This window comes from Anabrus simplex, chromosome 1 (assembly GCF_040414725.1).
Source record: "Anabrus simplex isolate iqAnaSimp1 chromosome 1, ASM4041472v1, whole genome shotgun sequence".
Taxonomy (NCBI): Eukaryota; Metazoa; Arthropoda; class Insecta; order Orthoptera; family Tettigoniidae; genus Anabrus; species Anabrus simplex.
In genome coordinates, this window is record NC_090265.1 from 785,762,218 (window position 1) to 786,847,049 (window position 1,084,832).

Below are 1,084,832 nucleotides of genomic sequence, written 5' to 3' on the forward strand. Positions count from 1 at the left end.
CCTTAATTATTATCTATGAGCTTTATTACTTCATGCAGTATGATACACGGTGTGTATATCATTTCGACACTATTTAAGAACACTGGAACACTCCTTAAACTTATTTCCACCACAACACTCTATACAGTACTTCACAATACTAAGTTCAAATCAAACAAAGAAACTTGTTTCCACTTCTTCCTTATCATGTCTTTCTGTATGCAGTCCTGAGCTGACTCCGTTAGTTCTAGAAGCGTGGAAGAGTTATCTGAAATGGTAAATTGCTTTATGTCATAAGTGCACTGTAGGGCCTGTTCGTGGATTCGAATCTTGTTTTTACATTCATCTTCTTGTTCGTATGGTTCATGTTTGTGGGTTACTGTAGTCACGTCCTAGTTCGTGAACCATGGGCAACGGCTGAGTGGCCTAGTAAGTGGTCCTGAGAGTCGGAATACCAGTTGCTATGGAATGGGAGTCCGTGCGCGTAGAGGCGCGCGGCTGTGAGCTTGCATCCGGGAGATAGTAGGTTCGAATCCCACTATCGGCAGCCCTGAAAATGGTTTTCCGTGGTTTCCCATTTTCACACCAGGCAAATTCTGGGGCTGTACCTTAATTAAGGCCACGGCCGCTTCCTTCCAAGTCCTAGGCCTTTCTTATCCCATCGTCGCCATAAGACCTATCTGTGTCGGTGCGACGTAAAGCCCCTAGCAAAAAAAATGGAATGGGAGTGGGCATCTCGGACATATTCTGAGTCGTGGCCCTCCTTGTGCTCACGCGGCTAGGACTATACTATTCACCGGTGGTCCATAACCCGTTAGAGGAGAGATCCTCACTTGGACTATGTGCAAATAGGGCAGCATCCTGCTTCATGAATTTACCGAGCTCGGAACACTTTAAGCAAGCCTCGGACCTATGAGAGTAATGGAGTCCCACTCCCATTTGACAGGCGAGGGACTCCTTGAAAGCAACTTGGCGAACGAAATGGAATTCGATGGGGAGCTATCAATATTAATGGGGCTTATGGAAGAAGGTAGAACTGGCTGAGTCAGCAAAGAGGATGCATCTGGATGTGCTAGGAGTAAGTGATATTCGGGTAAGGGGAGATAATGAGGAAAAGATAGGAGATTATAAGGTGTACTTGACGGGTGTTAGAAAGGGAAGGGCAGAGTCTGGGGTAGGGCTCTTTATCAGGAATACCATTGCACGCAACATAGTTAGGCACGTAAATGAGCGAATGATGTGGGTAGATTTGTCTGTGGGAGGAATTAGGACAAGAATTGTGTCCGTATATTCACCATGTGAGGGTGCAGATGAGGATGAAGTTGACAAGTTTTATGAAGCATTGAGTGACATCGTGGTCAGGGTCAACAGCAAGGATAGAATAGTGCTAATGGGCGATTTCAATGCGAGAGTTGTTAATAGAACTGAAGGATACGAAAGGGTGATTGGTAAATGAGGGGAAGATATGGAGCTAATGGGAATGGGAAGCGTTTGCTGGACTTCTGTGCTAGTATGGGTTTAGCTGTTACGAATACATTCTTCAAGCATAAGGCTATTCACCGCTACACATGGGAGGCTAGGGGTACCAGATCCATAATAGACTATATCTTAACAGACTTTGAATTCAGGAAATCTGTTAGGAATGTAAGAGTTTTTCGGGTATTTTTCGATGATACAGACCACTATCTGATCTGTAGTGAACTAAGTATCTCTAGGCCTAGGGTAGAGAAAGTGAAATCTGTCTGCAAACGAATAAGGGTAGAAAATCTCCAGGACGAGGAAATTAGACAGAAGTACATGGATATGATTAGTGAGAAGTTTCGAACAGTAGACAGTAAGCAGGTTCAGGATATAGAAAGTGAATGGGTGGCATACAGGGATGCTGTAGTAGAAATAGCAAGGGAATGCCTAGGAACAACTGTGTGTAAAGATGGGAAAAGGCGAACATCTTGGTGGAATGATGAAGTGAGAGCAGCCTGTAAACGTAAGAAGAAGGCTTATCAGAAATGGCTCCAAACAAGGGCCGAGGCAGACAGGGATTTGTATGTAGATGAAAGAAACAGAGCGAAACAAATAGTTGTTGAATCCAAAAAGAAGTCATGGGAAGATTTTGGTAATAACCTGGAAAGGCTAGGTCAAGCAGCAGGGAAACCTTTCTGGACAGTAATAAAAAATCTTAGGAAGGGAGGGAAAAAGGAAATGAACAGTGTTTTGAGTAATTCAGGTGAAATCATAATAGACCCCAGGGAATCACTGGAGAGGTGGAGGGAATATTTTGAACATCTTCTCAATGTAAAAGGAAATCATCCTGGTGGTGTTGCAAACAGCCAAGCTCATGGGGAGGAGGAAAATGATGATTGTGAAATTATGCTTGAGGAAGTGTAAAGGATAGTAAATAAAGTCCATTGTCATAAGGCAGCAGGAATAGATGAAATTAGACCTGAAATGGTGAAGTATAGTGGGAAGGCAGGGATGAAATGGCTTCATAGAGTAGTAAAATTAGCGTGGAGTGTTGGTAAAGTACCTTCAGATTGGACAAAAGCAGTAATTGCACCTATCTATAAGCAAGGAAACAGGAAGGATTGCAACAACTATCGAGGTATCTCATTGATTAGTATACCAGGCAAAGTATTCACTGGCATCTTGGAAGGGAGGGTGCGATCAGTCGTTGAGAGGAAGTTGGATGAAAACCAGTGTGGTTTCAGACCACAGAGAGGCTGTCAGGATCAGATTTTCATTATTCGCCAGGTAATTGAAAAATGCTACGAGAGGAATAGGCAGTTGTGTTTATGTTTCGTAGATCTAGAGAAAGCATATGACAGGGTACCGAGGGAAAAGATGTTCGCATACTGGGGGACTATGGAATTAAAGTTAGATTATGAAAATCAATCAAAGGCATTTATGTTGACAATTGGGCTTCAGTGAGAATTGATGGTAGAATGAGTTCTTGGTTCAGGGTACTTACAGGAGTTAGACACGGCTGTAATCTTTCACTTTTGCTGTTCATAGTTTACATGGATCATCTGCTGAAATGTATAAAATGGCAGGGAGGGATTCAGTGAGGTGGAAATGTAGTAAGCAGTTTGGCCTATGCTGACGACTTGGTCTTAATGGCAGACTGTGCCGAAAGCCTGCAGTCTAATATCTTGGAACTTGAAAATAGGTGCAATGAGTATGGTATGAAAATTAGCCTCTCGAAGACTAAATTGATGTCAGTAGGTAAGAAATTCAACATAACTGAATGTCAGATTGGTGATACAAAGCTAGAACAGGTCGATAATTTCCAGTATTTAGGTTGTGTGTTTTCCCAGGATGGTAATATAGTAAGTGAGATTGAATCAAGGTGTAGTAAAGCTAATGCAGTGAGCTCGCAGTTGCGATCAGCATTATTCTGTAAGAAGGAAGTCAGCTCCCAGACGAAACTATCTTTACATTGGTCTGTTTTCAGACCAACTTTGCTTTACGGGAGCGAAAGCTGGGTGGACTCAGGATATCTTATTCATAAGTCAGAAGTAACCGACATGAAAGTAGCAAGAATGATTGCTGGTACAAACAGGGGGAACAATGGCAGGAGGGTACTCGGAGTGAGGAGATAAAGGCTAATTTAGGAATGAACTCGATGGAAGAAGCTGTACGCATAAACCGGCTTCGGTGGTGGGGTCATGTGAGGCGAATGGAGGAGGATAGGTTACCTAAGAGAATAATGGACTCTGTTATGAAGGGTAAGAGAAATAGAGGGAGACCAAGACGACGATGGTTAGACTCGGTTTCTAACGATTTATAGATAAGAGGTATAGAACTAAATGAGGCCACAACACTAGTCGCAAATCGAGGATTGTGGCGACGTTTAGTAAATTCTCAGAGGCTTGCAGACTGAACGCTGAAAGGCATAACAGTCTATAATGATAATGTATGTATGTATGTATGTATGTATGTATGTATGTATGTATGTATGTATGTATGTATGTATGTATGTATGTATGTATGTATGTATGTTCTTGTTCGTCTCCTTTCATCTGTTCCTCTTTCTCGGCCTTTCTCACTGCCAGTTCGAATTTGTGATGTGTTGTAAGTTGTTCATCGTTTCGAATAAAGTTCCTTGTTTCGCAGGGAACGTTTTTCTGCTTGACAGAGGTCGGATATTGCCGATACGTTCTCAAGCGCTTCATTAAACTAGAAAAGCCCTGTGATATAAGCAGGACAGATCCTACACGTAAAGTAGAAGTTGGATCGCAGAAAACTAACAATGGTAAATTGGTAAATTATCGTTTCTAAATCGAGGAATTGATAATTGGCATGCATTTCGTGTAGCTGTCTTAGAGCCTTCTCCAAAAATATAAGATGCTTCAAGAATAGATTCCAGAATTCTGTATATTGTGTGTAAATTTTTATGTGATGGTGCAACGCTCAATCCACTTTAAATTGTAGTATTAAGGACTCTGCATTATTTAAGGCATGTGTGAATTTCGATATGAACGTGCTGCATTATACAATGCTAAGATGATAGTTGGACTGTTCAATCTACTGCAAGTCATAGTGTAAAATTTTGAAATACTTAAGGTGCGGTACGTTTAAATTTGTATATGACGGTGTTATAATGTTAAGCTAAGAAAGCTCAATATATAGTATTGTAAGCCGTAATGTTAATAACTGGAAATACTTAAGTCGTATGTGATGATGCTGGATGTAGAATGTTAAACTAGTAGTATATCTTGTAATATTTTCTTTCCATATAATTGATTGCTGTACTCTTGTTTTTGTTGCTATTATTATTGTTGTTGTTGTAACTCATAGTGCAAAGAAGTACTTAAGGTTCGTGTGAATTTGTATATGACGTTGTAATGTTAAGCTAGTAGTAAGCTAAACGTAAACTCATGTCCTCATCTCGAGGTGGTGCAGCTCTTTTCAGGCACACCCCCATTGGAGGTGAGCTGCATGTACCATTTCAACCATATAGTGGCCCTCCTGCCAGTATTAAATTTCTGGCAGTATCGGGAATCGAACCCAGGCCACCGAGGACGGCAGCTAATAACGCTAACCGTTACGCTAAGGAGGCGGACAGTAGTAAGCTGAACCTATAGTATTGAAAGCCATAATGTTAAATACTGGAAATACTTAAGTTGTCTGTGCATTTGTATATGATGTTAAACTAGTAGTATTAATTGTAAAATTTTCTTTCCATGTAATTGCTTGTTGTACTCTTGTAGTGGTATTTGTTGTTGTAGTTGTCGTTGTGTTTGGGTAATTATGTTTTAACTTTATTTTCACACTATTGTAGGGGCTCATTGCCACTGGGATATTTCCCGATTGCGATGTATTTGTTAACAACAACAACAACAACAACAACAACAACAACAACAATAATAATAATAATAATAATACTAATAATACTAATAATAATAATAATAATAATAATAATAATAATAATAATAATAATAATAATAATAATAATAATAATAATAATAATAATAATAATAATTCGTTCCCTCATCTGTGTCACTGAACGTGTTTATCTTAGAAGACGGATTGTTGGTCTTTCCCTCACAGAAGTTCAGAAGTGTTTCAGTGAATAAATAGAAAGGCAGGTGCTCTGGTGATAGGGTTTCCAAACAAATCCTTCAGTTTGTCAATACAATGGCATTGATCATATCAGCAGCAGCAATGCATAAATATTGTACGTGGGACTACATCAGTTCTTAATTGTTACCGCATTGTATAAGCAGATTTAAAAAAATATTCGTTTCGTTTACGTGTTGAGGAGATTCCGCATTACCATCATCATCATCATCTTCATCATCGCTGACAAGCTCCAGTTGCCCGGGTGTGATGTACGAGCCTCCTCCATCTTTGTCTATGAACTACTGTTCTCTCATAATCTTCTTCTAATCTTGTCATCTATCCTCGATATCGTTCTTCACCAAACCTGTCCATTTTCCACTGGGTCTGCCCACTGTATTCTCTTCTTGCAGTCCTGCTTGCAATCATCCTTCTTAATGGCCAAACCACTTCACTCTTGCTTTCTGGTTGCTCTGTAGTAGGGAGTATCCTATTCTCACCTCCTCTCGGACTTTTTCATTCCTCAGCTTGTCCTTCCTGTTCTTCTGTATCATGGTGCGTAGGAACTTAATTTATGCAGTTTGGAGCTTTGAGTTGTCTCGTTAACGTGGTAGTTTCCAAGCTATACGTGAGTATCTCTGTATAGTACGATTTTTATAATGTCATCTTTGCCTTTAATGGTACTTGTTTATCCCACAACACTTGTCTTACTCTGGTGGTAAAATTGAGTTGCCTTGCTAATTCGACTGCTCACCTGATACCGCGCAAGGTTGTCTTTTGATACTATACTTCCCAAGCACTTAAACGTTGGAACACTGTCCAGTTTGGTGTCATTTATTCTGATTTGTGGTTTGTCATCTCCCCTCCCTTCATTACCACCATCTTAGCCTTATTGATATTTAATTCATACCTCTTAAACTCGTGACTCCATTTCTGCAGCTTTTCCTCCACATCATTTTAGGTTTCATCCCAGAACACCACGTCGTCTCTAAAGATGAAAACTTGCAAGTCTTGCTGTTCCTTCCTTTATAGAGGCTCTATTAGGGCATTCCGCATTATACAGAAGTAAAAATCATTTTAACGCCGTAAGCTTTGTCGGGACCAAGAAAAAATTCCGTAGTGGACAAGTTTCCGCTTTATTCAAGTTCCGCTTTGAGCAAGTCTTACTGTAATAATATGGGATGGTGTCTGTTTGTTTGTTCCGGATTGGCTCAAAACCTACAGAACAGATTGAACTGAAATTTAGGAAGGATAAAATAGCTTGAAATCCAGAGTCACGCAAGGTATATCTTTGATTTTGATATATTTAATTAACTGTTTCGGAACAGTGCGCGTTTTTAAGGGTGGTATGCCTCAGATTTGGGCGATTTCCCCCCTACATCGAATAAAACTGGTAAATAAAAATGAAGGAATACTGGGCCAACAGGAAGGTTCAAGAGGTCGCTAAGAACACAATCCAGTACGCCAAAATAGGCAGACGACGACAAAAATACAGCTAGAACACAAGCACCGTTGTCTAAAGATGGCCTAAACGAAAGAAAACCTGGTAAACGGATGGCCCTATATAAAAATGAAGTGTACCACGTGGCCTCGAAATTAAATTTCCTACAAGGAATGTTGTATATAACTTACTTTGTTCGTAAGTCTAAGGGTTGTCTCTGGTCGCTTTATCTTATGAATACGCTGCTCATTTCGCGGGTATGTAAGAAGGGTCACGTGAAGCCATGTTCGCCATCACTCGTGTAAAGTTGTGGTTCGTTTGTTGACAGGCCAGCTGGAGAATGAGGGCGCGATTCTGCGGAGGCCACATAGTGCTAAGCGTGAGAACTGCTGTGGGCTCTGGTTTGTTTATTTATCCATTTTCATCATCATCGTCAACGTATTGCACGTATTTGTATTCCGTACTTCGACCTTTTTAAACCTCTTGGGTGCCAAAGTCACTGTGCGATCCTCAGAGAATGAACGAAACGTGCCGGCGCCGCTCTAAGAGACGCTGTATTTCTTTATTGCTTTAGAGGCTTCTAGACTGAAAATGGCACATAAAATTGGCACGGCCATTAAGGAGAATTCAAGCATCATGTGCTGATGACATTCTATTGTTTTTCGTCTATCGATAATCGCGAGCGATGTTTAAAATTCCTTGACTTGTTTAAGCGCAACTCGTAAAAGCATGGAGTCGAAGTGTAAGGAGAGTTGTGTAAGAGAGGAAGAAATTAATGAACTAAAGATTCCAAGAAATGTTGTGGAGCCTGTGCAGGATTGTCCTGGTCAAGAATTCTTTCTTTTCGGTCAATAATAGTATCAACGTCCACATTGTCACTTGATTGGTTATGCACAGTCAAATTCCGCGCCGGTAATTCATTATCTGAGGCGAAATAGGCACTTGATTCGTCACCAAGATCGCAATCACTGTTCACGAAGTTCGCAAGGTCACCACTTCACTCGCCAGTCATCAGCTATAGGGATGTTTATTTTCACTGTCATCATTTAATTATGGTTACTTCTGTGATTTCAATTGTTGGTGTATTTTTAAATATGCCAGATTTTAGAATTTCGTATTTTCGACACCCCTGCAGATATTTTTCTAACATAAAAAATGTCTTTCATGGTTCATGTATTATGTACGTGTGCACTCCAATGTTCGTTTTTCCTCCATTTTAAGCATGTGGTAATAGGATTTACCAAATTTTCCAACTTCTATTTTCCTTAATACATTATTTTGATTAATTAATTAATAACATGAGAAATAACTTTTATCATGATCTGAACATTATCTCTGATCTAAAAGACTATGTTTTGAAGTCCCTGATTTTCTTTCATATCTTTAAATTAAGAGGAGTTACTTTTTTATCCGAAAGCCTATATTTTCCATTAAAACAGCCTTCACCTTTGTATTTTCGCCTAGCAATAAAAGGGTTAATATTTTGTAGGTTTGTGGTGCCCATTTTCTCTACGGAATCGGGTATGAAGTGAGATCAATCTTCTTAGAGAGGATTTACGACTGGATGCCCTTCCTGACGTCACACTCATCACAGGAGTTAATAAGAGGAACGAATGAAGTGGTATATGATAGTACGAGGTAAGGAAGGTGAAACCAGGTGGCGACCTACGCCTGTCGAATACCGCAAAGGGGTCTGACGTTCCATCCGACGGACGAATCGCCGTCAGCAATGTCATAATGCGTTCAATCCAAATAAACACTGCAGGGAGATTTAGGATTGAACTCAGGCTTTTGGCTTGCAATCGAATGATTAGAAATCGTATATCACCAACTCGCCTACCCTACCGGAAAACATTATGATGGTGAAATGCTATTTTATACTAACGGGACTCGAACCGGCTAACCACGGTGTCAGTCCACCTTAACGATAGTGGCCACCAGGCGAGCTTGTACTGTCAACTAATGTTAATTTTTTTCACTTTGCTATGTTGTAGAAGGGAGTAAACGTTGTTACTTGCGTAGAGTGTCACATATGTCTGGTTTGTTTGTGGACTCTCCGGCCAAAAACCCCGTTGCAGAATAACAAAAAAGCAAGCGCCATATACGGCGGATTGGGCAACATTACGGCCAAAATCGCAAATGTTGTAGGCGTAGTCAACGTTTATTGGTTGATGCTACCGCAAAACGCCTGCGTGGAGACATCAAAATGGTTCGTTAGCCAGATCATGGCATGATGCGATCCTGCATGCACAATGTCCAAAATATAATTTATCAAATAATTTTAGTCAGAATAATATACAGGAACCCATTCATTGCCGTTAAAGGGACAGTCTGGAGATAAACAGATACTTTTACCTAATGCATGGATTTTCACGAAATTTTGTGCGAATGTCACCTAAATAAACGTACGGATATCATGTAAATGTATATAATATACAATTAAGAGCTTTTCCAAAAAATAACGTTTCTGAAAATATTTTTTGAAACTTTGAATTCCATTTTCGTAAAATTTAATTGAAATGTTAATTAAAAATTGGAATTAGGTACATAATACTTCTTTTAACATCACTGTATATTGATTTTTCTGTACATAATTTATATCTTCTTCTTCTTTATCTGTTTAGCCTCCAGGGTCGGTTTTTCCCTCGGGCTCAGTGAGGGATCCCACCTCTACCGCCTCAAGGGCGGTGTCCTGGAGCTTCAGACTCTTGGTCGGGGATACAACTGGGGAGGATGACCAGTACCTCGTCCAGGTAGCCTTGCCTGGTGGGAGGTGGGGGATGGGAGGATTAAAAGGCATAGACAAGGAAAAGGGAAGGAAGCGGCCGTGGCCCTATGTTAGGTACCAACCCGACATTTGCCTGGAGGAGAAGTGGGAAACCACGGAAAACCACTTCCAGGATGGCTGAGGTGGGAATCGAACCCACCTCTACTCAGTTGACCTCATGAGGCTGACTGTAGCCCGTTCCAGCCCTCGTACCACTTTTTCAAATTTCGTGGCAGAGTCGGGAATCGAACCCGGGCCTCCATGGGTGGCAGCTAATCACACTAACCACTACACCACAGAGGCGTACACATAATTGATATAAAGATATATATATATATTGTACTATAGTTTGTGTATCTTTATGTTCTAAAATTCTGGATTCAAAGATCTCTACTACTTGAAAAATTCTGCAATGAAAAATTCCACACACTGGTTTCCTAACATAGTTGTGATACGTATACCATACATGTTTTGTTACATCTGCAGAATGTTATGGGAGAAAAATGGGAATTTTGTCAAATTTTAATTGGCGGGGAAATGAAAACAAAGCAGACGCCACGCCCATTTACGTTGTGTGCAGACTGGAAAAGAGAGCATTATTAAATTGATAAATTGTTTGAATTCATCGAAATAACTTCGTAACAAGAAAGAAGAAACACAATCCTTTCAATTTCAGTCAAACATTTTAGTCAAAATATCGATTTTTATCTCCAGACTGTCCTCTTAATATAAGCAAGAATTCCGGGGACCCATGCCCTAATATTTGACCTGCCATGCTGAATCTCTTGCCTCTAAGACATCGTCCGTTCGCGAAGGCTCGACGGAAACTTCATTCCCCCTCCATAGAGTTGGCGTGGATCGTAGTAGACCTAAGCGGATATGTTGCATGAAATAATAAAACTCGTAGAAGTCAGGACATTTGACGAGGCTCTAGTGAGTGTAACAGCCGAAAGGTGTCGTGCCTTTTACAACGTTATGGCGGAATAGCTGAGATTCTGAGAAGGACGATCTGTGCGGGATGACTGATGACTGTCTTGTCATTAATCCGAATGATAAGAGCAGCAGTGAGAAAGAGGAGAGAGAAGAATCCGACTTGTAAAGATTTCGTCCTTTATCAGATTATAATTAGGTAAAGAACTTTTTTTGAATTTTATTTTTATATTGCCTTTACAAAACTATGTTTCCCTTCTAGAATTTAATTTTATTGAAATATTCAAAGTGCGATTTTTTTCGTATATGATTTATTACGTATTAACATGTTGGGCATAACCTCAAATCCATCATGCTAACGTGTCCGGCTCCATGCCTAAATGGTTAGCGTGCTGGCCTTTGGTCACAAGGGTCCCGGGTTTGATTCCCGACAGGGTCGGGAATTTTATCCATAATTGGTTAATTTCGCTGGCACGGGGACTGGGTGTATGTGTTGTATTCATCAACATTTCATCCTCATCACGACACGCAGGTCGACTACGGGCGTCAAATCGAAAGACCTGCATCTGGCGAGCCGTACTTGTCTTCGGCACTCCCGGTACAAAAAGCCATTCGCCATTTCATTTCATCAACCTTACGTAATTTCTTTCTTTTGTGAGATGTTCATATCCACGTATATGTCATTCGCTTGTTGTTCATTCTTCGCGGAGAGTGAATATAATTTCTTTTGTAATTAATATCATCACTGCATTTCATATGCATGTTGACATCAGTGGTATTCGGCAACCGTCTAATTGCGGTAATCAGGCGAGGTAATGATGGTTCCTAGAGAAAATAATTGGAAAAGCGGCAACAGGCTACTCGATGGAGAATATTACTGAAGTATGGAACTAACAGAGACAAGAATTAGGTGATTTAGGAGCAGGTTACCGTGAATGCGAACAGCCACATAATATTAGGTGAAGGTAACCTTGTGATTTCGGAACAATGAGGTCGACAAGCCACCTGCCGCTGGCCATGTACTCTAATTAAGTTGCACCAATCAGTGTGTTACCACAGTGAAATCTCTGACATGAGCTGATATCAGTAATTGAATTATTGTTTGAGGTGTGCCTGAAATGGTCAGTATTCAGAATTTGTTCCAAATGTTGCAACAAGGATGCGCTCTTCCTACGTACATTAATCATCTCATAAAGCAAAAGAGGAGGACGGGTATCTACATCTGTCAGTGTACTTTTAGAAGGGGAATACGGGAGCACGTTTAGGCTGGGAAAACTTGGGAGTAAGGAGACCAGCTGCTCAGTGGAGGGATGGCGTGGATTGACACTTGTAGACGAATTAAATTGAGTGCAGCTTTTAAAGTAATGAGAACTTTATTAGGAATTCCCACCTAATCAGCACTGTACAAATATGAATAAATTTTTATTCTACCTCATTAAAAATAGGGCTAGTTTCGGTCCACCATTGAACCATCCACAGCTATAATAATCTATATAAACTAATAAGCTATAATAAACCATACGCACAATACATAAAATATGATATAAAATTCCTGTTGAAATTATATTCCTTCTTTGGTAATGTCCTCATGAGTTATGAATTTCAACTAAAAATGTCAGCACTGTGCTATTGTATAAGCGTTTTAAAGATTTATCCAGAAAATTTCGGCGAAACACTTTAAAATACTATATTTGTGTATTCTTCAAACCAGTACTTTCATAACCAATGGGATTGAAAGTGGGTGGATTTTCCAATTTCATGCCAGTTAAACACTAGGCCAAATGGCACTATTGAAATTCATTACAACAGTATTTCAAAAATTATTATATGGGATTCACTTGGTTCTTCTTTTCGTCTAGGTGTGAGTACAATGTTTTCCATGGTAATAAATTTTTTGTCCAAGAAACGAACAAGTTAACATCATCAACGGATAGGTTCTGAAGAGTTTGATATATGACTAAATAATGCACATTAGAATTGACTTCAAAATTTTAATTAAGTTAATAAAACTGGTTTGTGCAATGAAACAGGATTGAATCTACGGTAGAAGACAAAAATATTGTTCATGCAATTCTGACGGACTCAGTTTAAGGAATAAAGTGCTTTTCTCCAATAATATATTTAGCACCTGTGTATAACGTTCGTTCTTAAATAGAGGCAAATTCTCTGTCACAATGAATGGATCACCAAGATAAACTTTAAAGTTTGGATAAATCTCCCCACTTCAGTGTTTTGGACCGTTGGATGTAGCTTTCTCAAGAGTATGCAGATCCACAGATGTCAAAGAACAACTCAGAGGTACAACTGCACTTTATGTGGTTTGTAAGGAAACACTGCAATGCCTGTTCTGATTACATTAGAATGCGACATAAAACCTCCAAAATGTAACTTTTCATCATAAGGTATATTAACAGTCCATTTAGAATTTGCAATGACTTTATATATACCAATTTTGACTGAGGAAGTTTGGCTTATATATACTAGTTAGAAATAAGAAAGGAACGTAATTTCTCGTTGTCTGCACTTTTTGTTTACTTCAAATATTGACATAAATTGAATATCTTGTGCTCTCCGCGAAATATTGACATGTAGTTCGAACACTGATGGCACTGTGTTACGAAAGAGATGTTCACGTGCCCGATCTTCAAAGCCTATCGATTATATGTCGAGCAGGAGCTTGGTCAGTCCTTGGGGAGCGGCGTCCAGGAAGCAGGCAGCGAGTCCAGTGACCTTACAAGTGAATACTGAATACTTCGTGCGGTGAGAAGCGCGTCAACGCCGATGTTTCAAAGCAGCAAATAGAATATTGACCACGTGTTCCGGGTGAACACCACCAAGCCCACTAGTTAATGGGAGTTGGAAAGGTTAGACGATTTTAGTATTTCTCCTACAACATTTCGCGGTATATTCTTCTTCTTCTTCTTTTTCTTTTTTATCCCTTTACCCTCCAGGGTCGGTTTTTCCCTCGGACTCAGAGAGATATCCCACCTCTACCGCCTCAAGGGCAGTGTCCTGGAGCTTCAATTGGGGAGGATGACCAGTACCTCGCCCACGCGGCCTCACCTGCTATGCTGAACAGGGGCCTTGTAGGGTGGATGGGAAGATTGGAAGGGATATACAAGGAAGAGGGAAGGAAGCGACCGTTGCCTTATGTTAGGTACCATCCCGGCATTTGCCTGGAGGAGAGGTGGCGAACCACGGAAAACCACTTCCAGGATGGCTGAGGTGGGAATCGTACCCACCTCTACTCAGTTGACCTCCCGAGGCTGAGTGGACCCTGTTCCAGCCCTCGTAGCACTTTTTTTATAATTTCGTGGCAGAGCCGGGAATCGAACTCGGGCCTCCGGGGGTGGCAGCTAATCACACTAACCACTATACCACAGAGGCGGACCTCGTGGTATTTTATTCTAAAATATTCCTGCAGAAGTTGCCGGTTGTCTAAGGATAAAGAGTGTCTGAATAACGATAGATACAGCTGAATGTGATTCAGCAGTCCCTTCCAATATCGTTTGCTGCAGCCCAACTAACGTGCTCATGGTTATAGGAGTGCTACTCGCCTGCAAGCGTACTCTATGGTACTAATGTTCAGTGAGCACGTATTGCACACGATTCTGAAACGTAGCGAATGTTATATCATCCGTTCAAAAACATGACGCCTTGAAATGATGTAGCAACGTCTTTTTACAATGTAACTGTGTTAATGTGTTGTGCCTCGTGACCGGGTATAACGAAGAGGGGAATCAATGCATAAAACTAGGTAACAGTGCGGTAATTAATATATTAAACACCGAACCAAATGGCGTATGTACTCTGCTCTCGTCGTACTACTGGCATACTGTGTAGCGTAGCGGATGTGGTTAGGCGTTCGCCTCGCAAACGATGGAATGTGCCAGCGGCGGTTCGAATCCTTCATCGGTCAAATGTATTTGCATAGGCATGATGTTTGTATACGCAAACACAGGCCGACGTTTGCCACATTCAAACATTAGAATGACGCTGTTATTCATCTCGAGTCCTGTTCATACTCCGCTGGCTAAGGCCTGAATGTACTATAATCTCTGCTGTCATTCGGCATGTTTCCCAAAGAGGAATATGTTGACATGCTCCTCATTTATGGGGAAGCAGCAGAAAAAGCGTGCGAGGCACTACATCTGTACCAGCAACGGTATCCCGACAGACGACATCCTGATGCTACGACATGCCGCTGTTTTAAAAGACGCCTAAGGACAACAGGTGTGATTTCCAACCAGCCACCAATCCGTGATAGGCCCGTTATATCGGGTGAAAGAGAACAGGCCGTTCTGGAGGCAGCTCGTAATAATCCACACATCAGTACAAGGGAGACTGCACGACAGGTGAACGCCAGGCAGCCGTCCGTCTGGCGAATACTGCATGGGCGGGATTTCGAAGATCGAATGGAGTTCTGTCGGTGGCTATTAGGCAGGCTGGACAATGATGCACCATTCGTATCGCATACCTTGTTCTCGAACGAATCGCTCTTCCACAATAATTGGAACGTAAATCGCCACAACATGCACTATCGGAGTCCGAACAATCCTCTCTGGGTGCGTCAGGCGGCCCATCAAGTACGTTGGGGAGTGAATGTTTGGTGTGGAATATTTGGGGATCACCTGCTTGGATCTTATTTATCTGAGGGCCATTGGACGTGCCCATGCTACCTGCACTTTCTGCGTCAGGAATTCCCACTGCTGTTGGAGGATCTGCCCTTGCACGATTGTTTGACGATGTGGTTGCAACAGGATGGATCTCCTCCACATACGACTTTGCCCGTTCGTAACCATCTGAACGAGGAACTGCCAGGGTAATGGATATGACGAGGAGGCCCCGTTTCTTGGTCCGCCAGATCACTGGATTTAACGTCGTTAGACTTCGTCTTGTGGGGACATTTGAATAAAAAGTCTTTTACACTCAAGCGCCGGAAAACCTCGACCAGGTCCAGCAACTCATCACAGACGCCTTCCGACCAATTAAACCTGGAATGCTTCAGCGCGTAAGACGATCTATTGGACACCGGACCCGAATATGCATAAACCAAAACGGTCATCACATCGAGCATTTGCTGCGGCAAAATATTGTCAGGGCAGCTGTGCTCCTATTATATGTGGTTTGCATGTGTCTGGCCTGCTAACTAATCGGCCCGCCTTAGGGCCATAAACACATTCATTCAGACACAATTTGCATGAAAGCGGTTATTAAACTTACAATGCATACGGTTCGTATTAAACATATATTTAAAAAGATTTGTAGTTTTCGCCCCGGACTCGTACCTCCCATCTGATATTCAAGCCCGCTCCGCCACGCCTTTACCAACTATACCACGAAGCATGAAGCAGCTTATAGCAATTATTAGGTTTACTGCGGTCACAATATCAATTTAGTGTTTTGTCGGCGTGTCAGGTTCATATGATCTAGAAGGAAGACGCATGTCTTCCAGTGTATAATACGAGTGTAACATTACGGCGTCCTGTCATTGTGAGGTAGTAAATACCAAGATATCCGGTTGTATTTCCTGAGCATACCGGCAGGGCAGACGTTTTCAGGACGGAATTAATATTGTGGGTTGCATAAAACTACATTGGGAGGGGCGGTTGAATCACGCTGTATGTACCTTTTGTTAGATGGAGGGCCAGTTCTTCTTCTTTATCTGTTTACCCTCCGGGGTCGGTTTTTCCCTCTGACGCAACGAGGGATCCAACTTCTACCGCATCAAGGCAGTGTCCTGGAGCTTCATACTCTGGGTCGGGGATACAACTGGGAGGATGACCAGTACCTCGCCCAGGCGGCCTCACCTGCTATGCTGAACAGGGGTCTTGCGGGGGATGGGAAGACTGGAAAGGATAGAAGAGGAAGAGGGAAGAAATCAGCCGTGGTCTTAAGTTAGGTACCAGCCGGGAATTTTCCTAGAGGAAAAGTGGGAAACCACAAAAAAATATTTGCAGGATGGCTGAGGTTGGAATGGAATCCACTTCTACTCAGTTGACCTCTTGAGGCTGATTGGCCGCCGTTCGAGACCTGCTACCACTTTTCAAATTTCGTGGCAGATCCGAGAATCGAACGCGGGTCTCCGGGGATGGCAGCTAATCTCACTAACCACTATACCACAGACGCGGGCGAAGGCCAGCTCAAGTTTACTTTTACTGGATTGCATTGCTTTGCATTCCAGAGCATTCCAACTAATCCATTCTTTGAGCTATTTGAATTCTTTTACTATTTCAATCTTTTGTTCTCGAGCTTTGACGTATTTTTGTAGGTGTTTGTTATTATTATTATTATTATTATTATTATTATTATTCTGTTCTGTTTACACTCTAGGGTCGGTTTTTCCCTCGGAGTCAGCGAGGAATCTCATCCCTATCGCCATTATTATTATTATTATTATTATTATTATTATTATTATTATTATTATTATTATTATTATTATGTTTATATTCTTGAATAAATAATTGAATTATGATTGTAAACTATCACCAAGCTGTCTGCTATGCTAAGTGATTGGAAGGTGAATTTGCAAGTCTAGCGTTGACATGGAACTTGGTAGCCCCTTGCTCTGTTATGACCTCTAACATTTTTTAGTTCAGTGCTGAACTAAGAGTGGTGCTTCATAGTAGAAGGGACCTTAAGGTGCTGACAAGTCAGCTACTGTGCTGTGAGTTATGTCAACTCTGCTAATACTACAGTTAAGTGAAGGGGAGGGGGCAAGAAGGAGTAGGAGAAACTCAGCACTCTGGTGTCGATAAATATGGATATAACAAACGAGTATCGACAGTAGCGATTGCATTAAAGAAAGAAGAGAAACAAGTCGATGAAAAGCCTGCGCGTCAGCCGTTTGTCGCATGTGATAACTTACACCCGGTAAAATAAACGAGTAGTGCACATTGTGTAGTGGCCGGTGAGAAATGGCTTGTACCATTACGAAGGGAGATTACAGTAAATGATGTTTCTACTCATTTATATTCACTCGGGATTATGTTATTACATATTCCACTCCGTTACTTGATGACAACTGAAAATGAAAAGCTCGCTCGCCGAATTGTTGTTCTGATATGGTTGTAAGCTCACCGGACAAAATATTAGTCACCTCTAGAGAAATCATTACAAGCATCACTTAATACCGTCTCTGGACTTTATAACAACCTGTATTTGGTTAGAAAGTGAGTCCATAAGGTTGTGCAGGTACTTCGTATCCAGGTTAAGCCTCTCGCTGAGGATTTGATCGCGCAATTCCAACAAAGTGCGGGAAAACTGATGTCAGCGTTTTACTCGCTGTTCCGAAATGTCTCATCGATTTAAATGGGGTTAAATTGAGGTGATTTTGCACGTAAATCGATATTGAACCCTTGAACTTACCGTTCCATCGTTGATCGTCTGCCTCGGCTGCTTCAGTAGAGCAATATTGTACTCTTGGATCTTGGAGTCGTTGCTATTTTTTTCCTGTCTCTTCATAGACCAAACGATAGGGTTCAGAGGAGAGCACAACTACTTAAAATGAGGAGCAAAATGTGCTTACTAAAATATTTATTAAATGTAAATCACGATAATTTATTTATTAAAAAGGCAAGGAATGTCACTTAAAATTCACACAACATGTTTTAACGCAGTCAAAATGCATAACGTGAGTGGTAAAGTTTAATTGAAATTGTTTATTTTTCTTTCGAAGAATGAAAACGTAGTGTAAAATTCGTAGACAGCAAAAACCAGAAAATGACAATAAAACATGAAAATCGGGCACCATTGATCCAAACGATAACTGATAGTTAATTCCACGACCCGTGGAAAATCTGACTTTCAACAGGTAGAATTCCAAATTTACATTTAATGAAAGTTATCCACCAGTCTACTATCCTACCGGATATCGAGAACACCCTCCGAATGGAACCTTAATCAGACCAAATCGACTATCAGTTTCTTTGGATAGGTTGCGAAATATTGTTGAAATCATGGTGTTCATTACAAGTTAACAGCAATTGTCACAATGAAATATAAAATTCCAAGATTTTTTTTTGCTAAGGGCTTTACGTCGCGCCGACACAGATGGGTCTTATGGCGACGATGGGATAGGAAAGGCCTAGGAGTTGGAAGGAAGCGGCCGTGGCCTTAATTAAGGTACAGCCCCAGCATTTGCCTGGTGTGAAAATGGGAAACCACGGAAAACCATTTTCAGGGCTGCTGATAGGGGGATTCGAACCTACTATCTCCCGGATGCAAGCTCACAGCCGCGCGCCTCTACGGCCAACTCGCCCGGTAAATTTCAAGATGTATTGTCATCTCATGACAGCCTTAATTTACAGAGGAATCCCGATGCTGAATATGCATCACCCCAAACAGATGTTCAGAAGGAACCAACAACACTTGATCCGATGGGATCTTACATTACATCGTTCTGAAGGAACAAAATTGCGAAATGCATGAAAACATAAATCAATTATGCATTTAGAAGAAATGGCGAACACTGAAATTTAAGAAAAGTGATAAATCACTTGAAAATATTCTTACTAAACCAACTATCATGTTATGAAACAATTACGTCGTTAAATTCGTTAAAATACAAGTCCACAGTATAAAACAAACAAAAGGAAATCTTTCCAATTTTCTATAACTACGACTACAATTACAGATCTGTCTTATTACACTTGTACCTTTGAACTAAACTACAAGTGATGGGTAGATCAACGTCTCATATAAATAATGTGAATAACAAAAATGAAAATAAAATGTATTAACAGCTGACGAATAAAAACTGCATTCCTAGTCTAAATTCTACATAAATCAACTGTGTTAGCACACGGCACTGTCATAATATACCAGACACGCGAACAATAAATATTAAAGTAATTTAAGAAATAGAAAACGGAAGTTGATCGAACTTGAACACGCGCGGCCAGGTTTCCAAGTGGGACAACCCTTACATTCATGCCACTACGGATGCAACGCTATTATGGAAGCGCCTTCTGGCTAGTAAGAATTACGCCGAAACATGGCCTGAATAGTACCTGCTATATCATTCGTATCCTCTACTACAAACACTAACATCGTTCAAGGTGATTCGCAAACATGACTAACCTATGAGTTGACTATGTACATACAACGCCCTAACCCTGTCGTTGAGCCAACGTTACAGTGTCTACTCATCCTTAAGTTATATAATACACGCAGCATCCTAAATCTATCGTTGAGCCAACGTTATGGTATCTACTCAATATTCATACTGCCAGATGAAATTGAAACTTTTAACACAGTGTTCGGATAAATCTGATCCTCGAAACTCTAACACATGAAGTGTATTTCGCAACAAAAATGAACTCGAATCTGGAAATATTACTGTATATTTCATACAATAAAGCGTGAAATCGAAATTAAACAACATGTCCGAATAGTTTAATCTGGTCCTCAATACAATCTCAACACATGCAGTGAAGTTCGCGAAATAAAAATAAACTCAACTATCTTTTTATATTACGTAATATCACTGAAATCAATGATCACCACCATCACGATATTCATGGTACAATTGGAGTGTGAAGCTCCAAACTGACCTTCCATATTACCACTCCGAACAGGTATCACCGTGAACTGTCCAGTGAAGTAACTTTTCATCAATCCACTCAAGCTAAACTATCATTCTAATTAAATTCATTTTTCACACCCGCAATATTTCCACTCTGCGATATTTTCGTCTCGTAAAGATACAGAATAGAATTCAGTTTACAATAATCAAGTATTATCTTGACCGTGTGTCAAAATATATTTTGTTCGTGAGGTCAGCTATCACAAATATGCACTTCGCTGGTATCAAATAGAACAGTCATTTAGATATAATTGCCGTTACCTACGGTCTTAGATAAAATAGTAATCATGGGAGAACATCAACGTGTACTTAAAATAGGCCCTCACTTGGATTTGACAACCTTTATATTCATCGATTGTTCTGGATTGCTACAGGACATCGTTCCGCTTATACATACAGCCACCATGTTAGAAAAATTCCTCTCCGTCGAAATACAGAGCCTCTTATCCTCGGAATCCTGCTTATGCTACATCACTCATAGAATACAGGCCCACTTTGCCTTTAACATCTTCCTAACTATTCTCACAATATTTAATTTCCATTACAATTCCTTTCCTTCTTGCTTGAAACTTTTTAAATACAAGCGATCCCATGATCAAATAACTTTATAATGATCTCAAAATTAACTTCTCGAAATTTTTCCTGACCTCAGGAGCAAAATAGCATACCACAAATACACGGTGTCACAAAATTTAAGTTTCCCATAAATTCTGACTTAAGATTTTCTTCACTGGATTTTGATATAAACTGCAAATCTCCCTTGACATTACTGCTGAACACATACTTTATCATCTCAATTTTGCCCTGACGTGATTATTAATATTATTACCATTGCATAATTTGATGTTTGACTTTATCACACCCACAATGGTTATTTTATCGTCATCATTATTGTAACTTTTACCTGCCCGACATTATTTCATTGATTTTCTTTGCAATATTTAACTTCACTTAAAATTTCTTAAGACATTTAAACCCATTTTGAAGTATTGCGTGCTGACATAAACAATAGAAAATTCGTCTCCACACTAAAATAATGACAGGACGTATCCTCGTTGTGCAACACTTAAATTTTACACGCGCCACACATTCAACGCGATGTTATGATTTATTAATTAATTTAAAGTGACAAACATTTACATTTATAACTAAAAACGCGATATTTAAATTATACCTGTAATTTCGTCGTCGGCATGGCGTTATCTTGGCTTCATTTTATGCCAGCCACCTTGGACTTAGCCCATCATAATTGCAAGAAATATTATTCCGTAAAACAAAACGTTATAAATACACAGAATCTGCTCTTGGCTTGAAGCAACAAATATTACGATTATATATATAAAACAATGTATAATAAAGTGTATTCTGAATAAATATAACAATTAAACCGCCTCGCTTCTTGTCGAGAACTCAGCTAATACAGATTACGGAATCTTCCAACTCCTTCCTATCCAGATGCTTCACAGGTGTGATCGGCCGTGAGACACAAGCTTATCTCCGCCAGATTACAGTCCTCCCTTACCGTACTAAAATATCATCCGCAGTAATTCACAAGTGCTATCTATGAATCTGCGGTTTCGCTATGAGAAGTTGAGGAATCCTACAATTATGTAACTTATGGTTTTCTTCCCCGACCGGGATGGATATCGTGGATAGTGTTATCAATATCTAATTTGCTCCGTTCACTATTTACTCCTTGGTGAAATATTCCTCCCTCAAGCCAACTGCCTTTAGAGATTCTATAAGTCTATTTCGCCCACTTTAAGTCTTCTTCTTAATGTCGATGTCATCTCAAGTTTATGGAAGCTTGAGTGCGTATGTGTCTGGTTAAACAGAGCTTGTTTCACTAGGTGAAAATATTCAATATACTATGACATAGTGAACCCATAATTCTACCTTGCTGAAATTTCAGCTAAAAGATGAAGTGCATCCATATTTCTTTTGCAATCTCACCTCGCGTTAAGTGGCGTGACAACTTACAGCGCGAAGCGGCCCACCAATGCCATTTCCACCCTGTGGACTTTAGCTTCATCAGATATTTCCCAAATTCCTAATCACTTTGTTAATGACAGTGCCGAAATCTCACGCGATTAAGGTTATTATCCAGAATTTCATTATTAATTATACGAGGTCTTCCGAAATGTTCCGACCTGTTCAAATTGGTGGGCCGCTTCGCGGTGGTGTAAGTTGTCACGCCACATAACACGAGGTGAGGTTGCAATAAAAATATGGATGCACTTCATCTTTTAGTTGAAATTTCAGCAAGGTAGAATTATGGGAACAATATGTCATAGTATATTGAATATTTTCACCTAGTGAAACAAGCCCTGTTTAACCAGAAACATACGTACTCAAGCTTCCATAAACTTGAGATGACATCAACCTAATTCAAGGTTTATTTCCGCTTTAATTGATTTTTATTTTAAACTCAACGGAACATTGATCATTTAGTAATTTGTTCCTATGACAATTTTAACAACATAAACTGTTTTTATAACTGTGCTTATATGTGATAGGCTGAATCATCTTCACTCTTAAACATTTTAAGTATAAGTCATTGTGTTTACTGTTATCAAGAATATCATGTCTTTATTATAATAATATTTTTAGGCTGAACATATCTCACAAGGACGAGACGAAGCATGTGGAGTTATTCAAGTAATAAGACCTTGTATCTTGTTGAGGCTGACGATACGGATTAATTATGAAATTTATTTCTTGTGGTAGGGCGGGGGGGGGGTGTGTTCATAAAACTACGCGGTACAGCCATCTGGTGACGAATGAACGTACTATTTCCACTTCTATTGGGTAACGTCTAAATTCAAAGCTCATTGTTTTAGAAGTCTTTCTCGAGGACAGTCTGATGACGCAGAGCATAGTTCTCTACGAAACGTAAAGAATTTCACCTTATTTTCTTGACACGGCAGAAGCCCAAAAGCTTATATCAAGTCTATAAATCAAAGAATATTCGTAATTTAGTCCTTCATTTCATTTGTTATTTATGAAGCTTGTTATTATTTTCCGATGGAAAAAACCCAAGCATTGGGATAAGAAGGCTATGAAAAGGCTATTAAGGCAGTGAGGGACAAGATAATTGTTTACAAACGTGCAAGTAAGGTGGTTTCAAACCTGGGACTCCTGTGACCAATGGCAAACACGCTGACAATTAAACCATGGAGCCGTACACTAACTCAGTTATCATCCTAAACTGCCATCACACTACCGGATGAGCCACTCAAGCTGGTACACAAAAGTCAAGGTGTAAAATTTTACAACTGTCTAACCATTGTCAGACGAATGTGGAATAATGGAATCGTTTCGAAGGAGAATAATTCAGACCGTCAGAAATAATTTTGTTTGAAGTAAGTGATGCTTGATTAAAACTGATCTCAGCAGTTTAACTTCATGAGAGTATGCTGTTTCCCTCCGGAATTATCATATAAATTAGCTGGGAATTCCAATTAATTAGGGAGAAGTTCGAATTAATATTGCGTCCCCACCCCGCTGAACCTGTGCAGCTGACTATTAATCAATAGCTAGGGTTTAATGTGGCCAAGGCGAGCTCATTAAGGAAATACTCCAGTAATGGTTCATGATCCATCTTCTTGATTATTGAACCTTGTACACATATGTGTGATGACATGAGTTTCAACAGTTGCGGCAATTTATTCATTTGAGTAGGTGAAACATTATCTGATTATGTTGATGCTTGTGATGATGCTTGTTGTTTTAAAGGGCCTAACATCGAAGGTCATCGGCCCTCTGATTATGTTATCATTATGAGAGGAATTCTTCAGGACAGTATTATTGGACCTTCATGTTTTCTTTTATAAATAAATGACACGAGTAAAGGACTCCAGTCAGAAATGAGGCTCTTTGAGGACGATGATGTACTGTATAGGGTAATAAATAAATTACAAGACTGTGAGCAACTGCAAAAACTCCTCGACAGTGTTGTGTGATGGATAACATGGTTAACATTCAGGTTGTGAGCTTCACCAAGAGATTAAGTCCTTTCAGTTTTAATTACTGCGTTGATGGGGTGAAAGTTCCTTATGATTATCATTGTAAGTTCCTGGGAGTTAATAAAAGGAAATACCTTCATTGGGGTAATCACATGTATGGGATAGTAAATAAAGTGTACAGATTGTGAGCAACTGCAAAAACTCCTCGACAGTGTTGTGCGATGGATAGCAGGGTTAACATTCAGGTTGTGAGCTTCACCAAGAGATTAAGTCCTTTCAGTTTTAATTACTGCGCTGATGGGGTGAAAGTTCCTTATGATTATCATTGTAAGTTCCTGGGAGTTAATAAAAGGAAATACCTTCATTGGGGTAATCACATGTATGGAATAGTAAATAAAGTGTACAGATCTCTGGACATGGTTATGAGGGTATTTAGAGGTTTTGAAAAGGACGTAAAGGAGAGAGAATATAAGTCTATGGTAAGACCCCAACTAGATTATGGTTCCAGGGTATGGGACCCTCTACAGCATTACTTGATTACAGACCTGAAAGAGTCCAAGTAAAAGCAGCTCGATTTGTTGTGGGTGATTTTCGACAAAAGAGTAGTGTTACGAAAATATTGCAAAGATTGTGGTGGGAAGATTTGGGAGAAAATAGAATAATTATATTAACTAACTACTTTTGAAGGTTTTTAGAAACGCTGAGGTGTCGAAATTTTGTCTTTTACGTGCCAATAAATCTACCGATACGAGGCCGACCTGTATTTGAGCACCTTCAAATACCACCGGACTGAGCCAGTATTGAACCTGCGAAGTTGGGGTCAGAAGGCTAGCGCCTCAACCGTCTGAGCCATTCTGCCCGGCGTAGCAAGGAAAAGAGCTGCTCGACTAAGTGGTGTGTTCCGAGGTGACTGTGGAGACATGACGTTGAATGACATCAGTAGACGAATACGTTTGAGTGGTGTTTATAAAAGTATAAATTCAAGCGAAAAAAATCGGGCAAATATTCGCTTATAGGAAGAGGACTTAGGGACTGGAAAAATTACCAGGGGAGATGTTCAATACATTTCCAGATTACTTGCAGTTATTTATGAAAAGTCTTGGTAATCAACAGGTATGGAATCTGCCACATTGGTGACTGCCCTAAATCCACATTAGTGGTGATTGATTGATTGATTGATTGATTGATTGATTGATTGATTGATTGATTGATTGATGTCCATTTATGAGTTATTCTTCAGGCAGAGAGCGCTGTTAGCGTGCTACGGCTCTGGAGCCAAGATCCTCATTTGGGAGACGAACGGGTTCGAACCCCAAGGTCGGCTGTCCTGAGAAGGGTTTTCCGTGGTTTGCCATTTCCATTTCCAGGTAAATGCTGGGACATTTCCTATTCATAGGACGCAGCCATTTCCTAATATCTCCTTACCCAGTTTCATTCACCATCGTGCATTTCTTCTTCATTAGCTTCTCAACTGAAGAAGTGCATCCGGCCGTAAAAAAACATCCCATATAATTTCATCTCACCTCATTTTCGACCGCGCGTAAGGACTAAAATGGGGATATGTTGTTGATATACCTCATCAGATATCTACTGCCTCTTTCCAGTCATTCTATCGGGTCAGGGATGGAATGAATGAAGCCCCATCTAGCGGCGTGAATATAAAGTGTGCCGGCTGACGAAGCCTGTCGCACTCCTGTGGAGCAATGATTAATGACTGACAGATGAAATGAAATGATATTGGAGTGTGTTGCTGGAATGAAAAATTTGTGGGAAAACCGGAGTACCCGGAGAAAAACTTGTCCCGTCTCCATTTTGTCCAGCATAAATGTCACATGGAGTGACCGCGATTTGAACCACGGAACCCAGCGGTGATGCCTAGTTACACGATGCCAGTTGCTGAGACAATATTGCCCTCTAATTATTGCGGGACAATCGCTGGCCAGTCCAGTTGAACGAGAACTCGTGCCACACCATTAGATGATGGGAGATGTCTTAGTGCGCAGCGTCTGCAGTGTCCCGTGAAGAATTACATTTATTTTGTAATGATATGTGGCGGTAATTCATTGCTGATTCCTGCAAAGTTTTGACCTCAGTCACGCCGAATCATCTAATGTTGATTTAATCTCAGAAGGTGCCCTTTGACGAGAATTTTTGTGTTTGTACAGGTCTTCGTGCTGGTTCCACATAACATCATTGTTTCCTATAAAGATCAACGAATTTTACGTTAGTATCATCACTCCACTTTGAAGCCATATTCACGCGAACATCTTGCAAATAATTTAAATGTTAAAGTTTTTAAATTACCAAGGTCATGCAGGCGGCTGCACCTCTTGTTTGACACAAGCGAACTGGCAAAAGAGTAACATACAGCTACTGTCCTGTCATGCTCACTCGGCGCCAACTGTCCCGACAATACTGAGCTCGTGTGGTGCGGGGTTGCAGCTGGGCCCAATTGGTTGCCCTCAGTCTGCTCCTGGAGACAATCGATTAGGCAACTGTGAGGGAAATTGCCTAGACAATTGTATCGATGAGTTCACACGTAGCCGATAATTGTAGCCAGCCACCGGACGAGTTGGTCGTGAGGTTAGAGGCGCTCGGCTGTGAGATTACGTCCGGGGGATAGTGGGTTCGAATCCCACTGTCGGCAGCTCTGAAGATGGTTTTCCGTGGTTTCCCATTTTCACACCTGGCAAATGGTGGGGCTGTAGCTTAATTAAGGCCACGGCCGCTCCTTTCCAACTCCTAGGCCTTTCCTATCCCATCGTCTCCATAATACCTATCTGTGTCGGTGTTACGTAAAGCCGCTATCAAAAGAAATTGTAGCCATACAACTCTCTTCTGACAATTCTCTCACTTGACATCGTGTAAAGTAGGTATGAGAGGCCGGCGTGCTGCCGCCTGAGCCACGCAAGCTCTAGGTATACTTAATATCACTTCGATACGTAATTTATGTCTTCAAGAGAACCGAATAGGTTTAAAGTTTATGCTGAGAAGCAGATCCATCCAAAATATTTCCATATTTATTTGAAATATCGACATATTTTTTCGTAATCTTAAATGACATTGAGGGATTAGCGAAACAGTATGTTCCACTTCTCCGTAGAATAAATAGTAACGGAAAAGTTGATACCAAGTTTGAGTTTTCAAATTGAATTACACTGGTTTTATCAACCAACAGAGCTGCGTTAAATCAGGCGAATTCAGCGATGTGGCGAGTAATGTTGGATGTTGCTCATGCATGATCCCTCCTTCAACCTCACTACGTCCCCACTTTGTTTACTCAGAACCTGTCACGTTTTACGTGCTTCTGTGCTGTCATCGCCGCACAGCAGAACAAATAATGTTCGCATTCCGCGTGAAACAATTTTCCACCTATTTCTTTTTATAATTGCAATAATTGCAATGAACGTGTCATAATCGTGGAACACATCGCACTGCATTTATATCAAAAAGTGGGACACAACCAACTACAGTCGCCCCCATGTGTGGAACACACGACCTGTTTAAAATCAATCAATCAATCAATCAATCAATCAATCAATCAATCAATCAATCAATCAATCAATCAATCAATCAATCAATCAATCAATCAATCAATCAATCAATCAATCAATCAATCAATCAATCAATCAATCAATCAATCAATCAATCAATCAATCAATCAATCAATCAATCAATCAATCAATCAACCAACCAATCAATCAATCAATCAATCAATCAATCAATCAATCAATCAATCAATCAATCAATCAATCAATCAATCAATCAATCAATCAATCAATCAATCAATCAATCAATCAATCAATCAGTCGGCTTGTGCATTCTATGCTTTTGCGTGTTGAGGTGAAAATGTATACGTGTGATTTTTATTCCTCGAGTCTTTCTTTCTATCTTTCTTAATCCGTTTACCCTTCAGGATTGTTTTCTTTCGCTTGGGCTCAGCAAAGGATCCCAACTCTACTGCCTCAAAGGCAGTGTCATAGAGCGTGAGACGTTCGGTCAGGGTAACAACTGAGAAGGAGAACCAGTATCTCGCCCAGGCGGCCTCACCTGCTATGCTGAGCAGGGGCCTTATGGGGGATGGGAAGATTGGAAAATATAGGCGAGGAATAGGGAAGGAAGCGGCCGTGGCCTTAAGTTTGGTACCATTCCGAAATTTCCCTGGAGAAGAAGTGGAAAACTACGTAAAACCACGTCGAGGATGTCTGGGGTGGCAATTTAACCCCCCCCCCCTACTCAGTTCGCCCTGTCCCAGTCCTCGTACCACCTTTAGCATTTCGTGCCAGAGCCGAGAATCGAACCCGGGCCTCCAGGGACGGCAGCTAATCACACTAACCACCCCATGTGTGTGGGGGTGGTACAATACCACCCATAGAAACCCTGCCTGTCGTAAGAGGCGACTAAAAGTGGTCGCAGGGGATCTGAATTTTGGAGCGTGTGTTGCGACCACGGGGACCTGAGCTGAGTCTTTCCACTGCTTCCACTTACTTGTGCCAGGCTCCTCACTTTCATCTATCCTATCCGACCTCACTTGGTCAACTCTTGTTCTTTTCCCACCCCGACTGTATTAGGTTTCGAGGGCAAGGGAATATTTCATATTCACGCCCATTGTGGCCCATGTCTTTCTTAAGCCGATATCTTCATTTTTTGAAGTGTCGTATCCCTTCCATTTGTTCTCTCTGATTAATGTTATATAGAGGATGGTTGCCTAGTTGTACTTCCTATTAAAACAATAATCACCACCACCACCATCATCACACGAACCACTACACCATAGAGGCGCGCATTTCTCGATTGACAAATGATGATTTGCCATAGTTTTCTGCACACATCCCGTTACTTCGCGTGAGAGTGTAGTGTCCGTCGTGGTCACAAAATCTATCTGGTGAATTGTTTTATTATTGTGACTGAGCTCTAGACTGTTCGACACCTTGGCTGAATAGTCAGTGTTAAGGTCTTCAATTCAGAGGGCCGCGAGTTCGATTCACGAGTGGCTCGGGGATTTTAATCCCTTCTGATTAATTCTTTTGGTTCGGGGACTGACTGTTTGTGTTTGCTCCAACATTCTCTTTTTCATACTCAGACAACAGACCACAGTACCAAGCACCACAGAAATACGCAATAGTGATAACAAAGGAAAGGATTTGTAGGCACTGATAGCTTAAATTACAAACGCATTTAACAAAGGCGCAAGTGTCCTCTACCAGCACAACGGTTCTGCAGTGAGATTTGCATAAATATTAGCGATATGAAGTATCAGAACCCCTAACATTTATGCAAATCTCCGACATAACTGTAAGCTGGGTAGATGATACTTGTGCCTTGTTCAAATACGTTTGTACTCTATCCTGTTCGTACCCAAAAATGCTTTCGCTGGTGATTGCATTATTCCGTATAAAGTTGTGTCAGGAAGGGCATCCGACCGTAAAATAGATCCAAATCCACATGTGCATCACAGGTGTGGGAAAAGTGGTAGATGAGGAAGAAGAAGACAACACTTTGTAACACGTCGCACCGACGCAGATATATCTCATGCCGACAATTGGATAAAAAAGGGCTGGGAGTATGAAGGGAGCGGTCTTGGCATTATTTGCGGCACAGCCCCAACATTTGCCTGGTGTGAAAGTTGGAAACCATGGAAAATCATCCTCAGGGCTGTCGACAGGGTGTTGGAACATACTATCTCCCGAATGCAAGCTCACAGCTGCGCGGCCGTAACCGCACGGCCAACTCGCTCGTTAGCAGAAGAAGAGTAACAATAAGACTATGAGAGACTTAATGTTCCGCTTTCCTAGAGAATTTCTTTTGTAGAGCAGGAAACTTAGGAACTCTTTACCTGCTGATTGCCTGACAGAATAGTCAAAAGCGGAGTGAACTTTAACCTCCATTGTACCATTTTGGCCGCTGTGAATTATTCATTATAATCTGCTAATAGTATGCAGATGTATGTTGATTACAACTACTGTGTTGAATGAGAACGAACATGGTTCATTTGTAGGCTTCAGAGCGATGATGTTCTTGGGTATTGTTCTCTTCTGTTGTATCTCGCATAGTTCTAGTTGCCCCGCTGTAGGTGAATGTGGTACCCCTGCCTGTCGTAAAATGAGGCTAAAAGGGGGACCAGAATTTTTCAACGTCGGAGCATGGGTTGGTGACCATGGTTCCACCACCTGAGTCAGGCATTGCTTCGTCTCACTTTTTCTGTCCAACCTCCCTTGATCAACACTTGTTCTTTTCCGACCCTGACAGTGCTAGGTTTGCGAGATGAACTGGCGTCAGTCCAAACACAGTTGCTGAAAGTAGCGGACCACAGCAGCTAAGTACAGGAAACGAAAAATCATAATTTACTAAAGTGAGAGTAGGGGACTAATACAGTCCTTATCTGTACATAATGTTGCGTCGCTGTAATAAATCTATCTATCTATCTATCTATCTATCTATCTATCTATCTATCTATCTATCTATCTATCTATCTATCGATCTATCTATCTATCTATCTATCTATCTATCTATCTATCTATCTATCTATCTATCTATCTATCTATCCATCTATATATGTATATATGTAAATGACACGCCTCCTCCTAAACCACTGGAGCACAATCAAAGAAATTTGGTACACTCGTAACTTACTATCTGGAGATGAGCACTGTGGGGGTAAGCCATACCTAACACCCTTAGGTGTGGGGGGTCAGGGGAGGTTATATATAAAATTAATAGAAAATAGTGTCGAATACGTACTTTTCGGGTTCGTTGACATGAATAGTGACACGCCGGAATTTTTAAAAGTCCAAGTCAGCCCCCTTCGTGAAGGGGGGTGAGGGGGGAGTGATATATAAAGATAATCGATAATAGCGTCGAATCCATTGATTGTGGGGTCGATGAGATGAATAGTAACACTTCGGAAATTTTTAAAGTCCAACCTCAGCCCCCTTTTGAGTAGGGGGTCCGAGCGGGAGTGATATAAAAATAATCCAAAATAGTGACGAATCTATAGATTTCGCGGTCATTGAGGTGAATAGTGACATTTCGGAATTTTTGAAGTCCAACTTCAGCCCCCTTTGGGGTGGGGGGTGAGGTGTAAGTGATATATGAAAATAATCGAAAATAGTGTCGAATCCATATTTTTCAGGGTTGCTGAGATGAATAGTGTCACTCAGGATATTTTTAAAGCACAAGTTCGGCTCGCTTTGGGGTGGGAGGCATACAAATATTACCTAATATCTGGAAAATATAATGTGGGGGCAAGACGCCCCTAGAACCCCTAGGGAAGGGGGATAATATAACCTATATTAATAAATGGAAGTTGGTTTGGAACGATCTACAAACGTAGTATACTGTACTGTATATATCTTAAGGTATAAAAATTAAAATAGACGTGACTTAATAAGGAACTTCCAGGCATCCCAGAAACTTAAAACTTGGACTTCAGGATCCCTAGAAAAATATAAAATTTTCAAAATACCCTGATAGGCCTCGCTGGGAGTCTCAAATTTGGGGCTCAGCATAAGAACACAGTCGGACATATTTATACTGGACGATAACCTATAGGTTTCATGAGCCTAAACGTTTCCTGAAAGTCATAATTTTCAATCCCCTACTCCATATCAAGATGGCGGCATAATCTGCCAGAAGAGCTAGAAAATTGAAATTTAGAAAAATTATAGCTTTTAGCCTGTAACCTGCGGAAAAATTACGAGATGTTTAAAATGTTTATTTTTTAGCCCCCTAGAACATCGAATTATGTAGGGAATTTTAAAGACGGTGCAGACATTCTTTTTGAGGTATTTGGTGGCTAAACGGTAAGTCGTATCACAAAACGGATGGCACATTCTCCGTTTAATGTGGAGTGATCTACAGCTTTGGTCCTATCTTTTTGTCGTATCTCAATCCCTTATACGTTAAATTCGGCTCTATTTCTGGATTGTACGTATTTTTTGCACTTTTTACACGTAAGGTTGTAGTTTGATTCACTTGTCCGAAAGATGGGGTCATGAACTTCTACGTGAACCTTGGCCCACTCAGTAGCTATATGTGTACCAAATTCTATGTTTGTAGCTGTCACGTATGTATCCGAAAAGTTATTCACTGTGAGAAAACCTTACCAAACTTTCACCGTATTCAACCCTTCTAACTCATTCTTACCCATAAATAGATGAGATACGAGAACATATCATAGGACCAGCCGTTTAGACCGTTATATATGGCGTCTTATCCTAGGCCCACAATCCTTTTGTCGATATGATGTATCTTTTAGAGCAGTTTTATTCAAATGAAGGTAAAAATGCACATACTTTGTATGTCTGTCTATATTTATTCAATGAAGTCGATTTGTAGCGATACAGAAAGGGTGTGCGTGCCTTTGTAATTAATACTTTACAAACCGATAATGTCTCTCAGCAGGATGGCGTCTGCTATTGTAATCATTACACCCCACATCGACTTTAACTGGCAGTATGAATGGGGTCTTTCTCCAGCTCCTGTGTACCATTATAATGAATATTTTCCTTCTCGATATACTGGCAGAAGGCTAGGGAACATGCAATTTTTTTCAAAACTTTTTAACCCGATTGTTTGGTAGTAGGCTAGGGTGCTTGCCATTATAAACAAATTTACCCATCTAAAATATGCTTGACGTTAGGCATAATGGTCTGATATTATAATGGAAACTCACCATATCGGTGTGAGTGGCAGTAAGCTGACTGGCATTAGGAAAGGGGCCTGTCATTATATTGGTAACAGCACAACTCAATTTTGACTGGTTGTAAGGAAGGTGCCTGCCATTATAATAAAAATCCTCGATTGTTATCTGCCTCGAAGTAGGAAATGGGGCCTGTCATTGCAAAGAAAACTCCCCAAATATATTGTGACCGCGCAGCAGACAATGGGGCCCACCATCATAATGAAAATTCCCAAATCGATTGCGAATGGCAGTAGGTAAGTGGACCTGCCGTTACCGACACAACTCCGCAACTTGCTCTTTACATTAGAAGCAACTGATGTGGACCTCCCTATGCTGTTTCTCGGACAACGCTCAGAGACATGTAATTTAAAAAAATATTCACTGCACGTACAGTAATTTACTTCGATATCCGTATACAATATAGAATACCGTAGCGAAGGACGGGTACATTTGCTAGTAAAATCATAAAGGACACTAGTCTTACCAAATATGGCGAGGGAAGCGTGCGAAAGAAAGTCAGAGGACCGTATTAGGTACAACACAAGAGATAATATTTGTCAAGTTTTTAAATAAGTGAATATATTGTAGTATTCCCAAGTGTCTTTTACAAAGAATTAACAACAAAGAAGGATTGAAAACACAAACAAAAAAGAATAAAGTCAGTACACAAATAATTACGTTTGATTTTTTTTTCAGCCACCGAATTTGTTTTGAACATTGATTTTCAGAGGATGAATACAAAATCGAATAGACTTACAAGGAACTAAGAACAAACAAATTGAATAATTGAAAACACTAAGAAAAGAGTAAAGTCGATATAGAACTAATTAGTTTTCTTTGTTTTTGAGCCACCAAATTTTGTTTTGAACATTGTATTTTCAGAGGATAAATACAAAATCGAATACACACGACACCAAAGTAGAAAATTAATACCAAGAAAAACCGAACCCGAATGAAAACATGATAGGGATGAGGAAAAGCGAAGAGGGGACGCGCAACTCTACCGGAAAGGGATAGGAAAAGAGAACAAAACTAATGGAGAAAACACTAAGGAAGGATAGAACATTCCACAGAGTCAGTCACTCCGATTTCAACCACTCGAAATCTTCATATTTGAACACTATTTGTCATGGCACAAGCGAAAGAATAGTCAGTTTAAAAATATTAAATATTAAAATTTGGCTAATATTTTTAGCTCACCATCTGCTTTTTTAAAGAGAAATCCAGTTAAAACCAGCGTGACCAACACTCTGCGAAGAAAGGTAGGGTCAGCCTCCATACACCAGCACAGTCGAATCCTGGACTGAGGATTCGGGGAAAATGCGAGCTTATACAGGAGAGAAAGTTGGCGTGTGGAAGGTACTGCAAATATCACGAAGTGTAGATTGGCAGGAGCGACGTGGCGGTGTGACGTAACCGGCGGCTCAGAGCAAGTTGAAGCTCACCAGTACAGCAGCTGATGTCGGGAAGAGAAGGCCGGGAGAACGGGTGAACCAGGTATGTCCAAAATGAGTGTGTCGTAGACAGTAGTAGCATGGGAGGGGATGTTACAATTATATCACCACTTAATAATCATTGACTAGTTTACACAACGTACATACATGCACGTGATTTAAAATGGTTTGATAGAATCTGAGGATGTTCTTGTAGAACGAAACTTTTAATTCTTTGTTTAATAGTGTTTCTTTTACAGTTATGTTACACAGTTATATCATCTAACATTTTACTGATTTTACAAGAGGGTGACGAAAAACTGCGCCAGGGCGACTTAACATACAGGGATCTAACATTTAGTATGGTTTGATTCCTTGCCGTCGCAAATAACTACTAAATCACTGCCCAATTAATTAAAGCTGTAAAATAGGTTTAATCTGCGAATGAAACATGTACAGTAGATGATTCGTTTTGTAATAGCATGGGTCAGTTGATCACTTTCGAAACAGAAATATGAAAGTCATGACCTATTGAACCATACTGTTCATGGTCCAATAGAAGCAATATTTAATGCATCGGTAATGATTATATGAGCCAACGGAAAAAGGGTGCGAACTCTAACCATAGCGCGTTTGAGAGAATCAACGCGTCAGTTTTGGGCATGGCGCTGAGTGCGAGAAGGACAGAGATAGTTGAAGCTACCCACATTGATGTAAGGGGATTTACTTATGCCAATCCACGGGAGAGAAAAGCGGGAGAATGCAGGGTTGATGAGACAATAAACTTGATATATATCTTCTCCCACAGACTGAATCTAAAGATTATGAAACGATGAGAAAATCAGGAATAATTTCCTGAGTATTATGATATGCTTTGTATGCTAATGATCATCCCCTGCAGTTATAATGTGTTCTCGGTAAATATCGTGAGAACCAAGCCTACTCTTCACAAGTGAGTCAAGTGGACTTCAAGTGTGTTTGCCGGGGAAGCACACTGCTTGGCGTGGCTTGTCGACCTAATAAATACTGAGCTCTGGGAGCAGAGAGCCCATTCTATTCTCAACTCTGATCTTGGAAGTGCGTGATGTGCGTCGGTCGCGCTGAAGTTTAATTTGTGTAACAAAGTTAAATTATTCCAACACTGTTCGATATTTAGAGAACTATGCTATTGTTTGGATGCCTAGAATACCGGTCAGCTTCTTCTAGGCTGAATAGTAAAGCGGACAGCAATCATATAATCATGTTTCGAGACATTCTCTGTCTAACTAGAATCGCCCGATGTGTAGGCTTAACTACAGTAAAGCTAGATTGTTAACTGGTGCCTTTCTAAAGAACTGTGCTAACTTATGTCGAAGCACCCAAATTAGGGCCTTGAATTAAGATCAGATAAAGATGTGCTGAGAAGTTTATGGATTTATTAAGAACTAATGCCTCAGTTGTGGTTTTCAGAGCTATCCGCGGTGTGTTTATATCTGATGTCCATGTGGTGGTGTTATCTTCTGAATACATTCTGTTACAAGCGATATTAAGTTCATATTTTTACTATATTTATGTGCCCTAAGTGTCAGACATCTTGTTTTCCTACAATCCATCCATAGTAAACACTAGTCAGAGGGGCAATTTATTGTTCTTTCCTTATTCCTTTTTTTCTATCACTCTTACTGCCCTAAATGTCGGCCATTTTACACAGCCATGGAAACCACGATGCAGATGGGAACTCTACCCTACATTTTATGCGTTGCCTAGGCCACAGAGCTTAAATTGTTTATTTACATCTTCTGCCCTTACTTAGTCAGCCATCTTTAGAGCGGGGTTTTCGTTGCTACACGTCCGTAGCTTTAACCTCATATTACCCTACACGTGACCCCTGGGTGGTGTTAAGAGAGCAACAACTTTGGCTGCTGGACCCTAAGCTCTTCTTTGTGGATATCCCAGCAATTCAGAGGATTCATTAACTCAATATGAGAAAAATGATTAAAATCGTAAATGGCCCTTTTCAGAGCCCAACTGAAAATCATAATTCTACTTTAAACATTCTGCAGCTCAATATCGAAGGAGCAAGTCGACCAAAAAGTGACTATCTAACAAAAATACTGACTGATCACAAGGTGGATATTGTTCTATTGCAGGAGACCCATTGTGAAAACCAGGACCAGCTTTATGCCAGATGTAGGATTCCCGGATACAATCTGCTCAATGCAACGTTTCATAAACAGTACGGAACAGCAACATATGTAAAAAATGATATAGAGGAAGCTGAAATAATAAGCACAAATACTGATAACAACATGTTTTGCTCTAAAACAAAGATTGCAAATACAGAAATTGTAAACATCTACAAACCACCTTGTCAACCTTGGAGCCTAAACGAGACAATCCTGAATATACAGTACCCAGCCGTAATCCTTGGCGATTTTAACAGTCAGAACACTAAATGGGGTTATAACTATACCAACAAAGAGGGACAAGATGTGTCTGAATGGGCTGATGCCGAAGATCTTTTTCTATTGTTTGATGCCAAAGAAAAGGGCTCCTTCCACTCTACCAGATGGAATAAGGACTATAACCCTGATCTGTGTTTTGTATCAAAAGACTCTCTTGGAAGACCTCTACACTGTACTAGGAAAATTCTGAACAACTTTCCCCGAAGCCAACACAGACCAGTGCTTGTCAAAGTCGGCCTGGAAATACCTGCCATCAGATCAGTCCCACTTCCCCGCTGGAATTTTTCCAAAGCCAACTGGTCTAAATTCACCAGCGAACTGGAACATAATGTACAGTGGATTCCTCCTACAACAGGAAATTATGAGCGCTTTGTCAAACTAACATCCGCCATCGCGAAAAAGCATATCCCAAGAGGATACAGGAAGGATTATATTCCTGGATGGAACCCAAAATGCAAAGAGCTATACGAGGAATATATGCTCAGCAGTGACCCTGAAATTGCAGATGAACTGATCCAGTCTCTAGATTCATCTAGAAAAGAAAAATGGTTCAATCTCATGGAAAATATGAGTTTTCAACATTCCAGTCGAAAAGCATGGTCACTTCTAAGGAAACTTGGCAACAGCACTCCCAAATTCGGTCCCAAGAGCTCTAAGATAAAACCAAACGAGGTGGCAAACAGATTAGTTAACCTGACAAGAAAACCAGTCGGCACAAATAAGAAAGAGTCAAAAAGAATTCAACAAGAGCTAAAATCGAGGATAACCCAGGCCAAAGCAGTCTCTCAGTTTTCCTCTGATTTCACAGCTGCTGAGATCTCAACTGCGCTAAAAGAAATAAAGTCAGGAAAAGCAGCCGGATTGGATGGAATATACCCAGAATTCCTTATACATTGTGGCCCCCGAACAACCGAATGGCTTGCCAAATTTTACAGCAATATCTTACATGTTGGACAACTACCATTAATACTCAAAAGAACAAAAATAGTAGCAATCCTTAAACCAGGGAAAAGTGGAGACAATGCAGAAGATTACAGACCCATAGCCCTTTTAAGTGTCTGCTACAAACTACTGGAGAGAGTAATATACAATAGAATCTCAGCCAAAATCCTAGAGCACATACCACTTGAACAAGCTGGCTTCAGACCAAGCCGCAGCTGTACCGACCAGGTGTTAGCCCTAACCACCCATATTGAGAGGGGATTTCAAGATCGAAAGAAGACCGTAGCAGTGTTCGTAGATCTGTCATCAGCATATGACACAGTCTGGCGAAAAGGAATGATCCCCAAATTCCTGAAGTTAATCCCTTGTAAGACGCTTGCCACCCTGCTGAATAATATGTTGGCTAATAGAATGATTGAAGTACACCTACATGGCAACATAAGTAAAACTTACAAACTGAGTGATGGATTACCACAGGGATCGGTACTGGCCCCATTACTCTTCAACGTATATACAGCAGATCTACCTTCAACTAATGCTAGGAAGTTTATATACGCTGACGACATCTGTTTGGCAGCCCAGTCTAGCGATTTTGCTGGAGCAGAAACCAGACTCACTAAAGATCTCTGCAGAATTGATAATTATTTTAAAACCTGGCGACTGCAACCAAACATAACAAAAACAGAGGTCAGCTGCTTTCATTTGAGCAACAGACAAGCTAATTATGTCCCTCAGGTTCAATTCAGAGGTCATATACTGAAGTTCAATCCTCATCCAAAATATCTAGGCGTTACCTTGGATCGATCTTTGACTTACAGCGAACATGTACGCAAAACATCTGCCAAGATCAAAACCCGCAATAACATCCTGCACAAACACACAGGAACAAGCTGGGGCCCATCTGCATCCACCCTCCGAACTACAGCACTTGCGTTAGTATACCCAGTAGCCGAATACTGCTGCCCAGTATGGCTCAACAGTGCCCATACAAAGAAGATAGACACTCAGTTAAACGATACAATGAGGGCTATATCAGGAACCATCCAATCCACACCTTTGGAGTGGTTACCACTTCTTTCAAATATTCCACCTCCTCATCTCCGAAGACAAATGGCACTCAAGAAAGAATGGGTTAAATGCTGTGACAATCCTCTTCTACCAATACATCAAGACTGCCTACGTGAAGATCTCAGGCTGAAATCTAGGAAACCTTCTTGGTTACTAGGAAAGAGGCTAGTCCAAGATGAATTTCATACTAACACTGCCTGGCACTATGGGTGGGCAGCTTCAAACCCTGACAGATTAGGTCTAATTTCGGATCCAGTTATGCAACCTCCTGGTTTCAACTTACCCAGAAAAATCTGGTCATCACTTAATCGGATCAGAACTCAACATGGCAGATGCAACTTCTGGAAACACAAGTGGAAGATTACCAGCGATCCTTATTGCGACTGCTCTGACGTGCCTCAGACCGTTCAACATATCGTCACACAGTGCCCACTCCGAAGATTCAGTGGGACAATAAAGGATATCCACGAGGCCAGTGATGAAGCTGTGAGTTGGCTAACAAAACTGGACATTCAGCTTTAGCAGCAATGCAGATATTGATGAGCTCAAATGTATAAATATAGTTTGTTTATTACGTACTTGTTCTGTGTGTATAGATGAAACTGTTTTTCGTGTAATTGTACATATTTGTTAATAACCAAATTGTAACAATGTATCCTCATGCCATACGAAATATATATATATATATATATATATATATATATATATATATAGTAGTCTCAGTAATTGGGCTACTCAATGTGGACAGGAAATAAACTGCTGATGGTTAGGGAGATAAACTAAATGAAGCTGAAACTGTGTTTATGAATAGCACCAGCATTAGTAAGCATAGCTGTAGGAGGAACGAACTAGCATCAAACTTTCTTTAGTAGCTTGCTAGAATAAAGGAGCGTGTGCGGTTAAACACAAGACTATGCCAGAGAACTTCCCGGAAGGTGAGTGGTAGGAACAACTATGCTATGCTACAGTAAGGGGAGATAGACATAGGCGAACATAAACGTTAACTCTGTGTCTCCTTACAGTCAATGTTAGCTCCGCTCAAGTGTAACCGTCAGTAAGCGCTGATGTCTCACTGAACATCCTAGTCGTACGAGAGGGCATAAAGAAGACAACAGGTGCCGCTGGGAGAAGAAGATCGACGGATCAAGCAGAAGCCAGCAGCTGGGGATCAACACGGTCAAGCAGAAGCCAGCAGCTGGGGATCAACACGGTCAAGAAGAAGCCAGCAGCTGGGGATCAACACGGTCAAGCAGAAGCCAGCAGCTGGGGATCAACACGGTCAAGAAGAAGCCAGCAGCTGGGGATCAACACGGTCAAGAAGAAGCCAGCAGCTGGGGATCAACACGGTCAAGAAGAAGCCAGCAGCTGGGGATCAACACGGTCAAGAAGAAGCCAGCAGCTGGGGATCAACACGGTCAAGCAGAAGCCAGCAGCTGGGGATCAACACGGTCAAGAAGAAGCCAGCAGCTGGGGATCAACACGGTCAAGAAGAAGCCAGCAGCTGGGGATCAACACGGTCAAGAAGAAGCCAGCAGCTGGGGATCAACACGGTCAAGAAGAAGCCAGCAGCTGGGGATCAACACGGTCAAGCAGAAGCCAGCAGCTGGGGATCAACACGGTCAAGAAGAAGCCAGCAGCTGGGGATCAACACGGTCAAGAAGAAGCCAGCAGCTGGGGATCAACACGGTCAAGAAGAAGCCAGCAGCTGGGGATCAACACGGTCAAGAAGAAGCCAGCAGCTGGGGATCAACACGGTCAAGAAGAAGCCAGCAGCTGGGGATCAACACGGTCAAGAAGAAGCCAGCAGCTGGGGATCAACACGGTCAAGAAGAAGCCAGCAGCTGGGGATCAACGCGGTCAAGCAGAAGCCAGCAGCTGGGGATCAACACGGTCAAGAACAAGCCAGCAGCTGGGGATCAACACGGTCAAGCAGAAGCCAGCAGCTGGGGATCAACACGGTCAAGAAGAAGCCAGCAGCTGGGGATCAACACGGTCAAGAAGAAGCCAGCAGCTGGGGATCAACACGGTCAAGCAGAAGCCAGCAGCTGGGGATCAACACGGTCAAGAAGAAGCCAGCAGCTGGGGATCAACACGGTCAAGCAGAAGCCAGCAGCTGGGGATCAACACGGTCAAGCAGAAGCCAGCAGCTGGGGATCAACACGGTCAAGAAGAAGCCAGCAGCTGGGGATCAACACGGTCAAGCAGAAGCCAGCAGCTGGGGATCAACACGGTCAAGAAGAAGCCAGCAGCTGGGGATCAACACGGTCAAGAAGAAGCCAGCAGCTGGGGATCAACACGGTCAAGAAGAAGCCAGCAGCTGGGGATCAACACGGTCAAGAAGAAGCCAGCAGCTGGGGATCAACACGGTCAAGAAGAAGCCAGCAGCTGGGGATCAACACGGTCAAGCAGAACCCAGCAGCTGGGGATCAACACGGTCAAGCAGAACCCAGCAGCTGGGGATCAACACGGTCAAGCAGAAGCCAGCAGCTGGGGATCAACACGGTCAAGAAGAAGCCAGCAGCTGGGGATCAACACGGTCAAGAAGAAGCCAGCAGCTGGGGATCAACACGGTCAAGAAGAAGCCAGCAGCTGGGGATCAACACGGTCAAGAAGAAGCCAGCAGCTGGGGATCAACACGGTCAAGCAGAAGCCAGCAGCTGGGGATCAACACGGTCAAGAAGAAGCCAGCAGCTGGGGATCAACACGGTCAAGCAGAAGCCAGCAGCTGGGGATCAACACGGTCAAGCAGAAGCCAGCAGCTGGGGATCAACACGGTCAAGAAGAAGCCAGCAGCTGGGGATCAACACGGTCAAGCAGAACCCAGCAGCTGGGGATCAACACGGTCAAGAAGAAGCCAGCAGCTGGGGATCAACACGGTCAAGAAGAAGCCAGCAGCTGGGGATCAACACGGTCAAGAAGAAGCCAGCAGCTGGGGATCAACACGGTCAAGAAGAAGCCAGCAGCTGGGGATCAACACGGTCAAGAAGAAGCCAGCAGCTGGGGATCAACACGGTCAAGAAGAAGCCAGCAGCTGGGGATCAACACGGTCAAGCAGAAGCCAGCAGCTGGGGATCAACACGGTCAAGAAGAAGCCAGCAGCTGGGGATCAACACGGTCAAGAAGAAGCCAGCAGCTGGGGATCAACACGGTCAAGCAGAAGCCAGCAGCTGGGGATCAACACGGTCAAGAAGAAGCCAGCAGCTGGGGATCAACACGGTCAAGCAGAAGCCAGCAGCTGGGGATCAACACGGTCAAGCAGAAGCCAGCAGCTGGGGATCAACACGGTCAAGAAGAAGCCAGCAGCTGGGGATCAACACGGTCAAGCAGAAGCCAGCAGCTGGGGATCAACACGGTCAAGAAGAAGCCAGCAGCTGGGGATCAACACGGTCAAGCAGAAGCCAGCAGCTGGGGATCAACACGGTCAAGAAGAAGCCAGCAGCTGGGGATCAACACGGTCAAGAAGAAGCCAGCAGCTGGGGATCAACACGGTCAAGCAGAAGCCAGCAGCTGGGGATCAACACGGTCAAGAAGAAGCCAGCAGCTGGGGATCAACACGGTCAAGAAGAAGCCAGCAGCTGGGGATCAACACGGTCAAGAAGAAGCCAGCAGCTGGGGATCAACACGGTCAAGCAGAAGCCAGCAGCTGGGGATCAACACGGTCAAGAAGAAGCCAGCAGCTGGGGATCAACACGGTCAAGCAGAAGCCAGCAGCTGGGGATCAACACGGTCAAGAAGAAGCCAGCAGCTGGGGATCAACACGGTCAAGTAGAAGGCAGCAGCTGGGGATCAACACGGTCAAGAAGAAGCCAGCAGCTGGGGATCAACACGGTCAAGAAGAAGCCAGCAGCTGGGGATCAACACGGTCAGGAAGAAGCCAGCAGCTGGGGATCAACACGGTCAAGAAGAAGCCAGCAGCTGGGGATCAACACGGTCAAGCAGAAGCCAGCAGCTGGGGATCAACACGGTCAAGCAGAAGCAAGCAGCTGGGGATCAACACGGTCAAGCAGAAGCCAGCAGCTGGGGATCAACACGGTCAAGAAGAAGCCAGCAGCTGGGGATCAACACGGTCAAGAAGAAGCCAGCAGCTGGGGATCAACACGGTCAAGAAGAAGCCAGCAGCTGGGGATCAACACGGTCAAGCAGAAGCCAGCAGCTGGGGATCAACACGGTCAAGAAGAAGCCAGCAGCTGGGGATCAACACGGTCAAGAAGAAGCCAGCAGCTGGGGATCAACACGGTCAAGAAGAATCCAGCAGCTGGGGATCAACACGGTCAAGCAGAAGCCAGCAACTGGGGATCAACACGGTCAAGAAGAAGCCAGCAGCTGGGGATCAACACGGTCAAGCAGAAGCCAGCAGCTGGGGATCAACACGGTCAAGAAGAAGCCAGCAGCTGGGGATCAACACGGTCAAGAAGAAGGCAGCAGCTGGGGATCAACACGGTCAAGAAGAAGCCAGCAGCTGGGGATCAACACGGTCAAGAAGAAGCCAGCAGCTGGGGATCAACACGGTCAAGAAGAAGCCAGCAGCTGGGGATCAACACGGTCAAGAAGAAGCCAGCAGCTGGGGATCAACACGGTCAAGCAGAAGCCAGCAGCTGGGGATCAACACGGTCAAGCAGAAGCAAGCAGGTGGGGATCAACACGGTCAAGAAGAAGCCAGCAGCTGGGGATCAACACGGTCAAGAAGAAGCCAGCAGCTGGGGATCAACACGGTCAAGCAGAAGCCAGCAGCTGGGGATCAACACGGTCAAGAAGAAGCCAGCAGCTGGGGATCAACACGGTCAAGCAGAAGCCAGCAGCTGGGGATCAACACGGTCAAGCAGAAGCCAGCAGCTGGGGATCAACACGGTCAAGAAGAAGCCAGCAGCTGGGGATCAACACGGTCAAGAAGAAGCCAGCAGCTGGGGATCAACACGGTCAAGAAGAAGCCAGCAGCTGGGGATCAACACGGTCAAGAAGAAGCCAGCAGCTGGGGATCAACACGGTCAAGCAGAAGCCAGCAGCTGGGGATCAACACGGTCAAGCAGAAGCCAGCAGCTGGGGATCAACACGGTCAAGAAGAAGCCAGCAGCTGGGGATCAACACGGTCAAGAAGAAGCCAGCAGCTGGGGATCAACACGGTCAAGAAGAAGCCAGCAGCTGGGGATCAACACGGTCAAGCAGAAGCCAGCAGCTGGGGATCAACACGGTCAAGAAGAAGCCAGCAGCTGGGGATCAACACGGTCAAGAAGAAGCCAGCAGCTGGGGATCAACACGGTCAAGAAGAAGCCAGCAGCTGGGGATCAACACGGTCAAGAAGAAGTAAGACCATGGTGCAACCGCAGGTATTGAACCGTGAACTGTGGACCTGTGACGACTGCAGAACCATGGAGGGCTAGGCACCTGTGGTTCGAGATGGAAGATCGCTGAAGGTCATGTTAACATATAAGGTTGGACAGTTTCTATTTTTATTGCATGGGTTAGGGACAGGATAGCTTCGCATATGTTTGTAAAGATTTAGTTGTGCCCTTCAGGCAAGAATGATGTATTTTTCACGCTCAGGATTTGCATGCGTAGGAAATGTAGGTGTATATCAGGGATTTTTAGTTTGTCTTATGATGAAAGATTATAGGTTAGAGATAGTGTTGTTTGTGTAAATAGATTTATGGATTATGTTTGGAGATATGTCTTGCATTACAGGGTCATTAAAAGGAAAGGGACCTGTACGGTCCAGTAAAATCGTTAAATAGACGTCGTGAACTAAGTGGGCTACTTAGATATACAATTTGCATGAGCATGAATTTCAGGTCCGATCTCCTCAACGTTGTAGTTAGGAGAGTCATCACTATAGTTCCCTCCAATTTCTCTTAGGCATGAGCATAGCACGAACTGCGGATCACAGAGTCCAGAGATATGGTATACAGACCAGATGTAGTGATATTTGATTGTCCTGTAGATGGCTTGGCTGATAGGCCCATTGTTTGCGTAAGAACGCAAGAGATAAAGGAGATACTGTATACGTTGCGATATTGATTGGTCTGTAGATGGCTCGGCAGATGAACGCATTGTTTGCGTAAATACGTAAGAGATAAGAGTGATAATGTTAACTTGTGATATGTGAAGGAGTATACATGGCCAGGCAGAGAAGCCTCCATGTTTACGTGTGTACGCAATATAAGAAATTTACTACGATTTGTAACGGGCCAAGTAGATAGACGGGCTTGTGAAGGATGTGTATTTTATGTCAGTCTGCTCAGCTGTTGTAATGGCTGCCGTGGTGACGTGTAGTCGTGTAGAGAAACTCGGGTGGAATGCGGAGCTGCTGATGACGTATCAATTGTTTTGGTTTGGTGACAGAGGGAGATGAGCTTCTCATCCCACTGTAAGGTTGGTCATTACCCCAAGCCAGGGGATGGTCGAGATAAGACGGTCCCCGTTATTTCCTCACGCTGCAAGACCTCCACATTTTATTATTGTACATTTCTTACAGGTTTTGTTGAAGCTGTATTCAGTTGTGTGTGTTGTTCTTGTATTGTTTCACTTTGTCTGCGTTGACGTTACGTGTAGAGGTATCGCATGGATACGAGACGGGGTCTCGTGTTCGTATCTCGGCTGTGAGTGTTGTAACATCTGTGTGTGTAGTTTATAGGTATTTTGGGGGAGTATCCAGTCCTATGTAAATATTTTACAATATATGGGAACTGATAGTGTAAGTTGTGCGAAGTAATTTCCTCCCTGATCTCATGTTTATTTTGTTCAAGTGTTTACCCGTAACGAATTAGAATCGAGGCTGTCCAAGCGTGAAACCATCTCCAGCACTAATGAAACTTCTCTGGCGGACGCAGAAGGAAGATTGGTTTTAGCCACTTCATGGCTGTACAAATTGTACTGTATAAATTGTATAAAGATTTATGTCTGTTCAGGGGTTAACTATGAACCCTTATGTTTGGAATAAATTGTTATTTGATACGAGACCCTTCTTTAACTCACACGAGTGTAGGCAATAGCCCTAGGTTATAATCTTGTCCCTCTTAACTTCATTTTATAAGTCAAGAGGACGTTTCCACTGATATCTCCGACTGTGCAGCCCGGTGCAGAAGAGGACAGGAAATTCATGGTAAGATACAGGGTGGCGCACGAAATGTCATGCATCGGAAATGTTTTATAATATGTGTAAACCTCGGCTCACAACCATGCCTTTTAGTGAAAAGAAACGGTATTTCATGCGTAACCCGACAGGCAGCACCACATGTCTCGAATGCGTGCCGGCTGCCAGTTATACAGCATGGCGGACAAAGGGAGATTGACGCGTGAACAGAAGGTGAAGATAGTGCTGTTTTATGCGGAAACAAAGAGTGTAGATCGGACCCAGGGAAGGTTTCGTGTTCATTTCCGTACTCGGTGGATTCCATGCCGGCAGACGGTATACAGACTGGCCAGACAATTTTAAACAGAAGGCAACATACTGGAGAGGAAGCGGCTCCACCTCAAGCCGGTCCGCTCACCGGAGAATGTTGCTGCTGTGAGAGTGGCTGTGGCTCGGAGCCCCTCAAAATCCATCAGAACTGCATGTGTTCAGCTGGGCACCTCTCGTCGGTCAATTCAGAGAATACTGCAGTCTAACCTTGACGTGTTTCCGTACAAAATGACAACAGGTCGTAAACTAACGGCGCTTGACAAGCAATGGGGAGTACATTTTGCTGCGTGGGTTATTGCAGAAGGTGATCCCGTATTGCACACCACATGGTTCAGTGATGAGGCACACGTCTATCTCAATGGTGCAGTGAACAAACAGAATGTCCGGTTTTAGGTGAAAGGACGGCCTGTTATTGACACGAGGTTGAAAGTCATGGTGTGAAAGTGTGTGTGTGGGCTGTAATTTCCAGTCATGGAATTATTGGGCCAATCTTTTTGAATGACACAGTCAATAGTGCGCGTTACTCGGACATGTTGACAAACCGTTTCCTTCCAGAACTCTTTGCATCACGACTACCAATAGTGACACAATGGTTTATGCAAGATAGAGCTCGTTCGCAGACAGCAAATGTTATTCTGGACTTCCTGAATGAACATTTCCGGCCCCGTGTGATGTCCCATCGATATCTCGAGCGTTTTCAGAGCGTCTGACTTCTTCCTGTGGGGATATTTGAAGGAGACAATCCACCGCCATAAACCAGAAAAGTGTACAGCAATTGCAAGCGGCCATTGTGACTTTCTTCCGAGGGTTGAGTGTAGACTTGTGTCGTACAGTGATCACGAACATGCGGGTTCGTCTCGAAGCTGTTGTACACCGACATGGTGGACATATTGAACATGCCCTGCACACGGTCTAACCATGCACATATCAGTGAATGTTTAACGCCATTTTGTATTCAATATGTTGTATATTACACTTTCTATAAACAATTTCCAGTCTTTGACATTTCGTGCGTCAGCCTGTGTGTGCCACTATATTAGCGACCCACAAAGGTAGGTATTTCTACGATACTGCAGTATTTCCGATATGTTCTCAACATTTGCTTGACTGGTATTGGAGTCTGTAGGGCACACTATGCATACTGAAATAATATGTATTATACACACGTTTTGTATTATAAAGCACACTCTTGATAATTGTTAGCATTGTTAAGTGTTATTAGGAAAAATAACAAAATTTACTTGAAGAATCTGAAAGCACAGCTGCAATACCATTGAACAATTAAAAAATTATAACTAACATAAATATTTGGAAGATATTTCTCGTGACAATTTTCACTGTCTGCTAAAAGGTGATCTTGTACTTACTCCAAAAAGCTTCCTTGTGGAATGAGAGATTCTTCAGGTCCCTTCAGTTGTTACCATAATACCATAATTTTACCAGCAGCTTTCCCACGTCCTTCATTTCGTTTACGTTCGGTTGACATATAAAAGAAACTGGATTAGGTCTGAGGTCAGCAATGCTCTAGGTGGTTTACAGGCGCTCTTTTCCTTGAATACCTGTTCGCCTCTAATGAGCACTTGTATTTTGCCCTTGGATTTTGTTAAGCAGAAACGCTTTGCTTCTGCAAATTTAAAGCTCCAAAGGAATATTCGTTGACTTCATTACATCCCTTGCATAGGTTTTTCCAGTGTTATATCACAGCATCGTGTGCTTTGACAACTTACTCATAATATTCAAATATGCTGATATATTTTATGAGTTCAGCAATAATATTTTTGTCTTATAAGTGTCAAAATATCTGGTCTGGTGGCATGTAAGAATGTCCTGAGTTAGGAAAAATAAACTCGACATTTTTTAATTGTATCTCATGTAAAGAAATTTACGACACACGTATTACGATTATGATAACTTCGATTTCGCATATCGACCTTTTAATGTTACAACATTGGAGATGACAACTTTTGAAGGCAAACTCCAGTAATGTAAATGATGAGTTTTGAAACCGAATCGATATTTCAACACGCCACTAAGGGTGGCAAATGAAATGTTATGTTTCCATTTTTTGGCCGAATGAGGATATAGATCCAATATGTTAGATTCTACAGCTAACTAATATAAAAATGCAGATAATGAGTTTTGAAACTGAATTACTCTATGTTCCGAACTCACTCGGTGTAAGGCAGATCTCTGGACAACAACCTTTGTCGGCAATACTACGTAGAGGAAGAAGCACTTGGTGATGTCCTGGGATTCTGCACACGCGGGAGCTCCTAAGAAACATGCGGTACGACCAGATCCGATCCTGCATTGCCAAAGAATTGATAAAGAAGGGATTCAAAGTACATGAGGAAGTACATCGACTGGCCACAAAGAAATGTTAGCAGAGAATTGACATCATAGCGTTTATACACAACAGTTCTCAAGGATTTATCTTAGATCCGACTGTCAGGTTCGAGCACCATAGCGGTCAGCCAGAGGAGGTCAACCTAGAAAAGATTAAAAAAAATACAAACCCACTATTTGTTACTGAAAATTTAAATACTACCTTGAGGAAATTGAAATAATAGGGATAATGGTTGGAGCTCGTGGTAACGTACCTTGTCATTTTGGTGCCACGTGGAAGCGCTTCCAACTTCCAATGAAGCTCATACACGAAATCGTGACTCTCGTCCACCGAGACTCCATCAAGTACCCCCTACAGCACGGAAATGCCGCACTATTCTTTTTTATTCGTTAATAAAACTGTATGTTTCTCATCGCCAGATGTTTCATTCCAGGCTTGTGTCAATGTCGTACTTTCATATGTGTGTACAACTGTTATGGGAATCCCTCTCAGACTGATTTTGATGGTTCCGTCAGCTTCCGCTTCGAACGCTAGCGCTGTACCGCGTCCGGCGAGCCACCTGATGACGATTGAACATACCACTTCCACTTCTATTATAAAGTCTAAATTCTAACCTCATTGTTTGAGAAGCCTTTCTTGTGAACAGTTGAGATATCCTTTTGAAGACACAGAGCAAAGTTCTCTGAGAAACGTAAAACATTTTACCTTATTTTCTTGACACGGCACAAGTCCAAATTTTTATATCATGTCTAAAACTGAACAGATAACATTTTACATGTTTTACTTTTTTAAGGCAGCCTGTAAATAAACGAGCTTGTTTCTAAATAACTCGAAATGTATATACAGAGTGAAAAGCATTTAAGTTACAGTTATAAGGGTTAGGGAGTCTTCATCTTCTCGCCCTTTGTAACCCTTCTCTTTCTTTTTCCCTGTGATTACAGTTAATAGAGGGTGGTTACCCAGTTTTACTTTCTCTTAAGACAATTTATTTATTTTGCGTTTGACTTTCAGTGCCGGAGTGTCCGAAGAAATTTTCGGCTCGCCTTGTCCATCGGTTTCTATTTTACGCCCATTAGTAAGCTGCGCGACTGCGTAGTGATAATAATGAGTTAGGGAGATGGTCATACCTGATATCGACACATAGCCTATTCCTGTCGAATAGCAACAAGGGGTGTGCTCAAGGCTTAACGTCTCCATGTGACGGACGGATCACCTTTAACAGCGGCATATGCGCTCACTCCATATGAATTGGAATTCAATGCAGGCTTGTGGCACAAAATATAGTGATTAGCAGTGCTAGGATTTTGTGACATGTCATCAATCTCAAATCGTCTATTGAAATTAATCTTTTAATTGGTTCACAAGATACTTTGCTAACTTGTAGAGAAATCCTCATCATAGCTTCCGCATTGTAGATATACTAATTTATTAAGTTATTTTTTGTCATTCTGTATTTTTAGCTAATTCTATACAATTATATATCATTACTTCTTCATTTTATGGATTTTTTGGGTTCTCTTTTACTTATTGAAGAACGTACCACCGGGCGAGTTGGCCGTGCGCGTAGAGGCGCGCGGCTGTGAGCTTGCATCCGAGAGATAGTAGGTTCGAATCCCACTATCGGCAGCCCTGAAAATGGTTTTCCGTGGTTTCCCATTTTCACACCAGGTAAATGCTCGGGCTGTACCTTAATTAAGGCCACGGCCGCTTCCTTCCAACTCCTAGGCCTTTCCTATCCCATCGTCGCCATAAGACCTATCTGTGTCGGCGCGACGTAAAGGCCCTAGCAAAAAGAACGTACCATGGATACGAGATGTTAAAGAAAGATGTGGAAAAGGCGCAGGTAGAAACACCCTGACGGTAAATGTTTCTGTTGAGTATTTCTTCATATAGGTAGTGTTTATTTATTTTATTTATCGTATGGCAAATACATGAACAGTGCAATAAATTACAGGTTTATATCCACATTATTTACATAGGTAATCGCCTGTGACGTCGCCAGGAAAAATTCACTCGTTTCTCCATTGAAACGTCTCAGTGGGCATTCTTGTGTGATGTGATTCACAGTTTACCTCTCAGCACCACAGTCGCAGCAGGATGATGACTTTTTTCCAGTTATACAGCAGATCTGCACACACACCATGGTTAGTCCGGATCCGGTTTAACTTGGACCATACTTTCCGAGGTTATTCACTTTCTGTGTAATGCACGGCATATCTAAGGATTCTGCTGAAGCAAATTGTCTCCATACATTAGACCATCTCTCAGTCAGATTGAAATGACTGGCTATAAGGTTCTCCGCCGTACAGATGGGCGGACGTTTTGACTTACGTCTGCCTATATGTAGGTGGGTGATATCCTCATGAATGGGCAATATTTGGTTGTTCTGGATCTTATTGTATTCTTTCATCAGAGCAGTGCATCTACGGAGGTGGGATGGAGGAATATGGCTTAGTACGGGCAGCCATTGAATTGGAGTTGATCTGATCGTGCCAGTGATCATTCTCATTGTGTCATTTAACTTAACATATATTCTCTTCACATGAGGACTGTTCATCCAGACACAATACACCGCAGAGCTGAGCAGCGTAGAGTAGTTGCACTTGCACCCCAAGAAGAACTACACAGTTTTCCAATTATGTTGTTACGTGTCTGAATCTTGGCAGCGCTCTTTCTCAGATGTTCTTGGAATGACAGTGTTCTGTTGAGTGTAACACCTAGATATATGGGGTGTCTATTGTGGTGGAGGAGAGTGTTATCGAAGTATACCTTGAGGTCACTTGAAGCCATTCGGTTGTTCAGATGAAAACAAGAAACTTCTGTTTTATTCATACTTGGTTGGAGTCTCCATTTTCGAAAGTATTTTCCTAAAACAGAAAGATATTTTGTCAACGTTTCTTCTGTCTGCTCGAAGCATAGGTCTTTAGTGGCAAGAGCCCAGTCATCTGCATACCCAAATTTCCTGGATCTTGTGGATGGTATATCTGAGATATATAAACTTAACAAGAGTGGGGCAAGCACTGAACCTTGCGGAAGTCCATTATATAGTTTGCTGGGTTTACTGATTTCATCCCCCCATGACTACACGAAATGTTCTGTCACTCAGCACGTTATTTATAAGATGAGCCAGACTCCTACATGGAATCACTTTAAGGAGTTTGCTGATTACACCTTCTCTCCAAACTGTGTCGTAAGCTGTCTTTAAGTCAATAAATGCTACTGAAGTCTTTAGTCCTTGCTGGAATCCTGCTTCAATGAAGGTAGTTAGTGACAAGACTTAGTCAGCACAGCTTCTTTGTGGCCTGAATCTGCTTGTTCAATAGGGATCGTTTCCAACACTTTTGTAGCAATCCTATTCAAGATTAGCCTTTCAAGTAATTTATAGCATACACTAAGCAGTGATATTGGTCTATAGCTCTCTGGTGCATCATTAGGCTTTCCTGGCTTGAGGATTGCATTTATCTTACTCATTTTAAATAAGCGAGGTAGATTACCTGTTCTAAGAATGTAGGTTAGAAACTTAGATAACCATAAATTCGTATATGCTCCACAATTAATTAGAAACTCAGGATGAATCCCATCGAATCCCGGTGCTTTACCAGTTTTTATGTCTTTTAAAGCTGCCTCAATATCTTGCACACTAAATTGTCTAGTGCATTCCGAATCAGGGGGGCTTGTGGACTTAAGACTGGTTAATTGTTTTTTGATGTTCCTTGTATGATTTCTGTCTCTCGGTGATATAGACATATCAACTATATGAGCTGCAATTTTGTTTGGAGTGACTGCAGAACTTATACGAAAGATGGGAGTGGCCCCACCAAGCTTTCGTAACAATTTTTTTGCTGTGGCAATTACAGCACCCACAAAGCTCTCATAATTGTTACTTGTTGGTGGTATCCGTCTGACATATTTATCAAGGTCACATGAGAAAAATAAAAAGTAAAGCCAGAGAATGAAGTCCATAAAAGTTCGGGGACTAAGTGGTCAGAGGAAAGAAAACAGGCACATAGTGAAAGAAAGAAAGAAAGAAAGAAAGAAAGAAAGAAAGAAAGAAGGAAAGAACGAAAGAAAGCAATATGGTCTGTTAGAAAGGCGGATCATAAATGTAATGCGTGATCGAACAGAGTCTATACTCAAATAAATAATAATAATAATAATAATAATAATAATAATAATAATAATAATAATAATAATAATAATAATAATACATTTTCTTACATGTTTGAGGATTTTGAAGCATTTACGCTTGTGGTAATGGATAGCATCTTCAAGTGAGGCTGAATACGGAGTCCTGGGAATCTTCACAACGCTTTGTCAATCTGGGAACTAAATCAATTTTGTTCACCACTTACTTGTTGGAAATGCCCACGTTCCAGGGAGACACCTCAATTGGAGAAGTGAACAGTCGATATTTTCTTTTGAATACGTGGAAAAACGTTTTCTTCCAAACGTAAAGAATTTCACCTTGTTTTCTTGATATGGAAAAGGACCAAAAGTTTATTGTAATATATATGACATATTCGCCTGCAGTACCTACTGGGTGGATGGAGTAGCTCACTAGTTGCTGTTGCCGGTCCCAAGCCCGGGGAAAGGAGGAGGGTTGGCTCAATGCCGTAAAATGACAGCCAGAGAACATCTTGAGGAAACCTCTATGGTTCACAACCATAGTTGTAACTCGGAGCTTGCTCCATCCAAGGCTATATGCCTTTGACAGTCATGAATGGACGGAAATATGTTCGGTAAGTTTCCACCGCTTGGTACTAGCCAGGGAAGACTGCATTCCGATATGGTGGGCAGTCGCTTGAAGGATGAGTCAGATGAGTGGGAGCATCTGCAAATACCAAAGACAAACCAACGACTAACCCAAAGACTAAAATTGAAACAGATAAACTATTTAGCAACATGTAACTTCAACTCTCTGGCACAGGTGGGAAAATTAAAAATCCTAACTAATGAACTAGACAAACATAGGATCCTTATAGCAGGACTACAAGAAATGAGGAATTCAGACCAGGAACCCATGGAATCCCGAGGGTATAGAGTGTACAAAGGCATCCCTGGAGAAAGAGTGATGAGGAATTGTTCACAATTTGTTACAGGATTCATAGTCAGCTTGAAAATAATTGATTCAATAATAAATTTTCAGGCATAATCCCAAAGACTCGCAACGCTAACAATAAAGGCATTGAATAAAATGTACAAAATAATTAATGCCCACGCTCCTACAAATGATAAAAACAATAGGAGAAAAAACCAGAAAAGAGGTGGATGAATTCTGGGACCTCCTGGATCAAACAGTAACAAATATAAATAAAAATCATACCAAAATTTTAATAGGCGATTTCAATGCACAATTCGGTAAAGAAAAGAGGTACAGAGACATAATAGGAAAATGGCAAGCTCAAAAAGAGACCAATAAAAATGGCATAAGATTGATAGACTTTTGTAGAAACCATAATATGATATCAAAATCTACGTATTTTATGAGAAAACCTAATAAACTTAAGACATAGATATACCCAGATTGGAGAAAAGGAGAATGGCAATTAGATCATGTTTGTATGGAAAAGAATTATCATAAGGAAATCCAAAATGTTAAAGTATTTAGAGGAATAGACAAAGGGTCTGATCATTACATGATGAAAATCAAAATTAAATTTACACCAGTAAAAAAACCAAAATCAAAATGTAAATTGAGAAAATTTTATGATTCCCATAAACTAATAAACAATAAATAATCGTATGGCCTCAGCTACCGTGTGCAGACATTTCGATTTGACGCCATCTGGCTGTCTGCTCGTCAATTTCGACGTTCCGTTTTACTCTAGGCCCACTAGATGGCAGACACAGTAAACCGGATCTCTCTTGGGCGTCTATTAATAAACAATGAACAGTATAAAGAACTCGAGACATTGATAAAACAGATAAATTAGAAGAGATCATCCCGAAACTAAAAGCCATAGCTGAGAAAATAGCCTTGCCAAGTCCAAGGAAAAAGCATCAATGGTAGAATGAGGTATGCAATAAAGCATTTGAAAGTAGACATCAGGCATGGTTAAATCATCAAAGTCAGAAAATAGGGACATCGTATGAAGAATTAACCGAGCAAAATTAACCCAAAAAACCATCAGAGATATTAAAAGACAACATAAAAAAAGCATTATTCAACAAATAGAAATAGATCACAAAAAGACCAATTTTAGGGATTACTATAAAATATTTAGTAAACAACTAAAAGATAAGAACGGAGAGATGGCACATAATAATAAAGATAATACACAAATTCTAGCAGACACATTCAATATATTATTGAATTGTGAAGAACCAGAAGAACTACTTGATATAAACACAGACATGCCAATTAAAACTCCACCAGAAAATATCGATCCACCCAGCTTTGATGAAGTTAATCAAGTCATTAAAGAACTGAAAAATTCTAAAGCTTGTGGGGAAGACCAAACATTTGCCGAGTTGTGGAAAAATGCAGCGGAATCAATTAGGGAATCACTTCACCAATGCTTGATTAAAATTTGGAATGATGAAAAATTACCGGACCATTGGACAACTGCAGTAATCCACCCTTTACACAAAAAAGGAGATAGAACAAATCCTGATAACTATAGAGGAATATCACTCCTGGATTGTACTTATAAAATATTCTCGAGAATAATTTACAATCGGTGCAAATATCAACTGGAAAAAGAATCAGGGGAGTACCAGGGAGGATTCTGACCATGGCGTAGTTGTCCAGATCAAATCATAACACTAAAATTATTAATGGACATCTACAAAAGAAGACAGAAACAAATGATTAACACTTTCGTAGAATTTCGGAAAGCTTATGATTGCATTCACCGAACTTCAGTATTAAAAATTTTACGAAATTTGGAATTACGTCCTAAATTAGTTAAAATGATAAGCTTAACGTTATTAAACACTAAATCAAAGGTGGAGTTTAGAGGAGAATTATCCGAAGCATTCAAAATCAGAGCAGGACTAAGACAAGGTGATGTACTATCACCACTCTTGTTTAATTGTACTCTGGAATACTTGATGAGAGAATGGTATAAAGATAATAACAAAAATATAAAAATTGGATACACTAAAGATGAAATTAACCTAAAGGATTTTCAGATGATCTGGCACTACTAGCTAATAATCTTAATGATGCTCGGAAACAAATCACAAGTCTCCAAACTATTGCTGGAACAATAGGCTTAACAATTTCATTTGAAAAAAGTAAAGTAATGCCAATAGATCCCCTTTTAATAAGCAGTGTTCTGATATGTGGTAAAGAAATAGAAATTGTAAAATAGTTTAAATACCTTGGGGAAACTATAACATACAATTTCAATGAAAACATTTCTTGGACAGAGGGAAAGAATAAATTATTCAGAGCCCAAAAAGTAACCAGAAATACATACAACAAGAAATGTTTGTCAATAAATACAAAATTGAAACATTATAAGACTGTAGTCCAACCTGAAATAACTTATGGAAGTGAGGCATTTAAACTAAAGCAAAAGAATAACATAGACAAATTTTTAAAAATTGAAAGAAGAATAGTAAGAACATGCATTAATAAGAAGTGCCAAAAAGAAGCAGAATGGCAGATCATCCGAAATTCAGCAGTATATCAGGAAATAGAACCTATAACGGATTTCATGAGAAAGAAGAGAATATCATTCTTTGGTCATCTGTTGAGAACACATCAAGACAGGTTAATACGCAGAATTTTGGAAAAGCTTTGGAAACAAAAGCAACAACCTTCCTGCATAAAATAAATAGAAGAAGACATGAAAGAATTAGACATAACACTGGAGGATTTAAAGAATAAATCATGCAAAGTAAATAAATTGAAGAATAGTAAAGTTACATTCCTAACAAAATGTGATAAAATAGAAACAAGTAAAAGGGTATTTTCAGAAAAAGAACGACAACGAAGATCAGTTAGAATGAAGAAATACTGGAAGATCAGAAAAGAAAAAACATAAAACATCATAGAAGACCGGACAGAAATTGGCTACAGTGGTTTAATGCGGCCGTACAACAACAATAATAATAATAATAATAATAATAATAATAATAATAATAATAATAATAATAATAATAAGCTATGACATAAATATAAGCTATACCAACTAGAATAGTAAATTGTTTGTATAATTCCATTTAAAATTTATATCAATTTTAAAGGTTTTGGATCAATTTACTATATTTTACAGATTTTTTTTACAATTTGTCTCATCAAAATTCTGGCCTTGGTGATTGGAAGTTGTGTATCGCTACATCTCCTACGCTTGCGGCTAACATTCTCAACATTCTGATGGCGAAATTTGTTTCCATCAACGGAACTCGAACCGACTAATCACGGCTGTGTGATAGCGGCAAATGATAGTTTGCCTAGGAAAATAATGGTCTCTGTTATAGAGGGTACGAGAAGTAGAGGGAGACCAAGACCATGACGGTTAGACTAAGTACCTAATGATTTAAAGATAAGAAGTATAGAACTAAACGAGGCCACATAACTAGTTGCTGAGGGTCTGAGTAGATCAGAGGGGTCGATGTTAGGTCGCTTTAAACAACAAGCTTAACCGTGATCATCAGTAGCTCGGACGGTTGATGCGCTGCCCAACTTGGCATATTCGATCCTGGCTCAATCCGGTGTTAGGTGCTCAACTACGTCAGCCTCGTGCCGGTAGATTTACTGGCACTTAAAATAATACATGTGGGACAAAATGCCGGCACCTGGGCATCTCCAAAAACCGTCAAACGTAGTCAGTGGGACGTCAGACAGTAACATCACTATTAGAGGATTTGGTAGGCGGTTTAGTTACTGGACAGAGGTTGGCCGACTGAAAGCAGAAAGGCATAACAGTTTATAATGAAGATGTATCTATATATGGTTTGGCTCCGTGGCTAAATTGTTAGCGTACTGGCCTTTCGTTGCTGGGCTCCTGGGTTCAATTCCGGGCAAAGTCGGGAATTTCAACCATTATTGCTTAATTTCGCTGGCACGGGGGCTGGGTGTATGTGTCGTTTTCATCATCATTTCATCCTCATCACGATGCGGAGGTCGCCCACGGACGTCAAATCAAAAACCTGCATCTGGCGAACCGAACTTGTCCTCGAACAGTTCCGGCACTAGAAGGCATACGCCATTTCCTTTAATCATCATTTCATCCTCATCACGATGCGCCGGTCGCCTAAGGGCGTCAAATCTGAACAACTGCACCTGGTGAGCCGAACATGTCCGCGGAAATTCCCAGCACTGAAAGCCATAGGGTAGAGTGGTACAATGTCGATATAAGTACGGAACTAAGAAAAACCACTATATTTCATTCTTCAACTTTCTTAATGATGAAAATATTTTCTAGCAGCCATGCTATATAAAACGTAAAATTAAGCCATTTACTCAATTGTGTCGTACGTTGAAGAGGCAAAAGACCAAGAATGTTTAAAAATTGTGATTCTCGAATACATCTATCAAACTGAAAAAAATCGAAAATCACTTGCGGCCTAAGTGCATTTCGAAAAACAGTCAAAAATCGCTTTTTTCTTTACTCTTTTTCTCTTTGATTCGCACACTAGCCAAAGTAACTTATTTGTATAATTCTTTCTGTAATGTGCTTCTTGGTTCAGTACCCTCAAGCGTTGCTTGATTTTTTGAAAAATGGCCACACCGAATATAATTATAAGGTATTCAGTGAAACAATGCATTGACTAACAATAGCGCTCTTAGTGGTAGAAGAAGGCAAACTGCTAATCCAATCGACCGGAGAACGATGAAGAAAAGGATTAAATTTTTAGGAATAAATAAAGAATATATTCTCATACTTTATCGTATATTATTTACCTAAAATTCGTAGCTCATATCCCTAGGATGTTTTCAACACTGAGTTGCTTGCCTGAAGATAACTTTTTTGACACACAACTTGGACAGTATATCGGCTTATCATTTAGCAACGGTGGAATGTATCTTTATGAGGAATTCCAACTAACATCACGGTATTTGCTTGGGGTTAAAATGGAGAACTACGAAAAGCTGTGTTAAGTGTGTTTGGAGAACTACAGAGTTGAAGGTTATCCGACAATTCTTCAAATTCACCACCAACGTATGTCTCAACTCTCTTACATGACAGAAAAACAAACTATTTTTATTAATATTATTATTTATGAAATGTGCACACGACCTACAACACAGACAATGAAGATCTATGAAGTGCTGTACATCATTGTTATCGAGCAGAGGGGTGATTACGTACACAACAAGTGCCATTATTATTGTAAGCCACTGCTTTGTTTTCTGCGAGCACTGGGTCACGTGTCTGCTATTAACGACATGTTGTGAGCATTACGTGACCAAACACCGCATAACGATCAACACAATGCAGGCAAGGCATGTAAATAGCCTCCTCTATAAAATATCTACTTATGCTGCCATAACAGAGACTAGCTCCAATTAGAATAGACAAGCTACTTGAATTTTAAATGAAAGTTTCCTAAACTCAGTACAATTCAAACACAAACAACAGAAAGCAAAGAAAACTTATAAACGGTAAATTATAGAACATAAGATCACCGGGCGAAAAAATAGTGACCCCTGGAGAAATTATTACAAGCGTCATTTAATACCGTGTGACTCCGCCTCTGGGCTTAATAATAGCCTGGATTCAGTCAGGAAGTCAGTCCACAAGGTTGTGCAGGTACGTCACATTCATGTCAAACCACCAGATTACAGGGATGCTGATGTCGGCGTTCCAAAATGTTCCACAGATTTTCAAAGGGGTTGAAGTCAAGTGTTTTTACAGACCAACTGAGAAGTAATACATTGGGAGAGTGTTCATAAAACCATTCACATACCTGTCCAAACCGATGAACTTTGCTGTTCTCATCTTGAAAAGTCGGGATATCATAGGCGTACTCGTCGTGCAGATGTGGACTGAAAGGCAACACCTGATCATCCAGAATGTTTAAATTGACATGTTGGTTCATGTTAGTCGTCACCGAAAAATCGTAGACCCTCCTGCAGCTTGAACCTGACCTTGCACAAATCCAGGATGAAATGCTTCATTTGGCCTTCGGTGCACTCGATGTCGTGCGTCGTTGGAATACTGGCAAAATGTTATACGTCAGATCACATTACGTTCCGCCAGTCAGCTACTGTCCACGTTCGATGATTTCTAGCCCATTGAAGACACGCAGTGTGTAATCAATAGCCTCTTGTGAGGTGACTGACTTAAAATGTTAATTGCATGTAGTTCCCGTTGCAATGTTCTCTCGCTAACACGCAGGGATGGACCTTCATTCGCTGACTGCAGCAATTCCGGCCAGGATTGGAAGCGATTTTAATTCACAAGCCGTGTAACGCGTCTCCGGTCCCTCTCAGTCATTAAAATTTTCCGACCATAATTCTGACGTCATATTTCGTGGTCACGTGTAGCACACCACTGACTGTAGACACTTTAAACGATTCACTGTGAAACAAGAACGAATCCAGCATTTTCACACACCGTACGGACATAGGCACGGCCAAACACGATAGCAATTTTTTGCCGCTCTGTCACATCCTTACAATTACGCATGTTGACGTTCACTGTCTGCTTGAAATGTCTCACTGATCGCTACTGCGTTATGTTCACGTACAGGCATTAAGTGTGCGGCTGAGTACTGGACTCGTTAGCTGCGCCATCTATAGAGGCTTAACAATTCATCTGTGCGTGTGCACTAGGGTAACTATTTTTTTGTCCGGTGACCTTGTAAAGTAATGAGGAAAATCCTAGGACCGAGAATCAAAGACGGAGTACATTTTCCAAAACTAAATGCGGAAATATATAAACGAATCTCCAAAATTACGGACGCAATGCGCATGGGAAAAATACATTGCATGGGACAGTTAGAAAGAATGGACTCAAACTGATTAATAGAATTTACACATTCTTAAAGAATAAAACCACTAGATCAAATTGATATGAAGGCAATAGGATCACCAAATCTACTGGACGAGATGATGAAATCAGAAAATCACACTCACAGGTTTTTTAGGATGATGTCTAACCGGTCACCACCCTCTAGGACCCCGGAAATATCCCAGCGGTGATGAGGTTAATAACCTTACCCACCAGTTGAGGGAAAAGAAGGAGATAGGAAAAGAGAGAGAGAGAGAGAGAAAAAGAGAGAGAGAGAGAGAGAGAGAGACAGAGACACTGGTGTGAAGGTTGCTATTGTGTCCGCCCCAAGAGGGTAGTTTAAGCGAACACAAGAGGAAACAAGGGCGAAAAAGAAGCAACAAGTCACAGTACATCAAAAAATTCCAAGGATAAAACCGGCACCAGCCAACAACATGATACTAAAATTATGCAAAGGAAGAAAAAGAGACACTTACCCAAACCGTGGAGGAAAAGCGACTTAAGGTCCGTGGACAACCAAACAAAGAAAATAGTTGCAGCGCTGCACCAAATGTGGTAAATGAAAACCAACTTTTAAGTGATATGAAAGGAAACTTTAATAGACATTTAAATGAGAGGTAACATTTCAAGATAATATTAGGAGTGGACCTAGGTTCATTATTAATTCAGAAAATACTTTGAACCATATTGTTTAAAAGAATGTAAATACTTGACTAACAATAATTGGATTAACCTGCAAGAAATTAATATGATTAATAAATAAATACCCAATGAGGCAGCTTTAAATAAGAAAATGCAGACTTCATTTAACAAAATAAAGGAACTAAATCGTAAAAATCAACAGGGAAAAGAAAAAAAAAACAACAGTGACCTCCATACCGTCAAACAAGATACTTAAATATTGATTTAAATGTGATCGATCACGCGTTTAAGAAAAAAAAACAAATACCATGTTTAGTAAACAAACCCTAGTCCCATGACCTTTAGGCCGGTTGCCTTTTAACTTTACCACAATTCGTTCCAATTTCTACCAAGGGCAATTTCCAAGGGCACACGAAATTAAAGGAAGAAGTTACACATTTCGCCCAGCCAAAGAACGAGACGAAACGACCAAAGGTAGGCCGAAATAAATCACTTTATATGAAATAAATGCCAACGATACCAGGCAACAAAAATATATTCATCCCACAAGAACACATCAACCAACAACAATCGCGGAAAACAAAACCCACAACAATTACCCAAACACACGTTGCCATAGTAACGGACAAAACAAAGCACGGACTACAAAAGAGAAGTAAAACCAACGGTTTAAAATCAAAAATAAAACAGAGATCCCAGAAACAATGCAAAAAGAACAAAAGGAGGAAAAAACCCAAAAGGCAAGGAACCCGAAGGAAAGCTAACCCCGCTACCTTGGAAACTGCGCCTTGGTTCACACCTTATTGTACAATCAAGTGCAAAAAAAACTTTTACAGAATTTTACGATAAACATACAATTTTTTTTCACCGTGCGAACTGCATTCTAAAATGATTAATTGCCGAAACCGTTTCCTAAGGCTCACAGACGCACACGATATCCAGCACAATTTTCGAAGAGGAAGTCTTAATCCAAATATTATTATTATTATTATTATTACAGTTATCTTGAAGTACGCCGAAACACATAAATCTTCTTGCTTCCCCAGAAATACTTTAATACAAAACAGTTACATACCTTTGAGTCCAGAAAAATTGAGAAGTTCAAACCTTGGCCATTGTTATTGAAGGCCGGCAACCACGAGGCCGTGAACTAAAGTTGTTCACCAAGGATCCTGGGGATTATCGTAGCAAAAACATAATCCAGTGAAACAGTAGGAGGCCAGCAACTAATAGAATAAGGGATAATCCCTCTTAAGTTGGTTTCATGGGGGTTTCAGCACCACCATCCGCCGCATAGCGGAACACTCACATACACGTCTATCCATGGCGGCTACAGGACGCCGACTCCCTCGGAAGTAGTTGCTAGGGGCCAACACTAGACTCGCCTCACCACTCGCGCACGCGCAGTAGGCACAGACCAAAACTCCGTTCAACAGCGCGCGGCATATCATAACAAAAGAGATATTGGCGAAAGCCGATTGACATAGAATTTCCAAATGGCAACACACATGCCAGTTCGAAAAGGTTATGGGGGGGGGGGTCTCAAACTACTTAATACTGTCTCAGTCCTCCCGCCCCGAAAGACGACAAATCTGAAGCATAACACGATGATGATGTGGTGGTCACATATATACTAAATTTGGGCGAAGTAGTCCAACAGGAAACGACCACCAAGATTAACTAATTTTAGTTAGGAGTTCACATGACCAGGTTAATAGTCCAAGACATAGTTCCATATCACATAGTTTTTAGAAATAATTGGCGGGCTGCGATCAACATCAGTGTCCAGAAACGTTAACCGAGCACACGGAAAGCCACCAGAGTAAAGTTTGTCATCAAATAGAGAGCACAATGACCAGAGTTCGCCAAATATTCCGTTTCACCCAATACACATTGTTTCAATGCATCAGACAATGATATAGTTTATGACACATGACGCAGTTCACCTTGAGGTTCGGCAACTCTCACACTAATCACAGATGTACTGACCAAAATTAAACAAAAACCACATGATTATAAGTCCACGCATCCAGGTTATTTTCTCAAGCACGGTGGTAAATTAATTTTTAATGCATGAATACCTTTACAAGTCTCCTTTGATATTAAGGAAATGCATGATCTCGTGTTGCAAAAGGTTACAACAGGGGAAATGAAACGCACCGGAAAACCCGAATGGGGGCAAAACCACAAGAAGAGGGAGAAAAAAAAAGACAAACCAGGAAACTTAAGTAGGTGAGTTTTCAGTTACAGGATCCATAGATCCGCCCATTAACTTTACATAGGCTAGTTACCAACAAACTAGCTGAAGCCCAGAGCTTTCCACTTGGTCCAATATAGTACCGAAGGAAAAGAAGGGTCCATACAACGACAATTAAGAAATCAAAGGGAAACTACATAAAATATACCATGTTACTCTTCCACGAAGGACACTTAGCCATGATACGTGGAGAAACAATTAACAAGAACACATAGGAACATAGGGTACAATCCAACACATAATACCAACCAGGACTAAAACAGATATCCCGAAGGATCATGAACATAACGGAAGGGAAAGCAGAAATATTACTCGAGCACAAATCATCCACAAGAAAAATATATAAGTAAAGGTACAGGACCACTCCAAAGAATAGACATCCTTGGAACATATGGTTTAGAATAGCAGGAGTTAAACTAAGAGGACACATGAAAGACCTATTCAAATTACACTTTTAGATATTGGAGTGGCACACACACAACCACAGAGTGGCGAACTCGTCAATCGGTCCAAGGGTCAAGAACGAGGGGCTGAGCAAAATACAAACCACACTGGGATCGGCAACTTATCCTAGATCACCAACAAAACACAGGTAAGGACTCAAGCAGAGAAAACTAATTTTTGAACAGACCAACGGGAAACCATCAGAGAGAAGGGACGCAAAAACCCTAGAGTTACAGAGAGGAAAGACAGGCAACAGTAGCATCGATGGGCAATCAGGAGACTCCTATAGGTTACCAGATGGAAAAATCGCGATCAGTCAGTCATCCATAACAGCCACATCAAGGTACAACTACCAAAAATAAATGCACGGGGCAACGTGGTACAGAATAGTAACCACAAACCTAATTCTGCGTGAGGAAGAACAAGTCGAAAATCCCAGAGCCAACAGATAACTAAGAATTGCCCACCCGAAGGTGTACTTCCACCGAGTAAGGGATACCAAACCAACAGCCAAATCTACCGTGACACAGAGGTAAATTAAAGGACAAATCACATCCCAACCAAGGTGTCTTGACAACCAAACAACGTAATCCGAACACGATTACCTAAATAATGACAAGCTAGCAGCACGGGTTATTCATAGAGAGATAAAGGATAGCTATCCTCAACGCGTGCTCACAGACCACACAAAACAGCACAATACAAAGCAGAAATTACAACAGCAAACCAGGTACAGATTAAGGACTAGGTCCATCCCACAGAAGCACAAAAGGAGAAATATCCTCAGGAAGGAAGTCCGACAGTACCACCGAAAACTCCACACGCCAACCGGTAGATAAGGAAAATTACACAACGTTACTAACGGTCCACATTTCAAAAGGATCCGAACAACTCACAACAACATTACCAAGTTACAACACAGGAGATACAACCATAATGCTGGCAGGAGTGCACCAACCGAACGCCCACAGGAAAAAATCGGAGACAGATATTCTACATAACCCCAAAACCAAAAGGTTAGGAAGATAAATTCAGCCCAAAAATCCATTACAGGAAAAATAATATAGAGGGTTCACGCATAGAAAACCACCTTTAGAACAGCCGCGAAGAGTGCCCAAAAGTAGAAGAGTCAGATCTCTCAATCATGAATGAATACAAACATCAGTATCCGGAACAGAAACACCTTTAAGACACGGAGTCCATGCAGAAGGCAAACAGGGAACTTATCCGACACCAAATGATCGAAACACACCACAATCAGAAATCGTACAATGCTAAAATGGCACAAATAGCAACCCAATCATGACTAAGCACCACACATCTTCAGACACACGCACACCATGAAAGGATGACAAAATGGTAAACACTCAGGCACCAGACACACTCCCTTACATTCCATCTCAGGCACACCATAGCTCAGCAATGATTAAGTCACAAGATGATCAAAGGGTTCAGCGGAAGGAATCCGATGCGGAGTCACAGAAGAAACAAAACTTTGAAATTACATACTAAAAGCCTAGAGAAAACAGAGGGACAACAAAGCACAATTTAAGTTAGATGTCATCAGATTTCCCCAATGGAACTTCGCTAGCGCACTACATAAGCATAAGGTTAGATAACGAGGATATCAATTCCAAGGTATTAATACCACCATCACAAGACAATAAAGGAAAGACAATTTCTAACTACAAGGATCCACACCTAGAAACAGTAACATACAAGAAGTACTAAATTAGAGTCACCAACACGAGGCATAGAAGGACCAGATTGACTCGCTCGCCATCCCACAGTATGTGTGCTAAATTCACTAACAATACAGGTCAGTTACCAAAGGTGCATCCATCCAGCGGAAGATGCGGTACAATTTGCCAGATTAACCGGGTTTAATTTGAGAAACATGAACGCGCCTAATACGCCTTGCTACAGGGTCGCTTACCAAAATTGAAACGGGAGACAAGAACTCCAACACAGTGCACGGGCCTTGGTACCTAGGGGCAAGTTTTGCCGAAAAATTATTCACGGCCTTACTCATTGGGTAGCACTTAACATACACGAGATCACCAACATTGAATTTTGACGGTTTCCTACCTTTATCGTACTGCCTTTTGACCTTTTCGTATGACACAGCTAGATTCCTTTTTGCTTCGTTCCAGATCTTTTGAACATCATTAGGCCTAGATAGGTCTGGGAGAAGATCCTCAATACATAGCAGGTTAGACATAGGGGAGTACGGAGTATAGCCAAACATTAAAGACATAGGCGTCTTACCATGGGACTCATGAGTAGCGGAATTGAAAGCATGTGCCAACCAATGCAGACAGGAGTCCCATTTGGACTGGTTGTCATGATGATACGCTATCAACGCAGATTTTAAGTTCCGATTCAACCTCTCTGCATAAGAAGGATTTGGATAGTATGGAATAGTGGTGACATGCGAAATGCCCAACTCAAACAGATACCTCTTGAAGGAGTTACTGGTGAAAGAACTAGCGTTGTCAGATACTAAGAACTTAGGTGGGCCAAATGATGCAAAGATGGAATTTAGACAGGAGATAGAGGTACGTGAATTAGTGGACCTGGTGGGAAAGATCCAACAGAACCGGGAGAAGGCATCTATACAGACAAAAATGTGGGTGTTTCCCAAGGAAGATCGGGGGAGGGGTCCTACGAAATCTATGAACAGTCGTTCCATGGGGCGCGACGCTTGTGATGAAGACAATAATCCCACTCGGTTATTCAAATTAGGTTTGCTGATGGCGCAAGATTTACAAGATTTGACCATGTTCCTGATATCACTATCCATTTTCTTCCAAACAAAGAATTGCCTGATTTTCAAACGAGTTTTGAAATTTCCTAGATGACCGCCAAGGGGTGAACAGTGGTAATACTTGAAAATGACAGGTACCAGAACTTTAGGAACGACAATTTTGGAATTATGGTCCTTGCGACCCTTACAACAGAGAACACCCTTAGATAAGGAGTAAGGTTTCACTTCGATCCCGCTACTGATTGTATCAATGATCCTTTTCAGATCCGGATCAGTTTTTTGATGATCTCCAATTTCTTGATACAGCAATGGGGAGTCGGTGAGGATGGCACTAACTCCAACGGTATTGACAGCAAGCTTATCGACACATGGGTTGGCTTCCACACAAGGGTTACCTTCAAACATCCTGCTCAAGCCATCGGCAATGACGTTCTCAGACCCACGAATGTGGCGAACATTGAAATTAAAGGATGAGATCCGTAATGCCCATCTAGTTATTCTACCGGTCCTTTTGGGTCGGTTCAACACCCAAGAAAGAGCCTGATTATCGGTTTCCAGATCAAAGTTGACGTGTTCAATGAAAGATCGAAATTTCTCCAGAGCAAATAGCACAGCTAGACACTCTAGTTCATAAATGGAGTACTTAGACTCCAGATCATTGAGGACCCTGGATACGTAGGCCACGGGCCTACGCCCATCTTCATGTTCTTGTAACAGAACGCCAGCAATAGCACGCCCAGAGGCATCAGTTTGGACAATGAAACGTTTCTCGAAATCAGGAATAGCTAACAAAGGTGCATTAATCAGAGCGACCTTCAATGAATTGAAAGCTTCCTCCTGGGCTTTACCCCAAGTAAATTTTACATTCTTTTTCCTAAGGTCGTTCAACGGGGCAGCCACTTCAGCAAAGTTAGGGATGAATTTTCTAAAGAAATTGACCATACCAATGAATCGAGCAACGCCCTTGACATCTTTGGGAGGTGGAAAATCCCTAATGGCTTGAGTTCTGGAATGATCTATGGAAACGCCTTCAGAAGAAACTACATGTCCCAAGAAAGACATGCTGGGTCTGGCGAAAGCTACCTTTGATAACTTCACTGTAAGGCCTGCTTTCCTTAACCGTAGCAATACTTCCCTAACGTGCACCATATGTTCCTCGAAGGTATTCGAATAAATTAATAAATCGTCCAGGTAATTAAAGACATAGCTGAACTTAATGTCAGAGAGAATGGAATTTAACAACCTCGACAACACAGCTGCTCCACAGCTTAGCCCGAACGGGAGTCTGAGGAACTCATACAAGTTCCAGTCGGTGATGAAGGCAGTGAGGGGAATTGATCTCTTCGATAATGGCACTTGGTAATAAGCCTGGTTCAAATCCAGGACAGTGAAAAATTTCGCACCTGAGAACCATCCAAAACAAGTATGAAGGTCGGGTAGGGGAATAGATTGGAGTACAATCTTATTATTTAGAGCCCTATAATCAATCACAGCACGATAACCACCAGAAGGTTTGGGTACCAAGAACACAGGGGACGCATACGGGGAAGTTGAAGGTCTGATCACTCCGTCTCTTTCCATTTGATCAATGATTTTCTTTAATTCCAACATACGGGGTGGGGAAAGGCGATAAGGAGGGGATCGAACAGGCTGCAGGTCAGACAACTCAATGTCATACTCGAGTACGTTGGTCAAGCCTAACTTGCTAGTGAACACATCGGGAAATTCCCTGCAAAGATCACGAACTTGCCGTGCTTCGGCATCTCCTAAATGATTCAGATCAAGCCGATCGATGTCACTAGACTCATCTGACACAGGGTAACCCACACACAAAACTTTAGGCATTTTCAAGGGAACGTTAATCAATTCAAATTTCAGGTCAGGAGAAAATTTAAAAGAGAAATTTCGACACTGAGGATCCAAAACGACACCAGCCCAAGATAGAAAATTGGTACCCAGAATAATGTTACATGATAAATTGGATGTCACCAAGCACTTGATCTTCCAAGTGAAATTCCCAATCCTTAACTTGACCTTCACAGTCCCCAAAATATTTAAAAACTGACAATTAGCCGAAACGCATCTTAGATTAGTGGGTTTTATTTCCGGAAGTTTACACGAGGATTTCTTTTGACAATACCAGGCATAATTCATCAAGCATACTGCGCTTCCAGTATCAAGAAGAGCATCTACTGGTTCATTGTTGACCTCGACAAATGTGCACGTGCCAGAGGAGGGGGCATGAACAGAAATACTATTGCACCTAGGGGGACACACCGGTTTCTTACGAGATTCAGGGTTTACAAACTTAGAATTGGCAGACTTTGCCCTTTCCCTTTCTAGTCATTGAGTACCATTTCTGTCTACCAAGGGGCAGTTTCTTTTAACATGCTGTCTAGAGCCACAGGAATAGCAAGCGCCTGGACCACGCCTAACGTCAGGGCAGGAATTTCTTAGATGACTTCGGGACCCACAGTTGTAACATTTACGGGCATTCACTACTTTAGGTGTTGACGGAAGGACAGGACAATTGGTAGTAGTAGGGGGAGGGAAATTCACAGGTCTGGAGGCATCCCCATGTTTGACATCTTCAGCAAAGGAACAGGCCTCTTCCAATTCTTGAAAGGTAGTAGGGCAACGGGTTAAGGAAAGATAGGAGCGGTACGCAGGAGATATTCCTTTTAAAATTCTAGAGACCATTTCACTTTCTGGCACAGAAATTCTAAAAACCTTACAAAAGAATCGCAGATCCAGCACATAAGTTAGCAAGTTCTCATGCAGGAACTGGGTACGGAAACAGTGTTGGGGCACAAGACTTTGGAGAGCAAGAGAGGGAATAAATTTGGAAAGGACAAGTTCATGAAAGGTACCAATCGATAAATTTTTAGAGATAGCTTCAGAAATTTCTCTCTTTAGAATCCCTTCACAATGAGGGAAGAGGGCGCGGAAAATCCCCAAATCGTCAACTGAGTACACATTACCAGTCTCGGTTAACTCCACCAGAAACCGTAGGAATCGAATACACTCATCGATAGAATTTACAGAAAAGGACTTCACTCCCCGAAAAACTTCCTTTAAACAGTTAGGCGATGACGCCGAATTTAGCTTAGAGACTAAGTTTTCCAGTAAAGGAGCCGTCACACAACACGGACCTTGGGCATGGGTCGAGGACACAATTTGGTGGGAAGGGACACTCGGGGTAGGTACAGTAGGATTAAGTGCAGTAGAAATAGAACAATTCTCCATATCTCTGTTAATCAACAGCAAGTCTAAATCAGAGGTGATGCCAGAAACCACCGTTAACAATCTAGCACATTCTGACACAAAAACAGAATCAGGCTTAATGGATAATATATCCTGAATTCGGCCCGAGTAGTGGTCAGCTCTGGCCCTCAGCCGGTTTACTTGGGCTTTGGACGGAGGCAATTCAATAAATTCTTCGCGAATAATATTAATTTCGTTAAGATTGTCACAGATCAGGTTAAGGTACTCACCCACTCGACTCCTGTCAATAGAAAATACATTAATGGGGACCTGGGAGTTGGCTGATAGCAAGGCAGCGCACTCAGCCACAGTACGGGCAGGTTCAAGGCCACGAATGGATAACTCGTACTCCAATTCGGCACGACGCAGGAAGGAGGGGTTCGTAACGGCACGCGCCATGGTAGCAAACATGGAACAAAATAATCAAAAAATTACACAAGATCCTTGCACTCCCTTTTACAATAGTTATTGACAATAACACTTTTAGTTTTTTAATTTTCGGTTTCCATCCACCAACATTCGCCACAGCACTGCACCAAGCAAGGGTAGGAGGGGAGGAAAGTTAGGCTGCAGAAGGCAGAAACAACAGAGATTAGGCAGCAGAGCAACAACAGTGGAACAACAAACAACCACCGCTCTGATACCACTCTAACCGGTCACCACCCTCTAGGACCCCGGAAATATCCCAGCGGTGATGAGGTTAATAACCTTACCCACCAGTTGAGGGAAAAGAAGGAGATAGGAAAAGAGAGAGAGAGAGAGAGAAAAAGAGAGAGAGAGAGAGAGAGAGAGACAGAGACACTGGTGTGAAGGTTGCTATTGTGTCCGCCCCAAGAGGGTAGTTTAAGCGAACACAAGAGGAAACAAGGGCGAAAAAGAAGCAACAAGTCACAGTACATCAAAAAATTCCAAGGATAAAACCGGCACCTGCCAACAACATGATACTAAAATTATGCAAAGGAAGAAAAAGAGACACTTACCCAAACCGTGGAGGAAAAGCGACTTAAGGTCCGTGGACAACCAAACAAAGAAAATAGTTGCAGCGCTGCACCAAATGTGGTAAATGAAAACCAACTTTTAAGTGATATGAAAGGAAACTTTAATAGACATTTAAATGAGAGGTAACATTTCAAGATAATATTAGGAGTGGACCTAGGTTCATTATTAATTCAGAAAATACTTTGAACCATATTGTTTAAAAGAATGTAAATACTTGACTAACAATAATTGGATTAACCTGCAAGAAATTAATATGATTAATAAATAAATACCCAATGAGGCAGCTTTAAATAAGAAAATGCAGACTTCATTTAACAAAATAAAGGAACTAAATCGTAAAAATCAACAGGGAAAAGAAAAAAAAACAACAGTGACCTCCATACCGTCAAACAAGATACTTAAATATTGATTTAAATGTGATCGATCACGCGTTTAAGAAAAAAAAACAAATACCATGTTTAGTAAACAAACCCTAGTCCCATGACCTTTAGGCCGGTTGCCTTTTAACTTTACCACAATTCGTTCCAATTTCTACCAAGGGCAATTTCCAAGGGCACACGAAATTAAAGGAAGAAGTTACACATTTCGCCCAGCCAAAGAACGAGACGAAACGACCAAAGGTAGGCCGAAATAAATCACTTTATATGAAATAAATGCCAACGATACCAGGCAACAAAAATATATTCATCCCACAAGAACACATCAACCAACAACAATCGCGGAAAACAAAACCCACAACAATTACCCAAACACACGTTGCCATAGTAACGGACAAAACAAAGCACGGACTACAAAAGAGAAGTAAAACCAACGGTTTAAAATCAAAAATAAAACAGAGATCCCAGAAACAATGCAAAAAGAACAAAAGGAGGAAAAAACCCAAAAGGCAAGGAACCCGAAGGAAAGCTAACCCCGCTACCTTGGAAACTGCGCCTTGGTTCACACCTTATTGTACAATCAAGTGCAAAAAAAACTTTTACAGAATTTTACGATAAACATACAATTTTTTTTCACCGTGCGAACTGCATTCTAAAATGATTAATTGCCGAAACCGTTTCCTAAGGCTCACAGACGCACACGATATCCAGCACAATTTTCGAAGAGGAAGTCTTAATCCAAATATTATTATTATTATTATTATTATTATTACAGTTATCTTGAAGTACGCCGAAACACATAAATCTTCTTGCTTCCCCAGAAATACTTTAATCCAAAACAGTTACATACCTTTGAGTCCAGAAAAATTGAGAAGTTCAAACCTTGGCCATTGTTATTGAAGGCCGGCAACCACGAGGCCGTGAACTAAAGTTGTTCACCAAGGATCCTGGGGATTATCGTAGCAAAAACATAATCCAGTGAAACAGTAGGAGGCCAGCAACTAATAGAATAAGGGATAATCCCTCTTAAGTTGGTTTCATGGGGGTTTCAGCACCACCATCCGCCGCATAGCGGAACACTCACATACACGTCTAACCATGGCGGCTACAGGACGCCGACTCCCTCGGAAGTAGTTGCTAGGGGCCAACACTAGACTCGCCTCACCACTCGCGCACGCGCAGTAGGCACAGACCAAAACTCCGTTCAACAGCGCGCGGCATATCATAACAAAAGAGATATTGGCGAAAGCCGATTGACATAGAATTTCCAAATGGCAACACACATGCCAGTTCGAAAAGGTTATGGGGGGGGGGGGGGTCTCAAACTACTTAATACTGTCTCAGATGAGAGAAAGACTAACAGACTTGTATGGTCCCTGCAACGAAAACACACCCATTCACTACGTATGAAGGGATAATGGGCTAAAAGGAAAAGCCAACAAGTCTTGATTACGCGTTGTCCTAATTGACCCATTCGCGATGACGAAGAACATAACTTCAAATATGCAGGTGCAAAGTGGTGGTGGTGGTGGTGATTATTGTTTTATTAGGAAGTACAACTGGTCAACCATCCTCTATTAACATAGTTGAGAGGGAAGATGAAGAGGTCCGATTCTTAGAAAAGTGAAGGTATCGGCAAAAGTCCTCGCGTGAGGAGTTTGACGCAAGTAAGTGGAAAAAATGCCACGACTCTGCTAAGGGTCCTGTAGTAGCCAATCCACCTTACAAAGTTAAGAGCCACTGGTGTCTCTTTTAGTCGCCTCTTACGAGAGGCAGGGGATACCGAGGCTGTTATTCTACCCCCACCCCCCGCAGAGGGACCACTTACAAAGGAACAATTTGTACCAGGAACGTTTTAATGAATCTTGAATCAGTGATCACTTAAAGGGAGGTGGACGACATTATGGGGGAAAGTGACATAAAAATAGATAAGATTTGAACCAGACTATATTTTTCCATTTTTGCTATATAACTTCAAAACTCTCAGAACAAGTAAAACTTGTACTTCTTCCCAACTGTCAGCATACCAAAAGTTTTCAATGTTACTAGAAATTTGTGTTGTTCTATATTTTTAAAGTATTCGGGAGATAGTAGGTTCGAACACCACTGCCGGCAGCCCTGAAGATGGTTTTCCGTGGTTTCCCAACTTCACACCAGGATAATGCTAGGACTGTACCTTAATCAAGGCTACGGTCGCTTCCTTCCCACTCCTAGACCTTCCCTATCCCATCGTCGCCATAAGACCTATCTGTGTCGGTGCGAAGAAAAACAAATTGTAAAAATAAATATATTGTATTACTTTGTTTTCTAGTAATATTAAAAACTTTTAGGATGCTAACGTATTCTAGTTAAAATCTTACCTATTTTTGTGTCACTTTTCTCTGTAATGTCGTCCACATCCCCTTAAACATATCTTCGTTTTGCCTAGAAAAAACCGCTATGTGGTAATATTTCAGCTTAAAACTCTAACCAAAACGATTCTGTCATCTAAGGTTTAGTATTCCACGAAATGCAGATGGTCTTTCGGGATCTCCCTTGACGAGTTTGAAGGCCACTCGCAGCGCTTTTATCAACCTGAGCACCTCAGAACGGGGAGTAATGATTCACGTCAGTACTGAGAACGTGCGTAGAATCTCGTGACCAAAATCAACAAGGATATGCAATTACAAAAGAGGCATAAGCACCGAGTTCACATTTCGGAACGGTGCACTAACGCAAGAAAGCTGTATGTGGACTCTCTTTCAGAGGACACAAGGAAAAATATGGTGACATTACATAATAATAATAATAATCGTATGGCCTCAGCTACCGTTTGCAGACATTTCGATTTGACGCCATCTGGGTGTCTGCTCGTCAATTTCGACGTTCCGGTTTACTCTGTCTGCCATCTAGCGGACCTAGAGTAAACCGGATCTCTCTTGGGCGTCTATGGCTGAGATTTAATTAATTTTGTCGGGTAAATACCAAATGTATCACCAGAGATCTTTTACATGCCGACATCGTACGACATGGAGTGTCGAATGGACTTTTTTCCGCCCTTCAAAAATCCGACTACCTCTGCCGGGTTTGAACCCGCTATCTTGGGATCCGGAGGCCGACACTCTACCACGGACCCACAGAGGCAGCTGTGACATTACATGAAGCATATGTACGGTACTGATTGTAACAAATTCCGCTGGATTTATATCTCCCTAGAGACAAAAAACAACGTTATCAAACATTGTAGAAGGAATGCCAGGAAAGTTTTCCAAGGATTTCCTGATCATTGCTGGATACTGCTACAATGGCAAGTTGACCATTCGCCTTGTCACTACTAATATGAAGGTGAACTCTAAATACCATCACTAAGAGGGTTTAACACCCATTTAGAACACAGATATCCCAGCATTGTATGGAAGGGCGAAATATCAGGTATGGGCACATCAAGATAAAGCATCCAGCCACACCTCTCGTTCGAATCGTCTGTTCTTAGAGAGAATGGACATGGAAACTGGAATCTGTGCAATTCGTTTTACTGATATTCCGTTGTAGGCACCCGTGGACCTTAATAAATTGAAGTCCACGCACTATCAATGGCCTCCGGAAAGCTTGTCAGGAGAGGTGGGATAAGGTAGATATGCTAGCTCTGCGAAAAGTGTGCTGCGATGGAAATTGCGTTGTCGGGCTATAGCCAGAAATGCTGGCTTTCCAATCGAGCATGATCGTTGATGGAGACATGGCTTTTCATAAGCTAACTACCCTTCAAACGTAGTCCCTACCTTCTGTATATCAACAAATTTTAAGTCAAAGTGATACTTGTGCTCCGGGTCAGTATTTCTCCTCTTAACATTGTCACATAGCCGATATCCAACATTTAATGGTAATAGTCACTTGGCGGTAAAATAAAACAGCAGCTGAAACATATCTGGGCACCTCGGAGCAGTCACCTGATGACATAAAATTAGAAATGTCTGTTCAAAACCGCCATCTCCACCCTAAGAAAGTTGTGGATAAACGCAAGGGAACTTACGAAAGTGAAACATGAACGACAACTGGTTCGGAAAGAAAGGAAATAGAATGTTTTGAAATGTGGTGTTAGAGAAGAATGCTTAAGGTGATTTGGGCAGATCGATTCACGATTGACGAGATACTGAATGGAAATTGCAAAATTCGACGAGAAGAAGCGATAGAATGATATGACATACATTAAGACACCCAGAATTTCCTCATTTGGTTTTAAGGAAAGTGTAGGCGGTAAGAATGGTAGAGGTACACCAAAACATGAATATGACAACAAGATTAGGGTAGATGTAGGGCAGGGGTGTCCAAAAATTTCATGTAGTCCGTCACACCTGAATCTCGGCTAAGGAGACGAGAGGACCGTCTGATGATGATGATGATGATTATGATGGTGGTGATGAAAATCATGATGTAATAATAATGATGATACAATCCAAATTCGACTGAGCATTTTGTAAGACGAAGCATCTCTAATGTGCTAATTATTTTATACAACACTATCCCAACATCTGTCATGAAACATCTCGTGTAAGCAGAGAAATCTAAAGACAATGGCTTTAACCAAATTCTGTACATAATTGATGGCCTAGCAAGCCATTTTCCCTTCCGTATCTAGCAGCGAACAAGCGAAGGTTATTGCAATCCCCCTCTCTTACATGATGTGATAAATATAGCCGTAATTTTCTGTCGATATTACAGTTTACAGTGTGGCTTCCTCGCCTCGCTTGGGTGCAAGATCGTCGTGTTGTGTTAAAAATATTAAAGCGCTGTCGAATTAATCAATCCGCCTCTTACTCCAGTCACAAATCACGGTGAGAAAAACTAAACCTTGACGGAATTTAAAGCAGAGATGGGATAGAGAAGACATAGGTGTGGGAAGGAAGTAGCCGTGATTCTAATTAGGTACAACCCCAGCGTTTTCGTGCTGTGAAAATGGGAAACACCTGAACACCATATTCAGGGCTGCCGGTAGTAGGGTTTGAACCCACTATTTCGCGAATTCAAGCTGATAGCTACGTGGCCCATATTTACTCGGCTCTGGCGGACCTGACTCACGATCTAGTGCTACTGCAGTGTGACCTGAAGGAGCATCTTATGCAACACGCTCTGCTCTAGTCCGTTCTGGTCATGGCGTGCATACTCTTCGTGATTTTATTTCAGGACAGTTCCCCTAAGTACCGAGGGAATTGCAGCCCCAAAGCCATTTCTTTTATTGTATTAGGAAATTGGATTCAATGAATGCCAGGGCTATCCAAACATTAAAACTTAAACAAGATAGACACTTCAACTTCAAATCGCCTTAATTTGAGGCCATTTCTTCGTATAGCTTCAGGATATTTCAACGTAGGAAATTCATAATTCCTTGCCCTTAGACTTCTCCAACAAAAAAACTGCCCTCTATTATAATGATGTAAGTGATACATCGGAGTGAGTTAAAATATTAACTTGAATTCTGTTAGAGAGAAGGATGATGTACTGTGGAACCATCAACTGGTGGAACTTCAGAATTTCCAATGAACTACAGATTACATTAAGCACAGTGTCTTGTATTCTAGTTTTTGGCAAGGCAAATTTCTTACAGAAATTAAATAGAGAATATGGGTGCTATACCACCTGCTCCAAGCATCAGCACAATCACCTCAATTTCTTGTAGATGGTGTAATATTAAATATGCCCTTCTTTTGGGAGATATTTTTAAGGTGAGTATGTATACATGAAAAACTAAAATAAATGCGGTAATAAAATCCTCGCCTCACACTTGGGCGTTAACTGAATTCTTAATATACTTAAATAAACATGGAATGAATAAAATCATTAACTCAAATGTCCGAAATGCACAACAGGTGAAAACCAGCCAATCAGCCGTCCATCTGGCGAATACTGCATGAACGTAAATTTCACCCATACCATCTTGAGCTACACCAAGTGCTCCATGAGCAGAATTTCACGTAATGGAATCCCTAAAATATTAATAGAGCATGATAATATTCTCTCTCTTAGGGCATGTACATAAAGCTGCGTACTGGTACATCTGCTTCGGGCCTTACTTAACACTATGAAAACGATTAAACGGGTAGGAACTCTACCTAGATCCTCCAATAAATTCTCGACTGATTCTAAGATCAAATATTCTGAAAATATCAGTGCATGAGCACTTCAACAATACACAAAAGTATACATGCTACTTTCAAAACACTTAAAACTGCTGGATGACTCTCTATGTACATTCAATACCCCTACAACAAAAAGCAGTGGAAAACGACAGCGAGGACTGCACTTCCATTTGTGGGGAGTCTGATGACCAATAGTTTACAATATACGGTATATATCGTGTGATTCAGCCGGCCCTTCCTCTGTAGTTTTAGGCAACCCAACTAACGTGCGACATGGTTATAAGGTGGCTATTCCCGTACAGGCGTACTGTATGGTACCAATGTCCAGTGTCCACATTTTGCACACGATTCTGAACCCTACAGACAGGGTATATCGTCCACTCGCAAAACACGACGCCTTGAAATAATGTAGCGATGTCTTTTGACCATGCAACTATGTAAATGTCTCGTGCCTCGTGACCGGGTGTAACGAACAGGGGAATCAATGCACAAAACTAGGTAACACTGCAATAATTAATTCTTAAACACTGAACCGGATGGCGTATGTACTCTACTCTCGTTGTACTACCATCACCTTCCCAGCAATGTACGTAGCGGATGAGGTTAGGCATTAGCCTAGCAATAGAGGGAATGTTCCATCGGCGGTTCAAATCCTGCATCGTTCAAATGTTTTTGCATCGGTATGGTGTATGAATACGTAAACACAGGCCCACGTTTGCCACATTCAAACAGTAGAAGGACGCTGTTATACATCTTGTGCCTAGCCCATACTCCGCTGGTTAGGGCCTGAATGTAATCTCTGCTGTCATTCGGCATGTTTTCCACAAAGGAGTACGTTGACATGCTCTTCATGTATGGGGAAGCAAGACAAACCGCGTGCGAGGAACTATTTCTGTATTAGGAACGGTATCCCGACAGGCGACACCCGGCTGGTACGAAATTCCACCGTGCTGAATGATGCCTAAGGACAACACGCTTGATTGGGTTTCTTTGAGTGTCATTGGACGGGCCCACGCTACCTTCACTTTTAGCGTCAGAATCTCCCACTGCTGTTGGAGGATGTGCCCTTGCACGATCGTTTGACGATGTGATTGCAATATGATGGAGCTCCACCACATTCGTTTTTATCCGTTCGTAACCATCTGAACGAGGAACTGCCAGGGAAAATGGTAGGACAAGGAGGCCCTCTTTCTTGGCCCGCCAGATCACCGGATTTAACGCCGTTAGACCTCTCCTTGAGGGGGCATTTGAGGAACATCGTTTACACTCAAATTCCGGAAACCCCCGAACAGCTCCGGCAACTCATTACGGACGCCTGCCGAGCAATTACACCTGGAAAGCTTCAGCTTGCAAGACGGTCTATTCGACACCTTGCCCGAGTGTGCATAAACATTGCAAGGGCAGTTCCTATTATTTCTTGTCCGTATATGTCCGCCCTGCTAACTAATCAGCCCTTATTATGGCCACAAACACATTCGTTCACACACAATCTGCATGAAAAGCGGCCATTGAACTTTAATTACGCGCGGTACGTATTAAACAAATATTTCAAAGATGTGGAATCTTCGCACCGGGCTCGAGCCACCCACGTCATACGTAACCCTCTCCGCCCCGCCTTTGCCAACTACGCTATGGTTCCGTACGAGACACTGCGGAAGGTTACTGCTGTTACAATATCATTTTAGTGTTTCGCCGGCGTGTCAGGTTCAGTGGTGTAGTGGTTAGTGTGATTAGGTGCCACCCCAGGAGACCCGGGTTCGATTCCCGGCTCTGCCACGAAATTTGAAAGTGGTACGAGGGATGGAACGGGGTCCACTCAGCCTCGGGAGTTCAAATGAGTAGAGGTGGGTTCGATTCTCACCTCAGCCATCCTGGAAGTAGTTTTCCGTGGTTTCCCATTTCTCCTCCAGGCAAATGCCGGCCACGGCTGCTTCATTCCTTCTTCTTTGTCTATCCCTTCCAATCATCTCATCCTCCCGCAAGGCCCCTGTTCAGCATAGCAGGTGAGACTGCCTGGGCGAAGTACTGGTCATTCTCCCCAGTTATATCCCCCCGACCGAATGTCTCACGATCCAGGATACTGCCCTTGAGGCGGTAGAGGTGGGATCCCTAACTGGCTCCGAGGGAAAAACTAACCCTGGAGGGTAAACAGATTAAGAATAAGAAGAAGAAGAAGAAGGCACACGCATGCCTTCCAGTGTTAATACCGGTATGATATTACGGTCTCCTATCATTGTGAGGGCGTAAATACTAAGATATCCGGTTGTGTTGTCTGGGCGTACTGGTAGGGTAAATGGTTTCACGACGTAATTAATATGCGAGATATATAAAACTACATTGAAAGGGGCCGAATCACACGGTATATACAGATTGCCCTTGTATCAACACAACTTGCTGGCTCTCAACATCAACAAATAGTACGCCACTTCGATACTGTACCTCTTTAAAGACTGGCACTTCGTTTTGGAGACATTTTCACTGGCACAAACACAAACTGTTTGTCTATGCCTTGAAGCCAGGCTATAGATTACCGATAGTTGCCTTGAGATATAGGAAACTAAGTACCTGTACTCGATCAGTATCTTAGCACAAGAGTTGGTGAGAGTACGCATAAAATTATCATTCTTACTTACAGATACCTATCCTGTGTGATAATTCGAAGTTTTAGATTTTCAGAGTTTTAAGTCTTTAGATTTCAAGTTAATACAGTGAGCTTGCAGTTGCGATCACTAGTATTTTGTAAGAAGGAATTCAGTTCCCGGGAGACACTATCTTTACATCGGTCTGTTTTCAGACCAACTTTGATTTACGGGAGAGAAAGCGGGGTGGACTCAGGATATCTTATTCATAAGCTAGAATTAACAGATACGAAAGTAGAGAGAATGGTTGCTGGTAAAAACAAATGGCAACAATGGCAGGAGGGTACAGGGAATAAGGATATAAATGATAAGTTAGGAATGAATTCGATTGATGAAGCTGTACGCATGAACCGGCTTCGGTCGTGGGGTTGTTTCAGGTGAATGGAGGAGGATGTTACCTAGGAGAGTAACGTACTCTGTTATGGAGGGTAAGAGAAGTAGAGGGAGACCAAGATGACAATGGTTAGACTCAGTTTGTCTATCTTTAAATAAATAAATAAGAGATATATATAGAACTAAATGAGGCCAAAGATCTAGTTATAAATAGAGGATTGTGGCGGCGATTAGTAAATTCACAGAGGCTTGCAGACTGAACGCTGAAAGGCACAACAGTCTATAATGAAGATGTATGTATGTATACATGTATGTATGTATGTATTTAATTAATGTATTTATTTATTTATTTATTTATTTATTTATTTATTTATTTATTATTTATTTATTTATTTATTTATTTATTTATTTATTTATTTATTTATTTATTTATTTATTTATTTATTTATTTATTTATTTATTTATTGAACCCTTGAGCTTACCATTCCATCGTTGGTCGGCCACTGCTGCTGCAGTAGAGCATTATCGAACTCTTAAATCTTGGGTTCGTAGCGGGAATAATTCGGTCACGATCTTCACCAAACGATGGGGTTCAGAAGAGAGCCTAAGTACTTGAAATGAGCAGCAAATATGTGCTTACTAACTTTTATTGAATCAATTAACTGCACAAAAATATTTAATATAAAATCATTGATCAAACAATTTATTATTTAATGTTTCAAACGCAGTCACATTGCATGGCGTTAGTTTTATTAGTTACAGTTTCGAAGAACTTTCTTCGGACAAAATTAGAAATATCACAGATTAGTGGACAGCGAAAACTAGAAAAGTGAATGAAAACCTGAAAATCGGGCACCTATTGATCCAAACGATAACTGAGAATTAATCCACATGATCCGTGGAAAATCTGACCTTCAACAAATAGAGTTCCAGTTTTGCTCTTAATTAAGGTTATCCACCAGTCAAATACCCTGTCGGATATGGAAACACCTGCCGAATGGACCCTTAATTGAACCAAATTGACTATCAGTTGCTTTGGATAGGTTGCGAAATATTATTGGAAAGCCTCGTGTTCACTACAAGTTAACAGCAGCATTCACAATTGAAAATAAAATTCCACCATGTATTGACATCTCGTGACACCCTTAAGTTATAGACTAATCCCGATGCTGAAACGTGCATCACCCAAACAGCTGTTCAGAAGGAACCAACAACAACACGATCCGAGAGGACCTTACGTTACGTTGTTCTAAAGGAACAAAACTGCGAAATGCAGGAAACACTCACTTATCACGCATTTAGAAGAAATGTCAAACACTGAAGTTAAATAAAAAAGTGGTAAATCACTTGAAAAATATTATTACAAAACCAACTTTCAGGTTATAAACGGTTACGTTAAGTTTAGTAACATTACAAGTCCACATGGTAAAATAAAATAAAAATTTTAGGAGTTCTTTCCTTTACAACAACGACTACAATTACAGATCCATCTACTTATTGTTTGTCCCAACAAAATAACTACAAATTTATTGATCGACCACAATCAACTATTATATAAAAATGAAGAAAAGACAAAAATTGAAAATAAAATATGTTCCCGGCTGACGAATCGAACCCGCATTCGTAACTCAAGTCTCGCACAAATAAGCTTAGTATCAACACGCACACTAGCAAAGCAAACGGACGTCAGAACGACAAAATAATTAAGTCCGCAACTAAAATAAAATACTGAAGTTCATTGAACTTAAACACGCGTGGCAAACTGCAGTAATATCAAATCACCGTTAGTTCAGTACCCAATATTGGACAACCCTCACGTTCATGCCACTAGTGGTTATATAATCTTAGGTAAACACCTTCCAGTGAGTAAGGGCTGTGCCCAAATCATGGCCACAATGTTACTTAGCTAACACTCTTCGCATTGCATACACTACTGCAGACACTACCATCGCTCAAGTCATTTCGCAAAAACACCTGACCTAAGACTTGAGTATATACAGCCGACACCCTAAACCTATCGTAGGGCCTACCTAGTGTATACACACCCTAACACTAACCTCTATGTACATACATACAGCTTCCTAAACCTATCGTTGAGCGTAAACTGGGACGTCTCATCATCTGTATACTCCTAGGATAACATGTAACGTCCTAAATCTATTGTCGAGCGGAATATACTATAGCCTGCCTCAGAAATATCACATTTAATATACAGCCTGTCTCAAACATTCTTTGCCATCAGCAAATATAGCCTGTCTCAAAAATTCATCCTCATTGCCTCTCACGGCGGTATTACACATGAAATACAGCCTTTCTCTGCCTTTAACATCTATACAACTCTTATCTCAACATATCATTCTGGCACAATCCATTTCTTCTGTTTCAGGACTTTTCAAACCTCAACCCTCTCGTGACAAACTACTTTTATAAAAATCCTTTATGTTTCATTTATTTTTACTACAACTTTCGGATCTCAGGAATACAACACACCGTGATTTCCCATATCACCGACATACACGATATCACAAAATTTAACTTCCCACGAATAAAAACATGACTTTATCAGCTTTCACTGGATTTCGAGACAAACGCACACCTTATTGAACATATCTGTTAAATACATTTTTAACATAGAACAACTTTATCCCGCGGTAAAAATATTTTTATTATTATTGTTATTACGATTATTATTATTCCGACAAAATTTTCTGACCTCATACGATATTCGAATTGAAGGCATTCACTACGACTACTCAGTTTGAACAATATCTCAGAGAATATTAACACATTATTTAAACTTCGCATTTTATAGTTTCTCGACGTGAATTTTAAAGCCCTGAAGAGTTTCAAACGACGACCAGAAATATAACATATTCGCCTGATCATTATTAAATATCGATTCGACACACGCACTGAAAATTTATTTGACAAACAAATTCTAACTACAACCTTGATAAAAATATAATTAAAGACCTGTAATCATAGCCACCTAGGAGATTGTGGCTGCATTTAGCCAGCTGGCCTCGTGCTTAGCCTTCCATGGCTACATTTGGCATCATATTCTTATATATATTACTCAAGCTAAACAGATTTTACACTCGGTGTCAATTAACACCGCAAATACCGCACTTTCTTCGCGTTTAACATGCGACGAGCGCGCTTCCCAAATGGCGACTGCCACAGTTTTCCCAGGACCCTGCTGTCGTTTACACTACTGCTAGCCAGGTGTTGCAAACAGATAAGAAAATCAAACCTCGCGGCCAGCCTCCAGACTTCCCCTTTTGACAAATATTAAACGCACATAATTGTGATACAGAGAGAATCTCAGATACGTATTTTAACCAAATACCTAAACCTTCAAAGTTTTCATCGGCGGCAGTTCAGGAAAATTTATATTACCTTCTACTTTAATATCCTACTTGAACCATTGACACGAATATGTAACAAGTTACTTTGAGAACAAAACCCCGCACTCTCTTGCAGACGAATGACGTGGGCTTCGCCGTTCAGACAATCAGACGGAGTGTATAAAATAGGCGGAGGGAGGTTTCTTTTATACCCTCTGGGAGGGACGCCACCCTCTCCACGAGGCTCGGTTATGCAATCTGCTATTTCCACATCCACTGGACCAATTTTCTTGAAATTTATTCTATAACTTAGGACAGACTTACAATTCATTATGGTGTTAATTTCATATTTTTCCCATACTTGCAACGGGCGTAATGAATTATTTCTGCCCTGGAGTTTCGCGGCATTTTCTTCAGGAAATTGACCTTACCACGTGTCGCAGGAATTCGCGAGCAGGACGTACTCTCCTTCAGGCTTAACTGCATTTATATTTACCCAGGGGATTCTATCTTCACATACGGTTTATAAATTATTTAGGTCCTTTATTTCTGGATTTACCATGTCGCCAAAAATCTCTCGTTATGAAGGATTTCTAGAAACTGACAAATTATTCATTACTCGAGGTCCACCGAAGTATCCCGGCATTTCACGAGCTCGCGCCTCGCTTGTCAAGGAGAGTTCGTTCCCACGAGACAGAGAGGCTCTTGAAATAAAAACATGGCTACCCTCAAAAAAGTTGTTTGTAGCTGAAATAAATATTTGGAATTATTAATTTTTTCTCATGGTAGAATTATGGGCTCAGTATGTATGTATGTATGTATGTATGTATGTATGTATGTATGTATGTATGTATGTATGTATGTATGTATGTATGTATGTATGTATGTATGTATGTATGTACGTATGTATGTATGTATGTATGTATGTATGTATGTATGTATGTATGTATGTATGTATGTATGTATGTATGTATGTATGTATGTATGTATGTATGTAGATTTTAACCAGTCGAGGATTGATTCTTTTAAGAAATATGTTTACAAGACTGTCTAATTGAACGTAGTTCAATCAATAGGTTGGTCTATTTATTGGACTATATCTAGGCAGAACCGGATATGTCAAAGAGCTTGATTTTTCAGGAGGCGCTTTTAAAAGTTGGCCAGCTCGCTGTAATTCATATTCATTTCAATGACCTCTAAAGTGAAGTGACATATATTTGTGAATGTAAAAATAAGGAACACGTTTAATTCTTATTTATGTAACAAGTTGAGGAAACAAATTACTCGGTTACCTCAATATCTATGAAATGAACTTATCGGAATCATTATTTTTTGAACAGCGTATTCTGCGGGCTTCAGAATCATACCGCAGCAAACTCTACCATACTGGCATTAAAACTGAAAATTCTTTCTTGACATAGTGGGTTCTGCCTTAGTACGACAGATATGTCTCTATATTGAGCCCATATTTTTATAGATGTGAAACACTGGAAGGCCAAAAAGGGGAGAGAGAATTCAAAATTTCCATTATGACATGAAATTAACCACTGTACTGCTTTTACCAAATCTGACATCAATCTAATTGTGTTTGTCAGGTGAAAACATACTTTCATTCATGAAACATGTTGTTATATTTTAAAATTTTCCGATTGCTTCCATAAAGTAGTAATGTCATTCCTTATGCGACCAGTTCCTATTACGAATGGTGAGAAAATGCCGCTTGTGGGCTCAGTTGGTGTCGGTATTTCATTGGGTTTGGTGGACTTATATGAAATAACAACTTCCGACTCAGTGAGGAAAGAAGTGGCAAACCACATCACCCATTTCCCAAGTATGCATCTTTAGTTCCTTATGGGGATCATTGTATGTACCTAGCTTTTAATACAAGGAAAAATCTTCATTGGGATAATGACATACATAGGATTGTAAATAAAGGGAACAGGTCTCTGCAAATGGTTATGAGGGTATTTAAAAGTTGTAGTGAGGATGTAAAGGAGAGGCGTATAAGTCTCTGGTAAGACGCCAAGTAGAGTATAGTTCCAGTATATGGGACCCTCAGCAGGATTACTTGATTCGAGGACATCCAATAAAAAAAAGCGGCTTGATTTTTCCTGGGTGATTTCCGACATAAGAGCAGCGTTACGAAACTGTTGTGAAGTTTGGGCTTGCAATACCCGGGAGAAAGACAATGAGATGCTTGGCTAAGTTCCGAGCTGTCAGTGAAGAGATGGCGTGGAATGGCGTTCTTCTCTATGTTTGTATGAGCCACGTACTGCTGGGGGTTACCTGCCTGTCGGAAGAAGTGACGAATTATTTTGTGTGGTTTTTAAAGTAGGAATGATCACAGTATGAAGATAAAGTTGGAATTCAAGAGGACACATTGGGGCAGATATTAGTTTACAGAAAGGGCATTAAGGTACTGGAATAATTTACCAAGGGAGATGTTCAATAAATATCCAGATTCTTTGCAATTATTTAATGGAAGGCTAGGTAAACAACAGGTAGGGAATCTACCACCTGGGCGACAGCTCTAAATTCAGATCAGTGGTCACTGATTGATTACGGACTTTACTTATATTTAGTATTGAACGAATGTGGCACTGCCCGACAGAATCTTTGATCTAATCTCACCACCGATTTACGGTATATAGCAAAGTGTTTGTGTAGGGTAAATTATTGTGCTTGCTATAGGGCAGGTGGTCTTCAGACTTATACAACGAATCAATATCCAACTCGTTTACGTCTCTATTTCGCAATGTGTAAGGAGCAAGTGAGTACATCTGAGTTGTATTGACTTTACCTGTTTACAAGACGAGAATGCTCTGCTTTGTTTACGCAAGTCAAAGCCATTTTAATTATATTCCGTTTTGTTTTCAAAGGTGAGGGTTCAAGTTGAGAGTGTAGCCTACTGGTTGGAGAAACAGCAGACGCTATGTAAAGGAGTAATATTTGTTTCTGTCAACACTGAGATTGGATTCAATTTGTATTACAATCACAAAGGCAGGAAAATAGGAGCTGACGTATGTGAAAACCTCTGATTTTGAGTTGTCTATTTTTCAGTAGTTCCGTTCTTCTGTATGTTTGTATGAGCCACGTACTGCTGAGGGTCACCTGCCTGTCGGAAGAAGTGACTAAAAGAGGATTAAATTGACTCTCCAGTTGGGACTTGGGTTGTCGACCATGGGTCTCCTAACTGAGTTTGTATAGCTTTCACTTGTTTGTTTCCAGATACCCACTGTCATCTATACTAAGCGACCTCTTTAATAATAATAATAATAATAATAATAATAATAATAATAATAATAATAATAATAATAATAATAATAATAATAATAATTAGTTTTTTGCTTTTCGTTCCACTAACTACTTTTACGGTTTTCGTAGACGCCGAGGTGCCGGATTTTTTCCCCGCAGGAGTTCTATTACTTGTCGATAAATCTAGCGACACGAGACTGACGTATTTGAGCACCATCAAATACCACTGAACTGAGCCAGGATCGAACCTGACAAGTTTGACCTCTTTTGGTAAGATCTTGTTGTCTTTCAACCCTGGCTGCATTAAGCTTGCGAGGCCTAGATCGTCTTTCATTTTGACGCCCTTCGTGGTCTTTCTTCCCCTTTCGCTAATACAGTGTGTCCCGCTCCGAGCGGGGCCGGCAGTCGACATGCGATCGAGCGGTGTATCCATAAGCACATGCTGAGTCATTGCATAGCCACGAGGTGGTCACTTACTCGGGTTTGTGTGTCGTGGGAAACAGTGAAGCCGTAAAGTGATACGTTTTTTGCAAGAGCACGTGTGGTTGAATTACAGTACAATTGAGGTGCTTAATATCAAACACGGACAAGTGCAACCTATATCGAAATTTAGTAAAGGATCAATCCTCATAGTACTAATGCCCTCTCTGAATTAGTAGCCCGTGCCTTTCACAAAATAACATATGTAGTTAATTTTTAACATAGAAATGTGCAGTTTATTTCATAATTGGACACCTCCAAACGTAGTTTCTATCCAAAACGGACATGACCGTTTCAGCCAATCAGATTGCTACAAGCGATATCAAACTCCCATGGTGATCATTTGTTTACATTCTCTTGTCAGTGCATGCTTGGAAGTTTAGTGTTCATGTTTTTCAATGTTTTGCTTATAAGTATTTGGGAAATATTTTCGTTTAATATGGAAGACAATGTTTCGAAGTGTCCACCTGAATGTGCTAGGAAACGAAAATCAAATCCTGAACAGTGGAGATGAGCAAAGAGAAACGATTGCTGTAAGTACATTATGTTAAGTTGCCATTGCGTGTTACCCCTCATTAGAATCAATTATTTAGTAACTGAATTATAATTATCTCGAAAACTTAAGCCCATTTACTACGAATATATTCTTTTGTAATCAGTTGATACCGATGCTGGAATTATTACGATACCCCTAACTCCTACAACATGTTAGGTTGGGCCTATTGTTACAGATATGAAGTTGATCTTAAGACCACATTATTTTCCTATTTTTATGACAGGTATTCTGCAAAAGGTCTTCCTACTTATCCGAAATGAAACCACCATTCTAAACTAAATTTCAGACTGTTAAACATGACTGACATACAGGAATTTCATGCCGCTTGTTATACAATTCCAGAAAAGGCCAAACAAGATGTCCTCATCCTGAAATAATCCAAGACAAGTCACCCAAAACGGCACAGACGCCAAGAGGGAGGAATTAAGCCTAAAGTTACAATATTTCAGTATACTGTTATAAATCAAGCAGGTGTTAATTCGCTAGTGTGCCGAGAAACATTTTAATCAATTTTAAATATTACTAAGCATAGGGTCATAGGAGTATTCAAGAACTTTAAGCAGTATGGTGTTTTCGTACCAGTAGAGACAAGGGCAGGACCAAGAAAAGAAAAGATAATGGAAAATAAACTAGAGATTGTGCTAAACTTCATTAAAAGCCTTCAGGCTGCAGAATCTCAATATAGTCGCAACAAAAAGTGCACGTAAATAACGTACCCTCTCTGATAAGTATCAGCAAACTATGGCGTATGTATAATGAAGGTAGAGAAGTGGCATTGCATGTGAAGGAAGCTTATTTTTGGCACATTTTTAATACCAGCTTCAGTTTAGGGTTTTCTTTTTCAGCAAAGATGAGTGCAGTGCATGCTTGGAACTAGCAACAAATTAAGTTTGGAAAAAATGACGAGGGATGTTCAACCATTTTGAAGAGAACCATCCACAAGAAAACAAGTAGAGAATTTGTATCTACATCTGAAGGGAAAAGATGAGGAATGCTTTTTAATGTCCAATGCTTGTCAACATAACCTCGTTTTGCCAAAATTATGTGATAAATGGGCTTATTATTCCAGTCAACTCTACTGTTACAATCTGTCTGTTGTAACAGGCACATCTCAAAGCAGACTGCACCCTGACAATGTGTATGTTTATACGTCACTGGAGAATGAGGCAAAGAAATCATCGAACGAAATAGCATCAGCGGTTTTCAATAAGTTAAGATCCAAAGATTTACAAGGATTCACTTCAGTCGATTGCTGATGGCTGCGCCGACCAAAATAAGTACATTTATATGTTTGCAAAGTGTGCAAAGTGGCTTAAAACGTATGCACCATCCTCTGTTGATAAATTAGAACTGGTATTTACAGTTACTGGTCACTCATATTTGCCATCAGATAGGATTTTTGGACTCATTGAGAAATACCTCAAGAAGATGAGGACCATAGTAAGTCCTGATGAGTATCGTGAGGTGTTCAAAATGTACGGCACAGTGAAAGTGATTGGACAAAGCTGACAACCACTGAATTGCAAAGAATAAGAGAGATTTATTTGAAATATACTAGTCTACTTCATTTCAAAATTTCAGTGTTAAAGAATTGTACTCAGGCGCACGAAAAGAAGCAATGTTGTAGTTAAAGTTCAGGTAGCCTACTATTTGGACAAAGGTATTGGGCGTAGGATCACAAAGGCAGGACAGGATAGTCTAATGTTAAGGAATTCTTTACCTATTGACATTGGCGTGAATGTAAACCCAGAGAAACTGGAAGATATTGGCAAATTACTAGGTAAACACTTCGGAAAAGAGTGGAAATTAAATGCCTCTCTTAAGTTGTATGTCGAAAACATGTGTTCAACTAGGATGAAATCCAAATAAAATCATTATAGATTGTATAGTTTTCGCAGATGACATGGCGTTAATTCGATAATACTCAAGAACAAATACGAGAATTATAGAAACAAGTGGCCAAAATAGGATTGCAAGTATCATTTGAAAAAACAAAGATCATGACAAACATAATTAATGCCTCTCAAAATATCACTATTAACAATAACATAATATCTGGGACAGGTTGCTCTAAATACCTGGGAGAATGGGTAACAAACAACGCAAAAGAAAAGGTAGCTATAGATGTAAAAGTAAACAAAATGGAAAGAATGTTTCATTTGACAAAAATATATATACAATAAGAAATCTATATCCAGAAATTTCAAATTAAGATATTATCAAACAGTGGCCCGACCAGAAATTTTGTATGCAGCAGAAACTCTTAAACTTACAAGAATTGGGGATCTTGAAAAAGTTGAAGAAAGAATTTTGAAAAATTACTGGGGACTATAAGAAATAACAGAGCCGAATTTAGACTACGATCAAACAGAGAGATATAGTTAAAAGTTAAAAAACTGAAAACTGCAATGAGGAAAGAAGGATATGAAAAACGCAGGAACTAAAAATGATACGATAGAAAACAGAACACGTTTCAGAGAAGTAACACGAAAGGCAGGATTTCCGGAGGAAAATAAATTAATAACTGGAAGAAAATGGAATCAAGAGGAAAAGGAACAATATTCTCAGAAAATGAAGGAAGTTTGGAAACGAAGAAAGTTGAAAAGCAAAAAAAAGTAACCAAAGTTGATTTATCGTACCCCAAAAGGGTTATTCGAATAAATAATAATAATAATAATAATAATAATAATAATAATAATAATAATAATAATAATAATAATAATAATAATAATAATATGCCGAGCGAGTTGGTCGTGCGGTTAGGGTCACGTAGCTGTGAGATTGCATTCGGGAGATAGTTGGTTCGAACCGCACTGTTGGCAGTCCTGAAGTTGGTTTTCCGTGGTTTCCCATTTTCATACCAGGCGCCTTAAATAAGGCCACGGCCATTTCCTTTCCACTACTAGTCCTTTCCTATCCCATAGTCGCCATCAGACCTATCTGCGTCAGTGCGATGTAAAGTAAATCGTAGAAAAAAAGAAAAAAAGGATATTTATTATAATAGGGGAAATTTCGTGTGGCTCTTTCTAGCCTTATGCAGTCCTTGTAATGCAGACACTCCGAAGTGTGCGGGTGGTACCTGCCGTGTATGTAATGGAGGATAGTGTTGTGTGTGATGTGTGGATTGCAGAGATGTTGGAGACAATACGAACACCCAGTCCCCTAGCCAGGAATTAACCATTTCAAATTTGAATTCTCTACCCGGGACGACTCGAATCCACGGCCTTCTGAAATGAAATCCACTACGCTGAACATTCGGCCAAGGAGAAACTCGTGTAAATCAATCAATCAATCAATCAATCAATCAATCAATCAATCAATCAATCAATCAATCAATCAATCAATCAATCAATCAATCAATCAATCAATCAATCAATCAATCAATCAATCAATCAATCAATCAATCAATCAATCAATCAATCAATCAATCTGCATTTAGGCCCGTCGCCCAAGTACTTCCTTTTAAAACAATTATCACGAACACCAGTATAGGGTTGCTTCTCTACTTGTTACCAAGAGGTCCGTGGTTCTAATCCTGACCAGTACAAACATATTCATTATGGACTGTGACCTGGAATGAGGTCAAATCATTTCAACTGAGGAATTGTCTAATAATATGGGTAATGGATTCTATCAAGGAAGCCAAACCTTAGGGCTAAGAATGCCGTCACAATTACTACGTAATATCCAAATACCTAATGCCATTCGGCTTCGTAGCAATCTTCCCTGCGGTCCAAACATTTTAATGGGACCTGAATATCTTTCTTGTCATATGTGTATTTTATACTGGACTGCATGCAAAGAACAAGGTTTCTATTATCTGGATTGTGAAACTCCAGTATGCAGATGGCAATATTTTTCTGCCAGCTCAGACCATCACAAAAGTATACAAGAGCATCGGTCTAAGTCTCAACATCTAAAACACACAGATATTGCATCAGTTTGCACCCAAGGCGAATACTACTGCTTCCACAATCATAGTCCACCACAAGATCTTGCAGAACATCCAAAACTTTGCTTACTTTGGTAGCCACCTCTCAGCAAATGCTAATATAGATGATGAAATTCAATGTCGCCTGAATTTTGCTAGTGCAGCATTCGGTCGTCTACGACAAAGGGTCTTTGATAACCATAACATCAGTACTCAGACAAATCTTCATGTGTACCAACACTTCTTCATGTGTTTTGAATTTGGACCACATACAGGAGGCACATGCACTGCCTCGAGAAATATCATCAACGCTGTCTGAGGAGGATCCATAGGATTAAATGGAAACATCACTGAAATAACAGCATTCCCTTGGAAGAAGCCTGTACCATCAGCACTGAGGCTATGATCATGAAACATGACCTCGTTGGACAGGTCATGTCGTTGGTATGCTTGAGTTTCGCCTCCCAAAGCAAATTATGCATGCTCAACTGAATGGTGACCGTCGAAAACAAGGATGGACAACAAAACAATGTTCAGGGACGTACTAAAATCAGACATAAAGAATTGCCAGATCAACACCACTAACTGGGGAACAAAAGGAGCTAAAAGCCTGGTATAGCGTCGTCTTATCCACGAAGGTACTAAGGACTTCGAACAACAAAGCCGCAGTTTTAAAACTGAGAAGCGCATTGCTCGGAATGAGCGGGTGTTCCAATCAACAACTGGATCTTAACGCTGACAATATTCGCCACCACTGTGGAAGAATTTGTGGTTATAGCACTGGTCTCTACAGTCATGTAAGAATTCATAGACTCACCAGTATCATCTGAGGAAGACAATCATACTCGTCAGCGAGTGATAGCCTATCACTAGACTACTACTTTGCAAACGTCTGGCCGGGAAGACTTGGGAGTAAGCAGACGAGCTGTTCGACTAGGGGGTATAGTTCGAGCGGGCAGTGAACAGATGGCGAATGTCAATTAGCAGACGAAAAAACTTGTGTAGAGCTTTTAAAACTAGGCAAGATCATAATGTGAAGATTAAGTTGTAATTCAAATGGATACATTCGTTTATATGAAGAGGAATTAGGAATTGGAATAATTTATTAAAGGAAGCGTTTCATAAATTTCTAAATTCTTTCAAACAACTGGCGGGAATTTTTCACCGAGCCCTAAATGACCGACTCGTTGGCTGAATGGTCAGCGTACTGGCCTTCGGTTCAGAGGGTCCCGGGTTCGATTCCCGGCCGGGTCGGGGATTTTAACCTTCATTGGTTAATTCCAGTGGCTCGGGGGCTGGGTATTTGTGCTGTCCCCAACATCCCTGCAACTTACACACGACACATAACACTATCCTCCACCACAATAACACGCAGTTACCTACACATGGCAGATGCCGCCCACCCTCATCGGAGGGTCTGCCTTAAAAGGGCTGCACCCGGCTAGAAATAGCCACACGAAAGAAATAAACAGCCCTAAATGCACTACAACGACAATGTTCCAGAATTTCCTGGAGACTGTATGATGACTCCAATTGCTCGCTTTGTTTGTACGGCATTACTGTTCGTTCTGGAATTCTATCACCTGTGAAATGTTTCCTGAGATCTTTCTTCGTCTTCGTATATCTGCCTTTTCAGTAACATTGTTTTTAAGAACGCCGTTATATTGAATGATGTTTCCAAATAGGGTTGTCATTATTATCGAAATTATCGTTACGTCGTTTCAGGCCGACGATGCTCTACAGGAGTGAATACTGGGTGGATTTGTAATATCTTATTCATAAGTTAGAAGTAAGAGGCATGGAAGTTTCTAGAATGTTCGCTGGTGCAAACAGGTGGGAGGATATTCACAATGCTAAGTTAGGAATGTACTCGATGGATGAAGCTTTACGTATTTGCAGGCTTCGGTTATGTGAGGCGAATGGAGTAGGAAAATAATGGAACTCCCTGTGGGTGGGGAATGCAGACTAAGAATACACCCACCGTATCCCCTGAAAGAGGCGACTAAAACGGGGCGACCAACGAATCATGGACTTACAGTAGAACCATTACGTGAAGAACAGCATGAGTCGACGTTACTTGCGATTAGTACCACCATATATGGAACACCATGGGTCTATGTTACCCAGGAGCAGTACCATAATATGAGGAACAGCACGGGTGTAGGCATTGCCTGTGATTAATACCATCGTGTCTATTCCACCAAGGCAGGGGTGCGGGCCCTCGGCTGCACAGAATAGTGTCTATACTCCGCACGGCTCTACTTCTAAATTGACGTTTAGGCCGATTTTGGCTCTGTCTGGTGGTTGTGTACTGAAGCATAGACATCCAACCAATCCCAACCTACCGTTTATATCGATTTATATCGGCAGAGCACGATCTCGAAACCTAGTTGCCAAATCTAATATTTACATTCTCCTCGTGGTTAACCTGACTCGCTCAGCGTGTATGGTATTCGGTATGGTTCGCGATTATTTGCATTTGCTTCCAGTAATTAGTGTTTTTTTCATATTAGTCTTTATCCCTCTAGTATAGTACAGTATAGCATAGTTTACAGTTTAGCATAGCATAATTACAGTATAGGTTTAATTATTAAATACGGTAGCTGTAGTTTTATTTACGTCCATGTATCAGTGTACTTAGTTCGTCGTGTTTACCATGTCTCAGTGTAGTTCGGGAAAGACAAGTGGCAGAAATCGAGACGTGTGGGACAAGGCACGCCCTTGAGAAGCCAGGCCCGTGAAATTGCGTCCAACGTGCGCGAGTACTTTGAGAAAGAAAAGGAGAACTGTGCCACATTGCTTCCTTTAGCACAAGCCGTACAGAGAACTGCCGACGCTACCAAAGTAAGTAAATACACAGTAGTGGCAACTGGAAAGGAGAAATACCACGCGGAGGAACAATCTCCTGGATCCCCTAAGTTTGAAGCGCCGAATAAGAAAAGAAATCGGACCAAACCAGTGACGAACTTGGACAGTTTCCAGAAAGCTGCCATTCGTCGTCATATTTATGACTACTACCGCAGAAAAGACCACCCTGCTCTTGCGAAGCTACGTGAGTCTCTGAAGAAAAGCGAACTATTTAATGGAAGCAAGACTTCACTGAATGTCGTTGTAAAGGACCTGGGATTCCGTTACAAGAAATTAAACGGTTGGCGAATGTTAATGGAGAGAAGTGACATTGTGATGTGGCGCTGCCGGTTTTTAAGGGACGTTATAAAGGAAAATTTAGATTAAATTGTGTGGTTAGATGAAACATGGATTAATGCAAACCATACCGTAGGAAAAGGCTGGACAGATGATTCTGCGGAAGGTACAATGGCAGTGCCCATTGGAAAGGGGGGAAGAATTATTGTGCTACATGCCGGTACCGCAAACGGATTTGTACCTAATTCTTTATATGTTCTGAGGTCTAAGAAGACTGGCGATTACCACGAGGAGATGAATAATGTCAATTTTCAGAACTTGTTTGAAAACACACTAATGAATAACCTGTCTGAAAATTGTACAATAACAATGGACAATGCCCCCTACCATTCCGTAATTCAAGACAAAGCTCCGACAATGGCAGCAAAGAAGTCGATTCCTGCTGAGTGGTTAAGGAGGCACAACATTCCTGTGCGGGACGACATGAAAAAAGGTGAAATGTTGCGGCTTGTGAAAGAAAACAAACCACAATTTCCTGTGTATGTCGTGGACGAAATTGCAAGACGTCATGGACATAATGTTATTCGACTTCCACCTTATCATTGCCATTTCAATGCAATAGAGAAGATTTGGGCTCAGATTAAGGGTTATGTTGCCACCAGAAATAAGCGTTTAAGAGTACCCGAGGTGGAAAACCTTTTTAGCCGAAGCTGTGGCGAATGTCAGTGCCGATGACTGGAGGAAAGTTGTGCGCAGTACACAAAGATTAATACGTGAGGTGTGGGAAAATGAAGATGTACTGGAGAACTCCGTCGAAAGTTTAATAATATCTTTGGGAGCTGGTGATAGTGACAATGAGTCATTGTTGGAGGGTTCTAGTGACTCTGAGATCAGTGGAGTGTTCCCTTTGTAGGCCATAACCTCTTTCCTGTGCCAGCAATTGGCGGTGAGTGATGTGTTATTTCCTATTTTCTTTTATTCTTAATACTATATTCTCTTATTAGTGTCAGATGTTGTTAGTAAGTGTAGTTTATGTGAATTTGTTTTCAATCCATATTAATAAGTTTTTCTGAGTAAGGTATTACATTTTACAAGGGCTGTTTACCGCGGTCGTATTTCATCAGCTCTTCTCGCGGGCTTAGCGCGCTGGCAACAGAGGAAAGGCGAGGCTCATTTGTTTTGCGGAACTTCAATTTAGAAGTAAGGCCGTGCGAAGTATAGTGGGAGTAGGTGCCGAGAGCTGCGCTCGAATGTGTTGGTTACACTGCGATCCGAATAGGCATGCGTAATCTATGAGTAATACCACTCTATAAGCAACACCATGGGTCTACGTTGCCTGTGATTAGTAGCATTATTTGAGAAAAACCATGGGTTTGAGTGTTGTTCGTGATTACTACCACTATGTGACGAACACCATGGGTCTGCGATGCCTGATAGTATACCAATATATGCGGAACACCATGGATCTGAGTTGCTTGTGAGTAGTACCCTTATGTGAGGAACATCATAGGTCTGTGTTCCCTGGGAGTGGTGCCATTGTGTTTGACATACCATGAGTCTGCATTACCTGTGACTAATGCCACCATGCGAAGAACACCATGGGTATACGTTACCTGTGATTAGTACCACTATAGGAGGAACACCATGGCACCTGCACTGATTGTTTTGGATTCAAAGTAATTTTTTCATCACCATCATTTGTTTTAGATTCTAGTCAGTGGATACATTTTGAAGTTTTAATTATCGTTCCATTTCGTTGTACCTTGTACCATCAGGGGCCGATGACCCAGATTTTAGACCACTTTAAGCATCATCATCATCAGAATAATGGACTCGTCTATGAAGGTTGGTGACTCACCAAGAGACCAAGATGAAGATGGTTAGACTCAGATTTTAAGATCTGAAAGTAAAAGGTGCGGAATCAAAGTAAGTTACAAGGCTGTAAAACAAGGATAGTGGACATAAAACTCTATAATAAAATGATCCTTCTGGTAAATGACGTGTTTTGCACAGCACAGAGCTGTCCCTGACAGCGTCCTACAGCTGTCAACTCCACATGATACGAAACAAACACAGGGTAACCGTTCAATAAACGAGCTTTTTGTGTTAGTGACGAGTTTTAATGTCCGTAGGCTACAACGATCAACGCTGATTACTTGTAAAGTACATTTTGTTATACAGCAGTAAATATTAATGAAGTTCCCCGGAGGAAGGTACAATTACATTTCATCGATACTGAAGTACTACGTCTCTTTAGGCGTTTCCAATCGCGAAATTACATTTGTTTCACGACTGACGTATGACAGGTTGTGTGCGTGTAGCATTGTCGTTTTTACTGTACCACCTTTTAAATACCGTGTGGCCTCCGAAGGGGTCTTGTGCATGTCTGTGCGTCTGAGAAGATGGGGTCCTACATATGATAAAGTCTTATTTATTTATTTATTTATTCGTGTCAGAAGTACAAACTATGAAACATAAAAGCATAAAAAGAGAAGCATGAAATGGACACAAGTACACACATATGTGTTCATCAAGTGACTTCAAACAATTCCCGTCCAAAACTTAGCCACTTCGAGAGCACTTGAATTAGCTTGAGTCAAATCACTCATTGTACATCTGGATGGGGACAACAGACAACATAAGGGATGTTTTGTTGTTGGAAATTCGCCACAATCACATAGAGCTGTCTTGGTCGGAAAATACCACTTATATAAGTTGTCCCTTATTCTTGCAACTTCAGCTCGCAGTCTGTTCAGGGACTTCCAAATTGTCCAGTTCTCTGTGTGGCCACAAGGAAGAGATTCCTTCGGTTCCGTTCATTCAGACAAATTACTAGTTCTCTCTACACACGTGAAAACTAGTGCTTTTGCAACTGTTCATTACAACGGTCGAGTAGTTGTTAGCAAGTTCTTTCTCGGCTTTAATCTCCTTTCAGTAGGTTCCGTAGAGTGGGTGTGAGGTGATAGTAGATGATTTTCTACTTCCATTATTGGCAGCCACCTTTCTTCTGATATCAGGTGGAGCAATCCTAGCCAGATAGTTGACTCTATTGATGGGAGATGGCCTCAAACAACCTGAAATAATTCTGAAACTCTCATTTAAGGCAACTTCAACCTGTTTTGTATGGGCTGACATACCACACAGGACAGGCATTTTCTCCTGCTGAATAGAATAAGGGCAGTACTGTTGTTCTTAACGTTTGGGGATGGATGCCCAAGCTAGTCCCTGCCAGTTTACGGAGGAGGCAGTTCCTCGAAGAGATCTTCTGCTTCAGCTTAAGGCACTGCTCCTTGTACGTAATTGTACGGTCTAAGGTGACGCCTAGATATGTAGGATGGAAGCAGTGAACCAATAACCTACCATTCCAGAATAATTCTAATGATAACTATGGGACACACACACACCCAGCCCGCGAGCCATCAAAATTCACCAATGGAGGTTAAAATTCCAGAACCAGCCGGTAATCGAACCCGGGAACCCCTCTAGCAAAGACCAACACGCTGTCCTTTTCGCAATGGAACCGGACACTGAAGCATACCGTTTATTCTTATAAATAATTACAGTAATATTAGGCTATGTTATAGTGCAAATGCGCATAATTCATTACCTCATGCTCATTGAGTAATATCACAGTTTATTGTCATACTTGTTGTCTCTTTACGTTATTATTAATTCTGTTCTCTTTATGCTTTAGCTTAATCATTCAGTTTGTATTATTTCGTTTTTCATAACGATGTGTTGTTTTCTATTTTATGTACCAAATTTTTCTTTTGTTTGCTGAGCATTACTGTCTTTATTCATTACAAGCAGTGTTGCCAATATCGATGTTTTCCGGCGAAATATAGGTTTATTTACTCTTCGCCAGTGGGCATATTTTAACACACGGTGGTCAGTGGAAAACTTGCTTTCCCTTTATGTCTTATGTCATTGGATATTTTGGTCGTTTTTCAAATGAAATTTTATGCAATATGATAGAGAGTATAATAAGATAATACTTAAAACTAGCAAATGTACCCGTACTTCGCTACGGTATTCTACATTGTATACGGATATCCCTCCCCTGAGCACCATGTGACCTTGCCGCGGTGGGGAGGCTTGCGCGTCCCAATGAAGTAGATAGCCGAGCCGCAGGTGCAACCATATCGGATGGGTATCTGTTGAAAGACCTGACTGATGAATGGTTCATCGAAAGGGGGGGTAGCACCCTTTCGGAAGTTGCAAGGGCGGCAGTCTAGATGATTGACTGACTACAGCCGTAAGTAACTCCCGAGGACATGCAGCTCTCTCTGTATGAATGATGTACTGATGATGGCTTCCTCCAGGGTAAAATATTCCGGAGGTAAACTAGTCCCCCATTCGGATCTCCGGATGGGGACTACACGAGAGGGGGCGATCATCAGGAAGATGGATACTGACATTCTGCGAGTTGGAGCGTGGAATGTTAGAAGATTGAATCGTTGTGGTAGATTAGAGAAACTGAACAGGGAGGTGGATAGACTGAATTTAGATGTAGTTGGTATAAGTGAAGTACGTTAGCAGGAAGAACAAGATTTTTGGTCAGGCGACTACCGAATTATCAACACAAACTCAAACAGGGGAAATGCAGGACTTGGTTTAATAATGAATAAGAAAATAGGGCAGCGGGTAAGCTACTACGACCAGCATAGTGAAAGAATTATTGTCGTCAAGATCATCAAACCAATGCCCACCACATTAGTGCAGGTCTATATGGTTACTAGCTCAGCGGATGGTGATGAAGTCGAAAGAATGTATGAAGAGAAAGAAGATTTAATACAATCAATCAATCAATCAATCAATCAATCAATCAATCAATCAATCAATCAATCAATCAATCAATCAATCAATCAATCAATCAATCAATCAATCAATCAATCAATCAATCAATCAATCAATCAATCAATCAATCAATCAATCAATCAATCAATCAATCAATCAATCAATCAATCAATCAATCAATCAATACTGATCTGCATTTAGGGCAGTCGCCCAGGTGACAGATTCCCTATCTGTTGCTTTCCTAGCCTTTTCCGAAATGATTTCAAGGAAATTGGAAATTTATTGAACATCTCCCTTGGTAAGTTATTCCAATCCCTAACTCCCCTTCCTATAAATGAATATTTGCCCCAGTTTGTCCTCTTGAATTCCAACTTTATCTTCATAATGTGATCTTTCCTACTTTTAGAAACGCCATTCAAACTTATTCGTCTACTAATGTCATTCCACGCCATCTCTCCGCTGACAGCTCGGAACATACCACTTAGTCGAGCAGTCGTCTTCTTTCTCCCAATTCTTTCCAGCCCGAACTTTGCAACATTTTTGTGAAGCTACTCTTTTGTCGGAAATCACCCAGAACAAATCGAGCGGCTTTTCTTCGGATTTTTTCCAGTTCTTGAATCAGGTAATCCTGGTGAGGGTCCCATACACTGCAACCATACTCTAGTTGGGCTCTTACCAGAGACTTATATGCACTCTCCTTTACATCCTTACTACAACCCCTAAACACCCTCATAACCATGTGCAGAGATCGGTACCCTTTATTTACAATCCCATTTATGTGATTACCCCAGTGAAGATCTTTCCTTATATTAACACCTAGATACTTACAATGATCCCCAAAAGGAACTTTCACCCCATCAACGCAGTAATTAAAACTGAGAGGACATTTCCTATTTGTGAAACTCACAACCTGACTTTTAGCCCCGTTTATCAACATACCATTGCCTGCTGTCCATCTCACAACATTTTCGAGGTCACGTTGCAGTTGCTCACAATCTTGTAACTTATTTATCACTCTACAGAGAATAACATCATCCGCAAAAAGCCTTATCTCCGATTCCACTCCTTTACTCATATAATTTATATATATAAGAAAACATAAAGGTCCGATAACACTGCCCTGAGGAACTCCCCTCTCAACTATTACAGGGTCAGACAAAGCTTCACCTACTCTAATTCTCTGAGATCTATTTTCTAGAAATATAGCAACCCATTCAGTCACTCTTTTGTCTAGTCCAATTGCACTCATTTTTGCCAGTAGTCTCCCATGATCCACCCTATCAAATGCTTTAGACAGGTCAATCGCGATACAGTCCATTTGACCTCCAGAATCCAAGATATCTGCTATATCTTGCTGGAATCCTACAAGTTGAGCTTCAGTGGAATAACCTTTCCTAAAACCGAATTGCCTTCTACCGAACCAGTTATTAATTTCACAAACATGTCTAATATAATCAGAAAGAATCCCTTCCCAAAGCTTACATACAATGCATGTCAAACTTACTGGCCTGTAATTTTCAGCTTTATGTCTATCACCCTTTCCTTTATACACAGGGGCTACTATAGCAACTCTCCATTCATCTGGTATAGCTCCTTCGACCAAACAATAATCAAATAAGTACTTCAGATATGGTACTATATCCCAACCCATTGTCTTTAGTATATCCCCAGAAATCTGATCAGTTCCAGCCGCTTTTCTAGTTTTCAACTTTTGTATCTTATTGTAAATGTCATTGTTATCATATGTAAATTTTATTACTTCTTTGGCCTTAGTCTCCTCCTCTATCTCGACATTATCCTTGTAACCAACAATCTTTATATACTGCTGACTGAATACTTCTGCCTTTTGAAGATCCTCACATACACACTCCCCTTGTTCATTAATTATTCCTGGAATGTCCTTCTTGGAACCTGTTTCTGCCTTAAAATACCTATACATACCATTCCATTTTTCACTAAAATTTGTATGACTGCCAATTATGCTTGCCATCATGTTATCCTTAGCTGCCTTCTTTGCTAGATTCAATTTTCTAGTAAGTTCCTTCAATTTCTCCTTACTTCCACAGCCATTTCTAACTCTATTTCTTTCCAGTCTGCACCTCCTTCTTAGTCTCTTCATTTCTCTATTATAATAAGGTGGGTCTTTACCATTCCTTACCACCCTTAAAGGAACAAACCTGTTTTCGCATTCCTCAACAATTTCTTTAAACCCATCCCAGAGTCTGTTTACATTTTTATTTACCGTTTTCCACCGATCATAGTTACTTTTTAGAAACTGCCTCATGCCTGCTTTATCAGCCATATGGTACTGCTTAATAGTCCTACTTTTAAGACCTTCCCTTCTATCACATTTATTTTTAACTACCACAAAAACAGCTTCATGATCACTAATACAATCTATTACTTCAGTTTCCCTATAGAGCTCATCTGGTTTTATCAGCACGACATCCAGGATATTTTCCCCTCTGGTTGGTTCCATCACTTTCTGAATCAGCTGTCCTTCCCATATTAACTTATTTGCCATTTGTTGGTCATGCTTCTTGTTGTTCGCATTTCCTTCCCAATTTATATCTGGCGAATTCAGATCTCCCGCTACAATCACATTTCTTTCCATGTCGTTTCCCACATAGCTGACTATCCTATCAAATAATTCCGAATCCGCATCAGTGTTACAATATCTAAAAGGTGACGAGAATCTAATTGTGATGGGAGACTGGAATGCAATGGTAGGCCAAGGAAGAGAAGGTAATACAGTAGGAGAATTCGGATTGGGACAAAGGAACGAAAGAGGAAGTCGGCTGGCTGAATTCTGCACTGATCATAATTTAGTACTTGCCAATACTTGGTTCAAACACCACAAATGACGGCTGTATACGTGGACGAGACCTGGAGACACTGGAAGTATCAAATAGACTTCATTATGATTAGGCAGAGATTCAGAAACCAGGTGTTGGATTAAAACCTTTCCCAAGAGCAGACGTGGACTCTGACCACAACTTGTTGGTCATGAAATGCTATCTAAGAATGAAGAAATCGAAGAAAGAAAAGAATGCAAAAAGATGGGATCTAGACAAGTTGAAAGAAAAGAGTGTGAGGGATTGTTTCAAGGAACACGTTGCACAAGGACTAATTGAAAAGGCTGAAGGAAACACAATAGAGAAAGAGTGGATAGAAATGAAAAATGAAGTCAGTAGGGCTGCTGAAGAAATGCTAGGAAGGAAGAAAAGATCGACTTAGAATCAGTGGATAACTCAGGAGATACCAGACCTGATTGAGGAACGACGAAAATATAAGAATTCTAGAAATGAAGAGGGCAGAAAAGAATACAGGCGATTAAAGAATGAAATGGACAGAAAGTGCAAGGTAGCTAAGGAAGAATGGCTGAGGGAGAAGTGCAAGGATGTCGAAGGTTGTATGGTCCAAGGAAAGGTAGATGCTGCATACAAGAAAATCAAGGAAACCTTTGGAGAAAGGAAATTTAGGTGTATGAATATTAAGAGTTCAGATGGAGAGCCACTTTTAGGGAAAGAAGACAAAGCAGAAAGATGGCAGGAACATATCCAACAGTTGTATCAAGGTAAAGATGTAGATAATTTGGTTCTGGAACATTAAGAGGCTGTTGATGCTGATGAAATCGGAGACTCAATTTTGAGGTCAGAATTTGACAGAGCTGTGAGCGACCTAAATACGAACAAGGCACCTGGAATTGATGACATTCCCTCTGAATTACTGACTGCATTAGGAGAAACCAGCATGGTAAGGTTATTCCATTTAGTGTGTAAGATGTATGAGACAGGAGAAGTCCCATCCGATTTTGGGCAGAATGTGGTCATACCTATTCCCATGAAAGCCGGTGCTGACAGGTGTGTAAACTACCGCACCATTAGTCTAGTATCTCATTCCTGCAAAATTCTAACACGTATTATTTACAGAAGAATGGAAAAACAAGTTGAAGCTGAGTTAGGAGAAGATCAATATGGCTTCAGAAGAATTGTAGGAACACGTGAAGCAATCGTGACTTTACGTCTGATATTAGAGGATCGAATCAAGGAGGACAAGTCCACGTACATGGCATCCGCAGATCTAGAAAATGCATTCGATAATGTTGATTGGACCAAGCTATTTATGATTCTGAAGGTGATTGGGATCATATACCGAGAACGAAGAATTATCTATAATCTGTACAAAGCCAGTCTGCAGTAATAAGAATCGAGGGCTTTGAGAAAGAAGCAGCAATCGAGAAAGGAGTGAGGCAAGGCTGCAGTCTGCCTCCTTCCTTTTCAATGTTTACATAGAACAGGCAGTAAAGGAAAGCAAAGAGGAATTTGGAAAGGGGATCCCAATCCAAGGAGAGGAAATCAAAACCTTGAGATTTGCCGATGATATTGTTATTCTATCTGAGACTGCAGAAGATCTTGAGAAGCTGCTGAATGGTATGGACGAAGTCTTAGGTAAGGAGTACAAGATGAAAATAAATAAGTCCAAAACAAATGTAATGGAGTGCAGTCGAACGAAGGCAGGTGATGCAGGAAATATTAGATTAGGAAATGAAGTCTTAAAGGAAGTAGATGAATATTGTTACTTGGGTAGTAAAATAACTAACGATGGCAGAAGTAAGGAGGACATGCAATGCAGATTAGCACAAGCAAGAAAGAGCTTTCTTAAGAAAAGAAATTAGCTCACTTCAAACATTGATATAGGAATTAGAAAGATGTTTTTGAAGACTTTCGTGTGGAGCGTGGCATTGTAAGGAAGTGAAACATGGACGATAACTAGCTCAGAAAGAAAGAGAATAGAAGCTTTTGAAATGTGGTGTTACAGAAGAATGCTGAAGGTGAGATGGATAGATCGGATCACGAATGAAGAGATACTGAATCGAATTGGCCAGAGGAGATCGATTTGGCTAAATTTGACGAGAAGAAGAGATAGAATGATAGGACACATCTTAAGACACCCAGGACTTGTTCAGTTGGTTTTCGAAGGAAGTGTAAGTGGTAAGAACGGTAGGGGTAGACCAAGGTATGAATATGACAAGCAGATTAGAGCAGATGTAGGATGCAATAGTTACGTAGAAATGAAAAGATTATCACAGGATTGGGTGGCATGGAGAGCTGCATCAAACCAGTCTATGGACTGATGACTTAAACAACAACATACGGATATCGAAGTAAATTACTGTACATGCAGTGAATATTTTTAAAAAAATTATGTCTCTTAGCGTTATCCAGAATTAGCAGGGTGAGGTTCTCATACATAGTTTCCAATGTAAAGTGTGAGTTGCGGAGTTGTGATGATAACGGTAGGCTCACTTGCCTGCTGCCATTCGCAATCGAGTAGGTAAATTTTTCATTACAAGTTTTCGTTAAAATGGCAGGCGCCCTTTCCTACTTTCAGAGAGATTACAGTTGAGGAGGTTTTATTTTAATAGCAGGCACCTGCCCTACTGTCAGTCAAAATTGATTTGTGCTGTTATCATTGTAATGACAGGCCCCTTTTCTTAATGACAGTCATACCGATTTGGTGAGTTTCCATTATAATAGCAAGGCCACTATGCCTAGTGCCAGTCACATTCTAGATGTTAAATTTGTTTATAATGGTGGGCATACTTGCCTACGGTTAGGGGAGTTTTGAACAAAATTGCATGCTTCCTTGACTTCTGACAGTCAAATCGAGAAGGGAATTATTAATTGTAATGGTAGTCCCTCCTTACTAATGCTAGTTACATAGGAGTTGGGGAAGGAGCCCATTCCTACTGCCAGTCAAAGTCGATGTGGAGAGTAATGATTACAATAGCAGACGCCCACCTGCTGAGAGTCACTATCGATGTATAATATTAATTATAATGGCAAATACACCTTTTCTACATCCCTACAAATCGACTTCAAAGAATATACAGTATATAGATGGACATACGAAGTATATGCATGTTTACAATCTTGCAAACCTTCATTTACTGATTAACTGCTGCTAAATCGACATACGGATTGCACCATATGACGCCTCATTTAGCGGTGTAAATGGTTGGTCTTAATCTATTTTCTCCAGTCTCATCTATTTATGGGTAAAATTGAGTTAGAAACATTGAATAGGGTGAAATTTAGGTAAGATTTTCTCACAGTGCATTACATTAGGGTAATTATACGACAGCTACAAATATAGAAATTGATCACGTATAGGTACTGGTGAGACGATGTTCGTGTAGAGTTCGACGATTCTACCTTTCGCATAACTGATTCGAACTACGAATTATAAGTACAAAGAGCAAAATGTAGGACTAATCGAGAAATGGAGACAAATCTAACATAAAAGGAATAGAGATACGTCGAAACGACATAGGACCAAAGTTGTAGATCACTCCAAAATGAACTGAGATTTTGCCTTCCGTTTTGTGATACGGCTTACCGTTTAGCCGCGAAATACCTAAAAACGAAGGTCTGCACCGACATTAAAAATGCCTCAAAATACCGATATTATTCGGGGGTAAAGATGAAATATTAAAGATCTTGGAAGTTTTCCGTCGATTACAGGTTAAGGCATATAATTTTGCCAAATTTCAGTTTTCTAGCTCGTCTGGCGGATTGTGCCGCAATCTTGCTTGGGGGAGGAGTGGAGGGGCCTATAAATGAGTACTTCCAAGAAATGGAAGCTAACAAATATGCAGATGGTCATTATTACACTTGAAACGGATGACTCAACGAAAATTTTGCCAAAATAGACAATATACAGGCACACGGTCTGTTACGATTTTATTTATATAGATAAGAAATCTGCTCTACATACAACACCTTTTGAGCTATGTCCACTGGACTGATCGTTCATGATATATCCCTTATTAATCCCCCTATCGAAAAAACCGCACATGCGAGAAAAGTTTTAGAAATGGATTTCCATCAAGGTTGGTCGATTTTCAGTTAGGCTGGTCTTGTATGTATTGTGGGAGAGTAAAATCACTCTTTCGGTTGCCTATAAATCCCCAGTCCGTTCCGAGAATTGGAGATGGTATGGACCTAAAAGACCTATGGACAGGTGGATGCTAAATATGAAGTTGGAATGAAATATCTTCAGTAGTTCTCAAGTTATAAGAAATACGCTTTACAGGCATCCGCTCTTGAGGCACTTGAAGTGCCCCTGCGCTATGATTTGAGTGTATCTTATTGGCCTGTTACTTTCTGTTTCGATATTGGTTGTTCACTCTCCTATTCCACTCCCTTCTCTTCTCATGCGTAGTTTAGATGGCTGGTTGTGTCCAGCGGTTGAGAATCATTATTATTTTCCGCTTGATCAGAGCATCAACTTAGTGTTTCCTTTCGAATCCGAGGCTGCTGGGCTGCGAGCATCGGAGTGTAAGTCGTGAGTGTATGTTGAGTGAAAGGTTATTGCTTGCGGCAGCGAATGGGCGTGTGATTGGGTAAGTGTTGTACTTCTGTTTGTGCTGTACTGTGTGCAAGTGCCGGGATCGTAGCTCAGGGACCTGGGGGCCAGACGAAGGCCGTTCCTTTTTAGTTTTTTCATTTGGTACTTACTTTTGGAAATATACATTCTGTTCTGTTGTAATGAATCAATAGAGGTTTAATGGTGTGTTTAATTATTTTTGTAAGGTGCTTCAGTTACGTTTGTGTAAATATTTTGCTACCTTGTACAGTACTTGGCTATCTTACAATAAATGACAGATGAATTTACGGATGGGAAACTCCCTAACCTCGGTTCACCTGGCTTCCCCCTTGGGTATGTTGCTCTTTCCTAGGCCATAATGCTAGTACCTTCTAGGATTGATACAAAATTTGAAGGGTTTCCAGGAGAAGAAGTAGAAAGGTTACAACATCTAGTCATAAGAGAGGAGGAAATAGCAAAGTGACAGGATGAAGAACTATTGGAAGTCAAGAAAAGAAGTATCAAAATGAATGGATGGGGTTAATTTCCGTGGTCCTTAGATGGCCAAAATCGAGGAGAAGACGAAGTACATTTCTCTAATTATCCCGTAATTTACGTGATTAATAAGGTCCACAAGCATTATCTTCGCCACAGATAACGAATAAATAAATAAATAAATAAATAAATAAATAAATAAATAAATAAATAAAATAAAAATATAAATAAATAATGTTGTGAGGTTGAAACCGGACAATGGTATAATGGTGAACAGGAGAAAATGCAGTTTTCAAGTTTCATCAAGATGAGAAGTTCTCTTAGTTTTAATTACTTTGTTGATAGGGTAATAGTATCTCATGGGGAACACTAAGTACCCTAGGCGTATAGAAGGATCTTCATTGCGGTTATCACATTATCGATGTTCTAAAGAAAAGTTACTGATCTATTTATACAGTTATGAGAGCATTTAGAGGTTGTAGTAAGGATGTAAAGGAGAGGGCGTGTAAGTTACTTGTAAGACCACAATTAGAGTATGGTTCCAGTGTATGGGAGACACAACAGGACGACTTGATATCAGAACTGGAAAAGATTCAAAGGAAAGCATCACGATTTGTTCTGAGTGATTTCCGACAAAGTAGTAGTGTTGAGAATAGGTTGCAGACTTTGGGCTGGGAAGATTTAGTAGACGAATAAGCGTGAGCTAAACTTTTAAAAATAGGAATGTTTATGAAGATGAAGTTGTAATTCAAGATAAAAGCTTAATTTATAGGACGAGGCGTAAAGGATTGGAATAATTTAGCAAAGGGAATATTCGATAAATGTCCAAGTTCTTTGAAAATATTTAAGGTAAATAACTGCTAGGGAATCTGCCATCTTGTTAAGAGCCCTCAATGTAGATCATTGAGTGAATCATCAAATTTAAAATTGATCTTAAATTGTCAGTAATCATAAGTCTAGAAGATATAAGTCTAGGGAAGGTGGATGAAATTTATCGTAAGCCGTAATCTGAAAATCACCTGCCATTGCGATTCCTTTCACTACGTAATTACGATATTCACCGACCTAAGCTATTCAAAGAAGCAGTGGTTTTCCGTCTCCAATTTTAACGGCTGATGTAAGCAGGTGTCTTGTTGATGCTGTCCAATACGCCTTATTTACATTATTGGCTAGTCACCGGAAAGTTGAGTTACGAGCTCCGAGTTATTTGTTACGACGTCACCCACGAAGGGAGATGCTTTATCTTAATAGAGGCAGCCTTCGTTATCTCGGCTCAAACCACAGCGCACGCGCCCCTAGGAGGCCGCACATTGACAAACCTGCTAGTTTCACATCTCTTGACTGTTCAGCGAACTGTTCTTATCAGGAGGTATTTAGAACACTGCTCACCATCAATTTCTGAGTTCTCCGTGAGAAAAGAAATTCTTAATGTTCAAAAATATTAATAATAATCAGTGGCGTATGCTGGGATTAACCACTAGACATATGTTACCCCTTTTGAATAGCTGGTTTAGTGAATGTCAATCCCTAAGCGTTCTGATTTGCAGCCAATAGCCAACGGAGTAGCCTGCTGTGCTGTCAGTGCTCTTTGACAAGCTACTGGCCTGGCCTCTGCTACTGTCAATAACCAACACCTGATCAGTGCAGATGGTAGCCCAAGGTTTAGCAAATAAATGTCCAGCTTTGTTTCGAAATGGATAGAATGCTTGCCTTTGGACAGATGGCCCCGGTTCAATTCTCATCCTCGTACTCTTAATTCCTCTGGCTTAATGTGCAAAAGACGGAAACTGCATGTCGACTAATCCAAAATATCTATAACAAAAAATGTATCTCCAAGCACACCAAACTAAGAAATTACAACACAGTCATTAAAACAGAAAAGATAATTTTAAACAGCAAAGCAGACACTGAAAATGGGGAAAAGGGAAGGGTAAATCATAAGAAATATTCTAGGCCCAGAACTCGCTGATGGACAGTACCGACATAGAGGCAAACAGGAAGCAAAAATTACACAAATATTTACAACGACATTAGAAAACATATTGAAAGTATGGATCCAGATGGACCCAGACAGACTTACCAAACAAATAGTCGAATTCATGTTTAAAGCCAAAACACCCACAACGAAATGGATTTGCGAAATCAAAACCGATTTGAAACAGGCAGGAATTACACCAGCAGATGTCCAAACCTTCAGATAAAAAATTCACAAATGGGAAGTTGTCCACGAGTAAATACCAAAGAAGAAGACTGGAACAATCTGGTCTGAAGACAGAAAGGAAGCTCAGAGTAAAACAATGAAAGATAAATTGGCACAAGGGAAGGCAAACGCACACCTCTAAGTACTTTGCGTAGCCCTAGTTGCTTTATTGACATTAATAATACTAATAATCTTATAAATAAAGTTGTAGGGGGTTCGCTGTCTGTAATTTCGTTTGTTTTGCCAATTTTTCAGATATTTATCCGTTTTAGGTCAACTCAAGACCGAATCGGTGGTTTTTACTTTTCGTGTCTGTCTGTTTGTTTGTCTGTTCCACCATCACGGCAAAACGGCTAAATAGATTTCAACCAAACTTCATATTTGGAGTATACTCACCCAGATGAAGGTTTCTATATGCATTTCATTTTAAAATCTTTGATTAAACGGGGGGTTTATAGGAAAACCAGAATGGTTTTCCTCCATTTTCTCTTATACTATTGATTTCCTGTAAACTCTGTGGACCGTATGTGAAACGTCTCTTCATTATAAACAACTTTAGTTATGTTCATAATTTACCTTACTATTCAAATGACGCAGAAATTTACTATTTTCTGCGGGTATCATGGTCTGCGTGTGTGACCGACAGACCGACAACGAACCTACAGGTTACCATGGCAACGTCTCTGACTGCTTGCCAGAAGGAAAGTAACGTATTGCCATTTTTCCTCATCATACCTTTAAATTCATGGTTGTTCCTTGGGTAGAAGGCAAGAGAGGGCGTCAATCGGCCATTCTGCGGGATATTGGCGAAATATCGTTGGAGTTTATAACCGTCCTCGAATAGCTTAAGTAATAACACCATTAGTCATCTTATCTGTTGACCTAAGAATGCCTGCGCCTAAATTTCTCCTCTGTTACCTCTTTCGTATATCCATAACTCACACCAGCATAATTTATTGAGGGGCATTTGATTTTCCAATACATTCACATGGTATTTACATATTTGTCTTCATCCGGCTGTCCTCAGTTTTAATCCATTGTCTATTAAATTCAACTTTCTTTACGGAATTATTTTCTTCCTTAATTACACCGTATGTATGCGAGTGCTAATCCCGAAAGCTTGACACTCTTTCCTTTCAGGAAATATTCTAAGCTATGCAAATGTATAACTTTCGGTCCAGGAAAATTTCGTAATATGGATGCAATTTTAACGACGGTGCACACCTTCGTTTCGGGATAATTGGTGGCTAATCTGTAAGTCTTATCACAAATAAGAAAGCACAATCGCCTTTCATTTTGGAGAGATCTACAACTTTGGTCCTATGACTTTTTATCGTATTTCTATTCCTTATACGTTAAATAGAGCTGTATTTCTCGATTTCAAGTTAATTTTGTACTTTCACACGTATACGTTAACATTAATTTGGCACACTTATAGGAAAGATAGAATCATGACATTCGGCACGCACATTGGCATGACCAGTGGCAATCTGACAGCCAAATTTTATGATTCTATCTGTCACATGAGTATCACAAATATAAAGTAGTATGCGAAAACTGTACAAAATTTCACACCCAATTATTCTAACTCAATCTAACCCATAAATATAGGAGATACGAGAAGATGTCATGGGACCAACCATGTAGAACACCGAAAGAGGCGTCTGATGTTGAGGTCCGTTTGCAGATATGTCGCAGAGTTTCAAAGCAGTAACTCTCGAAATAAAGGTCTGCGCTTCTAGAGTGTGTCTGTACATTGATTATTTTGGCGACATTTCTGTACAGTTATCCGTTTCAGGTGTAATAATGACCATCTGCATATTTTTAGCTTTGGTGTCTGTTTTTCTGTTTGTCTGTTTGTCTGTTTGTCTATAACTTTGAATCTACTGGATATATTTCCACCAAAATTCATATTTAGAATCCACCTGTCCTTGGGTAGGTTTCAGGACAAATATTGTTTCTAAATCCATGAAATGACTGGGAGGTTTATACGAAACCGAAACCGTGATTTTGCATTCCCACAAAATATACACAACCAAACTTAATAGAAATCTACCTGCGTTAATGGAAATTAGTTTTTAAACCTTTTTTCCTCATTTTCATCATTTCGGTAAGAGGATTTATAAGGGCGATATCATTAACCGGACTTAAGAACGGGCGCGTGTTGAGCGTATTTCTTACAACTTGAAAACTATTGAAGATATTTGAACAAAACTTTATATTTAGCATCCACCTTTCCAAAGGTAGATTTTAAAGGTCAATAACATTTCCTGTTCCTGGAATGGACTGGCGGTTTATAGGGAACCGAAATGGTGAATTTACTCTTCCACAATATATACAGTACATGACCAACCTGACTGGAAATCGACCAAATTTGTTGGAAATCCATTTCTAAAACTATTTTCATGTGTATTTTTTCGACAGAAAGATTAATAAAGGAGATATCCTGAATGGTCGGTTTTGCAGGGTAAGTCCAGCAGACATAGACCAAAAGGTGTTGTACGTGGAGCAGATTCCTTATCTATCTATATAAGTAAAATCCTAACGACTGTGTGCCTGTACATTGACTATTTTGGCGAAATGTTCGCACAGCTACACGTTTAAGGGGTAATAATAACAACCATTTGCATAATTTTTTGGTTTAGTTTCCTGAAAGTCCTAATTTTAACCCTCCTCGCCCAAAATCCACATTGCGGCATAATCTGCCAAACGAACAACAAAACAGAAATTTGGCAAAATTATACGTTTTAGCCTGTAGCGTACAGAACATTTCCAAGAGCTTTAAATTTTTACTTTTTTCCCCGAAGAATATCGAAATGTGGAGGCAATTTTAATGATGGTGCAGATATTCGTGAAGTCCTATCACATAAGGGAAGGCACAATCTCCTTTCAATTAGGAGTGATCTACAACGTTGGTCTTATGGCTTTTTGTTGTATCTGTATCCCTTTTACGTTTGAGTTTTGTCTGTTTCTCGATGTTAAGTAAATTTGGACTTTTCACATGCATAATTCATACTTTTAATCACTTATAAGAAAGATAGAATCATCAAACCCTACACGAAAATTGGCCCACCCAGTAGCCATATGTGAGCCAAATGCTATGTATGTAGCTGTCACATAATTATCTGAAAAGTAATGCAATGTGAGATAATCTTACAAACATTTTACCCAATTCAACGTTTATAACTCAATCTGACCCATGAATAGATCAGATATCATACGACCAGCCGTTTAGGCCGCTAAATCTGACGTCTTACGGTACAATCCTTTGTCGATATGACGTACCGTTTTGCAGCAGTCAATCTGTAAATGAAAGTCTGCAATATTTTAAGCATGCATATACTTTCGTATGTCGATCTATATATATTCACTGGTGTCATCTTTTAGCGATTGAGAAAGGGTGTGTCTGCTATTGTAATCAATACTCCCCACACCGACTTTGACTGGCAGTAGGAATGGGTTCCTTCTCCAACACCTGTGTAACTGGCATTTGTAAGGAAGGCCTACCATTGTAGTGAATAATTCGCTTCTCGATTTGACTTGCAGAAGGCAAGGGAGCATGCATTGTCGTTTAAAAGTCCCCTATCCGATTGTGTTTGGCTGTAGGCAAGGATACCCGCCCTTACAAACAAATGTATTCATCTAAAATGTGACTGGAATTTTGCATAGTGGCCTCCTATTTTGATGGAAACTCACCAACTTGGTGTGACTGGTAGTAAGCTGGCTGGCTGTAGTAAAAGGGGCCTGTCATTATAATTATAACTGCACAACTCAATTTTGACTGGTAATAGGGAAGTTGCCAAACATTCTAATGAAAACTGTAATCTGCCTGGAAGGAGGAAAGGGGGCCTGCCATTGTAACGAAAACTCCCAAATCGATTGTGATCGCGCGGTAGGTGATGGGGCCTGCAATTATAATGAAAACTTCCCAACTCGATTGTGAATGGCAGTAGGCAAGTGAGCCTGCCGTTATCATCACAAATCCGTAACAAGCACTTCGCATTGGAAACACCGTATTGGAAACCTCCCTATGCTGTTTCTCGGATAACGCTAAGAGACATGCCATTTTAAAACAATCTTATTTACTGTATGTACAGTATTTACTTCGACATTCGAATACAATGTAGAATACCGTAGCGAAGCACAGGTACATTTGCTAGTAATAAATAAAAGAAAGGAAGTTCCTGAGAAGGATAGTAGGACCAGGGATCCTATCAGATGGAAGGTAACTCTACCAACACCAAGAAACCTTCACAGATGCCATCAGAGGAAAACGGGTCGCTTTCTGCGGACACCAGTATAGAACGGATTCTCACAGGCTGTCCTAAACGATTTTCAATGTAGAAAGCAAGGGTAACGCCACAGGATCACTGTCGATCTAGCAGGCAGAGAAGGATATATTAGAACTCAGTATTAATAATGCCATCATAATTAGCGGAAGCAACTACTCTTCATCTACCAAAACCAGACCCTTCCTAAAATCCCTTACATAAACTAACCATAATGAGACCAGGAAATGGTCCGAACAACGTAAAATAAAGTTCACCCAGAGAATGAAGTATTACTGGGCCAACAGAAAAGGTGAAGGTACCAAGAAAAAATCAGCAGCCAAACCTGCCATTATGAACACGAGAAGTAGCAACAACAACAACAACAACAACAACAACAGCCACAACACACCTATAATAGTTTACCTATTGAATTGAATGGTGCTTTACGAGTTAGTACCATTTCGTTGCTAAGGCTATTACAGTAATTTCGTACATAGAGAATTAAATCCGTGAGATATTTACACGGCGTGAATAAAGCAATTACGTTACTAATTCAGGAAATGGTCTCGATCACGAGATAGTGAATTACAGCCACGTTCAATAACACATTACAAACCAACATCAGATTGAATAGCCGTGCGAAGCAATCTTGACTTCACGTATGATCCTACAGGATCGAATTAAGAAGGACAAGCCATGTACATGGTATTCACAGACCTTGACAAGGCACTCGATAATGTTGATTGGATCAAGCTCTTTAGATTTTGAAGGTGATCGGGATCAGATACACAGAGAGAAGAATTATCGATTATCTGTACAAAAGTTAGTCTGCAGAGATAAAAATTGAGGGCTAAGAAAAAGAAACAGCAATCCAGAAAGGAGCGAGGCAAGGCTGTTGTTTATCTCCTCTCTTCTTCAGTATTTATACAGAGCAGTCATTAAAGGAAACCGAAAAGGAATTTGTAAAGGGAATCACAATCAAAGGAGAGAAAATCAAAACCCTGAGATTTGCCGATGATATCTTCGTTTTATCTGAGTGTGCAGAAGAGCTGGAGAAATTGCTAAATGGTATGGACAGAGTCTTGGATAGAGAGTAAAGATCAATATTCATATAAAACAGAACACCTTGAAAGACTAGAGACAGGAAGTTCATATTCACAGGGCATATTCATTAATATGTTCTGCAGAAACAATTAGCATTTCAGTCACCTAGGTTCAGCAGGTGTCCTGTTGCCTAGTAGGCACTGGGTCCTCCGTGGGCATTGCTAATGATAACTTATTCCATGCGTTATGGCATGGACGCCAATAAGGCGCGAATGGCGTCCTGGGATATATCCATGCATGCTGCAATCACCTGGTTTCACATTTCTTTTTTGGTGGTTGGCATTGGTTCTTTCACCATATCCCACACATTTTCGATTTGCCACACGTCCGGTGATCGGGCGGGCCATGGCAACAGTCTGACAACCTGTGACAACAAGAAGGCACGTGTTCGTGTAGCAACATGTGGTCGCGCATTGTCCTACTGAAATACGGCGTCTAGAGTGTCGTGCAGAAAGGGTATGGCTACGGGTCACAGGATGTCATTCACGTAGGTTAAACTGGTCACAGTGCCCTGGACACGCACCAACTGTGATTTGCCGGGATGGCTATACCACAGGACGCCATTCGTGCCTTATATGCATACCCAATAGCACGCGACACCATAAGGCCTTGAGTTGGCGCTGTATGTATTGTGCGAATGCAGTCAATTTGATGCCTCTACCGCCGTCTGCGGCGAACCACAAACGGAACCTGGATTCGTCCGAAAACAGTATCTCCTTTCATTCTTGTCCCCAGTGACGTCGTTCTATACAGCATTTCAGTCTAGCATGTTTAGGCACGTTAGTCGAAGGTGGGCGGAGAAGTGCTAGACGCGCCGGTAACCCAGACCATAATAAATAGCGACGAACTGGCACTCCTGATAGTGTACGATGTGTTAAACTGTTCCACTGTTGCGCCAGAGCCGAAGAGAACGCAGATCAGTCCTGCAATGTCATGAGGTGTCAATCTTCTCTGGGGGTGGTGCGACCAGATCCATCTCGTCGTGTTCTATGGCCTTCTGTGAACCATTCTGTACACACCCGTGCACTGCCGACAAACTTCGTCCCACACGACCAGCAATATCCCGGATGGCTGCATCACGTTCTCTCATGCCAATAATGTGCCCCCTTTCAAACTTACTTGTTTGACGGTACGGTTCTGACAGACGTCTGCGAGGCATTCTGCATGTCTGTTCAAGTCACACTGATCCATTACCTTCGGTTTATAGTGATAACATACATTTTACCAGTCGGTGATAGTGCGCCGAGGTATCGATGTGGACAAGGAACCTGATGGCCCAAATAGTTCAAATACTAATCATTTCTTCAGAACATCCTAATGCGCATGTTTTGTGAATATGAACATCCTATCTCTAGTCTTTCAATGTGTTCTGGTTTTTATGAACATGAGTTTACGTCCAAAACAAATAATGGAGTGCAGTCGAATGAAGTGAGGTGATGCAGCAAATATTAGAATAGGAAATTAAGTTTTATAGGAAGTAGGTGAATATTGTTACTTGGGTAGTAAAGTAACTAACGATGGCAGAAGTAAGGACGACAAAAATGTGGAGGCTAGCACAAGCAAAGAAGGCTTTTCTTAAGGACAGCTATTTGCTTACTTCGAACATTGATATAGGAATTAGAAAGATTTTTTGAAGACTTTCGTCTGCAGCGTGGCATTGTATGGAAGCGTAACATGGACGATAAGTAGCTTAGAAAGAAACTGAATAAAAACTTTTGAAACATTGTGCAGCAGAAGGATGCTGAAGGTAATAATAATTTCGTATGGCAATTCATAGCAGAGTGCAGCCCTTGTAAGGCAGACCCTCCGATGAGGGTGGGTGGCATCTGCCATGTGTAGGTAACCGCGTGTTATTGTAGTGTAGGATAGCGTTATGAGTCGTGTGTGAGTTGCAGGGATGTTGGGGACAGCACAAACACCCAGCCCCCGGCCTAGTGGAACTAACCAATGAAGGTTAAAGTGCCCGACCCGGCCGGAATCGAACCTGGGACCCTCTTAACCGAAGGGCAGTACGCTGACCATTCAGCCAACGAGTCGAATATGTTGAAGGTGAGATGGGAAGATCGTATCACGAATGAAGAGATACTGAATCTAATTGATGAGAGGAGATCGATTTGGCTAAATTTGACCAGAAAAAGAGACAGAATTATACGACACATCTTAAGACACCGAGGTCTTGTTCAGTTGGTTGTTGAGGGAAGTGTATGTGGTAAGAACTGGAGGGTTAGAGCAATCTATGAATATTACGATTTAGAGAAGATATAGAATTCAGTAACGTAGAAATTAAATGTTACCACCGAGCAGGGTAGTATGGAGGCCTGCATCAAACCATTCTATGGACTGAAGGCGCAAACAACAGCACCCAGGTCTGCTAATGATAGGGCTCGAAGTCATCGTCTCCTGAATGCACGTTCACAGCGTATTCGAAAGTGTTTAGCACACTGTATCTTATTTTCTTCCTAGTATGTCTACTAAATTTCGTTTTTTGAGTTGTGTGCATCCTATATTTTCTTGTTTAGGACTTCCGGCAAATTTTTATTTATTTATTTATTATACTCCGCACGGCCTTACTTCTAAATTGAAGTTTCGCAAAACAAATGAGCATCGCCTTCCCTCTGTTGCCAGCACGCTACGCCTGCGAGAACAGCTGATGCAATATGACCGCAGTAAACAGCCCTTTTAAATTGTAATACATACTCAGAAAAACGAATGAATATGGATTGACAACAAATTCACAAGAACTACACTTTCTAACAATATCTGGCACTAAAAGAGAATATATTATTAACAATAAAAGAGAATGAGGAAATAATACATCACTAACGGCTAATGGCTGGCACAGAAAGGAGGTTATGGCCTACAAAGGGAACACTCTACTGATCTCAGAGTCACTGGAACCCTCCAACAATATGAAAAACACATTAAATATTGAAGGAAAATGCAAAAGATCGCGAACCGTACCGAATACCACACACGCTGAGCGAGATAGGTTAACCACGTGGCAAATGTAAATATTAGAGTTGGCAACTGGGTTTCGAGATCGTGCTCTGCCGATATAAATCGATATGAATGGCAGCTTGGGATTGGTTGGATGTCTATGCTTCAGCGCATAACCACCAGACAGAGCCAAAATCTGCTAAAACGTCAATTTAGAAGTAGAGCCGTACGGAGTATAGAGTTCCGTATTTTATTCCATCTTGAATGGTTTCTTGGTTAATACAAATTTATTGTAGTTCTTTGTTTCTATTTGTCAGCTGATGTGTTTTTTAGGAAAAGTGCTTGGTTTAGAATTCTCTTTGTTAGCATATTGTTATCCATTCTCCATCGGGTACCGTAATATTCCAATTGATTATTTTTTCTGTTTGTAGTTGATCGATTTGATTGATTTCCTGGGGTTTCTTTTTACTCTAAATTCCACTTAAGCATTTTGGTCCCGGAATGTATCTGAACATTTTTCATTTGTTTCACAATGTATTTCATTTCTGATCTGCAACTATTTATCGGATGATTCTCGTGCTGCTGACATTATTATTATTATTATTATTATTATTATTATTATTATTATTATTATTATTATTATTATTATTATTATTATTATTATTATTATTTCTCCTTTATGACCTTCTAGGGACAACGTGACGATTACAATGCTTCATTCTTTGTTGTTTCTTCTTCCCCCAATACTTCATCTTTTCACTTTTTCTTCTTTTCCTCTCGTCGGACCATTTTGAGCCTGTTTTCATTCCCTCCTGATCTTGGAATCCTTCCGTGTTTACCATTTTCTTTTAAAAATCTCTCTCTATGTTGCTTCTTCTTCTCTTATATTGTTTCTTTCCAAAGTCCTTGACTTCTTGAATCTTGGTTGTTGACTTCTTTGTAAACCTGTTCTGTTATCTATCTCTTCCAAGAGACTGACTTGTATTGCTGCATTTGTCAGGTTTTCTGAAAGTATGGTGCAATCATCTGCAAATGCTAGACAGTTTATTCCAACACCTCTGTTCTTTCTTCCCAGTGTTATTGGTGATAGCTTATGTTATTTCTGTTTATCATTCCAAATTCTTACTATTTTCTCCAGGACGCAGTTGCATAAGAGCGGAGATAAATTATCACCTTGCTTTGCATCTGTATTTATTCTGAATGGTTGAGATCTTTGACCCATTATTTTTTCTTTTGATATAATGTCTGTGAGGTTACATGGATGAAGTTTGCCAATTAATTTCTTAACTCCGAGTTCTCGGGTTATTTTATCTAGAGTTTCCCTATCAACAAAGCCAAAAGCCTTTTTAAAATCTATAACTGTTGCTACCTACTATGTTTTCAGAGTTCATTAATATGTGACGGATTATGGACTTCATGTTGAATATCTATTGTGAGCAAAATCTGCCCTTAATAAATCAACTCTGATATTCATCCAAATGACTGTATTATTATTATTATTATTATTATTATTATTATTATTATTATTATTATTATTATTATTATTATTATTATTATTATTATTATTATTATTATTATTATTACCTATGTATAAAACGCTAACGTGTACGACATAAAAATTCCCAGATGGAGTTAAAAGGAGTTGTTTGCTTCCAAATCGTCTCAATAGTAAGGGAAGAATCTTTCATTTCTTGAATAGTCAACGGAAATATATTTATTTTCAAGTTCTGTCATAAATTCAAATCACTCCAATAATTGCCCGCAGTACATTCTGTACTTAGCAGGTTGCTAAGCGACTAACACTTCCACTAATATTCTAATATATGCGGTATTCATCCTTAGTAATGTCATTGAAGGCAGCCATTTTTGATTACTACCGGTCAAGCCTCTGATCACGGAGGAATACTATACTGTTCCCTGCTTGATACTCTTTGATTCTCTAACCTTTCCCAGCTTGCAAATATATTCAACAGATGGCAGAGCGTTTCTAATAACTTACTCGCTATTAGGAGAAAAACGTCTACGTACAAACAGACCCCATCATGACATACTCCTTAGACATTATCCAGGAACACCTGTCGAAGGATAACCTAACTACAGTGGAAAGAGTGAATTCCATGTATCTTAAAAAGTTCTCTGCCTGGAAAGAAACGCTCCTTCGTGACTACCCTGTGAGCTCACAAGACAACCGGTCTGTATAAAAGAAATACCATTGACTTCTACGCCACAATAACAACCTTTAAATCAAGAACTGTGGGGTAATGAAGCTAATATATGCATACAAACGGCATGATGACATCGGAATGGATGAATTTTGATCACGAACTGGGGCATACCATAAAGCACTTCTTATTAAGGGTTCATAAAACTATTGACATGGGCAGGCAAAACAATATGACTACGACAGGCATATCAAGACTTTCCTGACCTATTTATAACGAATGCTGCGGAGCAACATGGGCCCACTAGTTCTTCTTATTATTATTACTTTTATTGAAGAATTCACTGTACCTTAAAGAGAATATCTCACCGTGGTCGAGCAGGGAGTGTTTGGCTTCCCCTGGCTGCTAGAGGCTGTGTCCGCTCTTGACACATGCGATGCGTGCCCCAGTGACTCACGGCGAGTTTATTGGCCCAGTCAGCCAACTGAGAGGTCATTTCCCTGACCTCTGTCAGAGATAGACATCCTTAAGTGAATCGTGTGGTCAACCACGACGCTCTAAAATATTATCTTCTCACTGCTTCCTCAGCTCTTATTAAGTTTCTCATTTACCCCTCCATACTTTAATATATCGTCTCCACTGAGAAGGTCGGCAATCATCCTAGCAATCCGGTCCTTAGATCTAGCATAGCTGAAGAGAACACTGCAACTAGAATTAAACCAATTATTTTTGCTATTTGTTTTACGTAGCACCGACACAGATGTCTTATGGCGACGAGGGGATAGGAAAGGCCTAGGAGTGGAAAGGAAACAGCCGTGGCCTTAATTAAGGTACAGCCCCAGCATTTGCCTTGTGTGAGAATGGGAAACCGCGAAAAACCAAATTCAGTGCTGCCGACAGTGGGGTTTGAACCCTTATCTCCCGGATGCAAGTTCACAGCTGGGCGCTCCTAGCCGTACGGCCAACTCGCCCGGTAAACCAATTTTCAAGGGGAAGATGTAAGCCATTTCGGGTTGAAAATACCATGTTTAGATTTTTTATCATTTTGTTAGCTACAAGTCCATTTTACAGTATAATGCTCGTGTTGTTGTTTTCGAAAGTAGTACTCCGAACGCCATTTAACGACCGCTTGACCTATAAGAGAGCCACGCCTCCTTTTAGATCTGTGCCGAGAACTGGCATATTTACTGTTTTCTGGGCTAGTTCCTTTCTATTTCAGAGGTTTGTGGGGTATAGGGGAGTTTTGTGAGTTGGATAGCCTGGCAGACGCTGTGTGGCATTCATTTGTTCGCTTTGCAAAGGAGAGTTGGGTCAGAGTCGTTCAAAGGAAGGAAAATTGCTTTCACCATTTCTATCTACTTTAGGCCTTCCTTTTCCAGGGAGTTCCATATGATTTCAATGCCGTAGGTCACAACTGGTGTAATCTTTATACGGAGAAGTTTCAAGGCTGTTTTCATCGATAACTGACTAAGATGTTCTGCGGCGTTCTATGGTAAAATCTCTTGAACAGTGTAATTAAGGTAGGAGAGGTCCGTGTAATTTGGACCACTTACATTTATACGTCCATAATTCTATTGACCTTAATGAAAAGTTCTGAAACTGTACTCACGATAATTAGTACAATGTACCAAATGTTTTGGTGAAAATAAATTTTCGTATTATCTTCAGGATTTGTTTAAAAGTAATACTTATTCTATATTTTGTTATCGTGAAATTTGGACCGGTGGCGTGTAGTTTTGTTGTTCATATGTGCTGGTTCCTTAGTTGATAATATAACGGACTATCAGGATATACGATTTGATAGAACGCATCCAGAAATACATGAATACAAAAGCTACAAAGTACATCTAAGGTGTAACCACCCATCAATAATCAATAATGAAATCAATAACCAGGTGGTAGTGTAATTTGGACCTATAGCGTGTGAAGGTGGTTTCACACCACGGAAATCTTTACAAGTCAATCCAGTCACGTCTGGGTACGTCTAGGTCCGTCAAGGCCAAGCCCGTCTAGTTAAGTCCTGTGGTTTCAAACCAAGCACGTCCAGTCCAGTCACATCCCCAGAAGAAAGGACAAGGTGTGGATAGAATTCAGTTTTCCTTCTGCCTTGAAAATGGAAGGTGAGCTAGTTAAATTCATGGTTTTGCGCCGGATAGTCCGCCGAAAAGAAAAGGAAGACCGTGATTGTACGTTCATCCGATTAATTTCAGGAGGGATATCTATGCTGCTTTCTCTCATTTGTTTCTCGACATGGTGAACGATCCGTTTAAATTTTATATTTTTTTCCGAATATGATATGAAATTTTTATGAAGCTTAATGACCTGGTTCGGAAGGAAGTTGAAAAGCAAAACACTAATTACCGAAAGGCCATACAACCAGAGCTTCGGCTAGCAATAGTTTTAAGGTATGTTAAAACAAATACTACCTTTAATGCAAATTAGTATTTATTACACCACACAAATTAATTTCAATACAAATGATTTTATTTTAACATAAATATTATAATTACAATGATATTAACATAATTACAACGCGCAGACATTAAAAAATATAATAAAAGAAAAAGAAAATAACTAGTAACTGCTGAGTTCAAAAAGAAGAGTTTTATTACTCAGGAGGTTGTTGTTGTTGTTGTTGTTCATAATAGCGTTGGGGAAAGAAGGACAATTGCTCTATGTGTTGATCTTGCAAATTGCCGGTTGTTATATAAGTACTAGAGGTGGAAGCTTGGAATGATTCGCAGGAAGGTGAATGTTGGACAATTGGCTGGAGTTTGCGCAGAAGAAGTTGAGTGACCTCGACTTTAAAACTCAAGTTCTCAGTTAAGTTCAATTGTTTGATTTGTGGCAGCAAACGTTTGAAAAATAATAGATCTTGGTCGTTATTGTCCCCAGCAGCCGACGATAATTTTTCTAATTGTTCTAAATATCGCTTGTCTATTTCATCTTCAGAAGTAGTTTGCTTACGTTTCTTCCCCCTTGACGCAGTTTCAACAGTGGACCTTGAATTTCCTGGTCCGACTTGTAACTGTGAGTCACGTAAGTATCACAACTGGCATGGGTTTCTGTAGGAGTCACACAGTTATTGCTTGCTACTTGCGAATTTCCAATTTTATGGGCAGTTCAATCGTCAGAAATCCTCTGCATCACTGATGCTTTCTTGTTTGTCGTTTTAAGGGGCCTAACATCGAAGGTCATCGGCCCCCTCTGCATAACTGAAGGGATGCCAGGGTTCATTCAACCTAAAAATAGAATTCGGACCAATCACGGTGTATGTGGGGATCTCCTGTAAAAGTGAAGGAAAAGGTCTTCACCATGTTGCGAGTGTGGTGCAGTAAGATAGAATGTTAGGCACTTAGTTCAAGAGTACTCACAAACATCTTAGAGTGGTGAATTAAGAGACTTCTTCCTAGGTAAACCACAGGCATTTCAACACATTTGTAATCTTGATGTAGAATTATAAGAAATTTTCATGTATGCCATACGATAAATAAGTAAACCATCAGAAGAGGTTTTAACATCCATTTACAACACAGATATCCCAGCCCTGTATGGGAACGCTAAAAAAATCAGGTATGGGTACATCAAGATAAAGCATCCAGATACACGTCTCGTTCGACTCGTCTGTTTTTAGAGAGAATGGAGATGGAAACTAGAATCGGTGCAATTCCTTTTACTGACATTCTGGTGAAGGCACCCGATGGGCCATCCATGGACTCCTGTGCATTTGGACTCATAAAAATGGCCTTAGGAAACAGACATCCACGCACTATGAATGGCCTCTGGAAAGCCTGTGAGGTGGCGACATATAATATAGACATGCTAGCTCTGCGAAAAATCTACTGCAATGGAAGTTACATTGTCGGGTCATAGCTAGAAATGCTGGCTTTCAAACTGAGCATGATCGTTAGTGGAGGAATGGCTTTTCGTAACCTAATTAACCTTCAAACATCGTCCCCAGAGATCCCGAAAGATCTTCTGTACTGCAGTGTTACCACATATCTCCTAACACCACATGAAAAATCACCACGACGTCACTTAGCTTCATCGTGAATTATAAATATCATGACGCCTTGTAGCCTCATGGAGATAGAAACGGTGTTAGTGATACTGAACATGCGATATGCTACAGTGTAACACGGAATTGCAGAAGTACGAACAGGTCTCTTTTTCGCGGCCGGCTGCATTACCTAATGTGGTTAAAATTTTATGACTCGCAAATACATTTATGAAGAACGAAAATTACTTTTCGCTCAGGCAGTTACCTGCGACGCGACCTTGCAGCGCAGGGATGAAGAATGTGACGAGTTTGCGTAACTCCTTATTAGAGGAACGCCGTGGAGAAATTACGGAGAAGGAGAAATTTTCTGCGTCTTGTATTATTTATGGAGAGTTGCCAGCCAAGAAATTATGGCAGAAAGAATGAGTCTATTTCCAGCTACGAGTGACTTGGTGGCAGAGAGTCTAGGTTTATACAGTATGAAGGTATGTAGATTCCAGTCGGATTGTAGGTCTGGCTTGAAATAATTGCCTATGTAACCACAGATGGCGAATTACAGAAATAATAACAAAAAAAGAAGAAATTAAGAAATATGTAAATTAATCTTAGACTCAAAGGAAATGCATCGCAACACAAAATATTATCAAACAGTTTATGAAACATGACAACTACGGAACGGATATGGAAAGCGGCATGGAACCCTGAGAGGTAATGAACGTAGCCTTTTGCGATGAAAGAAAACGGAGAGGTAATTGCCCTTGGATTACAACATTTATTTAGAAGTAAACAAATCAGAAGCTCTAAAATTGAAAACCTCTAGGTACATAGTAAAAAATGGAAAACCTGGCGAGTTGACCGTGCGGTTAGGGGCGCACAGCTATGAGTTGTATTCGGGAGAACTCTACTGTCGGAAGTCCTGAAGATGGTTTTCCGTGGTTTCACATTTTTACACCAGGCAAATGCCGGGGCTATACTTTAATTAAGGCCACGTCCGCTTCCTTCCCACTCCTAGCCGTTTTCTATCCCATCGTTGCTGTAAGACCTATGTGTGTTGGTGTGACGTAAAGCAGGTTTTAAAAACCTGTGCCTTTACATCACGCACATACGACTTTAACTTATTCTTGTGCCTTGGCACCGAAATTGAAACTGTAAAAACCTAATCCGACGATACATGTCGATTAAAGTATTGTAATCAAATAAATATTGAAATTAAACCAACACAGACGAACACAAAATTGTGTCATTAACTAAAACATTTCGGATAACAGGCATAGATTTTCCGTACGTAAGAAAGGGAACGCAGTATTACCGGGAGGAAAACCCGAGGGATAATTACAACGAAATGCAAAAGTAAAGAAAGGGTATTGCCTCAAACAAAATGAGAATGAAACATGCCAGTGTTTTCCGGGCTTTTAGGCTGTTGCCCAGGAGCATGTGATGGTCCTGATATTTCACCGAAGATTGCGTTCGGCATTGTCAAGGGTTCCGACTGACTCTCAGTGGAGGTGGTGTTGTAATTCCACCTAATTGTATAGTGCAGGTTTACGGTGCGCTGCTCACCTGTTGGTCCACCATGCTGGAGGAGCAGTCGCTGATTGGCTGTTGTTCGGGCAATGGTTGAAGCATTAAGGAATCCGATGTACATCTACCTGCCTTGGCGGAGACGGATAACTGATTACCCGTTGCTTTTTCTGTTCTGCCTCGTGTGCCTTGTCCTTCAGTATTGAAGGGTTTCAGGACTGTAAACCACTTTGTTTACCCGTTCAGATTGCAGGCAAATTTCAGGCAGGTTTACACCAGGCAAATACACCTAAATGAAGGCCACGGACGCTTCCTTCCCACATTACGGTTGAAGCTCTTGGTGTGCTTCAAGATTTCAATGGCTTCCCAAACTGAGAAGCTAAGCCCTTTGGGGTACAATTAGCGGCGAAGCTGAAATTCAAAGGGGAACTCCAGCGTAAGGAAAGAAGTTAAATTTTCACATTTAAATTAAATTATAAAACCTGAATAAAGGAAGAAACACTGCTTACCCACGTGGGGACCACAGCATGAACATGGCCGCTTGCTAAGATGATGAAAGACATAAACGGTACATCATTCCCATCGAAGAAGGGAGGGGGGGGGGAGGTCGAGAAAAGGGAAATGGTGCAACCACCAACGTAAACCAATTAGAATGCAGAAGTCACCTTTTGGATTTTACATTCACCAATTAAAATCTTCGTTATACTGACCACTAGGGGCTCTCATTCTTCTTGCTGACACATGGACAAAGAAAAGTTCTCGAGAGGACTAGCTTACGAAATCGGAAGCAACTCTTGCCGAACTACCGTACGTTTCAAAATTTTAAATCAGTATATAATTTTTGTCCAGGATTGAAACTTTCGCAATACAAGAAAAGGAGGGAGAATTCTTTTAAGTGATCAAATAAAATGTTCTTGAGTACAAATATTCGATTCAGTCCAAATAAACAGAGTAACATTTTACACAATATGAAAATACATTTTATTAATGAAATAAAATGAGGTAGTCCCAAATAAAGTCCCACCGCTGTCTTCCCGAGGTGACAGTCTATGTTCCTTTTGTGTACTAAATATTTGTGAACTCCACGGAAAAATGAAATAACACGAATATTCTCTTTGTGGCAACTTTTGGCTTGTGGTCCACGCGGAACTACAATGGTATTGACGTTAAAGTGCCTATCTCGGTAATGTCAAATTTAGCAGATCTACATCCTGTTTTCTCTGAAACTGCCCAAGGTAATAAAACAAACTTTTGGTAGTGTACATGTGATACATTTACTGATCTAATTTCTTGGTTCTACCATTAATACAAATCACGATATGGATTTTTCAATCAAGTTCTTAATTTTTAATTAATTTATATGTTTCATTATTCATTATTTATTTACCAGTATCTATGGAAGGCCAGGGGAAAAGGACAAGCCCCCTATTTATGATCAAACTATGTACCATTGAAGATCTATATAAAACTCTTAGTGAGAGGTACAATTTTAAATCCTGTATCTTTAGCGTTTTCTGAGAAAATGGGATACATTCACAAAAAATGTAGTTTTTCATAAATCACAGTTGAAAGTGTAATGCCACTTACAAGAATTGGATGCTATTATGTTTCTTATCACATATACACCATATAGAAAGTGATATCATAGTAACCAATGTAGCCACGTTGTGCAGCAGAATATTTACTATAAATGTACATAAATTACTGCGTACCACTTCACGTCCAACGGTAAAGTATTCTTAAATTCAAAATCTCATTCTTCTTCTTCTTCTTCTTCTTCTTCTGTTCGATTTTGACCACTATGGACCACGGAATAACAATTACGGTGTCCTTGATCACCTTTTCACTGCCCTAACTTTGAGCTTCTGCCAATATAGCTTCATTCGTTGGCTTATCTGCTTCCGTCTTTCTTCTGAAAAAAATCACTTTGGAAGATTTCTTTTCTTGTTCTTCTCGGAAGTCCCTGAAGTCTGAAACTAATTGCCGAAAGTAATTCTTGTTTTGGATGTCTTCATGACTAATGACCATCCTCTCCATATCAGCATTATCAGCATAAACAATCTGGGAACAATTTCTAGCCCTTCGAAATATGTAACAAGTTTTCGAGTCACCCTTTCTTGATTCATACGTAGGAGATGTCCATAAAATTGTATTCGTCCCTTCTTCATTGACTCTATAATTCCCTCAGTGTCTTTGTATAACGAAAACTTCTACAATAACTTCCTCGTGAATTCTCAATGTGAAGTTTGGTAGAAATAAATCGAATAGTTTTCTACTTATAAGAACCCAGACAAACAGACAGACAGCAAAGCTTAAAAATATGCAGATGGTCATTAACGGAGAAATATTTTCTTCTGAAGACGCGGAGCGAAGTTCTCTGCGAAACGTAAAGAGTTTCACCCCGTTTTCTTGACGCGACGTAGGCCCATATCATGTCGACAAGAACGGGCCATGAAGGCATCAAGTTAACAGTATTTTAAAACTAGGAGTTGTAGCCGTTCTTCGCACGGGAATTTGCAATGAATTATATGTTTCCTTCATGAATTTATGCGGTTACTTGCTTGTATTCAAACTTTTAATACGGCAGGTTAAACTGGTATTTTTCTCGGTAAGCATGTGGCAGTATCGTGAATTACGATAAAGATGAACAAAGTAGAGGCAGAATGCAGACGCTTAGAGAGTTTACTTTACGGTACAGTTTCTGGTTAGAAGTTAGGCGAAAATCTCTGTTACATATTGTTTCAATGACCACTGGAGTGGCGATGTGGTTGAAGTCTCATGAAACTCATCGTTGCCTTATTATCTGGTCTATCGTAAAAGTAAATTGGCTCTTTAGTTATTCAAATTAAGGGGGGAGACCTAGCTTAACACAGGGAAAATAGGCCAATATTCATTCGATTGTTGTATATGCTACAAACGTAGTGGACAAATGCTGCACATATCCCAGTATTAACATGCTTCAGAGCAATCAGAAGCAACTTCAATAATGTCAAAATTCTAATTATAACATTTTAAAATAAAATGTTCAAAATGTCCCGCCTTTTTCACGGTTTCCTTCATAACTCCCTTACTGATTCACAGATAATTATAATTTTTTCAGAGTTTCTTCCCATGGTGTTGTACTACAATTTGTACCTCATTCAGATCAATGGGACTTAAATTAGATTTTATATAACCTATTTATTTACAAAAATATTAGTATTTTCTGGTGCTAGGAATAAAAACCCAACAAAAATCCAAATTACAGTCTATGTTAATGATTGAGGTTCATTTTGTAGCTGGAGGTCTGATACACATTTAAAAAAAAGGAAAAGTACGAAAATTCTTATAAACTTAGAATTTATAAGGGAAACAGTGATATATTGTTAAAAAGGTTGGAAATTTTCAAATTTTTATTTTAAAATATAAAAATTATTAAAATTCTCTCATTATTGAAGTTGCTTCTGGTTGCCAGGAAGCATGCCAATACTGGGGTATGTGCAGAAATTTTCAACAACAATTGTAGCATTCTTAACAATCGAATGAATATTAACCATTTTTTCCCTTTGTTAAGCTGGGTCTCCTTGAAGTGACGTGCACCAAGTATTCCACGGGACTTGCACTAAAAATCCTATATTTCTTAAGCATCTCCGTTATTTACAGCCGTGCGATAAATACGTACACGATGTAGAATAGCGGAAATAACGTATACTTAAAGGTTGGCTATAATTATAAGTAATTTGATAGACCGAATTCAACAAATATATATTAATGTTGGTTATGTATATTTTGTGGGAGTTTAAAATCACTGTTTCGATCCCTCTATAAACCCCCCGTCTATTCAGGGATTTAGAAATACTTTTGGCCATAAAACCTACCCAGAGACAGTTACAATCTCAGTGCAAAGTTTGGTATAGGTAAGAAATCTGCTCCATGTGCCACACCTTCCGTGTTATGTTCCCTCTGACTTAGCCTGTAAAACCGTCCGTTAATGATATCTCCCTTATTAATCATCCCATCGAAAAGGTGGACATGGGAATGACGATTAAAAATATATATTTCCATTAAGGCTGGCACATTTCCTTTGAGATCGGACAAGCTTACTTTGTAGGAGAATAAAATCGTTGTTTCGATACTCCTAAAAGCTCCATCTATTCAGGGATATAGAAACAATATTGGCCCTAAAATCTTCCCAAGGACAGGTGGGTTCTCAATATGAATATATCCTGTTGTTTTCTAGTTATAAGAACTTAGACAATTAGACAAACCGACAAACAGACACCAAAGCTGAAATATATGCAGATGGTCTTTATTAGACCTGAGACAGATAACTGTACGGAAATTTCGCCAAAACATTCAATGTAGAGACATACGGTCGTTACTATACAACTACAGAGCTATCCATATAAACCTGAACTATTTTAACAGGTCATAATTTCCCTCTGAAAGCCCGTAGAAATTGGAAATTTGTTTTAATGATCTCAGTGGCTCTGAGTGATTCGGTACTGCTTCCCATTGTTGACAATTTTGTTGATTTCGTGACAATATAGTGGCAAGTTAATAATTCACTCGCAGTCTTTAGCTGGCAGTCGTAACGGAAACATGCACTACACACTTCGAGAGCGTGTTTTTATTGAGAAAACATACTGGAAGACAGAATCGTTTGTTACTACACAAAGGGCATTCTGGAGACAATTCAATGCGCGCGATGTTCCAACAAAAGCAACAGTTTTATCGATTTTAAGGAAGCTGGAGGCAGCTGGTGTACTAAACAGCGACAATGAGTGCAGAGACTGTTGATAGTGCTGGAAGATGCTTCGAGAACTCTCCCAGGAAATCGTTGCGTCGATTGAACCAGGAGACAGGCATTTCATATATCACACGTCGGAGAGCTGCGAAAAAAATCGGGGTTCGATCATACAAAGTGCATATGATGCAAGCATAGAAAGAAGCAGTTCATGAGAAATGAATGCGTTATTGTCGATGGTTTCAGGGGCTTATTATTCAACGTCCAGACACGCGGACACACAATTACAAACACTAAGTAACCTTCACTGTTAAGAAAGTAACAGCACAGTTAACACTGCTGGGGAAAGCTGTCTCTCACCGTACGTGTTACGAAAACGGAACATTGTTTTAAACTTTATCTCCTAGAGTTTTTTTTTTTTTTGTGGTTAGTCATATGCGATTGATGAAATTCTGGATTGTCATAACAACCTGCTAACGCTTGTTCCCACTCCATCCCCATCACAGCTGGAGAACATGTCTTGAAGCAGCTGTCAGACCCATACTATAACCGTAATATGAAAAGAAGCGCTTTGACAGATAAGGAGGCTGGAGGGAGGAGCGTTGCACGTGCCATTGTACTGTGTTGCCACATTCCTGCATTCCGTTCCCCTTCCCCTAGCTTGCGGCTCACTTGTTCGTTTGTTCAGACCACTGTGTTCTCTTGTATGTAACTCAGAACTCCAAGCAACACGAGCCGGCCAGCGGGCTTATCTCCATGGCAACTGCAGAGAGCCCACCTTCGCTGCCATGGCAACCATATCCCCTACTCTCTTCTACTCACCCAAGCAGGCAGTGAACGGAACTCCCTCTAAGAACTGCCAGAGCGCACCTATTTAAATGAAATCGTAAAGACCGTGTGCCTGTACATTGACTATTTTGGCGAAATTTTCGTACAGCTATCCGTTTAAGGGGTAATACCGACCAGGCACATGAAAATTTTTTTGCTATAGTTTCCTGAAAGTCGTAATTTTAACCCCCTCCCCCAAAATAAAGATTGCAGCACAATCTGCCACACGAGCTAGAAGATTGAAATTTGACAAAATTATACGTTTTAGCATGTAACCGACGGAAAATTCCAAGTAGGTCTACTTTGAATTTTCACTTTTTATCCCCGAATAATATCGAAATATGGACACAATTTGCAGGACGATGCAGACCTTCGTTTTGAGGTATTTCATCGCTAAACGGTATGTCCTATCACAAAATGGATGGCACAATTTCCGTTCAAATTGGAGTAATCTACAAATTTCACCCTACAAAACGTTTCTAACTCAATCTGACCCATGAATAAATGAGATACTGGAAAATATCATAAGACCAGCCATTTAGAACGCTGAATACGGTGTCTTATGGTACAATACGTTTGTCGATATGACGTACCTTTTAGCAGCAGTTAATCTGTAAATGAAGGTCTGCAATATTGTAAACATGCATATACTTTCGTATGTCGATCTACATATATACTCTCTGACATCGATTTGTAGTACCGGTACTGTACAAGTTGCTTCAATGCGGCAGGCTTCGGCACGATCCCTATCCTCGCCGCTAGAAATATTTCTAAAATATCTAAACTTACTGATAAATGAGACTGTGAAGAATTTCATTCTAAGCCATTTGGAAGAGTGAATAACACCAGACTTTCTTACTGAATACACACATTTTTGCAAATCAAACGTACGATAGGTATAAGCAATTAGAGAAAGACCTCACTGAATCAGGATCAGCAAATCTGCAGGATAGAAATGTAACCAGGAGAATTGTTCACACAGGGGTATTTAAGGAAGACGAGAAGAGAGCAACACGACGTACCTGGTCGGAGGAACAGAAATCACAACAATCGATGAAAATGAAAAACTAGTGGGCAAGGAGGAAAGCTCAACAAATGTCAACTCCGTGTGGTTCAAAGTGACACATTCGCGCAGAAGGGGAGGAATAATAAGAAGAAAAAGAAGCAGAAATAAGTAACCAAATAAATAAATATCTTCAAAAATCGTATGACTTCATCGTTCAGCAGGCACTCTTCAATGTTTTGGAAGAATTTGGAACTTGTGGTAAAACGAGGGCAATTATAATTCCAACACTGACAGAAACCATCTTAAAAGTTAAATTTCATGAGGAAATCTTGGACCCGTTTGAGATTAAGGCTGGAGTCAGGCAAGGAGACGGACTGTAACCAATTTTGTTTGATATCATCTTGCTAAGATTCTTGAGAAGGTGGAGGAAAACCATAAAAGAAAGAAAAGATCTGTTCAGGTACAAAGAAGCAGGGTGTGAAGGTGGATTACTTAGCGTTAACTAAATACTAAAGCGTACTAAATACAGAGTACATGGATTACAAACATGATATTGTGCCATATCTTGTCCATCTCTACCTTTATCCGGTTTGCTTTTCTGACGAACTGCTTACCCTCTGTTACTTATGTGTACTCACTGGGGACCAGCATGAGTCGCAGTGACTTACGTGTAATTTACTGTCTCTGTATGAAAGTGTAATTTCTGTTCGTCTCATCGCATATCGCGTATCGTACCATACTGTAGCAGTTCTTCCTATGTAGGTTTAATTTTATCGAGCTATGCTACTTGGCAGAGACACAACATGCGAAACTTACTTTCGTCCTTAAGTTTTGCACAGCAGTGTATTATCGTTAGTTGCTAAAGGCGATGCCTTGTCGATGCAACAATAATTGCCTGTCTTCAGCTTCATATTTCATCTTTTGGTAGGTGTTATCAATCTAAGATTTACCATCAGATCGTGAATATACTTGGTCCTTGGTCTTCCTCGCCATTTCTTTCCCAGAACTTTTACCTCAGTAATGTTGGACCCGATGCTGTTATGTCTCAGGGTGTGCCCAAGGAATTTGGTCGTCGTTTTCCTCATCATGGTTTGTAGTTCCCTCCTAACTTTGATTTTATTCACGACGCTTTCATTTGGTCACTTTTCCGTCCAACTAATCTCCACATTCGTGCACATTTCAAAAGCTTCTAGCTGCTTCCTGTCTAGTTTATTCAATTCTAGAATTTACAAGAACACGCTCCAGACAAGAGATTTTGCAAAATTTTTACTGACTTGGATATCCGGGTGTTTAATTGCCAACAAATTTCTTTTGTTGTTGAACGCTTGTTTGGCCAACGCAGTCCTCCTGTTGATGTCCATGGCCAAAATTTAAGAAAGAATAAATAAATAAATAAATAAATAAATAGTTAAATAAATAAATAAATAAATAAATAAATAAATAAATAAATAAATAAATAAATAAATAAATAAATAAATAAATAAATAAATAAATAAATAATTCATGGACCGACCCTGTGGTGTAGTGATTAGCTACCATTCCCTGAGTTCGGGTTCGAATCCCTGCTCTGCCACGAAATTTGACAAGTGGTACGAGGATTTGAACAGGGTCCACTCGGGGTCAACTGAGTAGAGGGGGTTCAATTCCTTCGAAGTGCTTTTCCGTGGTTTCCCACTTCTTTCTCAGGAAAATGTGAGATGGTTCCTAACTAACCCTTCCTTTTTTCTTCAATATTATCCACGTCCCCCCCCCCCCCCCACCACAAAGCCCTGTTCAGTATTACAGGGGAGGCTGCCTTGGCGAGGTACTGGTATTCCTTCTCATTTATATCTCAGACCAAATGTCTCACGCTCCAGGACACTGCTCATGAGGCGGTAGACGTGGGATCTCTTGCTGAGTTCGGAGGTAAATCAACATCAACCCTGGAGGGTAAGCAGATTAAATAAATAATACATACAATAAATCATTTTCCAGAATACTCTTAGATTTCCCTGTGTCTTTAAACGTAGTATTCGGTAACTTCATGAACACGTAAAATACATTTGCAGTTCAGCGTAAATCTTTGCTGTAGGTTGCTTCATTTAAAAACTTTCTATATGGTAAGAATTGAATACTGATTTAGAGGAGGATATTCTGGAAAGGCGATAGATATCGAACTGTCTGCTCTCACGTTAGTGGGCGCAGTAATGATGACGGCTCATCTGCAAGTTACTTCACGATTATGCAAATGTGATGGACGTTGAAGCGTGCAGCTGGGAAATGGAGGACGGGAAAATGGTTATCTCGTCATAAAGTCTATTGATGTTTCCGCGTTATGCGTTTAGCTTCCTCGACAGAAACTATTTTGTGAGCTAGAGATGCAGCGTGAAAAAGAATAATGGGAATACAATGTATGATTACACTGGAGAACACATTTTTTTGTGTCTAAGATATTAGCCCCTTTCTGGAATATTCTTGGGTCGTAGTTCTGAAAATGGCATAAGTTTTTCAATGTTCGCTCTTCCTCTCATGTTATGGTGTAGTAAGTTTTTAAATTAAACTTACAGCGTAGACAAAGATTAACTGCCACCCGCTGAGGTACGGGTTCGATTCCCGGCTTTTCCACGTAATTTGAAAAGTGGTGCGAGGACTTGAATGCGGTTCACTCAGATTCGGGATGTGAAATGAGTAGCTGGGTGGGGTTGCAGGGGTTGTTTTCCGTATTTTTGGGACATATTAGGTTAATAAATCAAGCCTGCAACATAGACAAAGATCTGTACTTCACTAAGACAATAAGTGTTTTTGGGATATATTAGATTAATAATTCAAGCCTTCAACGTAGACAAAGATCAGTACTTCTTTATGACAACAAGTATTTTTTGGACATATTGGGTTAATAAATCAAGCCTACGATATAGACAAAGAAACCCCACTATTTCATTAAGATAACCAGTATTTTTTGAACAGATTAGGTTAAGAATTTAAGTCTACACTATAGACGAAGGAACAACAGTACGTCATTAACATAACAAATATTTTTGGGAACAACGTTTCTAAATTTTAAGTTGGCTGTTATCCATTTCTTGTTCACTAATGACATCATTCAATTCAGTTTAACTGAAACCTTTTGAAGTAGAAGGTTCCTCGAAATCACTGTTATGTTGCCCATCACAAATTTCTGTCGCACTAGTCAATTCACTTGTCGCTTCACAAGCTCAGGAAGGCTAGATTAAGTTGGACAATGTTCATTAGGGAGTCTCACGGAGGCTAAATCAGGATACTTTTACTGACTCTGATTAATCCTTTGTATTACTAAACAAAAATAACAGTCATCAGTGTTAACGCCAAACCATAAGAATTCCAAATTTCATGCTCTTCCTTTGCCCCGTTGTCCACTCTCCCAGGTGTTCTGTACATATTTTATACGTGAAATGTGATGCCCATGAGTTACCCAGTGCTTGTGTTAGGCTGTATTTTATGTCCTCCTTACTTCTGCCATCATTAGTTATTCTACAACCCAATTAACAATATTGTTTTGGTTTTATTTATGTTCATCTTGTACTCCTTACCCAAGACTCCGTCCATACCATTCAGTAATTTCTCCCGATCTTCTGCATTCTCAGATAAAATAAAAAAAACTCCCGGGAAAAACTCAGGGTTTTGATTTACTCTCGTAGGATTGTGATTTCCTTTTTAAATACTTCCTTGATTTTCTTTCTTGCCTGTTCTAGATAAACATTGAAAAGGAGGGGTGATAAAGTGCAGCCTTGCCTAACTCCTGTCTGTATTGTTGCTTATGTTTCAAAGCCCTCTATTCTCATTACTCCAGACAGACCTTTTTTACAGATTGTAAATAATTCCTAGTTCTCGGTGTCTGATCCTGATTACCTCCAGAATCTCAAATACCCTTTCTAAGATCTAGGAACGCGAATTACGTGGGATTGTCCTTTTAAATTCCATCCTCTAAGATCAGATGTAAAGTCAGGATTGCTTCACGTGTTCCTAAATTTCTTGTGAAGCCTAATTGATATTCTCCCAACCCAGTTTCAACTTTTCTTTCCATTCTTCTGTAAATAAAACATGTTAAATGATTGCAGGCGTGAGACCTTCTGAATCGAACGGTAGTGCGCTGCCCATTAAGTCAAGGAGCCAGACAATAATAATAATAATAATAATAATAATAATAATAATAATAATAATAATAATAATAATAATAATAATAATAATAATAATACCGTAGTACGATTGGCACATAGAATGTATAAACTAGAAGTACATTGTGGAATGTCACCAAGCCCGGGAGTGAGCGCAGCCTACCTAACTCCTGTCCCGTGTCAAGGATGCTTTCCGAGCTCATTATGACGAAATTGTAGTCGGGACGGAAATATGCTTCCGGCGCTGGTGACTCAATCACAGTGAACTGAAATATTAGGTGAATCGGAAGTTGGTTTGATGACCCTCACCGGAGGTTATGAAGCACAGTTCGTGCTCCCGGTTGGACTTTAAACCTTCAGTGAGTTTCAATAAAACAGGGATTATAGAAAATTATACATGTTTTACTTTGGAATTTTAAAATGACTTTTGAATACTACAAGGGTGATTGAAAAACAAATAGGTAATATTATATCTTATTGTGCAAATACTCGAGGTTTATAGTACGAAGTGGACTTCGTTCCTTTGTCTTGCACTGTGTACTGATTAAGATTCTTTTAACTCTTACGAAGTTGTACAGGTCATTTTTAATACCACATATTTACTTATTTTTATTTACGTAGTAGAGTAAATAAATTCGTGGACTGGCCATCTAGTGTCGCTGTGATGCACTACGGCGGAGAGTTGTCACCGCAGAATGTTGCCGTGACAGTTCTTCACTAGTCCCAGCAAGAGGCAGGCGTGCGCCTCCAGTATAAGCAGAACTACGGTCTCTGTTGTGAAGGATAGTTGAATATCAGCGGCGGAAGTTCAGAATGTCGTAGTTTGAGCAATGGGAAAATTGTAAGTTCTGTCAAAAATTAGGCAAACCCAATAGCGAAATGTTTGTGCTGATCAAGCCGAAACCGCCGGGATCAGCACGACAGGAAAAAGACGCGAAAAAGCTATATGATCCCTGAACTGTTAACGCTAGTCCATGAACACAATGACTGTAATACGTACATAGATGTACGCTGTGTTGCCTACACTGTAGACGCCAGTCCAAGAAGTTATTGACCGTAGCAGTATTTATTCAGGATAAACACCGATTTAGAAAAATCCACAGGTCTAAGCCTTCAGGCAAGCAACTCAATGTTGAAAAAATTCCTATTGATATGAGCTACGAATTTTAGGTAAATAAAATTTTATAATGTATGAGAATATATTCTTTATTTATACCTAAAATTCCAATTCGTTTCATGATCATCGTTATCTGGTCGACTAGGTTAGCAGTTTGCCGTTTTCTTCTACTGTGAGCGCTAATGTGAGTCAATGCAGAGTTTCACTTAAGTTCTTATAAACTAACATTCAGTGTGGACATTTTCCAAAAAATCAAGAAACGCTTCACGGTATTGAACCAGGGAGCACGTTACAGGAAGAATTATGTAAGTTAATTTGGATAGGATTTGAATAAAAAAGAGGGATTTTAGGCTGTTTTCCGGTACTGCATTCAGGCCGGAGATGATTTTCGATTTTTTTTTCAGTTTGATAGAGCTATACAAGACTCAAAATTTGAAGCCTTTCCGTGCCCTTTAGCTCTTCAAATTTAGGCACAATTGAGGAAATTGCTTTATTTTGCGTTTTTCGTAGTATGGGGCAGCCTTCTTTGTCTGTTAAGGAATGTTTTGAACATTGAAATCCGTTATAGTTATTAATCTAAAATTAAAAATATTCAAACATTTACAAAGGACACAAATATACACAATATAAACTGTAGAATTTTGTACAGCATTTACATAATAAACGACATAAACAAAGGAAATTCACCTAATACAAGAGAAGAGACAGGAATGAACCAGAAGGAAAACTGAGTTATGTTAGAAAATCGTGACAGAATGAAGGATTCGGCAGGAAGATATCTAGGATCCTGTTGATAGATATGGTATTAAACAAGAGAAAGTGGGAGTAGGAAATGTGGAAAAGTATCTTCATTTTGGCACTACGGGAAGGGACGTGAGGGGAATAAGGAAACTAATTGAGTACTAGAATGCGAGAGGGAGCTAACCCACACAGACATGGAACTGAGATATTTTGAGTTTAGCGTTTGTCTTTATTGCATGACATTGAGCATATTAACAGTCACATTTTGTTTCATAAACAATGATTTATTGTTCGAAAAATATAGAAAAATTAAAATCGTCTTCTAATATCCATTATTTATCTGAAAAATGTCAGTTACAAATCACCAAATCTGAAAAATGAAATTATAAAAATTGGTTACTTTTACAACAGTCTATTTTTCTTCAATTACTTGTTTTATAATGCAGTTTGGTTCATTCTTACTTCAACATGAATTTTTTGTTACATTTAAAGTTTACTAATAGTGTCTGGGGTTTAAGTCACACCGACTCTAAACAGCCTCTGTCACCGTCAGTCATGATGTCAACACTAAAACCTGTGACTGGAAGCGCGCGCTGTTCGCTATCACTAGCTGGCGTAATGTTGCCGCGTCGCTCTCGCGTTAAAAAATTGCTATTCAGATTCCAATATCTGTCTTCTGAACAGTGGGAGAAAAAACGGATACTAATCATTCATATATTGTGGGATATTCTACATATTTAAACGAATGTTTGTATGTAGCCTATGCGTCCAATGGGCTCAGAAACTACTGGACCGATTTCGCTGAAAATTTCACAATTTGTTCTTATTACAACTGGGAGGGTTTAGGAAGTGGTTTGAACATAATCGAATGGGTGAATTTTTATTATGAGTAATTTTATATAATTTAATTGCAAAGCCGCATCAAGATTGGATCGGCCTGATGGACAGACTGTCGATTGGAGACAGTAGCTTACGCTATATCATAACAGTCCAGTAAGCAATGCCGTATATAGGTTGATGGGAACACGCCACCATGTTTTATAAAGTACTTTTACTGCTAGGAGGTTCATGATCGTGCCTGTTATTTGGAAATAGCAATCCTCCATGCCTTGATCGAGTCGTATTGCACTTTCATGTCATAGGACCAACTTTGATAGGTCTGATCAGTTTAAAGAATGTAGCTGTGTATTAGACGTGAAAAAATATTTATGAAACTGTAAAATAGTAGAATATAGGTAGTGGATAATACGAGTTGTCACCCACACCTAAAGAAGAGCAAGTGGGGGTTCCCAACGAACAAAGATGAGTCTATGTAATCTATATGTATAAAATAACATGTCCTGACTGAATGACATAATCATCATCGCCGAGCTGGACATTAAGAAATGAAATTTCGGGGGATACATTTATATTAGAGTGTAAGTGCTCATTGAGGGAGGATTTTTGAATATTCCGTCGCTAATGGGCTGAAAATGGGTGTGAATTATTTAAATGTGTATATCTGTATCCCAAAAACTTAACAGTTTACATATATAAAAATTGATATTTGGGATCTCCTTTAAAGTAAAGAAATACGTACTTTCGTTTTTAAAAAAACTTAAGGGGCTGAAAAAAGGAGAAAAACGGGTTGAATACCTTTAATCAGGATACTAATATCTCAAAAACTGAAGAACTTACAGGCATGATAATTGGCGTTTCGAATCTCCTTTAAAAATAAAGCAATACGCAATTGTTTGTTGTTGGAGAAAAACACTTTAAGGAGGGGGAAAGCAGGGGTGACAAAAATGGTGATTTATTAAAATGAGTGTATCTCAAAAACATAACATTTTACAGACGTGAAAACTGGCATTTGGAATCTTCTGTAAAAGTAAAAAACACGGATAATTTGTTTTCGGAAAATCCACTTAATGGGGTAGTGAAAGAGAGGGCGAATTTTAAAAATGAGTTCATCTACAGTATATCTAAAAAAGTTAACATGTTTCAGACGTGAAAATTTGGATTTTTAATTCATTTTAAAAAGGAGCACTAATTTTAGTTTCCAGAAAATACACTTAAGTGGGAGGGCGTAAAAAGGACTAAAATGTGTTGAATTCTTCTTAATAGGATACTGATATGTCAAAAACGGAAGATGTTTCAGACGTAAAAATTGGTATTTGGAATTTCCTTTAAAAATGAACACGTATTATTTTATTTGGAAGATCTACTTAAGGGCGGGGTAAAATGAAGTGAAGAAGGATTTGAATTATTTTTATGAAGATACTTATAGCCTATCTGAAAAACCGAAGATGTTTCAGACGTGAAAATTGGTATTTCGAATCTTCTTTAAAAATAAAGAAACAAGTACACTTGTGTCCAAAAGTTAAGTATAATCACCAAACGAGGCCATACCGCCTGATAGGAATGTTAGGCGGATTGCTGAACAAACGGAAGCTTAATCACATACCATACGTCACACAACTTGCCCAAAAAGAAAACAGTGTCAGAAAGGTTCTGATAGCTAAGGTTCACCTTTGACAACAACTAACAAGAATTTGCAATGTCCCCCGCAACAAAATATGCTGTTAATAGGGTGTATGGTTACCCCTAACGGCCACACATTCTTCGCAGTAACATGGCATGCTCTCTATCAGGTGGTCCAAAAGTTCTTGTGGCAGTCGATCCCATTCCTCCGAAAGGGCAATGCGATGGTCATGGAGGGTCCTTGGTGGAGGCTAACGGGATGCAATTCGCCTCCTCAATGCATCCCTGGTATGTTCTATAGGATTCAGATCCGCAGATCTCGCTGGCCAGTCCACGCGATGAAAGTCTTCCTCAGCCAGAAATTCATCCACCAGAGCAGCGCGGTGCGGTTGGGCATTATCGTACATTAAGTGGAAGTCTGGACCAAGCACACCTCTGTAGAGGTGAACATGTGGTCTCAGTACCACATCCCTGTATCTCGGAGCGTTATCAGTGTTCCTAGGACCACTGAAGATGTGCAGGTCCGTACGGCCATTCAACATGATGCCGCCCCACACCAAGACGCCACCACCACCGTACTGGTCCCGTACCACGATGTTGCTGTGGTTGTATCGGCTACCCGGTTCTCCAAACTTCTGCAAACTGAAGCGGGATTCATCTGTAAAGAGCACATGCCTCCATTCATTCTCGGTACAGTTTCGATGTTGATGGCTCCACAGTAAATGGGCCCGTCTCTGTGCTGGAGTGAGCAGGACGCACACCGCTGGACGTCGGGGAAACAGTCCTGCTGTTCTGAGCCTTCGGTTGCTGGGAAACGGCAACCCCTGAGATGGCTGCAAGCTCCGCCGACAATTATCTTGCAGGTGAACTCCGATTTCGTCGGGCGGGTAAGGCCAGATATCGGTCCTGCTGTGGGGTGGTTACCCTTGGTCGACCTGGTACTGGCCTACGCCTAACATCTCCTGTGTCTCGAAATCGTCTCCAAATCCTGGAAATGACACTTTGTGGCACATTCAAGGATAGGCGGCTTCGGTCTGTGTCTGGCCTGCTTCCAGGCGGCCGAGTATTCTACCCTGCAAAATGGGGTCCAAATGGCGTCGGTGTGCCATTATGTTGTCACCTTCACCAAGAGGCTACATTCCGCACACTATAACAGGGCAAACATGACTGAGGAAATATGGGGCGCAGGGTCTGGCTGTGTTTACCTTGCGGTTGAGCCGCTAGTCAAAGCAGTGAACGCTCCTTTCCTATACATAGTGAACACGTAAGGTTGGTAGGTGCATATGCCGTGTGACTTGTCGTCTATTTCCTATTGCCCTGCTTACTCGCAACTTATGCTTAACGTTTGGACACTAGTGTACTTTTTGTCTTCGGAAAACCCACTTAAATCGAGGGGGTGGAAGGGCTGAAAGGGGAGTTAAATAATTATTAACTGTATACTTATATTGCTAAATTATAGTGAAGATATCCTTGCTAAATATAATAAAAACATTTTTGATAAAAGGCAATAATTAAATGAGCTACACAGCGAGAGGATCTGAGGGTCACCCCGCGGGACTATCAAAGTTGCTAAAATAGGCGCGAATTCTAGAGGGTTAATGGCGCTCTTACACGTCTATCTTGCCATTGAATAAGATAGATTAGAGCACCTGATGTCATGAGATAATTATTTACTGAACTTCATTGTCATTCTAGTACTATTCACTAGAAAATTCTTCAAGGATCCAAAATGTATTTACTCTATTTGATCAAGTCTGAATAAGATGAACAAGTACTACTCAGTGGTGTGGGTTTTGTAGTTTTCGTCCTCAGTCCTTAGACTGATTTGCCATACAGCTCTATCCGGTGCTAATTTCTTTCATTTCTACAACTACTATGATGTCTTCTCGATATTCATGCCTTGGGTTACCACTACCTTTCTAACATCTTACGCATTCCTTGTGAAACTAACAGCCCAAGTTCTGGGGTCTCAAGATGCGTTCTACCACTCCTCTTCTTCTGGTCGAATTACACCAAATCCTCCATTTAGTATCCCTTCATCAATTTTCTGTAAGATCGCATTTCAGAAACTTCAGTTCTGTTTAAGCACCAAGTATTATCGATGTTTCACTTCCAGACAATGCCGCGTCCACAGAAAAATCTTCAGATATACCAGGCGGCCCGCGAGTGCCGTGTTTTGTACTTACCAATGTCCCGCATGCACTATTGATGAATGACATGCCTCAGGCATCGTCAATCGAGAGCAAAATGCCTTCGGAGCCAGTTTGTTCCCCACTCTTGAGGAATGAGAACTGCTTAGCGAGCAAGTAGGGGAAGATGTAGGGGAAGTGCATGACGTAGTATTTATTTATTTATTTATTTATTTATTTATTTATTTATTTATTTATTTATTTATTTATTTATTGAGGATGAACATTACAGTATTTTCGCCCAAATACATGTTCGCATTACAAAACAAAGATAAAAATAAACTAAGTATAATATGTGGTCACTCACATGGGCAGAAAACCTGACCGGTATTTAAGCGCCACCCCTTTAACTACCTTAACTCTACAATCCTAACATCAATTTGTGACCCCTTACACAGGCGGAAACCGGACCACATGTGAGACGCCATCCCTATAAATACTGACCGGCCGTGCCATCCCCGCCTAGTGAGGAAAAAGGGAACCAACCCCACTGGAACGACACGTCTGGCCCCTCCTTACAGTTGACAAAGCAAGATCCAGGCAAACCATATTCCAGTATCTCTAAAATGAATGATTCAAGATATAAGAGTGCAGGACAGAGTTTACGATAGCGTAAAGGAAAGGAAAATACCCAGGTATCGTTGGAGAGAAGAATTAGGGAATGATTTAGAGAGTACTTCAATGGAGAGAATTTTGAGATCTGGAAAATAGGTATTGTAAAACTGATAGAAGAGAATAGAGTTGAAGAAGCCCTAACCAGGATAGAAAATGTAATTGGAATGGCAGGAAAATATTTGAGGCAAAACCCAGGTAGAACGCAGATAAAATGTGGATGGTATAATACAGAATGTGCTAAGAAAAAGTCACTGGTTATGAAGGTACTTAGGAGATACAGGTGGTCAAGTAGCTAGAAACGAATTTTGTAGAATAAGGAAAGAATACAGAGAATTGTTAAGAATGACGAAGTCAAATGGCAACAAAAGATGTCTGCAGACATAAATAAAAAGTGTAAGGAAAATGACAGTAGGAAAGTATAGGATAAAATAAATCAGATGACCAAGAAGAAATCAGGTTCATGGGGGACCAATATAAGTCATAGTACATGGGTCCAGTATTTTGAGAAATTATTGAATAATGAATACCAATGGAGAGCGCATCATGATGGGATTATTGTCTCGGAGGGCTTGAGTGTCACTCTGTCTGAATTGGATGAGGCTATTTCGACTCAGGAAATAATGAACCAGTTGCAAGGAGCTAAGAAGGGGAAATCAGGAGCTATTTCGGGTATCACATATGAATTTTGGAAAGAGATGGGAGAGCGAAAAGGCATGTGGGAAATTTTGACAAGGATATTCAATAAAATCTTCGAGAAACGGGTATTCCCGAAAGCTTGGAAAGTGGGGATAATATGCCCTATATACAAAAATAAAGGGGATAGATCAAATCCTGGAATTACATTATTGGATACATTGGGAAAGTATATACTGGTATACTAGCAAATAGACTAAGGAACTGGGCGGAGAGACATTCAGTCCTGCCGAGATTTCAAAGTGGATTCCGAAAAGGGAAAAGAACACTAGATAATGTTTTTATAGTGAGAACGCTTATTGACAAAAAAAAGGAGGTAAGCTCTATATTACATCAATAGATTTAGAAAAAGCATTTGATACTGTGAACAGGGGGGCAGTCGTTACTAGATTGAGACAGGCTGGAGTGTCATGTAAAATGTTAAGAGCTATAGAAAGATGTATTCTGAAGTAAAGTGTACTGTGAGAGTGGAAGAAGGTGTAGTAGTAGGAGAGATTATCTCCAAAATGGGTCTGAAACAGGGGTGTAAATTGTCACCGATTTATTCTTATTGTTCATTAACGATATACTAGAATTTGAAGCTGAGGAAAGATTTGCACTGCCATGCTTAGAAAATCAGGATATTCCTGGCCTTGTCTCTGCTGACGACATACTCCTGTTCACACTAACGCCAGTTGCAATGCAAAAAAGTATTGATGGTATCGAGAAGTATTGTGAAGAATGGAATATGAAAATTAACGCACGGAAAACTAGAGTAATGGTGTGCAAAAAAGGGAACAAATTAGCAAAAAAGGAAAAATGGTATTTGGAAGGAGTAAAAGTAGTAGGTTAACAAGTTAGAATATTTAGGAATTATAATATCAGGAAATAGAAATTGGTGTGAACACATCAAGGGAGCAAAAATGATTGGTGCAGCAGCCCTAGCTAGTATCCGAATATTAGATCCTCTCCATTCCTTTTGGCGACAAGCTACCTGTGTGCTGAAGTCCAGCTCCACACGCACCCTGTCTCCCTCTTTTCTTTCTCGACCTCTTTCTACTAACATTTGCCAACAACATTTGGGATAGGACCGCCCTATCTCTCCCTCTTATGTCGTTCTCTCCACCCTTCCCTTTCACCCTATAACCTCTTGCCCATTTATCTCTCTCTCATACGTCTACCCTAACTCTTACACACACCTTTCCACTCAAGTAGTTCACTAAAATAGTTCACCCACTGCTCATCCTCAATACATGGTTATTAAAAACACTAAGCGATCCTCTGTTCCTGTACTCTTCAATCCGTCTCTGTCTTTCAACATCTCTAATCCTCCTTAAAAGCACCCCCTGACCCCTAACTTCCTTCTTCTAGACCCCTTCCCACATGTACACTATTCCCACCCTCTCCACGTACAGTTTAATTTTTTCTAGCCAACACCCCTTATACATGCTTTTCTTTTGTTGTTCGTACGCAGCCCGAAGCTTACTCCCTCCCTCTTCTCTTTTCAAACCCATCCAATATTTGATTACTCTTTTCACACATTCAACCTGTATTTCTTCCCCGCACATTAATTCCACCCCAGCATTCGCTGTGCACTGAGGGAACCCCACCACCGCATTACCAAATTTACTCATAATTTGTCTTTAGTTAACCCTCTTTTCCTCCAGCCCCCATATTTCTACCTCATACATTGCTATGCTTGCTAATACTAATCTTAAGACTAATCTGAAGGTTTTGTAGCTTATTCCCGAAAATTTAGCCACTAAAATTTTGACTACGGCAAGGCTGCCATCCCCTTTCCCCTTGCTCTCCTAATTTGGTACTCCCACGTCCCTCTTCTGTAAAATTCACTCCTAAATATTCAAACTTATTTACTTGTTCTCTCCTCTCTCCCTCGACCATATATTTCATTTCTTTTTCCTCCCTTTATGTTTCTGCATTACTATCACTTTAGATTTTTTCCCGTTAAATTTCAGGGCCAATTCCTTTACATATTCTGACACTGCATTAAACTTCGCTGCATCCCACCTCCTGTTAAATTCAGCAAAACCACGTCGTCCGAAAAAAATCAGTCCCGGAACTCCATCCCATTAATAACCGGTGCCACCCAGTTATTCCCGCCGTGTCCATCCAAAATGTCGTTAATGAATAAAACAAACAATATCGGGGATAATTTACAACCCTGTTTTAAATCCATCTTACATTCCAACGGCGTGCTTAGCCTGTTTCTCTCGAGCTTAACACAGCACCTGATCTTATATATCGCCTCCACTACACGTATCATCTTTCCAGAAATCCACAACCTACCCAATTTTTCGACTAGCGCACTTCTGTTTACTGCATCAAAAGCTTTTTCAAAATCAATTGCAGCACATACACATTGCATCTTCCCATACTTATGTATTTGTCTAAAATCACCTTTATCTCCTCATTATATTATCTGCCGTTCTTTTTCCCTTCCTAAATCGCCTTTGGAAAGCTGACGAAACCGAATTCTATTCAGCCCAGTCTCTTAATCTGTATGCTAAAACTCCTGTGTAAATTTTACTTAGAGAATCTAACAGAGTTATACCCTTATAATTACTCGTGATGTTTTCATTACATTTCTTCTTGTATGTTGGACATATAACTCCTGTTTCCCTTTCGTTTGGGTACTTATCCCCATCAAAAATCTTGTTAAATAACTTCACTATATCCTCTATAATCAGCCCAAGTTTGCTTAATTCTTTCCAAAACCTATTGTTAATACCATTGAATCCTCCCGCAGATCTACCCCTAATTTTACCTATCATTTCCATGACTTTTTTAAAAATATCTTTGTCCAGTTCAAATATCGATACCCCCCTATCTCTCCTAATAACTTTTCCCCCTTCTCTCTATACTATTTCTCCTCCCCACCCAAAGTACTTCACTAAAATAGTTCACGCACTGCTCATTCTCAATGCTTGGTTTCTCAAATCTCCTTCCACCCTTGTTAATTCTATTTATTCTCTCCCAATTATTTCCATTTTATTCATCCGACACTCTTTATTTATCGCTTCCGTTTGTCCTGTCATCCATAACTTCTTTCCCTCACTGATTTCCCTTTTGTAAACTTTCCTTAAATAACAGACTTCTTTCTGCACTCTCATCTTCTTTTCTATCCTCTCTTAACGCACCCATAACCCTTTTTCGTAATTCCTCACATTCCTTACTGTACCAACCTTCCCCTCTCTCTTCATCCTCCTCCTGCCTCTGTCTATCTGTGCTACCATTTTGATCGTGTAAAACATCAGTTCCAAAGCTCTGTCTATGTTGTTTTCCTCCAATACAACCTCCTACCCATACCTTACTAATTGTAACTCCTCTTTGATTACCATATCCAATTCCCGTTTTGCTTTCTCTGACAGTTTGTATTTAACATACCCTCTCCCCAATTATTCACTCTTCTTTAACTCTCTCTTCTTATTCCACCTAACCTCCTGGAAAGTGGTGTGATTCAACCCAGCCTCCTACCTCCATCCTTATGATTTCCTCTAATATATCTTCTGAGCTTATTACTATGCATGACGTTGTACGTACTGCAGGCCAGTGGCGCAAAGGTATAGCACATCTTCCTGGACAGGTTAGATTGCGACACAATACGCGTGAACTCATGTGAGGTGACAGTAGTGTGTTTCCGTCTTTATCTCCTCACCACTGACGTTCAAATCTAGTCGGTTAATGTTGCATTTACTATGGAAGAGCGTAGGCCATTGACGCCAACAAGTTTCCAACCTTCCTGGGAAGAAGAGTACACAGTTCCAGTTAATAACACAGCAACATGTTTAATACGTAATAAAATATTGAATGACATTAAAACATTAGAAAAATATAAAGAGGTCTTAATGTCTCTATATGACAATTTTGATAGTAGGTTTCACGGCACTAAGGCATTAGAACAGCATCTGCAGGTGTTCACTATACCCGTCTCAGTGGATGTGCAAACTATTAGACCATAACTGCAGCTAGAACTGATTGACTTAGAGTGCGATCAAAAAGTTAATATAAAGACCACCTAATCGATACTTTATTTTTTGCCTCTGGCAAAATTGAATATATATTAACACTTACAGAACATGTTTCGACCACTTAGTGGTCATCTTCAGAAGAAGAGAAAGGCATACTTAATTTTCTAGGTATCCAAACAATTCGGAAATACAACCATATCCAGTTTAAAATATACAGGAAACCCACCTTTACACCGACCACAATCAAGTGCGATTCTTTACATCCCATCTTATAAAAGAAATCTGCTTACCATAGTTTCGTCAACAGAGCCTTTGAAATACCACTAACAGAAACAGACAGAAAGAAGGAACTATTTTTCATTAGTCAACAAGCCCTACATAACGGTTTTAGTTTGAATTTCATCAATAAAGTCATTACTAAGTGCAAATATCAACAAGAAATTAAACTTAAACAGCAATCAGAAAAGGCAAAGGGATATGTCAAATTCACCTTTAATAACCCGAGGATTTGTGAGATCACCAACTTATTCAAGAAACACAACACCAAAGTAGCTTTCTCTACCAACAACAACACGAAACATAGGTTCTTTAATTACAATAAAGCTAATAAATTTAAGGATGACGAATTCCAGGAATCTGGCATTTATAAGCTAACATGTACTCAGTGTAAAAAAACTTACGTGGGACAATCGGGAAGGAACTTTTTAATTAGATATCAAGAACACGTCAATGCAGAAAAATACAGAAGATTATCTGCCATGGGAACTCAAAATGAAACACAAATTCACTAATGTCAGACAGGACCTTCAAATCATCTGTATGATCAATAAAGGAAGTCTTATGAACAACCTGGAAAAAATCCACATCGTTCTTGATAAATTAGAAAATGGTGAACATAATCTTAACGAAAACAACGAACAAAAAATATCTTATACGAGCATATCAGTAAATACTTGGAATGCTTAGACAGGAAACAGACAATACGGACAAGAGATATAATCAAACACGACATCGCAGAAGCACAGCCTAATCTTCCTCCTCCCTCACTTGATATATTAGATGACGACGGAACTCTACTTCCCTTCTCTCCAGAGTATTGCACGAACTGTCAGACTATGTCACATCGCTACTACACTAGATCGCGCTCAAAGACAGACCTTCTGGACAGCGCAGAATAAACATCTTTTCCAAATAAGTACGAGAGGCAAGATGTCCTGATCAGGTGTCCGCCATTTTATAACAAAGGAGTCTCCAAAGAACTTTTACCAAACAGTCAACATAGCAATTTTTCATTATATCCTAAGAATATCACTTGTGCATATTATCCTAATGTTTTTTCATCATAGTTTTTTCTTTATATAGCTGAAGATGACCACTAAGTGGTCGAAACATGTTCTGTAAGTGTTAATATATATTCTGTTTTGCCAGAGGCAAAAAATAAAGTATCGATTAGGTGGTTCTTTATATTAACTTCTTGATTATACTAATCGATACGGTCATGAAATGGACGACTTGTAATCAGAGTGCGATACTCAAATGAAAGAGAGGTTTGCAAACACAAACAGTTTAACTGAATTTTATGTTCGTTTTCCACGGGAGAGATTTCCTAGGTTGTAGATATTTAATGTTCATATTGTAAGTATATTCTGATTAACTTGTTTATGTGAACATATGTTTTCATTAATGAAGATTTGTAAATCTAGACACAGAAGTAGGCTCACGGATGAAAAATTGAAATATGTCTTGCGACTTGCCAGTATGTAAACAATAATAATAAACATAATATAATAGAGCCCAAAGATCCCGTGAAGGATATGTTTCAGTTCGCGTGTTTAATACAAAGATTGAAATTTATGTTAATGAGAGTACAAAGAATATGTACAAATCACATAAATTGTATTTTCTTTAGGTAAATGTACGTGTCCCGAAGCTTCAGTTAATCGTGAAAAGTTATTTATTAAGGAAACATTGCACACTGCTGTATATTTTCTATGTGAATGAATAATTTTCTTGGCCTGTTATACTCTGTAAACTGTGTCCTGTTCGCCTCACATGATCTATGATCAAAATTATTATTATTATTATTATTATTATTATTATTATTATTATTATTATTATTATTATTATTATTATTATTATAAAAGCTGTTGTTCACGTCGTAACATTTCCTTGCGGCAAGTACAGTACGGGGACGGTATGCAACCCGCCTGTCCGCTGCTCTCTTGTCACGTGACAAACAGCCGTGCCGAGCGGAGCACGTAACACCGGCTCCGTAATGCAACTACGTGATGACGTCTGGTTTACATAATCACTTGTTTTCGAAGGAGCGTTACAACGTGCTGTATTTCGAATGTTGTGAAACAAATAGCAGTCATTATACTGCATACGTTCCATAATAGGGTGCATTTGTAAATACGCCAAAGATACAGAAAAGAAACTTTAATGTTGTCATTTGAATCATAAGTCCATAGACTGATTTGATGAGCTCTCCATGTTACCTTATCCTGTTCTACATAACTGGTGCATCTTACATCTGCACTAATCTGCTTGTCGTATTCATACTTTTGTCTACCCCTACCGTTCTTAGCGCCTACATTTCCCTCAAAACAAATTGCACAAGTCCTGGGTGTCTTAAAATGTGTCCTATCGTTCTATCTCTTCTTCTCGTAAAATTTATTCAAGTCAATCTCCTATCCCAATTCGATTCACTATATCTTCATTCTTGATTCGATCTATCCATCTGATCTTCAGGATTCATCTGTAAAGCCACATTTCAAAAGCTTCTATTCTCTTTCTTTCTGAGATAGTTCTTATCCAAGTTTCACATCCATACAATACCACGCTCTTGACGAAAGTCCTCAAAACATTTTTTAAATTCCTATATCAATGTACAATGTGAGCAAATTTATTTTCTTAAGAAAGGCCCTCCATGCTTGTGCTAGTCTGCATTTTATGTCCTCCTTACTTCTGCGATCGTTAATTATTTTACTAACCATCCGCTTCCTTTAAGAATTCATTTCCTGCTTACTTTTGTTTTGGACTTACTTATTTTCATCTTGTATTCCATATCCAAGATTTTCTCCATACCATTCGGCAATTCCTCTAGATCTTCTGCAGTCTAAGATAAAATCAAAATATCGCTAGCAAATCTCAGGGTTTTGATTTCCTCTCCTTGGATTGCAATTCCCTTTCCAAATTCCTCTTTGATTTCCTTTACCACATGTTCTATATAAACGTTGAAACGCAGGGGGACAAGCTGTGCAGCCTTGCCTCACTTCTTTCTGGATTTCTGCTTCTTTTTCAAAGCCCTCTTTCATATCACTGCAGACTGATTTTTATACAGAGTATAGATAGTTCTTCATTCTCGGCATCTGATCTTGATCACCTTCAGAATCTCAAAAAGCTTGGTTCAATCAACATTATGGAATGCTTTTTATATATCTACAAACGCCATATACGTAGGCTTGTCCTTATAAACCCTTTTGGATGCCGACCGATAGGAGGTCATCATATGCATAGAATGCCAAGCATGTTTCAATGGATTTTGCATCACTGTATAAATTTTTTAAATTTATGTCTCACTTTAAAAGATACGGAGGTAAATTTGGTATGTGAGCTTGATATACTCCAAGCAATATAAACATATGACTTTAATTTCAAAAAAAAAAAAGAAAATTTCGTAGAATATTGTGGACGAAAATATTTTTATTTTTTATTTTAAAAAGGGAAAAACATAATTTGAATTTAATTAGCACATTTTACACTAAATCCAAAGTGACTAAGTGAAGATATTTAATCTAAACTCTTATCTGGAATCATATATACCAATTTATATAGTTAATGTAGGTCTACTCTCCAATTTATAAACTAATTTCCAAAAAAACGTTAACGTGTGGAGAGAAAGACACCAACAGTGTAACCTGTCAACTATTGGATATTTTATGAATTTTGGGAGAGTAATAGTAATCATTTGAGAGAGCTGTGTCTTTTAGCAGTATTTATTACTATAAAACATTTCAGAAGATCAGAACAACATACAAAATCAACTAATAGTGTCAGCAATGAAAGTATAAAGAACAGATTGAAATATTCTATGGTTGGAGCATCAGGTTGAGGTAGGCCTATATGTTTTGGCCTTGGGATTTGGTAAAAACGGTGCAGATGGACAACATTACTTTCAGGGAATATGAATTCAGTCCAAGAATCATCTAATTCACTGTCACTTATTTTCTTTAGTACTGTAACTCTCATTTTCATTAGCATTGTCACTAAAACTTTTAGACATTGCACGAAATGTTGTACGCCTATTAGCCAATGGCACGGCTCCATCATTCTCTGGTGCGCTATCCGAAGACAGGAAAATATCATAATCATCACTTTTGATAAAATTAGAGTCGCTTACACCTTCAAAGCAACCCAAAAGTTCCTCAATTTATTCTCCCGAAATAGGCCTACGTGACGACATGCTTTGTTGTGATAAATGTATTATTTACAACTTTACTGTGACCTAAATAAATTGCTAAGTAACTATAACTACAGTAGAAATAATAATGAACTTAATATATTATGATAAATAACTCAAATGCGTCAATCAGAATGTAAAATTATTGAAAACCAATCACAACATACGGACGTAAACAAACAAGAAGGCTGCCATATTGGATCATAGACGTCATGAACTCACAGATCATACGCTCACAATTGACGAGTGAACTAGCAAACATGAAGCTATGTCAGTGCCATATAATGACATAAGAAGGAATTACAAACATTATACTTTCTTTCTACTTGATTTGTGGCGCATTCTAGCATCTTACTGCATAACTACACCAATTTTAAGAGGGTGCCGATCGAATCGGCATACTGGCATTGTTCATACAGGATGTAAGTGCCGATCCATCGGCATCTTGGCACTGTAAGAGTTTATTCGATCCTTTAAGATCAGACGTAAAATCAATATTGTTTCACGCGTTCCTACATTTCTTCTGAAGTCAAATTGATCTTCTCCCACCTCAGTTTCAAGTTGTCTTTGCATTCTTCTGTAAATAATACGTGTTAAAATTTTGCAGGCGAGCGATACTAAACTATTTGTGGGTAGTTTTCACACTCGTCATGGCACTTTACCTGTCTCATACATCTTACACACTAAATGGAATAACATCGCCATGATGGTTTCTCCTAAGACAGTCAGTAATTCAGAGGGAATAAGCACAGGTGTCCTGTTCCTATTTATTTCTCTTAAAGCTCTGTTAAATTCCGACCTCAAGATTGGGTCGCCCATTTCATCAGCGTCAAGAGCCTCTTCTTGTTCCAGAACCATGCCATTTACGTCTTTACCTTGATACATCTGATGGATATGTCCCTGTCATCTTTCTGCCTTGGGACACTTGGTTTCTCTTTCTCCAAAGGTTCCTTTGATCGTCCTGTATGCAGCATCTACCTTTCCTAGGACCATACATCCTTCAACATCCTTGCACTTCTCCTTCAGACATTCTTCCTTAGCTTCCTGCACATTTCGTCCACTTCATTCTTTAATCGTCTGTACTCTTTATTGCCCTCTTCATTTTTTACATTATTGTATTTTCGTCGTTTATCAATCTGATCTAGTATCTCTTGAGTTATCCATTGTATCTTAAGTATTTTTTCCTTTCTTCCTAACATTTCTTCAACAGCCCTACTGACCTCATTCTTCCAGACTGTTCATTCTTCCTCTACTGTCTTTCCTTCAGCCTTCTCAATTAGTTCTTGTGCAATATGTTCGTTGAAACAGTCTCTTACACTCTTTTCTTTCAACTTGCCTAGATCCCATCTCCTTGCTTTCCATACTTTCTTCAATTTCTTCAACTTCAGATGGCAATTCATGACCAACAAGTTGTGGTCAGAGTCCACGTCTGCTCTTGGGAAAGTTTTGCAATCCAACACCTGGTTTCTGAATCTTTGCCTAATCATAATGAAGTCTATTTGATACCTTGCAGTGTCTCCAAGTCTCGTCTACGTATACAGCCGTCATTTGTGTTGTTTGAACCACGTATTAGCAAGGACTAAATTATGATCGGTGCAGAATTCAACCAGCCGACTTCCTCTATCATTGCTTTGTCCCAATCCGAATTCTTCTACTGTAGTACCTTCTCTTCGTTAGCCTACTTCTGCATTCCAGTCTCCCATCACAATTAGATTCTCGTCATCTTTTACATATTGTATTGAATCTTCTATCTATTCATACATTCTTTCGATTTCTTCATCATCCGGTGAAGTAGTAGGCATCGGCAGCCCTGAAGATGGTTTTCCGTTGTTTCCCGTTTTCACACCAGGCAAATGCTGGGGCTGTACCTTAATTAAGGCCACGGCCGCTTCCTTCCAACTCCTAGGCCTTTCCTATCCCATCGTCGCCACAAGACCTATCTGTGTCGGTGCGACATAAAGCCACAAGCAAAAAAAAAAAGAAGTAGTAGGCATGGAGTCTTGCACTACTGTGATGACCATTGGTTTGGTGTCTATCTTGACAACGATAATCCTTTCACTATGCTGTTCATAGTAACTTACTCTCTGCCATATTTTCGTATTCATTATTAAATCTACTCCCGCATTTCCCCTGTTTGATTTTGTATTGGTAATTGTGTAGTCTTCTGACTGAAACTTTTCGTCATCCTGTTAACGTACTTCACTTGTAACATCTATATCTAACTTTAGTCTATGTATCTCCCTTTTCAGATTCTCTAACCTACCACAACGATTCTGACTTCTAACATTCCACGCTCCGACTCGCAGAATGTCAGTACCCATCTCCCGTATAAACCCTCCCCCTCGTGTAGTCCAGACTCGGAGATCTACATGGGCTACTATTTTACCTCCGGAATATTTTACCCAGGAGTAAGCAATCATCAGTACATCATTCATACAGAGAGAGCTGCATGTCCTCAGGTGTTAGTTATGGCTGTAGTTTCCCGTTGCTTTCATCCGTGTAGTAGTATCACCACAGGTAAGCCATGTTGAGTATCAGTCAATCACCTAGACTGCCGCTCTTGCAACTTCCGAAAGGCTGCTACCCCCTTTCGATGAACCATTCGTTAGTCTGGTCACTCGACAGATACCCATCCGATATTTTTGTTCCTGCTGCTCGGCACCTAATTTCGTCACTCCGGCATCCTTTAGTACGTTGCCGTTTGTTCTTCTGGAAATAACACTCTGTTTATTTATATGTGCGATATGTATTTATTCCAGATTTCTCTCCACTTCAGCGAACGAATTCTTTCTCCATTACTTTATACCTGTCTGATCTATTGGCCTTCTTTTGCAGACATTGATCAATTTTATGGAAAATTCTGGTAGATTCCATACTTTCCAAATACCCTGCAAATTTGATTCGTTGCAGTCGCCTAGTATGTGTGATTTTGTAAATGCGTTAATAGATTGTACTTTCAGGTTTAGAGTAATGAATTCCATTTTTAACTCTTCGTCATAAGATAGTTATTATTATTATTATTGTTATTATTATTATTATTATTATTATTATTATTATTATTATTATTAATCAGTGTCCATCTCGTAGTAGAACAGTTAGCACTATCAGCTACCATCCTCGATTCCCGGTACTGTCAGAAGTTAGGAATGACAGGAGAGCTGGTATTTGGTTAGCATGGCACATGAAGTGCTCCTTAGTTATTATTGTCTGTGTTGCTTTCTGCTTTGTGACCAGGAAGACGTCATTCTGGTCGGAAGGCACAAGTGCACTCCATCGCTGTAGGTTCAGTGACCACATGTTACACGACATGGCGTGAGCTGTGTCAGAACTCAGTAATATGATTACGGTCTGGGTACGAGGGACACTTCCCTGCGATCAGATGACGGCCCACGAGATGCGGGCTGAGCGGCCTACAGGAAGTGAGTGAGTTAGTCGCGTGCGCTCCCCCCCCACCCCCACTACACACACAGCCGGATACAACTGCTATCCTTCCATTCTCCCCTTATTTCCGCAAATAAGTTCCCATCTAGCAGCTGGTAATTCGCAGGAAATTGATTTACGAGCAACAAAATCAACTGTTTGAATATGGGACCCTATAAGTAGCAGTAGTACTAGTAGTTTTATTTCTGGCTTTTTTTTAATAAATCGCATTACGTTTCACCGTCACAGCTACTGCAGGTCTCATGGCGATAAAGGGAGAGGAAAGGGCTAGGAGTGGGAAGGAATTGGCTGTGGCCTTAATTAAAGTACAGCCCCAGCATTTGCCCGTTGTGAAAATAGGAAACCACGGAAAACCATCTTCAGGGCTACCGACAGTGCGGTTCGAACCCATTATCTCCCGAATACTGGATACTGGCCGCACTTAAGCGACTGTAGCTGTCGAGCTCGGTTTTCTGCCTTTCGGCATTGAAAATATTCCTATTGAAATGTTAACAGAGCACACGTTGAATGGAAATTAGCACTTAAAATCTTCAACTAATATGCAATGCTCATGTATATAAATAAATGCACAATCGAATAATGCATTTAATAACGTAAGAGGTGAGAAATGAGGAACGCAACGTTTTAATAGAATGCAATTAGGATGTATAAGAGGCAAGAAAAATCTGAAAGAACTCGCCTGAAAAGTAAAGCGACGTCACCTCCTCTATAAAGATCAGTTCAGTTCAAATGGAAGAACATTTCGTTATCAACCTAACCTTACCTTGCCTTGACTTTGGTAAGGTTTACATTTTTATTTAAGTTTTCATTCCCCACCCTGAAGGGGTGGGGCGGGCCACCTAAAGGGTAACGCCCTCTCTGTGGCCAGGAGATTAGACGGGGTTGGGAAGAATTGAGAGAAGAGGGAGATAGGTAAAAGGCTGTATGAATAAGGAGTTGAGATTAAGGATGTGTAGGTTATCTAGTGCTTTATGGTCAGATTTACAAATGGTATATACAATGATGTGATTACAAATACATGTGTTATCAAGTTACAGGATATGCGTGAGGGAAGAAGTGAATTTCAAGGGAGGAATTGGAGTTTAGAAGGAAGTGCCGGGGTAGAGGTGCAAAGTGAGAAGATGAAGGGAAGCGGTTAGATGGTTAAGAGAAGCGGTGAGAAGATGGTGGAGGTCAAGTGTTGTTAGGGGGGGAAGGGAGGAAGCCGTTGGGAGGAGGGGGTGGGCATACTGGTGGAGGTGGAAAAATGGGAGGAGCGATTGGCCGGGGGCGACGAGATGGACGATCTGAGGGCTGGCGACCAGGTGAAGGCGGGGAATGAGAGGGCTCTACGTGACAAAAATGGTCGTGGACACGGGCATCGGTGGCGATGAGCTGTTGAACAGCTACGGATATAGTCAGCTGGAGGCGTACGATAAAAGTTGGGCCGGAGGCGTTCGGGATCCGAATGGCTCGTCGGACGGGAACGCCCGCTGCACGGAGTTCTTGGAGGACGTCCCTGTCGGAAAGTCTGGAGTGATTCCACTGAGCACACAGCTGTACACGGCAGAAGGGGACGGTGAAGGAGGCTGGGCCGATGATGACTGCTGTGCGGTGTTAGCTGGCGGAGATGGCGGTGGCGAAACTTCGACAGGCGAGGCCGACGGGCTAGCAGGTACTTGCTGAATGGCAGGGGGCACAGAAATGGGGAGAGAGGGCGACATAACAGGGGAAGGATGACAAATGGCAACAGTGGTGATGGGAAGTGAAGAAGGGAGAAGTACGGACGGTGTTGTGGTGGTAATTGTGGTGGTTGTCGGGAGAATGAGGGTTGAGAGCAGAAGCATCGTCTGAAATGGAGGCTCATGGACAGTTTGGAAAAGGGTTGGTTTGGCAGAAATCTGGTCTTCAATGTATGGAGGGATTGGCACCACTGCATAGATCTGACAGTGAATCGTTGCGCCCGAAGTGTAAAGACGTTGAAGGGCGGCCCCGTCGCTGAGATGAACCAAAATCTGTGAAGAAGGTGTAGAGGTGAGGCCACCAATCAGTCGATAGGCATTGTGGACCGGAAGGTCAGCGGCACAAAGGTCGTCGAAGATGTCATCTTCGGGGATGGCAGGATCCAGGCCTGGAATTAGGCAAAAGGCCATGGTCGTGGAGAAGTCGACAGCCAACTAGGCGTCAACTGATTTGCTAATTGAGGTCGGCTGAGTAGCAGATATAGGTGAAGGCCACTCGGACGAGCAAAATAATACTGAGGAGAAAACGTGACCAAAACCCACGTGAAAGTGTGTGGTGATCTGTCTAAGCAGAGCTCTCCCCGTACGGTTTACAGAATTAACCTTTGTCTATTATTGACTTACGGCATATGCACATGTAATATTTTTGCTTGTGTGTATTATTAGCCTGGTTTCTCTTCAGTCCGGCAGGTAACAGCAAACTTCAAGAAGGGAGCAGAATTATTTACACCAGGCAAACACGGAAGAATACTATTACAGTAATGCGTATGTCAACACAACGGCAGAAATATATAACAATAAATTGAGTGAGTGTCAGAGAGAGAGAGAGTGTGTGTGTTTATTTCCTTAATTCCCCATTAATCTTGAAAACCGACTGAATTATGAATATCCCAATTGATAGCTTACTTGGATAAGGGAACCTCCATTGTTGATACTTACGTTGAGGTTAGTTTGTTAGTATGTCTCATGATTTCAATATGTAACTAGTCAAGTTGGCAGCAGTGATGAGCCATAAAGAAAGAATAGGGATGCGATATTAGTTTTTGTTTTGCAGTCTTACGTGACTTTACACATATACATATCCCTCATAAAGACACTGTCGCTAGGTAATATATTTTGTGACATCACTTCCGCTACACATTTTGTCGCATCCCGTCACGTCACATCAGGCACATTTTAGGATGACCCCTTCCTAGGGATGGCAACGATATCTCGGTTTTTACGAAATACCGATATTTTCCTTTCGATTTATCGGTATATCGATACCGAAATTTTGATTCAATTTACCGAATAATATATCGGTTTTTCCGTAAATGTATCGTTTTTCTTTGAATTATTATTTTCATAAATACATCCGCACTAGAGAATGCCGATAATTCTTCAAGAGATGATGCTAATGAAAGTGGAATTGCAACGTGAAAATATCCAATTTAATCAATACCTTGCTCTGAGCCTCTGATAGGCTGCATTATAATTCGAATACAAACGGTGGAATATGTAACACCGTTGCCTACGTGATTAGTAATAAGGCCTCCGCATGGCAGTTTACACAGCGCGAAATACGTTCTAGTTCCAGAGTCGCCGTTAGACTTCGTGTTAGCCCTCCATTGTTTAACAACACAGACGTATAAGGAAACTGTGAAGCAAAAAGGTAAGTCAGTGAGTTTTTATGTGAGATAAGCCTTAAAATGAATTATAAGAGGCGTTGATTTGTGTATTCAGCTTGGGGTGAGTATATGGTTTATATTTAAACGTAACATTTAGAAAATAGAAGCCTCCGTGACTCAGGTGGCAGCGCGCCGGCCTCTCACCGCTGGGTTTCGTGGTTCAAATCCCGGTCACTCCATGTGAGATTTGTGCTGGACAAAGCGGAGGCAGGACAGGTTATTCTCCAGGTACTCCGGTTTTCCCTGTCATCTTTCATTCCAGCAACACACTCCAATATCATTTCATTTCATCTGTCAGCCATTAATCATTGCCCCAAGAAGTGCGACAGGCTTCGGCAGCCGGCACAGTTCCCATCCTCGCCGCTAGATGAGGCCTTATTCGTTCCATTCCTGACCCGGTCAAATGACTAAACAAGCTGAGGATTTACATTAAGAAAATGTTTGGTGCAAATTGAGAGCCGAGAGAGGGTTATTATTTTTTTTTTGTAAACATTATATTCACAGGATGTTTATTGCTGTGTACCATTCTTCCAAATAAAGTTCAGAAAGGTAGTGGAATTTCTTTCCACGAGTAAATGTAGAACTACGAGAAAAATGGGTCAAAATTATATCATGTCGGGGTGACGAGAAGAATAGCATGTGGCAATCTTCCTCGAAGTCTGTAGTATGTAGTAAACATTTTGAAAGCACATGCTTTAGCATTTCTACTAAAACTAGCCACAATCAATGCCAACACTTCAGGGTATCCATCATATTTGCATGGCAAGACTAGGCTACGTACTACTACTAAAATGTTCTGATTCCTCACCTGATGAAGGAGGCGGGCCTCTTAGACGGTGGCGCCGTCTCTCAGGCCGGGAGATTTGTCACGTTGAAGGAGATGCTCGGAGAAGGTGAGGGGTTAGTGGTCGTGGCCTATACTAGGAATTGTTCCGGCATTCGCCTTAGTGCAGGAGAATGGAAAACCACGGAAAACCATTCTCAGGGCAGTCGACAGTGGGGACCAGCCGTGAGGTCCAGCCCTGTCCCGTCTTCCGAATACAGAGGTGAAGAGCCACAGTAGAGCCGTGGCCACTCCTCCTCTGTTCGGTTGGCCGGTCTGAGTGCAGAACTGTGGGACCACGGGCCAGCCGTGGCCACTTGCGGACCGAGACCCACTATGCATTCATCGACTTATGCTATGTGAATACTGCAGTATTTTAAAATATGCTATGGAGTATTTTCATTTTTATTAGGACGTGAACTTTCCGGTTGCAATCATACTACCTCATCTTGAATTACTGGGTGGTACATTTATTTTTCTTCATTAAACGTCATAGAAATATCACTTTCCTACTCAAAACACAATGTTTTATGTTTGTAATGTGCTTTTATCTGCAAGTTATTTTCGTAATGCCAATTGGAATAGTGCTGAGTAATAGAGGGAAAACCTGACATCCAGCGGCGCCATTTGAACTGCTGCTACGCTGTCAATTTAGTACTTGAAGAGACCGTGCATGCAGAGGCCTTTACTTATCTCGTAGGTAACGATAACATCTAGGGACGTTCCGATATATCGTACTGAAATATCGATATTTCCTTCGATATCGACATGCCGATATTATCTTACTATCAAAACAAAATATCTATATATCTCGATATCAATTTTTTTTTCATAATACAAGGATTTGAAATTATATTGAAGTTCTATAAAACGGGGACCACGACAGTTCCAAGAAAAACAAGATAATTAAGGGAATCAAATATAATGACCAAAATATTTTGTGTAAAATGGTATCAGCAGTAAAGTACAAAACATCAAAACCTAATTCAACCATGAATTCTAACACTTTAAGTGTCTGAGTTATTGTTATTCGCCAGAAAAAAAAGACCAATGATATCTTTATTCCCAGAATGCAATGATAAAGCCATAAATACTTGCACGGTAGATTCTGCATCATATTCTTAACTATTTTCGGCCATTCCTACTAATTTACGAGGTTTATACGGACTTCATCAAGCATTACTGACACTATTTTTTCACTCTCTTTCACAGGTGTACTTAGTTCTTTCAAAATGCTAATTATTCAGGGTCTATGCCTTGACTGCTGGCGCCTATTGATATAAGTATATCTTGTGGCTGAGGGTCGATGAAAATTTGCGTTTCGGAAGTATATATATTGGTGTTCTGTGGTATAACCCTAGCACCGTGCAGGCTGGTGCTCATCTGAAATTAGCAGCCGTTGATGGATAATTTCCATGGATAATTAAACCGCGAATTCCAGTAGCAAGATAAACTCAATCAACCAGTCGCGTGCACAGGCAGAATACCAATATTGATATATATGCATTGATGTCTGATGATATTGTTGTTGGTCTTGGACTCTTAGGTTATCATTAACGATATATCGATATCGTTTGAATGTACCGATATATTATGTGCTATATCGATTATCGAAAATAAGTTTTCAATATATCGCAATATCAATATATCGGTATTTAATTATTTTTTTTTTTGCCATCCCTAAGCGTAGAGCCATAGCAGAGCTGTGGCCACTCCTCTGCTCGGTCGGTCGGAGTGCAGAGCTGTCGGACCAGGGACCAGGCATAGTATAACCCTAGCAACCGTGCAGGCTAGTGGTCATCTGAAATTAGCAGCCGTTGATGGATAATTTCCATGGATAATTAAACCGCGAATTCCAGTAGCAAGATAAACTCAATCAACCAGTCGCGTGCACAGGCAGAATACCAATATTGATATATATGCATTGAGGTCTGGTGATGATATTGTAGTTATTCTTGTACTCTTGGGTTACGATATATCGATATCGCTTGAATATACCGATATATTATGTGCAATAAATATCGATTAGCGAAAATAAGTTTTCAATATATCGAAATATCGATATATCGGTACTTTTTTAATAACTGCCATCCCTACGCCCTGCCCCAACACTTACTGATGTCAAAATTTAAATAATTTATATTTTTCCCCGTTGGAAGATGTCTATCATCCAAATTTATCCATCCATTTTTTCGTTAAATTCGTCTTTTTGACGAATTCTTACTTGTTATCTTCTTGTATAACACGTATCCTATTGCTTCTTCACTTTCTCGAAGATTCTGCAATTTCTTTCACCAGATGAGTGGTGTTGCTAACATTCTGTAGTGATAATTCTGGCACAGCTTCTTAGCAGCTATGTTCTGTGTTGCTGATGTTTGCAGTGAACTCTGTCGTTAAAGCGAGCAAGTTTTTAAATGTCATTCATTCACCGAACTTTGTCTCATCCTTAGCTTTCACAATGCGGACGTGATTGAGGTATGAGCGAAGCTAATAGTGCCATTCCTTATACAGCCACTCCTTCTTATGAATGTAGTAAAAACGTCACTCGCAGAGTCAGTTGGCGGGTAAATTTGACCAGCAATAGCAACTTCTGGCTTTATGAGGAAAGAGGGGGAAACTACCTCCCTCCTCATTTCCCCACCTAAACCATCCATGACAGCTGATGGGAGAGCTGTTAAGGATCGAACCAACCTCTGGGTTGAATATTTAAGATACGAAGGCCAGTCCAGGACTACTATAGGCAGACAACTCAATGTTGAAAACATCCTAGGGATTTGAGCTACGAATTTTGGGTAAATAAAATATAATAAAGTATAGAATATGTTCTTTATTTATTCCTAAACATTACAATCATTTTCTTAATCATCCTTATCTGGTCGATTAGATTATCAGTCTGACTTTTTCTACCACTATGAGCGCTAATGTGAGTCATTGCATTGTTTCACTTAAACACCACTACGAGCGCTAATGTGAGTCAATGGAGAGATTCATTTAAGCTCTTATAACTACATTCAGTGTGGACATTTATCTAAAAATCAAAAAAAAGTCTGAGAGTATTGAACCAAGGAACACGTCACAGAAAGAATTGTGCAAATAAGTTAATTTGATATGATTTGAATAAAAAAGTACCTATACGAGTAAAGAAACAAGCGATTTTAGGCTGCTTTTCCGGAACTGCATTTAGGCCGGAAGTGATTTTCGAAACTTTTTTAGTTTGGTAGAGCTGCCCAAGACTCACAATTCGAAAGGTTTCTCGGCTCTTTAGCCCTTCAACTTTCGGCAAAATTGCGGAAATTTGTTAATTTTACGTTTTTTGTGGTATGGGGACCCCTACTTTGTTTGTTAAAAAATGTTTTCAACATTAAAACTCTCCAGTCGGTTGAACAGAGTTTGTAATTGTAAAAGGTGAAGTAGAAGATGTTGAACGCAGAGCGACGTGTTTTACCTAATACACATAATGAGTCAGCTTAACTCAACCTGTATGTATGTCCAACCTTTGTCCCGTTTCTCTACGGAGTCGGGCATGAAGTGAGATGAATCTTCGTAGTGAGTTTTTACGACCGGATGCCCTTCTTGACAGGAGTTAGTGATACGAAATGAACGTCGTGATAAATGATGGTAGGAAGGGAGAGGATGAAAACCGGTGCCGGCCTTAGGCTACTCCTGTTGAATGGCTGCAAGGTGTCTGCTCAAGGCTTACTCTCCCCGTCTGATGGACGAATCACCATCAACAGCGTCATATGCCCTCCCTCCATGTGAACAGTGCGGAGAGGTTTGGAGTTGAATCGAGGCCTTAGGCACGAAATATAGCGATTAGAATTTGCATGGGATCACCTCTCCTTCCGCGCCGGCCAACATACTGTTGGCGACAATTTTTCTCAACTAACCTTGGCCATAGAGACTTGACGCCTTGACGCAATCTGGTAACAAACAAGAGCATCATTTACAACACACCATCGGGCAAGTGACTCTCAAATCCCAACCGTCCTTGTTAGAGGAGTCTCAGTTGTTGACAGGCGTGTTTATCTTCTGGAGATGTGAAACGAAGTCTCTCCGAAACATAAGAAATATATAGCCTACTTTTTATTTCTTTGACACCGAGCGAGTTTGCCGTGAAGTTAGGGGCGCGGCTGTCAACTTGCATCCGCAAGAAGTGGCACTGTCGGCAGCCCTCAAGATGGATTTACGCTGGTTACCATTTCAACGCCAGGCTGTACCTTAATTAAGACCACAGCCGCTTGCTGCCCACTCCTAGGTCTTTCCTATTCCATCGTCGCCATAAAACCTATCTGTGTCGGTGCGACATAAAGAAAATTCTGAACATAATTCTATTTATTTGACAGGACAAGATTGCAAAAGATTATAATATCTATTTATACGGACCCTAAGAGCGTCAATATAAATAACATTATTTCCAAACCGTTTCGCAAATACGTGTATCAATGGATAATGCCGAGGTAGAGATAGAAATTGAATCCTGGATGATTTTAGCGATGTCAGTGATGCTAACCGTTTGTCCTGCGAGCATTTGTTATTGGGCCAGCTTTTTATATCCAAAGCTCCACCAACTTGTAAAGAGGACATGCAACAACACTTGGTGGTAAATAATGGACATGCGACGACCTAGTAAGTATCTTCTCTGACTTCAGGGGATGTACAAAGTGTCACCCCTATCACTTAATGCAGGGAAGCAAATGAGCTAGACTCCCCGCTTGCTAATACTGTACGCTCCCAGGTTCACAGCCTTGTTGGGGCATAACATTGCTTCCCATCTACTGATACAGCCGGGCTGACTAGAGCTCGGTCTGGTGGTGTTTGAAGGTGCTCAAGTGCGTTAACCTCGTGTCGTAATATTCTGCCATCTGAATGTCTTCTAAATTCGTAACAATTCTTAGCGGGACTCTAGATTATTATCTATATATTAAAAGAGTTTATTAAAAGCAGCTTTGGCAAATCAGTCCGTCCGTTCTACTGGATCGATTTGCTTTATTTTTGTTTTATTGTCTCCGAAATTACCTGCCAGTGAATCACGAGACATTGAAAGGTCTCCAAGTTCAGTCAACTTTGAGTAATCATAAAATAAAATCATTAAATGATCACTCCAATAATTGCAGGCGAAGGGTTACGCTAACCTGCAATACATTCTGTACTTAGCGGGTTGCTAATCGACTAATACTTTCATTAATGGTCGGATACATGTGATTTTAATCCTTAGTAATGCCATTGCATGCAGCCATGTTTGATTACTACCTGTGAATCCATAGAGTACACTTCATCTGATCACGGAAGAATACTATTCCCTGCTAGATACTCTGATTCCCTAACCTTTCCCAGCTTCCACATAATAACTTACATGCTGCTAAGAGAAAATATTTTCGTAAAACAGTCCCCATCATGACATACGCCTTAGATGTTATCTAGGAACACCTATTGAAGGATAACATAGCTATACGAGAAATAATGAAAGTCCTCTGCCTGTCAAAAAACGCCCCGTTGAGACTAACCTTTGAGCTCATAAGACAACCATTCTAATCCCTTCTATGACACAATACCAAGCTTTACAGCAAAAACTGCAGGATATAAAAAGGGAATATATGGACAGATTTTTACCAAACAGACGGCATGATAATGTCAGAATGGATGAATTCTGACTACAAGCTGCGGCATACCATGGCACGGTTCTTATGAAATATTCATAAAACTGTTAACTTACCTATTTATAACGAATGCCGTGGAGCAGCACGGGTCTTCTAGTTATTATTACAATTATTATTATTATTATTATTATTATTATTATTATTATTATTATTATTATTATTATTATTTGGGTCATTAATTCAAAATATCAATATATTTATACAGTTACATCAACTTGCATACGCTATTTGGTGAAGCATAACATAATTACTTAAAATGTTAAACAAGTCAATATTTTACGAAAATACGTTCTGAAGGTAAGGACTGTAGGTGTAATATGTTTCTGTCTAGCCTCTTTGAAGTCTTCTATCGTCTTAATTTGGCACTCAAGTACGTGTTGGTCTTTACGGAGAAGGAGAAGGATAGTCTACTCAAATAGTTTCGGAAGCCCTGAAGGTGGTTGCCCGTGGTTTCCCCATTTCACACCAGGCAAATGCTGGGGTTGTACCTTAATTAAGGCCACGGCCGCTTACTTCCCACTCCTAGCCCTTTCCTGTCCCATCGTCGCCATAAGACCTATCTGTGTCGGTGCGATGTAAAGCAACTTGCTTGCACGACGAGTAAGGGCTTGGAATAAATTATCAATTCGATAAATTTTTAAATTCGTTGAAAGCATTTAATAAAAAACTAGGTAAAGGGTTATAAATAAATGCGAATCTGAGATAAACATTTGATTGATCATGTTTTGAATTCTGGTCAGCCGATGAATTTTGGAATTTTAAATGATTATTACATTTCGTCTGACTGTGCACCATTAGGGGCCGATGACCTAGATGCTAGGATCCTTTAAACAGCAAGCATCATCATCACCTTAATCATCATAATCATCTTCATCCTTCCGTCCCCGAAAATCTTCGATGTGTTAGTGGCACTTTAAACCGCAAGCAAAATAAAAATATGTATGTAGGCATGTTAGCAGCTAAGCTGTACTACAGTGTGTATTCCTTCATAACAGTGCAGGTCAGCTGAATGGAAGTGTACTGCGAGCGAGTACAGCTATAGCGAGCTTTTTGTTCGTTCCTGCCATAGATCATAATTGAGTGTGTCACAGGTCATCTGCTCGTGATACCAGCATGCGCGGTAATTTGTCGTTGTTTGGCTATCGATGTGGAGCACTGCCTCACCGGGATGTTGGTATGCCTACACTCACCTATTCCGCAGAACAGAAACTGTTTATCAGACCTCCAGATTGATGATAGGCCTGGAAATAATAAGTGTACCTTTTTCATCGAGAGACGTAGATTGACTCGGTAGTGAGAACAACAATTTCTGTTCAGCTGTTGAACTCAGTGTCAATGTTAACACGCCCTCACTAACGCTATGAGAACTAATCTAATATTCTAATATTCTATTCTTCTTTTCGTTCAGTTCGTTGTTTTTCCAAAATGTTTTATTAGGTTCTTTGGGTGATTTACGCTAACTCTGTACATTCAAGCATTGGCGGCTGGTTGTATCTGAAGCTGGGTGTTGCACCGACATTTTCCATGTCACATTTTTACATGGGAAACTTACAGAAATAACAAGAAACTCTATTGTCATCTCCCCCTCTGGGTGGGGAAGGTAGAATACATCAACAATATCCCCTGCCTATCGCAAGAGGCGACTAAAAGGTGCCCCAGGGATTCTTAACTTGGGAACTTGTGTTGATGACCACGGGGCCCTTAGTTAATTCCTGACATTACTTCCACTTACTTGTGCCAGGCTCCTCACTTTCCTCTACCGTATCCGACCTCCCGTTGTCAACTCTAGTTCTTTTCGGACCGCGACAGGGTTAGAGCATTCGAGACCTAGGTGTCTTCCATTTTAACGCCCTTCTTGGACCTAGTCTTTCTTTGGCAGATAAAACAGTAATCACTACCACCACGACCATCACCATCACCACCACCACCACCACGCTAAGTAGTAAACTGCATTCCTATTATAACTGAAATACTATGTCCCGCAATTAAAACACAGAAAATACGATGTTAGTTATACAGTATAACTACAGTTATTCTTGCATCACTTGAATTGAAAATTCGCCCTCTTGTTTTTCATTGATGTAAAATTTTGATAATATTGTGGTTGGACCACCGTGGCGTACCGTAGTGGCGAGAAGAACAAATTACCTTTGCGAGAGGAGAGAAAACAGGCATGAAGTTATCTCCACAGAGTGGTACAATCTAACGTGAGCATTTGTAATTGTTTCTCGACAGGGGCTTGAAGTTCTTGTGCAAACCCCTAGGACTGATACTGGTGAGCGTACTACCTGATGCTACGTGCAGGCTTAGTCTCGTCCCTGCTGAAACTACACAGCGCCGCGCTGTCTGGTTGGGGGTTGCCATATGAAAGCAAACCCCTGAGTTTGATTCTAAGCCGGCAGCGTTTATTGGACCATTACGAAGCATTACGACCAGAAATGGTTGATTTTAACAAATTTTAAAGTATATTTTAGGTTTATTATACGGAAAAATTCGAAGAAAAGGAGACAAATGATAATAATAATGTTATTTGTTATACGTCCCACTAACTACTCTTTTACGGGTTTTGGAGACGCCGAGGTGCCGGAATTTAGTCCCGCAGGAGTTCTTTTACGTGCCAGTAAATCTACCGACACGAGGCTGACGTATTTGAGCACCTTCCAATACCACCGGACTGAGCCAGGATCGAACCAGCCAAGTTGGGGTCAGAAGGCCAGCGCCTTAACCGTCTGAACCACTCAGCCCGGCTAGACTAATGAAGTATAAAAAAAGTTTTGGGAGATGTGCAACATTGCAACAATACCACGCACCACCCTTACTTTGAAGTACCTAAGGGCTATATTACACTAGGGCACTGGTGGAACGACCTAGTTGTGACTCACTCTTTCCTCCATGCCCGCTTTTCCTCAATCAGTTCCACTCAATCCGTTCTCCTTTCAATATTGTGTTGGTGAAGGCTGAGAGAAACGTTATGAAGAAGAGTAGTGCGGCGGATAACACGAAAGAGTTCACTAATTTAACAGATAAGCGCAAGTGAATGCACAAGACTTATCAGCCTAAGTTGAAATATACTCATTAACCTGGAACAATGTAACCGGCGATTACAGTGTTAGAAATGCCAAAATAAATGCGGAGATTGAAATTATGGTGTATTTCTTACCCAAGTTTGAGGAATAGGATGTTGCTGACAAGAACATTTTAAGAATATTTAATTTCGGAAATAGCATCCTGACATGAGGGCAGCGGATTTCAATTTTGAATAAATTTCTATATTTTTAAAAATGTTTCATTTAGAAATCAACAAAATCATGTTATAAGCAGAAATAACAAAAGTACGATGATGCTCACTTGTTGACATCTTTCAAAATGGATCAGTGTCTTAGTATAACAGAGGCCTAATGCTTCTTTGGAGGGGGGAAAAGAAGTCGAATGAGCAATGCGTCATGAGGTGTAAAACAGGGGCATCCCCAAACAAAGTTTACAATGTTTACTTCTCAATATTATAGTTTGTAACCCTGTGGATTGGACGCGGGTGTTAAAGCACTAGGGCTATGGAGCCAAGATCTGCGTTCGGAGGACAAGTTGGTTAGAACATTGGTATTCAAACTGTTTGGTTGGCGTTTTACCTTCGTACCAACAAAGTACGGGTATACTCCATTATACCAAAAATAACAAATTATTGTTGCTGGATACCAAATAATATTAACTATCATAATCATCATCCACATCTTATCCTGTTGTTCAGTGTCCCTGCACGCACTGAGGCAAGAAAGACTTGTGGCCGAGGATTTAAGGTCATATGCCCTTTCTGACACCTCGGGATTTTCAACTCCAGCAACACCAGGAATCAAATCACGGCCTCCAGGAATGACAGACAAGCAGCTAAGCCACTACATCACCCTGTTGCGCAATAATAACAATAATGTATAGCATACAACTGCCGCTGGGCGAAGGAAACCTCCCCCGGAGCTAAATTTACAGAAGAAGTCCAAAACTGAGTGGTCAGCAATGGCCGTAGAACTGTTCCTGGCATTTTCATTGCTTATTGGGAGCCCATCACAAGACTGATGGAGAAATGTGGTTTTTTCGTGAGTGGAATTACGAGGTTTTCATTGCCTAGCAACGATATAAGTACAACTATTATTATCAATGCAACAGTTACTCGTGTACTATAATAGACACAGCTACTGAAAAAATTGAATTGGATTTCGTAACAACTTTTTAAAAAGAACAATGCAGCCTAAGTAAGCATTTCTACACACTTAGTCAATGGGAGGTACAAACGGGCACATATTTTAGATTGAACAGTTGAGAAAGGGGACTCTGTGTAGTGGTAGACAAAAACACTAAATCAAAACAAGATTTTATTGAAAATGAGCAGGATCGTCTCTTTTCTGAACTGTTTCCCGAAAAGAGAAGCTACGATAAATTTGCGTACCCCTTGAGACGATTCCGCATCCCCCTGGTGGTACGAGTATCGCACTTTGAATACCACTCGCTTAGAACATCACCACCGGCTGTTCAGAGAAATTGTTTCTTTGTTCTCCCATTTTATCTTCCAGACAAATGCTGGGACAGTTCTCATACATAGGCTATAGGTAATTCCTTCCACGTCTTTACCTAATTTCATTCACCAGCATTCGTTTCATCTTCGCAAGTTCCTCAAGTGAGATTGACCACAGGGTGGGAATCTATCGCAAAACATGTCATATAGATTCATCTCACCTCGCTCCCGGCCTCGTGTCAGGAAAGGGCACTAAGAGTAGGCATACATAAGATACTTTTTATTTCTCGTATTGCCTCCTTTCCGCACTCAGAAGAGTACGGAAAATGACACTTTACCGGACTGTGATTACTTTCCGCATTGAGAAGAGTACGGAAAATGACACTTTACCGGACTGTGATTACTTTCCGCACTGAGAAGAGTACGGAAAAGGGTACTTTACCGGACTGTGATTACTTTCCGCACTGAGAAGAGTACGGAAAATGACACTTTACCGGACTGTGATTACTTTCCGCACTGAGAAGAGTACGGAAAATGACACTTTACCGGACTGTGATTACTTTCCGCATTGAGAAGAGTACGGAAAATGACACTTTACCGGACTGTGATTACTTTCCGCACTGAGAAGAGTACGGAAAATAACACTTTACCGGACTGTGATTACTTTCCACACTCAGAAGAGTACGGAAAATGACACTTTACCGGACTGTGATTACTTTCCACACTCAGAAGAGTACGGAAAAGGACACTTTACTGGACTGTGATTACTTTCCGCATTGAGAAGAGTACGGAAAATGACACTTTACCGGACTGTGATTACTTTCCACACTCAGAAGAGTACGGAAAATGACACTTTACCGGACTGTGATTACTTTCCTCACTGAGAAGAGTACGGAAAAGGACACTTTACCGGACTGTGATTACTTTCCGCACTGAGAAGAGTACGGAAAATAACACTTTACCGGACTGTGATTACTTTCCACACTCAGAAGAGTACGGAAAATGACACTTTACCGGACTGTGATTACTTTCCACACTCAGAAGAGTACGGAAAAGGACACTTTACTGGACTGTGATTACTTTCCGCATTGAGAAGAGTACGGAAAATGACACTTTACCGGACTGTGATTACTTTCCACACTCAGAAGAGTACGGAAAATGACACTTTACCGGACTGTGATTACTTTCCACACTCAGAAGAGTACGGAAAAGGACACTTTACTGGACTGTGATTACTTTCCTCACTGAGAAGAGTACGGAAAATGACACTTTACCGGACTGTGATTACTTTCCGCACTGAGAAGAGTACGGAAAATGACACTTTACCGGACTGTGATTACTTTCCGCATTGAGAAGAGTACGGAAAATGACACTTTAACGGAATGTGATTACTTTCCGCACTGAGAAGAGTACGGAAAATAACACTTTACCGGACTGTGATTACTTTCCACACTCAGAAGAGTACGGAAAATGACACTTTACCGGACTGTGATTACTTTCCACACTCAGAAGAGTACGGAAAAGGACACTTTACTGGACTGTGATTACTTTCCGCATTGAGAAGAGTACGGAAAATGACACTTTACCGGACTGTGATTACTTTCCACACTCAGAAGAGTACGGAAAATGACACTTTACCGGACTGTGATTACTTTCCACACTCAGAAGAGTACGGAAAATGACACTTTACCGGACTGCGATTACTTTCCACACTCAGAAGAGTACGGAAAATGACACTTTACCGGACTGTGATTACTTTCCTCACTGAGAAGAGTACGGAAAAGGACACTTTACCGGACTGTGATTACTTTCCGCACTGAGAAGAGTACGGAAAATAACACTTTACCGGACTGTGATTACTTTCCACACTCAGAAGAGTACGGAAAATGACACTTTACCGGACTGTGATTACTTTCCACACTCAGAAGAGTACGGAAAAGGACACTTTACTGGACTGTGATTACTTTCCGCACTGAGAAGAGTACGGAAAATAACACTTTACCGGACTGTGATTACTTTCCACACTCAGAAGAGTACGGAAAATGACACTTTACCGGACTGTGATTACTTTCCACACTCAGAAGAGTACGGAAAATGACACTTTACCGGACTGTGATTACTTTCCACACTCAGAAGAGTACGGAAAATGACACTTTACCGGACTATGATTAATTTCCACACTCAGAAGAGTACGGAAAATAACACTTTACCGGACTGTGATTACTTTCCACACTCAGAAGAGTACGGAAAATGACACTTTACCGAACTGTGATTACTTTCCACACTCAGAAGAGTACGGAAAATGACACTTTACCGGACTATGATTACTTTCCACACTCAGAAGAGTACGGAAAATAACACTTTACCGGACTGTGATTACTTTCCGCACTGAGAAGAGTACGGAAAATGACACTTTACCGGACTGCGATTACTTTCCTCACTGAGAAGAGTACGGAAAATAACACTTTACCGGACTGTGATTACTTTCCGCACTGAGAAGAGTACGGAAAATGACACTTTACCGGACTGTGATTACTTTCCGCATTGAGAAGAGTACGGAAAATGACACTTTACCGGACTGTGATTACTTTCCACACTCAGAAGAGTACGGAAAATGACACTTTACCGGACTGTGATTACTTTCCACACTCAGAAGAGTACGGAAAAGGACACTTTACTGGACTGTGATTACTTTCCTCACTGAGAAGAGTACGGAAAATGACACTTTACCGGACTGTGATTACTTTCCGCACTGAGAAGAGTACGGAAAATGACACTTTACCGGACTGTGATTACTTTCCGCATTGAGAAGAGTACGGAAAATGACACTTTACCGGACTGTGATTACTTTCCGCACTGAGAAGAGTACGGAAAATAACACTTTACCGGACTGTGATTACTTTCCACACTCAGAAGAGTACGGAAAATGACACTTTACCGGACTGTGATTACTTTCCACACTCAGAAGAGTACGGAAAAGGACACTTTACTGGACTGTGATTACTTTCCGCATTGAGAAGAGTACGGAAAATGACACTTTACCGGACTGTGATTACTTTCCACACTCAGAAGAGTACGGAAAATGACACTTTACCGGACTGTGATTACTTTCCACACTCAGAAGAGTACGGAAAATGACACTTTACCGGACTGCGATTACTTTCCACACTCAGAAGAGTACGGAAAATGACACTTTACCGGACTGTGATTACTTTCCTCACTGAGAAGAGTACGGAAAAGGACACTTTACCGGACTGTGATTACTTTCCGCACTGAGAAGAGTACGGAAAATAACACTTTACCGGACTGTGATTACTTTCCACACTCAGAAGAGTACGGAAAATGACACTTTACCGGACTGTGATTACTTTCCACACTCAGAAGAGTACGGAAAAGGACACTTTACTGGACTGTGATTACTTTCCGCACTGAGAAGAGTACGGAAAATAACACTTTACCGGACTGTGATTACTTTCCACACTCAGAAGAGTACGGAAAATGACACTTTACCGGACTGTGATTACTTTCCACACTCAGAAGAGTACGGAAAATGACACTTTACCGGACTGTGATTACTTTCCACACTCAGAAGAGTACGGAAAATGACACTTTACCGGACTATGATTAATTTCCACACTCAGAAGAGTACGGAAAATAACACTTTACCGGACTGTGATTACTTTCCACACTCAGAAGAGTACGGAAAATGACACTTTACCGAACTGTGATTACTTTCCACACTCAGAAGAGTACGGAAAATGACACTTTACCGGACTATGATTACTTTCCACACTCAGAAGAGTACGGAAAATAACACTTTACCGGACTGTGATTACTTTCCACACTCAGAAGAGTACGGAAAATGACACTTTACCGGACTGTGATTACTTTCCACACTCAGAACAGTACGGAAAATGACACTTTACCGGACTATGATTACTTTCCACACTCAGAAGAGTACGGAAAAGGACACTTTACCGGACTGTGATTACTTTCCACACTCAGAAGAGTACGGAAAATGACACTTTACCGGACTGTGATTACTTTCCACACTCAGAAGAGTACGGAAAATGACACTTTACCGGACTATGATTACTTTCCACACTCAGAAGAGTACGGAAAATAACACTTTACCGGACTGTGATTACTTTCCACACTCAGAAGAGTACGGAAAATGACACTTTACCTGACTGTGATTACTTTCCACACTGTTTATCTCTGACCGGTTGACTTCCTATTCAGCAATGCAAACACGGATAGTCAGAGGATTATGAATCAGCGAACACAAAACTTAAGGTGCTCATATACACTAGAAATAATTTATTTAAAGAATAATCTCTAGCAATGTTAAATATGTCTGTTGTTTTATCATGATCAAACTAAGAGATTTTGATGTTCATTTTACACTAATTTTATGTTAATTGTTTATAAAAAAATTTGTTGCTATTTAAACTGGGGTATTTAAAGTCGTATATCACACACATTTTAAAAACAAAATCCCTGAATCTTGAACAAAAAATCTACATTACATGGGGAATGTTTCATACAACTTTTCTTTGAATTAGTCACAAGTAATTGTTTTAAAGTTATATTAATATTTATGTTTCTTCAAATTTTGTTCAAAACATTTGTTTTAAAAGTGGTTAAAGTTACAGTTTTACGCATATCATTTTCTCAGTGCTAGGAAACATGTATTAACTTTGATTTGAAATGAAAGTCATACAGATAACATTTCTGTGACAAAAATTAAAGCACTTTGAATGACTTCAAATGTCAGAAAATGAATTAATGAGTAAATCACATTTGAAGTTTACTTAGTATGTTTTCACTCACATGCTGTTTTGATAACATCACAAACCTCCTGGGACATACACAGGTACTTCCTTGGAAGCTTTATTGTCTTCCTTCATCTTTTTCCGGCCTCTGAGGTACCTTCTTCTTGTCTTCCCTTCTGGAGTAGACTTTCTGGAACACGCTGAAGTACGAAGTTGGTCTGAACGTTTCATTGAGTCTACCATATACTTTTGCAGGAATTATGTTCATTATTTTCATTACCTGAAGCTCTATCCGTCTTCCACAATTAAGGAGACATACAGCATCCATTACAGCTAGTTTTAGCGTGATGAGACCAACATAGGAGGATTTCGGACACAGCAGCCAAATGGTGCCATTGAACGACTCTTTATTATTTTGTGTCTTGCCATGAAGAAATGATGACACTTAGCAAGCGTATCAGAAGCAGTGAGCCGTTCATAAATAGGTTTCACTTCCTACACAATATAAAAAGGAATACCTCCTTTGACTTTGTAAGCATGTAGTGGTGGGTGAGAAAATCTTTCCTTGCTGCAAGATGATATATAGTCACCCATATACAATTATTCATTTTGGCTACACTTTCTCTATTTTCTATAAGAGCTATACCAAAATACCTTCACATTTTTTCAATTTTAATTTTAGTAAGTTTGCCTTTGCCACCAAGTTTTTTATATGTAGCAAGTTTTCCCAAAGCTGTGCCTAAATATTTCTGGTAATGCCAAATGAATTCCATTTTAGTAACAGTTTTACAATTATATGGGTCAGCCTCTATAACAGATTTATAGCTTTTTGAGTCACCATCACCATGGTAGTTAGTATATCGGAGTTGCCTTGAATCCTTGAAATTCAGGAAGATTCTAACTGCGCCAAGAGGTTCCATGTTAGGAGAAGTGCCTGCTTTCCAGGAGGGATGTGCTGGGTCATTTTTATCGCCTTTGGCACATTTCCTACAACCCAAGTAATCCTTGGATAAAACTTCTGTATCCAATACTTTGCCTGTATCCACTGAGATAGCAGTGACGACACCCAAAAGAGAAGAAAAACTACGCTTCATCCAGGTACCATCCCACACTTACACCACATTCATTCTTCCCAATAAATTCTCTAACCTCATCTGCTGCTTCTATCATTGTCTCATTGCCAAGTTCAGTAACTACTCTGCATAGTTCCTTAGTGTGAGATTTGGAGGTGGTGGCGTATTCATCACTGATGAAAACTATTTTGCTTGAGCATAACCACAGCCAATTTGTCTCATACCATATACCATTCTTCTGTTCAATTCAAAAGTTTGGCCTTGTTTAGGATATGTGTACATGTAATCCGTCATATGACCGCAAAATTTACAACACAGGCCAGTTTAAAAGCCCAACCCTTCCGCAATGACTCGTCATGCACTATATGAATAACATTAGAATTGCAACACTCAGAACAGGGCACCATAGCCAGTAACATTTGTAGAGAGTGTAGATGAAATAGTATAAAATGACTGTTTTCATCACTGCTAAATTTCTCGCTAAACTAGTCAGTTCATAATTTTCTATACGAAGCACCTAGGTTATGTTGTTCTTGTTCATTTGTATTGCACCTATAGTACTCACATTATCAATGCTATTATTTACATTGGAGGAATACTGATTACCACGGAATTTCATTTTCTTTTTACCTCTACTTCTTGAACTGGAACCCATTATGTCAATGAATACACACTCACACACAAAACGTTTGGAATGTTTTATATCACAAAACACAGAGAGGTATCACTTTTACATTCTGGTAGGGTGCACATGCATTAATATGAAACAAGTGAAGAACGATATGCTACTTGACGGAAACCAGTGGGAATTTAAAGAGAAAGTTAATTTAAGCTCGAAAGGAATTTTATAGATCTGCCGATACGCCAGACATGACAGCTGTCAATCAGAACGGTCACTCCCATTCACAGTAAGTAATAGGTAATTTATTTCAACGTGAAATATTAGTGGTATATTTACGTACCAGATATTTTCTAAAACTAGAAAACATTTCCTACAAAATGGAATAAAAATTTGTAAAATGTGATATTTCAGAAAATTTGTGTATATGACCATCTTTTGCTTGTTGAGTTGTTTCCCCGCCTGATTGTAGCACCTCACCCACCTGGCGTCTCTGCATTCCCAGCTCAAGTAATCTTCGACCTTCAACAGGTTAATTTTTATCCCACAGAAAAATATCGCATATACCACAGTAGGTCATTTCGTTCTTTTTCTTTCTTTTCTTAATCCGTTTACCCTCCAGACTGGTTTTTCCCTGGGACTCAGTGAGGAATCCCACTTCTAGCGCCTCAAGGGCAGTGTCCTGTCGTGTGAGGCATTGGGTCGGGGGATACAAGTGGGCCCAGGTAGCCTCAGCTGGTATGCTGATCAGGCCTTCTGGGGGAGGGGAAGATTGGAAGGGGTAGACAAAGGAGATCGAAGGAATCGGCCGTGGGCTTAAGTTAGGTACCTTCTATTTGTCTGAAGGAGAAGTGGAAAATCACGGAAAACCACTTCGAAGATGGCTGAAGTGTGAATCGAACCCCTCTCTACTCAATTGACTTCCCGAGGCTGAAAGGACCCCGTTCCAGCCCTCGTATCACTTTTAAAATTCCGTGGCTGAGCCGGAAATTCTACTTCTGCCTCCGGGAGTGGCAGCTAATCACAGTAACCACTACATCCCAGAGACGGTACAGTATGTCATTACAGGGCTAGGATTTTGGTGGCCTAAAATGTTTAAAAACGATGTATAAAATGACGACAAAAATCCAGTAAAATTTCCCAAAAATGACAAAGTTTAAATGAAATTTTACAAACAATTTACTAATAGAATCGGTATAGCCTATATTTGTGTTATAGGCATTATAATAAGCATTTTATCTTGTGCCTCGTCAAGAAAACAAAGTGAAATTCTTTTCGTTTCGCAGAGAACTTTGCTCCGCGTCTTCAGAAGATAATCTCGACTGTTCACGGGGAAGTCTTCTCCAATTGGAGGTGTCTCCCTTGGAATGTGGGCATTTCCAAGAAGTAAGAAGTGAACAATGTTGACAAAGGTTCTTTAGTACCCAGATTGACAAAACATTGTACAGATTCTCAAGTCTCCGCATTTATCCTCACATGAAGTTGCGATAATGTCCAATACCACACGCGTAAATGCTTCACAATCCTTAAATATGCAAGAAAATGACTCGAAAAGGATAACAATGACAAACGAATTTCATCAAATGACCAAATAATGACGTATAATTTTAGAAAATGACATAATAGTAGAAAATGGCGAAAACATGACAAATAAACCTAATAAATTACCGTTTGTAAAAAGTAAGAACCTTAATTCAGCAAAAGTATAGACCGTTGTCTTCTGTTGAACACAACTCAGAAGTGAGAGGTTTCGCAACCCCAAGCAACACGAGCCGGCCAGCAGGCTTATCTCCATGGTAATCGCAGTGAAGCCACCATCGTTTCCATGGCAACTGTACCGTGTACTCCTTTCTTCCCACCCAGGCAGGCAGTAAACGAACCTCACTCTAAGAACTGTCAGAATGCTTCTTTCAATATTACCGCATTAGAGTGTGTATTCATAGGCCGACCATAATTTAGACGATAGACAGTGCTGATATTTTCACACGAACAGCTGCCTCTGTGGATCAGTGGTAGAGTGTCGGCCTCCGGATCCCAAGATAGCGGGTTCAAACCCGAACATCAGCACACGTGCTGTGTGTGACAACAAGGATACTGAAACGCTAGTAGAAGTAATGTTATAACTTGGAGAAAAATATTCGCATGCACAAATAAAAAAAATTTGGGACTCATATACAACACATTCGTAGGAGATTATCACAAAAAGTGACCTAGATTAACAATTATGAAGTACAATGAAATTGCATATGGCTTTTACTGCCGGGATATCCCAGGACGGGTTCGGCTTGCCAGGTGCAGGTCTTTTGATTTGACGCTCGTAGGCGATCTGCGTGTCGTGATGAGGATGAAATGATGATGAAGACAACACATGCACCCAGCCCCCATGCCAGGAGAATTAACCAATGATGGTAAAATTCCCGACCCTGCCGGGAATCGAGCCCGGGACCCCTGCGACCAAATGCCAGCATGCTAACCATTTAGCCATGGAGCTGGATATGAAATACAATGATCAGCCAGAATATTATGACCACTTACCTACTGTCGATATAAACCCATCCAGGCGACAGCAGCCTTACCTGACGAGGAATGACTGCCAGTCAGACACACGCAGGGTGCATGTATTATCAGTTGTGAAGGTGTGCGATCTATCTAATTTAGACCGAGGGCAGATTGTGATCGCCGGGAGGCTCGGCACGAGCATTTCGGAAACTGCACGACTTGTCGGGTATTCGAGAAGTGCTGTGGTGAGTGTCTTCAACAACTGGCGAAACCGAGGTGAAACCTCGTCCAAACGTCGAGAGGTTGGGCGGCAACCCCTCACTACTGATATCGGACACCGAAGGCTGGGCAGACTGGTAAAACAGGACAAGCGGAGAACTGTAGTGGAACTAACATCAGACTTTAATGCTGGCTAGAGTACAAGTGTGTCCGAAGACACAGTGCAACTAACTCTCCAGATGATGAACCTCCGCAGCCGACGACCCATATATGTACCAATGTTAACACCACGACATCAGCAACTACTACTGAAATGGGCACGTGACCATCGTTACTGGACGTTGGCGCAGTGGCAGAGTGTTGCATCGTCTGATGAATCCCGATACCTTCTTCATTATGCCGACTGGAGGGTGCGAATCCGTCATCTTCCAGGGGTCAGCTTCTTGACACCTGTACTAAGGGATGGAGACAAGCTGGCTGTGACTCACTCATGCTCTGGGGAACATTCTCGTAGGCATCCATAGGTCCAGAGGAGCTCGTGCAAGGCACCGTGACGGCCAAGAAGTATCGTACTCTGGCTTAAGACCACGTACACCCCTTTATGAAGATCATGTCTCTCAACAGCAGTGGCATTTTTCAACAAGATAACGCGCCATCTCATAAGACCAGGAGTGTGATGGAGTGGTTCGACAAACACAGTAGTGAGTTGCAATTGGTGTGCTGGCCTCCCAAGTCGCCAGATCTTAACCTGATCGAACACACCTGGGATGTGATTGAACGTGGCGACAGAGCTCATCGCCCCCTCCCCGGAATTTAGGGAATTAGGTGACTTGTGCGTGCAGAGGTGGTACCAACTCTCTCCAGTGACCTACCAAGCCGTTACTGCTTCCATGCCAAGACGCGTCGCCGCTGTTATCAGTGCCAAAGGTGGACATACCGGCTATTAGGTAGGTGGTAATAATGTTCTAGCTGAACAGTGTATAAAGGTGCGGGTACAAAAACTGAGTGATAGGATGGAGAAGAATAAATTGAGAGCTGCTTTACGTCGCCCCGACACAGATAGGTCTTATGGCAATAAACTGACATGGTATTGAACCCTAGAATTATGGGTTCAGTATGGACATGTTATGGGTATGGAGGAGGATAGGATACCAAAACATGTGCTGGAGGCTAAGGTAGAAGGAAAGAGTGCAAGAGGGATACCCCCCGAACCAGGTGGATAGACTCCCTCACGGACACAATGACAAAAGGAAGACTGGAGTGGAATGACCTTACTGAAGAGGAGTGGTGAAAGAAGAGGCAACGGTGGAGAAGCGCCTGGCAGGAGCCTGACATGGTGAAATGAAAATGATGATGCTGATGTTGTTGTTGTCGATGATGATGATAATGATGAAGGGTGGTGCAGAATGCTTAACGAGTACTTAATAATGACTATTATGATGTTATTGGCTTATTTCTGGGGATACTTAGCCTTTTAAAAATGTTCCAGGTGTGTTGTGTAGTAGGTACCTCCCCTGCTACCAAATAACAATCCTTTAAGTGAGACGGATGTTGTAATATTCGCTTAAATATGGAAGGCATGGTTCATAAATATATCGCTTTTCTGTGTCAAACTCAATCGCCTGTTCAATCTCTCTTTAAAAAAGAATGGTGGATCTAATACTACTAGTGTCGTTGTTTGGGTGAATGGCAATGATGACGGCTCTTCTATTTGACGCTGTAGAAGACACGGAGCAGGCCCGCCGACTTCGGATAATTATTTCTTGGAGGGGGGGGGGGGGGCGGGGGTTAACATGAACACTGGCATGTTAATTTTTTTTTTTTTTTTGCTAGGGGCTTTACGTCGCACCGACACAGATAGGTCTTATGGCGACGATGGGATAGGAAAGGCTTAGGAGTTGGAAGGAAGCGGCCGTGGCCTTAATTAAGGTACAGCCCCAGCATTTGCCTGGTGTGAAAATGGGAAACCACGGAAAACCATTTTCAGGGCTGCCGATAGTGGGATTCGAACCTACTATCTCCCGGATGCAAGCTCACAGCCGCGCGCCTCTACGCGCACGGCCAACTCGCCCGGTCAGGCATGTTAAATGAGAGCAACAACTATTATGCAAACATTCCTATACAGGGTTATTGTTGTAACCAAGGTTGAGATTTACAAAACACAACTTTATTATTCGCTTCAAATGCAAAATACACTATTTACACAAAATAAAATGAAATTTAACTTGAAGCAAATGAATTAGGAATCTTGAGAATGAGTCTATCTTTTGATACGCTATATACAAGTTTACAGTATTTACATCCACTTCTATCTCGAAAAGATAGTCCTTGTGATAAGAAAAGTCGACAGTTGAAAACTATCCGATGTATTGACATAAATGTTTTGGACAGTCCTTCCTTATTGAGTTCATAAAGACAAGTTCAATGTTGGAAGAATTCTTACTTGGCGAAACCAAGGGAACTTGCATTAATTAGGGAAATATAACGGTATGTAATAGTATGACTGGATATGGGCAGCGGAAGAGGAGCGGTGACCAGAGGTGAGACCTCGTACTGCCAGAAATTCAGTCCACCTGGTCGAAGCACATTTTCAAGAGGAGTAGCCTCCGTGCTCGACGTAGGGTGTATTCTGGAGCTGGACACCGGGGCAAGTGGGCATCTGGACAGGCTGGGGTTCCTCTTTATAGTACACACACGACTGTTCAGGCACGCGCACTGAGGGCTGCGCGTCGAGGCTAGAAGAATGACACTTGGTGCGCGTGTAGCTGGCTGGCGGAGCGGGAAGGGAGCGCCGGACATACAACAGTTATCACTTGAGATGTTACACAGAAATTACGTCTAAACAATTAACGATATTGGTATTCTGTTTTCATATTTGTAAATTATACCCGAGGGCTTGTAAAATAATGTGCTACTTATACTCATTGGGTGATTAATAACCGAGATATTGTTACTAACTCTATATTTTTAAATGGAACGGCACGCATACATACAGATGGCCTGAAAGTTCAACTGCGTACAAGTTACAAGCCCCTGGGTATCATTTACGAATATAAAACACAATACCGATATCTTCAATGGTTTAGACGTTATTTCCTTGTAACATCGTAGGCGAATAACCCTGTGTAATAAAAAAATCACAGACAGACAGAAAATATGAACACTATTAGAGCTTGTTTCTCAAATACAATTTAAAGGGGTCTTATGTACGGAGTTTCCGATAATATTCGCCAATAAAGGGAAAAATTGAATTTTATTCATAAATAAATAAATATTTTGAATTAATGTTTTATGTACGAAGCTATCGAAAATAATCACAAGTAACAAATTGAATCATGGAATAAAAAACACCTAATCCAATTTTTTTGTCATTTTAGAGTTTAAGATGGAAAAATATTGCAGTCGTAACCTGCTAGCCCTGTATAGTATAAAAAATCCCAAATCCGAAGGTAACTAGTCTGCTACTTTGTGGAATTTACAAACCAACTTATTCCACGGTGTTAGTGAGTTCCTGCTTTCCATAAATATTCTACCACTAATTGACAGCACTGCTGCAAGCCAACACAAGAGGAGAATGGCACAGAAATCAACGATATTTCCCTGCTCCATTCACGAACATTTGTGATGAATTCTACCTCAGTCAGATATGGGTGTATAATTTCAGTGTACATCAAATGTCAGACGATAAACAAATAATACATATGTACAATTAAGTAGACAGCCAAAAAAGTGTCTTCCGATGTTTGCAGTTTGTTAAGACACTGGAAATTCAAAACCACCTAATTTCAGGCACATACATCCGTAGATTCATCGTTTGTATATATTAAGGTAATCAAGGTGATTTAAAGGGAAACATTGCCATAAATAGCTCTATTGTAAATTTTGGTTTACTGGAGTTAGTGTTTTTTGATTTCATGATTGAATTAGATCTTGCTTCATAAATACATTTTATTAACAAATGACATAAAAAAGACAAAGTCGACTCCGTGCAGGCCATGAAGGCTCTTGGAGGAGTGAAAGGTAAAGGCTACCACCATTATTAACCGCGGCACGTGATGGGGTAGAGTGGTTAGCTCTACGCTCGGCCGCCTTTGGCCCCAGGAATTGACCTGGTACTCATTTTTGGTGTAGGCTGAGTGAACCTCAGGGCCATATGGAAATCTCGTTTCTTAAATTTTACGACTTCCTAACGGGAATTCGAACCCACGTCCTTCCGGGCGAACCGAGCACGCCTTTACCACCTCGGCCAGGCAGCCCTTTAATAAATGACATATTACTGTATATTGTGCATTTTGTGATACGAAGTGTGAAAAGCTCCACCGCCTGAACTGTCTCCATTGGGAAAAGCAGTTCTCTGAAGGAATGCCCGCTTTCTAATCTCATTTCTTGATATCAATCCATCTACAACCTTCCCCAGTTTTAACGCCTTAGCAGCCTCCAAAGACTACCAAACTCCACTTTTTAAGGTGACTTAACATCTAGGAGGAGAATTTTTGAGGGGGAGAAATGGCTCTCTTCCCTACTAAGATCATTTCTGAAGGTGCGCGGGGGGGGGGGGCTTTTCCCCACAATGTCGGCGCCACTGACGCACATTGGATTTCTTCGTACACGTGCAACTTCATTTCTCTTAATGCTGAAGCTAGAACAGATCTAACCCTATGATGGTGGTTATTCCTTTACATTGCTCCCTTAGGACAGATACGGAGCACGTGCCCAATAAATCCACTTGTAAAGTATTATGAGCTTCCGCTCGTATTTGTGTGTCTAATAATAGAACTCCCATGTGTTCCAGCTTTAGCATTTCCCTTTATCCCGAATGGAAAGCTCGCAAATTCTGGAGACGTGGCTGGTATCATAATCTGATTATCGGAGAGTCGCCTGCTGCGTCCCGTTTGTTTGCTAGCTGATTTACAAGTAATATATCGCAGAGCTCGCTAGAGGTACAAGAAGCGGCTACACGGTTCGAAACAGAGTGAAACAAACACAAATACTTCATTAGAATGTGATGCTGTAACGCATATGATAAGGATTACATTTAAACATAAACTGTAAAATACACACTTATCACTAGATTAAAACCAGTTACCTCTTTACACATAGATGATAACAATAATTTCCCTCATCTTAAAATTATTATTTTTATCCCTCACATTAATGCCATCCTCCATCAGATGCCTTTTGGAAAAGCGGAAGATTCAATTGTATTGATGCTGAAGGTTCGATTCTTCCTTTGCGAAACGTTATTTGGTGATTATTATAAGAATACTGACGATAGATGATTAAGTAATTATTAAAATGTATGTATCTGGGATATACAGGTTCTCTCATATAAATTAAGACCTAACGCACAGTGTTAGTACTCTGCGCTACGGCATCTGCCTCAGCCGAACTTACGTCGCGCGCGGCTGCCCTGCTTTAAACGGGTATACAATCTTATATAAAATCTTACCTTATAAAAGACGCTGGAAGAGTCGTCCTTCCTGGGTTAAACGACCATTGTGTCTGGTAACCACATTCTGGCTCACGCAAGTAAGTTCTGCCACTGTAATGTTTCTTATTTAATTCGTAATGTTTTCTTTCAGTTCCTCCAACGTGTGAGGAATTGTTAGATACACTTTTACCGAGCTTGATAGCTGCAGTCGCTTAAGTGCGGCCAGTATCCAGTAATCGGGAGATAGTTGATTCGAACCCCACTGTCGGTAGCCCTGAAGATGGTTTTCCGTGGTTTCCGATTTTCACACCAGGCAAATGCTGGGGCTGTAGCTTAATTAATGCCACGGCCGATTCCTTCCCATTTCTCGGCCTTTCCAATCCCATCGCCGCCAAAGACCTATCTGTGTCGGTGCGACGTAAAGCAAATAGCAAAAAATAGATACATTTTTTAGTTTACCTCGCAAGTAGAAATCACACACTGTTAGAACTGGAGAAAGAGGGGAAAATACGCCAGCACTGATCACTCTGTCTGAAAATACTTTCGAGATTGTAAGAAGGGAATCTTCTGCTGTATGAGCAGGGGCTGAATCTTGCTGAAATCACCTACGCAATTTTTCTGCTTCTGTTAACTGATGGGAGAACGGCTTCAAAATGTCATCTTGGAACGTCTCTGAATTTACTATCGTCTCGAAAAAATAGACCCGATTATTCGTTTTGTACTAGCAGATCACCAAACACCAATCCTTCTATCATAATGAGTCACTTCATAAGCCCCATTAGGATGTTGTTCACAGGAATAGCGAGAGTTATGACTGTTCACAAGACCATTAAGATGAAACCAGAACTTTTGCATACCAAAATACGGTGGTGCAATGAATACTGTCTCATCATGTTAACAGCTGAGATTCAGACTGGCGACTGATGCTTGCCAGGTCGAACACGTGCAGGCTGCTTGCAAGGAGAGTAAAACGCCGTTTCGACGGTCTTGGTTTATATGAGAGACCCTGCTCGTAATATCTATGCGGCGACGTGTAATTACATACAATTATCACTTATGTTTATTATTTATTTGAAGAAATCAGCTACTTCCCAGAAAATATAAGCTGCGAGGAGGACAAAGCTCCAAGCGAAACAAAATAATTTAAAACTTTTAATTAACTGTATAAAACTACAAAATAGTTCGAAAAATATCCATCAATATTACAACAAAGGAATATACAAAACTGTACATAACTCAAAACAAAGGTGTAATGCAAATCCTAAAAGTAGACATTCAGAAAGCACCCGGGCAATGCGGAGCAAAATAATATAAAGGTGTGTTATCTGACCTATTTAAAACGAATGCTCCGGAGCAGGAATGGTTCGCTAGTTATATTTAATTTAATGTACATTTGTAAACGCAAACATTCTAGAAGTTTTTGTATAAAGTTGACCAACAATTCTAATGAATTAGCTGTCAATATTTTACCTGAAACAAATGTTAAATAACAGAAGAACATTTTACTTATAAAATGGTTGTTATATTTCATTGTGCCTCCATGGCTCAGAAGACAGTGCGCCGGACTGTCACCTCCAGGTTCCATGGTTCAAATCCCGGTCACACAACGTGAGATTTGTGCTGGACAAAGCGGAGGCGGGACAGGTTTTTCTCCGGGGGATCCGGTTTACGCTGTCATCTTTCATTCCATCAACACTCTCCAGTATCATTTAATTTCATCCGTCAGTCATTAATTATGGCCCCAGAGGAGTGCGACAGGCTTCAGCAGATGGCAACATTCCTATCCTCGCCGCTGGATAGCGCTTCATTCATTCAATTCTTGACTCCGTCAAACTACTGGAAACAGGCCGAGGATTTTCATTGCTATACTTCATTTTCAGACTTCATCATACCACAATGAGCGACTCTCTCATCTAATTATACTTAAGCACACACTTATTTCATCTTAAGGTACTGTGCCATGACAGAGCCAAGAATTAGTGATCCAAGCACATATATTTAAAATTTAATTCAAGATATTCTGTATTTGGTGCGCGCGGATGTGAGGAGAGGACGCGTGAGGATTGCTACCATGGAGACCTGGGAGACCAGATGCGATGTAGGTTATCTTCTGTCCCTCCTCTTCTAATCCAACGTCCTGGAATGGTGTCATTCAGGTAACGTCGAGCGTGCTGAGAGAAATGAAGCGGGGCACCAACTTGCATGAAGATGAATTCATCGGAATCATCTTCGATTTGAGAAAATAACCACTTTCGAAGAGTGTCTAGATAGGTTAGTCCTGTCACAGTTTTCTCCATGAAGAAAAAGGTCCATAAACTTTCTTTACAGATATGGCACAGAAGACATTCATCTCTTTCATATTCAATAACTGTCGTAGGATTTTCACTTGCCCAAATTCTAACGTTATGCCGATTAACTTTACTGGAAAGATGAAAAGTGCATTCATCTAAAAAAAATTAATCGTTCAGAGAAATTGTCTTCTTCCATTTCATCTAGCATGCTTGTTCAAAAGTCGTACCTTTTGTTGCAGTCGTCTGGATGCAATTCCTGGTATAACCGCAGTTTGTACGCTTTCAGGTCCAAACGGTGTGTCAGAACTCGCCATACCGTTGGTTGAGGAATGTTAAGTTCCTTGCTTCTTCGGTTGTGGATTTCTTTCGGCTCCTTTCGTAAACTGCACGAATAGGCTCGACATTTTCATTCGATGTGCGTGGACATCCCGTGCTTTTCGCTTTACGGATGCAACCATCTACAAACTTCCAATGCCACTGGTAAATCTGCTTACGCTGAGGCAGTTGTTTATTAAACTGGCGACGAAAAGCACGTTGAACTCCAATAACTCTAGTTTTGCTAATTGCAGCATACAGAATGCTTTTACCTGTTGTATCGCCATTTGCTTACACTCCAAATGACAAGCACCAGCGCGCCGCGGCCGGGCACGACAAGCACCAGCGCCAATGCGATCGGGATTGGAACTTGCAACAGTGGCACTCCATTGTTCACATTTGAAACCTTTGTCTGTCCAGGAACGTTGGAACTGTGGTTCAACTTTTGTAGTTTGGAAGAAATAAATGTTTGAAATTTGTTCCTTCTTTTTGAATAACCCTGTACACAAAGTATTATTCAGAAACAGTATGTGTATGACAGCGCACGAATTTAAAATAATTCCTTGGACATTTAGGGACGGGTCTGCGATTATTATTCTCAGTGAATATCTGAATGCCACCATTGGTAGAAAGAAAGGAGTTTGGTGTGGGCTAGCTAATTATTGAAATATAAATAGCTTTTAAACAGCAAACCACGCTGAAACACAGATAACCAGGCATAACTTCAGTGCGAGACGATAGTCTTGATATCACTGTGTGGTGGTGATTAAAAGCTACGTGAACGTGTGGCTAAAATTCTGTGTTAATGCAACAGCTTTCATCATTGGAGAACGAGGATCGAACCAAGGAACAGCAAGTCAGCTTTGCATCCCAGATATTCCCAGGACAATAGCAGTCGTGATGGAATCCTAAGCTCTCTCAGCATGAGACTTCCCGAGGATCGAACTGAAAGCACAATGCAGTAATCAGATAAGTACATAATCCCATTACAAGTCATTATGAATGGGTAGCTTGTAAATAATTAATTCTTAGATTAGGATGTCTATTTATCCTGGGCTTTAGCGATTTAGTATATGAAGGTCATGAGGGAGTTAATATAGTTAAATTTAGCAGAAATCATGAAGGGATCTTTGTTATTACTCAACTTTAATTATTAGTTCACAGTTGTCGTGTAGTTCAAATTTTGGGAACGTATTAGATGCACATTTCCAGAATAGGAATGTTTGGTTTATTATGTGAGTGCAGTAGTTTAAAGATTAAGGTGTTGGGAAATGGTGGTATAGTAAGTGCATGTAAATACAGTCTCATTGATGCGTGTCTTTGAAGCCTGTTGTTTGGATTCGAAATGCACTCGATTTGTTCAATGTAAATTAATATGAATTTTGCAGCATAAGGTCCATGGCTGGAAATTTGGTAAATTGTGTACTAGGAACGACGCTGGGATTCGTATCCAAGAACCCCATTTAGATAGCGCTTTCCGTAAGGAAGCAAGTTTCGTATTCATTTCTTCTTGTCCCCTGAAGTTTAGAAAAGTAATTCTTTAAAAAAAATATGACAGGTCTCTTTTCGGTTTGTCTTGAGGTTATGAGAGTGTTTTTCCCTTGGTGTGTTCAGATTATGAAACCCCATATATATTCCTTGAGATGTGGTCAGCAGGAATTGGATAGTGAGAAAGTCTCTTTTTAATGATATGATTATTGCAAGTTGTGATTTGTTTACCCTGATATTTGTGCGAGATGATATTTAAGAGATTACGTTCTCAATATAATGAGACGTTTAAAGTATTGTATGAGGCTTTTATGTAGAGTTGATGTTTTAAAAAGGCTTTGTGAGGTGAAGGAACTTGGCCAGCAATGTGAGGGTAGAAGCACGTCTGTTAAGTGTCATCCCTCGACTGTCAGCGTTAATGAATGGCCTTCTTTAGGGGAATGACGACCGGAGGAGAGAAAGGAAACACATTTGATCAAGTCTGTATTTATATTGCCACACGGAAGATTTTAATCTTTCAAGGTATGTATTAAATACCAGAAAATAGTTCGGCTGTAAAGCCAGGTAATTAATTGATGACTGTAGGTGGTAGGAAGCACTTTTCTTAAATAATGTATTTAGGGTTTTCTTTTTCAGCGACCCGCCATAACGACAGAAAATCAATGATCCGAATCCCGGCAAAACAATGTGAATTCGCTCGGCTTTTTCCTTGACCAAGACAGAAATGTACACGCAGCCAGTTATTGATTTTGTATTGTTTCATTATTTTATTTTTTATTGTTCTGGTGATATGCGGAGTTTTGTTTGTTTGTTGTGATTAAGTTCCGGCCTAGTTCACGTAATGATTCTGGTGCTGTATTTTCTCGGGCCCAAGTATTGGCTCATTCTATTTAAGTGTATTATTTTATTTTTTCTTTGGTGTGAATGATAGGTAGACATTAACAACTCAAATAGCTTCAATTATTATTTTGGTTTATGTTTAACGGGTGGGTTGTCCGTAGGGTTAGGGGCGCGCAGGCGTGAGCTTGCATGCAGGAGGCAGTGTGTGCGAACCCCACTGTCGGCAGCCCTGGGTATGGTTTTCCTTGGTTTCCCCATTTTCAAACCAGGGAAATGCTGGGACTGTACCTTAATTAAGGCCATGGTCGCTTCTTTCCCACTTCCAGGCCTTTCCTATCCCATCGTCGCCATAAGAACTATCTGTGTCGGTGCGGCGTAAATCCAATTGTAAAAAGAAAATTTTGTGTTTAACTTTGTTCCCAGTGTCGAAGGGAAAATAATATAGAGTTCGATGACGCATTTGTAATTACGATACTTTTTTTTGTTGCTATTTGCTTTACGTCGCATCGGCACATATAGGTCCTATGGCGACGATGGGAGAGGAGAGGCCTAGGAATGGGAAGGAAGCGGCCGTGGCCTTAATTAAGGTACAGCCCCAGCATTTGCCTGGTGTGAAAACGGGAAACCACGGAAAACCATCTTTAGGGCTAACGACAGTGGGGGTCGAACCCACTATCTCCCGGATGCGAGCTCACAGCTGCGCGCTCCTAACCGCACTACCAACTCGCTCGGTCTTTACTAGATTATTAATGGGGATGTACTTGTCTGAGACATTCAAAGTCATCACATCATGTGAGTGCTTTTATTTAGGAGGGTCACGTACTCCGAAATATGGTCCTGATGACCTATATAAACCTTTGTATGAGTTTTAGTTGTAGTTCTTTCTAGGTCATTTATTTGTCACCAAGCCATTAAATAGTAGTTTATTCATTTTAGGAGAATTTATTTTGCCGCAACATAGAGCGACCAGAATTTTCCTCCACACCCTTAAGCTTGTATGCTAGATATCAGTTTCTAGACTCGAATAAACCACCCCGGCAGTCAAGATCAGAAGTGCGGAGAAGTGTGCGTTCGAATCCTGCATAGGCGTTGGGCGTTGCAACATCTGCTGTCAAGGATACTTGGCTTTAGCTTACTTGGTGGCATAGTATACCAGGTGAAAAATGGTTCAGTACAGGTCTCTCGGTATCTCCGATGACGAGTTTTAAGGTCACTGGCGGCGCTGTTATCAACTCGAGCACGTCAAAACTGGGAGTAATGATTCACATCGGTACTAAGAACGTGTGTGTAGAGATTCGTGACATTAGCTGCAAGGATGCCGTAGCCGATTGACGCTTACTGCGATGACTATATAACAGCCCTTTCCGATGCTCAATACAGCTATTATGCAATCCAAGGAATGTGCAAGACTCGTAATTTCTTGATATCAATGAACGAGATCAGTGTTGTATTGAATAAAATTGGCAAAGGCCGACTGGGATTAATTCCAGAGGGGAAAGCAGGCAAATCCTCGACCAGCCACCAAACGTACACCAGAAGTGGTGAGGAAAGTGAAGGCCCTTGTCTCAGGCGGTAACCCTGCCCCCCGCCCTCCAAAAGGACTATCGCACGTAAGTTGGGGATGTCTGTTTCAACAGTCAACACTATAATCAGCAAGGACCTGCAATTAGAAAAGCGGCATAAGCGCCAAGTTCACAAGCTGTCAAGCTGTTGCCTCATCACATTTCGGAACGTCGCTGTAACGCAAGGAAGCTGTATGAAGGCCATCTGGTAGGGAACAGATGGAAAAATGTGGTGACATTAGACGAAGCATGTACCTTAGTGATTGTAACAAACCCCGCTCGGTTTACTACCTCCCCAGAGACTGGACACTGCTACAATGGCAAGTTAACCATTTGGCGTGTCGCTAGTAGTGTGAAGGTGAACACTACAAACACAGACGTCCCAGCACTGTATGGGACGGGGGAGAAACATCACGTATGGTTACATTAACATAAAGCATCTAGCCACACCTTTCGTTCGACTTGTCTGTTCTTAGAGAGAATGGGGATGGAAACTGGAATATGTGCAATTCCTTTCACTGACATTCCGGTGAAGGCACCCGATGGGTCACCCGTGGACTTCGGTGCATTTGGAATCCTAAAAAAGGGCCTAAGGGAATAGACGTCCACGCACTATCAATGGCTTCTAGAAATCCTGTTAGGAGGAGTGGCATGAGATAGGCATGCGAAAAAGTTTGTTGCATTGGAAATTACGTTGTCGGGATATAACTAGAAATGTTGGCTTTCCAATTGATAATGATCGTTGGTGGAGGCATGGCTTTCCGTAAGCTAATTACCCTTCAAACATCGTACTCAGGGATCACGAACGACTTTCTGTATATGATATGAATGTAAATTTTACTCATATTTCGCAATTTTCAATACATTAATTTAAGTCAATGTTCTTCTAGACAGCTGAAGATGGCATAATGAGACCGAAACGTGTGCTGTTGTTTACATCTGATGTTTTTACAATTTTAAATTGTGACTAAATTTTGAATGTAATGACTAGGTGGAACAATTATACTAGGTTTTCCAACTTATATAACATGATCGGAAACACGGGTCCAAAATGAAATGTATTATATTTATATTTAGTGAAAATGTGAACTGCTAAGGAAAAGAATTCGCATTCGTACTTTCCTACCGGGCGAGTTGGTCGTCCGCGTAGAGGCGTGCGGCTGTGTGCTTGCATCTGGGAGATAGTAGGTTCGAATCCCACTATCGGCAGCCCTGAATGTGGTTTTCCGTGGTTTCCCATTTTCACACCAGGCTGTACCTTAATTAAGGCCACGGCCGATTCCTTCCAACTCCTAGGCCTTTCCTATCCCATCGTCGCCATAAGACCTATCTGTGTCGGTGCGACGTAAAGCCCGTAGCAAACAAAAAAAAAACGTACTTTCCTTCGCAACTCTGAAAAACGTAGAGTCATGGGCTTAGAGTGAGTTGGTTGTTCCCCTCTTAGTAGACTCTTAGAAAAGACAAGGTACAGTGGTTGAGTGAGTAACTAGGCCGGCCTCGCTATCTCACCGTCAGATAGCTCTTCCATTGTTCACACTTAGGCTGAGTGGACCACAGACCATCTCTCACATTCAGCCAATCAAACCCGCGGCCTCCCGGTAGTAGGCAGGCTCACTATTACTGCATATTATTCTAAGAAATTACTCTCTTTGACTTCGCTCTCGAAGAGTGAACGATGCTATAATGCATTACACAAACATGCAGTGTTGCCAACTCACGAACACAAAAAGAAGCTAAACTGTATTTAAAATATAGCTAAAATGGCTAAAATGACAGCCTGAAATAGCTTAAAATTCCACAGTTTCTGCCCTTCAGGCAAGCACCTACATGTTGAAAACATCGTAGGATATGAGCTACGAATTTTAGGTTAATAAAATATAAGAAAATATGAGAATATGTTATTTATTTATTCATCAAAAATACAATCCTGTTCTTAATCATCGTTATTCGGTCGATTAGATTAGCAGTTTGCCTTTTTATACCACTACGAGCGCTAATGTGAGTCATGCAGAGTTTCACTGGGCATTTTTAAAACTCAAAAAACTCCTGAGGGCGAATAATTTACGGAAATAATTATGTAAACAACTTAATTTGGCTAGGATTTGAATCAAAAATAAAACGAATAAAGAAATAAGCAATTTTAGGCTGTTTTCCAAAACTGCATTTAGGACGGTAGTGATCTTCGAAATGTATTTGTGTAGTATGAGAAAGCGATCACGGCTCATAATTTGAAACCTTTCTGGGCCATTTATCCCTTCAGCTTTCGGCACAATTGAGGAAATTGCTTAATTTTACGTTTTTCGTAGTATTGGGCAACTACCTCGTCTGCTAAGAAACATTTTCAACATTAAAAAGGCTGGATGAACTCACCCAATTATTGACAAATGTTTTCCCGTCCTGCTCTTCATCTCCAACAGCACTAATAAAGGCAGCAGAAGGCACAGTGACACTATTAGAGTACGATGCTGTGGTGGCAATTATTTCAAGCACACTTGTAGGGTGTTTGTATAAATGGCAGTAGCTCTTGGTTCATATGGTACAAAAACGTATAATCAGAATGGCTTCTAATATTCATGTCATCATTCTCTTTCTGGGTTTTGATTCTACAAAATTAACGTAACCAAAGAGACGTTTTACGTCAGTATTTCGATATGCTAGTCTTAATAAAGGAAATGCCAATAATACAAGTTCTTGATAAGGATTTTCTTCACTATCATCTACCTCAACCCAAAAGCCTATTGTATTCAAATATTTTGCTATTTGGTGTAAGTAATATTTTTTCACTGTAAGTCTATATTATAGACACCAAGGTTACGTGCAATACCAACAATTCAATGTTTCAGGGTTTCTCCAACAACAACAGAATGCTTGTCATTTGGATAGTATTTATATCGTATGGAAGGTTTGACTGCAGTTCATTGGTCAATTTTACAGTAAAATTTATTCATCCTTGGCGTATGTTAAACTCAGTGTAGTTATGATACTATGCCTTGTCACTTGTGAGCAGAGAACAATATTCTGACACAAAAGTTTCTATTTTATCTTCTGCCTGACGTACGACCAATGACTTTGTAATGCGGAAGTCTGTTGTTCGCTGAGGCGGTCTGGTGAAAGGATTGACCGTTCTTAAAAAGATTAGCACGTTATACATTTTTTCTTTGATTTCATTTCACACTTGCAATGTAAAGAATATTCATGAATCGCAAAAACGTATGAAAATCGAAGCGTGGTATGGATCTAGAAAAGGAACAAGAGACGCTATTGGGTTATTGAGAACCATTGAAGAAATATATTGAATAAATAAGGTTTGTGTTTGTGGTTTCACTGAACTTGAAAGAAGTTTTGACAGAGTATAATGGGCGAAATTAATGGATATATACTAAAAAGGAATAGACTGTAAAGAAAGAAGACTGATAGATAATTTTTGCATGAATCAAACAGTTAAGCTAAGAGGACAGAATTATCGTCGCCATAAGACCTATCTGTGTCGGTGCAACGTAAAAAAAAAAAAAAAAAAGACAAAATTTGTCGGAAGAAAGCAGAATTGGTAAAGGGGTTAGACAAGGTTGTTGTCTTTCACCAACCTTGTTTAATATATACCTTGAGGAAATAATTCAAATTTTTAGCAAGGCAAGCAAGATGTTAATGTGGGAGGAAAGAAAATTGAACGCATCAGATTTGCTAACGACATGGTATTCCCAGCAGAAACTGAAACAATGATGAATATCCTGCTGGAAAATTGAGCAGATCGTGTTAAAATTTTGGTACAAAAATAAAAGAGAAAGAAGACTAAGGAAATTATCATGAGTGAGAAGAAGGAGTAACAGCGAAGATGGTTGTCTCAGGTGAAGAAATAGAACAAGTATCTGTATTCAGATATCTACGAAGCACAATCAGAAGTTATCTACATTGTTTGGATGAGTTGAAGAGCAGGAAGCATGCCTGAAACAAAGGTTAGTCATGAGTAGGCCACTGAATATGGTGCTTAAGAAGATGTTAGTAAAGTGCTTTGTACGGAGCGTTTCTCTTTATGGGTCCGAGACTTCGACTCTGAGAAGGAAGGAAGAGAGAAGATTGATATCTTTTGAAAAGTGGGTATGCAGAAGAATGGAGAAGATCAACTGTCAAGACAAATTAAGGAATTAAGTAGTATTGGAAATAGTAGGTGCAGGAAGGACGGCAGTACTGGAAACCATTCAAAAGAGAAAGAAGAATTGGTTAGACCACTGTTTACAAAGGAAGTGTTGATTGACACAGGCAATGGAAGGAAAAGTTGCCGGGAGAATTTTAAGAGGAAGAAGGAGGTATCAAATGATGGACAGTACGGAAATTAGTGGGAGATACTGGAAGAATATAAGGATAGAATAAGACGGATCGGATTGGAAAATTCATGTGAAAAACTGCTGATAAGCAGAGAACGGATCGTGATGAGAATGGAAGAAAGCCAAACAATTTCGTAACGGAAATTTATTCCCAAGAATGAACCTAAGAATCAAACTCAAGACGATGTAGCAAATGGTTTTCGAAAATAGCTAGAACTAGCTGTAAAATGGCAACACTGCAAACTCACGATCAATGCGTTCGTTAGGAACAATAACTCCCCCATCCCACAGTTCTACAGAGAGACTTGTTTAATGCTGGGCAGATAACAGAGACTATCTTCTCATTATTCTTCCTGAACCGCTCGTTTTTCTCTCCTCCTAAAATTTGCAGAGCTGTATCAGAGTGGACACCGCTCGTGATTTGTGACAGTATTTCTTTTTTTACACGACACATAAACCGTAAATTACGACTGTGGATAGTAGGCCAGACTGTCGTGTTCGAGATGAAATATAGTTGAGAAATTTACAGCTTGCCACGGTTTATTACTAAATACGTGGGCGATTCGTTATAATCTACATTCACAGATAGGGTAGTTAATGAATCTGCTACACATTGTGATCGCAAAGTAATCGTTCGGACGGAACACAGCAGTAAGCTCTCATTACTCTCAATAAAGGGCTGCAAACTTCTGAATGGTTAGAAACCACGCCTCCCAGGGCCGGCTAGTTAACTTTTAGTTGATAACGCAGGGCGACAATTTTTTAACGTTATACTGGTCCTTTTTGTCTTAAAATGAAGGAAAATTGATGGTATAATGGCCCTGATTTGCTTTTAAGGTCAGGATATTGACTTTTATGTTTTTCCGATTTTTAACGTTGAACACATTTCTTAGCAGAATTTCGTCAATTGTGCAGAAAATTGAAGGCATAAAGAGCCCGGAAAGGTTTCAAATTATGAGTCTTGGATAGCTTTCTGAAAATAAAAAATTCGAAAATCACTTTCGGCCTAATTGCAGTTCCGGATAGACAGCCTAATATCGCTTGTTTATTTCCTTGTCTACCTTTTATTTCAAATCCTAGCCAAATTAACTTATTTACACAATTCTTTGTTCCCTTGGTTATATACCCTCAGGCTTTTTTTGATTTTTGAAAAATGTCCACACCGAATGTAGATATAAGGGCTTAAGTAAAGCTCACATTAGCGCTCGTAGTGGAAGAAAAATGCAAAACTGTTAATCCAATCGACCGAATAACGATGATTACAGAAATGATTGTAATTTTCAGCAATAAATACGGAATATATTCTCATACTTCATTATATTTTATTTACATAAAATTCGTAGCTCATATCCCTAAGATGTTTTTTGCACAAAGTTCGGTCGAGACTACCAATAAACCATCTCTCCAGCCTGGGAGGTCCGAGGGAGTCCCCTTATACTAGAAATGGCATGGTAATAGATTGAACAGTGTTCGAGCGAAATATAGTTATAAATTTTTAAATGTCTTTTTATATATTATGTTAGTTTTCCGTAAAAAAGACGTTTACGCTATCATAGAATGTCAAGGGATTGTAAAATATATGTCTTATTTGACAACTATTAATGCATTCTAACGAGGGAATATTGGCAGTTTCAAAAAATTGGACCAGGCTAGTCTTTTCATTAGAGTACACAGTTCTTTTTTATTTTTAGAACTCATATTGCAAACTGATAAAAGTAACAGATTTTACAACTATTAATAAAATTCGACAAGCATGTAGTTATACTTACATATACATTACAGTAAGGTAGAAAAATCAACGCCGGAGTGAGTGGCTCAGATGGTTGAGGCGCTGGCCTTCTGACCTCAACTTGGCAGGTTCAACTTTCGCTCAGTCCGATGGTATTTGAAGGTGCTCAAATACACCAGTCTTGTGCCGGTAGACTTACTTGCATGTAAAAGAACTCCCGTTAGACCAAATTTCGGCACCTGGGACTCTCCGAAAACCATGAAAGTAGATAGTGGGACGTAAAGCAAGTAACATTATGATTGTGATTATCCTTTACTTCTCATTTATATATCCTGGATGCTCTGACAGACGAGGAGTTTCTGTTCAAAAGGCGCTATATCCATTCGAAGAAGGTTGTTGAAAAAAGCAAGTAAACCTGTAATAAAGGGCACACAGAACTTACCTATCATTGTGTATGTTACTAATTTTAAGGAATTAAGTCGTGAGTCAGAAATTCATCGCTGATGTTTGATTATAACTCTTGCAGCTGAAAGAATGGCATCGTCGGAGATTCAAGGCTCCTTACTATCGAGACACAACAAAATCGGTTACATTGTTAAACAAAATGCGCTGAATATACAGCAGCAAGTTACCGTAGCTATATGGGCGATAGTTTTTAAGAATGATAGTGAAGCTGTTAGACTCGCAAGATGTGATTTTAAGATAATAATGCTACCGTCGACTGTGGGAAAGTGGGGATAACGACTGCTGACTACGGGAGATATTCAGAAGGTAAAAACTCCTGGATTACCTCGCAGCAGGACTGATGCAGCAACAACAGAAAGGATTGTGGAAGCATTCAGGAATAGCGCCCAAAAATCAACACATAAGTATGTTTAGTGTTTTGAGACGTGAGAAGTACAGAAGTTTCAAGCCGATTCGTCTTCGTGAACTGAGTGAAGGTGACCCTGACAGGCAGTTGCAACTGTGTGAATTTGTGTTAAGGGAATGTGAAACTGACGAATATTGGTACAAAAAATGGTATTTTTTGACGAAGCTGTGTCCCAGGTGAAGGGGAATGTTAATCGGAATTCGTGTTATACCGTTGTTCATGTATCAGAAAGCAATGAGTGATTTTGCAGAGCACTGTCGACTATGTTGTGATGTTAACAGGAAACAGTTTGATGCAATTATGTGACTCGGTATTGTCGATATTTTATTGCATTGTTGTGTGTTGATAGTGTTAGGCCTTGACTGTTTAACGGGGTCATTATTTTATCTGTAAGAGTTATAATTAAACATATATGATGTTGATGGTGATGTTTGTTGTTCAAAGGGCCCCTAATGGTACGAGGTGAACGAAACGAAAATTAAAACTTTAAAATGTATTCACTGACTAGGATCTAAAACGAATGATGATGAAAAAAGCGATCAGGGGATCCAATTCACCGTGTCTTCATTGCTGGGGAGGGTCCAAATTCCAGGTTACCGTCCCTTCATAATGGTACTAACCACTGGTAAAGCAGAACCATGGTGTTCCTCCGATAGTGGTACTAATCACAGGTAACGTAGACTCAAGGTGTTTCTCGCATGGTGGCACTAATCACATTTAATGTAGACCCATGGTATGTCACACAGAATGGCACCACTCACAGGTAACACAAACCCATGGTGTTCTTCACATAATGGTAAAACCACTCTCAGGCAACGTAGACCCATGGTTATACTCACATACTGATACTAACCACAGGCAACGTAGACCCATGCTGTTTCTCATAAAGTGCTAAAACTCATAGGCAATGCAGACAGTGGAACCGATCGGTGGAATAAACACGATGACCATTATCGCAAACAACGCCCAGATCCGTAGTGTTTCGAACATAATGGTAATACTCCTATGTAACGTAGACCTATGGTTTTCCTCGCAAGCTGGTACTAGTCGCAATTAACGTCGACCCATGGTGTTTTGCACGTAATGGTACTAATTACAAGTATTCTCATGGTTCTTAAGTCATCATCCCTTGATCGCCCCTCTCAGTCGCCTCGTACGACAAGCAGGGGATGCGTGGGGTGTTCTTCGTCTGCGTCCCACATGCACAGAGAGTTAATTAAGCATAAACAATCAATCAAACCATGTACCTCTTTCTGGTCTAGATTGATCACGGCATTCGATAATATTCAACTACTGCAATGCATGTGGACGAAATACTAAAAAGAAAAAATCAAGTGGAAATAGAACATTTTGAACAGATACTTCCCATATAACTATAGCACGGTTACTGTTCCAACTAAATTTGTTTCCAGAATATCACTTAGATCAATGCCACTTAAGAAGTGCTTCATGCCGTTAGTAATTTCTCGGGTCAACACAATGTGGCTCTACGGCATTTCTCGTGCTCCAGCTGCAAACAGCCACTCTCTGCTCCATAAATAACAAGTTAAAAAAATTAACTTGTGGAGCCTCTGGTAGATCGAGGAGTCAAGGTCACTCCTAGGAGGGAATTACTTGGACTGGGACTGTAATTATCTGGTAACAGCATCTCGTGAGGGAGGCTGACAATTAAGACAGCTCATCACGGCGCCGCCAGCATTATGATGTACATTTCAAAACCTGATAGTTTTCAACGTAGATTTAGACTCGTCTACACGCAGATATAAATAGTCTCTCCTCATCTGACAATCAACAGTGAGAAGTTTCAAGGGAAATTAAGAGTGAATTTATTAACTTATTTCTAACAATATTACAATACAATTGGACTTTTCACACTTTAAATGATAATTTATAGCGTTATTTCTTCCGATCTTCTGATTGTACAGACCTCTTTTGGACTAACGATTATGGTATATACCAGTTATAGAAACGACAATAATAATAATTGCAACACTGTAATCAAGCCCGAAACATTATATGCATCTGAAACATTGTGGACAGGTCATCTATTAAAGATAAAGAAAACCAAGAAAGAAAAATCATAATGAAATTTGTTGGACCAATCTGTACAGGGAGAACTTGAATTATAAGGAAATCTCATGACCTGTACCAACACTCAGCGAAAATCTCAGTCACATTTAGGAAAAGACGTGTGAAATTTTACGGACACATACTCAGAATGAGTAATCAGAGATTGACCAAAAGAATTCAGAATCTTATCGCATCAATGAAAGTGAAAAAGAAAAAAGAAACAATTGTCTGCTCGAAGATGGAAAAGATCTTCAGAAAACAGGCATCCCAGATGGCATTGTGTTAGACAGATCTAAGTTCAGAAAATTAGTCAATTATCACCGATTTGCACACTAACCAAGCACTACCACTAAGAAAGCCTGGTCAGAAGATCACAAGAAAAGTCACAGCGAGAAGATGAAGATAATTCAGGAGAAGAAAGGCAACAACATCAGCTAACTATGTTCAATCTCGCTCCTTAGTTGGGCATAACGATGAAAGAAAGAAAGAAAGAAAGAAAGAAAGAAAGAAAGAAAGAAAGAAAGAAAGAACAATAATAATAATACTGTATAAGCTTTTGGGCTTATGCCGTGTCAAGAATATAAGGTGGCATTTTCAACGTTTCGCAGAGAACTGTGCTCTGCGTCATCAGAAGAAAATCTCGACTGTCTACGAGAAAGGCTTCTTAAAACATGACTTTCAAGTTTAGATGTTATAACAGAAGTAGAAATGGTACGTTCATTCGTCACCAGATGGTTCCTTGGACGTGGCACACCGTTAGCGTTCGAAGCGGAAGCTGACCGAACCATCAGAATCAGTCTAAGAGGGTCATATAACATGTGTACGTAACATATGACATTGACAGGTGTATGACATTGACTTAAGCCTGGAATGAATTTCACCTTATTTTCTTGACACGACATAAGCCCAAAAGCCTATATACAGTATCATGTCTTTAAGTACGGGCCATGAAAGCATCAATAATAATAATAATAATAATAATAATAATAATAATAATAATAATAATAATAATAATAATAATAATAATAATAATAATAATAATAATAATAATAATGTTATTTGTTTTACTTCCCACTACGGTTACGGTTTCTGGAGACACCGAGGTGCCGGAATTTAGTCCCACAGCAGTTACTTTACGAGCCAGTAAATCTATCGACACGAGGCTGACGTATTTGAGCATCTGCAAATATCATCAGGCTGAGCCAGGATCGAACGTGCCAAGTTGGGGTCAGCAGGCCAGCGTCCCAAACGTCTGAGCCACTCAGCCCGGCGTGGATTATTTTAACTGTTAGCGGTTGGCACAAGCTAGCGCATGTCTTTTGTTGCTAATTTGCCACAACTGTGATATCAAAATTAAATCAACCAATCATCCCCCAGCTCGTCCCTATAAAGAGGACCAAACTTGGATATTATGTATCTATCTTGATCAGTACGACGACCAGTGAGGTTCTCCTCACACAAGGCTACAAGAGAGCTGGGGCAACTCCTAAGGTAGGTGGCTAAATCTTACTCGTTGATGTGAACTGTCTTGCCTGTATCTACAGGAAGATACCAGCTTTACCCTTTGGCATAGAGCGGTTAGTGTGGAGCATGCTTACCTTATTTTAATGTAGCTTTTCCTTCATTTAACTTTAATTTGTATAATGTAGGTTTCTGGGCTTTCTTTCTACGAGTGTATCTACCCAAGTGAGTGATATCTTAAGGATGCACGAGTTTAGACCCTCGTTTCCCTTAAACACTATTTATTATTGCGGCTAAGAAATTTCAGAATGTAATTTCTTTCTTCTTGCTTCCGGTCATTCACGTTCTCCTCTTAGTCGCAATGTAGTGTAGCTTATCCTCTGTGTCATCTGGCCTTCTGTCCCATTAGGTTTTATTGCCGTCATGAGACGGGATGGTTAGAATGGATTCAACGTCCTATTCCAGTTTAAGTAAGTAAGTAAGTAAGTAAAGCCTTTATTTTTCTTCCAGATCTACAGCGATGAGGCCTTATTGATCCATTAAGGGAGAAAAATAATAATGCCCAACCTAGACAGCTTAAGATGCTATACACATAAAATAATACTCGTATAGTAAACATGGCTAACACCAAATGTGGAAAAACAAAGTTGCTGGAAATAATAATAATAATCAAATGTCCATGAGTCAATGTTATCTTTTCAGATATAAACAAAACCTCAAAAAATCTCAATATTGCTATTAAGACCAGGGATAAACGAAAGCTAGTAGTACTGAAAATAATAATGATAAAATGTAAAAACTCAATATTGCTATTAAGAAAAGGGATAAAACGAAGACTAAAAAAACTATTGCAACAGGGTAATTCCATCTATAGACTCTATGGCATTAATGGTAATGTGTAACTAAAACTGGCAACATATAACTGAGCAGAGTACAGTGCTGTGTCGGGCTGAGTCTGCACTAGACCACAGACTGTTCCACTTCCGGCCGGGTTCGCACTCAGCGCATTCTCTCTTAGACACTGACCCTTCTTATATTCTACTTATATTGCTAACCTGACTACGTGTTATCTCCACTGTAGTGCCGATGTGCAGTTTATTACACTTTACATTTATTTCTTGTTGATCACTCTTCAACCTCTATTAATTCACTATATTTGTTAACTTTAGAACCCATGCAACTCACCACCTTAAATGAAGCCATGTTCACTCACTTATAACTAGGATAACTAGGACCCCAGCTCATAAACCAACCGTCACCAGATATTATCTTTCTCCTTATCATCTGACCAATTTGTCTCACCCTCTTCCTCATTCACTACACACTTGACCAGCTGGAAACTTGTCTCTTCTATCACACCTGTCGTTTACTCGCTCTTAACATAGTTATGAATAACACGCACACACTCCACTATTATCGTGTATATAGCCATTTACTTCTCACTACACATTCACTTTTTGCTTCTTGTCACTATGCCTTCGTCTACTCTGTTCTTTTTGCCCCATAACTCTCTTAGGCTCAGACTTCTCCCTCTCACTAGGGCACCTCTTGCTTCTTCTTCTTGCTTCCCAGTCGTGTTTTCACTTCGTTTGCTTACTCTTGTTACGTCCTGTGTTTCTACTCCCGAAATCTCTCCCTGTATCCTTCTATCTTCTCTCCCACTGGCCTCCGTCCTGGACTCCTTCGTTAATGCCCAGGTCTCCCTGGTTTCCTTCCTTATCACACTCCTCATCTCTGCCATTACCTCCCTGTTCGCTATGGCTAACAAATCTATCAAGTTACTTCCTTCATGCTGCGAGCTTGGTTCCTTTACCTTATTATCATTGTTTCTTCCTTTGCCTCCATGTCCTTCATCCCCCACTTTACAGTCTCTGGCTTGTCTTTCCTCCACTCTCTTTCCCACTACCACTTCGTCATTCCTGTCATCTTCCATTTCTCGTAATTTCTTCGCAGTCCACATTCTAGTCCAAGCACCGTTGGTCACTACTAATTTTTGACCCTTAATATGAGCTCTTAACCCCTGTAATTTAGCCCTGGCCAAATGTTTCTTCAGAATGTTTATGTTCTTTACCCCTTCTCTACCAATGTCTTCTTTCATCCAAATTTTTGTGTTCCGTATGTCATCTGCACTTCTTGTCACTTCTTTCGCCATCAAGGTGGAGAATAGCTTCAGTTTTATCTGTCTACCACCCCGTTTTTTACCTATCCTTTCTACATCATCAATATCGACTTCGCTAAAATTAATTCTCATCATTTTCTGGATGACTTCCAAAACTTTGTATGTTGTCAGTACTTTATCTTCTGCTTTGTCTTCCGGTACTCCATATATGAATAGGTATTTCTTCCTCCGTTCTCGGTTACAGTCTTCAATTTCCGCTCGCAACTTCAACACCTCTCCTTCCATCTCCCTTATTTTTGACTTGAGTGATATGATCATTCTCTCGTTGGTTTCTACACTACTCATTATCTCGTCTGTTTTTCCCTGTATCCACCGCCTTATATGCTCAAGTTCTTTCATTTGCTCTTTCATCATATTCTTAATCTGCTCAAATGGGCATACTTCTTCCACCACCTTTCTAATGACCTCCACGTCTTCCCAGTTCATGTTGCCACTAGAAGTCGGGCCTGGGTTTCTCTCTACTCCTCCTATAACTAGTAGTATCACAATCACCACTGCTGCCAATATCATCTCGTCCATCATTCTTGTTTCCATTATACTTCCTTTATTTCTAGCTATCTTCTTTTTCCCTTTCATCTGCCATCTTCCAATAGCCACACGATATTGATCCACGCCAATCTTCCTCTTCCCTCTCGAATTACTTTACTGGCCACCGTTCACATTCCACGCCGGCTCTCCTGACACCTCCACACAATACGTCTGCCACCGAACGCTGACTAGGTTAGACTGCTATTCTAGTTAAGTTTTGGCCTCGTCTATTTAACATTCTAGTTTAGTGATCCTTGGCCCTGCAGTATGAACGACTGCTCCAGTTTCCTCTACATATTTTTGATCCATATGTTGTGTTGTTGCTACCGTCTGAATTAAGGGTGGCGAGTGAGATATTGTGTAACAGCAGATAAGCTTTTGACCTTTAATTACTCGCGCGGGGTCTTTGAGGCCCCACTCCCTTTTTAAATTGTTATATTTTCCCGAAGTGACTACCTGTGACCTTGACACTTGCAATAGCTTCATGTAGTGGGGAGGGGAGCTCAGTTCAGTATATGGCTCACTGTTGCCAAGTAAGGTATTCAGTGGAGAGTAGTGACCAGGCCTGGAAGACCCCACGCGAGTAATTACGTATGAAAATAAAATATGTTCATATTCTTGCACATATTGCTTATAACTAACTATTTGTTTAGTTTTGATGATGTGAACGTGTAATACACATATTTTGGCCAGCATCTGAACCTCTTGTAAAGTCTGGGAATTGCTAATATACAAAAGTAAGCCTATAACCTACAGTATAAAACGCTTCTACTTTGACATGAGATACAGTGCAGCAAATAGAGTGGGTTACTTCGATGTGTATTTCGCTTTCAGATGAGTACGGTTGGAAGGCACAGTCGTCAAGTACAGGATATTGAACAGTGGCTTTTAGGAGAAGAAGAGGAAGAAGTCTATGATGATGATGATGATGATGATGATGATGATGATGATGATGATGATGATGATGATGATGATGATGTCCCAGTTGCTTGTGATTCTGATCCAGACTGTGAAATATTGAGCAATCATAAAGCGCTAATACTGATCTCCAGAATGCATCATAATAGCTATTGAAGAGGTTGAGAAGGAGAAATCGGAAATAGTTCTGTTTTATAAAAGCACGAAAGGTTGTGTAGACACAAATGACAAGTTATGCCAAACTTACCACGTAGCACGACGAACCAACAAATGGACACTCGTTGTTTTGTATCATCTCTTCAATGTGGTTGGTATCAACGCTTTCGTTGTATGTGAATTCAATTCAAGCCACGAGAAAAACATCCCAAGGAGAGTATTTTTGAAAGAGCTGGCGAAAGAACTTATGAAACCATGGCTGTTGGTACGTGCTGCTATATCTAGCCTGCCTAGAAATCTCAAGAAAAGACTACGTACAGGTGATGGTGACAGGGAAAATGTAGAGGAGCCAGACAATTCAAGAAAGAGTTGCGCGATTTGCCTTAAGTCAAAGGACAGGAAAATAAAAACTAGATGTGTAAAATGCAAGGAACATGTCTGTGGGGAGCACATGAAGAAAATATGTGAGAATTGTGTGTAATGTGAGAAAAAGAATATTTTCATGAGCTTAATGTCACTTAATGTGTATTGATTTCTTGTAAACATCCTTTTTAATGTTATGCAGTGTTTGCAGTAAAATAAGATGCAATTGTATTGTAATTAGGGTATTTTTTCAATGCATACTGTCCCGGAGGCCTTAAAGACCCCACGCGAGTAATAAAGGGGGGAAAATGAGCGCGAGTACCTAAGGGTTAAGGGTACTAAGAGGTACCATGAGGTGGATAATAGACCCTTACGTCATTAAGTTTGGGAGTTCGATCTCCCTTTGGAGTGTAAACAATTAAGAATTGTAACCGCATCTTCTTAAGCTACAAACGAAAGGTTTTTATCTTACAATGGTTCAAACTAATAAATCTTGTGAAATGGGTGTTTGTTCTCTTTGGTCGTTACGAAGCTCTAAAGTTCGAATTGTTTCATCCTTCTTAGTACCTTTTAAAAAGATTATTCAAACTGTTAATCACTGCTCGTGTTGTTGTTTCTGGGCGAAAAGAACTAGAAAGGAAACTATTCCCTTCAAAAAATGCTGATGGCCATGAATATGTCTTTCGCTGCAGCATCTTTGGCGACCAAGGCCTACCGGTAACGACTAATGTGATGTCGATTACGACCGGGTGAGTTGGCCGTGTGGTTAGGGGCGCGTAGCTGTGAGCTCGCCTTCTTGAGATAGTGGGTTCGAACCCCACTATCGGCAGCACTGAAGATGGTTTTTCCGTGGTTTCCCACTTTCATACCAGGCAAATGCTGGGGCTGTACCTTAATTAAGGTCACGGCTGCTTCCCTCCCATTCCTAGGCCATTACTGCCCCATCGTCGCCATAAAATCTATCTGTGTTGGTGCGACGTAAAGCAAGTAGCAAAAAATACGTCACGTACGGCACACTTTCTATTTTAACACACTATATTTATACAAATCCACCGCCACAGCATCTTTAGCGACCAAGGCCTACGGTAACGACTAATATGACGGCACTTCAATCATATATATTGTCGCGTTACAAAAATATTCGTATGACCCCCCCCCCCGCCATAAGACTTATTCCTGTCAAAAAATTACTTAGGAAATTCATTCACAATGCCAAGATTTTTTGTCCAGTATCCTACGCTCTGCCGCTTCTTCCCATCCACTGCCCTTTACCATTAATAATAATAATGAAAATAATAATCATCATAGTTATAAACGTTCACCTTCTTTGGCTGACTTGTTAGTAGCACTTATTACTCGAAGTAGTTACCACCCTTGTTATCATAATGTTCTACGTGTTCACCCATATTTCATTACCATGATAATTATGAATGATAAATAAAACCTTCAATTACACCACCAAACTAAAGGCTACCACAAAATTCATTGAGGATAGAAGTTCTTGTGGTTGGTTCTTTGCGTGGATTTTGAGTCAGATGTACAGCCGGATACCGACACTATCGCGTGGTGTTGTGGAGTCGTGTGCAGGCCAACGGCGAGCACAATTCAGCTCAATGAACAGCACTCCAGCTCAGGCAGGTAAAGGAGCAGAATTCAGCCTAGCAGCTGTTTGAACGGCTCTTGGTAACAACTAGTGAAGAGGCGCGTAACTAAACATTTAAACCACTTCTTTTTACAACTTGCTTTACGTCGCACCGTCTCAGACAGGTCTTACGGTGACGGTGGGACAGGGAGGGGCTAGGAGGGGGAAGGAATCGGATGTGGCCATAATTAAGGCACAACCACAGCATTTGCCTGGCATGAAAATGGGAAACCACGGAAAACCATCCTCAGGGCTGCCAAGAGTGAGGTTCGATCCCTCTATCTCCCGAATACTGGATACTGGCTGCACTTAAGTGACTGCAGGTATCGAGCTCTGTGATTCAAACTTTTAAAAGTTTTGTTGTGCATAATGTATCGTTCTATTCAGTGCATTAGATTGTGTTGTGTTGTGTTTGAGTCATCAGTCCAAAAGACTGGTTTGATACAGCACTCCATGCCACACTATCCTGTGCTAACCTTTACATTTCACAAAACTACTACATTTTACGTCTTCTCTAATCTGATTTTCGTATTCACACCTTGGTCCACCCCGCCTACACTTCTCTCAAAAGCCAACTCTACAAGTTCAGGGTGTCTTAAGATGTGTCCTATCATTCTATTACTTCATCTGTCCGGCTCCATGGCTAAATTGTTAGCGCGCTGGCCTTTGGTCACAGGGGTCCCGGGTTCGATTCCCGGCAGGGTCGGGAATTTTAACCATCTTTGGTTAATTTCTCTGGCATGGGGGCTGGGTATATGTGTCGTCTTCATCATCATTTCATCTTCATCATGACGCGCAGGTCGCCTAAGGGAGTCAAATAGAAAGACCTGCACCTGGCGAGCCGAACATGTCCTCGGACACTCCCGGCACTAAAAGCCATACGCCATTTCATTTCATTACTTCATCTGGTCAAATTTCGACAAATTCTTGTCTTCTCACCAATACGATTCAGTATCCCTTCGTGATTCGATCTATCCATCTCACCTGCAGCATTCTTCTGTAACACCACATTTCAAAAGATTCTATTATATTTCTTTCCGAGCAAGTTAACATTCATGTTTCACTTTCATACAATGCCACACTCCACACGAAAGTCTACAAAAACATCTTTATAATTCATATATCAATGTTCGAGGTGAGCAAATTTCTTATCTTAAGAATTAATCATACACAATTAAATTACATACCCCGGTCGAGGATTGAACTCAGGGTCCCCTGAATCTAAGGCCACTGCACTGATTATTGAGCGGACACAAGCCTTTTTTTTATTACATTCGAATGGAATAGTGTACTGCATATGGCCACCTTAAGTTTTATTGTGGACACTAGATGAAACTTCATATCGCACAGAGCGCATATAACAATGGCGAGTGTTGAACTAATCTCTAGTAACTATCTCCAGATGGTCGGCGTGGGAATCGAACTCGATCACCTGATCATTACATGGCTATTGGCGGTGATTGCGTAGCAGGGCATAACGGTTAACGAGCTTAATACTGCTCGTATTATGCTCAGGTCAACCCTATAAGTAACAAATGTAATTTAGATGTTTTATTAAACGGAGAATTGTCTAAATTAGGGCAGGTAAACAGGGTACCGAACATCGCCTTAACATGATAATTCTGTCCAAGATAACAATTGGTTCAGGTGAGTTCTGAATATTAATATTGTTCGTCGACCAACAATTTGCATTAGCCTGAGAACACTGCAAAGAAATTGGCTGGATCGTTCCCTCCAAAATTTGTAACGGACTGCCTTCATGAACAAAAATAAAAAAAATAAATTTCTCCCGTTTTTATTCGTGTCGTATTTCGTGGTGTGGGTTACTGTAGTCACATCCTAGTTTGTGAACCTGGGTCGCCTGGTACGTAGCTTTTGTAGAGTTGCGACAACAGTTGCTATGGAATAGAAGTGGGCATCTCGGACACATTCCGAGTCACGGTCCTGCTTGTGTTCGAGCGGTTAGAACTATACAAACCACTGGGGGTCCTTAACCCGTCGGAGGATAGATTCTCACTTGGACTATGTGTGAATAGGGTATCATTTTTACCACGCAATTCCCGGACCTATGAGAGTAATGTAGTCCCGCTTCCTTTTGACTGGCGAGGGACTTCATGGAAAAATCTTGGTGAACGAAGTGGAATTCGAAGGGGAGCTATTAATATTAATGAGGCTTATGGAAGAAAGAAAGTAGAACTGGCTGAGTCAGCAAAGTGGATGCGTCTGGATGTATTAGAAGTTAATGATATTCGGGTAACCGGAGATAACGAGGAAGAGACAGGTTATTATGATGTGTTCTTAACAGGTGTTAATAAGGGAAGGGCAGAGTGCGGGGTAGGGCTGTTCATGAGGAACGCTATTGCAAGCAACATAGTTTCTGTTAGACACGTGAAAGAGCGAATGATGAGGGTAGATTTAACTTTGGAGATTTTAGGACGAGAATTGCCTTAGGGAATTCACAATATGAGGATATAGATAAGGATAAAGCTGAAAAGATTTATGAAACATTGTGTGGCAAAGTATTCAGAATCAACAGCAATGATAAGATATTGTTTAATGGGCGATTTCAGTGCCAGTGTTGGAAACAGAACTGAATGGTACGAAAAGGTGATGGGGATGATATAGATGCTAATGGGAATGGGAAGCGTTTGCGGGATGTCGGTGCTAGTATGGGAATAAATTATTCATGCACGGATTTGCTGCTACACGTGGGAGGGTAGGGGCACCGGATCTATAATACACTACATTATAACTGACTTTGAATTCAAGAAATCTGCTAGGAATGTGCGGGTATTCTGGGGATTTTTCGCTAATGCAGACCAGTATATAATCATCAGTGAATCAAGTATCTTTAGGCCTAGGATAGAGAAAGTGAAATTTATCTGCAGACGAATATAGGTAGAGACTATCCAGGATGAGAAAATTAGACAGAAGTACAGTTCATGGATATTATCAGTAAAAAGATCCATACAATAGATATTATGGAGGTTCAAAAGTATGGAAAGCGAATGGGTGGAATACAGGGATGCTGTGGTAGAAACAGCTAGGGAATGGCGTGTACAAAGATGGGGAAAGCGACCATTTTGGTGGAATTACAAAGTGAGCCCGTAAACGTAAAAGGGGGCGTAGCAGAAATGGTTAGAAGAAAGGACGAAAGAAACAGAGCGAAACAAATAATTGTTGAATCCAAGAAGAAGTCGTGGGAAGATCTTGATAAGGTCAAGCAGCAGGGAAATCTTTCTGGAAAGTAATAAATAATCTTAGATAGGGAAGGTAAAAGGAAATGAATAGTGTTTTGGGTAAATCAGGTCAACTCATAACAGATCCCAGGGGATCACTGGACATGTGGAAGGAATATACTGAAAATTTTCTGAACGTAAAAGGAAATCTTCCTGGTGAAGTCGCGAACAACCGATTTCATGGGGAAGAGGAAAATGATGATGGTGAAATTGAGCTTGAGGAAGTGGAACGGATGGTAAATAAACTCCATTTTCAAAAAACAGCGGGAAGAGATAAAATTTGACTGGAATGGTGAAATATATTGGGAAGGCTGGGATGAAATTGCTTCGTAGAGTAATAAGATTAGCATGGAATATTAGTATGGTACCTTCTTATTGGACGAAAACAGTAGTTGAAGCTATCTATAAACAAGGAAACAGGACGGATTGCAACAAATACCGAGTTATTTCATTGTTCACTATGTCAGGTAAGGTGTTCACTGGCATTTTGGAAGGGAGGGTTCTATCAGTGGTTGAGAGGAAGTGGAATGAAAACCAGTGTGGTTTCAGACCACAGAAGGACCATCAGGAGTAGATTTTCGGTATGCGCCAGTGAACTGAGAAACGCTATAAGAGGAATATGCAGTTATGTGTATGCTTCGTAGATCTAGAGAAAGCATATCGCAGAGTACCGAGGGAATAGATGTTCGCCGTACAGGGTGACTATGGGGTTAAGGGTAGATTATTAGGAGTAAGGTAAGACATTTATTTCGACAATTGGGCTGCAGTGAAAATTGACGGTAGAATAAGTTCTTGATTCAAGGTAATTACAGGGGTTACACAAGGCTGTAATCTTTCACCTTTGTTGCTCATAGTTTAAATGGATCACCTACTGAATGATGTAAAGTTTCAGGAAAGGCTTCAGTTAGATGGAAATGTAGTTAGCAGTCTGACCTATGCTGACGACTTGGTCTTAATGACAGATTGTGCTGAAACCTGCAGTATAATATCATGGAACTTGAAAATACTGTAGGTGCTATGAATATGCTATGAAATTAGCCTTTCCAAGTCTAAATTGATGTCAGTAGGTTAGAAATCCATAGGAACTGAATGTCACATTAGGAATAAAAATCTGGAACGAGTAGGTAATTTCAAGTATTCAGTTTGTGTGTTCTCCCAGGATGATAGTATAGTTTGTGAGATTGAATCAAAGTGCAGTAAAGCTAAAGCAGTGAGCTCGCAGTTGCGATCAACGGTATTCTGTAAGGTGGAAGTCAGTTCCTTTACGAAACTGTCTTTTCCCCGGTCTGTTTTCAGACGAACTTTACTTTACAAGAGTAAAATCTGGGTGGACTCAGGATATCCTATACATAAGTTAGATGTAACAGACAGGAAAATGGCGAGAATGATTCTGGCACAAGCAGGTGGGAACAGTTGTAGGAGGGTACTCGGAATGAAGATGTAAAGGCTGAGTTGGGAATGAAGTCGATTGATGAAGCTTTGCGCATATACCCGCTTCGGTGGTGGGGCCATCGCCGGCCTCGTTGTGTAGAGGTAGCGTGCCTGCCTCCCGCCCGGACGCCTCGGGTTCGATTCCCGGCTAGGTCAGGGATTTTTCTCTCGACCTGAGGGCTGGTTCGAGAATTGAGAAGGTATCTGACGGTGAGATGGCGGCCCCGGTCTCGAAAGCCCAGAATGACGGTCGAGAGGATGCGTCGTTCTGAGCACACGGCCCCTCGTAATCTGCAGGCCTTCGGGCTGAGCAGCGGTCGCTGGGCGGGCCAAAGCCCTTTCAAGGGCGCAAGTGCCTTGGAGTTTGGTGGTGGGGCCATGTGATGCGAATGGAGGAGGATATGTCACCTAGGAGGATAATGAACTCAGTTATTTAGGGTAAGAGAAGAAGAGGGAGACAAAGACGACGATGGTTAGAGTCAGTGTCTAAGTATCTAATGAGGGAATAGAGCTATTTGCAAATGGAGGATTGTGGCGACGTTTAGGAAATTCGCAGAGGGTTGCAGACTGAACGGTGGGAGGCATAACAGTTTACAGTATAATGAAGATACTAGCAGTTTCCCGCTGGCTCCACCCGCAATGTACAAAGTATGGTGTTGTTCGTTACTATCTTCACGGATGTATTTGCTAAGTTTCGAGTTAATGAAACAAAGCACATGATCTGCTGCGGGAATAGAATGTAATATTATGTCAACAAAACACTTGAAAATAAATAACACAAAGAAATTGAATTAAACGTTCCTCGGAACAACACTACGCGCCGAAATATTAAAAAAGTCCTTCAAAGATCTTCGTCATGGAGACAAGTGTACTCATAACTTTTCTCAGAATCTACCAATATAAGTAGTTATTAGTACTAAAGAAAGCACTTGATCCACTGAGTGTTTTTAGACCAAAACGAACTGCGTACCATAATTAGAATGAAGGATATGATTGCTTCAATGAGAAAAAATGTTGAAGAAATGAGACGTCAAATTGAAGGTGCACTCATAACTTTCCTCAGAATCAACCAATTTGAATAGTTAAGAGCTGAAATGAAAGAGCTCGATCCTTGAGTGTTCTTGGGCCAAAACGAATGCCGTACCTTAATTAGAACCAAAGATATGATTGCTTCAAAGAGACAAAAAATATTGAAAAATTCAAATAATTTGAGGAAGGCGGAAATTAATTGATTTATAGTACCTGATAGCAAATCTGTGCATGAATACCTTTCAGTTAAAAAAGAATGAAGGAAATCGACCGGATAGAATGGCGGGACTGACTGACTTTAGTTTTCATATTTTTTTTAAATATATAGATATGTCATTTGTGTCAGTTTTCTTCACCAATTGAACATTTAAAAATGAAAACCGTGTGATTTCAGTATTTTCCATTTCCGTCAGCATAACTTTTTTCTGATTAACAGTTCCTTTCTATTTCTATATTTAATCTGTTATCCTGCACAAAGTGGGGACGTCTCACTCAGAAACTTTCAACACTTAATTGAAATTGAAAATCGATGAGTGAGCGTCAATGGGATGAGAATGGAAAGATTCACATGGAGAATACTTATAGAAATTTTCCACGTGGAGAAATAGGCAATGTGGATCTATGGACTTAAATCGACAACACAGTAGTTTGGTATAGGTACTGCTTTACCTGAACGTAATTTACTGAGATCGAGGGCCCAGTTTAGCTAGCAGACGACGGTCAATACTCTACCTGGACCCGTTTTTCTGCCTTCAGTGGTCTGAGCGGCTCGTATAGTGAAGCGCAGGTTTTCTGAGCCCAGTCGCCGGGTTCGATCCTGCTCAGGTACCTCAGCCTAATGTTGGAAGACTTAACCTGCGCGTGAACTAACTCCTACAGGACGGAATTTCCTGTCTCAGAAAATGTAACAGATAAAAGATATTTAACGAAAGAAAATTTAAAAGAAACCGAGTTTACAAAAAACATCTGACATCGAAGAAAAACAAAAAGGCATATGAATTATTATTTCATTTCGGTATCCTTTTACCCTCCAGGGTTGGTTTTTCCTCGGACTCAGCGAGGGATCCTACGTTTACCGCATCAAAGGCAGTGTCCTGGAGCGTGAGATACTGTGTCTGGGATATAATTGGGAAGGAGGAACAGTACCTCGTCAGGCGACCTCACATGCTATTTTGAAGAGGGTCTTTCGGAAGGGATAGAAGAGGGAAGGAAGGGGCCGTGGCCTTAAGTTAGGCACCATCCCGGCATTTGCATGAAGGAGAAATGGAAAACCAGGGAAAACCACTTCGAGAATGGCTGAGGTGGGAATCGAACCCCCTTCTACTCAGTTGACCTCCCAAGCCTGAGTGGACCGGGTTCAGGTCCTCGTACCACTTTTCAAATTGCGTAGCAGAGCCGGGAATCGAACCCTGGCCTCCAAGGGTGGCAGCTAATCACACTTACCACTACACCACAGAGGTGGGCATGGATTAATAATAACCGGAAACAAATACGTCGCTCCTTTAACCTCACTTCCACTGTGTTGTAAAACCATTCTGAAAAACGTTATGAGATCTAAAGCCATTCTGAAAAAAAATATCAAACATTTTCAGAACGTATATAGACTAAAACTATGTTCAAACGAGCGAATTATTGATCAAGAAAAATACTTTAATTAACTCTTCAATGATTAAATTATTTAACATTCAGGTTACGTTGAAGTTATTTAACACCAAAATAATTATTTAACTAAGCACAGAGTACAATTGAATAGGCCTTTGCAACGACCAATAGCTAATAATGAGCCATTTTCTCCATTGCTACTACAGTTTTAAATTACTTGGTCTGGAAGGAAATATGTGTATAACTTAGTCTATGCCACCTTAACGTTTCGCTAACAAAAGCCAGTAAAACTAACTTAATATAACTCTCGCGTATAGCTCTAATACAATATTGAACAACTGCTGTCAGATCTAGGCTGCATTCGAATAATATACAAAATATTTATAATATTCCATCTTACAACATATCTTAAACAACCATAATAATATATGACATGCAATTACACTAAAAGAAACAAGACAACTATTTAAACACATCTATAGATTTGTGGTTCAGCCTAGTCTGGTTTTCATGTGGTACGACACCTACTTCATGCTTGATTGTAAAGCGCTAATCTGGAATACATCTCACAGCTGATTCAATCAATCAATCAATCAATCAATCAATCAATCAATCAATCAATCAATCAATCAATCAATCAATCAATCAATCAATCAATCAATCAATCAATCAATCAATCAATCAATCAATCAATCAATCAATCAATCAATCAATCAATCAATCAATCAATCAATCAATCAATCAATCAATCAATCAATCAATCAATCAATCAATCAATCAATCAATCAATCAATCAATCAATCAATCAATCAATCAATCAATCAATCAATCGAACTGCATTTAGGGCAGTCGCCCAGGTGGCAGATTCCCCATCTGTTGTTTATCTAGTCTTTTCTTAATTGCAAAGGATTTGGAAATTTCTTGAATACATCTCTTGGTAAATTATTCCAATCTGTAACTCCTCTCCCTATAAATGAATATTTGCCCCAATTTTTACTCTTGAATTAAAACTTTATCTTCATATTCACGCCACTCAAACTTATTCGTCTACTAATGTCATTCCACGCCATATCTCCATTGACAGTTCGGAACATACCACTTAGTCGAGCAGCTCGTCTACTTTCTCCCAAGTCTTCCCAGTCTAAAGTTTGGAACATTTTCGTAACGCTACTCTTTTGTCGAAAATCACCCAGAACAAATCGAGCTACTATATGTTTGTTTTTTTGGGGGGGAATATTTCCAGTTCTCGGAAACAAGTACTCCTAGTGAGGGGCCCGTATACTAGAACTATACTCTATTTGGGGTCTTACCAGAGATTTGTATGCCCTCTCCTTTACATCCTTACTACAGCCCCTAAACACCCCCATAACCATATGAAGAGATCTGTTACCTTTATTAACAATCTCGTTAATAAGATTTCCCCAATTAAGATAATTCCTTATAGACTATTAACACATAGGTACTTAGGTACTTGTACCCATGAGGTACAATCACCCTATCAACACAGTAATTAAAGGTCTTTTCCTCTTGGTGAATGTCAAGCTGAATGGTATGTAATTATCCGCTTTATGTTTCCCACCATTTCCCTTGCACACTGTGGCTACTATTGAAACTTTCCATTCATTTGGTATCGCTCCTTCATGCAAACAGTAATCAACTAATTACTTCAGATATGGCACTATATCCCATCCCATAGCCTTTATTTTGTACTCCGGAAATATGTTATAGATGGAGTCTTACCAGAGACTTACATGCTCTGTCCTTTACATCCTTACTACAATCCGTAATACCCTCATAACAATGTGCAGAGATCTGTACCCTTTATTTACAGTCCCATTTATGTGATTACCCGAATGAACATCTTTCGTTATATTAACGCCTAAGTACTTACAGTATTCCCCATGAGGTGTTTTCATCTCGTCACCGCAGTAATTAGAACTGAGAGGACTTTTCGTATTTGGGAAACACAGAAACTAACTTTTAACGCACTTTATCACCATACCATTGCCTGCTGTCCATCTCACAACATTGACTTGGTTTTTTTTGCAATTGCTCACAATCTTGTAACTTATTTATTACCCTATAAAGTTTAATACCATCCACAAAAAGCTTTATCTCTGATTCCAGTTTTTTATTCACATCATTTATATAATAATACTGTCTTGCTAATTCCGTAAGCCACTCCTGTTACTGTCCGCAGTTTGCATTACGATCTTCAATATTTTAATTTATATGAGTTTTTTGAACAGGTATTCTGATTTATAAGATGCATTCACATCGCAAATAGCGATATAATTCGAAAGATAATGAGACAAAAGAGCAGATGTGTACTAAACGCAGGATGATATCGAAGGGAGCCCATATAGATGTGCGGAGGACACTAATTACAGGCGCGTTCTCATTCCCCAGAGAGACTTGGTCTGCCAGCACCAAGTAGCTTATCGTGCTAAGCAAGCAATGAAATATTCATCGCGCAGGAGGAGGACAAAGTGCAGACTAGTGTAGCGAGGATGTCCCACTGCACTGCTACAGTGGGGCCACAAAATACAATCAACACAATATCTCCACACGACTTCTTCAATTTCCTCTTTTTCTGGTGGGTACTTATCGTCGACCTAATTCAGATCGTTTTCTGACTTCAATGGGACAAGCGGCCGTGGCATTTAATTTCCCTAGCCTGTAAACGTAGGTTTTTTGGAAATAAACTGAAGCATTGGGCACTGAGTATACCAAATTTTAAGTGAAAATTTGAGTAATACTTTCTGCTGTGTTGCAACCTCAACACACTATAAAACTTAGGGAAGTACAACTTAATGAACATACACGAAATATTATTATTCTCACAGTCAGAATGGAGCGTTATACCGATCATCCTGAGGAGGTTAGCGTGAAAAGAGGAACATTTAGTACCGTTTATACGATGTTCAATTACTGGGTAGGGGCTGCCCGACCGAGGCGGTAAAGGCGTGCTCGGTTCGCCCGGAAGGACGTGGGTTCGAATCCCCGTCAGGAAGTCGTAACATTTAAGAAACGAGATTTCCACTTCCAGAGGTGCATATGACCCTGAGGTTCACTCAGCCTACACCAAAAATGAGTACCAGGTTAAATCCTGGGGGCAAAGACGGCCAGGCGTAGAGCTAACCACTCTACCCCATCACGTGCCCAGGTCAACAATAGTGGAAGCCTTTACCTTCCACTCCTCCAAGGGCCTTCATGGCCTGTACGGAGGTGACTTTGCTTTGCTTTTTCAATTATTGGGTTTAATGGTAGGAGCACGTGGCACTATAAGTAGGTTTTTTATGAATTTCTGGAACAGATTCAGCTTACAGAAGTCAAAAGTCAATCTTTTGGTAATCGGTATTTAACTAGTATCTTTATCTATTTTGAAATAACATCTGTATTCACCATTATTTTAATGTCTTAATAACCAAATTTCCAAATGTTTAATGCCGTAGATTGTATATTGTGTTATTAATTGTTAACATTTAATTTAATCTTTTGATGTACGGTAGTTAAACTTTCTCCTTGTGACAATCCAGAATGTCTGGTAAGTCGTTGAGTTTCCCGAGAAATATATATAACAAAATCTGTGTACGTATCTCCATTATCTCGTTTGCCAGTTTTAACCCTCTGTCCGCAGGTTTCTTTTCTTCGTGAAATTAACTACATTGCCCAATATATTAGCATCAATAAATAATCCAAAAACATCTGATGCTGTTTTCATGGGTATGGACTTTAGGACGAAGTATGATGAATACAATGTTACACCTCGGTTTTCTCCCAGGTTTCACATGACGCTTGAAAGACCATCGACGACCTTTCTTTCCTTTCATTTAACTTGCCCCTGGAACATATGCAGTCCTCTCGCTCGTATTCCTCAAACACAGTTTCCGTCATCTGAAGTAAGTAATATTCCATCTGTTCCATCTCTTCCCTCCCGTTGGTCTAACTTCATCAGTTCGTTTCAAATACAGTCAGCACATTTCCCAGCAATGAAAGTCTTCCCCTGTCGTATTGTTATAACTAAGTCTTGGAAGTTGAGGAAGCGAGGCTCAACATAATATATGTTCAGTCTGGTTCATTGTAGATCAAACAATGCTGTTTCATTGTTCTTTGCCTTTCTCGGGCTTATTTGGATATTCGTCATTTTTTTAAGCCAATTTTAGGTCTGAACGACTTTTCTTCTGCAACTTCACCTTTCGACTCCATTTGTAATACCCATTCTCAATTAGAATCATCATTAGTTCATCCATCAGCTCTTAAATAGATTTTCTCTTACTTCGAATATTGATATAGGAATTAGAAAAACGTTTTTGAAGACTTTCGTTTGGAGCGTGGCATTATATGGAAGTGAAACATGGACGATAACTCGCTCAGAAAGAAAGAGAATAGAAGCTTTTGAAATGTGTTACAGAAAAATTCTGAAGGTAAGATGGATAGATCGATTCACTAAAGAAGAGGTACTGAATCCATTTCTTGAGAGGAGATCGATTTGGCTAAATTTGACGAGAAGAAGTGATAGAATGGTAGGGCATATAAGGCACGCAGGACTTGTGCATTTGGTTTTGGGGAAAATGTAGAGGGTAAAAACAGTAGGGGTACACCAAGGTATGAATATGACAAGCAGATTAGAGCACATGTAGGATGCAGCAGTTATGTAGAAATGTAAAGGTTAGCATAGGATAGGGTGGCAAGGTAAGCTGCATCAAACCAGTCTATGGACTGACAACTCAAACAACAATTATTAAATACATATATTTGAGCCATATCTTAAAAGAGAGAAGCTGAAATAAAACGAAGTGATATGAAATGAAAAATGAAACTAGTGCTAAAAATCAGGGGTATCAAATTATGTGCAACATAAGTGAAATACTGAAACGAGAACATTTGTTTTTCAAGAGAGAGAACTCTCCTGATTCAAGTATGAACCTGAACATTCGTTGATGTGGAGTGAAGTTTCTCCGTGTTTCGCAAGGTGCTGTCTGAAAACCGACGATCTTTTACTCCTAAGAACCTGGAGATTACTATTGTGATATACTGCAAGGCCAGCTGAGGTAAGGTTTCCGTATTCCAGTTTCTGTAATCGTAGTGTGGTTAAGCCAAATATGATTTCAGTTATACTAATTTCAGTTTATTTCTGAGGATATACATTGTGGGTTTATCGAATTCATTCTAGGTGGAAAAAGTATTTGAGAGTAAATTCTGCAAGTACGAGGGCAAGTCAATAAGTATCTGCTATCAATTTTTATAATTCATTACAAAAATTGTACACACTTGACATCATTTTTCGACATAGTCACCTGCTTTTCAATTCAGATGGTCCACCGTTTCAGAAGATTTCTGATACCCTCTGCAGAAAAGGTTTTTGGTTGTGAACAAACCACGTATGCACCGTTTTTTCACCTGTTAATCGGAGCTGAATCGACGGTCTCTTAGACCATTTCTACTCGTAAGTGGGCCAAACAGATGTTTAACACGTCATCAGAAGTCACTCGTTCATTATTTAGGATCATATCACGCACATGTTCAATGTTGGCATCAGTTACGACTTACGATGGATGCCCGGATATTTTTACATCCTTTACACTCGTCCGGCCCCTTTTGAACTATTAAATCAACTAGTAAACACTTTGCTGTGGCAAAACATTGCCCCCTTATTTTTCTGAAAGTCTTCTATGAATTTCCGCTCCTGATACACCGTCAGAGCAGAAAAACCGGATTACGGAACGCTGTTCTTCCTTGGTGCAAACAGAGAGTGGTGCGGTGATCTTTACGTCGCAACAGCGCGAGCTGTACTGACCTGATAACACTGAGACCTGCCACTGACGTAGACAACGGTACCATCTAGCGGCTGGTGAGCACACAGTGCCATAGAGTAAACCTAAAGACAATTATTGCAGATACTTATTGATTTGCCTACGTAATTTCTAACAAACACATAATTCATATTTAAAATTATGTTAATATTAAAATATATACACTACTGTCTGAAAAATCGTATTTGGCTGATATATTTTTGCATACCACCAGATTTTTTAATTTTTTAACGTAACATTCTTTCAATAAATAATTAAAACTAAAATCATCAATGAATTTGAATTGGATTTTACATCCCTTTTGCCAGTTTTTGGTACTTTTTGGGTGCTTTCAGGTCTATCTTTTTAGGCAGTTTATAGGTCTTCAACATCATAGCCCTGGTGCTAAGTATTAGAAGAGTGATAAAAAACAAATTCATTATGATCCTTGCCGGATAAACAATGACACTTCTACAAACAACAAATTAACACCAACTGAAACTTGGAATTCTGCATGCCCCAAAGCTACTACAGAACATGGAAGCAGAGATCTGAAGACTGTTATATCTTGGTGACGTTTGCTGAAAGAGTTTATATATTTTTCCTTCTTCGGGTAAATTTTGGATCATTTAAAATTGTATTAAATTTTATCGTCGAAAATTGTGTCGATTTTAATGGGACTTGCACAAGATTCTACATTCGAGATGTTTCCAAGGACAAGACAACAAGCGCTGAATTCAATATTTCAATTTGATTGGTTGAACTTCGAAAGTTAACTCCTGTGTGGGCTACATTCGGAAAGCACGTCGCAGGGGAGCTTCATTCTCTGTCTTCGGCATCGTGTGGAGTGTTCCTGGAGCTCTGCCTTCTCCTGGGGTAAGCAAATCTTTAATTTTCTAATGTAATTTAAGGTTATTTTATTTCAAGTGTGAATTTGTCGTAGAAGTTTACCTGTGGATCCATCTATCAGAAATCAATTGTTATTTATGTTGGCGAAAAGACTTCTTCCATCCATGTTCACGTTGGCACGAGGTAAAATTTGTTTTCTAACAGTTTTATAATTTAAATTAAATTTCTCACTAAGTTTCACCTGAGTAAATCTGCTTCATTTGGTCACTTCACATTACAAGTATTTTCCATGAAGACTAACATCGGTAAGATTGTAAGACTGCAACTTCAATTCACCTGAGTTTTTAGTGTTTTGTGTTTATATTACCGGTATTGTTCCTTAAGTTCTTTCCTTTGATGTATTTTATAATATATAAGTATTAACTAAAATAGGCTTTGTTGAAGTTTCAGCCGTAAAAGCCCTTTGATACATAACCTCAAAGGGTTCCTCCTGCTGTCCACATATGCCTGTATTTGTCACATATTTTACCTTGTTTAATTTTCTTTTCAAGATACGGTTTTAACGATTCTAAATTGCATTTTCATGTTTTAAATTTCTTTCTTTTATAATTGTTCCAGTAAGCCCCCAATCGCCACTACAATTTGAATTCTGACTCCCTCCGAAGGAAAGTCACATCATATGGCGTTCACAGATAGCATCAACATAAAATGGTAGCGAAAATACAATTGTCTGGGACACTGTATGTCTCTGGTTTCTATTCCAGAGTTAAGGTACAACCTCAGGATTTTCCAGGTGTGAAAATCGTAAACCATGCAAAACCGTCTTGAAGGAGCTATCGATGTTGGAATTCGAACCCATCATCTTCCCAATCCAAGATAACAAGTACACAGCCAACTCACTCGATCCTTTCTATTTTACTAACCATCCTTAGCGTAGTCGTGTTCAAAGTCAGTGAGCGGGGATATTGCCGATGGTACTCGATGTTACTATTTCGGCACGAGCGCGTCAGTTGGCCATTGGTACGTGTCTTGTAAATGGTTGAATTCGGGAGAGGGTGGGTTCGAATCTCAAAGTCGAGAGCCCTGATGATAGTTTTCCGTGCTTCCCCATATTACATAAGGCAACGATTAATTTACTTGCATCTAACGAGTCGTTTTCACTTGTATGGAATTTTAGTCGAGTGTAGGATACCGTGCATAGGAGGGGGGAAACTTTTCTATCCTAGTGGTTTCACGTGGCACTAACACATCGATGCTTTTCGGCGGTAGAGGGAATTGAACCCGCTATCTACCGAATGCAAGCTCACAGTTGAGATCACGACGATAATCCGTATTCTAAATCTGTATGTGTCTCCGTCATGGCCATCCATAAATACTCTACATTACAGCCTGCAAGGTCACATCGAACATCTGTACTCTAACGCCTCTCTTTGATAATATACAGCTCTTATATATAGCTCTTATACATAAGTGTACCCCTTAACTAATAAGGGATCACTTATGATAAGTATTCACTTATATGAGTTTACATTTCATAGACAGCACTTAAAGAGCACACTCATTGATACAGTAAGTATTCACTGGAGATGTGGCAATGCTGTATATTATGCCCATGCTTCTTGGACCGTGTAGTTCTGGTTACCGAATAGTGGGATGATCTATTGTGTTTTGTTTATCGAAGGACATCGCGTGACCGCGCGCGACATTTTTGAGGTTAAAAGAACGTCTATATTGTATTTGGTTAGTGGGGAATGGGTAACAAAACAGCGAGCTGAGACGGCACCTTCAATAACATGCGCATAATATGGAACAAGCAGACCGACACCGTTTCTCATCAGAATACAGTATGATGTGGACAATGCAAACTACGAAAATGCCCAGAGTCGAATTTTCTTCTTATAATATGTTTATAGTTATCCAGCTACATTAAACTATACAAATATTCATCCAAATGTAGAATATCTAGCTTAGAACGTTTTAAATTATTTGACAAATATATCCGTAGCCGTTACGTTGTAATATGCCTAATTACTTCCCCAATAAAATATGTTTTGGTGTGCGATGCCATAATGTCAGAAACTTCTGATATAATTCGGCAAACGATTGGTTGACTAACCTGATATAATTATCACAAATCAGCCTTAAAATAAAGGGTGGTAGTACAACATGTTCATTTTTCTTATAACTCATTATAGATCTTACTATCCCATAGGCCTACAGTCTTGATAACTTATCAACTTCTAACAATTTTCCAATGAATTAAGTGAAATACCGTTAATGACGATAATAATAATAATAATAATAATAATAATAATAATAATAATAATAATAATAATAATAATAATAATAATAATAATAATAATCACCTGAAATTAAGAGGTGGCATAAAATCTCAAACCAATATCTTCATTAATGGTGAGATAGTGAGTCCTCTAGAGGTTATGCTCACTCTCTCACACAAAGGAACAAGAATACTCATGACTCTCACTTTATTAAAACGAAACCTTCTTTAAATTGTTAGTCACATTACATTTCGACAGAATGTCCCATCTCTACTGTGTGCAAGGAAAGCATTCTCTGAACGAAATGCAACATATTCAGCAAAATCATTATCCTCCATCTTGCTGCAACATAAGTGAGTCAGTTAAGTGTGTGTGGGAGGTCCACTTATAGCAATAAGTGGGACACTTAAGTAGGTAATATTAAATGAAACCTGGCTTATAAGGGGCACTTATTACGTATGTATAAGTGCTGTCTATGAATACGGCCCCACAGCCTGCAAGATCATATCGATCATCTGTACTCCAACGTCCCTCTTTGATAACATATCTCTTAGTCATAGCCATTCATCAATACTTCTCATCACAGCCTGAAAGATCGCATCGACCATCTGTACTCTAACGTCCCTCTTTGATAATATGTATCTCAGTCATGACCATCCATCAATACTTCACATCACAGCCTGCAAGATCACATCGATCATCTGTACTCCAACGTCCCTCTTTGATAACATTTCTCTCAGGCATAGCCATCCATCAATACTTCACATCACAGTCTGCAAGACCTCAAGGATTATCTGTACTCTAACGCCCCTCTTTGATAATATGTGTCTCAGTTATGGCTATTCATCAATATTTCACATTACAGCCTGCAAGATCACACCGACCATCTGTACTCTAACGCCCCTCTTTGATAATATATGTCTCAGTCATAGCCATCCGTCAATACTTAACATCACAGCCTGCAAGATCACATCGAGCACCTGTTCTTTAACTACCCTCTTTGATAATATGTGTCTCAGTTATGGCCATTCATCAATACTTCACATCACAGCCTGCACGGTAACATCGCATCACACATATTGTACGCTAATTTCTTGACCTAAATTCTCAGTTGACCCGCAGCCATGAGACATATTTATATCACAAATAATTTTTCGAATGACCTTTCACGACATAGAATTACGTGCGACCACTGCAGGATTAAAACTGTATAATATTAATTTTGGTGGTGATATTTGATGATCCAACGAATCTCCATGACCTTTCAAGGCAGACACTCTAATGTGAGTGGGCGGTGTCTTGTGTCCGTGGAAACTGCGTGTAGTGTGTGGTGTATAAGTAGCAGGGGACAGCACAAGCATCCTGTCCTCGAAGAAAAGGATTAAACCGACGTAACACTTCTTCTCCTTCCCTCGCTTCTTACCTCACCAGCAGGGTCGCGGGCGCGAACTGTGTCTTACATCTAGATTTCGTCCTGTTTTACGGCCGGATGCCCTTCCTATCGCCAATCCTATGTGGAGGGATATAATCACTATTGCGTGTTTCTGTGGTGGTTGTTAATGTCGTGTGTTATGTGGATATGAAGAGGAGAGTTTTGGGATGAGCAAGAAGAATTAATCAGACGTGATTATAATCCCCGACCGGATCGAACCTGGGACCCTCTGAACCGAAGGACTCAACGCTGACCATTCAGCCGAGAACTTGAACTGGAGAGGTACACCCTACGGCCTAAATAATAACATTGTAATATCATTAGGTTTCCTTCAACTAGTATGGGATTCTTGAGATGCAGGCGTGTCATCAAGTCTCTTCATACAAAATACTACCCGACCGTACAAGAATTCGTTCTCGTACTTGTGAGTAGGAAGCGAGCGTCCAATGAAATATGTGTCGCAGCCAATGTAAAGAAAAGCTCAAAGGGATTTCTCTTTCGAGTCATGCCATATCCCTTACATGGATATCACTAAAATTTTAGACTGTATCAGACTGGAAAGTGGAGAACGCAGTAGAGAACGTTTTAAATTTAACAATACTCAGTCGCAACGTAGGCAACCCACTTAACTTTACTGTAAAGCGGGTTGCTGAAACAACACTTGACGGAGCTAATACAGCTTGTCGCTTTGCTCCAGTTTTAGCTCGTACCTCCACTACCATGGCAACTTATAACAATTTTATGGAGGCAATTTCAGTATAAATGCCATTTTTGATTATGTTACAGTAATTACACTAGCCTGCAAAAAAATCTTTTTTGTGCGGTAAAAACGAAAATAGGTGTGTTTTATGAATTTCTTAACGCAGAATTCGAGATAAAAAAATCAGTTTTGGCGTATCAAGTATGGTTTAGTGGCAATTTTACAAAAAAGTTATTTTGTTCTTACGTAAAATTTTTTGATACTTAGTATTGATTAAATTTGATGTATTAATATAAATTTCAGCTTGCAAAACGTAATCATATTTTGCATGCTTTGAATACACATAAATGCTGCTTTGTGAGCAAGTAGATCGTTTGTATTACATTTTTAATGTATATTGAAATTCGTGAAACTGAAGCATAAAACGCCTATTTAGTTTCGGCTGTACAGTTGCTTTTAAATTAATATAACCGTACCTTGAATAAAAATTACATGGTTAATCATACATAGTTTTGTTACTTACATTATATGCAGGTTAGATTCACACCTCCATCTTTTCCCGTTTTCCGTGGAATTTCCGGGTTTTTGAAGTTCTTGAATGATCTCTAGATCGACCAGCAGTAATCGGCCATTATATTCACATCCCAACGTCCACGATAGTGTCGTTCTGCATCATTGAGATCCTGGTGAAACTTTTCACCTTGTTCTTCACTGACAGTTCCTAAATTTGGAGGGAAATAATCCAGATGCGAAGCTAAGAAATGAAGCTTAAGGTTCACATTACAACCGAGTTCCTTAAACTTTACCAACATTTTCCTTACAATTTCTTTGTATTGAGGGTCCTTAATGTTGCCAAGGAATTTAGTCACTACATCTTTGAATGCGTTCCATGCCTCTTTCTCAATTTTGGTCATCGTGTCTGTGAAATTTTTATCCTTCATCAGTTTACGAATCTGTGGTCCATCAAATACGCCTTCTTTGATTTTTTCATCTGATAATGGGGGAAATTTAGTGGATAAATATTGGAAGCATAGGCTACTTTTATCTAATGTCTTGACATACAGTTTCATCAATCCTAATTTGATGTGCAAGGGTTGAAGTAGAATTTTTTGGATCCTGGTTGTAGTTGTTTCCTTTCTGGCCAATTCACTGTATCCCAATGTTTATCCCTTGCCCTGCTCTCCCAGTCGCGTAGAAAACAGGGAAATTTTGTATAGCCTTTTTGTTATCCCAGCAACAATCCAATGATCTTCAAATCACCGCAAATTTGCCTCCCATGCTCATGATATGTAAATTTTTCAAGCACCAGCTTTAAGGTCTCGTATGTTTCAGACATTTTTGTGGAGTGTGCAAGTGGAAGGTTGCCAGAACATTTGTATTATGAAGCAAAACAGCCTCTAAACTTATTTTGGAAGAGTCAATAAAATCACGCCAGTTACTAGGATCATACTCTTTCTCTCCCAATTGACGTAGAATATTTGAAACATCCGTACAAAATACAAGTTCATCTTGTTGAGTATAATACTTTCGGGCTTTGAAAGGAAACTGGTTTATCAGTCCATCATAAAGATTGCATAAGGGCTGGGGCTTTTAACACGTCTGTTTATTCAAGTGGTCTAAGATGAAAGACAAACTCTCAACTATCTTATTTTCAATCCTACATACCTCGCGGTCTATTGCGTATCTGGGGTAGTTTGTTATAAATTTACCAGGAAACCCCCAACTACAAAATGAAAATTTAGACAGCAATAAACCTATAATAAATTGCAAACAATAACAAATCAAATCACATAATTGTTTTCTAAAAATAGTTGCGCGAGAACATCTCTCAACATTACATCTTACGAATTCATGCAGATACTAAAAAACCGAATTTTCTATTTTACTGCAAAATCATGTTGGCTAGTGTTATTTTCTATAACTCCCGAACATATCTTAACATTTTCAGTGGAATGATTGGCTTGCTCCACGTGAATTTTGAGTGATACTCCTACCGTGCTTCTGTTCCTGACTCTCAACGATCACAGCGAAGGAGTAATATAGTCTCCATTTAAAAGAACAATAATGGATAAGTGTTAATCCCTTGGCAATTAGCTCTATTTCAAGATCGTTAACGATTTAATTCATAATGTAAAATTTATGAATATAATCTTAGAATAGAAACATCATAGGTTATTGCTATATCACCTGGTATAGGTTACAGGAATTTTGTTACTTTCATTGACCTGTCTCAGTCTCATCCTTGGCTTTGACAATGTGGAAGTGACTGAGGTATGAGTGATGCTAGTAATGCAGCCAGTCCCTGCTATGAATGGTGTGAAAATGTTGTTCATAAGGTGGGTTGGTGCATGCATTTCAGTAGGCTTGGCAGACTGATATGTAATAGCAACGTCTGGTGCAGGGAGGAAATCAACTGGAAACTACCTCAGTCCTCATTTTCTTAGTATGGATCTTCAGTGATGATGAGGAAATCTATGACAGCTGATGGTGGAGTTATTGAGGATTCAACCAGCCTCCGACTGAAGACTGAACATACATACACACATATAGATGCATAGAAAGATTAAAGAAGTTAATACAAACTTCTATGATATAGGACTACTGTGATATTTGTCTGATGGAAACGTGTTGACCCACACGTTAGTCAATATTGTTTTGGCGGCAAATTACTTGAGCTGGGAATGCAAAGACGCCATATTTTGTGTAGTTGGGTATGGAACGACGGTACTGTAATGTGGCAGATAAACAATTCAATAAGGTTAAGTGTGGTGTCCCTTGATTCATGATCTCCCTCAATATGGATGGAGAGGAGTTCAAAATTGAGGGACGATTTATGTACAAACAGTTCGGTAATGTGTCATTTTCCATACTATTTTTGAGTGTCGGAAGAAGATAATTACGTCATAGTACGAGATAAAAGCCTTTTTACACATCTTTGTATGTGTACTTTTGCCTGTCATTTATAGTACAATACAGGATGAGACAACGATGTTTACAGCTCTGTTCGCTTAGTGGACTGTCGGCTGCTTGAAATTTTAATTTTTTTTAAAATCTCTTATTTCATAACCCAATGGGCACACAGCTGAAATATGTAAGACACGAACTATAAAACCAAAAAACGTCAATGCATGGATGAAAGGGGACGACTTGTGTCACGACGAATCATAATTCCATTCATAATAGAATTCATTTAATTTAAAATAACTAAATTCACCATAATACCGCCCGCAGGCCCGGGTTCGATTACCGGCTGTGCGAAAAAAATTGAAAGTGGCGCAAGGACCGGGACGGGGTCCACTCACTCTCAGGAGGTCGACTAAGTAGAAGGAGTAGAGTCCCATTTCAGCCATCCTCGAAGCTGTTTTCTTTAGTTTCTCACTTCTTCTCCAGGCAAATGGAACGTAACTGAAGCCCACAGCCGCTTCCTTCCCTTGCCTATCCCTTCCAATATTCCCATCTCCCGCAACGCCCCTTTTCAGCAATACAGGTGATGCAGCCTGGGAGAGGTACTGGTCCTCCTCGCCAGTTGTATCCCTGGATCCAAAACCTCACGCTCCAGGAGGCAGTAGAGGTGTGATCCTTCGCTGTGTCCGAGGGAAAAAACCAACCCTGGAGGGTAAACGGATTAAGAAAGAAAGAAAGGAAAATTCACCATAGTGTGTGTACTGTTCGCTACAGAGTGGGAATTAGGAATTGGGAATACCGTTGGCCTGTCAAAAACATCACAAATTAAAAGCATTACAGAGGTGGTTTTCGATACGATACTTTTGAAGTGGAGAGCTAACTCGTTGTGCCATGCGTTCGTCGTGAGAGGGTGCCATATGCTGGTTTATTTAGGTTTCTTGCATAAGGGTAGAATTTTCACCTTGTAATTTGACCTTGTGAATGTTCTCGCCATATCATGCAAATGTATTGAAAAGATCGAATCGGTGCGGACATGTTGAGGAGGTCTCTTTGTTAGTGTTTGCTTAACACATATGAAATACTCTTATCACAGTGTCCATTTTGTGATGTCTTAGTGCTAAAATAGGGCAGAAATATATTTAAAAGTACTTATTTAATTACTGTATTTATTTAATTTTTTATGTATTTTATTTAATCCGTTTTTCCTCCAAGATTGGTTCCTTCCCCCGGACTCAGTGAGGAACCCCGCTCCCTACCCCACCAAGGGCAGTGTCCTGGAGCGTTACACTTTGGGCACAGGAATACAACTGGGGAGGGGAGGCCAGTACTTCGCCCAGGCGGCCTCACCTGCTATGATAGACAGCGGCCATGTGGGGTGAGATGGGCGAAGGGATAGAAAAGGAAGAGGGAAGGAAGTGGCCATGGCCTTAAGTTAGGTACCATCCCAGCATTTACCTGGAGAAGAAGTGGGAAAACATGGAAAACCACTCCGAGGATGACACAGGTGTAAATCGAACCCCCTCTACTCAGTGGACCTTCCGAGGCTAACTGAACCCCCGTTCCAGTCCTCGTAGCACTTTTCAAATTTCGTGTCAGAGCCGGGAATCCAACCCGGGAGTGGGGAGGAAGTTTCTTTTTCCTTTTTTTTTTTTTTTTTTTTTTTGCTATTGGCTTTACGTCGCACCGACACAGATAGGTCTTATGGCGACGATGGAGCAGGAAAGGGCTAGGACTGGGAAGGAAGCGGCCGTGGCCTTAATTAAGGTACAGCTCCAGCATTTGCCTGGTGTGAAAATGGGAAATCACGGAAAAACCAACTTCAGGGCTGCCGACAAAAGGGTTCGAACCCACTATCTCCCGAATGGAAGCATTTAGGATGGAAACCTAGTTTACACATAAGACTGGCTTAAACCTTCATATTTTCCTCCAAATTGTACATATTCATGGAAATGGAATCAAAACTTAACTTAAAAGTATATTTCCAAGATAAGCGATGCATACTGTTCAAAAATCGTTTTCCATGAATAGCCGAGAATGTAGAGTATGTGTTGCTTCGGTCCTCCTCCTAACTCTTTCATGGTCTTTGTTAGACTACCCTGCTTCCTCCACAGTGCTATAAAACTCATGCACATAAACAAGAATTACGTACGTAATAAGTTAATACTGATTTTTTCAACAACCTTACTTTGTACAATTTTTCACATTCCTATCTTTTTTTCTTTTTACAATGAATAGCGGATAATGAACCGACCAGCGTGATCGCGTCATTTTGTTGGCCGGATGTGATGAGGTCAACGGATGACAAGTAACATCTGTCAGCTCTTTGCGCGTGCAGTTTATCTGCACAGGTAAACCTTTCCGGTGGTGGTGGTGATTATTGTTTTAAGAGGAAGTACAAATAGGCAACTAGCCTCTATATAACACTAATCAGAGAGGAAAATTGAAGGGATCCGACATTTTGAAAAATGAAGGTAAGAGCCACTAAGGGCGTGAAAAAGAAAGATTCCGTGGGATTGACAGCCTAATACCGACAGGATCGAAAAGAACTAGAGTTGACCAAGGATAAACGAAGGTGAGGAGCCTGGCACAACAAGTACAGTGGAAACAACGCCAGGACTCAGCTGAGGACCCCGTGGTCGACAACCCACGCACCCAAGTTAAGAGCCTCTAGGACCCCTTTTAGTCGCCTCTTACGACAGGCAGGAGACACAGCGGGATAAACCTTTCCGGTATGCCGTAACTTGTAATGCCGTCCTAACCGACTGATAACTCCCCAATATCAGCTTCTTTGCTATGACCTTTCTGTTCGTTTTCTTCTCATCTTTTCTCTTGCCAACACGCCTGTATCTCTTATCCTTACCAGGCGAGTTGGCCGTGCGGTTAGGGACGCGCATCTGTGAGCTTGCATTCGGGAGACAGTGGGTGCGAACCCCAATGTCGGCAGCCCTCAAATGGTTTCCCATTTTCACACCAGGGAAATGCTGGGACTGTATCTTAATTAAGGCCATGGCCACTTCCTCCCCACTCCTAACCCTTTCGTTTCCCATCGCCGCCATAAGACCTATCTGTGTCGGTGCGGCGTAAAGAAACGTATGAGAGATAAAAATAAAATCTTATCTCCACAATGATTTTCATTCGCCATAAATTACTTTTCTTTTAATAAAAATAGTCCGCCTCTGAGGTGTAGTAGTGACTGTGATAAGCTGCCACCACCGGAGGCCCGGGTTGGATTCCCGGCTCTGACACGAAATTTGAAAAGTGGTACGAGGACTGGAACGGGGGTTCACTTAGGCTCGGAAGGTCCACTGAGTAGAGGGGGTTCGATTTACTCCTCGGAGTGGTTTTCCATGGTTTCCCCCACTTCTTCTCCAGGCAAATGCTGGGATAGTACCTAACTTAAGGCCCGGGTCACTTCCTTCCCTCTTCCTTTTCTAACCGTTTCAATCCGCTCATTTCACTCCACATGGCCGCTGTCTATCATAGCAGGTGAGGCCGCCTGGGCGAGGTAGTGGTCCCTCTCCTCAGTTGTATTCCCGGTCCCAAAGTGTCACCCTCCAGGACACTGCCATTGGTGTATTAGGGGGTGGGATTCCTCACTGAGTCCGGGGGAAGGAACCAATCTTGGAGGAAAAACGGATTAAATAAAATAAATAATAATAAATTAAACATATAATTAAATAAGTACATTTAAATATATTTCTGCCCTATTTTAGCACTAAGACATCACAACATGGACACTTTGTGATAGGTGTATTTCATATGTGTCAAGCAAACACCAACAAAGAGACCTCTTCAACGTGTCCGCACCGATTCGATCTTTTCAATACAGTTGCAGGATGTGGTGAGGACATTCACAAGTTCAAATTATAAAGTGAAAATTCCACCCATATGCAAGAATTCAGTGAACACACGGATTACCGTAATTACTTGTGGATGAATGAAATGGCGTACCAAAAATTTGATTTCACTGGTGTCTCCTTCATTGCAAAAGAAGGATTCAGTTATGAATACTGCTATTTCCCCCACGAAATGCTAACAGATACCTTGAGGCTCGTTATAACAGGGCGAATTTCTCAAATTATCTACTATGATATCACCTAAAGCTCTTGGTCACTTCACTCGCGAAATATGTGATGCTTTATACAATTTTCTGAGAAAATATTATCTGCTGGTATGTACTATTAAACATGACATTCAAATGACCCTTTAATTATCATAAAAATCACATTATTGTACAGAATAAACAGCCACGGTAGATAGGGATGATGCAGACGTTAGGAGTAAAGATGCTGAAGCAGACTGACCCTTACTGAGAGGACTACACAACAGCCCTTTCCGATGTTAAATGCAGAAATGTGAAAAAAGCGTGATTTCTGGATATGAAAGAACGTGATCCGTGCTGTATTGAACAAAAACGCAAAGGCCGACTGGGCTCAGTTCCAGAGAGAAAAATGCAGGCAAATCCACGACCAGCCACCAGCCTTACACTAGAAGTGGTGAGAAAAGTGAAGGCCCTTGTCTCAGGTGGTAACTCTGCCCCCCCCCCCCCCCCAATCATCCAAACGACTATCGCATGAGTTTGGGATGTCTGTTTCAACAGTTAACGCCATAATAAAAAAGAACCTGCCGAGTTCAGAAGCAGTTGCCTCGTCTCATTTCGGAACGTCGCAGTAACGCAAGAAAGCATTATGAGGCCTATCGACTATCTTGCAGCGGACAGATGAAGAAATGTGGTGACGTTATACGAAGCATATGTGTACCCTAGTGACTGTAACAAACCCCGCTCGATTTACTATCGCCCTAGAGATTAGAAAATGAAACATTGTATAAAAATGCCAGGAAAATGTTCCAAGTGGTTTCATGATCATCACTGGATACTGCTACAATGGCCAGGTAACCATTAGCCGCGTCGCTAATAATGTGAAGGTGAACTATGCATACTATCAGCACGAGGTTTCAATACCCATTTACAACACAGATATCCCAGCATTGTATGGAAGGGAAAAAAATGAGGTATGGGTACATCAAGAAAAAGCATCCAGCCACACCTCTCGTTCGACTCGTCTGTTCTTAGAGAGAATGGGAAAAGACAGTGGAATCCGTGCAATTCCTTTTACTGACATTCCGGTGAAGGCATCCGATGGGTCACCCATAGACTTGCGTGCATTTGAACTCCTAAAAAGGGCCTTAGGAAATAGATATACACGCAGTATCAGTGGCGTCTGGAAAGCCTGTCATGAGAAGTGGGATAAGATAGTCATGCTAGCTCTGCGAAAAACGTCAGTTGCAATGGAAATTACATTGTCGGGCTATAGCTAGAAGTGCTGGCTTTTCAACTGACCATGATCGTTGGAGGAGACATCGCTTTTCATATGCTAATTACCCTTCAAATATCGTCCCCTGAGTTCCCGAACGACCTTCTGTATACGAATACCGCTTAGTAGTGAAGGAATATATCAACCAGCACCTGTGGTCACACTATTCTTATTTATAATCTTCCTGATAATATCAAATAGTTAATATTTATTATGACAACGTAGAGGAAGAAATACCAGCAATTTTCTATTGTAATTCATAACATTACTAATTTTTAAATATGTTTCTTTCCTTACAATTGGTATATTTGTCATGGTAATAGATACAATTATTTATACTACTTGTGTGACGTGGACCTTTGTGCATTCGTTCAACTTACGCACGTGTTTCAATCTTTCCACTCATGCAAAATGCTCACGTTAATCACAAGTTGTATAAATACCTATTATTACATTCTTAGCTACTTGTTTCCATAACAAATTGTGATAGACTGACAGGAGAGCTCTCTTTTACATTCTGTAAAACAGGGGAGATAAATGTTGATCACAGGTGAGCCGTGCTACTCAAATAATCTGTCCACTGTTTCGTTTTACATGGAGCTGGACAGCTCTGGTTAACCTGCGACGTGTTTATCCAACCACAAGCTCGAACGGAATGCATATTTAAACAGAGCGGAACGAGCCGGAAGCTGGAAACTGATTGGACTGAGTTGCGCCCGGGGAGGCAAGGAATATATGCGATAACAATCACATTCAAGTGTCACTGTACAGCTCTACACGTAACACCTCGGGTGTTTAGTAGTTGTATAATCAATATATTCTATTTTTCCCTCCCTTTGTCCAGATGGTTGAGGCGCTGGCTTTCTGAACCCAACTTGGCAGATTCGATCCTGCCTCAGTCTGGTGGTATTTGAAGGTGCTTAAGTACGTCAGCCTCGTGTCGGTAGATTAACTTGCATGTAAGAGAACTCCTGCAGGACTAAAGTGCGGCACCTTAGCGTTTGCGAAACACGTAAAACGTAGTTAGTGGGACGTAAAGCAAATATTCTTCAACGTTTATTTCCCTTCCTGTTCATTTTTAGATCTTGAGATTAGGGGTAGATTAGTAAAAGTGAAGGGAGGGACGGTGGATGATTAAGTTCTTTGTTCTAGGAGTTTCAACCTCGTCGCTCATATTTTACAAGCAACATTTTCTGAAGGCTGTAAAGTGCCTCGGTCGTTAAAATTCAATTTTTAGGTCTGTTCACTATCACTATCAGCCATATTCAATCGTTTTTACGATGTGGCCTCTTTAAGTCCGAAGCAAGGTAGGTTTTCATGAGGTCTCTCCATCTGGGACGGTCTTGAGCGATGTTCTGCCAATTGATACCAGTAATCTTACGGATGTCTTTATCCCATCTGTCCGGTGGTCTTGCCCTAGGTCTCAGATGATCTTTCGGACTCCACTCAAACACAAGCTTTGTCCACCTACCATCAGTTCTCCGAGCAACATGGCCTGCCCACTGCCATTTTAGGGTAAACACCCTTTCTAAAATATCACTGACCTTTGTGACTGACCTGATGTAATCTGCTCTATTCCTGTCTTTCTTGGTGAAGCCTAGCATGAACCGTTCCATAGCTCTTTGGGTTGTTCTGAGTTTTTGCTTAACAAACTCGCTCAATGTCCAGGTTTCACAACCGCAAATCAGTACAGGGAGGACACTCTGGTCAAAGACTATCTTCTTCAGGTGGGTTGGCATGTTACATTTTAACATTGAAGAATTTCTTCCGCAAGCTTGCCATCCTAGTTTGATACGTTGGAAGATTTCCGGTCTTAAGTCCCCTTTCATGTTTAAAAGCTGCCCAAGATAGACAAACTCATTGACCTGTTGTAATGTGGAGTTTCCCACATGCAGCTTTCCTGCTGGGGTCCATTTGTTGAGCATTACTTTGGTTTTAGAAAGGTTCATGGATAGTCCCACTTTTTGACAGGCTGAGACAAGATCTTATACTAGACTTTGTAGTTCATCGATGTCGTTGGCCAAAAGTGTAATGTCGTCTGTAAACCTTAAATTATTCAGCCTTTTCCCATTGATTTTGATTCCTGTACTTTGCCAGTTGATTTTTGACATGGCCATTTCTAATACTGCTGAGAACAGCTTGGGAGATATGGGGTCGCCTTGCTTTACACCTTTTTGAATGGGAAAATCTGTGGTTGGCACCTTGACGTTCACGAAGGCTGAAGAGGTTTCGTAGATATGCTGGAGCACTCTTATGTAGGCAGCATCGACGCCGTGTTCGGCTAACGCTTGCATAAGATCAGCGTGGCTCACCGAGTCAAAAGCCTTTTCAAAGTCCACAAAGGCTAGACAGAGCGGCATTTGATATTCATTACTTCTGCTGATAACTTCACGAAGGGTAAGTATGTGGTCGGTTGTTCCAAAATCTCGGCGGAAACCTGCTTGTTCAATGGGCTGGGCAAAATCAAGCGTTGAACTGATTCTATTTGTCAGTACCTTGGTGAAAACCTTGTAAAGGACAGAAAGCAAGCTAATAGGACGATAGTTTCTGATGTCATGTATGTTCCCCTTTTTGTGCAGGAGAATTATCATTGCTCTGTTCCAAGATGGAGGGATGAATGCATTGCGTAGACAAGACGTGAATATTTTTGCCAAGTGGCTTAAAGTTTTATTACCAGCAAGTTTGAGAACGCTAACTGAAAAGTTATCGCTACCTGCGACTGATTCGTTTTTCATACTGTTTATAGCATGTCTGATCTCAGATGGGAGAACTTCCGGGACTTGGGAAATGTTGGATAAGTCAGGCAAAGACAGGTTATCATCAGCCTTCTGTTTTGAAATTACCCCCATGCACTAACAATCTCCATAGAGACTGTATCTCCAGAAATCCAAAACGCCAGTGAAGAAATGCTGGCAGAAAATAAAACAAATGTGGAACACAAAGAGGTTAAAAGGAGTTGCCATAGTTACAGAAACAAATAAACATGAGTCAAATGAAACAAATAAAATGAGAGTAAAATACCGAAATAAGCATGTAACTCGGCTGAGCAAGCCGGAAACAATATCTAGATAAAATAAGAATAATGATAAAAGCAAACGTCCATAAGAAACTGCAAAATAACACAGGGCCGATAACCATACTAAACCCACACACTCAGAGATCAAATATGCTTAGTAGAATGATAAATAATATACTATCAAGACACTTTACGACGAGAATCGTAACAGAATTACAAGAATCAGTCAATGGTTCATGAGCTTGATCTGAGAACACTGATCGGATATCTGGTTCGCCGCAAATAGGCCTGGCTCACCCAGACGACACCATAACCAAAATAACTTACACGCCGCATGCCACGCATTCATACGCACATCAAGACAGACATGAATCGTACAGTATCAGCGTTAAACCACATTACAGAACTTAAGTTGAAGCCAGACGTCGAAGACGAAGAGAAATAAAAGGTCTCCATTCAAAGCCCACAATCCAACTCATCGCGCACACGAAACAATCGGATCAGTGTTACAGTTCGCTCAACGTAGGAACGATAACATAATAAGCAGACACGAAGAAAAAGAAGGACACTGAAATAAGTCTGCCGCAAATAAATAAAAGAATAATACACAAAACAGGGGTCTCTCAGTAAACAAAACCAGCAAAACTATGGCAAGCCAAGGAAGTATAAATAGGATAAATACCTGGAGGTTGAAGATTGCATTGATTCTAAGTAATCATATTCATTGAGTCTGAACTGAGAGAGCCATAAAGGGTAAAGTCTGAATCTTTTTGAAATACCATTTATATGAGATGAAAATCATCCCGTAGACTAACGTCTCCATCTATTTTATCCAAGCCATTATTGTCTCCACATCAGAGATCACATAAATCAACGATAAGCTAGAAAGAATCCTTCGTTCCATGAGGTGGCATTTGTATAATTGGGATGAACTACACGTCAAGTTAGGCATAGTGAATACTAACCAGTAACAACTGACCGATGTATGACATCGCAAGTAATACGATATCGATGAAGTAATCAGGTAATGAGATTCGACAAAAATCTGAAAAATGACGTTGGTTCAAATTTCCCACATATCGCATTAACGTGGTGCTAGTAGCGGCCCCATGACGTTGCATATCAGGTTTGCTTGGAATACAGGCTGTACTGTGCGAGGGCGTTAGTTACCTGTGAGATTGGACGGAGTGACTGCGAGTGGGTCAAGAATGTCTTTACGACGACGAAGAGGGCGGTATCAGTAGCGCACTGTGGTTGAACGAGACCATATAATAGGGCTACTTGTAGGTGGATTTTACCTTCGCGCTATTCAAGAACGACTTGGCAGGAATAACTCCAGTGTGCATGCGTGCTGGCAGCAGTAGTCACGAGAAGGTACGTTGGCAATAAGACCGGGCTCTGAAGGTCCCCGTGGCACCACCGAGAGGGTGGACGGCCGAATTCGGCGTATGGTTGTCGCGCAGCGGAATGCTTCTGCAGTAGCAATTCGAGCGGCAGTTGGCACCACAATGGTGCAACGAACTGTTCGAAATCGGTTACTTGAAGGACAGCTCCGAGCCAGACACCCTGCGGCGTGCATTCCGCTTACCCCAAACCACCACCGTGTGCGATTTCAGTGGTGTCAGGCGAGAGCTCATTGGAGAATGGAGTGGAGGTACGTTGTGTTTTCCGATGAAAGCCGGTTCTGCTTTGGTATCAGTTATGGCCGTGTGTTGGTTAGAAGGAGTCCAGGTGAGCGCCTGCAATCCACCTGTTTGATTTGTCGACACACAGGACCCACAGCGGGAGTTCTGGTCTGGGCTGCAATTTCCTATTACAGTAGGAACACTCTCGTAGTTATCCCACTCACTCTGACTGCAGATGTGTACGTCCGTCTGGTGATTTGACCTGTTGTGCTGCCATTCATGAACATCATTCCCGTGGGTGTTTTCCAACACGCCCACAATCGATTTTGTAACGCAACGTACTCTAAAGAGTGTCGACATGTTGCTTTGGCCTGCTCGATACCCCGATCTGTCCCCAATCGAGCACATATGGGGCATCATTGGATGACAACTCCAAGGTCATCCGCAACTGGCATTAACCGTTCCTGTATTGACCGACCAACTGCAACAGGCGTGGCAATACATCCCACAAGCTGACATACGACACCTGCAAGACACAATGGATCCACGTTTACATGCCTGCATTCAACAGCCAGGCGATTACACCGGTTTTTATTGGATCAGCATGGCACAGCATTTGACACAGTCTTGAGGGAAGGATTAATTTAAAAGCTTCTTCGAATTGTACCCTACAGGACCATCGTGCAGGTTGTAAATAATATTGTCAACGACAGAAGATTTCGAGTGTGTATGGGAAACAGTATGAGTAGAGAAAGGAAGCTCAAAAATGGATTAATCAAGGATCGGTACTGTCTCCCCTACTTTTCAATTTGTATATCTCCGATCTTCCAGGAACATCGTCACGAAAATTCTGTTATGCTGATGATATAACACTAGCCACTCAACATCGATACCTTAGTGTGACAGAAGAAGTGCTACAAAGAGACCTGATTTCACTTGAAACGTACTTCAAGAAACGACGACTTAAACCTAATCCTAACAAAACAGAAATGTCAGGTTTGCACCTGAATAATCGCAAAGCTGGCATTAAACTTCACATACGTTTTTGTCATCGTGAACTTCGGCACAGCTGGTATCCAAAATATTTGGGCATTACACTTGATCGCACACTATCTTACAAACAACATCTTATGAATCTGTCCAAAAAGCTCAAAACACGCAATTATATCCATCAGAAATCGTGTGGCTCAAGTTGGAGTTCATCAGCATAGACTTTAAGATCTTCTGCTTTGGGACTGGTTTTCTCGTGTGCTGAGTACTGTGCACCAGTTTGTCTGAATAGCCCATATACAAGACTCATTGATACTCGAATGCTAGCATGCGGTTAATATCTGGTACTATCCAGTCCACACCACTTTATTGGCTCCCAATTCTGTCAGGTATAATGCCGCCTGATATAAGAAGATCAAATGCTCTCATTCGAGAGTTCATGAAGATAGAAATGAACCCTCAACTGCCTGTTTTGGATGATATCTCTGTTCTCAAAATAACGAGGTTGAAGTCACGTCATACATCTTTGCGTGATGCTCTCATATTGGCTGATGGGAATATTCACCCTTTAGAAGAACGGAGAAGTGGTTGGAAAGTTGCCACAGACTTTTCTGGCGAACATCCTCCTGGTGGACATCATCTACCACGTAAGATTTGGACCACTCTGAATCGGGTGAGAACAAATCATGGACGATGTAGGGAAGCCCTTTATAGGTGGAAATATACTTCATCACCAGAGTGCGACTGTGGTGTTTCTCGGCAGACGATCCCCCACATTGTAAGTGAATGTACACGACGTTCCTACACAGGTAGCCCGAGTGACATTTTGGAACCAACAGAGTGGATCACCCAACTGGACATTCTGTTATAATCATGTTTCTTGTCTGTGTATATTTGTAAATATTATATACTTGTATATATGTATCTAACTTGTTGTCATATGCCAATAATAATAATAATAATAATAATAATAATAATAATAATAATAATAATAATAATAATAATAATAATAATAATAATAATAATAATAATAATAATAATAATAATAATAATAATAATAGCGTTGTACCTTTAAATCAATTAAATGTGTTACCTCGACATATATATTGCCAACATTTCTGTGGTCTACAATTCTTATTTCATGGTGTTTGGATATTTTTCCGCCAGTGTAATAATGACTGAAGTGCGTAATACATACCTAATAGAAGACCAATCCACACAATATACACACGATGACTTACACAATTGAGTAACATGTTCCCAGGAAATATTTCTGCAGGCAGATTTGAATTTAAGATAGGAAGTATAGTGCCGAATGTCTGTTGGGAGAGTATTCCAGAGTCTCGATGAAGTAACTAGAAAAATATGATTGTAGTAATTTGTTCGATTTAGTGGAATTGCAAGTAGGGAAACAGAACAGGAACTAATTCCATGGAATGAGGAAAGGAAACGCAAATTAGATGATAGGTAGATAGGAGTGTTTGTCTAGAGCAGTTGGTAAACAAGTGTAATTAGGTGAAACTTCCTTCGATCATTTGTGCGTGATCCCTCGCTGAGTCCGAGGGATCCCACTTCTATCGCCTCACGGGCAGTGTTCTAGAGCGTGAGACTTTGGATGGGGGGATACAACTGGGTCGAGGACCTTTGCCTCGCCCATGCTATGCTGAACAGGGGCCTTGTGTGGGGATGGGAAGTTGAAAGGGATATACAAGGAAGAGGCAAAGAAGAGGGCGTGGCGTGGCCTCAAGTTAGGTACCATACCGGCATTTGCCTGGAGGAGAAGTGGGAAAGCACGCAAATCCACTTTGAGGGTGTCTGAGGTGGGGATCGAACAGCTGAGGCTGAGTGGACCCCGTTCCAATCCTCGTACCACTTTTCAAATTTCGTGGCAGAACCGGGAATCCAACCCGGTCCTTGGGGTGGAGGCAGCTAATCACACTAACCACTACACCACAGAAGCGAACAATGTCATGCAATTACAATTTTTTTACAAACTTTTTACGTCGCACAGACACAGAAATGCCTTATGGGGCCGATGACCGAGATGTTAGGCCCCTGTGAACAACAAGCATCATCATCATCATCAGAAATGCCTTATGGCAATGATGGGATAGGAAAGGGCTAGGATGGGGAAGGGAGCGGCCGTCGCATTAAATAAAGTACAGAACAAAGATTTGCTTAGTGTGAAAACGGGGAACCACAGAAAACCATCTTTCGATGGGTTTAGAACTCACTGTCTCCCGAATGCAATATCACTGCTGCGCGACCCTAACCGCATCGCCAACTCGCTCGGTCATTTATCACTCAGCTAAGATGCTTTACTGAGACCAGAATTAGCCGGGCTGATTATCCCAGGTGCTAGAGTGCTGAGCTCATGTTCCGGGGTTCGATCGTGGTTCAGTCCGTGGTATAAGAAGGTGCTCATATACGTCAGCCTCCTGCCGGTAGATTTACCGGCACTTAAAAATATCCTGCAGGACAAATGACGTCCGGTTAACATAATTTCCAACTTTTAATTTTTCAAGAATTTAAACAGGAATAAATATAAATGTTTGCACATTTATAAATATTTTAGTGCAATTTGATAGAATCTGATAGTGTTTTTTCAAGAACGAAGTATGTCATTTTATGTTAACCCGGGAGTGGTCGCGCGCGGTCTTTAGTGACCTGGCGCAAATTTATTTTGTTCGATTGAGCTTAATTTTAAATGTACAGAACTTGGCTACTACATACCTCTCCCTAACATGCCTTGCCTTTTGTCTCAGATCAGTGGCATTGTCGTGAAGTGTGTTCATTCTTAAAACCAGAGATTATTGTCCAACGGTGCAATAAAGTGTCTCGTTAAACCCCACGCCACCAGTTCCGTTCGTCGGAAGTACAACAGCAACAATGTTCAGTGTACCCAGTGAGTTACTTGTGTTATCATGTTAGGAATTCATTCGGCCAACTCCTAATCGCCTAAATGATTTACGAAGAGTACTAGCACCCGTGCTTCACTACAGTATTCCACATTGTACACGGATATCAAAGTAAATTATTGTACATGCAGTGAATAAGATTTTTTAATTCCACGTCACTTAGCGTTATCCAAGAAACAGCACAGGGAGGTCCATATACGTTATTTCCAATGTTAAGTGCGAGTTGTAGACTTGTGATGATAACGGCAGTTCCACTTGCCTACTGCCATTCACAACCGATTTGGGGAGGTTTATTATAATGGCAGGCACCTTCCCTACAGCCAGTCAAAATTGAGGTTGTGCTATTATCACTTTAATGACAGGCCCCTTTTCTTAATGAGAGTCAGCTTACTGCCAGTCACACCGAGTTGTGAGTTTCCATTATAATAGCAGGCCGCTATGCCTAACGTCACTCACATTTTAGATCGGTAAATTTGTTTATACTGGCGGTCACCCTTGCCTACTGCCAAACACAATCGGGTAAAGGAGTTTTGAAAAAATGGTATGCTCCATTGCCTTCTGCCAGTGAAATCGAGAAGGGAATTATTCATTACAATGCTACGCAGGAGTTCGAGAAGGACCACATTCCTACTGCCAATCAGAGTCGATGTGGGGAGTACTGATTACAATAGCAGACGCATTCCTGCTGACAGTCCTTATCGATTTGCAAAGTATAAATTGCAGTGGAACCGGGCGAGTTGGCGGTGCGTTTATGGGCGCGCAGCTGTGATCTCGCATCCGGGAGATAGTGGGTTCGAATACCTCTGTCGGCAGCCCTGAATATGGTTTTCTGTGTTTCCCGTTTTCACACTGGGAAAATGCTGGAACTGTACCTTAATTAAGGCCACGGCCGCTTCCTTCCCATTCCTAGGCCTTTCCTGTCCCATAGTCGCCATAAGACCTATCTGTGTCGGTGCGACGTAAAGCAAATAGCAAAAAAATATTATAATGGAAGACACACCCTTTCTAGATCGCTACAATTCTCCTTCAGTTAAGAAATACAGATCGACATACGAAAGTATATGCATGTTTACAATATTGCAGACCTTCATTCAGAGATTAACTGCTGCTCTGCTGAACGGTGCGCCATATTGACAAACGGATTATACGATAAGACGCCTCATTCAGTGGTCTAAATGGCTGGTCTTATGCTATTGTCTCGTATCTCATCTATTTATCGGTAAGATTGAGTTAGAAATGTTGAATGGGGTGAAATATGTGTAACTTACGTGACAGCTACAAATATGGAATTTGGCTCACATATGGCTACCGGGTGGGCGAATGTTCGCGTAGAATTTGACGATTTTATCTTTCCAATAAATAATTCAAACTATCAGTATACATATAAAAAGTGCAAAATATACATAAATCGAGAAATAGGGACAAATCTAACGTATAAATGATGGAGATACGACAAAAAGTCGTAGGACTAAGGTTGTAGATCACTACAAAATAAACGGTTGTCGTGACATCCGTTTTGTGATACGAATTACCGTTTAGCCACCAAATACATCGAAATGAAGGTCAGCAACGTCATTAAAAATGCCTCCATATTTCAAAATTTCTCTGTCTGTCGGTTACAGACTAAAAGCTACAATTTTTCCAAAATTTCAATTTTCTAGATCGTCTATCAGATTGTGCCACCATCTTGATTTGGGGGAGGGGATTAAAAATTAGGACATTCAGGAAACTTTTAAGCCCGTGAAACGTATAGGTTATTTGGATAAATATACCCGACCGCGTTCTTATGCTGAGCCCCAAATTGTAAACACCCAGCGTGGCCCCCTAAGGGAATATTGAGAGTTTTCGATTTTTCTAGGGATCCCGAAGTCATCAGCTTCCCTGGTATCAAGTTCGAAGTTTATGAAATGCCTGGAAGTGACTCATTAATTCATGTCTATTTTCATTTTTATACCTTAATTTATAGCTTATATATCGGTCCAAATCGGCTTCCATTTATTAATATCGATTATATTTCACCCCTTCCCGAGGGGTTCTAGGGGAATCTTGCCCCCACAGTATTTTTTCAAGGTAGTAGGTAATAATTGTACTCCCCCACCCGAAAAGGGGATCGAACTTACTTTAAAATATTAAATATTAAAAATATCTCATCGACACCAAAAAGCATGGATTAGACCCTTTCTTCGATTATCTTTATCTTCCTCTGACCCTCCCCACCCCCAAGGGTGCTAGGGATGGCTTGCTCCCACACTTCCCGTCTCCAGTTAGTAAGTCATAAGTGTACCAAGTTTGGTTGAAATTACTCCAGTGGTTTAGGAATATATGTGTCTTTTACACACACAGATACACACACACACACACGCCGACACACATACATCCATTTTTACACACATATATATATATAGATAGATAGATAAATATATAGATATACCGGGCGAGTTGGCCGTGCGCGTAGAGGCGCGCGGCTGTGAGCTTGCATCCGGGAGATAATAGGTTCGAATCCCACTATCGGCAGCCCTGAAGATGGTTTTCCGTGGTTTCCCATTTTCACACCAGGCAAATGCTGGGGCTGTACCTTAATTAAGGCCACGGCCGTTTCCTTCCAACTCCTAGGCCTTTCCTATCCCATCGTCGTCATAAGACCTATCTGTGTCGGTGCGACGTAAAGCCCCTAGCAAAAAAATAGATAGATGACAGATAGGCATGGGCACGTTTATAAATGAAGACCTTCATTTCGAGATCTACTGCTCCTAAACGGTACATCATATCGACAAGCGGATTGGGCCATCAGACCCCGCATTTACCGTTCTACATTACTCTGGTCTTATAATATTTTCCCTTATCTCTCATATTTATGGGCTAGATTGAGTTAGAAACTTTGAATAGGGTGAAATTTGTGTACATTTTTAACACTTTACAATACTTTTCGCATACTTATGTGGAAGCTAGAATCATGAAATATGGCTGGCATATGGCCATAGGTCGTGTCAACGTGGGTGCAAAATTTGATGATTATATCTTTCCTATAAGTGTGTCATTCTATGAAATATACGTGTGAAAAGCACAAAACTTGCGTACAATCGAGAAATACAGCCAAATCTAAAGTATAAGGAAGAGAGAGCTACGTCAAAAATCATAGAACATAAGTTGCGGATCACTCCAAATTGAACAGAGATTCTGCCATCCGTTTTGTGATACGACTTACCTTTTAGCCACCAAAAAACTCGAAAGGAAGGTCGGCAACCCCATTACGATTGCCTCCATGTTTCGGTATTTTTCGGGGTTAAAAACGAAAAATTTTAACATCTCGTCACTTTCCCGTCGATTACAAACTAAAACTATAATTTTGCCAAATTTCAATTTTCTAGTTAGTCTGGCAGATTGTTCCGCCATCTTGATTTGGGCAGGGGGTAAAAATTAGGACATTAAAGAAACGTTTAAGCCCATGAAGCCTGTAGGTTATCGTTTTGGATACATATATCCGACTGTGTTCTTATGCTGAGCCGTAAATTAGAAACTCATAGCTAGGCCCCTTCAGGGAAGTTTTGGAATTTCCGATTTTCTATGGATCCTGAAGTCATCAGCTTCGCTGGTATCAAGTTCAATGTTTTTAAGATGGCTGTAAGTGCCTCATTAAGTCACGTCTATTTTCATTATTATAGCTTAATATATGCACAGTACGGTATGTATAGATCGCTTCAAACCGACTTCCGTTGACTAATATAGATTATATTTCACCACTTCCCTAGATGTTCTAGGGGCGTATTGCCCCCGCAGAATTTTTTCCAGATAGTAGGTAATATTCATACACCCCCACCCCTAAGGTAGCCGAACTTTAAAAATAACCGGAGTGTCACTATTCATCTCAGCGACCCCGAAAAGTATAGATTCGACACTATTTTCGATTATTTTTATATCTCACTCCCCCACGCTCCCCATCCAAAAGGGGGGCTGAATTTGAAATTCCAAAATTTTATCTTAGCGACACCAAAAACTATGGATTCGACACTATTTTCGATTATGTTTATATCTCATTTCCCTTACGCTCCCCACTCAAAAGGGGGCTGAACTTGGACTTTATAAAACATCCGGAGTGTCACTATTTATCACATCGATCCCAGAAAATATGAATTCGACACTATTTTCGATTATTTTTATAACTACCCGTTTACCTCCCACCCCCAAGGGTGCTAGGGATTGTGTAGCTCCACAGTGCTAGTTTCTAGATAGTAAGTCGTAAGTGTACCAAGTTTGGTTGAAACTGCTTCTACCACTCCCTACCCTGCTACCATAACATATCAACACAATACACGATATTACGCGCAGGTACTTACCATGGACTGGAACGAACTAAAACAGTTCGGAGCTGGACAAGTGCGTAGACAAAAGGGGAGCGAAAGGACAGAAAGGCAAGAACCCGTGACCGCCATGAATAAAAGATGGATCAAAGAAAATGGGGTTTATTATAAACACACCTAGTATTAAAATGAAAACAAAAATGGGAAGCTGCATTAAAAGTTACTTACATAACTGCAAAAAAAATACAACATCAGGTAGTATCTCATTCAGTGACATAGTAAGTTTTGTGTTACACGGCGACAGTACACAGGATAGCACAATTCACTTGCGTATGACCGCAAAATTGCAAATTCGTTTCAGAAAAATAATGTGACGTGGAACACGTTATCGAAGGAATCAGAAAATGGAACCACGAAAGGGATAATGCTATAGTACTAATGCGGACCGCGCACAAATCAACAGTTAGCATCCGTGTCCCAAACGAGCGTCCACACGATGCTAGCGCGTCACAACAACAGTGCCAAAGCACAGCCTCGCAAAGGAACAGAAGCAAAAGCAAAAGAACAAGAAGATGTTGCCACAGTTACAAAAATAAAAACTAATCGCCGACAATGGAGCAGATAACGGCCTAGAAATATAAAATAGCACACCACACATGGCCCGAACCGGCCAACGAAAACGAAAAACAAAAGAAAGAAAAATTAAAACTGCGAGATACGGAGAGTACTGTAAACCGTACACAGGCAGACAGCACAGAAGAGAGACCCAATACAAAATCGACCCAGACCAGACCGGCGAGTCAAGGTGCGACGTATACTATCGCACAGGATAGCGACGGATATCATGGACTCACGAGCATGGTTCGAACACCACAGATACAATGCTGGACCGCCGAAAAAGTAGGCAAGGCTGATCCAAATATAATCGTAGCAATCACAACATTCGTCGACCCGCTACCCGGGACATCCAAATTACCTCACGTGGACAAACATGGATTAAACCCCGTAGTGTCAAATCACACAATATAGGCTACCAATGGTCAGCCATGATTCTAAACGATGAGGAAATAGAAGTGCATGGTCTCAAAACCCACACACACACAGGCCCAAACAAATAAATAGGTAAATACCACTCTCCGTTCTCGCGCGTGTGCACACAAACAAAGAAAGAAAAATTTAAAACACACAAAAAATTAATTAACTAAGAGCCTGCAAGGACAGGTGATATACGACTACCGAAATACAACCACATAGAACCGTTCTTGTAACTATGGCACGTAAAATTAAATAAAATGAATGAATACCTCGGAGCAGCAATCAGGAATCTAGAAATATTTACGTCAATCAAAATAATGACTTCCAGCAGAGAGCCGAGCCTTGAAACAGGTAAATCCACGATAATAGCAATTCGTAGATCAAGAAGCACATTTGAAATCCCAGTTTGTTCATCATTTTCGATCCCTCCGTTGTTGGTACCACGAGCAGACCAACTTAACACTCGGAGAGCGAGAGACAGACTGTGTAAACACAGATGGCTAGAGCACCATCTTCAATGAGAAACTATAAGTTTCACGTCACATTCGGGTAATGTTATCGCTAATGGCGCAGCGACAGTCAAGGAGAAGTAGGAATAAAGGTAGTGCAGGCTTGGTTCGGCACATGCTCCAGTGGTTTAGGAGAATATGTATCATTTACACACACACACACACACATACCCATACCGATACATCCATTTTTATATACAGATAGATGAGGCAAGGGTGTTATTTCTTTTACAGTCCGTGGAAAAGGAAGAAGTTATAGTGAGAGTGAGGATGAATTAGAAGTAGTACACTCTAACAGTGATACGCGACAGAGCGATAATGAAGGACTAGTAAATACTTGTGATGACGATTTACCCCTTTCTCAAATGTTTTCGTTCATAACAGAAAAGGATGGTGTTACAAAATGGACAAAAATTCCTCCTCCTAAAAATTCAAATACCCGAAGCCAAAATATTGTCACTTCTTAGTAACAAGTGCACCATCGCCTGAATAAGCTTGGAGCATATTTTCAGGAATGATAATATGTTACAACTCATTGTAAACTGCACAAACTAGAAATTAAAAGTGTCAGAGGAAATTACACTCGCAAACGAATAACTTATTACGAAACGGATTTTCATGAAGAGGTTAGTGGCGTAATTATTTTGGAGAAACCCTTCCCCACCACCCGCTGATATTCTGCAGTAATACCATTGCGTAGTTAGCAGGGAAATACACTGCAATCGGATTCTCAGGTAAGAGACCTAGGTGTTATAATAGACTGTAAAATGATCTTCTCTACTCATATTGAGGTATTCTTTACAGGTCCACTGAAATTAATGATATTAACGCCTTAAAACTATACTTTGTCTCCTATGTTCTCCCAATTATTGACTTTTGTTCCTATATTTGGTCCTCAACTTCTTTCACAAAGTTACCTCAATGAAATAGTATTTTTAACTTTTCCACCTTCACTGTTAAGACTCACAAACCTATTTTTAAGAGCAAAATTAAATTTATTTTTATTTTTGTATTTATTCACGAAGCACATGGTACAGCTTCTTCTTCTTATTAATCTGTTTACCCTCCAGGGTCGGCTTTTCCCTCGGACTCAGCGAGGGATCCCACCTCTACCGCCTCAAGGGCAGTGTCCTGGAGTTTCAGACTTTGCGTCGGGGATACAGCTGGGGAGAATGACTAGTACCTCGCCCAGGTGGCCTCGCCTGCCATGCTGAACAGGGGCCTTGTGGAGGAATGGGAAGATTGGATGGGAAAGGCAAGGAAGAGGGAAGGAAGCGGCCGTGGCCTTAAGTTAGGTACCATCCCGGCATTTGCCTGGAGGAGAAGTGGGAAACCACGGAGAACCACTTCCAGGATGACTGAGGAGGGAATCGAACCCACCTCTACTCAGTTGACCTCCCGAGGCTGAGTGGACCCCGTTCCAGCCCTCGTACCACTTTTCAAATTTCGTGGCAGAGCCGGGAATCTAACCCGGACCTCCGGGGGTGGCAGCTAATCACGCTAACCACCACACCACAGAGGCGGACATGGTACAGCTACACTGAGAAAATTTCACTTACACTGTCAACAGACTAATTAACAATTTTAAACTTTCATGATCAAATGTAACAAACATAACAAAAGATAACTTGATCTGAGAAGCCGTTTACAGTTCTCCGATCTAAGTTACCTTCATAAAATAAACAATGGCTATACCAAATGCAATGTTCTTCCATCATAGTTCCACATACACGTTTGCCCCACGTCCAACACGCATCCGGCATACTCATCATGTTTCCGTCCGCGCCTAACCTTACAACAACGCTCTATCTTCCTCCGTCTCTCAACTCTTGGTAACTCACTACCCAATATTGACATATTCACAACTTTCGCATCCTTCAAACACAAAATTAAAAGATTCCCTCGAAGTCCACTCCAGGTTTCCATTTTCTTCCGTCCATCCAACTCACAACCTTTATTCTTGTTAACTCTGTAACCGACCTTTGCCAGTTCGTTGCCATTGTTGTTACATTGTTATTGTTAATACTTTACTGCTGATACTTAATATTGTTGTTTATACCGATTGTTATCTTTTATATTTATTAAAATGGTCCTCCGTCGAATGTATCCTATAAATAAATAAATAAATAAATAAATAAATAAATAAATAAATAAATAAATAAATAAGTAAATAAATAAATAAATAAATAAATCTATATATAAATAGACTTGTGTGTCTGTATATTTCACCTTGCAGGCAAAACTACCCACCGCAGACCACTGATGTTTATGTGTGGCACACCGCCGTCTCAATCCTATATATACTGCCTGCTTTATGCTATGCGGTTAACATGCTTCTCAGCGTGAGCTCTTAGGATCACTAAACTCCGCTAGGGGCGCCAGCTACCGCACCCAACTAATCTCCGCACCCACGTTGTTGTGTTCTAGTGCGTTTGCATCGAGCCTTTATGTGTGTATCTCTGGTTGTAAAATGATTAATGGTTGTGTTCCTCTCTGTATATCAAAGCAGGAAATCCAAATTCTTCAGGTGTGAGGATTCCTATTATCCCCCCAACTAAAGATATTTGGGAAAATTGGCTTAACGCTATATCAAGGCAAGGATCAACCAAGATTAATCAATGGATTTCATCCGATTATTCTCGTGTTTGTAGCCTGAATTTTAGAGATGGAGATAAAAGATAAAACTAAAAGAAAACTATATTGAAGCAAGAGAGCGTGCCTAGTCGGTTTTCGAATTATCCCCATTAACCACAAACCAGAAAAATAGCGCCACGAAAGACCAGACTGCGACAAGATATTTCTTCGGAAGAAATCTGTGATAAAACAAGCTCTTCAATTGCAGGAAATATGTAGGATGAGTGCGAAACTCATTTGAACAACGATGTATCAAGCCAAGTCAATATTCCAACGAGTAAGAATGACAGCAGTGATCAGAAAATCAGACATTAAAGGCTCCGATCGAGAATTCTGTGACTGCGATAACAGCTGATGAGTAACCATAATGAAGTTAAAAGACTACAGAGACAATTCGAAGACAACCCAGAAATTGATTGTCTGAATAAAGTAAACGAAGCAGCCAAATATAAAGGAAAAACGACCGTTTTTTAAAATCAAATTTATAATTTTCGCAAGACAAAATCCGGGCAGTCATAACAAATCACGCGGTACTATGTGGCGTGGAGAATAGTATCCCAAACGGTTATGAATATGGCAGGACTCCTGGTCTATTGTCAGCTCCGTCACAAAGTACTCTGGAAAGGCAGTGTAAAGGAAAAATGTTGAGAGTGTTTGTCGGGATTTCCCAATCAGTGAAAGAAAGACTTAGAGCTGAATGTAAAACTCTCAGACCAACTGAGAGGAGTGTAACAGTGATCACCGAACCAGTGACAAGTTCGTTTGCGTGGTCAATGTTGAAGGTGTTTGCGGCACAGATATTGTAAAATCTCTTGCTCTCGCGAATAAACTGTTGTGTTTTCTTGTAATCCGACTTTCAGAGAAGATCTCTAGTCCTGCTGCCTACTTCCTCGTTAAGGCTTAGAAGTCTCCGATCTATCCCTTTTAGAAATAATTACTGTAATGTCTTTCGGCAAAACAATCAAGATTGTGTGCATTTCTATTCACCAGCAGATAAAATACGTACAATGGTTGAATGATGATTTGATCGAGTACGGTACGTTAAAATATTTCGGTAGGAATCAAAACGTGAGAAACTGTAGTGTCTGACTAATGAGACGGCAGATTCTGTCTCGCTAACTGTAGTGGAATGTGTGTCTTATCTGTTACAAAAATGGTTATTTTATGTTCTCACTAGATGATTATCTGGAGAAGCATTAGAAGCTCTATTTAGTTCAGTGAGATTGGGTGGTGGATTTAATGACATGACGAACGCACGCATTATGTGCTGTAAAACGTATCCTAAAATCTGGTCATGAACAAAGGGTCAGCGAAATAGTGATAAAATCATTTAGCGTCCACTGCTGGTAAATGACAGTAAGAAAAGGACTGAAAAGGCGCTCCGTTACTCGTGTCGAGAAAATTCTGAAATTTGTGTGTACCATGCAGCATTGTGATGATCCTAATATATGTACTACAACTGGTAAGATTGTATATATTTTACGTTTCTATACTTTAAGCCAAGCGCAAATGTGAAATCTCAGTTTCTGTATGTGCATTTCTTTTAAATTAATAACATGTTAAGGATTATTTTTTATTTTATATTGGCATTACGGACCAACTCTCATTTAACCAACGTGTGCTCTGGGTGCGGTAAGTGCTGCCATCTGCAATGTCGCTGTAAACGCAATTCTCGCGGCACAGAGCAGGCAGTATGTAGAGATTGAGACGGCGGTGGTGTGGCAGTAGTCTCGAGTTTCCCATCGTGCACTATGGTGGTTGCATGTCGGTAGCTGTGGTGACGTAGTGGATATAGGAGTTGAAAATGGCCAACTACACATAAAAATAGACGTGTGTGTTCGAACATTTCACCTTGCGGCCACAATTAGCCACTGCAGACCACTGGTGTTTCTGTGCGGTAGTAGCCTCGAGTCTCCAATCGTGCACTATAGTTGTTGCGTGGCGATAGCTGTAGCGGTATGGGAGACGTGGGGGCTAAAATGGCCCACTATATACAAATAGACGTGCGTGTTCGTATATGTCACCTTGCAGCCACAAATACCCACCGTAGATCGCTAGTGATTTTGTGCGGTAGTAGCCTGGAGTCTCCCATCGTGCACTGTAGTGGATTTGTATCAGTAGCTGTGGTGTCCGACTCGTTGACTGAATGGTCAGCGTACTGGCCTTCGGTTCAGAGGGTCTCGGGTTCAATTCCCGGCCGGGTCGGGGATTTTAACCTTCATTGGTTAATTCAGTTGGCTCGGGGCTGGGTGTTTGTGCTGTCCCCACATCCCTGCAACTCACACACCACATATAACACTATCCTCCACCACAATAACACGCAGTTACCTACACATAGCAGATGCCACCCACCCTCACTGGAAGGTCTGCCTTACAAGGGCTGCATTCGACTAGAAATAGCCACACGAAATTGAAAAGTAGCTGTGGTCGTGTGAGAAATATGGGAGTTGAAATTGGCCGACTGTATATAAAAATAGACGTGTGTGTTCGTATATGTCACCATCCAGCCACAAATATATTCGTCGCAGATTGCTGGTTTTTGGTGTGCGGTACTAGTCTTAAGTTTCCCATCGTGCACTATAGTGGTTGCGTGTCAGTAGCTGTGGTGGCATGGGAGATGTGGGGGTTGAAAGTGGCCGACTTCTGCATTGAATGTATTAAAATGAGAGAAAGTGTATTGGAAGGATCGGAGTGAGAATGTACTCTAGAAGGCTGTGATGTGTACTCCTTGGTTTTATATACCATCTATGATTCATCTGGCAGGAAAACGGAGATGGCGTATGGCGTTTTTGGTGCCGGGAGTGTCCGAGGACATGTTCGGCTCACCAGGTGCAGGTCTTTCGATTTGATGTCCGTAGGCGAACTGCGAGTCGTGATCTGGCAGGAGTATGGTGATCTCAGATCCATAAAAGTTTGCTGCTTCAGTACACCTTTGAGTATTTTCTGTAATTCTTGAATATAAAGCAGATACTTACTGAACCAGCTCCTTAACAATATCATCGAGGGAGTAATCCTAACCGGCAAAGAAAAAGGAAAATCTGTTTTCATACCTTCCATTGATCTCAAACGATTTGCCATTTCTGTTTCAATAATAATAATGTTATTTGCTTTACGTCCCGCTAACTACTTTTACGGTTTTCGGAGACGCCGAGGTGTCGGAATTTCGTCCCGCAGGGGTTCTTTTACGTGCCAGTAAATCTACCGACATGAGGATGACGTATTTGAGCACCTTCAAATACCACCGGACTGAGCCAGGATCGAACCTGCCAGGTTGGGGTCAGAAGGCCAGCGCCTCAACCGTCTGAGCCACTCAGCCCGACCATTTTGGTTTCAAACGCTTACAATATCCAGTGAGGTTAGCTTGTAATATGACTAGCAGTAAGGTTCAGGGTAAAACGTTCCGGTATTACGGTAACAATTTGAAAGAATCCTGTTTCTCACATGGCTTACTCACGTGTTGGATAAACAGAAAATCTGTTTGTGCAAGCGTCAGACAACATCAAATGTAGTATATAAGAATGTATTTTTGTGAAATTACTTAGTATGTAAGATATTTATGTACCACGCAAAAATAATAAAAATAAAAGAACAGAAAAGGCGTGGATTTTATGCACGTTTTCTGTCGTATAAAGGATGGTCGGAAATTACACCGCCTCAAAAAACCCATTTGAACCCACCCATGTTCGGCTGATAAAATGACAACGACGCGAGATATCAAATTATCTTATCAGTGTGACCAACCTTCTAATGCTCAACTATCCTGTTCACGTTGTTTCCGACCGCCGTGTATAGAAAAAAACTGCCGGATGTACAAATAACCATGCGAAGCGGGTTGTCTTCAGCTAGTAAATTAATAAAATGAATCTCCGTAGAAAAAGAATATCACAAATATAAAGAACGTTCCAAAAGTTTTGGAAACAGATATTGGTCCATTGGAAAGAGTAATGAAATTCAAATATCTGGGAGAAATAATTCTACAAAATAGCTTAGAAAAATGCGCAGTAGAAGAAAGGGTACACAAGATGAAAAGAGCATATGGTATCACAAGAAGTGTCTATCTAAAAAGCTTAAAATAAGGCACTACACTACAGTGGTGAAACAGGAATGCCTATACGCAAGTGAATGCCTGGTACTAAACTATAGATTAGATAAACTTGAGGTACTACAAAGGAGAAGCATTAGAAAAATCTTATGCCTGTGAAAACAACAGAAGTATGGAAAGTAAGATCTAATGATGAAATATACAGGAACTTAGAAAACATAACAGAAACCATAAGAAAAAGGAGATTGCTATTTTTTGGACATATTTGCAGAATTGATGATTCCAGATTAACAAAAAGGATTTTAAAGTAACCTCGAGATAAAAAGGCAACAACTAGGTGGATTCAAGAAGAAAAGAAAGATTAGAAAGAAATAATAAAAGAGAAGAAGAAACTATGGACAGAGAGATTATTAGAAATAGGTTAGGAAGTATGGAAGGATTCCAAGGAAGATTGAACAAGAAACCTGGTGCGAAGTGGTCCGAGGACAGAAAGAAACTGCATAGTGGAAGGATGAAAGAATATTGTAAGGAATGGAAGAGAAAACAACAATGTATGAAGAATTGAATTGAAATTGGCACGTGGTCCTTAGCAAGCCTCATGAAAGAAGAGGATGAAGTAGAAGAAGAAGAAATATCTAAGCCCGTGAGGTGAATTCAGTAAGATAAGGTGTTTAATAAAGATTATTCCTATGAATGTCAAGTTTTTAATTTTATATGCTGTGAAGTATTGGATATATACATTTAATTTCCTAATACTGTACATCAATATATGATGCATGAAAAATATCAATTTTGTTATTAGAGCAACTTCAATCAGAGTTGTAAGAAAATGCCCCCTGCCACCTCTCACGCTACACCGATGAGCGCCACCTGTTCTGGTTTAATTAAATATTTTTTCTCGGGTATAATTCTGTTACCATATGCTTTCTTTTACAAGTAGTTTATGAATTTGATTAATCAAAATTAGTTTCTGTAGACAGAGGAGGCTAAGTGTTATAAATGAACTGAATAGAAAGAGTATCCTTAAAAATCGTCTGCTCGTTTCTCATGTTTTGCAAGACATTGATTGAAGCAGATTTGCATGTACAACTACTGCAGGTATTCTCTGTGAGCTGCAGGCAGGAACACGGGACTTAATTAGCTCCGATAGTCGCATCCCTTGCTATTGTTCGGAAACTCGTAACTTGAGAGTTAGGGCCTCGGAGGGGTCATTACATGGCCCGCTGTACGTGTTCCTGTTACAGCAGTCGCATAGACACGAGTATTACGTAAATAAACGAAAAGTAAAGTAGTTACAATTCAAGGCTTTCCATCTCCCATTACAGCAGGAGGTTCAGAACGAGTGTTTGGGATCTGAAAACTGAATTGTGCATTTAACGGTAATGTAGTCCTTTTAAAAGAAAGGAATGTTTTATATACAGGGTGAAGCCATACTCCATCGACAGTATTTGGGTGTATAGAGGATGTATAAGAAATATACCGAAAAAAATCACGGATGCTCTTCGTGTAAAGAGCGATGATGGAATTGGATTTGCGGAGAAAATTGTTCTTTTCCAGAAAATGAGGTTAGTTCGTTACTTCCGGGAGCGCGATTCAAATTGACCAACTTGCGTATTTTCTATGATAAAGACATATGCCAGGGATTCATTGAACATCTCCCTTGGTAAATTATTCCAATCTGTAACTCCTGTGCCTACAAACGAATATCTTCCCCCAATTTGTCCTCTTGAATTCTAACTTTATCTTCATATTATGATCTTTCCTACTTTTAAAAACACTATTCACACTTATTTGTCTACTAAGTCATTCCACATCATTTCTCCACTGACAGCTGGGAACATCCCAATTAGTCCTTTCTCCCAACTCTTCCCAGCACAATGTTCGCAAAATTTTAGTTACACTACTCTTTTGTGTGAAATCACCCAGAACAAATCGAGCTGCATTTCTTTGGATTTTTTTCCAGTGTTCCAGTCAAGTAATACTGGTGAGGGTCCAATAGAAATTGAACTCAATGTTATTGGCCTTAAGTCCCACTAACTACTTTACCGTTTTCGGAGTAGCCGAGGTGCCGGAATTTAGTCTCGCAGGAGTTCTTTTACGTGGCAGTAAATCTATCTACACGGGGTTGACATAGCCTATATGGATACCTTCAAATAACATTGGACTGAGCCAGGATCGAAGCTGCCAAGCTGTGGTCATAAAGTCAACCATCTGAGCCACTCAGCCCGGCAAAAAGGAAAAGAAAGAAAAGAAACACCATCAGTCAGTATGAGTAAGTTCGAAGAGCAAATTGTAGGTAACACTAGAAATACCATGAAAACTTTTGTTACACGCATTACCAGCGAATAGGGGAGGAATTCTTTAAAAATTTGGTTTACGTCGCACCGACAGAGATGGGTCTTACGGCCACGATGAGATAGGTACAGGCAAAGAGTGGGAAGGATGCAGCCATGGCCTTAATTAAGGTACAGCCCCAGCGTTTGCCTCGTGTGAAAATGAAAACCATTCTCGGGGCTGCCAACACTGAAGTTCGAACACACTATCTCGCGAATATAAAATAACAGCTGCATGACTCTCACCGCACGGTCAGAGAAAACTTTACTTGATATTTGTTTATATGAGGCAGCTGAAAATACAAATTTACCTTTTTTCTATTTTCAATTTAAATCAGATTCTTTAAAAACTGCTGTCTCAAGGGAGCTATCAAGTATATCGTTCCAAAACATGTTTACCTTTCAAGGGCGGGGGAAAGACTAACAATGAAAACCAAAATCTTCCGGAAATGATATGAATCCATAGGATAAAGTGTCAGAAGTTATAAAATACTATTTGTTACCGGGTTTGCGTGGAGCAGAAAGAGGTGAAAAAAGGTGCTGGTTGGAATGGGTCTATCTACTATATCAAAGATTAACTTAAAACTTTAAAATAAAGTTGTATTTCTTTTCATATTTCAAACTTGACAAGCGTCTTCACTAGGTGAAGAAAAGAAAGGTCAGGTACAATAACAATTTTGATATAAGAATTCGAAAACCCAAGAATAGGGAATTTAACAGTTTCAGGCTTTAAGCCCCAATTTCACAAGTTTATAATGACGCCTATGTAGTATTTAATTAAACACCAATTTCCAGAGCACTTTGCTCCAACCGTCACAATCTTACGGCCTTCCAGCAGTCACTAATAGTATCCCAGTCACTAATAGTATCCCACAAAACCCGTAAGATTTTACGAACTCTCTGAATCCAACAAAGGAGACTGGCTCCCGATTTCTTACAGCCTACTCAAGGCAGCATTACACAAAATCGTACAATTTTCGGCCTCTCTAGGCCCAACCTACAATTTACAATTTGTACCCAAACTACTGGGACTTCGTGGAAAGAAGAACAGGTTAAATTACTGGCCCAAAAACAAAATGAATGGAGGCGTACACTTGCGCTCCTAGAAAACCAAATATTAAACACTAATTGGGCTCGCGGCCCGATGGTACAGAGGCTAATCCCAAGCTACTGAGGTGATTAGAATGAAGGTTAATTTAACGCTTTAGAGAAAAGAGAAACAATTACAAAATCGTCGTCACCTCGAAATAAATTGAAGAGGAACTCAAGAGGGTAATGCACTCTCTTCCCCGATTTACAGTTAAAGTCTCTATGACATTTTAAATTAGCCGAAAGAAGGTTTACGTTTTAGAAAACAACTGGTCACATAGTTAAAAATTCGAACCTTCCCCTCGTGTAAGTCTGTGGAGGTAGCTACAGAGAGATATGACCGGTGGCCATTACCTGGGCTGGTGAACAGCCTGGCGAAGAATGAGGCGCCCCGCCTTCTGTCTTAACGCACACACTCTCAGAAATTCGGCGATCAAAAGATAAGGTAGCCTGAAATAGCCTCAGGTTATATACCCGAGGGGATGGTTCGAGAGGGTTCTGGACTCAATCTGGACACACCCTCTCATTTTAATTGGCAGATTCAAATGGTACAAGGAACCTATTATTGGCTAACAATAATTAAAGAAAATTTGTGATTGTCCAGATTCAGAAACTGGCGGAATGAGATAGAAGTGTTGCAAACCTTGAAATAACAAAATAAATGAACATTAATTTAGTTGAGAAAACATAAGAACGTAAAACTTCCTTAAATCACTAATTCTTATAGCTTGCATCAGAGTGCATTACCTCAGTTTTTTGTAATGACCTCTATGGATAAACGTTTAAACTTCTGGAAGTAAACAAACACAAAACAAATAAATCTAGTCAGTTTAGGCAACTTCAAAATAACATATTACTCAGTAATTCAATGGTGACATCTTCTGGTCAATGTCCCAACTTCATGCATTAGTTGTTTCACGTTTTGTATCAGAGATAGCGTTCCTTAAGGCGCTTCTTTAAATGTGCGGACCTCCCTACCCCTCCCCACAAAGGTCCTACTTTGGGGTGACACAGAAGAAATACGAAAGAAGAATTTTTACATTGACATTTTATAGATGCTGAAAGTAATCTTGCTGTAAGTCCTTTTTTGGAGAATTAGTTTGGAAAACAAGATTTGAAGTCTTCTTGTTATGGTAGAAGTAAATTATATGCCGATTAAGTTTGACGGCAAGACCGTCCTCCGCTGCCGATACCCAGGTCAGTTCACCCGGAACCCCCAAGTACCCTCACATACACCTCTCCCGCTATTATGAGAGGGGTAGTCGTGGGGATGGACGTCGCAGATCAGATATAGATGTGCAGTCCCCAGATGGGATGGCGGTGGAGTTAACGCCCTTCAGCCCTTGCCGGAAAGATGGACTCGGGCGCGCCGTTCAGAAGGAGGCTTAACTAGAGTGGAGTGAGCCCTTACCCCACTCCGGTATCGCTCGCCAGATGTTGAGAGACGACCACCGACCGCTGAGAGGCACTGCAACATTAATTATTTTGGTGACAGAGACGGTTTTGCTGGAGTTTTGAGAGTACAATCTTTATTTGTAGGAGGCAGAGGGGCTGGTGGCGTTGATTGTAAGTGTGTGTCAGCAATTCGTGGATGAAGGAGACGGGGGCTTGTTAATGGCCACCAGGGAATTGACACCAGGAGTAATCAGAGGGGAAGATGTACAATACAAATTTACAGATAGAGGCGGGGCAGAAGGCCTCGCTATTAACATTACAAAATTTTAAGCAGTACGACGCTTCTGAAAGAAACTTAACCTTCGACTCCTGCCAATGGGGCGAATGTAAAACAACCATGAATTTACACTGGTTTCACCTGACAGTGGTGAACCCTAAATATCTTCTCCGTGGCTGGGTTTCTGACCAATAATGTAGCCGGTGTTAGAAAATCTAGAATGAAGCACGGCCCATGGAATCTGGGGGCCAGCTTGCCCGCAGGAACAAAATTTTTAACTATGACTTGATCTCCGACATTTAAATTGGTGGGCCTCCGTCCACGATCATATCTTTCTCTAACTTTTTGCGGGACACTTTTAGGTTGCTTTTAGCCTTCTTCCATAGATCTCTAATATTATCGGGATCTATTGTCTCTGGTAATAAATCGTTAAGTGAACAAAGATTAGAGAGCGGCGTGTTACGAACAAACTTCAACATGAGTGATGCTGGAGTGAACTTCTGTGAGTCATGAACTGCCGAATTTAGAGCAAAAGCTAACCAATGCAGAGAAGTATCCCACCTGGAATGATCTTCATGATGAAATGCAATTAAAGCAGATCTAAGATTACGGTTGACCAGCTCAGCCAGAGATGGTTGAGGGTGATAAGCAGAAGTTGTTACGTATGGGATAGACAGGTCAAAACAGAATTTACGGAATAAGTTAGACGTAAATGCCTAAAAATTATCAGAAACTGTGTATTGACAAGGACCAAAAGAAGCAAAAATAGTATTCAAACAAGATATTGTAGACTGCGCTGTTGCCAGCTTAGTCGGAAATAACCAAGAAAATCTAGTGAAGCCGTCTACACACACCAGAATAAATTTATTTCCGTCCCCTTGGATTGTGGGAAAGGTCCGACGTACTCTATATATAGACGTTCCATGGGGAGACGCTTGATGAGATGACAACAGACCTAGCTTAGTAGACAAGGTGGGCTTACTAAGTAAGAAAGATTTACAAGCTTTTACCAATATTGAACCACAAGCATAACATTTGCACCGGGCGAGTTGGCCGTGCGCTTATGGGCGCGCAGCTGTGACCTTGCATCCGGGAGATAGTGGGTTCGAATCCCACTGTCGGTAGCCCTGAAGATGGTTTTCCGTAGTTTCCCATCCTCCCCAGTTGTATCCACCGACCCAAAATCTGAAGCTCCAGGACACTGCCCTTGAGGCGGTAGAGGTGGGATCCCTCGCTGAGTCCTAGGGAAAAACCGACCCTGGAGGGTAACCAGATGAAGAACAAGAAGAAAGATATGGGGAAAACGATAACGTTTTACAGACTTAAACTGGTACAAGATATGGGTTAGAAGAACAATGCAGTGATGACCATTATACACTCTTCCAGTGAAATGAATATTTTTTCCATTCTGGAGTATGAAAACGCAGTATCTCCATCTATAAGCACAAACTAAACCAGGCGGTCTGGTGGCCGTGGGCGTTGCAGCTTGAAGTTATTTCGTCAGACCCTGCTTCGACGATTCAAGTCCCATTTGTCGAATATATTTTTACCATTAGCATGTTGCCTGGAAGGGTAGTGGAAGTGGCAGTATACAATTTCAAATCTCTGGAATGCGTGTCAAAAGCCTGGATTAAATTCTAAACCTGTACGCAGTGCTGATATGGAGTGAGAGCGTATGACGATGCTGCTGTTGTTACGTCCGTCGGATGGAGATATAAATCCTTCAGCAGACCCCTTGCAGCCATTCGACAGGAGTAGGCTCGGTGCCAGCATCGGGCTTCACCCTCTCCCTTCCTACTTCATCACGTCGTTCATTTCAATTTTCGATCGCCAAACGCTGTATGAATTTCTTGTGTTGAAACAATTCCTTAGAAATGCGATCTTGTTTGGTGCAAGGTTCAGACGGTGCTTGGCAGTAATTCCTCACTGTTACAGAACTAGTGTTATCCAGTAAAGTTTTAAATATTCTACTTTATTGCCCAAAAATTAAGAATTAACTTCACTGAATGGCTTCTGAAACTCTAAAACGGAGAACTCGGCCAAATGTAACTCTTTCAAAAATTATTATTATCATTATTATTTTTGCTAGTGCCTTTACGTCGCACAGACACAGATAGGTCTTATGGCGACAATGGAATAGGAGAGGGGTAGGATTTGGAAGGAAGCGGCCGTGGCCTTAATTAAGGTACAACCCCAGCATACGCCTGGTGTGAATATGGGAAACCACGGAAAACCATCTTCAGGGCTGCCGACAGTGGGTTTCGAACCCACTATCTCTCGGATGCAAGCTCACAGCTGCGTGCTCCCTACCTCACTGCCAACTTGCCCGGTTAAAATATTGTACGAGATCCACTTGGTTCTTCTTTTCGTCCAAGGCCCGGTTCTACCACTTACTGGTAAAGTAGCGTGTAACTTACCCTCCATGTAAAATAATGTTTCCCAGGTAGCGCTATCGGCGGCATAAATCGTAGTTACCCGGCGCGTAATTTATCGGCCACTTCGAGGGCCCGATAAGACTTTACCTGCCGGGCAAGTTTTGAGAGCTGAACGTTATTAGTTGTATTTCTGGTGACATACAACTTAAATTAACTTAGTATACTGATAAAGGCATGATACCGTAACAGTGATCGATATTGTTCTGCAGGATTTTGAACATGTGCGCCTCTGTGGTGTAGTGGTTAGGGTGATTAGCTGCCATCCCCAAGGGTTCGATTCCAGGCTCTGCCATGACATTTGAAAAGTGGAACGACGGCTATAACGGAGTCTCGGGTGGTCAACTGAGTAGAGGTGGGTTCGATTCCCTTCTCAGCCATCCTCGAAGTGGTTTTCCGTGGTTTCCCACTTCTCCTCCAGGTGAATGCCGGGATGGTATCTAACTTAAGGCCACGGCCGCTTCCTTCCCTCTTCATTGCCTATCCATTCCAATCTCCCCATACCCTCGCAAGGCCCCTGTTCAGCATAGCAGGTGAGGCCGCCTGGGCGAGGTACTGGTAATCCTCCCCAGTTGTATCCCCAGACACAAAGTTTAAAGCTCCATGACACTGCCCTTGAGGCGGTAGAGGTGCGATCCCTCGCTCAGTCCGAGGGAAAAACCGACCATCGAGGGTAAACAGAAGTAGAAGGAGAAGAAGAAGGATTTTGAAAATTTTGCAACGGTTACACCAGCCTCTCGCATCGACAGCGTAGGGTACACATTTTATGGCAAAGAAACTGTACAAGGACATACAATCAAAACCCATCTGGAAATCATCTCAAAAAGGCTTTAATTTTCTAATTTTCCAATTCCAGACACCAGGTATAGCTCACTGTATATATGTACCCTAATTACACCAAGCGTTCGCTTAGCGTAATGGCTAACGCGCTCGCTTCGTAATACGAGGTATGCAGGTTTGAGTCTTCATTATGTCGCCTTTTTTATTTTCATTATTAACGTTATATTAATCAGTATGCCTTTCTTCATACGTTCTTTTGTTAATAATATCATCATCATCATCATCATCATCATCTGTTTGCCCTCCAGGTTCGGTTTTTCCCTCGGACTTAGCGAGGGATCCCACCTCTACCGCCTCAAGGGCAGTGTCCTGGAGCTTCAGACTCTTGGTCGGGGGATACAACTGGGGAGTATGACCAGTACCTCGCCCAGGCGGCCTCACCTGCTATGCTGAACAGGGGCCTTGTGGAGGGATGGGAAGATTGGAAGGGATAGGCAAGGAAGAGGGAAGGAAGCGGCCGTGGCCTTAAGTTAGGTACCATCCCGGCATTCGCCTGGAGGAGAAGTGGGAAACCACGGAAAACCACTTCCAGGATGGCTGAGGTGGGAATTGAACCCACCTCTACTCAGTTGACCTCCCGAGGCTGAGTGGACCCCGTTCCAGCCCTCGTACCACTTTTCAAATTTCGTGGCAGAGCCGGGAATCGAACCCGGACCTCCGGGGGTGGCAGCTAATCACGCTAACCACTACACCACAGAGGCGGCTTTGTTAATAATATACTTCATTGAAATGTTTAATCACAATATTATGTCTACTAGGAAAATGCTTTATATGTGTGCTACTTAAAGAAAGTGTCCGCCCCCATAGCGTAACGGTTTGTGTTATAGCTGCCATCCTCGGTTGCGCAGGTTCGATTCCCGGTACTATTGGAAGTTTGAGAACGTCAGGAGGACTGGTATGTGCAGCTCACCTACATTGGGGGTGTGCCTAAAAAGAGCTGCACCACCCCGGGGTGAGGACACGAGTTCGCTTCGCACTTATAGAAAGTGAAGTTATGATTAATATAGCATATAGGACTGTCGCTCAGCTAGCAGATTCTATCAGTTGTTTACCTAGTCTTCTCGTGAATGATTTCAAGGAAACTGGAAATAATTCCATTTCCGAATTACTCTTCCTATGAATGGATATTTACCCCGATTAGTTCTTTACATTTACAGTATATTCCAACTTTATCTTCATAAAGTTAAACATTAGAATGAAATGCATTATCAATAAATGGAAGCATGCGGAACTAAACGAGGTCACAGAGCTAGTTGCAAACAGAGGATCGTGGATATAGTTTATCAATTCACCGAAGCCTGCAGATAAAATGCTCAAAGCCAATTAGTCCGTGAGGAAAATGTGTGTGTATATACGTATATGGAAGCGCGTAAAAGAGAGTTAAAAACAACGGTAGGGAACGGAAATAAATTTTTAAATGTAAATTAGAAAGACGAAGAAAAACTTCGTACCTTCTATTACGGAGCGAGCGACTTAAGCAATCTATTACGAGAATACTTTCCAAAAACGCTCCCTTACATGACAGCTTATAATTGGCGTAAGAAAATGTACTCTCGAGATTTTGATCCCAATTAGGTATTGATTTTGAAGCTCATAGATTAAAATCACGAAAGCTTGACATAAATCGTTGTCCATAACTCTTAAGATTCCCCTTATTAGGATTTTTGGTGATATCAGCAGATGCAAGCACAAGAAAATAAGACAATCGAAATGAGCTTCATACATCTGACGATAGATAGCACCACATTGGAAAGCGAGAAGTCGCTGAAAATCAGTCTAGTCTACCCCGTATATCGGTGTCTAGCTCTGAGTACCTACCTAGCACTTGCGCGGAGATAGTTGCACGTCAGGCTAAAGTAGCAGTTGATTTACACCCCCAGGTAGTTTACCTCGCGGGCAGCTGCCAGCCACTTTACCAGCGGATGATCGAACCACCCCCAAGTCAGAGTTCATTTTTTTTTCAAAGTAGCACTACTTTTGCCCAAGAAACGAACAAGTTAACATCATCAACCAATATGTTCTGAATAAATTGATAGGTGACCAAATAATCTACATTATCAATGGCTCTATAATGTTAGCTTAATAAAGCTGGTTAATGCAATGGAGAGAGACTGTGTTTACGGAAGCTAGACAAAAGTATCGTTCTTGCAGAATTTCAGACGGACTCAGTTTCAGGAACAAAGTGATTTAATCCAAGGATAGATTTAGTACCTGTGTACACCATTCGTTCTTAAATGGAGGCAATTTTCCCTAAATTTAGTCTTCTCTGTCACAATGAATAAGTCGCCAGCATAAAGATTAAAGTTGGGATAAATTTCCTCACTCCAGTGTTTTGGACAGTTGTATGTAGCTTTCCCAAGAGTACGCAGATCCATAGCTGCCAAAGTACAACTCCGAGCTACAACTGCGCTCAATGGGGTTTGTAAGGAAATAATACAATACCTGTTTTGATTCCATTCGAATGTAGCATAAAACCAGGAAAGTACAACTTCTATTCATAACATACATTATTAGTCCATTTAGAATTTCCAATTATTTTACAGATAGTAATTTCGACTGTCGAAGGGAGGCTTATGTACTAGTCGTCTATAAACACTAATCAGAGAGAAAAATTGGAAGGGATCCGACGCTTCGAAAAATAAAGATATCGACCAAAGAAAGACAAGGGCCACGAAGGTTGGGGAAGTTAAAAACTCCGCAGGCCTTGCAACCTAATACCGTCGGGGTCGGAAAAGAAGAAGAGTTGACCTAGAGAGGTCAGATAGAATAGATGAAAGTGAGGACCCTGGCACAAGTAGGTGGAAGCAATGCCATTACTCAGCTGAGGTCCCATTGGTCGTCGACCCACATTCACAACTTAAGAGCCCCTGGGGCCCATTTGGTCACTTCTGCGACAGGTAGGGGATACCGTGGGTGTTATTCTACCGCCCCCACCCACAGGGGGTCATAAAGAAAGGCTCAAATCAGTTATAGTCCAGTCTCATTAAAAAAAAAGCAGCACTCGCTATAAACAATATGACAGTAATAAGTTAGGGCTGTTTGTTCTGATCAGATGAATTACTTGTAAATGTGGCTAGTGGTATCAAAAGGAGCAATCTAGACGTTCCTGCATTTTACAGTAAGAGCCAATTCTTAGCTAATGCATTTCTGTTTACTCTACAGGAATGATTTTAGAGTTATACACATAGAAAACAGGTTGTATGTGAATAATCAAAGATAACCAAGCGTATTATTAATAGTTAATTATCGTAGATATTTTAAATTTTATTTTTGTGATTGTCCCTATTGATGCAAACGAAATGATTTTCGGGAATATTGCTTTCTGATATCAACATGTGTCCGCCTCTGTGGTGTAGTGGTTAGTGTGAATACCTGCCGCCCCCAGAGGCCCGGGTTCGATTCCCGGCTCTGCCACGAAATTTGAAAAGTGGTACGAGGGCTGGAACGGGGTTCACTCAGCCTCGGACGTCAACTGAGTACAGGGGGCGGGGTTCGATACACTCTTCAGCCATCCTGGAAGTGGATTCCCCCTGGTTTCCCACTTCTCCTCCGGGCAAATACCGGGATGGTACCTAACTTAAGGCCACGGCCGCTTCCTTCTCTCTTACTTGTCTATTCCTTCCAATCTTCGTATCCCCCACCAAGGCCCCTGTTCAGCATAGCAGATGAGGCCACCTGGGCGAGGTACTGGTCATCCTCCCCAGTTGTAGCCCCGACCCAGAGTCTGAATGTCCAGGACACTGCCCTTGAGTCGGTAGAGGTGGGATCCCTCGAAGAGTCCGAGGGAAAACCGACCCTGGAGGGTAAGCAGATTACGAACGAACGATATCAGCATGTATGGAGATTGATCCTTCTGTTAATAACATACAGAATTGTGATATCTACACCCTGTTTTTGAGTATTAATGCCATTAAAATATTACTTATATAATTTACACTAAACTGAAAGGTCAAGAACGGCACTATAATGTACATTCATTTAATACTGTTACAAAAGTGACGGATAATATTATCTACACGGAAAAACACTTAATTCATAATGCCAGTATATTCTCAGCTTTGACTTATTACGGCATTAGTGTGATTCAACACAACCTTAGGAAGATATGAATTTCACAAATCTTTTCTTGTTTGGTCGGAATAAAGTGTGTCTTCTTATCACCCCTGCGGTTTTTAACAGGAGTGTTACCTGTTCGTGCATATGTTTTAGCTACAGTAACAACAGACTGTTCAGAAAAGCTTGCTTACATACAGGAACCTTTGTACTTTTACTGTTCCGAACATAACATTTATTTTGAAATCTTATTCCAATATGTTTTTCATCTTTTGGCCTCCTCCTGTGCAGAGGTCATTATTACATCAGTTTTTAGCAGCAACTGACTTCCATTTCCTTTGATCCCGGATCCATTTGATCGCTTTTGTAGTTGACACAAGTGTCAAGTTTTGTAGCATCGTATCCATCATAGAACACTACGAAGAAATTTGCAACGAATATACCTCCAATATAAGTACAAATCAGACAAATTAGCAGGGAAGTCTCGGTTTCTAACTCCTTTGAAACAATATGGCGGCATTCACATGACCGGAACGGACAGAGCTGATTGGTAGTTTTGGCGATTGTCCCACTTGATTCCAACAGATGGCGGAGATTATTCTGTTTGAAAGCATCGTTGTACTTTCATGCCCTGAAACGATAGGATTTTGTTATTCTTTGCTAAAACAAAAACATATATTAGTAGAGGGCTAGTAGTACAGTACAATATAATGGCGTCAGTAACTCAATTTTGACGAGAATTGGATATTACTCCTTTTGATACCAATAGCCTCATATCTCATGATAGTCAAGAGCATTGTGGAGGTGATAAATTGCAGAGAGTATTGGCTTGTGCCTGAAATGTGCGTCCAGAACATCGGTTTCCGATATCTGCTCTAATGACTTTGACGATGTGAAGCAGCATAAGCCGTGCAGCGACTGTACACGGCCTCTCGCAACGAACCGCAGTAATTGTATGGGACAGTGACAGAAATACAGTACTACTAAGGCTTTCCTTTCAACCCCAGACCTAGTGCACAGGGAGCGTTTGGGTTGGGAACTACTATAATGATGAGCGTCTTGTCAGCTGTTGGTTTCAAGGCAGGAAATGAAGTCAATTAAAGTAATGTGGGCTCTGGTTAATCCGGCATTTGATAATTAGAAAATTGACAGTTCGAATAAAAGTGTATTTTCTTTGAAATTTCTATTCTAATCAATGCAAATAAATAGTATTTAATTTTTGAAGGTTAAATCTTGGTAACTCGAAGTCAAGATTTTTTCGCAAATTTCACGAAGCCTTGAAATAATTCCCAAGAAATCATCATCACCGTCATCATCATCATTCCCAGCTGTTGGCCAGGTCTGCTTGCAATTTAAGCCCCTCCATCTCCTCTTGTTTTCCTACCACTTCTCCCTCGTCTCTCTTGCCCAGTCCTCTCCTCTTCTCGGAACACACTCTCCTACTACTTTTATCCACCTGTCTCTTGGTCTTTCTCTTGGTCGTTTTCCTGTTATTTCCATCTCGTGCATCCTCCTGGTATCCTTTCCTCTGCCATTATCTTCATATGGCTATACCATGTAAGTCCAGATTCTTCTATCCATTTCTGTATTGGCTCTTCTCATTTCTCATCTTATTCATTGTTGTCGCTCCTATCCTTCTTCTCAGGAATTTCATTACACTTGCCTGTATCCCAGTCATGGCTCTCTGCCTCATTACCCAAGTTTCTGCTGCATGCTTCAGAATAGGTATATAGTACGTCCTGTATATCTCTGATGGACATCCTTACTCCAAACCAGGCTTCTGACACTTGGAACACCTCTTATTGTCTTCCACGCTAGATTATTTGCTAATCATTTCTTCCACTTTCCTCTATGATACTTCCCAGATACTTGAAACTCTCTACCTTCCTAAGCTGTAACCCTCCAAGCAATATCCCTCTCGTAGGTCTACCCTTCTTTCCAGTTGTGATCACTATCTCGCTCTCTTTGGCATTAAATTTAATTCCATATTTACCTCATCTTCCCTTACATCTAACTGTTCCTGGATATCCTCTGTCTTTCTTACCCAGATTAAGAAGTCTTCTGCAAACATCATCACTTTCATTTTCCCTTCTCGATATTCCTTGCCACTTTTGTCATTACCTCGTCCATTACCACAATGAAGAGCAAAGGTGACAGAGCACTTCCTTGTCTTAATCCATTTTTTGCTCAAACCAGACTGTTCTCTCTCCTCCTACTTTCACTCAAGTGACAATCCCATGGCAAATTTCCCTCACTCCTAAAACTCCAACCCGTCGTCCACGCCGTAGGAGGAGGGCAACGCCTTCAGGGAGTCGATAGCCTGTGGGGGTGAAGAACAGTGGGGACTGCCTGTGCCTCTAGACCGCTACGGTATCTGTGAAGGCCCTACACTACAGGAATCCTGAAAAAGATGCTGGGTAACGGTGTTTTGGTGAAGTTACGACAGGCCTAGCAATTCGGTGATAGGCATCAACTCGCTTTCAGAGACATAAGAAGCAATCATCCCAAGAATTATCTATGTTTACTGTAGCTTCCTAGTTATGGTCAGAAATCCCCTTTCGCCATCCCGAAGTCGTCAATCTCGGAATGTGAATATTGTGTTCAAAATGTCAAAGCGTGGTGAATACAGTACTTTAACACTTGATAAAGATGTTCAATTACTAAGAGAAGTGGAAAGAGAAATTAACACCAACACGTTGTCAATATGCATAGAAAATAAATAGAAAATCATGGAAAGCTGGGTTTAACGAAACGGAGGAAATAATTAGAGGGGCTGAATTTCTCGATATTGAACATTGTGTTTTAAAGTGGTGCAAACAGCCCGTGCTTATAACGTTCTATTTAATTAATTTTTAATTTCATGGGGCTGTTACTAGCCGAGTGCAGCCCTTGTAAGGCAGACCCTCCGATGAGGGCGGGCGGCATCTGCCATGTGTAGGTAAATGCGTGTTATTGTGGTGGAGGATAGTGTTATGTGTGGTGTGTGAGTTGCAGGGATGTTGGGGACAGCACAAACACCCAGCCCCCGGGCCACTGGAATTAACCAATTAAGGTTAACATCCCCGACCCGGCCGGGAATCGAACCCGGGACCCTCTGAACCGAAGGCCAGTACGCTGACCATTCAGCCAACGAGTCGGACATAACGTTCTATTAAGCGACACATTATTGTGTGCTAGGGAAAATTACCAAAAGTTTAGACATTGTGTATTTTAAAGCAATCTCAGGATAGTTTATTGGGTTTAAGGAAAGAAATAGTATTTGTTTGAAGAATGTGTGTGGTGAAATAGCTTCAGTTAATGAAGGAATGGTCAACGAGTTGTTAAATGGATTTTCTGAATTCATTCCAGATTATGAACCGTCTTCAATGTGAAAGTAACATCCTGTTTCTAGGTACATACCTGATAAATAGTGTGAGAATTTATAGGTACTAAAATACCCATAATAGGCACTAAAATGGCAAAAATAACCATTAAAACCCAACTCGAAAACGCCATCTCTTTAGCATTTAAAATTACTCGGCATATGTGAATCATGTCACTTTGTTCTCAGCTAAAGGTTTTACGGGATGGAACAAGTGGTCACCAAAATCAGGAAATGGTAAGTGTAATAATGATGATTATTTTTATTATACAACCGAAGACACTGCTATCTCTCCGAGACAATAACTACTGTATGTCGACAGAACACTTGAAATGAATCTTAGTTCGCACATGTTACAATGGACAACCTGATATTGTTCGAAATTTTGAACAGTAAAATATTGCCTGTTGTCGGCTAATATATTTTTGAAAATGACCTTTCCACTTCACATGAGTTCAGGGCAGAGCAGATATAGTAGCTGTGCTGGGGTGAAACCTAGTGGTGGTGCTACGTCTTTCCCTTCGAGAACAGCAGCAATGGACAAGCATCCTTCCAGCCGGGATTTCTATACATTATACTGCGGAATTTGGCATTGATTTCATCTCCTATCACTCCATTAAGGTTAGCAGTGGTCACCTCCAACTGACGAACAATTGATTCTCTCTATTCCAGCTGAGTTGTTCAAACTTGAAACTTGGAACTGGTAAAGAAAACTAGCAAAGTAGAGATGGGTGGAAAAACATGATTTAAGAACTTAATATTTGTCGTTTTAGGTAATTAACATGCAAATATCTTCTAAATAGGCATTAATGCATGAAATAGTCATTTATTGGCATTGCAATGTATTTCCTTCACGAATCCACTGCAACAGATTTTAGACAAATGAGCCCAAATTTCTCTCTTGAGTATAAAAATAGTCATTTATGACTAAATCCTTGCCTTACTGATAAAGCATTTACATTACATACACACATCATCATTAAAGACCGTTATGCCTTTCAGCATTTAGTCTGCAAGGCTCTGTGCATTTATTAAACGTCTCCACAAATCTTCTATTTGCAACTAGTGCTGTGGCCTCATTTAGTTGTATACATCTTATTTTTAAATCGTTAGAAACTGAATCTAACCATCGTTGTCTTTGTCTCCCTCTACTTTTCTTACCCCATCACCGAAGCAGGTTTAAGCATACAGCTTCATCCGCTTCATCCATCGAGTTCACTGATAACTTAGCCTTTATCTCCTCATTCCGAGCACCCTCTTGGCATCGTTCCCACCTGTTTGTATCCGCATTGATTTTCGCTACTTTCATGTCTGTTACTTCTAATATGTGAATAAGATACTGTATTCTGAGTCCACCCAGATTTCACTCCAGTAAAGCAAAGTTGGTCTGGAAACAGACCGATGTAAAGATAGTTTCGTCTTCTTAGTGAATACTGTTGATCGCAACTGCCAGCTCACTGCATTAATTTTACTGCACCCTGATTCAATCTCACTTACTATATTACCATCCTGAAAGAAAACACATCCTAAATAATTGAAATTATCTACCTGTTCCAGCCTTGTATCCCCAATCTGATATTCAGTTCTCTCAGATTTCTTACCTACTGGCATCAATTTAGTCTTCGAAAGGTTAATTTTTATATCATACTTTAAAGGGGAAAAATGCAGTGGCAGTTAAAACAGCAAGGAAAGAGTAACGGTTCTAGTTGGGAGGAATATGGATGATTCTGAAAATTTACCGTTGGTAATTAAAGGGTAATTCATAAAACCAAGATATTTTAAAGCTCTTAAAAGTCTTTCAGTACAGTACTTCCTGTTGTCAGTGCGACTAGGTACAGTGGACGATCAATGGGTGCACGTGCTCGCTCTGTCATTACATGGTGAGAACCCATGTGCCTCCATCAGCGAGTTCAGGACCTCAGCGCTCTTAAAGGGACCGTACCTTCTTCCACAGGCAATTGCATTACGATTCTTTTAGAGGTTTTAATTTTATAGCCTCCAGCTCGTTTCTTTTTGGATGGCCCTCATAGATAGCAGCAAAGTAGGACTATCCAAATGGGAGACCAGATGACGAAAATATTAGAACCGAAACGAAGCATCACTGGAAGATATCAGAAGGAGGTGGTGTTATGATGGTTTAGATGGCTAAAATTTATACAAGCCGCTCTGCAGAACCGTGGTGCGGGTGTATGACACTTGCGCCTTGGTTAAATACATTTGCATTCTAACATATTCGTCGTGTAATTTCCATCTCTAGTAATATGATTAAAACAACGAAGTGATGTTTTATTGTTAATTTGGTTCTGTTATGAGTGCCACATGGCCTAAGAAGGAAGGGATTTTTCCAAGTATCGAGTGTCGATCGATAGCATGTAAATGTGACAAATCTGCTGAGTGTTAATTTTATTAATGAATATCATTATAATGATATTGTACTACTGTTACAACTCACGAATTTCATAAATTTCAATTCTGATTTTAGCTGACGATCGTGTAACCTTAAGGCTAAAATATGTCCTAGTATTTTAAATGAACTGTTAATATAATTATACGACAAGTATTGAACAGGTGGATCTATTTAATAAATTCTTTTTTTAAGAATTTAATCTCCTTACGTTGTACTAGTGTTACATTACATTTACAATTTATTTTCCTTTCTTGATTTTTAAGTGCTGCGCATGGTAAAATATTTGATTTTCTCATTGGATGGTCCCAAACTCGTCTTATCCAAAACGCAAATTAATTTATTTATTGACATTCTACTAACTATATTCACAATTTTTCAATGGTTCGACCCTCTGAGCTTAGATATGAATGCATGGTAATACAATTAAATAAGTGAGTCTTTTATTACAAAAACCTAGACGTATTTTGCTTTTCCTAACAAATAGCTTATGGTGAATAAGACGAGTTTTGGAACGGGTCATCTCAAGTAAAATTTGCTGATCTAGTTGGAAATTTAAGCCGGCGCTCGCTGGTGAGATAAGGTTCACTACCCCCCAGGCGGTGGGACCTACAGCACTTGGGTATGCATACGGACATTGTGCGGTGGCGTGGAATAAGAATTCTCCACTGATTCTCTATCTGCTATTGATTTCTCTTATACGAAGTATCTCTCTCCATTTCTTCTCTTTTCTCCGCGGTAAGTAAAACGAATCGCGGTGCACTCGTAAATCCAGCGGCTCGAATTACTCTGCTCAGTGATTCTTGGCGCCGGAGAGAGGAGAGCGCAGCGGCCGCACAACGCAGGTGTGTGGAGGGAGGCTGGCCTGTAGGGGCGGAACATGCGGGTAGCCACATAGGGGCAAAATCCCGCTTCTCTCAACATGTGTGCTGCTGAATTTGTCGGTACGTAGTGACCGCAGCGATCTATAAACACAATAACAGGCCTGGGCCCAGTACCAGCCCAGCACGCTTACTCCCTTTCTAAGTCATCCTCTTGCCTCGGAGGTGAGCGAATCATATTTCAAACTCCCCGAGTAGCCAGCAATCAAAGGCACTTCACGATCCAGACGTTTGGGAAGACCCACCTATCCACCAATTTAAAATCTTAAGATTTCCTTAGATTACAATAACGTTATTTTTTTAAATTTGTTGTTTGTACATGTTTCGTTTTCCATGGAAAATATATTCAGCCATGATCTTGAATGATAGTTAAAATATACACAAAAACACAACTCCTCACTTTCATCTAACCTATCCAACCTCGCTTGGTCAACTCTTGTTCCTTTCCGACCCCGACGCTGCTAAGTTTCCGAGACTGAGGGAGTCTTTTATTTTCACGTCCTCCGTGGCCCTTGTCTTTCTTTGTCCGATACCCCCATATTTTGAAGTGTCGGATCCCTTCCATTTTTCTCTCCGATTAGTGTTATACAGAGGATGGTTACCTAGTTGTAGTTCCTCTTAAAACAATAGTCACCACCACCACGTATTAAAAACAACTTGTCCTTTATTAAATAAAAGGTTCAGATGTCTAAAGGGTCTATATTTTTATCTTCGTTGTCACTGTTTGGCACTTCTCGATGTAAAGGATGTGTTTACTAAAAGCCACTTGAAACTATCCTAAAATAAAGCTATATTAAAATTTCTTAATAAATAATTAAAACTAGTGTGTAGCTATGCAAGTTCTTGTAGCATTCAACCTTGATGTGATGGAAAGGAAAATGTTCTTGCGAGATGAATTGGCCTAGGTCTAATTGTGTTCAAGCCACTCGTTGTGTTGTGATTGCGTTCAAATCATCTGACACCCCTCATGGCTGACTTGTTAGATATCTAAACATTTTATTTCACGGATAAAATAATAAAAACAATGGCGCAACAGCCCTGAAGGGCCTTGGCCTACCAAGCGACCTCTGCTCAGCCCGAAGGCTTGCAGATTAGGAGGTGTCGTTTGGTCAGCACGACGGTTCCCCACGGCCGGTTCTTGGCTCTCTAGACAAAGGCCGCGATTTCACTGTCATGTAGCTCCTCAATTGTAATCATGTAGGCTGAGTGGAAGTCGAACCAGCCGTCAGGTCCAGGTAAAAATCCCTAACCTGGACGGGAATCGAACCCGGGGCCTCCGGGTAAGAGGCAGGCATAATACCCCTACACCGTTAGGCCGGCTAATCAAGGATAAGTTGTTTTCACTGTGTTACTTCCGTTTTCGCGTATATTTTAACTATCATTCAAGATCACGGCCGAAGATGTTTTCCATGAAAAATGAAACACGTGACAATAAAATGTTTAAGAAATGATTTGAAATGATTTTAGTCTAAGAAAATCGTAAGATTTTAAAGTGGCGGAAATGTGGAAGTTCCCAAATTTACAAGTTGGAAATGTTATATATAATAACTTCACCACGGTTCAGGATGAAATTTATTACGTGTGAGAATGAGACCTTGTTTCGAAACACTCACAGTTTTAGCCCTTCAGGAAAGGAAATAAATACTGAAACCATCCAAGGGTTATGGACTACGAATTTTAGGTAAATAAAATATAATATGAGAACATATTCTTTATTTACTCCTAAAATTACAATCGTATTCTTAATCGTCGTTTCCAGTCGATAGATTAGCAGTTTTCGTTTTTCTACAATTACGAGCGCCAATGTGAGTCAATGCATTGTTTCGCTTAAGGCGATAATCCGGAGATAAAAATCAATATTTTGGTCATTTTGATGAATTTTTTTATGACTGAAATTGAAAGGATTGAGTTACTTTTTTCTTTTCACGAATTTATTCCGCTGAATTCAAACAATTTATCACTGTAATGATGATTTGTTTGCCAATTGTAATTTTACATTTAAATTCCATTTTTCTCCCATAATATTCTGCCAAATCTAGCAAAATTTGTATGATATATTTATCACGGCTATATTGAGAAACCTGCGCATGGAATGTTTGATTGGAGAATTTTTTCAAGTAGTAGGCATTTTAGAACGTAAAAATTACACAAATTTTAGCACGATATATCTCCTTATAAAAATTATGTACAGAAAAATCGATATGTAGTTCTTTTAAAATAAGTATTATGTACCTAATTAAGAATTTACATTCACATGTTAATTAAATTTCATGAAAAATGGAATTAAAAATTTTGAAAAATTATTACTATTACTATTACTATTACTATTACTATTACTATTACTATTACTATTACTATTACTATTACTATTACTATTACTATTACTATTACTATTAATTGTATATGAAAGAAATATTCGTGAAATCTCTACTTTTATGTAGGTGACATTCCCATGAAGTTTCGTGAAAATCCAAGCATTAAGTAAAAATATCATTTTATCTCCGGAGTGTCGTCTTAAGCACCCTACAAGCGTTAACATGAGTCAATGCAGAGTTTCACTTATGCCCTTATAACTACATTCGGTGTGAACATTTTTTCAAAAAACAAATAAATTCCTGAGGGTATTGAACCAAGGAATACATTACGGATATAATTATGTAATGTAAGTTAATTTGGTTAGGACTTGAATAAAAAATAAAACGAGTAAAGAAAAAATCGTTTTGGGCAGTTTTTTCGAAACTGCATTTAGGCTGGATGTGATTTTCGAAATTTGTTTTTAGTTTGATAGATTCATCCAAGGCTAAGAATTTGGAACCTTTCCGGCCCATTTAGCCCTTCAACTATCAGCACAATTGAGGAAACTGCTTCATTTTTCGTAGCATGCGGACCCCTACTTTATCTGCTAAGAAATGTTTTCAACATTAAGACTGAAGACCCAGAAAGACATTTCGTCAGCATGTGACACACAGTTTGATAACTAAGGCCAAACAACTACAGATAATTCCAACAGAGTCTACGGAAACGAGACCATTCACGATGTCAATCTGATCTTGAGAAATGGACGACCGACCTGTGAAGTGAAAATACGCAGTCTCATTCCGACCCGCACAAAACAAATTGACCAATCGTGCGACCGTTCTGTACGATAATGGACTCTCGCAAAAAGCTTCACGTAATGCTCGATAACATTCTGATGCATTTTTGTCACGAGCAACCTCGATTTTATTCCACGAACGCTGATCATCTTTCGAAAACATTCTTTAGAGCTGTGATATTGACACTCTTCACTTCAACGCCACACAGCAACAACACTCCCAACTGGATGCCCGTCAAATGCATACTACACATCGACAACAGCGCCACCTCGCCGCTCCCATAACCTATTTGTGCATGCCTGATCCTGCGGGTGTCTAGACAACGTAACCACTAATTTACTTACAGCCCTCGTAGGTAAGGGCGCCCGGGCTTATGACCTCACATTTCCATTCCCAGACCTTATGATTTATTTAAAGAGAATCTCGTCCTTATTCTTCTACGGAGGAACCATATTGCAGTTTTTTATGGCTTTAGATTCACCCTCGTTTTATATGGCAGCAGATTCTCGAATATCGATAACTACAATTTATTGAGCGCTCGCTCTGCCGTAAGCTTTTGGAACTAACTACTGCAATACATTCCCGGTAAAATATTATTTTCAGTCTGCTTGTTCTCGGAATTCCCAGGGCACACGGGGCGAGAAAATGTAAAATTATTCAGCCCTCAGAATATAAAGGCAAGGTGGTTTGAAAGTTAAAAATAGAACTTCCAGTTTATAGCAACGTATTTTGCTGCTAATGATTTATAAGTAACAGTCCTGGGGTCGAATTTCGTGGACAGCACTTATACATACAGGGTGACCCAATAGTTGTCCGACTCGTTGGGTGAACGGTCAGCATACTGGCCTTCGGTTGAGACGGTCCCGGGTTCAATTCCGGGCCGGGTCGGTGATTTTAACCTTGATTGGTTAAATCTATGGCACGGGGGCTGGGTGTATGTATTGTCTTCATCATCATCATCATCATCATCATCATCACGACGCGCAGGTCGCCTACGGGAGTCAAATAGAAACCCGTCCTGGGATATCCCGGCACTAAAAGCTATACGACATGTTTATACCCAATAGTTTGACGAGGCAATATTTCACGGAATATTGGAGATAATAATTGACACGCATGATTAGCAAATCATGGGGTTTTATAGTCACCGAAGTACACAAAATGACCAACCGCTGGCGCTGGACAGCAATACGTCAGGTACAAATGGCTGCACATGCTTGACATGACATGGGGTTTTATTAACGCCAACAAGGAGTGCAGAAACAGGCCGACAGGTGGCGCTGGACAGCAACACGTCAGTGATGACGCATGAGACCTTTGCACGGTATAAAAGGATCTGTCGTGAGAGCGGGCGTCAGATGCGCCTGCAATTGCGGCATTTTGACGTTACCAGAAAAGGCGCTGTTAGTGAAGCTTTATTTACTTTATTTTGGTGTCAATAAAACCCCATGTCATGCCAATCATGTAAGTCGATTATTACCTCCCTACCTGCAATATTCCGTGAAGTATTGCCTCGTCAAATGTTAACGGACTATTTGGTCAGCCTGTAAGTGCCCCTTTAAGTGGACTTTCTTCATACACTTAAAGCTACTCGCTTATGTTTTATCGGCAGCAAGATGAAGGATATAGATTTTGATGAATATGTTCCATTTCATGCACGGAATGCTTTCCGTGCTCCCACAAGTTATTTGAGAGACAAGGAAATTCCCATAGAAGTGTATTGGGTCCATCAATTTAAAAGAAGGGTTTGTTACAATAAAGTGGCACCTATGAATATTCTAATTTCCTTGGTTAAGAAAGTGAGCATAACCTCTAGAGGACTCCCTATCTCACCGACAATAAAGATATTAATTGCTTTGATCTTTCGTACCATCTCCTCGTTTCAGCATTTTAGTAGTAGTAGTAGTAGTAGTAGTAGCAGGAGGATGAGGAGGAGTATTTGGCTTAATTGGAAACGTGTTAAAATTTCGTAAGTTAATAGGACTGTAGTCTTATAGAATAGGACAGCATTGACCTATATGAAGAAAGAACTTAAAAATAACGTCGTACAGTATTACCAATTTTATTTTCAATTGACCTGTACTGATTTATATCAGGTTAGTCGACCAACTGCCTGTAGGATTATATCAGAATTTTCTGAAATCGTGGCATCACACATTAAAAAATATATCAAATTTCGTTCAGACGAGATTGTATAAGGGGCGATCAAAAAGTTTCCGTTCGACGGCCATATTGTCCTGAATAGGAAAAATCTCCGAGAGCATTGAGGCACTCATTCTACCGACGCACTAGGTTTAATATCCCAGTGTGGTAAAGCACCGTGTGCTGCTGCGTGAAGAAGTGCGAAACCGCCTGGTGCACGTCCTTGATCGCCTTTTGGAGGGGACCGAAGGAGTGATAATCACATGGGGAGCGATCAGGATAATAGGGCCTCATCCACCGCCCGCTCCTTGTTGTCCGTAATGGATGAGGATGGTCTCCTAGGTCGACCGGCGTCTTGTGTTTAAACGTAACCCGCACGGAGCTTGGTGCAGCATTCCACAACGGTGATTTTCGACAGATATGCTGCCGCATACACAGTATTCATTCTCCGATGGATGTCCACCAGTGTTTGTCCTTCGACATCCAAGAACAGAGTAACAGCACGTTGGTCCTGTTTGGACGCATTTGGTAATAACGTCGCTATAGTTCACGTGACCGCATTTAACGCGCGCAACTCGGCACGACAAGACTGCCACACTAATCCCTTTGTTTAAATGTCTGTGCTTATATATCCGCATCGGAGTCGCGCTACGTTGCGTGTCCATTGCAGCAACGCCCTCAAATGGAAAGTTTTTGATCACGCCTTATGTAAGTGCTGTCAGTGCTGTAAGTGCTCTTAGTCAGTCACATTGATAATCACGACGATATTTCAGGTTTTCTCACGGAAAGGAAAAGTAACACGCAATGACTAGATCACTAACGCCCGGGTTTGAACAAGACTCTTGGTTGAAGGAACTACAGAGCGGAGTGGAGGCAAGCTCTCCATTCGGGAGACGAATGTGTTCCAACCCATGTTCTGAGAATTATTCTCTGTGGTTTCCGAATTTCTCTTCCATGCAAATGGCAGAACAGTTCCTATTCATGAACCAAAGGCGATTTCTTCTACCTCCTTACTCAAATTTCGTTTATAATCATTCAGTTCGGCCTAATTAGCTCCTCAACAGAGGTTGGCGTCAGGAAGGGCATGCGGCCGAAATAGGATGCCATATAATTTCATCTCACCCCGTGACCTGTAAGGGCACTACATTATTCACGCAGCGAGACTGTCAAGGATATTATCAAAGGAAGGCTACAGTATTACAGGTATGTTGTAGCAATGCTTCTATAAAGAAGGATTTTATCATCTATCAATCTAATATTTATACATATACAGGATGAAGCGTAATCCGCGCACTCGGGCGTCGCAGCGCGACTCCTCACATGCCAGCAATATAAAAAAATGTCTCTTACAAAATTTCGTCTTGCGAGTATATCCGACAGAAAAACGAAGTTGAAGAGTAGCAATCTGGCAACACTGTACTACATGTAGGGTAATTACCTCTGTCAGCAGAAATTAGACGTACAGTACAGTTGGTGCAGTGGATAGAGTTTTGGGTTAGCATGCAGGAGGTCGAGTGGTCGATCCTGGGTTGAGGCGTATGTTTTTTATTTCGTAAATGTAGTCCAGGTGGTATGGTATCTGGCATCTTAATCGTCAACAGCGATTGCAGTGGGTCCTCTAGAAACCATTTGCACTTACATACTATGATCCTAGAAATGGACGAACAATCGTTTTCATTGGTAAGCTTTGAAAGGCGCCCTTTCCACGTCGTGGGCGTGAATTAATTCGCACCACTTCATCTACTAGATGTGAAACCTGTTTGTTTCAGATGTCTATTTCTTATTAGTCTAACCAGGTATTTGTTGTTTCAGCGTTACAAAATGTTGTAAATGTAGGATACATGTGACCTCAGAAACGGTGTCTTACTGTATTACAGTAGGTAATGTCAGATGGAAATTAGCAAATAAAAAATGCGCCTCAACCCAGGATCGAACCTTCGAGCTCCTGCATGCCAACCAAAAACTCTACCCACTACACCAACTGCACAGCACGACCTCATTGTGCTGACAGCGGTAGTTACCCTACATATGGTTACAGTGTTGCCAGATTGCTATTCTTCAACCTCCGTTTTCTACCGGATATACTCGCAAGACGAAAATTTGTAAGATACATTTTTTTATTGCTGGCATGTGAGGAGTCGCGCAGCGACGCCCGAGTGCGCGAATTACGCTTCACCCTGTATAAGTCAAACAATAGGGTCCTAAATGAAATAGACGAAACAAGGGAATTGATCAACACTATAGAAAAGAGGAAAACTAAATTCCTTGGCCACACACTTCGACATAACACATTCCTCGCGACTCTGCTGAAAGGAAGAGTTCTGGGTAAGGAGGGAAGAGGAAGGCCGAGGAAGAAGTATCTGGATTTCGTGATGGACACGCTGAATTTGGACAGGTATGTTGACCTGAAATGCTCAGCAGAGGAGAGAAAAATGTGCTTGCAGCGACAAGGCCTTGCCTTGAATGAATGAATGAATGAATGAATGAATATAAACAAACGTGCGTGTCCGTATATTTCATCTCACAGCCCAAACTACCCACCGCAGATCACTGGTGTTTGCGTATGATATTACCCTCGAGTCTCCCATTGCGCACTGTAGTGGTTGCGTGTTGTCAGCAGTTGTGGTGTGGGAGATGTGGGCCTTGAAAATGGCTGACTTCGTCATTTAAAGTATTAAAATGAGTGAGAATTACTCTAGAAGGTTGTAAAATGTACTTCTTGGTTTTATGTACAATCTTTGCTTCATCTGGCAGGAGCATGGCTTTCTAGACCGAGGCCTCCATCTCACCGTCAGATGGCACCTCAAATGCAATTACGTAAGCTGAGTGGACCTCGAACTAGGATTCAGATCTAAGTGAAATTCACTGACCTACGCGGAAATTGAACCTGCTGCCTCCAGGTAAGAGCCAGCCACGTTATCCCTATACCTCGGGGCTGGCATTTAAGCATATCTCTCCAGTCGTTCTACTCATGACTAAGTATCGTGACCCAAGGGCTTTGTTGTTTCTTTTATAAGCTGATGCCATTCTGTACGTACTTGCGTTAACTGGACAGTAATTCTCCATGGTAAGTCCTTGATCTCTCTTGCTTGATCAACCCATCTTCTTGCGACCCGTCCTCGTGAACTTTCGCCAGAAACTTTTCCTTGGACTATTAATTTTTCCAGGTTGTCATCCTCTCTTCTCATAATGTGACCAAAAGACTGCAGGATTCTCTGGTACACAACTTGGCATAGATTTTATTGTATTCCAATTTCTCGGATGACAGAATAATTTGTTCACCTGGATGTCCACGGTATTCGCAACTTCCTTATCCAACAACACATTTGAAAGGCGTTGATTTGTTTCCTGTCTTTAGCTCTTATAGTCCCAGTTTCGCATCCATACAGGAAGATCTAGAACACAAGCGTATTCATAGATATTGTTCTACCTTTCCAGATCTAATTTAATTTTGCCATAGCTGCACGTCATAGAATGATGCGAGGTTTGATTTCTTTTTGGCAGCTACTTGTATCCTCGATTATTGAACCAAGACAAGGAAACTGACAGACTCTTTGGAGATTGTTCAGGTGCTGTTGCAGCTGAATCTCTGCACCTCCATTATCTCGACAAGCTCCTGTACACTGCTGGCTATAAGTGTGGTGTCATCCGCAAAACGGAGGTTATTCTCTTCTCACCAATCGAAATTCCTCCTTCCCAACTGTCGAGGGCATGTCTCATGATATATTCACCACTGATGTTACACAATTGAGGTGATAAGATGCATCCTTTGAGGCTTTGAAACTTTATGATAGATCACCATCAACTCTGACTTTGACCAAGTTGTTAACATATAAGCCTTTTATAACTGAAATGAGGTGAGGTGGAATTCCCATTTCATCTAGAACACCACAACTTCGGACACTAAGCACAATCAAAGGCTTTTAGTAGTCAATGAAGCACGGAGACAAAGGTATGTTGAATTCCAGTGCCTTTTCAACCAGCTGACGAATACTTAGAATCTGTTCTCTGGTTCTCTTCCCCTGACAAAGCCAGCCTGTTCTGATGGGAGCTGATATCTAATGTAAGGCTTCAAACGTTCATTTATGATACGCAATAATATAATGTATTTAATAAGCATATAAGGAGTTTATAATACTGGTAGCAATGTGAAAAGAACTTTACCGGGCGAGTTGGCCGTGTGCATAGAGGCGCGTGGCTGTGAGCTTGCATCCGGGAGATCGTGGGTTCGAATCCCACTGTCGGCAGCCCTGAAGATGGTTTTCCGTGGTTTCCCATTTTCACACCAGGCAAATGCTGGGGCTGTACCTTAATTAAGGCTACGGCCGCTTCCTTTCAACTCCTAGGCCTTTCCTATCCCATCGTCACCATAAGACCTATCTGTGTCGGTGCGACGTACAGCCCGTAGCAAAAAAAGAAAAAAGGAAATGCCTAAGATATTGTGAGAGATTAAATATTGACATTATGAAAATGCTGTTTTACGTTAAGGAGACTCGTGACTGATATCTTGAACTTATACAATTTACCGAAACCAAATTAAAACACGATATAGCACCACGCAAGATTTTGAGTTGATTAGTTAATTGGTTGCAAAGTTATTATCAAATTAGTTTTATGCTCGACGATGCCTAAATATAAATATTATATGCTAGGAAACTGAATCTTAACCATTATGATACAGGTTCTCCACCAATCAGAGATCAAATTTTCATTATGATACAACTGTTTAACCAATTAGGTAAGGATAACATCGCACCTGCGCTCAACGCACTTGCTTCGCACTTGTTTCCAAAATCAAACATGTCGGACACACACATTAACATCAATGCTCCTTCTACTTCAAATATTCCACAACCACATAGCACATTCCCCCAAATTCACTTCACCGACTGTGCAATAAACAAGTTGTATTTTAAATAAAGCTAGCTTATGATAACCTTCTATCAAAGCTTTGAAAACATATGACATTGTCAAGGTCTCTGATCCACTCACGGACAATTAATAACCCAGCACATTCGTACTGCGCCTGTTCAGTCAACTCAACTGTAAAGTGACATCTCGACAGAAATGTATGAATATTTAAAAAATAGAGTTATAAATATCGTCGAGCATAAATAGTCCTATGCAACTCGCCTATAACGGTAATTAAGACTTGTTTTATAAACACACTCGTGTCTTAATGTTTGTCATTATAGGCTTCTTACATAATGTTACATGAAAAAAGCTCGTCGTGGCATAATTTCCATTTTTGGGCAATAATTTTGTAGATTTTTCAAAAATACTCATATATTTAAGAACAACTCGGGGTTCAAGTTAGGTATAAACTATTTCTCATTTTTTCATTATTCATTCAATTGGTAAAAAATCAAGTTTCGTGCTGTTTTAAGAGAAAATGATTGAAGGTAATGTAGAACTACTTTTAATTCCTGTGTATACACAAACATTCTCTGAGTATTTCAGGTGAATCTGATAAGAATTCTGTCGCAAGGAGCATTTTATAGGCGACATGACAAATACCTGAATTTTTTTAGGTAGATAAAAGAAATTAAAAGTTTTAAGGAACATAATTTCTTCAAAACTGTCCTGGATTGTAAATTACTCTCTCAGATATCTTTATCCTCTTATGCACAGTGTAGGCCTACTACAAGGTAAGCTTATTCGAGCGGTATTGTTGAAATGGTAGTCCGAAAGAACTTTGAAGCTAATTTTTTATGACAGTTGAGAGATAGGGGTGGGGGCTTGCTCTATATACTATGGCAAACCGCAGCCTTTTAAATCCGGCATGCAAAGGATTAAAAATGGAGTCTGGGAAAACTGATAGTGGGGTTGGAAAGAGGAAGAATTGGGTGATATTCTAAGGTTAAAATTGAAAATTCGATTTTTGGTCAAAATCACAGCATTTCAGTCACGACTCCCCTTAAGGGCAGAAAGAAACAACGGTTAAATATTTCGGTAGGTAATCAACCATCTTCAGGACATGAGAAATTAATTCAAGTATTATTTATTAAGTAATTTGTGTAATAATTATTTTGGAATATTTACAGTATCTAAATTCAAGGATGAGATTTCCATCTGTTCAGTACTGCACATTATAATTAAAATTAAAAATTAAAATCACGGGGTATATATACGATTTCTCACGATTTCACGCTCAGCTTTTAACATTCAAAGACCGAACATTACTGCCTACTGGCCATGGGTACGTATTGCAGGGCGCAAATATATTTGCACGACCGTAGGTCGGTAATGTCTTTGAGGTTGAGCCAGAGGTACTTCTGAAGCCTGTGGTAATGTGATGGGAAGGGCCCACGGAAAATAAACGGTGGTTGGTACGCGTGGATGCTGACGGGGTGGAAGGAGTACCTTTGGTTGTAGGGCTGTTTTGTCTTATGTTATGTAAAAAAAGACAAGGCATCACTGGTATATGTCTTTAAATGACTGTACAGTTGAAGGTGTGCCGTAAAACTACCTCTGTCCACAATCTATTTCCATTTATACAGGTGAAAAGTTATATGTTGCCTGAGGGCAACAAACAGTATGCAGTAAAGGGCTAATCCCCTAACAAGACTTTTTCTTCCCCCATCTTCCTCCCCTCCAGACCTACCACATTTTATATCTCCTTCCCACAAGACGAATGTCTTTTACCACTGACTAATTTCATATTCATCAGTATTAAATTTTTATCAGGTATAAATTACAAGTGACTCAAATATGTTCTCGACACTCTGGTTGACACATATCACATGTGTGTGTTTTAAATAACTCTTTACTTTGGAAGCCTATCGGAGCCTTCTATTGAACGGATGCACAAAGACTACATATCGAAGAACCTTCTTTTATTCCTTGAATAATGAGAGACTTTATGTTTACTTCAATGCGTCACTGCGCCAGATTTAATTATTAAGCCGTTACTCTTCTGTTATGACACATGGTGTGAATAGTCAGTTACAGATTGTGTCCTTGCTTATATATTGTGATCTTTTTATGGCTGATTATGACATTATATATGTTGAAACCGGCCCCAAAGTTGAATAAAAGGTATGTGTAACAAAACACGTACCTAATTAGTATTGAAAAGGTTGAACCTAATAGATATCTTATCATTAATCTCAATTCAATACGGAAACATTAATGAAGTTCATATCTTTAAAGGTGGGCTTACAAAGCAAGCAACGATTACTGGTTAACCATTTCCCTGATTTCCCCGTCCATACTCTTCGAGATGAACATTTTTGTAATCTTTTCTTTGGTTTTGAAGATGCGTAAATATCCCCCTAATGTGGTCTCATGATAGTACTTGAAAATCATGGGCAGAAGAACAGCTGGAACTACTACTTTCATATTCTGATCATGCCTCGAAGGGCAACATTGAACCCCATTCCTCAGCACATAAGAGACAACATGTTCCCCAGAACAAAGGGTTTCCATGAGAGGAGCCAGCCCTGGATATTCTCGTCGATATTTTTCGATGTCACGAAATAACATAATGGCATCAGTCAAAATAGAACAACACAAGCAGGTACGGAAATGGGAAGAGAAGAACTTTCCTCCTGTTCAATGGACTGAACGTCACCGGAAATCATGCGGCTTAATCCATCTGCGACCACATTCTCAGATCCCCTAATGTGTCGCATTTCGAACTGAATGGCCGAAATACGGATAGCCCAACGGGAGATATGCCCTGTACGACGGGGCCTAGCTAAAACCCAACTTAAATCCTGATTGTCAATTTTTAACTCAAATTTAGCATGCTCCAGACACAGGCGTAAATTCTCCAAGGCAAACAGGACTGCGAGTACTTCTAATTCATAGATGGAGTACTTGGATTCTTGAGTTGATAAGGTCCTAGACGCATAGGCAATGGGCCTCCTCCCAAATTCAGTTTCTTGAAGAAGTACAGCAGCAACAGCAGATGAATAGGCATCGGTTTGAACTAGGAAGGATAATTCAGGCATAACTAAGACTAGGGCGTTACAGAGAGCTAACGTAAGATCTTCGAACGCAGCTTACTGCGATGGCCCCCATTCAAACTTGACACCTTTCCTACGAAGTAGGTTTAGGGGCGCCGCCCTATTAGCAAAGTTGGGAATAAACTTCTTGAAGTAAATCACCATGCCTATGAACCTAGCGATTCCTTTAACGTCCTTAGGAGGCTTGAAGTCACGAATAGCCTGCGTTCTAGAATGGTCGATAGAAACTCCATCGGGCGACACAATATGCCCTAAGAAGGACATAGAAGGCTTAGCAAAAGCTACCTTGTATAACTTAACGGTCAACCCAGCCTTTCAAAGGCGATTTAGGACTTCCTTCAGATGATCTAAGTGTTCCTCAAATGTTTCAGAAAACATATCGTCAAGATGTTTATAAAGGTATTCAAATTTGATGTCGGAGAAGACACTAGCCAGCAGTCTAGTAAGAACGGACGCGCCCGCGGGGAGCGAAAGCCATCAGATATTTGGATTCTTCCGCCGGAGAGATCCCTTGGTTGAGATTTAAGATGGTGAAGACTAAGGCCTTACGAAACCATGAGAAACACGAACGAAGGTCAGGAAGGGGCGATGACTGCAATAGGACTTTACGGTTTAAAGCCCTGTAATCAATGACAGGCGTACACTTTGTGGGTAGGGGCGGTAGAGTAACAGTCACGGTATCTCCTGAGTGCCGTGAAAGGCCACTAATAGGGTCTCCAGGGGCTCTGAACTTTGGATTGTATGTTGGCGACCACGTGTTGGCCCACTTTTGCATTCAAGTCTCCTCCAACTATAATAATATCCTTCCTCTCCTCTTTCTTAATCGTGCTAATAAGATGCCTTTTTGTCTTCTTCCTTTGCTGTCTCAGTGGGTGCATAGCACACTATCATCACAACTTTTCTGATATTGGTCTTGAAACATGCCACAATTATCCTTGTTGACACTGGATACCACTCCATAAGGTTCCTCTTAGCCTCCTCGCCCATCAATACACCCACAGCTTAACAACTCACTCCATTTCCCTCAGGTATTCCAGAATATAGACCTTCCAGAATATATAAATGTAGCTCCGTCATGGGTGGTCAATTCCCCAAACTCGCTCCATCTCACCTCACTGAATACTAAGATGTCCAGGCAATAACTCTTCATACATGCCACAGCCTATCGTAGTCTTCCACTTTCCCGCAGAGTTCTCTCATTCCAAAATCTAATTTTTCTTACCTTTTTCAAGCCAAAAGTCGTCATCTTTGGATCAGTCCGGCTTCTCTTGTTGATGTTTCTGTAATGGTTTTATTTAAGGTTGTGCGAGTTATTGGCCCACAACACCCGAGCCTGGTGGTGGGGCTGCCACCTGAAGCCTCCAGGCATGCTGTTTTCTGTTGGTATTTTCTCCCTTAACCTTTGAAGAGCCCTCTTCACCACAAGGCAGTGGTTTCCCCCTTCATTTAACCCCAAGAGGGAGGATTGCCTCCTCCTCCAACTTTGCCGTATCAAAGGTCTTTTTCTCCGCCTCAACTGCCGTTAATGACTTCACCAGAGCCCCTTTAGCCGTTACTTTTTAGGGTTCCTGTAAGACCTTCACAGCTACCGTAGTGGTCCTGGGGCACACGAGGTCCCCACTGTACTTCGCCCTTCCAGGCTATCCCCTACTTCATACCGTTTTTGGTACACAATTATTAAAATTTTTCTCACACCTCTAACGTTTAAAAACCAATAAAACAATTAATTCAAATTAATTAAATACATATAAATAATTAAAACTTATTTAATGAATAACATTATATAATGACCTACAGAAGAGTGCAATTAAGCGAAGCGGTATCAGTACGTCACATAGGTGGCGCATACGGATAACCAGGGAATTGATCATTCTAGTGATATAAGGTCATATTTGGTTATATTTTGAGCATGTTCTTTTAGTTGAAGTCTCTTTTTTACGAGGTACTCGTTATCGCGTCGATTTTCAAACACAGGATTTCAATGTACTGTAGTAGATGTATTTTTCTTTCTTTTCCCGAAAGAGAAAGGTAGCAGGTTTAGAAGACATGATTCCGAAAAACTGATACTGTACGAATGACTCCGACAGCTACCAAAAAAGGGTGCTACTACTTAACTTTTGGTTCTGTTTAAGGAAAACAGAATGAGAACTGCGCCTCAGGGCTACGCTACAGAATGAATGTACCGAAGTTTTAACGTACCTACTGCATGATTAAATGTGTCTGCTGTATTATCGCTAGTAAATTTTTGACACGTTAAATGTTAGTAAGACTCTACTACTTGCTACCTATGCTATAATGTTTCAATCATATTTTACCATTTTAGGTTTATTTGTACCCAGTTTAGAGGTCATATTTAGCAAATTTAGGTCATATTTAAAAGTTTGAGGTCATACTTAGCAAGTTTTAAGGACATATTTAGCAAGTTTCTGGTCGTATTTCGTAAGTTTTTTGGTCATATTTAGCATTTTTAAGGTCATATTACCGAGCTCAATAGCTGCAGTCGCTTAAGTGCGGCCAGTATCCAGTAATCGGGAGATAGTGGGTTCGAGCCCCACTGTCGGCAGCCCTGAAGATGGTTTTCCGTGGTTTCCCATTTTCACACCAGGCAAATGTCGGGGCTGTACCTTAATTAAGGCCACGAACGCTTCCTTCCAATTCCTAGGCCTTTCCTATCCCATCGTCGCCGTAAGACCTATCTGCGTCGGTGCGACGTAAAGCAAATAGCAAAAACAAGTCTTACTGAGCAAGTTCTAGGTCATATTTAGCTAGTTTTAAGGTCATATTTAGCTATTTTAGGTCATATTGAGCTAGTTTTAGACCATATTTAGCTAGATTTTAAGGTCATAAATATCAAGTTTTTAGGTCATATTTAATAAGAGTTAAGGTCAAATTTTAAATGTTTTAGGCCACTTTAGCTACTATTCTGTCATATTTAGCTATTTTTAGGTCATATTTACCTTGTTTTAGGCCATATTTAGCTGCTTTTTAGGTCATATTGAGTAAGTTTCCTGGTCATATTTAGCTAGTTTTGGGGGGGAATATTTGCTTGCATATTTTGTACTTTTTTAGTTCATAAACTTCCGAACACTATTTATGACCTATCACTACTCGCGATGTTTGGTATAAAGTGTTATGCAGCTATGGCCCGTGCCCTTGTGCCTCGCCTTCCCCAGCGGAAATGCTCGAAGCTTGTCAAGTTCCGCTCCACACTGACATCCGCTTCAGTTGTCCCTCAATTGGAGGCTGTAAACAAATATCAGTTACAAATTTCGAGGGTCTCTAAGGCAGTTTAGATTGTGAGAAGCTCCAAGATAACAGCACAAGTAAGTTATATTCGCAAAGAGCAGCTGGGAGCGTCAGCGCAACAGTGATACCACCCTTTGTGTCCTGGTGGTACTTTGAAGTACCATTTCAAATCTGTCATCAATGATCTCCAGTTAGAGCTATTGCGCAGGTGGCAGATTCCGTATATTTTTTCTTTTACCTAGACTTGTTTGAAAAGTTTTCAAAGGAATTGGAAATTTAGAGAACACTTCCGTTAACAATGTATTCCAAACCCTTACTCCTCGTCTTATAAATTAATGTTTCCCCAATTTTGTCCTCGTGAAATCCAACTTTATCTTACCTTCTACTTTTAAAAATCCCACTCACATTTGTTCGTATACTGATGTCATTCCACTATATCTCCCCGCTCAGGTCATAGATTTTCATCTTGATATGATGGCTGGTTTGAGGTCCAAACAGGCTGTGTTAAATTATTAGTATAGTATAGTAATAGTAATAGTATCCGACAGTGTCATAGATTGGTTCTAGAATGCCAGTAAAATCAATCAATCAATCAATCAATCAATCAATCAATCAATCAATCAATCAATCAATCAATCAATCAATCAATCAATCAATCAACATTGAACTGCATATAGAGCAGTTGCCCAGGTGGCAGATTCCCTATCTGTTGTTTCCCTAGCCTTGTTCTTAAATGATTGCAAATAATTTGGAAATTTATTGAAGATCTCTGTTGGTAAATTGTTCATATCCCTAACTCTTCTTTCTATAAACGAATATTTCCCCTAATTTGTCCTCTTGAATTCTAATTTTATCTTTTATTGAGATGCTTCGTACTTTTAAAAACACCACTCAAACTTATTCGTCTACGAATGTCGTTCCACGCCATCTCTCCACTGACGGCCCGAAACATACCACTTAGTCGCCTCCTTTCTCCCAAGTCTTCCTAGCCCAAAGTTTGCAACATTTTCGTAACGCTATTCTTTTGTCGGAAATCACACAGAATAAATCGAGGTGCTTTTCTTTGGATTTTTCCAGTTCTCGAATCAAGTAATCCTAGTGAGGGTCCCACACACTGGAACCATACTCTTTCCAACAGCATTCATTACGATCTGCAGGCCATCGTGCTTAGAAGCATTTATTTGGTAGGCCAAGAACCGTACAAAAATGAGAGTTCCAAAAAAAGAGAGATGTGAACGATATGGTTTTCTCAGGAATTATCAACACCATAAGGCAGGAGCAGCCGAATAACGGCAGTGTAAAGCTCAGGGTTGGCCTATACTCAGTACGCACTCATTATCTTGCGACATTGGGTGACTTTACCGTACCTTGTTTGACCAAAATGTAGCAGGTAATTACCTCCTGAGTTTCTATACTCGACAGCTTTTCTGTCAAGTGCTTCTTATAAGTTTGTCTTCCAAGCTGAAGTTCTAATTCAAGATAACAAATTCTGTACTTCTGCTACATCTCCAGTACTTACAGTACTTTCTGAATACATCTTCACGTTATCATCGTGACTTAATTATATAGTTATAGTGTATTGCCTGTGCTGTGTCAGTTGCTTACTTGACAGCTCTCCACCAAGGCACTTTTAGGAGCAGCCAACTTCCAAATACAGTATGCAGTAAAACAAAAATAATACTGAAGTTAAACCATGGTCTAAACATCAATATACAGAGAGTATGAGAATTATACAGACAAAAAAATCAGGGATGTTCTTCGTCAGTAGCGGCGATTGAATTAGAAGTGACCGGTGGGTGAGGGGTAGGAGAATGTACAACAACAACAAGTACCGAGGTTTATGGGGTATAGCGGGCGGAGGGTTTATATACTTCAATCCTGAAGATAAACCCTACAAAATAGTAACTTTTTATGCTCCCTGAGCGAATTTCGACAGAGAGGTAAAGGTTGGTAGTTTACCAACTTAAGTGCGGTAATAATATTCTGAGATTTTGATTCAATGCTGTATAAGAAAAATTTCACGAAACGAATATTTTTCTTTTTTTACAAGTTGTACATCGGACCGGCACAGATATGTCTCATGGCTACGATGGGACAGGAAAGGGGTAGGATTGCAGCTATCGAGCTTGGTCAGGAACAATATTACACATGTATTACAATTAAATAGAAGTACTGGGATCAATTGGCAGAACATCGCTCAAGACCGTCCCAGATGGAGAGACCTCACGAAAACCTACCTTGCTTCGGACTTAAAGAGGCCACATCGTAAAAACGATTGAATATGACTGATAGTGATAGTGACGGGGTGATTATAAAATTAAAAATTGTTTAGAATTTGACTACACACTAAGAAACTAAGAGACACTAAAGAGACTGCCAGACTGACGAGTGCGCGCGACAAGCGGGTGAATCATACCTCTAGTGTCCATGACCTAGGAAAAAAAATCATGTATCCCTGTTACCCTTCGTCACAGCGCTTTCAAAATCTCTACTACATGCTGTGGAGCTATACAAATGGATTACCCGCGAAGAACGAAATTTTTTGAATATTTCCGCTAACATTTTTGTTAGTGAAATAAAATAAAGGAAATAATTAGCTGATAAGATAACAAGGCTTGTACAAATTTGGTTTAATCACTTATAAAGTTCCTAGACTCAGCCGGATAAAATGGAATAAAAATGTAATGTTTGTTCTACAAACTGGGAGGGGAGGCACTCGTCCCCACTCGACCCACACCCCTCGAACCTCCCCCTCCTTCTAGTGGCCGCTACTACTCTTCGTGTTATGTCAAGAACGATGGTGCAAATCGGTTTGGCGGAGAAATGTTCACTTTTTTAATTCTAAGCGCGATTTGCCATGGTAGAGCACAATCTTTCTTGACATCTTGTATCCAGCTCATTGTTGACTTTTTCTCCCACAGGTACTGGAATATCTGTTTCGTGAATCTATTTTCATCCATTATATAGATATGTCCAAAAATAACAATCTCCTTTTTCTTATTGTTTCTGTTATATTTTCTAAGTTCTAGTAGGCTATATTTCATTATTAATTCTTTCTTTTAATTATTCTGCTGTTTTCATTGGACCTAAGATTATTCTCATGATTATTCTTTCTAGTACTTAGAATTTATCGAAACTATCGCTAAATGGTTAGAGTGCTGACGTTTGGTCCAGGAGTCCCTGGTTTGATTCCCGGCGGGGTCGGAAATTTTAATCCTTGATTGATAAGTTCCGATTGCTCGCGGTCTGGGGTGTGTACCATCTTCATCATTAGAATTCGTCATAAATACGGCGCAGTTCACCTATATTGCGTCCGGCTCCATGGCTAAATGGTTAGCGTGCTGGCCTTTGGTCACAGGGGTCCCGGGTTCGATTCCCGGCAGGGTCGGGAATTTTAACCATCATTGGTTAATTTCGCTGGGGGCTGGGTGTATGTGTTGCCTTCATCATCATTTCATCCTCATCACGTCGCGCAGGTCGCCTATGGGAGTCAAATCAAAAGACCTGCACTTGGCGAGCCGAACATGTCCTCAGACACTCCCGGCACTAAAAGCCATTCGACATTTCATTTCACCTATACTGCGTCAAATTGAAATACCTGCATCAGGCCCTTTCGGAGGATACACGTCATTAAAAAACCTAAACTATAGTAAAACTAGATGTTTACTTATATTCCGGTTTTACCTCGGTATGGTAGAATCTTATTTTAAGATGTTTAGCTTAACGTTTCTTTTTGTAAATATTTTTAGTGATGTTATACGCATTTTCTCTCTTGCGTAAATTTTCTTCTACAGCAAATTTTTCTAAGCCAATTTCTTGACTAATTTATCCCAGGTATTTAAGTTTCTTTACTTTCTCTTTCCTTCCAATTGCCATCCATTTTCGGCAGAGTGTTGCTGTACCTATTCCTGAGAAAACTGGTGCTGACAAGTGTGGAAACTACCGCACCATTAGTTTACTACCTCACGCCTGAAAAATGTTAACACGTATTATTTACAGAAGAATGGAATGACAAGTTGAAACTGAGTTGGGAGAAGATCAATTATTAGGCTTCAGAAGAAATGTAGGAACACGTGCAGCAATCCTGACTTTACGTCTGATCTTATAGGATCGAATCAAGGAGGACAAGCATGGCATTCATAGATCTAGATAAGGTATTTGATAATGTCAATAGGACCAAGGTATTTGAGATTCTGAAAGTGATCGGGATCAGATACCCAGAATGAAGAATTGTCTACAATCTGTATAAAAATCAGTCTGCAGTGATAAAAACAGCAGTCCAGAAAGAAGTGAGGCAAGGCTACATTTACCCCTCCTTTTCAATGTTTATGTAGAACAGGCAGTAAAGGAAATTAAAGAGGAATTCGGGAAGGGAATCCCAATCCAAGGAGAGGAAATCAAAACCCTGAGTTTTTCTGAAAATATTGTTATTTTATCTGAGACTGCAGAAGATCTGGAGAAATTGTTCAATGATATGAACGGAGTCGTGGGTAAGGAGTATGAGATGAAAATAAATAAGTCGAAAACAAAAGTAAAGGAGTGCTGTCGAACGAAGTCAGGTGATGTAGGAAATATTAGATTAGGAAATGAAGTCTTAAAGGAAGTAGATTAATATCGTTACTTGGGTAGTAAAATAACTAACGACTGCAGAATTAAGGAGGACGTGAAATGCAGACTAGCACAAGCAAGGAAGGCCTTTTCTTAAGAAAGGAAATTTGTTCACTTCGAACATTGATATAGGAATTACAAAGATGATTTTGAAGACTTTTGTCTGGAGCGTGGCATTGAATGCCGGTGAAACATGGAAACTATCTGAGAAAGAATGAGAATTGCAACTTTTGAAATGTGGTGTTACAGATGAATGCTGAAGGTGAGATGGATAGATCGAACCCGAATGAAGAGGTACTTAATCGAATTGTTGAGAGAAGATGAATTTGGCTAAATTTGACGAGAAGAAGAGATAGAATGATACAAAACATCTTTGGACACCCAGGACTTGTTCAGTTAATTATTGAGGGAAGTGTAGGCGGTAGAATGGTACGGGTAGACCAACTATGGATGTGACAAGCAATTTAGAGCAGATGTAGGATGCAACAGTTACGTAGAAATGAAAAGGTTAGCACAGGATAGGATGGCATGGCGATCTGCATCAAACCAGTCTATGGACTGATGACTCAAACAACAACAATTCGACCAATCATTTCAGGGATTTAAGCCAAATTATATTTATTCACTAAAGCACTCATGCAGAGTAATTTTAATTTCTGGCATAAAATTCCTAAGATGCTATTTCGAACCCATTGTTCAAATATTCCGGAGTACAGACGACGTAAGAATGCACCCAAATACTCAAACGCTGTAGGGAGGTGTGCTTACCTTAAGTAAACAAACTTGTCCTTCCTGAAAGTTTCTGAGAAACCCATCCTGATGTTGAAGAATACACCGGCTGATCCAGTCAGCTTTCACTTCGATAGGTAAACTGCAATCGATACTCCATTCCATCTGATTCACACAGCAGAGCAGGGCACTCTTCACTGGGTGAAAGAAGGGCGAACGGGACGTACTCGGTCATCGGCTCTGCGGGAGATGCTAAACAGATCATTATTCTTAAGTGTACGTAAGTTGTATACAATTACACTAATTGTACCAGAATCCTGAAGAAAACCACTATCAGCATTGTTATTACTCCAGTTGGAATTCGCTAATGCCAATAGGCTTTGTTCCATTAGGAAAATAATTTTAAAAATTTCACTCCTCTACAAAAGTTCTATTTCTGGGATGAAAATATGTAATTCTAAAGGAATTTACATTGCTAAATTCAAATCTGAAATCATAACTGCGCTATCAGTGACAGTTTTCCATTTATCTGAATACATATAGCATATGTGTTATATACTCTAATATGGTACTTTTATAGTCCGCCTCTGTGGTGTAGTGGTTAGCGTGATTAGCTACCACCCCCGGAGGCCCGGGTTCGATTTCCGGCTCTGCCACGAAATTTGAAAAGTGGTACGAGGGCTGGAACAGGGTCCACTCAGCCTCGGGAGGTCAACTGAGTAGAGGTGGGTTCGATTCCCACGTCAGCCATCCTGGAAGTGGTTTTCCGTGGTTTCCCACTTCTCCTCCAGGCAAATGCCGGGATGGTACCTAACTTAAGGCCACGGCCGCTTCCTTCCCTCTTCCTTGCCTATCCCTTCCAATCTTTCCATCCCTGCACAAGGCCCCTGTTCAGCATAGCAGGTGAGGCCGCCCGGGCGAGGTACTGGTCATACTCCCCAGTTGTATCCCCCGACCAAGAGTCTGAAGCTCCAGGACACTGTCCTTGAGGCGGTAGAGGTGGGATCGCTCGCTAAGTCTGAGAGAAAAACCGAACCTGGAGGGTAAACAGATGATGATGATGATGATGGTACTTTTATAAACAAAATGAAATAGTTGGCAACATTAACTTTACTATTTCTGATTGTTTTCTCAGATATTGATGTTATTATTCAGACAGTGTGACATGTTAATCTCACAATTACACTGAGAATGCAACGATTATTCACAGAAATACTCACTTGGTATATCTGAACAAGCCAAATAAATACATTTTAAATTGGTAGAAATCGTTGCATTCTCAGTGTAATTGTGAGATTAACATGTAACACTGTCTGAATAATAACATTTTGTCCCCGTAGGGATTTCCAGTTTGCACTGTTCGTACCTAATGTTTAGCCGCGCACACACGCGTAGCCTCATCCGGTTGTCTTATTGTGAGAGTTTGTTGTGTGCACCACGTTTAGTTTCCGTGTACAAGGAGGATTCATTTCTCATGCTGAGCCGAGTTAGTGCAGCATTCAAATAAAAAGCCTGTTATTCCTAGAGTGAGCACTGATATGTGTATGAAATACTGGACTGTATTTGAGTCGAGTGGCGTACTGTGGTGTAGTTTCTGGCACGGAATGGCTACAGTGAGGTGTTGGCGTGAGTTACTGTTGCGGCCATTATAATACATGGGAGAAATTTCGTAATTTCGTCTCCTTTCATTTTATTTGTTATTTATCAAGTTTATTATTATTTTCAGGTGGGAAAATTCAAACAGTGGGATAAGGAGGGCATGAAAAAGTGGTACGAGAACTGGAAAGGGGGCACTCCACCTTGGGATGTCAACTGAGTAGAAGGGGGTTCGATTCCCACCTCATCCATCCTAACTGGTTTTCTGTGGTTTCTCACCCCTCCAGACAAATGCCGGGATGGCCACGGTTACTTCCTTCTTCCTCGTCTATCCGTTCCAATCTTCTCATCCCCGACAAGGCATGGCAGGTGAGGCTACCTGGGGGAGGCACTGGTCTTCCACCTACTTGTATCCCCGACCTAATTCTCACGCACCAGGACAGTGCCCTTGAGACGATAGAGGTGGTATCCCTCTCTGAGTCCGAGGGAAGAACCAACCCTGGATGGTAAACGGATTAAGAAAGGAAAATAAATTAGCCTTGTTGGCTCTAGGAACCTCAGAAATAACTGAGGGAAGCTAAAGAAAGAATTTTATGGTGTTTGAGGAGAAAAGTATCAATTGTGATCTAGTTTAGTAATTATTCTATTTTTGATCGTCCCCAAGCCTCATTTATAAACAACAACTTAGCAAATACAGTAGTGCAGTGTTTTATGAACTCTCCAGCATGTTTCATTGAATATCGTCCCCTGTTTTCCTTGCACTGTTGCCTCCTCCCATGGACTGGACAGTAAAGCCACATTAGCCGTCACCTCTACAGCTCGTCCATCTTTAAGGAGAGCCTCGGAGCCTGGTAAACTCACTTTATGGTCTATTCAATCGCCGGGCGAGCGTGCTCCATATTCATTACGGCAGCGCCGTCGCAGCGAGCAGGTGCAAGTCGCGGGCATCGAGATCATTGGAGACATCGATATTCCTCGGAAAGGAGAGTGCTTGCCAGTACATTGATAGAGAACAACACTTCACATCAGTAAAGGGAAGAAATTGAAATATTATGTCAGCTGTTATTTTCGCCAAAGAACTCGACGAATGTAAGCTCTGGACACTCCCATTATTGCTTTCGGTTCGTAGGGCCATTGGTTAGACTTTCAGATACCCATAGAAACGCACAACTATGAATTTGTTCCATCACATGGGGCTGGCATCTCTCCGTAAAATAGGGAAAAATCTACATGAAGTGCCAACCCCTCTAATTTCGGAAATATCCAGTTGATTTTTGTTATTCTGCCATGAGTATGGCCTACCGGTGAATTTTAAACTGTGTATTGACCTTCAGATTGTATTGTCTCCTTTTTTCGGCCGAGTAGTGTGAGCCATATGCCTCTGTATTAGTTATGCAAGGGTAATTGTATAGCATTCTTCTACTGACTTCTACTGTGATGATGACCGAAGCGGTCATGGTTGAAAATTCACAGCCCATAAGAGGAAAACTATACTCTGCTGTAAATCGAACTTTAGGTGGTTAGAAACCCTGTGCGTTGTAGATGTTAGGGAAACTAAGGCTTCTGTTTGCCTGTGTACATTGCAGAAGGGTTACATCCCCCATGCTACTTCTTCAGACCTGCGTTCGAAGGTTTTGACTGTGCTGTATTATAGCGTAGTAAATATTTTGAGCCACCGAGTCCCTCATGATGTAAAATTCCTGAATTAATCTATGCAAATTCTAGAGCGACTCAGCTCTTTTGTGAATAACTGAAGGTACCTTACCAACTGGAATTGTTGTTTATTTTGCTCAAAATAGTGAAGGAAGAGAAATAAACTTCAAAAGTGGTTTTGTCAACTGTATTATATTCTAGTTAGTCCTTGTCCAGAAGTTCACCCCCCTCACGATTCGTTCCCCTCCCTGCTTCGCTGATATACAGTGGCTCAAAAAAGTATTGGTCTATCGAGATATGCTATATGTGAGGAGGAGGAATCGAAGGGAATGATGGTAAAAATTGACATATACTAGAATCCTTTATTACTTTTCATCTTGTGGAACATGTACATTGTAAGAACATAATTCTTCCATGTCCTGATAACTAAAAAACATAACTTAAAACAATCATCTTCATTTGTCACCAAAAAAAAAAATTGGTCTGAATTAACACAATGCAGTTTCTTGATCCTTTGTGAACGTTTCACTACCCGGTAGGTCCTCCTTTCCTGTATATAATCTCATCTAACCTATTCGGCATCGATCGTACCAAGGTTTCCGTAGTTTCCTTTGCTATGCTATTCCAATAGGTAAGTAAGGCTCCTTAAAGGTCAGCTTTGTTTGATATTGCATATTTTCTCACGTTTTCTCCAAATTGTGCCACAAATTCTCGATGGGGTTGATGTCAGGAGATTGTTGTGGAGTTTCCATCCAACGCGGTGTATTATATAATAGCCATAACTTCATGTTCAGGGCTTTGAGTTTGAGGTCGTTATCTTGCGTAAACGTATACATTGCTGACAGTCCTACTTTTTGTACAATTGATGGAAGATGTGTCTTGAGGATGTTAATCTATGATTTGTGATCCATAGTACCTTCAATAAAGACTAATTAACCTACACCATTCGCACTCATGCAACCCCAGACCATCAAGGAACCGCCTTCATGTTTCACAGTAGCTGCAGGTTCTTCTCTTCAAGTTCAGAATTCGTCTTTCTCCACAGAGTCACTCGTCTGTCTGACCTGAAGAGGGGTAAATTTACTCTCACCGATAAAAGCGACTCTCTTCCCATCCTGATAGTTGCCATTTCTGTGCTCTTTAGCGTACGCAAGTCTATTCTTCCTGTTAGCCTTACTGATGTACGGCTTTCTACGGGCTGTTTCGCCCGCATACCCTTCTTTGCGTAGCACATTTCGGATGAATTCAGATGACACTTGCACTCCTACATTTTGTTGTAACGCAGCTGCTATCTTCGGCGCACTTAGCTGAATATTTTGGGCCACTTAACGCACAATTTGCCATTTGTCTTGTACTGATAACTTTGAGGGGCGGCCACTTCTTGGTCTATTTTCTATTATCTTTGTTCTTTTGTACCTGTACACAATATTTTTAACAGTTGTAACAGCTCTTCCAATAATTTCACTTACGTCCTTGAAAGTTTACCGCTTTGAAATACTAGCACTGCAATCCTTCTTTCTTCCACGATTGTTTCTTTCATTTTCCATTCGATTGCTGGTTGAGCACGGAAACAGTGTTGAATATAACCTTATAAAGTGTCAGCACAGACACAATGAGCCCGAGATGCGGCAGACAGCACGATGTCACGATGATATTGTTTAATAGACCAATACTTGTTTGGCGTGTAATGACGCACGCCGTTGTATTGCTGGTCCGTTTGCAAACATCATGGATCCCCTTGGCTCCATATTCAATATGCCTATGTACTTGACTGCCCTGCATATCTACATACGTGTAAATCCATTATATGCACCGTTATTTGTACTATACTGTTCCGTTCATACCATGGCTATGGGCAGACCAATAGTTCTTTGAGCCACTGTAAGTGTGTAACAAGTGGTAGCAGGGCGTTGATTTGAATGTGTCTAGACGAAGCCCCTTTTGACTATTTATGGAAAAATTTCAATATGTACTCTAAAAATGTCTACTTTTTCAAAAAAATTCTTAACTTGGGTAACTTCGTCATGTCTAGCTCCTTGGTATCTCCGAAAGGAGGAACTCTTGTATGAGCTGTTAATTAGGAGAGTTAAATCTGGTGGCACAATTTTCACAGATCCTGTATTTCTTTCCCCTTCCCCCGTTTTTTATTAACCATGTGTCAGTTGGACCTCCAATTCCTCGCAGTGCTACCCCGGTATTTTTGTCATGTTTTGGTAATCTGCTGCATTTACTGGCTACGCCTTTGAAAGGTATTTCTATATTCTCTGTTCATTCTACAAACCATGTTATTGTATATTACAATTCCCTTCTTCGGGGAGAAGGAAATTGGAGAGTCGTTATCCACTATCACTACCTGTGTAACTGAGCTAGTTCGTGTGATTAGTTTCTTTGAAGGCGAACAGCCCTGTATCAATGAACTTAAATGTGTTCAGGCTAGACTGTTTCACTTTTTTTAATAGAACTCTATCGTCTATAGAACTTAGTGATGAACACCCGCAAGCTGCCGAGGCTTTAGCACTAAAGTTTTCATTATTGTCTCAAAAAATTAATAAATGATTATCTAATAGAAGTGAATGCGTACTAAATATTGTATCAAATAGGGATGATGATCACAACAAGTCCTCTGACAGTGTTTAATCTACTGAACAAGAACAACAAACCTCTGCCCCTTTCGAATAGAAAGCTACTGTTGCGGACGGACATCAGTGACTTCCCCGTGTTTTATTAACCCTGTGTCACTTGGACCTCCAAATCCTCACAGTGGTATCCCTGCATTTTCATCATGTTTTGATAGTCCGCCGCATCAACTAACGTCTTTGAAAGGTATTTCTAGGTTCTTTGTTAATTCTTCTACAAATGATGTTATTGTCTTTTCACGCTTTTTAGTTGAATTTCAAGATCATGCTCTTGTTTTCTCTCTCTCTCACACACATTCGCAGATATTACCAGTAATATATACATATTCTGCTGGGGTTTTGTAAGATCAAATCGTAAACGCCATCTCGGATAGGAATTTTATCGAAACACTTCACCTTCTAGCAAATTTTACTCCTTTCCGAGCTTTAATTTCACTGGTTCAGAAGAATTATTTCAGGGTCTAAAGACAGGACGAAAGCTTAACTGACTTTATTCAGGATACAAGGGTCTATGCTCGAGTCTTTGCACTTAACTATCCTGAAGGTCAGGTGGTTCAGACCATGACAGAAGGCATTTCATCACATCTTTGTTTTGCTTCCTGGCCACAAACTATCAGGGAACTTGAGGCGATGTCTGTTTCTGTGGAGGGAGTAAAATACGCCAATACCCTTCGAAATGCGCGCGAATCACCACATTCCTCTGGTATTTCCCGGGTTTCCGAGCGCAGAACACTCACCTCTCGTAAGTGTTATGCTTGTGGGTCTGTGGACCACTGAAGAAATAAGTGCCCTTTTGGAAACGGCTAGAACCTGGAACTTCTGCTTCGCCATGTTGCTTAAAGCGTGGCTCATTCCAACATTTGGCTAAGTATAGTAATTCTCTTAGATCCACCCAGTAGTGTGGTTTTGCTTCAAGTTCTGAGAAAAATAATAGTAACATATACATAGACCACCAAGCATAGTTTCCTTCTTCTGCCGACCCAGCACAAAGTAAAATTAGCAATATTGTTTCATGTGTTGATCAAGTTGGGATTCTGATGTTGAGGCTGATTGCCCTTAGAAATGTCTAAAAATATCATCCGATCCCTAGGGATTCTCACTATTTCTGAAAATTGAATTCAATAATGAGCCCATTTAATCCTTATTAGGTTCTGGTAGCGTTGTTTCACTTATTCGCGAGGACTCGTATTCTAAATCAAATCAAATCAAAATCTCTTTATTTGCAAATGAGGTGTCTACCTCGGTGGCAAATGGTACACTAAAATACATTATTGTCAAGCACTAAATATTAAATTAACAAGAAAAGAAGACATTTTTTCCTAGAATACAATGTTATACAATTTAAGCTAACAATTTTTCTATTAAACACACAGCTCATCATTAAAAAATTTATATTGTTTACAAAATTCTACTTATAATATCTCCTGTGCTTACAAACATAATCAACTCATATACGGTATGTGGAATTACTTCAAATAATACTATGAAACTGGTGTAAGATTAAAATTTACCTTTACTTATCTATTTTTTACCCATTTTGGAACCTAAGTAGCATAACGACCTGCTGCGTCTTAACCAGAGCCCCTTTTGCCACCATTTTTCAGAATTCCTGAAGGGCCTTCACAGCTACCGTAGCGGTCCCAGGGCCCTCGAAGTCCCCACTGTACTTCACCCCTACAGGCAGTCCCGTACTTCGCCTGTCCAAACTCCATAGACCAGGGGATGGAATTATTCACAAACATTTTTTATTTACGATAACCTGCACTGGTCGTATGCCCTCTAACATTTCATTTATTTTCTCCGTTGCTGTTCATTCTCTTCCTGAATATATGTACAAATTTTGGAAAAGGATCAAACACTACCGCTGGTAAACTGTTCCACTCCTTCACGCCCTTCCCAATGAATGAACATTTACCCCCAATCGCTTCTGCTAAAATTCCTTCTAATTTTATACCTGTGGTTAGTCCTGCCGATAAAATTATTTTCCAACTGAAGCCTCTCACGGATTTCTCCCCAGGCTTCTTCTCCTCTATAGGCTCTATATAATCCTATAAGTCTAGTTTTCTTCCTTCACTTACTTAAAGTTTCCCACCCAAGTTCTGATACACTACTGTCTCTCCTGAAATCCCCTGTTACTAATCTTGCTGCATTCCTCTGCACACTATTTCTTTTATTAGGTATTCTTGGTGAGGATCCCAAACACTTTTTGCATATTCCAATAATGGACGAAGCATACTTATGTAACTTTTCTCTTTTGATTCTTTGTTACATCCTTTAAGTAGCCTCATTATGACATGTAACGATCTGTATGCTTTCCCAACAATGTCATCAACATGACCCTTCCAGTGCAAAGTACTTCCAAATCTCACACCTAAGTATTTGCACTTGCCATCTTTTGGGATAACTACCTCATCCAAAGTATATTCAAATTCAGTTTTAAAGCTCCCGTTTGTAAATGTTGTAACAGTTGATTTGCCTCCATTAACCTTCATTTTATTTTCTGCAACCCTTTGTTGGATACTCTCAAGGTCCCTTTACAATTCTGAACAATCCTCAATGTAATTTATTTCCCTATAAACAATTATGTCATCTGCATACAATCTGATTTATGATGTTATATTGTTCCCTAAATCATTTGCGTATATTAAGGAAAGTAACGGACCGATTATAATACCCTCTGCAATGCCCTTCTAATTTTTCTCTTCCTGTGATACATGTACCACTCCATTGCCTTTAATACCTCCCCAATAATTTGATCACTTCCTGCTGTTTTTCCTTGCTGAAGCAGTTGGATTTCTCTGAAAGTATCTTCATTTGTGAATGAGAAGCTTCTTGTTTCCCTATGTATTATCCCTCTCTATCTTCTGTTTCGGTTTCCAACTCCTGACAATCATCTACTGAATCTCTAAATTCCCTACTAAATAGATTTGCTTTCTCAGTATCTGTTAAATAGTGTTCACCCCCTTCTCCCACCATTGTAGGAATTTGGATTCCTTTTCCTTTTTAATTCCTAATATATGAATACAGCTTTTTCCATTTCCCTTTGTGGTCATTACCCTCTTGAAGAATGCCATTCATAAAATTCTCCTTTGCTTCCTTTTTCACTCTATTCAGTTCCCTCATTAGCTGTTTTCTAGTTTCCCTACTCTCCCTACCCTCTTCGATTTCCGTGTTTACTATTCTATATTTTCTTTCTAATTTTCTCATTTCCCTTGTATAATAAACAGGGTCTGGGGGTCATTTTTCCCTTCTTAACAGGTACAAAACTCTCCTCTCCTTCCCAAATGATTCCTTTAAATTTAGCCCAAAGTGTATCCACATTACTCCCTTCACTTACCCAACAACGGGATTGTGATTGAAGGTAAGTCCCAAATTCATCAACTTTAGTTTTTCTGTACAATTTTTTGTCTTGTGTGACCCTTTTATTAAGCATTTTTGGTACCAGTCCTACATCCATTATGACAGCCTTATGGTCACCTATTCTTTCAATTACCTCAGTTTTATCAACAATTTCCCATAGTTTAACCAAGAATACATCTAGCAAGTTATTGAGACAAGTCGGTTCTTGTACTACTTGTGTAAATCCTCCCTCGCAAATTAACTTATTTGCCAGTTTCTGTTCATGGGCTTCACTTTCAGCTCCATTCCATTCAACTTCAGGCAAGTTTAGATCTCCCCTAATTATTACCATATCATTATTATTGTTTTTATGAGTATAATCTATTTTCTCAAATATTTCCATGTCTCTTTGCTCTCTCCTAAGTCCTATATGTTCCTATAATTCCCACCTCCTTCATATTATCATTAATTAATTTTATCCCTAATATTTCATCCCTTTCATCGGTAAACGATTCATGTGAACAATAAGTTTCCTTCACCAGAATAAAAACTCCCCACCTAGTTTATCTCCTTGGTTTATAAGATAGATTGTATACCCTTCTGGAAATACTTCTCTATTACTCACCCCTTCTCTCAACCACGATTCCACTCCTATCACCACATCAGTCTCGTAAGATTCCATCAGTGTACCGATTTTTAATTGTTTATTTACTACACCCTGACAGTTTACCAAGAGCAATCTCAGATCCCTTCCTCCCTAAAACTTGACTGTCGCAATTGGGTAACATGAAATTCCTTACTTTCCTGAGTTCCATTCTCTAGTTGAGCCAGCTTGAAGTACTAGTTTTCCCGGTCAGTATTATAACTCAAGGGAGTTGCCTTTTTCACAGTACATATCTTATGATTAATAAAATCTGGAACAATATTCGCAATCTTTCGTTTACCTGAATTGTTTAGATGAAGGCCATGCTTTGTGTAACAGTGTCTCTCGAAACTGCTGCATTCAGTTACGTGAGTATTACGAAAATGTTTACAAATTTTAACCATATCTGTATTAACTTTGTCCACTTCTACATTAAGATCACCCTGTAAATTCTTTAAGTATATTTCTTCCCCTACTAAATGTGTTTCGGCAAACTCGCCCTCTTTGAAAACTTTGGGGTTCACTCTCGGAAAAATTCGAATTGCCAAAGTTACTTGGAAGTTGAAATTGTATGTAACCAAAATATAATGCCACATTAATCTGTGTGCCCATTTCATGTCATATCCTGGTCTTATGCTGGATATGTAGAGGCTATCCTGCTCGTTCAAGTTTGCAAATAAGGTGTCTATTCCCCTTTCTCCATGTACTTCTCTATCACCTGTTGTTTCACCCCCTCAGAGTGATAAGCTATTAGATCTTAGACTTTTACTTCAGGATCAGGCCCAAGCTATTCGAGAAGTTGTCAGTCGTTTTCTGATGTATTGCCGGAAAAACTTGGGGGGACTGACGTTATTGAACATAGGATTGAGGTCGTTGATTTGATCCCTGTAAGGTTACTCCCGTATCGCTTACCACCTGCTAAAATTAAGGCTCTTAAGGAAATCATCGATAAAATGTTGAAGGACGGAATTATCCGACCGTCTACCTCTGCCTATTCTTCAACAATTTCCTTAGTACCGAAAACATAGGGTAGTTTCAGGCCGGTTGTAGATTGTAATGTGTTAAACGAAACGGTTGTACTACATTCATTTCCAATTCCTGACTTGCTTTCATGTTTTTACTGGTTCCGTAAGGTGAAATATTGCACTGTACTTGATCTTAATCAAGCTTATAATCACATAAGTCCTACTGAAGACTCTAAGCATCTCACTGCTTTCGCTACGGATTGGAATCTCTACGAATTCAATCGAATTCCCTTCGCGCTAAGCACAGGAGCAGCTTTCTCACAAGGCTCCTAAATAGAGTCCTATCTGACGTCAACTACGTCTACCATTATTTAGACGACGTCGTTGTGTACTCTGAAACATTTGAAGAACATCTCATTCATCTAGAGGAAGTACTTATGCGCCTTAGGAAGGCGGGCCTCACCGTGAAATTATCTAATGTTTCTTTTGCCAAGCCCTCTATATCCTTCTGGGGGCACATTGTTTCTCCAGACGGAGTTTCAGTAGACCATTCTAGAACGCAGAGAATCCGGGAGTTCATGCCGCTTAAGGGCGTTAAAGTTGTTGCTACATTCATTTATTTAGAAAATTCATCCCTAACATTGCCAACTGGGTTGGCCCGTTGAATACACTCCGTCGGAAAGACGTCAAATTCGAGTGGGTTCCTTCTAAGCAGGCTGCCTTTGAAGATCTTAAGATAGCTCTATACAGTATAATATCCCAATCCTGGCAATGCCAAAATGTTCTAAGATATTTATTTTACAGACCGATGCCTCTTCTATAGCTGTTGATGCAGTCCTGAAAGACTAGGAAGTTTTTAGGCGTCTCATTACCAATGCGTCTCGCGCATTATCGACTCAAGATGCCAAGAATTTCGTGTATGAATTAGAAGGTCTTGAAATCCTGTTTGCTCTAGAAAAATGTCAAATATACTTAGAACATGTCAAATTAGACACTGATAATCAAGCTATGAGCTGAGTTCTCGGTAGGCCTCGACGTACAGCGGCCTAGCTCGCTGGAAAATTCGCATTTTGGAATTACAATTCGATCTGCGACTTATTCGTGGATCAGAGAATGTTGTAGCCGACGGTTTAAATAGAATGTTTCCTGCTGATACTACAAATAATTCTGATCCGGTCGAGTCTCCTCAACCTTCCGTTTGAAGAAATTCTGTTGTTAATGCCATTATTTCGGATTCCCACTTGTTATATCATGATATCCCCATGTATCAACTTGAGGATTCTGCACTCCGGCCTATTATCGAAACCCTACCTTCTGGGAAACATGTCGTCCCTTACGTTCTCAGGGACGGGGTTCCACGTTGTCCGTCTCGCCATGATAAGAAAATGAAAATTGTCATCCCTCCCATTCTAGTGCTCTAATTACTACCATGAAAGCCCTCGTGGATGACATATGGGTGTTTTAATACCAGAGAAGAAATTAGAGAATTCTTTATCTGGAAATTCATGGACGGCGAAATTAAGGAACTGGTGAATTCTTGCAAAACTTGTTTGGTAAGCAAGCCTCCACTCAATACTAAGGTTAGCCTGTTATCTTCAAATCAAGCGTCGCACCCTGTGCGGCAGTTGCATATTGATTACGTGGGATCATCTCCCACTTCAAAAGGAAATGGGAATAAATTCATACTTGTGTGTATGGACGGGTTCACCCATTTTTTTCGGTTATTCCCAACGAAGCTGGCTACAGCTCCAAGTACTATTTCTTGCCTACATTGAATCTTTGTCTCATTTGGACCTTGCCTCTAACTGGTTTCTGATAACGCTAAGGCAATCACTTCTAATGTCTTTCGTAAGTTTTGAATTGATCTTTCCATCCCTCATGTAACATCTGTCTATTATGCTCAACCTCTCTCCGGCAGAGCGAGTTAATCGTAACCTCCGTTTGACTCTCATTGACTTTCATCAAGAAGACCACTCACGTTGGGATACTTCTTTAAACTGACTAGCATTCACCTTCAAATCAGCCATCCATGAAGCTCACAAATATTCGCCCATGTCTTCATTCCTAACTCCCTTCTGTCTATCTTATGGTCCATCAGTAAACTTTTGTCTAGGACAATAGATTCCGATTACGTCTGACTCCCTGGCTTAATGGTCACCGTTGAGGTCTTCGGTGCAGCGGGTCCCGGGTTTTGTTTCCCAGCCGGGTCGGGGATTTTATCGCGTAAGGTTAATTCTTCTGGCTCGGGGACTGGCTGTTTTTGCTTGTCCCAACACTCTCCTCTTCATATTCATACAACATTCCACACTACCAACCACCACATAAACACGCAATAGGGATTACTTTCCTCCTCAAATGGTTGGGTCAGGAAGGGCATCCAGCAGTAAAACATGGCCAACCCCCTATATATATATATATATATAAGCAGTAAAACATGGCCAACCCCACATATATATATATATATGTGACGACCTCACAGTGTGGGGAAACCTGTAGAAGAAGAAGAACAAGAAGAGACCCCGATAACATCCGTGATCTTTGGAAACAGGCTAGAGGTAACCTTAAGGCCTCTCACAGAAAAGTCAAAATGAGGTACGATCTTGGACGCCGACCCACCAATTTGAGAGTTGGGGATCGGGTTATGGTGCGAAATTTTGTACCATCTGGTATGCTTGCCTCAAGATTCTATGGGCCATGCACTATTGTGGAATTTCTCACGCCGGTAATGTTACTTGAAAATAACCCTGAGACCGAAAGGATTTTTAGGGTACACTTGTCCCAAGTCAAGCCTGTGTAAGGGCGTTGTTTTCCCTTTTATGATTTGCTTGCGATCTAGAAAACATATGTAGGATTTTCTTTCTTTTCTTCTGTTAGTTAATGAGTCTAGATTTAAGTAATCGTATGTTAAATGTGGCTGAGCGCATCCGCCCTTACATGTAAACTTTCGAAGACAAAGTGAGTCCTTGTTAACTTATTGTGTTCAATTTTCTCATTTACTACTTGTAAATTGTTAGTAGTTCTTGATTTTATGTTCAAAAACTCTTCCCCTAGCTGTCATTTCTCCGAAATAGCCTGACCTCGATTGATATATGTTTCAGTTCCCGCATATATGTCCTAAGTGAAGATAAAACCTGCCTTGGGGCAGGACAGGGCTCACCAGATACGTCAACTCCTATCAGATGCTCACACGGACGCAGAGCTTGGAGAAGCGACTCGGATTCTGCTTCAACTCCTCCACTCACTCGCTACTTGGGGCCATAGACTTGGGGAGTGACTTCTCATCACCACTGCTTCAGTCTCATTGTACCACGGGGCTTGTATCTCAGGGTACTTTGGGGGTCCGAGGATCGACCTAGGATCTCGGCTGCCACACCCATCCTTGACGTTAACCCAGGGTGCTACTGCCCGTACATATGAACCTCTGGTGCAGTTCCCGCACATATCTTCTACGTCAACCTAACAACCACTTTTCTGCTAAAGGACAAGATATTTATAAGACTGCAAAATTTTCTTAATTTTCAAAAATGTACAAGTTTTGACGTAACTTAAAAAATTCAAAACTGTCCACGTGAACGTGAACTTTTGGTGGGGGTGGTCTGTGCCATGAGTAAGGCCTCCCGGTGAATTTCAAATTAGTATTTTCGGCCTTCAAACTGTGTTTTCTCTTTCCTTGACCGAGTAGTGTGGGCCATATACTTTTGTAAATCTTGTATAATTTTAGAGAGTGGCATTCATATTAGTTATGTAGGATAATTGTACAGCTGTGTTCTACTGCTTTCTACTGTGATTACGAACGGCGTAGTCATTGTTAAAAATTCATAGCCCACAAGGGGCAAGCTATACTCTGCTGTAAATCTTGGGGGTTAGAAACCCTGTGTATTGTATATCTTACGGAAGCTACGGCTTCTGCTAGTCTGTTTAAATTCCTGAAGGGGTTACATCCCCCTTGGTAGCTTCTGTAGACCTGCGAGTCGAATACTTTGATTTACTGTATTGTAGTGTTGTAAATATTTAGAGCCATCGAGTCCTCATGTTGTAAAATTCCTGAATTAATCTATGTAAATTCTAGAGCGATTCATCTCTTTTTCTAAATAACTGAAGGTACCTTACCAACAGCAATTATTGTTAACTTTGCTCAAAATCGTGAAAGAAATAAATTTCGAATGTGATTTTGTCAACTACACTGACTGACAGTGACAATGCAACACCAAGGAGGAGTGGTTCGAAAGGGATGAAAGCTGGGGAAAAAACAGAGACGGCACGGATGAATAATTGATGTTTATTTCAAACCGATATGCAGGTTACACAATGCGCACGGCATCGACTCAGTAGGATGTAGGACCACCGCGAGCGGCGATGCACGCAGAAACACGTCGAGGTACAGAGTCAATAAGAGTGCGGATGGTGTCCTGAGGGATGGTTCTCCATTCTCTGTCAACCATTTGCCACAGTTGGTCGTCCGTACGAGGCTGGGGCAGAGATTGCAAACGGCGTCCAATGAGATCCCACACGTGTTCGATTGGTGAGAGATCCGGAGGGTACGCTGGCCACGGAAGCATCTGTACACCTCGTAGAGCCTGTTGGGAGATGCGAGCAATGTGTGGGCGGGCATTATCCTGCTGAAACAGAGCATTGGGCAGCCCTTGAAGGTACGGGAGTGCCACCGGCCGCAGCGCATGCTGCACGTAGCGGTGGGCATTTAACGTGCCTTGAATACGCACTAGAGGTGACGTGGAATCGTACGCAATAGCGCCCCAAACCATGATGCCGCGTTGTCTAGCGGTAGGGCGCTCCACAGTTACTGCCGGATTTGACCTTTCTCCACGCCGACGCCACACTCGTCTGCGGTGACTATCACTGACAGAACAGAAGCGTGACTCATCGGAGAACACGATGTTCCGCCATTCCCTCATCCAAGTCGCTCTAGCCCGGCACCATCCCAGGCGTGCACGTCTATGCTGTGGAGTCAATGGTAGTTTTGTGAGCGGACGCCGGGAGTGCAGGCCTCCTTCAACCAATCGACGGGAAATTGTTCTGGTCGATATTGGAACAGCCAGGGTGTCTTGCACATGCTGAAGAATGGCGGTTGACGTGGCGTGCGGGGCTGCCACCGCTTGGCGGCGGAAGCGCCGATCCTCGCGTGCTGACGTCACTCGGGCTGCGCCTGGACCCCTCGCACGTGCCACATGTCCCTGCGCCAACCTTCTTCGCCACAGGCGCTGCACCGTGGAAACATCCCTATGGGTATCGGCTGCGATTTGACGAAGCGACCAACCTGCCCTTCTCAGCCCGATCACCATACCCCTCATAAAGTCGTCTGTCTGCTGGAAATGCCTCCGTTGACGGCGGCCTGGCATTCTTAACTATACACGTGTCCTGTGGCACACGACAACACGTTCTACAATGACTGTCGGCTGAGAAATCACGGTACGAAGTGGGCCATTCGCCAACGCCGTGTCCCATTTATCGTTCGCTACGTGCGCAGCACAGCGGCGCATTTCACATCATGAGCACACCTCAGTGACATCAGTCTACCCTGCAATTGGCATAAAGTTCTGACCACTCCTTCTTGGTGTTGCATTTGCTCTGTCAGTCAGTGTATATTACATTCTGGTTAGTCCTTGTTCAGAAATTCACCCCTCACGGTTATGTTACCTCTCTGCTCTGCTTATATAAGTACGAAACAATTATTATTCATATTATTATTCATGTGGGGTAAGACTGTTCATTAGGAATGTTATTGCATGCAGCACGGTTTCTGTTAGGCACTGAAATGAGCGAATGCTGTAAGTAAATTTGGCAGTTGGAGGAATTAGAGCGAGAACTTTCTCAGTGTATTCACCATGTGAGGGTTCAGATGAAGATAAAGTTGACAAGTTTCAAGAAGCACTGGGTGACATCGTAGTCAGAGTCAACAGCAAGGACAGGATAGTGCTAATTGGCGATTACAATGAGAGAGTTGGAAATCAAAGTGAGGGATACGAAAGGGTGATTGGTAAAGGTGGGAAAGATATGGAAGCTAATATGAATGGGAAGCGTTTGATGGACTTCTGTGCTAGTATGGGATTAGCAGTTACAAATACATTCTTCAAGCGTAAGATATGCATTGCTACACATGCGAGGGTAGGGGCACCAGATCCGTAATTGACTGTATCATAGCCGACTTTGAATTCAGGAAATCTGTCAGGAATATGAGGGTATTCAAGGGATTTTTGCATGATACAAACCACTATCTGATATGCAGTGAACTAAGTATCTCTAGGCTTAGGATAGAGAAAGTGAAATCTTTCTGTAGAAGGATAAATCTTCAGGACGAGGAAATTAGACATAGGTACATGGATATGGTTAGTAAACATTTCCATACAGTGGAACGTAAGCAGCTTCATGTTATAGAAAGAGAATGAGTGGCATACAGGAATGTTGTTCTAGAAACGGCAAGGGAATGCCTAGAAACAACTGCGTGTAAGGATGGGAAAAAGCGAACATCTTGGTGGAACAATAAAGTGAGAGCAACTTGTAAACATAAAAAATAGGCGTATCAGCAATGGCTCCAAACAAGGACTAATGAAGACAGGGAATTTTATGTAGAGGAATGAAGCAGAGCAAAATAAATAGTAGTTGAATCCAAGAAGACATCGTGGGAAGTTTTTGTTAATAACTTGGAAACGCTAGTAATAAAGAATCTAAGGAAGGTGGGTGGGGTGTGGGAGGTGAAGGACATGAGAATTGTTTTGGGTAAATCAGGTGAACTCACAATAGATCTCAAGGAATCACTGGAGAAGTGGAAGGAATTATTCTCAGCGTCAAAGGGGATCTTCTTTGTGATGTCGCAAACAACCAGTCTCATGGGGATGAGGAAAATGGTGTTGGTAAAATTACATTTGATGAAGTAGAAGCGATGGTAAATCAACTCCCTTGTAATAAAGTAACAGGAATATATGAAATTAGGCCTGAAATGGTGAAGTACAGTGGGAAGGGAGGGATGGAATGGCTTCATAGAGCAATGAGATTAACATGGAGTGTTAGTAAGGTTCTTCAGATTGGACAAACCAAACTAGGCAAAGTGTTCACTGGCATCTTGGAATGGAGGGTGCGATTAGTGGTTGAGAGGGAGGAGGAAGAAAGTCAGTGTGGTTTCAGACCACAGTGGGGATTTCAGGATTACATTTTCAGTATGCGTCAGGTAATAGAAAACTGCTACGAAGGGAATAGACAGTTTTGTTAATGTTTTCGTTGATCTAGAGAAGGCAAATGACAGAATACCGAGAGAAAGGATACTCGCCGTATTGGGGGACTATGGGATTAATTGTAGATTATCAAAATCAATCAAAGGGGTTTTTGTTGACAACTGGGCTGCAGTGAGAATTGAAAGTAGGATGAGTTCTCGGTTTAAGGTAATTACAGGTGTTAGACAAGGCTGAACTCTTTCACCTTTATTGTTCATAATTTATATGGACCATCTACAGAAAGATATAGAGTGGCAGGGAGGGATTCAGTTAGGTGAGAATGCAGTAAACAGTCTGGTCTATGCTACGTCTTGGTCTTAATGACAGATTGTGCCGAAAGCCTACAGTCTACTGTCCTGAAACTTGAAAATAGGTACAATGAGTACGGTATGAAAATTAGCCTATTTTAAGACTAAATTTATGTCAGTAGGCAAGAAATCAAGGAGAATTGAATGTCGGATTGGTAATAAAAGGCTGGAACAGGTAGATAATTTCAAGTATTTAGGATGTGTGTTCTCCCAGTATGGTAGTATAGTAAGCGAAATTGAATCAAGGTGTAGTAAAGCTAATGCAATGAGCTCACAGTTGTGATCAACAGTATTCTGTAAGAAGGAGTCAGCTACCTTACGAAACTATCTTTAAATCGGTCTGTTTTCAGACCAACCTTGCTTTATGGGAGTGACAGCTGGGTGAACTCAGGATATGTTATTCATAAGTTAGAAGAGACATGAAAATAGGGAGAATGATTGCTGGTACAAACAGTTGGGAACAATGGCAGGAGTGTAGTCTGAATGAGGAAATAAGGGCTAAGTTGGGAATGAACTCAATGGATGAAGCTGTACGCATAAACCGGCTTCGGTGGTGGGGTCATGTGAGGCGAATGGAGGAGGATAGGTCACCTAGGAAAGTAATGGACTCTGTTGTGGATGATAAGAAGGGTACAGGGGGACTAAGACGACGATGGCTAGACTCAATTTCTAACGGTTTAAAAGGTAGAGAATTAAGCGCACTAGTAACAAATATAGGATTGTGGCGGCGATTACGAAATTCACTGCGGCTTGCAGACTGAACGCTGAAAGGCATAACTGTCTATATTGAAGATGTATGTACGTTTGTATGTGTATGTTAGTATTATCTGCCTTCTTTGTTGAATGTCCGACTAAGTGGCCTTCGATTCAGAGCACACCGGATTCGATTTCCGGTCTGGCTGGAGATTTTAAGTGTGTTTGGTTATTTCCTTTAGCTCGGGGAGTGGGTGTTTTATGTTCTCCTTAATACCTCTCTGACAACCACAACAGAAGCGGGCAATAGCGTATACATCGCTTCATGTAGCATTCTGCCCTAAAACTGGCCTTGATCAACATTAGTGCTCACCCCGTATATGTAGGTAAAAGTCCAGAAAACCAAACTGAACTCCATGGCGTAACTGCCCCAAAGGGCCATGGCCTAACAAGCGACCGCTGCTCAACCCGAAGACCTGCAGATTATGAGGTGTCATGTGGTCAGCATGACGGATACTCCCGGCCATTAATCTTGGCTTCCTAGACCGAGAAATGTCCAGAAAGAATTCTTCTACTTATTATTATTAGTATTGTTATTACCCTGTTATAAACTTGTGATTAAAAAGTAATTTTTTGTAATATTTGAAGTTTCAACACAGTTAATGTATTACTACGCCCAAACTAACTTATGAATAAATGAAATTGTAAACTATCTGAAGAAGGAAAACTATATAACAGAATAATACATGAAATGTAATTAATTTTAATTAATTTAATAAGTAAATTTCTTTTTTTGAAATATTATAAATTTATTTAATTAAAATTAATTTATGCACACTGAAGAACCTAACAGTTATGGACAAAGAAGGTTAATATCCAAATTTTGTAATTAATGCTGTATCACTTTTTTAACAAGTTGCTTTACGTCGCGCCAATACTGATATGTTTTATAAGGACGATAGCATAGGTGTGGGCGACCATGGCCTTAATTAAGGTGAAGTCCCAGTATTTGCCTGGTATGAAGATGGGATATCACAAAAACCATCTTCAGGGCTGCCGACAGTGGGGCTGGACCCCACTATCTCCCAAATGCAAGCTCGGAGCTTTTTCATTGAGATAAGAACAGTGTAGCTATCACAGACCTGCTAAGTGTCATAGACAATTAACAGTTTCTATTACGACTTGACGGTATAACTCCACTGTGTGTAGAGCAGACTACATATAATCCTATCCTCTTTAGGCGCGGTTCAACTTTTGACACTGTGCGGGCTCCATTCTCAGCACGTACTCCGTCTTGTATGTGTCACATCCTGTTTCTCTTTGTTTCGTTTAATTTTGCCAGCCTGATGAGCCTCGTTTGGAACGCTTGGACACGACACCGAAAGCTGCCCTAACATTCCTGTCACGGCCCGCCCTGACGAGCGAACGCGTAACAAGTTAGCATCGGCTAACACGAGCCGCGACAGAGATAAACTTTTACAAATTTAAAGCTTAGTTCAAAGGGTTCTCGTTTACAAAGTAGAGTTCACACTTCTCCCCCTGTTTGTAGGTAGCAGTCATTACAGTACAAATACGACTGAACGACGCGCTGGCTGTTTGTTCTCAAGCTTGTGGGATTGTCCCGTGTAGTCGGCTGACTTTTAAGCCCCAATTTCATCAACCTTAACCTCGTGTTACACAATTTCAACTCTGAATTTTACTATAATCTTTGCTTAAGCAGTCTCCTCTGTGGATCAGTGGCAGTGTGTCGGCCTTCGGATCCCAAGGTAGCGGGCAGAGGTAGTCGGAATTTGAAGGCCGGAAAAAAGTCCATTCGACCCTCCATGTCGTACGATGTGGGTATGCAAAAGATCTCTGATGACACATTTGGTGTTTACCCGACAAAATTCATAAAACAGGCCACAGCCACCACAGGCACCTCCCAAGAGAGATCCAGTTTACTCTGCCATCTAGTAGGCCTAGAGTAAAACAGAACGTCGAAATTCACGAGCAAGAAGCCAGATAGCGTCTTACTTGCACACGTTAGCTAAGGCCATGTTATAATTACTATTACCATTATTATTATTATTATTATTATTATTATTATTATTATTATTATTATTATTATTATTATTTCTTGGTTCGTTATGCCCAAATAATGAGTGCGTTTGAACTTATTAGCACTTCTTTAGGTTTTCCTTATTTTGAGATTTTGAAGGAGATCGGGATCAGATACTGTGAAAGAAGAATTATCTACAGTCTGTATAACAATCAGTCTGCAATGATGAGAACTGAGGGCTTTGAAAAAGAAGCAGCAATCCAGAAAGGAGTGAGCAAGGCTATAGTTTGTCCCTCCTCCTTTTCAATGATTATACAGAAGAGGCAGTAAAGGAAATCAAACATAAATTTGGAAAGGGAATCACAATCCAAAAAGAGTGATTCTTTTTAAGTTGATCAGTCCGTCCTGTATTTAGGCGGGTGGGCTTCACAGAAAATTTGTGTTTGTGAATGATTCTGAATTTTATTCTATGTTGAGAGGTTTCTTCATTAATATCAATTTTATTTATGTCTTCACTGCCTTTTTTAGCTAATTATGGTCATTTTCCATTGATACAGCTAAGTTTAAAATTTTATTTGTGAGCCTGTTATTATCCGGATAAGTGACCATAAAATTTTATCTGTAATTTTTTTCTGTAACTTGATAGGTTTCATTTGATTTCTTTTTCATCGAAATTCCATTTTCACATTTTGGTCCTAAGATTTTCCTGAGAAACTTATTCTTGTTTTTCGATCATCTTTTCTCGATATTTACAACCAATTATAATAGTTTCAGATCTATAAAGTGCTTCTGTTTTAACTACTATGTTATAATGTCGTAATTTCGCATCTTTTGATATAGGTCCTTTTTTGTATTTGTATGCTCTTTGAAGTTTTGCAATTCTTTCTTTGTTAGCTGATTATTATTATTATTATTATTATTATTATTATTATTATTATTATTATTATTATTATTATTATTATTATTATTATTATTATTATTATTATTATTAATGACGATTAATTTTAACTTTAGGTTAAGGTTATAGGTAAGTTAACATCTTCTTTCACCTGGGTTAAACCATCAAACCGAGGATAAAATCAAAGATAAATTTGGCTTTAGGAGAAATGAAGGAACACGTGAAGCAATCCTAACTTTACATCTGATCCTAGACGACCGAATTAAGAATGGCGTTCGTAGATTGGACCAAGGCATTTGAGATTTTGAAGGTGATCGGGATCAGATAGCGGGAAAGAAGAATTATCTACAGTCTGTATAGCAATCAGTCTACAATGATGAGAACTGAGGGCTTTGAAAAATAAGCAGCAATCCAGTGAGCAAGGCTATAGTTTGTTCCTCCTTCTTTTCAATGATCATGTAGAAGAGACAGTAAAGGACATCAAACATAAATTTGGAAAGGGAATCACAATCCAAAAAAAGAGGAAATCAAAACTGACATTTGCTGATTATGTTAGTTAATCTGAGTCTGCAGAAAATGTGAAGAAATTGCTGAGTGGCATGCTCTCAGTCTTGGGTAAGGTGTACAAGATGAAAATTTAAAAAATCCAAAACGAAGTAATGAACATAGTCAGGTAATATTAGATTAAGGAGTGAAGTCCGAAAGCTAGTAGACGAATACTGTTGCTTGGATAGTAGAATAATTACCGATGGCAGAAGTAAAGAGAACATAATATGCAGACTAGCACAAACGAGGAATTCCTTCCTTAAGGAAAGGAATTTGCTCCCTTCAAACATTGATATAGGAATAAGAAAAGTGTTTTTTAAGACTTTTGTCTGGATCGTGGCATTGTATGAAAGTGAAACGTAAACGATAACTAGTTCATAAAGAAGGAGAATAGTAGCTTTTGAAATGTTGTGTTAAAGAATGCTAAAGGTGAGATGGATAGATCAAATCACGAATGAAGAAATATTGAATCGAATAGATCGACTTGGTTAAATTTGTCTAGAAGATGAGAGAATTATAGGGCACATCCTAAATCACCCAGGACTTGTTTAGTTATTATTATTTTATTTTATTTTTTTGCTAGTTGCTTTACGTCGCACCGACTCAGATAGGTCTTATGGCGACGATGGGAGAGGGAAGGGCTAGGAGTGGGAAGGAAGCGGCCGTGGCCTTAATTAAGGTACAGCCCCAGCATTTGCCTGGTGTGAAAATGGGAAACCACGGAAAACCATTTTCAGGGCTGCCGACAGTGGGGTTCGAACCTACTATCTCCCGAATACTGGATACTGGCCGCACTTAAGCGACTGCAGCTATCGAGCTCGGTACTTGTTTAGTTAGTTCTATGAGCTAAGTGTAGGCGGTAGGAACGGTAGGGGAGACCAAGGTATGAATGTGACAAGCAAAGTATTCCAGATGTAGGATGCCATAGTTACGTAGAAATGAAAACGTCAGCACAGGATAGGGTGGTGTAGAGGGCTGCATCAAACCAAGTTATGGACTGACGACTCAAACAATAACGAAAGAGAAATGGCCTCTTTAAATCATGCGTTGAATGCAGGGCTGCTTCATGGTGTTCTTAACAGAAATATGCCTATGAGGAAGAACTATTTTCAAAATCTTTCCGAGGAAGTGTTTCTGAAGAGAATATGAAAAACTGTCGTCAGTAAGATCAACAAAAGAATTCGAGAGAGATTGGAATACACAACAGACAGAAACGTGTCTCTGTTTTCTTATCCGCAGTTATTGATTGCATTAATATTTTACATCACAGGATCGTTTCGTATATTGGTCGGGGACAACGTTGGGGTATCAAAGGATGGGGAAAGCAAAATGTTCTGTAAATTATCTGCAGCTATAACATTAATATTTTTAGAACTGTTTAAATTTAATTCCTCTGGCTCAGCTTTGCGTGTTTGTACAGTCTTCAGCCTCAGGTAGAGCACAGTGACGTACACCGAGGGCTGGTAAGGCTATCTGTGAAACCAGAACCTCAAATGAGAACCATGGAAATAAAAATCATATTATAATATAAGAATTTGACATATTGTAGCATTTACGAAACTCGAAAGCAAGTAGAAAAAAAAAAAAAAACAGCGCACGTATTTCTTAGAGCAAGGCATCGGAGACATATTTCAGCCCCAGCGCTGCGTCTCTCACCCCTCGACTCACCTCGCGCGACTTGCTGCTGAATGTCTACAAGGTGCGGGGACCGAAGGGTGATAGGTGTGCTAGGCTTCGCTCTGTCAGATCGCAACTTCTAACAGACAACCATACGTTACTCTTCGTATATACTTCCTCGCCTCATACTTACGACTTATTTATATAGACAAAACAGAGTGCTGTTATTGCACTTGCCTTTACTTCTACAAGCCAACGGCCGTAGCCGTGTTGAAACACCGGATCCCGTGAGATCTCCGAAGTTAAGCAACATTGGGCGTGGCCAGGAGTTGGATGGGTTGCCACGCGCTGTTGGTGGGGGTAAGGGTATGGAGGAGCGGAAAGGAACTGGCCACCCTACCGCACGTAAACTCCGGCTCAGGAACACCTCTGCGGAGGTTCGGACCTGCCTTCGGGCAGAATAACCCTTACCCTTTACTTCTACAACCATGTAGGACGACACTGCAAGGCTGCTGTTATAGGAGTAATATACTTTTATTTTTATAAGTAAATCTGTTAATACAATCTCACGAGGAACCTAATAAACCGGTGAACGATGAGTACGACCACTGGTAATGCTGTGACATTCGACATTTTATAATATTAATATACCGGCCCCGTGGTGAAGGGGTAGCGTGCCTGCCTCTTACCCGGAGGAATCGGTTTCGATTCCCGGCCAGGTCAGGGATTTTTACCTGGACCCGAGGGCTGGTTCGAGGTCCACTCAGCCTACGTGATTAGAATTGGGGAGCTATCTGACGGTGAGATGGTGGCCCCGGTCTAGAAAGCCAAGAATAACGGTCGAGAGGGCTCGTCGTGCTGACCACACGACACCTCGTAATGTGCAGGTCTTGGGGCTGAGCAGCGGTCGTTTGGTAGGCTAAGGCTCTATTGACATGGGGTTTGGGGGGTAATATTAATATTAATAATAATAATAATAGTCCGCCTCGGTGGTGTAGTGGTTATTGTGATTAGCTGCCATCCCCGGAGGCTCTGCCACGGAATTTCAAGAGTGTTACGAGGGATGGAATCGAGTGCACTCAGCCTCAGGAGGTCAACTGAGTAGAGGGGGGTTCGATTTCCACCTCAGCCATCCTCGAAGTAGTTTTCCATGGTTTCTCACTTCTACTCCAAGCAAATGCAGGGATGGTACTTAACTAAGGCCACGGCCACTTCCCTCCCTCTTCCTTGTCTATCCATTACAAACTTCCCACCGCCAGAAAATGGCCCCTGTTCATCATAGCAGGTGATGCAGCCTGGGCGAAGCACTGGTCCTCCCCTTCAGTTGTATCCCCTACCAAAAGTCTCAAGCTCCGAGGGAAAAACCAACCCTGGAAGCTAAACGGATTAAGACGAGGTGCATGGCATCTGTATAGGCTTGACGGTGACCTAATGAGGAGAGAAATGAATTTCGAAGACGTCGTAATCACCCAGTCCCCAAGCCAGGGGAATTAAGAGTACGAGGGGGTTGATTCTGAGAATTGAACCGCGACCATCGGACCAAAGGCAAGCATTCTATCCGTTTAGCCACAAAGCAGGACTTTAATTGGGTAAACCTTGTGTACCATCTCCACTGCTCAGGTGTTTATTATTGACAATAGCAGAGACCAGGGCAGTAGCTTTCGAAACAGCACAAATCTGTTAAGGCTTAACGTTCACTAAACCAACTATCGAAAAGGGATAACTTAAGTCCAGTAGTAGCCACGTCTTGATCCCATCATACGCCACTTTTAGGATACCATTCTCATGGAGACGCAGGTGACGTATACAGCAGGTCCACGTGCCAAAAAGTGAAAGACCTATGAACCGAAACATAGACAAGATAAGGAGAGGTCAGAAGCAACTGAGTTGTACTTTAGGGTAGGACTGAATTAAACAAGTTGGACTGGATGTAAATGTAACATCGTGGTTGTGTGAGGATTACTAGTGTCTCCCATATAAACTAAAACCGTCCAAGCGGCGTTTTTGCTCTTCGATACGTAAGCTGATGTATCAGAGGCGCGCGCATTGCTATTAACCTTGCAAGTAGCGTGCACGTTTTCGACCTCGCAAGCATCAGTCGCCAGTCTGAATCTCAGCTGTTAACATGGTGAGGCAGTTATAATTTCAATACCGTATTTTCGTACGTCAGAGTTATTTTAAACACGATTCGGCTTGACGAGTACGCGATGCTTATTTTCAGCAACTCCCTGGTGAAGTGCCACCTTCACGAACACGGATTCACGTAAATGTAAGGAAATTTGAAACTACTGGCTCAGTGCTGGATAAAAACCATGCACGCACACGAATAGTTTTGGCAAGGAGAAGCTAGCTGACATTGGTGCGAATCTTGAACGGTTACCACATAAATCAATCACAAAATTAGCACAATTAAGGGTTTCAGATTCTTTTGCACACAGAGCTAGAAAGCTGTTACACATCTAACCGTACAGATTTACACGGGCCCATTGTTTAAAACCTGCTGATCCAGCCACAAGGGTGAGATATTGTGTGTGGTATCTTGCATCATTGAGTGGTCGTTTATTCTACCCACAGCTTGTGTTCTTTTCGAATGAGGAGTGGTTTCAACTTACTGGTCGTGTGAACAGTCATATGTCACGCTATTGGTGCCCAGAAAATCTTAATGGTGCTTATGAAGTGATTCATTATGATAGGTGTTTGGTGTGCTGTTAATTGTTAGACGACAGTAAATGCAGAGAGATACCAAGATGGCATTTTAACGCCGTACTTCCATCAGTTAACGGAAGAAGAAAAATCGCGTGGGTGGTTTCAACAAGATTCAGCCCCTGCTCATACAGCACAAGATTCCCTTCTTACAATCTATGAAGTGTTTACAGACAGAGTGATCAGTGCTAGTCTATTTCCCACTCGTCCTCCAGATCTAACAGCGTGTGATTTTTACTTGTGGGGAAAACTAAAAAAAAAAACTGTATCGAACATATCCTCACACATTGGAATTGAAAGAAAATATTACGAATGAAATCGGAAACATTACAGTGGGAGAGGTCACTCGCGTCAACCAAAATGTGATTACCAGATACAATATCTGTATAACACAGGAAGGAAATCATTTCCAGCATCTGTTATCAGGTAAGATTTCACATAAGATTGCAAGCACGTTTAAAGCAGGGCGGCCGCGCGCGACATAAGCTCGGCTAGGGCAGCTGCCGTGGCGCAGAATACAAACACCGTGCATTCGGTCTTAGTTTATATGAGAGACCCTGTATATGGAGAGTTGAGTAGATAAAATGGAGATGAAATTGACTGCCCATCTCAGAAGGCACAATAGTTACATTTGCAACATAATTGAAGATATTGTTTTTGGTAGAAAGGGAAGAATGCCTTTGCTGGCAGGACCTAGTGTTTACAATGCACTATGTCTCCTGGTAAAGGATAGAGCAATTTTGTTACTTTCATTGATCTGTCTCTGTCTTAACCTTGGCTTTGGCAACATGAAAGTGACTGAGGTATGAGCGATGCTAGTAATGCCATTCCTTCTGCAGCCAGTCCCTGCTATGAATGGTGTGAAATTATTGCTCATAGGGCCGGTTGGTGCATGCATTTCAGTGGGCTTGTTAGACTGATATGTAATAGCAACTTCTGGTTTGGTGAGGAAAGCAACGGGAAACTACCTCACTCCTCATTTCCATAGTACATCTCTTCAGTGATGCCTAGGCCATCTATGACAGCTGATGGCAGAGCTGTTGAGGACCCAACCAGCCTTAGGGCTGAAGACTGAACATACAGAAAGGGTAGAGGCCGACCAAGAGTTTCATACATCATGCTACAAAAGAACTGTGCCTCTTATGAAGATGCTGGCAACTGACAGATGGCCAGTCGATAGGAGAAGAAGAAATCATTATCTGAAGGGGACAAAAGCGAAAGAATTGGCAATAAATATGGGTGTAAAGAGAGGAAACGAAAGGCCCTACACTGCCGGAAAAGAAACATGCAATATCCTCAAGGATTGTGTTCAGTGGCACCAGGGTATTGCACCCGTCCACCTCCCGAGTCCCAGACTAGCATTTATCTCAGGGGTGTCGGTTCATTATTTAAATCATCAAATATAAATATAACGGCATAATAGAACACGGGGATGAACGGAGCAACTTAAAATTAAAAGGGGGAAGGCTCGATTGTAACTTGAATTTAAGGACTCCATGATAGGACTAGGAAGTGACTGTTACTTTAAAAAGGGCATCATCTAACTACAATAAAAAGATTATGAGAGTGGTTTCCTTTGAAATAATTTGCCAGAAGGAGCGGTTTATTACGCCATTTGACGTATAAAACTTTGATACACGTGGCAACAATATTTGAATTTACACACATGTTACATATATAAATCACTTGCCATACCGCAAGTGGTATCAATATCTTGCTGCGTTGCTTCTGAAATAAAATGACATTTTGGAGGTATAATTTACGGATCGATTCCATTTGAATCGAACCGTCACTCAAAGATATAGCTTCCTTCTATCGGGAGCCCGAGCATAACCCATGTTACGGTCGGCTTCCCGATTTAACTAAGATGACGTACTCCGGCTATATACATTTTTCCGAGACCGGTACTCGGACTGGGTAATGTTTCTCGTGAAGTGCGAAAACTGGATTCCACGGACAGTCCCTATCTTACGATATCCAGCTGATGCCATACCAATGAATTAGCATATACATATTATTTACATGTGATCTGAATTGTCACCAGTTAGCCTCAGTAGACTACTGACACAGATGAGATAACGAGAAGCGGTGGGAAATACCGTGGCCAGTGACCCCCCTCGCATCGCGAGCGAAGTAAACAAACACGCAAGTATGACTGTCACATCGTCCCATACGGAAACCGTACAATAAAAAGATACCAAAAGACTCTAATATTATCACTCTCATTATTCAACATACGAATAGAGGGACGTTGTCACCAAATAATTTAATCCACGAAATTATCATCCTCGAAATTATTATTATTATTATTATTATTATTATTATTATTATTATTATTATTATTATTATTCAACGGTTCCTGGCACTGTCACGTTTGATTAATATCATCATTATTATGCGGGATGCAAACACAAATGGTTATTACTGTTATTATTATTATATCCCTCTCGTGATTATTATTATTATTAATGAATAGGTGACTCAAGATATTATTATTATTATTCACGTCACTTAAGAGGTTATTATTATTAATGGACCGGTCACTTCCGCCAAATTATATATTAAGATATCGGTCGCAATTACAAATATTTCACTGATCAACCAACGACATCATTACAGTTATTATTATGACAATTATTATTAATCTGACCGCGATGATTTAACATCGTCCTTACATTGTTATTATTATTATCGGTTGCACATTATCATTTAGATTCCCGTTTAACATCCTTATCAACGCTCATTTAATTAAGGCGGTCCAATCCTTTATCTGCAATATTTATTATTATTATTATCACGACATCATGATTGTCCCTCGCTCGTCATTACAATGAATACAATATACGACCATTTCTGTGGAATCTGAACTCTCATTATCCTTAGATCCGTTGTATCTCAACGAATAACTGTGCAGTCTATTTATTTCGTACATGCTGTCACGGGTTCGAATTCTACCCGCTGCGTAACTCAGTATTTCTCTGTGACACTGCCCGTACATTTTACACTCGTATCAATATCCTAAGTGTCTCTCGTACGGAATTTATTTTCCTCTCTATCTCAATATTCCTCGATTCATTTATTTATTCCTCACAGAATTATCAACTGACTTATTTATTCATTTCGGACATCGTACGACCTTTTATTATCTGACTGCAGATTCTTTCACATCTTCTATCTCATTTGGATCTATGCCTTAGTTCATTCTCCACAAATAATCGTAACATCTTGAAATTATATTTACCAAAATTTGACAATCATGGTCTCGTAATATTAGCACTACATGTTCCGGCTAATGAATCGCAACTTCAAAACGCGACATTTATACGTAAAAAAAAATTGGACCGTAATTTAAACCACACGTTCATTAACATGTACGGATTATTAACACCGATCTACATTTCAATATTATTAATCGATCAAATTAAGTTATCACGCACTTTAATTCCAAATTAAAACGACCTCCCGTCATTAAATGATTCCCAATAAACTCAACACTTGATCACATAAATTATTATTATCTCCAAATCATATTTAAAAAAGAAATATCTTCTTTAAAAAAAATAGTTATATTATTTATTTATTATTATTATTAATATTTAAAAAAAAAATAATTTCGCCTGTAACACGGTAGTCCACTCTTATTATGTTTAACGCATAACCCCTTTTACAAATTCAATTTATTCTGGCACTAAACACTCCAGATATGATTTACTTGGAAATATTATATTAATCGCATCTCACAAATTTACCAACTTCACTTTGAAAATATGACCATATTAATTTCAACAAAACACTCTTGGTATGGCGAAGCTGGATTTTCCTTCCATGTCATTAAATGGCTCGTTAAAATGACAAAACATAAAAGCACATATCGGGTCTTATTTAACTAGCATAATCAAAATCAAATGTAAAGAAAATTATCGACTACAAAGAAATATGAATGCATGCATGACTTAACGTACTACACTATATATACAAATTTACATCTCCAACAAACTGAATACATAAAAGACCCGATTATTTACATTATTATGATTTACTACTGTCCGTGCTACAAATTTAGGATGGGGTCGTTAAGCGACCCATCTTGTTACAGAAGGTAACCAAGTATAATCAAGTTATTCCCATTTTTCCCATCACGATAACATTTCCCAAATATTATTTACAGTTTTAGTACTCATCTTAGTTATCGGTATTCCATTGCAGCTTTGCAGACGAGAGGCTTCATTCGGCCCCTCTCTGCGTTTTACCCCTCCATCCTTGATGGCGTAGTTTCACAAAAGATTTCCTGGCACATTATTATTTTACACTCATATCTTGATTACCACAAACCTTCACCATTTACTACGTTAACACTGTATACTTTAATTTGGATACAACAAATTTCTATCCTAGACCCAAGAATTTAATATATTTACACTATTTAATCTTCGTCCACCTACCGCACAATGGACCTGGACACGTACGACGAGGTGTCAACTATTTCGCCCGTCGCGATACGCCCGATTTATACGGCATTCTTGACGTGTTCCTTACATCGGTTCGGTATAGCTAAGTACAGGCTACTACTTCCTTAAAGTACTGTTCGTCACACAGTCTATTATGTACGTACTTATGGTGATATATTTTATACTACTCTCTTGCAGGGTAATTACTTTACGTCACTGATTATTCATAAAATAAAAAAAACACTATCCTACGTTAACTATTTCCAGATTTAACATGTTGCTTGAGCGCGATCACACTTTACAAACACTGGCGGATGCTCGCGCCATTAAATGACTGTACGTCCGTAGAATTCTAAGTTACCGGCGACCAACAGTTCAACTCCCGATATTCAATTCACGTGTGCTGGCGACCGTCAATTCAGCTCCAACGATTCAAGACAAGTGGCTGGCGACCGTCAATTCAGCTCCGTATATATGGATGAAGCCTTTTTCCCGCGGATTTGTTGACGTCATACCCCTGAGGGAGGGGGTGGATTTTTAATATCGGTACTTGCACTCCGAATTGGAAGTTAAAATTTACATCAAATTAATCCACTCCGCTAGCATATCTGCTGGATAAAATATGAACTCCTGGTGATCACAGATTTAGGAGATATGGGTGGATTTAGCTCCTCACATTTCGCGCCTTCGTAAGCGTCTCTGACAACGTGGTCTTCTTTCAGCCAATGAGATTCAAGCTGTCCGGTTTCCAAGAAATCCAGCCTTCAATTTATTTAATTTGCCATTAAGTATTGATTATTTTTCCATGCATGACCTCTAATAAATTCATTACATCCATCCGCGTACTCATATTAATTTATTACTGAATACTTTTGTAGTTACGAAAATATCTCATCCATCATTCCTTAAGATGGTATCACTGAGTCTCCCATCAAATTTTTACTATTGGCCGGCAAGCGGTCACGTGATTTAAATCTCCACCTGCTCGAACTTAGGCTAGCGAACGTACACTCAGCCGCTGTACTTTTCCATGAGGTCATGGAATTTCCGTCCTACCAAAAATATCCCAAGGTCTTACTCATGTGGTGGGTTTTCTTTGTATGACTCTCCCCCTTCCTCTTTCTGACCAAGACTTATTTGTGGACTCTGTATTTCCTTGTACGCCAACTAATGATATTCCCTGCTGTGAAGTAGCTAAAAGTTGTCGTGTTGAGCTAATCCGTCAGGCTCCAGTCTGTCGTCCTTCCTTCGCTCTGATTTCGACATTACCTAAACGAAATATTTTCAAATACACTCCTCTGTATTTCAATAAATGTCTCATATTATTTTACCGATCAAATCATGATTGATTATGGGCCTAAGTCACTCGGGTTCATCTTCCTCTTGCCCAGGTAAAAAAATCTAGTGAGCATCATGAGATTTTTTTTTATGATGTGTCCATATCATCACTATCATGATTTGACATTGGATCCTCTGTTCTGCGACGGCTGTTGATTTCGTCTCTCAACATCTGGTTCCTGACCCTTAACTCCTCGTTCTGTCTTTCGATATCATGGATCGCATTGACAAATTCCTGCACGTCTCTGTCTATCTCTCCACACTCTGGACATGGCCTTGCTTCAATTGGTGTATGGATTACTTGGACTTCTTCTTCCCTTCCGTCATCTTCTTCATCCTCTTCTTCGACATCATCTTCTTCCGGCTCGTCATCTGCTTCCTCTCGTTCATCCTCTGCTTCTAGTCACATCTCTTTGTTTCCTTGTCCCGAATCGAACGTCGGTGCATTCGGGTTCAAGTTGCTGCCACCCTTTCCTTGCTCTTTGGAACTGCAAGCTCTCCGCTCCTGTCGCTTCCTCATCACGGCCCCGATCATGGATCGCCTCCTTCCATTTTCTCTTGTTCAGCTCTTCTATATACCGCCTAGACTCTTGGTATCTGTCATCCTTCTCCTGACGAGATCCTCCCTGGTAATATCTCGGGTTCCCTTGATTCCTAGCTGGATACGGCCTATAATTACTTCTCTGGAATCCACGGTATCCCCTGTCAGCTCGAAAGTTCCCTTGGTTGGTTTGCCGGTTGCCTTCCGCAAAATTCCTTGGTCTCGTCCATTGTCGCGGCTTCCACTCCGTATTATATGCTCGACGAGGTTCCGGATCAGTACTAGTTCCCTGGTTCTTCGTACTAGTGGTCTTCGGTTCGATTGTCCGTTCGATATTATTCACCTGTTGGTCCCTGCTCCTAATTTGTCTTGGGTTCGAATGATGCGTTGTGAGGTCTAATTGACGTAATAAAGCCTCCGCATCGACAGCTGTCTGGACATTTGACGCTATCATCATTCGTTGGACCTCGAATGGCAATTGCTTTCCAATGGCGCTAATCAATTCTGTTTCGCTCATTGGATTATCAAGCTCCCGTAGCTTGTGAAATTGTGCCACAAAGTAATCAGAGAATTTCGTTGGTGAAGATGTCGAATATCGTCTGGAGTATACTTCCAGCCTTAACTCCTGCTGTTCCTGAATACTCCAGAACTTTTGGAGAAAAGCCCGCCGAAATCCTTCAAAATCTTCAAAAGTATACAAGAAAGCCCTGAACCATACAGCTGGTGCTCCGTCTAGGAATTTCTCGACCGTTCGCAGTTGTCGCTCTACTGGTATTTTATTCTCATTTATATAACCGGCGATTTCCCGGATGAAACCTTTCGGGGTGATATGCCCACGGGCATCGAACTTTGGTGGCTTGTCATCAGACATCTTAATGACGTGTACCACCGATGTCGGGATAGCATTTGATGACGTAGACGACCCATCTCTGTTTTCAAACTTGAAACCGTGTGTATCAGCATGGGATAGGCCTCCTTTCTTATGAATCCCCTGGTTATCATGGGGTTCGTATTCGCGATATTGGAGGTTAAAATCTTGGCTAGACGCTGATGGTTCCAACCTAGCCTTCAACATCTCCAAGTCTTTTCGGATGTCATCCATTCCGTCGGGATTACAACTGGCTATTTCTTTTGTGCCGGAATTTTGCCCATTATGCGCCTTGCATTGTTCTAATAGGCGAACTTCCGTGTCGGCAAATGATTGGCCCTGTTCGATTAGATCTTCCGTCCGCTGGAATAACGCTAAGTTTGCGTCTTCGCACTTAGTTATTCTCTGGCTACGGTCTTCTAAATTTATAGTTAGTTCTTCGACTTTGTTTTTCAGTCCTGCTACGATGACAAGTGTACGTGCGGCTTCCCCACGTAACTCGTTCATGCCCTTGTCATGCTTGTCCAAGGTGCCAGCTATCTGCGCGCATTTTTCTTCTACTTGTCCCCGGACGATGTCATTCTCCTTCCTACACTCATCCCGAATTTCCTCTATGTGTGATTCTATGTCTTTTCTGTCAGTTAATCGTAGAGCGGCGAGTTCCTTGACACTAGCGTTCAATTTTTCCTTAATTTCTGCGCGTTCCATTTGAGCCTCATCTCTAACGCGGTCAACCTTTTCATTAACGATGGTAATGTACGCATCCATGTGCACTTTTAATTCGTCTTTCGCGAAGTGACATGCTTCCTGGACTTGAGTTAATTGGTCCCTAAGTTCCTGTCCCATCGCTACGCTCGCGGCCTGAACTGCATCTATTTGTGCCTTGAGTTCTGTTTTATTAACTTCGCACGCAGCCTGTACTTGGTCTATTTTGTTTTCTAGTGAAACACTATTAACCTTCATTTGTTCTGCAAGTTCATGTTTAGTTGAAACATTATCAGCCTGCATTTGATCAACTTTATTTTCTAATGAAATACTATTAGCCTGTACTTGATCTATTTTGTTTTCTAATGAAACACTATTAGCCTGTACTTGATCTATTTTGTTTTCTAATGAAACACTATTAGCCTGTACTTGATCGAACCTACGTTCCATGTTCAGAGTTAAGTTCCGCATTAAATCCTCTAACGTGAGAGCTTTCATCTCTCCCTGTCCTTCTACCACTATGTCCTGGGATCGCTCCCCACCGTCGTCAGACATTATAACTTTTCTTGAGAAAGCAAAAGGGCCGATCGGCCTCTCGCCTTGCTGCACACGAAGGAATACGCTATTGGGTCTAGGCCCTATCCTATGACATTATACCCCTACACTAACTTTCATTTAACAAAAAAAAATTTTGACTATAAAACTTGTTTACATTTGCAGGTCATTCAACTTGAATGCTGGCTTGCGCCTAAGATTTCACAATAAACCGCTCCAATATAACAACAACAACAACATTTAAAAAAAAAAACAACGATGAAGTTGGAAATCTCCTGCCCTGAAATACGTTAATTTTAATTTATACCATCTCAACCTCTTTTTAAATAACAACTTGAACTGGTGCTCAGTAATATTTTTACCATTTCAAGCCTTCCTAAACAGCTGTTTATAATATTCATCTCATGTCCAATGACATTTAAATGGAGTCCTGAATTACCAAAATAATATTAAATTTCATATGGGAAAAGAGAAACATCAAATCTTCGAGCTTATTGAATTTTGAATCATTGCCAAACTTGAAGAGATTAGCAATGGATTATAATAATACACTAGTCAAATCTAGCTCCGTTCGAAACTAACCTTACTCTAGCATGATACTACGTTACAAGTGAACACACACTTGACCGTGATGCGGTCATCAATTAATAAAAATCAAAAATTAAAAATATAAAATTTTGAAAAAAAGTATAAAAATATAAAAATTGATTAGCAATAAAATTTGCCTCTCTGCCGTTCTTAACGCAACACTTTGCCGTTCTTAAAGCCCCACTTTGGGCCAGCCATTTTGCACCCGTCCACCTCCCGAGTCCCAGACTAGCATTTATCTCAGGGGTGTCGGTTCATTATTTAAATCATCAAATATAAATATAACGGCATAATAGAACACGGGGATGAACGGAGCAACTTAAAATTAAAAGGGGGAAGGCTCGATTGTAACTTGAATTTAAGGACTCCATGATAGGACTAGGAAGTGACTGTTACTTTAAAAAGGGCATCATCTAACTACAATAAAAAGATTATGAGAGTGGTTTCCTTTGAAATAATTTGCCAGAAGGAGCGGTTTATTACGCCATTTGACGTATAAAACTTTGATACACGTGGCAACAATATTTGAATTTACACACATGTTACATATATAAATCACTTGCCATACCGCAAGTGGTATCAATATCTTGCTGCGTTGCTTCTGAAATAAAATGACATTTTGGAGGTATAATTTACGGATCGATTCCATTTGAATCGAACCGTCACTCAAAGATATAGCTTCCTTCTATCGGGAGCCCGAGCATAACCCATGTTACGGTCGGCTTCCCGATTTAACTAAGATGACGTACTCCGGCTATATACATTTTTCCGAGACCGGTACTCGGACTGGGTAATGTTTCTCGTGAAGTGCGAAAACTGGATTCCACGGACAGTCCCTATCTTACGATATCCAGCTGATGCCATACCAATGAATTAGCATATACATATTATTTACATGTGATCTGAATTGTCACCAGTTAGCCTCAGTAGACTACTGACACAGATGAGATAACGAGAAGCGGTGGGAAATACCGTGGCCAGTGACCCCCCTCGCATCGCGAGCGAAGTAAACAAACACGCAAGTATGACTGTCACATCGTCCCATACGGAAACCGTACAATAAAAAGATACCAAAAGACTCTAATATTATCACTCTCATTATTCAACATACGAATAGAGGGACGTTGTCACCAAATAATTTAATCCACGAAATTATCATCCTCGAAATTATTATTATTATTATTATTATTATTATTATTATTATTATTATTATTATTATTATTCAACGGTTCCTGGCACTGTCACGTTTGATTAATATCATCATTATTATGCGGGATGCAAACACAAATGGTTATTACTGTTATTATTATTATATCCCTCTCGTGATTATTATTATTATTAATGAATAGGTGACTCAAGATATTATTATTATTATTCACGTCACTTAAGAGGTTATTATTATTAATGGACCGGTCACTTCCGCCAAATTATATATTAAGATATCGGTCGCAATTACAAATATTTCACTGATCAACCAACGACATCATTACAGTTATTATTATGACAATTATTATTAATCTGACCGCGATGATTTAACATCGTCCTTACATTGTTATTATTATTATCGGTTGCACATTATCATTTAGATTCCCGTTTAACATCCTTATCAACGCTCATTTAATTAAGGCGGTCCAATCCTTTATCTGCAATATTTATTATTATTATTATCACGACATCATGATTGTCCCTCGCTCGTCATTACAATGAATACAATATACGACCATTTCTGTGGAATCTGAACTCTCATTATCCTTAGATCCGTTGTATCTCAACGAATAACTGTGCAGTCTATTTATTTCGTACATGCTGTCACGGGTTCGAATTCTACCCGCTGCGTAACTCAGTATTTCTCTGTGACACTGCCCGTACATTTTACACTCGTATCAATATCCTAAGTGTCTCTCGTACGGAATTTATTTTCCTCTCTATCTCAATATTCCTCGATTCATTTATTTATTCCTCACAGAATTATCAACTGACTTATTTATTCATTTCGGACATCGTACGACCTTTTATTATCTGACTGCAGATTCTTTCACATCTTCTATCTCATTTGGATCTATGCCTTAGTTCATTCTCCACAAATAATCGTAACATCTTGAAATTATATTTACCAAAATTTGACAATCATGGTCTCGTAATATTAGCACTACATGTTCCGGCTAATGAATCGCAACTTCAAAACGCGACATTTATACGTAAAAAAAAATTGGACCGTAATTTAAACCACACGTTCATTAACATGTACGGATTATTAACACCGATCTACATTTCAATATTATTAATCGATCAAATTAAGTTATCACGCACTTTAATTCCAAATTAAAACGACCTCCCGTCATTAAATGATTCCCAATAAACTCAACACTTGATCACATAAATTATTATTATCTCCAAATCATATTTAAAAAAGAAATATCTTCTTTAAAAAAAATAGTTATATTATTTATTTATTATTATTATTAATATTTAAAAAAAATAATAATTTCGCCTGTAACACGGTAGTCCACTCTTATTATGTTTAACGCATAACCCCTTTTACAAATTCAATTTATTCTGGCACTAAACACTCCAGATATGATTTACTTGGAAATATTATATTAATCGCATCTCACAAATTTACCAACTTCACTTTGAAAATATGACCATATTAATTTCAACAAAACACTCTTGGTATGGCGAAGCTGGATTTTCCTTCCATGTCATTAAATGGCTCGTTAAAATGACAAAACATAAAAGCACATATCGGGTCTTATTTAACTAGCATAATCAAAATCAAATGTAAAGAAAATTATCGACTACAAAGAAATATGAATGCATGCATGACTTAACGTACTACACTATATATACAAATTTACATCTCCAACAAACTGAATACATAAAAGACCCGATTATTTACATTATTATGATTTACTACTGTCCGTGCTACAAATTTAGGATGGGGTCGTTAAGCGACCCATCTTGTTACAGAAGGTAACCAAGTATAATCAAGTTATTCCCATTTTTCCCATCACGATAACATTTCCCAAATATTATTTACAGTTTTAGTACTCATCTTAGTTATCGGTATTCCATTGCAGCTTTGCAGACGAGAGGCTTCATTCGGCCCCTCTCTGCGTTTTACCCCTCCATCCTTGATGGCGTAGTTTCACAAAAGATTTCCTGGCACATTATTATTTTACACTCATATCTTGATTACCACAAACCTTCACCATTTACTACGTTAACACTGTATACTTTAATTTGGATACAACAAATTTCTATCCTAGACCCAAGAATTTAATATATTTACACTATTTAATCTTCGTCCACCTACCGCACAATGGACCTGGACACGTACGACGAGGTGTCAACTATTTCGCCCGTCGCGATACGCCCGATTTATACGGCATTCTTGACGTGTTCCTTACATCGGTTCGGTATAGCTAAGTACAGGCTACTACTTCCTTAAAGTACTGTTCGTCACACAGTCTATTATGTACGTACTTATGGTGATATATTTTATACTACTCTCTTGCAGGGTAATTACTTTACGTCACTGATTATTCATAAAATAAAAAAAACACTATCCTACGTTAACTATTTCCAGATTTAACATGTTGCTTGAGCGCGATCACACTTTACAAACACTGGCGGATGCTCGCGCCATTAAATGACTGTACGTCCGTAGAATTCTAAGTTACCGGCGACCAACAGTTCAACTCCCGATATTCAATTCACGTGTGCTGGCGACCGTCAATTCAGCTCCAACGATTCAAGACAAGTGGCTGGCGACCGTCAATTCAGCTCCGTATATATGGATGAAGCCTTTTTCCCGCGGATTTGTTGACGTCATACCCCTGAGGGAGGGGGTGGATTTTTAATATCGGTACTTGCACTCCGAATTGGAAGTTAAAATTTACATCAAATTAATCCACTCCGCTAGCATATCTGCTGGATAAAATATGAACTCCTGGTGATCACAGATTTAGGAGATATGGGTGGATTTAGCTCCTCACATTTCGCGCCTTCGTAAGCGTCTCTGACAACGTGGTCTTCTTTCAGCCAATGAGATTCAAGCTGTCCGGTTTCCAAGAAATCCAGCCTTCAATTTATTTAATTTGCCATTAAGTATTGATTATTTTTCCATGCATGACCTCTAATAAATTCATTACATCCATCCGCGTACTCATATTAATTTATTACTGAATACTTTTGTAGTTACGAAAATATCTCATCCATCATTCCTTAAGATGGTATCACTGAGTCTCCCATCAAATTTTTACTATTGGCCGGCAAGCGGTCACGTGATTTAAATCTCCACCTGCTCGAACTTAGGCTAGCGAACGTACACTCAGCCGCTGTACTTTTCCATGAGGTCATGGAATTTCCGTCCTACCAAAAATATCCCAAGGTCTTACTCATGTGGTGGGTTTTCTTTGTATGACTCTCCCCCTTCCTCTTTCTGACCAAGACTTATTTGTGGACTCTGTATTTCCTTGTACGCCAACTAATGATATTCCCTGCTGTGAAGTAGCTAAAAGTTGTCGTGTTGAGCTAATCCGTCAGGCTCCAGTCTGTCGTCCTTCCTTCGCTCTGATTTCGACATTACCTAAACGAAATATTTTCAAATACACTCCTCTGTATTTCAATAAATGTCTCATATTATTTTACCGATCAAATCATGATTGATTATGGGCCTAAGTCACTCGGGTTCAGTATAATACGTGCATACTGAACGGTTGATGTTAGTTTAATTTAATTTAATTTATTGATTGTTACAGGATTTTATCCCAATTACAGCAGCCTTCTTTGTGATACAAAGTGAAATTAAAAATAATAATTATTTATCATTACATTGCCTAACTTAAATGAATCTTCTGTAAGCAGTATCTCTTTCAGAAAATCACGAAAATAACTACTTGTAGTGCCACGTGCCCCTGTCATTGAAACCAATACTTCCAGCTTACCGAGCTCGATAGCTGCAGTCGCTTAAGTGAGGCCAGTATCCAGTATTCGGAAGATAGTGGGTTCGAACCCCATTGTCGGCAGCCCTGAAGATGGTTTTCCGTGGTTTCCATTTTCACACCAGGCAAATGCTGCGGTTGTACCTTAATTAAGGACACGGCCGCTTCCTTCCCACTACTAGCCCTTTCCTGTCCCTTCGTCGCCATAAGACTTATCTGTGTCGATGCGACGTAAAGCAACTTGCGTAAAAAAAAACTTCCAGGTCTTCTAAATGGTGCTTTCCCCTGTAAAAGTCGATGGTAGATGTGCAGATGTTTCTGTTTTCGACGTTAACCTCTTCAGGTTGACCAGTGTGGTGCTTAATTCTGACTGCGGGATCAATTACAGTATATACATTTTCTTGCTGTCGTGAATTCTTTTAAAAATATTGTAATGTGTGTACTGAAATCAAAGCGTTATTTTCCGAGTGTACTGTTATGTGCACTACACACTTTTTAAAGTGTTTAATTTAGTTGGGCAAATGTTCTAGCTATTTTATTTGAAAATTTTAAATGAAATCTTGAATTTGGGCATGGGATATGGAAATTCAGGAGGGAAAGGAACCCAGGATTATCAATTTGCAAATTTATTATTTTATATGTGAATTTTGTCGCATCTTTCTGCCTTCGATCCTCCAAACTCTTCATTTCTAAATTTAACAAAAGCTCGTTGTACGAAACTATTTGTGGATAGTGTTGTGTCCTTTTAAAATGTAAATATTTCAAGTATTTCTTTGCACCCTTTTAAGTGATACACATGCATTTTGCACCACGCTCGCATATTCGAATTTTGGCCTGACCAATGTGTTGTACATTTTAATACACGTTTTTATATTTTGAAATGGCGTCAAATTTATCACGAATCCTCAAGTTGTACATGCCTCAGCAACCACCTTTTGTACCTGATGAGTGAAATTTAGCTCCCGGCCGAATAATAGTCCGAGGTCTTTCCATTCTGTTACGGCTTTCAGGTCATCACACCCTAACTTGTAAGTGTTGAGGTTAGATACTGTAATTCGAATGAATTTGATTCGTTTGTCACTGACATCGGCGATCAGATGGCGCTCAGGAGGCCTGTCCGTGCGCACTCTGCGGGCAGTAACTGTGCTGAGGTTGGAGGTGAACAGTGCTCGCAACATTCATTCTAGGGTACAACCATGCTCCGCCGACGAGTGCGTGCTCCGATTGAACAACTGCAGCCATTTGAACGGTGTCACGTTTTGGGCCAGCAGGAAGCTGGATGGACGTATGGACATGTTGGTCAAAAAGTATCGGTGATTTGTCGTTGCTTTCAACAGTGGTCTGTGGAACATTCCCACAACCGTAGACCAGGCTACGGAAGTCCGTGTAGTATAGAAGCACGTCAAGATCGACGCATTGTGTGAGCAACGGTAGCCGACCGGACATCATCCAGGAACAAAGTCCGCTCACACGTTTGAACCTGCTGTGTCATCAAGGACCATTGGCAACCATCTGCTTGCAGCAGGATTACGATCACGTGAGCCTCTGGCCAGGTTACAACTGACACCATGACACCGCCAAGCACGGCTACTCTGGTGTCGTGAAAGAGTCGAGTGGAGAGGGGAATGGCGCTCTGTTGTCTTCAGTGACTAGAGTAAGTTCTGTCTGTATGCAAGTGATGGACGTACACGTGTACGGCGTAGACCTCGTGAGTGGCCTATTCCAGAGTGCAATCGTGCACGACACCGAGGTCCCACCCCAGGCTGTATGGTGTAGTGGAGAGGGGAATGGCGCTCTGTTGTCTTCAGTGACTAGAGTAAGTTCTGTCTGTATGCAAGTGATGGACGTACACGTGTACGGCGTAGACCTCGTGAGTGGCCTATTCCAGAGTGCAAACGTGCACGACACCGAGGTCCCACCCCAGGCTGTATGGTGTAGTGGAGAGGGGAATGGCGCTCTGTTGTCTTCAGTGACGAGAGTAAGTTCTGTCTGTATGCAAGTGATGGACGTACACGTGTACGGCGTAGACCTCGTGAGTGGCCTATTCCAGAGTGCAATCGTGCACGACACCGAGGTCCCACCCCAGGCTGTATGGTGTAGTGGAGAGGGGAATGGCGCTCTGTTGTCTTCAGTGACGAGAGTAAGTTCTGTCTGTATGCAAGTGATGGACGTACACGTGTACGGCGTAGACCTCGTGAGTGGCCTCTTGCAGAGTGCAATCGTGCACGACACCGAGGTCCCACCCCAGGCTGTATGGTGTAGTGGAGAGGGGAATGGCGCTCTGTTGTCTTCAGTGACGAGAGTAAGTTCTGTCTGTATGCAAGTGATGGACGTACACGTGTACGGCGTAGACCTCGTGAGTGGCCTCTTGCAGAATGCAATCGCCCACGACACCCAGGTCCCACTCCAGGCTTCATGGCGTAGTGGAGAGGGGAATGGCGCTCTGTTGTCTTCAGTGACGAGAGTAAGTTCTGTCTGTATGCAAGTGATGGACGTACACGTGTACGGCGTAGACCTCGTGAGTGGCCTATTCCAGAGTGCAATCGCCCACGACACCCAGGTCCCACCCCAGGCTGTATGGTGTAGTGGGAGGGGGGAATAGCGCTCTGTTGTCTTCAGTGACGAGAGTAAGTTCTGTCTGTATGCAAGTGATGGACGTACACGTGTACGGCGTAGACCTCGTGAGTGGCCTCTTGCAGAGTGCAATCGCCCACGACACCCAGGTCCCACTCCAGGCTTCATGGCGTAGTGGAGAGGGGAATGGCGCTCTGTTGTCTTCAGTGACGAGAGTAAGTTCTGTCTGTATGCAAGTGATGGACGTACACGTGTACGGCGTAGACCTCGTGAGTGGCCTATTCCAGAGTGTAATCGCCCACGACACCCAGGTCCCACCCCAGGCTGTATGGTGTAGTGGGAGGGGGGAATGGCGCTCTGTTGTCTTCAGTGACGAGAGTAAGTTCTGTCTGTATGCAAGTGATGGACGTACACGTGTACGGCGTAGACCTCGTGAGTGGCCTCTTGCAGAGTGCAATCGTGCACGACACCGAGGTCCCACTCCAGGCTGTATGGTGTAGTGGGGGGGGAGAGAGGCTACATTTCACAGGTTGTTGTCCCCGTGGTACTGCCATTTCTTCGACAGGATGGTGATATGCTTTTCCAGCAGGACAATGCACTCCACAAACAGGTGCTGAGAGGCTACGCTCTCTATGTGGTGTAAAAAACTACCGTGGCCAGCAGGATGGCCGGATCTCTTTCTAATTGAACACGTCTGGGACATTTTGAAGGGGGAACTTACGCGTTCTCCAGAGCCTGCAAGAACCTTGCGGAATTGCATCAGATGGTGCAAGATCTTTGGGACAATCTATCACAGGATGCCATTCGGCGCCTTTATGATAGTTTGCATGGGCGAATACACACCTGCATTGCCCCCAGAGGGGTATACACTGTGTGTTGATGCGACTGTTTAGGTACCCTTTACTGTACATGTGTGTTTCATTTGGTTTGAATTTGTAGTAGTATGCTCCTGCAATGTTGAACTACCTGTCACCTGTGACCTTGTCATTGAGGATGTTGCATTTTCTCCGGCAGTGTGTAATACTGATAATGAGTAGTAATATACAACTGTGATTGAGCATAAGTACTTTGTAAGGCCATGACCATTTATAGTGGGAATAATTTCGAGGGTGACCAAGACTGTTAATTCTATCTACAATTATTGTGAATTGAGTTAGATACCTCCTAGTAGCGTGTAGTGTCTCACTTTGCCCTCGTGATGTCACGGTGGGCTTGATAATGGGCACTACTAGACACCAGAAGCCTAGGTGGTGCCATACGGATCCCTAACCCCAGCACAGTGTCATATAATGCATGGAGATCGGTCTGACCACCGTCCAAGGTCCGCAAATCCCTCTCAACAGCATCACAGATCTACTCAATAGGATTGAGGTCCAGTCATATTGGCGGCCAGGCAAGTAACCTCTTGTCCGCGTAGTTATCATCGAAGCAACCGGCCGCAATTCATGTGCGATTATGTGGTGCATTATCATGCTGCAGCTATAGGTTTTATTTATTTATTTGTTTATTTATTTATTTATTTATTTATTTATTTATTTATTTATTTATTTATTTATTTATTTATTTAGTTGAATTTAACAGTGGTGAAATTAGGGCTCGTGGCCCTCTCTTACACTTAACTACATAAATTACAAGTTAATACATGTATAAAAGAGATATACTTTTCTATTATAATATCAAGAATAACTAACCTAAATAACACATATGGGGAACACATAAAAAAGAATGAAAGCAAACCTCAACAAAAAATCAAGATAACAAGAAATCCGGTGCATAAAAGTAAAAATAAATGAGAAAAGTCATCGTGAAAAGTTACGCACAAACTGAGAAACATAAACAGTGCATAAACAGAACACAATACATTATCAAGTAACGGAAATACAAGTGCGGCAATAAACAGTGACCTATATACATGAGTTAAAAGCTAAATATTTTGTACATTTACTCTATAACTATAAAAATGTAATAATAACCTAATATGAATTATAAGAACAAAAATCTTCTTTAGCTGTACAGTAAAATGCCAAAATTACTATCCTACGTACCACAATCACACAACCTCTCAGACATCACCAATCACACGAAACAATCAGCGGTATTCAACAGGTAATCTCTGCTTGCAATTTTAAATTTTGATATTGAGTTTGAGTTCCTGACATCAGCTGGAAGTGAATTCCAAAGTAGTGACCCAGCCACAACGATGGATCTACAACCTGTGGCAATAAAGTTCGGTGAATCAAGTCAGAACGGACGATCCGGCAACACTGGCTACACACAACGCTGCACTTGCGTAGCAGCAGGTTTTGACCACCTGCTCTCACCGTTGTTCAGTTGAGCATCGTGTGTGTGTCGTGTAAGACCTGTTTGACACAGTGCGTGGTTAGTGTGTTGGCTCTGAACTGTGAATAGAAGCATTAACGACCAAAAGATCAATGTACAGTTTTGTTTTAAGCTTGGCAAGACACCGCAAGAAACGCATGCGATGCTGGTACGTGTTTATGAAGCACTGTCCTTGAAGTGTGTGTACGAGTCGTTCGCCCGTTTTCGAGCAGGACGGGAAAGTTTTTCTGACAACCCCCGTAGCGGAAGTCCGGCGACCGCCGTCAGTGATGAACTGCAGATGCATCGTGAATCCGGGCGACAAATCGTTACCCAGAAGTTAGGGAGGAGGAAAACGTGTTCTCGTCTCGTGCAACAACATTTGACTGACGGTCAGAAGGAGGCACGTTTAGAGGCTTCACAGGATTTTGTCGAAACAGCGGATGCGGCACCAAATTTCTTGAACTGTATTGTCACGAACGAAGGCAGGTGATGTAGGAAATATTAGATTAGGAAACGAAGTCTTAAAGGAAGTAGATGAATATTGTTACTTGGGTAGTAAAGTAACTAACGATGGCAGAAGTAAGGAGGACATAAAATGCAGACTAGCACAAGCAAGGAAGAGCTTTCTTAAGAAAAGAAATTTGCTCACTTCAAACATTGATATCAGAATTAGAAAGATGTTTTTGAAGACTTTTGTGTGGAGCGTGGCATTGTATGGAAGTGAAACAACATGGACGATAACTAGCTCAGAAAGAAAGAGAATAGAAGCTTTTGAAATGTGGTGTTACAGATGAATGCTGAAGGTGAGATGGATAGATCGAATCACGAATGAAGAGATACTGAATCGAATTGGTGAGAGGAGATCGATTTGGCTACATTTGACGAGAAGAAGAGACAGAATGATAGGACACATCTTAAGACACCCAGGACTTGTTCAGTCGGTTTTTGAAGGAAGTGTAGGTGGCAAGAATGGTAGGGGTAGACCAAGGTATGAATATGACAAACAGATTAGAGCAGATGTAGGATGCAATAGTTACGTAGAAATGAAAAGGTTAGCACAGGATAGGGTGGCATGGATAGCTGCATCAAACCAGTCTATGGACTGATGACTCAACAACAACATTGTCACTGAGGATTAATCCTGGTGTCTCAGGTACGGCCTTGAAACAAAACGGTAAAGCCTGGAATGGCGTTTTCCGGGATCCTCTCGTCGGAGAAAGGTCAGAGCCGAAAAGTCACACATCAAAATGATGCTCGTCACCTTTTTCGATTGTCAAGGCATTATTCACAAGGAATTTATACCTGAGGGAACGACGTTGAATGCTGTAAGGTACATTGAAATTTTGACCCGTTTCGTGAAACGTGTACGCAGGGTACGACCCCAGTACGCACAACAAAGTTCATGTTTTTTGTCCATAATAACGCTCGCCAACACACAGCCAATACCGTAAAACAGTTCATGGCAAAAAGTGGGTGGTGCAACTTGAACATCACCCATACTCGCCAGATCTTAATCCTCCAGACTTCTTCCTATTCCTGACTCAAATTCGCTTTATCACAGATATTTTCATGTATTTAAGAAATTGTGTTACGAGAAATTTCTATTACGCTCTCAGACTCAAAAGTCTCTTACATACACTTGAAGTGCGCCTGCGCTATGAGTTGAGTGTATTGTTTTTACAATGATTGTTCCCCCACCTGTCCCTTCCCCTTCCCTTCTCAGTCGTAGTCTTGGTGGCTGGTTGTATCCTGTGTTTGGGTCTCATTATAATTTTGTCGCTCGCTAGAGCATCTACTTGGAGGTTCCTTTCGAAGCCAAGGCTTCTGGGCTGCGAACATCGGAGCGTAAGTCGTGAGGGAATGTTACATGTGTAACGTTAATGGTTATGGCCACGAATGGGTGTGTAATTGGGTTTGAGTTGTACTTCTGTGTGTGCTGTGCTGTGTGGATGTGCGGGGTTCGTAGCCCAGGGGCCTATGGCCAGTTGAAGGCCGTTTCTTTTTTTTTAATGTTAACGTTTAATATTACATTCTAGTACTACTTGTTTTTCTTTATATTTGCTGGGGTAATAGATTTTTTGTTATCTCTTGTATGTACGAGCCCAATAGTAGTTTATTGGTTTACTTTTGAAAGAGTGCTTCAGTTATAATGTTGTAAATATGTTACCGGCGAATAAAAGACGGATGAATTTACAGATGGAACGCTCCCTAACCTCGGTCCACCTAGCTTCCTCTCTGGGCATGTTCAATATTTTCCTAGGCCCTAATGCTAGCACCTTCTCAGCTTTGAATGGCAAGAGATTTGATGTGACGAGGCTTTTGAACCCCATCCCAAAGGCAGCCTTCTTGTAAAGTTTCCAGGACATGTATCGCCGATCTCAGCAGTGCATAGTTGTGGGAGGGGACTATTTCGAAGGACAGTAAAGTCACTGTCGTGCATTGTTCATCTATGTTGATAGTACAGGACTATTCACCAAACTTTATTGTCACAGGCTGTATTATGCATAGAAAAGTGGTTGATGGAAATAGCAAGGGAAGTGCCAGATCTAGTATTAAAATTTTGGAATGAGGATAATAAATGGAATGTATTTTTAAGAAATGCATTTGGGTAGATTTTCCTTCAGAGTTCGATTAATCAAACGTAAGTATGTGGAATTTTCGTCGCTTTTGTGGTTTCGGCCAGGGAAAAGATTTGCAGCTAGGGGTTATGTGGGCATCATAACTCAAGTTAAAAGCAAATAGAAGACCAGAGTTCAATTCTCGTTGAAGTTTCGTAGTTTGTTCACGTGTCGCATCAACGAGGACAATGTCGCAATAGTCAAATATTAGTAGTATCAATGTATGGAGAAGTTTTATCTTTGCGTCTTGTGGCAAAATACCCTTATGTCATTTCAGAGGTTGTAGTGTCGCGTAAATATTTCTACAAGAATTTTTTACGTGTGCCGACCAGTCAAGAGTTTCAGTCAGGGTCATACCTAGGTTCTTCACTTCCTTACTGAACGGGATTACGGTTGCAATTAATGTCACTGGAGGAACGGTATAATTTTTATACCTGGCGTTTAATAATGTCTGAGAACCGACTATGATTGAGTTCTTTTCGGGTTAAAGAAGAGAGAGTTTTCACTAGCGTACACACTGAGTTGTTTAAGGTCGGGGTTAATATATCTTATTGAGTGCGATATACCTTGTATTTTAACGTGGCAGTAAATTTATAGAGGTCATCGGAAAAAAGGTGATATCTATTATAGTTTGTTTTAGAGGATATATATATATATATATATATATAAAATAAGAATTTTGTCTGTACATTGCTCAGAATTTGAAAAGAATGGTATTTCTGTATTGGTCATGTCCATAGTAACAAAGGAAATGCACTTTTTACATTTCCGTAATGTCTGTCTGTCTGTCTGTCTGTCTGTCTGTCTGTCTGTCTGTCTGTCTGTCTGTCTGTCTGTCTGTCTGTCTGTCTGTCTGTCTGTCTGTCTGTCTGTACACGCATCACGAGAAAGCGGCTGCAGAGAATTTAATGAAAATCGGTATGTGAAGTCGGGAGATGAGCCACTATAATCCAGGCTATAAATCATTTTACTCACACTGAGTGAAATGGTAGTTTAGGGGAAGGCCTAAAATTTAATTCTCAAATATTTATATTCTGAGTGGCCCTATCGATAAATACTACAGAACTAAAGTTATATAGAATTGAATTTCTGATCATTTATGTCTTATACATTTTTATCATACCGGCTTTGATAACACAGATATTCATGAATTTGTATTTTTGTTGCTAAGTCTATGTCAACGCCGATCCACGAGAAAATGGGTTAACAGAATTTAAGAAAGTCAGTATATAGAGTCGGAAAATAAGAAACGACAGTCTAAGCTATAAAAAAATTTATTCGCCCTGTGTGAAATTGTAGTTTAGGGGAAGGCGCCTAAAATTTAATATTTAAATATCTATGTGATTGTCCGACTCGTTGGCTGAATGGTCAGGGTACTGGCCTTCGGTTCAGAGGGTCCCGGGTTCGATTCCCGGTCGGGTCGGGGATTTTAACCTTCATTGGTTAATTCCAATGGCCCAGGGGCTGGGTGTTTGTGCTGTCCCCAACATCTCTGCAACTCACACACCACACATAACACTATCCTCCACCGCAATAACACGCATTTACCTACACATGGCAGATGCCGCACACCCTCATCGGAGGGTCTGCGTTACAAGGGCTGCACTCGGGTAGTAATAGCCACACGAAATTATTATATCTATGTTATTGGTCCTATCGAAAAGTGCTACATAACAAAAGTTATAGAGAATACAATTTCCGACCATTTATGTTTTATTCAGTTTTACCGTACCGACTATGAGAAGAGTGGTATTTCAGAGTCGGAAGAAAACTAAATGTGAAGACCTACATACTGAAAGCGCATAACATTGATCAACAATAACATTATATTGACCATTGTTTTTGGGGTGATGTTCTTTGTCTCTAATGCTGTTGCTCAACTCCGATAGATGGGATTTCTGCTGCGTACCAAGTATAACAGCCTGACTGAATATTGGCGGGAAATAGCTGAGGAGTTAGAAAACTTTCTTCTTTAGCATGTCATTCCTCTGGTTCATACATTTTCCGATACCGTACTGCTGGTACCTAACTCACTGGTTCATCATAGTATTCCAGCTATTCGATCCCTACTCTGACGCGCTGTTTTGAATGATCAGTGTGCACTCTTAAGGTAGAGGTTCACTTAGTAGTAGTAGTAGTAGTAGTAGTAGTAGTAGTAGTAGTAGTAGTAGTATGACCTGGTCTAGAATTACAATTTAGGCATATTCCAAATTATAGCACCACAATTCACTAAATAACTCGAAATTCAACCCTGAGAAGAGTCGTTTCTTGAAAAGAGCTTCTTCCTCTTCACTTTCATTAAATTCTACATTCATTTCATTCAAAATAAGCAGTGAAGAGGGGGTTTCTCCTCTAGTTTGGAGGAAGAAATTGCCTCCAAGTCAGATAGATTTTTCCGCCACCAGTATAGTGAACTGAGATTTTCCGACTCATCGGGTAAAAGGGCATAGTTTTTGCCCTGGGACTCTCCACTATTCGAACACCCCCAGAAAAAAGACTAAGAGAGTTCACGGATCACAGCTGTGTGCGGCCTGGTCATTCCAGCTCCGGAGCTTTGGACCGTTAGATCGGCAGCGTAGTGCTATTCGTCAAAAGTGAGAAAATGTGTTTTTTTCATTTGATCGAGTATTTCATGTGAAATCATTGCTTTTACTCGCGCCATTCCTACTGACGTCATTGTAATGACCTATGTTCATTTCAGTTGGGAAAACCACTACGACAGTCTTTCTGAGGATGTAAAACGGCAGGTGGAGAGTGAGTTTCTACCATTATAATGCAATTGCTCAACCTGATTGTGACTGATGGTAGGCAAGTGGGCCTACCTTTACAATGAAAATTCCCTAACGCATTCTTCATATGAGAAAATACGTTTGGTGATTTCTCCGTCGCATTTCTAGGGTAACGCTAAGAGCTATGGAATTTAATAAAGTCTTGCTCACAACGTGTAATCTACCTAACCTACAATTCTGAATACAATGTAGAATTCCGTAGCGAAGCACGGGTACATCATTTAGTCATTAATAAAGAGGGAAAACAGGAGCGGACCAAAGACCTCCAGCCTTCATGACTTGCCGCTGTGTAGTAATATCGTGAGGTATAACACGTTGCTTACGATTTGTAAGGTAAGCGCGGTAAAATATTGAAGCTTCAGTACAAGAAAATTATTCAAGTTTTCTTTACAATATCTGAATATTGATCGTGTCAAAAGCACTGCTGAACTCGAGGAGTGTGAGTGTGAGTATGGTCACTTGTCTTTCGTCCATCGCTTGTCTGATGTCATCAGTTAATTTCAGTAAGGCAATTTCGGTATTGTGGCCCTTCTTGAAGCCGGGCTGCAGCGGATACAGAAGAAAGTGAGAGTGCAGGTGTTCCTGTATTTGAACATGTACCGACCGTTCTAGTGCTTTAGAGAGGGCTGGAAGAATAGAAATTTGACGGTAATCGGATACAAGTTTCGAACGTGGGTTCTTTGGAAGTGGATGAAATTAGCTAATTTCCAAATTGTTGCTAACGTATCGTATGGGTGAGAATGGGGAGAACAGCACCAATAATATTGTGTATAAAAGTGATAGGAATATCATCGACCCCACTTGCCTTAGATTTAATAGTGTACAGAACTTTCTTAACCTCATTAGTGCTGACTGTACGGAAGGCAAAACAAGGGCGATTTTGAGGGACAAGTGAAGGACCGTTATCTGTTTGTCGTCTGTTAAGAGGATTAGACTGAATCCTGCCTTCCGTGAAATACGCGTTCAGATTATCGAGTGGAATGCCGGGTGCCTGGTTCTTTTCCCTCATTCTACCAATGCCCATAACTCATAGGGCGCGAGAAGGGCACAAATGGGTTGATATTATCTGACAACAGGTTCCTGTGTCATTGGCAAATGTACCAAGGGTCCTATGTGAACTATCTCGATACTATTGCTGTCACCTGGCTATCACAGTGCAATTTCACCATAACGCAGGTATCTCTAATTAAATTAATTGGTCATAAATGCAATTCACATTCATAGCTAAACTCACCGGACAAAAAAAGAATTAGGCACCATAGTGCGCACGCACAGATGGATCGTTAAGCCTGTACAGTTGGCACCGCGAACGAGTCCCGTGTTCAACCTCACGCCTAAGGCAGTAGCGATAAGTGAGACATTAATGTTTCACAGTGGACTGCTCAATGTGTCTAAAAGCAGTGGTGTATTACATGTGGCCACGAAACAAGATGTCAGAATTTTGGTCGGGAAAAGGTCCTGACTGAGAGGGACCGGAGACGCATTTCACGGCTTGTGAATCAAAATCGCTTCCAAATCTGACAGGAATTGCTGCAGTCAGTGAATGAAGGTCCCTCCCATCTTGCTGTCGAGAGAACTTGGCGACGGGAACTGCATGCAATGAACATTGGAGTCGGTCACCTCGCAAGATGCCATTGCTCACACAGGCACATAGCTGACTGGCGCAACATAATGTGTTCTGTCGAATCACGTTTTTTCTGTATTCCAATGACGCTCATTGTCGAGTGTACCGAAGAACAACTGAAGCATTTCATTCTGGAAGTGTGCAAGGTGACATGTTCAAGCCGGAGGTGGATATATGACGTTTTCTGGGTGTTTTTTGGGCCCGCTCACTGAGTTGACCACTAACATGAACCATCAAGTTTATTTTAAAATTCTGGATGATCAGGTGTTGCCTTTAAGTCAACATCTGCATGATGAGTATGCTATTGGTACTCCTGTTTTTCAAGATGACAACAGCGAAGTTTATCGGGCTGGAAGCATATGTGACTGGTTTTATGAACACTCCCCCACCCTATTACATCTCGATTGGCTTGACTTTGAATCCACTGAAGATCTGTGGGACATCTTGAAACAGCGGGTACATCGCCGTCATCCTCATTCTCGCAATTTAGTGGAATTGCGCTATCAAATCCTCAGCGAGTTGCTTATCTTGGGTGCGACGTTCCTGGGAAAACTTGTGGACTCCCTTCCAAACCGAATTCAGGCGTTTATCAAGTCCAGTTGCTTCCTGCCATTTCTTGATGGATACAGTACTTTTGTATCCATCTCTTGGCACAGGCCAGAGGAAAGTGTAGCTTCCACCGAAGTCCGAGTCTCATCCATGGCTGTGACAATATGGAAACTGCTGAGGTATGGGTGTAGCTGAGTAATGGCATTCAGAGCACGACTAGTGCATCTGAGTGTTATGAAAGGTGTTGCTCATAGTGACAGTCGTGCTGCAATAGCACTTTCTGACCCAGTGAGGAAAGCAGTGGCCAACTACCTTACTCCTCGTCTTGCCTAGTATGCCTCATTTTGGTGCTGCCATTGGTTTTAGCGGTTTCCTTATAACCGCATAACCTTTGGTGGTGCTATTTGAGGATCCAACCAGCCTCTGGGCTGATGACCTAACAGACAGACAGATCAAGTTCAGAGGCGGAGTTACACGTTATTGAATGATGCTTGTAATGATTTCTCCAAGGGTGACTAAATTTTTGTCAGGTGAGCTTATATTTCTCCTCACTTTTCTCTGTTGTTATTTCTCCTCCTTTTTCTTCTCTTCTCTTACTGTTTTACATATTTTTCATTAAACGTGAGTCACTGCCACCTAAAGTAGAATGTTGACTGTGAGTCTCACTTTAATGAATGGATTATGAAGATACATGTGGATGATGGACACTTTCGAGCTCGTATCCAGGTCAGTAACAAGCAGTCCAACTCGGGACTGTAATTTACTGAGCTAGTACATTTCCATCCGGACGTTGTAGCATTGTGTAGCTGCGGAAACAGCTAGCGCTTTACGGCAGAGTGCGCGCGGCCGACTGAATTATCTTCAACTGCAGGCAGGCAGCTGTACCTCCTCTTATCTCCGACACCAGACACTGGAGACGTCACCCTGGACACTGGTCACCTTGTTAACTTCCCGCTCGTTCCGTCTATATTAGATATTCGACTCTGCAATGTAAGATATGAATTCCGAGAAGAGTACACTAAGAGTGAGAGAACAAGTGGTCAGGAAAATGGGTACGAACATGTGGTCTCGTCTAAAGAGATAACGCCGCTTTTACACTTTTCGTTGTAAGGTCGCAGTAACTCCAAATTCCATTCAAATACAGACCTGTAAGAATGAATACCTCTTGAAACGTTGTTTTGATGATTAAGGTATATCTCCTTCGAAAGTGTTTAAAATAAGAACAATAATGTCCACGTCTGTGGTGTAGTAGTTGGTGCGATTGGCTGGCAGCCCCGGAGGCTCGGGTTCGATTCCCGGCTCCACCACGAAATTTGAAAAATTGTACCAGTACTGGAACGGGATCCACTCAGCCTCAGGAAGTGAACTGAGGAGGTTAACCTCAGCCAACTTTGAAGTGGTTTTCCGTGGTTTCGCACTTCCGCAAATGCCGCTATGGTACCTAACTTAAGACCACGGACACTTCCTTCCCTCTTCCTTGCCTATACCTTACAATATTCCCATCACCCCCCCCCCCCCCCCACAAGGCCCATATTGAGTATAGCAGGTGAGGCCGCCTGGGCGAGGTACTCGTCCTCGACCCTAGTTTCATCCCCCGACCCAAAGCCTTACGCTCCAGTACAAGGCGGGATCCTTCCCTGAGTCCGAGGGAAAACCAACCTACTGTGCCTGACAAAGACTAGTTTTGATTTCTATTATGTTAAATTACACCTTAACCTTGTGATAATTCACATTATTCTAGTTATTTATTCACCTTGTGCATTTAAATGAATTTATCCAATCCCACCGAAATATAATCAACAGTTCTAGCCCTTCAGGCAAGCAACTCAATGTTGGAAACATTCAAAATAATATTTTTGCCAAGTCGAATTGTTCAATCAATATGTCACAGGTAGAGGTGTTTATTTTACGAAATAACGATTGTAACCGAACAATAGGTTCAGAATTAGAAGGGACACTGTTATGGAAGAGGTCGTGTGAATATCGTTCTTTTTTATTGTTGAAAACATTTCATAGCAGACAAAGTAAGGGCTCCCCATACTACGAAAAACGTGCAGTTAAGCAATTTCCTCAATTGTGCCGAAAGTGGAAGGGATAAAGGGCCCGGGAAGATTTCAAATTGTGAGTCTTGAATAGGTATACAAAACAAAACAAAATTTTGAAAATCATTTCCGACTTAAATGCAGTTCCGGTAAAACAGCCTAAAATCACTTCTTTTTTTACTCATTTTTCCCCTTCAAATCCTAGCCAAATGAAATTATTGTGTAATGTGTTCCTTGGTTCAATACCCACAGATGTATTTTGAGTTTTGAAATATATTCACAGTGAATGTCGTTATAAGGGGTTAAGTGAAACAATGCACTGACTCACATTAGCACTCGTAGTGTTAGAAAAGTCAAACTTCCAATCTAATCGTCCGGATAACGATGATTAGAAAAATGATTGTAGGTTTTAGGAATAAATAAAGAATATATTCCCGTACTTAATTATATTTTAATTTGAAAATTTCTTAGCTTCTTGTTACGCAGCGTGAAAGCCAATTTAATTTACGTCTACAAACATTTTATCATGTCCTTCGCTGCATCTTTATCTTGAACAGAATATAAAAAGTTAATGGGTAAATACTTGTGATGATAGAGCGCCCAGAGTTGTGGACAGACTCGCGAGATGAGCGCCCGCAACTGAGATAGTTTTATAAGTTAGGGTCGGCCCATAAATACATGTTCCAGCTCAGCTGTTCTGTGGTCACTTGGTGCGATAACAGTGACAAATGCTCCAGTAACTGTTGCCGCCCTACGAGCTCGCCATAAATTCTCCCCTCCCCCTCCAACTGCTGTGAATTACTGCTCCGAGCACAGTTTGCTCCTCATTGTAACAGCACACACGGCCTGTCCCTTCTTACGGCTCTCATACATCACACATTAAGTAAGGAGTTCACTTACTGTCGCTAAAGCAAACATTGAATACCGTGATCGTGTTGTATCTCAAGTAGGGGTAGCGAACCTGTCTTCTACCCTCATACCTCGTGTTCAGTTCCCCGCTAGGTCAAGAAATGTTACCCGGCTTTGCGGGCTGGTTCAAGACGCATTCAGTCGAGAATAGCAAAGAATTACTTTGACAGAGAAGTAACAGGCAAGACAACAATAGGCCGCGTGCGAATGAAGCTGTTTGGTACTCGTGGCGCCCCTAGCGGCAAGGAAGGGCGAACCTAGACGGGAGAGTAGCGAACGCACATAGTAGTCAATCACTAGACTGGGCAGCATTTCGATGAGATTGTGAAATGGAATCCGACTTATTTCGAGGACTCTACAGTAAGGAAAGGAGAGCAGTTGAATGACAATCCCGATATTTTTCACGCAGAAGGATCGGGAGAAATATCCAGCCGGTGTTGAGGGGAAACAAATATTAATAAATCACCATGTGTTGTGAAGATAAAGAATTCAGGTTTGTTTCATATTTTCATTTATTAACTCACTGCAGCTACGTTGTAAGTTTAAAATCAGAAATACGAACACTATCTAATTTCAAAGCACAGTACTCTTCATAGATATTAACACATTTTCTGTGTAAAAATATTTTTCAGGATGACTCGAATATCTCTGGTATCTGGGAACTGCCTATGTAAGGCAGGCTTGTCAGAAAGGTGCAAGCTCGTTGCTGCGTTATGTTTATTTGTAAATAGTGAGAGAGACCCTTCCAAATCTACGTGCTGGCAACAGTGGTAAAAACCAATGCGTGTTCGAGAACAGAGATATGTGAAAGGTGAAGAGATACAGAAGTTACTGAAACCTTTCATGACATTTCGCCAATCTATTGTCCGTAATTGATTGTTAACTGATACTGCATTGGAAGGTTAATCGGGATGCCTGGATCATTATTTTGTAATGAGCAAAACATGGTATTAAAATTGTTTATCTTACTAGTCCGTGGACTCGCGTGAATAATCAAACAGACACTAATACCAGTGACATTTTCGGTTGTTGTCAATGTCATGCCTTAATTTTCCTCTTCTGTAACACTCAGCAATGATTTTTTTCAAGTAATTCCCATTTACTGTTTTAATTTGATGTCAGAAGTAATCTAAGTATGCCTACATACACAGGGCTATCAGGATCTCTTCAAAGCATTCATTTTACAAAATGACGGAGGTAAATACTGGAACTGTTTTTAGGTGTCCTCGGTTTTTCATCCTTCGTTATTCGTTTCAAAGCTTTAGTCCACGCTTTCCTTCTGATCACATTTTGTTTGTCGTTCGAAAACTTGAAAACGATTAGTTCCAGGAGGAGAGTTGCTGTGCGTAAAATTACACCCAACTCCCGGAACAATAATAAATTGTTGTTACTGTTAGAAACAGTGGAAGCACAATCAGTTTTGGACTTCATATTACAGAAGATAGAAGCTAATGTGAATGCAAACCGCATACAACAATACAGCAAACAAGCACTACTCTCCCGATCAAGAACTCCACGTTTGTCGCCAGAGCACATTACTATCCATTCGCATAACCCCTATAGGGAGACCAAGGTATCGATTTATATACACAGTGAAATTGGAAGTGAGCAAGAATGCCAAGTTGGAGGACATAGAGGAAAAGGAACTACAGTCGAAACAGTTTATTGCGACATCGCTTTAAACGACGTATTGTATATAACTGCAAAATCTAACGGTCCGTCCGAATCCCATATAGGCCTAAACATCGTGTTTATAACTCGCTTTTATTACAACATACCATGTAAAAGGGCGTATTTTGATCACATTTTCGGAGAGTAGAGCGGCTATAACGTCCAATGTTGATTTTTATTTGTTACGTATTTGCGGATTGCTGACAACAATGTAACGCTTATTATTGTAGATTTCAAATTAGTCTGTCTGTTAAATAGGCAAGGCAAGCATCACTGTAAAGACGTCGCAAAGTAAAAGAAAAGTGTTTAATGTAGAAAAGTCACACATAATATGGCGATTAAGAAATTGGGAAACAAACGTCAGCATCGCGAAGTATTTGTGTGTGTCACACTGAATTATCCATAAATTTGTCCGACTCGTTGGCTGAACGGTCAGCGTACTGGCCTTCGGTTCAGAGGGTCCCGGGTTCGATTCCCGGCCGGGTCGGGGATTTTAACCTTAATTGGTTAATGCAATGGCCCGGGGGCTGGGTGTATGTGTTGTCTTCATCATCATTTCATCCTCATCACGACGCGCAGGTCACCTACGGGTGTCAAATAGAAAGACCTGCACCTGGCGAGCCGAACCCGTCCTGGGATATCCCGGCACTAAAAGCCATACGCCATTTCATCCATAAATTTGATAGGACAGAGAGAAAATACAGACTCTTTTCGAAGAAAATTATTTAAAAATCAAGCGTGTCACAATATCTGAGCACAAAGATATTGAATAAGCTTAAGTTGGACGGTTTAAGCGGCGAAGAACAAATAATGTGCCTATCAATGGACCTGTTCTTCAAGCTAAAGGAAATGAAATTCCTCCACAAATACTGAACTGTAAATACAGCACTTCTTTCAGTTACTTTTTTAGAATTTTTAATTCTGTTAATTAAGCATGTAAATGTGGAGCCTAAACTTACAGATATGACTTTTTAGCAACAAAACAAAGAAATCGGTTTGTGCGACTATCGGCTACAATGAGCGTTGATTGACTCTTCCTTCGATAATAATAATAATGATGATGATGATGATAATGTTGATGACGACTCACACACAAGACATAGCACTACTAATCACTACAGAAACACGAAATAGTGAATACATTCCTACATATAGAGATGGTGTGAGAAGGGCATTCACCGTAATGCTAGGATAAATCCCCATTAGAGCCAGGTCCAGAAAACTGGGAGAAACACCAGGAAGAAATGTCGCGAGAATCTGTCACGTTCCCACGAAATGAAAAACCTTTCCAATAGTAAACCTTACTTGTGAGTAATTCGTCTCTATTCTTGACGAAGTTAGGGTTCAAGGCCGTTTCTTACACTTAACCGCAACCAACCCTGGAGTTGGCCGTGCTGTTACAGGTGCCCAGCTGTGACGTTGCAATCTGGAGATAGTGGGTTCGAACACCACTATCAGCAGCCCTGAAGACGGTTTTTCCTTGCTTCCCACGCAAATGCTGACGCTGTATCCTAATTAAGGCCACAGCCACTTACTCCCACTGCTAGGCCTTTCCTATTCCATCGTCGCCATAGAACCTATCTGTAAAGCGAATTATTAAAAAAATCTAAACTCGAAAATATAACTAGCATGATTTCGGAAGTTATCCAAAATTGTTACTGGAAAGCCCTCTGTAGTGTACTGGTTAGTGTGATTAGTTGCTACCTCCGGAGGCTGGGGTTCGATTCCCGGCTCTGTACGAAATACAAAAGTGGTACGAGGGCTGGAACGGGGTCCACTTAGCCTCGGGAGGTCAACTGAGTAGAGGAGGGCTCGTTTCCCACCTCATCCATCCTCGAAATAGTTTTTCGAGGTTTCCCACTTCTCTTCCAGTTAAATTCGCCGGGATCCTACCCCACTTAAGGCTATGGCCGCTTCATTCCCTTTTCCTTGTCTATCCCTTCTGATCTTCCCATGCCCCCATATGGCCTCTCTTCAGCATAGAAGGAGAGGCAACCTGGGCGAGATACTTGTCCTACTTCCCAGTTGTATCCCCGACCCAAAGTCTCACGCTCCAGGACACTGCCCTTGAGTTGCTATAGGTGGGATCTCTCGCTGAGTCCGAGGGAAAACCCAACTCCGGACGGTAAACGGATAAAGAAGGAAATAAAGAAGTTCCTGAAAGAAATATTCATATCTAACTCAATAATGGTGACAATAACAAGAGAAACGGCTAAACTCCCGAACACGGCCGGTAATTTCAACTGAAAGCAGTGAAGCTTAACGTTCATCCACGTAACCGAGCTGAATAGTGTATGTCGATACGTGAGACTTTTTATCAGTTCATCCGAGAGCATCTCCTTTAATCCAGAGCGCGTTGTCTCCAGGGAACGGCGACTAGGGAGAACATTTTCCAGGAAAAGGGAATTTGCATAATTGTTCCCTGTCGTGAGTCCTGTCCAAATACCCTCTTTATATTTGCATCTTGATCAGTCACATTCGGCCAGCTACACAGCGCATTTGTTAGCAGATAAGGGAAGCCATGTCATTTGACGTACCGAAGACTCCCGGTGGACTTTCCATTTTCACTGCAGGAGAAACGAATTAATACATCTTTATGAGAATCGCAACTCGATTGGAGAAATGTGAGTCAGAATTATAAAGCATTCTGGGTATGTATTTATCTCTCTAGTTTCAATCTGAAGTCCTTAGATAACTTCACAGTCTTTATACCTGACAGGGTGATGGATCGATACGTTATGAGTGCAATTCTAATAATTTGGAATGGACATTTGGACTTCAGAACTTGCTCCCGCTCACATCATTTATCTTGAGGAAGCGAACATTACTCATATTAAGCATAGGCGCCGATTCAACTGGGATTCGAATGTCGCATGTGAAAATGTGGTTCCCAAGTTACAGTAATAAACGTAAGTTGTTCTTGTTGTTGTTGTTGGAGTCATCAGCCTTCCATGACGCCATACCCTGTGCTAACCTTTTCATTTCTACGTAACTACTACATCCTACATCTGCTCTAATCTGACTGTCTTATTCTTACCTCCCTTCCGTTCTTACCGCCTACTTTTCCCTCAAACCCAACTGCACAAGTCCTAGATGTCTTAAGATGTGTCCTATCATTCTGCCCCTTCTTCTTGTCAAATTAAACCTAATTGATCTCCTCTCACCAATTCAATTTAGTATCTCATCATACGTGATTCGACCTATCCATCACCCCTTCGGTATTCTTCTATAACACTTCAAAAGCTTCTATTCTCTTTCTTCCTGAACCAGCTATCGTCCATGTTTCAATATCGTACAGTATCATGCTCCAAATGAAAGTCTTCAAAAACATCTTTCTAATTCCTATATCAACGTTCCAAATGAGCAAATTTATTTTCTTAAGAAAGCTCTTCCTTGCGTGTGCTAGTCTGCATTTTATGTCGTCCTTACTTCTGCCATCGTTAGTTATTTTACTACCCAAGTAACAAATGTCCATCTACTTCCTTTAAGACTTCATTTCCTAATCTAACATTCCCTGCATCACCCGACTTCGTTAGACTGAACTCATTTACTTTTATTTTGGACGCACTTATTTTCATCTTGTACTCCTTACTCAAGACTCCGTCCATACCACTGAGCAATTTCTGTACATCTTCTGCCGAATCAGATAAAAGAACAATATCATCAGCAAATATCAGTGTTTTTATTTCCACTTTTTGGATTGTGATTCCCTTTCCAATTTTGTCTTTGATTTTCTTTACTGCCTGTTCCACGTAAACATTGAAAAAGAAAGGGGCACACTGCAACTTTTCCTCACTCCTTTCTGGATTGCTGCTTCGTTTTACACAGGCCTCGATTCTTATAATTGCAGACTGATTAATTAAGGGCATTATTTACAGATTGTAAATAATTGTTCTTTCTCGGTATCTGATATCGATCACATTCAGAATATCAAATAATAATAATAATAATAATAATAATAATAATAATAATAGCCCACCTGGTGGCCATGATCGCAAGGGCGTGAAGTCTATATGGCCTGACACCGTTGTTAGCCGGTTCGATTCCCGTTGGACGAAAAATGTCTCACCATCAGATTGTTGGCCGGCAGGTTAGAGGAGGTGGTGGTATACAATTTCTAATCACTTGAATGCGTTCCAAAAGCCTATATTAAATTCCAAACCTCTCCGCAGAGCTCGTATGGAGTGAGTGCATATGACGGTGTTGACAGTGTTTCGGTTAGGACAGTTGTATGTAACTTTCTCTAGGGTACGCTGTCCGGCTCCATGGCTAAATGGTTAGCGTGCTGGCTTTTGGTCACAGGGATCGCGGGTTCGATTCCGGCTACATGGATAAATAGTTAGCGTGCTGGCCTTTGGTCACAGGGGTCCCTGGTTCGATTCCCGGCAGGGCCAGAAATTTTAACCATTATTGGTTAATTTCGCTGGTCTTGGGGCTGGGTGTATGTGTCGTCTTCATCATGATTTCATCCTCATGGCGCGCAGGTCACCTACGAGCGTCAAATCAAAAGACCTGCACTTGGCGAGCCGAACTTGTCCTCGGACACTCCCGGCACTAAAAGCCATACGCCATTTCATGTCTAGGGTACGCTGATCCATAGATGTCAAAGTACAACTGCACTCAATATGTTGTGTAAGGAAATACTACAATACCTGTTTTAATTCCATTTGAATGTGGTATAAAACATGGAACATGTAACTTTTATTTACAAGACTATATTTACAGGCCATTTAGAATTTCCAATTACTTTATAGATGGAAATTTCGTCTGTCGCAGGCAGGCTTATATAGTAGTAATAGCCTAATATAATTTTCTATTGAGCTTTCATATTAACAATGCCAGGTATTATACGTATTAAATTCTCATTTGCCTCTGTGGCCTAGTGGTTAGCGTGATTAACTGCCACCCCCGGAGGACCGGGTTCGATTCCCGGCTCTGCCACGAAATTTGAAAAATGGTACGAGGGGTGGAACGGGGTCCACTCAGCCTTGGGAGGTCAACTGAGTAGAGGTGGGTTCGATTCCCTCCTCAGCCATCCTGGAAGTGGTTTTCCATGGTTTCCCACTTCTCCTCCAGGCAAATGCCGAGATGGTCCCTAACTTAAGGCCACGGCCGCTTCCTTCCCTCTTCCTTGCCTATCCCATCCAATCTTCCCATCCCTGCACAAGGCCCCTGTTCAGCATAGCAGGTGAGGCCGCCTGGGCGAGGTACTGGTCATTCTCCCCAGTTGTATCTCCCGACCCAAAGTCTGAAGCTCCAGAACAGTGCCCTTGAGGCGGTAGAGTTGGGATCCCTCGCTGCGTCCGAGGAAGAAACCGAACCTGGAGGATAAACATATTAAGAAGAAGAAGAAGAAATTCTCATTTGTTATAATTTACTGCTGATGAACGCCGATGCACTTCTCAGCACATGATAATAATCTCATTGATCACAAATTGATACGCATTATAATGCTGAAATGGATTAATAACATTTTATGGTTCAATTATTAATGTTAATATATATGATATTAGAGTTTCTCAAATTAAATCACTGAAAATGTCTATGTATCTTACATATTTCCATAGAAAATTATTTCAACATTTCTCCAGTCTTATCCTTGAATTTATAAGATTATTCGACAGTTTGCATAGAAAATTTGGTAGGCCTAACATTTGTAATGTTCCCTCTCCATATGTGTTCAGTGATAACATCGGCACCATTGTCCTATAACCATGTTGATTAACTTGCCTGTAGGTACTCACAATAATATATTTCTTGTTTGTGATATAGGTAAGGGTTATTCTGCCCGAAGGCAGGTCCGAAACTCCGCAGAGGTGTTCCTGAGCCGGAGTTTACGTGCGGTAGGGTGGCCATTTCCTTTCGGCTCCTCCATTCCCTTACCCCCCTATCAACAGCGCGTGGCAACCCATCCAACTCCTGACCACGCCCAATGTTGCTTAACTTCGGAGATCTCACGGGATCCGTTGTTTCAACACGGCTACGGCCGTTGGTGCGTGAGGTGAAGTTATATAGGTCAATTTAGTGTTATTTTTATATAATTAGCAGTTACCCGGCCCGAAACTTATATTGATCATTAATATCCTCATGGATGTACTTGCAACGCTTCGAGATGAAGAAATAGCACACATGAACTGGTGTGGTAACAGAATGAAATATTATATCCCGTAGTTCAGAGGTGCTCACCTGGGCGCCGTTGAGGCTAGCCCAGTGCGGCCGGGCTGGCCTGACGAAAATGCGGTCAGCTTACGTAGCAAGCATACGTCACAGTGAAGCGAGGGAGCGAACACACTTTGCAGGGAAGAGAATACTAACGTTCCACTGTGGTTACGAAGCTCTCCTCCACTACTCAAAGAAATGCTGATTGGGGTGAAATGCGAGGGTTGGAACTTAAATAGTGGCAACACTTCTCTGGAGACGCGGTGCAACGGAATCTAATATTGTCGCTGATAGCACACGTTGGATACATACCTACCTTACCTCAGAGCAAATGGACTCGTTCTTTCCACATAGCCTGCGTGCGCACAAGCGAGAGAAGCGGTCTAACAACGAAGTTGGATCAAGATTGAATGTGCCAGAGGTCGTAGAGCACGACAGTGTCATCAAGGTCTTCAAGAGGCTTGCGGGGAATCTGCATTGCCTTACAGAACAGTGGCACGCTGGGTAAAAGCCTCAACGATGGTCGGCAAACTGTGGCGGACATTCATCGGGCAGGTCGTCCTACGAGCGTCAGTGAATAAGTGCATGCTCTTGCCGCATTACTGGACACTGATCGAAACCAGACGATTCGTGAGATCGCATTCGCTTCAGAACTGTTGCAGAGATTCGACAGGCAGTAGACCGCTCCATTCGCACCATCCACAGAACAGGCTCTGCTGAAGGTATACTACGGCTTCCACATCGCTGGCAACGTGTTATACACAACGCTGGTGACTACATTGAAGAACAGTAAGGGTTGCTAACATGTAACTCTTTTGTATCTGTTGTAAATACATAGTTGCCACTATTATTTAATTTCCAACCTTCGTAATTAAAACAAAGCGATATAATTGCAAAACAAAACCCCCCGACCTTTTTAAGATATTTCGGATTGATTTATACTGCGCTCGATATAAACAGCCAGTTTTCTTTTCTTTTATTTATTCAATCAAATAAAACTGACAAGTTATAACTTTGTTGTTACGATCTACAAAGGTACAGGCTTTAAGGGTACAAGCTACGATTTACAATTCTTTGGATTGATATGACAGCATTTTCAGTTTTTAAAGAAAAATTCCTGTTATTCATTGAACAAAATGTAATATAATTACATAATTCAACAATTTTACTGGTTGATTTTGCACAGTGTTGTAGTGTTGTTTGACTTTTCTGTTCACCGAATTTCTGAAAATAGTATTGAAAATTTCACAGGCGTCCAATGATAATAGGTAGCCTCTAAATGGGAGTTTCATCACGACGGAGGACATAGATATTTACTATCCAAAATTAAACTACAACAACAATGAAAATACATCTACCAGAGCCTTCAGATAAATAACCTAACTGATATTATTCGCGGTAAGCATGATTGAATTGTTGGTGTGTTCATCAGATAATAATGTAAACCCAAACAAGCACAAGCAACAGCTTATCCACCTTAATTCCGTATTATATTAGAAATGTTTCTAAGGAACCTCTTAAAATTGTGGTTCATTACGTACATTGTAAAAATATTTGAGGTTGTAGGCCTAACTCTTTTTTTTAATTTGCTTTACGTCGTACCGACACAGATAGGTCTTACGGCGGCGATGGGTTAAGGCGCGTCCAGACTTGTAACAGAACATCGTAACGTAACCGCGTCGCGCTCCTGTCTGGACGGTACTGCGTAACCTCGTCGCGCAACCTTAGCCCGCAACATGAACGATACGGAACGAGGTTCGCTGCGTTCCACCGCTTGTCGGTTTTCCCGCGTCACATCAAAGAGCTGCGCGCGCGGAAGTTACAACAAGCTTGAGGCGGGTACAGACATGCGCGCCTAACTCCGTAACGTAACCACGTCGCGCGCCAAGGTTAAACGGGGCAATGTTACGCACCGCGGTTGCGAGGTAAACTTTTCTACCCCGCGCCGCAGGTCGTAACGCGTAACCTACCAGCGTTCCGCCAGTTGAGACAGTGCAGCTTTGAAAGATGGATTTAGCTGCAGCAGCCTATATTTATTTGCATTATGCAACTAAACGGAAACATAGGCGATGTTGGCAAACTCGGCTATATTCATGTAGAACTACACATGGTGGTTCAAATTTGCTGGCTGACATGAAGTTTCAGACAGTTAGTGGGCATTATAAACATTTTACTTGCTAAACCTGACCAAGGCGTCGTTTCCGTTTCCAACGCTTTGTGTTGATTTTTGTTTTCGAGTTCCGCGCAAGAGTATTATTGCTTAGGCAATCAAGTCGGAGGTTTAAATGTTTCAATATGGGTAGGTTTTTTTTACAGATAGGTCTTATGGCGACGATGGTATAGGAAAAGCCTAGGAGTGGGAAGGAAGCGGTCGTGGCCTTAATTAAGGTACAGCCCCAGCATTTGTCTGGTGTGAAAATGGGAAACCACAGAAAACTATCTTCAGGGCTGTCGAGAGTGGGGTTCGAACTCACTATCTTCCGGATGCAAGCTCACAGCTGCACGCCCTTACCGCACGGCTAACTCGCTCGGTAATATGGGTAGTGAAAGCATAGTAAAACAATTATTAAACAAGTTTTTCATCAAGTGAAAATAAACAAGTGATTGACTGTAGCCGACCCTGCTCAGCGATTTTCAGGCCTGACGACGGTTTTCTGTACTTTAGTTTTACAATATTATATTATTACAGTATATAAACCAACGGCCGTAGCCGTGTTGAAACACCGGATTCCGTAAGATCTCAGAAGTTAAGCAACATTGGGCGTGGTCAGGAGGTGGATGGGTCGCCACGCGCTGTTGGTGGGGGGGGGGGGTAAGGAAATGGAGGAGCGGAAAGGAACTGGCCACCCTACCGCACGTAAACTCCGGCTCAGGAACACCTCTGCGGAGGTTCGGACCTGCCTTCGGGCAGAATAACCCTTACCTACAGTATATAAGATTTTAGAACGGTGAAGGGACTGAACTGACCGAAATACACATTTCGTCTTTGAAAGAAAGTCGTAATTCTCTGCAGACTTTTCTTTTACTTTTCCTCTTCATGCCTTTCTATTACATTCGGGAATGTGCAAACTTATAAGTAATTCATAAATTTAATCTATAACAACGCCTGAACTTCTGGGGCAGGAAATACCACTGTCTTATGCGTGTTGTACACCATTACATTTTCCTGTCAGTTCAACATTTCACAAGAAATTTGTCAAATCTTGTCAAAGACTGTTCAACATTGCTGAAGGTTTGATAAGATTTGAATTGATTTGGCAAGGTTTGATAGCATTTCGTTTTAACATAAAGGAAAGGCAAACAGCTGTTGTAGTTGTTGGACTAGCAGCGGGGTACAGTCTTAAAACGAAGAGAAACGCGCAATAAATCACAATTTACATGGGCAAAATATTAATGTAGTTATCTTCTACATCATTTTTGCAATGTATTTACTGCCATAACATCATTTGTAGAGGTTAAGTTATACTTCATAGCTATACTCACATTAATTGAATAAAAATGACAGCAATGAAACGGAAATACGTATCTTATTACATGCAAACATATTAGAAATTCAATAATAATAATAATAATAATAATAATAATAATAATAATAATAATAATAATACATGTCTTTCCTTCTTTCTTAATCCGTTTACCCTCCAGAGTTGGCTTTTTCCTCAGACTCAGCGAGAGATCCCACCTCATCAATTTGATAGGGCCTAAAGTTGCTAAGAAGGATACCACATTCAGAGAGGCTATCTCGGTGCAAGAGAGACTGGCAGTGACATTACGATTTCTAGCAACCGGTGATTCAAACACTAGTCTGCAGTATCTTTTCAAAATATCCAAACAGTCGATTAGTGTTATCGTACCGGAATGTGTCAAGCTCTGATTGAAGCACTAAACGGAAATATAAACGTAAGTAAGGAATTTATTGCTGGGATATTCTATGTTTCATACATCAAACATTATCTATTTTAATTGCTTATTCAACACAGAAACACTACTTTGTAAGTCTAATCAAGTCCTGAAAATCCATATCCACATCGTGGGAATTGCTTACTGTATTTCACTCAGTGGACAGACTGGAGTTGGAGTGAGGAGAATTGGGTGTAGTAGTAGTAGTATTCGGCGAGGATAAGGAAGCTGAAGGAGTGGGTGCTGAAACGGTGTAACCTTGAAAATGTGATGGGTTCGGCAGCTGATGAACATTATGTTGTGCAGCATGATGGGGATATTGGGAATATGTAGAGTGAACCGGAGAATGGAGTGGATGGGGAAAGTGGTCATTCCTTAAAATTTTGTTGAAATGCCTGGGATGGCCAGTTAGCCACAACATTTCCTTAGCTCTGTATATTTCAATAAAATGCAGTGTGTTTTGCTCGGTCCACAACATTTTTACTGATCAAGCAGACAGAGGCGAATGTGTGTTACGCGCCGAGGTCCTGTGTACGTCCAAGCTTGCTGTAACTTCCGCGCGCGCAGCTCTTTGATGTGACGCGGGAAAACCGACAAGCAGTGGAACGCAGCGAACCTCATTCCGTATCGTTCATGTTGCGGGCTAAGGTTGCGCGACGAGGTTACGCAGTACCGTCCAGACAGGAGCGCGACGCGGTTACGTTACGATGTTCTGTTACAAGTCTGGACGCGCCTTTGGACGTACACAGGACCTCGGCGCGTAACACACATTCGCCTCTGTTTGCTTGATAAGTAAAAATGTTGTGGACCGAGCAAAACACACTGCATTTTATTGAAATGTACAGAGCTAAGGAAATGATGTGGCTAGCTAGCCATCCCAGGCATTTCAACAAAATTTTAAGGAATGACCACTTTTCCCATCCACTCCATTCTCCGGTTCACTCTACATATTCCCAATATCCCCATCATGCTGCACAACATAATGTTCATCAGCTGCCGAACCCATCACATTTTCAAGGTTACACCGTTTCAACACCCACTCCTTCAGCTTCCTTATCCTCACCGAATACTACTTCTTCTTTCTTCTTTTTCTACCGCTTATCCCACACCTGTGGGGTCGCGGGTGCGAACTGTGCCGCACATGTGGATTTGGCCCTGTTTTACGGCCGGATGCCCTTCCTGACGCCAACCCTATATGAAGGGATGTAATCACTATTGCGTGTTTCTGTGGTGGTTGGTAGTGTAGTGTGTTGTGTGAATATGAAGAGGAAAGTGTTGGGACAAACACAAACACCCAGTCCCCGGGCTAGAAGAATTAATCAGAGACGATTAAAATCCCCGACCCGACCGGGAATCGAACCCGGGACCCTCTGAACCGAAGGCCAGTACGCTGACCGTTCAGCCAACGAGTCGGACCCTCACCGAATACTACTACTACACCCAATTCTCCTCACTCCAACTCCAATCTGTCTACTGAGTCAAATACAGTAAGCAATTCCCACGATGTGGATATGGATTTTCAGGACTTGATTAGACTTACAAAGTAGTGTTCCTGTGTTGAATAAGCAATTAAAATAGATAATGTTTGATGTATGAAACATAGAATATCCCAGCAAATAAATTCCTTACTTACGTTTATATTTTCTTTTAGTGCTTCAATCAGAGCTTGACACATTCCGGTACGATAACACTATTCGACTGTTTGGATATTTTGAAAAGGTACTGCAGACTAGTGTATGAATCACCGGTTGCTAGAAATCGTACTGTCACTGCCAGTCTCTCTTGCACCGAGATAGCCTCTCTGAATGTGGTATCCTTCTTAGCAACTTTAGGCCCTATCAAATTGATGAGGTTGGATCTCTCGCTGAGTCTAAGGGAAAAGCCAACTCTGGAGGGTAAACGGATTAAGAAAGAAGGAAAGACATATATTATTATTATTATTATTATTATTATTATTATTATTATTATTATTATTATTATTATTATGGAATTTCTAATATGTTTTCATGTAATAAGATACGTATTTCCGTTTCATTGCTGTCATTTTTATTCAATTACTGTGAGTATAGCTATGCAGCATAACTTAACCTCTATAAATGATGTTATGGCAGTAAATACATTGCAAAAATGATGTTGAAGATAACTAAATTAATATTTTGCCCATGTAAATTGTGGTTTATTGCGCGTTTCTCTTCTTTTTAAGACTGTACCCCGCTGCTAGTCCAACAACTAGAACAACTGTTTGCCTTTCCTCTATGTTAAAACGAAATGCTATCAAACCTTGCCAAATCTTTTCAAATCTTATCAAACTTTCAGCAATGTTGAACAGTCTTTGACAAGATTTGACAAATTTCTTGTGAAATGTTGAACTGACAGGAAAGTGTAATGGTGTACAACGCGCATAAGACAGTGGTATTTCCTGCCCCAGAAGTTCAGGCGTTGTTATAGATGAAATTTATGAATTAAATATAAGTCCGCATATTCCTCCACACCCTCCCCGAATTATTCAGATCACGAAATGAATGAATGTAATAGAAAGACATGGAGGAAAAAAAAAGGAATAGTCTGCAGAGAATTACGACTTTCTTTCAAAGATGAAATGTGTATTTCGGCCAGTTCAGTCACTTCACCGTTCTAAAATATTATATACTGTAATAATATAATATTGTAAAACTAAAGTACAGAAAACCGTCGTCAGGCCTGAAAATCGCTGAGCAGGGTCGGCTAGTTTATTTTCACTTGATGAAAAACGTGTTTAATAATTGTTTTACTATGCTTTCACTACCCATATTACCGGGCGAGTTGGCCGTGCGGTTAGGGGCGTGCAACTGTGAACTTGCATCCGGAAGATAGTGAGTTCGAACCCCACTCTCGGCAGCCCTGAAGATAGTTTTCCGTGGTTTCCCATTTTCACACCAGACAAATGCTGGGGATGTACCTTAATTAAGGCCACGGCCGCTTCCTTCCCACTCCTAGGCTTTTCCTATACCATCGTCGCCATAAGACATATCTGTAAAAAAAAACTACCCATATTGAAACATTTAAACCTCCGACTTAATTGCCTAAGCAATAATACTCTTGCGCGGAACTCGAAAACAAAAATCAACACAAAGCGTTGGAAACGGAAACGACGCCTTGGTCAGGTTTAGCAAGTAAAATGTTTATAATGCCCACTAACTGTCTGAAACTTCATGTCAGCAGCAAATTTGAACCACCATGTGTAGTTCTACGTGAATATAGCTGAGTTTGGCACAATCGCCTATGTTTCCGTTTAGTTGCATAATGCAAAAAATATAGGCTGCTGCAGCTAAGTCCATCTTTCAAAGCTGCACTGTCTCAACTGGCGGAACGCTGGTAGGTTACGTGTTACGACCTGCGGCGCGGGGTAGAAAAGTTTACCTCGCAACCGCGGTGCGTAACATTGCCCCGTTTAACCTTGGCGCGCGACGTGGTTACGTTACAGAGTTAGGCGCGCATGTCTGTACCCGCCTTTAGGAAAGTCCTAGAAGTGGGAAGGAAACGGGCGTGGCTGTAATTAAGGTACAGTTCCAGCATTTGCCTGGTGTGAAAATGGGAAACCATGGAAAACCATTTTCAGGATTGCCGACAGTGGGGATCGAACCCACCATCTCCCGGATGCAAGCGTACAGTTGCGCGCTCCTAACCGCACGACCAACTCGGCCGGTGCCTAACTCTTTGTTTTATCCGGTCAAAATACACTGACTGACAGTGACAATGCACCACCAAGGAGGAGTGGTTCGAAAGGGATGAAAGTTGGGAAAAAAAACAGAGACGGCACGGATGAATAATTGATGTTTATTTCAAACCGATATGCAGGTTACACAATGCGCACGGCATCGACTCAGTAGGATGTAGGACCACCGCGAGCGGCGATGCACGCAGAAACACGTCGAGGTACAGAGTCAATAAGAGTGCGGATGGTGTCCTGAGGGATGGTTCTCCATTCTCTGTCAACCATTTGCCACAGTTGGTCGTCCGTACGAGGCTGGGGCAGAGTTTGCAAACGGCGTCCAATGAGATCCCACACGTGTTCGATTGGTGAGAGATCCGGAGAGTACGCTGGCCACGGAAGCATCTGTACTCCTCGTAGAGCCTGTTGGGAGATGCGAGCAGTGTGTGGGCGGGCATTATCCTGCTGAAACAGAGCATTGGGCAGCCCCTGAAGGTACGGGAGTACCACCGGCCGCAGCACATGCTGCACGTAGCGGTGGGCATTTAACGTGCCTTGAATACGCACTAGAGGTGACGTGGAATCATACGCAATAGCGCCCGAAACCATGATGCCGCGTTGTCTAGCGGTAGGGCGCTCCACAGTTACTGGCGGATTTGACCTTTCTCCACGCCGACGCCACACTCGTCTGCCGGGACTTATCACTGACAGAACAGAAGCGTGACTCATCGGAGAACACGACGTTCCGCCATTCCCTCTTCGAAGTCGCTCTAGCCCGGCACCATGCCAGGCGTGCACGTCTATGCTGTGGAGTCAATGGTAGTCTTCTGAGCGGACGCCGGGAGTGCAGGCCTCCTTCAACCAATCGACGGGAAATTGTTCTGGTCGATATTGGAACAGCCAGGGTGTCTTGCACATGCTGAAGAATGGCGGTTGACGTGGCGTGCGGGGCTGCCACCGCTTGGCGGCGGATGCGCCGATCCTCGCGTGCTGACGTCACTCGGGCTGCGCCTGGACCCCTCGCACGTGCCACATGTCCCTGCGCCAACCATCTTCGCCACAGGCGCTGCACCGTGGACACATCCCTATGGGTATCGGCTGCGATTTGACGAAGCGACCAACCTGCCCTTCTCAGCCCGATCACCATACCCCTCGTAAAGTCGTCTGTCTGCTGGAAATGCCTCCGTTGACGGCGGCCTGGCATTCTTAGCTATACACGTGTCCTGTGGCACACGACAACACGTTCTACAATGACTGTCGGCTGAGAAATCACGGTACGAAGTGGGCCATTCGCCAACGCCGTGTCCCATTTATCGTTCGCTACGTGCGCAGCACAGCGGCGCATTTCACATCATGAGCATACCTCAGTGACGTCAGTCTACCCTGCAATTGGCATAAAGTTCTGACCACACCTTCTTGGTGTTGCATTTGCTCTGTCAGTCAGTGTACATAAACTGCAATGAACGTAAATAACTTATTTCTTACTACGTCAATTGAAAATGATGTGGATTTCTGCACTCTTTCTTTCATTATTTTCTGCCTCAATTTCAAACTGGGTATCGCCGCAGTGATCGAGAGTGACTGAGAGAACTTCGCCTAACCTTCACAGCCTGTGACGAAGCCGTCATACCGGCACTGCAGTTAATATCATACGTTCATCGCCTGTCTGCCCGCTCACTTACAGTGCTGGGCGCCCGCAGGACGGAATGCCCAGCGTGAGCACCTCTGATGTAGAGGAATGGAAAACTATACATACGATTTAAGTAAGCACAGTAATTCAATCTACGACTAATACGAAGTCTTTATAGGTTGGAATAAACAGACTTAAGGAAATACGTCTTAAAGCGATCACTCAATATTTCATTCCAGACAATAAATTGCTATATTGTATCAAAGAGCAAAATCCGCCACCGAAAAGCAATTTATAGAACTGAGGTTCAGAAATAAATCGCTAGATTGTATCATAGATACTCCTTGCTATCTTAAGTTCCATGTTATTCATTTGTCTAGGCAATACGTAGAATTTACGTATCGAAAATGGTGTCAATACAGAAAACCTTCTACCTATATATCACATAGGCTATGATGACCAGTTTTATGAAACCTTTGGCGATATAAATATCTCTACCCTCAGCCACTGGGGGTCACCTGAGTAGAGGAGGGCGTTGATTCCCTCCTCAACTATCCTAGAAGAGGCGGATGTATCCTCCAGACAAATGCCGGGATGGTATCTGAGTTAAGGACACGGCCGTTTCCTTCCCTCTTCCTTGTCTATCTTTTCCCATCCCTCACAAGGAGTCTGTTCAGCATAGCAGGTGAGGCCGCCTGGGCGAAGTACTGGTCATCCTCCCAGTTGTGTCCGCCGACCAAGTGTCTCACGCTCCAGGACACTGCCCTTCAGGTGACAGAGGTGGGATCCCTCGCTGATTTCGGGAGAAAACCCAACCCTGGCGGGTAAACGGATTATATTAATAAAATAGTAAATATATACAGGAACAAATACGTTGATAAATAAATATTTATAACCAACAATAATGCTTTGGTCAAAATGGCATGTTTGTGTTGGGTATTCAGCCCGAAGGCTGGTTTCAACCTCTACAGCTCCACCAACAGCTGTCATAGATAGCCTAGGTGTCACTGAAGAGGCATACTGGGGAAACGAGGAGTGAGGTAGTTTCCCATTGCTTTCGTCACTGAGCCAGGATTTGCTATTATATATCAGTCTGCTAAGCCCAATGAAATGCATGCACCAACCGACCCTATGAACGATATTTTCACACCATTCATACCAGCTACTGGCTGTGTAAGGAACGGTATTACTAGAATCGCTCATACCTCGGTCACTTTCGTATTGTCAAAGCCAAGGATGAGACTGACAGAGGTCAATGAAAGTAACAAATTTGTTCTAGCACATACCAGAGGACATAGTGTACTGTAAACACTACATCTGGCCAGCAAACGCATCTAAAATTGCATAATTTCTTAATCTATAAGGTAATCCGTTACTGTAGTAAGTTACTTTGTATGGTAACTCATAAATTTTAAAGTATGAATAAATTACTTAAGGAGTCTGCCTCTGTGGTGTAGTGGTTAGTGTGATTAGCTGCCACCGCCGGAGTCCCGGGTTCGATTCCCGACTCTGCCACGAAATTTGAAAAGTGGTTCGAGGGCCGGAACGGGGTCCACTCAGACTCGGGAGGTCAAATGAGCACAGGTGGGTTCGATTCCCACCTCAGCCATCGTCGAAGTAGTTTTCCGTGGTTTTCCACTTCTCCTCCAGGCAAATGCAGGGATGTTACCTATCTTACGGCCACGGCCGCTTCCTTCCTCTTCCTTGTCTATCCCTTGGAATCTTCCCATCTCCCACAAGGCCCTGTTCAGCGTAGCAGGTGAGGTCACCTTGTCAAGGTACTGGTCCTCATCCCTAGTTGTATCCCCGATCCACAGTCTCAAGCTCAGGACACTGCTCTTGAGGTGGTAGAGGTGGTATCCCTCGCTGAGTCCGAGGGAAAACCGACCCTGGAAGGTAAACGGATTAAGAAGGAAAGAAAGAAAGAATTTTTAATTAAGGAAGTAAATATCTGAACTGATACCACATAAGTGTCCGGTTGAAGCGCGAATCCTCAATTAGAGCCATATCATAGGATTGTTCCTTATTAGTGAACAGGATATTACGGTAAAGTAGAAATTTTGCACGTGCTGTCACAGAGATATGAATTCAAGCTGCTGTGAAAGGTTAAAGATTGTCATGCAGTGGTAAGAGCATGGCAATTAGCATTTCAGTTATACTGTACGGTGCATCGAGCTCCCAACCAGGAAGGACACAAAATGTCAGTGATCATGAGTGACAGCGATCAGAGGTGGGATACCTGCTGGTTCATCGAGCAGCTGGCTACTCGGTACAGTCATGTATTGGAGAGATTATTGGTTCGTACCCCACTGTCAGTAGAACAGCACGGAATATTCAGTCCTGTATCATATCTAAAATCACGGAGACTGCCTTCCTAGTCGTACTATTTTCCCACCCCTCCAGCGGGAATACCTATGTGAGTTGGTGTACATTAACTACACTAGTAACTAACTTGAATTCGGGATATATTGGGTTCGAACCTCAACATTGGCAGCCCTGAAGGGATTCTTACGTGGTTTGCCACTTTCACACCAGGATAATGCTGGGGACGTACCTAAATAAAGGCCACTCCTAGCCTTTTCCCATCCCATCGTCGCAATAAGACGTATCTGTGACGGTACGACGTGAAGCAAACTGAAAAAAAGAATCCTCTGTGAATTCGTTCGCCGTTTAAACTACTGAAAGACCAAAAGCACACCTCGTGGTCGTACAGCCCTGACGAACGTTGGCCTATCAAGCACAACTGCTCAGCCATAAGGCCTGCACATTACGAGATAATGTGCGGTCAGCACGACAAATCCCCTCGGCTGTTATTCTTGGCTTTCTAGACCGGGGTTGCCATCTCACCGTCAGATGGCTCTTCAATTGCAATCACATAGGCTGAATGAACCTCGAAACAGCCCTCAGATCGGCGTAAAAATCGCTAACCTTGCCGGGAAAACGAACCCGGATCCTCCGGGTGAGAGGCAGGCACGATGCCCCTACACCGTGGGGCCGGCACCATAAAGTGAATTGTAATTCTGATATTACTCCAACAACAATCTTTTTATTCATCTCCAGAGCGAAAATCAATCAATCAATCAATCAATCAATCAATCAATCAATCAATCAATCAATCAATCAATCAGTCAATCAATCAATCTTATGCATTTAGGGCTCACGCCCAGATGGCAACTTTCCTATCGGTTGTTTACATGGAGTTTTCTTAAACATTTTCAAAGAACATGGATATTCATCGACATTTCCCTTCATATGTATACCAATCCCTTTCTTCTCGTCCTATAAACGAATATTTACCCCAATTTGTCCTCTTGAATTTCAACTTTATCTTCATGTTTCCCACTTTTAAAACCTCTTCTCAAGCTTATTCGCCTACTTATGTCATTCCTTGCAAATTGTCCACCGACAGCTCGAAACATACCACTTACTCGAACATCTCGTCTCCTTACTTCCAAGTCTTCTCACCCTAAACTATGTAACACTACTCCTTTGTGGTAAATCACCCAGAAAAATCCGCTCTCCTTTCCTTTGACATTTTTTCCAGTTCTCGTATCAAGTAGTCCTGGTGAAGATCCCATACACTACTCCTTACTCTAACTGCGGTCTTACCAGGGATTTATACGCTCTACCCTTTACATCCTACTACAACCCCTGAATACTCTCATAATCATGTGAAGCGATCTGTAGCCTTTCCTAACAACCGCGATAATATGATTACCCCAATCGAGAACATTCCATTCCTTATATGAACACCTACAATATGTACTTACAGTGTTCCCCATGACGTACTTTCACTCCATCAACACAATAATTAAAACTGAGAGGACGTTTCCACTTGGTGAAACTTACAACATAACTTTTCATCTCATTTGCATTTATACCATTGTCTGCTGTCCATCTCACAAGATTATTTAGGTCTCCCTGTAGTCGCTCACAATCCTGCAACTCATCTACTACTCTATACAGTATAACAACATTCGCACATAGCCTTATCTGTGATTCTAGTTATTAACTCATATCATTTATACATAACATATATAAGAAAAAATATAAGTCCAATAATAGTGCCTCGGGAGATAGTAGGTTCCAACCTCACTGTCGGCAGCCCTGAAAATGGTTTTCCGTGGTTTCCCATGTTCATACCAGGCAAATGCTGGGGCTATACCTTAATTAAGGCCACGGCCGCTTCCTTCCCACTCCTAGCCCTTTCCTGTCCCATCGTCGCCACAAGACCTATCTGTGTCGGTGCGACGTAAAGCAACTAGCAAAAAAAAAAAAAAAAAAGTGCCCTGCGGGATCCTTATCTTTCTCTGTTACCTGTACCTTTTACTCCAGATATCACATTTTCCTAGAACTTTGTGAGCTTTCCCTCACCCATGGGACTTCTTGATTCTTTCCTTTCTCCCCGAAAGTTAGATGTCATCATGCCATTCTTAGGATAGAACGCAATAATACGCTAATAAAATCAAGCAGCAAAGAGGACGTCACTTGTAGATACTCTCACTTCAACTTGTCTGTGTTTGAGCGCTTCTCTGTGTGAATGTGTCAAAGGGTGGTATTTGCTATCCTAGACGGCGGAATGTGGCAGCCGATTCTCATCTCACACTGCCGGAAGCTCTCTCACACACGAACACTCACTTCCGTAAGAGCGAGGATATCAGGTAACGTGTCGCCTGCCGGGCTGGGTTACACTCCGGCAATCTGCTGTCTCTGCACTACAGGTCTCTTCAAGAGGATGTGTACAGACTGTTTATGATCACACACAAGTGAAAGTGTGTTTAAAGGGAACTAAAGATTTTAACAAGCCACGTTGTTTGGAGACAAATGCGTCAATGCTCACAAGAAGACAGGACTGGTTTCGAAATTTCACGTTAATATGAAGAAATAAAGGTCCAATAACAGCGCCCTGTGGGACTCCCCGTCTATCTCTATTACCTGTACCTTGAATGTAGATATCACATTTCTTTTCACTTTAATTTTCACATTGTGTATGTATGTTGGGTATTCAGCCCGAAGGTTGGTTTGGTCATCCACAGTTCAACCAACGCCTGTCATAAATAGCCTAGATGTCACTGAAGAGGCACACTAGGAAAGTGAGCAGCGGCGTAGTTTGCTGTTGCTTTCCTCACCGGGCCAGAAGTTGACATTACATATCAGTCTGTCAAGCCGACTAAATTGCATGCACTAACCGACCCTATGAGCGATACTTTCACACCATTCCTAACAGGGACTGACTGCGTAGGAAATGGTGTTACGAGCATCGTTCATACCTCAAAGCCTAGGATACGACTGAGGCAGATCAGTGAAAGTAACAAATGTATTCTAGCCCATTACAGAAAACATCGTGAACTGCAAGCATTGCATCTCGTCGGCAAAGGCGTCAATTTTCATATTATCACAGCAAAGTTCTCAGAAAGTAGATTAGAACAGACTACTTCTATCCGCCAGTTCTGGATCACCTGAAACTGGAGAGTAAGTAACATTTATTGTAACCCAACATGTGTTTTGATACATGCGTTTTTTTTTCCCTATTACTATATTAAACATTACCATTAAACGTATTAACTATTTCAATCTAATGTCTAAATATATAAAAATAACAAAATCTTATTTATGTTTTTAAAATGAGTACAAATGCAATCAGAGGTAAAAAGGAATAACAGTCTAAGGTACAAACCCATTAAAAGCTAGAAGGGAACATAAGTGTAGGAACTTCATGCTGAAAGAGATACATTAGGAGCTAAAAGGAACACTGATCTAGGAAACACATACCGTACATTAAGAGCTGAAAAAGATCAATACTCTGCAGAAAAACCAGAAGAATAGATATATTATGAGCTAGAAAAAACCTGACTATAGGGAGCCAATATGAAATATACATGAATAGCTTAAATTAATAATTACTCTGAAGATTTTAGATAAAAAATGTATTAAGAGCTTAATTGGATCATTTTTCTAAGAAATTAACATTATACCTCATGGCACTAGAGCAATATGGGGCTTTGCCTACCAAGTGACAAGAATAAATAAATTAATGAGCTAGAAAGGTACCAATTAGTCATGGGAGTTACTGTAACATTATAGACACGAGATGAAAAGCATCATTAATCTAGGGAAACAGCACGAGAATAAGTACATAACAAGGTTGAATATAATGTTAGCGTAGAAAGTTATTGTCAAATATATATTAGGAGCTTAAATGGATCATTATTCAAGGAAATGAATACAAGAACAGATATACAATAAAGGAACCTAAAGCTAGGGACTAAAAATATACATGAAGACCTGAAGTGAATCAATATTCTAGGGAATTAACAGAATAGGAACATTACGAGCTGGAATAAAATATAAATCTAGAGAGTTAGTTTGTAGTTTTCCTTCAAAGTTTGTTTATTTATTTTGCTCTAGATGTTAACAGTGTTATATAGTCTAGGACATACATGTACCCTCCATAAGTTGTGCTTAATTGTCTCATCAGTCTTTATAGAGTTGTCGTACAACTACAACATACATTTCGAATGAACTGAATGACTCAAAGAAAAACATAAAAATAAAAAAGTCCCCTCTCCCAGTCACGGATAACCACCAACTTGAGAGAGATTTTCATGAATTTTCTCATTCAATTCGCATGCATTTTAATAGTTAACTTAAAAAATATAACGACACTACAGTACAACAATTTGTCTACTGCTGCGTTTAATATTATATTTGAACCCACTAGTAATTAAGTCTATTATCCTTCCTTTTCGTTTATGCTTGTTTTACTTTTTATTATTTCCTTTTACCACATACCTTTTAGAATAGAAAAGATTTTTGCAGTTCTTCCCTGAGCAATCCATTCCTTATTCAATAATTTAACGATTGTGTAGAATTCTTTCTCTCTTTCTAATTTTTCTTTATATTCTCTTACTGGATATTTTGCTTTAATTGCCTCCGTATCCTTACAAACTCTCAATAGATTCATCTCTTCCACTATTTTCCCATAAAGTAAAAAACAGTTCTCGTCATGTTTCGCTCTTTGGCCCTTATGCTTATATAGGCCCATTAGCCACCACACCATACCTATTACTCCTCTGTTTGGAAGACTTACTTTCTTAATTGACATTTCTTGTGTAATTTCACAGAATTCGAACGACGTCCTTTTAGTCTTACATTCTGTCATAATAATTTCCTTCGCAGTACCTTTCATTCTAATCGTTACTTTCTTGCACCTTTCTTCTCTTTGTTTTGCATCTCTCTAACCCAATATTTTCCCATTCCTCTTCTATAAACCATACTCTTAACTTTCTTCAACCAGCAGTCATCAGTTAAATGTTTCATCTGGTGTTGGTTTGCTAAATTCAATACTCCCCACTCCACCCCGTTTCTCCTTCTCAATCTTCTGAGGAAGTAGCCTACCTTATTTCTTCGGGCAGTCTACCACAAATTCAGCTCTCATTATTTTCATCCACTCCGCACTTGGCCTTCATAGCCACAGTACATTTGTACAACTTCCAATGTAGGAAAAGTGACAAGTAGTGTTTATGGCAACTTATAGTGAATAGAATAATGTGACCTCGTTCCGAAAGTATTGCAGTTAAAGGGTGCTAAACGTTTTAACATGTCACCAAGCTTGGAAACAAATGTGTCAATGCTCGTAACAAGACAGGACGCTTTCGATATTTCATGTTAATATCAGGCCTTTTAACTTTAATTTTCACATTGTGTATGTTGGGTATTCATCCCAAAGTCTGTAAGTGAATGGAATTATATATACTCTTGAGGCATTGTGTCCTTTTAATTATTATCTGCATTCAGGACCACCAACTACTTGCGGAAAGCACGAAAGAGTGGCATGTTTAGAAGACGATGCTTCTAGATTTGTAGAAGTTCGTTCAACTCCTGCCACCTTTTCCCAATATTAAAAATCACATAAAGAAGAATCATTTGAATTACTAGGTCGTGTGTGTGTGTGTGTGTGTGCGTAAACAGTTTTTCGTCCACAGCATGCCATTGGACACGTCAGTTGGCTGGTACCTCTTTCGAAGACATCGCCTAGCAGAAGCAGACAGTCTACACAATCTCGCCCAGTTAGCAAGTGCAGTAAGGTTTGTTACCTGCTAGACGATAAATTATTCTCCATTATCAAAAATGTACTCCCCCACCTAGTTCTCGGTGCGTAGTTTATGGACAAATGCCAAATATAGCTTTCACAGTCACAGAACAATAAATCACAGTGCAAGAGCTCTGTACGAAACATAGCACACATACACACACAACCCAGACGTTTCTTATTGCTGTGATGTTGTGATCCCTGTCCATAGAAGATTTACAGTAATTGGCATTATTCCTATATTATAACTTCCCAGTTAATGTTGGATTAGAGTTAAAGTAAACATTGGAAGTTTATGTTAATATAAAGTTAATGAAATCATACGTCCAGTTATTATACATCCAAGTACGTCAGTAATTCAAATAATTCGCTTAATCGAACAAATAACAGATAACGGATTGAAGGTACCGTTAAAGGAATAAGCTCAAAACCCCGTGGTATCTTATTAAATTACGATCGATAATGGGGTGTCGTAGCACGAAGTACAGTATTGAATAAACATTACAGTTTCTTCAGGCGGAAGATTAATAAATGTAAATAAATGGCGAGAAACAACAGCAGAAATGTGTATCGCAGGCCATGGAATGAGTTGAATCAAACGGGCCAAGTTGAATTTACATATGGTGGCCATACCTCATCTATCTAGTTCGATATCATTCGAGAATCGAATTTCGTGATGAAATAGTCGACTGGCACGTCAAACTGTAAGGTGATGGATTATTAAATGAATTCCTTTGCCGATGCCAATTATTTTTAGGAGCACTCTATATCAAAGAGGTTACGTGTTTAACGTCAAAAACATATGGGAGGCTACGGAACTTGGAAGAGTCTTAAAATACAAACCGACTTTTATTATTGCAGTCTAGCATTGGATTTTGTTTTAACAGAACAATATAGTTGTTGAAAAATGGATTCTGTAAGCTCTAGAAATGCCGCACACGATTAAGAAAGAGTCATATAAAGAAAGCTGAATGTAGTCGCGAAATTGTTATTAGTAATACAAATAATATATTGTAAAGAAAAAAGATATATACCTGATTCTCTCCCCAAAATACTAAGACCAATAGTATTGTAAATGGTACTTATGTAATGTTACAAGTTTCAGGTATCATGATGTCGCGTAAAAGCAAAGCAAAGTCCTCTCCGTACAGGCCATGAAGACCCTTGGAGTGGTGGAAGATAAAGGCTTCCACTATTCGTAACCTCGACACTTGATGGGGTAGAGGGGTTAACTCTACGCTCGGCCACCTTTGCCCCCAGGAATTAACCTGTTACTCATTTTTATGTAGGCTGAGTGAACCACAGGGCCATGTGCACCTCCGGAAGTGGAAATGTTGTTTCTTAAATTTTACGACTTCCTGACGGGGATTCGAACCCACGTTCTTCCGGGCGAACCGAGCACGTCTTTACCGCCTCGACCAGGCAGCCCCTCATAATATTGAGTATCACTAGAAATTTATAAGATGTTCATAAATCCCAGCAAGATGAACTAACTTAAGATGTGGTCTTGACGGATTTGAAGAGTGTCGAGATAGATACCAATGGATAAAAGCAAGACCGGAAAATGAGAGGTGTCTTCTTGAAGTCAACAGCCCAATAAGTCGTTCATTCGTTCGTAATCTGTTTACCCTCCAGGGTCGGTTTTTCCCTCGGACTCAGCAAGGGATCCCACCTCTACCGCCTCAAGGGCAGTGTCCTGGAGCTTCAGACTCTGGGTCGGGGGATCCAACTGGGGAGGATGACCAGTACCTCGCCCAGGCGGCCTCACCTGCTATGCTGAACAGGGGCCTTGTGGAGGGATGGGAAGTTTGGAAGGGATAGACAAGGGAGAGGGAGGAAGCGGCCGTGGCCTTAAGTTAGGTACCATCCCGGCATTTGCCTGGAGGAGAAGTGGGAAACCACGGAAAACCACTTCCAGGATGGCTGAGGAGGGAATCGAACCCCCTCCACTCAGTTGACCTCCCGAGGCTGAGTGGACCCCGTTCCAGCCCTCGTACCACTTTACAAATTTCGTGGCAGAGCCGGGAATCGAACCCGGGCCTCTGGGGGTGGCAGCTAATCACACTAACCACTACACCACAGAGGCAGACGGCCCAATAAGTACTCAAAAATGTCTTAACTATCCTGCTATGTAGTTGCTTAAGGTAGAGTAGTATAATTGCATAGTGTCAGAAATGTGACATGCCTAAACGTACAACTTGAATGCAACTGTATAGTCGTCGATCATTACCTCATAATGAGTAGGAATGTTGTGAGTTTATTGTGAATAATCCTGGAAATTATGATCTGCCGTACGCTGTATTATGGGAATCTAAGCGGCCAATAGTAGATATTATGCATGTGAAATTCAGGCATGGACGACGCGTGTGTTAAGATAGTGTCATTGTAAATGAACATTTTAATTTTATGGTTCAGATATATGTTATTTGAAAGGATTTGTGAAGTAATTATACGTGCGTGAGTTAGAGTCATCTGCGATTATACTTTTATATTAGGCGTAGTCTTCGCGAGTGTGTTGGTAATATTATCGCGTTGATATTGAGTTAACAGTTGTATCAGGATGAATAGTCTTCGTAAAATAATGTGCCTGAGTATGTTTAAAATAAAATGAGAATTCGTTGAGCATGACATGTGTGTAAGATGATAGAGGTTTCGTAATAAGATCGTCGAGTAATATGAATGCTTAATGTTGCGTTTCGTTGAAGAATGATTCATTGGGGTTACGCATTTCATGGAATAATGCAACTTCAGAAGTTCCGGTGATATTTGTTGAAATAAGGTTGGTTTCGTCATGCATATGAATTTGATAGCAGTAATGAGTAATGCCTACTTAGGCATGAGTGCGATGTTTGCGGTAATGTTTTCGATATGTAGTAAAGATGCCTGTATATTAATCGTCAAAAATACCTCAATTTGAGATAAAATATAGTTAATTGCGCACAATTATCAGAGGGTGAGGTGAGATCTTCGCTATTTAATGACATCGTGCAGATGTGAGCCATGTCACAGATGAAATGTGTAACATTTACTTATGTGTAGTGTGTAGATTGACTTCCCTGCTAGCCAATATTCTTCCATAGATTATAAATTTGGCGCTTAGACTTGAAAGTACATTTTTCAGGTTTCTTTCACGGAGGATACCAGGGGCTGTAGAGTCATCGTAGACCTTGAATCTTTGTTGTTGGTGATGATTGTATTTCCAGGGGTTTGTTTCATAGGTGCAGCTGCTGACGAAGTTCAGAAGAGATTGATTTCGTTTTATTGCACAATCTTAATGTTTGGAAGGATCATAACGTTCTCCTATGTTTCTGTGATCATTTATTGACATGAATGATAGCGATACGAACAGGTTATTGGTGCGTTTAAGTTGTAGCTAGATTTACGATGAATTACAGTAAATGATGATTTTAAAGTAATAACAGGATAATTTAGAAATATATTTTGAGGTCAATGAATATGAATGCCAAGAGAACAAGATTTATAATTTTATCTATTAACCAGAAGAAAGATGAATGAACAATGAGAATGTTGGTTTCTTTTGATTTTGTTGGATTTTAGAGATTATTATTATTATTACTTTTTGCGACCAACATATTTTAATTGTGATAAGAATTTGATGATGTAAAGAGCATAACCAACAAAAGTTAGGGATCAGGATTGTTTCTTTTAATTAATTTAATTTTTCAATCACTATTAACGTCCATTTGTGTTGCTTCTTGAATTAGTATTGTAATTGTTATTTCGGAATATAATGGCTATTAAACGGAACATCCTTCCAAGAAAGAAATATTTTCGATTCTTCATTGATAGAATAAGTTAATATCATAATGGATTAGGTTAAGTCATTAATTCACATACATCTCCATACAGAAATAAACAGTGCGACACTGTGACCAGGCTCGACGAACTTTTACGTCCCTTGAGTGGAATCTTTTGCATCTCCGCGTGACACCAGTCGAGGTATAACATTTTCAACTAGAACCCAGAAATTATAGATGCGTGAAAGGTCACAGTATCAACGTTTACAGCAGAAAGTTCATGTTCAAGTCGGAGAAAACTGAAATGCTACCCGACGTCAACGAAGAATTCTAAACCCCTAAACCATCCTGAAATCCTGAAAATTCATCGTTACGTTTCCAAAATCTTGGACATGTATTACATACCTAATGACTTTATTTTTAAGGCAGAAAATCATACGTCGACATTAATTATAAAAATGTAAACTGAATTTTATTTACTATCAAGAAAGTGTCTTCATTATTCATAAGATGAGGCCTCCTGAAGTCTGTGTGCAAGATAATTATGTAATAGTCCTTTCCAGGCTGTACGGTCTTGGGCAGTTCTCTGACAAGAAACTCCTGTAGTTCGCACTAAGTCCAGTGGGCTTCCTCTGGGCCTCTCGGGCTCGGATAAAGAAAAAGTTTTGTCCATCGACAGTCCTTTCCATGAGCCACATTTCTATCTCACTGTAATTCAATTTCTACCAACCCGTTCTCTTTCTATCTCTTCTCGAGAACCCAGAAACCCATACTTATTTCAGGTATGATAATTTTGGTTGGATAAATTCATTTAGTGTCCAAGTCTCATACCCATAAGTTAGTAGAGGGAGGATACACTGGCCAGAAACTGCTCTCTTCAATTCTACGAGCATTTTAATGTTAAAAACATTTCAAAGTAGACAGAGTAGGGGTCCTCATATTACGAAATATGCAAAATTAGCAATTTCCTCAATTGTACCAAAAGTTAAAGGGATAAAGTGCCGGGAAATATTTCAAAATGTGATTCTTGGATATCTCTATCAAACCAAAAACGAACTTCGAAAATGACTTCTGGCCTAAATGCAGTTTCGGATAAATATCCTAAAATCATTCCTTTCTTTACTCCTTTTCTTTTTTATTCAAATCCTAGCCAAATAATCTTATTTAAATTATTCTTTCAGTAATACCTTCCTTGGTTTAATACCCTAAGGAGTTGTTTAATTTCTTGAAAAAAGTTCACATCGAATGTAGTTATAAGGGTTTAGGTGAAACTCTGCATTGACTCACATTAGCGCTCGTAGTGGTAGGAAAATGCAAACTGCTAATCTAATCGACCGGATAACGATGATTAAGAAAAGCATAGCAATTTTCAGAAATAAATAAATAATATATTCTCATACTTTATTATATTTCGTTTACCTAAAATTCGTATCTCATTTTCAACATAGAGTTGCTTGCCTGTGGAATTTTTTACCTAAGACGTCTGAGTACAGCCCAGCTCGATCTGGTGACGTATTTATGGTCTCAGTTCCTCTTCATGCTCACAAGTTGACCAAGATCGTTTTATTCGTTGACATGTTCTAGTAGGAAGGCCCCGTGGTGTAGGGGTAGCGTCCATGCCTCTTACCCGGAGGCCCCGGGTTCGATTCCCGGCCAGGTCAGGGATTTTTACCTGGACCTGAGGGCTGGTTCGAGGTCCACTCAGCCTACGTGATTAGAATTGAGGAGCTATCTGATGGTGAGATAGCGGCCCCGGTCTCTAAAGCCAAGAATAACGGCCGAGAGGATTCGTCGTGCTGACCAGACGACACGTCGCAATCTGCAGGCCTTCGGGATGAGCAGCGGTCGCTTGGTAGGCCAAGGCCCTTCAAGGGCTGTAGGGCCATGGTTTTTTTTGTTATAGTAGGAATTTTAAACACGTACAGTTATTCCTGGGACCCATCTGTTACCCATAATTTTCAGCTTTGAAAGCCCCACTTCTCCGCATGCCGATGCGAGGTCACTGACTAAGGACTGGAGTTCCTCAGTGTCATTAGCCAGTAGTACGATGTCATCCGCAAATCTCAGGTTGCCCAACTTTTCTCCATCGATTCGGATTCCCTTTGTGCCAATTTACTTTTGATATAACCATTTCTAACACAGATGTGCTGATATAGGATCGCCATTCTTCACACATTTTTCAACGGGGAACTCCTCCGGTGATCCTTTCTTTTTCTTTTTCTTCTTCTTCTTCTTCTTCTTCTTCTTCTTGGTTTGAATGGACCTACTCTGGAACACGCTTGTTCAACTGTTGGGCTTTGATCTTTGTCCAGTATAGGCGAATTTTCTGTCGGTGTAACTCTTTTCTTCCATCTGTCCAGTGGGTACATTTCTTCCCGGTTTTTTTCTGAAATCCATGGACTTCCTTCATGGTACGTTGAATAAACCGTCTGTATTGAAGATCTGATATTCCCAGTTCTTTGACGTCCTTCTCAGTTCTCCTTCTCCTTGTTCTGCCAGAAGACGAACAGACGATTGGTCAGTCTTTTGGAAGGCAATCTTACTGTATGGTCATAGAAGTATACTCTCTTCTTCCTAGCACAATCACAGAGCCTCTCCGTATGTTCGTAGAGCTCGGAATTGTGCCGTCTGCGGAATTCTTCATCTTCCTTTACCGGACCTAAGTTCTTCCTGAGAATTCTCCTCTCTCTGAACTCCAGTTTCTCCACAAGACCTCCTCGGTTCGATGAAAGATACTCCATGGCACATAGAGCGTCAGGTCGTATGACTGACGTGTAGTGCTTCAGCTTCAGGTTGCGTGATAGGCATTTTTGTTGTAAGTGTTCTCAGTCAGTCGATAGGCCAGTTCCATCTTGTTGACTCACATGGATAATGATGCTCTTTCTGATAAGTTGTATTCAATCCATTCGCCGAGATAATTAAATTTATCAGTCCTCTTGATTTTTCCCCGTTCTAGTAGTATATCTCTGCTAGCTTCTTTGATGTTGGTAAAGAACTCTGTTTTCTCCAAAGACACCTGAATACCGACTTTGGCTGCCTATCTCCTGAGGCAACTGATCTGCATTGTTGCTGTATCCAGCAAATCGACAATCAGCTCCATGTCGTTAGTAAAGTCCAGGCAATCTACAACCAGCCCTTCCTTCCGATGACCCAGGTATATCCCACTCTGGATACCCAACTTGGTCAGTTCTCTGCCCCACTCTCTCACAACCTTTTCAAGGACATAGTTAAAGAGAAGTGGGGAAAGGGAAGTACTATAATTTATTATAGCAACATAATTCCTCAGAGGTGACATGTGTAAGAATTATGAAGTAATATTATAATACATAGAAAATTGTATTCATTGTCTGTTTATTACTTCAGATGTTTCCAGTTAACAACAACATATATACTGGAAAGACCCCTCGGACAGACTGGAAACCAAGTCTACGAAGGTGGATAGGATCTGAGATTGCCTGCCCCCCTCTCCACTTCCTCAGCTGGCGCATCTGTCTATGTTTGTGTATTTTATATCTAACAGTCCCTCCGATGTATACTTTCGTAAATCATACTATGTACAGCCATGGGGAGGTAATGATTCTTAGGCACGAACAGGTTAGAATACAAACGTATTTATCAAGGCGCAAGTGTATGCTAGCCCCCACAACGGTTATGCAGTGAGGGTTGCATACATTTTAGCGATCTGAACTGAAACCGAGGAAAGACGGCGGGGGGATTTTATTTGGAACTATCTCATTTTATTTCCTCTTCTTTCGTTTCTCCCTCTTTGGGGTACGTTAAATCAATCATTTCCGAATAATGAATTTTACGTAATTTTTAATTCTACCACGTCTTTTTCAGTTTCTTTAAACCAGTTAGGTTTTGTTTTCCGGTTACGGAAGAAGTCAAAGATTTATTTGGTTAATATACTAGTTCATTTTGAGTAGATGACAGTAAAAATGTATCCTTCTTCGCATAGTACTTGAGATTTTTGCAATGCTTTGCAGTGTTTCATTCTTGTTGCATATTATCTTATTTTCCTCAAACTTTGGTCCTATGATCTTTCTTAAAATTTCCCTTTCTCTTATCTCGAGATTCTCCATTTTATTATTGTACAAAGAAAACTAATTTTGATATTGAGTAAACTTTTACTCAGTATATTTGTAGAGAATATGACATTTTGACTCAGGAACATTTTATTTTACTATTTTTTTTTTGCTAGGGGCTTTACGTCGCACCGAAACAGATAGGTCTTATGGCGACGATATTTTACTATTTAAAAGAATACTCTCGCTTTTGTTTGTATTAGGAAAATGCATTCAATCCTGTACAAAAATTTTCTGTTGTCTTAAAATTTTGAAACATACGATAGTTCGGCAAGAGTTCCTTCCGATTTCGTAAACCTGTTCTTTCCAAAACTTTTCTTTATCTGTTTGTCAGCAAGAAAGAAGAGACTCCTTTTGGTCAGAATAACGATGATTGTAATTGGCGAAGGTGAGATCCGAAGGTAAATCTTGCGTTTGACCGGTATAAACTGGTGGTTGAACCATTTCCTATTCCTAAACTTCGGTGGGAGCGATGTAGCCTTTGTGTGTTCGATCCTCTGACCATCTTAGCGAGTGGTCATGCTCGTGCTGTGGTCCCCACGCGGATGTTCACTGTTTCTTCCTTTCTTTCGATTTTTAAATGAATGTAAATGTAAGTATTTACCTTCTTTCCTTACTCAGAAGTTCACCTTTGAATTTCACCTTTGTCGCTAATTCTACCCCAAATGGGCTAGCTCTCAGTCAGGATCCTTCTCATTTTGTTCGGAGGCAATACCCTTGTCTTTACCTTGGTATTAAGTAGTAATTGTCCCTTGAGTTTGCCTGCCGGTATTACTGTGTTTCCTTTCATATGTACGGGAAATCTATGCCCATTATCCGAAGTATTTTAGATAATGAAGCAATATTCTGTTCCTTTGTGTTTGGCTTAATGTCGCTATTTGTTTGAGTAGAATGGGACTAGCCCTAACTTTAATCGGCATGTATCGCCATTATGGGACTGGCTCTTACTTTACTCGACATGTATCGATATACTGGGACTAGTCCTTACTTTAATCGACATGTAATGTCATAATGGGACTAGCCCTTACTTTAATCCACATGTATCGTCATAATGGGACTAGCCCTTACTTTAGTCGACATGTACCGTCATAATGGTAATAGCCCTTACTTTAGTCGAAATGTTAAGTCATAATGGGACTATCTCTTACTTTAGTCGAAATATAATGTTATAATGGGACTAGCTCTTACTTTTTTCGACATGTAATATCATAATGGGACTAGCCCTTACTTTAATCGATATATATCGTCATAATTGGACTACCCTCTACTTTAGTCGACATGTAATGTCATAATGGCACTAGATCTTACTTTAGTCGATATGTATCGTTATAATGGGACTAGTCCTTACTTTAGTCGATATGTAATGTTATAATGGGACTAGAGCTTACTTTTGTCGACGTGTATCGTCATAATGAAATTACCCCTTACTTTAGTCGACATGTATCGTAATACTGGGACTAGCCCCTACTTTAGTCGACATGTATCGTTATAATGGGACTAGCCCATACTTTAGTCGACATGTAATGTCATAATGGCACTAGATCTTACTTTAGTCGACATGTATCCTCATAATGGGACTAGCCCCTACTTTAGTCGACATGTAATGTCATAATGGCACTAGATCTTACTTTAGTCGACATGTATCCTCATAATGGGACTAGCCCCTACTTTAGTCGACATGTAATGTCATAATGGCACTAGATCTTACTTTAGTCGACATGTATCGTAATACTGGGACTAGCCCCTACTTTAGTCGACATGTATCGTTATAATGGGACTAGCCCATACTTTAGTCGACATGTAATGTCATAATGGCACTAGATCTTACTTTAGTCGACATGTATCCTCATAATGGGACTAGCCCCTACTTTAGTCGACATGTAATGTCATAATGGCACTAGATCTTACTTTAGTCGACATGTATCCTCATAATGGGACTAGCCCATACTTTAGTCGACATGTAATGTCATAATGGCACTAGATCTTACTTTAGTCGACATGTATCCTCATAATGGGACTAGCCCATACTTTAGTCGACATGTAATGTCATAATGGCACTAGATCTTACTTTAGTCGACATGTATCCTCATAATGGGACTAGCCCATACTTTAGTCGACATGTAATGTCATAATGGCACTAGATCTTACTTTAGTCGACATGTATCCTCATAATGGGACTAGCCCATACTTTAGTCGACATGTAATGTCATAATGGCACTAGATCTTACTTTAGTAGACATGTATCCTCATAATGGGACTAGCCCATACTTTAGTCGACATGTAATGTCATAATGGCACTAGATCTTACTTTAGTCGACATGTATCCTCATAATGGGACTAGCCCATACTTTAGTCGACATATAATGTCATAATGGCACTAGATCTTACTTTAGTCGACATGTATCCTCATAATGGGACTAGCCCATACTTTAGTCGACATGTAATGTCATAATGGCACTAGATCTTACTTTAGTCGACATGTATCCTCATAATGGGACTAGCCCATACTTTAGTCGACATGTAATGTCATAATGGCACTAGATGTTACTTTAGTCGACATGTATCCTCATAATGGGACTAGCCCATACTTTAGTCGACATGTAATGTCATAATGGCACTAGATCTTACTTTAGTCGACATGTATCCTCATAATGGGACTAGCCCATACTTTAGTCGACATGTAATGTCATAATGGCACTAGATCTTACTTTAGTCGACATGTATCCTCATAATGGGACTAGCCCCTACTTTAGTCGACATGTAATGTCATAATGGCACTAGATCTTACTTTAGTCGACATGTATCCTCATAATGGGACTAGCCCCTACTTTAGTCGACATGTAATGTCATAATGGCACTAGATCTTACTTTAGTCGACATGTATCCTCATAATGGGACTAGCCCATACTTTAGTCGACATGTAATGTCATAATGGCACTAGATCTTACTTTAGTCGACATGTATCCTCATAATGGGACTAGCCCATACTTTAGTCGACATGTAATGTCATAATGGTACTAGATCTTACTTTAGTCGACATGTATCCTCATAATGGGACTAGCCCATACTTTAGTCGACATGTAATGTCATAATGGCACTAGGTCTTACTTTAGTCGACATGTATCCTCATAATGGGACTAGCCCATACTTTAGTCGACATGTAATGTCATAATGGCACTAGATCTTACTTTAGTCGACATGTATCCTCATAATGGGACTAGCCCATACTTTAGTCGACATGTAATGTCATAATGGCACTAGATCTTACTTTAGTCGACATGTATCCTCATAATGGGACTAGCCCATACTTTAGTCGACATGTAATGTCATAATGGCACTAGATCTTACTTTAGTCGACATGTATCCTCATAATGGGACTAGCCCCTACTTTAGTCGACATGTAATGTCATAATGGTACTAGATCTTACTTTAGTCGACATGTATCCTCATAATGGGACTAGCCATTACTTGAGTCGACATGTAATGTCATAATGGCACTAGATCTTACTTTAGTCGACATGTATCCTCATAATGGGACTAGCCCATACTTTAGTCGACATGTAATGTCATAATGGTACTAGATCTTACTTTAGTCGACATGTATCCTCATAATGGGACTAGCCCATACTTTAGTCGACATGTAATGTCATAATGGCACTAGATCTTACTTTAGTCGACATGTATCCTCATAATGGGACTAGCCCATACTTTAGTCGACATGTAATGTCATAATGGCACTAGATCTTACTTTAGTCGACATGTATCCTCATAATGGGACTAGCCCCTACTTCAGTCGACATGTAATGTCATAATGGTACTAGATCTTACTTTAGTCGACATGTATCCTCATAATGGGACTAGCCCATACTTTAGTCGACATGTAATGTCATAATGGCACTAGGTCTTACTTTAGTCGACATGTATCCTCATAATGGGACTAGCCCATACTTTAGTCGACATGTAATGTCATAATGGCACTAGATCTTACTTTAGTCGACATGTATCCTCATAATGGGACTAGCCCATACTTTAGTCGACATGTAATGTCATAATGGCACTAGATCTTACTTTAGTCGACATGTATCCTCATAATGGGACTAGCCCATACTTTAGTCGACATGTAATGTCATAATGGCACTAGATCTTACTTTAGTCGACATGTATCCTCATAATGGGACTAGCCCCTACTTTAGTCGACATGTAATGTCATAATGGTACTAGATCTTACTTTAGTCGACATGTATCCTCATAATGGGACTAGCCATTACTTGAGTCGACATGTAATGTCATAATGGCACTAGATCTTACTTTAGTCGACATGTATCCTCATAATGGGACTAGCCCATACTTTAGTCGACATGTAATGTCATAATGGTACTAGATCTTACTTTAGTCGACATGTATCCTCATAATGGGACTAGCCCATACTTTAGTCGACATGTAATGTCATAATGGCACTAGATCTTACTTTAGTCGACATGTATCCTCATAATGGGACTAGCCCATACTTTAGTCGACATGTAATGTCATAATGGCACTAGATCTTACTTTAGTCGACATGTATCCTCATAATGGGACTAGCCCATACTTTAGTCGACATGTAATGTCATAATGGCACTAGATCTTACTTTAGTCGACATGTATCCTCATAATGGGACTAGCCCCTACTTTAGTCGACATGTAATGTCATAATGGTACTAGATCTTACTTTAGTCGACATGTATCTTCATAATGGGACTAGCCATTACTTGAGTCGACATGTATCGTCGGATTATTTTTTCACAATTTTGGTGCCAAGGCACATGAATAAGTTAAATTTGCTGTTTGTGAGTCACTTATTTCTCTTTGGTAACATGTGTCTAAAGGTTTCCAATTATGGAGTTTTTGATTTGCTTCCTTCTAAATAAGTGCTATAATCCAAAAGCAATTACCTCTCCGTTTTCTTTCATCGCAAACGGAAACTTTACTTTATCTCTCAGGATTCCATGCTACATCCCACATCCGTTCCGTAGTTTTCATGTTTCTTAACTTATGAAAATAAATGTGCTCACTTCGAGCATTGTCATAGGAATTAGAAAGATGTTTTTGAAGACTTTCGTCTGGAGCGCGGCATTGTTTGGAAGTGAAAAATGGACGATAACTAGGACAGAAAGAAAGATAATAAATGCTTTGGAAACGTGATGTTACAGAAGAATGTTTAAGGTTAAATGGGTCGATCGAATAACGAATGAAGAGAGGAGAACGATTCGGCAAATTTTGACGAGGATAAGAGACAGAATGATAGCGCACATCTTATGATAACCAAGACTTGTTCAGTTCATTTCTGAGCGAAGTGATGTGTGTTCTTCTTCTCGCAGAGGTATTCTCACGTGGGAAGAAATGTGAAGCCGTGGTGATATAAAATAGTATGGTATATTACTCGAGATCCTGTGAGAATTGAAAACAATTTTAATGGGAGATTGCGATCTTTAATCCATTCTGTGGAAGGTTAACTGCACATGTGATCTCCACGCTTAATGAAGTTCTACGTAGGTGGAGCAATCGTCACACGAGGTAAATGAAAAGATTAATGAGTCTGATAATCCGGAACCGCATATATCTCCTGCAGGACGCCTCACAACACATTAACTATCTGTTAACTAACAGAGTGCTGTTTAATTTCCTGAAAACAAGGAAACAACATTCTCCAGCATCAGATCTTAGGTCACAACTGTAAAAAGAACGTGGGTCTGTCATCAGTCTGCTCGTCAATCAATCAATCAATCAATCAATCAATCAATCAATCAATCAATCAATCAATCAATCAATCAATCAATCAATCAATCAATCAATCAATCAATCAATCAATCAATCAATCAATCAATCAATCAATCAATCAATCAATCAATCAATCAATCAATCAATCAATCAATCAATCAATCAATCAATCAATCAATCGATCAATCGATCAATCAATCAATCAATCAATCAAGCAATCAATGATCTGAATTTAGTACTGTCGCACATGTGCAAGATTCCCTAACAATTGTTTACTAGCATTTTCTTAAATATTTTCAAAGAACTTGGAAATTTATCGAACATTTTCCTTGATAATTTATTCCAGTCCCTTACTCCACGTCCTATAAATGAATATTTACCTGACTTCATCCTCTTGAATTCCAACTTTATCTTCATATTTATGACTACTCAATGTTGCTTTACGTCGCACCGACACAGATAGGTCTTATGGCGACGATGGGACAAGAAAAGAATAGCAATGGGAAGGAAGCGTCCGTGGCATTAAGCAAGGTGCAGCTACAGCCTTGTGTGAAAAGGGGAAACAGCGTTAAACCATTTTCAGGGCTACCGATATTGTGATTCGAACCCAATACCTCCCGAATACTGGATACTGGCCGCACTTAAGCGACTGCAGCTATCGAGCTCGGTTTTTCCTGCTTTTCAAAAGTTCCACTCAAGCTCATTCGTCCACTAATGTCATTCCACGCAGTCTCTCAACTGACCGCTTGAAACACACCACATAGTCGAGTGCCTCTTGTCGTTACTCGCAGCTCTCCTCAGCCCAAAGTTTGCAATATTTTTGTAACACTGCTCCTTTGTCAGAAATCACCCAGAACAAATCCCGCTGCTTTCCTTTGAATGTCTTCCAGTTCTCGCATCAAGTAACCCTGATGAGTGCCCCATACAAATAATCAGACCGCGGTCATACCAGAGACTTATGCGTCCTCTCCTTTACATCCTTACTATAACCCCTATATACTCTCGTATTCATACGAAGAGATCTATAACCTCTTTAATATGATTATCCCAATGAAGGAAGACCCAGGTACTTACAGTGTTTCCCATGAGGTTGAAGCAAGTGTAATGGACTAGTTAAATTAGAAACAATTCTCTCACCCTTGGGTAAATAATGAAAATATCGAGCTCGATAATAATAAGAATAATAATACAATTATAATTGTATTATTATTACTTTTGAAGGGTGGCTATCAAGTTGTTTACATGTATTAGTGTTATTATTATATAGTTATGTACGAACTTTATTTGGAATAAGTCGCGTTCGAATTATTTGTGAGTTTATGTAACGAAGTATCTGTTGTATATATATTAATACGATTTTATTTAAGGTAAACATGTAATTAACAGTATATAACTTATGGTCACCTGTGTGTATGATGTATAAATCCAATACAATAATGTGCAGCACACAGTAATAGTCCATAACACGCATCTCGTCACTAGAATTGCATAGAAAATACTTTCCACTGTAAAAAGGTTATTGGAGACTCTCGAAATTACAAGAAAACATGTTGTGCCACATTCTTCTAGAAGCCTGGCCAAGCAACTTATATAAAGAGACGTCTAGTTTGAGCAAGTGGCGAGAGAGGACGTATTGCGTAGTGCGTGCCGTGAAGTATGGTGGGTGTTGAACAATACCGGACCGCTATCGGTAAGTGGCTGTGGAAGCAGAAGAAGAAAAGAATGGTTTGGAGAGAAAAGAAGAGCTGGGAAAGATGGGCGAAGCGGTTCTGGTGGCAGCAGTGATAGCTGTGCTCTTGGTCATTCGGGGGGTGGATATAAACCCCGGCCCGAATGCCAGAAGCAATCTCAGCTGGGCAGACTTGGCAGCAATTAAGGAGATAGTGAGGGAAGTTATACACGAATCCTGCCCACGGAACCAGATGAAGGAAATGATGAAAGAGCAATCAAAGGAGATAGGAGATATGAATAAATGGCTGGAAGCAAAGGCAGAAGAAACGATGAACAATACGTGTAGCAACGAGAATGAAGTAGAGTTGTTAAGAGGGAATGTAAAAAAAAATCTAGAAGAGGAGGTGCTGAAGCTGAAGAAAGAAACAGAAGTATGCAACCAGGAGAGGATGAAGAAATCCATATTTGTTTATGGTGTCCAGGAAGATGAAAAGGAAGGCAAGGGGTGCGTAATTTGTAAAGTGGTGGAGGTTATCCAGAACAAGATTAAAATAAATTTTAGTGAAGTGGATATAGACGATGTGCAAAGAGTGGGTAAAGCTAAAGGTCGCAGACCAATTAGAGTAAAGTTACTATCTTTAATGACAGACAGAGTGTTAAGGAATGCCAGTAATTTACAAGGACTTCAAATCTGAGTTAATAGAGATATGGGTAAAGAAGGAAGTGAAAATATTAAAACCTTGAAGTGGCATCTATGGTGAGCGAGACACCAAGGGCTGAAAGCACACATAAGGTGGCAGCGACTGGTGGTGTCAAATGAAAAATGGTATCGAGAGTGGCTGCTGTCAAAACTGAAAGCGATGGACAATTACGACAGAACGGAGGAGGAAGTGATGGCAAGGCAAGATGGAAGGAAGGACGCAGAGCGAGTTATGGAACATGTGGAGGTAAATGAAGAGAGCTACCTAAGTGGAAGTGGGCAGCGCAGTGAGGATGTGGAAAAGGGGTGTCGGGAAGCGGTGAACAATGAGAGACTCAAGAATCGTTAAGAGCAGAGTGCAGTGGACAAAGGGAACAATAAAGGTAGTGATATGCATGAGGAAGATTAAAATAAATTTTAGTGAAGTGGATATAGACGATGTGCAAAGAGTGGGTAAAGCTAAAGGTCGCAGACCAATTAGAGTAAAGTTACTATCTTTAATGACAGACAGAGTGTTAAGGAATGCCAGTAATTTACAAGGACTTCAAATCTGAGTTAATAGAGATATGGGTAAAGAAGGAAGTGAAAATATTAAAACCTTGAAGCGGCATCTATGGTGAGCGAGACACCAAGGGCTGAAAGCACACATAAGGTGGCAGCGACTGGTGGTGTCAAATGGAAAATGGTATCGAGAGTGGCTGCTGTCAAAACTGAAAGCGATGGACAATTACGACAGAACGGAGGAGGAAGTGATGGCAAGGCAAGATGGAAGGAAGGACGCAGAGCGAGTTATGGAACATGTGGAGGTAAATGAAGAGAGCTACCTAAGTGGAAGTGGGCAGCGCAGTGAGGATGTGGAAAAGGGGTGTCGGGAAGCGGTGAACAATGAGAGACTCAAGAATCGTTAAGAGCAGAGTGCAGTGGACAAAGGGAACAATAAAGGTAGTGATATGCATGAGGAACAGAAAGTAAAAGGAGCTATGAACAAAGGAAGAAGTATGAGTCAAAACACTTGTGGGGGTTTGGAGGATCAAGAGGGAAGGGAGTGGCAAAAATTGTTAAGGAAGGGAGAAACGGAGGCAGAAAGTGAGAGGGCTATGGTAACAAGAAGCAAGAAAAGGGGAGGAAACCTGGAAGAGGGGGAGGGTAAGTTATAGCATAATTGGAAAATAGGGTTTGTGAATATTGAGGGGATGTTAGGCAAATTCGGTAATAAAAAGGTTAAATAAGCAGTGGAAAGTTACGATATTGTGGCACTCTTGGAGACATGGCTTGAAAGAGGGAAAGTTTTTTGCAAGTTGCTTTAGGGGAGACCGGGGCATGTTGTTACGATTTTTGATTTAATTTTTTTAAATTTTAAGGTGAATAGTAAATGGAATTTCAATTTTGCTGATAGAAGGAACAAACTTTTATCATAAGAATAGCAGTTGAAAAATTCTAGAACATGCACACATTTTTCAATAAGATACATTATTATCAGCTTAGGTATTCTGTAACATCATGCCCCACAGCAGGGCAGGTTGTTACATGCGAGGGGCACTTTGTTACATAGAGTAAATGTCACTGAAAATGTGATAAATATTTACAATTTTCATTTTAAATTCAAAATATGTTTAGCCCATTCATTAAATATAACATAATTATCTGTTCAGTCTTATCCTTGGCTTTGACAATATGAAAGTGACTGAAGTATGAGTGATGCTAGTAATGTCATTGCTTATGCAGCCAGTCCCTGCTATGAACGGTGTAAAAATGTTGCTCATCAGGTCAGTTGGTGCATGCATTTCAGTGGGCTTGGCAGACTGATATGTAATTGTGACTCCTGGCTCGGTGAGGAAAGCAACGGGAAACTACCTCACTCCTCATTTCCCTTGAACTCCTCTTCAGTGATGCCTAGGCCATTCATGACAGCTGACGGCGGAGTTGTTGAGGATCCAACCAGGTTTATGGTTTAGGACTGACCGTACATACACAATTAATATAATAGGTTAACACCTGCCCCTAAATTAACATCATTTTAAACCAGTTTAAACTAAGTTTATAACGGTCTGAGCTGAAATTTATTCACGTAGCCTACAGTGAAGACAAAAAAAATCCTCTCTAAAATTGTTTATGTCTCAAACATGCTGTAATGCTGAATTTCCATCTTCTAATGTTTCTGGTAATTTGAGACTATCTGTGCTAATGGTAACTGTGGATCTACTTGAGCCAGGCTTGTTCCACGAAGAATCGTCTGCGTTAGATCTTTGGAACTGCGATGAAACAACTATCACAATAGTGCAGCGTCCCAGCAAAATTTTGGCAGTAAAAGGCGTAAAGCAAGTTGGTGCAGTAACATCAGGGGAAAGGGGAAATTTAGTGCGCAGTTAGGGCAGCAGGTAATTCTGTTCCTCACATGTTCATTTTCCGGAGGAAATTCTTTCTAGGTACTGTGAAATGGTGCAACCTATTAATTGAATTCCGAACGCTATAGCAGCTTTCCTAATGGAAGATTTATTTGATCTTACTTCTAAAGCGGCTGCTTCGAATGTCTCCATGTCTGTGTTACCCCTTTCAGTTGTCTTCTTAGGGGAACGAACCATGTTCACTCTAAGAAACGAGCGAATCGAAATAAGAACTGCGCCCCGCGTGGTAAGTAACAACTAGCCCCAGTAGCCGCCATCTTATATTTTGTGTTACAGTTAATCACAGAGGAAAGATAGAATTATCTTACATTAGAAAATTAAGGCTTATGTCTGAGGGTTTAAATCACAAACAGAAAACATCTGTTTACCTGTATATTTGATCACGTGGTTAAAGATCGGGAAGGTGCAAGACGCTGCCTAAACACACAGCGAAAATAAACTTTTCCATTTTAAAAATTTCACAGATCCACACGCAGTCTGAGACTCCCTTGGATTGTGAGGGACGGCAAGGTCAACACATTATATGGAGGGGGGTGCGCTGCTCCTATTGGTTTTTTCAAAAATATGTTTGTAACAACCTGCCCCTGTAACAACTAGCCCCGGTCTCCCCTACGTCGCACCGACACAGATATGCCTTATGGCGACGATGGGACAGGAAAAGGCTAGGAGTGGGAAGGAAGCGTCCGTGGCCTTAATTAAGGTACAGCCCGAGCATTTGCTTGGTGTGAAAATGGAAAACTACGGAAAACCGTCTTCAGGGCTGCCGAAAGTGGGGTACTAACCGGGAGGGTTTGTGGTTAGGTTTAAATACAAAAGAAAGGAGCGGAATAAGGAGAGAACACCAGGAGTAATAGTGGTTTTAATAAAGGAAGAAAATATAGGTTTAGTTGAGGATATTGAGACAGAGATGCAAGAAGTGATCTGGATTAGATTTAATATGGGAAGGGAAGAAGGGAGGATTAAGAAAGCAAAAAAAAAATTGAGGGGTTATTGTCGGAAATTGGTATGATAAGAGGTAAGTTTGAAGAAGAAGATGGTATGTTGTTATTTGGGGGCTGTAATGCGACAATAGGGCAGCAGGGCCCAGTGTACAGTAAACAAGACGGAAAGGAAATGAGGGAAAGTAGAAGAAGTGAAGATACAGTCATAAACAGTTATGGACATAAACTATTAGAAATGTGTGCAGCGGGAAATTTATGTAATCTAAATGGTTGGAAAGAGGGTGGTAAGAAGGGGAAGCTGACTTATGTTACAGAACATGAATGAACTGTGATTGACATAGTAATAAGCTCAGAGGATACGTTAGAAGAAATCATGAGGATGGAGTTAGGAAATTGTATTGAATCACATCATTTTCCAGTGTAGGTGTCGATACAAAGGAGGGTAGGGAGGAAAAATAAGAGAGAGATAAAGAAAAGTGATGTACTGGGGAAAGGGTATATTAAATATAAATTGTCAGAGAAAGCAAAACCTGAATTTGATAAGATAATAAGAAAGGAGTTACAATTAGTAAGGTATGGGTGGGAGGTTCCGTTGGAGGAAAACAGCTTAGATACAGCCTTGGAACTGATTTTATACCCAATAAAAAGGGTAGCTCATATAGACAGAGGAAGGAGGAGTAAGAGGAGAGACGGGGAAGGCTGATAAAGTAAGGAGTGTGAGGAATTGCGAAACAGGGTTGTGGGTGCGTTAAAAGAGTACAGAAAAAAGTTGAGAATAGAAAAAGCGAAGTTTTCTGTAAATTAAGGAAAGACTACAAAAGGAAAATCATTGAGATAAAAAGTTATGGATGAAAGAACAAACGGAAGCGATAAATAAAGAGTGTAGGACGAATAACATGAAAAAAATTGGGGGAGAATAAACATAATTAACAAGGGTGGAAGCAGATTTGAGAAACCAAGTATCGAAGATGCGCAGTGGGTGGACTGTTTGAGTGAAATACTTGGGGGTGGGTGGTATAGAGAGAATGGGGAAGAAGTTATTTGGAGAGATAGGGGGGTAACGATATATGAACTGGACAAAGAAATTTCAAAAGAAGAAGACATGGAAATGAGAGGTAAAATTAGGTGTAGGTCTACGGAAGGATGCAATGGTATTAATAACAAATTCTAGAAAGATTTAAGCAAAATTGAGCTGATGATAGAGGACATAGTGAAGTTATTTGACAAGATTTTTGAGGGGGGGAAATATCCAAATGAATGGGAAACATGAATTGTACGTCTAATATACAAGAAGAAATTATAGGGGTATAACACTGTTAGGTTCTCTAAGTAAAATGTATACAGGAGTTTTAGGAAACAGATTAAAAAGACTGGGCTGAAGAGAATTTCATTTTGTCAGATTTCCAAGGGGACTTTAGAAAAGGAAAAAGAACGGTAGACAATATTATGATAGTGAAAATGATTTTAGATAAATACATGAGTATGGGAAGAGGCAAAGTTCTAAATGGGATGGAGATACCGGGTCTGATTTTTGCGGATGATGTGTATGGTGTATTTCGTGTGAGTGTGACGTGTGACGGTTGGTAGGGGTAGGATAGGTCTGTATCGTATTTATGGTAAAGCAAGTACGCTCAGAATATGATCTCGCCATGCACGAGAATGGAAATGGTAAGACAATGCACCAAGAAAAACACAAGGCATAAACTAAGGTACTAACCCAACTGACGCAGTACCAATCAACGCACGTGATGGCGTAGCACAGGGGATGTAACAACACTCCAAAAAAAAAGTATAAGTGCGTCCGTGCACAAGTTCACAAGTAGTTTTCTATTTTCAAGGTAAAAGGTTTTCAGCAGAGCGCATAAATGGAAGCTTTTTCACTGAGTCCATATATTCAGAGGAACCGAGGTAGGTACAAATTTCGTCAGGGCAAGGAAAGGCGTACGACAATAATAAAAAGGGAAAGAAGAAATCGTTTTTTCATAATAACAATATATTAGTAAAAAACACCCAGAATAAACATTTACAAGCCAAGGAAAACAACAATCATCCAAAGGTCAGTTAGTTCTGACTTCCAAAAGAGAAAAAGCAGATGGGACAACCATGATAATTTTCAGATCTGTTTTTCAAAGAGAACAGCTAGACTCGAAACCTTCAATAATAATACAACCTCTTTTACATGAGGAGTGTCCTACACAAGGAAAACAGAAATTTACGTATGAACACGAAAAAAACATTAAAATTTGAAAGACATATGGGCCACTGTACAATAATACATGTAGAAGAGAAAAACAAAAGGGGCGGAAGGGATGCGGAATAGGAAGGTGGGGAAAGGGGAGGGACGTGAAAGAAAACGGTACCAATGGATGCCAACAGGGATTTGGAAAATAGGACCAGCCAGTATCGATGAAATTCCAAAAGAGCAACCAGAAGCTAGGTGATAGTTCAATTGATTCTATTCATGCGTTTGCTCGGGAAAACAGTTGAATTTCAATGGTTCATATCGCAGCAATCACTTAACGTATCACAAAGTCCAACTTCGGAGTGAGATGGTAATGTAATTCCAAAGTAAGGTACCGCTATCAATAGCTGCAGTTAGCTTATTATCAACATGAACTGTCATTGGTAGCCAGTAACGGCAATTTGAAAATTAAGGAAGTGCAGCATTAAAAGAAAGTTCAAAGAACAACATGGAAATGAAAAAAAATTAAAGTTTTCGCTCACCCGTCCAGCAGTCGTAGCTTTTCAATGGTACACAAAAGCACATTTTAAAAGAAACATTGCACACAGTCCAGCTGGCAGCAAAATAAAACCAAGTCCTCCCTCCACACAAATCGTCGTGTTCACCCCAACTCGCTGCTCAAGCCCAGAGCAGGCCAATTTATATTCAAGTAGAAGCATCCAGAAAGGACGAGAGCATACAGTACCCAATGCGCAGCGAAGCGGTAGGGGAAGGAAAGAGGGAGGGTAAGCCGCACGAGCAGTTGAAGCTGGACGGGCGAAGAGAGCACAGGCAGGTTAGTAGCGGCATATGCAGCGTAGTAAACGTAGAATCCATAAAACAGTAGAAAAATTCGGAGCACGTTATATACTCCCAGCAGCCGGAGAAATCCGAAGGATTGGGTGTAGAAGCGACGAAAGTCCATTGATGCTCCAGAGGGGCGCCGAACTCTGGAACACGAAGAGAGTATCGTCGGCGAGGAGGCAAAAACAAAAAGCAAGAACAGGCATGAGTTACAAGTAAGAAGAGAAGAGAAAAAAAAGGGAGGGGCAGAGGGGAGGGGAAAAAAGAGAAAGAACGATCCGGATCGAAAAAAAGGGAGGGAGGAGACAAGAAAAGGAAAGGGGTTACAAAGAAAAGTTTTACAATAAAAGTTACAATATGTAAATATAAGTGGCCGTACAAAAATTTTACAAAAAAAGTTAAGTAAATGAAAGTACAACGACAGAGGAGTATTTAGTAAGATGGTGTCCCATAAAAAAAGAAACCCATCAGGGGAAATAATCGATGGGGGAGCCGGAGGAAGTGACGAAGTGTGTGGAGGGAGCATGACCGGGTGAGCGAGAAAAAAAGCAAAGATATGAACCACAGAAAAAAAGGGAAAGAAAAAGGGGGGGGGGACATGGGTGAACAAACGCAAGTAAAGAAAAAACAATAGTACACTAGGAAAAAAAAGATGAAATGAAGTATAAATTGTCCATCCCTGCGGCAAGCCAAGGGGTTAAGCGGAGAACTTTTTTAAGAGGGAAAAATGAGCCTTACGAATATCATCAGGATTGTCCAAAAATTGCAACAAAGCTGTAACAGGGGACGGAAAGGAAAGAATGCGAAAGGGCCCAAGCCAACGGGGAGAAAGCTTAGCAGATAAGTGTTGAGAGGAGGAACTGATGGGATGGTTTTTGAAGAGAACTAAATCCAAAGGTTTGAAGGTGGGAGAGCGAACGCGAGAATTGTAAGTTTTTTTATGGAGGTCTCTGGCTTGAAACAACTTTTTGAGAGCATCTTGCAAATGATCAAGGGTGAGAAGATGAGATGGAGTGTTCAACAAAGAGGACAAATCCCATGTCAAAGAGAGAGGGGTGTGTAATTCACGGCCTAAAAATAATTTAGCCGGAGTATAAGAGGTTGAATTATGAACAGTAGCGTTTGATGCCAAGGCAAAGTAAGGCAATTCGGCATCCCAAGTCCGGTGATCATGTGAATGAAAAATAGATAGAAGGGATTTTAGATTACGATGATAACGCTCAACGATGTTAGCTTGAGGGTGGTAGGGGGAAATATGTATTTTCTTAATCCCATGAGAAAAACAAAAATTATAGAAGAGTTTAGAGGTGAAAACAGTAGCATTATCAGACACCAACATTTTAGGAATTCCAGTGATGGGGAAAATTTGGGTAGATAGTAAGTTAATAATTATCTGGGAAGAAATAGTTCGTAAAGGACGAAGAACAATAAATTTAGAAAAACCATCGAGTAAGGTAAAAATATAAGAGTTAGATTTCGACGATTTTACAAGAGGTCCCACAATATCAACATAGAATTTCTCAGCAGGGTAAGTAGGGGGGGGAGGCAGCATAATTACCATAGGGCTGATGATTGGGGGGCTTATGTTTCTGACACAAGTCACATAAGCGGACCCACGAATATACCTCTTTCCGCATCTGAGGCCAAAAGAACTGAGAAGCAAGACGAGCATAAGTTTTAGACATGCCAAAATGACCGCCAACAGGGGATCCATGGAAATACTGAAAAACCATTTGTCGGAGACTGGAAGGGAGAACGAGACGAGGAGTGGCGCGCGGAGTAGGTTTGAAAATTAAAAGCTGATTGTGGAGACGAAAGGGGCCAGAATAATCGGGAGAAGAAAGATCTTGACAAAGTTGTTGACAATAAGGATCAAGTTTTTGATGATCAAGACATGATTGAAAGGAAAGGGGAAAATTGATAAGGGAAGAAATAGAAGTAACAGAGTTAATAGGAAGTTGATTAAGCTCAGAAAGATGAGATGAAGTATCATCAAAAAAGCCGAGATAGAGCGTCAGCAACAGAATTATGATACCCGGAAACGAACTTAAGAGAACATTTGAAACGGGATAGGCGAAGCAACCATCTACCGGTACGTCCAATTTTGGGGGCATTATGTAATAACCAAGAAAGGGCCTGGTTATCAGTACTAACTAAGAATTCGCGATGGTCTAAGTACTCCGCAAAATGCTCAATGGAAAGAATGAGAGCTAAAGCCTCCCTTTCATACACAGAATATTTACGTTCAACGGGGGTAAGAAGACGACTGAAATAAGCAACAGGTAAAGTTTGATCGTTCTTCGTCTGTTGGAGAACAGCACCTATGGCAACATCGGAGGCGTCAGTGGAAAGTTCAAATTTAAAATCAAAATCAGGGATTTGCAAAAGAGGGGCCTGAGAGAGCTTAGATTTTAACGTATCAAAGGCGGTTTGTTGAAGAGAAGACCAATGAAATTTGATACCTTTACGTTTAAGCAGATTGAGGGGTTCGGAAAGTAAAGAAAAATTGGGAATATATTTGGCATAAAAACCAATCATCCCAAGAAAAGAACGTAATTGCTTAAGATTAGAGGGAGGAGGTATTTTGTGAATGGCAGAAACTCTTTCAGGGTCGACAGCCACCCCCTGTGAACTTAAGATGTGACCCAAAATTTAATAGATGTCTGGGCGATAAGGACCTTAGAAGGGTTGACAGTTAAGCCGACTGAGCGGAGGCGAGTCAATACTTCACGAACATGGAGTAAATGGGTTTCAAAATCTGAAGAATAAATAAGAATATCATCAATAAAAGGAAATAAGTATTTATATTTGATATCAGCAAACAAGGAATCCACAAACCGCTGGATAATTTGTGAGCCAAGATTCAAACCGAAAGGGACTTTTTTGAATTGATATAGTCCATTCGGGGTAATAAAAGCCGTATAGCGAGAACTAACATCATCTAAAGGAATTTGATTGTAAGCCGAATTTAAATCAAAGATGGTAAAAAACTGAGCATTTGAAAAATGTTGAAAAGCAGATTGCAATTTTGGCATGGGATAGGCATCATAGAGGATGCGAGAATTTAATTTTCTATAGTCCACTATAAAACGAGAGGATCCATCGGGTTTATCGACGATGAAAGCGGGAGAGGCATAATTAGAAGATGATGGAATAATAGTCTCAGTTTGAAGCATTTGGTCAACTAAAGCATTCAAAATTTTCATGCGAGGGGGACTCAAAAAATAAGGAGAAGAACGAACCGGGGTAGGATCAGTAAGATCAATGTGAGCAGAAAATTTTTTAACGGTGCCCAAAGTGGGGTTAATGACATCGGAAAACTCTTCAAGTAAGGACTGAACGCGGTCAGAATGAACAGAATTTATAGGTAAACATGTAGAGGGATGAGAAAGAGGGAAGTCAAAACTATGAACCAATGGAATAGACTTAGAGGAAAAATGAAAGGAGACCGTAGAGTTGACCGAATCCAATATAAGTCCAGTATGGGAAAAAAAATCAAAACCTAAAATAATAGGTGATGATAAGGTCTGAACAACCAAAAAGGTAAAAGGCCAAGAAAAATCTTGCATCTTAATATTCAAAGAAATAGCACCAACGATTTCTAAAGGTTGATTGCAGGCAGAAAGACAACGTACAGTAGAGGGAGAATAGGAGAGCTGGGGACATAAAGATTGCAAAGATTGAAAAAATGGCAAACTAACAAGAGAAACAGCAGCCCCAGAATCTAACAAAGCAAGAGAGGGTAGGTTATTAACGGTGACGAGAACATGAGAGGTCGGAGGTAGGAAAGAGGTAGAACAAGGCGAAAAGGAAGAAGAGTTGAAGGGAATGGGTGAAATCATAGAGGTAGGACGAGGTGTCTGAAGAGTGTGGGAAGGCAGATTTTCCCCATGAATACGCCGACTGCCTAGCGGCGAGGGGGAAAGGCGTTTCCCACAGGCAGAGTGGTGCAAAACTTAGAAATATGACCCGGTCCTTTACAGCGAAAACAGACAATGGGGGAACGAACATTAGAAGGACGCAGAGCAGAAGATGATGTGGAGGAAAAGGAAGACGGAATAGGCGGTGGTGGAACGGAAGAATAGTAAGAAGTATCGCTTAAGGCAGACAAAGCATGAGATTGAGCCAGATTATATAATTGAAGCATAGAAGTTGGAGGGTTCAGTGCATTAAAAAGTTGTCGAAAGGAGGGAGTAGCATAAAACTGAACAATCGAAATTAATTCAGCAACATTATGGGCAATATTTAGTACATCACTATAAGTAGTGATAGAATCTAAATAATCATGTGCGGATTCAGTCGGAAGTTGGTGACGACGGATGAACTCGGTACTGAGTTTAAAACGTATCTCATAAGGCAAAAAATAATTATGAATAGCATTACGCAACTCATACCAGGTGGAAAAATGAGACATGTTATCCAACCAAAATTTAGAAAAAAAACCCGTGGTCTTAGCGGATAACAAACCAAGCATTTGAGGAAAAGAGACTAAATTGAGGTTGAGAAATTTACGAACAGAGAAAAGCCACATAGTAAGGTTACGAGGATCAGTCGCTATTAACTGCGGAACCTGAAGTAAAGATTGTTTGATAATATGAACATTCAAGGAACTGTCAACAGCACTAAGTTGGGGAGAGGATGGAGAAGAATTGGGGCCTAGATCCGGAGCCATGTTGTGATTGTGAGAAAACGGGAAAGATTTGTGATCAGAAAACGGGTTAGTGGATGAAGGAGTCGAAGGATAAGAGAAGGAACTCGGAGGAGTAGAAATAGAAAAAGAAATCAAGTCATTGACGGGAGGGTTAGGCAAAGAAAGATTATGATAAGTAGGAGGGGGAGAAGAATTGTCGTCACCCAAAGGGAAATTATCAGAGAAGCATGCCATAATGGAAAATTTGCTAAAAAAAATGGAGTAATGAGAGAAAAAGGTCTGCTACCATTTATGGTGTATTTCGTGTGAGTGTGACGTGTGACGGTTGGTAGGGGTAGGATAGGTCTGTATCGTATTTAAGGTAAAGCAAGTACGCTCAGAATATGATCTCGCCATGCACGAGAATGGGAATGGTAAGACAATGCACCAAGAAAAACACAAGGCATAAACTAAGGTACTAACCCAACTGACGCAGTACCAATCAACGCACGTGATGGCGTAGCAAAGGGGATGTAACAACACTCCAAAAAAAAAGTATAAGTGCGTCCGTGCACAAGTTCACAAGTAGTTTTCAATTTTCAAGGTAAAAGGTTTTCAGCAGAGCGCATAAATGGAAGCTTTTTCACTGAGTCCATATATTCAGAGGAACCGAGGTAGATACAAATTTCGTGAGGGCAAGGAAAGGCGTACGACAATAATAAAAAGGGAAAGAAGAAATCGTTTTTTCATAATAACAATATATTAGTAAAAACACCCAGAATAAACATTTACAAGCCAAGGAAAACAACAATCATCCAAAGGTCAGTTAGTTCTGACTTCCAAAAGAGAAAAAGCAGATGGGACAACCATGTTAATTTTCAGATCTGTTTTTCAAAGAGAACAGCTAGACTCGAAACCTTCAATAATAATAATACAACCTCTTTTACATGAGGAGTGTCCTACACAAGGAAAACAGAAATTTACGTATGAACACGAAAAAACATTAAAATTTGAAAGACATATGGGCCACTGTACAATAATACATGTAGAAGAGAAAAACAAAAGGGGCGGAAGGGATGCGGAATAGGAAGGTGGGGAAAGGGGAGGGACGTGAAAGAAAACGGTACCAATGGGTGCCAACAGGGATTTGGAAAATAGGACCAGCCAGTATCGATGAAATTCCAAAAGAGCAAACAGAAGCTAGGTGATAGTTCAATTGATTCTATTCATGCGTTTGCTCGGGAAAACAGTTGAATTTCAATGGTTCATATCGCAGCAATCACTTAACGTATCACAAAGTCCAACTTCGGAGTGAGATGGTAATGTAATTCCAAAGTAAGGTACCGCTATCAATAGCTGCAGTTAGCTTATTATCAACATGAACTGTCATTGGTAGCCAGTAACGGCAATTTGAAAATTAAGGAAGTGCAGCATTAAAAGAAAGTTCAAAGAACAACATGGAAATGAAAAAAAATTAAAGTTTTCGCTCACCCGTCCAGCAGTCGTAGCTTTTCAATGGTACACAAAAGCACATTTTAAAAGAAACATTGCACACAGTCCAGCTGGCAGCAAAATAAAACCAAGTCCTCCCTCCACACAAATCGTCGTGTTCACCCCAACTCGCTGCTCAAGCCCAGAGCAGGCCAATTTATATTCAAGTAGAAGCGTCCAGAAAGGACGAGAGCATACAGTACCCAATGCGCAGCGAAGCGGTAGGGGAAGGAAAGAGGGAGGGTAAGCCGCACGAGCAGTTGAAGCTGGACGGGCGAAGAGAGCACAGGCAGGTTAGTAGCGGCATATGCAGCGTAGTAAACGTAGAATCCATAAAACAGTAGAAAAATTCGGAGCACGTTATATGTGGTATTGCTGATTTTAACTTCGGGTGGGATGCAGCAAAGTTTAATTGCAGTGTCAGAATATGCACAAGAATGGGCCATGAAAATTAACGGGAATATATCTGAAGTGATAGTAATGCAGAATCATAAATGGAGATATAAATAAATAACTTGGATGGTCCAGGGAGAGAGGATAGAACAAGTACATACGTTAGAATACTTAGGAGTAATTTTAAACAGAAGAGGGACATAGGAGGGGCAAATTAAGAGAGGAAGGGGAAAGAGGATGGCAGCCTTAGCCGTAGTCAAAATGTTAGTGGCTGAATTTCCGGGAATAAGCTATAAATATGTGAGGTTAGTCTTAAGATCAGTAGTATTTGGCAGGGTAATGTATGGGGCAGAAGTATGGGGGATGGAGGAAAAGAGGTTCAACTTAAGGCAAATTATGAGTAATTTTGGTAAGGCAGTGATTAGGCTTCCCCAGTGCACAGCAAATGCTAGAGTGGAATTAACGTGCTGAGAAGAAACAGAGGTTGAGTGTGTGAAAATAGTCAAACATTGGATGAGTTTGAAAAGAGGGCAAGTAGGGAGTGTGCTTCAGGCTGCGTTCGAACAACAAAAGAAGGAAGGGGTGCTGGCTAGAAAAAATTGAACTATGCGTTGAGAGAACGGGAATGGGGTACATGTGGGAAGAGGTTTCAAAGAGAAAGGAAGTTAAGGGACAGAGGGTGCTTTTAAGGAGGCGCAGAGATATTCAAAGACAGAAATTGATAGAAGAGTGTACGAACAGAGGATCCCTTAGTGTTTTAACAAAGTAATGGAAGTGTCAGTGTTAAATATTAGGAATGTAGGTAGTTTGAAGAGAGGAAGATCACTATGGTAGCTGATGAGGTTATACAAGAATAAGAGATGGACAAAGGGTAAAGAAAAGTCACTATGCGTGTTATGTGGGGCGTAAGGAAATGATCTATACTTAATAGGTAATTGTAAAGATACGGAAAAGGTAAGAAATAAACTTTTTAGTGCCGATAAAGGGGAATCATCAGAAAAAGGGGATGAGCGAAAAATTGTAGGGTGGATTATCCAAGAATGGGCGAACGGGAAGAGAGTTTATGAAATAAAGTTAAAAGAGAAAAATTCATAATCTAATTTGGATTTGAAATAAGTTAAACGACGGCGGTGAGGTTTATTGGCGAGTCATGAATGTATAAGACTTGAAAGTGGATGTGAAGAAAGTGTAAATAGCTTAGAGTGTAAAATGAGAATGAATTAGAGGAGTGTGTAAGAGTGATGAGTAAACGTTAGATGTAAAGATTTGTATGAGATAGGTTTGTTAAGGGCGGTTAATAAGATAAATACGGTTATAAATGTGTGTGAAGTGTCAGTGAAGGATTGTTAAGATAAGGGCAAAAAGTTAGAAGGTTCGATTGTATCTGATTGTTAAACCTGGGGATACAGTAGAAATGCTGAAGGTTTGTGAAGTGTAACTAAGACGGGGGAAGTGGTAAGATATTGTAATGTTGGAAGTTTTAGGTGATAATGGTAGGATATGTTTATATTGATATGGCAAGATATGGACGTATAACTGAAATAGTAGTGGTAAGTAAGTTAAATAATGAAAGACATGACGCAAATGTTGACGCACAAGTGAACTGGAATTTATCTGGAAGTAGGTCAGTGCATACATAATAGTAGGAACTGCTAAGTCAGTAGGTGATCAAGACGAAAGGTAATAAGAATTAGGGCGCATGTGCTGCGAATGACGAAATATTAAGTCAGCGGATCTGGAAAGCAGTGTTCTGCTGAGGACGGCAGGTCTTGAGTAAATATATGCGTGTAAGAACTAAGGTAGATGTATAAGAGAGAGACGAATGGGTCGCTCACAATACTTTCTTCTTTCGTGTTGAGACCTTACTTAGCAGTTTTAATTACAGTGTTGATGGGGTGTGATAATGAGGGGCCGGACGTGTTGTGCCTCAGCAAGAGGTGGCGACACGGACGGCCAGTAGTTTTAGGAGTGGCACCTCACATGTGGTCTGGTCTCCGCCGGTGTGAGGGGTCACTAAATAACGTTAGGAGTTTAGAGAAAGTTAGTTATAGGGGTGGCGCTTACACGAGGCTTGGTTTTTCCGCCCATGTGAGTGACCACATAGTAGACATAGTAGTTTTTAGGGTGGTACCTCACATGTGGTCTGGTTTCCACTGGTGTGAGCGGTCACAAAATTACGTTAGTACTGTAGTTTATAGGGTGGCGCTTACATGAGGCAAGGTTTTCAGCCCATGTGAGTGAATACACAGTAGACTTAGTATATGTTTATTTTTGTTGTTGTTTTGTAGGAAAGGGGAGGAACGTCATAAGAGGGAGGGATAGGGTGGTCCTATCCCAAATATAGTTCACAAATGTTAATAGAGAGAGGATGACGAAGGAGAGAGTGAGGCAGGGTACATGTGGAGCTGGGCTTCAGCACACAGGTAGAATGTCGCAAAATGGAATGGTGAGGATCCTAACTTTGTTAACTGTATAGAAGGCCGGACGTGTCGTTCCAGGCAGGGTGGTTCATTTTTTCCTCACCATGGTGGGACGGCACGCCCGGTCAGTAATTATAGGGTTGGTATCTCACGTGTGGATTGGTTTCCGCATGTGTGAGGGGTCACAAGAATTAAGTTAGGATAATTAGAGTTATAGGGATGGCGCTTACATGTGGCCCGGTTTCTCGGCCATGTGAGTGTTCACATATTACATTTATTTTTTGTTTATTAATTATTTATTTATTTTTTTGCTTTGTAACGGGAACAGATATTTGGTTGGAAAGCCTGTAATTCTCAGCATCAATAAACTGTTAGTACATAAAGAGGCAGTCTTGAGGGTTGAGTTGACTTGTTTAATGAGACTTGTGTGGAAGTCGTGAACACGTGTTGTGATTCTGTTGACATGCTACTGTAACAGTCAAATGTTTTTCAAGATGGCGGTTCATTAGTGCGTGTGTGTGTAAGATGTATATATAATTTGTAAACAAAATAGTGTGTGCGTCTTTGTGGATACACCAAGGTACTGTCACCCCATCAACACAATAATTAACACTGAGAAGACTTTTCTACTTGGTGAAACCTACAACTTGAATTCATCACATTTATTCATGCCATTGTCTATTGTCCATCTCACAACATTATGTCCCCTTCAGTCGCTCACAATACTTTCGTATTGAGATTTTACTTAGCAGTTTTAATTACTGTGTTGATGGGGTGTGATAATACCTCATGAGGACCTCTGTAAGTACCAAGGTAGGTCACATATATCTACACAATGCTGTAAGTAAAAGTAATAAGAAATCAAGACGTTTGGGGATATAATAGATCTATACGGGTATGGAAATACAGAAATGGGTCCCATCAGTTGGCGGGCGTAAATATTCAATCAGTGAATGGAACTTACAAACGTATCACTGGGATGCACCACGAAAGGCCTTTTTTCTTCTATTTTATGCAACTCTTCTGTGTTTTGGGGGTTCCATACATGTCTTTCTTTTCGTTACTTTACTCCATTACGAATACAAACAGTGAATCGAAAATACGAATAACGCTGTCGGGCGATTATTGTGTATGGCAGCTGTCCTTTCTGTGGAAGTTATTAGCAACAGTGTAACGCAGCACTTCCGGGTCAAGACTGTCACGTCCACACTATATGTCGTCGCTGTGAAGTCCGGCTAGTGAGCGAACAAACCATTGCGTTTCACCGTATCAATATTTTGCGTAGAGACCGAAAATTGTAATCGGTCCACAAAGCTTTGAATATTGAATTACATATTTGTCAATCTGTTCTTTCATGAAGTAACGATTTCCGTCCTGAATAATGTATTTCAATACATAAAACCTGCAGTTCGGACTCGATGATCGATGTATTGTTATTTTTGTCACTCTGTCAGTTTTAGCGAGTCAGTTTCATGTAGGGTGACCGAATCAGTATACATGCACACTTATACTTGAAAGTTTATCATTATCCTCGTGTCAGAAACATATTCATGTAAGGCACAGTTGAAATATTATATTATGTGTGTCCAGGACTCGGCCACTTCCAGTGCATTTACTGTGGAGTATTGAAGGTCTGCTTGAGTACAGGAGGCTGGCCACAGTTGGCTTTACAGCAAGTGTTGTAAGCCTAAATAAACCTTTGACCTGCCCTATTCAGATATCAATCCATTCAGGGACTTCCAAGTCAGCCATTTCCCGTCATGGCCAGGAGGCAAAGTTTCCAAAAATCTTTTCTAACCAGTGGAAAGGTAGGCCATATTCAGCTTTTTTGGCGGTGGTTCTAAGTTCATTTGACGGTCTAAGGAAGCTTTTCCCTGTTTTCAGTCGTTGTGGACGCGGTTCGTACCCATGTAAAAGATGGGTTTTTTCCTGCTCCACTTTATTTCTTTTGTTTTTGAAGCTATTTCTCTTTATTTTTCTTTATTTTAAGGTGTAGGAATCATCTCTAAAGGTAACAAATAACTGGATATTTTTGGGGTGTGCAGACTTGGAAAGGGTGACGTAGATGTAGAATCACATGATAAGATATTCAGCTATGAGGGAAACAACACGGAAAGGAACGTGATGCTGTTCCTGCGAGGAGGCAAAGCCATTTAAGAGGAGTGGCTTTCAAGCAGCCTGTTTTAATTCTACAGGTTTCATTAAGAGCCACATCTACCTGTTTGGCATGCATGGAACTATACCAAACAGGACAGGCATACTCTGCTGCGGAATAACACTGCGCCATTTGCAGAGGTACGGATGGTATCAGGATGACTTCCCCACCGTGACCCGACCAATTTCTTGAGGAGATTGATCCTAGTAGACAACTTTGACTTGCAGTTCATGCAGTGCTCGTAGAAAGTACGAGATGTACTTAAAAATGAATGACAATAGTTCACTAACTACTGTAGTGGAATTTACAAGTTCTCTAGTCCACACAGCAGGTCTTTACCTCATCTGGAACAGGCGACCATTCCGTAATCTTGATTGACAGCTACTGTTTTCACTTCACTATGCACGCACCAGTCTCTTCACTCGGCAGTTCCCTTTCGCGAGTTCGAACACAGAACTCTTGAATACTACAACACACATTCGCAGTACTCGGCTCGACTCAAGACAAGTCAGATAACTCACACTGTCAACTCAAACACATTTAACTCACAATTCTCCACACAGTGAACTACTTGACACGTATCACTCTACACTCCAATACCCTCAACGACGACAGCTCTCTAACATCACTCCACTACCACGTCAACGTTCTCTCAACATTTCGACACTGACAATGACTGGAGATTTAGTGTAGAGACAGGATAGGAACTGCAGAAGGGGGAGTATTGATACTGGTGAAAGAAGAATTTGTAAAGTATGAAAATGTTAAGGATAAGATATATATTGAGGCGTATGGCTCATCTCTAAAGATAACAGGTAACATGATAATTTTGGGGTGTGCAGATTTGGAAAGGGTGACGTAGGTGTAGAATTATATGTTAAGATATTCAGCTGTGAGGGTAAAAACACTGAAAGGAACATGGTTGTAGAGTGTAATCCAATATTCCTCCATTCTTATACTATTCAACACCAATAAAAATGAACGAAGCTGTGAAGAACGTTGGACTCATTTTCGATAAGTACTTAAACTGATCAGAGCACACCACGAAAATTTGCCTACAAGTATTCTTTTCTATGCACTCCTTTAAAAGTTTATGGGGTCTCCTTCCACTAAGTAGGTGAAAGGTACTTGTTCAGAGAATAATTCCACACATCTTCGATTATAGCGACGTAATATATAACAATCTAAACACCACACTTAAAGCTAAACTTCAGCAAGCTTATGATACTTACGTCCGTTTTATATTAAATATGCCCAGGTTTTGCCATATATCAACCTGTCTCCAACAGCTGTCGTGGTTGCATTTGGAAGAGAAAGGATCCTTTACTCAGTCTCGCTTGTCCAAAATATCCTCCGATACACCAAGTTACCCCAGAACGGATGTTAAATACTTCTCATCCCCAAACAGTATGCCTACAAGGTCAGAAACCTCTTCCCTGTTAAACTTCACAATTTACCACACGACAGGTTACGTAAACTCATTCATATCTGCAAGCATACGCTCCTGGCATTTCCTGCCGTCTGTAATTAGAGACATACACAGTGGAAATGTATTTAAAAGAAATATTGTAAATGGTACATAGACTTACGAAATGAGTATATCATGTAGTATTTCTTTATGGTAACTCCCAGAAACTTACCTTTCGTTTATAACTATTATTTAAGTTTAACTTCATCATTAATTAATAATTAATAATAATAAATAAATTATTATACGCAGTTAGGAACCTTACGACTTCGTAGTGTTATACAATGTAGCATATATAAGATGGTTTGGCATAACAGCAGGCTCCATAGCCTGAGCCGCGCCATATAAGTCAATAAATAAATCAATAAATCTGCCAAATGTTAACTGGGAAGGTCATGCGAATGACAGAATGTATGAGTAATAAATGGTGTGTAAGTTAATATGGGAGGGACAGCTGATCAGAAAGTGATGGAACCAAGTAGCAGAATATTCTAGACGAGGTGCTGATAAAACCAGATGACCTCTATAGGAAAACTGAAGTGATAGATGGTATAAGTGATCACGAAGCTTTTTTTGTTGTAGTTAAAAATAGATATGATAGAAAATGTTATACCAGTAGGAATATTGGGAAGTACCGTGTGATTGATAAAGAAGGCATGAGAGAGTTTTTGGAAAGTAATTACAGTATCATCGGTGGTGAATGGTAAATAAAAATATACCAGCCTATGGGATGGGTTGAAAGGGATTTTTGAGGAGTGTGAAAACATGTATATACCTCTAAAGGCGATAAGGATTCGCAAAGATCCACTGTATTATATCAGGGAAATAAACTGACAAAAGAGGAAATGCAGATTGGAAAGAACTTCAGTTAGGATTGGTTGTGGAATTGAGGAGAAACTGACGGAACATACCTGGAAATTCAATTTTGTGAAGACGTCAGCTAAAAACAACATGATGGCAAGCATAATTGGCAGCAATATGAGTTTCAATGAAGACCTGAAGGGTATATACGGGTAATTTAAGCCATAAACGGATTCCAAGAACTATGTTATAAAAATTGTAAATGGCCAAGGAGAATGTATAGGTGAGGATTTGCAGAAGACAGGAGTATGTTGGATACAATGATGATGCCCAAGTATAGGAGGTGTATAATACTAACGAAGTACTAACACTTGCACAGATATTTACAATAAGATACAAGATTTGAAAACTATAAATGTAGCAGGAATAGATGAGATTTCTGGGAATTACTAAAGTCTTTGGGCAGGGTATCGTGCCATATCTGCAATACATATTTAATTACTGTTTGCCTGAAGGAGGCATACCGAAATAATGGTCAGTTGCTATAGTTGTCCCTGTGTATAAAGGAAAGTATGATGAATATAAAGCCGATAAGTACAGGTTAGTCATATTGACATGTGTTACCTGTAAGCTCTGGGGAAGTATTATTTATAGCCATATTAGACATGTTTGAGAAATTACTGTTTTATAGAAGACTTTTGATAATGCATTTCTTGGGAGACTATTGACAAATTGAGTGCAATTCACTATTCAAAAGAGTGTAATCATTAAAAGGGTAATACCTCAAGGCAGTATTATTGGACCTTTATGTTTTCTTATGATAAATTTCTTTGAAACAATACAAGAAAAACTAGGTAAACAACTGATAGAGAATCTGCCACCCGGCACAATTCCACACTATAAAGCAAATTATATGTTGATATATATTAGAAGTCGTGTGGCTTATGTCTGGAGCCAGGGGGGCTACAATTGTAGCCAACAAATTTATTTTATTTTTTCGTTCATTTAATTTTTGTATGTTGTATTTTATACTTAGGAATTAATTAACACTAAACTGTAATACATCCTACACCCAGTTCAAGCCACTCTTCAGATTTATATTTTTATTCCATAATTAGTAAAACTATGTAATTTCCTATTTCATGTATTTGAAAAATAACGAAATTTTGAAGTAATGTAGGAGATTGTTGGTTTTACAGAATCTTATAAATCTTCTCATATTTTTAATAATCGTTCATTGGAATAGATCAGTACAAAAATATTGAATAAAACAACTAAATGAGGGCTAAACTATAATTAAAACCAAATAAAGAGATTTTCAGCCTCAAAATCTTTTAGCCAGTGTCTTGATATTATTCTTTATTGAGTCTATTATGATATATATGTATGTTTGTGTGGAAACGCAGAAAGAACAGCATAGGTCAATAATTTACCTCTCAAGCTGAACACCGTATTAGAAAAATACTTTTAAAAGGCATGAATTTCTACTTCATCTGTAGGCCTTGCATCTCTTTCATCCCCAATCCTATGATGTATCAATTCACTTTATATATTACGGCAGGACGTGACAATTTTCTCAATATTATCATATTGAAACTTCTCAGTCTGCAACTCCCAGCTTCGTCTTTACGCCCTGGAAAGTGAAGAATGGTGCTCTGAGCTCGAATACGAAAGTTCTATAGTGCATCGTTCTTCCTCCACATAAATGTTTCCTTCCCACAACAATATATACCATCACTATCAGCCTGCTGGTAATCTGAGGAAGTCTGATCAACAACGTGATCGGCATCGTCATTTACTTGCTCAATATCAAAAGAGTTTACCTCTTCCGTATCAACATCTCCCTCCCCATCATCGCTGACACCTTGCGCAGCACTGTTTTCTTCCACCCACTGTTAGATAACGTCCTCTTTGCTAGCGCCAACCGGCGACATAGCAGTACAACTACTCCCACGGGTTACATCAAATTTTGCACAGATCCAACTCCTTAGAAGTGCAAACGCTCACTAAGTCATCATAAGATTAGCTGAAAGGAAGGTACTAGAAACAACGTCCTTCCATGACTGTGTTGCTGCGTCACACATGCAGCCCGAGTGAGTGCCAGAGGTTTAAGCGTTCTGTTGCTGTTTTGAGGAATAATTTGTATAACTGTTATGACTCACCTTTATAAATCTCATTCGACGTCTTATTACGAGATATGCAGTAAATCATGTTTGGAATGTTTTGTCTACACAGGGAAACTGAATAGCAAATATACTATTAAAAATAAAATAAATAATATTAGTAAAGAACTGGAATCAGGGAAAAGGATTTCCTGAATTATGTTGTATTATATAGAGTAATACATAAGTTATTGAATTGTGAGTGAATGTAAAAATACCTTGACAAAGTTGTGAGATGGATATCAGGAAATAGTATGATGGTAAACGGCCTGAAAAGCAGTGGCGTATGCTGAGGGCTACCAAGGCTATCGGTGAAGCCCAAACCTCAATTGAGAAGGATGGAAATCGAAAGCACATTATAATGAAAGCATCTGACGCATTGTTCCATTTACAAAACTTGAAAGCAATGAGAAGAAATGTCGCATGTGTTTTTGAGGGCAAGGCATCGGAGACTGATCTTTCAGTCCAAGTCCCTCGTGCAGCTTGATGCTGAATGTCCGCTAGGTGCGGGGACCGGAGATATAGGTGGGCAAGGCATCGTTCCGTCAGATCGCTAATGCTAACGAACAACCATGCGCTACTCATCGTATCCTCACCTGATACTCATACATAACAGAGTGCTGGTATTTCACTCCCGTTTACTTCTACATCCTTGTAGGAAGACAGTGCAGGGCTGATGTTATATGCGTGATATAGTTTAATTTTTATGGGTAGATCTGCTAAAATGAAATGCAATCTTTCAGGTTTAGTGTCCTCTTTTGTTGGGTGGAATAGAGCCCGTGATCATGGGTTGGAAACCACCAGTAATATATCGAGGAAGCTAATAAACTAGTGAGCGATGGATACGATCGCTGGTAATGCCGTAAAATTCAAATGTTTAAAATAATAGTAATAATAATAATAATAATAATAATAATAAAGCATGGCGGCTGTATAAGCTTGGTAGTGAGCTAATGAGGATGATATGATTGGTGAAGACGTCATAAGCACCCAATCCCCAAGCCAGGGAAATTTAGAGAATGAGGGGGTTGGTTCTGAGAATTGAACCGGGGCCATCGCACCAAAGGCAAGCATTCTATCGATTTAGCTACAAAGCCGGGCTTTAATTTGCTAAACCACAGGCTACCATCTCCACTTATCGGGTGTTGATTATTGACTATAGCAGAGGCCAGGACTGTAGATTGTGAAGCAGCCTTGACAACACAGCAGGCTTCTACGTTGGATATTGGCTGCAGCTAAAAAATGGTGAAAGCTTGAAGTTTACTAAGCCAACTATCGAAAAGGGGTGACCTAAGTCTAGTGGTAGCCCACGTCTTGATCCTAACATACGCCACTGGCCGAAAGGGTACATTTTCGCCCTTCGAAAGTCGGACAACCTGCGCCAGATTCGATCCCACAACCCAAAGGCTTAGACTTTACCACCAGTCAAAAGATGAAGCTGGTACGTAGGATGTTTCATTGTCACGTGTCATGAGAATATGTTCAGTATATTAGATGGAATGGCGAAAAAATATAATAATCTAATATTACACTGTGACGTCTGCAAGAAGGAACATCGATAACCTCTCAATATTCCAAAGGCAGATCCGTGGAGAGAGAATCTTTAGATCCGAATGTTACGCGCTCTTCCCTCCTTAGGAATTCACATCACGCCTTGAGGTATTCTGCAGCAGAGAAGTTCTACAAGTTTAGACGGGGAACAACTCGTCAGAGCGGACATTGAGTTGCGAGAAGTTTGACGGCAGGTGGATGGAAGTGGGAATTCCGCATGTGCCATGCTCTCAAGGGGGTTACAGATGGAGAAATTCATACCAGGTGAAATAAGTTACACATATAAAGATGTATAAATATTTCAATGTTGAAAGTTAGGAATATAATATTGAATATTTGGCCTAATTTATATTATTTGAAGCCACCTATTTTCGCCCTCGGCTCGGTTAATTTTTAACTCTTCTTTAACTCTTCAATCTGCCGAAATTAATTTTGAGTATTAAATTTGTAAAATACCTAATTCAAAGTATTTATTCCTCTTTGAATAATTCAGCCTAATGACTGGTTTGCCCTGCGACGAGTCTTCTCCAACAGGGTCGAACATGTGCAGTACGATTTGCGTCTGCATCCTGAGTTCACAAGAAACGTTATCATGAATGTCTTTCTTGGTCTTCCACGAGGGCGTTTTCCTGGTATTTTACTTTCCAAAATGTCTGTCAACACATTCCTATGACGAAGCCTATGTCTCATCCAAGAAAGCTGTGTCTTCCTAATCTGACTCAACAGCTGTCTCTTTTCTTGGACAATGTTCAATACCTCAGTACTGGTCATCATCTTCAACCCACTTATCCGTTACAGCCGACGCCAACACCACATCTCAAAGGCTTCTAGCCTCTTAATATCACCCTTGGTTAACGTCCGCACAACACAGCACAACGGACGAAACATAAGATTTCATTATTCTTTGACGTACGATGAGGGACATGTTTACTGACAGAAGGAACTGTTTATCTGTGAAAGCTTGCTTTTCTAATGTTATTCGTGTTTTTATTTCAGTGTGGCACTCAAGGTTTTCTGTTATGATCTGGCCAAGCTATTTGAACTGTGCTACCTGTTGTATAGGCTCACCACTGATCATCACGTGCAATGGACGTGGGTTCCTGCTAAAACATCATGACTTTTGTTTTATTAATATTCATTTTCATACCAATTTCCTTAGCTTTTTCATTCAGCTTTAGTAAAATTTTGGATAAAGTTGTTGGACTAACGGTAACTATAGCTTGATCGTCGGCAAATTTGATGGTCTGCATTAGTCTCCCTCCTAGTTTCACCACATGCTTGGTTTTTGTTATAGATTCATTGATTATTTTTCTCAGCAAAGACATTAAGCAGGAATAGTGAGAGCAGACAACCTTGTCTCACTCCTCTCATGGGCTGTTAGTACGTTGCCACCGAGCTCGATAGCTGCAGTCGCTTAAGTGCGGCCAGTATCCAGTATTCGGGAGATAGTAGGTTCGAACCCCACTATCGGCAGCCCTGAAAATGGTTTTCCGTGGTTTCCCATTTTCACACCAGGCAAATGCTGGGGCTGTACCTTAATTAAGGCCACGGTCGCTTCCTTCCCACTCCTAGCCCTTCCTTGTCCCAACGTCGCCATAAGACCTATCTGTGTCGGTGCGATGTGAAGCAACTAGCAAAAAAAAAAAAAAAAAAAGTACGTTGCCAAACGTGAAACTGCCGTTATGATGTTTATATAAATTGCATAACCGCTGTTAAGGTATTTAAAGGATTAAAATACACGTATCTAATACAAGAATTCAAACCTAGTATCACCTCCTGGAATAAAGTTTTATATCACTGGGGCACACACTTCATTGTATGTAAAAGAAACTAGTCACTTCTTAGATAAAAATGAAATGTCTTCACTCATTTACAGACATTTTTGGGCTAATGAAGTGATAAGGGGAAGGGTACCTTAAAACATCGGTGTATATCACTTTTCATATTTCATGAAATGAAAAAGAATGCACTTTACTCCTTTCCTTAATTAGACGGTCTAAAACTTTATAATCTAGATACACTTTCATATGTATTACCTTGTTTTAAATGCAGGCTATAATAAGAAGTTACTTTCTTTAATTTGAATTATACCCTACATGGACCCAACACAATTTTTCAGCACGTTTCGCACCAACTGACATGATTTTACATTTCCAGGTACCGAGCTCGATAACTACAGTCGCTTAAGTGCGGCCAGTATCCAGTATTCGGGAGATAGTAGGTTCGAACCCCACTATCGGCAGCCCTGAAAATGGTTTTCCGTGGTTTCCCATTTTCACACCAGGCAAATGCTGGGGCTGTACCTTAATTAAGGCCACGGTCGCTTCCTTCCCACTCCTAGCCCTTCCTTGTCCCATCGTCGTCATAAGACCTATCTGTGTCGGTGCGACGTAAAGCAACTAGCAAAAAAAAAAAAAAAAAAACCCAGGTTTTAAGTATCTAATGCAAGAAGTCAAACCGAGTATCCCCTCCTGGAGTAAAGTTTCATATAACTATTGACAGATGCGTTCTGGCAGTTCTTAGAGCGAGGTCCGTTTAGCCTCGATGGGGAGAAGGGAGTAGGCGGTACGGTAGCCACGGAAACGAGGGCGGACCTACTGCGGTTGCCACGGAGATAAGGCTGCTGGCCCGCTAGTGTTGCTTGGAGTTGCCAGACCTCTCACTTCTGAGTTGCGTACAACAGAACACAGCGATCTGAACGAACGAACAAATGAGCAGGAAGCGAAGGGAAGGACATAGGAATTCAGGAATTTGGCAACACCGTGCAATGATGCTTCCTCCAGCTCTATCTGTCAAAAGCATTTTAATATTAAGAGTATAAGGTACACAAATCATTGCATGTAAAATAAACCACTCACTTCTTAGATAAAAGTACAACATTTTTTCAGTCATTTACACCAACTTTGATTGTCTATTTTAGTCAAAACAGTAGAAATCAATCAAGGGCATTTTTTGTTCAGTGGAAAGCAAAGGCCGAAATAGCCTCTCCTGAAATATCCTTCAGGATTTCATGCACGTCTCTACAGAATGGGGCAAATAGAGCTGCACCTAATTAAGTTCCAGATGACTATCTAACCAGTGATATAATGTTATGAACGAAAACTCATGATAAATCAACATTATAGTGTCATTGTCCTGTTGTATTGGAAACCTACCTAAACAATCAACTCATATCGATAATAAAACCATACAAACTTACTGTCACAGCTACTACGATTTTCTATTGTAGTCAAAACTGTAGAAGTTATCAATCGACGACATCGTTTTGTTGACATAAATCAGCTGTTACTGGTCTTTTTTCTTCTTTTTGCTATTTGTTTTACGTCGCACCTATACAGATAGGTTTTATGGCGACAGTGGGACAGGAAAGGCCTAGGAGTTGGAAGGAAGCGGCCGTGGTCTTAATTAAGGTACAGCCCCAGCATTTGTCTGGCGTGAAAATGGGAAATCACGGGAAACCGTCTTCAGGGCTGCCGACAGTGGGGTTCGAACCCACTATCTCCAGGATAGAAGCCGTTACTGATCTACATTTCCCCGCTTAATGCAGATTGATGCGATTTTTCTTCCATCTGGGCTCTTTCGACAATGTATATTGTGTTTCCACTTCCGTAACTTAGGCGACAGTTGAGAAAGTATACTTAGTTCCATGGCCTGGCAAGGAAATAATCCCCACTTCTTCTTCATGGTCCTCACGATAAAGCCTACTAGGGACCACTTGTGAATTTCTTTTTTCTTTTTATCCTTCCTTGTTGTTTCCTCTTCAGTTTTTTCCAGTATTCCTTCATCATTTTCTTTTTTTTTTTTTTGCTAGTTGCTTTACGTCGCACCGACACAGATAGGTCTTATGGCGACGATGGGACGGGAAAGGGCTAGGAGTTGGAAGGAAGAGGCCGTGGCCTTAATTAAAGTACAGCCCCAGCATTTGCCTGGTGTGAAAATGGGAAACCACGGAAAACCATTTTCAGGGCTGCCGACAGTGGGGTTCGAACCTACTATCTCCCGAATACTGGATACTGCCCGCACTTAAGTGACTGCAGCTATCGAGTTCGGTTCCTTCATCATTGCACAATGCTTTATTCCTCTCTTCTCAGAATATTTTGGATCGGATTTCAAATTCAATTTTTCTTCCAATCTTTCCATTCTTAAAGTATTTATCAAAATATATCTTCCCAGAGTTTCCTCTTCTCTTACTGTATTTCTTTCTATATATTTATTGACCTCAATTTCCTCTCCTTTTTCTTATTCTTATTATTCTTGATTCGTTTTGCCCAACTAAGGAGCGCGTTTGAACTTATTAGGTTTTTCTTATTCTCTTCCCAATATCTCTTCAAACTCTCGCTGTGTACCTTTTTATGTTGTTCAGTCCATCCTGTATTTAATCGGGTAGAATTTACAGGAAATTGGTGTTTGCGAATTCAGGTTCTGCATTTCATTCTATCTAGAATGATTTCTTCACTAATGCTAATTTCATTTAAGTCTTATTCTAATTATAAGAAGAAGAATCGCCGGCTTTTGCTGAAGTGTGCACACGTTTGATTTGATGCTATTTAGACTGCCTGCACGTCAGTATCGACATTCAATGTAATCTACCACGTGATAGATTCAATCCTATCTTCTATGACTAAGATTCAGTTATACTTGTCGGCTAAACTCCAAACATATCACCAAAGATCTTTTATGTCACAGCATCGTATGAACTGTCAAAATACATTTTTCTTTTTACAATTTGCTTTACGTCGCACTGACACAGAGATGTCTAATGGTGGGATATAAAAAGGCTAGGAGTGGGAAGGAAGTGTCCATGGCCTTATACTTAACTAAGGCACAGCTCTGAGTAGTATGAGTAGCATGAGCAATGAATATTCTGGAACAATAGGTGCTGAATAAGCATTGTTCCACTGAGTCAGTACTTTTTTCCTAGTAGTAGGACAATATCCGCCATGTGTCTAGTAGTAAAATAAAGACGAATCTGAATGGGTACAATGACCCCAAGGTGAGGTTAAGTCGTACAGTGACCCCAAAGGTGAGTTTAAGTCGTAAAACAATGTCTTAACATTACGTACGAGAGCAACCCTAATCTCACATGGAGGAGCTCCATCGATCAGGACCGTGGATGCAATTACCTGAGGGTTTTGACCGCTAAGTGAGGTTAAGACGTCATACCCTTCTGTACGACGTAAATCCTTACTACACGGGCTCCATTTGGAGAAGCCGAATAGGTCAGATGACCTGTAGGTGAGGTTAGGATGTCATTATGACATGTTAAGCTAACAATGCAGCCGCGAACACTAACCTGACAGTAGTGGAGCAACAGTGGTTCTAAAACAATGGGTGCTCAATCAGTGCTGCGTCAGCATTTTCCCACGAGGTCATTGTCTCCTGGCAAGGTCATTGATCCCCAACATACATAGTCCCCACCGGAGTTTGCATAAGGGGGGAAGGCTAACCTTACAGTTGCCATCTTGCCTTGGCCTAACCTCACTTTTACGGCCAGATGCTCTTCCCGACGCATAATTTGGGTAAGAGTGCAAACCTAGTCTCACAATCGCCATCTTGCAGGGGCCTAATCTCACTTTTACTGTGAAATTCCCTTCCCATCGCCATCTTGCCAGATGCCCTTCCCGACGTCATCTTGGAGTGGCCTAACTACACAGGGCCTAGTTTTACGGCCAGATCCCTTCCTGACGCCATTTTGGAGGGGCCTAACTACGCAGTCGCCATCTTCAGCCCAGTTTTACGGTCAGATGTCCCTCCAGCCGCCATTTTGGAGGGGCCGAACTACACAGTCACCATCTTGCACGCAGTTTTGCGGTCAGATAGTCTTCCCTCCTCACAAGTACCATTTTGAAGGGCCAAACTACACAGTCGCCATCTTGGGCCCCAGTTGCTGATAGGTCAGCCCCAGGCTTTACGTTCCCCTCCGACAGTGACGATAAAGTTTAAACATGCATAATGGCGAAGTGATCGTATTGCGGACTGTCGCAGGCCATTAGAGCTGTGACGTCACAATATGACAAATGTCAAGTCTTTACGTCTCCATCCGACGGACTACTTTGTTGTGCACCGATGCTATCGAGTGGTCAGCGTAAGGCTTTACGTTTCCATTTGGCGGATAAATAACTGTGAACACGCCTCCTTCTCCTAAAATGCATCTTTACTTAGTTGTGCATCTGTGTTATCTGCTCAAGATTTTACGTCTCCATCTGACAGATAGATACCCTCCTCCTCATTCTCATCGTCTGGCCCCAAGTTTTACGGATAGATGCCCTCCTTCTCCTAATCGTCTGGCCCAGTTTTACATATAGATGGCTTCCCTCCTCCTACTCATCGTCTGGCCCAGTTTTACGGATAGATACGCTTCGTTCTGGACAGGGCAGAGCATATGTAATGCTAAGGTCATTCTGTATTTAACATGTAACGATCACATCAACGTGGTTATGCATGTTTGTACATGTTCGTTATCGTGGTTACTCTCTAGTAAACTCACGCCTTTTCCGATAGGTTAAGGAGGCAAAGGGATGCAATAATTAGAACATTTTTTAAATTAATAAAATATTTATTGTGTAATTTTTTTACGAAATTAAACAAACTACTATCGGTTTTATCCCATTTCTACATTTTTTGTCGCCATCTAAAACGGTAGGTGTAATGAGTTCGTTGTTGTAACTCATATGCGTCTTCACTTTAAAGAGCAATTACACAATAATACCCTTACGGCGTAATTCTTCCTCTATTTCTTGAATCTCTCGATCATACACGGTGTAACCAGCATCTTGATAAGCCCTTGGGAGTTTGTAATCGTTCAACGTATAAGTCAAGGACTTAATAGTATCTACATCTGCATTTTGCTGTTAACATGAAGAGTACATGTAGTCAGTTGATGCATAGGAAACGAAAGAACTTGTTTTGATGTAGTATGTGCTTTTGCAATATCATCTGTAGATAAAAAAACACGGTTTGATTGTGAAGAAGCGGTAAAATCTTCTTAGTTTCTTCTCTTACTACCACATCTTGCTTCTCTTCTTGAGATGTTTGCACAGCGACAGAACGTGTAGTGGGCTTAGAAAATAAAGAAACGTTGGGTTTTCCTTCTTCCTCCTTATGCACCTCCTCTTCTTGCTTCTCTCTATCTGGTGGTGAGAGGTTAGTAAGGGAACTTGTAGTAGGCTGAGACGATGTCGAATCGTTTGGATCACGCTTCTTTATATTGCGCGTTCGACATTCAGTCAAAGTTTCTAAGCGTTCTGCTGGTAGATTACTTAAACAAATGCGTTTAGTCTTCACATGTCGTGTGAGATTATCACGCCTGTTGTACGTACCATTACATTGTTTGCATGCAAATATTCCTAAGTTATGATTTACAGCTTTATGCAGTTGAAAATTGTCTCGTCTTGAAAAATTCACACTACAAAGATCACACATAAACATAATAGATGTTTGAATATTAACGTGCATACTTAGGTAGATATGATGTATAGTTTTACGCTGCAACCGACAATAACAACTGTCCATCTGTTATAAGTAGAACTCATTGTCATGTGAATATAAGTAATCTAATAACACATTTCCTTTTCTTCTAGAACAAAAAGTCCATAAGGAGAAGAGTGAACAGCGTTATGGTTAAAATGGTGACGGGAGGGGCATCTGTCTGTAAAACTAAGCTCTGTGTAGTTAGGCCCCTTCAAAATGGCGACGGGAGGCGCTTCTGTCCGTAAAACTAGGCCCTGTGTAGTTAGGCCCTTCCTAAATAGCGATAGGAGAGGCATCTGCCTTAAAACTAGGTCCAAGATGGTGACTGTGTAGTTAGGCCCCTCTAAAATGGCGGCGGGAGGGGAATCAGGCTGTGTAGTTAGACCTCTCCAAAATTGCGACAGGAGGGACATCTGGCCGTAAAACTGGGCCCAAGATTTCGATGGTGTAGTTGGTTCATGACCGGGCGAGTTGGCCATGAGGAAAGGGGTGCGCAGCAGTGAGCTTGCATCTGGGAGATATTGGGTTCGAACCCCACTGTCGGTAGCCCTGAAGGTGGTTTTCCGTGGTTTCACATTTTCACACAGGGCATATGTTGGGGCTGTAACTTAATTATGTCCACGGCTGCTTCCTTCCTACTCCCAGACCTTTCCTATCCCTTCGTCGCTATAAAACCTTACTGTGTCGGTGAGACGTAAAGCTGCAGTCGCGTAAGTGCGGCCAGTGTCCAGTATTCGGGAGATAGTAGGTTCGAACCCCACTGTCGGCAGCCCTGAAGATGGTTTTCCGTGGTTTCCCATTTTCACACCAGGCAAATGCTGGGGCTGTACCGTAATTAAGGCCACGGCCGCTTCCTTCCCACTCCTAGCCCTTCCCTATCCCATCGTCGCCATAAGACCTATCTGTGTCGGTGCGACGTAAAGCAAGTAGCAATAATAATAATAATAATAATAATAATAATAATAATAATAATAATAATAATAATAATAATAATAATAATAATAATCATGGCATGTAACCTCCGGAGAGTCCTGGAGGGTCTGCTATACTAGAGACTGCACATGGCGTCGACTACTCAGCTATGGATAGTCAAATAAGTAGAGGTAGTACGTGGTTTTCCGTTTCCCATCCTCCTACATACCCTCTGTTCTGCATAGCAGGTGCGAACCACCTGGGGTGCGAGGTACTGAATATTCTCTGTAGTTGTATTCCGTGCGGTTAGGGGCGTGCGGCCTGCATCCGAGAGAGATACTGGGTTCGAGGAAAAACGAATTCTCTGTAGGGCGATCTATAGCAGAGTTTATTAATGTTGTCTGGAAAACAGTAAATGTGTTGCCCAAGATCTTTTACATGTCATCATCATCATCAACATCACCATGCGATACGGAGTGTTCCATGATCTTTCCCCCTCTCCCCGTCGTTTAAGAATCCGACGATCTCTGTCTGCATGGTAGCCATGTTCGTTAAGGCGTTAAGTCTATATGGTCTATCACTGTTGCCCAGGCCTCTAGAGGTAGCAGGCCGTAGCGTTAAGTTAGGTACTATCCCGGCATTTGAATAGAGGAGAAGCGGGAAACCACGGAAAACTACTTCGCGGTTAGCTGATGTGCGAATCTAACCCAGCTCTACTCAGAAAAATCCTTGTCCTGACCGGAAATCGAACCCGGCCACGAATTATCCAATGTACGCTGTGTAGACTACGAACTAACCTTAGATGCTGGTAAAAACAAAATCTCTAACCTGACCGGGAATTGAACGCGGCCATAAACTACCCTCTCAGATGCGGGTAAAAATCCCTAACCTGGTTGGGAATCGAACCCGACGTAGCATTTTGCCTGGTGTAAAAATATTAAACCACGGAAAATTAACATCATGGGGGCTAACGACAGTGTGTGAGGGAGGGGTCGAAACCACCATCTCCCCGGTTGCAACTGTACATAGTAGATGAGACAATACGAATAATATTTTTATTATTTCGTCTTTGTTGTGTGAAGTGGATAATGTAATTGGCTACTACTGTATGTGTAAGATTGAAACACAGCGATGTCCAGCGCATGCAGTATACTGACATACAATGAAACTGAATACATCCGTTTTCCTGTTGGCAAGCAGCAGATACATTCGAGCACTGGGTTTGACGACCACAGTGCACTTAGCTGTGTCCCAGCTAATTACATTATCCGCTACACAATAGAGGTCTTATCTTCAAAGATTATATTACGTTATCTAAGGATAGTGTATATAATTTATTAAATGTAATCGACGATTAAACGCTATTAAACGTGCTCCGTGTGCGTGTTATTCATGGATAATCAATAATAATGCCCGGCTCCATGGCTAAATGGTTAGCGTGCTGGCCTTTGGTCATAGGGGTCCCGGGTTCGATTCCCGGCAGGGTCGGAAATATTAACCATCATTGGTTCATTTCCCTGGAACCGAGGGCTGGGTGTATGTGTTGTGTTCATCATCATTTCATCCTCATCACGACGCGCAGGTCGCGTACGGGAATAAAATAAAAAGACCTGCACCTGGCGAGCCGAACCCATCCCGGGATATCCCGGCACTAAAAGCCATACGACATTTCATTTCATCAATAATAATAATAATAATAATAATAATAATAATAATAATAATAATAATAATAATAATAATAATAATAATAATAATAATAATAATATATTTCTACTTTTCTGAAGCAAGAATAATAATATTAATAGCCATAGCTTACAAAGCAACCGTCTCGGCCGTTATTCATAACTGATCAATGAAGATGGCATTCCGTGGTATCTCATTTCTACTCCAGGCAAATGCTGTGAGCTGATTCTACATGCTTACAATTTCTTAAATATAATCAACGATAATACGCCATTAAGCATGTTCCGTATTCGTATTATTCATGGATAATTAATAATAATAATAATAATAATAATAATAATAATAATAATAATAATAATAATAATAATAATAATAATATATTTCTACTTTTCTGAAGCAAGAATAATAATATTAATAGCCATAGCTTACAAAGCAACCGTCTCGGCCGTTATTCATAACTGATCAATGAAGATGGCATTCCGTGGTATCTCATTTCTACTCCAGGCAAATGCTGTGAGCTGATTCTACATGCTTACAATTTCTTAAATATAATCAACGATAATACGCCATTAAGCATGTTCCGTATTCGTATTATTCATGGATAATTAATAATAATAATAATAATAATAATAATAATAATAATAATAATAATAATAATAATATAACTACTTTTTCGAAACAAGAACAATAATATTAATAGCCATAGCCCACTGTTTCTCCGGAGAAGAAGTGCGGAAAACCACTTACAGGACAGCTGCTGTAGAGGTTTGTACCCACATTGAAGTTTATATTTAAAAAAAAAACTGTTGTTGATTTATGTATAAGTTTGATATATCGTGGTCATCAGCCTCGTGTACTTGTAAAAATTTTGATAACCTGTGTTATTGGAGTATCTGTAGTAGTGTGCGTATTTGTAATGTGAGCTTTGATCGATTGATGATGGAAACCCCATAGCGGGGCGTAGAAAAAATTGCTATACTTCCGTTAGACGGGGCTACAAACCTCGCAGTGGTGTTAATGGCAGTTGTTCTACCTTGTATCATCCTGATTAACTTACATATACCTTCCAGATGTCATTGTTACGATATAAAAAAAAATTAACTCATCTCAAATTGTATTTTACAAAAAACTGGCGGAGCTTTCCTTCCCCACTACCACCTCAGAAATGAAGAGTCCTACAAGAGTTGGGCCAAGGGAGACAGATAGTCAACAGCTTAGCATAAATAATGCGTCAGATCAGGAGGAGAGAAGGATAACTGACCGTAAAACTGGGCCTGGCGATGATGATGATGATGATGATGATAAGGAGGAGGCCATCAATCCGTAAAACTGGGCAAGACGATGAGGACGAGGAGGAGGGTATCCGTAATACTGGGCAAGACGATGAGAACTAGGAGGAGGGTATCTATCCGTAAAGCTGGGCAAGACGATGAGAACTAGGAGGAGGGTATCTATCCGTAAAATTGGGCAAGACGATGAGAACTAGGAGGGAATGCATCTATCCGTGAAACTAGGCCAGACGATGAAGACGAGGAGGAGGGCATCTATCCGTAAAACTGGCGGCCGGACGATGAGGAGGACGAGAGCATCTATCTGTCGGATGGGGACTAAAGCCTTGAGCGGACCACTCGATAGCATAGGTGCAAAACAAACAAGTCCGTAGGATGGTGACTTAAAAACTTGACATTTGTCATAATGTGACGTCACAGCTCTAAAAACCTGCGCCACTCCGCATTAAGATCACGTCGCCATTATGCATGCTTGGACTTGTTCGTCCCTGTCGGATGGAAATATAAAGCCTTGATCTGACCTACCAGCATTTGGGGCCCAAGATGACGACTGTGTACTTAGGCCCTTCCAAAATGGCGCCTGTGAGGACAGAAGGGGATCTGACCGTAAAACTGCGTCCAGGATGATGACTATGTAATTAGGCCATCCAAAATGGCAGCTGGAGGGACATCTGACCTTAAAACTAGACTCAAGATGGCGACTGTGTAGTTATGCCCCTCCAAAATGGCGCCTTTGAGGAGGGAATTGTATCTTACGGTAAAACTGGGTCTAAGATGGCGACTGTGTAGTTAGGAGCCTACAAAATGCTACCTGTGAGGAGGGAGGGACATCTATCTGTAAAACTTGGACTAAAATGGCGACTATGTAGTTAGGCTCCTCCAAAATGGCGTCGGGAAGGGTATCTGACCGTAAAACTGGGCCCAAGACGGCTACTGTGTACTTAGTCTCCTCCAGAATTGCGCCTGTGAGGCGGGGGACATCTAACCGTAAAGCTGTGTTGAAGATGGCGACTGCGTAGGTAGGCCTCTCCAATATGGCGTCAAGAAGGGCATCCGCCGTAAAACTAGGCATCTGGCCGTAAAACTAGCCCCCTATGAGGTTAGGTCCCTCCAAAATGGCACGGGAAGGGCATATAACAAGATGGCGTCGGGAAGAGCATCTGGCCGTAAAACTAGGCCATGTGATGTTAGGTCCCTCCAGGATTACGTTGGGAATAGCATCTGGCAAGGTGGTGACGGGAAGGGCATCTTACCGTAAAAGTGAGGTTAGGCCCTCCAAGTTGGCGACTGTGATTATAGGCTTGCTCTCTTACGCACAATCCGCGTCGGGAAGGGCATCTGTCCGTGAAAGTGTGTTATGCCCGTCCAATATGGCGAGTGTGAGGTTAGGCTTGCTCTTTTATGTAAAATCCTCCGGGGATAATATGTATGTATGCTAGGGGCCAATGACCATGCAGGGGTCAATGACATCGTGGGTAAATGCTGACGCAGCGCTGATTCAGCACCCATTGTTTTAGAACCGCTATTGCTCCACTACTCCTGAATTATAAGGCTCGTAAGGAGCCTGTGTGAGGATTCGAGCGGGGAGGCTCGTATACCCCTCCCAGGATCATCTCCCAAATCCGTATAAAAATAAAGAAGGGATAAAATGACGACTCTACATTGTTTTTATGGGACTAGCGAGGTGGTTCAAGGCCTAATACGAGCGCATTGGTTATATAGAAATAACATTGCAGAGCGACCTCAGTGACTCGAAGCTGCGCTTGGAATTCTGAACAAGATGATGGCTATAAGTTTTTCATATGAGAATACGGAGGTGGTGAAAGGCTTTATATGTATATATTGTTTGTATGGGAATAAAATTTGTGGAATACCTCAGGGTCTCGGATCGGAGCGACCGCGGAGTCAAATACGCAAGTGCCTGAGCTGATGCCTAATGCTCTGTTTTCAGTGACTGGAACACGTATTTTTCATTTTAACTTAAGAGCTTATTGATTTGAACTACAAGGAACTACAATGTTTACATCACTTAGAGACCAAACCTTTGCCTTCAGAACACACATGGACATTCAATTTACTAGGACAGGTATGTCTAACGCGTGGGACAGCATAGCGGGAATGAGCATGTGGCATACTAAGGCCACGCTGTTTTGACATGGAGTGATTACGTGAACATGGTTATGCATATTTAGGCTTGTTCGCAGACAGGCTCTCCCCTGCTTTTGGCTATACAAATTATCCTCTGCAATGTTTTTGTATTGTTCTGAAGAGGTAAAATATTCGCTTCCTTGGTTCGGGATTTGTCCGTTATGCACCGTGGGAGGTGGGTGTTACTGAATGAACATCCGGGATGTTATTAATTAATTATTTATTACTGTTATTATATAAAGGAATAAGCCCATTAGAACTACGCAATGTACTTACAGGCATTCCTTTGCCTTCCTTTGTGCCCATAATCGTTTCATCCTTTTACTGTCGGCTTCCTTTCTGTCTTAAGACCAGGTTGATCCAGACTTCTTCTTTGCTATTTCCTCTTGGTCAACTTGCTATTCGTGCAGTTTGGATCTGATGATTACCCTGCTTTTGTTTTTTTGTTTTTTTTTTTTGCTAGTTGCTTTACGTCTCACCGACACAGATAGGTCTTATAGCGATGATGGGACAGGAAAGGACTAGGAGTGGGAAGAAAGCGGCCGTGGTCTTAATTAAGGTACAGCCCCAGCATTTGCCTGGTGTGAAAATGGGAAACCACGGAAAACCATTTTCAGGGCTGCCGACAGTGGGATTCGAACATACTATCTCCCAAATACTGGATACTGGCCGCACTTAAGCGACTGCACCTATCGAGCTCGGTGATTACCCTGCTTTGGATACCTGCTGCTTTAATTCCTGCCTGTTTCAAATTGGTTTTGATTTCTCCAATCCATGTAATTGTGTCAGTTTTGGCTTTATACCTGTTCTCATAGCAAGTCTGTTTGTTTACATTCTTTTAGTATGTCGACAGAATCTTAAACTGCGTTTTCTAATGTCACTGTGAATGTTTGAGTATTGATCGATTACCTGTCGGCCTCAAAGTCGGTATTGTCCGTCGTTAAATTTTGGGCTCAGAATTTTTCTTTTCCTCAATGTTTTTATGTCAGCATTCCTGTTCAGAATTAGCATCCCTGAACCATAAAAACATTCTGGATTATTGACTGTATTGTAACGTCGTAGTTTTGTGTGCTTGGAGATATATATTTGTTATAGATGTCTGGTTAGTCGATACGCCGTACCATCTAATTTCATTGCCTTTTGTTTCGGGTCCATATCAAGATACTTGAATTGTGACACTCGCTTTATTTTTTCATAATTTGTCTCCATGAATTTTGGTGTATGTTTGTTGCAGGTCATGTATCTGTCTTTTCAAAAGATGTCTGAATGGCGACTTTTTTCACAATTACTTTCAGAAGTTCAAACTGATTTTGGGCTGTTGAAATGTTTCGGTAAAGATTACTAGGTCGTCGACAAGTGCTAGGCAATCTATCGCTAGTTTTCCGCTGCCTAAAATGAGTGGTTGTTGAATTTGGAGGACAAATTTCTGTTTTCGCCATTCATGTATCACTTTCTAAAGGGCGCAGTGGAAGAGTAAAGGTGAGAGTCCATCTCCTTGTCTTACTCTCGCTTTGATTTCAAAGGGATCTAAGGTTTCCCTCATGAGTTTAGCCTTGGAATTTGTGTCTGCCCGTGTCTGTTTTATGATTTCAAGTGTTTTCATGTCTAACCCTTGTTCTTTCAATATTTTAAAGAGTGATTTGCGATCAACAAAATCGTAGTGTAAGAGGTTCCTAACTCTCTTACTATCTTTTGAAAAATATAAAACATCTTTTATATTGAAAACTATGAATATCTGCATTTAACATGAAAATTATGAAAATTGACATTCATTAAATAAAATACACAATCGTCGAACCCTGGACTCACACTTACTTCTTACCTGCTTACTTACACATACGTTATTTGAAGGGCGCCAGCTACCACTCAGTGCAGCAATAATAGAATGAGAATCTTGACTATCTCTAGGGTGTGGGGTAATAAGCTTACTTTTGACAACATACCATATAAGTTCTGGGAAAAGGAGATTGGCGTTCGGTTTCCCCATTAATTTTGAGGTTAAGATATTTTACTGTCATTGAAATATAACTATGAATTCGTTTGATAGAACAAAATATATTCTTTAAATAATATATAAAAAAATAGTGAGTCTTGTTGCGATAAAACAGATGAGAATATGAAATTATGACATTGCAACTGAAAGAAACTAGGCATGAATTTGAATTCTTCTTGACCGGACATTTAAAAATTTATACGAAATATTTCCCTCACTGATTCACTTGACTGTACCTTCAACACTTTGAGTGTAATTACGACGTAATCCTTTGATCTGGTGTTTACTGTAGATGTGTCACGCCTAACTTGGTAATACATCCTTTTGTCTGCTTCTTCTCCATATCATCTGACTTCTTTGTAAGTCAATATGGTATTACCTCATAGCAGGTGGTATCCCTCTCTGACTCCATGGTAAGCCCTTACGTCCGTGTCTTCAACTAAATGAGCGACCAACTTTGTCCTCACTCTCTCAATGACCAATAATTAATGGCTCACTGAGTCTTCTCCATCTCTCGTCCACACTCGTTGACTGACCGACTGAGGCCTCTTCATCTAGTAGACTTCTTCACTGTTCGGCTTCCGTTTAACTAATGACTGTTCACTTATCCATTTTGGCTTCTTCACTGTACTGCTTCCGTTTAAATACTGACTGACGCTACAATATGCACCCACCTTTTATAGACGTTGGTTTTACACAGCTACGTAACCTCCAGAAATAACAATGACATACTCCCACAACGCCTCAAACTGTTGCATGTAATGGTGAAATCCCCCGGGGCGGCTGAGTCTCTGAGCGAATTGCTAAAAGCTCACGATGACGTAGCCATGACGTAGCCATGACGTAGCAATGACTTGGCAGAATCGCCAGTAGTGCCAAATATAACAACGTCACATCCACATCTGATATATCGAAACTCTCACTGTACAGGTATTTAATCTACATATACGTATATATGCATACACTCAATTACAAATACGCAAGCGACAAGCAATGCATAATGGAATTGAATAATAATTATAACAAAATAATAGTAATCTCACAGATAAAATAATAATAATAATAATAATAATAATAATAATAATAATAATAATAATAATACAGATAACAAAATAAAAATACAGATATCATCCTGTAACGGGATTTGAACCGTTACAGTAGACTGTTTTCATATCAACAAATGTGTAGACTAAATATTTGCTGCAAATTTTCTCATGTCTTAGGATTAGCTTTAGGTTCAAAATTTGCCCTGGATGCGATCGGCCTGGTGTGAATCCTGCCTGATGTTCTCAGATTTGTGGTTTTGGTTTATGCTGTGTTCTATCAAGAAGACATTGGGATAGATATTTTTATGCAACTGATACTAGTGAGATTTGTCTGTACTTGTATACATCTGCTCTGTCTCCCTTCTTCTGTAGATGGTGAATTAATGCATTTTGCACTCTTCTGGGATTTGTTGTTTTCCAAATGCACACACACAAACACGCACACACACAGACGCGCGCACGCACAAATACACACAAACGCGCACACACACGCACACACAAACACGCACGCGAACACACACAAACACACACAAACGCACACAGACACACATACACATACACACAAGCACACACACACATATATACGCACACAAGCACACCGACGTAGTTTCACTTTCATATATATAGATCACTAGGGTGCAGATTTGTAAGCAGTAATATGTTAGATTTCAACAAGTAGAAACTTTCTTCAAGGCCGCACAACGCTCCTGTTTAGAGAGTTGCATAAATATCAGGGGCATGGCGCGTTTAAAACTCTTAATATTTATGCAACTTTTTTCTATTGAAGGTACGTGCAGGGTTGAAGACGCCTTCGACTCGTTGAAATCTAACTTGTTATTGCATGGAAACCCGCTTTTTGCTTATAAGATTTCCAGTCTGTCGAACTCGAATATAACCCGCAGAACACTATAAATACTCTGAGGATATTTTACTAGAACGAAACTTGTCATTCACTTATTTACAGTTTGTGATATTTGCAGGCATTTTTGATACTGTCAACTTATAACTGTCAGTTTTTCAGCCTGTCAAAAAAATATGAACTCATTTATTGTGTTCCAAGTGTTCCACTCGTATTCAAGTCCTTCAAGCTGATGAGTTATATTTACGACTCTGTAGTAAATAAATGTTTACTCGCTTTAAGAAAGAGTGTATTTCCTTCGTTATCTGTCATTTCTGTTCGTGAGTGAACAATAAGTACCCACAGTCGTAAAACTCTCAACACAGAGAGGAGTAAATGATAAAAAGTACACAAAATATAAGGAAGCGTGACAAACCATCAGGAATTACATTCGTTACTGGAGACTCTCCAGTTGCTTCGTTCTTCATATTACCACAGTTGTCATCGCACAGTCCTAGTGAGACTTTAGAAGAGTTTGGTTGGTACGTTTAAACATACGAGCAGTTACCCGCGCCTTCGCTCGCGTTGATTTAGTATTTGACAAAAGTAATCCTTCCTCGGCACTGTACTAAGACATTATCTGAATATCTCTAAAGTATAAACACTCATCGAAAAATTTAGTTTCATGTACCCCAGAAACTCTTCGTAAACCACATTAATGGGGGCTATGATGACTATGTGACATAGAATGGTACATGTGAGAAACTGTCTTCACTCAAGTCGAAGAAAAACATGCTTCTTTATATTTAAAGGAGATTCGAAGTACGTTTTTCTACGCCTGTAACATTTTCTGTTTTTGAGATAAAAGTATTAACGTATTCACACAGACGCACACAAGATGCTGTCAATTGGTATAATGAATTTTATTAACATATATACACAAATTACACACTCACATAACCTTAACCACAGTATCACAATAAAACACTTCTCTTCAAGCATATCAACAAGCCGCCATGATTAAAACAAATGACAACTGACACCGAATACCACACAGGTTACACTTTGAAGTACGCTTGAAAACAGATGACTACCGATCAATTCAACATGGAGACTGCCTTAACTCGCATGTCAGCCACGTGCTACTAAACAATAACTTCCAAACCACAACTTAAGTAACTCAACAGTAACTGACTTCACAGTCAAGATCGTCTCCTTACATATATATAGCCAGATTTCCAGAAAGATACGTTACAAAAAACTACCTTCTTGAATTTTCCAGAGCGTCCAATACATAGAAATACTGGATGGAATTTTCTCAGTCTTTCTCGTAGCCTATTAACTTTCTCGAAGTTACAGTGTGTTTCACGATTTTTGATTACGATTTATATATATAGGTAATATTAATTTACAGGTATTTACATTGATATAAATGCCTATGAACAACACATAACCTCACACACAATACGACAATTCGTAAACAACAACAATTCTAATACTAAATGGATGTACACTTCATAGCTATACATACATGTGATAATAATAACAACAATCGTAAAATAATAATAATAAATAATAATAATAATAATAATAATAATAATAATAATAATAATAATAATAATAATAATAATAATAATAATAATAATTAGATCGTAAATCATAATAATAATAATAATAATAATAATAATAATAATAATAATAATATACACACATTATCATTATAGACTGTTATGCCTTTCAGCGTTCAGTCTGCAAACCTCTGTAAATTTACTAAACGTCGCCACAATCCTCGATTTGCAACTAGTGTTGTGGCCTCATTTAGTTCTATACATCTTATCTTTAAATCGTTAGAAACTGAGTCTAACCATAATCGTCTTGGTCTCCCTCTACTTCTCTTACCCTCCATAGCAGAGGCCGTTATTCTCCTAGGTAACCTATCCTCCTCCATTCGCCTCACATGACCCCACCACCGAAGCCGGTTTATGGGTACAGCTTCATCCATCGAGTTCATTCCTAAATTAGCCTTTATCTCCTTATTCCGAGTACCCCCTGCCCTTGTTCCCACCTGTTTGTACCAACAATCATTCTTGCTACTTTCATGTCTGTTACTTCTAACTTATGAATAAGATATCCTGACTCCACCCAGCTTTCGCTCCCGTAAAGCAAAGTTGGTCTGAAAACAGACCGATGTAAAGATAGTTTCGTCTGGGAGCTGACTTCCTTCTTACAGAATACTGCTGATCGCAACTGCGAGTTCACTGCATTAGCTTTACTACACTTTGATTCAATCTCACTTACTATTTAACCATCCTGGGAGAACACACAACCTAAATACTTGAAATTATCGACCTGTTCTAGCTTTGTATCACCAATCTGACATTCAATTCTGTTGAATTTCTTACCTACTGACATCAATTTAGTCTTCGAGAGGCTAATTTTCATACCATACTCACTGCACCTATTTTCAAGTTCCAAGATATTAGACTGCAGGCTTTCGGCACAGTCTGCCATTAAGACCAAGTCGTCAGCATAGGCCAAACTGCTTACTACATTTCCACCTAACTGAATCCCTCCCTGCCATTTTATACCTTTCACCAAATGATCCATGTAAACTACGAACAGGCAAAGGTGAAAGATTACAGCCTTGTCTAACCCCTGTAAGTACCCTGAACCAAGAACTCATTCTACCATCAATTCTCACTGAAGCCCAATTGTCAACATAAATGCCTTTGATTGATTTTAATAATCTACCTTTAATTCCATAGTCGCCCAATATAGTGAAAATCTTTTCCCTCGGTACCCTGTCATATGCTTTCTATAGATCTACGAAACATAAGCACAACTGCCTATTCCTCTCGTAGCATTTTACAATTATCTGGCGAATACTAAAAATCTGATTCTGACAGCCTCTCTGTGGTCTGGAACCACACTGGGTTTCATCCAACTTCCTCTCAACGACTGATCGCATCCTCCTTTCCAAGATGCCAGTGAATACTTTGCCTGGTATACTAATAAATGGGTTACCTCGATAGTTGTTGCAATCCTTCCTGTTCCCTTGCTTATAGGTAGGTGCAATTACTGCTTTTGTCCAATTGGACGGTACCTTATCAACACTCCACGTTAATTTTACTACTCCATGAAGCCATTTCATCCCTGCCTTCCCACTATACTTCAAATTTCAGGTCTAATTTCATCTATTCCTGCTGCCATATGACAATGGAGTTTATTTACCATCCTTTCCACTTCCTCAAGCATAATTTCACCAACAAAATTTTCCACCTCCCCATGAGCTTGGCGGTTTGCAACACCACCAGGATGATTTCCTTTTACATTGAGAAGATGTTCAAAATATTTCCTCCACCTCTCCAGTGATTCCCTGGGATCTATTTTGAGTTCACCTGAATTACTCAAAACACTGTTCATTTCCTTTTTCCCTCCCTTCCTAAGATTCTTTTTTACTGTCCAGAAAGGTTTCCCTGCTGCTTGACCTAGCCTTTCCCGGTCATTACAAAAATCTTCCCATGACTTCTTTTTGGATTCAACAACTATTTGTTTCGCTCTGTTTCATTCATCTACGTACAAATCCCTGTCTGCCTCGGCCATTGTTTGGAGCCATTTCTGATAAGCCTTCTTTTTACGTTTACAAGCTGCTCTCTCTTCATCATTCCACCAAGATGTTCGCCTTTTCCCATCTTTACACACAGTTGTTCCTAGGCATTCCCTTGCTGTTTCTACTACAGCATCCTTGTATGCCACCCATTCACTTTCTACGTATATCCTGAACCTGCCTACTGTCTACTGTTCGAAACTTCTCACTAATCCTATCCATGTACTTCTGTCTAATTTCCTCGTCCTGGAGATTTTCTACCCTTATTCGTTTGCAGACCGATTTCACTTTCTCTACACCAGGCCTAGAGATACTTAGTTCACTACAGATCAGGTAGTGGTCTGTATCATCGAAAAATCCGCGAAAAACTCGTACATTCCTAACAGATTTTCTGAATTCAAAGTCTGTTAAGATATAGTCTATTATGGATCTAGTACGCCTAGCCTCCCATGTGTAGCGATGAATAGCCTTATGCTTGAAGAATGTATTCGTAACAGCTAAACCCATACTAGCACAGAAGTCCAGCAAACGCTTTCCATTCCCATTAGCTTCCATATCTTCCCCACATTTACCAATCACCCTTTCGTATCCTTCAGTTCTATTCCCAACTCTCGCATTGAAATCGCCCATTAACACTATTCTATCCTTGCTGTTGACCCTGACCACGATGTCACTCAATGCTTCATAAAACTTGTCAACTTCGTCCTCATCTGCACCCTCCCATGGAGAATATACAGACACAATTCTTGTCCTAATTCCTCCACCTGACAAATCTACCCACATCATTCGCTCATTTACGTGCCTAACTGAAACTATGTTGCGTGCAATAGTATTCCTGATAAAGAGCCCTACCCCAGACTCTGCCCTTCCCTCTCTAACACCCGTCAAGTACACTTTATAATCTCCTATCTCTTCCTCGTTATCTCCCCTTACCCGAATATCACTTACTCCTAGCACATCCAGATTCATCCTCTTTGCTGACTCAGCCAGTTCTACTTTCTTTCTTCCATAAGCCCCATTAATATTGATAGCTCCCCATCGAATTCCATTTCGTTCGCCAAGTTGTTTCTAAGGAGTCCCTCGCCTGTCAAATGGGAGTGGGGCTCCGTTACTCCAATAGGTCCGAGACTTGCTTAAAATGTTCTGAGCTCGTTCATGAAGCAGGATGCTACCCTACTTGCACATAGTCCAAGTGAGGATCTCTCCTCTAACGGGTTATGGACTACCGGTGAATTGTATAGTCCTAGCGTCCTGAGCACAAGGAGGGCCATGACTCAGAATATGTCCGAGATGCCCACTCCCATTCCATAGTAACTGGTATTCCGACTCTCCGGACCTGGAGATTTTTTACCCTTATTCGTTTGCAGACAGATTTCACTTTCTCTACACTAGGCCTAGAGATAGTTAGTTCACTACAGATCAGATAGTGGTCTGTATCATCGAAAAATCCGTGAAAACTCGTACATTCCTAACAGATTTCCTGAATTCAAAGTCAGTTAAGATATAGCCTATTATGGATCTGGTAATCCTAGCCTCAGCCGTTGCCCATGGTTCACGAACTAGGACGTAACTACAGTAACCCACAAACGTGAACCATAAAGTAATAATAATAATTCGAGTTCGATATCTGCATTAGTTACCCATGGGTGAGAGAACACTGTTTTCATGTTATACCTGTTATCGCACTTGCGTCAATATCCATATAAATTCACACTCTTTATCACCCCTACCTTCAAATAAGTGGATTTTTCGAAAACAACAGGATACATGTTTCTTGATTTTTAAAGGAGATTCCGAATGCTAGTTTTCGCGTCTGTAACATCTTCAGTTTTTTTTAGATATAAGCATCCTCATAGAAATTATTCAACTCTTTTTCCACTTCTCATCACCCTCGTTAAGTGCCTTTTCCGAAAACAAAAAACTACGTGTTCCCGTATGTTAAAGGATTTTCCAAATACCAAGTTGCATGTATGTAATATGTTAAGTTTTGACAAATACTGAAGATATTCCAGTACTCATTTTAAAAATGCACACGCTTTTTCAATTCTTTTCAGCCCCTTAAGTGGATTTTCCGGAAAGAAATGCGTGTTTCACACCAATGTTCACGTCTGTAACATATTTAGCTTTTATTTTTTTCGTGTGGCTATTTCTAGCCGAGTGCAGCCCTTATAACGCAGACCCTCCGATGAGGGTGGGCGGCATCTGCCATGTGTAGGTAACTGCGTCTTATTGTGGTGGAGGATAGTGTTATGTGTAGTGTGTGTTGCAGCGTTGTTGGGGACAGCCAAACACCCATCCCCCTCACCACTGGAATTAACCAATTAAGTTTAAAATCCCCGACACGGCCGGGAATCGAACTCGGGACCCTCTGAACCGAAGGCCAGTACGCTGACCATTCAGCCAACGAGTCGAACTTTAGCTTCTATTATATATAAGTATCCTCATGTAAATAATTCAATTAACTTTTCAAATGTGTCACTCCCGTCTTTAAGTGGATTTTCCGAAAAAAAAAATCCTTTTTTAATTTTTAAAGGAGACTCCAAATACCAATTTTCACGTCTGTAACATCTCAGTTTTTGAGATATAAGTATCTTCATAAAAGATATCCAATCCCTTTTTCACCCCCCCACCCCCCTTAATGGGACTTCCGAAAAAAAATTATAAGTGTTTATTTTTAAAGGAGATTCCAAGTACCAACTTTTATATCTGTAATCTTTTAAGTTTTTGAGATATATATACTGTACTCATTTAAACAATTCACTCCCCTTTTCATCCCTTTAGTGACGTAATATCGAAAACCACTCCCTTAGTGAGCACCTACACTCGTATAAAGGTATCCCCAAAATTTAATTTATTTATGTCTAGTAGTTTCAGCTCGGCGATGATGAATCAGTCAGTCAGTCAGTCAGTTAGGACATGTTATTTTATATATATATTATGTCAACACTCGGCTCTCTGGAGACGTTGCTCATAAAAGCAAACCCCCAAAATCCAAAATTGGTTCAATCAATCAATCAATCAATCAATCAATCAATCAATCAATCAATCAATCAATCAATCAATCAATCAATCAATCAATCAATCAATCAATCAATCAATCAAATGCTTATAGGGCTGTCACCCAGGAGGCACATTCCCTATTAAACTTCATCCGCTCATCGTGTTTGATCATTTTCCTACAATTTTCTCCACTTAACCCGCACCGCTTCAAAATATCCAAGACTGCAATTCTGATTCACTTCAAAAGCACAGTTTTGGCAAAAATATTTGTTAAATAATTCACAGAAATATTTATTACGTACACTACAGAAATCTTCAAAATTAATTCAGTTCCTATTATCTTTCGGTTAATAAAATAACAACACTTTTTTAACTTCGAGTTCGTTTTTTCATTACTATTCATCCAAAAATTAGGTATTTATAGAAAAATATACATAAAATTAAAGAGGATAAATTCTGTTTATTTACATATTTCATTCTTCTTTCCAAATAATAACACTGTTACTTCCTTTTCTTTTTTCCTCAGTTCCTCTAGAAATCGAAGAATATCTTCAGAATCGCTGTATCGTTGATCTCTGAACAACAGAGTATTTTGCGATGTTGATAACTCATCACATTTTCTTGCAAAAAATCTATATTTCAACGGAAAACTTCATGCTACACTATTTTACTGAAAGATACAGTGTGGCGCACGAAATGTCATACATCAGAAATGTTTTATAATATGTGTAAACCTGGGCTCACAACCATGTCCTTTCGTGAACAGAAACCTTATTTCATGCGTGATCCGACAGGCAGCACCACATCTCGCGCATGCGTACCGACTGCCAGTTATACAGCATGGCGGACAAAGGGAGATTGACGCGTGAACAGAAAGTGAAGGTAGTGTTGTTTTATACTGAAACAAGGGCGTAGCTCGGACCCAGGAAAGGTTTCCTGTTCATTTCCGTACTCGGTGGGCCCTTGCCGGCAGACGTTATACAGACTGGCCAAGCAATTTGAAACAGAACGCAACATACTCGAGAGAAAACGGCCCCGTCTCAAGCCGGTTTGCTCACCGGAGAATGTTGTTCCTGTGAGAGCGGCTGTGGCTCGGAGTCCCTCCAAATCCACCAGAACTGCATGTGTTCAGCTGGGCATCTCTCGTCGGTCAATTCAGAGAATACTGCAGTCTGACCTTGACGTGTTTCCATACAAAATGACAAAAGTTCTGGACTTCCTGAATGAACATTTCGGTCCCCGTGTGATGTCCCATCGATATCCAGAGCGTTTTCAGAGCGGCTCAATCTGTCCACCGCATAGCCCCGATCTCAATCCCTGCGACTTCTCCCTGTGGGGATATTTGAAGGAGACAATCTACCGGCTTAAACCAGAAAATGTACAGCAATTGCAAGCGGCCATTGTGACTTTCTTCCGAGGGTTGAGTGAGGACTTTTGTGGTAGAGTGATCGCGAACATGCAGGTTCGTCTCGAAGCTCTTGTAACACCGAGAAGGTGGACATATTGAACATGTCCTGCATACGGACTAACCATGCACATGTCAGTGAATGTCGTAACGCCATTTTGTATTCAATACGTTGTATATTACATTTTCTATAAACAATTTCCAGTGTACGACATTTCGTGCGCCACCCTGTAAATATAATTCCGTAATGCTTTCAAAATTAAGTAAATATTTATTTACCATACATCTTTTGTTGAGGGATGGAAAATAATAGTTACTTCCGTTCGCAAGGCGGGAGCTTGGCCGTCACCGTCATCTTTCGGGCTGTACTGAGATGGTAGGAACGGGTGGACGTGCTGAAACGGAACTCCGGCTAGTGATGAGATGACTTAGGAATACCTGTCCCTCCCAGGCATTTCTCAACTCTCTGGCTAGAAATGTGTGACATAATACAAAAATGCGGCCAATCTGCGAGCGGATGAAGGTTAATTGTATACTACGCTTTTCCTAAATGCTTTCAAAGAACTTCGAAATTTATCGAACATTTTCCTTGATATATTATTACAATCCATACATTCTAGTCATAAAAATGAATATTTACCCCAATATCGTCAGGTCTCTCCTTATCAGCAGGATTTCGCATGCATTTACCAAGCAGATCTGTCTTCTACCATTATTTTAGTTTTCCAGTATTTTTCCTAATTCTTCTTTCTCTTTTAAATGATTCCCAGTATCATCGACCTTTATTAGTTTACTCTTTACAATACTACTTCATTCTTTAAGTTGTCTTGCCAGTTGAAGCAAAGTTGTCAATCGTGAAGGAGACCTCAAATCAGGGAAGCAGGTACAACTCTTGACCAAAATCGCCGCTAATGATGTGCGTAGCACGAGAAGGTCTTACAGTTTGACTGTTTTACACATCTTCTTCATTTTCCTCCATATTCATATTTCAAAAGATTTTAATCTTCTTTCTTCTCCCTTCTCAACGTCCAAGGCTCAGACCCACAAAGAACAACGCACCAGACAAAGCATTTCACTAACCTCTTCTTAAGGTCAATTTTCAGCGACCCACTTATCAGTATCCTTTGCTTCATGCATGTTTCCTTGACCACTGCGATCCTCCTCTTCACCTCATCCAAATTTTAATTTCGTGTGGCTATTTCTAGCCGAGTGCAGCCCTTGTAAGGCAGACCCTCCGCTGAGGGTTGGCGGCATCTGCCATGTGTAGGTAACTGCGTGTAATTGTGGTGAAGGATAGTGTTATGTGTGGTGTGTGAGTTGCAGTGATGTTGGGGACAGCACAAACACACAGCCCTCGGGCCACTGGAATTAACCAATGACGGTTAAATTCTACGACCCGGCCGGGAATCGAACCCGGGTCCCTCTGAACCGAAGGCCAGTACGCTGACCTTTCAGCCAACGAGTCAGACACCTCATCCAAATAATATAGATCAATTCTGATTGTGCTTCGTAAATATCTGAATGCAGTTACTTCTATTTCTTCGCGTGAAGAACGCAGCGTGATTTCCCCACCACGCGACACGAGACAAGGCGCGCCTTCAAGGTCGCCCGCTTGAGAATGGGCCGAGGTCCATTTTGTTTGCGTGTTTTCCCGTTCGCCGCTTGGCCACACTTGCGGAAAGAAGACGCTGCGTTATTGTGCTCTTGTTTGAATATTGTGCGTGATCCTTCTGCGTTCGTTTTGTACGTTCACATTTCAAAATGTAATTAGACAGTGAACTAATAATTTTGGAGGAACAAAAAGTACACGTGCATTTACGATACAAAGGACGAAGAATTCAAAACCAGGGACATGAAGAGAGATGCGTGCTATCAGCACGGTCGCTGTGTTGGTGGAGACGTTGTGTTTATTTTCCTGATGGCATTTTTCAACAAACAGAAAAGGCATTTCAAATGATGTCACGGACATCTGTAATTGCTCTTGGTTGTCCTTTACTTCATTGTGTAGGAGTACAGATGATTTGTCACTTATTACAGGATGGATCCAATATTTTCTCTGACGATGACGACGACGACGAACAACCAACACTATACATGATGCAACAATGGAGTTATTATTTAATAAAAATTCCTTCAAAATGAAGAACAGTGGCGATGCTTTGCTACTTCACAATGTACATCACACTAAAAAAATATCGTCGTGCAAACACGCAAGTGTGGCTACGTAAACTGTCGCTCAGCTGCATGGAAAGCACACAGTAACGCAGCGCTAAATCACGCAAGTGTGGCTACGTAAACTGTCGCTCAGCTGCATGGAAAGCACACAGTAACGCAGCGCTAAATCACGCAAGTGTGGCTACGTAAACTGTCGCTCAGCTGCATGGAAAGCACACAGTAACGCAGCGCTAAATCACGCAAGTGTGGCTACGTAAACTGACGCTCAGCTGCATGGAAAGCACACAGTAACGCAGTGCTAAATCACGCAAGTGTGGCTACGTAAATTGTCGCCCAGCTGCATGGAAAGCACACAGTAACGCAGTGCTAAATAACGCAAGTGTGGCTACGTAAACTGTCGCTCAGCTGCATGGAAAGCACACAGTAACGCAGTGCTAAATCACGCAAGTGTGGCTACGTAAATTGTCGCCCAGCTGCATGGAAAGCACACAGTAACGCAGTGCTAAATAACGCAAGTGTGGCTACGTAAATTGTCGCTCAGGTGCATGGAAAGCACACAGTAACGCAGTGCTAAATCACGCAAGTGTGGCTACGTAAATTGTCGCCCAGTTGCATGGAAAGCACACAGTAACGCAGTGCTAAATCACGCAAGTGTGGCTACGTAAATTGTCGCCCAGCTGCATGGAAAGCACACAGTAACGCAGCGCTAAATCACGCAAGTGTGGCTACCTAAATTGTCGCCCAGCTTCATGGAAAGCACACAGTAACGCAGCGCTAAATCACGCAAGTGTGGCTACGTAAACTGTCGCCCAGCTGCATGAAAATCACACAGTAACGCAGCGCTAAATCACGCAGGTGTGGCTACGTAAACTGTCGCTCAGCTGCATGGAAAGCACACAGTAACGCAGCGCTAAATCACGCAAGTGTGGCTACCTAAATTGTCGCCCAGCTGCATGAAAATCACACAGTAACGCAGCGCTAAATCACGCAGGTGTGGCTACGTAAACTGTCGCTCAGCTGCATGGAAAGCACACAGTAACGCAGCGCTAAATCACGCAAGTGTGGCTACCTAAATTGTCGCCCAGCTGCATGGAAAGCACACAGTAACGCAGCGCTAAATCACGCAAGTGTGGCTACGTGCACTGTCGCCCAGCTGCATGAAAAGCACACAGTAACGCAGCACTAAATCACGCAGGTGTGGCTACGTGCACTGTCGCCCAGCTGCATGAAAAGCACACAGTAACGCAGCGCTAAATCACGCAAGTGTGGCTACGTGCACTGTCGCCCAGCTGCATGAAAAGCACACAATAACGCAGCGCTAAATCGCGCAAGTGTGGTCCTAGCCTGAGGAGGGGGCCCTACCTACGAAATGAAATCTATAATATTAAAGATGGCACACACGTCCATTTTCCGAGCTTGAGGAATTAATAATAATGTTATTGTTTCTACGTACCACTAACTAATTTTGATGGTTTTCAGAGACGCTGAAGTGCCGGAATATTGTCTTGCTCGAGATCTTTTACGTACCAATAGATCTACCTACACGAGTCTGACGTATTTGAGCACGTTTAAATACCATCGGACTGAGCCAGGATCGAACCTGTCAAGTTGGGATCAGCAGGCCAGCACCTCAACCGTCTGAGGAATAAATGTTGACCATGTGAGGTCGAAGAGGTAAGAAGTTAGCAGCCTGACATAAGTAGAAGCTAAGTTCCTCGTGGCCACCAATACACGTCCCCAATTAGAAATCCCCTCCGATACTCTTTAATTCAATTCGTATGAGAATCAGTGGATGCCGTTTATATATTCTACCTCCTCCACCCATATGAAGATGAAGTCTCCATACGTCAGTAACGGTATGGATTTTTTTTAAATTGTTTTATAGTACTCGCACGTACACAGATAGGCTAGGCGCGCACTTGCGATTTCTGGTCCCTGCAACAGAAAAATCGCTGTGGCAGTATGTTATTCTTATGTGTGCACTGTCGTTGCTTGTCGTTTGAGTCATCAGTCCATAGACAGGTTTGATGCAGCTCTTCACGGCACCCTATACTGTGCTAAATTTCTCATTTCTACATAACTGCTGCATCCTATATCTGCTCTAATCTGCTTGAGATATGCATACCTTTGCCTACCCCTACTTTTCTTCTTTTGCTAGGGGTTTTACGTCGCACCGACACAGATAGGTCTTATGGCGACGATGGGATAGGATAGGCCTAGGAGTTGGAAAGAAGCGACTGTGGCCTTAATTAAGGTACAGGCCCAGCATTTGCCTGGTGTGAAAATGGGAAACCACGGAAAACCATCTTCAGGGCTGCCGACAGTAGGATTCGAACCCACTATCTCCCGGATGCAAGCTCACAACCGCGCGCCTCTACGCGCACTGCCAACTCGCTCGGTCCTACTTTTTTACCACCTACACTTCCCTCAAAACAAACTGCACAAGTCCTGGGTGTCTTAAGATGAGTCCTAACATTCTCTCTTCTTCTCGTCAAATTCAGCCACAACGATCTCCTCTCACCAATTCGGTTCACTATCTCTTCATTTGTGTCTTTGCTGGCGGGACCTAGTGTTTACAGTGCACTATGTCTTCTGGTATAGGCTAGAGCAATTTTGTTACTTTCATTGATCTGTCTCTGTCTTATCCTTGGCTTTGACAATATGAAAGTGACTGAGGTATGAGCGATGCTAGTAATGCCATTTCTTATGCAGCCAGTCCCTGTTATGAATGGTCTGAAAGTATTGCTCATAGGGTCGGTTGGTCATTTCAGTGGGCTTGGCAGACTGATATGTAATAGCAACTTCTGGCTCAGTGAGTAAAGCAACGGGAAACTACCTCACTCCTCATTTCCCTTGTACGCTTCTTCGGTGATGCCTAGGCCATCTATGACAGCTGATGGCGGAGCTGTTGAGGTTCCAACCAGCCTTCGGGCTGATGAATAACCATACATACATACATCTCTTCATTCGTGATTCGATCAATCCACCTCACCTTCAGCATTATTCTGTAACACCACATTTCAGAAGCTTCTATTCACTTATTCTGTTTCTTTCAGAGCCAGTTATCGTCCATGTTTCATTTCGATGCATTGCCACGCTCCAAACGAAAGTCTTCAAAAACGTTTTTCTAATTCCTATATCAATATTCGAAGTGAGCAAATTTCTGTTCTTAAGAGGGGCTTACCTTGCTTGTGCTAGTCTGCACTTTATGTCCTCCTTACTTGTGCCATCGTTAGTTATTTTACTACCCAAGTAACAATATCCATATACTTCCTTTAAGACTTCATATCCTAATCTAATATTTTCTGCGTCACCTGACTACGTTCGACTGCTCTCTATTACTTTAGTTTTGGACATATTTATTTTCATCTTGTACTCCTCACCCAAGACTCTGCCTATACCATTCAGTCACTTCTCCAAGATCTTCAGTAGTCTCAGACAAAACAATAACATCATAGGCAAATCTCAGAGTTTTGATTTCCTCTCCTTGGATTTTGATTCCCTTTCCAAATTCCTCTCTGATTTCCTTTACTGCCTGTTCTATATAAACATTGAAAATGAGAGGGGACAAACTGCAGCCTTGCCTCACCCCTTTCTAAATTGCTGCTTCTTTTTCATAGCCCTCGATTCTTGTCACTGCAGACTCATTTTTATATAGATTGTAGATAATTCTTCGTTCTCGGTACTTGATCCCGATTACCTTCAGATTCTCAAATAGCTTGAACAAATCAACATTATCAAATGCCTTTTCTAAACCTACGAACGCCATGTATGTGGGCTTGCCCTTCCTAATTCTATCCTCTAAGATCAGACGGAAAGTCAGGATTGCTTCACGTGTTCCTACATTTTTTCTGAAGCCAAATTGATCTTCTCCCAACTCAGTTTATAATTGTCTTTCCATTCTCTTGTAAATAATACGGGTTAGAATTTTGTAGGCGTGAGATACTAATGGTGTGCTAGTTTTCACGCTTATCAACACCGGCTTTCTTGGGAATAGGTATAACAACATTCTGCCGAAAATCGGATGGCACTTCTCCTGTCTCATACATCTTCCACACTAAATGAAATAACCTCGCCATACTGGTTTCTCCTAAAACAGTCAGTAATTCAGAGAGATTGCCATCAATTCCAGATGCTTTGCTCTTATTTAGGTCTCTCAAAGCTCTGTCGAATTCTGACCGCAACATTGGGTCACCCATTTCATTAGCAGCAACAGCCTCTTCTTATTACACTAACATGTCATCCACGTCCTTAGCTTGATACTACTGTCTGATATGTTCCTGCCATCTTTCTGCCTTCTATTCTTTCCCTAGAAGTGGTTTTCCATCTGAGCTCCTAATATTCATACACCTGGTTTTCCTTTCTCCAAAGGTTGTCTTCATTTTCCTGTATGCAGCATCTTCCTTTCCTAGGACCATACAACTTTCAAAATCCTTGCACTTCTCCTTCAGTCATTCTAACTTAGGTACCCTGCACTTCCTATCCACTTCATTATTTAATAACCTGTATTCATTTCTGCCCTCTTAATATTTTGTATTCTTGTATATTCGTCGTTCATCGATCAAGGCTAGTATCTCTTGAGGTACCCATTGACACTTAGTTGATATTTCCTTTCTTCCTAATATCTCTTCAGCAGCCCTAGTGACCTCATTCTTCATTACTGTTCTACTGTGTTTCCTTCAGCCTTTCCATTTAGTCCTTGTGCAACATGCTCCATGAAACAATCCTTCACACTCTTTTCTTTCAACGTTTCTAGATTCCATCTCACTTGATTCCTTCCCTTCTTCAATTTTTTTCAACTTCAGATGACATTTCATGACCAACAAGTTGTGATCAGAGTCTGCTCCTGGGAAAGTTTTGCAATTCAGCACTTGGTTTCTGAATCTCTGCCTAATAATAATGAAGTCTATTTAATATCTTCCAGTGTCTCTAGGTCTCGTACATGTGTACAGCCGTAGTTTGTGGTGTTTGAACCAAGTATTAGCAAGGACAAAATTATTGTGATTGGTACAGAATTCAGCAAGCCGACTTCCTTTTCCGTTCCTTTGTCCCAATCCGAATTCTCCAACTGCATTATCTTATCTTTCTTGGCCTACCACTGCATTCCACCCTCCCATCACAACTATAGTCTTGCCACCTTTTAAATATTGTATTAAATTTCTTTCTCTTCATATATTCTTTCGATTTCCTAATCATCCGCTGAACTAGTAGGCATATAGACCTGCACTATTGTAGTGGGCATTGGTTTAGTGTCTCGATAACAATAATCCTTTCACTATGCTGCCCTATTTTCGTAATCAGTATTCAACCAACTCCTGCATTTCCCCTGTTCGATTTTGTGTTGATTATTCTGTAGTCGCTTGACCAAAAATCGTGCTCTTCCTGCCATCGTATTCACTTATACCAACTACATCTAACTTTAGTCTATCCATCTCCCTTTTCAGATCCTCTAACCTACCACAACGATTCAAAATGATAACATTCCACGCTCCGACTCGAAAAATATTAATATCTATCTTCCTGATGATCGCCCCCTATCGTGTAGTCCCCACCCCGAGATCCGAATGGGGGAATATCTTCCCTCCGGATTATTTTATCCTGGAGGAAGCCATTATCAGTGCATCATTTATACACAGAGAGCCGCATGTCCTCGGGAGTTAGTTACGGCTGCAGTTTCCCGTTGCTTTCAGCCGTGCAGCAGTGTCAACAGAGCTACGCCATGTTGAGTATTATTACAAGGCTATATCTGTCAATCATCTAGACTGCCGCCCTTGGAACTTCGGAAAGGCTGCCACCCCCCTTTTGATGAACCATTCGTTAGTCTGGTCTCTCGATAGATATCCATCCGGTATGGTTGCACCTGCGGCTCGGCTATCTGCTTCATTGGGACGCGCAAGCCTCTCCACTGCTGCGGCAAGGTCACATGGTTCACAAGGTTGCGTGCACTACGACTGATAAATCATTCATTCTTTTCAGTTGTAGGATGGATAATTTGTCGAATTTGGCTTACCTAAAATTTTCCTAAAACAAAATTAATTGACTGTTGGCTTTTTCATCTTTGAAATTTACTCAAGTGGGGGCTATGACCCTCTTCAGAACATTTGGAAACATTTTTCTGGAGAATATGTTTTTAAATAATACTTAAGTATGAGTGTTGATCACTTACTTCAATTATTTGAGTATGATATAATGCACGTAATCAATTTAATTTGTCGGTGTTGGAGTCGTACTAATTACTCGGAGTGCCCCAAGATCACAATTATTATTGTTGAATCCATTTATTGCATTTAATATATAATAAGCTAATAATTAACCAATTGGTTGTCCTGATCATTGTTTTCACTTCGTTGTATCCAAAATGTATATATGCGAACGGGTATTTATAAAAATAAAAGAACTTAATCCTAATAAAATTTGCCCGGAGTGGGCATTAACGCCCATCGTCTTTGAAACACTACAAAAATCTGGCATTACATATTTATACACACTCGTAAAATTCATACAATTAAACTGAACTCAAATAGGGTATCGAACGCACCTTCATTTTCCTTCTCTGGCCCGGAAGATTCATTCCAATTGTGACAGATATGGAAACATATTTCTCCCCAACATTTTTCTTTTATATCTTTACGTTCTTTATTTTAAAAATCTTGTGTTTTCTAATCTTTAGTATCAATCTGTCGGTATCGACTACACCAGCTATAAGGTTGTTATCACCCTTTGATTCGTTGTCAGATATTTCTGGCAATGCTTGAACTGCGACTAAATGGTCGTGTGTGCGCGCAGATTCATTTCTTTCTAGCCCAAAGTGAGTCATTCCAAGAGCGCGATAGTCACGGCGTGAATGAAATAGGTCTGATTTCATATTTTTAATCGCTGCGATTTTAGAGTCGCATGAGGTGCATTCCTTTTTTGTAGCAATGCGTTCCATTTTTGCGGCTAAACAATCGCGCGATTATAAATCGCCAAGTGCGCGCCTAGCCATAGATCTTATGGCGACGATGGAATAAGCAAAGTTCTAGGAGTGGGAAGGAAGCGGCCGTGGCCTTAATTAAGGTACAACTCCAACAGTTGGCTGGTGTGAAAATTTGAAACAACGGAAAGTCATCTTGAGGGCTACCAACTCCCTCGGTCAGAATTGAGTCGCTGAGACCAAAGGGGTATAAGTCACGAAATGGTTGTTTTTGAGTTACATCACTCAATGCGCTCAGAATACATAAAATGTGTTGTAGAAAATTGAGAAAACGATAACTCCCAAAGGAGCCACCTCAGAGCGCTAGATGCAATCTTCCTCTAATGCCAGAGTGAAATGCGTTCACGGGAATAGTTGCATAAGTTAAAGCAAGGCAACTGTGGAATTTGGAAATTCTACAGATTTCATCTTAGGAAGCGGAAATTTTGATCACATGCGTATTTTACTCACAAAACACCAGCATACATTTTTTCAGAATTGCAACTTTATCCCTTTCAGAGATATTAGCAATTTAATTTTTATATTTGCAATTAATTAAAATTGCTTCACATGATGTAAATTATATTTTTATAGTATGTTCCACTATGAAAATCCACAGCCTGTTTCCAGTCATTTAACCAGGTCAGGAATGGAATGAATGAAGTCCCCATCTAGCGGCGAGGGTAGGAATTGTACCGGCTGCCGAAGCCTGTTGCACTCCTCTGAGGCAATGATGAATGACAGAGGAAATGAAGTGATAGTGGAGAGTGTTTCCGGAATGTAAGATGACAGGGAAAACCGGAGTACCCGGAGAGAGACCTGTCCCACCTCCGCTTTGTCCAGCACAAATCTCACATGGAGTGACCGGGATTAGAACCACGGAACCCAGCGGTGAGATGCCGGCGCGCTGCCGCCTGAGCCACAGAGGCTTAAAATGGATTAAACGATTCACATATGCTATTTGAAATTCAACAAATAAGTGACTCAGGTTAAGTTTTGAAAAGTAATTCATTTTTTTCTTAAAATATGATGGGGAAACAAAATGCAATTCAAAATAAAAAGCGTATTTTTATTTTCTTTATATCTTTTCACATACATGAAAAATATGTAAGTAACTGACTAAGTGGAATTATCTGAAAATTTCTAAGCATCTAAAATAACATTGCTGAGCAAATGCAGTCTAAGATATTGTACATTCTAAAATATCATTTTTCAGTCTGGCATCAGAAGCTCCTGCATATTTTGGACCCTCTTATACCAGATTCTTTTCTTCCTGGTTGATTTTGGTCAGTCTTTGCTTCTTTCTTGATATTAAAAAATATTACTTGATTCTACACTACAATGCACACGACGCCTGTCCTAACAGCACAGTCTCCAGTTTTTTTTCTTAGAAATGAAAGTTTATTTGGGACATTTACTCCATATAACACTGTGTAAACTTTAATTGGCATTCTGAGTCTTTCCCCTGGTACACCTTCCCAGAATCTCATTAGATGCAAGCCTTTGGTACAGTGACATCATCTTCAAAACTACAGGTGGAGACAACACTGTTTTCATGGTAGTTTTATCACATTTGGGTGGATTCTTACCCCTCGACAAAGCACGATTTTAAAAGCAGCATGATGACTCCCCATTAGGTCATTTAAATTATGATGACGTCACATCTTTAAAAGGCATGAAATATAAAAATCAAAGTGAATTATGGTAATATAAAGTGTAAGCATGATAAAAACAAGAAAATCATAAAACTGATAATTTTCACAGATGCCTTTCCTAAAGTGGCAAGGCCATGTGGTCGTGTTCTGTGTTGCTTTACGCTCAAAAATCAAAAATCCCATGCACCTTTGTTGGTAAGTATTAACATTGTTTCCTTTCTTCAGAATTTGTATATCCGTACGTTATTAAAGCAGAAATTCTCTTCCTAAGGGAAATTTGCACTCCGAGTTCATGTCCCGGTTATACCTGTAAGTATCATGCTGTGATGTTTCATATTAAGTACGAAGAAAGAAGAGGCATTGTACTTTGTTATTTATCATGATTCTATTCACAAAAGTGTAGAATAGAATATGTGCATGTCAATTAAGCATTAAGGTTAAATTTCCGAGGTCGGACGTTTCTTTTTTTTTCTTTCATGTATTCTGTGCCTACTGATGCTTTCCAAACTTTCTGCGTGCCCGCTTTATTTAAGTCCAGGTTGAGTTTCATTGTAAATAAAAGTAAATAATTGTGACGCCAGAGAACGCAGCCCAGAGCGAAACCACAGAAGCTGTGGCCAAAACATGTATGAATCTAGAAGTAAACACCTAGCCTTTATTTCCAGGACTGGCCATAAATGATCCAGACAATGAGTTTTACAGTAGTTGTGAAGTTCCGAAAATGATGATTGCGATAACGAACTATCTAGAAATGTGTTTCTTGTCAGATCAGACTCTTAGTCCAGCCTGAGTAGGTAGCATTCTAGCATTTAACAACAAATTGCAATTATTTTAACTCAATCCGTGGGAGAAAAAGACGTAATAGGGACCGTAAGTGCTTGATGATGATGACGATGATGATGCTTGTTGTTTAAAGGGGCCTAACATCTAGGTCACCGGCCCGGATCACAAGTGCAGTTTCACACTTACTGCAGCACATTATGTTTCGTTAAGAACTATTTCACAAATCTGTCTTTCTCTTTTGATCTGTTTACCCTTCAGGATTGGTTCTTCCCTCGGGCTCAGCGAGGGATCCCACCTCTACCACCTCAAGGACAGTGTCCTGGAGCGTGAGACTTTGGGTCGGGGTATACAACTGGGGATGAGGACCAGTACCTCGCCAGGTGACCTCACCTGCTATGCTCAATAGGGGCCTTGTGGGGGACGGGAAGATTGGAAGGAATAGACAAGGAAGAGGGAAGGAAGCGGCCGTGTCATTAAGTTAGGTACCATGCCGGTTTTTGCCTGGAGGAGAAGTAGGAAACCACGGAAAAGCACAACGAGGATGGCTGAGGTCGGAATCGAACCCACCTCCGCTCAGGTGACCTCCCGGGGCTGAGTGGACCCCGCTGCAGCCCTCGTACCAGTTTTCAAATTTCGTGGTAGAGCCCGTAATCGAGCCCGGACCACGAGAGGGGTGGGGGTAGCAGCTAATCACGCCAATCACTACACCACAGAGGAGGTATTTTACAAATAAATTGTACTATCGGAGGTTAAAACACAGTTTATTCTTCCCTTGTATTGAACCTCACCAAACCATTTATGAGAAGAGCGGTACAACTCTTGATCAGTGGTAGAATGTCGGCCTCCGAGTCCCAAGATAGCGGGTTCAAACCCGGCAGAGGTAGTCGGATTTTTAGTTAGTTACAACTTGCTTTACGTCGCACCGACACAGATAGGTCTTATGGCGACGATGGGACAGGAAAAAGCTAGGAGTAGGAAGGACGCGACCGTGGCCTTAATTAAGGTACAACCCCAGCATTTGCCTGGAGTGAAATTGGGAAACCACGGAAAACCATTTTCAGGGCTGCCGACAGTGGGTTTCGAACCCACTATCTCCCGAGTACTGGATACTGGCCGCACTTAAGCGACTGCAGCTATCGAGCTCGGTAGTGGGATTTTTGAAGGGCGGAAAGAAAGTCCATTCGACACTCCATGTCATAGATGTCGATAAAGACCTCTAGTGACACATTTGGTGTTTAGCCGACAAAATTCATTAAAGCTCAGCCACAGATGTCCGAGAGAGTTTTGGTTTACTCTTCTGCCTTCTAGTAGGTCTAGAAAAAAACGGAACGTTAAAATTGACGAGCAAACAGCCAGATGGCGTCAAATTAAAATGTCTGCACACGGTAGCTAAAGCCTTGCGATTATTATTATTATTGTTATTATTATTATTATTATTATTATTATTATTATTATTATTATTATTATTATTCCGTCTCCACCCACAAGGAGTATGTACTCATTGGTTCACAGAAACCAGGAGCAGCCTTATTTGAATCACCCTGGAAATAATGATTGCTTTTCAGATGTGCCTAGTTTGAATTCACTGGAGATTCCCAAACCTAGCATCTACAGTATAACACGAGTCGAAATGTAATTTAACGATCAAAAGCGACTCTCATCTGCATTTTAGAAGGCGAGCCTTCCAAATTTTACTGCCCTGTGTTGAAGTAACAGGTTGTGAACTCCGCTCTCGTCCACAATTATGCAAATGAGCGCAGGCACGTTTGTTTTGACTGGTTGCGTCCCCTCCACAGGGCACAGCGCGGCAGGCCACCGGCGCTCGCTTGCTCTCCTCTGTCAGTAGTGTCCGCGCAGTGTTGTACGGTGCATCACGTCCGCTCGTTGCAACATCCAGGTAGGAGCATGTGTCAACGTTACCCTTTCCTTGCTAGCCTGTAGAACATCCTCAAAAGTGTTCAATTAACAATTACTCTCATCCAGTCATCAATTAGAGTATATCTCCAGTGTAATGTCAATGTGGATTAGAGGCTCTACAACGTATTCTTGAAAGCGTAAAAGGCGAACTTACTGGAGAATCATTACAGTTTAAAAATAAAATACATTTGACCTAATTTGTAGAAAACTGAATTTTAAGTACGCCCGCTGGACTTATTTTGAGAAAGGACGAACCATTTGTTTATTATTTTGATACATACAACATGTGCAATTTCCAGTTAATACCTACATATTAATGGCTGCCACTTAAAAAGGGTTAATTATAGAAAACTTCGGATTGATCTTAATATCTGAGGTATATCCGTAACAAATTGGTCCAGTATTTTAGGCGTGACTGAGCTAGAAATAAATTAATTTCATTTTACTGTGCAATTTTAAAATTCTTTCCTTCTTAATCTGTTTACCGTCGAATGTTGGTTTTCCGTCGTTCTAAGCGAGGGATACCACCTCTACCGCCCCAAGGGCAGTGTCTTGGAGCGTGAGACTTTGGGTTGGGGTGGAGGACCAGTATCTCACCCATGGTGCCTCACCTGCTATTCTCAATAGGGACCATATGACGGGTTGGGAAGATCGGAATGGATAGACAAGGAAGAGGGAAGGAAGCGGCCGTGGCCTCAAGTTAGGTACCGAGCTTGCATCGGGGAGATAGTGGGTTCGAATTCCACTGTCGGCAGCCCCGAAGATGGTTTTCCGTGGTTTCTCATTTTCACACCAGGCAAATGCTGGGGCTGTACCTTAATTAAGGCCACGGCCGCTTCCTTCCAACTCCGAGGTCTTTCCTATCCCTTCGTCGCCATAAGACCTATCCGTGTCGGTGCGACGTAAAGTCACTAGCAAAAAAATAGTTAGGTACCATTCTGGCATTTGCCTGTTGGAGGAGAAGTGGGAAACCACGGAAAACCAATTCTAGGATGGCTGAGGTTCCAGCTATCGTATCACGTTTCAAATTTCGTGGCAAAGCCGGGGATCGAACTCGGGCCTCCGGGGGTGCGAACTTATCATACTAATCACTACACCACAGAGGCGGACGATTTTTAAATTACTATCGCAAATGGTAGATTTTCAGTTCAGTATTTTGAAATAAACCATATTGGTTTCCCATTTTCACAGAAGGCAAGTGCTGATACTGTACGTCAATTAAGGCCACAGCCGCTACCTTCCAAATCCTAACCCTCTCCAATCTTTGCGTCGCCGAAAACATTCCATGTGTTAGTGAGACGTTAAACCACGAGAAAAATTAGTTATGTGACGCGTCCCTTTCTTAATGTTTCACAATATTTCAAGAGACAGACGTCTCTTCACATTTTGAGAGATAATACACCAAATTTTTTCCCACTGTGGGTGGGGGGACGCAGACGAAGAATACACCCACGGTTTCCCCTGCCAGTCGTAAGAGGCGACTAAAAGGGGCGACCAAGGGATGAACGAATTAGAACCATGAGACTACTTGTAATTAGTACCACCACGCGGGGAACACCATGGGTCGCTTTTACTTGCACGTAGGACCACTATGTTAGGTACACAATAGGCATTTTATTATTAGCGACAGTGTGCTTTCGACTTTTACAGTACCTGTGATTAGTACCAGTATATGAGCGACACCAAGGTTCTGCCTTGCCTATGATTAGTACCCACTATGTGAGGAACACCACGGGGTAGTAAGAGTCCCTTTGATTAGTACACCAATGTGAGGAACATCACGGGTTAGTAAAAGTCCCTTTGATTAGTACACCAATGTGAGGAACACCATAGGTTTGCGTTGCCTGTAAATGGCGCCGCAAAGTGAGAAACACCATAGGTCTGTGTTACATGTGCGCAATACATTAACTGTGGGTAGTACCATAATGTGTGGAGTCTACGCTACTTTTGGTCAGTATCACAACATGTCAAATACCATGGATCTACTTTCCTAGCGATACGTACCATTATGAGGGGCCGATGACTTGAATTTTGGACTCCTTTAGACTACAAGCATAATCGATTCAGTACTGTGTTTTTGAAGCAGTCCCTTGCTCAGAAATATTGTTTAACGTTAGTTTCTGGGAATATGGGGCATTGCGGGTCGGATCCACTGATTGTTTTAAATTCATATCCATCCATTCATTCTTCGTCCACACGTTTTGAATTGTGGTCAGTGGAGGATTTTGGACTTTTAAATTGTCATTATATTTAGACTCATTTCTTACTATTAGGGGCCGATGACCTATATGTTTGGTCCCTTTAAACAACAAGCATCATCATCAATACACACAAATTTCGCAGTGAGCAAAATAGAATTATGCTTCCCAGTGATGGCAGGTCCACATGGGTCAGGGTCTAAAGGCAGGTGTTTACAAATATACGCAGCGTTGTCTAAATAATGTAGTACCTTTCTTTAGCAAACACTAGTCGATGTATTTAGTTTCAACAATATCCTCTGTTACCCATACTCGAGCCCTCTTCTGTTTGATGGTGAGCAACTGCCCCTGACAGTTCCCTCAATGAAAATTTTCGATAATTTTCATATCAGTTGACCATCATAGCTTTGAAAACATTAAAATTGACAAATTGAGACAACTATACAGAATATTATTAACGTACAATACGTTTTTTTCTTCCCGGGGAATATACATGCTCAAAAGTGACACACCGACAGAGTTGTCACAGCCTAGTAGCGCATGCATGTACACTACTGTAGTCACAATTATGATAATCTAGACCATTGTTAAATATACGGTAGCCTCACAGTGTGAAGAGCTTATTTGTTTGTAACATATTTTATGTAACTATTTTTGCATTTCCAGCACTACTAGGGTAAATAATAATTGTTTATTAGTGTTAAATAATGGTAGCGGTGAAATGAAAGATAAAAATAAATAAATAAATAAATAAATAAATAAATAAATAAATAAATAAATAAATAAATAAATAAATAAATAAATAAATAAATAAATAAATCCAAGACAAATATAATGGAATGCAGTCAAACGAAGTCAGGTGATGCAGGAAATATTAGATTAGGAAAGGAAGTCGAGGAATATTGTTACTTGGGTAGTGGAATAACTGACGATGACAAGAGTAAGGACATAAAACACTGACTGACACAAGCAAGGGAGCACTTTCTTAAGAAGATAAATTTGCTCACTTCGAACATTCATATAGGTATTTGAGAGATGTATGTATTGTATGGAAGTGAAGCATGGACAATAACTAGCTCAGAAATGAAGAGAGAAGAAGATGCTGAAATGTGGTGTTACAGGGTAATGCCGAAGGTGTGATGGGTAGATCGAATCACGAATGAAGAGATACTGAATCGAATTGTTGATTTGGCTAAATTTGACCAGAAAAAGAAATATTGGAAATATCTTAAAACACCCAGGATTTGTTAAGTTAGTTTTTGAGGGAAGTGTAGGTTGTAAGAACTGTAGGGATAGTCCAAGATATGAACATGACTGACAGATAAGTTTAGAAATAAGATGAAGTATTTACGTAGAAATGAAAATGTTAGCGCAGGATAGGGTGGTATGGAGGCTGCATCGAACGAGTCTATACAGTACCGGTCAAAAGTTTAGGACCACATAAAGAAATCACGAAATGTCATCTAGAACCTAAAATTGTGCCACTAGACTTCTGTAATTTTCTTTCTGAGCTCGCATATCTAATAGGATATATGTCGCCTGATTTCATTGAGTTAGTCCAAATACTGTGGAAGTTATGAATTTTTAACTCTTGGAAGGCCACACCAAAAATCAAAAATTTTGGTAATATAATGTACTGAATACTCTAATTGGTTGCAAGTGTCACCAACAAGATTTTTCTGTAGACTTAGAAATAGGTGGAGTCCATTTTAGTATAAATATAAAAATTCCGAAAATATGTGGCACCGGTTATTTTGCGTGTTTTAAATTTTTTTTGAACCGGGGCCAAAATTGTTGATTTTTCTTTGCCTTTGTCATGTATGGCCCAAGGTGTCAGGAAGAGCTATCGCGTCAAATTTATCTGCCTTGATAGTTTCATTTGCAGATTGCAGATGGCATCCAGGAACACATTTTTGATGATCATAGCTCACACAGAGACCTATGACAAGAACAAGGAAAAATTGACTATTTTAGAGCTGGTTTGAAAAAAGAAAAATAAACGCACAAAAATGGGTGCCGCATTTTATTCGAAATTTTTATATTTATACTAAAATGATCCCTAACTATTACTAAGTCTCTACAAGAATCTTGGTGGTGATACTTGAAACCAATTAGAGGATACAGTACATAATATTTCCAAAAACGTTGACTTTCTGATGTGACCTTCCAACAGTTAAAATTGTATGACTTTTACAAAACTTGGCGTAAATCACTTAAATCAGGCGATGTATATCATGTTAGATGCAAGAGCTCAGGAAAAAAAAAATACAGAGGTCTAGTAGCAAAATTGTAGGTTCTAGACGGAACTTCATGATTTTTTTAATGCGGTCCTAAACTTTTGACCGGTACTGTAGACTGATGACGCAAACAGCGGTAACAATTATAAACATAGTGTAAATACTTATGAAATTAGAACCGTAACTGGGCGAGCGCATCACGACGAATTAATACATTAAAAAAAGAAGCAGAAGTGACTCAGTGTACTGCTCGATTAACCGTATTTGTTTGTAACGGGAACCTTGCAAATACTTGAAGTAAACCTTTAATATTTTAAATATAATTCAAATTTTGGAAGCAACATCTGTTGGATTTTTCTTTTAGCTTAGTATTCCTTCATACAGGGTGCGAAATCGCGGGGTGTGGGGGGTGAGGGTGGGACGATTTACCCCCCACCGACGATTTTATTTCAAAGGTTCCCCCCCCCCGACTAAAATTACCCGGGGGTGTTCTCTCATTATAAAATAATGAAGAAAATGTGGAACACATAATTTGTTACTGAAATTAATGATTTCAGCAATAATTCAAATGACTGCCAGACCTTGAGCAATAAAATAACGCAGCAGTGTCAACTCTGCACCTGCAGCTCATTGTCAATGTTTCACTCTGGCAAGTCCATCTGAAACCCGGGAACAAATCCAAATTCCTTGAAGCTCCCCTCCCATGTCATCGCTCTAAGTAGCTCGATCTTACACCACTCCCGTACTTCTTGGAGAGGGTGTGTTTCCTATAGGTATCAATAGGACAGTATTCACTTAAGGAGTGTACAAACCGACAAATTTGTTCAGTCATCACATAGGCCTTGTAGAGGAAGGTTCCACTAATAAAGCAATAAACCAGGACAAATCGCGTCTCGTCTGGCCTTTCTTAACGAAAGAAGAGTTTCTCATATACTTCTCAACATTGGAATAACTTTCTAATGTTTATCATTCTTGTTATAACAACAACATTAAAAAAATGATCTAAAATGTGCATTTTTCCGAGGTAGGGGGTAATTTACTTACAGGGAAATTTTATACTCCCTCCCCCGCCGGATACTGTCTTTAAGCACTATGTTCCTTCTCCCCCCCCCCCCAAACATTTCTTTCTGATTTCGCACCCTGCATGTAGTGAATGGGTGTGTTTTCCTCGCCGGGACCAAATATGTCGATTACAGGGGCGTAACGTTAGGGCCTACAGGACCTGCATTCGAGGCGGACTCTGGCCTTTAAGAGTCCCCACACACTCGTCGAAAAAAAAAAAAAAAAAAAAAAAAAAGATCTCTTGTCATTCTGCATGGAACTGGTCAAGGCAGTTTTGTAGAATCAGTCGAAAATATTTGTTTTACACTTTGTACGAAGAGGAATAATTGCCACGTGGTTGCAGTTGAGTTAACGCAGTACAGCTCTAAACAATATTTGCTCTCGCAATACCCGTCTGTTTGACGCCATTCTTTCTAATTTTGGAGATTCTTTTATATATTTCCACATTTAGTTGTGGAAAATGTACTCCATCATTTGATACTTGGTCCTAGGACTTTCCTCATTATTTCACGTTCTTTCACTTCTAATATTTTTAGTTTTTGTACTGGAGACTGAGAGTTTCTGATGCGTAGAGGACTTCGGGTTTGATTATTGTAGTATGGGTTATTATTTAAGGCTAGTCAAATTTTCTCTATCATCCACCTGTGGGTGGGGGACGCAGATGAATACACCCACGGTATCCCCTGCCTGTCGTAAGAGGCGACTAAAAGGGGCGACCAAGGGATGATAAAATTAGAATCATGAGACTATTTGTTATTAGTACAATTACATGCGGAACACCATAGATCGACGTTACTTGCGACTAGTACAACCATGGATCTACGTTACATAGGAACAGTACCATTATGCGAGGAACACCACGGGTCTCGGAGTTATTTGTGATGGTCATCGTGTGTATTGAACCGGTCGGTTTCACTGTGTTAGGAATGGGTCTGCGTTACCTATGAGTAGTACCACTATAAGAGAAACAACTTGGGTCTACGTTGCCACTCCACGGGTTTGGCGGGCGCCCGTGATCATGACCACTTTGTGCGTAAAAGTATGGGTCTGCGTTGTCTTAGAGTAATACCATTATGTGAGAAACACCATGGGTATGTGTTCCTTGTGAGTAGTACACTTATGAGAGAAACACCATGGATTTGTGTTACCTGTGATTGGTACCATTGTGTGTGACATACCATGGGTGTACGTTACCTGTGATTAGTACAACTATAGGAGGAACACCAAGGTGCTGCTTTACCAGTGATTAGTATGAGGGGCCGCTTATCTTGATTTTGGACCTCATTAGATAGTATCATTCCAGTAATTAAGGCACTGTGAACTGGATCCACTGATCGCTTTTTTTTTTTTTTTTTTTTTTTTGACGATCATTTTATCATCACCATTCGTTTTAGATTCTAAGTCAGTGGAAACATTTCGAAGTTCTTTAATTTCGTTCACCTCGTACCAATAGGGGCCGATGACCTAGCTGTTAGAACCCTTTAAACAACAATCATTAAATTTCGCAATCAATTTGGTGTTACTAGGCTCTACCAGTTGGGGTTTTCACTTAGTATCACCTCGTCACCCTAATAATAATGTTACTGATTTTACGTCTCACTAACTACTTTTTCGGTTTTAGGAGACGCCGAGGTACTGGAATTTTGTCCCGTAGGAGTTCTTTTATGTGCCAGTAAGTCTACTTACACGAGGCTGACGTATTTGAGCACATTGAAATACCACCGTACTGAGCCAGGATCGAACCTACCAAGTTGGGGTCAGAAAGCCAGCGCCTCAACAGTCTGAGCCACTGGGCCCGGCTCGTAGTCCTGGGGCAGCATGAAATTCTAATGCTCAATGAAACTAAAGAAATCGTGATTTTATCTCACCGTACTCTTAGCTCATATGCATTAATCAAGACGGTGATTTACAAACGCCTTAGACCCCAGTATATTATAAACTTCACCACATGAACCGTATTAGAAAATGTAATCAGGCTGAACTTGAGCCATTATCAGGCATTCTGATTAGATAGTTATGCCTTTACAAGGACCACCTTCTAGTCACCTGCTTAACTATAGCTCAGGGTATTGCTTGTAGCCAAATACAGCGCACTCGTAGGTGACCACATTAATGCCTCATTATGTCCGTAAAATGTGATTCTTTTAAGGCAAACACAATAAATGCCTTATATCATCCTCATTTGATGAAAATAGTTCTGATTTCGTGATGGGAATATATTGCACTGGGAAGTTGAATTGTAATTTAAATTGTAAACTGTCAGTTCATACAATATTGTCGCAGCGCGTATCTCCCAATGCTTTTCCTATCCATTACTTGCCTTAAGACAGCCACAAATTTATATGCAGTCCATCGGAACAATGTTCATAGTGTTTATTTCCCTACCGTGGTATGCAAAGGAAAATTAATCGTATTGTACTGCAAGAATCCATATTTTCATTGAGTATTTGCGCACACGCACCAGCCTCGCGGTGTATTGGTAGAGTACCTGCCTCCTACCCGCAAGCCCCGGCTTCGATTCCCGGGCAGGTCAGCGATTTTTACCTGGATCTGAAGGCTGGTTCGAGGTTCAGACAGCCTACGTGATTACAGTTGAGGGTGGTTGACCTAAAAAGGACACATAGGAAAAAACTCAATTAGGAGAAAAAAGGAAATGAATTATTTGTCTTTGTTTTTCTTTGGTGTTTAATTATTTTCCATGTTGTAGTGTTTGTTATTATTTAGAATAATTAACTCAGATTTGAATAATTCGTGTAAAGTAGTACTTAAATGGCTCATGAATTAAATAAATAAGAACTTTTAAATAAATATTGAGCCCTTTCTAAGCAGACAGCATTTGTGGAGGTAAAATTAAAGGAAAATGACTTAAATACAGTATACTGTGGCTTCACTGGCTTCACTATGGGTTTAAAGTAGCTGTATTGTCAGGGAATAGAATTTTCTGTTCAATCTTGTGTTTATTAACATTGTCGGAGAATAATACCAAAAGGCCCTACTTCATTTACTGTTCTGTCTTGGTTTATCATCCTCTCAACAAATGCAATATCGTCTTCAGACAAAAATAGGCTTCTTTCACTTTTATTTTGCGAGCGGTCTCTTTAATGGTGAAGTTTTCTAATCTGTAAGGACATTTTCAAATGCGAAAAAGTTTGAAATTTGTACTGAATGTGTGAGAACACAAAACTGGAACACCTCTCATTGTGTTAATGATCACATACTGTATTATGTTGAATGGGGCATTATTTCTGGCTTGTCCAAAAAGAATGGAGATAAAAGCTTGTCCCAGTCTGTCAGTAGGTCACATCCATGGTAACTTCAAAAATGAAGAAGGGTTTCTGTGGCACAATTCTGCTGCAGTAAGATAAGGCTTGACATTCGCAATCACTTCTTTATGGATAATGTACTGTCAATTCCAAAGATCCTATCACACTGTGAGTAGCTGTGACCTCGAACTGGGAAAAGTTGCACGGCTAAATTTAAGCGGGTGTAACATCAGTTTTCAATATATCCCGCTGAACATTTCTCCATAATTAACTAGAGAAAGTCACGGACAAACCTATGTATTCCGCATAAAACGAGCCCATAGATCGATGTGCCCTTTTTACGTCGACCGCCTCAATTGAGGAGCTATCTACCTCCTGTGGGTGGGGGACGCACACGAAGAATACAGTACACCCACAGTATCCCCTGCCTGTCGTAAGAGGCGACTAAAAGGGGTGACCAAGGGATGATTGTATTAGAACAATGAAACTACTTGTGATTAGTGCCACCACGCGAGTATCACCATGGGTCTCCTCCACTTACGAGTGTTAGGTACACAACAGGTTTGTGATTAGTAGCAGCAGAGAGTCGCTTCACTGTGGGTTTACAGTAGCTGTGATTAGTACCACTATATGAGCGACACCGTGGGTCTGTGTTGCCTGTGATTAGTACACCTATGTGAGGAACACCATTGGTTTGTGTCGTCTACGCTACTTTTGATTAGTACAGCAATATGAGAAATATCGTAGTTCTAGTTTACTAGCGATAAGTACCATTACAAGGGCCGTTGACCTGGATTTTGGACCCCTTTGGACAACAAGCATCATCGATTAAGGATTATGCTTTGGAAGCAGTCCCATGGTCAGCAACAGTATTGTCTTAAGATAGTTTCTGGGAAGGTGCGGGTCGGATCCAGTGATTGTCTTAAAATCATATTCACCCATGCATTCTTCATCATCACGTTTTGAATCCTAGTCAGTGGATGATTTTGGACTTTTAAATTGTTATATTTCGTCTCATTTCGTTCTATTAGGAGCCGATGACCTAGATGTTAGGCCCCTTTAAACAACAAGCATCATCATCATCATCATCATTGAGGAGCTATCTGACGGTGAAATGGCTACCCTGGTCCAGGAGGCCAAGAATAACGGCCATGGGGATTCGTCGTGCTGACCACATGACACCTCATACTCTGCAGGCCTTCAGGCTGAGCAGCGGTCGCTTGATAAGCCATGGCCCTCCGGTGTTGTTGAGCCATAGGGTTTGAGTGTACGCACTTCTACAGTATAATGCACGTGTGTCAAATCTTGCCCGTCGTAAGCGCAGTGCCCGTCCTAGAAATACATGGGCACGACAGGGCTTCTCACTCGGCTTGTACTTCCCCACATTGCTGTCTCAGGGCTGTGCACGACTAACGATAACAGACTCCAGTTACCTGTTTTGGTCTACAAGAAATGACTGAAACGATTACATAACACTTCCCCACACTGCCAAAAATACTGACTTCCCCACAGCTCTTGGACGCAGCTACATGAGTAATGACTCAGAAATAATCACGACTGATAATGCCACACAAATACCCCCTCCAAGGCTACATCGCGACCTCCCCCACCCCCCAACTACCTCCCGCCGCTCCAAATAGAAAAGATTAATCTTCTTTTGCTGCCGCTTTTTCCCATACCTGTGGGGTCGCACATGTGGATTGGCTCTGTTTTTCAACCGGATGCCCTTCCTGATGCCAACCCTATATGGAGGGATGTTATCACTATTGCGTGTTTCTGTGGTGGTTGGTGTTGGGACGGACACATACACCCAGTACCCGAGTTATAAGGATTAATCAGAAGCGATTAATATCCCCGACCCGGCCGGGAATCGAAACCGGGACCCTCTTCACCGAAGGCCAGTACGCTGACCATTCAGCCAACGAGTCGGACAAATAAGTAAAAAAGATCAATAAATCATTATTATTAGTCTATAGCAGGGATAGCGAACCTTTTCCAACTAGTGTGCCATTTTAAGTCTGGTTTATTACTATCATTTGTTGACTGTGCCACTTGTTATTTTCCATTAGGGTATGTCTACAACCCCCCACCCCCACCCCGGGACTTCCTTTATAAATTCCCGATTATGTTTCATAATATGTCATTTATTTATTCATTTACAGATTAATTTATTTATTTATTATACATATATCTGGTAAATACATTTGATTGCATGTTCCGTGGGGCTGTGCCTCAATTATGGCCACGGCGGTTTCCTTCCCACTTGTACGCCAATCCCATTGTCGCCACAAGACCTATCTATGTCGGTGCGACGTAAAACAAATTGTAAAAAAATAGTTATTAGATACAAAATTCAAAAGTACTAATATTTCGAATGGACTTAACTTCCTCCATTAGGTTAATTATCATTCCATGTTGTTTGTATGCTCAACAATTAAACTAATTTCTCCCTCATCACATTTCCATAAAGAAATGGAAAATTAAGAAAAAAACAGGTATCCTTTTTTGTAAGGTCACATTCTGCTTTCATCAAAACATACTGCATACATGTGGGAGTTATCCAAATTAGCTTTCAATTGCCCCGAAACTTCTTCACTCATTTTTAATATTCTATCCTTGACAGCAGTGCAGCTGGCTGGCATTCCTTTAATTCTGTTAATTATTAGTTGTTTGTGAGGGAAGCTTTCAAATAATGTGTCGAACGTCAATAAGAAACTTTGTTTCAACAACTCACCGTCAGAAATCGGTTTCTCATGCATGCTGTACTATGCAGTGAGAGAGATGGAAACAGCCGCACTGATATTATTCCTTGGCCGAAAAGATGATATATAAGAGTTTGTTTTGTGCAATGTTCGATATTTTGTTAAACGAACTCTCTTCTTTCTTCATTTGAAATGGAACAAATATTCGAATGATCAGTCTCGAAGTTACATTAAATGTGGGGGATACAATTCTTTCCGAACACAGGCAACACATCTTTTTATCGGTCCGAATTCCCTTGGCCAGAGTTCTTGAAAAATACGGTCACTACCTTTGTTAAGTTTCTGTTCTTTTCGACACCGAAAACATGTTTGCGATGTCCGTATACAAAACCACCAGAAAACGACACTATCTCACTTGACTTTCGGACCTATCAGTGTAGCAGTGTTGCCATATTGCACGTCCGAATGGAACTAGTATTTAGATTTTCGATATTTATTTCTTACACGTGAAATTTTATATGTATGGTCTGTAGTGCAACACGTATATATGAAATATTATTATGTTCATGTGGTGTGCCACCGAAATCGTGTTCGCGTGTCACCTAGTGACACGCGTGGCATAGGTCGTCATCCCTGGTCTATAGTGTACTGGTAATAATATATCTATACTAATGAAGCAGTTGAGCGCGCGTGTGTGTGTGTCCGGCTTATCTCGAAAACGGTTACTTGTAACTGCGCCCAAACTATACTTTAAAATATACCATGTATATATACTGTGTATAATGTTTAAACAGAGTGTATATTTTATTTAACTGATGTGAACGAGCGCAGCGAGTTCGCCCTAGCGAATTGGCGAAGCGATTCGCTCGTCTGTAACACCAAGGCTCATCCCACTGACCTTTAATGTTAACACGTTATTCTTTCGGAGTGAGCAGTCTAGGTACTTCATTACTAATACGGTCCCGAAAATGTCATTGATGTAGTGTAATTTCCATCAAAATATAATAAATGCAAAGATTTGATTTCCATCACACTTTATCCAGGCTGGAGACTGGCAAAATAATAACAGAATTGATCATGTTGGTGTTGTTATCATTTCACCCGTTTAAAGTCGGCTTTTGCGGCTTCGTCATTTTTGTGTATTTTTTAACTTTTGGTATTTCTGACTTTGGTCTAATTCTCTCAACAATAATAATTATTAGGCCTAACCTACACCATTTTCTCTGAATAGGCAACTGCTTTCAGAAAACATTTTTAATGTACCTACTACTATACATAATAATATATAGCTGAAGAGTATTAAATAGACGCATCAAATTATATATAATAAATGTACGGGAATTGGATGGTAGCATTTTTATTTTTTGGTGGCCTTTGGGGGGGAATGTGTTTGGAATTGTCAGTAGAGATTATTTCTGATTCATTAATCAGGTAGCCGCGACCAAAGGCTGTGGGGATTTGTCTAGGCACCGATTGAAACATAGTTACACAGACTGTGAGATAAGGATTGGCACAGTGATTTCTTAGTGTGTGTTTGAGTTGTCTGTCAGTACGGTTACTTGTGGAGATGCTACTTTTATCGAAACCTATATTTCTTCGTTTAACTTGGAAAAAAAAAATACGTAAGCGGCACAGTATTCTACATTATTCTCTTTCCTGATAAAATTGTTAATAGGAGAGTTAACGATGTTAAGCCGAAACAAACAAAAGAAGTCTTATTTTACACTTAATACTTTATGGCAACCTTTGAAGTAATTATTTTCCTGGTACACGGTGATTACAAATCACGGTACTTCTCCCGTTTTATGCAAACGCCGTGTTGAACACACTTAATTATGAATGTCCCTATATAAAAGAATATAAAACCACTTATGGGTAGGGTACGCAGACAAAGAAGACACCCACGGTATCCCATTGACTGTCGTAATAGGCGACTAAAAGGGGCGACCAAGGGATGATTGAATTAGAACCGTGAGACTACTTGTAAATAGTACAAACACGCGAGGAACACCATGTTAGGTACACACTAGGTTCGTGATTAGTAGCAACAGAGAGTGAATTAGTATGGGTTTTACAGTACCCGTGATTAGTACCGACGATTAGTACCGACTGTGTGGTAGACCACCGTTAAGTCTACGTCACTCACGATTAGTACCGCTACATGGTCAATACCATGGTTCTTACTTTCCTGGCGATAAGTACCATTATGAGTGGTCGTTATCCTGGATCTGGGACCCCTTTAGAATACGCATCTATGGCCCTGAGGTTCACTCAGCCTACACCAAAAATGAGTACCAGGTTAATTCCTGGGGGCAAAGGCGGTCGGGCGTAAAGCTAACCACTCTACCCCATCACGTGCCGAGGTTAACAACAGTGGAAGCCTTTACCTTCCACTCCTCCAAGGGCCTTCATGGCCTGTACGGAGGTGACTTTGCTTTGCTTTTAGAATAGAATACGCATCATCGATTCAGGATTGTGCTTTGGAACCAGCCCCTTGTTCAGTATAGACTATTGTTTTAATATAATCCACTGATAAAACAATTCATAATCATCGTTCATCGTCTCTTTGTTTGAATTCTAGTCGGTGGATTAATGTTGGAATTATTTGTAACTTTCAATATTGCGAGCTGGATCCGCTGATTATTTTAAATTCATATTCATCCTTTCATTCTTCATCATGTTTTGTATTATAGTCAGTGGATGAGTTTTGGACTTTTAAATTGCCGTTACATTTCCTGGAGCTTCCGTAGCTCGGGCGGCAGCGCGCCGGCCTCTCACCGCTGCGTTCTGTGGTTCAAATCCCGTTCACTCCATGTCAGATTTGTGCTGGACAAAGCGGAGGCGGGTCAGGTTTCTCTCTGGTTTTCTCTGTCATATATCATTCCAGCAACACTCTCCAATATCATTTCATTTCATTTCATCTGTAAGTCATTAATCATTTGCCCCCGAGGAGTACGACAGCCTTCGGCAGCCGGCACAATTCCTATCCACTCCATTATTTGTATAGATTCAATGCTGTATGAGCATGGTTTGTGACAACAGTTTAAATATTCTTCATTCCTTTCAGTGCACGTCTGTGTCGGATCGTTCTTACAGGTTCAATCAATCACAACTGATCTGCAGATTACATATTATTATTATTATTTTTTGTTCAATAATTTCAAAAAATTAGAAAGTTATCTAACAACTTCCTTCGTAAATTATCCCAGTAAGTAAATTATCTTCCTGTAAACAAACAAGTCTGTGATAAGACTCCTGCTAGAGGATAGTTCCAGTGTATGGCACTCTCAAAAGGATTACACGGCACGGCAGCCGTGTCTTGCCACTGGAATGGACGGCTGCCGTTGACTCAGTGGCGCACACAGCTAAATGCGTGCTTTCACACTGTACGGATTTTTAATCGTACGGCAGCTCACGAGCAGCTGTAGAAGGGATAACGCGAGGGTATCTAGACACAAGTTATACGCTTTAGTATTGTAGTTTTTTATTGTTTTACTTTGTTGTTAAAATGTTCAGTGCATTGCTTTATAGGATATATCGTTGGTTTTGTGAAATGGCTGACGTAAATTCTGAAATTCTTATTTCTCTGGTCCAAGCCAGATCTGTGCTATGGGAGATAACTCTTAGACATTTATACAGTAGTGGCGATTGGGTATTGGACGTGTGTGTTGGGGGACGGGGCAAAAATGTACAAATAACAAAACGTACCCGGGATTGTGGGGTATAGCGGGGAAGAGGGGGAGGTATATACATCAAAACTTTAAAAAATCTCAACGTGGTAGGCTCTTTTTATGTTCAGCGGGCGAATTTTGACAGAGAGGTAAAGGTTGACAGACTACCAACTTAAGTGCGGTAATAATAGTTTTTTTAAAAATATTGATTCAATACTAGACAATAAGACTTTCATCAAAGGAAGAATTTATTTTACACATGCACTAAAACTAAACAGAAGTACGGTGTGATAATACAATTAAAATTCATTTAGTATTTGAATACACACTAAGAAACTAACAGACACTAAAGAGACTACCAGACTGATGAATGACCGAGCTCGATAGCTGCAGTCGCTTAAGTGCGGTCAGTATCCAGTATTCGGGAGATAGTAGGTTCGAACCCCACTGTCGGCAGCCCTGAAAATGGTTTTCCGTGGTTTCCCATTTTCACACCAGGCAAATGCTGGGGCTGTACCTATATAAGGCCACGGCCGCTTCCTTCCCACTCCTAACCCTTTCCTGTCCCATCGTCGCCATAAGACGTATCTGTGTCGGTGCGACGTAAAACAACTAGCAAAAAAAAAAAAGACTGAACGCGCGCGGCAAGCGGGTGCATCATACCTCAGTGTCCATGACCTTGGCAAAAAATGTACCCCTGCTACCCTTCCTCACAGGACATGCAAAATCTCCGCTACTTGCTGTGGCGCTATACAAATCGATTAGCCGGGACAAACGAAGTTTTGTGCGTATTCCCGCTAATAATTTTGTTGATAATTAAAGAACATAAAAAAGAAAGAATTGTCTGATAAGACAACAGGGCTTGGACAAATTGCTTGTTTTAATAATTAAAATAATTCCTTGTTTCAGCCGGCTAAAATGGAATAAAAATGTAATGTTTGCTCCACAAAGTGGGGAGGGGGGGGGGCGACCGCACCCCCTCGCCCCGCTAATCACCGCTACTGCATTTATAAAGATCGGAATGCGACAAGAAATGCCCGGCGTGAAGTTTACTTAGAAATGAAACCAGATTTTGATGTAATTGAAGAAGTAAAAAATGCGTTTGGTAACTTAATTGTATTTTCAGTTATTCGATATTACATAATACAGATTCACAAATGTATACTTATGAAATGATACAGTTTCACAGTTTATTGTTCAGCCACAAACTGCTAATATTCGGAAATCATCCTATTATTAAAATGACTCCCTTGTATGACTAGCATCAAAATATGCACTGAGCTTTCCACGGCAAAAAATCCGTTGCTGTGTGAAAGGAACATCATGGCAAAGAGCCGTACGGATTTTTTGCCGTACGGTCGAAACCGTGTAGTGTGGGAGGAGCCGTACATGGAGGACTGGAAAAAATCAAAACAAAAACACCTGGACCGTATCCCCTGTCTGTCGGTAAAGGCGACTAAAAGGGGCAACCAAGGGATGATCAAATTAGAACCATGAAACTACCTGTGATTAGTATCACCAGACGGGGAACTCCATGGGTCGCTTTTATTTGAGCGTAGTACCACTATGTTGGGTACTAAATAGGTTTGTGATTAGTAGCGAGAGCACGACGGCTTTTACAGTACCGACACGATGGGATGAGGGAACCCATGGTTCTGGCTTACCTATGATTAGTACCCACTATATGAGGAACCCCACGGCATAGTAGGGGTCCCTGTGGTTAGTACCCTTATGTGATGAACACCATAGGTTTGCGTTGCCTGTAAATGGCGCCGCAATGTGCGAAACAGCGTAGGTCTGTAATACATGTGCGAACTTCATTACCTGTGAGTACTACCATAATGTGTGGAATACCGCGAGTCTACGCTGCTGTTGATTAATACCGCAGCATGGCAAATACCATGGTTCTACTTTCCTAGCGATAAGTACCATTGTGAGGGGCCGCTGACTTGGATTTTGGACCCCTCTCGACTACAAGTATCAACGATTCAGTATTGTGCTATCGAATCAGTCCCTTGGTCAGTAATACTATTGTTCTACGCCAGCTTCTGTACATGTGAGGCATTGCGGGTCGGTTCTACTGATCGTTTTAAATTCCTGTCCGTCCGTCCATCGTCCTCAGGTTTTGAATTGTGGTCAGTGGATATTTTTGGGCTTTTAATTTGTCATTTCAATTCGTCTTATTTCGTACCATTAGGGGCCGATGACCTGGATGTTAGGCCCCTTTAAATAAGCTTCATCATCATCATCATGTCCGACTCGTTGGCTGAATGGTCAGCGTACTGGCCTTCGGTTCAGAGGGTCCCGGGTTCGATTCCAGGCCGGGTCGGGGATTTTAACCTTCATTGGTTGATTCCAGTGGCCCGGGGGCTGGGTATTTGTTCCGTCCCCAACATCCCTGCAACTCACACACCACACATAACACTATCCTCCATCACAATAACACGCAGTTACCTACACATGGCAGATGCCGCCCACCCTCATCGGAGGGTCTACCTTACAAGGGCTGCACTCGGCTAGAAATAGCCACACGAAGTTTATTAGGGATTGTAATAATTTACCAAGGGTGATGTTCAATAAATTTCCAAATTATGGCAATTACTTAAGAAAAGACTAGATAAACAACAGATAGGGAATCTGCCACTTGGGTGACCGTGCTAAATGCAGATCAGTGGTTATTGATTAGATATTTGCCCCAATTCGTCCTCTTGAATTCCACCGTATCTTCATACTGGCAAGAAGGTTGCCGTCTTTTCATACACATTATGCTATTTTTAATAATATTGTTATTGATTTTTACGTCTCACTAATTACTTACGGTTTTCGGAGACGCCGAAGTTCCAGAATGTTGATCCATAGGAGTTATTTTGTGCCAGTAAATCTACTGACCTGAGGCTGGTGTATTTGAGCACCTTCAAATACAGCCGGACCGAGCCAGGATGGAACCTGCCAAGTTCGGGCTCAGCCCGACACTTTTTGAAGGCGATTCATCAACCCTTGCTCGAACCGACGTAATCAGCCTCCTTTGAGAGCTAGACTCAAGTACCCAGCATTTTTCAAAGAGGAATTGTGAGAAATGTTTTTCTGCGATCGCGCTAGGAAATGATAGGCAAATAGGGGTCACGCTTCCCAGACAGTTGTACATATGCAGTCCATCAAAAGAATTTTCGTTGTGTTCCTTTTCCTGTGGTTACATGTAAAGGTAAATGAGCCTTACCATACAGTATGTTACAGAAGAATGCTGAAGGTGAGATGGATAGCCCCTATGGGTGAGGAACACAGGCGAAGAATACACCCACGGTATCCCTTGCCTGTCGTAAGAGGCGACTAAAAGGGTTGACCAAGGGATGATCGAATTAGCCCCATCGAATTACCACCACGCGGGGAACACCATGGGTCGCTTTTACTTGCGCGTGGTAGCACTATGTTAGGTACACAATAGGTTTGTGATTAATAGCGACAGTGTGTGACTCAGGGTGAGTTTTACAGTACCTGTGATTAGTACCACTGTGTGAGTGACACCATTGGTCTGCCTTACTTATAATTAGCACCCACTATGTGAGGAACACCACGGGATAGTACGAGTCTCTGTGATTAGTACACCTATATGGGGGACACCATACGTTTGCGTTGCCTGTAAATGGCGCCACGATGTGAGAAACACTAAAGGTCTTTGTTACATGTGCGCATTACATTACCTGTGAGTAGTACCATAATGTTGCCATCTAGTAAAAAAAAAAAATCACAATCTTACTAAAGATCTTGAGTTAACACGACTGGTGGCTACACTTCTTCATAACTGCCGATTCTTTGTTGAATTTCAGGGTTGGTGAAGTCGTTGGCGATCTCAAAAGAACGGCTTGCCTCAAAGAAGTGTACTGGCGCATTTGTTATTTAATATATACACAAATGATTAGCCACAGCCTCAAGACACCAAGAGTTTCATCTATGCTGATGACCTTGCTCTCGCTGTCCAGTCAGATAGTTTTGAAACGATAGAAAGCTGCCCTAGAAGAACTCGGCAACTACTATGGTCAAAATCAACTTGTGCCACACCCGAGCAAAACGCAAGTTTGTGCATTTCATTTACGACATCGACAAGCCAACAGAAAACTCGTTGTGACATGGAATGGAGCTACGCTAGACCACTGCTTCCATCCCAAATACTTGGGCGTCACTCTCGATCGCAGTCTAACCTTCAAGATGCACTGTATGAATGTAAAACAGAAGGTCTCTTCCAGGAACACATTACTTATAAAACTTGTTGGATATACTTGGGCACACATCCACAAACTGTTAGAACTACTGCACTAGCCTTATGTTACTCGGCCGGTGAATATGCCTTCCCAGCGTGGTACAAATCTGCCCACGCAAAACAGATTGATGTGGCACTCAGTGAAAGTTGTAGAATAATTACTGGTGTCCTGAAGCCAACTCATCTCGAGAAAATCAATTACCTTGTCGGTATTGCTCCTTGTGACGTCAGGGGAGAGGTTGCTGCTGAAATAAATCTAATGCCTTCACATCCACTCTTTGGATACCAACCTGCCCAACGAAAACTGAAGTCGAGGAAAGCCTTTTTAACAACTTCAGAACACCTGGAAGAATCATCGGACAAAGTCAGGATTACCAAATGGAAACAAAAGACCCCTGGCCTCTTGAAATGGATGGAACACGGGAAGTGTTGCCACCCGGTCACATCAAGGACTGGTTGACTTGGAGGTCCTTAAAAAATTAATCTGGAGTGGGTAGAACCAGAGCAATGGAACTTCCCCATCGATACGGCCTTTTGTGTCTGTGGTGAACTTCAGACAACCAAACACCTGCTATGCTGCCCCCTGTGTCCATCAAACTGCACAATGGAAGACTTGGTGCTGGCCAATCCAAATGCCCTTGAAGTGGCCAAATTTTGGGCCGAATCGGTGTGACATCTGTATGACGTATATTGTTGAAGACCTTTTACTTGTATATATCTGTGTACATAGTTTGTTTCTTTTAAATGTAGTATTATTCTATTGTACTTCTGATTCGAATAAATAAAGACCATAATGCTTGGAATACTGCGAGTCTACGCTACTTTTGATTAGTACCACAACATCACAAATAACATGATTCTACTTTCCTAGCGGTAAGTACCATTATGAGTGGCCGATGACCTGAATTTTGGACTCCTTTAGACTACAAGCATCATCGATTCAGTATTATGCTTTAGAAGCAGTCCCTTAATCAGTAATACTATTGTTTAACGCTAGTTTCTAGGAATGTGTGGCATTGCGGGTCGGAACCACAGATTGTTTTAAATTCATATCAATCCATTCATTCTTCATCACCACGTTTTGAAATCTGGTCAGTGGATGATTTGGACTGTTAAATTGTCATTACATTTCGTGTCATTTCGTACCATTAGGTGCCGAAGACCTAGATGTTAGGCCCCTTTAAACAACAAGCATGATAATCATCATCGATATGCAGTCCATTAAGATAATTTTCCTTGTTCCTTTTCCTGTGGTTACGTATTGAGGTAAATGAACCTTTACCGTACAGTATGTTACAGAAGAATGCTGAAGGTGACATGGATAGATCGAATCTCGAATGAAGAGATACTGAATCAAATTTGTGAGAGGAGATCGATTTGGCTATACATGACCAGGAGAAGACATAGAATGATAGGATACATCTTAAGACACCCAGGACTTGTTCAGTTGGTTTTTGAGGGATCGGTAGGGGTAGATCAAGGTGTGAATATGACAAGCAAATTAGAGCAGATGTGGGATGATGCAGTTACATAGAAATGAAACAGCACAGGATAGGGAGGGCTGCATCAAACAAGTCTATGGATTGAGGACTCAAACAACACCATACAGTACTGTAGGGATGTATGCTTGCATGACGTATTTACCCAATGCAGTTCTAGAGTATATTGTATATATAACACGACGGAGATTGTTCTGATAGACTGCATATCAACAAGTGGCTGGGAGGCGTGAACAGTCTTAAGGAAAATAATGGACATGAAGAGCATTGTGAGATACGAGGTATTGCTTCTTAGACGTCGTTATCGAATATTCGCTGCTCGACGGAGAGAATACACTGTTCCTAGCAACCCTGCCCCTTGCGCCAGGCAGATTTGTTTACATTGATCTACCATCGCTGATGAGGCCTGTAGACTAGCTCGCCCCGTTTCTCCATGATTTTATTTGAAATGCTAAAAGAAACAGGAGTCAAATATAAAGACAGGAGAGTTATCTGGAGTGTGTACAAAGAAGAAGTGGTGGTGATAAACTGCGGTGGGAAACATCAAGGAGCATACATAAGACAGATTGTAAGACAAGGGTGTGCCCCCTCTCAAGTACTATTCAACGGATAGATACAGAAAGCTCTAAATGAAACAATGGAGTAGCTACGACAAAGTGGTGTTAAGATTCAAGGAGAGAGAACAGATAAAAGTATTGTAACCCCATGGCATTACAGCCCTGAAGGCCCACGGCCTACCAAGCGACCGCTGCTCAGCCCGAAGGCCTGCAGATTACGAGGTGCCGTGTGGTGAGCATAACGAATTTTCTCGGCCGTTATTGTTGGCTTTCTAGACCGGGGCCGCTATCTCACCGTCAGATAGCTCCACAATTCTAATCACGTAGGCTGAGTGGACCTCGAACCAGTCCTCATATCCAAGTAAAAAACCCTGACCTGGCCGGGAATCGAACCCGGGCCCTCCGGGTAAGAGGCAGGCACGCTACCCCTAGACCACGGGGCCGGCTAGAGAGAATAGATACTATTCGTTCTGATGACTACATAGCAATAATATCGGAGAGCGAAGAGCAATTAACGACAATGTTGGAAGTAATGGACATTGCTTTTACATATGGATATAAGATGAAAATAAATTCCGACAAAACAAAAGTAATGGTGATAAGTAAACAACAAAGAAAAATAAAGATATCTCTGTGTGGGAACCATCTCAGTAACGTTGAAGAGTTTTCTTACTTATGAAGCAAAATAAGATGATAAGCTAAGTAAAAGAGACTGAGTCACTAGATTTCTTTTCTTCTTTCTTTTTTTTTTTTTGCTTTAGGTCACACCGACACAGATAGGTCTTATGGCGAGGGCCTAGAGTGGAAAGAAAGCGGCCGTGGCCTTCGCTAAGGTACAGTCCCAGCATTTTCCTGGTGTGAAAATGGGAAACAAGGGAAGACCAACTTCAGGTATGACGGCAGTGGTATTCGAACCCACTGCATTCCGGATGCAAGCTCACAGCTGCGTGCTCCTAACCGCACGGCCAACTCGCCCGGTAGTCAGCAGAATTAACCAGGCAAAGATAATCTTCAATAAAAAGAGAAAGCTCTTCACATCTAAAAATATCAGCTTAAAACTGAGGAAACAATTAGTGAAGACATACGTATGGAGCGTATTTCTGTACGGAAGTGAGAACTGGACACTAGAGGTGGTGGGGAGGAGGAGGAGGAGGAGGAGGAAGAGGTTAGAAGCCTTCGAACAATGTTGCTATTGACGAATACTGAAAATTCCTTGGACTGATAGTTACTAATGAGGAAGTAATGGAAAGTGTTGCAGAAAACCCGAGCTTGTCAATGAATAGCAAGAAAAGAAGAAAAGAAGAATTACATGGATTGGACATATAATCAGACATGAGTATTTACTAGCCTTCATCCTGGAGGGCTCTGTGGGAGGAGGACATTGTAGGGAAAGGCCTAGACTGGAATATATGGGTCTACTGGTTGAGCAGCTGGGATGCCAATCTTATGTAGAAGTGGAGGGAATGGCACAAACCGGAACGTTTGGAGAGCTGCTGCGAACCAACCTTAAGGGTTGTAAACGTTAGTAGTAGTAGTAGTAGTAGTAGTAGTAGTAGTAGTAGTAAAAGAGATTCTGTCATCAGATTTTTTTTCTTTTACGTCACACCGACACAGATAGGTCTTACGGCGACGTTAGGTTAGGAAAGGCCTAGAGTGTAAAGAAAGCGTCCGTTGCCTTCGCTAAGGTACAGTACATCATCGGCAACTAACCTTTAAGGTTTTTTCCGTGGATTTCCTTTCTCACACCAGACTTTAATAATAATAATAATAATAATAATAATAATAATAATAATAATAATATGCACATGTACGAAAACCCACAACCTGTTTTCCAGTCAATGACCGGGTCAGGGATGGGATGAATGAAGCCCGCAACTTGCGGCGAGGATAGGAATTGTGCCGGCTGACGAGGCCTGTCGCACTCCTCTGGGGCTCTAATTTAAAACAAAAATAAGTCATATCTTCACTCTGTCAAATGTTCTTGAATTTTGGAGAAATGAAAATGTTAGAAAATTTACTTCACAGTAAGCCACTTGTAAAGATATCAGGGCTTAGAATCATGTTTCTGGAAGGTTTATGGAGGACTCTGCAACATGATGTTCCCTGATTTTCTTGGGGGAAGACAGTTTACGCTGACGTAAGACCTGCCGGTGCAAAGCAAAGAAAAGAAAATATATATATTTCTCCACGGTAGGAAGAAAATTGGACTTTAGTTCAAGTGAAGCGGGATGAAGATCGCACTAAACCAGGCGAGAGCTCATTTATACAAGGACTCGCCGGATGGTGACTCTTCAGATTTAGTACCCTACGCGATTCTTTACCCACACGAACAGCGAAAGAAAACGACCATATTTGTTGTTGCTCTCGACACGTAGCCTTGTAAACCTTTTCTTTTTCGAGAAATAGCAAACGTTCACATATGGCTGCAATTTTCATCACGTTTGTTACGTAAACATAAAACGCAGGTGTCAAGAACAACCTCGGTGACCTAGCTGGGTGACCAAGGCCACATGATGTACCTGGTCCTCGCTGAGTCAACATATCATCCACATTATATTATGTAGTCAGCCTTACTCTGTAGTCATCGTACTTTATCTCCAAGATATCGAGGTTTCTGGCAATGTAGTTATAGCCTTGCACTGAGAAGATGGTGAGTTCAATCAATTAGTCATCAATTATCTGTATTTAGGGCGGTCGCCCAGGCGGCAGATTCCCTATCAATTGTTCACTTCATATTTACATTTATTTATAATTGTTTACTTGACATCTTCTTAAATCTTTTCAATGATCTTGGAAATTTATCGAACATTGCCCTTGATAATTTATTCCAATATCTTGCTTCTCGTCCTATAAATGAATATTTGCTCCAATCTACCTCTTGAATTCCAAATTTGTCTTCATCTTTCCTACTTTTTAAAGCTACACGCAAGCTTATTTTTCTGCTTATATCATACCACGCCAACTCACAACTTAGTCGAGCATATCGCCTCCTGACTCCCAACTCGTCCCACTCCAAAGTTTGCAACATTTTCGTAACACTACTCCTCTGTCGGAAATCACCCCGAACAAATCATGCTGCTATCCTTTGAATGTTTTCCAGTTCTAGTATCAAGTAGTTCTAGTGATGGTGCCATACACTGGAACCATACTCTAACTGCGGTCTTTACCGAGCTCGATAGCTGCAGTCACTTAAGTGCGGCCAGTATCCAGTATTCGGGAGATAGTAGGATCGAACCCCACTGCCGACAGCCCTGAAAATGGTTTTCCGTGGTTTCCCATTTTCACACGAGGCAAATGCTGGGGCTGTACCTTAATCAAGGCCACGGCCGCTTCCTTCCCACTCCTAGCACTTTCCTGTCCCATCGTCGCCATAAGACCTATCTGTGTCGGTGCGACGTAAAGCAACTAGCAAAAATAATAATAACTGCGGTCTTACCAGAGACTTATACGCCCTCTTCTTTAGAACACATCATCGGCAACTAATATTTTTTCTGTGGATTTCCTTTTTCACACAAGACGTTAATAAGAATAACCTTTGTCCAGCACAAATCTCACATGGAGTGATCGGGGTTTGAACCACGGAACCCAGTGGTGAGCGGCCGGCGCACTGATACCTGAACCACGCAGGCTTTCATGAAGTTCAATTGAGCTCACTACTAGCTTAACATTACAACACCGTCGTATACAAATACACACGTACCGTAAGTATTTCAAAAGTTTACACACTATCGGTCCCGCCTATATCACGGTATTTAAACATCGCTTGCGACATTCCACAAATTATTTTTCACATATCGTATGAAACAATGTACTCTTATCATTTTCGGAGAGAAAAGTATTGACAATAACGTCCAATGTTGATTTTTGTTTGTTACGCGTTTGGGGATTGCGGACAACAATGTAAAGCTTTAAACTCATGTTTTCAGTAGACTGTAGACTTCAAAGCATCGCTGTGAAGATGTCTCAAAAGAAAAGGAAATTGTTTAATATTGAAGAAAAGTCACAAATAATATAGCCATTAGAAGATCAGGAAACAAACGCCAGCGTCGCGAAGGAATTGTGTGTATCACACGCAACGATTTTTACATTTTAGAAGGAAAGATAAGGAAGGATCTTCATTGGGGTAATCACATAAATGGGATTGTAAATAAGGGTACAGATCTCTGCACATGGTTATGAGGTCATCTAGGGGTTGTAGTAAGAATGTAAAGTAGAGGGCATGTGCTTCTTTGGTAAGACCCCCAAGTAGAGTATGGTTCTCGTCAGGATTACTTGATTCAAGAACTGGAAAAATATCCAAAGGAAAGCACTCGATTTGCTCTGGGTGATTTCCGACAAAAGAGTAGTGTTTCAAAAATGTTGCTAAGTTTGGGCTGGGAAGACATGGGAGAAGGAGACGAGCTGCTCGAGTAGGTGGTATGTTCCGAGCTGTCAGCGGAGAGACGGCGTGGAATGACATTACTAAAAGAATAAGTTTGATTGGCGTCTTTCAAAATAGGAAAGATGAAGATAAAGTAGGAATTCAGGAGGACAAATTGGGGCAAATATTCGTTTATAGGAAGGGGAGTTTGGGATTGGAACAACTTACCAAGGGAAATGCTCAATAAATTTCCAATTTCTTTGCAATCATTTAATAAAAGGCTAGGAAAACAACAGATAGGGAATCTGCCACCTGGGCGACTGCCCTAAATACAAGTCAGTAGTGATTGATTGATTGATTGATTGATTGATTGATTGATTGATTGATTGATTGATTGATTGATTGATTGATTGATTGATTGATTGAACCGAGCAAGTGGCTGGGCGGTTTGGATCACTCAGCTATCGATGTGCATTCGGGAGATAGTGGGTTCGTACTTCACTGTCGGCAGCCCTGCAGATGTTCCTCCGTGGTTTCCCATTTCCACCCTACGCAAATGCTGCGGGCCACCTAGGTTTTAACTGCAATGGTTTTTCTATGTCTCTTAAAAGATAAAGTTATGCGGGGCCCAAAACGTCAGCATTTCATAATTTGTCAGTTGGTTCTACATGAACTGGCAAAATCGTGGCAATCGACGGGCACACAAGACCCCACGCCGCCTCAACGGATGTACAGTATTATCCAGTCGAGGAATGTACCTGATTCAAACACTAAATAGAAAAGGTTAGTTATATTGTCTACGTAGGAAGCACAATGGTTCAGAGGAAGATGTCAAGGCTCGAATCCGGAAAACAAACAGCTTATTCATTTTACTACATTCTATTCGGAAGAACAGTAACCTCTCACGAAAAACCAACATCCGACTTTTCAGTACCAACGTGAAATCCGTTCTCCTATATGGCTGTGAATCACTAAACAAATCACAGATCAACTCCAAAAGTTCGTAAATTGCTGTCTGCGGCGTATCGTCGTTACAAGGTGGCCTCAAACAAAACTTTGTGGAAGAAAACAAACAAAAAATACCACTGATGTGGAAATAAGGAAAACAAAGTGGGGATGAGTAGGGCACACATTACGAAAACAGGACGGAGCTAATGAAAAGTTTGTTTTGGAATAAAACCGAAGAGGAAGCGTGGAAGACCTAAGAACACTTGGAGGCGAACAGTTGTAAAGACACTGATTGGAATCGGAAAATATGGACGATGTTATAGAGCCGGCTGCAGAACGTAACCAATGGAGAACTTTCCTGGATGCACTTTGCCCCGCAAGAAGAAATGGGAAAAATATTAGATGAAATCAAATATTCCTTGGCTGAATAGTCAGCGTTCAGACGTTCGCTTCAAAAGGTTTCGAGTTCGATTCCCGGCCTGGTTGGGAATTAAAGTCGCTAGTGATTAATTCTTCTGGCTCGGGGACTGGGTATTTGTGTTTGCTTCCGCACACTATTCTTCATATTTAGACGACACACCACACTACAAATCATCACAGAAAGAATTATTGGATACATCCCTCCATGCAGGGTTCGCGTCAGGAAGGGCATCCAGCCATAAAACAGGGCCAAATCCACTTGGTTGACACAGTTTGCACCCACCACTCCTACAGACGCAACCCCCTGTGAGTGGGGGACGCAGATGAAGAATACACCTACGGTATCCCCTGCATGTCGTTGGCGACTAAAAGGGGCGACCAAGGGATAATTGTCTTAGAACCATGAAACTACTTGTGATTAGTACCACCACGCGGGGAACACCCTGGGTCGCTTTTACTTCCGCGTATTACCACTATGTTAGGTAAAAAATAGGTTTGTGATTAGTAGCAACATAGTGCGTTGCCGGCTTTTACAGTACCTGTAATTAGTACCACTTGAGGAGCGACAACATGGTTCTGGTTTGCCTATGATTAGTACCTACTATATAAGGAACACCCTCCCGCAAGTATCACCACCTCGACGAAGGCAAAATATATTTTGCCGGATGTTTATTGGAGGCTTGCGTGGTCAAATGATCCTTAGAGCTATGCCGGTGGGAGCATCTGCTCCTGGTAGGGCCACCCAAGCCGGACAGGTCTAAGGTGATGATCCAGACTAAGAGTGAAACCATGGTCCTCCAGGTTGGGGTTGAGCGTAGGGTTAACTCCCCTACCTCGTAAAAAAACAACTGTTACGGATACCTTAAGAATGAATAAAGCAGGACTGGAAAACTTGGTGATGAACCGGCGAGAAAAACGGCTAAAGAGAAGGAAAAAGGATATTGTACTAGCAACGTGGAATGTTAAGACATTGAAGAGACCTGGCAAGTTGAAAGAATTAAGGAATGAAATGGATAAGTATGGAGTGAAAATGGCAACTCTACAGGAACTAAGATGGAAAGGGCAAGGGATGATGATGTCTTGACAACATATCTTGAGTACAGTGGAAAAGAAGCAGGCAGTAATGGCACATGATTCCTCATACATAAGTCGGTAAAGCACAGCGTGATAAAATTTACTCCTATCAATGATAGGATGTGGTCTGTAAGAATGAGGGCAAAATTCTTCAACTTAACTGTGTTTTGTGTGTACGCCCCAACTGAGGAGGCAGAAGATGAGAAGAAAGATGCATTTTATACTAAATTGGAGGAAGAAATTAATGAAGTTCAAAGACACGATGTGAAAATTATCCTTGGAGATTTAAATGCAAAAATTGGAAGAGAAGAGGTGTACAAACACTTAGTAGGGAAATAAAGCCTGCATGAAGTAAGTAATGATAACGGATTGAGATTGATTGACTTTGTGAGTGGAAAGCAGATGATAGTTAAAAGTACTTGGCATCCTAGGAAAAACATTCGCAAGGAGACCTGGATTTCACCAGATGGTGTGACAAGAAATCAAATAGACCATGTTATCATAGACAGGCGACATGCATCAGATATTATAGATGTTAGAAGCTGCAGAGGTGCTGATTCAGATACAGACCACTATCTTGTTAGTCAAGTACAGACAAAAAATAGATTTGGCAAGAACGGAAAAAGTAAGAAGAAAGGCAAAACACAATATTGAAGGTATAAAAAATGAGGAATTGCAAGAGAAATACAAAAAGAAAATGGCTGAATCTTTGGCAATAAAAAGGGAATTATGGGAGAAAGGAGAATTGGCAGATAAATGGGAGATACTGAAAACAACTATCAGTGAAGTTGCAGATAGTACCCTGGGAAATAAGAAATAGGTAAAAAGAGCAGAATGGTTTGATGAGGAATGTTCAACATTAATCCAAGAGAGGAATGATGCTAGGAACAGAATGCTTCAAAAGAGAACAAGACAAACAGTAGAAGAGTATAGGGAGAAACGAAGAAGAGCAGATATGTAGATATAAAAGAGCTCTTGAAAGAAATAGAATCGAAGAACTGGATGAAATGAAGGATATAAAACGAGGTACGAAAATTCTATGAAAGAACAAAGGACCTTAAGATTTCAACCAAGAGCTGTTTTCTTCAAGGATAAAGATTGAAACCTTCTGGGTGATAAAAGCAAAGTGCTTGGAAGATGACAGGAGTATTTTTACGAGTTACTCAATTGAAATAATGAAGATGATAGAGAGGAGGAAAATATAAATGTTGATGGGGAAGAAAGAGAATTGGAAGAGGAATCAGTAAAACAGCCAAACTTAGAAGAGGTCAAAGCTGCAATTAATGAATTAAAGAATAATAGAGCCCCAGGTGAAGATGGAATGGAGTCAGAGCTGTTAAGATATGGGGGAGAGGGAATAGAAAAGGCTTTTTATGAATTGATTAAAGAGGTTTGGACAAAGGAGGAAATACCCAAGGATTGGACATTAGGTATAATTTACCCAACACATAAACGGGAGATAAGGCAGTATGTGGAAATTATCGAGGGATCACCTTGCGAGATGGAACGTACAAGATTTTTGGTGAGGTAGGCCTACTAGTCTTAGGATTGGAATTGTGGATGGAAAGAATATTAGGGGATTACCAAGCAGGCTTTAGAAAACATCGCTCTACTCTGGATTAGATATTTATATTACGACAAGTGCTAGAGAAGTTTTATGAATATGACAAACAGCTACATCAGCTGTATGTTGATTTTAAACAGGCATATGGCAGTCTAGATAGGGGTAAAATTTAGAAGATTATGAAAGAATTTGGAATTCCGAGGAAATTCATTAGATTAATAAAAATGACCTTGAAAACAACAGTATGCAAGGTGTGAGTGGAGCAAGATCTGTCAGAGGAGTTTTTAGTGGAGAGAGGACTAAGACAGGGAGATGTACTTTCCACACTGCTTTTAAACCTAGCATTGGAAAAAGTAATCCGTCAATTGCCCATCAACTCAGGGGGAACCATTTTGAACAGATTAGTACAAGTGATAGCATATGCTGATAATGTAGCAGTAATTGCAAGAAAAGAGAGCTCTTGAAGAGAGCTACTCAGTATTAGAAGATAAAGCACGAGACCTAGGACTAGAAGTGAATATAAACAAAACAAAATACATGAAATGGGAGATACAGACGGAGTAAGAGGAAGGACCACAGTAAGATTAAATGGGAAGGAATATCAAAGTGTCACATCTTTCAAATATCTACGCTCTATAATAACAGAGGGCGATAAAACCTCCGTGGAAATACAGGAGAGGATAACAAGTGGAAACAGATGCTTTTACGCCTTGCAAAATATGTTTAAATCCAGGAATGTCAGCAGGAATACAAAAATTAAAATATACACAACAGTACTAAGACCAATAGTTACGTATGGATCAGTATGCTGGGTGATGACCTCCAGAGAAGAACAGTGGCTATTACGGTGGGAAAGGAATATATTGAGAAAGATATTCGGTGCAGTAAGTGTTGTATGTCCGGCGCTCCCCTTCTCGCTCCGACAGCCAGCTGCACGCGCGCCTGTGTATCATTCTGCTAGCTTCGACGCGCAGCCCTCAGTGCGCGTGCCTGACCATCGAGTGTACTATAAATAGGAGCTCCCTGCCTGCTCACTCGCCCACTTGCCCCGGTGTCCAGCTCCAGAATACACCCTACGTCGAGCACGGAGGCTACTCCTCTTGAAAATGTGCTTCGACCAGGTGGACTGAATTTCTGGCAGTACGAGGTTTCACCTCTGGTCACCGCTCCCTTAACTGTTTCCGCTGCCTATGTTCCGTAATTCTTTTACAAGCCATTCTCATTCCCTAATTTACGCAAGCTCCCTTAGTTTCGCTAGGTGGAATCTCTTCAATCAATTGAACTTGCTATCTAGGAATTCAGGCACTTCAACAAATAAGGACTCTCAAAGACATTTATGTTAGTGTGCCAGATAGTTCTCGACTATCAACGTGTCAATTCACAAAGACTATCTTTTCAAGATAGAAGTGTATATAAAGACTGTAAACTGTACATATTGTATAAAGACAAACTTTTCTCAAGATTCAATATTCCTTTTTGCTTCAAAATAATTTTCAGTTATATGTGTAAATATCATAAAGTGAAGCAATAAAAGTTGTGTTCTGTAAATTTCAACCTTGGTTACAACAGTAAGAGAGCAGGATGGTTGGAGAATGAGGACAAATGTAGAGCTGCAAGGACTGTTTGGCCAGCCATATATTGTTACTAAAATTAAGCAAGGAAGAATTAGGTGGGCCGCTCATGTTCAGAGAATGGCAGAAACCTGCACCGTTAAAAAGGTGTTTATAGGAAAATTTGATGGAAGATGGAGGAGAGGAAGACCCAGGAAAAGATGGTTTGATGATGTTGAGGATGACCTTAGAAAGTAAGGAGTTAAACGTTGGAGAAGAAAAGCTGAGGACCCAGATGAATGGAGGCAGGTGATAAAGGAGGCCAAGGACCTACAAGGACTGTAGCGCCGACCAGTAAGTAGGTATACAAGGAACACCACGGGATAGTACGAGACGTTGTGGTTAGTGCACTTCTGTGATGAAGGTCATAGGTTTACGTTGCCTGTAAATGGCGCCGCAATGTGTGAAACACCATAGGTCTGTCTTATATGTGCGAATGTCATTACCTGTGAGTAGTACCATAATGTGTGGAATACCGCGAGTCTACGCCACTTCTGATTAGTACCGCACCACGACAAATACCGTGGTTCTACTTTCCTAGCGATAAGTACCATTATGAGGGGCCGATGACTTGTATTTTGGACCCCTTTAGACTGCAAGCATCATCGATTCAGTACTGTGCTTTAGAAGCAGTCCCTTGGTCAGTAATACTCTTGTTTTACGTCAGTTTCTGTGAATGTGAGGCATTGGGGGTCGGATCCACTGATTGTTTTAAATTCATATCCATCCATTCATTCTACGTCCTCACGTTTTGAATGCTGGTCAGTGGAGGATTTTGGACTTTTAAGTTTTTATTACATTCCGTCTCATATCGTAGCATTAGGGGCCGATGACCTAGATGTTAGGTCCCTTTAAACAACAAGCAACATCATAATCACCCTACAGACGCGCAGAAAGCGGTACCAGAGGAGAACAGCAAATAAACAGGAACAGAGAAATAGTGTCCATCTTATCTATTCGTGGTGTGGTGTGGTGAAGGACGACACGGTTGCGACCACCGAACTAGTTGGCCGTACGGATAGAGGAGCGCAACCGTGAGCTTTCATTCGCGACATAGTGGGTTCAAACCCCAATGTCTGCAACCTTAAATAAAGTTTTCCGTGGTTTCCCATTTTCACACCGGGCAAATGCTGGGGCTGTACCCTATTTAAGGCCACGGCCGCTTCCTTCGCACTCTTGGCCCTTTCCTCTCCAGTCGTCGCCATAAGATCTATCTGTGTCGGTGCGACGTAAAGCCAATTGAAAAAAAATCGGTTGTGACTTTGTATTGAAGAAACTGATAAAAATATGTATAATTCATGACAGCACAAGGAAGAGAATAGCATTGCATTTAAAGACAGCTACAGGCGAGTTGGGAAACATAAAACTGTTACGATCGGAATCCTGGAGAACTCTTGTTTTATTCTCGCTTTTATATAATTCTAGAAGTTTATTTCCTGGTACATCAGTAGGTCGTAAAGGATAGTCCAACAAGAATGTTACCAACTACTCGCGATACGACGAGCGAGATGCAGTCAACGACACGAACTCACATCTCTTACAATTCTGTGCTGTTGACTCGCCATTCAGAAATATAATAGTTTTCATCCCTGTTCATACTCCTGAAATCCTGTGAAATGTTCCTTATGATGATTTGTTTCCTACTTCCCAACCTCCTTTAATTCTTTTAATAGCCGAATTTTACTTTAAAAATGTAGGGAAGATAATTATATGAAGATTAAGTTGGAATTCAAGAGACCAGATTTGAATAGGAATTAAGGTGTTTGACAAATTTCCGACTTCTTTGAAATCATTTAATAACAAAAGACTAGATCAACAGGGAGGGACTCTGACACCTGGCCGACTGCCCTAAATGTAGATCAGTGATGACTAGTGATTGAGTGAAAGGCATTCGACACAGTAGACAGAAGATTATATACATTAACTAAGACATGGAAATTATTTCCTATCAATAATATAATATATATCATTTCCTGAGAAGATAGTAGGACCAAGGATCCTCTCAGGTGGAAGACGATGGTACAAACCAAACCATAAACTCTACCAACACCGAGAAACCCGCACAGATGCCAGCAGAAGACGGCAGGCTTTCTACTGTACTTACACCTGTATGGAATAGACTTCCTCTGGTTCTGTGAGATCTTCAAAGTATCCAGCAAGGGTAAAGCCACTGGATGTCTCTGGATCCATCAAATAGAGGCGGATCTCGAAGTAGTATTAATCAAGCCACAATCATTAACAGAAAATCCCTAACATCCATTACAGAAGCAATTCAAAAGTAGACCAGGAAATGGACGGAGGAATGCAAGATAGTGTCCAGCTAGAAAATGAATCATTATTGGGCCAACGGAAAAGTTCAAGATACCAAGATGAAAGCAGCAGCCAAACTCATCATCATTATCATCATCATCATTATCATCATCATCATCATCATCAAGAACACCAGAAGCGACAAACACCGACAGCACGCTAAAACAGGGCCTCTCAAACGCCCAAAATCTCACGCGTACAAACTGAGGCGCAGAGTTCCTGTGCACAGTGCATCGGTCCCACTCGGCTCGGCTCGGACCAACGCTTGGTCTCTGGGCTACTCAGCTAAGCTCGGCTCAACTCGGCTCGGATTTAGAGCGCTACGGAGCAAGTGAAGAAGAGAGAGACAGGCGGAGCGAGCGAGACAGGCGTGGGGAAAGAGAGAGACAGCGCTGTTGCTCCAAATGGAGGAGTCGAGGGTCTGCACTGTGGTCAACCAAGCGAAGTCGTCTTTTGCACAGTGCATGCATCTGAGAGGCCCTGCGCTAAAGCGTGGTATTCAAGCGGCTCAAACGAACTAAAAGTAAATCGATATCCTAAAATACAACCTCCGAATCGTCGATGATGGAGTACATTGCTCAGAGCTTATCATGTAAACTAAAGGAGTTTTACAAGAAAATCCTCTTAGCCTTGTAACATTTTAAACAATGAGGTGGGGCCGATGACCTTCGATGTTAGGCCCCTTAAAACAACAAGCATCATCATCATCATCATCAAACAATGAGGTAGTAGAACAGGTAACTTAATCTCAGATGATATGATACTTCTGTCAACACACAGGATCGCATTACAACAGGCAATAGACAGATTACACGTATAGTCTCAGCATAATAATTTAGAAATCAATAAATAAATTCAGTGGGGGTTGAAATATCGGCAAGTTAGACCTGTTCACATTTGGAAACGCCCAGCTGAAATTTGTTCATTCTTACAAATACTTACGACTAACTCGCCAGAGAACCGGTAATACATTAACCAAACTCAAAGTAAGAACTACCACAGCAGAGAAGCAAGTTTTGTAATCAAGAATCTGTATAACCTTTCACTCAACACAGTGCTGCGATTATTTTTCTTAGAAATAATACCAATATCAACTAACGCACTAAGTAATATTTGGTAACATTTAACTATTGCAAACCTGAGAAAGTTGTAGGGCAAACAAGTTACTTTCCTAAAAAGAACTCTGTGACTGTCAAAATTCACACCATTCGCCTTGTGTACCTGTAAGTCACTGGCCAGAATAGTACAGTTAGAGTATGGTTCCAGTGTATGGGACCTTTACCAGGATTACTTGATACGAGAAGAGGAAAAGATCCAAAGGAAAACAGCACGATTTGTTCTGGTTGATTTCCGAAAAAAGAGAACTGTTACAAAAATGCTGCAAACTTTAGGCTGGGAAGATTTGAGATTAGCTGCTCGATTAAGCGGGTGTTCGGAGATGTCAGTGCAGGGAAGGTGTGGAATGATATTAGTAGACAAATAAGCTTGTATGGAGCTTTCCAAAGTGGAAAAAAGTCATAATATGAAGATAAAGTTGGAATTGACAAATTGGAGCAAATAATCGTTTATAGGAAGAGGAAGTAGAGAATTTAGTAATTTACGAAAGGGAAATGTTCGATAAATTTCAAACTTATTTGAAATCTTTGAAAGATTAGGTATTCAATTGATAAGGAATTTGCGACATTGGCGACAGCCCTAATAGGAGCTCAGTGGTGATTAATTTAGAAACAACCCGCATTTTAGAATGGTTCATTTTGAAAAAACCGGGCGAGTTGGCCGTGCGCGTAGAGGCGCGCGGCTGTGAGCTTGCATCCGGGAGATAGTAGGTTCGAATCCCACTATCGGCAGCCCTGAAAATGGTTTTCCTTGGTTTCCCATTTTCACACCAGGCAAATGCTGGGGCTGTACCTTAATTAAGGCCACGGCCGCTTCCTTCCAACTCCTAGGCGTTCCCTATCCCATCGTCGCCATAAGACCTATCTGTGTCGGCGCGACGTAAAGCCCCTAGCAAAAAAATTGAAAAAATGAAATGAACTAAAATTCCTTTCATCGGAAGAATAACTTAGACATAAACAAATATTTCGTATCACTCCGCGAAGTCCACGTCGTCTTTATGCAAATATCACTGCTATGAAATATATTTTCCATGAAAATGAGCAAGTAGGTCTACTTACGTGACAGGTATTTCATAAATCTGAACTTGCAATAGGCTCTATTCGAAGATTCATTGTCTCTTGCATCACTCTCCTATATTACTTACAAGTTCGTCACACTCCACGTCTAACGCCCGTAGGCGGCTGGAATATCTAATTGAAAGATAAAATCACAGCGACAAGTAATACGATCAAGATCATGCAATTAATATACGTCCGACACATTTTAGGTTATCTAAAGCTTCAGAACAAAACCTGGAATTCCCAACACATAGGTAGGCCTAAAATGAATTCTCAATTACAGCTAATATCTTGTACGGTACGCGACTGGGTGACTTTTAATGAAGAATGAAGGAAAACTGACTTATTTTTTGAGTGATGTACAATGTGTAGGCTATACGGTAATAGGTTTTTCTTATTCCCTTTGTTAATGCTTTCTGCCACCAAGTTCAATAACAATTCACTCTCTTGGAAAGTCATATTAGGCTTCTTTCTCCGTTTCTGCTCAATAGTGGACATAATTTATGCAAATTATTTGCAAACCCCGGATGGAATCAAAAACTTGTTTACAATTCGATAGTGGCGGTAGCACGTAGTCATTTGTTTCCTCACGGCCGACTTGATGCGTCGCTCTAGCTGGCTCAGCGAGGGATCCAGTCGGCAGTGGTTTCCTGTACGTCAGTATGAAAAAATACGGTTCAAACTGAGATTGAAACGAAAACTTAGTTTTGGTAAACCGAAATATTTTCTGTGGTGAATACGGAAGTGAGCGTTATCCGAAATAATGACATATCCGAGTTTGAAAATCTAAGATAACAGCAAAAGTTACCGACGTTGGTGAACACGGGTCTAAAACACTTCTCACACGTGGTCTCTTTTTACTGGACAGTAACACGACCGACGGTGGATAATTTTTCGTGCAATGTAAACACTTGAAATAGACACACTGGCAAAATCTGATGTTAGTTTTGCGATACAGTAAAACCTCGTTAATTCGAAGTCTTTGTAATATAGAAATTGGACTTCCAATTATGTGATTTCGAATTAACAGCCATCTTGTAATTCAGAAATGCCAACCCTCACCAGTTTTTGCGGATTCTGCTTTTCCGCGTACTGCCTGCTACGTGATATTGTGGCGTTCCTTAAAACGCTAAATACAAAGGAATTACGATTTCACTCTATTTTCAACTGTGAAACACACTATAGACACACCGTAGTGAGTGAAAGAGCGGAAAGCTACCCCTACACGTTCCGGAAGACGCGTTCTATCGGGACGTGGAGAAATTTTGAATTTAAATTACTCGTAAAATACGGTACTATTTAAAAAAATGTAAAGTCAGTTTAGAATTAAAAGTCTGAATTGTTTTCTGTTTAAATATGACATTTGGGGACGGTTTTCTTCCATCTACGGTTGCACAAAGCATAACTGTAGAATCAGCATCGAAAACTAGGGGAGCCAGGAGCGTGTTGGCAACCTTGACGCAAATAAAACCCGCGCCCCAATTTCGTGCCTCGAATTTTTTTGTAAAAAATATACAGAGATTATTCGCGTAAATACGGTAAATAATAAGAGTTACGAACTGGAATCACACACACTGGACAATGTTGTGAGATGGACAGCTGTCATAGATGGCCTAGGCAACACTGAAGAGGCGTACTAGGGAAATGAGGAGTGAGGTAGTTTCCCGCTGCTTTTCTCATAGAGTCAGAGTTGCTATTACACATCAGTCTGCCAAGCCCACTGAAATGCATACACCAACCGACCCTATGAGTAACATTTTCACACCATTCATAGCAGGGACTGGCTGCATAAGGATTGGCATTACTAGCATCTCTCATACCTCAGTCACTTCCACATTGTCAAAGCCAAGGATAAGACTGTGACAGATCTATGAAAGTAACAAAAGACAGAAGTGCACTATAAACACTAGGTCCTGCCAGCAAAGGCAGAATTACTGTGTTGATGGAGCCGATAGTACCTCGTGGGGAACACTGTAAATACCAAGGTGTTAATACAAGGAATCTTCATTGGGGTAAGGCTAGAAATATAATTGGTTATGTGAGTATTTAGAGGTTTTAGTAAGGATGTAAAGGAGATGGCGTATAGGTCTCTGGTAAGACCACGATTATTGTATGATTCCAGTGTATAGGACCCTCCTCAGGACTACTTGACAAAGGAATAATATTACGAAAGTGTTAAACAGTTTGGGCTAGGGAGACTTGGGAGTAAGGAGACAGAAGGTGTCTATGATCCATTTCTGGCCAGCTTATCTGCCTTCTCATTCCCTTCAGTTCCTGCATGGTCCGGTACCCATATTATTTTTATAACATTGTACACGTGAGAGCTTCGGGAGAAGAGTGACAATACCAATCATTTTTGGGTGAGATTCGAACAGCCTCAAGCGCTTTAATAGTTGCTTCACTATTCGTAAAGATGATTGATTTAATAAACATGTTTGCAATTGTGATTTCTTTTTTTCTTCAGAAAAATCATATTCTTCCAGGAAGGTAGTTTAGTAAGGGAGAGCGATCCAAAGTGTGGGAAAGCCAAAGTAGTGATCTGAAGTTTGCTGTTAACAATTTTTATAACACCCCATCCGGGATGATTCATTAGAGCTTCGATGCCATCCTTTCATACTGCTGACATTGTTATTATGATTAGTGTGTTTTGGAGTGAGTTAAAACCTATTTGGTAAATAATCCTCTGATACCATCCACCGCGACAAGAGTACGTAATCGTTACATCGTAGGCACATAACAATATGATATGACTAGTCACCAAGACATTTTGTCTTTCTTCGTCCACTTTTCGTTCCTCCTCCTGCTTACATTCTTATATTTTCGTCGGTCTTCTATTTTTTTTAATACGTAAACCGCAGTGATTTTAACTCGATCACGGAACTTGGAAGGCAATTATTTTGTTGAAGAAATACAGCAGTATGTTTGCTTGTTTCTGTTTTACAATATTTCACGACAACCATGTTCATAAACGAAAATAATTTTCGTAATTCGATCATTTAATCTGCATTTAACCCGCTGTGGGTGGGGGACACAGATGAAGACTACAACCACGGTATCCCCTGCCTGTCGTAAGAGACGTCTGAAAGGGGTGACCAAAAGGATGATGAAATTAGAACCATGACAACAATTGTGATTAGTACCATTACGTGAGGAACACTACGAGTCGACGTTACTTGCGACTAGTACCATCTTGCGAAGAAAACCATGGCTCTACTTTATATAGGAGCAGTACCATTATGTGAGGAACCTATGGGTCTGTAAGTTTTAATCTGCATTTCGTTACACCTCGTACCATTAGGAGACGATGACCTAGCTGTTAACCCTTTAAACATCAAACATCATCATCAACAAAGGTACGGTAATTAAGAAAAGAGATAGGATATATAAATGTCTCCGCTACACGGAAAGCATAGAATATAGGTATGTTTTTGAGCTTACAAGACGAGAGAGAGGGTGCAGATTCTTTGATTACCTGCCTCTTACGACATGCATGGAGTACAGGTAATGCATCCTTTCACTCTGCCCACAGGGGTGATAATCCAGCACACAACATTCCCATGTCACGTCACAAGATAGCACCACCATCAAGATTTACATCCAACAAAAGGGTCGTTGATTTAGTCACAGTTTCACGGTAGCAAGATACGTATTATGAGAAAAAAATAATTGCTGCCTTCGGTGACGTTACAGTGTGTAAGGTGCTTTGCTGTGACCTAGACGAAACGCCAGTCAAGGACAGTGGAAACTCGTTTAAAACACGGCGCCATTTGTAGCTACTGTGTATAGAAGGCAGTGTTACGGCTCACGGCAATAACGTGAGGGAGACTTCGAAGGCTCGTTGCCTGGTTACCACGAGGTCAGTTTTCTGTCCACTCAAAATATAGAAATGAATGAAAATCCACAGCCTGTTTCGAGTCATTCGACCGGGTCAGGAATGGAATGAACGAAGCCCCCATCTAGCGCGAGGATGGAAATTGTGCCGGCTGCCGAAGCCTGTCGCACTCATCTGGGGAAATGATTAATGAATGACAGGTGAAATGAAATGATATTTGAGAGGGTTGGTGGAATAAAAGATGATAGGGAAAACCGGAGTACCCGGAGGAAAACTTGTCCCGCCTCCGCTTTGTCCAACGCAAATCTCTCATGGAGTAACCGGGATTTGAACCACGGAATCCAGCGGTGAGAGGCCGGCGTGCTGCCGCCTGAACCACAGAGGTTCTACTCAAATTATTGTCTACGCTAAATTGATGACTCTAATTCCAGATTGACCTCCAGAACGAAAAACTATTTATTCTTGTTCTTCTTCTTCTTCTTCTTCTTCTTCTTCTTGTGATCCCACTCAAGTGGGGTCTACATCCCAGCAGAAAACAAAACAAGAAAAGACATATCCATGTTAAAACAATGTAAGTGTGTTGACATAAGTCTTCTGGGTGACGCGACGTTACCTAGCAACAATACAGGCTTTGATGTGAAGTATTGATGGATGGCCATGACTGAAAGACATACAAGGTGGTCGAAAGAAACGTGGAACGAGTATATGAGCATTAAAGCGTTGGCCATACTGAAGAGTAATTTTAAAAAATTGTTACGTCGATATCTGGCGCCGTTGTCATTTTATCAGGTGCTAAAGTTAGCCAATCAGATCCCTTCGCGGGCGTTTTGAAATGGGCTGTACGAGGCGGTGTTGCTAAATCTGCACGCGGCTTGGTCGGGCTTGAGAGCCATGTCGAGAAATGAACATCAAACACGAACACACTGTGGGCGTGCCACTGTAGCGTGGTTGCTATGGGGCGAGCCTATCCTTGTTCAAGTCCCTCCCCTGGAGAAGTGTATGTCGTCTATTGGCGCTCTCAAGCCGGTCTTAAGCCACATGCAGATTTAGCAACACCGACTTGTAAACCCCATATGAATTCAGACCACTCTATATAGAAGGTTCTCTACCTAGTTTTGCGAAATGATGCAAATAAATTATCAATTTGAGTCTCATTTATTGAAAGACGTGTTTATGATCCTTTGATTTTCTCAAAGGGACATTTTTATTCCTTGGTTAATCTCGCTGAAGTCAGAGCGGTTTATTAACACTATAAAATGTGAAGGCTCTTGACCAGCACTGCTCGACTTCTGGAGATATTGTCTCCGTTCGCTCTCCATTCATGCGCAGAGCGCATTTTAAAATATTCTCGGTAGAGCAACATGTTTATACCCAGAACTGGTGGCCTGTTCATCAAACGTCGTGCAGAAGCTAGGCACAAAGGTTACGAGTACAGTTTTCTTAATTCGTTGAACACCGTCCAGCAACTTTCTACAATTACACAATCAAGTTTTCTGTTTCAGATCTTATTAACAACGCTTAATTCGCATCGAATATCAATTCTAGTGACGACAAAGCTTGACTTCTATTACGGATGTATGCATTACAATTATTAACTGTTATGCCTCTGACCTTTCTCACGTCAGTCAGTAGGTCTTTGGCTCTCTGTTCCTCAAGCTCGGCTGACCAAGGTGGAATTTGAAGATATTGAAGTGAAATATCTCACTGTGTTAGGCAGAATTCCAGACGTGTAATATCTGGTATCTCAGCTTCTGTTCAGATAAAGCGGGTATCAAATAAGTTACACCAATGCTTCAAATCCTTGGTTGAATGGTCGGCGCCTTAGCCTTCAGTTCAGGGGACCAGGGTTCGAATCATATCTGGATAAGGGATTTTACCGTTGTCTGCTTAATTTTACTGACTCGGGGACTCTATATATTTGTCACAATACATACCTTTCCGTTTACGTACACCAAACCACAGAAACACGAACTAGTGAATACATCACTCTGCGTAGAGTTGGGCTCAGCATAGGCATCCGTTCGTAAAACAGGACTAAGTTCACATACGTACACATTTGGCTATTTCGCTCTCGCGACGCCACTAGGGTATGGAATTATTATTATTATTATTATTATTATTATTATTATTATTATTATTATTATTATTATTATTATTCCACCTAATACTTCTGCACTTAACCCCCTGTGGGGTGGGGGATGAAAATGAAGAATACACCCACTGTATCCCCTGCCTGTCGCAAGGGGCGATCAAGAAATGATGGAATTAGAACCAAGAGACAATTTGTGATCAGTACCACTATAATTATGAGGAACACCATGGGTTTGCGTTATCTCCGAGTTCTACCATGATATGGGAAATACCATGGGTCTACATTACCTGTGATTAGTACCATTATGTGAGGAACACCATGGGTCTACGTTACCTGTGGTTAGTACCGCTATGTGAGGAACACCACGTGTCTAGGCGTTGGCTGTGATTGGTACCACTGTGTGAGGAACACCATGGGTCTACTTTACCGGTGATTAGTACTATTATGTGAGGAACACCATGGGTCTACGTTACCTGTGGTTAGTACCGCTATGTGAGGAACACCACGTGTCTAGGCGTTGGCTGTGATTGGTACCACTGTGTGAGGGACACCATGGGTCTACTTTACCTGTGATTAGTACTATTATGTGAGGAACACCATGGGTCTACGTTACCTGTGGTTAGTACCGCTATGTGAGGAACACCACGTGTGTAGGCGTTGGCTGTGATTGGTACCACTGTGTGAGGAACACCATGCGTCTACTTTACCTGTGATTAGTACTATCATGTGAGGAACACCATGGGTCTACGTTACCTGTGGTTAGTACCGCTATGTGAGGAACACCACGTGTCTAGGCGTTGGCTGTGATTGGTACCACTGTGTGAGGAACACCATGGGTCTACTTTACCGGTGATTAGTACTATTATGTGAGGAACACCATGGGTCTACGTTACCTGTGGTTAGTACCGCTATGTGAGGAACACCACGTGTGTAGGCGTTGGCTGTGATTGGTACCACTGTGTGAGGAACACCATGCGTCTACTTTACCTGTGATTAGTACTATTATGTGAGGAACACCATGGGTCTACGTTACCTGTGGTTAGTACCGCTATGTGAGGAACACCACGTGTCTAGGCGTTGGCTGTGATTGGTACCACTGTGTGAGGAACACCATGGGTCTACTTTACCGGTGATTAGTACTATTACGAGGGGCCAGTGACTAGGATTTTGCACCCCTTTGGACAACAAACAACATCGATATGATTTTGCTTTGGGATCAGTCCCAAGTTTCGTTTCTTTCATTGTTTAAGTTATTTTATGGGAAGGTGGGGCATTGCAGGTCGGAACCACTGATTGACTGAAGTTCATAAACGTTTCTCATCGTAGACTTTTTGAATTCTGGCCAGTTGATGGATATTTAAGTTTTGATAATCATATTATTGCGTTTCATCACGTACCATTAGGAGCCGATGACCTAGATGTTAGGCCCCATTAAACAACAATCATCATCGAACCCCACCGTCGGCAGACCTGAAGATAGTTCTCAATGATTTCCCGTTTTCACACCACCATATGTCCGCCTCCGTAGCGTAGTGGTTAGTGTTATTAGCTGCCGTCCTCGGGGCCCTGAGTTAGATTTCCGATACTACCAGAAATTTAAGAATGGCAGGAGGGCTACTAGACGGTTGATGAACGGTTGAAATGGTACATGCAGCTCACCTCCTTTGGGGGTGTGCCAGAGAAAGAGCTGCACCACCTCGGTATGAGGACACGAGTTTGCATTTTGTATACCACAGTGTATGTCATTTCCTTCCCACGTCTAGCTCCGTCCTACACCATCGTCGCCATGACACCTGTCTGCGACGTACGACAGATTAAGAGTGATGACACAATGGTTTTTGCCGAATCGGCAGGAGATATCAGCGGTAACACTTTTTCCAAAACACACGTGGCTGTGAACGAACTGCAGTGAGATTGCTGACGCGACGGACTCTTGAGTGATATTATTTATTAGAGGAAGAGTTTATAATTATTTAGTCACTAATTCATTTATCTTGGAGGAGAATAAATACTAAATGAATCTACGGATGTGGGTCCATCCTATTGTGAGTGATCGAGTAACAAAAGGTCGATTTGATACATTATAAGAAATTTTACACTGTGTATACTTCTACTGGTATGGTGGGGTCTACGTTACCCGGTGCAATCTCTCCTTCTCGAGACGACACAGTTGATTGAAAGGGGTGGCATTTCCTGTTCTCTCCCTTATATGTGGCCTAGGCCCATGCTGAATGAGCACGTACATTCTGTGGTCCCTACCGGCGTGAATCCAGCCTGACCCCACCCTACAGTTAACATCACACTGGTAAGAAATTATTAGGACTTGTTTAAATTTTCTTTGAATATTTGCTAGAAGGTGGCAAGTTGTTATCTTCTATACTGTATTGAACATTGATTCCATTAATTCTTACGTGCTTTTCATCAGTACAAAGAGCGCACCAGAAATCAGCAGACGTGACTTCATTCTTCAGCTGGGGAAGGCGCTCATTCAGCCCGAGTTAGTACGGAGAAGTCAGGTCAGACAATTACCCCGAGAGCTTATTACTTTCATTTTCAAGGCTTTAAATATCCCCCAAGTTGCTTATGACGTTCAAGAGTCACAGGGTACATCATAAAGGAAGCGGTGTGCTTTCTGTCTTCGTGGCGGCGACAGAAAGGCAGCCACACAATGTGAATATTGCACAATGGCATTTTGTGGCACTGGTGAAAAAAAATTATGTGAGGAGTGTATTCACTAATACTGTAATTCATAGATTTCTGAAAAAAGAAGTGGTGAAACACTTGGTTTCCAAATTTCAACTATAATTCCTCCACCTGGAAAAAATATGTTAACAATACAGTGTTTTTAGTGTGAAATGAATGAGATATGATAGAAAGTTACCAATTATTGCTTTTGTAAAGTGAAAGTATGACATAACAGATGTATACCCATGCCATATAATTAAAGTAAAAAAACAATGGAGTTATTAGTGCACACTTTGACCCGACCCCACCCTACCAGAAATGTGAAGAAAATTGCACCCTACTAGTGGAGGGACATACGTTTCATTGATTGAGAAAATGCGTTTGACAGATTGAAGTGGTGATGAATATTCTGAAATATATTTGTATAGATAAGAAAGGGATAACAGTTGTTTATGAATCGGAAAGTGATAGAGTAGAAGAATAAGAAACCGAAGTGGACATCGGAAAAAGACTGAGGCAGCGATGTTTCATGTCACCGGCTTTGATCAGTATACAGTCGATGCCGAAGAACTGTTACAGAAGGCCTAGGAAAAAGCAAGGGGTGTTGTAATGGCTGGAGAACCAATAAAGACCATAAAATACGCCGATGATGTGGCAGTATTAGCGGAATCAGGAAAGGATCTGCAAGTCATATTGGAAAATATTGAGAGAGTGGGCAAAAACTTCAGAATGAAGATAACACTAGCCTGCAAAATAAAACTTTTTTGTGGGGTAAAAACGAAACTAGGTGGGTTTTATGAATTTCCTAACGCAGAATTCCAGAAAAAGTTAGTTTTGGCGAATCACGTCTGGTTTGGTGGCAATTTTACAAAATATTATTTTTTTCTTACGTAAAATTGTTGATACTTAGTATTGATTAAATTTGATGTAATAATGTAAATTTCAGCTTGCAAAACGTAATCATATTTTTCATGAATTGAATACACATAAATGCTGCTTTGTAAGCACGTAGATAGTATGTATTATATTTTTAACGTATATTGAAATTCGTGAAACTGAAGCATAAAGCGCCTATTTAGTTTCGACTGCACAGTTGCTTTTAAATTAATATAACCGTACCTTGAATAAAAATTACATGGTTAAACATACATAGTTCTGTTACTTACATTTATGTGCACGTTAGATTCACACCTCCGTCTTTTCCCGTTTTCCGTGGAATTTCCGGGTTTTTGAAGTTCTTGAATGATCTCTAGAAGGGTCGTCTCGTGCAATCGACCAACAGTAATCGGCCATCATATTCAAATCCCAACGTCCCTGATAGCGTCGTTCTGCATCTTTGAGATCCTGGTGAAACCTTTCACCTTTTTCTTCACTGACAGCTCCTAAATTTAGAGGGAAATAATCCAGATGCGAAACTAAGAAATGAAGCTTAAGGCTCATATTACAACCGAGTTCCTTAAACTTTACCAACATTTTCCTTACAATTTCTTTGTATTGAGGGCCCTTAATGTTGCCAAGGAATTTAGTCACTACATCTTTGAATGCGTTCCATGCCTCTTTCTCAGTTTTGGTCATCGTGTCTGTAAAAATGTTATCCTTCATCTGTTTACGAATCTGTGGTCCATCAAATATGCCTTCTTTGATTTTTTCATCTAATAATGAGGGAAATTTAGTGGATAAATATTGGAAGCATCGACTACTTTTATCTAATGCCTTGACATACAGTTTCATCAATCCAAATTTGATGTGCAAGGGTGGAAGTAGAATTTTTTTCACGGTTAATTGGATTGTGGTTGTAGTTGTTTCCTTTCTGTCCAATTCACTGTATCCAAATGTTTATCCCGTGCCCTGCTATCCCATTCGCATAGGAAACAGGGAAATTTTATATAGCTTTTTTGTTGTCCCAGCAACAATCCAATGATCTTCAAATCACCGCAAATTTGCCACCCATGCACATGATATTTAATTTTTTCAAGCACCAACTTTAAGGTCTCGTATGTTTCAGACATTTTTGTGGAGTGTGCAAGTGGACGGATGCCAGAACATTTGTATTATGAAGCAAAACAGCCTTTATACTTATTTTGAAAGAGTCAATAAAAACACGCCAGTTACTCGGATCATACTCTTTCTCTCCCAATCGACGTAGAAGATTTGAAACATCCGTACAAAATACAAGTTCATCTTCTTGAGTATAATACTGGGGCTTTTAACACGTCTGTTTGTTCAAGTGGTCTAAGATGAAAGACAAACTCTCAACTGTCTTATCTTCAATCCTACATACCTCGCGGTCTATTGCGTATCTGGGGGAGTTTGCTATGAATTTACCAGGAAATCAAATCCCCAACTCCAAAATAAAAATTCAGACAGCAATAAACCTATAATAAAATGCAAACAATAACAAATCAAATCACATAATTGTATTCTTAAAGTTGCGCGAGAACATCTCTCAACATTACATCTTACGAATTCATGCAGATACTAAAACACCGAATTGCGTCAAAAATAGACGTGATAGGGAAAAAATAGCATCATTTTTGGAATCAGGGCAGCGATTTCCATAAGAATTACATATTTTTTTATGTTACCGCAAAATCATGTTGGCTAGTGTAATCATTGGGAAGAGTAAGGTGATGAAGATAGGAAAGGAGAAGATTGCGGTTGATAAAACTAGAAAGAAAGAAAGAAACGTGAATAAGTAAAGATATTCAGATATTTGGGGATAGTGTTAATGTGGAATGGAAGCAGTACAAAAGAAGTAGAAGCAAAGTATCTGTGGGAAAAGCATATTTCAGAAAGGTGAGAGGGCTTTTGACATTAAGGCAAGCCCTATTGACTTCAGAAAGACGTCCGCAAAATGCTTTATCTGGAGGTGGTGTCATTTGGAACTGAAACATGGACATTAAGAAAGAAAGAAACAAATTATTTCGAAACTTTTGAGATATGGTTGTGGAGTAGAATGGGAAGTGAAATGGACAGATAAAGTGCTAAGAAGAGTAGGAGAAAAGGGACGCCTGATGAAAACGATAAGGAAGAGGAAAATATCCTGGTTGTGCCACATACTGCGTAGAAGTGATCTTCAACAGTGTGATGGAGGGAATAACAGATGGAAGAAAAAGAAGAGGAAGAAGATTTGGAATGATAACATGGGTCAAACAAGGGAGAAGCTATGAAGAGAAACAAGATGCTCAGGTCAGAGAATCATGGAGGATGTCCAGTTGATACTGTCTCAAGACAGTTGAAGAAGAAGAAGAAGAAGAAGAAGAAGAAGAAGAAGAAGAATGAACTAGAGAAGGGATGTTCTTTAATTTCAGCCGGATGTTAATGGCTTGTCTCGACGAGTTATTTAATTTGATAAAACAAAGGAAACAAAGTAAAATACTCTCGTGAGAATCAGTAGTATATAGGCCTACCCAAGAAGAAAAATTGGTTATAACTCTGAGGTAAATACCAAACATACACCGGTATTTTGAACTGAATTTTGTTTTATTTATTTATAATAAATTAAATTAAAAGTCCGTCCCGTTGGCTGAATCGTCAACGTAATGCCCTTCGGTTCACGGAGTCCCGGGTTCGATTTCCGGTCGGGTTGGAGATTTTAATCGCTTCTGATTAATTTTTCTGGCTCGGGGACTGTGTATTTGTGTACGTCCCAACACTCTCTTCTTCTTATTCAGACAACATACTACCAACCACCACAGATACACGCAATAGTGATTACATCCTTCGATACAGGGTCAGCGTCAGGAAGGGCATCTGACCATAAAACAGGGCCAAATTGGCATATGCGATGCAGTTCGCACACACGACCCCACAGGTGTGGGAAAAGAGGTACAAAAAGAAGAATCAAATACTTATATGAAAATAATATAGGCTACACACCGACTCAGAAGACGCTGTGAATGATCAGTGGTATTGAACTCACCGTGCGGTTAGGGGCGCGCAGCTGTGAGCTTGCATCTGGGAGATAGTGGGTTCGAACCCCATTATCGGCAGTCCTGAGGGTGATTTTCGTGGTTTCCCATTTTACACTAGGCAAATGCTGAGGTAAATACCACCTACGGCCACTTCCTTCCAGCTCCTAGGCCTTTCCTCTCCCATCGTCGCCATAAGACGTATCTAAGTCGGTGCGACGTAAAGTAAATTTAAAAAAAAAAGGTATTGAACTCAGTGGACGGGGAACCGCTTGGAGTAATAAAACAGCTCGCTGCTCATCGGTAGTAAGATGTGCAGGGTCTGCACCATCACGGGGAGATGCGTATCGCCGCTGTGTGTGGTTTCACTGACTTAAAGGGCTCCGGTAGCATTTATCTTCCCCGTGCAATTTTTACGAATTTCACTGCACCTTTTATCATGAAGTAAGCAAAGTAAATTTAAGAAAAAAATAGTGTTCGTATGATTGTTCTTTAATATTTTAATACGGGGATTTCCAAAAATATGAATTCGTTTTGCATTCTGGAGATAGTAGGTTCGAATCCCACTATCGGCAGCCCTGAATATGGTTTTCCGTGGTTTCCTATTTTCACACCAGGCAAATGCTGGGGCTGTACCTTAACGCCACGGCAGCTTCCTTCCAACTCCTAGGCCTTTCTTCTCCCATCGTCGCCATAAGACCTATCTGTGTCGGTGCGACGTAAAGCCCCTAGCAAAAAAAAAAAAATCAATTCGTTTGCCAGAATTATTTAAATTACTTAATAGTTTTAATTTTAAAATATGCTCTCCAGTCCATAATTCACCAAGTTCGAGGTATAATACTACAGCCCTGAGTTGAACTACTCCATCCACTTACGAAGCTGAAGGTTTCAGTAAATTACTGCAAGTAATTTTCATGAAAAGGTACAGAAGTCTTCCAAAAAATGAACTTACAGGAAACCGCTGTCAAACCCATAACTGGGTTCATCTGAACGTACTCATAGATTTCTTCCAGCCTTCTCTTCAGTTATCTTCTCTTTCCACTTGCCTTTTATTCCACTTCCTTTAATAATTTCTCTGAAGACCTAACTCTTCCTTTGTCAATCTTGTACATGGCTCCCTTATACACAACTTCTTTTTAAATAATTTGTTATGGACATTTATAGGTAACAAAGCTGTATGTGTTATATAGGTGACCAAATTAAAGAGGACAACTCAAAGGTCAAGATTCATCAAGAAAGTCATCTTTACCGTACTGGAGCCCCAAATGGAAGTAGCGAGAGCCGAATCTGCTACCGACTCGGTGAAAACCACTGTGTATGCCATCGCCCTTTAATACTGTTAACTTCAGCTAGTGTCGGTACACCAGGCAATGATGTATCCCCCTGGAGATCTCAAACCCAGGACTGTATGTGTCATGTCACTGTTACCACATGATCCCCACTGAGAGCTCTGATACACAACAAGACTGCTGCTGGGAATTTCCAATACTCTTTTATTGATAAAACCAACTTGAATATTTTATTGTTTTGCCAGTAATAAATCAAACGAACTCACACAATTGTATGATTGAAGTTATTACTCGATATGTGGTGCGCGCATTAGATGAAAAAACCTCTGCAGCGCTTTTTTGTTTTTATTATGTGTATAGAAATTCCATAGCAAAATAAAAATACAGCGACAAGTCCACCTCCTGAATAGAAAGCCATAGTTCAGCAGTTTAAACGCAACCTTCGTGAATTTTGCGACTATTGTCTATTTTTCATGGATTGGATTGGATTGGATTGGATTGGATTGGATGGACGGATCTTATGTGGCAGATTCTTTATCTAGCCTAGTAAAAGTGAATGGTAGGCTGTTCAACACTCTGAGGTACGCAGACGACACTGTCATCGTCGCCGACAGTATTGAATGTCTTCAGCGTCTGGTAGACAAAATCGTAGCAGAAGAGGATGAACTTGGTCTCAAAAATAACTGACAAGACCAAGGTGACCCATTGTGGGTGGAGGACGCAGACGAAGAGTACACCCAGTTTCCCCTGCCTGTAGTAAGAGGCGACAGTTCGTAATAATCCACATATCAATACAAGCGCGACTGCACAACAGATGAACACCAGCCAGCCGTCCGTCTGGTGAATACTGCATGAACATATATTTCACCCATGCCATTTTGAGCTACGCCAAGAGATGATCGAATCAGAACCATGAAACTACTTGTAATCAGTACCATCATACAGGGAACACAATGGGTCGCCTTTACTTGTGAGTAGAACCACTATGGTAGGTACAGAATAGGTTGTGATTAGTAGCAACAGAGCGTAAATCAGGGTGGGATTTACAGTACCCGTGATTAGTACTACTACATGTGTAACATCACGGGCTTATGTTGCCTATTATTAGTACCATTATATGAGAAACACCACGGATCTGGGCGTTGCCTGTGATCAGTACCACTATATGAGGAATACCACGGGGTAGTACGAGTGCCTGTGATTAGTACCACTATATGAGTGACACCGTGAATCTGCGTTGCCTATGATTAGTACCCACTATGTGAGGAGTACCACGGGGTAGTACGAGTGCCTGTGATTAGTACAAATACCATAGGTTTGCGTTACATGCGCGTATTACATTATCCGTGAGTAGTAACATAATGTGAGGAATACCGCGAGTCTATGCTACTTTTGATTAGTACCGCAACATGAAAAATGCCTTCTCATTTGTGGGGAAGCAAGACAAAACGCGTGCGAGGCACTACGTCTGTACCAGGAACGGTATCCCGACAGGCGGGACCTGGCTGTTACGACATTCCGCCTTGTTGAAAGATACCTAAGGACAACAGGCGTGATTTCCATGCAGTCACCATTCCGCGGTAGGCCAGTTACATCGGGTGAAACAGTCCGTTCTGGAGGCTGTTCGTAATAATCCACACATCAATACAGCGCCACTGTACAACAGATGAACACCAGCCAGCCGTCCGTCTGGTGAATACTGCATGAACATATATTTCACTCCATGCCATCTTGAGCTACGCCAAGAGCTCCTTTGGCGGGATTTCGAAGCTAGAATGGAGCTCTGTCGGCGGCTATTAGGCAGGCTGGACAATGATGCAGCATTCGTTCCAAATATCTTGTTCTTGGACGAATCGCAGTTCCACAACAATGGGAACGTCAGTCGCTACAACATGCACTGTTGGAGTCCGGACATTCCTCACTGGGTGCAACAGGCGGTCCATCAAGTACGATGGGGAGTGAATGTTTGGTGTGGAATCTTGGGATTGGACCTTATTTCTTTGAGGGGCATTTGACGGGCCTACGCTACCTGCACTTTCTGCGTCAGGAACTCCCATTCCTGGTGGAGGATGTTCCCTTGCACGATCGTTGGACGATGTGGCTGCAATAGGATGGAGCTCCGCCACATTCGACTTTACCCGTTCGTAACCATCTGAGCGAGGAACTGCCAAGGAAATTGATATAACAAGGATGTCCTGTTTCTTGGCCCGCCAGATCACCGTATTTAACGCCGTTAGACTTCTTCCTGCGGGGGCATTTGAAGAGCGTCGTTTACACTCAAGCGCTGGAAAACCCCGACCACCTTCGGCAACTCATCATGCACGCCTGCCAGCAATTACACCGGGAATGCTTCAGTTCGCAAGTCGATCTATTGGACACCGGTCCCGAATGTGCAATAACCAAAGCGGTCATTATATCGAGCATTTGCTGCGGTAAAACATTGTCAGGGTAGTTGTGTTCCTATCATTTCCCGTCCGCTCGGCCCTTCTTAGGGCCACAAACACATTCATTCACACACAATTTGCATGAAACCGGGTATTGATCTTGCATTACGTGCGGTACGTATTAAACAAATGTTTCAAAAATATGGAATGTTCGCCCCGGACTCGAACCTCCCACCCTCAGACACGAGAGCTCTACGCCGGCGTTTACAAGCTACGCTACGGATCCTTACAGCACACTGGGCAGCTACAGCAAGTGTTCGGTTTATTGCGGTCACAATTTAGTGTCTCGCCGGAGTGTCGGGTTCATATGATCCATAAGGCACACGCATGTCTTCCAGTGTACAATACGAGTGTAACATTACGGCGTCCTATCACGGTGAGGCGGTAAATACCAAGATATCCGGTTGTGTTGTCAGAGCCTACTGGCAGGGTAGATGTTTTCAGGACGGAATGAATATTGCGGGTTGTATAAAGCTGCATGGAAGGGGCGGCTGAAGACACGGTATAAGAGAATAATACGTACAGTACAAACCAACGTGATTATTTGCCGTGATTTGAAATATTAGATCAACGCTCATGGTTCAACAGCTGCATTTTTTACTTCACAGCGCAGTCATTTATTCTTTTTTTTTTTTTGCTAGGGGCTTTACGTCGCACCGACACAGATAGGTCTCATGGCGACGATGGGATAGGAAAGGCCTAGGAGTTGGAAGGAAGCGGCCGTGGCCTTAATTAAGGTACAGCCCCAGCATTTGCCTGGTGTGAAAATGGGAAACCACGGAAAACCATTTTCAGGGCTGCCGATAGTGGGATTCGAACCTACTATCTCCCGGATGCAAGCTCACAGCCGCGCGCCTCTACACGCACGGCCAACTCGCCCGGTCATTTATTCTTTCTTTCTTGCTTTCTTTCTTTCTTTCTTAATCTGCTTACCCTCCAGGGTTGGTTTTTCCCTCGGACTCAGCGAGGGATCCCACCTCTACCGCCTCAAGGGCAGTGTCCTGGAGCTTCAGACTCTGGGTCGGGGGATACAACTGGGGAGGATGACCAGTACCTCGCCCAGGCGACCGCACCTGCTATGCCGAATAGGGGCCTTGCCGGGGGATGGGAAGACCGGAAGGGATAAACAAGGAAGAGGGAAGGAAGCGGCGGTGGCCTCAAGTTAGGTACCAACCCGGCATTTGCCTGGGATACTAGGACTTACAGGATGGCTGAGGTGGGAATCGAACCCACCTCTACTCAGTTGACCTCTCGAGGCTGAGTGAACCCCGCTCCAGTCCTCGTACCACATTTCAAATTTTCGTGGCAGAGCCGAGAATCGAACCCGGGCCTCCGAGGGTGGCAGCTAATCATACTAACCACTACACCACAGTAAAGTAAACTTCGGAAAAAAGTGTAGTTTCTAGCATTAAGTTAATAAACACTCAAACACCAATAAAATGAACTTGGCCCATGAAACTGAAATAACTTAAAGTAACGTGTAATGGTATTTTTTTGTGTGTCCAATTATTTTCCGAAGGCGAAGTAACGGCATTTTCTCGTAAAGATAACGTGAATAGCAGATAATTATCTTCCACGCTCCCGATCATGGGAAACAAGAACTAAGATTATACACCAGCTTAGCTGGTTAAGAGACTGCCCACTGTATATCCGTACGTTTTCAGTTCTGTATTCAGTTTTCGTCTCTGTCCATGGTCCGGTTTCAGATTCTTACGTTACAATCATTATGTATTTTCGTAGCCTTGACTGATATATCTCCGATCCATAGTTCATAGCATACACAAAACACGAAGTTTTTTTCCTCCTTTAAAACAGCTGTTACTTATTTCAAAGCGGTGTTTGGCTATCACAGAGTATAGAATGATCAAAAAGAAGGATCACGTTATCTCGGGAATATCTTGGCTATTTCATGTACAGCTGGGGTTTATCTTCCTTGACAAAATCTATCGGAATAGTAGTGATACATAGTCATCCTTGACAAAGTCTGCTGGAGGAATAGTGATACGTCAAGTCATCCGTGACGAAGCCTTCTGGAAGAGTAGTGATGCGTCAAGTTGGCCTTGAGAAAGTCTACTGGAAGAATAGGGATAATATCAAGTAAGGCTTAATAATAATAATAATAATAATAATAATAATAATAATAATAATAATAATAATGGTTTACATCCCACTAACTAAATGTTTATGGATTTCGAAGACGCCGAGGTACCAGAATATTGTCCCGCAGGAATTCTTTTACCTGTCAGTAAATCTGCCGACACGAGATTGACGTATACCACCGGACTGAGTCAAATCGAGCCTGCCAAGTGGTGCTCAGAAGGCCAGCGTTCTACCACCTGAGCTCTTCATCCCGGCAGTAAAATTTAACAAAGTCTACTTGAAGAATATTGAAATGCCAGTCCTAGACGCGGTATAAAAGCCCGAATAACAGAGGACAACTGCAAAATAGAATACAAATTATGTTAGTCAGCGGTCCAATACACACTTTTCAAATAATAAAATAATTCCCTGTAGCGGCACATTAATTCCACATAACTCTTCATATAGTAACGTCAAATGTCCGACTATGCAGCTATTATTTATCGCTCATTATATGCGACATAGAACGCTATTTCATCTCTTTGTTACTCTCGTATTGAGCGACCTACAATTATTTTCACTCAAACTGGACCAATTACCTCTCCACAGAGAAGAATTCTGACGCTGTGAAAAAGTAAATCGTGTTACAAAAAATGGCATGTAGATGAGTCCTTTGTGTACCGTTGTTCAAAGGGAGTATATTTAAAAATCATATATTCAGCTGAATATGTCACTATGGTTGACACACACACAGTAGATTTTAGGCCTTTTATTTTACATCGTTCTGCCCAACTGAACAACATGCTTGAACTTAAGCGTTTGCCTTTTCTTTTCCCAATGTCTTCATCTCCTCGCTGAAATTTTCCTTGTTATCTTCCGTCCAGGTTTTCTTGGTTCTAACTTTTTTGTTCTCGACTAATATTCTGAATATCTGTCCTACACAGTTTCGTCTTCAATCCGTACATCCAGGAGGACTCTTTCAATTTCAGTTTGCCACGTTTCTCGACTTTTTAGCTAGAAGGTAAAGTTGCACATTCTGTCATTGTTCGTTCTGACATTGTTACAGTAGAATTTCAATCGATGTATCTGAGATTTTCCCGAATGCCGATATATTTAACGGAAATTCCTTTTAATCCAGACTGAACTGAATATATTCACCATGATTTTCCTTTCTAGCTTTTCAGATTCGTAAAATGCTTCAGGTTTCATTGAGTTGTACTATCTTAGTTTTTCACTCCTTCGCATTTATATTTAGGCTTTCTATACGTTTTCTGTAATTTATAGATTAAAATGTTGTAGTAGCAGAACATAATCAGCTTTGGATCCCTAATTAAATAATCTTTATCATAAGTATCTAACGTTAAAGGATGAATCATAGTACGGTTATCAAGACTGTTATTAGGAATATAATTTCTACTCATTTATATGTAGGTATTATTTCATTATTGTATTTAGGAAGCAACATGTCCATCTATTTTATATATAATCCATATACTTATATACATAATCCAACCCATCTGTCTGTCTTCGTTTGCTTCACTATTTAATTCTGAAGGTAGACATATTTGTCATAGATAGGCCTACTTCAATTTAGTTGAGAACTTTTGCCTAATTCAGTTACCATATGTTGTTAGTCTAGGCACCGAGAATATTATTTAATTATTTAATTATTATTATTATTATTGTTATCATTTCGTTATGTCTATTCGTAGAGCGCGTTGGAATTTGTTCATTAAGTTGATGACTTTCGCCTTCGTACTTTTCCAAAACCAGGCAATTGGCCGTGCGGTTAGGGGCGCGCAGCTGTGAGCTCGCATCCGGGAGATAGTGGCATTCCATTGTCGGCAGCCCTGAAGATGGTTTTGAATACTATTCACCAGTCGAATAGTGCGTCCCAATATCGTTACATTAAGAAGCCTCCGTCCTATGAAAGAGACAGTTCCACTCCGAGTTCACTGGCCTGTCTCTCATTGGAGCTAACTCCAGGAATTCAAGGGAGTTCTATCAATAGCGATGGGTCTTAGGATGAAAGAAAATACAAACGACTGGGCCAGTAGAGTTGACGTGGCAGTGCGTGTTTCTTACACAGACGTTTAATTTCTACAAATTCACTGAAGTCACGAACAGAAATGTTCCGTTACAAGAAATACTCCAATGTTACAAACGGAGACATATTCCGTAGCTAGAACTCCTTGATGTTACAATTGGGGAAATTATCGTAGTTTTACACTCACGGACGTTTCAAACGGAAAGAAGTTTCATAACTAAGAACTCCTTGATGATAAAAAAGAGAAATTACCGTAGCTAGAAACTCCCTGAAGTTACACGCAAAGGAAAGTTCCACAACAAGGAGCTCTGTGATAATACAAACGGAGGGAAATAGTACAGGTAGAAACTTCTTGACACTAGAAATGGAGGGAATCATACAATTAGAAACTTCCTGACAATAGAAATGGGGGGAAGTTCCATATTCAGGAACTGTGTGATGCTACAAATGGAGGGAAGTTCCATAGCCAGGAACTGCGTGATGCTACAAATGGAGGGAAGTTCCATAGCAAGGAACTGTGTGATGCTACTAATGGAGGGAAGTTCCATAGCAAGGAACTGTGTGATGTTACTAATGGAGGGAAGTTCCATAGCTAGGAACTGCGTGATGCTACTAATGGAGGGAAGTTCCATAGCTAGGAACTGCGTGATGCTACTAATGGAGGGAAGTTCCATAGCTAGGAACTGCGTGATGCTACTAATGGAGGGAAGTTCCATAGCTAGGAACTGCGTGATGCTACTAATGGAGGGAAGTTCCATAGCTAGGAACTGCGTGATGCTACTAATGGAGGGAAGTTCCATAGCTAGGAACTGCGTGATGCTACTAATGGAGGGAAGTTCCATAGCTAGGAACTGCGTGATGCTACTAATGGAGGGAAGTTCCATAGCTAGGAACTGCGTGATGCTACTAATGGAGGGAAGTTCCATAGTTAGGAACTGCGTGATGCTACAAGTGGAGGGAAGTTCCATAGCTAGGAACTGCGTGATGCTACAAGTGGAGGGAAGTTCCATAGCTAGGAACTGCGTGATGCTACAAGTGGAGGGAAGTTCCATAGCTAGGAACTGCGTGATGCTACAAGTGGAGGGAAGTTCCATAGCTAGGAACTGCGTGATGCTACAAGTGGAGGGAAGTTCCATAGCTAGGAACTGCGTGATGCTACAAGTGGAGGGAAGTACCATAGCCAGGAACTGCGTGATGCTACAAATGGAGGGGAGTTCCATAGCCGGGAATTCTCTGAAGTTGTTCATACGGGAGCTCCATTCTCGCGGTGAGGACAGTTCCACCCGCATGTAGAGCAGACTAAATAGCGTTAGACTAGTATTACAAAGTCTCACAGTTCTCAGCCCATGCACGCTCTCGTACAGTAACCTATCCATCTTAGTTACACTGGACATGTCATCGGCAGCTGTATTTACCATCTGGGCTTCGATTTCTAGAAGGATCGTACCATGCATAGAGTAATGTTACGCTTTCTCCAACTAGAGAACGTTTTTCGTTAATGAGGCAAATGTGGACTCGAGAGATACTAATGAGGGGATTAGCTCAGAAGTATTCGGTCAGTGATTACGTGCCAGTGAAAAGCGGAACGAACTGAAAGACACACTCTGTGAAGGTGTCTACTCGGTTATTTGAAGTGTCTATACAGGCTGTATCAGAACTATACCGACTAAAAAAATCAGGGAAGCTCTTCGTGTTATGTTAAGAACGATGGTGCAATCGGATTGCAGGAGAAAATGTTTGTTTTCAAGAGAAGTTACTTTGTTACTTCCGAACGCGCGTTTGAAATTTGTTTCACTTCCATACAATGCCACGCCCCAGATGAGTCTTCATAAACATCTTTCTAATTCCTATATCAATGACCTAAGTGAACACATTTCTTTCCTTAAGGAAGGCCGACCTTACTTGTGATAGTCTGCATTGTATGTCCTCAAATTTAGACAAATCGATCTCCTCTCAGCAATTCGATCCAGTATCTCTTCATTCGTGATTCGATCTATCCATTCCACCTTCAGCATTCTTCTATAACACCACATTTCAAAAGCTTCTATTCTCTTTCTTTCTGAGCTAGTTATCGTCCATGTTTCACTACCATACAATGCCACGCTCCACACGAAAGTCTTCAAAACATATTTCTAATTCCTATATTAATGTTCCAAGTGAGCAAATTTCTTTTCTTAAGAAAGATCTTCCTTGCTTGTGCTAGTCTGCATTTTATGTCCTCCTTAATTCTGCCATAGCTAGTAATTTTACTACCCAAGTAATAATATTCGTCTACTTCATTTAAGACTTAATTTCCTAATCTAATATTTCCTGCATCATCTGATGTCATTCGACTACACTCCATTACTTTTGTTTTAAATTGACTTCATTTCATCTCGCAGTCCTTCTCCAAGACTCTATCCATACCACTGAGCAATTTCTCGAGATCTTCTGCAGTCTCAGATTTAAAAAAAAACTATCGTTTTTTGATTTCCTACCATTGGATTGTGAATCCCTTTCCAAATTCCCCTTCAATTTCCTTTATTGCTTACCCTATATCAGTATTGCAATGGAAAGGGAAGAAACTATAGCCTTGCCGTACTCCTTTCTGGATTGCTCTTGGTTTATTATAGCCCTCGATCTTCTAAGATCAGACGTAAAGATTGCTTCACGTGTTCGTACATTTCTTCTGAAACCAAACTGATTTTTTTCAGTTGTATCAAGGGAAACAAGAAGAGTCTGTTGATGCTGATGAAATGGGAGATCCAATTACTTGGTCAGAATTAGAGATAATTTTGAGAGGCCTAAATAGGAACAAGGCACCTGAACTGATAATATACCCTCAGAAATACTGACTGCCTTAGGAGAAACCAGCATGGTGAGGTTGAGCCATTCAATGTGAAAGATATGCGGTGCAGGAGAATTTCCACCCGAGTTTAGACAGAATGCTGTCTGTTTCCAAGGAAGAAGGTGCTGATAAGTATGAAAAATACCGCAGCATTAGTTCATTATCTCAAGCTTGCAAAACTGTAACAGTTATTTACAGAAGAATGGAAAGACAGTTTGGAGCTTATTTGGGAGAAGATAAGTTTGGCTTCAGAATAAATGTAGGAACACGTGAAAGAATTCTGACTTTACGACGAGCTTAGAAGATCGAATCAAGAAGGAGAAGCCCACATACATTGTCCTCGTATATCTGTTCTTTCAGAGCTTTGTGCAAGATGTTCCTTCGAACAATCCCTCACTACCAACACACCAAACACCTATCTTCCTGTGATAATGAGCGACTTCATAAACACTATTAGGCTTTTTTGCACACCAACAGCGTGAGTTACGACTGTTCACACGGCCATTAAGATGAAACCAGAACTTTTACACACGAAAATACGGTGTTGCAATGATAACTGCCTCACCATTTTTTCTAGCTGAGATTCAGAGTGGGGATTAATGATTGCCAGGTCGAACACGTGCAGGCTGCAGGAACAATGCACTCGCCTTCCATAATGCAGCTGCCGTAGCGCGGAGTACAAACACCGTGCGTCGATCCTGCAGTTCTTTTATGTATGAAGCAACTCTCCATACTGTCATGATGAACAGTAGATAAGTCTTAAACATGCTCTGTTGAGCCCTCTGAGGAACTTCCTTTTCCCATACTATATTCCTTACTTGATGGAAGAAGCTGGGTCCTGTTTGCACCTGTTCAACACTTCGCTCTTGGCACGTACATAATTTGATACTGTACTCCCCAAGGTATTCAAACATTCATGTTGAACATTATTGCAAGGTCATATCAGTCAATCATCCAGAGCTGCTATCCCCCCTGCCGATGAACTATTCCTTAATCTGGTCTCTCGACAATTACCCATCGGATAGCGTTGCACCTACGGCTCGGCTATCTGCTTCACTGGGACTCCAAGCCTCACCAACACGACAAGGTCACATGGTTCATAACGGAGGACACAACAGGTTAAATTTCTAAAAATAACGATGCATATGAAGTAAGTGTTTTATAATGCCAATACACAGCGCTTCCCACCATGCAAAGCGCACGCCATTCTACCAGCTGTTCCCGACAGTATTTTGTGACGTTATAAAATGATGGTGAGAGAAGACAGGCATTTATTTTCTATAATTACGACTGTACTCCACAGGCTGTGCAGTACTGGTATTATGGGAATCCCCTGCGGTAGTCTCGTGTCCCATATGACGGGACATCTCATTGCGCCATGTTCGCTCCTGTAATTATTTCCAGAGCAGTTTAATGTAATTAAAAGTCAGTCTTTTTGTTGCAAAATGACGCAGCGTCAAAGCGGAATTTACTCCTGCTCTCATTTTGTTTATTTCTACTTATTTACGTGGTTTATTAAAGGGCTGTTACCATGTCTCACTGCAGGCATCCTATGTTACACATCCGTGTTTCATTTAGATATATTTTATATACGGATTCACCCCCTGTGGGTAGGAGACACCGAGAAAGAATACACCCAAGGCTGTCGTAGGAGACGACTAAAGGGGACGACCAAAGGATGATGGAATTCGAACCATGAGATTACTTATGATTAGTACCATTATGTGAGGACGTTGTTTACGATTAGTACCGTTATATTAGGAACACCATGGGTCTGGGCGTTGCCTGTGATTAGTACCATTATACCTCTACTGAATACTGTTGCCATACTGGATGTTGACGGGGTGAAAGGAGTACCTTTGGCTGTAGGGCCGTGTCTTATGTTATGTAAAAAAAAAAAAGAAATACAACGCATCACTGGGATGTGTGTTTAATTGACTGTACAGTTGAAGGTGTGCCGTAAAACTACCTCTGTCTATAATATTTATCCATTTACACAGGTGAAAAGTTATTTGTTGCCTAATCGTACCTCTACTGCATACTGTTGCCATTAGGCAACAAATAACTTTTCACCTGTGTAAGGTACTCCTTCCACCCCGTCAACATCCACGCGAACCAACCACCGTATATTTTACGTGGGCCCTCCCCATCACATTACCACAGGCTTCAGGAGTACCTCTGGCTTAACCTAAAAGACATTACCGACCAACGGTCGTGCAAGTATACTTGCGCCTTGCAATACGTACCCATCGCCAGTAGGCGGTAGTATAATGTTCGGTCTTTGAATGTTAAAAGCTTAGCGTAAAATCGTGAAAAATCGTATATTCCAATATGGCAATCCACATCACATACGAGTGTTAAGCTATTAGGCCCAGTTAAGAATTGCTGGTACATCTAAAACACTGAACGTATGTTGAACGTTAAAGCTTGAAATTTTCTTCACCAAACGGAAACGAAAAATAATTCATGCAGTACAGGGTTAACAAAATAAAGTGATTTGTTACTGTTCTTATACCTGTTGATGAACTAAGAGAGGTAGATACAATCGTATGAAACGGCGTATTTTGATCACATTTTCAGAGAAATGTATCGGCTTTAACGTACAATTTTGACTTTTGTTTGTTACACGTTTGTGTATTCCTGCGCTCGTTAAGTTAGAGCAGAAAGAGAAAGATTGTCTACAACATTTTTGGCCCACACTACAAAAAGAGGATCTACATGAGAAAATCCAGACAAGAAATCTACTTGAGGATACTCATCCCAGGGCTCCCTTCTACGGTCACTTACAATTGATAGACGATTCTCGACGGATAAAATGCATTTTTAACCATTTTGATTCAGAACCAAGAACAAGAATTAACTGGTACAATAACTTCAAGAAAGACCTCAAAGAAATGGGTTTACGGCCAGAAGACGCGCTCAAACGGGACCTTTTCAAAATAAGCATCGTGACTTTTGGGACTTTCCGGGATATGGAAAGGAAGATGTACGCCGTGCTCGACGCAGACAGCTAATGAAAACCTACCGGAGCAATCGAAAACTAAGTAAACGCTAGAATGTGTAATGAATCTTATTGTGGTCCCTAGTTGGCCGATTAGCGAACAAGAAATATAATAAATAATAATACAACTTAACGTAACATTTTAACGTACTTCATCTAATATCCGTTTTTCTATTTCACGTGATTACTTTTTTGTTGACTATGGAGCTTCTACATAGCTTTACGCCCATCAGATTCATATCGGTATTCTAAATGATTCTTTATCATTAATTTTGTTTCATTTCTATCTAACGGGTGGTTTTACATTTTAAAATCCTGTATCCCAATAATTTCGTTTCAAAATGTATGTCATTCTTACTGATTGAAGGACCTCATATTCTTATAATAAGTGTTTAAATTCCACCGAATCTGTTTAACCATTATTTGAACTGTATAAATTATTAGCAGGTAGAATGTTTACATGTATTATAAATAAATACCTAACAACTTGTCTTTTCTCTTCTAGGTAAGCATCGCTACTTCATTCACAACGTGCGAATGAAGAACGTCTGAATTGTGAGTTACGAAGCATTTCATTAGAATTCTCATACTTTAATGTCCAAGGTTACCAGGTACCACTTGTACCTTTACCACTTACCATTAAATCGTGCAAGATTTGAAACTTGGAAAAATGGTCCCTACTATTAGCTCATGAAATAATTGCCCGTTATATCTGTCACCAGTCCGTAGTACCAACCTCTGTGGGTGGGGGACGCAGACGAAGAACACACCCACGGTATCCCCTGCCTGTTGTAAGAGGCGACTAAAAGGGGCGAGGAAGGGATGATGCCGTTAGAACTTGTGATTAGTATCATTACGTGAGGAACACCACGGGTCGACATTACTTGCGATTAGTACCACCATGTGACTAACACGCTGGATCTTAGTTACCTAGCAGCAGTACTCTTGTGTGGGAAACATCACAGGACTGGGCGTTGTCTGTGGTTAGTACCATCATGTGTATCCCACCATGGCGAGGGGCGAGCACTCGGCAGCGCGGACTAATCTCCATGTGATAAAAAGTGCTGTGTTGGAATGTGTATGTTACCCGGCGTTCAGAATGGGGTCTGCACTACGTATGAAGAACTCCACGGGTCTACGTTTCCTCCTTTCATTTCGTTGCACCTCGTAGCATTAGGGAGCGATGACCTAGCTGTTAGGTCTCCTAAAACACAATCATCATCATCATTATCATCATTAATCTCTACTACCTATATTAATATAAGATAAAAAGAGACTGTGATTTTGTATGTAAGGTTCAATCTCAGAAACTGCTGGTCAAATTTTGAAATTTCTTTCACTTTGAAATATAATTCCGGTGAACATAGGCTGTGTGATAGTTCCCAGGAGCGTGATTGATGAAAAAGTGGCAGCAATAATAAATATGAATATTTGTATGTGTGCCGGTCTATATTTTTTCACGTAATAACTACTTGTCTGATGAAGTTCAGTTTGGCTGGGTTATACCTCGTAACTTCGGTTAACGCACAGGCTACTTACTCACACACTGCCTTTCAAGTGGGCCACGTAGCGATGTACTGGTCCTCCTCTCTAGTTGTATCTCCCCGAGCCAAAGTCTCACGCTCCAGGACATTGCCCTTGAGGTGGTGGAGGTTGGATCTCTCGCTGTGTCTGAAGGAAAAACCAACCCTGGAGGGTAAACGGAAGAAAAGAAAGAAGACAAATTTAATTACATATTTCACTGATATTTACTACATTTTAATGTAAATATTCACAAATTGATATTGCATCAAAATCTGGGCTCTAGTCATATTCAACAATGGAGCGCACCTGCTCTACTTAAAATTCGAATTCCCAGAAAAAATATTTTTATGAATTTTCTTCTCATCTCCAATGGTTTTTTGATAAAAACGTTTCTCTGTGTTTTGGCGCACGCTTTATCCTTGGTCCCAGTGTTTTGGTTAATTTCACCTAAAATCTACTTCAAATTTAGCAAGCATACAGCTAGAACGTTCAGCCGACGTCTAGACTACTTGTGTCTCAAGGGTGCCGTGCAGGGAAATGAAATGTGGATCAAGTCGTAGGAAAATGTACGCCTGAGACCCTTACAAGTGAACACCCTACCTGAACGGATAGTGCTACTGAATAATGGAGTCAGGTAGTGTACTTCTGTGACTACCAGTAGGCAAGAGCATCTGGCTTTATAATGAAAACGCGACCACTCCTTCGTGTTTCTCGGATAACGCCAAGAGCCACGCTTGGTACTTTATTCCAATCCCTAATTCCTCTTCTTATGAACATTTGCCCCAGTTTGTCCTCTTGAATTCGAACTTTTCCTTCATATTTGGATGTTTCTTACTTTCAAAAACGCCACACGAGCTTATTCGTTTACTAACGTCATTCCACGTCATCAATCCATTGACAGCTCGGAATATACGGCTTAGTCGAGCAACTCTTTTCCTTATTCCCAAATCTTCGCAGCCGAAAGTCTGCAACAATTTTTAACACTATTATTTTATGGGATATCACCCAGAACAAATCGAGCTGTTTTACTTTGGATTTTATCAGTTCTCGAATCTAGTAAAAAATGAAATGGCGTATGACTTTAGTGTCGGGAGTGTCCGAGAAAATGTTCGGCTCACCAGATGCAGGTTTTTTGATTTGACAACCGTAGGCGTCCTGCACGTCGTGATGAGTATGAAATGATGATGAAGACAACACATACACCCGACCTCGTGCCAGCGAAATCAACCAATGATGGTTAAAATTCCCGCCGTGAATCGACCCGTGACCCCTGTTACCAAAGGCCACCACGCTAACCATTCAACCATGAAACCGGACCTCGAATAAAGTAATCCTGGTGAGGGTCCCATACACGAGAACCATACGCTGGTTGGGGTCTTATTAGGGATGTATATGCCCTCTCCTTTACATCGTTACTACAACCCGTAAGTACCATGATAACCATGTGCAGAGATCTGTAAACTAACACCGTTTATCTGATTACGCCAATGACGATCTATTCTTGTACTACAGTGAGCTCGTGTCCTCGTCCCACGAGGCTGCACCTCTTTTCAGTCAAACTAGCGACTCTGGTGAGCTGCATGTACCATCCCTCCTGCCATTCTTAAATCTCTGACAGTACCGGGAATTGAACCTGCGTAACCGAAGACGACAACTACGCTACGCTGTTACGCTACGAAGTCTTTCATTATATTAACACCTAGATACTCTCAGGTTTGGTATCTGCTTTGAAAACTCTTGGATGACGGGAATCGAACCCAGGTACTTTCCAGTATGAGGCATCCATACCTTGCATGTACTCCATGATGTTGGCTTGTTTTTATAGAGCAACTTTACAACGCAGTGTGGGATCGAAGCTGGAAGACCAACGTGTGGCCGCTGGTAAAAGAGATGTGCAGTAACTCAGACAAGTAGGAATGTTCTTCCTCTATTATCTGCAGCACCATTCTCGCATGCGAAAAAAATTAAATTTTGTTTTGAACGTTTTTAATCGGCCCTAATCCAATTAAGACTCCCTCTGTGCTCAGCCGTTGTTATTGGCATTTAGCTTGAATAATAAAAGTGAGAGGTCCATGTTTACTGCCAGTGTCCGGGCATAAATGTCCGCGATATTGTTACTGGACGAGATATATTCTAACTGGCTTCCCACAGCGAACGCCATTATCGGGATTTTCTAAAAAAAATAGAAGGAACAACTCTGAAGAAGAAACTATCACACGCCCTGCTGTACATTTACTTCTGTTAACCGACGTATGTCTGTTGCTAACTTTCTGCTGTTATACATGGCACCGTGGCTGACTCTATATCTGTCCCATTTTAAGCATGAGCAGAGCCAGAATAATAAAGATTTTTATGGGGAAAATCAAATGATCTAAACGTGTCATATGTCCCTCGGTCCTGGCCATCCATCAACGGCTGCTAATTTCATATGACAGCCGTTCAAAAGACATACCCTGCACGGTTGCTAGGTAACATCCTTACATCACAGCCTGCACAGTTGCTAGGTTACACCTTCGTCATATTTTTGTCTAGCCTAGTTTACATGACGACACTAGGTTTCGCAACTAATTTTAATGAAACAGATTTTACGGAAGAAATTGCGTTGATGGATGTTAACATGAAAACACTAGTGCATACTGTAGTTTAAGATATCTTCTGCATATTACTTCAGCATCATCTAATTAATATAGGTGCTCGCATCCTTGCAGAAACAACGGTAGAAGCAGAGATGTTGTGACTCTAAAGGTTAAGAAAAGAAACAATATGCAATAGGGAATGTTTGAATAGAAGATTACATTCAGGATGTCCTGTAGATAATCGTAAAAGATGGAATCAAAAATGAAAATATTTAACTCTGTATCTTAATGTGATATTTTGTAAACGTTAATCATGCGCAACAAATTTAAATAACTTCCTTTGGAAACTATTTTCGCCGCGAGGGAATCAGCAGTGTTGAACTAGGGAATTCTCTATTCTATATCTTTCTTATTGTGCGTTCATTCATATGCTGTATTCGTAAATATAATGGATTTCGTTTTCGAGTTCATCAACTATCAATGAATCTCTATTACTACCTCTCAGAATAGATTCAATAACAGTAGTGCATTCGACTTTAATTGGAAAATGACATCGTTAAAATCTCATAAACACGTCTGTGTACAAACAGACATTTCACGTTCTCTTCACATGTCCTTTTTATTCTGCAGACTAAGTAACGGATCAAAAAGTTTATACCCTCAATATTACCAGCTTAGCTTCACGAAAATTTGGAAGTAGCCGAAAGTTGCTAGTGTTGTAATGTAGTGTCACGACTGCAACTCACACATCCGCATTGAAATAAAAGCCGGTTGCGAAACATAATTGCGAAACCTTGTATAATCGTGTAATCTAGCCTTTACATTCATTATTTCGTTTTACAAAGTTTCGGATGGCATCCCAGCTCTGAGAAGGGAAGGGCGCGTACCGGAGAATCGCTGATCTTACGTAAATTTAGTGCACACGTTAACTGAGCTACGAATAACACAATGGCCAAAATACTTCTTTCAGAAATGAACTCGTGCAACCTACAGAAAGCGTTAAATTTCGTATATTGGAATTAGCGCGCGCAGCTACGCAACTCGCACTGTCCAACAGGTGATCTGAGGCCACGCTGTCATACGCTTATAATTATTGTCTGGAACAATAGTTGTTTGTATAATGGTAAACAACATAGGTAAATTTATTTTTGCGTTGGAAGGAAAATATGGAACATGTGATATTAAACCCTAATCCTCGCTTTGTTAGGTGTGGTTGGTGTAGAAATGCTTTGTGTTTTCAACATTTCTACCATGAGCGTCAATGTTGCAGAAACTGTGGTGAGTAACTTGCTTTGGTGTGTGACATCCTTTGTTATACTGATTAATCTTTATTTTCACCATAACAATCTCATTCAATTGCCTTTATTGACCCACAATCAATGTATTACATTCTCTTAATATCGCTACTTCATTTTCATGACGTGCTACGCAATTACTAACGGAATGGAAAAGATCAGTGGCGCGATCTTTCGACAAGTGAACCCATCACGCGCTGCAAGTTCAAACGTGCGAACTTTAACGCTTTCTGTAGGTGGCATGAGTTAATTATTGGCTCATTATTTTAACTTGTGTGCAAAATATACGTAAGATCCGTGATTCCCCGTTTCGCGTCCTTCCCTTGTGTCCAAATTAACCTGGTGTAAGATTTGAAAACTCTAGGGATGGTCAGTTCAGCGGTATTTCAGGACTCAAGTCGTGTGCCACTGAAATAGGAATTTTGGTTTAATAACGCTGAACGAACTTTCCAGAGTACTGTACTGTCATTTATAACTTTGCGCTATTATAAACGAAAAGCAATTTGTCATCAGATAGAGATATTTTGTGTTTTGTTTGTCCATCTTTGGCTTTGATTAGAATTGCCATACCTTCAGCAGCAAAACACTTGATATCCCCATCCTTGTATTTCTGTAATACAAAAATCAAAATTTACACATTTTGTTTTTCATTTGAAATACAATTTGAATTACAATTTGTTGTTGAATTTGCTGAATAAAACGCAAGTTGGAAACGATTAAGAATCAAATTGTGGTGAGATAGTTATTGCGATAAAGCGGCTTGTTTTAAACGTCTTTGGAAGTAGTGATGAATAATAAATAATTCCTAATGAGTGGCAGGTCGCTGTATCATAAGTCAAGCCCATGACCTAACACAAAACAGAGGGCTGGAAATACATGTTGTCGTCCAAAATCCCAGACATCTGCATCATTGTATCCACAGGACAAGAGAGGGAATTTTCTTAAACCATTGACCAATTTATAAATGTTGAACTGTGTTACCTAAGTAGTAGGTTAGTGGGCTGCGTCACTAAATTATTAGATACTCGTAATTGTCATGACTCATAACACTGTTCCCCTTGTGGACACGCGATGGTAAGTTCTGACTCACTCTCTGACTTGCAATTCCTTCCGGTCAGCCGGAACTCGGATCTGTATTGATTCACACATTGTTACCACCCTTATCACTCATAAAAAGAAGCAGATTTCAATATACGTCGAAACCGGGTATAAGGGCTACGAAGGGACCATCAATAATGGTCGTTATAGGCGGTACTCGCACAAACCGGTCAATTTTTTGCTGAAGTTTTAGGCTGCACATTTACATGAGCAATTAACAGAATAAATTAAAACATAAACATAAGTGAAATAAGTAGCCTTCTGCATTTGCAATACGGTATTTGTGGAGTGCGACTGAGATTAATTTCCTCCTAAGGTTTACACAGTACGTAATGCAATAAAATATTTTACTTAAATAAAATAAGAGTTTTGTCTGTACATTGCTCAGAATTTAAAAATAATTGTATTTCTGTATCGGTCGTGTCCACAGTAACAAAAAATAGCACTTTTTAATTTTCCGTAATTTCTGTCTGTAAGTATGCACGCGAATCAAGAGAAAACGAATGAAGCGAATTCAATAAAAATCGGTTTGTAAAGTCGGGGAATAAGCCGCCACAATCTAGGCTATAAATGATTTTGTTCACGCCGAGTGGAATATTTGTTATTAGTGGTCCTACCGATAAATACTACATTTCCGATCATTTGTCTTACACATTTTGATGATGATGATGATGCTTGTTGTTTAAAGGGGCCTAACATCTAGGTCATCGGTCCCTAATGGTACGATATGAGGCGAAATGTAATAAAAACTTAAAAGTCCAAATCCTCCACTGACCAGAATGCAAAACTTGAGGACAAAGAATGAATGGATGCATATGAATTTAAAACAATTAGTGGATCCGACCCGCAATGCCCCACATTCCTAGAAACTAGCGTTAAAAAGCACAGTACTGAATCTAGTCTAGGGGGGTCCAAAATCCTAGTTATGGGCCCCTCACAATGGTACTTATCGCTAGGAAAGTAGAACTATGGTGTTTGTCATGTTGCGGTACTATAATCATAAGTAACGTAGACTCACAGTGTTCCAAACATTATGGTACTACTCACAGGTAATGTAATACGCACATGTAACACGGACCTGCGGTGTTTCCCACAATGCGGCGCCATTTACAGGTAATGCAATCCTATGGCGTTCCTCACATAGGTGCACTAATCACACGGACACGTACTATGCCGTGGTGTTCCTCACATAGCGGGTACTAATCATAGGCAACGCAGACCCACGGTGTCGCTCACCCATGGTGGTACTAATCACACACTGTCGCTACTAATCGCAAACCTGTTGTGTATCTAACATAGTGATACTACGCGCAATAAAAAGCTACCCGTGGTGTTACCTGCGTGATGGTACTAATTACAAGTAGTCTCATTGTTCTAGTTCGACCATCCCTTCGTCGCCTCTTACGACAGGCAGAGGATACCATGGGTGTATTCTTCGTCAGCGTCTCCCACCCACAGGGAGTTGTGTGTTTGGTCCACGAGAGCTATTTGATTTCGGCCAAGTCCGCCAGCAAGTCGGTTAGGACCCCTCTATCCGCCACCTGCGACGCCCCACGTGGGAGTATCACCTATCCCCCTTCTACGCCAGCCTAGTAGGTTCGTGGTCTTATACATTTTACCGTACCGCCTATGATGACAGATACTTGTGAATTTGGATTTTAGTTGTTAAGTCCATATCAGTGCCGAGTCACGAGAAAATAGGTAAATATATTTTAATGAAAATTGGTATGCAAAGTGGGAGAATAAGGAACTACTATATATTGAAAACATGAGTTTGAAGATAAGCTTTACATTGTGTTCAGCAATCTCCAAAAGCTTACGGAACAACAATCAACATTGGACGTTATAGTCGATAAATTTCTCCAAGAATGTGGCAAATTACGCCGTGTTTTACGAAATGTCGTAATAAGCGATGTCGTACTAAACTATTTTTAAGTACCATAATAATATAGGAATAAGATGGGACTGTTGGAAATGTGCCGCTCTTTGTAGCTATTGTGATGGTACGCTGTAAAGCACAATACTTTCATGTAAGGTAATACAGTAGGTAAGAACACGCGCCGAGGTACAGTGGTGACTCGCTTCTGTATGCTGAGAGTCCCTGCAGTCTCAAGGGCAAGCGATCTGTTGTGACAAACACAGCTCAGCTGGAAGAAGAGTAGTAGAGTAAATCGCAACAAGCACACGAACTGCGTATGAAACTTGCTGTTTACGAACACCGGCCATGTGTCAGTGCCGTGGTTGTCTGACGGTCACCCGTGCTCTGTGCTTACAAACATTCGCTACGCATGCGAAGTAAAGCAAAACTGAAAATATAGACTTTTGTCCTTCTGGAAAATAACAGGACGTTGAGATTTCTACCATATTGTAGCAACTACAGTTCTTGTACAGCCTTCGTGTTTTCGGTATAAACATCCTTTTCTCCTCGTGTACGAAACGCTGCACTGCCTCCGTAAATTTAAATTCATTTCAGACTAGAGGAAATTGTGCTTGAATGACCTGTTTTACCTCCTTTTGATTAGTGCAGTCTAGTTTATAATAACATCCTATGAGTAGAATGGAGAAGTAAATTACAATGTGATTGAAATGTTTGTATGAGATTTATACCATGTAGGCTTCGGTACGCTGACCATTCATGCCTTCGTTCACGCGCCTCGAGTGGCTTCGCTTGCACGATCGCCACACACTGGACACTCTCCGCTGTTGTATTCTAAAACTTCTCAACCAGCCTAACTCCGGGTCCAAAACAAATTCCTCTCCAGACCATAACAAAAATACCCGATCCTACAGAAGTTTGAGTTTATCCTTTCCCGTACTCGGAATGACAACCTACGCCAAATTATTCACAATTACCGCAGTCCGACAATGGTAATTCCTACCAGTGGACGTCAGATGCATGTATAGCAACTCAGTGTTTATACATGTCTGTGTCGAAATATCAGGAAAGCAAAAATAAATCGTGCAGCTGTAACCTTAAAACAGGACCTCCTACTTCCTCTTGGTCGTAATTTCCACCTGCCTTTCACGGATTAATTTACTTATCTTCATTCTCCTCATCCTTATATTGAATGGAATATTTTGGTATGAACTCTAAATTTGTTTGTTTCATGCGTTCTTTTTAATCTATACATCGCCGGGCTCAGTAGCTCAAATGGTAGAGCCCTGGCCAACTGAGCTCAACTTGGCAGGTAGTATTTAAAGATACTCAAATACGTCAGCCTTGTGTCGGCAGATTTACACGCACGTAAAATAACTCCTGCGGGCATAATTGTGTTACCTCGGAATCCCCAAAACCAGAAAAGTGGTCACTGGGACGTAAACTCGTCGTTATTATTATTATTATTATTATTATTATTATTATTATTATTATTATTATTATTATTATTATTATTATTATTTTGCTTGCTAGTTGCTTTACGTCGCACCGACACAGATAAGTCTTATGGCGATGATGGGATAGGAAAGGGTTACGAGTGGGAAGGAAGCGGCCGAGGCTTTAATAAAGGTACATACCCAGCATTTGCTTTGTGCGAAAATGGGAAACCACAGAAAACCATCTTCAGGGCGGCCGAGAGTGGGGTTCGAACCCACTATCTCCCGGATGCAACCTCACAGCTGCGTGTCCCTAACAGGATGTCAAACTCGCCCGGTATTTATTATTATTAATCATTGAGCTGTGTTTAGGGCAGTCACCCAAGTGGCAGAATCCTTATCAGTTGTTTACCTAGTCTTAACTACAATAAGTTCAAAGAACTTGGAAATTTATCAAATATTTATCTTCCATAATTCCACCATCGTCTTCATATTGTTATGATATTCGCCACTTTAAAAGTTAAAACCAAGTTTATACTAATGTCATTCTACGCTGCCTCTCTCTTCTCCGTAGACCCACGCCTTTCCAGCCCAAAGTGTGATACAGTTTCGTAACACTGTTTGTCATAAATCACCCAGAATTAATCGTGCTGTTTTCTTTGAATCCTTTAGAGTTCTTGTATCAAGTAATCTTGGCGAGGGTCCATACTCTACGTGCTTACTACAAATGCTGCATCAATTGTTTAATCATCCAAGTGTCCTACCACTGATCGCTTTTTCTGAACCCAAGGAGTCTCTATTCTATATATATCAGAGATTCTCGCTCCTCTTGTGTAGCAACTTGTATCCGGACTCATCAGCACTTCCTTGGCCACTCAGCCGTTGAAACAGGATGTGGCTAGACCACAATTCACGTATGTGTGTATGTAATGAAAAACTATAGATTCAGGGAATTGTTTGTCCAATGAACCTTTATCTACTAATGTTTCCTGTTTTTCAGAGCTTGTGGAAAACCTTTCTAAACAGTACTGTCAAGGACTTATATTATATTTTCTCCATGACCTTCTGCAACTTGTTAGCTGATGCAGGAACAAAGCTGTCTGAATACACGAACGATAAACAATTTTTTCTACAACTGAGGGAAATAGACGCAGCTATAATATATCGGGCCATGTAAGGACAGAATTAAACAACGTAACCATCAAGTTAAGGGAACCGGGAAGTGTGAAATGATAGAAAAAAATGTAACTTCCGATATTTAGTTACATATCTTAGAAAGTAACAGGTATTTCCTTGAATGGTCTTCTGATATATTCAGAATATTATTTGAGTAGAATACAAAGCTTATGGCGTCAGAAAGAAAATTATAAAAATAGATATATTTTAAATTTATTGTTAAAACTTCCCTTAACTAAGATATCTTTTTCTGATAAAATACTCAACCCAGACTCAAAAGACGTTGCATGCATAATATTTAAAACTTTCTTTGAGTTGCTGAAGTAAAGTAATTGTTCTATTGTTTACAGGAGTAGATAAATTCCTTGTTTTGTAACCTAGTTCAAAACTAAAATTTTCTATAAAGTTTTCAGTGCTACTCAAGGTAACCTCCATGAACTAATCAAGATATCTGATTAAATTTGCTTCTAGAAGCAGATATATATAGTGTCTAAGAGACTGCAAAGTTTCAAATACATTGACGTGATCGTTTCTGAGAAAAAGGTACATACATTTTTAAAAAGTATGACTTAAGGAAATCGAAAATGAATATTTGACTGGTAGCTGGCATCTAATGATACGCGGCGTGCAGAGTTATGTTTAAACCTAATCTTATTGCTTCAAATACAACTTCAGCACAATGATACACCAAATTCTTCAGGATGTATGGAGATTTCTTAAGCTTAAAAACGAAAATTGACGTTTTTGAGCCTATCACACTTCCCGGTTCCCTTAGTTGTTGTTTAGGAAATAATAGTAATAATAATAATAATAATAATACACACTCTTCAACAAAGCATGTAAATTGGTGGTTGATTAGTACCCTAAGTGTGTATGCGCCATTACAAAGAGCATTGAATAATAACAGGTGACATGACGGGCAAATGAATTTAGGACTGTAAACGTCAGGAACTTAAATTTGCATTATTATACACTCTATCATATTGCATGAAACTTGAACTGAAAAAGCACCAAAATATCCACTGGAAAAAAGTAATTTCTTGCTGCGCACGGTGAATTAAAATTTATCCTCTGATGAAGAGTAAAAATAAACACTAGTTTTAGTGGGAAAAATACCATGTAGGCTACACACTGAAGTGAAGATAATGAAATCACTAATTCAAAAGGCAGGCTCCCCCTGGTGTGAGTCATGGTGCACGTGGACGTGCCAGGAAGGCCCTGATCGGCCGCTTGTAATCTCATGTTAATAGCGGTGAGCAATTACTTCCCCTCACCCTTCCAATAGATAAACACATGCGATGCTCTTGAAATTCATTAATTTTTTTAAGGACTCGACTGAAGTAAGTGAACACTCTTTCCACATATTATTACGTAGAAATAGTCTGTCGTTCTAACGTAGACTTACGCTCCTCGACAACGGGCAGATAGAAAGAAAAATGTTAGGCACTTTTAGTGTTTGGGTATTCAACTTACGATTATGTATAATGTCTTAAATGACAGATAAAAAGAGGAGGCTGCCTGTTGCAAAAGAAAGTGAAAACCTGAAACGTAGTTTCCATGAAATAGCGCTTCAAAGTGGGCAAAATTTATGCTAAATATGTGACGTCACACTCATACTCTGTTACAAGATGGCGCTATGTTGACTCAGTTGGAGGTTAGCTGTCGTGAATACATCGTGGTCAGTTGTATAAAATAACAAATGTATTTGTATGGTAGACGTAACATTCACGATTTATATTAGCCTCCATATATATTCATTCTTCCATCAATTCTGGCGATTTGAAAACTTTTCCCTTTAGTGTACTCATGCGTTACTCTGAATCAAGTTTAATGATATTAATGTTGATGTGCAAATCATCACGATGGTCGATATTAACATAGACATCCAAAGAAATGAAAAGGCATTTGATTTTCTCAAACATGACTTTAATTCGAATTTTGTGCCGAGCAGCTCTGCCAGCACATTGGGCAATTCATTTATTGATCTTACTTTTACTCGTATTATGCTCCTGAACTCTTAAATTACGTATCTTATTTCTCCCATTACAGAGCGATACTACATTACCCGTATTCCAAGTGTACCACGTTCTATTGAATAAAATGTATTAACCACATAATATTTGTCTTTTATTCCTAACAAGCAAGTCTACGAAACCCTCAAACTTTCGGCCGTTACAATATTGAGAGCCTACCACCAAATTGTGTGTGCTTTTTAATTTTTTTTTACAATTTGTTTTACGTCACACCGACACAGACAGGTCTTATGCCGACGAAGGCATAGGAAAGGCCTAGGAGTGGGAAGGAAGCGGCCGTGGCCTTAATTAAGGTACAGCCTGGTGTGAAAATGGGAAAACACGGAAAACCATCTTCAGGGCTGTTGACAGTGGGGTTCGAACCCATCATCTCCCACACGGCCAGCTCGCCAGGTTTTTTGTGTTTAAAGACTTCTTGACTGAACTATGTGAACAATATTCCCACTTACTGTGAAGTAGAATACGGCTGTTGTTTCATTTCTGTGACAGTCCGTCGGTAAAAATCAGTCTCTCTCAGGAAAGTGAACATCACACTTCAATAAACAAAAATTATTACTAGTAGACCCGTCCTGCTTCGCAGCATTCGTTGTGTAGGTAGGTCAGACAACCCGTCTTGATGTGCTTGCCGTAGTCATGTTGTTTTGCCTGCCGTTCCAATAGTTTTATGAAAATGTAATACCGGAACATAATATTGATTCATTCGTAATGTAGTTTATAACGCTTATTTCAATGCAATATTGAGTATACTTCGACCATTCGGGCGCATCTGGATCTTAACATTTTCAAACGATCTTGCCCGAGCTAGTATATCTACAATCGGCTGTGACTGAATACTGGTTCGGGTAACCCATTTGAGTAGACACCCACTTTTTCATGAGTTTGTCCCTGCGCTTTATTAATGTCCATACAGATACCTTCCCGTCTGTGCGAGCGTCGACTGTTCTCCCCTAGCAGCATGTAAGTTATTAGGAACGTTATGCCATCTGTTGAGTATATCTGGAAGCTGAGGAAGGTCAGAGAAGCAAAGAGTATCTAGCAGAGAACAGTATTCTTCCGTAAGTAGAGGAAGTCTGTACTCTTTGGCTTGGCAGGAAATAATCAAACATGGCTTCATGCAACCACATAACTACGGATGAAAATTACATACCGTAGACTATATCAGAATATTACTGTAATGAAACTGTTAATCGCTTAGTACTAAGTACAAAATGTACTGCGGGCTAGTTCACCTGTAATTATTAGTCGTCATTTAGTGATTTGATTTTAACATTACTCAAAGTTGACTGAATTTAAGAGTCCTAGCAATACCTGATAATTCACCGATAGGTAATTCTGGAGAGAATAAAAAAACAAGAACGAAGCAATTCGGATCAGTAGAACGGCCTGATGGACTGAACAAAGCTGTTTTACTAAACTCTTTCAATATATAGTTTATTATTATTTATTATTCCGAAATTTCCGAATTTATAACAGTCTGCACATGCTCTGGTTTTATTTATTACATTTTATTACATAGGAAACCAAGTCAGTGAGATGCCGACTTAGAGTTCCCAGTGAGAAATAATTTGCATTAAAGTAGCACATTGCAAACCTAAACATTAAACGAAAGAACAACGAAGAAATATATACTAATGACAAGGGTAGGAGAGAACTAAAAACTTACAAGATAACACTAGGAAGCAACAATTTAGCATTAAAAATAATGGCAAATGAAAAGAACGAGGAAAATTAAAGACTGAAAGTAAAACTAAGAGAAGAATTTATAGCTAGGCAGAGTAAGATGAATACAGATATGACGCATAAGTAACGGTATAGTACAGTAAGAAAATAAATATTAAGTTGTGTACTATGGAGAGGACAGCAATGAGAAGAGAAAAATGATAATGAAGGAAATGAGCTAGGCTAAGTTAAGGAAGATTCGACTGAAAGAGGTATACAAAGGAAAAACTTCCTAGTTCCTGTCAGAAGATAGCGAGTTAACGAGGATTGTAATGCGGATAAAGACAGTTCTTTGAAGAACAGTGAGCAGAGAATACGGAATATGAGGGGATTTGTCCTAATTCTACGGAATGTATTCACCATAGCGTTCGTAGTGTAGTGTTGTATGAAGAGCAGTGTTTTTCTCTAAGTGTATTCCCTATTGGGCTTCAAATATTGGAGTACTCCCATAGAAAACATCATAATTATAATAACAAGTTAATTTGCGTCCGCCTGGTAGCCATGATCGTTCAGGCGTCACGTGTATATGGTCTGACACCGAATAAGCTGGTACGAGTCCTGTTGATCGGAAAGATTTTCTCTATCAGAATGTTGGCCGCCAAGAGGGAGGGTATAAGGTATCTAATCACTAGATTGCCTGCCAAAAGCCTGTATTCAATTCAAACTTCTCCGCAGTGCTCATACGGATTGAGAGCTGATGGTGATTCTTCCGTCGATTGGAGACGTTAAGCCTTGAGCAGGCGCCGTGGTGATATTCGACAGGAGTAGGCCCTGGCACCGGGTTCCACCCTGTCATCTTCCAACGCACTAAACAATCATAAATAAATCCGTTGAATTTTCGTCAGGTATTGTGCTAGTTGGATAGTTTTACGTTCGCCAATACGTCACATTCCCCATTCGTCACCACTTACACTAATCCCTGTTGTTATGGGCACACTCTCACACACCAAGAATCATACACACAAAGTAACCTGCCGTGTTCATAATAATAATAATAATAATAATAATAATAATAATAATAATAATAATAATAATCTACGACGCTATCAGTCAGTAATCCAACCAGAGTGCCTGTATGCTTCAGAATGCCTAATATTAACAAGCAGAAAAGATATTGAAGAAATCCAGAAGAAGGGAAGGAAGATTTTAAGAAAAATTCTCGGACCAATAAGATGTGCTGACTTATATCGATTACACAATAACAAAGAAGGATATAAAACATGCAGCAGGATTTCAGATACAATACGCAAACGAAGGGTTAAATTATTTGGGCATATTTCAAGCATGCCCGACGACAGACTCACTATGATTTCTTTAACCATTTCAACAAGCCCAATAGGAATAGAAACTTTTATTACAAAGGGTTTGTTAACACCAAGAAGGATCTGAAAAAGTGAACAACATGGATCAAGACATCCACAACAGAACCACCTTCAAGGAGAAGACATACACATTTGAGGGGTTCCTAGAGCCAGAAACAGCGACCAAGAAGAAACAAACTGGACGGCTGAAAAGGAAGAAGCTGTAAGCAAGACAATGAAGAAATACTACTGCCAAAGAAAATTGAAATCATAAATAGTTATTTCCATGCTCCATAGTTGGCGAAAATCGATTATGAATGAATGACTAATAAATGTTCCCTAAACCCGTACGCTGTTCTCCGCCGCCTTTTCCACACCACCCCTACCACTATTACCGAGTTCATAGATTTCAAATCAACACAGAGAATGAAAGAAAACTGTGACGTTAGTGACGTTGGTCACGCTTTCGTAATCTTAGAAGTTAAGTAATCGCGAGTACATCAAGTGGATTCGAGGGCACCCCACACAGGTGTCAAGATACGCCCAATTGGTCTTAGAAACCAACATTTTCTCTTGATATTGCCAAAGTTCGAACCCAAGCTTCGGCGCTCGCGCTGGGTGTGCAGCTACTGACTTTCTCTTGTGGACATTGATCCCGGCCTTTCACCACGACGCCCATATCAATCAGCGGCACCAAGATTACCGGAGCGAAAGCGTTAGGCTGCATGAAGTAACGCTTAAACAACACTTCATTAAAGTAACTTCAACCACATTCCAATCTGCACTTGACAGAGCAATTGGTACATTTTTTATTAAGTCATTCATAATGTTTGTGACACTTTTTAGTCTACAGGATGACTCGACTAAAATGTTCATCTCAAAAATTCGTAAACCATTAAGTAATAGAACGGAGCAAGCTGGCCGCGCGGTTAGGGTCGCGCAGCTGTGAGATTGGATTTGGAAGAGGGTGGGTTCGAATCTCATTGTCGGCAGCCCTGAGGATGGTTTTCCGTGGCTTCCCATTTTCACACCAGGTAAATGCTGGGGCTGTACCTTAAGGCCACGGCCGCTAGCTTCCCAATCCTAACCCTTTCCCATCCTTCAGTCATTGGAAACATTCGACGTTTTAGTGCAACGTTAAACAAGTAGATGATAATGATGATAATAATAATAATAATAATAATAATAATAATAAAATGTATTGTTACTTTCAGTAATGTACCAAATGGTTCATAATTTAATTCGCACAACTTTCGATAGTGTTATACCTTGCGAAGTAACTATTCCTTTAATGAAAGTACACAGCTTTCTAAATCTACGAAAGTATGGATTTCTTCCCTTCGGATTTCTCTGAGAGAAGCAGTGGTATTATCTCGTCTTCGGATCGGCCACAGCATAGCAATGCATTTTTAATTACTGAAGGGACGAGCCCCCCACATCAACCCCCCTCCAACTCCACCGCCTGTGTGCACTTGTGGCGGTCATCTTATCTATCCTATTTCAATATATTCTAGATCATTTTGTAAGGAAATAAGGCATTACGAATTAAATCCACTAATTATTTTAAATTCGTATCCATTCTTCATCATTTTGAAAATTCTAGTTAGTGGACAAATTTTAAAATTTAATTACTTTTCATAACATACAATTAGCAGCCGATGACCTAGATGTTAGGTCCCTTATCTCTGATTCCACTTCTTTACACATATCATTGATATATATAAGAAAACATAAAGGTCCAATAATACTGCCTCGAGGAATTCCCCTCTTAATTTTTACAGGGACAGATCATCATATGCGTATTCCAGTCATGTATAATTCCCACAACGGGAACCTAGAAATTCGATCATATTCTTTCTTCTGCCATGATAATTCTTACATAAATTAATTCCTTACTCCAATTTTTCTGTGAATTTCTTTTCTCCATACCTTCTGTTATATTTACGTGAATTTTCCATTATGTTGTTTATATAAATATGAAAAATGAATGGTTTTGGTATCATTGCCTTGTAGAGCTGAATGTGTGTGCATTTGTATTCAATCAATCAATCAATCAATCAATCAATCAATCAATCAATCAATCAATCAATCAATCAATCAATCAATCAATCAATCAATCAATCAATCAATCGATACATCTGCATTTAGGGCAGTCGCCCAGGTGGCAGATTCCCTATCTATTGTTTTCCTAGCCTTTTGTTAAATGATTGCAAAGAAATTGGAAATTTATTGAACATCTCCCCTGGTAAGTTATTCCAATCCCTAACTCCCCTTCCTATATACGAATATTTGCCCCAATTTGTCCTCTTGAATTCCAACTTTATCTTCATATTGTGATCTTTCCTACTTTTAAAGACACCATTCAAACTTATTCGTCTACTAATGTCCTCCCACGCGATCACTCCACTGACAGCTCGGAACATACCACATAGTCGAGCAGCTCATCTCCTTTTTTTCAAGTCTTCCCAGCACAAACTTTGCAACATTTTTGTAACGCTACTCTTTTGTCGGAAATCGCCCAGAACAAATCGAGCTGTATTTCTTTGGATTTTTTTCCAGTTCCTGAATCAAGTAATCCTAGTAAGGGCCCCAAACACCGGAACCATACTCAAGTTAAGGTCTCATCAGAGACAAATATGCTCTTCTCTTTACATCCTTACTACAAAACCTAAATACTCTCATAACCATGTGCAGAGATTTGTACCCTTTATTTACAATCATATTTATGTGATTGCCGCAATGAAGGTCTTTCCTTATATTTATACCTAGGTATTTACAATGATCCCCTAAGGGAACTTTCACCCCATCAACGCAGTAATTAAAACTGAGAGGACTTTTCCTATTAGTGAAACTCACAACCTGACTTTTATCCCCGTTTATCATCCATACCATTGCCTACTGTCCACCTCACAACATTATCGAGGTCATTTTGCAGTTGCTCACAATCTTGTAACTTATTTATTACTCTGTACAGAATAACATCATCTGCGAAAAGCGTTATCTCTGATTCCACTTCCTTACACATATCATTGATATATATATATAAGAAAACATAAAGGTCCAATAATACTGCCTTGAGGAATTTTCCTCTTAATTTTTACAGGGACAGATAAAGCTTCACCTACTCTAATTCTCTGGGTTCTGTTTTCTAGAAACAGAGCCGCCCATTCAGTCACTCTTTTGTCAAGTCCAATTGCACTCATTTTTGCCAGTAGCCTCCCATGATCTACCCTATCAAATGCCGTAGATAAGTCAATCGCAATACAGTCCAATTGACCTCCTGAATCCAGGATAATTGCTATATCTTGCTGGAATCCTACAAGTTGGGCTTCAGTGGAATAACCTTTCCTAAACCCAAACTGCCTTCTTTCAAACCATTTATTAATTTTGCAAACATGTCTTATATAATCAGAAAGAATGCTTTCCCAAAGCTTACATACAATGCATGTCAAACTGACTGGCCTGTAGTTTTCAGCTTTATGTCGATCACCCTTTCCTTTATATTCAGGGTCTACTATAGCAACTCTCCATTCATTTGGTAAAGTTCCTTCATGCAAACAAAAATCAAACAAGTACTTCAGATATGGTAATATATCTCAACCCATTGTCTTTAGTATATCCCCCGAAACCTTATCAATTCCAGCTGCTTTTCTAGTTTTAACTTTTGTATCTTACTGTAAATGTCATTGCTGTCACGGGTAAATTTTAATACTTCTTTAGTATTAGTCACCTCCTCTATCTGGACATTATCCTTGTAACCAACAATCTTTACATACTGCTGACTGAATACTTCTGCCTTTTGAAGATCCTCGCATACACACTCCCCTTCTTCATTAATTATTCCTGCTTCCTGTCGTTCGCATTACCTTCCCAATTTACATTTGGTAAATTGAGATCACCCGCTACGGTCAAGTTCCTTTCCTTATCGTTTCCCACATAGCTGATTAGCTTATCAAATAATTCTGAATCAGCATCTGCGCTACCCTTTCCTGGTCTGTACACTCCAAAGACATCTAGTTGCCTATTAACTTTAGAAATGAGCCTTACCCCTAGAATTTCGTGCTTGTTATCTTTAACTTTTTCGTAACTTACAAATTCTTCTTTCACGAGAATGAATGCTCCCCCTCCTACCTTTCCTATTCTATCTCTACGATACACTCTCCAGTTCCGTGAGAAAATTTCTGCATCCATTATATCATTTCTCAGCCATGATTCAACTCCTATTACAATATCTAGTAAGTATATATCTATTAAATTACTTAATTCTATTCCTTTCTTTACAATACTTCTACAGTTGAGCACTAACAGTTTTATGTCATCCCTACTTGATTTCCAGTTCCCTGTTCCCCTAACACCGCTGCCTCGCGCACCCTGTTTCTCTGAATGTACCTCCCTATAACCCTTCTAAACAAAATTCCTAACTTATATTTACCACTGCGGTTTAAGTGAAATCCATCTGAGCGCAGATCCCTATCTCCTACCCACCCATTAGGATCTAGAAATTTCACTCCCAGTTTCCCACATACCCACTCCATAGTCTCATTTAAATCCCCAATCACCTTCCAGTCAGTATCCCTCCTACACAGTATTCCACTGATAACCATCTTCGCTTCCTTAAACTTCATCAGTGCTGCATTTACCAGATCCCACACATCCCCATCTATGTTGGTACTTATACCTGCTTGTCTTACGTTGTTAGTACCAACGTGAAACACTACCACCTTCTCCTTTCCTTCCTCCTTCTCTGCTACTTTCTTCAACATCTGCCTTAACCTAATTCCTGGACAACACTCTGCCCTGGTACCCTTTCCTCCACACACTTTCCCGGCATGTCTAACGATAGAATCCCCCATGACCTGAGCCTCAACCCTACCTACCTCATTTGATCCCCTCCCCTCCTGGTCAGTCCTATCTTTCCTGACAGCTGCAGAAGCTACTTTCTTCTCCATTTTCTCCATCCCATGACCCTGTTCCACCAGTCTTTTCATATCCACTACTCCACATTTCCCTTTCCTACCTCTTCCCTTTCTCCTACTTCCAAACTTTTCGGCAACTGTTCCCTGTTCCTCATCTTCCCTCGGTTGTTCTACCTGCAGTGACTCGTACCGATTTCTCACCGACACCTGTCCTGAATTTTGATCCTGAATGGAGCCCTTAGCCTGAAATCTCCTGCCCCTTGAAATATTAGGCTACCAGTCTTCCAAAATTCCCCCATTTCCTTCCAATCCCTGTATTTCACCTACAGTATCCTGTACATTGTTTGGAGGCCTACTTTCCTTCCTGTCCTCTGAGAGTCTCCTAATTATCTCCCTCAAGCTCTCCAACTCCTCCCTCATACTCCTTAATGCCTGGCCACACCCACAGTTCCTACACTCGCACTGCTTAGGCATTTTTTACTAAATAATGAAAAGAAAATCTTTCATTTTAGAATAATATTGTTGTAACTATTCTACAGAGGTGATTTATTACCGATCTCTGCAATTTCGTGCTATTCTGTTTCTAAATCCAAATAAATAAAAAAATGAAATAAATAAATAAATAAATAAATAAATAAATAAATAAATAAATAAATAAATAAAGGAGGGAGGACTCTTGAAATATCCGAAGAATGAAATTGAACAGTTTACTACTACTACTACTACTACTACTACTACTACTACTAATACTAATACTGAAAATGAAAACCCACAACCTGTTTTCCAGTCATTGACCGGGTCAGGGATTTAAAGAATGAAGCAGATATAGGCTGTTAGTACGATGGGGTTGCCACTCCCAAAGTGATTTATTAATGAATGGTAGATGCTATGAAATGAGAATAGAGAGTGTTGCTGGAATGAAAGATGACAGGAAAAACCGGAGTACCCGGAGAAAAACCTGTCCCGCCTCCGCTTTGTCCAGCACTATTCTCACATGGTGTGACCGGGATTTTGCAGCACGGTATCTAGCGGTGAGAGGCCAACGCGCTGCCGTCTGAGCCACGGAGGCTCTACTTATACTAATATTACTACTACGAAATATTTTCATTCCTCCCCTGAAGGGAGAGGCGGGCCTCCTAGACGGTAACTCCGTCTCTCAGGCCAGGCGATTTGTTACGGCGAAAGAAATGTGCGGAGAAGGTGAGAGCTTTGGTGGCCGTGGTCTATACTAGGAACTGTCCCGACATTCGTCTTAGTGCAGGAGAATGGGAAACCGCGGAAAACTATTCTCAGGATAGCCGATGGTGGGCACCAGCCCCTCTACGTATCCCGAATGCAGAGGTGTAGAGCCACGGTAGAGCCATGGCTACCTCCCCTCTGCTCAGTTGTTCGCTCGGAGTGCAGATCCGTCGAACCACGGACCTGTAGGTCGAAGCCCAATCTGCAACTGCCCCAACAAAAGAGCCTCGAATTCTTGATTTAAAGCATATTTGTCTGTAAGAAACAAAGTGGAGCGCAATTGCTTTATATTTTTTCTAACTTAATTTAGTTGATGATGCCAGTAATTGTGTTCGTTTTATTAATATTTTTAAGCACATCATGGTTAACATAATACATTAAGCTCAGTGATTAAACTTTTGCACAAAAGGGTAGAGGTACGGCCCCTCACCCCTCAGCGCGCTCGAGTGGGCAGACAGGGGACGTTTGGAAATTACATGCTAAACGAAGAGACATCTCAGCAGTCAGTAGCGGCGCAAAGAAGCTCGCCCCCCTCCACCGGCACCAACTGAAAATACGCCCCTCGTTTCCTGATAAGGAAATTTACATGTTAATGTTGTACAAATAATAATAATAATAATAATAATAATAATAATAATAATAATAATAATAATAATAATAATAATAATAATAATAATAATAATAATAATAATAATAATAATAATAATAATGGCCTGTTCTTAGGGGGGCGAAGCTGTGAGCTTGCATCCGGGAGATAGTGGGTTCAAACCCCAATGTCGCGAGCCCTGAAGATAGTGGGGGAGATGGAAAGATTGGAAGGGATAGAGAGGGAAGACTGAAGGAAGCTGCCGTGGCTTTAAGTTGGGTGCCATCCCGGAAATTTGCCTGGAGGAGAAGTGGGAAGCCACAGAAAACTACTTCGAGGGTCGTTGAGGAGGGAATCGGAACCCCCCCCCCCCCCACCAAAGCCGCTTCTACTCAGTTAACTTCCAAAGGCTGAGTGGACTCCGTTCCACCCCGCGTACCACTTTTCAAATTTCGTGGCAGAGCCGGAAATCGAACCTGGGCCTCCAAGGGTAGCAGCTAATCACACTAACCACTGTACCATAAAGGCGGAATAATTAATAGTAATAATAGATTTTTTGTAAGTTGCTTTACGTTGCATCGACACAGATAGGTCATATGACGACGATGGGACAGGAAAGGACTAGGAGTGGGAAGGAAGCAGCCGTGGCCTTAATTAAGGTACAGCCCCAGCATTTGCCTAGTGGGAAATTGGAAAGTCACGGAATACCATTTTCAGGGCTCGTTTTCGGTAATAGACTTGTATAACGCTTTTTAAGGCACCGGTTCTCTTATTTTTAGTTTTTCTTTTTGCTCAGATTTTGTTAAAAATTCGGAAAGAAAATGTCTGTGGCTCTCGTAAAGAGCACCGTTCCCGGTTCCAATACTTCCTGGTAATGAAAATGAGAAAAGCATTTGCAGGACAGCCAACGAGGGATTTGAACTCGCTGCCTCCCGAGTGCATTGATAGACCCAGACAACACACAAACGCTTCGACATAAGTGAGTTGAAGCTGATATTGTTATCTTTACCACTTAGTCCGGTTTCGTATATGAAGTGTGGAGTTGAGTGTTGAAATGAGATTTACATAGGCTACTGAGAGTCAACTTAAGACCTTAGCGGTCCCTTTGATGTTAGTCAGACTTCTGGTCGGTGAAAAGGCTTCCGCAGCGCCAAATAGTTCCCTAGGTTTGTTACTTGTTCCTGAAGTCAGCTTTCTTCAGTTTGGTTAGATATTCTGGTGAACTGACTTGATGAATTAAAATTTTTGCCTGTATAAATATGGAAAATATATCACAGGTTGTATGTTATTCGGGTTCGTTACCAACTCTTATATTTCATACGTAGATGGCTGTGAATAGTTATTGTTCTCAGTGGTGTATGTAGCAAAATAATAATAATTTAATATGATATTGATATCTTATTGCACTGTGTACTTAGTAAGTTTGTTCGAGTTCATTCCACTGTTGATAAGTTCGCATAATGTGTGGGACGTTGAAGATGGATCCAAGAAAACTGTTGGCAATACTGGCTGCAACAGCGTGTTCACTGTTCAGTATTCATAATGGCTGCCAGCTGTGAGCAAGACGTGTGTGATGCTGTGACGCTTGAGTTCCATGTGAAATACTTTAAAGCTAACAAAAGTAGAGGAAAATAAAGTAGAAAATCTAAACCAAATTGTTTTAAACGTTTACAGTAGCCTACGAGATTAGAATCCACTGTGGACTGTGGAAGACGTGAAAAAGTCAGCGCAGCTGATCGGCATTTCTGTGTACAGTGTTTACGCCGTTCGCTTGGAATGAAGTACTGTACTTGTCAGATGGACGCACGGCGTTAATGATAAGCTGGTTGTGGCGGAGATGGAGAACCACGACGAGACGGGAAGGGGGAACAGGGGACGTGCTCACATGCGGAAGGATACTTTTCCTAAGCTCTTAACGTGAATTTCAGTATAGTAGGCTACAAGTTTTAGGTCAGTATGCGTTTCCTTAGAGAGCAGCGGTGAACTGGGTGAAAATAGCTGGTAGTGTAGTGCATGAGCAGAATGAAACATGCATCGCCTACGCTTTAAGAAATGTTGGTATAGCACGATCATGCGGCCCTCACAAGCTATGTGACCCCCCACCCAGCATGGTCAGCGGGGCCCTTATCGCCGCCACTACCACCAATGCAGAGATATAACAATTCTTTGTCACCCCCTGTGGGTGGGGGACGCAGACGAAGAGTATACTCACGGTATTCCCTGCCTGTCGTAAGAGGCGACCAAAAGGGGCGACCAAGGGATGATATTAGAACCATGAGACAACTTGTGATTAGTACCATTACGTGTGGAACACCATGGGTCGACGTTACATGCGACTAGTACCACAATGGATCTACGTTACATAGGAACAGTACCATTATGTGAGGAACACTACGGGTCTGGGCATTGCTTGTGATAAGTGTCAGCGTGTGCATTACACTAGTCGGTTCCATTGTGTTCAAAATGGGTGTGTGTTACCTATGAGTAGTACCTCTTTGAGCAACACCATGGGTATACGTGGGCTGTGATTAGTTGCACTATGTGAGGAGCACCATGGGTCTGCGTTGCTTGTGAGTAGTGCCCGTATTTGCGAAACACCATGGGTTTGTGTTACCTGTGAGTGGTACCACTTCGTGTGTGTGTGTGTGTGTGTGTGTGTGTGTGTGTGTGTGTGTGTGTGTGTGTGTGTGTGTGTGTGTGTGTGTGTGTGTGCGAAGGGTCTACATTACCTGTGGTTAGTACCACTATAGGAGGAACGCAATGGTTCTGCTTTGCCAGTGATTACTATTATGAGGGGCCGGTGACCTGGATTTCGGACCTCTTTGGACAACAATCATCATCTCGGCAATACGGAATTGTGAATTGGATCCACCGAATGTTTTGGATTCATGGTCATTTTACGACATAAATCGTTTTAGATTCTAGTCAGTGGATACATTTCAAAGTTTTAATTATCGTGTCATTTCTTTGCATCTCGTACCATTAGGTGTCGATGACCTAGCTGTTAGGCACCTTCAAGCGATCATCATCATCATCATTAATTCATTGTCCGCGATAGTATGGTTCAATACTGGACACTAATGGGAACTGCTAGATTGCGCGTGTGGATGTATCTGTGTCACACCCCTGTACGGTAACTTGTAAAGTAAACTAATTACCAGACCTTGACAGTTCTCGTTAAGGAGTAGGTAATTACCAATTAGCACAGTCTTTGTGATACAGCACCACCTTCGCCATCACCGGACGGCAAGTTTAATATTAGATGGCCTGTCAATTACGCTGTAAGGTCAAAGACCCTTGTTTACAGTCAAATGCACGTAGGTGTCTCAGGCCTCGTCCATACGGCGCTATGTGCCGCCTTTAGTCCCGCAATGGACGGCAAAACGAGAAGTGGCTGTCATAACAGAGGACCGCACTTCGTGCTGACCTTGCTTCCAAGCTACGCACCAGGTGTTTAAATTGTTCTTTCATTTATTTATCAATCAATCAATCAATCAATCAATCAATCAATCAATCAATCAATCAATCAATCAATCAATCAATCAGATAACTTATCTGTTGTCTACCTAGTCTTTTCTTGAATAATTGCAACGAATTTAGCAATTTATTGTACAGCACTCTCGATAAATTGTTACAATCCCTAACTCCTCTTCCTGTAAACGAATATTTACCCCAATCTGTCCACTTGAATTCCAACTTTATCTTCACATTATCCTTCCTATTTTTATTTTTAAAAACACTCATACTTATTCGTCTACTAATGTCATGCCACTTATTTGAGCAGATCGTCTCCTTTCGTCCCAAATCTTCCCAGTCCAAACCAAACATTTTCGTCAAGCTTCACTTTTGTCGAAAATCGCCCAGAATAAATCGAACTGCCTTCCTTTGGATTTTTTCCAGTTCTCGAATCAAGTAATCCTGGTGAGCGTCCCATACGTTGGAACCATCCTCCAGTTGGGGTCTTACCAGAGACTCATATGCCCTCTCCTTTACATCTCTAAATACTCTTATAACCATGTGCTTAGATGCGTACCCTTCATTTACAATCTCGTTTAAGTAATTACCCCTATGAACATATTTCCTTATATCAACACCTAGGTACTTCCAGTGATCCCCATAAGGAAATTTCACGCAATCAACGCAGTAATTAAAACAGAGAGGAATCTTCCTCCTATTACTGAAACTCACAACCTGCATGAACCCCGTTTGTCGTCATACCATTGCCTGCTGTCCATCTCACAACCTTGTCGAGGTCTTTTGCAGTTGCTCACAAACTTGAAACTAATTTATTACTCTATACAGAATAGCATCATCTGCAAAAAGCCTTATCTCTGATTCCACTTCTTTACTCATATCACCTACTCTAATTCTCTGAGTTCTGTTTTCTGGAAATATAACCACACATTGTCACTCTTACGTGCAGTCCAGTTTCACTCATTTTTGCCAGTAGTCTCCCGTCATATGCCCTATCGAATGCGTTAGATAGGTCAATCGCGGTACAGTCCATTTGGCCTCCCGAATCTAAGATATCTGCCATGTTACTGAAATCCTACAAGTTGAACTTCAGTGGAATAACCTTTCCTAAGTCCGAACTGACTTCTATCAAACCAGAAATAATGCTTTCCCACAGCTTACATGTAACAGACGTTAAACTGACTGGCCTGTAATTTTCGGTTTTTATTTATTTATTCACGAAGCACAAGATACAGCTACACTGAGCACATTTCACTTGCACTGTCAACAGACTATTTTTTTTTTGCTAGGGGCTTTACGTCGCACCGACACAGATAGGTCTTGTGGCGACGATGGGATAGGAAAGGCCTAGGAGTTGGAAGGAAGCGGCCGTGGCCTTAATTAAGGTACAGTCCCAGCATTTGCCTGGTGTGAAAATGGGAAACCACGGAAAACCATTTTCAGGGCTGCCGATAGTGGGATTCGAACCTACTATCTCCCGGATGCAAGCTCACAGCCGCGCGCCTCTACACGCACGGCCAACTCGCCCGGTAACAGACTATTTAACAAACGTAAACTTTCATAATAAAATATAACAAACATAACATAACAAGATCAGGTATACAGCCTACTAATAACAACTGTCCAAATCGAAAACCATGAGAATGTCCATGTTCATAGCCAAGTCGTCGTGGGTCAGGATGGCGGTATAATCCCTTTACATCAACTTATCTTTAAAAGACTATTTACACACCTCTCGAATACACCTTTATTTTATGCTATATCAAGCTCTTGTCTCCTATTAATATTGTTAATGAATGTTGGGACGCGGATTAGGAAAGATTGTTGAAGTATTGACTGCTGAGTGTGGGGAATGTGGAGAAGGTCTTTGGTTCTGGTGGACCGGAAAGGAACACGGAGAGAGATGAGTGAGACAAGATGTTCCGTGCGGTAATGCCCATTTAATATCCCGTGAAGGAAACTCAGGTCAGCTACCTGTCGCCTGATGTGCAGCGGTGACATATTAATTGCCATTAATATTTTATACCTGCTGCGTAGACAGATTTCTGAGCTTGGGATTTCTGTTCCTTACAATTGCAGCAAAGAAGGACACTGCTCTGTCTAACCGCTTAGTATTGAGGGGGAGGCTGTTGTCCAAATAGGAGAGCAGTAGTTTAAGAGAGGTTGAATGATCGTGAGGAAGAAGTGACGAAGAGCAAAGGGGTCAGAAATTTCTGTGAAGCGATAGAGAATGCCTAGTAATTTCATAGCCTTGGTTCTATGTGGGTCTTAAATTGTAATTTTGTATCGAATATTACACCTAGGTCACGCTGTTGCGTAACTACGGTGATGGGCTTGTCGACTTGGTAATATGATGTCGGTAGAGGAGATTTACGTAGTGTTATGGTCATGTGGCTGCATTTTTGTGGATTGGGGATAAGTTTCCAAGTACGGCACCAGTTCGAGAGGGCATTAAGTGAGAATTGTAGCAGAGTTGCATCTGCTGGATTCCTGATCTCCCTAAATATTTTGCAGTCGTCAGCAAAAAGTAGGGTGTTCGCTGTTTCGTTGAGTTCGGACGGCAGATCGTCCATAAACAAAGAAAACAGCAAGGGGCCAAGAGTACCGCCTTGTGGGACACCGGAGGTGACTGGTAACCATGAGGATGAAGTGCCTGATATTACCACTCTCTGCCAACGGTTATGTAGGAAGCCAGCAAGAAGTGTCAGAAGACTGCCATGTATATTAAATCGTTCGGAGAGCTTATGGAGCAGCAGAGTATGGTCTACAGAATCGAAAGCTTTCGAAATGTCTACGTAGCAGATATCCAGCTGTGATTTAGCTGCAATGACGTGTGATGCAAAGCTATGCAGAGTGGCCAGGTTTATTAAACAAGAGCCACCTGGTAGAAAACCATGCTGCTTGGTTGAGATATACGGCAAAGTGAACGCGAGGAGACGCTGGTGTATAATTTTTTCAAAGATAAAGGATAGTGTGGAGAGAATAGAAATTGGTTGGTAAGGTGAAACATTAAATTTGTTGCCTGATTTGAGAAGTGGAACAATATTTGCCCGTTTCCAAGTAATAGGAAAATAGCCCGCGGAAAAACATCTGTTAAATAATTTAGAGAGGTACGCAAAGAGTGCTGGCAGTATTTTTTAGGAAAAGAGGACCTATAGTGTCGGCACCGGTAGCTTTGTTGGTACGAAGAGTTTGAAGAAGGTTATGAACTTCACTTGGTGTGGTAGTTATGCTTGATATTGATAGGGTTCTGTTTGAAGCTGTACGAACGGGAGGGAGCGGTTGGTTTTGTAAGGGAGGGGAGAAGTTGGAGATGAAATACCTGTTGAACGGTTCATTGCGATCGGCGCCGTCTGCTGTTGCATCGTTGTGGTTAACGCTGACAGGAATCCGCTCCGTCCTTCTCCGTGTGTCGATGAGACTCAAGTAGCGCTTGGGATTGCTGCGGACGTTTTCAGTGACAGTGTCTACGTGTGTTTTGTAGTCTCTTCTGACCATAAACCTCACGTGGCGGCGGATTTTAACGAAGGCATTGTGAGTGTGTGGGTTAGGTAAGTCTTTCCACAGGCGCCAAGCTCTCTTCTTAAATAAATAGTATCAGTCTGGTCTCTTGTGATATCCAGTGTTGATATTTGCTGGTAGTAGCCCGTTGTGCAGGTACGAAGTCTTTAATTGCAGCTTGCAGCCAGTCGTACAGCAGATCAAGAGCCGATTCGATATCAGCTATTTCGAGCAGACTCCAGGGAAGGCACTCCAGGGCACGACACATTGCAGGCCAGTCGGCACGGCGCCAGATGTAGGTAGGGCGGTAGGATGTACTGCTGTGAGGCTTTGAGGCGGGGTGGGGAAGGAGGAATGTAGCATCGAGAGACTGGTGGTCGCACAGGAAAAGGTTTCTGCCTGGGGTTATTGTTTTAAGTTCTAATGAGGAGAGTATGAAGTCCAGGGTGTTGGGTCCACGGATTGGGTACATATTAAACTGTTTCAGTTCGAGGCCATTAATAAAACTGTATATAAAGTATGTGTCACAGTTGTTAGCTGACAGTCCGGTAGTTGGAGAAGACCACTTTATAGACAGGTTAAAGTCGCCCATTAAAATTACTTCACCATGAGGTAGAGCTGCAATAGTCCAGGCACTGTTTGAGGTCACAGAATGGGCTGTAGTAACATCCGACAAGTACAGGGAGTCGAGGAAAGAGTAGCTCCACCCACACTAACTCACAGTTCCGTTCGAGATCTGTCCTTCGTTTACACGGTAACGCACTGTTCACTGCTAGCATCACTCCACCACCTAGAGTAGCGCGATCACGACGGAATATGCTGTAATTAGCATTGAGTGGCTGTTACTAGCCCACAAGAGGCATGTTTCAGAAAGTCCGATCACGTCAGCTTCTCTTAAGTCTGGCAGGGATAGTTCACAATCAGACAGCTTATTGTTTAGGCTTTGCACATTCTGACAATAGATGTTTGTCTGTTTTCATTTCACAAATGGTGGGACCGGGGTTTAAATGGACATCTCCAGCCAGTAGTAGGAGGCAAAGCAAGCCCCTAATCGCTGAGCGACCAGGCCTAGGCTTGTTCGGCTCAGAGCTAGTAGGGAGGCGCCTATAAGTCTGGAAAATGGCGCATCCAGTCAGAGAGAACGCCGGAATGTAGTAGTTTTCTCTGCTATACTGAAATTCAAGTCAAGAGCTTAGGAAAAGTATCTTTCCGCATGTGAGAACGTCCCCTGTTCCCCCTTCCCGTCTCGTCCCCGTTCCCCATCTCCGCCACAACCAGCCGTGCGTCCATCTGACAAGTACAGTACTTCATTCTGAAATAGTGAAGCATCAAACGAAATCACTTCCTTTCACATAGCTGTATTTTGATTACGTACCATACCTATTTATTCCTATATTGACCATGTAAAACCTACAGATTACTGACGAATTCCGAGGCAAGAGAAGCAAGATTTATTTTTATTTCATAATGCGATTTGTGTGAGGCACATGGAGACTTACAACATACGTATACGATTCCGCTCTCGTGCAACGACTGTCAGTGGCAGTTTCTCACAGTTATAAAAGTTGAAAAACCCACCCGTGAGTGGGATTGCAAAATACAATGCTTCCAGGAATGTTGTAAATATTGTAGTCTCGTCATTCGGAAGGTAAAAACGAACTCATGATCCTCTCATGACAACATTTCTGCAGGTAGAGGGCGGTTACGAATATAAAGTAAAGTACACATTATAATTATTATTATTATTATTATTATTATTATTATTATTATTATCACCGAATACGCCAAGTATCCTATTCCCATAACGTGTTAAGGCCCTTCCTGTTTTATTTACGGCGAGTGCTGAGCTGACACATCGATCTTTCGCTGGAGACTTGGATTTTCCATTCCAAGCGAGCAGCGGAAACACTGTACACAGAAACGCCGATCAGCTGCGCGGTCTTTTTCACGTCTTCCACAGTCCACAGTGGATTCTAATCTCGTAGGCTACTGTAAACGTTTAAAATAATTTGGTTTAGATTTTCTATTATTTTTTCCCTCCACTTTTGTTAGCTTTAAAGTACTTCACAGGAGACTCAAGCGTCACAGCATCACACACGTCTTGCTCACAGCTGGCAGCCATTATGAATACTGAAGCTGCACCAACACCTCCTAGATAATAAGGCCTCACAACAGCGCTGTGACGTCACGCTACGGAGGCGATCGCAATCCAAAGAAACGCAAAGCATGGTCACACACAAACATGATTTTAATGCTTTTAGCTTGTGGAATAACTTATTTACCAACAAATAAAGTTTAAATTTTAGAGGACATTGAATTATATTGCCGTTATTACCGTATCTTAGAGAGACTGTCATTAAAGATAAACAACACACTGTTTTAAATCACGGCAGCATTTACAATGTTAACTTACTCCAGGCTGACACAGAACTGAAATTCACAAACATATTTCAATTGGCATAGGCACTGAATAGACAGTAAATGATTTTAAAATAAAAAGAGAACGCATAAAATTAGTTTAGGCCTAACATTTAGACTGTACTACAAAAATATGATACACTAACTTCACATTTATTTACAAACTTCCATTTTGGGAAAATTTAGAAAGACACTGAGTTCATAATATTAAGGAAGAGGAGCATAACATTTACCTGGTCTGTAGGTAGGCCTAGGTCCAAATTATAACATATTGGCATTAAAGTTAATAAGCTATATATCATCATATATCAAGCATGCTAGTAATGCAAAATGACTTCGATACTTTTGCCTATTACATGAGTACTGTACACACCTATTTTGAGAAAATTACAGACTTTCTTGAATTTGTACAATATTTTGTGGATTCATTAGTTTTGTTCCTGCAGTAGTTATTTATTAGAATAGTTGTACACTTCCAAATAATGTTGTAATACAAATACTCTGAAGTGTGCTCCGTACATTCATTCCTGTCGTCTATACATTCATCAGCTAAGAGAACAATTTGCAGGGTCACATCACTTACATACTTCTTATGGTTATTTAAGCTAAGGAATTTTCTCTCACTTTCTGGCCTCAACATCTTTTTTATGATGACATATGTGTATGTAACTAAGTGTACAGCTGTTTCTGCAGGATATTTCAAATTGCCCCTATTGAGGCTGTCAATAACATTATGATGACTGTTTCTAACAGTAACATCTTTCAAAACTAAGAAATCTGCACAGTAATTACAATTTAATTTCTTGAGAAGAGAATGACAACAATAACCTGCTATGTATGTTAAAACACTTGCAACACCAGATGTGCTGTCAAGATCTGAGTCTGTTACATTGAGCTCGCCTGTAAATGTTTGAAATGAGGAAACTGCACAATAATCATGATCTAACAGTATATCTTCATCAACAATATCATTTACAACAATTTTCCTACCATTAGAAATGGGAAGTTCAATTGAATTCAAGATTCTTATTTTTTTCTCAATTTCAAACACCTGTCGAACAGAAACATGGTATTGGCCACCTGCAAGTTGCCTGTATTCACCAAATCGTGCCTCTAATGCATCTGTCTGAAACTTTCCAGGAAGAAAATATGACCATTTCAGTACTTCAGAACAAAACTCTGTTAGCTGTATAAGGCAGTGAGTTGTTTGAGTAAGAGCCCTATGCGTTTGACTAGACAATCTGCCACATTTCAGACCTAGATTATCCCAGTGATCTAACCACTGAACAAACTTCATTAAAAAACCCTTCCGTTCATCACCAGGTTTGTTGGTGAGAGGCTGTTGAAATTTATCATTAAGTCTTACACCTTTGAAAGGGGTCTTTACATTAACAATCTGCCACCAGGTAGTGATTACTTTTACAAATTCAGCTGTGCCCTCATATGATGTTAATTTGTGCTTTTCTCCTACAACTAGTAAAGCATTTACTATATGGTCATTAAACAACTGACACACATATTTCACATTTTGTCTTTCAAAACTTGAAGGCCATAGAGCTTTGACAGTCAAACCATACCCATGCTTTACAAGGTCATTCCCTTCAGCCTCAAACAAGTCCCTTATAGCTTTGAAAGATGCAACTTTAACTTTAGAAAAATCATCAAAGTCAGGATACACAAATTCCAAACCATTAGTTTTCTGGTTGAGCCAATTATTTCTTATGCATTTAAATAAATGCACAGTGTCAATGAGATAAAAAAGCGACTTGTTAGGATTTCCAGGATTACAATACTCAGTTTTAAGTTGAGGTGGATTTGAAAATTTTGACATTGCTTTGGTGTTGAGAGCATTATTATCGGTCACAACAGCCAGAACATTAAATCCCATAGATTCCAAACCAACAATAACCTTTGACATGATACTGTGTAAATCATCACCTGTTAACTTGGACACAGGGAGAATATGAACTACTTCCTTCTTTGATGATAAAATGCTCTGAATCATAAATACATGTGCTGATGTAGCAACATTGGTAGTGTTAGCACATGAGCCTACAATGTTCCCTCCCTTGAAGTCCATGTATGGTTTAATGTGAATTTCATCTACCATCAATGTTACAAATTTGTCGTTCTGTTGAAAACCTTGAACTTTCTGTTTTATATATTCTAGAAAATATGTAGGGTTCTGTTCTAATATTGGGCTACCATTCAGACTGGAACATACTCTTTTCAAAGTATTAACATGTGGCAAAATTAAATTACTTCTATGTCTCATAAATTTGTAAGCATGAGGAGAAATCAGTTGGAAGATTGAACAAATAACAAGAAAATCATTATCATACTCCCTTTTGTGTTTAGGAACTAAGGCAAGTTTTAACTGTGATTTTATTAAATTAAACGTGGGGTCATCTTCCTCAGTGATCAATTCACCCACTAGGCCTAGAATTAACTTATTTGTTGTATCTTTCTGCACACTGTTACACTCATTCCCTGTAATGTACCTATGAAATTTTGTAACTAAAGAATGTACTTCATTTGTGTTGGTAATTTTGTCTACATTAGAAAATTTACACTGTAATAAAACCCCTTTAGAATACACTTTTGAGGTCATGTCCTCTTCAATTATTATATATGCTATGCAATGTGGTTGCTTTAATGTATCCATGTACAGAAAAATTACTTGCATTTCCTTCACAACAGTACACCAACCATCAGGTAACATCAACATGTTTATTTTACTTTTCAGTTGTGTTAGATTGTGGACTGAAATTCTGTCTGTGTATGAGGCATGACTGTTGATACTATCTTCAATTGCTCTGTTTATTGATTCCCTCTCTATTCTACTTCTCTTTTTGTCCGGTTCTTCTCTTGAACTGGTAGAATGTGAAGATAAATATGATGGACAGTTGGGAAAGATACAGGGGACTGCATTCTCTGACAGTCGTGGACTTGGAAGAGGAGCAGTTAAAGTTTTTCCTGTCTTTGAATCAGTAGCAGTTACTTCCCACAAGACATCACTGGCTTTGAAATGTCTGTGGCATACCTATAAAATAAGATACCACTGTGAGCCAACTTCATGCATTTACAGAGTGAATAGGCCTACATATGTAGGCATGTAGTTTAATATGTATAATAAATCTAATTTGGGTAATAATAATAATAATGTATCCCTTGATTGTAAGCTAACATAACCTCATATCTTACGAGAGTAAACATACCTACATATCACCAGTTGCTGCGTGTAATTTAATACCTAATACGCCTATGTGCATTATGATTATGTGAGAATGTAAAAGTAACAGTTACTCACCACCGAGTATTTAGTAACTCTGTAATCTTGTCTTGGAATTGTACGTAACCATCTCTGCTGCATAACCTCATCTTTCGGGAACTTAAACACATGGACTTTGTTATCATTATCGTAATTTCCCTTGCAGTTGGGCACACAACACTTTAGCACCATTGTACACAACGATTCGCAACTGGTACAATTAAAATAATTAAAACACTTCTACATAATTGCACCAACACGTTGCCACACTCATTGCTTTCTTAACACTGAGAAGGTTCAAGTTTGCCTCCCGGTAGTGACGTCACGGTAGACATGCCGAACAGTTGTGAGGCCTTATTATCTAGGAGGTGTTGGCTGAACACGCTATTGCAGCCAGTACTGCCAACAGTTTTCTTGGATCCATCTTCAACGTCCCACACATTATGCGAACTTATCAACAGTGTAATGAACTCGAACAATAAGATATATCAATATCATATTAAATTATTATTATTTTGCTACATACACCACTGAGAACAATAACTATTCATAGCCATCTACGTATGAAATATAAGAATTGGTAACGAACCCCAATAACATACAACCTGTGATATATTTTCCATATTTATACAGGGCAAAAATTTTAATTCATCAAGTCAGTTCACCAGAATATCTAACCAAACTGAAGAAAGCTCCTGACTTCAGGAACAAGTAACAAACCTAGGGAACTATTTGGCGCTGCGGAAGCCTTTTCACCGACCAGAAGTCTGACTAACATCAAAGGGACCGCTAAGGTCTTGAGTTGACTCTCAGCTGGTATTTTAAGGTCCTCAAATAAGTCAGCTTCGTGTCGGTACATTTAGTTGTACGTAAAAGAACTCCTGTGGGACTGAACTCCGGTCACTCGGCGTCTCAGAAAACCGTGAAAGTAGTTAGTTGGACGTGAAGCAAGTATTATTATTATTATTATTATTATTATTATTATTATTATTATTATTATTATTATTATTATTATTATTATTAATATTATTATTAATATTATTATTATTATTATTATTAATATTATTATTATTAATATTATTATTATTAATATTATTATTATTATTATTATTATTATTATTATTATTATTATTATTATTATTATTATTATTCATTTAGTAGAGCTCTTTCATGCAAACAGGAATCAAATAAGTAGTTCAGATAACGTACTTTATCCCAACCCATTGTCTTAAGTGCATCCTCATAAATCTCTTTAATTTTCAGTTTTTATCTTTCTTTTCGTAGGTAAATTTCAAAACTACGTTAGTATTACTCATCTCCTTTATCTGGACATTCTCCTTGTAGCAAACAATCTTTACGTACTGGTGAATAAATACTTCTGCCTTTTGAAGATCTTCACATACACACTCCCCTTGTTCATTAATGATTGCTGGAATACCCTTCTTGGAACTTGTTTCTGCTCTAAAGTACCTTTACATACCCTTCCATGTTTAACTAAAATTTGTATGACTGCTAATTATGCTTGCCATTATGTTATCCTTAGCTGACTTCTTAGCCTTGCACCTCGTTCTGTTGAGAGCTTCACGACAGTATGACTCAAGTCTTGAGTAACAATGAACGAGGAAATGTAAGTGGAATTCATTTTGTCAACGATATAATCGATAATCTCTTGTCACTAAAGGAATCGGCTAAATGGTTAGCGTGCTGGCCTTTGGTCACAGAGGTCCCGGGTTCGAATCCCGGCAGGGCCGGGAATTTTAACCATAATTGGTTAATTTCGCTGGCACGGGGGCTGGGTGCGTGTGTCGTCATCATCATTTTTTCATCATCACGACGCGCAGGTCGCCTACGGGTATCAAATCTAAAAGATTTGCATCTGGCGAGCCGAACTTGTCCTCGGACACTCGCGGCACTAAAAGCCATACGCAATTTCAATGTCGCTAAAGGAATGTGTCTGGATGTTGTCTAAAATTCTCCAGTAGTTTTTTCCACACACTACTAAAATATGATTAATTCAGAATTTCGTGTTACCCGTACTTAACTATTGTGATGTATTTGTTGACGCTACTGAGAAACAAAGAAACTACAGAAAGCATCTTGCATCCATTTTACTTTTATACGAGGGTCAAGTCATCAGTCATGAAGAAAAAAAAAAAAAAAAAACTCCCGAACAGGGGACAACACGGAAAATCTAAGATGCGCATTTGTAAATATAGGGCATGTACTTACGCATAATGCCTAAAGACAAATTTTGACCTTCAGGAGATTCTCGTAGGAAAGTGACAGAACACAGGCTATTGGTAAACATTGTTTTATGGTATAGACAGCAAATACTCAAGACTACGTACAAAGGACAGGTCTCCTCTGGTTACAGACCTTCGAAATAATCACCCAAGGCTTCCACTGTGCGTTGCCAGAGATGGGGCAGGCGCTGAATACCATTCGCTGCATGTGTATCGTTAACGTGTGACACCTCTCTCCGAAATGCTGTTACGATGTCGTCTTTGTTGGCAAACCGTTGTCCACGTAATGGCTTCTTGTCTTTGGTGATTAGATCATAGTCACATGGGCTCAGATCAGGTGAATAAGGCGGATGTGGAAGAACCTCCCATCCTCTCCGATGTAAACAACACTGAACGATGACAGTTGATATTCTACCCCGTTTGAACGTCTCCACCCACCTCGCCACTGTTCTATAGGGTATGGCATGCACACCTAATGCTTCCTGCAGCTCTGCATGGCATTGGCGTGCATTTCTGCCGCAGAGAACTGCTATTTTAATATACGATCGTTGCTCCTGCTTGTTGACTGCCATTTTGTGACGCTCTCACTCACACACTGAACTTGGGGGCATGCTTAGACCCACACTGTTGTTTACACACACTATCTAGTGTCATCATACGCAAGTACATACCTACGTTTCCAAATGCATATCTTAGATTTTCCGTGTTCTCTCCTCTTCGCGAGAAAAAAAAATAGTTGCCATGACTTATAACTCGACCTACGTATTAAAGTATACCACATGTCAGCCCTATTACGGGACACTCGACTGGGTAAAGATTAAGCAAATGAGAGATTTACACATTGCTACACTGTTTTTCCAGCTTATCAATGAAGCACCCATCCATACCTTACAACACAGCCTGCACTGTTTGCTAGCGTTACACTTCCCTCACACGAACTTCTGTAACACAAATTTTCAGAAGATCCACAACCACAAGACATATTTTTCAACCATTTGCTGACTTCGAACATTAGTATAGCAGTTAGAATGATGTTTCTGAACGACTATCATCTGGAGCGTGGAATTGTATAGAAGTAAAACATGGCCGATGACTAGTTGAGAAAGAGAAAAGAAGCTCTTGAAATGTGGTGTTACAGAAGAATGGGTAGTTAGTCAGGAATGAAGAGATACTAAATCGAATTGGTGAGAAGCGAACGACTTGGCGAAATTGAATTACATTATTATTCCTCTTCCCCAATACTCTTTCATCTGCTCTCTGTCCCTTTTCCTCTCCTCCGACCAATTTAACCCTGGTTTCTTCCCTACCCCTTCGATCTTGCAATCCTTCCTTTTTTAACACTTTCTTTCTAAAAATATCCCTCTCTCTGTTGCTGCTGCTTCTCTTATATTGTTTCTTTCCAAATCTTTCTTGACCTTCTTGTATCCATTATGTTGTTGTTGACTTCTTGTTCCGAAGATATTTGAAGATCTGTTTGGTTAACCTGTTGTCATCCATTCTGTACAAATGTCCAAAAATATCAATCGCCTCTTCCGCGTTGTATCTGTTATGTTTTCTATGTTCTGGTATATTTTGTCATTACTTCTTGATTTCCAGAGTTCTGTAGTTCTTAGCAGACCAAGTATTTTCCGTATAATCTTTCTTTCCAGCACTTCTAATTTATTCAGTCTGTAATTCAATACTAGACATTAAATCGCGCACAGGCATTCCATTTTTACTACCATGTTTGTGTTCTATTTTGAGGTTTTTGGATAAACACTTTTTGTTGCAGATATTCCTAGTTACAACTACTACTATTTCAGTCTTGTGTATCCTTTCTTCTACAGCGGATTTTTCCAAACAGTTTTCTTGCATTGTTTCTCCCAACTATTTGAATTTCTTTACCTTCCTTATTCGACCAGTTTCTGTTATTAGAAATTCTGAAGTATTTATTAAATATTTGTGATTTTTTCTACATAAATTATTGAATCTGTTCTGTTGGCTACTTATTTTAAGAGATAACTTGTATTGCTGCATTTTTCAGGTTTTCTGAATTTATGGATAGAGGAAAACAAGTGTTTTGCAGAGTATGTAATAGTGCAATATAACTTATTGCTGTGTTTTAATGCATAGATGCATGGATATTTTGCCATTTTAGGTTCATATGAACCCGTTCTTTGGTTATAACCGTAGATCTAGACCAGGGCATGAATATGAAGAACCGATTGAGTAGACCCTGTGGGTGGGGGAACGCAGACGAAGAATATATCCACAGTATCCCCTGCCTGTTGTAAGAGGCGACGAAAAGGGGCGACCAAGAGATGATGAAATTAGAACCTTAAGACTACTTGTGGTTAGTACCACTGTGTGAGGAACACCATGGTCTACGTTGCCTCTGATTAGTACCACTATGTGAGAAAGACCATGGGTCTACATTGCCTCTGATTAGTACCGCTATGTGAGGATAATGATGGGTCTGCGTTGCCTGCCAGATGTACCATTACGTGACGAACACCATGAGTCTGCGTTGCTTGCGAGAAGTACCATTACGTGAGGAGCCCCAGGGTCTGTGTTGCTTACGAGTGGTGCCATTATGTGTAACATACCATGGGTCTGCATTATCTGTGATTAGTAGCACTATAGGAGTAACATCATGGTTCTGCTTTATCGGTGATTAGTACTATTATGAGAGGCCGGTGACCCGGATGTTGGGCCCCTTTTTATAACAAGCATCATCTCAGAAAATAAGGCATTGTGAATAGGATCCATAGATTGTTTTGAATTCATGCTCATTTTTCATCATTATTAGTTTTAGATTTTAGTCAGTGGATGCTTTGAAGTTTTAATTATCGTTTCATTTCGATACTACCCCGTGTGGGTGGGGATGCAGACGAAAAATACATCCACGGTATCCCCCCCTGTCATAAGAGGTAACTGTAAGGGGGCGATTAAAGGGATGATGAACCATGAGACTACTTGTAATTAGTACCACCACGCGAGGAACACCACGGGTCGCCTTTACTTACGAGTAGTACCACTCGTACACAACCGGTTTGTGATTAGTAGCAACAGAGGGTGAATCAGTATGGGTTTTACAGTACCCATCATTAGTAACACTATATGCGAAACACTACGGGCTTACGTTCCATTGTGAGAAACAGGGTTCTGGGCGTTGCCTGTGATTAGTACCCACCATGTGAGGTACAGCACAGAATACCGGCGCCCGTGATTATTACACCTAGATGAGTAACACCATGTGTTTTCGTTTGGCTACGAGTGGCGCCATTATGTGAGAAACGTCATAGTTCTGCGTTACCTGTGCGACGTATATTACTTGTGAATAGTACCATATTGTGTGGAACCCCGTGAGTCTACGGTAATTGGATTAGTGCCGCAACAGGACAAATATCATGGTTCTTCTTAACTAGCGATAAGTAACATCACGAGGGGCCTTTGACCTGGATTTCGGATCACTTTAGACAACGAGCATAATCAACTTAGTACTATGCTTTAGAAGCAGTTCTTTCGTCAGTAGTACTATTGTCTTAAGATAGTTTCAGGGAAGGTGGGGCATTACGGGTCGGATCCAGTGATTGTTTTAAATTCACATTCATCCATTCGTTCTTCATCACATGTTGAATTCTAGTCAGTGGATGATTTTAGACTTTTAAATTGTTATTATATTTCGTCTCATTTCGTACCGCTAGGGGCCGATGACCTAGATGTTAGGCCCCTTTTAACAGCAAGCATCGTCGCCATCATCGATTAGGGTTGATGAATATAGAAGATGTGTGAAAATAGACATGTTAGCACAGGAAAGGGTGGTATGGAGAGCTGCATCAAACCATGACCCAAACAACAATCTAAATATACCATTACCCTAAAAGTAGTGTTACAAGAAGTTACTCTCTCTAGACATAAGACTAGGACGATCATGTAATGGTCGGAAGTGAATGGCGTCATGTTCCTGGATGTGCTTGGCTTGAAAGGAGCCTATGTTTCACTTATCAGGTCTTCGACCACTGGCGTGGTGAGCAAACCAACATCAGTGCCTGCACCTGCTTCAGAACAAGATGATTTGCATATTACACAAGCACAATGCGGGAGAGTGTCCGAGTGGGAGGAACATTCGTGCCGGAATGGGAACTGGACGTTTTACTATAACGTAGAAATACTAGATTCTTGCTGAATACTCGGAGTCACATTTCATTTAGCTTCCTGTGTGGACCAGTGGTGATGTGTCAGCTCTGAATCCCAAGATCGCCGGTTCAAACCCGGCACAAATTGTCTGATTCTTGATCGACAAGAAAGAAAGTATACTCCATACTCCAAGTAGAATGATGTCTGCGTGTAAAATAAATGTTTGCTTTACGTCCCACTAACTACTTCTACGGTTTTCGCAGACACCGAGGGGTCACAGTGTTGTCACCATCAAATACCAACGCACTGAGCCAGGATGGAACCTGACAAGTTGAGGCCTCAGCCGTCTCACTTAGCCTGGCATGTAAAATAAAATGTTTATATTTATTTTTTACAATTGGCTTTACGTCGCACCGACACACATAGGTTTTATGGCGACGATGGAATAGGAAAGGCCTAGGAGTGGGAAGGAAGCGGCCGTGGCCTTAATTAAAGGTACAGCCCCAGCATTTTCCTGGTGTGAAAATGGGAAACCATTGTATTGACAATTCATTCCTCCGCAAGTGCCTGAATGAGGTCCCCTTAAAGGAATAAGTGGGGCAGTTATGTAGGTAATATGAAGTAAAACCTAGTTTATAAGGGGAACTTAAGTATACGTATAGTCTATTAATTATGCCCTAGGTAAATAACTGATTGTGAATATGCCACCTGGGTGAGAGCCCTAGATGCAGATCAGTTTTAAATTAAATTTGTGTTCGCCTTACCATGTTATGTCGTTTAACACAGTATCGTCTGAGCGGAACACAACTTCCGACATGCCAATCATACTGGGTTCTGTTTTTAATGTAGGGACAAAGCAGCCAGTCCGCCTCTCTTACACTGCAGTACGGTCGTTCCTGCTCTAATTGTAGGACGTTCATTCAAATAGAGTACATAATAAAATTTTACGACCATTCCAGTGCCATGTGGGCCAAGGTCCCAATAAAATATCCACGCTGACGCTGAACTCACTGGAGAGGAATCAGAGCTCTGGCGATAAAACAGCAGAGCACGTTTGAGTTCTGAGTGGACTCCATAAGGAGGAATTGGTTGGGTGGCTCAAGTATTCCCCTAAAACAATAGCCATCAAATTGCTTATAGATTGGCCTACGAGGGTTTCAAATAAAGTAATTGCAACAGAGTCCAGACACTCGTAGGTGATCGGACATGCGAAAATAAGATATGGGCGCGGTCAAGTGGCTCTGTTGCTGTGTGGCGTTCAAGTGAAGAGTGTTGTTTTCACTGATCTAAAGCATGTTTTCAAAATACGATCAGTGTTTGTGGGTTAGAATAGAGGTTACCAGAGGCAAAAATGTGTCGTAATATAATCGAGGATTACGTGAAGCCTGTGGCGAGAATGCATTACCCGGTTGCAGCATGGGTCAAGGTGTTTCGTACGGGTCGGAGTGAGACTGCGGATTTGCACCGCGCAGGTCTTGGTACACCCTCCGTACTCACAGACATGAGTCCTTGTGACTTCGACCCGTTTCCTAAGTTCAAGGAACCCCAGCGAGGCCGCAGATTTCCTGACGTGGCAACTGTACTCCATGCAGTAGGGCGCTGCGTCGCTATAATCAACAGAGAACGCCTTGCCAACGGTCCCCGACAGCTTCCCGACATTTGACAAGACTTTGTGGGTGACCACACTAAAGAAATGTAATGCAATTGCACTTGTAGTTAGTTAAATATCGCGTTCTATCAATATTGCTAATACTTTATTCACAGCCCTCGTAGTAAAAATTATGTTTTATCTCTTCATTTCGCACTAGCTGGTGTGCCCGGGACGCTAATCATTTAGCGACGAATCCGGACACAAAAATGATATTGACACAAAACAGGTCACTGCACATTGACTAGTGTAGCAAGCATAAATAAATAAATAAATAAATAAATAAATAAATAAATAAATAAATAAATAAATAAATAAATAATCTGTATTTACTGCTGTTGCACAGGTGGAATATTCGCTATCAATTGTTTACCTAGTATTTTCCTGAATGTTTTCGAAGAACTTGGAAATTTATTGACCATTTCCCTTGGCAAATTAATCCAGTCCCTCATTCCTCGTCCTACAAATTTGTTCTCTTGAATTCCATCTTTATCTTTATATTGTGATCTTCCTCACATAAGGCTCCACTCTAGATTATTTGTCTACTAACGTCATTCCATGCCATTTTTCCATTGACAGCACGGAACATACCACTTACTCGAGTGTCCCGTCTCCTTACTCTCAAGTCTTCCAAGCCCCAAGTTCGCAACAGTTTTATAACGCTACTGTTTTGTCTGAAATCACCCACAACAAATCGTGCTACTTTCCTTTGGATCTTCTTCCATTTTCCGTATCAAGTAATGCTGGTGGGGGTCCCATACACTGGAATCTTACTCGAATTTGGGGTATTACCAGAGACTTCTATGCCCTCTCCTTTACATCCTTACTACAACCCACAAATACTTCATAACCATGTGAAGAGATCTATAATCTTTATTTACAACCTTGTTAGTGTGATTGCCCCGATGAGATCATTACGGATATCTACACGTGGGTACTTAGTGATCTTCATAAGGTATTATCACCCATTAACACTGTAATTAAAACTGCGAGGACGTTTTCCTCTTGTTAAAACTTAACAGCCTGATTTTCCATCTCGTTTACCATTATACCATTGTCTGCTGTCCATCTCACAAGACTGTCGAAGTCTTCCTCAGTCGCTCACAATCCTGTAATTTATTTAATACCCTGTACAGTATAGCATCATCCTCAAAACGTCTTATATGTGATACCTGTTCATTACTCATATCGTTTATCTACATAATTTAATATTTATTAAGCACAATATGCATATATAATACACAGTTTTAAAAAAATTAGGGGAACATGTTTTGTAACGTCTGGTATGTGAACGTTAATTTGGTAGATGGGGTTCCATGAGACCTTAGCTACTCAGGGTATGTCAAATCGAAGTTATACGCCATCTGTAGACGTAGCCATGCATTAAACTGTCAGGTGACCCCTCAAAACAAAATGAATAGTGGTGCGTCCGTGTGTCGTTCTGAGGTACACAGACTATTGCGGTCATTTGAGCACGTTGTACGTAAACCAGCACATCCCATGAGACATCTTAACGAGGTTCAAGTCGCAAGGGCCGTCACTTTTATCCGGGAAGGGTGGACTATTCGACGTATTGCTGTGGATCTCAATGTCTCCCCGTCAGTTATTCAATGCTTGTGGAATCGCTACAGTGAGACAGGCCAGTTCACAAGGAGGATTGTACAAGGTCGCAGACGCATGACAACCCCAGAGGATGACAGATATTTGACCATCTGTGCGTTGCGGAGTCGTTCATCAACTACCAGAGAACTGCAACAAGACCTCACGAGGGTCACTGGAGTCACGGTGTCTGATCAGACAGTAAGGAACAGGTTAAGAGTAATGTCCTTACGACCCCGACGTCCTGTTCCAGTGCCACGTTTAACGCAGCAACATCGCGCAGCTCGCCTTCTGTTTGCCCGTACCCACGTCAACTGGCAACTTCGCCAATGGAGACCTGTGTTGTTCACAGACGAGTCCAGATTTCCCCTGATACAGCGTGATGGACGTCAACGTGTATGGAGACGCCGTGGTGAACATTACATGCCAATTGTTATCCAGGAAGGCGACCGATTCGGACAACCTTCTGTGATGGTGTAAGGTGGTATCAGTATTGATGGCCGTACGGAACTTGTCGTCCGTGGTAATCTTACCGCTTCGGGGTACATCGAGCAGATACTGCTACGGCATGTGTTGGTACGCATGCACGACAATGGCAAGACTCATGTAGCGCGCATCACCAGAGCTGTCTTGCGAGAACTGGCCATTCAAGAGATGGAATGGCCAGCAGTGAGTCCCGACCTTAATCCCATCGAGCATGTATTGGACAGGCTTGACATAAGTGTTCGTGGGCGTCTTGTTCCACCACAGACTCTCGAAGACCTCCAACAGGCTCTCATTGAAGAATGGGACCTGATACCGCATCGTGACCTCCGTCGACTTATACGGAGCATGCCACGTAGGTGTCAAGCTGTGATAAATGCTCGTGGAGGACATACACCATACCGATGCTCTCCAACTGTGATAAAATTCCACCCTGGAGGACTGTTATCACTTTGTTTTCGCCCCTATTTGGACATTTCCATTGGCGATCTGAAAATGAATGCGATTCCGTCGATGTTGTTCTGTATACTTCAACGGTAAAGAATAAATATTTAGTTGGTAATATACCAGGGGGTGAGGTATTGTTTTGTGTAGCATGGCGTACGTTCAAAAACATGTTCCCCGATTTTTTGAACTGTGTATAATGTGAAATCTCCAGAAGCATTACATATTTAATGTGAAATGAAATAGCGTATGGCTTTTAGTGCCGGGAGTGTTCGAGGACATGTTCGGCTCGCCAGGTGCAGGTCTTTTGATTTGACGCTCGTGGGCGATGTGTGCGTCGTGGCGAGGATAAACTGATGAAGACTACACATACACCCAGTCCCCGTGCCAGGGAAATTAACCAATGTTGGTTAAAATTCCCGACCCTTCCTGGAATCGAACCAGGAACCCCTGTGACCAAAGGCCAGCACGTTAACCATTTAGCCATGAAGCCGGACGATACTTAATGTAATATCCATGGGTATATAGTGGATCGTATATATCATTCACAATTCTTTCACCAGTCTTTAGCAAATGCACTGAGTGACTGTGTTCTGTTGGAACAGGTCAGTAAGTGATAACGAGAATAGGGCATGTCACAAAGTGCGGGTGCGAAATCCATTCGTCAGACATCTTCCATATAATCCATTGATGCCAGAGCGCGTGTATATGTGGCGTAATTTGCAGTTAGGCCCTCTCGAGATACTAGTCTTTGCTACTTCCGTGTTGAAGAACTCTGGTGATATAGTTGTGCTTTTTGTTATCTTTCTTCTGGTACATCGATCGATGCAACAGTATCCGGGAGTCTAAATGTACATAAGAAATAAATAGGTCCAGTAATACTGCCGTCTTGTACGATCAGATAATGCTTCACCTACTCTAATTTTCTAAGTTCTATTTTCTACAAATTCAGCCCACCATTCTACTACGATTTTGTCTAGTCCAATAGCCCTCATTTTCGTGCATAGTCTTGCATCATCTACTCCAGGGTTTACCAAAAATGTTGTGTCTGAGGCCCCTTTTAGCATATCGTAATCATGTCCAAGGACCCTGTAGCCAAAGAACATAATACTGAATCCAGTGGGGAAAAAATACAGACTTCTGTAATGTTACCGTGTTTGAAAACTCAATTGTAGAATTTAGGACTAATGTTTACTTGCCTTTCTTTACATGAAGGTAATTTGTATATGCATAGAAATTATAAAACACTAGCTGAAGATAAGCCGCTTCACTGGCTTTTTTGTATATCCGTGCGGTTTTCTCTTTATATTACAGAAGTGCATTAAATGACCAGACTTTTTCTGTTTCTCCTTTTATTTGTATTCTCTTTTCGGGGTGCATTAATATCCTACATTCTGGGTCATTTCATAAAAATACATTCTTATACACTACATTTGATGTCTTGTCTTGCGCATGCACAAATATACTTTGCTTGTCCGACACGAGGGGAAAGCAACGTAGAGCTGATCATGTCTGAAACAGGAATCCTCCAAATTGACTCAGAAATAGTGGAACGTTTGACCCTGAGCCTTGTTGATAGTCGTACTATAAGCTAATCTCGCTGCCAATCGTAATCGTTTGAAACAAAAATGACAAATCGTTTGAGATCAATATAATTCTCGGCATGAAAACTGATTTTCCTTTTTTTCTTTGTCGGTTAGGATTATTGCTTCAATAATATCTGTTTCAGTAAGTATCTGCTTTGTTCAAGACTTACAGAAAATGATCAGACACTCAAGCACCATACTGCTGAGATGATTCAAAGATGGTATATGAACCCAAGGAGTACACATCACAGCGTTCTGGAGTACATTCTCACTCATTTTAATACACTAATAATGACGAATTCAGCCAATTTCAAGCCCTACATCTTCCACACCACCACAGCTACAGACATGCATCCACAATAGTGTACGATGGGAGACTCCATGCTACTAACACACACAAACACCAGTGGTGTTCGGTGGATAGTTGTGGCTGCAAGGTGAAATATATGGACACACACGTCTATTGTATATATTTCGTGACAATGACCAATAATTAACAGTCTGGATCTGAAAATTTACTTGAGAAAATTAACTTGGCACAGTTGTTGGACCACTGGGACGGATGGTGCTGTTTCCCATGTTCTTCATGGAATTCTCACTCTCTAGACCAGCCTCTACATTAGTTCGCTTTCTGTACTTCGTTTTCATTTGTGTGAGAGCAGAAAAGATACTCAGACAGGTACGTTGTCGCGAAAAACATTAAATGGAGTATTTCCTTTCTAGAAATTGTAAGGTACGGAGTGTGTCACAGATCAAAAATCCGATGCGCGACGTGGAGTTGTGATACAAGGTCTTCACAAGATATTGCCAACTTGTACCATTTATTGGCCAAGAATTACATATGCTTCCATACAGTGAAGACGTATGTTCCTAAAACTAGAAGAACTATCTATGAATTGCGTTTGTACAATAAAATTTCGCTCTTTAAATAAACTTACAATATTATTGCGTACCCCTTGGATTACCGTCGCAGCCCGCCAGGGGTCCGCGGACCATATTTTGGGAATGCCGGATCTATCCAATCAAAATCTTTGGATTGCTTAGGATTGGATCGAAATCGGCAGACATTTCTTGGAGAAACTTCTACCACAGTTGGAAAATTATACGGGGCTCATCGGACACTTGTGCCAAGTAGCACTCACTCGCGGCCGTACCTTAAAGAACAAGACAACCTGTTGTTGACTCTTTGAAAGCTCCTGCCTACTGGACCCCATCCCGTCACAACTAGAGCATATAGGCGTGACTGCGCAATTGGAACGAACAAACCGAAGCTGCGGTTTATCCCCTACCTGCTGGATTAAATCATAATCCATTTACATAACCACAGTTACCGAGAACTTTGTATCCATTTTCCTGTAGTAATAAGATATGTACATTCGATTTACAAAGTAATGACCAAAATATTGTAAACAGTTTTCTTCATGAAATTCTCACTCTCTAGATTTTGGTAATTCTCAAGATGGTGGTTGTGGTTACTCAAAACCCTTCGATGAGATTCAACATAAGCCATGGTGCTATTTGAAAGAAATGGAAAAATCAGCATACCTGATGAGATTCATCAGATCGCTTTACAGCAATCAAGACTCAACCGCTAAAACATCGTATGGGGATACGAATTGGTTCAACATTCGAAAAGGAACACGTCGAGGTTGAATCTTATCTCCTTCAGTCATGGCTAGGGGTCGGCAAAAAATTGTGTAACCATCGTGACAAAATCTGTGACGGAAGTGACGTCACATGAGTCGTTACCTTAGGCCTTGGTCGCCAAAGGGTTTGACGTAGAGCTGCAGTTCTCCTTGATATAACATTGAGTTTCATTTATTAAAAGATACATTCATGATCATTAGCTTTTCGGAAAGGGAAAAGTTCTTTTTTTAAATATTGAAAACATTTCTTAGCAGAGTACTACGAAAGATGTAAAATTGAACGATTTCCTCAATTATACCGAAGGGCTAAAGGGCCCAGAAAGGTTTCAAATTATGAGTCTTATACAGCACTATCAAACTAAAACACAAATTTCGAAAATTCAGTTCTGATAAAACAACCTAAAATCACGTGTTTCTTTACTAGTTTTCCTTTTTTATTCAAGTCCTAGCCAAATTAAATTACATTTACATAATCATTTCTGTAATGTGTTCCTTGGTTCAATACCCTGAGGCGTTTTGGATTTTTGAAAAATGTCTCCATTGAATGCAGTTCTACGGGTTTGTGAAACGCTGCATTGACTCACATTAGCGCTCTTAGTGGTAGAAAAAGACAAACTGCTAATCTAATCGACCGGATGACTATGATGAATAAAATAATTGTATTTTTTAGGAATAAATAAAGTATATATTCTAGGACTTTATTTTATTTACCTAAAATTCGTAGCTCATATTCCTAGGATGTTTTCAACATTGAATTCCTTGCTTGAGCCTCCGTGGCTCAGAAGGCAGCGCGCCGGCCTCTCACCGCTGGATACCCTTGTCCAAATCCCGATTATTCCATGTGAGATTTGTGGTGGACTAAGCGGAGGCAGGACAGGTTTTTCTCCGGGTACTCCAGTTTTCCCTATCATCTTTCATTTCAGCAACACTCTCCAATAATATTTCATATCATTTGTTAGTCATTAATCATTGCCCCAGAGGAGTGCGACCGGCTTCGGCAGCCGGCACATTTCCTATCCTCGCCGCTAGATGAGGCTTCATTCATTCCACTCCTGACCCAGTCAAATGACTGGAAACAGGCTGTGTATTTTCAATTCCTTGCTTGAAGGGTTAGAACTGTGGATTTTTTATCTGTTCGCAGAAACTGTCATGAGTTAGGATGGTCTGGATGAGTGTGGGATTGGTGTGAAAATTGGCGCAGAAATATTATCAGCCTTAGACAATCTGATGATACCACCCTTTTTGAAGAAAGTAAGGAAGACCGCCATTATCTTCTAGACTACAGAATGTGAGGGACGAAAGCGAGAAAGCTGGGTTGTTTTTAAACATCAAGAAGGCAAAGATCTTGTTGACAGCAGAAAACTCGGATATTGCGATTCAAATTAACAAAGAGGAAATTGACTTAGTCAATGATTTTATCTTCCTTGGTTCTAAATTTTATCGAGAAGGCGGTTGACACTTGGAAGGAATGCAATGATCAATGCGAATAAAATCTGGGAAAGCAGTGGCATGAGTGAAACAACTAAATGCAGACTGGTCGGTGTAAGAGTTCTCCCCATTGCCACCTAAGAATGTGAAACATAGGCATTAAAGGAAGCGGACAGCAGAAGGGTAAATGCTTTTCAGTTTTGGTGTTGGCAACCATGAACAGCCAGAATAAGTAATAAGAGCATCTTAAACCACCTTGAGCCAAAAGTCTTCCTTGAAGGTATGATAAAGAGGCGAAGGCTATCCTACTTTGGCCGCATAATGAGAAGCACATCCCTGGAAAAGAACGTTATTCTAGGAATGGGAGGTGGTAAATGAAGACCTGGAAGACCAAGATTGCGTTGGTTAAATTACATCAAACGCGCCACCGGTATGTCTCTTGCCGAACTGAAGGAAGCTGCAAGAAGGAGATCTGAATGGCAACACATGATCGTGGGATAACCGAGAGTAGGTCTACATTTCCTATGATTAGTACCAATTAGCAACACTCAGAGGCCATACACGGCACATTTTTCTAATGGTACACCCCTTCCTGTGACTTCTGGCCACTCAGACCACATTACATCAAAGAATTAGAACTTTCTAGTTTCTCGCAGTTGTTGTTGGTGTTTGGTGTGCTGTTAGTGCAAGACGAATAATTGGGCCTATTTTTTCCGAGACGACTGTAAATGCAGAAAGGTACAAAGACTACATTTTAACTCCGTTCTTCCATCAGTTACCGGAAGAAAAAATCGGGTGGTTGGTTTCAACGAGATTCAGTCCCTACTCATCCAGCACAAGATTCCCTTCTTAAAATCTTGGAAGTGTTTGCAGATAGAGTAATGTGTGCTGCTCTACTTCCCTCTCGTTCTCCTGGTCCAACAGTGTGCCAATTTTACTTCTGGGGTAAACTGAAAGAAAACGTATGTCGAACAAATCCTGACACATTGGAGGATCTAAAAGGAAACATTACGAAAGAAATCAGAAACATTACAGCTCGCGTCAGCCAGAATCTGGTTATCAGATACAATCCCTGTATAACCCAGGGAGGACGACACATGCAGCGTCTTTTATAAGGTAAGATTTCATGTAAGATTGTATACACGGTTAAAGCAGGGCGGTCGCGCGCGACTTAAGTTCGGCTGAGGCAGCTGCCGTAGCGCAGAGTACAAACACCGTGCGTTCGGTCTGAGATTATAACAGACACCCTGTACTTAGGACGGTCATCCTACCGTGGTACACATCTTTCCGGAGTATGTAGACCTGGCGCCGGGTTTAACCCTCTCTCTTCCTACTATCATATATCACGTCGTTCATTTCTTCTCATAATTCCTCTGATGAGGCTAACATCAGGAAGGCCATCCGGTGATAAAAGCTTGTCACGAAGATTCATCTCACGTCATACCCAACCCCGTACAACAACCGGAAAAGGGTTGGACACACATGCGTTCTTCTTCTTCTTCTTGTTCTACCTTCCTTCCCACATATATGCGGTCGCGGGTGCGACTGTATCGCACATGTGGATTCGTCCCTGTTTTACGGCCAGATGCACTTCGTATCGCCAATCCTATTAGGAGGGTTGTAATCACTATTGTGTGTTCCTGTGGTGGTTGGTAGTGAAGACGAGCTTGTTGGGAGGAACAGGCAAACCCAGCCCTTAAGCCAAAATAATTAATAAGACGTGATTAAAATCCCCGAACGGACCGGGGATAGAACCTGGGAAACTGTGAACCGAAGGACTCAGTGTTGTCCATCCAGCCAAGGAGTCGAACTGGCTAATAATAAATTAGATTAGTGGTCTAGAATGTCTTTCACTTCCTCACAATTCTTGAGACTTGACATCCTTTCACCAATGCACTAATATTTCTCTAGATTTATCGTAATTATTTATCTCCCCTGTTGGTAGAGTCAAAGGATATATTAACTGCACCCGTGCATGTCGTAAAAGGCTACTAAGAGGGCAACAACAAAAGAATCTGCTCGCTCTCTCATCTTATAAGCCCAAAAATCTATCCATGGTTTAATGCTTCTCTGTGTAGCAGGAAAATGAGTGTTATTATTATTATTATTATTATTATTATTATTATTATTATTATTATTATTATTATTATTATTATTTATATATTAAGAGTTTACTAAAACAGTTTTGGAAAATCACTCCGTCCGAGCTACTGGACCGATTTGCTTCATTTCTGTTTTATTCTCTCCGTAATTATCTGCCGATGAATCATGGGACACTGATAGATCTCTAAGTTCAGCCAGTAATCATAAAATGAAGTCATTAAACGATCACTCCAATAATTGCAGGCGTAGGCTTACCCTATCCCGCAATACGTTAAGTACTTAGCAGGTTGCTAAGAGATTAACACTTTCATTAATACTTTGATATATTTGACATTTTACAAGTGATCAGCTTTAACAGCTTCATTTCAAGTAATACTAATCCCGTATTGACTATAATCAATCAATGAATATTCAAGATAAACTTAAATATTATAATTAAGCGGTTCGCCTATTCAATACAATATATAATTTATTAATATCTAGGACATGTTTCGTCCCCTAAGGGACATCATCAGCTAATAATAAATTAATATTAATATATCAGAAATAAATATTAAAATTCGGAAGACACATTAAAATTTTTGACAATTTGTCTTATGACTTACAATTTTAACAAAATTGGAAAATCTTATTTTAAATTGTCAAAAATTTTAATGTGTCTTCCCAATTTTAATATTTATTTCTGATATATTAATATTATTATTAGCTGATGATGTCCCTTAGGGAACGAAACATGTCCTAGATATTAATAAATTATATATTGTATTGAATAGGCGGATCGCTTAATTATAATATTTAAGTTGATCTTGAATATTCATTGAATGATATTTGATATATGTTATTTTCATCCTTAGTAATATCCGGCTCCATGCCTAAATAGTTAGCGTGCTGGCCTTTGGTCACTGGGGTCCCGGGTTCGATTCTCGGTCATTTTAACGACAATTGGTTAACTTCACTGGCACGGGGACTGGGTGTATGTGCCGTCTTCATAATCATTTCACCCTCATCACGTCGCGCAGGTCGCCTGCGGGTGTCAAATCAAAGGACCTGCACTAGGCTTCTCCGGAGGCCACAGAACATGTATCCTTAGCAGTGTCATTGAATGCAGCCTTGTTTTATTACTACCTGTCAAGCCAGGGAGAACACATTTCCTCTCATCATGGAAGAATACCATTCCCTGCTAGAAACTCTTTGATTATCTAACCTTTCCCAGCTTCCAAATATATTCAACAAATGGTAGTGTGTTCCTAATAACTTCGATGCTGCTAAGAGGAAAAAGTCTACGTACAAACAGACCCCTTCATGACATACGTCTTAGACATTATCTGGGAACACTTACTGAAGGATAACCTAGCTTTACTGAAAAGAGTGAAGTCCATGTATCTTTAAAAAAAAAGTCTGCCTGTCAAAAAATCTCTCCTTCGAGACTAACCTATGAGCTAACAAGACAACCGTTGTATATAGAAATATGATTAAGAATACACCATTGGTTTCTACGACGCAATGCCTTGTTTTACACCAAGAGCTGCAAGATAAAAAACCGAATATATTAATAGATATTTACCAAACAGACGGCATGATTACGTCAGACTGGTTGAATTGACTTCGAACTGCGACATACGCGTTTCTTAACACTAGAACAGCTGAAAATCTCACATTCCTAGAACAGCGGTAAGGGGTAATTTTTGACACTACACAAGAAATGCTCGGAAACGTCCAAAATAGAATACACACAAAATATATTTCTTCTATTGTGTTTCCACGAGTTTATTTAACACTCAAAGACATGACATTAGTGTATGGACCTTTTATATTATTCATGGACACATGAATAATAATAATAAACAACTGCACCATGTTTCTGTTTCTCTAAGGAGTTTTCACAAAACTAACAAATTGAACACCTTTTCTTAGTTGTTCACATTGCAACAATTATACATTTTCAGAAACACTTCAAGAAAATTTAGAAATCCCTAAGCACATTTTGCACACACAATTCTACATTTCGTGCACATTTTCTACACACTGCTTTGAGACACTTACTGCGGGCATCGCTAGATTTGTTGCTTTTACACAGACCAACTTGGCACTACATCTACTTTATAGATGGACATAGTCCTACAGCTTCCTCTACTTCTTCTTCTTCTGCTCCATTTTCTTGTTGCTGCCGCCCTTCTCGTCCCGCCTTCTTATTTCACCAGCCAGCTGGAGGAAGAAATTCCTCCACTTTGTCTTCCTACCCATTACTTGCTTGTGAATGACCAACGCATTGAAAGCTGGTAGGTATGGGATATTCAAAAGGACATGCATTGGCCACCTCCTGCATGCTGCCTTGGTGGTACATTTATAAGATGTGGTCGACCACATATATGCCGTGTTTCGTGACGTAGAAAGTTGCAGTTTCCGGTTTCTTCTTTTATTCTCTGCTCATTATTATTTAAGCGTGCCATGTGCTGAGGAGGACCTTCTTCCTCCCTTGGTATACTGCCAAGATGCACTGTATGTTTCCAGTCTGTCGCAAGGTGGTTGTAGAGTGTAATTCAGACTTGGACTGCTTCACCTCAGTAAGGATTTCCCGACGAATGAGGTTTGTTACCCCCAGTGAAGTCTTTTCCTCTTGGAGTTTCTTAGCAAGTTGAAGAGATGTAAACATGCTGTCTGCCGTCACGTTTCTCCCTTGGTTTAGAAACGGCTCCACGAGGCGAAGTACGACGTAATCTTCCAATGGCCACTTATCAGGATGAGCATCAATTTTACCAAGGTATGGAAAGACATCGCAGATGTATTTTGAGTCCACATCTGCAGCAATCCAGAATTTGAGTCCATACTTGTCGGGCGTGTTTGTCATAAATTGGGTAAATCTAAACGTGGTTTTGCTGGGAAGTAATTGTTCATCGCTTGTAATATTTTCTCTTGGGTGGTAACGTAAGGCAATTTTCCACAAATTTCTCCCAGATTAATCCCGCTAACTGGAACACTCATCTGACAGTAAGAGTTCAACAATACTAAAAATCCAGGCCTGGTACACACTGTTGTTTGACAATGCAAACTGCTGTGTTGTAATAAGGAATTGTACAGGTGTCAAAATGACTCTTACCGCTCTCCAGGGTGTCATATCAGAAATCTCTGAAAATATAAAGATTTTCCTGAATTCGATACGTTACCATAAACAGGACGAAAAACGATGAAAAGTGAAGATATTTGAAGAGAAATGATACAACGAGGCACATATTATTTAAGAAAAATTCAAGGCGAGTGTCATTTTGACCCCTTCCGCTGTTCTAGTGATGTAATGTTCATAAAACCACTGAAAAGGGCAGGCAAGACAATGAGTACGACAGACATATCAAGACGAATTATCCGACCTATTACAATATAACGAATTCTGCGGGGCAGCATGCGTCCTCTAGTTATTGCTATTTTTCTTTCGTTTCGGCCCGGTATGGACCACGCTATTTCAACAGTTTTATGTCTTCAGCATTGACACTCGCCCAGTACTCCTGCATCCTTCTTTGGCGAGCTTCCTTCCATTCTTCGGTCCACATCTTGCCTGTCTTCATTTTAGATTTTGTTCGAAACCTCTGTGGACCATCAAGTTTCTTCTTTAAAGGGCCATGTTGCAAGATGTCATCACGCAAGATCCCCAATTCTGGTATATTATTTTCCACCTCGGTGAAGCGGACCCCTTTAGTTTTCTTATTCAGAAAGTAGGCACAGATTCGAGTGAACAATCTTTCTGGCCTCATTCGTGTTCATTGACCATAGAAATAATTCCTTATTTTCCTAATACAGTCTGTTATTTTCTACATACGCAGACAGAGCTAATGATTGTGCTTTCACCTGTATTATGAACGTTCCTTTACTGCCCACGATCTTCCTAATAATCTTCCTTTCTTTGGCTTCTAGTTGTTCTCTCAGACCTTTCTTATTCATCGAGAGGCATTCTGCACATTAATGTCTAAGCTTCGATTTGAAAGATATTGCCCGTTTGATATAGATATCTTAGGTGAAGTTGTAGGCCATTTCCACTTGGTTGATTCTTGATTTGAATGCCTCTTTCTCAGAAATATACGTTCTATCCACTCGCCTAGGCATTTGAATTTCTCTGTCCGTTTTATTTTTCCCTGATTTACCTGTAGATTTTCGGATGCTGTCTTGATGTTTAAGAACTGTGTTTTCTCAAATATTTTTGTTTTGGCTGTGCCAAGTGAATCAGAAAAAAGTTTTCAGATCATCCGAGAAGGCTAAGCAATCAATTGTTAGGTTCTTGCTTTTACAACCTAGACTGAACCCATTCTCAAAACCTCATTACTTATATTTTTCCGCCATTCTCGAATAACTTTCTCCAGAACACAGTTGAAGAGCAGAGGAGAGAGTCAGCCTCCTTGCCTCACTCCTGTCTTAATTTGAAAGCTATCTGAAATTTCTCCCCTAAATTTCACTTTGGAGATCGTGTTTAACAGGGTCCGTTGAATTATTGCTCTTGTCTTGTTATTCAAGCCCGAGGATCGGGATTAAGGTAACTGGATCAATTAAGCCATAAGTCTTCCGGAACTCCATGAAGATCACAACAAATTCCTTACTTCTCAGTTTCAGATAAGAAATAATTGGCTTTATGTTCATGATCATTATTTTTTCGATAGTGATGGGAGAATCAGGTAAAATTTCCCTTCAACAGTACAAAGTAATTCACCTGCTAAATCTCAAGAATACACCAGATTGAGCTCATGTCCAGACGTTCCATGATAGAAACAACTATTCAGAGAAAAGATACTGACGATCACTTGCCAGCTCCGTGAATTGTTCTTGTTTACAGAAGCTGCTATCATAGAATTTGTAATTAACGGGCTTCTGTTCCATAATGAGGACTTCCCGCCGGCCTTTTGTTCTTCATCTACATCCGTCCGATTTGTTACTCTCTAATTATCTCCCCTTTTCAGTACATATAGCTAACAAAAGTTCTAATTCCTAATTAAATGTTACCAGTACCTGTATACTACGATCATACTGAGCCCTTAGCCACAAACTATGAATAAGCAGATTGCTCCCTCTGGGTCTCAAAGAGTGTTGGCTTCAGGATTGTCCAGAATACGTCAGAGGTAATCATATATTTTGAAGGGCGGCAGAAAGACTGTTCTAGTCTCAATGTCGTAGGAGATCTCAGCTGACAAAATTAATGGTTATGCCAAGGAAAACTTAATTTCCACGCAGATAAAAAGAAAAGAACTGAAAATAGCGTTCCTAAAGAGCTGAAGTAAGCGAAAATGAAATAACAAAAATTACCGGTATAACAGACAGACACTTAGATCCTCATTAAGAACCCTTACACAGTATACAAAAAAATTGTAATAAGTTAAATAATTATAATAATGAAAATACTAAGTAGAGCAATAAAAATAAAACACCCAAGCGTAAAATACAGCGTGTCATTGCGCTAGCCAGGGTGAGGAGCACGACGTGGCGGTAGGTCAAGAGACTGGCAACTAGCTGGACTCACGCCAAGAAAGAGCAACGGCTTTTCAAACACCTCGCATTATACAGGGTTATTCGCCTAAGACGTTACACGGAAATAACTTCTAAACCATTAAAGATATCGGCATTCTGTTTTCATATTCGTAAATGGAACTCGGTCTTGTAAAATAACGTACTACTTACACTCATGGGGTGATTAATAACAGAGATATTGATAATAACTCCATATTCTTAAATGGAAAGGCGGGAATGCATGCAGCTGACCTAAACGTTCAACTGCGTACAAGTTCAGATATCTATGTATTTTCAAAATTGGACAGTTACTTTTTGAGATATCAATATTAACGCATTTGGGCTTTTACGTGCGACATCAGACAGTGTACGGTCGGCCAAGGACGCAATGGCACGCAAGCTGTTTCCTGGCATTGATTCCAGCCACAGAACAGATACCAGGCATGTACTGTAAACTTTCGTACACACAATGTGATGTACCGTAACATACCCTGGATTGTAACGTTATTGTATGACTGGCGAACACACAACGGGGAAGGGAGATTATTCGGACATTATTCATTTGCTTTTTTTAGGAGAAGCTCTTCAGGTGTCCTGTGTTATGTTTATTTCCAAATTCGCGCAGTAGTATGTACTGTACACTCAAACCAGTGACAATTGTAGCTTCCGTTATGTTCCTTTGAGGTCAAAGTAATTATTATATTCCTTTTAAAACATCACACCTCCCTGTCCTGATTTCGCCTGCCATACACACTGCTGTATGAATTTGTACCGTTCTATTTCAAAATATGGAGTTAGTATTGCACCCGCTGTTGAAACGGATTGCAAATAACTCCCAGCAGCTCAATATAATCTCAGGGTATTTCATTCCATGTGAAAAAGCTAAAATTTTTCTTTCGGTTCCGCTTTACGTGAATTCATGAAGAGAAAAGTTCACCCGAAGACGCAGTAGTGTATAAATGCTCGCCTATTCCAAATACTAACGTTATAACTCCATCAATAATCTCATTCATATATATACGCAATTAATTAATTACTTATCTTACAAACTAGATAAAGAATTGACTGAGACTAAAAATTAACACTCACAAATTACATAAAACTAATGATTCACATTTATTAAATTATAGAATTGCCCTAAGAAATGAGAACTAACTTCAGGATTATACTACATTTATCACTATATAGAATAATTAATTCAAAGTCAGCGTTGGCTTATTGGGAAAAATAAAAATATAACATCAACTTATTCGAATCGTTTCTGAAATGAGATCAAAATATCAGCATTACTGTCCATAACGAATCTTGGGACACTCTATGTGTCACTGGAAATACGTTATCCAATCGCAATTTATATTGTAATAACGTTTCAACGTCTCTTGACCATAATTATATCACCATTTTAAACAAATAAAATCTGAACTCAATTAATTCGGGTTTCTTCTTGGACATTAACTAGTAATGATTCTCGTGCTAAGGCTTTACATCCCTAATGCCTGCTAATTCCGGCTCCTAGTCTATCATCTCCCTATATATTAACCTTTCATAAAATTCAAATTCGATTATACACTGTTTTTAAATAAATAATCTATCTATATTATTCACATAATTCTTAACTTATATATTAGTGGCTCAATATGCTTAAAATCCTTCGTATACCAATCATTATCCTGCTGTGCAAGTTACTTAATTATGCAGTGTGAAAAAATATCTCATTATATGCTTTGGAATTACACCACCGCATATGTATATTATGTCTTTTATCTGGCATTTATACGGTTCAAGAATATGTCAGAGAACACACATGCTCCCAACATAACATCTATTCTTAACGTTACATCATCATCTAAATCTCAATTAAATTCCAATATTCAATATCCATACCTTGGTTTAGGCCACTCCCGCGGTGTACTTACTCTTACATATTTGCATAGTTTCATAAGATTCTTACCTTTCATATGTGACATTTTACTCCATTTAACACCTATATACGTTGCAATAACCGAAAATCATAATATAATCCTTCATATAACATGATATATCTTCTTATTTCACCGTCTTACACTTCAGAACCATCATCTCAACTATTCAATATCAACTCTTATTTAACATAACCCTCAACACGAAAACGTTGCAATTACTCATATATTGCTTTAATAAATATGTCACAATGTCTTTTCATACTAAACTCTTCTCAATAAAATTACGATGCCTAACCTCAAATGAGCTTCCATTACTACAATATCGCTCTACAAGGAGTACATAATTAATCATCCACTTCTGACGCGCGGTCCATTTATGACGTAATCCATGAATATGATCTATGTAAGATTTATCGATATCCTATAACATATGTTAGTTCTGAGCGATCAGCTGTTATGTCAAGTCATTTCACATCATATTCTCGACTACTTCACTGACTTATCTAACCAAATGCGGTAATCTGTTCGCGAAATAAATATATTTATAGTTCTATACTGCCATAATATGTCATTAATGACTTAAATATCTCACACTTCTCTACATACTATCACTTGCACACTTAAATTTGTTGGTTTGTAACACCAATTCCAAAGCATATGCCAACTAAAAATATAAATCAGGAATTATGGTACAAAATGAAAAGACTTAGCTCGTTTCTCGTTACTCTGATGTCACTTGTTCCTCTTTGACCGTCGCATGGTTAGCTTTGCGGTCTGGATCTGGGGTTGAACATTACTCCTTCTCCCGTTCAGAACCGATCTTGGTGGGCAATATTCCTCTTTCGTCACGGGCTGATCATCTGGCTGGGCGATACCTCTCTCCAGGTTGGTCCATCTTACACGTCTAGCAGTTCATCATCTTCTTGGTTATGCTGGCAACAAAATTAAGGATTCCCGAGGAGAACATGGTTGTTATAAAATTTATATCAGAATAATATTCCTCTCAGTTACTGATCTTATTCTTCCTCAGCGTTATATACCGCTATTTCTTTAAAATTACGTATACTATATTTTAACTCTTTCGGGGAAAAATGTTTCAAAATCGGCTTAATAATCTTCAGAATTATTCTTCTTCCAGCTACTGTGCCAATAAAATAGCCTTCTCCCTGCTCTTATTTTTCTTGTGCCGTTCGTATGATCCTTCCCTGCGGTAAAATTAGACTTGCTCTTCGGATTCCACTCAGCGTATTTAATCCGATTTCGCTTATCTGTAGTATTCTGGCTATTCACGGTTTTACTTTAGGTTGATTATCTCGTTTTCTTTTAAATGAATATAGTCTTTCGTCAAGAATTTCGCCGAAATCTTGTACAATTCCGTCCTATATGTAGCACGATTACAAATCACGTCTCAACTCCCTCAATTCAATTTTTCAAGTCTTTTTTTAAACAATCTCTTCTGTTCTATTTTTTTCTTAAAAATAATCTACTTGACTTTTCGTTGTTCTGCACCGCCTTCAGTATACGTCCGTTCCCAGTTATGCATGGCCTTCTGTTATACCTCGATATCGTATATTCATTGCGTATTCTTTTAAATTGAGTGGGCCATACTTTCCTTCGGCGCCATTTTGTAAACGTCTACGAAATGCAACGGGCACAGTATGAATATCTCGGTTATTAATCACCCCATGAGAATACGTAGCACATTATTTTGCAAGCTCCTGGGTACCATTTACGAATATGATAACATAATACCGAAATCCGTAACCCTGTATATTGGAGAGGAGAAAAAGCAGGACTTCATTAAGATAAGTTCAAGATTTAAATTTCCTAAGAATTTAAATAAATAAAAGTTAATATGTATATATTTCTAAATATTTCAGTGTTATTTCATATAATCTGATGATTTTCCTTTAAGAACGAAACATGTTATTCTATTTTAATTAAGTTGTTCCCTTTTCAAGTGTAATTCTGATACATGTTTTATTTTTCGGATATTTTATAAATTTATTAATCAAAACCAGGTTCACCATACTGAAGAACCTAACAGTTATTAAAAATTACAGGTATGTTTAACAGACAAAATGAATAATAACGCAACAAAAGGTCTGTCAACTGGTAGAGTGGAATGAAGAAACACGAAGGCAGTCTAAATTGCATCACATCAAAATGCTTGTACACCATAGAAAAAAGTCACCCCTGGAGAAATCATTACAAGCATCATTTAACAGCGTGTAACTCCACCTCTGGACTTGATAACCGCCTGTATTCAGTTAGGAAGTGAGTCTGCAAAGGTTGTGCAGATACGTCGCATCCAGGTCAAGCCACTCGCCGAGGATTTGATAGCGTACTTCCACAAAATTACGGGGATTCTGATTGTCGGCATTTTACCCGATGTTCCAACATGCCCCACAGATTTTCAATAGAGTTAAAGTTCGATGACTTCGTTGACCAATGCAGATGTAATAGAGTGGTGGAGTACATAAATCCAGTCACATATGCGACCAGCCCGTTGAACATTGCTGTTGTCGTATTGAAAAATGGGCATACTCATCATGCAGTTGTTGACTGAAAAGCAATGCGTGATCATCCAGAATGTCTGGTTCATGTTACTGGTCACCGCAGTGAGCGGGCCCAATCCATGATAAGAAAAACACCCCCCGAAACATCACATCACCTCCGGCTTGAACCTGACCATGCACACATGCAGGATGAAATGCTCTTTTGGCCTTCGGTGGACTCGACAACGTGCGTCATTGGAATGCAGGGAAAAAAGTGATTTGTTCAGACCACATTACGTACCGACAGTCAGCTACTATCGTCGTCGGATGATTTCTATCTCATCGAAAATGCGCAGTATTATGTGCCTGTGTGAGCAACGGCCCCTTGCGAGGTGACACACTACAAATGTTGATTGCCTGAAGTTCCCATCGCAATGTTTCTTGCTAACAAGCTGGGATAGACCTTCATTCACTGAATGCAGCAATTTCTTTCAGGTTCGGAAGCGATTTTGATTCACAAGCCGTGAAAAGCGTCGCTGGTCCCTCTGTCAAAATTTTCTTCCGACGGCAATTCTAACTTGTTTTGTGGCCACGTGCAGTACACCACTGCTTGTAGACACGTTGAAGAGTCCGCTGAAAAAACACGAACAAATCCAGCAACTTCACGCACCATATGGCCATGGGCACGGCCAGACACGATTGTCCCTTTGTGCCAATCTTTCACATGCTTACATCTACGCATGTTGACGTACACTGTCTGCTTGAAACATCAATGTTCTCTACTTCACTGTGTGGTACTAAAAGCTGTAATTATCTTGTAAGTTGGAAGTAATGGACATTCAAGTATCGAAATGACTGCTGGTTCAAACAGTTGGGAACAATGGCAGAAGAGTGTTGGAAATGCGGAGAAAATGAGCTTTATGGGTGAAGTTGTCTGCAAAAGCTGGTTTAGGTGGTGCAATCATGTGAGATGAAGGGAGGGGGATAGGATACCTAGGGGAATGAGTGCAGCCATAGAGGGTAAGAGAAGTGGAGGAAGACCGATGTGATGATATTTAGGGTCGGTTTTAATAACTGTTATACAATAAAACGAGGTTACAAAGTTAGTTGAAAGTTTGTTGGTGCAGTCTCAAAAAATACGAACATGAAATTGACAGAAAACACTATCAATATATCCGCAAGAAATATGTAGACGAAATAATTATATCCGATATCCGAGAAGTGTAGGTCACTGCATAGGTGACAAGGGCTTCAAAAATAAACAATTCTTAATCTTACTCGCTGGGTGCCCTATTTTGCTACATTGAGGTTGATTGCTTTTACAGAAGATCGTTCGGGATCTCAGGGGACGATGTTTGAAGGGTAGTTAACTTATGAAAAGCCATTTCCCCACCAATGATCACGCTCAATTGGAAAGTCCGCATTTCTAGCTATAGCCTGACAACGTAATTTCCAATACAGCCTTTGTCACCAGAGCTGTTTTCCTTTCGTTTCGATAAGCGAGAAATTTGCTGAATTACATAGGGAAACAAAGGCCGGCAAGACTAATAAAAACCAGTCATCCGTACTGTACCTAGTAGAGATAATATTTTCCTTGAATTACTTACAGCTGGAAGCTAACAAGGGTGTTGTTTGTATAACATCTCAACCGATGTTACGATCGGCAGTTGGAAGATACTCCTTTCATTAGTGTGCCACAATGCAAACACAGTATTTTGTGATTATTTGTATGGGGAATGGAAAGTATGGTTTCTGTCCAAGGTTTTAGCTGAGGGCTGACTGGCTCAGAAACCCTGGACTTCGAAGTCTAAATACGATCCTGAAAGTAGAACCATGGAATTTGTCATGTTGCGGTACTAATCAAAAGTAGCGTAGACTCGCGGTGTTCCACACATTATGGTACTACTCACAGGTAATGTAATACGCACATGTAACTCAGACCTGTGGTGTTTCTCACATTGCGGCGCCACTTACAGGCAACGCAAACCTATAGGTGTACTAATCACAGGGACGCTGACCAAACAGTGTCATTGAAGAATGGTATTCTCACTTCAACAACCTGATAAAATTACCTCATCCCAACTTCAAGGAGTTTATATATACTTTGAGAAAATATGTTGGAATTTCCGATTTCCAAATAGCCATAACGGGTATGACTCTCGAAGGTTCGAAGATAACAAAGAAATATTGCATCTTAGACGAGAGAATGAAGAGGGCTACAGCTAAATACGAGGAAACTGGAAACGTCATTTTTCTTCAGAAGAATCTATTTCATCAAATTGATCTGAAAACCGTGGCAACATTCTGACGAAGATATTGTAAATATTTCCATAGTAAAATTAGTAAATGATCAAGGCTGTTCATATCTGATATTGCATTTTAACAAATAGGACAGGCGTATTTTTACAGGCCGCAAGATTTTGGCTATTGGGTTACTTTCCCCTGTCGTATACGTATGTGAGAGGCTATGGGGCAGGCACACCTCAAGATTGAGGTACCAATGTAAGAAGAGGTCACGCACCCCAGACGATGCTAAAACTGAACCTTTTCATACTTCTTGTATCACTTCATGTTTATCATAATATTTTATCCCAGATTATTAGGTTGTAACAACTTAGAATGCAAACTAATTTATAAAGAAGTGTCGTCCAGCCTGTTCTTCCCTTATGCAGAATGAGTAACATAAATTCTAGGGGTTCTGATTGGCCCCTAACGTTTATGCAAATCTTCTAGCATAACCATTGTGTAAAGTAGACTATATTTGTTACCCGCTTCAGTAGATTTTCATTCACCTATTAATGTCTAAAATCCGATCTCTAATGATAATGCAGGGTATTTTGAAACACTACCCCCACTTGAAATTCGGATATTTTGAGACTCGTCGTCCAGGTAGCACATTAGCTTGTTAAACTGTCATACCGAGCGACTTGGCTGTGCGGGCAGCGGCGCATTACTGTGAGTTTGTACTCCGGAGATAGTGGGTTCGATCCCCATTGTCGGCAACACTAAAATGATTTCCTGAGATTTTCCATTTTCACACTAGCCAAATGCTGGGGTGTACATTAAGGCCACGGCTGCTTCCTTCCCTCTCTGCTAGCCATTTCCTATCCCATCGTCGCCATAAGACCTATCTCTGTCGGTGCGACGTATAGCAAATTGGAAACAGATCAAACTGTCCTCTGGAATTCAGATACAATCAATCCAATCAATCAATCAATCATTACTGGTCTGCATTTTAGGGCAGTCGCCCAGGTGGCAGATTCCCTATCTGTTATTCCTACCTCCGTTGGTAAGTTATTACAATTCCTAACCCCCCTTCCTATGAACGAACATTTGCCCCAATTTGTGCTCTTGAATTCCAAATTTATCTTCATGTTGTGATATTTCCTACTTTTAAAGACACCACTTAAACCTATTCGTCTACTGTCATTCCACGCCATCTCTCGCCTGACAGCTCGGAACATAACACTTAGTCAAGCAGCTTCTATCCTTTCTCCCAAGTCTTCCCAGCCCAAACTTTGCAACATTTTTTAACGCTACTCTTTTTTCGGAAATCACCCGGAACAAATTAAGCTACTTTTCTTTGAAATTTTTCCAGTTCTTGAATCAAGTAATCCTGGTGAGGGTCCTATACACTGGAACCGTACTCTAGTTTGGGTCTTACTAGGGACTTGTATTCCCTCTCCTTCACATTATTACTCGAACCCCTAAACACCCAGTTTACCATGTACAGGTATCTGTATCCTATATTTTCAATCCTATTTATGTTATGACCCTGATGAAGATCTTTCCTTGCATTAACACCTGGATACTTACAGTGATCCCCACAAGAAACTTTCACCCGCATGAAAGCAGTAATTAAAACTGAGAGGACGTTTCCTATTTATGAAACTCACAATCTGACTTTTAGCCCTGTTCATCACCATAAATCTTGTAACTTATTTTGTTACTCTATACAGAATAACATCATCCGAAAAAAGCCTTTTCTCTGATTCCACTTCTTTACTCATACCTTATATATATATATATATATAAGAAAACATAAAGGTCCAATAATACTGCATTGAGGAATTCCCCTCTTAATTATTACAGGGTCAGAAAAAGCTTTATCTATTCCAATTGCTCTCATTTTTGCTAGTAGACTCCCTTGATCCACTCTATATTTTTATACTCGAATGTTTCAAGACGACACGTTGAAAGTAGATGATTCTGATGACCCTCAATTAATTCACAGAGGCTTACAGACTGAAATATGAAATATGAAAGCCATAACGTACTATACTAATAGATCAGTGTATGATGTTGAAATTGATGTGTATCAACACCGTGCTTCGGAATAGTGCAGGCCATTCAAAGTACTATAATTTAAACCAGATGTGAATCATCACCGTGAGATGGACTTACTAGACAAACATATGCAAGTGGCAACGATGCAGAACATGGTCACCCTTCACCTTCTTCCTGCGACTGTGTTATAGTGGCAGGTGCGCGGCGATGAATAACCGCGGTCATGGGCATTCACTTCTCTTTCACCACAGACTCAAAGCGAGAAGACTTGTTCCGTATGTGTACAGGCTAATAAGATGATCGTATTGATCGAACCAACTGGCCCCCTCTAGGTGGGGGACACAAAAGAAAAATTTCCTGCCTGCCGTAAGAGGCGACTATAAGCGGCGACCAAGGGATGAACGAATTAGAACCATGAGACTACTTGTAATTAGTACCACCATGCGGGGAACACCATGGGTCGCCTTTACTTGCGTGTAGTACCACTGTGTTATATACTCAATAGGTTCGTGTATAGTAGCAACAGAACGTGAATCAGGGTGGTATTTACAGTACCCGTGATTAGTACCACTACATGCGTAACACAACGGGCTTACGTTGCCTGTAATTAGTTCCATTATGTGAAAAACACCACGGGTCTGGGCGTTGCCTGTGATTAGTACGATTATATGAACGACACCGTGAGCCTGCGTTGCCTATTTTTAGTACCCACTATGTGAGGAACACCACGGGATAGTAGGAGTCCCTGTGATTAGTACACCTATAGGTTTGCGTTGCCTGTAAGTGGCGCCGCAATGTGAGAAACACCACAGGTCTGAGTTACATGTGCGTATTACATTACCTGTGAGTAGTACCATAATGTGTGGAACACCGCGAGTCTACGCTACTTTTGATTAGTACCGCAACATGACAAATTCCATGGTTCTACTTTCAGGATCGTATTTAGACTTCGAAGTCCAGGGTTTCTGAGCCAGTCAGCCCTCAGCTAAAACCTTGGACAGAAACCATACTTTCCATTCCCCATACAAATAATCACAAAATACTGTGTTTGCATTGTGGCACACTAATGAAAGGAGTATCTTCCAACTGCCGATCGTAACATCGGTTGAGATGTTATACAAACAACACCCTTGTTAGCTTCCAGCTGTAAGTAATTCAAGGAAAATATTATCTCTACTAGGTACAGTACGGATGACTGGTTTTTATTAGTCTTGCCGGCCCTTGTTTCCCCATGTAATTCAGCAAATTTCTCGCTTATCGAAACAAAAGGAAAACAGCTCTGGTGACTGGGCTGACCATCTCCACACGTGAAGAATTGAGGATCGGGAGCCTCAAAGAAGTGGAACTGTGCAGTTAAAGAAAGCAAACAAATTATAAATACTTAGTTGTTATAATCTACGTGCACACGTTAGCAATGTGTGTGACATATCATTTAAACGGTGACGTGCCATCAAAATCCCGGACATGCTCATGGACATCCTCTCGTGTTTTCTCTCCCTGTGTTCTAATGCATGGAACGTGTCATTTGTCAATAGCAGCTCCACCGTTGTTGGTGTGTAATGAACACTAGGAGCCAGAAAGGTAAACATCGGGAAGAAATAATACAAATTCAAAAATCGAATTCAAATTCTCACAATTAAAGTTAAGAGATCTGAGGTCCGGGAACCTGAAGTTTATTTATTTATTTATTTTTGTTTAATTATTTATTTTTGTTTATTTATTTTTGTTTATTTATTTATTTTTGTTTATTTATTTATTTTTGTTTATTTATTTATTTATTTTTATTTATTTATTCGAAACATACGGCTCTTAATGTAAAGAAATGTAAATCCGTAACATTTACCAGGAAAAAGAACTGTACTATTGTTTTTACTATATAGAAGACTAGTTATATTACCCGGCGCTGCCCGGGAATTTTATTGATTACTTAATTTTAGGTATTTGATTACCTTTTAATTATGTGTAAAGCGAAATTTTGTAATATCCTTATTGTTCCGTTGACTGATATTTTAAGAACTAATGTTTTAGTATGAGTTATAACAATAATTTCAAATTTATTGGAGAGGTTTTCTGTATCCCATCCATCCTGATTTGTATTAACCGTTTGAAGTGATTTTTGTGTAGATTACTTTATCACTGAATGGTAGTTTACGAACTCTTGTAAATTTGAAGGCATTGTCATGTGTTTAAGTTTTAGTTTGAGATTATAAATTCACGTTAAACTGAGGCTGGCCGGGCTGAGTGGCTCAGACGGTTAAGGCGCTGGCCTTCTGACCCCAACTTGGCAGGTTCGATCCTGGCTCAGTCCGGTGGTATTTGAAGGTGCTCAAATACGTCAGCCTCATGTCGGTAGATTTACTGGCACGTAAAAGAACTCCTGTGGGATTAAATTCCGGCACCTCGGCGTCTCCGAAAATCGTAAAAGGGTAGTTAGTTGGACGTAAAACATTATTATTATTATTATTATTATTATTATTATTATTATTATTATTATTATTATTATTATTATTATTAAACTGTGGCTGGCCAGATTGTCAGGGAAACAGCTGATCCTTTAAACAAATAGTAAAAGTAAGTTATAACTGTATGTATTCTCGCCTCGTGCAATAGATGTGACGTACCGGTACACAGTTCCAACTGGGAGTATCACCAATCAGGCTAGGGACCCCGGAAACTGTGGACTCAACGCAATTATGTCACTTCGGACATGTTCACCTCATCTCAGCCCCCATGCCGATGGAGTCTGAATTTGGACTTAAACGGCTTCCAGCGTGTCACAATTCATCTCGGCGACTCCGAAGGCTATGGATTCTACGCTAATATCAGTCGTTTTCGCTATTTTTTTTACATATTAACCCCTCCCCCACTGTTGCTAGTGGTAAACCATGTGTGCACCATGTTTGGTTAAGTGGTGTGCTGGAACATACATTCATCCGCAACTTCGGTTATATTGGACATTTTCTTTGTCACCACTTCTAACCCCACTCCGATTGGGGCTGAACTTTGACTTACACAGTATCCAGAGTGCAAAATTTCAGCTCAGCTACCCCTTTAATCATCAATTCGACGCTAATATCGGTCATTTTCGATTATTTTTACATTTCACCACCTACCCTAGGGAGGTATTTTTTTCCAGATCGTAAGTCATATTTGTACAAAGTTCGTTTGAGACCTATGCTGGAGCATACACATACATCCATGATTTATCATTTTTGGAGATTTAAGTAAATTACATAAAATTACTAATCATAGTTTTGAGTCCATTCGAGACAAACAAAGAAATATTAATTTTTATATATCGATTAGCAAATGTACCCGTGCTTCGCTACGGGATTCTCAGAATGACTAATTTTGTAGTTTTTCTAAGAAGTCAGCATAGATCATTACAGAATCGTCAGGAGAAATGTAGCGATTAAAAGCAATGTTATCATAAAATACTCGATCAAATGAAAAACCGCACATTTTCTCATTTTTAACGAACAGTACTACGGTGCCGATCTAACAGTCCAAAGTTCCAAAGCTGGAATGACCAGGCCGCAGACAGCCGTGAACACCCCTCTTACATTATTCCGTTAAATATCCACACTGCTCATTCCAATCAGTGCCTCAGAGTAGGGATTGAATACCTGGAATAATGAACCAGCGCGTTACGTACCAGTAGTATCAGAAAATTTATGAACCAGAGGAAGGGCATGCTGAAGAAGAAATTTATCTAACTCCCCAACTACTTCCTGCCAATATTCAGGCAGGCTGTTACACACGGGACGACCGGGCGTGTTGGTCGCGTGGATAGGGGCGCGCAGCTGTTAGCTTACATCCGGGGGAAAGTGGATTCGAACCCGACTGGCGTCAGCCCTGAAGATGGAAATCCGTGGTTTCCCATTCTTACACCAGGCAAATGCTGTGGCTGTACCTTAATTAAGGCCAAGGCCGCTTCCTTCACACGCCTGCCCCTTGACTATCCCATCGTCGCTATGAGACCTATCTGTGTCGGCGCGACGTAAAGCAAATTTAAAAGAAAATACTCGGTACGCAGCAGTAATCCCATCTATCGGAAATGAGTGGCAATAGAAGACACAAAGCACATCACAAGAAACAATGATCAATGTAATGTTATTTTTGATCAATTTTATGAACTTTCTATTTGCAGGCCTTCCCATTTAGTTTTCTTTTGACTGTGATATTAGGGTGCCTTATAAAATTATTTATAGCGAAGACCGTTCTTATTCTTCGACTTTACATACCGATTTTCATTAAATTCTGTTTACCCATTTTCTCGTGACTCGGCGCTGATATGGACGTAATAACAAATATCCATATTCATGAATATTTCTGTGATCATAGCCGGTACGGTAATAATGTATAAGACATAAATGATCGTAAATTTAATACTATATAACTTTAGTTATGTAGTATTAACAATACGACCTCTAATAACATAAATATTTAGGCCTTCCCCTAAACTACATTTTCGCTCAACGTGAATACAATTATGTATGGCCTAGATTATAGCGACTTATTCCCCGACTTTGCATGCCGATTTTCATTAAGCTAGGACAACTGATAACATAAATGTTTGAGAATTAAATTTTAGTCCTTCCCCTAAACTACCGTTTATCTCAGCGTGAATACAGATATTTACAGCCTAGATTGTAGCGGCTTATTCCCCGACTTTGCCTACCAATTTTCATTAAGATAGACGACTAATAACATTATTTGAGAATTCAATTTTAGGCCTTCCCCTAAACTACTATTTCAGTCAGCGTGAATACAATTATTTATGGCCTAGATTGTAGCGACTTATTCCCCGACTTTGCATACCGATTTTCATTAAATTCCCTTCAGCCGTTTTCTCGTGATGCGTGGACAGACAGAGAGACAGAGACAAACAGACAGACAATTAAAAATTGCATTTCCTTGTTTCTGTGGACATGACTGATGCAGAAATACCATCCTTTTTAAATTCTGAGCAATGTACGGACAAAACTCTTATTTTATATATATAGATTGTATACGGATTTCTCCGTAAATTACTGTAAATTAAACATTAAATTGCATGTCTCTTAGCGCTATCCGAGACACAAAACAGGGACAACCCCATACATGGTTTTCGGTGTAAGGTAGATACTGGGGAAGTTTTGTTGATAATGGCAGGCCACATTTCCTACTGCCAATCACAGTCGAGCAAATGCCAGAAAACACCTTACTTTGTGAAATAATGGGCTACCCTCTGCGGTACTGTTCAAATATTAACAGCGCCCCTTAATGATGATTCGGGGATGATTGTAACTTAGAAAGGTATTCCGCCAATATACCGCACAATGACCGATTGACGTCTCTCTTCTCTCTTTCTACCCAAGGAACAACCACAAGTTTACAGGAATTATGTCGAAAAGGGCAATACGTCATTTCCCTGCTGGCAAGCAGTCGGAGACGTTGCCATGGTTACCTGTAGGTTCGTTGTCGGTCACTCAATGCAGAGCATGGTATCCGCAGAAAATAGTAATTTTCTCAATTATTTGAAGAGTAAGCGAAATTATGTACATTAAAAAATGTTTTTAATGAAGGGACGCTTCACATACAGTCAACTGATTTTACAAAAAATCAGTGGTATAAGGAAAAATAAAATAAAACTGTTCTTTTTCTACAAACCGCCCATCTGTTCAGGGATTTTTAAAGCATATGCACATCAAAACCTCCCCCGGGATGAGTGTACTTTAAGTATGAAGTTTGTTCGAGATCTATTCGGCCGTTTCGCCATGATGGTGAAACAAACGGACAAACAGACACGAAAAACTGATTAATATTTGAAAAATTGTCAAGGCAAACAAAATTACAGACAACGGACCCCCTACAACTTTATTTATATAGATAGGTGACTTTTATAGGCAAATTTGTGATACTTTGGTTACATTATTTCAATTTTCGTAGGAATCTCTAGTTGTCTTGAAAATAAAATACAGCTCATGTTACTCACTGGTAATGAAGCTTTTTGTAGGTGAAACCATTTTTTTAATCGAATCAGTAATTTTTGAATTTATCCATTACAAACAAATATCCAAACATACACATATTTTTATCTTTATAATATTAGTATAGATACCAAATTAGAAATAATTTCGACAACAAGAGACTTAGGAGTAATATTTGATGAAAAATTAACCTTCAACGCCCATATTACAAATATAACGAACGATGCCAACCGTATGCTGGGTTTTATATTCAGGAGTTCTAAATTATTTACTTAATCATCGATAGTTATTCAGTTATTTACTAGCCTTGTTAGGAGTAAATTACCATATGCATCTATAATTGGGGACTTGCGTTCATAGGAACAAATATATACTATAGAAATTGTTCAAAATAAGATTTGTGGTTTGTGTGTTATAAGACAAACAAGACATTTTGCCCATTTGATACATCAACACGGTATTTAAGAAGTAACTTTAACGTCGTTACGTAGCAAGAATAATTATTAATTCGTTAAAAACTTTGAACGAAACTATAAAGAACAAATTTAATTCCATAGGACTGTCGAATTTTATCTCCTTTCATGTCCCACGAGTTAGAGCTCGCAAGAATACAATATTTAACGTTCAAAGATCCAGAACATCTAATCACTTGAACTCGCCATTTACTTTTTGCAACACATTAGCTGCAGGAATACATTTTCAGAATCACGCACTCTCATCAATACACATTTAAAGGCCTTTGTTTCTAATTTATAAATTCAGACTAATGTTTTAATAATGGGTGCTCCTTAAGGTGTTAATTATTGTAGCCACTTTATTACTTTAGCTATATCTTTGTTTTAGTTCCCGTATTTTCATAGCATAGAAATATACTTTATTTTAGTTATTTTCTCTGTATGTGTATTTTCTTCTTTTAATTCTTCTTCCCTGTCTACATTTTCATTATTCTCATTTTGTATTTATTTTTACTTACATTAAAACATATTTATTTATAAGCAGTAGTAGTAATTTTCGTAGTAAAATTTATTAAAAGATAAATCATCCGTCCTCCTGTGAGGGTGACCTGAAAGGTCCGCAATATATAACTTATAGTATATAATTATAATAATGAAATCATATCTTTCCTGAAATTCATCGTAAAGATATTACGATTTCAAGTATAAATGAAACTGTATAATTTGCAGAGAATATATTATGATCTGTAACAAGATTTTGTCTGTCATAAAAACGAATTTTTAAATTTTGAAGGATAGTGCTTGTGTTCTTCTGGATCCAAACAGGAGGCCTCTGAAAACCCACTGGCCAAGAGGAATATTATATTTGGCGGATAAGTAAGGCAGACATGGAGTATAAATTTCTTGTTTATCCAGATTAACATCCTGAGCTTGTTGCAGGTCCCTCTCGAAGCGAATGGTAGGATCTAACACCATCGCTGATTATTGCTATATCATCAGCGAATGCAAAAGCAGGCAATGGTGGGATTTCTTCGGATGAAATTTATCCGTATGTATCGCTAACGTCATGGGCGGTAAGATCATGTCATTTTATTAATTGCCAAATGGTGAAGTAGGGCAATCTTGTCCTTCTCCGCATTTAATTTCTATAGGTTTGACTTTCTTATAAACTGCTTGTACTCGAATACCGTCCTGCAAAAGGAAACTATAGTAAGTTTACGTAAATTGTCTCGAATGACAGACTGCTGAAGAGCCCATCTGATGTGATGATGTCCAAGAAAATCAAACGCTTTCGATATGTCCAGAAAAATGACGCAACAATCCTTCCACTAGCGCTTTGCTTCTTGAAGGCAACCATTGACAAGGGAGGCGTTAATATGGGTTGCAGGTAGTGCCATAAAGCCGCGTTGAGATGAATAGATACATAAATAAGCAAATTTCATACCATCAATAGAGATGTTTCTCAAATAGCAGGTGGGTTATTCACTATACATTAATTATTAAAGATAACATATGTTAGGTAGAACTTAATATCTAAAAATAAAAAATGCACGAAATTAAGAAAATCAGCAATCGGAATTTACAGTACATTAGTCGCTACCACCATTAACTGTCCGGTGTATTTGAAGGTGCTCAAATATGCCAGCCTAGTTTCGGTAGATCAACGAGCACGTAAAGGAACTCCTGCGAGACAAAATTCCGGCAACTCAGAGTCTCTGGAAACCGTGAAAGTAATTAGAGGAGCGTGAAAATTGTAAAATTATTAATAGGTAATAGTCAAGTGAAGACTATATATGACTACAAGATCAGCTACTGGTGGAGTGATAGCTCAGCGTACTCGAACTTGGACTACTTATTACTTTGAATCTGTTGCACAAGTAGTTTCAGACCTCCTCAAGCTGCCAAATTCGCTGTTCATTGTGAAGTGAAACGGTCAACACAGAACCACAACAAAAGTAAATATGGACAGGCTGCGTCTGTTATGACATAACAAGAAAGTGGTTCGTGGAAATCGTCTTGTCATCGAGTAAATCAATCGACCGAGTGCTTCGCAACGCTGCTGATTCCTTTCACCACCGTGACGGTGTACCGAGGTGGAACTTGCCATACAAGTAGGGTCCGTATTTTTGTGTAATATCGACGTGCGGAATATGAACATAAACATGTAAAAAATATCAGTGAAATACGTAATTTTATATATAAATAAGAGTTCCGTCCGTATATTACTCAGAATTTAAAAGGAATAGTATTTCTGTATCGGTCGTGTCCACAGAAACTAGGAAATTCATTTTCAATTTTTAATTTTTAATTTTCCCCAGCTATTTTGCGCCAGTATTCAGACTAACTATTGCACTTGGTACGCAGCAGTAACGATGTATGTACGCGCATCACGAGAAAACGGCTGAAGAGAATTTCATGAAAATCGGTATATAAAGTCGAGGAATAAGTCGCTACAATGTACGTCAAAAATTACTTTATTCACGCTGAGTGAAATGGTAGTTTTGTTTTTGCTAGCGGCTTTACGTCGCACCGACACAGATAGGTCTTATGGCGACGATGGGATAGGAAAGGCCTAGGAGTTGGAAGGAAACGGCCGTGGCCTTAATTAAGATACAGCCCCAGCATTTGCCTGGTGTGAAAATGAAAAACCACGGAAAACCATATTCAGGGCTGCCGACAGTGGGATTCAAACCCACTATCTCCCGGAATGCAAGGTCACAGACACGCGCCCCTAACCGTACGGCCAACTCACCCGGTGAAATGGTAGTTTAGGGGAAGGCCTAAAATTTAATCCTCAAATATACACTGACTGACAGAGCAAATGCAACACCAAGAAGGAGTGGTCAGAACTTTATGCCAATTGCAGGGTAGACTGACGTCACTGAGGTATGCTCATGATGTGAAATGCGCCGCTGTGCTGCGCACGTAGCGAACGATAAATGGGACACGGCGTTGGCGAATGGCCCACTTCGTACCGTGATTTCTCAGCCGACAGTCATTGTAGAACGTGTTGTCGTGTGCCACAGGACACGTGCATAGCTAAGAATGCCAGGCCGCTGCCAACGGAGGCATTTCCAGCAGACAGACGACTTTACGAGGGGTATGGTGATCGGGCTGAGAAGGGCAGGTTGGTCGCTTCGTCAAATCGCAGCCGATACCCATAGGGATGTGTCCACGGTGCAGCGCCTGTGGCGAAGATGGTTGGCGCAGGGACATGTTGCACGTGCGAGGGGTCCAGGCGCAGCCCGAGTGACGTCAGCACGCGAGGATCGGCGCATCCGCCGCCAAGCGGTGGCAGCCCCGCACGCCACGTCAACCGCCATTCTTCAGCATGTGCAAGACACCCTGGCTGTTCCAATATCGACCAGAACAATTTCCCGTCGATTGGTTGAAGGAGGCCTGCACTCCCGGCGTCCGCTCAGAAGACTACCATTGACTCCACAGCATAGACGTGCACGCCTGGCATGGTGCCGGGCTAGAGCGACTTGGATGAGGGAATGGCGGAACGTCGTGTTCTCCGATGAGTCACGCTTCTGTTCTGTCAGTGATAGTCACCGCAGACGAGTGTGGCGTTGGCGTGGAGAAAGGTCAAATCCGGCAGTAACTGTGGAGCGCCCTACCGCTAGACAACGCGGCATCATGGTTTGGGGCGCTATTGCGTATGATTCCACGTCACCTCTAGTGCGTATTCAAGGCACGTTAAATGCCCACCGCTACGTGCAGCATGTGCTGCGGCCGGTGGCACTCCCGTACCTTCAGAGGCTGCCCAATGCTCTGTTTCAGCAGGATAATGCCCGCCCACACACTGCTCGCATCTCCCAACAGGCTCTACGAGGTGTACAGATGCTTCCGTGGCCAGCGTACTCTCCGGATCTCTCACCAATCGAACACGTGTGGGATCTCATTGGACGCCGTTTGCAAACTCTGCCCCAGCCTCGTACGGACGACCAACTGTGGCAAATGGTTGACAGAGAATGGAGAACCATCCCTCAGGACACCATCCGCACTCTTATTGACTCTGTACCTCGACGTGTTTCTGCGTGCATCGCCGCTCGCGGTGGTCCTACATCCTACTGAGTCGATGCCGTGCGCATTGTGTAACCTGCATATCGGTTTGAAATAAACATCAATTATTCATCCGTGCCGTCTCTGTTTTTTTCCCCAACTTTCATCCCTTTCGAACCACTCCTCCTTGGTGTTGCATTGTCACTGTCAGTCAGTGTATATTAGTGGTCCTATCAATAAATACTACATAACTAAAGTTATACAGTATTAAATTTCCGATTATTTATGTCTTTATACATTTTTACCGTGCCATTTGATAAGTGATATTCATGAATTTTGATTTTTGTTACCAGAATTTAAACAGAATTTAGTGAAAATCGGTATGTTTGTAAGACATCCTAATATCACAGAGTCGAAAGAAAGCTAAATGTGAAGGTCTACAATATAGACAGCTCATCAAATTGATCAATAACAACATCACATTGACCATTGTTTGTTGTGATGTGCTTTATGTCTTCTGTTGCAACTCATCTCCAATAGATACGATTACAGCAGCGTACCAAGTACGACAGTCTGTCTGAATATTGGCGAGAAGTAGCGGGATAATTAGATAACTTTATTATTTAGCATGCCATTCCTCTGATTCATAAATTTTCTGGTACTACTGGTTCGTACAAACACTGGTTTATCATAGCATTCGAGCTATTCAATCCTTACTCTGAGACACTGACTGGAATGACCAGTGTGCACACTTGACGTAATAATGGCAGTAGAGTGTTCACGGCTGTCCGCGGCTAGTTAATTCCAGCACTGGAACTATTGATTGTTAGATCGGCATCGTAATACTGTTCATTAAAAGTGAGGAAATGTGCGGTTTTTCGTTTAATCGAGTATTTTATATGATGACATTGTTAATCGCTATATTCCTACTGACATTACTGTAATGACGTATGTTGTCTTCAGTTGGGAAAACCTCAAGGACAGTATTTCTGAGAATTCCATAGCGAAACTCGCGTACGTCACCTAGGATATAATATTCACAATAAATGTAATATTACTAAGAACATATAAAATCAGAATTCGCTGACATTTTCAGTTGCCTAGAAGTAAAGGAATTGAATATGTCATTAGCAGGACTCGGAAGGTGAGGAAAAATCCTCTTTTTTCTCGAGTGTACAAAGATGATGCCAAACATAACCCATATTCTTTTTGGGTCATTGTAGGCCAGAAATTGGTGGGTTTTATTTGGCTTTATCGGCGTTTTTTTGCCTATTGGTTCTTTCGTAGCCTTTTTTAGGTCTTAACGGGTTTTTCCCTTGCAACTTCACCTTTTTCGGCTACATTATGTACTGCTCATTCTTAATTCGAATCATCATTAGTTCATCCATCTTTTCTGTAGTAAGAAAGAAAAATGGAACGAAAATGAAACGAAAACTGGAACTAGTGTTTAAAAAACAAGGGGTATGAAATTATGTGCAAGATAAGTGAAATACGGAAAGGAGAAAAGTTTGATGTGGGTGCTTTTGAAGAGAATACAAATACAAAATAATCGCTTACCTATTCGATTATTTCATTTTATTCGATTATATTTCTCATTCGATTATTATTTCCACTATCAATCCGAAAGTCCATTGGAATCAATGAGGCAATCAAATTGTGATTTTTCCATTCGATCATTTTTCGATTATTCATTTGGAACTGTATTCGAATGAATGAGGCAAGTGATTACTGAGTGCTCTCGAAATGATCGAATGAAAAGTGATCTTATTAAGGCAGTTAATTCACTGACTTAGTTTCAACATTGCGGATACGTTTGGAAAAAGGCGTAGAATATTTCTATTTTAGTTCATCTATTCGCTTCATTTCAATCTATTATCCATCCGATACACTTAAATCGAAAAATTGATTTATGACTCATCCGAATATTCTATGCGGTACAACTGAATGATATTTGAAATTCATTCGATTATTTTATTCGATTATTAAAAGTATTCGATTATCCCATCACTAGTATGAACGCTGGGTGTTTTGCGAAGTGCTGTCTCAAACCCGACGATCCTTTACACCTAAGAACCTGGAGATGATTATTGTGATATACTGCAAAACCAACTGAGGTAAGGTTTGCGTATTCCAATTTCTGTAACCCTAGTGTGGTAGGCCAAATGTGATTCCAGTTGTACTAATTTCAATTTATTTTTCCAGGATGTCCATTGCGGGTTCGCTGAATTCATTCTAGGTGGAACAATATTTCAGTCTAAATTACGCAAATACTTTTTTAACAAACATGGAATTCCTTTTTTTAATTGTGTTAATCTAAAAATACATGTCTGAAAGAAGTATTTCATTTATATGTTTGCACTGTATGTTGCATACCACGAGAAGTTTGTATTTTTAAACATTATATTCCTTCATTAAACACATAATTAAAACTAAAATTATGAATGCATTTGGATCGCAGTAATACTTCCTTTATGTCAATTTTTAAGCCCCTTTAGTTTTTTGGATATATTTAGGTCCTTTTTAGGCAATTTATACGTCTTTAACTTCCGAGCCCTTGTTATAATATTCTAAAATTATTCATAACGAGCTTCATTAGCGTGTGGTTTGCGATTGGAAAGGTAACTTAATGAATCGCTTAGACTATTACTTCCTCATTTTAGTTATCTACAGTAACTTGATCTTATTATTATTATTATTATTATTATTATTATTATTATTATTATTATTATTATTATTATTATTATTATTATTATTATTTCATTCATATCATTTTTGCTCTTATGGACAGTGTTTGTACTCGAATATCTCACGACATAATTTTTACTTCTTTCCCTTCTTCCTCTTCTCTTCCCAAAATCTCTTCATACTTTGCCTGTGCTCCTGTTTCCTTTGTTCTGTCCACAATGTTCCTGAATTCTTCTTGTTCTTCTTCCCATCTACTATAAAGTTTGTATTCCTAATGTTGTCTCTGTCTGTTGATCCCCGCCTGCCTTAAATCTTCCCCTATTTCATGATACCAATTTGTTTTCCTGCTTAAACTGTTCACTACGTCAAAGATTTCCTTTGTAAGTGTGTTGTTGTCCATTCTCTGTATGTCCCATAGAAAGTTAGTCTGCGTTTCCTGATCGTGTCTGTGAGTGTCTCGCTGTGCTGGTAAAGGTCGTTTCATCCATATGTCATTATTTTTTTTTGCTATTTGCTTTACGTCGCACCGACACAGGTAGGTCTTATGGCGACGATAGGACAGGAAAGGCCTAGGAATGGGAAGGAAGCGGCCGTGGCCTTAATTAAGGTACAGCCCCAGCATTTGCCTGGTGTGAAAATGGGAAACCACGGAAAACCATCTTCAGGGCTGCCGACAGTGGGATTCGAACCCACTATCTCCCGGATGCGAGCTCACAGCTGCGCGCCCCTAACCGCACGGCCAACTCGCCCGGTATTATTATTATTATTATTATTATTATTATTATTATTATTATTATTATTATTATTATTTGCTTTGTTACGTAACACATAAAAATGTTAGTCTGGACCTTTCGATCATTAATAATCTCTGCTCATTGACAGTCGAATTATACTTTGAAAGAAATATCGCTTCACCAACGAATAAACCGTGAACACAAATAGATTGTAACGCAAAATTTACGAAATTCACTTCAAGAGTTAAATAAATGTTGCCTCACACTGCATTTATGTCCACAACTCGTCACCCAAAGGGGCAGTCAGATCAAGTTCACGTAGTTCCCCAGATATGTTGATCGAATAGTATATGGATGAAGCTGTATGCATAAACCGGCTTCGGTGGTGGGGTCATATGAGACGAATAGAGGAGGATAGGTTACCTAGGAAAATACTGGACGTTGTTATGGAGGATAAGAGTGGTAGAGGAAGACTAAATACGACGATGATTAGACTCGCTTTTCAACGATGTAAAGACAAGAGCAATGGAACTAAACGAGGTCACAGAACTAGTTACAAATAGAGGATTGTGGCAGGGATTAGTAAATTCAGAGGCTGACAGGCATAATAGTCTATAATGAAGATGTATGTAATGTATGAATGTAAGCATGTAGTATATACCAAGAGTGTCTGACTCCTTAGCTGGATGGTAACCTTATTGGCTTTCGATTCAGTGGGCCCCGGGTTCGGTTCCGGAATACTGCATATGGTTAATTCCTCTTGCTCGGGGAATGGGTATTTTCGTTTGTCCTAATAAACTTCACATCTGCATAAAATCAGAGATGCAGCCAATAGTAAACGTATCCTTCCACACAGGGTTCACATCAGGAAAGGCACTTGGCCGTAAAACGTGGCTAAACCCAACAAATTAGGGAGAACGATCAGCAAGAAATGTGTCAACGGTTGAAGTGAGTAACTGAAGTAAACCAAATCCCTAATACATTATATCGCCAGAAGCTGAGTGTGTCCCTAAAGCAGATGCAGCACGAAGGGAACTAGTGAAGTTTGGAAGACAGAAGGAAAGAAGTGTTAATAGAAGATTACAAGATGAGATGGAAAAGAACCCAGACTATCCACTGTATGGAGGTGGAATGCATTAAGAAACTTCGAGGTTCGTTTCCTGAAAACTAGTTTTTTGTGTATCTGAGGAACATTTTCTCGGATGCCATTCAACGTACATTAACCAGACTTGTAGGTGATATTTTACCACGAGATTTTGAAAATCAAAGGTCCAATTTCTGAATTGTGGAACAAAATGTCTAATTTTAAAACCTAAAATTATGTTGTCATACAAAAGTATATTTTCAAAAACCATCAGATATTAAAGAATGATGTCTATCTACGTGCGAAGGTCGAATAAATATCTATACAAAACATCACTTTCCTTGGTTCGTAACTTTATGGGAAAATGTTCCTCAAAACGGCCATTTTAACATGGCAGACATAACCCCTTCCGGGTGCACTTAAAAGTTCATCAGAGTCCACAATCGAACTGGAGTCAGCCAGGCAGGAGCTACACCACGACGATGGACCTGAAAAGAACTTCATAGTGCAGAGTTCCCCCAAACTTGTTGTATCTGAGTCCCCCTTAGCATATCGCATCCATGTCCAAGGTCCCTCTGGCCACAGAACATCGTACTGAATTCAGTGAACAAAAAGAATAAACCACCATAATTCGTATAATATTTAGGACTAATATTTACTTTCTTTGAAAGTTTTCTTCATTTACATAAATATACTTTGTAAATGCATAGAAATTATAAAACATTGTGACACTTCGCTAATAATGAAAAGAAAGTTTGGATATGGAAACTTACTTGAGAAAAATCACTCAGTTGGACCAATGGGACGGACGGTGCTGTACTCCAAAGACCAAGCGTTTCACAACCGTAGTCACCAGAATCGAAGATCAGTCTCTACATTAGTTCCGTTTCGGTACTTCGTTTCAATGTGTGCGACAACGGAAAAGATACTCGCACTGGTAAGTTCTCACGAAAAACATATTTATTTTTATTTTTTCATTTCAATATAGGCATCTGAGCCAATACAAATAAATTGCAATAGCGGCCATATTCACAATGTAATTACAAAATAAAATACAGTAAATACATATCATTTATCATGATGTAATAGATAAGATAGGACAAAGCTTCCTAAACATAGTTACCACACTACTTTAAGGCCTGGTTTCATCAACGCATGTTAAATATATACTAACAAGTAGTTAGTTAATACTGAGTTAAGGTTTCTTGCGTTTCATCAAACTTTTCCTGTGAAATGTTAACTAATCGACTGTTAACTCTCCCAACATTGCGAACTGGTGCGAATCAAAGCGGCAGTGGTACGAACATGCTGTTTTACAGCGCACTCCGATGCGATTTTGTTTGAGTACAGCTGTTAAATATGGCGTGTGAAATAAAACGGAGTCATAGTTCTAATTTTTCCTCCTTCGAAAAGGAGTTGTTTATTGAATTAGTAAATATAGAGAAGTCATTGAGTGCAAGCGCACGTATGGATTGACGATAAAAAAAAGGGACGAGGCTTGGGAGAAAGTCCGCGAGGGTTTCAATGGGGTTAACAGATACTTTCTTAGCAGGTATCCACTATCACCTAACAAAGTCTCTTCGTTAATTGTCCTCACTTCAAACTGTGCTGATATGGAAGTTATTAAATATTGTACTGTTGTGTACAGAACCAAGCCACCTAGCAACTATATCCCTGATTTGGAGGTTAGGATCACTAATCACCTCAATATTAACATTAACAGAGAAATATCCCTTCCGATTACGATATATTTCGGCCCTATTTCCTCCAGGTGATAAAATTCACTAATTTTAAGCATAACTGTTCCGCAATAAAATTGATCATTGCCGCCGCAGTCTTGTCTGTATTAATGTGTGTCCCCATGTCTAAGCCATTTGAGATATGTAGATTTATAAGCTTCGGATGATCACGGAAACTCCACTCTTTTCGCTTTAGAAATTCCAGCATTGTTTCCGACCATAATGTGAAAAGAACCAGTAGCAATGAAACGTTATATTATCAGTACCTGCAACATTGAAGAAAGAGGTTTCTCTTCGTAGGATACTCCAACCTCACTCGAATTTCGTCAACAACCTTAGCAAAGACTATTTTCGATAACCTGTAGGTATCTATGAAGAAATTCTGCATCCGTCAAATTTTCAAAGTCATTACGTCGCTGAACTCTTCTTCGATCAGGATTATTGTGTAAAAGATCTAAATAGAGCAATTCCGCATCCAAAGCGAGATTCGCAGCAGCCATTTTGGAACAGGTTGCTAAATGCTAATGTTAGCCATTTAACATGGGAAATGGCTGATGTTAACTTTAATACGTAGTTTAACATATGTTAACGTTAACAGTTGTTGATGAAACGCAAATTTCCTTAAATTGTATGTTAAAATGATTTAACACCTTCTTAAGTACTAACATGTGTTGATAAAACCGGGCCTAAGTATTTAATTACATTACTCTTGAAAATAGATGAAGTTGGTCAAATTTATATATTTTTGCGAGTGAGTTACACATAGTTATAGCAAAATGGCAAAGAGAATTTTGATCATAACTAGCAGAATGAATCTGACTCTAGTGAATATTATAAATAATTCATGTTTCATGTAATACAAATACCTTCATTCCAAATATCTTCTAAACATTTTAGAAAATCTTTGGATAATTTGGTATGAGGGTTATATACTGCAACTAAGTGAGTATCATTCACAAAACCCTGTATCTAGATTAATACCTGTAGTCACGGCCTAGTTCGTGAACCATGGACAACGGCTGAGTGGCCTAGTAAGTGGTCCTGAGTCGGGATACCAGTTGCTATGGAATGGGAGTGGGCATCTCGGACATATTCTGAGTCATGGCCCTCCTTGTGCTCAGGCGGCTAGGACTATACAATTCACCGGTGGTCCATAACCTGTTCGAGGAGAGATCCTCACTTGGACTGTGCGTAAGTAGGGTAGCATCCTGCTTCATGAATTTACCGAGCTCAGAACATTTTAAGCAAGCCTCGGACCTATGGGTGTAACGGAGTCCCACTCCCATTTGACAGGTGAGGGACTCCTTGGAAACAACTTGACGAAAGAAATGGAATTCGATGGGGAGCTATCAATATTAACGGGGCTTATGGAAGAAAGAAAGTAGAACTGACTGAGTCGACAAAGTGGATGCATATGGATGTACCAGGAGTAAGTGATATTCGGGTAAGGGGAGATAACGAGGAAGAGATAGGAGATTATAAAGTGTACTTGACGGGTGTTACAAAGGGAAGGGCAGAGTCTGGGTTAGGGCTGTTTATCAGAAATACCATTGCACGCAACATAGTTTCTGTTAGGCAGGTAAATGAGCGAATGATGGGGGTAGATTTGGCATTTGGAAAAATTAGGACGAGAATTGTCTCAGTGCATTCACCATGTGAGGGTGCAGTTGAGGACGAAGTTGACAAGTTTTATGAAGCATTGACTGAAATCGTGGTCAGGGTCAACAGCAAGGATAGAATAGTGCTAATGGGCGATTTCAATTTGAATTGAATTGAATTTATTGATAATGATGATATACATGCCACTGAGGCTGAAAAGCCCCTTTACGTAGCGTCTACTTATAACACAATACAAGTTTATGAACATACTAACTACATTTTATAATATTAAAATATTAAATTAAACATTAAACTTAAAAATTAAAATACAGATACCAATTCCAATAAAATTAAAACATAAATCATATAAGAAGTAATAAAGTATATCATTCGATTTTTTTATATTTTAGGCTACAAGAATCTCAGGAATATAAAAATCAGAAACAATTTTCTTAGAAATATACATATTTCTTATTATTAGACACAAGAATACCTGATCTCAACCCCTTGCGTCCTCCTCCAGGAAGATAGATGTTAAGGACTGCTTTAGTTGGGTGCAGTTCCTGTAATTTGCGAAACGGTGAAGGTTAAAGACATTGAAGATACGGGATGCAGTGCAAACAGAAGATTTGTTAAACTTAGTGGTACGATGAAGGGGAATTTGAAGGGTAGTTTTTGTAAACCTATTATCTCTGTTATGTACTGACTCCATAGATTTAAATGCATTATATAGGTAGGGTGGGGTCTTCAGTTTGAGAATTTTGTGCGTAGCAACGGCTACTGAGATTTCCCGTCGTTCATGGAGTTTCAACCATTGCAGCTGTATGTAATAGGGTGTTATGTGTTCATCACGCCTGGCATTTGTCACGTAACGAACACATGCGTTTTGCACCCTCTGTAGTTGTATGTTCAAAGTTTCAGATAAGTCGTTGTATACGACTGATCCATAGTCAATTATGGGGAATATAAGACTTTGAACAAGTAGTTTCCGCATAAAAGGTGGTGTACATGACACGTTACGTTTCAAAATATGTATGGATGACACAACTTTTCTGATCACATTTGACGTATGATCCGACCAGGATAGGGTTCTGTCGAAAATGAGTCCTAGATTGTTAACGGTGTCACTATAATGGATATCTGAATCTAGAATTTTTATTGGTGGGAGGGATTTGAGGTCAACAGTTTTCAGGAGTTTTGATTAACCTATGCAAATAAGCTGGGTCTTAGCCACATTTAATTGGAGGTTATGATTTGCGCTCCATTCGATCAATCGAGAGAGATCATGGTTGAAATGCATTATACAAGAAGGTGCGTTAGTGGGACTGAAGTGGAAGTAAGCTTGTAAGTCATCAGCATACATGTGAAAAGTACTACTTTTAAAGACTTCAGAAATGTCGTTAATATAAATAGAAAAACATAAAGGACCGAGGACTGATCCTTGTGGTACGCCACAGTTTACTGATTCCCAGATAGAGGATCGCCCGTCAACAAACGTAACTCTTTGTGATCTACTTGATAGATATGATTCAAACCAAGACAGAGCACTCTGCGAGAAACCAATTGACTTCAACTTTGCAAGAAACAACTCATGATTAACAGAGTCAAATGCCTTAGAGAAATCAAAGAGACATAAGATAGTAAGCTGCCTCTTATCGATGGCCGCGCGTATATCATCCGTAACTCTCAGCAGAGCCGTAGTAGTACTATGGCCTTTGTTGAAGCCAGATTGGTAGCGATTTAGGATGTGATGTTTAGATAGATATTCACATATCTGCTCATGAACAATTCTTTCTAATGCCTTACTAAGTGCACAGAGGATACTGATAGGCCTAAAATCACTACAGACTGTTGAGATTTTCTTTTTGGGCACAGGACGTACATTGGCACGCTTCCATTCTGAGGGATACACTCCATTCTGTAGAGAGAAGTTAAATAAATGCACAAGGGCAGGAAGAAATATGTCAATGCAATTAGAAATCATGGATATTGAGATATTATCTGGACCTTTAGCTTTAGTTCGAATTGATCTGACTGCTTTTTCTACCTGTGAAGGGTGTACCTACATGAAATAGAATTTATCTCTGTTATTTGGAGTGACAGATCTATAATGTTTGGTAGTTTCTGATACTTTCGGAGAGTTGAAGTTAGAGATTGATGCCATATAATATTCACTTAATTCGGATGGAGTAACAGGCATCTGGCTATCTTGAGAGTGACTGACTCCAATACCAAGTGATTTTGCAGCACGCCAAGAAGCCGAGGTGCTCTTACAGTTATGGAAGATGTACTTTAGCTAGAGTTGGAAATATAACTGAAGTATACGAAAGGGTAGGCTAATTGGTAAATGTGGAGAAGATATGGAAGGTAATGGAAATGGACTTCTGTGCTAGTATGTGTTTAGCAGTTACGAATACATTCTTCAAGCATAAGACTATTCACCGCTACACATGGGAAGCTAGGGGTACCAGATCCATAATATACTATATCTTAACCGAGTTCGAATTCAGGAAATCTGTTAGGAATGTACGAGTTTTCCGGAGATTCTTCGATGATACAGACCACTACCTGATCTGTAGTGAACTAAGTATCTCTAGGCCTAGGGTAGAGAAAGTGAAATCTGTCTGCAAACGAATAAGGGTAGAAAATCTCCAGGACTAGGAATTTAGGGATGCTGTAGAAGAAACAGCAAGGGAATGCATAGGAATAACTGTGTGTAAAGATGGGAAAAGGCGAACGTCTTGGTGGAATGATGAAGTGAGAGCAGCCTGTAAACGTAAAAAGAAGGCTTATCAGAAATGGTTCCAAACAAGGGCCAAAGCAGACAGGGATTTGTACGTAGATGAATGAAACAGAGCGAAACAAATAGTTGTTGAATCCCAAAAGAAGTCGTGGGAAGATTTTGGTAATAACCTGCGAAGGTTCGGTCAAGCTGCAGGGAAACCTTTTTGGACAGTAATAGAGAATCTTAGGAAGGGAGGGAAAAAGGAAATGAACATTGTTTTGACTAATTCAGGTGAACTCATAATAGATCCCAGGGAATCACTGGAGAGGTGGAAGGAATATTTTGAACATCTTCTCAACGTAAAAGGAGATCTTCCTGGTGGTGTTGCGAACAGCCAAGCTCATGAGGAGGAGGAAAATGATGGTGAAATTACGCTTGAGGAAGTGGAAAGGATGGTAAATAAACTACATTGCCATAAAGCAGCAGGAATAGATGAAATTAGACCTGAGATGGTGAAGTATAGTGGGAAGGCAGAGATGAAAGGACTTTATAGAGTAGTAAGATTAGCATGGAGTGTTGGTAAGGTACTTTCAGATTGGACAAAAGCAGTAATTGCACCTATCTATAAGCAAGGGAACAGGAAGGATTGCAACAACTATCGAGGTATCTCATTGATTAGTATACCAGGCAAAGTATTCACAGGCATCTTGGAAGGGAGGGTGCGATCAGTCCTTGAGAGGGAGTTGGATGAAAACCAGTGTGGTTTAAGACCACAGAGAGGCTGTCAGGATCAGATTTTCGGTATGCGCCAGGTAAATGAAAAATGCTACGAGAGGAATAGACAGTTGTGTTTGTTTCGTAGATCTAGGGAAAGCATATGACAGGGTACCGAAGGAAAAGTTGTTCGCCATACTGGGGGACTATGGAATTAAAGGTAGATTATTAAAATCAATCCAAGGCATTTATGTTGACAATTGGGCTTCAGTGAGGATTGATGGTAGAATGAATTCTTGGTTCAGGGTACTTACAGAAGTTAGACAAGGCTGTAATTGTTCACCTCTGCTGTTCGTAGTTTACTTGGATCCTCTGCTGAAGGGTATAAAATGGTAGGGAGAGGGATTCAGTTAGGTGGAAATGTAGTAAGCAGTCTAGCCTATCCTGACGACTTGGTCTTAATGGCAGATTTTGCTGAAAGTCTGCATTGATTAGTATACCAGGCAAAGTATTCACTGGCATCTTGGAACGGAGGGTGTGATCAGTCCTTGAGAGGGAGTTGGATGAAAACCAGTGTGGTTTCAGACCACAGAGAGGCTGTCAGGATCAGAACTTGAAAAGAGGTGCAATGAGTATGGTATGAAAAGAAGCCTTTCTAAGTCTAAATTGATGTCAGTAGGTAAGAAATTCAACAGAATTGAATGTCAAATTGGTGATACAAAGCTAGAACAGGTTGGCAATTTCAAGTATTTAGGTTGTGTGTTCTCCCAGGACTGTAATATAGGTGTAGTAAAGCTAATGCAGTGAGCTCGCAGTTGCGATCAACAGTATTCTGTAAGAAGGAATCAGCTCCCAGACGAAACTATCTTTACATCGGTCTGTTTTCACACAAACTTTGCTTTTGGGGGACCGAAAGTTGGGTGGACTCAAGATATCATATTCATAATTTAGAAGTAAGAGACATGAAAGTATCGAGAATGATTGCTGGTACAAACAGGTGGAAACAATGGCAGGAGGGTATTCGGCATGAGGAGATAAAAGTTAATTTAGGAATGAACTCGATGGATGAAGCTGTACGCATAAACAGACTTCGGTGGTGGGGACATGTGAGGTGAATGGATGAGGATAAGTTTTCTAGGAGTATAATGGACTCTGTTATGGAGGGTAAGAGAAGTAGAGGGAGACCTAGACGACGATGGTTAGACTCAGTTTCTAACGATTTAAAGATAAGAGGTATAGAACTAAATGAGGCCACAGCACTAGTTGTAAACAGAGGATTATGGCGTCGTTTTGTAAATTCACAGAGGCTTGGAGACTGAACGCTGGAAGGCGTACATGTATTTAATGATTATGTATGTATGTATGTATGTATGTATGTATGTATGTATGTATGTATACTATATGAACTAGCATTACTGTTAATAGATAATACATTAGCCTTATACGGTTCTTTTATATAAGTGGCAATTCCACCACCCCTATTATGCGATCTAGAGCAAAAGAAACCATAATATCCATTCAGATTAAAATATTTTTCTTCCTCGAGAGAAGCCCATGTTTTAACAATTAGTGATTTCAGTATATTTTTCTTCCTGTATTGTATAAAGTAAATTACTCCACTTATTACGAATGCCTTGGGAGTTGATGTATAGAATTTTAATTCCAACTTTGTTAGTAAACTCCTGTGATTCACTTACGATTAGTTGGAATTCAGACCCTTCCATTAAGAATAACGTGGATTATTCATGTAGCTACAAGTAAATAGCTTACCTAAGTCCTAACAGGAAGAGAGAGCTAAGACATCATCTAATTTCTGATCTGTATAACGCTAGAAGTATCATTTCTCCTTAGAAAAATCCTTCCTTTCCTTGACCACACATACTTGAAGACTTTTGCTCTAAGATCTTTAGCTCTCTCAAGAAGACCTTTAGATTTAGCTGCTAAGTGGTCATTTATATAAATATTTACAACTTACATATTTTTTCGAACCTCCTGGGTTATCGTCGCGGGCCCCTAGGGGTCCGCCGATCACATTTTGGGAATGGCAGAGAGTATTTTGACATCCGATCAGCATCACCACACTCAACAGGAGATAATGTCGGAACATGCCAGTAGCTCTGCTATGTGTTGCATGTCGCTATTAATCTGCTGTTAATGAATTTCCTCCATCGCGTGGGCGTCATCCAGTTGCGAAATTACCCATCACGTGGCAATTAGTTCTGCTAAAAGTTTGCTCAGTTCACTGAGGAACACGTGTGGAACTGAACCAGCAATTTGCGATCATATGCTCGATTATATTCCAACCAAAGCTGATGACGAACGTACCCGATATCCAGGCACCTGTTACATCTGGTATCGATCGGAAAATTGTTACCCGTCCCTTACCTCTTCGAGATGTGTGTAGAGAGCATGCCACCACCGTTTGCCAAAGTATTTCTGATAAGGTAGGGTGTCCATATTTCGTCCCCTTAGCAGATTTGGACTTTCAGAAATTCAGGAATATTATGGACAAGGCTAAAATTTGGTGTGTATATGTTACTGAATACATTCTCCGCTTACGGGCAAGTTACAATGAAACTGATATAACGTAACATAGTCAATATATGACAAACATGAACACTAAAAAGACTAAACTACCAAAAATGTGTTCGTAATTTCGTCCCCCATCAAATCCATGAAAAAGTTAATTTTAATGTATTTTCCCTCCTAAACTTATCAAACCCTTTCTTTATACTGAGTTATTTGAAAATATTTTCTTGGTATTCTTTTTAACATAGTCTTTCAGCGTTGCTCGTGGGATGTCAAACGCTTTACTTGCACGTTTGTAACTCATCGTCTTGTCCCTCACTGCCTTTTCCATATCCTTCTTATCCCACTGCTTGCGTTCTCTCATCTGAAAATAATAATAAAACTTCATAAATAACAAATAAAATCAAGGGAGACGAAATTAGGAACATGGGCGCTACAATAACTCGCACCTACCACCTCACTGTAGCGATTACACGCCAGGAATTACACCATACAAGTGACATGCAGTCCAGTATTTCATACACATCTCACTCTAGGAATAACGGGCTATTAATTTGAATACTACACGAACTCAGCTCAGCATGAAAAATGAATCCTCCTTGTACACGGAAACTAAACGTGGTGCACACAACCAACTGTCACAAGAAGACGACGGGATGAGGCTACGCGCGAGCGTGCGGCCAAACATTAGGTACGAACCGTGCAAACTGGAAATCTCTAGGGGAGCGGAATTAGGTGCGGGAACGGAATTTGCCCCGAACCCCCTCCCTACTTTATATCATGTAGACTGGTGAACGAGTAAACAAGTAATACAAAAATCAGTTTCTGAGTGAATCGTTACCCGATTAACGTGGATACTCACTATTAAACCGGCATCGCTATCTGATTCGGACATCACGATGTCATCTTGCATCTTTCGACATGCCTTTTTCGAAGAACAGCGCAAGCTTTTAGTACCTCTTGGACAAGTAGCAGTTAATCACCTTCGGGGAATAGATACTGCCCATCAAGATGAAGTGCCACTGAACGTGAATCCACACTTCATCAACTCGCAATCTGAAACAATTACATAGTGCAGTCATAACAAATAAAGTGGAATAGAAACCCATTTCTTCTTCCAAGTGATTGCTTTGAGACGAGCTGTATAGAGTGAATGAGAGAAGCACGCCTGTTATGCACATCCAGGATGTAACATTTTATTTCAATTTGGAATTAGTGTAAACACATTTCAGTGCAGAGATAACAATACGCCTACCGGGCAAGTTGACTGTGCCGTTAGTAGCGCGCAGCTGTGAGCTTGCATCCGGGAGATAGTGGGCTCGAGCCCCACTGTCGGCAACCCCCAAGATGAATTTCTGTAGTTTCCCATTTTCACATCAGGCAAATGCTGGGGTTGTACCTTAATTAAGGCCACGGCCGCTTCCTTCCAACTCCTAGCCCTTTCCTGTCCCATCGTCGCCATAAGACGATCTCTGTGTCGGTGCGACGTAAAAAAACAAATAGTTATAAAGCGAATTGTTGAACAATACGCCTATACTTTTCTAGAAAAAAAATACTGGAACGAAGCTCCGTTTCGGTTCACGGCCACGAATTTTGGCGTACAATACGTGACGAGTGCTACATATTGTCGATACTAGTAGTAGTTATTCACTCATGACGATGTTTACACATTTATAGTACTGATTCTTATACACATAACTCTCCTAATAACATTAATACTTAAAATAAATTAAACTCGTATCTTTTTCACAAGTGAAATAAATTCTTCATCATTAGGGCCACTGAAAGACAGCGAGATCTCAATTGTTTGTCTTCTTGCGGGCCCACCAGGTTTTCATCCTTTCGGAGTGTGCTTTCTTCCTTGCATCAGAATGAACTTGCTTCAGTCGAGTTAGGGCTTCTTCTCGATGAACCTGTGTGTGTTTGAATGGTCCTCGGAGCTGAATGTGATTTCATACTTATAAGGATCCTTATCGATCTCTGCCAACCGAGGAGGAATCTTTCTATTTTTTGCTATTGACTTTACGACGCACCGACACAGATCTTATGGCGACGAGTAATCTTTTAGAGACTTCTGAAGTAGGATAAGAAACTTTTACAGATTCTTTCAGCTGGCAATCTGAAGAGGTGAGAGTACAATATTAGCCTTCTTTACCCGAATACGCTTGATATGTTTTCGGTGTGGGTGTATATTTCTAAGTTGCTCCGAAGTCTGTAAACCCCATCTTTGAGGCTGGGACCAAGAAATTTTCGGATAATCTGTCTTTCCTTAATTGCCAGTTTTTCAAGCAGGCTGTTTGTTCAAAGTGTTAAACCTTCTGCTGCACATAATGCTTCAGGTCTAATTACAGTTTGATGTCTAATTTTTGCATTTCAAGAGATAAACTTTGATATATATCTGTTGAATGAGTTAGAAGGCTGTTTAAAACTTGCTGACACATGTTAAGACAGCGAACTTCTCAGAATTGTTGGATTCAACGCATTCACCAAGGTATTTGAATCTTTCCACTTTCAAGATTCTACCGTGGGTAGTCACAAGATGTGGTGCAGCATGCATGATGTTAAAAATGAAGTGGACCGAGCTCGATAGCTGCAGTCGCAGTATCCAGAATTCGGGAGATATTTAGGTTCGAACCCCACTGTCGGCAGCCCTGAAGATGGTTTTTCGTGGTTTCCTATTTTCACACCAGGCAAATGCTGGGACTGTACTTTAAGGCCACGGCCTCTTCCTTCTCACTCCTAGCCCTTTCCTGTCCCATCGTCGCCATAAGACCTATCTGTGTCGGTGCGACGTAAAGCAACTAGCAAAGAAAAAAAAGAAATGAAGTGGGGTTCGGTGTAGAAGATTCTGAGGCCAATTCATGCATGTAATTTAATGATTTTAACCTGCTTTCAATTCTACAGAAATGTAGATAAGTCTGGAAGTCAGAATTTCGTCCCGTTCTTGACGATGCCGCAAGTCACCGATGCATTGCGCTGATCATGCAGTTCCCATACCCACCTGGCCGTAAACCCCTCACGAAGATCAACTTGGTTTTATTAAAACATAGTGTACGTTTCACCCATAGGAATTATGTCTTTCAGATTTCTTTCTTTCTTTCTTTCTTTCTTTCTTTTTTCTTTCTTTCTTTCTTTCTTTCTTTCTTTCTTTTTTCTTAATCCCTTTACCGTCCAAGGTTGATTTTTTGCCCTCGGATTCAGCGAGGGATCTCGCCTCTACCGTCTCAAGTGCAGTGTCCTAGGGCGTGAGACTTTGGGTCGGGGGATACAACTGGATACAACCAGTACCTCGCCCAGGCGGCCCTCACCTGCTTTGCTCAACAGGGGCCTTCTGGTTGGATTGCAAGATTGCAAGGGGTAGCCAAGGAAGAGGGAAAGAAGTGGCCGTGGCCTTAAGTACCATCCCACCATTTGCCTGGATGAGACGTGGGTATCTTCGGAAAACCACTCCTAGAACGGCTGAGGTGGGAATCGAACACCCCTCTCAGTTGGCCTCCGGAGGCTGAGTGGATCCCGTTTCAGCCCTCGTACCACTTCTGAAATTATACTGTAGAGCGGGGAATAGAACGAGGGCCTCCGGGGATGGCAGCTAATCACATTAACGACTACATCACAGAGCGGGCCAAATTACTTTCTTACTCTATTTATTTACTTTTTATTTGTTTGTTTTTTGTTTGTTTGTGTATTTATTTATTTATTTATTTATTTATTTATTTTATTATTTGTTTGTTTGTTTGTTTGTTTATTTGTTTATTTGTTTGTTAATTTGTTTATTTGTTTGCTTGTTTACGAATGTGTTGCATTAAAAGGTTTCATCCGTTGAGCCATATCCCGGTTGTTTGTGATACACCTTGCTTGTATTTCCTGGCGCTGCAAACTATGGCAGCAGTTACGTAACACGTTAATCTCGCTAATGTACTTTTACAGTAGCTAGATTGCAAATTATGTGACCTGAGTCACCTCAACGCGTGTTGTAAAGTCAAATCTCACCGGACATGAACTAAAAAAGAAAGATGTTATCTGAAATGATAATATATTAATGGGTATGGCATTGTGGAGGTGAGGAAAGTATGAAATACCGCTGAGGATCAACCGCAAGTAATGTTTTAGACTGATTGTATGGAATAAGAAGTATAGGGGTATAAAAACTGATGATTACATGAAACAATCTCGAGGAAACTCGCTCCCAATTAGATACACACAATATCACAGAGTCTATATCCATTTCTATGGACTATTTTGCGTAAATGAGCCCGTGTGGGTGGGGGACGAAGGCGAAGAATACGCCCACGATACCCTCTGCCTGTTGTAAGAGGCGACCAAATGGGGGACCAAGGGATGATGGAATTAGTACCATGAGACTATTTGTGATTATACCATTACGTAAGGAACACAATGGGTTGACGTTACCTATGAGTAGTACCACTATATAAAAAACACCACGGGTCTACGTTGCCTCTGATTAGTACCATTATGCAAGGAACACCATGGGTTTGTGCTGCCTGTGTGTGATATCATAATCTGTGATACGCCGTGGGTTTGCACTGCCTTAAGTCAGTACCACCAGGTGAGCGGCACTAAGAGTTTACGTGGTCTTTGATTAGTTGTACCATGTGAAAAACACCATGGGTCTGCATTACCTGTGATTAGCTCGTACCACTATAGGAGGAACACCAAGGTGCTGCTTTACCAGTTATTAGTACAATTATGAGGGGCCGATGACCGGGATTTTGGACCTTTTTTTGTAACAAGCATCATCTCAGATTATGAGAGGCATTGTGAATTGGATCCACTGATTGTATTGGATTCATGGTCATTTCTTCACGATCATTCGTTTCATATTTTATTCGGTGGAAATATTTTGAAGTTTTAATTATCGTTTCATTTCGTTTTACCTCGTAGCATTAGGGGCGATGACCTAGCTGTTAAGCCCCTTTAAACAACAATCATCACTATTTGCGTAAATGAATGATGACTTCAATATTTTCAGTCTGTCGAAAACGCTAATTATAACACTGTAACATATCTGTGAAAAAGACACACCGGGCGAGTTGGCCGTACGGTTATGGCCGCGCAGCTGTGAGCTTGCATACGGGAGATAGTGTACCTTAATTAAGGCCACGACTGCTTCCTTCCCCCTTCTAGCCCTTTCCTATAACATCGTCGCCATAAGACCTATCTGTGTCGGTGCGACGTAAAACAGATTGTAAAAAAAGCAAGTGGTCGGAAACAACGTGAGCGTTAGAGATAAATAATTTGAAAATGTAGGCAGTACCAAGAAATCAGCATCAAACACACCCATACCGTGGGTTTCTAGCCGGTGTCCCCGTAACGTACTTACTACGGCGAGATCCTGTCAGCTCGGAGGTGCGTGTTCATATCCCTGTACTGGTGAAATTATTTTTATTCGATAGGTAATCTAAAGGTGGTCTCAAGCCACATGGTTGCAAGAATGTGACAGCTGACAATGTGTCCTTAACAAACCATGGAAAAATGATCTACCACCCCAAGGCATGCTGACCTACTTCGGCAGGAATGGAACCTCGGACCCTGTGAACAGGATACGAGGACGTGTGCTATACAGCCAAGAAGTTGTACGTATCCTCAAGAGCTGGAACGGGCGGGTGTTTCAAGGCTCTCTGTGAGTGACATGACCATTACAAGTGGCTCGCGGCACGACGGGAAGTTCTAAATTACTGGAGAGAACAGAACAGCAGTGATGTCCCAAACTTCACAAGTGAGCTGCATGACACGCTACTCCACGTAAGTACGGCCATTTGCTCATAATGTTCACACCTACCACTTGTGGGTGGGGGTGGGGGGCGCAGACGAAGAATATTCCCACGGTATCTTCTTCCTGTCGTAAGAGGTGACAAAGGGATGGTGGATTTGGAACCATGAGATTACCGTACGATTACGTCAGGAACACCTTAGGTCGAAGTTACCTGCAATTAGTGTCACTGAGTGAGGAACTCCATGGGGGTGTGATTAGTATCATTCGGGAAGGAGCACCATGGGTTTACATTACCTGTGATTAGTACTACTATATGAGGAACAGTAAGGGCCTACATTACCTATTATAAGTACCACTATGTGAGGAACACCATTGGCCTGAGTTACCTGTCAGTGGTACCATTATGTGAGGAACATCATGGGTCTATTTTACCAGTGATTAGTACCCTTATGAGTGTCCGGTGACCTAGCTGTTAGGCCTCTATAAACAACAAACATCTCAGAAAATGAGGTATTGTGTCTCGGATCCACTGATTGTTCTGGATTCATGGTTACTTTGCATCATTATTCGTTTTACATTCTAGTCAGTCGATACATTTTGAAATTGTAATTATGGTTTCTTTTCGTCGGTCGTCATACCGTTAGCGGCCGATGACGTAGGTGTTAGGCCCCTGTAAACAACAAACATAATCATCGCCTGTTTATACCTTGATCTACCCCTGCCATTCTTACCACCTACACTTCCCTCAAAAACCAACTGAACTACAGCTGGGTGTCTTAAACGTCTCCTATCATTCTATCTCTACTTCTCGTCAAATCTAGAAAAATCGTTCTCTACTCACGAATTCGATTCACTATCTCTTTATTCGTGATTCTATCTACGGATCCTTCCTTTACCATTCTTCTGTAACACCATTAAGCGTCTATTCTCTTTCTTTCTGCGCTAGTTATCGTCCATGTTTCACTTCTCTACAATACCACGCTCCAACAAAAGTTTTCACAAACATCTTTCTAATTCCTATATCAATGTTCGAAGTGAACGAATTTATTTTCTTAAGAAAGGCATTCCTTGTTTGTGCTAGTCTGAATTCTATGTCCTTTTTTAAAAAAAATTCTTGAAGCCATTACTTACTTTTCAGTTTCGACTCAGTTGCTAGGCTCTTCTGAAATGGCTGAATGGTTAGCGTGCTGGTCTTTGTTCACAGGGGTCCCGGGTTCGATTCCCGGAAGGATTGAGAATTTTAACCTGAATCGGTTAATTCTGCCGGCACGGAGGCTGGGTGTATGTGTCGTCTTCATCATCACTTCATCCTCATCACGATGCGCAGGTCGTTTACGGGTGTCAAGTCACAAGACATGCACCTGGTGAGCCAAACTTGTTCTCGGACACTTTCGCCACTAAAAGCCTTACGCCAATCCATTCCAATTTTGAATAAGTACATTTATAAACTATCCAAATCAGAAAACGTGTGGTAACAGTATTAAACCCGGGAAAGAAATGATTCATTCTTAAAAGAACATCAGGTTTTATCAAATCACACTCAAATATACTTAGAAATGTAGGAACATTTATATTGTACCATTGCGGTATTCAGAGAAGTAATATTTCGGCCGAGTAAGAGTAAAATTAATTATCCGCGACGAGATTAAGCAGATTGAGATGTAATAGTAATCTCACAAGTCTAGGCTAATACCGTACCGAAATAGACTTACCATAAAGGCGGTGTATAAAAAAACAAAAGTATGAGATTCGAATTGTTGAAGGGAGTTAACACTGAAAAAATAATATCTACTGGAAACCTTTGCATTCAGTAGCACAGAAATGAAGCTTCAAATTTAATACCCAAATAGCGTCGAGAAAAGAATATTAAAAGTAAATACCGTAGCGAAGCTGAATTTTCAATCCAACAAGAGACATTGTGAAAGTTACATAAGAAATACTTAATATCAACGCAGATCAATAACAAGATCGGAAAACCAACTAGCTACGAAACGCCAACACATCGAGGCGGCTGTAAGGAAGAAATAGATCGAAATACAGAGTAACATCACCAAAATCTACTAAAAAGAATAATATACCAGATAAAATTTGTGAATGCAGTAGATATATGAAGAATTTGATATTAAAATAGGGACTAAACCAAGCACTTCATTAAGAAAATGAAATAATTACTTGGAATGCTTTAGAGATGATTGACTTATGTCAGCAAGTTCCCATTGTATTTTATGATTCTATGACCGAGTACAGCAACATGGCGAATCTGTAAGATGAGGGAGTAGACTTCAAGAGACGACACGAGCTAAACCAAGATGATCCCATATCGTAGATGACCGCAGGGCCAGATACCAACCATGGACGTCACTCAGAGGTGAAGAAGGAGCAGACCTATGCCAGTCCCCATGCAACAGGAATAAGACAAGTTTCTAATAAAAATATACATCTTTAGTGGATATTTGTCTTGACCTCATGTGATTGAAAGTTCGGTGTGGTACCGCTTAAGTCGTCAGAAAAATAACCAGTGTTATATGTTCTCGCGAGTAACTTCACAAGGGATCTATTTATAAGGAGTCAGGTAGTCTTCTTTACATATAAGCAAATCCCAAACTACTGGACAGAGAAGATTCAGCCTAAGTTTCATTCTGACATAACTAATTCTGTAGTTCTTATTATAAAAATAGGTTGGAAGTGAATTATATTCCAAGTCATATGATTGTAGGCAATGCGATTCAGAACGCATATATAGGGTATACGTTCTTGTGTTAAGGAAAGTTATGTAATACTAAAACGACATAAGATAAGAGAAAGGTTACGATGTATTGGCAAGCTAAAGATAAAATTGAGAAATTTTGTGTGTATAGGAAGGTATTTATGAGTCAAGAGAGTTTATTAACCCTAAGAATAGTTATAGATATCAAGAAATATGAATTGAGATAGATGGTTTACGATAGTAATGTGTTACGTGAAGGAAATGAATAAAAGAGTGAATATAAAGTTATTCTACGGCGAGTTGAAGCAAAAAATTGAATGTATCGAATATTTAATAGAAAGAATGATACAAATAAGGATCACAGGAGATTTGAATTCTAAAGTTGAGGATAATCGAGCAACCAGATGCTGTAGAGTTAATTCAACGTATGTTAACTTGTAAGAATTAGGAAGATAGGCCACAGTCATAGAACAAAAGCATATCCCTCTTACAACAAGCAACTTATTACACTTGGAACTTGTAAGATAGAAACACATCTGTATTCTTTTAAGCAGACCAAGGCACAAAAAAGGGTATGCAGCGAACCAGCTCACTGCATGTGATTAATATTAGGCAGAAAGGAACTGCTCATAACATTAGTTGTTTTACGCGAGAAATTATTCTATTCAGTTGCATTTAAGTTGATACATGTTAGATTATACTTTATAATTGTGTTGTTGTGCACATGAACACTAATTCTAAGATATTATTATAGATGATGGATTAAATTTAGGTACTGTCAGCGTATTTTGAGCTGACATAAATGGAAAGTTATCTTATATCCTGCACCTTGTGAAACCATGCATGAGCATAACACCACAAACATAAAGGAAAGAAATTAAGCCATGAAATGACATATTAGTGAACTGTGCTACCTTCATACAGATTTGTTAGATATTGAAATGTTACGAGTTGAGAAAGTGTTTGTGTAAATTAATTCATCTTTTTTTTAAGGAGAAGAGTGTATAAATCCATGAAATGAAATGGCGTATGGCTTCAGTGCCGGGAGTGTCCGAGGACAAGTTCGGCTCGCCAGATGCAGGTCTTTTGATTTGACATCCATTGGCGACCTGCGCGTCGTCATAAAGATGAAATGATAATGAAGACGACACATATGCCCAGCCCCCGTGCCAACGAAATTAACCAAAGATGGTTAAAATTCCCGACACTGCCTGCAATCAAACCCGGGACCCCTGTGACCAAAGGCCAGCACGCTAACCATATAGCCATGGAGCCGGACTATAAATCCATTATTATAACTGATTAACGTTGAACATAACAGAGAGTTTAGCTAATTTCAGTGCAATTTCAATGTTAAGTAAGTGAGAAAGACCGGATGGAGATGATCATTACTAATGAATTTTATGTAAGACTCATTGATTCATTAACCAGTTCTGAGTTTGATAACCCATATTAACTTTATTTTTCTCTTCCTAAATATTATTTCCATACTTTGTATAATAAATAATGCTAAGCTTAAAGTTATCTTCAGGCGTCTATTTATGAATCCTACGTTAGTAGAAGTGGCGATAGTATTAAGACGACAACTTTTCGAGTACATTAAGCCACATATAGGTCAGATGGAGACGATCGTCAGAGTGAATGATAGTTGGGTAACGTTGTAGACGGCACATCGGTATCCACTTTCCTCTTCGGAATCCACGTTAAACTAATCGAATCAACCCTGAGAAGCTAGCTGGGAATATGTATCTGTATTTAAATCCTTAAATACTTGCATTTTGGAACCTATCACTTCCCTCACTTTAGCATAGAATGCGCGCTGTTGCAATACTTGTCGTTAGTATGATTCAGGTATAATTCTGTTACCGTACGGTTTATATTTTAGAGGTTTCCTTACATAACCATCTGGATACTTACAGCGATCCCCATTAGGAACATTTACCCCATCAATGCAGTAATTAAAACTGAGAGGAAATCCCCTGTTTGCGAAACTCACAACCTGACTTTTAACCCTGTTTATAATCAAACCATTGCCTACTGTCCATCTCACAACATTGTTGAGGCCTTTTTGCAGTTGCTTACAATCTCGTAAATTTATTTATTACTCTGCACAGTATAACATCGTCCGCAAAACACGTTATCTCTCATAGTCCAGTTCTTTACGCATGTCATATGTGCATAAGAACACGGAAATGTCCAATAATGTTGCGTTGAGGAATAGCCCCTGTTCATTATTACAGAATCAGATAATTCTTCACCTGCTCTAATTGTCAAGGTTCTATTTTATAGAAATATAGCCACCTATTCAGTTACTATTTGTGTAGTCTAACTACACTCATTCTTGTCCGTAGTCTCCCATAATCTTTCCTATCAAATGTCTTATATTGGTCAATCGTTACTCAGTCCATTTCACATCCTGACTCAAAGATATTTACTGTACATTGCTGGGGTCCTACAAGTTGAGCTTCAGTGGAATAACCTTTCCTCAACTCGAACTGCCTTCTATAGCACCAGTTATTAATAGAGACCGGACTTTCATGCACTAATAGGTTAGAATGCAAAGTTACTGAAGCGAGCAACAGGTACAGTCTACCTTCACAACGTTTGTGATATGTAGATTGCATAAACATTAGAGGTACGGCCCAGCAGAACCCCTATAATTTATGTTACCCTTGCTACATTGTGAAAGAGCGGGTGGCGACACTTTCTACTAACCAAATCAGTTTGCAATCTAACATGTTACTGCACAAAAGTCTGGGCTTTACTTATTAATTTCGCAAACATGTCTAATACAATCAGAAATAATGCTTTCCCAGAACTTACAAACAACAAATGTCAGCTCTACCTCTCACCGAAACTTCATTATTGGTTAAAAAATCTTTCCATGGTATTCTGAGCATTTTCCTATGTAACCACATTTCACAGGCCACTAATCTGTTCAAGGGGGAAGCACATGGCCATGTGACGAGATCTGTAAATTATATTTACAGCCTCGTTAATTTGGTTACCCCATACTTTTAGATAAAATTGTAGAAATACGACCTTATTCCAAGCTCTAATGAAGAGTTGCTCATCCTGCGTGTATGTTCACCATGGAAGGGAGGGGAAGGATGTGAATTCCATGATAAACAATCGCAAATCTCTTTACTACGGAGATGTAAGTCCTTCCTTGTCCGCGAATGTCCCGGTGGGAAAGGAAATGTCTCAGAATTTCTGGTGACTCACCGCAGACAATATGCTACACAGTAATGATTCACTCAACTGGGAACTAGACTTCAACAAGTGGAATAAACGAATTGGATGTGCTATCGCGTGGGCTCCTTAATTGAGAAATCTCCTTCCACCTGTCAACTTCCTCTGCCCACTGCTCACTACTTCATCCAGTGTGATCCACAACAATTCTCACAGAGCTTTGTTCTAAACCGAACGGAACAAACCGTGCGCGGGACAGCTGCCGTTTCGTAATCCCTCTGTGGGAGTTCTTGAACACGTCAGTGTTAGAGTAGGCTACATTAAAACACAAAGACCTTCATGAAACGGCCAAAATACAGTATTATAGCACAAAGGCGATAAAGGAAATCAAAGAGAAATTTGGAGAAGGAATCACAATCCAAGGAGAGGAAATTTTTTTTGCTAGATTTTTTTTACGTCGCACCGACACAGATAGGTCTTATGGCGACGATGGGATAGGAAAGGGCTAGGAGTGGGAAGGAAGCGGCCGTGGCCTTAATTAAGGTACAGCCCCAGCATTTGCCTGGTGTGAAAATGGGAAACCACGGAAAACCACTTTCAGGGCTGCCGACAGTGGGGTTCGAACCTACTATCTCCCGAAGCGACTGCAGCTATCGAGCTCGGTGAGAGGAAATTAAAACTGAGATTTCTTTCTTTCTTTCTTTCTTTCTTTCTTTCTTTCTTTCTTTCTTTCTTTCTTAATTCGTTTACCGTCCAGGGTTAAATTTTCCCTCGGACTCATTCCGACCATCTCAAGGGCAGTATCCTGGGGGCTTGATACTTTGTATTGAGGGGTACAACTGGGCAGGAGGACCAGTGCCTCGCCCAGGTGGCTTCACATACTATGCTGAACAGGGGCCTTGTGAGGGGGGTGGGAAGATTGGAACGAGTAGACAATGAAGAGGGAAAGAAGCAGTAGTGGCCGTAAGTTAGGTACCATCCCAGTATTTGCCTGCATGAGAATTGGGAAACCATGGAAAACAACTTCGAGGTTGTCAGAGGTGGGAATCGAACCCTCCTCTACTCAGTTGACCTCCAGAAGCTGAGTGTACCCCATTCCAGCCCTCGTAGCACTTTTCAAATTTCGCGGCAGGGGCGGGAATGGAACCCAGACCTCATGGGGTGGCAGGTACTGTAATCACACTAACCACTACACCACAGAGGTGGAAAAAACTGAGATTTTCAGATGATATTATTTTATCTAAATTTGTAGAAGATCTGCATAAATTCCTGAATGGTACGGATACAGTCTTGGAGAACGAATAAATAAATAAATTCCAAACAGAAGTAACGGAGTGCAGTCGAATGAAGTGCTGCAGGAAATATTAGAATAGGAAATGAGGTATTCAAGCAAGTAGATGAATATAGTTTACTTCGTCTACTAAAAAAAACGAATGGCAGTAGAAGTACGGACATAAAATGCAGGTTACCACAAGCGAGTAAGGCATTTCTTAAGAAAATAAATTTGCCTGTATAAATTATTTCAACCCCTTATTCTCCGTATAAATCAATGCTTCAACAGATTTGTCTTCTTCGAGTCCATCTTTATCTTCATATTATGGTTTTTCCTACCTTTAAAAGCTCAACTTAAGCTTATTCGTCTGCTTATGTCACTCCACGCCATCTCTACTCTGACCGCTCTGAACATACAACTTAGTCGAGCATCTACGTCTCCTTACTATCAATAGTATTCCCAGCTAGAAATTTGCAAAATTTTCGTAACACTACTCCTTTTTAGGAAATCATCCAGGACTAACAGTGATGCCTTCTTTTGAAAATGTTCCATTTGTCATATCGAGTAGTCCTGGTGTGAGTCCAATAGAATGGAAACATAGTCTAATGGGGGTCTTGCCAGAGACTTATATGCCCTTTCATTTACATCTTAACTACAAATCCTAAATACCGTCATAACCATTTGAAGAGACCTATAACCTTTGTTTAAAACCTCGTTAGTTTTTCCTACGGAGCGAATTGTCCGTGCGGTTAGGGGCGCACTGCTATGCGCTTGTATTCCGGAGTTAATGGATTCCGAACACACTGCCGGCAGCCCTGAAGATGCCTTACTGTAATTTACTATTTTAACATCAGGCAGATGGTGGTGTTGTATCTTAAGTCCATAAGACCTATCTTTGTAGGTGTGACGTAAAGCAAATAGTACAAAAATGAGATCATTTCTTGTATTAACCCGTAGGTACTTTGTGATCTCCATGGGGAAGTATCGCCCCACCAACACTGCTCTATATAGTTATAAAATCATCCGCAAATAGTGATTCCAGTTCTTTACTCGGGAGCTGCCCTCAGGGAGCGTTACATCACATCAAGGGTCAGAACACCGTAAGATCTTTATTAATGAGCATGCCTTGAGGTTCATGAAGAAGTCCGCTGTGTAGCAGAAATTGGAAGTAACCATCGTATTGATATAACTGCCATCAATCGGAGGCAGCATGGCATAAATCATTGAGCCTACGATAAGGTTTCAAGACTCTTTCCCAGCCAGATGACGTAGATAAGGAAAAATAGGATACATATGTGCCAACAATATCCCACTTCCAGAGAGCCTACAGCGTCAGGAACATACGAGTGAGAGGACTGCTTCTGGGTGCTGAAGGGATCATCCCCAGAAATTTTGTCGAATGGCGGCAATCGTACAGACTGGACAGAAATATTCAAGACAAAATTGTTACCACGATTATAAAATTCTCAGTGGCAATAATACGGAACCATTTGTATGGAAAACAGTGTTTAATTTCCTCCCGCCAGCATAAAAAAAGAAAATATTCTTCAGTACATTGATATTTCTTCTATGAAAGTCAATTATTTTTTCAAAGAACTCTTAAGCTATTCTGTATCTTTTAGCAAACAGGTATTCGTGTTCGAAATAAAAAATAAGTAAATAAATAAAACAAATGTCCAATAATACTGCCAAGCGGGACTCTCCTCTTAATCGTTAATGGATCAGCTAACACTTCACCTATTCTAATTCACTGAGGTCTGTTTTCTAGAAATGTTGCCACCCATTCAACCACTCTTTTGTCTAGTCGAATAGCCCTCATTTTTCATCAGTAATCTCTCAGGAAGTAATTTTTCTGTTGCCGCGGCAGGAAGGCTTGGCAGGAAGGTAGCTCTTGAAAAGAGAGAGAGAGAGAGAGAGAGAGAGAGAGTTGAAAGAAGCGTGTTTGTTATAAATCACAAGAGCAGTCAATTTATTTAGAACTGGGATGTAACTTTGAAAAAGCACAATAAGAAATGAACTGTTCCCGCCGAGTCCCACTCCTTGGCTTAGTGGTGAGCGTAGTGGTCTAAGGGACAAAGGTTCGATTCCCGACAACGTCTGGGAATATAGACGTATCTGGTTAGTTCCTCCCACTCGGGGACTGGGGACATATCGTAAAACTAACCACCACATAAAACATGAAATAGGCAATACATCCCTCATAGTCATACACTGAGGGTTGATGATAGGAAAGACATCCAGCCGTAAAACTGGCCTAATCTACATTAGTGCAGATCACCGGGCGAGTTGGCCGTGCGGACCTGTGAGCTTGCATTCGGGAGATAGTGGGTTCGAAACACACTGCCGTCAGCCTTGAAGATGGTTTTCGCCTTTTCACACCTGGCAAATGCTGGGGCTGTGTCTTACGGCCAGGGCCGCTTCCTTCCCACTCCTATCCCTTTCTTATCCCATCATCGCCATAAGACCTATCTGTGTCGGTACGTCGTAAAGCAACTTGTAAAAGAACTTAAAATGAGATGTCCAGAAGCAAAATTCTGTGAGTGCACCAGAACTTTATTTTCAGGAAACGCGAAAAACTTCTATGGCTAGCAGATATTCAAAATTCCTATTCCTTGTAGATTTATCTTCGTTTATGGTCTATTTTACTGACAATCTTTAAAAAATTCGGGTATTTTCAGTTATTGCCAAAATGGTTTGGATTCAGAGTTTTGCTTCTGTTCCTACGTATCTACAGAGGTTTGCTTGTGTAGAGATATTGCCATAACGTAACTGAAAATAGATGCATTATGTTGCTTTAAAGGAGAAAATAATTTATTAAATAACTTCAAGTAGGCCTACTGTAACTGTGATTACAAACTATGACATCAAATGGATTCCTGCAAGAAATTAAAAGGCAACCACCTTGCAAATTCTGTCCTGTCCCATCCAAATTACACAGGCAACTCATTCTCTTCTGGATGAATTTCAAACTCTAAGTCCTCCTCTGCATTGTTCCCGGCTGTTTGAGGGTCGATCAGATTTTTATAGAAGGAAACATCTTCGTTCTTTTTCCAAGTCTCCCCGTAATTCTTTCTGAGTAGAAAATCAATATCACTAACTTTTGCTTCCTTTAAAGCTCTTCCGATTAGCATAACATTCGGCGTCATGAGTGAGTAGACTTTCCTACTATTGTTTCTTTCTGTTTCACAGCTGTGTGCAGCAGTACCAACTCGACACAAGCTGAGAACTAACGAGCATGGTGAAAAAACTGGGAAAACAGCATTATTCAGACACAGAACATAATGTGCATTAAGCTAGTGGATTCGATCACTTTTGCTTTGCAATCAGAAGTGGATACACACAGTGGCGTATACTGAGAGATACCAAGGCTATCGGTGAAGCCGAAACCTCCAGTGAGAACGATGGAAATCTAAAGCACATTATAATGTAAGCAGCCGACACATCATTCCATTTACAAAACTTGAAAGCAATGAGATAAATCGTCGCACGTATTTCTGAGCATGGCACCGGACACTGATATTGCAGTTCAAGGGCTGTATCCCATCCCGCTCGCGTCACGTCGCGCGACATGCTGCTTAAAGACCGATAGGCGCGGGGATAGGTGTGATAGGATTCGCTTCGTCAGATCGAAACTGCTATCAACCATGCGTTCCTCGTTGTATATACTTCCTCACCTCATACTTCTGACTTAATTATATAGATAAAATAGAGTGCTGGTATTTCACTCCCGTTTACTTCTATATCCTTGTAGGAACACATTTCAGGGCTGCTGCTATAGGAGTAATATAGTTTTCTCTTTATAGGTATATCTGCTAAAATGAAACGCATTCGTTCATGTTTAGTGTTTTCTTTTCTTGGTTGGAATAGAATCTGTGATCATGGGTCGGACACCACCGATGATCTCTCGAGGAAGCTAATAAACCAGTGAACGATGGGTACGACCACTGGTAATGTTGTACAATTCAACATTTTAATTTAATGACAATAATAGTAAGGATAATAATGGTGCATGACACCTGTACAAGCTTGGTGGTGACCTAATGAGGACAAAATGAATCACGAAAACGTCGTAAACACCCAGTCCCCAAGCCAGGGGAATTAAAAGTACGAGGGGGTTGATATTGAGAATTGAACCGGGGCCATCGGACCAAAGGCAAGCATTCTATCCATTTAGCCACAAAGCCGGACTTTAATTTGCTAAACCTCAGGCTAACATCTCCACCGATCAGGTGTTTAGTATTGACAGCAGCAGAGGCCAGGGCAGTAGCTTGTGAAGCAGCCTGAACAACACAGCAGGCTTCTCTGTTGGCTGCAGGTCAAAACGCTTAAGGCTTGAAGTTCACTAAACCAACCGTCGAAAAGGGATAACGTAAGTCTAGTGGTAGCACACGTCTTGATACCAGCATACGCCACTGATGTGTATTAAGTTAGTTTTTCACCTGCAAACCACGTTAGGCAATGGCGATAGGTAAGGGTTCACCAAGTTCTGCTTCTTTCGGATGAAAATGGATTAATTTTGCTTTGCAATCAGAAGTGGATACGCGCACTCTTGCATGTATAGGTTGTTTTCCAGGTGCGTTTTATAATAGGGGCTTAACGTTAGAACGTTCAGGGACACCAATGGAGGTGGGCCTGAGCCTTTAAGGGCCCCGCAGATTCCACGCAAAAGGATAATATTTTCATCCAGCCTAATATTATTCGCACGGAAATGGTCAGGGCGGTTATGTAGAATCAGTCGAAATTGTTCGACAATTTGCACGTAGAGGAATTGCCACTTGGTTGTTACAATTGTGTTGAGTAGAACATAGCACAGCTATAAACAATGTTTGTGCTTGCCGTTTGTACTGACACCGCGACACGCTCCTCACAAGAGAGCTACATCAAATTATTTTAAAATAATTTACAGCAGTTATACGTTATAATTTCAAGGTAACGATCTATCGGTATCCACAGTTCCTGAGAAAACTGACATGATAACCATCCATCGTGTCCGGCCTTTGTTGTTATTTCGTTATTTACATGCCAGATAGCAGCATTTTGCACGGAATAAGATGATCATAGTTTTAACTCACGTTATACTCTGCGGGAACTGCCGACTATCCGAATTTATCGATAGTCCTAGAGTTTAAAACATGTGCTCGCTGGAGTTCGGTGTCTTGTTTATGTTGGCGACAAACATGAGAGCATTTCTCTCTGTTTTTGTTGATGATACTGATTATTTAGGGAAATTAACGTATCATATGCATATGCTATGCTATCATATGCTATTTCATTAATTAAATAGTTTTCTTAGGTAATTAGGTGCATATTGTAAGCGAAGTGCTAGATATAGGCGAGTTGAATATAGGCCTAGTTCATGTATGTTAGGCTTGGTTACTTATCACGTGCGACATGGTGAAAAGAGTTACTTTAGCTGACGATATAACTGAATATATTTACAGTTATTCAAAGTGATGTTTCTTTGTCCGAATCAGAAAGTTTAGACGATGATGATAATCCAGCACGCGCATATAATCTTGATGTGTACCATGCTAGTAAGCAAGAATATGACCTTTCTACTAACATCAAACATAAATGTATGCATTGAACACCAATTCTCAGAATTACTTCAAACTTTTCAAAGTCTGAATCTTGTAACTTTATTTCCACATTTGTTACTTTTTTTTAAATTTTAACTCTTCTGGTTTAGGGGCATAAATTACATGCACTGATAATAATTGATGTATACCCACCTGTTGCCATTTCTTGATGGATGCAGCATTTTTGTGTCCGTCTCTTGGCACAAGCCAGAGCAAGCTGTAGCTTCCACCGAAGTCCCAATCTCATCCATGGCTGTGACAGTATGGATGCTGCTGGGGTATGGATGTTGCTGAGTAATTACATTTGGAGCACAACTAGTGTCTGAGTGTTATGAAAGGTGTTGCTCATAGGATCAGTCGTGCTTCAGTAGCACTTTCTGGTCCAATGAGGAAAGCAATGGCAAATTACCTCACTCCTCATCTTGCCTAGTACGCCTCATTTGGGTTCTGCCGTTCGTTTTTGCGGTTTCCCTATAACTGCATAGCCTTTCGTGGTGCTATTTCAGGATCCAACTAGCCTCTGGACTGATGACCTAACAGACAGACACTGTAAGTTTACAAACTTTCATGTTGATATCTTTATTGGTGTCCCTTCCATGTAATTTTAAAGGAAATGGCTGACAGTTTTCACACATCCATCAGCTGAGAGCTTGAAAGCGAAAAATATATTTCAGTTAAAATGTGATGTATAATAATTCGAATAAGGAATTCGTGTAGTAACAATCAGTCAATCCAGTTTCGAATGAGCTATCTTTTACGCGAAGGCATATTAGCTGTGCCTTGTGATATTTTTAAAACTTCAAACATTTTTATGTAATGTTGTTCGTATGCATTTCTGTGTTGTAATAGAATTAAATTATTATAACTGAGACTTCGCTGCCGCTTGTAGAGTAGGTTTCCATTTCTGTTTTTACTGAATAATGAAACCAATTTTAAGTACGAACAACTAAATAGAGCACGGTTGGCAGTTTAGCCTTTCAACCACGGAAGCAGTCAAATAAGCCTATTAAACATTTTAAATAATCTTACAATAATTACAAATCACTTTGTTTATATAATTTAATAATATATTGCATCATTTCCACCTGCTGTAATTAAATTACAATTTACTGGTGGACCCGTGCTGTTCCGCAGGTCGGATAACTCGTCTTGATACGCCTGTCGCAGTTATATTGTTTTGCCTGACCCTTTCAGTAGTTTCATGAACATTTAATATCAATACATAATAACGGATTCATTCGTAATATAGTTTCCAACATTTCTTTCCATACAATATTATCTGTACTTCGATGATTCGGCCGTATCTGGATCTTAATATTTTTTAAACGATCTTGCCCGAGATAGTGCAAGATACATTTTACCGTGGATGAATACTGGTTCGGGTAAATTGACTACCCCATTTATCAAGAGTTCGTCCCTGCGCTTTATTAATGGCCATACAGAAGCTAGTCGACTTGATACCTTCCAGTCTGTACGTACGCAGACTGTTTTCTCTTAGCAGCATGTAAATTATTACGAACGTTCTGCCATCTGTTGAGTATATTCAAAAGCTGGAGAAGGTCATAGAATCAAAGAGTATCTAGCAGAAATAGTGTTATTCCATCAACAGCGAAAATGTATAATCTCTGGTTTGGCAAGTAGTAATCAGACATGGCTGCATTCAATGATATTACCAAGGATGGAGTCCGACTCGTTGGCTGAATGGTCAGCGTACTGGCCTTCGGTTCAGAGGGTCCCGGGTTCGATTCCCGGCCGGGTCGGGGATTTTAACCTTCATTGGTTAATTCCAATGGCCCGGGGGCTGGGTGTTTGTGCTGTCCCCAACATCCCTCCAACTCACACAACACACAAAACACTATCCTCCACCACAATAACACGCAGTTACCTACACATGGCAGATGCCGCCCACCCTCATCGGAGGGTCTGCCTTACAAGGGCTGCACTCGGCTAGAAATAGCCACACGAAATTATTATACCAAGGATGGAAATCACATAACACATCAGGATATTAATGAAAGTGTTAGTCCCTTAGCAGTCCGGCCCCGCAGTGTAGGGGGCAACGCGTCCGTCACTCGGCGGCCCAGGGTTCGATTCGCGGCCTGGTCAGGGTTTTTTTTAATTGTAATGATTAATATCCCTGGCCTGGGGCTGGGTGTTGGTGACGTCCTTAATCTTCCTTTCCTGACAGACAACATTCTACACTACCGCCATTCCAATTACACGCAGGTTTATACAATATGGTGCCAGTGGGGAAAGTGATCCACTTGGGTCGACGCCCCGAACAAATAGCATTTAAAAAATCCCTTAGCAACCTGCTAAGTGCAAAATGTAATGCGGGTTAAGGTAAGCCTTCGCCTGCAACTATTAGGTTTGTTGAACTTGGAGACCTGTCAATGTCTCATGATTTACAGACAGGTAATTCCGGAGAAAATAAAACAGAAATGAAGCAAATCGGTCCAGTGGAACAGACGGACGGATTTGCCAAAGCTGTTTTTAGTAAACTATTATAATATATAGACGTTCGTTATTACTACATTTTATTTGAGGAAGTCCGTATTTGGCAGGCGGCCCCGTACCATATTTGTTACGCCCCTGAACAGACGGATGCAGTGTTTCTTGTGCTTTGAGGACCTAGTCAACACACGGAGTATAGAGACCATAATGGTGGCAACATCTCATTTTCAAGAAAAAGTGCATTTACTACAGATAATACATTATCTGTTTAACATACTGTGAGTTAGCTCGCCCTGCCGCAAGGGGATGTTTGGTCAGCGACCCCACGAGCCAGCCCGCGTTCTCACTCACTGAGCAATTAACACATTCCACTACTAACGAGCTGTTGTGCTGACATCATCGCGTCATTGTTACAGCAGCTGGACCGGTGTTGATGTAAACAAGTACCGACCGCTTCTTGCGCTCTTCCTTCCGGACAAGAAATACATTTTCTAGCCACTTGTCATCTCTCTGAGGATGGTCTACTGCAGTGATGACCTATTATGATAAAAAAGATGTTGGTAGCTTTTCAACTTCTACAATGATTTACAGAGGTGTGCAAATTATTAGCCTCAAGTATCGCGTGCAGTCCGGTTTACTTGGCAAAACACTATCATTGAAACACTCTTCCTAGTGGATGATTCGCTGCCTGTAAATAATTAAAAGAAAACCATAATAGTCATGCTTCAGTAACTTCCTAAAACTAGATAAATATTTATCCTTTTGACTGTTATAAATTCACACCATGAACTTTTTCTTTCCTTGCTTCTGATTTTGAAAAAGAATTTCATTTACCGTACTCCAGTCACTACCATACTTCTCCGGAACTTCCTTGGCCTAAATTAGCCTTTTTGTGTAGACGTGATTTTGTGTCCTTCTTACGGGATCTGCGTGCTATAGAATGGTAGCACAAAGATGTCTCCGAATAATAGAAAGTGATATATCCATACCATACGATTTCATATTGGAGTGCCTTCAGTGGATGCCCTTCTGTTCGCTTTAACTGTTTGTATGAGTTTTCTGGATATTCTCCGCGTCATTTTAGGCCACAGTTAATTTTTCGTTTTGTCACAAGCCTACAGTGCCGAATTTATTCGTCTCACTGCTGTCTGTGAAACAGCCAATTATCTTTAAATATCACACTGATATTATATTTGTTCTTTCAACAGGCATGCAACCAAGGCATTTTACTTTGATAAGTATGCTGTCTTCCCCGAAACTTCTTGTTCATCAGAAAAACAGTCGCAGAAGAAACAGTACTGAGGTCTCATACAGCAACGCCATCAGCTTTTTGTGAAACAATGAGGCCTTCTAATTCAGTACACACAACCCAGCTGGCAACATATCACATACCCTTTAACAAAGGAAGAATGATTCCGTTAATTATGTATCAGGCGACTAAACAAAACAGCTTATTAGGAAAGTGGAACATACAAGACAGCCAACTCCAGGAAAATAAACTTTCCTAAACACACATACAAACGAGCTCGATAGCTGCAGTCGCTTAAGTGCGCCCATTATCCACTATTCGGGAGATAGTGGGTTCGAACCCAACTGTCGGCAGACCTGAAGATGGTTTTCCATGGTTTCCCATTTTCACACCAGGAAAATGCTGGGACTTTACCTTAATTAAGGCTAGAGCCGCTTCCTTCCCACCCCTAGCAATTTCCTGTCCCATCATCGCCATAAGACCTATCTGCGTCGGTGCAACTTAAAGCAACTTGTAAAAAAAATCACCCAAGGGTACGAGCAATACACAAACAAAGGTCAGTGCATTGAGATATAAACATGCATCGTTTATTATTTAGAAATAAATCAAGGTAATCAAGAAAATGTGAAATTATGGTGAGTCTTATAATCTGCACATCTCTGTATAGTTCACTACGTCGGCTGGTCTGGATTACTTCAAGGTTGTTACTTACATTTTTGTTTCTCTACCTCATCCTTAGCAGACAATGCTATGATGATAAACAGGTTGAAAGGTCATATTGTAAGTTTCTCCAAGAGGAAAACTCCTCCCAGTTTTAATCACTGTGTTGGGGGGGTGATAATACCTCATGCGAATCACTGTAAGTACGTAGCTGCTTATATAAGGAGCGATCTTCATCGGGGTAATCATATTAAGGATGTTGTTAAGAAAATTTACAGATCTCTTCACTTCGGCTGTAACAGGTTAGAATGGAAACATACTAAAGCAAATAACAGGTATACTCTACCCGGACAACAGTTCAGCTATGAGATTTGCATAAACATTAGGGGCTCGGCCTTCTAGAACCCCTACAATTTATGTTACTCTCGCTACACTACGGAAGAGCTGGTAGTCGACACTTGCTACCAGGTAAGTTGGTTTGTATTCTAATGAATCGCTGCCTAAATATCCGGGTTCTAGTTATGAGGTTATTTAGGGTTGTAGTACGAATCAGCTTGAGCAGAGCTTGTAAAAGTAGGAAAGATCATAAAATTCAGATAAAGTTGGAGCTCAAGAGGGCAAATTTCTTTTACAGGAAGAGGAGTAAAGGAGTGGAATAATTTATCAAGGGAAATGTTCTGTAAATTTCCTAGTTCTTGAAAATTTTTTAAGAAAAGGCTAGGTAAAGAACAGACAGTGAATGTGCCATGTGGGCGACAGCCCTAAATGCAATTGATTGATTGATTGATTGATTTATTTATTTTCTTAAGAAAGGCCTTCGTTGCTTGTGCTAGTCTGTATTTTATGTCCTTCTTTCTTCTGCCATCGTTAGTCGTTCTGCTACTCAAATAACAATATTCATCTATTTACCTTAAGACTTAATTTCCTAATCTAGTATTTCCTGCATCACATAAATTTGTTCGACTGCACTCCATTGGTTTTTATCTGTATTTTCATCTTGTACTCCTTCACCAAGGCTGTGTCCATACCTTTCAGAAATTACTCACCATCTTCTGCTACTCAGATTAAACATTATCATCGGTAAATCTCAGTTTTGATTTTCTCTCCTTGGATTGTAATACATTATCCAAAGTCCTCTATGATTTCCTTTATCGCCTGTTCTATTTAAATATAGAAAAGAAGAGAGGACACACGGTTGCCTTGCCTCTCTCCTTCCTGGATTGTTCCTTTTTTTCGTATCCTTCGACTATGAATTTTTGGATCCAGGAAAGGTTACTGTATTCAAGGAAGTAAACTCAACTCGTGTTCTCGTCGGGAGGTGGTCCACAGCTCCTGTCAGGCACACCCTAAATATACTGTATATACCATTTTTAGCCACATACCAGCCCTCCTGCCATTTTAAGTATAGTCTCGGGGCCCCAGGAACGGCAGCTAATAATGCTGATATTAACGTACGGAGTCGGCCCCGCAGTGTACGGGTAAAGTGATTGCCTCTTACACGGAGGCCTCGGGTTCGATTCCTGGCCAAATCAGGGATATTACCTGGTTCTGAGGGCCAGTTTGAGGCCCACTTAGCCCACGTGATTACAATTGAAGAGCTATTTGATGGTGAGATAGTGGCCCCGGTCTGGAAAACAAAGAAAAACGGCCGAGAGGATACGTATTGCTGGCCACACGACACCTCTTAATCTGCTGGCCTTCGGACTGGGCAGCGATCGCTTGGTAGGCCAAAGCCCTTCGGGACTGTTGCGCATGGGTTTCTTCTTGGTTACACTGTAGAGGCAGGCTTCAAAGAAGTGAGACAACAAAACGTGAATTATTAGTAACCTTCACGTCCAGATCCCTTTAATGACATGTCTATATGTCGCAGGATAATTGTAATTTAGCCTTTTTGTAATAATCCTGATGCATTGCAGCCTAATTGCACAACGTAATAACATGTCTCTGACAATCCAAGAGGCTAGCTTCTTTACAATTTCTTTGAAACCTGTATTAAAGTTATATAATGATGAAGTACCAAATTCACTTTATAATTTCTTGAATCCTCTTTACGGGTTCTGTAAAACAAAAATGTAAAATATTCGGTAAAGAGCTGAAAAAATCAAAACAACAAAGTATGTAGCAAATGACAGGTTTCTATTGAAATTAATCCAGAATATAACTAAATTATTATTAATTAAATGTCACTTCAACCATTGAACAATCATCCTACATGCCTAGGTTACATTTCGAAACACATTCTAAAAGTCAAAAAGCAAAGTCATCTCCGTTCAAGCCATGAAGGCTTGGAAAGTAAAGGCTTCCACTATCCGTAACCTTGGCAATTGTTGGGGTAGAGTGGTTAACTCTACTCCCGGCCGCCTTTGCCCTCATGACTTAACTTTGTACTTATTTTAGGTGTAGGCTGAGTGAACCTCAGGGCCATGTGCACCTCCGGAAGTGCAAATCTCCTTTCTTAAATTTCTCGGCTTCCTGACGGGAAATCGAACCCACGTCCTTCCTCGTGAACCGAGCACGCCTTACCACCTCGGCCAGGCAGACCCTGGAATCACACTCTAAAGTTATGAATGAGATGGATATAATTCATTCTGGTTCGAGATGATACGAAATGTAACGATAATTACATTCATATATACATCATCATTATAGACAGTTATGCCTTACAGCATTTAGTCTACAAGCCTCTGTGAACTTACTGAGCATCGCCACAATCCTCTATTTGCAACTAGTGTTGTGGCCTCATTTAGTTCTATACCTCTTATCTTTAAATTGTTAACGTATAATCATCGTCGTCTTGGTCCTGCTCTACTTCTCTTGCCCTCCATAAGAGTGCTTTTTGCTAGAGGCTTTACGTCGCACGGACACAGATAGGTCTTATGGCGACGATGGGATAGGAAAGGCCTAGGAGTTGGAAGGAAGCGGCCGTGGCCTTAATTAAGGTACAGCCCCAACATTTGCCTGGTGTGAAAATGGGAAACTACGGAAAACCATCTTCAGGGCTGCCGATAGTGGGATTCGAACCTACTATCTCCCGGATGCAAGCTCACAGCCGCGCGCCTCTACGCGCACGGCCAACTCGCCCGGTCCTCCATAAGAGTGTCTATTATTCTCCTAGATAACCTATCCTCCTCCATCTGCCTCAAATGACCCCACCACCAAAGCCCGTTTATGTGTACAGCTTCATCCATCGAGCTAATTCTAACTTGGCCTTCATCTCCTCATTCGGAGTACTCTCCTGGCGTTGTTGCCACCTGTTTGTACCTGCAATTATTCTTGCTACTTTTATGTATGTTACTTCTAACTTATGTGTAATACAGTATATACCAAGTCCACCCAGTTTTCGCTCTCATGAAGCAAAGTTGGTCTGAAAACAGACCAATATAAAGACAGTATCGACCGGGAGATGATTTCCTTCTTACAGAATACTGTTGGTCCCAACTGCGAGCTCACTGCACCTTGATTCAGTCTCACTTACTATATTAACAACAATTCCAAAATTCATGCACTGACTAGAATTTAAAAAAAGTGAAAAATTATTATGTACTTCAAATTAAGCGGTAGATGCGACCCAGAATGCCCCACCCTCCCATAAAATAAATTAAAACTATGGTATAATCTGAGCAAGAGACTGCTTCCAAAGCACAGGTCTGAATCGATTATGCCTGTTGTCTGAAGAGGTCCAAAATCCAGGTCACCGGCCCCTCTTAATGGTACTAATCGCTGGTAGCCTAGACTCACGGTGATTCTCACATAGTGGTACTAATCACAGGAGCCGGCCAGAATCGTCTTCGATAGCTTCTTAAGCACGACATGTTACGGAATCCATACAAGTCTGTTATGTCTGCGATATTGAGAAAACTGTTGAAATTCCCATCAGATGCAACGTATTATCTCCACTCCACAAGAAAAAAGACGATGCACCTCTCCTGACCGGGGACACCTCTTGCATATTCACAGCAGATCAATATTTACGAACACCTGCCGGCCCGATAATTTCACCTCGTTACCACGGAGATAATGTGCTTCGTTCCTTTCGAGTGTGTCAGAGCTGCAACACAAAGGATTTCTTCAGCTGCTTTACGGTGATCAACATCCCTCGTTAATTACAGATCGATACTCGTGACGCGGTCGACGAGCAATTACAAGGTTTCACTCTCCTGAAACAGAGAGTTAGAGCTCTCGTGCCGTGTAGCACGGCTAATGACTATTTAACACTTTCCACGTGGAGCAGTGTTGCCCAAGGGAGCGTCCACCTGGCTTCTCCAATGAAACTATAATTCGTGACTGATATTAGTCTTCGTCCCAAATACAGGGATAAGACCATCATCCTTGATCTGCGTTTAGGACTGCCGCTCAGGTGGCAGATATCCTATCAGTTCTTTTTCTAGTCTTTTCTTAAGATTTCAAAGAAGTTTTAAATTTATTGAATATTCCGCTTGATAAATTATTCCATTCCCTAACTCCTCTTCTTATGAATAAATATTTACTCCAAGTTAACCTCTTGAATTCTAACTTTATCTTAATATTATGAATGAATGAATGAGCGAGTGAAATGACAAATAGAGTACTATTCTCTTCCAGTCACGGATGATCACCAGCTGGGAAGAGTTAGTTTTTACAGGTGGTGGTGGTGATTATTGTTTTAAGAGGAAGTACAACTGGGCAACCATCCTCTATATAACACTAATCAGAGGGAAAAATGGAAGGGATCCGACACTTCGAAAAATGAAGATATCGGCCAAAGTAAGACAAGGGCCACGGAGGGCGTGAAAATGAAAGACTCCCTAGCCCTCGCAAACCTAATAGCGTCGGGGTCGGAAGAGAACAAGAGTTGACCAAGAGAGGTCGGATAGGATAGATAAAAGTGAGGAGCCTGGCACAAGTAAGTGGAAGCAATGCCAGGACTCAGCTGAGGGCCCCGTGGTCGCCAACCCACGCTCCAAAGTTCAGAGTCCCTGGGGCCCCTTTTAGTCGCCTCTTACGACAGGCAGGGGATACCGTGGGTGTTATTCTACCGCCCCCACCCACAGGGGGATTAGGTTTTACAATCAGTAGCGGCGCTAAGACGTTCGGAGGCCCCCCACAATAATTGAAAATGGGCCGCTCGTTTCCTGATAAGGAAAGTTACAAGTTTATTTTGTAGTACAGAATGTATATTATTACAATGAGCAACGACGCAACGATAATAACAATAATTACATAATTTTTTTTTAGTTCTTTAATCCGAAGATTAATATAGTACAGTTATTCGGTACGAACGCACGCACACACACACACACACACACACAAGAAATGCACATTCCAATTATAGTAACCAAAACACGCTGACTGTCACAATATTAAGAAATAATCTCCTTCTGATCCCAACTTGGCAGGTTCGATCCTGGCTCAGTCCGGTGGTATTTGAAGGTGCTTTAAATACGTCAGCCTCGTGTCGGTAGATTTACAGGCACGTAAATGAATAGCTGCGGGACTTAATTCCGGCACCTCGGTGTCTCCGAAAACCTTAAAAGTAGTTAATGGGACGTAAAGCAAATAACATTAAAGAAATCATTTCGTTTCTAGGACCAAATAATTTACTACTATTAACAACTCAGCCGTCGATCGCAGGCCTACTTACCTACACTGTCTGTCTGGAGTTTTAAACATTCTCGAGACTTCAGTATTTAAAGTTTGGATAAAGAGGATGTCTTGTTATTGCATCTTCGCTGACTACTGGGTTCTCAGAACTGGATAATTACTTCAAAAGCCTTGTTGAATGTCGTGAGTGATAGCAAGGGATGGTTATTATTGGAACAGGTTGGGAAACGCACATTATTTCAGAAATAACTACGCTACTCCTATTGACGACGGCCTAAGTTTGTAATAACCCTCAGTAATACAAATTATACTCTGCTGTGTGCCGTAGCTTTATCAGTATGTAAAATCACTCTTCAGCTATTGAATTAAGAAAGTCATCATGGGCCCCTCACAAACCATGCCCTGCCCCCACGCCCCGCGGGGTCTACGGGGTCCTTATCGCCGCCACTATTTACAAAATACAATATTTAAAAAAATACAGCATTGTCACAATCTTGGCCTTCTGAGATATTTCCTAGACCTTAAACATGTTACAGAGTCCAGGATACCTCCTCTTGTATACTCCTACTGCATGTGAATGTACGAAGACGGTGAATAGAATCCCCCACCCCCGCCAGTCATGGATGGCCGCCAACTGACGGAGGAAACATCCGCCCACAGAAATCATCGCAATCACATGTAATTAGGTTTGTTGGTAATAACAAACATACCAAACTCCTTTCAACTTAAGAAAACTGCCACAACACACGATGACACTATCATTTACTGCTATAGTACCTTATATACCTCTGTGGATCAGTGGTAGAGTGTCTGCCTCCGGGTCACAAGATAGCAGGTTCATACCCAGCAGAGGTGGTAGGATTATTGAAGGGTGGAAAAAAGTCCATTGGACACTCCATTTCGTACGATGTCGGCATGTAAAAGATCTCTGGCGTCACATTTGGTGTTTACCGACAACATTGATTAAAACTCATCCACGGACGCCCACGAGAGATCCAGTTTACTCTGCCAACTACAAGACCAGGAGTAAAACGGAACGTCAAAATTGACGAGCAGAGAGCAGACATTTAAAAAAGTTTGCATATGTTAGCTGAGGCCATACGATTATTATTATTATTATTATTATTATTGTTATTATTATTATTATTATTATTCAAGGTACTGCCTAGACTGTAATGACGTCACAGAATCCAGGATACCCTAAAATACATGTTCTTACTCCTAACTTCATGAATTTTCTTATTTTCATCCCCTTTTAAATTTTTTCCCACATTCGTCTTATAGTATGTTGTCATAGTTTTGCTGTTTTCACTAGTGCCTTCCATTCTCCGTTCAGTAACTTAGCAATAATGTAAAGTTCAGGTTCATTTTCGATTTTACTTTTCTCCTTCCCACGTGTATATTTTTCCTTCATCTGTCTTGTTTCCTTACAGTATTTTAGTAAGTGAGCCACTTCCATATCCTTACTGCATGAAATGCATGGATTTTCCTCGTTGTCTTATAACTTTATTCTTATGTACTCCCATCAGCCAATAAATTATCTCTCTCATTTCCCTTCTTGCTAACATTTCAGTCCTAACTGTCATATTTTTGCTTATTTTACAGAATTCACCAAGTGTTCTCTGGCTATTACATTCTGTCCTTATTGTTTGTCTTTCAATGCCTTTCACTCTTTGAACCACCGTTTTACACGATTCCATATCATCGCTTGATAAATTTCTTTCTCAGTAGTACCCCATTCCTATGTCATCCAGTAGTTTCACTCTAACCACCCAGTAACCCTCATATAGATGTTTCATATGGTGCTGCTATGCTATCCTTATCATTTCAACCCCGCCCATACACTCCTCCTTTCACTCATCTTTCTTACCCACTGTTTGCAGTACAGCTTGGTAGTCCATCTTAATGTTATGGTTTTCCCTACCTTTGAAAACTGCATTCAAGATCATTCATCTGTTAATGTCATTCCACTGACAACTCCAAACATACCACTTAATCCACCAGCTCGTCCCCTTACTCCCAAGTCTTCCCAGTCCAAAGATTGCAATATTTTCGTAATGCTACTCTCTTTTCGGTAATCACTCTGAACAAATAGAGCTGTTTACCTTTGGATCTTCTCCAGTCCTGGTGTGGGTCCCATATACTGGAACCATACCCTAACTGGGGTCTTACCAGAGATTTGTATGCCCTTTACATCCTACCGGGCGAGTTGGCCGAGCGGCTAGAAGCTTGCATCCTGGAGATAGTGGGTTCGAATCCCACTGTCGGCAGCCCTGAAGATGGTTTTCCGTGGTTTCCCATTTTCACACCAGGCAAATGCTGGGGCTGTACCTTAAGGCCATCGCCGCTTCCTTCCAACTCCTAGGCCTTTCCTATCCCATCGTCGCCATAAGACCTATCTGTGTCGGTGCAACGTAAAGCCACTAGCAAAAACAGAAAAACTTTACATCCTTACTACAACCCTAAATACCCTCATAACCATGTGAAGAGAGCTTTAGCTCCAACCTCGTTAATGCTATTCCTTATATTAACACCTAAGTACTTACCGTATAGGAATCTCACCAGAACTACTTGATACGAGAAATGCAGAATAAAAGCAGCACGGTTTGTTCTGGGGGATTTCAGACAAAGGGGTAGTGTTAGGAAAATGTTTCAAACTTTTGTCTGGGAGGACTTGGGAGTAAGGAAACAAGCTGCTCGACTAAGCGGTATGTTCCGAGTGATGGCGTGGACGAGTAAGCATGAGTCGAGCTTTCAAAGGTGGGAAAGGTCATAATATGAATATTAAGTTGGAATTTGAGAGGACAAATCGGGACAAACATTCGTGTTTAGGGATTGGAAGAAATTCAAATTAAATTCAAACTTCTTTGAGATAGGAAATCTGCCACCTGGGCGACAGCCGTAAATGAAGATTTGATTGATTTATTTATTTATTTATTTATTTATTTATTTATTTATTTATTTATGTATTTATGTATGTATGTATGTATGTATTTATGTATGTATGTATGTATGTATGTATGTATGTATGTATGTATGTATGTATGTATGTATGTATGTATTTTACCGTATGTCAACGTCTTGAAATGTGTTGAGGTTTGGAATTTCTTGCTATATTGTTGTAAAGCGACAGTACGGCTTATTCTGCACTCACACTTCGTAGGGGTTCTAATGTGGAGATTTCCAAACCAATGAGAGATATTTTATGTTTTTTAAGGATGCACCGTGAGATACAGGAGACTTTTCAACAGATCACTTCAAGATAATGACAAGCAAAAGTATGTTTATGGATGGAAACAGTACTACTATACAGTACTCGCTAGGGATTTTATATTTTGTGATTTTTAAGTTTCAAATCCAACGCGTGAGTGTTCCAGGCAGCATTCTAATCTATTTTATAGGCGGCCAAGTGGCATCCGACACACGATTCTCTTTTATAATGTTTGTACAGAAACTCCTTTTTTTATTTTAGGATACTGTCTAGAATTTTTATAGAGATTAGTATGTTAAACAGAAGGAATTAAGCAGAAATAGTCCTATAAACGAATACACCCGTGTGAAGTCACTGTTGATCGCAGATGATGATGATGATGATGATGATGATGATGATTGTGTTTTCTCATTCTTTTTATGCATAGAAACATTCCGTAAAATGTCGATCTCTTCAGTCATGAACTGCATAGGGGCCTTGTAGATGGGGAGCGCAGACGAATACACCCACGATATCCCCTGCCTGTCGTAAGAGGCGACTAAGGGATGACGACATTAGGAACCACTTGTGATTTGTACCACTACGTGAGGAACACCATGGGTCGACGTTACTTCAGATTAGTACCGCCATGTGAGGAACACCACGGGTCTGGACGTTGCCTGTGATCAGTACCATCGCGTGTATCCCACCGGGACAGGAGGGTAGGGGGGATGGGCACTCGGCTGCGAGAAAAGGTGTCTTACGCTGCGCTAGAACGTGTCGGTTCCCCTGTGTTTAGAATGGGCCTACGTTACCTCTACGTAGTACCACTATATGAGGAACAACACGGGTTTAGCTGTTGCCCGCGATAAGTACCACTAGGCAGTGGCGGCTGGTGGAGGAAATCAGTTGTGTGCTGTAGCCCATCCCCCCTCCAGAAATACAGTATTTAGAAATATATGATGTTTCCTCCACAGAGCTTTCAATACTGAACTAACACGCAAACTAGCCCAAACTAATTAAACACACAATAACACCTGCAATGACAAAACATTCACGAACTCAAAAACACTTGGTGTGAGCGCGCAAAAACAGAACTTCTCAATGTTACCAAAATCAGTGAAATAAAACCAGCAACGTCCTAATGCAAAATCACAAGTTATGTTGTTATAGTGAAATGTGTAAATTAGATATTTTTGTAATTAAAATCACAATATCATGTCCTTATTTCGACAACATAAAGTACAATTTTCATAGTTCATCGATTTACAAATATGGCTATGGAATAGGCAAGTCCGGAGTGTTAAAAGACTTGACGAGAACAGCTGATGGCTTCCTCTACAGTATTTTGTTTTCTCATTTGCTTTGAGCGATCCCCTCTTAAATACTACAGCTGAGTCAAGAGGGTGCCACCTGCCACGTTCTCATATCAGTCGAAATGCAAGTGTGACCAGTGCTGCCTCTCTGTGGTCGAACGAATCACTGTGAAGTTATGTTTTAGCTGTAGTTTCCACAGTACATCGGAGAGGTTGGGCACGCATGCTCAAAAGGCAGAGTTCCTACTTTCAGGCAAAAAGCTTAGAAATTCTCGCTGAGCTGTGATCTGCACAGCACCCAGCGTGGAAAGCACGACCAGTTACCTGGTTGTGAGGGCCGTTTGATGATTTCCTACTCCTTAGTTGACATCTTTATCAATGCACTATATTTGATTGTAGATAATATTATTAAAGTAATGTATTTTTCAGATATACAATATTCTGCAGCACTTCAGCACATAAGGTATGGCCACCCCTGCGACTAGGTGAGGAACTTGTTACTTGATGATGATGCTCGTTGTTTAAAGGGGCCTAACATCCAAGGTCATCAGCCCAGGTGAGGAACACCATGGATCTGCTTTGCCTGAGAGTAGTACCATATGTGGGAAACACCATGGGTCTGTGTTACCTGTGAGTGGTGCCATCGTGTGACATACCATGGATCTACATTACCTGTGATTAGTACCACCATGCGAGAAACACCGTGATTCTACGTTACCTGTGATTAGTACCACTATAGGAGGAACACCATGGTTCTTCTTTACTAGTGATTAGCACGATTATGAGAGCCCGATGACCTGGATTTTGGACCCCTTTAGATAATAAGTGTCATCCCAGTAAAGAAGGCATTGTGAATTGGATCCACTGATTGTTTTTTGTTTCACGATAATTTTTTTATCACCATTCGTTTAAGATTCTAATCAGTGGATATATTTTGAAGTTTTAATTATTGTTTCATTCGTTCACCTCGTGCCATTAGGGGCCGATAACCTAACTGTTAGGCCCCTTTAAACAACAATCATCATCATCATCATCATCAACGATATCCAAGCAAGGAAAACGGGCAATAGAAATACAATGCCTGTGGAAACAAGAATCATTCTTCAGAGCTCCAATAGTGATATCGTGTACTAGTGTTATTCCAAAAAGCTGGCACAGCTCTCTGGGGCACGGTTACTAGACTAGACGGTAGGGATCATCAGTTGGGTGCGCAGTAGCAGGCCACGCCTCCTGACGTCACGCGGTACCCAAGTTCGCTAAACCAAGCAGAGTTCCATTAGTCTACTGATGGTGTTTACCTTCATAACAGTGTAAGAGTTAATTTTTCTGTGCTGTGCCATGATGTGTTGTGCTGTCGCTGGTTGCTTTAACCACGACAGACACCAGAAGGACTTATACATGAAATTTCATTGTTTTCCAAAGAACAGTGGCATTAAATTAAAGTGGATTAATTCCTATAAACGGGCTGATTCGTTTACTGTTGAAAATGCTCGTGTATGCTCTGTACACTTCGACGACTCGGACTACATAAGGGACTTGAAGAGTGAGTTATTAAACCTTCCAATTAGACGTAACTTAAGGAGTGACGCAGTACCGGTACCACATTTATATTTGCCACTGAGTAGTAGGTAATGATTTAGCGTGTCAGTCCAGTAAAGATCGTGAAATAAGGGCACAAAAGGGAACAAAAGCGAAATCATCGTAAGGAGATACGGCAAATTTCACGATTGCAGGCACCAATTGAAGCAGAAAAGGTTAATAATGCTATCTTCAGGAAGGAATTAGATAACAAAAGTAAACATCAGTGTTTCTGTGATGAGAAAATTGTTGAAGTGACTGCAGAATTGGAGTTAGACTAGGAAACTGTGACTTAAAACAGCAAAATAAGGATCTTCAGGACCGTCTTAGTGTAGCTAATACCGAAATAATACAATTAAAGAGTAATGTTCAAGTTTGTGAGGGTACTTTTCCTAAAAGTCAACAGGAAGCTTTAGTTAACGGCAGAAGCTCCAGGTGGTCATCTGAGGATATTGCTAAGGCAGTCACCTCACGGTCTATATCAATTTTTTTTTTGTTATTTGCTTTACGTCGCACCGACACAGATAGGTCTTATGGCGACGATGGGACAGGAAAGGCCTAGGAATGTGAAGGAAGCGGCCGTGGCCTTAATTAAGGTACAGCCCCAGCATTTGCCTAGTGTGAAAATGGGAAACCGTCTTCAGGACTGCCGACAGTGGGATTCGAACCCACTATCTCCCGGATGCAAGCTCACAGCCACGCGCCCGTAACCGCACAACCAGCTCGCCCGGTAAAATGAAGAAATGATTAGAGGACCCCATGATAATATCCAAGTCATTTTGATGATAAGTGTAGCTCAAAAGTGGATACAACCTATCTACTACAACTCTGCTACAGCGATGTCAAGAGAACTGTCAGTAGAAGTAATTTAAGTCGTAGAAACCACTGCATTTAAAGTTAGAGCAGTTGTATGTGACATGGGACCTTCAAATAGGAAATGTATGACTGATCTGAGTATTTCGTTGGACAAACCCTCGCTGGAAAACCCATCAAAGAGCTTAAACATGTGGTTTTCTTGCGATGTGCCTCATGCACTTGAATTACTGCGGAAGGATATCAACTGAAAAGTGGGCAATCTGTTACAAAAGAAGCATTTACAAAATTAATTTAAATGCAAAGTGAGGGCGAAGACCTGCAATATGAGCATACTCTTTCAATGAAGCATGTTCTTGTGACTGAAACGGAGAGGCAAAATGTATGGAAAGCCGCTGAACTGTTATCACTGACTGTGGGTAGAGCAATATGCCACAACTTTCCAGAGCTCAGCTATGTAGGAGAGACTGTAATCACTATTAATAATGGATTTGACGTCCTAAACTCCCGTGTCCACGTGTGTGGTACAAACAGCTTAAAAAGTGCCTATGGGAATTGTGTAGAACAACAAAATCATGCTCTTGACAAATTATTCGAATTATTTTTCACCATGGGAAGCCTCTTTCCCCTAAAAACGAGTGACCCTGACATAGTGGAAGAGGTTGACGTTTCTTCAGGGGCTTTTCACCAACATTCCACCGGCCAGTACACATTTATAAATAATTACTTATACAATGATATGTTAGGTTTTTACAATACTACTTAATACTAACAATCCTCCAAAACAGCGGTAAAAAGCATCCCGTGCGATTGGTCATGTTTATTTATTTTTAGTAAGCACCTTTAGAAATAAAAGTACGTTGGATGGATAGAAAATACGAAAACCGAAACGTAAATACTTTATTTGCGTGGCGAAAGATAATTTAGTACTGAGAAAGCTACTAGAATTCGTGTTAATCATTGTTATTATATTACTTGTAATGCTCTGAAAAGTATTGAAATAAATTACAACATAATTATCTACACATAACAACTAGCAATTATATTTGACAAAATTTAAAAATATTAATCAAGTGGTTAAAAAAAAAACAAGCAAATCATTAACAGAAACGCACAATTACAATGGGTCTCGTTCACTGCAAGTTCGGCAGTGGAGGCCATATGACGTCACCAGCCAAAGCGAGCCTGCGCGTGACCCCTACCGTCTAGTCTAGTAACCGTGCTCTGGGGCATTACACCTGCATCACCACACGCACTTTGAACTGGAGCACCTGCCATATCGTGTGCAAGTTCCTAGGAACGAATTTTCCTCTGAGTTACACCAAACAGCATGAAGTTCCAGGCGCCACTTCCGGTGGTAATGAAGTATAGATTCCCATAAGGGGTAAATAAAATGCCTAGGGACTTCATTTGTGCACATTCGGAATGGATCTGTGTTACCTACAAGTAGTACCACTATATGGAGAACACCACGAGTCTAAGTTGCCTGTAGGTGGTACCATAGTGAGTGATACGCCGTGACTATGATTAGTACCACCAGGTGAGCGGCACCAAGAGTATTACATGGTCTGTGATTACTTCCACTAAGTGAGGAACACCACGGGAATATCGGTGGCTGTGATTAGTCCCACCATGTGAGGAATACCTTGGGTTTGTTTTAGCTGTAAGTGGTGCCATAGTGTGTGACATACCATGGATCTACATTACCTGTGATTAGTACCACTATAGGAGGAGCGCCATGGTTCTGCTTTACCAGTGATTAGTATTATTGTGAGGGGCCGCTGACCTGGATTTTGGACGCCTTTTAATAACAAGCCTCATCTCAGAAAAGAAGGCATTGTGAATTGGATCCACTGATTGGCTAGGATTCATGGTCGTTTTTTCATCATTCGTTTTATATTCTAGTCAGGGGATAGATTTTTAAGTTTTAATTCTTGTTTCATTTCCTTGCGCCTCATACCATTAGGGGCCTTTAAACATCAATCATCATCGAAACTAGAAACAGGCTGCTGATTTTGATTTTTAGGTAGTGATTTTATTTCGCGCATTCTCGAAGTACAAAGGGTGCATTGACATAGGTTTGTGCTTACTTGAGGATTAACGTTCTAGAATCCAAAAACAAGAAGTTAATGAAATACCCTCTAATTCCACCGGCCGCGGCCAGGTTCGGATGTGCTGACTAGGGAACAGCGACGGAGGAGCTACGAGCCAGTACATCACATTACTTCCTGTGCGAGGACGGTGATAATGACCCTGTTACCAGCCATCAATACACATGGCGTGTATTGAGGGCTGCAAATACATCACGTTAAACACAGCGTTGAGTCAATGTTTGGGACAAACTTAACACAATGGAAGCCTTCTGTCAAGACTCACTAATGTGCTGAGTACAGACTGGAGTCGAAAGTCTGCACGCGGATATTTGCTCAGTAACGTCTTCGATGCTTCGCAAGCGCGACGTAGTACGGAAACCATGTAAATCCTTATGTTTGCATATTTTTGTCTCTCTATCACAGCGATATTGAGAAAACTGTTGAAATTGCCAGCAGATAGAGCCTATTACCTACACTTTACAAGAAAAATACTATGAACCTCTACTGACCAGCCCCCGTGGGTAGGGGAAGCAGATGAATACACCCACGGTGTCCCCTTCCTTTCGAAAGAGGCGACTAAAAGGGGTGACAATGACTTGATGGATCTTGAACCATCATATTACCTGTGATCAGTACCATCATATGAGGAACACCACGGGTCGACTTTACTTGCGATTAGTACCACTATGCCAGGAATACCATAGGTCTGTGGTTAGTATCATCATCATCATTATGGGTTGTCAATACCCTTAATTAGTACCACTATATCCGGTACACCATGGCTTTACGTTCCCCGTGATTAGTACCACTATGTGAGGAATACCATAGGTCTGTGATTATTATTATTATTATTATTATTATTATTATTATTATTATTATTATTATTATTATTCATAATAACAAATACGTCGAAATTGGGAAATATCCCGGTAGCAATGATCACTTACAGTGGTGTGATAATAAAGTTAAAACAAAATCACCCAACAACAACAAAAAATAACTACAACAAGAGTACAACAAGAAACTCCGTGGAAAGAAACTATTACAAGATATAATAGTTTAACATTCTAAATCCACCATCACCATATACACATTCACATAAATCTTAAATACTCACCGTGATTATTACTACGGCTTACAATGCTATAGGTTGAGCTTAACATTACAACACCGTCATATACAAATTCACACGAACCTTAAATATTCCAAAATGTTACACTATGACTTACAGTAGACTGAGTGGTCCAATTACTATTATCTTAGCATTTTAAATACAGCACGTTCATATGGAAATTCACACATACCTTAAATAATTCAGATGACTTAATACTAATTTTTACAGTGCATTAAAATATGAAACCATCATAGAAATGTACACACAGTTTACAGAATTCTGGAGTATCATCGTGGGTGGTTCACTATGGGTTTACAGTACCCTTCATTAGGACCACTATATCCGAAACACCATGGCTTTAGGTTGCTTGTGATTAGTACCATTGTGTGAGGAACCCCGCGAGTCTACGTTGCATGTGATTAGTACCGCTACAGGTTCTACTTTACCAGCGATTACTACCATTATGAGGAGGAGATGACCTGGATTTTGGACCCCATTAGACAAGCTTCATCGATTTAGGATTTTGCTTTGGAAGCAGCCCCTTGGTCAGTATATACCATAGTTTTAAGTTATTTTAGGGGAATATGGGGCGTTGCGGGTCGGATCCACTGATTGTTTTAAGTTCATAATCATTGTTCATCATCGGGTTTTTTATTCTAGTCAGTGGATGAATTTTGGAATTTTAATTGTCGTGACAGCTAGTCTCATATCGTTCCATTATGGGTCGATGACCAAGATGTTAGGCTCCTCTAAACAACAATCATCATCATATCCTGACCATGATTTTTGAACAGTTTAAAAGCAGATGCATTTCTTTCAGTGAAATAATTGTATCATCTTCAAGTGATAACTCGAAAATAACAATGTGGCAATAGGTAGGTCGCTTAATTGCGGCCAGTATCCAGTATTCGGGAGATAGTAGGTTCGAACCCCACTATCGGCAGCCCTGAAAATGGTTTTCCGTGGTTTCCCATTTTCACACCAGGCAAATGCTGGGGCTGTACCTTAATTAAGGCCACGGCCGATTCCTTCCCACTCCTTGCCCTATCCTGTCCCATCGTCGCCATAAGACCTATCTGAGTCGGTGCGACGTAAAGCAACTAGCAAAAAAAAAAAAAAAATGAAACCTTGGATTGCAATTAACAAACAACTGATATTTATAGGAAAGTATATGCTCACTCAGAATTCACCAGTCGTTTCATCCCCACACACTCTGAAAATAAGATTAATTCATACGACCCTGTACTCAACTACTGTGATGTTTTATTAGTTGACGCTACTGAGGAACAAACGAAGAAACTGCAGAAAGAAAATAATTCTTGCATCCGATTTATTTTTATATTAAAGTAAATCAAAGTAAAGTTTAAGCAAATGAGATATTTAAACATTGCCACATTCATTTTTCCATGTTTAAATGGAGCTACATCGCAGTATCTTACGTTAGACCTCATCTACCTCTTTCCATTCCTCATCATTACACTCGATATAACTCCTCCCTCACTAGACCCATAAATAGTACATCAGTGTATAACAGTTTATACCAAGTGTCTGGTACCAGGTTATGGAATTCTCTCCCGTTGGGAGTTAGGAACTGTACGATTTTAGCCTCTCTTCTTGCCGGGATTTCGTACTTAGTGCGTAGCCAGATTGTACGAATGCATGAGTGAATGTGAGAATTAATGACGTAGTACTTATTTACAGTAATTCACACGTTTATTACGATACACGGGTAATAAGGTCTTCTATCACGCCGTGTGTCTGGGTGAGAAGAATCAGAGAAGGCATCAGACGAATCAGGGACGAACCAGTAGTGCATGCTATAACTTACTTGTTTAATTGTAAATTATTGTTAGAATCATCCGTATCACCCACTGTTATCTAGTTACTCCCGGAACTGTGAGTCGAGGTGAGTGGCTCAGATGATTGAGGCGCACGCCTTCTGAGCCAAACTTGGAGGTTTCGATCCTGGCTCAGTCTGGTGGTATTTGAAGGTGCTCAAATACGTCAGTCGTGTGACTCACTAGCTTTGCTGGCATGTAAAAGAACTCTTACGGGACAAAACTCCAGCACCTCGGCGTCTCCGGAAACCGTAATTAAAAAGTAGTTTGTGGGACATAAACATTATGATTATTCCTTTTTTGATTCGTTATGCCCAACTAAGGAGCGCATGTGAACTTATTTAGCATAACGTTTCTTCTTGTCTTCCCACAATCTCTTCATCCTTTCGCAGTGCTTCCTTTTGCGTTCTTCCGTCCATTTTGTAACTTGTCTTTTATGTTCATCAGCAAGTTTGTGTTTGTTTATGAGATTTCTTTTGTCTTGCATGATTTCTTAATTTATACCAATTTCCTGAAGATCTTTGTTTATTTCTGTAAGCCAGTTGTTGTGATGTTTTAGAGATACTGCGAGGTTTAGTATGTTATTTGTTAGTCTATTGTTATCCATCCTGATCAGGTGACCATAGAATTTAAATCTTCTTTTTCTAATGGTGTCTGTGATTTTTCTCTTACTCGATTGATTTCCTGTGATTTCCTTTTCATCCAAAATACCGTTTTCACATTTAGGTCCTACAATTTACTTGAGAATGTTCCTCTATGGTTTGTCGATGTTTTTATTTGTGATCTGCCACCAATTTTCAGAGTTTCTGATGCATAAAGGCTTCTGGTTTGACAACTGTGTTGTAGTGTCGTAATTTTGCGTTTTGGGATATAGATTTTGTGTTGTATCTGATCCACTTTTGTATGCTTTTAGTAATTTTGTAATTATTCTTTCGTTGTTTGCTTGCTGATTCATTCCGTTCGGTTGTACAATTTCGCCTAGGTATTTTAATTTATCTACTTGGGAGATTTTCCCATACCTAGTGATTAGAACATGGTTGTTAAATCCGGTTTTGTACCTTCCATATACTTTGTTTTTTCATATGAAATTTGCAGACCTTGCCGCTATTTCATGAGGTTTTTGTACGGAATGGAGTGCTTCTTGTTTGTTGGGATTGCCAAATCATCTGCAAAGGCGAGGCAATGAAGGTGAATTTTGTTTTTGAGAAGCCTACCAATATTGATCCCTTTAGTTTAATTTTTCCATTCTCGAACTAGCTTTTCCAGAACGAGATTGAATAGTAGTGGTCCCATCGCCTTATCTAACCCCTGTTGTAATTTCGAATGGCTCTGAAATTTCTCCTAGAAATTTAACTTTCGCTGTTGTTCTTGTTAGTGTTTGCTTGATCAATTCCCTTGTTTATTATTATTATTATTATTATTATTATTATTATTATTATTTTCCTACCACTTTTTTCCACACCTGTGGGGTCACGTGAGCGAACTGCGTCGCACATGTGGATTTGGCCCTGTTTTACAACCGGATATCCTTCCTGACGCCAACCCTATACGGAGGGATGTAACCACCATTGCTTGTTTCTGTGGTGGTTGGTAGTGTGGTATGTTGCTTGAAATGATGAGAGTGTTGGGACGGACACATACACCCAGTCCCCAAGCCAGAAGAATTAATCAGAAGCGATTAAAATCCCCGACCCGGCTGGGAATCGAACCCAGGACCCTCTGAACCGAAGGCCAGTACGCTGACAATTCAGCCAACTAGTCGGATCCTTGTATTATTATTATTATTATTATTATTATTATTATTATCCCCCTAAATAAAATGTAATTTATTTTCGATACTTCACTAAAGTTCTAATTTCAAGCATATTCATGTTTCTTGTTTTATTTTCAGATTATTCCCGTCGTCAGTGAATGGAGTATATCATCCTTGTTCACTGGGCCACGAAATAAGTGAGAGAGGTGAGTAGAGTTTGTAACTTTTACGTTTGACCAGTCGAGACAGTAGCAGAAAACAGTTGTAAAAACAGCGTGCGCTGTATGCTCGCATAATAAGATGTTCTATCACACCTTGTGTGTGGGTGAGAAGTATTAGAGAGGAAATCAGACAAATCAGGGACGAATCATCACTATCACTCATCTAGTTACTGCCGGAATTGTGAGTCGGGCAAGGTTGCTCAGATGATTGAGGCGCACGCCTTCTGAACCAAACTTGGCAGGTTCGATCTTAATTGGAGCTTAATGTTGTCGACAGCTCCCAATTGGAGAGCTGTGCCAGGATACAGCGAGCCACCTGGTGACGAACGAGCGTACCACTACAGCTCCAACTGTACAACATTCTTAAATTCAAACCCTCATTATTGTAGAAGACTTCCTCGTGAACAGTCGAGATTTTCTTCTGAATACGCGGAGCAAAGTTCTCTGTGAAACGTAAGGAGTTTCACCTTGTTTTGGCACATCATAAGCCGCCCAAAACCCTATGTCATTTCTACAAGTACGGAAGATCAATATTAACAAAATCTCTTCTGTTCAGCACGTAGATGTGTGGCTACACAAAATATAAAATAATCAACTGCTGCTAGGTGGGTCATCTGACTGGATAATTTTTTAAATGCCTATAATTACAAAAGATCCAGTCCTTATGGCAACCTGTGTTAGTCAATATGTTCACAAAACACAAAATCATTATGAACTATTTGTGAGCCGTGATGTGCACATTTAGAACAAACACATGCTATATAGTACATAATATTTCCAAAAGTATTGACTTTCTGATGTGACCTTCCGACAGTTACATTTTAAACTTATGCAATACTTGGTGTAAATCACTGAAATCAGGCGACGTATATCAAATTAGATGCGAGAGCTCAGGAAAAAATGCAGAGGTCTAGTAGCACAAGTTTAGGTTCTAGATGGAACTTCATAATTTTTTTATGTGGTCCTGAACTTTTTACCGCTACTCTATTGTGTGACTGAAGCCTCAGCTCGGAGACACGCCACAACTTCGTCAGTTGCTATGTATATTCGGAGCTTCTGTACGGCGCTCAAACATGGACTCTGAAATGTAATGTTCATGTGTACAATCAAGGGAAGAAAGTCCCCTTGGTCATATTAGAATGAGAAATGAAAAGTACAACCTACTTGAACTGATCATGCAAGGCAAAATTGATGGACGTAGAGGTCGCGGTAGCTGGGAACACTCTTGACTGGGAACGTACGGGATTGGAAAGGACTAGATTGGAGTAAACAGCAGTCGAACATAGTACAGACTTCGCTATGATTGTGGCCAACTTCCAATAATGGAGAAGGCACACCAAGAACTTGGCGATTAGAGAATGTTTAGTAATGTTTGCCTTGTCACGTGGTGCAGTTAAATTGCTCAACGTGTCAAGGGCATCGGCCAGCAGGTTTCATTTTACGATCTGCTTTACGTGACACAGGCACAGATAGGCCTTGTGCGGAGTATGGTTTAGGAAAGGGCTAGGAGTGAGAAGGAAGAACCGTGGCGTCAATCAATAGCTAATATGGAAGTTGCGCCGTGTCCAGCAAAATAATTTTAAGTATTATTTACGTCTGTAGCAGTGAAGCTACACAGAGTGTAATAAAACTGTCAGGGCATATTCCTTACACCCAGAATAATAAAATGTGTTATGTGGGCAAGGGACCGCAAACTCTTTATTTCCAAGTTAGAACTCCGGGGTGCGCTGATGCAAATGCGTCGTGGGGCATTTTGAACATATCATATGAGAAAGAGTTTCATGTTGTATGCTGGTTCGTTCAGTTCCTATGTACTCTCCCATGATTAATGTGCCATGTATAGTTGCAGAAAATGAGCTCTACCTTGGAAATAAGGTGTTTAAGGACCCATGTCCATAAAATATACTTTCTTCTCCTACACATGAGGAATGTGTACTGAAAGTTTGACTTCCTTCATTGTTACGCCCTGCATATTGAAGAGGTGCAAGGCACCTTACTTGAAATCACTAGCTTTTCTTACGTGGTCTGTATTGTTGGCCACGCAGAGTCATAAACTTATATTTCCCCCCAAGTTGAATCCTGAATAAAGTAACATGTATGGTCACGGTGTAGCAATTTATATTACATTTATTTATACAGGCCTTAACTACGACTAATTTCTGGCGAATAATTTTTCTGTGGTATCGCTTAGTAAGCATATAATAAAAAAAGGTGCTGATTATTACTAGTCACATGCTTGAAAATTCACACTGCCAACTTGGCGAGCGCTCTAAATGCACATGAATGAATTACTTTATGGCGTATGACGTCCGGAGAGGCCTGCTGCAGGTCCTTCGAGTTGACGCCGTAACCTGTGATAAATTCTAATGACGAACATGGCACACACACACACACACACACACACACACACACACACCCATCCCCCGAGCCATCGGAATTAATCAATGAACTCCCTGTGGGTGGGGGACGTAGACGAAGAATACACCCACGGTAGCCCCTGCCTGTCGTAAGAGGTGAATGACTAAAAGGGGCGACTAAGTAATGATGATATTCAAACCTTAGGTCTACTTGTGATTAGTACCATTACATGCAGAACACCATGAGTCGACTTTAGCTGCCATTAATATTACTACATGTGCCTGGTTGTGCTCCCTCTTAGAGCAATAATCACTACTACCTGAGGAGCACGTCCCGCTACTACCTTCAGCTGGGTCTGTGATTAATATCAACGGGAGAGGATTACTATGGGAGCAATACCATTATATGAATAACACCATGGGTCTGTGCTGCCTGTGGGTGGTGCCAAAATGTGTGATACACTGTGGATCAACATTGCCTATGATTAGTAGCACTATGTGAGCAACACCATGAGTATACGTGGCATGTGATTCCTTCCACTAAGTGAGGAACGCCACGATAATACCGCCGGCCGTGATGTGCGAAACACCATGGGCCTGCGTTGCATATGAGTGGTACCATTATGTGCAAAGCATCATGGGTTTATGTTACCTGTGAGTAATGCCATTTTGCGTGAGATACCACGAGTCTACATTACCTGTGATTAGTGCCACTGTAGGAGGAACACCATGGTCCTGCGTTAATAGTGATTAAAACCACCAAGCGAGAAACACCATGAGTCGACGTTATCTGTGATTAGTACCACTGTAGGAGGAACACCATGGTCCTGCTTTACTAGTGATTAGTACTATTGTGAGGGGCTGCTGACCGGAATTTTGGACTCTTTAGATAATAATCCTCACCCCAGTGATTAAGGCACTTTGGATTTGATCCACTAATTGTTTTTGTTCACGATCACTTTTTCATTATTAGTTTTCATTTAGTTGCACCTCGTGCCATTAGGGGCCGATGACCTAGCTGTTACGCCTCGTTAAACAACAAAAATCATCATTAACCAGTGAAGATTAAAATCCTCGATCCAACCGGGAAACGAATGCGGGACCCCCTGGACCAAAGCCCGCTAACAATTTAGCCATGGAGCCGAAAAATGAATGAATGTATTACATTAGTGCGCGCATTGTATGTAAGAGGAGAGAGCTTGTTTTCTAGTACATTCGGTTAAGTTGTATCTCACAGGAAGTCTGAGTAATAATTCTTATCCTCTTTTCTTCCGATACCTCAGGCTTTAACAGGTGTTAGGTCAACACAACGACCTCCGTTCTCCATTTCGTGGCTCACCTTGAACCATAAAGTGGCGAGTTTACAGCCACAGTAAACGTGAAAGCAGCGGAGACCGGCTTCCAGGAGGTGGGAGAATTAGTTCGTACAGTAGAGTTGTAGGAGCTCACCATAAGTTATGTTCCTTGTGTGAAGTAGAATTACTCACAAGTGAACACACACACACACACACACACACACACACACCTGTCAGGTTGATATAACAAGTGGTGCAAGGGAGGCTAATTTGCGGGACCAGGGAGGTCAATGAGCGGTTTGAACAAGTGGCACTGCCTTGAGTGGTTTGAGCACTAATTCCTCGTATTATCAAAATCATCTACAACATCATTTCTAATCCAGAGCTCGGGGCACATTACCTCGATGATGATGGTCATTAGGGTCCGCATTCTTACGTAATTGCATAATTCTATTCCTTTACTTGAAGACAACTGAAAATAAAAATGTCGTCAGTCCTATTGTAAATATTTTATTTTTTATTTTTATTTTCCCTACCCGGTATAAGGAAATATCCTCATTGGACTAATCACACAAACGGGATTGTAAATAAAGATTACAGATCTTTTCGTGTGGTTGTGAGAGTATTTAGGCCTTGTAGTATGGATGTAAAGGAGCGGGCGTATAAGTCTCTGGCAAGACCTCAATTACAGTGTATCTGACCTACACAAGGATTACTTGATACTAGAACTGGAAAATATCGAAAGAAAAGCAGCACGATTTGTTCTGGTTGATTTCCGACAAAAGGAAAGTGTTACGAAAATGTTGCACACCTTGGTCTGGGAACTCCTGCAAGTAAGGGGACGAGCTGCTGTCAGTGGAGAGATGGCGTAGAATAACATAATAGACGAATGAGATTGAGTGAAGCCTTTGAAAGTAGTGAGGAGCGTAATAATGAAGATAAAAATTCGAACTCAAGAGAACGAATTGGGGGGAAATATTGGTTTACAGAAAGGGGAGATGCGTATTGGAATAATTTACGACCGGGCGACTTGGCCGTGCGGTGAGCTTGCATCAGGGAGATGGTGAGTTCGAACTCCACTGTCGGCAGCCGTGAAGATGGTTTTGCGTGTTTTCCCATTTTCACCCCAGAAAAATGCTGGGGCTGAACCTTAATTAAGGCCACGGCCGCTTGTTCCCACTCCTAGGCCTTTGCTGTCCCATCATCGCCCTAAGACATGTCTGCGTCGGTGCGACGTAAAACAAATTATAATAAAAAACGAAGGATATGACAATAAATTACCAAATTCTTTGAAATCCTTTAAAGATTATGTAAACACCTGATAGATAATCTGCGACTTGGGCGACATCCCTTAATGCATATCTGCATATCAGTGGATACTTGACTGCTTCCTACGGTGATTGTTTTAATGTAGAATAATCAAATTTATCATATATTAATGGCGTTAGATGCATCATCATGTTCACAAAATTCTGGTGATTATTTTCATCCTTTTATCTCCCCGGAAAATCCTCAGGTAAACGAGATATCACTCGATTCCCGTGACGTGGTAAACCGATCTCTTCCCGCGTTAAATGCTGTTAAGGTGGCATGGTACTTCCCAAAACAAAATTCTTATCTCTCCTTCCTTCTCCCGCATGCCTTCCACTTCGCTCATACGTGGTCACACCCTTCCTAGGGAACCGCCTCCAAGCTCCTGCGTTCTCTTCAGCTTTGCGACCACATTCTTGGCGTCATATTGCGCAATATTAAAATTGCGTTAAATATCGCATATCAAGTCATGAACAGAATGGGTCAATATATACAATTATAATCAGCTATGAATTGCCGCACTTGCTAATTACAAGTATATTTACAAGTCTCTCCCTTACGGCGCATCAGGCATTCCGGCACGTCGCAATACCTGCGGACGGTTAATCCCTACTCTCACTTCCCCAGGACCAATTACCTCATACAGCAGCTGGATCTGAACTCAGGGCTACGGGTCACTTAACACACGATGACTTCGTTGGTTCGACTCCAGAGACAGTCCAGTAATTCACGCAGTCACACGCAGTGAACAACTAAACAGCAACAGCTCAACAGTATTCAGCAGCAGGACGATACTCACTCACCATATCGGCTTCCCTCACTGACTCGCGGCGATCCTCAGTCCACAGAAACACGCAATACTCTCAAGTAGTATGTCTTCCGTTCCGTCTTCTTCAGCCCACCTAGTCACTGGATTCTCCGACAACATAACCACAGGTCCTGGTTCAGACCTCGGTGGGACACTAGCGACAGCCAACACCGCTGTCATCCTCAGCACACCCACTGAACTAGTCTCTCTCACTGACTCCACTACGGAGTCCAACTCTGACAGACTGCTGGGAGCCAGAAGATTCGCGAGGTGACTAGAGGCAGAATATTCCCGTTAAATCTCGAAGAAACTCACAAGTAAGCCAGCCAACGAGAACAATACACGGAGAGACCGGCCCCACCCCACAAGCCGGCTGGAAGATCCCAGGTCGTGTGAGTCACTAGCCCCTTCCTAAAAGTATCGAAAGGGGCTAGCACGGGGCTGGTACGTAACAATATGACCCTTTCTACTTTCAAAATATGGCTTTGGAAACTCTTATTTTGCTACTAATGTCATTACAATGACTGATCCAGCATGCAATCAGCAGCAAGCAACAGTTACACACAAGGCCACACACAGGCCAGCCGGGCAAGATAGAGTGATAGAGGAACGGGCAGAAGAAATTCCCACAATCCTCAATATATGGAATCACATTGTTTGTCTGGCAACGCAACCAATACAATGAGGAAATTCCACCTAGATGAAATAAGTCCCGTTCCACTACAAACATGCGTAATTCAAACCATCAATAAGCATGTGACGAACTCAATTAGTCATATAACACTTCAATATTATTGTATTCAGAACAGTATTACTCTAATAACGATTCCCGGCCGGGTCGGGGATTTTAATCGCTTCTGATTAATTATTCTGGCTCGGGGACTGGGTGTATGTGTCCGTGATAACACTCTCCTCATCATATTCAGACAACATACCACAGTAATAACCACCACACAAACACGAATGTACGTAAAGCACGTCGGAAACTCCGACCGTCATTTTCTTGGAAACGGTCGAATATTCGGAAACGGTCGGATAATCGGAAACGGTTTCAGTATTGGCCTGGAATTTAATTTCTGATACCCTTCCTGACCAGGTGATTCTCCAGGTGAAATTTCCAAGCTGGTATCAAGCAGGAATTGAACACCAACCTTCCAGGTCCCATGGCAGGACTAAGCCATTGCGCTAATTACGCCCTTCCTCCACTGGTATTTTCTATAATATCTAACTTATATAACTGTGTAATTATGAAGAAATTTTTTATAGAACTCGTGTTATTTTCATGAGTCTCAGCCGTCTTACGAAGGGTGTCCAGATTGAAATAGAGACAAAAGAGGAGAAACCATTTAAAAGGGAGGACAATGCCAAAAAAAAAAAAAGGACATAAAAATCCTCCACCGAGAGTTTGAATTTAGACTTGTATAATCTAATTCTCACTTACATAAACAAAATGTATGCATTTCGATATTACACTGTAAATTCTTACAAGATTTAAAATGAAACTGACACGCCTTATTGGTACTCTCCTGAATATTCAGTTGCCTTCAGGAGTTTTGGCGTGTCTGACATGTAAAAAGACTATATTAGACCATCAAGAGGATTTTCACAGATGCTACTTTCAAACGGTTCCTATTATCAGTCCATTGTGCTGATATCAATGAAAATACTCTTCCTATATTTGGATCTTGCCCTGATAGAGAAAAAACGTAGTCTGCAAGTTTTAATAACTCTGAACTAGAATCAACTTTGCCCATATCTGGTTACAAGGTTACTTCCTATATTCAGAGTCATTACTACTGTCATTCAGGAATTATTTGAAACTGCAGAAAGATTTCACATCATCAGTTTCAAAGCCAAATATCGAATACATTTTAACATCACAATAATCACTATTACTTCCAGCGCCATCCATTTAAAACGGGCTTCCTTCAAATCCTGTCTCTTGTCACGTTATCAACTGTCGCACATTAGCATAGCTGGATTCCGATGGGTTATTTCCGAGAGAGAAGCATACAATATACAGAGTAGTAAATAGAGGCATGCATAGGTAGGTATAACAATCGTTTGTACTGTATATACATAATCACATTTCTAATTAATAACACGATATCGACGATGTCATCGCGTAATGAGGAATACTTGTAAAATTGAAGTAACACAGATTACCCCAAATAAGCAGATTCATTAAAAAAAGGACATTTGTGGGTTTTTAAATAATCCATCCGGACGCAGGACAGTAGTCTGAAAGGACATGTCAGGATAAAAGAGGACGTTTGATCACCCTAGTCTTGCACCACTTCAATCAGCGGGGGCGCGTAGTGTTGAGCCCTGCTCCTGATTGCTCCAGCACTTCCTACTCGCTACACCAGGTTGTAATTCCGTGCTCACGAGTCTGAAATGGGTCTTTCTCCCACACACAGAGTTCTGGTTATGAAATCAGCATAAGTTTGAAGGTCAGTGGTCACTGCTAGCAAGGTCGAGCGAGATGAGGGGTCCGTAACTTTTGTTAAGTGACGTGCAAATGAGAACATTCAGCGACAGGCGAGTACGCTTTGAAAGATAATACTATATTATCACAGTCTCGCAAAGCACTTAAACAATGACGTTACACACATCACCCTTAGACACTGACGTCAATATCCGCCTATGAGACGATCCATTCTATCTGAGTGTACAACAAAACTAAAATTACCACCACCACCACCACCACCACCACTACTACTACTACTACTACTACTACTACTACTACTAAAATGTTTTCCTTCCGTACCCTTGAGGGGTAGGCCGCGTTTCCTAGAACAGCCATTCCCAAACTGGGATCCGTGATAATAATTTAAGTTGTAAACGTACAGTACCGGTCAAATGTTTAGGAACACATAAAGAAATCCCCTAATGTCATATAGAACCTAAAATTGTGCCATTAGATCTCCGTAATTTTCTTTCTGAGCTCTCACATCTAATAGGCCTGATTTCATTGAGTTATTCCAAGTACTGTAGAAGTTACGAATTTTAACTCTTGGAAGGTCACACCAAAAACATCAAATGTTGGAAATATACCGTACTGAATATTCTAATTTGTTCCAGTTATCACCACCAAGAATATATATATTTTTTTTGTAGACTTTTAGTATAAATATAAACATTCAGAAAATATGCGGCACCGAATTTTTGTCTATTTTATTCTTTTTCGAACAGCGCGTCGGCCTCTCACCGCTGGATACCGTGGTTCAAATCCCGGTCACTCCATGTGAGATTTGTGCTGGACAAAGCGGAGGCAGGACAGGTTTTTCTCCGGGTACTCCGGTTTTCCCTGTCATATTTCATTCCAGCAACACTCTCCATTATCATTTCACAGCACTTATCACCCATTAATAAATCACCTTGGGAGTGGCGACCCAATTGAAACAACAGCCTATATATGTTTCATTCATTAAATCCCTGACCCGTTCAATGACTGGAAAACAGGTTGTAGGTTTTCATATTCTTTTGCGAAGCAGCGTCAAGATGGTTGATTTTTCTTTGCCATTTATGGTCCAAGGTCTCGGGGTGAACTATCGGCATCAGATTTACCTGCCCTGATATTATATTCACTCTAATGATGGCATCCATAAACACATTCTCGATGCCGATAGCTCTCGCTCAGACCTATAACAGCAACAAGGAAAAACTGAACACCTTAGTGCTGGTTTGAGAAATAAACTCAAAAAAATCGGTGCTACATTTTTTAGGAATTTTTATATTTACACTAAAATGACCCCCACCTGTTGGTAAGTCTACAAAAGAATCTTGGTGGTGATACTTGGAACCAATTAGTGTACAGTACATAATATTTCCAAAAAAAAAAATTGACTTTCTGATGTGACCTTCCAACAGTTAAAAATGTATAACTTCTACAATACTTGGAGTAACTCAGTGAAATCAGGCGAAAGCTCAGAAAAAATAATAGAGGTCTAGTAGCACAATTTTAGGTTCTAGATGACATTTCATGATTGTTATGTGGTTCTAAACTTTTGACTGGTACTGTACTTAAAGAGCGAAATTTTATTGTACACACACAGTTCATAGACTACATTTAGTAACTATGTCTTAACTGTTGTGTTACTTACATACAGTATATGTAACTCTTCGCTATTTGCTTTACGTCGCACCGACACAGATAGGTCTTTTGGCGACGATTGGAAAGACAAGGCCTGGGAATGGGAGGGAAGCGGCCGTGGTAGTAATTAAGGTACAGCCCCAGCATTTGCCTGGTGTGAAAATGGGAAACTACGGAAATCCATCTTCAGGGCTGCCGACAATGGGATTCGAACCCACTATATCCCAGATGCGAGGTCACAGCTGTGCGCCCCTAACCACACGGCCAACTCTCCCAGTATATGTAACTCTTAGCGTGGCCGGTATATAGTACAAGTTAGCAGCGGAAAAAGACGAAATACAAAGCAGTGTAAATGATGTAATTGAGAGACACTTGGAATTGCTAGTATCCACACTCAGACCATATTTTCCGCGTCTGGTTGAGAAAAACTCGTGGATCAGAAATCCCTTCTTTGAAACTGAACATGAACTGCCCTCCCTTGATCAGTAAACTGTAAAATTATATCAGGTGGAGTGGCATGTTTAGTTCCACGCATGTATCACAACTCCGTCTCTGTTGGTCCATGACCTTCCCTATAGCCTACATTTTCTAGAAAGGAAATAATTCGTTTAATGCCTTTCATGACAACGTACTTGTATGAGTGTACCCTTGCTGCTCTCACACAAATAAAACCGAAACACAAGAACAGAGCTGACCTTCAGTTCGGGTGAGTACGCTTGGTCTTTGGAAAACAGCACCATCCGTTCCATTGAGCCAACAACCGCAACAAGTGAATTTTTTCAAGTAAATTTACGAATCCAGACTGTTGTAATTAATTCCCAAGTGGCACATTGATTTATAATTTCTTTGCAAGTATCTTTATGTAAATGGAGTTAAATTAAACATTCAAAGAAAGTAAAAATGTGTCCTAAATTATAGGAGTAAAATCATACATGGTATCAATACAAATTTCTGTCTTTTGTTTACTGAATGCAGTATTGTGTTCTGTGGCTAAGAAGGCATTGGACATGCATGCGGTATGTTCAGAAGGCCTCAGAGACAAAACGTTTGGGAAACCCTGGTCTAGAGGGCGACGTCCTCTGTCAAGCCTCGAGACGTATTGCGGTGAAGGTGAGAGGAGACCGCCCGTGGCCTATAAAATCAACTGTTCCGCGATTCCTCTTAATGAGGAGAATGGAAACCATGGATAACCATTCTCAGGACAATCCATGGTAAAGCCGTGAGTACCGTTAGCTGAAACTACTATTTTCGGTTTTTACATAACACGAAGTTCACCCAGGTATGACAAGAAGCATAAAAATTATGCGTTTGGCAGGTCCGATCCTGGCTCAATCCGTAGGTGTATGAAGGTGTTCAAATACGTCAGCCTCCTGACGGTAGATTCTCTGACACGTAAGAGAACTCCTGCGGGACTAAATTCCGGCACCCCTGCGTCTGCAAAAACCGTAAAAGTAATTAGTGGAACGTAAACCCAAAGTATTATTATTATTATTATTATTATTATTATTATTATTATTATTATTTATTGTCTGCCTGGTTGCGATGACCTTTAAGGCACTCAAGTCTAAACGGTCTGACACCGTGGTTAATCGGTTTAACACCTCTCCGCATTGCTCATATGGAGTGGGAGCAAAAGAATATCTTGATGATGATTCGTCCATCGAATGGGGACGTTAAGCCTTGAGCAGACCACTTTGTGCTGTTCGACAACAGTAGGCTATGTGCCGGCACCGGGTTTCATCCTCTCCCTTCCTACTATCATATATAGCGTCATTCATTTCATCTCATTAAATCCTCTGATAAGGTTGACGTCAGGAAGGGCATCCGGTCATAAAATCCCCCCACAACAGATTCATCTCGCCTCATATCTGATCCCGTAGAGAAAAGGGTCAACGGTTGGACAAACGCCAATTATTATTATTATTATTATTATTATTATTATTATTATTATTATTATTATTATTATTATGCGACCAGATTTAGCGGTACTCATTTAATTTCACTTGGAACGATTCTCCACCTGCAACGTAAAGCAAACATCTTTCCGCAATTGGAAACACTGTCCAAAATTGCTAGCGAGAACTTCTGGGAGGCAGTGGTTAACACTAAAAGGGGAGGTGGCGGACCCTTGTGGTGAACTGTAATACTATCCCTCGTATGGGGGTTCTTGTATCTTACCGTGCTCCTCGCTTATAGGTATATCTCTGCATAAACCATCACGTCATCTGCTTTAACCCCCTGTGGGTGGGGGACGCATAAGAAGAATACATCCACGGTATCCCCTGCCTGTTGTAAGGTAACTAATAGAGGTAACAAAGGGATAATTTAATTAGAACCAAGTAGTTTCGAATAGTACCATCACGCGGGAAACACCATGGGTCGCCTTTACTTGCGAGTAGTACCACTATATTAGGTTTGTGATTAGTAGCAGCAGAGAGTGGCTCATTGTGGATTTACAGTACCTCTGATTAGTACCACTATCAGCGGAACACCACGGGTATACGTTGCCTGTGGTTGGTACCACTATATGAGCGACACCGTAGGTCTGCGTTGCCTGTGTAACGTACAATACTTGTGAGTAGTACCATAATGTGTGGAACTACGTGAGTACCTCAACATGAAAAATACCATGGGTCTACTTTCCTAGCGATAAGTACAATTATGAGCGGCCGTTGATCTGGATTTTGGACACCTTTAGACTACAACCATCATCGATTCAGGATTGTGCTTTGAAATCATCCCCTTGGTCAGGAATACTATTGTTTTAGGATCGTTTTTGGGAACGTGGGGCATTGGGGTGCGATCCACTGATTGTTTTAAGTCCATAATCTTTGTTCATCGTCGTCTTTTTGAATTCCAGCCAGTGGATGAATTTTGGACTTTTAAATTGTCATATTTCGTACCATTAGGGTCCGATAGCCTAAATCTTAGCCTCCTTTAAACATCAAGCATCATCACCATCATCAACTGATTGCGCATGCGCATAGTCTTCAGGATCGTAGCGCTAAATTAAGTGTGCTCCCTGCATTGTCACTCACAGATGTCAGTGTAACGGACCTTCGAAATAAGTCGAATAGTTTTGATCAATTGATGAAAATAGATCGAAACAAAGGGAACGGTTGTAAATAATCCATGAATGCGTGAATATGCAAGAGAACAGGGAGCTCACGTATTAATGTGCTCTTCAGGGCTCACCGCAACTGGCTACGAAGCTTGGTTGCCAGCATATCGTGAAGAACGCTGTTTGAGAGAAATTAGTGGGTTATACCAAAACATGAATTTGACAAACATATTAGAGTAGATGTACATGCATGTCACCTCTGTTACCCTTTCCCTTCAATGTAGCAATGGACGAGCTAATGATAAACGTGGCAAGGAAAATTGGGGAAGGAAATATGGAAGTGATAATGTTCCCAGATAACGTTTTAGTCTGGAGAGAAAAGGAAGAGGATATCCACGAACAGTTAGATCTATGGAAAGGTGAGGTGGAACAATATGGAACCAAAATGCCAAAAAAGAGCCAGATAGTGATCTCAACTACAAAGGAGTAACCTGTGATAAGGATAATGCTTGGAGGGGAACAGCTTAGGAAGGTAGAGAGTTTCAAGTACCTGGGAAATACCATAGAGGAAAGTGGAAGAAATATAAGGAAAGAATCGAGCGTTGAAGACAAGCAGGAGCGTTCTTGAAAAGTGTCAGAAGCCTGGTTTGGAGCAAGGTTGTCCTTCAGAGGAGCAAAAGAGTGATAAACAGGACGTAACATGTACCAATTCTGACGTATGAAGCAGAAACTTGGTAAATGACGCAGAAAGCCGTGACTAGGATACCGGAGAGTGAAATGAAATTTCTGAGAAGTAGAATAGAGAATAGAGATATAGTAAAAGAATAGCCACTACAGAAAAGGATAGAGGCATCTAGACTTAGATGGTATGGACACATGAAGAGAATGACAGATGAAAGGGTACCCAGGAGGATGCATGAAATGGATATAACAGGAAAACGATGAAGAGGAAGACCAAGAGACAGGTGGATGAAAGGAGTGGAAGAATGTGTACAAAGAAGAGGAGATGATAGGGCAAGAGTGCCGAGGGAGAAGTGGTGGGAAGACAAGAGGAGATGGATAGACTTATGTTCCAGGCAGATCTGGCTAACAGCTGGAAACTGCAGATGATATAGGTTGCCGTAGTTGAGTGGAAATGGAAAGTTAGGCACAACGTATGGCATTGAGATCTGCAGCAAACCAGTGTGTAGACTGCTGACCCAGAAACCCAGGGAAACTATGCAGTTTAATATATCACAGTTGTCACACCCGCAGGTCGAGTCAGGTGCTTCTTTCCTTGTCAGTAAAACTGGTAGGAGATAACAGAGACGGGCTTTGACTGACATCACCTTAATACATTGTTTTCATTGCTAGATCGTCGGGTGAGGTTTTTAAATCTTTGTATTAATTTAAAATGTTTGCATTTATCATTTTATATACTTGAATCGTATAGAACTGAAGGTGTACTTTCAAACTTGTTCGTCTGAACAAGATGAAAATATATATCCATCCACTCGCTGTGTATTCTGAAAGAAGTTTTAAAGCTATGAGGGTAAGAAGAGGGCCATTGAATGTATTCACAAACTTTCGCTCGGCCATGTAGCGTCTTCAAGTGAAAGCAGTACGCCTCACATTTCTAAAGACTTCTCTGTATCAAAAAAATGCTGAAAAAAGAGTGAAGAAGCCAAAGTTCAACTTCTCCAATGATTCACCGATCTGGAAATTAAACTCCAGTGATGCATTCTTTGTTACTTTTCCATGAAAGCAGTAATTTGTTCATGAATTAATTTCACCACTGGTAAATTTCTAGCTTACGGTTTCCCGAAACGCTGAGGCGCCGGAGAGGTTGCCTACCCAAGGCGTTCTGCGTTCACTTGGGACGATGTGGGTTTGATTCCCAGTAAGAAAGTCGAATAATTTAGGAACAACATTTCTACTTCTAGAGAAGTGTTCTCATCTACACTATTTCTTAAAATTCCTCTTTCATTATTTCTTCCTCTCATTCCAATTCGTTCCAAATCTTGCTAGACTTTTTGAATCTAGGTTGTTGATTTTTCTTCCCAAAGGTCTTTGAACATGTTTCTTGTTAATCTGTTTTCATTCATTGTTACGATATGTCCACAAAATCTTTTATTTCCCTTTTCCTTCCCGTTATGTTTTCTCTGTTCTGATAATTTCGTTCTTTACTTTAGATTGAACCTATTATTATTCCTCCTTCGTTATGCCCAACTAAGGAGCCCGACTGAACTTATTTAGCTGATGTGGTTGCCTTTTTCTTCTCACAAAATCTCTTCATCTTCTCGCTGTGGCATTTCTTGAGATCTTCTGACCAGGTTTTGTTGGTCGTAGTGCTTGGATGATGTTTAAAGCGATGATTGTGGACTAATTTTCTGAATTTGGATCTGTCTAACACAATGTCATCTGTGATGCCTATTTCGTGAAGATCTCTTCCAACTTCGAGCAACCAATTGCTTTTTTACTTCCATTGATAGGGTAAGGTTCAGAATTATTTTGATCAATCTCTGATTACTCATTCTGACAATATGTTCGTAAAATTTAAAACTTCTTTTCGTAAATGTGTGTGGGATTTCCTTTCTGTGTTGGTACAGGTCATGAGATTTCCTTGTCCGGATTCCCCCTGTACAGACTGGTCCAATAATTTTTCTTCAGATTTTCTCTTTTTTTTTTTTTTTTTTTTTTTGCTTTTCTACATATTTAATCAATGATGTTCTCCCAATGATCAGTGTTTCAGATGCATGTAGTGGTTCAGTCTTGATTACAGTATTATAATGTCTTGATTTTGCATTTAGGGATATGGATTTTTAATTATTTTGATTCCAAGTGAGTCTGCATGTTCTTTGTAGTTATGTAGTTGAGAGACCCTTTCTTTGCTTGCTCCATGATTCAGTCCTGAAGGTTGAATTACTTCTCCCAGGTATTTGAATTTAAACACTGGGGATATTTGCCATATTGCGTTTTCATTGGTTGTCCATCTAGGTACCGAAGAGATCCTTCCATGTAGTGAGTTTTCTGATGTGAGATCTCGAGTCCAGTTCTGGATGCAATGTCATAGAGTTTTTCAATTGATGCAATCGCTTCCTGTGTGTTATTGGGTAGCACTGCTAAGTCATCAACGAAGGCCAAACACTGTAAATTAATTTTGTTTTCACATAATCTGCCAAGGGTTATTCCTACTTCTTTTTCCCGATTCCTAATCGCTTTCTCCAAAACAAGATTAAACAATAAAGGACATAACCCATCTCCTTGTCGGACTCCTGTTTTAACATCAAATGTTTCAGACAATTCCCCTAAGAAGTTAACCTTTGAAGTGGTGCCTGTTAGTGTTTGAATGATTAAATCTCTTGTTTTCCTGTCTACATTGAATTCTTCCAGAACACGGAAAAATTATTATTATTATTATTATTATTATTATTATTATTATTATTATTATTATTATTAGATAAGGTCCGCCTCTGTGGTGTAGTGGTTAGCGTGATTAGCTGCCACCCCCGGAGGTCCGGGTTCGATTCCCGGCTCTGCCACGAAATTTGAAAAGTGGTACGAGGGCTGGAACGGGGTCCACTCAGCCTCGGGAGGTCAACAGTAGAGGTGGGTTCGATTCCCACCTCAGCCATCCTGGAAGTGGTTTTCCGTGGTTTCCCACTTCTCCTCCAGGCGAATGCCGGGATGGTACCTAACTTAAGGCCATGGCCGTTTCCTTCCCTCTTCCTTGCCTATCCCTTCCAATCTTCCCAACCCTCCACAAGGCCCCTGTTCAGCATAGCAGGTGAGGCCGCCTGGGCGAGGTACTGGTCATTCTCCCCAGTTGTATCCCCGACCAAGAGTCTGAAGCTCCGGGACACTGCCCTTGAGGCGGTAGAGGTGGGATCCCTCTCTGAGTCCGGGGGAAAAGCCGAACCTGGAGGGTAAACAGATGATGACGATGATGATTATTAGATAAAGGCTGCGCTAGGAATGAACTCGATTGATGAAGCTGTACGCATAAACTGGCTTCGGTGGTGGGTTCATGTATGGCGAATGGAGGAGGATAGGAGTTACCTAGAAAAATAATGATTATTGGCGTGCAGCTGTGAGGTTGCATCCGGGAGATAGTGGGTTCAAATCCTACTGTTGGGAGCCCTGAAAATGGTTTTTAGTTCCCGTTTTCACACCAGACAAATGTTGGGACTGTACCTTAATGCCACGGCTGCTTCCTTCCCACTCCCAGATCTTTCCTATCCCATCGTCGCTATATGACCTATCTGTGTCGGTGTGATGTAAAGCAAAATTGTAACATAATGGTCTCTGTTATGGAGGGTAAGAGAACTAGAGGGAGACAAAGGCGTCAATGGTTCGACTCAATTTCTAACGGTTTAAAGATAAGAGGTATAGAACTGAACGAATCCATAGAACTAGTAACAAATAAAGGATTGTGGCGGCGGTTAATAAATTCAAAGAGACTTGCAGACTAAATGTTGAAAGCCATACATCTATAATGATGATTGAATGTATTTATTAGATTGATAATCCCTGTACTGGGCTGCGGGTCAGACGGTAGACCGCTGGCCTTCCGAGCCCCAATTGACTGCTTCTTTCCTGTTGTTCAAACACGGCAGCTTCGTGTCAGTAGATTCACCGGGACGTACAGGAACTTCTGTGGCACTACATTCAGTACCTCAGCGTCCAGAAACAATAAAAGAAGTTAGTGGGACGTAAAATAAGACGGATTAAAGACCACAAAGACTAGACATGCAGTGAATAGAGGGAAACAATCAAGATGACTGCAAATTTGTCAGCCGTACGCTCTGTACGCTCCTGCACTAAGGCACGGGCCGCCAACTCCCTCCCCTTCATCGTGCATCTCCTCCACCGTAACAAATCTCCCGGCCTGAGTGTTGGCGTTACCGTCTAAGGGGCCCTCCTCTCCCTTCAGGGGAGGAATGAAAACATTGTTGTAGTAGTAGTAGTAGTAGTAGTAGTAGTAGTACTAAATTAAGCACGTTTGAATAGATTGCATTTTCACGAGAATTACTTGACCGATATTCAAAATAATCACGGTGCGGAATTTGTGATGTTTGTATGTGTAAGGCTGTGTGTAGAGAAGTGTACAGTAGTTCTATTTTTAAAAAGTTAGCACCATTATCTCATAAGATATCGACGCCATGATGCTCTGATTACGAGCCCCTTAGTACCATTACTGAATGTGAATACAGAATGTCGATATCTTCAACGATTCACGAGTTATTTGAAGTGGACAACTTAAATGAACAAGCCTTTATATTTATAATCTCTCTGATGTTGCGTGCTCAGTGTAACAGAAGTCCATATTCCAATCACGCATTTCCCACGGAATTCAGGTTCCCATTTAAGCGGGCTACTTTCCATCAGAGCTGCTTATAAACCAGGAATAATTATGGCTTGGCTCCGCCTCAATGTTATGTAGTACTCCAGTGGTATGTGCCGCTCGGCAAGCTGGCTACAACCAGTTCAATTACACGCGCGTCGTACTTAAGCTGTCAAAACCTTTGAGTGAGGGAACTAACCAAGTTGGATGTTTTAACAGAAAGATGTTCGGAGGCACGATAAACAAGACCATTGCTAAATTCTCAGGCTACTGCAACGCATAGTGCGTGAATTACACTTACCAAATACATGTATGTACGTCATTGTGTATCGTGAGAATCGTACTATAATAATAATAATAATAATAATAATAATAATAATAATAATAATAATAATAATAATAATAATAGTACCAGGGGTACACCTTACCCGGCTAGTTAAACTGCGCGCCTACCATGATGCCATCTATGCCAAGAGACTTGAACTGGTGAACTCCCAGAAACTTTCGTCTTCTACTGTTAGATGTCTCTACAATCGTTTTAGTGGCTCCCTCTTCTGGACTAAAGATTAACTACTCGATAGATTAATATTTATTTTTGAAGTTTATAAACCTGGTTCTGAGGATTGTTTTGTTAATGCACCGAAGTTTCCAACACTTCAGCTGGATTCTCCTCGATTGTAATCAACCTATCAGATTCTTGGAAATATCTTCTGTAACCAATTGAGACCGGAGGTGTGTACAGGAATCCAGTCTATCAGCAAAAAGTTCTGGAAGCTTTCCCTTTATGGTACTTTAAAAGCAGGGCACTTTTGGGTAGTCTTATCTGAATTGCTCCAGTGCTGAGGAGTGCGACTTAACGTGAGCCAGGATGCAGGGGCGAGGCCTGCGTGAGGAAGATCCAGCGACTCAAGGTAATGGCAGAACTTACCTAGACACGTGATAGCTCCTGTGGATAGTTTGAGGGGAAAGTTTCAACCTCTTGTTATTTAATGTAATTTTATGAACTGCTGGTTTTAAATGTAGAATTTTCGGCAAGTCTGAAGTTTCTGGTTCCGTAATTTAAGGGAACAAAGGGAGATGACCCTCTGTCGTTACCATTCAACCTTGCATTGGGGACTAAAGATTTCAACCTATAAATTTCTTAATCTTGCCTTGGCATTAATGTTTCCCGATGAGTCACCCCGGAGCGGCACAGGATTATCCTCTGTATCTTCCGGCTGTAAGCCCACTTAGGGTTTTAACAATTTCTAGGAGTGCAGGTGTTCCGTCTCCTTGCATTTTTTTTAAGGCCGGTTATGTACAATCTTTTCTTTTTACTATTGAGGCCAGGTAGTATGGGCAATTACGCCTCTTTGTTTCCTGTATTATTCTTAGGGCATGTGTTTCTTCGATTCTGCTTCATTTTTGGATCAGTGACCAATGCTAGTGTGGATAAATTGATCAAAATTTTAAAGTGAGGTCACCCGATGTGATCTAGTGCACCAAAAGAAAATGATTGCCTCTGCGAGGCTAGACTACGGTTTTTCAGAGTTCAAATTCCTCATTAATGTACTTTCTTGGAGCAGATGCTGCTCTTACAAAATAGTTGTCCCTTTTCTTTGTAATTCAACAAATTGATAATTATCTCAAATTTTGTACCTGATTTTCGGACTTCTAAGTCCCTGTTATTGTTAGAGCTGCTGAACTCATTAATAATCTGTTCTATTTGCTGGCTATTCATTCAGATTCTCTGTCTATCAATTTTAAACTAGAAAAAATAAGAGGAAGGAAATAAAATTTCCAAAACTTCTTGTGTTAAGTTCTGCTCTAGGTAATTCCTTGTGCAGCCATTCAACCCAGGCGCTTCTTATCCCTCTGTGAAAGAAGGAAACCCCGTATTGTTATTATTATTAATAATAATAATAATAATAATAATTTATAATGGCAATGAAAATGAATCGGTGGCTTCAAGAGTTCAGAAAATGAAGTTGCTTTTCAACACACAAAGGATGTTCATAACAGAAAAGGCTTGTCTTGGAACAGTAAACTTCGTCAAACCTGAAGCTCTTTAGGCTTCAGAAACCCTGAATTTACACCATAAAAATTCAAAGGAACAATAACAAATTAAAGAAAGGAAAATAATGAGAAAACTCCTAGAGCCAAGAATTACAAATGGAATATATTACCCCAAACCCAACTTGTAAATATCTAAACTTACTGATACAATGAGACTGCGACGAATTGAATTTATAAGCCATTTGGAAAAATTGAATAAAAACATAATTACTTTTCAACTACACATTTTTTGCAAATCAAACGTACGACATCAAAACGGTATAAGCAAGTAGAGAAAGACCTCACGGAATTAGGATCATCAAATCTGCAGAACAGAAATGTAATCATTAAAATCGTTCACACAGGGGATTTGATGAAGACGAGAAGAAACCAGCACGACGTACCTGGTCGGAGGAACAGAAATTACAACAATCGATGAAAATGAATAACTATTGGGCAAGGAGGAAAGCTAAACGAATGTTGATTCCGCGTGGTCCTGTGACCATTTGCGTAGAAGAATAACTAGAGGACCCCTGCTGCTCCGCAGCACTTTTCAGTAGATTCATGAACATTTAATACGGGTACATAACAACTGATCCATTCGTAACGTAGTTTATAACACTTTTCTCCATACGATATTCACCGCGCTTCGACCATTCGGCGTATCTGGATCTTAACGTTTTCAAACGATCTTGCCCTAGATAGTGCAACTACCATTGGTCGGGTAAGTAGACACCTACTTTCTCAAGAGAGTGTCCCTGCGCTTGATTAACGGTCATACATAAGGCTAGTCGACTTGATACCTTTCCGTGTGTGCGTACGTCGACTGTTCTCTCTTAGCATCATGTAACTTATTAGGAACGTTCTGCCATCTGTTGAGTATATTTATAAGCTGCAGAAGGTCAGAGAATCAAAGAGTAAATAGTATTCTTGTATCATCAGACGAAGTGTATACTCTCTGGCTTGAAAAGTAGTAATCTAAAATGGCTGCATTGAATCACATTACTAAGGATGAAAATAACATATATAAGAGTATTAATGAAAATGTAAATCTCTTAACAACCAGTTAAGTAGAAAATATATTACTGGTTATGGTAAGCCTTCGCCTGCAATTATTGATTAATTTTAGTGATTTGATTTTATGATTACTCACATTTGACTGAACTTAGAAACCTGCCATTGTCTGGCGATTCACCGGATGGTAATTCCGGAGAGAGTAAAAAAGGATGAAGAAAAGCGGTCCATTAGAACGGCCGAACAGTGCATAAAGCTGTGTTTAGTAAACGTGTTTAATGAATCGATAATAATAATAATAATAATAATAATAATAATAATAATAATAATAATAATAATAATAATGTGTTCAGGATAACTGTGTTAAGCGTGAATGAACCAGATTTCGAGCATGTATTAGTGACCACGAAACCCTTAGCTGGGTTCTGGAATTACTCCAACTTACTTATGCCAGACTCCTCAATTTCATCTATCCTATCCGACCTCCTTTGGGCAACACTTGTTCTTTTGTGTCCCCAACTGTATTAAGGTTTTCAAGGCCTAAGAAGTCTTCCACTTACTGCCCTTCGTGACCGTTGTATTTTTTTGCCGATACCTTTTTTTTTCTAAGTGTCCGAGCTCTTGTATGTTTTCATTGTGATTAATGTTGATAAAGCACGGTTGCCCAAGTTACACCTCCTCTTGAAACAATAACCACCACCACTACCACCATACTTCAATATTTACATTAATTTTGACATAAGAAAATTACCAAAAATTTCGAGAATGAAATGTTATCATTATCTGACAGGCTAATTTCATGTTACAATTTGGATGGGGCACAAGTTATGTTTTGTATAGGATGTGCAGTGTACTAAAAAAAGACCTGTCCCATCTCTGTTTTTTTTCAGCACAAATCTCACATGGAGTGACCGGGATTTGAGCCACAGAACCACTTAGGGTGACAGGCCAGCGAGTTGGCACCTGAGCTACGAAGTCTCTTACGCCGCTAAAAATACCTAAATAGCTGCCTGCGCACACACTCTACGCCAGTAATACGCAGTTTCTCACACACAGCAGATGTTCCGGTCTAGACTATGTCAACGTGTGTAGACAAGCCTCTGTATGAAGTGGATCCTAATTCAATCTTGTGTACAATATTGGGTTCTCGTACAGTGAGAGAGTTTTTACTGGGTTACGTTATCAGTGAGTCCCCTTTAATGGTGACGTCTGACAAGATAAATGAGCCTGCAAGTTGTAACAAATGATTGTGCAGACGCAGGTGAACATGGACCCATGCAGCAGTTTCTCTGCGTAGCATCAGCTTCAACTGATTCTTTTCGTTAAGAAAGAGGCCTCTCGATTACTGAAGGCATGTGGAGGCTCGTAATTGGACCACACCAAACGAGCTAAGTATTTAACTTGTCCAAACAATATCTTCTCTCTTCACTTGTTTTGATAAACTTTGTGAGAGTAGCGTGTGTATGATACTTTCAAGTTTCGGCATTTATTTCAATATACACTCTACTGGATAGTTATTCATAGAAATAAAGTACCTGTATGCCGTCTGTAGTTTAAAGATCAGGATGGTCTTTATACCCGAAAGTGAGACATTTTTATAGGTTCGCAAAATGTTTGAAAAATTATAACTCTTAAACATCCGATATTTCAACGCTTGTTTTTCACAATGGTCTGCCACGCCCGGAGGCCCGGATTCGATTCTCGACTCTGCCACGACATTTGAAAAGTGGTACAAGGGCTGATACGGGGTTCACTCAGCCTCGGGAGGTCAACTGAGCAGAGAGGGGTTCGATTCCCTCCTCATCCATCCTCGAAGTGTTTTTCTATGGTTTCCCACTTCTCCTCCAGGCAAATGCCGGGATGGTACCTAACTTAAGGCCACGGCCGCTTCCTTCCCTCTTCCTTGTCCATCCCTTCCGATCTTCTATCTCGCTACAAGGCCCCTGTTTAACATAGTAGGTGAGGCCGCCTGGGCGAGGTACTGGTCTCATTCCCAGTTCTATCCCCCGACCCAACGTCTCCCGTTCCAGGACACTGCCCTTGAGGCGGTAGAGGTGGGATCCTCCCTCGCTGAGTCCGACGGAAAAACCAACTCCGAAAGTAAACGGATTAAGAAAGAAAGAAAGAAGGAAAGAAAGAAGAAAGTTTTTCATAATGTGTATATTAACACTAATAAGCCAAAAATATTTTAGGTGCTGGTAAATCTGCCGACACGGGGCTGACGCGTTTGAGCATCTTCAAATATCACCGAATTGAGCCAGGATCAAACTTACATACTTAATTGCTTGCTTACTTACTTACTTACTTACTTACTTACTTACTTACTTACTTACTTACTTACTTACTTACTTACTTAGTGCTACAGTCAATCCAGAGCCTTGGCCTTTCTGTCAATTGTAGCCCAATCTTCACGATCTTCAGCACGCTTCCTCCATCTTTCTATTCCCATCTTTCTTAAATCCAACTCTACTCATCCAGCCATCTTTTACGAGGTCTTGCTTTCGATCTTCTGCCACGTGAATTTCCTTTGTAAATTTTCTTGGCAGACCTATCACCTGACCACTGGTTGTATTACCTTTCGATAAACCGTCCGTTTCAGTCTTCTACTAAGGCTGCGTGATCTGAACACTTTCATTTAAAGCTAAGGAAGCCCTATTGCGTGCAGCAATCCTTGCTCTATTTCATGTCATGATCTTTCGTCATCAGCACTTCACACGTCTCGTAGTTTATCCCATTTAATTTCATGAGTTTACCTCCCGTAACTATGGTCCTCCCAGCTGAGAACAAATGTTGATTTTTGGCGTTATTCACTCTGTCCCATATCTCCTGCCAGCTTTCTTAATCTGTCCAGTACTTAATCTGGTTCTTTCAATATTTTTAAAACATTCTACCCCTGAAACAAAACAATCATTCCTCCATTACTGTTCGACGCACGAAGTAAACATTTCTCAGGTTGGTTGCACTTGCGCCCTAGATGTTAAATAACATAGGGTTTAAAAACATTCAATTTGTATGGTGTTGAAATTAATGTTAGATGCGTAAATAAATCATTCCTCTAAAATCATTTGCCGTACGAACTGAGGGTGCATTTTATAGGTTAGCCGGTGGTGGACTCTACAAAATTTAAAACTTCGAAACACAGCTTTCAATTTAAAACTGTAGCAAAGCACGGGTACCTTGCTAGTACTGTATAAGGGAAAACTGAAAGAAAAGAACCGTTTGAACCAATACATCTACAATCTACATATCTCGAATGTGGTAAAGTATGTGTTTATTTGTGCCTAACTGGGAAACCTACATTTATTAAAAATAGAATCAAAATTGAAGAAGTTTGAAAATTCAGTCATAACACCCCTTAATATTTTTCGCAGGAAATAATTCGGATTTATTTTCAGGGCGAGTGAAATACGGATTCAACAAAACATTAGTTATCTGATCATATGCATTTATCGTCGTAAGTCCAATTTTGTTACCTTTTTCAGGCCAAAAGTCATCATCTTTGGATCAGTCCGGTTTCGCTTTGTTGTTTCTGTAATGGTTTCATTTAAGGTTATGCGAGTTATTAGCCCACAGCACCCAAGCCTGGTGGTGGGGCTGCCACCTGAAGCCTCCAGGCATTGCTGTTTTATGTTGGGGTTGTCTCCCTTAGCCTTTGAAGATCCCTCTTGACCACAAGTGATTTCCCTCTTCATTTAACCCCAAGAGGGAGCCTCAGTTGCCGTTAAGGACTTCACCAGAGCCCCCTTAATCGTTGTTTTAGGGTTCCTGTAAGACCTTCACAGCTACCGTAGCGGTCCTGGGGCACACGAGGTTCCCACTGTACTTCGCCCTTACATGCTATCCCCTACTTCATACCTTTCCCCGTCTCCTACGACGCTGACGAGGGGTTGGACTTATGCGGGACATTTCACCCCATCCCTTTAAGTGGATTTCCCGAAACAAAAAATACGTGTTTGTTCATTTTCAAAGGAGATTCTAAATACCAACTTTCACGTCTGTAACATATCAGCGTTTGAGATATAAGTATTCCCATAAAAAGTATTCAACACCTTTTCCAGTCCTTTACTTCCCCCACCCCCTACAAATGGATTTTCCGAAACCAAAAAGTACCAGGTCTTTTTAAAGTAGTCCGACTCGTTGGAGGAATGGTCAGCGTACTGGCCTTCGGTTCAGAGGGTCCCGCGTTCGATTCCCGGCCGGGTCGGGGATTTTAACCTTCATTGGTTAATTCCATTGGCCCGGGGGCTGGATATTTGTGCTGTCCTCAACATTCCTGCAACTCACACACCACACATAACACTATCCTCCACCACAACAACACGCAGTTATCTATACATACCCTCATCGGAAGGTTTGCCTTACAAGGGCTGCACTCGGCTAGAAGTAGCCACACGAAATTAAAAAAATTAAAGGAGGTACCAAAATCCAATGTTTACGCCTGGAAACTATTAGGTTTTTGAGGTATAGATATATACATTTAAAGAATTCACGCTCTTTTCATCCCCTTAGCGACAGAATATTTAAAAATTTCTCCTTTAGTGAGCAAATACGCTGTTATATAAATGTATCCCCGTAGTCCAGTAGTTTTGGCTCGGCGATGATGAATCAGTCAGTCAGTCAGTCAGTCAGGACTTCTCTACTAACCATAGTCACATTAGATTCTTACTGCTTTATGATTCAGCGGATGATTTCACAGGTACATTTCAGATTTAGTGCCTACTGAAAATTTGCCGAGCATTATGCGCCCAGCTTTGTGATAGATTCAAGTCCTGCGAACTGACTTCATTGTGAAAATCATATAAATTGCCAAGGTTCAAAAATTCCACATATATAGTCACAGCGAAAGTGTAAGTTTAAAGGTAAATAAATGGTCTTCGGTAGTTCAGCATATTTTCCGTTACTTTTTTCACGCTTCCTTTATTATTAGTTTCATGTTTAGTCTTTATTCGCAGAGCTATTCCTACGACAGGCCAGTAGCGTATATACACTGCCTGACAAAAAAAATAAGTTTAGAACCTAGAAGGAGTGGTTGAAAGTGAATGAAACTACATATGCTGAAAGACCATGTGCTTTATTGAAATGATTACAATATGTAATGAAAGAGACAAGGCCATTGGCAGTGTTGGCGCCAGGTCAGTAGGGTCGTACTCCCCCCTTTGGCCTCTGCTTTGGCAAGTTCATCCACAGTTGTTCCAGCTGTCCCTCCAGATCCCGCAGGTTTTTATTGGGACGGAGTCCCCTTCGAATGTCATTCCACACGTGTTCATTGATGGTGAGATCCAGGAACACGGTCCCAGGGCGCTGTGCCATAAGGGTAACACATGAGGACGCAGAATCTCTCTGACGTATCGCTGTGCCGTCAAAGTCTGCCGAAGCACTATTAGAGGTGACCTAAACGCATATCCTATGGCTCCCCACACCATGATGCCAGGGATTACACCTGTGTGTCTTTCTACAGTATAGGCAGGTTCTTCCCTCTGCCCTCGACGCCGCCAAACCCGCACACGATGGTCATCGGAGGTTATGGAGAAGCGAGACTCATCATTGAACGTGATGCGATGCCAGTAGTCTTCTGCCCATGCCTCCTGGGCAAGGCACCACTTCAAACGCAGGCGTTGGTGTATTGGTGTCAATGACAATCGACGCATGGGGCGGTAGGACCCTAATCCGGCGGATGCGGTAACTCACAGGAGGTTTTAGAGTCTCCAGTACATGTTCGCGGATGGCGGGTTTTTCTTGGTCGACCCGAACCTGCACGACGTGATTGGGTGCCCTCATGTACCCATTGAGTCAAACAGCGGGTCACAGTGACATCTGAATGACCCACATGCCTAGCAATTGCACGATACGATCAACCAGTCTCATGTAGTCCCACAATGCGGCCCCTGTCAAATGCAGTCAGTTGGTGGATAGGCTGTCTAACGCGTCTGCGAGACATCGCGGGTGCTTCGTACTGTACGCAGTCCTCTTTGCACGTCTTGCTTAACTGTCTGACTCACAGCAGGACGGTTCCATCGCGAATGCACTCTGGTGGGCGTTCTACACATTACATATCCTTGTAAATCTAATCATTTACTCACATATCAATGGTGTGCTTGTACCCCGAAATGGGATAAGATTGGACTACTCCTTCTGGGTGCTTAACTTTTTTTTTCCAGACAGTGTATATTTCCTAAAGCTGCTTGTGATTAAGAAGGAACGTATTGGAATATCAAAATGCTTTCACATTTCAGATCAGCTTTCAGACAGCGGTTCATCGAAATGCCACTCAGCCTATCTCCCATTGGCTTGGCTGCTCGTGGTATCGACTTCCCTTTAATTACATTACATTGGGCTTTTTAATCAGAATGAGTGCTTGGAATGTTTTATAATCTCTCTTAGTGCGGTGTGGATGAGCTAAAAAGAAAAAATAATAATTTAATCGACAATGCGCGCGTCTATATGCTAGTGTTAAAACATAGCTTTCCAATATAATCCAGGCATTCTATCAGGTGGTTGGATAAAATCCCGTTCGCACAAAGCATCCTGACTTCAAAGAAAGTCTCTTCATAGTTCATTTAGTCATGTTTGGAAGGATGTGGTAATTAACGATGAATAAATTGGTATGTGATACATCATACTGATAATAATTTAACAAAGGTAAATACTTCATTATTATTTACATATGAGGTGCATAGCTGATTCTGAAAATGTACAGTATTACATATTGCACAATCATTTTTTTATTAATTATATATAATTTTATACTCTGCAATTTCGAAACAGAAGGCAAGAAGGCGCAAAATTTCAATAGGTTAATGAACACACTAATCAAAAAAGATAACTCTGATTCAGGCAACCTCACACTTGACTTGATTTTATGGAATGTAGAAGGAATAAGAGGTTTACTCTCAACAATCCCAGAAAATCCTTGGGCAGGACATGATATAATTATAATCACAGAAACAATGCTGACAGAAAAGATGGATACGCCAGGCTACTACAGCAAACACGCACTATCAATTAAGAAGGATCGAGGAAGGCCAGGAGGAGGAGTAACCTGCATGTACAACAACAAAATGGGTAGACTGATAGATACAATAATAGATGAAAACTTAGTAATCTTGAAAGCAGAAGAAATTACTATAGTAGGAACTTATATTAGTCCGTTGAAAAAAGTGGAAGACACTGTCGAGCACATAGCCAAAATTCTAGCACTTACTGACAAGGACAAAAATGTAATACTAGCTGGAGATTTTAATTGTCGTCTGGATAAACAGACTAGCAAAACAGATATCGTATTAGAAATGCTGCTCACGGAAGGATACCGTCTAATCAATAAAAGCGAAGAAGTCACCTACTTGGCTCCAAACGGTTCCAGTACCATTGATTTAATTTTCTACCGAGGAAGAAATATTAAATTGATAAGACATCAGATTATGAGAAATCAAGGTATTGCCGCACAAAGGAAACATCTACCAGTATCGACAAATTTCTTAATCAGACAAGAGGTCCCGCACGAAACAGAGAATATACGCATAAGATCAAGAAATATAGACGAAAACAAACTCAGGGAAAACAGCCAAAGAATAGAAGAGACTCATCAGCTCATCGAGTAAGGTAATCTCGAAACAGCTCTAGATGCCATCAATGGAATAATAAGGGATTCTTTGTTCCACAAGAAACCTCGGAAGTCCAAAGAATGGTTTGATGAAGAATGCTACATAGAAAGAAGAAAAACGCTAAACTTACTACATATAGCCAGAAGACTTAAAACTGTAATCACCTTACAAGCGTACGCGATACAACGAAGAAACTATAAACAATTACTGAAATCGAAAAGGAGCAACTATACCGAAATGCAGGCACAACAGAAAGCCCAAGAAGCTTTAAGATATCCTTTTGTAGCTCCAAAGAAGAAAAGGGTGAATCCATCGAATCAAATAAACATGAATAACTGGGAAATCCACTTTAATAATGTAATAAATACAGGAAGACGAACATTAGCACTAGAAGTCGCAAAATGTTCGACAAAAAATCTAGAAATAACAATAGATGAAGTGACGAGAACAATTCAAGACACTAAAAAATACAAAGCAGCCGGTCCGGATGGAATTTACAACGAGAATCTAAAAGAGACTCTACAATTGCTAGCACCTTATTGGACCAAGCTATTCAATAAATGTCTAGAAACAGGTAGAATTCCGGAAAGTTGGAGGACGTCCTACATAAAAATCTTATACAAGGGAAAAGGAGAGCCTGATGACGAAAACTCGTATAGAGGGATAGCGCTAGAGAACATCATCATGAAAGTATATACAAAAATCATTAATCAAAAACTTAACGAACTAATAGATGATCATCTCCCAGAAGAACAATTCGGTTTCAGGAAAGGCAGAGGAACTCTACAAGCTGTCGCTAATTTACTAGATGAGGTGCAAGAAGCACTTAGGCACCCAAAAGGAAAATGTTATGCTATATTCATTGACTTCAGCAAGGCTTTCGACATGCTCAACAGATCAAAATTAATGGAAAAATTAGACGGCATGATTGGAGCAGACAACGAACTTAAGATTGTAATAAATAACCTTCTAGCCTATAATAGCGTGAGAATAGATGATGGGGTATCACTCTCTTCCCCCATCACTCAAACAAACGGTGTGTTACAAGGAGACCCCATTAGCCCTACGCTTTTTAACGTAGCTACAACAGACATGACAAGAATAACAGATAATTTGCCAACAGTGCTGTATGCATACGCAGATGACATGATAATAGGTTCGAGAAACAGAGAAGACCTTCTGATCGCAGTAGACTACAGGAATGGGCCGGAACAAACGACTTCCAGATTAACAAGAACAAGACAGTCTGTATGGTCTTCAGAAAAGGAGGAAGAATAGCAGCGACAGATAGAATTTCATATCCAGGGGTAGATTTAACTACAGTAAATAATTTTCGCTACCTTGGCATCACTCTACAAACGTCAGGATCCTCATTCAAAATACATGTGAGGGAAAGAGCAGCAGCAGCAATTAGAGGAATTTACGATATACAAGACCCAACCAAAATATCAATAGGCTCAGCAATGAAACTTTTTCATGCAAAGATACTACCCATTCTGACATATGGCATAGATTTAATCTGGGACAAATTATCAACATCTGACATAACTACCCTTGAAAAAGTGAAAGCTACCTTTCTGAAAAGAATATTAGGTATTTCTAAGACATCTCCATCTAGACTAGCTTATGAACTAGCTCAGGAGCCTTTCCTTATCGAGGACCTTAGATATCTTTCTGTGCAGGAGCCTTTCCTTATCGAGGACCTTAGATATCTTTCTGTGCCATCGACACCCCAAGCCACTGCTCACCTAAATCTAAGGTTAAGCAAAAGAGAAGAAATCTGGCCGGAGTTCTACGTGACGGATGCTATGACAAACAGAGACTGGATGGGCCCAAATAAGATCATGCGCAGCGCTATCAACAGGCTGGCAGTACATGGTTTCCATCATAAGCTATGCGTAAAAGAGATATATCACGATCCAAGCGACGAATGCGTGTGCAAACTGTGTGAGAAAATATGTGAACGATACCACTTCAATAAGTGTAGCAAAAGAGAAAAGTCCTTACATGAATATAGTAAAGAGTAGAAAATGTATATATGGCCATTGGCTGCAATAAAACTTTATTAATTTAAATATACCGGGTGAGTTGGCCGTGTGGTTAGAGGCGCGCAGCTGTGAGCTTGCATCCGGGAGATAGTGGGTTGGAGCCCCACTGTCGGCAGCTTGAAGATGGTTTCCCGTATTTTCCCATTTCCCCGATTACTGGATACTGGCCGCACTTAAGCGACTGCAGCTATCAAGTTCGGTCTCCTCTTACCGTCAATGGGTTCGAATTATTGCAGTGATATTTTAATTATTTGATTTTACAATTATTCAAAGCTGGCTGAACATAGAGATCTATCAGTGTCTCATGATTCACCGGGAGGTAATTTCAGAGAGAATAAAACAACAAATGAAGCAAATCGATCCAGTAGAACGGGAGGACGGAGTTGCCAAATTTGTTTAGTAAGCTCTTTTAATATACCGTATAGATTATTATTATTATTATTATTATTATTATTATTATTATTATTATTATTATTATTATTATTAATCGTTCGGGCAAGTAAGGACCGCGAGATCTCAACTGTTTGTCTTCTTGCGGGCCCACCAGGTTTTCATCCTTTCGGAGCGTGCTTTCTTCCATACATCAGAATGGACATGCTTCAGTCGAGTTGGAACTTCTTCGCGATGAACCTAAGTTTTTGAATGAGTGGTGCTCGGAGTTGAATGTCTATTTCTGTGATTCCATACTTTAAAATATCCTTATTGACCTCCACCAACGGAGGAGGAATAGTTTTGAGACTTCTGAAGTAGGATAACAAACGTTTACACTTCCTTTCAGCTGACAATCTGAAGAGGTAAGCGTAAAAAGTTATCCTTCTTTTTCAGAACGCGCTTGATATCTTTTCCGTGTGGGTATATATTTGTAAGTTGCTCCTAAATCTGTAAATACCATCTTTGAGACTAGGACCAAGAATTTTTCGGATAATCCTCCTTTCCTTAATTGTCAGTTTTTAAAACAGGCCACGTGTTCGAAGTGTTATTCTGTTGCATATAATGCTTCAGGTCTAATTAGTTTGATTATGTCGAATTTTTGCATTTCAAGAGATGGAATTTTTGTTATGCAGTGTTTCTCTAGGGAAAGGGGCCATAAGTGAAGAGGTGATATTATTGGTCATTCTAAAGCGAAAACATTATGTGAACATATACTTCACTTTCAGTAGTTCCCGAGATACAGACCATATTGTGTAATTGTACTAAGGTGGCGATGGTAGTCAAGCCGTTTGCCACGGTGACGTTTGTTGATAAAATGGTATGTTTAATGTACTTGGCTTAGCAGAAAGTGTCGTATTTCATAGTTTGTACATTTCGTTTGTTGCAGTGGTGCCAAGAGTATTTACACATGAAGAGTATACCGATATGGTGTACATTTACGGTTATTGCAATGGAAATGCAAGGGCTTCTGCTTGAGAATATCAACGACCGTTTCCTCAATGTGGATTACTCCCATCGAAAGGTGTTTGCGAGGGTCTTCGGTACACTGCGTGAATGTAGTTCCCTTCCCAGTGTCCGTGTTGTGTCGGAACGACAGGGTGAACAAGATGTAAATGAATTGGAAGACGTTCAACAAGCAGTTGAACATAGCACGACGAGTAGATGTTGACAAGTACACAATAATTACACATAACTTGCAAAGGGAAACTGACAATTGAGAAGTACACAATGCGTACGGTCTGTATGTCGGAAACCATTGAAAATAATGTATATGTTCATTTAAAGTTTTCGCTTTAGACTGACTAATACTATCACCTCTTATCGTATGGCCCCTTCCTCCAGGAAAACCCTGTAGATGTTTTGAGTGAGTCGGAAGTCATTTTCAAACTTGTTGACTCGTATTAAGGCGCTGAACTTCTCAGAATTGTTGGATTGAACCCATTCACCAAGGTACTCGAATTATTATTATTATTATTTATTATATATATATATATATATATATATATATATATATATATTCGTTTACGGCCATTAGAGACCACGTTAGATAACAATTACATGTTTCTGGAAGCCTTCCTCACAGCCCAAAACTTCAGCATCCTCTCTCTGGCAGCCTGTCTTCTTTCGTCCGTCCACCCACGGTTAAGTTTTGGTTCGTCATGGAATCCCTGAAATCTGTCGATCACTGACCTAAACTTTGTTCGGTTTGAGATGTCTTCCGAATTTAGTCCCACCTGTCTGAGATCCTTTCTCACCTCCCTGAACCATTTGTCCGACACTTTAGGTCTGCTGTCTAGTATTGTGAAAATCCTTTTCGTTAGTCTCTTCTCATCCATTCTATTATTATTATTATTATTATTATTATTATTATTATTATTATTATTATTATTATTATTATTATTATTAGATGCTAAAAAGAACAGAAACATGATCACGCAAAGCTCACTTAAAAGTTGTGCATTTCCTCGTTTGCCAGGCAGCCTTCACTTTTTCTCTCATCGTGGTTCTTCGTTCTTCAATCTTCTTCTTGTGGTTTCTCTCTGACTCTACTTCCCACTTGCTGATTTTCATTCTGTAGCAGGTTCGGTCTGCAATGTCGGACACTTTGTTTCCTGATTTTTCTAGGTCTTGCAGGATTTCCGCTGTCCACTTACTTCTGTTGATGTTTTCTGTTGCCTCTAGTAAGATTCTTATCAGTCTATTTTCTGGAAGGCGTTTGATGTGTTCATAAAAGTTCAGGCGTCTTTTTCTGATGTCGGCAACAAGATTTGAGATCTCCTCGGTTTTTGTACGAGATTGGTATCCTTCGTCAGTCAGTTATGAGCCGAGAATTTTTCTGATGATTTTACGTTACTCTTTTAGGATGTCTTAGAGTTCTGTTCTCCTGTGGAGATCCAGTGTTTCACTCGCGTATAGTAAACAGGTTTGATGACGCTGTTGTAATGTCGAATTTTGCTGAAGATTGGGAGGCATGTTTTGTTGTAAAAGTTTTGCGTTCGGCCGAGAGCTCTCTTCATTTTCTGGATGCGGACCTCGAGGGCCTTCTGTTCTTTTCCTGTTGGTACTACAATTTTTCCGAGACATCGGAACTGTTACTTTTTCGATTCTGCCAAATTTCGTGCTCAAATTCTGAAGGTTGTAGTGGTTGCACATGACGTTGGGTTTTGAGAAGGAGATTTGTAGACCGAAATTTTCGTAGCATTTCTTGAGGGTTTCGATTTGACAGATTGCCTATTGTTCGTTTGTTGAAAGATCGCGAAATCATCTGCGAAAGCGAGACAGGAAATTTTTACATGCTGTCTTGTCGTACTTAATGGTTGCCAATTTCCTTGACGCTGCTGACCTAGTATACATAGACGAATGCTAGTTGCTGTGGTTGCAATGGATGGCGGTAATTTCGGGTTGACCATGATAAAAACGCCACAAATATTTAGAGGTTATTGGGAAAATTAAAAAAAAAGATACTGATGGCGGAGTCATTAAATGTGCAAGGCTTGATGAGAAATGAGGTCGTTTTCTGTTACTTTCCTCAAAGGGACTTAAAGTACTCACTCATTCATTTCGGTGTTCGGTCAGCATTTCCAAAAATCTGCAGCTGCTATGGCCTTGTGTTTCCTCTAAAAACACCTTGTGATGTGATGTGCATGGCTTGTCCAGGAGGGGACAAAAAAGTAATCACATTCAGCACCACATTCACGCGAGGTGTCTGCGTTTTCTGGAAGAATCCGCTATGTCTTCAGGTTGGTCTTGCATCGAGGACGCTCGCTCTTAAATGGTTGAGGAACCTCCATGCAGGGTAAGGTAGATCGGCGCCAGAAGCTAGTTCTTCCTTTGGTGACATGTCTGTGGGCAGTGAGATCCTCCGCCTCTTAATACGAGTTGTCTCTAGTGTTCCCTCCAGCGGCAGTCCTAGCAAGGAAGACCTTGCAGCTTGGTGACCATGAAATGGGTGTCGATGCTCATTCTCCTGCTCTGTTCTCTCGGCGTCTGCAGCAGTGGCCCTCCGGATGTAGGATGAGGCTATTCCAACAATCGGGTACAGTCTCTGCACTAGCCTTGGTTGTAGGAATCCCGAGATTATCCTTGAAGTATCGTTGACCGCAGTATCAACCTGCCTAGTATGTACTGAAGCGTTCCCCACTGGAGCGGCATACTCAGCGGCTGACACAAGCAGCGTAAGAGCAGAAGTCCTCAGGATGTGCGGGCTGGCTCCCCAGGTGCTGCCGATCAGCTTCTTAAGTATGCAATTGCGAGCTCTGACCTCCTGTTTCGTGTTCAGACATTGCTGCCTGTACGATAGAGCTCGGTCTAATGTGAGACCTAGATAAACTGGTGTTGAGCAATATTTCAGTCGATCCCCTCGCCATGTGATGTTCAGCTGCCGTCGTACTTCCTTGTTTAGTAGATGAAACGCATACACTTGTGTTTACTGGAGTTCGGCTTCAGATGGTTGGCATCATAGAGCATGGAGTGTTCATCCATCGGTGAAGTACAAGGAAAGCTGACTCTTTCAAAGGATGATCCCTCAGCAGTTACCGCCCTGTCATCTGCTTAGATGAAGAGCTTGGTGCTTGCTGGAATTGGCTGATCATTTGTGTAGATGAGAGGTGCTCAGCTGGGCTCCCGTTGAGGCTAGCCCAGTGCGGCCGGGCTGGCGTGACGTTGATACGGGCGGCTTACCTCACCCTGAAGCGCGAGAGCGAACACACCTTGCAAGGAAGTGGACTAGTAACGTTCGATTGTGACTACGAAGCTCTCCTCCACTAATCACCGAAATGCTGATCGGGGTACAGTATTTTAAAACACACTGTAATCGCAAGAAAACCGACCTTTTCAAAATATTCCGGTTTGATTTATACTGCGCTCGATATATACAGTCAGTTTTACTGTCTTACATTTAGACATTCAAAGAAAACTGACAAGTTATAACTTTTGTTACAATTTACAAAGGTACAGGGTTTAAGCGTAAGAGCTATGATTTAAATTCCTTAGATGGGAATGACAGTATTTACATTAAAAAAGAAAAAGTTCCTGTCATTCATTCAGCAACAATTAATATATTTACATAATTCAACAAGTTTACAGCATGATTTTGCACAGTGTTGTAGTGTTGTGTGACTTTCCCTATTCACTGAATTTCTGAAAGTAGTATTTAAAACGTATCAGACGTCCGATGATAATAGCTAGCCCCTAAGTGCTAAGGCAGTTTAATCACAAGTGAGGACATAGATATTTAATATCGAAGATTAAAGTACAACAATGTAAACGTATCTATCAAATAAATAACCTAACTGATAGTATTCCCGGTAAGCATGGCTGGATTTTTGATGAGTTTATCAGATAATCCAAATCCAAGCAACCAGAAGCCACACCTTATCCACCTTAACTCCGTATTTTATTACAGACGTTTCTGAAACACCTTAAAATTTAATAGTGGAAATTGTAATTCATTTCATACATTATAAAAATATTTGAGGTTATAAGCATAACTCCTTATTGTATCCGGTGAAAATAGATATACTTCAATGAACATAGATAACTTATTCACTACAACGTAAATAGAGATGACGTGGATTTCTTCCCTCTACCTTTCATTATTTTTTACCTCCATTTCAAACTCCGGTATCGCTGCAGTGATCGCAAGTGACTGGGAGAACTTCCCTCAACCTTCACGGCCTGTGACGTAACCATAACGTCCCTGTGGCTGAATAGCATACGCTCACCCGCTGCCTGCCCGCCCGCTTACGGTGCTGGGTGCCCGGGGGATTAAATGGCCAGTAGATGTTGTATAGCGTATGAGCTAGCAAGCTGCCTTGTGGGGGACCGTTCTTCTGGGTGCGCCATTCCTCTTACCCAGTAACGAGCCTTGAAATCGTAAGTTCTGAAGGAAGGTGTTGGTAAGAGATGTTAGTTGCTATTGCAATAAGACTACTCTTATGAGTAGCACATGTCATAACATCCAGACGCAAAAGTAATTACTCAACACCACTCATGCTTCGGCAGCTTCCACACTATCACAGCTATAAATTAGGCCGAGACTTCGGTGGAAGTTACATTTCAAAACTTAATAAATCCTGGCCAAAATTAAGAAAAGCGTCTTTTATCAAGGGCCGCGTATGGGCTGCGGGCCGTATGTCGGGATAAATTATCGCAGTGAGAGTTCTTGTTTCCTTACTTATTGAATCGTCCTCGTATTATACTTCAGAAGAAACGTGCGTAGTCCTGACAGATCAACAACCTCGCGGCCAATGCTCTTCAGTTCATTTCAAACCTCGGCGTGCCTATGAGCACTTCACCAGTAACGTGAGGAGAGCCGTTCCTCTAGTCACTTGCTAAATCACCTTTATGTATGTCTCAGAATATACATTGGGTGGCTGTGCATTCTGTGTCCGGTTGGGATGTCGGCGCAGTTTATCTACCTCGAATGGTTCGTAACTTGAACTCTTGTTCAGGATAAGCCTCCATTACTCTGCCGTACCTATTATTATTATTATTATTATTATTATTATTATTATTATTATTATTATTATTATTATTATTATTCATCGATACGGCCTCCTCTTTGCACTCTCGCCAAAGCTCCTTGTCAGTGGCTTTTTGGGTGCCTCCCTCACTCCCGCAAACTTTTTCCTAAATGTTTACCCCCTGTGAGTGGGGGACGAAGAATACACCCATGGTATCTCCCGTCTGTCGTAAGATATTACTAAAAGAAGCCTCAGGGGCTTTCAACTTAGGAGCGTGTGTTGGCGACCAGGAGGCGCTTAGATAAGTCCTGGCATTATACATACTGTACTTTCCTCAGTAACTTATTACTACATGTGCCTGGTTGTGCTCCCTCTTAGAGCAACAATCACTACTACCTGAGAACTCCTACCGTTACTGTGATTAGTATTATCGGGGGAGGATTACTGTGTGAGTAGTACCTTTATATGAAGAACACAATGGGTCTGTGTTGGCTATGGGTGGTGCCATAATGTGTGTTACACCGCGGATCTACATTGTCTATGATTAATACCACTATGTGAGCAACACCATGAGTATACGTGGCCTGTGATAAGTACCACTATGTGAGCAACACCTTGAGTATACGTGGTCTGTGCTTAGTACCAGTTTGTGAGCAACACCGTGAGTACACGTGGTCTGTGCTTAGTACCACTATGTGAGTACCACCATGAGTATACGTGGTCTGTGCTTAGTACCACTTTGTGAGCAACACCGTGAGTACACGTGGTCTGTGCTTAGTACCACTATGTGAGTACCACCATGAGTATACGTGGTCTGTGCTTAGTACCACTATGTGCGCAACACCTTGAGTATACGTGGTATGTGCTTAGTACCACTATGTGAGCAACACCTTGAGTATACGTGGTATGTGCTTAGTACCACTATGTGAGCAACACCTTGAGTATACGTGGTATGTGCTTAGTACCACTATGTGAGTACCATCATGAGTATACGTGGTCTGTGCTTAGCACCACTTTGTGAGCAACACCGTGAGTACACGTGGTCTGTGCTTCGTGCCACTATGTGAGCAACACCGTGAGTACACGTGGTCTGTGCTTCGTACCACTATGTGAGCAACACCATGAGTACACGTGGTCTGTGCTTAGTACCATTATGTGAGCAACACCATGAGTATATGTGGTCTGTTCTTAGTACCACTTTGTGAGCAACACCATGAGTATATGTGGTCTGTGCTTCGTACCACTATGTGAGTACCACCATGAGTATACGTGGTCTGTGCTTAGTACCACTATGTGAGCAACACCATGAGTATATGTGGCGTGTCATTAGTACGACAGTATACTAACACCACGGATCTAACCGGTGCCCGCGATTAGTACCTCCGTGTGAGCAACACCATGGGTCTGCGTTGTTTGTGAGTACTGCCATTATGTGCGACGTATCCTGTGATCAGCAGCACCATTCTTTCCTCGTTACTTGTGATTAATACTACTATAAGAGAAACATAATGGTTCTGCTTTACCAGTGATTAGTACTATGAGGGGCTGGTGACGTGGATTCTGAACCCCTTTTGGACAACAAGCATTATCCCATAAAAAGAGGCATATTGTGAATCCAATCCACAGATTTTTTTTTCGAATTCATGGTCATTATTTCATCATCATTCGTTTTAGATTCTAGCCAGTAGATACATTTTGAAATTTTAATTATCGTTTTATTTCGTTGCACCTCATATCATTAGGGGCCGATGACCTAGCTGTTAGTCTCTTTCAAACAACAATCATCATCCTAAATGTTGTTCTGTCCTGTATCTCTTCCTCCATGACACCCACTTCTGATAGGCTTTTGTACACCTGTGTAAGCCACCCAGGCTGTCTTTTCCACTTTTCTTGTAGGAGTATTTTGTTGGCCATCTTCTCTTGGTTCATCCTTTTGTGTGTCCATAAAAGGTCAATCTTCTTTTTTGATCATGGTCGTAATTTTTCGATACTTTTATAGAGTTTCTGATTTTATCTCAACCAGAAAGTATGTTCGTTTTGCAATTTCTTCCAACCCAAACTTTTCAAAGAAATTTAATTTCTCTTTTTCAAGGTCTGAGTCTGTCAAACTTGTCAGTGTTTCTGTTCCATAAAGACACTCTGCTCTGGCCACTGTACGATAATGTCTTAATCTGGCTTGAATCGAAATAGACTTGTATGTTATTATTATTATTATTATTATTATTATTATTATTATTATTATTATTATTATTAACAAATACATCGGAATTAGGAAATATCCCGGTGGCAATGGACATTTTCAGTAGTGTGATACGAGTAATAAATTAAGAACAAAACATAATTACCCAACAACAATAACAACAACAACAAGAGTACAACAAGCAATTCCAGGGGAAAATATTACAATAAATACTACTAGTTCAATATTTTAAATCCAGCATGATCACACACAACTTAAGTGTGTCCAGTGCTTAACACTACGGCTTACAATACTGTAGGTTGAACTTACTACTAGCTTAACATTACAACACCGCCATATACAAATTCCCACACCCTTAAATAATTCAGATGCCTTAATACTACAATTTACAGTCGGTTGAGCGTTGCAGTAAAATATAACACCATCACATGGAAATTTACACACAATTTACGGAGTGCTGGAGTCTATTCTTCAAGCGTCTTACATTTTTGTGAAAAGGCTCTAAGACAGCTGCAATCATGAATGTATGTATTGTTATTCTTAGACATGATATGGGCTTTTGGGCTTGTGCTGTCATGGAAACAAGGTGAAACTCCTTACGTTACACAGAGAACTTTACCTCGGGTCTTCACAAGAAAATCTCGATTGTTCACGAGGAAGTCTTCTACAATAATGAGGGTTTGAATTTAAGAATGCTGCACCGTTGGAGCCACGGCCAACTTACTACTTAACTGATAGCCAGTGTCCCTGTAGAAATTGTTAGTATTTTTACGTTATTTCCACAGCTTGACGTATAATCCTAGACCTGTAGTGTTTACTGTGCGTAAGAGCTCGAACATCTTGGAACAAGACTTCATGACTCTTTCTTCTCTAGCTCAGCCATTTCCCTTTTCTTATTCAGAATCATACATTCTCAACTGTAAAGTTGTCCGAATCTATGGCTGAACGGTCAGCGTACTGGCCTTCGGTTCAGAGGGTCCCGGGTTCGATTCCCGGCCGGGACGGGGATTTTAACCTTAATTGGTTAATTCCAATGGCACGGGGGCTGGGTGTATGTGTTGTCTTCATCATTTCATCCTCATCACGACGCGCAGGTCGCCTACGGGAGTCAAATAGAAAGACCTGCACTTGGCGAGCCGAACCCGTCCTGGGATATCCCGGCACTAAAAGCTATACGCCATTTCAACTGTCAAGTCCCCCTGGTTTTATAACAGTGGTATAGTGTCTGTAGTGTTCTGTAATATATAGTTCTTTTAAAATAATAATAATAATAATAATAATAATAATAATAATAATTTGAATTTGAAACACGCAGTGTGTATAATTCTAATATTATTATTATTATTCATATTATTATATGAAAGTCCTTGAACAGGACACACGCTATCTGCACTGCTCAAAAAGAGCAGTTTGTGTAAGCATTTAAAGTATTATTGGCAAGCTTCCTCTAGAATGTCGCTCGTTTAATGCGCGTTATAAATCTGTGTTCGGGCACAGAATTTGAAACACGCAGTGTGTATAAACAGTTAGCATAAGGCCAATTCCTGTTTTTGGCAGCCTTTTACACTCGGGTGGCGCCAGAACCTGGATCCTACCCAAGTGTGATTTAACGTGTGCAGCCCCAACGAAATTACGTCACTCAATAACCAACTTGTTTAGTGTAATTAGCGCTGCTCGCTGCTTTAGAAATGCCAACCGCTGTTTGTGGCTTTATTTTACCGCAGTGTAAGTAGAATGTAAACACTTTAAGGAGGAGTAGCATTCTTGTTCTGTAGAATGCAAGTAATGATGACGAAAGTGGCCGTAATTCTAGGGCCCTAACATCAAGCCTCTCAATTTGATAATTTTCAAGAAATACGAATACGTTTTTCTTTAAATATGGCAAAAAATTCTGCACTAATTAATGTCGCTGAAAAGACTCAGTTGATGCATGAACTTCAGAAGAGCTGTTGTGTTCCGCCTGGTTCATAATCATTAGTCATAATTAGTGTTCTGTCCTATCGCAGGTCTTCACATGGCAGCTCTTTATGCAGTCCTGTCACCTGCTACCCTCTTCGTTTTCTCATAATCGACATCTATCCTTATACTATCAACCCACGAACCAATTACGCTGGCGTAGCAGGGGAAGAGGTGATACTCCCAGGTGGCGCGTCCCAGCTGACGGATAGATGGGTCCTAACCGGCTTGCGGGTGGACTTGAGAGAAATAAAATAGCTCTCGCGGACCAAACACACATCCGCCTGTGGGTGGGGTACGCAGGCGAAGAATACTCCCACGATATCCCCTGCCTGTCGTAAGAGGCGAATAAAAGGGGCGACCAAGGGATGATCGAATTAGAAGTATGAGACTACTTGTAATTACATGTAGTACCACCATGCGGGGAACACCATGGGTCACCTTTACTTGTGCATAGTACCACTATGTAAGGTACACAATAGGTTTGATTGTTAGTAGCGACAGTGTGTGTGTCAGAGTACCACTGGTTAGTACCATTATACAGTATGAGCGAAACTGTGGGTCTACCTTGCCTATGTTTAGTACCCACTATGTGAGGAACATCATAGATTTGCGTTGCCTGTAAATGGCGCCGTAATGTGAGAAACACCATAGGTCTGAGTTACATGTGCGTATTACATTACCTGTGAGTAGTACCATAATGTTTGGAACACCGTGAGTCTACGCTACTTTTGATTAGTACCCCAACATGACAAATACCATGGTTCTACTTTCCTAGCGATAAGTACCATTATGAGGGGCCGATGACCTGGATTTTGGGCCCATTTAGACTAAAAGCATCATCGATTCAGGATTGTGCTTTAGAAGCAGCCCCTTAGTCAGTAATACTATTGTTCAACGCTAGTTTCTGGGAATATGGGGAATTACGGGTCGGATCCACTGATTGTTTTAAATTCATATCCATCTATTCATTCTTCGTCATCACGTTTTGAATTCTGGTCAGTGGATGATTTTGGATTTTTAAATTGTCATTACATTTCATATCATTTCGTACCGATGACCTAGATGATAGGCCTCTTTAAACAACGAGCATTGTCATCATCATCATCATTATATCATCATCATCATCATCACTTCCAGTCTTCTTTGTTCCTCTTTCCACAGCGTCCATGTGTCAGCTCCACATAATGTCACGCACTTCACCATGTTCTTCCTCAGGTCCCGATCTTTGCACCCACAAAGAAGCCTCCTCCTCTTATTAAATGCCTCCTTGGCAATTGCGATACTAGTTTTTACCTTCTGTTATAACACCATATCATCAGCAAGTCGAATTCATTCTATCCTCCTACCGCCAACCCGCACTCCTCTTTTTCCTTCCAACATTTCCTTCTATACGAGAGGCCAAGGCTGTTGCCGTTCAGACGGTAAATGTACAGACGGAATGAAACGTGTGCCATGGAAAAGGGGTAAATCTCTCCCGTGGGATTTTATCTGTGCCGACACATTCGCCCAGTCCAATCTTCCCCTTTCATCATTAAGTGCTGGAGGTGCAGCCGCGAATTGGGAAAATGATAAAAGGAGAAAATACAGCGATTTGTTGGACAATTTCTTCTTCGTGCCTGTAGCCATTGAATCCTGTAGTACCTGGAGTAATTGTGGCCTCAATTTTATCGAAGTGTTTGGCCAACGGATTGCTCGGATATCTGGCGATAAACGATCAAATTGCTTATCTTATTCAGCGTATCAGCATAGCTCTAATGTGTGGTGATGTCACATCCATTCTTGGGACACTACCACTTGTTAAAGAGATGGACACAATTTTTCTTCTTTAATGCATGACTTTGTATTTTATGGTTATGCAGGATATATTAGATTACTAGTTTAACAAAGGATATGTGATATATTTCTGAATAATATGCTCCTAATAAATGTTCAACAGTAATGGGGACAGATAACAGCCTTGCCTTCCTCCTCTTCCAATTGTGCTTTCCTCTGTAGTCCCATTCCCAATCTGCTCTCTTATTTTCTGTTGTGGATATAGGTTCTTAATCAGCCTGCATTCCCTCCAGTCAACTCCATTATTCCTTAGAATGTCCATTAATTTATTCCACTGTACTCCGTCAGAGGCTTTCTCCAAGTCGATGGAAACTGTACAGATTTATTTTCCTCTTTCAATGTACCTCTCGCCTATAATTCTTGTCAGTCCAATTGCATCTCTTTTCTGGAAACAGATAGTTAATCTTTTCTTGAGAGATGTGGCGTTGCCAGAGTTAGTAATTTAGTGAAGATCAAACAGTATTAGATTTCTTGCATCTTTTCTTTCTGTCGTGGAGGTGTTCATTTATCTGAATATCTTACACAGATTAATATAGGATCACACTATAGATCATATGTGGGCAGTGAGAGAGCCCCGCCCCTTGAACCAACGGCATGAGCGCGGGAAGAGCCGAGAGTAGGTGACTTCTAATAGTTCTTGCTGAAAACACTAGATGGCGATATGTGCAGTCAAGGCGCAAGCGAAGCCACAGCGATGTACCTGGCTCAGTATATTCTGGTTACGCAGTACAATCGAACAGTTCGTTTGTTGTTCATTTTTTATGCTGGAATCATAAACAACATTGTAATTTGGCCTACAGTTTGTTCATGACTACAGGTAGTAGTCAACGGAGTATTTAATTATCACCTGTCAAAATAATTTTATTTCACACGGATAACCTAATGAAATGACTGTAATTACTTAGCACATGGTGTTTGTATACAATATAACGTATATTGTTTTCTCACCATAATCTAATGGAAAAAATATAACGAGACATTAGGCACAATAAAACTGTTTAAATCTGTCTAGATACGAGCCCCTTCGCTAGTAGTAACTGAGAACCGTGCAAGCAGCTGTAGGCTGTACACTGCTCGTTTACCAGCCTGAACGTGAGCGCTTCTTCTTCTTCTTCTTCTTCTTCTTCTTCTTCTTCTTCTTGTACCATATTCTCACTGGCTGGGCTGTCAACAGAGCAATCCGGTTCTTGTTCTCAGCAACTTGGGAAAGAGTGGGGGTACTGAGTCCATACAATTCTCTTAGGTTCCGAAGCCAATATATTCTCCTTCTTCCCCTACATCTCCTTCCTTCAATTTTACCTTGTAAGATACGTTGCACCGAGCGAGTTGGCCATACGGTCAGGGACACGCGGCTGCGAGCTTGCATCCGGGAGATAGTAGATTCGGATCCCACTGTCGGCAGCCCTGAAGATGGTATTCCGTGGTCTCCCATTTTCACACCAGGCTGTACCTTAATTAAGGCCACGGCTACTTCCAACTCCTAGGCCTTTCCTATCCCATCGTCGCCATAAGACCTATCTGTGTCGGTGCGACGTAAAGCCACTAGCAAAAAAAAAAATGGATACGCTGAAGGAGTCCATATTTATCATTGTGAATGATATGTCCAAAATACTAAAGATTCTAATTTTTTATGTTATGCATGGCTTCTAGCTCTTTGTTCATGCGTTGGAGTACTTCAGTGTTACGTATTCTCTCAACCCATGATATTCTGAACAGGCGTCGGTAGCACCACATCTCAAAAGATCGAAGTATTTTGGTACTGTTCTCTGTTAGGGTCCAAGTCTCGGCACCATAAAGTAAGACAGAAAATACACAACACCGAAATAAACGGAGGCGGAGATTGTTCTTATAGTCCCTGTTACATTGAAGTTTTTTCATTCTCTTGAATGCAGTCCTTGCCTGTTCAAGCCGGGATCTAATTTCAACAGTATTGTCCCAGCTGTGATCATTGAATCGAAAAGTGCCAGACTTTGCTGTACAGTTTCAACTGTGTTAGAAGCAAAATTACCCACGTTCTCAGTTTTAAGTATTGATGTTGTTCATAATAATGATAAATCTTTCACGGGGAGATGATGTCATGTTGGAGGAAGAAAATACAGCGCGTTATATAAAAGCTTGAAAATTACTCCCACACCACGACCTTCTGCCAGGATATACCGGCAGTGCTGACAGCCGTGACGGACAGTTAAAGGGCAATTAATAAAAAGAGGGTTATTTTCTGATCAGATACATTCAGCTGTGAATATTCCAAATTCCTGAACGCTTAGGGTCAACGATAGGACTGAGAACCAGAATACCAGCGGTTACGTGCTAATCTCTACGGGGTTATTCAATACTACTATTACTACCACCGAATTTCCCACATCTGTGGGGTCGCGGGTGCGAACTGTGTCCCACAAGTGGATTTGGCCCTGTTTTACGGCCGGATGCCAACCCTATATGGTGGGATGTGATCACCAGTGTCTGTTAGTGGTGTAGTGTTGTATGTTTATGAAGAGGAAAAACACTAATACCCAGTCCCCAAGCCAGAAGAATTAATCAGACAAATTAAAATTCACGACCCGGCCTGGAATCGAACTGGGGACCCTCTGAACAGAAGACCTCAACGCTGTGCTTTTTTAACAGGAACTAAATCATTCATTCTTTCAATCATCCATTCATACAAAATGGACTGTTCTCTCCTTGACTGCAGAGTTCCGCAGTGGTAGGCTGACAGCATTCATTCAATTCACTCATTTATTACTCATTCATTGGTGGCTATCCGTGACTGGGTGAGAAGAGTGTTCATTCATTCATTCATTCATTCATTCATTCATTCATTCATTCAATTAATCCAAAATATATGCTTTATTTATTTATTTAATCGTGTCAGAAACATACATTATACTTACAATTATACAGGACAATAACAAATCTGGTACTATAATCATTAATCATTTCTGATGGTGGCAGGTAACGAAGTGATTTAAGCTCTACATAAATACAAAATTAATTAAATGTGGTGTGACCAATAATTTTAGGATAACTCTATGAAGACTTGTGATCCAAAAGTAAGCACTAGCACAACTTAGGGAGGGTAAGATACATGTTTGTCCTAGACTATAATTATAACTTCCAGGACAAAATAAATAAATAAATAAATAAATAAATAAATAAATAAATAAATAAATAAATAAATAAATAAATAAATAAATAAATAAATAAATCCCACTAGGGAACAAAGCAGTACAAAGGACTAACTCCTTCATATACCTAGGAAAATGTATAACCCCAAACATGAATGAAGATCAAGCCATGTACAGCAGATGCATCAAATTGGAAAGCGCCTCCACCTATGTAAGAGTATGTACAAATCCAAATCCCACTGCCTAAACCTCAAAATCAGGCATAACAGTACTGTAGTGAGACAGTCAGTACTATACGCCTCAGAATGCCTAAGCATGGTAAGGAAAGGGCACCTCAGAAAACTGGAGCTGAAGGAAAGGAATATCCTGAGAAAAATGATGTGTCCTATTAAAGAAGGCAAGTACAGAATCAGGCTCAACAATGAACTGTACCAACAAATAGAGAGTATTATAACATCTATGAGGAAGAGAAGATTGAACTTCTATGGTCATGTTATGAGAATGGACAATTAGAGACTCGCGTCCAGAAAATTCCACACCATCTCTAGAGGGAAAGCGATTAATGCCAAGTGGGCAAAACTTGTCAGAACAGACCTTCAACAATTGGACATTGCTCCCAGTGAAATCTATGACAGGAATAGGTACAGAACGTTGATCAGAACATCAAACTCCACGAACCTGCTACGCAGGCGTAGCAAGGGGAGAGGTGATACTCCCACGTGACGCGTCCCAGGTGGCGGATAGGGGGGTCCTAACCGGCTTGCCGGCGGACTTGAGGGAAATAAAATACCTCTCGCGGACCAAACGCACACCCCCTGTGGGTGGGGGAGGCTGATGAATAATGCACCCACGGTATCCCCTGCCTGTCGTGAGAGGCGACTAAAAGGGGCGACCAAGGGATTATTGTATTAGAACCATGAAACTACTTTTGATTAGTATCATCACGCGCGGAACACCATCGATCGCTTTTACTTGCGAGTAGTACCACTCTGTTAGGTACTCTATAGTTTTGGGATTCGTAGCACTCGAGTGGGGTTCAGTGTGGGTTTCCAGTACCCGTGAGTCGTGCCCATGTGTGCAACACCACAGGTCTGGGCATTGCCTGTTTGTTGTACCCGTGTGAGCGACACCACGCGTCTGGGCATAGCGACACCGTAGGTCTGCGTTGCCAGTGATTAGTACCCACTCTGTAGGAACACCACGGGAATACCGGCGTCCGTGATTAGTACACCTAGATGAGGAACCTCATCGGTTTGCGTTGGCTATGAGTGGCGCCATTGTGTGAGAAACACCACAGGTATGCGTTACCTTTACGACGTACAATACTTGTGAGTAGTACCTTAATGTTTGGAACACCGTGAGTTTACGCTACCTTTGAATAGTACCGCAGCTTGAGAAATATCATGGTTCTCCTTTACTACCGATAAGTGCCATTAGCATCATTGTGCTTTATAAGTGGTCCCTTGGTCACTAATACTATTATTTACAATCTTTTTTGAGTCTGATCTACTGGTTTTTTTTTGTTTTTTTTTTGTTTTTGTTGTGTTCATGTCCATCCATTCATTCTTCATGACATTTTTTTAAAAAAAATTTGGTCAGTGGATGCTTTTCATTTTTGGTTCTTATCTCATTTCGTACCATTAGGGGCCGATGACCTCGATGTTAGGCTCCTCTAAACAACAAGCAAAAAAAAAACAACATCAAACTCTCTCCATTGACTAACAGAAAAAATAGTGCGTCCGGGAGGAGGTGTGAGGTGGGTTCAGGAGTGGAAAGACGTTCGCAGTGCAAGAATGAAGGAGTACTGGTCTAAGAAGAAAGTTGCTATAGATAAGAACTACGTCGTCCATAGCAGGCCCAAACAGAACTAACAAATTAAACTAAAATCCTACAGTTTATAAATTGAATTGAAATAGTAAATATGTTTAATTGTAATATTTAATGTTGTAATAGGGGAAAAACATCCATGTATCAAAACACAGTTTGGATGACAATAAATTATTACTCCCCATCCATTTTCAGATGATCTATTACATTCCATTCAAAGATTAAAATAAACCTGTCCAATAATTTGACTATTATATGAAAACTGTGCATTAATGTACAAAAGACAGCTTGTATTAATGTTACTTCTCGTGTGAGGTAAAATATGGTCAAATTGTTGTATGATGCTATCTGTCTTATTCTCTCTCCACACGATGTAGTATAACACCTTCAAACTCACCGTATCACTTCGAATTATCCATCGTCTTTTTTTATAAGAACTAACACTACTCACACTTAATATTATACAAACATATTTTCAAATTCAAGGTATTCCTGAAGAGAATGAAAAGGATGCACGATTCTTTCCTTAAGTTTTAATTTCAACTTATAAAATCTTGCCAGTTACCGTAGGCACACTTTCTGGCTTATCTTTTACCTCAATCTCTAAAATTCAGGCTACAAACACGAGTATAATCGGATGGAATCTATTGATTACCGTTGGTTGCTCCTTGCCTTGACATAGCGTTAAGCCAATGCATGGTACATAAAAATTGCAGAATTATCTCAACACGAATAACGGAGCACCTTTTGAGTCCTTTTCTTACTGTTATTTACCAGCAGTGGACGCACAAATTTTTTCGATCACTATTTCGCTGATCATTTGTTCATGACCAGATTTCAGGATATGTTTTACAACACTTAATGCAGTGCGTGCCTCCGTCATGTCATTATATCCATCACCCAACCTCACTGCACCAAATAGAGCTTTTACTGCATCTCCAGAACATCATCCAGTGAGAACATAAAATAACCCATTTTGTAACATAAGATACACATTCCTCTATAGGTTTCACAGTTAGCAAGACAGCATCTGCCGTCTCGTTAGTCACTTCAGTTTTCCACGTTTTGATTCAAACTGAATTATTTCAACGTACCCGATGAAATCATCATTCAACCATTGTATTATTTTATCTGCTCGTGAGTATAAAAGCTCACAATCTGGATTATTTTGCCGAATGTGCTAAGTTCTGTCAATGACGTCGCGGAATGTGAAAAACTTGTAAATTGATTCCACGAAGCCCACCGTTGATTCCGCGTCTGAAAAGTCTAAACTTGTGTTTATAAACGCCATTGTTTTCTTTCATGAAGCAAATAGCAGCAGTAACCGCTGATGAAATATTTGTATCAAATTCCTCTGTTTGATGTGTTTTTCGTAATACGGAACAGGCTTGAATATCATGTCTCTCAGAAGGCGATAAACTTCTTTTACATGTTTGGAGGTGATGTTGCCATTGCTGTAATTTCTCTGCTAGGAACTGGGATCTCACAGTTGTTATCAAATAGTAATAGTCAAAACTGAAAAGAAGTTTACGACTGGGATCACCTGGATGAGTCACACAGGTTCTTCAGGAGGCATAGGAGGCATAGGGAACTGTTTGAAAGTCCGTTTACAACAAAACACAACAGCTTAGTCGCGAGAGCGGGTGATTTTCCAATATCTGGGCCGCATACACCTTTATCATTGACCACGCAAACGAACTTGTTACTAGTTCGGTCGTAGAGGAGCAGTACCTAATTAGTCGTTTAATCGGAAGTCACTGTTACACTCCTCTCTGTTGGTCTGTCAGTTTTACGAGTACATTCAACTCTTTCCTTCAGTAATTTAGAAATTCCGACCCCATGCTAACATTTTCCGTTTAGACTACCTGTCCAGAGAACTTTGTGATGGAGCTGACACTAGACCAGAAGTCCACCTATACTCGTAACCGTTTGGGATAATTTTCTCCACGCCACGCAGTACGATGTGTTTTGTTCTGACCGCGCGGATTTTGTCTTGCGTAAATTATGGATTTTATCTATCTTTTGTTCATTATATTTAGCTGCTTCCTTCACTTGATTCAGACGATCAGTTTCTGGTTTGTCTTGGAATTTCCTCTATAGTTTTTGAGTTCACTACTGTTAATACTCAGCTTTTATCGCAGTCTCTTAGTGTCACAAACCTCCGCTAGAGACGCCAGCAAACGCACCCAGTTTATCTCCGTACCCATACTAACTCTATGGTACCCACCTTGTTGTGTTCCCGTGCGTTTGCATTGAATATTTATGTGTGTGTCTCTGGTTGTAAAATGATGAATTGTTGTGTTACTTTCTGTGTATCATGTAAGGAATCCAAATTCTTCAGGTGTGAGGTTTCATTAAATCCCCCCCATCCCCCAAGCAAATAACTTCGGGGAAATTGGCTTAACGATACATCAAGGCAAGGATCATACAAACGTAGTCAATGGATTCTGTCAGATTATTCTCGTGTTTGTAGTCTGAATTTTAGAGATGGAGATAAAAGATTAAACTAAAAGAAAAATATACTGAATCCAGAGAGTGTGCTAGTCGGTTTTCGAATTATACCCATTACCTTCAAACCAGAAAAATAGCTCCACGAAAGACCAGACAGGGACAATATATTTCTTTGGAACAAATCTGATGAAACAAACTCTTCAGCCACAGTAAAAACATTGGATAACGAGTACGAAGTTCATGTGGACAATGTTGTCTCAATCCAAGTCAATATTCCAACGGGTAAGAATGACAGCAGTCATCAGGAAATCATACATTAGAGGTTCCGATCGAGAATTCTGAGACTGCGATAAAAGCTAGTGACTAACCATAATGAATGTAAAAGACTACAGAGGAAAATCGAAGACAACCCAGAAAATGATCGTCTGAATAAAGTCTGAATAAATATGAAATCCATAATTTTCGCAAGATAAAATCCGCGCGATCAGAACAAATCACACGGTTTCTATCTGGCATGGAGATTAGTATCCCAAAAGGTTACGAATATGGGACTAGTCTAGCGTCAGCTCCATCACAAAGTACTCTAGACAGATAGTCTAAATGGGAAATGTTGAGTGTGGTTTCGGGATCTCCCAATTAGTGAAGGAAAGGGAGCTGAATTTAAAACTCTCAGACCAACAGAGAGGAGTGTAACAGAAAGTGCCGATTAAAAGGCTAATTACGTACGGCTCCTCTACAACCGAACCAGTAACAAGTTCATTTGCGTGGTCAGTGCTGAAGATGCATGCAGCACAGATTTTGGAAAATCTCCTTCTATCGCGACTAAACTATTGTTTTGTTGTAAACGGACCTTCTAAAAAACCTTCCTCGTTAAAGGCTTAGACAACTCCGATCTATTATTTTCAGTTCAGAAATTATTAATGCCGTTGGCTGACAACCATAGAATCATCTTTCTGTGTTTATGTATTTTGGAGAGGGTAAAGTGAGAACCTGTGTGACTCATCCATGTCGCAAACTTTTCAGTTTTGACTATTACCATTTCATCAAAAATGTGAGATCCCATTTCCTAGACAGTGAAATGACTGCGATGGCATCATCACCTCGAAATACGTGAAAGAAGTTTATTCTCTTCAGAGAGGCTTGACATTCAAGCCTATTCGATAACATATCGAACAGAGGAATTTGGAAAAGGTAAATGTTCTGCTGTACAAATATTTCACTAGCGGTTACTGCTGCTATTTGCTTCATGAAAGAAAACCATGCGCGTTTATAAACACAAGTTTAGACTTTTCAGGCTCGGAATCGACAGTGCGCTTCATGGAATCAATTTACAAATTCGCCAGCAGTTCAAATACTACAATGGTTGAATGATGATTTCATCGAGTACGTTAAAATAATTCAGTTGGAATCAAAACTTGCAAAACTGAAGTGTCTGACTAATGAAACTGCAGATGCTGTCTCGCTGTGAAATCTATAGTGGAATGTGTGTGTCTTATCTGCTGCAAAATGCGTTCTTTTACGTTTTCAGTAGATGATTTTCGGGAGACTAATTAGAAGCTCTATTTAGTGCAGTGAAATTGGGTGGTGGATCTAATGGCATGACGGATGTACGCACTGAAGTATGTGCTATGAAAATCTGGTCATGAACAAAGGGTCAGCGAAATAGTGATAGAAAAATGTGTGCGTCCACTTCTGGTAAATAACATGAAGAAAAGGACTGAAAAGGTGCTCCGTATTTCGTGTCGAGAAAATTCTGAAATGGTTGTGTGCCATGCGGCAGTGGATGATCCTAATATATTACTGTGACTGGTAAGATTTTTAAAATTTTCCGTTCCTATATTTTAAGCCAAGCCCAAATGTGAAATTAAGTTTCTGTATGGTCATTATCTTCTCAATTAGTAACTTGTTAAGGAATATTTTTCATTTTATATTGGTGTTACTGAGGAACTCTCATTTAACCAACATGTGATCTGGGTGCGGTAAGTGCTGCCATCTGTAATAGCGCTGTAAACGTAATTATCGTGGCACAGAGCAGGCAGTACATAGAGATTGAGACGGCGGTGATTCTGCTATTCTGGCTGAAAATCGCCCGTTCTCCCAGACCTCGTCTTGTCACTACTTTGGTAGTTTATTCTTATTGACTTACGACATAGGTACATGTAATATATTTGCTTGTGTGTATTATTACAGCATGGTTTCTCTTCAGTCCGACAAATAATAGCAAATTTCAAGGAAGGAGCTGAATCATTTACACAAGGCAAACACCGAAGAATACGGTTATAGTAATGCGTATATCAAAATAAAGGCAGAAATATATAACATTAAATCAAGTGAGGGTGAAAGATGTGTATTTCTTACTTCCTCATTAAGCTTGAAAACCAATTTAATTATGAGTATCTTGATTGATCATTTACTTGGGATTCCGACTCGTTGGCTGAACGGCCAGTGTTCTGGCCTTCGGCACAGAGGGTCCCGGGTTCGATTCCCAGCCGGGTCGGGAATTTTAACCTTAATTGGTTAATTCCAACGGCACGGGGGCTGGGTGTATGTGTTGTATTCATCATCATTTCATCCTCATCACGACGCGCAGGTCGCCTACAGGAGTCAAATAGAAAGACCTGCACCTGGGGAGCCGAACCCGTCCTGGGATATCCCGGCACTAAAAGCCATACGACATTTCATTTCATTTACTTGGGAACCTCCATTACTGAGGTTAGTTTGTTGATGGTTGTCTCTCGTGGTTTCATTATGTAAGTAATAAAGTTAGCAGCAGTGATGAGCCATTAAACCATGAACCATTTGCCTTTTTTGTGTATAGCCTTGCGTGACGAGTGCTATAAACAGGAAGACATGGACTTAATAAAAATGAATATTCGATTATTATAGATACATGAAGTTACGAGCGAGCAGACAGCACTACTACGGCTCAACAGAGATTACGACGAGTAAAGCCTCTCACATCACTACAGCTGGCAGTAATCCGCTCTGACAGCTAGGCCTATGTTGTGTGGCGCGCCGGCGGGGATTTCAACTACATGTTCTCTTAGCAACAACATCTCGGTGTCCTACCAGAAGCGAGTTTATCCTGCTATTAAAAGAGCGAGGGTAATTTTGCAATATTTACACCTTCATTTTCGAAACATTGACTGGTAGCAATTTTGGTTGACTGTGTGAGGAAACCGTGTGATGTCAGAGATAGTTTTCAACAACGAGCGAGTTGGCCGTGAGGTTAGGGTCACGTAGCCGTGAGCTTGCGTTCCGGAGGTGGAGAGTTCGAATCACACGATCAGTAGCCCTGAATATGCTTTTCCGTGGTTTCCTATTTTCAAATTGCATGGACAATGGCCGCTACATTTCAAATCCTAACCCTAATCCTAACATCGTGCGACGTTAAACCACTAGAGTAATAATAATAATAATAATAATAGTAATAATAATAATAATAATAATAATAATAATAATAATAATACAGAGCTCGATAGCTGCAGTCGCGTAAGTGTGTGCACTTAGCTCTACGGCCTAAAATTTCACTTTTAATTACCTATGTTATTGGTTCTATCGAAAAGTACTACATAACAAAAGTACAGAATACAATTTCCTATCATTCATGTATTATTCAGTTTTACCGTACTGACTATAAGATTGGTGATGATGGTGATTATTGTTAGACAAAGTACAACTAGGCAACCATCCTCTGTATGACACTAATCAGAGAGAAGAAACGGAAGGGGTCCGACACTTCGAAGAATGAAGATATTGGCCTAAGAAAGACAAAGACCATGAAGGGCGTGAAAATGAAAGACTCCCTAGGCCTCCATACGTAATACAGTACTGTCGGGGTCAGTGCTTAGTCCATATGAACGCCGAGCATTGCTGACATGGAAATACTGTTCAATCGTGTTAACTGGCGAAGAATTTTGTCATGATTGTCTTACGGTGTGAAAATGCATGGTCATCGGTCCATACCGACACGAGAAATTGTGAAGATGATTATGAAAATGAGGAAAAGCCATGAAGGAACGATAGCTTGACAAGAGGGAGTCACGAAAGAAAGGACTCACTTTACATAAGATGCCCTAATATCACAGAGTCGGAATAAAAGTAAATGTGAAGGCCTGTTGTTGTTTGAGTCATCAGGCCATGGACTGGTTTGATAAAGCTCATAACATTGATCAACAATAACATTACATTGACCATTGTTTGTTGTGATGTGCTTTGTCCCTTTTGCTGCCACTCATCGCCGAAAGATGGGATTACTGCTGCGTACCGAGTATAACCGCCTGTTTGAATATTGTGGGAAGTAGCTGGGGAGTTAGATCTCTCTCTTCTTTTGCATGCCATTCCTCTGTTTCATAATTTTTCTGGTTCTACTGGTACATACCACACTGGTTCATCATAGCATCCTACTCTGAGGCACTGATTCGAATGAAAATGGAAAAAATGGAAAAATCCAAAGAAAAGCAGCTCAATTTGTTCAGGGTGATTTCCGAAAAAGAGTAGCGTTACTAAAATATTGCAAAGTTTGGGCTGGGAAGACTTGGGAGAAAGGAGACGAGATGCTCTACTAAGTGGGATGTGCCGAGCTGTCAGTGGAGAGATGGCTTGGAATGACCAGTAGACAAATAAGTTTGAGTGGTGTCTTTACAAGTAGGAAAGATCAAATATGAAGAGAAAAGTGGAATTCAAGAGCACGAATTTGGGCAAATATTCCTTTATAGGAAGGGGAGTTAGGGATTGGAATAACTTACCAAGGGAGATGTTCAATAAATTGCGAATTTCTTTGCAATCATTTACAAAAAAAGGCTAGGAAAACAACAGATACGGAATCTGCCACCTGGGCAACTGCTCTAAATGCAGATCAGTAGTGATTGATGAGCAGTGTGCACTTTTAACGGAATAATGGCAGAGGAGTGTTCACGGCTGTCTGCGGCCTGCACATTCCAGCTCTCTAAGCACCGTAGTACTGTTCGTTAAAAGTGAGAAAGTGTGCGCTTTTTTATTTGATCGATTATTTTATATAACATTGCTTTTAATTGTAACATTTTTACTGACGTGACTGCAATGACCTCTATTGACTTCAGCTGGCAAAACCACAAATACAGTCTTTGTGAGAATTACGTAGCGAAGCACGGGTGCATCAGCTCGTCAGTTAATATGAACCATATTTATTTCATATGATGTTTGGTTTAAGCAGGGCTTGAATCACCATCAGGCAGATTCTCTTTCAGATTTTATGTAGGAAAGAAAATCCAATACATGGTACTTCCAGTTAGGCAGTACAAATGGTATCTGACAATATTATCGATAAATTTGTTATTATTTCCTCTCCTTGGAATGTGATCCCTTTCCCAAAATACCGCCTGATCTATATATTATTCAGTGAAAAGGAGAGGGGACAAACTGCAGCCTTGACTCACTCATTATTGTATTGCTACTTCTTGTTAACATCAAAAAAAGAAATCAAAAGTATGAAATACACAAGGACTGAACCACTCATCAAAAATCAATAAAAAACAGTGGGATTAAAAATGAAATAATAAATACAAATTTTAACATTGTGATTCTCATCACTGCATTGTGATTTTTGTGCAAACTGCAGGTAGTTCTTCTTTGTCGGTATCTGATCCCGATCACCTTGAGAATCTCGAATAGTTTGGTCCAGTCACATTATCGAATCCCTTTTCTAGATCTACGAATGCTAAGTACGTGGGATTGTCCTTAATTCGATCCTCTCAGATTCCACCTATTGCCATTAAATCTTTAAAATCTGGGTGTAACTATCATCACTTTGGTCTTCCTCTGTTTCTCTTTCCTCCACCTCTGAGTCCATTATTCTCCTAGGTAATCTATCCTCCTCTATTCAATTCACACGTCTGTATAACCAAAGCTTGATCATATGCACAGTTTCAGCCATCAACTCCATCCTTAAAATATTATCTCCCTCATTCTGATTACCCTCCTGTCATCGTTCCTCTCTCCCCCCCCCTCCCCTACTCTGTTTACAGAAGCAATAATTCTTGATACTTTCGTGCATGTTACTTATAGACTCCCTGTGGATGGGGACGCAGACGAAGAATACATCCATGTTATCTGCTGCCTGTTGTAAGAGGCAACCAAAACTGGCGACCAAGGGACGATGGAATTGGAACCATGAGATTACTTGTGATTAGTATCATTATGTAAGGAACACCATAGGTCTGGGCGTTGCAAATGATTAGTACCATCGTGTGCATTCCACCGATGCGGAGGAGCGGACGCGCGGCATCATGGGCTAGCGTCCATCCGGGAGGAGCTGCCGCGCGCCGCGCTGAATTGCCTTGGTTCCTCTGTGTTCAGAACGGGTCTGAGTTACGTAACGTATGAGTAGTACCACTATGCGAGGAGCACCATGGGTATGCGTTGCCTGTGAGTGGTACCAGTATGTGAGGAACACTACAAGATTGTGCATTACCCGTGATTAGTACCACTATGTGTGGAACACCGTGGATATGTGTTGCCTGTGAGTGGTGACTTTATGTGAAGAACACCACGGATCTGTGTTACCTGACGGTGGTACTATAATGTGTGATACACTGTGGGTCTACATTGCCTATGATTAGTACCACTATAGGAAGAACACCATGCTTCTGCTTTACCAGTGATTAGTTTAATTATGAGGGTCCGCTCACGTACATTTTGGACCCCTTTGGACATCAAGCATCATCTCAGAATATGAGGCATTATGAAATGGATCCACTGATTGTTTTGGATTCATTGTCATTTTTTCATCATATTAATCAGTGGATACATTTTGTAGTTTTAATTATCGTTTCATTTCGTTGCACTCTGTACTATTAGGGGCCGATTATTTGTCAATTATTTATCAGATATTTTGTATTAATTCTGATCAGTTTTGAGAAAGTAAGTTTTCAAATTGAGTGATATGGGAACTGAAAGTTACTGGATATGTGTGACTTCTCAAAATAAATAAACTCTTGATAGCATAAAACATAACAAAATGAGGTTACTAATGCTTACAAATATTTAAGCACACTACGCATGACACTTTATTCTTCCTTCTTTCCTGATCACCATTAGCTCCTTTCCTCTTCACCTTTACCAGCTCCTCCTCCAGGTTTTTGATCTTCCTGCTCAGTAATACTATAATCTTCTTTATTACTCTCCACCTTTTACCTTTAGCTCCTTAATATTCTCTTTGATGCACTGCTTTATATCCTTACACTGCTTCTTTATGAACTCCCTTACTTGCTCTATTTCATATGCCTCCTTCACCACCGCCTTTACCACGAACCCACTACGCTGGTGTAGCAGGGGAAGAGGTGATACTCCCAGGTGGCGGATAGCGGGGTCCTAACCGGCTTGCCGGCGGACTTGAGGGAAATAAAATACCTTTCGCGGACCAAACAAAACCCCTATGGGTGGGGGATGCACTCGAAGAATACACCCAAAGAGGCGACTAAAAGGGGTGACTAAGGGATGATTGTGTTAGAACCATGAAACTACTTGTGATTAGTACCACCACGCGGGGAACACCATGGGTCGCTTTTACTTGCGCGTAGTACCACTGTGTTAGGTACCAAATAGGTTTGTGATTACAGTAGTAGCACGCAGGAGCACAATGCGGTCAGCCCCCTACTTAGAGTGCACTGTCGGCTTTTACAGCACCTGTGATTAGTACCACTATATGAGCGACACCATGGTTCTGGCTTGCTTATGATTAGTACCCATTATATGAGGAACACAACAGGAGAGTACGAGTCCCTGTGGTTAGTACACTTATGTGATGTACACCATAGGTTTGCGTTGGCTGTAAATGTCGCCGCAATGTGCGAAACACCATGTGGGAATTTCATTACCTGTGAATAGTACAATAATGTGTGGAGTACCGCGAGTGTACGCTACTTTTGATTAGTACCATACCATGGTTCTACTTTTCTAGCGATAAGTACCATTATGAGGGGGCCGATGACTTGGTTTTTGCACCCCTTTAGACTGCAAGCACCATCGATTCAGTATTGTGCTTTAGAAGCAGTTCCTTGGTCAGTAATACTATTGCTTTACGTCAGTTTCTGTGAATGTGAGGCACCGATTGTTTTAAATTCATATCCATCCTCACGTTTTGAATTCTGGTCAGTGGAGGATTTTGGACTTTTAATTTGTCATTATATTTCGTCTCATTTCGCACCATTAGGGGCCACCACCAATGCCACAAGCAGCGCTGCCAATATTCCTTCTTTCATATCCTTCATCTTCTTATTCTTTACCTCTTTACTCATCCATCTGCTCTGCCAACTTCCCATCTCAAACTCTATGTTGCTGCAAGGTGTTCCCCATTCCTCAGCGCTCACTTACCACATCCGTACTCTCTGCTTGCTCAATCAAGACTCATACGCGTAGAGTGAGTTGATATTGTAATTAACGTTTATTTGAATTTTCATCACACTGTTATTTTTTATCTGTGTTTCATCTTTAAATTTACCTTCATACAGCTTTAAAGTCAAAATTCAAACCATTTTTCAACATTGTCCTTAACGATGTTACTTATATTACCGTACCGTTACGCAGGGACATCCTTCCTGTTAACGTGTTGTCATGCCTGTTATTAAAATTCCTCTTATGTGTCCTGCCTATTCATTGCAGGCCTGAAAATGCGTGCTTATTGAAATAAACAAGAATCTCCAGGTCCCAGTAAAACCCTTATAACGAGGCGGATATGTATGCTTTCTCTCGGAAATACGGGAATATACCTTATATACAGAGGTGGACATAAGTGTTCACACAGAGGCCCACTGACCGGTCAGTATAAAGTTGGCACGATAGCAACTGCGTACGTTGTTCGGTCTAACATGGATTGAATCGATACATTATGTATCCGTACGCTAAAATACATACAGTAAAATCCTGATAAAACATAAAGAGGTGAAGAATATAAGGCGGCCAGCGGTGGTATGCCTGGACAGAAGCCTACATACACCGATGAAACCTATCAACAAAACAGAGTAATACGCATTAGTTTCTGACTTGAACATCGAGGAGCGAACACAGTTAGGAGCTTTCTTTACGCTAGGAATACTGGGCGAGTTAGCTGTATGGTCAGGGGCACGCGGCTGTGAGCTTGCATCCAGGATATAGTGGGTTCGAATCTCACTAAAGGCAGCCCTGACATGGTTTTCCGTGGTTCCCATTTTCACACCAGGCAAATGCTGGGTCTGTACCTTAATTAAGGCCACGGCCGCTTCCTTCCATCTCCTAGACCTTTCCTATCCCGTCGTCGCCATAAGACTTATCTGTGTCGGTGCGACGTAAAGCAACTAGCAAAAAAAGTTACACTAGGAATAGATACTGGTGATTCAAGGTAATATGGGAAAAAATAGGGAGGAAACTAGAATCGAAGAAATAAAAATAACAACTCTGCATGAATAAGGCAAATCCTGCACCGAAATTGTATAAAACAGTGAAGGAAGTAGATACAGTGTGCAGTATCGTTAAGAAGTGCAAAACTTCAAAAACATTGATAAATAGCAGGGGCGTATTCTCCTTGAATGCAAGGCATTCACTGCATGCGTTATGATAACACAAAGAACTGTCTGATGTACGATTTTAGGTTGTTTTAAGTCAAATATTAACGATTTCATCTCTCAGAAGTTCAAAAGGTCCGCGCAACTGTACTAGTTCCGTTGCTTGACTACGTGTGGTGCTGGTGTAGTCTCGCCGTCTACTCCTCTCTAGGAAGAAAGAGACAGCATGGCGGAGTTAACGATGCAAGGCATTCAGTCTTAAAATTGCATTCGGTGGCAGACGTAGTTCTGAAACCCTCCGAACGATGTCGCTGCAATTGAAACTTGGTCAGAATTTGTCACCCCATACCCATGCTACCCTCTGCCATCTGTTAGCAACTTGGAGAAAGTCGACATGTTTACAGCGAACGGGACCCACAGATTATCCCCCAGCGAGAACCCAACGTGACGAAACTGACCAATGCCACTGAGGTGACTTTCCTCCAGTGCTTGTTGTGGCTAACTAGTGAGTTAATTCATTGTGTGTTTTGCTGATTAGTGAGTTCATTCTGTGTGTGCTGTTCCAGTGCTATTCGTCGTTTTCGGTCTTTTTGTATATTTTGCGCTTATTGTGGTATTAACGATGGATGAGTCTAAAACGGATATAATTGTAAATCAGTTTACTGGCCGTTCGTTTGATGAATAGTTCAAGCCGGGAGACCTCTACCTTCCCTCGTATATTTCTTCTTTACCGGGCGAGTTGGCCGTGCGTGTAGAGGCGCGCGGCTGTGAGCTTGCATCCGGGAGATAGTAGGTTCGAATCCCACTATCGGCAGCCCTGAAGATGGTTTTCCGTGGTTTCCCATTTTCACACCAGGCAAATGCTGGGACTGTACCTTAATTAAGGCCACGGCCGCTTCCTTCCAACTCTTAGGCCTTTCCTATCCCATAGTCACCATAAGACCTATCTGTGTCGGTGCAATGTAAAGCCCGTAGCAAAAAAAATTCTTCTTCTTCTCCTTCTTAATCTGCTTACCCACAAGGGTTGGCTTTTCCCTCGGCTTTTCGGACTCAGCGAGGGATCCGCCTCAAGGGCAGTGTCCTGGAACTTCAGACTCTGCGTCGGGGACAAAACTGGGGAGCGTGACCAGTACCTCGCCCAGGCGGCCTCACCTGCTATGCTGAACAGGGGCCTTGCGGGGGATGGGAATATTGGAAGGGATAGACAAGGAAGAGGGAAGGAAGCGGCCGTGGCCTGAAGTTAGGTACCATCCCGGCATTTGCCTGGAGAACTGGGAAACCACGGAAAACCACTTCCAGAATGGCTGAGGTGGGAATCGAACCTACCTCTACTCAGTTGACCTCCCGAGGCTGAGCGAACCCCGTTCCAGCCCTCGTACCACTTTTCAAATTTCGTGGCAGAGCCGGGAATCGAACCCGGACCTCCGGGGGTGGCAGCTAATCACACTAACCACTACACCACAGAGGCGGACTCTCGTAAATTTAAAAATAGAAAACAAGAATTGGGTACGCACGTTCAATCCAGGAACTTACAGTAAAACTGTTTGGCTCGAGTTCACTTACATGTAATTAGGGTGAGTAGAATTGACATTTACTTAATACATTGTGTTAACTGCATGGTTACTAGTTGCATGCCTCAGTGGAGATTCCAGGATACGCCACTGATAAATAGATATAGGTGAACGTGCACGTTGCTCACTCTGAGAGAAGAAAAGACGGTAATTCGGACAGTGCAAAAGTCTCCGAAAATATCATCTTCCGAAATCGCAGCAGAACTTCAGGAGTACCATGGTAAGCAGGCACACCCTAAGACCATTCGCAGAACTCTTCACAGAGCAGGATACCATGTCCGAAGCCGCAGGATGAAGCCATTAACAGTCCAGAAAACAAAAAGAAGTGATTGGCATTTGCTCAAGAGTACATAATGAAAGATGACGACTTCTGGATAAAAGTTTTTTTTTTTTTTTTTTTCAGATAAAACCAAATTTTACATATTTCGCCATGATGGCAGAATTTCGCTGTGGAGGAAAATGAATGCAGAAACATCCAACCTCCAGGCTACAGTAAAATACGGCGGAGGAGGTGTTATGGTGTGGGGGTGCATGGCGGCTTCAGGTGTTTATAGATGGAACAATGGACCAGTATGTTTATTTGGATATTTTGAAAAACAATTTACGACATAGTACCCAAAAACTGGGCCTACAGGCTGATTACTACTTTCAGTGGGACAACTACCTGAATCACACTGCTAATAATGTTCCTTACTGGATTATTTATAATACAACTCATACCCTGAAAATCCCTCCCCAGTCCCCCGACCTTAATCCCATTGACCATCTATGGAATGAACTCGAACGACGAGTCATAACATACCAAATACCCAGCAAAATCCTGCTGAAAGAATTGCTTGTACACTGACTGACAGAGCAAATGCAACACCAAGGAGGAGTGGTTCGAAAGGGATGAAAGTTGGGGAAAAAACAGAGACGCCACGGACGAATAATTGATGTTTATTTCAAACCGATATGCAGGTTACACAATGCGCACGGCATCGACTCAGTAGGATGTAGGACCACCGCGAGCGGCGATGCACGCAGAAATACGTCGAGGTACAGAGTCAATAAGAGTGCGGATGGTGTCCTGAGGGATGGTTCTCCATTCTCTGTCAACCATTTGCCACAGTTGGTCGTCCGTACGAGGCTGGGGCAGAGTTTGCAAACGGCGTCCAATGAGATCCCACACGTGTTCGATTGGTGAGAGATCCGGAGAGTACGCTGGCCACGGAAGCATCTGTACACCTCGTAGAGCCTGTTGGGAGATGCGAGCAGTGTGTGGGCGGGCATTATCCTGCTGAAACAGAACATTGGGCAGCCCCTGAAGGTACGGGAGTGCCACCGGCCGCAGCACATGCTGCACGTAGCGGTGGGCATTTAACGTGCCTTGAATACGCACTAGAGGTGACGTGGAATCATATGCAATAGCGCCCCAAACCATGATGCCGCGTTGTCTAGCGGTAGGGCGCTCCACAGTTACGGCCGGATTTGAGCTTTCTCCACGCCGACGCCACACGCGTCTGCGGTGACTATCACTGACAGAACAGAAGCGTGACTCATCGGAGAACACGACGTTCCGCTATTCCCTCATCCAAGTCGCTCTAGCCCGGCACCATGCCAGGCGTGCACGTCTATGCTGTGGAGTCAATGGTAGTCTTCTGAGCGGACGCCGGGAGTGCAGGCCTCCTTCAACCAATCGACGGGAAATTGTTCTGGTCGATATTGGAACAGCCAGGGTGTCTTGCACATGCTGAAGAATGGCGGTTGACGTGGCGTGCGGGGCTGCCACCGCTTGGCGGCGGATGCGCCGATCGTCGCGTGCTGACGTCACTCGGGCTGCACCTGGACCCCTCGCACGTGCCACATGTCCCTGCGCCAACCATCTTCGCCACAGGCGCTGCACCGTGGACACATCCCTATGGGTATCGGCTGCGATTTGACGAAGCGACCAACCTGCCCTTCTCAGCCCGATCACCATACCCCTCGTAAAGTCGTCTGTCTGCTGGAAATGCCTCCGTTGACGGCGGCCTGGCATTCTTAGCTATACACGTGTCCTGTGTCACACGACAACACGTTCTACAATGACTGTCGGCTGAGAAATCACGGTACGAAGTGGGGCATTCGCCAACGCCGTGTTCCATTTATCGTTCGCTACGTGCGCAGCACAGCGGCGTATTTCACATCATGAGCATACCTCAGTGACGTCAGTCTACCCTGCAATTGGCATAAAGTTCTGACCACTCCTTCTTGGTGTTGCATTTGCTCTGTCAGTCAGTGTATAAGAATGGATTGCTATTGGTGAAGAAGTCACAAGAAATGTATTAGGTTCACTGCCCAACAGATTAAGAAACGTTATTCGCAATAAGAGAATGCATACACGTTACAGAAATGTTGACAAACTTGTAGTTTAAGTTTTTGAGGGAACATTGATGTCCACCCATACTGAACCCTTGAACTTACCGTAGAATGATGGGTTCAATACAAAGACTATACTACTATATTTTATTATTTAGCAAAGCAGTTCTTTAGGTTTGTGTTATTTTGTAGCTAAATATACAGTTAATAACGGAATATATTTCTGTTAAATATAAATTTTAAAAAATCAATTACTATTGCCAATATGTGCATATGTCAAAAATAAATGTCTCCATTGCTGTCTGAACACTTATGTCCGTCTGTGTAATTTTAGCATACATGTATTACACCTACTTTGTCCGAAAATTAACATATGTGGTTTCTGAAATAACTGATTCAAATAATCAATCAACATAGGCAATCTTCATTCGACTTTCGACATTCTCAATTAAGCTCTATTTCTTACGGACTCGATGTAGCTGCTGGTAATTGAAATACGATGAGCGCCTGGAGGGTTCCGTGACGTATGTTCAAAGTTTTACATTCTATATTCACAACAAAGCTCCAGTGTAATTCATCTCCAACTTAAGGCAATTATCGGACGAGCTTTTTCAAGAAACTTTTTGCGGACCCCTTTAATTGCTTCAATGCTAGCAGACGCTAAGTTGTGAAAGCAACAAAGAACGCAATCAATCAGCTGTAAGTGACGTGCTCTTTCGAACAGTAACGGAAGAATAGCGGCAGGTACATACTCCAAGTTACATGTCGCATATAAGTTGCAAGTGGGAGGACACCGTATGACCTTGTACTCTGATCAATTACAAGGATGTCAAATTGTTAGACTCACCGGGCGAGTTGGCCGTGCGGATAGGGGCGTGCGGCTGCGAGCTTGCATCTGGGGGACTGTGGGTTCGAAACCCACTGTCGGCAGCCCTGAAGATGGTTTTCCGTGCTTTCCCATTTTTACACGGGGCAAATGTTACCACTTCTATTTTAAGAGGTCGACTATTTTCGGGCGAGGGGTTTAACTTTCCCAGTATACGATTGTTGCTCAAGTTTCGACAGTCAGGTAATCTGGCTCTAACAATGGCACACAAGAATGACTCTTCTGATGTAAACTAAATGTTGAAAGAGCATTTTCTCAATACAACTATAGTTTAAGTAACAAATATTTAACAGTTAAGAATGAGCTTATTAGTACAATCGGAAAAAAAGTATTCATACTAATGTAAAACATTAGTTTTTATTTAAAATTCATCAACATTTTTACGAAGAAGAGAATGAGGTAAGTCACTTTTGTAAATATGACTTGCATTTCCATTTTTTATTCACGTAACTCTTCCGACCGGAGTTTGATTCAAACACAGTCTCTGTACCATATTTAGTTGATACAATTGTCGTAATTTGTGTAAAATGTGACATAGTTAACTTCACACGTCCAGTGTCCAAACTGCATGCCTACAGATCAGGTACAATAGAAGGCGGAGTAATGTGGCCTTTGAAATTATTCAGAATCCGTATAAACATAGAAGTGTTTACCGTAAGGTCACCCGTTTTCTTCGTTATTACCTTTCCGTGCTACACGACGTTACGTTACCCAAGGTTACGAGGACGTGATCTGACTTAGTTCCGCAATTCGAACACGGTAAACATACCTACACAACACTGAAAGACACTGAGTTCCGCCCTTTAGCCCATTCGCCTCGAAGATGGGTCAGGCCCGCCATATTTTAAATCAACTTCCGAATCTGTTGACAAGTCACACTCTTTGAGCACGGGTTCTAAGTATTTTCTTGTCATTTCAGTCCATAAGGCTTGAGACAGAATTTATTTTTAGGTAGTGAACCAGAAGTAAGTGATGAGTGTGCAACAATGGTCATTTAAGCGGGGATGGGAGCTCACCGCTTTCTCAAATGACAGCAAGATCACGGTGGACTCTCTCTAATCACACCCCGTGTGGGTGGGGGACGAAAACGGAGACCACACCCACGGTATCCCCTGCCTCCCGTAAAGGGCGGCTAAAAGGGGCGACCAAGGGATGATGACATTAGAACTATGAGACTACTTGTGTTCAGTATCATTACGTGCGGAACATGATAGGTCGACGTTACTTGCGACTAGTACCACCTTGCCAGGAAAACCATGGGTCTACGTTACATAGGAGCAGTACCATTATGCGAGGAACACCAGGGGTCTGGGCGTTGCTGGTAATAAGGGTTTATTCCACCGGTCGGTTCCACTGTGTTCAGAATGGGTCTGCGTTATCTATGAGTAGTACCACTTTAGGAGAAACACCATTGGTATACGTTTCCTGTGATTAGTACTACTATGTGAGAAACACCACGGGTTTCGATGGCACCCGCGATTAGTAGCACTATGTGAGGAAAACCATTGGTCTGCGGTGTATGAGAGTAAGACCATTGGGCTATGTGAGGAACACCATTGGTCTGTGTTGCCTGTGGGTGGTACCATAATGTGTGATACGCCGTGACTATGATTAGTACCACCAGGTGAGCGGCACCAAGAGTATATGTGGCCTGTGATTAGTTCACCTATGTGAGGAACATCACGGAAATACAGACGCCCGTAATTAGTCGCACTATGTGAGGAACACCATGGGTCTGAGTTGCCTACGAATGGTGTCATATGTGACATACCATGGGTCTGCATTACGTGTGATTAGTACTAATATTGGAGAAACACTATGGGTCTGTTTAACTAGTGATTAGTGATATTACGAAGGGCCGGTGACCTGAATGTTGTACCCCTTTTATAACAAGCTCATCTCAGAAAATAAGGCATTGTCAAATGGATCCACTTATTGTTTTGGATAAATGGTCATTTTTCAACAATCGTTTCATATTTTTGTTAGTGTGGGTACATTTTGAAGTTTTAAATAAGCAGGCCTGCATTTTTTCGGTTGTATAATGTTTTTCAATTTTGTTGGTGGACTACTATGTATTTTTGTGCGCTGAATCCAAAAATGACCTTAGTTTCTCTCCATCGGAGTTTTTTGCAAATTGTAATTTATCAAAAGTGTCATAAATTGAAAGAAACAAAAAATATAAGACGTACTGCCAGATTTAAATACATAGAATATGCTGTCGTCTATCGGTTTACGATGGAAAGTCGTTCACGTCATGAGCCGGCAGATGGCAGCATTTTCGTCCTTAAACGTTTTGAATACCTCAACTGTCAGTGTTGGCGCAACGGTTGGTGCTAACTTTAAGTGTTCTACATGACGTCAAGAGGCTGTAAAAAGGCTTCAGATTAATTTTGTGGATTGCCTGGTTCAAGGCTTAAAGATAAGAATTCGCTAGCAGCTGGCGCTTCGTTTTCCTGGTCCAAATACAGAGAAAAAGATTTTATTCCATACTTTTCGGAAGAAGGAGACTTAGTGTTCTGCAATGATATGTGTGAACTGTTTAACACATTCAACATTCCGTACGAAAGCACTGATTGGAGAGTATTCATTGATTCGCCGAAACGAAGCCTTAAAGTTGCCCTGCTTCACAACGGAAACAGGAATGCATCAATACGCATAGGGCATTCTGTACACTTGAAAGAACAGTACGACAATTTACAATTTGTTCTCCAGAAAATTAAATACGACGATCATAAGTGGCTCATGTGTGGTGATCTGAAAAGTAATATCGATGATCCTTGGACAGCAAGGCGGGTACACTAAGTTTCCATCTTTTTTGTGTGAGTGGGATAGCGGGGACAAGGGAAAGCATTGGAAAAATAAAAAATGACCACAACGACTTTCATTGGAACTTGGAATAAAAAATGTGCTCCAGGAAGCTCTTATCGAGTCGACGAAAGTTCTCCTTCCACCTCTATACATCAAATCGGGCTTGAAACAATTTTTGAAAGCCTTACTAAAAGATGGTAAATGTTTCCAGTACATTTGTAGCAAATTTCAAGCCTTGTCAACCGCAAAACTAACAGAGAGTATCTTTACTGGTCCGGACATTAGAAAACTTTGTAAAGGAGAAAATTTTTAAAAGGAAATGGAAGTTGCTGAAAAAGAAGCCTGGGACACCTTTAAAGATCTAGTAACCAAGTTTTTGGGCAACAAGAAGGATCCTGATTTCAAGTCTATCGTTGAGACAATGCTGCAGAAATGCCAAAATGTAGGCTAGCCATGAGTTTGAATTTCCTACATTCACATTTAGACTACTTTCCTGAAAATCTGGGCGCGGTTAGTGAAGAGATGGGTGAGAGATTTCATCAGGATATCAAAGAAATGGAAAAGCGTTACCAAGGCAGATGGAATACTACAATGATGGCGTTCTGTTGCTGGGTGTTGCATCGAGATGATCCCAGAAGTAGCCATGCACGGAAAAGCCTGATACAAAGCACGGCTGGTCCAAGGAGACGACTAAAATGGTGAGTGTTCCATTTTCTATTATATATACTATATTCTATTTCTATATTTTATTGTTTACTAGTATAAGCCACAAAATACTTTTTATACGAAACAAACCTATTTCAATCCGTCATTAGGTCTCATATTTGTGATATTTTCCGCCATATGCCATATTTGGCACATTGCGATTTACAAAATATTCTGACGTGAAAGGACTGAACTAAGGTCAGTTTTGGGTTCAGCGCACGAACATACATAGGAATCAACCATTAAAAGTAAAAGAAACAGAACCATCGCAGGCTAGTGTTTTCGTTTAATTGCGTTGCACCTTCCACCATTAGGGGCCGATGACTTAGCTGGGACGCTCCTTTAAACAAACAACAACAACACCCAGCAACAGACCGCCATCATTGTAGTATTCCATCTGCCTTGGTAACGCTTTTCCATTTCTTTGATATCCTGATGAAATCTCTCGCCCATCTCTTCACTAACCGCGCCCAGATTTTCAGGAAAGTAGTCTAAATGTGAATGTAGAAAGGGCCGGGAGCCCTAACTTCGCCACAATAAAGACGCTTTAATAATAATAATAATAATAATAATAATAATAATAATAATAATAATAATAATAATAATAATAACAACTGAGTTCCATCCTTTAGACCATTCGCCTCGAAGGTGGGTGAGGCCCACCGTATTTTAAATCAACTTCCGAATCTGTTGAGAAGTCGCACTCTCGTATCACGGATTGTACTTTCTTGTCATTTCGATTCATAAAGGCTTGTGACGAAGTCTGATTCGTTTTTTAGGCAGTGAACCAGAAGTGAGGGAGAGTGATAAGGGAGTGTGAGTGTGTATCAATGATCATTTAGGCGGGGACGAGACCTCACCACTTCATCAAATGACAACAAGATCGCGGTGGACTCTTCTTAATCGCACCAAAACATGCGAGAAAAGAAAAGTTAATCTCGATGCCCTTCAGGCAAGAAAATCAAGGTTGGAAACATACTAGGGGTATGAGCTGCGAGCTTTAGATCAATAAAATATAACCAAGTATGAGAATATATTCTTCATTTATCCCTGAAATGTATAGTCCTTTCCTTAATCATCGTTATCCAATCGATTAGATTAGATTAGATTAGGTTAGATTAGCAGTTTGCCTTTTTATACCACTACGAGCGCTAATGTGAATCATTGCAGAGTTTCAGTTAAGCCGCTGTAAGTACATTGGGTGAGGACATTTTTTCAAAAAATCAAAGAACACATGCGGCTATTGAACCAAGGAATACATCACAGAAAGAATTATGTAATAACTTACCTTCGGTAGAATTTGAATCAAAAGGAATACAAGTAAAGAAACAAGTGAAATTAGGCTGTCATTTTCGGAACTGCGTTTAGGCCGGAAATGATTTTCGAATATTTTTTAGTTTTATAGAGCTATCCAAGGCACAATTTGTAACCTTCCCGGGCCCTTTATCCCTTCACGTTCGGCACAATTGAGGAAATTGCATGATTTTACGTTTTTCGTAGTATGAGTGACCTACTTTGTCTGCTAAGAACTGTTTTCAACATCAAAACAGCCCAAAACTGTAACGTGTACCTATAGTGGTGTACCCCCGTTGGAGTTTTGTCTCTTTATACTATCCGAGCCGTCTGTTTTCGGTGATAGCCCGGAGACAAACCTGTATGATATACATTTGAGTAAAAGCAGCGAGAAATTAAATATGGAGTGAGTGGGTTAGCATGTGTCCACACATCTATAGTAAAGCATCTCCCAGAAACAAGGTTCATTGTAGAAAATCCCCATTCCGAACAAGGTACCGGATAGGCACTCATAGAAATGAAAAATAAAGAGAGGATGTTTCTGATTGAAAGTTTCCATTCGTGTTTTCCAGCGCACGTTTGCCATGCTGTTTAACTTGTTGCTTGGACGGATAGTTCTGAATTCACGAACAGCTTCTAGTCTTATTCGTATCTGTAAAATAACTGGAAACTACTCAAGTATTTTCGACTCTCCCTCGTTGTCAGAATTGATTGTATTCGTTAAGAATTCAGTGTTTCTATAACTGAGAAAGTCTGCTGACAATTATATGAGCCCACAGACCTAAGAAGAGAAGAAGAAGATGATGATGATGATCCTACAATTATAATTACGAATGATTCCCGTTCCCCCACATTTTAATGTTCAAAACATTACTTAGCAGTCAAAGTAGGCGTCCCCATACTAAGAGAAACGTAAAATTAAGCATTTTTGCCGAAAGGGGAAGGGATAAAAGGCCCGGAAATGTTTTAAATTTTGAGTCTTGGATAGATCAGTCAAACTTTAAACAAAAACATTTCGAAAATCACTTGACTTAATGCAATTCCGGAAAATCAGCCTAAAACCGCTTGTTTCTTTACCAGTTTTCTTTTTGATTCAAATCCAAGCCTAATTAACTTATTTGCATAATTCTTTCAGTAATGTGTTCCTTGGTTCAATACCCTCAGACGTTGTTTGATTTTTTGAAAAATGTCCGCGCTGAATGTAGTGCTTAAGTAAAACTCTGCATTGTCTCACATTAGCGCTCTAGTGGTGGCCCCTAACCATGAAACACCCCATCTGATCTGGCTATCTAGAATACTATAGCATAAAGTTATAAAGTGATAGACCCACCGTTTCGTTTGTTACTTAGGCCCTTTGGCATTTTTTCTACAACAAAATTTGCCCCTTTTGCTCTAGAATGCACCATTCTCGAAATATTTGACTCCTTTGCATTTAAGCCCCCCAAATTTGACGGGTGTCAATCGACGCAGAAACATACCAACATATTGCCCATATGAACCAAGCCTCGGTTGCTTCCTTACCTCCTCGTTGATTATCCCCTCCAATCTCTCCACCCACACTGTATAATGTATATAGGATAGGTTATACGCTTTTTTGTGTTAGTTTACTGTTACCACGATGTGAATAGCTTGACGCTTAAGTCCTCTCGTCCTAAAGCTGCTATAGCCTACTTTCCTAATCTACACAGCTTTGTGTTACATTATGTAAGTAGAGAGTAGCAGGTGTCTAGAATATTAAGTTTGTTTCTTTTAAAGAAGAAGCTGTTAGCAGAAGAAAAAGTCCAGCCTGGAACAACCTATTTCTAGCTATATTTGCAAAGAGTGTGGAAAAACATTTTCCCGAGTCTGTCACAAGAGACGTCATGACATATCTTGTAGGAAAATTTTTCAATGCAAACATAGTAGAAGAGAGTTCAAGAACGCTTGCAACTCTCAACCTCACGAAGCTGCGTGTAATGTAGCTTCATCGAGAAGAAAATATTAAGTGCTCAACCGTATTCAAGCAAATACTGATTTTTTTTTTAAGTACACCTCTGCGAGAGATTTTTAATTCTTCCTTGTTGTCTAGGCCTGCTACAAGTTCTATTACTAAGCACACATTTCGAGATAAAGAGAAGCAACATGATGATGATGATGATGATGATGCTGATGATGGTGGGGATACTGATAACAGTGATAATAAAGAAAAAGAAGAAAAAAAAGATCTCAATGTTTCTTTGCTATTAGAGCTTTATTATTTTACTTCATTTTCTAAGCCTACTACACGTTCTGTCCCCGTGCAAACATTTCAAGAAGAAGGGATGCATGATGAAGTAGAAGAAGATTTCAACACTTCTTTACTGTCAAAACAAGTTTATATCCAGAAACGCTACTACAGACGCACGTATTACATCAAGACAAGTCCCTACACATCAAATGTCTGCATGCAGGTTCAAAGTTCATAACCAGCCTCTGTTACCTCATGAAATGAAATGAAATGAAATGAAATGAAATGGAGTATGGCTTTTAGTCCCGGGAGTGCCCGAGGAAATGTTCGGCTCGCCATGTGCAGGTCTTTGGATTTGCCTCCCGTAGGTGACCTGCGCGTCGTGATGAGGATGAAATGATGGTGAGGACGACACATACACCCAGCCCTCAAGCCAGGGAAATTAACCAATGATGGTTAAAATTCCCGGCCCTACCGGGAATCGAACCCAGGACCCCTCTGACCAAAGGCCAGCACGCTAACCACGTAGCCATGGAGCTGGACTCTGTTACCTCACGTAGACGTAAGATACTGTAAGTAACCCAACCTATTCGTAAAACGTCTGCATCTGCTAACAGCTTATCAAAATGCTGGTTACACAGAGTTTAAAGGAGATATTTTTGAAATATAGCAAGCATTACGTCGTGCAGGTATTATTTAGTAATAGCTCTTCAAAGGGAAGACCTTACCTGCAAGCTCTCTCTGGACAGTACAGCAGCCTAAACACCCTCCTACATTCCCAACCCTCACCCTCACGTAAGTCATCCTTATGTAGCATATAGTGGATCGAGTAGCTACAATGGTAGAGACTCTTTTCCATTCTTCCTTCTCTAGGGTTGTTAACTCCGCCCTAGGGAACGTTCTAGTACCGGTCTCAAGCCCGGATAAAGAGAGTAGAGGCACCGTAAATACTAGAAAAAATGTAATCCCTTTTGCCCTTTAGACCTTTAACGCTTTTACACTTTTGTCATTTAGCCCTTTTTCCGTTTTGCCATTTGATCTTTTTTCCCTTTTAGCCATTTATCCCCTTTTACCCTTTCGCCATTTAGGTATTTTGTCCTTTATGCGGTCACGCCCTCGCAGGAGAGTAGAGTACTGGCTACACTTCTGTAAGACTAAAGTAATAAAGGGCATCTGGTTAGAAGGATAGAAGCGATAGCCCAGCTCCTTAAAGTTAGCCGCTGTACATTGGTTATATTAGATTATCTTGCCTAGTAGCCTCTGCCTCAGTTCGCCACAGTTAGCTTCAACACTTGATGTTAAGTGGACGGTGTAGGACGAGCGAGAAGGCTTGTATTGTCAACAACACAACCAAGTTCAACTTGCGTCATTCCATAATGTCAGGATAACTACATGGTTAATTTTTTCGCATAGCCACCCATGCTGTATTATATTGGTGCAATTCTACGCATGTAACGACATTTTAATCTGTGCAATGACAGGGCTTCATGGTTCACATCATGTTCATGTTGTGCTATTTTAAGATTCAAGATTGATTAGTTGCTAATACGCCGCGTCACAAGATTTATAGACTTTTTATTTGCTAATTTCAATTTTAATTTCAATTACTTTATGTGTGACTGAAGATGTCCTATAAGAGGACGAAACATGTATCACTAATATAGTGTAATGTAGCATTAATAAAGACGACTACAGTATTGTAAAGGTGGAATTATAAATTTAAATTTTCGTAAGTTGATACGTTTTGACAATACGGGCTCAAATATGAAATTCCCAAACGTTAGGCGATAAAACTAACGGGCCATAAGTTGTAAGCCTCTGAGGTAACTCTCCTGTTAGGTCTATACGAATAGCGCATAGCAGTAGTCTTGCAAAGCAGCCCTTGCCTCAGTTCCCGAAAGTTAGGCTGATAAAACTAATAGGTCATAAGTTAAAAGTTGTGAGCCAGTGAGGTAGATCTCCAGTTAAAAGCAAAGCAATCTCCGTACAGGCCATGAAGGCCCTTGGAGGGGTGGAAGGTAAAGGCTTCCACTATCCGTAACCTCGGCACTTGATGGGATAGAGTGGTTAGCTCTACGCCCAGCCGCCTTTGCCCCCAGGAATTAACCTGGTACTCATTTGTGGTGTAGGCTGAGTGAACCTCAGGTCCATGTGCACCTCCGGAAGTGGAAATCTCGTTTCTTGAATTTTGCGACTTCCTGACGGGGATTCGAACCCACGTCCTTCCGGGCGAACCGAGCACGCCTTACCGCCTCGGCCAGGCAGCCCCACACGCTCGTCAGCACCGGCTTTCTTGGGAATAAGTATAACAACATGCTGCCGAAAATCGGATGGCACTTCTCCTGTCTCATACATCCTACACATTAAATGGAATAACCTTGGCATGCCGGTTTCTTCTAAGGCAGTCAGTAATTCAGAGGGAATGTCATCATTTCCAGGTGCCTTGTTCCTATTTAGGTCTCTCACAGCTCTGTTTCAAATGAACATCCGATATTAATAGTGTAACAAGTTCATTTTTAAATGTTTACACTTTTTTACGGGTTTTACATGAATAACTTTTGTACAGGGTATGATTCCAAATTCTTATTTTACCATTTGATATATCTCTCGAAACCACGCGTTCTGACACCTTCACCATTTTTCTACCTTCAATACTTTAATCACAATTGATTGAAATAGCTTAACTTCAAAATTTTGCCAAGTTGGGGCGCTATACTGTGTGATCTATGAAATATTTTCAATATTAAAATGAGGCATCCGGAAGCAAAACTCTGTGAACGCACCAGAAATTTTTTTCAGGAAACATGATAAACGTCTTACTTCCTTTGGCTGGCAGATATTCAAAATTCGTTTTCATTGTAGACTTACATTCGCTTACGAACTACTTTCCTGATAATCTAATATTGGGGTTTTATTTTTTGTTATTTATTACCGAACATGGTTTGGATTAACCGAGTTTGGCTCCTGTTTTATTGGGTCTAGGTAGGTTTGCTTTTGTAGAGATATTGTCATAACGTAACTGGAAAGAAGATTCTATTAATGCTGATTCAAAAAGAAAAAAAGAAATGATTTAATGACTACAAGTAAGTGTGATTACAAAGTAATTGACATCAAATGAAAGTCTGAAAGACGTGAAAAGGTCGCAACCTTGCAAGTCCTGTCATGTTCCATCAAAATTACACAGGCAACTCATTGTCTTCTGGATGAATTTCCAACTCTGAGTCCTCCTCTGCGTTGTCCACAGTTATTTGAGAATCGATCAGATTCTTATAGAAAGCAAGATCTTCGTTTTCTTCCCAAGTCTCCCTGAAATGCCTTATGAGCAGAAAGTCAAAGTCCCTGTCACTTCATTTAAGGCTCTTCCAATTCGGATAACATTGAGCTTCATAGACGAGTAGGCCTTCACCAGTGCCCATTCTGTAGGTCACTTACCTCTTAATAGTGCGTTTCCTAGGTTCTCTTTATAAACCTCCCCTCCAGTAGCTCGCAGAGCGCTGACTAGCATCTCGTAAACATTATTATGATATTTGATTTAAAGTTTTGCTTTGTAAACAGGACTATATTGGTGTAATTTATCTGCAGCAGTTCTTGATAGATTCCCTTCCGGTATCAAAACATTTAAGATCATCAGTGTTAGTGTAGAGTAAAAAGTAAAAGTTGTAAGTAACGGACATTGAATTTGTGATTACCTACACATTTCAATATCTGATTTTCCTTCACCTGTTTCTGTTATGCAAAGGCTGTGATATAAAATGATATTATATCATAATATTTTAATTGTGTGACCATGGAGTTACACTACATGCCTTCATACTGGATTTAGAATGTTAACTAGTGGTATTTTTGTCATATTTTATTTCCATGCAATTGCTTATTTTACTCTTGTGTAATTATGGTTTTACTTTACTTTGCTATCACTTGTAATGTTAAGCTAGTAGTAAGCTCAACCTATAGTATTGTAAGACGCAGTGTTAGGCACTGGAAATATTAAGTTGTGTGTGAATTTGTATATGATGATGCTGGATTTTTAACGTTAGACTAGTAGTATTTCTTGTAATAGTTTCTTTCCATGGAAATGCTTGTAGTAGTAGTAGTAGTAGTAGTAGTAGTAGTAGTAGTAGTAGTAGTAGTAGTAGTAGTAGTAGTAGTAGTGTTTATTACACTAGTGTAAGTGATCATTGCCACCGGGATATTTTCCAATTGCGATGTCTTTGTTAATAACAATCAAAATAATAATAACGCTTGATGAACCCATTAGTTCAGCAAAATGGTTTTCCGTGGTTTCTCATTTTCACACCAGGCAAATGCTGGAGCTGTACCTTAAGTCCACAGTCGCTTCCTCCCCACTCCTAGCCCTTCCCTGTCTCATCGTCGCCATAAGACATATCTGTGTCGGTGCGACGTAAAGCAATTAGCAAAAAAGTTCAGCAAAATGTTTACCGCACCACCTGGTCAGATTTAATAAAACAGACTGATAATAACAGTACATTCAATTGGATCGCATAACCTTCCGATCTTATTGGAGTTCTTTTATGGAGATTTAAACGCAAGGTCACCCGCCGAACCTGTAATATTTTAGAGGTAAAACGGGGAAGGAATTGAGTTTACCTTCACACATCGACGCTATTTAAAAGCTGATCAAAATCAAAGCTATGTTCACCCTTGTCTATAAATCAGAAGTCGAAGGTATTGTACAGTATATGAACGTGCCGTGGATCGTTGGCCCGTGCTAAACGAAAGGTACACTCACCTAATACGGAGTGAGAGTGAGCGAGATGGCCATGATATACATTGCCACGTTCTACGATTGAGCAATTGAAATGTAAGCTCACACACTATGTTCCTCGCCAACATTTGACCCTAAATTGTTCGTCGTAACCTCATTATGTCAATAATTGAAGTTAACAAGAGGGAACTGAACAATTAATAGCTCGAGTTCCGACCTACAAGGACATCCTGTCCGTTCATCCAAAACAAACAAAAACAAACAAGTAAATAAATAAAATTTTATTTTTGCCGTTTTGCTTTACGTCGCACCGACACTTATGGATTATTATATATAATCATATACAGTCTATCCAAACCAAACCAAACAAACCCCATGGTACTACAGCCCTGAAGGGCCTTGGCCTACCAAGCGACCGCTGCTCAGCCCGAAGGCCTGCAGATTGCGAGGTGTCGTGTGGTCAGCACGACGTATCCTCCCGGCCGTTATTCTTGGCATTCTAGACTGGGGCCGCTATCTCACCGTCAGATAGCTCCTCAATTCTAATCACGTAGGCTGAGTGGACCTCGAACCAGACCTCAGGTCCAGGTAAAAATCCCTGACCTGGCCGGGAATCGAACCCGGGGCCTCCGGGTAAGAGGCAGGCACGCTACCCCTACACCAGGGGGCCGGCATACAGTCTATCAACACACAAAATTTTATTTCAGAACCGGTTTTTGGTTTTAGGACTCTAAAGTCCATCATCAGTGTTGAAATTTATTTTTAAAACATTTGATTTCACATGAGTGTTGCCACAATGAGTTTAAGTAATTTTTAAACAGTTAAAGTGGAGCCCTGTTTAGATCAACTGTAAAATAAGAAAAAACAAGTGTAAAAGTACGCACACAATAACTATAAAACTTAATAATGATGTTGTAAAACAATATGTATGACATACCATAGGAAGGAGTGGCTTATTCTCGTGTTCAAGCTGTTGATCTAGTATTAGACAACCGTTCAGTTTTAAGTACGCTGCACGCTGGAAGCACATAATACGTCACCTCAAGGTTGTGAACAATATGCTGCTTGCGACTGTTTCATTTAAAATTGTATCAGGTTCCGTTATCTTTGCCAGGAATATCTCAATGTTTTCACGGGTATTTACTTCAAATCCATAATTACGTTTAACAATTAATGTCATGTCCTTTTCGATTCCTAAAAAATCGTGATTATTGTTAAAATTTGTTCTGAAAAAGCTGAATATTTGTTGTACTTTATTGCCTTGAAATATTCTTGATATATTATATTTAAGGCTCGGCCAGTACTTCCTATATAAAACATTTTGCAGTCATCACAAGTGAGCCTGTATACTCCCGAATTGGTGTAGACATAAGTTTTGTTGGTACTATTTGTATTATATATATATATGTTCTGATATTTTATTTCTGGTTCTAAATGGTGTTTTGAGATGAAATTTCTTAAATACATTAGCTGTTTTTAAAACTTGATTTCCAAAATACGTTAATGTTACAAATTGACTACGTGGAGAGATGTCCTTTAAATTCAGGAAAGAATGAGTCAAGGCTGCAGTTTGTTGTCCCACCCCCCTCCTTTTCAATGCTTGTATGTGACAGGCAGTAAAGGAAACCAGATAGGAATTTGAAAAAGGAATCACAATCCAAGGAGAGGAAATAAAAACTGAGATTCGCCGACGGTAGTGTTTTATCAGAGTCTGCAGATCTGGAGAAATTGCGAAATTGTATGAACAGTTTTGGATAAGGAGTACAAGATGAAAATAAATAAATCCAAAAGAAAGTAATGGAGTGCAGTCGAACGAAGTCAGGAGTTATTTGATCAGGAAATGAAGTCTAGAGGAAGTAGGTGAATATTGTTACTTGGTAAGTAAAATAACTAACAATGGCAGGAATAGGGAGGACATACAATGCAGACTAGCACAAGCAAGGGAAGCCTTTCTTAAGGGAATAAATCTGCCCACTTCGAACATTGATATAGGAATTAGAAAGATTTCTTGGAGGACTTTCGCGTGGAGCGTAGTATTTTACGAAAGTTAAACATGGACGATAACTAGCTCGGAAAGAAAGAGAATAGAAGCTTTTGAAATGTAATGTTACGGAAAAATGCTGAAGGTGAGATGGATAGAACAAATCACGAATGAAATGAATTGGTGAGAGAGAATTGATTTGGCTAAATTTAACGATAAAAAAGATAGAATGATAGTACACACCTTAAGACAACCAGGACTTGTTCATTTGGTTTTTGAGGGAAGTGTAGTGGTAAGAACGGTAGTATGTCAGTAGGTAAGAAAATCCAAGAGAACTGAATGCTAGATTCGTAATACAAAACTGGAACAGGTAGAAGATCTAAAGTGTATCCATCCTAGCAGGATGATAGAATAATGCGATTGAATCAAGGTGCAGTAAAGCTAATGCAGTGAGCTCGCAGTTGTGATCAACAGTATTCTGTAAGAAGAAAGTCAGCTGCCGACCGAAACTATCTTTACATCGGTCTTTCTTTAGACCAACTTCGCTTTACGGGTGCGAAAGCTGGGTGGACTCAAGATACCTTATTCATAAGCTAGAAGTAACTGATATGCAAGTAGTGAGAATAATTGCTGGTACAAACGGGTGGGAATGAACAATAGCAGGACGGTACTCGGAATGAGGAAATATGGGCTAAGTTCGAAATGAACTCGATGGAAGAACCTGTATGTAAAAGCCGGCTTCGGTGGTGGGGTCATGTGAGGCGAATGGAGGATAGGAAAATAATTGACACGGTTATAGAGGGTAAGAGGAATAGAGGGAGACGAAGATGACGATGGTTAGACTCAGTTTCTAACGATTTAAAGATAACAAATAGAGAAATAACGAGGCCACGGAACTAGTTAAAAATAGAGGATTGTGGCGGCGATTGGTAAATACACACAAACTTGCAGACTGAACACTGAAAGGCATAAGTCTGTACTGAAGATATTATTTAAAAGTGTTATGCCTTTCCGTGGTGCGCGATAGAACTTATTTAGCTGATGTTGGTATTTCTTCTCACAAAATCTTTTCATCTGGGCACTGAACATTTTCTTCCGTTCTTCACCCCATTATTTATTGGTCCTCGTATTCATTCTCTCAGCAAAATGATGGTTGTTGACTGTTTTCTTGAACGGAGGTCAATCTTGAAGATCCTGAAGATTTGTCTTCTATTAAGTTGTTACTGACTTTCATTGAGAGAGCAAGGTTGAGAATCCTTTTCGTGAGTCTGTCATAGTTCATTCTGAGAGTTTAGCCATAGAACTTCAACTGCCTTTTCCTGGTGGTGTCGCTGATCTCTTAAGAATTCTGATAAAGCTCCCTCGACTTCCGTTTCATCCAGATTCCCTCCGACTAGACTAGACCAAAGAATCCCCAATATTTTCCTCTCCTATTTCTCGGTATCTTGGATAAATGATCTGCCTTCAATCAAGGTTTCCGAGGCGTATAGTGCTTCAGGTTTGATAACTTAGTTTTAATGTCTTAATTCTATGCTATATCTGTTCCAGGTGTGTCTATAGGCCTTCTGTAATTTTGAGTTCCTCTCCTTATTTGCTTCACGATTCAAGCCTGATGGCTGAATTACTTCTCCTAGGTGCTTAAACTTATTCACTTGACTAAGTTTGCCGAATTTATTACTTTTTCCTAATGTATGATGAATATCTATACATTAAAAGAGTTTACTGGAGACAGCTGTGGCAAATCCGTCCGTTCTACTTAACAGATTTGCCTCACATTTTTGTTTTATTCTCTCCGCAATTTCCTGTCGGTGAATCATGATACATTGATAGGTCTCTAAGTTCATCCATCTTTGAGTAATCACAAAATCAAATCCTTAAATGATCACTCCAATAATTGTAGGCGAAGGCTTGCCCCAACCCGCAATTTAATTTATTTCGTACTTAACAGGTTGCTAAGCCACTAACACTTTCATTAATATAATGTTATTGCATACAGCCATGTTTTTACTACCTGCCAAGCAAGAGGGTGTAATATACTTCCTGTGATCACGGAAGAACACTATTGCATTCTATATACTCTTTGATTCTCTAACCTTTCTCAGTTTCCAAATATGTTCAACAGATGGCAGAGCGTTCCTAATAACTTACATGCCGTTAAGAGAAGAAAGCCTCCGTACAAACCAACCCAATCATGACATACGCCTTAGACATTATCTGGGAACACTTACAGAAGGATAACCTAGCTACACTAGAAAGAGTAAAGGCCGTGTATCTTTAACAAGTTCTCTGCCTGTCAGAAACGCTCCTTCAAGACTAACCTATGAACTCACAAGACAACCATCCTATACAGAAGAACTGCGATTACAAAACCATTGCCTTCCACGACACAATACCAAGCTTCACATCAAGAACTGCAGGATAAATAAACGAATATATTGATAGATTTTTAACAAACAGACAGCATGATGACGTCAAAATGCATGAATTCTGACTACGAACTGTGCCATACCATAACGCGCTTCTTATTAAACGTTCATAAAACCATTGAAAAGAACAGGCAAATTAATATAACTACGACAGGCATATCAAGGCGAATTATGTGACCTATTTATAACGAATGCTGCGGTGAAGCATGGGCCTTTGTTGTTGTTATTATTATTAATATTATCATTATTATTATTATTATTATTATTATTATTATTATTATTATTATTATACATTTAATTTGAAAATCGTGAAGTAAGTTTATTTATGAGGTGGGTCTGCTTGAGAGGTCAGTCACATGAGAGGGGCCTTCTCCCTCAGTGCAGACCAGCTGTTCAGAATCTCACAAGACAGCGCAAGAAATGAAATATTAATCTTCCTCTTACCAGTGTAAGCAATTATACGGGCAAGACAGACGAAATGGCACAGCAGCTCGGTAATCTCTGCCCTGTCTCGCGTGCTCTGAGACTTCACCACAAGAGCAAACATATATCATTCTACGTCTTATTCACTATGTTCAACCCGTTATTCAGCATACACTAGGCTTACGAGGTCCTTCGTGTTGAATTGTTATATTCACCGCACATTGCGATAGATCGGTCTTATATTTTACTTTAATTAAACTCCCCGTTCCGCGAACCTACTACGCTGGCATAGCAGGGGAGAGATGAACGAAATAAAATAACTCTCGCGGACTAAACACACAACCCCTGTGGGTGGAAAACGCTGATGAAGAATACACCCATGGTATCCCCTTCCTCTTGTAAGAAGCGACTAAAAGAGGCGACCAAGGGATGATTGAATTAGAACCATGAGCCTACTTCTAATTAGTACCATCACGCGAGGAACGCATGGGTCACCTTTACTTGCGAGTAGTACACAATAGGTCAGGGCCTCTGCACTGTGCACGATGCAAAAGACGACTTCGCTTGGTTGATCAGAGTGCAGACACCCCACTCCTCGATTTGGAGCAATAGCGCTGTCTCTTTCCCCACGCCTGTCCCGCTTGCTCCCCCTGTCTCCCTCTTCCTCACTTGCTCCGTAGCGCTCCAAATCCGAGCCGAGTTGAACCGAGCTTTGCAGTTTAGCCCAGAGACGAAGCGTTGGTCCGAGCCTAGCCGAGTGGGACCGATGCACTGTGCACAGGAACTCTGCGCCACAGTTTGCACGCGAGAGATTTTGGGTGTTTGAGTGGCCCAGCAATAGGTACACAACAGGTTTGTGATTATTAGCAACAGTGTGTGAATCAGTATGGGTTTTACAATACCCATAATTAGTACCATTGTGAGAAACACTACGGGTCTACGTGTTTCCTGTGATTAGTACCACTATATGAGTGACACAATCGGTCTGCGCTGCCTGTGATTGGTACCCACTATGTTAGGAAAACCACGGGATAATACGAGTCCCTATGATTAGTATCCCTATCTGAAGGACAACATGGGTTTGCGTTTCCTATCAGTGGCGCCGTAATGTGAGAAACACCATAGAACGGTGTTACCTGTGCGTATTACATTACCTGTGAGTAGTACCACAATGTGGGGAACCCCATAAGTCTACGTTACACATGATTAGTACCGGTACATGAGAAATACCATGGTTCTTACTTTCCTAGTGATAAGTACCATTATGCTGGACTGATGACCTCGATCTTGGACCACTGTGGACAACAAGCACCATCGATTCAGGATTGTGCTTTGGAAGCAGCCCTTTGGTCAGTATATACCATTGTTTTAAGATAGCTTCTGGAAAGGTGGAGCACTGTATGTCGAATACACTGATTGTTTTAAGTTCGTAATCTTTGCTCATCGTCGCCTTTTTAAATTATATTCAGTGGATTGATTTTGGAATTATTTTTAACTTTTAATGTTGTGAGTTTGGATCCACTGATTATTTTAAATTCATATTCATCCATTCATTCATCATCACGTTTTGAATTATGGTCAGTGGGTGAATTTTGGACTTACTTGTTATTACATTTCTTCTCATTTTGTACTATAATGGTACGATGACCTAGATGTTAGACCCCTTTAAATAACAAGCATCATCATCATTTTCCCATTGAATTCTGGAAAATTAGACAACAAACCTACGAGGTATATTCAACAACTACTTTATAATATCTTCAGTGTGATCGACTAGTTCGCAATTTTTTTGGGAAGAGGGTTGGAACTATGTTTACAAAGTTGAATGCTTTCATAACATGATAAATATAGGGTGACCCGGGAGGAAATGGCAATATTCTAGGATGTGATAGCAAAGGTCATGTGACATCTTAGAGTGACAATGAGATAGGAAAGGGCTACGAGTGGGGAAGGAAGGGATCGTGGTATCAAGGTACAATCGCGGCATTTGCCTTGTGTGACGATAGGAAACTACAGAAGACTATCTTCAGTGCTGCCGACAATGAGGTTCGAACACACTATCTGTCGAATGCAAGCCAGTAGCTAGGTGACCCAAGCCGCGCAGCCACCTCCTCGATAGTCCCATCTCTTGATACGGGGTCGTGGATGAGATGAGATGAGATGAATTTATATGGCATGGTCTACGGCCAAATGCCCTTCCTGACACCAACCTTAGTTGATGAGCTAATGAAGACTAAATGAATGATGGTGATTGAAACTGGGTAGAGAGGTGGAAGGAATCGGAACTGTCCCAGCATTTACTTGGAAGTGGAAATGGGGAAACCCACACAAAACCACTCTAAGGACAGATTACGGTGGGGCTTGAACCCACACGTCTCCCGAATGCAGTTTGGCTCCATAGCCGTAGAGAGTTAACACGGGCGGCCATTCCGTTCGGTGGGGCCGATGACCTTTGATGTTAGGCCCTTTTAAACAACACGCATCATCATTCCGCTCGAAATTATTATTATTATTATTATTATTATTATTATTATTATTATTATTGAAAGATATTTCTAAAATTCAAATGGTATTCCGGTACGATGATGCAGCAAAATAACATCGCATTGGTGCATTTATTTATGATTAATTTTCCAGTGCAGACTGCTGTTGTAAATGTGTCTAACTCCAGTTGTTTATATTACTGCGATTAATGCTACAATACATCGCGAATTTCATTACTCTGCTTGGAGTACTAATTGAGTTAATCTGTGAGTAAACACTGCAGAGTTTCTGAACACGTAGCACGAATGAACTCTGCCACCCATATTTGCTACTGTAATTTAAATACTGGTGGTAAATTTTGACAAAGACGTAGAATAGAAACAGCCCCTGATACGTCCGCATTCGACACTGTTGGAACTGCTTGTAGAAACAAGGTAAAGGTAAACAGACTTCCCTCAGCATGATGTTCACAGCTTAGGAATGTGAATCTCAGGAATATTACCTTGTGTAACATGCAGGAGAGAATGTCGTGTTCATTGCCAAGGACCTACAAACCTGCCCCTTGAAATGGATTTAAGTAATGGCCTGTCGTATCAATAGCTGCGAACAAAGACAAAAAAATGAAACTGATGAAAAAGGAAACATATAAAGGCAACGGAAAATATACTGAACTCCGGAAGATTCCCTTCTGACTATAAATATGAACATTGGCAATTCTTCTTCTGCCGGGCTGAGTGGCTCAGATGGTTAAGGCGCTGGCCTTCTAACCCCAACTTGGCAGGTTCGATCCTGGCTCAGTCCGGTGGTATTTGAAGGTGCTCAAATACGACAGCCTCGTGTCGGTAGATTTACTGGCACGTAAAAGAACTCCCGCGGGACTAAATTCCGGCACCTCGGCGTCTCCGAAGACCGTAAAAGTAGTTAGTGGGACGTAAAGAAGATAACATTTTTATTAATTATTCTTCTTCTGCTGTGAATCTGTCTTCAGACAGGTATCAGCTGGGCATCCTCCATGATTCTATGTCCTGAGCATCTTGCTTCAGTTCTTCATAGCTTCTCCCTTGTTTGACATTCTTCCTCTTCCTTTTTATCCATCTATTTTTCCTTCTATCACCCTCTGTTGAAGACAATTTCTACATAGTATGCGACCAAACCAGGATATTTTCCTCTTCCTTGTCGTTTGTATCAGGTGTCTTTTCTCTCCCACTTTTCTTCGCACTTCATCATTTCTCACTTTATCTGTTCACTTCACTTTTTCCATTCTTCTCCACAACCAAATTTTAAAACTTTCCAAATACTTCATTTCTTTCTCAATGTCCATGTTTCAGTTCCATGTGACACTGCACTCCACACAAAACACTTCGCGAACGACTTTCTTAAATCAATAGGGATTGCCTTGGATGTCAAAAGCCCTCTCGCCTTTCCGAAAGCTTCTTTTCCCATAGATATTCTGCTCCTTATTTCTTCAATAAAGCTTCCGTTCCATGTTAACAAACTTCCCCAATATCTGAATGACTTTACTTGTTCCAATTTCTTTCTCTCTAGTGTTATATTAATAGCAATCTCCTCCTTTCCTTTTATCATCACCTTAATCTTCCCAATGCAGATCTTAATTCCGAACTCTCCACTCTCTCAATATTTTACACCATGACTTGCAGATATTTTTTCTAATTTCGCTAATACCGCCACATCATCTGCGTATTTTATGGTCTTTATTGGTTCTCCTCCCACTACATAATCTTCTTGTGCATACTTGTAATAGTCGTGAATCATTTTAATTAAAGTAGGCTACAGTTCACTGTAAATTATTGCAATTGACTGTCCTATTCATTGAATGATTTTAGTATTTCATTGCAAACTATGTTTCTTGTGAGATGCCCTTCAGTTTCGGGGAGTCGACCATGATATCGTGTGATTATAATTTTAATTTTGACATCCCTCGCAGCTTTAACTCTACTAAATGCCACACATAACTGATTGTGGTTGGAAACGCGCCGAGATAAGTAAATGCCTATTTTGCTAAAATTTTGACCATGTGCTCTGTTAATGGTTATTGCGAAAACAAGACGTAACAGGAACTGCCTCCTTTTAAATTTGAAGGGCATGATACTGTCAGTAGATACCAAAGCAGTCCAAGGTAGATAAATTACCTGGCCCTTGGAAGCACATGTATTAACTTATCGCTTTGTCATACATCGCTTATTAGAACCAACATGGAGCAACAACTTACATTCTGGTGATAACTTGATTTTGCAGAGCCACCTATCGGACTAACATAGGAAGATCTGCACAGACAGCTTTTACAGAGCCCTCTGTCAGGCTTCCATAGAAAGCTCAGGGGAGACAACTTTATAGAGCCCTCTACCGGTTAACACAGTTAACTGCAATGATCTAACACAACCGACTGTATCCTTCGCTGCGGAGCTAGGTAGAGCGACGCATCAAGTCGGCCGTGGATCTAAGCATATTATTATTTGAATAAATGACTATTTTACGTAAATAAATGACTTATAAACTAAATATTGTTCTAGTGATCCTGAGATAGACCTTTCATTTGATGTATAACACATAGGCGTTAGTATTGCGGTTTCTCACAATATTGTGTTACACGTTCAAATTATGTACAGAACGTTCCGGGAAGTAGGTGCCACACGAGGTGATAGTATTGGTCATTATAAAGCGAAAACATTATATGAATATATACTTTATTTCCAATAGTTTCCGAGATACAGACTGTATTGTGTAATGTTTAGTGACCTCGGAGGATGCCCCTTTAGCTACAAGGGTTGGAATGTACTTCAGCATGGCCATTGGTACAGTATCGTTGTATCGGTCCCGGATGTGATGTTGCATGGCCACTAAGATCACCCGACCTTGCACCTCTGGATTATTGTTTCTGTGGTTGGATAAGGAACGAAGTCTGCAGGGAGAAAGTGCAACCAAGGGAGGCCTTGCATGCTCGCATTTTAAATGCTTGTGAGCACATTAAAGTAGGGACATCGGCTCCGATTAGCAACACAGCATCTGTCTGCAAGAGCTGTCAAATGCACTTAACTTGGCGGGGGGGGGGGGGTATTTTTGAGAATACATTTTAAAGGGAAAAGGACAGTTGCACAATAATTACACATGAGTTGCAAAGGAAAGTTGTCCATTGACAATTACACAATATCGGAAGGTATTGAAAATGAAGCATATGTTCATATATAATGTTTTCGCTTTAGAATGACCAGTACTTCACCACTTTACGTATGGCTTCTTCCTCCCGGAACATACTGAATATAGATATAAATTTTATAGCTAATTATTAGAAATCGTCCTACATATTCCAGACATCCCAAGTGAAGATTTACTGCCATTGGCTGAAATTTATGGAGTCATTTCCAGATTTCATTACAAACTACCGTACATTAAAACTGCCTTTGATAGGCGAATGGTCTGATAATACTCCCTTCGAGAGTACAAACGCTATGCATCCCTGACATTTTAGACCGGTATGTTTTTGCCACTATGCAGGACGTGTTCAGACCAACACACACAGAGAGAGAGAGAGAGAGAGAGAGAGAGAGAGAGAGAATCTGTAAACGTTTTGTAAACAACTTCAGAAGTCTCAAAACGATTTCTCCTTCGTTGGTAGAGATCGATAAGTATATGTTAAAGTATGGACTCACAGAAACAGACATTAAACTCCGAGCACCACTCAAACACAAACTTAGACAGGTCCATCAAGAATAGGTCCTTATTTGACTGAAGCATGTCCATTCTGATAAATGAAAGAAAGCACACTCGGAAAGGATGAAAACAAAGACGAACAGTTGAGATCTCGCGATCCTTAGTGGCCCTAACAATGAATGATGATAATAATAATAATAATAATAATAATAATAATAATAATAATAGACACCAATAAAATATGTCATAGGAAAATGGAAGTGAAAATACTGGGCATATCAATAAGACAGGTTTCCAAACAAGACTCCAAGGAATTTCGTCTTCAGTTAAGATCGCGCAACAGGCCGCAAGACCAAACTGGAAATGGGCAGGGCACGTAGCGAGGCTACACCAGGGCAGATGGCCACGGATGACAACCATGTGGAAAGAGAAGACGCGGCAGACTACTTTAGGACCACACTGGACTAGGACAGCGAGATCCAGAACTGATCGGAAAGGGATGGAAAGACGATGATTCAAGTAAAATGTGGAAACCGAAAGAGAAAATGTGAAAATTTGGTAAAATAAAAGTTATGAAATAGATTTACAGACAGAAAACTGAGAAGTGTGGTGAATAGTGTTGAAATAAGTACTAAATATAGAACTAGAGACGAAAAATCTCACAAGTGAAGGCGAAATATTAAAAGTATAGGCTAAGCCAGTGGGGAAAAGCTATCAAAAATTACAACCATCTCACGTGACTAGCTCACTCCTTCATGGGACACAACAGGCTTATTTAGTCATTCAGTAATAATAATGATAATGCTATTCATATTGGTGAACCATTTCAGGAAAATGGACTCGAAGCAAAAGCCAATGAAATTAGATGTCAAGAAATGGAAACTGATATCAACTAACCCAAAATATCTATAACAAAAAATGTATCTCCAAGCACATAAAACTAAGCATTACAATACAGCCATTAAACAAGAATGTTTTTATGGATCGAAGATGCTAATTTTGAACAGGAAATCAGACATTGAAAACATTCAGAAGAAATGAACGCAAAATCATAAGAAAATTCCAGGCCAAAACTCACCGACGGATAATACCAACTTAGAGGCAGATACGGAATCAAACAATACACAAATATTCAGTTACACTAGGAAACGCAGACAAATATTCTGTAGACTTATTAAAAGAATGCATCCAAACAGGCTTAGCAAACAAATAGTCGAATTTTATGAAAAGCTAAAACAGTCAGAATGAAATGGATTGGCGAAACCGATTTGAGACGAACAGGAATTATACCAGCAGATTTCCAAAACAGAGTAAACTCAGATCCGAAATTCACAAATGGCAAGTTGACCAAGAGGATAAAACAAAGAAGACTGCAACAACCTGGTCTGAAGACAGAAAGGAAGTCCACAGTAAAAGAAATGTGGGCACAAAGGAAGGTAAATGAACGCCTCTAAGTATTTTGTGTAGTCCTATTAGGGTTATTCCCATACATATATAATAATAAAAAATAATTCCAGTAAAATACACTAAGCTGGCATTCCCTGTGCACTGTGTATTTCGTTGGAAGCGCCCACGAGTAGAAATAACCAGTTTGATTTTAGAGTAATGAAATTACAATGTTGTGGTCTTGTTTTGTTGACGGAGAGTAAATAGTCGCGCAAATTACCTGCCAGCGCATGGAAAATTCTATTTGTTTGCACATCATATTTGTGAGATATAATTTACATTTCTGTGGTTACGACAGACACGTTCTAAAGACGAAAGAACACTTGATATTTGATGTGTTTTGCCACTAAGTTGTGATCATGCGAGTCTTGTGTTCACCGGGCGAGTTGGCCGTGCAGTTAGGAGCGCGCAGCTGTGAGCTTGCATCCAGAAGATAGTGGGTTCGAACCCCACTGTCGGCAGCCCTGAAGATGGTTTTCCGTGATGTCCCATTTTCACACCAGAAAAATGCTGGGGTGTACCTTAATTAAGGCCACGGCTGCTTCCTTCTCACTCTTAGGCCTTTCCTATCCCATCATCGTCATAAGACCTATCTGTGTCGGAGCGACGAAAAACAAATTGTAAAAAAAAAATGTATTGTGTCCTCACACTGCCCCGGTATTGATCGCATTCTCTTCGAGTAATGTGATGGCTCGGTTTCTCTTAGTTATCTTTCCCGTCCCAGGAACAGAACTCATGGGGCACAGATTTAGTCACGACAATCTCGACCATACAAGAACGGGTTCTAGACAGTGTTGTCAACATCGAAATATAAAAGTATCCTATTGAATTTTCAAAATTTTGGATTTTTCTGTTTACGAATGTTACCGTTAAGTTTCAGACAAAAGCTATTTTAATAATAACTAGCAAATGTACCCGTCCTCCGCTAAGGTATTCTACATGTATACGGATATCGAAGTAAAATAACTGTATATGGAGTGAATAAGAATTTTTTAAAGTTGCTTAGCGTTATCCGAGAAACAGCGTGGGCAAATCCCCATGCGTTGTTTCCAATTTAAAATGTGAGTTGCGGAGTTCTGATGATAACGGCAGGCTCACCTGCCTACATCCATTCACAATCGATTTGGGAAGTTTACATTATAATGCCAGGCCCCATTGTCTACTGCGCGGTCACAATCGATCTGGAGAGTTTTCGTTACAATGGCAGGCCCCCTTTCCTACTCCCAGACAGATTACAATGGCAGGCAACTTTCTAGTGACAGTCAAAACTGAGTTGTGCAGTTAACATTTTGACAGGCCCACTTTCCTACCGCCAGCCAGCTTACTGCCAGTCACACCGAGTTGGTGAATTTCCATTAAAGTAGCAGGTCACTGTGCCTAATGCCAGTCATATTTTAGATAGGTGCATTTGTTCATAATGGCGCGCACTCTTGCTGCAGCTAAACACAATCGGGAAGGGAGTTTTGAAAAAAATTCCATGCTCCCTTGCCTTCTGCAAGTCAAATCGAGAAGGGAATTATTAATTACAATTTTAAATCCCCTTACTAATGCCAGTTACACAGGAGTAGGAGAAAGACCCCATTCCTATTACCAGTCAAAGTATTGATTGCAATGGCAGAGACACTTTTTCTCGATCGCTACAAATCGACATCTATGAATATATATACATACGAAAGTATATGCATATTTATAATATTGCAGATCTTTAATTACAGATTACCTGTTGCAAAACGGTACGTTATATCGACAAACTGATTTAACCATAAGACGCCGTATTTAGGGGTCTAAATGGCTGGTTCAATGATATTTCCTCATCTCATCTATTCCTAGATCAGATTGAGTTCGAAATGCTGAATAGGGTGAATTTGGGAAAGATTGTCTCACAGTGTATTACTTTTCGGATAATTATGTTACAGCTAGAAAACATAGTATTTGGCTCACATATGGCTGGTGGGTTGGCCAATGATCATGTAGAATTTGATGATTCATCCTTCCTAAAAGTGATTCGAAGTATGAATTATGCGTGTAAAAAGTGAAAAATGTACTTCCAGTGGAGAGAGACAAATCTAACGTATAAGGGATAGAGATACGACAAAAAGTCATAGGACCAAAGTAGATCACTCCAAATTGATCCGAGACTGTCTCATCTGTTTTGTGATAGGACTTACCGGTTAGCCACGAATTACCTCAAAACGACAGTCTACACAGTCATTAAAATTGCCTCCATATTTCGATATTCTTCGGGGACAATAAGAGAAAAATTTTAAATTCTTGGAAATTTTTTGTCAGTTACAGGCTAAAACGTATAATTTTGACAAATTTCAATGTTCTAGCTTGTCTGGCAGATTGGGCCGCAATCTTGATTTTGGGGCGGGGGGGTAAAAGTTAGGACTTTCAGGAAACTACAGCTACAAAATATGCAGATGGTCATTATAACCCCTTATACGGATAGCCACACGAAAATTTCGCCAAAATAGTCAATGTACAGACATACCGTCGTTACGATTTTATTCATATAGATAATGAATCTGATCCACGCACAACAACTTTTGGGGTATGTCCGCTGGACTTAGCCTGCAAAACCGACCGTTCGTGATGTCTCCCTTATTAATCCTCCTGTCAAAATTATGCACATGAGAAAAGGTTTTCAAAATGGATTTCCATCAAGGTTGGTTGATTTCCAGTCCGATTGGTTTTATATATATTTTGAGGGAATAAAATCACAGTTTCGGTTCCCTATAAATCCCCAGTCCATTCTGGGAATTCGAAATGGTATGGACCTTAAAACCTACCTTTGGACAGGTGGATGATGTTGAAATATCTTCAGTAGTTTTCAAGTTACAAGAAATACGCTTTACACGCACCCGCTTTTGAGTTGAGTTCATTGGGACTTGTGCTGAAAAATCGCCGTTAATGATATCTCCCTTATTAATCCTTCTATCGAAATGATGCACATGAGAAAAATGTTTTAGAAATTGATCTCCAATAATTTTTGATGTGCATATTTTGTGGGAGTGCAAAATCATGGTTTCGTTTTCAGATTAGCCCCAGTAAGTTTAGGTTATCAGGAATAATATTAGCCCTAAAACCTACCCAAGGACAGGTAGATTCTAAATATCAATTTTGGTAGAAATATATCCAGTAGTTTTCAAATTATAAGAACTCAGACAAACAGACAAACAGACGCCAAAGCTAAACAATGTGCAGATTACAGATGGTCATTATTCCACCTGAAACGGATAACTGTACGGAAATTTCGCCAAAATAGACAATGTACAGACACACGGTCGTTACGATTTTATTTATGTAGATGACATATAAGCATGGGCACTTTGTAAGTGCAGACCATTTCGAGATTTACTGCTCCTAAATGGTACATTATATCAACAAACGGTTTGTACCATCAGACGTCCCTTTTATCGTTCTACATGTTTGGTCCTAAAACAGTTTATTGATCTCCCACATTTATGAGTTCGATTTGAGTTTGAATGGGGTGAAATTTGGGTAATTTTGTTTTACAATTTACATTACTTTTTTGCATAATTATATGAAAACTAGAATCATGAAATTTGGCTCGCATATAGCCATTAGTCGTGACAATGTGCGAGCCAAATTCGATCACTCTATCTTTCCTATAAGTGTGTGTCAAACTATGAAATATACGTGTAAAAAGCACAAAATTCACGTACAATCTAGAAATACGGCTAAACCTAACGTATAATCGATATAGATAGACAAAATATCATACTCCAAATTTAAACGAGATTGTTCCATCCGTTTTGTGACACGATTTACCGTTTAGCCACGAAATACATCGAAACGAAGATTTGAACCGTCATTAAAATTGCCTCCATATTTCGACGTTCTTCCGGGATAAAAAGTGAAAGAATTTAAAGATCTTGAAAGTATTCCAACGGTTACATTCTAAAACGTATAATTTTGCCAAATTTCAGTTTTCTAGCTCGTCTTGCAGACTGTTCCGCAATCTTGATTTTGGCGCTGGGGTTTAAAAAATGGGATTTTCATTAAACTTAAGCTAAAAATATGTAGATGGACATTATTCCCCTTAAACGGATAGCTGTACGAAAATTTCACCAAACTAGTCGATGTACAGACACACGCTCGTTACGGTTTAACTTATATAGATAGATAATGAATCTGCTCCCCGTACAGCACCTTTTGGGCTATGTCCGCTGGACTTAGCCTGCAAAACCGACCGTTCATAATATCTCCCTTATTAATTAATCTTCCTGTCAAAAAATGCACATGAGAAAAAAGTTTTAGAAATGGATTTCCAGCAAAATTGGTCGATTTCCAGTCAGACTGGTCTTGTATAATTTGTGGGAGAGCAAAATCACTGTTTCGGTTCCCTATAAAACCCCAACCGATTCCGAGAATTAAAATGGTGTATATATGTATGTTCGGTCCAGAGCCCTAAGGCTGGTTGGATCCTCAACAGCTCCGCCATCGGCTGTCATAGATGGCCTAGGCATCAGTGAAGAGGAGTACTAGGGAAATAGTGGGGTAGTTTCCCGTTGCTTTCCTCACCGAGCCAGAATTTGCTATTACATATCAGTCTGCCAAGCTCACTGAAATGCATGCATCAACCAACCCCACGAGCAACATTTTCACACCATTCATAGCAGGGACTGGCTGCATAAGGAATGGTATTACTAGCATCGCTCATACCTCAATCACTTTCATGTTGTCAAAGCCAAGGATGAGACTGAGACAGGTCAATGAAAGTAACAAATTTCTCGAGCCGATACCAGAAGACATAGTGCGCTGTAAACGCTAGGTCCCGCCAGCAAAGGCATATTAAAATGGTATGGACCTTAAATCCTACCTTTGGACAGGTGGATGCTAAATATATAGTTTGTTTGAAATATCTTGAGCAATTTTCAAGTTATAAAATTACACTTAACTCAAAAGTGGGTTGGGACTTGTGCTGAGAAACCGTCCGTTAATGATTTATCCCTTATTAATCCTCCTATCGATATGATGCACATGAGAAAAAAATTTTAGAAATTGATTTCCATTAATTTCGGATGTGCATATTTTGTAGGAGCGCAAAATCATGGTTCCGGTTTCTGATAAACCCCCAGTAAATTTAGGCATTCAGAAATAATATTGGCCTTAAAACCTACCCAAGGACGGGCGGATTCTAAATATCAAGTTTGGTAGATATATATCCTGTAGTTTGAAAATTATAAGAATTCAGGCAAACAGACACCGAAGTAAAAAATATGCAGATGGTCATTATTCCACCTGAAACGGATAATTATACGGAAATTTCGCCAAAATAGTCATTGTATAAAAACACAGTCGTTAAAAGTTTATTTGTATGGACTAGAGCACCCATGCTACACCGCAGCATTCGATATAAGGCATTATCAAAGTTTCAGTTTGAGGGCGTTGCTGCAGCGGACATAAAACGTATCGCGACTCTGATGCGAGTATATAAGCACGGATATGTAGGCAAAGGGATTAGTGTGGCAGTCGTGTCGTGCCGAGGTGCGTGCTTTAAATGAGGCCATGTGAACTATGGCGACATAATTACCAAATGCGTCCAAACAGGACCAACGTGCTATTATTCTGTTCTTGATTACCGAAGAACAAACACCGGTGGACATCAATCGGAGAATGAAGACTGTGTATGGGGCAGCATGTCTGTCGAAAAGTACCGTTGTGGAATGGTGCAAAGTTTCCGTACGGGTCGCGTTTCCACACAAGACGCCGGTTGATCTGGGAGGCCAGCCTCATTCTTTACGGACAACAACAAGCGAACACCTGCTCTTTAGTCCTGATCTCTCCCCAAGCGATTATCACGCCTTCGGTCTCCTCAGAGGGCTTGAATTGTAGACGCTTCCTGTCGGACGAGAGGTGCAGCAGCACACGGTGTTTTACCGCACGGGGATCTTCAACCTGGTTCTTCGGTGGGATGAGTGCCTCAATGCTCACGGCGGCTTTCCCTGATTGGCATCCCGATTCAGGACTCGAACGGTAACTTTCTGATCGCTCCTTATAAATAGCTCAGATAACTTGTCTTAGTATGTAATTGCTTCGTACTCTGCCGGGGTAACTTTCGAATGTCTACTTTTAGGATTTGTATTACTTTTTTAAGTATGTGTCACGTGAGTTTGAGATAGAAGGTTCGAACCTTACTGTCGGCAGGCCTGAAGATGGTTTTCCGTAGTTTCCCATTTTGACACCAAGCAAGTGCTGTACTTCAATCAAGGCCACGACCGCTTTCTTCCCACTCCTAGCATTTTCCTATACGATCGTAGTCATGAGACCTATCTGTGTCAGTGCGACGTAAAACCAATTGTAAAATAATAATAATAATAATAATAATAATAATAATAATAATAATAATAATCCACGTTTGAGGGATGTGTCCTGATAGTTAGGCCATATCTTACTGTTACAGCCTGTATATTAACGTGCCAGCATCTCACTGCAGTGTTCCGTGGTTCAAATCCCGGTCACTCCATGCGAGATTTACGTCGGACAATGTGGAAGTGGCACGGGTATTTCTCCCGGTACTCCGGTCTTCCCCGTCGCCTTTCATTCCAGCAACACTCTCCAATGTATCTTCATTTTATGTCTGCCATTAATCATTGCCCCAGAGGAGTGCGACAGGCTCCAACAGCCGGCACAATTCCTTTCATGGCCGATAGATAGATAGATAGATAGATAGATAGATAGATGTGCTTTATTTTAACTGGCAAAGTTAGGGACACGTGTCCCTGTCTTACACTTAACAAGTGAAATAGATAAACCAGACCGAACCCCATGGCGCAACAGCCCCGAAGGGCCATGGCCTACCAAGCGACCGCTGCTCAAATCGAAGGACTGCAGATTACGAAGTGTCATGTGGTCAGCACGACGGATCATCTAGGCCGTTATTCTTGGCTTTCTAGACCGTGTCCGCCATCTCACCGTCACATAGCTCCTAAATTGTAATCACGTAGGCCGAGTGGACCTCGAACCAGCCCTCAGATGCAGATAAAAATCCCTGACCTGGCCGGGAATCAAACCCGGGCCCTCTGGGTAAGAGGCAGGCACACTACCCTTACACCGCGGGGCCGGCAGTGAAATACATAAATAAGATGAAATAAAAATATTGAAATATTGAATAAATGAAGAAAGGCAAATTACTACGCTACTATGCTATCCTACTGTTCATAAAATGTCTATTATAATACACATTATAAATGAACATTTTGCTCTCGAAGTAAAATAATATCTACGAAGAAATTAAAATACAATGAATAATATTAATAATAATAATGATAATAATAATAATAATAATACACTAAATAACAGTTTAAAAATTATTGTAGTGAGTAGAAGAAAGCATACGGAAAATTATTACTCTCTGAAGTGTCATCTCTGTATGGGTTAGTAATAACGATGTTTTGTAACCATGTATGTACATAACACAACTTTGACACACAGATATGGAACATTTTAGAGTTCAAGCCAGTAATAAGTAAGGGCGACACTAATTATAATGTTAGTATTATGTTCCGTTTTTATATTTGTTCAGTTTTGTTCCTTTGTTCCTTACGTATTGTATATTTTATAATTAGTAGTATTTCAGTTCGTTGATATGTAAGCCGTACTGTACTCCTTCTAATGAGTTTGTTTGTTTGTTTGTTTGTTTGTTTGTTTTGGCTGCTGACGTAGAGCTGGAAGAGGGTGAGATAGGCCCGACCTATCTCAAGCTAAAGTGTTGATTCAGTATGTCTGCAGGTGTAGGGTAGAGTAGTGAATAGTGTTAGGTTAGAGGAAGTAAGTTGTCAATGAGACAGTGAAAGATGAGCCGAATTATGGCATCCGTCTCGGTAGAAGAATATAGGCGTGTCAGCCTACGTGTAGAGCTGGGCAATCCGCACACATGTGGGCTGTTACATGAAGGAGTGGTGAGGAAATAACATTGACAGCTTAAAGGGTCTATGAGGTATCGGTTTCCGAGCCTCATGAGTCTGGTCGTGACATCCCAGGGAAGGGTGGTAGCAGTTCCTCATCAGGGGTGATGTCGCGGCCAGACAGGTTTAGGATAGAATTAGTATAGATTTAATGAAGTTAAGTAGTTACTTTAGTTAGATGTAGATTTTTAATTGCATATTTGGAATGTTGTAACTGGGCGAAAATAAAAATCAAGCATTATTATTATTATTATTATTATTATTATTATTATTATTATTATTATTATTATTAATTCCATTTCTGACCCGATCGAAAGACGGCAAACAGGCTGTGGATGTTCACAATAACTTCCTTTGTCCAATAGGAATTAAGAAAGAGGAATGTTTTGAGGGCTTACTTCAATCACAGCCAATCTCATTAGTTCAATCGCTCTCCACTATGTATGACGGCCTTGATCAACTTCCTGTACACATACTTTCTTGGACCGGACAGGAAGTCGATAGTTAGAATGTGTTGTCGTGACAGTTCCCATTCTCTTTGTGTGTTTACGGATATCGGACTATCACCTGCACAGAAACTCTGTAGCTAGAAGGAATTGTAATGAATGTGACGACATTCATCCCACATGACGAGCTACAGGTCTAACATACGAATGCAGGTCACAGTAGTTTAAAACAGCTGGGGCAAGACCGGGGTTTTCTCCGAAAGATGTTCTCAAATCAATTCGAAGTGCCCTTCCTTTAAACCGGGGAATCTACTCGGACATCCCCACCTTAGAAGGCGGAAATTACTTCAGACGTTAGGGAATCGATTCAGATTCAGCCACTTGTAATAAAAAACTTCTTCTTCCCTAGTATCCCCTAATACGGAGTAAAACCATTATTATTATTATTATTATTATTATTATTAGTATTATTATTATTATTGCGAATAAGTCCATTAGGACTATGCAGAGTACTGCGCGCATTTGACTTCCTTCGTACGCATATTTATTTTCATTCTTTTACTGCGGGCCTACTTTCTGTCTTCAGACCAGTTGTTACTGTCTTCTTCTTCGGTCTTTTCTCTTGGTCAACTTGCCATATGCGAATTTTGGATCTGAAGATTACCCGATTTTGGAGATCAGCTGGTGTAATTCCTGCCTGTTTGATTTTTGCCAGTCCATTTCAGTCCTGTTTTCATATAATTCGACTATTTGTTTGGTAACTCTGTCTGGATGCTTTCTCTTAATATGTCCATAGAATCTTAGCCTGCGTTTTCTAATGTCACTGTGAATATTTGTATATTGTTTGATTTCCTTTCTGCCTCTAAGTTGGTATTGTCTGTCGGCGAGTTATGGGCCTAGAATTTCACTTAGATTTTGCATTCCTTTTTATCACTGTTATCAATGCCTGTTTCCCTGTTCAAAATTACCATTTCTGATCCATAAATATCTTCTAGTTTAATGACTGTATTGTAATATCTTAGTTTTGTGTGTTTGGAGATGGGTTAGTCGATATGCAGTTTCCATCTGTTGGCATCTAACTTCATTGGCTTTTGTTTCGAGACCATCTTCCTGAATTGTTTCACCAAGATACTTAAATTTTGATACTCGTTCAATTTTTGGTGCTTCTATGTTGAAGGTCATGCGTTCTGTCTTTTCAAAAGGTATCTTTCTTCGCAATTTCTTTCAAGAGTTCAATCTGATTTTGGGATGTTGAAATGTCTCTGGTTAAGATTGCTAGGTCGTCCGAAAATGCTAAGCAATCTGTTGCTACTCTTCCTCTCCCTAAAGTGATTGGTTGGTGAATCCTGTGGACTAGTTTCTGTTTGCGCCATTGTTAGGACGCAGTTGAAGAGTAAAGGCGAGAGTCCATCTCACTGTCTTACTCCCATTTTGATTTCAAGGGGATACGAGATTTCCCGTATGAATTTAACCTTGGACTTAGTTTCTGTCCAGTGCCTGTTTTTATATTGAAAACATTTATTAGCAGACAAATTAGGGGTCCACATACTACGAAAAACGGAAAATTAAGCAATTGTGCCGTAAGATGAAGGGTTAAAGGGCTCGAAAAGGTTTCTAATTTTGAGTCTTGTTTAGCTGTATCAAGCTAAAAAAAATTGGAAAATCACTTCCAGCTTAAAATCTGTTCCGGAAAAACAGCCTAAAATAGCTTGTTTCTTTACTCGTATTATTATTTAAATCCTAGCAAAATTAACTTATATATATGATTCTTTCTGTAATGTGTTCCTTGGTTCAACATCCTCAGGCATTTTTTTTTAAATGTCCACACCGAATATAGTTATGAGGGTTTAAGTGAAATTCTGCATTGACTCACATTAGCGCTCGTAGTCGTAGAAAAAGGTAAACTGCTAATCTAATCAACCTGTTAACGATGATTAAAAAAAGGATTGTAATTTTTAGGAATAAAGAGTGTACTCTCAAGCTTTATTATATTTCATTTACCTAACATTCGTAGTTCATATTCCTAGGTTGTTCTCAACACTGAGTTGCTTATCTGAAGCAACTGTGTATTTTATGATTGCAAATGTTGTCATGTCTAAACCTTGTTCTTTCAATATTTGTAAGAGTGATTCGCGATCAACTTAATCATAGGCTTTTTTAAATCAAGAAATGTTTAGATTATTATTATTATCTAACGCGTCATCCAGTGTTGTTCGGTCACTCGTTTTCACTGAAATATTCAGCCAATCCGACAACTTCGCAGTTAAATCCATTTTTCGTTCCTATCCAAGCGTAAATCGCAGGGAATCCCTCTAATGCTCCCTTCTGACATGTACGGTGTTTTACATCTTTCGACCTTGGCCTTCGTCCAGAGAACCCTTGGCCCAGCTCCATGTCGATGCAAAATGCACACAGAATCGCTAATAACAATGTCACAAGATAAAGGATCCGTGAAGGATACAGAGTTTGAACTTGAAGTGATCGCCACGAGAACGTGCCGTAACTCAAAGCAGTAAAGTAATGGAGAAATCGAAGCTCGTTACATATTGAGACAGAACGGAATACTTATCACAGTCCCCTGTTACATGATGCGGAGAGGATAACAGAAACAAACAAAATATATCATCCATTTCCGTACAAGCTGACTCTGCGGTCTAGCGGTAGCGAGCAGAGGCCCCGGGTTCGATATCTGGCCCAATTAAGTTTTATTTAACAGTTTGCTTTACGTTGCACAGACAAAGATAGGTCGTATTGTGACAGTGGGATAGGAAAGTGCTAGGAATGGGAAGGAAGTGGTCGTGGCCTTAAGGTGGGTATCAAAGTTCTATCTTGATAATGTTGAACTTAACATATTTACATCCAGGTTTCTTTGGAACTGTCCAATGTAATACGACGAAATTTGGATGTGATATAGACTACTATCCAATACACTTAATAGTCTAATTTCTTTCTTCTCCCTTTATTAGAACTGAATATATAAAATTTTAAAATCAAGTACTTACATTTTTAAATGCATTTATATTTAAACATTATTTATGATCACCGAGCTCGATAGCTGCAGTCGCTTAAGTGCGGCCAGTATCCAGTAATCGGGAGATAGTGGGTTCGAGCCCCACTGTCGGCAGCCCTGAAGATGGTTTTCCGTGGTTTCCCTTTTTCACACCAGGCAAATGCCGGGGCTGCTTCCTTCCAATTCCTAGGCCTTTCCTATCCCATCATCGCCATAAGACATATCTGTGTCGGTGAGACGTAAAGCAAATAGCAAAAAAAAAAATATTTATGATCAAACTATGTGTGGTATCTTGCCATTGTAGATCCATATTTAAAAAACCATGATGCCGTTAATAACAGGCGAAAATTTCAGAGTTTTTCAGAATTTCAAATTCCTACCTAAAGTCGTCTATGAGAAAATGGGAAACATTCGAAAAGAAAAACGTAGTTTCTCAGAAATTACACTTGAAACTACAATGCCACTTACAAGACTTGGATGCCACTATGATTCTTACCATATAAACACCAAATATGACATAATATCATAGCAACCAATGTAGCCAGCGTATGTAGCAGGATGTTTGCTATAAATCAACATAAATTACCGCCTTCTAGAGCAAATAGTTCCCGAGAAATCTTAACTGAACAAGTGGTCACAACATCCGGAGAAAAGCTTTGTAAAGTACGAGTACTACTTTTTAAAATTTATAAACACTTGGAGTCATCCAAAATTAACGAAACGTACATCAAATTAAAGATGAAATTTCAAATAATTTTCTGTAAAAAAAAAAAAAAAAAAAAACTAAAATTCGACATTTTTTACCAGTACAACTTTTTGTACTCCCCTTATTATACAGCCCCAGGAGTTGCCTGGTGTGAAAATGGGAAACCACATAAAACCATCTTCAGGGCTGCCGACAGTGGGGTTCGAACCCACTGTCTCCCTAATGCGAGCTGACAGCCACATCCCGCAGCCACATGCTCGGTTTCAGGATTTTTTTATCTGGACTCGTGAGTTAGTTCGAGGTACATTCAGATTAACTCGGGAGCTGTCTAACGGTGGCATAAACTGAATATATTCTAAATTCGGTTGTAAAATACAGAGCATTGTATGGAGTAGAAATATGGGGCATTGAAGAAGGAAGAAGCGACAGTAGATGAAGTACCCTCTGCGGTGCGGGACGCAGACGAAGAATGCATCCATGGCATTCTCTGCTGTCGTAAGAGGCGACTACAAGGGGCGATCAAGCGATGGTGACATTAGAACCATGAGACGACTACTTGTGATTAGTAGCAATACGTGCGAAATACCACGGGTCGACGTTACTTGTGACTAGGACCCTCTTGCGAGAAAAACCAGGGGTCTACGTTACATAGGAACAGTACCAATATGCGAGAAACACTACGGGTCTGCGCGTTGCTTGTGCTAAGTGTCATCGTATGCATTCCAGCGATCGGTTCCACTGTGTTCAGAATGGGTCTGCGGTACCTATAAGTAGTACCACTTTATGAGAAACACCATGGGTCTACGCTGCCTGTGATTAGTACCACAATGTGAAGAAAACCATAGCTCTGCGTTACCTGAGAGTAGTACCATTGTGTGAGAAACACCATGGATATGTGTTACTTGTGGGTGGTAATATGTGTGATACACCGGGAGTCTAGATTGCCTGTGATTAGTATCAGTATGTGAGCGGCACCATGGGTATACGTGGCCGGTGATTAGTTCCACTAATTGAGGAACACCATGGGTCTGCGTTGTTTGTGAGTGGTACTAACTATATGCGATGCACCATGGGTCTGTGTTACCTGTGAGTGGTGTCATCGTGTGTCACATACCGTGGGTCCGCAGTAACTATGATTAGTACCACCAGCGAGAAACACAATGAGTCTGCGTTACCTGAAATTAGTACCACTATGAGGTACACCATGGTTTGGCTTTACTAGTGATTGGTACGAATATGAGGGGCCAGAGACATGTATTTTATACCTCTTTATAGAGTATCATCCCTGTAATTAAGGCATTGCGAACTGGATCCACTGATTGTTTTTGTTTCACAATCTTTTTTTTCATTATCGTTTTAGATCCTAGTCAGTGGATACATTTTGAAGATTTAATTTTCATTTAGTTGCAACTAGTACCACTAGGGGCCGATGACCTAGATGTTAGGCCCCTTTAAACAACAATCATCACCAAAATATGAGATTTTAGAATTTCGTAAGAGTCATTAAAATCATAGGTTAGTTTTAGGAGGAAAATGGCAAATCACGTTAAATTACTTGCTGTCTTGAACATGCATTATAACTTTTCTTCAACACTTTTCTTTCACATGTAGCCTCATTTATAAAAATATACTGGATTGTTTCTTTACTAGCTCCCTCTGTGGATCAGCGGTAGAGTTTTGGCCTCCAGATCCTGAGATAGCGGGTTCAAACCTGGCAGAGGGAGTAGGATTTTTAAAGGGCGGAAAAATTCCATCGGTCACTCCAAGTCATACGATGTTGTCATGTAAAAGAACTCTGGTGACACATTTGGTGTTTTCCCGACAAAATTAATTAAAAACTCAGCCATAGACGTCACCCAAGGGAGATTCTGTTTACGCTGCCATCTACTAGGCCTACAGCAAAACGGAAGGTCGAAATTGACGAGCAAGAATCCAGATGGCGTCACAATCATTTACTTCAACACGGTACTTCAGACTATATGGTTATTATTATTCTTCTTATCAAAATTTTGTTAATATTATTAGAATTGCCTTTTTCTACTACTACGACGCTAATGTGAGTCAATTCGTAGTTTCACTTAAGCCCTTGTACAGTCCGTATGGACATTTAAAAATCGAAAATGCCTAAGGGCTTTGAACCAAGGAACGTATTACTGAAAGAATGATTTAAATAAGTTAAATTGCCTAGGATATGAATCAAAAAGAAAACTAGTAAAGAAACAAGCGGTTTTAGGCTGTATTTCCGAAACACTCACAATTTCAAGACTTTCCACGCCCTTCATCTTTCCACACAATTGAGGAAACTGCTTAATTATACGTTTCTCGTAGTATGCGGACTCCTACTTCGTCTGATAAGAAATGTTTTCAACATTAAAAATACCGGCACCTCAGCGTCTCCGAAAAAAATTAGTTATTGAGAAATAAAACCAACAATATGCGAATATATCGCATTAGGTCAACTCCATGAAGAAGAATAAGGAGTGACTTTGGTTGCTATGGCTGCCAGTGCTCTGCCTAATCTGTTAACTACTTTCTGCGTAATGTTGATAGCTACTCTGACTCGGATACGTGATGTTGTTGGAGATGAGAGACAGGATGTCACGGTGCAGACAGGTGCACAATACGTGCCGACTTCCCTCAGTCCTAACAACACCTGCGACACGTTCCGAACAAACAATGCGGCAGTTAGGAGCAGTTCACTTCCAATTACAGTGAAAACTCCATCGTATTGGACCTTCATTGAAGACTGTCAGGCCCCTGATTCTCTACTACCCTGCAACGCACCTCATCAAGAGGCTGCGGACCGCGTAGAGAGCTCAGTGAGATGTCACAGCGATCAACATGATTTCGTGCGGAGAACTCAGAACGCTAACTGCGTACTTTGCACAATCGTGGATTTGCTCAGCTATCCGCAGTGCGGGGATTTCAAACTATCCAACGATGAGGAGAGGAATTGTGCCAGCTGCCTAAGCCTGTCTCACTCCTCCGTGGCAATGATTAGTGACTGACAGATGAAATTATACTGGAGAGTATTGCTGGAGTGAATATGACAGGGAAAACCGCAGTACCCGGAGAAAAACCTGTCCCGCCTCCACTGTCTGAACCCCAAATCTCACATGGATTGACCGGGATTTGAACCACGGGACTCAGAGGCGAGAGGCCGGCGCATTGCCTCCTGAGCAATAGGCTACATGGGAATTTCTAGTAATTTATAATGGAATGTCCATCCCTCAATTCCATGCCACGACGAGGGTGGGTGCGGAGTAACACACCATTACCTTAGAGTGAGCCCATATATTAAATAAATAAATAAATCAATTATTTGGACGTGAAGAGCCTTTTTAGCATGGATATATTTTCATTTTGAAAACATTGTGCTGAAAGTTGAAGGGCTGAAGATCCCAGAAAGGTTTCAAATTATGAGTCTTGGATAGCTCTATCGAACTAAAAAAACAAATTTCGAAAATCACTTTCGGCCTAAATGTAGTTCCGGAAAAACAGCCTAAAATTGCTTGTTTCTTTACTCATTTTCTTTTTTATACAAATCATATGCAAACTAACTTATTTACATAATTCTTTCTGGGTGTTCCTTGGTTCAACGCCTTTAGGCGCTTTTTGATTTTTGTGAAATGTCGAGACCGAATGCAGTTATGACTTTAAGTGAAACTCTGCATTGACTCACATTAGGGTCGTGATTAAGAAAAGGATTGTAATTTTTATGAGTAAGTAAAGAAAATCCGCCTCTGTGGTGTAGTGGTTAGTGTGATTAGCTGCCACCCCCGGAGGCCCGGGTTCGATTCCAGGCTCTGCCACGAAATTTGAAAAGTGGTACGAGGGCTGGAACGGGGTCCTCTCAGCCTCGGGAGGTCTACTGAGAAGAGGTGGGTTCGATTCCTACCTCAGCCATCCTGCAAGTGGTTTTCCGTGGTTTCCAACTTCTTCTCCAGGCAAATGCCGGGATGGTACCTAACTTAAGGCCACGGCCACTTCCTTCCCTCTTCCTTGTCTATAACTTCCAATCTTCCCATCCCCCACCAAGGCCCCTGTTCAGCAAAGCAGGTGCGGCCGCCTGGACGAGGCACTGGTCATCCTCCCCAGTTCGATCCCCGACTCAATGTCTCACGCTCCAGGCCACTGCCCTTGTGGCGGTAGAGGTGGGATCCCTCGCTGAGTCCGAGGGAAAAGCCAACCCTGGACGGTAAACAGATAAAGAAGGAGAAGTAAAGAAAATATTCCCATACTTTATTATACTTCATTTACCTGAAATTCGTTGCTCATATCCCTAGGATGTTTTCAACACTGAGTTGCTTGTAGTGGATTTTTGAGCTTGGATCTCTCTGGAATTAGCCTCATCGATTTCCCGATGTTCCTTATACGTTCATATCAGAACGAAGCACACACATTTTCAGTCAGATATGGGATGCTAGTTAGAATGGTCGGTTACGTAATACTATAAGTTTAGGTTCCATGCCATTACTATCTCATTAATTAATTAAAAAGAATGCGCACAAATATGCATAATGTTAATATAACAAACTATAATTCTCGGAGTTTTGTTCTTGGAGTTAAGAGTTTTGTCCCGCTTTGTGCATGGCAATTTCTACAGTTGAATCTTGTTCATTTTTCTTTAATACTGTGGAGTTGCAGTGATTACTTAGGATGCATGCTTGCTGTATCCGCAGAGTAAGGAAAGTAACCTGATTTAAGAAGTCATTAGTTTCTCATTAAATATTCTTTTTCTGGTAGAGTTTCTTTAACTTGTTTTGACCACGAACCTGCTACGCAGGCGTACCAGGGGGAGAGGCGATACTCCCACGTGGCGCGTCCCAGGTGGCGGATAGGGGGTCCTAACCGGTTTGCCGGTGGACTTGAGGGAAATAAAATACCTCTCGCGGACCAAACACACTACCCCCTGCGGGTGGGGGACGCACATGTAGAATACACCCGCGGTATCTCCTGCCTGTCATAAGAGGCGACTACAAGGGGCGACCAAGGGATGATTGAATTAGAACCATGAAACTACTCTTTTCGTACCATCATGCGGGGAACACCATGGGTTGCATGTACTTGAGTAGTATCACTAAATTGGTACGAAATAGGTTTGTGATTAGTTGCAGTTAAAAGCCTGGCATGGTGGATTCCAGTACCCGTGCGTTGTACCCATGTGAGCAACACCGCGGGTCTGGGCGTAGCATTTGAGTTGTACCGCTATATGAGCGGCACCGTGGGCCAGCGTTGCCTGTGATTGGTACCCACTATGTGAGGAATACCACGGGAATACCGGCACTCGTGACTAGTACACCTAGGTGAGGAACCTTACCGGTTTGCGTTGGCTATGAGTGGCGCCATTGTGTGAGAAACACCATAGGTCTGCGTTCCCTGTACGAATTGCAATACTTGTGAGTATTAGCATCTTGTGTGGACCACCGTGAGTCTTCGCTACTTTTGATCAGTACCCCAAAATAACAAATACCATGGTTCTACTTTACTCGCGACATGTACCATTCTGTGGGGCCTTAGACGTGACAAAGCACCCCTTCAGACATCAAGCATCATTGTGCTTTATAAATGGTCCCTTGGTCAGTAATACTCTATTTTCTTTTTGAGTCTGATCCACTGTTTTTGTTTGTTTGTTTGTTTGTTTGTTTGTTTGTTTGTTTGTTTGTTTGTTTGTTTTGTAGTGTTCATGCCCATCCATTCATTCTTCATGACATTTTTTATTTTATTTTAGTCAGTGGATGAATTTGAATATTTTGTTATTTCATTTCGTACCATTAGGGGCCGATGACCTCGATGTTAGGCCCCTTTAAACAACAAGCATCATCATCAATTTGTTTTGAGTGGAAATGTTTCATCGTTTTTTTTTAAGTTCATATTGGTGCATACCTGTGAAAGAGTTCATGCTTAAAATTTCAGGTCAAGGGAACTGATTTTTCTGTAGGAAAATGTTCTTTTTGTAAAAAGAAATTAATTGTTGAGATTAAGGGGTACAGTAAAACGTGTACCTGTGGAGCTAGGGTATTTAAACATGCCTACACAGCCGGTCAGGTGGACATGATCCCTGAGGCGTTAAGTCTTATTGGGTTGACATCGTGATTAGCTGGTTCGAATCTCGTTGGTGGAAGAGAATTTCAACGTCAGAATGCTGGTCCGCATGATAAGCGAGGTTAGTGTTATAACATCCTATATACTAGATTGCGTGTTAGCCGACCTCGTGGTGTAGCGGTAGCGTGTCTGCCTCCTACCCGGAGGCCCCAGGTTCGATTCTCGGCCAGGCCATGGATTTTTACCTGGACCTGAGGGTTGGTTCCAGGTCCACTCAGCCTACGTGATTAGAATCGAGGAATTCTCTGACGGTGAGATAGCGGCCCCTGCCTAGAAAGCCAAGAATATCGGCCGAGAGGATTCGTCGCGCTGACCACACGACGGCTCGTAATCTGCAGACCTTCCGGATGAACAGCGGTCACTTGGTAGGCCAAGACCCTTCAAGGACTGTAGTGCCATGGGGTTTGGTTTTTTTAGATTGCGTGTTAAAAGCTTGGCATCAATCCCAAACCTCTCCCACACTATTGTGAGATGACGTGGCAGTTTTGATAGTGTATCGTCTCAGTGGCTCAGGTGACAGCTCGCCGGCCTCTCACCTCTTGGTTCCGTGGTTCAAATCCCGATCACTTCATGTGAGATTTGTGCTGGGCAAAGTGGAAGAGAGACAAGTTTTTCTCCGTGTACTCCGGTTTTCCCTGTCATCGTTCATTCTAGCAACACTATCCAATATCACTTCATTTCATCTGTCAGTCATTAATCATTACCCCAAAGGAGTACAACAGGCTTCGGCAGCCGGCACAATTCCTATCCTCGCCGCTAGATGGGGCATTCATTCATTACATTAATGACCCGTACGAATGACTGGAAACAGGCTGTGGATTTTTATGGCGGCGTTGAACCTAGAGTAGGACTCTTGGGGTCATTGGACAAGAGTAGGTTATGTACCGACAACGGGATTCACCTCTCTCTCTACGTCACCACACACTTAGGCGTCAACTAGGAAAGATTTCATCATGCCCATCTGGAGGACACAGGCCATCTTTACATTTATGCACAACACACCACACGATCCACCAATGGAAATGCAAAATATTAAGCACATCTCTCCACATAAAGTTGACGTCAGGTAGGGCACCTCACCGTAAAAATGAACCAAAAGGATCAAAAAGAAATACAAAATGAAAATGGTGTATGGCGTTTACCGGAAGTGTCCGTCGACGTTTTTGGCTGCCAGTTCAGGTCGTTTGATGTGACTCCCGTAGGCGACCTGCGCGTCGTGATGAGAAATAAATTATAATGAATGCGAGACACAAACACAGCTCCCTTGCGAGCCAAATTAACCAGTGATGGTTAAAATTCCCGACCCTGCCAGAATCGGCTTTTGTGACCAAAGGCCAGCACGCTAACCATTTAGCCATGGAGCCGGATTCCGGAAGAAGTAAAGAGTACCGATGATCAGAGATGTTCCAAGCTGTTTGTATATTCCCCAGTTGCAGTGACCAGACCAGTAAGCAAAAGAAATCGTGTCACTATTGCATAAGGTTCAGTGAGCCGTGGTGTATTGACGAGTCCCGCATTTGTTCGTAATCTGATCCAGTTCGTTAGTGCGGGCTCGAGAGAGAAGAAACCCACAGTGCATCGTAAATATTCACTGCCATCAGTACGGTCAAATAGGTGGTGAATAATTTATGCTTGGTACTCCTATCTCTGCAGCGTTGACCAAACATGGTTCACCCCCTCCACAGTACAGTCGTTGTCTACCTCTTCGTAGGCAAAGCTATAACACGTAAATTGCATCCCTTGTCTCCCTCCCTCCGCGAACAAACGTCTGGGGTGTGCAACACACCACTAGTCAGCCGTACTTCTATTATTTTGGATAAAATGTACGTCTTTTAACTTTATTTTATATACAGCTAGCAAATGTACCCGTGGATCGCTACGGTATTCTACACTGTATAAGGATTTCTACGTAAATTACAGTAAACGCAACGAGTATTTATTAAATTGCACATCTCTCAGCCTTATCCTAGAAATAATACTGGACCCGTACTGCTCTGCAGCGTTCGTTACAAATAGATCAGATAATGCGTCTTGATATGTATGTCGCTGTCATGTTGCTTTGCCTCCCTTTTTCAATAGTTGTATGAACATTTAATACCCGTACGTAATAAAATAACTGATTCGTTCGTAATTTAATTTATAAAATTTCTTTCTATACAATATTCTCTGTGCTTCGACCATTTTCAAGAGTTTGTCCCGGCGCTTTATTACTGGTAATACAGAAGGCTAGTCGACTTGATACTTTCCCGTCTGTACATATGTAGTCTGTTAACTCTTAACAGCATGTAAGTTATTCGGAACGTTCTGCCATATTTTGCGTATATTCAGAAAATGGGGAAGATCAGAGAATCAAAGAGTATCTAGCAGGGAATACTATTCTTCTATCATTTTCTGATATGACAGGTAGTAATAAAACATGGCTGCATGCACTGGCTATACTACCGATCACATATATCAGAATATTAACGGAAGTGTCAGTCGCTTAGCAACCTGCTAAGTACAGAATGTTAGGGTGAGCCTTCGCCTGCAGTTATTGGAGTGATCATTTAATTACTTGATTGTATAATTACTAAAAGTTGGATGAACTTAGAGTCCTATCAATGCCTATTGATCCACCGGCAGGTGATTCCGGACAGAATAAAACAGAAATGAAGCAAATCGGTCCATTAGAATGGATGGACGGGCTGGACGAAATTGTTTCTAATAAACCCTTTCAATATATAGATGTGTTTTGTACATTTTCCTCATTATTTAATAATGGAAGGATCCCCATCGGGCAAGTGGGGAGGAACCTTTGGGATAACATTGTCGGTGGGACAGAAAACTCTCCTTCCTCCATCCCCTCCCCCCCCCCCCCCACCCGCCACCCGCTATTTCGCACCCTGATTCTACTTTCTACTGTTTCCAGTTTATCTAAACTATAGTTCAAAACTAGACATATTTATTATTCATTTTTTAAGGAACAATGAATCTAAGGCATGAGCCAATTTAGGTACTGAACTGCTGTACTTAGTATGCATTGTGAAACGAATGGTTTCGAGAATGCAGTACCATTGTAAGCGGGCAGTAACGGAAAAAGAAATTTCTGCTTTTCATGACATTTTATTTCCAAGGTGGTGGTTGTGGTGGTGGTGGTCATTGTTTTAAGAGAAGTACAACTGAGCAATTTATTTATTTCAAAGAGTATAATGCACATCTGTGAGAAATTTCAGAGTAAATTCTTAATTTGTTTGTGTCACTTCGAGCATTTGAATCTGCACATAAAACGCTTCAGCATTAGAGTACTATTGTGCAGGTCATATATCCTCTACATTTTCTCACAAATGAATTGTTCTCAGATACAATGTACCATTTGAACAATCTGAATCATTCACAGTGTCAAGGAGATGTTTACTTTTCTGTAAAATTGTTCGGGATCTCTGGAGACGATGTTTGAAGGGTAGTTAGCTTATGAAAAGCCATGTCTCCACCAACGATCATGCTCGATTGAAAAGCCAGCACTTCTAGCTATAACCCGACAACGTGTTCCATTACTGCAGACTTTTTCTCCCACTCTTCCTGACAAGATTTCCAGAGGCCATTGATAGGCCCTTTTTAGGATTCCAAATGCACGGAAGTCGATGGATGACCCATCGGGTGCCTTCACCGGAATGTCAGTAAAAGGAATTGCATTGATATCAGTTTCCATGTCCATTCTCTTTAAGAACAGATGAGTCTAACGAGAGGTGTGACTGGATGCTTTATCTTGATTGTATTCTAATTTTTCACCCTGCCATACAGTGCTGGGATATCTGTGTTGTAAATGGGTATTGAAACCTTTTGATGATATGTAGACATTATTAGCGACACAGCGAATTATTAACTTGCCATTGTAACAGTATCCAGCAATGATTGTAAAACCCTTCGGAAAACGTTCCTGGCATTCTTTACACAATGTTTGATAATTAAAACAGTATCCCTGGGGTGGTAGTAAATCGAGCGGGATTTGTTACATTCAATAATGTACACATGCTTCGTCTAATGTCACCGTATTTTTCCATCTGTTCGCTGCCAGATGACCCTCACACAGCTTTCTTGAGTTAGTGCGACGTTTCGAAATGTGACGAGGCAAAATGAAATAGCGTATGGCTTTTAGTGCCGGGAGTGTCCGAAGACATGTTCGGCTCGCCAGGTGTAGGCCTTTTGATTCGACTCCCGAAGGCGACCTGCGCGTCATGAGGATGATATGATAACAACACATAAACCCAGCCCCCGTACCAGCAAAATTAACCAATGATGGTTAAAATTCCCGAGCCTATCGGGAATCGAACCCGGCACCCCTGTGACCAAAGGCCAGCACGCTAACCATTTAGCCATGGAGCCGGACTGCGACGAGGCAACAGCTTTGAACTCGGCGCTTATGCCGCTTTTCTAATTCCATGTCCTTGTTGATTATGGTGTTAACTGTTGAAATAGATATCCAACTTAAGTTCGATAGTCCTTTGGTGGGGTAGAGTTACCACCTGAGACTTTTCTAGTGTACGGCTGGTGGCTGGTCGTGGATTTCCCTGCCTAGCCCAGTCGGCCTTTGCCTTCTTTTATTCAATACAGCACTGATCCCGTTCTTTTATATCAAATCACGCTTCTTGCACATTCCTTGGATTGAAGAATAGCTATATTTAGCATCGTAAAGGGCTGTTATGTAGCCCTTACCGAAAAGGTCAATCCGCTTCGGCATCATTTCAGCTAATGTCACGAAACTCTACGCGAGCGTTCTCAGTACTGACGTGAATCATCACTCCCCATTTTGACGTGCTCAAGTTGATAACAGCGCCACTAGGGGCCTTCAAACTCGTCACCAGAGGTAATTTAGATAAACTGTAACTACTAGAAAGAAATATGAGAAAAATATTGGGTCCAACGAAAACAAAAGAACAGTGGAAATTAGCAATAGTAAGGAAATATACCAGGAACAATATGAGCACAGATATTGTTATTTTTGGACTATCTATAGAATGGGCGATAACAGATTGACTAAACGTATTTTCAAGTACCTTTGAGAGAAAATTCAACAAGCTGGATATAAGAGGTAGAAAAAGAATTAGAAATAAATAAGTAAACTATGGAGAGAAATTTTAAAATATGAAGTTTTAAGAAGAAGGATTTCAAGGAATAAAAAGGAAACCCGGTCCGAAGTGGTCTGTGGGGAGAAGAGTAAAGCGCAGTGCAATGGTGAAGGAATACTGGATATAACGGAAGAGGAAACGAGGAAGGATGAATTGAATTTGACACTTGGTCCCTAGCAGGCCTCGCCGTAATTAACAAGAAGAAGAAGAAGAAGAATGCGAAACTTAACTTTTCCTGCAGTTAAAAAGAAAATCAGGGAAAACTTTCTCGGACGATATTATCTACATCAATCTAATTTCAGACAGACTTTGGTTGTTGTTTCGGTCTTCAGTCCATAGAATGGTTTGATACCTCCGTATCATTTCTCGTTGGATCACATTAGCAGTCGAATAAGGTTGAATGAAGTTTTTAATTAAGAAAAATGAAGTTTGAATTCAGGAGGACAAATTTAGCCAATATTGGTTTATAGAAATAGGAATTAGGGATTGCAATAACGTTCCAAAGAATATGTACGATAAGATTTCCAACTTCTTTGAAAATTTGTTTGAGACCATGTCCAATATTTCTCATACAGGAAGCACGTGGCGCCTCGTGGAGAGATACCAGTTGCGCTTGACGCTTGCGTCGCTACTCCATATACGCCTGCGAGTAGACAGCCCCGTAAGCGGGTATCATTTTGATTTGCTAGTGTAGGTTACCATTCTGCAGTCAAAAATGTGGGAACTTTAATTTTCATCAACATTAGAAAAATATGAAATGGATTTGCTTTATGGATAGCAATACTTGCTTAACTACAAGGTGAAGATGCTGCAAGGTATCTAATTAGCACATGAAACCTAGACTTGCGAGAGAGTTTTGGATACTAATGGAGATAAAGAATTGACTCAAATAAACCTATAACCAAGAAATTTAATCAATGAGGTAAAGGATGAGGGACTACTTTCATTCATAAACACTACTTTACAACAACAACAAAAAAACACTGTGTCCAACTTCCAAAGATATGTCTAAATGACGTACATAGAATATGAAATATAGCAGTAAATTATACGTAGTTTGTGTGTTGTGATGGTTCGTTAGTAAGAATGAGTTAAGTATTTTTTAATGCTGATAAAACTAGTGGCATGTTATTGCAATGATTGCGATGAGCGCGTGCTGTCTCCCATGACTAGGAGGGGAGAGGGAATAATTGGGCCTATTTTTCGAGACGACAGTAAATGCAGAGAGGTATCAAGATGACCTTTTGATGGCGTTCTTCCATCAGTTAACGGAAGAAGAAAAATCGCGTGGGTGGTTTCAACAAGATTCACCTCCTGCTCATATAGCAGAAGATCCTCTTCTTACAATCTCGGAAGTGTTTCCAGAGTGATCAGTGATGGTATATTACCCCTCGTTCTCCAGATCTAACAATGCGCGAGATTTACTTGGGGGTAAACTGAAAGAAAAGTGTATCGAACATATCCTCACACATTGAAGGACCTGAAAGAAAATATTATGAATGAAATCAGAAACATTACGGTGGCAGAACTCATTTGCGTCAGTCAGAATGTGGTAACCAGACACAATGCCTGTATAACCCAGGAAGGACGACACGTCCAGCATCTTTTATAAGGTAAATTTCATAATTGTATACATGCGTAAAGCAGTGTGGCCACGTGCGAGTCAGCTGCCGTAGCGCAGAGTACAAACACCGTGCGTTCGGTCTAAATATATATTCTATGAGAGACCCTGAATTTCAAATATTATTGAAACATTTCTCTAATTGTAATATCTTTGGTATTTTGTAGTACTACCAAACTAACACCATGTAATAATTTTCATTACAATGAACGAATACTGTCTCCTCAGTTGGTGATCATCCATGGCAGGAACGAAGAGATGCCGGACAAGTGTCGGTAAATCTACCGACACGAAGCTGACCTATCTGAGCACCTTCAAATGAAATTTGGCTTCGGCTGAATAGAACCCATGAACTTGAGCTCGAAAGGGCAGTGCTCTATTGTCTGAGCTACTGAACCCGGCAGATTGAAATTTAATCTTCAATCAAATATAGTCGATGTTGATTCCATGTCAGGAAAGTCGGACATTTGAATGCTCTCCCCAGAAATTGAAATATGCAATTCTAGTCTTTTCTTTATTCGTCTACAGATGGCACTCATGTGCGGTAATTGAATTATTATATTTTTCACAGAATATGGAATAATTGGTTAGGAATTGCTTAATTAGCCTCGTTTATTGCCTGGCTTCATAGCTGAATAGCCATCGTCTTGGTCTTTTTAGATTCCCCTCCGGGTCAAGGGGGGATTTTGGCTCGGAGACGGGGCGTTTGTGCAGAGACCCCCAAAATTCTCGCAACTCATACACCACACACAACGTCCACCTAAAGGTGAAGGTGATATAATACATCCTGCCTGACGTAAGAAACGCTAAAAGAGGGACCACGGGCTGTCAATTTGCGAGTCTGGGTTGGCGACCTTGGTTCACCTAGCTGAGTATTATTCTGCTTCAACTTACTTCAGCTAGGTTCCTCGCTTTCCTCTTTCCTGTCCGACCTTACTTAGTCAACTCTTGTTCTTTTCCGACCATGACGGTATTAGCTTTTCGGGGCCTAGGGAGTCTCATTTTCATACACTTGGTGGCTCCTTTGCCGATACCCAGATTTTCGGAGTGTGGGAACTCTCCCACTCTCCTCCTGATTAGTGTTATATAGAGGATGGTTGCCCAGTTGTACTTCCACTTGAAACAATAATCATCAGCACCACAGTAGCACGCAGGTTCCTAAACACGACAGATACCATCCAACCTCGTGGGAGGGTCTGACTAATTATTCATATTTAAGCGATACAAACTGCTTGGCTGAATAATAATAAAAACAATAATAATATCATTCGAGAAAACCAAGTACAGTAGAATTCCATTAGTCCGGCATCCAACAGTCCGGAACGCCGGATGGTCCGGCACCATTCCAGGATTTTTGATGTTTTTCTGTTTTTGTTTTTTTACGTTTGTGATAGTTAAAGCGCACGGCGCGGTTCGAAACCACACGGAAATGTCTACTAAGCGTCTGCTATTGTTAGACACAATTGGCATTGTTGGCTGTCACCACACACAGGTTCAGTTCATTGTTTTGATTGCGAGCACTTTTCGCTATAGTACTTTTTTCTTGCTATCTAGGATCCGTACTGCAGTAGTGCAGTAGTGTAGTGAACATACACTGACTGACAGAGCAAATGCAACACCAAGAAGGAGTGGTCAGAACTTTATGCCAATTGCAGGGTAGACTGACGTCACTGAGGTGTGCTCATGATGTGAAATGCGCCGCTGTGCTGCGCACGTAGCGAACGATAAATGGGACACGGCGTCGGCGAATGGCCCACTTCGTACCGTGATTTCTCAGCCGACAGTCATTGTAGAACGTGTTGTCGTGTGCCACAGGACACGTGTATAGCTAAGAATGCCAGGCTGCCGTCAACGGAGGCATTTCCAGCAGACAGACGACTTTACGAGGGGTATGGTGATCGGGCTGAGAAGGGCAGGTTGGTCGCTTCGTCAAATCGCAGCCGATACCCATAGGGATGTGTCCACGGTGCAGCGCCTGTGGCGAAGATGGTTGGCGCAGGGACATGTGGCACGTGCGAGGGGTCCAGGCGCAGCCCGAGTGACGTCAGCACGCGAGGATCGGCGCATCCGCCGCCAAGCGGTGGCAGCTCCGCACGCCACGTCAACCGCCATTCTTCAGCATGTGCAAGACACCCTGGCTGTTCCAATATCGACCAGAACCATTTCCCGTCGATTGGTTGAAGGAGGCCTGCACTCCCGGCGTCCGCTCAGAAGACTACCATTGACTCCACAGCATAGACGTGCACGCCTGGCATGGTGCCGGGCTAGAGCGACTTGGAGGAGGGAATGGCGGAACGTCGTGTTCTCCGATGAGTCACGCTTCTGTTCTGTCAGTGATAGTCACCGCAGACGAGTGTGGCGTCGGCGTGGAGAAAGGTCAAATCCGGCAGTAACTGTGGAGCGCCCTACCGCTAGACAACGCGGCATCATGGTTTGGGGCGCTATTGCGTATGATTCCACGTCACCTCTAGTGCGTATTCAAGGCACGTTAAATGCCCACCGCTACGTGCAGCATGTGCTGCGGCCGGTGGCACTCCCGTACCTTCAGGGGCTGCCCAATGCTCTGTTTCAGCAGGATAATGCCCGCCCACACACTGCTCGCATCTCCCAACAGGCTCTACGAGATGTACAGATGCTTCCGTGGCCAGCGTACTCTCCGGATCTCTCACCAATCGAACACGTGTGGGATCTCATTGGACGCCGTTTGCAAACTCTGCCCCAGCCTCGTACGGACGACCAACTATGGCAAATGGTTGACAGAGAATGGAGAACCATCCCTCAGGACACCATCCGCACTCTTATTGACTGTACCTCGACGTGTTTCTGCGTGCATCGCCGCTCGCGGTGGTCCTACATCCTACTGAGTCGATGCCGTGCGCATTGTGTAACCTGCATATCGGTTTGAAATAAACATCAATTATTCGTCCGTGCCAAGGTCTGTCTAGGGAGGTCTGGTCACGCTACCACAATCCTTTGCGGTGGCGGCCATATTGGGTCTTAAATATCGTATAACGGGATTATTAATGATGTAATGATGTGAGTTATTACTTGTATTTTGAAGGAAAATGGGATACTGTGCCGCACCAAACTGTCAAAAAGACAACTGACGGAATTAGAGTGTTTTGTTTCCCGAGAGGTAAGCAAAGGAGAGCTCAGTGGGTACAAAACTGTAGGCGTGACAAATGGCAGTCTACAGATAATTCCGTCTTGTGCGAGGTTAGTGAAGTTATACATTCGTATCATTCCTGAATAATAATATGTTTATATGAACGATGTTTTATATTTATAGGTCTTATTATGTACTTTCTTCTAGCATAATTTTGAAGAATCGCAATTTGAACTAAAGGGGGCAGATGAACGTAAACTACTCAGGTGGAATTCCATTCCAAAAATTTTCAACGTCCCTAATCCACCCAAGTCTTTGACATATAATAGGAAACCTCCCAAAGAACGAGAATTGTTTTTCAAAACAAGCAAGAGAAGTAACAGGAAAATAGTAGTACTGATGTTTATGAAAATTTCCTTTTCATGTGTCCGGCTCCAGGGCTAAATGGTTAGCGTGCTGGCCTTTGGTCACAGGGGTCCCGGGTTCGATTCCCGGCAAGGTCAAGAATTTTAACCGTAATTGGTTAATTTCGCTGGCCTATCACTTCAAACCAACCATTTGTGTCCAGCTTGCCATCATTACAACAACAATTGTTAATAGTAGTCTTATACGGTACTGTAGTTATTATTTACAGCTATATTTTATTCATCTTAAATGCTCTATGGAGTACATTATATGGCTGGACAAATACTTAAAAGATTACAACACTCGCACTAACCAACTACTGTAATTTAACGTACCGTAGCCTAATGTAATGTAGCCTTATGTAATCCCTAAAATAGCCTAACCTAGGTTAACTCAACTTAATAGTGACTGAATTTCTATTTCTTATGAAATCTTGTCTACCAATGGCTTTAATTTTCTTAACCATTATTATTATTATTATTATTATTATTATTATTATTATTATTATTATTGTTTGCATGCATGTTAGGACTCAGTTAAGAGCCCCATGGTCGCCAACCCACGCTCCCTAGTTAGGAGCTCCTGACGCCCCTTTCACTCATATCTTATGACAGGCAGGGGATACCGTGGGTGTTATTCTATTGCCCCCGCCCACAGGGGGAAATCAATTTGAGTTGTGACTACGAGGCCCTTAGCTGAGTATTTACATTGCTTTCACTTACTTGTGTTAGGCTCTCACCTATTCTAGTCCACCGACCTCCCCTGGTCAACACTTGTTCTTTTCCAACCGCGACGGCATTAGCGCATTCGAGGCCTAGGAAGTTTTTCATTTCCACGCACTTTGTGGCCTTCATCTTTATTTTGCCGATACCTCCATTTTCCGAAGTGTTGGACCCCTTCCATTTGTTTTCTTCTGATTAGTGTTTATAGAGGATGGTTGCCCAGTTGTACTTCCTCTTAAAACAATAATCACCACCACCACTTTGTACTATATAGCTGCATGGGTTATCAATAAACTAGTTAAGAGTAGCTAAGAACATCACTCTTGTTGCATATGTGCAGAGTATTTTTGCCTTAGAACCCAAAGAAATACTACAAGAATGGATAACAACAGTTACCATACATAACTCAACTCAAGAGGCATTCAGTGCTTGTCAACATACTGGAGTAACCGTTTAGAAACGCAGTATCGGTAATTACTTTCTTAATAAAGAAAACGCTGAAGGTAATTTATTACAACTGTCTTTTAGTACTTTAAGTACAGTAGGCCTACTTCAAGTTCAGTATTTCATGTACCGGCAATCAGATTTCTATGTTTATGTCAATAAGATTACGCATTTGACAGATGATATTAATAAGAAACACAGTAAGACAAAGTTGTAAGGAAGTAAAAGAGTAGGACATGAGCTTTTCTGTTGATACCTGTTTCTCAAAAAAAAAAATAAAAAAAATCAGGCTCTGTTAATTATCTGCCTATTCAAATAGATGTGAATGTATTCATATAATTTGAGTGTTGGACAGTTATAGTTATATATACATGAACAATAGATGTCCAATTAAATTATTTATGAAAAATAGTTGGTATTTTGTTTTTATTTCAATGTACGGCACAGAAATCCTCTAAATTCGAATACACTTGCCTTTGGTTACTCTCGCTTAAAGACCCAATATGGCGGATCCATAAGAAGCATTCGTGACTTGACCTCCCTAGACAGACCTTGGTCCGTGCCGTCTCTGTTTTTTCCCTAACTTTTATCCCTTTCGAACCACTCCTTCTTGGTGTTGCATTTGCTCTGTCAGTCGGTGTACATATCAAAGTGCCCTGTGCTAGTTTTCTTGGTATTTAAGCAGTGACAATGTTCTCGAAACCGAAACCTTCAAGTTTCATATCAGGAGACAAACGTAAGCACGTAACTGTGACCATCAACCAGAAACTGGAAATCATCAAACGCCTGGAGAAAGGTGAGAATAGAAATATTTTGTTGACTGGATTTAATATTGGCTCGTCAAAAATTTACGACATAAAAATACAAAAAGATTTTACTGCAAAACGCCGTGTTACAGCTGTTTTCGCTGTACGCCTTAACCTATATCGTAGTAAGAGGTACCGCCCGATAGTCCGGCATTTTCGGTAATCCGGCACCGGGCCGGTCCCGAACGTGCCGGATTATCGAACTTCTACTGTATATGCAGAATTTTCAGCAAAAGTGCAGGAAAGATAGAATTTAAATGGCATATGAGACAATTTCACAGGCATGTGGAGAAATAATTCTTCCTTAGGGATTAGACAGTTTGGCCAATACAGAAAGGGCCTCAGAACTTCAGAGGGCATTTAGACTAACATGGGATCACTACAAGAAACGAGTAATGTCACCTAATGTTAAACTGAAACATTACACAACATTTATTCTACCAGAACCTTTATATGCATCAGAAACCATAACATTCTGAAATTGCAGATATTGAAAAACAAGAACGTAGAATTCTTAGGAAAATATTCTGCCCCATACAAGAAAATCAAATTTGTATCAAAAGGCGAACTTAAGACCTGTATAGTTACAGATAGTTTCTTCAATACTGTACGGAGGAGTCGTTTGAAATTTTTGGACACAATTTTACGATAGATAATTATAGACTCAAGAAAAATATTGTTCAATGTAATAAATTCCCAAGACAGGAGAATACATTGGATGGAGGAAACAACAGGGTATCTGAATAAATCAAACGTCAGGTAAGACATCATGGAAAATCGCGAAGTCTTCAGGACCTCAGTAAATAAACACACATTTATGGTGAAAACTAGCAGCAGGACTGGTACAGAGTGGTCAGAAGAACGGAAGAGGCACCACAGTGAGTTCAGGAAGATATTTTGGAAGAATAGGAATACGAAAGTCATCAAGCCAATGAACAAGTTCCAATGCTCCCTATGATTGGTCAAAATGAAATAGTAATAATGGCGTGTGGCCTCCGCAGAGGCCTAGTGAAGGCCCTTGGAGTTGACGGTTTATAGGCGAGTTGCGCGTCTGTGAGCATGAGGCCCTACTTATGATTAATTATAATGCTGCAAGAGTCACACACCCGCAGCCTCCGACCAATCGGAATTAACCAGGGAAGGTTAAAATTCCCGACCAAGCCGAGAATCGAACACGAGACCCCTTGGTGGTAGTGGTGGCGGTGGTGGTGGTGGTGGTGGTGATTGTTGTTTCAAGAGTAAGTACAACTGGGCAACCATCCTCTGCTAACACTAATCACAGGGAAAAACTGAAACGGTCTGACAATTCGGGAAAAAATATTAAAGTTCCCATTAACCGGGAAAATGATGACTTAATAAACAGGACATTGGAAAATAAATTCATATTTCTATCGATTAAAAATTAAAGTTAGTCCTTTGTGTACCTGTGGAACGGAGGATCAAACGGTTGATCATGTATCATTGAGGTGTGAAAGATATGAAAGAGAAAGGCAATTATTAAAGAATAGAATATGTACGTAAAGCGGACATTTGACAAAGTTAAATTAATGATGTATTTTACGAAAGAATTTTTCTACTTAAATTCGATTGATAGAGACAGTAGCAGATCAGATTACTAAATGTTAGTTTGTAGAGTAAAATATCGGAATGTTTAATGTTAATTAAAACAGAATTAATTATGCAAGATAATTATCGAATTAACAAATAACAAGCGTAGTATTGACAATTATGTAAGTTTATCTATGTAAAAATATTTTGATGTTACATACAGAGCATACTTCTGGAACATGCTGTGAATTAATTTTTTTAAGTCATCGGCCAAAGAAAGACAAGGGCGACGAAGGGCGTGAAAATGAAAGACTCTCTAGGGTTCGCAAACTGTCGGGGTCGGAAAAGAACGAGAGTTGACAAAGGGAGTCGGATATGAGTGCAGAGTCTCGCACAAGTATGTGGAAGCCAAAGGTCCTGCAGTTGCCAACCCACGCTCTAAATTTAATAGCCCCTATGGACCCTCTTAGTCGCCTCTTGGGGCAAGCTGGGGATACCGTGGATGTTATTCTACCGTCCCAACCCGCACGGGGAACTTGGTCCTAAAGCAGGCACTCTAACCATTTAGCCATGGAGCCGGATCTTGGCTGAATGGTCACCGTCAAGGCTTTCGCTTCAGAGGGCCCAGGGTTAGATTTTCTGTAGGTCGAGATTTTAATACAGTCTGGTTCATTCCTTTGACTTGGGGATTGGATGTTTGTGTTATCCCAACACACTCCTCTTCAGAAGCACACACCGCACCACACTACCAACAACGTGACCACATCCCTTCACACTAAGTTGGTGTCACGAAGAGCATCCGGTTGTAAAATAGACCCAAGACCAAATATGCCACACAGTTAGAACACGTGACTTCACCAGAGTATGAGAAATAGCAGCGAAAAAAGAGAAAACAAAAACAGTTATCAAATTTTGAGACATGATTCTTTCCTGCATAAAGTGGTCCAGTTATGAGAATGAAATAAGGTTGGAGATTATTTTTTACAATCTGCTTTACATCGCACCGACACAGATAGGTCTTATGGCGACGATGGGATAGGAAAGGCCTAGGAGTGGAAGGAAGTGGTCGTGGCCTGGATTAAGTACAGCATCAGCATTTGCCTCTTATAAAAATGGGAAACCACGAAAAACCATCTTCTGGGGTGCGGACAGTGGGGTTGAAACCTACTATCTCCCGGATGCAATTTCACAGCTGCGCGCCACTAACCGCACGACCAACTCGCCCGGTAGGAGTTTCTGGCACTTACTTTTAAATGGCAAGCTAAGAGATGCACAGTATTACATTGTATTAGAACCACTGTGATTAGTACCATCGAACAAGCCGGGAAACGAAGCCCGGTTTCTCGATAAGGATACAGGATACAGCTACACATAGAGGCTCCTCAGTTTTCTCGATGGTGTTGTTGCCATGATGACGTCACGTTGGCCTGCATTCTTACTTTGGCCTGCATTCCTACTCTCGTGGACTGCTTTGTATTCTCTGCGGATGCCAAGGACAGCCCACACCTATACGTGATACCGCACCCTAGATCGAACCGGGGACCGCTGTGGACCTTGGACCACTTGGCGAGCAGCGACAAGGTTGGTGAATATGGCGACCTAAGGTTCACTTTCTAAGCCGCAGTGATGTATGTTCTAGCAACACGAGGACAGCACGAGTTTATTTTACGGACGCCCACAGTCACTGTGTTTTATACCTTATTGTTTGGGGCCACTCAGGAGAGGTGCCTCGAACTACTATTACAAACCTTTCAGAGTTCCTTTCAGTATAACATGTTTTAATATATGTGAAAATGAAATTTAAAATTAAGTAAGATATACTCGAGTATTCTCTGTACAGAATAATAATAATAATAATAATAATAATAATAATAATAATAATAATAATAATAATAATGTTATTTGATTTACGTCCCACTAACTGCTTTCACGTTTTTCGGAGACGCCGAGGTGCCAGAATTTAGTCCCGCAGGAGTTCTTTTACGGTGTCGGTAAACTTAACGACATGAGACTGACGTATTTGAGTACATTCGAATACCACCGGGCAGAGCCAGGATTGTACCTGCCAAGTTGGGGTCAGGTCAGCCGCTCAGCAGTCTGAGACTGCCAGGCAATTTATAATATGAAAGTAATCGCAGTACGAGCGATGTCATTCCTTATGCAGCCAGTCCCTGTTATGAATGGTGTAAACTCGTGTTCTCATTCCGAGGTGAGGTGGTGCAGCACATTTTAGGCACACCCCCAATGGAGGTGAGCTGCATGTACCATTTCAACCACATACCAGCCCTCCTGCCAGTTTTAAATTTCTGGCAGTACCGGAAATCGAACCCGCACCCCCGAGGATGGCAGCTAAGAACACAAGCGATTATGCTATGGAGGCGGACATGAATGGTGTGAAAATGTCACTCATAGGGTCGGTTGTTGCGTTCACTTTAGTGGGCTTGGCAGACTGTGATGGCAACATATGCCTCGGCTTTAGAGCCATTCTGAGAAATCAGCATCATACACAAACACTTTGGATTTCAGCCGGTGTCACGCTAGAGTACTTGCTTTGGCTCGGAGGTGTGTATTCAAACCCCTCTCCCGCCGACATTTTACATTTCGCCTGGTGCTCACATGGGGATTCTTAAGGCACCTGGTGGTGATGGTGATGATGATGATGTTGCCTGTTCAAAGGGGCCTAACAGCTAAGTCATCGGCCCCTAATGGTATGGAATGATCCGAAATGTAATGACAATTTAAAAGTACAAAATTCATTAACTGATGAGAATTCAAAATGTGATGTTGAAGAATGAATGAATATTTATTTAAAACAATCAGTGGATCCGAGCCGCAATGCCTCACCTTCCCAGAAACTATATCACGAACCAAGAGACTGCTTCCAAAGCACAGTCTAAATCGACGATGCTTGTTGTATTAAGTCCAAACTCCCCGTTCAATAGCCCCTCATAATGGTAGTCTACATATCGCTAGTAAAGTAGAAAGATGGCATTTCTCAAGTTCCGGTACTAAACAAAATAGCGTTGGCTCATGCTGTTCCAAACATTATTGTACGTCGCACAGGTAACGCAGACCTATGGTGTTTCTCACATAATGGCGTCACTCATGGGCAACGCAAACTCATGGTGTACCTCACATAGGTGTATTAATCACAGGGACTCGTACTATCCCGTGGTGTTCCTCACATAGTGGGAACTAATCACAGGAACGCAGACCCACGGTGTCACTCATATAATGGTACTAATCACAGATACTGAAAACCCGTAGTGAAGCCACTCTCTGCTGCTACTAATCACAAACCTGTTGTGTACCTCACATAGTGGTAGTACTCGCAAGTAAAGGCGACCCGCTGTGTTCCCCGCGTGATGGTACTAATCATAAGTAGTTCCATCGTTCTAATTCAATCATCCCTTGGTCGCCCCTTGTAATCGCCTCTTACAAATGGTAGGGATAACTTGGGTGTATTATTCGTCTGCGTCCCCCACCCACAGGGATAGAAAGAGAGAGAAAGAGAAAGAAGGGATCCGCCACTTCGAAAAATGAAGTAACGGACGAAGAAAGGCAAGGGCCACGAAGCTCGTGAAAATGAAAGACTCCCAAGTTCTGGAAGGCTCTAATACCACCGGGCCCGGAAAAGGAAAGGAGTTGACAAAAGGAGGTCGGACAGGATAGATAACTGAGGAACCTGGTACAAGTAAATGGAAGCAATGCCAGGACTCAGCTAAGGGCCCCGCCGTCGCCAACCCACTTTTCCAAGTTGAGCCCTGGGGCCCCTTTTAGCCGCCTTGTACGACAGGCAGGGGATACTGTGCGTGTATTCTTAATCTGCGTCCCCCACCCACAGGGGAGTCTTAAAGGCAAGTTTAACGACACCGCCTCGCAAAGCCCATTTCAATTCGCCCGAGAAGTGATCTGATTGGCTAACTTCAGCAGCTGATTAAATTATCGGTGCGAGTTATCTAATTATTTTTTCAAATTATTTAATCAGTATGACCAACCCTCTATCGCTCATATACCCAGTGTACGTTTTCCGACCACCCTGTTATGTACATCAACTACACTGACTTAGCAAATGTCATGGGATAGTCACTTAATAGCGTGTGGGGCCTCCTCTGGCCCTGCGAACTGCAGGGAGACGCCGTGGAAGTGAGTCGACAAGTCCCTGGTAGTCCTCTGGACGCAGCTGACACCAAATCGTTTGCAGAGCGGCCGCCAATGCTGGTCTGTTGGTGGGTGCAGGATCCATGTCACGGAGCCTGCGTTCCAGGACATCCCAGATATGCTCGATAGGGTTCATATTGGGGCTCCTGGGTGGCCATGGCAGTCGTTGGACCTCCGCTGCATGTTCCTGGAAACATTCCCGGGCGACGTGGGAGCGAGATGGCGGCGCGTCATCATCTTGAAACAGCGCAGAACCGTCTGGGCGTTGGAAGGCCAAAAATGGGTGGAGATGGTCTCCGAGCAGCTCAACATACCGCGTACCATTCAAAGTCTCTTCCAGAACAACTAGGGGGCCCATTCCATACCAGGAAAATGACCCCAGACCATAACGGAGACACCAGCGCCCTGGACCACACCTTCGAGGCAGGCGGGATCCATCGCTTCATGTGGTCTACGCCATACACGGTGCCTCCCATCGGCATGGTGCAGTTGAAATCGTGATTCGTCCGACCGTATCACGTTACGCCATTGTTCCAGTGTCCATCCCTGGTGACTGGCGACAAATGCGCGTCGTTGTGCCCTATGGCGTTGGATTAACAGTGGCACCCGTGTGCGGCGCCGGCTCCCATATCCCATAGAACCCATGTTCCTACGGATTGTCCACTGGGAGACGTGTCTAGCACAGCCTGTGTTGAATTGAGCCGTGATTTGTTGCACGGTTGCCCGTCTGTTACTATTGACAATCCGTCTCAGATGTCGCCGGTCACGCTCATCGAGGGTGGCTGGACGGCCGGTGGTTCGTCTGTTGTGGACGGTGACACCCGCATTCAACCATTCACAATACACCCTGGACACGGTTGATCGTGTGAAGCCGAATTCCCGCACCACATCCGAAATCGCACTTCCCATCCGTCGGGCACCGACCACCATACCCCGTTCGAACGGTGTCAGCTCACGAAGACGTTCCATGTTACACCTGTCACATGCACAGCCACAGCTCACAAGGTCTCCTATAACAACTGCCGCTGGCACAGGGGGCGTGTGGTGCGCAGACAACACGCCTGCGCATCAGTACTCCGCTATCCCATGACATTTGCTCAGTCAGCGTATATTTTATGATAAATCGTCGTTTTCGTTTTTCCGCTCTATCTCCATGAAATTTAACGATTAAAATGCAGCCAGTCTAAGAAACTTCCGTCGACCGTGAGTCTTTTTTTTTGCTTGCAATGGCTAAACTGATAAAGATGCATCTATACCACTAAGATAGAATTGTTTGGCACATTAACTTCTATAGAAAGTGTGCCTCCCGTTAGAATGAAGACACCCCAATTCTATTGTAACTGGCATTAGGCAAGGAGGCCTGCTATTAATATCAAAACTCCGAATCTCGATTGTGTATGGCAGTAGGCAAATGTGCCTGCCATTATAATGAAAACTTCCTAGCTTGATTGTAACTGGCATTAGGAATGGGGGCCTGTCATTATAACGAGAACTCTCCCAACTAGACAGTGTATGGTAGTAGGCAAGTAAGCCTGCCGTTATAGTAGAAACTCCCCGAACTCGATTTGAAGGGCAGTAGGAAATGTGGCGTGCCATTATCAAAACTCCCCAACGCGCACCTTACATGGAAAACAACTTATGGGGATCTCCGCGTGGTGTTTCTCAGATAGCGATAGGAGACATTCAATTTAATAAAAACTCACTGTTGTTGAGGTGCTGGCCTTTTGATCCCAACTTGGCAGTTTCTATCGCGGCTCAGTCCGGTGATATTTGAAGGTGCTCAAATACGTCAGCCTCATATAGGTAGATTTACTGGCACTTAAAATAACTCTTGCGGGACAAAATTCCAGCATCTTGAAGTCTCCTAAAACGGTCAAAAAGTAGTTAGTGGAACGTAAAAACAACCTATATATTAAGAGTTTACTTAAAACAGCTTTGGCGAATCCATCCGTCCGGTCTACTGGACCGATTTGCTTCATTTTTGTTTTATTCTCTCCTGAATTACCTGCCGGTGAATCATGGGACACTGATAGGTTTCTAAGTTCAGCCAACTAAGTAGTCGTAAAATCAGATCATTAAATGATCACTCCAGTAATTGTAGGCGGGTTGCTAAATGACTACATTTTTTATTAATATTCTGATACATGTGATTTGCATGCAGCCATGTTTGATTACTACCTGCCAAGCCAGAGAGTATACACTTCGTCTGGTTAAGACGCAGCAGGTCGTTATGCTACTTAGGTTCCAAAATGGGTAAAATATAAATATGTAAATAAATTCAATGTTAATTTTAATCTTATACCAGTTGTATAGTGTTATTAGAAGTAATTTCACATACCGTACTGTATATGAGTTGAATATGTTTGTAAGATATTATAAGTAGAATTTTGTAAACAATATAAATTTATTAAGGATGATGTGTGTGTTTAATAGAAAAAATTATTAGCGTAAATTGTATAATATTGTATTCTAGGAAAACTTTCTTCGTCTCCTGTTAATTTAAAATTTAGTGCTTGACAATAATGTATTTTAGTGTATCATTTGCCACCGAGGTAGACACCTCATTTGCAAATAAAGAGATTTTGATTTGATTTTGATTTGATTTGATTTGTTCAAATTACTTATCTGTATGACCAACGCTGTAATGCTCATATACTCGGTTCACGTTGTTTCGACCGCCCTGTATATAGAATGATTTGCCGGGCTGACTGGCTCAGACGGTTGAGATGCTGGCCTTCTGACCCCAACTTTGCAGTTTCGATTCTGGCTCAGTCCGGTGATATTGGAAGGCGCTCAAAAACGTCAGCCTCGTGTCAGTAGATTTACTGGCACGTAAAAGATCTCCTGCGGGACTAAATTCCAGCACCTCGGCACCTCCGAAAAATTTAAGAGTAGTTAGTGGGACGTACAGCAAATAACATTATTATTATAGAATTAATGACAAAACAGACAGGCCTGTTCAAGTACATTTGGGAGAAAAATTCAACAAAGAAATGGATACAAGAGATCAAGAAAGATTTTTTTTAAATAAGAGAAGAGAATATAGAAAGAAAGAAAGAAAGAAAGAAAGAAAGAAAGAAAGAATGAAAAGGAAACCTGGTCCAAAGTGGTCAGAATAGAGAAGAATAAACATAGCGCAATGATGAATGAATACTAGAAAGAACGGAAGAGGAAACGAAAAGGAAGGAGGAATTGAAATTGCCACGTGATCCCTAGTAGGCCTCATAACAAAGAAAAAGTGTGAAAGAACTCGAATATATAACTAGATACGTAAGGATAAACCCAGACCGAGCGCGCAGTGTTTGTTCTCTGCGCTACGGCAGTTGCCTCAGCCCAAATTACGTCGAGTGCGGCCGCCCTGCTTTAAGTGTCTATGCAATGTTACATGAAATCTTACCTCATAAAAGATGCTGGAAGTGTCATCCTTCATAAATACCATTAGGATTTTCTCCACAACAATAGCAAGAGTTATCACTGTTCACACGACCTTTAAGATGAAAACAGGCCTCAATCGAAAAGAACACATACAGTAGGACGAATAAACGATCATTCAATGATAGAAGATACCACTCACAATATCTCACTCTTGTGGCTTGATCAGCAGGTTTTAAAGTATGGGCCCATGTAAACGTGTATGATTTGATATGTAACAGCTTTGTAGCTCTGTGTGCAGAAGAAACCGAAACCCCCTCCTTTTTTTTTTTTTTTTTGCTAGGGGCTTTACGTCGCACCGACACAGATAGGTCTTATGGCGACGATGGGACAGGAAAGGTCTAGGAATTGGAAGGAAGCGGCCGTGGCCTTAATTAAGGTACAGCCCCAGCATTTGCCTGGTGTGAAAATGGGAAACCACGGAAAACCATTTTCAGGGCTGCCGATAGTGGGATTCGAACCTACTATCTCCCGGATGCAAGCTCACAGCCGCGCGCCTCTACGCGCACGGCCAACTCGCCCGGTAAACCCCCTACTTGTGCTAATTTTGTGAGTAATTCAGTGACCGTTCAAGATTTGCATCAAAGTCCTCTAGCTTTTCTTCTGTTAAAACTATTCGTGCGCGCGCATATTTTGTATTAAGCACTGAGCCAGTAGTTTCAAATTTATTTACAATTACGTGAATCTGTGCTCGTGAAGGTGGCACTTCACCAGGAAATTACTGAACAAATGTATCGTGTACCTGTCGAGCCGACTCGTACTTAAAATAACTTTTACATACGAAAATACGGTGCTGCAATGATAACTGTCTCACCATGTTAACAGCTGAGATTCAGAGTGGGTATTGATGCTATTCGAACACGTGCACGATCCTTGCAAGGTCAAGAACTAAGCCCGCGCCACACGTGCAGCTGCTTAGGTCTCGGAGAGTAGAAACGCCGGTGGACGGTCCGCGTTTATAAAATAGACTCTGTAGATGGCAAGCTAATGTTTCGAGACAGTAACCATATTCGTCTTTCTTTCTGTTACAGGTGAGTGAGTTCTTGTTCGACTAACCGTTCCGCATCCTGCCATCCAGTTGATCAAAAGAGGTGAGTACAAATGCAGTTCGCCGGGATGAGTGGCTCAGACGGTTGAGGCGCTGGCCTTCTGACCCCAACTTGGCAGGTTCGATCCTTACTCAGTTCGGTGGTTTTTGCAAGTGCTCAAATACTTCAGCCTCGTGTTGGTAGATTTACTGGTACGTAAAAGAACTCCTGCAGAACTAAATTCCGGCATCTTGGAGTCTCCGAAAACAGCAAAAATTGTACTTAGTGGGACGTAAAGCTAATAAAATTATTAATTACGAATGCAATTATATTTGAGTTAGAAGAACGTTCTTGTGAATGGTGTGATCGTGATACTCGTCCTCCAAACAGTCCCTCTTCATTTGTGATCTTAATCCACTCATCGACCTTTAGATTTCTTCTGTAACTCCACGTCTCATAAGTTTTTATTCTCCTCCTTTTTGCACTAGTTATTGTCCATGATACACTGAGTGGCCAAAAGTCACATAAAGACACTCAATGTAACATTAATAAAGAGTAGCTCCTCCGCGAGCCCTCAATACGGCAGCAATGCGACGAGGTATAGACTCCACAAGGTGTTGGAATAGTTCTGGAGGGATCTTGCACTGCTACCCACAACTGGTCTTGTGTAGTTGGTGTTGGCTTCATGGAGCGTACACCAGCATCGACATCTTCCCATAAATGCTCGAGTGGATTAAGATCGGGAAATCTGGAGGTTCAGTCCATGGTCGTAACTTCACTGGAGTGCTCCTCCAACCACCTGCGTGCCACCACAGAGCGGTGACATGGCGCATTGTCCTGTTGAAACATGGCCTCTCCATCACGGCACTCTAGGACCAGGAAAGGATGCAGATGATCTGAAAGAATGTCCATATAACGTGCACCTGTCAGCACTCCCTGCAGCTGGACATTGAAGCCCAATTGCGACCATGAGAATACCACCCAGACCAGAACTGAGCCACCTCCCGCTTGGACACAAACCTTGTTGACACGCAGGATCCATAGCTTCATGAGGCATACGCCACAGTCTCACGCGCCCATCAGCTCGATACAACTGGAACCGGGATTCATCGGACCATACCACACACCGCCACTGTTCCATGATCCAGTGTCGATGTTCGCGGGCCCATGCACATCGTTGAGCTCTGTGTCGAGGTGTCAGTAAAGGGACACGAGTTGGTGGTCTCCTGGCGAAGCCTATGCAGAGCAGTTGCCTTCTTACAGTCCTAGTAGAAATTGGTTCTTGACTCCCAACATTCAACTGGGTGGTCAAATGACTCGCGGTACCCCGTCGAGTGCCCAGTATGGTTCTGCGGAGGCGACGTGATGTCCGTTCGTTAAACACCTGTGGACTTCCCGTGCGGCGGTTTACGCGGGTGGTATCATTCTCTCTGCGATATTGAAGACCCACCCTCGACACTGTTAACCTCTGAAACCCGAATTCGCGTTTAATCTCCGCAATGCTGTGACCCATGTGCCGTGTGCCCATGATTATCCCACGTTCAACGTTGTTTAACTTGCGACGTGTTGCCATCTTTACGACACTGGTGTCTTTGAAGACTGCTCAGCTGGCCGCAACGCTCAGAGGTCATACACGGCACATTTTCTAAAAGGACACCCCTTCCCGTGACTTTTGGCCACGCAATGTACTATGCCAAGCTCCAAAGAAAATTCTTTAAAATGGTCTAACATACATGCCTATGTTTAAGATAAGTAGATTTATTTCTAGAAAGATGATCCTTGCTGACGCTAGCCTGCATTTTACGTCTTATAATCTTCTGCTATAGTTAGTCATGCTAATAACCAATTCATCTACCTGCTTTAGAAAGGAATGGTCCAGAAATGGCCCTAAATCAGAGATTTTGGTCCTTGTAGATACTCCAAATTTCGCGCACAAGGTAATACCACTTTCATGTGCACCCATTTTAAGTTTCGCATTGATCCAAATATCACCGCCTGTGTATGCGGGACGCAAACGAAGAATACATCCATGGTATCCCCTGCCTGTCGTAAGAGGCGACTGAAAGGGGCGACGAAGGGATTATGAATTTAGAATTATGGGGCTATTTGTGAATAGTACCATTACGTGCGGAACACCATGGGTCGGCGTTACTTGGGATTAGTACCACCATAATGAGGAGCAGCATGGATCTACGTTACCTAGGAGTAGTACCCTTATGTGAGGAACACCACGGATCAGGGCGTTGCCTGTCGTTATTGCCATCGTGTGCATCCCACCGAGGCGGGGGCTTGAGGGGGGATATCCATGTGAGAAAAGGAGCCGGTCTACGATTTCTTTGATTAACACCCCTATGTGAGGTACACCACGGGTTTGGCTGTTGCCCATGATTAGTACCACTATGTGTGGAACACCATGGGTCTGTGCTGCCCATGAGCAGTACCATAATGTGTGATACGCCGAGGGTTTGCATTGCCTATGATTTGTACCACCAGGTGAGCGGCACCAAGATTATACGTGGCCTGTGATTAGTTCCACTGTATGAGGAACACCACGGGAATATCGGCGCCCTTGTTTAGTCGCACTATGTGAGGAACCCATGGGACTGTGTTGCTTGCGAGTGGTGCCCTTATTTGAGGAACACTGTGGGTCTGTCTTGCGTGCGAGTGGTTCCATTGTGTGTGACATACCATGGGTCTGCATTACCTGTGATTAGGTACTATTCTGAGGGGCCGTTTACCTGGATTTTGGACCCTTTTTTTATAAGAAACATCATTTCAGAATGTGTTCCATTGTGAATTGGATCCACTGATTGTTTAGGATTTGTGGTCGTTTTTTCATCGTTCGTTTTATATTTTCGTCAGTGGATACGTATTGAAGTTTTAATTATCGTTTCATGTCGTTGCACTTCGTACCATTAGGAGCGATGAACTAGCTACGACATCATAATCGATCCAAATATCTGGTTCGAAAAATTATTCAGTAAATGTAATAATAAAATTACATACAAAATGAGTTAAAATAAATGGGCAACATACACAATGCATTTGCGAGAGTTGAATGTATTGTCATCAGCATTGTGAGTTACACCTTTAATATCAGAAGAGTTGCGAGTAAACAGCCTGAAGGAATTCACGCCAACACCAAGCTTACTCACAAGATAGTGGAAGAAGTCGCCAATTTCCCGCTAAGAAGTCTGATTACCATTGACAGTGAAGAGCGCTTGCCAAACAGGCGTTTACTAATAACAGAAATCTTTTGAACAGTGCAATTCGGAATTCGGAAGAAACGTGTGATGTCTTTTGCATGGAGTGTAATGAGGTAATATCGACGTGTAAATGAGGTGTTCCTTAGTACAAAACATATTATTCTAGATCTTTGACTGATTCACTGAACTCAATAGGGAACATGCATGATCTGGGGTTTTAATTAAAAATATGCTAATCTGATTCAAAATTGCATGCAGAATTCAAAAATGTGATCAGAATGTACAAATAATAACTCCAAACATGATAAAAATCTACGAAAATGTCACGTCACGCAAGTACGCGATCTCATTGGCCTGACGTCATCGTACAGGTTGACTGAATTAGCAGACGAAATAACACATAGTGTGCTGTGAGAAGCACGATACACTTCGCGTATTTCTACTTTACGTTAGTGTCTAGTATGGTTAAATTCGAGGTCTATACATTGGATAATAATCTGAGTGGTATATTTTAGACTTAAAATGAATCCTGCACAGACAGTGAGGCAGAAAACTTATAAATGGTGTAGAGTTCCGATGTGCAATAGCACATCGCATACCATACCAAACAAATTGTTTATAAACATTCGAAAGACGCTAAAACTAGGGAGAAATGGATTTTGGCGAGCTGGAGAAATGCTGGTGATATATCGGAAAAGTCTACAGTTTATTTTTTTGAAAATTTTAACGTAAGATGAATTTGTTTGAATTTTCAAATCACTTTTCCATGTCAGCTGTTCTAGTGGTAAAACTTTAAATTTTAATGTATGATGCTTTATTTAAATGCTTCAATTACATCTTGGAATATGAAAGTAATAAACACCGAGCGAGTTGGCCGTGCGTGTAGAGGCGCGCGGCTGTGAGCTTGCATCCGGGAGATAGTAGGTTCGAATCCCACTATCGGCAGCCCTGAAGATGGTTTTCCGTGGTTTTCCATTTTCACGCCAGGCAAATGCTGGGGCTGTACCTTAATTAAGGCCACGGCCGCTTCCTTCCAACTCCTAGGCCTTTCCTATCCCATCGTCGCCATAAGACCTATCTGTGTCGGTGCGACGTAAAGCCCGTAGCAAAAAAAAAAAAGTAATAAACAGTGCATTAAATAATGCTGATTATTAAAGTATTCTCCAAACCTAACCTATGTTTTGTGTGATCCATGTCAAGATAATAAATCAAAGGGGTTATGAACCATTTTGACAGCTCTAATTCTACCAATATATCTTGGCATGGGACAGTTATGTATGTCTTTATTGAAGAGCTTAATTGGTAAAGAAATTTAGTCTATATCTAAATAGGCTACTCTATAATGTAACAAAGAATAGGCGTGTACACCATGAAAGGAAACAACGTGAATTTAACAAATGTATAACTCTACACAAAACCAATGCTTGTCTGTTGGGGTCTTATAAGTTAACAATGCTCAATTATAATAATTATCATAATATTAATGAAATAAATAACATAATTGCACACAGGTGAAAATAGTGACGTAGGTGTTTAAAATATTATCCAACTTAGCCTAAGTTTTAGGTTATACAAGCCAAGTCAATAAACCGAAGGGTAAAAATACCGCGCGAGTTGGCCGTGCGGTTAGGAGCGCGCAGCTGTGAGGTCGCATCCGGGAGATAGTGGGTTTTGAACCCCACTGCCGGCAGCCCTGAAGATGGTTTTCCGTGGTTTCCCATTTTCACACCAGGCAAATGCTGAGGCTGTACCTAAGGCCACGGCCGCTTTGTTCCCATTCCTAGGCCTTTCCTGTCCCATCGTTGCCATAAAACCTATATGTGACGGTGTGACGTAAAGCAAACAGAAAAAAAAAAAGTAAAAGTCACAGCACCCAAAGTCATTCCTGTAATGAGCGACTAAAATGTCACCAGGACACTTTTATTTCCTGATATGCTCAGCTTGTTAAAAGCCAAATGTAATTAATGTTACTGGCTTCACGCCCCGCTAACTACTTCTACGATTTTCGGAGACGCCGATGTGCAGGAATTTAGTCCTGCAGGAGTTATTTTACGTGCCAGTAAATCTACCGACACGAGGCTGACGTATTTGAGCACCTTCAACTACCACCGGACTGAACCAGGATCGAACCTGCCAAGTTGGGGTCAGAAGGCCAGCACCTCAACAGTCTGAACCACTCAGCCCGACTTGTGAAAACTAGATGAAGTCATATTTATCTTTATCATGTTTAACTTTTTCCCTCCACAAAGATATTTAATTCTCTTTCATGGGCCCCGGAAGTGGGTAGGCCAGTTGTCCCAACCATAAATAGATATTTTTTTGGGAATGATAGATTATAGCCCTATAGTACTATGATCTTACTTTCTTTCCTTCTTTCTTTCTTTTTAATCAGTTTATCCTTCAGGGTTGGTTTTCTCTCGGACTCAGCGAGGGATTTCACCCCTACCGCTTCAAGGGCAATGTCCTGGAACGTGAGACTTTGGGTATGGTGATGAAACTGGTGAGGAGGGCCATTACCTCGCCCAGGCGGCCTCACCTGTTATGCTCAACAGGGGCCTTGTTGGAGGATGGGAGGATCGGAAGGGATAGACAAGGAAGAGGGAAGGAAACGGCCCTGGCCTTAGGTGCCTGGAGGAGAAGTAGGAAAATACGAAAAACCACTTCGAGGATGGCTGAGGTGGGATTCGAAACCCTTCTACTCAGTTGACCTCCCGAGGCTGAGTAGACCCCGTTCCAGCCCTCGTACTATTTGTTTTCAACTTTCATGGCAGAGCCGGGAATCGAAACCGGGCCTCCGGGAGTGGCACACATTAACCACTACACCACAGAAGCGGACTAGTACTATAATGCTACCTATATGTTTATGTTAGTGCTGAAATCCGATTTCTTACTTTACTAATGCTGAAAGCCCGAAAATGTAATGTTATTCTTTAACAGGGGAATCAGTCTAGAAGGAAATGTTGAAAGTGATGTGATATCTATCCAGGTTCGTTGTTATCCTAATACTATGGGTTACAGTACATTGCACGTATATAAAAGACGCCACTTACAAACTTGCTTGTTATCCGCGAATTTCTGCGGCCACAAAAGTCACTATGTTTCAAGAATGATGACATTTACACATGATAGATTGTCTGATTGTGCTGTTTTGAACCTTTCTTCTGTCATTTTGAAGTTATTCGCGATCATGAATAATAAACAATCGGCTTTTAGCAACGGCTGATGCACAACGGCTGGTAGAGCTCCATGCGGTACTGGATCGTGACGTCACAGCGCGCCGCTTACGTCAGAGGCCGTTTCACTCGCCTTGCGGAAAGGCACTATTAAATATTTTTTTTAATGGTAGAAAACAAGGCAACATACCACAATGTAATACGTTTACGTACTATTTCATTGGTGTACTTTTCAAAAAAAATATTTTTGAAAATGATGCATGTTCCCAATTGATGCATTTTTTAGATAAAGTGAAGTTGTTAATGATTTTTGAACGGAGGCTACGGTGAGAAATTATTATAGTTCGAGATTTTACCTTAGTTTATCTCCGTCAGTTCACTTACAAATTGATTTAAGTCTATTTAAGTTAGTTTTAGACCCCCTGTGGGTGGGTGACACAAACGAATACACCCACGGTATCTCCTGCCTGTCGTAAGATGCTGTTGAAAGGGCCGACCAAGGGATGATGGAACTGGAACCATGCGATTACTTGTGATCAATACCTTTCAGTGAGGAGCAGCATGGGTCGACGTTACTTACGATTAGTACCATTATTTGAGGAACATCATGGGTCTGGGCGTTGCCTGTGATTAGTGTCATCGTGTGCATTCCACCGAGGCGGGGAGCGGGCGCTCGGCACACGGACTAGCGTCCGGAGGGAGGAGCTGAATTGCGTTGGGTCCCCTGTCTTCAGAAGGGATCTGCGTTACCTATGAGTAGTACCAGCACAGGTACCAGTTTATGGAGAACGCTATGGGTCTGTGTTACCTGTGAGTGGTGCCGTTATGTGTCTACGTTATGGGACTACATTACCTGTAATTACTACAACCATGATTCTGCGTTACTTGTGATTAGTACCACCATAGGAGGAAGACATGGTTCTGCTCTGCCAGTGATTAGTACAATTATGAAGGGCCGGTGACTTGTATTTTGGACCCCTTTGGACAAAAGACATCTCAGAATATGGGCATTGTCAATCGGTTCCACTGATTGTTTTGGCATTCAAGATCATTCATCATTCGTTTCAGATTTTAGTCAGTGAATATATTTTGAAGTTTTAATTATCGTTTCATGATCTAGATGTTAGGCCACTTTATCATCATCATCATCATCTGTTTACCCTCCAGGTTCGGTATTTCCCTCGGACTTAGCGAGGGATCCCACCTCTACCGCCTCAAGGGCAGTGTCCTGGAGCTTCAGACTCTTGGTCGGGGGATACAACTGGGGAGTATGACCAGTACCTCGCCCAGGCGGCCTCACCTGCTATGCTGAACAGGGGCCTTGTGGAGGGATGGGAAGATTGGAAGGGAGAGGCAAGGAAGAGGGAAGGAAGCGGCCGTGGCCTTAAGTTAGGTACCATCCCGGCATTCGCCTGGAGGAGATGTGGGAAACCACGGAAAACCACTTCCAGGATGGCTGAGGTGGGAATCGAACCCAGCTCTACTCAGTTGACCTCCCGAGTCTGAGTGGACCCCGTTCCAGCCCTCGTACCACTTTTCAAATTTCGTGGCAGAGCCGGGAATCGAACCCGGGCCTCCGGGGGTGGCAGCTAATCACGCTAACCACTACACCACAGAGGCGGACTAGGCCACTTTAAACAACAAATATCACCATCATCGTCATCATCATCAAGTTAGACTTGGATATTTTCATGTGGTATTGTTCTGCTCCTCGTCCGACTCATTGGCTGAAAGGTCAGCGTTGAAGTCTTCGATTCGGAGGTTCGAATCCCGGCCGGGTCGGGGAATTTAATCGCCTTTGATTAATTCTTCTGGCCTGGGAACTGGGTGTTTGTGTTTGTCCCAACACTTTCCTCTACAAATTCAGACAACACACTACACTACCAACCCTAAAGAAATATGCAATAGTGATTAGATCCCTCCATATACGGTGGGCGTCAGGAAGGACATCCGACCGTAAAACAGGGCCAAATCCACATGTGCGACAAAGTTCGCACCCGTGACCCCACAGGTATGGGCAAAGCGGTAGAAAAGGAAGAATAGGAGAATAATTGTACTACTCCTCGTCTACGACTGTGTTCATTGTCCAGAGCTTCTAAAGTGGGCAGCTTATACAATGCCCTGCTTCTTACGGCACAACCTCCAGATCACTTTCGCCGTGAGATTGAGAGAGAACTTTTGCCAACACTACTTTTACAAACCGTTACCAGATCTGATCGCGCGAGAGCAAGTATTGACCTTCTTAACTGGTAGCTCAGTGGGTAACATTATAGCAGAACGTGTTATGTAAATGGCTTGCTGATAAAAATTAATGTAACCAGCCTTATAGTTGGTGACGGCGCTTACAAACACATTACAAAAATAACTTAAGAGTTTAATGGAATTACCGAGCGAGTTGACGTGCGGCTAGAGGCGCGCAGCTGTGAGCTTGCATTCGAGAGATAGTGGGTTTGAACACGACTATCTGCAGCTCTGAATGAAGTTTCCCGTATTTTCCCATTTTCACACCAAACAAATGCTAGAGCTGTACCATACGTAAGGCCACAAACGCTTCCTTCCCATTCCAGCCCTTTCCTCTCCCATTGTCGCCGTAAGACCTATCTGTGTCGGTGCGACGTAAAGCAACTTTAAAAAAAGAAATACCCCCCCCCCCACACACACACACACACATTTCTAATTCCCAATCGTCACTAATGCCAAGAATCGATTAAACATTAAGATAACTAGGCAGAAAAAATATTTGTACTTACACTGCCGGCCAAAAGTTTCCGGACAAAGCATATGTACTAGCACGAATATGTTTAATGATTGTTTAATGACAAAATACTGTGTATTACTGTAACCAAGTTTCGAAAGTTTTCGGGCAACGGCAATGAGTTGTTCGACGATCAGCATCGAAAAAAATGAGTCCTACTGTATAACACCTGCAGTGAAACATGGGGGACGCTCTGTGATGGAGGACGAAAACAGCTACCATTCCACGTTATGCTCTTCTGTCTGGACAGCAACGTGGGTTTGTCCTCGAACAAGACGCTCGTCTCGCTATTGATGAATTATCTGCAAAACAAAAAAACTCTGGGTGATTGTTGTGAATGGAATGCCCTCCACCCACCCCCCCCCCCCCCCCAATCCCCGGACTTAATCCAATTGAGCTGCTGTGGGAGGAGTTTGATCGGCAAGTCCGAAAAGTGTGTCCTCCTTCATCGGAAAAGCTGTCGGAAATCTTTCGGAGTGCCTGGCAAAGTATACCTGCATCGGTGTTAGAAAAAGTGTTCTGAAAATGTCGAAAATAGTTAAAAGTGTACTTCAGTAAAGCGGGGTTTCTTTGATGAGAAGAAAGTTTGATGTGTTCTGGTGATATGTAGGAGTAAATGTGTACATATTGTCTATTTCTTCCTCAGATTATGTAAAAAAACGTAGTTTTATTGTAAAATATTAGCTTTAGAATATATATTTCTCAATTCTTTGCATAGGTATGTTGTTTTCTTTTAATATCAGTCCATTCTTTAACAGTTCAATGCTTGTCCGGAAACTTTCGACCGGCACTGAATTTCCGAAACACCATGGATTAAATAACATAAGTCTGAGTATAGCGATGTCCAAAAGGTACAGTAGGTACAAAAGTCAAACTGCCAATGAATATTATACGGCGCCTGGGAGGAATACAATCTAGCCATCGCTGTGGTGCGGTGAGCCGTTATAAAGCCAGTGAAGAATGTGGCATTCCTGGCTGTGTTGGTGTACCGCCCCAGTTGTACTGTGAAAGTGAAATGCGTGAAGGAATCTACTTCCAGCAGCAAGTGCCTATGGACATGAAGCAGTCACCTCAAGAGAAGTAGTTGCTTGTCTGTAAGCACAGAACGTCCGAGCGCAGTTAGTTTATTTTATACCGGGCTGAGTGGCTCAGGGGGCTGAGGCGCTGGCCTTCTGACCCCAACTTGACAGGTTTGATCCTGGCTCAGTCCGGTGGTATTTTATGGTGCTCAAATACGTCAGACTCGTGTCGGTAGATTTACTGGTACGTAAAAGAACACCTGCGGAACTAAATTCCAGCACCTCGGCATCTCCAAAAGCCGTAAAATTAGTTACGGGACGTAAAGCTATTATTATTTATTTATTTGTTTGTTTGTGTGTTTGTGTGTTTGTTTGTTTGTTTGTTTGTTTGTTTGTTTGTTTGTTTGTTTGTTTGTTTGTTTGTTTGTTTTACCTTCTTACACTTAGGTCGAATTTTGTACTGCATTTTTGAAACAAACTTATACCCCACTGTACACATACAAAGAAGTAGCAGTTTCCCGCCTCACAATCTATGTTGTTAATTAAAATCCCCAGGGATGTACTTAAAGTTTCGAGGTGAAGAAATAACACACATGAACTATTGTGGTAATAAAATGCAATATTATTTCACATAGATCAATGGAAATCTACGATATATACGATTGAAGAAAGTACAGTAATCCAATCTGCAGCTAATACGAAGTCTGTATAGGTTAGAACAACCAGACTTAAGGAAATATGTCTGAAAGCAATCACTCAATACTCATTCCAGATAAACTGGTACTTTGTATCACACAGAAAAGATCGCCATCTATAAGTAATCATTTTATACTCATTTTTGGAGCTGAGGTTGATTTTCCAGAAAATAAATCTCTATGCTGTATCATAGGTATTCCTTGCTATTTTAAGTTTCATGTTATTCCTTTGCCCAGGCTATCCGATAAGAGTGTCGGTAACAAAAATGGCGTCAACACATAAAGCATTCAATATATCACAATTATTACCATTTGTATGAACCTTTGACGATAAAAGATGAAATGGCGTATGGCTTTTAGTGCCGGGATGTGTCCGAAAACTTCGGCTCGCCAGGTGCAGGTCTTTTCATTTGACGCTCCTAGGCGACCTGCGCGTTTTGATGAGGATGAAATGATAATGAAGATGACACATACAACCACTCCCCGTGCCAGAGGAATTGACCAATTAAGGTTAAAATTTCCTACCCTGCCGGGAATCGAACCCGGGTCCCCAGTGACCAAAGGCCAGCACGCTAAGCATTTAGCCATGGATCCGGACATCATTGACGATATGAATATCTCTTCGACACGTCCGAGTCATTCATGGATTAAGGACCGAGCTCGATAGCTGCAGTCGCTTAAGTGCGGCCAGTATCCAGTATTCGGGAGATAGCAGGTTCGAACCCCACTGTCGGCAGCCCTGAAAGTGGTTTTCCGTGGTTTTCCATTTTCGCGCCAGGCAAATGGTGGGGCTGTACCTTAATTAAGGCCACGGCCGCTTCCTTCCAACTCCTAGCCCTTTCCCGTCCCATCGTCGCCATAAGACCTATCTGTGTCGGTGCGACGTAAAGCAACTAGCAAAAAAAAAACAAAAAAAAAGCATGGATTAAGGTTAATTTTCCAGAGAATTATTCGCTAGGTTGTACCGTAGAGCACACTGCAGGGAAGTACCAACGAAGGATTTTGTTCTGTACCTCTGTACGGGATTTGACAATACGCCTTGCTATTGTAAGTTCCAGGGGCTTAACGTCAGAGCCTGCAGTGCGGGCGAGCACGGGCCGTTAAGGGGCCCCGCACACTCCTCGTAAATTTTTTTCTTTTCTTTTTCTAGTTGCTTTACGTCGCACCGACACAGATAGGTTTTATGGCGGCGATGGGACAGGAAAGAGCTAGGAATGGGAAGGAATTGGCCGTGGCCTTAATTAAGGTACAGCCCCAGCATTTGCCTGGAGTGAAAATGGGAAACCACGGAAAACTATTTTCAGGCTTGCCGACAGTGGGGTTCGAACCTACTATATCCCGAATACCAGATACTGGCCGCACTTAAGCGACTGCAGCTATCGAGCTCGGTTCTTCGTAAAATAATAATACGCTACTAATAATATATATCTAGTCTTATGTCACCCTGCAAGGAAATGGTCAGGACAATTTTGTAGAATCAGTCTAAACAGTTAGTTTTAGAATTTGTACGTAGAGGAACTTCCTTTTGGCTGCATCAAGCAGTGGTTATCATGTAACGATTGGGAAAGCATTCTTTCTTATTATATCAGACGTGCTTGCGAAATTAATAACTGGTTCAATATAAGGCAGTTCGGGTTTAGGAAAGGTTATTCCACCGAAGATCAACTTGTAGGATTCCAGCAATGTATAGCAGATGTCTCTGATTGAGGAGTTCAAATGGACTGTATCGCGATTGACCTATCTAAGGCATTTGATAGGGTAGATCATGGGAGACTACTGGCAAAAATGAGTGCAATTGGACTAGACGAAAGAGTGACTGAATGGGTGGCTATATTTCTAGAAAATAGATCTCAGAGAATAAGAGTTGGCAAAGCTTTATCTGACAATGTAATAATTAAGAGGGGACATCCTCAAGGCAGTATTCACCTGAGTGAAGTAGTGGAATCAGCTTTCTGCGGATGATATTATTCTGTATGTATGTATGTTCAGTCTTCATCCCTAAGGCTGGTTGGATCCTCAACAGCTCTGCCATCAGCTGTCATAGATGGCTTAGGCATCACTGAAGAGGCGTACTAGGGAAATGAGGAGTGAGGTAGTTTCCCGTTGCTTTCCTCACCGAGCCAGAAGTTGCTATTACATATCAGTCAGCCAAGCCCACTGAAATGCATGTATCAACCGACCCAATGAGCAACATTTTCACACCATTCATAGCAGGGACTGGCTGCAGAAGGAATGGCATTACTAGCATCGCTCATACCTCAGTCACTTTCATATTGTCGAAGCCAAGGATAAGACAGAGACAGATCAATGAAAGTAACAAAATTACTCTAGCCCATACCAGAAGACATAGTGCACTGTAAACACTAGGTCCTGCCAGCAAAGGCTAGAGTAATAAATAAGTTACAAGATTGTGAGGAACTGCAAAATGACATCGATAATATTGAGATGCACAGTAGACAATTGTATGATGATAAACGGGGTTAAGTCACATTGTGAGTATCACAAGTAGGAAAAGTTCACTCGGTTTTAATTACTGCGTTGATGGGGCTTTTGGGAATTATTGCAACTACCTACGTGTTACTATAAGGAAAGATCTTCATTGGGGTAATCACATAAATGGGACTGTAAATAAAGGGTACAGATCTCTGCACATGGTTATGAGGGTATTTAGGGGTTGTAGTAGGAATGTAACGGAGAGAGCATATTGAATTCTCTGGTAAGACCCCAACTTAATATGGACCCTCACCACGAGTACTTGATTCAAGAACTGGAAAAATCCAAAGAAAAGCAGCTCGATTTGTTCTGGGTGGTTTCCAACAAAAAAGTAGCGTTAGGAAAATGTTTGGGCTGGGAAGACTTGGGAGAAAGGAGACGAGCTGCTCATTTAAGTGGTATAATGCAAGCTGTCAGTGGAGAGATAGCGTGGAATGACATTAGTAGACGAATAAGTTTAAGTGGTGTCTTCAAAAATAGGAAAGGTCTCAATATGAAGATAAAGTTGAAATTCAAGAGGATACATTTGGGCAAATATTAATTTATAGCAGAGGTGCTCACGCTGGGCAGTTCTGTAAGCGGGCGGGCGGGCGGGCAGGCGATGAGCGCAGTGGCTATACACGGGGTAAAGTTTTGGGCGAATTTCTCCCAGTCAGTCTCGATCACTGCGGCGATACCAGAGTATGAATTGGAGGTAAAAAAATAATGAAAGGAAGAGTGCAGTAATCCACGTCATTTTCAATTCTCATTGTAAGAAGTTATTTACGTTCATTGCAGTTTATGTATTTTCACCGGATACAATATTTTTATAATGTACGTAATGAATTATAGCTTTTATTATTACATTTTAAGAGGCGCTTTGGAAACAGTTCTAATATAATACAAAGTTACGGTGGATAAGCAGTGGCTTGTGGTTGTTTGGGTTTAAATTATCTCATAAACTCACCAACAAACCAATAATGCTTACCGGGAATAAAATCAATGCGATTATTATTTGAAGGCATACTGTAAGTCTATCTGGTAGATACATTTTCGTTGTTGTTGTTGTTGTTGTACTTTAATCTCGGATAATAAATATCTATGTCGTCACTCGTGATGGTGCGCCATCTCGCCGTTTAGAGGCTAGCTGTTATCACCGGACGCCTGTTAAATTGTAAATACTATTTTCTGATTTTCAGTGAGCAGGGAAATTCATACAACACTAAAATACTGTGCAGAATCATTGTTGCATTATATAATTATATTAATTTTTGTTTAATGAATAACAGGAATGTTACTTCTTTTTAATTGAAATAATATCATTCCCATCCAAGGAATTGTAAATCAATGCTTGTACCCTTAAACCTTGTACTATTGTAGATTGTAACACAAAAATTGCAACGTCAGTTTTCATTGAATGAATAAATATAAGAGAATAAAACTGACTGTTTATATCGAACGCAGTAGAAATCAAACCCAAATATCTTAAAGGTCAGTTTTCTGTTGCGATTATAGAGTTTTATTTTAAATAATTTATCCCGATCAGTAGTTCGCGGAGTAGTGGAGGAAAGCTTCATAATCACAATCGAACCTCAATACTCCCTTGCTTCCCTGCAGTGTGTGCCCGCTCTCTCGCTTCACTGTGAGATAAGCTGCCCGCATTTACGTCACGCCAGCCCGGCCGCACTGGGCTAGTCTCAACGGGCGCCCAACTGAGCGCCTCTGGGTTGTAGAAATGGGAGTTAGGAAAACAGATAGGGAATCTGCTACCTGGGTGACTGCACTAAATGCAGATCTGTAGTGATTGACTGACGATTATTATAATTGAGTTGGGTGTAACAGAGCACAGCTGTAAACAAAGCCGTCTCTCGTAACTCGCGCACGCTCGTCACAAAAGACCTGCAACAAATTATTTTAAAAGTGATTACAGCAATGGAAATTGTTCCCAAAATATCATACTTTAGTTATAGAATAATACTTTCTTGATGTGTACTGCACCTGAGATCATATTAACAAATATTGCTGAATATATTTTTATCACACATTTATTCGACAATAATGTAATAAGATGGCGTATGGCTTTTAGTGCCGGGAGTGTGTGAGGACATGTTCGGCTCGCCAGGTACAGGTCTTCTGATTTGACTCCCGTAGGCGACTTGCGCGTCATAATGAGAATGAAATCATGAAGACGACACATACACCCACTCCTCGTGCCAGGGAAACTAACCAATTATGGTTAAAATCCCCGACCCTGCTGGGAATCGAAGGCGGGACCCCTGTGACCAAAGGCCAGCGCGCTAACCGTTTAGCCATGGAGCCGGGCAACAATAATGTGTAAAGTCAATAAGAGATAGGTTAAGTAACAATCAGTCAATTCAGTTTCGAACGAGCTCTCTTTGCGAAAAAGGTAATAATAGAATTATCAGTTATGCTGTTTGATACTTTTCAAACATTTAATTTCATTTCGTTCGTATACAGTATATTTCCGTACTGTATTGTACATCTCTTACAATTCTGTGATAGAGGAACATTAATACGTAATTCGCGCCACACATGGCGAGGTGTAATATCGCTAATGCTTTGCGACAGAAGGGGTAGCAAGTGCATGAAAAAATCCCATGCGTTTCCTGAGATGGGTCCACTGGAAGTGTTGATATTATTGTATACTCTAAAACCTCTAGCCATGGCATAATTATTGTCCCTTCTGTCCGATTCGAGGTTGGTCTTCAACAAGCTGAGGTGGTTAATTATTTCAAAATAAGCTCGAATGCGCTGGTGTGATAGGTCTACTGATAGGAACACCAGGTGCTATACCTCGTTTTTTTCTTTTTTTCTTTTTTTTAGGAATTTCGAAAATATATCACATGCCAACTTCCGTACGAGATGAGATGTTCACCATAGTACTAAAGAAGAGTTGTCAAATTCTGAAACACCATCTTACTGTATACCTCTAGGTGTTGTATGAAATTCATATAATATTATTATATTTTAATATTGTAATTATAATTTTATGTTAATTATTATTGCCTTGTCGGTATATTGATTCCTTCGGGACTACCTCAATTGGGAGGCACTATTGTAGATTAACAGAGTATTGTTCCGTAGTTACTGAAAAATGAAACCAATTTTAAGTACAAATGACTAAGTGACGTATGGTTCAGCAGCCTAAACGTTAAACCATCCAAGAAAAAGCTATTAACTATTATTTTATAATGATCTTATAATAATGAATAATCCATTTGTTTAATATGACAATATGTTATAATATCTACCTGCTGTAATTAAGTATACATGAGTTATTCATATGTTTTATTTGAGGGGGCCCGAATTTTTTATTTGGCAGGCGGGCCCGTATCACTTTCGTTACGCCCCTAGCAAGTCCCACGCTATTTATGTCCAGTCTATCCGTTAAGAGTTTTGGTAACAAAAATGGCGCCAACACATAAAACCTTCTACCCGCGTATCGCAATTATGACCAGTTTTACGAAATCGTTGACGATTAAACTATCTCTACCCTCTATGGGTGGGAGGCGCAGATGAAGAATGCACCCATAGTATCCCCTGCCTGTCGTAAGAGGTGACTAAAAGGGGCCCCGTGGCTTTCAACACAAGAGCGAGGTTTGGCGATCATGGGGCCCTTGGCTGAGTCCTGGCATTGCTTCCACTTACTTGTGCCAAGCTCTTCACTTTCATCAATCCTTTCCGACCTCCGTTGGTCAACTCTTGCTCTTTTCCGAGCCCGACTGTATTAGGGCACTCGAGGCCTAGGGAGTCTTTCATTTTCACGCCTTTCGTGGACCTAGCCTCCGTCTGTTACTTCATTTTTCGAAGTGACGGATCCCTTCTTTTTTCTTATTTCTGTCTTTCTCTGCCCCTGTGTGTAGGGGACGCAGGCGAAGAATACACTCAAGGTATCCCCTGGCTGTCGTAAGAGGCGACTAAAAGGGGCGACTTAGGGATAAATTTATTAGAACCATGAAACTACTTGTGATTAGTACCATCACGCGGAGAACACCATGGGTCCCCTTTAGTTGCGAGTAGTACCACTATGTTAGGTACACAATAGGTTTGTGATTAGTAGCAACAGAAGGGAACTCTGTATGGGGTTTCCAGTACCCGTGATTAGTACCATCGTAATACCGCGTGTCTGGGCGTTGCCTGCGATTAGTAGCACTACATGAGCGACACCGTGATTCTGCGTTGCCTGTGATTACTACCCACTATATGAGGAACACCACGAGAATATCGGCGCCCGTGATTAGTACTCCTAAGTGAGGAACACTATGGGTATGCGTTGCCTATAAGTGGCGCCATTATGTTAGAAACACCATAGGTCTGCGTTACCTGTACGACGTACAATACTTGTGAGTAGTACCATAATGTGTGGAACACCGTGAGTCTACGCTACTTTTGATTAGTACCGCAACATGACAAATGACATGGTTCTACTAGCGATAAGTTCCATTGAGGAGCCGTTGACCTGCCTTTTAGACCCCTTGAGACAACAAGCACCCTCGATTCAGGATTGTGCTTTAGAAGTAGTCCCTTGGTCAGGTATACTATTGTTTAGGATACTTTCTGGGTCGGATCCACTGATTGTTTTAAATTCATATCCATCCATTCATTCTTCACAATCATGTTTTTTATTACGGTCAGTGGATGACTTTCAACTTTTAAATAGTCATTACATTTCGTCTCATTTCGCGCCACTAGTGGCCGATGACCTAGATGTTAGACACCCCTTTAAACAACAGGCATAATCATCATTAACTATCTCTACGACACGTCTGAGTGCCTCTTGGTTCTAACTTTCGTACTGATCAGTGGCGGCGTGTAAATTTGTATAACCAAGAAACAAAATTACTTTTCATTTTATGGATAGACCTCTAGATTTGTGAGTGCTAAAAGGTGCAAAAACCATAAGACGATTTCAAAATTGAATGTACGTTGATTTTTAAGGGACGAGCGACTTTTAAATCAAGACTGAAATCGTTAGTTAAGGACTGGTCACCCGATCAAGACAGAGTCCTTGGACAGTCGTACAGTGGGATTGAAAATTCACTCTCTGACCTTACAAGACTGCAAAGTTTGCATTAATGAACCGATTTGCATGAAACTGAGGCACTGGATACTCAATGCCATGAGGTCTTGTTTATTGTCTTTCCGTTTTGCAGGTAATGTATGGCACCTAACAAATGTGTAAGAGAGCCAAGATTGTCGGTCGGTCTGCGGCACGTGTGCAAAGCTGGTAGATGGCACATCGGACGAATTGGAGGCAACAGCCTTCAGTATGCTCAGTAATATGACACACACGATGTTGCAGACGGCAGTTGCAACCATTATATCACGTAAAGGAATGGAAAATTATGGTGCTCTTACGTGAAATTATGAACACTGTTGTGAAAAACTTCAATTAACCAAAAAATAGAAAACCCGCGATCATTCCAAAATAGGGAGTGATATACGAATCGCCCTGTAATCTATCGCGTTACTGCACCTGTGCTGGACAATGTACAATAGTAGTTTCTCGCATGGTCAGGTTCAACCGTATTTTTAAAACGTACGGTTCTGTGCATAGTAGCTCTTCAAACAAATTTCCTCCAAAGCGCTATGTATGTTGTCAACACGAAAGTGCAGCTTCATGTTAGGTCTTACATTCTCCTGGGAAACTGTAATGTATAATCGCTCAAAAATAAGCTCGTGGTAGTATTTGTTCCTCCCATTTAATATTTTCAGACTAATTTCATACATACATACATACATTAATATTATAGACCGTTATGCCTTTCAGCATTCAGTCTGCAATCCTCTGTGAATTTACTAAACGTCGCCACAATCCTCTATTTGCAACTAGTGCTGTGGCCTCTTTTAGTTCTATACCTCTTATCTTTAAATAGTTAGAAACTGAGTCTAACCATCGTCGTCTTGGTCTTCCTCTAGCCCTCTTACCCTCTATAACAGAGTTCATTATTCTCCTAGGTAACCTATCCTCCTCCATTCGCATCATATGACCCCACCACCGAAGCCGGTTTGTACATACAGCTTCATCCATCGAGTTCATTCCTAACTTAGCCTTTATATCCTCATTCCGAGTACCCTCCTGTCATTGTTCCTACCTTTTTGTAACAGCAATCATTCTCGCTGCTTTCATGTCTGTTACTTCTAACTTATGAATAAAATATCCTGAGTCCACCCAGCTTTCGCTCCCGTAAAGCAAAGTTGGCCTGAAAACAGACCGAAGTAAAGATAGTTTCGTACGGGAGCTGACTTCCTTCTTGCAGAATACTGTTGATGGCAACTGCGAGCTCACTACATCAGCTTTGACATCTTGATTCAATCTCGCTTACTATATTACCATACCGGGAGAACACACAACCTAAATACTTGAAATTATCTATCGTTTCCAGCTTTTTATCTGCAATCTGACATTCAATTCTGTTGTATTTTTTACCTACTGACATCAATTTAGTCCTTGAAACGCTGATTTTCCTACCATACTCATTGCACCTATTTTCAAGTTCCAAGTTGTTAGACTGAAGGCTTTCGGCACAGTCTGCCATTAAGACCAAGTCGTCAGCATAGGCCAAACTGCTTACTACATTTCTACCTAACTGAATCTGTCCCTGCTACTTTATACCTCTCAGCAGATGATCCATGAAAACTACGAACAGCAAAGGTGAACGAGTACAGCCTTGTCTAACTCCTGTAAGTACCCTGAACGAAGAAATCATTCTATCATCAATTTTCACTGAAGCCCAATTGTCAACATAAATGCCTTTGATTGATTTTAATAATCTATCCTTAATTCCATAGTCCCCCAGTATGGCGAACAACTTTTCCTTCGGTACCCTGCCATATGCTTTCTCTAGATCTACGGAACATAAACACAGCTGTCTAATCCTCTCGCAGCATTTTTCAACTATCTGGCGCATGGTGAAAATCTGATCCTGACAGCCCCTCTGTGGTCTGAAACCACACTGGTTATCATCCAACTTCTTCTCAACCACTGATCGCACCCTCCCTTGCAAGATGCCAGTGAATACTTTGCCTGGTATACTAATCAATGAGATACCTGAATAGTTGCTGCAATCCTTCCTATTCCTTAATTATCATAATATAATTGCCTTCCCATTTCGATACAAACCCTGTGCTATCCACATCAAGCATTATATCTATAGAATCAACAGCCACATGGCGTTCATTAGAGTTAAGATGACAAAGATCTGAACGATCTCGGGTGAAAGTTACTTACGGGGATCACTGTAAGTACCTAGGTGTTGATATTTAAAATATTCATTGGGGTAATCACATAAACGAGGTTGGTATATAAATTTCTGCACGTAGTCATAAGGGCATTTAGGGTTTGTAGTAAGGATGTAAAAGACAGGGCCTATAAGTCTCTGGTAAGACCCCAACTAAGGTATGGTTCCAGTGTATGGGTTCATCGCCAGGATTACTTGATTTGACTACTGGAAAATATCCAGAAAAAAGCAGCTCGATTTGTTCTGGGTAATTTCCGACAAAAGAGTAGCGTTACGAAAATGTTGCAAAATTTGTGCTGGGAAGACTTGAGAGAAAGGTGTGGAATGATATTAATAGACGAATAATTTTGAGTGGTGTTTTTAGAAGCAGGAGTTAGGGAATAATTTACCAAGGGAAATGTTCAATAAATTTGTGAATTCTTTGCAATTATTTAAGAGAAGACTAAGTAAACAACAGATAGAGAATCTGGCGCCTTGGTGATTGTCCTAAATATAGATCAGTTGTGGTTGATTGATTGATTGATTGATTGATTGATTGATTGATTGATTGATTGATTGATTGATTGATTGATTGATTGATTGATTGATTGATTGATTGATTGATTGATTGATTGATTGATTGATTGATTGATTGATTGATTGATTGATTGATTGATTGATTGATTGATTGATTGATTGATTGATTGATTGATTGATTGATTGATTGATTGATTGATTGATTGATTGATTGATTGATTGATTGATTGATTGATTGATTGATTGATTGATTGATTGATTGATTGATTGATTGATTGATTGATTGACCTTAAGAGTCTGACACCGTGGTTCGTTGGTTCGAGTCCCATTGGTGAAAAAATTGTACACCATCAGAATGTTGGCCGGCAGGGTACGAGAGGTGGTGGTATAAAATTTATAATCACCAGACAGCGTGCCAAAAGCCTGGATTCAATTCCAAACCTTTCCGTCTTGTTCACATGGAATGGAGGTATATACGATTGTTGAGAGTGATTCCTCCATTTACATCATACGGGCACAAGTTTATTATTTCTAGGTTATAATTTCCCTTCATATTTACATCCTGCATACACCTTCTTTATCTACTGTTATGTCTTTCAGCGTTCAGTCAGCAATTCTCTGTGAATTTACTAACCACCGTCAGAATCCTCTACTTGTAAGTAGTTCTGTGGCTTCGTTTAGTTTTATACATCTTATCTTTAAATCGTTAGAAACAGAGTTTAACCATCGGCGTGTTTTTCTTACTCTCCATAGCAGTCAGCTATTACCTAGATAACCTATTGTCCTCCTCCTCCATTCGCCTCACATGACTCCACCACCGAAGCCCGTTTATGCGTACAGCTTCACCAATAGAGTGCATTCCTAACTTAGACTTTATCTCACCGAACTCGATAGCTGCAGTCGCTTAAGTGAGGCCAGTATCCAGTATTCGGGAGATAGTGGGTTCGAACCCCACTGTCGGCATCCCTGAAGATAGTTTTCTGTGGTTTCCCATTTTCACACCAGTCAAGTGCTGGGGCTGTACCTTAATTAAGGCCACGGCCGCTTCCTTCCCACTCCTAGCCGTTTCCTGTTCCATCGTCACCATAAGACTTATCTGCGTAGGTGAAACGTAAAGCAACCTGTAAACAAAAGGTAAGACTTTATCTCTCAATTCCATGCACCCTCCTGCTATTGTTTCCACCTGTTTGTATCAGCAATCATTATCGCTACCTTCATGTCTGTTACTTCCAATATATGAATAAGATATCCACCCAGCATTCATTCCGTAATGTAAAGCCCGGAGTAATGATAGTTTCGTCCGGGAGGTGTCTGCCTTCTTACAAATACTGTTGATTGCAACTGCGAGCTCACTGACTTAGCTTCACTGCAGCTTGATTCAATCTCACTTATTATATTTCTATCCTGGGAGAACACACATCCTAAATACCTGAAATTAGCTACCTGTTCCAGCTTTGTATTCGCAACATGACATTCAATTCTTAGATTTCTCTCCTAATGGCATCAATTTAGTCTTCGAAAAGTTATTTTCACACAATTCTCAATGCACCTATTTTGAATTTCCAGGCTTTCGGCACAGTTTGCCAATAAGACCAAATCGTCAGCATAGGCCAAACTATTTACTATATTTCCACCTAACTGAACCCCTTCCTGTCACTTTATACCATTCTGTAAATGATCCATGCCAACTCTGAACAACAAGGTTGAAGGACTATAGCCTTGTATAAGCACCTTGAACCAAGAACCCTTTCTACCATCAATTCTCACTCCATCCTAACTATTACTTTGCCTTTGATAGATTTTAATCGTCTGCACTTAATCCCATAATTCCCCAGTACGGTGAACGTTTTCCCCTCGGCACTCTGGCATATGCCTTCTCTAATATCTACGAAACATAAAGATAACTGTCTATTCCTCTAGCAGCACTTTTCAATTACCTGGCGCATACTGAAAATCTGATCCTGTCAGCCCCTCTGTGGTCTGAATCCACACTGGTTTTCATCCAACATACTGTCAACCACCAATCGCATCCTCTCATCCAAGATACCAGTGAACATCTTGCCAGGTATACTGATAATGAGATACCTCGATAGTTGATGCATCCTACCTGTTCCCTTGCTTAAATATAGGTGCTATTACTGTTTTTATTCAATCTTTACAGCGAGATATTAAACACTGTCATCACATATGTTTTCTAGAAAGTAGTTCGATTTTATGAGTTCATATTTTCGTAATGCTCCTTGCCAGAGTATGGCTGCGAAACTACAAGCACATTCTACCTCAATAACACTCTTTTACGAATTACGGTTGTAGGTTACAAAAACCCCACGGTCACGATAAGTAATGCAATAAGTACACAAGGACTTGAAGGTCATTCAAAATCCATGAAAGTCACCATTTCCTTTTCTCATTAAGACTATGTTATAGGTCAATAAAAATTGCACTCTAAAGAAAGCGAGGCAGTAATCAGATGACTTACGGAACTGATCATTAATGCAATCTCCTCTGTGAAGAAAGAGCACATTAAGGGTTTATTTTCTCCGACGACGGCATTAAGATAATTACACGATGGCAATCTTCACGTCGCATGCGTTAAGTAAGTTTTCTCTCCCGGTGATTTAAATATAATCTACCTTAACTGAAATGACATTTTTGTCGACTGGGAAGCAGTAATCGTAATTATTTATTGTCCCAGTCAGATGTAATCTGGGTCATTAAATAGTTCACCTCGACGTAAAGAAGGCGTGACGTAGCTAATGTTTCTTTTCAGCAAGGTCTCCCATGACCTTGAATACAATACTTCACCAAGAAACGCTTTCTTGGCTGCATTACTATTTATTATATTAATTGTTCCAGTCACAACCGAAGCTTATACTGCAATTTAATACAATACAGTCGAAACCATTTATTGCGACATCGCTTTTAACGACATACTGTACCCTTGAACTTCCCGTTCCATCATTGGTCGTCTGCCTCGGCTGCTTCGGTACAGCAATATCGTACTCTTGGATCTTGAGGTCGTTGCGAGTTTTGTCATTTTATCGATCAAACGATAGGGTTCAGAGGAGAGCATAACTACATCAAATGAGGAGCATAAATGTGCTTACTAAAATATTTATTAAATGTAAATCACGATAATTTGTTGATTAAATAGGCAAGAAAAGTCAGAACAATTTTCACAACATGTTATAACGCAGTCGCAATGCATAACGTGAATAGTATAGTTATGTTGAAATTGTTTATAATTGTCATCCAAAGAAGGAAAAACCCAATGTAAAATTCGTGGACAGCAAAAACCAGAAACAAGAATAGGAAAACCTGAAAATCGGGCACCATTGATTCAAACGATAACTGACAGTTTACTCACACGATCCGTGGAAAATCTGACCTTCAACAGGTAGAATTCCAGATTTACATTTAATTAAGGTTATCCGCCAGTAGACTATCCTATCGGATATTGGAACATCCCCCGAATGGATCCTTAATCGAACCAAATTGATATCAGTTGCTTTGGATAGGTTGCGAAGCACGGTGTTACAAGTTAGAGGAATTGTCACAATCAAAAAAATAAAATTCCACCATATATTGTCATCTCGTGATACCCCTAAGTTACAGAGGAATCTCGACGCTGAAACATGTATCACCCCAAACAGATGTTTAGAAGAAACCAACAACACTTGATCCGATGGGACCTTACGTTACATCGTTCTGAAGGAACAAAACTTCGAAATGCAAGAAAGCATTAATTCATTATACGTTTATAAGAAATGCCAAACACTGAAGTTAAAGAAAAGTGATAAGTCACTTGAATGTGTTCTTACTAAACCAACTTTCAGGCTGAGACACTTACGTCGTTAAATTCGTTAAAATACAAGTCCACAATATAAAACAAACAGGAAGACTTCCCAATTCTCTATAACTACGACTACAATTACAAATCTACCTACACTTGTCCCATGAAACCAAACCATGTGATCGGTAGATCAACGTCTCGCGTAGATAATGTGCATAAAGAAAAATGAAAATAAAATATATTACAAGCTGACGAATCGAAACCGCATTCGTAGTATAAATCCTACAAAAATCAACCAAGTGTCAATACACGGCACTAACATAATATACTGGCCACCCGAACAAGAAATCTTAAAGAAAGAAACAAATAGAAACGAAAGTCCATCGAACTTGAACACACGCGGCTAAGCAGTAGTGATCAGTCTCCAATAGCAAGGTTTCCACGTGGGACAACCCTTACATTTATGCCACTACTGATGTAACGCTATTATGGAAGCACCTTCCGGCTATCAAGGATTATGCCGAAACATGGCCTAAACAGTACCTGCTAATATCTTCCACCACTACTGCAAACACTACCATCGCTCAAGTCGATTCTTTCTTTTTTCTTTCTTTCTTTCTTTTCTTTTCTTTTCTTTCTTTCTTTCTTTCTTTCTTTCCTTTACTATTTGTTTTACCTACACAGATAGGTCTTATGGTGACGAAGGGATAGGATAAGGCCGTGGCCTTAATTAAGGTACAGCTCCAGCATTTGCCTGGTGTGAAAATTGGAAACCACGGAAAACCATCTGCAGGGCTGCCGACAGTGGGATTCGAACCCACTATCTCCCGGATGCAAGCAAGCCTCTAACCGCACGGGCAACTCGCCCGGTCAAGTCGATTCGCAAAAATGCCTGACCTATAACTTGGTTATGTACAGATGACGTCCTAATTCTGTCGTTGTGTCAACGTTACAGTGTCTACTCATTCTGCGATAAGTATAATACACGCGGCATCCTAAATCTATCGTTGAACCAACGTTACGGTGTCTACGCATCATTCATACTGCCAGGCGAAATCGAAACTTTAACACTATGTTCCGATATTTAAATCTGATCCTCGTTGAAACTCTAACACATGAAGTGAAATTCGCTACAAAAATATGAACTCGAATCTGGAAATATTACTGTGTCTACTTCCTGCGATAAGGCGTGAAATCGAAATTAAACAACATGTTCGAATAGTTCGATCTATTCCTCATTACAATTTAAATACATGCGGTGAAGTTCACTAAATAAAAATAAACTCAAGTCTCGTCTGATATTACGTAATATCACCAAAAACCATAATCACAACCATCACGATATTCATGGCATAACTCGAGTGTGAGGCTCCAACTGACCTGCCATGTCAGCACTCCAAACATGAATCATCGTGAACTGTCCAGTGAAGTAACCTCTTATCTGCGCAATCTGAACTCTCATTCTAATGAAATTCATTTTCGCACCGGCAATGTTTCCAGTCAGCGATATTTTCGTCTCGTAAAGATACAGAATAGAATTCAATTTACAATAATTATTTTCTTGACCGTGTGTCAGAATGTACTTTGTTCGTGAGGTCGGCTGTCACAAAATGCGCTTCGCTGGTATCAAATAGTATAGTCACCTAGACTTAGCTGCCGTTACCTATGGGTATTACATAAAATAGTAATCATGGGAGAACATCAACTTGTACTTAAAATAGGCGTGACGACGCACTCACTTGAATTTGACAACCCTAATATTTTTCAATCGTTCTGGATTGCTACAGAACGTCGTTCTTCTTACACAGCCTGTCTCAGAAATATTACAGAAATATTACAGCTCAACGAATACACCATGTCACAAAAATTCCTCTCCATCGAACTACATGGCCTCTTACTCTCGGCGTACTTGCTTTTTCTACATCGTTCATAAAATACAGGCTTACCCTGCCTTCAACATCTTCCTAATTATTCTCATACTATTTTATTTTCCATTACAATCCATTTTCTTCTTGCTTGAACTTTCTCCGGGAACGTAGTTTTTATTTTATAAACTTCATTTTTGAAAATGATTATTCACAAATGCTCACTTCAAGCGAAGGCCCAGGTCTGTCATTAATTGGTAAGTTTATCCCAAGTTACAGAGTATTGTTTACTTTTCTCGTATTTTGGTTCAGGTTATTGTTTATGTTGCTGAAAAGCCGTGTGAGAGCTTGGTTGGTTAATTGGTTAGTGATTTCAGGAGGTACCTGGGTGTGTGGATATATCTGTGTTAGGGACGGTCAGGGGCGGAGAATAATGTGGCCCCCGGTACGTTTAGGAATCTGCCATTTGGCCCGCCCACAAATTAAGTTGAGCACATGCTCTAATACCATCGGTGTCTGAATAGAACAAGAGTTGACCAAGGGAGATCGGACAGGATAGATGAAATTGAGAGCTTGGTATAAATAAGTGGAAGCAATGTCAAGACTCAGCTAAGGACCACGTGATCGCCAAAACACGCTCCCAAGTGGAGAGTCCCTGGGGCTCCTTTTAGTCTCCTCTTACGACAGGCAGGGGATACCGTGGGTGTATTCTTGATCTGTGTCCCCCACTCACAGGGGGTAGTCATATTATCAACAATAGTATATTTTACGGAGAAGAACCGCAAATATTTTGGGTGACACCTGTCCCTCACGTGACCAAACGTGTTATAAAATGTGGGCGTGCCTGCTCCAGAGTTTTCACGGCCGTGGCTCTCAGGCGGGCTTCATTGGTTACTAAAGGAAGCTGTCAACTTCATGTCAAAAGGCGCACTCTGCAACATTCTGTGTTGGAATGTATCTTACAGCATTTAGCGTCGTCACCCGCGCCTATCAAAGAGGAATGAGTGTTCAGCACGGGTTTCTTAGAGCGAACGGAGGGGAAACTTTCCAACTGAGTGTTCAGTTCACCAAAGTGGCAAAAACGTGGTAACATTTTCTCTCTCTACTTACTACGTGAGCCAAGAAATTTAATTCCACTTCTTATGATGTGTTCGTTTTTGTGGTAGCTTTTTCTGTTCACTGTGCTGCTCTGTACCTCCGCATTCCTGTCTGTGTGCTGACATAGTCGAAATAGTATATTGCGACTTCGCTTTTAAGGGGACTGGTAACTGAAATTTCGAGGTTTCCTTACAAAAATATTGATTTTCGGAATTTTTCCTTCTGTTATCAGCAAATTACAGAATATTTCAAGTTCTGCCATTTCTAAATGCCGTACCGTGAGAGTGTGTGTGCTACGCCCACCTCACACTCGTGGCATTCTATTCCATATTTTGCCTTTTGAACTTTTCTTAACGGTTTGAAAAACGACAGTGCTTTGGTAATTATGCCCATCTGACTGATAACATTTGGAAAAGGAATGAGGGATTACTTTTACCTGTGCAATTGTGTTTGATGCACACTGAAAGGGGTTTTGTAGTGAATAGTATAAAATGACCGAGATTAGTATTGAATCCACTGCGTTTGGGGTCTCGAGGCTGATTGGTGAGAGTCTCAATGACAGTTGAAATCGTGTAGATCATATCTATACCGTGATTGATAAATACATGAAGTTATCACTTATTATCTTTTTAAAAGGATCCAATACTTCCCAATCAATTCGAGCTTCCACAAGGATTAAATTTTACTCAAAAATGAAATCATTTAAAACTTGAAATCAAACGCATCTAAATAACTCTAAAACTACATAATAGGTGGTAAAAAATCCATATCCCAGAAAGGAATTCTATAAAAATTCACTTTAACATAACTAACTGGTGATACTAATCTTTAAAGTAAACATCCTAAACCAACCGAGCTACGCCGGGTAGTACAGCTAGTAAGCATATAATAGTGAAGGGGGTTAAAGAGTTTCCATTTCTCTTTTTGAATAAATACTTTGATTTAGTTTCCTTTGAAATAATGAAAATACGAATGTAATCTGCAAACATTGCTTGGGAACAATTACTTGAAAGTTTCTTTAGTCTCATTTAGGGATGACAGTCACTTAATGTCTCTGTTCTAAAAAAGGGGGGGGGGGGAATGTTTCTTTTTTCCTTGCAGACTTTAGTATAATTCCAACCCTCATTTTAAAAAATGATGGGAAAATCGAATGATTATAAATATGTCTCCCGCTCATGGCCATCAATCAATGGCTGTTAATTTCAGATGGCAACCAGCCATAAGATACAGCCTTACATCACTGCGTGCACGGTTGCTAGGTAACACATTTTATTACTTGACACTATTTCGTTACACAAATTTTCCGTTGACACTCAGCTCTAGGACATATTTCTTTTAAGAATGAGTATCCAGTAATCGGGAGACAGTGGGTTCGAGTCCCACTGTCGGCAGCCTTGAAGATGGTTTTCCGTGGTTTCCCATTTTCACACCAGGCAAATGCCGGAGCTGTACCATAATTAAGGTCACGGCCGCTTCCTTCCAAATCCTAGGCCTTTCCTAACTCATCGTCGCCATAAGACCTATCTGTGTCAGTGCGACGTAAAGCAAATTGCTTGTAAGAATGCCGGTAGTTTCTTAATGATTGGCGTACCATGAATATTTGTGACTGCGATTTTACTGATTACTTTAAAAAAAAGTAATTTGCAATTTTTAATGAGCAAGATATTTCTCAGCTAACTGTAAATTAGCCCAATTACTTTTATTTTACTTTCACGTCACTCAGTGACTGCCATGACGTCACTTCTTACAAAATGACAGCTGTCAGATCTGGAAAAGATCAGACCGGACCGGTCAAACGACATTGTTCGTATTCTTTGATTTGTGGGCAGACTGGTGACACACTACTTTTAGTTAAGTACGCATTCCCTTGTGCAAGTGGCTCTGTTCTTAGATGAGTGATACATTATAAACATCTACACATTTCAAGTGGGGAAAGAAACAGCTAAGCCGGGCTGAGTGGCTCAGAGGGTTGAGGTGCTGGCCTTCTGACTCCAACTTGGCAGGTTCGATGCTGACTCAGTGCGGTAGTATTTGAAGGTGCTCATATACGTCAGCCTCGTGTCAGTAGATTTACTGGCACGAAAAAGAACTCCCGCGGGACAAAATTCCGGCACCCTGAAGTCTCCAAAAACCGTCATAAAGTCGTTACTGGGACGTAAAAGCATTATTATTATTATTATTATTATTATTATTATTATTATTATTATTAAAGAAACCGCTGTTGTCTAAAGTCATACTGCTGGTCAAAATTTTCATTAAAAGGTTAAATTCTTAATGTTAGACCCTGATTATGTTATTCATAAGCTTTCCTTTATTGTCAGACTCCCCAATTCAATAGACAGCTTAGCAGTATTATGTTCAGAGGGTCCGGGTCCGAAATCGATACCCGGACGGGCCTGTGATATTAGATTAGCTGTTCCGGCTCGGGGACTGGGTAGTTGTAATCGTTTCATTATACATAGCTTCATACACACGCTACTAACAGCATAACCATGGCGAATGTGCATATGGTTTGAAACGTCATCAACAGTCACTCTTCTATTATTGAGGATCATATCACGCACTTCTTGAGTACTGGCATCAGTTACGCTTGCAGACGGACGCCCGAAACTTGCCTCATCCTTCACGCTCATGCGACCTCTCTTGAACTGTTCAATCCACTGGTAAACACTTCGCTGTGGCAAAACATTGTCCCCGTATTGTGATGAAAGTCTTCTATGAACTTCCGCTCCTGGTACTTCCTCTGACCACAAAAAATGGATTACGGAACACTGTTCTTCCTTGGTGCAAACAGAGAGAGGCGCGGCCATTTTTACGTCGCAACAGCGCAAGCTGTACGATCTGATAACACTGAAACCTGCCACAGACGTAGACAACGGTGCATTGTAGCGGCTGGTGAGCCCACAACGCCACAGAGCCATCCTAAGGACAATTAGAGCAAAACTGCAGATACTTATTGACTTGCCTACGTCTTTGGCAGTCGAAATTACTATCTAAAGTAATTGGAAATTCTAAATGGACCATTAATATATCTCATGAATGAAAGTTACACTTTCCGGCTGTTATACGGCATTCGAATGGAATCAAAACAGGTATTGTAGTATTCCCTTACAAACGATACTAAGTGTAGTTGTAGCTCGGAATTTGTAGTTTGACTTCTATGATCTGCGTACTCTTGAGAAAGCTACATACAACTGTCCAAATCGAATCACTATCAACAGCGCTATATGCCCTCACTCCATATGAGCACTGCGGAGAGGTTTAGAATTTAATCCAGGCTTTTGGCACGCTTTCTAGTGATTACTAATTCTACACCACCACATCCTCTACCTTGCCGGCCAACATTCTGATGGTTTATTTTCAACGAACAAGGCTCGAACCGAAAAAACACTGTGTCAGATCTTGCACACTTCACGCGTTGAAGACCACAGCCACCAGAAGAGTTGCTACGGTAATATCTCGTGCTTATCGATAGACATAAATCCCAGAATGGGAAAAAGAAAATGTTTCATTCATTTCACTCAAAGATAGTACAGTATATTTCACCGAACAGTTCAGATATAACGGTCATCGTTGCATTGTTCTTGTAACCCATAACTGGTGCCAGTTTGTCTCCCAAGTACATCTGCGGAAGGCAACGGAAACCAGGATGTACGCAGTTCGACATCATGCCGATAGATAGAGCTGTGTACCTACGTTATCATGACGAATATGCGATAACCACTTCGCTGATAGAAACGTAGTTTTCTTTTAAAAAGTCTGGCCGTGAGAAGTTCATTGTATATTTCTTGTAAAGAAGATATAATCTACAACTGTTACTTTTTACAGCAGTTGAAACCTTCTTGTTTTCTCAGTATCGCTGAGAATGACAGATAGAATTAGAGACTTTATATATATATATATATTAGACTAGCTGACTACCCGGCGTAGCCCGGTTGGTTTAGGATGTTTACTTTTAACATTAGTATCACCAGTTAGTTATGTTAAAGTGAATTTTTATAGAATTCCTTTCTGGGATATGGATTTTTACCATCTATTATATAGTTTGAGTTATTTAGATGTGTTTGATTTCAAGTTTTAAATGATTTCATTTTTTGAGTAAAATTTTATCCTTGTGGAAGCTCGAATTGATTGGGAAGTATTTGATCCCTTCAAAAAGGTAATAAGTGATAACTTCATGTATTTATCAGTCACGGTATAGATATGATCTACACGATTTCAACTGTCATTGAGACTCTCACCAATCAGCCTTGAGACCCCAAACGCAGTGGATTCAACACTAATCTCGGTCATTTTATACTATTCACTTCAAAACCCCTTTCAGTGTACCGTCCCAATGGAGGCTAAACGTCAACTTAAGCGATATTCAGGGAGTCACAACAATGAATTCGACATTAATATCGGGTATTTTCTATTATTTTTAAATTTTTGACGGTTATTTTTACATTCATTTTCACCGCCTTCTCAACCTCCATACCAATTGCGGTGAAGTATGACTTATCCATCCAGAGTGTCACAGTTCAACTCAGTGAACTCGTAAACATTAATATCGGTCATTTTCGTTTATTTTTATATTTCACCGCCTCCACGAGCAATGCTACTGGTGTTTTACTCAATAGTATTTTTTTCAGATAGTGAGTCATATGTGTACCAATTTTGTATGAGGGCTATGTTGGAAGAAACATACACAGAACGACGCCCGGAGTATCAATATTCGTCTCACTACTCCACAGTATTTTCGATCAGTTTTACATCTCAGCCCTTCCCACCCCACCCCTAGCGTGCTAGGTCTACCATACCACCTCGCAGTTTCTCACGATAGTAAGTCATAAATGTACCAAGTTTGGTTGAAATCGCTCGAGTGGTATAGGAGGAGATGCAATATATACATACCTACATACCCACCTATAGATGACATAGACTCCCCTTTGCTCTTTGGGAACCCTCAGTTGCTCATTCCATTGTTGATATTCTATATTTTTAAGTTTCTTAAATATTTTACACGTCTAATACACAGCTACATTCTTCAAAATGGGCAGACCTAACAATGTTGGTACTATGAAATGAAAGTACATCTCGATCACGGCATGTTGGATTGATATTTCAAAATAACAGACATAAGAATGCACCTCCTATCAAGAAAGGTACTTTGTAATTCAATGCGGCGTGTTTTCATCCTCCTATATACAGAAAATATTATCCTCACCACGACGCGCAGGTCGCATACGGGCGCCAAATCGCAAGACCTGCACGTGGCGAGCCGAACATGTCCTCGGGCACTCCCGGCACTAAAAACCATACGCCATTTCATTTAGCGGACTATCATGGTATAGCGTTAGCTGCTGTCGCCTAGCGACAATCTGTCCATCAAGCCGATCCAATCTTGGTGCGGCTTTGCAATTTAATAAAATTACATAAAACTACTCATAATAATAAAATTACCTTACCGATTTCGTTCAAACCACTTCATAATCCCTTTCAGATGTAATGAGAACAAATTGTGAAAATTTCAGCGAAATCGGTCCAGTAGTTTTTGAGTCTATTAACGTCAAATATACCAACATCCAAATATATATATATATAGATTTAGTTACGTTAGAATAGGAAATATTTAGCAATTATTTGTAATTTGATTTTTTGTCACAAAGAATTCTGCTGTAATTGGGAGTAAAATCCTGTAGCACGCAACAAATCAAATTAAATTACATACATACATCCTGCCAACGGCCGTAGCCGTGTTGAAACACCGGATCCCGTGAGATCTCCGAAGTTAAGCAACATTGGGCGTGGTCAGGAGTTGGATGGGTTGCCACGCGCTGTTGGTGGGGGGTAAGGGAATGGAGGAGCGGAAAGGAACTGTCCACCCTACCGCACGTAAACTCCGGCTCAGGAAAACCTCTGCGGAGGTTCGGACCTGCCTTCGGGCAGAACAACCCTTACCCTTGCCATACATATTCATTATAGACTCTTATGCCTTTCAGCGTCCAGTCTGCAAGCCTCTGTGAATTTACTATTCGCCGCCACAATCCTCTACTTTGTAACTAGTGCTGTGGCGTCATTTAGTTCTATACCTCCTATAGTTAAATCGTTAGAAACTGAGTCTAAGCATCGTCATCTTGGTCTCCCTCTACCCCTCTTACCCACCATAAGAGAGTCCATTATTTTCCTAGGTAACCTATCCTCCATTCGCCTTGCATGGCTCCACCACGGAAGCCGGTTTATGCGTACAGCTTCATGCATCGAGTTCATTCCTAACTGTCTATTTCCTCATTCAGAGTAACCTCCTGTCATTGTTCCCACCTGTTCGTACCAGCAATCATTCTCGCTACTTTCATGTCTGTTACTTCTAGCTTATGAATGAGATATCCTGATCCTATCGAATTTTGACTCTAGTAAAGCAATTTTGGTCTGAAAACAGACCGAAATAAAGATAGTTTCGTCCGGGAGCTGACTTCCTCCTTACAGAATACTGTTGATCGCAACTGCGAGCTCATTGCATTAGCTTTACTACACCTTGCTTCAGTCTCGCTTACTACTATACTACCATCCTGGGAGAACACAATCCTTAATACTTGCAGTTATCTACCTGTTCCAGCTTTGTATCACCAATCTGACATTCAATTCTCTTGGATTTCTTACCTACTGACATCAGTTTAGTCTTAGAAAGGCTAATTTTCATGCCATACTCATTGCACCTATTTTCAAGTTCCTAGATATTAGACTGCAGGCTTTCACCGCACTCTGTCGTTAAGACCAGGTCGTCAGCGTAGGCCAGACTGCTTACTACGTTTCCACCTAACTGTATCCCTCCCTGCCACTTTATACCTTTCAGCATATGAAATGAAATGTCGTATGGCTTTTTAGTGCCGGGATATCCCAGGACGGGTTCGGCTCGCCAGATGCAGGTCTTTCTATTTGACACCCTTAGGTGACCTGCGCGTCGTGATGAGGATGAAATGATGATGAAGGCAACACATACACCCAGCCCCCGTGCAGTAGGAATTAACCAATTAAGGTTAAAATCCCCGACCCGGCCGGGAATCGAACCCAGGACCCTCTGAACCGAAGGCCAGTACGCTGACCGTTCAGCCAACGAGTCGGACTTTCAGCATATGATCCTTGTAAACTATGAACAATAAAGGTAAAAGATTACAGCCTTGTCTAACCCTTGTAAGTACCTTGAACCAAGAACTCATTCTACTGTCAATTCTCACTGCAGTCCAATCGTCAACGTAAATGCCTTTGATTTTAATGATCTACCCTTAATCCCCTAGTCCCCCAGTACGGCGAACATCTTTTCCCTCGGTACCCTGTCATGTGCTTTCTCTAGATCTATGAAACATAAATATAACTGTCTATTCCTCTCGTAGCATTTTTCAGTTGAATTAAACTGTGTAGGTAGGTGTACTTCCCACGTCTTGGGATCGCATCTCAGCTCGTGTTGAACGTTCAGTCTCTACGCTACTTTCTCGTACTCATGTTATTGTTCTGTATCAAGGTGAACCAGTTTTTACTCTCTAGAATGTTACTCAACTGTCGGTCAAGTCATGTTTTGTTGTACCGTTATGCTGGTTGTTGTTGTCTGAATGGCGAGCTTCACAAGAGGACAGCGACTCCGCGTTTAGCTCTTTAAAGGGCATCCAGTTTGTTACGCTCCTTCATAATAAAGCACTTCTCTTGTTGATTCCTCTAACTCTGAGACACATCGAGGTCAACAAACTGGTGCACTTATTGTGCATGGACTCTGTCCACGTGCATGTGTTTCTTATGACCTGGAGTTGAGGACGAGATGATTGCGTACAAGTTTGTACAATTCCAGCACTCATCTCCGACTGAAATGAGGAATATTGCACACTCATCGACCAGAGAGAGATTCTAACCCATTTCTCTTAACAGTCAGGCCCGCATTGTAGGGTAGCGTGCCTTCTTCTCGTTTATTATTATTATTATTATTATTATTATTATTATTATTATTATTATTATTATTATTATTATTATTATTATGTCCACCTCTGTGGTGTACTGGTTAATGTCATTAGCTGCCACCCTCGGAGGCCCGGGTTTGATTCCCGGCTCTGCTACGAAATTTGAAATGTGGGACGAAGGCTGGAACGGGATCCACTCAGCCTCTCAGTAGAGGGCGGTTCGATTCCCACCTCAGCCATCCTCGAAGTGGATTTCCGTGGATTTCCGTGGTTTCCTCACTTCTCCTCCAGGCAAATTCCGGGATGGTACCTAACTTAAGTTCACGGCCGCTTCCTTCCCTGTTCCTTGTCTATCCCTTCCAACCCTTCCCCCCCCCACAAGGCCCCTATTAAGCATAGCAGACGAGGCCGCCTCGGCTAGGTACTGGTCCTCCTCCCCAGTTTTATCCCCCGATTCAAACTCTCCCGCTCTAGGACACTGCCCTTGAGGGGGTATAGGTGGGATCCCTCGCTGAGTCAGAGGGAAATACCAACCTGGAGGGTGAAGGGATTAAGAAATAAAGATTATTATTATTGTTATTATTATTATTATTATTATTATTATTATTATTATTATTATTATTATTCATCGTTAGGGCCATTAAGGACCGCGAGATATCAACTGTTTGTCTTCTTACGGACCCTCTAGGTGTTCATCCTTTCGGGGGTTGCTTTGTTCCATGCATCAGAATGGACATGCTTCAGTCGAAATGGGACGACTTCTTGATGAACCTGTCTAACTTTGTGTTTGAGTGGTGCTTTGGGTTGAATGTCTGTCTCCGTAATTCCATGCTTTAAAAGGTCCTTATCGATCTCCAAGAAGCAAGGATGAATCGTTTTGAGACTTCCTGAAGTAGGGTAACAAACGTTTACAGATTCCTTCAGCTGGCAATCTGAAGAGGAGAGCGTAAAATGTATCCTTCTTTTCCAGATTATTTTTTGTTTTCCATATGCTTGTACTTTCTAAGTTGCTCCGAAGTCTATAAACACCATCTTTGAGGTTGGGACCAAGAATTCTCCAGATAATCCACCTTTCTTTAATTGCCAGTTTTTCAAGTAGGCCACGTGTTCGAGGTGTTTAAACATTCTGCTTCATGCTTGATAATGTCCAATTTTTGCATTTCAAATTACTATTATTCGTTATGACCGACTAAGGACTCGTTTAGCCAATGTCATTGCTCTTTTATCTTTTCCCAAAATCTCTTCGTCTTCTCGCTGTGGCTTTTCTGATGATCCTCCAACCAGACTTTTGTTGGTAGTAGTGCTTGGATGGTCTTATAACGTGGCGATTATCCACTGAATTCAGATCTCTGTAACACAGTGGCATCTGTGATGCCTATTCTCTGAAGATCTCTTCAAACTTCGAGCAGCCATTTGCTTTTTATTCTCATTGATACGACAAGGTACAGAATTCTTTTGTTCAATCTCTGATCACTCATCCTGTGAATATGTCCGTAGAATTTCAAACTCCTCTTCCTAGACGTCACTAAGATTTTCTCTTAAGTATTACGTCATGAGATTTCCTTATCATCCAGATTTCCCTTGTACATACTGGTATTATTATTATTATTATTATTATTATTATTATTATTATTATTATTATTCCTTTCTTATTTCTTAAACCGTTTACCCACCAGGATTGGTTTCTCCCTCAGACTCAGCGAGGGATTCCACCTCTACCACCTCAAGGGCAGTATCCTGGAGCGGGAGACCTTAGGTCGGGGAAATACAACTGGGGAGGGGGACCAGTACCTCGCCCAGGCTGCCTTGCCTGCTATGCCGAACAGGGACCTGGTGGGGATATGGGAGGATTGGAATGGATAGACAAGGAAGAGGGAACGAAGCGGCCGTGGCCTTATGTTAAGTACCATCCCGGCATTTACCTGGAGAAGAAGTGGGAAACCACGGAAAACCACTTTGAGGATGGCTGAGGAGGGAGTCGAACCCTCCTCTTCTCAGTTGACCTCCCGAGGCTGATTGTACCCTGTTCAAAATAGACGAGTCCATCGTACATTTTTCAAACATGAACAAATATTTAAACTGTAATTTTATTTCCTATGATCACCGAGCTCGATAGCTCCATTCGCTAAAGTGCTGCTAGTATCCAGTATTCGGGAGATAGTAGGTTCGAACCCCACTGTCGGCAGCCCTGAAAATGGTTTTCCGTGGTTTCCCATTCTCACACCAGACAAATGTTGGGGCTGTACCTTAATTAAGGCCATGGCCGCTTCCTTCACACTCCTAGCCCTTCCCTGTCCCATCGTCGCCATAAGACCTATCTGTGTCGGTGCGACGTAAAGCAACTGGAAAAAAATTATTTCCTATGATCCATAGTTTCACATGTTCTTAGAGGTTATTTTGTTTTCAAGTCTTTCAATTCTGAGGGCAAATTCTTAAATAATTTAGGAACTACATCTTGTATCCATATTTGTTGTAGTACCTGATAATCTGAAAATAACTTCTATGTCTCAGTCATGTCCCATGTGTATGTTCATTTAAAATTCTATATTGTGGCTTCCAGTAATTTCCTTTAACTATGTTGTACATATAAAGCTGTTTAACTCTCAAGAACCTTTCCTCTTGGTACATCCCTATTAAGATATCCTCAATTAAGCTAGGTGTTCCTCTGTTTTCACGTCAGAAGAATGCCTTGACAATTCTATTCTGTAATATTTGCACCATGTTTATGTGTGTAACAAAAGCCGATGCCCATACAACTTACACCATATAAGTGACTCAGCAAGTGAATGATAACCCCTCCTTAAGCTATCATGAGGTATTATATATTTAACCATTTGCATTTTGAACAAGCCTAGCCTCCGTCTTACAAACAACTCACTAATAATAATAATAATAATAATAATAATAATAATAATAATAATAATAATAATAATAATAATAATAATAATAATAATTAATAATAATAATAATAATCCGCCTAGTTGGGCTTTGAAGGCCAGCCATCACCTAACCGTCTGACCTACTCAAGGCGCAAGTGTCTCCTACCCACACAACTGTTCTGCAATGAGATTTGCATAAATATTAGCGATATGAACTATCGGAAAGTAAAAAGAAAGCACCTGAAAGAAGAACTGGACTCAATTGAGGAAAACTTTAGAAACTACAATACAAGGGATTTCTACAGAATGTTCACAGAACAAATCCGAGGATACATTCCACAGAACTTATGTTTCAGGAAACAAGATGGAAAATCGGCGCTTACTAATAAAGAAATCTGCCAAGAACTTGTACGATACCACTCAGAACTTCTTAACTGCCCCAAACCCACTGAAATATTTCTTGAAGAATCATCCAGTTTCACTCACCCAGAATCACCTACACCAAACCAGAAAGAAATTAAGAGCCACATTAAACGACTAAAGAATAACAGAACTTCAGGAAGAGACGGGATTTTTGCAGAATTCCTTAAAAATCTTGGTCCAAATTCGCTCAAAGAACATACAGAAATAATACAGAAAATATGGAAAAACGGAAAACTCCCCGAAGACTTGAAATGTGCCTTAATTCACCCACTTCACAAAAAAAGAAGACAAACCTGATGTCAACAACTAGAGGGGAATCTCCCTCCTTGAAGTCGGATACAAAAATTTCTCTGCATGCCTGTTGAAAAGAATACAAGAACAACTCGAACATAAGATTAGCAAATATCAAGCTGGGTTTCGCCCTCACATATCGTGCACTGAACAGATCTTCAACCTCAAAGTCGCTCTAAAATTCAGGGCCCTCATAAACCTTCCAATCACCTGTACCTTCGTAGATTTCAAGAAGGCTTATGATTCAATTGGTCGTCAATCTCTGTTCTGCATCTTGAAATAACAGGGACTACACTCTAAAACGCTAAACTTGACCAAACAGACTCTCGCTGATACGAAGTCAAGAGTGAAGTTCATGGGAGAAATCTCAGACGAATTCCTGATAAAATCTGGTGTCCGGCAAGGAGATGATTGTCACCCCACCTCTTCAACTTTGTCCTAGATAAGGTGATGAGGGAATGAGAAAAATAACTGAAAGCACAAAATACCTAGAACCCAGTAAACATTGGGACACAAAAGAACAAGCTTTAAATTCCATGCTTAGCCTTCGCGGATAACTTGGCCCTTTTGTCCAGCGATGAAGTCACAGCTATAAAGCAAGTTGAAATTCTCCAAGAATATGCCAAACAGGTCGGACTTCATATCTCCTTCCAGAAAAATGAATTTTTCTGTTCAAAACTAGACACCCATAGTCTAAATACAAAATATGGACAAATCAACGGAGTCCCTCACTTCAAATACCTGGGCGAAATTGTCGAACCAACCGGATAAGAAAATATAGACCAGAAAAACCGTGTCCAAAAGCTCCGAAGAGCATATGGGAGAACAAGAAAAGTCTACAACGAAAAATGTATGTCTCTCCACGTTAAGATTAAACATTGCAATACTGTAATCAAACCTGAGGCTTTATATGCAGGAGAAACTCTAGCGCTTCATAAAAAGGGCGAACTCGAAAATTTCTTAAAAGAAGAGCGAAAAATCATGAGAAAAATTTTAGGACTAAGACACACGGAAGAAGGGTACCGCTTCCAATCCCGGAAATCCACAGAAAAATTATCTAATATTACGGAAAAGAAAGCTAAAATTTTACGGACATGTTAATAGGCTTCCAAAAACCAGACGAACACACCAAATTCTTGAAATAGTTGATAAACTGAAGAATTTCCCTCGGACAGAACAAACAAAAGCGAACATGAAGAACGCATAAATTCAACCTGAAGAAATTTTGAATCGAAATACATATAGGAAGAAAATTGACAAGTGGGAAGTTACTCCAGAGAATGAAGTAACAAAAAGATCAGGTACCAAGTAGACGGAAGAAAGAAAGAGGATCTTTAATGAACAGATGAAAGCATCCTGGGTCCTCCGCGAACGAAATAATAAATAAAGCTTCATGTGTTCCGAAAGGGACCATTCACGTATAATAATAACACCAATTATTATTATTATTCTATTATTATGTCCCTCTAAGTACTGTGCGTTACCACCAACATCGTAGCCAGGTTGAAACACCGGATCCTATGAGATTCTGAAGTTAAGCAGCATTGGGTGTGGTCATCTCTTGGATGGGTTGAAAGGAACTGACCACCATACCGCTAGTTAACTCTGCCTGATCAATAGGAAAAGCGGTTTTATGCACTACTAGGTTAGATTACAAAAGTATTTAACCAAGGTGCAAGTGTCTCCTACCCGCACAACGGTTTTGCAGTGAGATTTGCATAAGTATGAGCGATCTGAACTATCAGAACCCCTAAAATGTATGCAACATGCCTGCATAGTTGTAGAGCGGCTAGATGACACTAGAGTCGGTGTAAGTCCAGGTTTGGATAAGACACTTGATTAATTTCGTTTATGATTTTTGGTGACTCCGATGTACCGGAATTTTGTCCCACAGACTTTCTTTTAGGTGAAAGTAAATGTATCGACAAGACGCTACCGTATTTGACCCAAATGAACCCGCCAAGTTGGGCTTTGAAGGTCAGCCAACACTTTACCGTCTGAGCTACTCAACTAGATCGCCACTGATATTTTAAATGAGTAGTAGCCCTCAGGTTGGCCACTATCAAAATGTTGGCTGATCGGCATAAAAGTGAACGAGAGGGCGAGCTCAGTTCCGCGTATGAAGCAATCAACTAGAGCAGGAACCGCTGCATTCCAAATGCAATGAAATAAAACTACTCGGTAATGCTCGCTTAACAGGACAAAGAAATGGAGTTCATTGCCCCAAGCACCCTCGCGGTTTTAGATCCACTTTCTCTGCACCTGTGACAGTCGACGATCGATGTACCCCACACTGGATCCCATCTGAATCAGAATACGAGAGTTATTTAGACTGCAGACACGGGCTTTGTAAATGGCCTTTCACCAATGCGAGCGCAGGATGGCCGCCGAAGAGAAAGCTTTATAATTGGATTTTGAGAACTGCTTCTCCTGAAAACATACTGAGCAGAACTTTTCATTCACAACATACAAGAGTTAATATACTCATTTATTTATTTATTTATTTATCTGTTTGTTTGTTTGTTTGTTTGTTTGTTTGTTTGTTTGTTTGTTTGTTTGTTAGCATGTACCAGCACCTTCGCCCGCGTTTATTAATTCAATCGTTATTTGTCTTAAACTTTGTGTTTAAAAGCAAAATAAAGGCACTGAATTTATTAACCACATAGTTTTTGATAAATTGTATGAATTAATTATATTGTTACTGTCAATGGTTTATGAAACCGGGTTGGTGGATTGTACAAATAATATTAAAACAATATAAACCAAACCAAATCCCATGGCACTACAGCCCTTGAATGGCCTTGGCCTACCAAGCGACCGCTGCTCAGCCCGAAGGCCTGTAGATTACGAGTTGTCGAGTGGTCAGCACGACGAATCTTCTCGGCCGATTAAAACAATATAAAATACCATATTTTATGGAAAAGAAACTAATATTTCCTTACAGAGCTTCCGGATAAACTACTTGTGTCCTTCCATTTGATGATACGATGTATAGAGTGTTTGCCTTTCCAGGTCTTGAACAACCCACCATGGTAGAAGCACGGTTTCCGAAGATCGAATCCTACAACTTTAAGCGATTGTCCTTGTGCCTTGTTGATGCACATAGCGAAACCCAAACGAACGAGGAATTGCAGAAGTCTAAACTGAAACGGTATATCACAAGATATGATTTGAATCCCAGGAATGAATACTACTTCGCCCACGGCATGTCCAGTCATGGCGGTAGCTTCAATAATATTCGGCATCAGTTTCATCACTGAGAGTCGCGACCCATATTTTAAAAGATAAAAATAATTTATGAAGGCAGGTCTTTACCTGTAGTCTATACCCGTCTAAGAATAAGCCTCTTTTAGATTTAGCTGGTCATCGCACACACACAGAGAAAGACACACTTCCTTTTGTTATTTATTTATTTATTTATTTATTTATTTATTTATTTATTTATTTATTTATTTATTTATTTATTTATTCATTCAGTCAGTCAGTCAGTCAGTCAGTCAGTCAGTCAGTCAGTCAGTCAGTCAGTCAGTCAGTCAGTCAGTCAGTCAGTCAGTCAGTCAGTCAGTCAGTCAGTCAGTCAGTCAGTCAGTCAGTCAGTCAGTCAGTCAGTCAGTCAGTCAGTCAGTCAGTCAGTCAGTCAGTCAGTCAGTCAGTCAGTCAGTCAGTCAGTCAGTCAGTCAGTCAGTCAGTCAGTCAGTCAGTCAGTCAGTCAGTCAGTCAGTCAGTCAGTCAGTCAGTCAGTCAGTCAGTCAGTCAGTCAGTCAGTCAGTCAGTCAGTCAGTCAGTCAGTCAGTCAGTCAGTCAGTCAGTCAGTCAGTCAGTCAGTCAGTCAGTCAGTCAGTCAGTCAGTCAGTCAGTCAGTCAGTCAGTCAGTCAGTCAGTCAGTCAGTCAGTCAGTCAGTCAGTCAGTCAGTCAGTCAGTCAGTCAGTCAGTCAGTCAGTCAGTCAGTCAGTCAGTCAGTCAGTCAGTCAGTCAGTCAGTCAGTCAGTCAGTCAGTCAGTCAGTCAGTCAGTCAGTCAGTCAGTCAGTCAGTCAGTCAGTCAGTCAGTCAGTCAGTCAGTCAGTCAGTCAGTCAGTCAGTCAGTCAGTTCTGCATACGGAAAACAAGTGAGTTCGTACCTCACCGTCGTACAGTGGAACCGAAAGGGGCAAAAGTTAGGAAAAATTATGTAGATGGTATTTTAGTAACTTAATTGACAGAAACATATTTTTATAACAAAATAATAGCATACTTTAATGTGCATACCTAATTAACACAGTTAATATTTCGACTAAAAACATCTATATACAATTACTATTTGACTTACTTTCACAACCGGAGTTAATGTTTGCTGGCAGCAACATATATAAGGCGTTCTTATCAAAAGATGTCTTTCTTGTAGTGTGTAATTTTCTTCCATGCTTGAGATGTGCGGGTCAGATGCACAGTGTCGCCAGCAGTGGAATAGGATTACCCACTAAATGGCTTTTTGGAAACCACCAGAAACCACCAGACACCCCCTTCCCCACCCTAAAATTTGCTGCGTTACAAAAATACCACATCAATACGAAAATTTAGCAGAAACAGATACCTGATATGGTTCCATAGTTCCCACTTGTTGTAATACTTCCCTTAGTAGCTCATATGGCAGTACTGTATGTTTCTTCTCAGTCCTGCCAGAATCCATAAAAGTAAATTTATCATTTTCCGTCTCATTCTGTTTTTCGCTTTAGTTTTAATGTTCTACTGACTAAAAATTCTCTCCAAGTTCGCATTTGACCATGGCAATACTAAGTGCGGCAGTAAAAATGTTGCTAGCTCCTGAAAAGGACTGGTGTTGGTTGCATAGCAGTATGTCATCACTACACACCAGAAATTAACTGTGTCTATAGTTTGACGCTACTTTAGAAAGGACATAACCGAGCTCGATAGCTGCAGTCGCTTAAGTGCGGCCAGTATCCAGTATTCGGGAGATAGTAGGTTCGAACCCCACTGTCGGCAGCCCTGAAAATGGTTTTCCGTGGTTTCCTATTTTCACACCAGGCAAATGCTGGGGCTGTACCTTAATTAAGGCCACGGCCGCTTCCTTCCCACTCCTAGCCCTTTCCTGTCCCATCGTCGCCATAAGACCTATCTGTGTCGGTGCGACGTAAAACAACTAGCCAAAAAAAAAAAGAAAGGACATAATTTTCCAGGTGATACATTCATCTTTGCACTGGCGTCCAAGTTACTTGATTCAAGAAAGGGAATCAACGACTGTATAACAAGCTTAAGTGCATTTGACACGTAAAGAAGTGACACCACTATGAAAATAAAAAAAGATAGACGCACTGAAGCGTTCGTTGTTTCTTTATTTTTAAGGGAATCCCCTACATCACAACTCCACCTACAGTTCAGCCTTGCCCGGCTCACTTTTTAATGGCATCGCGACTGTCAACGTCAAGAACTTAAAAGTGAAGTTTTACATTATTATACTCTCTATCATAATGCATAAAACTTTAATTGAAAAACCACGAACATATCCACTGACAAAAACATGAAAAAGAATAGCTTTCCCACTGCCAACGGAGTGTTAAAAATTTTGCCCACCGATGAAGAGTACAGAAGCCTAGAATTAGTGGGAAAACCACTATGTTGGAAACACTGCAGATGCTTATTAAGCACATCGCGATTAGTCTTGTCTCGGCACATTTTTCCTGTGAAACATTCACCATACCTTTTGAACACTTTATTGCTGGCATCTTGTGCTCCTTCACTTCATTGTCCAATAGGAAGCAGAGCACTGGAAATTGCTCAGGACCGTGAATCAATATTATGTGAGTGGTTGGTGGTATTGGGTACCGAGGGTATTCCTCGATAAATAATTTAGCCTATCCAAAGCATATGATCTAAATTTGCCAGTTGATATGATGTGTCCAATGAATATCGTTTGCAGTATAAATTTAAATCTCTAATTTAAATCAGAAGTTAGATTTTCCGTGCATTTAGTAATTTTTTTCAAAAATTTCTTCAAGACGCACAAGTTATCTTCTACTTTTTTTCTTCCCTGCATATCTTACTATATCATATAGCGTCCACCTTGTTAAGAAAATATCAGAACAGCCACATGAAAATGAAAATTCACAGCCTGTTTCCGGTCATTCGACTGGGTCAGGAATGGAATGAAGCCCCATCTAGCGGCGAGGATAGGAATTGTGCCGGTTGTCGAAGCCTGTCCCACTCCGCTAGAACAACCAGAACCTGGAGAAAAAATAAAGAACATAATACAGTTAGCCAAATGTTAAAAAAATAATTGACCGCAACAGGCCTTAAAGAATGTACAGCAGAATTACGCAAATACTAGCAAACGTTTATTAATGTTCTTACAATATGACTAACCTGAGTATCAGATGACCTCGACTATATTGTCAGATGGACAGCAGGCAATGGTATGATGAAATGAAATGGCGTATGGCTTTTAGTGTCGGGAGTGTCCGAGGACAAGTTCGGCTCGACAGATGCAGGTTTTATGATGTGACTCCCGTAGGCAACCTGCGCGTCGGGATGAGGATGAAATGATGATGAAGACGACACATACACCCAGCCCCGTGCCAGCGAAATTAACCAATTAAGGTTAAAATTCCCGACCCTGCCGGGAATCGAACCCGGGACCCCTGTGACCAGACCAGCACGCTAACCATCTAGCCATGGAGCCGGGCGGTATGATGATAAACGGGGTTAAATCAGGTTGTGAATATCACAAATAGCAAAAGTCCTCTCAGTTTTAACTACTGCGTTGATGGGGTGAAAGTTCCTTATGGGAATCATTGTAAGTATCTAGGTGTTATTATAAAGAAAGATCTTCATTGGGGTAATCACATAAATGGGATTGTAAATAAAGGGTACAGATCTCTGCACATGGTTATGAGTGTGTTAAGGGGTTGTACTAAGGATGTAAAGGAGAGGGCATATAAGTCTCTGGTATGACCCCAACTAGAGTATGGTTTCAGTGTATGGGACCCTCACTAGGATTACTTTTATAAGAACTAGAAAAAATCCAAAGAAAAGCAGCTCGATTATTTGTGGGTGATTTCCGACAAAAGAGTAGCTTTACAAAAATGTTGCAAGGTTTGGGCTGGGAAGACGTTGGAGAAAGGAGACGAGCTGTTTGCCTAAGTGGTATGTACCGAGCTGTCAGGGGAGAGATGGCGTGGAATGAAATTAGTAGATGAATAATTTAGAGTGATGACTTAAAAAGTAAGAAAGATCACTATATCGTCCCTGTTCTGCCAAAACGGCGAACGTTACAATGTTCTTCCTATCCATTATTTCCCTTAAGACTGGTCACGCCTTCCAGCCATATATTGATATGCGGTCCATTAGAACAATTTTTGTTGAGTTCATTTTCCTATGTGCGTGTGTAAAGGAAAATGAACCTTAAATATATCACACTCTAGGAGTGGGTAGATGTCATGCAAACATACATTCCTTCAGTATGGTACAGTAAGGTTCATTTTCCTTTACACACGCACACAGGAAAATTAACTCAACGAAAATTGTTCTGATGGACCGAATATCAATATATGGCTGGAAGGCGTGACCAGTCTTAAGGGAAATAATGGATAGGAAGAGCATTGCAATATTCGCCGTTTTGGCAGAACAGGGACGATATGAAGATTAAGTTGGAATTCAGGAGGAAAAATTCGGGCAAATATTCGTTTATAGGAAGGGGAGTTAGGGATTGGAATAACTTACCAAGGTAGATGTTCAATAAATTTCAAATTTCTTTGCAATCATTTAAGGAAAAGCTAGGAAAACAACAGATAGGGAATCTGCCACCTGGGCGACTGCCCTAAATTGCAGATCAGTAGTTACTGAAAAAAAAGTTAAAAATCTAGCCCAACGTGCCCGGAACCTGAAATCATAGGAATGTAAACTATATACTAGATTTAAATCCTTACGAAATACATAGTTTGTCTATTGAATACTTTCGACGTCTTTTCCTTTTATAAACAACTTAAACATAGTATAATACTGTATTAAACTGCATACTTCCAGGTGATGATTCTATTATAGATACTATTTTGTAGGTGAACACAGAACGGATGTTAACAACTTGAATACACAGCACTCTCTCCCTTAACTACTCGGTGAGTCGTGTGAGTGTAACGTGCCACTTGAAACCTGCGCAGCAAGGAGTACAGTACTTGTTTCATCATTTCCTTATCCAGACATGTTTCATGTGGTCGTAAACATGTTGTAAAAGGAATGTTTTAGAACAATTCCGGGTTTTGATTTCGTACTTTTTGCCAGCTTTCCCTTTCTATGGGCCCAGTGTGCGTCGGCTGTCCGCCTGCAAAACCATTCACCGTCTTCTTCTGTAACGCGGGAAAAGGGCCTGTAGGGGATGCTACCAGCCCAGCCAGCTAGACCAAGGTTCTTTTTAAAGAAGTGTTATTCCTCCATCACTCGCCCTTTGTCCAGACTTGTGACAGGCAGAGAATGGCCTCCCAAAACATTCGGTCCAGTTTTGGGGAATTACTCGCTAAAACTGCTATTATTACTAAAATCAATCGCTTCCCATACATACGTGCATATTCGTGTAATTTAAAAATCCAATATCTAGTGCAGAACTTGAAATAGCGAAGAAAATAAATTTATAAGATTCACAAAATTCGTTCCAATGCCATTCAGCGAATTTGTTCTGAATTTATTCTACTGGTGTTGTAAGCAAATTGGTAGTAGCTCAGCGCGCTGGACGGAACCATGGAGTAGACAATAATAGGAATAAGAAGACAAACTTGCTTATAGTATTTTGCCGGCTCCGTGGTGTAGAGGTAACGTGCCTGTCCCTTATTCGGAGGCCCCGGGTTCGATTCCCGGCCAGCACAGGGATTTTTACCTGTATCTGAGGGCTGGTTCGAGGTCCACACAGCCTACGTGATTAGAATTTGAGGAGCTATCTGACTGTTAAATAGCGACCCCAGTCTAGAGCCAAGAATAACGGCCGAGTGGAGTCGTCGTGCTGACTACACGTCGCCTCATAATCTGCAGGACTTCGGGCTGAGCAGCGGTCACTTCGTAGGGCATGGGCCTTCACGGGCTGTTGTGCCATGGGGTTTGGTTTTCTAATAGTATTTTACTTGAAGCGGAATCATCGCTAAAACCAAACCCCATGGCGCAATAGCCCTGAAAGGCCATGGCCTAGCAAGCGACCGAAGTTCAGCCCGAAGGCCTGCATATTACAATGTGTCGTGTGGTCAGCACGACGAATCCTATCGGCAGTTATTCTTGGCTTTCTTGACCGGGGCCGCTATCTCAGTCAGATAGCTCCTCAATTGTAATTACGTACGCTGAATGGACCTCGAATCAGTCCTCAGTTCCGGATAAAAGTCCGTGACATGGCCAGCAATCGAACCTAGAGCCTCCGGATAAGAGGAACGCTACCCCTACCGCGGAGCGAACGGAATCATCGTTAACCTCATACAAAACTGAAAGATTTCGTCACCGGAACCTTTTTATGGACACTGTCGAATAGATCGATGTTATAACATGGAGCTGCATCTGTGAGTATTCCGGAATATAATGAAAGTTTCCTCGTAATATCTTCCTTTTTATGACGTAATACTGTCCGCCCAGCTATTCGTCCCACAAGATTTTACTTACTTTCCGTCTTTCTGTTTTATCGTTCAAGCATCTCTCATATTTCAAGAATAACAGCTTATTTTAGGAGACGCTGGAACACTTAAAATAAAGACTTCTTTCTGGCCTTTTCCCAGAATTTTGGGGATTTGACCCAGTGTGATGTTTGGGGGCTTTATTATTATTATTATTATTATTATTATTATTATTATTATTATTATTATTATTATTATTATTATTATTATTTCTTAATCAGTTTACCCTCCACGGTTGGTTTTCTCCTCGAACTCGTCGAGGGATCCCACCTCTACCACCTCAAGGGCAGTGTCCTGGAGCCTGGGACTTTGGGTCGAGGGATACAACAAGGACCAGTACCTTGCCCAGGCGGGCTCACCTGCCATGCTGAACAGAGGCCTTGTGGGGGGGGGGGGGGATGGGGGACGATTGGAAGGGATATGGAAGGAAGCGGCCGTGGCCTTCAGTTAGTTACCATCCCGGGATTTGCCTGGAGAAGTGAGAAGCCACGGGAAACCACTTCGAAGATGGCTGAGGTGGGAATCAAACACACCTCTATTCAGTTGACCTCCCGAGGCTGAGCAGACCCCGTTCCAGCCATCGTATCACTTTTCAAATTTTATGGCAGAGCCAAGAATCGAACCCGGACCTGCGTGGGTGGCAGCTGATCACTCTAACCACTACACCACAGAGGCGAACTTTATTATTATTATTATTATTATTATTATTATTATTATTATTATTATTATTATTATTATTATTATTATTATTATTATTATTAGGACTAAATAAACTAGGATGCTATCAGACAGTAATTCAACCAGAGTGCCTGTGTGCTTCAGAATGTCTAGGATTAACAACCAGAAAAGACATGGAATAAATTGAGAAGAAGAAAAAAATAATGTTAAGAACATTTTCCGGACAAAAAGATGTGCTGACACATACCCATCACCCAGTAACAAGGAAGTATATAAAATATGCAGCAGGATTTCAGACACAACACGCAAACGAAGGGTTAAATTCTTTGAATATATTTCGAGAATGCCCGACGACAAACTCACTAAGATTTGTTTTAACCATTTCAGCAAGCTCAATAGTAAAGGCAACTCCTTTAAAATACACCTGTTTTGATTTCAAACTCCTTCCAGAGCTACCCCGTGAATTTTACTTTTGAACGGGTGCCCGTTAATGTCTGGTTAATAATTTCAGATGTTTTGGTGTCTTCTCCGAATTCTACCAGTATGTCGAACAGCAGACAATATTTAAGATTATTCTTATTATTTCACAAATAATTCAGTCACGACAAGGCCTGCATAAAAATGTAGTTATGTTTCAAAATATTTTTTGTTTCCTTATACATAATTTTCTAAGAAGCGAATTCACGGCATCTCCGACAGCGGATTCCATAGCATACGGAGCGCCATTAAAATTCCCTTTAGAATGTGCAGGTACGGGTAAAGGGCGAAGGAGGAGTTGATGCAATTCTACAAACACGATTTTTGCGTTGATTTACGTTAACTAAATTACGTATGCACGGTTGGAGGGTAGGCTACTCTGTTTGACATGCGCCTGTACGGAAACCAGTGTATTTCCAAAACTTGCTAAGATAGAAGGCTCTGACTATCATTAGTTAATCGAGAGAATTTAATCTGTGGTAACAGTTCCGCCGGTAACAAATATTAGTGTCTAGAATATGGTTATTAGTTTGTAATTTTTAGCATTCAAAATTTCAGTGTTAATTTTTACATATACAGGATGTTCCAATAAAATGTATACACCCTTTAAATGAGCATAACACTAACAATTAGTATAATACACACAAGTTTCAAAAATCAAAATAATGTGAACAAATGTAGAAACCAGCCAATTATCGAAAGTGTTCAAATTGTTGGCCATTGTGGTCCAAGCACAGCTGATAACCCTGACTGATTGAATCCAAAACGTTCCTAATTATTTAAATTGGTCTTTCGTCACATTCTATTTCAATGGCTGCTCTCAACTCATTGATTTCAGCTGGTTTTGTGGTGTAAACATTGTGTTTAAAATACCCCCACAGAAAAAACCGTGAGGTGACATCCGGTGAGTGTGGAGGGTAATAGATACTTCCCCTTCGTCCTACCCATCTATTTGGCAGGTGGCCGCTAAGATAGGCCCTTGCATACCGATGGTAGTGGGGAGGTGCCCCACCTTGCTGGAAGTACCATTCTTCATTCTTAAACATCTCTTGGATGAAGGACATAGCGTATTCTTGTAACACGTTTAGGTAATTTGCACCATTAACGGTATCATCAAAAAAGAAAGGTCCAATTAAATCAAACGCTGACAAACCACACCACACTGTCACTCCAGGTAAGTTCACATGGTGATCTACTGTCACATGAAGATTGTTAGCTGTCCAAATTTTGACAATTAATGGAACCATTTAACTTAAACGTAGCCTCATCAGTACAAACAATCTTTTATGGAATTTTGCTTGGTACCACTCACAAAATTCAATTCTCCTGTCATGATCATCTTAATTAAGATCGTGGACTAATGTAGGAATAAGACTTCTCCATTGGGCACGCTTCCAAATGTAATGGAATCTCGATTTTGGAACTTCTGTCTCACAAGCCGCTTGCCAAACATATTTTGTAGGCGATTGCTGAAATCGCGCCATGACTTCTTTCTCTTGTGGGGTTGGTGGATGATCGTTGCCATCCGGAATGACTCTTGTGGACATCCTTAACAGTTCCCTCTTCCTGAAACTTATCTCGTAAACGAGTCTCATTGGTGCACCGCGTTGAAACTTCATTCTAAACCGTCTCTGCACTTCACTTACATTCTCGGTCTTCCAGTAGCACTTTATAATGAATTTTCTTTCCTCAAAGTTCAGTCTGACTCCAGCCATTATTTTAAGCAGCCACAATTTAAAAAAAGACAAAAATCATGGTTGTTCTGAACTGTCAAAGAGTGTATACATTTTATTGGAACACTCTGTGTGTCAATAATAATAATAATAATAATAATAATAATAATAATAATAATAATAATAAACCGGGCGAGTTGGCCGTGCGCGTAGAGGCGCGCGGCTGTGAGCTTGCATCCGGGAGATAGTAGGTTCGAATCCCACTATCGGCAGCCCTGAAAATGGTTTTCCGTGGTTTCCCATTTTCACACCAGGCAAATGCTGGGGCTGTACCTTAATTAAGGCCACGGCCGCTTCCTTCCAACTCCCAGGCCTTTCCTATCCCATCGTCGCCATAAGACCTATCTGTGTCGGTGCGACGTAAAGCCCCTAGCAAAAAAAAAGATAATAATAATAATAATAATAATAATAATAATAATAATAATAATAATAATAATATAACATGTTTATACACTGGACGTCTGTATGGAATTAGGTTCAACAGTTTCCCGACATCATTGTAACCATGGTAACCAGTGTTTTTCTATGTATACCAGGTCAGTAGCGACATCTTCTCACTGTGCGCCTTCTTCCTGTAAGTGAGAACTTGAGAAAATCTCGTGTCAAGTGAACCGCGTTTTACTCCTCAGTCCAGAAATGAAATCCTTGAACTGGCCGGAAAACGAACCCAAGGCCTTGGAATAAGATAACAGACAGGCACGCGACCTGCACAACACACGTATGGCTAAGAAGAAGAAGAAGAAGAAGAAGAAGAAGAAGAAGAAGAAGAAGAAGAAGAAGAAGAAGAAGAAGAAGAAGAAATAGATTAGGTTACTATTATATTTACGAGGTCTGGAATGTCATTTCAGGGGCTGCCTGGCCGAGGCGGTAAATGCGTGCTTGGTTTTACCCGGAAGGGCGCGGGTTCGATTCCCCATCAGGAAGTCGAAAAATTTAAGAAACGAGATTTCCACTTCCGCAGGTGCACATGGCCTTGAGGTTCACTCAGCTTACATCAAAAATGAGTACCAGGTTAATTCCTGGATGCAAAGGCGACCAGGCATAGAGCTAACCACTCTACCCCATCAAGTGCCGAGGTTACGGATAGTGAAAACCTTCACATTCCACCCATCCAAGGGCCTTCATGGCCTCTACGGAGGTGACTCAGTTCTTTGCTTTACTTTCAAAATGCCATTTCCTAGCAATTAATAAGGACCTTCCCATTCTTTTGAGGATACTCTCATTTTCTTCCGATTTTTTGGAACAGTCTTATTTCCCCTGTGGGTGGAGTCAAGGGATGGATTTCATACGTGGCTACTAAGAGGGGAACAATCAAAGAATCTACGCTGTTCCGTCTAGTGGAGAAAAGGTTTCAACACCCCTTCAATCGCTGTAGTTACTCATTTTGTCCATTGCAAAACAATGATTTCTGTTTACTTAATTTTCGATTGCCTGCCGCAATTAATTTCTGTGACCGGACTGAATTTAGTGCGAGCACTGACAAAAACATACAGTAGGCTTCAAATGCGTGCTGCAAATTTCCATTGTGCTCCTTTGTCGAAAGATAGAATACGTGGAGTTGCCACGACTTGCGAAACAACACTTGTGTGTGGAACGAGTATATTCATTTTCTTCTAAGGTTCCACGAAAGGAAGATCTTGTACTTCGCGCCAGGTTCTTTCCAGTATTCCGGGTAATCGTGTTGCGTAGTCATCAGACATTGCACCCCTGGAGAGGCGTCGCTGGCAAACAGACTGTAAGGATTCCACTCTTAGCGACAGTAAGGTGGCGTATAATCGATCAATTTGGATACCGAACTCTCATCTCGCTGATAATTGCATTCCAAAGGCGACACCGTTTATTAGGTTTCCTGCAAAGAGCGTTTCTAGGCGTCGTACTGCTTCTTCCTTACAATATTAACCCTCATAAATGTAATTTTCTCGTAAATTTATCAAAACTGTAGATAAAACATACTGCTAGTTCACGTAACAGACGATTTTCACAATCCGCTTCTTGTTCAGACCTTAATTCTACCGATCTTCCATTATGGAGGATTTATTTATTTATTTATTTATTTATTTATTTATTTATTTATTTATTTATTTATTTATTTATTTATTTATACCTTCAACAGAGCTTAAGCTTCAATTACAGAAGGCATATATTGCATTGTATTCCATGACTGCAGATTTAATGAAAGAAACCAAAAAATGCGTACTATAATACAAATACTGTAAGAACAATACCGATGACTCAAACAACAATACAAAAATGGAAGGAAGCTTTAGAAAATATTTGAGGGAAATGCATTAGACAATGAAAACAATAAGTGATGTCAAATACATAGCTCCTTATACAGTGAATGCCTTAATAGAACATAGTGTACATAAGCTACACTATAGCTAAGCTTTAAGTAGGCCCTACTATACATATTCACGCATAGACAAGATTACAGATTACATTCTGCACTTGATAACATATCTTGTAATCGGAGATTAATGTACAACAACCTAAACACCACACTTAACGCTAAACTTCAGCGGGTGTATTACACATGCATCTGTTTGGTACTAAATACTGTATGCTCAGCTCTTGCCCTATATCGGCCTGTCTTGAACAGTTGTCGTGGTTTTATTTGACAGAGAGAAGGATCCTTCACTCAGTCTCGCATATCCACAACACCCTCCGTGCAGGCACACAAACTTATTTGAGAACGGATATTAAATACTTGTCATCCCCAAACAGTACACATACAAGGTAAGAAACCTCTTCCCTGCTGAGCTTCTCAATTTACCGCACACGTTACGGGAACTCATTCAAACACGCTCCTGGAATTCTCTCCCGGATTTAATTAGACATACTTAGTAGAAATGTATGTAAAAAGGGATGATTTAAATGGAGCATAGACTTATGAAATGAGTATTTCTTTCTAGCAACTCTCAGAAATTTACATTTCGTTTTTTACAGTAGGACCTCATTAATCCGGACTAATTGGGGCTCTAGGTTGTCCATATTAAATATAAGATAAGGTAAGAGTGTATTCTGCCCGAAGGCAGGTCCGAACCTCCGCAGAGGTGTGCCTGAGCCGGAGTTTGCGTACGGTAGGGTTGTCAGTTCCTTTCCGCTCCTCCAACAGCGCGTGACAACCTCTTGACCACGCCCAATGTTGCTTAACTTCGGAGATCTCACGGGATCCGGTATTTCAACACGGCAATGGCCGTTCGCCTAAATATAATAATGTATGAAATAAGACAAGGTGCACATTTAAACACTCTGTTCAGTAAAAAAAAAGGAAAGTGTACAGTACAGTGTTTTACATTTAAGGAACACAAATGTTATTTAGTACACAAGATATAATGCAATAAAGTATTAGGCCCTACAAAATTTAAAATAACTAGTGCAGTACGGAATTAGAACACACCTTCATTGACCACACTTAACACGCTTACTGCTGATCTTTTGTTGTCTCCCTTTGACATTCATATTGTTAATATTTAACTCAAGCAGATGGCTCAAATGTTCGCAATATACAAATAAGTGTTCATCGTTATCTTCAAATTATTTAATGACAATATTTACATGGTCTTTAATTTCACTAAGTGTTGGCTTAGGATTAATAATATCACCTGCTTCATCCCGGCCATGTTCATCAGTTTGATGTTTCCGCGACGATCACACTTTCAACGATCTCCTCCTCCACATTGCGCTCTTAACTCAGTTGTATACCGCAATTGCATTTATGTATTTTTTTGCTAGTTGCTTTACGTCGCTTATGTATTATTAAACGGCTGTCCAGATTAAGTGGAGTGCGAACTAATGGGGTACGGATTAATGAGGTTCTACTGTATTTAATTTCATAATTAATTATATGTAATTAGGAACATTAATACTCTGTGCTGTGCACGATATAGCACATATATTATGGTCTGGCATACCAGCAGGCTTCATAAACAGAGCCATACCATATAAAATAAATAAATAAATAAATAAATAAATCAAGCACGGGAACATACAGAATTTTGAAAGCGTATTTGGAAAGTAAGTTCAAGATTCATTCTACAAGGAAACACCTGCAACGTGGTAGCCTTGATTGGAGTTGCCTTTCCGTCGGCAAAGTCCTCTCCTGAAGATGCCTACCTGCTATTGTTGTAGATGAAACGTTTGGAATAAGTAGAAGTTCCAGCACACTCGTTTCCACAGCCAAGTCCCTTTACGCTAGCCCATAATAAAAATACTTGTGTAGACACATCTTAAATATGAATTTTATAGACATTCCCTTAACACTGACTGACTAGAATGTTCTCGAGTCTAAATCAACTTTCGTTATTATTCATTAGTCCTGCACTGGGTCTAGAGACTACCATGACGGGGGATGCAAATGATTTAATTGTTGGAGCGTTTAGTGGCTTGCGTGTGGGTTCAGGAACGTCCAGCCACACATACTACGACGTTACCGTAGACTTTGCTGAATGTTTGGGGAACAGTCGCCATCACAGTGAACTTCAGTGGTATGGGAAAAGAAAGCCTTTGCGACGGTAAGTGTTTGTGATGCGCCACGTAGCGGGAGATCAAGCACTCTCAGCGAGTCTTGTGTTGCTGCGGCAGAATCAAGAGAACGATCGCCGATAAAGTCAACTCGTAAATGTTCGGCAGAGTTCGACTTGCATCTGCCATATGTTTCCCGATCCTCAGTAAATGAGTGTCCGCAGATGGCTGAACGAACTGTTCCCGATCCACTGGATCACAAGACTTTCCTGCCCCGTTGCCATATCCCCACACTCCACGAAGCCCAGACCTTACCACACCGGACAATGAGCTACATGGCCTTGAGGCACGTAAACGGCGATACATGAACAATGATTGGCTGTAAGCCGGAGTTCAAACGATCGCCCCTGTTATGCTGCAGAGAATGAACATAAATCATATACAGGGTGTCAGGGAGATGACAGGAACGATCATTTCAAGCAAAAAATGCTCATGGACATATGCACTATTCCAAATGGTTTACAAGATAGAACACATTTAATGTAAAGTTTTTTGGGCTAGCGGCGTACACGTATATATCTTACCCTCCCAACCTCTTTGCCGGGGATGTCTTTCTGCCACTAAACTAGCCCCTTGTACGCGCAGTTGTCCATAGTGTGTTGTGAGTGAAGTAGTGCGAGGGTTTGAGGGTGTATCAGAGAGAAGCTTCGGTTAACTGTGTTTGTACACGCGCTACACTAGTGAAGAATATGCAGGTATGGTGTGTGTTTACGGCTTCCGCTGCTCTCGAGGAATACCGCCTGCGCTTTCCGACACGTCGAATTCCTGATCGTAGAGTGTTTACTAGAGTTTTCAGCACATTGTGTGAAACAGGCATTCTTTCAAGTTGAACGTGTAGTTCAATAACCTGTGCAGGAACAACAACAAATTGTTGAAATGGTGGTAATCCTGCTACCAGCACACGGTGACTTTCTGCACGCATCAATGTCCAACGAACATTACATGCGGAAAATTTGTACCCATTTTAAAACGTCAAAGAGTTTGATTTCAGTGAGTAAAACGAATACTTGCGCTTCACTAACCCAAAATCAAATGACATTAAATGTGTTACACCTCGGAAACCATTCGAAATAGGGCACACAGTATGTTCATATGAAGTTTCTTGCTTCTAATGACACTTTCTGCCATATTCCTGAATACTGACCCTTCCTCTTGGGACGAATATCCAATAAACAAGAAGGGGCTGTGCTGGACTAACGAACGTTGGTAGGCGTGTTTATACATTTTAACAATCATGTTGATTCAAATTTCCTGCAAACCGCAATTAGCGTGTCGCTAGTTGCGGCCTCGTGACGTTGCACATCAGGCTTGCTTTAAAATACTGGCTGTACTGTGCGAGAGCGTTAGATACCTGTGAATTACTGTGAGTGGGTCAAGATTGCCTTAACAACGACGAAGAGGCCAGTATCGACAGCTCACTGCGGTTGAACGAGGCCGTATAATAGAGCCACGTGAAGGTGGATTTTCCTTTCGCGCTATTGCAGAACGACTTGGCAGGAATGTCTCCACTGTGCATGCGTGCTGGCAGCAGTGATCACGAGAAGGTACGTTCGCAAGAAGACCGGGCTCCGGACGTCCCACTGGCACCACCGAGAGGGGGGACCACCGTATTCGGCGTATGGCTATGGCGCAGCGGACTGCGTCTGCAGCAAAACTTTGAGTGGCAGTTGGCACCACAATGACGCAACGAACTGTTCGAAATCCGTTACTTGAAGAACAGTTCTGATCCAGACGCCATACAACATCCATGCATTTCACGTACTCCAAACCATCGTCTGCGACATCAGTGGTGTCAAGTTAGAGCTCATTGGAGGATGGAGTGGAGGTCCGTTGTGTTTTCCGATGAAAGCCTATCCTGCCTTGGTGCCAGTGATGGCCGTGCATTGGTTAGAAAGAGGCCAGGTGAGCGCCTGCATTCCACCTGTCTGCGGCGTCGACACACTGGACCTACACCGGGAGTTCTGGTCTGGGAGCACTTTCCTATGACAGCAGGAGCACTCTCGTGGTTATCCCACTCACCCTGACTGAAGATGTGTACATCCGTCTGATGATCCGACCTGTTGTGCTGCCATTCATGAACAGCATTCCCGGAGGTATTTTCCAACAGGATAATTCATGCCCCCATGCCACTGTTGTAACCCAACGTGCTCTACTGTGTGTCTACAGGATGCCTTGTCCTGCTCGATCCCGCGATCTGTCCCCAGTCGAGCACGTATGGGACATCATTGGACGACAACTCCAGCGTCATCCACAACCGGCATTAACTGTCCCTGTATTGATCGACCAAGTGCAACAGAAATGGAACTCCATCCCACAAACTGACATCCGACACCTGTACGACACAATGCTTGCACGTTTGCTAGCCTGCATTCAACAGTCACGCGATTACACTGGTTGATAATGGACCAGCATGGCACATTTGCGACGGCTTTTCTCGCGCGGATATTAACCTGTAGTCTTGTACCTTTAATGAATTAAATGTGTTACCTCGACAAACATACTTCCGAAATTTCCGTATCATACATTCTTTATTTCATGACGTTTGGATATTTTTTTCCGCGAGCGTAAAATTGAAAAGTTCAAAAGAAACTCTTAAGGTTTACATACTACACAAACACAGTCAGTCAGCATGTAAGCTGATGATATCTTATTGTCACTTATTAGAAAAATTCATGTATGTATCATTAGACACTCGCCGAAATATATATATATTGTTTCTGCATAAAAGCGTGTGGTGTGATTTGCTTACCAGGTTTCATTTTAACGTAAATAAATCAAAACTTACGTAGCCGAAAATATTCTTACAATCCCTTATATAATGTATTAATTTTAAAAAAAGAACATTATCGAGGATGTGCTCTGCTGGGTAATAACAACGACTTAGATTTCTCAATTTCCTTATTAGAGTTCAAAATATGTCTACTAAATGATATCAGCAAATAGAAATAAAAATAAAATATAATTAACTATGCAAACTCATTCAGAGCTATTACAATGAATTTCAACTGTATGTAATCATTGCTATATTAATTAATTAAATTAATTATGAACCGGAGGGGTAGGCCGAGTGGTTTTACGTCACCGCGGGAGGACAAAACATTAGCGGGGATTTCCAGACTAAATCGGAGAGCTTCTGTTCCTTAAATTAAAAGGGAATTTCAAGAAAGGACCGGGAAGTCAGTGTCACATATAACCTGCTCCCGTAGACTGCGTATCCAAACGCCTTTGTTCGTATTCGCCATTGAAGAAACCACACCTGACGGCGATTTCCCGCAAAAAATTCGACGAATCTGGTGCAAAACAAAAACTGGTCAGTGGAGAGGGGGGATGAGGTCATGTTTTTTTTTTCTGCTAGTGGCTTTACGTCGCACCGATACAGATAGGTCTTATGGCGACGAAGGGATAGGAAAGGCCTATGAGTTGGAAGGAAGCGGCCGTGGCCTTATTAAGCTACAGCCACAGCATTTGCCTGGTGTGAAAATGGGAAACCACGGAAAACCATCTTCAGGGCTGCCGTCAGTGGGATTCTATCCCACTATATCCCGGATGCAAGCTCACAGCCGCTCGCCTCTAACCGCTCGGCCAACTCGCCCGGTAAGAAGTCTTGTTTAGCGATGAGTCAAGGTTCCAGCTCTTCCCAAACCAGAGAATCCTTGTAAGGCGCAAAAATTCCGAAAAGTACCTTCCAGAATGTTTGGCACCCGCAGTTCAGGGTCCTGGTGATGCTGTAATGATTTGGGGCTGCATGGCATCTAGTGGTACCGGTACACTGAGGTTCATTGATGATTCCATGGACTCTACCGAGTATATTCCTATGATGCAGGACAACATGCTCCCATCTACAGAGAAGCTCCATGGTGGATACTTCATGTACCAGCAAGACAACACACCTTGCCACAAATCTAAGACGACAATGAAGTCCCATTGTTGCCGTGGCCCAGCCGTAGTCCAGTTATTAATGGACCAGCTTGGCACATTTGCGATGGGTTTTCTCGCGCGGATATTAACCTGTAGTCTTGTACCTTTAATCAATTAAATATGTTAGCTCGACAAATATACTTCCAAAATTTCCAAAAAGAATACGATAGACAACCTCTGGCATATCATTGGTATGAGGGTGGCGGCCTATACGCCGAAAAAGGGTAACTAACTTCGCGAGGAAATATCCGAGGCCTAGAACAATATTACGGTGCAGCAGTGTGAAAACCTTGTGAAAAGTGTGATGTAAAATGTGAAATTTTGTATGAAAGCCCGAGGATGACCGATAGACTACTAGAAACACCCACAAGATGAATTGTATGTGGTATGATGCAATTGCAATGTAATATGTGTGTGCCAAATGAATAATTTTCAAATTTAATAGGGTGTCCTTAAACTTTTGTTAGGACCTGCACAGTAGAACCTCTGTTATCCGAAACACTTTTAACCGAAATACCGTTTAACCGAAACGAGGGAAAACAAACTATATTTCCCGTTAAAACGCATTAGGAATATAGTATGTTACCGTTATGACAAAGTGGATAGTAAAGGAATGCATGGAGTCTGACTGCCTCTTTCCCTTCTCTACTGCCAACTCAGTTTGTGAGGTGACAAGTCAAAGCCTTGACGTTCTGTTAATGCAACGGTGACGTTATATAGCGCCTACGAAATAATGTGAAAATAAGAACAACCAAAATAATATAGAAGACTTTTTTCAAAAGAATTCGTACATATTGTATAGTTAAGAGTATCTGCACTGTAGAACATCTTTGTTTTTTAAGTATGTACAGTAGTTCGTGTTCATTAAAATACTTTGTCAACATGGTATGAGTATTGTCTTCATTTGTCTTCACCTGAAAGGTCAACAAACGTTCCTGAACCTATAAAATGACATTTTAATCATTGTCCGAAGTTTCGGTTAACCGAAATCACCTCCAACCTCCTCCCTCCTCCCATTTTTCCGGTTAACAGAGTTTCTACTCTATATATATTTGTACATATATACAGTATATTTTATAGAAGTAATAGTCAATAATTGTAAGTCTAAAGTACAATCTTGTCCTGATCTGTGTATGTCAATTTCTTAAAATCATTTCTTTATTTTTGTGTTATTTTTCCAAATTGTATTATTATAATATTAACTCTGTAATGCTTATTGGAGTACAACTCTGTTATAGGCTCATGTAATAAATAAAGAAATAAAAGGACGCGGCGAAGCATAAACCTTTGCATCGAATAAGGAGGGGTGCATTCAGACCTTTTGTATACATAAAGAGGTTTATCTGCACCTAGCTGTATATACTTAATAGTGTAAAGGTACTTTTTGATCACCCTGTACTTCGATTTTAACCATCGTTATTTTTGTACGATAGTAGCAGCAATGCCATCTATTGGTGATCAGTGGTGGACAGAAGAGGCACAGTACATCTCAACTCACAAGTCAGTCACTGTTTTTGAACAGTCTTTGGGCATTGCAGGCCATTTCATGTTTTTCTTCTCTTTTTACTTTTTCCTGTTTCGGTGATATTTGGAGATCAGAGGCCCAGCGGGCACCCATACCCCTCACAGTTACTGTTAGTCACAGACGTTTTATTACATTTTTCGTCACCGGGTACATTTTTCCATCATGCTTTTCTCACTGAGAGGATTATGTCACCTTCTAATCCATCACATATTTTCAAGGTTATGCAGGCAAGTTTAGTTTAGCTCGAAACACATGCTATATCTCGTAAAATAGATATAACTTCACCTGAAGTTCCAGTTTCTTCTTCCATTGCGTGTACACATTCTGGAGCTCTAACTCTATCCCAATTTGCTGAGTGATTCCGATGTTTTGTAGTTCTTTCATAAAGGATTTATCTTAGGAAACGATCATCAGCGAATTACAAATGTCTCACTGATCGCATCTCCAATCAATCCCGTCCTTCGTTCATCTGCGCTTTGAAAGCATACGTCCACTCAGTGTAGATTAATTTATCTTTCCCTCTTTTACTTCTTTACGAATCGAAATAAGTCCGCCATATTACAAAAAGAAATTGAAACCACGTAAATCCTGGAAGATACTGAAAACAAAATTAAAATGCTTCCTTGTAAACGAAATGCCCGGTGACAACAAGAAATCAATAAATAACTTGTAAGTAGATTCCGGATGTCAAGGTGGTCAGTGGGTGCAGAGCGGGTCTCGGCCCGCAAGTGGCTACGGCAGGTCCGTGATCCGACAGCTCTGCACTCCGACCGGCCAACCGAGCAGAGGAGGGGTAGCTACGGAAGGTCCGTGGTCAGACAGTTCTGCATTCCGACCGACCAAATAAGCAGAGGAGAGGTGGCTCTACGACTCTGTAATGGGGAGACGGAGAGGGGTGGGCCCCACCGTCGGTTGTCCTGAGAATGGTTTTCCGTGGTTGTCCATTCTCCTGCACTAATACGAATGCCAGAATAGTTACTAGTATAGGTCACGGCCACCAACCTTCTCACCTTCTCTGCACATCTACTTCACCGTCACAAATGTCTCGGCCTGAGAGATGGCGTCACCGTCTAGGAGGCCCGCCTCCCCCTTCAGGGGAGGAATGAAGAATTTTCAGTACTAGTATGTTAGGCTGTGATAAGTTAGAATGCAAACAAATTTAGCTAGGAGGAAGTGTCTTCTAGTCCGCTCTTCCGTAATGTTGTGAGAGTAACATAATTTCTAGGGGTTCCAAATAGACAGAACCCCCAATGTTTATGCAACTCTCATAGCAGAACTGTTGTGCAAGTTAGTTACTCGTTTCAGTAAGTTTGCATTCCAACCTAAACATCTGCACCTCCCTTATAAAGTTATTTTCCCCCCTTCATTCCTACATTTTTACACCAAGAAGAAATTTCGTGGTGACGAAACGTAGGTGAAGAAAGTTTCTAATTCCTTTCTGCTCATCCTTAGACTGTTCGTTCATTCATGTGTTTTTCCTCGTTCTGGTAGTCATCTTCATTATCTTCCCTATTTAAATGGTCAGATGGGCACATTGTTACGACTACAACCGATTATGTCAGCAAAGCTCACCTTTGACTGATCCATCAAAGATAAAATGTTTAAAATTAGATTTAAAATAATTTCTGTCAGCAGCATTTCTTATTAAAGCTGGCTATTCTACAAATATCAGTAAGAAAACATTTCAAATACTCGAACTTCCAGGTCTTCGAATAAAGGGAAGCTTATGAGGGGCATAACAGTTAAAACTTCCTACGCCTCGCAAATATAATAACCAAGCGAGTCAGCGGTGCGTTAGGTTTGCTCAGCTGTGAGCTTGCATCCGGGAGATTGTGGGTTCGAATTCCACTGTCAGCAGCCCTGAAGATGGTTTCCCTGTTTTCCCATTTTCACACCAAGCGAATGCTCGGGCTGTACTTTAATGGAGGTCACAGCCGCTAAGTTTCACTCCTAGCCCTTTTCCATCCTTCCGTCCACGTTTTAGTGTGATGTTCAACAAGTGGCAAACAAAAAGCAAATCCTATATGAGGCATGATCAAAAAGTTTCCGTTTGAGGGCGTTGCTGCCGTGGACGTGCAACGTCCCGCGACTCTGATGAGGGTATATAAGCACGGACATGTAGGCAAAGGGATTAGTGTGGCAGTCGTGTCGTGCCGAGGTGCGAGTATTAAATGTGGCCACGTGAACTAAGGCGACGTTATTACCAAATGCGTCCAAACAGGACCAACGTGCCGTTATTCTGTTCCTGGCTGCCGAAGGACAAACACCAGTGGACATCCATCGGAGAATGAAGACTGTGTATGGGGCAGCATGTCTGTCGAAAACCACCGTTGTGGAACGGTGCACAAAGTTCCGTGCGTGTCGCGTTTCGACGAAAGACACCGGTCGATCTGGGAGGACAGCCTCATCCAGAAGGTATGCCATCTCAATTGGTAGACACTCGAGCACCCTCCCTATAGTCCTGATCTCTCCCCATGCGATTATCACGCCTTCGGTCCCCTCAAACTAATAATAATAATAATAATAATATCCGGCTCCATGGCTAATGGCTGGCGTGCTGGCCTTTGGTCACAAGTGTCCCGGGTTCGATTCCCGCAGGGTCGGGAATTTTAGCCTTGGTTAATTTCGCCGGCACGGGGGCTGGATGTATGTTTCGCCTTCATCATCATTTCATCCTCATCACGACGCGCAGGTCGCCTACGGAAGACAAATACAAAGACCTGCAACTGGCGAGCAGAACTTGTCCTCGGACACTCCCAGCACTTAAAGCCATACGCCATTTCATTTCAATAATAATAATAATAATAATAATAATAATAATAATAATAATAATAATGATAATAATCATTTAATTCTTCTTGTTCATGCGGGGTCGACGTTTATGATCAGTCGTTTCAATTTCCTCGGCATTTTCTGTTAACTGCTTTTCCCTGAGATCTTCCCGCACACCATCAGTCTTCTTCTGGGTGTAACTCTCTCCTTCCTGCCTTCCACCTCCAAGTCAAGCATACTCCTTCCTATCCCCATATAGCTTTCATCCTTTCACTTAATATGGCCATACCAGAACAATTGTCTATCTTGGACCTTCCTAGTTATTTGTCACTTTAACGTTGCCTCGTATAAAGGTGTTCTTGATTTGGTCTTTCCTCGTAACCCCCACACATCCATCTCAGCATTTTCATTTCAGATACTTTCAGCCGCTTAAATTGCGACTGCACTCTTGGCCAAGTTTCTGCACAATATAGCATTGCAGGTCTCACCGTACATTTATAGGCTTTCCCCTTTATTCGAATGTTCAGTATACTGTCACAGAGAACAACAGACAACCTTTTCCAGGTAGACCTGGCAGCCTGAATTCGGCGGGTAACTTCTAGATCTAAATTACAGGAGGAAGAAGTATAAATTCACAGTTACACTGTAGATTAACAAAGTAGAAATTGAAAATAATAGCTTCCACTAAAACATAACAAGAATTACGACCATACTGTTTATGAACTTCCCAAATCTTTTCAATTGCCCTTCCTCTAACTACACTAGAATCATCCCCATTTTCTCGACAGATTGTATATATTTACCGCTGAGGAAGCTGGCTATTATTTTATTATAGTGACACGTTGCCATAAAAAGCCATTTGTGCAGGTTCTTGCAGATACACATAGCTCAATTTCTAGCCTAAAGAGGCAGGTACTTCGTAAAAGTATATGTTCATCCCAATCTGTCGATATATAGGCAACCACTCTCCTTTATCATCATAGCGGGACAATCTAATACAAAGGAGAATGTCTCCAGGAATTGAAGAAATAAGTATAGAGAGTGTAATTTCGATTACTGTACAGTGCTATTTAGTTTACAAAATAAATGTTATAATACCCACTTTCTTGTTCTTCACAAAGCACTATATCCCTCAAAACACTGTTTGTACCCTTGATAGTACAGAGTAAGCATGTCCAGCCTTCGCTCGCTAGAACAGCCCGCGAGCAGCCACTTGACCTGCCGGCTAGCAGTAACAACTCGTACCTCCTCGCTAAGATCTTGAATTAGTCCATTCACAGTCCATCTTGATAAGTTTAATGATTGTTTTATCATATTTGGACTAAATTCTTCCACTGCCATGTTTACTCAATCTTTGATCAAATCTTCATCTGATGAACTTCGTAATCGCTTTGCCAATCGAAGAGAAATTCTGTAGGAGAGGTGGATGGCTGACTCATGTTTATATTTACAAATTCATTGTCCTGAACGCGACGTAAACTTAACTTACCCTTCCTTCGAATAATTTATATATATTGTGCCCTATACTGAAGGGTTCATATGAAAATTTCTGCATTTAGTTTTTCTAATAATCATATTTACGAACTAGCTAGCAATGTGCTAATAATGCGTAACGGAATACCATCGTCGTAGTTCGTGCGTATTCAGTTTCGAACCATATTTGATAATATGATGAGGCATAAATTAATGATAAACTCTGAAATATGTGAATATAATACCTACCTCTTGGTTGATCATTTCCTACTTTAGTCTCTTTTTAGTGCTAGACGATCTTCATCTTTATAGTGATCGTAATTCTACCATGATAAATGATATGCCATATTAAATTGAATGTCTTCAATTGGTTGAAGGTTTTATGACAAATTAAACATTTTAATAACTCTTGAGCGTACATACTGTGAATAAGCAGAAAAAGCTGTGAGAGTTGCACGGAGATACACTTGCACAGAGATGGAATGTGTTGGCATTTGCACGGAACACCAAACGTTCCTGGAAATTACTAATAGAAAATCTTATATGGGGGCTCAAGAAGAGATGGAAAGCAGAAGCAGGGGAGGAAAATACCTACGCGGTAGATATATAGAAGCTTTTAGATTTCATTTCTACAATTGATACCTGGTGACAACTAGTGTTCCGTGTTGAACTGATGATAATTGTTCTACAGCTATGGAGTTCACAAAGACCAAGGGGAAGCCTTTGTTGACTTACAATGGACATCAGTACATTGCGGATTATACTAACAAAGATCATCTGACTTATTACCGCGTAGAAAACAAGAACCCCTTGTGGGTGTGGGACGCAGATGAAGAATACACCCACAGTATCCCCTGTCTGTCTAATAGGCGACTAAAAGGGGCGACCAAGGGAAGATCAAATTAGAACCATGATACTACTTGTAATTAGTACCACCACGCAGGGAACATCATGGGTCGTTTTTCTTGCGTGTAGTACCACCATGTTAGGTACACAATAGGTTTGTGATTAGTACCGACAGTGTGTGCTCAGGATGCATCTTAGAGTACCTGTGATTCGTACCACTATATGAGCGACACCATGGTTCTGCCTTGGCTATGATTAGTACCCACTATGTGAGGAACACGGGATAGTGCGAGTCCCTTTGGTTAGTCCACTTATGTGAAGGACACCATAGGTTTGCGTTGCCTGTATAGGTTTGTGTTGCATATTAATAGCGGCACAATGTGCGAAACACCATAGCTCTGTATTACATGTGCGCATTGCATTACCTGTGAGTATACCATAATGTATGAAGTACCCGGAGTATACGCTACTTTGATTAATACCTCAACACGGCAAATGCCTTGGTTCTACTTTCCTGGCGATAAGTACCATTACGAGGGGTCGATGACCTGGATTTTGGACCCGTTTAGACTACAAGCATCATCGATTCAGTATTGTGCTTTAGGATTAGTCTCTTGGTCAGTAATACTATTGTTTAACGCTAGTTCCTGGGGATGTGGGACACTGTGAATCGGATCCACTGAGTGTTTGAACTTCATATCCATCCATTCATTCTTCGTCCTCACGTTTTGAATCCTGGTCAGTGGAGAATTATTGATTTATGGATTTTTAATTGTCCTTATATTTCGTCTCATTTCGTGCCATTAGGGACCGATGACCTAGATTTTAGGCCCCTTTAAACAACAAGCATCATCATCATCAGATTTCAAGAAAGGTAAATTTTAATGAATAACAGTGTACGTCCTACTAACTATTTTTACGGTTTTTGGTGACGCCGAGGTGCCGATAGTTTGTCTCGCAGGAGTTATTTACGTGCCGGTAAATCTACTGATACGAGGCTGACGTATTTGAGCCCTTTTAAATACCACCGGACTGAGTCAGGATCGAACCCGCTAAGTTGGGGTCAGAAGGCCAGTACCCCAACCGTCTGAGCCACTCAGCCCGGCTGTAAATGAAGAATAACAAGAAAAAGTAATACAGTTTTAGGCGAGGCAGGTCACGTTTACACTGCGGATGAAGCGATGAATGAAGTGAGAAAAGTGTAGCCTGAAAAATAAAAAAAATAAAAAGGTGCGAGGAGGTAGACCAGCTCTTCAATCGAGGCTATTTGAAGTATTGTTCGTGTATGTTAATACCGGAGTATGTGAAAATCAAGTCTCAGCGCAAGTGTAACTCCGGTGCAAGTGTTCCAACTCCAATATTTCCCATTCACGTCGAAACGACAACGAAGTCGGGAGTCTTCGCTTTGAACCTTCCGCCCATTATGTTCACTAAGACTACAACCTACAGTCATACAGTGCACGAGATCACAGCGGGCTGTGGCCTCATAGCAATGAAATGTGCCCGCAGACAGGTTCCCAGCGTCTGCGCATCATTGGTGACACTTTAACTTGCTGCCCTAATCTTCCCACAAGAGCATCCCTGCTATCAGGTAACGTTAAGTAAATAATGTTGTACCGAGCTCGATAGCTGCAGTCACTTAAGTGCGGCCAGTATTGAGTATTCGGTTCGAGCCCCACTGTCGACAGTCTTGAAGATGGTTTTCCGTGGTTTTCCCATTTTCACACCAGGCAAATGCTGGGGCTGTACCTTAATTAAGGCCATGGCCGCTTCCTTCCTACTCCTATCCCTTTTGTATCCCATCGTCACCGTAAGACCTATCTGTGTCGGTGCGACGTAAAGCAACTTGCAAAAATAAAATATTGTAGTGTAGCCGCATGAAAGGAAATCTATTTCTTCGACTTTACAATGCACTAACAGCATGTCCATCAGCTCATCGTTACTACAACGTCCCTGCGTCATTCAATAATAAACTACAAACATAGGGAACGTTTACTAATGCCCTACTGTGAGCCAAGTCATAAAGTCAATAAATACCCTTGCCCTCGAGCGCATTGTTTTAATCCCCGTTCAGTGACTCGCAAAATGATCATGAGCCTGCAGCATTGCCTTTAGACCGCCCCGCTGTATAGGTATAGCAGAGAGGTTGCTGGCACATCAGGCGTTGGGTCTGTAGAAATGATTGAAATGCTGACAGTGTTGATGTGATGTTTAAGGGAAGTATCAAAGGTTTATCCTGGTAATGTTAAATTTAACAGATTTACATCGCGGTTTCTATGTAACTGTCTAAGATAACAAAACGAAACTTGTATAGGATATATATAACCATATCTAATATATTTTCTCAGTTCTATCTTGATTAGAAATGAAAATATGGATTTTTAAAGTCAAGTTCTTAACTTTTTAATTTGATTACTTAAAAGATAATTATGATCAAACTATGTGTGGTATCTCTACAATTGTAGATCTATATAAAACCAATAATGCTATTAATGATAGGTAAAAATTTCAGAGGTCTACCTGAAGTATTTTATGAAAAAGGGAAATATTCGCAAAAAAAAAACGTTTTTCGGAAATTACATTTGAAGTTGTAATGCCACTTACAAGACGTGGATGCCACCATGTTTCTTACCAAATAAACACCGGGTAGGAAGTGATATCGTCCCAACCGATGTAGCCAACTTACGCAGCAGGATGTTCACTACTGCTGTCTTCTAGAGCAAATACGTCAGCAGTTATCTCGTCTAACTGAACAAGCGCTCGCGAAATCTGGAGAAATGGCTTGAACAGTATATATTTTTTAAATTATAAATACTTGCAGTCATCGAAAATCTATGAAACATACATCAACTTAAAAAGGAAACTCCAAATAATAGTTTTCCATAAAAAACTAACATCGAATTTCGTTTACCGATACCACCTCTTACACTTCTCTTAAGCTCTTGAGATAGGGGTAGAGTCTGTTGTACCTACTGTATGAGCATGTATGAACGCTAATGGAGTGTATTTTTAGCATTTCATGTGGTATGCTGGTACGTGTTCCTCTGTGTGTCCCATTATTAATGTACAGGATGACCTAAAAGTCCGTTAACATTCGACGAGGCAATATTTCACGGAATATTTCAGGTAGAGAAGTAATAATCGACACACATGATTGGCATGACATGGGTTTTATTGACACCAAAACAAAGTACACAAAATGACCAGCAGATGGCGCTGGACAGCAACACGTCAGATATAAATGGCCAAACATGCTTGACATGACATCGGGTTTTATTGACACCAGCAACGAGTATAGAAACGGGCCAACGGATGGTCCTGGACAGCAACACGTCATTGATGTCGCATGAGACCCGTGTACGGTATAAATGAAGCTGTCATAAGAGAGGGCGTCAGATGCGCCTGCAATCGCGGCATGTCATGCTTGGCCTCCCCGGTCCCCCGACCTCAATCCGTGAGATTATTGGTTGTGAGGTTACCTGAAGGCGCCAGTCTACCACGATCGTCCAACCTCATTAGGGATGCTAAAAGACAACATCCGACGGCAATTTCTCACTATACCTGCGGATATGCTGAACAGTGCTGTACACGACATTGTCCCTCGACTACAGGTATTGTTGATGAATGACGGCCGACATGTTGAACATGTGTTATAAAGAACATCGTCTTTGCTAAACCTCAATTGTTATGCTAATTATCGCTTGTATATCGTATGAAGCGCCATCTGTTGGTCATTTCTTGTGCTGTACCTTATTTTGGTGTCAATAAAACACTATAGCATGCCAATCATGTGTATCAATTATTACCTTCCTTCCTCCAATATTCCGTGAAGTATTATGTCGTCAAATGTTAACGGGTTTTTGGGTCACGCTGTACTGTGTATAAAATGAGTTCCAACAGGGAAATAAAGCGCTTCCAGGCCCATGTCCATATATTTTCTTCCTGGACTTGTGAGGGATAAGGTGGGGGTGTCAAATTCCGTTCCCGCGCCTAATTTCGTCCCCCTAGCGATTTCCAGTTTGCACGGTTGGTACGTCATTTATAGCCGCACGCACACGCGTAGCCTCATCCCATTATCTTTTTATAAGAGTTGGTTGTGTGCACCACGTTTAGTTTCCGTGTACAAGGAGGATTCATTTTCCATGCTGAGCCGAGTTAGTGCAGCATTCAAATTAAGAGCCTGTTATTCCTAGAGTGAGCACTGATATGTGTATGAAATACTAGGCCATTTCAGTCGTGTGCTGTAGTTCCTGGCGTGTAATTGCTACAGTGAGGTGGTTGGCGTGAATTACTTTAACGGCCATTATAATAAATGTGGGAATGTTCGTAATTTCGTTCCCCTTCATTTTATTTATTTATGAAGTTCATTACTACTTACAGATGGGAAAACGCGAGCAGTGGGATAAGGAGGCTATGAAAAAGGCTATTAAGGCAGTGAGGGGCAAGATAGTGGGTTACAAACGTGCAAGTAAAGCGTTTAACATCCCACGAGCAACGCTGAAAGACTATGTTAAAAAGAATAACAAGAAAATGTTTTTCATAAATGGCCTTCGATTAATTCATTATAGGAAAATTGTCTGGCAAGGTTAGAAAGGAAAACATGTTAAAATTAATTATACTTTCCTTAAATTTGATGGGGGACGAAATTACGAACACATTTTGGTAGGTTAGTTTTTGTAGCGTTTATGTTTATGTAAAATATTAACTACCTTACGTTATAACAGTTCCACAGTACATTATTGTTACACCGGTATATTTGTTTAGTAATAAAAGCGGTTAACTTGTTGAATTTTCTTCAGGAACATGTTTTCTGGAGCCACATGCCAGCAAGAACGAAGAGTTGATAGTGTTTGGTTGCTTGTGTGTTCCAGGTGTTGAGGTCAGTGGCGACCCCATGCTATGTCCCAATCGCACGAGGCGCTGGCAATTATGGACGGCGCTACTGTTACCTTTGGGAAGCGACCTGGTTACGTCATTAGCCGCTGTACCGCGCTGCTCTTGGTTCTACTGTTTGTTGGCGGTCTCGTAATCACTGGAGTGCTGGTCTACAAGTTCGCGTCCTGTCCTGCCGCTGCTCCGGCCCACACTGACACGCACCCGCTCCAGAAATCGTCGGAGCCATCTGCACCAGTACCTGTTGAACTGCCGACCACAGCGCCACCGACCACTACGTCGTCCACCACAACCCCTCAGCCACCCCCTGCACCCAAGCTTGATGTAAGACTTCCTCGTTCAGTCCATCCTGATTCCTACAACGTCAAACTCATCCCATTTATAAAGGAAGGGAACTTCACATTCCATGGAGAGGTAAGTCGACCATTATGAAAAGTCCCTTGTTGCCTTAAAGTAATAATAATAATAATAATAATAATAATAATAATAATAATAATAATAATAATAATAATAATAATAATAATGTTCACATTGATGCTACCGGGCGAGTTGGCCGTGCGGTTAGGAGCGTGCGGCTGTGAGCTTGCATCCGGGAGATAGTGGGTTCGAATCCCACTGTCGGCAGTCCTGAACATGTTTTCCGTGGTTTACCATTTTCACACCAGGCAAATGCTGGGGCTGTACCTTAATTAAGGTCACGGCCCCTTCCCTCCAACTCCAAGGCCTTTCATATCCCATCGTCGCCATAAGACCTATCTGTCTCGGCGTGACGTAAAGCCACTAGCCAAAAGAAAAAAACATTGATGCTTTCACGGCCCGTACTTGTAGATATGATATGGGCTTTTGGTCTTGTGCCATGTCCAGAAAACACAGTGAAACTCTTTGTTTCGCAGAGAAATTTTCTCCGCGTCTTCTGAAGAAAATCTCGACTGTTCACGAAGTTTTCTACAGGTTGCTCGTTGTATGCTGACATAGCGCTCCAAGCGGGAGCTGACGACAACATTAAGCTCCAATCACGGCCGACTTGATGCATCGCTCTAGCTAGCTCCTTACCGGCCTTGACAATCGGGTCCACGTACTGTAATCGGAGTAGTTTCATAGCTCGACACGTGGCGCTGGAGACTTAAGTTTTTGCGGTAGAAATGCATACTCTTCCATGGAAAAGATATTGACTTGGATTGCCGATTTAGAGGAATGACTAATACTTTTAAAATTATTACTCCTGAAGGCTACCTTCGTTTATATGTGCCAAAATAACGTCGTGAAATGAAACTGCAGAGAGATGGAGTAGTCCAACTGACCTTCCGTAACTGTGAGGAATAAGTCTTCTTCTTCTTCTTCTTCTTCTTTATCTGTTAACGCCCCAGGGTCGGTTTCTCCCTCGGACCAGCGAAGGATCCCACCTCTACCGCCTCAAGCACAGTGTCCTGGAGCTTTAGACTCTGGGTAGGAGGATACAACTGGGGAGGATGATCAGTACCTCGCCCAGGCGGCCTCACCTGCTATGCTGAACAGGGGCCTTGCGGGGGGATGAGAAGATCGGAAGCGATAGACAAGGAAGAGGGAAGGAAGCGGCTGTGTCCTTAAGTTAGGTACCATCCCGGCATTTGCGTGAAGGAGAAGTGGGAAACCACGGAAAAGCACTTCCAGGATAGCTGAGGTGGGAATCGAACCCATTTCTACTCAGTTGACCTCCCGATGCTGACTGGATCCCGTTCCAGCCCTCGTACCACTTTTAAAATTTCGTGGCAGAGCCGGGAATCGAACCCGGCCCTCCGGAGGTGGCAGCTAATCAGGCCCTGGCCTAATACACTACAAAGCAAATATCGCCTCCAAATCCTCTTTTTTCTTAATGGCTCATCACTGCTGTCACCTTCACTAGTTACATACTGAAATCACGAGACATAACCATCAATAAACTAATCTCAATATAATGGAGGTTCCCTTACCCTAGTAAATGACAACAAATGATCAATCAAGGTACCGGAATTCATAATTGAGTCGGTTTTCAAGCTTGGTAAGGAATGAAGGAAATACACACACACACACACACACACACACACACATTCTCTCACCCTCACTCAATGTAATGTTATATATCTCTGCCCTTATGTTGATATACGCATTACTATAACTGTATTCTTCGGTGTTTGCCTTGTGTAAATAATTCAGCTCCCTGTTTTAAATTTGCTATTATTTGTCGGGCTGAAAAATAACCACGCTGTAAGAATACACAAGCACAGGTTTTTCTCCGGGTACTCCGGTTTTCCCTGTCATCTTTCATTCCAGCAACACTCTCCATTCTCATTTCATAGCATCTATCAGTCATTAATATACATCACTTTGGGAGTGGCGACCCCATAGTACTAATAGCCTATATATGGTTCATTCATTACATCCCTGACGCGGTCACTGACTGGAAAACAGCTTGTAGGTTTTCATATGCCACAAGTCAATAAGACTACCCACAAACTAAGTCTCCAAATAGTAACAAAGTCGTGACATGACACGGTTAGGTTAACTTGATTACGAAATTTCCTTCCATTTGAACTGAACTGACCTTTATACGAGGGGCTCAAATATAAACGGGATTTTTATTCTTTATTTGCATTCATTTATTGAAAAACACAAGGCAATTACAATTTATTTTATTTTATAGTTTCCTGTTTTGGAAATGCATTTGTCCCAGCGTATGGGCAGCTTTTTTATGCCCTCATCATAAAAAGAACAGGGTCGTATCACCAGCCACTTGCGCACTATGTCTTCCACACTCTCGTCATCTTCAAATCGTTGCCCTCCTAGATATTCTCCAAGCGATCGGAACAAATGGAAATCGCAGGGTGATAAGTCCGGGCTGTAAGAAGAATGATCTGTAGTCCAGTGCATTTCCTGTAGCTTGGAGACAGTTAGAGCTGCAGTTGGGGCCGGGCATTATGATGACCTGTCGAATCGGTTGGTCTCGTCTCTTGCTGCGATATGCAACCCTCGCCTTGTTAAACAGCTCGCGGTAGTAGCCTAAGCAGCATTGAATGTGCGTCGCTCATGCAAAAAATCAATCAGCAAAATGCCTCGCCGATCGAAAAAACGGTTGCAAGAACCTTGCCAGCTGACAGGCGAGTTTTGGCTTTCACTGGTGCTGCCTCCCCTTTCCTCCGCCACTCCTTACTGGCTTGTTTGGATTCAGGAGTGTAGTGGTGGACCCATGTTTGATCGCAGGTGACGATCAGACCCAAAAATGCATCACTTTCTTCCGCAAACCTTGCTGTAAGCCCCTGGCAGACCGCCAAACGTCTCATCTTCAGATTTTCGGTCAAAAGGCGAGGGACCCATCTGGAACACACTATACGGAACTGTAGGTCGTTTATGATTATTGCTTGATAGCTCCCATAACTGATTCCGACTTGTTCTGCAATTTCTGATACTTTCGCCCGTCGATCGTCGTCAATAATAATCTTTAACTGCACTAATGTTATCGTCTGTAATGCTGGTCCGAGGACGGCGATCGTGTTGCTGATCTTCCACACGTTCTCGTCCTTCCTTGAACTTTCTATGCCAGATAAACACACGCGTCCTTGGCAACGTTTGATCACCAAACTGTGCAGTCAATCTCTGGCAAATTTCCGCCGCTGAAACTCCTTCACGAGCAAGAAATGTTATAATTCGGCGTTGCACAGTGGAGGGATGCACCTGTTGCTCCGACATCGTGAGCGTTACTGACGAAACGGCGGGAAATATTTAACAGCACGCTCTCCCCACTTTTAATGGTCCCGCTAAGCTTAGTAGAAGCATGGGGCCAGTCCTATCAACTGTTGATGTTCAGGAACAAAAATGCCGTTTATATTTGATCGACCTTCGTAGAGAAGGTAATGTTGATTTCCTTTTCGGAGGATTTCTTGAAAATTGTTCTTGCTTCTTAGAAATCCTAATCAAATTCTATACGTAAGTATTGGACGAAATAAGACGGTAATTAATAAAATGCTGCGTTCGTTATTTCGTACATTCTACGTTATTAAATGAATTTTTGGAACATGCCACAATTCTCCTCACCTCGTATTACACAAACAGATTTGCAATACCACAGAAAAAGAAAATATGCTTTAATTATACCCAGAAATGTAACACTAGTGATTTTTTTTTTGCTTAACGTCGCACCGACACAGATATGGTCTTATGGCGACGATGGGGTTAGGAAAGGCCTAGGAATGGGAAATCGGATGTGGCCTTACTTAAGGTACAGCCCCAGCATTTGCCTGGTGTCAAAATGGGAAACCACGGAAAACCATCTTCAGGGCTCCCGACAGTGGGGCTCGAACCCACACTCTCCCGATTACTGGATACTGGCCGCACTTAAACGACTGCAGCTATCGAGCTCGGTGCTAGTGATTTTAACAATACGGCAGTGGCAATACTTAATTCTCACAAACCACAAAATAAACCATGACTGTACAATGCCAACGTGCCAGACGACGTATCGGCAACTAGGGTCCCTAAACTGTATGGTTAGCGTAACTGAATCGAACCCAGCAGTTAGAAAATAACTAAAAAATCACTGCCTTCTGTATTAACAGGGGAGAAAGAGTAAGGTTGTACCCTTAGGCTGGTGACACACGGAGCGGTTTTTGGCGAGTCTGCCGCAGAGTCGGCGCATGTTTCTTATTGTTTCAGATGGGATGAAAGACACAGCGGAGCTCGCCGACAGGTGGCAGATTTGCCGACTCGACCTGTCGTTTACTGGCGGTGCAGCAAGTGTTTTGAAGACTTAATGCGCGTTCTAGCGCCATAGATTGAATACATTCAGCTGAATTTACGCGGCGATTGCATTATTGGTACGTATTCCTGCATTAGATTATTAACGCGCTACATCCATGGAGCTGAGCATTCGGAAGACGCGTGGGTTCAAAATCCGTCGTTGGCTTTCCTGAGAATGGTTTTCTTTGATTTCCCATTTTCACTTCGAGACAAATGCAGGGACAGTTCCTGTTCATATACCACTGGCGATTTCTTCCACCTCATTACCCAATTACATTCACCATCATTCACTTCATGTTCATCGGCTCCTCAGCTGAGGCTGATGGCAGGAAGGTCTTCTGACTATGAAAATATGCCATATTAATTCATCTCACCTCATCCCGGACCTCATATCAAGAATTGGAGCTAAGGCATAGGCATACAGTAAAACCTCGATATCTCGAATCACCTCGGAGCTAAATTTTATTTCGAGTTATCGAAATTTGGAGATATACAGAATACCGTTTTTGAGCATGTATAGCGCATAATTGAATCATGTGTATCTACGGCCTTATACTGAACACATTAATTTTAACAGTATTTAAAAATATACAAACACATTCTTTTTTTTTTTCTATTTGCTTTACGTCGCACCGACACAGATATGTCTTATGGCGACGATGGGATGGGAAAGGCCTAGGAAGTGGAAGGAAGCGGCCGTGGCCTTAATTAAGGCACAGCCCCGGCATTTGCCTGGTGTGAAATGGGAAACCACGGAAAACCATCTTCAGGGCTGCCGACAGTGGGGCTCAAACCCACGATCTCCCGGTTACTGGATACTGGCCGCACTTAAGCGACTGCAGCTATCGAGCTCGGTACAAACACATTCTACTTTACGGCATCACTTTATTTATAAATCTTATTATAGTAACTTTTTAGAAGACAGGATACAGTACATACAGTAGTGAAACAAGAAACATACCTCCGTTATAACCTTTGGGAAAAACTCGTTCGTTTCTTCTGTTTGTTACTGTTAACTTTTCCTCCCTTGACGTTGAAACTTCTCGTGAACACCACGCAGCCGAGATTCGTAGATGGAGCTTGTCATTCGTGACTTAGGGCATTGCTTTCGTACATGACCGGTAATTCACACCCGAGAAACAGCGACGCTTCGCCGAATTTCCGATCATTAGAAGTTTTAGTTTTTAGGTTCCCGTCATATTAGCTCCCAGCATCACTGTGACTCTTTCTTTACTTGTTAACTGTTCCTCACAAACCACAAATGCTGTATTGCAGAGTTAATGTCGCACAAAATTCGAGTTGCAGAGTATTTCTTGCTTCAAGGGGGGAAATGTTTGGTTCCAGAAATCGAGAGATTCGTGTAACCGAATTTAGAGTAATAGAGACATAAATACACGTGAAGAACAGGACAAACAGCTGGGAAATTTAAGTTACTTCAAGATACTGAAAATTCGAGTAATGGAGGCTCGAGATATCGAAGTTCGACTGTACATACATGAGCAATATGTGCATTTATATCACAATTCCTTGGGATTTTTTTTTTTTCATATTCATCACATATAATACATACGGTAGACTTTTTGCTACTTAAAATATGGCTTTTATATGTTCAGATGTAAGAAATTGTATTTTAAAAACCATAAACCCAATCTGGACCAGCCACCTTTGTTGTCCGGTTGAAAATATGAGCAATCCCATTTGCTTCTGCCAGGTCAAATGCCAGACGACGAAGTTCTAAGATGGAAAAGCCATAAAACATATGTGATAAGAGCAACAGCTGATCATGAATTTCTTTCTCTTTTTCTTCAGAAAATAAAGGTTTTCACCCCAATGCAGGGTTTTCTAATTTATTGTCTTTGGGCCTATCTCTTAATGTTATTCTTGGTATGTTGAACATCTTAGACACCCTTTCAACAGACTGGCTGTCATTCACTGCTTTAATACCTTTCAGCAAATCCTCCGCAGTCCATTTAGCCTTTTCTGTTCTTCGCAGTCTATTTCGAGGCAGCTGAAAATATAATTGCGCCCACTGAAATGTAGGATAGGGTAATACCGCCACCTGTGGCGGCATTACCCCGTTAGCACACGGCTATCTTTGGATCGAAATGCTGCCTAAACAACAAATCGAACAAAACAAAAGTTTATTATAAAATACTTATACAATCATATGTCTGTCTGTTAGGTCATCAGCCCAGACGCTGGTTGGATAGCACCACCAAAGGCTATGTAGTTATAGGAAAACCACAAAAACCGATGGCAGAGGCCAAATGAGGCGTACTAGGCAAGATGAGGAATGAGGTAGTTTGCCATTGCTTTCCTCACTGGACCAGAAGGTGCCTCTGCAGCACGACTGATCCTACGAGCAACACCTTTCATAACACTCGGACCCTATTTGTGCTCCAAATGTCATTACTCAGCACCACTCATACCCCAGCAGCTTCCATATTGTCACAGCCATTGATGAGACTGGGACTTCAGTGGAAGCTACACTTTGCTCTGGCCTGTGCCAAGAGACGGATACAAAAATACTGCATCCATCAAGAAATGGCAACAGGCTGTACAATCATATATCATCTATATATATATATATAAAATAAGAGTTTTGTCTGTACATTGCTCAGAATTTAAAGAGGTTGGTATTTCCGTATCAATCATGTCCACAGTAACAAGGAAATGCACTTTTTTAATTTTCCGTAATGTCCGCATGTATGTATGTATGTATGTATGTATGTATGTATGTATGTATGTATGTATGTATGTATGTATGTATGTACACGCATCATGAGAGAACGGCTGAAGAGAATTTAATGAAAATCGGTATACAAAGTCGGGGAATAAGTCGCTACAATTTATATCATAAATAATTTTATTCACGCTTAGTGAAATGGTAGTTTCGGGGAAGGACTAAAATTTAATTCTGAGATTTTTGTTATTAACGGTCGTATCTTAATGAAAATCTAGCGTTCGTATATTGCCATCCTAGTAGTTCAGCATATGCAAATAAGCATCTTTTTGAAGAGCTATTGGTGGATATTAGTATGATAAGAGAGTAGTTTGCAGGAGAAGAGGATATGTTGTTATTCGGAGATTGGAACGCGAGAATAGGGGAACAGAGCCCAGTATATAGTACGGAGGATGGAAGTTGTATGTTGAAAAGTAGAAGTAGTGAGAATAAAATTATAAACAGTTATGGGGAGAAGCTCCTAGAGATGTGCGCTGCGGGAAATTTGTATATTCTGAATGGATGGATGAAGGGTGACAGTACGGGGAAATTGACCTATGTTACCGAGAAGGGAGGTAGTGTGATAGATATGGTTTTAAGCTCGGAAGGAGTGCTGGAGGATATGTAAGGATGGAAGTAGGAGACTGTATTGAATCACACCCTTTCCCTGTGTGGGTTATGTTGAAAAGGGGGTATGAGAAGCATATAAGGAAGGAAGCTGAGACGAAGGATATACTAGGGAGTAGATATAACAAGTATAAATGGTCAGAGAAAGTGGGACGGGATTGGGATAGGGTAGCAAAAGATGAATTACAATTTCTGAAATATGGTTGGGAAGGTGCGTTAGAGGAGAATAATATTGATAAAGCCTTGGAATTGCTGCTACATCCAATAAAGATGATAGCACAGAAGGTAGAATGTAGGAGAAAAAGGAAGGAGGGTGAAGAATGGTTTAATAAATAGTGTGAAGGATTGCGGAGGAGGGTGCTGGGTGCGTTAGGAGAGTATAGAAAGAAAGGTGGGAGTGCAGAACAGGAGGTTTTCTGTAAGTTGAGGTAGGAGTATAGAAAAATGTGTGAGGTAAAAAAGGCGTGGTTAGAGGAACAAACTGAAACCATAAATAAAAATTGTAAGACTAACAGCATTGAAAAAGTTTGGGAAGGGATTAATAGAATAATTAAGGGTGGAAGGAGTACAGAGAGAACGAGCATTGAGGAGGTTCAGTGGGTGAGGTATTTTGGTGAATTACTCGGGGGAAAGGGGGAAGAACGGTGGAGAGAGGCGGGGAAAGAAGTAATTTGCAGGAATAGGAGAGTGGCAAATTATGAATTGGACAAGGAAATTACAAGGGAAGAAACCTTGAGAGTGATGAGAAGAATCAGGGGCAAGTCGGCGGGGGGATGTAATGGGATCAATAACAAGTTTTGGAAATAAATTAGCAAAAACGTGACAATGATAGAGGGCATAGTTAAACTATTCATTGATGGGGGGAAGTACCCGAAGGAATGGGAAATAGGAATCTTATGTCAAATATATAAGGGAAAGGGTAGTAAGAACAGTTTTAACAATTATAGAGGAATATCTCTGTTAGACTCCTGAAGTAAAATTTACACGGGGGTGTTGGCGAACTGGTTAAGTGAATGGGCCGAAAGAAATGAAATATAGACAGAGTACCAAGGGGGATTTAGAAAAAAGAAAAGGACAGTGGATAATATAATTATAGTAGTCTTCGAGAAGTATAGGAGCCTGTCTAGAAGTAAGGTGTATGTGGCGCGTTTCATAAGGTGAATAGAGAAGCTCTATTGGAGAAACTGTGTAGGTTGGGGGTTTCGGAAAAGATGAGGGCAGTGGACGGAATATATAGGGTGGTCAGGATTTGTGTAAAACTGGGAGACGATAGATTGAGCAGACCCTTAGAGTCTAAGGTGGGTTTAAAGCAAGGGTGCAAATTATCGCCAAAATTGTTTATTTTATTTATTAACTATATCTTGGATGCGCATGGGGCTAGCAACTGGGCCGTGCCGGTAATCAATGGGTTGGAGGTACCGGGATTGATTTTTGCTGATGTGATATTGATGACTCTAACTTCGGGGGGGGATGCAGAAAGCTTTAAATGCAGTGTCGGTTTTCACGAAGAAATGGGACTTTGGAACTAATGGGGATAAATCTAAAATACTAGTAGCCCAGGTAAACAAAGGAAGAGGGAAGGCCGTGAAATGGGTCTTGCAGGGAGAAAGGTTGGAACAACTATGGAAGTTGGAATATTTAGGAGTCATTATTAACAGTAAAGGAACTTGGAATGATCAGATTAATAAGGCGAAAAGCAGAGGTTTGGCAGCCCTAGCCTCAGTCAAAAACTTGCTAGCTAAATATCCGGGTATCAGTTATAAAACCTTGAGGTTGGTGTTAAGATCGGTGATTTTCGGTAGGGTATTGTATGGCGCGGAAGTATAGGGGTTGGATGAGAAAAGAGGTGAATTAAGACGAAGTTATTTCGGTAAGATGGTGATGGGGCTGCCGCTGTGCACAGCTAATGCAGGGGCGGAATTATTGTGTGGGGAGGATTTGGAATCTGAGTGTGTGAAAATAATAGTTAGATATTGGATGAATTTGAAAAGACAGGAAGGGGGAGGGTATTACAGGCCACGTATGAACAACAAAGGAAGAGCATGTATAAGGGAGGCTGGCTAGAAAAATTAAGGGATATTTGGAGATGATAGGTTTGGGGTACATGTGGGAAGAGAGTGGACGAAGACAGAAGCTAGAGGGATGAAGGTGCTGTCAAGGAGGATTAAAGATATGTATCGGCAGAAATTATTGGCTGAAAGTAGAGTAAGAAGTTCTCTTAGTGTTTTTAATAAAGTAGAAAAAGTAACGGGGATAAATATTAGATACGTTGAGAGGTTAAACAGGAGAGGGTTGATATGGTGGGTAATGGGAATTCATAAAAATAAGGGATGGTTAAAAGGTAGAGATAAGTCGGTATGTATACTTCATGGGGCAGAGAACAACGATTTTCACTTATTAGGTAATTGTGCAGAAACAAGTAAGATCAGAAATAGTCTATTGAGTGCCAAACATCGGAAAATGTTAGGAATAGGGGACGAGCATAGTATTATAAGGTGGATTATTAAGGAATGGGAAGACGGAGGAGAATTGAACAGGTATTTATGTGCGGTTAAAAATGCATGTGTGAGAAAAATGGAAGAAGGAGATCCATAGGGCGATGGTGGTGAGTATAGCTTAGAGGGAATAAGGGGGTATGTGTTTGGAATGGGGTCAGGTGTTTGTAATGTTTATGGGGGTCTTGTTTAACAGTATTCAGTGGTTTGAGTTTGTGTTAGGTAATATAATAATAATAATAATAATAATAATAATAATAATAATAATAATAATAATAATAATAATAATAATAATTTCATGTGGCTATTTCTAGCCGAGTGCAGCCTTTGTAAGGCAGACTCTCCGATTAGGGTGGGCGGCATCTGCCATTTGTAGGTAACTGCGTGTTATTGTGGTGGAGGATAGTGTTATGTGTGGTGTGTGAGTTGCAGGGATGTTGGAGACAGCACGAACACCCAGCCCCAGGCCATTGGAATTAACCAATTAAGGTTAAAATCCCCGACCCGGCCGGGAATCGAACCCGGGACCCTCTGAACCGAAGGCCAGTACGCTGACCATTCAGCCAACGAGTCGGGCTGTTAGGTAATTTCAGCAGTAAATGAAGTGCTGGTAATGTGTACACAGTGAAGAATGTAGAATTCGAGCCTAGAGGTGAAGTAAGACCGAGTGACAGCGATGGGTATTCAGATTGCGAAGTAATTGAGGAAGTAAATGATATGGTACGTGCGAAATGTAAAGGCCTTGCCGATTGCGCGATTGCAAGACAGTGTGCGATTGTTGTCATTTGGTGTACTTTAAATCCGGGTAAGTGGGTTAAGGAACAAGGAATGCGAAGTAAGCAACTGTGTATACAAGGACTGGAGTTGAATCTGTTGTAACGTAATGTCAGCGGTTATTTTGCAGAACTATCTGTTGTGATGATCATGTGGTGAATGCAAGGTCAGGGTAGGGCTAGATTAGTTGTTTTGTAGGTAGATTTTTGTTTATGATGATGATGATGATGATGATGATGATGATGATGATGATGACCATTAGTATTACTATTATTACTTTTTGATAGCATTATTGCTTTGTGAACATGTATTTGGGCTGGAAGCCTGTTATGTTCATTAATAAATACTAATACTATAATCTAGGCTGTGAATAACTGTATTGATGCTGAGTGAAATGGTAGTTTAGGGAAAGGACTACAATTTAATTCTCAAATATTTATGTTAGTTGTGTTCGTATCTTAGTGAAAATCGGTGACAACGCCGGGGAATAAGTCGCTGCAATGTAGGCTATAAATAATTGTATTCACTCTGAGAAAAATGGTAGTTTAGGGGAAGGACTAAAATTAAATTCTCAAATATTTGTTATTAGTTGTCCTAAATAAAAATCGGTATGCGAAGTCTAAGAATAAGTCACTATAATCTAGGCCATAAATAACTGTATTCACGCTGAGTGAATTGGTAGTTTAGGGGAAGGGCTAAAGTTTAATTCTCAAATATTTACATTATTAGTGGTCTTATCGATAAATACTACATAACTAAATTTATATAGTATTAAATTTCCGATCATTTATGTCTTATATATTGTTACCGTACCGGCGATGATCACAGAGATATTAATGAATTTGGATTTTTGTTACTAAGTCCATATCAGTGCCGAGTCACGAGAAAATGGGTAAACGAAATTTTATTAAAATCGGTATGTAAAGTCGAAGAATAAGGTACTACAGTACACGCTATAAATAATTTTATAAGATGCCCTAATATCACAGAGTCGAAAGAAAACTGTGAAGGCCTACAATAGAGAAAGCTCATAAAATTGATCAACGGCAGCGGGGTCTCTTCCCGCATCGCGCTCACTTGTTTCTCTCCCCGGCCGCCTTCTGCGTGACGTCATGTGATATGAGACAGCGCTCGCCCGTCCTGCTGACACGTATTGCCATTACAGTCTAAAATGGTCATAACTTCTAAGCTATTCATGCAAATGATGTCCTGACAAGGTTATTGTAATCCTTATAAAATACTGGAGGAGGTCAAACAATTTATTTTGATGAGGAACTCGAGGATAATATTGAAATATTTATTTCATTTCAAGGAGTTATATTTTTTACCGCGGACTATAGAATAAAATCGCTTCTAGAGGGCAGCCGGTTGGAAATAGGTATGTGCCATCGCAGACTTTTTTGCAGAGGTTTCTATGCTCTACAATTCGTATGCTTACACTTGGGGTCTATCGTTGATGGTTCACGCAGCGTAAGCCAAGAAAGCAAGTGACCGACCGACATTTTTATCTCTTTCTACGTATTTACTGTATATCGGATCACGGATACACAATAATTGTATAGTGGTTCACTACGTGAACAGTGTTCGTGTTGTCAGTATCTGAAGCAGAACCACTGTACTGATTAAAATGCAGTCAACATATTATGGAAACGTCTCTGGCGCTATAAATTGTCGGCACGTAAAAGAACTCCCGTGGGAAAAAGTTACGCCACCTCGAGTCTCAGAAAACCGTAAATGTTGTTAGTGAGACGTAACACAAATAACATTATTATTATTTTGCATATTATAAAGACAATAACGACAACAACCATCATAGCCAGTTAGTTTGATACTGTGATGGCTTAACTTGTTTGTTGAAACACTTTGTAATAAACTCTTGAATATCTCCATTATTACAGCTCGTACGATAAAAAGGTGTCAGATATAAATGACTGAATGAAAATCATATTTGCTATAATTATTGTTATGTGCTAATAGTCGGGCTGAGTAGCAACTCAAATGGTAGAGCGCTGGCCTTCTTAGCCCAACTTGGCAGGTTCGATCCTGTCTCAGTCCGGTGGTGAAGGTGCTCAAATACATAGTTAGTGGGACGTAAAATCCAATAACATTATTATGTGCTAATGACTTATATTTCTGAATATATTTCGAAGCTCGTTAAATAATACAGTATCCGTGATCCGATATACGCTAAATACGAAGAAAGAGACAAAAATGTCGTGCGAGAAGAGACCTGTTACTGGATCTCGGTTATTTCAAAGGAGGACCTTTCACATCCAAGTCATGAGTGGTTAAAAAACATAGCTCAGTTCGAAATTTCATTTGGTGTGTTTGGCGGTAAGACTGTATCCAGATGCTAAAACGTTATGAAAACTCTTATTTCTATTATTAAGTCAAAATTTCTAGTATTCCATGACAAAATAATTTGTCTCTACGTAAGGACCAGGACATTTATTAGGATATGGCATTTTAATGCAAAGAGTAAAGAGCTAGCACTGAGAAAATATGCCAATAAGAAGGCTAAGCTTTGGGCTGGTTCATCAAGTAATTAAGTCTCCTGACACGTACGTTTTAATAATATAATTCCATAAAGATGTCGATATGATGTATATTTTCCTATACCATTTGATATAAATATTTACTTCATCAGGAAATAAATAAATTATTTTGAGTTGCATGGCAATATTTTATTTCTTATCATATTATATGTCATGTATTTGATAGTTGATGTTCTACCTGCTCAGCATGTGACGAAATTTAACGCATTTTCACGTTTTTAAATCTATTGGAAGTGCTGTTACTTATCGAATCGGACTAAACCAGACTATTATTTGACGAAAGATTGAGAAGATGTTTCACAGGCACGAGAACTCATAGGCTTGCTGTACTGCGACTGTGTACCTTACTCGATATCGTTCATATCGCGTGACGTCATAGCGCTCCAGCCAATGGAAGCTTCAACCGCCGGAGTAGCCTACCTTTTATTCTAGTTACCTTGGATCAACGGTATCATTACATTGACCACTGTTTGTTGTGATGTGCTTTGTGTCTTCTGTTGCCACTCATCTCCGATAGATAGGATTACTGCTGCGTACTGAGTATTTTTTAAAAATTATTTTACGTCGCACCGACACAGATAGGTCTTATGGCGACGATGGGATAGGAAAGAGGTAGAGGTGGGAAGGAAGCGTCCTTGGCCTTAATTAAGGTACAGCCCCAGCATTTGCTCGGTGTAAAATGGGAAACTACGGAATACCCTGTTCAGGATTGCCGACAGTGGGGTCGAATCCACTACCTCCCAGATGCATGTTCACAGCTGCGTGCCGGTAACCACACGGCCAACTTGTCTGGTCGTACAGAATTAAACAGCCTGACTGAATATTGGTGGGAAATAGCTGGGGAGTTAGACAACTTTCTTGTTCATCATGCGGTTCCTCTGGTTCATAAATTTTCTGATACTACTGGTACGTAACACACTGGTTCATCATAGTATTCCAGCTATTCAATCCCTCCTCTGAGGCACTGATTGGATTGAGCAGTGTGCATATTTCACGGAATAATGGTAGGGGAGTGTTCACGGCTCTCTGAGGCCTGGTCTTTCCAGCTCTGGAACTTTGGACTGTTAGATCGGCACCGTAAAACTGTTCGTTAAAAGTGAGAAAATGTTCGTTTTTTCATTTGATCGAGTATTTTATATGATAACATTGCTTTTAATCGCTACATTCCTACTGACGCTTTTGTAATGACCTATGTTACCTTTAGTTAGGAAAACTACGAAGTCAGTCTTTCTGAGAATCCCGTAGCGAAGCACGGGTACATCAGCTAGTACTTTTATAAAAATATAATCGTAATTAGACGATCGCTAATTTAAACTACCCTTACCTCAGTTCATTTGATCTCACAAAATAAGATGATAAAGGATGATTTTAGATTTTTATTCTCCGAGTAGAAACAAGTTTGCTTACAGGAAACTGACATACCTTGCAGTGTTTCGGTAGTCGTCCGCTAGAGATGACGCTTATTTGCACACATATTGGATACGCGGCTATTCACATTTAACTGATGGCGGTATTGGCTACGGTGGCGGAATTCCCCCACCTTCCTCTACTGCTATCCCATGACTTCTGGCATCTCAGTGTATAAATAAATGAACTGAAGAGGGCTGGTCGTGAAACTGGAAGTCAGAGAGGGGAGAATTCTTAGGCATATCTTAGGTCCGATAAAGGAAGATGAAGAATTTCGTAGACGGCACAATTCCGAGCTTTACGAACATATAGAGAGGCTCTCTGATTGTGCTAGGAAAAGGAGAGTAGCTTTCTATGGCCATATAGTAAGACTGCTTCCCAAAAGACTGACCAAACGCCTGTTCATCTTCTGGCAGAAACTGAGAAGGACATTGAAGAATTGGGAATACCCTCAGATCTTCAAGACAGACGGTCTATACGACATGCCCTGCAAGATTTCAGGCAAAATCCCGGAAGAAAGGTACCCCTTGGACAGATAAAGGATAGGAGTTAAACCGGCAGAAAATGCGGGAATACTGGGCAAAGATCAAAGCCTAACAATTGAACAAGCGTGGTGCAAAGTAGGCGCATTCGAACTAAGAAGAAGGAAACGGGCGATTGATGGAATCGATAATACAACGAAGGCTGGAATTCTACATAGGCCTACATCTATTCAGAATGCCGAGCGAGTTGGCCGTGCGGTTAGGGGCGCTCGGCTGTGAGCTTGCATTCGGGAGATAGTGGGTTCGAACCCCTCTGTCAACAGCCCTCAAGATGGTTTCCCGTGGCTTCCCGTTTTCACAAAAGGCAAATGCTGGTGCTTTAGGCCTTAGTTAAGGCCACGACCGCTTCCTTCCTACTCCTAGCCCTTTCCTATCCCATCGTCGTATAAGGCAAAAAAATATGAATAAGCGGCGGTTAACAAAATGTTTGTTTTAATACTGGAAAATAGACCTAAATTTGCGAAAGCGTGGTTTCAGGAGGTCAGACAGGACTTCAACAGGGTTGGACTAAAGTAGGGGGACATATCACATTTACCACGGCTACAGATTGCAAATTAACAGCTTCAAGGGCTTTCATGAAGGGGACAGAGGATGGACGGTAAAAAGAAGACAGGGAAAATAATGCAACGATTCTTGACTCGAAAGGCGGCTTTCACTTGCTTGATGTGGTCCCTAATTGCCTGAAGAGGGCGTAAGTTCAATTCCTATGGCCTTTTGTCAGCGCAAACATCTAGGCACGATTGCATTGTCCTTTGTTCCTTTCTCGCTGACGACGTGATAGTGCAATGCACAACGCTGCTAACTTTTAAACTTAACTCGTCGTACATGGTTACGTGCGGCAGAGCAACTTTTGAACTAACGAAATAAGTGGATTGGTTACGTTCGTTTAGTGATAAAATAATTGGACTAAGACCAAGCAAAGGATGTAAGCCCCCATGTTAGGGCCGCGAAGTGGCTGTTAGGCTTCTAGCATTGCATAGGATGATAGCCAGTGATTTAGTTGGACCGGAACGGGCCGGAACGCCGTTCCGGAAAATATTCCCCCGCTTTAGAATGTCGTAACATTTTTACATTCGGTAAGAAAATCTTATAATATATACATAGCGCTGAAACGTCATGGGTGTACTCTAGCGAACTAATATCGAACCTTACGGTTTTATGTTCATAACATAGGTCGCTTTTACACTCCTGGGCGCATGGGCGCCCGCAAGGGGGGGCAAGGGGGGGCGCTTGCCCCTCCCTGGAATTCTAAAAGGTTGATGTTCAATTGTTTAATATCATACCAGATTATTTCATAAACTGAACTTACTGACAGTCATCTAGCATCTGTTATATTCGCAAATTTCTGCAAAAAAATTAATGTTGCTGACGTTATATTGGTAATTATATTCAAGAAAATTGTTAATGTGCCCCCCCTTGGAAAAGATCCTGCGGGCGCCCATGCCTGGGCGGTTTCCTGGTTCTCTAAGGTTGGCTAGACCGCTATTGGATTCGGAGAGCGGGAAGTGAGCACAACTTTCTTCCACTCGTTATGTTTGTGTGAATCCAAGTTTTATTTTATGTTTTGCTCAATGCGTTGCTGTGAAGCAGATATTATGGAATCTCTCTGCCGTTAATGAACATCAGTTGTCCCATAGTACCTTCCAAGTTTTCCAGTGGCTGTGAAAGTGAGTTGTGAGTGTGACCATGAGTTTACTGAAGTTGCTGGGTTCAAAAAAAACGTGCTGGGGATGAAGATGAAGAATCAAAGAATACTCAAACGGTGTGTGATGGCTCAAGTAAAAACGAAACCAAATGGAGTTCGAGAACATTAGTTTCATTAAAGAAATAAAGACGCGAGTATAAAGACAGAGCCTGGGTTAAATGTTGCTGAAACGTGTGATGCAGATTCAAGGGAGAATCCAAATTCAAGGACCCAGCTACCGAAAACAAGATTTTCCAGACTGTTGGAACGAGTCTCAGTACCATTTTCTTGTCAGAGAACAAGTGGTTATTTGCAGAAAATAAATTATAGGCTGCAATATACAGTATGTAAAGAGGAAAGTAAATTAGGATTAGGAGTTTCTGAAGGGACAGGACTTAAGCTAATGAAAGTATGGGTAGAATGCAAGGTTCATCCCAACGGAAATAATATTAATCAACAACAAACAAGCCTTCGAAAAAATTTGAGCACAAAAATTCAGAATCTCACAAAAAAGCTATGTTACAAAAATCAGAATCTAATAAAAGATATTTGAAAGTTGCTCGGACACTATGAGTGTCAACTACCTAGAAACCACCATTCGAGTATTTCGAACAGCATACTCAACTGTGAAAAGAAATAGACCGTTCATAGACTTACAGGCTTATGTTGAACTTCAACAATTAAATGGTTTAGATATGGGGCGAGTTCTTCATACAAATTTTTGTTGTACCGTACTAATATTATTCAACACATTTCACAGGAAATGGGAAATAAAATAGAAAATCCTACAACAGAAAATCAGAGGAGAATCAGTATTATGATGGACGAATCAACAACAGTTACCAGTAGTGTAAAAATCTGTTTTAGTATTATGTTTGAGATGGGCTCTTTCAGATAATTCTGAAGTTGTTTCCTTTTTCTGGGACTTGATAGAACTTGAATCAACTACAGCAGATTTTATTACTCAAGAGATATTGAAGAATATTTCTTCGTATGGGATGAATGAAAACATTCTGGCAGAACATTTAGTTGGTCTAGCCTGTGATGGGGCCTCTGTAATGTTGGGTAGAAAAAATTGAGTGGGAGCACAGTTTTTAATGTTATTTCCAGATACAGTAATCTGGCACTGTTTAAATCATCGCTTGGAATTGGCCGTTTCTGATACAAGAAATGAAGTTACATGTGTTAACCATTTCCATTCTTTCTTTGACAAATTGTATTCTTTATACAGCCTGTCTCCCAAAAATCAAAGGGAACTCAACATTTGTGCTGCTTCACTGGAACAAAGAGTTAAGAAGATTGGGAAAAAATTTACAATAAGATGGGTAGCATCAAGCCAGAGAACTGTAAAAGCTATCTGGGAAAACTATAGTGCACTAGTAAAACATTTTAGTGAGGCCAAAAATGACCACCAGAGAGACTCCAAAGAAAGAGCAATATTCCAAGGTCTAGAAAATATGTTAACATGTGTAGAATTTCTAGAAAATATTGCAATTATGTATGATGCTCTTATTGAGTTAGCTGATTTGTCATTAGAGTCGCAGAAATGAGAGACAAGTCTGACAGAGGCTCAAAATGCAATCAAGCACACTATAAAAGTGTTTGAATCGATGTGTAACTCAGCTTCTGGAGAATACTACAGAACAGTTCTTAAAGCAGCAGAAAACAAAAAGTTTAAAAGCATAGGATTACATGATTTTTGAAAGTTGTAAAAATTGACAAAAAGCAGTTTTTCAGAATTCTTGTGAGCAATTTAAATAGTAGCCTTATGGAAAATGTGTTCACATCATCTCATCTTCGTTCCAGCTCTAGTCAGCAGAGACATGAGAGAATGACAAAAGTTATCAATGATTCAAAGGTACTATTACAAAAATAATTGGCCCTCCACTTTTACTTTGGATATCTGCTATGGTGATGAGAGTGTTGGGAACTTTTGTGATTTTTTTTACATGTCAGACAAGAGGAGGTACATTAAAGCTTTTAGAAAGTACGTCTAGACCAAGGAAATTCCAGTGGAGCTTATGCATTTAATCAAGACTGTACTGACCATTCCCATCTCTTCAGCAGAAGCTGAATGAGTTTTCAGTACCATGAATGAGATCCACACCAAAAGAGAAATCGGCTGCTGGTTGCAAGATCAAGCGGACTTATTTTCATAAGCAGCGTCGGACCTCCTGTGCATATATTTGACCCACAACCATATGTCAAGTCATGGCTACGAAAGGGGAGACGTTCAAGTGATGAAACAACTTGTCGGAAACATGAGGCCGCTGATTTTGACACCCAGTACGAGTCCATTTGGAAATTGCTGAATTAATAAGGTGAGTTCCTGTAAATATTTTGTTCCAATAAATTACTGATGATAGCAAAGCATTCTATATTGGACAGTGATGGAAAACTGAATTAATTTATCATGCCAGCCAGTGACATAACCATTGGTCTGGATTGGTTTGGTCTGGCTAGTGACAGAACCACTGGTCTGGATTGGTTAGGTCCGGCTAGTGACAGAACCATTAGATTGTGGTAGTCAGTGGGGGAGTCAGTGAGGCCTCTAACATTCCGTAGAGTAATATCAGCGCATTCTATGTTGAAAGTGGTGAAAAGCAGAATTAATTTATCATGCCGTCTAGTAACAAAATAATTAGAGTGTCGTCAAGCAAAGGGGAAATTATTGTTGTTCTGTATTGTACTTTGTTTTATTACAGATAGCATTTAGTGATTTTATTATGCGCAGGTTGGTAACAGAATGCATTTGACTTGATTGGTGCGTATGACGTCATATCAGATTGTATCTCAGCCAATAGAAATGCTACTGCATGCTTGAGCAATGGAGAATGGCATGTGATAGGTTATAAAAGTAAATGTACTTCTGTGGGCTGGCAGCAGGTCCCTGGCTGTCACTGTGAACATATCTCTCCTCTACAAGGTATTTCACGTAAGATTTGTACTATTTCAAGTCCATTATATAATGTTATAAAATTTAGGCAGCAGTTACTGAATTTCTACCATCATAATAAAAATTAAACTGAAAGAGAGGAAGATCTTGGGAGGATACTGGGAGCCATAAGAAGGAAGGATGGCACTTGCAGTATCAAACACAACAACGAACTCTATGAACATCAGGAAGATATAGTCACATGTATGAGGAAAAGGTGACTAACCTTATGTGGGCACATGACCAGCCTGAAACTCTGCAGGCTCACCAATAGAATCCTCACACTGACAAGTAGGGGAAAGGCTTCCAAGACCAAGGGTATCACCTCAGTAAAATCAGACCTAGAGGAACAACAGATCCCATTAGAGACCACAGAGAACAGATCTCAGTACTGAGAGGCCATCCTACAGGGAGTCTTCCCACTGTCCCTCACAAGCAAAAATACAGGGACCACTAGATCAAAGTGGATGGGTGGAAGGAAGCAGGCACACAGCCAGAAAATGAAAATCTACTGTGCCAAGAAGAAAACAGAAGACCCTAGCTAAGAGTTAAGACAAGCCCTGTGGCCCCTAGTAGGCCAAAACGAACCAGAAATTATAATCAATAATAATAATAATAATACAGTAATAATAATAATAAAATATGTAGCCTCGGCTACCATGTGTACACATTTTTCATTTGTTGCAATCAAGGCTGCCCGAATGCCAATTTCAACGTTCCCTCTGTTCTGCAGCCCATGGTTAAGTTTAATTTCATTTTGTCAAGTAAACACCAAATAAGTCAGCAGAGAATGTGTGGGCTATTGGGAAGCAAGCAGTACAACGAACTGTCGAGACATGAGATGGAGAGTTGCTCCAGTCCTGGAAGCGGCTAACAATGGACAGGTACCCAGAATGATCTACGAGCACATTTTGCGAGACGTTACACATCAGTCTGCCAAGACCACGACCGAACATCAACATTTTCACACCATTTGTTACAGGAACTGGCTGTGCAAGAATGTTATTACATACCTCAATCATTACTAGCTACTGTGTTGTGATGAAGGTACATTGCCAAGTAGTGCATCTCATATTGCTCCTCCTGCTATGGAGTTCAGCCAGTTGGTTCACTTGTCAATCCATACACAAATTGAACCGGTAGACTCTATAGTACCGGGCGAGTTGGCCGTGCACGTAGAGGCGCGCGGCTGTGAGCTTGCATCCGGGAGATAGTAGGTTCGAATCCCACTATCGGCAGCCCTGAAGATGGTTTTCCGTGGTTTCCCATTTTCACACCAGGCAAATGCTGGGGCTGTACCTTAATTAAGGCCACGGCCGCTTCCTTCCAACTCCTAGGCCTTTCCTATCCCATCGTCGCCATAAGACCTATCTGTGTCGGTGCGACGTAAAGCCCCTAGCAAAAAAAAAAAAAAAAGACTCTATAGTCTTTAAATGTATCGCAAAAGTTCTTTAGTCAAGTAAAATAATTATTTTCATAGTACACACTGAGACTTTCCTAACTCGCTAACTAACTTTTGAAACATATAAAACTGCATTTAAATTGAAAAATATGAAAATTAATATTCATTAAATAAAATACACAATTGTTGGACCTTGTACTCACACTTGGTTCTTACCTGCTTACTTACACATACGTTATTTGAAGGGTGCGAGCTACCACTCAGTGCAGCAATAATAGAATGAGAATCTTGACTATCTCTAGGGTGTGGGGTAATAAGCTTACTTTTGACAACATACCATATAAATTCTGGGAAACGGAGATTGGCGTTTGGTTTCCCCATTAAATTTGAGGTTATCTAATTCTGTTATTGAAATAATATGATGAATTCATTTCTTAGAACAAAATATATTCTTTAAATTGTGTAGAAAGAAATAGTAAGTCTTGTTGTGATAAAACAGATGAGAATGTGAAATTATGACATTGCAACTGAAAGAAACTAGGCATAATTTGAATTCTTCTTGACCGGACATTTAACAATTATACACAAAATTTATCCCTCACTGGTTCACTTGACTGTACCTTCAACACTTTGAGTGTAATTACGATGTATTCCTTAGATCTGGTGTTTACTGTAGATGTCATGCCTAATTTGGTGAGGTATCCATGTGACTGTTTCTTCTCCATATCATATGACTTCTTGGTAAGTCTGTATGGTATGACTTCATTGCAAGTGTATCCTTCTATGACTCCATGGTAAGCCTTTGCGTCCGTATCTTCAACTAGTGACCGACCAACTTCGGCCTCATTCTCTCAATGACTAATGGCTCCATCTCGTTCACTCTCCGACCAGCTGTGGCCTCTGCTTCCAATTGAATAATGACTGATGCTACAATATGCAGCCACCTTTTATAGACGTTGGTTGACGCACCTACGTAATCTCCAGAAATAACTATGATCTACTCGCACCTCGCGACAAATATTACACCCTATGGCAAAATCACCCGGCGGCACCCTAGGTAACTCCCACGAAGTGAGCTCAGCGCTAAATGCACACAATGACGTAGCAATGACTTAGCAGTAACGCCAGCAGTATTGCACAATGCAGCAATGTCACATCTAACATCTGATATATAGCAATTCTTACTGTACATGTATTTAGTGTTAAGCTACACACGTATATATGCATACGTTCAACTACAATCACGCAAGCGACAAGCATTGAAGAATTGAATTGAATATTAATTATAATACAATAATAGTAATCTCACATATAAAATAATAATAGTATGGGAATAATAATAATAATAATAATAATAATAATAATAATAATAATAATAATAATAATACAGATATCATCTTGTAACGGGATTTGAACCGTTACAACACAAAAAAAAAGTTATGAATCACTCAGCAAGCAAAATTTCTAAAGCATTCTGTGCAGTGTTAAAGTGGTACTTCAAAAGTAATGCATCTTCCAGTTTATTGACAAGCTAACCCAAAAAAATCACTTTGACTGTAAGCTGGAGAACAAAGGGGAAGCAGACCAGTACCTATCACTCTGTCTGCAAACACTTCCGAGATTGCAAGAAGGGAATTTTCTGCTGTATAAGCTTCTTGTTGAAGCCACCCACATGATTTTTCTTCTTCCATTAACTGATGGAAGAACGGCATCAAAATGTCATGTTGGTACCTCTCTGCATTTACCGCTGTCCCAAGAAAAATAGGCCCAATTATTAGTCTTGCACTAACAGCACACCAAACACCAATCTTCCCTATCATAATGAGGGACTTCATGAACACCATGAGGATTTTCTGCACACCAGTAGCAAGAGTTATGACTGTTCACATGACCATTAAGATGAAACCAGAACTTTTACATACAAAATACAGTGTTGCAATGATAAGTGTCTCGCCATGTTAACAGCTGAGATTCAGACTGGCGACAAATGCTTACCAGGTCAAACATGTGCAGGCTGCTTGCAAGGTCAAGAACTATGCGCGCACCTCCCGTACTGCAGTTTATGGATCAGAGAGTAAAAACGCCACTTCAACAGTCTTTGTTTATATGAGAGACCCTGTACACACTTTCTTTGATGTGTGTATACAGACAAAATGTAACTTTCATTAAAGTTCTAGAGATGTCACCTTGAATTGAATATAGATTGCTATTGTTCACTGATGATCATGTTGTTGTTGTTTTTGTTCTTATACAGGTATCTATCGTGGTGAATGTGACGGAACCCAGTACCAACATCACTCTTCATGTAAATGACGTCAGGGTTCATGAGGACACAGTACGAGTGGAGCTCCTATCACCCGGTGGCTCTGAGCTGGGCTCTGAGCTGGTCCCTGTGGTCCGTCAGAGCAATGACACGGTCCGGCAATTCTACATCCTTCACCTGGCCATCACGTTGGTACCCGGTCGGCAGTACCGAATTAACATGAACTACACAGGCAGCCTTAATGATGTACTTCAGGGTTTCTATCGCAGTTCCTACACACAGAACAACCAAACGAGGTAAGTTTTTCTCTACATATCTAAGAACCATTCTGAGCTAGAGATGGTTTCTCGATACATTTGATACCTTGATATGCAAGAGGTATCGACATTGAACAATTGAGTGGGTGCTCGCAAAAATGGGCTAACCATCATTTTAACAGAAATTGAGTTATGTTATGCCATCTATGGAAGAAGGTGTGAACTATCTTCTATGAAATGGGCTACCATAAGAGAGGCTTATTTGACTAAGGAGAGGAGTTTGAAGTTTATGCTATTTTGAAATCATGAATAATTAATTGCAGAAATGGGCTCTAAGAGAAAGATTTTGCTTTTTCTTCTGGGTTATTGGTCATATCTAGTGCAGTGCAGGAAGTTTGACATAATAGAGCAGAAGTATTTTTCTGGCCATACCTACCTCCCTGGTTACTGGGACTTTGGTGTGATAGAAAGAAAGAATTGTGCTGTTTCTTACATTTTTCTGCCTGATGACTGGGTGGACTTGGTAAAAAGGGTGAGAGTTAAGAAGAGAGTTAAAAAGCCATTTCATGTAACAAAAGTGACGAGTCACTAAAAAGAATGGTATCCGAAAGTAAACAAAAAGTTTTACTAAGTATCTATGGTAATGATTAAAAGAACGATGAACCTTTTAAGGATTATTCCTCAACTTTACATACCGATTTTCATTAAATTCCGTTTACCCACTTTCTCGTACTCAGTGCTGATATCGTCTTGACAACAAAAATCCATGTTAATGAATATCTCTGTTATCATAGCTGATATGCTAAAAATGTATACGACATCAATTTTACTACTACATAACTTTAGTTACGTAGTATCAACCGGTAGGACCACTAATAACATAAATATTTGAGAATTAAATTTTAGACCTTCCCCTAAACTACCATTTCACTCAACATGAACGGCCTATATTGTAGCGACTTATTTCCCAACTTTACATACTGATTTCCATTAAATTCTCTTCAGCCGTTTTCTCGTGATGCGTGTACATGCAAAATTAAAAAGTGCATTTCCTTGCTACTGTGGACTCAACCAATACAGAAATACCATTATTTTTAAATTTTGAGGAATGTACAGACAAAACTCTTGTTTCATATATATAGATATTTCACCATAGAATTCCATTAAATAATGTTTAAAATACTACATATTACATATTAGCAGTTCATATCATTCAACATTTGACCACTTAGAAATATTCAGCCTTCATGGTTTTGACAAGGCCATTAAGCTGGTTCTCTGCCATTGTACTTGTAGGTTTTTACCTTACGTAGGGTCGAGAACTTCTCTCTGTAGAGGCTGTTATGATGGGCAGGGTGGCAAATATTTGTAACATTATATTCAACTTTCCTATTACGGTGCCAATGTAAGACAATGCAGCTGTTTCCAAACCAATGATAAATTCACTTCTTCTCAAAGCCACGCCTAAGGCAACAGGTTTACTTAACACCCCACTTTCTGGATCTTACTTTATTTGTTCAAGAAGCCTTACATGTAATATTAATTTCTGAAGTATAATGAAGCTATAATGTCTTTCTACCCAATGAGTAGGTCAAAATGCTTTTTTAATTGGCCTTTTTTGACTCACTGATATCAGGTTTACTAATAATATTTTTTGAAGGCCAGACATACTTTTCGCAGAAACAGAGACAAAAACATTGTCAATAATGAGATAAACCCTGAACCTGAAAATTTTGAAATTTTAATCAAACGTTTGGCTTTTAGAAGAGAGGGGGCTAAAGCCACCCTTAGCCCTTCTCTAGGGACCGCCAAAGTAATAAAAGAATGACATTTTTTTTCTATCAAAAGCAGTTTACCTTAAATTTCAAGAAAATTGATGCATACCTTATTCTGCCTTCATTTGAATGAGCGCGTAAACTGACATGCATTCTGGCGGCGCTTCTCCGAGTGTGAGCCAGATCTCACGGGCACCGCTTCCAAACATTAGACATTTTACAAACAGTTGTTTGGCTTTGGTTTGTATTATTTTTTAAAGGATGAGGGATTGCCAGTGGCTGCATGACACAATGCTTCAATTTCATCCACCAGAGTGAAGCATGTAACAACCACAAGTCAAAACAGCTTTATATTTCAACTGCTAGAGTATAGCATATGGGAAGTACAATGTAGACAACACCCAGTGTTCCCAATACAGCGATTTTTTCACTATCTGATGACTATTATATTTGATGATAAGATATTCATTTTCTTTTGTTGAAATGAAATGAAATGGTGTATGGCTTTTAGTGCCAGGAGTATCCGAGGACATGTTCGGCTCACCAGATGCAACTCTTTTAATTTGACTCCCGTAGGCGACCTGCGCGTCGTGATGAGGATGAAATGATGATGGACGACACATACACCCAGCCCCCATGTCAGCGAATTTAACCAATTATGGTTAAATATTCCCGACCCTGCCGGGAATCAAAAATAGACACACAGCAACTTCATGTGTGGTCGAGCACAGTGCTCCATTAGGTCTGCTTTTAAACACATTAGAAAGATCGAAGTACGTGTCATAAGCTAATATGTCATTCAACACGTTAACTTGACATGAGTTGGCACATCGTTGGAGCAAGTCTAACACTTCAAGTATCTCGGCTGCATACTTGATCACAGCTGCAACAATGCTGTTCAAATTAGGTCCCGGATTGAATAGGCAACGACAGCATTCAAGAGGTTTAGCAAATTCTTCTGTAACAGGGAGTTTAATATTAATCTCTCTCTCTATTTACTTTGGTGTTCTGTATTCTCTGTCTTACATTCTGACCCTTATAGACAATACCACCAAAAAACTTTGATCCTTTAACATGTTGTGCTACCAATGCCTGCTCAGAGTATCATGGATTAATGCTGTAACAGACAAACTGACAAAAATTAAATTGAACCTGACCTATGCTATTTTTTGACCTGTCCAAGTATCAGGTTATTGTTAAAAAACGACATGAAGACTATTTTATTGTATAGATAGATAGATAGATAGATAGATAATGGCAAGATCTGAAAGCATAGAGTACAGAAACTAAAAACATGGTATGTTGGTATTATTAAGAAAATTTGGTACAGACTTATCTCTAGTTCAGTAACAAAACTGAAAAATCACTGGTAAATTATTAAAATATAGATTGAACAGCTTGTTACTAGTATTGATAAGGTGAATATAGATCGTTACCAGTGATTTTTCTATCTTGTTATTAGATATAAGACAATACAGAAAAAACCCATTATGATTAAAAATAATATTATCTCTATTTGCTCGACGTTCTGCATTTCAAAGAACAGTCCCATATATAGGAGTAATGTTCTCTCTCCATTGCATGTTGTTTTAGGAATGGCAATAGTACCATAATACAGTATAACCTCATTAACATGAAGTCGCTTACATAAGAACGAACACTTGGTTAACATGAACAACATTTTGGTCCCCGAAGGAAATGTATTATTTCTTATGGAAGGTCTCCTCATTTAACATGAATTTCATTTACCACAAACTAAGAACCCTTTCTTAGCTCCTTGCATCATTATATCTCACTTAACTATTAACCTGAACCACTGATGCTATTTATTGTGGGTTTTTTTTCAGCAAAAATGTGCATAGTTGAAAGTAAACCATTCCCAAACCATAGTTTATTTGGATGTTGAGCTATGTGCAAGCAGATTAACATTGATATTTCTTGGTGCAATATTACTTCATCAGTCATGAAAGTCACAGAGTCAACAATCTCCTTACAAACTCATTTCAATAATATGCATGTTAAATATAAGGAAAGAACACTATAGAAGATCAACAGTTGTTATTCTTTGAGGCAGAGGTAGTGATCAGGAGGACGCTGTAATTCTACCTAGCTGCCAAGAAATTTTAACCACCTCTGATATTTTGGAGTGTTTTACTGCAACATCCAAACTTGCTGCTGATTTTACTGAAGCTATGAATACAGTTAACTGTGAGGGGCATTCCTGCACAGTGTTATTGACAAAGGTCATTGATGGCTGGCAGTTTAACTTGAAATGTGATACAAATTAACTGTATCGAGCTAGATTGGTCCAAAGCCTTCAACCAGGTGTCATATCAGTCCCTTCTGTTGAAACTATAGTACCTCAGCATAAGAGGAAATTTTTTGACATGGAAGAGATCCTTCCTGGAGGTTCAGACCCTGAAGGTGGTGTACAGAGGCGCTCAGTCACCAGCTGTTCCAGTAACATCTGGAGTAATACAAGGTTCTGTGACTGGGCCTCTCCTCTTCACTGTCTGTGTTCTTGATCTTTGAAGTTGGGTTTCATCTTCAATGCCCCGATATCCCAACGACACTGTACTGCACATGTGTATAAGAAATAAGGAATCGCCCTTGGTCTACAATCTGATATAGAGAATCAGTCGATGTGGTGCAGTGTAAATAGCCTGGATATAAATGTAAATATATGAGAATGAGTAGGTTCAGAAATCTCATCTAGAATGGTTATATATAAGGAGAGTTGGCCATGTGGTTACGGGCGCATAGCTGTGAGCTTGCATCCGGGAGATAGTAGGTTTGAATCCCACTGTCGGCAGCCCTGAAAATGGTTTTCTGTGGTTTCCCATTTTCATACCAGGCAAATGCTGGGTCTGTACCTTAATTAAGGCCATGGCAGCTTCCTTCCAACTCCTAGGCCTTTTCTATCCCATGTTGCCATAAGACCTATCTGTTTCAATAAGACGTAAAGCCACTAGCAAAAAAAAGTTTTAAACTAGGGAAACGCATAATTCTGCAGTGCACAAGTTTCAAACTACTTGGCATAATTATTAGTGACAATTTAAAGTGGAATATATACACTGACTGACAGAGCAAATGCAACACCAAGCAGGAGTGGTCAGAACTTTATGCCAATTGCAGGGTAGACTGACGTCACTGAGGTATGCTCATGATGTGAAATGCGCCGCTGTGCTGCGCACGTAGCGAACGATAAATGGGACACGGCGTTGGCGAATGGCCCACTTCGTACCGTGATTTCTCAGCCGGCAGTCATTGTAGAACGCGTTGTCGTGTGCCACAGGACACGTGTATAGCTAAGAATGCCAGGCCGCCGTCAACGGAGGCATTTCCAGCAGACAGACGACTTTACGAGGGGTATGGTGATCGGGCTGACAAGGGCAGGTTGGTCGCTTCGTCAAATCGCAGCCGATACCCATAGGGATGTGTCCACGGTGCAGCGCCTGTGGCGAAGATGGTTGGCGCAGGGACATATGGCACGTGCGAGGGGTCCAGGCGCAGCCCGAGTGACGTCAGCACGCGAGGATCGGCGCATCAGCCGCCAAGCGGTGGCAGCCCCGCACGCCACGTCAACCGCCATTCTTCAGCATGTGCAAGACACCCTGGCGGTTCCAATATCGACCAGAACAATTTCCCGTCGATTGGTTGAAGGAGGCCTGCACTCCCGGCGTCCGCTCAGATGACTACCATTGACTCCACAGCATAGACGTGCACGCCTGGCATGGTGCCGGGCTAGAGCGACTTGGATGAGGGAATGGCGGAACGTCGTGTTCTCCGATGAGTCACGCTTCTGTTCTGTCAGTGATAGTCACCGCAGACGAGTGTGGCATCGGCGTGGAGAAAGGTCAAATCCGGCAGTAACTGTGGAGCGCCCTTCCGCTAGACAACGCAGCATCATGGTTTGGGGCGCTATTGCGTATGATTCCACGTCACCTCTAGTGCGTATTCAAGGCACGTTAAATGCCCACCGCTACGTGCAGCATGTGCTGCGGCCGGTGGCACTCCCGTACCGTCAGGGGCTGCCCAATGCTCTGTTTCAGCAGGATAATGCCCGCCCACACACTGCTCGCATCTCCCAACAGGCTCTACGAGGTGTACAGATGCTTCCATGGCCAGCGTACTCTCCGGATCTCTCACCAATCGAACACGTGTGGGATCTCATTGGACGCCGTTTGCAAACTCTGCCCCAGCCTCGTACGGACGACCAACTGTGGCAAATGGTTGACAGAGAATGGAGAACCATCCCTCAGGACACCATCCGCACTCTTATTGACTCTGTACCTCGACGTGTTTCTGCGTGCATCGCCGCTCGCGGTGGTCCTACATCCTACTGAGTCGATGCCGTGCGCATTGTGTAACCTGCATATCGGTTTGAAATAAACATCAATTATTCATCCATGCCGTCTCTGTGTTTTCCCCAACTTTCATCCCTTACGAACCACTCCTCCTTGGTGTTGCATTGTCACTGTCAGTCAGTGTAGAATATACAGTGTGAAGAACCTGTAGAGAAACTCCATGAAATAGCAGCCAAAACAGGACTCCAAATTTCTTATCAAAAGACAAAGTATATGGAGGAGACTACATCAGGTTTCAGCAGTCAACCATTAATCACCAAATATGGAAATATTGCGTGAGTAGACAAATTTAAGTATCTAGGTGAAATTATTGAACCAACAGGGTTAAATCAGCAAGCTAACAAAGAACTGAAAAACTTCAAAGAGCAAAATTATGACATAACACAGTACTTGAAATAAAAGCACTTTATGTATCTGAAACTGTTACAATTGGTGGCAAATCTCGAATAAAGACGATCAAAAAACAAGAAAGGGAAATCCTCAGAAAAATCTTAGGACCAAAATGTAAAAGTGAAATTTGGATGAAAAAGAAATCACATGAAATCTATCAAGTTACAGAAAATATTACTGATAACATCCAGAAACGGTGATTACAATTTTATGGTCACTTACATAGAATGGATAATAACAGGCTCACAAAGAAAATATTAAATTTAGCCTTGTCAATGAAAAAATCACAATAATTGACTAAAAGAAATCAGTGAAGAGCTAGATGAAATGGGCATTAATGAAGAAACCTTTCAAGATAGAAAAAAATTCAGAACGTTAATTCACAAACACAAATTTTCTGTAAAGCCCACTGGACTAAATACAGGATGGACTGAACAACATAAAACAGAACATAGTGAGAGGATGAAGAGATGTTGGGAAGAGAAGAAAACAAAGAAAAGGGCTAATAAGTTCAAATGCACTCCTTAGTCGGGCATAACGAATTATTAAAGAAGGCTGAAGAGGTAAGCTAATAAAAAATTGTGACGTTGCTATATAGGACTTTATGGCCTGGCGCACATTGAGAAGCAGTTGGTCGCAGAGCAGGACAGCGCGCGGCTGACGAAACTGCGAAGTGCATGTGAACGCACATTGCCACGCAGGGTCTCGTCGGTTTGCAGAAGCATCGTCCTCTAGTATATACTAGAGGGCGATGGCAGAAGGAATAAACATGTTTTCTTCAGACTCTGTGATATTGGGGCATGCAGCGTAAAGGGGCTTCTTTTCTTATTCCTCAAGCATTCATGATTTTTTCTCATTTACCTTGTGCTGATGACCACGCGACCAGGCCAGTTGGCAGTGCGGTTAGGGGCGCGCAGCTGTGAGCTCGCATCCGGGAGATAGTGGGTTGGAACCCCAGCCTTGAAGATATTTTTCCGTGGTTTCGCATTTTCACACCAGGCAAATGCTAGGGCTGCACCTTAATTAAGGCCAAGGATAGTTCCTTCCCATTCCTGGGCCTTTCTTACCCATCGTCGCCGTAAGACCTATCTGTGTCGGTGCGACGTAAAACAAATTGTAACAAGGTGACCACGCGGTTGTACATTTTAAGACAATCCCAATAAAAACCTCCAGTTTACAAGACTGAATAATATTTCCATGCTACGATGTTCGGCGTTCGTATGGACAAAGCAACAAAAGTCTAAATTCATTTTGCCTGGTGTGAAAATGGGAAACCACGGAAAACCCTCTTCAGGGCTGCCGACAGTGTTCTTCGAACCCACTATCTCTCGAATGCAAGCTCATAGCAAGGTGACCCTAACCGTACGGCCAACTTCCTTGGTAAATTCATTAATATCTATCTCCGTTATCATAGCTGGTACGATAAAACAGTATAACCACCCCCCCCCCCTTCGGTGGTACTACAGCCCTGAAGGGCCTTGGCCTACCAAGCGACCGCTGCTCAGTGTGAAGGCCTGCAGATTACGAGAGGTCGTGTAGTCAGCACGACGAATCCTCTCGGCCGTTATTCTCGGCTTTCTAGACCGAGGCCGCTGTCTCACCATCAGATAGCTCCTCAATTCTAATCACGTAGGCTGGGTGGAGCTCAAACAAGCCCTCAGATCCAGCTAAGAATCCCTGACCTAGTCGGTAATCGAACCCAGGGCGTCCGGGTAAGACTCAGGAACGATAGAACAGTAGAAGACATAAATGATCGGAAATTGCATTCTCTTTATTATTTGTTTCGTAGTATTCATTAATAGGATCAGAGAGAGAGACAGGAAGAAAGCATTTATTTACAAATGTACTGCTAGTTGCCACAAGACACAGTCTACTAAAATAAATCAACATTGACAATCTATTGTGAACACGTTTTCATTTGACAAGATATGGTAAATTATTTTCTTTCCTTATTTCTTCACATAAATGTGATGGTAGATGACGGCCGCAGAGTCGGCGATGATGATCTCCATAATCAACATTAGATCTATAAGTGAAATACCCAATGTTACGAGAACTTGGGTCACGGATTGTTACATAGATATTTGAGAATTACATTTTAGGCCTTCCACCAAACTACCATTGTACCCAGCGTGAATAAAGTTCTTTATATCCTAGACTGTAGTTCCTTATTTCCCGAACTTACATAACAGAAATTAAAATTAAAAACTGCATTGTAGTCCACATAGTACAAAACATGGTAAGACCGAACGGCTATGGTAATTTTCTCCTCCATTCCTCAACTAACTGCGTGACACGTGCGCAGGAAACTGTGTCTCGAAGACTGCGCGTGGTAGGCGGAAGTAGGTGCAGAATCGGCCTGCTCTGCTCTGTCCTGCCCTGTCTGTCAACTTGCGATGGTGCAATGATTTGTGTGGATTACAAAAATCTGCTCTGCGCTGCGCTGCTTTAGCTGCTTCGCCTGCGTCCCAATGTGCGCCCGGCCTATAAGAGGCTTCAGTCCACGAGCAATAAGGTCAGCTTATCTTTGCATGGTAGGGTCTATCTGTTTGGCATCCCACAACAGCGGAGAACATGGGCAGGCTGCAGAGAGTACAGCACCGCACTGTCACTCACCCTCCTATCTAATAAAGTTACCTTCCATAGAGACAAGTGACCTGATCTTTCTCTGGCAATCCCTCTCTGCCTCTATAGAAATTGATCCCTTCCAATGTCTTATCACTTGGCTCAGAGAGGTGAAGGAGTTGCCCTTTGTCTGCCTTTTGCTTGTACCTCTGCCTTTCAGAAGTGTTTCTATTGGTGTTCTGAAAAGCCATGGAACTCACTCTCAGAAGATATCAAGAACTTGCCTCCTCCAAAATTTCAAATTTATAAAATGAAGGAAACTTATACACTACAGCTCAGTGGTAAAGCCAGAGGGTCTCTACGCTTCAGAGAGCCTGACAATGAATAAAAAGGGTGATCTTCAAGATCTCAAAAAAAAGAAGAGGAGAATCTTAAGAAAAATTTTAGGACCACAGAAAAATGCTGATGGGGAGTGGAGGAATAGAAAAAATGATTACCTCTATAAATACACCAAAATAATCACTGTCACCATGTGAAAGCGAAGGCTAAAATTCTATGGGCATCTAGAAAGAATGGATGAGAAACGCCTAACTAAGAAAATATTCAAGTACATCACTGGACTAAAAGCTTCGACGAAGTGGGTGGAAGAGGTAAAAAGAGATGCAATAGAAAGTGTACTTACAGTGGATATGGTTCACAACAGAAAAGAATTTAGAAGTCGAGTGGACAGCATCAAAACATTCCAGGAGAAACCACCAAAATGTAGACCCAAACTGGTCATATCTGAGAAAGAAAAGGAAGATCAGAAGTGAAAGTATGAAGAGGTTCTGGGAGGAGGAGGAGGAGGAGGAGAAGAAGAAGAAGAAGAAGAAGAAGAAGAAGAAGAAGAAGAAGAAGAAGAGGAGAAAGCCTTAAGTTCAATGCGGTCCATAGGTGGCCAAATTCGGAAACAAGAAGAAGAAAATGTAATTTAATGGAAATGTGTGTGTGTGTAGGGGGGGGGGGGGGGGAGGGTGTAGAGTAAAAGGAAGTATGAAAGCACAGGAATGATTGATTGAATGAATGAGTGATTAGCTAACTATCAATAGAATGAACGAACAGTAAGAAATTAGATATACATGTATATCTAGCAGAATACTATTTAAGTATTTTGTAAGCTTTTGTAAATAATATCTCATTGTAAGATTCTTGACTTACTTCCTTTAATTCTTAGGTGGAACATAAGGCCTCGATGAAATTTCTCCAGCTTATTCTGTCTGCTACCAATGCCTTCATCTCCCTCCATGTCTTGTTGACTCCAGCAATCTTCCTGTTTATGGTTCTCACCCACATAATCCTCAGTCAGGTTTGCCTGCGATTACCTTGTGGATTCCAGCTCAACACCTGCTTTGTGATACTTCCTTGTGGTCTTCTCAGGGTGTGCCCGATCCATCGCCATTTTCTTCCCATTATCTGCTGCTGCTGTATGGGCTTGAGGCCTCCCAAAAGTCTTTGTTTGAGATGGCCTTTGGCAACCATATTCTCATAATGTGCCTCAAACAACAATTTATAAAAGTCTGTAACCTTTGGTAATGTCTTCGGTCACTTTCCAGGTCTCACTTCCATACAGTAACACCTATTTAACACTTGAGTTGAATATCCTTAGCTTTGTTTCTATGAGAATGTGAGGGGACCTCCATATTGGCCATAACTGTGCAAAATCTCCTTTGGCTTTATTTATATGATGCACCACATCTCTAAAAGCACCTCCATCCTGGCTAACCATACTTCCTAAGTAACAAAATTACCCTACTCTTTCCATATCCATTCCATCTAAAGTCAAGCTAGAATTGTAATGATGGTTTATGCGCATTTCTATAGTCTTTTGTTATTTATCTACAAGCCTACTTCTTCGCCTTTTACTGTATATTTTTAAAGTCATTCAGTTTGATTTCCATGTCCCAAAAACATTCTGCAAGAAGCCAGAGATCATCTGCATAATCCAGTTCTTCCAATTGCTTATTTATTCCCCACTGAATGCCATGCTTTCTATTTGTTGTATCTCTCAACATACAATCCAATGTCATGATAATCAAGATTGGCGACAATAGACATACTTGTTTGACTCAAGATTTTTCAGCAAAACATTCAGACAGCTTCCCTTTATATTCTACTTGACAAGTACAATATATCCGTCATACATTGCCTGTGTGGGATTCCAAACTTTTCCAACACAACCCTCCACATTTTCCTCTTGGAGAAAAGTAGAAAAGGTCAAAGTAGGATTCCTAAGTTTTACGGGGAATAAGAATAATAAAGGTAGTAAGGGATCAGCGGTTACAAAGTTTATTATAATATTTGTAAAGATAACAATAAATAGTTGGAATAGTTTAAAAAGGAACAATGACTAAGTTTTAAGATTAAATACTGGGCACATGTCCTTGAGCCAAATAGCCACCGGCTATGCGCATGGTATTTAAATATAAATAAGACTATTGTCTTATGAAGCACTGAAAAAATTCTGAATATCTGAAATAGTTACGTTACCTTTGAAGGCTGGTCCAAGCCAGACCAATATTAAAATTGAATAACATGTCTAGGTAAATGAACATTAAAGCTATCAAAAAATTACAAAGTTAATATTAAAGAGGTCTCCAAGACCGTTAAATTACAAAGATTATAAATTGATTACAAGGCATGAATTGAAATCTCACAGCACTGAATTCTCCTCCAGGGAGAAAAGAAAGTTGTCAAGCCTTTGACCAGCAACTGCGTAGTTAAAATTGAAATAATAAATAAAGAGGTTCAACCTATTCAATACAAAAGAATAAGAAATGCAGTGATTACATTCTTATTTAATAATAAGTAGAAGTGGTACCGGTTTCGACCCTAGTCCAGGTCATCATCAGCCGATTAAAACATGAAAAACAACGCATAGGAAAAAGAAAATAAAAGATCAAGTTCACTCCGGATCAGTAGAAGAGGCGATTTAAAAATGACGGGGGTAGACACTGTAAAATTCAGAAGAAGTAAAATGTAAGTCACTTAAAAGAAACAGTGCGTAATTTTCTGAATGGCAGTATGGCACATGCAGTGTTAGGCAAAGTCTTATAATGTTTATGAAAAGCGGAGAATGGTTAAATGAGCTAGCTTGTATACATTGTCAGGCACAAAGTCAAGACACAATCGAACACATATGAAGATCCATAGTCCGGCACTGCACTGCAATTCAAGAATTTTCCAAGACAAATCAGCCGAATAATATGAAAAGTCCTTTTCCAAAGAATAGGCATGTCTGGTTAAAACATTACATAAAATATTCGTAGGCTTGATGTGCAACTTGGTGCAGAATACAAGGTCCAGACTATCATTAGTTACAAATCTGAAGTAAGATAGAAATGCTGGCCAAGCCAGCTGCAAGAGTAGCTAAATTGCAATCAACGTGTCATGCTTCAGCTCTAACATGCGAGCAATGCCGAGGTGAATGACCTCGAGCAAGGTGTAGCGAGATATATGTCAGTGAAAAGCCACCTTCTGTAGTGCGTATGGCCAAGTGTCTGCCCGGACGACGGTGCAGCATAAAAGCTGCCACTGAGAAGTGGCAGTGATTACGGTGAGATTCTTGAAGAGAGTGAGGGCTGTGTTCTAGATCCTGATTGAGGCAGTCTTTAAGTAGCACTGCAGAACGTTCCAGATATGACGTAAAATAGTGCTGTAAGACTAACAGTAATAATTACTCAATAGTATATAAAAACCTTAACAAAAAATACAAAATAGTGGGAGAAAGGAAGTCCAGAAAGAATATTAATAATTTACAATTAATTAATAATATAACAAAGGCAAAAGCAAAAACCAAAAATGGTCAATGAAAAAGTAGAAAGGAGCAGAAGAATACATTTCCAGTACCAATTAGAAATGAAGTTGCCGTTGACGCAAACAGTCATGTCAAGGTGATGCAACCAATCAATAAGCAAGAAAAAATTATGTAAGTCAACAGAGAAGAGAAAGGAAAAAGCAAGCAGTATTCATCCAAACTGTGACATGACTGCACGTCGAAGGGAACTTATTAAATCAACAAAAAGCTACCAAACCAAAAGCATTAAGGTAAGAACAATATATAACATAAATTCAGACAAGTAGGAGAGGTACCAAAAATAGTGAAAATTACCAACAAATCGTACGTTCATGAATGCATGAGCCACCTCTGGTTGATATAATCAGAGGCCTTTTCAAAATCAATGGAAAGTATATGCAAAGCTGTCTGATACTCAGGAAATTGTATATTGATTAGCCTTAATGTGTTAATCTGATCTACAGTAGACCGACCTTTTCTGAAACCTGCTTGTTCTTGATGTAGTCTTCTATCAATGACATTGCTTATTCTATTCAGTATGACTTTTGACATCACTTTTCCCCCATAGAAAGCAACGTTATTCCCCTCCAGTTATCACAATCTGAGAGGTCAGCCCTCTTCGGTATCTTGATGAGGACACCCTTCTTCCATTCCTCAGGGAGGTGTTCTTTGTTCCATATTAGTGTTAGAAGTGGCTCCATGATTTCTGATGTTAAATCTGGATCTACCCTTAGGACTTCTGGGATAATGTTATGTTCACCGGGTGCTTTGTCATTCTTCAATTGTTTCTCTGCTTGTGCAATCTCTTGTCGTATTGGTAAGACAGGTTTAGGGAACATTTTATATGTACATGGGGCTCACCCTTTTTCTTTAGACCTTCCATAATCCATATTTCTGCACAGAATTGTGGTAAATAAATAATATTAATAATTTTGTTCCCATGAGCGATAGCGAAACATGCCTGAATTCTTCTCTTGAAAGAGACTGGAGTACCTTAAGTTATTTATGTATAGTCAGATACTGTCCAGTACTCTGCAATACCATACTGTAAAGTGATTGTTATTCTCTTAAATTTGGGTATTCATCTAACACAAACTTTAAAAATATGAACTCTTGATTTTCCGGGCCTTTGGATTTCATGTTAACGAGGTTTTCCCTGTATTTTGACATGAACCTGCTAAATATATTTATATAATTTTGAATTATAAGCCTCAAACATTTATTATATTAACTAATAGTATACTTGGATCATTTTCCATGAAGACACCAAATCAAGTGTTGACAGAGATTATAAATACGATCACCAACAAGGGTCTTGTGGCTAAATCGAGTGTCTAGCATTCTAGATCACTAAGCATTACAAGCGCTGTAGCATGAAATTACAAGAAGTAAATCATCTCGGATTCAGTTTAGTTTTAGATGTCTTTATTTAAACAGATTGTTTGAGAAAAGGGAAGTTTGTACTCTTAAAATTTTGGCTTTGTCCCTGTCTCTCATGTGTGTTTTTTGTTTCAGGTGGATTGCAGCCACTCAGTTCCAGCCAACAGATGCAAGACGAGCTTTCCCTTGTTTTGACGAGCCTGCGCTGAAGGCTCGATTTACCATTAGTATAGCCAGACCAAAGAACATGACCTCAATCTCAAACATGCCACGTCGTCAGGATCCTCAACCTGTGTAAGTCTCATGTTTGTGCCTTATTTCTCTTAGTTTATCCAGGATATTCCTGGATACAGTATTATTGTTTGAAGATTAAAAAATACATACAAAATTGTTTTTGTAAGTATAAGGTTTCTTCAGTTGTAACATACATTGGTGTCTAGAAACTTACACTGGACAATTTACACTATACTGAAACAAAATATTCCAATAAGAGTTCAAGAGTGTCTACAGATAATAATTACTCCCACCATTCCTAAAACTGAACAAGTTTCTCTCTACCCTCTGCAATGAAGCTGCAAGTAATCAACTTCATGATCCATATCAACATGTAGTAAAAATTAACAAATTGAGAGTATTTATTGTTCCACCATATTGATACAAAATGTTTTGTGCCTTAAATGCAAGTTCACAAATTAGTAGTAGTAGTACATGTTTGATGCGAGTCCCGATGGACTGGCACATTTGGCCAATGTATACCTTGCTGGAAGTACAGGGAATTTTGGATCCAGGAACACCAAAGAAATGTCCGTCTCAACCAGCCAGATGAGTCAGCAATAGCTGATCATGCCCATTTGTTGGGTCATGATGTTGTGCTCCAAGATATTCAAGCTCTTACCCACACTAAACACTACAGGTCTAGAACTATACAATAAGCTGTGGAAATACATAAAAATCCTAATAATTTATATATATTGTTATTTTGTTTTGGTGTTTTCCAAATTGATATGTTCATCATCACCAGATGATTCATTCCAAGCTATGTGTTATGTGTTAAGTATCATACTTTCAAAATATGTGTACACCGGTTATGCACCCTTCCCTCCCACATAGTCTCACATCGTTATCATCCTCTGGTTTTTGCCACACACTTTCTTTCCATCAGCTCTGTTCTATTCTATCCCAGTGGCTTTCATCAAATTCTATTTTATTTTTAGTTTATTTTATTTCATTAGTTTTGGTTTACTCGTATTTCTTCCACCACATTCGTCCCTGATTCGTCTGATGTCCTCTCCATTACTTGTCAAGCACACATGGTCTGATAGAACATCTAACTGGACCTTAATGTTGACGTTAGCTCCCGCTTGGAATATGGTACTAGTGCTATGCCAGCATACAACAAGCCACCTAATGATGAATGAGCGTACCACTACAACTCCAACAGTAAAGCATTTGTAAATTCAAACCCTCATTATTGTAGAAGACTTCCTTGTGAACAGTCGAGATTTTCTTCTGCAGACGCGGAGCAAAGTTCTCTGTGAACCGTAAAGAGTTTCACCTTGTTTTCTTGAAACAGCATAAACCAATGTCTACAATTATGGGCCGTGAAAGCATCAATGGTAAAACAATGTTTAAAGTAATTCTGGTTTGTATTTGATTCACCCTCTTATTTCACTCCTGTTTGTTTCCTTACTTGATCATGTATGACATCCACACAATATTAAATTGTATGTTTTAGGGATGGCCTACCAGAGTATGAGTGGGACCATTATGGAGAATCTGTGCCCATGTCTACGTACCTGGTAGCATTTGTGGTGTCTGACTTTGAAAGTCAGAAAGACGGTGCATTCTCTGTTTGGACCCGGAAAGATGCTTTGCAGCAAGCAGCCTTCAGCTTGCAGATTGGACCCAAGATCCTCAAATACTATGAAGAGTATTTCCAGATTAAGTTCCCTCTCCCCAAGATAGATATGATAGCACTGCCAGACTTTGCAGCAGGGGCCATGGAGAATTGGGGCCTTATTACATACAGGTATGTTCAATTCCACAATACACTTCTTCTTCTTCTTCTTCTTCTTCTTCTTCTTCTTCTTCTTCTTCTTCTTCTTCTTCTTCTTCTTCTTCTTCTTCTTCTTATTCTTCTTCTTCTTCTTCTTCTCTTTTTTTGCCCAGGTGTCAGATTCCGTATCAATTGTTTATCCAGCTTTTTCTTGAATGTTTTTAAAGAATTTGGAAATTTATTGATCACTTCCCTTGATAAATTATTCCAATCCCTTACTCCTCATATTATAAATAAATATTTGCCCTAATTTGTTCTCTTCAATTCCAAATTTATCTTTGTATTATGAGTTTTCCTACTTTTAAAAGCTTTGCTCAAGCTTATTCGTCTGCTGATGTCATTCCACGGCATCTGACAGCTCAGACCATAACGACTTAATCATGTATAAATGATATGAATAAAGAAGAGAAATCAGAGTTAAGGGTTTTTGCAGATGATGTTATGCTGTATAGAGAAATAAATAAGTTACAAGGTTGTGAGAAACTGCAAAATGACCTCTATAATGTTGTGAGATGGACAGTAAGCAATGGTATGATGATAAGTGGGGTTATAAGTCAGGTTGTGAGTTTCACAAATAGGAAAAGTCCTCTCAGTTTCCATTACTGCATTGATGGGGCAAATGTTCCTTGTGGGGATCATTGTAAGTACCTAGGTATTAATATAAGGAAAGATCTTCATTGGGGTAACCGCATAAATGGGATTGTAGATAACGGGTACAGATCTCTGCACATAGTTATGAGGGTGTTTAGGGGTTGTAGTAATAAGGATGTGAAGGAGAGGGTATATAAGCCTCTGGATAGACCCCAACTAGAGTATGGTTCCAGTGTATGGGACCCTCGCCAGGATAACTTGATTCAAGAACTGGAAAAAATTGTAAGAAAAGCAGCTTGTTTTCTTCTGGGTGATTTTCGACAAATGATTAGTGTTACAAAAATGTTGCAAAGTTTGGACTGGGAAAACAAGGGAGAAAGGAGATGAACTGCTCAACTAAGTGGTATGTATTTGAAACAATTAAGTTTATTAAAGTGGTCAACCTATTCAATACAATACATTCACGAGAATGTCTATAACTTAAGCATGACACTTAAATTGGGACATGTTTTGCCCTTGTTGTAGGCATCGTCAGCCTATCCCTCAGCCTCAAAATCAATTGTCATCGGGATCCCAATACATTCATATTAAACCATCATAAAACTAAAATATTAGTATGAGTTAAAAAATACAATGTGACGGTCCTTTAATGACTGGTAAACAAGATTTAGTGGAGTTCTTGAAAAAGTCTTTGAAATAATTCGTACAATATCTGGTGTTGGCACCTATTAAAATAATTATCATATGGTTAGGCACTCTCAGTCTTATGAAACAATGTTTAATGTTTAAAGAATACATTAACACTTGATGCAAAATAAACACCACGTTAAGACACTATGTACAATATATTAACACTTGATATTAAATAAACGCCATGTTAAGACACTATGTACAGTCACAGGATAAAGATTTAAGTGAAAGGTGTCTGAATGCTAATTACAATGTTTGATGTCTGATAGCATCTATTAATCGTACTCAAAGGATGTTATAAAACCTCATGATATTTCTATAATTGTAGTCATATTTTTCTAAGTTGAAGTCTTCTTTACAAAAGGCACATCAAAAGATTGTGGAATTGAAACAACTGTGAGTTATATTGTAGCCAAGCCCTTGGTTCATGCTATTTTAAAAGTGGTCTATTGTTGACTGGCAACCTAATTTGCACACTGTAATGGATTAGAGAATAAGCAAATAATAAGGATAGGTAGATCAATGGTAGTTCCAAAGTGTTCTGAGGTGTGGTGTCGGCCACTGTCTTGATGTTGGTTGAATGGGAGACTCATGAAATACTCACTTTTTAGATGGAAGAATGATATCCACTGAGGAAAGGAAGTTGTTAGAATGTCTGCAACAAAATTGAAAATTATATTTTATAGAAAGATGGTATTATTAATTGCTTAAAGAGCTAAGTTATGGAGCTTTTTGCTTACCTCCTGGTGTTGTATGTGGGAAGATCGCTTCATTCTTGTCGCCAGCTCGACTGACAGTTACAGTTCTCGTACTTCGTGTGTTGTAGCGGTGTGACGTCTTAGGTGGAGGGAGGGTAGGGGTAGGAGGGGTGGGCGGGGTGGGCGGAGTGTCACGTGTCTGGTTGGTCAGTGGAGGCGTGTTAGTGTGGGGCAACCACAGGGAAGTTAGGTTACTGGAAACTATAGGAGTATTTGAAGGGGGAAGTTTAAAGATATTCTTGACTGTGCAACCCTTTATATTTAATAATTGCAGTAATTTAGGTAAAGTTTCGTAAGTGGGATTCTTGGTATCTGAAACGTGGTTTAAATTATGGTCTTTATTAACGTACTGATCTAGAAAAATGTAAATATTCTCATACTCATTCATTAACCTTCCTTTGTTCAATTTCTTGATGATTGTAAGATCTTGACTTATGGTTGTAAACTGATGGCCTGTATCTCCCATGTGGATGCTCATTGTGCAGCAATAAGTGGTATGTTCCAAGCTGTCAGTGGAGAGATGGCGTGGAATGACATTAGTAGATGAACAAGTGTGCGTGGTGTCTTTAAAAGTAGGAAATATCACAATATGAAGATAAAGTTGGAATTTAAGAGGACAAATTGGGGCAAATATTCATTTGTAGGAAGGGGAGTTAGGGATTGGAATAACTTACCAAGGGAAATGTTCAATAAATTTACAATTTCTTTGCAATCATTTAAGAAAAGACTAGGAAAACAACAGATAGGGAATCTGCCACCTGGGTGACTGTCCTAAATGCAGATCAGTAGTGACTGATTAGTACGGTATAACATGATGGGTTATTAGTGGGTCCACCATGTCAATATTTATTGTTTTCACTAAAACATAGTTAATCTATATTATTTTGAATTTTGTTTTGAAAAATTTATACCATTCTCTTCATCAGAGATTTTTCTTAAAAGCCCACAAAACATTCTTACTTTCTAGGACCCAGGACTAAAATTACAATTATTGAACATGTGTTGTTACAAATCTAAAACCTTGATGGTAAAATACTTTCTTCTTTTAATATTATGTTTTCAGGATAAAATTATTTAAATGGTGATGCATCCATTTTCAAAATTAATGTTAAAGCTGTAAAATGTTTTGTTTTTCTCTGTAGGGAAACGGCCATGCTGTACAAACAAGGGGTGTCCACAAATAGTAACAAGCAAAGTGTAGCCACGGTAGTGGCACATGAATTGGCTCATCAGTGGTTTGGAAACTTGGTTACCCCTGGCTGGTGGACAGACCTCTGGCTTAATGAAGGTTTTGCCAGTTATGTTGAATATCTAGGAGTCAACGCTGTAAGTAAAATATTTGTGTTACACTGAAAGATATTTCTCTTTACACCAACTTGTCTTTGCTTGGGGTCCAATTTGCCCATTATATCTTAACACCTTCAACACTATGCCCGTATGAGATACAGGCGCACTGCTTTCTTGGTTGTGGATGGTGCCCGTATGCATGATTTTTCACGCGTGTTTATAGGTAGCTGCACATATCCCATACGGTTGCCGTCTCTTGTCTTTTATTTAATTATTTTTTTAATTTTTTATTTTTTTAAATTTTATTTTAATTTTTTTTGCTAGTGGCTTTACGTCACACCAACACAGATAGGTCTTATGGCCGTCCCTTGTCTGGGGGTAGTAGTTTATCTAGTGTCCACTAGAATGTAGCAGTTATCGGGAAGTTCTAACTGAAATGACAGAAAGAGTAGTTTCTCCTTGCCGTGACCTCTACCGAAGCACTCGATGTGCTGGGTGCTGACCGCGCCAAATCTGTCACGCTGTTAGCTGTGTTACTGTACAAATATGTCCTCTCGCCGCCTCAATGTTAGTGATACCTTGGATATTTTATCAGGAGAAGTGGGTTCAGAAATACTGCAGATGACAGTGATGAAGACTCTGGTTATGAACCAGATAACATATCAAGTGATAGTTTTTAGCTGCGTTATTTTACTTACTATACAAACTATAGAAATGCTTCACCTCTTCAGGAATTTGGGCTCATTTTTTCGTTTAGACGAAGAGATGCTGACTGATGATTCACCTGTACCACAAAAAGAAAGTAGATGGTGGTGCAAGGAGTGTAAGGATGGACTATACCGAAAGAAACTGTTCCTAAATAGGTACATTTTGTATTTCAAATGTACTTGTGTTTATTTGTGGCTTAAGTAGCCACTTTAAATGATTTGTTTTCATTGATTGAGCAGGCTTATTGGTAAAACTTGAATGCAAATGCTTTTTTCTGTACATATTTTTGTTTTTCACAAAACTAGTATAATTAAGTTAAATTACATAAGGTATGTATGGATGAAGGAAATTACACAGACTATAGAAAATGATATAAAAGGAGGAAGAACAGATAGAGCATATGGCATGATCAAATCACTCAAATATATAACCCAAAACAAGAAGTTCAGTTATAAAGGATAAGAATGGGTAGGTAACTACTTATTGATAGTGAAGATATCACAGAACGCTGGAAGGAACATCTTGAAGACCTGTACTGGGATGAAGAAGTAATGGCAATTCCTGACTATCTTAAACCTGAACAGATGATGGAAGATGACAATATAGGCCCAATAGTCACATGGGAAGAATTTGACCTAGCACTAAAACAATTAAGAGATGAGAAAGCAACCCAACCAGATGACATACAACTTCTCTGAAACAACAACTGTATAATATCATTACAAGATGTTATTACAATGGCGTAATTCCTGGAGGCAGCTACCCTACCAAAGAAAGGAAATGCTACCGACTGTTCCAACTATAGAACACTAATACTGCTATCGCACACATCCAAAATGCTGCTTAATGTAATAAAGAACAGGATTAAAAACAAAATTGAACAAATACAGGATCAGTTTGGTTTTACAATTGGGAAGGGAACAAGAGAAGCTCTTCTAGCATTAAGAACTATTCTAGAAAGAAGACTGTGTTAACGGGAAAACATACATTGCATTTGTGGATATAGTGAAAGCCTTTGACAAAGTAAACTGGAAACACCTCTTTAGGAACATGAAGAATATAGGACTTGACTGGAGGGACAGAAGACTCATTTCACTCCTGTACAAAAATCAAAGCACAAGAATAGAAATCAATTGTAATGTTAAGACAGCAGCCATTAGAAGAGAAGTGAGACAAGTTTGTGCACTATCTCTTTTTTTGTTCAACATGTTCATTGAGGAGGCTATATCAAACCTTAAGCAAAAAACCAAAGGAATTAGAATTAATGGACAAGAAATCCACTGTATAAGGTTTGCTGATCACATTGCATTAATTGCAGATTAAGGAGGGAAATAAGTAAAATGCTATGAGTTTTAACATCAACACTACAAGAATGAAAATTGAAACTGAACACCTCGAAAACAAAAGTATTAGTTCCCAAGAAATAAACTGAAGAGATACCAATAAACATTAAGATAAGTGATGAAACTGTACGAGTACTGGTAAGTCAATTTTGCTACTTGGGAAGCATTATCGCTCAGGACAACAGGTGCACCACAGAAATCAGGAGGAGGATTGCTCTAGCTACACAAGCCTTCAGTAACAAGAAACAGCTTCTGACAAGCAGGAACATTAACAATAAAATTAAGAAAGAGTTTGCCAAAATGTTTGTGTGGAGTGTTTTGTTGTATGCTTATGAAACATGGGTCTTAGCAAAACAGGATTTAAAACATCTGGAAGCAATGGAAATGTAGATATGAAGGAGGATGCTGAAAATAAGTTGGACAGAGAAAAAGTCAAACAATATGATCCTTGAGGAAATAAATTAAACAAGCGAATTGATTAACACTGTAGAAAAGAGCGAAACCAAATTCCTTGGCCACACACTTCGACATAACACATTCCTCACAACTATGCTGGAAGGAAAAGTTCTGGGTAAGAAGGGAAGAGGAAGGCAGAGGAAAAAGAATCTGGATTCCGTGATGAACAGGCAAAATTTGAAAAAATATGTTGACCTGAAACGCTCAGCAGAGGAAAGACATGTGGTTGCAGCGACAAGGCCTTTACTTTAGGATATGAATGAATGAATGAATGAATGAATGAATAGACTTTCTGATTAGCATCTTCATTTTGGAGATATGTACTATGTTTCGCTGTTGTGTAATAATGCATTAAAATTCAGGAAAATGACCCAGTTCATTGCCAGGGTCCATGTTAAAATATGGTAGTGTTGAAAGCATTACCAGTAAGCATTCTTCAGTAATAATTCATATCAAGGACTTTTCTTTCTTTCCGTACCGATTGGCGTCTCGTAGAGTACTCTTTCATGGTTTGAATCATATCTGTCAAATAGTTCACAAAGAGTCACGTTTGTTGATGAACGATCCTCTACCTAGGAATAAGTAAACTGTGGTGTACCACAAGGATCAGGATCAGTCCTCGGTCCTTTATATTTCTCTATTTATGTTAATGACTAGCAAGATACCTGTGCTTCACTACGGTATTATACTGAAATTTATAATTGAATACTTAACATTTTAATTAATCCGCCAAAATTCACGATCTGACGGCAAAGTTCCTCCCATTCTTCAATCTTTCTTTCCAGCAATCGATTTTGTACTTCGCAGGCTTGCTCCAGATATTCCACCCAGTCAGTTGGGTCCCTAAATCCTTGCCATCTTTTCCTGTAAGCATTTTTAATACGGACAAATTCTTGAGGAGATCTGGCGTGGTGTTGCCTTGGGTGCCATGGCGGTACTGAAGTCGTGGACGGACTGCATTCTTAGTCATTACACAGTCAGGATCCATTCCCAGCGCGGTCCGCACATTTTGACGACAGCCCAAAAAATTATTATTATTAGGGTGGGTGATATTACTTGAATTTAGGTTATTAATTTATTATTATTATTATTATTATTATTATTATTATTATTATTGATGTTCTGGATGGTAAATTACATCTGCTGCCATATCATTGCTGACAATGTGACCAGCACCATTGTCGCGCGTAGGCAAGTGCACGAGATTTCTGATGATACGAATAATATACTTCCATGCATTATTGACCTTATTAGAGGTGAGTAATTGCACTGTCAATATCATTCCTATCTTTTAATTTCAATTGTGTTTAAATTTTTATTTATGTGCTAGGAGGATCTACTGTAATCTAACTTTAAGTTCTTCAAGGGAAAAGATTGCTCTTGAAAACGAACCCAGGAAAAATTAAAACTTATCGGTTTATGATCAGAATCAAGTACATTATGAACAGTCAAATCAATTGGTCTCAACTCCTTTTCCTCCCCACAACCGTTAAGTTGATTCACCCTCCCCCCCCGCCAATGAAAGAAGGCGTGTTCTTTATGCTTAAAGGAGATTCCAAATACCAATGTTCACGTTTGTTACCTTCAGTTTTGAGATATAAGTTACCCCATAAAAACAAATATTTTTTTTCACTTCCTTTCACACCCCCCATCCCCCCCCCCCCCCCCCCAAGTGAATATTCCAGAAAAAGTACTTGTTCCTTTATTAGAAAAGGAACTTCTAAATACCAATTATCACGGCTGTTACATCTTTAGTTTTTGAGATATGTGTCCTCATAAAAGGGATACAACTCCTTTTCACCACCGCCCCCCCCCCCCCCCCAAGATGACTTTTCCCCAAAAATGCGTTTTTCTTTGTTTTTAAAGGAGATCCAAATACCAGTTTTCATGTTTGTAACAATTTTAGTTTTTATTAGATGTAAGTATCCCCAGACAATTAATTCAATTAATTTTTTAAATCGTTCACCCCCCTTTCATTGGATTTTCCTAAATCAAAGGAATACCAGTACATATTTCTTTATTTTTAAAGCAGATTCCAAATACCAATTTTCACGTCTGCAACATCTTTTGTTTTTGAAGTAATAGTATCTTCATACAAATAATTCAAATAATTTTTCAATTCTACCCCCATCCCCCTTTAAGTGGATTTCCGAAAACAAAAAATATATAATTTTTTATTTTTAAAGGAGATTCCATATACCAAATTTCACATCTGTAACATCTTCAGTTTTTGAGATATCAGTATCCTAATTAAAAGAATTCAACCCCATTTTCAGTCATTTTTACCTCCCACCCAAGTGATTTTTCTGAACACAAAAAAAATACATGTTTCTTTATTTTAATACACATAAAACTACCATGTTGCCATTGATGCTTTCAGGTCTGTACTTATAGACATGATACTGTATTGGCTTTCGGGCTTAAGCCGTGTCAAGAAAATAAGGTGAAATTCTTTTGCAGAGAGTTGTTTTAAGAAGCCTTTCTTGTGGACAGTCGAGATTTCTTCTGATGACGCAGAATATAGTTCTCTGCAAAATGTAAGGAATTTCACCTTATTTTCTTGACACGGCATAAGCCCAGAAGCCTATACAGTATCATGTCTATAAAAATACCATTTTTCACTTATGCAAGATGTTAAGTTTTTGAGTTATACTGTTAGACATGCTCATTTTAAAATTTCACCCCGTTTTTTGTTCACCTTACATGGAGTTTCTGAAAACAAATCACCTATGCTGCTTTACATTTACAGGAGATTCCAAATACAAATGTTTATGTCTGTAACATTTTACACTTCTGAGATATACTGTAGATATAGCCTTTCAAAAAATTCACCCCATTTGTCACTCCTGTTTAACCCCCATTAATTGGATTTTCTGAAAACAAAAAAATATGTGTTTCTTTATTTTTAGAGATATTCCAAATACCAATACTCAGGTCGGTAGTATCTTCAGTTTCTGAGATGTAAGGGTCCTCATTAAAGGCATTCAACCCCTTTTTCACCCTTTTTCACCCCTCCTATTAGGATTTTTCAAAAAAAATAAGTTTCTTTATTTTTAAAGAGATTCTAAATCCCAAATTTTACATCTGTAAACTTTTAAAGTTTTGAGATATAGATACACTAATTTTAAAAATTCATCCCCCTTTTCACCCCCTTAGTGACGGAATATCCAAAAATCCTCTCTCGGCGAGCACCTGCATGTAATATAAATGTGTCCACAAAATTTCATTTCGTTATAGCCAGTAGTTTTGGTTCTGCGATGATGAATCAGTCAGTCAGTACATGTTCTTTTATATATATAGACTAGCAAGTTAGCCGTGCTTTGCTACGGTATTATAATGAAATTTATAACTGAATGCTTAATGTTTTATATATAATCCGCCGAAATTCACGATCTAACTCATTTTCTGAGAGAATCCGCCAAAATTCGTGATCTGACTCGTTTTCTGGGAGATTACGGCAAAGTTCCTCCCATTTTTCAATCTTTCTTTCCAGCAATCGATTTCGTACTTCCCGGGCTAGGTCCAGATATTCCACCCGGGCAGTTGGGTCCCTAAATCTTTGCCATCTTTTCCTATAAGCATTTTAATATGGACCAAATCCTTGAGGAGATCCGGCATGGTGTCATCTTGGGTGCCTTGGCGGTACTGAATCCGCGGCCGGACTGCAATCATAGTCATTACCCTTCCAGGATCTGTTTCCAGCGCGGTCTGCACATTTTGACGACGGTCCAGAACATTATTATTATTATTATTATTATTATTATTATTATTATTATTATTATTATTATTATTATTATTGATGGTCTGGAACCCACAGCAAGATGCAAGACCGCTACTTGCCGGTAATTACATCCTCTGACATTGTCAATGCTGACAATGTGACCAGCACCATCGTCGCATGTAGGCATGTGCGCGAGATTTGTGGCGACACAAATGATATACTTCCGTGAATTATTGACCTTATTATAGGGGTGAACAGTTGCACGGTCAATATCACTCATATCGTTTATTTCAAATCTGTTTAAATTTTTATTTATATGCCAGGAGAATCTACTGTAATCTAAATTATGTACTCCAAAGTAAAAGATGGCTCTTGAAAACGAACCCAGGAAAGATTAAAAATGATCAGTTTATGATCAGAATAAGTGTATTATGAACAGTAAAATCAATTTGTCTCAACTCCTTTTTCACCCCACTGCTGTAAAGTTGATTTACCCCCTCTCCCCCCAAAAAAGGTGTGTTCCTTTATGTTTAAAGGAGAATCCAAATACCAATGTTCACGTCTTTTACCTTCAGTTCTGAGATATCAGTATCCCCATAAAAATTTAACTTTTTTTTTCACTTCTTTTCACCCCCCACGCCCCCACCCCCCACGCCCTTCAGTGAATTTCCAATTAAAAATACTTGTCCCTTTAATAGTAAAGGATCTTCTAAATACCAATTATCATGACTCCAACATCCTCAGTTTTTGAGCTATGTGTCCACATAAAAGGAATTCAACTCTTTTTCACTCCCGCCCCCCAAAATGATTTCGCCCAAAAATGCTTTATTTCTTTGTTTTTAAAGGAGATCCAAATACCAATATTTACATCTGTAACAACTTTAATTTTTATTTGATGTAGGTATCCTCATACAATTAATTCAATTAATTATTCAAAATTTCACACCCCCCCCCCCGTTCATTTGATTTTACGAGAATGCGTGGTGTTTGTTTAATTTTAAAGCAGATTCCAAATACCTATTTTCATGTTTGCAAAAACTTTAGATTTTGAGATAATAGTATCCTCATATAAATAATTTAACTAATTTTTCAATTTCAGTCCTCCCTTTAGGTAGATTTCCGAAAACAAAAAATATGTAAATATGTATTACTTTATTTTTAAAGGAAATTCCAGATACCAAATTTGACGTCTGTAACATCTTCAGCTTTTGAGATATCAGTATCCTAATTAAAATAATTCAACCCGATTTTCAGTCACTTTTACCCCTCCACCCAAGTGGTTTTTCAGAAAACAAAACATACATGTTTCTTTATTTTCAATAGAGATAAAAAATTCTATTTTTCACTTCGGTAACATTTTAAGTTTCCGAGATATAACTTAGAAATGCTCATTTTAAAATTTCACCCACTTTTTAGTTCCCCTTAAGTGGAGTTTCCAAACACAAATCATCCATGTTTCTTTGCTATTACAGAAGATTCCAAATACCAGTTTTTACTTCTGTAACATTTTAGGTTTCTGAGATATACTGTAGATATAGTCTTTCTAAAAATTCACCCCAGTTTGTCACTCCTGTTTAACCCCTATTAATTAGATTTTCCAAAAACATAAACAAAAAATACATGTTTCTTTATTTTCAAAGGAGATCGCAAGTACCAGTTTTCAGGTCTGTAATATCTTCTGTTTCTGAGATATATGTATCCTCATTTAAGGCATTCAACCCCTTTTTCACCCCTCCTATTGGGATTTTACGAAAACAAAATAATATGTGTTTCTTTATTTCTAAAGCGGATTCTAAATACCAATTTTTACATCTGTACACTTTTGAAGTTTTGAGGTATAGATACATTCATTTAAAAATTCCACCCCCCTTTTCACCCCCCATTATTTGACTTCTTCAAAAACAAAAAAATTGGGTTTCTTTATTTTTAAAGGAGATCTCAAATATCAACTTTTAGGTCTGTAATAACTTCAGTTTCTGAAATATAAGTAGCCTCATTAAGGGCATTGAAAAATTTTTCACCCTTTTTCATCCCTACTATTGGGATTTTCTGAAAACCAAATATACATGTTCCTTTATCTTTAAAGGAGATTCTAAATACCAATTTTTACATCCATAAACATTTAAAGTTTTGAGATATAGATACACTCATTTTAAAAAATCCCTCCCCTTTTCACCCCCCATTAATTGGATTTTCCAAGAACAAAAAAATATGTGTTTCTTTATTTTTAAAGGAGACCCCAAATACAAATTTTCAGGTCTGTTATGTCTTCAGTTTCTGAGATATAAGTATCCTCATTAAAGGCATTCAACCCATTTTTCACCCCTCCTATTGCGATTTTCCGAAAACAAAAAAATACGTATTTCTTTATTTTTAGAAGAGATTCTAAATACTTCATGATAGAAAAAGATATAGCCATACTTGGACTGTGCGAGACCAAGAGGAGGGGTACAGGGGAGATCCCTCTGAGAGAAGGATACAGGCTGTATTACAGCGGAGGACCTGAAGCAAAAAATGGAGTGGCCATCATACTTAGAAGAGAAATACAAGAATATGTGGAATATACAAAGTACGTCAGCGATAGGATGATGATGATGATGATGATGATGATGAGACTCCAGTTTGAAAATGGCGTGAAAGATATATTTCAGTTGTATGCCCCACAAACTGGTTGTATAGATGAACATCTAGAGGACTTCTTACAGGAAGTGGAGAGACAGATAGAAGATAAGGAAGTACTATTGATGGGCGATCTAAATGCACAAGTTGGAATGGAAAGACAAGGAAAGGAAGATGTTGTAGGGCCCTTTGGATATAGAAATGTAAATCCAGAAGGCAAGTTGTTGGTGGATTTTTGCATGAGGAATCAAATGATTGTTGGAAACACCTGGTTTAGGAAGAAGAACAGTCAGAAGATTACAAGGTATGGTTGGGGAGACAGACGAACAAAGACCATGATTGATTATATAATCATAGAGAAAGAACACCGGAAGAACCTTGTAGATGTAACAGCTATGCCTGAAGAAGTCTTTGGTGGAGATCATAGAGTTGTGATAGGAAAATTGAAAGTTGGAAAGATTGAAAAACCCCAATTAAGAAGAGAGAAAAGAATTAAAGTATGGAAGTTGAAGGAGAAAAGCATACAAGAAGAATTTCAAAGGGAAATAATACCCTTGGTACCCAGGACAGAGGTGGGGAATGTTGAAGAGGAATGGAAAAGATTTAAGGAAGCACTAGTTGGATGTGCAGAAAAGGTTTGTGGTAGAACATCAGGAAATGTGAAAGACAAAGAAACACACTGGTGGAATGATAGGGTAAAGATTAAAGTGAAGGAAAAGAAAATGGCATGGAAAGCATGGAAAACATCTAAGACTGAAGAAAGTAGAAGAAAATATGTGGAGGCGAAGAATTTGGCCAAGAAAGTAGTGGAGGAAGAAAAGAGGAAAAGCTGGGCCTTGTTCACACAGAAATTGAGAGATGATACGCAGGGCAGCAAGAAATTACTGTATGGTATCTTAAGAAACAAAAAGAGAGATCAAGTAAACACCAGATTTGTGAAGGATGAAGGTGGCATAATTTTAACAAAGCCAGAAGAAATAAGAAATAGATGGAGAGAGTATTTTCAGAAGCTGCTGAACATAAGAACGGATGACAGTCATTTAATGGACGACCAGGAAAGGCAATTAGTTGATGAGGAAATGGATAAAGAAATTACAATGAATGAAATTGAAATGGCAGTAAGAAAGATGAAGAATGGAAAAACTGCTGGAATAGATGAAATTTCAGTGGAGATGATAAAGGCAGCTGGAGCTGTAGGCCTGCAGTGGACATATCGGGTTCTCAGGAATGTCTGGGAGAATAAGGAGGTCCCTGAGGATTTGCAAAAAGGAATAATCATCCCAAATTTCAAGAAAGGTGATAAGAAAGTTTTGAAGAACTATAGGGGAATTACTCTAATATCCCATGTTGCTAAGATAATGGAAAGGATACTGGAAAGTAGAATAAGGTTGAGGGTTGAGAATCAGATACAGGAAAGTCAGTTTGGTTTCAGAAGTGGAAGGTCAACAATAGAGCCCATTTTCATTATGAGATAACTAATGGAAAAGCATTGGGAGTACGGGAATGATATGGTGATGACATTCATTGATATTGAAAAGGCATATGACAATTCCCCAGGACGAAAGTTTGGGACAGTCTGGTGCAAAAAGGAATTGGACACGGATTAATAAAAATGATCATGGGATTGTATAAGGAATGTTGTAGTTGTGTGCAAACACAAGTTGGCAGGACAAGTTGGTTCAAAATAACTAGTGGGCTGAGACAGGGAAGTGTTCTATCACCAATCCTGTTTACAATAGTAATGGATGACATCATGAGAACAGCAAAAGCAGCATATGGAGGAAGAGAAATGAACATGATGTTATTTGCAGATGATATTGTGATTTGGGGAGAAGACGACAGGAAGGTTCAAGAACAGTTGAATGTGGTGAATGGGAAGATTGAAGAATGTGGATTGAAAATAAGTGTAGAAAAGAGTAAAACTCTTGTTATGAATAGAGGGGAGAAAGAAGGGAAAGGTCAGATTAGACTTGCAGACAAGCCCCTGGAAGTAGTGGAAACGTTTAAATACCTGGGGAGTGAATTAATGGAGAATGCTCGACTGGATGCTGAGATTAGTAAAAGGATTCAAGCTGGAAGTTGTTTCTATCATAGTGTAAGAAACATGTTATGGGACAAAGATGTGTCAATGGAAGCAAAGGATACTATGTACAAGATGTATTACGTACCCATAACAACTTACGGAGCAGAAACTTGGACACTGACAAAGAAGGATGAGAGTCGAATACAGGCAGCCGAAATGAAGTTCTTGAGGAGTATGATACAAAAGAGTAGAAGAGACAAAATAAGGAATGAGAAATTCCGGGAAGAAATTGGAGTGGAAAAAACGAATGATAGAATAGAGAAGAGCCGACTAAGATGGTTTGGGCACATAAAGCGAATGAGCGACGAAAGAATGCCAAAAAAGGTGATGGAAATGCAAATCCAAGGAAGGAGAGGCTGTGGATGACCACGATTGAGATGGAAGGATACCATCCAACGCAGCATTATAGAAAGAAACCTGGACTGGGACACAGTATTGGAGGAGGAGTGGTGGAAAGACCGAAGAAAGTGGAGAGGAACCATATTTGCCCCTACCCGGCTACAGCTGGATAAAGGGAAAGGAGGAGGACGAGGATGATGATGATGATGATGATGATGATGATGATTATGATGATCTAAATACCAAGTTTTAGATCTGCAAACTTTTAAAATTTTGAGATATAGATACATTCATTTCAAAATTTCACCCCACTTTTCACCCCCTTAGCGATGGAATATCCAAAAATCCTCCCTTAGTGAGCATCTACATGTTAATATGAATGTATCCCCAAAATTTTATTTCTTTATGTCCAGTAGTTTTGGCTCGCCGATGATGAATCAGTCAGTCAGGACAAGTTATTTTATATATATAGATTTCTCTGAAGTATTTAAAAGCAGTACCTTTCACACATATGTTGATGACTTACAAGCTTATTTCCACTTTAGTCCCAATGTATAATGCATTTTAACCATGACATCTCTCGATTGATCATAACTTCCAATTAAATGTGGCTAAGGCCCAGCTTATTTGCATAGGTTGCACAAAATTCCTGAAAACTGCTGATCCCAAATCCCTCCCAGCAATAAAACTTCTAGATACAGATGTACATTATAGGGCCTAGAGACACTGTTAACAATCCAGGACTAATTTTCGACAGAACGACCATCCTGGTCTGATCTTACATCAAATGTCATCAGAAAAGTTGTGTCATCCATGCATATTCTGAAATGTAACGTGTCATGTACACCACCTTACATGCGAAAGCTACTTGTTCAAAGTCTTATTCTCAATAATTGACTATGGATCAGTCATATTCGATGACTTACAGTCAGTGGCAGCCCGTGGCCAAATTATCCGGCGGGGCACAACTTATAAAATAATATGGACAGTCAAGTAGAAACTTAAGGTATCGGTTGAAAAATATAACACTAATGTGCATGTGAATAAATACACTAACAACTGACTTGTAGATCAGCTTATCCCGTTTTCAGTTGGTGCCAGTTAGATATCAACACCAAGGAAAAAGACAGTGAAAGGTCGGGTCAAAGGAACCGGAACATGAACCTGTGACCTCTCCATTTCCGGTCAAGTGTTATTTCACTGAGCTAAATGGCCAGGGATAAGCTGATCCACATTTCATTTATAACCTGTTCCCCTACAAGTCAAGTAATAATGAATACACTAACATTCTTATTTATAGATGAAGTCCATTCTTTAATCCTTTGCTTGAGCAAATACTTTGATAACTCACTGGTTGAAGTCAGGAATCAAACGTGCCATTTTACTTTCAATTGAAAGCATCACCAGGGCCGTTAGTCTGTCTTGGCTCATCGTATTCCTCAAGAAGGTCTTTATTCAATTTAGAGTAGAGAAACACCTTTCACTTTCCACTGTCGACATCGGGATTGTAACAATGATGCTCGGTAACCTAACGCATTCATTGAACGCGTCTTGCATATTGTTGCGCAGGAAAAGTTGCAAAAGCGCTGCAGCATGATCTGCCGCATGCACGTCTACCCTGGAATATAACACTTCAAGTTCGGTCCTGAGCCTGGCTTTGTTCACTTTCGGGTATGTGTTTACGGTTGATGCGAAATCATTTTCCATAAAGCGAGTACAAAATTCTCCAAAAATTGATACCCGAAAAAGGTTGGCAGCTGCTAAATGGCCTGTGAAACGAAATCTTTCTTCTGCATGTAGTAAAATAGTATCGCATGTTTCCAAAGCAGCGATTTGTTTTCATTGCTGGAATGTTCGCTGCCACTTAGGAGGAACTGGAGCTTCGTAGTCATCAGTTTCCTCTAAATCAGAGCGAATGCTTCTGATGTTACGAAGAAAGTTCACTAGGAATTCAGATACCAAGACAGGGTCAACATTACGCATCTGAATTTGGGAGAACAGTATATCAACATGAGGCATCACTCTATGGAAGAAATTCAGCCAATATATGAAGTCAGCTCGTTCAGTAATCTGATAAATCCAGAAGCTTGTCCTACAGTGTTTTGATCTGTCTCTATTTCGCATATTGTTTGGAAGCACTCAATCAGGACATCTCTGTTTTCAAACACTGTATTGATAATGCGGGTCTGAAAGTTCCAACACGTTGGAGCTGCTTTCGGCAAACGGTGTATTACAACTGTACCTAATAGTTCGGTGCGTTTAATAGAGCGACTGAAAAAGGAGGAAATTCCTTGAATATCACTGAAAAATATCTTCACTTCTTTTATATCGGACGTGGCTTTTTGCATAATCAAATTTCCTACATGAGCATAACAATGAACAAAATTAGCTTCATTATATACTTCCTTTATGCGTGCTTGTACACCAGTCTGCGCACTGCTCATTACACTGGCCCTGTCAAATGTTTGACAAATTAGTTTCTCAGGGGTTTTGTCAATACCCAACTTACTTAGTTCACTAAAAATCACAGAGCTTATACCTTCAGCTGTATGACTGGATGCCAGAAAGAAACCCTAAAACTGCTCATGTATTTCACCATTTATATGATAGCGAAATATAAGCAGCACCTGCATTTTCGTTGCATTGTCGGTTGTTTCATCTGCTTGGATGGCTAAGTAATTAGCAGCACTAATTTCTTTCATTATAAAAGTATGACATACTTCGAGCATAGCATCTAGTATATCGTTCTGTATCGTCTTCGACGTACCCTTAAAAACAGTCGCAGATTCTAAATGTTCTTTCATTGTGATATCCAAGCTAGCTACAAAGTCAACTATACCACAAAATATTCCAGGATTGTTTGAATCGGTTGATTCATCATGGCCGCGGAGCGCAAGTTCAAACACACCGCAGAATCTCACTCAGTCAATCAGACGAGATAAAATATATCTATTTTTGTCGACTTGTTCATGCTGTTTACGAAGTGAAAGTCTGTACCCACTATCAAGTTGCATCCTTATGTCCAGCTCACCTAAAACTGCGAGATCCATTTCGTTGTTTAAATGTTTTTCGATTCGCTGTGTTTTTTCAGTTTTTCGTTCAAATGCTTTAAATCTTTGACACCTGTTGTGCTCCACGCTTTGTCACCACACACATACCAAGCTTGATAGCTGCAGTCGCTTAACTGCGGTCAGTATCCAGTATTCGGGAGACAGTAGGTTCGAACCCCACTGTCGACAGCCCTGAAGATGGTTTTCCGTGGTTTCCCATTTTCACACCAGGCAAATGCTGGGGCTGTACCTTAATTAACGCCACGGCCGCTTCCTTCCCACTCCTAGCCCATTCCTGTCCCATCGTCGCCATAAGACCTATCTGTGTCGGTGCGACATAAAGCAACTAGCAAAAAGAAGTAGCATCGTCACCACCGAATAGAATGCAAGGAAAGCAAAAAAATGAATTTCTCTCTTCGCATTCACATAACCATTTCGCTTTAGCACACATACCACTATTAAATTTTCTGTTGAAATTCCTGTTTTTTCCTTCCGTCTGCTGCACAATAATCATATCAGGTCGCGGTGGTCCTAAACTCTCGGCACGAACTCTGGTCTCAAAATTTAATTGCTTTTCAATTAACTCATTGACTTTATTCATTTTGCAATAAACAAACACACAAATACACAAAAATATAACACTGAAGAGAATTCACGTCACACCCAGTGTCATTGTAACTAACTTATCAGTAGCACCTCGAGCAAGAGAGAACGCGTGTAAGTACCGGAACAAAATGTTACTGTTGCTAATTATTGGTCACTTACACGGTAACCTCATTTAAGATAAAACTTATTTTAATAATTTAAACATCTGAAAACAACTAAATCCCTGCAGGAGTGATATGAATGCATTTTTTAAATAAACAAGACTAAAACATTATTAGATTTACTTTAGTTACAGAATTGGTGAATTGGCTACACTGATGTTTGTAAAGCATGGATATTTCTCGTGATCTGTTATTTGCTCTATGCGCATGTGCTGCAGAAGTCCTCAAGGATCTGAGTACCCAACCTGAAGCATCCCCTGTCGCCCGCTCACCCTCACAAGCCCACAGCTGTCATGGACATTCACCATCTTCAAATACTATATTCTAATGCGCAGAGCTGCACATTCCGCCTGCCACTCGCCTCACAAGGCTCCTGCAGTCATTGTCGCGCTGACAGCAACAGCTTGTCTCTTTAAATACAAAAGGTATCCTCTCTTCGTGCTTAAAGACATGGTGGGTTTAAATACCTACCAAAATCCGTAATCCAGTTAAGAATATAACATTTTGTCGTGATAATATTTGTAGAAATAATTCTGTTGTTTGGCTGTAGCCCAACTACATTATAAATACTCTTCTGAAATTCTGAGTGCAAAAACTTGATGGGGCACATGCCCCTGTGCCCCTAAGGGCCCACAGCCACTGCTTACAGTATCTAAAACTTTGAACATAAAACTACAGAGGGTTCAAAATGCATGTGTTCATTACATGACCAGGCATGATGAACACATCACAACCTATTACGTACAGCTGCAATGATAGAATCTCCTTAATATTAATATTTAATATTTTTGTTTCTTCACTTGGACATGCCGCGAGAACTCTATTGCAGCAGTTTGCCATGGTCAAAGCTGAGCGAGAGGCTGTTACCACTCCATGCAGAAGTTATGCTTTGAATATCTTTTAACAGCTACGCGAGTATTACTGCGCCTGCGCCAAGCAAGACCCCTTTCCCCTCAACACTGAGATGTATCCTACTACATTCTCCAGTCGTGTTACCACAGTAGAAAGTAGAAACAAAAGCTTATAACGTCGGTGTTAGCTGTTCCGTCCATTCGTTCCGCTGCTCTCAGCAGTGCATTGTTATATAATTGTGTTAGTTGTTTTCTATTGTATTTCTAGAAACACAGAGGAAGAACAATATGGCTTTAGACTGAATAGATCAACAATAGACTTGATATTTACAGTGCAAACGATACTGGAAAAACTCTGGAAAGGAACACGGAAATCATCTTTGTATTTTTGGATTTGGAAAAAGCTTATGATACAGTTAAGAGAAAACATGTATGGAAATGCCTACTGAAAAGGAATGTACCAAATTCATTAATTAACAAGATAAAAATGTTGTGTCATGAGAGTAAAAGCAGTGTACATGTGGGGAGTTGTGACTCTGAAACATTAAAAAAAAAATCTCAAACAAGGAAGTGCACTGTCACCATTATTGTTTAATATATTGATGGATGAAATCATAAAATGTGTAAAACAGAATGTCAGTAGTGATGAAGTGAATGCTTTGGTATTTGCAGACGATGTGGTGATTTGCGGAAAGGAAGAAAATGAAGTACAAAGGAGACTGGACATTTGGAATGCAAATCTGAAGGAGTTTGGAATGGTAATTAGTAAAATGAAAATGGTAGTCATGCACTGTGGAAAATAGAAAAAGAGAAGCCAAGTGAACATAGATGGAGAACGGTTAGAGAATGTAGAACAATTTACATATCTGGGTAGCATCATAATGGAAGTATGAAATCAATCCTGAAATTTATAACAGACTAAGTAAAGGTACAACATTTTATCATCATGTCAAAGAGCTTTATGGGATGACTAAGTACCCAAGAGAATGAAATTAACATTATATAAACAGTATTTCATACCTATTGTAACTTACGGACTAGAAACGCTGGTAACTAATAAGAGACAAGATAGTAAGATCCAAGCAGTAGAAATGAATTTTTAAGAACATCAGTTAAAAAGACAAGAAGAGATAGAATTCAAAATATTAAAATCAGAGAGGAGCCAAGTATAGAACCGATAGTACAGAACATACAGAAAGCAAGACTGAGATGGTTTGGACATGTAAAAAGAAGGGAATTTGAAAGAGAAGTTCAGGGAAAGAGACCAGTTGGAAGACCGAGAAGAAGGTGGATGGATCAGATTAGGAAGGACATTAGAGAAGCTGGATTGGATGTGTCGGAAGTAATGGAGCAGGAAAAGTGGAAGGACAGAAAGGAGTGGAGGAGGCTTGTTAACCACACCCGGGCAACTGAAGTGGGGGGATGATGATGATGATGATGATGATGATGATGATGATGATGATGATGATGATGATGATGATTGTTTTCTATTATGATTCGATGTGACTTCTCTTGTTAAAGTGTGAATTTATATTTAATTTATGTTAGTTACGGATAGCCTATAGGAATGCCTAATGTATTAAACATTAAAATGACTGCCGTCGCTTCGACCTCGAAAATAAGCAAGTTGGCGGGCCCAGAGTGTTCATGTATAATAGAAAGCTTAATGAACATGCCATTTTCATTAAGAACTTTTGAAGAAAAGAAAAACATAATTGAACAAGGTAGACCCATGCCTTCTCTTAAAAATTTATTCAAGGAATCGAAAAGAACAGTAGGATATTTTCATGACTCATGGTACATAAATCTGGACTGGTTATGTGGTTGTGAAAAAATGAATAAACTGTACTGATGGCCATGTATTCTATTTTCCTCAGAAAATAATGCTTGAAATAAAGACAGTGTGGACAATTTAGATAGTTTCAGAGTTTTAAAGAGACACCGTGAGGTGTCTCAAGCGCATATGATTCAGTTCAGAAGCTCCAGAATAGTGTTCTGTTTGAGTACAGCTTACAGAAAGAAAATTGATGAGCATAATGAGCTAGTAAAAATAAGAGATATATTGTCAACACTTAAATAGATACTGTGTGTTTTCTTTCAAAGCAAGGATGACCTTTCAGGGTCATTGAGAAACTGAAGAATCTGATAACAGAGGTAATTATAGGGAGTTACTAGCATTAATTTCTAAGAAAGATGATGTATTTCAGCACCACTTAGAAACATCTACAGTTTTCTCAGGACTTTCATCTGATACGGTATACAAAATATTATTATTGAAGCCATAGCTACTTTTATGACTAGTGAAATTAAAGACAAGGTTATGAAAGCAAACTTTATTTCCATTATTTTGGATGAAAGTACAGACATTTCTAACAGAGCACAACTCTTGACTGTATTTAGATATGTTAGTCCCGAAGGCAAAATTCAAGAGAGATTTTTGAGATTCAGTGATGTAAGTGGTGACTGTTCTGCTGTTTCTCTCTCTAAACATCTTTTTGGAGTGTTACAAGAATTTCAGTGTGGTGAAAAGTTAGTAGCAGAAACATTTGATAGCACAGCAGTGATGGCAGAAGTTAATCAGGGATAAATATGACCAGACTATATTTATTCACTGCTATGGTCATAGGCTCAACTTGGTATTACAGCAATATGTTAACCACATCAAGGAATGAAAAGTATTTTTTCAGACCTTGTCCAGATTAGCAGGGTTATTTTCGTCGTCCCCTAAAAGGGCAGCTGCTCTTGACAAAGTAATTCAGAGATGATTACCAACAGTGGCGCCTACCCGATAGATATATGCTGGTAGCCTCATTGAAGTTGTGTCCTCTCTCTATACAGATCTTGAATTTTTCAGAGAAATGAAAGATAACACAGACGAATGTGATGGGGGAACGAGAATTCAAGCTAAGGGTTACTATGTTAACCTGCAAGACCTTGATTTCTATTTCCTATTAAATTTATTTGCTGAAGTGCTTCCTCACTCTGATGTTCTGTATCAGATCCTTCAGAAGAAAATATGTGATACTGCCTTCTGCTCCAAAGGGATCCAGCAATTTGAAGTGTTTTTGCAGACAACCAGAAATAATTTTGAAAGTATGTGGTCAAAGTTGCAAGACAATGAATGAAGGCAAGATTACCCTCAAAAGCACCAGAGAATTGATTTTATAGGAACTAAGAAAACATCATATCTCCGCTTGTATTTGGAAATAATTGACATCATATCCATGCAACTGTCAGACAGATTTTCTGATATTAACAAGCTGGAGTTCCTTCAGTTAATTGATATTGACCAGTTTAACAATTTTGCAAAGGATTTTCCAAATGTGCCTATCAGTCATTAGTGAAGACCTATGATGAAATTTTGACTGCATGAACTGTAACTACATCACCTTTGTCTAGAGAGTCGCAGGTTCGATTCACAGCTGGACTGGTGATTTCATCTCTTGTAGTTAATTAGAGATAAAACTGGGGAGGAGGACCAGTACCTCGCCCAGGCGGCCTCACCTGCCATGATGAACAGGGCTCCTGTGGGGGATGGGAAGAATCGAAGTGATAGACAAGGAAGAGGGATGGAAGCGGCCGTGGTCTTAAATTAGGACGTGTTCTCTACATGAAGCTGGACCTTGTGAAAAATAATGTATATGCCCTCTACCATTATATTTGCACACCAGTGGTCTTAAAAATACATATCCAGAAGCAACAAAATTGATCGACCTCATTCTCACCATCCCGGCAACTATCGCTTTCAATGAAGCTTCTTGGCCTTAAAAAGGATGCACACCTTCCAAAGAAATTCACAAGTGCAGGACAGGCTCTCTGCACTTTTAGCCCCTGTGGGTGGATGCAGTAGAATAACACCCATGGTATCCCCTGGCTGTCATAAGAGGCTACTAAACAGGGCCTCAGGGGCTCTGAACTTTGGAGCGTAGGTTGGCGACCACGGGGCCCTTAGCTGAGTGCTGGCATCGCTTCCACTTACTTGTGTCAGGCTCCTCACTTTCATCTATCCTAGCCGACCTCTCTCGGTCAACTCTTGTTCTTTTCCATCCCCGACGCTATTAGGTTTGCGAGGGCTAGGGAGTCTTTCATTTTCATGCCCTTCGTGGCCCTTGTCTTCCTACGGCCTATATCTTCATTTTTCAAAGTGTCAGATCCCTTCCATATTTTCTGTCTGATTAGTGATATATATATAGAGGATGGTTGCCTAGTTGTACTTCCTCTTAAAACAATAATCACCACCACAACCACTCTCTTGGTCAACTCTTGTTCTTTTCCAACCCCGATGCTATTAGGTTTGCGAGGGCTAGGGAGTCTTTCATTTTCACACCCTTCATGGCCCTTCTCTTCCTTTGGCCGATACCTTCATTTTTGAAGTGTCGGATCCCTTCCATATTTTCTCTCTGATTAGTGTTGTATAGAGGATCGTTGCCTAGTTGTACTTCCTCTTAAAACGGTAATCACCACCACCACCTCTCTGCACATTCTTTGATTGCGATTCAGAAGAAATTTCTGAAGCCTCATTTCTATGATGCTGTGATAGATATTTTTGATGCTAAAACATGTCGTCATATCGACCTGAAGTACAAATAGGAAATACTGAAGTAAGCCTTGAAGCTCTGTTAGAAATTAATTTTAAACTTTATGTTTATGAGTGCATGAGTAGCCTGCCATACGTTTTTCATGATGTGAAATATTTTCGCTTGATCGAGACTGCTAGTTTCTATACAGGGCAAGTTGGCCATGCGGTTGGGGGCGCGCGGCTGTGAGCTTGCATCCGGGAGATAATGGGTTCGAGTTCCACTGTCGGCAGCCCTGAAAATGGTTTTCCATGGTTTCCCATTTTCACACCAGGCAAATGCTGGGGCTGAACCTTAATTAAGGCCACGGCCACTTCCTTCCCATTCCTAAGCCCTTCCTATCCCTTCATCGCCATAAGACCTATCTATGTAGGTCCAACGCAAAACAAATTGTTGTTGTTGGGCCGGGCTGAGTGGCTCAGACGCTTAAGGTGCTGGCCTTCTAACCCCAACTTGGCAGGTTCGATCCTGGCTCAGTCCGGTGGTATTTGAAGGTTCTCAAATACGACAGCCCTGTGTCGGTAGATTTACTGGCATGTAAAAGAACTCCTGCGGGACTAAATTCCGGCACCTCGGCATCTCCGAAGACCTTAAAATAGTAGTTAGTGGGACGTAAAGCAAATAACATTATTATTATTAAACAAATTGTTGCTAGTTTCTATGATGTTGATGCACACTAGGGTTCAATATATTATGTGCCATTTCATCATTTTCAAATGATGTATTCTTTTACAAAAGTAATATCAATGATCAAGCCATTCACTTTTATGAAATGACATCTGCACTGTTCATAAAAATGCTGCAGTGCGACCAACAATTTACTCTCAGAAGGAGTGTGGTAACACTCTTCAAAACATCACATGTCGCCACTGGTGTTGTATTTTACGAAGACGCTACATAAAGGGGCTTTTCAGCCTCAGTGGCATGTAAATCATCATCAGTAAATTCAAATTCATCATCAATTCATCAATTATCTTTGTTTCTATGAATTATATTTTGAGCACAGTTCCCAAGCAGGACAGAATGGTATAATGAAACTATTTCTATGAAAGTAATTAATAAAACACTGTATAATGTAGTAATATTAAGACTTGATGATATGTTATATCTTTCTAGGTTGAGCCATCCTGGAAAATAATGGAGCAATTTGTCATCTTTGAACTACAAAATGTCTTTGCATTAGATGCACTTGAATCATCTCATCAGATCTCTATCGAAGTTGGACACCCAGATGAAATCAATGAGATTTTTGACAGAATATCTTATGGCAAAGGTAACAAACATTAAGCTATGTTTCAAATAATGAAACCATTGTTCCTGTATATAATAAGTTTGTCTTGTAACTTTACTTTACTTTGTTGTAGGAGCCTCTATAATTCGAATGATGGACCATTTCCTCACTACAGAAGTGTTCAAAAGAGGAGTGACCAATTACTTGAACAAGTGGTAAGATAGAATTTCTTTGTGACAAAACAGTTCTCTTCTGTGAGCTCTTAGCACCTCCACCTGATTCCCTTCTTCAACCTCTCCTCTTCTCTGTTGACAGCTTCATTGTCATTATAAAAGATTTGGGAATCCTTACTAATAATTGACATACATGGGGAAACCATATGGAAAGGTTTTACAGGATGGGGAAAAAATGTAATGAGCAAGAAATATCAAAGTGGTTTTCATTTCAGTGTCACCTGTTAGCCTGATCCTAATTAAGTGTAATATAGGGATGTAAGCCCTAACTTTTCCATAAATGTGTGTAAAAAATAAATAACTATATGATGGTACCTTCAAGAGTGCACTAGAAAGTCTATAATAAGCTTGTTGATACAAGCAATGCACACTTGTGCATCTAAATTCTAAATTAGATTAATTTAGAATTATCTAAATTCTATCTAAATTCTGTCTAAATCTTACAGCAAATGATGAATTTTCAAGCCACAGACCTCAAATTTCATGAAAATTTTCATTATGTTATGTAATATTTGGACTTAAGTACCGTCATGTATGTGTACAAACTGTGCGGTAAACAGTAGAGCTTGCCAAAAACGGACAAAACTTCTCTGAAGTGGAGACATAGGACACTTAGCTTCAAAATATCGTGAGGTGTAGTTCCAAACATATAGCCCATTGAAAATGTGATGAAAGTGAAGAGTTAGGTTGTGACTGGTGCGTGGCACGTATGTGCTCAGTCAAGAAGAGGCTCCACTTGATTCACTTGTCCGTTGCACAGAGCAGAGGAAGCTGGCAGATGACATTTGCACGTTAGCTTTCTCAGGACTGTTTACAACATGACCTTGCAACATTGCCAAGTTCATTATTTGTTTTCAAACTGCACTCCTTATAGAATGCAGCATTCTCCTGAGCTTGGTTTATTCTGCTACTGAGCACATTGAACACTGGTATATACATAACATGTCAATTGGTGAATACTGAGCATTTTAACCAATTTTTAAGGCTTACTAACATTGACACTTATTGAGCTGAATGAATTTTTTTTTTCTTTTTTTTTTTCTTTCATCTTTCTTTAATTTTCAACTTGAAATATGAAAGGAGCCGATATGTTTATCATGTTTTTGAGCCTTTTTCTTCATTTATTTTAAATTGTACATGAAATGAATCCTTTTCATATTTATATCTAACATTTTTACATTAATATTAATATGCTACCTGAAAGACAAAATGTGATTGATAAAGGTAATTCTTTTCTACAGTATCATTGAGGAAATTTTGAGTTTGATCAAGTTCAAAACATTTGGGTAGAGAGGTGTATTACTATTATCATTATTGGGTATCTTTACCTGAATTACTGACTGAAATTGATCATCATCATCACACAGTCATCCAGCTTGGGTCCTGAATTCCAGTTTATCAGGGTTTCTATCATGCTATACATTCAAATAATCAAAACACTATAGGAACAAGCAGGTAAACAAAGCGCATGGAACACATGTTCCCTACTCTTCAAAACAATTGTTTACATTCTATCCGGCAATGGTTAATGATCCCATCTAGCAGCAATATAAGAATTCGTAATGCTGTAGTTTTTGTTTACCAGAAGAGAGACAGATGTATGTCCACAATGTTATAATCTATTAGTTAAGAAAACCAAATCTGAACACTACTCAAGAACGATGTATGGCAGTAAATAAGGGAGTCTGAACAATGCTCAAACACAGTGTACAATGTGTTAATGGATATCCTGTATAAATCTGAATGTTGATCTTTTTATCTTTCTGCCTTTCTTTCATGAAAATAATAATTTATGTCAACAACTTCCTGCATGAAGTCTTTGCCAAACTGACAGAGCAATAAATAATGAGTACAAGTATACCCTTTAAGAAGAAAAATGTTATGTTTATATCATGAAATCAAGCAGGTCCATACAAATGAAACTGCAGTATGTTCACAGATCCTTAGTCACAGTAATGAGAATTTTATAGACTCACACACAGCTGAAACTCTTTCCAGAATTTTATAAAGAAGTCTGGGTTGGTACCACGTGCTCCATACATCAATCAGATAACTTTAATATTTTAAAGCTGGGACTTGAATATTGGCAAGATCAAGCTGACTGTGTTTTCGAAAACACTAACAACACAATTGTTCAATAAGTGTCATCCTTCAAATATCTAGGGACTACAGTGACTGAGCATTACAATCCCAAGAATGAAATCTTGTCCAGGATTGGGCAAGCCAATAATTTGTTCAACAGTATGAGAGCCATTTTCACTGGTAGAGATCTCAACCTTCAGCTCCGAGTTTGCACGCTATGATTCTATGTTTTTCCCTCTGTCCTTCTGTATGGTTTTGAAGGCTGGGCACTCATTGCTTTGCTGGAGAGGCAGATTGAAGCTTTCAAAATGTACAGAAGAATGCTCCTGGGGAGAAAAGAAGTCCTCGACTTGTTAAATAAGAAACAAGAGCTTCTAACATTCGCCGAGGAACGAAAGCTCAGGTGCATCATAAGAGGTGAACAATATGAACTTCTCCATCTCATCATCGAGGGAAAAGTTGAAGGAAAATGATCTGTGGGGAGACAGAGAAATTCCTAGCTTAAAGACCTGCACTGTTGGTATTGACAAACTTCCATCTAAATCTTTCGAGCTGATGTTTCAAGAGTTATCATAATCAGTTGGATTGCCAACCTTCGTAGGGAGACATCGTCCTAAGAAGATGAAGAAGTACTACTACTACTACTACTACTACTACTACTACTACTACTACTACTACTACTACTACTACTACTACTACCACCACCACCTCCACCACTACTACTAAGAATACTTGACTGATTAAACTCAAATTTGGCACGCTTATAGCTGGTACCTTTGGTAACATGTAGCCTTCTCACCATCATGCTTTCTCATAAGGGGGCCATGCAGCAAAAGAAAATGTTAAGCAAGTCAGAGGAAAATGTACACCTGGGATCCTTAAAAGTGAATACACTGCCTAAACAGCTAATCCTATTAAAAAATTGAGTCTATCAAGTGTACTTGGAATTCAGTTTCCTACAATCTTCTTCTTCTTCTTCTTCTTCTTCTTCTTCTTCTTCTTCTTCTTCTTCTTCTTCTTCTTCTTCTTCTTCTTCTTCTTCTTCTTCTTCTTTTTCTCCTCCTCTCCCTCAGTGCTTTCCCAGCAAGATGCGGAGTCAACCGTAAGTCTATATCAGGTCTTCCACTTTATCCAGTCTATGGCATCTGCCAGTCCTACACCCGCATGCTGCATGTCCTCATGCACACAGTCCATCCAGCATTTTCTTGGCCTTCCTGTTGGTCTCCGTCCATCAGAGTTAAGTTTGTGAGCTTGCTGAACAATGGATTTTCAATCTAATCAATCCGTCACCAATGATCTGCATTTATGGCAGTTGCCCAGGTGACAGATTGTGTATCAGTTGTTTACCTAGTCTTTTCTTAAATAATTTCAAAGAAATTTGAAATCTATTAGTTCCTCTTCCTATAAATGAAGCTGTTTTTCCATGATGCCGATCCAAACAGACAGAAAATAATCAATTGAACCTACTTTCAAATTTTATATATCGTGCCTAATTCAAGATGAAATGCGAAGTATGGGACAAAATTATCGTTTTATTGATAGATTATTTTCTCTGCAGGGCCTATCAGAGTTCTACACAGAATGACTTGTGGAGTGCTCTGACAGAAGAAGCTCACAAAGATGGTGCACTGGATAAAAATGTGACCATTGCACAAATCATGGAAACTTGGACTCTTCAAACTGGCTTCCCAGTGCTGACCGTCACCAGGGACTATGAAAACGGCTCAGCAACACTCCAGCAGGTACGATTAATGAATCCAAAGCATTTATTTTGAAAAAGAGGTCATTTTCCTGATGGCAAGTTCATAAAAATGTAAAAGAGAGTTCAACTCCTACAAGTAGCTACTACACCTGAAAATGTTCAAGTAAGTATGAAAACACACACATGTTGGTCAGAAACAATGTGAACCAGGTATATGAGCATACTCATAAATAATTTTTTTTAAATTATTTATAACTCGCACCATTATCATTTTATCAGCTACTCAAGTTAGCCAATCGGATCACTTACCGGGCGAATTCAAATGGGCTTTGCATGGCAGTGTTGCTAAATCAGTATGTGATTTGAGAACAGCTTCAGAACCATGCTGAGAAATCAGCATTAAACACTAACACACCGGTGGTTTCAGCCAGTGTCATCATACCATACCATACCTGCTTTGGCGCGATCCTATCAGCTCAGAGCTCTGCATTCAAACCACTCTCCCAGCAAAATTTTCATTTTTCGACTTTATTTACTCATTCGAAACAAATATTTCAGATTCCCTATGGGAATCAACATCTATATCACATGGTGTTCTCATGCTGGTCTTTGATATCAAGAATATGTACTCAAATATACCCGTTAACGAAACTATCACCATAATAAGAAACAACCTCTCTAAACACAGCGCATTAAGCAAAATTGAAATAGACGAATTCATAAAGTTACTAAGTTTTGTTTTACACAATAATTACTTCACTTTCAACAACAAAATATATAAGCAAGAAGGCTTAGCTATGGGAGATCCAATCTCCGGCATTTTAGCGGACATCTACATGGACAATCTAGAACACAATAAAATAGTAAAAAACATTAACGGACTCAGTTTATGGCTCCGTTATGTCGATGACACATTGGCAATTATTGATAAACAGCTTAACAATAGTGATAACATCCTAATGTTTCTAAATGATTTAGACAATAATATAAAGTTCACAAAAGAAAACGAAAACAACAATTCAGTCAATTTTGTAGACATCAAAATCACGCGAGTTATGAACAAATTTGATTTCCAAATTTACCGCAAGCCTTCATTTACCCCAATAACTATAAAAAATGAATCTTTACACCCAAATTCCCATAAACAAGCCACTTATTACAGTTTAGTATACAGAGCATTAAAGATACCTCTTTCACCGAATAATCTAAAAAATGAATTAGATATCATAAAAGAACCTGTATCAACAAAAAATATCAGAAAGATGGACAGTGGCGGTTAATACCTAACAAAGTCATGTACAAAGAGCTAGAACCCATTACAGATACTATGCGTAAGAGGAGACTGGGATTCTTTGGACATATCATGAGGATGCAGGACTCGAGACTTCTGAAACAACTAGTACAACACAATCTCGTCTCAAAAAATACCACAACAGGATGTAAATGGATCAGAGAAGTAAGAGAGGATCTGAAGGAAATAGGCCTTACAACAGAAGACACCAAAAATAAGATAAAATTGAATACAAAACTCAAGAATACAAACCTCCGCTTTACCCTTACACAAAACAAACCAACAACACGCACATTTTCAACTGAGGAAAGGGCACGAAGATCGGAGCGTCTGAAGAAGTACTGGGAGGACCGCAAAGCCCGAACAATCCCTTCAAAGAGACCTGAACGACGGACTGACTAAAGTGATCCTATGTGGTCATAAAAGAAGAAGAAGAAGAAGAAGAAAAGAAATAGCCAAATTCAACGGGTTCAATCTAGATATGATCAACAAAATCATTAATTAAGTCAGACTAAAACTAACCACAAACCTTTCTCCAATAAAACCCAACAAACCAAAATTCGCAAAATTCACATATACCAACCCAAAAATTCATCAAATCACCAATCCCTTAAGAAAACATGAGGTAAAAATTGCTTACACAATGCAAAATACAAATTGAAATTTATGTTTTAATCATAACTCAGTCAATTCAACCAATAATAAATATTCAAGCTCGGGTATATATAGACTCAAATGCTCCGCATGTAATTTTTCTTATGTTGGTCAAACTGGCCGCTGTTTTTCAACTAGATATTCAGAACATTATAACGCCCAAAAACATAACAAATTCTCGGCGATGAGTAACCACATGAAAGAAACAGGTCACAAATTCACTAGAATAGATCAGGATTTACAAATTTTAAAAAGAATCGAAGAAGGTAAGCTCATGACAGAATACGAAAACTTATACATCCTCTTAGATCAACAGTTTAACAAAGACAAGAACTTAAATGATGTAATAAACAAAAGTCCTCTTTATGAATAGATTTCAATTCTATTACAAAAACCATTCCTTCTGAATAATTTTTACAAAATATTTAGCACCAAATCAGTAAACACGCCCGCCAATCCAACACCCCCCCCTCCCTTCCTTCCATTGCCGACAACTCCTCCCCACGCACAGCGAATGGGCCCTCAGCCACGCCTTCTCAAGCTCAACCCCCTCCACCAAGACTTCACAAATACAACGCGCGTAGTAAGAGCTCGGCGACTGCCAGTTACTCTAAAATTCTCAACGTAAACTAACATCTCGGCGGTCGAAGGGGTACGTGTCAACACTCTTCATTTAACTTTCACTATTCGGCCCCTTAATTCCAATTATGGTAATTGATTAAATTTTCAAATTTACTCTTTAATTACAGAACTCATCATACCTTGGCCTAATCACCAAATGACAACAACGTTCCCTTCTAACTAACACGCTTAGCTCAACAGCAACATCACAAACTCTTACCACATCAAAGAAGATGGTCTAATGACGCCTATAAAGACTTCAATATAGCCTATGGCACCAACATTTCCAACTAATATCTCAAAAGGAACCAGGCCATAAAACAACTCTTCAAAATCTATAAGCAAATAAATGAAAATCAACATTTATTAACTGCAAGAACCAACAACCATTACCATTGCTTAACTTTCCATAAATTTTTTTAACAATATGGCCATTTGACAACTAAATGGAATGTATTTTCTGATTTTTTAAATCTTCATTGTAATATCTTTTTTTATGTCATAATCTTCAAACAACTGCCATGTTTTAGACTCCAATATTATCACAAATATTATCAAATAACAACATACTACATTTTATATTGTAATAGTTGCTTAACAATCTCCAATATATTTTATACAACATAGTTTTTAACAACATTCATAGATTATTTCCAATCAGGTACCTGATCTATTCTAAGGTGGAAAATATGGCTGATGATGCCCGCTATTGATGGGCGAAACATGTACCATTTAATATACTAATTTCATGTCAACAATTTTAATAAGGACAATGTCCTAAAAATGTTTTAAAATTGTATTGTATTGTATAGGTGGATGAATATAAAAAAATACAAGTGTTATTTAATACAAATATTTTCAATACGAACCCAAGAATGAATTTTATCACATGTAATAAGTGGTATGTTCCGAGCTGTCGGTCGAGAGATGGCGTGGGAGGACATCAGTAAACGAAAAGTTTGGATGGTGTCTTTAAAAGTAGGAAAAATCACAATATGAAGATAAAGTTGGAATTCAAGAGGACAAATTGGGGCAAATATTCATTTTTAGGAAAGGGAGTTAGGGATTGGAATAACTTACCAAAGGAGATGTTCAATAAATTTCCAATTTCTTTGCGATCATTTAAGAAAAGGCTAGGAAAACAACAGATAGGGAATCTGTCACCTGGGCGACTGCCCTAAATGCAGATCAGTAGTGATTGATTGATTGATTGATTGATTGATTGATTGATTGATTGATTGATTGATTGATTGATTGATTGATTGATTGATTGATTGATCTACATAATACAAGCTAAAAATATGCTAAAAACATAATGAAGGAACAAATGAAAATCAAGAGAGACAGAAAAAAACAATAACAACATACAATATTTACATCACTAGATGGAGCAATAAATAACTTGTGGAGACAAAAAGGTTCATATAAAACATAATTGAATCCAAAAAATGTGCTGAACCTAAGAAAATAAAATAAAAGATAACAGACGGAAATGAAAAAGTAAGAGCTGAAAGTGAGGTTGCGGACTTCTTAGACTAAATTTTTTTTAGTTTGATAACAATTCTAAAACAGGACAAAATCACTATGTTGAAAATTCAGGCTGACAATCTGTCTTTATAGAAACACCATTCCACGAATGGCTAGGAGGGGAGCAAAAAAGTTTGAGAGGAGACAACGTGCCAGGTGAAATGTACGTGATAAGTGATGGAAAAACGCTGATGAATTAAAAATTTTAGAACAGCAGCATTGTCAATTTCTTCTCGTGTAAGTTGGCGGAGGTGGCTACAGAGAGATAAAACTGATGGCCATTACCTGGGACTCCTCTCTTAACACTCTTAGAAATTCAGTGATCAAATGACAAGGTAGCCAGAGCAGCTGCAGTTTATATACCCGAAGGGAAGGTTCGAGAGGATTCTGGACTAATCCGGACACACACTCTTAATTTTATTGGCAAATTCAAAAGTTACACCCAAGGAACCAAAAAGAAGCCTGTGAAAGGCTGAAAAATAATTACAGAAAATTTCCATTGGCCAGATTCAAAACTGGCGGAATGAGAAAGAAGTGTTGCAAACTTTGAAATATATAAGAAAAATGAATGAAAGTTAATTTACTAGAGAAAACCCATGAACACAAAATTTCTTTCCATAACAGCGTCTTTTACCTTGCACCAGAGTGCATGACCATAGTTTTTGGTTGTGACATCTATGGAGAAATGTCCAAACTTCTTGAAGTAACAAACACAAAACAAATAAATCCAGTCAGTTTAGGCAACTTCACAACAACACAATTACTCAATACTTCAGTAGTGACATCTTCTGATTAGAGTCCCAATTTCTTGTAATAGCAGTTTCACATTTTGGTTGATAGAGGAGTTCATTACGGCACTTCTTTTGAATGAGCGGGGTTGAGGTGTACCTCCTGGTACAGTTACTTGTGAGATGTGGCTATGAAGTAGTTTATTATTATTATTATTATTATTATTATTATTATTATTATTATTATTATCGTAGTTGTGCCCGGACTTTATTTGGTATAATTGTGATCGTATTATTTGTGAGGTTATGTCATGAAACATCTGCTATATATATATATATTAATATGAGTTTATTTAATGTAAGAGCACATAATTAATAGTATATAATTTATTATTACCTGTATATATGATGTATAATCCACTGCAATATTGTGGAAAACTCTGTAATAAGTCCAGAACAACACTATGTGTGACTAGAATTGTGTAGAAACTTCCTTACATTGTAACTAGGCTATTGGAGACTTTCAAATTTATGAGAAAATATGTTGTCATATTCTTCTACAAGCCTGGCCAGGCAACATATATAAAGAAGCAGTCGTGATGGTAGAGTTGAGTTGTTTTAATGAGACTTATGTGGAAGTTGTGTTAAGAGTGTTTGAAGTCAATTATGTGAATTGATTATGTTGGTAGGTGGTTGTGACATGTTACTGTAGCAGTCAGATGTTTATTCAATATGGCAGTGCATTGGTACGTGTGAATACGTGTAAATAAAATAGTGTTCACAGCTGACAAAATTTTGTGTGCATCTTTTTGGAAACATCAGTATACCGGTACTAGGAATAGGTCTCCCATTTCTTTTTATTTCGTTAGGGCCATCTATGGACCACGATGCTTGTGTTTTAGCTGTTTCTTGATGTCATCGTCATTGTTTGCCACAATTGGTGTTCTTAGCGGTTGGTTTGGCAGCTGTTTTCTTGTTGATACCTCGAGCTTTTCTAGTGGCCCAGTAGTCCTTCATTTTCCGGCTAAATTCAATCTTACGTTCCTCAGACTATTTCCTGGTCTCGTCGTTTGGTCTGTGGGTAACTTCTGTGAGGGATGTTACGAAGGATTTAGTTTTAAGATCCACACGAATCCAGTAGCTTTGCCCTTGTTAGCAGCCTTGAAGATCCTATGGAATAACCTATTTGAGTCCATTCTGGATAGGTGTCCGTGAAAAGCCAGTTGCCTTCTTCTGATGGCATCTATGAGATTTTTGTGGTGTTTATATAGCTCACGGGACCGATGACCTGCGATGTTAGGCATCTTAAAACAACAAGCATCATCATCATCATCATATATAGCTCACGATTTGGTTGATACCATCGGCTTCCATCTGGTAAAATTCTTGGTCCCACTATCCGTCTCAGGAACTTTCTTTCTTGTACCTCAAGGGCTCTTAGTGGGGTCTTCTTAGTTAAATATAAACACTTTGCTGCATAGAGGACTGAAGGTCTGATTACTGCATTGTAGTGTCTTAGTTTGACATTTATCGACAGATTTTTTGAAGCATATAGTTTTCTACAGGCATGGTAAGCCTTATCTAGTTTGAGTCTCCTGTGTTCAAGAGCCATTGTTTCGCTGAGGTCCTCTGAGAACCATTCTCCAAGGTACTTTACACTTTTGACTCTCTTGATGTAGATATTATCACTGACTCTCATCATTCCAGAGGCATATTTGATGTTAGTAACAAACTCGGTCTTTCCTATGTTGATAAAATCACCCATTTTAGCCTCTGTTGAGTGCAGTGTTTAGAGCTGAGTAGTAGCCTCCTGTATGTCATTTGCCAATTAAGTCAGATCGTCTGCAAAGGCTAGGCATGGTATCCTTACGTTATTGGCTTTAATCCCCATCCATAATCCAATGTTCTCTGGAAGGAATCTCATCCACTCTCTAATGATCTTTTCCAGAACGCAATTAAATAATATGCGTGAGATGCTATCTCCTTGTCTCACCCCTGTTTTAATGGCGAAACTCTCCGAGAGTTGTCCTCTAAATTTTACTCTGCCAGTGGTATTGTGCAAGGTGGCTTGCACCAGCCTATTGATCTTGTCGTTAAGTCCTAGTTTTCTTAATGTCTTATAAAGAGTAATTCTGTCTACTAGGTCTCCCATTATTTATGGTTTGTTTCTTAGCAGAAAATGTTTGGCTAGAGAATGAAGCTGAATTCATCCTCCATCATAACTGAATTTCCCTTTAACAATAACAACAGCAACAAAGCCATTGCAGGCACAAGACACGCTCATAACAATCACCACTGAACACTGCAAGTGATTACTGTTAAGTTAGCCTCTCGACTGGGGCAAACATGCGAGTCTACTAACGAGCATGGTCAGCTCTATGCCATGTTTCTGAATGCATCAAATGCACAAGCGCGCCCCGACTGAATTCAAGCTCCTCATATTTGCCTCGGAGAAACGGCAAACAGGCCACACAATTGGCATATCTTCATCGTTTGACAGATGCAAAGCTTTCATCAATTAATGTTTTATTTATATGGAGGAGAATTGGGCTTTATGGTTGTTACAATATAGTATGGGATATTGTTTGTTTGTCCAACCCTTGTCCAGTTTCTCTATGGGGTTGGGTATGAGGTTAGAAGAATCTGTCGTGCCGGGTTTTTATGACTGGATGCCCTTCCTGACATCAACCTCATCAGAGGAGTTAATGAGATGAAATAAATGACATGTATGATATTAGGAAGGGAGAGGGTGAAACCCTGTGTTGGCACTTAGCCTACTTCTATCGAATAGCACCAAGGGATCTGCTCGAGACTTAATGTCCCCATCCGATGGATGAATCACAATCAATAGTGTCATATGCCCTCACTCCATATGAGCACAATGGAAAGGTTTGGAATTTAATCCAGGCTTTTGGCACACAATCTAGTGATTAGAAATTGTATACCACCACCTCCCCTACCCTGCTGGCCAACATTCTGATGGTGAAAATATTTTCAACCAATGGGACTCGATGTAAAAAGTTTCAAACAATTTTTTTAATAAATTTAATAAATTTGTTTGAAACTTTTTACATTCTGTACTGCAATACGGCTATCATAATGACTCATAACATGTAACAGTGGGACTCGAACCGGCTAACCATGGTGTCAGACTGTTTAGACTTCAATGCCTTAACGATCATGGTCACCGGAGGCGGGTATAGTATGTGATATTAAATAAACAGTTTGTATGTCAAAATATTATGTAGTCGTATTCCTTGATCTTTCGTTTTAGATTGTGTTAGCCTGGGTAACACAGCAAACATAGGCCTGCCATGCCTGGTGCAATGTTAAGATGCTAGCAAAAAATTCATTTCTTAATGAATACGTGTCATAAATGATTGAAGGCTATTGTTAAAAGTAAATGTAAATTTGATTTGATCCGAAAAAGATCCCTACTGGAATTGAAGTGTGTAAAGAAAGAATGATTAGATTAATGAATTGTAAATTTTGTTCCATTATTGGTTGACATTTTCAATTCTAGATTACTCAAAGAAATCAATGGTAAGTAAATGCAGATTTAAATAGATTCCCATTTAACAGAGCCATTTCATTTGTACAGGAACGTTTCTTGCTACGCAGACCAGAGAACTACACCAGCGATAAGAGTAACCTGTGGTGGGTCCCCATCACTTACACTACTGCCGAGACCCTGGACTTCGAGACTACACACCCGTCAGTGTGGTTGAGAGCGGAGCCAACTTTAAACCTAACCTCACTGAATGCTTCTGCAGACAGTTGGGTTCTCTTCAATATCAAAGAAACTGGTAAGCACTACAATAGATGCAGTTTACTTTGCTCCCACTCAACAGAGCTCTCTTTTCCAACTGGACAGTTCTATATGCAGACACATTATCCAAGGCAATCAAGAAAGGCTAGAATGGAGGCAGTCTAAATTATGGTGTGAAGAGGCCATTATTGTAAATATCTACATGTTTCCGTGAACATTGTTGTTAATTATTATGGTATTTTAGTGCAAACAAATGTTATTAAAATGCTTTGTTCAATAAATGTGCCACGAACCTACTATGCGAAATAAAATACCTCTCGCGGACCAACGACACCGCCCCCTGTGGGTGGGGGACACAGACGAATAATACACCCACGGTATCCCCTGCCTGTCGTAAGAGGTGACTAAAAGGGGCAACTAAGGGATGATCAAATTAGAACCATGAAACTACTTGTAATTAGTACCATCACACAGGGAACAACATGGGTTGCTTTTACTTGTGCATAGTACCACTATCTTAGGTACAAAATAGGTTTGTGATTACAGTAGTAGCAGCAGAGTGCATTGCCGGTGTTTACAGTACCCATGATTAGTGGCATTATATGTGCAACACCATGGGATGGGCAGCACCATAGTTCTGGCTTGCCTATGATTAGTACCCACTATATGAGGAACACCACAGGATAGCACGAGTCCCATTGGTTTGTACACTTCTGTGATGAACGCCATAGGTTTGCGTTGCCTGTAAATGGTGCCACAATGTGTGAAACACCATAGGTGTGTATTACATGTGCGAATTTCATTACCTGTGAGTAGTACCATAATATGTGGAATACCACGAGTCGATGTTACTTTTGATTAGTACCACAACATGACAGATACCATGGTTCTACTTTCCTAGCGATAAGTACCATTATGAGGGGCCGATGACTTGGAGTTTGGACTCCTTTCGACTACAAGCATAATCAATTCAGTATTGTACTATAGAAGCAGTCCCTTGGTCAGTAATACTATTGTTTTACACCAGCTTCTGTGAATGTAAGGCACTGTGGGTCGGTTCCACTGATTGTTTTAAATTGATATCCATCCATTCATTCTTCTTCCTAATGTATTGAATTCTGGTCAGTGGAGGATTTTGGACTTTCGGTTTGTCATTTCATTTCATCTCATTTTGTACCATTAGGGGCCAATGACCTAGATGTTAGGCCCCTTTAAGCAACAAGCATCATCATCAATAAATGTGCAGTATTCTATCAACAAACTTGTTTTTTGCTTCTCCTGAAAAATATAGTGTTTTGCACATAGGAGCTATTGCCGGAACAACGGTGATATATGATAGTTCCAATAAGATAAAATTGAGTTGTTCTTGTTGGCTTGATGATGTTAACAATTCTTAGTTATAAGGCAGATGGAATATCTGACTGTGATTTCATAGGTTGAGAAATTGCGTGCAGTTGAGTGTCCCTAGAAATGGAAAATGGTTGCTGTTAGTGATTTTAAAAAGTAAAGCATCTTATAATGAAATTTACTTTATACAATAATGTTGTGAGCTGGACAGTAGGCAATGGTGTGATGATAAAAGGGGTTAAAAGTCAGCTTGTGAGATTCACAAGTAGGAAAAGTCTTTTCAGGTTCAATTACTGCATTGTTCCTTATGTGGATCACTGTAAGTACCTAGGTGTTAACATAAGGAAAGATCTTTATTGGGATAATCCCATAAATGGGATTGTAAATAAAGGGTATGGCTATGTGGGTATTTAGAGGTTGTAGTAAGGATGTAAAGGAGAGGGCATGTAAGTCTCTGGTAAGACCCCAACTGGAGTATGGTTCCAGTGTATGGGGCCCTCATCATGATTACTTGATTCGAGAACCGGAAAATATCCAAAGAAGATCAGCTCAATTTGTTCTAGGTGATTTCTGACAAAAAAGTAGCATTATGAAAATGTTGTAAATATTGGGTTGGCTGAACTGAGTGGTATGTTCCGAGCTGTCAATGGAGAGATGGCGTAGAATGACATTAAGTTTCAGTGTTTTTAAAAGTAAATCTAGTTGGAATTAAAGAGAACAAGTAGGGGCAAATATTCATTTATATGAAGGGGAGTTATGGATTGGAATAATTTACCAAGGGAGATGTTCAATAATTTTCCAAATTCTTTGGAATCACTTAAGAAAAGACTAGGAAAACAACAGATAGGGAATCTGCCACCTGGGCAACTTCTATAAATGCAGATCAGTGTTGATTGATTGATTGAAAATTTAAAATGAATGTATTAACATATCTTGTGAATAAAACTTACATGTCCCATACTACATTATCTGGCATAGAATTATAGTTATTTACCATTATTATCTTTTCTTCCTCAAATGAGTGAGGTTGCCAAACTGACAAACATTATCACACAATATAAATTTAGCCCCTATTGTAATTACATTTCTGCCCCCTATCCAGGGTCGCTCAGTCAGAAAACACAAGGCTTACCAGTGTGGAACGTTTGCATGCTTACTTCACTATTCAGGCATTTAAGGAAATTTATAAAAAATAAGGGGTTTGTGCAGGATCTGCCTGTGGCTGTGATCTATGGTTAAATAAGATAAAAATCTCAATAAATGGTTTACTTTATTACAATAAATTAAAATTAACATAACATTCTTCCTGTTAAATATTGATTGCTCTTTGAATTACAAAATATTTTTGAACTTCTCACTTCTTGAATTTTACTGTGAACTATTACATTGAAAACGCAACTGGATCCTCTCCACTGGTTTCACAACTTGGTAGTAGAATAATTATTAACTGAAAAAGGGAGAAAAATAAGCCTACATTAATTTAAATCAATACCATAATTCATTTACACCTGATTTAATCTTTTTCTTCCTGAACTGAAATTCAACTATCCCATTTGTTTGTTCAAATTTTGCTCTTCCTCGATTGAATTATAATTAAATCATAACATAATTCAAAGATTATCCTCACTTGATTGAATCATAAAAATTCTCTCTCCTAATTTTATTCCATTATTAGGATTAATTGCAATTAAACATGTGGTTTGCATCCCACTATTTTAATTTCTTTACAGCATCTATTGTAATTTTCTCACAACAAATCCTATTTACAGTATTTTACAGTATGTACATTTTATTTGCAGTTCCACATTCTTTCTCAAATTGAAGCCAACAACACATCATTTAATTAATCCAGAATTTACCATATTAATTATTAGGATTATCTCAACTATAAATCTTGTCACTTCTTAAATACTGTAATTCATTTTATTCCATCTATATATATAAAATAAGAGTTTTGTCTGTACATTGCTCAGTATTTCTGTATCATTCATGTCCATAGTAACAAGGAAATGCACTTTTTACTTTTCCGTAATTTCTGTCTGTCTGTCTGTATGTATGTATGTATGTATGTATGTATGTACGCGCATCACAAGAAAACGGCTGATGAGAACTTAATGAAAATTGGTATGTGAAGTCTGGGGATGAGCCACTACAATCTAGGCTATAAATCATTTTACTCATGCTTAGTGAAATGGTTGTTTAGGGGAAGGCCTAAAATTGAATTCTCAAATATTTATATTATTAGTGATCCCATCGATAAATACTACATAACTAAAGTTATCTAGAATTAAATTTCTGATCATTTATATCTTATACATTTTTGCCGTACCGGCTTTGATAACGCAGATATTCATGAATTTGTATTTTTGTTGCCAAGTCCATATCAACGCTGAGCCACGAGAAATGGGTTAACAGAATTTAATGAAAGTCGGTATACAGAGTCGGGGAATAAGAAACCACAGTCTAAGTTATAAACAATTTTATTCACCCTATATGAAATTGTAGTTTAGGGGAAGGCGCCTAAAATTTAATTTTTAAATACCTATGTTATTGGTCTTTTTGAAATGTACTACATAAGAAAAGTTATGGAGAATACAATTTTTGACCATTTATGTTTTATTCAATTTTACCATACCGACTGTGATAAGAGTGGTTTTCCAGAATCAGAAGAAAGCTAAATGTGAAGGCCTACAATATTGAAAGCGCATAACATTGATTAACAATAACATTACATTGACAATTGTTTGTGGTGATGTTCTTTGTCTCTTATGCTGCCGCTCAACTCCGATAGATGGGATTACTGCTGCATATTGAGTATAGCAGCCTGACTGAATATTGGCGAGAAATAGCTGGGGAGTTAGGAAACTTTCTTCTTTAGCATGGCATTCCTCTGGTTCATACATTTTCTGATACAATACTGCTGGTACGTAACTCACTGGTTCATCATAGTATTCCAGCTATTCGATCCCTACTCTGACGTGCTGCTGAGCAGTGTACACTCTTAAGGCAGAGGCCTCACTTAGTAGTAGTAGTAGTAGTAGTATGCCTCCTCTTTACTTTTCTTAACTTCTACATTCATTTTATTCAAAATCAGCAGTGAAGAGGGGGTTTCTCCTCTGGCTTGGAGGAAAAAATTGCCTCCAAGTCAGATTTTTCTGCCGCCAGTGTAGTTAATTAAGATTTTCCGACTTATTGGGTACTCCTAGAAAACAGATTAGTAAAAGGGCATAGTTTTTGCCCTGGGACTCTCCACTATTTGACCCCCCCTCCGAAAAATAAGAGTGTTCATGGATCACGGCTGTCTGTTGGCTGGTCATTCCAGCTTTCGAACTTTGGACTGTTAGATCAGCAGTGTAGTACTGTTAGTTAAAAGTGAGAAAATGTGTAGTTTTTCATTTGATCGAGTATTTCATGTGAAATCATTGCTTTTATTTGCCCCATTCCTACTTATGTCATTGTAATGACCTGTGTTCATTTCAGTTGCGAAAAGCACTAAGACAGTCTTTCTGAGGATTTAGAAAGGCAGGTGGAGAGTGAGTGTCTGCCATTATAATGCAATTCCCTAACCTGATTCTAATTGATGGTAGGCAAGCAGGTCTACCATTACAATGAAAATTCCCTAACGCTGTCTTCATATGAGAAAAGACGTTTGGTGATTTCTCCGCGCGTTTCCAGGGTAATGTTAAGAGCTATGCAATTTAATACAGTCTTGCTCACAACGTGTACTCTACCTAACCTACAATTCTGTATACAATGAAGAATTCCGTAGCGAAGCACGGGTACATCAGCTAGTAATTAATAAGTTAGGGAATATTTATGGTAATTATTAGGATCATAAACCTTTCTCTGACATTTTTTGTTTAGAAACATGGTTTAGCCCTGACATGATTTATTTACTTTATAATTAGCTTCATTTCATCATATTCCTTAGTTCTCTGGAATTTTACTTTACTTTGGACTATTTCCTTGCACTGTGACAGTCATATCTAATTGGAATTTAACACATGTAAAATTATCTTTCTTTCATTGGCCAACCTTTTTTCCAGTTAAAATATGATCTTTCCTCACTTTAAGGATTATTATGGCATAAAAGTTTTCTATTTAGTACCTAAATATTAAGTAATGTTGGTGAGTAGAGCATATGCACAACTATAAATTGTAAGAAAAATGGCATAAATGCAAAAGGATCTGGGCCTTCCATAACGTTAGAATGCATGAAGTCCAGAAATACCATCCTTGATAACACATAACACATGAGTAATAAATACATCCACAACAGATTTAAATCAATCTACAACACTCACACATAAGTACACAGTTATTTTAAGACATGCATTACATAATTTCTGCTGTCAATATTTTTATTGTACCTAATAATAATAATAATAATAATAATAATAATAATAATAATAATAATAATAATAATAATAATAATAATAATAATCATAATCATAATCATAATAATAATAATAATAATAATCATAATCATAATCATAATCATAATAATAATAATAATAATGAATTGAAAAGAAAATCCACAGCTTGTTTAGAGTCATTTTGACTGGGTCAGGAATGGAATGAAAGCCCCATCTAGCGGCGAGGATAGGAATTGTGCCGGCTGCTGAAGCCTGTTGCACTCCTCTAGGGTAATGATTAATAAATGACAGTTGAAGTGAAATTATATTGGAGAGTGTTACTGGAATGAAAGATGATAGGGAAAACTGGAATACCCAGAGAAAAACCTATCCTGCCTCTGCTTTGTCCAGCACAAATCTCAGATGGAGAGACCAGGATTTGAACCATGGAACCCAGCGGTGAGAGGCTGGTGCGCTGCCACCTGCACCAAGAAGGCTCATTCAATCATATGAGTTGAAGATTGCACTCGCATTCCAACACGAAAATAGACTACTGCACAAATGTCAAACTATTTGATCAGTGAAGAAAAGAATCAACTTCTACTTCAAACTGGATAGAAATATTTACGTTAATGAAGAGATCATATTTAAATCTGTGAAAATAGAATGTTAGTTACATGAAATTTTGTTTAAATTACTATGATGAGTGTCGTTTCCCTCCATGATGTCTGCCTCAGGTTAAAAGTCCTCTGTTCCAGGTTTGATTATAAAGGATCGCCATCATGGCTGAGTCTCGTTGATTTAGAAAGCCATCTCGACCATTAGGTCCCATGCTGCTTTAATACGTGGTTGGTTCATCCCTCGTTGTACTGGAGAAATGTTAGCTGATGTCCTCATTGTTTCCATGAACATAAAGCTGAGACTAAGGTCAAGTCTCATTATGTGCACATTTAACATAAGAGACAAAATATCTGGTTCTATTAGAATAATACACAACTTAGAACTTATTGAATAATTTTATGCACACCTTATTCTCACTCTACTGTGCTATGGCCTAGGGTTTAATTTTAACGTCCGACCGGCAAACAATCAGACTGTGTAGTGTTAGCCAAACTGAATCTCATAACTGTTCATTCACAGGTGAACTCTCCCTTTGCTAAAGTTGCACCTGGACTTAAAGTCTTCCTCGTGACTACAGCTCGCTTGGTTTCCGTGTGAAAATTTTCTCCCATCTTGTAAAATATTACTGCTTGGAGAATCATAGTAGAATCACACTTGTAGAGTTGACAAGTAGCATTTTGAGAAAGAATTATCATCTGACAGCAGCTTTTATTAACTCACCTATAAGTAAATAGGAGTTATACTTTGATGGCCGTGGATCTTTCTACTATAAAGTCTGTATTCACACCATCTAACAATTCTGAAAGACCTTCTCACAGGTGTTAGCACTTACTCTGTGATGTTCATGGAAAGTATTTAATCATTATTTTCAATTTATATTCTTTCAAATTTTAAATTCTTCCCACAAGAAAATCAGGCTGCCATGGAAACAAAGAGTACCATAACAAGCGATTAATATAGTTCATTAACTTCAGCAGTTACAGGCTTATATAGAAGTGTCTGCATTTCTTTTGTAATTCGGACAGTGAATGACAATTGTAGACCATTCTTCTTTTTTTTTTTTCTTTTTTTTTCTTTTGTTACGGAATTACCAAACCAAATATTAAATATGTAGTCTGAAACTTCTTGTTCCATGGTGTTACAGGCCTATACTTAGCCTCTTAATCAGTGTAACTGTATTTCCATTTTGTTTCAATGCTTATATTACCAAAAGTGTGCTTTCTCTCCACAGGTTTCTACCGTGTGAATTATGATAACACAAACTGGAAGTTGCTCATCGCTCATCTTCAGGATCGCAATAAATTTGAGCAGATTGGGACCATCAACCGAGCTCAACTTGTGGACGATGCAATGAATCTGGCACGAGCTGGGCTGCTGGAGTACAGTACTGCACTAGATGTGACTCGTTACCTCTCCCTGGAACTTGAGTACTTACCCTGGAAGGCTGCCTTTGCATCCATGGGTTATGTTGACAGCATGCTAGTCAAGTCAGGACATTACGACAAATTCAAGGTACAAAATAATATTAATTTATTGAAATGCACACAAGTTATCCATAACCACATATGCTTTCACATTCAGATCACTTCAAACTTTTTAAAGGACAAAAATCCACTGGGGATTTTACTCTGTTTTTGCATATAGTGACATGGTAACAATAAAAGTTGTTCAGCCATATGCATTTGCTGTTGAGAATACTTGTTTTTGCAGATTTAATGATGGCATCTTTTTACTGCCAACAAGTTCACAAGAAGTTTGTCATTTATTTATTTATTTATTTGTTTGTTTGTTTGTTTGTTTGTTTGTTTGTTTGTTTGTTTGTTTGTTTGTTTGTTTATTTTTTTATTTATTTGCTGATGTACCCGTATTTCACGCCGGGATTCTCAGAAAGACTGACTTTGTAGTTTTCCTAACTGAAGTCAACATAGGTCAGATCATTACGAAAATGTCAGTAGGAAAGTAGCGATTAAAAGCAATATATTATAAGCATATAAAATAATCTATCAAATGAAAAACCACACATTTTCTCACTTTTCACGAACAGTACTACGGTGCTGATCGAACAGTCCTAAGTTCCAGAGCTGGAATGACCAGGCCGCAGACAGTCGTGAATGCTCCTCTGCTATCATTCCGTTAAATGTGCACACTCCTCATTCCAATCGGTGCCTCAGAGTAGGGATTGAATAGCTCAAATGCTATGATGAACCAGTGTGTTACATACCAGTAGTATCAGAAATTATGAACCAGAGGAATGGCATGGTAAAGAAGAAAGTTATCTAACTCCCCAGCTACTTCCCGCCAATATTCAGGCAGGCTGCTACACTTGGTATGAGTGGGCAAGTTGGCCATGTGGTTAGGGGCACCCAGCTGTGAGCTTGCATCCAGGAGATAATGGATTCAAACCCCACTGTCGGCAACCCTCAAGATGATATTCCGTGATTTCCCATTTTCAAACAGGCAAATGCTGGGGCTGTACCTTAATTAAGGCCAAGGCCACTTCTTCACACCCCTAGTCCTTTCCTATCCCATCGTCGCCATAAGACCTATCTGTGTTGGTACGACGTAAGGCTAATTTTAAAAAAACCTCGACATGCAGCAGTAATCCTATCTATCAGAGATGATTGGTATTAAGGGAACAGGGAACTGGAAATCAAATAGGGATGACATAAAACTGTTAGTGCTCAACTGTAGAAGTATTGTAAAGAAAGGAATAGAATTAAGTAATTTAATAGATATATACTTACCAGTTATTGTAATAGCAGTTGAATCATGGCTGAGAAATGATATAATGGATGCAGAAATTTTCTCACGGAACTGGAGGGTGTATCGTAGAGATAGGATAGGAATGGTAGGAGGGGGAGTATTCATTCTCGTGAAACAAGAATTTGTAAGCTACGAAAAAGTTAAAGATGACAAGCACGAAATTCTAGGGGTAAGGCTCATTTCTAAAGATAATAGGCAACTAGATGTCTTTGGAGTGTACAGACCAGGAAAGGGTAGCGCAGATGCTGATTCAGAATTATTTGATAAGATAATCAGCTTTGTGGGAAACGATAACGAAAGGAACGTGATCGTAGCGGGTGATCTCAATTTACCAAATGTCAATTGGGAAGGTAATGCGAACGACAGGAAGCATGACCAACAAATGGCAAATAAGTTAATATGGGAAGGGCACCTGATTCAGAAAGTGATGGAACCAACTAGAGGGAAGAATATTCTGGATGTGGTGCTGGTAAAACCAGATGAGCTCTATAGAGAAACCGAAGTAATAGATGGTATTAGTGATCACGAAGCTGTTTTTGTGGTAATTAAAAATAAATGTGAAAGAAAGGAAGAGATTAAAATTAGGACTGTTAGGCAGTACCATATGGCTGATAAAACAGGCATGAGGGAGTTTTTAATAAGCAACTATGCTTGGTGGAAAACGGTAAATAAAAATGTAAACAGACTCTGGGATGGGTTTAAAGCAATTGTTGAGGAATGTGAAAATAGGTTTGTACCTTTAAAGGTGGTAAGGAATGGTAAAGATCCACTATATTATAACAGGGAAGTAAAGAGACTAAGAAGGAGGTGCAGGTTGGAAAGAAATAGTTAGAAATGGCTGTGGAAGTAAGGAGAAATTGAAGGAACTTACTAGGAAACTGAATCTAGCAAAGAAGTCAGCTAAGGATAACATGATGGCAAGCATAATTGGTGGTCATACTAATTTTCGTGAAAAATGGAAGAGTATGTATAGGTACTTTAAGGCAGAAACAAGTTCTAAGAAGGACATTCCAGGAATCATTAATGAACAAGGGGAGTGTGTATGTGAGGATCTTCAAAAGGCAGAAGTATTCAGTCAGCAGTATGTAAAGATTGTTGGTTACAAGGATAATGTCCAGATAGAGGAGGTGACTAATACTAAAGAAGTATTAACATTTACCTATGACAGCAATGACATTTACAGTAAGATACAAAAGTTGAAAACTAGAAAAGCAGCTGGAATTGATAAGGTTTCAGGGGATGTACTAAAGACAATGCGTTTGGATATAGTACCATTTATCTGAAGTACTTGTTTGATTTTTGTTTGCATGAAGGAACTTTACCAAATGAATGGAGAGTTGCTGTAGTAGCCCCTGTATATAAAGAAAAGGGTGATAGGCATAAAGCTGAAAATTACAGGCCAGTCAATTTTACATGCATTGTATGTAAGCTTTGGGAAAGCATTCTTTCTGATTATATAAGACATGTTTGCAAAATTAATAAATGGTTTGACAGAAGGCAGTTTGGGTTTAGGAAAGGTTATTCCACTGAAGCCCAACTTGTAGGATTCCAGCAAGATATCGCAGATATCCTGGATTCAGGAGGTCAATTGGACTGTATTGTGATTGACTTATCTAAGGCATTTGATAGGGTAGATCATGGGAGACTACTGGCAAAAATGAGTGCAATTGGACTTGACAAAAGAGTGACTGAATGGGTGGCTCTGTTTCTAGGAAATAGAACTCAGAGAATTAGAGTAGGTGAAGCTTTATCTGTCCCTGTAAAAATTAAGAGAGGAATTCCTCAAGACAGTATTATTGGACCTTTATGTTTTCTTATATATATAAATGATATGTGTAAAGAAGTGGAATCAGAGATAAGGCTTTTCGCAGATGATGTTATTCCGTTTTAGGTGGGTGAAACTAGGACTTATTTTAATTATTTAAAAAAGCAATTTGTACAAGCCCTGTTGTCTTATCAGATAAATCTTTCTTTTATTTTCTTTAATTATCAATAAAATTATTAGCGGGAATACGCACAAAATGTAGTTTATCGCGGCTAACCGATTTGTATAGCGCCATACCAAGTAGTGGAGACTTTGCATGTCCTGTGAGGAAGGGTGGCAGGGGTATATTTTATTGCCAAGGTCATGGACACTGAGGTATGATTCACTCGCTTGCCATGCGCATTCGTCTATCTGGCAATCTCTTTAGTGTGTTAGTTTCGTAGTGTGTAGTCAAATACCAAACGAATTTTAATTGTATTATCACACCGTACTTCTGTTTAATTTTAGTGCATGTGTTCCTTTGATGAAAGTTTTATTGTATGGTATGGAATTAATAAAAAAAAAATTATTACCGCACTTAAGTTGGTAGTCTGACAACCTTAACCTCTCTGTCGAAATTAGCCTACCACTTTGAGCTTTTTTTAAAAGTTTTGGTGTATATACCTCCCCCCTCCCACGCTATACACCACAAACCCGGGTACGTTTTGTTATTTGTATACATTTCACCCCCTCCCCCAACACACGCGTCCAATACCCAATCGCCACTACTGTACAAATGTCTAGAGTTGTGTCCTAGTATGGACCAGAGTAATAAGAATTTCAGAATCTACGTCAGCCATTTCACAAAACCAACAATAAATCCTACAAAGCAATGCACTGAACATTTTAACAACAAAGTAAAACAATAAAACACTACAATACTAATGTGTATAAGTTGTGTCTAGATACCCTCGCGTTATCTCCTCTACAGCTGCTCGAGAGCTGCCGTACGGTTAAAAAACCGTGTAGTGTGAAAGCATTCATTTAGCTGCGTGGGCCACTGAGTCAACGGCAGCCATCCATTCCAGTGGCAAGACACGGCTGCTACACGGCACGTCAACGGCACGGCTGCTGTGCCATGTAATGTGAAAGGTCTAATGCCTTCTTGCCCTCTCTTAACCAATGAATATAGCACAACTTCAAATAATTTGAAAACCTACAGAGTCTCCCCTCGCATAGCACCAAATAGTCTTAGAAATTTCCACATGCCTCGTATCACAAGTTTCCCAAGAGAGATAAAGCACCACTGCACTACGGTCACTAATTCCCTGAATTACGTCACAAGATATAACTATGTCATCCGGTATGACTAGAAAAACATTGAAAAGTGCTCATTTATGTGTGTTCTTTGTAACTACAGTACGTGGGAAAAGCCATTATTCCACACTAATAAGTTAACTGCTTCCTGCAATAAGTCCCCCGTAGTTGACCCAGCCCAATTTACTGACAGGTTTAGATCCCCTGCAATTATAGTTCTTTTCCCGTATCTTATCTTTGCATTATTTACATCCACCCAATTATATTGCAGTCATTGAGAACACGTTTCAATGTACTGCTTAGCTCTGACCTAACACAAATGAAATTTCCCCCTCCCTTTGATCCTCTATCCTATCTAAACATTAGAAATTTTGACCTGAATATTTCTGAATTATATACTATATTATTCAGTAACCAACTTTCCATTCCCACAATTATATCAGGGTCACTCACATCAACAAAGTTTTCAAATTTTGTGATTTTATTACCAATACTTCCGCAGTTTACTTGCAACAGTCTAAGAAACTTACCCGATCCAGTATCACTGCCTTTCACAATATCCTATTAGTGGCACCGTTGTCATTGTAGCTGCATCGAATCTGCTCCCGTCATGGATCGTCATTCAACTGCCTGTTCTGCTCCGTCATCTGTTTGGGTGGAAAAGGAGTCGGTAACCCTCGAAAAGAGTTCACCTAGTCTTCTCACCACTCCTCACTGGTTCAGATGAAGTCCATCCCTACTGAAGTCCCTGTCACCGATACAACTGTTGCCGTCTACAAAAAATGATCCAGAACTTGCGGCTACCCACTGAAGCTCTTAACTCAATCGGCCAATCATCTTCCATGATACAGCTAATCTCCTTAGTATACATTGGGAACTTTTCCTTAGTTGAGTTCACTAGGTCATAAATGTCCCCCATTATATATTCAGTCTGTTGCCTTTTTAAATCATTAGTTTATTGTCATTGTATGGGACTAGTGGTTGATTGTATAATGGTAGTTGACATAGGCAAAGTTATTTTTGCATTGGAAGGAAAATATGGAACTTGTGATCTTAAACCCTTATCTTCACTTCGTTAGGTGCTTTGTGCTTTTAACATTTCTATCACAAGAATTCATGTTTAATGTCCCTTGTTATACCGATTGACCTTTACTTTCACTATAACAATCTTATTCTTTTGCCATTATTGACCCACAATCAATACAGGAAATAAATTGTTTCTATTAATAACAATACAGCATTTTTGCAAAATGCTTCCCAATTACTAATGGAATAGAAAAGATCAATGGCGCGGTCCATCAACAAGTGAACCCAGCATGCGCCGAAGTCCTGTGTAGCCAAGTGTGCCAATTCAAGCATGCAAAATTTAACGCTTTCTGTAGGTCGCGTAAGTTAATTTTCAAAAGAAATGTTTTGACAGTAGTATTACTCTAGGCTCATTTAACATGTTTGCAAAATTTACATAAGATCTGCGATTCCCCGTATGTAGTCTTCCCTTTTTAGAGCAAAGTTAGTATTTCCTATCAAGGTAGACTTTGTAAAGTCTCCATTCTGTGTTGTTGTCGAATATGACCCTTAGGCAGTGCCAGACGTTCTCCCTTGTGACAATGTTGTATGCCTTTTCAATATCCAGGAATACCATGAACAAGTTCTGAGAAACCTCTTGCTCTCTTACAGATGTACATGCTAAACTTGATAGAAAAACTGTATGAACACACAGGCTTCACAGACAATCCCACTGATCCTCAGCTGACCGTGTACAAGCGTGTCAATGTACTGAGTTGGGCATGCAGCCTAGGCCACGATGATTGTGTACGCAACAGTGTGACCCTGTTCCAGAACTGGAGAAGCACACCAGACCCTGACAGGAATAATCCGTAAGTTTCAACAGAATTTTATATAAACATTATTTTTAGCTAATTTAAGAATGTAAATGACTTGGTTTTAGTGTCTGTAATCTAATATCTTGGAGCATGAAAGAAGGTTCAGTCAGTATGACATGAAAATTATTTCCAAGACTAAATTAATGCCAGTTGAACTGAAACCTAAGAGAATTGAATGCCAGGTAGGGAACACAAAATTGGAACAGGTAGATCACTTCAAGTATTTCAGATTTGTATCATCTCAGGAAGTACCAATGAAGTGTAAAGAGATGATGTACAGGGTCTCTCATATAAATGTAAATATAAATATAACTGTTGAAACAACGTTTTTACTCTCTGATCCGTAAGCTGAAGTATGGGAGGCACGCACCTAGTTCTTGACCTCGCAAACAGCCTGCACATGTGCGACCTGGCAAGCATCAGTCACCATTCTGAATCTTAGCTGTTACCATGGCGAGACAGTTATCATTGCAACACTGTATTTTCGTATCTAAAATTTCTGGTTTCATCTTAATGGGAATGTGAACAGTCATAACTCTCGGTACTGGTATGCAGAAAATCCTAATGGTGTTTATGAAGTCCCTCATTATGGTAGGAAGATTTGTGTTTGGTGTGCTGTTAGTACAAGAAGAATAACTGGGGCTATTTTTTTCAAGACAACAGTAAATGCAGAGAGGTACCAAGATGACATTTTGATGCCGTTCTTCCATAAGTTAACAGAAGAAGAAAAATCATTTGGGGGTTTCAACAAGATTCAGCCCCAACTCACACAGCAGAAGATTCCCTTCTTACAATCTCGCAAGTGTTTGCAGACAGAGTGATCAGTGCTGGTCTATTTCCCCCTCATTCTCTAAATCTAACAGAGTGTGTGATTTTCACTTGTGGGGTAAACTGAAAGAAAAAGTTTATCGAACAAATCCTCACACACTGGAACAACTGAAAGAAAACATTACAAATGAAATCAGAAACTTTACAGTGGAAGAATGTTGTTACCAGATACAGTGCCTGTATAACCTAGGAAGGACGACACTTCCAGCATCTTTTATAAGGCAAGATTTCATATAAGATTGTTTGCACTCTTAAAGCAGTGCAGCTGCGTGCAACATAATTTTGACTGGGACAGTTGCTGTAGCGCAGAGTACAAACACCGTGCATTCGGTCTTAGTTTATATGAGAGACCCTGTATATGATGTAATACTGCCCAGTACTGACATGCAGTGGAGACCTGGGCCCTGTTTCATTAAACTAATAATATTAGAAGTCATACAAATAATTATCAGTTAATCAAATTCGGTTTCATAAAGATTTATACATGACTTCACTCATAATATTAGTTCAAAAATAAGCTGATACAAATGGAGGTTAGAATCTGTTTGTTGCACATGTTCTTGGTTTGTGCTCATTCCTCACATTAGGCTAATGCTTGATTACAACAAGCTATTAATCCATATATGTTCAATAGGCTCACTTGATATTTTCATTGTTCTTTTATACATAGGAGAATGGGTAAAAAGAAAAAAAAAAAAAAAAAAAAAATGAACATAATGTCAAAGAAGAAATTGTCTTTGTAGAAAGTGCTTGAGTTAAAGTGTCAATTATTTTCAGCCTATTGCACACTCTGTAACTATCACTTTTAAATTTTTTTAATGTACTCTTAAAAATCTCTGTGGAGAGGGAATAGCAAAATCTTGGTTTACTGGTGATATCAGCCCAAAATTTTAAAGAACAGATGGAGTCTCCAAGCAGAACAGCACCAGGAAAAGGGCTCCAAACATTAGTCATCTTCTTGTTCAAGTTACTTCACCTTAGAACCCTAGCATCGCTGACACCACCAGGTGAATTCACACAAAGACTGCAGAATTCTGAATTTGGTCCACATGCCAGCAGTATCGTAAAACGGGGTAACTTCGGCCACCTTTTCGTATATTTTTTAAATTAAAATGTGAAATATTTCCTCTAATTTTCTGAAAAATTTAATATAAGTTCTGCCATGTTTGTTCTTCATTTCTAAATATGAACATAATTATAATTGTTATTCAGTAATGAATTATGATTATCGAAAGAGTGGCCGGAGTTACCCCATGTTTTGGGGTAACTTCGGCCGCCATAAAAATAACTCAGGAAACGAAGTTTTCTTCGATATAGTGTTACTTCGGCCTCTGTGAATGTTTTTTAAAACCTGCAGAACGCCCAGTATCAACAATCACAAACAAATTAAAACGATTTGCAGTGAAACAGAAGTATAGTGATCAAATTCCCATTTTTCACAAAGAATGGACTATTTTATTTAGCCTAAGCGTACAAGCATTTTATGATATTACAAATTACGTGTTGCATTGCGTAGTTATTTGTAATGGTAAAAAAGATAATAAATAAAAAGTATGAAAATCATAAAGCCCAATAGTATGGAGAGAAAAGGAGATCGGAAAAGAAGCAATCTTGTAGACTGTTCTCATAATACACCGTCTTCTAAATTAGAAAATATCTGGGCCGTCAATCAAGTTCTTAATTGCGCATCGTCTGTGTCATCTGATATCCGTCTATTTATCATTGAAAATAGGAACAGTCTTTCCTCTCCCTGTCGGGATAAACTTCCCCGTTTATTGTTATTGTAGCTTTATTAATCTCTTCTAAAGCATTCTTGAAGTAAACAGGATTGTAATTACAATACCCGCAGCCGCGTAATGTTTTCCCGTACGTTCTGGGCTTGGCCAAAGTTACCCCGGAAGAGGACAACTTTTATCACAAAACTATTTCCTGAAAAACCTATTTGAATAAAATGCATCAAATTAGGTTGATCAGTTACCAGACGTACTTACATTTTGACCCCATAAACCTTTGAAATGGAGAATAGAATGCTGGGGCTGGAGAACAGTTTGTTTTCTGCTGTTACCAAACAAGACAATAGTCGGGGCTGCGAAAAAAATTGATTGACTCAAAAATGAGCCTGCCAATGTTCTTTGGACTACCGAGTGTTGATAGAGCATTCTATTGTACATGCATTTTAGTTGTTGCAAGTGGTTCATCTTTTTCCATATAGGAGGCAGGAGAAAATAAGTGTTGCTATTCATCAGTGGCCGAAGTTACCCTGTATGGCCGAAGTTTGACGGTACATTCAAGGAATATTTCCCATATCGATACATATGCACTTGGTGCATCAGTTTTGAATGGTCTATCAAATACTCCAAAAACTAAAGGAATACTGGCAAGTTCAATGAACATGGCAAATACTTCACCACAATTTTATGCCAAAATATTAAAATACCACTCACTTTGGTTTCATTAATAACATGGGTTATGAGTCAAAATACACTCTTAGAAATAATCCCAACAATATGAGTAACTTTTATTACTCATGTTGTCTATGAAAGAATTAAATAATATTGTTAAGAATACTGTATCTATTAAATTTGAATCATAAACTAATTACTAATGTTATTAGCTAATAACACCTTGAAATATAATACTAATAATTTTAGTCAATAAGATATTTATATAATTTTTTAATGTTTTTAAATCATTGTATTTGCTTTTTTTTGGACTTGATATTCAGGATATCTTCAGCTGAAGACGATCTCTTATGAGATCAAAACTAGTACTGTGATATAATGTAATTTTAATGTACACTTGTAATTATAACAAGTATTTATTGGGTGGAAACTCCCAACCCTATAATTGTGACCGTTAAACTATCAACACAGACATGAAAATAATAGCATACGAATCCTCAACATCTTAAAAGTGAAAGTATATCTTTGCATTTATTGAAAAGACGTTCAGGGGCAATTGAATAAATATCTGTGTTTAACCCTTACCCCTCGAATTAAAGTTCTATGTGTTGTCTCTACTACTCGTATTTTAAATGTGAATTTTTATCTTATATGACCTGTATTCATCTTTCACTATTTTGGACATAGCACTTGCTTTTAAATGATGTATTTAGGCTATACACGTTTACAGCAAGGTATACTGGAGCAAATAAAAGCAATACAGTAGAGTCCTGCTCAACTGACCTTCGCTTATCCGACATTCCGTGTTATCCGACACTGGTAGGCTTAATTTGAACTTAAGGTGGAGGCAATTCTGGGACATCTGGTATGGAGGGTGCGACCGTGGGACAAGCACTAGCAGTCATGTGGTAGGAGCAGGTTTTTCTCAAGGACAGGTACAGCGAGTTTTCAGTCATTGTTCACTGTAGTATTGGTTTGGTGCGGATAGTTTTCATATCCTCTGCGAGTATGGCAAATAAAGGGAAGAAAGTGATTGTTTCTGTGCAAGACAAGTTGAGTGGGGTAAAGAGACTGGACAAAGGGGAAACTCCTTGAAAAGTGGCTTCAGGTTATGGTGTTGGACGTGTTACAGTGGGAGATTGGAAACCTAAGTGGGAAGAAATTGAAAACTGGTGCTCTACCAGAGCAACAAGTGATGCACTGAAAATGAGAAAAACAATGAAAAACGTGAGTACGAAAAAGTAAGAGAAGCTCTATTTCTTTGGTTCACTCAAAACCGGGAAAAAGGCCTGTCAATATATGACCCCATTCTGCAGGAAATGGCGGTCTATTTCCAAAAGGAGTTTAATGAAGGGGACCCTAATTTTACTGCCAGTGCTGGGTGGCATGATCGGTGGAAAACATGGTACGGCATTGGGTAGCTTAATACCTGTGAAGAAAAACTGTCAGTTAAATCCGATGAGGTTGTGAAATTTAAAAGGGAATTTCAAGAAGTAATTCTTAATGAAGGATTAACCAGTGATCAGATTTTTAATTGTGATGAGACTGGGCTGAATTTACAGATGCTGCTATAAAAACTCCGCAGCCCAAGCCGAGATGTCTGCAGCTGGCTACAAGCGTAGTAAAGAGTTACTGTTCTTGCCTGTAGTAATATTACTGGGAACTTAAAAGCAAAATTCCTTATGATCAATAAAGCAAAGAAGCCTACGACATTTAAAAACATTTCTGTTCATGTTCCTCCCTCCTCACGTAACTTCATAATGCCGCCAATGGACTTTAAAGAGGAAATATCGGCGGAAACTCCTTTCATCCCTGATAGAGAAAACTGACAATTGCAACATGATAGAAAAGTTAAAACGAAACAATATGAAAAACGTGGCATACTGGATAGCACAGTCTTGGGAAGAAGTTGAAACGATGACATTGGAAAGTCTTGGAACATATTGTTGAGTGATGTTGAACATCGAAAGGACGTGGTACAAGAAGACATAGAAAACATTGTTTACTTACTGAATTGCATTCCTGGCTGTGAGCATGCTACTACTCAACATGTAAGTGGTGTGCACAAGATCAGCTGTTTGAACTAACTTACCATGATATTATTGGCTTTGTGAATGCTAAAGAAAATGAGGAAGAAGAAGAAGAAGAACAAGGCATTGGAGAAAAAAAGGAGAAAACGATGACTCACAGTGAAGGATTCTCGTCGATGGTTGGATCTCGCACCAAGAAAACGTGAATTAGCAGGGAAGCAGACATTGTTGACAAGTTTCTTTTCATAAGACATTTGGAATATGTTCGTTCAACAATGCATCTACTGTACAATTGAATTGATAATCAACAAATAGAGTACCGTAAAACTTATTAATACAGTATAGCTTTCCTGTTTGTTTCAATTCATTTTCAGAGTTCTTCTGTATTATCCGACATTTTCGGTGATCCGACATACTCCAGGTCCCGTTTAGGTCAGATAATCGAGACTCCACTGTATGTGCAATTTAAGACAAATTATTTTTAATTTTTATTATTATTAATTTCGTTATCACATACCGAATGGTAATAATTTCACTGAACAAATTATTGGTAAAAAGCAATTGAAAAACTCTATTCAGTCTCTGGTTTCATACCTCGCGGTAGTTTGTAGGCTGAAACCACTGTAAATAGTGATTTCTTGAAATCTGGATCTGTTGATTTATAATTGTGCCAGCTATCAGCATCGGGCACCTGTTGGGTTACGGTACACAAGCCGACCATCGCCAGTTCACTTTCAGGCATCGTGATATATTCATTAGGGTACAAGGAAGGAGCAGAGGTGCGAAAATACTGTGGTTTTGTGTGTTACCTGACATATACAATATATATATGACTAGAAGAGCACATGGCAACCATGCTTGTTTACTATTGCTCGAGCTTTCGTGTGCGTGAGTGGACAGCTGATGGCTACACTGCCATCTAAATAATAGATTTTTGACTGACTGTCAAATAGTATCTGGATTCTGCAAAGTTCCACGCTGAACCAAAAGATGGCAGTACAGTATATCATCATGTATCTTTTCGGCTAAGAGGCGGCAGACGAGCTGCGAGCGATACAATGTCATGTCCGGTCTCGCCCGACATGCGACCGGAACGGGAGTATCATAATGTCGGGCCTCACCCGACAGACGAGTGGTAAGGGTTAATTTTAAAACATTGTTGGAATGTCTATGGAAGTACTGCAGAGGTGAAACAGTACCTCATCCAGAACTGGTGATGCTACTGGTTCTTCTCTACTAGAAGTGAAAAAGTTTTCTTCATTACAATTGGGTACCTCTAGAAAGGTGCAAAGTGCCAAATGTATGAACAGAAGTTATTATAAAAAAACTGTCTGTAGTGCAATATTTTATTTATTCCTCAAATGTTTCAAAGTTACAAATGAGAGCTTCTCAGCATACATTATTGGCAGTTTCATGACAAAGTTGGAATATTTTGGTGCTGAAGCAAATTCAAACTTAGACATTTATGAAATGTGCTAAGTCCCATCAAATTATTCAATTATTCTAGGTGTTGTGTTCTTAGTCACTCTCCACAGATTACTTTTGATTAGTAGTGCATTATGACAAATACCATAGTTCTACTTTCCTAGCAAAAAGTACCATTATGAGGGGCCGATGACCTGGATTTTGGACCCCTTTAGGCTCCAAGCATCATTGTTTCAGTATTTTGCTTTAGAAGCAGTCCCTTGGTCAGTAATACCATTGTTCAATGCTAGTTTCTGGGAATGTGCGGCATTGTGGGTCGGATCCACTGAATGTTTTAAAATCATATCCATCCATTCATTCTTTGTCATCACATTTTGAATTCTGCTCAGCGAATGATTTTAGACTTTTAAATTGTCATTACATTTTGTCTCATTTTGGACCATTAGGGGCCGGTGACCTAGATGTTAGGCCCCTTTAAACAAGCATCAAATCTCCAGAGATTTGCATATATGAGGACATCAACAAAGACTGAGACTGATTTTTTCCTGTAGCTTCTGTGATAGTTTCCTATCTGTAACATAAAAATTTGGAAAGAACGGGTTTTTGTGTATAATGTCCATAGGTGGCAGCACTCTCGTATCGGTAGGTTGGTAGTAATGGTCTATTTTTTAGACGCTATGTGCATTTCGCATACCAGACAATGATTTACCAGCATGAAGTTCCCCCTCACACTACTGTTAGAGCAGCATACTACACGTCAGTATTGGCTACACTGAGGAAGCACATTCGAGAGAAACGACGAGAGATGGTTGGCGCGGCCTCATATCACAAATCAAGTCATGCAGTTTCTCGCTCGATTCAACGTTACCTGTGTACCGCATCTACCTTATAGCCCTGATCTTGCACCCTGTGATTTAAAAAAAAAAATTTTTAATTCCCATAACTAAAGGCAAAGCTTAGGGGCATTTGATTTGAGAACTCTGAAGCAGTGCTCAAGAAAAGTGAGGCAATTCTCAAGGACCTGACAAAGAATGGTCTGCAGCATGTGTTCAAGGACTGGCAGAGATGATATAAAAAGTGCATTGAAGTAGGAGAGGACTACTTTGAAAAAGATCATGTAAACATTGAAATAGACCAATAAACATCTGTGAAAAAAAAAAATCAGCCTCAGACTTTGTTGATCAACCTTCGTAACATTCCTTATGCTCATTCCTTCTCAGGTAAGGGCCTTTAAATCCTCCTTTGTTCATCTGTAATAGAGTTCATCGAGGAACTGGATTCAAAGATTGAATGTTTCTTCCACGTTTCCCTTTTTTTGAAGACTTTCACCTTACAGACCCTTTCTATGTTGGTGTAACATTTGTTTACTGTTACACTTTCTACATCTGATGAATTGTATGTGATAGTACTTTTGCAATATTCAGAAATTTTGTAGAGATTACTTATCTGCTACAGCTAAAATGTTAAAAATATTTGAACTATTCATGGAAATTACTTTGAAAGGTTTAACAACCTTTGCTTCCTTGACCATTTTGCATATGTCGCTGTGTACAAATGCCTTTGTCACTGACTTTAGTACTGGTTTTTCTTTCCGAATAGCCATTGTAGACCAATAGTCCTGCTATATTTCCTACTTTCATTATTACATAATATAAACTTCATGTTATCACCGTAAGGCTTGTAAGAGAGACACGAAGTTCCCACCTATACAATTCAAGTTCCTTCAATTTATTTACGTTGATTAGTACATGTTTTGCCCTAGAATATTGGACATCATCAGCTAAAACTTGAATAACATTTAAAACTATAAACAAGAGGTATCATAGAGCAAAACATGAAACTAAAACTATCTTCTTCCTCTTCTTCTTCTACTACCGCATTTCCCACACCTGTGGCCCCACAGGTGTGAACTGTATCGAACATATGGATTGGCTCTGTTTTACGGCCGGATGCCTTCCTGACACCAATCTTATATGGAAAGATGTACGAGTAATCACTATTGCGTGTTTCTGTGGTGGTTGGTAGTGTAGTGTGTTGTCTGAATATGAAGAGGAAAGTGTTGGAACAAACACAAATACCCAGTCCCCGAGTCAGAAGAATTAATCACATATGATTAAAATCCCCGATCTGGCCGGAAATCAAACCCAGGTCCCTCTGAACCGAAGGCTTCAACACTGACCATTCAGCCAATGAGTTGGACGTAAAGCTAAAACTATGTTGAGGCCAAAGTGAAAAGTTCTTGTCAGTTGAAAATATCTTTTGAAGGCCATATGATGCAGCATTGACTTAAGTTGTTCTTGAAGTGAACCAGATTTGTTGCTGACATTAAAATGCAGCCTTTGGTATTTGAAGACTTAAATATTAAGTCTTGGCATATGTTCTGTGGGACATTTTTGTGAATTCGTAATAAAGCCGGACTAGTAAAAGTTAAGGTGTAGAAAGAATATATGTCCTCACCCATGTCCTGCTGTTAAGAGTCTGCTGAAACTGACTGTGTGCACATAGGCTGGCAAGGATGCATTCTATGACGAAACATGTATTAATCAATGTAAATAAATTGAAGAAACTTGTATTGTATTGAACTTTATGACTCTCTTTTCCCACTTTAATTCATTTGATAGCAATTTCCACTCTTTCCATTGTGATTTCACTCTTGGATTCAGTCTCCTCACATCTTGTCCCAGTCATCTCATCCACACCCCTTCTGGATTTCAAGAATATACAGTAATTTTGTGTAAGCCCTGAGGTATGAAAAAGTGAGAATTTACTTTTTATATCTTAACATGTTAATGAAAGCAAGTGTAATTTTCAGGATTTCTCCAAACTTGAAGAATGTAGTTTATTGCACTGCTCTACGTGTTGGAGGTCAAGACGAGTGGGACTTTGCTTGGAAACGTTACCGCAGTACAAATGTTGGATCTGAACGAGATTTGCTGCTTGGGGCTCTTGGCTGCAGTCGTGAAACTTGGATTCTTAGCAGGTAAATACTAACATCTGAATATAGTGTATATGTAGGAAGGTATTAAAAAAGTGAACCACAGGAATTAAGAGATCAAATGGCACCAGGCCTGGATTTGATACTCGTATTGTAACGGAAACAAATTGCTACACTTAGCGGCACGTAAAGTCTTGAGGAATGTAATTTCCAATTCAATTTAGGATAAGGGAATTTATTTCAATCACTGAAAATGAGATGTATGTTACCTTAGCCCTCCTCATGTTAATGGGAACAGTGCAGAAACAAACTTTTAGGTCTTACTTGTCAAAAAATTGTACCACTGTCATGCCCCTTTTTTGGATCTGTTATATCTCTAAGACAAATCTGAAACCGTATGCAAATTTTCTCACTTCAATGACGAGAATAAACACACTATATATCGGGCGAGGGGGAAGCTATTCCCAATACATATATAATTGAAATTGGTCGGAAATTAACAGTTATATGGTATTATAAAACAGTTCAGTGTATAGGTATGCTAGCTTGTAAATATCCAGTGAAAGTTCCTCCTGCACCCAATAAAGGCTAGATTTTTAAATGCTCCTGCTCAGAAGGGTTAAGTGTACTCTAATTGATTATTCATCTTTAAAATCAGCAGTTGTATGATTAGATTATGAAGTGAATAGTTCAAATAATGTTCTTTTTAATATATGGTATAATAACAAATTTATTATTAGCACCATAGTAAAACCAGAGGGACTGTATGGTACAGAGTGTCTTATACTGAATGAGAAAGGGGAGCTGCAAAAGCTCAAAAAGAAAGAAAGAAAAATTCTAAGGAAAATTTAAGGGCCACATAAACCTTTAAACAGAATATGGAAGAAGAAAAAATATGAGGACCTGTACAGGTATACTGAAACGTTTGTGGACACATTGTGGAAATGAATGTTAAAATTTTAGGGACATCTGGTGAGAATAAACAAAAGCAGACTGACCAAATAGATTTTTGGATATACTGTAAGACTTAAGACAAACTGCTAAGTGAGTGGAGGAGGTCAAGAAGGATGCAGATTGAAATCACAGCAGAGCAGATCCACATCAGAAGAGAGTTCAGGTAGTGGTGGTGGTGATTATTGTTTTAAGAGGAAGTATAACTAGGCAACGATCCTCTGTATAACACAAATCAGAAAGAAAATAATGGAAGGGATCCGACACTTTGAAAAATGTAGGTATTGACCAAAGGAAGACGAGGGCCATGAAGGGATTGAAAATGAATCTTTAGGCCTCGAATGCTCTAATATCATTGGGGTTGGGAAAGAATAAGAGTTGACCAAGGGAGGTCAGATACGAAGATGAAAATGAGGAGCCTGGCACAAGTAAGTGAAAGCAGTGCGAGGACTCGGCTAAGGGCCTCATGGTCGCCGTCCCACGCTCCCAAGTTCAGAACCCGTGGGGCTTCTTTTAGTCGCCTCTTACGACAGGCAGGGTATGACATGGGTGTTATTCTACTACCCTGACCCACAAGGGGTAGAGAGTTCACGAGTCGGCTTGCAAAAGAAGGAAGAGATTCTGTAAGAATAAGAAACGATTGATGAGAAATCCTTCAATTCCATGGAGTCCATAGCTGACCAATATTGGAAAAAGACATCGCTAGTAAGACCCCAATTAGGGATTGCAGTATATGGGACTTGATTTGAGAAGAAGAGTTTGAGAAGAAGAGAAGTTCCTTCAGCTAGATTTATTCTGGTTGACTTCTAACAAAAGAATAGTGTTAAGAAATACTGTATTGCAATGTTTCAGCTGCAAAGATGTGGGTGTAAGGAGACAAGCTGCTCGACTAAGCGGTATGTTGCAACAAATCAGCTAAATTTCCCATATAAAATCTTGTTTATAGGGCAGACTGAACGCAGGTTTATGGTAAGGTATCTTGAGCACGTGAACACTGAGAGCACAAAAAATTTTCCTCCATGGGCCAACATATGAGTGCAACCGGTCATCAGTTCACTACTATAGAGCAAGATCTGACAATTTTACGTAAAACAAACAAAGGCAGTCTACTAAACACACTAGAAAGTATATATATTTATTTAGATCAACAAGGTAATCTGGACAGTAGCCTTAATGATAAAATTGATAATAAGGACCCTTTATACAAAGGAATATTAGCACAGTTGGAAACATTAGGCATAAAAAATAACAGGCTGTATAAGAAGGAAATCTATCGAACCTCAATCCTTCCGAATATCTATTCCCCTTACCTGCTCTTCTGAAGCCATTGAAACTGTGACCGTAAGCGACACACCTCCTCCCCACTCTACAGCCTTGCCTCTCCCGAGGGAGGAGCATACTTCAGAACATACACATCATTATTTCACAAGATGGAAAACTGCATCAGTTGGTGCTAGATTCCTGCAAGGACTCGGTACAGTACGCAAAACTTTCAGTGATACTTCGGCTCCCTAGTGCTGAATCAGTAGACCTAGGTTATCTTCAAGATTTGTATTGGAAACCTTTGACACACAAACTATGAATCGATTATGCTTCGCTGTGAGACATCTGGTGTACACTTTACATACGAGTACTGTTGCTGTGATTGTGGAAGATATATTTCTGAGAATTCATGCTAGGAACAAGATTTCACATAGAAAAATGTTATATAATGCGTGTGTGACACAGTTGTTGGCTTATAAGATGATAAAGGTTTAGAAAATTCATATCGATCAATAATACTATCGATTCAATTCAGTATTATTTTCATTCAGTCGGCAGTATTACCGGAACGGGGGTAGTTCCCTCCTTACTCCTCATCCCAATAAAATGAAGTATCACTAAAAGTTTTGCAGACTGTAGTTAGCTGTAGTAACAAGGTGAGATACCATTCTTTGAAATACTATGTTCCCTTGTGCAAATTTTAATACACACTAATACAAAAGCAATCCCCCATTTTTATTTAATTGCAAATTTTGGGGAAGCTCTTTTCATAACAACAACAACAAGACAGCACTCAGCTTCAGGGATCCTGCAATAAGCAGAATTAAAGAGACTCATTTTTATAAAACTAAAACAAATGACAACATTTGCTTTGGAAAAGTGCAACTGAAGAGAACAGTTTTGTGATAAAAAATGGAACATCAACAAGAAAGAAGTTTATCAAAAAAGGCTTTCACGGCCGCAGATCTTACAATCACATGAACAGAACAAGCTTTTGGTTGGTTAGGCCGTGTGCATTTTGCAGAGTTTCGCCCAGATGTGCCATTTGGGCTCATCAGCTGGATTGGCATGCCCCTCCAGGACTCTGCTTAGCAGTGGCAGACCAAGCGCATGGTCCCGCCGTGTTAGCAAATAGGGATTGCTAACCTGCTAAAGGAAAATTGAATTCCATGGGGAGTAATAATTTTTGGAAACGGAGAATTCAATTCTCCTTTAGCAGGTTAGCAATCCGTATTTGCTAACACAGCGGGACCATGCGCTTGGTCTGCCACTGCTAAGCAGAGTCCTGGAGGGGCGTGCCAATCCAGCTGATGAGCCCAAATGGCACGTCTGGGCGAAACTCTGCAAAATGCACACAGCATAACCACCCAAAAGCTGATTCTATTCATGTGATTGTAAGAAAGAAGTTATTTTTCAAATACTTCTCTAATAATAAACAACTAGGAAACATACACATCACAGTGAACAAAAGTGCTGGAATGTTTTTAACATCAGTTCAAGTGAATAGAATTTGTTTTAAAATAAGTTAGAGCAAAGTGGACCCATTTCCCTTCCCATTTCACAGCCCTACTCAACTCTCCTCACAGATTTCAAATATCTTTTAAAAATTCACGTAGTTTTTAAGCATAACAAGGTGCTTTCTATGATAATGTTTTTTGAGAAGATGAAAAATTCCTTGTAATTTCACCTATGCATTATAACTTATAACATAGCTGAAGATGTTCCCAAGGAACGAAACATGTACTATAAATGATTAATTTGCTTAAAGCAAATATAAGTATCAAAAAGGTGGATATTTACTTTTATTAGTTTAATGTAAGCGGTATGTTCCACACTGTGCACTGAGGGATGGCATGGAATGATAACTAAATGAATAATAGAATATGGAAGTAAAGTTGCAATTCAGGAAGACAAATAGGGATAAATATTTGTTTGTGGGAAGAGTAATTAGGGACTGGAATAGTTTACCAAGGGGGATGTTCCTATTTCTTTGAAATCATTTAAGAAAAACCTAGGTTAAATAATTAATTGATAGGGAATCTGCCGCCTGGGCAACAGCCCTAAATGCAGATCAGTGGTGACTGAAACAAAAAATGATTCAATTAAGTATATATTTGGTTCAGTGGTGTTGAATGGGGGCAGGGTTGAAATGTGTGCACTGAACTCCAACCTGACAGATATTTGAGATGTGATGTTAGAGGCAATTGCTTGAGATCCCCTGGATGGATCGAATTGCAAATGCAGAAGTGAAAATGAAAATCCACAGCCTATTTCCAGTCATTCGAACGGGACAGGAATGGAATGAGTGAAGCCTCCATCTGTGCCGGCTGCCAAAGCCTTTCACACTCTTCCAGCAATGATTGATGACTGGCAGATGAAATGAAATCATATTGGAGAGAGTTGCTGGAATGAAAGATGACAGGGTAAACTTGAGTACGCGGAGAAAAACTTGTCCCCAACTCCACTTTGTCTAGCACAAATCTCAGATAGAGTGACCGGGATTTGAACCATGGAACCCAGCAGTGAGAGGCCGGCATGGTGCCGCCTGACCCACTTAACCAAATAGGTGAAGAAAGATTTGATATACTATTGATCCATACCTAACCAGCCCAGTGAAGTACACGAGGAAAGGAAAAGCACTTATGAACCAACTACCTGTATCCCAATGAATATTGAATTTTCACGACCACATTGTAATCGAAAGCGACTTTCAACCTATTAGGTCGTGTTACGTACATTTAGTACGTGACGAAGAGATGTTAAGTAAAGAACAAAAATGGCCAACAAGACACCAGTGGGATCCGAACCCACAACCTCCCGATTTCGCGTCGGTTGCTCTACCAGTTGAGCTATGGTGGCCTAGGCCGTCTTTGTTCTGTTGAAAGATCTAAGCTACAGGTCTGGTACTACTACCATCAAACTGTAGAGTGCGTTCAAGTTGCCCGTTGAGGGCCAAGTCAATGAATATTGAATTTTCACGACCACATTGTAATCGAAAGCGACTTTCAACCTATTAGGTCGTGTTACGTACATTTAGTACGTGATGAAGAGATGTTAAGTTAGGTTGTGGGTTCGGATCCCACTGGTGTCTGGTTGGCCATTTTTGTTCTGTACTTAACATCTCTTCATCACGTACTAAATGTACGTAACACGACCTAATAGGTTGAAAGTCGCTTTCGATTACCTGTATCCCCTTCTACCAATGTGAATACGGACTGGATAACATCAATATAGGCCTCATGATCATTGCAAGAGGAACAATTCCTAAGTTCTTTGAAGAATTCTGCTCAAGGTTCAAACTACTAAAGTCAGTGATGAAAACTGTGGTCCTCAAAACCTTGAAAGGTTTATATAGTCAAAAATGTATTTAGTATACCTTGTCCTCATGGGCAATCTCCTTATGGGAGGGGGAAGTGTTTATTCTCTGAATAAATGTATATATAGAGAGAGACAACTACATGAAAGAAGTCTCTGCAACATAGAAGCACATGCTGCAACATAGGAGCTTGGTATGAGCTTGGTGGAGGAGAAACAAACAGCAAAGAAGATTGCGTCTTACTTTTACAGGCAAACTAAAACAAGTGGGAGCTCACACATTTAGGCAACTAAAAGAAAAGGCTTTGTACTGTGAAATGTGGAGAACTATCATCAGAGGACAAACCAGTCAGATGATGATGATGATTATGATGATGATGATGATGAATTTATTTGATAATTTGTTGTCCACAACTATCTCCTTGAGGATATACGGAGGAGTGAATATCCATTAATTTTTTTTTTTTTTTTTTGCTAGGGGCTTTACGTCGCACCGACACAGATAGGTCTTATGGCGACGATGGGATAGGATAGGCCTAGGAGTTGGAAGGAAGCGGCCGTGGCCTTAATTAAGGTACAGCCCCAGCATTTGCCTGGTGTGAAAATGGGAAACCACGGAAAACCATTTTCAGGGCTGCCGATAGTGGGATTCGAACCTACTACCTCCCGGATGCAAGCTCACAGCCGCGCGCCTCTACACGCACGGCCAACTCGCCCGGTATATCCATTAATTAAAATTTGGCCTGGTGGTGTGAAGGAATCTGATTTAGATATTTGTTAGTGGAAAGATGTGTTTGCTGCAAGAGCTGGCTTCATATTCAGCATTCTGTGCATCAACACAGATCAATGCAGTTTTGAAGTGCTTTTTATAGGATTTTATAGGCAACTCAGAAGTATTCATTGGCCTATATCTTGCATGCAAGGAAGGGTTTTCTGTTAGTATAAAAATAATTTAATGGTAATAGGAAAATGTTACTTTCTGCATAACTTGTAGATGAGCATGGCTATTTGCACATATTTTAAAATACAGCAACAAATGACCAGTCTCATTTCTTGTCCAAATCTGAGTTCTGCTGTGAGGTTCTTCTCTCACTCTTAAGTTATCTGTATTCTTTCATTGCAGGTACCTGGATTGGTCTGTCACTGAGAATTCTGGAATACGTAAACAAGATGCTGCCAGAGTATTTGCATCTGTTTCAACCAATGTGATTGGGCAACCACTTGCATTCAGTTTCTTGCGTAACCAGTGGGATCGAATGAAAGACTAGTAAGTACAAAATTGTTATAACATGTTCCTTGTTTTACTGTTCAGTATTTAATAATAATTAGAACAGGTAAAATTAGTTGGTTAGTTAGTTAGTTATTACCAAGGCTAGAATTTTGATGACCTAAAAATGTTTTAAAAAGATCTATAAAATGACTCCAAAAAAAGCAGTAAAATGATTCAAAACTTTTAAAAATGACATATACATTTTAAATGAAATTTTACAATTAATTTGCTAATCAAGTTAGTATACCCTATATTTATGTGGTTGATAGAATGTTAACACTCAAACAAATGCAAGCAGACTGCATCGTTCTATATTAACTAAAGTTAATGGATACTTAGTCTAAATTCATACTTTGATGAAGATGCACATAAATATGGTTAACTTTTCAGCCTGTTGTTTAGTACTGCAAACTCAGTTTTTATTTCAAGAATTTATTTTTTGTTATGTGGTCCTTAAGTCAGGAACATCTGAAGAACAAAACAAACAAGAAACAAAAATTTTGCCATTAGATAATCGAATGCATGATTGCATTAGATCATACGTGTTAAATGTGCATGTAAATTATGATATACAGTCGTACCTCATTCCACCTTACAATACTGCCACTTTCATTTCACATACAGTACTTTGCAGAACAGAATTTCACCATCAGTAGAAAATATATCCTTCCCAAATTCTGAAATTATTTGTTTGGAAGCCCTACTTGGCTTTAATTTCAGAATTTTAAATATGTATAAAAAGCAAAGCAAAGTCATCTCCATACAGCCCATAAAGGCCCTTGGAGGGGTGGAAGGTAAAGGCTTCCACTATCCTTAACCTCGGCACTTGATGGGGTAGAGTGGTTAGCTCTATGCCCGGTCGCCTTTGCCCCCAGGAATTAATCTGGTACTCATTTTTGGTGTAGGCTGAGTGAACCTTAGGGCCATATGCACCTCCGGAAGTGTAAATCTTGTTTCTTATATTTTACGACTTCCTGACGGGGATTCGAACCCACTTCCTTCCGAGCGAACCGAGCACACCTTTACTGCCTCGGCCAGGCAGCCCCTTTTAAATATGTATACTGCAAACAAACATCTGAATCGATAACAAAAGTTAATCACTTCAATAAACCACTTCAGTAAATTTGTTTCAAATGAACAAAAGTTAACTCCACACACATATGGTCACATTACTGGCATTATTTTGCTAAATGTAATTTGTCCTGCTACCCTCGGTTTCAATATACCTCTCAGATTAGTTACAACTGCAGGTGTCTTTCCTAGAATGTGGACATTTCCAAGAAGTAAGGAGTGAACAAAGTTTCTTTAGTCCCTAGAATAGCGTTGTGAAGATTCTCAGGTCTCCGTATTCATCCTCAATTTAAGTTGCATTAACATCCGATACCACACACGTAAATGCTTCAGAATAATCAATTATGTAAGAAAATTACTCAGAAAGTATAAAATACAGTAGTCTAGTAAATTCCATAAAATGTCCTGCTCCATGGCTAAATTGTTAGCGTGCTGGCCTTTGGTCACAGGGGGTTCTGGGTTTGATTCCCGGCAGAGTTGGGAATTTTAACCACAATGGGTTACTTTTGCTCGCACAGGGGCTGGGTGTATGTGTCGTCTTCATCATCATTTCATCCTCATCACGACGCACAGCTCGCCTATGGGCGGCAAATCAGAAGACCTGCATCTGGCAAGCCAAACTTGTGCTTGGACACTCCCAGCACTAAAAGCCATATGCCATTTCATTTCCATAAAATGACCAAATAATGATGTATAATTTTAGAAAATGGCATGAAAATACAAAATGCCAAAAAATTACCTAATAAATTAGCATTTTTATATTGCGAGATCCGAGGCTCGTTTGAATGTTGAAAGTGATGTTAATACGCTACCACTGGCTTGCTAGGCCTATCATGGATCTTTGCGTTAATATTTTGTTATGCACTAGCTGGTTGGTGCCTGACATGCATTTCCTCATGTCAGTAAGGTTTATGGCTTACCCGCCAATACTCGGGAGGCTAATTGAAGTGGTTACTCACTAGACAATGGGGTCGCCACATCCCTATGCCAAAATTCTTAAAGTAGATGCTTTTAAATACCTAGGAAGTAAGCTAACTGGGAAAGGAAACTTCAAGGAAGAAATTTTGGAGAGGATAGGAAATTGCTCAAAATTTTATTACTGTGTATAGACATAATTAGAAATTGAAAAGTAGCTACTAAAGCAAAAATCATGATATATAAATTGTATTATTTTCCAATATTGACCTATAGAGCATAATGTTGGACTTGGACACAAAAAGATTCGAGTAGATTATAAGCGACGGAGATGCCTTTCTGTGAGGGATTGTGAATAAAACAAGGAGGGACAAGATAAGACACGAAACCATATGAAACATGCTACAGATCAATCCTCTAAAAGAAACTATGGGGAGAAATAGGCTAAAATGGTACGGCCACGTCAAAAGAATGAGACAAGAAAGATTACCGAGAAGAGCTCTGGAATGGACAGAATCTCGAAGAAGACCAGTTGGAAGACCACGAACAAGGTGGAGGGATCAGGTGAAGGATGATGTAAATCGGAGAGGACTACAGTGGCAGACAGTGATGAATGATAGAATGTGGCAAAAAAGAGAAGATTGCAAGAGGCTCTGTGAACGACCTGCATAAGCAGAAACGTATCAGGAATAAGAAAAAGAAGACAACTTGGGAATTTTGATCATGATTTCTGTACAAGTCATCAATCTCTGTTGTCAACCAATTAGAAGATGACATGTCATCAAAATCTTAGCCCTAGTTATTACAAAGGTAACTAAAAGTTTTGCCCTCCAAGTGGCAGATATGTGACATCAGGCGTTTTATGCATTTGCCCAGTGGCAACGCCTGATATCAGGTGTTTTGACATGCTCTTTACTTTATTTCAATAATTGAATGATTATTTATCGAAATGTGCTGATTACGAATCAGTCGAAGGAGAAATGTTCGGTCATAATCATGAAATAGTTTGTATAATAGCATGTTGCACTAATCTAGTGTAAATCGTTGCCAAAGTAGCGTCATAACCCCGCTATCTTGTGCTAGCTGCTACATACTCAGCGGCCAGCCACACGTATGTCTCAGCTGAGCCAGCTATATTTAGTCGCCAGTTTTCCTTCTGATATCAGTCTGAAATGTTGATATGCACTCATGTCAGCAATACTGAATTATTTCCTCATTCTTCTGGCGAAATGAATTGCTGGCTAGCAAGATAAATTTCGTGTTAGTCATTAGATATCTTGTTGATGTTGTCAGGAGTAATGTTCCGCATTGTGTTTGTGCCTCTAAATATTGTTGTAATTGATCTATGTAGAGTTCCCGGTTCATGAATGTGTAAATACCGTTATTATGGCAGATAATTTTCTGGATCGTTCCAGTGATATTAGAGAAATTCTTAAGGCTGGTTTCAGTGATGGTGAGGGATCAGATTTTGAAACTGATGAGGACAGTGAAGTGCAGTTGGAAGATTTTTCATCAGGAAGTGGTGAAGAATATGTGCCATCAAACTGTAACACGTCTGATAGTGAAGATGAAAACAAAGTGGAAGATGGTGTTCCAACAGTAGGCCTAGGTCATATAAGTTCAGCAAGTGCAAGTAGAAGTTTTTCTGCTGCTCCTTCTAATGTGTCTCCAGTTTGGGTCAGAGTTTATTCCCCTGAACCTCCAAAGAACCCTGAACTCAAGGTGAGAGAAGCAAGTGCAGGTATAAAGAACTGTCCACAAAGAAATTCACACCATATATATGACTTTTATTTTTCTTTTAATCCAGCTGTGTGGAACTTCATTGTAAGACAAAGAAATTTTTATACTAGCGAAAAAATTGCAGCAAAACGTTGCTCTGGTGAAGTACCGAGGCACAGCAGAATATGCGGTAGGTAGATGTCACGATAGATGAAATAAAGAAATTTATAGCAATAATTATCAATATGGGCTTGACATTTCACAACAATATTACACATTATTTGGACATGGATCCACTTGAAAGAATACCCTTTGATGCAGAGACCATGTCACTAAGGAGATTTCAGTTGATATCATCAATGATACATTTGAACTCAGGACATCATATTCCTAAGGGGCAACCTGGTCACGATCCCTGGTTCAAAGTACGTCCTTTTCTAGATGCCATCAATGCATCATTCAAGAGGAATTTCATACCAACTCAGGAAATATGCAACGACAAATCAGTGATAGGCATGAAGAACCGATGCATGTTTATACAATACATGCCAAATAAAAGACATGCTCGGTTCGGCATAAAAAAATTTGAAGTGCGTTACAGTAGGACTTCATATGTTTTGCATGTGGAACTTTATAGTGGGAAAGATTTCCTATCCAATGGAAATGATCCATTTACCCAAAAGGTCATTTTGGCTTTGCTAGAAAGAACCGACTTATTAGACAAAGGGTACCATTTATTCACGGATAACTGATATACAGAAATCCCCTTGGCTAACAAACTACTTGAAAGAGTTACGTACCTCACAGGAACAGTGAATAAATCTTCAAAGGGACTGTCTTAGATTGTTTTAGATACAAAACTTGAACCTAGGCAAACCGTTTACTTTAGGCAAGGTGACGTTCTACTGGTTGCTTATAAAGAGAAGAAAACACGGAAACCAGTTTACTGTCTCACAACTGGATGTCACGCTGAGGACAATGTTGTAAGGAGTCGAAAGGGAAATGAAGGGTTGAAACCACTACTGATTCATAAGTACAATACCTTCATGGGAGATGTAGATAGTAAAGCTAAGTGCATTTACCATGCCACTTGTTCCAGACCAACCAGAAGGAACAGGAAGCAAATTTTTTCAAATCTTCTAGATATGACATTATTTGACGTATACATCCTGTACATAAAGAACACTGATAAGTCTTTAGCAAGATGAAACTTCATGGTCAGTATAGTTAGGGGATTGCTAAATGAACAGTTCCCAATTCCAGTTGCAAGACCAAACAGTCATGCAGGAGGCCCCTCTCATGCTCTCGTAAAATTGCCACAGAATAACAATCGCCTATGTGTTGTGTGCTTGCAAGAAAAGTAGTAGTAGTAGTAGTAGTAGTAGTAGTAGTAGTAGTAGTAGTAGTAGTTGTCTACATTCTGGTGTCCAGGATGTAATGGTGGTATTCACCAGGGATGTTATCATAAACTAGTGCACTTCTGGAGGCCCAACAATTGTGGAGTAAAAAGAAAGATCCACCCAAGTGACTCTAAGTGAAATGTACAAGTGGTAGCATAAAATTGTTGTATATTTTTTCCAGCTGAGAACAGTATTATATACTATATACAAGTACGCAACTATGTACTATGAACTGGTGCTCCTTTTGTGAATGTCATTTTTTTTTAATTTACCTAAATATAAGCATATTTATATATAGGAAAACTTTTGCAAAAATCAATAATATAAACAAATTCAATGTATTTTTGGTCTTATACATTTTGAATGATAAATAACAGCTTTAGTATCATCTTATTCCTTGTACTTTTGAGGATAAAAGAGTGTGCTGTTTATGTATGTATAACATGTCAACGATTTTTAACACAATTTATACTAAGTCTGCAACACTAGTAAAACATTGCTGCCACTACAGGATAAATGACCACCACTTCGAGAGTTAAAGCAATGAAAATACATAAAATGCACAATGACTAAATCACAGAGAAAAGTTCAAGTTCAAGATGAAATTGAAGGATGAAGTTTGTGGGGCCACCTGAATATGCTTTAAAGGGGCCCTCTTGGGTGATGTGTTGGATAGTCACACTCCAGGGAGGGTAATTTCCCCCATCTCTAGATCAGATCAGCTCATTGTCCACAACCTGTTCTTATTGTGTACTTAAATACTCTTGTTCTTCATGGCAGGTGCGAATGAGGAGGATGGTCTCTAATGCATAGCGGTGAAAGAAAGAGTGCAGAGTCCACAATCGCTTCCAATCTTTCACAAAACTAAAATTCTCTTCCATACAATGCCACGCTCCAGACCAAAGTCTTCAAAAATCTTATTTCAGTGCTTGAAGTGAGCACATTTCTTTTCTTAAGATAAGAAAGGCCTTCCTTGCTCATGCTAGCCTGCATTTTATGTCCTCCTCTCTTCTGCCATCGTTAGTTAATTTACTGCACAAGTAACAATATTCATAGACTTCCTTTAAGACTTCATTTCCTAACCTAACATCTCCTGCATCACCAGACTTCATTGAACTGCATTCCAGTACCTTTGTTTTGATTGAGTTATTTTCATCGTGTATTCCTTCATCAAGACCGTGTCCAGACCACTCAGCAATTTCTCCAGATCTTCTGCAGTCTCAGATAAATAACAATATTATTGGCAAATCTCAGAGTTTTGACTTCCTTTCCTTGGATTGTAATTCTTCTTCTTCTTGATACATTTCTGCTTATGCAGGTCATTCAGGATTGTAATTCCTTTTTAAAAATTCCTCTTTGATTTCCTTTATTGGTTATTTTGTGTAAACTTATAACTTAAAAACTTATGAAATTATAACTTGTTCTTTAAATAATGATGTAGGCCTAAACCAGTTTAAAGAAAAATATTTTAGGTAATTTAGGTATTTGATATTTTGGTAAAACTGTCTTCGTATTGTGCCTGTCTCTTGTGATAGTCATTAAACTTTAACTTTGGTCTATAATAATCTTTACCTTCACTTTGCAGTCTTGGTTCATCACTCTTCACCATCAACAACATTGTCCGCAGCTCGACCAAAAGGATCAACACGCAGTTTGAACTGAATGATGTAAGTCTCATACTATGCAAGTTTTCTATATATGTTAAAATTTGTACAGTTTAATTTCTTACTAAAATAGCTGCTACATTTTCATTCCATCCCTGAAGGAGACAGCAGGTGTCACAGACGGTACTGCTGGTCTCTAAGGCCAGGGAGATGTGATACGGTGAAGGAGATGGTGGGAGAAGGTGAGGAGGTTGGCGGCCGTGGCCTATACTAGTACTGTCCCAGCATTCGCCTTAGTGAAGGAGAATGAAAAACCACAGAAAACAATTCTCAGAATAGCTGACGGTCAGGATCAGCCCCTTTCCGTCTCCCAAATGCTTCAGATTTTGTTTCCATTCTGTTGGCAGTATTACCGGAACTGGGCTAGCTCCCTCCTTATTCCTCACTCCATACAAAGAAGTATCGCTAAAAGTTTCGTGCGTAATACTGTATACAAGAACTGGAAAAATCCAAAGGAATGCAGCTTGACTTTTTCTGTGTGAATTTTGAGAAAATAGCAGTATAATGAAAATGTTCCAAAGTTTGGGCTGGAAAAACTTGGGAGAAAGGAGATGAGGTGCACAATTAAGTGGTATGTTCAGAGCTGTCAGTGGAGAGATGATGTAGAATAACGTTAGTAAATGAATGAGTTTGAGTTTTATTTTTTAAGCCAGCAGCACGGTGTAGGGCTAGTGTGCCTGCCTCTTATCCAGAGGCCCCAGGTTCAATTCCCGGCCAGGTCAGAGACTTTTACCTCGAACTGAGGGCTGGTTCGAGGTCCACTCAGCCTATGAGATTATAATTCAGGAGCTATCTGGCAGTAAGATAGTGGCCTCAGTCTATAAAGTCAAGAATAACAAGAGAGAGGATGCATTGAGCTGACCACATGACACCTTATAATCTGCAGGTCTTTGGGCTGAGCAGTGGTCCCTTGGTAAGCCATTGCCCTTCGGAGCTATTGTGCCATTGCACTGAGTTTGGTATTTTTTTGCTTGATTTTAAAAGTAGGGAAGATAACAATGTGAAGATAAAGTTAGAATTCAAGAGGACAAACTGGGGGCAAATATTCATTTATAGGAAGAGTAGTTAGTGATTGGAATAATTTATCGAGGAATTAGTTTGATAAATCTCCAAATTCTTTGAAATAATTTAAGAAAAGTCTAGGTAAATTACTGATAGGCAATTTGCCATCTGGGTGACTGCCCTAAATGCAGATCAGGGGTATTCCACTGAAAACAATCTCCGCTTCCTTAAACTCCACCATTTACCAGATCCCACACATCTCCAACTATGTTGGTACTTATACCTGCTTGCCTTATGTTGCTGGTACCAACATGAAACACTACCACCTTCTCCTTTCTCTCCTCCTTCTCTTCTACTTTCCTAAATGTCTGCCAGCCACCCCCAGAATTACAATTACTTTTATAACCTAAGAGTAGTGCACGCAATGTTCCATTGCTGGAATGGCTACTCACATTGCTATTGGCTGACGTAAAATATGTTGCAACGTCATTCCCATTAATGAGCAGAAGTACATTGCGTTACGAACCTGCGGAGTAAGGTAGCACAGCAAATACAGCCTGTAAGTGAAGCAATGTATAATACAGAAGAACATATCAATAGAATTACATAGGTATTGTATCAACAATGGAGAGATGCACTGCTGTCTTGATCTCAAGGCGCTATCTGCCGAAAACAACGTAGTAGGCTTTGCTACTATACGGCATTCTTAATTAATTTTCACAACTAGCAAGAAAAAGGTATTTCATTTTCTGACCAGTAACCCACATAGAATGCGCTGCTGTAGTACGGCAAGAAAATAGGTCATTTTGGTCCAGGACCCACTACCGTAACCAATCCAGACCAATAGTTTTGTCCAGGCCTTACCAATGGTGTTTGCACAGGAAACTAGAGGCCTAAGGCTGCTTTGCGGCTCTAACCTGGGGGCTCATGCCCCCAGACCCCCTTTGCTTTTTCCGATATCACTGATCATGTCCAGGCCTTACCCTAACCTATCCAGACCAATAGCCTTGTCCAGGCCCTACCCGAACCTATCCAGATCAGTGGTCTAGTTCCTTAGTAGAGAGGTTGGTGGCAGCCTTCTGCAGCACGAGATGATGTCATCAGCGAGGCATCTGCAAGAATAAACATAGGATAGTCATAGCACATGTAGATATTAGCGATGCAAGTGATAATAATGGTACTAATGCTGCGTGAACAGAACTAGAGTTATAATCTGATGGCTGCCAAAGCTACTTCCTCCTTTCTTTTCTCTCTTCTATGACCCTGTTTCACCTTCCTTTTTCTATCCTCTACTCTACATTTCCTACCTTTTCCTTTGATTGATTGATTGATTGATTGATTGATTGATTGATTGATTGATTGATTGATTGATTGATTGATTGATTGATTGGTGACAAAGACAATATGTTACATCGACATGAGTCTGGAAAGGCTTTATTTCCAAGTTAGAACTCATATTCTACAGCTCAAAATAGTGCATTAATCATAGCAAACGACACAGGAACAGATCGTACCAGCATACCACATGAAATGTTCATAATGCCCACCGTTAACATTGATACGTGCATCAGTCTACCATTTCATGTAAAAAAAAATTTTCATGTGATACAATCTATTCCTGTGTGTTTCCCATGATTAATGTTCTATGTAGAGTTGTAGAACATGAGTTCCAGCAGAGAAATAAAGAGTTTCCAGACTCATCTCCATGTAATATATATTATATTTTTCTTTTACGTGTTCAGATTGTGTCCCCAAAGTTTGGTCTACTTTATGGTTATATCCAGGGCCCGGATGTTTGACCTAAAAATGTCATAAATAGGACAATAAATATGACTTTAAAATGTTAGTCACATTTTCGAAATCTTAAAAATGTTGTCGCTGTTTAAATTAACATTATATTGAAACTATACTTTAAAAATCTATAACATTCAAGAATAAACAAGTAATAATATTAATTTTATTATTATAATTTGAATTTATTTAATTTCTCATTCCAGAGGTAGCTCTCGACTCTGAACAAAATGAAATAAATTTCACATTTTGATTGGCAATCAGAAAGAATTACAATAGCAAATTACATATATTTTAAAATTTTTGAATAGGAACGATCTTCTATTTTCACACAACATTGACTTGTAATGGGGAAAAGACCGCTCAACATCGCAGGATGTTAGTGGGTCATATTTGAAATATGCCAAATAATTAGAGTTCAATTGAGGCTCACTATTCTGTCGCTTTATCCCTTTCAGACCTGAAAGAAAACTGGCGGTGTGAATTTTTGTTTGTACGTCAAAAACTGACTAAAATGCTCTTAAATACATGTATTAGTTTATTCTACAAAACAAAAATTATCATCTGAAAAAAAGCACCCGCACAATTGTGCATGCCAGGACTTAATTCACTATTTCCAAAAAAGAAAAATTACCTCAATGCATGTGAATATACATATGTACATGATCAAATGTTCTATTTTACAGTGGGGAATAATTTAAAACAATTAAATCTTCGTTCAAACACAAGTAAACATTACATTTTCTACATTGAGGAAGAGTTTTGCTTTTACTGCCTTTTGGCAGCAGCAACTTGTCGTCAGATCTGAAATAAATCTAGAGGTGTCAGAACGTCGAAAACTTACTAAAATGTTCTCAAATACATGTTTTTACAGTTTATTTTACAAAATAAGAACTATCGGCTGAAAAACAGAACCCACACAATTGTGCATGTCAGGACTTCATTCACTACTTGCAAAAAATAAAAAAATTCAACTCAGTACATGTGAATATGCACATACACATGATCAAATGTTCCATTTTACAGTGTGGAACGATTTTAAACAATTAAAATCTTATACATTACATTTCTCATGTAGAGTACGAGTTTTGCTTTCACAGTCCTTTTTGTGACACCACCCAGCACTCCTGCATGCATTGCCTGTAAGGAAACCTAGCCCGCACATATGTGCATATCGACATTCAAAACCTCATGGTATTACGTACGATGTTGTAGGTTCACAATTTACGTTTGCTACACAATTTACACACTTCATTGATTATATTCTGATATTCAGTAAAGCTTTTAGATTAATATGAATGCAATAAATAAATACTTACTTTAGGCATTACTGCTTCCCGTCATCTTGCTAATGAACTAAACTCTTCTTCCTGCCCCCTGGTGGTCAAGTACTAAATAAAAACAGCTGAAGTACATGCTACGTGTCCCGCACAAGCACTGCAGTCCGGTCTAGAGCCAAGAAAACGTCAAATAAGTTCAGACATAAATAAAATACGAACCTGCACAATTGTGCGTACATGGTCTGAAAGGGATATATGCATCTGTCTCTTCCTATACAGCTTACTCTCCTGATTCACATAAATGTAGATTTCTAAGAAAAATAATCTCAGAAATTACAGACAATTAGGAGATATGAAAAATCCATATTTGAGGCGACTGAAAGCAGGTATGCGAAAATGGAATAAAAAGTAAAAATATGACAAAAACTCTAAAATTCATGGGGAAATATGACCATAACATGAAAAATTACTGGAAATTGACAAAAAAACATTAAGAGCCAAAATATGACTTTATGTGACCCGTAAAAATTGCATAATTTTATTAACCTTAGATGAAATCATTCTTAACTTTTATTTTCCATGGAAATAACATGAAGAAATAAAATATGAATTGCCATAAACATCCAGGTCATAGTTATATCTGTTTGAAATAAGTGAGTGCTAATAGGAAATGGCTACTTTCTGTGTAATTTGTAGTCAGCATGGGTATGTTTTAGATATAAATAATAATTTAGAATATTTTCTTCTGGCAGATGGCAATTCTCACTGCAATGACAACAAAATCATGTCTGAAACTGGCCTCATTCAGCTACTTGTAATAATCTCATACAGTGTTGATGTTTATATTTCAGTTGATCCAGTTTGCTGCAGAGCATCGTCGTGAGTTGGGCACTGCCACGCGGGCCGTGGAGCAGGCCATCGAGCAGGCAGAGGCGAACGTCAAGTGGATGGCCCGTAGTTATAAGCCGATCATAGAGTGGCTCACTAATGCTACAGAAACCATTGCAAGCTAATGCAAGCATCATCACTGCCTTATTCCATAAAGTGCAATATATACAGTGGATTGTGAACTTTGTGCACCTCAAGTAGGAAACAACTACTGTTCATAAATCAGCAAAGAACTGATGAAAGTAAATGCTAGTTTATGACAGTAAGAACCTAAAACTAGAAATGACAGGGGGGGAAATGAGAACTGTGGTGTTTCAGAAATCATTTCTACTTCTTGTGAAAAGATTGATTAACGAAGTGAAGTGGACAAGTTGTTACTTAATGAAGATTGTGATATAGTGTTTGCCGGCTAGTCGGAGTGTTGGAGCATTCAAGTTTTAATCTTGTTTCCTGAACATGGAAGTGTAATGTGGTACCTATCAAATAGCATTCCTTATTTATGGAATATTTACTAAATTTGCAGAAAGATTTTATACTTGATGATTTTTGGTTTGGTGTTTCATCTAGCTGTGATTTAGACACCATTGAAATACTTAAAGAAAACAGACAGTCATTCTGTGTGAGGAGAACTCATTTACTGCTTAATTTAAGTGAAAATATTAGTTGGTAGTTTTTATTCACTCTGGGAATTGTAAGAAACATTTGATACAAAATTGCCTTGATCAAGTGAATGTATTTCTTATAATGTTTATTTTATTTTGTGGTTATGAACATCTTTTTAAAACTGGATGAGGTTTCCTAACTTAAATAACTTCTTAAGTGAAATTTTATACTGTATTAGGCTGTAGGCCTATGTATTACAGGACAACATTTGGAATTATAATTTACTGTATATGTGTCTCTAAGTTCTTTCTCTATTTATATGGTTGACATAACCCACATGATAATTCTGCACTTTGTTACTGATATGGACTTCAGTTATACATATTTTTAAGAGATTTTTGATTTAGCTTAAAGCCAAAAAGCTAATATTAGAAAAGAAGTAACACACAGTTGTTCTGTCATCAAATTTCTTTTATCCCATCATTGAAAATGCATTGTTACACTTACACAAAGCAGTGTGCTGTTGCTATTATTGTTCATAAAGAGACCAAGAAAAGATTTGGTGACAGGCAGAAGAAGGTGATGTTCTTTGCAGATGGTATTGTAGCGTGGGAGTGCAAGGTCATCTGGACGTAATGAGTGAGTATATTAGTAGGTATGGATTGAAGACAAGCAAGACAATGGTGTTGACGAAGAAAAAGAGATTTGGTTGGTTGGTTGGTTGGTTGGTTGGTTGGTTGGTTGGTTGGTTGGTTGCTTGGTTGGTCGCTTGGTTGGTCGGTCAGTCTGTAACAGAGTTATCCTCCAATTACACAGACTGAATGAATGGATGAACAGAAAATTCTTATCTCCCAGGTAGGGAGAACCAGCAACTGGGGAAAGCCCACAGCTATGTAAGTCCAGCAGTTGAGGAGAGAATTTCTATATATTGGAACCTTATAGAAGAAATCCGCACGTAGTTAACAATATCCAGAGCCGTACTTAGGCATTGGCCTTCTGGGCTCGGGACCAGGGCGGCAAATTTATGGGTGGCAAAAATGAAAAAGCATAATAGTTCGAAAACGAGTTTTTAAAATAAGACACTTTCATAGTATTCAAAAACGACAGCTGCCAGCATGAACAACGGAATTTCCATCTCCGTTATGTGAAAGCTGTCTGTAGTAATAATAATAATAATAATAATAATAATAATAATAATAATAATAATAATAATAATAATAATAATATTGTTATTATTATTATAAATGCCACTACAATGTTGAAACACAACATTGTTGGATGACTGCGGACTGCAACTTAGTCAAGCGGGCGATGAATTAACGCCACCTAGAGACAACCATGTGGTACTGAATGAATCAAGAAGACAGTCAATTTCCCATAATTCCAGAGAAGTCTGTGAAAGAGAAAGACATTTTGTATTCATTTTGTGAGAGTTGTATTAAGTGTTTTTTTTGTTACCATATACACAACAAGTACGGTCAAAAACTATTGTGGTAAGTGGCACAAGTTTTCGCAGCTTAGAAGAAGAGAAGGGAAAGTGCATTGTTTCCTCAAACACCAAAATAGACTTGTTTTTCCACAGCATCCAAACAATAAGTAAACAACTTCCTCTCATGTAATCGACAAAAATAAAACTGATGGTACTGCCAACAGAAATGTTTGAGCGTATTCCCAGTTTTAGTTGAATTTCAAATTGGTCTGCTTACTTAAGTTACTTTTTCTTAAACGTTTTCAACAAACTTGGAAATTTATTGAACATTTCTGTTGATAATGTATTCCAATCCTTTACTCCTCATCCTATAAATCAATATTTGCCCCAATTTGTCCTCTTGGATTCCAAATTTATTTTCATATTGTGATCTTCCCTTCTTTTAAAAGCTCTGCTCAAGCTTATTCATCTACTAATGTCATTCCATGCCATCTCTACACTGACAGCTTGAAACATACCACATGTTACATGTGATATAAATCATTTTGGATCCGTATTGATGATATTTGACTTAATGTAATAACAATAAGTTATTTTATTATTTGATCCATCACATAGTTGTGTATTTCATCTCCTTACTCCCAAGTCTTCCCAGACCAAAATTTTGAACATTCTTGTAACCCTACTCCTTTGCTGATAAAACCAGATGAGCTCTATAGAAATGGTACAAGTGATCATGAAGCTGTTATTGTCGTAGTTAAAATTAAAAGTAGCTGGGCTGAGTGGCTCAGACGGTTGAGGTGGTGGCTTTCTGACCCCAATTTGGCAGATTCAATCCTGGATCAGTCCGATGGTATTTGAAGATTCTCAAATACGTCAGCCTCATGTAGGTTGATTTACTGGCACATAAAAGAACTCCTGCGGGACAAAATTCTGGCACCTCGGCTCTCTGAAAGCCATCAAAGTAGTTAGTGGAACGTGATAACAATAACATTATTAAAATAAAAATTGAAACAGGTCAATAACGATTCAGTTCATTTGATTGACTCGAGATAACGCAGTGTGTGGTGTCGTGAGCAACTGGTAGGACCTTCTTAGAACACGTGATCTCCTCCAAGTAGCACTGTATGCGGCGCCCCATTAAATGATATTGAAAGTGACTTGCAAGCAAATTCACGTCGTTCCACGGTATCACTAACGTAGCTCCGTGTGTAAAAGATCTAAGAGTAAGTTTTCCCCACATTTTTGTACAGCAAATTCTCCTAAATATTTGCATGTACCCAGAAAATGTTGTGTGTCGGTCTGTAAGTCAAATTATGATGGAACTGTGAAGTTGAATGGAACTATATGTTTCCGCTCGCAAAAGAAGTCTAGAAAGATGACATTGATTTGTGCCATCCCTCAAAAAGGTAAAATGGAAACCGATCTTTTGTAAATATACAGGATGTACCACATAAGTTGAGACTGAACAATATCTCAAAAACTAAGCGTTGTATAAAGAACTATCCAGAATAAAATTTGCTTGATATTAAGCGGGAAATAACATGCTATATGTCATGTTTTTATTTGGAGAATGTTTGGAAGGTCATTTGAGGGTCACATGACATTAAAAAAAAAATGGGAACAAACATTTTTTACTTTATTTTCGCATTCCTCATACAAAACTAAATAGCTTTTCATTCCCCATTTTTGTATGTACACGTTTCTGTCCCTGGTGTAGACAATACAATATTAATGACAGGTAGGTACACAGAGTAATGCCAGTTATTGCATATACATCGGACCTTAGCATAATAAATGTTCAAACTGATACCCTTCTACCTTAATGTATTTTCCAATTCTGTGAATAAACGATTGATGCGTCCGTAAAAGCATGTCTCTGTCAATACTGGCACAAGCATTTTGTACGCGTGCCTTCATGTTGTCCGGAGTCATTGGTATTTCGCAATACACTATCTTTCAGGTAACCCTGGGGATGTAAGGTCAGAAGACCGAACAAGCCAACTGACGGAACCTGCATGTCCTATCCAACGATTATGGTAATTGTTATTTAAAACGTCCTGAGCAGTACATCATAGTGCGCAGGGCATCCATCGTGCTGATACCACATTGCGTCCTGTTTCTGATGGTACATCTTCCAACAATAATGGCAGCACCTCAGTTAACTGTATCAATACAGATCTATATGATGAAGTGAAGTGTGTTGATTGGGTGGACCAAAACCTAACCTTGTTTCTTAGTTTTAATTGTATCAATACGGATCTACACGACGAAGTTCGTAAATTGTACTAGATACCAGGAAACCGTCCAACTATGGAAAGTAAACAAAACAATGGATAGTGTCTCATGGCCTTCTTGTCGTAGAGTTATGCTGGACTGTGTCGAATAGGTCCAACCATTCATTGCGCTTATCACTGCTGCCAACATGACAAGTTGCATATTGAAATCACCAGACATAACCATAACAAACTAACCTTAGTGTAAGCATTGATAATCAATGTTCCCTCACCCCAGTAAATGATAAAAGTTAACATGAAATAAGTCAAGATATTCATAATTAAGCCTGTTTCCACACTCAATGAGGAATTAAGGAAATAAACACACTTTCTCACTCTCACCCAAATTAATGTTACATATTTCTGCCTTTATTTTGATACTGTATATGCATTACTATAGCCATATTCTTGAAAAGAATTTATTTGATAAGTCTCTGCAGTGTGATTTTCGAAAGTTCCAGAAATTACGTAGTGCCTTTCCTTTCTTTTACGTGAACATTTCTCTCTTCAATAACCAGTAAATTTTAAATTAGCAGCATATTTTGTATTGAAAAGGTGGATCTATTGCACTCTACTTTAATCTGTACTGTATTCAGACAGTCCCTATCATGCTGATATTCATGTGAAAGGTCTTATCTGTCATTGCATCAATATTTGATCCACTTGGGTTAGTCAGTCTATTGGTAATTTCTTACAAGATTTTTATGCAGAAAGTTTGGCTAGTCAATCTGAACTGGGATGACAGACTCCCATCTCAACTAGTCAGAGAACGGGAAGAACTTCACTTTCAGCTGCAAGCAGTAAGAGAATTTTATATTGAGCAGTTAGTCACATGTAAGGAACCTCCTATTGATGTACAATTTCATAGTTTATCTGATGCTTCAGAATTAGGTTATGGAGCTTGTCAACAAAAGGGGACAGACCTGTGTCAGATTATTATGTTCTAAATCCAGCATAGCACTGGTGAAGAAACTGACACTAACAAGACTTGAACTGTGTGGAGCTCTACTACTTGCAAGTGATAAATATAATTATGTATCCGTATTGAAGATACTATAATGTAGGATGCTAATTAGTTTATTAATAATATCACCTATTCAATACATTAACAATTTTAACAATTAGGAATTTATCATTATTACCATAAGAATGTGAGACATGTTTTGCCTTTCATAGAAGGCATCATCAGTCACTGTACCTCCTCAAGGTTAAATCAGATACCGGTAGGCCTACCTGATTTATATTTAAATTATAATTACTAAGAATTAGCCTAATATTAACATATTTACAGTAGGAGGAGGGCATATAATATTTGAAATGAATATTTGAAATGTTAGGAAATGTAATTACAAAGATTTATATTGACATATTTACATGGGAGCAGTCTAAGGAAAAAGATACAAGTAATCGGCACCAATGCGTAAAAAAACATCAGCCATTGGCTGATGATCATTAGTTGTGACAAAGGTACAATACTCGGTATTAATGTGTATTACAACTTATCACCCGTTGGCTGTTGATTGCTAGTTGTGTAAGGCACATAAAAGCATCCAGTAGCAGTGGACCGACATGAAACTTTGACACTACACTATTAGAAATGTTAGGAAAAGTAATTACTAAGATTTATGTTAACATATTTACATGGAAGCAGTTTAAGGAAATAGAATAAAAATGTCCGGCACCAATGCATATAACTACATTTCTGTGTTGAGTATTCGAATACTCAGTTCTCGCTGTGCTAGTGAGCGCGTCGGACGTGCTAGTAGCAAATACAGTAGAGACAAGACCAACTACAATACCTCAGACCTTAACCGAGCTAATGGAACTGTCCATAATGGCGGCAGCTGAAGTGCTAGCTGCGTTTGTTTTGATTTGTGTAAGTCCTGTTGTTACCAAATATTTACGGAAATCTGAATATTATTAACTGTACATTATATTTATTTATAGTCTTAAGAAGGTTATAGATCCCCTTTCAGTGCCGTAAGAAGCCGTTTGTTCTCAAACAGCTTATTTATTTCAAAAATATCGGTGGTGATATAGGTTAATGTTGATTCTCATGTTCTTCAAAAAATCAAATCAAATCAAAATCTCTTTATTTGCAAATGAGGTGTCTACCTCAGTGGCAAATGGTACACTAAAATACATTATTGTCAAGCACTAAATTTTAAATTAACAAGAGAAGAATTTTTTTTTTTCTAGAATACAATAATATACAATTTATGCTAACAATTTTTTCTATTAAACAAATAGATCACCCTTAATAAATTTATATTGTTTACAAAATTCTACTTATAATATCTCCTATACTTACAAACATAGTCAACTCATATACAGTATGTGGAATTACTTCAAATAATACTATGCAACTGGTATAAGATTAAAATTTACATTGCATTTATTAACATTTTTTTTTTTTTTTTTTTACCCATTTTGGAACCTAAGTAGCATAACGACCTGCTGCGTCTTAACCAGGCCCCCTTTTGCCACCACTTTTCAGAGTTCCTGAAGGGCCTTCACAGCTACTGTAGTGGTCCCAGGGCCCTCGAAGTCCCCACTGTACTTCACCCCTACAGGCAGTCCCCTACTTTGGCTGTCCAAACTCCATGGACCGGGGGATGGAATTAATTTTTTTTTTTAACACACATAATTCTTTGTTGCATCCTTTAAGTAGCCTCATTATGACATGTAACGAACTGTATGCTTTCCCAACAATGTCATCCACATGACCCTTCCAGTGCAAATTACTTTCAAATCTTACACCTAAGTATTTGCACTTGCCATCTTTTGGGATAACTACCCCATCCAAACATCTAACATTTCGTTTATTTTCCCTGTTGCTGTTTATTCTCTTCTTGAATATCTGTACAGATTTTGGAAAAGGATCAAACACTACTCCTGGTAAACTGTTCCACTCCTTCACGCCCTTCCCAATGAATGAAAATTTACCCCATTCGCTTCTGCTAAAATTCCTTCTAATTTTATACTTGTGGTCAGTTCTGCCAATATAATTATTTTCCAACTGAAGCCTCTCACGGATTTCTTCCCATGCTGTTTCTCCTGTACAGGCTCTATATAATCCTATAAATCTAGTTTTCTCCCTTCTCTTACTTAGAGTTTCCCACCCAAGTTCCTTTAACATTTCTGATACACTACTCTTTCTTCTGAAATCCCCTGTTACAAATCTTGCTGCTTTCCTCTGCACACTATCTATTTCTTTTATTAGGTATTCTTGGTGAGGATCCCAAACACTGTTTGCATATTCCAATAATGGACGAACCATACTTAAGTAACTTTTTCTTTTAATTCTTTGTTGCATCCTTTAAGTAGCCTCATTATGACATGTAACGAACTGTATGCTTTCCCAACAATGTCATCCACATGACCCTTCCAGTGCAAATTACTTTCAAATCTTACACCTAAGTATTTGCACTTGCCATCTTTTGGGATAACTACCCCATCCAAAGTATATTCAAATTCAGTTTTAAAACTCCTGTTTGTAAATGTTGTAACAGCTGATTTGCCTCCATTAACCTTCATATTATTCTCTTCAACCCATTGTTGGATACTTTCAACGTCCCTTTGTAATTCTGAACAATCCTCAATGTTATTTATTTCCCTATAAACAATTATATCATCTGCATACAATCTTATTTTTGATGTTATATTGTTCCCTAAATCATTTGTGTATATTAAGAAAAGTAACGGACCGATTATACTACCCTGTGCGATTCCCTTCCAAACTTTCTCTTCCTGTGATATATTATTTCCTACTTTGACTTTCTGAACCCTTGAGTTTAGAAATGTTCTTATCCAATGTATAACCCCTACGTCCAAACCTATTCTATCCAATTTCTTTAATGATATTCCATGTTCCATTCTATCAAAGGCTTTGGAAAGATCTATGGCTATACAATCTAACTGGCCTCCTGAATCCAACTGATCTGATATGTCCTGCTGAAATCCCACCAGTTGTGCCTCACTAGAAAATGTCTTTCTAAATCCATACTGGCTCCTCATGAACCAATTTTTTTCATCACATATCCCTCTGATGTACTTTGCTATTAAACTCTCCAGTATTTTACAAACTATACTGGTCAGGCTGATTGGTCTGTAGTTCTCTTTTTACCTTTTATCACCCTTTCCTTTATAAATGGATATTATTATTGATTCTTTCCATTCTTTTGGTATTACACTATTATGTATGACATAGTCAAAGAGAAATTTTAAATAAGGCACTATGTACCACCCCATTGTCTTTAATACCTCCCCAGTATTTGATCACTTCCTGCTGCTTTTCCTTGCTGAAGCAGTTGGATTTCTCTGAAAATATCTCCATTTGTGAATGAGAAGCTTCTCGTTTCCCTATGTGTCTCTCCCTCTCTATCTTCTCTTACTGTTTCCAACTCCTGACAAGCATCTACTGAATCTCTGAATTCCCTACTAACAGTGTCTGTTGAATAATGTTCACCCCCTTCTCCCACCATTGTAGGAATTTGGATTCCTTTTCCTTTTTGATTCCTAATATATGAATACTGCTTTTTCCATTTCCCTTTGTGGTCATTACCCTCTTGAAGTATGCCATTCATATATTTCTCTTTTGCTTCCTTTTTCACTCTATTCAGTTCCCTCATTAGCTGTTTTCTAGTTTCTATATTCTCCATACCCTCTTTGATTTTCCTGTTTACTATTCTACATTTTCTTTTTAATTTTCTTATTTCCCTTGTATAATAAACAGGGTCTGAGGTCATTTTACCCTTCTTAACAGGTACAAATCTCTTCTTTCCTTCCCAAATGATTCCTTTAAATTTAGCCCAAAGTGTATCCACATTACTTCCTTCACTTATCCAACAACTGAATTGTGTTTTAAGGTAAGTCCCAAATTCATCAACTTTAGTTTTTCTGTATAATTTCTTGTCTTGTGTGACCTCCTTATTAAGCATTTTTGGTATGAGTCCTACTTCCATTATTACAGCCTTATGGTCACCTATTCCTTCAATTACCTCAGTTTTATCAACAATTTCCCATGGTTTAACCAAGAATACATCTAGCAAGTTGTTGAGTCGAGTCGGTTCTTGTACTACTTGTGTAAATCCTCCCTCCCAAATTAACTTATTTGCCAGTTTCTGTTCATGGGCTTCACTTGCAGCTCCACTCCATTCAACTTCAGGCAAGTTCAGATCTCCCCCAATTATTACCATATCATTATTATTGTTTTTATGAGTATAATCTACTATTTTCTCAAATATTTCCATGTCTCTTTCCTCTCTTCCAGGCCTATGTGTTCCTATAATTCCCACCTCCTTCATTTTATCACAAACTAATTTTATCCCTAATATTTCATCCCTTTCATCGGTAAACCATTCATGTGAACAATAAGTTTCCTTCACCAGAATAAACAACCCCCCCCCCACCCTTTTTAACTCCTCTGTCTCTACAATAGACTGTATACCCTTCTGGAAATACTTCTCTATTACCCACCCCTTCTCTCAACCATGATTCTACTCCTATCACCACATCAGTCTCATAAGATTCCATCAATGTGCTGAATTTTATTTGTTTATTTACTATACTCTGACAGTTTACCAAGAGCAATCTCAGACTTACTAGAAACTTACACTTTGGGCTAAATTTAAAGGAATCATTTGGGAAGGAGAGAAGAGATTTGTACCTGTTAAGAAGGGTAAAATGACCTCAGACCCTGTTTATTATACAAGGACTTACTAGGAACTTACTAGAAAATTGAATCTAGCAAAGAAGGCAGCTAAGGATAACTTGATGGCAAGCATAATTGGCAGTCATACGAATTTTAGTGAAAAATGGAAGGGTATGTATAGGTATTTTAAGGCAGAAACAGGTTCCAAGAAGGCCATTCCAGGAATAACAAATGAACAAGGGGAGTGTGTATGTGAGGATCTTCAAAAGGCAGAAGTATTCAGTCAGCAGTATGTAAAGATTGTTGGTTACAAGGATAATGTCGAGATAGAGGAGGAGACTAAGGCCAAAGAAGTAATAAAATTTACATATGATAACAATGATATTTACAATAAGATATAAAAGTTGAAAACTAGAAACGCGGCTGGAATTGATCAGATTTCTGGGGATATACTAAAGACAATGGGTTGGGATATAGTACCATATCTGAAGTACTTATATGATTATTGTTTGGTCGGAGGAGCTATACCAAATGAATGGAGAGTTGCTATAGTAGCCTCTGTGTATAAAGGAAAGGGTGATAGACATAAAGCTGAAAATTACAGGCCAGTAAGTTTGACATGCATTGTATGTAAGCTTTGGGTAGGCATTCTTTCTGATTATATTAGACATGTTTGTGAAATGAATAACTGGTTCGATAGAAGGCAATTCGGTTTTAGGAAAGGTTATTCCACTGAAGCTCAACTTGTAGGATTCCAGCAAGATATAGCAGATATCTTGAATTCTGGAGGTCAAATGGACTGTATGGCGATTGACCTGTCTAAAGCATTTGATAGGGTGGATCATGGGAGACTACTGGCAAAAATGAGTGCAATTGGACTAGACAAAAGAGTGACTGAATGGGTTGCTATATTTCTAGAAAACAGATCTCAGAGAATTAGAATAGGTGAAGCTTTATCTGACCCTGTAATAATTAAGAGGGGAAGTCCTCAAGGCAGTATTACCGGACCTTTATGTTTTCTTATATATATGAATGATATGTGTAAAGGAGTGGAATCGAAGGTAAGGCTTTTTACGGATGATGTTATTCTCTATAGAGTGATAAATAAGTTACAAGATTGTGAGCAACTGCAACGTGACCTCGAAAATGTTGTGAGATGGACAGCAGGCAATGGTATGTTGATAAACGGGGTTAAAAGTCAGGTTGTGAATTTCACAAATAGGAAAAGTCCTCTCAGTTTTAATTACTGCGTTGATGGGGTGAAAGTTAGTTTTGGGGATCATTGTAAGTATCTAGGTGTTAATATAAGGAAAGATCTTCATTGGGGTAATCACATAAATGGGATTGTAAATAAAGGGTACAGATCTTTGCACATGGTTATGAGGGTGTTTAGGGGTTGTAGTAAGGATGTAAAGGAGAGTGCATATAAGTCTCTGGTAAGACCCCAACTAGAGTATGGTTCCAGTGTATGGGACCCTCACCAGGATTACCTGATTCAAGAACTGGAAAAAATCCAAAGAAAAGCAGCTCGATTTGTTCTAGGTGATTTCCGACAAAAGAGTAGTGTTACAAAAATGTTGCAATGTTTGGGTTGGGAAGAACTGAGAGAAAGAAGAGCTGCTCGACTAAGTGGTATGTTCCGAGCTGTCAGCAGAGAGATGCCGTTGAATGACATTAGTAGACGAATAAGTTTGAATGGCGTTTATAAAAGTAGGAAAGATCACAATATGAAGATAAAGTTGGAATTCAGGAGGACAAACTGGGGCAAATATTCATTTATAGGAAGGGGAGTTAGGGATTGGAATAACTTACCAAGGGAGATGTTCAATAAATTTCTAATTTCTTTGAAATCATTTAGGAAAAGGCTAGGAAAGCAACAGATAGGTAATCTGTCACCTGGGCGACTGCCCTAAATGCAGATCAGTATTGATTGATTGATTGACCCCCTTCCCTAAAACTTGACTGTTGTAACTGGGTAACATTTGACTCATGAGTTGAGAACAGTCGTCTGTGAGACAGTGAGCTGAGCGGATGTGCTGAGTGGAGCGCGGAGCAATGGGTATCACGTTGACACAATATAGGATAGCGATCGGCAGATGGAACTGTAAAAAGGGAAGCAGAATGGAAACAAGAATGGAGTTAAAGGGTGAAAAAAGGAAGATGGTGGCTACGTTACTGGTGGCGGCGGTGGTGATGGTGTTGCTGATAATAGGAGGAGTAGAGATTAATCCCGGCCCAGGTCCAGTAGGTTCCATTGGATGGGAAGAGTACGAGACGATTAGAGAGATGATAAGAGAGGCTTGTCAGACGGAGCAAATAAAAGAAATGTTCCGAGAGTTATCCAGGGAATTTATGGACCTAAAATCGAGTGTTAAAGAAGATGTAAAGAAGATATTGGAAGAGGAAGGGTGTAATAAAGATGAATTAGACCTATTGAAGCAGAAGGTAGGAAGTCTGGAGTGGGACCTAAGAGAAACGAAGAGAGCAGTCATAAGAGTTTACAAGATAACGTAAGAAAAAATATCTTCATATACGGTGTCCAAGAAGAAGAAAGAGAGTCAAAAGTTGAACTAGTGTACAAAGTGTTAGAAGTGATCCAGAACAGGATGAAGATCAACTTCAGTGAAGTTGATATTGACGATGTACAGCGTGTGGGGAGAGTGAAAGGAAAGAGACCAATTAGAGTGAAATTACTATCGACACTGATGGCGGACATTGTAATAAGAAATTCGAGTAATCTAAAAGGAGAGAAAGTGTGGATAAAACGGGAGATGGACAGGGAAGCCAGAGAGAAGAACAGAATTCTGAATAGACATTTAAGAGAGGCAAGAAAACAAGGTCTTAAGGCATATATTAGAGGGCAGCAGCTGGTGGTTGGAAATAGAAGGTGGAATCGAGTGTGGGGGGCGGGAAGGCTGAAAAAACTTGAACACCAACAGCAGCAGAACGTGTCTTTGGCAACAGTGGAAGTAGCAAGGAAGGTCAGTGACATAGAAAGGAGTGATATTACGGAAGTGAGCGAAGTCCTCATCACATCAGGTGCGGGAAGTGGGGATGTGCTGAACAGCAGTGCCAGCAACCAGGTGGGCGGAAATGCAGAGTCCTTGAAGAGTCATCACAACACAGAGATGGAGGAAGCAAGTAATGTGCCACAACTGGTGAGGAGTACAGTGAAAATTGTGAATGAAGGTAACAGTAGGCAGGGTAAGAATGCATCCTCTCTGAGTAAAAGGAACACAGAAAATAAAATGGGAAAAAGACAGGCGCTAAATAAGGAAAGATCATTAAATTTGAAAGATTTGTGGGGAGAGAAAAAAGGCGTAGGTATGGAGAAAGGGAAGGATGACGGGAGAAAAGAGGATGAGGAGAGATCTGGAGAGGACTCGCAGGGAAGAGTGACAAGGAGTAGAGGTGGAAATGGAGAAGCACAGGTGCAAAGAGTGGGAGGGAATAAATAACTAGAGATGGCGATAGGGTTGTGGAATATTGAGGGGTTGATGGGGAAGATAGGGAATAAAGAATTGGAGAAAACAGTAAAGGAGTATGAGATTATTGCCCTAGTAGAGATGTGGTTAGGGAAAGGGATAGAAATTGAATGGGATGGGTATAGAGTAGTCAACGTGATAAAGGAAAAAAGGGGGAGAATGGGAAGAAACCCGGGTGGGATAACAGTTTTAATAAAAAATGAGATAGTAGAGAGAGTAGAGAGAATACAGAATGAGGTAGAAGGGGTGGTATGGCTGAGAATTAAAATGGGAAATGATGTGAAGGAGGCAATTTGCCTGGTTCTATTATACAACCATCCTAAAGACTCAACTTATGCGAATAAAACATTTTTTGAAGAACTGATTGAAGAAATAAACAAAATGAAAGGATTATATGTGGAAGATGGAATGACATTGTTAGGGGATTGGAATGCAAGAGTGAGTAATAGGGTACCCGATTATGGGAGAGAGGATAATGAAGTGAGAGAGTACAGAAGAAATAGTAAAGACAAAGATATAAATAGCTATGGGGTAAGATTATTAGAGTTATGTGCTATAGAAAAATTATATATTTTAAATGGATGGATGAAGGGAGATAGTAATGGTGAACTGACATTCATCACATCGAAGGGCGGGAGTGTAGTAGATATAGGAGTAGGCACGGAAATAGCTCTAAAGAAGATAATAAGTTTTGAGGTGACAGAATGTGTGATAACAGAACATATGCCCATCAAGATAAAATTAAGAGGGGAGTATGATGGAGTGAAGAGAAGGGTAGGAAAAAGAGACAGGTATAAGGAGGGATGGAAGTACATTTGGAATGATACTACGATCGAGAGATTGAGAACAGAGTTAAAAGAGAGTGAAGAAAGTATAAGTGTTGAAAGTGAAAGGATGTTGGAAGGAGGGGATGTGGATGAAGTTTTAAAACTAATAGAACGCCCAGTATGGAAGGTGGGTAAGAAAGTGAGAATAAGGGAAGAGATAGACAGAAACATAGGCACGGGGTGGTTTGATGAAGAGTGTAAGAGGAAACGAGTGGTTGTAATGACAGCTCTAGCGGACTTCAAGAAAGGAGGGGAACATGGGAAAAGAGAGGAATATTGTAAATTAAGAAGAGATTACAAGAAGTTACTAAATGAGAAAAAAGTGCTGGAAAGAGGCGGAAGCTGAGAGAGTGAACAGGTATTGTAAAGAGAAAAGATTTGATAGGGTTTGGGAAACTATAAATAAGATAAAGAGAACTAGATCGACAGGGGGAGGAACAATGATAACAGAAAATGAGTGGATAGGATATTTTCCAGAGCTTTTGGGTGGGAGGGGAGAAGGACAGGGGGGTAGGGAAAAGACGTATATTGTAAAGGAAGTACAAATAGGAGTACAGTTACTAGATGAGGAGATAACAAGTCAGGAAATAGTTAGGGTGTTAAGTAAAGTAAAAACCAAAACAGCGGGTGGGGCAAATGGTATTACTAACAGGATATGGAAGGAAGTAGGAGCAAATGTAATGTTGAAAATGATGGTGAAATTTTTTTAACAAGATATGGGAAACGAATAAATTCCCTAGCGAGTGGAGAAAAGGAGTACTTTGTCCTATATATAAGAACAAAGGAAGTCGAAGTGATCCAACTAACTATAGAGGAATAACACTCCTGGACTCGCTGTCAAAGGTATATACAGGAATTTTAGCTAATAGGATTATAAATTGGGCAGAGAAATATGGAAGGATTTCGGACTATCAAAATGGATTTCGAAAAGAGAAAAATACTGTGGATAATGTATGGATTTGGATACTTTAATTACGAAGTATGTGAAAATAGCAAGGAAGAGATTATATGTAGCAGCAATAGATTTAGAGAAAGCCTTCGATGCAGTGAATAGAGAGGCGTTATTTACTAGATTAAGAGAGGTTGGGTTATCGAAAAAAATGAGGCTGGCAATAGAAGGAATATATGAGAAAGTATTGGTGATGATTAAACTAAAAGGGGGTGGGTTGAGTAAGTGTATGGAATCGAAAAGGGGTGTGAGGCAGGGTTGTAAGCTATCACCGATATTATTTCTACTGTTTATAAATAATATATTGGACAGACATGGAGGCGAGAGATGGCAATGCCCTTGGATTGGGAAGAGGGAGATACCGGGGCTGCTATTTGCAGACGATTTATTGATCTTGGCATTAACAGCAAAGGGGTTGCAAGAAGGGCTAAATGAGGTAGTGGAATATACTAGAAGATGGACACTCAAGATAAATGTACGGACGACGCAGATAATGATATGTAGGAAGAGGAAAGCCAAAAAAGAGAAGAAATTCTGGACAGTCGAGCAGCAAGAAATCAGACCAGAAAAAAAAATGGAGTACTTAGGAGTTATAATTAGTAGTAACGGCACGTGGGAAAATCAGATCAGAAGAGCCAGATATAAAGGGAGGGGAGCACTGGCAGTAGTGGGGATATTAGAAAATAAATTTCCGGATATAAAGTACAAAATACAGAGATTGGTGTTCCAATCAATGGTCAAAGGAAAAATGTTATATGGGGTAGAAATATGGGAATTAGAGGAAAATAGAAAAGAACTAAACCAGGTGGTGGTGGCGAAATTTAGTAAGATTATTATGGGAGTCCCAAACTGTACTGCAAATGTGGAGGCTAGATTAGTATGTAAAGAATCGATAGACACTACTATAGCCAAGAGGGTGATGAAGTATTGGATGAGATTGGAAGAAGGGAAGGGAGGGGATTTAGTACAAGACACATATAGGTTCCAGAAAAATATGGAGAACGAGAAGTATTGGGTAAATAAGTGCAAAAATAAATTACGAAAACTGGGGTTAGGAGATATAGGATATGAGAGGTGGAGAGAGAAGAAAGAATGGGTATGGAGAAGAGTTATAAGGAGAGTTGCCGATATAGAGAGACAGAGTTTAATAATGGAATGTAGAGAAAGAGCCTCACTCTCAGTATTAAACAAATTGTTAGAAACCATGAACCCGAAAATCGAAGTTGAGGACCGGAAGGGCAAAAGAGGTCTATACTGGTGGATTTTTGGAATTCCTAGAAACAGAGGGTGGATAGGTACAGAAAATGCGGGTAGATGTATTCTGTGTGGAGAAAGATGGTCGGACCTCCATATATTCATCGAATGTAGGGAGTTAGAAGAGTTGAAAAAGAAAGCGTTGAGTGAAAAAGAGATAGAAAAAGTAGAAAAAATTGAAAAGATGACGGTATGGCTGGCCAGAGAATGGGGAAGAGGAACAAATATTTCCAAATATTTAAATATGGTTAGAATGAGATTTATAAAGAAATTAAGAGAATAAGGGGTAAAAGAGGGTTACAGAGGAAGTAGAGGAAGGAGGTAGACGAAACTGCTAGGTTATATAAAAATTTATGACAATAAGAGGAGTTCGGAGTACAATAAGATTGTATGATGAAAAGAAGATTTGTATATATTTGGAGAGGATTGCATATGTGGGAGAACGGAGGTGGTAGTTAATGTTAGGAAAAAAAGGGATAATAAAGTAACGAGGGCTGTGAGTAAGAGGAACTGTTGGACTGTTTAGAAACGGAAATAAGTGGAAGAAAGAGAAGGAATAAGGGAAAGACAGGTTTGATTGTTGGCAATTCGATGGTTTAAGATGTAAGTTCAAAAAAAAATTAGAGAGTAGTTTTTAGTTTTAGTCTAAGAGTCGTAAGAAGAGGAAAGAAATGTAAGGAATAAGGAGCTAGAGAATTGTCAACAAATACATTTGTAAACAGTGTTTGAATATTAACTATAGGGTTAGTGGACAAGAAAAGGTGTTTGGATAACATAATAGTAGATAATTTTAAACACTAGTATAAAATTTTAATAAGTAATGATTGGCCGTGAGGAAGAGGAACTGTTGGACTGTTTAGAGATGGAAAGGATTGATAAGTGATGTAAGGAGCAAGGAAAAGACAGATCTGATTTGTGGCAATTCGGTGGTTTAATATGTAAGTTCAACTATTAAAAACAATGCAATTAGGAAGTAGCTTTAGTCTAAGAGACGCAAGAATAAGAAAGAAAAATGATGAACAAGGAACTGGAAATTGTCAACAAGTACGTTTGTATATAGTGTATAAACATTAACTATACGGTATAGTGGATGATTATCTGTAAAAGTTAGCGAATAAGTATTATAAGAGAGATGGACAGAGGCAAGGAAGAAGTAAGAGGAGAAGATTGGGGATGGAAGGGGGGAGGGGTATAAGAGACAGACGGGTGGGATGGTACAGTCCCATCCCTAGGTGAAAGAGGAAACATGTCCGCTCACAGAATAACAAGTGAATCAAGATGGTGGCAGGAATGAAGTAAGACGACACGATTATAGGCGGAGCAGTAGATAAACGCGTGACGGATCGTATGATGGACCGGCAACCGCCTCTACGATTCGCCACGTAAAATGAGGAGAGAAGTACGAGTTAGAGGTGGGGGTAATATCTAACCCGGGAGGAGTGGCTGATTGCGGTGCTGGGTGGGATGGGTCTCTCCTCACAGGGAATGCCGCGTGCAGCCAAAGTTTCTTTTTCTTTATGTTTAGTTAGCTGTAGAGAGTAGATATGGGTTAGTACATTAGAATTAAGGTAGGGGATGCCCTAACATGCGGAGGTGTTCCTCGCATACCAGAGGCATCTCAATAGTTTTAGACAAGTTGGTGCAGTGCTAGGCTGGATTCCGCCTGCACGGACACCACTAAATAAGTAGAGTAGATAGTAAATTGTTTTGTTTGGTTTATATTATTTTGTGTGGTTTTTTGGGTTCATAGTTAATAGTTTTAGTGTAGATAGTTAGAGCTTTACATTATATATAATAGTATGTTAGTTTATATTGTTTTGTTTGGTTTATATTGTTTTGTTTGGTTTCTTTGGGTTCATGTGTATTTTATATTCTTTATTGCCTGTAACCGATGGTGCAAACTAGGGTGGCAATAAAGAGTTATTATCTTATCATGAGTTGAGAACGTCCCTGGAACCCAGATTTTTGTACATAGATCTTGATTTAAGGATCTGGGTTTTCTAGCAAGTTTACCTGTATATGCCAATTTAGTGGTATGGGTTTTCTTAAGTGCATATTAGTGTGCAAATCTCTGTTGATAATTGTAGCAATTTGTCTACAGAGAGTTGCTTTTCCATTACCATTCAGATGTAACCCATGCCTAGTGAACATTTGCCTACCAAGACCTAAAGTATCTACTACATAGACATTTCTAAAACTCTTACTTAATCTCTTGATTTTTATATTTACATCATGTACAGCTTTGTTCACACACGAGTCTTCTATGAGGTCATACCTGGTTGGCACATTAACTACAATTACTTTTGAGTCAGGTAGTTTCGAAATCTTACATCTGAGAGTCGTAATTGGTTCCTCACCTTCATTTGCAGCAATGTCATTTGTACCACTCACAATCACCACGTAGTTGTCCTTCTCTAACACAGGATCACAACTTGAAAGGACGTCTTCAGTTTTGGCAATTGGTTTTATTAGTCCTAAAACCTCAGTTTCTGGATTATGCAGCTCATCCTTGATGCCTTCTGCCATATCCCGCCCTTGACTGTCTGAGTAGAGATGAATTTTTGGCGATCTTGACTTCTGGTTGGTTTTCTTCTGTAGGTTACCTCCACTGGATTTAAAATTCTTCGGAAAACTTGATGTGTCTTCTTCTGGAACTTGTTGCAATGACTGAAATCTATTTTGGCACTGCAAAGAGTTTTTTCCCAGTTTTAAGTTGTACGTAGTTTCTCCCATATGTTTAACATTAGGCCTAAAATGGCTATTCGTCACTTCCGTCCACGGCGATCTTTCTTCTCCACTGTCTTCTTTATCGTCCAGTTTCTTTATTCTATCCTTTAAGCTTTCATTTTCAAGACTCAGAGCACATAAGTCTTCTTGTAGCACTCCTAAAATCTTAAGCATAGATTCGTAAGTCTCTCTCTCTTGTTGTTCTACCTCACTATCAGTTTGTTTACACTCGGGACACAGCCACACACTTTCTTCAATATCAGACCTATTTACAATATTTGCACAACGAAAATGGTACCATTCATCACAATTACGACACAAAATCCCATTTTTAACTACTCTTCTGCATTTGCCACATTTTTCACTGCATCTCACACCATTATCCACCACGGATATCACAGACTCACACATAGTAGTCGCCATCTTGAAGTTTTCTTCTCTGAAAGTAGGCTATTTTCTCTATTTTTAGTTACGTGTGCATAATGTTTATAGTTTAATGTGCTGTGTGCCTGGATGTAAGTAAGGGGTAGGGCACAACTTCAGTGTTCCCGTTTCCAAAACACCTAGTATTAAGCCAAAATTGGGTTAAGAGCATTCGTAAGGAAAAAATAGGCCTTATAATGTTGTGTGCATTAATCATTTTTGAAATCAAATGTATTGTTAGGGAAGATATTATATGCGCATAGAAGGTGGTGATCTAATTCGAGTGCCGCGCAAACTTCCGAAATTAAAACTAATGTTGCCTATCCTAGCATTTGCCCTATCAGCCAACGTACCTTACTACAAAGAAAATTAAATCAGTCCCGGTAAGATTCGGAAAATCATGATCAAAATTTATGTTTTAGAGACTAAATTAATCTTAAACGGTGGTGCAAGAATGATGTCATTAATTTTCAACGTTTTACAATGAACGTGCGTAAACTAAACCTAACCCCAATTCCCTTGAGTGAACATGAAGATTATGTTCTTTTTTTATATAAAATACAACTGTGCCATCAATTCTGGTGAGTTTTAAGGTGACGAGTGCTTTATATGGTCAAGTGTATCATACAAATATCGCTTGTACCTACTCAACAATACAGGTGGATTTTGGAGGGTTGAAATTTTGTTGGAGAAATTTGTTTGCGTGTTTTACATAATAGGCTGTGGTTAATGGTGGTGTTGCATAGTATTTCATGTAAGGTTAATAATGTTCGTTGTTGACATCTATATATCTTATTTGCTGACCGGAGTTTCATATGTGAAATATTTTTTTACTGCTTCAACCTGACGTTGATACAATAATTCTCCCTTCGTTAGTTTCCCCTCTAAAATTACATTTAGATTTACAATACGCGATAACGCTACTTTTAGTGTTTAATTATTCATGTTTTGAGTTAATGAGTTGCATTTCATAACGTTCGACTTGCGATCTTTTCTTTATGTGACTCGGAATAAACATGCATAACCTTCCCCTCAACTTCTCATATCGCCCACGTATGTCCGCCATGTTTTTTCTGGATTACGGTCTGATGTAATTGTAGTTGGTCTTGGTAGAGACAATACGCGACACTGAGCGAGATATCGAGGGACAGCTACTGGAGCTCTCTCTAGCGAGTAGACCTGAAAACTACTGATTCTGTCATAAGAGCTCGTGTATTTTTGTGTGAAGTTTTTGGTGTTATTTATGCGTTTTCAGTGAGTTGACATAATTAAATAGTAACGTGTGTCATTCCTTGATATCTCCTCTCAACATGAGGGGAAAGGTATGTGCTGTGTTTGGTTGCAGTAACTATGAAGTAGAGAAGAATGCGCGGTCGTTCTTCAGGTTCCTTCGTGACAAGAAAATGTAAGTAATATTGTGTTTGCATATATATTCTTCCAGTGACAGAGATACTTTTATAGTACTTCATAATCTTCTGACCTGCTCGACCCATATTATAACTGGCTTAAAATATAATACGCATATTTTATTGTATAGTGCAGCAGTTAACCTTCAATACCGATGTGTTGTAGGTGTGATCTGTGGGTTTTGAAATGTCACAGAAGTGATTTGGATAAGGTGTGCAAGAAAGAAGGGACGTTACGCTTATATAAGAATTATAAGATCTGTTCAGACCATTTCCAGGCCAGCGACTTTAGAAATCCTCGACAATACAGTCAAGGGTATGTTACATTTTTACTCTAATTGTACGTAAATATTCCTCAAAGTATCACTATCGACAACATTTTCATACTTTTCTTTCTTTTATCCCTCTTCTCAGATTAAAGCCGGAATTTTATAGATTTTATTTCTGTAAGTAGGCTTCATGTTAAGAGGAAAATTGTCCAGATTTTGTTAATTCATTTCATCATGTGTGTAAGGAATTTGCTGATAATTTTTATTGACAAGTGTCTTAATGTGATGATAAAATGTTTTTTTAAATGACAAAAAAGACAAATCCAACTGTAAAAGTTCAGACAGGAATGCTAAAGCTAAAAGAGTAATCCATAAATGCAAGCCACTTCACAGCAGTCCATTTCACACCTTGTTTATATGTCTAATTTCAGTCTTTGAATAATAATCTTTTAAAAAATTCTTCACTCATTTATCCAGAATTGCTTTTGCAACTTCGAAGTTAATATCTCAATAAGACTTTCTTTCTAGACGTAATTTATTTATCCATTTCCGTATATACATTTCCATTGATATTTGAATTTAGCGCGATTTTTTCAGGTCAAGTCACTAGGAGCGCCACCGTCGAATTGTCTCCCATTTTAGCAAGGCTAAATCCGTAAGTGTCGCGTATTGTCTCTACTGTATTTGCTAGTAGTGTGGTGAGGCAGTTACGAGTCCCGTTGTATTGGTCGTGTGCGGAATTTTGCAAACAGACAAATCAGACTAGACAAATCAACATGACAGCAATCGAACGCAAAAATACAACTGTGATTAGTGTCATTGATCGCAATATTCCCCAACCTGCATGGTATGAAATTCACGACTGGATATTCGACAACCTAAAACTTGAGGAAAATGACATCGAAATGCTACAGCTCAACGGCGTATCAAGACAAATCTTCGTTAAATGCAAGAATTCTGAAACATCGGACCGACTACTCCAAGATTATTCAGGTGAGCACACCTTTATTCATAGTAGTGGTTTCCGAAGTAAAGTGACTGTGGATTCTGCCGGCCTAGGCACCAAATTGGTTAGGATTTTCAACTTACCGATAGACGTGCCACACAGATTAATTTCCGATCGGATAGGTAAATTTGGTACATTACTTTCCATTAATGATGAGACCTGGGGTTCAAGCTTTCGATATCAAGTAAATAATGGTGTCCGAGCAGTTAAAACTATGTTAAAACAGCGTATCTCTTCCTATATTGATATAGGTGGTTTCCGAGCTTTAACCTGCTACGAAAGCCAGCCCATAACATGCTTGATATGCAGTGAAACAGGTCATCTGCGAGGACAATGCCCCAAAAGTAAACATCCAGTTCAAACGCCGGCCGAGGTCGATGCCCCGACCTGGGCAACACTAGCGAGTGGCAAACTCCCAACCAAAGGCGTTCCGTTATCAGTTGCCCAACTCACACTAGCGAACAATGTCAACAACACACACACAGTTGAGACAGTACCGAAAGTCACACCACCAGAGAATGAGGATCCACAGAACTCCAAACAAGTTCCGCTACAACCCCTCATGCATGTTGATACAAACATTGAGACAAGTAAGTTAGATATAACAAGTAAAGAAAAGGTACCTGTTGTACCGAACCTCTCAACATCAGTTGATGAGTCTATGGAACAAGATCCTTCTCCCCCGGCGTTACATGTCCCAGAACAACAACAACACCCCTATGACCTTGAATCCATAAACGACCAACAACATATATGGGAAGACGAAGAACCAATTATAGCTGATCCAGCGGAACACCCTTCTACTCCAGTTGTTCTAGTGCAGGAACAGGTCTTGGATAATGGTCCAAGTCAACTACAAACACTTTCATTACCAACCAACTCACATGACAATACGGAAAAGGATGTCCGAATAATCAAATCTCCCGGCACCAGTTCGAGAGACCCCAGATTAAAACGCCCGGTAGACGACCTTAGTAACAAGCGAGGACCGAAAATTCTTAAAAACTTATCGCAAGATAAAATTCGAGGCCAGATCAAAAATGGTCAGTAATATGTGAGTTGCTAAAGTATTTCTCCTTTTGTTTATAATACTCCTTCGCACTTACGCCTCCCTTAATGTGAACTGCCTGTGAAGTAGAAGTAAACAAGTTCTTCTCCAAGAATTGATTCGAGATCATGACATTGACATCATTTTCCTGCAAGAGATTAACATCAGTAATCTATCTTTTCTTGGCCCATTATATGATTACATTGCCAACCGCGGAGAGGAGTCCAGAGGTACCGCTATACTCTTTAGAGCAAATATACCCATCAAGTTAACCGAATGTCATCCCAGTGGTAGGATTACATCTATACTAACAGTCGACAATACACTTTACGTGAACATTTACTTGCACTCAGGGACACACAGAAGACATGAAAGGGAGGAATTTGTTATCATACAGCTACCATACTATTTGTGACACAACTGTCACATATTAGTCAATGGAGGTAATTTTAATTGCGTGTTGCATTCCAAAGATCAAACAGCTCACTTCAATTCGTTGCCAGCGCTTGAACGACTTTATACAGCTCTCCAACTTCGTGATGTGTGGGAATCCAAATATGACCCGCTTGTTCAGTTTACAGTACATACTTCCAAAGATCAGCGGCATCCCATCTTGATAGATTCTATCTTAATAAAGACACTATTCCCAGGGTTCATGACGTAATAGCTAACATCATACCGTTCAGTAACCATCATGCAGTTGTCCTGAAAATGCGATCTGTTGATTCCTTACCCAGTATAGGGAAGGGATACTGGAAATTAAACTACTTCCTGTTAAATAAGGAGGAATTTAATCAGATGTGGGCAGACATGCTTAACCGACTACAAAGGCATAGGTCCCTCAACATATCCACATGGTTGTACAGATTGAAACCTGCTATTCAATTCTTTTTAAAAGACATGGGGTGGAAATGGCAAATAACAGAAGACAAACCCTACATTCCTACTGTGTAATCCTCAATGATCTATTGATTCGACAACATGCAGGCTTTCATACCTCCAACCCTATAGCAGCCCTCAAACATCGAATAACATCTATCCAGGACCACATTTTTCAAGATTCCCTTGTGCTTTCCTGCCCTTCATCCCTCCTGGCGGAAAAGAAAGCTCAACTGTACCATATAGCCATGGAGAAATGAAAGGCTCAGAGGAAAGTTGTACAAACCCTACACTCGGAAGATGGTAGACAGTTCAATGGTACACAAGAATGCCTCGAGGAAGCAGAGAAAAACTTCAAAGAGACGTTTACAGAAAACGGGAACTCCGTAGCCGAGCAGCAAAAAAGTCTACCATTTGTAGAGCAGCACTTGGGTGAAGAAGACAAACAGCATCTGACCCGTCCCATCACTGAAGAGGAAGTATTTGAGGCAATACACGCAGCTAGTCACAAGTCCGCACCAGGCCCCGATGGCCTTACTTACCTTTTTTACAAGACATACTGGCCTATCATCAAAAATACTTTTGTGGAGCTAATGAACGTACTTATCGAAGAACTGCCTGATTGTACGGGGTTCTGTGATGGTATAAGAATACTCATACCCAAGGTTAAAATACCCAAAACAATATCAGACTTCCGTCCAATAACATTGATCAACAATGATAAGATATTTATGAAAATTCTTGCTCGTCGTATAATGCCTATCATGGGAAGAGTCATCAAACAAGGTCAAACGTGTGGTATTCCAACTAGAAAAATAACACACAGTCTTCAAGACATTAGGAACACGGTCCTATTTTATGCAAGAAATACAGGTATGGATGGTGCTATTTGAAGTCTGGACCTTCAGAAAACTTTCTATCGAGTTCATCACGGATACTTGTTGGGAGTACTGAGACATATGGGTTTCCCCGACGCTCTCTGTAACATTATACATAATGTTTATCAATCCGCCCACTCTAGAATTCTACTTAATGGTTTCTTTTCTCGTCCGATTCCTATTCAAACGTCAGTACGACAAGGATGCCCCTTGTCTATGATCTTATATTCCTTGAGTGTAGAACCATTCGTACGTGCTGTTCACCACGTCCTTAACTCCATACCTAATCCAAATAATCTGTTTACCATTACAGCTTACGCAGATGACGTCATTATCCATCTTCGGACCCCTGAAGTCGTTCAACAGCTAACAGAAATAATATCTACATAAGAAATGGCTTCCAACGCCTGTGTAAGTTATCAGAAATCGGAACTTCTTCCTCTTGGTAGATGGCCGAAGGCAGCAACGTTAGCCGACGTACCAACCAAAGAGCGTGTTAATATCCTAGGGATCATCTTTACCCCAAACATTGAAGAAATAGTCAATTTAAACTGGAACAATATTACCCAAAAGGTGCGCTCGACCCTATCGATGCACCTCAGCAGGAATCTCAACATAATACAAAAAGTATGGCATCTCAACTTGTTTGCACTGTCAAAACTATGGTACACTGCACAAATTTTACCAATGCCAGAAAGAATTGCCCAACGGATAGAACTTTGTGTCGGATATTACTTATGGAGAGGATATCCTTTTCGTATAGCCAGGCCACAGCTGAGGAAACCAATTGATCAAGGGGGATTAGGCCTCATAGCATTCTCCGAAAAATGGAAAGCTCTCCTAATCAGAGAAATGGCGCAGTATTCGTCTTCCGACCAAGATAGCGCACTCCAGTTTTCCTCCCTTGTGGAAAATAATCAGTATATTCGCTGGTCATGTTTTAAATCTTTTCTGCAGGCTTTGCACAGCTTGCAGCTTCCTGACCACAATATCCTCACTGTTAAACTAATTTATAATAAATTGCTACAGAAGCATGATCATCTTCCACACATTATGGTCAAATTCCCCAATTACAATTGGACTAATATTTGGACAACTTTCCAAATGTCTTGCATCCCCTTTAGAATGGAAAGTAGCTAGCTATAAGGTTATAAACGAGTTACTTCCGACAGAAGAAAAGATATTCCGCCACAGGATGACACAATCGCCGCTATGTAAGAAATGCTCGGTAATTGACACTCAGTTTCATAGACTGACTAGTTGTGGAGCCGTCAAGGACATTATTTGGCAGTGGCTCAGAGTAGCGTTCAACAGGTTGACGGGATCTAGAAACCCGAACGACGGGTATCGTGCAGTATTGATTTTGGACCTTAGCAGACGTGATCATCGACATGCTCTGACTTGGCTTAGTATGGGGTATCTGTTTTACACTCAAGCCAACGACAAGGTATCCCTGACTTCCTTAGGAAGCTACTTCGTAAACGGAAAACAGCAAGATGTGGTAGTCCCGTCGCCAGTTTACTCATAAAAGAACTCCAAAGTATACTGTGATATTTTCAGGTTTGTTGCCTCAGCCGTGTCTAGACTTTCCACAGATATCTCGTGTGTGTTATAGTTTCTTTCTTTAACCCCTGTCACAAAGGTGCTGGAAAGCGGTGTGAATGTCAGCGACGCGCAGTGTTACAGTGAAGATCGAGGCTACCGACAAGTAGCAAAGCATAGACTGTGTTCCTTAGTGAATTGCATATATTATGTTGAGTAATGTATTTTGATGTAAATGCCTAGGCATAAGAGAATAAGCATAGGACACTGAGGTGCAAGAAAAGTGCTAAAGATGATAGATAACGATATCACGTTTCTTTTTCAATACACCATGTCCCTTGTTAAGTGCGTATGTGTATATTGTAATGTAATGTGTAAGTGTATAATAAAAAAATGTGTCAATAAAAATAGCAAACCATGCGCCTTCTTCATTTCGTAAATATGTGTCAACAAGTGACTAGGGCGTTCATTTCTACCGAGGTCTATTTTGAAGCAGTAAAGGATACGTATTCTGGCATGGTATGCACTGGTAGGTACACGAATGAATAGGCTAAGTACAGAAAGTGACGGCTACTGTAGGTACACCTAACTGGATACTAGATGCGTGCATTGTTCGAACTCGAGACGAGGCAAGATGCGCCTTGCTGCATATGGAACTACCTTTACGCATGAGTGGAATGTGTAATATAAAATGGTTTTGCTCCAATTCTTTCTACAGACCCCACATTCAATATCATATGACCACTGCTTGTGTTTACCGATATATACAAAGGAAATAATTCCTTACAATGTTATAGAGTATTCGCGTCATAATTAGATACTTCGATATGTGACGGTGTGTAATTGTGTCTAGTTGTACGCAACAACTTGAAGACTATGTCCGAAACGCAACGTAAGTCGTGGATGTCGGTTATTTCGAAGTGATATCACATAGCATAGCCCACTATGTTGCTTGTTCAAAAGAAGTAAAATCCATCCGCAGAAATATTTCTGGGATGACCCGGCACTTAAAAACGCATAATATCAATGAATGGGAATCGTCACAGAACACCTCCGGCCCGGTCTGAAACACAAGAAGCTACCCTGTCGAAAACGATTGCGAGGTATCCAGATAGATGCACATCCTATCCACAGTTATTAACAAATTATACGAGTTATTCAGCTAAGAAGTCCACCTGAAATAACTCGTGAACAGTTTAAGATACTGACATTCTGTTTTCACTTTCGTTAATAGTATTAAGGAGCTCATAGTTCAACATGCAGTGTTTTCCTAGGCTTTTGACAAAATTTATGGTCACACACGTATCCTAATGAGAACTACTGATGATATATTATGAAGCTTACGCTCATAGTTTCTGGGACGTCGCACAGCTCGCAGCACACGAGAATCGGTCTCGAGAGCATTGCCCGTCACCCGTATCGAACGAATTGGAGCAAACGCGGGCATTTTAGATTACACGTTCCACTCGTATGTAATGGTGGTTGCATGTGCAGCAAAGCACATCTTTCCCCGTTTCAAGTTGGATTCTTAATGCACGCCTCTAGTATCCAAGTTGGTGTACAGTACATCCTATCTACAGTCATTCACAAATTATGCAGGGTTATTCAGCTAAGATGTCCACCCCAAATAATTCGTGAACAATTTAAGACACTGACATTCTGTTTTTACTTTCGTTAATAGTATTTTAGGGAAATTTCAGACACAAATATTCATATTGAATTTCATGCAGGGTGAACTATTAAATATTTGATTTGTTTAATTCAGTAATTCTTTTACATAAAAATATAAAGAAAGTAATAAATGGGTTCTTTCCCAGCTATAAAATCGAAAAATAAAAACAGGTATGGCAAGTCACCAGTAGATGGCATCTGTCTTTAGCCATTGCGCCAGAAGTTAACACATCACAACACCAGTAGTTGGCAGTTTGTTTATAAAGTGTTATTAATCCCCAAACTTTTGATTATTCATATATAAAAAACTTTAAATAAAGGGAATAAAAAGCAATACTGAAATAAGCTTATATCATTGAACTAGATATCTTAAAAAGTGCGATATTTATTCATTTCTGGTACTCGATAGTGTCCTCAGTTAGTGTACAATTTGGGCCTTGGAATCACTTCCTTTAAGTTACTTTTCCCGGTTTTTGACAAAATTTATTGGCTCACACGTTTCCATATGAGATTGTTATTTCACGCAATAACTGCCGATGATATACTATCAAGTTTACACTCGTAGTTACTGGAACATCGCACAGCTCGCACTACAGGTGAATCGGTCTCGAGATTCTCGCGCGAGTCTCGAGATCTGCGACGTCAGTCTCGGGAGTCTCGAGCGAGAGCGTTGCCCATCACTAGACTTTATGAAACCAAGCCCAACATTCAGCTGGTAAAACATTTTAAGATTAGTTCCCCATCGAAAATAGTCCAATCTAATAGGAACCACAGCTTTAAGTGAAAGTGCTGAACGTATATTTTTAAGACTTGTTTTCAGATAATTGTATGAAAACACCTTATGATTTTAACAATCACTAATCTATATTTTATGTGTTACTAAATACAACATTAAGGTTTTTCAGCTATGCTCCATTAATGGAAGATCTCAATTTAACACCACAATGTATTTTCATACATGTAAAATGTGTGTTATTGACATTGTATATTTTTATAATGGTGTTTTTTGAGTATACTCTATTGTTTTAAATTCTAGATACACAGAGCTCGGTAGCTGCCGTCGCTTAAATGCGGCCAGTATCCAGTATTTGCGAGATAGTGGGTTCGAACCCCACTGCCAGCAGCCCTGAGGGTGGCTTTCTATGGTTTCCCTTAATTAAGGCACGGCCACTTCCTTTCCACTCCTAGCCCTTTTCCGTCCCATCGTCTCATAAGACTTATCTGTGTCAGTGCGACGTAAAGCAACTTGCACAACAAAAAATCTAGAAGCATTCATAATATTGTGATAATATGTAGGCATAATGTGATAAATTTTGATCAGAGCACATAGGCAGTACCAGATACCAAGAATATCCAGTGTCTTTTCAAAGTTTAAATATATATCCTTGTTCTCTTTTTCTTTTTGAACTTTGATAGATGAATATGTTCTTCAGTGAGGACGAAACATGTACCATGATTTAATGTTATTCTGAAAGGAATGAAGTTAATTTGCATTTTAAAGATGGAGATCTCCTAAAAGTACCATAACACTTCATAATATCCAGACTGTCCGGTTCCATGGCTAAATGGTTAGCGTGCTGGCCTTTGGCCACAGGGTCCCGGGTTCGATTCCCGGCAGGGTGGGGAATTTTAACCATAATTGGTTAATTCTGCTGGCACTGGGGCTGGGTGTATGTGTCGTCTTCATCATCATTTCATCCTCATCAAGACGCGCGGGTCGCCTACGGGCGTTAAATCAAAATACCTGCATCTGGCGAGCCGAACTTGTCCTTGGGCACTCCCGGCACTAAAAGCCATACGCCATTTCATTTTCATAACCAGACTCAGTACACCTAGACTGCAGTACCAGCATAAAATAACTATGTTTTAAATAAGTAGCATTTTCCTATAATTTTCGAATGTTAAGTTTATTATATCCGAAGCGACAGGGAAGTTAGAAAAGTATTATTTCCTGGCAAAGTTGGAAAACCCTTAATCTCACGGAATGGCCCTTGCGGTGGTACAGCTAACTCCTAAGCTTATTCTGTCCTTCCTCTTCTTACTCTTCCGATTCATTGCTTCCGTGATGAATGACTAGTTCTTCCAGTTGTTGCCTACGAGATATACAAGACCGGGAAGTGTGCGCTAGTTCTGAGCATAAAAACCGTCCCCAACCAGGTTCGCAGTACCGCCGCCAGATGTCTCGACATCTTGCTATAGTTTGCATGTGCTGTAGTGTATTAACATATGGAGAAAAGTGTTTTTAATACGTTTACTTATAACTGTTAGTGTTCAAATGAACTCCAAGTAAATTTCATATACACTATAAAATATGGTATATGGTACTGTAAGTCCAATTCGTCAAACAAACAAAAAAAAAAAAAAAAGAGAGAGAACAATTTAAGTTTTCAATAATTTCCAGCCGATCCAGTTTTAAAGGAGAAGTGGATAATTGCTACATCCAGACAGAGAGGGAGGTGGGGGGGGGGGGGGATTGGGTTCGCTTTGGTCGCCTGGGACGTCATCCAGAGTCTGTAATTTACATTTTAAATATTGAGACTTAAGTTTATAGGTTACAGATTCATTAGAACACTTCACTGCCTCCGACTACCGTCTCAAAAGACACTTAAGAATTAGGCCTATGTTGGCTTTTCGAATGGAAAAAACTAGAATAACATCCCTCATTAAAGATCCCCCTGTGGGTGGGGGCGGTAGAATATCACCCACGGTACCCCCAGCCTGTCGTAAAAGGCGACAAAAAGGGGCCCAGGGGCTCTGAACTTTGGAGCGTGGGTTAGCGATCACGGGGCCCTTAGCTGAGTCCTGGCATTGCTTCCACATACTTGTGCTAGGCTCCTCACTTTCATCTATCCTATCCGACTTCTCTTGGTCAACTCTTGTTTTTTCCGATCCCGACGGTATTAGGTTCCCCAGGCCTAGGGAGTCTCATTTTCATGTGGCCCTTGTCTTCCTTCGGCCGATACCTTCATTTTTCGAAGTATCGGATCCGTTCATTTTCCCCTCAGATTAGTGTTATATAGAGGAAGGTTGCAGAGCCTCCGTGGCTCAGACGGCAGCGCGTCGGCCTCTCACCGCTGGATACCGTGGTTCAAATCCCGGTCACTCCATGTGAGATTTGTGCTGGACAAAGCGGAGGCGATACAGGTTTTTCTCCGGGTACTCCGGTTTTCCCTGTCATCATTCATTCCAGCAACGCTCTCCATTCTCATTTCATAGCATCTATCAATCGTTAATAAATCACTTTGGGAGTGGCGACCCCATCGTACTAATAGCCTTTATATGACCCGGTCAATGACTGGAAAACAGGTTGTAGGTTTTCATTTTTCAGAGGATGGTTGCCTAGTTGTACTTCCTCTTAAAACAATAATGGAAAGGTCACTCAAGTTCTTGTTCTCACACCAGCTTGTGGTAATGCGGAAGATGGAACGCAATTGAGTCAGCGACCCACCTAACCATTATATTTCTTCTTTACCTTGTTTGGTCTCTTGCTGTGGTAGAGTGAATATTTTATCATTGATTTAAGCACACTAAGGAGCGCTGGTGACTAGTTCTTCCTCGATGCTCTTCTTCGTTCCGAGTATCTCTTGAGCCCTGCTGATAATTTCTCCTTTCTCTCCTGTGAAAGGGGCTTCCGACTTCTAGGGACTCTAGGTGGTGGGGTCCAAGACTGTACCATAGCACAAAAGTTGGAACGATCTTCTATATCAATGACTGAAATCCCAGCCGAGTCCAAGTCCATCTGTACTTCATTAAGCCACAATCTTCCAGCCATCTTCCAGCCTTATAGCTTTTAACCAAAGAGAAGATCTTCTTGGTAAGCCTGTTGCTGTCCATTCGTTGTAGGTGTCCGTAGAACTTAAACTACAACAGCAAATGAAGGAGGTGGCAAAATTATTTGAAAGTCAAGTAAATACTGAAGACCATTTTTGAGGCAGAATGAAAACCGGTCACTTGGGATTCCAGAACTGAAGCTTACACTGACAAAATAGAAACACTGAATTCTTGGAACAGCATTTTAAAGTTTATTCCAGAATTCGAAGCAAAACCCGTAGGCGAGAAGAATACCCTAGGTGAGTATCATCATTTTTTTTGCTAGTGGCTTTACGTCGCACCCACACAGATAGGTCTTATGGCGACGATGGGATAGGTAAGGGTTGGCAGTTGGAAGGAAGCGGCCGTAGCCTTAATTAAGGTACAGCCCCAGCATTTGCCTTGTGTGAAAATGGAAAACCACGGAAAATCATCTTCAGGCCTGCCGACAGTGGGATTCGAATCCACTGCCTACCGGATGCAAGCTCACACCTGCGGGCTACTAACCGCACGGCCAACTCGCCCGGTATGTGAGCATTATAAAACGTTTACTACTCTTATATGGAAATATTTAATACTCATAAAAATTCTATAATCGTTTACATTTACAAATACCATTGATCCATTATATGGCTATATTAGCGAATTACAGCTCAAATGGGAAACACTTGTTTAGTCTTGTGTCGTTTCCCGTTATTTCTTTTATGAAGCCGAGCAATTCGTAAAATGACGACTTTGACATGCGCAGGTAATTGAAAAATTTACTGTCATCCTCATTTAGATAGTCAGTCGAGAAACAAATATACGATGTTTCCGCATTTTCCTAACCCTTCGGTTTTCCTTTTTAATAGAAAAGCAAGAAGAAGAAGAAGAAGAAGAAGAAGAAGTTCTTCGTAGGACGCCATTCTCTCAACTGACTATTCCCCGGTATGAACCGAGCAATTATGCCACTGATCGCCCGGTAGTTAAATCCTCTGGCAACTAGTGGCGCAACGGCTAATAGCGGCCTAAAGTTAATCGTTGGCGTAAAGTGAATAACTACAGGTCTTTTTTATATCCAACAGACCCCTTAACAATGGAGAAGTCGAAGTCAAGAACCACTGATAGAACCCAGTGAAGTGGTATGTTAAAATGCCACTTCCTATATCGTGCCAGTCGATTTCAATCAATCAATCAATCAATCAATCAATCAATCAATCAATCAATCAATCAATCAATCAATCAATCAATCAATCAATCAATCAATCAATCAATCAATCAATCAATCAATCAATCAATCAATCAATCAATCAATCAATCAATCAATCAATCAATCAATCAATCAATCAATCAATCAATCAATCAATCAATCAATCAATCAATCAATCAATCAATCAATCAATCAATCAATCAATCAATCAATCAATCAATCAATCAATCAATCAATCAATCAATCAATCAATCAATCAATCAATCAATCAATCAATCAATCAATCAATCAATCAATCAATCAATCAATCAATCAATCAATCAATCAATCAATCAATCAATCAATCAATCAATCAATCAATCAATCAATCAATCAATCAATCAATCAATCAATCAATCAATCACCACTAATCTGCATTTGGGACAGTCGTCCAGGTGGCGGATGGTACCGGTAGTCTTTCATATGGGCTATGGTCCATCTTTTCAATGTGGTGGAAACTCACATGGTAATCTTTCCTAATTCTTGTGTTATAAACAACTGTGGACCTCACTGTTACCGCTACTTGTTTTGTTGCGCTTGATAAACAGAATATAAATCTGAAATGAAACCACGCTGTAATTATACACATGAGCAAATATATTACATATAAGTGTTACCCACGGCTTGATAAAAATTTGAAAAAAAATTGATAAAAATTTGATAAAAATGACCTGTTCTTCGGTACTGCACTAAGACATTATCTGTGAATCGCTAAAGTATAAATACTCACCGAAAAGTTGCATTTCATTTACCCCAGAACCTCTTTGTAAACCACGTTTGTGGTATTGCCTTTTGGGGCTAAGGTGACCAGGATACTGGCAGATCTAAATCTGGAACACGGGACATGGAACTCTATGTGTGAGAAACAGTCCTCTTTTATGTCGAAAAAAAGTTTTCTTTATTTCTAAAGGAGGTTCCAAATACCAAATTTCACGTCTGTAACATCTTAGTTTTTGATATAAAGTATCCTCATAAAGAGAATTCAACTCCTTCTTCACTTATTTTCGACCACCAGTTTAAGTTGATTTTCCGAAAACAAAAAGTACATGTTTCTTTATTTTTAAAGAAGACTCAAATACCAATTTTCACGTCTGTAACATGTTGCATTTATGAGATATAATGTGGATATACTCATTATAAAAACTGCTCCACTCCTTGGCTGACTGGTCAGCGTTGAGGTTTTCGGTTCACAGGGTTCCGGCTTCGATTCCGAGCTAGATCGGGGTTTTTAATCGCGTGTGATTAATTATTATGGCTCGGGGACAGGTTGTTTGTGTTTGTCCCAACATTCTCCTTTTCATATTCACTCAACACACCACATTACCAACCAGAACAGGAACACGCAATAGTAATTACATCACTACACATACGGTTGCCGTCAGGAAGGGCATCCAGCCGTAAAACAGGGTCAAATCCACATGCTCGACACAGTTCGCACCCGCAACCCCACAGGTGTGGGTAAAGCGGTAGAAGAAGAAGATACTCATTTTAAAAATTCCCCCCCTTTTTTTATTCTTTTCACCCCCTTAAGTGGATGTTCCAAAAAAGTGTTTTCATTTTTAAGGGAGATTCCAAGTACCAATAACGTCTGTAACATTTTCATTTACTGAGATATATGTATCCTCATATAAATAATTCAACTCCTTCCTCACTTCTTTTCACCCCACGCCCCTTAAGTGGATTTTCTGAAAACGAACATTTGTGTTCTTTTACTTTTTAAAGGGGATTACAAATTCCAATTTTCATGTCTGTAACATGTTAGGCTTTTGTGATATATTGTAGATAATTTCGCTGCTGTAGAATCCTGGAGCTGACGTTGCCATGGTTACGGCAGTTCATTAGTTTATCCGATTCCTAGAGCAGGGGTAGTGTGGTGCCAATATCTCCGTAACGGTTGGTATTAGGGCCTTAAAACATGGTTTTCGGGCCCGTAGGGCTTACCGAGTTTTTTATTTGCGTCAAGGGGATTAAATTGAGCTTTGTCTCGTCCTTGTACGACAAATTCGATGTTTTGCCTATATTAGCCTATTATTTTTATGTCTCCCCCCGTGCCCCCCCCACCTCGAATTATTTTGAAAATAAAATAAAACCCATGTTACTCACTGGCAATGTAGCTTTCTGTAGGTGAAGTAATTTTTAAAATCGGTTCAGTAGTTTTTGAGTCTATCCGTTACAAACAAATATACACATTTTTCCTCTTTATAATATTAAGTATAGACACATATGCCGTAAGTCAATAAGAATACACAAAGGCTAGATCTGCAAACCGTATCGAAGTCGAGATAAGACATGGTTTGGTTAGGTTAGGTTCATAACGAAATATTTTTCCATTTCATCTGATTCTCACCACCAGAAACTTATTATAGAAACAAAATTAAAATTAAAACTTACCCCAAATAATTGTGAAACTCTTGTCATAAGGTCCATATCACTACAACTTCATCACCGTCTTCCTTTTTCAATACCTCGTAGCAATGTCTGAATTGATTTTTGTAAACGAGGTAACGTTGCTTTCCTTTTCGGAGGAGTTCTTGATGGTTTTTCTTATTTCTTAGACATCCTAATTGAATTCTATACGTAAGTATTGGACGAAATAAGACCAAAATTAATAAAATGCTGTGTTCGTCATTTCACACAAACTACGTTATTAAATACATTATTCGAACATGCCACAGTTCTACTCACCTGGTATTAGCCAAACAGATTTGTCCCACAGAAAAAGAAAATATGCTTTAATTATACCCGCAAATGTAAGACTAGTGACTTTAACAATACTGCAGTGGCAGTACGTAATTCTGGCAATTACCGAAATAAATCATGACTGTACAGTGCCAACGTGCCAGATTAACAGCAACTGTAAGACGTCGTATCGGCAGGTAGAGTCCCTAAACTGAGTTAGCGACACTGAATAGAAACCCAACAGTTAGAAATTTAACTATAAATCAAGACCTTTGCATTACAAGGAAGAAAGAGTAAGGTTGCGCCCTTAGTGTATGGGCTTACGTGCTCAGGAGTATAACTCGTTCATACTTTTCATTGTTATGTTCGTTGGTGTACGAACAATTGCAAAGTGCGTTATATAAAAGGTGTTTAACTTTGTATGAGAAATGTGAAACAAAAAAAAAAATGTTGCTTACCATTTAAGAAACGTCACGTGGCCCTCAAATGACAATAGGGAACATGCATGATCCGGGGTTTTAATTAAAAATATGCTAATCTGATTCAAAATTTCATGCAGAATTCAAAAATGTGATCAGAATGTACAAATAATAACTCCAAACATGATAAAAATCTACGAAAATGTCACGTCACGCAAGTACGCGATCTCATTGGTCTGACGTCACCGTACAGGTTGACTGAATTAGCAGACGAAATAACACATTAGTGTGCTGTGAGAAGCAGGATACACTTCGCGTATTTCTACTTTATGTTAGTGTCTGGTATGGTTAAATTCGAGGTCTATACATTGGATAATAATCTGAGTGGTATATTTTAGACTTAAAATGAATCCTGCGCAGAAAGTGAGGCAGAAAACTTATAAATGGTGTAGAGTTCCGAAGTGCAATAGCACATCGCATACCATACCAAACAAATTGTTTATAAATGTTCCAAAGACGCTAAAAGTAGGGAGAAATGGATTTTGGCGAGCCGGAGAAATGCTGGTGATATATCGGAAAAGTCTACAGTTTATTTTTTTTGAAGATTTTAACGTAAGATGAATTTGTTTGAATTTCAAATCACTTTTCCATGTCAGCTTGTTCTAGTGGTAAAACTTTAAATTTTAATGTATGATGCTTTATTTAAACGCTTCAATTACATCTTGGAATATGAAAGTAATAAACAGTGCATTAAATAATGCTGATTATTAAAGTATTCTCCAAACCTAACCTATGTTTTGGGTGATCCATGTCAAGATAATAAATCAAAGGGGTTATGAATCATTTTGACCGCTCTAATTCTACCAATATATCTTGGCATGGGACAGTTATGTATGTCTTTATTGAAGAGCTTAATTGGTAAAGAAATTTAGGCTATATCTAAATACTCTAATGTAACAAAGAATAGGCGTGTACATCATGAAAGGAAACAACGTGAATTTAACAAATGTATAACTCTACACAAAACCAATGCTTGTCTGTTGGGGTCTTATAAGTTAACCATGCTCAATTATAATAATTATCATAATATTAATGAAATAAATAACATAATTGCACACAGGTGAAAATAGTGATGTAGGTGTTTAAAATATTATCCTGCTTAGCCTAAGTTTTAGGTTATACAAGCCAAGTCAATAAACCGAAGGGTAAAAATACCGCGCGAGTTGGCCGTGCGGTTAGGAGCGCGCAGCTGTGAGCTCGCATCCGGGAGATAGTGCGTTTTGAACCCCACTGCCGGCAGCCCTGAAGATGGTTTTCCGTGGTTTCCCATTTTCACACCAGGCAAATGCTGAGGCTGTACCTAAGGCCACGGCCGCTTTGTTCCCATTCCTAGGCCTTTCCTGTCCCATCGTCGCCATAAGACCTATATGTGACGGTGTGACGTAAAGCAAAAAAAAAGAAAAAAGAAAAAAAAGAAAAGTAAAAGTCACAGCACCCAAAGACATTCCTGTATTGAGCGACTAAAATGTCACCAGGACACTTTTCTTTCCTGATATGCTCAGCTTGTTAAAAGTCAAATGTAATTAATGTTATTGGCTTCACGCCCCGCTAACTACTACTACTACGATTTTTGGGAGACGCCGATGTGCAGGAATTTAGTCCTGCAGGAGTTCTTTTACGTGCCAGTAAATCTACCGACACGAGGCTGACGTATTTGAGCACTTCCACTGGACTGAACCAGGATCGAACCTGCCAAGTTGGGGTCAGAAGGCCAGCACCTCAACCGTCTGAACCACTCAGCCCGACTTGTGAAAACTAGATGAAGTCATATTTATCTTTATCATGTTTAATTTTTTCCCTCCACAAAGATATTTAATTCTCTTTCAAGGGCCCCGGAAGTGGGTAGGCCAGTTGTCCCAACCATAAATATTTTTTTGGGGGGGAATGATAGATTATAGCCCTATAGTACTATGATCTTTCTTTCTTTCCTTCTTTCTTTCTTTCTTTCTTAATCAGTTTATCCTTCAGGGTTGGTTTTATCTCGGACTCTGCGAGGGATTTCACCTCTACCACTTCAAGGGCAGTGTCCAGGAACGTGAGATGGTGATGAAACTGATGAGGAGGGCCATTACCTCGCCCAGGCGGCCTCACCTGTTATGCTCAACAGGGGCCTTGTTGGAGGATGGGAGGATCGGAAGGAATAGACAAGGAAGAGGGAAGGAAACGGCCGTGGCCTTAGGTGCCTGGAGGAGAAGTAGGAAAATACGAAAAACCACTTCGCGGATGGCTGAGGTGGGATTCGAAACCGTTCTACTCAGTTGACCTCCCGAGGCTGAGTAGAGCCCCTTCCAGCCCTCGTACTATTTGTTTTCAACTTTCATGGCAGAGCCGGGAATCGAAACCGGGCCTCCGGGAGTGGCACACATTAACCACTACACCACAGAAGCGGACTAGTACTGTAATGCTACCTATATGTTTATGTTGGTGCTGAAATCCGATTTCTTACTTTACTAATGCTGAAAGCCCGAAAATGTAATGTTATTCTTTAATAGGGGAATCAGTCTAGAAGGAAATGTTGAAAGTGATGTGATATCTATCCAGGTTAGTTGTTATCCTAATACTATGGGTTACAGTACATTGCACGTATATAAAAGACGCCACTTACAAACTTGCTTGTTATCCGCGAATTTCTGCGACCACAAAAGTCACATTTTTCAAGAATGATGACATCTACACATAGTAGATTGTCTGACTGTGCTGTTTTGAACGTTTCTTCTGTCATTTCGAAGTTATTCGCGATCATGAATAATAAACAATCGGCTTTTAGCAACGGCTGATGCACAACGGCTGGTAGAGCTCCATGCGGTACTGGATCGTGACGTCACAGCGCGCCGCTTACGTCAGAGGCCGTTTCACTCGCCTTGCGGAAAGGCACTATTAAATATTTTTTTAATGGTAGAAAACAAAGCAACATACCACAATGTAATACGTTTACGTACTATTTCATTGGTGTACTTTTCAAAAAATATATTTTTGAAAATGATGCATGTTCCCAATTCAAACGTTCTCCAAATAAAACACGACAAATAGCATGTTCTCTCCCTCTTAATATCAAACAACCTTTATTCAAGGCATTTCTTTATACAACGCTTAGTTTTTGAGATACTGTACAGTTTCACTTACGTAGGACACTCTGTATAATCTCCTATGCATTCCAGCTCGAGAGATTATTACCAAAAATACGAAGGATAACATTATCTACGAGCGAAATCCTTTTCATGTTTTCCTTAGCATAAATTCTTTTGATGAAACAGTCTTACGAATACGCCTATGATATATTTTCTTGCATTTATTCGAACTTATGAAATGTGTTTCCATTTCCTAAGTGATTCCATTTTTATTCTCTGCATACCACTTAAAATTGACAAATTTGACTAGTTTTGGTCCTATATTGAGTGAAATCATCAAATAAACAAAACGGGATATTAATGGGTCCACCCCGTCCATATTTTCTTTTTCACTAAAAATTTGTTAATCTACATTATTCATTAAACGTGCAACTGGTCTAGACAAAAGAGTGACTGAATATGTGGTTACATTTCCAGAAAATAGAACTCAGAGAATTAGAGTAGGTGGAGTAGGTAATCATTAACAAGGGAATTCCTCAAGGTAGTATCATAGGACCTTTATCCTTATGATACTAGTAAAGAATTAGAATCAGAGATAAGACTTTTGTAGATGATGTTTTATTGTATAGAGTAATGAATAAGTTACAAGTTTGTGAGTGATTCCAAAACGATCTCAACCATGTTGCAAGATGGGTAACTGGCAGTGGTACAATGATAAGTGGAATGAAGTCAGGTTGTGAGTTTCACTAACAGGAAAAGTCCTTTCGGTTTTAATTACGGTTTTTGACTGGAATCCGTGCATTTACATCGTAAAACAAAGTGACGAAAACATAGTATTTAAGACTCCAACTCTAAGATAGATGTTTAAGTTTATATTATGTAATACTTTCTTTGCTCTATAGAATATCACTCATTATTTTTCAATGCACATTATTATTTCTTGATATCGATATCATCTCGCATTCAGTGAACATCGTAGATAGTTGATCTTATGTTCTCTTTGCAGTTGTTTTACATTGACATAGTTGGGTTATAATTGACACAGCTCTTGCAGGTGACCATTATTTTTATTTCCAGTGGGTTAAGATGTATTCCTAATATTATGGTCGTCTGACTATAAGTCATGTGGGTGTGTGATAAGGAGTAGGGGTAAACAAGGCTGCCCCACATGCGCCAATCTCAAGTCTCAAGGCCTGACAACAAACATCTGTTCCGTCCGCGGTGACTCTTGCGAAATAGTGTGCTGTTCTGAAGTTTCAAACTGGTAGTGCAATTGTACCTTAGTTAAACGTTTCGCCTACTATAAGTCCTGCAAATGAACAAGTTAATAGTGAACACGCATTTGTTTCAGAGACTTCACACTGTATGTCACGTCGAATGTTTGTAGCTTAGAGTGTAGCTCCTGCCGTACCTACAAGCTGCCGCGACTTCTCGTCAGACGCAGATAGTATTTCACTGACAAATAGATCAATTCTTCTTTGCTGTCCTTTACCATTATCGGCGGTTAGTACTGTGCCAACAGCATATGTGAAGTTGTTAATAATTATCTCATTTATTCAAATGCCATTCTCTACATCTTTCAGATTCTCTCTGATGAAATACAAGTAGGTTACGAAGTTGGCGAGATCTGCACCTGGACATCAGTCTATGAAGATGTGGGCTGAAGCTGCAAAAGAATTGTGATGTAAGTCACCAGTGCTCCTATAATGGAAAACAATAAATTCAAATTTATATCGAAGAGACCACATGCTGTGAATTTCAGTTTGGAGTGTAGCAGCTGCTGGGAGAAAAGGTTCAGTTCTTGGATACGGTCATAGTATTGCGTCTCCACCAACAGTAGCTTGTTTACCAGCTGTGCCGTATTGCCTGCTTCCCTGATGGCGCTCTCACAGGTTCTGGTGATGACGAACAACGTCAGCAACTGAATCACTGCATTGCCACACATACTCACAACCACCAGCGGTGAAAAACCATTTACTGTTTTCTCCCTTCCCGCCATTACGGTTAGTGCGAAGTAAATACAATTAATGAGATTTATGAATGATGCTGCGATTGTGAACATGATTTGGGAGCCAAATGTTTCATTCAAAACGTTCCCGACATCATACAGTTCATTTTGTATGAAACGAAGCTTGTGCAGAACATATCTATCTGGAATATCAGAAACAGGTTGAACCCAACAATTCTTGACACTGCAGTGACGTAGAAGTGAGACGTTAAAGACACTTACTGAAGGTGGTTGTGATATTCTTGCTGCTCTGGTGACACCATGTTGATGTTTCGCGCGACAGCCACAAGAGACAGAATTATTTCCTTGTAATGTAGTTTCTTCTGCACACCGTATCTTCATCACATTATTCATAAGTGTAAACCTCTGCTTGAGAATTTGTACAAATTCATGGAACTGCAGATAGACAGCCAGATTTATGAAAAGGAATGGATAGAATGTTACAAGGTAGAGCGTGCTGGTGAACGCGTGTGTACCGGTACCATAATGAAGCACATACCAGTCGAACACACAGACTAATATTCGTGCCAGGAAAAAGACCAACAATTTTACTGAACATCGCTGTCCTGTTATAATATGAACTGATGAATCGTGACTTATCAATAATTTATCTATCCTGGTAATTGAGTCCACTATCCTCCGGATGTCATTCCTTCTGCTTGTGCTGTAAATTATGACAGAAGAGACTGCTGCAAATGCTGCTGTACTCAACTCTAATATATCGTTCTGTATGCGACGATCGAGAATGGAATGCTCTGTCAGCTTGTCGAACATAGAAATGGCGTACGACGTCGTGAGCGCTGTCATTACAATAAAGGAGAAGATATAACCCCAGGGTATTCTTTCACCACTCGTAACACGGTTCCAAGAAACTGGTGCTAATCCAAGGAACATAGACAGCCGAAAGAGTGGTCTGAGAGACGTTTCTATGTCCGAAGCACTTGTGAACATTGTTACGGTTTAATGCTCAATGAGCTGATTGCATCTTGACGTTGAACGGTTGACGTGTCTTCTAATCGAATGGATGTTGTATGCGACAGAAGATGTATATAAGTGAAAATGTCACATGTTCCGTTTAATCACGTTAAGTGCAATACATTTACTTATTAAAAAGTGTCTATTTAACGAAGTGTCAATAGAGGAAGCGTAAACTCAATATCTAAACACACCCATCGATAATGAAATATAACGTACCAAGGAACAGTTGTGAAAAGCGAGTGAATGTGGGAATGAAATAGGTATGAGAGATTCGGTAAAATTCGCAAAACGCAAGGTTGAATGTATAATGCATTTTAAGAATGCTTATCAAAACAAATACGAGTAATTATACACTGGAACAACTATTCGTTATGGTATACAATGTAACATCAGACATTCTTTAGTTGACGAATATTTCACCCCCTGCGGTGGGGGGCAACACCCGCGGTATCCCCTGTCTATCGTAAGGGGCGGGTAAAGGGGCCCCAGGTTCTTAACTTGGAAGCGTGGGTTCGCGACTACGGAGCCTTTTAGCTGAGTCCTGGCATTGCTTCGACCTACTTGTGACCGGCTCCTCACTGTCATGTATCCTATCCGACCTCACTTGGTCATTTCCGACCCCGACACTCTTACAGCATTTGAGAGCTAAAGAGTCTTTCATGTTCACGCCCTTCGTGGTCCTTGTGGCCGATATCTTAATTTTCGAAGTGTCGGATTCCTTCCATTTTTACCTCTCTGATTAGTGCTATGTAGAGGATGGTTGCCTAGTAGTACTTCCGCTTAAAACAATAATCACCACCACCTGATGAATAATAATTTTTAAATTAAATCTACAGAACATTACAGTTTTATCTTTTATTTATGAAGATTTTCCCATGGAACTCTCCAGTATTCAATAGATTTCTGACGTGAGTCCCCATAAATAGTGAAGCCTCACTGTAGGACTAGCTTCTCCTAGTGAAACATAGCGTCTACCAATGCTGACATTTTCGGGAGAGAACTACGTCTGCGAGGTGAATTACACCCTTGTACACTGGGGCTACTATTGCAACTCTCCATTCATTTAGTATAGCTCCTTCATTCAAACAGTAATCAAATACGTTTTTGGGATATGACACTATATCCCAGCCTTTAATATATCTCCAGATTTCTTATCAATCCCAGCTGCCTTTCTAGCTTTCAGCTTACCGGGCGAGTTGGCCATGCGGTTAGAGGCGCGCAGCTATGAGCTCGCATCCGGGAGATAGTGAGTTCGAATCCCACTGTCGGCAGTCCTGAAGATGGTTTTCCGTGGTATCCCATTTTCACACCAGGCAAATGCTGCGGATGTACCTTAATTAAGGCCACGACCGCTTCCTTCTCATTCCTAGGTCTTTCCTATAACATGGTCGCCATAAGACCTATCTGTGTCGGTGCGACGTAAAGCAAAATAGCAAGAAAAAGCTTTCAGCTTCTTTATCTTTTTACAAATGTCTTTCTTATCATAGGTAAATTTCAGTATTTCGCTCTTATATGTCGCTTCCTCTATTAGGATATTATCTTTATATCCAACTACCTTTACATATTGCTAACTGAATACTTCTGCCTTCTGTAAGTATTCGCATATACAATTCCCTTGTTCTATAATGATCCCAGGAATGCCCTTCCTGAAACCTGTTTCTGCCTTAAGGGGGGATGTAGCCGGTGAGGTCAAAATTTTAGAATTTTGTTGTTGTTTTACATCTCTTATTATGTTTTCTTCAATGAGTGAACATTTCAAAGTGATATAGGAAGTGGAAGCTAATGAAAATAAATAAATAATGTATCAGTGCGTAGGTACTTCCACGCCCATTTTTATGTCAAACAAGATTCGACGCTTCATACATACAATCCTATCACTTATTGAACTATTTCCATGGTCTATCTTACTCCAAACTTTCTCTATGTTGTGAAGTACACTTTCTTATCCCCAGATGGCTCTAGTATCGCAAAATCTTTTGTTTTGTTGTAGTAGTGTGCGTCAGTTTGTAAACAGTTAATGAAAAAGTATATTTTCCGTGATTGTGGATATTTATAAGTCCCGCATCTTCTAGAACAACAATGCCACGATCTTACAGAGTGCATAAGAAGACAAAATTCCATGGAAACTGCTTTACAAAACAAAAATCAGTGTCTGAAATAGCCTACTCAAAGACAAGAAGGGTGTAATCTTGCCTGATAGTAAACCAATAGGTGCGAAAGGTAGACTAACTGCAAAAGAAATACATTCCCTTCAGATCTACTATGAGAGGGCCATAAGAACGTATAACTCTAGTGCAGAAGATATGAGAAGAGCAATCGGGGCAATTTATTTTCACAAATTGTCAACCGATGATCATCCCGTCCACCACCTGTGCCCTAAAGAAGGATGGTGCAAGTATAATATTGAAAGCAACATATACATGCACAAACACTCAATTTCAGAATCAGTTTTGGAAGAATTTGTGGAGGAGACCAGCGAGAAGCTGTAATGGTGGGCAAGGTTGATGTAAACACGCCCAGCTTCACGTATCTTCAAACTGCTCGGGTTTGGATAACTGATCCGACTGGACAGACCAAGCTTACACGATGTATTTTAGATGATGGAAGTCAGTCCAGTTTCATCAGAACAAGCCTCGTGGATCAGCTCATGCTTACTGTTGTCGGAGAAAGGAAACTGTCTGTTACGGCATTTGAGGGTGATACCCGGCTACAACACGTAGGTTTGTCCAGTTTAATATCAGTGGCGTGTGAACGAAAACTTTTTTATTTTTATTTTTACTTTTTGCTATTTGCTTTACGTCGCACCGACACAGATAGGTCTTATGGCGACGATGGGACAGGAAAGGCCTAGGAATGGGAAGGAAGCGACCGTGGCGTTAATTAAAGTACAGCCCTAGCATTTGCCTGGTGTGTAAATGGGGAAATCACGGAAAACCATCTTCAGGGCTGCCGACAGTGGGGTTCGAACCCACTAATTACCGGATGCGAGCTCACAGTTGCGTGCCCCTAACCGCACAACCAACTCGCCCGGTGGGACGAAAACTAATATAATTATAACATCTTTCGAGATCGAAAACAAGTATTTTCGCATCCTGCCGTGCCACACGATGTCTATTCCTTATGAAGCACCCCAACGTTGCAAGTAGCAGACCCCAAGGACAATGAAAATGACCTCCCTATTGAACTTCTCATATGTGGTGATCACAACTGTAAGGTGATCTGAGATGGCCAACCAATACGCCTTTCTGAGTCAGGAATCACAGTCTATCATGTTGCTATAAATCATGTTCACACAAGTCAAGAATTTGAGCCTAATGACGACAGCATAGGACAATTCTGGGTTTAGAGACTATGGGAATACGAGAGCAGCAAGATAGAACTATTTCTAGGAAGGAAGCTGCCATTCTTCAAAAGTTTCACGAATTCCTCCATATGGAAGAAAGGCGGAGAGTAGTTTCTCCACCCAGAGAAGAGGAAGTTATCTTGCCATCAAACCGCGTCAACGCCAAGAATCGCTTTAGATCACTTGAAAGAAAAAGTTCTTGACAACGCCGAGTTTCGAGAAATGTACTGTTCACAAATGTACTGTATATTGAGAGGGGACATGCTGAAATGACTGCTGCAGAAGATAATATAATTGATGTTTTCTATCTGCCACACCGTGCTGTCAAGAAAGAGAGGACTTGGGCAATCAAATGAAGGATTGTTTCCGACGCTTCGTCACACGAGAAAGACTCGCCATCCCTTAACGACGAACGCAGCATTTTATTTTGTCAATCAATCAATCAATCAATCAATCAATCAATCAATCAATCAATCAATCAATCAATCAATCAATCAATCAATCAATCAATCAATCAATCAATCAATCAATCAATCAATCAATCAATCAATCAATCAATCAATCAATCAATCAATCAATCAATCAATCAATCAATCAATCAATCAATCAATCAATCAATCAATCAATCAATCAATCAATCAATCAATCAATCAATCAATCAATCAATCAATCAATCAATCAATCAATCAATCAATCAATCAATCAATCAATCAATCAATCAATCAATCAATCAATCAATCAATCAATCAATCAATCAATCAATCAATCAATCAATCAATCAATCAATCAATCAATCAATCAATCAATCAATCAATCAATCAATCAATCAATCAATCAATCAATCAATCAATCAATCAATCAATCAATCAATCAATCAATCAATCAATCAATCAATCAATCAATCAATCAATCAATCAATCAATCAATCAATCAATCAATCAATCAATCAATCAATCAATCAATCAATCAATCAATCAATCAATCAATCAATCAATCAATCAATCAATCAATCAATCAATCAATCAATCAATCAATCAATCAATCAATCAATCAATCAATCAATCAATCAATCAATCAATCAATCAATCAATCAATCAATCAATCAATCAATCAATCAATCAATCAATCAATCAATCAATCAATCAATCAATCAATCAATCAATCAATCAATCAATCAATCAATCAATCAATCAATCAATCAATCAATCAATCAATCAATCAATCAATCAATCAATCAATCAATCAATCAATCAATCAATCAATCAATCAATCAATCAATCAATCAATCAATCAATCAATCAATCAATCAATCAATCAATCAATCAATCAATCAATCAATCAATCAATCAATCAATCAATCAATCAATCAATCAATCAATCAATCAATCAATCAATCAATCAATCAATCAATCAATCAATCAATCAATCAATCAATCAATCAATCAATCAATCAATCAATCAATCAATCAATCAATCAATCAATCAATCAATCAATCAATCAATCAATCAATCAATCAATCAATCAATCACCACTGATCTGCATTTGGGACAGTCGTCCAGGTGGCAGATGGTACCGGTACATAGTCTTTCATATGGGCTATGGTCCATCTTTTCAATGTGGTGGAAACTCACATGGTAATCATTCCTAATTCTTGTGTTATAAACAACTGTGGACCTCACTGTTACAGCTACTTGTTTTGTTGCGCTTGATAAACAGTATATAAATCTGAAATGTCCACCTCTGTGGTGCAGTGTTTGTGCTGCATTGCGTAGTCCAAATGGCATTTTCAAAAATTCAAAAAGACCAAATAGAGAAATGACGGCTGTCTTTGGGATGTCTTCTGGTGCAACAGTGATGTGATGATAAGCTCTGAGATAAACTTTGGAGAATATAGTTTTGTTGGAGAGTTGATTGGAAATCCTGCAGATGAGGAACTGGATACCGATCGGGTACTGTGATGGCATTGAGTGCACGATAATCCCCACAAGGGCGCCAAGTTCCATCTATTTTAGGGACTAGATGGAGAGGACTTGGCCAACAGCTTTTAGAAGGTTGACATATACCGAGATTGATAATCTCTTGGAATTCCAGTTTTGCTTGTGCCAGTTTATTTGGTGGTAGGCATGCATGCAGTGGGGTCCCATGGTGGTGATTGTGTGATGAACAGTAACTCCAGGGGAATTGAAATTAGGCTTCTCAATGAGGAGGTTAGAAAATTTCTTCAATAAATCCCGATACTTGTGCTGTGGATCTATCAAGAGGACTGATTTGTGACTTGTTGAATTTTAAAGCCTGTACTTGAGAGTTGAGTTTGTCTGTCAATCAATCGCTTTGACTTAACATCTAACAAGAGGCCAAAATAACCCAAGAAATCAGCTCTAATAATAGGCTGTCGTACATCAGCTGGAAGAAATGGCAATTGAAATTTTTTCCGAAGGCTTATTATTTCAAGGTTAAGTAGGCGTTCGCCATAGGTGTGTATTGTGGAACCATTTGCTGCATAGAGTGGCCGCTTCTGAATGTTTTTGCATTCTAGTGCGATTGCGGATAGAACTGAGACATCGGCTCCAGAATCCACTAAAAATCTTAGCCCTGTGTTGCGATCTGTTATGAACAGGTGGCGGGATAATTCAGCCTTCTCATTTTGTGCCGCGCCAAGTGATGTCCCTAAATGTTTTCCGGCAATGTGTTACTACTTGTAGGTGGTCGACGAACAAACGGGCATGGCTCAGTGCACTTTTTAGTATTCTGCTTGAACTTGTAGTGGTTCCAGCAGATGGAATACTTGGGGATGTGCCGAGGTGATTTGGATCTATTCTGTGATGGTGATCGGATCCGGAGCTCTTGGATATAACTGGTTACATCAGAAAATTGTTTCTCAAGACGTGAACATCCTTCATGCGATGATTGAGCAACTATTTCAGTGCTATACATGAACTGGCTAGGGGGTGTTATTCCTATAATTTTGTCAGCCATGGAGGCCATAGCATCGAGAATTACGTCTTGGCTAGCAGCTAGAATAGATTGTGCATTGGTGAGAAGTCGTTGTAAAAAGTGTTGTTAAGAAGTCGTCGGTTATTTGAGAACCTGCCAGACCACGTATTTCTCTAAATAAGGAGGTTGGCTTTTTGTCTCCTAACTCTACTTCCGTTAGTAACTTTTTTGCCTTGCCGGTCCCTGACTCCTCAAATTCTGCGATGAGGCGTGCTTTCAAGTCATACGGTGTAGTTGACAAAGGTTTGGTTATGTAGTTGGATATTAATTCTGCAATTTCACTGTCGAGAGATCCTAAGATATAATGATATTTGGTTACCTCATTTGTTATACACTGACTGACAGAGCAAATGCAACACCAAGAAGGAGTGGTCAGAACTTTATGCCAATTGCAGGGTAGACTGACGTCACTGAGGTATGCTCATGATGTGAAATGCGCCGCTGTGCTGCGCACGTAGCGAACGATAAATGGGACACGGCGTTGGCGAATGGCCCACTTCGTACCGTGATTTCTCAGCCGACAGTCATTGTAGAACGTGTTGTCGTGTGCCACAGGACACGTGTATAGCTAAGAATGCCAGGCCGCCGTCAACGGAGGCATTTCCAGCAGACAGACGATTTTACGAGGGGTATGGTGATCGGACTGAGAAGGGCAGGTTGGTCGCTTCGTCAAATCGCAGCCGATACCCATAGGGATGTGTCCACGGTGCAGCGTCTGTGGCGAAGATGGTTGGCGCAGGGACATGTGGCACGTGCGAGGGGTCCAGGCGCAGCCCGAGTGACGTCAGCACGCGAGGATCGGCGCATCCGCCGCCAAGCGGTGGCAGCCCCGCACGCCACGTCAACCGCCATTCTTCAGCATGTGCAAGACACCCTGGCTGTTCCAATATCGACCAGAACTATTTCCCGTCGATTGGTTGAAGGAGGCCTGCACTCCCGGCGTCCGCTCAGAAGACTACCATTGACTCCACAGCATAGACGTGCACGCCTGGCATGGTGCCGGGCTAGAGCGACTTGGATGAGGGAATGGCGGAACGTCGTGTTCTCCGATGAGTCACGCTTCTGTTCTGTCAGTGATAGTCACCGCAGACGAGTGTGGCGTCGGCGTGGAGAAAGGTCAAATCCGGCAGTAACTGTGGAGCGCCCTACCGCTAGACAACGCGGCATCATGGTTTGATTCCACGTCACCTCTAGTGCGTATTCAAGGCACGTTAAATGCCCACCGCTACGTGCAGCATGTGCTGCGGCCGGTGGCACTCCCGTACCTTCAGGGGCTGCCCAATGCTCTGTTTCAGCAGGATAATGCCCGCCCACACACTGCTCGCATCTCTCAACAGGCTCTACGAGGTGTACAGATGCTTCCGTGGCCAGCGTACTCTCCGGATCTCTCACCAATCGAACACGTGTGGGATCTCATTGGACGCCGTTTGCAAACTCTGCCCCAGCCTCGTACGGACGACCAACTGTGGCAAATGGTTGACAGAGAATGGAGAACCATCCCTCAGGACACCATCCGCACTCTTACTGACTCTGTACCTCGACGTGTTTCTGCGTGCATCGCCGCTCGCGGTGGTCCTACATCCTACTGAGTCGATGCCGTGCGCATTGTGTAACCTGCATATCGGTTTGAAATAAACATCAATTATTCGTCCGTGCCGTCTCTGTTTTTTCCCCAACTTTCATCCCTTTCGAACCACTCCTTCTTGGTGTTGCATTTGCTCTGTCAGTCAGTGTATTTGTAGTGATAAACTGGGATTCTACTTGTAAAAACCAAACTTTGACGTTCTTACGCCAAAACGGTGGTATTTTTACCGCTACCCGCGAAACTCCCATGCCAGCGCTTGTTCCGTTGTTTACGGTTGGATTGCACATGTGTGAATACAATTGCGGCCTTTGTAATTGATTATGTACTCACATTACCGTCCTTCGATCACGTCGGGGTCACCAGATGTAGTTTTTCTTCTTTAAATAAACACTATCTATGTAAATAAAGTTGTAGGGAGTCCACTGTCTGTAATTTCTTTTGTTCTGCCAATTTTTCAAATATTTATCCGTTTTAGGTCAACTCAAGACCGAATCGGTGGTTTTTACTTTTCGTGTCTGTTTGTTTGTCTTTTTGTCTGTTCCACCATCACGCCGAAACGGCTGTTTAGATCTCAACCAAACTTCATATTTAGAGTATACGCATTCCGGGGAAGGTTTCGATTCCTCCATTTTCTCTCATACTATTGATTTTCTCTAAACTCCGTGGACCATACGTGAAACACCTTTTCATTATAAACAACTTTCGTTATGTTCATAATTTACCTTACTCTTCCTCAGGTAGAAGGCAAGAGAGGCGTCAATCGGCCTATCTGTGGGATATTGGCGGAATATCGTTTGAGGTTATAACCGTTCTCGAATAGATTAATTAATAACACCATTAGTCATCTTCTTATCTGTTTACCTAAGAATCACTGCGCCTAAATTTCTCCTCTGTTACCGCTTTCTTATATCCATAACTCACACCAGCATAATTTATTGAGGGGCATTTGATTTTCCAATACATTCACTTGGCATTTACGTATTTGTCGTTATTCGGCTGTCCTCAGTTATAACCCATTTTCTATTAATTTCATCTTTCTTAACTGTATTATTTTCTTCCTTAATTACTCCGTATGTACGCGAGTGCTAGAATCTACTGGATATATTTCCACCAAACTTCATATTTAGAATCCACCTGTCCTTGGGTAGCTTTTAGGGCAAATATTATTTCTAAATCCCTGAACTGACTGGGGGTTTATACGAAACCGAAATCGTGATTTCGCACTTCCACAAAATATACACAACCAAACTTAATGGAAATCCACCTGCCCTAATAGAAATTAATTTCTGAACCTTTTTCTCATGTACATAATTTCGATACGAGGATTAATAAGGGAGATATCATTAACGGACCGTTTTTCGGTATAAGTCACATCGGACTTAACTCAAGAGCGGGTGCGTGTAAAGCGTATTTCTTACAACTTGAAAACTACTGAAGATATTCGAACCAAACTTTATATTTAGCATCCACCTGTCCAAAGGTAGGTTTTAAAGGTCAATAACATTTCATGTTCCCGGAATGGACTGGCGGTTTATACGGAACCGAAATGGTGATTTTACTCTTCCACAATATATACAGTGCAAGACCAACCTGACTGGAAATCGACCAAATATGATGGAATTCAATCTCTAAAACTTTATATTCATGTGCATTTTTTCGTCAGGAGGATTAATATGGGATGTATCATGAACGGTCAGTTTTTCAGGTTAAGTCCAGCGGACATAGCCCAAAAGGTGGTGTACGTGGAGCAGATTCCTTATCTATCTATATAAATAAAATCGTAACGACTGTGTGCCTCTACATTGACTATTTTGGTGAAATTTTCCCACAGCTATCCGTTTAAGGGGTAATAATGTCCATCTGCCTAGTTTTTTGGTTTAGTTTCCTGAAAGTCCTAATTTTACCCTCCTCGCCCAAAATCCAGATTGTGGCATAATCTGCCAGACGAAAAAGAAAACTGAAATTTGACAAGATTATACGTTTTAGCCTGTAGCGGACGGAAAACTTCAAGATCGTTAAATTTTTCACTTTTTATCCCCGAAGAATATCGAAATATGGAGGCAATTTTAATGATGGTGCAGACCTTCGGGAAGTCCTATCACTTAACGGATTGCACAATCTCCGTTCAATTTAGAATGATCTACAACCTTGGTCTTATGTCTTTTTGTCGTATCTGTATCCCTTTTACGTTTGATTTTTCTCTATTAATCGACGTTAAGTAAATTTGGACTTTTCACATGCATAATTCATGCTTTCAATCACTTATAGGAAATATAGAATCATCAAACTCTTCACGAAAATTGGCCCATCCAGTAGCCACATGTGAGCCAAATGCTATGTATGTAGCTGTCACATAATTATCCGAAAAGTAAAGCAATGTGTGAGAATCTTACAAAAACTTTACCCTGTTCAACGTTTCTATCTCAATCTGACCCAAGAATAGATGAGATATCATAGGACCAGCCATTTAGGCCACTAAATCAGGCCTCTTATGGTACAATCCTTGTCAATATGACGTACCTTTACAGCAGTTAATCTGTACATGAAAATCTGCAATATTGTAAACATGCATATACTTTCGTATGTCGATCTATATATATTCACTGATGTCGATTTGTAGCGATCGAGAAAGGGTGTGTCTGCTATTGTAATCAGTACTTCCCACACCGACTTTGACTGGCATTAGGAACGGGGTCCTTCTCCAACTCCTGTGTAAGTGGCATTAGTAAGGAAGGCCTACCATTGTAATGAACAGTTCACTTCTCGATTTGACTTGCAGAAGGCAAGGGAGCATGCAGTTTTGTTTAAAACTTCCCTACCCTATTGTGTTGGGCAGTAGGCAAGGGTGCCCGTCATTATAAACAAATGTATTCATTTATAATGTGACTGGCATTAGGCACAGTGGCCTGCTATTTTGATGGAAACTCACCAACTTGGTGTGACTGGCAGTAAGCTGGGTGGCAGTAGGAAAAGGGGTCTTACATTATAATGATAACTGCACAACTCAATTTCGACTGATTTGAGGGTAGTTTCCTGCCATTATAATAAAAACTCCGCAACTGTTATCTGTCTGGAAGTAGGAAAGTGGGGCTGCCAGTGTAACGAAAACTCCCCAAATCGATTGTGACCGCGCAGTAGGCAATGGGGCCTGCAATTATAATGTAAACTTCTCAACTCGATTGTGAATGGCAGTAGGCAAGTGAGCCTGCCGTTATATCACAAATCCGTAACAAATACTTTACATTGGAAACAACGTATGGGGATCTCTCCATGCTGTTTCTCGGATAACGCTAAGGGACATGAAATTTTAAAACAATGTTATTTACTGTATGTACAGTATTTACTTCGATATTTGAATACAATGTAGAATACCGTAGCGAAGCACGGGTACATTTGCTAGTTTATTACTAGAACTACATAATACAAAGATTGATACCAGATGTTGGCTAGGTAACCAAAGAATACTAGAATACAAAACTCGGAGAAAGTATGTGAACAAACAACACAAATCAAGGAGTTTAATAGTTCATGAATCAATCACTGGCCGCCACAACTACACTCATGCCCAGAAATTAAGGATAATGCTGATACATGGTGAAACAACGCTATGGTGGGCGGTGTGCGGTTTTAAATCACCTCGGGGTATGACCATGTGGTGCATTTGACCTGCGGTCGTCGTACGGTGGCGCTGGCAACAGTCCAAATACGCAGAGGTGTGTTGTTGCATGTCAGAGTACGGTGCAGCGAAGTGTGCAGATGTTTTCAGACGTGCTAATGGTGACTGTGTGGTGAAAATGGCTCAACGAACACATGTTGATGACGTTATGTGGGTTAGAATAATAGGGCGACTGGAGGCTGGTCAAACACAGCAGGTCGTAACACGGGCCCTCAGTGTTCCACAAAGTGTGATCTCAAGATTATGGAAACGATTCCAGCAGACCGGAAACGTGTCCAGGCGCTACAGTACGGGACGTCTGAAGTGTACAACCCCACAAGAAAACCGATATCTCACCATTAGTGCCCGCAGACGGCCACGGAGTACTGCAGGTAGCCTAGCTCAGGACCTTGCCACAGCCACTGGAACACTTGTCTCCAGACACACAGTCTACAGACGACTGAACAGACATGGTTTATTCACGCGGAGACCTGAAAGGTGCATTCCACTGACCTCTGTTCACAGGAGAGCCCGTAAAGCCTGGTGTCAAGAACACAGTACATGGTCATTGGAACAGTGGTCCCGTGTTACGTTCACGGACGAGTCCAGGTATAGTCTGAACAGTGATTCTCGCCGGGTTCTCATCTGGTGTGAACAAGGAACCAGATACCAACCCCGTAATGTCCTTGAAAGGGACCTGTATGGAGGTAGTGGTTTGATGGTGTGGGGTGGGATTATGATTGGTGCACGTACACCCCTGTATGTCTTTGACAGAGGAACTGTAACAGGTCAGATGTATCGGGACGTCATTTTGCACCAGTATGTCCGCCTTCTCAGGGGTGCAGTGGGTCCCACCTTCCTCCTGATCGATGATAACGCACGGCCCCACCCAACTGCCATCATGGAGGAGTACCATGAAACAGAAGATATTCGGCGAATGGAGTGGTCTGCCTGTTCTCCAGACCTAAACCCCATCGAGCACGTCTGGGATGCTCTCGGTCGACGTGTCGCTGCACGTCTTCAAACCCCTAGGACACTTCAGGAGCTCCGACAGGCTCTGGTGCAAGAATGGGAGGCTATACTCCGGAAGCTACTCGACCACCTGATCCAGAGTATGCCAACCCATTGTGCGGCCTGTGTACGTGTGCATGGTGATCATATATCATATTGATGTCGAGGTACATGCGCAGGAAACAGTGGCATTTTGTAGCACATGTGTTTTGGGACGGTTTTCTCGACTTATCACCAATACCGTGGACTTACAGATATGTTTCGTTTGTGTTCACTATGTGCCTAAGCTATTAGGGCCAGTTTTGTGTAGTGCCACGTTGTGTGGCACCACAATATTCCATTATCCTTAATTTATGAGCATGAATGTACAATATCTGACATCCAACCCGACAGTACTCGCGGCCGCATGTATAACGCCGTTATGTGCGGCGCTCACCTCGGGTACGTTCGATTTCCTAACGATTTATTTTGCCAACGTTCATTCATGAGAAGGAGATTTATTCATTATAATTGCAGTTTTGAAATAATAGTATACATGCTTGGGTTTAACTCACTTAATATAGGTTTGAATGCATAGTTCATAGAAATTTAGGTTAATCTTACTAGAATTGGGATTCGCTCACTTTTTTCAGGTTCGAATATATTCATTTCTTGAAATCTGGATAGTAGCGTGACATATAACCACTTTTGCAAAACAAAATCCAAAAAGTAAAAAGAAAACTGAACATAAACCAATAAAACAATGTTTCTGCCTATAGAACTGTCATTATTGAACCTGTTCGTAAATTAGGCAATAGTTCGCGTTCTTGTGGAACGGATGTTTCAATATAAAGTCTCAACACTGTTGTCACCTTTATTCCGTTTCCGATTCTCTTTGATCCAGATGTGGAAAATAGAAAGGTTTACAGACAGTTACTATGTGGTCTCCGCAAATTGGTGCACTGCATTTCACACATCTGGCTGCTGTTTTCCTGTTCTTTTTTCTTGGACAGTATGCACACTTTTCCTTTCCCGACGATGTCACCTGTGGAGGATCGGGCTTTTTCCCCAGAACTCAGAATTTTCAGACTGAGATCTGAGTGAATTCCACATTTTGCAAATCTTTCTTCACGATGGAATTTTGTAAGGTCCAGGGCGAGTGTCTTGAGGTACTTCCTTCGCGGTAACTCTTCAGATGTGTTCGAACGAAAAATAATTTGGCTGTTAATACCGGCAATATCCAACATTGTGAAAATTATTCTCAGAGGCCATCTGCAGCACACTCTAGATACAGAGTACAAAGACTTCATTTTATAAACAACATTGACCCCTCCTTTCGTCAAATTATGAAAGGTAATTCCTTCTGGTTTCATCAGGTCCCCAGTTGTTTCATCAATTATTGGAAATTCTTGCATACTTGATATGAGTATTACGTTTCTATTCTCTTTAGGCACATATGACATCAGCATGCAATGCTCCCCAAAAGCAAAAAAGCTGCTATTTACAGGCCTGGATCTAGTGTTGACTAGTTCAGGTGGAATCTCCCGCTTATTTTTCTTCAGTGTTGAGACCATTGTTAGGTTCTTCTCCCGTATAAGCTTGTGGCGGCCTCTAGTATTAATATATGTGTATAAACTCAAATATGTGTTATAAACTCCTTGAACTTTGTTTATGTTTCGAAGACTTCTATATTTTGATATTCTGTGCTTCTAATATTATCAATATTCTCTCTGATTATTATTCATGTTGTTCTTTCGTCCCCACGATACTTGGAGTGTTAATTAAACACATACATACACCATCCCTTTTCTATTATTCAAGTACATAAACATCATCAATAACTACAAGCTCATTCACAATTCCAACGGAAGAAAACCAGTTGTCGACAGTCACGTTCCGCCCGCTGTTTTCTATTGGCTGAACCATTCTTCTGACGACACTACTAGGACTATTGTCTATTACAAAGGGACCTTCAGGCTGTCTTCCGGCATATATCTCCATCCGGGAACAAACCAAGGCAAAAATTTTGATTCCGTATTTGGATTGTTTGCTTGGAATATACTGCCTGAAGCTGCACCTGCCACGATAGTGTGACGTATTCCCCGGCACTGTACTTGTCTTCACATCGCTGAACAAAACCTTGAAATATTTCTCTGATTGGCGCCAACTTATCCAGAGCTTTCCTTTGCTGCCTGGTACGAATATCATCAAACCTCCGGGCACTAAGAAGCAAATAAAATCTATTGTAATTCATTACCAGGCGAAAATACTCCGGTGCTGCTAAACCATCTTGAGGGCTGCCGACAGTGGGATTCGAACCCACTATCACACGGATGCAAGCTCACAGCGCGCGCCCCTAATCACACGGCCAACTCACCTGGTAAGGAGACTTCTTCCTAAAAGGGGTCAGCATTCACAAATATAGCTACAGTTGCCCATGACGTGGACAACGTGTGCGTATGAGAAACTTCGGTGAACAGTTAAGAAATCTGCAAACTGTGGACAGTGGAGGTTATAATCTTGAGTTCTGTCGGCCGGCTACCTAGAGTTTAGTTCCATGGGTAACGAACAATATAAGTAATGATTCAGTGGAATAGGTATGGGAAGAGTCAGAAAACCAAGTAATGCTCATTACAACATTTATTTAAAACTACTGGGTTCGTTCCCTCCAGAAGGTGAAATGGGGATCACATCAAAGCCCAGAATGATACAATTTTTCCAAAGGGACATTCTAAGACAATAATTCCAATGTGATTATACTACCATTTACCACATACGAAATTTACTAAATTTAGGTAACTGTCATACAGTGAAAAAAGTTTCACACGTGCAATTCCAAGTGACCAAGATGAAATAAAATGTTAATAAGAAATCGTGTGTCACAGATTCTCTCGGGAAACTTTCACTTTCTTTAATATAAACTCTGTTAATGGACACTGGGATTAAAATTTCTAACTCCTTTCAATATTAAGATATCATATTAATACTGAGTTGGCTCAAAGTATGTGGTACCAAATGTCAAAAATATAGCTTTAATACTTTCATTATTTTCGAATATTTATATGCAAATTATTCAAATACAGTATTCTAAATGTCATACGTGCCAAACCTATACAGAGAGCAGAATTTTTCTACAATTAGCTAGTACCCTATTCTTATTCAAATGGAACGTGTATCGTCTTTGAGATTTTACTATTTAAAATGAAGATATGATTTTCCCCCATTGAAGTTTATTTTTTGTAAAAATTTTTGAAATTTTAATTTTAGAATTTTTTCAGCCAAACCAGAACTGCAATCCTGAAAGTAATATGTTTATGGGTAAAGTAGTAAGGAGTACGCATGCGATTTCAAAAAGATAAAAGCATTAGATCTGCAGCACGTAGTTCATTTTATTCATGAGAAAATGTGAAACTGGGAAAACGTCATATTTCTAAAAACATGCATATTTTTTAACATAGTTCTTTTTTCTTCTTTTATTTTTTGCTTTTGCATTTCGGATTATGCTAGTGGGAAGAGAGTAAATGCATTTTGTAATCAATAAGTGATACACTCACAGATAGCAATATAGATTGCAAGAAACTTCACAACCACAAAAATTACAAAAAAGGAAAGATACAACTCTCTCTCTCTCTCTCTCTCTCGAATACTTGTTTATAAACAGATTACCGTAGTCATCACAAATATTATAGAAAGGGAATGAGTTCATCTGCTGATATTTTATAGGCATTTTATAGACCCATGAAATAAAAATAGAATCTAAATTGAAAATTTCCTACGACATTTATTTTTCAAACATTTGAAGTAGTTGTATATTTTACGCAGTAATCGTGCCTATGTCTAACGCTATATAGTAGCACAATGCAGGGTCAGTAGTTCATAGGGTATTTCAAATCCATGTTTCATAATTGTCCGATGAAAAACGCATAAATGCGTGTACAAGATAATGTTCTGTGTGGAACGAACGGAAAGGGGCTTTTAAATGGCTCTGCCTCAGGAATTTAAATGTCTGGTGTGAGAGAATGGCGAAAATGGCGAAACTTGGAAAACCATACTGCTAATTCATTCTGAATGGTCAGGGGAACAGTAATAATCGAACGATAAAATGTGCCTAAAACTCAGCCCTAGTGTTCCTTAAACATACCCCAGTAGGACAACAATTTTCTCAGACAACAAGCTTGGCCACTATTACACTTCTGCAAATAAACACTTGCATTGTTATTCTTCCAAGTGATATTCACAAATTCGGTAATATTAGATCAACCAGGGGATCTACTTTTAATTAATACAGTGATGATTATTTAACTCCATACAGGAGTGAAAAGCAAAACTTGAAAATTATTCAGGTGTGCCTTCAACACAGTAATAAATTATGACAGATATTATTTTCACCTTACACTTTTTATCAAAATTACTTATGAGTTATTAAAGAAACTCCTGAAATATGATCAACATTCATTTCTTCCCATAAATCTCATAAAAGTGTAACCATGTATAAATTTCATCGATCTTACCAAATAGGGGCACGAAAATTGCAACCTAATAGAAAGGGAGGTTGAATTTAAAGCGGGAGGGGGTGGGCGGGGGAAGGCAAGGTATAAACCACGAATTTGAAAGATCGAAGGTGAAAGAGCAATAACACAGTTCTAGAGAATGCTTAGCACACATCATAGGTCTCTCAAAACAGTTCACGAGGTTGGACACAATCTTTACCCGTTCTTCCATAAAATGATCTATTCTGTAGCGATTCACACTGGCTGGCGGATGATTTAGATGTTAAACCCTTTAAACAACAAGATTCACATTGGCCGCACGGTAAATTCCAAAAACAAGTGTTAGGTTAGGTGTGGTTGGTTCTCGCAGCACATTCTTGCTCCCTCAACTGCCCGAGCCCATAACTGAATGTGGTGAAATTAGCAACACTTAGAAAACCGTAGATCAGTATGGCGTAAGAAGAGGTTCGATAAATTAATGATCCCCGCATTTTCCTTTCTGGAACCGGTTTCTGCCTTTTTGTACCTATACATATCATTCGACTTCCCCCAACATTGACATGACTGACTATTATGTTTCCCATAATGTTATCCTCAGCTGACGTTCTTGTTCAATTCAATTACCCACTTTCCTGACAAGAAAAGTACAAAATCGTGGTTAATTGACGAGAAAAGGAATACCAAAGGAGTGGGGATTACATGTGAAGACATTCCGGAACGTGACCTAGGAAAGTCAAAACAAAGAAGAATGACGTAGACTAAAGAAAGAAAGTGTGATCATTGAGAACGATTGTGATTTGTAATGGATAAAAGTTACAGCAGATGCAATTTCTTGCCCCATAGCTGACTGCCAATGAGAACTACGTCTCCTTTATGAGAGGGAATTAAGTTATTAAAGTTCTTTTAAACTATGAAGTGAGTTTCATTAAGGCAGAAATATTTCTTTTCTGAAGTTTGTTGTTTCATTTGGGGGTTTTCTCCTTTCTCTTCATGGAAGGTGAGCGAATGAATCTTAGGTATCATTTTACTAATCCATTCTGTTTGAAAAATTTCTAGAAGCTAATGAATTTGAACAGTCACCAAAGTTAAAGTAGGATGGTGTAATCGTGTACAGAGAAAGTTACATGAAATAAGCGTGTGGTTATTTACAACAATCACTATTTGCCAAATTTTAATAAATTTGTGCTTGTTGATATATGTTCTAAGAAGAAAATACAAACGCTTGCAACGATACCAGTGAACCAAATGAAAAACGCAGAAGCGACGTCAGTCAGTGTAAATCTCTTTTCCTGGTGATTAAACAGGTGATTGTGGTATGATTCATTCCGTATTAAGTAACTACGGTATTTCATCCAATGTAAGTCTATTCCACTATCAATGATAGAGCGTACTATTCTATTAAAACACGCTGCAAATGGTGAAAATTTCTTTACGACGTATCCCACCAAGTGATATCCCGCAGGTTCTTTCACAATATGAAATGACTTTTCAAAATCAGCAAGCGATTGTCGAAAAGCATTCGCAATATCCTCACGTATGACCATTGCATCCCTCTGATAAAAAGTGATCCAGAATCTTTGATCCTCTTCTATACTTGGATTAACGACGAATTTCTTAACGAGGTCCTTTCTATATGAACTACCTTGGAATAAATAGGGTTGATCCGTAAAAGTTCTAATGAGAAGTTTAGAATTAGCAAGTTGCTCCAGAGTATCAATATCAGGTTCGCGATGGGGGTCAACTATAAGAGTAAACATCACACCCAGATAGGCGTTAACTACCACAACACTACTCGATAGTAAACAGATAGCTACGAGGACGCGCTGTGAATGCGACTTGATGCGAGAGAAATTCTCAACGCCAGCAGAACTGAAGATATGAAACATGAAACTAAACGATCTGCGAATGGAATTGGTTCTGAAGGACGAAAAGAACTTGCAAACGAAATGCCAAGCAATAGAAGCACAAAAGTAAGATAAGACCAGTAAACTCCAAACTAACAGAGGAAAGCAGCGAAATAACAGGGTGAAAGGCGACTTGACACTGGCTTTAGGAACAACAATATAATCCATATATTTTCTGATCGGTAGCACAAATTCGTAGAAACGAGCAACGTTCTCGTAGTAGGAGACCTCTACAGTGACGAAGTGGATTTCACCATTAAAGTGGTAATGTTGAGCTCGTCGAAAAGCCTCTGTTTCGTTCATCTTTCGGTTACCATCATCACCATCCAACAAATAGTCATATGCAATGAAGTGTGCATTCATCCTTTTGGCAAGTTCTTTGAGCAATAGTTGCTCATATGATAGACATGTTAACCCATTTGCTGAAGGTATTTTAAATATTTCTTGGCACCGGTTGTAGTAACGCCTAAAAGCATTTAAGACGTACCCGTTAAGATTGTTTAATCGAACACTGAAAATAGCTGACAGGTCTGAGAAATCATTAGTATGTCGAATTTCTAACTCTCCCTCCCACACATTATTAATATTGATGAAGGGATTGAATGTAAAAACTCTTTTACTAGTTGAATTCTGACAGATTTCAAGGTCTTCTTCAATGAGGGCAACTTTCAATATCCCACTCCGATCCCAAAGATATCTTAGTAAATTCGTGTACTGAGGCAAGTTATTCACACCGCAGGAGGAGCTGTTTCTTGTGATAATCACCAGCACGTTTGTGCTGGGATGGAACGCCATGCGGTAACCATACTCGGTCCCATACTGTGTTCCAGCGTGAGCTGCCTTCACGTAAAGAATCACTTCTTGGACATCGGCTGCCAACAACAAGTGTGCTTGTCCTGTCTCCGCTCTTGTGTTGAGAGTCCCGTTGGTCACATGAAGTGACAGGTCTGCTCGAGCATGGAGGGATGCCATCAGCTGGTCGGTGACGCGCGACACTTCGTTCAGGATCACCACGGAGAGTTGCCGAGTGTCCCTGTTCAACCAGGAGTCCAGCCAGGGGTGACTGAGGGCCACAACCAGTGACCACAGTGCGCTGAAAACTACTGTAGACTTCATCTTCTTTCACTGAAATCAAAACAAGTAATTTGAAAACTCACCAACTCAGTCTATCAAGCTTTGAATAAGTGTACTGAGCAGCATCGTTTCGGTAAAAATCCGTGAGGTCATAAAGTGTACACCACACTTCCTTCAATAAATTCAAACCTATAAAATCTAACAAAACTATAATAACTCGTTTGAAAAGAGGTTGGTCGAAAGGATCTACCCAAATAGCCCGCATGGTCACATCGTGCAACAGCATTAGCTCTCTTGTGGTAAAATAGAAGCCAGGCTCGTGTGGTATAACTTAAGTCCAAGGGCGTCGTTCGCACGCCTACTAGAGATTGGAAAAATGTGAAAGAACAGAATCTAGCCAAGTACAAGGCTCCTTAAACCTAAACTTCGCTCATTCATCCACACTCTAAGGACGTGTGGCTGTGCCTCCGAACGTATTTTTAAAATAACAAAGACCCCGTCATTCATACCGGTGTGTATGGGTATTTGTAATAAAACACTGCGAAGTCTTGTGTGTCGGAGCCTTGTCTCGTTGTTCTACGTGGTCGGGTAAGAAGTCAAATGAATCTTCGGAGCGAGAAGATTTAGTGAGAGGAAATGAACGACTTGATACAGGATAATAGAAAAATAGAGGCAAGGCGGAGTAGCTCAGAGAGTAGAGCACTGTTCTTCTGAGCCAAATTCGGCAGGTTCGATTCTGGCGCAGTTCAGTGCTATAAGAAGGTGAACGAATACATCATCCTCTTGTCGGTAGAGTTACTGGCACGTGACAGAACACCTGCGGCACGAACATCTGGCACGTTGGGTGTCCGAAGACCGAAAAAGTAGCTAGTGGGACGTAAAAATAATACCATTATTATAGGGAGGGGGAGATTAAATTCCGGTGCCAGCATACAGCTTTCTCCTGTCGTTAGCACCAAGGGGGTCTGATCAAGGCTTAATGTCTCCATCCGACGGACAAATTACCATCAACAGCGTCATATGCCCTCACTCCATATGAACACTACGGAGAGGATTGGAACTGAATCCAGGCTTTTGGCACGTATTCTAGTGATTAGAAACTGTATTCCGGCACCTCTCCTACCATGCTGGCCAACATTCTGATGGTGAAAATCCTTCACCAACGGGATTGGAACCGGCTAACAATGGTGTGAGACCATGGAGACTTCACGTCTTAACGGGCATAGCCACCAGGAAGTATTTTTGGAGGAAAGAGGATTCAAAAATTAAAACACTTCATTCAACTTCAACAAAACGTGAAATGTTTATTTGCAGTCACTCCTGACTTCACATTCATGCACGTTTTCATTCCTTGCCTGAAGGGGGAGGTGGGCCTCTTAGAGGGTGACGCCGTCTCTCAGGCCGGGAGATTTGTTACGGTGAAGGAGATGTGCGGAGAAGGTGAGGGGGTGGGCGGTCGTGGCCTATACTACGAACTGTCCGGGCACTCCCCTTAGTGCAGGAGAATGGAAAACCACGAAAAACCATTCTCATGACAGCCGACGGGTGGAGCCAGGCGTGAAGTCCGGCACCGTTCCCCAGGCCCGTCTCCCGAATGCAGAGGCGTAGAGCCACGGTAGATCCGTGGCCAACTTTGCTCTGCTCGGTTGGCCGGTCAGAGTACAGAGCTGTTGGACTACGGGAAAGCCGTGGCCTCTTAAGGGAGGAAACCCAAGGGCCGAAACCCACTCTGCATCCACCGACGGTTCATGCACAGCGCACAGTTCAGAATATAGTACGCTGAATGTAGAAACATTTAGGTATTTCCATTCAGTTCTTTATCGACCAGGGCTCGTACCATACCTCACAAAAACAATTGCAACTGAACAATCTGATAAACCAATATTCTTCATTTATTTACTATCTTAGTGATATTTAAACTGATATTACCTTTCATTCTCGTCAGATTTTCTGTAAAGTATACAGGTTCAATACAATTGAAATTAAGTAGACAGTTTAGGGAAAACATCACAGATAGTTCCAGGCGACAAGAAGCATCTGGCGTGTGCCTTACAAGAAAAAAGTTTCAGGTGGCACATACAAAGCATGATGCAGATTTTTATGTCCTCACAATATGGAGACTGCGCTACCTGCCAAGTACCCTCCCACCAATCGCACCAGCACGTCGTTCTTATGTGCTAGGAACCTAGGAGCACCGAGCACTGTCTAGCTTCCAGAAATAAATCTTTAAAGGTCAACATTTGATCTTCTTAATGAGGAAAATGACGTCTATTTCAATGATGATGAGAGGCTGGTGCAGGTTACTCGACTAGACGTTTTCTTTGATGAATGATAAGCTTAATAAAACATACATACCCAGACGGCGAGCCATCGGCATTAACCAATGCACGTTAAAATCTCCGACACGGTCGGGGATCGAACCTGCGTCCCCTTGGACCAAAGGCGAGAATGCTAACCATTTAGACATGGATCTGAACGACTTAACCTATAACATATGAATATAGCCCTAAAGGGAATAGAAAAACAACCATCTTTTCACACATTTTTTTTACCTGAATGAAATGAAATGGCGTATGGCTTTTAGTGCCGGGAGTGTCCGAGGACATGTTCGGCTCGCCAGGTGCAGGTCTTTCTATTTGACACGCGTAGGCGACCTGTGCGTCGTAATGAGGATGGAATTATGATGAAGACAACATATACACCCAGCCCCCGTGCCAGCGAAATTAACCAATGATGGTTAAAATTCCCGACCCTGTCGGAAATCGAACCTGGGACCCCTGTGGCCAAAGGCCAGTACGCTAACCATTTAGCCATGGAGCCGGACACCTGTGTAGTAGCCTTACAAAATCGAATAATTTAGGACGATACTTAACATTCTTCGCATCTCACTGCTTCCTGAATCTCAAAACATTTTGGCGGCGCCAAAAGGAAGTTCAACTTTGCCGAGCTCGCCACTTTTTAAGGCGGCATTTACAAATAACAGAGATGGGTCAGACCTACTTCAACTACTCTACTACCGGACATGGCTGCTAAGTCAAAGTGGTAAAGGTGTTCCCGGTTCGCCCGGAGAAACGTGGATTCGATTCCCCCTGTGGTATTCGAAAAATTTAACACATTCAACCCTATACCCGTGTGAGATACGGACGCACTGCTTTCCTGGTTGTGGACGGTGGCCGTATACCTTACGTATTTATAAGTAGCTGCACTTATCACACAGGCTTCTTTAACACGATCCACTTGTTTTCCACACCACGCCACTCCACTCCACTCCACTCCACTCCACTCCACTCCACTCCACTCCACTCCACTCCACTCCACTCCACTCCACTCCACTCCACTCCACTCCACTCCACTCCACTCCACTCCACTCCACTCCACTCCACTCCACTTCTCAGACACTCTGCTGTTCCTTACTGTTCACTTCCGGCAACTTGCCGGCAAATTCTAGTCTCCCCACATCTTTTACGTCTCAGTTTGACTTTGGACCATGGGCGCGAACGTTATCCTTGGGATTTATATTCTTACGAAAAGAAGATTGAGGAGAAAGAAGAGTACTAAGGTTCATTGGATCCGTACATTGAATTCACATCACCGGGGGACACGAGAGAAACCTTCCGGTAGGGTGTATTTGCATGTGATATTGTTATACATTTGGGTGTCTCCCGGGCAACGGACTAGGACTCTTCCTAGATGGCTGATTCTCTCACACCAGAAGCAGAACTAATCAATCTTAAAATGTGTTTTAAGAAACGGCTTTTCAGAGCCATCCATGATAATAATATCCATAAATAATGAAGGCTTGTTAGCTGCCACAGAAGAAATCTTACAAAAACTATACCAAGATCAGAAATGTGACGTTTTATGCATCAGGAAACGCATAGGGATGAACATCAGAAACGTCCAAAGATTTCAGGAATGTTTTTAGTTGCAGAAAGGCCACATGCAAAATATGGCAGTAAAGCCAGGTCTCCAGATCAGCAGTACTCATTATATTGATAACGACATCACCGTGGAGCTAAGCAACATGACCATTACATCTGTGTACAAGCCTCCAAATGAAAAGTTCTCTTTCTCGCAACCTGCAAATTTTGGTAAACACACAAAGTCAACAGTAATCGGGACTTTAACAGCCGTAGTCACGTCTGGGGATATGCTCAAGAAGATGAGAATGGAGAGATCGTCATTTCATGGGCTGAAACTCAGGAGCTTTCCGTTATTCACGACAATAAGCTTCCCTCCTCCTTCAACAGAGGAAGATGGCACCGATATCTTCTCTTTGTGAGCAACTGCTTTGTGGAGCAATGTTCTAAAGAAATAGGCTCACTAATCCCAAGAACACAACACCGGCCACTAATATGTCACCTCTCTTCATCCATAAGACCACACGAAGTTCGGTTCAGACGGAGATATAACTTTCGAAAGGCTGACTGGAAAAGGTTTTCCAGTATGTTGGATGAGAGGATAAAAACTGTCTCTCCTAGACCCGAAGGTTATGACAAATTCATTGCTGTCGTGAAATTCTGTTCACGGGCATCAATTCCCAGAGGCTGCAGGACACGCTACCTTCAAGGTATAACTGTGAAACAACTGCTCTGCTGCACGATTACTACAGTCTTCACGAAGAAGACCCATTTAGTGAGCAAACTATTCATGCAGCACAAAGTGTCCTTTCCTCTATCTCCCAGGCAAAGAAGGAGACGTGGATGAAGTTGATATCTGAAGTCGATATGGGTAGGAGCAGTCAAGAAGCTTGGAGACTTTTAAGACGCTTGAGCAATGATCCTACTCAAGCTAACACACATGCCAATGTAAGTGCAGATCAAAAAGCACACCAACTTTTGCTTAATGGAAAACCAAAACTTTCCATGAAAATAGGGAAGAATCCTATAGTCAGACAACCAGACGAGAACAATGAGTTATCTAAGCATTTCACACTAACTGAACTGGAATTAGCTCTCAGTAAGTGTAAGATTGGGAAGTCCTCAGGTCTTGATGACCTTCGAATGGAAAAAATTAAGAACTTTGGTCCTACTGCGAAGTGCTGGTTGGTAGAACACATGAACAACAGCGTTCAGTCTTCCATGGTACCTAAAATATGGAGGAAGGCTAGGGTCATAGCCACCTAAAACCAGGCAAAGATAAAAATGACCCTAGAAGCTACAGAACGATCTCCTTATTGTGTCTTTTTAAGATTCTGGAGAGACTTATCCTCAATAGGTTGACTGATAAAATCGAGCCACATCTGATTCCACAGCAAGCTGGTTTAAGGAGAGGGAAAAGCTGCACATCGCAGGTGTTGAAATTAAGTCAACATATATATGATGGTCTGAAAGCCGGGAAATCACAGGAGCTGCATTTATAGATCTCTCGGCAGCATATGATACTGTTAATCACCGAATTCTCCTACAAAAGATATATAGCGTGACAAAGGACTTTCGTCTGACTTGTGCCATTAGAAACCTACTTCAAAATCGAAGTTTCTTCGATGAGTTCCAGGGAAAAAGAAGGGGGTGGAGGATACAGAAGAATGGACTACCTCAGGGAAGCGTGTTGGCACCAATGCTTTTCAATATTTACACCAATGATCAGTCTCTTCCCGCTGGGACGAATAGTTCCATCTATGCTGATGATTGTGTCATTACTTCTCAGGGGGATAACTTTGAGACGATTGAACAAACATTGGCCAAAGCTCTAGACACTCTCGCTAGCTATTACAAGAAGACTCAACTAACACCAAACCCAACTAAGGCGCAAACCTGTGTTTTACATCTAAACAACAGAGAAGCTTCCCGAACTCTGAAGGTCACTTGGCAAGGCATAGCATTACAACACTGTCCTACCCTGAAGTACTTCGTAGTCACTCTGGATCGTGCCTTAACGTACAGAAAAGATTGTTTGAATATCAAGCAGAAAGTGGCTGCTAGAAACAATTTTTGTGCGGAAGCTAACTGGAACATCTTGGGGAGCACAACCAGACACAGTGAGGACATCTGCCTTTTTGCTCTACTATTCCGCAGCTGAATACGCATGCCCGGTGTGGTACAAATCTTGCCATGCCAAAGCAGTTGATGTAGCACTCAACGAGACTGCCGCATTATTACTGGACGTAATGTGTGTTGCCTTGCAGGGATAGCACCTCCCGATATCCGCCGAGAAGTGGCAGCCAAGAAAGAAAAGAGAAAGACGTTGAATTCAAGAATTCAAGAATGGCGCGCCAGGAGTCAACATACGAGTATCAAGAAGTAAGTATAAATAACCACCTAATCGATACTTTATTATTGCCTCAAGCAAAATTGAATATAATTAAAACTTACAGGACATGTTTCGACCACTTAGTGGTCCTCTTCAGCTATATAAATAAAGAATTGAGAAGAAAAAACCTTATGACAATAAGCCCAAATAAAAGTTCTTTGGAGACTTCTTTGATAAAAATGGAGGTCATCAGAATAGGACATCTTGCCTCTCGTTCTTGTTTCGAAAAGATGTTTATTCTGCGCTGTCTAGAGGGTCTGTCTTTGAGCGCGACCTGGTGAAGTAACGATGTGATACAGTCTGACAGTTCATGGTAAGCTCTGGTGAGAAGGGAAGTAGAGTTTTATCGTCATCTAAAATAACATGTGAGGAGGGAGATTGGGCTTCTGCGATGTCGTGTTTGATTATATCTCTTGTTCGTCTAGTCTGTTTCATGTCTACCCATTCTAAGTATTTGCTAATATTCTCGTATAAGATGTTTTTATGCTCGTTGTTTTCGTTGAGATTCTCTTCACCGTTTTCCAATTTATCAAGAACGATATGGATGTTTTCTAGGTTGTTCATAAGATTACCTTTATTTATCATACACGTAATTTGAAGGTCCTGTTTTATATTGGTGAATTTGTGGTTGGACTCTTTCATATGGGATCCCATGGCAGAGAATCTTTTGTATTTTTCAGCATTGAAGTGTTCTTGATATCTAATTATGAAATTCCTTCCAGATTGTCCCACAAAAGATTCTCTGCCATGGGATCCCATATCAAAGAGTCCAACCACAAATTCACCAATATAAAACAGGACCTTCAAATTGTGTGTATGATAAATAAAGGTAATCTTATGAACAACCTGGAAAACATCCACATCGTTCTTGATAAATTGGAAAACGGTGAAGAGAATCTCAACGAAAACAACGAACATAAAAACATCTTATGCGAGAATATTAGCAAATACTTAGAATGGGTAGACATGAAACAGACTAGACGAACAAGAGATATAATCAAACACGACATCGCAGAAGCCCAATCTCCCTTCTCACATGTTATTTTAGATGACGATAAAACTCTACTTCCCTTCTCACCAGAGCTTACCATGAACTGTCAGACTGTATCACATCGTTACTTCACCAGGTCGCGCTCAAAGACAGACCCTCTAGACAGCGCAGAATAAACATCTTTTCCAAACAAGAACGGGAGGCAAGATGTCCTATTCTGATGACCTCCATTTTTATCAAAGAAGTCTTCAAAGAACTTTTATTTGTGCTTATTGTCATAATGTTTTTTCTTCTCAATTCTTTATTTATATAGCTGAAGAGGACCACTAAGTGGTCGAAACATGTCCTGTAAGTTTTAATTATATTCAATTTTGCCTGAGGCAATAATAAAGTATCGATTAGGTGGTTATTTATACTTACTTCTTGATTAAACATCGATACGGTCATGAAATGGACAACTTGTAATACGAGTATCAGTCAATGGATAACCCCAAAAGAGGAACTCCCTCCTAGCCATGTTACAGATTGGGTGAATTGGAGAGCACTGAATAGACTGTGCTCTGGTGTTACGCGGTGCAGGGTCAACCAGAAGAAATGGGGTTTCGAAGTGGATAGTGCCTTGTGTGTATGTGGAGAAGAGCAGACCACAACCCATTTGCTGCAATGTAGTTCATGCACATTCACTTGCACACAGAAGACCTGGTTAAAGCGAAGCCAAATGCACTTGACGTCGCAAGGGTGTGGGCTCACATAGTTTAACGTGTCTCTTCGTCACTGAAGAATTTATATTATGTTTTTCTTTCCTCATATTTAATTTAAAACTTATGTATGCTTCTGACACGATATAAATAAAAAATTCATATCACCTAGAACGAGGAGCTCATCGTTTTCTTCTAGATGAACCAGTGATCCAAAAATGTTCTTTAATTACTGTCGTACGAGTGAGAATTCGTTTGATGAAATGTTGTCAATACTTGAAGCAAGTTTACAGCGTCAGGACATCAACATGAGAAAATGTATTCCACCGATATTTTGAGACAAAAACTTTGAACTTGTGATGCACGCAATGTTGACCGTTTGAACGACTGATTTAGTGAGCAACCAATATGACTTTTCTACCTATACCAAACTTCTGTAAATAAAACACTGGTAGTTCTCATGAATACGATAACACTATGATGTAATTTAACTGGAAGCAATACACTTTTCAGAGCACGAGTTAGACGCACTTCTGTGTAGGAAGCTACCTGAATAAAGAAGACATTTATCAAGCGGTGGTCAGAAGGAAAACTAGCGCCATGCACACAAAATATCAAAAGATGATCGCAGAAGAAATTTCAACCACAAAGCAACAGAACCCGACACCCTAACAAGGAAATACAATACTACACTCTGCCAATCTTACCGAGAAGCGTATACCTAACACCAATATTCGGAAGGGACCCAACACCACCATGGGGGAGGGTGAAAGAAGTGAGAGCTACACCACAGCGGAAGATTACCCTCCATTGAAAACAAGCGGAGCGACCCAAATCCAAGCACAAGAAAGGTCAACGGATACAACAACTGAAGAGCCATGGAGGCTGGCATACCAGAGAAGGAAACGACGACAAGCTACTGTGACGGGCACTGGATCATGAGACGAAGATCTACAAGCAGTAGAAAAGATGGCTTGGCTCTTCGTGGGAAGAATAAGGGAGGAAACCACAGTAGAGACAATAAACAAATTCCTTGCCAAGAAGGAAATTGCAGGAAACGTTATCTGCTGGGAAATGACATCGAGATATAACACAACATTTTTCAAGGTAGGAATACCGCTAAGGTACCTAGAAAGAGTAAATGATACAAATATCTGGCCAGCAGGAATAACCATTAGACGCTTTTGGCTTTTTCGGAGGGACACAGGGGTATCGCTCGAATAAGATATATAGAAGTCAGCCAGAGAAAGAGAAAACGAAGTACGGAGAAAAGGACAGACCATTAAATATCAAGATAATGCTATGGAATATAGAAGGTTTAAAAAATGCAACGAGTATGACACCAACAGACTACATGGAAGGATTCGACATAACAATACTAACGGAAACTTTCCTCACGGATCAATGGCAACATGTGGATTATTATGGCATCCATCTGCATGCGGAGCAAGGAGAAAGAGGAAGACCGAAGGGAGCAATAACCATTCTCCTTAAGCCATGGCTCACCCCAATAATGTCGACAACCAAGCAAGATCACACCATGTTACGATTATTTCGGCTTATTTTCAACTAAATACAACTGCTATGGGTATAATGGATGAGTTAGGCCAACTAATCACAGAAAGTAAACAAGACAAACCTCTAATCATCGCAGGAGACCTAAATTTCAGGCTAGATATAGAAAATTATAAAACTAAACTAGTCATGGAAGAGTTGCATGAAGAAGGCCTTGGCCTATTAAACAATAGCAACGTACCAACATATATCTGCCATAATGGCAAAAGCGCAATAGATATTGCATTGATAAGAGGCCCACTAACGGGGGAAATGACCACTCTATGGGCAGCAAATCACACGCCATTACGAAAACATATGCCAATGGAAATTAAGCTTCGAGGATAATGGAAAGAAATACAAATCGAAGTAAAACAACAACTCTGGAGAAAAATAGACGTCAGGAAAGTAGAAGAAATATCAGAACATATAGAACAAATAGAAACGTTAATAGAAGATTCAAGATTGGACGAAGCGGTGCATGCTATAGAAGAACTTCTAACACAAGCCGGAAGCACTAGAAAGAAGATAAAAGCAAAAAAAAAAAAAAAAAAAATGTTCTACCAGGAATGCTATCTATCAAGGAAAGAGGTACTGGAAAACCTATACCAACTAAAACTGGACATCGAGAACCACACACTCAACCAAGTGTACAACATGAACAGAAATAGTTACAAGAAGCTACTAAGAGAGAAGAAGAGGGTATATTGGGAAGAAGAAGGCAAACGAGTAGTAGAAGAAGCCAAGAGAGGTTCATATATCGCGCTACGCCCAAGGAAGCAAGCGCAGACACATTATATAAACATGGAAGAATGGAAAACTTACTTCAGTAGCATTCTCAAGAAAGAAGGAGTAAACGACACACCAAAAACCGCACAGAAGAATGACCTGCAATTACCAACAGAATGGGCCCCACTGACTGCAAGTGAGATCCAATACATCATCGCAGGAAGTCCGACTCGTTGGCTGAACGGTCAGCGTACTGGCCTTCGGTTCAGAGGGTCCCGGGTTCGATTCCCGGCCGGGTCGGGGATTTTAACCTTAATTGGTTAATTCCAATGGCACGGGGGCTGGGTGTACGTGCTGTCTTCATCATCATTTCATCCTCATCACGACGCGCAGGTCACCTACGGGTGTCGAATAGAAAGACCTGCACCTGGCGAACCGAACTTGTCTTCGGACACTCCCGGCACTAAAAGCCATACGCCATTTCATTTCATCGCAGGAACAAAGAACAGAAAAGCTGCAGTACCAGACGTGCTAAATCGTGAACATATTAAAGACAATATCCATCTACTAGTACCTATCTGGACAAAACTATATAATAAATGCGTACAGACAGCATCAGTACCAGAGAGGTGGAGACAATCAATAATCCCAAAGACCCCAATAAATACAGAGGCATTGCGTTGGAGAATATCCCCTTCAAAATATTTACAAAAATAATAACTGAGAGAATCAAAGAAACAATCAACGAACAACTCCCAGAAAATCAATTCGGGTTCAGGAAAGGAAAATCAATTTTAATCGCAATGGAACTGCTGTTAAATGACATCTGGGAAGCTCTTGAAGGAAAAGAAAAGTTTTACGCCATATTTATAGACTTCACTAAGGCTTTTGATTTCGTAAACCGGAAGCTGGTAATAAAGAAACTAGAAGAAACTCTAGGCAAGGACAATATATGGACGAGAAGTGTAAACTCTATGCTCCAATGGAACAAAGTAAGAATCTCGGACAACCTTTCAGTCTCAGAGCCGATACTCCAAACAAACGGATAAGCCCTTTACTATTCATTCTGGCAGTAGAAGAAATAATGCGAATAACCCAAAGAGAGGGCTTAGTAGCATACGCATACGTCGACGATATAGTGCTTGGATCAAAAGACATCATTAAACTCCAAAACACTATAGATAGAGAAATAGTGCTCCAAGGATGAGTTCGAGATCATCTTATCTAAGACAGAAATGATGGTCTTTAGACAAGGAGGAAAGGCCCCAGCATTGGCAGAAATCAGCATCCAAAGGACGACAATAAACATCATAAAAGATTTCAAATATCTAGGCATCACGCTGCAAATAAGTGCTAAATGTTTCACTAAGCATATAACTGAGAAAGCAACGCAAGCAACAAGGGCGAAGCATGAGATAGGCTACATTAGAACCCTCAACTTAAAGACAGCAATGATGCTATTTAGAGCTAAAATTATGCCAGTACTAAGGTATGGGATAAAAGTTATATGGTCACGTCTCACCAAAAAGAACCTATCCGTACTAGAAAGGGTAAAAGCATTATACATCAAAAGAGCACTATGAGTGTCAAATAATACACGCTCCAGACTCGTCTACCTCCTCGGAAGAGAAATATTCTCTATCGAGGATTTAAGGATACTTTTGACTCTGCCCAACACTAGAGCCTCGTAAAATCTTCTATCAACTTTAAAAGCAAAAAGAGAAGAAATACCCCAAGAATTCTATGGAGTGAAGGCCATGATAGACCGGACATGGACAACATCGAATTTTGAGATGACGCACGTGTTTACTAGACTCACCTCATCTGTAAGAACACATCATACCATGAGCCAGCTGAGACGTGTGAATGCAACTTATGCGTAAAAACGTGTGAACGTTACCACATAGAACTGTGCAGGAAAAGAACCAAATCTATTAAAGACTAGGAAACCAAGGCGCCAGAGCGCAAACGTGAAATCACTTGAATAATTTATAATTGTATGGAATTTGCTTCTTTTTCCTGGCCATTTGGCTGCAATAAAAGTATTAATTAATTAATTAATTGGAAGCAATTCTTTTGAAATAAAGACTGCTAAAACGTTGATTAATTATTTTTTCAATGACCTATGTTATTGTAATATTGAATAAATAGTTAACATATAACACATACAACATTATTGAACTTACCAACTTCTCTCTTTTTGGAGTCGTTTAGTTCGGCAAAATTTAGAATCACTTCTTGGGAAATTTCATTCCACATGTGAAGATTTAAAATTTTATTTGAATAGTCTGTCGTTCGTAAATCCCACAGACAAGGACAGTAGTATAATTGGATGGTTCTGCCGCCGCCACCTCCTCCGGCTCCCAGAGGCCTCCTCCACCACCGCCACCGCCACCGGCTCCCAGAGGCCTCCTCCACCACCGCCACCCGAGGGGCCTTCCCAGGGGCCTCCTCCGCCACCGCCACCCGGAAGGCCTTCCCAGGGGCCCGCTCCGCCATCCGCGGGAAATTTGAATTTGTAAACAAAGCCACGTGCTTTTTGACAGCTGTCATCGACAACAACGCATCGCTAACCTCACTGCTGCCATGTTGACGGGCCTAAACCTCAGTGGTACCACCTTAACCTTACTAGCGCTAGATTTGAATTTGTAAACAAACCCACGTGCTTTTTGAGAACCACGTGCTTTTTGACAGACAACAACGCATCGCCAACCTCAGTACTGCCATCTTGACGGGCCTAAACCTCAGTGGTACCAACTTAACCTGACTAGCGCGAGATTTGAATCGGTAAACAAATTCACGTGCTTTTTTGACAGCTGTCATCCGCCATCTTTAAACCACAGAGCACTGTGCTGCCCTCTTTATCGCAGTAGCTGCAAATTCGTCACCTGTCATCCGCAATGCTGCCATCTTAACGGGACTAAGCCTTAGTGCTACCAACTTAACCACACTGGCGCGAGATTTGAATCGGTAAACAAATCCACGTGCTTTTTTGACAGCTGTCATCCGCCATCTTTAAACTATAGAGCACAGTGCTGCCCTCTTTAGCTACTTACTTTTGAAATGTGGTGGCGGATAATTTGAAAAATGCTTTTTGACAGCAGCCATATTTAATCCAGAGAGCACCGTGCTGCCCTCTTTTGCTAGATACCTTTGAAATGTGGTGGCAGGCAATTCCACGTGACAGCAGCCATCTTTAGTCAAGAGAGCACCGTGCTGCCCTCTTTGTAGCGGTGGCAAATTCTACGTGCTCTTGTTTGGAAACAAACTCACGTGCTTTTCTTCTGATAGCTGTCATCCGCCATCTTGCATCACAAACCGCAGTGCTGCACTCTTTAGCTAGATACTTTTGAAATGTGGTGGCGGCAATTTGAAAAATTCTATGTGCTCTTGTTTGGAAACAAAGCCACGTGCTTTTTTGACAGCTGTCATCCGCCATCTTTAATCAATAGAGCACTGTGCTGCTATCATGCGGGTAATTTCGTCAGCTGTCATCCGCCATCTTTAATCTACAAAGCACCGTGCTGCCCTCTTTATGACATGTAGTAGCGGGCAATTTGAAAAGTTCTGTTAGCTGTCATCCGCCATCTTTAATCAAGAGAGCACCGTGCTGCCATCTTTAGCTAGATACCTTTGAAATGTGGTGGCTGCAAATTGAAAAATTCCACGTGCTCTTGTTTAGTAAACAAACTCACGCGCTCTTTGTCAGCTGTCATCCCCCATCTTACATCGCAAACCTCAATGCTACACTCTTTAGGTACATACGTTTGAAATATGGTGGCGGATAATTTAAAAAGAAAAATTCTACATCAGCCATCTCTCGACGCTAATTGCTCAAGATGGTTGCTATACATGACTCCTTAAAGGTGCTTATGCAAGATGGCCGCTATACATAGGTTCTTATGAGAATCCCTCGGGATGCTTGCGCAAGATGACGGTTATACAAGGCTCCTTATGAGACTCCCTAGGGATGCTTGCGCAAGATGGCGGTTGCTCTTATGAGGCGGCTTAAGGGTCCTTTGCATAAGATGCTAGAGATGCCCTAAGGATGCTTGCGCAAGATGGCGGACGCAAGGTGGCAGCTATACACGACTCCTTATGAGACGCCTTAAGGGTGCTTGCGCAAGATGGCTGCTGCTCTTATGAAGAAAGCTAGCTCAGAGGCTAACGTGTCATGCTAATTCGATTCATTAAATTTGCGGCTTAAATGCAAAATGTTAAATATCTCGAAAACGGTTCATCGTAGAGCAAAACGGACAAAATTTGTCTGCCCAATACCTCGGTTTGCAGAATGAGGAACATGATAGCATAAGAAAAACATAGTCTAATGATGAGATCAACGGTTCGGTTCCAACTTAGGCCCTTTGGCATTAGCTCTGTTTCAGCTTGTAATGAAGCAAGTCTTCGCAACATGATCAAGTCTAGCTATGGTAGAGATTATAACGTGCCGTGCAGGTTCGATTCATTAAATTTGGGGCTTAAATGCAAAATGTTAAATATCTCGAAAACGGTGCATCGTAGAGCAAAACGGACAAAATTTTTCTACCTAATACCTGGGTTTGCAGTATCAGGAACATGATAACATAAGAAAAACATAGTCTAATGATGAGATCGAAGGTTCGATTCCTAGTTAGGCCCTTTGGCATTGGTAGCTATCTATTTCTAAAAGATGGCGGCTATACATAGCTTCTTATGAGACAGCTTAAGAGCGCTTGCACAAGATGGCTGCTGCTCTTATGAGATGCCCTAGGGGTGCTTGCGGGAGGTAGCAGCGACAAGACGATGACTATACACTGCTCCTTATGATACGGCCTAGAGGTGCTCACACAAGATGGTGGCTGCTCTGATGAAGAAAGCTAGCTTTGCATCGTGCAGGTATTTTTTTACAGCACTAAACCTCATACCTTTGAAATGTGGTGGCGGGCAATTTGAAAAATTCGACGTGCTTTTTCTTCACACCAGCTATCTTCAGACAATAGCGGCTATACATAAGCTGTTAAGGCCTCCTCTTATGTCAAGGCATAGCTCTATCGAACAAGTTTAAACCTGCATCGGAATAGCTAGAGTAAGCACGTGCTGCAGTGATGACGTCATTAAGCATGTTTAGACTTGAAAATCACAAAAAAAGGTAACAAGACTAGAATCGAACACTGCACTCTATGCCGTGAACTTTATTATGTGATCGGAACATTGATTGAAGTGTTTAGAACACTAAATAAGTAATCAAGTCTAAAATAGAACACTGTACTCGATACAACATGTGTTTAGAACATGCCAGGGGATACCTTTGTTCTAAGAAGATTAGATTACCGCACATTCCTTGTAGGGCTAATAGGCTAAAGGGCTAATTGGAAAAAGGGCTAATGGGCAAAAGGGCGAAAGGGCTAAAGTGCTAATGGGCAAAAGAGGTAAAGGGCTAGGGTGCCTCTCCTCTCTTTATCCGGGCTTGAGACCGGCTCTACAACTAGAGGCGAAGTTAACACCCTAAGGAAGGGAGAATGTTGGGAAATAATTCATACGAATATAGCGACTCGATGGGCTATATACTACAGATGGATGACTTGGGTGAGGGTAAGCGCTTACTTAATAATACCTATACGACGTAATTCATGCTCTATTTCAAAAATATCTTCTTTGTTCTGTGTGTAACCAGCATCATGATAGGCTCTTAGCAGTTGTAAACGTTTTACGAGTACGTTGGGGTCTTTACAGTATCTTCTATCTACATAGGGTAACAGAGGCTTGTTGTGAACTTTGAGTCTATATGCAGACAGTTGATGTGTAGGGACTTGTTTTGATGTAATACGTGCTTCAGCAGTAGCGTTTCTAGGTACAAACTTAACTTGTTTCGATAGCGATGAAGCGTTAAAATTTCCTTCTTCTTTACCTTGCATCTCTTCTTGAGATGTTTGCACTGCGACAGAACGTGTAGTAGGCTTAGGAAATGAAGTAAAATCCCCAAGCTGTAATGGCAATGAAACATTAAGATTTTCTTCTTTTTCTACTTTCCCTTTACTACTGTTTTTATCAACATCATTATCCTTATCATAATCATGATCTTACCTCTCTTTATCTTTTTGCTTAGTAACAGAACTTGTAGCAGGCCTGGACAACAAGGGAGAATTAAAAATCTCTCGCAGAGGTGTACTTTTTAAACATAAATCAGTGTTCGCTTCAATATGGTTGAGGTCTTTGTATTTTGTTCCCGATGAAGCTACATTACACGCGGCTTCATGACGTTGAGCGTTGTATGCGTTCTTGAACTCTTTTCTACAATGTTTGCATTGAAAAATTGTCCCACATGATATCGCATGACGTCTCTTGTGATAGCTTCGGGAAAATATTTTTCCACACTCTTCGCAAATATATCTAGAAATAGGTTTTTCCATGACGGACTTTTATCTTCTGCTAACAGATTCTTCTTTAAATCTACTTGACATTTGTTACTCTCTACTTCGATGATGCGAACAGCTTAGCGATTGACAGTAAACTAACATAATAGCGTATAACCAAGGTAGCAACAGTAAGGTTTAAGCTCATCAAGATGGCAAGAGTAAGGTTAGCAATGTTCTGTTGTTGGATTTTAAATTCCGCACTACAACATGCATAAGGTGGTAGCCTTGAGGTTTACCGGCGTCAAGATGGCAGCAGTGAGGTTAGCGACGCTCTATTTTCCTTCAAAGTGAGGTTAGGGTCCGTCAAGACGACAGCTGTCTAAAAAGCACGTGGCTTTGTTTACTAAACAAGAGCACGTGGCTGCGACGTCACGGACACGTGGTATGCTGCATCAGCGTGCACAGTTCTATATCTACACCTACGTAGTTAACATTCTGCTGTGGTCACAAGATTTTTTACAATAACTATTCTTTATGCTTTAAGTTCATGTACATAGGTTATGTTAAGATAGCAGCAGATACAAGGGATAGTCTCATGCTCTAGTAGAAGATGCATGCATTATCAAAAGGTAGTGTGTACACGCTTTTAAACCTTGCTATTCTTACCGCTGCCATGTTCACAAGATTTTTAAACATCGCTATTCTTTGTACTTTAAGTTCATGCACATAGGCTATGCTAAGATAGCAGCACAAACACATGCGAACATTGTACACTCTAGTGGAATAAGTTTAGTACTGCGTGCATCATGGATACATGATGTGTACACGCATTTAAACATGGCTATACTTAATGCTGCTGCTTTGTTTACAAGATTTTTATACATTGCTATTCTTTATGCCTTAAGTTCGTGCACACACACAGGCGATAGTCGTACGCTCTGGCAGGAGAAGTTTTGTACGATATTCGATACATACATTATCGACAGGTGATGTATACACGGTTTTGAACATAGCTCTTCTTTGTGCTTTAAGTTCGTGCACATGGGTTAGGGTACACAAAAGCGATTGCTATATGCTCCAGCGGAAGAAGCCTAGTACGATAGTCGATGCATGTAAAATCGATAGGTTATGCTAAGATAGCAGCATACTTACACGATTTTAGCACAATCTAGTCGAAAAGTTTAGTATGATAGTCGTTTCATGCAAAATCATTAGGTAATATGTACACGTTTTGAAACAAGGTATTCTTTGTACTTTAAGTTCATGCGTAAAGTTTATGCTAAGATAGCAGCACAATCTAGCGCAAGAAGTTTAGTACGATATTTGATGCATGCAAAATCAATAGGTGATGTGTACACGCTTTAAAACATGGTTATTCTTCGTACTTTAAGTTCATGCGTATAGGTTAGGCTAAGATAGCAGCACAGTCTAGCGTAAGAAGTTTTGTACGAGAGTCGATGAATGCAAAATCGATAGGTGATGTGTACACGCTTTGAAACATTGCTATTCTTTGTACTTTAAGTTCATGCGTTTTAGTTATGCTAAGATAGCAGCACAATCTACCTAAAGAAGTTTAGTACGAGAGTCGATGCATGCATCATAGATAGTTGATGTGTACACGCTTTGAAACATGACTATTCTTTGTACTTTAAGTTCATGCGTACAGGTTAAGCTAAGATAGCAGCACAATCTAGCGCAAGAAGTTTAGTATGATATCTGATGCATGCAAAATCGATAGGTGATGTGCACACGCTTTAAAACATGGCCATTCTTTGTACTTTAAGTTCATGCGTATAGGTTAGGCGAAGATAGCAGCACAATCTACCTGAAGAAGTTTAGTACGAGAGTCAATGCATGCATCATTGATAGTTGATGTGTACACGCTTTGAAACATGACTATTCTTTGTACTTTAAGTTCATCCGTACAGGTTAAGATAAGATAGCAGCACAATCTAGCGCAAGAAGTTTAGTACGATATTTGATGCATGCAAAATTGATAGGTGATGTGTACCACGCCTTAAAACATTGGCCATTCTTTGTACTTTAAGTTCATGCGTATAGGTTAGGCGAAGATAGCAGCACAATCTAGCGTAAGAAGTTTAGTACGAGAGTCGATGAATAGAAAATCGATGGCTGATGTGTACACGCTTTGAAACATAGCTATTCTTTGTACTTTAAGTTCATGCGCATAGGTTATGCTAAGATAGCAGCATAATCTAGCGGAAGAAGATTTAGTACAAGAGTCGATGCATGCGATAGGTGATGTGTACACGCTTTGAAACATGGCTATTATTTGTACAGTAAGTTCATACGTATAGGGAATGCTAAGATAACAGCACGATCTAGCGGAAGAAGTTTAGTACGAGGGTCGATGCATGTAAAATAGATAGGTGATGTGTACACGCTTTGGAGCATGGCTGTTCATATTGCTGCTCTGTTCCCAAGACTTTTAAGCATAGCTAATCTTAATGCTGCTCTTAACGACGTCGAGCTAAGGATTGATCACGTGACCGTGACGTCACAGCCACGTGCTCTTGTTTAGTAAACAAAGCCACGTGCTTTTTTGACAGCTGTCGTCTTGACGGACCCTAACCTCATTTTGAAGGACAATAGAGCGTCGCTAACCTCACTGCTGCCCTCTTGACGCCGGTAAACCTCAAGGCTACCACCTTATGCATGTTATAGTGCGGAATTTAAAGTCCAACAACAGAACATTGCTAACCTTACTCTTGCCATCTTGATGAGCTTAAACCTTACTGTTGCTACCTTGGTTATACGCTTTTGTGTTAGTTTACTGTTAATCGCTAAGCTGCTCGCATCATCGAAGTAGAGAGTAACAAATGTCAAGTAGATTTAAAGAAGAATCTGTTAGCAGAAGATAAAAGTCCGTCATAGAAAAACCTATTTCTAGATATATTTGCGAAGAGTGTGGAAAAATATTTTCCCGAAGCTATCACAAGGGACGTCATGAGATATCACGTAGGACAATTTTTCAATGCAAACATTGTAGAAAAGAGTTCAAGAACGCATACAACGCTGAACGTCATGAAGCCGCGTGTAATGTAGCTTCATCGGGAACAAAATACAAAGACCTCAACCATATTGAAGCGAACACTGATTTATGTTTAAAAAGTACACCTCTGCGAGAGATTTTTAATTCTCCCTTGTTGTCCAGGCCTGCTACAAGTTCTGTTACTAAGCAAAAACTTCAAGATAAAGAGAGGCAAGATCATGATTATGATAAGGATAATGATGTTGATAAAAACAGTAGTAAAGAGAAAGTAGAAGAAGAAGAAAATCTTAATGTTTCATTGCCATTACAGCTTGGTGATTTTACTTCATTTCCTAAGCCTACTACACGTTCTGTCGCAGTGCAAACATCTCAAGAAGAGATGCAAGGTAAAGAAGAAGGAAATTTCAACGCTTCATCGCTATCGAAACAAGTTAAGTTTGTACCTAGAAACGCTACTGCTGAAGCACGTATTACATCAAAACAAGTCCCTTCACATCAGCTGTCTGCATATAGACTCAAAGTTCACAACAAGCCTCTGTTACCCTATGTAGATAGAAGATACTGTAAAGACCCCAACGTACTCGTAAAATGTTTACAACTGCTAAGAGCCTATCATGATGCTGGTTACACACAGAACAAAGAAGATATTTTTGAAATAGAGCATGAATTACGTCGTGTAGGCATTATTAAGTAAGCGCTTACCCTCACCCAAGTCATCCATCTGTAGTATATAGCCCATCGAGTCGCTATATTCGTATGGATTATTTCCCAACATTCTCCCTTCCTTAGGGTGTTAACTTCGCCTCTAGTTGTAGAGCCGGTCTCAAGCCCGGATAAAGAGAGGAGAGGCACCCTAGCCCTTTAGCCCTTTTGCCCATTAGCACTTTAGCCCTTTCGCCCTTTTGCCCATTAGCCCCTTTTCCCATTATCCCTTTAGCCTATTAGCCCTACAAGGAATGTTCGGTAATCTAATCTTCTTAGAACAAAGGTATCCCCTGACATGTTGTAAACGCATGTTGTATCGAGTACAGTGTTCTATTTTAGTCTTGATTACTTATTTAGTGTTCTAAACACTTCAATCAATGTTCCGATCACATAATAAAGTTCAAGGCATAGAGTGCAGTGTTCGATTCTAGTCTTGTTACGTTTCTTTTGTGATTTTCAAGTCTAAACATGCTTAATGACGTCATCACTGCAGCACGTGCTTACTCTAGCTATTCCGATGCAGGTTTAAACTTGTTCGATAGAGCTATGCCTTGACATAAGAGGAGGCCTTAACAGCTTATGTATAGCCGCTATTGTCTGAAGATAGCTGCTGTGAAGAAAAAGCACGTCGAATTTTTCAAATTGCCCGCCACCTCATTTCAAGGGTATGAAGTTTAGTGCTGTAAAAAAATACCTGCACGATGCAAAGCTAGCTTTCTTCATCAGAGCAGCCACCATCTTGTGTGAGCACCTCTAGGCCGTATCATAAGGAGCTGTGTATAGTCCTCGTCTTGTCGCTGCTACCTCCCGCAAGCACCCCTAGGGCATCTCATAAGAGCAGCAGCCATCTTGTGCAAGCGCTCTTAAGCTGTCTCATAAGAAGCTATGTATAGCCGCCATCTTGTAGAAATAGATAGCTACCAATGCCAAAGGGCCTAACTAGGAATCGAACCTTCGATCTCATCATTAGACTATGTTTTTCTTATGTTATCATGTTCCTGATACTGCAAACCCAGGTATTAGGTAGAAAATTTTTGTCCGTTTTGCTCTACGATGCACCGTTTTCGAGATATTTAACATTTTGCATTTAAGCCCCAAATTTAATGAATCGAACCTGCACGGCACGTTATACTCTCTACCATAGCTAGACTTGATCATGTTGCGAAGACTTGCTTCATTACAAGCTGAAACAGAGCTAATGCCAAAGGGCCTAAGTAGGAACCGAACCGTTGATCTCATCATACGACTATGTTTTTCTTATGGTATCATATTCCTCATTCTGCGAACCGAGGTATTGGGCAGACAAATTTTGTCCGTTTTGCTCTACGATGAACCGTTTTCGAGATATTTAACATTTTGCATTTAAGCCGCAAATTTAATGAATCGAATTAGCATGACACGTTAGCCTCTGAGCTAGCTTTCTTCATAAGAGCAGCAGCCATCTTGCGCAAGCACCCTTAAGGCGTCTCATAAGGAGTCGTGTATAGCTGCCATCTTGCGTCCGCCATCTTGCGCAAGCATCCTTAGGGCATCTCTAGCATCTTATACATAGGACCCTTAAGCCGCCTCATAAGAGCAACCGCCATCTTGCGCAAGCATCCCTAGGGCGTCTCATAAGGAGCCTTGTATAACCGTCATCTTGCGCAAGCATCCCGAGGGAGTCTCATAAGAACCTATGTATAGCGGCCATCTGGCATAAGCACCTTTAAGGAGTCATGTATAGCAACCATCTTGAGCAATTAGCGTCGAGAGATGGCTGATGTAGTATTTTTCTTTTTAAATTATCCGCCACCATATTTCAAACGTATGTACCTAAAGAGTGTAGCACTGAGGTTTGCGATGTAAGATGGGGGATGACAGCTGACAAAGAGCGCGTGAATTTGTTTACTAAACAAGAGCACGTGGAATTTTTCAATTTGCAGCCACCACATTTCAAAGGTATCTAGCTAAAGATGGCAGCACGGTGCTCTCTTGATTAAAGATGGCGGATGACAGCTAACAGAACTTTTCAAATTGCCCGCTACTACATGTCATAAAGAGGGCAGCACGGTGCTCTGTAGATTAAAGATGGCGGATGACAGCTGACGAAATTACCCGCATGATAGCAGCACAGTGCTCTATTGATTAAAGATGGCGGATGACAGCTGTCAAAAAAGCACGTGGCTTTGTTTCCAAACAAGAGCTCATATAATTTTTCAAATTGCCGCCACCACATTTCAAAGGTATCTAGCTAAAGAGTGCAGCACTGAGGTTTGTGATGCAAGATGGCGGATGACAGCTATCAGAAGAAAAGCACGTGAGTTTGCTTCCAAGCAATAGCACGTAGAATTTGCCACCGCTACAAGGAGGGCAGCACGGTGCTCTCTTGACTAAAGATGGCTGCTGTCACGTGGAATTGCCTGCCACCACATTTCAAAGGTATCTAGCAAAAGAGGGCAGCACGGTGCTCTCTGGATTAAATATGGCTGCTGTCAAAAAGCATTTTTCAAATTATCCGCCACCACATTTCAAAGGTAGGTAGCTAAAGAGGGCAGCACTGTGCTCTATAGATTAAAGATGGCGGATGACAGCTGTCAAAAAGCACGTGGATTTGTTTACCGATTCAAATCTCGCGCTAGTGAGGTTACGTTGGTAGCACTAAGGTTTAGGCCCGTTAAGATGGCAGCACTGCGGATGACAGGTGACGAATTTGCAGCTACTGCGATAAAGAGGGCAGCACAGTGCTCTGTGGTTTAAAGATGGCGGATGACAGCTGTCAAAAAAGCACGTGAATTTGTTTACCGATTCAAATCTCGCGGTAGTTAGGTTAAGTTGGTACCACTGAGGTTTAGGCCCGTCAAGATGGCAGTACTGAGGTTAGCGATGCGTTGTTGTCTGTCAAAAAGCACGTGGCTCTCAAAAAGCACGTGGGTTTGTTTACAAATTCAAATCTCGCGCTAGTAAGGTTAAGGTGGTACCACTGAGGTTTAGGCCCGTCAAGATGGCAGCAATGAGGTTAGCGATGCGTTGTTGTCGATGACAGCTGTCAAAAAGCACGTGGCTTTGTTTACAAATTCAAATTTCCCGCGGGTGGCGGAGCGGGCCCCTGGGAAGGCCTCCCGGGTGGCGGTGGCGGAGGAGGCCTCTGGGAGCCGGTGGCGGTGGTGGAGGAGGTCTCTGGGAGCCGGAGGAGGTGGCGGCGGCAGAACCATCCAATTATACTACTGTCCTTGTCTGTGGGATTTACGAACGACAGACTATTCAAATTATCAAATTATACTACTAAGGATGATTTTGTATTTCTATTATTAACTATTCAGCATCTATGAATGGAACCGAGATTTTTAAACATAAATTTCGAACTTGTGGCGCACAAAATGTTGACCGTCTGAACGAACTAGTCTGATTTAGTGAGCTTTCGGTCACCGAGAGTGGAAGATACTTCACCCCGGTCGACAGCAGCCTGCTGTTGACGAGAGTGGAGGGAGGTTGCGCCGCAAGAAGTGTCTTGTGTGAATGCTACGGGCCCCTTTCTGCACCTCTGGTGAAATGGACTGGAGTAGAGTGGCGTGGAAAGCAGTGGATCGTGTGAAAGGAGCCATACGGTTCCAGTCCCTTGCTTGGAGGTAATAGTTTATCTAGTGTTCACTAAAATGCAGCAGTTGTCGGGAAGTTCAAACCTAAACGATGAAAAGGTTGGTTTTTCGTAGCCGTGACCTCTACTGAAGCACTCGTACCAGGTGTTGAGCGCGCCACATATGCCGCGCTGTCAACTGTGTTGCTCTACAAACATGTCCTCACGTCGCACAGTGGTCTAAACACCGATTCTATGCGGTAATAAATTGTATCATCTTTCCGGAATCCTTGACAAATGTTATGATTTTATTTTGATAAGAATCGGTCATCTAAATCCATGATGTAAAACATATCAGCGATTGTAAAAATTAGGCCAGTTTGGCGAGGAAGGTGGCCTGAAAAGGAATGAGAATATATTACGTTATATTTGAAATGGTTCGAATTTTTTAGCGCCATGTTACTTACTTTTTTTTGCTATTTGTTCGGGGCGTGGACCCATTTGGATCTTTTGGCCCTATGTTACTTATTAGTAAGACTGCTTACGAGTCATGCCTTGGGTGTACTACCTGTATTACCGGGCGAGTTGGCCGTGCGCGTAGAGGCGCGCGGCTGTGAGCTTGCATCCGGGAGATAGTAGGTTCGAATCCCACTATCGGCAGCCCTGAAAATGGTTTTCCGTGGTTTCCCATTTTCACACCAGGCAAATGCTGGGGCTGTACCTTAATTAAGGCCACGGCCGCTTCCTTCCAACTCCTAGGCCTTTCCCATCCCATCGTCGCCATAAGACCTATCTGTGTCGGTGCGACGTAAAGCCCCTAGCAAAAAAAAAAAAAAAAAAAAACTACCTGTATTTGACATTTCAACGTCCTCTTCTTCTGCTTTGGAAGTCTCTTCTTCGGAAGTCTCTTCATCCGAAGCCTCCTCTTCATCTGTGTTCTTATCTAACGCGAGCAAAGCGTGTACTTCAGGGTCCGGTTCATTCCAGTGAATTCGGCTTTGATGAGGTGCCTTGTAACTACTTGGTCCGACGAAAACAGGAGACTATGTATTAGATCAGTTGTGTCCTTTCTGGAGGTCTTCCGGGGTTTGGTGGTCCCGGAAGAACCTGTAATCCTTGTTCCTGGATTCTTGGGCCTCCTCAGACAGCTTTCCGATTGGCAGTAGGGCGTATCTGATCGCCTGAGCACCATGAATTAAGACTTTGTGGAAGATCGGAGGCATAGGATACCAATTATAGAAAGGCACGTACAATTTTGTAGTGTCTTAAGCGTACCTACGTGCTGAAAGCCTCATAATTCACCTGATGCCCACTGGACAAAACCTAAAACCCAGAGAAGAGTATAAATATCGTGAAGGGAAGGATCTAAAGCCAAATATAGTTGAATTGGGTTCTGTTGTTGTACCTGTAATAGATATAACGGTAAACCTGATGATCAGTTCTTCGCTGACTCCGGTTGCTTCTGCTGCCTTTCTCGGATTGCGGTAGAACCTTCTTGAGATGTTGTCGGTGTTCGAGGTCCCAGTCCCTTGAAAAACCCTGTCAATTTTCAGGCCCAGCTCTTTCCACAAAGCCTCCTGAATAGTGGATTTTCGATCTTTGACATCTTGCTTTTGTTCATCAGTGGTGTTTCGTAAAGTACCTTTAAACAACAAATTTCAATGTGAAGAAATACAGTCAGATCCATGGTACAGAAAGGCTCGGAGGGCGGTAGGCCATGAGTCACGGACACTGCGTGTTTCATTGCGGGTAGAGGGTGGGAGGGGGAATGACACTGATAAGAAAAAGTAGTGCGGTGAAATTTATCGAGTTGCTTATAAGCAAATACCGCCAGAAAAAAAAAAAAAAAAAAAAAAAAGAGTTGCAAAAAGTGGTAGTTGATTTTTAGTGGAAAATCTTTAATATAGTGTATAATATCGATTAAATCAATCAGTAACACATAACTACCTATAACGTCTGTTTCCGGCCCTGAAAACGCCGTAAAATCGAGTACAGTGAAGTCTAATAAGTGGAGAAGTTAACTGGTTGTTACGGTCCTTTTAGCTCGTGCAGAAAGACTTATCCTTGTGAATTTACTCACGAAATACCCTCCAAGAAGGGGTTCTTAATATCCCGGTTGGTCCCGATAAGATATAAATTCACTTTTTCCAAGTTTTTAAAATTGTCATGTTTGTGCTTCATTCCCCGCCACTTACACACTCCAAGCACATTATGTAGGGCAGATATGAGGTACCTGGTGTGTCTAGAACGAGTTCCCAAACTTTTTTCAGCTATTTCTTGACTTCGATTTTATCGATTGTTTGCCGGCTAGAATCGGTGTTTAGACCACTGTGCGCCGCCTCACTGATACGTGATATCTTGGTTATTTTATCGCTAGAAGCGCGTTCAGAAATAGTTGACAGTGATGAAGACTCTGCTTACGAACCAGATAACATATCAAGTGATAGTACGGGGAAGAATTTTTTTTGTTACGTCTCTTTCGAGTGCGAATTTATTTGGCTGCATTATTTTACTCCGAATACGAACGATAGAAATACTTCACCTCTCCCGAAATTTGGGCTTGCTTTTTCGTTCAGGCGAAGATATGCAGGCTGATAATTCATCTGTATCGGGAAAAGGAAATTCTGTGGATGATGGTGCAAGAATTGCAAGGTGCATAGCCCAATGTTTTCAAGCGACTATACCAAAACAAAATATTCTTAATTAGGTACATTTTGTATTTCAAATGTACTTCTGTTTATTTGTGGCTTATGCAGCCACATTAAATTATTCATGCTCATTGTTTGAGTAGCCTTATTGGTAAAACTTGAATTTATAACCTTTTTCTCATACATATTTTTTATGTTTTTCATAAGACTAGTAAAATGAAAATACTTTAGATATGTACTTCCTGATTAACTTCTTCGTTTTGGATGGCTGACATCTTCATATGGCACAAAAATCAGGTATGTTCTATGTTTCGCTGTTGTGTAATAATGTATTGAATTTCAGGAAAAGACCCAGTTGTCTGCCAATGTCCGCGTTAAAGTATGGTAGCGTTGAAAGTGGAGAAACAATAATTTCCACCTCCTGAGGTGGGCATGACTCTTACATAGGTTCACTTCGCCTGCACCGAAGAAGAACACTTGAGGACTGGGAGAGGAATTAGAATGCAGACCACACATGGACGATGATGTTGATGATCTGTGGACCAGTCGTAGCTACTCCGGATCTCAGTCTGATCTTAGAAGTCCAAGTAAACGTTCTGTGATGACTCACTCGGACTTCATCTGACAATGTTAAATAACTACTCAGCAACCGGTCACCCATTAGAGTTCAGGGTTCTCTCCTATCCCGTAGAGTAATACGAAACGCCGCAATAGATGCGTAGACAACCTGCTTATTACATTTTCAGTTGGAGGCTAGCTGTCACCTCAGAATTAGCACCATCCACGGCTTTTGGGAAACCGATGACGGTGCCATAACGAGGCCCACAAGGCAGGATGGGAAGTGACGTAAATTCCCATTGCTTTTCTCATCGGGCGAGGAGCAGTATCTGTCATAATATCCTGAATGTTATTTCTCAGCACCATATTTAGCTCAGCAAGAAATGAGACTGAGACTCACGTGGAAGCTATATTTTGCTCTCGTCTGTGCCAAGAGACAGATGAAATAGAAAAGATTAAAGGGCGTTTAAATAAATTGCTTGCACACAATAGCGATAGGACAGAGATAGGTCTTATGGCGATGATAGGATAGGAGGTGGCCCCAGCATTTCCCTGGTGTGCACGGAAAACCATCTTCAGGGCTGCCGACGGTGGGGTTCGAACCCACTATCTCTCAGTTACGTGACCAAAACCGTGCAAGCCACTCCCTCGGTATTATTATTATTATTATTATTATTATTATTATTATTATTATTATTATTATTACTCTGTTCTGATTGGTTTCGGCCGGCCGTGGGCCTCATTATTTCAACCGTTTCCATCCTTGAGCTTTAATTCTTTACCAGTATTCCCGCACTCGCGTTATGCGAGCCACCTTTCTTTCATCAGTCCACTTCCTGCCTCTTTTCAACTTCCAGTTTTCTTGCAGTCGCTGGTATGGTCGAACGTTCTTCTGGAGAGGAACACGTTCCTCGATGCCTTCATGTATAATCCCTATTTCCTGAAGGTCTTTTCCAACTTCCGTTAACCACCGTTCGTTGGTTTTCTTGTGTACAAAGTAGGAAAAGATCCGCTTGGTCAATCTCCGCGAGCTCTTAGATGCTATGTGGCCAGAAAAAATAATCCTCCGTTTCTGAGTGGAGTCCGTTATCCTTCCCACGTGCAGGTACAGTTCGTTGTTATGCCATCTCCTGAACTCACCAGTTTCTCTGATTGGTCCCAGGATCTTTCTAAGGATTTGTCCTTCTTTGGATTCTAACTTCTCAATTAGACTCTTCCTGTTCAATGCAAGGCATATTGCTGCATACAGCGCCTCTGGACGAATGACAGAACAATATGCCTAAGCTATGCGTTGATGATCAGTGATATTTTGTTGTAGATATTTCTGGTTATTTGGTGTGTCACTTCTATCTTGTTGAATCTAGATTTGAATAGGCCTACTATCCGCCTAAGTACATAAACATTTCTGCTCGTTTGTTCCCCTGTTCTACGATTAACTCTTTAAAAGCTGGCTTGATACTGGTGATAAACTCAGTTTCTTCAAAAGAAATCTGGAGGCAAGCCTTGGCTGCTTGGGTTTTATGTCAGTTGATTTGCTTTGTACCGGTATGGAGGGAATCAGAGAGAATTGCAATATCATCTGCAAAAGATAGACGATATACTATCAGACCAGTTCTCTTGTATCCTATTCGAAGCCCATCTCGAACTCTCTCTTGCACATATCTTTGCACTATTCGCGAATCATTTCCTCCAGTACGCAATTGAAGAGTAGAAGCGATACTATTATTATTACCATTTATTGTATTTAAAATAGCGTAAAGGAATTCAGCCAAAAACGCGGTAGCGTATTTCTGCGATCACAAGTTCGTAAGTATATTCTAGACAGCATTCATTGAATGTGGAATATTGTACTTATCCCGTGGTAGAGTCCCTGCTTGCAACTTGGCTGTGAACGTGATCCTCGACAGCTGTGATAGGCACACATGCCGCTCTCGTGGTGATCACGTGGTAGAGTCACTGCTTGTGACTTGGCTGTGATCCTGTTCCTCTACAGCTGTGACAGGCACACATGACACTTTCGTGGTGATCACGTGGTACAGGCACTGCTTGTGACATGGCTGTGAACGTGTTCCTCTACAACTGTGACGGGCGCACATGACACTCTCGCCGTGATCATGTGGTGCAGGCACTGCTTATGACATGGCTGTGAACGTGTTCCTCTAAAACTGTGACAGGCGCACATGACACTCTCGCCGTGATCACGTGGTACAGGCACTGCTTGTAACTTGGCTGTGAACGTGTTCCTCTACAGCTGTGACAGGCACACATGATACTTTCGCGGTGATCACGTGGTAGTCACTGCTTGGGACTTGGCTATGAACGTGTTCCTCTACAGCTGTGACAGGCACACACGGGACCCTCATCGTGATCACGTGGTACAGTCACTGCTTGTGACTGGGCTGCGAACGTGTTCCTCTACAGCTGTGACAGGCACACATGGGACCCTCGTCGTGATCACGTGGTACAGTCACTGCTTGGGACTTGGCTATGAACGTGTTCCTCTACAGTTTTGACAGGCACACATGGGACCCTCATCGTGATCACGTGGTACAGTCACTGCTTGTGACTGGGCTGCGAACGTGTTCCTCTACAGTTTTGACAGGCACACATGGGACCCTCGTGGTGATCACGTGGTACAGTCACTGCTTGTGACTGGGCTGCGAACGTGTTCCTCTACAGCTGTGACAGGCACACATGGGACCCTCGTCGTGATCACGTGGTACAGTCACTGCTTGGGACTTGGCTATGAACGTGTTCCTCTACAGTTTTGACAGGCACACATGGGACCCTCATCGTGATCACGTGGTACAGTCACTGCTTGTGACTGGGCTGCGAACGTGTTCCTCTACAGTTTTGACAGGCACACATGGGACCCTCGTGGTGATCACGTGGTACAGTCACTGCTTGTGACGGGGCTGCGAACGTGTTCCTCTACAGCTGTGACAGGCACACATGATACTTTCGCGGTGATCACGTGGTACAGTCACTGCTTGGGTCTTGGCTATGAACGTGTTCCTCTACAGTTTTGACAGGCACACATGTGACCCTCGTGGTACAGTCACTGCTTGTGACTTGGCTTTGAACGTGTTCCTCGACAACTGTGTCAGGCACACATGGGACGCTTGTTGTGATCCCGTGGTACAGTCACTGCTTGTGACTTGGCTGGGAACGTGTTCCTCTACAGCTGTGACAGGCACACATGGGAATCCGGTGGTATACACGTGGTTGCAGTCATGCAAGTACGCTCACTCCAAGTTAAACTTCGGGCATAACTGTTTCTTTGGCTGACTACATCACTCAGTTTTTGATCTTAACATTGAGCTTAAACATCTAAACTGTAGTGAATTCAGGTAGATTACAGTAGTTTGTACAACACCCGGAGACCGATCTCTTGCGTTTACAACACGCTATCATGTGGAACTGTCCCTGCTTCTAAGTCTATCTACATATGCGAATGTATGCCTGGTTCAACAGACAAACACAGTCTCCGCTATTAGACCTTAGGCCCGGTTTCATCAACACATGTTAGTACTTAACAAGGTGTTAAATCATTTTAACATACGATTTAAGAAAATTTGCGTTTCATCAACAACTGTTAACATTAACAAATGTTAAACTGCGTATTAAAGTTAACATCAGCCATTTCCAATGTTAAATGGCTAACATTAGCATTTAGCAACCTGTTCCAAAATGGCTGCTGTGAATCTCGCTTTCGATGAGGAATTGCTCTATTTAGATCTTTTACAAAACAATCCTGATCGAAGAAGAGTTCAGCGACGTAATGACTTTTGAAAATTTGACGGATGCGGAATTTCTTCATAGATACAGGTTATCGAAAATAGTCGTTGCTAAGGTTGTTGACGAAATTCGAGTGAGGTTAGAATATCCTATGAAGAGAAACTTAACTTCTTTCTCTAATGTTGCAGGTACTGATAATATTACGATTTTTTGCTACTGGTTATTTTCACATAATGATCGGAGACAATGCTGAAATTTCTAAAGCCACTGTTAGTAGAGTTGTTTGACGAGTGTCTGCAGCAATAGCATTCATGAGGAGGAGGCATATAACATTACATTCCCTTCAGTAGAAGAGCGTCAGCAAATTATCCGCGACTTCTATGAAATAAGCCGTTTTCCTAGTGTTTGTTCTAGGTGCAATAGATTACACACATGTAAGAATCCAATCACCTGGAGGCAATTGGGCCGAAATATATTGTAATCGGAAGGGATATTTCTCTGTTAATGTTCAGGTGATTAATGAGTCTAACCTCCAAATCAAGGATATACTTGCTAGGTGGTCTCGTTCTGCACACAATACAATATTTAATAACTCCCATATCGGAGCACAGTTTGAAGTTGGACAATTAACGAAGTGATTTTGTTAGGGGACAGTGGATACCCGCTAAAAAGGTATCTGTTAACCCCATTGAAACCATCGCGGACTTTCTCCCACGCCTCGTCCTTTTGTTTTATCGTCAAGCCATCCATGCGCTTGCACTCAATAACTTATATACATTTACTAACTAATTCAATTAACAACTCTTTTTCGAAGGAGGAAAAATTAGAACTACGATTCCCTTTCACTTCTCGCGCCATATTTTACAGTTGTACGCAAACAAAAGCGCATCGGAGCGCGCTGTAAAACAGCATGTTTGTACCACTGCCTCCTTGATTCGCACCAGTTCGCAATATTGGGAGAGTTAACAGTCGATTAGTTAACATTTCACAAGAAAGGTTTGATGAAACGCAAGAAACCTAGCAAGATGTTAAAATTTTAACTCCGTATTAACTAACTACTTGTTAGTATATATTTAACATGTGTTGATGAAACCGGGCCTTAGTAATGTATTTCGGATGTTTCGGCAGCCTCCTCACTCCTCACGCTGAAGATGAGGCCTTCTAATCACCGAACTGTGACCTCAAATTGCGGGTAATTTGAAATGTAGGCTGCTGGCTAAGAGGGCATGCATAACCTCACTTTGGATATGTGCATCCTTAAACTTACAGGCGCGGGTTCGACCCCAGTCTAAACCTTACAAGGGCGTTTACTTTGCAGACCCAAGTACAATGCCCAAGTGTGCAAATCAACGTAACAGCCAACGTCATCCCGGAGAAGAATGCTAACTTAACCTTAAAGGATCGGATTCGACTGCAGGCTTAACCTTACTGGGACGAAAAATTTTTACAGACTCTAGTTCGATGCTCGATGAGGCGTTTCGCATAAGATTGCAATATTAACCTTACAAGCTTAACCTAACTGGACGAACTGGCGGCTGTACGTTGTTCTTATGAGACATGGTACAGGGCTACCTCAGAGCCTCGGTTCTGAGGTACTACTTTTGAACATCATGGTGACTATACATTGTTCTTATGGAAGTGGTAAGGTGATGTAAGGGCTAGTACATATGAACTGATTATATAAGATTATTTATGGAGGGCTACCTCAGAGCCTCGGAGCTGATCGACTACTTTTGAACAAGATGGCTGTATTCTGTTGTTGTGAGACTAGGGAGGTGGAGCATTTTAGACCAAGTGCATGCGCTGCTTCGACATAAAAGGCAGCAAGATGAAAGGCAGAAGAACGACGCGGTAGAAGAAAAAAGTCCTGGGGTCAGAATATAGAAGGTTGGTCAGGGATTCACTCTCCTATTGCCATAGCGATGGAGGAACCAACTTAGCACATGAAGAAGGTGAGGTACATTTACACTATGGAAGCCCTTTGCTTCCATAAACTAAGATATCAGGGTTTATACATCGACTCTGACTACTTTTGCCGATGTCAAAATAGAGTTAGTAGCACTTGGATCAAATTGTCAGGCTATTAGATAGTGTCCAAAGATCAGAACAGTAGCTCTTTATACTCATCATCAAAACAGTAACAGGCACTAGACCAGACTAGACGAGTACGTGCGTTTGCCTCAAACCCACAGGTTAGCGGGATCATCACCAAAGTTATGAGGCGTAAAAGGCATGATGGGAAGTGAGGCAATTTAACAGTTCTTACTTTCGTAACTGGACAAGAAACTGCAGCATGACTATCTCAATGAGTAACATCATTCTTTTATTTGCTAGTGGCTTTACGTCGCACCGACACAGATAGGTCTTATGGCGACGATGGATAGGAAAGGCCTGGGAGTTGGAAGGAAGCGGCCGTGGCCTTAATTAAGATACAGCCCCAGAATTTGCCTGGTGTGAAAATGGGAAACCACGGAAAACCATCTTCAGGGCTGCCGACATTGCGATTCGAACCCACTGTCTCCCGGATGCAAGCTCACAGCCGCGCGCTTCTGACCGCACGGCCAACTCGCCCGTTAACATCATTTATAACCTGCAGAGCCGAATGTTTATAGTCAGCTCCCTCACACAGTAGCAGCTTTCACACTGTCGCAGCCATAATTGAGATTCAGGCTTCCGTGGAAGCTACACTTTTCACAGGTCTGTGCCAAAATCCAGAAGGAAATATATTGCATCCACCAGGAAACAGAAAGAGGCTTGAATGGTGCCCAGTCAAAATACTCGCACTTGATAGCGGTGCACTAGCCGGCAAAATAATATTTTTTTCCTCCGGTAAAAGGTTTAATAGGTGATATTACCTAACATATGTGTGCTGAGTTCAAATCTGCTTTCCGTTTTTCCGTATCACGAAAGGAGTTTTCACAGTACCCTCATCATTTCCTTTAATATCATGATTTTGATCACATTTCACCCCTTAAATACCTATTAACGAACATGAATAATATTCCTGTGCTGATTGTTTTTTTCGTATCTCTTGATCAGTTTTCACGACAGCCGCATCATTTCCTTTGATATCATTATTTTGATCTCATTATTTCACTAAATATTAACACCCCTTACAGATCTGCAAAATAATAATAATAGGTGGTCGTAATTGCCTTGGCAGAAAAAAATTTGTTCTGAGGTCTGGGATGTTGTAGGTAACTGTAAATGATTTTAATACTCTGAATTCCGCGCTGGCGTCCTGTTTGATATTATTATTATTATTATTATTATTATTATTATTATTATTATTATTATTATTTACTGTATTTAAAAAAAATACCGAGCTCGATAGCTGCAGTCGCTTAAGTGCGGCCAGTATCCAGTATTCGGGAGATAGTAGGTTCGAACCCCACTGTCGGCAGCCCTGAAAATGGTTTTCCGTGGTTTCCCATTTTCACACCAGTCAAATACTGGGGCTGTACCTTAATTAAGACCACGGCCGCTTCCTTCCCACTCCTAGCCCTTTCCTGTCCCATCGTCGCCGTAAGACCTATCTGTGTCGATGCGACGTAAAACAAATAGTAAAAAAAAAGGTATTTAAAATATGACAACATAATTTCGCTAATAACGTCCTATTTATAGGATCTCAATTTCTAAGTCCAGCCTTGAGAAATTTCGGTTAAAGCGGAATTTTTAACTTAAGCGATTACACATACTATGTACGATCTATATAGTTATGTAGAAGCATCAGGTGGCAGACTAGTTGCACTCTTGTAGCACAATCTGTAGGGCTTGTCACGATGACTATGAACTGCCTGGTTTGTACTGGAGAGGTTGACGTGAATCTTGGGGTGGATGATCAATCAGTATATTCTAAATTCAAAGGCGGTCAGCTTTTACCACAAAATCAGCTATAGTTTTATAATTACTGGAAATTAGCTGGAATAGCCAGGAACAGTTAGCTTATGATTACGTATGCACTGAAGAAATATACCGATAAATATATTTTACAATTTTACACCGGAAATAATATTTTGAGAACAAGAACAGACGTTGACGCTCAACAAACCAAACATGAACAGCTGATAAATACAGTGGAACCTCAATATCTCCAATCACCTCGGGAGCTAAATTTTATTTCGAGTTATAAAGAATACCGTTTTTGAGCGTGTATAGCCTATAATGAAATCATATGTATCTACAGGCTTATACTGGGTACATTATTTTAGACAGTATTTAAAGATATCCGTGGTGTAGGGGTATCGTACCTGCCTCTTACCCGGAGGGCCCCGGGTTCGATTCCCGGCCAGGTCAGGGATTTTTACCTGGACCTGAGGGCTGGTTCGAGGTCCACTCAGCCTACGTGATTAGAACTGAGGAGCTATCTGACGGTGAGATAGCGGCCCCGGTCTCAAAAGCCAAGAATAACGGCAGAGAGGATTCGCGTGCTGACCACACGACACCTCGTAATCTGCAGGTCTTCGGGCTGAGCAACGGTCGCTTGGTAGGCCAAGGCCCTTCAAGGGTTGTAGTGCCATGGGGTTTGTTGTTTGTTGTATTTAAATATATACAAATAAACTCTATTTTATGGCATCATTTTAATTATAACACTTATTATAGTAACTTCTCAGAAGACAGGATACAGTACATACAGTAGCGAAACAAGTAACATATCTCGGTTAACACCTTTGGAAAAATTCCGTTAGTCTCTTCTGTTTGTTACTGTTAACTTCCTCCCTTCACGTTGAAACTCCTCGTCACTACCACGCAGCCGAGATTCGTAAATGGAGCTTGTCATGCGTGACTTCGGGGATTGATTTCGTACGTGACCGGTTATTAATTCACACCCGAGAAACAGCGAGGCTTCGCTGATTTTCCTATCACTAGAAGTTTCAGTTTTTCTATTCCCGTCACATTAGCTCCCAGCATCACTGCAACCCTTTCTTTTCTTGTTAACTGTTTATAACAAACCACAAATGCCGCATTGCACAGTTAATATTGCACAAAATTTGATTTACAGTGTATAGCTTTGCTTCCTAGTTGCTTTACGTCGCACCGACACAGATAGGTCTTATGGCGACGATGGGACAGGGAAGGGCTAGGAGTGGGAAGGAAGCGGCCGTGGTCTTAATTAAGGTACAGCCCCAGCATTTGCCTGGTGTGAAAATGAGAAACTACTGAAAACCATTTTCAGGGCTGCCGACAGTGGGGTTCGAACCTACTATCTCCCGAATACTGGATACTGGCCGCACTTAAGCGACTGCAGCTATCGAGCTCGGTAGCTTTGTTTCTAGGGAGGAAATGTTTGCTTCGAGAAATCGAGAAATTCCTGTAACTGAATTTCGAGTGATAGAGAAATAAATACACGTGAAGAATAGGATAAACGGCCGGAAAAATTAAGTTATTTCGAAATACTGAATATTCGAGTAATGAAGGTTTGAGATATCGCGATTCGATGGTATATCGAAATTTTAGGGTTTTGATACTTTTGTATCATTTACTACGTAAGGTCAAGTATTGTTTATTAAGACATATTTTGTACATAAACGCGCATGCATACTACAAACCAGAAGACGGCGAGAATATTTTCTGTTCAGAATCACTCCTTGTGTCAGGGTTTTCTCATATCTTCATTGATCATTGCAACCGGTGCTTCCATAGACCACATCCCACTTCAAACTGCATCAAAATATTCTTAATATTTTAAGTAGGAAACAATTTGCTTTGTGGAAATGAAGATTTCGATGCCCTTCTTGATCGTCCTACCATATTCTATTGTAAAAGGACTTGTCAACTCAAAGAATTATCACTACACCTCACCTGCTTACAGCAGTCTAAACTTCTTGGTAGTAGACATTTAGGGAAGTTAATTCCAATGTCGGTGCCCAGCCGTGAGAGAACAGGTCGAATTCTGACGTTTGTTTCTTCACTCAACGCAATAAAAAAATTGATATTGAAAATATAGTCTGGTCTTCTTTGTCGTATTGATCGGAGAGACAAACAAGACTTAAGCGATATAAAATTCATAGTCTCTCTACAGGCCTATTACCAGAGAATTGTACCTGTGATTGTCTTCCTTCTGTATTTCAAAATCGAAACAATCCACTCGAATACAGTTCAGTAAAGGAGCAAAAGACTGTCTTTTGAAAGAAGTAATTATTTTCACGACTCATGTTCAGCTCACTTACTCTTGAATTCAAGAATATATATACTCGAATTTAAACGTCAAGGAAACGCGAACGTCGAGACCAATTGCAAATCTAATTCTTTCTAGCCCGCCTGGTGGCCATGATGGTTAAGGCCAGTTCGAGTCCCGTTGGTCCGAAAATGGCCGCAGGGTAGGAGAGGTAGTGGTGTACTATTTATAATCACTAGACTGGGTACCAGAAGCCTGGATTCAAACTCCAAACCTCTCCGCAGTGTTCATATGGAGTGAGGGCATGGTGACTCGTCCGTCGGATGGGGACGTAAAGCTTTGAGCAGATCCGACAGGAGTAGGCTATGTGCCGGAACCGGGTTTCACCCTCTCCCTTCTTACTATCATATACGACGCCATTTGCCTCATCTTATTAACTGCTCTGATGAGGTAGACGTCGGGAAGAACATCCGGTCATAAGAAATCGCTAAGAAATCTCATCTCACATCATACGCGACATGGTAGAGTGTAGGTGCGGTTAGTGGTGGTCTACATTCACGGCTTTAGAGTTTGAAACTCGTCTTTAACACTCCGTACAATAAAATCATTGCACCCTAGAGAGGACGTAGTTCTACGTATCCTAAATGCTTTATAAAATTCACATATTTTAACCATAATTAGTTAAAAATTTGTCATTATTTTAATAAGGAATGGCTTTCTCGGTAATGCGAATCGAATGTATGTGTATTTAGCATTGGTATGTTGTTGTTCGGGTCATCTGTTCATAGACTAGTTACCGGGCGAGTTGGCCATGCGGTTAGGGGCGTGCGGCTGTGAGTTTGCATCCGGGAGATAGTGGGTTCGAATCCCACTATCGGCAGCCCTGAAGATGCTTTTCCGTGGTTTCTCATTTTTACACCAGGCAAATGCTGGGGCTGTACCCTAATTAAGGTCACGGCCGCTTCCTTCCAACTCCCAGGCCTTTCTTATTCCATCGTCGCCATAAGACCTATCTGTCTCTGTGTGACGTAAAGCCACTAGCATAGACTAGTTTGATGCAGGTCTGCATTTCACTCTGTTTTGTGCTAACTTGTTCATTTCTACGTAACTACTACATCCTACATCTACTCTGATCTGTTCGTTATATTCATACCTTGGTTTAACCCTTCCGTTCTTACCGCCTACACTTCCCTCGAAAACCAACTGAACAAGTCCTGGGTGTCTTAAGATGTGTCCTATCATTCTGTCTCTTCTTCTGGTGAAATATCGCCACATCGTACACCTCTTACCAATTCGAGCCAGTAATTCAATGTTCGCGGCTCAATTTACCCATCTCACCATCAGTTTTTCCTGTAACACCACATTTCAAAAGTTTCTACTCTTTTTCTTCCTGACCTAGTTATTGTCCAGGCCGATGACCTAGATGTTAGGCCTCTTTAAAAAACAAGCAACAACAACAAGAAACAGTTATTGTCCATGTTTCACTTCCATGCAATGCCATGCTCCAGACGAAAGTTTTCAAAAAATTTCTTCTAATTCCTATATGAATGCTCGAAGTGAACAAATTTATATTCGTAAGAAGGGACTTCTTGCTTGCGGTAGTAATCGTTTTACACTTCACTTAATTTACTACCCAAGTAACAATATTCATCTATTCCCTTTAAGACTTCATTTCTTAATCAAATATTTCCTGCATCACCTGACTTTGTTCTACTGCACTCCATTACTTTTGTTTTCGAAATATTGTATTTATTTTCATCTCGTTATAGAAGCCATAATTAATTACTGAAAGCATTCACAGGCACTTATGTTGATGATTGGGCTACTGTGACAATAGATGAAAGAATGGCTTCCTGATTCAAAGTCGTTACAGGGTTTAGTCAAGGCTGTAGTATTTCACCTTTGTTGTTCGTAGCTTATATGGATCACCTACTCAAAGATGTACTGTAAAGTGGCAGAGGGATTCATTTCTGTGGTAATGTAGTAAGACGTTTGGTTTATGCCGACGATTTGGTCTTAAAGACAGTTTGCTCAAAAACCTGCATCTAATATCTTGGAATCTGAAAATCTGTCGAGTGAGTATGATATGAAAAGTAGCATTTCCGAGACTAAACTGACGTCAACGGGAAGAAATCCGCCATCAGTCGAAGAAATAATAGCAATACAGGCCCTTGGTGTATATCAAATTAAATGTACGCAGCCGAAACAAATCGTCTGATTTCTACCTCGCTTAAAGAACATATCCTGCAAACCAACAACCAAGGCACAGATATTTCAGCTGTAGTCAAGCATTCTTGCGAAACAAGACATGAAACTAACTTTGACAGAACCAACATTTTAGCAGCTATTCCATGAAATCTCGAAAGAAAAGTTCGAGACTTTATTGAAATTAAGAGACACCCGAGCAATAACAATTTATAGATAGTCTACAAAATCAGCAATTCTTGGATATTTATTATGAACACATTGCAATATTCAAGTTACAGCATGAACATAGAGGACAAACCTTCAAGCAACGGTAACTCCCAGCTACCTGCCGAGTGAAGCACCGTTCCAGATGCTTCAGGAGGCACCGCGGGGCTTACGTCAGAGTCAGCGAGAGGGAGAGGATCGTATTTAATGGCGAGGTACAAAATCCATTTTCGGAATTGATTTTTAGCTGCCAGAGGGAGACTGATTGCCTGATTATACCTAAGTTTCGACATGAATACGTACAGATGGCGCCCTAACTTTGAACTTTCGACAGCTGATGCCACTATGATTTGTTATGGTCTGAGATATTGTATTCTGCCTTGGTATGAAGTGTGATGCGATGTGAATAAATGGAAGCCTCGGGAGTAAGCAATGTTAAGGGTCGTTCCCACAAGAGTTAATGCAGTAATTCATGCTAATGAGCCTCCTACACTCGTATCAGAAATATCCTCATTGATTCCTTAAGATATGATAGCACAATGCAGCTTCAAATTTTGAAATATATTTGCAGATTGCAAGCAGCATTTAGCACATTCTGAAGTCAGTGGAAGAATGCGTACCTCTTATAATTAAACCAATGTCATGAAGTCCAACATCGGGAACATCCCGTTCTATTGTTCCATGGAGGGAATAATGCACTGTTGAACGAGAACAAACATGGAGATTGTCACGGATTCGTGACGGAAAGAGACGGAAGAAATTTCTTCAACACACCACTGACATTTCACATATAGATACGAAATGAAGATATTTAGAGCTCTTGTGAGTTAAAGGACAAGGGTGGACAGGTGTTTATGTGGCCACCTAATTAATGTTTCCATTAGAACTGAGCAATGAAGAGTGTGGACTTGGGAATTCCAGCCATGCCCTCACTAAGAACATTTAATCTTGAGTGATATGCCTTGGAGAATTGATCCCATGACTGAAATTTTACTGACAAACTGTTAGGGTGAGAATTTCACAATTAGTTGGTCAATCAGTGCTAGGGGCTGAGTGCAGTAGTATTGGTGTAGTGCAGTTGCACTACGCGATTTATATGTTAGTCTACGAGTTTTCACTGCCTCATACTTAAGGTCCTGAGCCTCTTAGAAGCCAAGTTTATTATTATTAAGGCGCTTATGGCTGTAAGTAGCTTGGGTATGCAGGGAATACGGTCGGGAAGGCATTCTCTCTCAGTCTAGGCCCAGGCAAGTATGTGTTATTCACTTGGTCAGAGCTAAAGTGCTCCGTACAAATAACGCTATGAACACCAGGTGTCGAGTTCTTCCTCTTAACTGCCTTCGTCCACAGGGCCTGACGGGCTAGGTAGGTTCTTAGAGAATCTACATCAATCCATATTTTAAAACAATGATGCTCTCTCCATGAAAAACAAAAACAAACATGTATGTCTACGTCTGGTACGTACTAGCCTACGGGAAGAAAAACTTACCGATGAAAAGCAGTGCCGGGTTTTCTTTTCCTGTCACTTCTATTGTTGCAGTCATACACACCACGTCCTATGATAAACAACGGTTCCATTAGGCAACTTGTCACAGGTAACTCACTGAGTGAATACAAACTTATGACTAGCAAGTAGCTCACACTGCTCCCCAGCCGGCCGTGGTGCCGAACAATATGGCTGCCGATTTCAAGGAGTGGTCCCGTTTGGCCTGGCTAAGGGCCACTCCATTACTCTTCTCACCTCCCTTGGTCCGACACTTCGAAAAGGTATCGGCCTAAAATGGGCGTAAAAATGAAAGATTCCCTATGGTTCATTCCACGTTAAGAAAACAGTATTGCTCTTATGACAACACGGTTGCCATATCGAACGGCTCTGCGCAACACAATCACGGGGAAACGGCGGCACATAAATCTGTGAAATTCAATATTTAACTTCAAGATAACAACCGGAATAAACTAAGCTGCAAGTAATTTGTATGAACTAAGGGGAACGGGGAGTTTACAGGGGCTATTTTTGGTTTGTACAGAATCGGAGGTAAACTACGGCACATAAAAAACCTCAGCATTGAACTGTATGGTAAATCGGCGGAGAAAATAGACAAATAATATTTTGATGAGCTCGAAGGGTGAAGGATGCATTTAATAAATTTCCCCAGACGGGCTGAGTGGCTCAGACTGTTGAGGCGCTGGCCTTCTGACCCCAACTTGGCAGGTTCGATCTTGGCTCAGCACGGTACTATATGAAGGCGCTCAAATACTTCAGCCTCGAGTCGGTAGATTTACTGGCACGCAAAAGCTCCTGCGGGACGAAATTCCGGCACCTCGGCATCTCCGAAATCCATAAAAGTAGTTAATGGGACGTAAAACTATTATTATTATTATTATTATTATTATTATTATTATTATTATTATTATTATTAATCACCAGGCAACGTGGGGTACTACTGCGCTGTCGTATCGCTTAACAAAAGATAATAGTAAAAATTAAATCCGGTCTTAAAGAAAACAGCGGTAATTAAAATACGCTTAAAAAAGAACAGCTAAATAACAAAACCAAGCACAAACAAAACACATGACAAATTTTTGTATCAGTACAAGTTATACCATGACTTATCGCTGCACACCACAGCATCAAGATCTTCAATAACAATTTCTGAACAGTACGAAAATAATACAACACACACACACACACACACACACACACACACACACACACACACACACACACACACACACACACACACACACACACACACACACACACACACACACACACACACACACACACACACACACACACACACGTACTATGCAATATACAACCAAAGTAAAATATCTGCCATTAGAGAACTTTATACCGAGCTCGATAGCTGCAGTCGCTTAAGTGCGGCTAGTATCCAGTATTCGGGAGATAGTAGGTTCGAACCCCACTGTCGGCAGCCCTGAAAATGCTTTTCCGTGGTTTCCCATTTTCACACCAGGCAAATGGTGCTCAATTAAGGCCACCTTAATTGAGGTACAGCACCATTTGCCGCTTCCTTCCCACTCCTAGCCCTTCCCTGTCCCATCGTCGCCATAAGACCTATCTGTATCGGTGCGACGTAAAGCAACTAGCAACAAAAAAAAAAAAAAGAGAACTTTATGGCCTCACTCAACAGAACATTATTATAACGGAAGACAATTACGCACTGATTTACAGCCTAAAAACACACATGCAATAAGGAAACATTGTACGTGACTTCACTACAGAAGTGAGCTGCCCGCGGTTCACAGATGCTTGTACCAGAGCAACATAGAAGGCAAATGAAGCAAGGCAACGAAGCGATGGCTGTTCCCGCCATTTTACATCCTCCCTATGAATGTATTTATGAAAAATAAAATGTTATATAGTTATTTTAATATCTCACGGGCAAAAATGCCTCATCCTTTTATCTATATTTCATAATACATTACAAAGTACAGTATAATATCTCTTAATCACGAGGAATTATGGGTATCTCAGAGAGGGGGTATGTTCACTCGTTGTAGGTCCATAAGAGCAATACTGTTTTCTTAACGTGGAATGAGCCATAGATCTGCATTCGTAATACTGTTGGGATAAGAAAAGAACAACAGCTGACCAAAGGAGGTTGGATGGGATAGATTAACGTGGGGAGCCTGGCACAAGTAAGTGAAAGTAATGTCAAGACTCAACTACGGGCCCCGTGGTCACCAACTCCCGCTAGAAAGTTCAGAGACCGCTTGGGCCTCTTTCTGTCGCTCCTTACGACAGGCAAGCATACCGTAGGTGTTATTCTACAGCCCTCACCCACAGCGGGGAAGACTATGATAAGGGAATTCGTGAATTGACATGAATTTAGACTTTTGCTGCTTAGTCCATATGAACGCTAAGCATTGCTTACATGGAAATATTGTTCAATCGTGTTAACTGATTATGTCACGATTGTCTTAAGGTGTAAAAATGTACGGTGAATGGTCCATATCGACAAGGCAAATTGTGTATATTATTATAAAAATGAGTAAAAAATCGTAAAGGAACGATCATTTGAAGAATAAGGCAAGAGAGAGTCGTGAAAGTAAGGAGGACTCCCTTTTCATTCGATGCTCTAATATCACAGAGTCGGAAGAAAACTGAATGCGAAGGTCTACAATACTGAAAGCTCATAAAACTGAACAACAATAACGTTACAGTGACCATTGTTGTGAAGTGGTTTGTCTCTTCCGATGGTATTACTGCTGCTTACCTGGTATAACAGCCTGCCTGAACATTGGTGGGGAGTACCTGGGGAAAAGGATAATTTCTTCTTTAGCATGCCATTCCTCCGCTTCATAACTACTGGCACGTAACACCATAGTTCATCATAGTATTCCAGCTACTGGATTCGATCCCTACTCTGAGACGCTGAATGGAATTAGCAATCTGCACACTTAACGGAATAATGGCAGAGGAGTGGCCTTTATACATTTGCAATCGATGAAATTAAATTATGGTTTCCTTTTAGGAATTTTATTTTTGTATAAAGGCCAAAGGCAGACATACATACAAGTGGAGGCACATGCTTCCTCTAGTACACCGTCACTGCATTGTCCTACATAATAGGGTTACAGTAGTGTTTCAACGGCTTACTAGCTCTAGCGTCTTGAAAAGGTGTAGCAATCCACCTGATGAGCCCACTGCTACACTGGGGCGAAACGCTAGGAATTTCGGATTGGAAAAGCCTAAAGAGCTTAAATATTTTCGATTTATTCGTACAAGCTAACATAAATTAAAACTGCTCTTAAATACTGAAAGATCGAGGGAGCAAGTACTTGAACTGCCTGCAGAAACTTTCGGCTCAGAGCGGTTATCTGATGATAGAGATAAACTGACTGTTCTATTGTAAAATTACATCCAAACCTTTTTACCGAAAATAAGGTTTTAACACCAGAAATAACATTTTACGCACTAAATACTAATTTTGGGCAATATAACAATTTCTCTGACGTTTATTATCTCCTTATTGATCATCATATCAAGCTTCATTGGAATAGGTCTTATCCAATCAAAATAATCCCTTGTCAGGGAATTGTCACACGCTCTCACCTGTGTACACCCGTCTAAATTTATTGGTAGCAGAAAGTTACAGAAGTCCAGTCCAGTGTTGCTGCCCAGCACAGATACACTTCTGACGTTTACTTTCTACCTGAATACGGTATAAAATTTATATTGATCTGAAAATATAGTTAAGAGCTGTTTTGTCGTATTGAGCAGGTAATCACAAGGCGTAGTCTATATGAGTTGTAATTCGTTGTCTCTTTATCGACCTATTAATAGAGAATTTTACATGTGGTTGATACCACTTTCCTCCTTTCGAAATTGAAACAAGCCACTTTAATATTATTGACTAAATAAAATACGTTCAATTTGCTAAGAAATGGGCCTAAGAAGATGAGAGGCTTTAGCGTCAGGCATAAAAGAGGTCACCGTTTTGGATTTGATAATCCAGCTTAAACGTCAATAAAAAGCGACGGCCAAGACCAATCGTAAAATCTTATTATACTAAATTATAGTCTAATTTTTGCTGTGGCTACAGGCATAAAGAAAATGATTTAGTTAACAAGAAAATATATCTGTCATTCTGTCATTACCCATGTCATTCTGGTATTAATTACATGATTTCTCGTTGAGGTATTTTCTCTTCGTAATATTTATTAATCGTCCATTAGATTCGGCATACTGGGAAACTTAAGAATTATGTGTATTTATCAAGGGCGAGTTGTTAAGATGCAGGACTAGAAAGTAAAGAATCATGGGTTCAAACACTGCTAGAGTCGTTAGTATATCTTGTAACCAAACACACATTTTACAATGAGGGACATTTATTGTAACGAAAGACTTGTACTGTTGCGAATAAATGTCAGAAAGTTGTTGTCGAAAATACCGGAGACTTATGAACAGATAGAAACGTTTATTGCAGCATGAGATAAACTTTCTGTGTAAAAGCGAAATAGTTGACTCACGGACACTCATAATTAATTCTCACGAAGTTATTGAATGAATCAAAACCTCAGTATCTATCCTCAAAGTTTAAATCACTCTCCTCCTCTCATGAGGATAAGACACTCCCAATACCTGCGCATCGTTTATTATCATATAACCGCTCTTTTCAAGTGTCTGGTGTGAGGCTGTGGAATTACATCTTTAACGCCTTTTAAACGGTCTTGTTTATTAAATATATAACCACTTCGTGTGAATGTAGTTAGTATTTTAACATTTTAAGCAAGCCTCGGACCTATGGGAGTAACGGAGTTCCACTCCCGTTTGACCGGCGAGGAACTCCTTGGAAACAACTTGGCGAATGAAATGGAATTCGATAGGGTGCTAATAATATTAATGAGGCTTATGGAAGAAAGAAAGTAGAACTGGCTGAGTCAGCAAAGAGGATGCAACTGGATATGCTAGGAGTAAGTGATATTCGAGTAAGGGGAGATAACGAGGAAGAGAGAGGAGATTATAAAGTGTACTTGACGGGTGTTAAAAAGGGAAGGGCAGAATCTGAGATACGGCTGTTCATCAGGAATACCATTGCACGCAACACAGTTTCTGTTAGGCACGCAAGCGAGCGAATGATGTGGGGAGATTTGGCAGTTGGAGGAATTAAGACGAGAATTGTCTCAGTGTATTCACCATGTGAGGGTGCAGATGAGGATGAAATTGACAAGTTTTATGAAGCATTGACTGACATCGTAGTCCGGGTCAACAGCAAGGATCGCTAACGGGCGATTTCAATGCGAGAGTTGGAAATAGAACTGAAGGATACGAAAGGGTGATTGGTAAATGTGGGAAAGGTATGGAAGCTAATAGGAATGGCAGGCGTCTGCTGGACTCCTTGTTAGTATGGGTTTAGCAGTTACGAATACATCCTTCAAGCATAAGGCTATTCACCACTACAAATGGGAGGGTAATATAAAATAATTTCGTGTGGCTATTTCTAGCCGAGTGCAGCCCTTGTAAGGCAGACCCTCCGATGAGGGTGGGCGGTATCTGCCATGTGTAGGTAACTGCGTGTTATTGTGGTGGGGGATAGTGTTATGTGTGCTGTGTAAGTTGCAGGAATGTTGGGGACAGCACAAACACCCAGCCCCCGGGCCATTGGAATTAACCAATGAGAGTTAAAATCCCCGATCCGGCCGGGAATCGAACCCGGGACCCTCTGTACCGAAGGCCAGTACGCTGACCATTCAGCCAACGAGTCGGACAAATGGGAGGGTAAGGGTACCAGATCCATACTAGACTATATCTTAACCGATTTCGAATTCAGGAAATATCTTAGGGATGTATGGGTTTTTCGGGAATTTTTCGATGAAACAGACCACTATCTGATCTGTAGTGAACTGAATACCTCTAGACCTAGGCTAGAGAAAATGAAGTCTGTCTGCAAACGAGTAAGGGTAGAAAATCTCCAGGACTAGGATTTTAAACAGAAGTACGTACATGGCCATGATTACTGAGAAGTTCCGAAAAGCGGACAGTAAGCAGGTTCAGGATATAGAAAGTGAATGGGTGGCATACAGGGACACTGCAGTAGCAACAGCAATGAAATGCTTAGGAACAACTGTTTGTAAAGATGGGAAAAAGCTAACACCTTGGTGGAATGATGAAGGGAGAGTAGCTTGTAAACGTAGGCTAAAAAGATGGTTGATCAGAAATGGCTCCAAACAAGGGCTGATGCAGAGAGGGAATCGTACATAGATAAAAGAAACAGAGCGAAACAAATAGTTGTTGAATCCAAAAAGAAGTCGTGGGAAGATTTTGGTAATAACCTGGAAAGGCTAGGTCAAGCAGAAGGGAAACCTGTCTGGACAGTAATAAAGAATCTTAGGAAGGGAGGGAGAAAGAAAATGAACAGTGTTTTGGGTAATTCAGGTGATTCATAATAGATCCCAGGGAATCACTGGACAGGTGGAGGGCGGGGGAAACTGATGTTGGTGAAATTACGCTTGAGGAAGTGGAAAGGATTTTAAATAAACTCCATTGTCTTAAAGCAGCAGGAATATATGAAATTAGACCTGAAATGGTGAAATACGAGGGCAGATCAGAAAATGAGTTGCACTTTCCAGTTATGGCCATTTATTACACTACCTATACAACAGCAACACGACTGTAACGACATACACTGTAACGTCACTTTTCCACATAGTTTCCAAGAGACTCCAAACATTTCTGTGAACGCACAACCAACTTGTCGATGCCGGATGCATAGGAATTTCCTCCAGCGTTCTGCAACCTCTCGGAGACAGCGGCCTTCACCTCCTCATCGGTCTGGAAACGTCGACCACCGAGCTCCGTTTTGAGCTTACCGAACAGATGAAAGTCACATGGCGCTAGGTCGGGACTGTAGGGTGGATGTTGCCAGACCTCCCACTTGAAACGCTGCAGCAGTTCTCTCGTTTGGCGGGCCTTGTGAGGTGTTGCGTTATCGTGCAACAAAATCACACCGGCGCTCAATTTCCCCCGGCGCTTCTCTTTAATCATTTTACGCAACCGGTTCAACGTTTGACAGTACGAAGCCGCGTTGATCATCGTTCCTTTCGGCATGAATTCCACGTGCAGCAAATCCTCCATGTCAAAGAACACTGTCGCCGTAACCTTATCGGCTGAAGGTTGAAGCTTGGCCTTCTTTCGTTGTGGTGATGAGGGGTGCACCCATTCCATTGATGTTCGCTTCGTTTTGAGGGTGAAGTGGTGGACCCACGTTTCGTCGCCTGTGACGATTCGCCGCAAAAACCCGTGGATGTCTGCGGCATAGCGTTGCAAAAATGCCAGGGAGGATTGGAAACGTTGTTCCTTGTGCTCATCGGTGAGAAGACGTGG

General features: G+C 40.5%; 1 protein-coding gene across 2 annotated transcripts; it reads left to right on the plus strand.

Annotated features, from left to right (window-relative positions):
* The first annotated feature begins 456,060 nt into the window (after positions 1-456,060).
* LOC136857522 (aminopeptidase N) lies at positions 456,061-974,963 on the plus strand. 2 transcript variants are annotated; one of them, XM_067136248.2, is made up of 17 exons: positions 456,061-456,140; positions 651,703-651,770; positions 853,408-853,843; positions 877,576-877,880; positions 892,286-892,444; positions 893,886-894,179; positions 897,388-897,571; positions 919,163-919,319; positions 919,411-919,492; positions 923,151-923,334; positions 931,717-931,921; positions 939,439-939,719; positions 945,709-945,908; positions 955,412-955,579; positions 962,187-962,330; positions 969,024-969,105; positions 974,027-974,963. In XM_067136248.2, exons 3-17 carry the CDS (start codon positions 853,436-853,438, stop codon positions 974,186-974,188), a joined length of 3,015 nt encoding a protein of 1,004 aa, XP_066992349.2. In that variant the 5' UTR covers positions 456,061-456,140; positions 651,703-651,770; positions 853,408-853,435; the 3' UTR covers positions 974,189-974,963. The 2 variants fall into 2 exon arrangements, with proteins under 2 accessions (XP_066992349.2, XP_068081323.1); XM_068225222.1 differs by lacking the exon at positions 456,061-456,140 and adding an exon at positions 781,585-781,644 and having other exon boundaries at positions 651,707-651,770.
* The last annotated feature ends 109,869 nt before the right edge of the window (positions 974,964-1,084,832 follow it).

What these genes read in the sequence shown, in the direction of transcription:
- LOC136857522 (XM_067136248.2), top strand. Translation starts at nt 853,436, where the DNA reads ATGTCCCAATCGCACGAGGCGCTGGCAATTATGGACGGCGCTACTGTT. An exon ending in GCTCAGCAACACTCCAGCAG is followed by an intron (nt 923,335 to 931,716) that starts GTACGATTAATG and finishes TCATTTGTACAG; the next exon opens with GAACGTTTCTTGCTACGCAG. An exon ending in TGGGATCGAATGAAAGACTA is followed by an intron (nt 962,331 to 969,023) that starts GTAAGTACAAAA and finishes TTCACTTTGCAG; the next exon opens with TCTTGGTTCATCACTCTTCA.